Consider the following 1,153,433-nt stretch of genomic DNA (forward strand, 5'->3'; position numbering starts at 1 on the left):
CTCGTGAACTTTAAGGGAAACCCTCTAGAAGCTTCTCCCACTTCAAATCAGAACTGGGTGTAAATAGAGGACCTCAGTTACCAACTTTACAGTACACTTCTAGACCTGTGGATACTTTGCCAGGGAGAAGGACTTCTGTGCTGCTAAAAGGACTGCCACTCTGTTGGACTACTGCTCTGAAGGAACTGCTGCCCTGCAGTGCTGATCTGCTTCCTATGGCCTCTTGCCTGGGTGAAAAGGACTGGGCCTACATCTGTTGAACCCAGGACCACAAAGTGACTCCAAAAGCTAGTTTGCTGGCTTTCTGACTAGACCGTCAGGGACAGATGGCGCCAACAACCTTGAACTCAGCACCTGGATGCTGCCATCTGTGAGTCTTACCCTATCAAGTGTTGTCAAAACTATCCTGGACCTTTGGAAGTGGGCATGAAGGTGCTCAGCCAGCCCATCTGTGGACCCAGAAAAAATGTCCTCCGCTGTGTGGTGCAAACCGAAGCAGAACTACACATTGCCTCTGCTGCAAGGGATCTCCCGATACAAAGGACTCAGCATCGACCTCGTAGCCTGCTTTGGAACCGCTTCCTGTGCAAAGCTTTCCCGACACAGAGCCTTGCATCGCAAATCTGTCATTGACAGCAGACTCAATGACACAGGTTCTCGCATCGCAGCTCCACTACGCCTTGGAACAGACTTATCGCCTCGACTGCGCGACGCATCCCGACACCAGACTTCGCATCACAAGCCCTTGCCGACGGGATACTCAACAATGATGCAGGACCTTGCATCACAGCTCAGCAGCTTCTCAGAACTGACACATCTCCTTTCATGGTGTGTTGTCACTGTGTTACTGTTTAAAGTATTGCAAAAATACTTTACACATTGCTTCTAAGCTAAGTCTGACTGCTCTGTGCCAAGCTTCCAGCGGGTTGAGCACAGGTTAATTTGGGGTTACTTGTGTCTTCACCCTAACTAGGATTGTGGTTTTACACCCCTCAACCAGCAGCCCAGTTTTTTGCACTGGGTCATAATGTTGACTGTCTTCACTGAAAAAGTAGGAAATTTACTCCAGGGCTGGAAAAATGCCTGCTATTGATGCAACCTGAAAAAGGAAGGGATAGAGTGGCATGCTGAGAGCCCACCTTAAGCAAGCCCAGTACTACATGCCCAGCTTCTCCATGTACTGCAACGATCAGAAAATGTCATCAAAATCACAAGCCTATTGCAATTGTCCAGTCACATTTAAAATTAACAAAATAAAGAGCGGAGCTTTACTGCACCACTTCATTCTAACCTGAGAATGGATCATACCCAGCATTACCTCTCCTGCACCACCACCCACCGGTTGATAGCAAGTGAACATATGGATGGGCTACTACTGAAGACACAGACTGTCTTAGGTACCTTACCCTCTCTGAAACGGATCAGCTGTGGTCTCCTCTGTGGTGCCAGGCACTGCTGTCCCTAAACCACACTGGGCCTGATTCACAATGGTAACCTATACTTTTGAGTTACTTTTGTAGTAACTTCCACTTTTGTAGCATATATATTAAAAGAAGGAAGTAGAGAACCCTGGGTAGTTTCCATGTTTTAGAGTGCCCCATAGAATGGAACTGCTCAACACCTACATTTTGAAAACTATGCAAGATTCACTACTTCCTTTTTTGCATAACTTATGCAGCACTCCAAGCCTGAAAGGGTATTGCTTTGACTTACACTGGGTGGTCCCTTGTGTCTGGACAAACATATGTCTCTCCGACAAGTTCTAATGAGAGTAAAACAGATGTGTCAGAGGCTGCTTTTTTTTATTCCAGATTGGCTTGGATGGTGTTTTACCTGGAGTGGTAAAGGACTTTTGTCATTTTTCAGCTCCCCATGTACCACTCTAGCTAATCCTATGCCTAAAGACTTTGCTGCAAAAATGTCAAAATAGTTGTCACTTTTCTGACTGGGCATGGATTGTAGTGTGCTTATCCTTTACTTAAAAACTCTGCTCCAAAAACAAACACTTGAAGTGAGCAGATTCTGTGGTGTTGTAGCGTGTTCCATATATAGGAATGTCTCTCCAATAAAACTGGTGAACTACCCAGAGTTCCTTGCTTCCTTTTTCTCGGGCCCCACTTGGTAGATCATAGCCTAAACTTTCCAGGAATAGCTGAGGTGGGTGAATATTTTTTTGGGAAGTTTTCTGAAGATTCGTCAAATGGCGACAAAGTTATTAGCAAAACAAAAAATACTCTTCCTATGGATATTCTGACCTGTCTGTGACTATACAGTAGTTACTGCCGCTGTGTAATATATAACATATATATTTATCATTTCAACATCAGTTGCGTCAATACCCCCAAGGAGAAGTCAGGATACAAGAGTCTTTATTTTCCACAGTTCGCCATGGCGCGTTTTGGCCATGCCTGGCTTTGACCACATGACGCGCTACGGTGCACGCAATGGTATTTTAACGTGTGCAGGTGATTGCTACTCTGGTGAACATAAAAAACAGACTATGATGATGTGGGCTGTAAGAACATTCAAAATCGATATTTGGTTGATATAATTGTTTAACATGCATTCATTCCAAAGAGATATATTCATATTTCTACTTTGCAAGGAAAAACTCCACATATCATAAATTATCTCAAGATGTTTTACTTGAGAGCTTTTGCTAAAACAGATATATCTATGCAATACTCGTTCGGACGTCTTGCTTAATAAAATAGTCACACAAATTTGGTTCCTTCAATAGTGGGCCTGTGTACAAAGTTGCACATTTGTGCAAAATAAGCAATTTTAACATGTTGCAGCATATAAACTAGCCAAATAAAATTTGAATATTAGTGCAACCTACTATGGTTTGCTTACAAAAGTGCATAGTGCATTAAATATCTCATTTGGTTGATATGTGCTATTAGTCAATGCTATTGAAACCACTGTGAGCTTATTCAGCGCAACCATAGGTACATAGGGCCCGATTCACAGAACAAACTTAAGACAAAATACTAAACTTAGTACCATTTTGGTATTCACAGAATGCACTTACTACTTCTGGTATTCACAGAATGAACTTACTACTTTTGCGATTCACAGAATAAACTTACTACTTTTGCTATTCACAGAATGGATTTACGACTCCTAACTTTACGTCCGCACTCGGGTCGGAAATTCCGGCCCGGAGGCGGAGCTTCCGGGCCGGAGGCGGGGCTTCCGGGCCGGAGGCGGAGCTTCCGGCCCGGAGGTGGGGATACCGGCCAGTGGTGGAGATCCGCCACTGGCCGGAATCCCCCACCTCCGGGCCGGAAGCTCCGCCTCCGGCCCTGAAGCCCCGCCTCCGGCCCGGAAGCCCCGCCTCTGGCCCGGAAGCCCCGCCTCCGGGCCGGAAGCTCCGCCTCCGGACCGGAATTTCCGGCCCGAGTGCGGACGTAAAGTTAGGAGTCGTAAATCCATTCTGTGAATAGCAAAAGTAGTAAGTTTATTCTGTGAATTGCAAAAATAGTAAGTTCATTCTGTGAGTACCAGAAGTAGTAAGTGCATTCTGTGAATACCAAAATGGTACTAAGTTTAGGATTTTGTCTTAAGTTTGTTCTGTGAATCGGGCCCTTAGTATTCTTCATACCCTTGGGATTAAACCAATTTTGTATGTGGTGTTGCATTAAATATGAACTAAAAACTTTTGCATTCTATTGATTCACTTAATGTGTGCAATTTACAAACAAAGATATTGTAAACGATTATCCCATGTGGGCAATGTTGAGCCATACAGCCGCATCCAAAACTCATTAAGGTGACAATGTACAAAAAAGTGCAGAGTGCAAATTTTGTTAAAAAAATTATATGAACTATCAACTGCAGAATGTGTTGCAAGCAACCTATGAAACACACAATGTATTGCTTTAAGCATTAAATAGCCTGATCGCTTTGTAGAAAAACTACCAAAATGCAATTGGACTGAAACATAAACACCTGTGGTCCTGCCAACCCACATAAAAAACTTAACTGGATCACCCTCAAAGGCAAGAGTATAGGTCTTCACTGGTGTTAAGCCCCTGTGGGGTCTTGGTGACCAAATTTAAAATGTACCTATCTCCACACTTCTCCATTCTGCTTCTTAGTTACTTCCACGTCTGTACTTGGGTACTGTGTCAATCACAAAATATTTGAGATGGCTGATATTGCTATTATGGAATTCCATAAAATCTTGAGCCGCTGGATATGAAGGGTCTGAGTTTGTTATGGCTATGATATATAGCTATAGTTAGGACCTATTTTCCATAGGAAATTCACAACATTCTATTTTCAATAACTTTGGCGCCGGTTGATGAATCTTTGCGAAATTTTCAAAACTCGTGGGGCGCTCCGGTCCACTCCTATCCTGAAAGTTTCGGGGTGATTCGTCAAGCGGGGGCTGAGAAAAAAGGGGGGTCAATGCAATTTCCCATAGGAAACTTTAGACACGGCTACAGCCCGAACTGCTGAACGGAATTACACCAACAGGTAGTTCTTGGTTCAGAAAAAACCCTTTTTGTTAAATGGTGTAAATCTGTTCGGAGTTGCTGAGAAATTCAAAAGTAAAAACACATATATATCTAGGGCCGCGGATCCTCCCGAGCACGAGCTTTATGCTAATTGGCTGTCAACACTCCAAACCAGGAAGTGTTGGCAGCCATCTTGTGCATCGGTAGAACCGAAGCACAAGAAATCAGGAAAATAAGTGCACAAAACGCAAAAAGGGGGCAGGGTAGAAATACCCTGACCCCCTAGGCCTGCTTAGGGGTCCCAAATTATTATTTTTTTTTTAAATTGGCAAAATCTGTGCAAGGAGCGGGGATACTGGCGAGAAAAAAAAAAACGAGCCCGCGCTTTGTTTGTATTTAGCCCCCGGGGGCAATATATTTAATGTAATGGGGGGCCCAGAGGGGCCGCCCACCCCCGGGGACTCCCACCCCCCCGGGGCTTTTCTTGAATATGTGGGGGGGCTCTCACCCCCCCAGCCCCGGGGACCGCCACCCCCAGGGCCACAAAAAGAAATGGGTGGGGGGGCTCAAAGGCCCCCCAAGCCCTGGGTACCACCACCCCCCAGAGCTTTATTTACATATTTGCGGGGGGATCACAGCCCCCCCGCAGCCCCGGGGACCGCCACCCCCCTGGGCTTGTTATAAAAGAAATAAACTACCTGTGTGGGGGGGCTCGAGCACCCCCACATGCCCCGGGGACCGCCACCTCCCCGGGGCACTAAATATTTAAAATAAGGGTCCGTTACATCCACCCGGGGCTTTGAATTAAGTGGGAGGGGGCCACGCGGGCCCCCCTGGAGCCAATGATGGCCCTGGGGACCGCCACCCTCCAGGGCCGGCTCCTGCAGTGTCCCAGGGTGCCCACCCCCGGGACACTGTAGTTTGCTATGCCAGGGCGGGAGCCTCGCGGCTCCCGCCCTGCCATAGTAAACTCTGCTTTGGTATTTGGAAACCTGCTCTCTCTTCAAATACCAAAGCAGATTGCTTTTCCACACGGGGAGCTGCATCTTAGCAGCTTTCCATGCGGAAAAGCAATGCCGGCTTCCGCAGGAGGCGGGGAGGCGGCAGGATTGTGGGGAGATTGGGGACCCCCCCACTGTCCCCAACGGAGAGGGCCAGCCCTGGGGGATGGGGTCCCTGGGGCTATTAGAGGCCCGGGAGGGGAGCAACGTGGCCCCCCTCCACAAAAATGAAAGAAAAACAAAGTCTGGCCCCGGGGGATGGGGTTTCCTGGGGCCATAAAGGGCCTGAGGAGGGGGGCAAGGCAGTTCCCCACCAAATCCATATTAAAATAAAAAAATGGCCTTGCCCTGGGGGATGGGGTCCCCGGGGCCGATTATGGCCTCTGGAGGGGGCCACACACCTCCCTTCCAATTTAAAAAAATAAAATATTAATAAAGTAGGGGGCAGGCCCTGGGGGATGGGGTCCCCAGGGCCAATAATGGTAGGAAAAGAAGGGGGGCTACACAGCCCCCTTCTTAAAAAATAAAAAATAAAAAAGACCGGCATCGCGCCGGAGGCCACGCCCCCTACTTGCAGCACTCTGCAAACGCGCCCCCTGGTGCGTTTGCAGTTGGGGAACTAATTCCCCTTGAATACTGGGGGTCCCTGGGGGCCAACTAGCCCACCAGGAACCTCCAGTATGCACCAGGGAGCTGCGTTGCAGAGAGGTGTTCTGAGGCCATGCCTCTTTTTACACCTCTCTGCAATGCAGCTCTGTGGCGCATAATGGAGGTACCTGGTGGGCTAGTTGCACCCCAGGGACCCTCAGGATTCAAGAGGAGTTAATCCCCCAACTTGAAATGCGCCACGGGATGCGTTTGCACAGTGGTTAAGGGAGAGGGTGGGGCCTGAGTTGACATGTGTGCATACACACCCTGTGGTGTGTTTTAAGTTGGGGAATTCATTCATCTTCAATCCTGAGGGTCCCTTGGGACCAACTAGCCCACCAGGTACCTCCAGTAAGCGCAACGGAGCTGCGTTGCAGAGTGTTGTAAAAAGGGGTGTGGCCTCTGAACACCTCTCTGCAATGTAGCTCTCTGGGGCCACAGGGCGTGTTTGCAGACATGTCACCTCAGGCCTCGCCCCCTTCCTTCACCATTGTGCAAACGCACCCCCTGGCGAGATGTAACTTGGGGAATTAATTCCCCTTGAATTCTGAGGGCCCCTGGGGGCCTACTAGCCCACCAGGTACCTCCAGTAAGTGCCACTGCGCTGCGTTGCAGAGAGGTGGTCCAGGCCGTGCCACTTTTTAAACCTCTCTGTGACGCAGCTATGTGACGCTTACTGGAGGTACCTAGTGGGCTAGTTGGACTCTAGGGACCCTCAGGATTCAAGGGGACTTAATCTCCCAAATTAAAATGGCCACAGAGCGTGTTTACACATTGGTGAAGGGAGGGGCGGGCCTGAGGTGATGTGTGCAAACACGCCCTGTGGCGCATTTTAAGTTGGGGAAATAATACCCCTTTAATCTTGAGGGCCCCTGGGGGCCAACTAGCCCACCAGGTGCTTCCAGTAAGCGCCACTGCGCTGCGTTGCAGAGAGGTGGTCTAGACCGTGCCCCTTTTTACACCTGTCTGCAACGCAGCTCTGTGGCGCTTACTAGCGGTATCTAGTGGGCTAGTTGGACCCTAGAGACACTCAGGATTCAAGGGGACTTAATCTCCCAAATTTTAAACGACCACAGGGCGTGTTTACACAGTGGTGAAGGGAGGGGATGGGGCCTGAGATGACGTGTGCAAACACGCTCTGTGGAGCATTTTAAGTTGGGGAATTAAGTCCTGTTTAATCCTGAGAGTCTCTGGGTCCAACTAATCCACCATGTACCTCCAGTAAGCACCCCAGAGCTGCGTTGCAGAGAGGTGGTCCGAGGCCATGCCCCATTTTACTACTCTCTGCAATGCAAGTCTGTGGTACTTACTGGACATACCTGGTGGGTTAGTTGCCCCCCAGGGACCCTCAGGATTCAAGGGGACTTTATCCCTCAACTTAAAACGCCCACAGGTCTTGTTTGCACACATGTCATCACAGGCCCCCCCCCTTTACCAGTGTGCAAACGCACCCTGTGGCGCATTTTAAGAGGTAGTTTTAATCCCCCTGCCCTATTATATACTAGAGGCTTACAGAGGAGGTCATGCTAATCACAGGGGCACACCAACGCATAGTGTTCCCTAGTGTATGTAGGTGTTTTAACTGTATTCTAAGTGTCTTTTAACATAGCACTGGCTCTAGGACTGGTTAGTCAGACTCAGTTACCACCAGTACCCGTCTGAAAAAGTTGAGGGTACAGGATGATTTTGCAACAAGGCTTCTTTCTGCACGTCTTGTTTCTTCCTGCACTTTTCTTCGTCTTTGAGGACCTCTGTTGCTTCTTTCTGCATTTCTTTTGCTTCTTTCTGTGCAATTTTTCTTCTTTCTTCACATGTCCTACCTCTGTAGGCATAGTTAGAAACTAGCATTTCAAAAACCTTTGAAATTCACTGAAAAAACCATAAGTTTCAGACACGATATAGTTAGAAATTACTATTTAGAAAACCTTAGAAAATCACTGAAAAAACCATAGGTTTCGGGGGCGTTATAGTTAGCTGGACATTTCACTCGTACAAAACCATTGAAATTCCCCCGTTATTGTTAGCTCAGCTAATTATAACTCGCACACCCGCAATGCACTGCTGATGACGTCACATATTACATCGCTCATAACATGGTCAGTGACATCACTCATGACATCACTGATTACATCTTAAATGACATCACTGATGAAATCATCCTTGTGATAGAGTGGCATACCTCCTCTCACCCTAATATAACTTTTGATACACACATTCAAAAATAGAAACTAAAATTTTCAAAAGAATGGACATACCAATACCAGTTACAACAACCTATTCAGAAATTCCAAGAACTACATACACATCCACTCATTCACCAACAGTCCTATATAGTCACTCATACATGTACTCACTCATCATATGTACCCATACACCTATACATCCTGTTATACATTGCCACTCATTCATAGAGTTACTCACACACACATAGTCACTCATGCTAATAAAGAATCAAACATCCATTTACGTGCATATACAGTTATACACACACCACCACATTTACTTCTACAGAAACTTACACATACTTACTCTCTTAGGCAATCACTTATAGAAACACATACTAATTTATACAGGAACTCTTTCAATCTCTCACTCTCACATATACTCACTTACATACACCAATACTCACATTTACTAGTTTAAAACATATGTAGTTACTCATAAAGACACTATTGAGACAGTCATTCACTCACTAACACACCCATACACACACTCATCCACCCATACAGTCCTGCAAAACTGCGAAAGTAAGAATAGGTGGGGATAGAGCTAATGGTTAGAGGAAGTGAGTTCCAAAAAAGGGGGGCAAGGGTAGTGAAACTGGAGCCGCCAAATTTTTTTCTCTGATAGCGAGGGGTGCTAAGGAGGAATTGGGTAGAAGAACGGAGGGTTCTGCTAGGAACATAGGCAGCAATCTTTGATCTAATGAATGCTGGAGCCGTACCGGCTAGTGACATGAATATCAGGCAACCCATCTTAAAAAGGGATCGCTCCAAGATGGGAAGCCAATGAAGGGTCTTTAGTAAAGGGGTCGTATGATGAAATTTCGGAAGCCTATAGATAAGGCGAGCTGCCTGGTTCTGAATAATCTGCAAACGACGGCACTCATATGCAGGAATTCCGACATACAGGCCGTTGCCATAGTCCAGGCGAGATAAGATCATGGCCAAGATGATAAGTTTAAGGGCTTCCGAAGAAAAGTAACGGGAGATTTTGCGAATTATTCTGAGGGATAAAAAGCAAGATGAGACCACCGAGCTAATCTGAGGGCGCATCGAAAGATCTTGACTGATTTTAATGCCCAAGGTTTTCACCGACGGAGAGGGGCAGGGGGGGATCCGAAAGTGGGGGGCCAAAAAGCAGGAGTCCAGGGGTTGGAGGGACCACCAATGAGGACCAACTCTGTCTTTTGTGGGTTCAATTTGAGTTGGTTGAGGTTCATCCAATCATGGATGAACGTCAGGGTGGAGCGGAACTTAAGGATGGAGTCTGAGGGAGGAGAGAGGTTAAAAATGAGTTGGAGGTCATCGGCGTAATTAAAACCCGTGACCTCCATTTCTTGTAGGGCTGAAATCAAAGGGTAAACATAAAGATTAAATAGAAGAGGGGAAAGGGACGAGCCCTGAGGTACCCCGCAAGAGACAGAACAGACGGGGGCAGAAAAACTTTCTAGTTTAACAGCCTGGGAGCGATCCGTCAGGAAGGAGGTGAGCCAGGCCAGAGCTGAGCCCCGAACGCCGGCACCCCCGACACGGTCCAGGAGGATGGAGTGGTCGACCGTGTCGAAGGCGGCGGACAGGTCGAGGAGGACCAAGGCCTGAGGAGAATTGATGTCAGCACTCCTCCTAAGCTCATCCAACACGGAAAGAACGACGGACTCCGTAGAGTGTGCAGGGCGAAAGCCAGCCTGATTGGCGGCAAGAAGATGATTTTCTTCGATAAAGGAAGAAAGACAGGAAGTGGTATAACTCTCCAGAATCTTACTTAAAAAAGGAAGCAGAGAGATAGGTCTGAAGTTCGAGAGGAGGGTGGGGTCAGCACCCGCCTTTTTTAGAATAGGAATGACTGTAGCGACCTTAAATGAGTCAGGGACAATTCCCTGAGAGAAAGAAGAGTTGAGCAAGGCGAGAGGGGGATCCGGGCAGTTGGAGAAGATCTCCCACAGGATATGGGCAGGGCAAAGGTCAGCAGGAAAGCCTGACTTGACCTTCCGCAGAAGTGTGAGGAAGGCCTCCTTAGAGATTGGAGGGAAGTGATCAAAAGTAGAAAAAGTGGGCGGTAGGGGGGACAAGAGAAAGAGGGAGGAGGTGGCAGGATGTGACGCTTAATCGTGACGATCTTCTCAATGAAGTAGTCATTGAGGGCATTGCAAAGGGGTTGGGAAGGGATAGGCTTAGGGGCGACTCTATCGGAGGCTCCAAGTTCGTATACAGTGGAGAAGATCTCTTTGAGTTTGTTAGCCGCTTGATGGATTTTCTTGGAAAAATATTCCAGCTTAGCAGAGAGTATTTTATAGTCTCGAAGGAGGGCCACGTAGCTAGCCTTAAGAGCCGGACAATACCTGTGTCTCCAGCGTCGCTCGGCCTGCCTCAGTGCGAGTTTCTGAATTTTTAAAACGTCAGTGAACCATCTATTTGCGTCATGAGGGCGGCATGCTCTAATTCGTTTAGTGGGGGCAATAAGGTCACAGGTAGCGAGCAGCCAGCTATTGATGGTAATCACTTGGGAGTTGGGGGAAGGGTCGGCTAAGATAGGAGATGAGGAAGTCAAAGAACGGCAAAGAGCAGGCATGTCCACACGGTTCCAATTGCGGGCAATTATGTTTTTGGGGAAGGAGGGATGTATCTGTATGAATAAGTGAGGTGGTGTCTGTATAACTGTATAGGTGAGTAAATGGAAGTATGATTGATTCTTTGCATGGCTGACTAGGTGTGTGAGTAACTATGGATATGTGGCAGTGTGTGAGTGTCTGTATAGGTGTATGAGTGCATATGATAGTGTTATATTGATGAGTGACTGCATCTATGAGTAACTGTATGGGTGCATGAGTGTATGTGTGTGTAGACCTAGAAATCAGTCAGTGCTATTGATGTGTCCATTTTTTCGAAAATGGTAGTCTGTATTTTAGAGTGGGTGTATTAAAGGTTATATTCAGGTGTGAGGAGGTGCATCAGATTTTCACATGGATAATGTCATCAGTGATGTCATTTGACATGTCATCAGTGATGTCACTGACCATGTCATGAGTGATGTAATATGTGACATCATCAGCAGTGCATTGCGGGTGCGCAAGTTATAGTTAGCTGAACCAACTATAACAAGGGAATTTCAATTGCTTTGTATGAGTGAAATGTCCGGCTAACTATAACACCCCTGAAACCTATGGTTTTTTCAGTGAATATATATATATATATATATATATATATATATATATATATATATATATATATATATTCACTGAAAAAACCAAAGGTTTCACACATGTTATAGTTAGCTGGACATTTCACTCGTAAAAAACCAATGAAATTCCCCCGTTATAGTTAGTTCAGCTAACTATAACTCGCGCCCCCGCAATGTACTACTGATGACGTCACATATTACATCACTCATGACATGGTCAGTGACATCACTCATGACATCACTGATGACATCTCAAATGACATCACTGATGACATCATCCAGTGAATGTGTGTTTTTCTGAAAATTAAATATGTTTTATATATGTATATCTCAAGGTCGATGGAAGAATCAATGGGTATATAAGTGTCTAAGTGGATGATTTGTTTTTGAAAAATTGATTGTATTTCTGACTGATTAAGTGTATCTTATTGAATACATGGCTTACTGAGTAATGTTTAAATATGTTAATATCTGTATCAGTCTCTCACTTTGTGTATAAGTGGCTGCATGGGTTGGTGAGTAGCTACATGAGTGTCTATAGAGGTTATTAGTTGTTTTTTTGAGTATCACTATGAGTGTCTGAGTGTCTGTATGGTTCGGTGGGGGGTATTATGTAGTGCATAGGTGCATGAATGAGTGACTCACTCTTTGTATGTGTTGAAGACAGCATGTGTGCAGGACTGTATGGGTGGATGACTGTATGCATGGATGTGTTAGTGAGTGAATGACTGTCTCAATAGTGTCTTTATGAGTTACTACATATGTTTTAAACTAGTATATGTGACTATTGGTGTATATAAGTGAGTATATGTGAGAGTGAGAGATTGAAAGAGTTCCTGTATGAATAAGTATGTGTTTCTATAAGTGATTGTTAAAAAGACTAAGTATGTGTAAGTTTCTGTTAAAGTAAGTGTGCTGGTGTGTGTATAACTGTATATGCAAGTAAATTGATGTTTGTTTCTTTATTAGCATGAGTGACTATGTGTGTGAGTACCTCTATGGATGAGTGGCATTGTGTAACAGGATGTATACGTGTATGAGTACATATGATGAGTGAGTACATGTATGAGTGACTGTATAGGACTGTTGGTGGATGAGTGGATGTGTATGTTGATCTTAGAAATACTGAATAGGTTGTTGTTACTGTTATTGGTATGTCCATTGTTTTGATAATTTTAGTATCTATTTTTAAATGTGTGTATCAAAGGTTATATTAGGGTGAGAGGAGGTCTACCACTCTGTCACAAGGATGATGTCATCAGTGATGTCATTTGAGATGTCATCAGTGATGTCATGAGTGATGTCACTGACCATGTCATGAGTGATGTAATATGTGACGTCATCAGTAGTACATTGCGGGCGCGCGAGTTATAGTTAGCTGAACTAACTATAACAGGGAATTTCATTGGTTTTTTACGAGTGAAATGTCCAGCTAACTATAACATGTGTGAAACCTTTGGTTTTTTCATTGAATTTCTAAGGTTTTTTAAATGCTAATTCCTAACTATAACGTGTGTGAAACCCATGGTTTTTTCAGTGAATTTGCAAGGTTTTTTAAATGCTAATTCCTAACTATAACGTGTGTTTAACCCATGGTTTTTTCAGTGAATTTGCAAGGTTTTTTAAATGCTAATTTTTTTGTTTTTCTTCTATTTTTTTTTACATATTTTTATTTTAATTTTCTATCCTTTTTTAAAGACTATGGTTAAATTTTTAAAATTCTATAATATGTTTTTTTTAATATATTTTATAAAATAAACATGTAAAATTTATTAGCAATATATATTTTTTTTTTGGTACGCGTACCGTGAGCTTACGGTAAGCGTACGGTTTACGCAACGTCTGTAATTTTTCTACGCTGTTTGCGTATAGTTACGCAATTTGCGTAGCCGCGCGTACTCCGCGTGGGACGCGTACGCGTGTACGCTACACGCGCACGTTACGCGGAAGTGTCGGGTAGTGACTGTTATGCGCATGCGCGCAAGCGTGTGTCTTTTTTACGCGCATGCGTACTTTTGCCGTAAGCGCACCGTAAGCGTACCGTAAGCGTACGGTAGGTCATGTGATCATGAAACACAACTTTTGATTGGATGAAACTACTTTCAGTTCTAGAACTCTCCTACACCACACCCATTCCCCTCATTTCTGCTTGTGATCCCTTAGGAGAAGGAGCTGGGTTGTCTTTGTGATACGATGGCAGAACAGCAGAGCCCTTCTGAGAGTGAGGCTAGCACTAGCAGCACTACCTTGAGGCAGAGAGCGAGGAAACAAAAGACCTCTTATGTATGGGATTATTTTACTTTTCCTGAAGGCCAGCTAAAGGTAAATGCACCCTTAGTGACTTGCAAGCTGTGTCAGCGTGTACTTTCAAGAGGTAATCCTGACAGGAAGTATTCCTTTGGGAATCATACCATGATGAGGCACCTCAAGGATGTACACAAAAGGACACATGCTCGACTTTTTGGAGGTAACCCTTCATTAAGTCAACCAAGCACATCCACAGCAGCTCAGCCTGGACCATCATCAGCAGGGCTGAGTCCTTCTTCTGCAGGTCAGGTGAGCCCTTCATCTGTGGGGGGAGCATCTCCTTTTGCTGACCCTCAGGAAATTAACCCTCGATTTCTGAGGGTTGATATTCGATGCGCCTCTTGTCATGATCTAATTTGTCATAGGGAGACCAGTGTTTCCCTAGTGAACAACAAAATAGATCAGCACACTTGTCGCAGAGACTAATATTCCCACTCTTTCTTTCCTCTGTCCCTGCATGAACACAACGGCTCTTTTAAGAGCCAACCTTATCTTTCATCTTTTTTTTATATATGTTTTTAAAAACTTTTTTTTTTTTTTTTACCGTACGCGTACGGTGCGCGTAATTTTTTTTTTTTTTTTTTTAAAACACTAAAAATCAATTATCACATTACAAGGTCCTTGAGAGACTACAATTATTATTATTGACTTACCATACCCACTCAAAAAAATATTTATTCATTTGTTTTTAAAAAAAATTGCTTTAAAAATGGTTCTAGTTTTCGAAAATTTTCTATATCAATCTGAAAAAAAAGAAAAAAGTATTAATATTTTTAAAACATTTTATAATACAGTACACATATTTACATATTTATCAAAAAATATTTTTGACTTATTTTTGCTGTTTTCAGAATATATTGCATTTCACTATAAATTGTGAAAGCAATTGCATTCATCATTTTACAGCGGGCAAAAAAAAATAACAATCTCAAAGATTGTATTAAAAAAGCCCAGAATCTCTTTTTACTTAAACTTAACATTATAGAAATGCATAATATTCTAAAAAAATATCATCTAATACCAATACTTATTTCTTTAAAATACCGTCTGATATGTTTGTTTCAGAAGTATAATCACAATATTATATCTCAAATAACTCCACATTACATCTGGTTCCATTTCCTTTAGGCCAAATAGTAATTTTAAAATTCTTTTTTGATTAAATTTCCAATGGTAATCCAATAAAATTCTAAAGTTTTATTTGTACAGATCTCACCGATTCTCTGTAACATATTGGTTCCCGAAAGATTTATTAATAATATATTAAGTCCACAATAGAATTGTTTACCTTTCCGCATGGCCAAATAGTAATTTTAAAAATCTTTTTGGAATAAATTTCCAATGGCACTCCAATAACATTCCAAAATATAAATTGTGCACATGTTACCGATTTTCTCTAAATTTTTGGTTTTCCAAAGTTTCATTAAAAATTAAAAAAGGCCACATTACAATTGGTTATCTTTCCATTAGGCCAAATGATAATTTAAAAAATCTTTATTTTTGAAAATTCCAATGGTAATCCAATCAAATGGTAAAATTGTTTTGTCCAGATCTTGCCAAGTCTCTCTAAAATTTAGGTTTCAGGAAGATTAGATAGGAATTTGCTAAATCAAAAGGCAAACGTTGCTTAAAAACCAATTGGGAATCATTACACAGTGTCCAGCCTTTTTCACATTTAAGATAAACTGTGTAATGTCCAGAAGTAACAGTAGGTCCTTCATGGAAAATTATTGCAACAGTTACAAAAGTTTTTCCTGAAATTGATAATTGCTGTCCTGTAAACTTCTTTATTAAAGTATCCAATTTTGAACCATCAGCTCTACATCGTTGCATCATTAAAATTACATACTGTCCGTATTCCTTTAAAATTAATGTTGAAAACATGTCAGATTGACACTCACCGCATTGCATGCTATGATTAGCATCTTTAACTAATTTAGCAAAAGTGACTGTTTTAGTCTCTGGCAATGTCAAAAAAATAAACCTTTCATTATCAACATTAGAGCCACATATATTATAACAGTTTTCACAACTATGTTCCCATTTATAAGAGAGACCAAATAAATTATCAATTGCAACTTCTTCTTCTTCCAGTACCTGAAGAAAAAACATCAAAAATTCGTGTGCATCTTGCTGTTCATTTTGAGAAAACTGTGTTCGTCCTGAACATACATCTAAAAGTTTTCTAATTTCAGTAGCACTTTCTATTTGAGTTTTATCATTACTCAGCTTTTGAAAAAGGAGACTCAGCTCTGAACAGAATCTTTTTCCCTGATTTACTATTATCTGCTCTTGCAAACTTTCCAGATAAAATGCAACATTCAGCACTACATTTGCGTAGCAGTTGACACCAGAGCTATTTTCAAAATGATATACTACAACCTGTTCTTCTTTTTCCTTACTCTTTTTGCTTGCAATTACATCACTCCTCTTTTTTTTCCTCCTCTGTACATCTTCATCACAGATATTCTCATTTCTCCTTTTACGAGAAACTACACGTTTCTCCAACACAGGATACTGACCTAAATGAGGAGCATAGCTTCTTCTTAATCTATTATACTCCTTTACACAATTTGTATCAGCACTAACTTTTGAGTCATCAAAGTCTATCATGAATAAACCTGATAATGTTTTCACTCGTGACAAAGCAACATATGCCATACCTTCTCTGAACACAGTTGAACCAATGTTCACAAATGCGCAATCTACAGTCAATCCTTGAGACTTGTGAATAGTTACAGCATATGCTAGCGAAAACGGAAACTGCTTCCTACGTACATATAAGTCTTTCACACGCATGAAACTAACTGAACAACGACAAATGTCTTTAACTTCTTCTATCTGATCAAATTTTATTTTTGAACATTCAATTCCATCTTTTTTCTGATAATTAATAAAACCCACAACTCTTCCCATAGCTCCATTAACTAAACCTTTTTCAACATCCAAATTTCTCCTTAAAAATACTCTACAGTTCATGCAAACATATAGATTTTTTTCTAATCCAGCTGTTTTGGAAATGTTCTTCTCTAGTGAATCCAATTTATTTTTCAGTGTGCCTGTTACTGTGACAGTAATTCTTCCATCCTCTATTTTGTCCACTGCTTCTAATTTCCTGATCTCTTCCTTTTCCAATTTCAAAAGCTCCTCATTGAATATTGAGCATTCACGTAGAGTTGGCATTAAGCAGATGATACTTTTCTTTTCTGCAATGTTCTTGTATATCTTCTCTGCAACTATTTCTTCCTTTGGAAATAAATTATGTAGCAGCCGACTCTGTAATGCTTTTTTGCCAACTTCTGTGAGTAGTCCAATTCTGATATCTTTCAGAATACTTCCATAGTCTTCATCGCTTGCTTGCCTCATATTAGTAGTAAGTTCCTTGTACTCAAAGAAGGACCAAATATTTGTATTTCCGATGCTTCCCAATGACTTCTTTGTGTCTTCATGTGTCACAGTATTAAACACTGGTTGTCCTTTAACTGGAGTAAGTTGCAAAAGATCTCCAAAAACTATGACGTGTTTTCCACCAAATAACATGTCATAGTCTGTCTTCAGAATTTGCTGCATTCTTAAATGCACAAAGGCAAGCATTAAGTTTGAAACCATGCTCACCTCATCAATAATGAGAACTTGCATCTTCTTCAAGACTCTTGAAACTTCCAAGGATGCTTCTCCAGTTAGCTTGTTGTATTGTATTTTGTTCTCATGCTCCACTGGTAACATTAGCAAACGATGTAAAGTGATTCCTTTTATGTTATATGCTGCTAACCCAGTTGGAGCAGTAACCACACAAGACAAAGTAGAATCCGTTTTTTGCTGTAGGTAGCTTCTGATGACTTTAATTAGGAAACTTTTTCCAGTTCCAGCTTGTCCGCTTACATACATCCTGATTGGATGAAATGATGTGCATGAGCACTCTTTTTTTTCATGTAGAAATCCGTGATCAATTTTGTTTCTGATCTCTTCATAAATTTGTTGCTGCTCTTCGTTCAGTTGTCTTTCCAAATTTTGTAAGTCTATAAATTCTTCTTGAGCTTGATTCATAGCCGTTTCCACTTCATTCATGGCTATTGATGCTTCATTTTCAACGATTGGTTGTCCTAGGGGATCTTGACTGTGTGTTTCTGAACTTTGGCTGTCCTGAGAACTGTCTCTAGCTATTTCTGCTGCAATTGTAGTTTCCTGTTCAATTTCTTCATTTAACATTTGCATATAACTTGAGAATGTACTGCATTGTATGCTGTCTTTGCAAGCATTAAAAGAATCTTCATAGCTTTAAAATTCTCCCAGTAGTTCATCCTCTGTACGCCATGGTTTAAACAACTGTAAAAGAGCCAAGTAGTAAAATTCCTTCTTGTCAGTAGTGTCGCAACTCAGCTTCCTGTGATTTATCAAACTTCCTTTTGTTTGCTTCACCAAACATCCTTCCTCACCAATGACTTTATATTTTCCATTGTTGATGTCTTCTGCGGCTTTCCGTGAATAAATGTAGTTCTGCAGCACTTCATAGAGACACATGTTCTCCAGATGTTGACTTCTCTTGGGATAATATGTGTCCAACATGTTTGATTTCAAAATATCTGTACTTTCTGGGTCATTCTCGGCCAAATATTCAATTTCTCCAACAGATTTTAGTACCCGATTTCTCATTGCTGCAAGGCCTAAACTTGCCCAAATTATTCTTCTTGACTTCGAGTAGAGACTTGCAGAAGATAACCTATCTGAACATTCGTAGGATCCAATTTCTCGATGCGATAACATCTTCAAACTGAAACTGTACAGCTTCTTACTGACAGTCTTCTCGTGAGAAATCTCTTCCCACATTTCCTTCAATTCTGTTTTTTCTGATTTTGTAATGTAAGACGTTACATATCGAGCAACAGCAATGGAATTGTCAGCTACATACTGTATATCCATGTTAGCGTTCCACATGGATAAAATGACTGGGTTGTAGTCATTTATATTTTTTGATTCTTCTTTTCTTTTAAGGTTGTAGGTATTCTTAGGTGATTTTCTTGTGATAGTATGTCTCACAGCTGACATAAAACTGTTTACTCTTCCATTTGAAAGAACAGGTCTAGGAAATCCAAATCGACATTTAGTGTAGTATTTATCTTTGCTCTTGTATTTCCGTCGACAGTATTTTCCACACCGATGACTTTGGAAACGTAAAACTTGCTCCTTTAACTTTTTCTCTTCTGTGCTTTTTGGTATAGCACATGTTGCATATTCTTCAATGTAAGATAACACTGCTTCATCAGTATCTGTTCCAAACTTTGGGGCATCCTTGATCCACAACAGCATATGAATATGAGGAGCACCTCTTGCCTGGTACTCTTTTCTCCAAAAGAAATCTACTACTTCTCCAAGAGGCGGATTTTTTTTATTGCAGATGAAGGACATCATAGCCTCAAATCTATGATTGAAATATCTGCAAACATTAACCGGATCCAATGAGCACAGTTCTCCTGCTGTCTTGTATTCGATGTTTTTAATGTTTGAATTTGCCTCTCGTAGAAAATCCAGTAAATCATCCCAAGCGTACTCCGCACAGCTTAGGGTAACGAACTATGTTGGTGTTCCTAAATTCCGTAACATGCATTTTAATTCACCATGGCGTCGGTACCAATATTCATTTGTCCCACGCTGACAAGCCATCAGATTGATCAGTTGTGTTTCCAAATGATCATCTCGGTGCTGCACTTTCTCCATAAAATCCTTAGCAGACACATTTTGTAAATGTACTCCACTTTTTAAAATGTGATTTACTGCATAAGACAGTGCAGACAAGTCGCTTTCAAATAAAAGATGGAACAAATAAGGAATACTTTGTCGAAATCTGGGATCTTCAGCATATAGTCTTGTAGTCCGATACTCAGAAGCTGGAATCTGTTCCGGACGTTCATCGTATCGTCCTCCTTTTCCTTTAGGAAACAGCTGGGGAAAACATCGAGCTTCCAAGCTCTCCTCCCATACACTCACGGGACTTCCTTTTGCTTTCTTCATCTGAAAGAGATCAATATTGTCTCCCATAACTTCTTTTGAATGAAGAGGATGTATGCTAAAATGTTCATAAATTTCTTCTTCCTTTGACTTGTCCACTTTTTCAATTTGTCCAGTTGGTGTTTCTGTGTCTTCTTGTAAATCTTCTTCTTCTTCTTCTTCTTCTATATAAATTGATTCATACCATTTGTTATTCCTTTTCAAATACAAATTTGCTCTTTGTACTTTCCGTACATCTACCAGCTCCTGCCAAATCTTCTTATTCTTTGTAGGTACACCATTAACCAGAATAATTAATGGTTCAGTTTCCAAAGTATCCGCATCAATAGTTTCCATATTTTTTTTCAAATCCAAGGGCAAATACACCACTCTACCTTTTAAACCTCTCAGTAAATCAGAAGGAGGTAATTTACCAGTTTTGGGCTCCATACGTACTATGGTCTGGAACGGATGAACACATTGAATGAGTATAGACTCATATGTATTTAATTCAGAAAGTTCAGCAGGAATAGCATCCAATTCTAAATTATTATGTACTGCTCTGGTCGGCATTCTATTTTCCTCTAACTTGTTATAACAGTATTTACAAATACGCTGTACTTCACCCAATTCAAAACAATTTTCAAGAAATATATATGTGGCAAAATCCTTCCACTTATAATTATCTTCATTTTCACTCTTTCTGTAGAGATCAACATACCTGGTTTGTTTTCTATAATGAGTTCTGCGGCAACAAATACAAGTAATATTTGGTCTTTCATTAGAGATTATTGCAAATTTTGTTATGTGATCATTAAATGTCTTACTTACAGAGGGTTCTACATTCTCTTCCACTTCTTCCTCATTTACTGTGTCCTTCTCTGCACTGTTTTGTTCAGGACCAAAGTAACAAAACTGAATTTCATCAACAACCTTCTCTACATCTGATACCGTTCCACGGAACAGAGCCCTATTCAATTCATCTAACTTTATTGCTGGACTTTTAGCAAAATACAACCGTCTCACAAACTTTCTCATTTCAGTATGATGAACAGCCAACATCCTAAAATGATGGAAAACACTATTACACACTTTCCTAGATAGACAAGCCAGAGAATGACCCTGCAAACCAGTATTCTCTCTCACTCTGCACGGATCTAGACTTTGAAGCATCTTAATCTTCTGTTTTATACTTTTTTTACTAAATTCTCTTAGAAACTCACAAAATTTGTCAATAGATTCCTGACGCACAGTGCAAATACTACTACAATTCCAAGTGTACACTGGGGCTTTAGGACGTCTCCCCATAGCCTCATCTGCCATCACTTGTACCTCATCTCTTGGAACCATTATCTCCTTCTCCATTATGCAACCATTTTTTACTTCGTAAGCACGACCTCTGGTGTCAACTGCATGCAGCAAACTATTACTTTGAAAATAGCTCTCTTCATTAAAAAAAGGTTCACTACTTGAACTATGCATCCACTTTCCTAAAAACAAAGTTTGTTCTGTTCACTACTCTTTTCCTTTTGCTATGTGATTTCAGTACATTAACCATTTTGTCTAATGTACGCATCCTATTGAAAATTAAAATGAATAGTTTCCTTTTTAATTCTAATGCCTTTGCTGCAATGGCTTCAATTTCTTTTTTTCTTTTATAAAACTTACTCTTTTGCTTATATTTCTTCACATCCTTTATCAAATTGGACATAACTCTTCTCTGAAACATTTTTCTACGTATCTCTTTAAACGCTGTTTTTCTATTTATGTAAATCTTTTCAGTTGCAGAAGGTATATTTGCATTAACTAAATTCTCAATTTTTTCCTGTCCTTTTCTTTTCAAAACATTCTTTCCAGTACAGACATTTTGTACATTTTTCATTCTTTTGAATATATTTTTTAGAAATTGTTTTTTCTGCTTACCAGAAGATTTTTTCTTTTTCCCAACATGAGCATCTTCTACTAACTTTGGTCCTCCAGTTGTCTTCAAATATAGGGTTTTTTTGTGAGTTTTTTGAACTCTGGATTTTGTAGGCATCTTAAATTTTGTTCACTGCTCTTCAGCAATACCTGAAAAAAACTAAAAAAAAATTCCTTTATTTTATTTAAATATATTACTACATTTCTTTTCACAATAGTCACAAAACGAAATTTCTTTGCCAATTTGAATGCACACTTACTGCTCTTTTTTTTTGGCAAGTGATAATCACTTTTACAGACTGACACATTATGAATCCACTTGTCAGATTTTTTTAAATGCACATGTCCAAACTGCTTTTTCAGACCACCACCATGTGTATCCTGGGTGACTGCCTACACTCCAGCAAGGGCAACCAGCCTTAGTGATGCTGAATGTCTTTGCATTACAGACTGAAACCTCAAAACCCACTTGCTTGTAAATACTGTGCATGATTATACATGGAAAGGAGCTGGGTGTGTGCTAAGAGTCTGCTTCTGCACCAAAAAATCGCTCCCCCTTTTTCCTACTAATGCAACTGTGAAATCACCAGAGCAAAACGCAATAAATCTCTGCCTGTAATTCCTATTTGCACACAGTCATGTTTTCACATTAGTCACAAAACGAAATTTCTTTGCCAATTTGAATGCACACTTAGTGCTCTTTTTTTTTGGCAAGTGATAATCATTTTTACAGACTGACACATTATGAATCCACTTGTCAGATTTTTTTAAATGCACATGTCCAAACTGCTTTTTCAGACCACCACCATGTGTATCCTGGGTGACTGCCTACACTCCAGCAAGGGCAACCAGCCTTAGTGATGCTGAATGTCTTTGCATTACAGACTGAAACCTCAAAACCCACTCGCTTGTAAATACTGTGCATGATTATACATGGAAAGGAGCTGGGTGTGTGCTAAGAGTCTGCTTCTGCATCAAAAAATCGCTCCCCCTTTTTCCTACTAATGCAACTGTGAAATCACCAGAGCAAAACGCAATAAATCTCTGCCTGTAATTCCTATTTGCACACAGAGTCATGTTTTCACATTAGTCACAAAACGAAATTTCTTTGCCAATTTGAATGCACACTTACTGCTCTTTTTTTTTGGCAAGTGATAATCACTTTTACAGACTGACACATTATGAATCCACTTGTCAGATTTTTTTAAATGCACATGTCCAAACTGCTTTTTCAGACCACCACCATGTGTATCCTGGGTGACTGCCTACACTCCAGCAAGGGCAACCAGCCTTAGTGATGCTGAATGTCTTTGCATTACAGACTGAAACCTCAAAACCCACTCGCTTGTAAATACTGTGCATGATTATACATGGAAAGGAGCTGGGTGTGTGCTAAGAGTCTGCTTCTGCACCAAAAAATTGCTCCCCCTTTTTCCTACTAATGCAACTGTGAAATCACCAGAGCAAAACGCAATAAATCTCTGCCTGTAATTCCTATTTGCACACAGAGTCATGTTTTCACATTAGTCACAAAACGAAATTTCTTTGCCAATTTGAATGCACACTTACTGCTCTTTTTTTTGGCAAGTGATAATCACTTTTACAGACTGACACATTATGAATCCACTTGTCAGATTTTTTTAAATGCACATGTCCAAACTGCTTTTTCAGACCACCACCATGTGTATCCTGGGTGACTGCCTACACTCCAGCAAGGGCAACCAGCCTTAGTGATGCTGAATGTCTTTGCATTACAGACTGAAACCTCAAAACCCACTCGCTTGTAAATACTGTGCATGATTATACATGGAAAGGAGCTGGGTGTGTGCTAAGAGTCTGCTTCTGCACCAAAAAATCGCTCCCCCTTTTTCCTACTAATGCAACTGTGAAATCACCAGAGCAAAACGCAATAAATCTCTGCCTGTAATTCCTATTTGCACACAGAGTCATGTTTTCTCATTAGTCACAAAACGAAATTTCTTTGCCAATTTGAATGCACACTTACTGCTCTTTTTTTTTGGCAAGTGATAATCACTTTTACAGACTGACACATTATGAATCCACTTGTCAGATTTTTTTAAATGCACATGTCCAAACTGCTTTTTCAGACCACCACCATGTGTATCCTGGGTGACTGCCTACACTCCAGCAAGGGCACCCAGCCTTAGTGATGCTGAATGTCTTTGCATTACAGACTGAAACCTCAAAACCCACTCGCTTGTAAATACTTTGCATGATTATACATGGAAAGGAGCTGGGTGTGTGCTAAGAGTCTGCTTCTGCACCAAAAAATCGCTCCCCCTTTTTCCTACTAATGCAACTGTGAAATCACCAGAGCAAAACACAATAAATCTCTGCCTGTAATTCCTATTTGCACACAGAGTCATGTTTTCACATTAGTCACAAAACAAAATTTCTTTGCCAATTTGAATGCACACTTACTGCTCTTTTTTTTTGGCAAGTGATAATCACTTATACAGACTGACACATTATGAATCCACTTGTCAGATTTTTTTAAATGCACATGTCCAAACTGCTTTTTCAGACCACCACCATGTGTATCCTGGGTGACTGCCTACACTCCAGCAAGGGCAACCAGCCTTAGTGATGCTGAATGTCTTTGCATTACAGACTGAAACCTCAAAACCCACTCGCTTGTAAATACTGTGCATGATTATACATGGAAAGGAGCTGGGTGTGTGCTAAGAGTCTGCTTCTGCACCAAAAAATCGCTCCCCCTTTTTCCTACTAATGCAACTGTGAAATCACCAGAGCAAAACGCAATAAATCTCTGCCTGTAATTCCTATTTGCACACAGAGTCATGTTTTCACATTAGTCACAAAACGAAATTTCTTTGCCAATTTGAATGCACACTTACTGCTCTTTTTTTTTGGCAAGTGATAATCACTTTTACAGACTGACACATTATGAATCCACTTGTCAGATTTTTTTAAATGCACATGTCCAAACTGCTTTTTCAGACCACCACCATGTGTATCCTGGGTGACTGCCTACACTCCAGCAAGGGCAACCAGCCTTAGTGATGCTGAATGTCTTTGCATTACAGACTGAAACCTCAAAACCCGCTCGCTTGTAAATACTGTGCATGATTATACATGGAAAGGAGCTGGGTGTGTGCTAAGAGTCTGCTTCTGCACCAAAAAATCGCTCCCCCTTTTTCCTACTAATGCAACTGTGAAATCACCAGAGCAAAACGCAATAAATCTCTGCCTGTAATTCCTATTTGCACACAGAGTCATGTTTTCACATTAGTCACAAAACGAAATTTCTTTGCCAATTTGAATGCACACTTACTGCTCTTTTTTTTTGGCAAGTGATAATCACTTTTACAGACTGACACATTATGAATCCACTTGTCAGATTTTTTCAAATGCACATGTCCAGACTGCTTTTTCAGACCACCACCATGTGTATCCTGGGTGACTGCCTACACTCCAGCAAGGGCAACCAGCCTTAGTGATGCTGAATGTCTTTGCATTACAGACTGAAACCTCAAAACCCACTCGCTTGTAAATACTGTGCATGATTATACATGGAAAGGAGCTGGGTGTGTGCTAAGAGTCTGCTTCTGCACCAAAAAATCGCTCCCCCTTTTTCCTACTAATGCAACTGTGAAATCACCAGAGCAAAACGCAATAAATCTCTGCCTGTAATTCCTATTTGCACACAGAGTCATGTTTTCACATTAGTCACAAAACGAAATTTCTTTGCCAATTTGAATGCACACTTACTGCTCTTTTTTTTTGGCAAGTGATAATCACTTTTACAGACTGACACATTATGAATCCACTTGTCAGATTTTTTTAAATGCACATGTCCAAACTGCTTTTTCAGACCACCACCATGTGTATCCTGGGTGACTGCCTACACTCCAGCAAGGGCAACCAGCCTTAGTGATGCTGAATGTCTTTGCATTACAGACTGAAACCTCAAAACCCACTCGCTTGTAAATACTGTGCATGATTATACATGGAAAGGAGCTGGTTGTGTGCTAAGAGTCTGCTTCTGCACCAAAAAATCGCTCCCCCTTTTTCCTACTAATGCAACTGTGAAATCACCAGAGCAAAACGCAATAAATCTCTGCCTGTAATTCCTATTTGCACACAGAGTCATGTTTTCACATTAGTCACAAAACGAAATTTCTTTGCGAATTTGAATGCACACTTACTGCTCTTTTTTTTTGGCAAGTGATAATCACTTTTACAGACTGACACATTATGAATCCACTTGTCAGATTTTTTTAAATGCACATGTCCAAACTGCTTTTTCAGACCACCACCATGTGTATCCTGGGTGACTGCCTACACTCCAGCAAGGGCAACCAACCTTAGTGATGCTGAATGTCTTTGCATTACAGACTGAAACCTCAAAACCCACTCGCTTGAAAATACTGTGCATGATTATACATGGAAAGGAGCTGGGTGTGTGCTAAGAGTCTGCTTCTGCACCAAAAAATCGCTCCCCCTTTTTCCTACTAATGCAACTGTGAAATCACCAGAGCAAAACGCAATAAATCTCTGCCTGTAATTCCTATTTGCACACAGAGTCATGTTTTCACATTAGTCACAAAACGAAATTTCTTTGACAATTTGAATGCACACTTACTGCTCTTTTTTTTTGGCAAGTGATAATCACTTTTACAGACTGACACATTATGAATCCACTTGTCAGATTTTTTTAAATGCACATGTCCAAACTGCTTTTTCAGACCACCACCATGTGTATCCTGGGTGACTGCCTACACTCCAGCAAGGGCAACCAGCCTTAGTGATGCTGAATGTCTTTGCATTACAGACTGAAACCTCAAAACCCACTCGCTTGTAAATACTGTGCATGATTATACATGGAAAGGAGCTGGGTGTGTGCTAAGAGTCTGCTTCTGCACCAAAAAATCGCTCCCCCTTTTTCCTACTAATGCAACTGTGAAATCACCAGAGCAAAACGCAATAAATCTCTGCCTGTAATTCCTATTTGCACACAGATTCATGTTTTCACATTAGTCACAAAACGAAATTTCTTTGCCAATTTGAATGCACACTTACTGCTCTTTTTTTTTGGCAAGTGATAATCACTTTTACAGACTGACACATTATGAATCCACTTGTCAGATTTTTTTAAATGCACATGTCCAAACTGCTTTTTCAGACCACCACCATGTGTATCCTGGGTGACTGCCTACACTCCAGCAAGGGCAACCAGCCTTAGTGATGCTGAATGTCTTTGCATTACAGACTGAAACCTCAAAACCCACTCGCTTGTAAATACTGTGCATGATTATACATGGAAAGGAGCTGGGTGTGTGCTAAGAGTCTGCTTCTGCACCAAAAAATCGCTCCCCCTTTTTCCTACTAATGCAACTGTGAAATCACCAGAGCAAAACGCAATAAATCTCTGCCTGTAATTCCTATTTGCACACAGAGTCATGTTTTCACATTAGTCACAAAACGAAATTTCTTTGCCAATTTGAATGCACACTTACTGCTCTTTTTTTTGGCAAGTGATAATCACTTTTACAGACTGACACATTATGAATCCACTTGTCAGATTTTTTTAAATGCACATGTCCAAACTGCTTTTTCAGACCACCACCATGTGTATCCTGGGTGACTGCCTACACTCCAGCAAGGGCAACCAGCCTTAGTGATGCTGAATGTCTTTGCATTACAGACTGAAACCTCAAAACCCACTCGCTTGTAAATACTGTGCATGATTATACATGGAAAGGAGCTGGGTGTGTGCTAAGAGTCTGCTTCTGCACCAAAAAATCGCTCCCCCTTTTTCCTACTAATGCAACTGTGAAATCACCAGAGCAAAACGCAATAAATTTCTGCCTGTAATTCCTATTTGCACACAGAGTCATGTTTTCACATTAGTCACAAAACGAAATTTCTTTGCCAATTTGAATGCACACTTACTGCTCTTTTTTTTTGGCAAGTGATAATCACTTTTACAGACTGACACATTATGAATCCACTTGTCAGATTTTTTTAAATGCACATGTCCAAACTGCTTTTTCAGACCACCACCATGTGTATCCTGGGTGACTGCCTACACTCCAGAAAGGGCAACCAGCCTTAGTAATGCTGAATGTCTTTGCATTACAGACTGAAACCTCAAAACCCACTCGCTTGTAAATACTGTGCATGATTATACATGGAAAGGAGCTGGGTGTGTGCTAAGAGTCTGCTTCTGCACCAAAAACTCGCTCCCCCTTTTTCCTACTAATGCAACTGTGAAATCACCAGAGCAAAACGCAATAAATCTCTGCCTGTAATTCCTATTTGCACACAGAGTCATGTTTTCACATTAGTCACAAAACAAAATTTCTTTGCCAATTTGAATGCACACTTACTGCTCTTTTTTTTTGGCAAGTGATAATCACTTTTACAGACTGACACATTATGAATCCACTTTTCAGATTTTTTTAAATGCACATGTCCAGACTGCTTTTTCAGACCACCACCATGTGTATCCTGGGTGACTGCCTACACTCCAGCAAGGGCAACCAGCCTTAGTGATGCTGAATGTCTTTGCATTACAGACTGAAACCTCAAAACCCACTCGCTTGTAAATACTGTGCATGATTATACATGGAAAGGAGCTGGGTGTGTGCTAAGAGTCTGCTTCTGCACCAAAAAATCGCTCCCCCTTTTTCCTACTAATGCAACTGTGAAATCACCAGAGCAAAACGCAATAAATCTCTGCCTGTAATTCCTATTTGCACACAGAGTCATGTTTTCACATTAGTCACAAAACGAAATTTCTTTGCCAATTTGAATGCACACTTACTGCTCTTTTTTTTTGGCAAGTGATAATCACTTTTACAGACTGACACATTATGAATCCACTTTTCAGATTTTTTTAAAAAGCCCATGTCCAGACTGCTTTTTCAGACCACCACCATGTGTATCCTGGGTGACTGCCTACACTCCAGCAAGGGCAACCAGCCTTAGTGATGTTGAATGTCTTTGCATTACAGACTGAAACCTCAAAACCCACTCGCTTGTAAATACTGTGCATGATTATACATGGAAAGGAGCTGGGTGTGTGCTAAGAGTCTGCTTCTGCACCAAAAAATCGCTCCCCCTTTTTCCTACTAATGCAACTGTGAAATCACCAGAGCAAAACGCAATAAATCTCTGCCTGTAATTCCTATTTGCACACAGAGTCACGTTTTCACATTAGTCACAAAACGAAATTTCTTTGCCAATTTGAATGCACACTTACTGCTCTTTTTTTTTGGCAAGTGATAATCACTTTTACAGACTGACACATTATGAATCCACTTTTCAGATTTTTAAAAAAGCCCATGTCCAGACTGCTTTTTCAGACCACCACCATGTGTATCCTGGGTGACTGCCTACACTCCAGCAAGGGCAACCAGCCTTAGTGATGCTGAATGTCTTTGCATTACAGACTGAAACCTCAAAACCCACTCGCTTGTAAATACTGTGCATGATTATACATGGAAAGGAGCTGGGTGTGTGCTAAGAGTCTGCTTCTGCACCAAAAAATCGCTCCCACTTTTTCCTACTAATGCAACTGTGAAATCACCAGAGCAAAACGCAATAAATCTCTGCCTGTAATTCCTATTTGCACACAGAGTCATGTTTTCACATTAGTCACAAAACGAAATTTCTTTGCCAATTTGAATGCACACTTACTGCTCTTTTTTTTTGGCAAGTGATAATCACTTTTACAGACTGACACATTATGAATCCACTTTTCAGATTTTTAAAAAAGCCCATGTCCAGACTGCTTTTTCAGACCACCACCATGTGTATCCTGGGTGACTGCCTACACTCCAGCAAGGGCAACCAGCCTTAGTGATGCTGAATGTCTTTGCATTACAGACTGAAACCTCAAAACCCACTCGCTTGTAAATGCTGTGCATGATTATACATGGAAAGGAGCTGGGTGTGTGCTAAGAGTCTGCTTCTGCACCAAAAAATCGCTCCCCCTTTTTCCTACTAATGCAACTGTGAAATCACCAGAGCAAAACGCAATAAATCTCTGCCTGTAATTCCTATTTGCACACAGAGTCATTTTTTCACATTAGTCACAAAACGAAATTTCTTTGCCAAATTGAATGCACACTTACGGCTCTTTTTTTTTGGCAAGTGATAATCACTTTTACAGACTGACACATTATGAATCCACTTTTCAGATTTTTTTAAAAAGCCCATGTCCAGACTGCTTTTTCAGACCACCACCATGTGTATCCTGGGTGACTGCCTACACTCCAGCAAGGGCAACCAGCCTTAGTGATGCTGAATGTCTTTGCATTACAGACTGAAACCTCAAAACCCACTCGCTTGTAAATACTGTGCATGATTATACATGGAAAGGAGCTGGGTGTGTGCTAAGAGTCTGCTTCTGCACCAAAAAATCGCTCCCCCTTTTTCCTACTAATGCAAATATAAAATTACCAGAGTTGTACACAATAAATCTCTGCCTATATTTCCCAACATGTGTAACCTGGGTGACTGCCTACATTCCACCAAGGGCAACCAGCCTTAGTGATGCTGAATGTATTTGCATTACTGAGTCCAACCTCAAACCCTTAAACTATTCATTTTTTATACCAATACACCTTAATTTATCGTGAAAACATAGTCCATATTATTTTACATGTTCCTCACATTTAAATTTCTCCCAAAACAGAAAATAATAAACGCAACTTCAACAAAAAGAATTACATTTCTATTTTTCATTTCTTAATTTACCATATACATCCCCTCTCAAACTCTAACCTCACCTTTTAAATTAGTTAGTTGTGAAAGAAATGTGGCACTCAAAGAGCAGATTATCAGAGCCAGGATCTCTGTTCTCTACACCTCTCTCCTCTCAGCAGAACCAGATAATGGCAAACTTTCCCTCTATTTTTCCACACATATACATGTAAGTTTCAAATCTCAGTGCTTCCCCCTTTTTTTCAAATGTAATCACACATTTCTATTGGTTGAAAACCAACCCTTTTCCAAAAGTACCCTGCCCCCAACTTGACTTCTGCCTAGTACCCTTCCCCCAACTTGACTTCTGCCTGCTACCATAGCAACAGCTCATGGAACACTGCTGTGTGGTTAGGTCAGAAGTTCGCCACACAATGTTTCAATTCCACAGAGCAAGAGTGCTTGACTTTTCAAACCTAACAGCAAATCCATAGTACTGTTCTTTGGTAACACATTTTTTGTACCAATACAAAACATGCTTCTATTAATTTACACATACAGCCTAGTTTTTATTCTAGAATGGTATGAAACAGCCAATCAGTTCTTTTTGTTTTGAAAAAAATATGTATGCCTCCATTTCCAAACTGTCTTTCTTTTCATATTGCCATTCTACTGAAAGACACCTCATGAGTGCATCCAGTTCTCCTTTGAAGATGTTCACAGTGTGGATTGTAGGGCACAGCCATGTCTTCTGGAGTGAAAAGTTTGCAGAGAAAACAGGTATGGTGAGAGACCTTGCTTTGCCAAATGTAGACATTAAATGGATTGGTCAGAGAGGGTTAAAGTGGCACCAATTGATGCCATTTGTGAAATCCTTCATGCAAATCCAACACCCTGACCTCATAATAGTGCACTGTGGTGGCAATGACCTAGGCACTTTGACTGGGGTAGGTCTGGAAATGCTTATGAAGGACACCTTTGCACAACTGTTTTCACTTTTCCCTAAAACTGCCGTTGTGTTTTCTAACATATGCCAAAGGCAAAAATGGAACTGGTCCAATCATTTCTGTCCGCAGATTGACAAAGCAAGAAAGCACGTCAACAAATCTGTTTCTGCTTTCCTCCGTGACTATGGTATGGGTTCCATTTACCACAACAACTTGCGTTACGACATGCAAGACATTTATAGAGGAGATGGTGTGCACTTCAATGATGAAGGGAACAGAGTCTTCCTCTTGAACCTTAGACTCTGCATCGGTACTTACTTGTAGGTACCACAAAAAAATCACTTAATAAACACAACGGCTCTTTTTAGAGCCCCCTAATATCTAAACACTTAAATCTGAATTTCATTTTTTTTTTGTTTTTTTTTTTACCGTACGCTTACTGTAAGCTTACCGTACGCGTACCCCGTGGTTTTTTTTAAAATCAATAAATGTTTCCTTTGTACTTTTCTGTCCTTCTTTTACCCCCTTACAAATGTTAGGGGGTCTGTAACTCTCTCCCTTGCCCCCTTTTCAAGATATCACTCTTTTTTACCGGAGTGAAATACACAAAATGGCGGCCGCCGCTTCCTGGTTTCGGCCGATTCGAATGTTTACTAAAATCTAACAGCCAATCAGAATCGCGCTCGCGCACGCCACCGTACGCGTACGGTAAGCTTACGGTAAGCGTACCGTAAGCTGGCTCAGATATATATTTTGATTTAAAGGCTATTTTCTCAGAATCTACTGAACAGATTTACCCCAAACCTACAAAAGGCACTTCCTTGACCTGAGGACTACCTCTCTGCCAAATTTCTAGTAATTCTGTTCAGCCGTTCGGGCTGTAGCCCTGTCTAAAGGTCCTATGGAAAAATGCATGGGAAAAACGCATTTTGGGACCCCCCTTTTATCTCAGCCCCCGCTTGACGAATCCCTCCGAGACTTTCAGGGTAGGAGCGGAGCGTAGCGCCCCACCTATTTTGAGAAATTCGCGAGGATTCGTCGACCGGCGCCAAAGTTATTCCAAATAGAATGTTGCGGATTTCCTATGGAAACAGGGTCCTAACTATAACTACCTACTGGCGACCGCCAGTAGGTAATATATATATATATATATATATATATATATATATATATATATATATATATATATATATATCCTGCTGGCTGTCGCCAGTAGGTAGTTATAGTTAGGACCAAGTTTCCATAGGAAGAGCATGTTTTGTTTTGCTTATAACTTTGGCATCGTTTGCTGAATGTTCATGAAATTTTCCAAACAAATTCTTTGTTCATATCAGCTCCTATGATGCAAGTTTGGGGGTGATTCGTCAAGGGGGGCCGAGAAAAAAGGAGAGTCCCAAAACGTGTTTTCTCCATGCAATTTCCATAGGAAACTTTAGACAAGGCTACAGGTCGAATGGGTGAACGGTATTACCCCAATTTGGCAGGGAGAAGGGTCTTGGTCTAGAAAGCATGCTTTTGTTTATTTGGTGTAAATCCATTCTGTAGTTTTAGAGAAATATCGAAATTTGCAGATATCAATATTTGGGAATTCTGCCATCTGATTGGCTGATGCGTTACGAGCATGAGCTTGCTGCTTATTGACTGCGAGCTGTTGCAACTAGGAAGTGTTGGCAGCCATTTTGTGATTCCGTTGAAATGAGTAAGGGGAAAAAAGGGCGAAAAGAGTAGGAAACAGGAGGAAACAGGAGGATAGGACCTCTGTGGGGGAGTGCGAAGCGAAGTAGTCACTCCTACCGGTCTGAAAGTGCGGTGTTGCTCAGAGTGACATGGTGCTGAGATGATATGCTGCTACACTCGGGTATGAAACCGAGAGCCAAAACCATGAGCTCATTGCTGTAAAGTTATGTGCTCTGGTCTTTGCAGCATACCTGTGCAAGTAGTGTTAGTAGGCGTTTATACCATACAGGGAGTGGGAAGCGAACTACTGACCTCTACCATGCATTTATACTATACCTCAAGTGGGAAGCGAAGTACTCATGCCTACCGGTGTGAAGACTCGGGGATCAAACCGAGCTGATTGCTGTAAGTGATGGGCTCTGGGCGCTGTAGCATACTGGCCGCTGTAGTATAACTGTGTAAGTAGTGTTAGTATGTGTTTATACTATACAGGGAGTGGGAAGCAAACTACTCACTCCTACTGGTTTGAAGACTCGGGGATTAAACCGTGAGCTCATTGCTGTAAAGTGATGGGCTATGGGCGCTGTAGCATACCTGTGGAAGTAGTGTTAGTTTGGGTTTATACAATACAAGGAGTAGGAAGCAAACTACTCACCCCTACCAGTCTCAAGACTTGTGGATGAAACCATGAGCTCATTGCTGTAAAGTCATGTGCTCTATGTAGTATTCCAATGTAAGTCATAGTAGAATATTAGTATGTAATGCTACTAGAATGTAAGTATGTAATGTTAGAATGTAGGGCTGTCATGAGGGGAATCTTGGGGAGTTTGTACACGGCGCTGGAGAAGACGGTTGCCTTGCTGTCTGCTCCTGTTGGTGGCTGTTTAAGCTGTCTTCTTTTCCTGCAATAAATCTACTTATCGGATCCACTGCTGTCTGCCTCTTCACTACATAAATTTGGCGACGAGCGGGAGAAGGTAAAAAGAAGGCAGCACTCACCAATATTTTGAGCTTCCTTGCATTCTGCTGAAGACCCGTTTTCTTCGTGAAGGTGTTTCTACTCATTCCAGGGTCGTCGGCTCATCGAACTATGTCATCCGACCTCTGGTAGGATTTAAATTTTTGGATTTTGGGCTTCCTCTGCCTCTTGACGATCAACGAATATCATCTATAATTAAGAAAGGCAAGCAAGAGAGTGCACCAGGGCCAAATGGCATCCCGCAGGCGATCTATAAAGAAGACCCCAAGTTCTGGGCATGCAAATTCAACCTCCTGTTCCGGACAATCAGTAACTCAGGTCGGGTCCCGGAAAGTTGGAGAGGTGCCATCATTAATCCTATCTATAAAGGTGGAGATCGCAAAAACCCAACAAATTACCGCTTAATAGCCCTGATCGATGCAGAGGCAAAATACTATGCATCCCTGGTGCTAGCTGATTTAGCACAATGGTCGGATACGAACAACAAGATCCCGCTAAATCAGACAGGGTTTCGTCGCGGAACCGGTACAATGGCTAATGCAATGGCACTGTGCTTGATTGGCGAAAACAGTTTGGATAATCATTGGGAACTATATACCTGTTTCGTCGATTTTAAGGCGGCCTTTGACCGTGTTAATAGGAATTTACTATGGGCCAAACTGAAGCAGCAGGGCCTACCGGATTCAATCCTAATGCCGATCATCGACCTGTATAGTAACACCTGGATGCAGGTAAAAATCAACAATGGGCAAAGGCTAACTAGGAAGATCCACACCTTTGACGGACTAAAACAAGGCTGTGTGTTGGCTCCCCATCTTTTCAACTTGTTCATGGCCGACCTAACAGTAAGCCTTGACCTGATCAACGCACACCCTCCCCGGCTGGGCACACTTCGTATAACACACCTATCCTATGCCGACGATGTGGTCCTGCTAAGCCAGACAAGAGTAGGCTTGCAACGCCTTCTACAGGAGCTGACCCGATACACAAAACAGAACATGCTAGAAATAAATAGCACGAAAACAAAAACAATGGTCATAACGCGACGTCACAAACCATCACCAACCTTCTTAATAGATAATGTTAAACTGGAAGCGGTTGGAAGTTACAAGTATCTTGGGATACTGTTGGACAAGCGCCTTAATTTCCAGGTACAATTCACTAGCATGGAAAAGAAGGGCATGGCCCTAATGCACGCCTTCATGAGTCTAGCAACTGAACTCAAAGGTCCTTTGGTTTCGCCTCTGCTAACAATAATGAAAGCTAAACTAATCCCAACTATAGCTTACGGGAGCGTACTGCATCATGGCAAGAGTGCACAACTTTTGGACAAAGTGCAAATGAAAATCTACAAACGCGTCTTTGCGCTACCAACTAACGCATCACCGGCCCAAGTAAGATTGGAATTCGGCCTGAAATCCCAAGTGCTGCTGAGAAAGTATGAGACCATAAAATTCTGGTATTATGTCTGGATGAACCAAGAGATCATGCTCTATCGAGCTATGTGGGAAACTATCTCCAAAAATCCAAACTTAAATCACGCCAAGTACTTCAAAACGTCAATAGAGTCAACAAATCTGGCCGGCCTCTGGGAATCTAAGCTCCCAGTACCTTCATTCAAACAGTTGGTCAGGAAGGCAGCCATGAGACACTCATTGCTGGACGACAAAACAGCTTTTAGCCGCCGGTCACATGCCTGGATGACAATCCATTCCTACAAAAAACTAATCCCGGCGCTCTTCTTGGACCTTGCATTTTCGCCTTTTATCAAACGCAAATACCTTAACATAAGGCTGGGCAATCTGCCAACTAACACTGAGCAACCAAAGTGGAAGCCCCAAGAAAGTGAAGGGTGCGGGTTATGTGGCGCAGCAAGGCAAGATTTCATCCACCTGATTTGTATATGCCCGGCTCTTATACAGGAACGTCGGAATTGGTTGAAAAACAAATTCAAGGAGTATGGAACACGTACATGTCGGTCCGCTGTCATACAAACCCTATGTACAGTAGACCCACAATTCATCTGCAGGACAATCAAATTCATTGAACACTTTGAGAAAAAGCAAAAAACATTAGCAAATTGCTGAACTTGGAATATGTTACTTCTACAGTAGAAAGACATCTGTTTTTATCTTCATTTTTTTAGCTTTTATCATATGTACGGTAGTGTAAATTTTTTGTGTTTTAACATATCGTCATATTGATATTTTGTAATGGTTTTTATTAACTATACAATAAAGCATTTACTCTCCTCTGCCTCTTCACTACACTCTGGTCGCTGTACAACACGTGTGCAAGTAGTGTTACTATGCGTTTATACTAATTCTGTAGTTATGCAGTAACCAATTCATCATGGCCCTATGGAGCGCCACCTCCCAGGCGCAGCTCATACTATGTCCTGGGGTGTGCATCCGTGGGACATTTATGTTTGCTATTACAGGGCGGGAGCATGGCTTCCACCCTGTGATAGAAAATCCTTGTTCGCCTCATTGAAGCGAGAGGAGGAAAACCTCGTATCGCTTCAATATATCGTTATCCGGATGGTAAAAATGGAAAAATAAATTGAAGCGGGGTCTCACCCATTCATTTAAATGAGCTCTCTGGTGGGTAATATTCTGGGGCCAATCCTATTATTATATTGCGGGGTCTCTGCAGCACTGGGGACCTTAATCTCACATGTAAATTAGGCGCGGGAGGGCACAGAGACGTTTCGCAGCCTAGGGGATCGCCACCTCCCCGGTATTGTTTAGTAATTGTTCGGGGGGCTTCAAGGCCAACTCAAGTCCGGGGATTGCCACCCTCCGGGACCTTACTTAAATATGCAGGGTGGGCGTTGGCAGTCCCTGAAGCCTCGGTGGCTCTTGGCAGTGCCTTATTGGTTCTGTAATAACACGGGCAGTACTCATGGTGTTATAAAGTGATACACTCATAGAACCCTTGCAGCTGTAGAATTACCTAGGCTTCATTTATGTAATAGTCTGTTGGCTTATATTTGGTAGGTACACCGCAAAATTACAAATGTTTTCCCTCATAACCTCCTATCAACCGCCGATTTCCACAATAAACTACAGACAAGTTTTGTCAGAAAAAGAAGACCCGTACACTCACTTATTTATTGGTACTAAAAATAACTTTTATTAAAACAACACAAATAAATGGAAACGCATCTTTATTTGAACAAACAACAGTAAAACATGAAATAAGTGGGTGGGACTCCTCCGGAAGTAGCGTACAAAACCTGCAAGACGAAAAAAAACATAAGTATGTGTGCCATGTGCAAGAGAAAAAGAAAGGTAGTCAGAATGAAAGGAAGAAAGTGAGAATGGGACAGAGAGCGAGTGTGTGGAAGGGAGAAGGGGAGGGAGAGTCAAAAGAACAGAGGGAGGAGGAGACAGAGCGTCGGCCTACTGCACCCAGCCCTCACTGTTCACCTCCCGTCACCCGTGTGTCTGGGACGCTGGGGTCCACGAGAAAGAGTGCGGTCCAGCAAGTCTTTAAAATGAAACAGAGATATGAATGAGGCCAGAGATTACATTATTATCTACGGCAACATCGCTTGCCAGCACCTGTGCATCCAGGCTACTGCACCCCAGGCCCTTTCCCCGCACTGTGCTCAATTGCAGCTCCTGCACACCGAGGCTTCACTGCTCACCTGCCACAACCGGTGTGTCCAATGACATGCCGGTGCGAACTCCAATAACCGGGGTGGCTGTCTCAGGGTGGCACAGCAGGTCTTCGGTCGGGGATGGTGTCTTGATACCATGATGGAAGGCGTCAGAATACCCAGGGCCTCATCACGGGCTGAGGCTCCGCTCCTCCGATTTTGGTGCCACTAACCCAGTGTCTGAAAAGGGAGAAATAATATAAGGCTGGAAACGTCTTGAGGTAAATGAAGGTTTATTTCAAGCTTAATAGAGAACAGCAGTTGAGTGCATCCTTCCTTCTTGAAGTACGATCTACCAACTGTTAGTGGTAATCGTGGTTCAAAGAGGAGTTGGAGTGCATGAGAATACACAAGGTTAAATAATAATATGTTATGCCAGCGTTCACATACAAAGGAACATAGTGCATGCTAGAAGCATAATGTGAGCGTGCAATGCAGTGGCGCAAGCCTGTGTGCATGTACACTTAGTAATCAGCTTACTACAGTGCCCCAAAAGCCAACACCACGTGTCTGTAGGGCAGCACTGCCCGCTGGCTCAGGCCTACAGTGCGGTCCAGCAGGTCCTTAAAATGAGACAGAGATGTGACTGAATGAGGTTAGAGATCACATCATTATGCACAGCAACATCACTTGTTCGCACCTGCGCACCCAGGTTGATGCACCCCACCCCTCCGGCCGCACCACGCTCAATTGCAGCCCCTGTGCACCTAGGCCCCACAGCTCACCTGCTGTCATTGGTGTGTGTCCAAACACAACGGCCAGAAGGGTTCACAATTCAGATCTAGTTTTGATTGCCAGGATGGTGTACACCTCATGGATCCTTTTTTTGTTGTTGCGCATTGTGATATGCGAGGTGGATGCGACCATATCACCTGAGGCAGTGTGGAAGAACTGGGACATGTGGCGTCGTCGTTATCCTATTTATAGATATGCAAAGTGGGCTGGGCTTGCGTACGCCAGGCCAGCGTAGGGGTGTGAATAATTATTCCGGGGACCTGGGCGTTGTTCAGTTCCTGCCTGGGCAGGAAGTGTACTTAAGTGTGTATCCCTGTTGCAATTTTGACGTCGCACAAACCGCAATTTACATTAATGTAGCATTTACCGGGAGGGCGGCAACTATCGCTAATGAGATGCTGTCCGAAAAGATTGAATGGACAGCATCACATGTCGTTGTCAAGCTTGTGGATATGCGCAGACACACATGTCAATGGTGTGCGGTACATATGACACACTACTATACTGGTAAAGCCTGACAACAGAGCATACTTCAACACAAATCTACACATTACTCTTTACTGTTTGTCACATGTGATCTAGGATGTGCACTCTGCCAGTGGCTGATGATACCCCTTCGAGCCACCAATACTCAGGCCAAAAGACATCACAATAATGCACACACACACCAGGGGCATCGTGTAACACAAATTTGTTTTTTGATGTAACGTTTCAGATGCATGGCCATCACACGTGGAAGGCTACTGTACAGAGCATGAATATTGATCAAGATGATCGTTGCATGCTGTGTGTACTATAAGATATGTGTACACAGTAAAAAACATTTCAAAAAAGCTCTCTAAGCAGAAGAGGTGTCTCTCATCAAACACTGTAAAGAGAATGACTAAAATGGGTGGGGTCCTCCAACTGTTCCAATGGGAAATGTTATGAGCCAATCAAATGCTTTTTTTTAAGGTCACATGGCAATCGCGCACCGAGTGTGCAAGGAGGCTGCACCCGACGCGATTTTGAGAATATATATTTACCATAATATAAGTTTATTACAGTTAGAAATATATAAATGTTTAAAATATTTTAGATTATCGCTTGCTCTCATATACACTTTAAACCTATTTAGATATAGTTTTGAGACATAAAAACAAAATGAGGGAATGGCGTACCCGGCGCGTCACCATACGTCTATGACGTAACACAGGGCCTGGCAGCGCGCACTCGTCGCATACGGAACACGCAGCCGGCGCGACCCCATATGTATATGACGTAACGCATGGCTTGGTACTGCGCACCCATCACATACCAAACTAGCAGCTTGCACGACCTTACACGTATATGATGTTAGGTGGGACCTGGTGCCGCGAAGCCATCGGAAACGAAATGCGCATCCTTTACGAGTTTAGCAATATGGCGGATAGGATTCGCGTGCTGATGGAGCTTGGTACACTACCTGTACGGGAGTCCAGTTTTCTCAACAACAAAAAAAAAAGATATATATACTTTTTGGGGAAGATATAAAAAATTACATAATTTTTTTCATTAAAAAAAAATAAAGGATAATAGAGTTCCAAAATATTACACACGAAAAATAGAACAAATACTGGTTTTATAAATATTAAAATATGAAATTAACATTTAAAAAAACTTTGAAATTCACTGAAAAAACCATAGGTTTTATAGATGTTATAGTTAGGAATTAGGATTTAAAAAACCTTAGAAATTCACTGAAAAAACCATGGGTTTCAGGGATGTTATAGTTAGTTGGACATTTGACTCATATAAAACCAGAGAAATTCACCCGTTATAGTTAGTTGAGCTAACTATAACTCGCGCGCCCGCAATGCACTGGTGATGACGTCACATATTACATCACTCATGGCATGGTCAGTGACATCACTGATGACATCACTGATGTCATCATCCAGTGAGTGTAAGTGTTTTTTAAACCTTTCTGAGACTTGAAGATATATACTAAACTACAGCATAAGTTAAATCACTATTCTTTCTGTACTACTAATGAGTGATACTGTTTCAAACATATGTAATCTGAGAGGCTTTGCAACTGTCTTTATGAGTCTTAAGTGACTATGGTTGTGAGTGGGTGTGTTTGTGGCTGTATGGATCTGCCACTGATTGTGGGAGTGGCTGCATAGGTCTGGCAATGGGTATGTGAGTGGCTGTATGGGTCTGTAAATGGGGTTGTGAGTGCTTTTTGGGGTGTGTGAGTGGCTGTATGGGTGTGTAACTGGGTATGTGAGTGGTTGCATGGGTGTATGAGTGGTTGCATGGGTGTGTGAGTTAGTGTGGGTGTGTGAGTGGGTGTATGAGTGGTTGTGTGAGTATGTGAGTGGGTGTGTAAGGGGTTGTATGGGTGTGTGAGTAGTTGTGCAGGTGTGGGAGTGGTTGTTTGGGTCTGTAAGTGGGTGTGTGGGTGTTTGTAGAGGTCTGTGAGTTATTTTATGGGTGGCTGTATGGGTGTGTGAATGGCTCTGTGGGTGTGTGAGTGGTTGTGTGGGTATTAGAGTGGTTGTATGGATCTGTGAGTAGGCGTGTGAGTGTTTATGTGTGTGTGTGAGTGTGTGACTTGTTCTGCAGATGATGTCATGAGTGATGTAATGAGTGATATCATTTGAGATGTTATCAGTGATGTCAGTGACCATGTCATGAGTGATGTAATATGTGAGGTCATGAGTAGTGCACTGCGGGGGGCGAAAGTTATAGATAGTTCGGGTAACTATACCTGCAGAATTGTACTGGTTTTGTATGAGTGAAATCTCAGCCTACCTATAAAATCCCTGTAACCTTTGTTTTTTTCAGTGAATTTCTAAGGTTTGTTGGTGCTATTTCCTAACTATAATGCCGCTGTAACCTTTTTTTGTTTTTTAGTGAATTTCAACTTTTTAAAAATGCTATGTCCTAACTACAATGTCCCGATAACCTTTGTTTTTTTAGTGATTTTTTAAGGTTTTTAAATGTTATTTCCTAACTGTAACCTGTAACCTTTGAGAATGGGTGTGTGAGTGGCAGTATAAGTCGGTGAGTGGATGTGTGAGTGGCTGTATGGGTCTGTGAGTGGATGCGTGAGTGACTGTATGGGTCTGTGAGTGGGTGTGTGAGTAGCTGCATGGTTTTGTAATTGGGTGTGTGAGTGGCTGTACGGATATGTAAGTGGGTGTGTGAGTGGCTGTATGGGTGTGTGAGTGTATGTGAGAGTGGATGAATGGGTCTTGGAGTGGGTGCCTGAGTGTCTGTGTGGGTGTGTCAAGAGCTGTGTGAGTGACTGGGCCAGAACAAAACCTCACATGCCCATTTATGCAACCAGAGTCCACCGTTTTGCACAAAATGTCTACCCAACTGGAGTACTTTCTACTAGTTAATTTGTAAGTGCTACCTCATTGGGTAATAACTAGTGCATATTCTACACTACAGCTGTGTAATGGACCATGAGGAAATGTCTCCACTGACCTCGTGTGCATGTAATTTCATCAATATGATTGTTCCTCGAACGTTTTCATCCACAAATCTGTGATAACATTAATCCTCATCTAGGGAACAGGACAAAACTATAAAGAGGGGACTCTCCACCAAACAAGGGTACTTCCTCCCGACTATATGAGGCAAGTGCTTGTTTGTTTGGTGGAGATGTTCTCCAAATTCCTCTGCATCAAAAATGTGTCACCAAAATCGATGGGAAATGTGCTCGGAGGCCAAACGGGCAGCCCTTGCAGATGATTTTGGGCATTTGCATTCTCTGGGTAATCAAAAGGGAGAACCATGGACTCTGCTCTCAAGACAAAAAAGAAACCACTCATCACAATCACTACAGATCAGATTGCACTCTAATAGATCAACTATTCATTTACCTCCATTAAGGATTTCAGATTGTTTTTAAACGCGGCATATGAGAGGAAACACACTTGCTTTGCCTTCGCCAATTCCAAGAAGTTAAAATCATTTGTGTTTTACAGAAGTGGAGCTTCAACTGGGGCACCTGCTATGTTTATATCTGTAAGCGCTTCTCATTGAGGTTTAATTACTGTGAAATGAGCCAGAATGGCACCTCAATTTTTCCAAGAAGGGTCCACAGTTTTGCCGAAAATATCTACCTAACTGGAGTTCTTTCTACTGGTTAATTAGTAAGAGCTACCTCGTTTGGTAAATTTATAGTGCATAATCTACACTACAGCTGCATAAAGGACCACAAGGTAATGTTTCCAGTGACTTTGTGTGCATGTATTGTTGGCAATGTGATTGTTCCTGCAGCGTCTTCATCCACAAGTATGTGATAACATGAATCCTTATCAAGAGAAGATGATATTTCAAAGAGGTGAATCTCCACCAAACAAGGGTACTTCTCCCTAACTGCTGACTTTGGAGCTGGGGAACCAGGTTCGAGTCTCAGCGTCAGCTCAACATCCTGTGATTCTGGGCAAATCACTTAATTTGCACTTGCCTTCCAAAAATGAATGTGTCCTTGTGTAACATAACTGGTGCTCATGTAAATTGCTCCAATACCTTCGGATCGTGTTTGCGCTATATATAAACTGCAAAAAAAAGTATTTGTTTGTTTGGTGGAGATATCTTCGTATTCCTCTAAATCAACAACGTGTCACCAAAATCTGGGGTCCTTTTGGTAAACTGTCCATCAATGTGCAAATCTTCTCATCCAGGGTGTTCCTTAATGCCCCCACGGTCCCTGCCGGCTCCCCGTCTCCAGTGGAAGCTGGCATTGCTCCCCCAACCAGGGAGCAGCCAAAAATGCAGCTCTCTGCATGTGGGAGCAATTCTTTTATCTTTTTTCCTGCCCGCTTAACCGAGGGCAGGAAAACAGATGCAAAACTCTGCTCCCAGTGAGCCGGAGCAGTTTTCTTGCTCATGCCCACTGGGGGTGGACCTCTGAGGATCCTGGCAAGTGAGAGCAAACAGCTGTCCCAGGGTGGGCACACCGGGACATAGGGAGCTGGCCCTGGGGGGTGGCGGTCCCCAGGGCCTTTAATGGCTCCAGGAGGGGGGCTGCACATCCCCACTTCTTTATTATTACATGGCCTGCCCCAGGGAGGTGATGGTCCCTGGGGCCATAAAGGGCCTTGAAGGGGTGTCTGCACGGCACGCCTCTATTCTCTCATTAATATATTTGTGGCCCTACCCCAGGGAGGTGGTGGTCCCTGGGGACAATATCGGCCAAGGGAAGGGTTGCCGTATGCACCCCCTCCCCAATTATATATATATATATATATTTTGTTTTTTTTAAATCGCGAGGTGCGCGCACTGCGAACCGTGGGTGCTCGGTGCACGAAGCGCACCGAGTGCCCACAGTGCGCGCACGGTGCGCGCACGGTGAAAAACCTGAAAAAAGAAAAATAATAAATACATAACTTAGCATTTAAAAAACCGTACAAATTCACTGAAAAAACCATAGGTTTCACACACGTTATAGTTACGAATTAGCATTTAAAAAACCTTGCAAATTCACTTAAAAAACCATAGGTTTCACACATGTTATAGTTAGCTGGACATTTCACTCGTAAAAAACCAATGAAATTCCCCCGTTATAGTTAGTGCAGGCAACTATAACTCACGCGACCGCAATCCTCTGCTGATGACGTCAGATATTACATCACTGATGACATATGTGTCTTTATGAAAAATAAATATTTGTAATATATGCATAGCTAAAGATTAATGGAAGAAGACATGGGTAAATAAGTGTCTAAATACAGTGATGTAATATCTGACGTCATCAGCAGAGGATTGCGGTCGCTTGAGTTATAGTTGCCTGCACTAACTATAACGGGGGAATTTCATTGGTTTTTTATGAGTGAAATGTCCAGCTAACTATAACATGTGTGAAACCTATGGTTTTTTAAGTGAATATATATATATATATATATATATACAAACCAACCCTGTTCCAAATAGAAAAGGGCACGCACACGAAGAGTGCTGGGTTGAATGGCATTTATTTCATTGAGCCTCCTCCGACCCAGTAGCACAGAGAGAACGCGTTTTCGGCTGTCACAGCAGCCTTCGTCAGTCTAGTAATCGCCATTTTGTTAAAACCATTTATAGTCTACATACATATATAGACACTGAATACATACTACTTTCAATTTGAAAATTTAAAGAGACACACTCCAAAGTACGAGCCCTCATACGTAAATATGCATAGATGAAAATTGTACGTGTTAAATACACAAAGGGTGGTTCAAAAGAAAATTATACCATCAACATGTGAACATGGTGGTCTAAATACATGGTGCCTATAACCTGCATAATGCGTCTATGAACCCACCCTAATTGTCTGAGGTCTTCACTCGTAAGTTAAATGCTTTCAGAGTCTCTTAAGTCATGATTTTAAGGTACGTGCAATATAATTAAAACATTCCTAAATTAAAATATAATGACTTGCGCCAAAGTAGTGCAACAAAATAATAGAAGTAATTGCAATTAACTATCCCTTTGATCGAATTCGGGAGACCACTCGTGGCACTGCAGGCGGCTCATGTGAGGATATGTTGTGGCATGCGCTGAACTGATGGGTCACGCAGAAATGTCTAACTAGTGATATGAATCAACACAGTAATTGTGATTAAATAACACCTCTGCAGTCCCTTATTCACACAGCAAAAAACTCTACACGACTACACGTCCCACAATGCCGTATTTTGGTTATATGAAAACTGTAATAGATGCCAGTCAGTCTGAAGTCTCGGAAAACCCATAGTGCACTCACATGGTCCCTTGGAAATCTCGCCTCCCCATCAAGCGGGCAATTGGCATTGTTCCTTACTTGACTGGCACATACAAATGAAACCTCAGCTGTGCCGTCGTGCTCCCCATCATGGCTCCTTAATGAACTTCTCAGAGTCACATATATATCTATATATATATATATATATGTATATATATATATATATACATATATATATATATATATATATTACCTACTGGCGGTCGCCAGTAGGTAGTTATAGTTAGGACCACGTTTCCATAGGAAATCCGCAACATTCTATTTTGAATAACTTTGGCGCCGGTCGACGAATCCTCGCGAATTTTTCAAAATAGGTGGGGCGCTACGCTCCGCTCCTTCCCTGAAAGTCTCGGGGGGATTCGTCAAGCGGGGGCTGAGATAAAAGGGGGGTCCCAAAACACGTTTTTCCCATGCATTTTTCCATAGGACCTTTAGACAGGGCTACAGCCCGAACGGCTGAACAGAATTACTAGAAATTTGGCAGAGAGGTAGTCCTCAGGTAAAGGAAGTGCCTTTTGTAGGTTTGGTGTAAATCTGTTCAGTAGATTCTGAGAAAATAGCCTTTAAATCAATATATATATCTGAGCCAGCTTACGGTGCGCTTACCGTACGCTTACCGTACGCGTACGGTGGCGTGCGCGAGCGCGATTCTGATTGGCTCTTAGATCTTAGTAAACATTCGAATCGGCCGAAACCAGGAAGCGGCGGCCGCCATTTTCTCTCTCGCACTGAGAGTGATGTTTAAAATATAAAGCACAAAAACATGTAAAGGGGCTGTTTAGACAGCTCCCACACACATAGCAATGTTGAGGGAGTCCCCAAAGATCCCCCAAGGCCAAAAACGGAATTTTTATTTTTTCGCTAATTTCGCCGATTACGCTTACCGTACGCGTACGGTAAAAAATTATATAAAAAAAAAAATTATCCACACTCTCCCCACCCTGTGTGCAATTTGTGGCCGAAGGGCACCAATTGTGCATGGCCTATTAAAGATGAGTTAAACTAAAATATTTAAAAAAAAAATAATAAAAAAAAAATTATCCACACTCTCTCCACCCCGTGTGCAAATGGTGCCCGAAGGGCACCATTTGTGCATGGCTTATAACATATACGAAAAATTAAAATATTACCTTTCAAAACGAAGTGCATCATACGTCCTCCATGTGCGCACGGTGCACGAAGCGCATCGTGCGTACATGGCCCATCTAGCGTAACGTGGGCACGCGGTGCGCGTAGCGCACCGCGTGCCCACCGTGCGTGCACGGCACTAAGTGCGTAAAGTGGGCGCGAAGCGCACCGTGCGCGCACGGAACGAACTGCTTTAAGTGGGCGCGCACGCCACGAATGGCGTAAAGTAACTTAGCATTTAAAAAACCGTACAAATTCACTGAAAAAACCATAGGTTTCACACACGTTATAGTTAGGAATTAGCATTTAAAAAACCTTGCAAATTCACTGAAAAAACCATAGGTTTCACACATGTTATAGTTAGCGGAAATTTTACTGATAAAAAACCAATGAAATTCCCCCGTTATAGTTAGTGCAGGCAACTATAACTCACGCGACCGCAATCTTCTGCTGATGACATATGTGTCTTTATGAAAAAAAAATATTTGTAATATATGTATAGCTAAAAATGTATGGAAGAAGACATGGGCAAATAAGTGTCTAAATACAGTATTAGCATCAGCAGAGGATTGCGGTCGCGTGAGTTATAGTTGCCTGCACTAACTATAACGGGGGAATTTCATTGGTTTTTTATCAGTAAAATTTCCGCTAACTATAACATGTGTGAAACCTATGGTTTTTTCAGTGAATATATATATATATATATATATATATATATATATATATATATATATATATATATCTACTGGCGTACGCCATGGATAGTTATAGTTAGGACATATTTTCCATAGGAAATCCGCAACATTCTATTCACAATAAGTCTGGTGCCGGTTGACGAATCCTTGCGAAATGTTCCAAACTTTTGGCCAGCTCCGCTCCGCTCCTACCCTGAAAGTTTTGTGGTGATTCGTCAAGCGGGGGCCGAGAAAAAAGGGGGGTCCCAAAACGCTTTTTCCCCATGCAATTTCCCAGAGGATTTGTTGTCCCAGCTACAGCTCGAACCGCTGAACGGAATGACACCAAATTTGGCAATGAGGTAGTCCTCAGTTCAGACTCGTGCCTTTTGCATAAATGGTGTGAATCCGTTCAGTAGTTCCTGAGAAAATGAAAGTTAAAAGTACATAAATATCTATGGCCGGGGAGAATCCGCGGACCCTACCCGCACCGTAAGCGCACCCTCCCCGAACCGAGCGCGCACCCTCACGATCGCACGCTGAATGCTAATTGGCTGTTGAGTGTCTGTCTACATGCGAAACCAGAAACTGTTGGCAGCCATTTTCTGCCTCAGTAGAAGTGAGGCTGAAGAAGCAAGGGGAATAAGTGTGTAAAACATATAAAGGGGCAGAGTGGAATTACTCTGACCCTCTAGAGGTGATTAGGGGGTCCCAGAAGGACCCCCTGGGGCCCCCTTTTAAAAAAAAAAACAGCGAAATGCGTGCACGGTGCGTGCATCCTATCGCGTTGGATGCACGGATTCTCTTGCTGTGGGTTCGCGAATCCAAGAAAAAAAAAATGAAATTGTTGGGAGATAAAGATTAAGGTTAAGTGTTTTGTTCTTGAGTGGCTCTAAAAAGAGCCGTTGTGTTCATTGAGAGTTTTTGGTACTTATAAGTAAGTACCTATACAGAGTCTAAAGTCGTTGAGGAAGACTCTGTTTCCTTCATCAGTAAAGTGTACTCCATCTCTCCTATACATCTCTTGCATATGAAAGCGCAGATTGTTATTGTAAATGGGCCCCATTCCTTAGTCTCGGAGAAAAGCAGAAACAGATTTATTCACATGTTTTCTAGCTTTCTCAATCTGTGGACAAAAATGATCGGACCAGTTCCATTTCTGCCTTTGGCATATGTTAGAATACACAAAGGCAGTTTTAGGGAAAAGTGAAATGAGTTCTGCAATGGTGTCCTTCATAAGCATTTCCAGACCTGGTCATTGCCACCACAGTGCACTATTATGAGGTCAGGGTGGTGGATTTGCATGAAGGATTTCACCAATGGCATCAACTGATGCCACTTTAACCCTCTCTGTCCAATCCATTTAATGTCTACATTTGGCAAACCTAGGTCTTTGTGAATGCCTTTGTTTTCTGCATAGCTTTGGCTCCAGAAAATGTAGCTGTGTCCCGCAATCCACACTCTAAGCATCTTGTAAGGAGGTCTGGATGCACTCAGATGGTCTCTGTAAATGAAATGGCAGTTTGGAAAGTAAGATGTTTCTAAAATGGTGGCTAAGATGCAATTTTGAAAAAGACAAGAAATCATTGGTTGTTTGACAACCTTCTACACTGAAAGGTAGGGTGTATATTTCTGTTTTTTAAACTCATGATTCTTATTGGTTAACAAAACTGATTGTAAGGAACATTATATATGATAAGCTGATATGTTGAAAAGTCAAGCACACTTGCTGTCTTGATTAGCAACATTATGTGTGCTGAACTTGTGACCTGTGTGCTCAGTACAGTGTTCCATGACCTGTTTCTATGGTAACGGGCAGAAGGCAGATTGGGGGAAGGGTTAAAGTTTATGTCATTTGGAAAGGGTTGAAATGTTTAACCAATAGAAATGTGTGTTTGCTTTTGAATTTATGTGGGAAGGAATGCGATTTGATGTTTACATGTATATGTGTGGAAAATGAGAGGGAAACTTTGCCATTCTTTGGTTCTGCTGACAGGTGCACTGTGCAGTGATTATGTATAAGAAAATCTGGTGTGTGACTGATATCTGGTGTGTGACTGATATACTTTTTAATCTACAAAACAACTTGAAAGGTGAGTTATTTAATTGTGAGGGGATGTATGTAGACTAATGTATTTCTCCTGCTAAAGTGTAGGGAGTACTTTTTTTTCTCTACAATCTTATTGACAGTGTGTGTGCATGTAGAAACCATTCTGTGATAAGCATTTGTTTTTTTCATGTGTTTGTAGACAGATAACTGTGCAGTTTTTATATTTTGGTAGAATTAGAAACCAGTCATTGTTTCTGAATTTGTGAAATGAGTTATGTTTCTGCACTAAAATGTAGTACTCCTTGTAGATGAAGAAATGTGTTTTGGTATAGTGCAAGGGATAGTGTTGTTTGTCTAGAATCACACAGTGAGTCTGAGTGCATTTGGCAACCACTGTGAGAGAAGCATTTGGTAACATTGTGTATTTGCTGACAGATAACTCTTTTAAAACCTGTCATGTTGTCAACTTTTAGTAGCATTAGAAGCCAGTCTTTGCTTATGCGTTGATGAAATGAGTCAGGCATTGACACAAAAGTGCAGTCTTGAAACATGTACATTGTGTGCAGTTTCCTTAACACTTCCATAGTAGTGAATGAGTTTTGGTAAACTCCTAGGGATAGTGGTTGTTGTCTAGAATCACACTGCGAGTCTGTGTGCATTTGGGAACCACTGTGAGAGAAGCATTTGGTAACATTGTGTATTTGGTGGCAGATAACTGTTTTAAAACCTGTCATGTTGTCAAGTTTTAGTAGCATTAGAAGCCAGTCTTTGCTTATGCTTTGATTAAATGAGTCAGGCTTTGACACAAAAGGGCAGTCCTGAAATATGTAGATTGTGTGCAGTTCCCTTACCACTTCCACAGTAGTGAATGATTTTTGGTAAACTTCTAGGGATAGTGGTTGTTGTCTAGAATCACACAGTGGGTCTGTGTGCATTTGGGAACCACTGTGAGAGAAGGATTGGGTAACATCGTGTATTTTCTGACAGATAACTCTTTTAAAACCGGTCATGTTGTCAAGTTTTAGTAGCATTAGAGGCTAGTCTTTGCTTATGCATTGATAAAATGAGTCAGGGTTTGACACTAAGGTGCAGTACCATGTACTAATCTCTTCACTGTGGCATAACTGAAAATGTAAAAGTTTTACCCAGGCACTGTCCTAGAAGTAGTCTGATGATTTAGTCAGTTTCTAAGTACTTATGTTATAAACCATTCATTACCGAATAGACTGCTTCGAATGTCTATGCAGTATGCATGTAGTGTTCTAAAATACTATATACTTGTCTTTTACACCTTCAATTCCCTAGTCAGTATCAATACACTTCCAGGAAACACCCTGTCACTCCCTTTGCAGTCCTCTAGTGACCTATTCAGCACCATGTACTAATCCATTCACTGTGCCAAAACCCAAACATTTATAAATTCACCAAGACACTCTCTTTGCAGTACTCTAATCATTCAGTCAGTGCCTAAGTATTCATGCACTGAGCCAGGCCTTAGCACATGGACTGCTTCAAACCCCTTTCCACAATGCATGCAGTCTTCTAACCACCTAGATACTTGTCGTTCACACTTTCAATTCCCTAGTCAGTATCCATACCGTCCAGCAAACATCCTGTCACTCCCTTTGCACTCCTCTAGTGAACCATTCAGTAACAAGTACTAATCCATTCCCTGCGCCAAAAGCCTACCACTTATAAATTCACCCAGGCACTCTCCTTGCTGTACTCTAATCATTCAGTCAGTACCCAAGTACTCATGCAGTGAGCCAGGCCTTAGCACATGGACTGCTTTAAATGCCTATCCAGTATGCATTCAGTCCTCTAATCACCTACACAGTTGTCTTTCACACCTTCAGTTCCCCAGTTAGTATTCATACACTTCTAGCAAACACCCTGTTACTCACCCAGTGTGTCTCCTTATAGTACTGTAATCATTCAGTCAGTTAGCATGTAGTCTTTTAGTGAGGTAGGCTTTAGGGCATGAACTGTTTCAAAGTAGTATGCACTATGCATGTAATATTTTTTATCATCGTCACACTTGTGGTTCAGGGTTATAGTTTCTTAGTCAGTTTTTATATAAAATGTGTTAGTACAGTAATGGAATAGTGTAGATTTGAAAGTTATTAATATACATTTATTTGTGATTCTTTTTTACAGATACTGTTTTTCAACGTTAAAATAAAGAAATCATGCCAGAAAAAAAAGAAAAAGAAAAGAACAGAGACAGGAGGAATATTTGAAGAAACATCAACCACAAGTATTGAATGAACAAGATAATGCGGCTAAAGGAAAAAATCTTCTGGCAAGATCACAAAGCAATTTATTAAAAATGTTTGTAGGAGCAAACAGAATGTAGATAATGTTGGAACTACTGAGAATTTTTCAAGTAAGAAAAAAATGTAAAATAAGAAGGAAAGTAAAAAAGAAAATGTTCAGTCAAAGGAGATAAAGTATGGTAAAAAAAGGCAAAATCAGTATAAGGAATTACGCAAAAAAATATTTTACAAGAGAGTAGTGCATAATTTGCTGAAAGATGTGAAGAAATATAAAAAGAGAGCTTTATTTTATAAAAAGAAGAAGCATATTGAAAGCATTGTGGAAAAGGCTTTTGAAGTAAAAAGGAAACTTTATTTTAGTGTTAAACAGAATTCGATCACTAGATAAACCAATATATGTAATGAAGGCCAAAAGTAGGAGGAAAAGAGTTATTAATAAAAAAAAATGTTGTGATGTTTTTTTGGGAGAATAGAAACACAGTTCTAGTTCAGAGCCTTTTTTTAATGAAGAGAGTTATTAACTGAGCGAAAAATTATTGTATGCAGTTGACACCAGTGGTAGAGGTTATGAGGTTAGTGATGGTTGTCCAATGGAGAAAGAGAAAATGGTTGAAAGAAATGCAGAAGAAGTGATAGCTGATGAAGTGTTAGGGAGACGTGCTAAAAACCCTGTGTACACTTGGGATTGCGTAGTGTTTGCAGTGTACGACAGGAATCTATTGAAAAATTATGTCGTTTTTTACGAGCCTATACTAAAAAATGTGTAAAACAAAAGATTAAGCTGTTGCAAGGACTAAACCCTTGCAGAGTGAGAAAACATACTGGTTTGCAAGGTCATTCTCTGGCTTGTCTTTCTAGGGAAGTTTGTCAAAGTGTTTTTCACCATTTCAGAATGCTGGCAGTACATCATACTCAAATGCGGAAGTTAGTGTGAAGGTTGTATTATGCAAAATGTCCAGCACTAAAGTTAAGTGAGTTGAACAGTGCTCTTTTGCGTGGGTCAGTATATGATGTGAAGCAGGTCTGTGAGGATATTGTGTTTTGTTACTTTGGTCCTCAGCAAGAGAGTGAAGAAACTGACACATTAGTAGAATAAAATGTTGAAGACAATCTAGAACCCGTAATTACAGAAAAATTTGAGGATGAAATCACAAAGTTTAAGGTAATTTCAGGTGAAAGACCAAATGTTTCTTGTATTTGTTGTCGGCGAAGTCACTATAAAAATCAGACTAGGGGTGTCAATCTGTATTTAAAAAGTGAAATAGAAGATAATGATAAGTGGATGGAATTTGCAACTTATTTGTTGGTAGAGGATTGTTTTGATTTGGGATGTGAGCAGCGTATTTGCAAATATTATTATAACAAATTAGATGAGAATAAAATGCCTGCTAGAGCTGTTCATAATAATCTAGAGTTGGTTGCTATTCCTCAAGAGCTGATAGATTTAAATACGTATGAGTCTATTCTCATACAATGTGTTCACCCGTTTCAGGCTATTGTTCGTATGGAGCCTAAAACAAGTAAATTACCTCCATCAGAGTTGCAAAGAGGATTGAAAGGAAGAGTTGTGTATTTACCATTAGATTTAAGGAAAAATATTGAAACTATTGGTGTAGACCATGCAGAAAATGAGCCACTAGTCATTCTAGTTAATGGTGTTTCTACTAAGAATAAGAAAATCTGGCAAGAGTTAGTGGATGTTAGAAAAGTGCAAAAGGCGTCATTGTATCTGTTAAAAAATAATGAGTACTATAGAAATGTGTTTGTTGGAGAAGAAGAAATAGATTTAGCAGAAGATACTGAAACATTAAGTGGACACATTGAAAAAGTGGACATGTCCAGATGTGAAGAGATCTATGAACATTACAGTGTACATCCACTTCATTCCAAAGAGGTGATGGGGAATACAATTGAGTTGTTTCAAATGAAAAAAGCAACAGGAAGTCCCATGAGTGTATGGGAAGAGAGCTTGGAAGCTCGTTGTTTCCCGCAGTTGTTTCCAACAGGAAAAGGTGGACGATATGATGAACGTCCTGTGCAGATTCCTGCATCTGAATATCGGACAAGAAGATTATGTGCAGAAGATCCAAGATTTCGGCAATGTATCCCTTATATGTTTCATCTTCTGTTTGTCTGGACTTTCATATGCAGTAAATCACATTTTAAAAACTGGAATGCATCTTCAAAATGTAACTGCAAAGGATTTTATGGATAAAGTGCATCAGAGAGATGATCATTTTGAATCTCAGTTGATTAATCTGATGGCATGTCAGCTTGGGACTAATGAATATTGGTATCGTCGACATGGAGAACTGAAATGTATGCTACGGAACTTGGGAACTCCTACATGGTTCGTTACACTAAGCTGTGCTGAGTATGCTTGGGATGATTTACTTGAATTTCTTCGAGAGGCAAATTCCAATATAAAAAATATTGAATACAAGACACCTGGAGAATTGTGCTCTTTGGATCCTGTCAATGTATGCAGATATTTCAATCATAGATTTGAAGCTATGATGTCTTTCATCTGCAATAAAAAGAATCCTCCTCTTGGAGAAGTTGTGGATTTCTTTTGGAGAAAGGAGTATCAAGCAAGAGGTGCTCCTCACATACATATGTTGTTATGGGTCAAGGACGCCCCCAAATTTGGAACAGATTCAGATGAAACTGTTTTGTCTTTCATTGAAGATTATGCTACATGTGCTCTTCCCAATAGCAGAGAAGACAAAAACTTAAAACAACAAGTCTTACTATTTCAAAGCCACAGGTGTGGAAAATACTGTTGACGAAAGTACAAGTCAAAGGATAAGTATGTCACTTTTGTGTGAGTGAGAATTCTTGTCCTATAAAAAGAATCCTCCAACATATAACTATCTCTTTGGTTCACCCTCCCTTCTATGTACCAGTGGTAATATGTGTGTATTCTATGTAGTCAGGGAGCAGTACATTACTGGTTGGGTTTCTTTCTCTCATTAGACCCCCTGGGTTTATTAACTCTTCCTTTTTATCACATTGAATGCATTGATGTTCCTGTGGAGCTCTGCTAGCAAAGAAGGTCTGAAAGCCTTCTTTCTATCATGTGGCCACAGTCCCTAGAACATAGCATTGCTGCATTTGGATTAACATGTAGCAATATAGACTTGTTGCCTTTTCAATTTCCTGTGGAGAGTGATCCTGGGAAATTCAACTACAGGGAGTTCCTATTATCAAAGTAGGAACTGAGCCTGCTAGCCCTACTCACTGTCCTTAGCTCAGATACCTGAACTTGGCTGACTCATTCTTCATGGTGGTAATATCCTGAAACACGATAGGTTCCCATCTTGCCCAAATCAAGCAGCCAGCTTCCATCATGGTCCTCTTAACTACTGTGACCAGAGCAAGGGTGAGTTTCAAACATTGTTTTGGGGCCATTTATTTATCCCAACTGCATACCTCATCCTCCATGACTGCTATCTCGTACTGCCCGAACCTATCTCCAGCCTCCACCTTGCAAGGAGGCTCTGCTGCCCGGTTTGTGCTATCCTGGTGGCCTGGCGAGTCTCTTCCATTCCACATCAGAAGTATCCCACGGCACGAATTTCAGATATCTGTTCTGTTCATCCTTCCTGTGCCTGATTGATCCCCTAAGTCTCCTGGAGCATGCCTCATGTAACAAGGAAGCCCTGATGGTTTTACACACGCAAAATGGCTCCCAGTTTAGCTAGTACCCTAGGAATGTATTGTTTTTGTATCTTTTTTGATCTGAGCATTCTGCATGGGGAACGACCATGAGGACTGAAGTCAGACAAGGCTTGTATCTACATAAATCCACAGTCAGCCTCTTTTTACATGTTTAGCATCAAGGCATGTCGGAGACACTTTTGATGGAGAGATAGATAAAGTGCTTGTTACTCCAACCCAGGTAGTTTGGGAAGATAGAAGAGTTCTGCCTTGACTAGGATGAGAAAATGAAGCTGTGGCAACATCCACAAGGTGGGAGAGTGACTGATCCAATTGTGGCTCATGCAGCTATGAAGAGGAAGGTAGACAGATCTCTGATACGCCCACACTGATTCCAACAGGAAAAACACGACAGTACCCTATTAGCCTTTCAGGCTATGCCTTCACATTATGAAGTTGCAATAATTGAATCTATACATAAACATTATGAAGCTGCACTTAAGGTTTATGGGTATACCACAGCATTGTGAAGGTGCTTTGAGCATTTGAGACTAATACTGTGTACAATGACAGGGAACTTGGTATTTAGGGCAATTGCAGACTTCATTAGATATTGGATTCTGTTACCGAGGTATCCTTAGGCTACTGCACTGGAAGCTATATCAACAAATTACGTGACTTATTTGTGGCTATTCATGAGGCTGCACTTGATATTTGAGTATATATCAGGGCGTTGTGATGCATTATGATGCACAACTGGACATTTGAGTAGCTACCTTAAACAATATGAGTTTGCAGTGGTTAAATGAAGCAATAACAGAGCATTTGATGTTTTTCTTGTGCCTAGCAGGATTAAAAGGGCATATTCACATAGTTTACACCTGAGCATGTTTTGAGCCCAGTATGTCTGGATATTTAATATTTATTGGTTGTTTCTGGGCATGTAATGATTGTTTGTGGACATTTGAGGCTATACCTGGGTATCCAAGATAATTTGTGTGAATATGAAGGATATGCCTTAACATTTGTGCCTTAGCACTTAAAGCTGCACCTGGGCATATTATGTTTGTGCTTTAACATATGATGGTTGTATCTGGAACTTATTGTGTTTGGGAATTTGTAACAGTGCCTAGGTTTTGAACCTATGCCTCAGAACATTATTGTTGAGTTTAAGCATTTAAAGATGTAATTTCGCATTGGTGGCAGTATCTGGGCCTTTTTGTTTATGGAAATTTGTAACGGTGCCTCGGTTTTGAACCTATGCCTTGGAACATTATTGTTGTGTTTGAGTATGGAAAGATATGATTTCACATTTGTGGCAGTCAGGGCTTTAAGTGGGATGAAAAAACTGGGGGGTCTCTCAGAGGGGCGTGGCCAATGTAATTAAGGGCGTGTCTTAAAAACACGTAAGCTAAAAATCTGTGCTTAGCATAGTGGGCCGCCCGACTTGCTGTTTCTTCCATTTTATCCAGATATATGATACAACGAGTAACATCATACCTAGAACAAGTCACGACTATTGGCTGTGTCAATTGTTGTTAGTTGCATAAGATAAATAAGCAGCAACTATGGCTTGTATATAATATTGGAAAAGCTTCCACTTAAAGTCCTGGTGACACTACGACAATGTTGCTGCTCCTGAGTTTCAAAAAGATAAGGGAAATCCAGAGAGAAAATGACTCTCTTTAAAGGATTTCCCTTCCCCTACAACGCTCACCTGCAATGACATCATGCCATAACTTCTCCACTAGGACTGCGTGACAGAGCCCGATGGAGACCCGTTTCGAGGCCCCTTTCAAAAAACTGCCGGTGCTCAGCACCGGTGAGATCCAGCCCACTTAAAGCCCTGGTGGCAGTGTTTAGGCATTTGGGGGCTATGCCTCAGCATTTGAAGTTATGCCTGGTCATGTGATGACTGTGCTTTGGTAATTCAGTATTGTTTGTAGATTTTATGGTTTACCTGGGCATTTGAGTCTGCGCAACTGGGGCTATGCCTGGATGTATGGTGCTGTGTCTGGATATGAACAGCCATGCATGGGAATATGTTGATTTTTGTTGCTGGACATCTAAGGCTGGGCCTGGGTATTTGGGACACAGTCTGGACCTATGATGGTTGTGCCTGGGAATATGATGTCTATTCCTGTGTCTAAGAAATTGGGTTATTAACTGGGGTGGATGACTACCCACCTCAAGGAATAATCATAACCCCTGTCAGAATGAACCTGTGCGCTCAGCCACCTGGTAGCTATGGCTCAGACCATTGAACTCTGCCCCTTGGTAGCTTTGACACAGACCAGACAGGTTTAACTTATGGCAATGTGCAAAGTATTTATGCAGTACCAAAACTGTAATAAAACCAAAATGCAGCACAATGAAACGCACAACCTAAATCAGAAAAATAGTGTAACATATAATTAACAAAATGATACCCAAATGACAAAACCAATGAGGGGAACCGGAGATAGGAATTTTTATAGTTTTAAGTAGGAATGGAGCAAAAAAGCATGAAGTGTCAGTGATAGTCAATGGTCTTAGTTGACCGAGACGTAGGTGCAATTTGACACTGACCATGATGGAGCGCAGGTCAGGCACACCAACCAGGTATGTCCTAGACAAAGATTTTACATTCTGACTGTAGTCTGTTAAGTCTGTATCTACCACAGGAATACACTTCACAAGCCACTCAGGACCTCAGGGGAGAAAGTTTAGAGACTCACATGGTGTCAGGCAGAGGACAAACAGCGGGGTCCAGCCAGTCCCGGTCTAGTTGTCAATGGAGACCTGGACAGCTGTAGGTAAAGACCTCTTGTTTAGTAGCCTGTTGATGGGTACAGGAAGAGAACTTACCAGACTTTGTGCAAACATTTGGTAATGTTCTTCCCTTGGTGACGTTTATCTGTCAGTCCGACGGGCCTGATACCCAATGGATCACTGAAAACTGAATAACTTGCGGAATAACAGATTGAATGCAAATAGGACATTCACTATTCAGAGGATGTTTGATTAGCTGACCATACACAGTTAAGACACCATAAACTATTCCTCTTTTTTCCTGGCCAAAGTCTTCTTCTATTCGTGATACTATTTGTCAGGCCTTCTGCTCATGAAGTTGACTATTTAATGTAGTCTGTGTTCTTACCAGCTCAAGAAGATCCACTACTACTATCTCCTCCCCCTTGCAAGAATTATGCAATAAGCTTGCCCAGTTTTTCACAGGCAAGATACAGCTGATTTATGGTAGCATGACGGGGGATGCAGTCAATTTCATTCTGCCTCTCAGAGATGAACATGTAGAATTGAGGGTGAAAAAGGGGACATCGCTGAACAGTAGGTTTAATCACTAATAACCTCTTTGAAATCTGCCTCTTCTGATGATGTTTGACCTGTGTTGACTTTGAAGGCTTAGAATACCCTGGTTACACCAGCTATGACACAGGTGTTGGGCCTAAATGATGGAACAAAGGGGTAATCAAGCCCTCTTTGAAAAGTCTTTCATAAATATACACTTCATATCCAATCATGGACCTATTTACTTGATTGCAAACTTTGCCAGGCTTGGGAAAAAGTATCTTGCTATCTACAATAAAAAAATCTTCAAGACCATAGCTAGATAGGCTTTAGACCTGGGATAGAAATTGATACTGCATTCATTACTGCGTTGAACAGTCTAAGAGCGGGTTTAGATGCAGACCACTCTACTTGTTGCATCCTGTTAGATCTATCCAACACCTTTGATACAACCAAGAATTTAATTTCCACTGCACCGTTTGGTGATGCTTTGGCAGGAGGGCATAGCACATGCCTGGTATGCATCTTTTCTATCAGAAAAAAGCCAAACTTTTGCTCTCACACCTTTCCCGTCCATGTTGATGGCAGTCACCTGTGGAGTCTCCCAGCAATGTTCTTTGTCTCTCAATCCTTCTAATCTTTACATGCATCCTCTGGAAAATATTATTAGAAAGTATGGAGTGGATATAGGATCTGCCAATGCCACTCAGTAGATTGATTTGACAAGCCTCGCTCAGAACTACAGGACATCCTTCATTCTTACGAATTGGCTTTCTATGCCTGGATGACAAATACTTTCTTGATATTGAATGCTTCCAAGACGAAAGGCTAAATCTAGGTAATGACAATCTCTTGTCTCCCCTATCTCTAGCCTGCAGGGATTTGGAGTTTCTCATTCTCTCATCTCCAAGGGTAAGTGTCTCAGTTATCATCAGGATAATGATTTACGTATTAGAGGACAGATCAATATCGTTGTTTACGCAAGATATTATCAAATAAGATTTATCAGAAAGAATTTACCTTTTGTTACCCAACATCTGAGAACAATAGTTGCGAGCACTGTATTTTTCCAGAATTCATTACACTAATGCATGTTAATTGCATTTTCTGGCTTGAACTATTTTAAAACTGCAAGTAGTCCAAAACATTGCAGTTCTGAATACTCTGGCTTTTAGAAGTACAATGAATCCAGTTTAATTCCATGTGCATTGCCCATAGAGCTTTCCATGGAATAGGCCGAATTAGCAATTAGGGTAAACATCCACAGACATGTCAGTTTGCAAGTTCTTCCCTCAAACTTGCAGCTCCACCTTTCAATTCAACATTTCTCGTTGGTGTGGCAGTTCATTCTAAAATCATGGTTCCTCAACTCTGGATTAAGTTACCATTTGAGATCTTTCAGATTAGGAATCATGTAACATTCCACTGAGACCTTAAGGCACATATTCGTCACTGAACCCTATAACTTTTTGGGGTTTTATTTGAGTATGGAAGTAGTTATAGTGCCAATATGCTGTTTAGTGAATATGCACTTTATAAATGCATTCACTCACTCGCTCATTCAATCTGATATAGTGTCCCTGAGAAGGCTGGAGTTTGACTGCTCAACTATTATACAGCATCAAGCACACTTATACAGGAATATTCAATCATTCAGCTCCCAAGTACTTTGCTAGAGTAAAGCAACTTTAAGGTCAGATGGTCTGGAGTCAAGCATACATCTCTAAACATGTATATAAATGAACCAATAACTCCGGGTAGCAAACCTAACCAACTCAGGAGTGGTCTAGCATTTGTCACACTGTTATTAGTGCACTTAATACCTCTCAACTTATGGGCTCACAGCTTCAAACCTGCTTGTTGTAGGGTTTGGTCTACTGGCTCAGGCACATTATTAGAGCACTGAATGAGTCTACAGCTTAAAGATTGTTCAGTGCTTCTTTATCAAGAAGGCACATACACTAACAGTGTGAACTTTCAAGCCAGTAAGGAGCACAGTTTAAGGAGTCCCACTCGTAAGCTGGTTTTCTGCCATGTGCACAAACTGTACTTATACAATACGGGTCGCAGAGCCAAATCAGTTTGTTGTTTTCACTGCTCAGTTGCATAAAACTTATGGATTGTATAAAAAAACAGAATTGTTTTCTTTTTTCCTTTTTAAACCCGCCCCAGAATGTCAACCCTACCCTGTAAATCAATCAAGCAATCAATCAGGGTTGATAAGAGGAGCTAGGGGGGCGTGACTCCGTTGAGTGCTGGGGGTCATCCAAAGAGACAGGTCTTGAGGTCCTTCCTGAACTGGAGCAGTGTAGGGACTTGCCGGAGGTGGAGAGGGAAGTCGTTCTAGGCCTTGGCTGTGAGGTAGGAGAAGGACTTTCCTCCCGTTCTGGTCTTGTAAATGCGTGGAATGGTGGCTAGAGAGATGTCAGCTGATCGGAGGAGTCTCTTGGGTGCGTGGAAGGAGAGGCATTGTTTATGTATGCAGGTCCGGAGTTGTGGAGGGCCTTGTATCCGTGAGTGAGGATCTTGAAGGTTATTCTTCTTTCGCTGGGGAGCCAGTGGGGGTCGTGGAAGTGTTAGGTGATGTGGTTGTGATAGGGGATGTCTAGGATCAGTCTAGCTGTGGCATAGAGGGCGTTGCCGTTGTCCAGTCTGCTACTGATGAGGGCATGCATGACCATTTTTCTGCATTCAGATGGGATCCATCTGCACGTTTTTCGGAGTACGAGGAGGGTGTTGAAGCAGGCCGAAGATACAGTGTGATCTGGTGGTTCATCATGAGTGACAGGCCAAGTATGATGCAGAGGTTTCGTGCGTGGTCCGTTGGGGTGGGGGGGTTTCCGAGGTCAGGGGGCCACCAGGTGTTGTCCCACAAGGAGGGTGTGTAGCCGAGCATGAGGACTTCTGTTTTTCTCAGAGTTGAGTTTCAGGCAGCTCTTCTTCATCCACGTGGTGACAGCTTTCATCCCTTTTTGGAACTTGTGCCTGGTGATGTTGGGTTCTTTGGTGAGAGAGAGAATGAGCTGGGTGTCGTCTGCATAGTAGACGATGTTGAGCCCATGGATTTTGTCAATGGTTGCGAGGGGGGCTATGTAGATGTTGAAGAAGGTGGGGCTGAGGGAGGATCCATAGGGCCCTCTACATCTTATCTCTTTTGGCTCCGAGAGGTCTAACTCTCTGGGTTCTGCCTGTGAGAAATGAGCATATCCAGTCAAGGGCCTTACCATGGATGCCAGCATCATGAAGTCTGGTGGCTAGTGTGTGGTGGGAGATGGTGTCGAAGGCAGCTGAGAGGTTCAGCAGGATGAGGGCTGCCATTTGGCCCTGGTTGAGATGGGAGTAGATGTCGTCGATGGTGGCGAGTAGGGTGGTGTTGGTGCTGCGGAATCCGGATTGGGAGATATCCAGAATGTTGTTGGCTTCAATGAAGTTTGCTAGCTGGTGTTCACAGCCTTTTCGATGACCTTGACTGCGAATGGAAGCAGGGAGATGGGCCTGAAATTCTTGAGGTCCGTTGGGTCTGTGGAGGGTTTCTTCAGGAGTGAGTTGACTTCAGCGTGTTTACAGCAGTCTGGGAATGTGGCAGTTTCAAGGGAGCAGTTGATGGACTGGCGTAGTTCGGGTGCGATGGCTGTGGCGGAACTGTGGAAGATGAGGGATGGGCAGGGGTCTGAGGGTGCTCCAGAGTGGATGCTCTTCATGGTCTTTAGGGTGACTTCTGTCATCAGCGGGGTCCAAGAAAGCAGGGTCTGTTGGGTGGCATCGCTGGGGGTGGGAGCTGGAGCGGTGCGGAGGTCTTGGTTGCTAAAGTTGTCATAGGTCATCTTAATCTTGAGGTGAAAAAAGGTGCTGAGTCTGTTGCAGAGGTCTTGGGAGGGTGGGAGGCCAGTTGTTTCGCTGTTGGGTTTGGCAAATTCCTTGATGATGGAAAAGAGTTCTTTGGTGTTGTGGGCATTGGTGAGGATTCTTTCTTGGAGGAATTTCTTTTTGTGGATTTGATGAGTGGTCATGTGCTGTGGTGGCTGCTCTGTGGGCGGTGCGTGTTTCTGGGGTTCTGTTGTGCCTCCATGTAATTTCGATTCGTTGGCAGTAGCGCTTGGATTCTTTGAGTGCAGGTGTGAACCAGCTTGTTTTCTTGATGTGTACCATATTCTTTAACAGAAAAGATAGGAAAGATTAGGAAAAGGTCTAAAACTAAAGATATTTTATACTTGGAGCTATCGTTTTTGGTTTCCTTACATTAACCTAATCAGTGAAATGAAAGTGTATTCTCCAGGAGGAGGCTAAAAGTTCCAATTCTACACTTCATTTGGAACAACAAATTTAGGTGTTGTTGTTTTTCTTGGGGACCTGTTAAGTCTGTTATTAAACTGTGAGCCTTTTGCAGCATGAAAAAGGATAACGTTTGCCCTCCCATAATTGCCTTCAGTTAGGGCAAGTTTTCGAAAAAGTTTGAGTTGCCAACGAGACTCTGCAGATTCCATTCTCATATCTGGCCTTGAGAATTGTAAATACAACGTACATGTCCTTGGTTCATTAGGTTAGAATATAAATAGTAGGTAGGTGCTCACAGAGAGGAAATTTTCCAAATAAATTATAGAGAGTCTCTTCTTTTTGGGGTTTTGTTTCGTGAGGAGCCGATGGACACACTGAATCTATCAAAATATCCAGGTCAGGAAGCTAGTCCGGACTCAAACCTACCTAGTTTGATGAGCAATTGGGCACATTGTGCTTATACTGAGATTGTTGACGTCAAGGAAATGCTGGTGATATGTATATTGCTTTCAGGTGGCAACGGCCATATTGGATTACTGGGTGTGATTTTCATCGTGTTACCCAGCATCATTACTAGGAAAAGAAGCTACTATGTTGCTGCAGTCATAATCTTTGAATCATGAATTTGTTATTTGTGTTTGCGGAACTTGTCTTCTTGCGAGGTGCTAAGGAAGACTAAATTTTGTATTCTGGACGTTGACACATTTGGGAGACAAACTTTAAACTAAGGTCACTAGAGATTTTCATCAGAGACGTTTTTAGAACATTGACAGATTTTGAACTTGAATTCTTTTGGGAAGCAACAATAGGAATTATGTTTTCACGATTAATATTATACTATTGGTGCGTACGTATCTGTGATGTTTAGAAGGTTATATTTATGTAGTCAGGGTGGGGGTTTACAAATTAGCATAAACTTTTCACTTTTCAGTTGTAGGGCCGAATCAACTATTACAAAGGCGGATATATATATAATTGTGCTTTGACAAAGACGTTGGTGGTCGAAATGCATTAGCTTGGATTAAACGTCTTGCTGAAATTATCTCTGGAGTGCGGGCTTTCTTTGCTAGTGCAGTCGCGTTAGCACTTTTCACACATATCTATCTATCTATCTATCTATCTATCTATCTATCTATCTATCTATCTATCTATCTATCTATCTATCTATCTATCTATCTATCTATCTATCTATCTATCTATCTATCTATCTATCTATCTATCTATCTATCTATCTATCTATCTATCTATCTATCTATCTATCTATCTATCTATCTATCTATCTATCTATCTATGCACGCTCCAAGTTTGTCCTACAAACGGAACTGCACTCAATTGCAGGCGTGCCCCGCAGTCTCCCGCAAAGTCCTTTATTCTTTCAACGCCAGCGTGCATAGTTGGACACACCAAAGCCCAACGCGTTTCAGGGATCCTTCCCCTTGATCACGGGCATACATTAGTAGAATGACGCATGCACACAAAGTCTATATAGTTTAAATATTACACCCACAGATGGGCCGCCTGGGACTTGTAGTGCTGCTATTTCCCCACAGATGGGTTCCACTAGCTTAGCGAAGTTGTATTCCTTTAACAAAACTCCCATGAGCCTCCAATTATTTCCGCCGGTGTTCTTGCTCAATACCTGCATTTCTGTATAGCTTTCCGAAATCCTGAAAGCAACAGTCCGCCCCCTTATGACGGCGGTGCAGTCCCCCTACCTTGGACAGGCCGGAAAAATGTACGGTCCAAGTTTGTCCAACAAACGGAACTGCACTCAATTGCAGGCGGGCCCCGCAGTCTCCCGCAAAGTCCTTTATTCTTTCAACGCCAGCGTGCATAGTTGGACACACCAAAGCCCAACGCGTTTCGGGGATCCTTCCCCTTGATCACAGGCATACGTTAGTAGAATGACGCATGCACACAAAGTCTCATGCTATTTAAATATTACGCCCACAGATGGGCCGCCTGGGACTTGTAGTGCTGCTATTTCCCCACAGATGGGTTCCACTAGCTTAGCGAAGTTGTATTCCTTTAACAAAGCTCACATGAGCCTCCAATTATTTCCGCCGGTGTTCTTGCTCGATACCTTCATTTCTGTATAGCTTTCCGAAATCCTGAAAGCAACAGTCCGCCCCCTTATGACGGCGGTGCAGTCCCCCGACCTTGGACAGGCCGGAAAAATGTACGCTCCAAGTTTGTCCAACAAACGGAACTGCACTCAATTGCAGGCGGGCCCCGCAGTCTCCCGCAAAGTCCTTTATTCTTTCAACGCCAGCGTGCATAGTTGGACACACCAAAGCCCAACGCGTTTCGGGGATCCTTCCCCTTGATCACGGGCATACGTTAGTAGAATGACGCATGCACACAAAGTCTCATGCTATTTAAATATCACGCCCACAGATGGGCCGCCTGGGACTTGTAGCGCTGCTATTTCCCCACAGATGGGTTTGTAAAGATAGTCAGGATCCGCTTTAGAAGTAAATTAAAGGTTTATTCAGTGGTACAGCAAGATCCATAGAGCAGCACCAACCGTCTCAATCTTCCTTTCAATCCCTGGAATGAGTGATGCATCATACCATGCATCACACCATTCCATGACACAGGGAAGATTCCACATTACATCAATGACTCCATTAGAACCAATCATAACACATCCCGTTCCCACCCAAATGAAGAGAATACAAAAGACCTTAAGAACTTATTCCAATGAAAGTTAACACAGCAACAAATGAACATACAAAATAAGAGCAGATCTTGATACAATACTCGACCAAGGTAACATTAGTACAGTACATAGTCCTTCATCTTAACAGGCACCCTCCTAGACCTGGAAGGATACTGTTCAGATTCCCTTTCAACCACAATACCCTCCCCTTCTGAATGATTACCACCCATCTTGGAAAGATCAGAACTCTCCGCATTCCGGGAACCACCAGTGTGCTTGACCAACCTAGACATACTCCACCAGCAGCCCGTGTTAACCTTTACCACATTTTTCTTGGTGGCTACAATGGTAAAGGGACCCAAATAACTCGTTCTACCCTTGAAAGTATGTCTAGGGTTCTTCACCAACACATAGTCTCCTACACACCATTTCTTGTACCTAACATTCATTCTGGAATCATAACTAGACTTGTATTTGTCTTGATACTCAGAAATCCTAGCTCTTCTAGTTTCAGTAGACAACTCCTCTCCCAAACTAGAAGGTAGCCAACTAGGATTTAATTTGGAAGAAGCTTTCCTCCCCCTCAAAACTTCAAAAGGAGACTTTAAAGTAACAGCATTAGGTGTAGTGCGGTGAGCCCACCAAGTATCTCTCAAAACAGTGCTAAAAGGCATCTTTGATTCAAGAGCCCGTTGAGCACATCCCTTGACCACCCTGTTCATTCTCTCAGCTAAACCATTGGCCTGAGGTGAATATAAAGCTGTCTTTTGATGGACAATGTTAAAGTCTTTAAGAAAGCTGTACATTTCATGGGAAACGAACTGCACTCCATTATCAGTGATTAAGAACCTAGGAACTCCCTCAGACACATCTTTAAGGAAGTCTATTACCGTCCTAGTATTGGCCACTGATACACATTTGGTAACTACCCACTTAGAGGTATAGTCCACAAGAACCAGAACAAACCTCTCAAAAGAAGGTAAAAGCTCAAACGGCCCAACAATGTCCAGACCCAACTTCGACCACACCTTATCAGGAACCTCCACAGGAGACAGAGGAGCATTGCTAGGAATGTGAGACTTGTCGTTAGAGGCACAAGACATACAATCTTTAACCACCCCTTCGATCATCCGATCCATACCAGGCCACCAGTATTTCTCCTTCACACGGGCTTTCATCAGACTCCTGCCCAATTGTCCCTCATGAGCAAGGTTGATTATTTTGTCCCTGAACACACAAGGAGGAACCACTCTACCACCTCTCATGAGGTTATCACAACAAAACGACAACTCTTCTCTCACAGCCCAATAAGATCTCATCTCCTGATCCAAAACCCTGTAATCAGGCCATCCATGACTCACCCATCTTTTCAGACAAACAAATTCCTTGTCACTATTTACACCCTCCAACCACTCTTCAGATGAGAAAGCAGGCTCAGCAACCCATGATATACACTCCACTTCACTGCAATCTGTGGATCGGCCAACAGGCAGACGAGAGAGGCAATCTGCAGACTTATTGTTCATGCCAGGTATATACCGAACAACAAAGTTGAATTCCTGTAGACCTTCACTCCAGCGTTTAAGCCTGGGTGTGATGTTCTCATTATTCCTGCACGAAAAAACTTGCACCAAAGGACAATGATCCGTTCGGACCACAAAAGGAATTCCCCAAAGGTAAAACCTGAAGTGTTGAACCGCCCAGAACACACTCAAGGCTTCCCTCTCAATACACGAATAGTTGGCCTCTGCATCCTTAAGAGCTCTAGAGGCAAAAGCAATCGCTCTATCCTCCCCATCCACAACCTGAGACAACACAGCCCCTAACCCTTTAAGACTGGCATCAGTTGTAAGTATAGTCTTCCGATTAACATCGAAATGTCCTAAGGTAGGCATTTTACCTATTCCAGTCTTTATACAATCAAAAGCTTTCTGGCACTCATCAGACCAGGTAAACTGTGTCCTCTTTTTAAGCAGGACTCTGATTAGCTCAGCAACACTTGCAAACCCATGTATAAACTTGGAATAAAACTCAGCGAGTCCCAAAAACTACCTCACTTGGTCCTTATCTTGAGGAACAGGAGCCTTCACTACACTTTCTGCTAACTCCAACTTCAGTTGTATCCCCTTCCCAGAGATTACATGACCCAAGTATGTTACCGAACTTACACCTATACGACACTTTTGTCTCTTAACTGTGAGCCCAGCATCCCTCAGTTTCTCCAATACTGTGTAAAGGGTTGTACAATGTTCTCTCTCATCTTTTCCATATATCAAGATATCATCTTGAAAGAACATCACATTAAGTATTTTCCCTAATACCATCTTCATGACCCTCTGGAAGCATGCCGCAGCCGACGCCAACCCAAAGGGCATTCGCAAAAAACGGTAAGCTCCCATGGGTGTTACAAAAGATGTAAGGTGTCTTGAATCATTATGCAATACAACTTGATGGTAGGCCGAGGATAGATCCAACACGCTAAATATTTTGGCCCCAGAAAGAACACTAAGAGACTCGGCTATATTGGGCAAGGATTGGCGATCTACCCAAATCCATTCGTTCAGTCCCCTCAAGGCCACACACATTCGGACACTTGCCCCCCCATCCTTAGGAGCAAGAACAATGGGGGCAAGCCACTCTGAGGCTTCAACTTCCTCAATAACCCCTAAATTAAGCAATCTCTGTAACTCAGCCTTTAGTGGTTCAATCATCATGTTCGGCACCCTCCTTACCTTGTGCACACAAGGAATAGCTTTCTCTTTAAGGACAATGCGATGCTCAAACCCCTTCAGACAGCCCAGGCTATCCGAAAATACTTCGGGGAATTTCTCAAAGCATTCACAAATCCCAAGAATCTACCAACATGACTTGATTTTCAGGATCCTTAGCACAAGGGTTAAGCATGATGCCAAGATCACGCTGATGCCTCCACCCAAGCAGGTTGTCACCCCTTTCAGCCACATAAACCTTGCCCATAGTACACCTGTCTTTAAATTGAATAGATGCTTGAACATAACCTAGGACATTGATCTTGGAACCTCCGTAGCTGACAGGATTGATATCTGGCCTTGACAATGCTACATTGTCAAGACCTACACACTCATTCCACTGTTTGTTACCAATCATGGTAAAAGGCGATCCAGAATCAGCCAAAACAGAAAAATCAAACCCATCAACCATTATTTTACACTCCGGCATAGTTATACTATCAGCATCTACTTTCCCATCATCAGCCCTAACACTCAAAAGAATGGTACACACTACTTCCACATTTCTCTGAGGGTTACGAGCTTTGTCAGAAGCTTTGCAGACTCTAGCATAATGCCCCTTGACACCACATTTGTTACACACCGCCTCTCTAGCAAAGCAATGTGGATAATTAGAAAAGTGTGAAAAACTTCCACATCTCATGCATTTTGGTTTAGTGGCCGTAGAAGTGGCTTTATCAGGAGGAGAACCACTGCCTCCTCCAACAGAGTGACTGTCACGTTCTACCCTGCTTTGAGTGCTCTTCAAAGGAACGCGTACACGCGTATCCTTCTCAACAGTCTTGCCACTGGTAGGCGCAGAAACCTTTGCTAAACTGTTGCAAGTCTCGAAATTATCTTCTTCTTCTATGGCATGCACTTCCTTAGGTTTCTGACTTTTTTCTTCCTTGTTTTTCCTAATTTCTTTAACCCACTTGGAAGTGTTCTCCATTCCCTCCACAATGGCTACAGCCTCAATCAAAGAGGGATTTTTCGATAAAAGTTTCTCCTGGACTCGAACACTGTTGGTGTATCTTACCAACTGGTCTCTTACTAGCGAATCCGAAAGATCACCAAACTCACACGTGCGTGCGAGAGTTTTCAGAGCTGCCACATAGCTGCCTACACGTTCAACTAGACCCTGGATCCTAGTAAAAAATGTATGTCTCTCGAGAACCACGTTAATACGTGGACCGAAATACTTTTCCAACATAACCAGGGACATCTCATACACATCGCTAGGAGCACCATCACCCTCGCCCACAGGAATGATGTCCATGCTGTCGTAAGTATTTCTTCCTTCTACGCCCAAGTTATGAAGAAGGATAGCTTGTTTTCTGACAGCCGAAAACTTCTCCCCACCAATGGCTACAATGTAGGAGTCAAAAAGGTTTTTCCACCTCTTCCAGGGCAGAATTGGATCACCCTCTTCTGACAAAAAGGGCGGTGGTTGTGACATACTGGAAGACGATGCTAAAGCCATTTTTATTAAATAGAGAGAACACTGGAACTAGTCAAAATAAATTGTTAAGGAAATAATATGCGTTTGTTTTCTACAAAATTCCATCAGGATCTGTCAAATTCCATATTGTTTGTTCATGTAAACTGTCCAAATACAACAGCTCATTGCTGTTTTCCAGCAATCGTGTGTTATTGTTGAAGGTTTTGTTGGTATAAACGCTTCGTTCGTGTCTTCGTTGCCCGGGCACTGAATGACCAATTACGAAGCGTTGCTAGGTAACCTCAGATGCTCCGAAGCTACGTGATGACGAGGCGCACAGGAGCGTGCGTACGAAGACGTGCGTTCCAGCCGATAGAATGGAAGCCAGCACGCGAAGGCAGGCGCGTGGAGGATAACGGTACGTTTATCTCTTTTTGACTTGAAAAACCAACAAAAATTGTCCAAATTAGTCAGCAAACTCACGGAAGGTGGTGTGCTCTTCCGCTCATCCTCCGCTCCAATCAGAAGTCGTTCACGAGTCTCTGTCACTCCAGCTCCGACAGAACTCGAAAATGAGACGTTAAAATTCAGTCATTGCAGGGGAATTGGTGCTTCGCCGTGTTACCTGTCCCCAATCAGGCATTGTCTTCTCGTCGCCAGTGTAAAGATAGTCAGGATCCGCTTTAGAAGTAAATTAAAGGTTTATTCAGTGGTACAGCAAGATCCATAGAGCAGCACCAACCGTATCAATCTTCCTTTCAATCCCTGGAATGAGTGATGCATCATACCATGCATCACACCATTCCATGACACAGGGAAGATTCCACATTACATCAATGACTCCATTAGAACCAATCATAACAGCGTTCCACTAGCTTAGCGAAGTTGTATTCCTTTAACAAAGCTCACATGAGCCTCCAATTATTTCCGCTGGTGTTCTTGCTCGATACCTGCATTTCTGTATAGCTTTCCGAAATCCTGAAAGCAACAGTCCGCCCCCTTATGACGGCGGTGCAGTCCCCCGACCTTGGACAGACTTGGAGCGTACATTTTTCATTTGAGATGTCATCAGTGATGTCATGAGTGATGTCACTGACCATGTCATGAGTGATGTAATATGTGACGTCATCAGCAGTGCATTGCGGGCGCGCGAGTTATAGTTAGCTGAACTAACTATAACGGGGAAATTTCAGTGGTTTTGTACAAGTGAACAGTCAAACTAACTATAACACCCCTGAAACCTATGGTTTTTTCATTGAATTTCTGAGGTTTTTTAAATGCTAATTCCTAACTATAACGTGCCTGAAACCTATGGGTTTTTCTGTGAATTTCAAAGGTTTTTTAAATGCTAATTTCTAACTATGCCTACAGAGATAGGACATGTGAAGAAAGAAGAAAAAATGCACAGAAAGAAAAAAAAGAAGTGCAGAAAGAAGCAACAGAAGTCCTCAAAGACGAAGAAAAGTGCAGGAAGAAGGATAACGTGCAGAAAGATCAAAAAGAAGAGCAGAAAGAAGCCTTGTTGCAAAATCATCCTGTACCCTCAACTTTTTCAGATGGATACTGGTGGTAACTGAGTCTGACTAACCAGTCCTAGAGCCAGTGCTATGTTAAAAGACACTTAGAATACAGTGAAAACACCTACATACACTAGGGAACATTATGCGTTGGGGTCCCCCTGTGATTAGCATGACCTCCTCTGTAAGCCCCTAGTATATAATAGGGCAGGGGGATTAAAACTACCTCTTAAAACAGGCCACAGGGCGTTTTTGCACACGTTAACTCAGGCCCGTCCCCTTCCTTCACCACTGTGTAAACACGCCCTGTGTCCGTTTTTAGTTGGGAGATTAAGTTCATTTGAATCCTGAGGGTCCCTAGCGTCCAACTAGCCCACTAGGTACCTCCAGTAAGTGCCACAAAGCTGCGTTGCAGAGAGGTGTAAAAAGTGGCACGGCCTGGACCACCTCTCTGCAATGCAGCTCAGTGGCGCTTACTGGAAGCACTTGGTGGGCTAGTTAGCCTCCAGGGGCCCTCAGTATTGAAGGGAAATTAAATCCCCAATTTAAAACGTGCCATAGTGCGTGTTTGCACACGTCACCTCAGGGCCCGTCTCCTCCCTTCACCACTGTGTAAACGCGCCCTGTGGCTGTTCTAAGTTGAGAGATTAAGTCCCATTAAATCCTAAGGGTCCCTAGGGTCAAACTAGACCACTAGGTACCTCCAGTAAGCGCCACAGAGCTGCGTTGTAGAGAGGTGTAAAAAGGGGCTTAGCCTCAGAACACCTGTCTGCAGCGCAGCTCCCTGGCGCATACTGGAGATGCCTGTTGGGCTAGTTGGCCCTCAGGGACCCTCAGAATTGAAGAGGAATTATTTCTCCAACTTACAATTCGCCAGGGGGAGCGTTTGCAGAGTGCTGCAAGGATGGGGCGTGGCCTCCGGCACGATGCCAGTCTTTTATTTATTTTAATTTTTTAAGAAGGGGGGCTGTGTGGTTCCCCTTCTTATTCTAATTTATTGGCCCTGATGACCCCATCCCCCAGGGCCTGTCTCCTAATTATATTTTTTTGACCCCAATCCCCAGGGCCGGCCACTGTTTTTATTATTTTTAAAAAATATATATTTATAGACACACCTAGGACATGCTGGACAAACCGTACGTACCTATCACCATGACGATTTGCGTGATATTCATTAAAAGGCGAATATGCATACAATGAATCCACGTGGAATGTATTTACACCACTAGTGAAGCTCTGACATGTCTGATGCCCTACCGTGCCTAATCCCGGTAGACACCCTTGTCGTTTATTTATACAAACATGGGTAGCTATTGACGGGCACATTTAATACACATGCACACCCAGCCATTCAAAGGGAATTCGACAAAAATTCGACCAAATCTATGCAAGAAACCCCCCTCACGGTTAATAAAACACACATCCACTGCCGGATGTGTAATACTTTTTATTTTACTCTCTGGAAAGGGGACGAACATCACTTGAGAGTCACAGCGCGCTCCTGGCAGAGCCGAATGCTGTGTTACACCCACCATTGCCTGCTGAGTGCCACACACCTCTGTGTTGTATTCCACTAGCTAGTGCATATGCTATGACACTCTCTCGCCCATGTGCACTGTAACACCACCCCGTGAATATGTCATGCCACACTTGTCTTCGCATGGGTTATATTGCCCCATCTAACGTGCCTTCCTTGATGCCTATGTTATAACGCACAGTGCTATGCCATACATATTACAATCTGGGATCCATATCTTTGTCACAGTGCATATGCAACGTTACACTCCCCAGCACATATTTTATATTACAACTTTAGAGACTAGTTCGGTTACACAACACTGCCCTGTGCATATTACACTCCAAGGCGCATATCGCATAGCACGCGCTAGTGCCTGTGCTATCTTGCGCTCTCCAATGAATCTGTAATTGCGCACAATGTATTGCATATTATATTTCACGCCGGGTTCATCTTATATCACACTTTTTGGTGCATAGTTTATACCATACACTATATCTAGTTTTCATTTTCAATCGTGCTCTCAGGACTATGTTCTATATAACACTGTGTTCACCTACCCTTTTCACGGGCATTACATTTTGGGATAGGGGGTGGGGGGTCAGGGGGTGTTTCTGCCAAGTGAGCCCGGAGTCACAGTCACAAACGTCCTCTTCTTCCTGAATAAAAGTGAGATTATGCTGCATACTTGCTCATATTTTAAGTAGTTCGCACAGACACACGTTTTAAAAACAATACAATTCCTAATACCTGCCTTCTCTGAACAGTTAGCTTGCTGCCCCATCCCCCTCCTCCCTATCCTCTGTTGTGTGAATCCATGGACTAGCCTCCTCCCTCCTGCCATGCATGGTCTGATGTGCTTCCACTGCCCTCAATTTAGTATGATGTACCAGTCCACTCCTCCTGCCCTCCATTGCCCAATTCTATGCCCCATCATTGACTTCCTGCTTAAACTCTGTGCTTAGCTTGCTGCCCCTATTCTCCTTCCCCCTGCCCTCCGATGTCTTTGTGCATGCCCCTGCTCCATCCTTTTTGCCCACCATGTTCCATGGACCTGCCACTCCTATCTACTCTGAGTGTTCTGTTGAGCTGCCACTCCCCTCCCACCTGCCTAGCATTGTCAGAATGACTGTAACCTGTCCCTGCCACCTCCACCCTGCCTGTCCACATGCCATGCCCCTATCCTCTTCCTCCTGTCCTACATGGTCCATTGTACTGCCACACCCTTCTGCACTCCCTGGTCTGTTGTGCTGCAACTGCTCCTCCTGCCTGCCCCGTGCGGTCTGTTGTGAGGCCCCTTCCCCTGAACTTTCTTGTCTGTGCACAGGTCCTGACCCTCCCTTCTATCCTCCATCGTCCTTTGTGCATGCCCCTGCACCCTCCTTCTTGCCCAACCCTCCCACTTGCCATGCGTGGTCTTCTGTGCTGCCATGGCCCCTCCCACCTTCCCTGTGTGGTCAGTTAGCTGCCCCTGACCCCCTCCCACCTTCCCTCCATGGTCTGTGTGTATGCCATCACAGTCTCACTGTTGCTCTTCATGGTGTGTCTTGCTTCTAGTGCCCATCCTGCCTGACCTCCATGGCTATCTTGCTGCTCCTGCCCTGTCCCCTTGCCCCCAGCCCTCTGTTTACATGCGCAGACCCCTAGTCCCTCCCTCCTGGCTTGTCTGTTCCATTGTAATGCCCCTGATCCGTCCCTCCTGCCCTTTATGGTCTGTTATGCTGCAGCATTCTCTCCTGTCTGTCCATTATGGTCAGCTAGCTACCATTGCCTATTGCCCCTCTGTTCTCTGTTGTCCATGTGCATGGTCCTGTCCCCTCCCTCTTGCTTTCTATGGATTGTTGTGCTGCACTCCCGTCCCGCATGCCCTGTGTGGTGTATTGTGCTGCTGCAAACCCTGATGCCTGCCCTGCAGGGTCAGTTTGGTGCACCTCTCCATGTCCCTCCTGTCCTCTGTTATCCAAGTCACTGTCCCTACCCCATTTCCTTCCATGATCCAATGTACCATACTTGCGAACATTTTGAACTTGGTAAGAGGGAGATTTTGAAAAAAAACTGGGGTATTGATTTTCCCCTTTGAGTTACATTGAAAAAGAGGATATTGGACAGGAGACAGATCAAATAAAGCCCATTTGAGCTTAAAAACATTGGACGTTTCCTGGCTGAATCGGGTCTGTTGGCATGTATGGTTGTACTACCATTGCCTCTTCCTTCTACCCACAATGGTCTATTACATTGCCACAGCCTCTCTTGCAAGTCCTGTATTGTTGGTTTGTTGCCCCTGCCCCCCTTTCCACTGCCCTCCATAGTCTGTTGTGCTGCCACGGCCCTTCCTGCCTGCTCAGTGTGGTTAAATTGTTGCCTTTGCACCCTCCTACCTGCCTTCAATTTTCAGAGTCCGTGCCCCTGGCCTCTGCCTCTCAACAGTATCCTAATGAACAACTAGATTGCTAACATTCTATATTTATTACAAAAGTGTGGAACGCCTGACGTCATCTTGATGTACTCAAAACTGTAATACCTAGAGCATTTCCTTTAGAAATTACATATATGAGAGGGTCTTATTGGCATCAAAATTATGGTTAGTGCTCTAAAAGACTAAAATAAGGACATATTTTCAGAGTTTTCAAATAGCCACAAAGCACTTTTAAATTATTTGTTTTATCTTTATGTTTTTTTATTCAGTTGACCACTTGATTAAATGTTGCACTTAGGGGAGAGGATGTGGTGTTACTTCCAGAACTGCAGACTTTGCAACTGGGGAACCAGGTGGAGTTTCTGCTTCAGCTCGACATTCTGTGATTCTGGTCAAATCACTTAGTCTCCCCATGTCTACAACCAAAATGAATTTGTTCTTGTGTGATGTAACCAATGCTCATGTAAAGCACTCCAATACCTGACAAGTCTGCACTATATAACACTGCAAAAACACAAAATAATAAGTGTTTTGCACACTTCTGTCATTGGGCTATATTTGGGCTACATCTGGGTGATTTTGGGCTACATTTGGGCTCTTTTGTCTCCGGTGGCCATCTTGGGAGATTTATTTGTTATGAAGTTTCCTAATTTCCTCATGTACTGCAGTCTCCTCAGTAGGAAATGCTTTCAGTTTTTTACTTTGATTCCATCATGAAGGTATTCATATATGTCACACATTTGCCATAAATTCTGAATGTTAGCACTCTAGTTGCTCATTAGATCACTGTAGTAAAACTACTGTTCACCATGGAAGTCTGCTCCTGGTATTAAAAGTGCATATTTCAGTCTGCATGTCAGAATTTTTTAATGAAATAGAAGAGGATTTGAGAAGTCACTCAAAATGTGCCCTCATTTTCTTTCTTCAGCATTAATCATAATTTCTATGGCAAAATGAACCCCCTCATTGTGTTCCTTTTTAAATTAAGGGGCAGATTTATGAGCCCCTTGCGCCACTTTTGCGTCACTTTTAACATGGGAAAAGTGAAGCAAAAGTGGCGCAAGGGGCTCACAAATCTGCCCCTAAATGTTTTAAGTGTTACCAGTTTATTCCAATCAAGATGGCTTCAGGTGTGCCATACTTTTGTCATAATGAAGACAGTAAGCGCTCTAGTTGTTTTTAAGAACACTCTGGGACATTCTGTCATTGGGCTATACTTGGGCTACATCTGGGTGATATTTGGGCTACATTTGGGCTCTTTTGTCTCTGGTGGCCATCTTGGGAGACTTATTTGTTATGAAGTTTCCTAATTTCCTCATTTACTGCAGTCTCCTCAGTAGGAAATACTTTCAGTTTTTTACTTTGATTCCATCAAGAAGGCATTCAGATGTGTCACACATTTGCCATAAATTCAGAATGCTAGCACTCTTTTTGCTCATTAGATCACTGTAGTAAAGCTACTGCTCACCAGGGAAAACTGCTGCTGGTATTGAAAGTGCATGTTTCAGTCTGCATGTCACGATTTTTTTATGAAATAGAAGAGGATTTGAGAAGTCACTCAAAATGTGCCCTAATTTTTCTTTCTGCAGCACTAATCATACTTTTTATGGAAAAATGAACCCCCTCATTTTGTTCCTTTTTAAATTAAATGTTTTAAGATTTACCACTTTAATCCAAGCAAGATGGCTTCAGGTGTGCCATACGTTTATCATAAGTAGGACTGTTAGCGCTCTAGTTGTTCTTTGGAACACTCTGGGAAGCTGCAGTAGAACACAAAGGAATCAACTGACAGTCTCTGCCCTTGTTGGATGTACATGTTTTACTGAGAATGTCAGACTTCATTCTCACATGACTGAGAAAGATAATGTGAATTTACAGAAAATAAGCTCTCAGTTTAGCTTATAGATCACCTTCCAAACCTCTGTGGGAAAAGCATGAGAAAATATTTTTCTCTCACTCATGATATCCCAGCAGAAAGCTTTTTCACATGGTGAAATCACCTTAGAACATACCATAATTCCTAAAATGAGTATGGTACCATCAACAAATGATTTATAATGTAACTAAAGTCTTAAAACCTTCTATTAACTGCAATGCTTTTTAATGAGGTGCTATCATGTAAATTGGTCCCAAGATGGCTGCCAATTTAGAGAGGGGGACCCCTAAAACATAATATAGGACCGGTCTAAGCGGGGTAAATAGCAATTACTAAAGAAGGAAACAATATAACTATAACTCGTGCGACCGCCACTCTATCAAAAGGATGATGTCATCAGTGATGTCATGAGTGATGCCACTGACCATGTCATGAGTGATGTAATATGTGACGTCATGAGCAGTGGATTGCAGGCGCGCGAGTTATAGTTATCTGAACTAACTATAACGGGGGAATTTCATTGGTTTTTTACAAGTGAAATGTCCACCTAACTATAACATGTGTGAAACCTATGGTTTTTTAAGTGAATATATATATATATATATATATATATATATATACAAAATCCGAGCTAGTTGTAGTACATAAAGGAAGGAAGATGATTCAGTTTTCCATTTCTCACTTTTATCAGTTTGTGTTTCAGTTTTGATGGAAAGAGTGCTTCATTTTCTGAATTGAGGACTGGTTACACACAGAGAGACATTCAAAAGGTATATAATTTCACTGTAGTAGTTAGATGCCAGAGGTATATGGCCAATGTTAGAGTTGGCCCTCTCTGCTGGGCCACCCCCAAACTGTTTGCCTTCACTTACCTCTGTTAACTAATGCTAAAGTGCTTGTGCTCACTCCCTAAAGCATGGTAGACTGGTTTACACCTGATTGGCATATTTAATTTGCTTATAAGTCCCTAGTAAAGTGGTATACCATATACGTAGAGCTGGTAAAATAAATTATGCTATTGGGCGTGCATTAGTTATTGCGTCCCCCACTTAAATAAGCCCTTAAAATATGTTGCCAGAACTGCCATTGCAGCCTGAATGCAGTTTAAAACTGGCAATTCAACTTGAAAATATTACTTCCTTACCAAGCCTTAAACTCCCTGTTTGTTGCATATAAGTCAGCCCTAATTTAGGTCCTAGGAAGCCCTTCGGGCAGGGCAAATTGTAATTAAGAGGTTGGCCAAGTACCTTTGAGTTTTACATGTCCTAGTAGTGCAAAACTCCTAAATTCATTTCACTACTGTAAGGCCTATTTGTCCCATAGGATTACATAAGCTTGCGTTATTATGTTTAATAAGTGCTAATGTTTGATTGGGAACAGGAAAGCATTTCATGTTTGGTATTCATGAAAATGCAATTAAAAATCCTCTTTAATGGTAAAGTTGCAACTTTTAGAAAGTTGGCATTTTCATGCCCTTTGCTATTTGGTGTCTGCAGCCTGTTCTAGGTCACATGACTTGGTGTAGTTGGGAGTTGGACTTTGTGAATTCCTACCAGACAGCCACACAATAGAGGGATTAGGTTGCCTGGATAGGCCATAAACTGGCAGGGTGGGAGAGTCGAGCTGGGTACAGACCCATTTGCATCTGAATGAGCTATGCTTTGCCTTCACACAAATGGCTTGTCATTGCTGCATTGTGCCCTGGAGTCAGCTTGGAGCCAGGGCAGGTCAGTCAGGAAATTCCACGCACTTCAAAGAGAAACCTCTAGAACCTTCTCCTACTTCAAAGAAGGCACTTCTGTTTGTCCTTCCCTTTATTTATTTTTTTGAGCTACCTGAACATGTTTTATCTAATCAAACGAGTTATGGCAAAAAAGATTTTCCATAAATGACCTTGCTTTAGATGCAGCCACAAAGTGAACTTCTCCTTCGTGGTTATACAAATATGTTTTTGTGTCACACTGTCCTACCACTTTCGAACAATAAGGGATACAATCTTTTCTGATCTTTAAAATAATAAAAGGGATCTATGTGGAACACGTGCTGAAGCGCATATTAAGAACCTGTAAGACATTCAAAGCTCCCATCAAGGACTTCTGCCCCCACTTCCCATGGATCAGAAGTTGTAGGGCGGAATGATACACATTTAAAGTAGTTAGAAATAATACAGTAGCAGTGTTTTCCAGATAAAACTCTATAGACCTACAGTGCCTGTGCTATACTTAGTTCATGGTGTATGCTAGGAAGAATGTCCTGTCAGATAAATAACTCTGCTTTTTACAGTTTTATCACAAGAGTTTCTTAAACTGAGATACAGAGTTGGTATGGTTAACTAAATATCCCTTATCTTTAAATTGTGCTCTCATTCCTGTAGCACTTTTAACCAGGCTTCTACCAATCTGTGGCCTAGATTATTCCTTCGAGGTCAAGCAGTTCTTGGTTAACACAATAATCGTATAATAGCGCATCAGACCACAATGAGCTTGACTCTTTGAGCTTGAATCATGAGATTAGTCAAAACCGTTTTCATATGTCCTTCCTCATTGCTTATCCCCACCCTTGAAAAGATCTTTTACCTTCGACTACCTTCAACAATTTTCATGGAATAATGTTTTGTCTCCCACGATGGAGAGGGGGTTTGAAACGAATCTATTTGACATTTAGTTAATATTAGCTAGGTAGTTATTGATCATCATTGAGCCTGACCCTTTTTAATATATATATGGCCCCTCTGGCAGAATTGATATGATCTCTGGGTTTCTCAGCAATTTCCTATGCTGATGATACTTAAATTATAGTATCTCTAGCAAGCAACGCTTCGGATGCAGCTTCACGGTTTCACAACTGTCTTCTTCAAATCGGGCAGTGGATGGCCTTGTATTTTTTAAAGCTTAATTCCAATAAAACTGAGGTCCTTTTGTTTGGAAATAATGTTTCCTTTTGGTCACCTTCTTACTGGCCTCAGGAATTTGTCTCTCTCCACATTCCAGTAAATAAGGTGAAGAATCTGGGAGTCATATTTGATTCCAAGCTCACGTTCGAAGGTCAGGTTAACACGTTATATAAGCATCATTTTACACACTAAAACTTCTTAACGTTTTTCTGTTTATTCCTCATAATCTTCAAAAACTGGTCATTTCAGCCCTGGTTTTGTCCAGGGCTGACTATTGCAATGGTCTTTTTGTCAATTTAATGAAAAAATGTCTTAATAAAATTCAGATTGTGCAAAATGCTGCTGATCGCTTGCTGTTGGGTATTCCCAAGCAAAAGTCTGCTGCCTCTGCACTTAGGCAACTTCACTGGCTTCCAGTGAAGAGCCACATTGACTTTAAGGCTCTTTGTATTGCCTTTAGAGTTTTTTATGGTGCCGGTCCGAGGTTTTTTAAACAAAACTTCCAATGTTACGTTCCAGCTCAGACGCTGAGTTCTTCCTTTGCTCACAGCCTGATGGTTCCCAAGTTCAGGAAAGCGGGCAGGGATGGCATAGGTTTTCTGGTAGGCACCACCAGACTCTGGAACTCCCTTCCCTTAGAGCTAAAAGGGGAAACTCAACTGCTGGCCTTTAGAAAAGCATTAAAAACTTGGCTGTTCAATCTATGATCCTGCGGGTCAGTCTCAGCGTTTGTCTGCTCTGAGCTAGCCCCTAGACACCTTCGGGTATTTGCAGAGCTATATAAATACCTTTTTCATTTCATTTCATTTCATCATGCAGAGATATGATTGGCTGCATGTTTAGGTCTAAGAAAAAAATGGGTATAAAAGTGGAGAGTTCAAATCCCGCTCCAGTGCTGGTTAGAGATAATCCTTCTACTTTGTATCCACAATAATTTGCCCCATTCCTTCTTGAGCCATTTCTGTAGTATACTGCAATTGTTGCAGTGCTCTTAGTAACGTTTTAAATTGTTTTTAGCTCACGCAGTGGTACTGTCTTATTCTTTACAGTATCATCTACGACTGCATACATATAAACAGTGGTGTGCTTTCTTTGGTTTGCTAAATATAAAACAAATTCTGGATTGAAATCATTACGTGTGCATTGGTATCAGTGTGCTTACTCCAACATTTCCAATTTACAGCCTCTTTAAATCTGCAAGATAAAATCTGTGTAATGACTGGGCCAACACCCTAGCCCCGCTGAAGAAACCCCCCCACAGAGACACCAGCAAGAGGGCCAGCTGGTTCACCCCAGAACTCCTAGCCTTCAAGTGAGCCTGCCGGAAACTAGAGAAGAAATGGCACAGCGAGCAGACTCCGGACAGCCACGCAGCCCACACGGACGCCACCCGCAACCACCATCACCTCATCAGGACCTCCTTCAAAGACCGCCTCGACAACAACGCACACAATAGCAAGGAGCTCTTCAACATCATGAAGGAACTCTCCAACCCCAGCTCCAACACCAACGACATCCCACCGTCGCAAGCCCTGTGCGACTCCCTCGCCACTTTCTTCCACCGCAAGATAGCAGACATCCACGACAGCTTCAACACCCAGAGAGCCCCAACAGACAGCAACACAACATACTCCCCGCACACCATCGACCACGACCCCCTGCTAGCCTGGACCAGCGTGAGCATTGATGACACCATCAAGACCATGAGCACAATCCACTCCGGCTCCCCGTCAGACCCATTCCCGCACCACATCTTCAACAAAGCCAGCAGCTCCATTGCACCCCACCTGCGCAACGTCATCAATCTCTCCCTCGAGACCGCGACCTTCCCAGAGAGCTGGAAACACGCCGAGATCAATGCCCTACTCAAAAAACCCAAGGCAGACCCTAGAGACCTCAAGAACTTCCGGCCCATCTCGCTGCTCCCGTTCCCGGCCAAGGTCATCGAGAAGATCGTCAACAGACATTTAACCGGATACCTCGAAGAAAACAGAATCTTGGACCCTTCCCAGTCAGGGTTCCGCAGCAACCACAGCACTGAGATCGCCCTCATCGCCGCCACCGACGACATCAGGACACTGCTGGACAATGGTGAGACCGCAGCCCTCATCCTCCTGGACCTCTCCGCCGCTTTCAACACCGTCTGCCACTGCACACTACGTGCACGCCTCCACGCCGTAGGGATCCGAGACAAAGCCCTGGAATGGACCACATCCTTCCTCTCCAGCAGAACCCAGAGCATCCGCCTCCCCCATTTTGATCCGAAGACTCCGAGATCATCTGCGGCGTACCCCAGGGTACCTCCCTCAGCCCGACACTGTTCAACATTTACATGGCCCCGCTCGCACACGTCGCCCGACAGCACGACCTCAACATAATCTCCTATGCCGACGACACTCAACTGATCCTCTCCCTCACCAAGGACCCCATCACCGCCAAAGCCAACGTCCACGAAGAAATGAAGGCCATCGCCGACTGGATGAAGACCAACCGACTGAAGCTGAACATGGAAAAAACGGAGGTCCTCATCCTCGGCTCCAACCCTTCATCCTGGGACGACTCCTGGTGGCCGACGGCACTGGGGGCAGCCCCGACACCCACCGACCACGCACGCAACCTGGGAATCATCCTCGACTCAACGCTCTCCATGAGCAAGCAAGTCAACGTCATCTCCTCCTCCTGCTTCAACGCCCTCCGCATGCTCCGCAAGATCTACAGGTGGATCCCGACAGATACAAGAAGAACAGTCACCCAGGCCCTCGTCAGGAGCAGACTCAACCACTGAAACGCCCTCTACACGGGTGCCACGACCAAGCTCATCAAACGACTGCAACTCATCCAAAACGCCTCGGCACGAATGATCTTTGACATACCACGCCACGGCCACATCACCCCCCACCTGAGAAACATGCAGTGGCTGCCTGTCAACAAGAGGATATCCTTCAAGCTCCTCATCCATGCACACAAGGCACTTCACAAGACCGGCCCAGCCTACCTCAACAAACGACTTTTCTTCTACATCCCCAACTGCCAGATTCGCTCCACCGACCTCACACTCGCCACCGTCCTGCGCATCCAAAGAACAACCACCGGTGGGAAGTCCTTCTCCCACCTCGCCACCAAGACCTGGAACACCCTCCCACTGAGCCTACGACAGACTCAAGACCTGCTGACCTTCAGGAGACTACTCAAGACCAGGCTGTTCGATCAGTAGAGCCCCCCCCGAGCCTTGAAACCCTCACGGGTATGTAGTGCGCTCTACAAATGTTTGATTGATTGATTGATTGCATAAATAGCTTCTTCAGGCTACAGTCGTATTCAGTATGTATTTATCTGAGCATTGGGGCATTTCTTTCACTCTGTAGTATTAAAATACAATGACTTGCCTAGTTCACAGGAATTTTTAGTTAAGCACTTTAAATATATGAGGAACCGATTAAAGAATATTTTTGGGAGTCTCCGTTTTGTTATGGAACTTGTGACATTTGAGGCAAGAACATGTTTCATCTACATATTTAGCCTGTAGTTTATGAAAGTGAAGGTTCCAGAGCTGTGCTGTCCAGCAGGATGAGTGCCACGGGCTGGTACATTTTGTGAGCTAGGTTAAATTTCTTGTTATTTATTAGTACTTTGTTTCAATAACATGTGATTGACATCCCCACACAGTGTAGTAATGTGTGGGTTGTGAATGTAATGAGCCCTGTCTCAGCTTCTGGCTATGAATCTAGTAGATATTGACATGCTTGGAACCTATCGAAATGCTGCATTCTTGTTACGTACACCCTTCCAGTGTACTGTTGGTATCAATGCATTCTCTGTGTACAGTGACCTTCTGATCGTCATTATGTTTTAATGAATAAGTTATTAGAGAACAAAAGTATATGGTTTTGTTTCTGACTGAAACAGTAGCAGCGTTCAGCCAACGTATATGTAGAGCCCTGTGGACCAAAGTTTAAGTAACTGAGCAAGCATGTATTCTAGTTGGGGACTTGAGAAGGAGTGGTTGAAATATTAACAACTTTACCACTTAAGAGCTTAACGGAACACAAGGCGAGATATGAAATGTATAACTGAAGTGAACAGAGCCAAATTGTCATGGTTCAGTCGAGTAGAGCTGACTTTTAGTCAACTATGAGTAAATTTAGGATGGCTTTCAACCAGAAACTAAGTGCTTGGTTATGGGAAAGAGTTCAGTTCTCACCATTAAACTGTATCCCCTAACTGACAGACAACGACATATGTGCATAAGATGTGTTGCACATGCCTTGACAGTGTATTAGCAGTGATATCACAGAATGGCTCAGTTACTGCCCACTGTTGCTTTAAATCCCCCCTCTTCTATCCACAACCACCTTTATCATCCTCCCGGTGTATTGATTCATTGTCTTTGAATTGATTGTGTCCTCAAAATTCTGATGTCTACAAAATTGTCCTTACCAGATCAGTAGATCTCCAACAATGCAAAGACCAGTGGATCGTTAGCTTAAATGTCCTTTACAGTATTGTTGTTTTCTTTTAACGGTTACCATGGACCAATTTAGGGGCTAGTTGCTGAGTTCTTGTAACCATTCACTGCACTGCCTCTCAGAAATAATTCCTCATTTCCCAAGTTGTTCAGCAGTTCTTTTTGTGCCCCATTAAAATGGAGTATTGCATGTTAACCTTTCTAATCTATATAGAAATGTGAACTGAAGCCAATAAAAACTTTTTGGGAGCATGCAGAGTAAAGCAATTTTTGTAAATAAGTGTAATTTCCCATCTTCACAGTCACAAAGTTGGAAACATAAACTTGAATTTCACTTGACTTTTTTGAAAAAACTAAACGAAATTGTTAACCTGATGAAAATAAAATGTGTGTTTTGATTAGAAATTATGACCTACTAATGTTAATATATACCGACTGCATTGTAACAAGGGTTGCAATACAAGCTCCATTTGTGCTAAACGGAAAACAATATTGTAAGCATGGGGTGTTTGTAAAAGTTTTTCTGCTGAAATTGGGTTTATTAGATTTTCACACCTGATATTCTTTTGAAAGTCAATGACAGGATAGTCTGTACTTGGTACACCTGGAATAATGTTTTCTTATACCATAGAGAGTTTAACTAAACCTCTCCCAACAAAGTTTCATTCATCAAAATGTGCTAATCTCTGATGGTTTTCTCTCCATCCTTTTGCAGGTACTGTTGTTACCTTTTTATGGTTCTTGTTTGACAGTTTACCTACTAAATGTTTTTGCTACTTTTTGTTCTGATGTACAACACGCTGACACCCTTTTGGTTGAGGTGCAAATCATTCCTAAGAAGGCAAACATTGGACAGGTCTGGAGACAAAAGTATTCCATCACCCTGTGATTCTTCCTATGGTAGGCCACAAATTAAACAGGCGTTGATACCCTATTCATTTGTCACATCAAAAGTGATTTCCTTTGCAGAGGGGCTAATGAATAGGCCTGAATTTCTGAAGCAACCCAACTGCCGTATGTATGTAGGTGCATCCGTTATACCACCAATGCGGACCCACTATGTGCCTTCTTGATGTTTTTTATTTTTTGGTCTACTTATATAGCTGTTGGTTATGGTGCCTGCATGTGAGTAGTAGAGAGTGTGTAGTAGAGTGAGTAGTAGAGAGTAGTAGAGAGAGAGTAGTAGAGAGTAGTAGAGAGTGAGTAGTAGAGAGTGAGTAGTAGAGTGAGTAGTAGAGAGTGAGTAGTAGAGAGTACTAGAGAGTAGTAGAGAGTGAGTAGTAGAGAGTTGTAGAGAGTGAGTTGTAGAGAGTGAGTAGTAGAGAGAGAGTAGTCGAGAGTGAGTAGTAGAGAGTAGTAGAGAGTGAGTAGTAGAGAGTGAGTAGTAGAGAGAGAGTAGTAGAGAGTAGTAGAGGTGTAGAGAGTGAGTAGTAGAGAGTGAGAGTAGTAGGGAGTAGTAGAGTAGAAGCGAGTGAGTAGTAGAGAGTGAGTAGTAAAGAGTAGTGGAGTAGTAGAGAGTGAGTAGTAGAGTGAGTAGTAGAGAGTAGTAGAGAACAAGTAGTAGAGAGCAAGTAGTAGAGAGTGTGTAGTAGATAGTGAGTAGTAGAGAGTGGTAGAGAGTGAGTGGTAGAGAGTGAGTAGTAGAGAGAGTAGTAGAGAGTGAGTAGTAGAGAGAGTAGTAGAGAGTAGTAGAGTAGTAGAGAGTGAGTAGTAGAGTGAGTAGTAGAGAGTAGTAGAGAGCGAGTAGTAGAGAGTGAGTAGTGGAGAGTGAGTAGTAGAGAGTAGTAGAGAGTGAGTAGTAGAGAGTGAGTAGTAGAGAGTGAGCAGTAGAGAGTAGTAGAGAGTGAGTAGTAGAGAGAGAATAGTAGAGAGTGAGTAGTAGAGAGTAGTAGAGTGAGTAGTAGAGAGTGAGTAGTAGAGAGAGAGTAGTAGAGAGTAGTAGAGAGTGAGTAGTAGAGTAGTAGAGAGTGAGTGGTAGAGAGTAGTAGAGTGAGTAGTAGAGAGTGAGTAGTAGAGAGAGTAGTAGAGAGTAGTAGAGTAGTAGAGAGTGAGTAGTAGAGTGAGTAGTAGAGAGTAGTAGAGAGCGAGTAGTAGAGAGTGAGTAGTGGAGAGTGAGTAGTAGAGAGTAGTAGAGAGTGAGTAGTAGAGAGTGAGTAGTAGAGAGTGAGCAGTAGAGAGTAGTAGAGAGTGAGTAGTAGAGAGAGAATAGTAGAGAGTGAGTAGTAGAGAGTAGTAGAGTGAGTAGTAGAGAGTGAGTAGTAGAGAGAGAGTAGTAGAGAGTAGTAGAGAGTGAGTAGTAGAGTAGTAGAGAGTGAGTGGTAGAGAGTAGTAGAGTGAGTAGTAGAGAGTGAGTAGTAGAGAGTGAGTAGTAGAGAGAGTTGTAGAGAGTAGTAGAGTAGTAGAGAGTGAGTAGTAGAGAGCAAGTAGTAGAGACTGAGTAGTGGAGAGTGAGTAGTAGAGAGCAGTAGAGAGCGAGTAGTAGAGAGTGAGTAGTAGAGAGTAGTAGAGTGAGTAGTAGAGAGGGAGTAGTAGAGAGAGAGTAGTAGAGAAAGAGTATTAGAGAGTGAGTAGTAGAGTAGTAGAGAGTAGTAGAGTGAGCAGTAGAGAGTAGTAGCGAGTGAGTAGTAGAGAGTGAGTAGTTTAATTTAAAAGGAACACAATGAGGGGGTTCATTTTGCCATAGAAATTATGATTAGTGCTGAAAAAAGAAAAATTAGGGCACATTTTGAATGACTTCTCAAATCCTCTTCTATTTCAATAAAAAAGTCTGACATGCAGACTGAAACATGCACTTTCAGTACCAGCAGCAGACTTCCCTGGTGAGCAGTGGCTTTACTACAGTGATCTAATAAGCAACTAGAGTGCTAAAATTCTGAATTAATGTCAAATGTGTGACATATCTGAATGCCTTCTTGATGGAATCAAAGTAAAAAACAGAAAGTATTTCCTACTGAGGAGACTGTAGTAAATGAGGAAATTAGGAAACTTCATAACAAATAAGTCTCCCAAGATGGCCACCAGAGACAAAAGAGCCCAAATGTAGCACAAATATCACCCAGATGTAGCCCAAGTATAGCACAATGACAGAATGTCCCAGAGTGTTCTAATGAATAACTAGAGCACTAACAGTCTTACTTATGACAAAAGTATGGCACACCTGAAGCCATCTTGATTGGAATAAAGTGGTAACACTTAAAACATTTAATTTGCAAAGGAATAAAATGAGGGGGTTCATTTTGCCATAGAAATTATGATTAGTTCTGCCGAAAGAAAAATTAGGGCACATTTTGACTTCTCAAATCCTCTTCTATTTCATTAACAAATTCTGACATGCAGACTGAAACATGCACTTTGAATACCAGCAGCAGACTTCCCTGGTGAGCAGTAGCTTTACTACAGTGATCTAATGAACAACTAGCGTGCTAACATTCAGAATTTATTCCAAATGTGTGACACATCTGAAGGCCTTCTTGACGGAACCAAAGTAAACAAACACTGAAAATGCAATAGGTCTCGCCCTCGTTTAAGTTAAAGCAACTCTGTTTGTAATTAGGTGGCTTTTTATCTTTGCTTGTACTAGTGTTTTTCAAACTTTCATGTACATAACATGCATATGTATACGTATATGTAGATGTATGCATGCATTTATATTGGTATTTATATAGATATGCAGATTATATATATGTTTATATATGTATGTATATATATATATATATACACACATACAAGGAAGAATACTCACCTTTGCACGTAGATTTGATGGACCATGAAGAGCACTAAAGAGTACTGTCCCTCAAGATCTAGAAACTCGTGACACCTCGGAATCCAATGTAAGTACTGACGCAGAACAATCAGGAGATGACGCTGCCCTCCTCCGTACAGAGTCGTTTTTTAGAAGAGTTCCATTTAATGCGGAATTCGCGACAAAGAGTGGGACGCGGCAGATTTCAAACGACAAGAAGACGAAACGCGGCCGGAAACCAAGACGGAGTGGCCGCGCAAAGTCAAGATCCAGGTCAAGGAATTGCGTGGCAAACTCGCAGCAAGAGGGGGTTCAAAAAGTAGGAGTAAATGATGACCTAACTATCGTTAACCTAACCCCAAACAAGTTAACGGAAGATCAACAACCAGTACTCAAGAAAGGATTGACTTTATGTCCAGCTAAAAGATGCAAATATACACAGACTCGTATTGACTTATACCTTTTTTCTAGGAAGCTAAAACTGAAAAAATTCTTTAAAAAAAAATTAAAAAAATTCTTTAAACTCAAAGGTATACAAGATAATATTAGCGACTCACCTAACACTACTCCTGTACCATCGAATTTATTTGATTCATCAACTGCCCTCACAGGTGAAGATTTGAACACATTACGCATTTTATCTAACTAGCAAGATCCGGCAGTATCTGATGTAACCTATGACGTCTCCTGCATCCAAAGCTTTGGCATAGAACAGCGTACCCGAGAACAAATTTTCAACAACCATCTACTTTCGTACCAATGTCCTCCTTTGATACCATAGACATTTTTGTAGAATCCATAAAGAAAGACCTTATAAAATTGAGACTTACAGAATCTAAGAACTTACAAAATAACTAATGAGTGACTCTGATCTAATTTGCAAACCTTCTGATAAGGGAGGAAATGTGGTCTTGATGACTAGAAAAAACTATGTGGATGAGGCTCTGAGACTACTCTCAGATAAGACATGTTATTGTCCAATTTCTAAATCAGAGTATATTGTAAGTATTGATGAATACCATACACTTATTCAAAAATGGTTTGATCGACATATGCTCAATTATAATGAATATAAGTACTTAACATGTCCTTATCCTGTCACGGCCACTTTTTATCACTTACCTAAAGTGCATAAAAATCCAGTCAGACCACCGGGCTGTCCTATCGTATTCTCCATAGGATGCCTCACAGAACACATGTCTCAATATATTGATTTTTTCCTGGCAGAATTTGTACAGACACTATCTTCGTACATTAAAGATACTACACACTTCATTAAAAATATAATGGATATACCATGGGAATCTGACATGCTCATGATTGTTCATGACATCACAAGTCTCTATACGAGTATTAAACATGAGCATGGTATCCATGCGGTTCAGTATTTTCTTAAAGGTAGATCTCTCAACTTTACTGAACATAATGCCATGCTCATTGAATTTATCTTGTTCTGTCTCAACAACAACATCTTCCTATTTGATAAACAACACTATCGACAGATCCAAGGGACGGCCATGGGCACCTGCTTCGCCCCCAGTTACGCGAACTTGTTCGTGGGCTGGTGGGAGAAGCAGGTGGCCTGGGCCGAAACATACAACCATTGGACCAAAAGTATCATTTTATGGTACAGATATATAGATGATCTGTTTATTTTATGGAAGGGTCCTAAAATAGAGGCAGAGAAATATATTACAGCATTGAATAATAATACCGTGAATCTCCATCTGAGTGGACAACTCAGTACCCAGCAAGTTCCCTTCTTAGACCTTAAAGTTTTTGTTAAAGATGGGAGAATTTGTACAACTCTCTTTAGAAAGGAAACTGCAGGGAACTCTGTACTGGAAGCACACAGTAGTCATCAAAAATCACTAAAAAATAGTATCCCCTATGGAGAACTATTGCGCCTTAAAAGAAACTGCTCTTGTGATGTTGACTTTCAGTATGAGGCTTCTGTTGCAATCGAAAGATTCAAATTACGAGGTTATTGTTCTGATTTGTTAATGAAAACTTTAACTAAAGTTAATAGAATACCTCGGCAATCTCTATTGGGAACCCGACATGTAAGGAATGAGACAGAACAAGATACTTGTAGATTTATCACCACTTTTTCTAATGAGTCTGATTCTTTGAGAAAGATTCTTTGTCGGAATTGGCATATCCTTAAATCAGATGGAGTCATTGGCGATTCCTTACCAGCCTATCCACAAATAACTTTTAGAAGGAGTAAATCCTTAAAAGATAAACTGGTTCAAAGCCATTACGAACTTACACCATTTATTCAACGTATCAGCAACTTTACTGGCTTCTTCCCTTGTCTCAAATGCAAGGCATGTAGAAATAGCAAAAAGGTGTTGACGTACAATGTTCCAGGAATGAAAAAACCAAGAAATATCAACACATTTTTAACGTGTAACACTCCATTTTGCGTATATTGTCTTACATGTCCTTGCCAGAAGCAATACATTGGTAGCACGATTCACCCTACTAAAAAACATATCTTAGAACATGCACGAGCCATCGAAAAACAAAATCCTACCTATCCTGTGGCTAGACATTTTGCTAAATATCACAATAGTGATAGAAACCTATTATCATTTTTCTGTCTAGACCATGTTCCAATTAGTGACCGGATAGGTAATCGGGAACTTAAACTAAGAAGATTGGAATCCCGTTTTATTTTTGATCTTCAAACCACTACTCCCCATGGTCTTAATACCGAAGAAGAATTGGCATGTCATCTAGGGTAATTCGCAGGTACTCAGTTGTTTAGGGACCCATTGAATCATTATCAATGTTATGCTGAAGTTCGATATGCTTGTTTCCTTTTCGTTCTGAATGTGTTGTTCACCGGGTCTGTGTATCTGAAATTGCCGATACAGGGCCTTATTTTATATGCTGACTCGGTGTTCACTGTTTTCCATGTCTCAGTTATATGGGGCATCATGATAATTATCATTGAATGTATTTTGCCTGCCCATACAGGGCTTGATTAACCGGATGCCCATTTATTAATGCATTCTGAATTGCTACCTCAATTATGTCATTGCTATTGTTATTTCAAATTTCTAAGGTTGCATATTTATGCTGTTGCGCAAGATTAACATTTCTTGCTTCAATTGTGATTTATTTATTCTCACATGCCTTCTGTTTATGTTGATCACAGGTGAATTAAACCGGAAGCGATAATATCGATCCGGATAAAATTATATGGCATATTTATGCAATTGCGTGAGATTAATGCTCTGGCGTCCTGGCGTTTATCTCGGACATAATAAACTAAAGTTTTCCGAGAACCTTGTTGTGTGCGGTCCCCTTCATTCGTCGAGTGGAGTGTTGGAGCTGAATACACATACATATATATAAATGCATATGCATATATATGCATATATATATATGTGCATATGTGTGCGTGTAGAGAGAGTTGTAGAGGTAGAGTTGTAGAGGTAGAGAGGTAGAGGTAGAGAGGTAGTGGTAGATAGGTAGAGGTGTAGCGAGGTAGAGGTGTAGAGAGGTAGAGAGTAGTAGAGAGAGAGGTAGAGAGGGGTAGAGAGGTAGAGAGTAGAGAGTGAGTAGTAGAGAGTAGTAGAGAGTAGTAGAGAGAGTAGCAGAGAGTGAGTAGTAGAGAGTAGTAGAGTGAGTAGTAGAGAGTGAGTAGCAGAGAGAGAGAGTAGTAGTGAGTAGTAGAGAGTGTGTAGTAGAGTGAGTAGTAGAGAGTAGTAGAGAGAGAGTAGTAGAGAGTAGTAGAGAGTGAGTAGTAGAGAGTGAGTAGTAGAGTGAGTAGTAGAGAGTGAGTAGTAGAAAGTACTAGAGCGTAGTAGAGAGAGAGTAGTAGAGAGTGAGTACTAGAGAGTAGTAGAGAGTGAGTAGTAGAGAGTTGTAGAGAGTGAGTTGTAGAGAGTGAGTAGTAGAGAGAGAGTAGTAGAGCATGAGTAGTAGAGAGTGAGTAGTAGAGAGAGAGTAGTAGAGAGTAGTAGAGTAGTAGAGAGTGAGTAGTAGAGAGTGAGTAGTAGAGAGTAGTGGAGTAGTAGAGAGTGGGTAGTAGAGAGTAGTAGAGAGTGAGTAGTAGAGAGAGTAGTAGAGAGTAGTAGAAAGTGAGTAGTAGAGTGAGTAGTAGAGAGTAGTAGAGAGCAAGTAGTAGAGAGAAAGTAGTAGAGAGTGTGTAGTAGAGAGTGAGTAGTAGAGAGTAGTAGAGAGTGAGCAGTAGAGAGAGTAATAGAGAGTGAGAAGTAGCGAGAGTAGTAGAGAGTAGTAGAGTAGTAGAGAGTGAGTAGTAGAGTGAGTAGTAGAGAGTAGTTGAGAGCGAGAAGTAGAGAGTGAGTAGTGGAGATTGAGTAGTAGAGAGTAGTAGAGAGTGAGTAGTAGAGAGGGAGTAGTAGAGAGGGAGTAGTAGAGAGTGAGTAGTAGAGAGTAGAAGAGAATTAGTAGTAGAGAGAGAGTAAAAGAGAGTAGTAGAGAGTGAGTAGTAGAGTAGTAGAGAGTGAGTGGTAGAGAATAGTAGAGAGTAGTAGAGTGAGTAGTAGAGAGCAGTAGAGAGTAGTAGAGAGTGAGTAGTAGAGAGTAGTAGTGAGTGAGTAGTAGAGAGTGACTAGTAGAGAGAGTAGTAGAGAGTGAGTAGTAGAGAGTGAATAGTAGAGAGTAGTAGAGAGTGATTAGTAAGGAGTAGTAGAGAGTGAGTAGTAGAGAGTGAGTAGTAGAGAGTAGTAGAGAGTGAGTAGTAGAGAGTAGTAGAGTAGTAGAGAGTGAGTAGTAGAGAGTGAGTAGTAGAGAGAGAGTAGTAGTCGAGTAGTAGAGAGTAGTCACTCAGTGTCAGACTGTGTCGGTCAGTGTCAGTCAGTCAGTCACTGTCAGTCAGTCAGTGTCAGTCAGTCAGTGTCAGTCAATCTGTGTCAGTCAGTGTCAGTCAATCAGTGTCAGTCAGTGTCAGTCAGTCAATGTCAGTGTCAGTCAGTCAGTGTCAGTCAATCAGTGTCAGTAAGTCAGTCAGAGTCAGTCAGTCATTGTCAGTCAGTGTCAGTCAATCAGTATCAGTCAGTGTCAGTCAGTGTCAGTCAGTGTCAGTGTCCGTCAATCAGTGTCAGTCTGTGTCAATCAGTCAGTGTCAGTCAGTCAGTGTCAGACAGTCAGTGTCAGTCAGTCAGTGCCAGCTAGAGCAGCTCAGCTGACCTGGTTCTCTGGCTCTAAAGCAGCTCTGCTGACCTCGTTCTATGGCTCTAAATCAGCTCTGCTGACCTGTTTCTCTCCCTCTGAAGCAGCTCTGCTGGCCTGGTTTCTCTGGCTCTACAGAAGGTCTGCTGACCTGGTTCTCTGGCTCTAGAGCTGCTCTGCGGACCTAGTTCTTAGGCTACAGAGCAGCTCTGCTGATCTGGTTCTCTGACTCTACAACAGCTCTGCTGACCTGGTTCTCTGGTTCTAAAGCAGCTCTGCTGACCCGGTTCTATGGCTCTAAAGCAGTTCTGCTGACATGGTTCTCTGGCTCTAGAGCAGCTCTGCTGACCTGGTTCTCTCCCTCTAGAGCAGCTCTGCTGACCTGGTTCTCTCCCTATAAAGCAGCTCTACTGACCTGGTTTCTCTGGCTCTACAGCAGTTCCGCTGACCTGGTTCTCTGGCTCTAGAGCAGCTCTGCTGACCTGCTTCTTAGGCTCTAGAGCAGCTCTGCTGACCTGGTTCTCTGGCTCTAAAGCAGCTCTGCTGACCTGGTTCTATGTCTCTAAAGCAGTTCAGCTGACCTGGTTCTCTGGCTCTAGAGCAGCTCTGCTGACCTGGTTCTCTGGCTCTAAAGCAGCTCTGCTGACCTGGTTCTCTCCCTCTAAATCAGCTCTGCTGACCTGGTTCTCTGCCTCTGGAGCAGCTCTGCTGACCTGGTTCTCTGGCTCTAATGCAGCTCTGCTGAGCTGGTTCTCTCCCTCTAAAGCAGCTCTGCTGACCTGGTTTCTCTGGCTCTAGAGCAGCTTTGCTGACCTGGTTCGCTGACTCTAAAGCAGCTCTGCTGACCTGGTTCTCTCCCACTAAAGCAGCTCTGCTGACCTGGTTTCTCTGGCTGTCCAGCAGCTCTGCTGACCTGGTTCTCGGCCTCTAGAGCAGCTCTGCTGACCTGGGTCTCTGGTTCTAGAGCAGCTCTGCTGACCTGCTTCTTAGGCTCTAGAGCAGCTCTGCTGACCTGGTTCTCTGGCTCTACCACGGCTCTGCTGACCTGGTTTCTCTGGCTCTACAGCAGCTCTGCTGACCTGGTTCTCTGCGCTCACGATGCACGCACCCAACTTCGCGAAAATATATTTAAAGATAATAATAGTTTATTATAAGTACAAATATATTATTTTTATGAATATCTTAGATAATCTCTTGCCCTAATATGTATATTAAAGACACATACATATAATTTTGGAACATAAACATTTTTTGCGGGAGTCGCACACCCAGCACGCCCCAGCATGTATATGACGTCATGTGGGACCCGCCACCGCGCAAGCATCTCGTACTGTAATGCGCATGTGTCGCGTATGCGCGGGAGCAGGAGTCGCGGACTGGTCGCATACCAATCACGCACATCACGTAATATTAAATGTTTATCATGTAACTGAAAAACCCGCAGCCGTCGCACTCCGTACGCGGATCCTTCACAACTTTTCTAAAATGGTGGCTAGAATCTGCGCATCCACCGTGATGTGTACGCTTTGAGTGTGCGACTCCGAAAAAATTTGGAATACATTTTTTTTTAAAGAAAATAATATAAATATATTAAAATAAAAAATTAAAACAAAACAATTAATCAATATTTCAGATTGAATGTTTTAAAAAAATGTTTTTTGCAATTTTCAGAAAAATATATAATGTTATTTAATGAATAAAATATTTATAAATAAACAGTTAAAAAACTGTAGAAAATCAGTTAAAAAAAATAGGTATAACTACTATCACACTTAAAAATTTGCATTTAAAAAGCCTTTGAAATTCACTGAAAAAAACCATAGGTTTTAGAGACGTTATAGTTTTTTTTTGCATATTTGCGAACTCGACCCAAAGTTATTGGAGCGCTTTACATGAGCACCGTATTTACATTACACATTCAGGCACAGGGGGATTGAGTGGTTTGCCCAGAATCACAGGATGTGGACGCGACCTCGAGGCTCGAACTTTGGTTTCCAGCACCAAAGTTGACAGTTTAAGCCGACGGACCACATCCTCTCGCTATAGTTAGAAATTAGCATTCAAAAAAGCTTTGAAATTCACTGAACAACCATAGGTTTCAGAGACATTAGAGTTAGAAATTAGCATTTAAAAAACCTTAGAAATTCACAGAAAAAACCATAGGTTTCAGGGGTGTTATAGTTAGCTGGCCATTTCACTCGCGCGCCCGCAATGCACTGCTGATGGTGTCACATATTGCATCATTTATGACATGGTCAGTGACATCACTGATGACATCTCAAATGACATCACTGATGACATCATCCACGTGACAATCTGATACACCTCATCTTACACTAGTATAACCTTTCATCACTCACTGTAAAATACAATATTTGAAACCATTGACACAACAATACCAGTTACTACATACCCACTCACTGATTCCTAAGTCTACACACACAACTCCCCATTCAACAACAGAATCATGTATACATGCAGTCACTAATTAATAGAACACTATCAAATGCACTTATACACATATATAGACTTTGGCACATCAGCAGTCATCTTAGTCGGTTATGCAGTCATCCTACTCACTCATGGAAAAAATTAATCACACTTACATTTACTCACTTACACAATTATCCAACAACACCTCATTTATTCAAACACATAGTAACTCATACTTAATATGTTAAAAAATCACCATTACAATTATACACTCATTCATATAGTTACTCTCACAATCACTGACTCTTACACATACTTATTTATATACACCAGCTCTCACATACAATGACTTTTATTTGTTACTTTGTTGAAAATGTACAACTAAAACATATATTCGCTCACCAACATACAAATAAATACACTCAGTCACCCAAACAACTGTTTCCACATGCACTCTTAAACCTATACACCTAGTCAATCAACCATTCAAACATCTATGCATAGAGTTACACACACCCCATCCAACCACACGCAAACTCAGTGTCCCATACAAATACTCACCCAACTAATCAATAACTAATATACACACTCAGTTAGTGACCAACTGATGCAGCATGTTATACAACAACAGAGACAGTGATGCACACATTCACATAGTTTAGTTACTAATCCATGTATTAAGTGAGACACTTTTAATTACTCACTTAAACAGACAGTCAGACAGCTACTAAATCCTCCATCCAGACAGTTAAATATCCACTCAATCTTCAATACAGATTGGTATATATATATAATACATATTTAAAGTTCAAACTAAACCACATTCACTGGATGATGTCATTTGAGATGTCATCAGTGATGTCATCAGTGCTGTCACTGACCATGTCATGAATGATGCAATATGTGACATCATCAGCAGTGCATTGCAGGCGAGCGAGTTATAGTTAGCAGAACTAACTATAATGGAGGAATTTCTATGGTTTTGTACGAGTGAAATGGCCAGCTAACTATAACAGCTCTGAAACCTATGTTTTTTTTCTGTGAAAAAAAAAAAAATATATATATATATATATTCACTGAAAAAACCATAGGTATCTTACGCTCTTATACAATCACTGATACAAGCACACACTCATCCATACAGCCACTCTCACAATCACATGCTCTCACATATACCCACTTATATACTCTTACATACATATATACTGCCTTTCACATATGTAGTTACTCACACATGTACCACTAAGATATACATTCAATCCCTAACACACCCATACATACACTCACCCAACCATACAGTCCATCACAGATGTACTCTTAAAACCAAGCACCCATAGAATCACCCACTCACACATGTATGCACAGAGTCACACACACCCCACCCACACAAACACTCAGGCACCCATACAGATACTCAGACAACCAATCAATAACCCATAGAGACACTCATATAGCTATTCACAAAACCATGCAGCCGCTTATACACCAACAGACAGACAGATACAGACATTCACACAGTTTAGTCACTAGTCTGCAGTAAGATACATTTAATGACTCACTTATAGAGTCAGTCACGCACCTACTAAATCATCCATTCACACACTTATACACCCACTCATTCTTCCATAGGTTTTCACTATATATATATTAAACATATTTAACATTTACAAAAACACACACTCACTGGATGACGTCATCTTTGATGTCCTCAGTGATGTCATTTCAGATGTCATCAGTGATGTCACTGACCATGTCATGAGTGATGTAATATGTGACGTCATCAGCAGTGCGCGCGAGTTATAGTTAGCTGAACTATCTATAACTGGGGAATTTCTAGGGTTTTGTACGAGGGAAATGTCCAGCTAACTATAACGCCCCTGAAACCTATGGTTTTTTCAGTGAATTTCTAAGGTTTTTTAAATGCCAATTCCTAACTATAACGCCCCTGAAACCTTTGGTTTTTTCAGTGAATTTCAAAGGTTTTTTAAATGCCAATTCCTAACTATAACCTGCATGAAACCTATGGTTGTTTCAGTGAATTTCAAAGGTTTTTTAAATGCTAATTCATATCTATAACTTATCACTAAAGATATCATGTTTAATGATTTTCATTGGATTTCTATATTTTTCAATTTCAGTGTGTCAATTTCATTAATTACGTTTTTTAAAATTCTTTTTTAACACTATTTTTTAACCTATTTTTTCATTTAAATCTTTTCAAAATTAAAAAATATTATTTGTTTTTATTGGGTTTTTCAAACATTTTTTTTATATTTTTAAAAATATATTTTTAACTATATGTTCAAAACTTTATTTTATATTTATTTTTTCCATGTTTTTGGATCCGCGCACCCTATGTGCACCGTTCTCGATCCCTACGCGATAGCATCCGCGCAAGGTATGCGTTGGGTACGTGTTTAGTTCGCGATCGCAATGCCAGCCTATACGTGACACATTCGATGTACGTAACGCAACGTTTATGCGCTTCCGCGATACGTCATGTGCGTCTATGACGCAGTAGGTGCGCGGATCCCGTGAAATATTTAACATTAAAAAAACATATATATGTATTTCATGTGAATAATAATTGAAGACAAACTCTAAACTAGTCTTAAAAGTAATATATATTTTTACATCTAATCCTATATTTCTTTTTAATTCAATTTCGCGGATGCGCGCTGGGTGCGTGCTGCCTAAGCGCAGGGTGCGCGGATCCCATGTGACCTGCAAAAAAAGAGATTTGATTGGTTCATTACACTTCCTGTTCTAACTTTTGAAAGACCCCACCCAATTCAATCATTCTTCTTTGACCTTCTTTGGAGGAGCATCTCTTTGCAGAGAAGAAGATTTTCTAGACTAAGTTTACACTTAGCTCTAACTTTTTTCTACTAAGAATGGCTTCAGGGCAGCAGGCATCACCCGCATCTCCTATTACATCTGATGATGAATTTTTGGAGGAGCCAGCACGCACACCACGTTTTTCTTCAGTGGTGTGTACATTTTTTACTTTTCCCGAGGGGCAAACGAAGACCAATGCCACCTTGGTCACGTGCAAGATTTGCAAAAGAGTGCTGTCTCGAGGGGATCCTAACAAGAAATACTCGTGCGGGATGGCTAGTATGATGAAGCACCTAAGGACCCTTCATCCTAACAATCTTGCACGAGAAGAATGCCGACGGATGAGAGACACTCCTGCTCCTGCGCCTTCCACCTCATCGCAGCCGAGCACTTGAAGAGGGCATCCATCAGCCCAAAACTTGGACATCCGTCCTCAATTTCAATTTTTAAAAGTGCTCTGCACTAAGTGCAATGCGACTTTGTGCTACGGTGAGCAGTCGATCGATCTGATCTGCCGCCGGCAAGAAAGTCACCATTGCTAGTTTTATTTATTTTTTTTTTTTCATTGTTTGGTTCCTCCTGTTTTGTTGTTTTTTTTTTCTCCAGAAAATCCCAAAAAATCACAAAATTGTTGGAAAAACCAAAAAAAAAATATAAAGGAAGAAAGAAGAAAACGTTCTTCTAAGAACTAACTTTCCTGGTTTAAAAAAAGAGCTAAATTTCTTTGTTAGTGTGTGAAAGTTTAGATGAATGTATGTGTAGTACGTAATTGACTGAATGAATGCATTAGTAGCGTATGGTGAATGTATAAGTGCAGAACTATGAGGAAGTGCTGCAGCATCACACAGTAACCTCTTTAACTGCAGTGTGCTGTAGTACTTCCGAAGCACAGGGATGCAACATATGCACATAAATATGTTGCAAATCTATGCTTCTCTCTGCACGGCTGCTTAAACTGCAGCCATGTGGTGACACAGGCACCCTTGCACCATAGTGAAAGGATATCTGTGTCATGTGCTGTTTGTTTTTCTGCAGGAAGACACACCTTCCTGCACAAAAACAATGAGAAAATGCATTTTTCTCCTTCAATGTATGCTGAACATTTTAGCATGCATTGAAGATATAAAAATGTGGAGAACTGAAAACAATTCTCCGTGCTTTCCTACACCAATTTTAGAATGGTGCAGGATTCACACACATATCAAGATCTGATAAATCTAGAGATGTGTCTTGTTCTATGAGTATTCAGTGCAATCATGCACAACAACACTTATAGAACACCCTTTCAACGCAAAGTGGTGTGTATGATGAGGTTGTATGATGAGGTTATATGTACATGAAGTAGAAAAAGTACACAGAGTGCCTTTTCCTCTCTTTGTAAATATGAAAGAATGTCTTGCGCAATAACTATATTACAAAAAGTGACATATTTCCAGTTTTAAAATTCCTTGCGAATGATAGAAGGTAAGCACAGAGTTTTGTCTGTAAAGATGTTCAAAGAAGAATGATTGACATGATTGCGGTCCTTCAATAGGTACAATGGGAAATATTATGAACCCCTCAAATCTCTTTCTTTGCAGGTCACCTGATATCTGATTATGGTCAGATTTCAAAACTACATAGGTATAAACAGAGTGTTTTTAGAAACGTGTTTCAACTTTGTAGCTTCTTGCAGACCTCCTCAGTCTGCATATTGAGACTTAGTTAAACTTACCTTCCCAGTAATAGGAATAAAAAATGGTATACATTTTTTTCAGATTTTCATTGCAATCTAAATTGATATAAATTGCTTATTTTAAAATTTGGATCTGTGAAAGAAAAGAAAAAAAAATTATAACATGTAATAATACATTTTTTACAACACAGCACAGTAAATTGTTTGCCTTTTTTGCTGTTCTCAGAATATATTGATTTCAATCGTACTCATCACTTAACAGCGGGCAAAAAAAAACAATCAGAAAGATTGTTAAAAAAAAACCAACATGCTATTCTCAGTAAAGTACCAGAAAATACAAATCACACAAAATGTTATAACTTTAACTTATAAAAACTGTTAATATTGCCGCTTTAAAATATTCACCGAATCAATGACCCCCAAAAAGTCCATAATTCAAAAATATACCTTTCCTTGAGGCCAAATGGTATTTTTGCACTCCTTCTTTATGTAAATTGTCCAATGGTAGTCCTATTAAATTATAATAATAAATTCTTCAGAGAATGAATTATCTTCCTAAAACTTTGACTTTAAAAATATTAGGTAGGAATTTTGTAATTCCCTAGGCAAACGTTGTTTAAAAACCAACTGAGAATCATTACAAAGTGTCCAGCCTTTGTCACATTTTAGATAGGCAGTGTAATGTCCAGATGTGGTGGAAGGACCATGATGAAAAATTATAGCAATTGCTACAAAAGTCCTTCCTGATATTGATAGTTGTGTTGCTACAAATTGCTTTATTAAAGTATCCAATTTTCTTCCGTCAGCTGTACAACGTTGCATCATTAAAATTATGTCTTTTCCATATTTTGTTAACCTCTTCGATGCCGATGACGGAACGGTTCCGTCATGCACGCCGGTTGGGCTGTGCTTATGACGGAACCGTTCCGTCATGGCCCCGCCCGCGCTCAGATCTTTCAGCACTGCGCGGGAATCCGCGCAGCGCTGAAGAGGTTAAGAATAATGTGGATAACATTTCTGATTTACATTGGCTACACTCCATGTTTTGATTTGCACCTTTAACTAATTTATTGAAAGACACTGATTTACAGTCTGGTAATGTTAAATACAGAAATCTCTCAGTGTCTACATTGGTGCTACATGTATACATGCAATTTTCACAATCATGTTCCCATTTGTAAGAAAGGCCAAAAATATTTTCTATTTCTACACCTTCATTTTCAAAAATGGTAAGCATATACATTAAAAATTCCTGAGCATCTTGTTGGATATTTTGTGAAAATTGTGTAGAACCAGAACACACATCCAAAACACTATGAACATCTGAAACAGATTGTATTTTACTTGTATGTGTTGTCAATTTTTCATAAACAGAATGCAACAGAGAACAAAATCTTTTTTGCCGATTCTGCATAATTTGTTCTCGCAAACCTTCCAGATAAAAAACAACATTGACCACTACATTAGCATAGCAGTTGACACCTGAACTATTTTCAAACTGATAACAGCAATCTCTTCAACAGTGTCCAATTTCTTTTTCCCTGATATCACAACATTTTCTTGTTCTTTTCCCTTCTTGACATCTTCAGTACAGATATTCTCTAACCTTCTTTTTCGACCAACCACACGCTTTTCAAATACAGGATATTGACCTAAATTGGGAGCATACACCCTTCTTAACCTATTATACTCTTTTACAGAGTTTGCATCTGCAGTAACCTTCGTCTCATCAAAATCAATCAAAAACAAACCAGATAATGTTCTGACTCGTGACAAAGCAACATATGCCATACCCTCTTTAAATACGGTAGATCCAATGTTCACCAATGCACTGTCTACACTTAATCCTTGAGATTTATGAATAGTCACTGCGTATGCCAGAGAAAATGGAAATTGTTTCCTATGGAGATATAAATCTTTAACAAGCAAAAAACTAACTGAACAACGACCAATTTCTTTAACTTCATCAATCTGATCAAATGTAATTTTTAAAAATTCAATTCCTTCTTTTTTCTGATAATTCACAAAATCCACCACTTTACCCATTGCACCATTAACTAAACCTTTCTCTACATCCAAATTACGCCTTAAAATTATCCGACAGTTTACACACGCATATAGTGTCTTTTCTAAACCAGCAGTTTTAGATATTTTTTTTCTAAACCATCCAGTTTTGATCTCAACTTTCCCGTCAAAATAATAGTGATTCCTTCATGCTGTATTTTACCGATGGCTTCCATTTTTACAATTTCTTCATTTTCCAGTTTCAATAGTTCTTCATTGAATATGGAACACTCGCGCAGTGTTGGCATTAAACAAATCACTGATTTATTTTTAGCAATTTCCACGTACACTTTTGCAGGAACTGCATTTTCATTTGGAAAGACATTGCAAAGTAATCGACCCTCCAAAGCTTGTTTGCCTTGTTTTGAAAGAATTCCAATTCTTATATCTTGAAGAATACTTCCATATTCAGCATCATTTGCCTGTCGCATATTTGTTGTCAGTTCTTTGTATTCAAAATGAGTCCAAATGTTCACATTACCAACACTGCCAAGAGACTTTCTGGTATCTTCATGGACTAGTGTTTTAAATACCGGCTGTCCTTTTACCGGAGTCAGTTGCAGTAGTTCTCCAAAAACTATGACGTGTTTTCCTCCAAATAACACCTCATACTCTGTTTTAAGAATTTGCTGCAGTCTTAAATGCACAAAGGCAAGCATCAAATTTGAGACCATGCTCACCTCATCAATAATGAGAAGTTTCATTTTCTTCAGGACTCTTGAAACTTCACAACAAGCTTCTCCAGATAGCTTGTGGTATTCCAATTTGTTCTCATGGTCTACTGGCAGCATTAGTAAACAATGTAAAGTAATTCCTTTAATGTTATGTGCTGCCAACCCAGTTGGAGCAGTGACAACACAAGACAAATGCGAATCAGTTGTTTTCTGCAGATAACTTGTAATTACTTTAATTAAGAAACTTTTTCCTGTTCCAGCTTGACCACTCACATACATTTGGATAGGTTGAAATGATGTACATGAGCACCCTCTCTTTTCATGAAGTAATCCATGGTCAATCTGCTCTTTCACTTGCTCATATATTTGTTTCTGTTCAACATTTAGTTGTTCTTCCAAGTTTCCTAACTGTATTGCATCTTCTTGAGCTTGATACATTGCTGTTTCCACCTCATTCATTACAATCGCTGCTTCATTTTCAACAATTGGTTGTCCTAGTGGATCTTGACTCAGTGCAGCAGAACTTTGACTCTCTTGAGAACTGTCTCTAGCAATCTCAGCTGCAATTGTAGCTTCTTGATCAATTTCATCATTCAATATTGTGACATTATTTGCGAAAGCACTGCATTGTATGCTATCTTTAGAAGCATTAAATGAATCTTCATAGCTGGGACAATCTCCAAGTAATTCCAGTTCTGAACGCCATGGTTTGAACATTTGCAAAAGGGCTAAATAGTAAAATTCCCTTTTGTCAGCAGTGTCGCAACTCAGTTTCCTGTGATTAAATAAATTTCCTTTCCTTTGTTTCACCAGACATCCTTCGGAACCAATCACTGCATATTTTCCATCATTGATGTTCTCTGTAGTATTCCGTTTAAAAGTGTAGTTTTGCAGCACTTCATAGAGACACATGTTCTCAAGATGATGACTTCTATTTGGGTAGTATGTGTCCAACATATTCGTTTTCAAAATATCTGTACTTTCTGGTTCATTTTCTGCTAAATATTCAATTTCTTGAACAGATTTCAGTACACGATTTCGCATTCCTGCAAGACCTAGACTCACCCAAATGATTCTTCTACTTTTGGAAAATAGACTTGCAGATGATAACCAATCTGAACATTCATATGCTCCAATTTCACGATGCGATAACATCTTCAAACTGTATAATTTCTTACTTAGAGTCTTCTCGTGAGAAATCTCTTCCCACATTTCTTTCAATTCAGTCTTTTCTGATTTAGTAATGTAAGACGTTACATATCGAGCACCAGCAATGGATTTGTCCGCAACATACTGAATATCCATGTTAGCGTTCCACATGGATAAAATAACTGGATTGTAGTCATTTATGTATTTCGACTCTTCGCTTCTTCTTAAGTTGTAGGTGTTTTTCGGAGACTTTCTTGTGATGGTATGTCGCATAGCTGACATAAAACTGTTCACTCTTCCTTTGGATAATACAGGACGTGGAAATCCAAAACGACATTTGGTACAGAACTTATCCTTTGACTTGTACTTTTGTCGACAGTATTTTCCACACCTGTGGCTTTGAAATCGTAAGACTTGTTGTTTTAAGTTCTTATCTTCTCTACTATTGGGAAGAGCACATGTAGCATAATCTTCAATGAAAGACAAAACAGTTTCATCTGAATCTGTTCCAAATTTGGGGGCATCCTTGATCCATAACAACATATGTATGTGGGGAGCACCTCTTGCTTGATACTCCTTTCGCCAAAAGAAATCCACAACTTCTCCAAGAGGAGGATTCTTTTTTTTGCAGATGAAAGACATCATAGCTTCAAATCTATGATTGAAATATCTGCATACATTGACAGGATCCAAAGAGCACAATTCTCCAGGTGTCTTGTATTCAATATTTTTTATATTGAAATTTGCTTCTCGAAGAAATTCAAGTAAATCATCCCAAGCATACTCAGCACAGCTTAGTGTAACAAACCATGTAGGAGTGCCCAAGTTCCGTAGCATACATTTCAGTTCTCCATGTCGACGGTACCAATATTCATTAGTCCCACACTGACATGCCATCAGATTAATCAACTGAGATTCTAAATGATCATCTCTCTGATGCACTTTATCCATAAAATCCTTTGCAGTTACATTTTGAAGATGCATTCCAGTTTTTAAAATGTGATTTACTGCATATGAAAGTCCAGACAAGTCACTTTCAAACAGAAGATGAAACATATAAGGGATACATTGTCGAAATCTTGGATCTTCTGCATATAATCCTGTTCAGATGCAGGAATCTGCACAGGACGTTCATCATATCATCCACCTTTTCCTGTTGGAAACAACTGCGGGAAACAACGAGCTTCCAAGCTCTCTTCCCATACACTCATGGGACTTCCTGTTGCTTTTTTCACTTGAAACAACTCAATTGTATTCCCCATCACCTCTTTGGAATGAAGTGGATGTACACTATAATGTTCATAGATTTCTTCACATCTGGACATGTCCACCTTTTCTATTTGTCCACTTAATGTTTCAGTATCTTCTGCTAAATCTATTTCTTCTTCTCCTACAAACACATTTCTATAGTACTCATTATTTTTTAACAGATACAATGATGCCTTTTGCACTTTTCTAACATCCACTAACTCTTGCCAAATTTTCTTATTCTTAGTAGGAACACCATTAACTAGAATGACTAGTGGCTCATGGTCTACACCAATAGTTTCAATATTTTTCCTTAAATCTAACGGTAAATACACAACTCTTCCTTTCAATCCTCTTTGCAACTCTGATGGAGGTAATTTACCTGTTTTGGGCTCCATACAAACAATAGCCTGAAATGGGTGAACACATTGTATGAGAATAGACTCATACGTATTTAAATCTATCAGCTCTGGTGGAATAGCAACCAACTCTAGATTATTATGAACAGCACTAGCAGGCATTTTATTCTCATCTAATTTGTTATACCAATATTTGCAAATATGCTGCTCAGATCCCAAATCAAAACAATCCTCTACCAACAAATAAGTTGCAAATTCCATCCACTTATCATTATCTTGTATTTCACTTTTTAAATACAGATTGACACACCTAGTCTGATTTTTATAGTGACTTTCCCGACAACAAATACAAGAAACATTTGGTCTTTCACCTGAAATGACCTTAAACTTTGTGATTTCATCCTCAAATTTTTCTGTAATTACGGGTTGTACATTGTCTTCAACATTTTGTTCTACTAATGTGTCAGTTTCTTCACTCTCTTGCTGAGGACCAAAGTAACAAAACTCAATATCATCACAGACCTGCTTCACATTTGATACTGTCCCACGCAAAAGAGCACTGTTCAACTCACTTAACTTTAGTGTTGGACTTTTTGCATAATACAACCTTCGCACTAACTTCCGCATTTGAGTATGATGTACTGCCAGCATTCTGAAATGGTGAAAAAACACTTTGACAAACTTTCCTAGAAATACAAGCCAGAGAATGACCTTGCAAACCAGTATGTTTTCTCACTCTGCAAGGGTCTAGTCCTTGCAACAGCTTAATCTTTTGTTTTACACTTTTTTTAGTATAGGCTCGTAAAAAACTACATAATTTTTCAATAGATTCCTGTCGTACACTGCAAATACTACTGCAATCCCAAGTGTACACAGGGTTTTTAGCACGTCTCCCTAAAACTTCATCAGCTTTCACTTCTTCTGCATTTCTTTCAACCATTTTCTCTTTCTCAATTTTTCTCCTACTTTTGGCCTTCATTACATGGATTGGTTTATCTAGTGATCGAATTATGTTTAATACTAAAATGAATAGTTTCCTTTTTACTTCAAAAGCATTTTCCACAATGTTTTCAATACGTTTCTTCTTTTCATAAATTAAAGCTCTCTTTTTATATTTCTTCACATCTTTCAGCAAATTATGCACTACTCTCTTGTAAAATATTTTTTGCGTAATTCCTTATACTGATTTTGCCTTCTTTTACCATACTTTATCTCCTTTGACTGACCATTTGCTTTTCCTCTTATTTTGAATTTTTTTCTTACTTGAAAAATTCTCAGTAGTTCCAGCATTATGTACATTCATTTTTAATAAATTGCTACCAGAAGATTTTTTCCTTTTAGCCACATTATCTTGTACATTCAATACTTGTGGTTGATGTTTCTTCAAGTAATCCTCCTGTCTCTGTTCTTTTCTTTTTCTTTTTTTTCTGGCATGATTTCTCTATTTTAATGTTGAAAAACAGTATCTGTTAAAAAGAATCACAAATAAATGTATATTAATAACTTTCAAATGTATACTATTCTATTACTGTAGAAACACATTTTATATAAAAACTGACTAAGAAACTATAGCCCTGAAGCACAAGTGCAACAATGGTTAAAACACTACATGCATAGTGCATACTACTTTGAAGCAGTTCATGCCCTAAAGCCTACCTCACTAAAAGACTACATGCTAACTGACTGAATGATTACAGTACTATAAGGAGACACTCTGGGTGAGTGACAGGGTGTTTACTAGAAGTGTATGAATACTGACTGGGGAATTGAAGGTGTGAAACACAAGTGTGTAGGTGGTTAGAGGACTGCATGCATAGTGGATAGGCGTTTGAAGCAGTCCATGTGCTAAGGCCTGGCTCACTGCATGAGTACTTGGGTACTGACTGAATGATTAGAGTACAGCAAGGAGAGTGCCTGGGTGAATTAATAAGTGGTTGGCTTTTGGCGCAGTAAATGGATTAGTACTTGGAACTGAATGGGTCACCAGAGGAGTGCAAAGGGAGTGACGGGATGTTTGCTGGACTGTATGGATACTGACTAGGGAATTGAAGGGGTGAAAGACAAGTGTGTAGGTGGTTAGAGGACTGCATGCATAGTGGATAGGGGTTTGAAGCAGTCCATGTGCTAAGGCCTGGGTCGCTGAATGAGTACTTGGGTACTGACTGAATGATTACAGTACTGCAATGAGAGTGCATGGGTGAATTGATAAGTGTTTGGGTTTTGGCACAGTGAATGGATTAGTACATGGTACTGAATGAGCCACTAGAGAAGTGCAAGGGGAGTGACAGGGTGTTTTCTGGAGTGTATATATACTGACTGGGAAATTGAAGGTGTGAAAGACAAGTATGTAGGTGGTTAGAAGACTGCATGCATACTGGATAGGCGTTTGAAGCAGTCCATGTGCTAAGATCTGGCTCAGTGCATGAATACTTGGGCACTGACTGAATGATTAGAGTACTGCAAGGAGAGTGCCTTGGTGAATTTATAAGTGTTTGGGTTTTGGCACAGTGAATGGATTAGTACGTGGTGCTGAATGAGTCACTAGAGGAGTACAAAAGGAGTGACAGGGTGTTTGCTGGAAGTGAATGAATACTGACTGGGGAATTGGAGATGTGAAAAACAACTGTGTAGGTGGTTAGAGGACTGCATGCATAGTGAATAGGGGTTTGAAGCAGTCTATGTGCTAAGGCCTGTGTCGCTGCATGACTACTTGGATACTGACTGAATGATTAGAGTACAGCAAGGAGAGTGCATGAGTGAATTTATAAGTGGTTGGCTTTTGGCACAGTGAATGGATTAGTACTTGGTACTGAATGGGTCCCTAGAGGAGTGCAAAGGGAGTGGCAGGATGTTTGCTGGACTGTATGGATACTGACTAGGGAATTGAAGGTGTGAAAGACAAGTGTGTAAGTGGTTAGAGGACTGCATGCATAGTGGATAGGGGTTTGAAGCAGTCCATGTGCTAAGGCGTGGGTCGCTGAATGGGTACTTGGGTAGTGACTGAATGATTACAGTTCTGCAAGGAGAGTGCATGGGTGAATTTATAAGTGTTTGGGTTTTGGCGCAGTGAATGGATTAGTACATGGTACTGAATGGGTCACTAGAGAAGTGCAAGTGAAGTGACAGGGTGTTTGCTGGAGTGTATATATACTGACTGGGGAATTGAAGGTGTGAAAGACAATTGTGTTGGTAGTTAGAGGCCTCCATGCATAGTGGAAACACGTTTGAATCAATCTATGTGCAAAGGCCTGTCTCACTCCATTAGTGCTTGGGTACTGACTGAATGATTATACTATTGCAAGAAGATTGCCTGGGTGAATATATAAGTGTTTCAGTTTTGGCGCACTGAATGCATTACTACATGGTGCTGAATGGGTCACTGGAACAGTGCAAGGGGAGTGACAGAATGTTTGCTGGAAGTACATGGATACTGACTGGGGAATTGAAGCTGTTAAAGACAAGTGTATAGTATGTTAGAAGACTGCATGCATACTGCACAGACATTTGAAGCAGTCTATGTGGTAATGCATGGTTCACAACATGAGTACTTGGAAACTAACTAAATCATCAGACTACTGCTAAGACAGTGCCTGAGTAAAACTTTTACAGTTTCAGTTCTGGCGCAGTGAAGAGAATAGTACATGGTACTGAATCAGTCACATGGATGAGTGCAAGATGACTGACAAGATGTTTATTGAAATATATAGATACTGACTAGTTAATTAAAGAAGTGAAAGACAAGTGTGTAGGCGACTAGAAGCCTGCATGCATACTGTATAGGGTTTAAATCAGTCCATGTTGAAAGGCCTGGCTCACACCATGAGTACTTAGACACTGACTGAATTATTAAAGTACTGCAAAGAGAGTGCCTGGGAGAATTTATAAGTGATTGGTTTTTGCACAGTGAATGGATTAGTACATGGTGCTGAACGGGTCATTAGAGGAGTACATGGGGAGTGACAGGGTGTTTGCTTGAAGTGTATGGATACTGACTGTGGAATTAAAGGTATGAAAGAGAACTATGTAGATGGTTAGAGAACTGCATGCATAGTAGATAAGCATTTGAATCAATGCATGTGCAAAGGCCTGCCTCACTCCATTACTACTTGAATATTAACTGAATGTTTACAGTATTGCAAGGACAGTTCCTCGGTGAATACATAAGGAATGACTAACTTCTCTGAGACCTGCCTGCTTGCCACAAACACTTACTTGCCGTGAGGGGAACGGCCCTTCCAGTTGGGTGCTTCTTTGCTTCTTTTCTTCGTTCTGCCTGTGGTCGCCTCCACCGCCGCCGTGAGGGGAACGGCATATCCGCACTCAATTTCCCAGCATCCCTGGTGAGCGGCGCTTGCGGTGACGACACCTGGCAGCGCCGGATTACTACTTAGGCCGCCAGGTGTCACCGCAGCGCGGGACGCTTCTCTGAGACCTGCCTGCTTGCCACAAATACTTACTTGCCGTGAGGGGAACGGCCCTTCCAGTTGGGTGCCTCTTTGCTTCTTTTCTTCGTTCTGCCTGTGGTCGCCTCCACCGCCGCCGTGAGGGGAACAGCATATCCGCACTCAATTTCCCAGCATCCCTGGTGAGCGGTGCTTGCGGTGACGACACCTGGCAGCGCCGGATTACTACTTAGGCCGCCAGGTGTCACCGCAGCGCGGGACGCTTCTCTGAGACCTGCCTGCTTGCCACAAACACTTACTTGCCGTGAGGGGAACGGCCCTTCCAGTTGGGTGCCTCTTTGCTTCTTTTCTTCGTTCTGCCTGTGGTCGCCTCCACCGCCGCCGTGAGGGGAACGGCATATCCGCACTCAATTTCCCAGCATCCCTGGTGAGCGGTGCTTGCGGTGACGACACCTGGCAGCGCCGGATTACTACTTAGGCCGCCAGGTGTCACCGCAGCACGGGACGCTTCTCTGAGACCTGCCTGCTTGCCACAAACACTTACTTGCTGTGAGGGGAACGGCCCTTCCAGTTGGGTGCCTCTTTGCTTCTTTTCTTCGTTCTGCCTGTGGTCGCCTCCACCGCCGCCGTGAGAGGAACGGCATATCCGCACTCAATTTCCCAGCATCCCTGGTGAGCGGCGCTTGCGGTGATGACACCTGGCAGCGCCGGATTACTACTTAGGCCGCCAGGTGTCACCGCAGCGCGGGACGCTTCTCTGAGGCCTGCCTGCTTGCCACAAACACTTACTTACTGTGAGGGGAACGGCCCTTCCAGTTGGGTGCCTCTTTGCTTCTTTTCTTCGTTCTGCCTGTGGTCGCCTCCACCGCCGCCGTGAGGGGAACGGCATATCCGCACTCAATTTCCCAGCATCCCTGGTGAGCGGCGCTTGCGGTGACGACACCTGGCAGCGCCGGATTACTACTTAGGCTGCCAGGTGTCACCGCAGCGCGGGACGCGTGCGGGCAGCGCCCGGGCGAAGCCCGGGCCAAGGGCGGGCCCGTCCTTGCCCGTCACTGACAGGAGCAGACTGGACTGGGCAACCCCCCTAAGGACGTATCCCTAGCACATGCCTTCAGGTATTGTTGAAATTGCCCATATCTTCTTGCATGTTGGAGAGTGTTGTGATAGGGAAATAGTGTGGTAATTAAATAGTTTATCGACCTCATACTTCCTGTATATTCTCGCTTGACCTGCGAAGCCCATAGCGCCATAATTTGTTATCGTGTGTTTTTGCTACCACCATGCCAGCTAAAGATACGAAAGGGAAAGCGTCTAACACACAATATTCTGGAACTATGGACCAATTTATCACTAAGGTCAATTGCGTTATTGATCAGGAAATTACGCTGCTGGAACGCCGCATATCACAGGATCTCGCGGCGGCCAGGAGGTCTTCGATGGGCCACATTGCCAATGTTTGTACCCCTGTCCAACAAACTACTAAAAGCCCTGTTACCCCATGCTCTGATATTGACATTTCGACTCTGGACTTGTTACCTAGTGGAATAGTTGCTGTATCAATGGTTGAAGAGTCCATGGTCTCTGAATCATTGCTGAGCTCACCTCGCCCATTACCATCCACACACAACGTAATCCCAGAGCCATGCACTAGACAACTGCATGATAGGCACCTTGGGGCTGTCCCCAAAACCAAACAAGGGCGTATCCCCACAAATGGTGGGAAGGCCAAGAAAGGCAGCAAAAAAATAAAGCCTGTGAACCATCCGAGAAATTCCAGAATGCTTAATGCCCACTTGGAGCAGCATACATTGGTTGCACCTGTAAATAAAGATGCACCCTTAGTTCTTCCATCACCTGTTATGCAGGATGCAAGTGGGGGGACAAATGCCATAGTTAGGGACGAGGGAATGTGCCCTGATCTGTCTAACATTTATGATGCAATTAGATCTCTCCTCCGTCCCATAGAGGACAGAATATATAAGATTGAACATCACTTATCTAGGATCGAACAAGGGCTCCGGGGTTATATCGATTCTAGAAGTAATACTGACCAACCTGGGGTCCCCAAATCGCTGGATAGCACCAGAGTAGAAACTGCATTGGCTGCTTCCCAAAACCTGCCAAGATTGCCCCCAACTCACCAGGACCTAACCGTAATTAAGAAGTCTATAGTTGTACCCGATAATGAGCAATCACCCCAATGTAATGTACTCCAACATAAATATGATGCTAGGCCTTCTACATCCGAGACACCTAGGGGAAAAAACATTCCAAATGTACCTCCTGAAGCTGCCCCATTAGTTGTCATCTTAACAGGGGTTCCCGTATTGGGTAAACACGAGGTTGAATCCCCCACAACCTTGAGAAACAGGGTTGTGCACTGGCTTAATAAAAACAGACCACTCCCATTGCACAAAGCCTGCAAGATAATCATGGTTAGGAGGGTGCCATGGGTTGGCCATTTGGCAAAAAACATAGGGGGGGATTGTATTCTAATCAACTTTGATGACCCAAACATAGTTGATCATATTTGTAATTGGAATGATTCTAAAATAGGTGTATCTATTAAGGCCTTTCCTTTGACTTATTTCTATCCTCCTGGCCACTTTGCCACAAAATCGGATGGATGGAAAATTGTGCATAGGAATGGGAGGGGCCTGCCACAAGGGCGTTGGCCTAGACCCCCTTTTTCCTTGGATCCTATTTCTTTGCAAAATCGGTTTAGCAGTCTAGAGACTGTTGACTGACTGAGGGGCGGAGGAATGACATCAAGTAATTCTCTGCTCTCCCTAGGTTGCTGTTTACCCGATAATACATCCATCTCTTTGAGGGTAATAGATGCCCATAAAAGTTGTATTACTAATAGGGAAGTATTACCGGGGGTTAGATCGAGCGCCATATATGGTAAACCATATGTGGTGAAGTCAACTGTAGTACTCCCGAGGACATTAGTGGAAGAACAAAACATCTCTGAGGAAGGTGTGGTTAAACCAACAACTAGTCGAACAACACCTAAAAACGCTATATTACCAGAGGCAGGACTTAACATCATGACCTGGAATATAGCTGGCCTTAGTGTAAAGTTAAATACCCCTTTTTGGAATGATTTTATTGCACAAGGGTTCGACATTATATGTCTCCAAGAGACTTGGTATAAAGAACCTATTTATGTGGAAGGTTATACATCACACTGGGTATTGGCTGCGAACTCGGCAGCAGGAAGGGCGAAAGGTGGCCTCCTAATTTTAATATCAACCAAGTTAATTAAGTTTAAGCCTAACACTTATTATGAGGTGGCCCCTTACGCTCAGTTATTACGTTTAGAGCATGCCACAGGCAAGGACTTAATCATTATTAATTATTACAACAATACCTTTGATGCACGCAGGGGTCCCATCGTGCATGAAATAGGGAGAGAGATAGATAAGATGCTGGCCTGCTCTAGGAACCAACCGATTTTATTATGGGCAGGAGATTTTAATATACAGGCTTGTCCATATGCAAACCAAAGGACATGCGGCTTCTTGGGGGAAATAGACGATAATGTTAGTCTTCCACATACCCACTTCCCCCACGACGATTATGGAACCGCACTTAATAATTTGATAGCTAAATTGGACCTAGAGTTACCCGACTGCTCCTTGAAAAAGGGCAATGTTAAATGCCCAACTTTCAAAGGTAGGGGTGCCCACTCTAACATTGACCACATTCTCGCCTCCTGCAATACTGCGTATATTGATCTATGGATAACAGAGCAAGCAGTAAGCGATCATAACAGTATCTCTGTAACATTACTGATGTGGGGAAATGTACATTCAGACCCCATCAGTTTTGTTAGAGATATAATTGCAGAGAGACCAAATGGGGTGAGAATCAAGTGGGCAAATGTTAATTCTGTTAAACTCCTGGGAGAAGTTATAACTAAATGTATAACAGAAATTGACTACTGCCTAAGTAACGAGATAGTACCTGCCATACTGCTTTCCAAATTTTATAAAATTAATACCGTTATTGAAGGCTTATTGACAGGTAGGAGTAGGCCATCGAAAACCAGGCCAGTCGGTTGGTTTGACAAGAATTGTATACAGGCCTTGTCGAAATTAAAAACTGCCCTGGCCACTAAACCTAGGGATAACACTCTTATTAAAATTGAACGTCATAAATATAAGATTTCCTTGGAAGTCCGGAAAAAAGAAATACAGGAGGAGTTATGGCATAAACTCATTTTAGCTGCTAACACAACTAACAATGGTTTATTTTGGGAGACAATTAACTGCCCTTCCTTAAGAATGATACCATTCCCGAACTAACGTCACATGTAAACTGCAACGACTGGATTGACCATTTTACTAATATTTTTAACCCTGATAGGCTGGTTTTAGATTTTTTAGCAAATCACAACTCTCTATGGCTATCGTCACCTTTATCCATTAGTCTGGATGAGGTTTCTTTGGGGCTGTCAAAAAGTAGAGGGGGTAAAGCCCCGGGCCCGGATGGTGTTCCCGTAGACCTGTACAAACAGGAGATGAACTTATGGGCACCAATTTTAACCCGTATTTTTAACGCTGACATAGAAGGCAACCTTCCTTCGACCTGGGGACAATCTATTATTGTACCCTTATTCAAGAAGGGGTCCAGGTCCGAGGCACGGAACTATCGCCCTATCTCCCTCCTGGACTCATCAATCAAAATTCTGAGTAGAATACTCCTTAACAGACTGGAGATATGGGCAGAGGAAAATACTATTCTATCACCAGTCCAGTATGGGTTCAGGAAGGGAATGGGTACGATGGAGCAGTGCCTGAACCTCGACCTCATCATAAATAAATATGTTACGGTCAAAAAAGGGAACCTGTTTCTATGTTTCGCTGATCTCAGCAGCGCTTTTGATCTGGTCAAACATTCTATTTTATGGCCCATACTTTTGGAAATGGGTGCACCAAAAGATATTGTACATTTCTTGGCCAGACTATATGAAAGGCTTTCTTGTAAAGTGCGTTTTGGCCACGATGGGGAATCCACTCCTTTTTTTAGAGTGACTAGAGGCATCAGGCAGGGTTGTGTTTTGGCCCCCTTGCTTTTTTCTTTATTTGTTAATCAAATTGATACAACCCTTAGACAAGTTCCTGCTCATGCCCCTCGAGTAGATGGCGATCCCATCCCAATACTGCTATATGCGGATGACGCCGTCCTCCTGTCACGTACCCAAATTGGCCTCCAACGCTTAATTAGCAGCTTCTGCAGGTTTATTGACAGCAGGAAACTGCTAATTAATAAAGAAAAAACATATGTTATGACCTGCGGGAAGAAGATAGGGGTTAAAAGGACTTTCTTCCTGGATGAGGCTAAAATTCAATCCGTTAGTAGTTTCTGTTATCTTGGTGTTACATTCTCTGGTGATGGGAGATGGGATAACGAATGTGAAAATGTGCGCCTTAAAATGGTAAAGAATACCAATGGTGTATTTAGATTTGCCTCTAAGCTTGGGAATAGTGGAATCAGGGATATGATTTCGATTTACAAAGCCAGATGTTTATCATCCGCTTTGTATGGGGCTGGCGTGTGGGGTCACTATTAGGCCTGGGCAAAAATTTCGTTCCGTTCGCGGAAATTGCGATAATTTGACATTTTTGCGTTCCGCGGAGAGCGCGAAAATGTCAAAAATTCCGGTTTCCGCAGCTTGGCGATAATTTGTTTCTTGCTCGCGCTGTAAAATGATACATTCTCGCGCGCGCGCGATCGCCTTACCTGAATCCCTGCGTTCGCCGACAAGTTTTCTTGATCCGGTCGCGTTCTCCATGAGATGTTGTATTGTTTTTAGCCATTTGCGCTGTCTCGCGACAGTTCGCGCCCGCAGTGACGTCATGCGTCGCGCGATCACGTCTTTCTTCTCGCGATCATGCACCGCGAGAACAACTCAAAACAAGATGGCCGCGCCCGCAAGCAACCACATGGGTAAGTTGGCGACCCGCAACCATGCAGAAAATCTCGCGAACATGCCGGAAAAAAACTTCCGCATCTTCGCGATATTTCTGCTTGTTTGCGATAATTTTAAACATTCTCGCGATAATTTGCGAAGGTTAATTCCGCAAATTCCGCCCACCCCTAGTCACTATACCCTTTGTGGTAACCGTATCCAACTCGACGAAAACTCATTTTTGAGGCGTCTTTTGAGTGCCCCTGCATCAGCCTCTACAGAGCTAATCCATAGAGAGGTGGGTTTAGACTATATTAAAGATCTTGTAGTTCTTCGTCCATTGGCTTTATGGCGATCCATCTGGTCTAAAACCGAAACCATATTTACCCAAAAAGTAATTAGAGACTGTCTAAGGCTGGACCATTGTTTTCATATCCCCTGGCTCAGACATATTCATCACTGGTATAAGCTCCTTTTTAATTTGGATCCTTTTTTAATACCGGAGGAAGCTGCCAGTATATCCAAATCAGATCTTAAGGTGTCTTTTTTATGTCATTTAAGGCAATCTAGAGATCTTGTCTGCGCCAAACAATGTACCTCTGTTTTTTATTGTGAAAATAACATGAGTGAAGGTTTCCAGCTATACCTAACAGAAGTTACAAGAAGATCTCACCGTTTTGTTCTTACCCGCCTAAGGTTTGGTATAGTACACCACCTTGTGTCCTTCCCCATCACTAGGCAGCACAGTAATACTTTATGCCCCTGTGACGACTTATCCAAACAGAGTTGCTGTCATTTTATGCTGTTTTGTAAATTTTATACGTTTTTAAGACGATATTTTTTAAAACCTATCTTTTTAAAATACAATGTACGGTCAACTAGGACTGCAATGCAGTTAATGTTTAATCTGGAAAGTGCAGATATATGTTTTTATGTAGCTACCTATATCCTAAAGTGTATGAGCGCCAGAAAATCCATTGTTATTTAATTTTTTAGGATTTCTGCATGTTGCACTGTCACTTTACCGAGCATCGTAGTGGTTTCTCCCGCGATACCCTGTATATGTCCCGAAATGCGAATTGCACTTTACATTGCATATTTTGCACATTAATTGGCACGTTAGCCTTTAGGATATGCAAAATTATTGAGTATATTAGAACCATCTTCATCTGTTTCTATACCGATTATCTCATTTTGCATTGGCTCTTTTATGGGGATAGTATCATAATTAACTTGTCTTGTACATAACCATGTAACTGGTCTATACATTTTGCCCTTTTACAGTTTTATTGTATGATTGTTGTATGTTCATATTTTATGTCTGCTATATGGTTGTATAGACAAGCCGAATAAAGCTCTACCTAAACTTTAGAACAGGAAATTTTTCTAAGCAGTTATGCATATTCAAAGAAATGAACTACTCAAATGCTTCTCTCACAGTGGTTACACAAATGCACACAGACTCACAGTGTGATTCTAGACAACAACCACTATCCCTAGGAGTTTACCAAAACTCATTCACTACTGTGGAAGTGGTAAGGGAACTGCACACAATCTACATATTTCAGGACTGCACTTTTGTGTCAAAGCCTGACTCATTTAATCAAAGCATACGCAAAAACTGCCTTCTAATGCTACTAAAACTTGACAACAAGACAGGTTTTAAAACAGTTATCTGTCAGCAAATACACGATGTTACCAAATGCTTCTCTCACAGTGGTTCCCAAATGCACACAGACTCACAGTGTGATTCTAGACAACAACCACTATCCCTAGGAGTTTACCAAAACTCATTCACTACTGTGGAAGTGATAAGGGAACTGCACACAATCTACATATTTCAGGACTGCACTTTTGTGTCAAAGCCTGACTCATTTAATCAAAGCATAAGCAAAGACTGGCTTCTAATGCTACTAAAACTTGACAACAAGACAGGTTTTAAAACAGTTATCTGTCAGCAAATACACGATGTTACAAAATGCTTCTCTCACAGTGGTTCCCAAATGCACACAGACTCACTGTGTGATTCTAAACAAGCAAGACTATCCCTAGCAGCTTACCAAAACTCCTTCACTACTGTGGAAGGTGGAAGGGGACTGCACACAATCTACATATTAAAGTACAGTACATTAGTGTCAAAACATGACTCATTTTATCAATGCATAAGCAAAGACTGGTTTCTAATGCTACTAAAACTTGACAACATGACAGGTTTTAAAAGAGTTATCTGTCAGAAAATACATGATGTTACCAAATGCTTCTCTCACAGTGGTTCCCAAAACCACACACACTCACAGTGTGATTCTAGACAAGCACCACTATTCCAAGGAGTTTACCAAAACTCATTCACTACAGTGGAAGAGGTAAGGGGACTGCACACAAACTACATATTTCAGAACTGCACTTTAGTGTGAAAGCCTGACTCATTTAATCAAAGCATAAGCAAAAACTTCCTTCTAATGCTACTGAAACTTGACAACAAGACAGGTTTACAAACAGTTATCTGTCAGCAAATACATAATGTTACCAAATGCTTCTCTCACAGTGGTTCCCAAATGCACACAGACTCACAGTGTGATTCTAGACAACAACCACTATCCCTAGGAGTTTACCAACACTCATTCACTACTGTGGAAGTGGTAAGGGAACTGCACACAATCTACATATTTCAGAACTGCACTTTAGTATCAAAGACTGACTCATTTAATCAAAGCATAAGCAAAAACAACCTTCTAATGCTAATAAAACTTCACAAGACAGATTTCAAAACAGTAATCTGTCAGCAAATACACAATGTTACCAAATGGTTCTCTAACAATCCTTACCCAAATGCACACAGACTCACAGTGTGATTCTAGACAAGCAACACTATCCCTAGCAGCTTACCAAAACTCATTCACTACTGTGCAAGGGGTAAGGGGACTACACACAATCAACATATTAAAGTACAGCACATTAGTGTCAAAGCATGACTCATTTTATCAATGCATAAGCAAAGACTTGCTTCTAATGCTACTAAAACTTGACAACAAGACAGGTTTTAAAACAGTTATCTGTCAGCAAATACACAATGTTACCAAATGCTTCTCTCACAGTGGTTCCCAAATGCACACAGACTCACTGTGTGATTCTAGACAAACAACACTATCCCTTGCACTATACCAACACACATTTCTTTATCTAGAAGGAGTACTACATTTTAGTGTAGAAACATAACTCATTTCACAAATTCATAAACAATGACTGGTTTCTAATTCTACCAAAATATAAAAACAGCACAGTTATCTGTCTGCAAACACATGAAAAACACAAATGCTTATCACAAAATGGTTTCTACATGCACACACACTGTCAATAAGATTGTAGACAAAAAAGTACTCTCTACACTTTAGCAGGAGAAATAAATTAGTCAGATTAAAGTCAAAATAGTCTACATACATCCCCTCACAATTAAATAACTCACCTTTCAAGTTGTTTTGTAGATTAAGAAGTATATCAGTCACACACCAGATATCAGTCACACACCAGATTTTCTTATACAGAATCTCTGCACTGTGCACCTCTCAGCAAAACCAAAGAATGGCAAAGTTTCCCTCTCATTTTCCACACATATACATGTAAACATCAAATCACATTCCTTCCCACATAAATTCAAAAGCAAACACACATTTCTATTAGTTAAACATGTCAACCCTTTGCAAATGACATAAATTTGAACCCTTCCCCCAATCTGCCTTTTGCCTGTTACCATAGAAACAGGTCATGGAACACTGTACTGAGCACACAGGTCACAAGTTCAACACACAATGTTGCTAATCAAGACAACAAGTGTGCTTTACTTTTCAACATATCAGCTTATCATATATAATGTTCCTTACAATCAGTTTTTGTTAACCAATAAGAATCATGCGTTTAAAAAACAGAAATATACACCCTACCTTTCAGTGTAGAAGGTTGTCAAACAACCAATGATTTATTGTCTTTTTTCAAAACTGCATCTTAGCCACCATTTTAGAAAAATCTTACTTTCCAAACTGCCATTTCATTTACAGAGACCATCTGAGTGCATCCAGACCTCCTTTCAAGATGCTTAGAGTGTGGATTGTGGGACACAGCTCTATTTTCTGGAGCCAAAGGTATGCAGAAAACAAAGGCATTTACAAAGACCTAGGTTTGCCTAATGTAGACATTGAATGGATTGGACAGAGAGGGTTAAAGTGGCACCAATTGATACCATTGGTGAAATCCTTCATGCATATCAAACACGCTGACCTCATAATAGTGCACTGTGGTGGCAATCACCTAGGCACTTTGACTGGGGTAGGTCTGGAAATGCTCATGAAGGACACCTTTGCAGAACTGATTTCACTTTTCCCCAAAACTGCCTTTGTGTATTCTAACATATGCCAAAGGCAGAAATGGAACTGGTCCGATCATTTTTGTCCACAAATTGAGAAAGCTAGGAAACATGTGAATACATCTGTTTCTACTTTTCGCCGAGACTATAGAACGGGGTCCATTTTCAATAACAATCTGCACTTTCAGATGCAAGAGATGTATAGGAGAGATGGAGTACACTTTACTGATGAAGGAAACAGAGTCTTCCTCAACAACTTCAGACTCTGTATAGGTACTTACTTATAAGTACCAAAAACTCTCAATGAACACAATGGCCCTTTTTATAGCCACTCAAGAACAAAACACTTAAGCTTGATGTTTATCTCCCAAAAATGTCAATATTTTTTTCCTTGGATCCGTGCACCCAACGCGTTAGGAACCGCTCACCCAACGTGAGAGAATCCGTGCACCTAACGCAATAGGATGCGCGCACCCTAAAAAGGGAGCCCCAGGGGGTCCTTCTGGGACCCCCTAAGCAGATCTAGAGGGTCAGAATATTTCCACTCTGCCCCCTTTATATGTTTTACACACTTATTCCCCTTGCTTCTTCAGCCTCGCGTCTACCGAGGCAGAAAATGGCCGCCAACAGTTCCTGGTTTCGAATGTAGACAGACACTCGACAGCCAATTAGCATTCACTGTGTGATCGTCAGGGTGCGCGCTCGGTTCGGGGAGGGTGCGCTTACGGTGCGGGTAGGGTGCGCGGATCCTCCCCTGCCATAGATATCACTAACTTTTTTACCCTAATTTTCTCAGCAACTACTGAACAGATTCACACCATTTATACAAAAGGCACGAGTCTGAACTGAGGGCTACCTCTTTGCCAAATTTGGTGTAATTCCGTTCAGCAGTTCGGGCTGTAGCTGCGACAACAGATCCTATGGGAAATTGCATGGGGAAAACGTGTTTTGGGACCCCCCTTTTTTCTTGGCCCCCGCTTGACGAATCACCACGAAACTTTCAGGGTAGGAGCAGAGCGGAGCTGGCCAAAAGTTTGGAAAATTTTACGAGGATTTGTCAATCGACGCCAGACTTATTGGGAATAGAATGTTGCAGATTTCCTATGGAAAATAGGTCCTAACTATAACTATCTACTGGCGACCGCCAGTAGATAATATATATATATATATATGTATATATATATATTATCGCTCCAAGTTCCTCTCTTATTTTCAAAAGGATACCAGCACTCGCGGGGTCGGGTTGCAGCAAATTTAATTTATTTCGAGCGCGCAACTAACGCATTTCGGAATCAATCCTTCGTCAGTGTTTACGTTTGACACTGGAGGCAGCATGTTTTTAAACATCATAGCTTCGGACATTGAGACAAAAGAGGGATGGTGCTCGTAAAAATACAAGCGCCATTTTGTAATGATGCCTGATTTTATACTTATATAAGCACATAACGATTCTTATTGCATGAAATTAATTTTCTTTCACAATAAATTTGTTATTCCTCTGTGTATCGGCTTATTCATTAACAGTAAAAATGTTATTCCACATGTGTTAAAACAGTCATGTATCCTTATACCGTAGATGTAAAAAAGCTATTTAAACGCATGATTCTTCAAATTAATTAATCATATTGTCTAGGTCCCCAGGTGTGCTGTCAACTCTTCCCCACTGTTTAACCCATGGGGGGTCTTTGTTTGGAGGTCAATGATATAACGTGACTCGATTCTCCTTAATTTCAACACCCTATCCTCCCCTCTGATGTTCAATGGGACTCAGTCAATGCTAAAAAACTGTAATAGATCCCTATCACTTTTATTTTTGATAGCAAAGTGCCTAGCAACTGGATAATTTAAATCTTTCTTTGCTATAGCACGCATGTGTTCCAGAACCCTTACTTTCACCCAGTGTATCGTGCTACCTATATACCTGAGGCCACATAGGCACTTCCGGCAATAGACAGCATGAGTGGTTTGGCAGGTCATGAATTTATTAATTATTTTTCCTGATTTCAATCCTTGTACTTCATAGGTAAGTACCCTTTTACTGAAAGCGCAATCCTTGCACCTCCCGCAAGGGTAAAACCCCCTCAACTCATTCAGTGTTCCCTTGCGTGATGGCAAAGTGTCTAAATGGCTATGATCAAGACTGTCTATTAGTGAACGAGCTCTCTTAAAGGTAATTAATGGAGCTCTTGGAATGTCTGCTCCAATAATTGTGTCGGTCTTTAACACATGCCAATTCCATTTCATGATCTTTTTAAGGCTATCCGCATCCTCTGAATAAGTTGTCACCATATGGAATTTGCCCTCATCCTGTTTTTTCTGTTCCAGTTTTTTAAATAGACCTTCCCTTGGTAGTTGTTCCACTTTCTTTAAAGTTTTTTCTAGAAGATCCTTTGATATCCTCTGACTAGAAAGCGGTTGAAGCTTTCCTTTACTGCTATGTTGAAATCGCATTCCCTTGAACAGTTGCGTTTCAACCTAAGGAATTACCCATATGGGATGCTGCTTTTAAGTTTCGGTGGATGACTACTGGTGGCGTGCAATGTACTGTTACCTGCCGTAACGCTTTCTAAAGAGGGCTGTTGTCAATTTTCCATCTTGTATCTCCACCCTTAGGTCAAGATAGTTCACTGCCACTGAACTAATCTCACATGTGAACCGTAAATTAACATTGTTTCTGTTCAGATGTTCTATGTATTCCTCTGCCTTGGTCAACGGCCCCTTCCATATTAGGAAGAGGTCGTCGATGTATCGATACCATGACACTATTTCATTTGTCCAGTTTTCGTTGGTCGAGGACCAGGCCACCTGCTCCTCCCACCAGCCTACGAATAAATTTGCATAGCTGGGAGTGAAGCAGGTGCCCATTGCGGTTCCCAGATACCTGCCTATAAAGGTCTCCCTGGAAGAGAAATATATTATTTAACAGACAAAATTCAAGCAGTTCAAGCAGCATCCTGTCTAGAAAGCTTTTCCGTTAGACTGCCCAGGAAAGAAACTATAGGTCTCCCTGGTGGTCTCAAACAGTCCTTATGAATTTTTGGCAGATGGTAAAATGTTGGTAGAATAGGATTCATTTATCTTACAAATAAATACTCATCCATGACCAGCATAGATTTTTCATGTCACTTTTTTATTAGTGATTGATAATCTAGGATGCTGTTCGGTGCATGGGAGCAGTATATATATATATATATATATATTCACTGAAAAAAACATAGGTTTCAGGCCTGATGTAGTTAGGAATTAGCATTTAAAAAACCTTTGAAATTCACTGAAAAAACCATAGGTTTCAGGCCTGATATAGTTAGGAATTAGCATTTAAAAAACTTTAGAAATTCACTGAAAAAACAATAGGTTTTAGGGGTGTTATAGTTAGCTGGACATTTCACTCAAACAAAACCATTGAAATTCCTCCGATATAGTTAGTTGTACTAACTACATCTTGCGCGCCCGCAATCCACTGCTGATGATGTCACATATTACATCATTCATGACATGGTCAGTGACATCACTGATGACATCTCAAATGACATCACTGATGACATCACTGATGACATCATCCAGTGGATGTGGTTTGGTTCGTTATTTAAATATGTATGATATATATAGCAATTTACATTGAAGAATGAGTGGATATATAAATATAAATATCTGGATGGAGGATTTAGTAGCAGTGTGATTGGCTGTTTACTTGACTAATTTATAGTGTCTCACTAAATATATTGGATAGTGACAAAACTGTGTGAATATCTGTATCACTTTGTCAGTTGTTGTGTAAACTGCTGAAACAGTTGGTTACTAGCTACGTGAAGGTCTATATTATTTATTAATTAGTTAACTGAGTATTTGTATGGAAGAGTGAATGTGTGTGTGGTTCAGTGGGGTGTGTGTGACTGCCCAAAGATGTGTGAAGAGTTGATTCAGTAGGTATCTGAAGTTAAAACTCAATGTTATAACAGTTGTTTGGGTGAGTGAATATCTTTATGGGTGTGGCGATGAGCCAATATATGTCTCAATGGTACATGTCCAACAAACTAGAAAAATAAAAGCCAGTGTATGTGTCAGTTGTTGTATATAAATAAGTATACATAAGACTCAGTGATTGTATGAGTGACTGTATGGATAGCTGTATAGTTGTAATAGTGTTTTTATAACACACTAAGTATGAGTTATTATCTATATGAATAGATGAAGTGGTGTTTTTATAAGTGTATAGCTAAGTAAAAGTAAGTATGATCCATTGTTTGCATAAGTCAGTAGTATGACTTCATAAGTGATTAGGATGTGTGCTGGTGTGTAATGTCGATATAGGTGTATAAGTATATTTGATAGTGTTCTATTGATCATTGACAGCATGTATGAGTGACTCTATAGGTAAGTGATTAGATGTGTGAATAGATCTAGGAATCACTGAGTGGGTGTTTAGAAACTTGTATTGGTGTGTCAATGGTTTTAAATCTGGCACTCTCTATTTTACAGTGAGTGATGAAAGGTTATACTAGTGTATGATGTGGTGTATCTGATTGTCACGTGGATGATGTCATCAGTGAAGTCATCAGTGATGTCATTTGAGATGTCATCAGTGATGTCACTGACCATGTCATGAATGATGTAATATGTGACATCATCAACAGTGGATTGCAGGCGCGTGAGATGTAGTTAGTAGAACTAACTATATCGGAGGAATTTCAATGGTTTTGTTCGAGTGAAATGTCCAGCTAACTATAACACCTCTAAAACCTATTGTTTTTTCAGTGAATTTCTAAGGTTTTTTAAATGCTAATTCATAACTATATCAGGCCTGAAACCTCTGGTTTTTTCTGTGAATTTCAAAGGTTTTTTAAATGCTCATTCCTAACTATATCGGGCCTGAAACCTATGGTTTTTCAGTGAATTTCAAAGGTTTTGTAAATTACAATTTTTAATGTATTAAACTGTTTATTTTTAGATATTTTATTTTTTTATTTACATTATACATTACAATACAAAATATACTTTCTCAGAATGAATTACTTTAGTTTGAATACTTTGGAAATAGGCAATAGACTTTTAAGTACAGTAGTTACAGTTGTTGCAATGGGCAACACAATTTGAAACACAATGCAACATTGAGCTCAATGGGAATTTCTAGTTAAATGCAATTAGTAATTCTATGAATTACTTTTCAAACCACAGGACTGGATGCTAGATTCAGTCCTTGGACATCTCCTATAAACAGTGGAGTAAAAGCGTTTTGGTTACAGTAGTGATTTTTAAGGATTATTATTGTATTTTAAAAGTTGACACTTAGAACATTTTTCAAATAGAATCACCAATGTTATCCTATGGCAGAAAATTCACTTAGCAGGTAAGTACTGTTATCGTTACTTTTTCTTACTCAGTGGTGGATCCTGGATCCAGCACAGGTGAATCTCCTGTAAACAGTTGAAAGAATGTGTTTAAGTCATACAGACGATTTTTTAGGAATATATTTAGTTTGTGAAAATAGACACTTAGAAACTTTTCTACTTAAAACCACACAATGGATTCCTATGGAAAGGAATACAAGTTACTTTTAAGTATGCTTAGAATTACTTTTCAGGGTCAGTGCTGGGCTAAAAGATGCAGCCCTGCATTCTCTCCTGAGAACAGGTGAGTAAATCGGAATTCGTAGTTCGGCTGATTTTAGAGGAATATTTGTATGTTTCAAAAATGGACACTTAGAACTTTTCTGCTGAAAACCACACAATGGATTCCTATGGAAAGAAATACAAGTTACTGGTAAGTAAGCTTAGAATTACTTTTCAGGGTCAGTGCTGGTCTAAAAGATGCAGCCCTGGGTTCTCACCTGATTACAGGTGAGTAAATCGTAATTCGTAGTTCGGCTGATTTTAGAGGAATATTTGTACGTTTCAAAAATGGACACAGAAACTTTTCTAGTGAAAACCACACAATGGATTCCTATGGAAAGAAATACAAGTTACTGGTAAGTACGTTTAGAATTACTTTTCAGGGTTAGTGCTGGTCTAAAAGATGCAGCCCTGGGTTCTCTCCTGATAACAGGTGAGTAAATCGGAATTCGTAGTTCGGCTGATTTTAGAGGAATATTTGTACGTTTCAAAAATGGACACTTAGAAACTTTTCTGCTGAAAACCACACAATCGATTCCTATGGAAAGAAATACAAGTTACTGTTAAGTACGCTTAGAATTACTTTTCAGGGTCAGTGCTGGTCTAAAAGATACAGTCCTGGGTTCTCTCCTGATAACAGGTGAGTAAATCGGAATTCGTAGTTTGACTGATTTTAGAGGAATATTTGTACAATGGTAAAGGAAGGGGGCGGGGCCTGCGGTGACTTGTGCAAACACGCCCTGTGGCGCGTTTTAAGTTGGGGAATCAATTCCTCTTCAATCCTGCGGTCCCCTGGGGGCCAACTAGCCCACCAGGTACCTCCAGTATGCGTCAGGGAGCTGCGTTGCAGAGAGGTGCTCAGAGGCCACGCCCCTTTCTACAGCACTCTGCAACGCAGCTCCGTGGCGCTTCCTTGAGGTACCTGGTGTGCTAGTTGGCCCCTAGGGGACCTCTTGATTGAAGAGGAATGAATTCCCCAACTTAAAACGCGCCACAGGGCGTGTTTGCACACATATCACCTCAGGCCCCGCCCCCTACCTTCACCACTGTGCAAACGCGCCCTGTGGCGTGTTTTAAGTTGGGGGATTAAGTCCCCTTGAATCCTGAGGTCCCCTGGCGGCCAACTTGCCCACCAGGTACGTCCAGTATGCGCCAGGGAGCTGTGCTGCAGAGAGGTGTTCAGTGGCCACGCCCCTTTTTATAACACTCTGCAACGCAGCTCCGTTGCGCTTTCTGGAGGTACCTCGGCATTGCTTTTCCACATGGGGAGCAGCTAACATGCTGCTCCCCATGTGGAAAAGCAATCTGCTTTGCTTCATTGAAGCGAGAGCAGGTTTCCCTGCTTTCGCTTCAATGAAGCAAAGCAGTTTGCAATGGCAGGGTGGGAGCCGCGAGGCTCCCGCCCTGCCATTGCAAACAGCAGTGTCCCGGGGGTGGGCACCCCGGGACACTGCAGGAGCCGGCCCTGGGGGGTGGCGGTCCCCAGGGCCAATACAAGGCTCCAGGAGGGGGACCGCATGGCCCCCCTCCAACATGTATAAGTTGCCCCAGGGGGTGGCAGTCCCCGGGGCTGGGGGGGCCTGAGAGCCCCCCCACATCAAATAGTTATTTTCGGCTGAAATTCGTGCTGGGTGCGCGAATCTCGCCGATTTTTTTTTATTAAAAAAATCTTTTTTGGCCCTGGGGGTCTTTGTGGGGCCCCCTGAGCAGGCCTAGGGGGTCAGGGTGTTTCTACCCTGCCCCCTTGTCGCGTTTTGCGCGTTTGTTTTTTAGGTTTCTTGTGCCTCGGGGCACTAGATGGCTGCCAACACTTCCTGATCTGGAGTGTTGGCAGCCAATTAGAATACAGCTCGTGCACGGCAGGGTGCGCGCTGGGTGCGGGGAGGGTGCGCGGATCCTCCGAGGCCATAGATATCACTAACTTTTTTACCCTAATTTTCTCAGGAACTACTGAACGGATTTACACCATTTAAGCAAACGGCACGAGTCTGAACTGAGGCCTACCTCTTTGCCAAATTTGGTGTAATTCCGTTCAACAGTTCGGGCTGTAGCTGCGTCAACAGGTCCTATGGGAAAATGCATGGGGAAAACGCGTTTTGGGACACCCCTTTTTTCTCTGCCCCCGCTTGACGAATCACCGTGAAATTTTCAGGATAGGAGCGGACCGGAGCTGGCCAAAAGTTTGGAAAATTGCGCGATTTGCGATAATTGTCGCATGTGCTTGATAATATGCCCCACAGTGTGCTATTCGTTTTCTCTCTTATCCCATTCTCCCACTTCTTCTATTTGTCTCACAATTCATGTTTTTTAGTGGTTGTTTGTGAAGCATAGAAGAATGCATTGCTTATGGTGGACCCAAGGTGCAAAATTAATACTGTCTGACAGTCACACATAGCTATTTCTGGAAATGCATCAAAGAGTACTTTAGCCATGATGCTGTAAGAATTATCACCCTCGCCATCCTCTGGTTTCCTAAACCATTTAAGATTTGAGTGACAACTGTGGTATTCCTGAGCCTTAGTTTTCCCCTCTTTAAGGAGGAAATAGAGTGAGAGGGCCTTATTTATGAAGGCCTTGCAACACTTTTACGCCACCGTTTCGTGACATTTCGTGACGCATCGGCGGCATAAACAATGAGTTACGTTGCACCATATTTGCAAAGTGACACACCTAGGCAGATGTGTCACCTTGTATAGCCCTGCACCACATTATACCTGTGTCAGGTAAAATGTATGTAGGGTGGGCACTCCCACACAACATAGCCTCATAGGAGTGGCACAGTGAAATCTATCAGATTTTACTGCGCCTCTTCTATGGTGCCACTGCGTCAAAACTTTACTCCTGCCTCATAACAGGCATAAGGGTGACGCAGTGCTTTGTGTATAGGCCTGCCTCATGCATTGTTGGAGTTGCATCATGATTGCGACACAACTCCAGCAATGCTGGCTTTTGCGCTGACAGATACATCAGGATTCCTGATGTATCTGTGATTCCTTGGGACATGGAGAGCCATACAATAAATACGGTGCTTCCATTATGTCGCAAGGAGGGCGCAGTGAAAACTGTTGCATCGCTGTGTTGTCGCAGCGATGCAACTGTTTTTATAAATGAGGCCCAGAGTGTGTTAAAACTGCAGTGTTGTGGGCCTCAACTCCATCTCAAAATTTGCAGTGGTGCTTTTTTAACTTAGAAACTTTTCTTTTTCTGCCACTTTATTGATCAAAGTCGCCAGGGAATCCATCTGCAGAGTTAAGTAGAAAAATGCTTTCCATTTTATGCAAATTGTGAAGTTCTTTCAGTGTTGCTGCATCTTCATTAAATAACTATGATGATAGCTCTCGAAACATTTGAGATAGTGAACTATCTTCTCTGCTCTATTGGAGTAGTCTCAGATGCTTTTAGCTGCACTGTACTTTCAGTGATCCTGGCCCTGAGGTTGCCACTCTATGGGGCAGATTTATTAGCCCCGTGCGCCAGATTTGCTCCGCCGTTGCGTCACTTTTGTGACGCAGCGGCGGCGCAAAGCCAGCGCCATGCTGCGGGCTATTTACAACGTGACGCATCTAGGGAGATGCGTCACGTTGTAAAGCTTGCGCCACATGTGGGCGTACCTGCACAGGGGGGGCGTTCCGGCGCAGGAACGCCTCCGAAAAGTGGCTGAGTGAAATCTACAAGATTTCACTCAGTCACTTTTCCGGCCATGCTGCGTCAAAACCCTGCGCCTGCTTGAAGCAGGCGTAAGGATTGACGCAGCATGTTAGGGATAGGGGCACCCCGAGCCTTGCTGGAGCTGCGTCGCAGTTGCGACGCAACTCCAGCATTGCGCCAACTTTACGCCGGCAGATGCGTCACGCATCTGCTTGTCCTTGCGCCACGATGCACCACATTGTAAATGCGGCGCATCTACGGTGGCGCAAGGGCAAACTTGCGTGACGCATATTTCCTGGCGCATCCATGCTGATTTGCAGGGATGCGCCAGGAAACATAAATCTGCCCCTATGTGTCTAAGCACTATTAACCACCCCACCTGTATTCGAGTAAGATAGTTCTGATTGCACAGAGCCTAGGTTCCTGCAGCTGTCCCCATTTCTTAGTGTTTCATCACTGAAGTTTTGGAGTTATTCTCCCTCTCTAAAGTGACAGATCTCTCACTTCCCATATGTTTTTTAATAGTGCAAGTGGGGCATAATGATAAACAACAAGAGAGAGAGGGTATGTCCACACTCTTGGTCCCCCAAAAATCAATATAATAACAACAAAAGAGCGTGACGAGAAAGAGATTCGAAAACACAGTGATTCTCTATGTGCTTGGGTAAAGTGTAGAAGAAAAAGAATCCATCTGATGAAAAATAAAACCCTCACTCACCAACATAGTTGGTGACATGCTTCATCATGGGGTTTTAACCAGAAGGGCCTTGTGCGCCTCTGGTGTGCTTCGACGCTTGAAATTAAGGCGGAGCAACAATTTCAGACTTGAAAAAAGTGAGGTGATGGGTGAGTGGAATAAACAAGGGAAAGAAAAAGATTTAAAAATCATGTATCGTACACCAAAACATTTTAATAGTGTCGAGACAGGAATATGTTAAAAAATGTGAAGGATAATTACTCCTGACGTTAATTTGGTCAGATTTATCCTATAGGTGGTCAAGTGGTCGACATGTTTCAGCTTGTCTATGTTATTTACTAAGCTTTCATCAGGACCTAATCATACAAAAGAAAAAAAGGCACCTTGGCGGTGTAAGCTCGCTAAGGCTTACCCTGACCTCAGGTGCAAAGAACCGATAGACTCACGGTTACCGTAGAGGTCTCCCACTGTTCTGGAAAAAGACCTCGTATTTCTGAAAGAAAATTTGTATAATTGAGTTGACATACATAATAGTTGCCTTATATTCATCAGAGAGACAGTTCTGGACTTTAAATGATACCAAGCAACCGAAAATTAATCGGTACCCGCATAATTTACATGGTCTATGTAAACTTTCAGCCATTTCTATATTACAATTAGAAGAATGAGTGTGAATACAAAATTTGTAAACATGCCAAAATCCATATATTCAGACATTATATAGATAAAGTATTTCAACAGTTTAGTCAATACTCTGGCAAAAAAATTTGGTTTGTAGTATAAATGAAGATCACATGTATCAAAGGCACTTTGATATACTTTACACCTTCAATATGAAACTGAAGGAAAGCAAGATACGAAATGGTAAAAAAGGAAAAGACTTGAAGCTTACGTATAAAAGAGTGGGTACGTGCTCCTTGGGCAAGAAGGTGAATTGCGGGACTACAGAACAACTGTGGCAACAAGAAGAGAGAAATACGGGGAAGGCGTTAAATGTAGAAAAACCCGTCTCTCACTAAGATTGTTTACCACATTATTCCGTATAGCATGGTGCTAAAGATCTAGTTTCTTTAAAAAGGTGGTACTTACATCATCCAAGTCCTCAGCCAGCAGTCTGCACCTAAAAGGTCCGCCGAGCCCGGAGGTAATTGCGTACTGGCGGGCTCGTGTTTAAATGCAAGTTGTCAGCCGCTGACGAACCGGAAGTGAATGTGTAAGTCTTTCCACAAACGCCTCTGGGATTAGGACAGCGAAGAAGGACTATATGGCTGCTTTCTTCTGAAAATGCTAGAGCGCTAAAGGCTCTCTTCAACAAGAAACTTTATTGAACAGCGTTAGCCGTACATCGGTATTTAATCAAGGGTAGTCAACATCAAATCAGCCGACTGCCCCCTGTTACATAAACCTCACGGAGAAACATTTCTTTCAGAGACTGATTCACCCAGAAACTCCTTAAATAAAAGGATTTCTTGACGCATCAAACCTTGTCTAGCCCTGTTTGTGTTGGAAACATTGTGCAACCTCATCCTCAGATATAGAATTTGCAAAATACCACAGGTGACCAAAGATCCACATTGCCATATATACAGAATGGGCCCTTAGGTTAATAAATGAGAGCTCAAAACCACTCAGATGTAAACGAGTATTTATTTCTACATAAAGGCTCATGTCTTAGCGTCTCAGCACTGTCCCCCAAGGGATATTATCGTTGAGGCCTGATAGATGTGTTGACAACCTATAGACCCAGCGTTGTTCCTTTTCGAACAATGAAGCTGATTTCACCTGTTCAATAATGGTCCACTGTAGATCATCTGCAGTATGATTCAAACGCAGGAAGTGCTCAGTCAGTTTAGTTGCGCTTCTTTTACATCGGACATTACTACGGTGTTCACCAATCCGTAATTTGATCTTTCTTGTAGTCATGCCCACATATTTCAAATTGCATGGGCACGTAATTAAATAAATCACATCTGTAGTATTGCAATTCGTATGGCTGCGTTGAATCCAGGTTTTCCCGGTTTCCAGAGATAAGGTCTTGGTGGGGGACGTGAGATGACAAATGCTACAGGACCCACAGGGGTAATGACCAAGAATAGGTGGCAAACCCCAGGTGTCGAGAACCGAGATAGTAGTTGGTTTATTACAAATCCTAGGTCTCGTATGAACAAGCGAGTCCTTGATACTCTTAGCCTTCTTGTAAGAGAATAGAGGTTTGTCCCAATTAATACTATTGCTTTCCAAAATACGCCAATGTTTCTTAATCGATTTGGACATTGCATTGGAAGCAGTATTAAAAGTAGTCACACACGTTAGTGGAATCTCAGTGAGCTGTCTAGGAGAATCTTGTAAAAGGATCTCTCTAGGTTGATTTCTTGCACGTTTGCAACTTTTATTCAGGATAGTGTCAGGATAGCCTCTCTGTTTCAATTTAGACGTAAGATCTTTTGATTGTTTACGAAAATCCTCCACTTGACTGCAATTGCGTCTAATTCGCAAATATTGGCCATAAGGGAGATTTTCCCGTAATGGCCGGGGATGAAAACTGGAGAAGGCCAAAAGGTTATTTTTGGCTGTCGGTTTATAATGCGTTTTGGTCACAAGTGCACCGTCAATTTTAGTCACAGTTACATCCAGAAAAATCATTTCATAATCATGGAAAGCATGAGTGAACAGCAGATGGGGATCACAAGTATTGATCCATGTCAAAAATTCAAGTAGAATACTCTCAGGGCCCTCCCAGATGATAAAAATATCATCGATATACCTCTTCCAATAGGAGAGGTAAAGGAGAAAGGGATTATCTTGACTCAGAATGAATTTTTGTTCAAAATTTGAAACATAAAGTCCTGCCACACTGGGCGCAAAAGTGCTGCCCATCGAAGTACCGGTGGACTGGAGATACAGGGCACCTTGATATTCCAAAAAGTTTTTCTTAAGTGCCAAGGTGGCTCAATCAATGATAAAACCCTTCGGGGTCTGAAAGGACCAGTTAATAGAGTCCAAGGCTTCCCCAATGACCTTGATGGTATCATCCTGGGGAATGCTCGTATAAAGGCTTTCAATATCCAGAGAGACAAGAATGGTGTTATCATGATCTACTCTCAGTTCTTGTAAGGAAGCCAGAAAACTTTTAGGGTCTCTAAGATAGGTGGGGGTGTCCTGGATTATAGGTTTCAGAAAAAAGTCACAGAAGATCGAAAGGGGCTCTAAAAGGGAGCCTATGCCCGATACTATTGGGCGGCCCGGAGGGGGTGATTTATTTTTGTGGATCTTCGGCAGTGTGTAGAAGTATGGAATCACGCCTTTTCCCTTAGTCATAAAATCTGCTTCATGCTTGCTGATGAATCCACTACTTTCAGCGTGTTCAACAAGATTGCATATTGTGGTTTTCAATTCAGGAGAAGGATCGATAGCGAGAGGAGTGTAGTTCTTCAAATTATCTAGAAGACGTCTACATTCTGAATCATAATCTCCAACATTCTGGATGACAATTCCTCCCCCCTTGTCAGCTGGTTTTATCACAATAGATGGATTGGTTTGCAATGCTTGGAGGGCTTGAAATTCAAGGGCACTCATGTTCTTATAGGCTCCTTGGTCTTGAAAAGCTTCAACGTCATTGAAAACAGCTTGTTCAAATGCAGTGATCCCCGCTGGAATCAGATGTGGGGGAGGTGTGAATGTGGATTTTAGACGTAAAGTGGTGTCACTGAGATGATCTACAGGGACATCTGATTTATTGTTCTCAAAAAAGAATTTCAATTTCAGTTTTCTGAAAAAATCAGATAATTCACAATGTAATCGAAAACTATCCAGCCGTGCAGTAGGCACAAAGCCTAGTCCCTTCTCAAGTACTTCACTTTCTGTCTGTGTCAAATTGTGTGAAGAAAGGTTCAGGACTAAACTCTCTGGTTGCTGGTTCCTGCTTTGCTGCGTGTGTTGTGCCCTGTCCCTTCCTCCTGTTCCCAATGGACCTGGTTGTTTCCCCTCCTTCGCCCTCGTCCTCGCCGGCCTCTGCCTAAAAAAGGAGGGCGGAACGTGTTGGATTGAAAGGGAGGCATCGGGACAAAACCAGGATTCCAGCCCATCATTGGATACTGAGGTGGTTGGAACTGATTGGGATAACCTGAATTCATTGAATTAGGAAAGGGTTGCCAATTAGGTTGGTATTGGTAAGGTCTATTTCTGCCTCTACCTCGCTGTCTTGATCTTGTACTCTCATTACTTGAGCCACTTGAAAAGGAATCGTTGTCATCTGTGGTATCTGCCTGATCATTCCTATCCGTTGGAGGGACATAATCAGGATTAGCGTAGGGATATACTTTAATAAACGAGAAACGCTTCAGATCTTTTTGAAATTTTTGAGCCTTAGATTGTGTCAAAGTATCTTTATATTCATTCATTTCTTTGTTAAGCTCATCCACTTTCTTTTTGTAACAGGTCAATGTTGTGCGAAAATGCGTTTCTGTTAGTTGAATTTCAACCATAAGTGCCTCTGAAAGTCTAAGAGCTGTTTTAATGATTAGGACAAGCCAGTCGCAGGTGCAGTGCCACGCGATCTGGGCCCAGTCCCTACGAAAAACTGGATCTTTGAGAAAAATACGTGGAGCATTAGTGACCAAAAGGCCCTTTGGTGCCACATTATTTCGTAGGTACTCAGTTAGTATGGTACCGTGTAAGATGGTACGAATACGGCATCGTTTTTGTTCGGTCAATTTGTCCCACTCACTAGTCTGGGAAATTGTTTGCGCTATTGAAGAGTCAGCAAAAAGGGAGGAGTCTGCCAAGAGGGCATCGACCTCAGCATCTGTATACATAAGCCCCGTGTTTTCCATTTCGGTGCCAATTGAGTTATCCAAATGTGATCACACTACACTTAAATCAAATAAATCTCTTGCAGCTGTGCGCTGCCTTAATACAATGATAAACAACAAGAGAGAGAGGGTATGTCCACACTCTTGGTTCCCCAAAAATCAATATAATAACAACAAAAGAGCGTGACGAGAAAGAGATTCGAAAACACAGTGATTCTCTATGTGCTTGGGTAAAGTGTAGAAGAAAAAGAATCCATCTGATGAAAAATAAAACCCTCACTCACCAACATAGTTGGTGACATGCTTCATCATGGGGTTTTAACCAGAAGGGCCTTGTGCGCCTCTGGTGTGCTTCGACGCTTGAAATTAAGGCGGAGCAACAATTTCAGACTTGAAAAAAGTGAGGTGATGGGTGAGTGGAATAAACAAGGGAAAGAAAAAGATTTAGAAATCATGTATCGTACACCAAAACATTTTAATAGTGTCGAGACAGGAATATGTTAAAAAATGTGAAGGATAATTACTCCTGACGTTAATTTGGTCAGATTTATCCTATAGGTGGTCAAGTGGTCGACATGTTTCAGCTTGTCTATGTTATTTACTAAGCTTTCATCAGGACCTAATCATACAAAAGAAAAAAAGGCACCTTGGCGGTGTAAGCTCGCTAAGGCTTACCCTGACCTCAGGTGCAAAGAACCGATAGACTCACGGTTACCGTAGAGGTCTCCCACTGTTCTGGAAAAAGACCTCGTATTTCTGAAAGAAAATTTGTATAATTGAGTTGACATACATAATAGTTGCCTTATATTCATCAGAGAGACAGTTCTGGACTTTAAATGATACCAAGCAACCGAAAATTAATCGGTACCCGCATAATTTACATGGTCTATGTAAACTTTCAGCCATTTCTATATTACAATTAGAAGTATGAGTGTGAATACAAAATTTGTAAACATGCCAAAATCCATATATTCAGACATTATATAGATAAAGTATTTCAACAGTTTAGTCAATACTCTGGCAAAAAAATTTGGTTTGTAGTATAAATGAAGATCACATGTATAAAAGGCACTTTGATATACTTTACACCTTCAATATGAAACTGAAGGAAAGCAAGATACGAAATGGTAAAAAAGGAAAACACTTGAAGCTTACGTATAAAAGAGTGGGTACGTGCTCCTTGGGCAAGAAGGCGAATTGCGGGACTACAGAACAACTGTGGCAACAAGAAGAGAGAAATACGGGGAAGGCGTTAAATGTAGAAAAACCCGTCTCTCACGAAGATTGTTTACCACATTATTCCGTATAGCATGGTGCTAAAGATCTAGTTTCTTTAAAAAGGTGGTAGTTACATCATCCAAGTCCTCAGCCAGCAGTCTGCACCTAAAAGGTCCGCCGAGCCCGGAGGTAATTGCGTACTGGCGGGCTCGTGTTTAAATGCAAGTTGTCAGCTGCTGACGAACCGGAAGTGAATGTGTAAGTCTTTCCACAAAAGCCTCTCGGATTAGGACAGCGAAGAAGGACTATATGGCTGCTTTCTTCTGAAAATGCTAGAGCGCTAAAGGCTCTCTTCAACAAGAAACTTTATTGAACAGCGTTAGCCGTACATCGGTATTTAATCAAGGGTAGTCAACATCAAATCAGCCGACTGCCCCCTGTTACATAAACCTCACGGAGAAACATTTCTTTCAGAGACTGATTCACCCAGAAACTCCTTAAATAAAAGGATTTCTTGACGCATCAAACCTTGTCTAGCCCTGTTTGTGTTGGAAACATTGTGCAACCTCATCCTCAGATATAGAATTTGCAAAATACCACAGGTGACCAAAGATCCACATTGCCATATATACAGAATGGGCCCTTAGGTTAATAAATGAGAGCTCAAAACCACTCAGATGTAAACGAGTATTTATTTCTACATAAAGGCTCATGTCTTAGCGTCTCAGCACTGTCCCCCAAGGGATATTATCGTTGAGGCCTGACAGATGTGTTGACAACCTATAGACCCAGCGTTGTTCCTTTTCGAACAATGAAGCTGATTTCACCTGTTCAATAATGGTCCACTGTAGATCATCTGCAGTATGATTCAAACGCAGGAAGTGCTCAGTCAGTTTAGTTGTGCTTCTTTTACATCGGACATTACTACGGTGTTCACAAATCCGTAATTTGATCTTTCTTGTAGTCATGCCCACATATTTCAAATTGCATGGGCACGTAATTAAATAAATCACATCTGTAGTATTGCAATTCGTATGGCTGCGTTGAATCCAGGTTTTCCCGGTTTCCAGAGATAAGGTCCTGGTGGGGGACGTGAGATGACAAATGCTACAGGACCCACAGGGGTAATGACCAAGAATAGGTGGCAAACCCCAGGTGTCGAGAACCGAGATAGTAGTTGGTTTATTACAAATCCTAGGTCTCGTATGAACAAGCGAGTCCTTGATACTCTTAGCCTTCTTGTAAGAGAATAGAGGTTTGTCCCAATTAATACTATTGCTTTCCAAAATACGCCAATGTTTCTTAATCGATTTGGAGATTGCATTGGAAGCAGTATTAAAAGTAGGCCTGGGCGAAGCACTACGCTACGCTCGCGTAGTTTGCGAAGTTCGCGCTACTTCGCACTACGCGAACTGCACGTAGCACAGTGCGAACACGCGTAGCGTAGTGTTGCGTAGTGCTGCGGTCATTTTTTGCTTGCTCGCGGTCCTCAACGTTAAGTTGGCGACCGCGAGCAAGCAAAATGACATCCTGGCGAGACTTTTTCCTTGTTCGCGATCGCGAGCATGGAAAATAAACCTCCCGGCGAGATTCCCAACGCGAGAAGGTCAGGTTTCTCATTGCGAGGGGTCGCGTATGCTCGCGACCGCTCGCGATGAGAAACTACCAGTTCGCGTTGAGAAAGCTGCAGCTCGAGTAAAAATCTACTCGAGCAGCAGAAAACTACAGCTCGCTGAGGAAATATGAATTTTGTGATCAGTTATGTCCCCTATCGTAGACCCCACCGGCTCCATGTGCATGCTATAAGTACATGTATGTTCCCTCCTGCTCCAGTTTTGAAGACGCAAATATATGTGTGTCCACCGTCAACATGTCCTCTTTCAGATCCGCCATGAATGGGTCAGATATTCCATTCCTAAGTATGAAAGGCCACCGACTTTATATGGTTCACTTTCCACATTTTACAGATTCAGGCGAGTAGGCCCGAATTCTGTCATCAAGCCTTTTCCTGCCTTCTGCCTCTGAAAGCTCCAGTCTGAGCCCGCATCTGTGACCATGAACTTTGTCTTACTCCCTGCGCGGCTAACGGTGCCTGATCCAGCCTGTCGCATGCCAAAAACTGTATTTCACCTTCGAGATTATCTCCTTCGCTCCTCATCCGATGCATTCCTGTCTAGTAGTTTAGGTAAACATTCTTCCAGCTCCCGTGCAAAGGGCCAGGCCTCGCTGCCCTCATGCAAATAACTCATAGCCCCGTTACCATGGAATATTCCTACCCCCTCGCATCTAGTGTAGACACTTAGACGCTTGTACACGCACTAACAGTCAGTATAGTCAGTATAGAATAAGATTCTATCCTAAGAGACCTTTCCTTTTGGATAACACAGTTCTTTAAACATAGGATATTAGATATGATTTGGAATTAGGTTGACATAAACCCAGACTTCTGTCTCCACATGTAGAGCTAAATGTCAAGTCCCCTTCACCCTCTAGTTGCACGTCAATCACACGTCATGCGGCTGCGTGCGCATCCTTGCCAAGCATTTCTGCTGACATTGCAGGATTCTTTTATGGATCCACCCATTTGTGATATCATGTTTAAGTGACGTTTATTAAATTACGCCCTCTATTAGCTACGTATGCACCTTTTATCAGCTGTTACGCCTCTTGCATCTGCTTTACTGTAATGTATTTTCTATAAAACTGCCTATCTGTCAATAATATAGGCTCCTTCCTTCCTGAACTTTCGTGGTGATGGAACAGAAGGCCCACAATTCGAATTGTCTTCCTTTGTATAGGAATAAAGCAATTTTAAACCTCTAATACCACGGATTCTGCCTCTTATATTTACTGAGTTATTCCTGATAGATTTTACCGCATAAAAAATAGTACCGGTAACGAAATATTTACCACATAAATTGGCGCCCGAATAGGGACACTTTCTCATCTCACGCGCCGGCGGTGCGTTGCAGGCCCGGTCTCCTGCCACAGCTGAACGGACAAAAACGCGTACCCGCAGGATTTCCTGTATCTCCCTCCGGCCAAGCGGGGACGACTGAGGCTGCGATCAACACCCAGACGAGGCGGTGAGAAGTGCGAAGTATCCCGACCAGAGCCTAGCTGAGAGAGCAAGATCCGAGGTATACAGAGACCCGCCAGGTTCCGAAGTTCCGAGTCCAGTCGAGTCGAATCCAGTCCGGTCCAGTTTCAAGTTCCGTTCCGAGGCCTTCCGTTCCGAGCTACCCGGTGAGTACCATTACCGGGGAGGCATTTAACGTGCACATAGTCTGTGCCGGTCAAGACGGGTTTGGGCACACAAATCCGGTCTGCACTGTTTTAGCAGTGTATCTGTACTGTTTAGCAGTATATATAGTAATATAGTATGTCTTGCATATAAATAAGTATCATCTAGTGTCAGTATAATGTCAGTAACCAGTTTTCTATTAGTTATCATTGTTCGTTAAAACTGTTAAGCGTTAAATGTTTTAAAATACGTTCTATATACTGTGGTGTGAATGACTGTTCATTATTGTGTTTTTGTATAAAGTGTGTTCTAGTAAAAAGGTCTGAAAATGCCGCTCTTTTCGAAACTAAGACAGATCAAAACTAGAAAAGGTGTACTCGAAGAAGCCGTTCCCATCCCACCGAGGGACACTCCAGGGTACTTTATGTATCATAAGCATGGCCTAGATGCCGTATTATTTCTTGATTTATGGGTGGACTACACCAAAGAATTACCAGAGAGTCAGAGTTGGCCTGCAGCGGGGACCTGGGATGCAGATTGCATCATGAGAGTAGAAGAAGAATTATGGAAAAAGAAAGCCAGACAGTCACAGAAAGATGCCATTGAATTATGGCGTAAAGAATCATATAGACGTACAGAAAAAGCACTTAGACAGGAAGATAAGAGTAAGGAGAATTCAAATAAAGTCAGAGAAAATCTATTACTTGAGGAAGGTACTCGAGTAAACTCAGAACAAGTAGATAGACAAAGAAACGCCCTTATGAATGGTATGTATCCACTTCTGGCCGAAGGGTTACCTAAGGCTACTCCAGAAATACCAAAAGACTTGCCAACCCCATTGTTTCCGATAAAAGCACATCCCAAGGGGCATCCCAGAACCGCAGAAGATGTTTTCCTTTCCCGCTATTTAGATGACGCAGCTCCCGAGTATGCTAATACCGCACCACATAGACCGCTTGCCGATGATGCTCATCGCCAAGAACATTCGTCTGTACCTCCGCAACAACACGCTTCGACACACATTCAGACAAGCACATCTGTTTCTACAGCTTTTCCCGCAACGACGGTTGCTGTCTCACCCTCAACAAATCCTTTCACGCCCAGCACCCCAGACGGTGCTACAGGAGGTACGACAGACATTTTTTCTACGCCACCTAGAGGAAATAAATTTTCCCTTAGAGAATTAGCACACCAACGTACGCCCAAACTAGCCACTCCCGACATGCTTAAGGAACTTCTAGTAGATTGTAGATATGATCCTGTGCCCGGTAAACGGGACGAAATGCTGCTGTCATCATTACGTATTAGACGAGCTGCAATATATTTAACGAAGTTACCAGGAATGAACACACACTTAGAAAATATATATCACTTTGTCCAGTCGGGGCGAGGTCCTGAAAGTATTAGCAGAGCCATGGAGTACCAGAAAGCGGAGGTACAGGGACAACTGTTACGTTTCCTCATAAACTGTGTAATTAGAAATCAAGACCGGCCTGGGGTAAATCCGGAAGAAATGCAAACACTTGTCACTTGGGGCCGGAATATATCAGAAGGAAGACATGATAAACAGTTATGTATAGTAGCTATGTACCGAAAGATCCGCAAAGAGGTAGAACGAATACACGAAGAAAGATTAGAGGTAGACACCGCTGATCTAAACAGAGAGGAGGAGGAGCAAGAATCAGAGCAAGTAGACACGATAGCTTATGTAGGTAAAGGAAGACCCTATAATAATACCAGAGGTTTTAACGACCCAATACGTCCAATACGTCCAGAATATAATAGACATTTTCCAAACCCTATGCTAAATACAAAATCCCCTGAACACCTATTCCAAACCGCTGATAAATTACTCCGAGATCGAAGGGGGTACCACGTGCTCGATTCCATGGACGAACAAGAATTAGTCAGGTCAGCAGTACAATGGGCTGACAGTCCCGGCGAATACAATGATGATGTACTTGCACACACGTTTCTGAATCTAGACCCATATGAACAGCGTTTAGCTAGTATATACATGATTCAACACCTCCTTATATTATATAAAAGCCAACACTCCGATCCAGGACCCTTACCTGACATATTGACAGAACTACTCACGAACATATGGAAAGGGTCAGGTACTGATTTGATTAAGGAAATTCTAGAATCCCGAAACAAATATCTAAATTTCGTATGCCCAGAACGCGGTCCAGTTCCCATAATGGGAAGAAAAATGTATCACATAGATAGACAGAACCCGTTACGCGAAGTACACCCAATCAGAGGTGCCGGTGATAATTTTACACGCGTGTTTGTGTACACGCCTATAACTAAACTAGAATTATTAGAAATGAAGAAAGTAGTACCCAGTCATGACAAAGATCCAGCAGGTTTCCACCGTGAGATAAAAGACATGTTACTCATGGGAGAGTATACCTACCCCGACATTATGAAAATATTAAAAGTCCTATTACCCGCCGGTGTTTATGAAAAACTCAAAGAAAAAGAATGGGAGGTGGGAGACCAAAAGATAGATTGGACAGCATTAGAAAACGAAGAAAAGGCCCGAGCTGCAGGAGCAGGGCTTGGGGAAAAGACTACAGCATTAGCAGGATTACTAATACAGGTACTGCCACGTTTATTAACTACGAAAAAGGAAGACTGGGGTGCAATCTCAGCCTGTAAACAAAAACCAGATGAAGACACTAGTGATTTCTATTCCCGATTTGAAAAATGTTTCAGTATAAATAGTGGTATAAAAGCTAGTAGTGAGTCATATCCACATCTGTTTGTGACAAAATTAGTTGAAAATTCTCTGCTACAAGTCAAGAATAGAGTATTGAAATTCGAAAGTACCTGGCAAGGTAATACCCCATCACAGATGCTACAGATGTTACAATATCATCACAATAGAATTAGAGAAGAACAAGAACACGAACAGAGACGTATGAAAGATACGAAAATGAAAATGCTTGTTGCACAGTCAGTTCCAGCTGATAGTCATCAAAAGGGTGATTCCATAGGTCCTGCAAAAGGGACATGCAACTATTGTAAACAACCAGGTCATTATATACACGATTGTCCAGTCCTGAAACATAATATAGCCACAGGTAGAACACATGAGAGACCACGTCCACCCAGACAGGATCAGAATCAACAACAGACGCCTCAGCAGGCACAATCTAGGTTAGCTCCGCAACAATTAGCTGCGCAACAGGCAGCTCCACAACAGATCGTAGCACCACCACAAACGCAGCCTACTGCTGCAACTCAAGCAACAACACAACAAATGTATCAGTATGCACAAACAGATTATCCCGATTATCAGCGATACTCATGAGATAGCCTAGAGAGGGAAGTTGGCTTACCCCTTATTGAGGTTCCTGTAGACCAAGAGGGACCTTATGTACATAGTGAACTATTAGGGGAAGACAGAAAGTTTTTACTTGATACAGGGGCAAGCAGAACAACTATAAGACGTAGTGAAGTTCCAGGGGCACCCCTCTCAGGCTCACAGAATATTTCCCTTGGATTCTCAGGAAAACCTATAATTAATGACGTAACACAACCTCTTGCACTCACAGTAGGTCCATTAACATGTACAACAGATTTGTTGCTTACTAAATCATGTCCGGAAAACTTGTTAGGTATAAAAACATTGAAAGCTCTAGGAGCCATAATATGTTGTTCTCCGGAAGGAGTACGACTATTTTTACGTGACTTTAAAGGTCACTACGTGTCCAGAGACATGGATCACCGACTGCAGAATTTACCTACACATTTATGGGCACAAGGCCCCACTGATGTTGGTTGCATGAACATTACACCATATCGAGTTACATTGAAAACAGGAATAGTACTACCACGAATGCGACAATACAAGTTACCACCAGATGCTGTAGTGGCTTTACTGCAAATCATTGACGAGCTCATTGCACAAGGAGTAGTTGTCGAAACTGACTCCAATGTATGCAATTCTCCGATAATTCCGATTCTTAAAAGAACGGATCCAAAAGCTCCACCAGTATATCGATTAGTTATTGATCTGCGCGAATTAAATAAATGTATTGTGCCACAATACCCCGTGGTCCCAGATATCTCTTCATTACTCACAGCTATTGACTCAGAAGCAACGTTTTTCACTGTAATTGATCTCAAGAATGCTTTCTTTAGTGTCCCAATAGATCCGGAAAGTCAATATTTGTTCGGATTCAGTTTGAATGGACGAAGTTTTAAATTCACACGCGCACCTCAAGGATTTACAGAAAGCCCCAGCATCTATAGCCAAGCACTGAAACGAGAACTTGACAGTATCCACATGCCAGTTAACACTGCCTTGCTTCAATATGTCGATGATCTGCTGATCACCGCCCGAAGCGAACCTGAATGTGAAAAAGCGTCACTGACGGTTTTAAAATTTTTGGCTGACAAGGGGCACAAGGTGTCCCCTTCTAAGCTGCAATTCTGTGTCCAGCGAGTTGTTTACCTTGGGCACTCGCTGTCCAAGGAGGGAAGGCAGCTTACATCCGACCGCATCCAGTTAATCGCTAACATGCCACCACCCAAGACACAAAAGGAGGTGCGGGCTTTTATAGGCCTCACTTCATACTGTAGGCAGTGGATCCCTCAATATGCATTTCTAGCAAAACCACACATCCAGTTGACAACACAGGAGGCAGCCACATCGACTGTCCTCCCTTGGACTCCAGAACATACACACGCCTTTGAAAGCTTAAAGAAAGCTTTATGCCAAGCACCAGTCCTAGCAACACCATGTTACAGTAAACAGTTTACACTCTTCGTTACAGAACGCGAAGGTACTGCTTTGTCAGTACTCACTCAGGAACAAGCAGGATCACATAAACCATGTGCTTATTTCTCTAGTACATTAGATCCAGTAGCTCAGGCACTTCCAGCGTGCCTGAAATCAGTGGCAGCAACAGCTTTAGCAATCAGACAAAGCGATGCCATAGTGTTAGGACACCAACTGACAGTACAAGTACCACACGCAGTAGAGGTTCTCTTGAACCGCACACAAACACAACACTTGACTATAGCGAGACTCACCGGTTACGAATTAACACTGTTTCAGCCACATATAGAAATCAGACGTTGTAATACGTTAAATCCTGCCACACTGTTACCAGTGAGCGGAACAGATCCATTGGCACATGATTGTGTCGAAGTCATTACTATCACGACGAAACCCAGACAAGACTTGACAGACATCCCTTTGTCAGATCCGGACTTGACATTGTATGTAGATGGGTCATGTATGAGAACAAATACAGGAGAGCTAGTGGCCGCTTACGCAGTCACAACAGACACTGAAGTCATTGAAACAAATTGTATTAACACTTTGTCAGCTCAAGCAGCAGAGCTCACCGCTCTGACACAAGCCTGTATTCAAGCCACAAATAAAAAAGTCAACATATACACAGATTCACGTTATGCCTTTGGAGTTGTCCATGACTTCAGCGTACTGTGGCGAGAGAGAGGTTATTTAACTTCTCACGGTGCCCACATTCAACACGGACCCCTCATTCAAGCCCTATTAGACGCGATTCATCTACCTACTGCAATATCGATTATGAAATGCAAAGCCCACACAAAAGTTACCGATATCATTTCTCAGGGTAATGACCTAGCTGACAGAACAGCTAAACAGACTGCTCAGAATCAGACTCACACAACTGACATGACAAAGACAATAGTTCCGACACCAACACATTGCATGACAGTTAAGGATCCCGCCCTTGATGTAATTGATATACAGACACACGCTACACCAGAAGAAATAAAGAAATGGACTGAATTAGGAGGGATCCAAACAGATCAGGGATGGATGACGAAGGAAAAATCTATATGGTTTCTTCCCGACTCAATGGTCCAAGTCATCATTAACACTATACATAGTCCAGCGCACCTAGGAGAAAAAGCTATGCTAGACAGCATTCAACACATTTGGTTCAACAAACATTTACGAGCCGCAGCTAAACAAAAAGTTCGTACCTGTATGATATGTTGTCAGTTTAATCCAGGTAAAAGCATCCCCGTAGAACAGGGTGGATTCCAAACTCCCGATCATGCTTTTGAAGTCCTCCAGATGGATTATATCCAGATGGAACGATGTCGAGGATTCAAAGATGTTCTCGTAGTTGTCTGTGCTCTTTCCCGTTGGACAGAAGCATACCCGGTTTCAGATTACACTGCCCCGACTACTGCCAAACAGTTAGTTCGAGAATTCTTCCCACGGTACGGTTTACCACGTGTTGTCTATTCAGATAACGGCCAGCCGTTCTCATCCGAACTAATGAAACACGTTTCCCTTTTGTTAGGGTATCAATGGAAATTTCACTGTGTCCGACTTCCCGAGGCAGCAGGTCTCGTAGAACGCCATAATCAAACTCTGAAAATTAGATTGTCCAAAATATGTAGAGAAAAAGGAGTTGATTGGATAGTAGCCTTACCAGTTGCGCTCTTTTACATGAGAATGGTAGCACATTCTCGAACAGGGCTATCCCCGTATGAGGTGATCTTCGGTAGACCACCAAATATGTGGGGGACGCCTATACCTCGTAAAATCACTGACGTTGACTGTAATATGCTGACAGATTACCTGGCTTCCTTGATGTCTGCACTACAATCTTGTCGTTCACAGGTATCCGCAGCTTTTCCCGACAATACTGAGGTGAAGCCCCATGACGTGGTTCCTGGGGACTTGGTGCTGGTCAGGAACTTTGACCGGAAGACCCAACTGGATCCTAGGTGGAAGTCACCGAAGTTAGTTTTACTTACCACCAGGACAGCCGTGAAAATCGAGGGAAGAAAAGGATGGTTGCACTCGAGTCATATCAAGAAATTTTATGGACTACCATCCAATATAGAGACTAAACCCTGTATTTCCTCAAAGACAGACTCAAAGCTCCCTTTGGTTGAGCAATCGAACTCAGAACTATATAAACTAAAATTGAGGTCCAGTAAGTCAGACAATTTGATTGTTTAAGTCCTCTCCAAGGTGAATCGGTTGAATTTGTCTCTGACATGTATCCCCTGGACCGGAATAGAGAAAGAAATAATCAAATGCTGCTCAAGAAGCAAGCGTATTGTAAATCATTTCGTAGTCATTGTACAGTAACATTATTAATTTTGTTTTTTCTAAGTCTTTTGATCATCATTGTCAGCATCCTATTGCACATGTATTACCCTATTCCTAAGCATGCTTATAATATAACTGCAGAACATTCTTTTAGTGAATTACCTCCACATGAATTGTCTTATAGATTTGCGCTGCGCAATAACACTTTCATTAGTATGTTACATCATTCCCATCAAACCAGCAATGCCACAAATTGTTGGATATGTGGCCAACTCCCTCCCTATCAGAACTATAAGGGAGTTTTGCCCCTCTTTCCCTATCCGTTCACACACAATGGCTCCTGTGGAGCATGGTTTAGTTTGATTAATTCCCTGGATTCAAATTCCGCGGTTTATCAAGACAACTGGGTATGGGGCAACCTGAACTTAGTTTTGCTTAAAGTCTGCTACCCTAACAAGGAGGGACTTCCCAAAAGAACAGGAACTGATCTAGAAAATGAAGTATATGGATTAGGTAATTTTACACTTAACCTCATGATCCTGAACGTTGAATCTGAAGCTACACCAATTTTGCCCGCCATGTCAGTATTCCCAGTAAAGGGGGAATTATGTATAAAAAAGAATGGCTCCATACACATGGGCCATAGTAAATGCACCACTGTAATAAAATTCAGTGATCAAGGCAAATCTACATTTAGAGCTTCTCGTCATTCCTACTTTATATGTGGCCAGACCGCATATATACGTCTACATTTAGATTGGGATGGTACCTGTTACATAGCATTCCTTCTACCACCTGTTTTCTTAGCTCCTCCTGATTATCATAGAAATACCCATTTAGTACACAATAGACAGCAGAGAGATCTCCCAATTGTCGATTACACTGAAACAGCATGGGAGAAATACACAGATTTCAATAAAGGTTTCTTTCCCTATATAGGTACAGTCACTAATAGTAAGCTGATACGTAGATTAACCAGAACCCTTGAAGCCGTAGTGAACGAAACTATTTCCGCCTTAGGCAATTTAACAGAAGAGCAGTCTGCTATGCGGATTGTTGTGCTTCAAAACCGTCTTGTCCTTGACGTCATCCTGGCCGATAGGGGCGGAGCTTGTAAGGTCATCGGATCGAGTTGCTGCATATTCATCCCAGAAAATTCGCCGTCAGTATATAAAGCCATAACCCGCCTTCATAAGATTGTAAGCCAGATACACCAGAGTCCAGGCACCTGGACTTGGTCCGGTTGGTTCTGGGGCGTGTTGTCAGCCTGGGGATGGAGAATCCTATCCTTCCTAGGTATTGGCTTTCTCATACTATTCAGTTGCTGCTTATGTCTACAATGTGGGCCAGCGATTTGTGGTCTGTGTGCCACCTCGTGTATCCCACATCCAAGTATTCGTTCGAGATCCCGGAAGAAGAAAGAAGAACAAATGATACTATATGAACAGATCGATGGATTGATGAAGATCGATATCTCCTAAGGGTCCGAAGGGGACAAGGAGGGAATGAGGAAATATGAATTTTGTGATCAGTTATGTCCCCTATCGTAGACCCCACCGGCTCCATGTGCATGCTATAAGTACATGTATGTTCCCTCCTGCTCCAGTTTTGAAGACGCAAATATATGTGTGTCCACCGTCAACATGTCCTCTTTCAGATCCGCCATGAATGGGTCAGATATTCCATTCCTAAGTATGAAAGGCCACCGACTTTATATGGTTCACTTTCCACATTTTACAGATTCAGGCGAGTAGGCCCGAATTCTGTCATCAAGCCTTTTCCTGCCTTCTGCCTCTGAAAGCTCCAGTCTGAGCCCGCATCTGTGACCATGAACTTTGTCTTACTCCCTGCGCGGCTAACGGTGCCTGATCCAGCCTGTCGCATGCCAAAAACTGTATTTCACCTTCGAGATTATCTCCTTCGCTCCTCATCCGATGCATTCCTGTCTAGTAGTTTAGGTAAACATTCTTCCAGCTCCCGTGCAAAGGGCCAGGCCTCGCTGCCCTCATGCAAATAACTCATAGCCCCGTTACCATGGAATAGTCCTACCCCCTCGCATCTAGTGTAGACACTTAGACGCTTGTACACGCACTAACAGTCAGTATAGTCAGTATAGAATAAGATTCTATCCTAAGAGACCTTTCCTTTTGGATAACACAGTTCTTTAAACATAGGATATTAGATATGATTTGGAATTAGGTTGACATAACCCCAGACTTCTGTCTCCACATGTAGAGCTAAATGTCAAGTCCCCTTCACCCTCTAGTTGCACGTCAATCACACGTCATGCGGCTGCGTGCGCATCCTTGCCAAGCATTTCTGCTGACATTGCAGGATTCTTTTATGGATCCACCCATTTGTGATATCATGTTTAAGTGACGTTTATTAAATTACGCCCTCTATTAGCTACGTATGCACCTTTTATCAGCTGTTACGCCTCTTGCATCTGCTTTACTGTAATGTATTTTCTATAAAACTGCCTATCTGTCAATAATATAGGCTCCTTCCTTCCTGAACTTTCGTGGTGATGGAACAGAAGGCCCACAATTCGAATTGTCTTCCTTTGTATAGGAATAAAGCAATTTTAAACCTCTAATACCACGGATTCTGCCTCTTATATTTACTGAGTTATTCCTGATAGATTTTACCGCATAAAAAATAGTACCGGTAACTAAATATTTACCACATCGCACTGTGCAAGATGCCATTTTCAATGATTGCACAGTGCCGGTTGCTTGTCCGCACTGTGCAATCATTGAAAACAACATCTTGCACAGTGCGAACATGTTACTTCGCAGTTCGCGAAGTGCTACGCGTAGCTCGCGTAGTGCGAACTTCACTTTGCGTAGCTTCGCGAAGTGCTACTTCGCGAACTACGCCCACCCTTAATTAAAAGTAGTCACACACGTTAGTGGAATCTCAGTGAGCTGTCTAGGAGAATCTTGTAAAAGGATCTCTCTAGGTTGATTTCTTGCTCGTTTGCAACTTTTATTCAGGATAGTGTCAGGATAGCCTCTCTGTTTCAATTTAGACGTAAGATCTTTTGATTGTTTACGAAAATCCTCCACTTGACTGCAATTGCGTCTAATTCGCAAATATTGGCCATAAGGGAGATTTTCCCGTAATGGCCGGGGATGAAAACTGGAGAAGGCCAAAAGGTTATTTTTGGCTGTCGGTTTATAATGGGTTTTGGTCACAAGTGCACCGTCAATTTTAGTCACAGTTACATCCAGAAAAATCATTTCATAATCATGGAAAGCATGAGTGAACAGCAGATGGGGATCACAAGTATTGATCCATGTCAAAAATTCAAGTAGAATACTCTCAGGGCCCTCCCAGATGATAAAAATATCATCGATATACCTCTTCCAATAGGAGAGGTAAAGGAGAAAGGGATTATCTTGACTCAGAATGAATTTTTGTTCAAAATTTGAAACATAAAGTCCTGCCACACTGGGCGCAAAAGTGCTGCCCATCGAAGTACCGGTGGACTGGAGATACAGGGCACCTTGATATTCCAAAAAGTTTTTCTTAAGTGCCAAGGTGGCACAATCAATGATAAAACCCTTCGGGGTCTGAAAGGACCAGTTAATAGAGTCCAAGGCTTCCCCAATGACCTTGATGGTATCGTCCTGGGGAATGCTCGTATAAAGGCTTTCAATATCCAGAGAGACAAGAATGGTGTTATCATGATCTACTCTCAGTTCTTGTAAGGAAGCCAGAAAACTTTTAGTGTCTCTAAGATAGGTGAGGGTGTCCTGGATTATAGGTTTCAGAAAAAAGTCACAGAAGATCGAAAGGGGCTCTAAAAGGGAGCCTATGCCCGATACTATTGGGCGGCCCGGAGGGGGTGATTTATTTTTGTGGATCTTCGGCAGTGTGTAGAAGTATGGAATCACGCCTTTTCCCTTAGTCATAAAATCTGCTTCATGCTTGCTGATGAATCCACTACTTTCAGCGTGTTCAACAAGATTGCATATTGTGGTTTTCAAATCAGGAGAAGGATCGATAGCGAGAGGAGTGTAGTTCTTCAAATTATCTAGAAGACGTCTACTTTCTGAATCATAATCTCCAACATTCTGGATGACAATTCCTCCCCCCTTGTCAGCTGGTTTTATCACAATAGATGGATTGGTTTGCAATGCTTGGAGGGCTTGAAATTCAAGGGCACTCATGTTCTTATAGGCTCCTTGGTCTTGAAAATCTTCAACGTCATTGAAAACAGCTTGTTCAAATGCAGTGATCCCCGCTGGAATCAGATGTGGGGGAGGTGTGAATGTGGATTTTAGACGTAAAGTGGTGTCACTGAGATGATCTACAGGGACATCTGATTTATTGTTCTCAAAAAAGAATTTCAATTTCAGTTTTCTGAAAAAATCAGATAATTCACAATGTAATCGAAAACGATCCAGCCGTGCAGTAGGCACAAAGCCTAGTCCCTTCTCAAGTACTTCACTTTCTGTCTGTGTCAAATTGTGTGAAGAAAGGTTCAGGACTAAACTCTCTGGTTGCTGGTTCCTGCTTTGCTGCGTGTGTTGTGCCCTGTCCCTTCCTCCTGTTCCCAATGGACCTGGTTGTTTCCCCTCCTTCGCCCTCGTCCTCGCCGGCCTCTGCCTAAAAAAGGAGGGCGGAACGTGTTGGATTGAAAGGGAGGCATCGGGACAAAACCAGGATTCCAGCCCATCATTGGATACTGAGGTGGTTGGAACTGATTGGGATAACCTGAATTCATTGAATTAGGAAAGGGTTGCCAATTAGGTTGGTATTGGTAAGGTCTATTTCTGCCTCTACCTCGCTGTCTTGATCTTGTACTCTCATTACTTGAGCCACTTGAAAAGGAATCGTTGTCATCTGTGGTATCTGCCTGATCATTCCTATCCGTTGGAGGGACATAATCAGGATTAGCGTAGGGATATACTTTAATAAACGAGAAACGCTTCAGATCTTTTTGAAATTTTTGAGCCTTAGATTGTGTCAAAGTATCTTTATATTCATTCATTTCTTTGTTAAGCTCATCCAGTTTCTTTTTGTAACCGGTCAATGTTGTGCGAAAATGCGTTTCTGTTAGTTGAATTTCAACCATAAGTGCCTCTGAAAGTCTAAGAGCTGTTTTAATGATTAGGACAAGCCAGTCGCGGGTGCAGTGCCACGCGATCTGGGCCCAGTCCCTACGAAAAACTGGATCTTCGAGAAAAATACGTGGAGCATTAGTGACCAAAAGGCCCTTTGGTGCCACATTATTTCGTAGGTACTCAGTTAGTATGGTACCGTGTAAGATGGTACGAATACGGCATCGTTTTTGTTCGGTCAATTTGTCCCACTCACTAGTCTGGGAAATTGTTTGCGCTATTGAAGAGTCAGCAAAAAGGGAGGAGTCTGCCAAGAGGGCATCGACCTCAGCATCTGTATACGTAAGCCCCGTGTTTTCCATTTCGGTGCCAATTGAGTTATCCAAATGTGATCACACTACACTTAAATCAAATAAATCTCTCGCAGCTGTGCGCTGCCTTAATACAATGATAAACAACAAGAGAGAGAGGGTATGTCCACACTCTTGGTCCCCCAAAAATCAATATAATAACAACAAAAGAGCGTGACGAGAAAGAGATTCGAAAACACAGTGATTCTCTATGTGCTTGGGTAAAGTGTAGAAGAAAAAGAATCCATCTGATGAAAAATAAAACCCTCACTCACCAACATAGTTGGTGACATGCTTCATCATGGGGTTTTAACCAGAAGGGCCTTGTGCGCCTCTGGTGTGCTTCGACGCTTGAAATTAAGGCGGAGCAACAATTTCAGACTTGAAAAAAGTGAGGTGATGGGTGAGTGGAATAAACAAGGGAAAGAAAAAGATTTAAAAATCATGTATCGTACACCAAAACATTTTAATAGTGTCGAGACAGGAATATGTTAAAAAATGTGAAGGATAATTACTCCTGACGTTAATTTAGTCAGATTTATCCTATAGGTGGTCAAGTGGTCGACATGTTTCAGCTTGTATATGTTATTTACTAAGCTTTCATCAGGACCTAATCATACAAAAGAAAAAAAGGCACCTTGGCGGTGTAAGCTCGCTAAGGCTTACCCTGACCTCAGGTGCAAAGAACCGATAGACTCACGGTTACTAGAGGTCTCCCACTGTTCTGGAAAAAGACCTCGTATTTCTGAAAGAAAATTTGTATAATTGAGTTGACATACATAATAGTTGCCTTATATTCATCAGAGAGACAGTTCTGGACTTTAAATGATACCAAGCAACCGAAAATTAATCGGTACCCGCATAATTTACATGGTCTATGTAAACTTTCAGCCATTTCTATATTACAATTAGAAGAATGAGTGTGAATACAAAATTTGTAAACATGCCAAAATCCATATATTCAGACATTATATAGATAAAGTATTTCAACAGTTTAGTCAATACTCTGGCAAAAAAATTTGGTTTGTAGTATAAATGAAGATAACATGTATCAAAGACACTTTGATATACATTACACCTTCAATATGAAACTGAAGGAAAGCAAGATACGAAATGGTAAAAAAGGAAAACACTTGAAGCTTACGTATAAAAGAGTGGGTACGTGCTCCTTGGGCAAGAAGGCGAATTGCGGGACTACAGAACAACTGTGGCAACAAGAAGAGAGAAATACGGGGAAGGCGTTAAATGTAGAAAAACCCGTCTCTCACGAAGATTGTTTACCACATTATTCCGTATAGCATGGTGCTAAAGATCTAGTTTCTTTAAAAAGGTGGTACTTACATCATCCAAGTCCTCAGCCAGCAGTCTGCACCTAAAAGGTCCGCCGAGCCCGGAGGTAATTGCGTACTGGCGGGCTCGTGTTTAAATGCAAGTTGTCAGCCGCTGACGAACCGGAAGTGAATGTGTAAGTCTTTCCACAAACGCCTCTGGGATTAGGACAGCGAAGAAGGACTATATGGCTGCTTTCTTCTGAAAATGCTAGAGCGCTAAAGGCTCTCTTCAACAAGAAACTTTATTGAACAGCGTTAGCCGTACATCGGTATTTAATCAAGGGTAGTCAACATCAAATCAGCCGAATGCCCCCTGTTACATAAACCTCACGGAGAAACATTTCTTTCAGAGACTGATTCACCCAGAAACTCCTTAAATAAAAGGATTTCTTGATGCATCAAACCTTGTCTAGCCCTGTTTGTGTTGGAAACATTGTGCAACCTCATCCTCAGATATAGAATTTGCAAAATACCACAGGTGACCAAAGATCCACATTGCCATATATACAGAATGGGCCTTTAGGTTAATAAATGAGAGCTCAAAACCACTCAGATGTAAACGAGTATTTATTTCTACATAAAGGCTCATGTCTTAGCGTCTCAGCACTGTCCCCCAAGGGATATTATCGTTGAGGCCTGACAGATGTGTTGACAACCTGTAGACCCAGCGTTGTTCCTTTTCGAACAATGAAGCTGATTTCACCTGTTCAATAATGGTCCACTGTATCTCATCTGCAGTATGATTCAAACGCAGGAAGTGCTCAGTCAGTTTAGTTGCGCTTCTTTTACATCGGACATTACTACGGTGTTCACCAATCCGTAATTTGATCTTTCTTGTAGTCATGCCCACATATTTCAAATTGCATGGGCACGTAATTAAATAAATCACATCTGTAGTATTGCAATTCGTATGGCTGCGTTGAATCCAGGTTTTCCCGGTTTCCAGAGATAAGGTCTTGGTGGGGGACGTGAGATGACAAATGCTACAGGACCCACAGGGGTAATGACCAAGAATAGGTGGCAAACCCCAGGTGTCGAGAACCGAGATAGTAGTTGGTTTATTACAAATCCTAGGTCTCGTATGAACAAGCGAGTCCTTGATACTCTTAGCCTTCTTGTAAGAGAATAGAGGTTTGTCCCAATTAATACTATTGCTTTCCAAAATACGCCAATGTTTCTTAATCGATTTGGAGATTGCATTGGAAGCAGTATTAAAAGTAGTCACACACGTTAGTGGAATCTCAGTGAGCTGTCTAGGAGAATCTTGTAAAAGGATCTCTCTAGGTTGATTTCTTGCTCGTTTGCAACTTTTATTCAGGATAGTGTCAGGATAGCCTCTCTGTTTCAATTTAGACGTAAGATCTTTTGATTGTTTACGAAAATCCTCCACTTGACTGCAATTGCGTCTAATTCGCAAATATTGGCCATAAGGGAGATTTTCCCGTAATGGCCGGGGATGAAAACTGGAGAAGGCCAAAAGGTTATTTTTGGCTGTCGGTTTATAATGCGTTTTGGTCACAAGTGCACCGTCAATTTTAGTCACAGTTACATCCAGAAAAATCATTTCATAATCATGGAAAGCATGAGTGAACAGCAGATGGGGATCACAAGTATTGATCCATGTCAAAAATTCAAGTAGAATACTCTCAGGGCCCTCCCAGATGATAAAAATATCATCGATATACCTCTTCCAATAGGAGAGGTAAAGGAGAAAGGGATTATCTTGACTCAGAATGAATTTTTGTTCAAAATTTGAAACATAAAGTCCTGCCACACTGGGCGCAAAAGTGCTGCCCATCGAAGTACCGGTGGACTGGAGATACAGGGCACCTTGATATTCAAAAAAGTTTTTCTTAAGTGCCAAGGTGGCACAATCAATGATAAAACCCTTCGGGGTCTGAAAGGACCAGTTAATAGAGTCCAAGGCTTCCCCAATGACCTTGATGGTATCGTCCTGGGGAATGCTCGTATAAAGGCTTTCAATATCCAGAGAGACAAGAATGGTGTTATCATGATCTACTCTCAGTTCTTGTAAGGAAGCCAGAAAACTTTTAGTGTCTCTAAGATAGGTGGGGGTGTCCTGGATTATAGGTTTCAGAAAAAAGTCACAGAAGATCGAAAGGGGCTCTAAAAGAGAGCCTATGCCCGATACTATTGGGCGGCCCGGAGGGGGTGATTTATTTTTGTGGATCTTCGGCAGTGTGTAGAAGTATGGAATCACGCCTTTTCCCTTAGTCATAAAATCTGCTTCATGCTTGCTGATGAATCCACTACTTTCAGCGTGTTCAACAAGATTGCATATTGTGGTTTTCAAATCAGGAGAAGGATCGATAGCGAGAGGAGTGTAGTTCTTCAAATTATCTAGAAGACGTCTACATTCTGAATCATAATCTCCAACATTCTGGATGACAATTCCTCCCCCCTTGTCAGCTGGTTTTATCACAATAGATGGATTGGTTTGCAATGCTTGGAGGGCTTGAAATTCAAGGGCACTCATGTTCTTATAGGCTCCTTGGTCTTGAAAAGCTTCAACGTAATTGAAAACAGCTTGTTCAAATGCAGTGATCCCCGCTGGAATCAGATGTGGGGGAGGTGTGAATGTGGATTTTAGACGTAAAGTGGTGTCACTGAGATGATCTACAGGGACATCTGATTTATTGTTCTCAAAAAAGAATTTCAATTTCAGTTTTCTGAAAAAATCAGATAATTCACAATGTAATCGAAAACGATCCAGCCGTGCAGTAGGCACAAAGCCTAGTCCCTTCTCAAGTACTTCACTTTCTGTCTGTGTCAAATTGTGTGAAGAAAGGTTCAGGACTAAACTCTCTGGTTGCTGGTTCCTGCTTTGCTGCGTGTGTTGTGCCCTGTCCCTTCCTCCTGTTCCCAATGGACCTGGTTGTTTCCCCTCCTTCGCCCTCGTCCTCGCCGGCCTCTGCCTAAAAAAGGAGGGCTGAACGTGTTGGATTGAAAGGGAGGCATCGGGACAAAACCAGGATTCCAGCCCATCATTGGATACTGAGGTGGTTGGAACTGATTGGGATAACCTGAATTCATTGAATTAGGAAAGGGTTGCCAATTAGGTTGGTATTGGTAAGGTCTATTTCTGCCTCTACCTCGCTGTCTTGATCTTGTACTCTCATTACTTGAGCCACTTGAAAAGGAATCGTTGTCATCTGTGGTATCTGCCTGATCATTCCTATCCGTTGGAGGGACATAATCAGGATTAGCGTAGGGATATACTTTAATAAACGAGAAACGCTTCATATCTTTTTGAAATTTTTTAGCCTTAGATTGTGTCAAAGTATCTTTATATTCATTCATTTCTTTGTTAAGCTCATCCAGTTTCTTTTTGTAACCGGTCAATGTTGTGCGAAAATGCGTTTCTGTTAGTTGAATTTCAACCATAAGTGCCTCTGAAAGTCTAAGAGCTGTTTTAATGATTAGGACAAGCCAGTCGCGGGTGCAGTGCCACGCGATCTGGGCCCAGTCCCTACGATAAACTGGATCTTCGAGAAAAATACGTGGAGCATTAGTGACCAAAAGGCCCTTTGGTGCCACATTATTTCGTAGGTACTCAGTTAGTATGGTACCGTGTAAGATGGTACGAATACGGCATCGTTTTTGTTCGGTCAATTTGTCCCACTCACTAGTCTGGGAAATTGTTTGCGCTATTGAAGAGTCAGCAAAAAGGGAGGAGTCTGCCAAGAGGGCATCGACCTCAGCATCTGTATACGTAAGCCCCGTGTTTTCCATTTCGGTGCCAATTGAGTTATCCAAATGTGATCACACTACACTTAAATCAAATAAATCTCTCGCAGCTGTGCGCTGCCTTAATACAATGATAAACAACAAGAGAGAGAGGGTATGTCCACACTCTTGGTCCCCCAAAAAATCAATATAATAACAACAAAAGAGCGTGACGAGAAAGAGATTCGAAAACACAGTGATTCTCTATGTGCTTGGGTAAAGTGTAGAAGAAAAAGAATCCATCTGATGAAAAATAAAACCCTCACTCACCAACATAGTTGGTGACATGCTTCATCATGGGGTTTTAACCAGAAGGGCCTTGTGCGCCTCTGGTGTGCTTCGACGCTTGAAATTAAGGCGGAGCAACAATTTCAGACTTGAAAAAAGTGAGGTGATGGGTAAGTGGAATATACAAGGGAAAGAAAAAGATTGAAAAATCATGTATCGTACACCAAAACATTTTAATAGTGTCGAGACAGGAATATGTTAAAAAATGTGAAGGATAATTACTCCTGACGTTAATTTGGTCAGATTTATCCTATAGGTGGTCAAGTGGTCGACATGTTTCAGCTTGTCTATGTTATTTACTAAGCTTTCATCAGGACCTAATCATACAAAAGAAAAAAAGGCACCTTGGCGGTGTAAGCTCACTAAGGCTTACCCTGACCTCAGGTGCAAAGAACCGATAGACTCACGGTTACCGTAGAGGTCTCCCACTGTTCTGGAAAAAGACCTCGTATTTCTGAAAGAAAATTTGTATAATTGAGTTGACATACATAATAGTTGCCTTATATTCATCAGAGAGACAGTTCTGGACTTTAAATGATACCAAGCAACCGAAAATTAATCGGTACCCGCATAATTTACATGGTCTATGTAAACTTTCAGCCATTTCTATATTACAATTAGAAGAATGAGTGTGAATACAAAATTTGTAAACATGCCAAAATCCATATATTCAGACATTATGGTGCCTATCACGATCCGGCAAAAACCGGGTACGAACCGTCGGACGGAGCATAATCTCCGCCCGACGCGTACCCGGTCGACAATTTTTACAAACAAGGAATTACGATTCGCACGGGTACACCATTACCGTACGATTCGTAAAAAAGCCCGACCGAACAAAAAACACCTACCAATGCGATCCGGGAAAGCGCCGACCTGACGTCGGGACGCTCGCAGCCAGCCATTCACGACCCAGGAATCACGATTCGCACCGACGTCACCCCGCACGGTGAATATTTTGCGGCAGCCAAAAACTGCCGGGAAATCAGGACGACGCGAACAAGGACCACCAGTACGCGACGGACAGACGACGACGCGAACAAGGAGGACCAGTACGCGACGGACAGACATGGACCCGAACCTACGAGTCATCCCTGCCCTCATAGCAGTACACCTCCTCTACAGGTTACGACGCAGACGCCGCAGAAGGTCAGAACAACTAAGGGAGGGGGGAAAGTGGGGTGGGGTGGGGGTGGCACGACCAGGGCAGGCCACAAAACAACCACATAAGTCACACACCACACATGGCCTGGACATACCTGACTCCCATGCCCTGGTCACCACGAGGGGGTGGGGGCGTGTCCTGATAAGCCAGCGACCGCCACAACGGAAGTCCGTCACCACGCGAACCGGCAACACAACCAGACAGGTACGTCCCGTACCCACGCCTGAAGAGCGTGGGTACGAGTCGGACCACGCCCACACACGTCACCCCAACAATGGCGGGACGGATCGCACCCACGTGGCAAAGGCCTGGGTACGGGCCGCACAAACATCACATAGCGTGGGGACGGATATGTACGGACCCTACCCCAACCCCGTATGCAAGGAGCATACCCCCCAGCCCAACAGTGCAAGTACGACCCGTACCCCCACCCGCGTATGCATGGAGCGTACCCCCACCCCAACAGTGTAAGTACGACTCGAACCCCCACCCACGAATGCAAGGAGCGTACCCCCCAGCCCAACAGTGTAAGTACGACCCGTACCCCCACCCGCAAATGCAAGGAGCGTACCCCCAGCCCAACAGTGTAAGTATGACCCGTTCCCCCACCCGCGAATGCAAGGAGCGTACCCCCCAGCCCAACAGTGTAAGTACGACCCGTACCCCCACCCGCGTATGCATGGAGCGTACCCCCACCCCAACAGTGTAAGTTCGACCCGTACCCTCACCCGCGTATGCATGCAGCGTACCCCCCATGCCAACAGTGTAAGTACGACTCGAACCCCCACCCGCGAATGCAAGGAGCGTACCCCCCAGCCCAACAGTGTCAGTACGACCCGTACCCCCACCCGCGGACGTACGGAGCGTACCCCCACCCCAACAGTGTAAGTACGACCCGTACCCCCACCCGCGAATGCAAGGAGCGTACCCCCCAGCCCAACAGTGCAAGTACGACCCGTACCCCCACCCGCAAATGCAAGGAGCGTACCCCCCAGCCCAACAGTGTCAGTACGACCCGTACCCCCACCCGCGGACGTACGGAGCGTACCCCCACCCCAACAGTGTAAGTTCGACCCGTACCCCCACCCGCAAATGCAAGGGGCGTACCCCCCAGCCCAACAGTGTAAGTACGACCCGTACCCCCACCCGCGAATGCAAGGAGCGTACCCCCCAGCCCAACAGTGTAAGTACGACCCGTACCCCCACCCGCAAATGCAAGGAGCGTACCCCCCAGCCCAACAGTGTAAGTACGACCCGTACCCCCACCCGCGAATGCAAGGAGCGTACCCCCCAGCCCAACAGTGCAAGTACGACCCGTACCCCCACCCGCAAATGCAAGGAGCGTACCCCCCAGCCCAACAGTGTAAGTACGACCCGTACCCCCACCCGTGAATGCAAGGAGCGTACCCCCCAGCCCAACAGTGTAAGTACGACCCGTACCCACACCCGCGGACGTACGGAGCGTACCCCCACCACACCAGTGTCAGTAGACTCGTACCCTCACCTCGAATGCATTGTGCGTACCCCCACCGTGTATGTGCCAAGCGCACATATCCTGAAATCGGAGGTGTGTGTGCAGAGTCCACCCAGCAGTGCCCTGAGACAGGAGGGGTGGGTGTGGAGTCCTCCCAGCAGTGCCCTGAGACAGGAGGGGTGGGTGTGGAGTCCTCCCAGCAGTGCCCTGAGACAGGAGGGGTGGGTGTGGAGTCCTCCCAGCAGTGCCCTGAGACAGGAGGGGTGGGTGCCTATCACTCCCAGCAGTGCCCTGAGACAGGAGGGGTGGGTGTGGAGTCCTCCCAGCAGTGCCCTGACACAGGAGGGGTGGGTGCAGAGTCCTCCCAGCAGTGCCCTGAGACAGGAGGGGTGGGTGTGGAGTCCTCCCAGCAGTGCCCTGACACAGGAGGGGTGGGTGTGGAGTCCTCCCAGCAGTGCCCTGAGACAGGAGGGGTGGGTGCAGAGTCCTCCCAGCAGTGCCCTGAGACAGGAGGGGTGGGTGCCCATCACTCCCAGCAGTGCCCTGAGACAGGAGGGGTGTAACACATGTGTGTGAGGCCAGAATTATCCACATGCATACTGGCTACAAGGGAACATGTCCCCATGAACTCATGTCAACAGACTCCACACACAAGTACAGTGATCACCAAGGATGCCACGATTGTCGCAGGTGGAGACATGGCCCTGCATGCATGGCCAAAGTAGAAGGGCTCCGTCACACACACAGCTCATGTAGACACAGCTCTGCGCTAAACATTGGGAACACCCTGCAGGGAAGAAAGCTGGGTACACAGAGGAAGGAATACACCCTGGGACAAGTGCACCATGCAGTAACTGCTTACATGAACAAAGAAAGTTAGCCAACACCTTGTGATGGCACACAGATCACAGGGTCCCACCAATGAGCAGTACACTTCTACATATCCCACACACCCAAACCCTTACACACCACCCAAAACCATGTAGCAGCCCCACCAACACCAATACCAGCATAGCAGTAGTGTGATAATGAAAACAAAATTAAGCTTTATTCAGCATGAGCACAATGTCCGTGGATCGCAGGCAGTTCAATCTTCACAAAGCCCATAGGGCAGTCAATGATTCTCAGCTGGATGGGGGACACAGTGGGATGCGTGTCCCCTACATTGCCTGCACAGTCAAATGGCATCGTCTTCCACACTGGTGAGGGCATCAGGGGGGGGGAAGCAACAGGCACCGCAGGGACATCAGGGCAAAGGGGCGGCGTTGTGGGTGCAGGGATGGAGGACTCCACCACAGGGGGTGGGTCAGTGCCAAAGGCGGAGGCCAGGATGGCACTACACACCTTTGCAAGGTCCTCCAGGGAGTCCCCTGCACCCGAAGGGACCTCAGGCCCCAAGGAGGGGGGGGGGTCAGAGGGATGGGTCGCAGCACCACCGGGGGAGGGTGGAGACAGGGGGGGAGACTCAACCACCCTGACCGGGGACCTCCTTGACCGCTTGCGTGGTGGTGTAACTGTGGGGCTCAGGGACAGAGCGGCCATGAAGGAGTCCTTGGGGGAGATGTGGCCAGGAGAGCTGAGGGGAGGGGATTTGGAGGGAGTGGACTGGGTGGAATGCGGACTCCCACTATGGCTGCGTGTCACACGTTTGCCCCCCGACCCAGTGGGTGTGCCTACCTCACCCTGTGTGTGCGTGTCAGGAGGAGTGCGGTGGACCTTCCCTGCTGGTGTGGTGCCCGTGTCCGTTGATGTGGGTGCATGCCGACGTCTGGGTGTACGTGTGACAGGCATGGGAGTGGGAAGTGTGGATGGGGCAGGGGTAGGTGGGGGGAGGTCGCGCTGCAGGAGACCCACTGCTGCAGTCAGTGTGGAGTCGATGGACCTCAGCAAGTTGCGTTGGTCAGCCTGCGATGAATGAATGCCCTCCAAGAAAGCCTCGATGTTGGTGAGGGTTTTGCCGTGGGCATGGAGGACATTAAGGATCGCAGCCTGACCAACCTGCAGTTGCCGCTGGATGTCCACAGACTCTGCATTGGCGGTAGCAGTGGAGACAGGGGCAGGGGGTGCGGTGCCTGGCAGGAAGGAGACATGCTGTGACCGGGCACGCTGGGAAGGGACACGAGCAAGTGGGAGGCGGCTGGTGGAAACTGAGGGGGCGGTGCGAGGTGTTGTTCCGCTGTCAGCTGCTGGTGCAGCCTCCGCCCACTCGGAGACATCGTCCCCGGACCTGTCAGCTTCGTAGTCTGATGTGCCAGTCGACAGGTCCTCGGCCACACTCTCCTCCGCCTCTGTACCACTCGATGTGCCAGACCCGATGTCACGGCTGGCACTGGTGCTCGGTCCCTCCGCCTGGTCTGTGTCCATGTCTCCCTCTGTGTACCCCGACGATGCTGTGGGCAGGGTGGAGAGACAGAAATAATCATACATCTGTACACATCTGTCACATGAGTCCAATCTACATAGGTAACATTGCATGGCCTGAAAAGGAAGATCCCTAACATCTACTGAACAGGGTACCGATGTAGGGCATGAAACACACAGTTGGTTGAGCCACCATGCCACTGAAATACCATGGAGAGCATGAGACAATAGCTAAACACAGGAAAAGGAGTCTGACATAGCACCCAGGCCCTGGGGACAATCCAGCACTGCATCTGCACCACACAGCGTTGGCGAAAATACCGATGACCAGGGACCATATCCATGAACTTGAGACACATGCTGCATAGGTAATGCTGAAAACATGCACAACATGACTCTGTCACTGCACATTGCGTGTGTGTCCAGACACATCACACACTGCCCAGACCCAGCAAGTGGTAATCAGGATTTAACACATAGGCATTGCCCGCCCCAACAAGACCCTACACGAGGCAAATTGTTGAGACACAGGTGGAACCAACATCTCATAGTCTGGGTGATACACACAGGGGCAGGCAAAAAGCAAGATTGGACGCCAAACAGCCAAGGTGCGCCTGTACAAATAATGAGGTACCAGTGCCCATCCTCAGATGAGTATAGCAAGACACACAGGCACTGGCAACTGTGAGTATGAAGAAGGACAATCAGGTCAGGCTGCACAGTGGACACCTGTACAAAATAGCACGTCTATATACATGGTGACAGGGGACAATGGCAGAGAGCACAACTTACGCTGTAGACACTGACAGTGGCCACGTTTATGATGACACATACACCACTGAGGAAAAGGTGCCCCAGGGGACAGTAGTGGGCACGCAACTACATGCTACTGAATGGTAATGACTGCAACACACGTCACCATCCCTGCACTATGTGTATCGCACACTCATGCACATCATGTCACAGGCCACTACATGGGACATGCGCGCTGTAAGGCATGACACATGAGAGACCAACTCCCATGTCTGGAGTCAGCATCAGTGCCAACTGATATGGAACCCACATGCAGTGAACTTGACAGTGCACAGGCAATGTCCCACAACCTGTTACACACCACCCCCACACATGATGCTACAGACATTGTTCCCGTGGACAAAGCGCCAGCCTACATTACCCTGTGAAGGAGTGACTACACACAGACCAGGGAACACATTGCAAGGAGGGGAAGGGTGGCAGGGGCACAGCGCTATACTGGGGCAAACAGGATCTGCACAGCACCTTTAAACCCTGCCAGTGAATTCATGCTACTGTGCCCTTACAAATGCCGGTGACACACAACAAACACACATGTACCTACCCCCTTCCGGCTGCTGCATCGCCTGTAAGCGCCTCTCCAGGTCTGGAAAGACCACCGGCAGCACACGCCTGTGGAGGTGGCTCAGACGGCGGCGGCCGCGGTTCTTGTGGCTCTCAGGTGAGTCCCCCAGCAGGAGCCGTGCAATCCTCCGCGTCCAGCACCGGATATCCTGCCAGCGTTTCCTCACCTGGGACAGGCTCCGCCTCCGACCATCCACACGCCTCACGGCACTGACGGCGGTCAGCCAGATCTGCTCCTTGGCAGTGGCGCCTACCTGTGAGGAAGAACAAGTGACACCACATCAATACACCAGCCACATGTCACAGAGAGACATATGGGTACAAATTAGCTGGTTACAACAAGGCATGTCATGCAGCCAACGCATTGCACCTTTGTCATAGGGACATCATCCCCTGGTGAGGGAAAAAGCACTACGTGCCACAGTGGGTACACAGGTGGAATGATGGCAATGTCACAATCAATGATCAAGGCTCACACTGTGCATCACACCCACCCCTCCTGTCTCAGGGCACTGCTGTGAGTGATAGGCCCCCACCCCTCCTGTCTCAGGGCACTGCTGTGAGTGATAGGCCCCCACCCCTCCTGTCTCAGGGCACTGCTGGGAGACATCAGGCACCCCCCCCCTGGGACCCCCCGACAGTACATGGCATGTGTGTTACACCTGGACGCAATGGCAGAAGTCACAGTCACAACATAGGGACAGTCTGTGGCAGTGGCCTATGCACTCACCTGATACCCTGGTCGCCCATACAGCATGGAGTACTGTGGGAGGATCACATCCAGCAGAGCCATGTTCTCCTCCAGGGTGAATGGCTGTGTCCTCTCCACAGCCCTTGACATGGTTCCAGGGAATCAGTAGCAGCAGCTGGGTCGACGAATGCAAAGATGTGCAGGCAAGTGCTCCCTCATGGGACCTGGCTGCCTTATATGTGCCCTTCTGCCCAGTCTCATGCACAGGAGTACAGAGAGATTGGTCACTCACATTTGCATCCTATGTTTCCACCAATCCCTACAAACCTAGCAGTCTGTGGGTTCTCTATCGGTTTCATTCTCCTGCATGATGTCAGCCCCACAAACACATTGCAACAAAGTAGACAAATTCCAACTGACTTCTGCTGTGCACCTTCCAGAACAATTTCGAATTTTGAACTTGGTCTCCATGACAACCAGCATGCATGTAGGCCTTAATACTTGTCCCCTATGTAATTTGGAGCATCACACACAGGTACGGTGCGTGTGGGGGCCCTAGGGCACCCCAAATGCATGGCAACGGCCCGTACATGCATGCCTACCCTCTCCATCACTATGGGTCTGCACGCGTATGCGTACCCGTAGTGGTACGGACCGTACACTCGCATCTACGCTCTCCATCACTATGGGTCTGCACGCGTATGCGTACTCGTGGTGATAGTGAGCGTAGATGCGAGTGTACGGTCCGTACCACTACGGGTACGCATACGCGTGCAGACCCATAGTGATAGTGAGCGTAGATGCGAGTGTACGGTCTGTACCACTACGGGTACGCATACGCGTGCAGACCCATAGTGATAGTGAGCGTAGATGCGAGTGTACGGTCCGTACCACTACGGGTACGCATACGCGTGCAGACCCATAGTGATAGTGAGCTTAGATGCGAGTGTACGGTCCGTACCACTACAGGTACGCATACGCGTGCAGACCCATAGTGATAGTGAGCGTAGATGCGAGTGTACGGTCCGTACCACTACGGGTACGCATACGCGTGCAGACCCATAGTGATAGTGAGCGTAGATGCGAGTGTACGGTCCGTACCACTACGGGTACGCATACGCGTGCAGACCCATAGTGATAGGGCCGTACACTCGCATCTACGCTCTCTATCACTATGGGTCTGCACGCGTATGCGTACTCGTAGTGGTACGGACCGTACACTCACATTTACGCTCTCCATCACTATGGGTCTGCACGCGTATGCGTACCCGTAGTGGCACGGACCGTACACTCGCATCTACGCTCGCCATCACGATGGGTACACATACGGCAGCACTCCCACAGTGATTTGGGAACATGCACAGGCCCTCTCAGCAGCAGTACGGCGGATTTTACACATCACTGTGGTGATAGGCGACACACATGTAGGAATAGGGCGGACATACTTGTCCATGGATGGACATACTTGTCCAGGAATGGACATCAAGGCATCGTCTGTGCATTACCACATGTGTGGGGCACAGGTGTCACAGGCTGTGATGTGGAACATGCCTCCTGAGTGGAGAAGGCACCAGATGTATGATGAGATGTGTACATGTGTACTGTGTGAGGGTGCAATGTGTGCCAGGCATGCCCTTGACTCCTTTGACATGTGTGCATGTGGGACTGCGCACTTGGGGTGAGCGTCACTGGCATGGCACGGACACCAACACACGGAAGTGTCCCATGATGCCCGGTACAGGGGTCATGACACATGACTTATCACTACCCACAGTGCACAATGTGACTATGCCATATATGTGTCCGGGATTTACATCAGGTTGATGTTGTAGCACCCTCAAAAGCTGCAGCCGTTGCAGCAACCAACATGTGGCTGTGTGTAGATTGTCATTGCACACTGTTCCCAACACCATGCCACATGTGTTCTCGGATGTGAGGTGCACATGTATGCAAGGGACACGGAGTAGCGTGACAAGGCCATGTCAGCAAACTCACAAGGAATGTGTGGTGAGTCATGACATGTGCACCTTCATGGCAAGGTGTGTGGGCTGGACTAGTGTAATGTCATGTGACCTGTGGCTCAAGTGTTCCGCTGCCAGTCTCTGCAATCGGCATCACACTTCTGCTGATGTGTGGCTGTATGTCACTCCTGTCTTGCGTCGGGCAGTGCACTTGCACTGGGACACAGCTATTTCCATGGCGTGGCATGGGGAGGTTCTCAATCACCGTGTGTAGCTGGGTCTTGGAAGGAGTGTCACCTTGCATCCATACGTGTCCTGGGCATGTAGCACATGCCTGACTCCCTATGTGGCATGTGTGTATTGCCAGATTTACATGTGCTCAGTAGACATGAGTTGTTCTCGTAGTGCACTCACTCTTCCTTGTCACTTCCAAATTACTGCAGAGCGCCTCCTGTTGCCCGAAGAATTCCAGACTTGGCCACCATGCAGGAGAATGACAGGATCCGGCTCTACCGCTTCACCCAACCGTTGATTCTGGAGCTGACGGCGAGACTGGCACCACACCTGCAACCGCAGCACAGGTATCCTACGGCACTGACACCCCAGCTGAAGGTAATGGCTGCCCTACATTTCCTTGCCACGGGTACCTTCCAAAATACCATAGCTCATGTTGGTGGCATGTCCCAGAGCATGTTCAGCGGTGTGCTGCATGATTTCTTGGAGGCCATGTTGATTCACCTGGATGACTTCATCAAGTTCCCAACCCCTGAACAGATGACTGAGGTCAAGCGTGGTTTCTATGCCCTGGGAGGGATGCCCCATGTCATTGGGTCCATAGATGGGACACATGTAGGTTTGGTACCACCACACGCACGGGAGGTGGCGTACCGCAATCGGAAGCACTACCACTCCATCAATGCCCTTGTGGTGTGTCTGTCCAACATGGTGATTTCACATGTCTGTGCTCGTTTCCCAGGATCAGCACACGATGCCTACATCATGAGGCGTAGCGGGATGCCTGATATGATGATGCAGCTGCGCAACGAACGAGCATGTGTTGTTGGTGGGTACAGTCTGTCTGTCCTGTATTCTGTTTGGCCGAGCAGCACTACCGCTTCGCCAGTTCTAACGATATCCATGTGCTTTCCATTTAGGGGACGCTGGCTATCCCAACATGCCTTGGCTGCTGACACCTCTCCGCAACCCCATCACGCCGGCCCAGCTCCGCTACAACACCGCCCATGGCCGGACAAGGCGAGTGATAGAGAGGACGTTTGGCATGCTGAAGAGCCGATTCCGGTGCCTCCACAAGACCGGCGGCGCACTCCCATATGCCCCGGCAAAGGTTTGCAAGATCTTCATGGTCTGCTGCATGCTGCACAACATGGCAGTTGAAAGAGCTGTGCCACTCATCCTGAATCAACATGACGAGGACCATCCACCCGTGGAGGACGAAGGGCTTGGCAATGGGGCTAGTGATGTGGAGGATGTGGAGCCGCAAGAGGACATCCGGACTCGGCTCATACGCGACTTCTTTGCTTAGTGGTGAGTACCAGTGTCTGAGTGTGCACGCCTTGGTCCCCGTGTGGCATGTGTTGTGATGCGTGTCTCCACCTGCATGTATGGCACGTGAGTCAGAGGTGTGCGTGGGTGTGTCACTGGAGTGATGGTGGCAGTGATGGTAGTATTTCCCCACTCATAATTGTGACCTAGCATTTTTTCATCCATACATGTGTCGAGTCAATGCACATGCAAGTGGCTGTGCTTTTTGTGGCTGACTTCTTGTGTGTCTCTCTTCCCCAGGTACCTGCGCATGCCGTCTTCTGGTTGCATTGTTGTGGCACTGCTATTCCTCATGGACATGGCATCGTGGGCTGACTCAGCGTTACAGGCACGGACACGTTTGGAAGTCTCCATGGGGTAAGGGATGCATCTGGGGTGTATTGGGTGTGGCAGTTGTTCACGATGTGTGCACACTGGCCCGGTCGGGGTTTGGTTCCTCTGCAGACATGTGGCATCCCCATGGGACACAACATGCAGCTGGGTACACCTGAATAGATGGGCTGCCTGGTTGTCAGTCATCAGTGATGGGATAGTGGATTGTGATGAAGGCATCAATGTGTGTGACACTGCCCTCGGACACATACGGTTAACATTGTCTTGACATGGCGTGGGACTTCCACATCAGCGGATGTATGGTGTATGGCAGTCTCTCCGTGAGCAGCTGTGGGTATTTAGCTGTTAGCCGACACTTGTGTGCCAGTTCCATGGCTATCACGCATTTGTGCTGCAGAAGGGGGGGTGCCAGTGTTTGAGCCACATGTTACTCCACATGATGTGTTCATGTGTACTTCAAGTTGCCTCTGCAATCCCAAAAACATGACTATTAAAGGTGTCCCTATGCCTCCAAGGTGCCTCTTCTCAGTCAATGCTGGTGTGTTGGCACGGTGCATCCTGCATGTCTGGCATGGTATTCCCTGATTGTGGCTATGTGTCAATGTGTCGAGTGGCAAGATGCAAGCTGTGTGTGTGTGCTGAGACTGTGTATTGGGCATGATGTCCATGACTGTGTGGGTATTGTGACATGTGCCATCCCCATGCATCCAACGTTGGCCAGGCCCCCATTCTCTGCATCCACCTGACTCAAGCTTGCAGGACATGGTTCTGCCACCTGTCTACACATACCTGGGTGCCCCCCAGGACACGGGCCAGGATCCCTGACCTCTGCGCATGACTGTTGCTGTACTCAATGTGTCTGTCAGCACGGTTGTTCGGCCACCCCCTCAGCTGGTTCTGACCATCACGGGTGTGTATGGTGCTCCATGTCTGTCTTGCCTAATAAACTGTGACCCATGTGTCCTGTGCCAGACTCAGGCCCCAGGGTGTGGATGGTTGAAGTGAACAGATGACTCAGGCATGTTTAGACTGTACAAGACACATGTTAGGTAATAATGCTACCAGCAGGCATCTACTCTTAATAGTGTGATTTATTATTGGGGGGGGGGGGACAAAGTGAGGGGCTTTCCGGGATTAGGGAATCCAAAGTTCAGTAGGGGAGTTGGTGTCCTTGCCATTGGAAATCCTCAGAGTCCATGCCACAGTCTTTGTCAACATTGGTCAGCCAGTGACCAGCAGGGCCATGTGGCAGAGAATGTCTCTTGATGCTGTGATGCTGTTGCTCCAGTGGGCCAGGTGCCAGGCCAGGTGTCCTGGGAGATGGTGATGTAGCAGCCACCCTCACGGTCCTTTCCGTGGACGACCCGGCTTCCTGCGGGGAACCTCAGCAGCAGGCCGTGACGACGTCTGGGATGCTCCGTCGGATGTTTCCTCCTCCTCCTCATGATCCCTCCCTGTGGGTGGTGATGTTCTCCGCCTTCTGGCACAGGGAGGGTCGGCCATGGTGTCGGCCATCCGACGGAGTTCAGCGTGAATCCCCTGGGACGCCGTCACTTGCTCAGCCTGTCTGTCCTCCATCCTCCGTTGGTGTAGCTGTAGACAGGCTATTAGCTCCGCATGTTGCTGGGCCTGCTGGACCTTGATCTCCTCGAGGACGGACACAACCTGGGCCATGCCCGTGGTGTCCTGCCGGTATGAGTCCAGGATGTTACGGACATGGGAAAATACCGGATCCCCAGCCAACTGGTCAGGCTCGCGCCTCCGCCGTCCTCCACTCCCACCACCCCTGCCCACTTGCGTCTGGCCTGCACTTGTGGGCACATCGGGTCTCCGGGACCCCTGAGGGGTGGCATTGGCGTTGTCGCCTGCCTCCTCCTGGGTGCCCGGGACACCGTGTCCCTCCTGGCGAGCCTGGCTGCATTGTGGTGTTGGGGCAGGGATCCTGGGTGTCTCCTGGGATGTGGCAGGAGTGGGGGTGGTGGTTGGCACGGTTGTACCTGACGCAGGTGCTGCAGGTGGTTGGACACCAGAGGGGCCAGGTCGGTCGGGGTCGTCCGCAGAGTGGTGAGAGTGGTCGCTGCCGGTGGGATCGGTCTCCTGCAGATCCGGGTCCTGTGAGTGTTCCCCCCCAGTGTTGGGGGGTGCAGCACGACGTTGACCTGTGTGTGAGAGAGAAAATGTTAATTTTGATCCATGCAACATCCATGTTTCATCCGTTACAAAGTTGGCACATTTCCTCTTGGAATTAGGATCTGTCTTGCATTCCACTCACAGTGCACTTGTGCATGTGTGTGTCCCTTGGGCACCAATTTGGCCCCTTTAACTATGTGTGGCACAGTCTTACTTGCTGCGTCAAGTGTGACTGCAGTCAGCAGTGGAGTGTGCATGTGTGCCGAGCTATGCATTTGCGCCTTCCTTGTAGCACTGTACATGTGCACATGGAGTGGATCCACACACTTATATGATGCAGGTGGCTGTCCTTGTGCTCGTGTACAGGTTGTGACATGGCCCTGCGTTTTGCCATGATGAAGAGGGGGGGTTCTGGCACTGGCCACCCTTGTCTACATGCACGCAGTCCACCTGCTGACGAGCAGACATTCCCACACACCACAGGACTGATTTGCTCTCCCTGTGTCTCCCTCCTTCTCTGTCCCCCTCTCCCTCCCTCTCTGTCCCCCTCTCCCTCCCTCTGTGTGTCAGCCTCCTCCCTCTGTCCATCTTCCTGTGTCTCCCTCCCTCTCTGTCCCCCTCTCCCTCCCTCTCTGTCCCCCTCTCCCTCCCTCTGTGTGTCAGCCTCCTCCCTCTGTCCATCTTCCTGTGTCTCCCTCCCTCTCTGTCCCCCTCTCCCTCCCTCTCTGTCCCCCTCTCCCTCCCTCTGTGTGTCAGCCTCCTCCCTCTGTCTGTCTCCCTCCCTCTCAGTCCCCCTCTCCCTCCCTCTGTGTCCCCCTCTCCCTCCCTCTCTGTCCCCCTCTCCCTCCCTCTGTGTGTCAGCCTCCTCCCTCTGTCCATCTTCCTGTGTCTCCCTCCCTCTCTGTCCCCCTCTCCCTCCTTCTCTGTCCCCCTCTCCCTCCCTCTCTGTCCCCCTCTCCCTCCCTCTGTGTGTCAGCCTCCTCCCTCTGTCCGTCTCCCTCCCTCTCAGTCCCCCTCTCCCTCCCTCTGTGTCCCCCTCTCCCTCCCTCTGTGTGTCACCCTCTGTCACCTTGGCCCAGCTTCCTGGGCACACACTGTTAGCAGATCTTTGAGTGGCCCTTGGCCTGTTGATGTGAGTTTGTTTCTGATCTCCAGGCACCCATTTTGTCTGCTGTGTGTCTGTGCGCTGCTGCTGTGGTGGTGTGTGCTGCCACTCTTTCACACTGTTGGCTGTTCATTAGCTGCTGGCATGTGCAAAACAGTGCCTTCCCCCCCATGTGTTGATGCAAGGCGTCCGCCATTTGCTGGCAAGTCATTCCTGTGTTGGGACACAGTGTTTGTCTGCCTGTGACCTAGGCCATATGGGCAGAGGGCATTGTTGTCTGCTTTGGAGTCGCACTATGTGATTCTTGGTGCCCAGCCTCCCGACATCCGGGTTACCGTGTCATGTGTTGTTGTCTTCTGTGGCCTGTGACTTGACATTGTCCAGCTGGGTGCATGGGGCATGGTGGCAGCAGTGGCATGTGCCTGCTCATGGAGTGTGGTTGAGTAATGCGATGGCTTGTGGTGGTTGCGTGCCTGTTATTAATTTTGGTTGTGGTTGCAGTTCCCCCCATGTGAGGTGCGTTGTTTGTGTACTCACCCGGGTCTCGGAGTCCTTCTACTCCTTCAACTGCCTCCACCGGCAGTATGGCCATCACCCTCTCCTCCCAGGGATGGTACTGTACGGCTCTGCGGGAGGGCCCTCCTCCAGTGGCGTTGGCCTGGTCGTGTTCCTCCTGTCTCTTGGCTCTGACCCTCCTCCGCAGATCGTACCACCTGTTCTGGCAATCCTGCTTGGTCCTCCTGGTGTCCGCAACAGCATTCACAGCATCGACGATGGTCTGCCACATGGCTGTTTTGGCTGCCTGGCTGGTGCTTCTGACCAATGTTCCAAAGATCTGTGGCTCGACTCTGAGGATTTGATCAACAAGGACCTCCAACTCTCGGTGACTGAACTTTGGATTCTTGGTAGTGGGCATGGTGAGGGGTGTGGGTGGGGATGGTGTGGGTGTGGGGGGTGTGTGGATGTTGGGGGGGGTGTGGATGGTTGTGTGTGTGTGTGAATGTGATGAGAGGGTGTTTGTGAGGGTGGTCGTGTGAAGGTGTGCAAGTGTAAGATGTGGTGTCGCTTGTAGTCTGGTTCTGTGGTGTCTGGCAGCAGTGGGTCTGTTGCAAAGGCTCATGGTTTGTGTGTGTGGGCCCTTTTCATTGGTCCATGGGTGGGTGTGGCAGTGTTTGAATTTTGGGTGGGTGTGTTATAAGGAGTGGTGGTGTATTGGGCCTCTGTTTGTTTTTGACAGTTGCAGGTCAGTGATTGTGTTATTTTAGTGGTTGTTGGCCATGTTTAGTGGCTGTGTGCCTTTCGAATGGTGTATTGTTGAGTTGTTTTGTTTTGTCCTTGTTGTGTACGTGCGTTTTGAGCGTGTGTACGGTGTGTACATGGGCCATTTGGTTGTACGATTTGGTCCTTGTGTGTGGCTTTGTACGACTCGTACATGCGGTTGTGATGTTGGGGCATGGGGTGCGCTCCGTACTTAGGAGGTTGTGTTGGGGGTGCGCCAGGAACGTACTGGGGTGGGGGTACGACTGGAACGTACTGGGGTGTGGGTAGACGGGGCTATGACATGTCCTGGGGTGGGGGTGTGGCTCGCACGTACTGGGGTGTAGGTACACGGGGGTACGACACGTACAGGGGTGGGGGGGTGTCCATGGACGATGGTACGACACGTACTGGGGTGGGGGGGTGTACATTGACGGTGGTACGACACGTACTGGGGTGGGGGGGTGTACATTGACGGTGGTACGACACGTACTGGGGTGGGGGTACAACAGGAACGTACTGGGGTGTGGGTAGACGGGGCTATGACACGTCCTGGGGTGGGGGTGTGGCTCGCACGTACTGGGGTGTAGGTACACGGGGGGTACGACACGTACAGGGGGGGGGGTGTACATGGACGGTGGTACGACACGTACTGGGGTGGGGGGGTGTACATTGACGATGGTACGACACGTACTGGGGTGGGGGGGTGTACATTGACGGTGGTACGACACGTACTGGGGTGGGGGTACGACTGGAACGTACTGGGGTGTGGGTAGACGGGGCTATGACACGTCCTGGGGTGGGGGTGTGGCTCGCACGTACTGGGGTGTAGGTACACGGGGGGTACGACACGTACAGGGGTGGGGGGGTGTCCATGGACGATGGTACGACACGTACTGGGGTGGGGGGGTGTACATTGACGGTGGTACGACACGTACTGGGGTGGGGGTACGACTGGAACGTACTGGGGTGTGGGTGGACGGGGCTATGACACGTCCTGGGGTGGGGGTGTGGCTCGCACGTACTGGGGTGTAGGTACACGGGGGGTACGACACGTACAGGGGGGGGGGGTGTACATGGACGGTGGTACGACACGTACTGGGGTGGGGGGGTGTACATTGACGGTGGTACGACACGTACTGGGGTGGGGGTACGACTGGAACGTACTGGGGTGTGGGTAGACGGGGCTATGACACGTCCTGGGGTGGGGGTGTGGCTCGCACATACTGGGGTGTAGGTACACGGGGGGTACGACACGTACAGGGGTGGGGGGGTGTCCATGGACGATGGTACGACACGTACTGGGGTGGGGGGGTGTACATTGACGGTGGTACGACACGTACTGGGGTGGGGGTACAACTGGAACGTACTGGGGTGTGGGTAGACGGGGCTATGACACGTCCTGGGGTGGGGGTGTGGCTCGCACGTACTGGGGTGTAGGTACACGGGGGGTACGACACGTACTGGGGTGGGGGTACGACTGGAACGTACTGGGGTGTGGGTGGACGGGGCTATGACACGTCCTGGGGTGGGGGTGTGGCTCGCACGTACTGGGGTGTAGGTACACGGGGGGTACGACACGTACAGGGGGGGGTGTACATGGACGGTGGTACGACACGTACTGGGGTGGGGGGGTGTACATTGACGGTGGTACGACACGTACTGGGGTGGTGGTACGACTGGAACGTACTGGGGTGTGGGTAGACGGGGCTATGACACGTCCTGGGGTGGGGGTGTGGCTCGCACGTACTGGGGTGTAGGTACACGGGGGGTACGACACGTACAGGGGTGGGGGGGTGTCCATGGACGATGGTACGACATGTACTGGGGTGGGGGGGTGTACATTGACGGTGGTACGACACGTACTGGGGTAGGGGTACAACTGGAACGTACTGGGGTGTGGGTGGACGGGGCTATGACACGTCCTGGGGTGGGGGTGTGGCTCGCACGTACTGGGGTGTAGGTACACGGGGGGTACGACACGTACAGGGGTGGGGGGGTGTCCATGGACGATGGTAGGACACGTACTGGGGTGGGGGGGTGTACATTGACGGTGGTACGACACGTACTGGGGTGGGGGTACAACAGGAACGTACTGGGGTGTGGGTAGACGGGGCTATGACACGTCCTGGGGTGGGGGTGTGGCTCGCACGTACTGGGGTGTAGGTACACGGGGGGTACGACACGTACAGGGGGGGGTGTACATGGACGGTGGTACGACACGTACTGGGGTGGTGGGGTGTACATTGACGGTGGTACGACACGTACTGGGGTGGGGGTTCGACTGGAACGTACTGGGGTGTACCTAGACGGTGGGGGTATACATATACGGGGGGTACGTGTCGGACGTACGGGGGCTGGGGGAGTGTTGGGCGCGTATGCGGGCACATGTCTCCATGGTTGCTGTAGGAGTTCGGTGCGGACGGTGTTTTTTCCATACGGTTGTAACCTCGGACGCACGGGATGGATCGTGATTCCTAGGTCGGACTTGGTTTTTCACGTTTGTAAGGTAAATCGTCCGAGGACGTGTCGGACACATTTTCCGACCCGGGGACGTGTGGGGAATGATTCCCAGTGCGGTTCGTATGGACTTTTTACCATGCGAATCGTGATTGCCAGTTCGTACGGCACTTGTACGATTCGTACGGTAAAAAGACCCGAGACGAGTCGCACGGGGGAATTTTTTACCGGATCGTGATCGGCACCTATATAGATAAAGTATTTCAACAGTTTAGTCAATACTCTGGCAAAAAAAATTGGTTTGTAGTATAAATGAAGATCACATGTATCAAAGGCACTTTGATATACTTTACACCTTCAATATGAAACTGAAGGAAAGCAAGATACGAAATGGTAAAAAAGGAAAACACTTGAAGCTTACGTATAAAAGAGTGGGTACGTGCTCCTTGGGCAAGAAGGCGAATTGCGGGACTACAGAACAACTGTGGCAACAAGAAGAGAGAAATACGGGGAAGGCGTTAAATGTAGAAAAACCCATCTCTCACGAAGATTGTTTACCACATTATTCCGTATAGCATGGTGCTAAAGATCTAGTTTCTTTAAAAAGGTGGTACTTACATCATCCAAGTCCTCAGCCAGCAGTCTGCACCTAAAAGGTCCGCCGAGCCCGGAGGTAATTGCGTACTGGCTGGCTCGTGTTTAAATGCAAGTTGTCAGCCGCTGACGAACCGGAAGTGAATGTGTAAGTCTTTCCACAAACGCCTCTGGGATTAGGACAGCGAAGAAGGACTATATGGCTGCTTTCTTCTGAAAATGCTACAGCGCTAAAGGCTCTCTTCAACAAGAAACTTTATTGAACAGCGTTAGCCGTACATCGGTATTTAATCAAGGGTAGTCAACATCAAATCAGCCGACTGCCCCCTGTTACATAAATCTCACGGAGAAACATTTCTTTCAGAGACTGATTCACCCAGAAACTCCTTAAATAAAAGGATTTCTTGACGCATCAAACCTTGTCTAGCCCTGTTTGTGTTGGAAACATTGTGCAACCTCATCCTCAGATATAGAATTTGCACCATGCTCTACGGAATAATGTGGTAAACAATCTTCGTGAGAGACGGGTATTTCTACATTTAACGCCTTCCCCGTATTTCTCTCTTCTTGTTGCCACAGTTGTTCTGTAGTCCCGCAATTCGCCTTCTTGCCCAAGGAGCACGTACCCACTCTTTTATACGTAAGCTTCAAGTGTTTTCCTTTTTTACCATTTCGTATCTTGCTTTCCTTCAGTTTCATATTGAAGGTGTAAAGTATATCAAAGTGCCTTTGATACATGTGATCTTCATTTATACTACAAACCAAATTTTTTTGCCAGAGTATTGACTAAACTGTTGAAATACTTTATCTATATAATGTCTGAATATATGGATTTTGGCATGTTTACAAATTTTGTATTCACACTCATTCTTCTAATTGTAATATAGAAATGGCTGAAAGTTTACATAGACCATGTAAATTATGCGGGTACCGATTAATTTTCGGTTGCTTGGTATCATTTAAAGTCCAGAACTGTCTCTCTGATGAATATAAGGCAACTATTATGTATGTCAACTCAATTATACAAATTTTCTTTCAGAAATACGAGGTCTTTTTCCAGAACAGTGGGAGACCTCTACGGTAACCGTGAGTCTATCGGTTCTTTGCACCTAAGGTCAGGGTAAGCCTTAGCGAGCTTACACCGCCAAGGTGCCTTTTTTCTTTTGTATGATTAGGTCCTGATGAAAGCTTAGTAAATAACATAGACAAGCTGAAACATGTCGACCACTTGACCACCTATAGGATAAATCTGACCAAATTAACGTCAGGAGTAGTTATCCTTCACATTTTTTAACATATTCCTGTCTCGACACTATTAAAATGTTTTGGTGTACGATACATGATTTTTAAATCTTTTTCTTTCCCTTGTTTATTCCACTCACCCATCACCTCACTTCTTTCAAGTCTGAAATTGTTGCTCCGCCTTAATTTCAAGCGTCGAAGCACACCAGAGGCGCACAAGGCCCTTCTGGTTAAAACCCCATGATGAAGCATGTCACCAACTATGTTGGTGAGTGAGGGTTTTATTTTTCATCAGATGGATTCTTTTTCTTCTACACTTTACCCAAGCACATAGAGAATCACTGTGTTTTCGAATCTCTTTCTCGTCACGCTCTTTTGTTGTTATTATATTGATTTTTGGGGGACCAAGAGTGTGGACATACCCTCTCTCTCTTGTTGTTTATCATTGTATTAAGGCAGCGCACAGCTGCGAGAGATTTATTTGATTTAAGTGTAGTGTGATCACATTTGGATAACTCAATTGGCACCGAAATGGAAAACACGGGGCTTACGTATACAGATGCTGAGGTCGATGCCCTCTTGGCAGACTCCTCCCTTTTTGCTGACTCTTCAATAGCGCAAACAATTTCCCAGACTAGTGAGTGGGACAAATTGACCGAACAAAAACGATGCCGTATTCGTACCATCTTACACGGTACCATACTAACTGAGTACCTACGAAATAATGTGGCACCAAAGGGCCTTTTGGTCACTAATGCTCCACGTATTTTTCTCGAAGATCCAGTTTATCGTAGGGACTGGGCCCAGATCACGTGGCACTGCACCCGCGACTGGCTTGTCCTAATCATTAAAACAGCTCTTAGACTTTCAGAGGCACTTATGGTTGAAATTCAACTAACAGAAACGCATTTTCGCACAACATTGACCGGTTACAAAAAGAAACTGGATGAGCTTAACAAAGAAATGAATGAATATAAAGATACTTTGACACAATCTAAGGCTAAAAAATTTCAAAAAGATCTGAAGCGTTTCTCGTTTATTAAAGTATATCCCTACGCTAATCCTGATTATGTCCCTCCAACGGATAGGAATGATCAGGCAGATACCACAGATGACAACGATTCCTTTTCAAGTGGCTCAAGTAATGAGAGTACAAGATCAAGACAGCGAGGTAGAGGCAGAAATAGACCTTACCAATACCAACCTAATTGGCAACCCTTTCCTAATTCAATGAATTCAGGTTATCCCAATCAGTTCCAACCACCTCAGTATCCAATGATGGGCTGGAATCCTGGTTTTGTCCCGATGCCTCCCTTTCAATCCAACACGTTCCGCCCTCCTTTTTTAGGCAGAGGCCGGCGAGGACGAGGGCGAAGGAGGGGAAACAACCAGGTCCATTGGGAACAGGAGGAAGGGACAGGGCACAACACACGCAGCAAAGCAGGAACCAGCAACCAGAGAGTTTAGTCCTGAACCTTTCTTCACACAATTTGACTAGGACAGAAAGTGAAGTACTTGAGAAGGGACTAGGCTTTGTGCCTACTGCACGGCTGGATCGTTTTCGATTACATTGTGAATTATCTGATTTTTTCAGAAAACTGAAATTGAAATTCTTTTTTGAGAACAATAAATCAGATGTCCCTGTAGATCATCTCAGTGACACCACTTTACGCCTAAAATCCACATTCACACCTCCCCCACATCTGATTCCAGCGGGGATCACTGCATTTGAACAAGCTGTTTTCAATGACGTTGAAGCTTTTCAAGACCAAGGAGCCTATAAGAACATGAGTGCCCTTGAATTTCAAGCCCTCCAAGCATTGCAAACCAATCCATCTATTGTGATAAAACCAGCTGACAAGGGGGGAGGAATTGTCATCCAGAATGTTGGAGATTATGATTCAGAATGTAGACGTCTTCTAGATAATTTGAAGAACTACACTCCTCTCGCTATCGATCCTTCTCCTGATTTGAAAACCACAATATGCAATCTTGTTGAACACGCTGAAAGTAGTGGATTCATCAGCAAGCATGAAGCAGATTTTATGACTGAGGGAAAAGGCATGATTCCATACTTCTACACGCTGCCGAAGATCCACAAAAATAAATCACCCCCTCCGGGCCGCCCAATAGTATCGGGCATAGGCTCCCTTTTAGAGCCCCTTTCGATCTTCTGTGACTTTTTTCTGAAACCTATAATCCAGGACACCCCCACCTATCTTAGAGACACTAAAAGTTTTCTGGCTTCCTTACAAGAACTGAGAGTAGATCATGATAACACCATTCTTGTCTCTCTGGATATTGAAAGCCTTTATACGAGCATTCCCCAGGACGATACCATCAAGGTCATTGGGGAAGCCTTGGACTCTATTAACTGGTCCTTTCAGACCCCGAAGGGTTTTATCATTGATTGTGCCACCTTGGCACTTAAGAAAAACTTTTTTGAATATCAAGGTGCCCTGTATCTCCAGTCCACCGGTACTTCGATGGGCAGCACTTTTGCGCCCAGTGTGGCAGGACTTTATGTTTCAAATTTTGAACAAAAATTCATTCTGAGTCAAGATAATCCCTTTCTCCTTTACCTCTCCTATTGGAAGAGGTATATCGATGATATTTTTATCATCTGGGAGGGCCCTGAGAGTATTCTACTTGAATTTTTGACATGGATCAATACTTGTGATCCCCATCTGCTGTTCACTCATGCTTTCCATGATTATGAAATGATTTTTCTGGATGTAACTGTGACTAAAATTGACGGTGCACTTGTGACCAAAACGCATTATAAACCGACAGCCAAAAATAACCTTTTGGCCTTCTCCAGTTTTCATCCCCGGCCATTACGGGAAAATCTCCCTTATGGCCAATATTTGCGAATTAGACGCAATTGCAGTCAAGTGGAGGATTTTCGTAAACAATCAAAAGATCTTACGTCTAAATTGAAACAGAGAGGCTATCCTGACACTATCCTGAATAAAAGTTGCAAACGAGCAAGAAATCAACCTAGAGAGATCCTTTTACAAGATTCTCCTAGACAGCTCACTGAGATTCCACTAACGTGTGTGACTACTTTTAATACTGCTTCCAATGCAATCTCCAAATCGATTAAGAAACATTGGCGTATTTAGGAAAGCAATAGTATTAATTGGGACAAACCTCTATTCTCTTACAAGAAGGCTAAGAGTATCAAGGACTCGCTTGTTCATACGAGACCTAGGATTTGTAATAAACCAACTACTATCTCGGTTCTCGACACCTGGGGTTTGCCACCTATTCTTGGTCATTACCCCTGTGGGTCCTGTAGCATTTGTCATCTCACGTCCCCCACCAAGACCTTATCTCTGGAAACCGGGAAAACCTGGATTCAACGCAGCCATACGAATTGCAATACTACAGATGTGATTTATTTAATTACGTGCCCATGCAATTTGAAATATGTGGGCATGACTACAAGAAAGATCAAATTACGGATTGGTGAACACCGTAGTAATGTCCGATGTAAAAGAAGCGCAACTAAACTGACTGAGCACTTCCTGCGTTTGAATCATACTGCAGATGATCTACAGTGGACCATTATTGAACAGGTGAAATCAGCTTCATTGTTCGAAAAGGAACAACGCTGGGTCTATAGGTTGTCAACACATCTGTCAGGCCTCAACGATAATATCCCTTGGGGGACAGTGCTGAGATGCTAAGACATGAGCCTTTATGTAGAAATAAATACTCGTTTACATCTGAGTGGTTTTGAGCTCTTACTTATTAACCTAAGGGCCCATTCTGTATATATGGCAATGTGGATCTTTGGTCACCTGTGGTATTTTGCAAATTCTATATCTGAGGATGAGGTTGCACAATGTTTCCAACACAAACAGGGCTAGACAATGTTTGATGCGTCAAGAAATCCTTTTATTTAAGGAGTTTCTGGGTGAATCAGTCTCTGAAAGAAATGTTTCTCCGTGAGGTTTATGTAACAGGGGGCAGTCGGCTGATTTGATGTTGACTACCCTTGATTAAATACCGATGTACGGCTAACACTGTTCAATAAAGTTTCTTGTTGAAGAGAGCCTTTAGCGCTCTAGCATTTTCAGAAGAAAGCAGCCATATAGTCCTTCTTCGCTGTCCTAATCCCAGAGGCGTTTGTGGACAGACTTACACATTCACTTCCGGTTCGTCAGCGGCTGACAACTTGCATTTAAACACGAGCCCGCCAGTACGCAATTACCTCCGGGCTCGGCGGACCTTTTAGGTGCAGACTGCTGGCTGAGGACTTGGATGATGTAAGTACCACCTTTTTAAAGAAACTAGATCTTTAGCACCATGCTATACGGAATAATGTGGTAAACAATCTTCGTGAGAGACGGGTTTTTCTACATTTAACGCCTTCCCTGTATTTCTCTCTTCTTGTTGCCACAGTTGTTCTGTAGTCCCGCAATTCGCCTTCTTGCCCAAGGAGCACGTACCCACTCTTTTATACGTAAGCTTCAAGTGTTTTCCTTTTTTACCATTTCGTATCTTGCTTTCCTTCAGTTTCATATTGAAGGTGTAAAGTATATCAAAGTGCCTTTGATACATGTAATCTTCATTTATACTACAAACCAAATTTTTTTGCCAGAGTATTGACTAAACTGTTGAAATACTTTATCTATATAATGTCTGAATATATGGATTTTGGCATGTTTACAAATTTTGTATTCACACTCATTCTTCTAATTGTAATATAGAAATGGCTGAAAGTTTACATAGACCATGTAAATTATGCGGGTACCGATTAATTTTCGGTTGCTTGGTATCATTTAAAGTCCAGAACTGTCTCTCTGATGAATATAAGGGAACTATTATGTATGTCAACTCAATTATACAAATTTTCTTTCAGAAATACGAGGTCTTTTTCCAGAACAGTGGGAGACCTCTACGGTAACCGTGAGTCTATCGGTTCTTTGCACCTGAGGTCAGGGTAAGCCTTAGCGAGCTTACACCGCCAAGGTGCCTTTTTTTCTTTTGTATGATTAGGTCCTGATGAAAGCTTAGTAAATAACATAGACAAGCTGAAACCTGTCGACCACTTGACCACCTATAGGATAAATCTGACCAAATTAACGTCAGGAGTAATTATCCTTCACATTTTTTAACATATTCCTGTCTCGACACTATTAAAATGTTTTGGTGTACGATACATGATTTTTAAATCTTTTTCTTTCCCTTGTTTATTCCACTCACCCATCACCTCACTTTTTTCAAGTCTGAAATTGTTGCTCCGCCTTAATTTCAAGCGTCGAAGCACACCAGAGGCGCACAAGGCCCTTCTGGTTAAAACCCCATGATGAAGCATGTCACCAACTATGTTGGTGAGTGAGGGTTTTATTTTTCATCAGATGAATTCTTTTTCTTCTACACTTTACCCAAGCACATAGAGAATCACTGTGTTTTCGAATCTCTTTCTCGTCACGCTCTTTTGTTGTTATTATATTGATTTTTGGGGGACCAAGAGTGTGGACATACCTTCTCTCTCTTGTTGTTTATCATTGTATTAAGGCAGCGCACAGCTGCGAGAGATTTATTTGATTTAAGTGTAGTGTGATCACATTTGGATAACTCAATTGGCACCGAAATGGAAAACACGGGGCTTACGTATACAGATGCTGAGGTCAATGCCCTCTTGGCAGACTCCTCCCTTTTTGCTGACTCTTCAATAGCGCAAACAAGTTCCCAGACTAGTGAGTGGGACAAATTGACCGAACAAAAACGATGCTGTATTCGTACCATCTTACACGGTACCATACTAACTGAGTACCTACGAAATAATGTGGCACCAAAGGGCCTTTTGGTCACTAATGCTCCACGTATTTTTCTCGAAGATCCAGTTTTTCGTAGGGACTGGGCCCAGATCGCGTGGCACTGCACCCGCGACTGGCTTGTCCTAATCATTAAAACAGCTCTTAGACTTTCAGAGGCACTTATGGTTGAAATTCAACTAACAGAAACGCATTTTCGCACAACATTGACCGGTTACAAAAAGAAACTGGATGAGCTTAACAAAGAAATGAATGAATATCAAGATACCTTGACACAATCTAAGGCTCAAAAATTTCAAAAAGATCTGAAGCGTTTCTCGTTTATTAAAGTATATCCCTACGCTAATCCTGATTATGTCCCTCCAACGGATAGGAATGATCAGGCAGATACCACAGATGACAACGATTCCTTTTCAAGTGGCTCAAGTAATGAGAGTACAAGATCAAGACAGCGAGGTAGAGGCAGAAATAGACCTTACCAATACCAACCTAATTGGCAACCCTTTCCTAATTCAATGAATTCAGGTTATCCCAATCAGTTCCAACCACCTCAGTATCCAATGATGGGCTGGAATCCTGGTTTTGTCCCGATGCCTCCCTTTCAATCCAACACGTTCCGCCCTCCTGTTTTAGGCAGAGGCCGGCGAGGACGAGGGCGAAGGAGGGGAAACAACCAGGTCCATTGGGAACAGGAGGAAGGGACAGGGCACAACACACGCAGCAAAGCAGGAACCAGCAACCAGAGAGTTTAGTCCTGAACCTTTCTTCACACAATTTGACACAGACAGAAAGTGAAGTACTTGAGAAGGGACTAGGCTTTGTGCCTACTGCACGGCTGGATCGTTTTCGATTACATTGTGAATTATCTGATTTTTTCAGAAAAGTGAAATTGAAATTCTTTTTTGAGAACAATAAATCAGATGTCCCTGTAGATCATCTCAGTGACACCACTTTACGTCTAAAATCCACATTCACACCTCCCCCACATCTGATTCCAGCGGGGATCACTGCATTTGAACAAGCTGTTTTCAATGACGTTGAAGCTTTTCAAGACCAAGGAGCGTATAAGAACATGAGTGCCCTTGAATTTCAAGCCCTCCAAGCATTGCAAACCAATCCATCTATTGTGATAAAACCAGCTGACAAGGGGGGAGGAATTGTCATCCAGAATGTTGGAGATTATGATTCAGAATGTAGACGTCTTCTAGATAATTTGAAGAACTACACTCCTCTCGCTATCGATCCTTCTCCTGATTTGAAAACCACAATATGCAATCTTGTTGAACACGCTGAAAGTAGTGGATTCATCAGCAAGCATGAAGCAGAATTTATAACTAAGGGAAAAGGCGTGATTCCATACTTCTACACACTGCCGAAGATCCACAAAAATAAATCACCCCCTCCGGGCCGCCCAATAGTATCGGGCATAGGCTCCCTTTTAGAGCCCCTTTTGATCTTCTGTGACTTTTTTCTGAAACCTATAATCCAGGACACCCCCACCTATCTTAGAGACACTAAAAGTTTTCTGGCTTCCTTACAAGAACTGAGAGTAGATCATGATAACACCATTCTTGTCTCTCTGGATATTGAAAGCCTTTATACGAGCATTCCCCAGGACGATACCATCAAGGTCATTGGGGAAGCCTTGGACTCTATTAACTGGTCCTTTCAGACCCGAAGGGTTTTATCATTGATTGTGCCACCTTGGCACTTAAGAAAAACTTTTTTGAATATCAAGGTGCCCTGTATCTCCAGTCCACCGGTACTTCGATGGACAGCACTTTTGCGCCCAGTGTGGCAGGACTTTATGTTTCAAATTTTGAACAAAAATTCATTCTGAGTCAAGATAATCCCTTTCTCCTTTACCTCTCCTATTGGAAGAGGTATATCGATGATATTTTTATCATCTGGGAGGGCCCTGAGAGTATTCTACTTGAATTTTTGACATGGATCAATACTTGTGATCCCCATCTGCTGTTCACTCATGCTTTCCATGATTATGAAATGATTTTTCTGGATGTAACTGTGACTAAAATTGACGGTGCACTTGTGACCAAAACGCATTATAAACCGACAGCCAAAAATAACCTTTTGGCCTTCTCCAGTTTTCATCCCCGGCCATTACGGGACAATCTCCCTTATGGCCAATATTTGCGAATTAGACGCAATTGCAGTCAAGTGGAGGATTTTCGTAAACAATCAAAAGATCTTACGTCTAAATTGAAACAGAGAGGCTATCCTGACACTATCCTGAATAAAAGTTGCAAACGAGCAAGAAATCAACCGAGAGAGATCCTTTTACAAGATTCTCCTAGACAGCTCACTGAGATTCCACTAACGTGTGTGACTACTTTTAATACTGCTTTCAATGCAATCTCCAAATCGATTAAGAAACATTGGCGTATTTTGGAAAGCAATAGTATTAATTGGGATAAACATCTATTCTCTTACAAGAAGGCTAAGAGTATCAAGGACTCGCTTGTTCATACGAGACCTAGGATTTGTAATAAACCAACTACTATCTCGGTTCTCGACACCTGGGGTTTGCCACCTATTCTTGGTCATTACCCCTGTGGGTCCTGTAGCATTTGTCATCTCACGTCCCCCACCAAGACCTTATCTCTGGAAACCGGGAAAACCTGGATTCAACGCAGCCATACGAATTGCAATACTACAGATGTGATTTATTTAATTACGTGCCCATGCAATTTGAAATATGTGGGCATGACTACAAGAAAGATCAAATTACGGATTGGTGAACACCGTAGTAATGTCCAATGTAAAAGAAGCGCAACTAAACTGACTGCGTTTGAATCATACTGCAGATGATCTACAGTGGACCATTATTGAACAGGTGAAATCAGCTTCATTGTTCGAAAAGGAACAACGCTGGGTCTATAGGTTGTCAACACATCTATCAGGCCTCAACGATAATATCCCTTGGGGGACAGTGCTGAGACGCTAAGACATGAGCCTTTATGTAGAAATAAATACTCGTTTACATCTGAGTGGTTTTGAGCTCTCATTTATTAACCTAAGGGCCCATTCTGTATATATGGCAATGTGGATCTTTGGTCACCTGTGGTATTTTGCAAATTCTATATCTGAGGATGAGGTTGCACAATGTTTCCAACACAAACAGGGCTAGACAAGGTTTGATGCGTCAAGAAATCCTTTTATTTAAGGAGTTTCTGGGTGAATCAGTCTCTGAAAGAAATGTTTCTCCGTGAGGTTTATGTAACAGGGGGCATTCGGCTGATTTGATGTTGACTACCCTTGATTAAATACCGATGTACGGCTAACGCTGTTCAATAAAGTTTCTTGTTGAAGAGAGCCTTTAGCGCTCTAGCATTTTCAGAAGAAAGCAGCCATATAGTCCTTCTTCGCTGTCCTAATCCCAGAGGCGTTTGTGGAAAGACTTACACATTCACTTCCGGTTCGTCAGCGGCTGACAACTTGCATTTAAACACGAGCCCGCCAGTACGCAATTACCTCCGGGCTCGGCGGACCTTTTAGGTGCAGACTGCTGGCTGAGGACTTGGATGATGTAAGTACCACCTTTTTAAAGAAACTAGATCTTTAGCACCATGCTATACGGAATAATGTGGTAAACAATCTTCGTGAGAGAGGGGGTTTTCTACATTTAACGCCTTCCCCGTATTTCTCTCTTCTTGTTGCCACAGTTGTTCTGTAGTCCCGCAATTCGCCTTCTTGCCCAAGGAGCACGTACCCACTCTTTTATACGTAAGCTTCAAGTGTTTTCCTTTTTTACCATTTCGTATCTTGCTTTCCTTCAGTTTCATATTGAAGGTGTAAAGTATATCAAAGTGCCTTTGATACATGTGATCTTCATTTATACTACAAACCAAATTTTTTTGCCAGAGTATTGACTAAACTGTTGAAATACTTTATCTATATAATGTCTGAATATATGGATTTTGGCATGTTTACAAATTTTGTATTCACACTCATTCTTCTAATTGTAATATAGAAATGGCTGAAAGTTTACATAGACCATGTAAATTATGCGGGTACCGATTAATTTTCGGTTGCTTGGTATCATTTAAAGTCCAGAACTGTCTCTCTGATGAATATAAGGCAACTATTATGTATGTCAACTCAATTATACAAATTTTCTTTCAGAAATACGAGGTCTTTTTCCAGAACAGTGGGAGACCTCTACGGTAACCGTGAGTCTATCGGTTCTTTGCACCTGAGGTCAGGGTAAGCCTTAGCGAGCTTACACCGCGAAGGTGCCTTTTTTTCTTTTGTATGATTAGGTCCTGATGAAAGCTTAGTAAATAACATAGACAAGCTGAAACATGTCGACCACTTGACCACCTATAGGATAAATCTGACCAAATTAACGTCAGGAGTAATTATCCTTCACATTTTTTAACATATTCCTGTCTCGACACTATTAAAATGTTTTGGTGTACGATACATGATTTTTAAATCTTTTTCTTTCCCTTGTTTATTCCACTCACCCATCACCTCACTTTTTTCAAGTCTGAAATTGTTGCTCCGCCTTAATTTCAAGCGTCGAAGCACACCAGAGGCGCACAAGGCCCTTCTGGTTAAAACCCCATGATGAAGCATGTCACCAACTATGTTGGTGAGTGAGGGTTTTATTTTTCATCAGATGGATTCTTTTTCTTCTACACTTTACCCAAGCACATAGAGAATCACTGTGTTTTCGAATCTCTTTCTCGTCACGCTCTTTTGTTGTTATTATACAAGTGGGGCATAACACATAATCTGAAATAGAGCCATAGAGATTATAGAATGACTGATCAGAGTAGGGAGGGCAGCTATCCCCAGAAGCAAAAGGGCTTCAATCCCTTACTGTCAAGATTGAGGCTGACCCCCCATGGCACTAGAGCTATCTTCCATGTTCTTTGGCTCCACAAACCTTGCGGTATCCTTAGTAGACCAGGATATGACCTGCAGGGTTTAGAGAGGAACACTAGAGATTAATGGAGTAGCAGATAAAGCATACAAAGTAGCAGGGATAAGGACGGATATAGGTGTGATGGTAACTCTAATTGTTCTGGCGCCAGAAATGCTAGCTGTAAAAGTACTAGTTGAAGTCGTAACAATAACCATGTTGATAACTAGCCTTTACTCAGCAGCTTTTACCCTGCATAACATTTACCCCGCAGTCTTTAACACGCAGGTAAGTGATGCTAATAGGTTTGTACATTTACCCTGCATCCTTTATTGTGCAGAACGTTACTCTGGCGGTAAGTATTTTTTATAACATTATATTAATTTTATTAAAAAAATTAAAAAGGAGTAAAGGTGCAGGTATAGGTAAAGAAGGTAAGTGGTAGAGGTAACAGGGTAAGGTGATTTTAAGGTTATGAGGTGGGTAGAGGCAAAGGAGGTTGTTTTTAAAGTTATGGTGTGAGTAAAGGTGATGGGGCAGGGTTGATTTTAAGGTTCAAGGGAGGGTAGAGGTAAGGGTGATTTTAGGGTTATGGGGTGCTTATATGTAAATGAAGTTAAGGGTAAGTGTACCGTTAAGGGTTGGGTAGAGGGAGCCAAGGGTAATTTTAGGGTTAAGGGGTGGGTGGGCAAATGTGAAGAGAGGTAAGGGTGATTAAAAGTTTAAGGGATGGGTAGAGGTAAAAGAAAGTAAGGGTGGTTTTAGGGCTAAGGGGTGGGTAGAGGTACATGGAGGTAATGGTAAATTTAGGGTTAGGGAGTGGGTAGAGGCAAATGGAGGTAAGGGTGATTTTACGGTTAATGAGTAAGTAGAGGTAAAGGGAGCAAAGGGTGATTTTAAAATTAAGGGGTGGGTTGAGGTAGAGGGAGGTAAGGGTGATTTTAGGGTGAAGGAGTGGGTAGAGGTAAAAGGGGAGCCAATGAGATTGCTTGTTTCCACTTAAATGTACTTGTTCTGTGGTACCTAACAGGCGGGCGAGAAAACAGCTCTCTCAGCCAAAAACAACATCACTGATGACTTCATCCAATAAATGTGACAGTTTGGTATATGCTTAGCATGCTAGAAGGTTTTCATCAAGGTACCTCTAGATCTTAGTTTCCATAGCCCCTTTACTGCTAGTGGGTGTAAATGTTTGCAACATGCATGGCCTCCTAATGCCTCTTGGGTGTGTGAAGGTAGTAAGCTCTCTGTAAATGGTAGTGCACAGGGTTAACACCTTGAGCAGCAGAGACTTGCTGACTTGTGTCATGCTGATTGCCCAGAAGAGGTCAGCCATCTGTAAAAGCTTTGCTACAGGGCAAAGGTTGAATGTAGTAGCTGCTTACTCTCCTAAGGGACCCTGAGTCTGTGTAGATAGTGGGCTCTGCATCAAAAGTTGAGCATAGGGATGAAGACTTTAGACACCAGGTATTTCTCCACCCAGGTGTGCTTCATTACCCAGCAGAAGTCAGCTAGCATTAAAGTTTTTAGTGAAGGGTGAAGGTTGTGAAAAGTAGGGCCTTCCCCACCTACAGGACCTTGGATTTCTAGAGGGAGTGGGCTTATCATGGATTGGTCTGATTCTGCACAAGGTGAAAACTGTTTGCAGTAGGCTCTTTCCTACTCATGTCCAGTTCATGGCCAACAAGAGGTAGGCTATCAGAGAAGGGTTTAGTACAGGGAAAGGCTGTGCATAGTAGATGCTTGGCACCATTCTGATGGTTGGGTATTAGGAGGAAGATGGATCTCCATGAAGAGATGTTCACAGGGCAAAGACAGTGCAAGGACATGCCAACCCATGCCTGGTTGATTGCACACGAGTTCTACTATCCATCAAGTGTTTGGTACAAGTTTGTGTTGCACTCTACTTTAACTTTGTGGAATGGCTGAATTCTTTTTTGGACAGTGATATACATATATTCATTTAAAAAAGCAAAATAGACAGGGACGTTATAGTTAGGTTCAGATTTTACAGCCAAAAAAATAGAAATTCAGCAGTTATAGTTAGATCTAATAACTATATAGTGATATATTGTGCTCTAAGGTAACTATAACTCAGACCCTCACCATGCACAGTTTTCTCTTAAATTTCACTGCAACTGTTGCAGTGATATTATCAATGATGTCATGGAAGATGTCATGAGTGATGTAATATGTGGGGAAATTAGCAGTGCATGACGAGGGCATAAGTTATGAGGCATCTTATTCACACATTCATTCTTATTCTGTTGCTCCCTTGGCGCAGATTGTGAGAACTTATGGGTTTGAAATATTCTTGTATGCCAATGATAGGCAGTTGATCATCACTATGGAACAAGACATTGAGGATTCAAGCCAGTGCTTCCAAATCTGCATGAAAGACATTGCTGCGTGAATGGTTCGTAACTGTCTTCAACTGAATACTGAGAAGACAGAGGTTCTGCTATTTGGCAAAGCTCAGTGCCTCTGGGTGCCGGACTGGTGACTGGTAGAGCTGGGGTCTGCCCCCATCCCTAGTCATTCAGCTAAAAACTTAGGGATAAAAATTGACCTGAATTTGGCAATCAAAAATCTTGTGCTGTGGTTAGATGGACTTGTTTCACAATGATGCACACTTTGAAGAAGGTCTTTCCTTGGCTTCCTGCCTTGGCTATAAAAACGCTGATCCAGGTGCTGGTCATCTGTTGCCTGGACTACAGCAACTACTGCTTATGGTAGCTAACAATACTCTGCTGACGAAACGTCAGTTCATAGAAAATACAGTGGCCAGATTGGTTTGCAATTTCCCAGCAGATTTTAATTCAACTCCTATTCTCAGGTCTTTAGATTGAATACTGGTGAGGAAAGGTATACTTTTTTAGATCGGCTGTCTTGTTAACAAAGCCCTTTTTGGTAGATCCCCTCTATATCTGAAATCTAACTTCAATGATACTGCCCGGCACACACAATGAGATATAGTTATAAGGCTTTTCTCTCTATTCTGTGGGTCAGGCTTTCCAGGCATGGGGCAGATCCTTCTCTCACACTGCTCTGAGGGCATGGAAACAGCTTCCTGCTTTTCTTAAAGGTTGTATAGATTTCAGTCAATTTAAGAAATTGTTGAAAACCTGGTTATTCTAGAAATTTGGGGATGGTATCTGAAGAGGCAAGCACAGAGATACACCTTTGAGTGGGATTTGTTGTGCTCTACAAATGAATATCATATCATATCATAAAATTAAAAGTTTGAAAATTAAGGTAAGGTAATTTATGTAGTCTTTCTATAAATGTAATGCACCAAGTCTTTTATTTTTAAATTAATTTTATGGACCCACAGATCTTTCGTGAATCCTCGTACAAACAAGGGGTCTTCCAGTTATATTGCACACATTGAACACTAAAACAACAACACATTTAATACAAACAAATGCTATTGCAATTTCTATAAGTTTATAACTGCCTGTGTGTGGGTGTGTGAGTGGCTTTGCTAGAGACTTGGGTGTGTGAGTGGCTATATAGGTGTGTGAGTGTCTGTGTGGGTGTGCAAGTGGGTGTGGGAGGAGCTGCATTGGTGTGCGAGTAAGTGAGTGAGAGGGTGTGTGAGTGGTTTTGTGGCTCTGTGAGTGGATGTGCGAGTGGCTGTATGGGTGTGTGAGCTGGTGTGTGAGTGGTTATATGGGTGTGAGTGGTTGTGTGAGTCTGTGAATGGGTGAATGAGTGGTTTTGTGGGTTTATGAGTAGGTCTGTGAGTGGCTGAATGGGTCTGTGAGTGGGTGTGTGAGTGATTGTGTGGGTTGTCTAAGTGGTTGTGTGGTTCTGTGAGTGGAGGGCATGTGGTTGTGTGAGTGGCTGTGTGGGTTTGTGAGTGGTTTTGTGGGTCTGTGAGTGGGTGTTTGAGGGGCTGTATGGGTGTGTGAGTAGGTGTATGAGTGGTTGTATGGGTGTGTAAGTGGGTGTGTGAGTAGGTGTGTGGGTCTGTGAGGTCTATTGGGATCAGGATCTGCAGATACTCCCAATACCATGAGCATCCAGGCAGATATTACACCAAATGGAATAAAAGCCAGATTGAAAACTTGAGTGCCGATTTCGCCTTCATTTTTGTAAAGGAGCAGGCGTTTTTCATATATATATATATATAGATATCACTGTTGCTGCTCGGTTCATGCCACATCAAACCGGCAACATCGCTCCTTGTGTGCGCTCAAATTTGAAAGCACTGAGAGGCCATACCTGTGTCTGCTGCTGCCCACCAAGCAATAAAAGGCATAATTAACATCGCAAGTGGAGTCTTCTCTGTGCGAGAAGTTTCTTATGGATATTATGTGGCCTGCTTTGGCCACGAAGACACCCCACTGCAGGTTAGCAGGTCCTTGCACTTTCAAATTCGAGTGCACACAAGGAGCGATGTTGCCGGTTTGATGTGGCATGAACCGAGCAGCATGCCCGGTGCGTCCCAACAGTGATTGTATTGAACAATGGAGGGACATTAACAGCGGCACCACTATGGCTAATACAAACGGGAACTTCAAGATACAGAGTGCAATTTAGCACACACCCATGAGGGCGGGACTTTAAAAACATTCGCAGGTGTGATACTAACTGCATAGCTGCATGTTAATTGGCAACTTGCTGTCAACACTCCATGTCAACACTCCATGTCATGAATGATGTAATATGTGATGTCATCAGCAGTGCATTGCGGGGGCGCGAGTTATAGTTAGCTGAACTAACTATAACGCCGGTATTTCTCCGGTATTACTATGGTTTTATACAAGTGAAATGTTCAACTAACTATAACGTTCCTGAAACCTATGGTTTTTTCAGTGAATATATATATATAGAAACCCGTTATATTCTTGAATTAGATTCTAAGACCCCTGTTGGCCTTAATGCCAGTGAAGATTGCTTCACTTGTCTGTAAATCATATAATAATAATTTTTTCCATCAATTTTTTCCATCAGTCTTTAAGAGTTTCTCAACTGTTGTTTCTTTGATGTTTAGCCTCCATATCTTTTAGTACTCAGTAAATAATATACTCTTTGCAACATTACTTTATACTATATAAAGATTGTTTTTAATATAGCACTATTTTTGCACTTTGTACACTATGCATCATCTTGATTGGCACATTGATACAGACATGGTAGTGTTCATTCATGTTGGTTATTTGTATTATATATGCTAATTGACTACAAACATTAGGAGGATTTTACCCACTTGGGTTTCATTTGTACAAATTGCCTATTTTGCACAGCTCATTTCGTTGTTGCAAATGCAGGTGTCTGTTTTTTAAAACATATAAGTTTTTATAAAACTGCTACTGCCCGTTGGTTTCACCTTAATTTTAGATTGCACCCAATACCAGTGCTCTCTCTGTTTTTAAGGAGTGTTTTTACCAACTGTCTATTAATGTTTGTTACATTTATGTACTTTACTATCAGTGAACTACAAATGTATATATATATCCTTTTGCATATATCTCTTCCATGTCTACTACGCTATTCATGCGTTAGCCAATCAATGCACGTTATTCATTTGCACTTGCACATTAAATTGATCCTGCTCAGCCTCGGCGTCATGTGATCAAGGCCTTTCGTAGGCTGAAACGCGTCATGCAGGCATCGCTGTAAAAACTAGAATAAAATAATTTTCTCACTTGCATCCTGGGTCAGCTTTCGTCTGTTCCTGTTCTCCTCGAGACTGTTGGTGCGCAGGAGCACACTTGGCGAAATTCTTCGAGATATATATATATATATATATTTTCCACATGAAATCCTCTTGTCTGATACTTTGGAGGAAACAGCCACGCCAATGCGGAAATGGTTTACGGGTATTGTTTATTCGAGCAAACGAAACTGACGCATTTCGATCTTACGATCTTTTTCACATATATATATATATATTCAGCTCCAAGAACTCCACTCAAAGAATGAAGGAGACCGCACTCAGCAAGATTTCTCGATGCGATGAATTTATTGCATTATTTCTCGAGATGGCAGCAGTAACAACAGGACGCGTTTCGGCGTTCGCGCCTTTTTCGACTGAGTTACATCGTGCAGTTTACATGAGCGATATTATATCCGGTTCATACAATCTAGTTCCGGTTCACTGAATCAAAAGCAGAAAGAAAAGACTGCGAATTAAATTAAATATCGGACCGTGTTCACTTAAGAAAAACAAATTGATATGTACTACATTATAAATTAAATACAGTCCTGAAATTCATCAATGCAAGTGAAAAAAGCATTTAGGAACAAACAATGTTAATACATCGATAGGCGGTCAATTTTAGGCAAATTATTACTCTAAATGAGTCAAGTCAACCCGCAATAATTAACAGTTCGGAATTCTGCATGCAGCAAAGATAAATATATGCAGTTCATTTCAAACACATAATTGAGCCCTGTATGGGCATTAAGTAAACAGTAGCCTATTCATCACAGTGAAACAGATATCTCGGTCCCCAAATATCAAAAAGTATTTCAACGTTTTCCTAGATGACATGACAGTTCCTCCTCTGTATTCAAACTGTAGGGTGTAGTGGTTTGGAGGTCAATAATAAAGCGAGATTCTAATCTTCTCAATCTCAATTCCCGGTTTCCCATTCGGTCACTAACTGGAACATGATCAAGGCAAAAAAATGACAATAGGTTTCTGTCACTGTTGTGGTATTGTGCGAAATGTCTTGCTACAGGGTATGAGGAGTCTTGTTTTTCAATTGCTCTGGCATGTTCTAGGATACGTTTTTTTGTGGGGTGGATCGTGCTGCCGATATATTGCTTTGGGCAAGGACATGTAAGACAGTAAACACAAAATGGCGTGTTACAAGTCAACAATTTGTTGATTGATCTTGGTTTCTTCATACCAGGGACATTATACGAAGATACCTTTTTACTGTTCCTACACGCCTTACATTTCAGACAGGGAAAGAAACCAGCAACTCTGCTAATGGGTTGGACAAAAGGGATAGGTTCATAGTGACCTTTCGTAGGCTGAAACGCATCATGCAGGCATCGCTGTAAAAACTAGAATAAAATAATTTTCTCACTTGCATCCTGGGTCAGCTTTCGTCTGTTCCTGTTCTCCTCGAGACTGTTGGTGCGCAGGAGCACACTTGGCGAAATTCTTCGAGATATATATATATTACCTACTGGCGGTCGCCAGTAGGTAGTTATAGTTAGGACCACGTTTCCATAGGAAATCCGCAACATTCTATTTTGAATAACTTTGGCGCCGGTTGACGAATCCTCGCGAATTTTTCAAAATAGGTGGGGCGCTCCGCTCCGCTCCGCTCCTACCCTGAAAGTCTCGGGGGGATTCGTCAAGCAGGGGCTGAGATAAAAGGGGGGTCCCAAAACGCGTTTCTCCCATGCATTTTTCCATAGGACCTTTAGACACAGCTACAGCCCGAACGGCTGAACAGAATTACTTGAAATTTGGCAGAGAGGTAGTCCTCAGGTCAAGGAAGTGCCTTTTGTAGGTTTGGTGTAAATCTGTTCAGTAGATTCTGAGAAAATAGCCTTTAAATCAATATATATATCTGAGCCAGCGTACGGTGCGCTTACGGTGCGCTTACCGTACGCGTACGGTGGCGTGCGCGAGCGCGATTCTGATTGGTTGTTAGATCTTAGTAAACATTCGAATCGGTCGAAACCAGGAAGCGGCGGCCGCCATTTCGTGTGTTTCACTCAGAAAAAAAAGAGTGATATCTTGAAAAGGGGGCAAGGGAGAGAGTTACAGACCCCCTAACATTTGTAAGGGGGTCAAAGAAGGACAGAAAAGTACAAAGAAAACATTTATTGATTTTAAAAAAAATCGCGGGGTACGCGTACGGTAAGCTTAACGTACGCGTACGGTAGAAAAAAAATAAAATAAAATAAATGAAATGCAGATTTAAGAGTTTAGATATTAGGGGGCTCTAAAAAGAGCCGTTGTGTTTATGAAGTGATTTTTTAGTGGTACCTACAAGTAAGTACCGATGCAGAGTCTAAGGTTCAAGAGGAAGACTCTGTTCCCTTCATCAGTGAAGTGCACACCATCTCCTCTATAAATGTCTTGCATGTCGTAACGCAAGTTGTTGTGGTAAATGGAACCCATACCATAGTCACGGAGGAAAGCAGAAACAGATTTGTTGACGTGCTTTCTTGCTTTGTCAATCTGTGGATAGAAATGATTGGACCAGTACCATTTTTGCCTTTGGCATATGTTAGAAAACACAAAGGCAGTTTTAGGGAAAAGTGAAAACAGTTGTGCAAAGGTGTCCTTCATAAGCATTTCCAGACCTACCCCAGTCAAAGTGCCTAGGTCATTGCCACCAGAGTGCACTATTATGAGGTCGGGGTGTTGGATTTGCATGAAGGATTTCACCAATGGCATCAATTGGTGCCACTTTAACCCTCTCTGACCAATCCATTTAATGTCTACATTTGGCAAAGCAAGGTCTCTCACCATATCTGTTTTCTCTGCATACTTTTCACTCCAGAAGACATAGCTGTGCCCTACAATCCACACTGTGAACATCTTCAAAGGAGAACTGGATGCACTCAGGAGGTGTAATTCAGTAGAATGGTAAAAAGAAATGAAAGACAGTTTGGAAATGGGGGCATACATATTTTTTTTATAAAAAAAAGAACTGATTGGCTGTTTCATACCATTCTACAATAAAAACTAGGCTGTATGTGTAAATTAATAGAAGCATGTTTTGTATTGGTACAGAAAAATGTGTTACCAAAGAACAGTACTATGGATTTGCTGTTAGGTTTGAAAAGTCAAGGGGCCCAATTCACAGAACTAACTTAAGACAAAATCCTAAACTTACTACCATTTTGGTATTCACAGAAGGCACTTACTCATTTTGGTATTCACAGAAGGCACTTACTCATTTCGGTATTCACAGAAGTTAGGAGTCCTAACTTTAGGACTCCTAAATGCCTTCTGTGAATACCGAAAGTCTTAAAATTAGGATTTTTCTCAGTTTAGTAGTAGTATAGTTAGGACTCCTAACTTTAGGACTCCTAAATGCCTTCTGTGAATACCGAAAGTCTTAAAATTAGGATTTTTCTCAATTTAGTAGTCCTAAATTTAGGACTCCTAACTTTAGGACTCCTAAATGCCTTCTGTGAATACCGAAAGCCTTAAAATTAGGATTTTTCTCAGTTTAGTAGTAGTATAGTTAGGACTCCTAACTTTAGGACTCCTAAATGCCTTCTGTGAATACCGAAAGTCTTAAAATTAGGATTTTTCTCAATTTAGTAGTCCTAAATTTAGACTTAGGACTACTAAATTGAGAAAAATCCTAATTTTAAGACTTTCGGTATTCACAGAAGGCATTTAGGGGTCCTAAAGTTAGGAGTCCTAACTATACTACTACTAAACTGAGAAAAATCCTAATTTTAAGACTTTCGGTATTCACAGAAGGCATTTAGGAGTCCTAAAGTTAGGACTCCTAACTTCTGTGAATACCGAAATGAGTAAGTGCCTTCTGTGAATACCAAAATGAGTAAGTGCCTTCTGTGAATACCAAAATGGTAGTAAGTTTAGGATTTTGTCTTAAGTTAGTTCTGTGAATCGGGCCCAAGCACTCTTGCTCTTTGGAAATGAAACATTGTTTGGTGAACTTCTGACCTAACTCCACACAGCAGTGTTCCATGAGCTGTTGCTATGGTAGCAGGCAGAAGTCAAGTTGGGGGAAGGGTACTAGGCAGAAGTCAAGTTGGGGGAAGGGTACTTTTGGAAAAGGGTTGGTTTTCAACCAATAGAAATGTGTGATTACATTTGAAAAAAAGGGGGAAGCACTGAGATTTGAAATTAACATGTATATGTGTGGAAAAAGAGAGGGAAAGTTTGCCATTATCTGGTTCTGCTGAGAGGAGAGAGGTGTAAAGAACAGAGATCCTGGCTCTGATAATCTGCTGTTTGAGTGCCACATTTCTTTCACAACTAACTAATTTTAAAGGTGAGTTTAGAGTTTGAGAGGGGATGTATATGGTAAATTAAGAAATGAATAATAGAAATGGAATTCCTTTTGTTGAAGTTGTGTTTATCGTTTTCTGTTTTGGGAGAAATTTAAATGTGAGGAACATGTAAAATAATATGGACTATGTTTTCACGATAAATTAAGGTGTACTGGTATAAATAAGGAATACTTTTAGGGTTTGAGGTTGCACTCAGTAATGCAAATACATTCAGCATTACTAAGGCTGGTTGCCCTTGCTGGAGTGTAGTCAGTCACCCAGGTTACACATGTTGTTGGTCTCAGAAAGCTGTTTGGTATTGCTCTGGTGATTTTACATTTGCATTAGATGGAAAGGGGGAGGTATTTTTTTATGCAGAAGCAGACTCTTAGCACACAGCCAGCTGCTTACCCTGTGGAATCATGCACAGTATTCACAACCGAGTGGGGTTTGAGGTTTCAGTCAGTAATGAAAATACATTCAGCATCACTAAGGCTGGCTGCCCTTGCTGGAGTGTAGTCAGTCACCCAGGTTACACATGGTGCTGGTCTGAAAAAGCAGTTTGGACATGTGCTTTTTTAAGAATCTAAAAAGTTGGTTTAAAATGTGTCAGTCTGTAAAAGTGTTTATCACTTGCCAAAAAAAAGAGTAGTAAGTGTGCTTTCAAATTGGCAAAGAAATTTCGTTTTGTGACTAATATGAAAACATGACTCTGTGTGCAAAAAGGAATTACAGGCAGAGATTTATTGCGTATTGCTCTGGTGATTTCACAGTTGCATTAGATGGAAAGGGGGAGCCATTTTTTGGTGCAGAAGCAGACTCTTAGCACACACCCAGCAGCTTACCCTGTGGAATCATGCACAGTATTCACAAGCGAGTGGGGTTTGAGGTTTCAGTCAGTAATGCAAATACATTCAGCATCACTAAGGCTGGTTGCCCTTGCTGGAGTGTAGTCAGTCACCCAGGTTACACATGGTGCTGGTCTGAAAAAGCAGTTTGCACATGTGCTTTTTTAAGAATCTGAAAAGTGGATTCATAATGTGTCAGTCTGTAAAAGTGTTTATCACTTGCCAAAAAAAAGAGTAGTAAGTGTGCTTTCAAATTGGCAAAGAAATTTCGTTTTGTGACTAATATGAAAACATGACTCTGTGTGCAAAAAGGAATTACAGGCAGAGATTTATTGCGTATTGCTCTGGTGATTTCACAGTTGCATTAGATGGAAAGGGGGAGCCATTTTTTGGTGCAGAAGCAGACTCTTAGCACACACCCAGCTGCTTACCCTGTGGAATCATGCACAGTATTCACAAGCGAGTGGGGTTTGAGGTTTCAGTCAGTAATGCAAATACATTCAGCATCACTAAGGCTGGTTGCCCTTGCTGGAGTGTAGTCAGTCACCCAGGTTACACATGGTGCTGGTCTGAAAAAGCAGTTTGGACATGTGCTTTTTTAAGAATCTAAAAAGTGGATTCAAAATGTGTCAGTCTGTAAAAGTGTTTATCACTTGCCAAAAAAAAGAGTAGTAGGTGTGCTTTCAAATTGGCAAAGAAATTTCGTTTTGTGACTAATATGAAAACATGACTCTGTGTGCAAAAAGGAATTACAGGCAGAGATTTATTGCGTATTGCTCTGGTGATTTCACAGTTGCATTAGATGGAAAGGGGGAGCCATTTTTTGGTGCAGAAGCAGACTCTTAGCACACACCCAGCTGCTTACCCTGTGGATTCATGCACAGTATTCACAAGCGAGTGGGGTTTGAGGTTTCAGTCAGTAATGCAAATACATTCAGCATCACTAAGGCTGGTTGCCCTTGCTGGAGTGTAGTCAGTCACCCAGGTTACACATGGTGCTGGTCTGAAAAAGCAGTTTGGACATGTGCTTTTTAAAGAATCTGAAAAGTGGATTCATAATGTGTCAGTCTGTAAAAGTGTTTATCACTTGCCAAAAAAAAGAGTAGTAAGTGTGCTTTCAAATTGGCAAAGAAATTTCGTTTTGTGACTAATATGAAAACATGACTCTGTGTGCAAAAAGGAATTACAGGCAGAGATTTATTGCGTATTGCTCTGGTGATTTCACAGTTGCATTAGATGGAAAGGGGGAGCCATTTTTTGGTGCAGAAGCAGACTCTTAGCACACACCCAGCTGCTTACCCTGTGGAATCATGCACAGTATTCACAAGCGAGTGGGGTTTGAGGTTTCAGTCAGTAATGCAAATACATTCAGCATCACTAAGGCTGGTTGCCCTTGCTGGAGTGTAGTCAGTCACCCAGGTTACACATGGTGCTGGTCTGAAAAAGCAGTTTGGACATGTGCTTTTTTAAGAATCTAAAAAGTGGATTCAAAATGTGTCAGTCTGTAAAAGTGTTTATCACTTGCCAAAAAAAAGAGTAGTAAGTGTGCTTTCAAATTGGCAAAGAAATTTCGTTTTGTGACTAATATGAAAACATGACTCTGTGTGCAAAAAGGAATTACAGGCAGAGATTTATTGCGTATTGCTCTGGTGATTTCACAGTTGCATTAGATGGAAAGGGGGAGCCATTTTTTGGTGCAGAAGCAGACTCTTAGCACACACCCAGCTGCTTACCCTGTGGATTCATGCACAGTATTCACAAGCGAGTGGGGTTTGAGGTTTCAGTCAGTAATGCAAATACATTCAGCATCACTAAGGCTGGTTGCCCTTGCTGGAGTGTAGTCAGTCACCCAGGTTACACATGGTGCTGGTCTGAAAAAGCAGTTTGGACATGTGCTTTTTAAAGAATCTGAAAAGTGGATTCAAAATGTGTCAGTCTGTAAAAGTGTTTATCACTTGCCAAAAAAAAGAGTAGTAAGTGTGCTTTCAAATTGGCAAAGAAATTTCGTTTTGTGACTAATATGAAAACATGACTCTGTGTGCAAAAAGGAATTACAGGCAGAGATTTATTGCGTATTGCTCTGGTGATTTCACAGTTGCATTAGATGGAAAGGGGGAGCCATTTTTTGGTGCAAAAGCAGACTCTTAGCACACACCTAGCTGCTTACCCTGTGGAATCATGCACAGTATTCACAAGCGAGTGGGGTTTGAGGTTTCAGTCAGTAATGCAAATACATTCAGCATCACTAAGGCTGGTTGCCCTTGCTGGAGTGTAGTCAGTCACCCAGGTTACACATGGTGCTGGTCTGAAAAAGCAGTTTGGACATGTGCTTTTTTAAGAATCTAAAAAGTGGATTCAAAATGTGTCAGTCTGTAAAAGTGTTTATCACTTGCCAAAAAAAAGAGTAGTAAGTGTGCTTTCAAATTGGCAAAGAAATTTCGTTTTGTGACTAATATGAAAACATGACTCTGTGTGCAAAAAGGAATTACAGGCAGAGATTTATTGCGTATTGCTCTGGTGATTTCACAGTTGCATTAGATGGAAAGGGGGAGCCATTTTTTGGTGCAGAAGCAGACTCTTAGCACACACCCAGCTGCTTACCCTGTGGAATCATGCACAGTATTCACAAGCGAGTGGGGTTTGAGGTTTCAGTCAGTAATGCAAATACATTCAGCATCACTAAGGCTGGTTGCCCTTGCTGGAGTGTAGTCAGTCACCCAGGTTACACATGGTGCTGGTCTGAAAAAGCAGTTTGGACATGTGCTTTTTTAAGAATCTAAAAAGTTGGTTTAAAATGTGTCAGTCTGTAAAAGTGTTTATCACTTTCCAAAAAAAAGAGTAGTAAGTGTGCTTTCAAATTGGCAAAGAAATTTCGTTTTGTGACTAATATGAAAACATGACTCTGTGTGCAAAAAGGAATTACAGGCAGAGATTTATTGTGTATTGCTCTGGTGATTTCACAGTTGCATTAGATGGAAAGGGGGAGCCATTTTTTGGTGCAGAAGCAGACTCTTAGCACACACCCAGCTGCTTACCCTGTGGAATCATGCACAGTATTCACAAGCGAGTGGGGTTTGAGGTTTCAGTCAGTAATGCAAATACATTCAGCATCACTAAGGCTGGTTGCCCTTGCTGGAGTGTAGTCAGTCACACAGGTTACACATGGTGCTGGTCTGAAAAAGCAGTTTGGACATGTGCTTTTTTAAGAATCTGAAAAGTTGGTTTAAAATGTGTCAGTCTGTAAAAGTGTTTATCACTTGCCTAAAAAAGAGTAGTAAGTGTGCTTTCAAATTGGCAAAGAAATTTCCTTTTGTGACTAATATGAAAACATGACTCTGTGTGCAAAGAGGAATTACAGGCAGAGATTTATTGCGTATTGCTCTGGTGATTTCACAGTTGCATTAGATGGAAAGGGGGAGCCATTTTTTGGTGCAGAAGCAGACTCTTAGCACACACCCAGCTGCTTACCCTGTGGAATCATGCACAGTATTCACAAGCGAGTGGGGTTTGAGGTTTCAGTCAGTAATGCAAATACATTCAGCATCACTAAGGCTGGTTGCCCTTGCTGGAGTGTAGTCAATCACCCAGGTTACACATGGTGCTGGTCTGAAAAAGCAGTTAGGACATGTGCTTTTTTAAGAATCTGAAAAGTGGATTCATAATGTGTCAGTCTGTAAAAGTACTTTTCACTTGCCTAAAAAGTAGTAGAAAGTATGCTTTGCAGTTGGCAAAGAAATTTCGTTTTCTGTCTAATTTCAAAGCATGACTTTGTGTGCACACAGGAATTATTTTTAGATATTTAATTTGTGAAGGTGTTATTGTGATTTTCATTTATAGGAAAGGGGTTTATAGTATGTTTAGATTTCTAAAGAACATAAAAAATGTAGTAATATATTTAAATAAAATAAAGGAATTTTTTTTTAGTTTTTTTCAGGTATTGCTGAAGAGCAGTGAACAAAATTTAAGATGCCTACAAAATCCAGAGTAAAGAAAGACCACAAAAAAAACCTATATTTGAAGACAACTGGAGGACCTAAGTTAGTTGGAGATGCTCATGTTGGGAAAAAGAAAAAATCTTCTGGTAAGCAAACAAAAGATTTTTTAAAGAACATATTCAAAAAAAGGAAAAATGTACAAAATGTCTGTACTGGAAAGAATGTTTTCAATAGAAAAGGAGAGGAAAAAATTGAGAATTTAGTTAATGCAAATATACCTTCTGCAACTAAAAAGATTAACTTAAACAGAAAAACAGCGTTTAAAGAGATACGTAGAAAAATGTTTCAGAGAAGAGTTATGTCCAATTTGATAAAGGATGTGAAGAAATATAAGCAAAAGGCTAAATTTTACAAGAGAAAAAAAGAAATTGAAGCCATTGCAGCAAAGGCATTAGAATTAAAAAGGAAACTATTCATTTTAATTTTGAATAGGATGCGTACATTAGATAAAATGGTTAATGTACTGAAATCACAAAGCAAAAGGAAAAGAGTAGTGAACAGAACAAACTTTTGTAAAGTGTTTTTAGGAAAATGGATGCATAGTTCAAGTAGTGAACCTTTTTTTAATGAAGAGAGCTATTTTCAAAGTAATAGTTTGCTGCATGCAGTTGACACCAGAGGTCGTGCTTACGAAGTGAAAAATGGTTGCATAATGGAGAAGGAGATAATGGTTCCAAGAGATGAGGTACAAGTGATGGCGGATGAGGCTATGGGGAGACGTCCTAAAGCCCCAGTGTACACTTGGAATTGTAGTAGTATTTGCACTGTGCGTCAGGAATCTATTGATAAATTTCGTGAGTTTCTAAGAGAATATTATTATTATTATTATTATTATTGACTTTTGTACCGCGCACGGTTACCGTGAGGCATCCCAGCGCTTATAGAAACCCAGAGCAGGCTATTAATAGAAAACAGAGAAGCTACAATTATTCTGGGAACAGATACGTTTTCAGATGTTTCCGGAATCTAAGAAGGTTAGGTTCGGACCGCAGAGAGAATGGGAGGGAGTTCCAGGCGAGCGCTGTATGGATAGAAAAACTCCTGCCCCCTGAACGGGCTCTCCTGATTCTCTTAGTCTGAAGGAGATGTTGATTGTCAGAGCGTAAAGCTCTGGTGGACTTATAAGGGCGGATCATATCCTTCAGAATAGCTGGTCCTTTCCCCTGTATGCTTTTATGAGCAGTACACAGGGCCTTGAAGGTAACTCTCTCTTTAACAGGGAGCCAATGGAGCGCTTTTAAAGCAGGTCTGGCTGACTGCCTGGCCGGAACATTCCACAGCAGTCTTGCTGCTGCGTTCTGCACTTGTTGCAGGATCTTAAACGTTGACTCTGGTGCTCCAAGAAAGAGCGCGTTACTGTAGTCCAGGCGTGAGATGATTAATCCTTGGACTAACAGTTTCCGGGAGAGTTCTGGTAACAGGGGGAGAACCTTCCGGGCCGACCGGAGCATTCCATAACAAACGCCCGCGATCTTCTTGGCGTGTGTCCTAAAGGACAAGTCAGGCTCCAGCCAGACCCCCAGGCTCTTGATCTCTTTTTTTGGGTCAGGCGGGGTGCCCATGCAGTTGGGCCAGCTGCTAGGTGAGAGGGCAAAGCTTGAGTGACCCAAGATCATCAGCTCAGTTTTTGAGCCATTCAGTTTGAGCGATGACCTGGACATCCAATCAAACACATCTCTTAAGCAGGCATGGAGTGTCTCAGGCTGTTTCTCCAGTTGTGTAAGACTCACCACTAGCTGGGTGTCATCCGCATAGCTAATGGTCTTAAAGCCAAACGGAGACACCACACCCTCCAAGAATATAGTAAAAAAAAGTGTAAAACAGAAGATTAAGGTGCTTCAAAGTCTAGATCCATGCAGAGTGAGAGAGAATACTGGTTTGCAGGGTCATTCTCTGGCTTGTCTATCTAGAAAAGTGTGTATTAGTGTTTTCCATCATTTTAGAATGCTGGCTGTTCATCATACTGAAATGAGAAAGTTTGTGAGACGGTTGTATTTTGCTAAAAGTCCAGCAATAAAGTTAGATGAATTGAATAGGGCTCTGTTCCGTGGGTCAGTATCAGATGTAGAGAAGGTTGTTGATGAAATTCAGTTTTGTTACTTTGGTCCTGAACAAAACAGTGCAGAAAAGGACACAGTAAATGAGGAAGAAGTGGAAGAGAATGTACAACCATTTTTAAGTAAGACATTTAATGATCACATAACAAAATTTGAAAAAATCTCTAATGAAAGACCAAATATTACTTGTATTTGTTGCCGCAGAACTCATTATAGAAAACAAACCAGGTATGTTGATCTCTATAGAAAAAGTGAAAATGAAGATAATTATAAGTGGAAGGATTTTGCCACATATATATTTCTTGAAAATTGTTTTGAATTGGGTGAAGTTCAGCGTATTTGTAAATACTGTTACAACAAATTAGAAGAAAATAGAATGCCGACCAGAGCTGTACATAATAATTTAGAATTGGATGTTATTCCTGCCGAACTTTCTGAATTAAATACTTATGAGTCTATACTTATTCAATATGTTCATCCGTTTCAGACCATAGTACGTATGGAGCCCAAAACTGGTAAATTACCTCCTTCAGATTTACTGAGAGGTTTAAAAGTTAGAGTGGTATATTTGCCCTTGGATTTGAAAAAAAATATGGAAACTATTGATGCAGATACTTTGGAAACTGAACCATTAGTTATTCTGGTTAATGGTGTACCTACAAAGAATAAGAAGATTTGGCAGGAGCTGGTAGATGTACGGAAAGTACAAAGAGCAAATTTGTATTTGAAAAGGAATAACAAATGGTATGAATCAATTTATATAGAAGAAGAAGAAGAAGAAGATTTACAAGAAGACACAGAAACACCAACTGGACAAATTGAAAAAGTGGACAAGTCAAAGGAAGAAGAAATTTATGAACATTTTAGCATACATCCTCTTCATTCAAAAGAAGTTATGGGAGACAATATTGATCTGTTTCAGATGAAGAAAGCAAAAGGAACTCCCGTGAGTGTATGGGAGGAGAGCTTGGAAGCTCGATGTTTTCCCCAGCTGTTTCCTAAAGGAAAAGGAGGACGATACGATGAACGTCCAGAACAGATTCCAGCTTCTGAGTATCGGACTACAAGACTATATGCAGAAGATCCAAGATTTCGACAAAGTATTCCTTATTTGTTCCATCTTTTATTTGAAAGCGACTTGTCTGCATTATCATATGCAGTAAATCACATTTTAAAAAGTGGAGTACATTTACAAAATGTGTCTGCTAAGGATTTTATGGAGAAAGTTCAGCACCGAGATGATCATTTGGAAACACAACTGATCAATCTGATGGCTTGTCAGCGTGGGACTAATGAATATTGGTACCGATGCCATGGTGAATTAAAATGCATGTTACGGAATTTAGGAACACCAACATGGTTCGTTACCCTAAGCTGTGCTGAGTACGCTTGGGATGATTTACTGGATTTTCTACGAGAGGCAAATTCAAACATTAAAAACATCGAATACAAGACAGCAGGAGAACTGTGCTCATTGGATCCAGTTAATGTTTGCAGATATTTCAATCATAGATTTGAGGCTATGATGTCCTTCATCTGCAATAAAAAAAATCCACCTCTAGGAGAAGTAGTGGATTTCTTTTGGAGAAAAGAGTACCAGGCAAGAGGTGCTCCTCATATTCATATGCTGTTGTGGATCAAGGATGCCCCAAAGTTTGGAACAGATGCTGATGAAGCAGTGTTATCTTACATTGAAGAATATGCAACATGTGCTATACCAAAAAGCACAGAAGAGAAAAAGTTAAAGGAGCAAGTTTTACGTTTCCAAAGTCATCGGTGTGGAAAATACTGTCGACGGAAATACAAGAGCAAAGATAAATACTACACTAAATGTCGATTTGGATTTCCTAGACCTGTTCTTTCAAATGGAAGAGTAAACAGTTTTATGTCATCTGTGAGACATACTATCACAAGAAAATCACCTAAGAATACCTACAACCTTAAAAGAAAAGAAGAATCAAAAAATATAAATGACTACAACCCAGTCATTTTATCCATGTGGAATGCTAACATGGATATACAGTATGTAGCTGACAATTCCATTGCTGTTGCTCGATATGTAACGTCTTACATTACGAAATCAGAAAAAACAGAATTGAAGGAAATGTGGGAAGAGATTTCTCACGAGAAGACTGTCAGTAAGAAGCTGTACAGTTTCAGTTTAAAGATGTTATCGCATCGAGAAATTGGATCCTACGAATGTTCAGATAGGTTATCTTCTGCAAGTCTCTACTCGAAATCAAGAAGAATAATTTGGGCAAGTTTAGGCCTTGCAGCAATGAGAAATCGGGTACTGAAATCTGTTGGAGAAATTGAATATTTGGCCGAGAATGACCCAGAAAGTACAGATATTTTGAAATCAAACATGTTGGACACATATTACCCAAAGAGAAGTCATCATCTGGAGAACATGTGTCTTTATGAAGTGCTGCAGAACTACATTTATTCACGGAAAGCCGCAGAAGACATCAACAATGGAAAATATAAAGTCATTGGTGAGGAAGGATGTTTGGTGAAGCAAACAAAAGGAAGTTTGATAAATCACAGGAAGCTGAGTTGCGACAGTACTGACAAAAAGGAATTTTACTACTTGGCTCTTTTACAGCTGTTTAAACCATGGCGTACAGAGGATGAACTACTGGGAGAATTTCAAAGCTATGAAGATTCTTTTAATGCTTGCAAAGACAGCATACAATGCAGTACATTCTCAACTTATCTGCAAATGTTAAATGAAGAAATTGAACAGGAAACTACAATTGCAGCAGAAGTAGCTAGAGACAGTTCTCAGGACAGCCAAAGTTCAGGAACACTCAGTCAAGATCCCCTAGGACAACCAATCGTTGAAAATGAAGCATCAATAGCCATGAATGAAGTGGAAACGGCTATGAATCAAGCTCAAGAAGAATTTATAGACTTACAAAATTTGGAAAGACAACTGAACGAAGAGCAGCAACAAATTTATGAAGAGATCAGAAACAAAATTGATCACGGATTTCTACATGAAAAAAAAGAGTGCTCATGCACATCATTTCATCCAATCAGGATGTATGTAAGTGGACAAGCTGGAACTGGAAAAAGTTTCTTAATAAAAGTCATCAGAAGCTACCTACAGCAAAAAACGGATTCTACTTTGTCTTGTGTGGTTACTGCTCCAACTGGGTTAGCAGCATATAACATAAAAGGAATCACCTTACATCGTTTGCTAATGTTACCAGTGGAGCATGAGAACAAAATACAATACAACAAGCTAACTGGAGAAGCATGCTTGGAAGTTTCAAGAGTATTGAAGAAGATGCAAGTTCTCATTATTGATGAGGTGAGCATGGTATCAAACTTAATGCTTGCCTTTGTGCATTTAAGAATGCAGCAAATTCTAAGGACAGACTATGACGTGTTATTTGGTGGAAAACATGTCATAGTTTTTGGGGATCTTCTACAGCTTACTCCAGTTAAAGGACAACCAGTGTTTAATACTGTGACACATGAAGACACAAAGAAGTCATTGGGAAGCATCGGTAATGCAAATATTTGGTCCTTCTTTGAGTACAAGGAACTCACTACCAATATGAGACAAGCAAACGATGAAGAATATGGAAGTATTCTGAAAGATATCAGAATTGGACTACTCACTGAAGCTGGCACAAAAGCATTACAGAGTCGGTTGCTACTTAATTTATTTCCAAAGGAAGAAATAGTTGCAGAGAAGATATACAAGAACATTGCAGAAAAGAAAAGTGTCATCTGCTTAATGCCAACTCTACGTGAATGCTCAATATTCAATGAGGAGCTTTTGAAATTGGAAAAGGAAGATATCAGGAAATTGGAAGCAGTGGACAAAATTGAGGATGGAAGAATTACTATCACATTAACAAGCACACTGAAAAATAAATTGGATTCACTAGAGAAGAACATTTCCAAAACAGCTGGATTAGAAAAAAATCTATATGTTTGCATGAACTGTAGAGTATTTTTAAGGAGAAATTTGGATGTTGAAAAAGGTTTAGTTAATGGAGCTATGGGAAGAGTTGTGGGTTTTATTAATTATCAGAAAAAATATGGAATTGAATGTTTAAAAATAAAATTTGATCAGATAGAAGAAGTTAAAGATATTTGTCGTTGTTCAGTTCGTTTCATGCTTGTGAAAGACTTATATGTACGTAGGAAGCAGTTTCCGTTTTCTCTAGCATATGCTGTAACTATTCACAAGTCTCAAGGATTGACTGTAGATTGTGCATTTGTGAACATTGGTTCAACTATGTTCAAAGAAGGTATGGCATATGTTGCTTTGTCACGAGTGAAAACATTATCAGGTTTATTCATGATAGACTTTGATGACTCAAAAGTTAGTGCTGATACAAATTGTGTAAAGGAGTATAATAGATTAAGAAGAAGCTATGCTCCTCATTTAGGTCAGTATCCTGTGTTGGAGAAACGTGTAGTTTCTCATAAAAGGAGAAATGAGAATATCTGTAATGAAGATGTAGAGAGGAGGAAAAAAAAGAGGAGTGATGTAATTGCAAGCAAAAAGAAAAAGGAAAATGAAGAACAGGTTGTAGGATGTCATTTTGAAAATAGCTCTGGTGTCAACTGCTACGCTAATGTAGTGCTGAATGTTGCATTTTATCTGGAAAGTGTGCAAGAGCAGATAATAGTAAATCAGGGAAAAAGATTCTGTTCTGAGTTGAGTCTCCTTTTTCAAAAGCTGAGTAATGATAAAACTCAAATAGAAAGTGCTACTGAAATTAGAAAACTTTTAGATGTATGTTCAGGACGAACACAGTTTTCTCAAAATGTACAGCAAGACGCACAGGAATTCTTGATGTTTTTTCTTCAGGTACTGGAAGAAGAAGGGGTTCCCATTGAACATTTATTTGGTCTCTCTTATAAATGGGAACATAGTTGTGAAAACTGTTATAATATATGTGGCTCTAATGTTGATTCTGAAAGGTTTATTTATTTAACATTGCCAGAAAGTAAAACAGTCACTTTTGCTAAATTAGTTAAAGATGCTAATCATAGCATGGAATGCAGTGAGTGTCAATCTGACATGTTTTCAACGTTAATTTTAAAAGAATACGGACAGTATGTAATTTTAATGATGCAACGCTGTAAAGCTGATGGTTCAAAATTAGATACTTTAATAAAGAAGTTTACAGGACAGCAATTATCAATTTCAGGAAAAACTTTTGTAACAGTTGCAATAATTTTCCATGATGGACCTACTGAAACTTCTGGTCATTACACAGTTTATCTTAAATGTGAAAAAGGCTGGACACTGTGTAATGATTCCCAATTGATTTTTAAGCAACGTTTGCCTTTTGATTTAGCAAATTCCTATCTAATCTTCCTGAAACCAAAATTTTAGAGAGACTTGGCAAGATCTGTACAAAACAAATTTACCATTTTATTGGATTACCATTGGAATTTTCAAAAAAAATGATTTTACAAATTATCATTTGGCCTAATGGAAAGGTAACCAATTGTAATGTGGACTTTTTCAATTTTTAATGAAACTTTGGAAAACCAAAAATTTAGAAAAAATCGGTAACATCTGCACAATTTAAATTTTGGAATGTTATTGGATTGCCATTGGAAATTTATTCCAAAAAGATTTTTAAAATTACTATTTGGCCATGCGGAAAGGTAAACAATTCTATTGTGGACTTATTTAATTATTAATTAATCTTTCGGAAACCAAAATGTTACAGACAATCGGTGAGATCTGTACAATTTAAACTTTAGATTTTTATTGGATTACCATTGGAAATTTAATCAAAAAAGAATTTTAAAATTACTATTTGGCCTAAAGGAAATGGAATCAGATGTATTGTGGAGGTATTTGAGATATATTTTTGTGATTATACTTCTGAAACAAAAATGTCAGACGGTATTTTAAAGAAATAAGTATTGATATTAGATGATATTTTTTAAGAATATTAATCATTTCTATAAAGTTATGTTTATGCAAAAAGAGATTGTGGGCTTTTTTAAAACAATCTTTGAGATTGTTAATTTTTTTTTTGCCCGCTGTTAAATGATGAATGCAATTGCTTTCACAATTTATAGTGAAATGCAATATATTCTGAAAACAGCAAAAAAAGGCAAAATTTTTTTTTGAAAAATATGTAAATATGTGTACTGTATTATAAAATGTTTTATTAAATATTAATACTTTTTTCTTTTTTTTCAGATTGAGATAGAACATTTTCGACAACTAGAACCATTTTTAAAGCAATTAAAATTAAATTTAAATTAATAAATAATTTTTTGAGTGGGTATGGTAAGTCAAAAATTTCATGGTCCCTTTTTTCCACTTCTCCACAATCACATTTTCAGTTTTTCATTGTAGTCTCTCAAGGACCTTGTAATGTGATAATTGATTTTTAGTGTTTTTTAAAAAAAAAAATAATAATTACGCGTACCGTACGCGTACGATAAAAAAAAATCAAAAAAAAGTTTTAAAAACATATATAAAAAATAGATGAAAGGTAAGGTTGGCTCTTACAAGAGCCGTTGTGTTCAAGCAGGGACAGAGGAAAGAAAGAATGGGAATATTAGTCGGTACGACAAATGTGCTGATGTATTTTATTGTTCACTAGGGAAACACTGGTCTCCCTATGACAAATTAGATCATGACAAGTGGCGCACCGTATTTCAACCCTCAAAAAACGATGGTTTGTTTCCAGAGGAGAAGAAAAAGGAGATGCTCCCACCACAGATGAAGGGCTCACCTGACCTGCAGAAGAAGGACTCGGCCCTGCAGATGATGGACCAGGCTGAGCTGCTGTGGATGTGCTTGGTTGACTTACTGAAGGGTTACCTTCAGTATGTCGAGCATGTGTCCTTCTGTGTACATCTTTAAGGTGTCTCAACATGGTGTGATTCCCGAAGGAATACTTCTTGTTGGGATTCCCTCTTGAAAGTACACGGCCACACAGCTTACAAGTCACTAAGGGTGCATTTACCTTTTTCTTGCCCTCTGGAAAAGTAAAATACTCCCATATGAAAGAGGTCTTTTCTTTCCTCCTTCTCTGCCTCAAGGTAGTGCTGCTAGCCTCATTCTCAGAAGAGCTCTGCTGTTCTGCCATCGTATCACAAAGACAACCCAGCTCCTTCTCCTAAGGGATCACAAGCAGAAATGAGGGGAATGGGTGTGGTGTAGGAGAGTTCTAGAACTGAAAGTAGTTTCAACCAATCAAAAGTTGTGTTTCATGATCACATGACCCACCGTACGCTTACGGTGCGCTTACGGTACGCTTACGGCAAAAGTACGCATGCGCGTAAAAAAGACACGCGCTCGCGCGCATGCGCATAACAGTCACTCCCCAACACTTCCGCGTAACGTGCGCGTGTATCGTACACGCGTACGCGCCCCACGCGCAGTACGCGCGTCTACGCAAATTGCGTAACTATACGCAAACAGCGTAGATAAATTACGGACATTGCGTAAACCGTAAGCTTACCGTACGCGCACTAACAAAAAAATAAAAATAAATAAATAAAACAAAAATACTTTCAAAGTTATACTAATATATCTTACCTGTTTGGTAAAAAAAAAAAGAGAAAACTTGAAATATTGCAGATTTTTTAGAAAAAAAACATAGTGTTTTAAGAGAATAAAAAGTTTAAAAAAAACTTGTTTTTTTAAAAAAAAATAACACATTTAATATAAGAATTTATAAAAAAAAATCATAAAAAATCAATAAAAAAAAATATGGGAATCACATATGTTATAGCTAAGAATTAGCATTTAAAAAACCATACAAATTCACTGAAAAAACCATGGGTTTCACACACGTTATAGTTAGAAATTAGCATTTAAAAAACCTTGCAAATTCACTGAAAAAACCATAGGTTTCACACATGTTATAGTTAGGAATTAGCATTTAAAAAACCTTGCAAATTCAGTGAAAAAACAATAGGTTTCACACACGTCATAGGAATTAGCATTTAAAAAACCTTGCAAATTCTGTGAAAAAACCATAGGTTTCACACACGTTATAGTTAGCTGGACATTTCACTCGTAAAAAGCCAATGAAATTTCCCCGTTATAGTTAGTTAAGCTAACTATAACTCGCGCGCCCGCAATGCACTGCTGATGACATCACATATTACATCACTCATGACATGGTCAGTGACATCACTCATGACATCACTGATGACATCTCAAATGACATCACTGATGACATCACTGATGACATCATCCATGTGATAGAGTGGCAGACCTCATCTCACCCTAATATAACCTTTGATACACACATTCAAAAATAGAGACTGAAATTTTCAAAAAAATGGACATACCAATACCAATTACAACAACCTCTTCAATAATTCTAAGATCCACATAAACATCCACTTATTCACCAACAGTCCTGTACAGTCACTCATTCGTGTACTCACACATCATATGTACTCATACATCTAAACATCCTGTAACACAATGCCACTCATCCATAGAGTTACTCACACACATAGTTACTCATGCTAATAAAGAATCAAACATCCACTTACTTGCATATACAGTAATACACACACCACCACACTTACTTCTACGGAAACTTACACATACTTAGTCTTTTAAACAATCACTCATTGAAACACATACTTATTCATACAGGAACTCTTTCAATCTCTCACTCTCACATACACTCACTTATATACACCAATAGTCACATATACTAGTTTAAAACATATGTAGTTACTCATAGAGACACTATTGAGACAGCCATTCACTCACTAACACACCCATACACACACTCTTCCACCCATACAGTCCTGCACATATGCTGTCTTCAACACATACAAACAGTGAGTCACTCATTCATGCACTTATGCACTATGTAATACCCCCCACTGAACCATACAGACACTCAGACACTCATACTGATACTCAAAAAACCAACTAATAACCTATATAGACACTCATGTTGCTGCTCACCAACCCATGCAGCCACTTATACACAAAGTGAGAGACTGATACAGGTATTTACACATTTAGACATTACTCACTTAGCCATGTATTCAATAAGATACACTTAATCAGTCAGTAATACAATCAATTTTTCAAAAACAAATCATCCATTTAGACACTTATATACTCATTTATTCTTCCATCGACCTTGAGATATATAAAACATATTTAATTTTCAGAAAAACACACATTCACTGGATGTCATCATCAGTGATGTCATCAGTGATGTCATTTGAGATGTCATCAGTGATGTCATGAGTGATGTCACTGACCATGTCATGAGTGATGTAATATGTGATGTCATCAGCAGTGCATTGCGGGCGCGCGAGTTATAGTTAGCTTAACTAACTATAACGGGGACATTTCATTGTTTTTTTACGAGTGAAATGTCCAGCTAACTATAACGTGTGTGAAACCTATGGTTTTTTCACTGAATATATATATATATATATATTTTCCACATGAAATCCTCTTGTCTGCTACTTTGGAGGAAACAGCCACGCCAATGCGGAAATGGTTTACGGGTATTGTTTATTCGAGCAAACGAAACTGACGCGTTTCGATCTTACGATCTTTTTCACATATATATATATATATATATATACATATATATATTCACTGAAAAAACCATAGGTTTCACACATGTTATAGTTAGCGGAAATTTTACTGATAAAAAACCAGTGAAATTCCCCCGTTATAGTTAGTGCAGGCAACTATAACTCACGCGACCGCAATCCTCTGCTGATGCTAATACTGTATTTAGACACTTATTTGCCCATGTCTTCTTCCATACATTTTTAGCTATACATATATTACAAATATTTTTTTTTCATAAAGACACATATGTCATCAGCAGAAGATTGCGGTCGCGTGAGTTATAGTTGCCTGCACTAACTATAACGGGGGAATTTCACTGGTTTTTTATCAGTAAAATTTCCGCTAACTATAACATGTGTGAAACCTATGGTTTTTTCAGTGAATTTGCAAGGTTTTTTAAATGCTAATTCCTAACTATAACGTGTGTGAAACCTATGGTTTTTTCAGTGAATTTGTACGGTTTTTTAAATGCTAAGTTACTTTACGCCATTCGTGGCGTGCGCGCCCACTTAACGCAGTTCGTTCCGTGCTTCGCGCACCGTGCGCGCACAGTAAGCACGCGGTGCTCTTCGCGCACCGCGTGCCCACATTACGCTAGATGGGCCATGTACGCACGATGCGCTTCGCGCACCGTGCGCACATGGAGGACATATGATGCACTTCGTTTTGAAAGGTAATATTTTAATTTTTCGTAATTTTTATAAGCCATGCACAAATGGTGCCCTTCGGGCACCATTTGCACATGGGGTGGAGAGAGTGTGGATAATTTTTTCTTTTATTATTTTTGTTTAAAATATTATAGTTTATCACACCGTACCGTAAGCGCACCGTAAGCTGGCTCAGATATATATATTGATTTAAAGGCTATTTTCTCAGAATCTACTGAACAGATTTACACCAAACCTACAAAAGGCACTTCCTTGACCTGAGGACTACCTCTCCGCCAAATTTCTAGTAATTCTGTTCAGCCGTTCGGGCTGTAGCCCTGTCTAAAGGTCCTATGGAAAAATGCATGGGAAAAACGCGTTTTGGGACCCCCCTTTTATCTCAGCCCCCGCTTGACGAATCCCCCCGAGACTTTCAGGGTAGGAGTGGAGCGTAGCGCCCCACCTATTTTGAAAAATTCGCGAGGATTCGTCGACCGGCGCCAAAGTTATTCAAAATAGAATGTTGAGGATTTCCTATGGAAACGTGGTCCTAACTATAACTACCTACTGGCGACCGCCAGTAGGTAATATATATATTTGCATACAGTTCAAAAGTTACGTGCGCTCTCAGGACATCCAAGCTTATCTCATTTCCAGATCCCTGATGTCCTGAGAGCGCACGTAACTTTTGAACTGTATGCAAATTTTGATGCCGGTACGCTCTGCCGGCATGTGCGCCACTTCTCATGGGTCCTTGTGTATCCAGAAGGAGCTTTGTCGGGGTGAATATATATATATATATGCGCGGCTATAGATATGTATGTGCTTTTAACTGCAATTTTCTCAGGAACTACTGAACAGATTGACTCCATATATGCAAAAGGCACATCCCTGAGCTGAGGACTACCTCTCTGCCAAATTTCAAGTAATTCTGTTTAGCCGTTCAGGCTGTACCTTGGACTAAAGGTCCCTATGGAAAATTGCATGGGGAAAACATGTTTTGTGACCCCCCTTTTTTCTCAGCCCCCGCTTGACGAATCCCCCCGAGACTTTCAGGGTAGGAGCGGAGCGGACCGCCCCACCTATTTTGAAAATTTCGCGAGGATTCGTCAACCGGCGCCAAGGTTATTCCAAATAGAATGTTGCGGATTTCCTACGGAAACACGGTCCTAACTATAACTATCTACTGGCGACTGCCAGTAGATAATATATATATATATGTATATATATATATATATATATATATATACAAACAAGTTGCCTGTTGAAGAAGGGCCCACAGCAGGTATGGAATAGCTAAAACATCTTTATTGGAGGTTGCCGTGATCGAAGAACAAAGCGCTGCTTCGCAAACAGAATGCCAGCCCGACGCGTTTCGTGCGTGAGCACTTCCTCATGGGCTGCTGGCTTGCAATGGAGAAAAGGCAACAGTCTTCTTTCAAATACCACATTTCAAAATTACAGTCCCCGCCCAAATGGGCGTAGCCCTTCTCAGGGCATTGTGGTCTTTGTGGTTAATGAGTATTCCCCTGGTGGGTCGTCGTGCCATCTCATCAAAAAATATTGTCCAATGAATCCCAAGTGGGTCGCGGTGCAACACGGAGACTAAGCACAGTGACGTGTAGCCTCCAATTTAGCTCCTGCTCCCTAAGCGGCCTCGTAGTTTGACGCTGCTGCAGGACTGAAACCAGCGGGGCTCCTTCTGCGACTCAGGCCGGCCGCTAAAAATCCATACAAACAAGTTGCCTGTTGAAGAAGGGCCCACAGCAGGTATGGAATAGCTAAAACATCTTTATTGGAGGTTGCCGTGATCGAAGAACAAAGCGCTGCTTCGCAAACAGAATGCCAGCCCGACGCGTTTCGTGCGTGAGCACTTCCTCATGGGCTGCTGGCTTGCAATGGAGAAAAGGCAACAGTCTTCTTTCAAATACCACATTTCAAAATTACAGTCCCCGCCCAAATGGGCGTAGCCCTTCTCAGGGCATTGTGGTCTTTGTGGTTAATGAGTATTCCCCTGGTGGGTCGTCGTGCCATCTCATCAAAAAATATTGTCCAATGAATCCCAAGTGGGTCGCGGTGCAACACGGAGACTAGGCACAGCGACGTGTAGCCTCCAATTTAGCTCCTGCTCCCTAAGCGGCCTCGTAGTTTGACGCAGTGCATTGCGGGCGCGCGAGTTATAGTTAGCTGAACTAACTATAACGGAGGAATTTCATTGGTTTTTTACGAGTGAAATGTCCAGCTAACTATAACATGTGTGAAACCTTTGGTTTTTTCATTGAATTTCTAAGGTTTTTTAAATGCTAATTCCTAACTATAACGTGTGTGAAACCCATGGTTTTTTCAGTGAATTTGCAAGGTTTTTTAAATGCTAATTCTTTTTTTTTTTTTTGCAATGTTTTTTACATATTTTTATTTTAAATGTATATCCTCTTTAAAGACTATGTTTAAATTTTAAAAATTCTACAATTTATTTTTCATTTTTACCTTTTTTTTAAACTAAACAGGTAAGATTTAGTAGTATAACATAGTGAATCTTTTTTTTTTTTAGTATTTTTTTAACGTGCGCTTACCGTACGCGCACGTCTTGCTTTTATTATGTTAGATTTCTACGCTGTTTGCGTACAGTTACGCAATTTGCGTAGACGTGCGTCACGCGCACGCGGCGCGTAACGCGTACGCTGCACGCGCATGTTACGCGGAAGTGAAGGGGCGTGCCTGTTTTGCGCATGCGCGCGTGTCTTTTTTACGCGCATGCATACTTTTACCGTAAGCGCTCCGTAAGCGCACCGTAAGCGTAACGTACGCGCACGTTGGGTCATGTGATCAAGAAACAACACTTTTGATTGGTTTAAACTACTTTCAGTTCTAGAACTCTCCTTCACCACACCCATTCCCCTCATTTCTGCTTGTGATCCCTTTGGAGAAGGAGCTGAGTTGTCTTTGTGATACAATGGCAGAACAGCAGACCTCTTCAGAGAGTGAGGCTAGCAGCACTACCTTGAGGCAGAGAAGGAGGAAACAAAAGAGCTCTTTCATATGGGAGTATTTTTCTTTTCCAGAGGGCAAGAAAAAGGTAAATGCACCTTTAGTGACTTGTAAGCTTTGTGACCGTGTACTTTCAAGAGGGAATCCTAACAAGAAGTATTCCTTCGGGAATCACACTATGTTGAGACACCTTCATGATGTACACGGTAGGACATATGCTCGACATACTGGAGGGAACCCTTCAGTAAGTCAACCAAGCACATCCACAGCAGCTCAGCCTGGTCCATCATCTGCAGGGCCGAGTCCATCTTCGGCAGGTCAGCTGAGCCCTTCATCTGTGGGGGGAGCATCTCCTTTTTCTGGTCCTCTGGAAACCAACCATCGGTTTGCGAGGGTTACAATGCGGTGCGCCACTTGTTATGGTCTAATTTGTCATAGGGAGACCAGTGTTGCCCTAGTTAACAATAAAATAGACCAGCACATTTGTCCTACCGACTAATATTCCCATTCTTTCTTTCCTCTGTCCCTGTACGAACACAACGGCTCTTTTAAGAGCCAACCTTACCTTTCAACTTTTTTTTATATATTTTTTTAAACTTTTTTTTGATTTTTTTTTTTACAGTACGCATACGGTGCGCGTAATTTCTTTTTTTTTTTTTAAAAAAAAAACACTAAAAATCAATTATCACATTACAAGGTCCTTGAGAGACTACAATGAAAATCTGAAAATGTGATTGTGGAGAAGTGGAAAAAAGGGACCATGAAATTTCTGACTTACCATACCCACTCAAAAAATTATTTATTAATTAAAATATAATTTTAATTGCTAAAAAAATGGTTCAAGTTTTCAAAAATTTTCTTCATCAATCTGAAAAAAAAGAAAAAAGTATTAATATTTAATAAAACATTTTATAATACAGTACACATATTTACATATTTTCCAAAAACAATTTTTTGCCTTTTTTTTGCTGTTTTCAGAATATATTGCATTTCACTATAAATCGTGAAAGCAATTGCATTCATCACTTAACAGCGGGCAAAAAAAAAATGACAATCTCAAAGATTGTTTAAAAAAAGCCCAGAATCTCTTCTCAGTTAAACATAACATTATCAAAATGCAAAATATTATTCATTAAAAATATCATCTAATAACAAAAACTATTTCTAAAAAATACCGTCTGACAATTTTCTTACAGAAGCATAATCTCAAAAAAAATATATCTCAAATAAATCCACAATACATCTAGTTTCCTTTCTTTTAGGCCAAATGTTAATTTTTTTAATTATTTTTTGATTAAATTTCCAACGATAATCCAATAAAATTTCAAAATTTAAATTGTACAGATGTTACCGATTCTCTCTAAAATTTTGGTTTCTGAATGATTAATTAGGATTTAATTAAGTCCACAATACAATTGGATACCTTTCCTTTAGGCCAAATGGTAATTTTAAAAATCTTTTTTGATTAAATTTCCAACGGTAATCCAATAAAATACAAAAATTTAAATTGTACAGATGTTACCGATTCTCTGTAAAATGTTGTTTTCTGAAACATTAATTAAGAATTATATAAGTCCATAATACAATTGGTTACCTTTCCTTTAGGCCAAATGATAATTTTAAAAATCTTTAAATTTGAAAATTCCAATGGTAATCCAAAAAAATGGTAAAATTGTTTTGTACAGATCTTGCCAAGTCTCTCTAAAATTTAAGTTTCAGAAAGATTAGATAGGAATTTGCTAAATCAAAAGGCAAACGTTGCTTGAAAATCAATTGGGAATCATTACACAATGTCCAGCCTTTTTCACATTTAAGATAAACTGTGTAATGTCCAGAAGTAACAGTAGGTCCTTCATGGAAAATTATTGCAACTGTTACAAAAGTTTTTCCTGAAATTGATAATTGCTGTCCTGTAAACTTCTTTATTAAAGTATCCAATTTTGAACCATCAGCTCTACATCGTTGCATCATTAAAATTACATACTGTCCGTATTCCTTTAAAATTAACGTTGAAAACATGTCAGATTTACACTCACCGCATTGCATGCTATGATTAGCATCTTTAACTAATTTAGCAAAAGTGACTGTTTTACTCTCTGGCAATGTTAAATAAATAAACCTTTCAGAATCAGCATTAGAGCCACATGTATTGAAACAGTTTTCACAACTATGTTCCCATTTATAAGACAGACCAAACAAATTTTCAATGTGTACACCTTCTTCTTCCAGTACCTGAAGAAAATACAACAAGAATTCCTGTGCGTCTTGCTGTACATTTTGAGAAAACTGTGTACATCCTGAACATACATCTAAAAGTTTTCTAATTCAGTGGCACTTTCTATTTGAGTTTTATCATTACTCAGCTTTTGAAAAAGGAGACTCAACTCAGAACAGAATCTTTTTCTCTGATTTACTATTATCTGCTCTTGCAAACTTTCCAGATAAAATGCAACATTCAGCACTACATTAGCGTAGCAGTTGACACCCGAGCTATTTTCAAAATGACAACCTACAACCTCTTCAACATTTTCCTTTTTCTTTTTGCTTGCAATTTCTTCACTCCTCTTTTTTTTCCTCCTCTCTACATCCTCATTACAGATATTCTCAATTCTCCTTTTTCGAGAAACTACACGTTTCTCTAACACAGGATACTGACCTAAATGAGGAGCATAGGTTCTTCTTAATCTATTATACTCCTTTACACAGTTTGTATCAGCACTAACTTTTGAGTCATCAAAGTCTATCATAAATAATCCAGATAATGTTTTCACTCGTGACGAAGCTACATAAGCCATACCTTCTTTGAACACAGATGAACCAATGTTTACAAATGCACAATCTACAGTCAATCCTTCAGACTTGTGAATAGTTACAGCATATGCTAGAGAAAACGGAAACTGTTTCCTTTGTACATATAAGTCTTTCACAAGCATAAAACGAACTGTACAACGACAAATGTCTATAACTTCTTCTATCTCATCAAATTTTATTTTTAAACATTCAATTCCATCTTTTTTCTGATAATTAATAAAACCCACAACTCTTCCCATAGCTCCATTAACTAAACCTTTTTCAACATCCAAATTTCTCCTTAAAAATACTCTACAGTTCATGCAAACATATAGATTTTTTTCTAATCCAGCAGTTTTGGAAATGTTCTTCTCTAGTGAATCCAATTTATTTTTCAGTTTACCTGGTAATGTGATAGTAATTCTTCCATCCTGAATTTTGTCCACTGCTTCCAATTTCCTGATATCTTCCTTTTCCAATTTCAAAAGCTCCTCATTGAATATTGAGCATTCACGTAGAGTTGGCATTAAGCAGATGACACTTTTCTTTTCTGCAATGTTCTTGTATATCTTCTCTGCAACTATTTCTTCCTTTGGAAATAAATTATGTAGCAACCGACTCTGTAATGCTTTTGTGCCAGCTTCAGTGAGTAGTCCAATTCTGATATCTTTCAGAATACTTCCATATTCTTCATCGTTTGCTTGTCTCATATTAGTAGTAAGTTCCTTGTACTCAAAGAAGGACCAAATATTTGCATTACCGATGCTTCCCAATGACTTCTTTGTATCTTCATGTGTCACAGTATTAAACACTGGTTGTCCTTTAACTGGAGTAAGCTGTAGAAGATCCCCAAAAACTATGACATGTTTTCCACCAAATAACACGTCATAGTCTGTCCTTAGAGTTTGCTGCATTCTTAAATGCACAAAGGCAAGCATTAAGTTTGATACCATGCTCACCTCATCAATAATGAGAACTTGCATCTTCTTCAATACTCTTGAAACTTCCAAGCATGCTTCTCCAGTTAGCTTGTGGTATTGTATTTTGTTCTCATGCTCCACTGGTAACATTAGCAAACGATGTAAGGTGATTCCTTTTATGTTATATGCTGCTAACCCAGTTGGAGCAGTAACCACACAAGACAAAGTAGAATCCGTTTTTTGCTGTAGGTAGCTTCTGATGACTTTTATTAGGAAACTTTTTCCAGTTCCAGCTTGTCCGCTTACATACATCCTGATTGGATGAAATGATGTGCATGAGCACTCTTTTTTTTCATGTAGTAATCCGTGATCAATTTTGTTTCTGATTTCTTCATAAATTTGTTGCTGCTCTTCATTCAGTTGTCTTTCCAAATTTGGTAAGTCTATAAATTCTTCTTGAGCTTGATTCATAGCCGTTTCCACTTCATTCATGGCTATTGCAGCTTCATTTTCAACGATTGGTTGTCCTAGGGGATCTTGACTGAGTGTTCCTGAACTTTGGCTGTCTTGAGAACTGTCTCTAGCTACTTCAGCTGCAATTGTAGTTTCCTGTTCAATTTCTTCATTTAACATTTCCACATAAGTTGTGAATGTACTGCATTGTATGCTGTCTTTGCAAGCATTAAATGAATCTTCATAGCTTTGAAATTCTCCCAGTAGTTCATCCTCTGTACGCCATGGTTTAAATAGCTGTAAAAGAGCCAAGTAGTAAAATTCCTTTTTGTCAGTAGTGTCACAACTCAGCTTCCTGTGATTTATCAAACTTCCTTTTGTTTGCTTCACCAAACATCCTTCCTCACCAATGACTTTATATTTTCCATTGTTGATGTCTTCTGCAGCTTTCCGTGAATAAATGTAGTTCTGCAGCACTTCATAGAGACACATGTTCTCCAGATGATGACTTCTCTTGGGATAATATGTGTCCAACATGTTTGATTTCAAAATATCTGTACTTTCTGGGTCATTCTCGGCCAAATATTCAATTTCTCCAACAGATTTCAGTACCCGATTTCTCATTGCTGCAAGGCCTAAACTTGCCCAAATTATTCTTCTTGATTTCGAGTAGAGACTTGCAGAAGATAACCTATCTGAACATTCGTAGGATCCAATTTCTCGATGCGATAACATCTTTAAACTGAAACTGTACAGCTTCTTACTGACAGTCTTCTCGTGAGAAATCTCTTCCCACATTTCCTTCAATTCAGATTTTTCTGATTTAGTAATGTAAGACGTTACATATCGAGCAACAGCAATGGAATTGTCAGCTACATACTGTATTTCCATGTTAGCATTCCACATGGATAAAATGACTGGGTTGTAGTCATTTATATTTTTTGATTCTTCTTTTCTTTTAAGGTTGTAGGTATTCTTAGGTGATTTTCTTGTGATAGTATGTCTCACAGATGACATAAAACTGTTTACTCTTCCATTTGAAAGAACAGGTCTAGGAAATCCAAATCGACATTTAATGTAGTATTTATCTTTGCTCTTGTATTTCCGTCGACAGTATTTTCCACACCGATGACTTTGGAAACGTAAAACTTGCTCCTTTAGCTTTTTCTCTTCTGTGCTTTTTGGTATAGCACATGTTGCATATTCTTCAATGAAAGATAACACTGCTTCATCAGTATCTGTTCCAAACTTTGGGGCATCCTTGATCCACAACAGCATATGAATATGAGGAGCACCTCTTGCCTGGTACTCTTTTCTCCAAAAGAAATCCTCTACTTCTCCAAGAGGTGGATTTTTTTTATTGCAGATGAAGGACATCATAGCCTCAAATCTATGATTGAAATATCTGCAAACATTAACCGGATCCAATGAGCACAGTTCTCCTGCTGTCTTGTATTCGATGTTTTTAATGTTTGAATTTGCCTCTCGTAGAAAATCCAGTAAATAATCCCAAGCGTACTCAGCACAGCTTAGGGTAAGGAACCATGTTGGTGTTCCTAAATTTCGTAACATGCATTTTAATTCACCATGGCGTCGGTACCAATATTCATTTGTCCCACGCTGACAAGCCATCAGATTGATGAGTTGTGTTTCCAAATGATCATCTCGGTGCTGCACTTTCTCCATAAAATCCTTAGCAGACACATTTTGTAAATGTACTCCACTTTTTAAAATGTGATTTACTGCATATGATAATGCAGACAAGTCGCTTTCAAATAAAAGATGGAATAAATAAGGAATACTTTGTCGAAATCTTAGATCTTCTGCATATAGTCTTGTAGTCCGATACTCAGAAGCTGGAATCTGTTCTGGACGTTCATCGTATCGTCCTCCTTTTCCTGTAGGAAACAGCTGGGGAAAACATCGAGCTTCCAAGCTCTCCTCCCATACACTCACGGGAGTTCCTTTTGCTTTCCTCATCTGAAACAGATCAATATTGTCTCCCATAACTTCTTTTGAATGAAGAGGATGTATGCTAAAATGTTCATAAATTTCTTCTTCCTTTGACTTGTCCACTTTTTCAATTTGTCCAGTTGGTGTTTCTGTGTTTTCTTGTAAATCTTCTTCTTCTTCTTCTATATAAATTGATTCATACCATTTGTTATTCCTTTTCAAATACAAATTTGCTCTTTGAACTTTCCGTACATCTACCAGCTCCTGCCAAATCTTTTTATTCTTTGTAGGTACACCATTAACCAGAATAACTAATGGTTCAGTTTCCAAAGTATCTGCATCAATAGTTTCCATATTTTTTTTCAAATCCAAGGGCAAATACACCACTCTACCTTTTAAACCTCTCAGTAAATCAGAAGGAGGTAATTTACCAGTTTTGGGCTCCATACGTACTATGGTCTGGAACGGATGAACACATTGAATAAGTATTTAATTCAGAAAGTTCGGCAGGAATAACATCCAATTCTAAATTATTATGTACAGCTCTGGTCGGCATTCTATTTTCTTCTAACTTGTTGTAACAGTATTTACAAATACGCTGATCTTCACCCAATTGAAAACAATTTTCAAGAAATATATATGTGGCAAAATCCTTCCACTTATAATTATCTTCATTTTCACTTTTTCTGTAGAGATCAACATTCCTGGTTTGTTTTCTATAATGAGTTCTGCGGCAACAAATACAAGTAATATTTGGTCTTTCATTAGAGATTATTGCAAATTTTGTTATGTGATCATTAAATGTCTTACTTACAGAGGGTTCTACATTCTCTTCCACTTCTTCCTCATTTACTGTGTCCTTTTCTGCACTTTCTTGTTCTGGACCAAAGTAACAAAACTGAATTTCATCAATAACCTTCTCTACATCTGATACCGTTCCACGGAACAGAGCCCTATTCAATTCATCTAACTTTATTGCTGGACTTTTAGCAAAATACAACCGTCTCACAAACTTTCTCATTTCAGTATGATGAACAGCCAGCATCCTAAAATGATGAAAAACACTTTTACACACTTTTCTAGATAGACAAGCCAGAGAATGACCCTGCAAACCAGTATTCTCTCTCACTCTGCATGGATCTAGACTTTGAAGCACCTTAATCTTCTGTTTTACACTTTTTTTTACTATATTCTCTTAGAAACTCACAAAATTTATCAATAGATTCCTGACGCACAGTGCAAATACTACTACAATTCCAAGTGTACACTGGGGCTTTAGGACGTCTCCCCATAGCCTCATCCGCCATCACTTGTACCTCATCTCTTGGAACCATTTTCTCCTTCTCCATTATACAACCATTTTTCACTTCGTAAGCACGACCTCTGGTGTCAACTGCATGCAGCAAAGTATTACTTTGAAAATAACTCTCTTCATTAAAAAAAGGTTCACTACTTGAACTATGCATCCATTCTCCTAAAAACACTTTGCAAAAGTTTGTTCTTTTCACTTCTCTTTTCCATTTGGTTTGTGATTTCAGTACATTAACCATTTTATCTAATGTACGCATCCTATTCAAAATTAAAATGAATAGTTTCCTTTTTAATTCTAATGCCTTAGCTGCAATGGCTTCAATTTCTTTTTTTCTCTTATAAAACTTAGCCTTTTGCTTATATTTCTTCACATCCTTTATCAAATTGGACATAACTCTTCTCATTTTTCTACGTATCTCTTTAAACACTGTTTTTCTGTTTAAGTTTATCTTTTTAGTTGCAGAAGGTATATTTGCATTAACTAAATTCTCAATTTTTTCCTGTCCTTTTCTATTGAAAACATTCTTTCCAGTACAGACATTTTGTACATTTTTCCTTTTTTTGAATATGTTCTTTAAAAAATCTTTTGTTTGCTTACCAGAAGATTTTTTCTTTTTCCCAACATGAGCATCTCCAACTAACTTAGGTCCTCCAGTTGTCTTCAAATATAGGTTTTTTTTGTGAGTTTTTTGAACTCTGGATTTTGTAGGCATCTTAAATTTTGTTCACTGCTCTTCAGCAATACCTGAAAAAAACTAAAAAAAAATTCCTTTATTTTATTTAAATATATACTACATTTCTTTTCACAATAGTCACAAAACGAAATTTCTTTGCCAATTTGAATGCACACTTACTGCTCTTTTTTTTTGGCAAGTGATAATCACTTTTACAGACTGACACATTATGAATCCACTTTTCAGATTTTTTTAAATGCCCATGTCCAGACTGCTTTTTCAGACCACCACCATGTGTATCCTGGGTGACTGCCTACACTCCAGCAAGGGCAACCAGCCTTAGTGATGCTGAATGTATTTGCATTACAGACTGAAACCTCAAACCCCACTCGCTTGTAAATACTGTGCATGATTATACATGGAAAGGAGCTGGGTGTGTGCTAAGAGTCTGCTTCTGCACCAAAAAATCGCTCCCCCTTTTTCCTACTAATGCAACTGTGAAATCACCAGAGCAAAACGCAATAAATCTCTGCCTGTAATTCCTATTTGCACACAGAGTCATGTTTTCACATTAGTCACAAAACGAAATTTCTTTGCCAATTTGAATGCACACTTACTGCTCTTTTTTTTTGGCAAGTGATAATCACTTTTACAGACTGACACATTATGAATCCACTTTTCAGATTTTTTTAAATGCACATGTCCAAACTGCTTTTTCAGACCACCACCATGTGTATCCTGGGTGACTGCCTACACTCCAGCAAGGGCAACCAGCCTTAGTGATGCTGAATGTCTTTGCATTACAGACTGAAACCTCAAACCCCACTCGCTTGTAAATACTGTGCATGATTATACATGGAAAGGAGCTGGGTGTGTGCTAAGAGTCTGCTTCTGCACCAAAAAATCGCTCCCCCTTTTTCCTACTAATGCAACTGTGAAATCACCAGAGCAAAACGCAATAAATCTCTGCCTGTAATTCCTATTTGCACACAGAGTCATGTTTTCACATTAGTCACAAAACGAAATTTCTTTGCCAATTTGAATGCACACTTACTGCTCTTTTTTTTTGGCAAGTGATAATCACTTTTACAGACTGACACATTATGAATCCACTTTTCAGATTTTTTTAAATGCAAATGTCCAAACTGCTTCTTCAGATCACCACCATGTGTATCCTGGGTGACTGCCTACACTCCAGCAAGGGCAACCAGCCTTAGTGATGCTGAATGTATTTGCATTACAGACTGAAACCTCAAACCCCACTCGCTTGTAAATACTGTGCATGATTATACATGGAAAGGAGCTGGGTGTGTGCTAAGAGTCTGCTTCTGCACCAAAAAATCGCTCCCCCTTTTTCCTACTAATGCAACTGTGAAATCACCAGAGCAAAACGCAATAAATCTCTGCCTGTAATTCCTATTTGCACACAGAGTCATGTTTTCACATTAGTCACAAAACGAAATTTCTTTGCCAATTTGAATGCACACTTACTGCTCTTTTTTTTGGCAAGTGATAATCACTTTTACAGACTGACACATTATGAATCCACTTTTCAGATTTTTTTAAATGCACATGTCCAAACTGCTTTTTCAGACCACCACCATGTGTATCCTGGGTGACTGCCTACACTCCAGCAAGGGCAACCAGCCTTACTGATGCTGAATGTCTTTGCATTACAGACTGAAACCTCAAACCCCACTCGCTTGTAAATACTGTGCATGATTATACATGGAAAGGAGCTGGGTGTGCGCTAAGAGTCTGCTTCTGCACCAAAAAATCGCTCCCCCTTTTTCCTACTAATGCAACTGTGAAATCACCAGAGCAAAACGCAATAAATCTCTGCCTGTAATTCCTATTTGCACACAGAGTCATGTTTTCACATTAGTCACAAAACGAAATTTCTTTGCCAATTTGAATGCACACTTACTGCTCTTTTTTTTTGGCAAGTGATAATCACTTTTACAGACTGACACATTATGAATCCACTTTTCAGATTTTTTTAAATGCACATGTCCAGACTGCTTTTTCAGACCACCACCATGTGTATCCTGGGTGACTGCCTACACTCCAGCAAGGGCAACCAGCCTTACTGATGCTGAATGTCTTTGCATTACAGACTGAAACCTCAAACCCCACTCGCTTGTAAATACTGTGCATGATTATACATGGAAAGGAGCTGGGTGTGTGCTAAGAGTCTGCTTCTGCACCAAAAAATCGCTCCCCCTTTTTCCTACTAATGCAACTGTGAAATCACCAGAGCAAAACGCAATAAATCTCTGCCTGTAATTCCTATTTGCACACAGAGTCATGTTTTCACATTAGTCACAAAACGAAATTTCTTTGCCAATTTGAATGCACACTTACTGCTCTTTTTTTTGGCAAGTGATAATCACTTTTACAGACTGACACATTATGAATCCACTTTTCAGATTTTTTTAAATGCACATGTCCAGACTGCTTTTTCAGACCACCACCATGTGTATCCTGGGTGACTGCCTACACTCCAGCAAGGGCAACCAGCCTTAGTGATGCTGAATGTCTTTGCATTACAGACTGAAACCTCAAACCCCACTCGCTTGTAAATACTGTGCATGATTATACATGGAAAGGAGCTGGGTGTGTGCTAAGAGTCTGCTTCTGCACCAAAAAATCACTCCCCCTTTTTCCTACTAATGCAACTGTGAAATCACCAGAGCAAAACGCAATAAATCTCTGCCTGTAATTCCTATTTGCACACAGAGTCATGTTTTCACATTAGTCACAAAACGAAATTTCTTTGCCAATTTGAATGCACACTTACTGCTCTTTTTTTTTGGCAAGTGATAATCACTTTTACAGACTGACACATTATGAATCCACTTTTCAGATTTTTTTAAATGCACATGTCCAAACTGCTTTTTCAGACCACCACCATGTGTATCCTGGGTGACTGCCTACACTCCAGCAAGGGCAACCAGCCTTAGTGATGCTGAATGTCTTTGCATTACAGACTGAAACCTCAAACCCCACTCGCTTGTAAATACTGTGCATGATTATACATGGAAAGGAGCTGGGTGTGTGCTAAGAGTCTGCTTCTGCACCAAAAAATCGCTCCCCCTTTTTCCTACTAATGCAACTGTGAAATCACCAGAGCAAAACGCAATAAATCTCTGCCTGTAATTCCTATTTGCACACAGAGTCATGTTTTCACATTAGTCACAAAACGAAATTTCTTTGCCAATTTGAATGCACACTTACTGCTCTTTTTTTTTGGCAAGTGATAATCACTTTTACAGACTGACACATTATGAATCCACCTTTCAGATTTTTTTAAATGCACATGTCCAAACTGCTTTTTCAGACCACCACCATGTGTATCCTGGGTGACTGCCTACACTCCAGCAAGGGCAACCAGCCTTAGTGATGCTGAATGTCTTTGCATTACAGACTGAAACCTCAAACCCCACTCGCTTGTAAATACTGTGCATGATTATACATGGAAAGGAGCTGGGTGTGTGCTAAGAGTCTGCTTCTGCACCAAAAAATCGCTCCCCCTTTTTCCTACTAATGCAACTGTGAAATCACCAGAGCAAAACGCAATAAATCTCTGCCTGTAATTCCTATTTGCACACAGAGTCATGTTTTCACATTAGTCACAAAACGAAATTTCTTTGCCAATTTGAATGCACACTTACTGCTCTTTTTTTTTGGCAAGTGATAATCACTTTTACAGACTGACACATTATGAATCCACTTTTCAGATTTTTTTAAATGCAAATGTCCAAACTGCTTCTTCAGACCACCACCATGTGTATCCTGGGTGACTGCCTACACTCCAGCAAGGGCAACCAGCCTTAGTGATGCTGAATGTATTTGCATTACAGACTGAAACCTCAAACCCCACTCGCTTGTAAATACTGTGCATGATTATACATGGAAAGGAGCTGGGTGTGTGCTAAGAGTCTGCTTCTGCACCAAAAAATCGCTCCCCCTTTTTCCTACTAATGCAACTGTGAAATCACCAGAGCAAAACGCAATAAATCTCTGCCTGTAATTCCTATTTGCACACAGAGTCATGTTTTCACATTAGTCACAAAACGAAATTTCTTTGCCAATTTGAATGCACACTTACTGCTCTTTTTTTTGGCAAGTGATAATCACTTTTACAGACTGACACATTATGAATCCACTTTTCAGATTTTTTTAAATGCACATGTCCAAACTGCTTTTTCAGACCACCACCATGTGTATCCTGGGTGACTGCCTACACTCCAGCAAGGGCAACCAGCCTTACTGATGCTGAATGTCTTTGCATTACAGACTGAAACCTCAAACCCCACTCGCTTGTAAATACTGTGCATGATTATACATGGAAAGGAGCTGGGTGTGCGCTAAGAGTCTGCTTCTGCACCAAAAAATCGCTCCCCCTTTTTCCTACTAATGCAACTGTGAAATCACCAGAGCAAAACGCAATAAATCTCTGCCTGTAATTCCTATTTGCACACAGAGTCATGTTTTCACATTAGTCACAAAACGAAATTTCTTTGCCAATTTGAATGCACACTTACTGCTCTTTTTTTTTGGCAAGTGATAATCACTTTTACAGACTGACACATTATGAATCCACTTTTCAGATTTTTTTAAATGCACATGTCCAGACTGCTTTTTCAGACCACCACCATGTGTATCCTGGGTGACTGCCTACACTCCAGCAAGGGCAACCAGCCTTACTGATGCTGAATGTCTTTGCATTACAGACTGAAACCTCAAACCCCACTCGCTTGTAAATACTGTGCATGATTATACATGGAAAGGAGCTGGGTGTGTGCTAAGAGTCTGCTTCTGCACCAAAAAATCGCTCCCCCTTTTTCCTACTAATGCAACTGTGAAATCACCAGAGCAAAACGCAATAAATCTCTGCCTGTAATTCCTATTTGCACACAGAGTCATGTTTTCACATTAGTCACAAAACGAAATTTCTTTGCCAATTTGAATGCACACTTACTGCTCTTTTTTTTGGCAAGTGATAATCACTTTTACAGACTGACACATTATGAATCCACTTTTCAGATTTTTTTAAATGCACATGTCCAGACTGCTTTTTCAGACCACCACCATGTGTATCCTGGGTGACTGCCTACACTCCAGCAAGGGCAACCAGCCTTAGTGATGCTGAATGTCTTTGCATTACAGACTGAAACCTCAAACCCCACTCGCTTGTAAATACTGTGCATGATTATACATGGAAAGGAGCTGGGTGTGTGCTAAGAGTCTGCTTCTGCACCAAAAAATCACTCCCCCTTTTTCCTACTAATGCAACTGTGAAATCACCAGAGCAAAACGCAATAAATCTCTGCCTGTAATTCCTATTTGCACACAGAGTCATGTTTTCACATTAGTCACAAAACGAAATTTCTTTGCCAATTTGAATGCACACTTACTGCTCTTTTTTTTTGGCAAGTGATAATCACTTTTACAGACTGACACATTATGAATCCACTTTTCAGATTTTTTTAAATGCACATGTCCAAACTGCTTTTTCAGACCACCACCATGTGTATCCTGGGTGACTGCCTACACTCCAGCAAGGGCAACCAGCCTTAGTGATGCTGAATGTCTTTGCATTACAGACTGAAACCTCAAACCCCACTCGCTTGTAAATACTGTGCATGATTATACATGGAAAGGAGCTGGGTGTGTGCTAAGAGTCTGCTTCTGCACCAAAAAATCGCTCCCCCTTTTTCCTACTAATGCAACTGTGAAATCACCAGAGCAAAACGCAATAAATCTCTGCCTGTAATTCCTATTTGCACACAGAGTCATGTTTTCACATTAGTCACAAAACGAAATTTCTTTGCCAATTTGAATGCACACTTACTGCTCTTTTTTTTTGGCAAGTGATAATCACTTTTACAGACTGACACATTATGAATCCACCTTTCAGATTTTTTTAAATGCACATGTCCAAACTGCTTTTTCAGACCACCACCATGTGTATCCTGGGTGACTGCCTACACTCCAGCAAGGGCAACCAGCCTTAGTGATGCTGAATGTCTTTGCATTACAGACTGAAACCTCAAACCCCACTCGCTTGTAAATACTGTGCATGATTATACATGGAAAGGAGCTGGGTGTGTGCTAAGAGTCTGCTTCTGCACCAAAAAATCGCTCCCCCTTTTTCCTACTAATGCAACTGTGAAATCACCAGAGCAAAACGCAATAAATCTCTGCCTGTAATTCCTATTTGCACACAGAGTCATGTTTTCACATTAGTCACAAAACGAAATTTCTTTGCCAATTTGAATGCACACTTACTGCTCTTTTTTTTTGGCAAGTGATAATCACTTTTACAGACTGACACATTATGAATCCACTTTTCAGATTTTTTTAAATGCAAATGTCCAAACTGCTTCTTCAGACCACCACCATGTGTATCCTGGGTGACTGCCTACACTCCAGCAAGGGCAACCAGCCTTAGTGATGCTGAATGTATTTGCATTACAGACTGAAACCTCAAACCCCACTCGCTTGTAAATACTGTGCATGATTATACATGGAAAGGAGCTGGGTGTGTGCTAAGAGTCTGCTTCTGCACCAAAAAATCGCTCCCCCTTTTTCCTACTAATGCAACTGTGAAATCACCAGAGCAAAACGCAATAAATCTCTGCCTGTAATTCCTATTTGCACACAGAGTCATGTTTTCACATTAGTCACAAAACGAAATTTCTTTGCCAATTTGAATGCACACTTACTGCTCTTTTTTTGGCAAGTGATAATCACTTTTACAGACTGACACATTATGAATCCACTTTTCAGATTTTTTTAAATGCACATGTCCAAACTGCTTTTTCAGACCACCACCATGTGTATCCTGGGTGACTGCCTACACTCCAGCAAGGGCAACCAGCCTTACTGATGCTGAATGTCTTTGCATTACAGACTGAAACCTCAAACCCCACTCGCTTGTAAATACTGTGCATGATTATACATGGAAAGGAGCTGGGTGTGCGCTAAGAGTCTGCTTCTGCACCAAAAAATCGCTCCCCCTTTTTCCTACTAATGCAACTGTGAAATCACCAGAGCAAAACGCAATAAATCTCTGCCTGTAATTCCTATTTGCACACAGAGTCATGTTTTCACATTAGTCACAAAACGAAATTTCTTTGCCAATTTGAATGCACACTTACTGCTCTTTTTTTTTGGCAAGTGATAATCACTTTTACAGACTGACACATTATGAATCCACTTTTCAGATTTTTTTAAATGCACATGTCCAGACTGCTTTTTCAGACCACCACCATGTGTATCCTGGGTGACTGCCTACACTCCAGCAAGGGCAACCAGCCTTACTGATGCTGAATGTCTTTGCATTACAGACTGAAACCTCAAACCCCACTCGCTTGTAAATACTGTGCATGATTATACATGGAAAGGAGCTGGGTGTGTGCTAAGAGTCTGCTTCTGCACCAAAAAATCGCTCCCCCTTTTTCCTACTAATGCAACTGTGAAATCACCAGAGCAAAACGCAATAAATCTCTGCCTGTAATTCCTATTTGCACACAGAGTCATGTTTTCACATTAGTCACAAAACGAAATTTCTTTGCCAATTTGAATGCACACTTACTGCTCTTTTTTTTTGGCAAGTGATAATCACTTTTACAGACTGACACATTATGAATCCACTTTTCAGATTTTTTTAAATGCACATGTCCAGACTGCTTTTTCAGACCACCACCATGTGTATCCTGGGTGACTGCCTACACTCCAGCAAGGGCAACCAGCCTTAGTGATGCTGAATGTCTTTGCATTACAGACTGAAACCTCAAACCCCACTCGCTTGTAAATACTGTGCATGATTATACATGGAAAGGAGCTGGGTGTGTGCTAAGAGTCTGCTTCTGCACCAAAAAATCACTCCCCCTTTTTCCTACTAATGCAACTGTGAAATCACCAGAGCAAAACGCAATAAATCTCTGCCTGTAATTCCTATTTGCACACAGAGTCATGTTTTCACATTAGTCACAAAACGAAATTTCTTTGCCAATTTGAATGCACACTTACTGCTCTTTTTTTTTGGCAAGTGATAATCACTTTTACAGACTGACACATTATGAATCCACTTTTCAGATTTTTTTAAATGCACATGTCCAAACTGCTTTTTCAGACCACCACCATGTGTATCCTGGGTGACTGCCTACACTCCAGCAAGGGCAACCAGCCTTAGTGATGCTGAATGTCTTTGCATTACAGACTGAAACCTCAAACCCCACTCGCTTGTAAATACTGTGCATGATTATACATGGAAAGGAGCTGGGTGTGTGCTAAGAGTCTGCTTCTGCACCAAAAAATCGCTCCCCCTTTTTCCTACTAATGCAACTGTGAAATCACCAGAGCAAAACGCAATAAATCTCTGCCTGTAATTCCTATTTGCACACAGAGTCATGTTTTCACATTAGTCACAAAACGAAATTTCTTTGCCAATTTGAATGCACACTTACTGCTCTTTTTTTTTGGCAAGTGATAATCACTTTTACAGACTGACACATTATGAATCCACCTTTCAGATTTTTTTAAATGCACATGTCCAAACTGCTTTTTCAGACCACCACCATGTGTATCCTGGGTGACTGCCTACACTCCAGCAAGGGCAACCAGCCTTAGTGATGCTGAATGTCTTTGCATTACAGACTGAAACCTCAAACCCCACTCGCTTGTAAATACTGTGCATGATTATACATGGAAAGGAGCTGGGTGTGTGCTAAGAGTCTGCTTCTGCACCAAAAAATCGCTCCCCCTTTTTCCTACTAATGCAAATATAAAATTACCAGAGTTGTACACAATAAATCTCTGCCTATATTTCCCAACATGTGTAACCTGGGTGACTGCCTACATTCCACCAAGGGCAACCAGCCTTAGTGATGCTGAATGTATTTGCATTACTGAGTCCAACCTCAAACCCTTAAACTATTCATTTTTTATACCAATACACCTTAATTTATCGTGAAAACATAGTCCATATTATTTTACATGTTCCTCACATTTAAATTTCTCCCAAAACAGAAAATAATAAACGCAACTTCAACAAAAAGAATTACATTTCTATTATTCATTTCTTAATTTACCATATACATCCCCTCTCAAACTCTAACCTCACCTTTAAAATTAGTTAGTTGTGAAAGAAATGTGGCACTCAAACAGCAGATTATCAGAGCCAGGATCTCTGTTCTCTACACCTCTCTCCTCTCAGCAGAACCAGATAATGGCAAAGTTTCCCTCTATTTTTCCACACATATACATGTAAGTTTCAAATCTCAGTGCTTCCCCCTTTTTTTCAAATGTAATCACACATTTCTATTGGTTGAAAACCAACCCTTTTCCAAAAGTACCCTGCCCCCAACTTGACTTCTGCCTAGTACCCTTCCCCCAACTTGACTTCTGCCTGCTACCATAGCAACAGCTCATGGAACACTGCTGTGTGGAGTCAGGTCAGAAGTTCACCACACAATGTTTCAATTCCACAGAGCAAGAGTGCTTGACTTTTCAAACCTAACAGCAAATCCATAGTACTGTTCTTTGCTAACACATTTTTCTGTACCAATACAAAACATGCTTCTATTAATTTACACATACAGCCTAGTCTTTATTCTAGAATGGTATGAAACAGCCAATCAGTTCTTTTTGTTTTGAAAAAAATATGTATGCCTCCATTTCCAAACTGTCTTTCTTTTCATATTGCCATTCTACTGAAAGACACCTCCTGAGTGCATCCAGTTCTCCTTTGAAGATGTTCACAGTGTGGATTGTAGGGCACAGCTATGTCTTCTGGAGTGAAAAGTTTGCAGAGAAAACAGGTATGGTGAGAGACCTTGCTTTGCCAAATGTAGACATTAAATGGATTGGTCAGAGAGGGTTAAAGTGGCACCAATTGATGCCATTGGTGAAATCCTTCATGCAAATCCAACACCCTGACCTCATAATAGTGCACTGTGGTGGCAATGACCTAGGCACTTTGACTGGGGTAGGTCTGGAAATGCTTATGAAGGACACCTTTGCACAACTGTTTTCACTTTTCCCTAAAACTGCCTTTGTGTTTTCTAACATATGCCAAAGGCAAAAATGGAACTGGTCCAATCATTTCTGTCCGCAGATTGACAAAGCAAGAAAGCACGTCAACAAATCTGTTTCTGCTTTCCTCCGTGACTATGGTATGGGTTCCATTTACCACAACAACTTGCGTTACGACATGCAAGACATTTATAGAGGAGATGGTGTGCACTTCAATGATGAAGGGAACAGAGTCTTCCTCTTGAACCTTAGACTCTGCATCGGTACTTACTTGTAGGTACCACAAAAAAATCACTTAATAAACACAACGGCTCTTTTTAGAGCCCCCTAATATCTAAACACTTAAATCTGAATTTCATTTCTTTTTTGTATTTTTTTTTTACCGTATGCTTACCGTAAGCTTACCATACGCGTACCCCGTGATTTTTTTTTAAAATCAATAAATGTTTTCTTTGTACTTTTCTGTCCTTCTTTGACCCCCTTACAAATGTTAGGGGGTCTGTAACTCTCTCCCTTGCCCCCTTTTCAAGATATCACTCTTTTTTACCGGAGTGAAATACACAAAATGGCGGCCGCCGCTTCCTGGTTTCGGCCGATTCGAATGTTTACTAAGATCTAACAGCCAATCAGAATCGCGCTCGCGCACGCCACCGTACGCGTACGGTAAGCTTACGGTAAGCGTACCGTAAGCTGGCTCAGATAAATATATTGATTTAAAGGCTATTTTCTCAGAATCTACTGAACAGATTTACACCAAACCTACAAAAGGCACTTCCTTGACCTGAGGACTACCTCTCTGCCAAATTTCTAGTAATTTTGTTCAGCCGTTCGGGCTGTAGCCCTGTCTAAAGGTCCTATGGAAAAATGCATGGGAAAAACGCGTTTTGGGACCCCCCTTTTATCTCAGCCCCTGCTTGACGAATCCCCCCGAGACTTTCAGGGTAGGAGCGGAGCGTAGCGCCCCACCTATTTTGAGAAATTCGCGAGAATTCGTCGACCGGCGCCAAAGTTATTCAAAATAGAATGTTGCGGATTTCCTATGGAAACAGGGTCCTAACTATAACTACCTACTGGCGACCGCCAGTAGGTAATATATATATATATATATATATATATATATATATATATATATATATATATATATCAAAAAGGAGAAGTTTCAGTAATGCTGGTGTGCTGCCAAATCACTGGTGGTGCTTGGGGAACAGCACTCCCGCAAGTGCTAGTATATGAAAACACATCCCCAATCTCCAATATGAGTAAGGTAGCCGGCACTCTAAGTCAGGGAGATTACATCTGTTTATTCAATCAAATCATCCCAGATACTGGAACACAAAAGAGACGCGTTTCGGCAGTGTTACTGCCTTTCTTTATCTAATGTCTGCCATGATGGTGCTCTATTTCAAACATAAAAAATAATAGTAATAAACAATGCACTTCCATTTGCAGCTAAATAACAGATGCAAGGGGACATGTAAACCATTTAAAATATATCAACCTTGCTGGAGTTTCTCAGTTTTTGTAACAACGAACATTAAACTCTTATATGAGTAAGCTCTAAGATAATACCAAGCCAGTGCCACTGAGCGTCATTTCTAAAGTAGGAAAAGTCTATATTTGTTACAAAAGTCCCCATCATACATCTTATTTGACACGTAGAAAAACCGGACTGGAATACAGTCTGAATCTTTTGCTGCAACATGAAGTCAAAAAGAATCTTTAAATGCGCATGAGGCTAAATTCTTTTGTTAAGGTGAGCACTCAAAACACTTATTTTAAAATAACTTGGGTGCAACAGTGCTGCCTTTCGCATATCCTGAGGCAGTCACATTGATCGTAATTAATTCTCAAGGGGCACTCTGCCCTCATATTGTCAATGAATTCACACGCGGTGCTGACAGGGTCTCATAATTCTGTTATGTTAAATGACATTACTGATGACATCATCCAGTGAGGGTAAGTATTTTGCAAACGTTTCTAAGTCTTAATGATATATAGTAAGCTACTGTCTAAGTTAAATTACTATTCTTTCTGTTCTACTACTAAGTGATACAATTTCTAACATAAGTGAAAAGTGTGGTTGTGTGACTGTCTGTATCTGTGTATGAGTGGGTGTGTGAATGGACGTATGGGCATGTGAGTGGCTGTGTGAGGGGCTGTATAGGTAAATAGTTTGGTGTGTGAGTAGCTATATGGGTGAATAAGTGTGTGTGTGACTAGCTGGGTGAGTGAGTGACTGTATTGGTGAGAGAATGGGTATGTGAGTGGCTGTTTGGGTGAGTCAGTTGCTGTTTGAGTGGGTGTTTGGTTAATTGAGTTGTTGTTTAAGCGGCTGTATTGGAGAGTGAGTGTCTGTGTGAGTGACTGTATGGGTGAGTGAATTGACATGTGAGTGCTTGTATGGATGTGTGAAAGGGTATGTAATTGGTTACATGGTGTGTGGATGTGTGAGTAGATCTGTTGAGAGGCTGTAAGGGTAAGTGAGTAGGGGTATGAGTGGCTGTATGGGTGAATAAGTGGGTGTCTGAGTAGCTGTATGGGTGAGTGAGTATCTATGTGAGTGACTGTATGGGTGGGTGAGTGGGTGTGTGAGTGGCTCTATGGATGAGTGTGTGGGTTTGTGAGCGGTTGTATGGGTGTGCAAGTGGGTATATGATTTGTTGTGTGGGTGCGTGAGTAGATGCGTGAATATATCAGGGAATTATATATATATATATGTATATATATATATATATCACTCAACGTTTACTGCCTTGGAATTGCCGCTTTCAACACAGCGGGCAATTTTTGCTACCAGTTTTTAGTCCATCAACTATTTTCATTATCATGCCGCTATCCAATGAATTCATGTTTCGTTAAAAGGTTTGATTTCACAAAAATTGACTGACATTGATGAACCCCAGGAGGCTGAAACGCGTTTGACAGTTTGTTTGTTTCGAGTGGCATGAATAAATAAAAAATTGAATTACATTATCAGCCTGAGTGCGCAGCTTTGTCTTCGGGCCTTCGGTGTGATATCTATCTATCTATCTATCTATCTATCTATCTATCTATCTATCTATCTATCTATCTATCTATCTATCTATCTATCTATCTATCTATCTATCTATCTATCTATCTATCTATCTATCTATCTATCTATCTATCTATCTATCTATCTATCTATCTATCTATCTATCTATCTATCTATCTATATACACCCATATATATACTCGCTCCACTGAACCTTGACCAGCGCACTCCCGGACGAGTGCTCAAAACGCGGAGGTGCGTCCGCGTCAATATTCACGCTCCCTTTCTTTCCTCTCTGGATCGAAAAAGTCACTCACAATTAATATAAAAAGTCACACATCATGTCCTGTGGCCCAGACAAACTAAGACTAAATATCTTCAGTATGAACGGGCATGTTCTGATGTCCGTCGAGAATTTTGCTTACCTGGGATTAAATTTTAGACCCTCAGGGTCTTGGAATCCCCATTGTGCTCAGGTTCGTATTAAGTTACGCAAAACAACATGCACATTAACCAACTTTATCAGTGTGCAAATTACAGGGACACTATCTCCACCTTTGAAAGTGTTTGACTCCCAATGTATCAGTGTGGTCACTCGTGGAGCGGGAGTTTGGGGTTTTAGCGTCTTTATTCAGGCAGAGGAAAATCGCTTTCTCTGACGGCTTTTAAGTGCACCTCTATCCACCTCCACTCTCTTTATGCACTTTGAGCTAAACCAGGGTGTTATAGAGTATACGATTCAGATGGCGCGGCTTTTATTATGGGTTAGCATCTGGTCCAACCCAGCCACCAAATTCTGCAAGGACATTATTTCCGACTGCATGACGTTGGACAAGGCTTCCTCCATACCATGGGTGAGCTATTTACAAGACACTTTCGGCTCCCTCTGCATACTCTGGTGGTACTCTGAACCCAGCCACATTCCCAATAATGACAAGTCTGAGGTGAAATCACTATTTAAAGCTCATTGAGTATATATTAGGTTGCAATCTGAGCTATCTAAACCCTTGGTGCTGCAATATTACAGTCTCATTCATAATAAGGACTCCCCGCTGTATTTGGACCTGGAGTTGACCAGATGGGAGCTGTCCTTACTTTTCCGCTTCAAATCAGAGCTTCTGCTTCAGAGCAGAGCAGAGCAGAGCTTTTTTAAACATTTTTTAGATTCAGTAGGGAATACGGTCTCCTGTTGTCCCTGTGATAATCACACGGCCCAATCTTTGTTGTACTTTATGTTTTTCTGCAATTTGTACAGTATAACACAGCAGCACTTTCTGATTCCCCTATTAAGGAGGCTTTTGTCGATGCAGTACTGCTCTACTTCATTTACAATCCTTGCGCTCCCCTGAAATTGTTTTTTCTGTCAGTGCCTTCCTGAAAGAAGCAACTAGGACTAAACACACTATGTTAGGCTAGTCCGACAGAACATTAGCCGCAGTATGGCACAGTGCACTGAACCCGGCAGATGCATATGGTTTATTTAATGGGGAGAGTAGGAGCGCATGGCGGACCCTATCAGAGGTTTTTGCCCCCTTATTTATCACCCCATCTTGATGCTTTAATCTCAGCTTTTATCCCTTACTCTGTAATAGTGTACTGTAACCTAATTCTGTTTTCGCATCTTAGGATCCCTTTTCAAATTTCTGATGTGTGATGTATTTTCTGATATATCACTTTTGAATCCTGAATGCCCCCTGTGCACCTCCCCAAACACTTTTTTAACTTTTGCTTATTTTAATTCCACTTGTATGTTTATAGCTATGTGCATTATTCCTTTGTAATTTTAGGGTCATGCTGGTCAGCTCGCTTGGATATCTGATGTATTAGCTGACGTGTTTGTCTTGTACATCAACAGTCTTTTTTAGTACTTTTAAATATTCCTTATTATAGAATTATTTTAAACTTATATGTGTGTTCTTAGTTATGAGCAATATTTCTATGTACTTTTATGGTCTGCGGGTCATAAGACCGAATAAAGGTTTTGATTGATTGATTGACATCACTGATGACATCTCAAATGACATCATTGTTGACATCATCTGGTGACTGTGAGTGTTTCTAAAAAGTTTATGAGTGTTAAATATATATACTCCTAGGTGCATTGATAAATCAGTGGGTGTATGAGTGCCTGTATGGATGATTTAGTGGGTGCGTGACTGACTATATAGGGGAGTGATTATATGTGTCTCAGTGAATGTATGGGTTAGTGACTAATTTGTGTGAGTGTCTGTCTCAGTCTGTCTGTTGGTGTGTAAGTGGCTGTATGGGTTGGTGAGTAGGTACATGAGTGGCTGTATGGGTTATTGAGTAGTTGTCTGAGTACCTGTATGGGTGTATGAGTGTCTATGTGGGTGGTTGAGGGTGTGTGTGTGTGACTGCCTGCATGGATGAGTTAGTGGGTGAGTCAGTGGCTGTATGGATTAGTGAGTGTGTGTGTGTGAAGGACTGTATGGGTGAGCGAGTGTGTGTATGGCTATGTGGGTGAGTGGATGTGCCAGTGGTCTATGAGTGAGTAACTGGGTATGTGAAAGGCAGTATAGTTGAGTGATGGAGTATATGAGTGACTGTATGGGTGAGTGAGTAAATGAGAGATGCTGTTTGGGTGAGCGTGTGCTTGTGTCAGTGACTGTATAGGTGAGGGAGTATGTGTTAGTATCTGTATGAATAAGTGAGTTGGTGTGTGTATAACTGTATAGGTGAATAAATGGCTGTGTGATTGACTCTATAGGAGCGTGAGTAGGTATGTGAGTAGCTCTATGAGTGACTGACTGTGTGTGAGTGGCTGTGTGGGTATATATTAGTGGATAGATTAGTGGCTATATTAGAGAGTGAGTTTTATGAGTGGCTGTATGCGTAACTGAGTGGATGTGTGTGTACACCTATGAATCAGTGAGTAGGTGTGTGAGTACTGGCATGGGCGTGTCATTGGTTTTGAGAATGCTAGTGTAGAAGTTGGAGTGGGTGTAAGAAACATTATATTGGGGTGTGAGTGGGTACATCAGAGATTCTGTGGATAATGTCATCAGTGATGTCATTTGAGATGTCATCAGTGATGTTGAAGACCATGTCATTAGTGATGTAATATGTGAGGTCATAAGCAGTGAGTTATAGTAAGCGTCCCTGTAACCTTTCTCAGTGTATATATATATATATATATATCTATAGATGTTCCCAAATTTCTGGGGCAAGGAGTGACTTTCTCTTTTTAAATACAGTGCAAAAAGTTGGGACAACAGAAAGGCCCGAAGCTTACCATTTCATAAAGTTGAGCATTTCTCCTCACAATCGCTTTTGATCAGGGTGGAGTGACATCTTTGTTAATGCTTTGTGAAATGCATAAAACCAACATATTGGAATTTGAAACTGAGGCTATGAACAGTGAAATGCAAACTTGGAATTCTTCTTGCCACTGCGTGGAAAGTGGGGCTGTATGAGCTTGCCATAGCATTGCTTTTTGTTCTCTAGTCTAACGTCCCAAACGATGCCTTCCGTTGAGAGTAGCCAAGTTTCATGTACTTTTCACTGTTGTAAATTGTTTCCTGTGTGTCTGGTGTCAGCTGTCCAAAGGAACAGATAGCTTGGCTTCCTTGATCCTTAGCTGTTTATTTAATTTGAGGTTAATTGTTTCTGCTCATGGCAGAGATGGTGTGTACGTTTTAATGTTAGTTTATGTTATGCCTAATGTTAATATCATCGTCTTCGACCAGCCAGTCTCCTGTGTTTGGTCTGTTGTGTGTGGGTTTTGGGTCTGTCCTTTGGAAGCATGGCCTCCCACTCCTTTCTGTACCATCCAAACCAGGTTTTGACCGGGTAAGGTAGAGATACCCAAATTGCTGGGGTAGCCAGTTATAGCTGCACGTCACGAAACCTCCATCTGCTATGATGCCAAATCACCAGATTCAAAATGGGTGATGTTGCAAAGTTTCAACATTTTTAAAAGACCCGTCCCACAGCATAACATCGTAAGCCTGTTTTTTTAACTTTAAAAAATCCCTTCTCTGTTAATTTGTAATTTGTAAGTAATAGCAAGTAAGGTCTTCAGAAATATTTTTATTCCTGGTTTGGTAAGAATCGTCCTGCTCACCATTTCCCAGTCATCCATTAGCCCACTTTGTCTAACGCAGTCCCTATTCCTCTCAACAACCCCCCCATGCATGTCTACTTTACCCCTAGCCGGCACATGTACACCACGTTGTTCCACATAATGTTATCTTCTAATAGCCTTTTAAATAAGTCCACCAGCCTCGGTTTAGGGCGGTCTTTCTCTTACCAGCATGATTTTCTCGCCTTTTTAAGTCTTATACACAAAACTGCAGAAGAATGAATTTCTTGTCTAATGAGGAACCTTTTTTGTATTGTGTTGATGTTTCTCAGAATTTGTTTTTGATTATAAGTTATGTTGGCTCATGGATTCTGAAATTTTTCTGTTACTGGTAGCAGTTTTATGGGGAACTTTTGTACAAACATTTTATGCTGTTTTTAGAGAACGAGCTGGCACAAAGTCGTCAGAGTAGATTATATTAATTTTGTGTTTTGACAAACTGTGCAGACAAAGTAAAGATTTGCAGTGTTACTGAAATAATACCTTTTTGCTACCATGGGAACGTTAAACAATAAAATATCTTGACAAAAAAAAATATATATCTATATCTATATTCACTGAAAAAACCATAGGTTTCACACATGTTATAGTTAGCTGGACATTTTACTGATAAAAAACCAATGAAATTCCCCCGTTATAGTTACTGTAGGCAACTATAACTCACGCGACCGTAATCCTCTGCTGATGCTAATACTGTATTTAGACACTTATTTGCCCATGTCTTCTTCCATTAAATTTTAGCTATACATATATTACAAATATTTTTTTTTCATAAAGACACATATGTCATCAGCAGAGGATTACGGTCGCGTGAGTTATAGTTGCCTACAGTAACTATAACGGGGGAATTTCATTGGTTTTTTATCAGTAAAAGGTCCAGCTAACTATAACATGTGTGAAACCTATGGTTTTTTCAGTGAATTAGCAAGGTTTTTTAAATGCTAATTCCTAACTATAACGTGTGTGAAACCTATGGTTTTTTCAGTGAATTTGTACGGTTTTTTAAATGCTAATTTATTTATGTATTATTTTTTATATATTTATTTTGCAATAAACTACGTATTAAAAATTATTATTATTTTTTTTTTTGGTTTTCACCCTGCGAATTATTTTTTTTTTTTTTGCAAAAAAAAAAATTTTTTTTTTGTGTTTTTCAGGGTGCGCGCACTGTGCGCGCACCCCCGCGATTTTTAAAAAAAAAAAAATTTTTTTTTTTGCCTTCGGGGTCCTTCAGGGACCCCCTGACAAAGGCTAGGGGGTCAGGAACTCTCTACCCTGCCCCCTTTTCACGTTCGCCACCTTCCTTTTTCACTCTCGCACTGAAAACAAACAAAATGGCGGCCGACACTTCCTGATTTCGACCGATTCGAACGTTGACTAACATGTAACCACCAATCAGAATTACGCTCGCGCACGTTAGGGTGCTCGCACGGTGCTCGCACGGTGCGCGCACCCTGCGCGCATATATATATATATGCTTTTAAATGCTATTTTCTCCGGAAATACTGAACAGATTTACACCAGACCTACAAAAGGCACTTCCTTGACCTAGGGACTACCTCTCTGCCAAATTTTGAGTAATTCTGTTCAGCCGTTCGGGCTGTAGCTCGTTCTAAAGGTCCTATGGAAAAATGCATGGGAAAAACGCGTTTTGGGACCCCCCTTTTATCTCAGCCCCCGCTTGACGGATCCCCCCGAGACTTTCAGGGTAGGAGCGGAGCGTAGCGCCCCACCTATTTTGAGAAATTCGCGAGGATTCGTCGACCGGCGCCAAAGTTATTCAAAATAGAATGTTGAGGTTTTCCTATGGAAACGTGGTCCTAACTATAACTACCTACTGGCGACCGCCAGTAGGTAATCTATATCTATATATATATATATATATATAGATTGGTCACCATTTGATTAGAACTGATATAATCAGAAAGATATTCCCCTCACAAACTTAGAATGTTCAGTCTTAAAACCAATTGATGACACTGGTGGCTAGTAAACAACAATTTTTTAACACACTGGTTTTAACTTTACTGTCCTATTAACTCACAAATGCAACACATCAATTATTTTTAGTGTCATTCCAAAAAAATTAGCGGTCATATATTTTGTACAATTATTTTAAGGTATTTATGAGATTTTTTTAAATCTTTTAACATATTTATTGTGGAATTTGCTCTCTAGTTCGCACCTATCTACATGTCTCATTACAGAGAGTAGGTCGACAGAGAAATGGTATATAATTTTTGATAAAGTATATTGTTTAATAAAGTATGTTTTATAAAGTCTTTTTAATTAAGTAATTTTAAAAGGTACTTCAAGGTATTTTAACACCTTTTATCCGTTTTTTATATATTTATCAGCAAATTTGCACAAGTCTACGACTTTGACTGGCACACTCCTTATTAATGTCTGTCAGTATAATATATTCAGTCGTAGACTAGCCTTACTTTGTACAGATTATACAACTGCATTGATGCACACATCGGATTCCCGTTGAGATAGGACTTAACCGGTGTCTCTGTAAGATAAACACATCCACCTTACTATATTCTTGGTGCACTAGGGCATGAACACTGTTCCAACAAAACATAGTCAAATTAAATTGACCAAAGCATATAAGAATGAGGGGACATTACCATCTATCTTTTGACCCATCTACTGATCGTGCTGCTTTCATTTTCAACATATGTAACCAAGATAACCAAAGAATCTAAATGTAACGCTTTTTGCACAGTATACACTTCTAGGCTGTCCTTGCACATTTTTTTGCACCCCACACTCAAGCACTTTTTTCATTTAACAATGTTGGTTTTTTATTGTTATTGATTTTAAATGTGATCGTGACGTACTAATTAGATGATAAGATAACGTTGACGTTTTATAACAGCATACAAAGTTTCTAAACATATGACAATATTTATCAATATTTTATGAGAGTATTTTTAGTCATTTAGGTGGATATGACATTTTATCTAACCTTACCTGTTTGGTCATTTACGAATGCTATGTCTGTTGTTCATGTCTATGACGGGATTAGCGGAGTATGCTGATCACGTGGTCACGATCTCAATTGCACTGTCACTTTAAAAAGGTCTTCCTTCTCTTAGTCCACTGTCATGTGATCAAGGCTCAGGCGAGCCGAAACGCGTTATGGCGACAGAGAAATAAAAACGATTATTGCACTACAAGTTGGGTCCGTGCCTCTCTCTCTCAGAGAATCGTAAGCGGGGAAAAGCTACGGAGGACGAAGCGTGATATATATATATATATATATATATATATATATATATATATATATATTACTACTGGCGGTCGCCAGTAGGTAGTTATAGTTAGGACCTACTATCCATAGGAAATCCGCAACATTCTATTTGGAATAACTTTGGTGCCGAATGACGAATCTTCGCAAAATTTTCAAAACTGGTGGGGCGCACCAGTCCGCTCCTATCCTGAAAGTCTTGGGGTGATTCATCAAGTGGGGGCCGAGAAAAAAGGGGGTCCCAAAACATGTTTTCCCCATGCAATTTTCCATAGGACCCTTTAATCGCAGCTACAGCCCAAACTGCTGAACGGAATTACACCACATTTGGCAAAGAGGTAGCCCTTGGTTCACACTCTTGCCTTTTGGTTACATGGTGTAAATCCGTTCAGTAGTTCCTGAGAAAATCAAAAGTAAAATCACATATATATCTGGGCGGAGACTAACCACACATCTCATTGCGAGATCAGATTGGCATTCAGCACTTCATCCAAGAAGTGTTGGCAGCCATCCTGGGACCAATATACATAATAGCACCTCATTAAAAAGCATTGCAGTTAATAGAAGGTTTTAAGACTTTAGTTACATGTGAAAAAACCTTCTGCTAGGATATCATGAATCATGTTTGAGAGAAAACCATGTTCTCATGCTTTTCCCACAGAGGTTTGGAAGGTGATCTATAAGCTAAACTGAGAGCATATTTTCTGTAAATTCACATTATCTTTCTCAGTCATGTGAGAATGAAGTCTGACATTCTCAGTAAAACATGTACATCCAACAAAGGCAGAGACTGTCAGTTTATTCCTTTTTGTTCTACTGCAGCTTCCCAGAGTGTTCTAAAGAACAACTAGAGCGCTAACAGTCCTACTTATGAAAAACGTATTGCACACCTGAAGCCATCTTGATTGGAATAAAGTGGTAACTCTTAAAACATTTAATTTAAAAAGGAACGCAATGAGGGGGTTCATTTTGCCATAGAAATTATGATTAGTGCTGAAGAAAGAAAAATTAGGGCACATTTTGAGTGACTTCTCAAATCCTCTTCTATTTCATTAAAAAATTCTGACATGCAGACTGAATTATGCACTTTCAATACCAGCAGCAGATTTACCTGGTGAGCAGTAGCTTTACTACAGTGATCTAATGAGCAAATAGAGTGCTAACATTCTGAATTTATGGCAAATGTGTGACACATCTGAATGCCTTCTTGATGGAATCAAAGTAAAACACTGAAAATATTTCCTACTGAGGAGACTGTAGTAATTGAGGAAATTAGAAAACTTCATAACAAATAAGTCTCCCAAGATGGCCACCAGAGACAAAAGAGCCAAAATGTAGCACAAATATCACCCAGATGTAGCCCAAGTATAGCCCAATGACAGAATGTCCCAGAGTCTTCTTAAGAACAACTAGAGCGCTAAAAGTCCTACTTATGACAAATGTATTGCACACCTGAAGCCATCTTGATTGGAATAAAGTGGTAACTCCTAAAACATTTAATTTAAAAAGGAACAAAATGAGGGGGTTCATTTTGCCATAGAAAGTATGATTAGTGCTGCAGAAAGAAAAATTAGGGCACATTTTGAGTGACTTCCCAAATCCTCTTCTATTTCATTAAAAAATTCTGACATGCAGACTGAAACATGCACTTTCAATACCAGCAGCAGACTTCCCTGGTGAGCAGTAGCTTTACTACAGTGATCTAATGAGCAACTAGAGTGCTAACATTCTGAATGTATGGCAAATGTGTGACACATCTGAATGAAAACTCACTAAACAGAGAAGTGCTACAATCAAATAAACCACTAGTTCTAAAATTAGAGACTAGAAGTGTGGGGCTATATGCTGCCCTCAATACTATATGACAATTAGAAGAGGATGATGTACAACAAGAAAGACAACAAATGTCTTAATACTGCCCTCACACACTTTGCAGTGTCATGCTTCATCATAGGGCCGCATCTGACGTCCGGGTGCAGACCAATACACTGGACGGAGCGCAGTTTTTTTTTGTATATATGAAGATTAGTGGTGAGGGTATAGAAATTGTGAAGGAACAAACAGAAATTCACAGAACATACAAAGAAAATGTATCTGTAAAGGGAGAAAAGTATTCCCCTCAGACGGGACCAAAAAAGTGCAGACATATACAGTTTAAACTACCTAAGAGGAAACCATCATTCTCCTTTATTCCTGAGACCCCTTGGTAGGATTAAAAACTCAAAGGTTGGGATATTCAGGGAGGTAAAGACCCCTATATCCCTGCTGCAGATACCAACATGTTTCTGCCATTTATTCATGCCCAGGTAGGTCGTTCTGGCTTTCGTCAGGGTGTTGGTCCCTCGTTGTCTGGTCTTAACCCCTATTTGGAGTATATTACCTTATTTCATCAGGCCGAACAGTGCCTGGATATCGTCTACTCTGGATTAATTTCCGAGAGGGAACAATTTTAAGGGTTTACTAGTAATTCTCTAAACCCGGGACCTTTGTGGGACCGTGGTCTTGTAGTCACACTTACTCCAAAGAACCACCAAGTCACTAGTTCCTCATATATGTATAAATATATATATAAATATATATATGAATCCAACGCCTCCTCCAAGATTGCTGGATATGGGCCGCACTCCAGCTCAAGTGCCCAGCAGGACGACCAAAAGTCTCTCACTCAGCTCCTTAATCAGGCGAACAGTATCGCCTCCTCTCTCCCCAATGCAGCATAACACACCATGGTGGCAGTCCAAGCCGCTGGGGGGGGCGGGGGGGGGGGCTCCGTCTATTTGCAGTTCATGCAATTATTCCAAAAGAAGTGCTGGTCTGAACACGGTGCACCAGACCGAGAGGGTGTGCCGTTAGTCAGCGACCTGCTTGCTGACAACACATGAATCCAACGCCTCCTCCAAGATAGGAAAAAGCACGGCACACTTAGGAGTTGAAGGCAAGGGCTTTATTAAAATAATATGCACGTAGTGCTGGCAGTCGCTTGAAACGCTAAGGCAGACACGTTTCAAGCCTTCCAATGGCTCTCATCAGTGCCTGTTCCAGGGGCTCCCTGCTCTCTGTGATGGTCAAACAAGGTGCAGGTGAGTGAAATAACCACTCCCTTAACGATGTAATTGCGCTTTTCCTCCAATGGGTGGCATGCTGTCCACTCGCACTTTCAGCCTGTCAGGCAGTTGCATGCTGGTAAATGCAGTACATAAGGGTGTCTGTACAGTGACAGAGACACTCCTTACATCAAGTGATGTCCCAGATTGCTGGATATGGGCCGCACTCCAGCTCAAGTGCCCAGCAGGACGACCAAAAGTCTCTCACTCAGCTCCTTAATCAGGCGAACAGTATCGCCTCCTCTCTCCCCAATGCAGCATATCACACCGTGGTGGCAGTCCAAGCCGCTAGGGGGGGCTCCTTGTATTTGCAGTTCATGCAATTATCCCAAAAGAAGTGCTGGTCTGAACACGGTGCACCAGACCGAGAGGGTGTGCCGTTAGTCAGCGTCCTGCTTGCTGACAACACATGAATCCAACGCCTCCTCCAAGATAGGAGAAAGCACGGCACACTCCGGAGTTGAAGGCAAGGGCTTTATTAAAATAATATGCGCGTAGTGCTGGCAGTCACTTGAAATGCTAAGGCAGACGCGTTTCAAGCCTTCCAATGGCTCTCATCAGTGCCTGTTCCAGGGGCTCCACGCTCTCTGTGATGGTCAAACAAGGTGCAAGTGAGTGAAATATCTGCTCCCTTTACGATGTCATTGCGCTTTTCCTCCAATGGGTGGTATACTGTCCACTCGCGCTTTCAGCCTGTCAGGCAGTTGCATGCTGGTAAATACAGTAGACAAGGGTGTCTGTACAGTGACAGAGACACTCCTTACATCAAGTGATATCCCAGATTATATATATAAAAAAAAAATCTTACTGAAAAAACCAAAGGTTACATACATACCTACTATATATATTCACTGAAAAAAACAAAGGTTACAGGGACATTATAGTTAGGAAATAGAATTTTAAAAATTAGATATTCACTAAAAAACTAAAGGTGACAGGGACGTAATAGTTAGGTTCAGATTTTACACACACAAAAACTTTGAAATTCAGCAGTTATAGTTACTTCAGCTAACTATAACTTACGCCTCTGCAATGCACTTCTTATGACCTCGCATATTACATTAATCATGACATGGTCAATGACATCACTGATGACATCTCAAATGACATCACTGATTACATAATTCACACTCATACACATACTCACTGATTCTTAGAGCCAATCACACATCAACTCAAACAGCCACTAGCATGACCACTAACTCACATATACAGCCACTCATGCACCTACTGACTGAGCAATACAGCCATGGTCAAATCCAGTCATACAGATATACAGACACTTACACACCCAGTCATACACTCATGTACTCATACAGCCATTCTCATACTCAGTTGCCTATACAAATACCGACATACCTACTCACTCACCCACACAGTCTCTCACACATTCACTCACACGCCCATATAGTTACTCACACATCCACTCACTTACTCATAGATATACTAACACATCTACCCAATCTTCTGTACAATCACTGATACACATACCTACTGTTCCATGCAACTTTTGTCACAGCCACTCACACACCTATACACTCACCCATACAACTACTCACACACATACTCACTCACCAATACACCCACTTATACACCCATTCATGCACCCATACAGTCACTTATGTACCCTGTCACTCACCCATACAGAAATGTATGTACCTGCTCAGTCACCCATTCAGCCACTCATGCACTCTTTCATTAAAGCCACTGACACACCCACACCCTCACCCATACAGCCACTCATTCATCCTCTCATTCACCATTACACTCACTTACACACCACCTCACTCATCCATACAGATACTCACACAGCACTCACATACTCATACACCCACTGACATACCAAGTATCTCACATACCCACTCACTCTTGTATACACCACTTACACACCCACTCACTCACCCATATCGAAACTCCCACAGCCACTTACATCTGTATATATGTTTAACACTCCGTAACTTTTAGAAAACACTCACAATCATTGGATGATGTCATCATTGATGTAATCAGTGATGTAATCTGTTATGTCATTTGAGATGTCATCAGTGATGTCATATGAGATGTCATCAGAGTTATTATGAGTAATGTCACTGACCATGTCATGGGTGAGGTAATATGTGAGTTCATAAGCAATACATTATGGGGGTATAAGTTATAGTTAGCTCAGCTAACCATAACTGCTGAATTTCTCTGATTTTGTATGAGCCAAGTGTCATACTAACTATAACATTCCTGTAACTTATTAAACTTGAAGTAAAACTTCTCATATCTCTAGAGAGAGAGTAGGGTTTGACTGGGGTATAAGCAGTTGCTCTCCAGTCCAACTAGACTCTTTATAAGGTAGGAATGCCAATATGTGTGTCCTGGCAAACGTTATAATCATTTATATTGCGCACAAATCACCCCATGAGGGGTATCTCGGCGCAGGGTAAGCAAATGTCCTACAACTCTTTGTCTCTAAAGCTTGCATTAAGCGATTAACTTGTCATATTATAGGAGGTCAGCTCAGGGTAATCGAAGTTTGAGATAGTCAGTAGATTACGAACAGGAGGATTATTCGAATTTAACAGAATTCAATTGATAATTAAAAGTTACTGATTCTTAACTTTAGTTGTGGCAGAATAAGTAGTGCCTAAAATGATTACTACATTAAAACTTGACCTGCCTTGGAGGTCTTGCTGTTCTTGCAGGTCTTCATCAGCATGAATGCCTTTAAAGTCTTTGAGGCTTACCTGGTTCTCACAGGAATTTGCTGATAATGTTTAGCAGTTGGTCTCATTGTCTTTATTGCCTCTGCAGTTTCTGAAGCCTCTGTGTCTTCTGTTTTTTTTGTACTTTCTGGTCCTGAATCCCCAGGCAACCAGTATAAATTTTTGCTGATGCTGTTGCCGAATCCCTTGAAGAAGGAAGTTGGGAGAAGAGCTGGCAGGAGCGTCAAAGATAGGGCAGCTGTGGCAGTAGTTAGGCCCACCTTCTTCTTCCACAGGGACTTTGAATTGCTGAGAGTTGACGAGTGGCCAGTAGAATAGGAGGCAATGATGGGTTTCTTCTTATGGAGGGTCTTGAGGTTCCTAGGCGGATTTCCCAATATTTTTACAGGAGAGGCCAGGGAAAGGGCTGGAGCAAAGAGATACTACCTACACGGTCATGGGAGAAGTGGCCAAAGAAAGCTATGAAGGGGCTGTATGGGTGCTGGCTGCATGTTTCAGCTTGGACCTCTGTCATGATGCTCCCTTGCTCTCTAGCACCCAGAATTCAATGGAAGCCCACTACACTGCACCTCTAGAATTAAAGCTATGGACAGGATCTCCATGAATCTTGAGAAGCTGAGGCTACTATGTGGAGGATAGCATGAACATCAAGAACCCTGAGGGTTCCACCTAACCAGGGAGCCTGCCTACTGCCGAACCACAGAAACATTATACGATTCTGCAGACAGCATCCCAGCATTCCAACAAGCCAACAAATTCAGTCAACTCTGCTGATATAAACAAGGATACCTTAGGTAGTAGTAGGTAGGCGAAAACTGGTAAAAATGGATACATTTGTGATAGGGATATTATTAGTCCTTCATCCTGATATAATGTTTGTGTTTCAGGATAGGGATCTTGTGTGAAGAGTATAAGAGAGGGACTTAGGAGGGAGCAGCTGAGGGAAATGTTGGAGAGTATTCATGTGGTAGTAATCTTTGACTCCTGTAATCTGTTTTATATAATTTCATATTACAGTAACCGACAAATAAACTGTGGTAGGAGTATTTTCTGAGCTTTTTTTTCCTGACACATATTTTTCCATTATACAGTAGAGGTTTTGATCAATAAAAGGGTTAGCACTTTTTTCAGAAATTATCCCAAGTGAAGGAACAACACGACTCGAGATTGTAGGGCCAGAACAGTTTCGCCAATGTTAGAGCTTTATTGAAAAATTTGACTAATAATTGCTTTTGTTTAGTTATGCAGCTCACACTGTTGACTATGTGTGCATGTGATAGTGTGTTTTTGATAAACAATTATGGGCTGATTTACTCAAATTTTGCTTTGAGTTTACGTCACAAAACCGATGCGAACCAGGGCAAAATGTTTAATTGGAAATTACTTTTTAGCATAAAACCTGGGGGCTTATTATCAAGACAGGCAATAAAATTATCGCCGCTTTAGCGGCAGAAAACTGCCGCTAAAACGGCGACAATGGGCTTGATAATATGCTCTATGGAATTCCAATTGAAGCTCAGGTTAGATGTCCTTCACATCTAACATGGGCTTCAATTGGAATTCCATAGAGCATATCATCAAGCACATTATCGCCGTTTTAGCGGCAGTTTTCTGCCGTTAAAGCGACGATAATTTTATCGCCTCTCTTGATAATACGCCCCTTGATTTGTGCTCAAAAGTAACTAAAGTAACTCAAAGTATCACTAGCGCTGCTTTAGGTCAAGATGTGGAGCTATGGGTGGTACATGTGCGTTCCCATACAACCACTTATGGGGCATATTATCAAGAAACGGCGTTAACATTATCGCCGCTTTAGCGGCAGAAAACTGCTGCTAAAGCGGCGATAATGGGCTTGATAATATGCCCTGGAGAATTCCCATAGAAGCCCAGGTTCTGGTGTCAACATGAGCTACTATTGGAATTCTCTGCAGCATATTATCAAGCCCATTATCGCCGCTTTAGCTGCAGTTTTCTGACGCTAAAGCGGCGATAATTTCAACTCCTTGTTTGATAATATGCCCCTCAGTTTTTTGACAAAAAGAACTATCTACTAACATTTGTGGACAGGACTTTGTACCCAACAATAATACTTTTTTGAGACTGGCATTAGAATGGGAACATTTTTCAATTTATCGAAAGTTTTCCCACTTTAGATGTGTGCTTCACCGTACAGCACTCCTCCATGGTAGGAAAAACTAAAGTTTATGTAGCATATAGCATTTACACTTTTTTTTTTCTAGTTAGTTTAGTTTTTAGACAAACCTTCTCCCAAGATACATATTTAAGCATCAAATATTAAAGGCATAAGAATATTGCTGCTTAACTTCCATTGAACACTGAACAGTCATCGGAAAGCACTCGCCTTCAACAGAAATGTTACATTCGTAAACAGACCCGACCGTTTCACCACCATCATACCATGAGGAGGAGACACGAATCTCTGGTGCGTGACAAGATGCAAGCGATAAACGTGCCTGTGTATTCACTTTGTCTGCGAGAACAGGCAACATGTGTTTTCTCATTTTAGGATAAATTATGAAGGGGAAGGAGCCCTTTGGAAGGCTCGAGCCATTAATGTGAATATGGGAAGTACATTAATTATCTGCCTCCCTCCCACAGTCAAGTTCACTCCCCAATCAAAGACATGTTTTGTGTGCTTGTGACAAGCCATTTCTGTAACTGCACAATTACCTCCTTCCTGGCTCCTGCAGTGCTGTGCCGTAGCACAGAGGGACACTTACACAAAACATCCAGTATGGCGCCTTGTGCAGCCTGGGTCAGCGGATGGACGGGCGGGAAGAGGGGAGGGGGTTCTTCCGGCGTTTAGAAGGAAGAAACCTCAGCTGTCAAGACATATTCCATTGTGTCTGTTTCTGGACAAGAGCATATGCTCGCATGGGAAGTGGGCAGGAAGGGTCTTCGAATATGACATTGATAAAAGAAAGGGAACCTCAGCCTGTGGTGAGTGATAAAAACTTCTGCATGGAGGCAAAACTGCCGAAGTGTAAAGACACATTTTTTTCTATGTGCAGGGTTGTCAAGGCAAATAAACAAATATGAAAACTGTTTTGCATTTGATTTCCGCACAGTTATAGCAATTCGTGATTGTTGGCTCCAGCCACAGGACAGCCTTTCCAACAGATACATGAAACACAATATTGAGTGGGAGGTCTGCTGCTTCAATATGGCGTCCCTAGTGAATCCTCAAATGAGTCGTGCCAGAGACAAAAAATGTACCAGAAACTTCTGGCAGGGTCAGTCATGAAATATAATTAGCAGAAGTCACATTTCTGCCACCATCAACAGGACCAATTTCAGTATTTCATTTTATACCATCTCTTCTGTAAAAAAGCAAACTTTGCTTCATTTGAGAAATACCAGTGGCAGACGGCGTTAATTGGCACGTCCGTTCCCAGTATCTTAAAAAGGTTGGGCGATGCCAAAGCAAGTGGATCTCGAGTCACTGAGCATATTGCAGAAATGGCAAGTGTAATTAGTGACGTTAGCATCAATCTTAGTCAGTTCTCCTGGATACTTCGAAAAAGACATTTTCAAGCTGTTCAGCTGAGCAGACATTAGATCACAGGTCGATAAATAAGGCATAACCACTTACTTTGGTAAGTTTCCGTAAATAAAACACAATATACCTGTGAGTTTAGGATAAGACTGACAAGACAAAAGATGCTAAACATTTTAGATTTCAGAGGAGTCTGTACAATCAAGACAGGGTAGTTATGTAGAGCGACCCAGTGCTTAATTTGAGACGGTGGTTGCAGGTGTGGCCCACCACCACTTATTTTTGGGCTCCAGCAAATATTTTTCCTCATTAAACTCAGATTCATAACGATAGAGAAAAACAAAAAAAGGGAAAAGAAGGAGCGAGAGAAAAGCAGAAAAACAGTGACAAAGGGAGAAAGCAAGGATGAGAAGAACCCGCAGCAGTGAGATAAAGAGGCTGAGAGTGTCTGGTGATGAATTAAAAAAGCATGATGTGGAATTAAGGCTACACAGCCTTGGTATTCAGCACCCCCACCATTCGGGAGCACTGGCCATGGACATCTGGGCAAAACTTTGGGCCCCCCACACATTAATATACACATTAAGCATTGGGAGTGACATTGGTCACAGGTGCATAGATGCCTTCTCTTGAAGAGGTCAGTCTTCCATCCTTTCCTGAAGTGTAGCATGTTCTCCATAATCTCGAACAAACTGCGGAGAATCATAGAAGTGACTGAAAGGGCAGTGAAGGATTCCTCTTATGTTTCTGCATACTTTATTTTAATAGCCCAGATTGCATAAGATGAACTGCTTTTGGATACTCTTGAAAGGCTCGGTAGTCTCAAGTGGCATGTGGGTGAAATACAGCTTTCTGTGACAAATTTGTCATTATCATGAAAAGATGGTCTACATTATATTGACTGTATCGTTGCAGGCTGAACAAGATAGGCAAGCAAGCATAGTCACCACTTTTTCTATATAGCACATCAGGACAGTTCATATGAGCCATGAATCACTGAAAGGTGCAATGCAAGGCTCAAACATAGGCAAAAGTTATAATAGCCTAGTCACTTGTAAGCCAGTTTGAAACTCCTGGCTCAGTGTTCAATATGCTATCATTATCATAACACAAGATACTATTTTACAAATTCTAAAGATTAGGTGGCCTTATAGGCAAGCTTTGAATTTAACTCTGAAGAGCATAACACTGGAAGCTTGGAAGTAATCCAACTTGAGGCAATTCCAAAGGTGGAAAACTAATAGCAGAGAAGTAGTTCACTTCTCCTTTGGATAAAGCAGCCCTCCCAGCTGCTTTCAGTGACAGCTAAGTGATTTGATGTGTCCTAACAATCTGTATTGTATTTTTCTTGCAGGTGAACAGACTTATGTCTAATCATGTGGGAACTTATAAGTGATGTAGAAAATTTTGATGAATAGTCTGGCCAACACGTAGAGTCAATGAAGGTTTCTTTTCTTATGTTTAATAAGCTTTATTACCAACAAAAAATGAATATTGTAAAAGACAATCATTACATATGAATACAATTTGATGAGATTAGTAACAGTGCAGCAGAAAAGAAAGCTGTTTACAATTTTTAATAGAAATTATGGGAAGGAGAGGGTAAGGCAAGGAAGAGAAAATAAAATAAATTATACATCATACAACTGACGGTTGAATGACATTACACAATACTATAAAGTAGCTTAAATTGTTGAAATACCTAGAAGATAAATATAACGGCAAGACCTAATGAAAACGAGAGCAGAGAATAACAGTTCATGGAGGTTTAAAATGTTCAAAGTAATTGCAAATTTCCTGTCTTTTAGCATCATTATTCAAATAAGAAGTTAACGGTAGCCAAAATAAATCTCTGTTTACATGCTGTTTACAAGAAGAAACAAATGCAACATCTAATCTATGATAATGACAAACATTATTCCACCAAGCACATTTCCAGTTTAGTGTAATTTGTTGAAAGGCTAAAGCAAACATAAAGTCAAACAAACAATGTTTGCAAGGAGTTAATCCCAAAGTATCCGATAAACTACAGAGAAAAAGTAATACATTGGACAAGGGACATTGTACATTGAAAATGAGCGAAAAACAGGACCAAACCATTTCCCTAAAGGAGGTGACAGGTGGGCAAATAAAAAGAAGATGCAACAAATCCGCAAAAGGATGGCCACAAGACCAAAACAATGAGTTATTCGAGTGAGAAAAAGTGGCAATAGAAACCGATGTGTAATATAATCTGTGATATAAAAAGAACAAAGTTTGAGTAGTGGATGCAAATTTAGAGATCTTTAATGACATAGCCCAGATCTTCTCCCAGAAACCAATACTCCAAAAACATCACAAATCAGCCTCCAAGCATGTTCCAATTTAGTTCCGGATTTGGGGCCTGACAGGCATTTATAAATCAAAGCAGCTTTTGGGAAGAGAGTAAGTATTTTGAGGAGGGATTCATCTGTGGAGCTATCAACAGATGCCAGAAGTGAATTAAAAACATCCAGAATAACCTCCATAAGAATTGAGTACTTATACCAAAAGAAATGAGATCATCGAAAAGTAGCCTGAAATTAAGGGGAAGAACAAGGAGTCACACCTTCCAAAAAATCTAGAACCCAAATTATACCCCTAAGTCTCCACGCCTTCCAAAAAAGAGGTCTTTTATTGATAGTGATAAGACGATTGTACCATAAAGGAGATTGAAGAAAATCACCTCTAGAAAGAACTTTTGGGTGATAACGGGGTCGCAGCAAAGAACAGGTATGTTTAAACAGTGGGAGAGAGGTAAAAGTAGTCTTTGAGGAAAAAGCAAGAACTTATTTTACAGAAAATTGTGTCAATAAGGAGTGCTCGATAATACACCATAAAGGTAAAAAGGGAGAGGAATCAGAAAGGAACCATTTAGAAGCCTGACGAAAACAAAAAGCTTAATGGTAAAGTTGAATGTCAGGAAAGTTCACACCACCATTGGATTTAGACTTCCTAAGACGCGATAAGTAGAGTCGAGGTTTTTTTATTATTCCAAAGAAATTTGGAAAGTTGTGAATCTAAGTTTTTAAAATAAATGGATGGAATATGAAGCGGAATCATAGACAAAATTTATAACAAAATGGGAATAATCATCATTTTAATAGAGTCAAAACATCCCCACCATGAGAGAAATAACGGATTCTAAGAAGAAAGGACTTTTTCAACTCTAGTGAATCCTTCCTTCATATTGATTGTAATTGTATTTGAAATAAAATTAGTAAACCAAAGACCTAAATATTTAATTCTAGAGCTGTTCCAGAGGAAACCAGTGAAGGCAAAAGACTGTTTTATCTGAATGGATTTTGTATCCTGATACTAAAGAGAAGTCAGAAATTTCCTGCAATAAAGGGGGGATAGACACATCTGGAATGGAAATAAAGAGCAGAATATCGTCAACATAAGTAGACAGCTTTAAATGCCGATCACCGTACTGAAAGCCAGAGATAGACTTATTATTACAGATACGGGATAAAAAAGAGTTCAAGGGCTAGAATAAAGAAAAGAGGTGATAAAGGGCAACCCTGACGAACCCCCGTTGTAATTGAAAAAAGCTGGGAAGAATGTCCATTAGCTAAAACTGAAGCATGTGGGGCTGTATAAAGAAGAGAAATAAGGGAGATAAAGGAGTGTCCAAAGCCATGCCAGGTAAGAACTTTAAGGAAAAACGACCAATCAACTCTGTCAAATGCTTTTTCTGCATCAATGGAAACATTAAAGAATAACCAATAGTTATTTGAAGTTAATCTACCCTTAACAAATCCACATTGTTCTTTACCAATGAGATGAGACAAAATAGGATCCAGTCGCAAAGCTAAGATTTTATAATCCACATTCAATAAAAAAATGGAGCGATAATTCTTACAATAGAAAGGATCGTGACCTTCTTTAGGAATTAGACAAAATATAGCTTCTTGAAACATGCCCCCCACTCTACCTGTCTCATGAAAAAAAGGAAAAGTTGTATAAGCTTAGGAAGCAATAAATGTGAAAAATGTACGTAAAATTCCACCTTAAAACCATCCGGTCCTGGAGTTTTGCCTTTCTGAAGAATATTTAAAGCTTTAGAGAGTTCCATAAGCGATAAATCAGATTCAAGAGATGTGACGTTAGGAGTATCCTGAAAGGGAGAGGGAATATCATTAAGATAGATATCGCTAAGAGAAGGAGAGGCAGGAGATTTCGGGGCATATAACCGTTGATAACATTTCGTGAATTCATCCAAAATCTCCGATCTTTAAAATGGCGGGTCTCATTTGATGACTGAATGGAGGTAATGAGGACTCGGTCTTTCCGAGACTTAAGACAATTAGCCAAAAGGAACCCACCTTATTACGACCACCATAGTAGCAAGCACTGCTACGAAATAATATTGAAGAGGCACTGTCAGTAGAAGACTTATTAAAATCAATCTTAGCACAAACAAGCTCCTGCAGAGTAGTGTCAGCAGAAGTAGTATAAAATTGGTGTTCCAGGCATTTGATGTTAGCTAAGAGAATTTTGTGTTGATTAGGAAAATGTTTCTTTTTTTTGGAGACATAAACAATAATAAAGCCACGGGCAGCAGCTTTAAATGTATCTCACAATAATTTGGGCGAAGTATCTGGTTTCACATTTAATGAAAAGAATTCATTAGCAAAGGAAGTGAATGAAGAAGTAAAACAGAGTCCTGCAAAAGAGAATGATTAAATAGCCATCTATTTGATTTGGGATGTGGACAGAAGAATCAAAATCCGTGACAACCGGGGCATGATAAAAAATAACAATAGGTTCAAGTGACAATGAGATAAGGTTTTGAGACAAAGACTTAGAAAGAAAAATATAGTCCAATCGAGTAAAAGATCCATGGGGCGATTAAAAAAAGGAAAATTCTGTTTGATCTGGGACACAGGCGCCAAGCGTCAACAAGGTGAGTTTGTGAGATTGTGGTATGAAATTGTTTGTGGGACTTATGGGAAACAAACCGAACTCTGGATTTCCGATCTAGAAATGCATCACTAATCTGATTGCAATCTCCAACCAAAATAAAGAATTCATCATTATATTGAATGCATTTTTTTGTAATACTAGGCCAAAATGTGTAGTCCAGTTGAGTCGGGCCATAAACAATAAAAACTGTTGGATAAATATCATCAATAAGTAATTTAACTAACAACCACCTGCCCTCAGAATCTGTTTCTTGAGATAAAACAGAACATTTCAACTTTTTATGGCATAAAAAAATTACCCCATTTTTCTTGGTGGATGTAGGAGAAACTAAGACTGAACCAACCCAATTACGTTTAAGTTTAAAAGCTTCTGTCTCTGTGAGGCACGTTTCTTGCAAAAGAAATAAATCCAGGTTATAGGAAACTAAATGAGACAAAATTCTCTTTCTCTTAATAGGTGTTAGAAATGGGGTTTCTGTTTGGCTAGGGCATATGCCTAAGCCATGCAGAACCCACCACTCAGGGTAAGGGAGTTAAAACCCAAGATAACCCCTGCTCACCTCCTTGGTAGCTTGGCATAGCTGTCAGACTTATCCCAGAGGCGATGTGTAAAGCGTTTGTGCAACACACACACACCAGTGACACACTAGGCACACCACAAAAAGCGACTCCACACAATGTTATATCAAAAATATCTTTTGTATTGTACATAAAAACACATTAGACTAAAAATCACTTTGTAGCATGTAAAGCACATTAGACCACATAACATAAATCACTGCGCTACTAGGCTCTTGTCATAAAGAAAGCATCTAAACCACCTAAGACTACCATTACAGGGATTACTGTACCACTAGGCACTAGTCACAATAATGCATAAATCACAGTTCATAAATCACTCTGGCATAGGCCATAGTCATAACATCACATGTAGTGCACAAACACAAGACTTATAAGCTGCACTAGTCCTCATAACATCACAGTGAGGGCAATACCCTCAACACTTCTGAGTTGCATGTCATGAAACTATCGGGTAAAATACCATTACTGCCATTAAGCGCCGTTCCTGAAATGAACATTTGGTAAACACAATGGGTCCCCGTGTTGCAGCGCGGAGCGTCAAATTCCCCCTTCGGCACAGACCAACTACCTCAGCATCAAATTCACTCAAATACATTCATTTAGTGGGGCCCATAACACCAAGTATACTTACACTCCGTTGATCTGTTTTTCCCAAGAGAATTACGCTTCCAAACGCTGACATGAAAGGAATACCTTTACCTTACTCTTAAACACATTGACCCCAGACCTAAGATATCCTCTCATAAGGAGATGGATCATTTAGTTGTTTGAAGGTTTAGATTCACAGTCATTTATCTAGTCTTTAAATCCCATCAAACTCTCTTTGTATAATAATCGACACAACAGATTTGTCAATTAATCAAATATTCTTTATCTAAGAAATATTGCAAGAAACGTTAGAAATCATCATCAACATTTTAGGGCATCATATTTACCTATTCTGGCTAAAGTCGTCCTCTAAGTCAATCAGTCAAGGAAGAATTAATTCAGCAAAGTTAGGCCACAATTCAGTCTCTCAACGATTCAGGATAACAGCTGTCCAGCAGTGTCACCGTCCTCTCCGTCAGCATAGCGTTAGGAAATCGAGTTCGTCAAAGAAGAGCGTGTCGATCAGCGATATCGTTAGCGTCCTTTTAGCCTAATTCCCTACCTACTTTATAATGAAAATAATGTCAAAAAGTATCAAGATCGGGGTTTAGAGAGTCCTGATTGGTCCATTTGGGGTAGCGGGGTACAGTTCTCAGGGTGTCGAATGATGAAGTCATCAAACTTGCTTGTTCCGGCTTTTAAATTGAGCTTTGTCTTTGGTCTTGGATGGGTTCCCGGAGCGTCCTTGAAGGGTACATGTTCTCCCGGGGTCAGGTCCAGGCCACTGTTGCTGGCGGTGACGCCTGCGCACTTCACCCAGAACCTCGTGTTGTCAGGGTAGTCACGTTTAACGTCTCGTTTAGCCATCTTGTTTAGGCCGAAATGATCAAAGCAAAAGAAACACAAAAACGTAATTAAAACATAGAATTGGCTAATAAAATGTTATCCCCTTGCTAATACCCATATGTGTGGGTATTTATCTAGCAGAAGCAACACTCAGAGCGGTTTATACTCACTGAATAAAGCACAAATCACAAATACATCACCAAAGCGACATATAACATGCAATATTCTAGTTTTCTATTATTAATATGCCTTTTCAGGTTAGTTTACAATTAATATAGCCATGCAAGGTGCAATTCCCACGTGTAATTCTTTTGTTTATATAGTTGATGAGTCATCACTTCAAACAAATTAATAATATTACAATTAATTGATTATTCGGATTAATATAAACATGCAGAATGGGGGGTATACAAAATTTTGTACTACCCGCTCCAGCAATCCCCCCTTTGGTGATTATATCACCACACTAATTAAAAATTTTGTATCCCTTTTACGGAAATTTGAATTGATTTCTTGTTTTGTTCATATTTCAGTTTCCCCTCTTTCCTCTCTTTTTGCTGTTTTATACATGCTATCCTTTAACTCTTCCAGTTCTATTTCTTCAAATTCTCTTTCTTGTTTCTTATCCCTTCTCCTTACGTTTTCTCTTTTTATTCTTTTCTGATTTTTATTCTTTCTACAACAAATACAACCTAATCTTATTATCAATACTAAGGTAATCACACATGTTAATAGAAATAATATCTTACCTATAAATGTAATACCTAGTTTTACTACAAAGTCTTTAATAGCTGTTATTTTCTTACCAATCTTCTCCCAGACACCTTAAACCTCCAGTGGTACAATTTCGTTATGCAATTCTGTAATGTTTTTAATTTAATGTTTCAAATCTCTACTTTCGTCAGGAATGTAAGTACAACAATGCTGAACTTTCAGCATTCCACAGACTCCACCCTCTTTTGCCAATAAAATATCAAGGGCAAGTCGATTTTGCATTACCATAGCACGCATGGCAACCATTTCAGTATTTACCAATAAGAATCCTCCAGCGGTGCTTTTTGACAAGCGATCCACTACTGTTGAAAGTTTTCTAATTTTGTTCGCATTCAGAGATATTCCCACTGCGGGTATCAGTGCTCCAAAAATGTCACCCACAATTTCAGTCCAAGACTCTCTCTTACTATGTGCTAAATAACTACCTAAACTATGTACACCATCTTCTCCTCTATCCATGTGAAAAATCTTTGGAAAAACCAGGCCAACATAACATGTGCCATACCAATGGTCTGGCAAACGATAATATGCCCTGTTCCCACAGATAAAATACAGTCCTGGAAAGACTGGATCTCTTCCACCTTTAAATCCCCATCCTCCCATGATCCGGTATGTATCATGGCACTCACTATTCCCCAGAAAATAATTATCATACGCTGTCTGATTCCTTCTTATATACAATTTCCCTTTCTGAGGCCAATCTAAAGCCATAGTTGGACTCGTTTCCCCTCTTAAATGTTTCTCCGTTTCTACATCCCAAACTGTTTTCTCCACTTTCCCTTCTGAAACCTTCCTTTGCATCTTCTATCTCCTTTCTTCAACCATATCTAGAAATGTCTTCTCTTCTTTCTTTAAACTGCAAGTCAAGTTATTTCTAAATATATATTGTAAGGTTAGTTCATTTGTCTCTAAGAAAAATTCACCTAATACCTTTGCAGGTTTTACCTTGTTTAGTTTGTTAATTGCTGATACTTGTGAAAATATAGTATCTACATCAGAAAAATAATACTCTAATTTACCTGTTTGATAAAATAAACTAGCTATTACACTACATGTTATTCCATATGTTACAGGAAGGTGATGATATGTCACTCCTTCAGATACAGATGCACGTAATTGCATACTTACATAGCAATCCCTTATGTCCATTGTTTTTACATATTCATACAACAACTTTGAAAACACATTGTTAGAGAAATCTGTTATTGACCTATCTTTATGTAAATAGTTTTTGTCTATTCTAGTTGGAACTACCTTTTGAACTTTCCCTATATTAGTTATGTTATCACTATGTCCTTCTAATGTATCAACAGTAACTTTACATGAAATTAGTAGAGCAAGAATACCCCAAAGAAGCATTAATAATCCTGTACAACAACAACACATTTTGCACCATCTTCTAAGGAAGGTACATCTACTTTTGCTACTTACTATGTTTGCCATCTTCTAAATGAGCCGTGTCTTTTGACTTAGCCTCTTCTACTTCACAACTAGTTTCTAACCCAAGGCTTCTAAGCACCTACGTGGTTCTACCAGTTGTTGTCTTTTTCAGTATTTTATTGTTTTTCCATCAGAAACTTCCTTGTCTCATTCAGTTTGGCATCTCATCATCTTTCACCTTCCCTTCGTTTTCAACATACAGGTTGTCCTGAACATCCGCTTCTTCTCTAATATCGGACAAGATAACTCTCAGGATTTCTGATTCTTCGTCTTCCTCAACCACTTCCGGTACAACCACCTCTGGATTTCCTTGGCAATCCGCCTCTTCCTTCACTTCAGGCAGGGCCACATATGTCCATTCCGGTGATTTATACTTCTGGTTAGGTTTTCTTGTTTGTTTGTTTTCTTTGACTACTGTCTGTTCTTCTTCTTTCGATTTTTCCTGACTCGTTACTTCATTCACCTGTTCAGCTCTTGGCGAATTTACACGTGTCAGTCGATATCTCAGTCTCTTTATTTTGTTTGGCCACACCTCGTCTTTTGCCATTCTTTTCAATTTACTCCCTTTATCATTCTTTTCAGTTCTCCAAGCTCTCTTTCTCAGAACTCGGCCTTCTGGGATTTCATCTTCGCTTTCCTCAGACTCTGTTTCAACTTGCTTTTTACCTTCAACGAGTTCTTTTTCCACCTCTTTTGTTTTCCCTACTTCTGTCCCACCTCGAATCTCCGTCACGCAATCTTCCTGCTGACTACTTGTCCCTGCTTCTAACTGGGTGTTGGAGTTCCCTACGCCTCCTCGGGGGCCTTCCGCAATAATCTTTCCCTTTCTCTCTGTATCTGGCACCTGTCCATCTAAAGGTGTTTTTTCAGGTGGAACTTCTCTCAATCTTTCGTCTGGCACTTCTTTTTCACGGATTTCTTTTATTGTCTCTCCACTGTCCTTTTCTTTGTTCTTCTTTTGTTCTTTCTTGGACGAGTGTGCTCTTTGTTCTGTCTCTGAGTCTGAACTGGATTCAGAAATCTGTAACCTTTTCCTCAAGGAAGTACTTCTGGGGACCAATGTTAACCTTGGCTCTGTCTCCCCCCTTTCAGGGTTTCTCTTTCTTTGTCTTTTGGCTCTCCGTCATCTGACTCAGTACTGGATTCTGACTCATCAAAATACTCCTTTTCTTTACAATCAACTGGATTTGGAATTCTCAAAGTATGACTTGCATGGATCCAGTTCTTCAATCCAGCACACTTCACAGCTGTTGTTGTAGTCAAAATGACTTGCCTTGGTTTTCCCCACCTGGGAAGCAAAAAGTTTCTTCTTCTGTGTACTTTTATCCTTACCCAGTCCCCTGGGCTTAGATCATGAGCTGGCTTCTTTTCAAGAGTGGTGGCATCTGCTCCAACCTGATGAAACACAGAATGAACTGCGTCAGCCAGGCTTTTAGAGTATTCCAATACCATGTCATCAGTTATTGTCATCAGCTTGTTGCCTGGTATAAATACATGTCTCATTGCGCGTCCCATGAGGATCTCATGAGGACTCAAACCAGTAGTTCTGTCTGGTATTGATCTGATAGTCATGAGTACTAGAGGCAAGACATTGGGCCATTTCATACCTGTGGCTAAACACATTTTCCCTATTCTGTTTTTGATAGTACCATTTGTTTGTTCTACTACACCAGAAGCCTCTGGTCGGTAGGCACAATGCAGTTTGTGTCGTACATTCAATGCTTCACAAATCAGTTTTATGATCTCATTATGAAAATGTCCTCCTCTGTCTGATTCAATTGTTACTGGGAACCCAAACCTAGGTATAAATTCCCTCAACAGTAATTTTGCCACTGTCATTCCATCATTTCTTCTTGTTGGGAACGCCTCTACCCACCTGGAGAATAGGCACACCATTACCAAAACATACCTCAACCTGTTACAAGGAGGCATCTCAATGAAATCTACTTGTATTCTGGTGAAAGGTCCTCCCTCTCGCCCTATTGTTCCTAGACTCACCACTATTTTTCTTCCTGGATTGTACTGCTGACAAATTAGACATCTTTGAGAAATACTTTCCGCCACAAGCCTGAACTTGGCATTATACCAAGTTTGTTTAAAGGACCTAATCATGGCGTCTCTCCCTATATGTCCCTGTCCATGATACATCCGTGCCATGGCAGACATCATGCTATCAGGCATAACTGGTCTTCCATCTCGATATACCCACACATGATCTTTCTCTCTTGGTGCACATCCTGCTTGAACCCACTGTTTTACTTCTTCCTCTCCTGCTTCTTCCTGCAATTGTCTTACCTCATCCCATGTTCCCACAGTGTTAGTAAACATTGGGAAACAAGAAATCATTTCCTTTTCCTTTGCCCGATTGATTGAATTCTGATTTCGTGCACAATACTGTGCCATGTCATTGGCGAATTTATTTCCAGTGGCAATGTAATCACCACTGCGACTATGAGCAGCACATTTTACCACAGCCAATTGCCTAGGCAGCTGTATTGCCTCAAGCAACTTTCCAACCACTTCATCATTCTTAATGGGAGTGCCACTTGAGGTTAGGAAACCTCGTTGCAGCCAAATTTGGCCGAAATCATGGACCACCTCGTAGCCATATTGGCTATCAGTTATCACAGTCACTCTCACACTTTTCCCAATCTTACATGCTCTAGTCAGGGCAACAAGTTCAGCTACTTGGACCGACCTTACTCCTTTCAAATAGGATGCTTCCATCACTGCTGCAACTGTGCATACCGCATATGCTGCACTCAGCACTCCATCATCTGTTCTTAAACAAGATTGATCAACACACATGACATAATCACTTTCTGGTAAAGGGTCATCTTTTATGTCAGGTCTTGGTTTTGTACAAAAGTCAAGTACATCCAAACAATCATGATCTGCTTCATCTCTTACCTCCACATGCTCTACATCAGGCAACAATGTTGAAGGATTCACGTTCACACATCTCACAAGACTCACATTTGTTGCACCCAAAATTACCTTTTCATACTTAGTCAGTCGGCTGAGCGTCATATACTGAGTACGACTCCTTGTTAAAAGAATCGCCACATCATGAGGCACAAACACTTTCACAGGGTATCCCATCACAATTCCTTCACTCTGTTCCAAACTTTGACATGTAGCAGCTACTGCTTTCAGACACCCAGGGAGGGCTACAGCTACTGTGTTCAACATGGATGAAAAGTAAGCAATTGGTTTCCTCAATTTTCCATGCTTCTGTACTAGAACAGAGAGTGCACATCCATTTCGCTCACTGCAATACAACTCAAACTCCTTATCATAGTCAGGCATACCTAATGCTGGCGCTTCACACAATCCTTCTTTCAATTTCTTGAATGCTGCCAACTCCTCTTTGTTCAAATCAATTGGATCTCTCACATCACTTCTTGTCAATCGTACCAAAGGTTTTGCAATCAATGAAATGTTACCTATCCACTGACGACAGTATCCAACCATTCCCAGAAACATTCTCACTTCTCTTTGGGTCATTGGTGGACTCATTCTTTATATGATCCTGATTCTGTCTATTGGTATTTTCCTGCGTCCTTTCTCGATGCAGTGTCCCAAATATTGGACTTCTTTCTTACAAAATTGTAATTTCGATGGTGACACTTTTAGTCCTCCATCTGCCAAATGATTTAGCAAAGCTACAGTGTCTACCTCACAAGCTTCACGAGTTTTCGATGCCACAAGTAGGTCATCGATATACTGGACTAATACTGAATTTTCAGGCATTTCTAGAGTCTCCAAAGACTTTTTCAATAGCTGATTAAATATTGAGGGGCTTTCTGCATACCCCTGTGGAATTTGGCACCACGCCAAAATTCACTCACCGAAACGAAATGCAAACATTTGCTGACTGTCATGGTGCAATGGGATGGAAAAGAAAGCATGGCACAAATCAATCACTGTGTACCATTCTGCATCATGAGGGATCTGATATAAAATCACAGATGGATTCGGTACAATGGGACAACATGGTACAACAATTTTGTTTATCTTTCTCAAATCTTGCACTATTCTGAACTTCCCACTAGGTTTTTTCAGTCCCATTATTGGTGAATTACATGGGCTACTCATTATTTCTCTCAAAATTCCTTGTTTTATCATTTTCTCAATCACAGGAGTAACTCCTTCGATTATTTCAGGGGTCAATTTATATTGTGGGACATTTGAATAACATACTCCTTCTTTTACAGTTATCTTTACTGGATCTGCATTCCTCATCAATCCTACAACTTCTCCTGTAAAGTCCCAAACTTCTGCTTTTACTGATTGTTTCAATTATTTTGGTAGTTCGTCAGGGTTGAATACAGCATAGGTTCCTGTAACCTCTTTCTCTCTGTTTGCCAATGTCATTTTATACAATACATCATCATCTGGTATTTCAAAGGCTATTCCATCTGGAGTACAAAATATAGTGCAATTCATCTTGCACAATAAATCTCTATCTAACAAGTTCACAGGACTAGTGTCACACACTACGAATCTGTGCAATTCAGAAAATTTCCCTTTACTAACTTTCACTGGTTCTGTAAGGTAAGTTTTAATCTGTCTGTTGGAGACCCCAACTACTTGGATCGTTTCATCCGAGAGAGGAAGATTCTTGACATCAGCTGATCTAACAGTTGATCGAGTAGCACCAGTATCAACTAGGAAAGTAATATTTTCATTATTAACTTTTCCATCTACAAATGGGCCTGTCTGGTCTACTTCTAGAGTTGCGCCAAGTACGCACTCCTCTTCCTCCCTTCGGCACCGTCAATAACCCTCTTCTGAATCGCTTTCATCGCGTTGCAGCCAATACTGCGAAGCAGCGCTAGCGCGTTGCGGCTTATTTACCTGTTTTTCGTTGTAGAATCCATTCTCCTTACTATACTTCTGGCAATTTTTGTTCAGTGGAAAAGGTGGTTTTGGCACCTGATTCTGTTGTGTTACACCCTGCTGTGGTCGTTGCCGTTGACCACTCACCTCATTCTGCACCTGTGGATTCAAGGATGAATTTTCATCATTAGTACTTGGTGATTCTTACACTCGGATTTCCAATGCCCTATCCTACCACAATTATGACACGGAAATTTCTTTTTAGCTTCCTCAATATTCCCTTTATTTTTCCCAGGATTAAATCTCTGTTTTGACCCAGCTTGTTCCACTAATTGTGCTTCCTGTCTTTCTGCTACTTTTACCTGTGCCCACATTGCCTTCTCTTTTAGTTTTCGCTGTTTGGCTTCAATTTCATCACTGAAATATTTAGCATGTCTCAATACTTTGTCTATTTTCTTATTTTGCCAATCTACCGTATGCTGTTTTATCATTTCCCTAATTTCTGGACGAAGACCATATACAAGCCTGTATACGAAATGACTCAAATCCTTGTCACTCAAATTTTCATCTCCACTGAATTGCTTAAAGGCTAAAATTAACCTCACATAATAGGCATGTACTGATTCTTTGCTTTCCTGATGTGTTCTGTCAATTTTCACCCAATCTGTCTCTTTAGGGGGTACCTTGTTCTTCAAAAATGCCATAACCTGTTCATATTTCTTCATTACCTCGGGGTCTGGAGCTCCTGTCTTAGGATCCCTTGGGTATTCCTGTGTCGGCCAATCTATTACTATTTTACATTCTGTCCATAGATCTGCTGGTACTATTATGTCAAACAAGCTATTCAAAACAATCCACAATACTTTGGATAGCTTAACAAATCTGTCCACCTGTCTATACCACTCAATGGGTTTTTCACGCAGTCGAGGGAAGTCATTCGTAAATGACAAAATATCCTGTCTAGTCCATGGGACATGCACATATCCTCCTCCCGGAATCTCTCTCATAGGGTATTCTGTCACAACCTTCTCTTTTTCTCTCATAGGATAGGCTGAAAATGTTTTGTGTAAAACTTTGTCTCGCTTACAATACCATCTGCTCTTCCATTTGTCCACATCTCCCCATTTTTTCAACAAAATAATTATATCCTTAATCTGACCTATTCGTCCTGTGGTATTCATGTTTTCAATATCTTTTTCGGTGAAATCTACTCGATAGGGTTTCTGTAAGGCTTTTACCTTTTCAATATCAATACCCATCTCATTTGCCACTTCTTCTAATCTTTCATGAAGACTTTTCGCTCTCCATGTTACGCTTTTGCACAGAAATAACAACTCCTCATCTTGGTAAGTTTTTAATTTCTCTGTCGGAATTGTACCTACTATTAATTCTTCCAGTACCATTCGTAATTTAGCTACATCTATTGACTGAGATTCCTTGTCTTTCTTTTGCAAGCTTCTCAACCATTCACTCAACTCCTCTGTAGTCGGTCCTACTGGCTTCTCTACATTTACTTGTCCAAAATCTTTTTGAGTTTCTGACATTGTCTCTATCATTGTCATACGTTTCTCTGCACAGTTTTGACCTACAAATGGGTTATTTGAAAAATTCGGTTCAATCATACTCATAGTCTGTCTCCAAAGATTCTCACTCTGACTCATTCTTGGTTGTTCAACCGGTTTATTACTTTTATAAGGGACTGTCAAACAATGTTCACTGTCTTTCTGCTTGTCAAAAATAGGCATTACTGGACCTATCGTTGCTGGTACAGTTACCGCTTCCTAATTCTTGGTTAATTCTCTTATTTTCTCAGTTAATTCTAGGGTTGTCTTTGCTAATTCTGCTGAATTTTCTCCATCCAATTTTCCTCCAGACTTCTTTTCTACCTCTCTAATCGGATTGTTTCCTCCCAAATATTGGAACTCTGGTTCCGATTTTATGATTCTTACTGTTTCTTTCATTGGGGCACTTGGAGTTAATATTTCTGGTTCTGGTCGGTATGGTGGTGGATTCTTATAGAACATATCATCCAGAACATCATCCTCTGATTCATTCACTCCGTACCTTCTCGATTCCACATTATGCCTCTTTTCTACACACTTTCGTCCTTCATTCTCTCCTGCAGTTCTTACGGGAAACAAACCCTCAGTCATACTCGCATTTCGCCCCCTTCTCATTCGATCATCATGCGTCTCATATCCGTATGATCTGCCAAACAGATACCTATATCCTCTACCATTTCTCTGTCTTTCTCGGTCATTCATTTCGTCTTGCCACTCCGTCAAAGCCTCGAATTGAGTCGGTCTAGGTCTCGGTTCTAAATTCATCATTCTCTCTCTCAAATTTCTCAAAACTGCCAAATTAAATGAACCATGCTCTGGAAAAGCCAATACTCCGTCTTTTTCCGTATACTTAACCCAGTTGTCTAACCAAATACAGGTGTGATATCCATCTTTCGCAACCATAAAGGATGCGGGGGTATTCTTGATTTTACCAATCCATGACTTTTTCTCCTTTTCTGGTGAATCGTAATACACTTTTTCCTTTCTTTCGTGTCTCACTAGTTTCTCCTCATAACTGCACCGCTACTCTGTCCAATTGCAGGCGACTCACACTAATGCACCAATCCGGAGCGTCTACGTCACAGTCACAATTCTCAAATCCCAGTGCGACTCACACTAACGCACCAATAGGGAGCGTTTACGTCACCCTGTATTTCTCCACTACTAGCGCGGCGCACACTAACGCACCAATCCAGAGCTTTTTAAGTTTCTGACCGACTGTCCAATCCCAGTGCGGTCGCTCTGACGTCAGCAGTCGCTGCGGCAGCTCCTGCTCCTGTCTACCCCTCCTTTACAAATCTGCTCAGTAAGTTTTTGTTTCAATTTCTACAATTCTGTTAGTAACAACATAAAAACGTCTCCATTGTCCGCTTCGCTAACCAAAGAATAGCAAATAGACCTTTCTCACGAGAATTCCGTCTTTCCCGAGAGCAGCGCTTACCTCTGCCCTACTATGGAATCGTTACTTCCGTTGATAAAGTAGCACATCCCTCTACTTTGCCCTTCTAACAAGCATTAGCTAACCGTTTCTCCAGTATTTAGTTGGAGACCCAATGCTCCTGAGAAATAAAACTACAGTTTCACAATTAAACCGAATGCCTTTTCATTCACGTACTTTCACACAAGAAAAATGTAGTACATTCACACAGAATCCTGTCTTTCCCGAGAACAGCGAACAGTCTGTCCTGCTACAGAATTATGACATACGTTAACAAAGCAGCGCTTACCTCTCCTTTGTCCTTCTATCAAGCTCAGAGAGTACCTGTTACCTTTCCAGTGATAAGCGTTATCGGAATGCCAGTTGGATCCCTGGTACCTAAGACCAGAATTTCACAGGTAACCTTCGCTATCATACACACTTCTTCCACACAGAAAATGTCTCTAATGGCAACACACGGCGATGTCACCGAATCGAACCCAGACAATGCGTCGTGCAACTTCAATCGCTACATGTTTTTCTCCTGTGTACCTACAGGATAACAACAATTCCGTCTTTCCCGAGAACAGCGCTTACCTCTGCTCTACTACGGAACCGTTACAAACTTCTGACTTCCTACATCCCAGAAGCCGTGCAAACAACATAAAACTCAACACGACTCAACATAGAGTGTTAGTACATAAACCAATATCAATAACCAATGATCAATAAGCTATTTACAAGCAATATTCACAAAACCAAAACAATAAAAACCATCGTCTTGCTACCAGAAAACTGTTGCAGCACGGAGCGTCAAATTCCCCCTTCGGCACAGACCAACTACCTCAGCATCAAATTCACTCAAATACATTCATTTGGTGGGGCCCATACCACAAAGTATACTTACACTCCGATGATCTGTTTTTCCCAAGAGAAATACGCTTCCAAACGCTGACATGAAAGGAATACCTTTACCTTACTCTTAAACACATTGACCCCAGACCTAAGATATCCCTCTCATAAGGAGATGGATCATTTAGTTGTTTGAAGGTTTAGATTCACAGACCTTTATCTAGTCTCTAAATCCCATCAAACTCTCTTTTTATAATAATCGACACAACACATTTGTCAATTAATCAAATATTCTTTATCTAAGAAATATTGCAAGAAACGTTAAAAATCATCATCAGCATTTTAGGGCATCATATTTACCTATTGTGGCTAAAGTCATCCTCTAAGTCAATCAGTCAAGGAAAAATTTATTCAGCAAAGTTAGGCCGCAATTCAGTCTCTCAAAGATTCAGGATAACAGCTGTCCAGCAGTGTCACCGTCCTTTCCGTCAGCATAACGTTAAGAAATCGAGTTCGTCAAAGCAGAGCGTGTCGATCAGCGATATCGTTAGCGTGCTTTTAGCCTAATTCCCTACCTACTTTTATAATGAAAATAATGTCAAAAAGTATCAAGATCGGGGTTTAGAGAGTCCTGATTGGTCCATTTAGGGTAGTGGGGTACAGTTTTCAGGGTGTCGAATGATGAAGTCATCAAACTTGCTTGTTCCGGCTTTTAAATTGAGCTTTGTCTTTGGTCTTGGATGGGTTCCCGGAGCGTCCTTGAAGGGTACATGTTCTCCCGGGGTCAGGTCCAGGCCACTGCTGCTGGCGGTGACGCCTGCGCACTTCACCCAGAACCTTGTGTTGTCAGGGCAGTCACGTTTAACGTCTCGTTCAGCCATCTTGTTTAGGCCGAAATGGTCAACTTAAGCAAAAGAAACACAAAAACGTAATTAAAACATAGAAATGGCTAGTAAAATGTTATCCCCTTGCTAATACCCATATGTGTGTGTATTTATCTAGCAGAAGCACAAATCACAAATACATCACCAAAGCGACATATAACATGCAATATTCTAGTTTTCTACTATTAATATGCGTACTCAGGTTAGTTTACAATTAATATAGCCATGCAAGGTGCAATTCCCACGTGTAATTCTTTTGTTAATATAATTGATGAGTCATCACTTCAAACAAATGAATAATATTACAATTAATTGATTATTCGGAGCTCAATGTTGATATTTTTTTTATTTTTTTTCCGACGGTGTCTACAAACCCCTCAACATGTTACGCGTGTCTCTCTGAGAAAATATATACAAAGAAGTCAGGCTTCTAACTGAGATCACTATAACTTTGGGCGGAACTCTAGAAGCCTGACTTCTTTGAATTTATTTTCTCAGAGAGACACGCGTAACATGTTGAGGGGTTTGTAGACATCGTCGGAAAAAAAAATATCAACATTGAGCTCCGACACATCTGTGTGTACTCGGTGAGTTTTTAACTTAGTTTAGTCTGCTCACTTGAGATTCTCGTGTACGATTTAGAAAATGAGTAAGACGTAGATGTCTTATTAATCCAGCGTGATGTGGTAAAGCTGAAGCAACCAGTTTTTATTTATTTTTGGGCAATGCGTACGTGGGAGATACCGTCGTACTTGAGTGGTAAACTTTGACCTCTTGAACACATGGGCTATACGGGTCTAAGCATTAGCATTTACTGATGTTTTGTTACATACCCCTGTACCATGGTATATTACAGGCACACAGTATAAGAGTAGCACGCGTATTGTGGTTTAGACGGTTGCCTTTTTTGACCCTACACCAGATATTGGAGGTAATTCAATTGATCAAGTCACTTTCACTTTTTCAGTTTCTTTTGATTCCCCAACACTGACCATAACTGACACGGGTGATTCATGTTAACATTATCGTATGGCTTTTGTAGGTTTGCAATACCAGACGGTGGCTGGGTCTGACACGTCACACTATATCTTTCCCCAACTTAAGCTGAGTGTAATGAAGGTTACAGTAAAAATGATCATATTACAGGCATATTATCTGTTGATTTTCACAAGAGACCGTGACAACCCTGGATGGTTTAACCATAGTTCAAGATTACTTTGTGTATAAAATTAGTGACATTGTTTATTTGACATATATACATTTGTTTGTAGAATACCCCTGACGAAGGGTGTATGCTCACCCGAAACGCATTGGGAGTGATGAATCTCCTTGTAGGGGAACAGATAACATTTTAAGAATTGTCACGACAATGTTGATGTTGCTGAATAAAGCATCGTGAAGATGGATTTAGAGACAATACGTACGGCTCATGATTTCAAGTGACACCTCAATGGACTCATTGATTATTGTGGTTTAACAATCTTAAGATTTTCATGATTAATGTTTGAATATTGTTTTTTCAATTTGAACCTAACACACTCACTTTGAGTTGATTAGGGTAGTGCGTCTCTTGTCTAAGACCTCTGTCTTATTAGTTCTGTCCACTTTCTAAAAGTGGCATTTTCAAACACAGAATTTAAAACCCATCTTCACCAAAAGGTGTGTTAATAAATTCTGAGTCTAAACTTCATTTTTGATCTTGTCCCTATTGCAAGTTACACATGTAAAAACGTTACGGTGTAACCCCAATGATAAACCTATGGGACAGATAGCCATTCAATAGTGTAAAAAGGAATTACACAATATTTCACTATCAGGACATGTCACACACACTAGTACATGTCCTACCTTTAACATACACTGCTAGCCATTCAATAGTGAAAAACGAATTACACAATATTTCACTTTCAGGGCATGTCACACACACTAGTACATGTCCTACCTTTTACATACACTGCACCCTGTCCATGCGGGTACCTTGGGCCTATCTTAGGGTTGCCTTACATGTAAGGAAAAGGAAGGTTTGGGCCTGGCAAGTGGGTGCACTTGTCAGGACAACGTGGCCGTTTACAACTGTGCGCGCAGACACTACAGTGGTAGGTCTGAGACACTTTTACAGGGCTACTCATGTGGGTGGCACAACGAGTGCTGCAAGCCTACTAGTAACATTTGATTTACAGGCCCTGGCACATGCCATGCACTTTACTCGGGACTTGCCAGTAAATCAAATATGCCAATCATGGGTAACTAATCATTGTCACAATTTATACATATTCATTTTAGCACTGATCAGCAGCGGTAAAGGGCCCGGAATCCTATAGCCAACGAAAACAGGGTCAAAAAAGGGAGGCAAAAGGTTTGGGGATAAACCTGTCAAAAGGGCCAGGTCTAACAATAGGACTAATAAAACCTTTCATATTCCAAGAATGAAAAGGGCAATAAAAAATAGAAAACTACACAACCATCAGTAACAAAAAGGAGGGAAAGAGAGGAGGAAGAAAAAAAAAGAAGGCATGGAAGAGAGTAGATAATAGAATATACAGAACACGGAAAAAAAGAAGGGAAAATAGACTAGGGAAAGGAAAGAAGGAAAAAAGGACACAGCAAGAAGGGACTCTACATGCCAAACTGACGGCTGTAATACGTACCATTTAGGAGAAAACAGGAAAAAAAGACAAGGAGTGACGACAAACAGGTGAGAAGGCACAACCAACAGGGGAGAAAGTATCACATCGAGATGACAAGCATGAGGAATAGGAAAACAGACAAGAAGAGATCCAAATAATCTGCACAGGAATAAAAGCAGAAGAAGAACTTCAAACAAGTGAAAAAACAAGCATCAAAGTACAACCTATAATGGAAGCAAACATGCTTGAACCAGGCACAATAAACAATTGCATTCAAGTCAAGTTAAAGAGGAAGGGCCACAAATCTCCATTGATATTGTACAGTGAGAGTGAATGAATTTCTTGAGATCTGCAGGATTGTCGAACGTAGAAGTGCTATTTCATCCATGTCTTAAAGAGACATGGATGAAATAGGCCATAACGTGCACCTAAGGCACAAAGTGCAGGTCTTAGTTCAAGGAAGTCTTTTCGCTGCTTAGCCATTGCTGTGGAAACATCTTGGGAAATGAATCATTTTGCACCAGACCAAGCAAGATGCTTTTTAATCTTAGCTGCATTTAATACTTGCAGAAGGTCAATGAATTTCAAAAAGAGAAAGATTGCTCCACAAGGTTTTGATGGAGCTTATGGTGAAGACAAACGAAGTCCCAAGCTGTGCTCTAGCTGGATATTTAAATTAGTAGATGCAGGAAGATCTAGAAGTTTTGGAAAAAATGAGGTAAGAAAGCAACCGGATCATTCCCCTCAAGACCTTAAGGAAGACCATATAGATTAAGGTTATTCTGTCTGTTCCTCTTTTCAAAGGTCCTCAGCTGACTTTTTAAGCAGTAAAATATATTTCTCTAGAGTCGTAGTTTTGACAGATGTATCCTGGATGTCACTAACTTGCTGCTCCACCAAGGACAGATGTGATTCCATAGACGACCATTTATTGTCCAGAACTTGTAAGCTGGTGTTATTTTCTTCAACAAACGGTCATAAAGCACGTATTTCCTCTAGGACAGTGTACAAAGATACAGGAGAAAGAAGTTTAGGTGGAGAAGGAGGGTCTTGTGTCTTGAAAGATGACAAGGACAGGGCCACAGACCGAGAGGAGGTGGTTTGATCCATAGCATTAGCAGAATGCACACAATCCATTGAGGGTACAGTAGAAGAGAATTCCGAAACAGGCATGCGAGCGGTTCTTACTTGAGTGCAAAAGAGTTTTACTTCTGCCCATAAGTGAATTTAAGTAAAATGGCAGATAAGTAACCACAGCCATATAGGTTCAGCCCTCCCTAACTCCTGATGAAAGAAAGCAGCTAGCCAACAAATTGATGGCAAACACGTAGGAAAGGTCTGGGAGCCCTTGAAGGAACATAGGGGGATGCCCAATAGCGTAAAAAAAGATAATACCTTGTTCTGAGCCAAGCTCTGAGGGGAAACCTCAGTGCATGAAGAAAACAAAATGGCAGCCGGAATGCAATTATGGAGCTCAGGCGACGTGAGACAGCAAAGGACTCAGAAACAGAAATACAGAAACAAGAATCTGGATTTCCCTGCAGGAGATGTTCCGCTGTACTTAATTGCCCATTTCCGTTGTGTCAAATAAGCAGGAACCACATATAACAAAGCAGCAGTCCCGATGTGCTACGGAGCTCCGTATCTAGGTGGCCATCTTTGGCGGCCGCACGCGCGCTCCTCACCAATGGAGGTTTCTTAATTAGGCAGTGATAGGTTGACAATAGTTTTATTGAAATGTCTGTTGTCTCCTTGTATTTTTAGTTTGTTTATATCGTTTTATATTGTATGTGGGCAGACATGCACGTGGGCCACTGTCACAGTCAAGGTAGAAGTTGAAAAGTGCACCAACTACCATTGAAAGTTTTGTAGAAGGAATAAAAAAGAGGTCAGTTGTAGGTGATGACCACATTGTATTTTCTACATGGATGTTGGATCTAGCGTCTGTTTGTTTGATTCAGTATTTTAAGTTATTATTAGCTGGTTTTCCCATCAATTATTGATTGTTTCAAGGCCCTAAGCACAGTTAAGAATTGTTCCTTGTCTCCCATGACATGAAGATTAGGGCTGCCAACTGGCCAGTTTTATACCTGCATGGCCAGTATTTTAATGTCCCTGCAGATATAAAAATTAGAAAAATGATCTAAAGCCAGTAATTGTAACCCGTATCAGTATGTACCTTAGACTGTATATGTTAGAAGACTAAAATATGTTCTGCAGCTTCCCCAATGACCTTCGCTGATAAAGAAAATAAAGATAGAAAGGCTATCTTAGCTGCATTTAATACTTGCAGATGGTCAATGAATTTCAAAAAGAGAAAGATTGCTCCACAAGGTTTTGATGGAGCTTATGGTGAAGACAAACGAAGTCCCAAGCTGTGCTCTAGCTGGATATTTAAATTAGTAGATGCAGGAAGATCTAGAAGTTTTGGAAAAAATGAGGTAAGAAAGCAACCGGATCATTCCCCTCAAGACCTTAAGGAAGACCATATAGATTAAGGTTATTCTGTCTGTTCCTATTTTCAAAGGTCCTCAGCTGACTTTTTTAGCAGTAAAATATATTTCTCTAGAGTCGTAGTTTTGACAGATGTATCCTGGATGTCACTAACTTGCTGCTCCACCAAGGACAGATGTGATTCCATAGACGACCATTTATTGTCCAGAACTTGTAAGCTGGTGTTATTTTCTTCAACAAACGGTCATAAAGCACGTATTTCCTCTAGGACAGTGTACAAAGATACAGGAGAAAGAGGTTTAGGTGGAGAAGGAGGGTCTTGTGTCTTGAAAGATGACAAGGACAGGGCCACAGACCGAGAGGAGGTGGTTTGATCCATAGCATTAGCAGAATGCACACAATCCATTGAGGGTACAGTAGAAGAGAATTCCGAAACAGGCATGCGAGCGGTTCTTACTTGAGTGCAAAAGAGTTTTACTTCTGCCCATAAGTGAATTTAAGTAAAATGGCAGATAAGTAACCACAGCCATATAGGCACAGCCCTCCCTAACTCCTGATGAAAGAAAGCAGCTAGCCAACAAATTGATGGCAAACACGTAGGAAAGGTCTGGGAGCCCTTGAAGGAAGATAGGGGGATGCCCAATAGCGTAAAAAAAGATAATACCTTGTTCTGAGCCAAGCTCTGAGGGGAAACCTCAGTGCATGAAGAAAACAAAATGGCAGCCGGAATGCAATTATGGAGCTCAGGCAACGTGAGACAGCAAAGGACTCAGAAACAGAAATACAGAAACAAGAATCTGGATTTCCCTGCAGGAGATGTTCCGCTGTACATAATTGCCCATTTCCGTTGTGTCAAATAAGCAGGAACCACATATAACAAAGCAGCAGTCCCGATGTGCTACGGAGCTCCGTATCTAGGTGGCCATCTTTGGCGGCCGCACGCGCGCTCCTCACCAATGGAGGTTTCTTAATTAGGCAGTGATAGGTTGACAATAGTTTTATTGAAATGTCTGTTGTCTCCTTGTATTTTTAGTTTGTTTATATCGTTTTATATTGTATGTGGGCAGACATGCACGTGGGCCACTGTCACAGTCAAGGTAGAAGTTGAAAAGTGCACCAACTACCATTGAAAGTTTTGTAGAAGGAATAAAAAAGAGGTCAGTTGTAGGTGATGACCACATTGTATTTTCTACATGGATGTTGGATCTAGCGTCTGTTTGTTTGATTCAGTATTTTAAGTTATTATTAGCTGGTTTTCCCATCAATTATTGATTGTTTCAAGGCCCTAAGCACAGTTAAGAATTGTTCCTTGTCTCCCATGACATGAAGATTAGGGCTGCCAACTGGCCAGTTTTATACCTGCATGGCCAGTATTTTAATGTCCCTGCAGATATAAAAATTAGAAAAATGATCTAAAGCCAGTAATTGTAACCCGTATCAGTATGTACCTTAGACTGTAAATGTTAGAAGACTAAAATATGTTCTGCAGCTTCCCCAATGACCTTCGCTGATAAAGAAAAGAAAGATAGAAAGGCTATAGGAAGTTATGTAATTACCTAAGGGTCTGGGAGGTTTGCTACTGTTTGGTAGTGGTGAAGGAAGATAATGTGGTCATCTTCACGTAAGGCAGTGGAGAGGCAAGGGAGCATCAATCTGTAGAGACAGTCATGTTGTGCAGCCTTTAGCAGGTGCAAATGGTGAGCTAAGCTGTAGTTTTGCAAGATCATTGATGACACAGGATGGTTACCACAGGCATTAGATAGATGTATTTATGTTCATGCTGCACATTGTTGACCATAAAAAGACAGTTGATGATAGAGTTATTTTTTAAAGAAGGTCCTTGGATTGTAAAGGATAGGAAAACAGTTTAAATGTATGTAGTCAAACATTGTGCCTGATGGCTGCAGCATGTGTAAAAGTTACAATTAAAATATTTGGATTCTCTGAACCCTATAAACAGGAAGTTGCAGACATTTAACCAAGTGCTGCGATTTGGCAACAAGGTTTATTTCTTGGCAGAATAGTTGATGGTTACTTAAGGTATCAGCCTTTGCCCATTCCTACTACTTTCAGGATGTTCTTTCTAGGTCTAAGCAGCATACACAAACATATTAACAAGTCCAGCATTTCGGTATTGAGTCGATAACGTTGTAAATCATGTTAATAGTGACCACATGCCCTGCTTTAAATTGATTGTTGGACGTTGCAATGCTGCTTCTGATTTTCTCAAAACTGCACCTTGCTAGTTTCTTATTACTGTTAGGCAGCAAGTTACTGCTTCCATTACCCATATTTTGAAAACCCAGCTGCAGTTTTATAGTTGTATGAGCTGAACTATGGGAACTTCATTTAGTGGTAGTTATGTTGAGTAGTTGCTGCTGCTGCATTGATGTTTGCTACCAGCTGTGTTTTGCTATTTGCAAATTTTAACTCATTTAATTGAAATCATCCCCTTCTGCTAATATGTGTTTTCTTATTCTCAGTCTCTGCTTAGTCGCCATTTTACAGTCTTGCTTGTCCCCAAGTATCTAGCTAATGAGGTGAAAGATAATGCAATGTCACTACTTATGATCCAGCGCCAATCAGGGATCGATAATCAACGAATAACTCAAACACGGGCCCATACTCACTCACCCAAATAAGAAATCCATGTTGCACTGTTTTTCAAGTTTGACAAAAATCAGTTGTTCATAATACAGACTTGTATCATAGAAATCCATGTTCCACTGTTTTTCAAGTTTGACAAAAATCAGTTGTACATAATACAGACTTGTATCATACACACTAAATACATAACTGAGCCTATATATCCACTACTTTCTTCTGGTCGATGGACCTAAAGCTGAGAAGTTGATGGCAATAATTAATACTATCTATCTATCTGTACTGCTTAAATAATCACAAACTCAGTGTAAGGTTAACAGTATTTATCGCAAAATAATGTGAAGGTAAATGCTCATCATGTACAAGTTTACAAGGCAAAAAAGAATCGATCACAGACAGAGAGAGAAACATTATCAATACAAACAGTGTCAAACTCATATCAAAATGAACAAATGCAAATGAAGGAGTGGATAGGCGAAGAGACAGTAGTTTCAGAGACAAAAATACATTTGCAAAGGATAATGCAAAGTACGAAACATTAGCTATACTAACCCAAGAGTTTCAAAGAAAGTACCCCCCCCCCGGCCACGGGGATAGCGGGGGTTCCCCATGTATAGATTCAGGGAACAAAGAATAGATCAGGATACAGCATTCAGGACAGGAACAGGAAACAGGTAGGCCTCTATCTGCAAACCGACAGACAGCAACGATCTCCTTCTAGCTCTGGGCAACACCAACCACGCCTTGCTCCAGCTAACCTAACCACACCCCCCAGGACACCTCAATTATACCCTAAAAACTTACATGTCCAACCCACATTTGTTGAAACATTTTCAGAATCTCAGTCTCTCATAGGCTAATTTAGGGGGTGTTCTATCACACCACCATAGTCACATTCATAATTTTCACAGCGTTCTTTGTTTTACATTTTTCACATTACCATGTCTCATGAATACACATTTCCTCCAGCAAGTAACATGTTGCAAGTCTGTACACTTCCATTTTCTCGTTTTCCGCTGCTTCTGCGGAAGAAGTTTATACATCTTTTCTCGATTTCATGGCCATCCTTCTGTTACTTGGCAGACACACAATAATACTTGAAGGTTATCAGTCTTTGCCTTCGCCATTCTCTCTCAGAGCTCGATTTTCAGCTTATTTATTCGTAATATTTCTTAAACTCTCAACTGTCATGCAGAAATGTAGGCCCATTCTTGCTTCACTACAATGTACAGAACACAGAAATTATTAATTTCACTAAATGTATTTCTCACTGTTTTGCCACCCACCATTGCACTTCCCATGTTATATATTCCTAGCAGGAGCATTAATGTGCAAAAGCGGCATTATTTTTTAAATTTTATTCCAAAAAACAGACCGCAAATGCAGCCTAGTTTTTCATGCATTAGTCCACGCATTAGTGCATGCATGCGCAAAAGCATTTCCCCATGTTTTCGTATTTTTGCACGTTATTTTCACAGCACACTATTTGTAGATGTTATGGAGGACTGAATCCAAGCAGGTTTTATTTTCTCTAAACCCCGCTCCATCACTTACGATGGTAGTTGGTTCAACAGACATGCAATATCAGTCCGCAATCTCTATATAATGATCATTTCCTCAAAGAGACATGTATAAGTAAACATTTCATGATTGTATCAACCAGTGCAATCGTGTTAATTTTCCAGTTATGCCTTGTTGAACATTACCGTGCATAAGAGTGGGGATATTATTTACACGAAAGACAGAATTGTGAGTTACAGCACCTCTTCAGGATTTTTGGGGCCCTGAACAAGGTGTATTTTGGGGACTCTGTACAGATCAAAATATAATATATACATTTTTTAATTTTAAGCCAACACAGCAGCGTGTTCAAAAGGGAGAGATAGATAGAGTTTTGAGGTCAAGATGTAGATATGTAGAGACACAGAGAGTTATAGAGAAAAGTGGGGTTGAGCCAGAGAGGGAGAGAGAGGTATATTGAGAGTGCGGTGCATTGAGAGAGAAGGAGAAAGATGAAATAGATTTGAAATAGAGAGAGAGTATGAACATTGAGATTTAGAGATGAGCAGTGAGAAACAGGTTCAAGGGAAAGGAGTGAGGTAGAAGAGGAGAGATGGGGTTAGGTGAGAGAACTGATAAAGAAAATTAGTTGAGGCAAAGAAAGAGAGGTAGTCAGTTAATGAGTTAGATGTAGAATAAAGGTAGAGAGAAGGGTTAGTATCGTAATTAGTGGGGTAGAGAGAGATGAGTTATAACAAGATAGAAAAAGAGAGCTAGAGAGGTGAAGTAGATAAAATGGAGGTAGCGAGAGGGGAGGTATAAAGATAGCTGAAATAGCGAGAGGTGAAACAAAGATTAAGTTAGAGCAGTGCTTCCTGGGTGGAGTTTCGATACGTGGAACTCCGTGAAGTGCAAAAAAACTCTACCGCGCTACGCGGAGCTCCGCAAGTGGCAGAGTGCGCTAGATAAAAGCCGTTCGCAGTGATATTCAGTGCCAGGTGCTTGTCTGCACTGTGCATTCATCGCAAACGGTAACATGCACAGCGCAAGCGAGCGCTGCTTCCTTTCTGCTGCTCGAGTAGACTTTTACTCGAGCGACAGCTTACTCAATGTGAAGGGATGGTTTCTCAATGTGAGCGGTCCCGAGCATATGCGACCACTTACAATGAGAAATCTGACCGCCTGCGTTGTGATGACGATCGCAAACGAGAAAAAATCTCGCCGGGAGATAGATTTTCCTCGCTTGCGCTGGCGGGAAAAGCAAAGTATTTTTTACCAATGGGGAAGGGAAGTTACATTTAAATAAGAGGTGTAATCAGGGAGGGATTACACATTTGTTTGACAGAGAATACGAGGCCGGTTGTTCTGCAACGGCTGTGGCAGGTATGGATCGTTAACATTGCAGTGCAAAAACAATAACATTGTCGACTTTTGACCCAGGCGTAAGTGAGTGCATGAATGGGGAAATATGTTAATAATGTATTGGTACGAGAGCGGATGGTAGGAGTGTTTCATGAGGTGCGGAGAGCAAACAAGTTGATTGTTGTTTTATGAGAGGGGAGGTTTCATTTTGTTTAGAATTATGGGGGAATATGTTAAGGTGCGGTGGGGGTATGCGTGGTGAAATCAGAGTGATGGGTTGATGTTTTAAGACAGAGTGTGTTAGAGGATGAGGATGAATGGTATCACAGGTGATTATGGGTAGATACACATTAATTAAATTAGGTGTGCATGGGGTTAGGGCTAAAAGGTGAGGTGAGTGTGGGAGATTGTATGTGATTGATGCATGCAGAGATATAGGGTGCGGATGGTATTTGGGTTAAAAGGGGTTCGGTTTGTGTGAGTGCATGAGTATTGTGGGGAGAGAGAGTGAGAGAGTTTCGTGTCAGGTGGATTAAGCATTAAAGCATAGTGAATGAACCATAAGCCACATTGAGAACACGGTTACATAGAGAAAGGGGAGATGATAAACAATGGGTTTTGGGGTAGCACGTGGGTGGGAAATAGAATACGTTTGTGTAATGGTTGAGAATTTCGGCAGCTATATTTTGTAAAAGCGTCACATTAGTAAATATGTCACATCGTATGGAATATTTTGAATAAATGTATAACTACTTATGAAAAAGTGATTATGTTAGCAGGTCAAATACTAACAGTTGTTCTACTTTACTTGTCATTGTAGTGACCCCTGACGAAGGGCACCAGCGGCCCGAAATGCATTGGGTTTTAAAATAAACAGCACTGCCTAAGATCAGTTTGCATTTTTCGTGTTTGTCGCAAGAGGTTCGTTTGGCCCAGCTTAAACATTAGAAACTGTGAAAATTGGCAAAATCACTCCACGTGTGGAGGAATAAGGTTGAAATTAAGATGAATTAAAAAATGTTATTAAATGGATTACTATGGATTACATGAAAAAATTGGAATGACTAGATGATGGCTTAGCAGGCGACTTCAGCTGTGCGTTTGGACGGGGGAGATGGTGCCCCCGAGTAGTGAACGTTATTTATCCAGGTGCCGTTTGGGCATGGCACCAGCCAAACTGCACGCATTCAGTTTTAAGATGGATATACATAAAAGAACAAAACGCATAAGCAAGGTGTGCATCCCTATCTTTATAAATTAATGTCGAAAATGATGCCCTACCCTGAGATTGCACCCGCACATATAAATAAGGAGATACTAAGAAAAATTATGTACTTTGACTCCACATGGCAGGCGAGACATCGTGATTCATCTAAAAGGACTGTGTTGTTAAGACATGAACTGGTAAACTTTCACGAGCACTGAATGACAGTGTTATTGGTGGACTTGATGAATAATCACTTGCAGTTTCCATAAAGTTATGTGATTACGAAGTTTGAATGGAATCTCTGACAACGGAAATGGGTTGTGGGGGATGGAGTCCATGGAATGGAAAAGTATCACGTGATGCAACATCGCTGGCGGGAAAAGCAAAGTATTTTTGACCAATGGGGAAGGGAAGTTACATTTAGATAAGAGATGTAATCAGGGAGGGGTTACACATTTGTTTGACAAAGAATACGAGGCCGGTTTTTCTGCAACGGCTGTGGCAGGTATGGATTGTTAACATTGCAGTTCAAAAACAATAACATTGTCGACTTTTGACCCAGGCGTAAGTGAGTGCATGAATGGGGAAATATGTTAATAATGTATTGGTACGAGAGCGGATGGTAGGAGTGTTTCATGAGGTGCGGAGAGCAAACAAGTTGATTGTTGTTTTATGAGAGGGGAGGTTTCATTTTGTTTAGAATTATGGGGGAATATGTTAAGGTGCGGTGGGGGTATGCGTGGTGAAATCAGAGTGATGGGTTGATGTTTTAAGACAGAGTGTGTTAGAGGATGAGGATGAATGGTATCACAGGTGATTATGGGTAGATACACATTAATTAAATTAGGTGTGCATGGGGTTAGGGCTAAAAGGTGAGGTGAGTGTAGGAGATTGTATGTGATTGATGCATGCAGAGATATAGGGTGCGGATGGTATTTGGGTTAAAAGGGGTTCGGTTTGTGTGAGTGCATGAGGATTGTGGGGAGAGAGAGTGAGAGAGTTTCGTGTCAGGTGGATTAAGCATTAAAGCATAGTGAATGAACCATAAGCCACATTGAGAACACGGTTACATAGAGAAAGGGGAGATGATAAACAATGGGTTTTGGGGTAGCACGTGGGTGGGAAATAGAATACGTTTGTGTAATGGTTGAGAATTTCGGCAGCTATATTTTGTAAAAGCGTCACATTAGTAAATATGTCACATCGTATGGAATATTTTGAATAAATGTATAACTACTTATGAAAAAGTGATTATGTTAGCAAGTCAAATACTAACAGTTGTTCTACTTTACTTGTCACTGTAGTGACCCCTGACGAAGGGCACCAGCGGCCCGAAATGCATTAGGTTTTAAAATAAACAGCACTGCCTAAGATCAGTTTGCATTTTTCGTGTTTGTCGCAAGAGGTTCGGATGGCCCAGCTTAAACATTAGAAACTGTGAAAATTGGCAAAATCACTCCGCGTGTGGAGGAATAAGGTTGAAATTAAGATGAATTAAAAAAGTTTATTATATGGATTACATGAAAAAAATGGAATGACTAGGTGATGGCTTAGCAGGCGACTTCAGCTGTGCGTTTGGACGGGGGAGATGGTGCCCCCGAGTAGTGAACGTTATTTATCCAGGTGCCGTTTGGGCATGGCACCAGCCAAACTGCACGCATTCAGTTTTAAGATGGATATACATAAAAGAACAAAACGCATAAGCAAGGTGTGCATCCCTATCTTTATAAGTTTTATTTGTGCCACATGAACATGTGGTGTTCACCAAATAAAATGGAAATATAAAAAGACTAAACTGGAAACACCGACTCCAGTTCACTGGTGCTGCTTTTTTTATTGACAACGCACCGCCATGACATGTTTCGGCCTGAACACATGACGCGGCTGCTGTAAGAATACCAATTATTTAAAGTGACTAGTGCATAAACATGTGATGATAGACAGCAAAAACTGACTGAAGTAAACTGATATCACTGGATTCATCCATTTTGGTCACATTAAAAACAATCAGTAATTACATTTATATAGTTGTTTAAAAATAAAGCAGTCAATAATATTTTTCATAGTACACCCATGTACATCAAATTGTAAACTAAAATGCATGCATCAAATAAGATGGGTCACCCTTATCTGTGTATAAAGTACATCGATTTACTAATTACCATAAGTGGTAACAAGAAATTTACGACACATGTATATCCTTGTTTGCCGATTTAATAAAACTGAAGTTTAAATTATTGTGACCCTATTTATGTACTATAGCCCCTGTGGGACTAATGCTAATGTGCACCTATTATTGCCGTATGTTTGTGATGCAAAACAGTGCAATGTGTCCCTTAATAAATGAAAAGATCTGTAATAGTGAAACATACTAATGTATTAACATATAGGAGGTAGCAGCTTGTATTTTGAATACTCTTCTTAACTAATGGCATCCCCATGTCGACCATTGTCTTAATAGAATTAATCTACAGATATGAATTATCCTAGGTAATATCAACTATGGGATATCCTAAAGGATTTGGAGGGCATATGAGCTGCTTGGTTTTTTATATGAACGTTGTCTTTTGATGTGCTGGTGCAGGACAACATTTCTGGGCAAGATTGGGGTCTGATGTAGTTACAGGCAGGTATAGAAATCCTCGCTGGAATTGAGCCCCTAGGATTTTTTGTATCTAGATCAATAATATACTGTGTTTCCAATTTTCTCAGGGTAGCCTCCCGGTTTCCCACTTGCCTTGTGCTAAAAATGGAGTCTAACAAATAATATCTAAAGTGTTTTAGATTGTTATTGTGGATTTCTTTAAAATGGCAAGCAACAGGGTAGGTTGGATCAAAGTTAGTGATTTCCCTCAAGTGTTGGAGTATTCGCTTGTGGGCTTGCAGTTTGGTACTGCTCACATAAAGCAGTCCTCATGAGCACTCCAACACATAAACTACAAAATCCATCTTACATGTTCACTTTTTTTTATTGTATTGGGTCTGTCCTGGATCAGGGTTAAGTATGTTGTTTTATTTACCCCATATTTGCACGCACAAAAGGTATTACATTTAACAAATCCTTTTTTTTGGGTCAGCCAATTGCCAGTTGTCAAAACTTCCAGACTTCTTCTGACTAAAGCATTACTCTTGAAAATAGCTTTCCTGAAGGTAATGGCCGGACTTTTGGGCAGAACAGAACCAATAATAGGGTCACTTGGTATAAGCGGCCAGTTCTTTTTGATTTTGTTTCTTAATCTGCCTTCCTGTTTGTTTTAAGTATGGATTAATCTGGTTTCTTGTTCTCCTTTTTGTTTCTGCCCAGCTACCCTGGTGTCCTCCCTATTTTCTTTGATCTTAAACAACAAATCTGATCTACTGAGAATTTGTGATTTTCACCGTAAGGAATGCTGTGTATCAAGTGCTTTGGATGGAAACTGGTAGCGTGTAGTACCTTGTTGCCTGCCGTTTTCTTTGTGATGTAGCCTAGTTTCTATTCTCATGTTGGCAATGTAAACCTGTACATTGAGAAAATAGACCAATTCTGCACTTATAGATGCCATAAAATTCAGATTAATGTCATTAACATTAAGTTCAGATACAAAATTTAGTGCACTGTTTTTGGATCCCCGCTATATTACGAAAAGGTGGTCTATATATCTCAACCATACAATAACATGTTTATCCATAGTTTCCTTTTAGTTTGCATTGAGGACAAGCTCCTCCCACCAGCCCATGTGGGGACAAGCTTAGATGGGGAACAAGCTGGCCCCCATGGCAACTCCCCGAACTTGATAAAAGATCTGACTTTGGAACATAATGATGTCCTATTGACCAACATTTTGTTGTGTTGAAATAACCATATTGGTCTGATGCTCCAGGGCTCTAATGCCATTGTTATGGTTAATGCTTGTGTAAAGCGTTGCAACATGCAAAGTCATTAAAAGATAATCTTATTTGGAGGGATTTTTACAAGTATTTGCAAATACGTGACTTCCTGAGTAAGAAATGTGGCGGCCGACTAGGTTTCATTAATAATTGTATTATAGACAATCTGAGGCAGAATCATCCATCTATAGGTGTATAATTTCCTCAATTCTTGGGACTTGGGAATACGGGCTAGCAAGTGGAAAGAGGAAATTGATATCTCAGAAAAACTTTTTTTTCACTCAACTGAACTAGCACAAAAATTTTTAATACCGGCACGGCTCCATGAGCAGTATTATAAAACTTGTTTTTCGCTCTACTATACTCCGAAAAAGATTGCGAAATGGGGAACAGGGAAGGGGACTTTTTGCCCCCGATGCTCTCTGTAACAGGCGGATCTCAATCACATGTTTGCTTCTTGCCCTACGTTAAACATCTTGAAATTGGAGATCGCAAAAATGTTCAAAGAGGTGCTAGGGAGGGACATATGTCTTTCATCAGCCCTGATTTGCTTAGGGGTAGATCAGGAGATCCAAGGGAAGCCGGGAGACCAACTGATTTTCATAGGTATGGCTGTATATCGAATTTCCTTAGCCTCAGCCTGGCTAGATCCATCCCCCCTGGCTTTCATCAATGGTTAACACGACTAGTGGCGAATTACAACTTCGAAAAAGCCATATATGAAAAAAGAGGGCCACGATCCTGCTCGAAAGGCTTAATAGTCTGGGAACCTTTGACCAGATGGCTTGAGGGATAAGAGCAGGAGCACAAGCTATACTCGGTCCGGTACTCTTTTAGCATCCACAACTTAAAAACTACTTCAAACGGGTGGCCAACCCCGGGGTGGGAGGGGAGGGAGTGGGTTTTAAAAATTATAAAAATTGTGCATGAGGAAATGTTACTGATACAATATAAGTTTTCTTCTTTTTCAAAACTGATATTGATGTTAACGGTTGAAATTGTGAAATAATATCGGTATGATTTTCTTTTTGCTTTCATCGATGTATTTGTAAATTATTAGCCTACCTGGTGGCTTGGTAGGAGTTTTGTGGATTTTTGGGATAAAATAAATTACTGGCATATCTGGAAATTCGTTCTTGAGGAATTTATATTCATCTGGGCTAAGGAGGCCTGCAGTTTTCCATGCTAATAACTTTGAATGATATATTCATTGTGTATAGCACGAGTTGTTTGGATGTTACTTCTCTTGTAACAGCCTCTGTAATTCAGTTGTTTCATGGCTTCCTCCATGTAATCTGCTTTGGTCCAGATTACCATCTTGCCCCCCTTGTCAGAATTCCGAATAACAATTTGATTGCTGCCTTGTAATTTATCTACCAACTGACGATATTTGCAATCCTGGTAGTTGTATCTTTTGCGCCCTCTTTGAGCTTGATGGTTTAATTTTTTAACTTGAGATATTCTATGTACGTTAAATATGTCGAAAGAGTCGCGTGGCATAATTGAAAGAAAAGTCGATTTTGGTTTAAAGGTTGTGTGAACTGTCCCAAAAGTGTTGAGCTGTTGTTGCGCTATAATAGTTTGTGTTGACACTTCACTGATACATGCTGTGTTCTCATTCTATAGCTCCAGCAATTTACATAAAGCTGTACACCTGAATCTGACAAAACACTTGGACTTTAAGAGGATATGGCCTGGGAAGTGTGATTGCTCATGTTATTTACATTACGTAGAACATGGTACTTTTTAAGCTTTAATTTATGAACAAATTTATATACATCCATTCTCGGTTGTGAGTAGTTAAAGTTACTCTCTGTGCAGAACAAAAGACCTAATAATAATAACTGCTTCTGCTTGGTCTAGAGTTGTATGCAACAGGTTGATTATTGTTTTTGGAACTTGTGGCCCAGATTCTACTTCTGCCTCCACCTGCCAGCTGTCTGTTTCCATCTGTTTTTTTCTGTTTCCGACATAGCTTTACATCTTAATCTTAGCAGGTCCCTGTTCACTGCTTCCATGGAACTGCTACAATTAAGATCTAACCTTGAAGAAAAAGAGGAATTTCTCAAAGGCTCAACAACAAGCACTGGAGAATCATCGCATGGACAAATCAGTAGTGTGCAAACCCTCAGACAAGGGGGAAACATTGTGCTACAGATGCAGGAAGAGTATGAATGCGAAGCACAGCGTCAACTTTGGACATGAAATATTATCAGAAAACTACTTAAAAGGAGTATCACCAGAGCATTACTGACTATCACCAACTCATAAGGAAATGGTATGGGAAGAAAATACTGGAGATGGACAAGTATATGTACCTTTGGTGCTTGAACCCAATTACTCCCACTTTTTATCACCTACTAAAGATCCACAAGACAATTTGAATCCACCCGGCCGACCCATTGTCTCCTCTCACGGAAATCTTACAGAACATCTGTCTATCTATATAGATTATTTCTTGTTTCAGTTTGTGTCTAAACTAACATCGTCCATAAGAGACACTAAAGACTTTTTACAATGCATTGAGAGTATAAAGGGGGAAGCAGGATTACATCATCCCTTAAAATACTTGGAATACAACACCATGTTACTGGAATTAATAGAGTTCTGTCTCAACAACAACATTTTCCTCTATAAAGACCAACATTACAGACAGATCTCGGGCACTGCCATGGGGACCTGCTTCGCCCCAGTTACGCAAATTTATTTGTGGGATGGTGGGAGAAGCAGGTGGCCTGGTCCGATGCAAATAAAACATGGACGGCAAATGTAGTGTCATGGCACAGATATATTGATGACTTCTTCTTAAGTTGGATGGGGGTCTCCTGAATCAGCCCAGGCATACATTGAGGTTCTCTATAAGAACAATGTTAATTTAAAGTTCACCGGAGAGATAAGTTCCACTTCAATTAACTTTCTGGACTTAGATGTTGTGGCATCAGGCAATAAGCTAAAAACGACATTGTATAAGAAAGCTATGGTGGGAAATTCTACACTACAAGCCACCAGTAGTCACCTACATATTTGATCAGGAGTGTCCCCTATGGGGAACTCCTGAGAACAATACCACAAACGGTGATTTTGAGAGGGCGGTGAATGATAGCATGATGTGATGCTGTGCTCGTGTGTATGATGAACAGATTTTAGGACAGGCATATAAAAAAGCTAGTCGGGTACCAAGAGCAGAACTATTGAAGGACAGACTCAAGAACAATAAAGAGACAGGCAAATTCAATTTGATTACCACTTTCTTGGAGGATGCCAATCAGTTAAGGAGTATCATCCGTAAGAATTGGCATACCTTACAAACGGACCCCATTATAGGGCATGACATACCTCCGAGACCAATGCTAACTTTCAGGAAAGCAAGATCCCTTAGAGAACATTTGGTGAGTAGCCACTACACCAATGAAAACCTAGGCTCCATCCGCAAGGAATTACATGGGTTTTTCTCATACAGGAAGTGTAAGGCTTGCTCTAATAGTAAAAAGAATATCTCCTACACAGTGCCAGGGTTAGGAAAACTTAAACTTATGAAAAAGAAATTTAGGCACCCCATAGACAGTATATTGTCTAACATGTCCATGCCGGTTGAAATACATTGGGAGCACGATTCATCCCACTAAAATCCGCATCTTGGAACATATGAGAGCAATAGTTAAAAAGGATGCAATATACCCAGTGGTGTGGCAATTCAGCACGCACCATGATAGTAACAGGGATATTCTTATGTACTTCTGTCTAGATTAGGCTATTATCAATCCCAGAGGAGGAGACAGAATCCTGAAACTCAGGAGGTTGGAATCACAATACATTATCGATCTGCAAACTAAAGTCCCACAAGGAATGAATAGCAATGAGGAATTTTCTGTCCGCCTTGAGGAGGACAGATAGACATATATATATATATTACCTACTGGTGTAAATCCGTTCAATAGTTCCTGAGAAAATCAAAAGTTAATTCACATATATATCTGGGCGGAGCCTAACCACACATCTCATCGTGAGATCTGATTGGCTGTCAGCACTTCATCCAAGAAGTGATGGCAGCCATCTTGGGACCAATATACATGATAGCACCTCATTAAAAAGCATTGCAGTTAATAGAAGGTTTTAAGACTTTAGTTACATTATAAATCATTTGTTGATGGTACCATACTCATTTTAGGAATTGTGGTGTGTTCTAAGGTGATTTTACCATGTGAAAAAGCCTTCTACTGGGATATCATGAATGGTGTTTGAGAGAACTATTTTCTCATGCTTTTCCCACAGAGGTTTGGAAGGTGATCTATAAGCTAAACTGAGAGCATATTTTCTGTAAATTCACATTATCTTTCTCAGTCATGTGAGAATGAAGTCTGACATTCTCAGTACAACATGTACATCCAACAAGGGCATAGACTGTCAGTTGATTGCTTTGTGTTCTACTGCAGCTTCCCAGAGTATTCTAAAGAACAACCAGAGCGCTAACAGTCCTACTTATGACAAACGTATTGCACACCTGAAGCCATCTTGATTGGAATAAAGTGGTAACTCTTAAAACATTAAATTTAAAAAGGAACATAATGAGGGGGTTCATTTTGCCGTAGAAATTATGATTAGTGCTGCAGAAAGAAAAATTAGGGCACATTTTGAGTGACTTCTCAAATCCTCTTCTATTTCATTAAAACATTCTAACATGCACTTTCAATACCAGCAGCAGACTTCCCTGTTGAGCAGTAGCTTTACTACAGTGATCTAATGAGCAACTAGAGTGCTAACATTCTGAATTTATGGCAAATGTGTGACACATCTGAATGCCTTCTTGATGGAATCAAAGTAAAAAAACTGAAAGTATTTCCTACTGAGGAGACTATAGTAAATGAGGAAATTAGGAAACTTCATAACAAATAAGTCTCCCAAGATGGCCACCTGAGACGAAAGAGTCCAAATGTAGCACACATATTACCCAGATGTAGCCCAAGTATAGCCCAATGACAGAATGTCCCAGAGTGTTCTAAAGAACAACTCGAGCGCAAACAGTCTTACTTATGACAAAAGTATGGCACACCTGAAGCCATCTAGATTGGAATAAAGTGGTAACACTTAAAACATTTAATTTGCAAAGGAACAAAATGAGGGGGTTCATTTTCCCATAGAAATTATGATTAGTGCTGAAGAAAGAAAAATTAGGGCACATTTTGAGTGACTTCTCAAATCCTCTTCTATTTCATTAAAAAAATCTGACATGCAGACTGAAACATGCACTTTTAATACCAACAGCAGACTTCCGTGGTGAGCAGTAGCTTTACTACAGTGATCTAATGAGCAACTAGAGTGCTAACATTCAGAATTTATGGCAAATGTGTGACATATCTGAATACCTTCTTGATGGAATCAAAGTAAGAAACTGAACGCATTTCCTACTGAGGAGACTGCAGTAAATGAGGAAATTAGGAAACTTCATAACAAATAAATCTCCCAAGATGGCCACCAGAGACAAAAGAGCCCAAATACAGCACAAATATCACCCAGATGTAGCCCACATGTAGCCCAATGACAGAAGTGTGCAAAACACTTTTTATTTTTTCTGTTTTTGCAGTTTTATATAGTGCAGACTTGTCAGGTATTGGAGTGTTTTACATGAGCATTGGTTACATCACACAAGAACAAATTCATTTTGGTTGTAGACATGGGGAGATTAAGTGATTTGACCAGAATCACAGAATGTCGAGCTGAAGCAGAAACTCCAACCTGGTTCCCCAGTTGCAAAGTCTGCAGCTCTGGAAGTAACACCAAATCATCTCCCCTAAGTGTAACATTTAATCAAGTGGTCAACAGGATAAAAAAAATAAAGATAACAATTTAAAAGTGCTTTGTCGCTATTTGAAAACCCAGAAAATATGTCCTCATTTTCGTTTTTTAGAGCACTAACCATAATTTTGATGCAAATAAGACCCTCTCATATGTGTAATTTCTAAAGGAAATGCTCTAGGTATTACAATTTTGATTACATCAAGATGACGTCAGGCGTTCCACACTTTTGTAATAAATATAGAATGTTAGCAATCTAGTTGTTCATTAGGATACTGTTGAGAGGCAGAGGCCAGGTGCACGGACTCTGAAAATTGAAGGCAGGGAGGAGGGTGCAGAGGCAACAATTTGACCACACTGGGCATGCAGGAAGGGCAGTGGCAGCACAACAGACTATGGAGGGCAGTGGAAAGGGGGGCAGGGGCAACAAACCAACAATACAGGACTGGCAAGAGAGGCTGATATAATAGACCATTGTGGGCAGAAGGAAGAGGGAGTGGTAGTACAACCATACATGCCAACAGACCCGATTCAGCCGGGAAACGTCCAATGTTTTTAAGCTCAAATAGGCTTTATTTGATCTGTCTCCTGTCTACAATCTCCTCTTTTTCAATGTAACTCAAAGGGGAAAATCAATACCCCAGTTATTTTTCAAAATCTCCCTCTTACCAAGTTCAAAATGTTTGCAAGTATGGTACATCGGATCATGGAAGGCAGGAGGAATTGGGGTAGGCACATAGACTTGGATAACAGAGGACAGGAGGGACATGGAGAGGTGCACCAAACTGACCCTACATGGCAGGCATCAGGGTTTGCACCAGCACAATACACCACACAGGGCATGCGGGACGGGAGTGCAGCACAAAAATCCATAGAAAGCAATAGGGAGGGGACAGGACCATGCACATGGACAACAGAGAACAGAGGCGAAAGAGGCAATGGCAGCTAGCTGACCATAATGGACTGACAGGAGAGAAAGCTGCAGCATAACAGACCATAAAGGGCAGGAGGGACGGATCAGGGGCATTACAATGGAACAGACAAGCCAGGAGGGAGGGAATAGGGGTCTGCACATGGAAACAGAGGGCTGGGGAAAGGGGGCAGGGCAGGAGCAGCAAGATGACCATGGAGGTCAGGCAGGATGGGCACTAGAAGCAAGACACACCATGGAGAGCAACAGTGAGACTATGATGGCATACACACAGACCATGGAGGGAAGGTGGAAGGGGGTCAGGGGCAGCTAGCTGACCACACAGGGAAGGTGGAAGGGTTAGTGGCAGCACAGAAGACCATGCATGGCAAGTGGGAGGGTTAGTGGCAGCACAATGGCTATGATGGGCAAGAAGGAGGGTGCAGGGGCATGCACAAAGGACCATGGAGGATAGAAGGGAGGGTCATGACCTGGGCACAGACAAGAGAGTTCAGGGGAAGGGGCCTCACAACAGACCACGCAGGGCAGGCAGGAGGAGCAGTTGCAGCACAACAGACCAGGGAGGGCAGAAGGGTGTGGCAGTAAAATGGACCAGGGAGGGGACGGGGCCTGAGGTGACTTGTGCAAACACGCCCTGTGGCACATTTTAAGTTGGGGAAATAATTCACCGTCAATCCTGAGGGACCCTGGGGGCCAACTAGCCCACCAGGTGCTTCCAGTAGGCGCCACTGCGTTGCGTTGCAGAGAGGTGGTCTAGGCCGTGCCCCTTTTTACATCTCTCTGCAACGCAGCTCTGTGGAATTTACTGGAGGTACCTAGTGGACTAGTTGGACCCTAGGGACCCTCGGGATTCACGGGGACTTAATCTCCCAACTTAAAACGGCCACAGGGCGTGTTTACACAGTGGGGAAGGGAGGGGACGGGGCCTGAGGTGACGTGTGCAAACACGCCCTGTGGCGCGTTTTAAGAGGTAGTTTTAATCCCCCTGCCCTATTATATACTAGGGGCTTACAGAGGAGGTCATGCTAATCACAGGGGGACCCCAACGCATAGTGTTCCCTAGTGTATGTAGGTGTTTTCACTGTATCATAAGTGTCTTTTAACATAGCACTGGTTCTAGGACTGGTTAGTCAGACTCAGTTACCACCAGTATCCGTCTGAAAAAGTTGAGGGTACAGGATGATTTTGCAACAAGTCTTCTTTCTGCTCCTCTTTTTGTTCTTTCTGCACGTCTTGTTTCTTCCTGCACTTTTCTCCGTCTTTGAGGACATTTGTTGCTTCTTTCTGCATTTATTTTGCTTCTTTCTGTGCATTTTTTCTGCTTTCTTCACATGCCCTACCTCTGTAGGCATAGTTAGAAATTAGCATTTAAAAAACCTTAGAATTTCACTGAAAAAAACATAGGTTTCAGGGGCATTATAGTTAGCTCGACATTTCACTCGTACAAAACCATTGAAATTCCCCCGTTATTGTTAGCTCAGCTAACTATAACTCGCGCGCCCGTAATGCACTGTTGATGACGTCACATATTACATCACTCATGACATGGTCAGTATCATCACTCATGACATCACTGATGACATCTCAAATGACATTACTGATGACATCATCCTTGTGATAGAGTGGCAGACCTCCTCTCACCCTAATATAACCTTTGATACACACATTCAAAAATAGAAACTAAAATTTTCAAAAAAATTGACATACCAATACCAGTTACAACAACCTATTCAGTAATTCCAACAACTACATACACATCCACTCATTCACCAACAGTTCTATATAGTCACTCATACATGTACTCACTCATCATATATATTCATACACCTATACATCCTGTTATACACCGCCACTCATTCATAGAGTTACTCACACACATAGTCACTCATGCTAATAAGGAATCAAACATTCATTTACTTGCATATACAGTTATGCACACACCACCACACTTACTTCTACAGAAACTTACACATACTTACTCTCTTAAGCAATCACTTATAGAAACACCTACTAATTTATACAAGAACTCTTTCAATCTCTCACTCTCATATATACTCACTTATATACACCAATACTCACATATACTAGTTTAAAACATATGTAGTTACTCATAAAGACACTATTGAGACAGTCATTCACTCACTAACACACCCATACACACACTCATCCACCCATACAGTCCTGCATACATGCTGTCTTCAACACATACAAACAGTGAGTCACTCATTCATGCATCTATGCACTAAGTAATACCCCCCACCGAACCATACAGACACTCAGACACTCATACTCAAAAAAACAACTAATAACTATATAGACACTCATGTAGCTACTCACCAACCTATGTATCTGTATGAATAAGTGAGGTGGTGTCTGTATAACTGTATAGGTGAGTAAATGGAAGTATGATTGATTCTTTGCATGACTGACTAGGTGTGTGAGTAACTCTGGATATGTGGCACTGTGTGAGTGTCTGTATAGGTGTATGAGTGCATATGATAGTGTTATATTGATGAGTGACTGCATGTATGAGTAACTGTATGGATGCATGAGCGTATGTGCACGTTATCCTACTTCCTGCACTTTTCTTCGTCTTTGAGGACTTCTGTTGCTTCTTTCTGCATTTCTTTTTTTTCTTTCTGTGCGTTTTTTCTTCTTTCTTCACATGTCCTATCTCTGTAGGCATAGTTAGAAATTAGCATTATAAAAACCTTTGAAATTCACTGAAAAAACCATAGGTTTCAGGTACGTTATAGTTAGGAATTAGCATTTAAAAAACCTTAGAAATTCACTGAAAAAACCATAGGTTTCAGGGGCGTTATAGTTAGCTGGACTTTTCACTCGTACAAAACCATTGAAATTCCCCCGTTATAGTTAGTTCAGCTAACTATAACTCGCGCGCCCACAATGCACTGCTGATGACGTCACATATTACATCACTCATGACATGGTCAGTGACATCACTCGTGACATCACTCATGACATCTCAAATGACATCACTGATATATACATATATAAAACTTATTTAATTTTCAGAAAAACACACATTCACTGGATGATGTCATCAGTGATGTCATCAGTGATGTCATTGGAGATGTCATCAGTGATGTCATGAGTGATGTCTCTGACCATGTCATGAGTGATGTAATATGTGACGTCATCAGCAGTGCATTGAGGGTGTGCGAGTTATAGTTAGCTGAACTAACTATAACGGGGGAATTTCAATGGTTTTGTACGAGTGAAAAGTCCAGCTAACTACAGCGCCCCTGAAACCTATGGTTTTTTCACTGAATTTCTAAGGTTTTTTAAATGCAAATTCCCAACTATAACGTGCCTGAAGCCTATGTTTTTTTCAGTGAGATACATGTATATATGTATATGTACATGCACATGTATATATATATCTCAAAGCAACAAGTTGCCTACTGAGTGAAGTCCCGATACGGGTAAGTTGAGTTCACGCCATTATTTATTGCAGGAAAACAATGTTCAAGCCACAACAGCAGTGCCTCATGGAGATAAGTGTCCTGCCAACGCGTTTCGTGATAAACACTTCCTCAGGGGCTGCGGGCATTCTGCGAAGAAAAGATCACAACAGTTTCATTGCACTCTGTTTCAAGCATTTCACCCGCCCAAGTGGGCGTGGCCACTCCCGTGGCCCACTGGTCTTTGAAGTGCAATTGTATTCCTAACAGTGAGTTACTGTGTGCTTTCTTCATCTTAATTCTATTAATCCCAAGTGGGTTGTGGTGCATTGCCGGCGCTTGTCGTGCCCATACATTCCTCCAACCTGTCCTTAGAACCACAGCATCGGTTGGCGCTGTGGCGGGACTGCACCAAGTGCAGCGGGGCACTTCTCACTTGTCTAAATATTCCTACTCATTTCTTCAAATGTAATGCCTTTTCTGTATTTTAATAATTCTCTAATGAACAATCGTTTGTGACATTAACTTGGTAAAGTAAAGTTCCGTATATGGGTATTATTCTTAATTCTGGTCTGATTTTGAAGAAAGTTATTGCCAAGTGAGTTTAAGCTTATCATTTCAAACATCATATACTGTTACAAATGTGCCTTTCTTAACTGCATTAGATTGTCATTCTGTTGTTTTTTGAAGCCCTCCTGTCTTTGTTTTTTTGAAAATATCTTCATTGATACATTTTAATGATACAGAACAAAATAAGGACCATAGGTCCAGCATATACTTGGGCAAATGCGACCATGCATACAGAGCCTCACAAAGGGCAGAACAAGTATGTGACGGGTTGATAGAGAAGTCAAAGGACCCTCCCACATCATACATAATTGCGTTCCGGTTGTGTCAACAATCAACATCAGCAAAAACAACAATTGATGGACAGAATGCAGAACAATGTCATACATTCACCCCAGTACAGAGATCTGGGCCTAAATCCATTGTTTTTTTGCTCACCATGCCATTCCAGTTTGAACCCAGCCATATGCAAATCTGTCTTGACCCTGTGCCTCATGGGAACAGTCCAGCCCGAACTGCCAAGCCAGGTCCTCCCTGGACTGGAAACAAGCATCCTAGGACCGGTTTCGGGGTTTCACCCCTCTTCAGCCAGGATAGCTTGATTCCAGTGGCATGGAGAGCACGGGACTCACGACTGAGCATACCCGTCCCACTCAGGGTGACAAATACAAAAACAACAATTGATGGACAGAATGCAGAACAATGTCATACATTCACCCCAGTACAGAGATCTGGGCCTAAATCCATCCTTTTTTGCTCACCATGCCATTCCAGTTTGAACCCAGCCATATGCAAATCAGTCTTGACCCTGTGCCTCATGGGAACAGTGCAGCCCGAACTGCCAAGCCAGGTCCTCCCTGGACTGGAAACAAGCATCCTAGGACCGGTTTCGGGGTTTCACCCCTCTTCAGCCAGGATAGCTTGATTCCAGTGGCATGGAGAGCACAGGACTCACGTCTGAGCATACCCGTCCCACTCAGGGTGACAAATGCAAAAACAACAATTGATGGACAGAATGCAGAACAATGTCATACATTCACCCCAGTACAGAGATCTGGGCCTAAATCCATCGTTTTTTTGCTCACCATGCCATTCCAGTTTGAACCCAGCCATATGCAAATCAGTCTTGACCCTGTGCCTCATGGGAACAGTCCAGCCCGAACTGCCAAGCCAATTCCTTTGGTTTTTGCTTTGTTCGCCATAAGTTGGCAGGGTATGCTCAGACGTGAGTCCCTTGCTCACTTTGCCACTGGATTCAAGCAAGCCTGGCTGAAGACGGCTGAAATGCCAGAAACCGGTCCTAGGAAGCTTGTTTCCGGTCCAGGGAAGACATGGCTTGGCAGTTCGGGCTGGACTGTTCCCATGAGGCACAGGGTCAGACTGATTTGCATATGGCCATGTCTGATCTGGGGTGGCAGAGTGGGCTAAAGAACGGTGATGGATTAAACCCAGATCAGTTGACTGGGGGTGAGTGCTTGCAATGTTCAACACTCCGTCCATCATTTCCTTTGGTTTTTGCTTTGTTCGCCATAAGTTGGCAGGGTATGCTCAGACGTGAGTCCCTTGCTCACTTTGCCACTGGATTCAAGCAAGCCTGGCTGAAGACGGCTGAAATGCCAGAAACCGGTCCTAGGAAGCTTGTTTCCGGTCCAGGGAAGACATGGCTTGGCAGTTCGGGCTGGACTGTTCCCATGAGGCACAGGGTCAGACTGATTTGCATATGGCCATGTCTGAACTGGGGTGGCAGAGTGGGCTAAAGAACCGTGATGGATTAAACCCAGATCAGTTGACTGGGGGTGAGTGCTTGCAATGTTCAACACTCCGTCCATCATTTCCTTTGGTTTTTGCTTTGTTCGCCATAAGTTGGCAGGGTATGCTCAGACTTGAGTCCCTTGCTCACTTTGCCACTGGATTCAAGCAAGCCTGGCTCAAGACGGCTGAAATGCCAGAAACCGGTCCTAGGAAGCTTGTTTCCGGTCCAGGGAAGACATGGCTTGGCAGTTCGGGCTGGACTGTTCCCATGAGGCACAGGGTCAGACTGATTTGCATATGGCCATGTCTGAACTGGGGTGGCAGAGTGGGCTAAAGAACGGTGATGGATTAAACCCAGATCAGTTGACTGGGGGTGAGTGCTTGCAATGTTCAACACTCCGTCCATCATTTCCTTTGGTTTTAACAATCAACATCACTCAAAAGAAGGAAAACTAAAAGCATCCTAGTTGTATCCCAAGAATTTAAATGGCGGGTCAGCTGGGAGGAGATATGCCTTCCATGTGCCCCAGAATTTCCTTCCAATACATTTGGGTCATGGAGTAAGACCACCAGATATGGAGGAATATTCCTGTAGCTTGGTGGTCATAGAGTTAGGGTGGGAGCATGCAACACAGTCTGATAGGTGTCAGATACCATTGAAACACAACTTCTAAGGCTTTTTCTTTTTGAGGCGTACACCTGTGCATTTTAGGGGTCTTCTGCCAGAGACAGTCCCAATGTTTGTCTGGGATTGGTTGTTCCAGATTATTCTCCCATCGTACCTAGTATTGGTGCCAGGACAGCGGATCAAATTCTTGGATAGCGGTCTAAGTGTTGGAGATCACTCCCTTAGTTTTTATATATTTGTGTGTTTTATATAGCGCGAAATTGACCCGAAGGTATCAGAGCGCTTTGCAGTTCTCAAACAATAATAACACGAGGTACATAAAAGGTGCATATATATATATATATTAGCTACCAAATCCGACTTTCTCCAAAATCAGACACCGACACTCAGGATGCTTTCAGCCGTCCGGCTTGGGTTTTATTTTCTCACGTATATATATATATATAAATGGTAAGCGTAAGCCCACCAATAATAACTTGAGGTATATAAAGGGTACATACAAATATATATATATAGTAATGGTAAAAATGCAAACGGTATACAATGGTGCCCATGAAAGCTCTGATCATTGATTCACACAGGGTGAGGGAAACTGTTGCCACCAGAGAGTTTGCAGGATGCAATGCCTGGATGCAATGCCAGGATGCAATGCCTGGTGACATAATTGACAGTAATGAAGATGGGAAGTTTCTGGGATTTGGAATTTGCCTTTATATTGCTCAAAGTATTCAACGGATGGGCCCGTAAAAGGTCACTCAAGACACTACAGTCTCTTTGGGTCCATTCGGAGAAAGCTTTGGGATAGAGGGCCAGTGAAAGGTCTGGGTTAAATGCTAGGGGGTGTTGGGCGAGAGAAATGTGGTGAATCCTCTCCTAATGGCAAGGCGTTCTCATTTTTCTAGGACAGTTCTCATAGGCATCACTATGTATGCTCTCCTGGAGTGGTTGTGTTTGGGAAGCCAAGCTAGGTCCCACAGTGGTTTGCACAACCCTCCGCATTCCATATGTTGCCATGACTTTTTGCTCTTCAGTACTACCCATTTTGAGATGTAATGTAGATGGGCCACCCAATAGTATGCCAGCAGGTTGGGGAAGGCAAGACCTTACCATGAGATGGGCAGCATCAAGAGTTAATTAGAAATGCAAGACTTCATTCCGCCCCAGGTAAAGGTACGCAATTGGGGGGAATATTTATCAAAGAGTTGCATCGCCATTGTGCGATGCAAAGGGATGCAAGTGCGACACAACTACTAAGTTAGATTTATCAAGCCATGCAATGCCACCTTGCATGGCCCTACGTGGCTTGCTCAATCTAGAGTAACACAATGTATGCCAAATCACTGCATTGCATTACTCTGCCCCAGAGAGGTTTTCCATGGGTGGAGCGTAGGTGTTCCCCCACATCCAGCAAGGGATTTTGGCACATTCACAAATGTATAGTCTTACAAAATGTTTGGTTTCAGGCAATAGCAAGAAGTTCTGGGGGGCAGGGAGGGGTGAGAGCCATTGGTCCAGGAAAGTTCTGTGTGGGCGTGGTGGTTGGAGATAGAAATATCTGAGATCTCTGTCCAGCACATCTGCCTAAGGAGCAATTGGGTGGTAAAGGTACAGTTGATTCTAGAATAAGATTGCGAGTAGTGGGAGTAATCTCTATGATTTGGGTTCAACCAGTGCCAGGTGTCTACAAGGCCATACTCAGCTATTTCTTATTTAAGTTGGGCTAACAGTGCTCCCATTCTCTGGTATGAAAATTGGGTGCGTAAACATTTAGTTAGGTCAGTAGGATACCTGCACTCTAGATGTGAATCTTGACAAAATATCCCTCCCTATCTTTGGACACCAAGGGCTAGAACAGGACTATATGTTTCTTGCATAAAATGGCAGAAGAAGATGAGTTTCTTGTAAGAAGAGGATTTCAGAGTCAGTTTTGTGGAGTATTCAGTATGTTGGCATTGAAGCTCATCTCCAAAGTGGTGATGGTGGGATAGATACCTCCATATTTGTGTTTACTGGGGGAGTTGAGTCCCTGGACATTAGAGGAAAGTAGTTTAAGATAGAGTGTGTCACCCATTCACCAAGCTAGAAAGGGTTAGGTGCTGTGAGAAGCAGTAACTCAACACCCCCGCCCCTTAACCCTCCATTCCCGTATCACCCCCTAGAAAGTAAACCATCAATACAAACATAAAAGAGTATACATTGGGCCCAAAGAGCCAAACTAGACATCTCCAACCAGCGTCCATGGGGGGCTGTATCCAGACCATCCATCCGGAGGTGATCTTCACAAAAGTGAGGATGCCGTGCGGGGTGCGGGTGGCGGCAGTCACCAAAAGGTTATTAGGAGTCAAGAGCATAAAGAGAAAGGGCACAAAGTACCAAATGCTCACTGCCATCCATCAGTTTCCATCACACTTCCTGGCATGAAGAAAAGATACAGTGCAGCCATATGGGCTGATTGTAGTGTCTTGTGAGTTAGAGAGGACTGGACCCTTTTGGTTCCTGACAGTGTTATATGACCGTTATGATCATTGTCGACATTGCTAAGTTAGCATGAGCTCTGCTGCCATGATGCTGCTTTTGCGCACGTTACTCCATGACTTTATTTTGCAAGACTCTGTTTGTGCCTTTCACATGAGAGCTGTCTGCTTTCTGCGTTCTTTGCTTGTTCCTGGAGTTTAGTCTGAACACGAAGTGCAAGGTCGATAAACAATGCCCCATGTTATTCTGTTCTTGTCAGTCCCTAGCACCTAGACAAAACATGCTAACACAGCTGCACTGCTGGAAACTCGTGCTTTGATATTACGGGGATGCATGTTGTTCTAAGACACATTTGGAGAGGGTCTTTTCCAGGGAGAAGAGCTATGCAGTTCCTATGATGTAGAAATACCATCTAGGCACTAAGGCAGTGGTACTCATAGTACGGCCCGTGGGCCGCCAGCGGCCCGGCAAGCCTTTCTTGGCGGCCCGCGGACCTTGCAGATATCGTACCCAGACATGCCAACCCTCCCCATTCAGGCGGGAGACTACCGATTTCAAGGCTAGTCTCCCGCCTCCCGATTCAAGCATCCCGAAACCCGATTCCTCGGGGGGTTTCAGCTGACTGTGTAGAGCGCTAATTCTTCCAGCAATAATCAGAGTGGCGATGCAGGGGCTCTAGAAAGGGTGAGAAAGCAAAACAAAGCCTCATCAACAAGCGGATGGTCTTTTAAAGACCTGTGAAGTACTCGGGGCGGCTGTGTGTGTACCTGGAATCTGTTTCAGCCAGCCGGGCTGCCACAAGGGGGGGGGGGGGGTTGTATGCACTGCCAGCAACCTGCCAGGCCAGTGCACAACACTTGCATCACCCTCTCTCTGCCTGCCACTGCGCCCGATTCAAGGCCCCATTCTCCCGATTTTTTTTTTCAGAGAGGGAGGGAGAGAGAGAGGGAGGGAGGGAGACGGAGCTTGCACTCCGTGTCCTAGAAGAATCGAAAGTCACCTTCATAATAGCGAAGAAATATGGTATTGTATGGCAGGACTGGAGGTGAGGATCAAGCTACTTCAAAGACTGCCTCGAAATAAAACTACTTGAAAATGTAATCAGAAGATCATTATACCGTCCTTAAGAGATCCAGCGACCTAGGCTATAAAGAGAAAACCTTAAAAACCATCACCCCTCTTGACAAGTCTGCCCCAAACCAAATGTGACCGAAGCCTGCCTCCTGAATCTTCTGCTTTGCCGATATTGCTAATGTTGATGAAGATACAACTGTAAAGGGGCTGCCTCACAACTCTGGGACGTAAAGGGCCCCATTACGAGTTATGCAGAGAGGAATTAACAGATTTTTAAAAATTGTTAATTTGGAGAGGGAAGGAGAGAGGGAGGGAGGGAGACGGAGGAGGGAGGGAGACGGAAGAGGGAGGGAGGGGGAGAGAGAGGGAGGGAGACAGGGAGGGAGGGAGACAGAGGGAGGGAGGGAGACAGAGGGAGGGAGGGAGACGGAGGACAGAGGGAGACGGAGGACAGAGGGAGAGGGAGGGAGACGGAGGACGGAGGGAGATGGAGGACGGAGGGAGACGGAGAGAGACTGAGAGGGAAGGAGAGGGAGAGAGGGAGAGAGAGAGGGAGGAAGGGAGGGAGACAGAGGAGGGAGGGAGGGAGACGGAGGAGGGAGGGAGACGAAGGAGGGAGGGAGACGGAGGACAGAGGGAGAAGCAGGGAGACGGAGGAAGGAGGGAGACGGAGAGGGAAGGAGAGGGAGAGAGACGGAGAGGGAAGGAGAGGGAGAGAGGGGGAGAGAAGGGGAGGGGGACATAGAGGGAGGGAGACAGATGTTTCGAAAGTTTTTTTTTTTACTCTAGCTCCGCCCCCCACTGATCCCGCCCCCACTGACTCCACCCCTACCAGTGCGGCCCTCGGCCACTAACCACACTGTAATTTTGGCCCCCGACAGAAAGTTTGTGAGTACCCCTGCACTAAGGTATGGGGTCTGCTGACAAAGCCCAGAGATCTTCCTTTATATAATAAAACTTCTTCATACCCAGGGAAGGGTGGTTAGGCCTTATAGTCCTTTATCCACTGTCTTTATACGATGACATCCCCCTTTATAATCTATGGAATTGCAACAATGCTAACTGTTTTAGGTTTATGCATTTTGCTGCTGGTAGTGGCTCGTATACTGCATTATAGAGCACAGTAGTTAAAATAAATATTTTGAACTATAACAGTGATTAAGTCAATTCTTATTGTGGACAAGTATGAGTGAGTAAGCGAAAGGGTGTGTCTTACTACCGCGATTCCTGAGAGAGTCGGGAGTAATGTGTTCTGGGTTGTCTAATAATTTGTAGCTTCATGATTATGTAGGAGAACGAATGAGACACTATAGCTAGTCGGTTTTTATGATTTTGGGTACTGAGGTGGTAGGAAGGTTCACCCCCTATACACCGTGGTCGTGTTTTCCTGTACATAGTTCTGTGTATGTGCAGAATCCCCGCAACATGGCACCGCCAGTGTTTGGTCTGATACTTATCTGCAAAACTCCCAAGTAGTACTTGTGCTTGTCCACAATCTCCTCACATCTGTTTCCGGAGACAGTTGTCATGGTGTAGCCTCCTATATTGTAAAGTTATAGGTTTTTCAAGCTTGAATTCTAAAAGGTCTTTCTCTTTCTTTAACCCAGTGCTGTGCTGCCGCGAGTAGGTTGTTTCATATTTTTCTTGCATTATGGCAGTCGCCATAGTGCCTCCGAACCTCGCACCAGTAACCACCTATTTGACTCAATGTGGAGTCCTGAATGGTGGTGCTGATCTTATTTTTGTTGTTGAGGCGGATGTAACGCACCGCTTCAAAGTGTTTTATTCTTGGGTAACCTTCCCGTCAGAGGATGACACAGATAGCTTTTTTCACACGTATACTGCCACCGTGTTACCGTGGGATTATCGCCCTTATCAATCTCTTCAAGTTCCATTAACGGCTTGGCAACAAATTATATGGTTTAATGGCACCCTTCGTCACACTATGACAGCGGTCCGTTTAGGCCCCTTATCGACTGATGGGGCCACAGGGCCCATTTTGGCTGGGTATACCCCTCACCCAAATTATCTTAATGCTACAGTTGCAGAGCTACGCGTATTGCAAACTTCGTTAATACGTTACATAGAGCTGTTTACAGCTCATGTCACGCAACATGCAGGTGGGACCACCTGGTGTTGCTGCACAACCACCGAGACCAGGTGGTGTGGTAATCAGGCCTATCATGATTATTTCGATGATGGGCAAGCGTCCGCAAAATAAGGACAAACTTCCTTTTTGGCTTGCTGAAAAATGTGGGCAACTCGAAGCTGTTTTTCCAAATACCACACCTGTGGAGAAGCACAGGATTCTAACCATGAGCTTAACTAAAGGCCTTGTTACCAAGTTGGCTGATTGTAACACTTGGGATAGACTGTTTGCAGCGGTATATTCAATGTGGTTTGGCACTCCCTCAATGACCATTCTCTCTTCCGTGATAAAACGTGTTCAGGATGAACATGGGGCCGAAGCAACCCTAGAGTTGGGAATGAGACTTGTGGGAGTGTTTGATATTGTTTGCGATATGATCCTTGCTAATGTGAAGGGTGAAGCTGTAGGCATACAAGTGGCACAATGCTTGGAGGCTGTTGCTGACACAGACAAACAGCCCAAATTACTGAAGATTATTGCCAAAGTTTATAAAATCTTAGGGCGCAATAGTCTGGAAATAAAACTTTTTACTCAAACTCCAACTCAACAAAATACCCAGACTGATAAGGATGGGCACCCGTTCTTTCCTAAATAGAACTGGAGAAATAAGAAACAGGGGCAGCAACAATAGACGCAAGGTTCACGTGCTGGTTAACTGGCACATGATTCTTCTGAGCCTAATTATGATTTGCTAGACAGCGCGAAAATTAAGACTCCTGATAGATTTCAAGTCCCTGATCAGCGCTCTCCTCGTTCTTTGCAGGACGCATCGGACTCTCAAGTCGGTGGTGGGGAAGGCCAGGATTGCGGCAAAGGTTCGACAACGCAACAGGGACGGGATCAACCTCGACAGTTTGACTTAATGGCCAAACAAGAGGGACTGCCTCATTTTCGACCCCGTATCAAAAGAAGAAGGTTGCCGCTTTAACAGCAAGGTATGCCTCAGTTGATGAGAACGCTACTCCTAGGCTGGACATGGGCAGTTCCTCTGTTCGACAGCGCGGCAGAGGTTACCATAGTGCAGGAGGCACTGCGTCCCTATCTGGAGGCGAGAGCAACTGATATATTTATTACAGTAGAAACAGCAGATAATCACGTTGCACCCCTTGATAGACTTTATGAAATTGTTTTACAAATTGAAGGTGATATACAGCGTACAATTACAGCAGTTTTCTAGAAAAATCTCACCTCCCCATACAACATTTTGTTGGCAGAGGCGGATTGGCCTCCACAATTTGTTCTGGCCGCTTCTCGAGGGAAGGACGTGATACTTCTGAGTTTTTCACTTTACGTCCCTGAGGAAGCTAAACAGGCTTAGGCATCGGAGTGGGTATTGGCCCTTGCCCCAGCGGTGTACCGTAATCAGGTGGGCTAGGGTAGAGATTCACCGGCACATGAGATACCATTACGGTCTATGCCACAGCCACAGCCGCCACATCCAATCAGACGTGAGGTTAAGGCTCCCGTTTGTGACATCCTGACTCAGTTAGAATATCAAGGAGTAATTGAATCCTGTGTATCACCGATGAATAAACCTCTTTTTCCGGTATTGAAACCTGACGGTTCATATTGCATTGTATTAGATTATTGAAATCTGTATAGTCATTGTCGTACATTTGCGGTACAGAACACACACAGCTCTGTGCTAGTGAGAAGCCTTATTCGTAAAAAATACAAAACTACCATGGATACATCCAATGGTTTCTACAGTCATAACTTGGCTCCTGAGAGCCGTGACTTGACAGCATTTACCGCCGTTGGAAATCAGAAAAAAATTTATGTGCTTGCCTATGGGGTGTAAGAACAGCCGCGGGGCTTTTGCTGCATGTGTTGTGTCTTTGTTGCACAACATAGATACAGATGCGTTCTCGTACGTAGAAGATATTTATCTGACGGATGACAAACTGATACCGCATCTTGTCCGAGTCGACCGCATTATCTTATTGTTTGCCGACTATGGATACAAATTAAATTTTGCAAAATTACACGTCGCTCATTTTGCAGTGCTCTTTTTGGGCTATGAGCTCAATAATGAAGGTAGGGGGTTAACCCCCCATTTTCTGGAGTAATGTGCACAATTGCAACCTCCATCTACACTGAAGAACCTTCAGTCTTTGCTGGGATTTTTTTATTGTGGGAGGACTTACATCCTCGATTATGTCCAGCGTATCAAACCGCTTTATGCGTTGATACAACCAACATATTCTGCTGCCTGCTGGTTTCCGGAACATACCTCTATTCTACAATCTTTGCAATCAGATCTGCTTCGACTAACTACTTGTTGATGCGTGATAATTCCATGAAACTGGTAACACATATAGTGCCTGAGACAGTGGGTTTCACTTACTTAACGTTTAATGAGGGAGACACAGTGCCTATTGCATGAATGTTGAAAAGATTTTGATTGCGGTCCAAATGGCGATTCCAAAAAAATGCTCACTGGTGCTGGGGAAACGCATTCTCATGGTTTTGTCTATCCCTGCTTTAGAAGCAGTGACTAAGGCAAGTGTACCAAACTCTAAAGCTTTTCATCCAATGTGCTACTTCTTTGACATCGGCTGATGTCATGTTTATTTTCGATCCTGCTCTTCAGACACAGGAGTTTTTACAGTATGAATATGTTCATCCTCCTCCATTGTCATTGCTTGCTTTGAATGAGTACAAATGTGTTATTTATACCGATGGTTTGGCTCAACCGGTCATCAGGTCCAAACACGCTTATTCAGCGGCTTGCGCCATTGTGGCTGGTTCAATTGTAAATGGAGATTTTCAGTCTTCCATTGTGCATACACAGACACTTGGGGACTGTACAGCGCAATTGGCGGAGCTGCGTGCTCTTGTTTTAGCTCTCGAGTTTGCTGATCCTAATGTGAATACTCTTATTGTGTGCGATTCTTACTACTGGGTTCAGTCTTTTAATGACAACTTATTCTTTTAGTCTCAGAATGACTATCGAGACTCTAAAGGCAGTGCTATAAAGCACAAAACGCCTTGGTTTCGAGTGGCAGAGCTTAAAGAACATCTGCCACTCACACAGGTTATACATACTCTTGGCCATGAGCGTGTGGGAGGACATGCTGTTGGTAATTCTTTCGCTGATGAGGCAGCCAAATCTGCAGTAGCCACATGTTCCATTGCAGCAGTTACAAGATCCATGACTAAAATCGATAATGAAATTTTGGCAGCTATAGCTGATCATGGCCGCAGACAAAGGCATTGCATCTGCGCATGACGGAGTGTCTGCGACTGTCTCTATTTTACAGCAATGTTACTGGTGGCATGGTTTATATAAACAAACCCATAATTATGTGCTTTCAGTGACATTTGTCAGTAAATCAAACCATCCACAGTTACACGACCACCACAAACACAGCTATCTATTTCGAATCAGCCGTTTGGCTGTGTATATCTTGGTCACTTCGGTCCATGAACTTCTGATACTGCATATAAATATATTTTTGTTGCAGTTGATTCAGGCACTAGATTCCTATGGGTTTGGCCACAACGCAGCGCTGACGCTTGAAATGCCATTAGAGATTTGCGTGTCTTTGTTGGGACGTTTGCCTGTGGCACCTTCCATTCTAACCAAGGTCCAGCGTTCGCCTCTAAGGCGTACAAGGACGCGATGAAGTCGATGGGGGTGCTGGTGCAGTTTTCGTCTCCATACAGGCCTGAGTGACTTAAATCAATCTTTGACAGCTAGGGTCTTAGGTACTGGCAGGAACTGGCTGGCCCATTTGTATGGAGTTCAATGTGCACTCAATAATCTCCCTAGAAGATCTCTGGGTGGGCGGACCCCATATGAAATGCTCTTTGGCATTAAAATGTTTGTGCCAGACCTTGATGGTCTAGACGTTGTGGCGGCTGCTGCAACCTTTGACATAGATAACCCCTTCTACTATGTTACAGGACCTACAAAAAACCTGTGACAGCTATGCAACTTAACGTTTGCCCTCTTCCAATAACACAGCAATGCTGATTCCGGTCGTCGGCTGGCTTCCTAAGATTGGAGATCTATATCGAGAAAAGTTGGAGAACAAAAATTAATTTGGTCCCTCTTATCCCCAGAGGACCCTATGCACTCTAGAGGACCCTACGATCAGCCCAGCTCTCCTACACTGTGGTTACCCGCACCAGAAAGACCAGATCGGGAGGCCGCTCCTTCTCCTTCCTCACGGCCCGAGCCTGGAAAGCCCTTCTGCTCCACCTCAGACAGACAACATCGCTCCCCATCTTCCCAAGAAACCTCAAAACCTGGCTCTTCGACAGACCCCCCCTTGATGGACTGGAGCCTGCTAACCCCCCCAACGCCTTGAGCCCCTTACGGGTGAGTAGTCGCGCTTAACAAATGACTGATTGATTGATTATCGTGCACCGGTCCCTGTACTTGGATTGAAGGGTACTCATGCAGTAATACTACCACCTTTGCCTGGTCTTAAAGAATACAGATACATTTCTGTGGACAATGTCAAACTACACCATCTGGCCGATTCTGAATAGTGTAACTCCTGCAGTTTCATGCAACTCTATCTCTTTGAATCCAGTGCATTCAGCCTCTTCACCTAATCCCCATGCCGTTCAGGGTGAGTTGGATACTACTATTGACCTTTTGCCCATCCTGCCTCCAGCCTCTTCCAACGTAGAAGTCGAGTATACTTACCCTGCAGATGAGTCCCACATTGAAGTGCCGAACAGTCCGCAACAACATCAAGCTGATGCTGCGCTACCACCGTTAATGAACATGGGAGTCAGTGTTATTTTGGGGTCTGTACGAGCTTCTCTTATGAGTCTTCCTCCTTGTCTTCCTCTTTGGCACTTCCACCAACAACAATAAGTATTTTCGTCTCTTTGTTCTAAAAGACTTACCCGGTACCGCCCTGGACCTACATCTGGTTGGTACTTATCCTGATTTTCCTCTTCATGTCGATTGGATTTGTGACAGTATCTTTCTTGCTCATCAATGGTCATTATTCGCCAGAACGCTCTGCTGTGAAGTTGAGCGATAGAATTCTGCCTCCCAATACACCGTCTCATATAATGAAACGTGATCAAACCCTTGTGAACATTTCTGCTTTCCCGGTTGCAGATGGCATCGTTTGGGGTAAAGTAGCATTCGAAATTCACGGCCCGACGGAAGCCCTCAAGATATCATACGTGTTTCGCGTTTCATTAGGAGATGTGGTAACACAGGACATACATTCCGATGATTGGGATGTACAAGCGGTGCATTCATTGTTTTCTGATCTAAAGTATTATGCTGCTTTTGATGCTGAAGGTTTATATTTAAATTCTGCCAATTATGCTGATTTATTCTGTTATCAGCATTATGCGCATCATTTCTTACACAAACCAAACATGTTAAGATCTATTTTTAATTACACGCAATGGGAACATTGTCCAACTCCCTTACAGGGGAGTTCTAAAACCCTTAGGGATAAGTTCACCTATTTCACTGATTATAACACATCCAATCCAGACTCCTATTTTTTTTCATTGCAATTGTCATCTCAATCCAAATTTATTCTGACCCAGACAAAATTAATCTATTCCAATTCCTTTAGAACTGATTTGGCCATACAGGGTTATAATCACTGGAAAGATACCATTGATTTGAAATCAGTTTGGGGCACTAAGGCTTGTCAGGTTCAGGGAACTGAAGCTTTGTATCATGCCTGCCTAATTCCGACTCAAATATTATTTTTAAAGGATACAGTGCACCAAACTACTTGTTTTGGCTTGGCTACTGCCAAGAATCTGAATCTTCCATCTATTCCGTCATAGACGAAGTATGATAATTGGCATACACAAACATATTATCGATGTATTACAGGTACTGTTTCGAAATGACACTTTCAATGTCTCTGATGTTGACCTGTCCGGATGATTGTTGTAGCAAACCAACTCAAGTGCATGTCAACTGCGTTTTTATAATGCAACCCCTGGCTTCACACAGACTAGACCAGATCCTCGTTACCGACATTCACATTCAATCACTACATATTCGGCGGGAAAATTGTGCCATCAATGGTTGGAACACTCCACTTTGTTATCAATAAAACAACACCTGTCACTCTTGTCGAGCGAAATCAATTTGGCTGATTTTATCGTAGGTCCTAGGATTCCTAGAACAAGGAGATTCATCTATGCAGCTTACAATGAAGTATGGAAGCTTTCGCAGATGGAAGCAGCGTTCCGTCTGCGCCAAATTGACAAAGCTAATTTAGAGAAAGTCCTTGCAGTAGTCGACAATAGCATAAATACACTGTCTTCTCGCATTTATACCTTGGATAATATTGTTTCATCTATTATTGATATTGTTCATTTATCTGTGTTATATCATGGTCAAAATCAATTACGATCTGTGATGCAATTTGCTTGGACATTACAAACTCTGAAAATGGGAAAAGTACCATGGGATTATTTGAAGCCTCTGCTTTGTTTTTACCATTTAATTTAACTGATAAACAGAAATGTATGTCCATGAAAGACGCTACAGACACGCTATTACACATTGAACAGTTAGAACACTTGCCATTTTCTGTGGTGGAGACAGATTCAGCTGTATGGTTATTTCATGGCGTTATCTCTCTCCCTTTTTTGCTGTTTCAATTTAAATCTTGTATGAAACATTTCTCAATTTGGCCGCTTTGAACTCCTGGGTAGTATGTTTCTCCATGAATTATGGTCCCTACCTTTCACCCACAGATGTCAACGGGAGGACAAGGAAGTTTTCGTAACAGGGGAGTAATGTGATTCCACAGTAGGACATTCTCTAGTTTGTAAACGAGTTAAGTTGCACAGCTCTTGTAATGTGTCCGTGCCTAATCTTGCTTGTTTTCTTAAAGGAACTCCTGTCCCAGCAATAATTCCCACTTTAACATTGCTTTCTAACAGCAGTTATCTTATTTTGAATAACCATGACTGCTGTGGATTACGGGCAGGAATCCCGTATATAGTAACAGTTTCACAACATGTTACTTGCTGTAGCAATGTGCTTTTTCCTCCCCCTCATGGGAAAGTAGAATCATTGTAGACTCATTTGGCCTTCAATTCCGACTTTGAAAATAGATTTAAAAAAATTAAGCAGACTCAGAGCGCTATTGTTTCAACAAGAAGTGGCTCTCACTTCGGCTCGAGAGACCTTCGAATTGCAGGTGGCTAGAACATCTAGTGAGATTCAGTCACTTCTGAACATGAATCTCCCACTGCATTTTCGGGAACTGATACATCAAATATTGAATGCGCCTGACACAAAATGCCTTGCTCATTTTTTAAAATTTGTGGGATCCGGCCTTGTGACTTCTTTTCAGGCAATATTTGGAGTAATACCTGCCATTAGTCATTCTATTTTTTCCAGCGCCTTTGGAGGATTACCATTAATCTTAGCACTGGCTAGTGGCGTCCTGGTTCTTCTGCTCCTGTTACGCACTGGCTCCCAATCATGTGGTAATGCACAGACCCGGCAAATTGCAACCGACCGAATACAACAAATTTTTGGATACTTGCCATTAGCGACGCTTAGCGTAAGTTATGGACTAACTTTTCGCTTTGCTTACTTCACTTACATGCAAACTGTGTTTTACTTTTAGCGGTGCCCTTTCTATTGGGCTTTGGATTATGCCTCTCCAATACGTCATGCTCGGACCCTGATTAGGACCAGTTGATGGGTCCCTTAGTGGCCCATGAGCAGGCCTGTTCTCGGGATGGCCGTATGGCGTGTGCGGCTGCACTTGTAGTCTTTGCTCAGTGGAATATCTGTGCGGCTGCGCAGAACCTCTTGCAACGGAGTTTCATTGAATATCGTGCAAGTTGCCCGGATGTGCTCTTGGAAGCATCGGATTATGAGGACCACGTCTGTTCCTTCGGCCTACTTGATTGGATGGCATCCCTTTTTTCTACTAACGATAAGGATGGCCTTTTGCAACTAATTACATTCTTAAGTTCACGTACTTTGATGGATTTCCACTTTCATATTATTCACGTTTTCCGCGAAACAACATAAAAAAATTTGGGGGGGAAATTTTTCCAATTTGTTCCTTTCTAGCCCTTCTGGACTCTGCTTACTTATGAACGCTGTTTGGGTCTTTTGTCTATATACTACGACCTTACCAAGGGGAGGGTGTTATATGGCCGTTAGGGTCATTGTCGACATTGCTAAATTAGCATGAGCTCTGCTGCCATGATGCTGCTTTTGCGCACGTTACTACATGACTTTATTTTGCAATACTCTGTTTGTGCCTTTCACATGAGAACTGTCTGCTTTCTGCATTCTTTGCTTATTCCTGGAGTTTAGTCTGAACACAATGTGCAAGGTCGATAAACAATGCCCCTTGTTATTCTGTTCTGGTCAGTCCCTAGCACCTAGACAAAACATGCTAGCACAGCTGCGCTTCTGGAAACTCGTGCTTTGATATTATGGGGATGTATGTTGTTCTAAGACACACTTGGGGAGGGACCTTTCCAGGGAGAAGAGCTATGCTGTTCCTATGATGAAGAAATACCATCTAGGCACTAAGGTATGGGGCCTGCTGACAAAGCCCAGAGATCTTCCTTTATATAATAAAACTTCTTCATACCAAGGGAAGAGTGATTAGGTCTTATAGTCCTTTATCCACTGTCTTTATGCGATGACATCCCCTTTTATAATCTATGGAATTGTAACAATGCTAACTGTTTTAGGGGTATGGATTTTGCTGCTGGTAGTGGCTCCTGTACTGCATTATAGAGCACGGTAGTTAAAATAAATATTTTGAACTATAACAGTGACTCTGCCAATTCTTATTGTGGACAAGTACGAGTGAGTGAGCAAAAGGGTGTGTCTTGCTTCTGCAATTCCTGAGAGAGTGTTGTGTTCTGGGTTGTCTAATCATTTGTAGCTTCATGATTATGTAGGAGAATGAATGAGACACTATATATAGCTAGTCGGTTTTGGGATTTTGGGTACTGAGGTGGTAGGAATGTTCAGCCCCTATACACGAGGTCCTGTTTTCCTGCACATAGTTCTGTGTATGTGCAGGATCCCCGCAACAACAGACTCGATAGAACAGTGCAAGGAAAGTGGGTGATAGAATTCATGATGTAGAATGTTCAGTTAATGGTTACACGCTGATGAATAAAGACGTTTAAGACCAGGCTCCGTGTTTGGTGTGATCATTTGCATGCACCTGGGCTGGGGAGGATATTACACCGATCAGGTGTTCTGTAATAGCTTCCCAGGTGGTGGAAGTAGTAGCCACGAGAGAGCTCCATCTTCATGTTTTGTTGGTGTTCGACATCTGCATTGGCCTCGTCGATTGACCTTGAAGTGGCTCTGTGGGATCTAGAGTGGTGATGTACAGTTTGCCATTCAGGGTGCAGTTTGGTGCCCTTTTGCAAGGTATTCTTTGTGTTGTCATTGGAACTTCTCTACAAAGGAAGGCCTTGCAATGATTTAGGCTCTACTAGGGAACGGATTGGTAAGGGTTTAACATTACAGGGGAACATAAGGCTGAAAAGGTGACTCAACTGGTATTTCATCTTGTGTTCTCTAAATCAGTGATGGGTCTGAAATCTCTGCACTTATTCAGACGAGTATGTAATAGATCTTGAAATAGGTCGAATAGTCGGGCCTCTGAAAATAAGATTGGCCTTTCCTCTGGTGTTATGCATTATTAATTCCTTATCCTCAAAGAAATGTACACAAATGAGTGGGGGACAAGGTTATATAAAAATACTTATCCACAATCACATACATCACTGTGCCACTTGGCACTTGTCATGATGTCATATAGATCATAGATCACTTTGCCAACTAGACAATTGTCATAATATTACACGTTAGTGCAAACAAGTAATAACGTATGAGTTTCACACGTCATAAAAACATTATCACTGGGCACCTAAAGGCCACTTCCTGAATACTAATCAGTATCCTGATACTGTAAGGCATAAGCAACACATAACACATGGTTAAAACCTTATTTTTTTAAACTGGTGTGGTGTCAATTTGTAGTGTTTTCACTGTGTTTCTGTGCATCTGGGTGTAAATACTTTACACATTCCCTTTGGAATAAGCCTGTCTGCTCATGCCAAGCTACCAAGGGGGTGCGCAGGGGTTATCTAAAGTGTTTAACTCCCTTACCCTGACTTGCAGCAAGGGTCCCTACTACAATGGACATACCTCTGCCAACTAGAGACCCTCATTTCTAACACAGGTAGATCGGATTTTGCCGGGAGACTCCTGGTCCAGGGCCAGCTCCTTCTGTTTTCTCCGAAGGGTTTTGCTCAACTCACTCCGCAGGTACCTTTTTGCTAAGGTAACCATTTCAACATTGCAACTCTAAATTGACAGCTCTGTTTGACAGCTGTAAGTGCACCTCAGCACCCCACTACCCTGAGCCAGGTAAAATCATACTAGCTGTTGTGAACTGGTCTAAGGACTCCCGAAACCTTAACTCTAGGTGGATTCCGTTGAGCTCACCCTCTAAAGTATCGATTCCATTTATATGTTTTTCCCATTTACTGCAACGTTGATGTTTTTCACATTGTGAAGTATTGATTTATTTATTGATTGAAACGTGATCACTCTGGTTATACTAAATGTATTGATTTTGTTTTGGTGTTTAAAAATACATAACAATCCGAGCTATTTTTATAAATTAGCGTTGGATTTCTCTTGAATCGTGTCAATTACTTATCATCCATGTGGTGACCCGAAATGCTTATCACATGTTCCTCTAAGTAGCCTGTCTGCTCTTTGCCACTCTATCAGGACTGAGAGAAGGTGTACTGAGAGAGTGCTCGGGGTCCATCTTTGGGTATTTTGCTGGTATTACATGGTAAGGCATCCCTGCCATACCACATAATACTTTCACCTTGCATCAAGCTGTAAAGCTGCTGTGTTGGAACCTGCATTATCACTGAGGCTGCCATTGATGGGAGATATGAGGACCTGCGTTGGGAAAAGTCTGCACAGGTTCCAACATGGCTATGGGATTGATGTGAAGTCATTTGTGTTGCAAGAACACTTGCAGCAGAGGAGGTACGTCTGTTCCACAGCAAATGCATCAAACAGCTCAGGCGATGCACCGGTGCTGCTGGTGATAGGCCTCGGAGGAGATGCATCGGTTTTTGTTGGATCCACGGATGGGCTGACAGAGCACCATCTGACACACTTTCAGGGTTCCAGGACTGGGGGGCACCACATGGCAGGGTAGGATTCACAGATGGCAGAATTCAGGGGCTGGGTTTAAGGTTTGTTGGAGCCTTCTGTCTCTGAGGTGGTAGTCAGGAGGCCAGCCAACTAGCCCTTGGAGTCACTCTGGGGTTCTGGGTTCAACAGATGCAGGTCCAGTCCTTCTCACCCAGGTAGGAGGGCAGCAGACAGCAGGTCAGCACAGCTGGGCAGTGGTCTGTCAGAGCAGCAGTCTAGCAGAGTGGCAGTCCTTTCAGCAGCACAGCAGTCCTTCTTCCTGGCAGAGTGTCAACAGGCCCAGAAGTGTACTGAAGAGTTAGTGTATGAGTTCCAGTATTCATACCTGGTGCCCTCCCTCTGGAAGGTGGGAGAAGCATTTGAAGTCCCCTGCCTTCCCTGTCTTGGCTCCAGAATAACTACAGAGGGTATGCAGCCCTTTGTTTGGAGGCAGGACACATCCTATTCAAGTGTAAGTAGGGCTGTGCCCTGCTCTGTTCTCCCATCCTGCCAGTGATGGCAAATTCAGGCACACCTAAGCTCTCTATTGTGTGTGGCTGTCAACGAGGAATACACAAAGCCCAACTGTCAGCTACACCAAGTCATGTTATCCAGGGACTGGTTACGGGCACTAAATGGCTAAGGCAGAAAGATGGCAACTTGCTAAAAGTGGCATTTACTAAATTGTAATGTAAAATCCAACTTTACCTTAAGAGTGGATTTTATTGCACTTCCAAAGACACCAAACATGAACTGATGATCTGTTCCTATTTGGAAATTGAAGCTTATGAAATGTAATAAGGTAACTCCAATGTTGTCCTATAGGAGAGGTTGGCCTTGCAGTAGTGAAAAACAAATGTAAGAGTTTTTTCTTTACCAGGACATGTAAAACTTAAAATTACATGCCCTACTATTTAAATACACTGCACCCTGCCCTCTGTGCTGTCCAGAGCCTACTTTTGGGGTGACTTATATGTATTAAAAAGGAAGGTTTGGGCTCAGCAAAAAGTTTATTTTGCCATGTGAAAATGACACTTTAAAAACTGGGCACACACAGGCTGCAATGGCAGGCATGAGACATGCTTAAAAAGGCTACTTAAGTGGGTGGCACAATCAGTGTTGCAGGCCCACTATTAGCATTTAGTTTACTTGCACTGGGTACATGTAGTACCACTTTACTAGGGACTTTTAAGTAAACTTAATATGCCAATTTTGGATAAGTCAAATGTTACCATGTTTTAAGCAATGAGCACATGCACTTTAGCAGTGGGAAAGTGCACAGAGTCATAAGGCCAGCAAAAGGAGATCAGAAAAAAAATGGAGAAGGCGGTCACGAAGTTTTGAGCGAAGACCACCCTTAGGCTGGCAGGTCCAACGTGCCCTTTTGCTCTGTATTTCTTGTATCTTTTGTGCCCTTGTTTTTGCCTCTGATGGGATGGGAAAATCCCTCAGATGGTAACAGACATGCATTCATGCCCTGAGTGCCCCAGCTCAGCAATATCTTGATGCCTGGTGCGGATTTTTTTAGTCATGCGTATGCGCCATGACATAGGCCTGTCTCACGTATTGCAGTCTTGTTGGAGTGGGAGGGGTCCCCAAAGTGCTAGCCTCATGGTGGCGAAAGGATACTGCCTTTAACAGAAGTTAAGTAGCACGAGCACGGTGGTGGGAGCATACCGTGTAGTGATCAATAGGAGTGAACAGGCCTTTTTACTAGGCCTGGGTGGTGAACTTCACTCCATTTATGGACTTTGCTGAGTTATTCGCACTTTGCGCTCGACGGAGCTTGCAGAGTTCCAAAAAACTCTGCTTCGTGTAGCGGAGCAGAGTTTTTTCCTCGCTCACTCTTGCCGACAGTAAGTTGTTGAGCGCGAGTGAGGAAAATCCAAGGCTACAGCTCGTGTTGAGAAATCTACTCGAGCAGCAGAAGGAAGCAGCGCCCTCTTGCACTGCACGTGATGCCATTCACGCTGATTTTACAGTGCGGGACAAACACCCGGCACTAAAAAATCAGTGCGAACGGCCCGAGGTAATGCACTCCACCGCTCACAGACCTCCGTGTATCTTGGCAGATTTTTTTTTACACTTCGTGGAGTTCCGTGTAGCGGAACTCTGCAAACTCCTCGAACTCCACCCAGGCCTACTTTTTACCTGTGTTATTGGAATGAGGCCTACAGGTCCACTCACTCATGTAAAGTTTTGCTACTATGTGCATAGCGCACCCTTGGCCTAGATCAATTTAGCATCTAACACTGTGCAGTGCATGTGTGGTTGCATGTGTCTCATGGGTGTATGTGTGCCTGGTAGTGGTACAATACATGGAAGACTGTGGGTTCCATTTTGGGAGACTCATGGCTGACTGGACGAGCATAGGGAGGTAGAGTATTCAAGAGACAGATTTGTGGATTGTTGCATTCCTGAGAGCTGAGTGGGACAATCACTAGAGAAAGGAAGAGCCAGGCTCTTCAGTATACTTCAGAGGGGTCACTGGAAAGGAGCCTGAGCACATTGTAAGAAGGAGACGGGCTGATAAGAGAATGATAAAGAGTAAGGCTGGGGCCATTTGATAACCCTTTGATGCATATATCACTGTGGCTTACATCCAAGTGTGAACTTCTAGTCACTCCTATTGACTGTATTGTGGGCCTATCAGGTTTGTAATCTCTCCTGTTGTGACAGACTGCTTTCTGGAGGAGTGGCAAAACAGAGATGTGGGCACTTCAAAAGTAGGCAGACCCCCAACAAAAACTTCAAAGGCTCAGACACTAAATTATCTTTTCTATCTGGAAATGGACTATAAGAAGGGGAAATTGGGCCCCAAAAATGGTCAACTGCCAAGCAGTCAGTCAAGATGTAGGTCAAGGAGGAGAAGCACATGACCAGGACTGGAGGCTTACGTCTGCCAGTCTCCCAGCTGCATGAGGGGACATCACCCAGGGGAATTCAAGACCACCTGCCCTGGAAGCTGGAGCACCCGTGCCTGCCTGCTTGCCAAGATCATTAAGCTCTGTAAGGAAGAGGAGAGTGCTTGGTGAGAGCGAGGTTCAGTGGGTAATCCTGATGAGTGGATCCCCATAGTGAGGTGTGGGCCCAGTAGCTTTTGATAGGGATTTTGACATCGACTGCCTTCATCTTTTCTGTCTGCTGTCTTCACACTATTTCATTTTTGTTCCCATTGGTCTACCACTGCCTTTCTCTTTGTGCCCTTGTTTTTTTCCACTGTTTCTCTCCTTTGTGACTGTTGTTTATGCCACTGTTTGTCTCTTTTTGTGCCCTTGTCTTTAACTTTTTGGTGCCGTGGTTTGTCTTTTTTATGCCCCTATTGGCACTGTTTAGCTCTTTCTTATGTCCTTTGTCTTTGTAACTCTTTGCTCTTTTCCATTTCCCTCCATTTTTTAGTGCCCCTCCATCTTCCCTGTCACTCGTTATCTGATCCACGCACCGCTGTTTATCCTTTCAAATTCTTTTCTGTTCCCTGCCCCACTTCACCCGTCCCAGTCCACTCACCACCTTCTATGCTCCTCTCCACTCCCAGGACCATGTCGCTGCAGCATGGACACATATGTAGTGGACGCATGCAGCATGGATGCGCAGAAAATGCGCTCAGCAAGACCGTTGCTGGCATACCAAAGGCAAGCCCATCTGCGCCCATCTGCGCCTGGACCGCACCCAGAGCCAGGAACCCTGGTCCTACCCCGACCCACTACCATCATGCTGTGCTTCTCCATGCTGTCAAACCCAGTGGGGAAGGAGCTTTCACCTGCTCTTCCCGCTGCCACACCTCCAACCCCACATCCACATCCAGCACTCCAACACCCACCACGACCGCACAAACAGTCCCCAGCATTCCACCCTCCCAATCACACTTAAACCAGCCTCCACCCAGACATTACTCCTCATTCGCATGCATGCTCCTCAACACAGCTGCTTACTCAGTAAACAGGCTACACAGATCTGGGACCTGCTGGACGACTCCTCCCCAGACCACCTTTTCTTTACAGAATCATGGCTAACTCCACCGTAAGCACCAAATATCACCGACCATCCCCAAAAGATACAAAATCATCAGACAAGACCACCAACACAGACCCGGGGGACGACTTGCCATCATCTTCAAGGACGCCAATAGTTGCACTGTCTCTATGGACACCGAAACCAACTACATGGAGCACCTCACTTTAAACTGCAAATCACCACCAACTTCTTCATATGTGGCAACCTGTTCTAATGACCCCCAGGAACCTGCAACAACTTCACCAACCACTTGATAGATTTCCTCACTCCACTAGTCATTGAGTCCAGCACCTCCATCCTCCAAGGAGATCTCAACTTTCACTGAAAGTACCACACCAACCCCAACCCATTTGCCCTCCTTAAAAGCCTCAGACTCCTCAGACTTACCCAGCATGTATCCATCCCCATCCCCACCCACGCAGAGGGACACCATGGCCCCTGTCTTCAGCTCATTCACCAACATCACAATCAACAAACCAACACCCGTCATCTGGACTGACCACACCCTTTTCAGCTTCAAAATCAACATTCGGCACCTCAGATTACCTACAACTAAACGCACTGCCACCCTCTGCTGCCAGAACATAGCAGAGAGCAAGTAGGCTTCTGCCCTCTCCAAAAAGTACCCGAGCATACAGGCAACCGATCAGTGGACATCAGGTACTTCAACGTCTAGATTACCGCCTACACTGACATCTTGGCACTCCCAAAATAAAGCCAAACAGCAAAAATACGATGTCAAGCTGGTTGATATACAGACGATTTCAGAATGATGAATCACCACTGCAAACAACTAGAACGTAGGTGGAGACTGAGCAAAAAAGCCACAGACAGGGACACCTTCAAATCTGCATTGAGGCGCTAAAGCCAGCTAATCCGTAAAACCATGTAAAAGGATCTAGCAGACCGCATCAACTCCAGTGCCAACAGCAGCAAAGAAATATCTTCAAGTATCAAGGATTTCACCAAGCTAGCATCCAACATCAACCACATCACCCCATCTCAAGAACTACGCAATGACCTCTCATAATTCTTCAGCAATAAATTCACAGCAGTCTATGACAACTTCAATCCTCATCCTGACCCCAGCAAGCTTGCAGACAGTCTGCCTATTTGGACAAAGAACACACCATGGCCACATGGAACACCATCTCCCCAGATAAAAATACCACAATCATGAGGTCCATCCACTCTGGAGCCCTATCATACCCTTGCCCCAAATACATCTTCAACGAAGGACTCACCCCCATCAGCACAGCTCTCGCCACCATTCTCAACACCTCCATTGATACAGCCAGATTCCCGAAAGTCTGGAAGCATGCAGCTGTCAACGCCCTACTAAAGAAGCCTTCAGCAGGCCCATCCAAGTTCACCAGCTACTAACCAGTCTCTCTCCTACTCTATCCAGCCAAGGTCCTGGAGAAAGAAATCAACAGATGCCTCACCTAATACCTCATCAACCATCAGCTCTTTGACACCAGTCTAGATTCAGGTCCACCAAAGCATGGAGACAGCTCTCTTCGCAGTAACAGATGACATCCGGATGATCCTAGACAGAGGAGAAACTGTGGCCCTCATCCTACTCAACCTTTTAGCAGCGTTTGACCCAATATCCTACCTAATACTGATCAGACACTTGTGCAAGGCTGTCATTCAAGGGCTTACCATATGATAAATCTGCACATTATTAACCAGAAGAACCCAAACAGTCAACTTGCCCCTTATTCATCTGAAACCTGGCCACTTATCTGTGGAGTACCCCAAGATTCCTCGCTTAATCCCACACTCTTCAACATTTACATGACCCCACTGGCGGACATCATCAGTGCCCAAGATGACAATATCCCCTTCTACACTGATGACACACAACTTATGCTATATCTATCGGACATGTCCCCTTACACAAGGAAAAATGTCACCACCTCCATGACCGAAATGGCAACCTAAATGAAATCCAACTGTCTCAGGATGAACACAGACAAAACAGAAGTGGTCATTTTCAAAACGGATGCCTCACCGTGGAATTCCCCCTGATGGCCTATAGAACTCAGTCCCACCCCGACCCCCAGCAAACACACAACAAACCTCAGGATCATCATAGATAGCAAGCTGGACATATCCATCCAGGTCAGCACCATCACCGCCTCCTGCTTTCATACCCTGAAGATGCAAGATCTATAAGTGGCTTCTGAACAACACCAGAAAGACCATGACCCACGTCCTAATCACCAGACGGCTACAGGGATTCTCTCCACACAGGGATCACAAAACACCTAATGAAGAGACTGCAGAACATCCAGAACAGAACAGCCAGACTTTTCCTCAACTTCCCATGCCAGTCCCACATCACCATTGGCTCCTGATACACAAACGCATACAGTTCAAACTCCTCACCCACACATACAAAACACTACACAACATAGGTCCAGCATACCTAAACAACCACATACACTTCCATTAACTTCCCCAAACACCACTGCTCAACCAGACACTCACTAGCCCACATCCACCGCATTCACAAAAGCAGAACAGGAGGTCGAGCGTTCTCTTACATTGCTCTTAAAGCTCCTAAAGCATGGAATGACCTCCCACCACACCTCAAGAGTCTTTCTTCTTCAATTCCACAAGAGGTTGATGATCTGGTTCTTCAATTATTCCTAACCTCCCTCCCCTCCACATACAAGGCTAGCCTCAGGCCCCTACTCAGCACCAGGAAACCCTCACTGGTGAGAGTGCTCTATACAAATACCCATAATATAACATCAATGCTACTAACTCTTCAATGGCTACCCATAGAAGAGAGGGCTCTGCACAAGAGAACGTGATGCCACCTGCCACCATCACCATGCAGTGAAGCGGCCAAGGGTTTGGTGGGTACTGATACCTTTGGAGCGCGGAAGCATTATCTTTAGAGCCTCCAACTTTTAATATGGAATGCACAAAGGCACAATTGTTCACTGGGATGCCATTTGAATTTGTAACTCTTTCCCTCAATGTCTATGAACCATTATCTACTTGTCCACCTTCATAATGAGCTTAGATTTGTCTTTCAGAGATACTTCTTGTTAACTCCTAGCAAAATTCAGCTGTTCAATAACTCCCTCCCATGGAGGCTGCCCATTGTTTACCATTTCTTGGCTTCTGGTTCACTCTTCTTTGCTGCCTCCTAATTGGCCAGCGCAGGTGAAGCATTACTTCAGTTCGTTTCTGTGGAGCATGGACCAAGCACAGATTGACTGAACTGAACGCCTTTCAGAGACCTGTTTGCCACTACAGTTGCCACGCTTACCTGCCGTGAGGGGAACGGCCCTTGCTGTCGGGTGCTTTTGCTCTCTGTTCTTGATCTTTGCCGCCGTGAGGGGAACGGCCCAACAGTACTACATTTCCCAGCATCCTCTGGCCATCGGCGCATGCGGTGACGACATCAAGCAGTGCCGGAACACTACTTAGGACGCCAGGTGCCAGAGTGCCGTCTGTGGCCGTCAGGGGCCGGGCCGGGCCACCCCTCTTGGTTACTACATCTGGAGACCTGACAGTGAGTTATGACTGTTTGACTCAGGGACTGTAAAATTATATACACATCTTTTTTTCGTGAGACTCTGCCACTTGTTACGGCATCTTGCCTGTATTGTATTGTGCGCATGCTGTGATAGGGGAGGAGGGATAAAACTGTATCTATCCCAGGCTGGGTGTAGTGAAGGTTAGGACTAGCGTGGGGTGAATACCATTACGATACCTCAAGGGGAGTGATTATTTGTTGTTGGGAGCATGGCAGGCAAAACGGTTACACGCTCGACAAGAGCAAAGCTCAACACTCCCTCTGTTCCCCAGGCGCATAAAGCTGACAATAGTTCACCTTTCCCTGTAATCATGCAGCCAACAGCTATTGACCGTATGCTTAAAAGAGCGCTAGGGGCTGTGTCCAGTGAAATCGAGCGCACAGAGAGACGTTTGTCCCTAACCCCAGTATTTGACCCACTTGTCGCCACCCAAGATCAGGACCAGGAGGTTGTGTTAATCTCACCGCCCAGCCCTTCAGAGCCTAGCGAGCAGGACTTCCCGTGTGCCCAACAGACCATTACAAGGAAAAGGGAGGACTTAGTCGCAGCCAAAAGCGTTACAATGCAAAGAAATAAGAAAGGCTGCCTAAAGAAGCGAAGGACTAAAAATAGCATAGTGAGCTCCTCCCACCCTGCGAGCAGAAACAACACTGGGGTAGAGCGAACAGTACAGACATCTCATTAGGTAGACCCACCAATATGGTTGACCCAAATTACGTCAGATTTACAAGCTCACTTAGAAACATTTAGGTGCCGATCACGATCCTGTAAAAACAGGGTACGAACCGTCGGATGGAGCATATTCTCCGTCCGACGCGTACCCGGTCGTCAAAACTTACAAACATGGTATTACGATTCGCACGGAAACTCCATTTCCGTACGATTCGTACAAAACCCCGACCGACGAAAAGAAACTTACAAATGCGATCCGGGAAAGCGCCGACGTGACGTCGGGACGCACGCAGCCTGCCATTCACGAACCAGGAATTACGATTCGCACCGACGTCATCCCGCGCGGTGAATATTTTCCGGCTGCCAAAAACTGCCGGGAAATCAGGACGACGCGAACAAGGAGTACCTGTACGCGATGGACAGACATTGACCCGAACCTACGTGTCATCCCGGCCCTCATAGCAGTCGACCTCCTCTACAGGTTCGGACGCAGACGCCGCAGAAGGTCAGAACAACAAAGGGAGGGGAGAGAGGGGGGGCAGGACCAGGGGCAGGCCACAAAACCCCCACCAAAGTCACACAGCACACATGCCCTGGACATACCTGACCCCCAGGCCCTGGTCACTACGAGGGGGTGGGGGCGTGTCCAGCAAAGCCATCGTCCGCCACAACGGAAGTGCTTGACGACGCGAACCGGCAACACAACAATACAGGTACGTCCCGTACCCACGCCTTAAGAGCGTGGGTACGAGTCGTACCCCGCCCACACCTACGTCATCCCAACAATGGCGGGACGGCTGTACCCACGTGGCAAAGGCCTGGGTACGGCCCGCACAAGCATCACATAGCGTGGGGACGGATATGTACGGACCGTACCCCCACCCCCGTATGCATGGAGCGTACCCCCAACCCCAACAGTGTAAGTACGACCCGTACCCTCACCCGCGTATGTATGGAGCGTACCCCCCACCCCAACAGTGTAGGTACGACTCGTACCCTCACCCGCGTACGTATGGAGCGTACCCCCCACCCCAACAGTGTAAGTACGACCCGTACCCTCACCCGCGTACGTATGGAGCGTACCCCCACCCCAACAGTGTAAGTATGACCCGTACCCTCACCCGCGTACGTATGGAGCGTACACCCCACCCCAACAGTGTAAGTATGACCCGTACCCTCACCCGCATACGTATGGAGCGTACCCCCACCCCAACAGTGTAAGTATGACCCGTACCCTCACCCGCGTACGTATGGAGCGTACCCCCCACCCCAACAGTGTAGGTACGACTCGTACCCTCACCCGCGTACATATGGAGCGTAGCCCCCACCCCAACAGTGTAAGTACGACCCGTACCCTCACCCGCGTACGTATGGAGCGTACCCCCACCCCAACAGTGTAAGTACGACACGTACCCCCACCTCGTATGCATGGAGCTAACCCACACCCGTGTATGTTCTAAGCGTACATATCGTGAAATAGGAGGGGTGGGTGCAGAGTCCTCCCAGCAGTGCCCAGACACAGGAGGGGTGGGTGCAGAGTCCTCCCAGCAGTGCCCAGACACAGGAGGGGTGGGTGCAGAGTCCTCCCAGCAGTGCCCAGACACAGGAGGGGTGGGTGCCCATCACTCCCAGCAGTGCCCAAACACAGGAGGGGTGGGTGCCTATCACTCCCAGCAGTGCCCAGACACAGGAGGGGTGGGTGCAGAGTCCTCCCAGCAGTGCCCAGACATAGGAGGGGTGGGTGCAGAGTCCTCCCAGCAGTGCCCAGACATAGGAGGGGTGGGTGCAGAGTCCACCCAGCAGTGCCCAGACATAGGAGGGGTGGGTGCCTATCACTCCCAGCAGTGCCCAGACACAGGAGGGGTGGGTGCAGAGTCCTCCCAGCAGTGCCCAGACATAGGAGGGGTGGGTGCAGAGTCCTGCCAGCAGTGCCCAGACATAGGAGGGGTGGGTGCAGAGTCCTCCCAGCAGTGCCCAGACATAGGAGGGGTGGGTGCAGAGTCCACCCATCAGTGCCCAGACATAGGAGGGGTGGGTGCAGAGTCCACCCAGCAGTGCCCAGACATAGGAGGGGTGGGTGCCTATCACTCCCAGCAGTGCCCAGACACAGGAGGGGTGGGTGCAGAGTCCTCCCAGCAGTGCCCAGACATAGGAGGGGTGGGTGCAGAGTCCTCCCAGCAGTGCCCAGACATAGGAGGGGTGGGTGCAGAGTCCTGCCAGCAGTGCCCAGACATAGGAGGGGTGGGTGCAGAGTCCTCCCAGCAGTGCCCAGACACAGGAGGGGTGGGTGCAGAGTCCTCCCAGCAGTGCCCAGTCACAAGAGTGGTGGGTGCCTATCACTCCCAGCAGTGCCCAGACATAGGAGGGGTGGGTGCAGAGTCCTCCCAGCAGTGCCCAGACATAGGAGGGGTGGGTGCAGAGTCCTCCCAGCAGTGCCCAGTCACAAGAGTGGTGGGTGCCTAACACTCACAGCAGTGCCCCTGCAAAGAAAAGGGTGGAGTACCCACAGATCCTATGCCCACAAATGTCAGTCAGGTGCACAAAGATCCTGCAGTACATGTACCACATGTGTGCGAGGCTGGGAGTATACACATGCATACAGCCTAAAAGGGAACATGTCCACATGAAGTCATGTCAACAGACTACATACACAAGTACAGTGATCACCAAGGATGCCACGAATGATGCAGGTGGAGACATCACTCTGCATGCATGTGCAAAGTTGAAGGAGTCCGTCACACCCCCAGCTGATGTAGACACAGCTCAGCACCACATAGTGGAAACACCCTGCAGGGAAGATGTCAGGGTACACAGAGGAAGGAACACACCTTGGGACAATTTCACCATGCAGTAACTGCTTACATGAACAAAGACACTTAGCTAACACCTTGTGATGGCACACAGATACCAGGGTCCCCACTATGACCAGCACACTACTAAATTTCCCACACACCCAACACTTGTTCACCACCCAAAATCATGTAGCAGCCCCACCAACAGCAATACCACAAAAGCTGTAGTGATCTAAGGAAAAAAAAAATTTGCTTTATTCAGCATTACGAAAAAATTTGTGAGTGGATAAAGTTCAATATTTACAAAACCCATAGGGCAGTCCATGAGTCACAGCTGGATGGGGGACACAGTGGGACGCGTGTCCCCTAGCTTGCCTGCACAGTCAGACTCCTTCGTCTTCCACAGCGGGGAGGGCATCATGTGGGGGGTAAGTACCAGACACCGCAGGGACATGAGGGCGAAGGGTAGGCGTCGTGGGTGCAGGGATGGAGGACTCCACCACAGGGGGTGGGGCAGGGCCAAAGGCGGAGGCCAGGATCTCGCTGCACACCTTAGCAAGGTCCTCCAGCGTCTCCCCTGCACCCGAAGGAACCACAGGCCCCAAGGAGGGGGGGGGGGCGGAGGGATGGGTCGCAGTGCCACTGGGGGAGGGTGTGGACAGTGGGGGGGACACAACCACCCTGACCGGGGACTTCCTTGACCGCTTGCGGGGTGGTGTCACAGTGGGGCTCAGGGACAGAGCAGCCATGAAGGAGTCCTTGCCGGATATGTGGCCAGGAGAGCTGAGGGGAGGGGATTTGGAGGGAGTGGATTGGGTGGAATGCGGACTCCCACTCTGGCTGCATGACTTGCGTTTGCCCCCGACCCAGTGGGTGTGCCTAATTCACCCTGTGTGTGCGTGCCAGGAGGTGTGCGCATGACCTTCCCTGCTGGTGTGGTGTCTGTGTCTGTTGTGGTGTGTGCATGCGTACGTCTGGGTGTACGTGGGACAGGCATGGGAGTGGGAAGTGTGGATGGGGCAGGGGTAGGGGGAGGGACGTAGCGCTGCAGGAGACCCACTGCTGCAGTCAGTGTTGAGTCTATGGACCTCAGCAACTGGCGTTGGTCAGCCTGCGATGAAAAAATGCCCTCCAAGTATGCCTCCCTGTTGTGCAGCACTTGACTGTGGCCATGGAGGACATTAAGGATCGCAGCCTGACCAACCTGCAACTGCCGCTGGATGTCCACAGACTCAGCATTGGCGGCGGCAGTGGAGACAGGGGCAGGGGGTGCGGTGCCTGGCAGGAAGGAGACATGTGGTGACCGGGCACGCTGGGAAGGGACACGAGCAAGTGGGAGGCGGCTGATGGCAATGGAGGGGGCGGGCTGAGATGTTGTGCCGCTGTCAGCTGCTGGTGCAGCCTCCGCCCACTCGGAGAGATCATCCTCGGACCCGTCAGCTTCATATTCAGTCGTGCCAGTGGACAGGTCCTCGGCCTCACTCTCCTCCGCCTCAGTACCACTCAATGTGCCAGGCACGATGTCAACGCTGGCACTGGTGCTCGGTCCCTCCGCTCCGTCTGTGCTCATGTCTCCCTCCGTGTCCCCCGATGATGCTGTGGGCAAGGTGAAGAGACAGCAATTAATCACACACCTGTATACATATGTCACATGAGTCCAATCTCCATAGGTTACAGTGCATAGCCTGCAAAGAAAGATCTGTAACACCTACAAAACAAGGTACAGATGTAGGGCATGCAACACACAGTTGGTTGACCCACCATGCCAATGAAAATCCATGGAGAGCATGACACAATAGCAAATGACATGAAATGGAGTTTGACATAGGAGCCAGGCCCTGGGGACAATCCAGCACTGCATCTGCACCACACAGCGTTGCCGAAAAAAGGGATGAGCAGGGACCATATACATGAACTTGAGGCACATGCTGCATAGGTAATACTGAGAACATGCCCACCATGACTGGCTCACTGCACCTTGAGTGTATGTCCAGACAAACATCACACACTGGCCAGACCTAGCAAGGAGAATTCTGGTTTTGACATGTAGGCTTGGCCCGCACCAACCACCCCCTACATGATAAAATTTGTTGAGACACAGGTGGCACTTACATCTCTTAGTCTGGGTGAAATACACAGGGGCTGCATAAATGCAAGATTGGACGCCAAATACCCAAGGTGCGCCTGTCCAAATAATCATGTACAAATGTCCACCATCAGATTATTGTAACAAGACACACAGGCACTGGCCACCGTGAGTATGAACAAGGACAATCAGGTCAGACTGTACAGTGGACACTTGTACTACATTTTACGTCATTAGACATGGCGCCAGGGGACAATGGCACAGAGCACAACCTATGCTGTAGACACTGAGAGTGTCCACGTTTTGTGATGACACACATGACACCTATGAACATATGCCCCAGGAGACAGCAGTGGCCACACAACTCCATGGTCCTGAATGGGAACGACTGCAACACACGCCACCATCCCTGCACTATGCGTATCGCACACTCATGCACATCATGTCACAGGCCACAATATAGGACATGCGCGCTGTAAGGCCTGACACTTGAGAGACTAACACCCATGTCTGGACTCAGCATCAGTGCCAACTGACATGGAACCCACATGCACTGAACTGGACAGGGCACAGGCAAGGTCCCCAAACCTGTTAGACACCACCCCCACACATCTTGCTACAGGCATAGTTCACGTGGAGAAAGCGCCAGCCTACATTACCTTGTGAAGGAGTGACTACACACAGACCAGGGAACACATTGCAAGGAGGGGAAGGGAGGCAGGAGAGCACAGCTATACTGTGGGTAACTGGATCTGCACAGCACATTTAAACCCTGGCAGTGTATCCATGCAACTGTGCACTTACAAATGCTGGTGACACACAACAAACACACATGTACCTACCCCCTTCCTGCTTCTCCTGTAAGCGCCTCTCCAAGTCTGGAAATACCACCGCCAGCACACGCTTGTGGATATGGGTCAGACGGCGGCACCCCCGGTTCTTATGAGTCTCAGGTGAGTCCCCCAGCAGGACCCGTGCGATCCTCCGCGTCCAGCACCGGATATCCTGCCAGCTTTTCCTCACCTGGGCCAGGCGCCGCTTGCGACCATCCACACTCCTCACGGCACTGACGGCGGTCAGCCATATCTGCTTCTTGGCAGAGGCGCCTACCTGTGAGGATGAACAAGTGACACTACATCAATACATCAGGCACATGTCACAGAGAGACATATTAGAACAAATGTGCTGTTTACAACAAGGCATAGTATGCATCCAACGCATTGCACCTTTGTCATAGGGACATGATCCTCTGGGGAAGGGCAAAAGCAGTACGTGCCATTGAAAGTACACAGGTGGAATGAGGGCAACAACACAATCAATGATCCAGGCTCACACTGTGCATCACAAGCTACACCAGGATAATGTGCAGCACCTCTAAGCAGTCACATGCCACAGGCCACTGACGCTACCGCAGCAGAGTACACAGACACACACAGGCACAGGACATTCACCTGCCATTGCCAAATGCTGCGACAAACCTCACTCTGCACATGTGCCACTAGACGGGGGGCTCACAGGTGTGGGGCTGGCTCTGCACGTCAGACACACAGCACTGCTCCCTGCTCACATCACATGGGCAGGGTATATCCATCCCTCATGCAGCTGGGGTGCTACACTCCACATATGCACCCACCCACATGACAGGGGACTTACACACACACACCGATGTCCAGGGTACGAACACATCATGTGGACACTCTCAGCACAGGTACACAGAACTAACACACATCTGTGGGTACAGTCACCTGTCACACTGGGGTGACCACATAATCACATGAGGACTGCAGAGGCTACATTCCCAGGAGGACAAGACAGGCAGAATGTGGCATGCACCATGCAGTGATTGTCACAGTAAATACAATGCAAGTGAGGACGGCAGACATGCACCACAGCATGCACTGGCTGGGAGACATCAGGTATTCCCCCCCCCGGGACCCCCCCTACAGTACATAGCATGTGTGCCACACCTGGACACAATGCCAGAAGTCACACTCACAAAAAAGGGACACAGTCTGTGCTGGTGGACTCTGCACTCACCTGATACCCTGGTCGCCCATACAGCATGGGGTACTGTGGGAGAATCACATCCAGCAAAGCCAGGTTCTCCTCCAGGGTGAAGGTCTGTGACCTCTCCACAGACCTTGACATGGTTCCAGGGAATCAGTAGCAGCAGCTGGGTCGTGGAATACAAAGATGTGCAGGCAAGTGCTCCCTCATGGGACCTGGCTGCCTTATATCTGCCTTGCTGGCCTGTTTCATGCACAGGAGTACAGAGTGATTGGTCACTCACATTTGCATCCTATGTTTCCTCCAATCCCTTCAAACCTAGCACAGTCAGTGGGTTCTCATTGTGTTTTTTTTCTTCAGCATGATGTCAACTCATGAAGCACATTGCAACAAAGTAGATTCATTCAAACTGACTACTGCTGTGCACCTGCTTCCAAATATTCAAACTTTAAACTTGGTCTCCATGACAACCAGCATGCATGTAGGCCTTTATACTTGTCCCTCATGTGTCCCCTATGTAATTTGGAGCTTCACACACAGGTACGGTGCGTTCCGGGGCCCTAGGGCACCCCAAATGCATAGCAACTGCCCGTACAGGCGTGTGTACGCTCCGTATCACTATGGGTGTTCTCGCGTATGCGTACTCATAGTGGTACGGCCCGTACACACGCCTGTACGCTCACTATCACTATGGGTGTTCTCGCGTATGCGTACTCATAGTGGTACGGCCCGTACACACGCCTGTACGCTCACTATCACTATGGGTGTTCTCGCGTATGCGTACTCATAGTGATAGTGAGCGTACAGGCGTGTGTACAGTCCGTACCACTATGAGTACGCATACGCGAGAACACCCATCGTGGTACGGCCCGTACACACGCCTGTACGCTCACTATCACTATGGGTGTTCTCGCGTATGCGTACTCCTAGTGGTACGGACCATACACACGCCTGTACGCTCACTATCACTATGAGTACGCATACGCGAGAACACCCATAGTGATAGTGAGCGTACAGGCGTGTGTACAGGCCGTACCACGATGGGTGTTCTCGCGTATGCGTACTCATAGTGGTACGGACCGTACACACGCCTGTACGCTCACTATCACTATGAGTACGCATACGCGAGAACACCCATCGTGGTACGGCCCGTACACACGCCTGTACGCTCACTATCACTATGGGTGTTCTCGTGTATGCGTACTCATAGTGGTACGGACCGTACACACGCCTGTACGCTCAATATCACTATGAGTACGCATACGCGAGAAAACCCATAGTGATAGTGAGCGTACAGGCGTGTGTACGGGCCGTACCACTATGAGTACGCATACGCGAGAACACCCATAGTGGTACGGCCCATACACGCCTGCGTACGCTCACTATCACTATGGGTACACATACGGCAGCACTCCCATAGTGATAGGGAATGTACACAGGCCCTCTTAGCGAAAGTACGGTGCCTTTCACACATCACAGTGATGACAGGCAGCACACAGGAAGGAATAGGGCTGACATACTTTTCCATGGATGGACATCAAGCCATTGTCTGGGCAGTACTACATGTGTGGGGCACAGGTGTGAAAGGCTGTGATGTGGCAACTCACTCCTGAGTCGAGAAGGCACCAGATGTATGATGAGATGTGTACAGATGTTATGTGTGACGGTGCAATGTGTGCCGGGCATGCCCTTGACTCCTTTGACATGTGTGCATGTCGTACTGCACACTTGGGATGAGCGTCACTGGCATGGCACGGTCAACAACACACGCAAGTGTCCCCTGATGCCCGCTACAGGGGTTACCACACCAGACAGGTCACTACCCACGGTGCACCATGTGACTATGTCATGTATGTGTGGGGGGTTCACATTGGGTTGATGTTGGTGCTCCCTCAAAAGCATCAGCTGTTGCAGCAACCAACATGTGTCTGTGTGTAGATTGACATGGCACACTGTTCCGCACACCAGGCCACATGTGGTACCCGATGTGAGGTGCGTATGTATGCATGGGACACAGAGTAGCGTAACAAGGACATGTCTCCATCCTCACTATGAATGTGTCGTGAGTCTTCACATGTACACCTTCATGGCAAGGTGTGTGGCCTGTCCTAGTGTAATGTCATGTGACCTGTGGCTCTAGTGTTCCGCTACCAGTGTCTGCAATCGACATCCTACTTCTGCTGATGTGTGGATGTATGTCACTCCTGTCTTGCGTCTGGCTGTTCACTTACACTGGGACACAGCTAGTCCCATGCCATGGCATGTGGAGGTTCACAATCTCCGTGTGTAGCTGGGTCTTGGTAGGAGTGTCACCTGGCAGCCATACGTGTCCAGGGCATGTAGCACATACCTGACTCCGTATGTAGCATATGTGTATTGACAGATTAACATGTGCTCAGTACATATAAATTGTTGTTGTAGTGCACTCACTCTTCCTTGTCACTTCCAAATTACTGCAGAGCGCCGCCTCTTCCCCGACCAATTCCGGACTTGGCTGCCATGCGGGAGAATGACTGTATCCGGTGCTACCGCTTCCCCCAACGGTTGATTCTGGAGTTGACGGCGAGACTGGCACCACACCTGCAACCGCTGCACAGGTATCCTACGGCACTGACACCCAAGCTGAAGGTAATGGCAGCCCTACATTTTCTGGCCACGGGTACCTTTCAAAATACCATAGCTCATGTTGGTGGCATGTCCCAGAGCATGTTCTGTCCTAATAGCACTTCAGCTGTCATAGTACACTGAGAATTAGGAAGACCTTACATAGAGGATATGATAAAATTCAGACCAATTCTGGCCTGGCTTAAAACCTGGACAAACCCTGACGCTGCGTTGAGTAGGCAGATCTTAAAAGATTGCCTTGGAAGAGATAAAAGCCTGAACATCCCATGGCTTAACTATGTAAAAACTAGCCTGGAAAATATGGGCTGCAAGTTCTACTCAAATCCTTCAGTGATTACACCACAGGATAAGCTTAAACTCAAGAGAATTTTTTTGGACCAAAGATCGTCTGCTAGAACGACAGTGGAAGGGGCCAAACGATCAGTGAGTGCTTACAGCAGGCTTGAAACCACTGAATGGATGGAACCGTATCTTCGTGTTAGGTATAATGCCCAAGAAAGGTTTTTAATGTCACGTTTTAGGCTCAATCTTTTATCATATTTGTTAGCCGATCCAGCTGGTTTTAGTCATTCAATTGAGCAGAAGGGTGCCTGCGGCTGCGACAATAGGTCTCCGCAGGACACCCTTCATTTTGTACTCCTATGTCCTTTTTATGCAACCCCAAGACGTAGATTTTTAAAGGAAATCTTAGAAAAGGCCAGGTTTACTCGAGCCAAAGAGGCATTGACCTTCCTACAAAGGGCTAGTGACCCGTTAACACTGTGTTCTGTCATAAGTTTCTTGAAATTTGCACTAAGATTAAGGGTGACCAGAGGTTAGAACCATTTGTGAACCTGGCAGGATCCCTCACCCGCTATTTCCATTAAGCTACCAAGGTGGACTCACTGTGAACAATGAATTATTTTTATATTCATAGATTCAGTCAATGTTTCGGCATGATGATTTAATACTATTTTAACTGTATATAATGTGTAATCTTTTATGATGGTTTTTAACCACCGAATGAAGAATTTACTGACTGACTGACTGAACTTAAATCAGTGCCCGTCCGCTGCTCATGCTGTGATTGAGGTACGATTTCTTCTTTCCAATTCCACCCATCCCTTCTCTGTGTTGCTGCCCCCGTCAGGTCCTCACTCCTTCCTACCCCGCACCTCCCTCTGTTGTTTTCCCCTCTCCTGTTGTTGCTGCAAAAAACCCTCCTCCCTCGTTTTCCTACCTCCCTGCTTTTTTAAAATGTTGTAGAGTGGGTTGCTATACAATATGGCTTGACACATTTTTTCTTCCCTTCAAACAATGTTGCACTGCAGCTAAAGCTGCTGTGCAACATACCTAAAAATAAATTGACAAAGCCAATAAATACATCTTGCATAGGCAACACCGATTGGCTTTGCCAATGCTTGCTTAAATGCAGGAGGTTGCAGAGACAGCGTTCTGCACTACGTGAGTATTTGAACCTGCCAGATAATGTCAGATTTGATGCCAGGAATTGCGGAGTGGAGGTGGTTAAGCCATATGAATTTTTCTTGTCCCCTATGTTGTGACCTTGTATAATGTAACTGGTATTCGTGTAAAGCGCTCCAGTCCCTTCGAGTCGAGTGTGCATTATATAGAACTGCCACAAAGCGTTTTTCTTGCGCCTCAACTTATACGGCTATGCTCTTCTCCTTATGTTTGTATCTCACATCCGTCCCTACACCACTGGTGTGTACGTGTGTGCATACTCTGACTGACTTCGAGTTGATATTTTGTAATCGGTTCCCTGTGTAACTTCACACTCTCCTTCTTGCATTTGTTGTTGTGTTATTTTTAGCCTTCTTGTACAACCACAAAAATGTTGTTTTACGCTGGCATATTTTCTATAACAAATAAACAGGTGGTTGTGCAGCAGCGTGCATCTGTCCCTCCCCAGAGGGTCTGAGGCCAGTGCCTTTAGAGTAGGCAAATGATCTTCCCGAAAGGGCCGAAAGATCCTATAAAAATAAGCCTTCCAGCGTGTGGCAAATAACCCTTACAGCTGCAGGGCCTGGAAAGAAACACCCTTTGTGACATCCGAAATCAAAGGTTAAAAATATGCCTGTCAGTGCCCGTGCCAGAGGCCCTTGTAGGCACCTTTGCTTGGAGGTCTGAGGCTTGGCTATAATATTTAAAACGTGTTTACACACTTTGTAAGTTCCAATTTGACTGATTGTGTGTTGCATGCTTCTGAATAATACTTCAGCTAACCCCTTGAAGCATAATTTGTAGCGGGCATCGAGTTGTTTCTAAGGCAGATCCCCAGGGATCATATTTAGGGGTTTGGGTGGTTCCCCCTCCCTTGAGCACCATAGTAATAGATACAAAGCACACACTTACCCGTCAAAAGTGAGCGCCATTACCACACAGTGCTGAGCGCCATTACCACACAGTGCCTTATCACCCGCTACATAGTTATCGTCAGATGCACATGTGAAACCAATGAGTATAATCAAAAGAGGAGTCCAAAGCAAATGTTGTATTACTCTGCCTACACTTCCTAGCCATTTGCCTATTTTAGCAAATCTCTTCCCTATAGACCCAAGTACAGAGCCTAATCCTTCCCAGGCACTTTTCTCTTCCAATTCAGTAAATTCATGCATACTGTTAGTAACATTTGCAACATAGCTATTAAGCTGGTGATATATGTAAGGCTATAAGCACAGCATTCTGTAGTGTGAAGTACCTCCCAATCTACACCTTCCTTTGCAAGAAACATGTCTAATGCAAGCTGTTTTGAAAAATCATATCTCTCATAGCAAGCAATTCTTTGTTGATTGCAGTTAGATCCCCTGTGGTGTTAGAGACAAGCCTGTCCACTGAGGCTCATAATTTCCTAATTTTCATGTTATTTAATGCAACTCCTACTGATGGTATTGGTGTTCCAAAGATGCCATTAAGTATCTGCCTAAAGCTGTGCCTGCTTTGTTTAATATAGCGAACAAGCTGTAAATCTATCTCACTAGTAGAGTAAATTCTAGGAAAGATTCAGGAGCCATAGCAACTACCTACCCAATTGTGTGGGAAATTAAAATAAGCTGATTTGTCACAGACAAAATATATACCCATTAGGGGCATATTTACAAAGATGAGGCTTTGGGCAGCACCACAAGTTATTTTGCTGCGCTGCCCTACTCAAATCAAAAGGACAGAAATGCACCGTATTTACGAGATACGATGCATTCCTGTCCTTTCAGCCAGCGACGGAACAAAAGTTGCAGCCCTGCGCCAATGCAGGCACTCCTGCACCATGGTGCAAGGGTGTCTGTGTTGTTGGCATGATTGTTTTTGTGGAAGAAGGGGCACCGTCCTGCACAAAAACAATCACAGAGGAGTTTTCCTCTTTCTATGTGTGCTGCAGAATGCAGCACATATGGAAAGAGGAAAAAGCAGGGAGAAATGTGAACATTTCTCCTCATTACACCTGCTTTGAGGAGGCGTAAGTTTTTGGCTGCTCCAGATTCACGCTATGGTGTCAGGGACTGATGGGACTACCCACAGCAACACCCATGGAACGCCTCCCTGCTGCAATGTACGGCAACGCAGCGACTTGTGCTGCGTGGCCTTACGCCTTATCACAAGGCCATGAAAAGCCACACCGAGTGGCATTGCATGGCCGTGTAGATGTAAGCCACCAGAGCGTAAAAATGGGATGTTCTGCTTGCGCAAGGGGCTTGTAATATGCCCCTTAAAACCTATAATTCAGGAAAGATTCTCTGTTCAACTAAAAAGCTATGCTCATATTCGCTCCTTCCCACTTCCTCAATAGTTTTGTTCCCTTCATGTTGTTTTATCATGCATAAGGGTTCTCTCTTAGCAACATCAATGCTTAATCTCGATGGCGGAACTTCTAAAATTTTCTTTCCCTTCCCCTGGTCAGGTTCTGGTTTAAATCTCTTACTTTTTCTTTGTTTTGCCCTATTCTTTTGTTTACCTCATCTACGAAATTCTCTCAACCTTACTGATCCTGCTAGTTCGACCATGTATGCTCTGGTTAGTAACGCTCGAGTTAGTTACAGGAGTAAAGAATTGCATCATATATTCACGCTGGTCCCTTCATTTAAACTCCTCAGAGTAGCATACGCTTGTTTAGTGGACCAGAAATACATTATTATATCTGTCAGAAGGGGCACATTATTTAAAGAAATCAGTATAAAACAGTTTTGCTGATGGAATAGATTCAGAAACACTCTGCAGGAAAAGGAGAAGGACAGAGGTAAGTGAAAATATGCTGATCCCTGAGCTGCAGAGGTAGGAAGATAGGAGCAAACACAGCAGTTCTCTATCTGCATTATCCTGACATATTCATCTAACATCTGAAAGTACACATTATAGCTAGAGACACTTTCTGACTTAGGGACACAGGAAATTCAAAATGTATATATGTACTTTTTAGTAACAGGTTTAACAGTAAGGTTTGTTGACAGGTGGGGAATACCTCCCTCCAGCAGCTAGACGTCTATGGTCTACCCAACTAGAGACATAGAAATGGCAACTGCCAAAGCTACAAGCAGAAATTTGCAGTGTTGCTGCACCATGTTAGCTTGAATCAGATCAAAGAAAAATCTTGTTGTTGATTAAAGAGATTAGTCCTTCTACAGCAACCCTATTGTCACTACCCTATTTCGAAAAATGATAGTGTTTTTTATTCTGTGTCAACTGGAGGCATAAGGCTTTGAAGTCCTCTAACTGTTACCCTATCTATCTTATCGTCTGTTTTGATTTTGTCAGCAGTTTGCACAAATTGTTGTTTCGTCTTAGACTCAAGGAGGTTTGATGTCATTCAAACGCTCATCGGAGTCGATGTCAGTTCTGGTGATGTATGTCCAATAGGGGCCTGTATATTTGCAATTTGCTTTTCTCTCTCTTCTAGGTCGTTTTGGGACCGTCAAGTCTGGGCTCTCGTCACCAGTATCGTGTGACTCTGGAAGTTCTTATTCTTCTAACTCACTAACTTTCCTAATTGTCTCTGGTGGCTTATTTACAAGCCCCTTACGCCGCCGGTGTGTCACTTTTTCCCATATTAAAAGTGACCCACCGGCAGTGCAAGGGGCTTTGAAATAAGTCCCCTGCTCTTTTAGTAGCTGTCAACAGTCTCTTTCATTTAGTTTTTGTCTTTGGCTAAGCCTTTTCCGTCAATGCCCGATTCTGGGTTGTACTTGTGATTTCAGGTTCATTTTTTATTTTTTTTATTTTAATTAGTCAGTTATAAATCAGACATTATAGCATCACAAATTATTATGTAAAATATTTCCACAAAGATAACTAAGATATACATTTCAGAAAGTTTTCATTGCTTAGGATGATGGGGACACATAAAAATAAATAATTCAGGTGGCAACCCGCAAATGATAAATTACATTTTTGCCATCCTTCTAGGGTAATTCACCCTCTGTTACAAACCAGCATCTAACCAGTCCGTACCCCCACTATGCCTTATGAGCCATGTGCTCATTGGGGCCCAGATCTTCCGCCCTTTCTTACCACTACGGCCACCTTAACAATTATACAATGTTCGTTCAAGATTATAAATAGCAAAAAAGCGGCCTAGCCAAGCCTGATAAGTAGGGGGCTCCACGTCTTTCCATTGAGTGGCAATAAGCAACCGAGCAACCGCGATCACGATGAATGTAAAATTCACCTGGCGATTATCCAGTTGCACCTTACTATCATGGCCCAATAACATCATTAGTGGGGTTATAACAACTCTCCTGCTTAATGTATCATACAGAAATGACTCAATCCCTTCTATTACCTATGTCGGTTTCCCACCCAGAAAATACACATGCACCAAATCAGCTGGTCCCTGAGTGCATCTCGGGCATAAATCATCCTCCCTCTTCCCCAACTAAAAAGTTGGGCCGGAGTAAAGTACAAATTAAAAATCGTTTGATAGTGCTAGGTTTTTAGATTTGCAGCTAGAAAAGTTTCCGATTCTAATGCAATTGACCTGTACAAATCTACATCTCCATCACCCAGCTTCCGAGTCCAATTGACTTCATCCTGCTCTAGGTCATCAGGAACTGCATCCTATAAAATGTTGTAAATGTGTTTAATCCTAGAGCCGGAACTTATAGCTACCTCCAATAATGGAATTATATTTAAAGAGAACTGGTTATGCCGGGTTTGAGAGAGATAGCTGATAATCTGAATATATTTAAAATATGATCCAGCCATTACACCATATCCCTCCTGAAGATCAGGAAACGTTCCGATTTGATTGCCCTATATAAATCCCGATTCTATTATGCCCTTTTGTTCCCATTGTTTACTCACGGCGTCGTAGGTCACTGCAGGAAACAGGGAAGACTGCCAGAGTGGTGAATATCTATTATATATAGGTATCTTCATAATTTTCACCAATTTAGACCAGACTGTCCATCCTGCAATCACACTCTTAAATCGTGTTTTCTTGTAATAACTAGCTTCAAGTTGTCTAAGAAGCACTCCACGGGCCGATCTACCCATAACCAGCTCATAAAAGGAAGGAATAGCTGTATCATGCTCCTGGCTCCTGATATTGACATCTGCATTCCCCACTAAGAACAGCTCTGCCATCTGTTGTAAAAAAGTAGCGTAATAATAGCACAGCATATTCGGAACTGCCCATCCTCCACGATCTTGTGGTAGGGTTAGAAGCCTTAACGAATGACAATTTTTCTTATACCTCCAAATAAAACCAATAAAGAGAGAATCCAGCTTTTTTAACGAATGAAGTTCAATTTCCAAGGGATACAAAATCTTAGGGAAAATCATCATCTTTAAGATGTTGCATCTGCCAATTATCGTGAGATGCAGCCTATCCAGACGTTTTAAGTCTATACTGATCCTATTAATCATGGGACCTAAATTTATTGGCCACACTTCACTAACCCTGCTGGAAACTCTAACTCCAAGATACACTGCTACATCCAATCTACGATTATCCATACAAAGAGTATTAGAATTGCACACAATCTGTGTTTTTCCTGCGCTTGGGAGATATCCAGAGGTCTTACCATATTCCTCGGCCAGCTTCTCAATTTCTATCACCGCCATCTCAGGGTCTGAGGTCGCAATAGCGATATCATCCACATATGCCATTACTTTGGTGTCAAAGCCATTGATGGATACTGGCTTTATACACCGGTTTTGGAGTAATTGCTGAATAAACGGATCTATATATAAGGCAAACAAAATTGGGGAGCAGGGACAGCCTTGCCTTGTTCCCCTGTCAACCTCAATACAACCTGGCTCTTGGCCCATGATATGTAGTCTAGCATAGGGCCTAAAATACATTGCAGGTATTGCTGTAATGAGACCCGGACCGAACCCCTTCCATTCCAATATCCCCCATAGATACTGCCAGGCCACACGGTCAAAGGCCTTTTCTGCATCTAGGAGAATCAAGGCCATCTTCTCCCCTAATACTTCTGTTGCATCAAATAAGGCGATGGTTCACCTAGTATGGTCAGTAGTTCCCCTCCCCGGAATAAAGCCGTGTTGCCAGGGGAGACAACCTGAGCTATAATCCTACTCAACTGTGCCGCATACATTTTAGAGTAAAGCTTAGCATCAGCATTGATAAGTGAAATCAGTCGATACGAGGCCGGTCTGTCTGGTGGCTTATCTTTTTTTTTAAAGATAACTATATCCATCCCTTGCCATGAGGCCGGTGGCGTGCCACTATATTGTACCCTGATAAAAAGATCCAAAAGTAGTGGGGCCAGTTCCGCCTGAAATAGCTTACTTTTAAGGGTATACGATGCCTTTACAGAAGCCATAGATTGTAAGGCCTTTATCACCTCCTCCAATGTAATCTCTGCCTCCAACTCTTGTCACATCTCATCGTCAATCCCAAGAAGATTCCTTATACTGTCTGTCCGATTAGGGGTGGAGGGATATATATCCCCTTGCCGATATAAATCCTGATAAAAACATTCAAATACTTTAATAATATCTTTCAATCCTAAGACATACCGCCCATCCTGCCCTTTAATTCCCCCAATGTTGTTCCTCGCTGACTTCTGCTTTGTGCGGAGCACCAGATGTTTACCCACAGATTCTCCATACTCATAGCTATCTTCATTATGTGCCTGGTACACTGATGAAAACCTATTATTATAATAGCTACTGATTTCAGCTTTAGTCATTGCAATTTCTTGCTGCAGGTATGTTACTGTCACATGTTGCTTTTGACTGATCGCTAAAGTATGATCCTTTTCTAGAACTGTTAATTTACCAATCAAACCCTCTATTTCTGCTTTCTCCAGTCGCCTGTCTTTCCCAACAAATCTGATAACTTCATCCGCATACCCGCCTTAAAACTATCCCAAACCATGCTTGGAGAAGTACGATAGCGTTTCTCGTCAAAATATTGTTTAATCCATTGCCGCATGTGTTGCATAAAGGAGGTATTGAAGAGCAGTTTTCTATCAAACGTCCACTTAGACTGAGCTCGTACAGCCTGCTGTGTTACACATTCCAGAATTAATGGATTGTGGTCAGATAGTAGTTTAGGTAATTTCTTAATTCCCACATCATCTAGATCACTAAAAAATTTTGGTTCGTCCTAGTTCGAGCCATAGATAGTACAGATTGTCAGTCCTATCGGTAACAACACAATCACCGATCTGCCCCATTTATCCTCCTTTACCCGAACAACCGGCCCCACACCATTTTTAACATGTATAGCAACCCCTCTTATATTGGAAGTTTAGGTAGAGTATGCAGCCAGGGTGTAACCACTAATCATCAAGTTTTCCCGTTTTCCCCATGGAACATGTGTTTCCTGCTGACATATTATTTCGGACCCTTGCATTTTCAAAACCGCAGTAACCCTGGCTTGGTCTTTTGCTCCTTTCATTTAGACCCCCCACATTAATAGTACATATATTCACCTTACCCATTCCCAAAGCAGAGGTTTTCCCACCAAATTCTCTCAGAACCCTTCTATATCTATGTCTTTCCCTTCACCATGCTGCCCCTTTCCTCGAACTTCCCCTTCCTCTCTCCGTACACACTGCTCATGTGATGCTCCTCCTTCTTCCACAATGTTTCTTTTTTTTCGATTTTCACCCCTTCTTCTTCCCCGTATCCTCCATGCCCACCGCTACCCCCACCCCGCTCTCCACCCCCCACCCTCCCTACCTGCTCCCCCCTCCCTCCCACTTGCTGAGGCACAAGGACGGAAGGTCCTCAGTGATGAGAAGCTGGCAACCCCAATCCCTCTGGGGCTCCCTCCTCCCCCAAAAGGGCAGAAAAAAGGGAAAGAAAAAAAATGCTTAGCTTCCGATGTAGACATCAGGTAATCAGATCATATGCGAAGCCAAGATGATATTTACATATCTACCTTAAATCGATTGCAAAAATTATTTTGCTTGTACTTCGAAAGTAAAAAACTGTCTGGCCCTTACAAATAACTTTTAGTTTGGCTGGATTGAGCAAAAAAACCTGTGCTCCCTTTGCCTGCAGAAATGGGATCAGTTGCCGCAACTGCCATCTTTTCTCTACTGTCGCATGACAGAAGTCGGGCCTTACAAAATATTTGCATCCCTTTCCTGCCCTTTTCCGGCCTGGTCTGCCCAAATCATATACAGCTTCCCGGGCCAAAAAGTTACTCAAACAAATCAGAATAGCTCTGGGTTTGGTTGTGGATTGTCCCGCTCTTTTATGTTGATTAAAGGGAAATCTATGGGCCCTCTGCATCTCCACTTTCCAGTCCCTCTGCGTGAGTTCCGGGAATGCCTCCGTAAAAAGTTCTACCATGAAGTTCCGGATATCAGCTCCCTCCATGCCCTCTGGAACACCCAGAACCCGCAGATTGTTTCTTCTAGCATGATTTTCCAAGTCAGTTAATTTCCAGATTGTATCTTCCTTTTGTGCGTTTAGGGAATCAGTGAGGGTTCTCTGTATAGCAAGCTCATCCTCCAGTGTCGCGATCTGGGCTTCTGCCTCCCCAATACTTACTGCGAACACTGAACAGGACTTCGCAACTCTACGTATAGAGTTTTGTAGTTTACGACATGAGCCTTGGGTCCTCAGGCTTTCTATCCGAGTCTCCTCCATGTGGGCCATGATGCTTTGATAAATAATGGAGAGAGAGAGACTTCTTCTGGGTTTTCCAATATAGCTCCCCCCATAGGTGCCCCTCCATCAGCAGCTTCACTGCTGTCCAGATTGAGGGAGAAAGAATAGTCCTATACTAATGACCCGGCAGCGTCTTTAGACTTTTTTGCCCAGATCTTCCCGTGCTCTTTATGTTTACGAACTGTTGATAGAGCGCCTGCAGAATTACCACCTGTGTCCCCCTCATCCAATTGCAGGCTGCTTGTGTCACTCTCATCGCCATGAAAATTCTTTCTGTTCCAACTGATACTCTTGTGAATATCACAGATTGCCTGGTTCTGGAATACTGCAAGAGATTGGCTAGTGTGGTGTGTTCTAGCTTTCATCAAGTTGTTGATGCTACTCCAGCTGGGTGAGAGTAGCCATGTAATGACCTGAACCCTGGCGACTGGGTTCATGTGAAGAAGCACGTTCACAAGTCATGTCTGGAAGAACACTGGAGAGGCCTATACCAGGTGATCCTGGTTACCAACACTGCTGTGAAGTGCGCTGTACTACCAAATTGGATGCATCAAGAGGGTGAGATGAGAAGAGAAGAGAAAGAAGTGGAGCCAATATCCACTAACTCATAAAGTCCACCTGTACAAGATTTCTGTGGCATCAGAAGAGGGAGAGGAAGACGAGTCCAAAACCTTGCAGTCACCTGTAGCAAGATCACAACAGTGGCTAGAGCGGAATGTTACAGCTGAGATACCAGACTCTGGACTAAAGAAACGCCTTCGCAGAGACAGCAAGAACTCAGGGTGCACCGAGTGAAAATCACCTATATCCTTTGCTTATGAACTAGAGAGTGAGCGGAATGAGGAAGTTCCGCCTCTGACAGTGAATCGGTTTCATATGAACCTGAGTGGGTGTGGTATGCACTGAGAAGCAAGATGGTGGCCGCGCTGTCGGCCGAGTAAGCGGACTGACTGACACTCTCCAGGTTAACTTCTCCCCCCACACCTGGTCTTTATAAAACTGGACTTTTACTGGGCATGATTTGGCGGCTTTGGTTGTGGTGTTGTGTCTCATGAGGAGACAGTCCTGTTCATTTGCATGGAAATCTTCGAATGTTCCTCAATACCAAAGGAAGTCCATTGGGCCATTTGAGAGATGTGGATGCAAGCATTGACCAGTTTTGCTGTGATAGTCCTGTTTTGTCTTTCAACAATACCTCAAGGTTCTGGTCGTAAATAAAATGGGATCTTTGGCCTATTTCTTAATGTTGCGCATAACAGCTGCATCACCTCATTCTTGAAGTGACTTCCTTAATCTGTTTAAAAAAGAACTGGCATCCCATAGTGCAGGATTAACTCTGCAACAGTAATTTGGCAACTTGTCCTGGTGGGATATGCCTCCACCCAACGGGAAAACAAGCATATAACTACAAGGATATACCTTAGCCAGTTACAACTGAGCCTCTCCAGGAAATTGATCTGGAGACGATTGAAGGAGCCATCAGACTTGCCTTTGTGACTCATGGTCACCACAACCTTTTTGCCAACATCATGCTTTTGGTAACTCATGCAGCGCAGGTTTTCTTCCGTCGCACAAAATTGTGGATTATATTAGAAGTGTCTAAATGGAACACCAACCCGTCTCTTCCCACATGTGTTGGCTTATACATGTGTCTGACCATAGCAGATAACATGGAATCTGGAAGCCAAGGCTTCTCATCATTTGACACGCAAATGTCACTATCATCTTTCGCACATCCCATCGTTTTCCACTTTGCCTTTTCAATCTCTGGGGTGATGTGTTGCAATTCCCTCATCTTATTGAAAGTATGTACAGTGTTCAACAGGATATTTGGTACAATTTCTTCATCAGCATGGCATGGCTCATCTAATTGAAATGTGCTGGACTAAAGAGCACAATATAGAGCAATCTCATCAGTATAGCGGTTGCCTCTGGTTAAAACCTCATTTCCTCTCTTGTGTGCAGCACACTTTACCACAGCAATTTCCTTTGGCAATTGAAGGGCCTCCAACAGGTTGGAGACATACAGACAATTTTAATGGGCGAGCCAGTAGAGGTAATCAACCCTTTCGATGACCACAACTGACTAAAGTCATGCACACCACCAAATTCACACTGGCTGTCAGTGGAAATGGTAACTCGCAAGCTTTCTGATGTACAACGTTCTCGGGGAAGGGCAATCCATTCCGCTACTTGTGAAGAGGTTTCATGGCACAGGTAGGATGCTTACATGACTCCGCTTAGGGTGCATACAGCATTGCGGCTCTCAACAAGCACCGTCGGTCTCTCAAAAAAGAGCCATCAACTAACAGGGAATGATCAGTCAGGAAAGGGAACATCCATTATGACTGGTCTTGTCTTTGTGCATAACTCGGTAACACTCACGCAATCATGCTGAAACTTCCTCTTCATCTCTGTGTGAGGTGGACAATAGGAAAGCTGGGTTTAAGGTGTTACACCTTCTCATAGACACATTTTCTGCTGCCAGAATGGTTCTTTCAGTGCAGGTTAAGCTTCTGTTGATCAAATAATATGTGAGGGTATGAGTCATGAGAATTTCAATCAAATGTGGTACCATCACAATGGGTGGATAACCCATTTCTATCCCCTTGGTTTGCACAATAAGGCTAACTGCTACAATCACTTAGAGACAACTAGGCAGGGTTACAGCTACATGATCAAGGATCACTGAAAAGTAGCCAATTGGCCATTTGGTTTCTCCATGTACCTGTGTTAACACAGAAAAAACACACCCATCTTGCTTGTGGCATAAGATATAAGCACTTTGGTGTAGTCGGGAAGTCCAATTGCAGGTGCATTGCAAAGCACTTTTTAAGCTCCTTGAATGCTTCCATGCTTTTTGTAGCCCTTTGTTCTAGGTCACTGACATCGGTGTGCTTCAGCCTTAGTAAAGGCTTTACCACATAGGAAAAATGTAGTATCCATTGTCGGCAATAGCCAACCATGCCCAACAACATCTGTATTTTCCTCTGTGTGGTCGGGAATTGTATCTTAAGGACAGTTTCAATACGTTCATGGCACACTGTTATGACTCCCTTCTGAATTTGATGTCCCAAATATTTTATTTCTTTTTGACAGTATTGCAACTTCACAAGAAAAAACCCTGTGCCCGTTCTCAACTAAATGGTTGAGCACAGCAATCATGTCTTGACTGCAAGCTTCTTTTGTCATCAGTGAGATCAGTAAATCATTGATGTACTGAATTAGAGTTGATCTTAAAGGCAACTCTAATGCCTTTAAATTCTTTTTAGTATTTGATTGCAATAGGATGGGCTCTCTCTATACCCTTGAGAAGCACGGCACCACATGAGAGTCTTCCCTTGGAAATGAAATTAAACTGGCTTTCTTCATGAAGGGGAACAAAAAAGAAAGCTTGACAAATGTCAATGACTGTGAACCATTCCTCTTCTGGAGGACTTTGGAATAGGATTACGGCAGGGCTTTGTACCACGGGATAGCATGGAAAGACAATTTGATTCATATTCCCTGCACGATCCTACATTTCCTGTTTTCTTTCTGCAAAACCATAATCGGGGAGTTGCATGGACTCCTGATAACCTCCTTCAGGATTCCCTGTTCTAGCATACTCTCAATGACAGGTGTTATTCCCACAATGGCTTCTGGTATCATATTATAACCCCAAACATCTTTAATCCCAAACATCTACTCATACTATTTCCTTCACCTCAACATGTAAGTCTTCTTTGCTAATGACCAGGTTCAATCTGACTACAGATTCTGGTGCCTGCAATTTAAACTCAGCATCTTGAAGAAAATGAGTTTTCACTAGGTTCTATTAATTTCCTTACATTCCTCCATTTATTGCCATCTCGTGACAAAGCCCTGCCTACAGCCTCCATTTCTGCTGACGCTCAAAACTATTGCATACCCAAGTCCCCATGTTCTTTGCAGTTAGCCAATTCATCAACAGAAAGCCATGAGACACCTACGCCCTGTGTAAACAAGCTTGTTTTTCATCTTCTGCTTCCTGCTTGGTAAACATCCTTGACACCTTGATCAGGTTATCTGGACAATGGTCTGACTGACCGAGCCTTGATCAAGCTGATTGAACAATGATCTGAATGCCGAGCCTTGATCAAGCTGATTGAACAATGGTCTGAATGCCGAGCCTTGGTCAAGCTGATTGAACAATGGTCTGAATGCCGAGCCTTGATCAGGTCATCAACTACAAACACCGCCTTGATCAGGTCATCAACTGCAAACACCGCCCTGATTGAACAATGGACTGAATGCCAAAAGAGTGGAGTAAAAATGTATATAAGGCTTGTTCGCTGTGGAGTAAAGCAGCAGCCTCCTGGGTTTTGTCTCTGACTAGCTTGGGACTCTGCTCCATAGCCCGGGCTATTGTAATAAAGGTGGTTCTCTCTGCAGATGAAGGTTTCCGGGTCCACTTTATTATATAAGGAGGTTAAGAGTAGACTCAGGTGATTCCTGCACCGCAAAGCCCCCACTCCTCCTTGAGGTGGGCTTTTCTTGGTTCGACAAATGGCGCCTGAACAGGGACACCACGGAGATGTAGGTCTGGCCCGGTGGTCATAAGGGGGCCCGTGGTGGAAGTCCAATGGAGGTACCCTACCTGAGGGACCATTTTGAGTCCAGTAGACCAGAAGTGTTGCACACGGTCTCCTCCATCCGGTCTGGGCCACCTGACTGCGTCCCGCTGGTGTCCCCTTAAGTGTGGTCTCTGTCTGGATCTGAACTCGTGCCTACGTCTGCAGAAGAGAACATCATTTTTGGGTAAGGGTGGACTGATCATCCACCACTTGTGCTCTGTTTTCTGTCTGTATTGACTCTTGCAAAAGCCAAGCCAGTGAGGTGAGTGTTTTTCTCCCACTGTTGTCTGCCTGAAGTAAAAATATGCCAGTCAGTAGTAAGTTCCGAAAGTAATGTTGTTGCGTATGTACAGAGGACTCCCTTCTGGAGGCAGCCTGCCCGCTTCCTCCAGAAGGAACTCCAAGTTATGAGATGTATGTTAAATATGGGCCATCTGCTATCATGTTTTCTTCCTTATGGGTAAAATATACGAAACAAAGCAATGTTGAATTACAGTGGCCACAGTTTGGCTCCTTTGATTTCCAGGCCCTTTCGAGCCTGGAGGAGCAGCTGCCTGTCTCGTCAAGCCATGTTTGACGCCACCGCGTTGTGGAGGAAAGAAATAGATCAAAGAATGAGAAAAAAGCAAGCGTTGAATAAAAAGAAAGAGAGGATGTCTATGGCTGATCATGGAAAGCACATTTAGAAAATAAGGTTCAGGAAGGGGTTGAAATGGCAGATAGGCATCATAGGGCAAAGGCGACAAAATGTTACCCCGCTCGTTCTCCCAGGGACCTTGAGGTTGAAGGAGAAGAGGGGGACTCATTGTTGAATGCTATTCTTGAAGGTCCAGCTCCTGCCTATGCTCCGGCTCCTGTGTATCCTGCTCTTCCTCAAAATGTTCCTAACGCTCCACCCCCATCAGTGGTGGTTCAGGCTGCCCCACCCATTGTACCACTGCCTGATCCTTTGACTCCTGTCATCCTGCCAGCACCCCTCCCTCCAACAGTTCATACCACCCCGCCTATTGACCCAACCCCGACCATACATTCCCGTCTGCTTGATAATCAGTCTATTGGTACCCCTGTTGGTGACCCTTATGCCACTCCGGACCAAACTAGATGGTCCTCTCTTATGCCCAATACCCTGTTTGGATTCTTCGGTACCCCTAGAAAGGAGTGTTTGAGGTCTGCTGAACTCGCTGGGGGTAGTGAAAGGGACGCTATGCGGAAACAATGTGCATTTTGGGTAAATAATGGTAATATTTATGGCGTTAAAAATATCTGGTCGACGTTTAGACAATGTACGGCCATACAACAAACAGACATGGCCGAGTATATGTGCACACTTATAATGAAAAGATACGAAGCATTGTTCATAGATACTCCCCGGGGATTGATTGATTTAAAACTAACTATTGCCAAGGGTCATGTTCAGGGAGATGATATGCATGAAGCCCTTGTTACCATGATTGCGCTCAGAGACACAATGGCTTTTCCGCCACCTCCGAATGACAAAGCCATGCCTATGAGAGAGACAGCTCCCGTCTTTATCCCTGCAGTGCTCGCCAATAACCAGGGTGTTGGAGCAGCCCCAACCCACTGGCATAGGATGTGGGTGCATGTCCCATTGAAAAGAGCAGATGTTCTTCAATTGAAATCCCAATTACCAGACCCCCGTAAGAATCCGGCCCTTTACAATCAGGAATTAGGTCAGATTGCTTCCTCTGGTGTCCTTACCTTAGAGGATATTGACTTATTGTTCGAGTCAGTAGTATCACCTGACATATGGGACAAAATACGCCATGCCAACCATAATGCCGCTTTGCATGGTGACTGGACCGACTTTGAGAGGATGGAGAATGACAGAGAGGGAGGGACTAAGCCTATTCTGGCTCTCCCAGGCCATCTGTTGCAACTCATGAAGACCTTTTTGCCAGAAATAGCTGTTAATTGGGATAAGGTAAATGCATGTAAACAACGTAAGGATGAGTCTGTTTCTGATTTTTTCACCCGCTTCGAAACTGAGTACAAAAGTCACAGTGGAAGGACCCTAGAGCCCCAGGCTCGGGATCAGTGTTTATTGATAAATTTGTATCTAATTTATTACCGGATCTCTCGGCCCGCCTTAAGAAGGTTCAGAGTACGTGGTCAGCTCAGACTATGGCAGGCATCCTTGCCATGGCCCAATATCATGAGAATAGAGAGAATGAAGATAAAGACAAAGAGGTTAGGAAGAACAAGGACCTTAAAACGAAAGTTTTGTTACAACAAGCTAATCCACCCCGGGGACAAAATGCTAGAGGCCAAGGTCCGCCTTCGGACCAGTTCCAGAGGCTGCCCCAGCGCCCCCTTCAGTCTCCTTTACAGAAGTCCATCAGTTCGGCAGGTCCCGTTGATAAAGACCAGTGTGCCTACTGTAAGGCCTATGGCCACTGGGTTAGTGAATGCCCGGTATTAGCCCAGAATATTCAGTCCGGAAAAACTAGGCCCCAAACCCAAAGGGAAGGAAATATGGGACCTCCTAGGCAGAGGCGTGCACCAGATCCTAATGTTCGACCCCGTATGGGTCCGCCCCAGTGTGCAGTTAACAGATTTGAAAACGGCTATGAGGCCACTAGGACCTACTTTAACGATGATTATGATGAGACCGATGAGACAGGTTTCTACCAGCAATAGGAAAGCCAGGAAAGGGGTAATGTAAGAGTGCCGATTCCTGTGGATCAGCGAGGTCCTTATGTCCGGATGTCAGTTGCAGGGGATAAAAAGAAGTTTCTCCTAGACACCATGGCTACTAGATCCTCTGTTGCGCACACCTTGATACTGGAAGAACCCCTTTCTGGCTCTCTCAATGTCTCTGTGGGTTTTTCTGGGGTCCCTGTCACCAACCCCGTCTCTAAGCCTCTCCCGCTGGATCTCGGTACAGCTCATATGGATGCTCCTTTGATTCTCACGACTGGATGTAGTGAAAATGTGCTGGGTATGGATTTGTTAAAGGCTTTACATGCTACCATTTCTTGTAGTCCTGATGGCCTGTCCCTTACCATATCACCAGATTCCTCCGCTAGTATGTTCCTCTCTGGACCCCTCCCTCTCGTTCTGCAGGCCTTACCCTCATCACTTTGGGCCACCTCTGACACTGATGTAGGACTTCTCGACATTTCTCCGCATACTGTCCGTATCCAGCAAGGTGCCTAACTGCCCCGGCTTCGCCAGTATCGCCTTCCCCAGGAAGGTGAGCCTGCCCTATTATCTACAATATCAGATCTCGTGAAGACGGGAGTAGTTGAGGAGACACGTGGTAATGAGTGTAACAGCCCAATTATTCCAGTTCTTAAAAAATGTATTGATCTCTCTCCCGCGGCCCCCAAAATCTATTGGTTTGTCATCGATCTGCGGGCTCTCAACAAAATTACGGTCTCACAGTATCCCGTTGTCCCTGATATCACAGCCCTCTTGACCATGGTCCCAGCGACCGCCACTCATTTTTCTGTTATTGACCTAAAGAATGCGTTTTTCAACATTCCCATACATCCGGACAGTAGATATCTTTTTGGTTTCTCCCTTGGAGGGCGGAGTTTCCGGTTCTGCCGCGCCCCCCAAGGTTTTACTGAAAGCCCCAGCATCTATAGTCAGGCTCTCAAGAATCAGTTGGACTCCCTGACGCTCCCAGCAGGAGCCACTCTGTTGCAATAAGTAGATGACCTCTTATTTGCAGCCACTTCTGCTCCACTTTGTGAACAAGCAACAGTACGTCTGCTTCACCACCTTGCCTCCCACAATCATAAGGTTTCCTTGAACAAATTGCAATTTTGTCGAGAGAAAGTGACCTACCTCGGCCACCTCCTCTCGAAGGAGGGAAGACAACTTACCGCTGATCGTGTGTCCCTTATTACCTCCATGCCTCCCCCTTTGACACAGAAACAAGTACATGCCTTTATAGACCTCACTTCCTATTGCAGACAATGGATCCCTAACTTCTCGGCCATGGTCAAACCTCTTTTAGCTCTCACTACTAAAGATATGCCAGAAATAGGTTTTCCATGGACAACTGAGCATGTGGCTGCCTTTCAGACACTCAAAGATGCCTTATGTACAGCTCCAGTGTTAGGCACCCCAGACTATGGCAAACAATTTTTTCTTTTTGTCCATGAGACACATGGCTGCGCTTGTGCGGTCTTAACTCAGATTTTTGGAGACAAACATCGCCCTTGTGCTTATTTCTCGGCTACACTTAACCCAGTAGCCCGAGCCCTCCCTGGATGTTTACGTGCAACTGCTGCTGCTGCACTTATGGTTCGCCAGAGCGCAGGTCTTGTTATGTCTTCACCCTTGACCTTAATCGTCCCACATGCAGTAGATACCTTGGTCAACAATACCAAGACACAACACCTCACCAGTGCACGACTTACAGGTTATGAGCTCACACTTTTCACATTGACATTAGGAGATGTAATATTCTAAACCCAGCTACACTACTCCCTACTGAGACACAAGGAAAACATTCTGACCCTCATGACTGCATATTACGGACTGAAGAAGAGACAAAGGATCGTGTGGACCTACAAGACACCCCCCTAACAGACGCTGAGGGAACACTATATATAGATGGTTCATGTCTTAAAAGATCGGATGGAACTACATCTGCTGCATATGCCCTCACCACTCTTGTTACAGTAGTTGAGACAGCACAAATTCCACAGGCATCAGCCCAAGCGGCTGAATTATTGGCCTTGACACGAGCTTGTGAAATCAGTAAAAACATGACTGTTAATATCTATACGGACAGTCAGTATGCCTTTGGGGTGGCTCACAATTTTGGCAGACTCTGGAAAGAAAGAAATGTTCTCACCTCACATGGGACTAGAATACAACATGGTCCCCTGATACACAGACTTCTAGACGCCTTGACATTACCTAGAAAAGTTGCAGTGATTAAATGTAAAGCCCACCAGAAAGTGACTGATGATGTAGGGGAAGGCAATGCCCTTGCAGACCAAACAGCAAGACAGACTGCTCTAAGTAAATCAGATGGAATGTTTGTGACAGGACCAGCCAGATGGGTGGTGGAAGGAGGAATGTTGGAAAATACTAGTCAGAGTGTGGTCGAGATTCAATCTCATGCCACTGCAAAAGAACTGCACACATGGGAGGAACATCTGGCAGAGAAAGAGATAGAGGGATGTTGGGTGCGTATATCCGAAGGGAGGCAATGGACAGTCATGTCCCCCCGGTTGTCACTAGGGCCTATTGCCCTGCCCATATCAGTGCGAAAGGAATATGCAAGTTACTAGAGCCAACATGGTATAATGAAAAAATACCCCTATATGCTGACCGAGTGGTTAAGTCATGTATGATCTGCCTTATGCACAATCCAGGAAAAGGTACAGTTACCCCCGCTGGTGGCTTCTCCCCTCCTACGTTTCCTTTTGAGGCCATCCAGATGGATTATATCCACATGGACAGGTGTGCGAATTTGAAACATGTCCTTGTGGTGGTCTGTGCCTTCAGCAGATGGGTGGAGGCCTACCCCACCAAGGATTGCACAGCTATTACAACGGCTAAAGTTTTGTTGAAAGAATACTTTTCCCGATTTGGGTTGCCCCGTTTGATTTGGAGTGACAATGGCCAACATTTTACAGCCAATGTGGTCCAGTTTGTGTGTTCCGGGCTTGGTGTCAGACAAAAGTTTCATGCTGCTAATCACCCCAGTCAGCCGGGTTGGTGGAGAAATACAATGGGGTACTTAGATTAAAATTGGCCAAAATAGTGGCGGAAACAGGTGTTACCTGGGTAGATGCCCTACCCCTTGCTCTCTTGTCAGTAAGGACGACTGCCCACTCAAGGATAGGATTATCTCCCTACAAATTGGTATTCGGTAGACCAGCTAACGTATGGGGCGTACCAAGGCCAAAGAAATTGTCTGATGTTGAATTCCCAGTATTGACTGATTACCTATACCAGTTAACTGATTCCTTTCGTACTCTTTATCATCAGGTACACGCTGCGATCCCCGACAAGAGCGAAGGCCCGGGTCACACCATCCAGCCAGGTGACTGGGTGGTAAACCGAAATTTCCAGCGTACCAAGTGTCTGGTGCGCCGCTGGTCGCACCCCCGACAGGTTTTTCTGGCCACCCGCACTGCTGTAAAAGTCGAAGGAAGAAAGAACTGGATTCATGCTACCCACTGCAAGAGGTTGCCTCTCCCCCTTCCGTACGACCAATGGGTGAAAGAAGGACTGCCGTATTGCGACACAGAAGTAGTACCGACCTTTGTACCTTTCAGTGATGCTCGACTTCCTTACACCACTACGGAAGCTGAAACTGATCGAATCTTGGGGGGTCCAGTCGTCCCTCCTCTGCAGGATCAGGGGAAGGAACAAGAAGCTCTCCTTCCAGACAACTCCATACCTTCTTCCACTCGCTACAACTTTAGACCAAGAAAAGGGGCTGGCCCTTGACTCTGTTTGGTGTCCATAGGCTGTAGGGCTGTGATATCCCGACTGAGCTCGGTACTGGTATGCTGGACCAAGGGGATGTCCATAGGACTCTTGGTATCCACATCCAGTGAAGCAACCACCAATCACAGACAGCCGCTAGTGACAACAGGCGGAGCACAATGGCAGCAGTCCGAGGATCTGAAGCGCACAAGAAATATGTCAAACTTCTGAACAATAAATGTTTCCTTTCCACGATAGTTATACTTTTTGCTCTCCTCATCCTGCTGGTTGTGGGATGGCTTCTGTTACTGACCTCTCCCCCAGCTCCTCTGGTTACGACACCGACACCTGTGGAACATCTCCACGCCACCTTTTCACCCCATGAACTATCACGACGCCTGGAATTCATGAACAATACTTTTGTACAATTATTGCACCAGCATCAGCTTGTGACTAATACTTCGAACTGTTGGGTATGTAGGCTCATGCCACACTCTATGACACACACTGTCCCCTATTTCGTCTATCCATTTTCTGGTTTTGGGTCCTGTCTGGCTTGGAGGATGCTCGTCACTGATGCATATACGATCAATGGAACAACGAGCTCCATCATTGGCGATATTTATAACACTTTCACCCGAAACAGAAAAGGCAATGTCAGTAATCCTTTCTGCCCTACTACGACATCTGACATCTTGAACATTTCTTGTGCTGAACGCAATGAGATGGTTGTGTTCAACAGCTCGAGTAGAATCATCTTTTCTCGCTTCCGGTCCAGATGCAAAGCTCCCACCAAATTGCAGTCTTTCAATGTGATCAGCACGCATGGCCAGGTGTGCCTGAAAGGATTTGGGACCCAGGAGGTAGGAGTCAGTGACTGCGCAATAGTCAGTACACTGAATATCACCTCACCACCACTCCTAATCGCTTCTCCAAATACATATTTTGTTTGTGGACAGTCTGCTTATACCTGGCTTCCCGGAAATTGGTCAGGTGTGTGTTATTTGGCCTTTCTACTCCCCCCTACCTTTACTGCTGTTGGGACGCATCACTTGACCAATCCCTACCTCCACCATCGTATGCCTAGGGGAGTAATTGAAGCCGATGACACTGCAGGACAGGAGGCGGGGGACTTCTTCAAAGGTTTCCTGCCGTTCTTGGGTCCTATGGTCAACAGCCGCAACATACGACACCTTACCCGAGTGGTGGAGGCAACCATTAATGAAACAGCAGGGGCATTGGACACCATCACCGCGGAGCTTCAGGTGGACCGTCTGATGACACTACAACATCGCATGGTACTTGACAATCATCCTTGCTGACCGTGGTGGTGTATGTAAACTGATCGGCTCCAGCTGCTTCATTTACATATCTGATAAAGCTCCATCAGTCTATCAAGCTATCCAACGTCTGCATAAACTTTCCTCTGAGATTCATCAACAACAAGACGACTGGTCCCTCATGGGCTGGATTTGGGGCCTCCTTTCGGGATGGGGGGTCCTCATTTTTCTTGCCTTGGGAATAGCAGTCATCAGGTCATGCTGCCTGTGTATCCAGTGCTTGCCTATGCTTTGTGCTATGTGTACACAGGCCCTTAAAAGTTCCCCGTTCAGTACACGTGACACCAACGTAAGGATAATGCTTCAACAAGAGATTGGCGACCTAATGCAGATAGACATTTCCTAAGAAACATGTTTTGCCCCTCAATGGCAAAAGGAGGGTCTGAAGAAAATGAGTTTTCACTAGGTTCTATTAATTTCCTTACATTCCTCCATTCCTTGCCATCTCGTGACAAAACCCTGCCTACAGCCTACATTTTTTCTGACGCTCAAAACTATTGCATACCCAAGTCCCCCTGTCCTTTGCAGTTAGCCAATTCATCAACAGAAAGCCATGAGACATCTACGCCCTGTGTAAACAAGCTTGTTTTTCATCTTCTGCTTCCTGCTTGGTAAACATCCTTGACACCTTGATCAGGTTATCTGGACAATGGTCTGACTGACCGAGCCTTGATCAAGCTGATTGAACAATGATCTGAATGCCGAGCCTTGATCAAGCTGATTGAACAATGGTCTGAATGCCGAGCCTTGATCAGGTCATCAACTACAAACACCGCCTTGATCGGGTCATCAACTACAAACATCGCCTTGATCAGGTTATCAACTGCAAACACCGCCTTGATCGGGTCATCAACTACAAACATCGCCTTGATCAGGTTATCAACTGCAAACACCGCCCTGATTGAACAATGGACTAAATGCCAAAAGAGTGGAGTAAAAATGTATATAAGGCTTGTTCGTTGTGGAGTAAAGCAGCAGCCTCCTGGGTTTTGTCTCTGACTAGCTTGGGACTCTGTTCCATAGCCCGGGCTATTGTAATAAAGGTGGTTCTCTCTGCGGACAAAGGTTTCCAGGTCCACCTTATTATATAAGGAGGGTAAGAGTAGATTTGGGTGATTCCTGCACCGCCAAGCCCCCACTCCTCCTTGAGGTGGGCTTTTCTTGGTTCTACAATCTACTGCTTGGGTTTCCAAGCCTACTCTGTTTGATTTGCAATATATGATGCAGGTGAGTTTACAGAGAAGGTCTCTTCCCAGTAAGTTTCCAGGACTCAAATTTTAACTGGAACTGTGGTAGTAATTTAATTGGTACATTTCTGATTTGTGATGCAATGAACTTGGACTTCCTTTCCCAAGAGAGGTAGGTTCGGAACCTAAACTGTTCTAACAGTCAAATTAGTGGCTCCTGTACCTAAAAGAAAGAATACGGGGTGTCCAGTTACCTCATTATCTACATATGGACTGCTCTGATCCAATTCTAGGACTGTGCAAAGCACACACTCATCCTCCCCCCTCAGGCACAATCACTGGTCATGTTCAGAGTTTATGGAACTTCCAAACATGAGAGGAATCGGGGCAGTCTAAATTGGTTGCACAGGACTCGATTGCTGGGTTAGAAATGGCAATTCCCTCCCTGCATTTGCTTGGGCACATGAGGATTATGTGACTGACCTAGTTTTAGTATCTTTGGAGTTGCCACAGGGGACTGTGTACTGGGAGAAGCCCTCCCTGCATCACAAGAATGGGCATTGATAATTGCTCAATCAGGATTGTAGGGCGTTCCAGCTTCCAATGACTGATCTTGTTACAGATTTGACAAGGGGTAACTTTCGTTAAAGCTCTTATTCTGTTTCCTGGTATGCCCCCTCGACCTCTTCCCGTTCCATGGGCATTTCCCCATACAACATTGAGACTCCTTGGATGTTTACTCTCATACCGGGATCAAGATTTAATCCTACACTAGGCAATTTTGACCCTCTCATACCTCCATTCTATACCAACAGAGTCTACACAATTATATACTTTTCATTCAGTCTCTTTTGTTTAGCATTCAGCATATCTGTGCAATATTTGGCAAATTGTAGAATTTCATCTATAGTACTGTTCTGTCAGCAAAGAACACCTTGCACGATCTAGTTGCTAATCTCAGGTTGCATCCCTTGCACAAAAGAGTCGAGAAATCGTCCCATATTATCTCCAAGTGGGTCATTCAGACTGCTATATTCCCTGTACACCTGCATTAGCCTCTCGAATCATGCATGCATTGATTCTTTGGGCTCTTGGGATTTTCAGAAGATCTTGGGCCAATTCATTTCCTTTTGAGTAACCTTAGTGTTAAGGTGGGGAATGACTTAATCATATTAAGTCTTGACAAATGGTAATGGGGCATTCATATTCTCTTCACTGGGGGGTTCCTGCCACTTAATGGCTCTGTTACATTCTATAAAAAAGTCCTTTAGAACCGCCACTACTGCATGTCTAAAGCTTCCCAATGAACCTTCAACATTATCACTATCTTCTCTATCTGTGTATTCCATTTGTGAGGATTTTCCTCACTCTGGGAAGAGAATTCTTGAAATTGAATAAATGTGTCCGGGACCAGGAAAGATTGAACAAATATGTTCTTCCCTGCACCACTCTCGGGGGGGATTTCTTTATTGCACCCCTGGTGGCGTATCCCTCATCACCCCTCAGAGGCTCTTTCTTCCACTTCACTTTCACCCCTTCTTTCTTGGCCCACAATTTTCTATACTTTTCCAGCTCACTCCAGTCCCTGTTTTTGATCGATTCCTACACATGCATCTTTAATTGACAGCTTTAACTCCTCGTCACCCATCATCATGCTGGCATTCTTTTGCAGCTTCATTCTCTGTTTCAGATCAAATTTGCATTCATCTACCACTCTTTCAATTTTTGCATATGCCTTACGCACCACCCTTGTGGCTTCCTAGTTCATGTAAAGCAAATCACTGTTGCTGCAGTGTCCTAAGAAGTCTATCCCTACATTACCTTTCACAATTTCCTCAAATTCTGCTTTTGATTGGGTGACATTAAGTCTCTGAGGAGTCTGTCCCTTGCCAGGTAGTTTGCAGTGTCAAAATAGTCATGGCACCTCCTGCAAAAGGAGGTGTCGACACCTCTCCCTGTGAATGGCCTGGAGCTAGTGTACTGAAGGTCTCTGCCAGGGTTCCAGGAGACACTCGGAAGGGTCTGACTCTTTAGCATAGTAGCGATCATCAGAATGTGAGATATACTTGGGGTATCTGATGATTATGACTTGCCCAACACCACAGCTCTCGAGGTCTGAGCAGGTGGTGAAATAGCAGTCTCAGTGTAACTCAGGGTGTTCTAGCTTCCAGAGGACTTGTGTTGGCCGATCCATTATCTGCAGCTGCCTGAGTTGTGGTGCTTAGTGCTGGTGCTGCATTATACTGTCTGGTCTTGTTGTAAGGAGTTCATCTATGAAGGTGTCCTTCTCTTCACTCTCTGCTTCCGAATACAGGAGCATCGCCAAAACGGCAGGCTCCATCCACAGGAGCGGCCGACATCTGGCCCAATGGATGGACACACCAATGGTCTTTGCCGTTTTGTGTTTTGTTTAAAATTCACTTGCTTTTCCAGATTGCCTGGAAAGCAGCGCTTGGCTCCCAGGGAGCAGTGGGGTCACCTGGGCGGTGGGCAGAGGCACAGGAAGGAGCATTTAATCACTGTGCCCTACTGACCATTGTTGAGACCCACTGCTCTGGATGCACCTGATGGAGGTGGCTCATTCTATAAGGGGGCATGGCTGGGTCCTATCTTTGCAAGATTTACATTTATCAGAAGAAATGAAGACAGAAATCAGGAAGGAGGTATATGTAGGGCAAATGTATAATTTCCGGACAGTTGAAGATGTGGAATCGTTAATTGGAGGGATCAGAAATGGAGAAACTGCCAAATGACCGACAGGGCTACAGGATAGGTCGCTCTCTAAAGACTGAATGTATTAGCGGAAAGTCCCCCAATGGTGCGCCCACAGGCATTGTTATGCCTAAAAAGATAGGGAGAGTTCCCCAGGGTAGGTGTAGGAGGGTGGGGTGGGAAGGTGGGGGGGTACGGGGGAGCAGTGGTATAAAAAAAATTAAAAAGTCCTCAGAACCTTTTAAGCAGGAGAAATTCAACAACACAGCAAAGAAGCAAGGAATAGAACATCTTGGGAGGTATTATGGCTAACATTCCGAGTATTGACATTCTTACATGGAATGTGAATAGTGTCAGGTCTAAACCCAGACAGAGGAAAGTGATGGAATATTTAAAAAATAGACAAGCACTAATTAATATTTTTACAAGAGAGGCACTTCTTAGCAAATGAAAGTAAGGAGCTGTTTGGTAGGTGTGGGTGGGTTCAAAATGTCATCGTTTCAGAGCAACCACAATGCTGTAAGGTAGTAGTAATCTTAGTTAGGAGTGGAAGCGGGATAGTAAGTAAGTAAGTAAGTAAGTAATATATTTATTGTGCAGTTAACAAAAACCATTACAAAAAAAGTTAATCATCTCTTAATAAACTAAATTTATATTTGTGGAGAATGTCAGCTCCCCCGACCTTGGTAACCCAAAATCTTATTTCTTCATTTCTGTTGTCAAGAATTAACGGCAGATCATGAGGTAGGATTACCCCCCTGATCAGAGTCTTGGCTACAGAATGATATCAGGCCGAGAGTTGTAAATTTAAAGTGCTTAGTGACACCTCAAAAAGATCGAAAATGGCCATATAGTTAGCCTGTTGATGATTTCCTTGAGACATTTGCATGTGCAAAAAAACGCTTAAAATAAAGCACTTAAAACACTATTGTGCAGTGCACTTATTGTTTTTTTTAAACGAAGGTCAGCTGCAGATAAAAACTTTACTAAACAACAGCTTAGTTGAATGTCTTCGCCAGAGAAGCTTGCAAGCGCCGCTTATCTACACGGCCGTATTTGGTTTTTGTTGAAGATAGGTCTGAGTAGTAGCCGGCGCTCTTGCATCAGCTCATGGCAAATAGTTATGATGTGGACAATGTCCTCCTCTCCTTCCCCGCAAAGGCGGCACATTGCTGGCTTTGGAGGGCGCAGCCAAGGGGGCAGATGGTATACAGTCGGTAATAGACCTAATCGAAATTTCAAGAATTTTTCTTTAATAGTTCTGGAGAAGTTAGATAGGAGGTAGGCTTGAGGAGTCGCTTTTCTGTAGGTTTGTATCATGAGCCAGCCATGTGAACGTTTTATCAAGGCCACCTTGCCTTGTAAAATAGACTCTTTTTTGACAATGTTGTTTACGATTTTCTTGAAACTTGCCATAGTCTCGGGCGTTGCCCAAAGTTGCCGTAAGCCTAACTGTTCCAGTGCAGTATCTAAGAAATGTCTGGCTGGACAAGTTTCTATTGTTTCTACTTTTCTCCACAAGTAGAAGTTCAGCGTTTCTGGCTGCCCTTTTTTTATCTTGAACCAGGTTTTAACAAAGGCTCCTTTTCTGGCTAGCTCCTGTCCCTGTATCCCGAATTCCAGCCTTAATTGCGCCGGAGATGTATATCCAGGTAACCCATAAATTATTCTCAACGCTCTTGCGATGGTGCCATTTAATATTTCCGCATCCCTCCCTCTCATAGCTTCACTTCCATAGGCGATTGATGGTATCAATTTGGCCTGAATCACCTTGATCAGAGGGAGATAACTTGGGCCAGTGGTTATATTCTTCAAATTTCTTAAAGCTACTGCTGTTGTTAACCCCCTCTTTTTTATTGCCTCAAACTGGGCTTTGTAATTACCTTTGTTGTCAATCATAACCCCCAGGTATTTGTAGTCTTGTACGACTTCAAGCTTGTATTTTGCCAGGTGCCAGTTGAATTTAGTTTTTATTTTCCGGTAATTTACACACATGACTTTTGTCTTGTCTTGGTTAATACTTAGTTTGTTATTTTCTGAGTATTGAGATGTAATATCCAGCAGACGTTGTAATCCGATGGGTGTCCGACTAATAAGTACTAAATCATCTGCATATAGGAGGTTGGATAGCTGGCGACCTCCCAGCTTCGGGGCATGCGCATTGCTTCCATTAAGTTGGACTGAGAGCTCAGCCATAAATAGGTTAAATAATGTCGGGGCTAATACATACCCTTGTTTTAATCCAGAGGTTGTATTCATCTTTTTCGATAGATGGTCTCCTGTCCCCAGCTTTACTTGTACCCAGGTGTTGCTGTGCAGAAGGATTAGTTGTCTTGAGAGCAGTGATGGAATGCCTAGCTTTTTTAGTTTTTGCCACAATATATTTCTATTTATGTGGTCAAATGCTGAACTGTAGTCGATAAAGCAAGTGTACAAAGGCTGTTTGATTAAGAGTGCAGCATCTTTCATTAGTGAAAGGGTGGAGTTGTTAGTGGCAGTACCCTTATCTTTACAGAAGCCAGTTTGGTTATAGGGTATTGCTTTGATTTCTGTAGCCCATGTTGTTAATTCTTGGAGGAGTACCCCGGCGTAATATTTGGCGTCATTATCCAGAAGAGCTACCAATCTATAGCTCCTCGGATCGTTCCTGTTGCCTTTTTTATAAATGGGAGAGATTATTGAGCCTCTCCACGATGATGGTAATATTGACGTCTGCGTAATTCTATCAAAGACCGGTTTTAGGGCTGTAGCCCAAAATTCAGGGTCTTGTTTGAATAATATGGGCGGAATCCCATTTGGCCCAGGAGCTCCTTCGCGTCTGCCTTTCAAAATTCTTTTGTGAACTTGAGTTTTTGTGATTATAATTGTACAATTCTGACCATGTATTCAAATCCAGCTGAAGTGGTTGAATTTCCAAACTTGGCGCAGGAGTATTAGAGCCAATTTGGGGGGTCTGATCTTTGTTAAAATGAGATTCAAGGAAAGTTATCCATGCTTCTTCTGTAACATTGGAACTGATACACTGTCCTTGAGGGTTGGATAGAGCATTAATTTTCTTCCAAAATTGTGCGCTATTATTGTTCTTAATATCGTACAGGAGTCTTGCCCAGAGAGTTTCTTTGGCTTCCTTTTTGTTTTGCCAGATACGTTTTTTGCGAGTTGCTTTTAACTGCCTCAGCTCTTGCAATGCCGAGGGATCTTTCTTCAAACTCCGCAGTGTGAAGTTTATCCGTGTTTTTAACTTTTTTAGTTTGGTGTTATTCCGTGTATTGGAGACTGGCCGAGGATTTTGTTGAAACTTTGTTCTCCCGTTTTGAGAGTTGCCTTTAATATCTCCGTAGCTGTTGCATAGGGCGTTTGTGAAAGCCTCCCAGCATCCAATTATGTCGGGGATAGCTGCTTTCCCTTCTTCCCAGAGTTGTTTTGCTCGAGAGAGTAGTCTTACAGGATCGTTGGTGCTACATTTTACTCTTCTCTCGTTATTGGTGTATTCTGAGCAGAATGTATTTGCTGGGAGCAGTTTATATAGTGATGGCTCTTCAACCGTGATTTCCTGGGGTAGATGATCGCTAAAATCTTCACTCCCAATGCAATAGTTTTTTACTTTTGTAAACATGCAACGAGAGCAAAATGTGTAGTCAATTGTTGATCTTGTTACAGTGTAGTACTAGACTGGAACGGACTCCTGAGGCGGAAGCCGGGAGCGCCCGACACTGCTTTTAACTTGTATTCTGTTGTTTTAAAATACCTGTGCTGTGTTCCCCTCATATCTCACTTTGTGCTCACTCACCCCCTGTCTCCCTGACCGCGCAGCCGATTAAGGCGCTGCCGCGGGGCCAGAGATAGTTTTGCCGCCATTGTTGGGGAATCCCTGGGCCGAGGACACGCCCACTACCGCTAGGCCACGCCCCCTCCGGCCCTACTTCAATGATGTGCTTGCCCCGGCCACGCAGCGGACGCGTGCAGCGGGCGCGCCGCCAGCGCGCCAAAGGCAAGCCTGTCTGCACCCGTCTGCGCCCGTCCGCGCCAGGCCGGGCCCCGGGGCCTTGCACCCTGCCTGTTCCCTTACATATTCACCTATTCAACATCTGGCCTGCCACGACTCCTGGCCTATCAGTCCACCAATCCTGGCCAAGATCAACTCTCTAGATATTGCGCGACCTGTCCAAATTGACCCCTCTAACCCCATACCTACGCCCCACGCCATGCTATCACGCCTTACCTCTCCCTCTGTCTCCCCTAAATCATCGGGCAGCCCCCCTCATTCGGCCTCGATCTCCCTCCTTAACACCCGATCCGCCGTCGAGCACCAATTGGAGCTTTTCGACCTCCTCAACACTTCCAGCCCGAGATCCTGTGTCTAACTGAAACCTGGTACACCGCCGACTCCCTACCTGACGTTCTCACTATATCCTCCGCGCTGACCGCCCTGAGGGTAAGACGGGCGGTGGAGTGGCTATGATTGTTCGCTCTAACCTTCTATTCCAACCTCTTCCTCACCCTCCCATTTCATCTGTTGACCTTCTGGTGGCACGCTCTACCAATCTTGCGATCCCTCTTACCGTTGTATTGCTCTATCGTCCCCCTCAATCCATGTCTCACTTCATCCCAGCCATACAGGACCTTTTAGCCACCCTGGTCGTCAACAACTCCTCTCTTCTGCTATTAGGTGATTTCAATTTTTGGCCAGGGGACCCGCGTGAAGACTCCATGTCTAAAGACTTCTCTGACACCCTCCATAGTATCAACTTCATCCCTCATATTTCTGTTCCCACTCACACTCACGGTCACACTCTCGACCAAGTCTGGACTGATTGATTTTGATTGATAGGCTTTATTTCGATACATAAAATATCAACAGTTGAAGAAAACAACAAGTAGAACACTTTTCCAGAGAAAAAAGAAAACAAAGTAAAAGATAATAACTTAGTAGATACAAATAATACAGTTAAAAATCAGGATTAAATTGATACGGAAAGCCTTTTTGCACGAATCAACCATGACCACTTTAAAAATTTAGACACACCGCAAACCACCAAAGTGGATGTGTCAGACAATAAAATCCGTAGGGCCACAGTGTGATAGCGAGTTCCCAACTGTCTACAAAGTGGTTTGAGCCAGCGCCTCCTGGAAGAGCAATAGTCAGGACATTCAAAAAGAATATGTGCCACCGTCTCGACCCGCGTGGAGCAGAGGGCACAAAAGGGGGAGGGCTGGGGGGACAATTTCCACCGGGATATCAGGTCACCTACAGGTAGAATCCCTACTCTAAATTTAAAATATAAAGCCCTATCAAATGGAATGGAAATCATGTCGAGATAGGGTTCGTAAGCTACCACGTCTTTAATCCTCAAAAAGGCTACAGTTGATTTACATAGGCGTGGATCGACAATGAGTTTGGACGAAACCCAATCCCAATACAATTTCTTTAGAGTGGCTTTGGGAGGGGCAGATCGAGTAACCCAAGCTTCACCTAAGCCCAGCTCCCCCAGAAGATGTTTAACGTCCCTCAACCATTTAATCCTATACCAGCCCCCCATTGACATCACTTCGGACAGTCCCTCCGCGTAGGAGGCTAATTCAGGCACCCTCCACAGGCGAGCCCACAGGAGCAGGGGACGAAGTCGAGCTTGGTCCGCAATTGATCTGCAACCTAGATCCAGCAACACTGGAACTGTGGGTGAGCTCAAAGGGAGAGCCATCAGTTCTTTCAGGAATTTGCTCTCCGATTTTGCAAGTACATCGAGATTGCTTGTGCCCCACAACTCCGCCCCATACAAGGCAGCACTAACCCCTCTAGCTTTATAAATCTCCACAACTGGGGCAATAAATTGTTTTGTGGAAGAACGATGTTCCCTAAGCAACACACCACCCACCCTTTTATGGTTAAGGAGCATCTTGTGAATGTGCGGAGTCCAACTCATAGAGTCGCTAAGGCGGATACCCAGGTAATCAAACTCTGATACCCTCTCCAAGTGAGCAGAGTTCAAGACCGGGAGGCGCCCCAGTTTCCTAGGAGGATTCATGATCAGATATTTGGTCTTGTCAACATTGATCACCAATCCCCTAAGGGAACAAAACTCCTGGAAGCGGTTAAGAAGTTTTTGGAGGCCCTGGGGGGTCTTTGCAATGAGGAGGGTATCATCTGCAAAAAGCAGTGTGGGGATCCGAGTGCCCGCAAGGGAGGGTGCATCAGCAGGTTCTTGTAGCAGATACTCAACCACACCATTCACATAGAGAGAGAATAGAGTGGGAGCAAACACACATCCCTGGCGGACACCCCTACTCACTGGAATTCTGTCTGTTTTCTCCCCATTCTTACCCCACCTCACCTGCGCATAATTGCCTGTGTGTAGTTTTATCAGGAGTGATAAGATATAAGAAGGCACCCCCAAACCCTGCAAGACCCTCCACAGTTCCTCCCTAGGTACCAGGTCAAAGGCAGTCTTGAGGTCGATAAAGGCCAGATAGAGACTGCCCTTGCCCAGCACCACCACCTTCCAATACAGGAGCGCCAGTCTGAAGGCTTGCTCAATGGTCCCGGTTCCAGAGCGAAAACCAGCCTGGAAATCTGACAAGATCTTGTTTTCATCCACCCATTGGAGGATCCTCCCCAGAATCACCTTCCCTGCCACCTTTTGGGATGAATCAATAAGGCTTATGGGCCTATACTTAGCGGGGTTGTCCCGACATCCCTTCTTGAATATCGGGACAACCTCCGCCCCTTTCCAGGATTCAGGTACAGATGCTCCCCCCATAATAGCATTCAGTAGAGTGGAAACCAACTTCCCCCATTGCTTGGGATTGGCACGTAACAAGTCACCGGGTATCCCGTCAGGCCCAGCAGCTTTCAGGGGGACCAGGGACTTGATTACGACCTCCACTTCTCTGTCAGTAAAGGCATCAGCTTCAGTGTCCCTTGCCTCGACCACCAGAGCAAAGGAGTCATTAAGGACCCCCTCGGCAGGGGTATAAAGGGACAAGAAGTGGGTAAACCAATTCTGAGCTGGGATATTACATGTCAGCAATGTGTCAACAGGCCTCTCCCTGGTTCTTACCAGACTCCAAAATCCCCTAGCATTCCTGTCCAAGCTTGCTGCCAAGAGGTCCGCCCAGAACTTCTCCTCCCCCTCTCTTTTTGCTACCTTTAAGGTCTGGGGGTAATCTTTCCTTGCGATCCTAATTGCAACCTGGGATTTAGATTTAACAGCCCCTACCAGCGCTTTTTTCTTGACTCTGCATTTTTTTGTAAACCAACCCTGCGTTTTGGGCAGCAACTTCCTGTTGTTAGCACTAGGAGCCATGCTAGGGAGAATAAACAGGTTGCTCAGCGTCCTAGTTAAATCGCAGAAGGTCAGCGTGACCTCCTCTGGCGATTGGGTCAGCGACTCCAGTTTGCACTGTGCTGCAACCAGGAGTGCCCCTATATCTGCCACTTTCTCTTCGGACATGATAAGCTTAGCCCACTTCAGTCGTCTATCACAATTGGATGGGAAAACTTTGTGGGGGTTTGGAGCTATATAAGATGATAATCCCCCCTTATCAGTTAACCACTGGGGATAGAGGGCAAGTGAGAGGAGATTATGATCGCTCTCAGTTGTCGGTATGATCACCATATCCTTCAGGATGCTCCATAGACTTACGTCAAGAAGAATATAATCTATTCTAGACGTATGATTCGGCCTATTATAAGTATGAGCTCCCACTAAGTCAGACATTGACCTCCCATTAACAGCCCTAAGGTCAAATTCCATGTTGAGGGAATTAATCTGTATCGCCACTTGGGTTCACCTCTTGATAGGAGGCAGCGCTAGGGCAGGAATCCCCCTCCTGGAGTCCTCCTCACCACTTCCCAATGTATCGTCCAAGCCCAAAGGCTCGAACGTACAATTCAGATCTCCTGCCACCAAAATGCAAGATTTATTGGGGCGCTGCCTGAGTAGACCTTCTAATAGGGATATTGTGGACGATTGTATGCCACCCTTCGTTCCTCTGACGTAGATGTTAAAGATATCCAGGAGGAGGCCACCCCGTGCACCCTTTATAGTAATATTAAGGAGATCGGAAGAGTTGGTGGGGTGCTGAACCACCTGACAATCCAGGGCGACATTAACCCATATAAGGAGACCACCCGAAGGGCGTCCCTTAACTAAAGCAGGGGGGGGCAGCGGGAACAAAATATGTCGAATATCCTACCTTATGGCAGGGCTCCCTGCACCATGTCTCTTGAAAAATGCAAATAGAGTAACCCTCCACAAGGGCGTTCCAGTCTGGTAGTCCCAGCTTCCTCGAGATACCCGCAACGTTCCAGCTAAAAATCTTAAAGTCTGGATTCACCACAACCGGCTCCCTACGGGGCTCGGTGTTTAGTACCCCTCCGTCAGATCTATAAAACGTAATCTACTGCCCCCACTCAGTCTTCCAGCGAGCGGGTTAATATCCTGAGGTTGGTTAGTGGCTTCGTCTAATTGAGAGGGAAGAATGGCATTGCTTTCACCCAACTCTTTTGGCACAGGAACATCACCTGGGCTAAGGACCCTGAAGGCCACCCTATGGGAAGTGTCGGTTCAATATCCCGACAGCCCCCCATAAGACCCGGGCCAGACTACCGGTTGGAATAATTGGGGGATGACAGGATTCTCGGGATAAATAGGGTTATTGCTCCAACCCCCACCAAAATGTAAACCGTTGTGGTTTGCTGCAGTCCTAGGGTAAAAATAAGTTAAATCTACTACACCAATGCTTGCCCCCCCAGCAACATACTTTTGATTGCAAATAGTTTGAGCAACCCTATTGTCTTTGAAGTTAACCACCACACAATCTCCTTCTAGGTGCTTACGACCATAACCTACCCACCCTACCCTTCTCACTCCTAGGATCAACCCATCTAGACCCCTAGGAAGAGGTCTATTGGTCTTTAACCAGTGCATGGTTTTATTCTTTAAAGCCTGGTGGGATTCATAGTGATCATCCTTCAGAGTGGGTACGTTAGTAAGTATGGCGACATACGGGTGGCACTCGGGGGGCAAATTCATCGGTGGAATAGTTGGAGCCGCTTTGGGGGAAGACTCTTCTGGCTGGGTTTCTCTGGGGAGATTAATACAAGTTCTGGGCGAGTGGACTTGAACGGGACCATTGCCTTTGGCAATCCCATTTGAGGTTCCCTTATGTTTAGGAGGTCCCTTCCTACCCAGCAGCTCAGCCCGGATAGGCTTCTTTACCGGGACTTTAAGAGGCTTAGGTACACTCGGTTGTGCTAGGCCTAATTGACTAACACTGCCTGAGGTATCCGCAACCTGTACAGCAGGTGCATTAGCCACAGCCAGCATATTTACAGAGTTTGCTGTGTTAGAGGCGGTAGGTGTGGCCTGTGTGGATGGAGGAAACATCCGGGTGCCACTATCCCCTCCCTGTCCATCCTCCCTGATTTTAGAGTGCAGTTTGATAAGGGTTTTTAGCGAGAAGAAATTATCCAAGGTTCCTTGTTCAAATCTATCCAACCTCTCTCCCAGCCCTTTTACTCTCTCTACAATCGGGGACAATAATGTTATCATCAGATCTTCAAATTGTGTAGTTGTTACAGAGTCATTAGGTGGAGCTAAATGGCAGTCTGATGTTGGATCTACACATGCTTCCTCAATCATGTGACCTGAGTGGTCACCCCCCTTATCCATCCCGGGGTTTTTCGTGCCCAACCCCTCACCCGCTTTAGTTCCTATTCCCCTGGCACCATACTTCCTTGGTCTCTTATAAAGTTTTGGGAAGCTGCCTTTTCGTGGGCTAGCATGGGTCAGAATTACTACTATCAACATGAGGGGGAAAAAGATATGGCTGCCAAGCTCTCCAACCTATCTATACTGGCCCTCAAAGATGCAACCCGTAAATGCTCCAGTGGAGGGGATGTAATTGGGAGGGGATCAGAGCTACATACAGGCGAGGTAACAAACGCCAGGGAACCCAATGAGGACCGTTTCGATAGAGGAAGTTCTTGGTAGAGACGCCGCTCTGTCATTACAATCTCCTTCTCTATGACAGCAGCTACCCGTGTAATGAACTGATCCATAGTGCCTACAATACAACTGGCTCCACCCTCTCCTCCTCTCCTAAGGCTCTTCCCTGAACGGGTGGACATTAACACAGACTATAGTGGTAACCAGATATTAATAATAATAATATTAATAAACCCCTATATGTCCGAAAATATAAGTGTTGTTGTCAGGGAGGTGGCCCGACCCGGCCCAGGACAGCCCTGGACTGCCACAGGCTGCCCGCCCTTTACCCGGGCTTCGCTCCGAGCTTCGACCCGCGCGCGACCTGCGTTCGCGGACGTGAGCGAGATTAAGTACGTATACGCTGGGGGCGTGGCTTGCAGGGAGAGTGGGCCAGATGTCAGCTATTGGCCAGGCAGGGACTCCTGGCAGATGGAGTCCCTGCGGTAACGCTCGCAGCCCTGCTGTACTGCCACAAATCTCCCCAGCTGCCGAGGAAACTACAGGTACTCCGCTGATTTTTCCGTGAAGCGGGACCCGCAAAGTGGGTCCGGGCGAACAGTGATGGCGAATACAACAATTAGGTCCAGGCACAAGATTCCTTACGATAAGGGTCCACTTGCCCAGGGTCCGAGTTAAGGCACACAGAGTCCCACCAGCACCGGGGAGAGAAGATGTTGTTAAATACAGCCGGTGCGCTGGGGGCGTGGCTTGCAGGGAGAGCGGGCCAGGTGTCAGCTATTGGCCAGGCAGGGACTCCTGGGAGATGGAGTCCCTGCGGTAACGCTCGCAGCCCTGCTGTACTGCCACAAACCTCCCCAGCTGCCGAGGAAACTACAGGTACTCCGCTGATTTTTCCGTGAAGCGGGACCCGCGAAGCGGGTCCGGCGAACAGTGATGGCGAATACAACAATTAGGTCCAGGCACAAGATTCCTTACGATAAGGGTCCACTTGCCCAGGGTCCGAGTTAAGGCACACAGAGTCCCACCTCTGACTGTTAACCTACCCATCTCCACACCTAATATATCCCCCTGCGTCTGGTCTGATCATTCTCTGATCACCTTCTCTGCTCCTCTGGCAGAGGTTAACCTTCCTCCCCGCCCTAAAAACACCTATGCCCGTAATTGGAACAGAGTAGACATGGTCGCCCTAGGTCTTTCTTTAGCCTCTTCGGTCCCCACCCTGACTGATTTTCCCCCAATCAAGCAGCAAGCCCTCATCAACACCTGGCTCTCTGAAGCCTGCAATCAGGTCGCCCCTCTCAGATGTGTCAGAACTCGCTGCCCCCACGATGCCACAGATGGTTTTCCAATACCCTCAAAACTCAGAAACTCGCACTCCGTCAGGCAGAGCGCCACTGGCGCCGCAAATACTGTCCCGATTCCAAGCTTCATTATCTGACTCTTCTGCAGGCGTACAAAATGTCCATCCTCTCCGCTAAGCAGGAATATTTCTCTCAGAAAATTCATCTGGCAGCTAACAAACCTAAGGAGATTTTCACAATTGTGCATGAACTTTCTGCCTCTGACAGAGCCGCTTCTAGGCCCATTCCCTCCCAAACCCTCTGTAATTCCCTCAATGACTTCTTCATTGAGAAGATTGCCATCATAAAACAGAACATCCCCTCGGCACCCGCCTTTTTCACCTGTCCCCCTCTACTTCCGCCATCCTCCTTCATTGACCAATTTCCCTTGATCTCTGAAGAGGCCTTCTGCACTCTCCTGGGTAAAGTCACCTCGGGCTCCCCTGCCGATCTTTGCCCGGCATACATCTTAAGAGATATTCTCTCCCGCTGCCCGGCCCCTCCTATTACCCTTCTTAATACTTCCATCACCCTCGGCATTGTACCTGATTCGTTCAAATCTGCCACTGTTATTCCCATCCTCAAAAAGCCCGGTGCCGATCCTGCCGCCCTTTCAAACTTCAGACCCATCTCACTGTTGCCACTCCTAAGCTAAATTCTGGAGAGCCACATTACTACTTCACTCTCCAAACACATTGAAGCTCATCACCTCCTAGCAACTAATCAGGCTGGCTTTCGGCCGGCTCACTACGGAATCCGTCGTCCTCTCTGTAGTCGATGAGCTCAGGCGCAGTGCCGATACCAACTCCCCCCAGGCCCTAGTCCTTTTCGATCTCTCTGTGGCCTTCGACACGGTCGACTACTCCATTCTCCTCGACCGTGTCGGGGGCGCCGGCCTGCGGGGTTCGGCCCTGGCCTGGCTCGCCTCTTTTTTAACCGGCCGCACACAGGCTGTTCGCCTGGAGGGCTTTCTTGCTCCCACCAACTCCGTCACCTGTGGAGTACCCCAGGGCTCCTCACTATCTCCTTTTCTGTTCAACCTCTACATTCACCCCCTCATCGCTGCTGTACAGGACATGGAGGTCACGGCATTTAACTACGCCGATGACCTCCAGCTTATTTTCAATCTCTCTCCCTCCCCTGATTCCATCTCCAAGGTCCACTCCATCCTCACGTTCATATTCAACTGGATGAATCTCAACCAATTGAAATTGAACCCCGATAGGACTGAGCTGGTTCTCCTTGGTGGTCCCTCCAACCCCTGGTCCTCTGCTTTTTGGCCCCCCACCTTTGGTTCCCCCCCATTACCCTCAGCCTCTGTGAATACCCTGGGCATTAAAATTAGTCAAGACCTCCCCATGCGCCCCCAGATTAGCTCCGTAGTCTCTTCGTGCTTCTTGGCCCTCAGAACGATTCACAAAATCTCACTTTACTTCTCAGCTGAAGCCCTTAAACTCATTATCCTAGCACTCATCTCGTTCCGCCTGGATTACGGCAATGCCCTCTACATCGGCATTCCCGCCTACGAATGCCGCCGCCTGCAGCTCATCCAGAACCAAGCGGCCCGCCTCATCTACAGGCTCCCCAAATCTAGCCACATTACCCCCGTATTAAGGACTCTGCACTGGCTTCCCATCAGGGAACGCTCACTCTTCAAGATAGGCTGCTTAACCTTCATGTCCCTTACTGGCACTGCCCCCGCTTTTATCAGATCTAAAATAAACGCATATGTCCCCTGCAGAGACCTCCTTTCTTCCACTCAGTTTCTTCTGAAGGTCCCCCGCTTTCGCAAAAAGAAATCTGGTGGCACCAGATTCTCTACCCTTGCCCCTCTTCGCTGGCATTCACTCCCCCTCGTGATCCGATCCACCCCCTCCTACTCAGACTTCCGAGCCAAACTCAAAACCCATTTGTTTTCCCTAGCCTACCCCTCTTAAATCTCTCCTTCCTTCCTCCTTCAGGTTTCGGTTTCTGCCTACAGCGCCAAGAAACCGCATGGTGATAGAGCGCTCAATAAATCCTTTTCAACTTTCCAACTTTCCTAAATGTTGCTGTTTGGGGGCGATCTCCCGGTAATCTGCAATTTAATGCACGTACACCCAGTTGCTCTAAGAACGACAATAGGTTTTTCGTGATGTTTGTGGATCTTCCGTCTGTACTAATGTCTTGGGGCATTTCTTCCCAAGCAAATGGATCCTCCTCTAAGCTGATGTCATTAACTCGCCTCCTCAGCATGTTTAAATTGAAGTCTCCTGTGATTATCCAATTATTTGTCTTCTCTTCTGTTATTATTTTCACCAGCTCCTCCTTTAGTTGTTGATTCCCTTTGTTTTTATCACGTGGATGCAGATAGAGGTTTACGAATATTATGTGTTCTTTACTTGTCTTCCCCTGTAGGGTGATTTGATTTACTTGCATTTCATTTGGAGGTGCTAGATTATGTGGTAGGGGTTCTATTGCATAAACGCTGTTTATAGAGGTATATGTGACAAGACCTCCCTTATTATGACCGAATTTTGCATTTCTAGTTGCCGGTAAGTGAAGCATGTTATAACCGTGCAGTGCCGTTCGTAGTTCGCTCCATGTTTCCTGGAGCGAAATTATGTCAAATTTCTGTAGATAAGTTAGCAATTCTGGGTCAGAGGTCTTGTCTCCCAGCCCATTGATATTCCAGGAACAAACTTTCAATAAGTTCTTGTGTGGAGGTACATTATGCTTAGAGTGTCATGGTCTTCCAGTTTTAGTATTTATTGTCCTGGTAACCCTGCTCCACTCCAGTGCGGGTCTACTTCTGTCCACGAATGCCCTTAATGCATCATATTCTCCATTTGCCCCGGGCTCTATGCTGTTGCTACGTGCCCCTTGCAAAACTGAGAATAGTCGTGGGCTCGATTGTTCGTGGCCGGAGTTTTCTTCTTGGCACATTGATTCGGCCAGCAGGGGGTCAGGATACCTTGATTTTGCTAGTGGCTGAAGTTTAATGCCCCATTCGTTGAACCTATTTTGTTCTTTTAGGACTCTCTCGGCTAGGTCTGGAGAAGCCCATACTGTTTTCGTTGTCTCTGATCCTGGGCGGTCAGGTGACTCTATAAACTCAACTGACTCCAGGTCAGTGGTTTTTATGTTCTCAAGCGTGTTGACAGACCTCAGTAAGCGCAAGATGTTACCCCTATTTAATATATCAACCTGACCCCTTGATATATACTCTGGGTGAAACATAATTTCTGTAATAGCTCCTGAGTGCCCTGTTTGTTGGGCCATAATGGTCTCGGTCACTATTAAGGTCTCTTCTGGCAGTGCCGGCCCCCATGATGACCTTGTCAGGCCTAGTGGCTGGCTATTGCTTACTATAGCTAACTCCATGTTCGATCCTGATGTTTTAATTGTCACCCCCTCCGTGCCGATGCTGCTTTGTGGGACTGTTTTTTCTCCTGCTGGCTCCATCGAGCCATTCGTTGTTAATATAACTGAACCTTGTATTGCCTTGTTGAGGGTACAGTCCATTGTTTTTGTTATCGGTGGTTGCTCTAAAGAGCTCCCGCTGTTGTTCCCTGGTTTCTGCTCCAGTCCATCACTGATCAATTCAATGGCGGTTGTTCGCACAGTGATCTCTGGTCCTTTTTCCTGGGTTAGGCTCTTTTTTTCCTCCTGACCCAGGGCCATGTCTTCTTCCTCCCTACACATATATACTATTTGGTCGTCCCTTAGTTTGTCCGAAGACCTGTGGGTTCTATCATTGCTGTGTGGTTTCGCCCCTTCCTCCTTTGTTTTCTCCGCTATTTAGCGGATGGTTGTGCCCCTTCAGTTGATGCCTGTTTTTCCAGAAAGTTGCTGGATTGAGAAGTATTACTCATCAGGGCTGCTGTTGCTCCTTCCGTTAATGCACTGTCGTTTAACCCTAGTATCAATGAGTCCCCATCCTCGCAGAACTGAATGCCATCTGTTGTCTGTGCCGCACTTACAGTTTGCTTAGCCTGATCCTTACATCTTTGGGGTTTGCTTATGTTAGTCATTTGTGAGCCACTGACATTGAAGGGAATCTCGCCTGGCATTGACTGGGCAGGTACAGCTTTCCTTATGTCCGCAAGGAGGTTATCCAATGCTGATGGTAACGTTGCTAGCTTATCTACAATTGTTATACAGGTGCAGCTGGCCTGGGCAAATTTTGTCTCTGACTGTGCCCTCTTGATCAAATTGTTGAGGTTAGCCAGCTTGTCATCTATACCAGCAACAAAGATGGAGAGTGAGTTGAGGACTGACAACTGGAGGTCCATCTTATCTGATTGGTACTGCAATGCGTTCACTGACATTTGCATTGTATGCAATAGCGTAGACCAAATATCGTCCTTATCCGGTGATTTATCCTTTTTGGTGTTAAGTTTTAGGGAGTTGTTATTTCTTCCTTCTGACTCACCGCCGTTGGCAGCAGAATAGGACGCGACTAATCCCTCCCATTCTTCAGGTGTAAGGTATGATGTCTCTAGTTCGATTTCATGAGACATTAGTGATCGTTCGGTGTTGCAGTCAAGTTGTGGTGTGATAAAGCTGGATTGGGTGTTAGATTTTGCCTGGTTTAATTGAGCATGCACGTCTTGTAAGGTTGATGATTTTTCGACCTCTGTTTTTTCTGTCGTATTATAAGAGTCTATGCTATCTGCTTCACTCATATTAGACGTGCTCATCTCAGCTGTGCAGACCTTCAGATGCTTGCGTATTCCAAGTCTCTCCGGAGTATCCTGACCAAAAGTGACCAGATTAAGGGAGTTATCATTAGGATTATCTTCTGTTTTGGTCCACAATGACGTATCTGGTTCCTGTAACGAGCCATGAGCTGCAGGGCTATACTTCTGATTTCCGGGAGCCTCCATCTCTCCTCCCAATTGCTGTGATAACATTTTGAGCAAGGATCCTTCCTTGACATGCTTGTAGAGGATGCTATTGTTAGTGCTTTCCCCCTTTTTTTCTTCCCTACCTTCGATTCCCCCAGCTGCAGTGATTATTCTGTGGCTCGCCGCCTGTTCGGATGTGATGTGCCTGCTCCCATTCACTATTGCTTTATCTATAGGCAGGGCACTCTCCAATTGGTTCAGGTCGTCATATCCCGGGTAATTGTCTTCCTTAAATACCTGGGTCCTTGCCTCCTTGATTATGGCTGGTGCATCTTTTCCCTCATTAGGCCTTGCATCGCCACTACCAAGACCTTGACTTTTGCCAGCGGTTGGAAGGTTTCTCCAATCAGGCCCCTGCTGCTGCCATTACTGCCCCTGTTGTACCAGCTGATGTTCCGTTTTGTATGTGTTAAGAGGTTGGAGTGGATCTGGGAGGTTGGTTATTTTATTGCTATTTAAGCATAGCACCGGCCCAGCGTCTTTTAAAAATTAGAATTTTGTATACATTTTCGGTTGTTAACTTGTCTTAGGCAAGTTAGAGACACTGCTTAAGCTGCTTGCCATACCACTAGACAAGGGTTCAGGGCTGTTAAGGAGCGGGGAAATTAGGTTGTGGTCTTCATCTTTTGACCTCATAAGTGCTTCGGCGCTACCCTTTTTTGTTAGCTTCTTGTTTGCTTTCCTAGTTCTTTTAGCAGGATTTACAAGTTCCTGTTGCCTTATCTTCCCAGATCGCATTGTTACGGGCGGGAAACTGTGGGCTGGTTTAAGTTAAAGTAAAGATGGAGTTACTGCCCCGGCTGTCTACTGAGGCCACGAATGGTAAAGTCTGACTGTTCAGATAACGGCAACAAAAAAGTTAGGAGATTAGAAGGTTAGGAGGTAAGGAGGAAGGCAGGACTCGAGAGCCTGGGGTTAAAGGCTTGTAAGCTTGCACAGTAAACCAGCGGATCAATAGTCACAGTCACAGAACAGTAAAGTCAGTAAGGTAATGAATCAAGAAGCCTCACCATACAGCCCGCTATATCTTGTGCACTGTCCTCCGCTCTCCTCTTCCGCCAGTACCTCCTTTGTTGACCTCTGTGGTCCTCAGGTCCCAAGTATCCAAGCCCCCGAGGGCCACCACAACCTCTCAACCTCTTGCTGCTGCGCGTCTGTTTGTGGCAGTGTGCCGTATGTAGCACAGATCGCAGTCTCTCGCTGCATCAGCTACCTACGCTCTGCTCTACTCCGCTCACAGATTCTCAGCGGCGGATGTAGGTACAGGTTGCAGGCTGCAGGTTGCAGCGGACCGTAGGGCTCCTGCCCTCCCACAGGCCGCCTCGCCGCCTCTGCCTCTCCTTTTTTTGTTGGAACATTTTTTTTATTGTTTTCAAAGCAACAACTCAACACACGTTCCACTACCCCCACCCTTCAAAGGAGTACTGTACATTTGTCGTCGCTACCAATTATCCAGGAGAAGAAACATCCTTCCCACACAGTCCCCTTCCCCTCCCCCTCCCCCACCCCTTGTCAGTGTGCCCCCGTTACCTACCCCTCTTCTGATGTACCCCTCCTCCACACTGAAGTATGTACGGGTGCTCAACCTCTCCTTAAGGAAACAAGGCCTTCCCTCGCGCCGAGCTAAAGTTTATGCGTCCAGGGCTTACCACTATTCCCCTCCTACTCCCCGCTCCCCGCTACCTCCTGCCTATCAGTTGTGCTCTCCACTTCCCCTGCATCAGACATCAACCCCTGAAGTTCCACCACCAACGCCTCCCATGCCCGGGCCTTCGCTAGTGCCTTCTCATCGTCCTTCCGAAGGGCTAATTGCACCCGGAGCGTACCCTCCGCACCTGCCCATCTTGCAAACGCCGCCCTCCACCGCAAGAAGCTAGGCCCGCCCGGGATTTCCAATGCAGAGTCAGTTCCCTCTTGGCCATTATCAGTCCTAAATCGTAAAACTTACTGGTGACCTTCGTCCGGCGGGTGTGGGGAAACCAAAGCAACAAGCAAGCCCCCATTTCCGGGGCAATAGAGCGGTCCGTCACCTGATTCAAACAATCCACAACGTCTGCCCAATAGTTACCCAACTGCGCGCAGGACCAAAACATATGACGAAAATCCGCCCCATCTCCCCCACACCCCGGGCACTGAGAGTGAACCCCCCCGAAATATTGCAATATCTTGGCCGGCGTCAGATACGCCCTGTGCAACGTAAAAAACTGAACTAACTGAAACCGGGCATTCCTCGTTCCCTTCCAGGCCCTCCGCACCAGCGTGGACCATGTGGTCTCGGGGATCGCTTTCTCAAGGTCCGTTTCCCACTTATCCCTCAGGGCGGCCAGAGGTTGCAGGCCCTCCATCGACAGTCTGCGGTAGAGGCAAGTAATGGCCTTAGTCGTCCCCGCCGCCATCACTACATATTGGCAACCCGTGGCGATCGGCGGCTCCGAGAGCCCCACATTCCAATGTTTCTGGAGGCTCACTACAAGGGCCGCATGGAGTAAAAAGTCCCCCCGCGGAAGCCCATACGAGTCCTGTAGTTCCTGGAAGGGCAACAGCACCCCCTCTCTGAATAAGTCCCCCACCACCTGCATGCCCAGCTCCTTCCAAACAGCTAGCCCAGACCAATCGCCCCCATGCGGGAGCGCCGTACACATCCCCAGGGGGATCTCCGGGGCATAGGGGTGAATTATGGCAGCCCTCCTCTGGCACCTGTTCCAGCACAGCCGGAGGGTACGTTCCTCCAGGGTAAGCTGGGCTAGGTCCAACCGCTGCTGGAGGACTATGAAGGCGAGCACATGCCGTGGAATCAGCCTGCCCTGTGGGCCCTCCGGGCCTCTATACTCCCTGGCCACCGCCTGCGTAAGCCATTGGAGCTGGGCTGCCAAGTAGTACCACTCAAAATCCGGGGCTGCCAGGCCCCCCTCCGCTCTCGGCCGCCGCAACGTGGTCGCCGCCTCTGCCTCTCCTGCTCTACTCTCTCACGCTCTAATCACATTTGGCAGCCAATTGACTACCGCTCCTGATAGTATTAGTATCACTACCAATACAGTATTAGTATTACTGCCAATGCACTGCTGCTGCTGCTAACGTGAAGGCGTGCTCCCGTCGAGGGGCTCTTCTCCGAGCTCTTCTGAACTCTTCACAGGCCGTGCACAGGGTCGCTCTCCTCTCTCCGCGAGCCCCTTGGACCCACCGCTCACTGCTCACCGTAGGTGTGAAAGCCACGAGAGCCTGAGCCACCCGCACCAGACCACCGAACCTCTGATCAACGCAGTAGTGGGGCAGCAGCTTTCACGGCTCCATGGCTAAAGGGGGCTGGTGGGTGGACGGGGGGTGAGCGAGCGAGCCATAACAGCCCTGCTCAAGCTCAAGCTCAAGCTCCGACCAGACCCCCCGAGTTCCAAGCGTGCATTTTCGTTGCGCTCCGGGCTCCGAGCTCCGGGCTCCCGCTCTGCGAGCTCCGTGAACGGACTCCTCCTCCTCTCCACCGACTTCCGACTTCTGACTTCCGACTTCCAACTTCCCACAGCTACACCCTCACAGGTAGTAAGCGCCTTATTCGGTGACAGGAGAGATCAGCCGGGTTCTCACTTTAAGCTCGAAAACATAACAAGTTCATAAGAACATCAATTCCACGTATTCCTTGCGGAATAAAAAGCCATACAGGGAAAAAAACTTGTTTTTCCTCACTATATATATAAAAACAAGGGATCCCTTTCTCTCTCTTACAGTCTCTGTGCACCGAGTTGAAAGCGCCCAAAAACCCTATAACGAGAGGAGGAGGTTACAAAACATGGCACATTGATCGTAACTTGCCTTAAGCTCGAAAGTCCAACAAAACAGTCTTCTCCCGCAACGATGCAAAGGGCAAAAGGAAAAAACTAAGCAAGCATTCCAAGCTGCTCGATAAACGAAGGTCGCTCGATAAACGAAGATTCAGGAAGCGGGTCCGAAGCAAATCTAACAGCCAGCAAGAAGGCAGCATGTCCTCCACTAACACTGCAGGTGAAGTCCTTCCGGTGACACCAGAAACGCTTGATAACGCTGGTGACGCTGCCGAACTCCCCGCTCCGCTGTCTGGGGATGTCTGGGGTTGCCTCTGATCTCCCCTCAAACCTCGGAGGAGCAAGATAGAGTTTAAGGCGTCGAGCACGGACAGCTCGGGCAGATGGGCCCTAGATCGTTTGAAGTGGGCAGATAGGGATTTTTTATGTGTAGAGTTCTACGGGCCCAACAAGGATGATCCACAGTACGTTATAGATTTAGTACTGAGGCTGGAGGGAATTCCAGCTCCTTCAATTGTTGGTGGGAACTTTAATGTACTGATGGACCCTGTATTGGACCGTTTAATGATTAGGGAGAGTGCACATGTCCCCAGAATGAGGAACGCCTTGAAACGTATGATACGGGATCTCGATCTATTAGATGTGTGGAGATATCTGAGAGAGGGGACGAGGGGGTACACGTATCACAGTAAAAAGCACCATCACTTTTCTAGATTAGATTATTTTTTAGTTGATAGATGCCTTGTAACGAATATCAAAAAGATCGAACACCTCCCAGCTCACATTTCAGACCACTCAGCTGAAATAATAACCTTACAAGCACTAGGACCGCAGTCTCCTAAGAAATGGACGCTAAAGCGTGCCTTGCTTCTAGAAGAGGGGGTGGAGACAGCTCTGAAAAAAGCAGCAACAGAGTATTTTGTCAACAATAAAGATACTGCTTTCCCAGGAATTGTATGGGAAGCCTTTAAGGCATATATACGGGGGATCCTAAAAAGCCTTACCTGTGCAAAAAACTGAGAAGACAGGGCAGAACTGATGAATTTGGAAAAGGAAGTTGGGGTTCTAGAGAAGGTTTTGCATACCATAAGTGCGGGAGAGGAAAGGGAGAAGATCGAAAGGAGGCTAGAAGAGGTCCAACTAGAATTTAAAATCAGGCTGGAACGAAAGTGCAAAGCAAGATGGCAAGCAGCAAATATGAAGGAATTCAAGTATGGTGAGAAAGCAGGAGCCTTGCTAGCTTGAAGAGCCAGAGTAGAACGATCAAGAAATGATATAAGGGAGCTGAGAAGTTAGTCGGGGGTGAAGTTGGACAGCTGGAAAACTATCCAGGAACATATAGTAGTGCTGTTTTCGCAGCTTTATAAGGAAGATATCAATCCCGATTCTCTAAAGTTAAGAAGCTGCCTTAGCGCGCTCTGCCTTCCTGTAATGAACGAGGAAGGTAAGGAAATGATGGAAGCCCCAATCACGCAAGAAGAGATCAGGGGAGCAATTAAAAGATCTCAAAATGGGAAGGCGGCGGGGCTCAACGCTGTTCCATCAGAAGTACATACAATGTTAACAGAAAAAATATTACCTGTTTGGGAAAGTCTGCTTAATATGATTTAGAGGGGGGATGTGCAGGTCCCAGAATCCTGGAGGGAGGCTTCTATAGTCTTGATTTTAAAACCTGCTAAGGACCCGGTAAAGGCGGAATCATATCGGCCGATATCCCTACTAAATGCTGATTATAAGATCTTGGTCAACATCTTAGCAGGGAGGCTGTCTAGAGTCATATCTCAGTTGATACATGAAGATCAAAAGGGGTTTATCCCTGGGAGACAAATGCATGAATTGACCCAGCAATTAATAGGGTGCATCGATATAGCTACATCGAGGTCGGTCCCTTTGGCGGTGGTCACATTGGGCGCCGCCAAGGCTTTTGATCGAGTCTGCTGGGAGTATCTATGGGCAGTACTGGAGATTATGGGGTTTGTGCCCTCTTTTCTAACTACACTAAAAGCCTTATATCATCGCTCCACGGCTAGGATTTTGAAAATTGCTCTGTATGCGGATGATCTTATTATCTATACAGCAGATCCTGTTAGTACAATTCCAAGAGTAGAACAATTAGCAGAAGAATACGGGGCCTATTACGGATACCTAGTAAATAATGAAAAAAACGGGATTATGGGCTGGAATATCTCAGATTGGAGGGGGGGGTATCCAGAGAGAGATTAGGTATTTGGGAATTAGTATTGTTAACTCATTGCAGGATATTCCCCAAGACAATCTTGAGAGGGTAGCTAAGGACATCGAGAAATTACTAACTAGGTGGAAGAATCTCCCACTAACATTATATGGAAGAGTTAATCTTATAAAAATGGTGGTATTGCCGAAGCTTACATTTCTTTTTAATTGTATACCTCTTACCTTCCCTAGAGGCCTGATTGATAAAATACAGGGCAAATTGGGATGTTTTGTTTGGGCGGACAGGGGAGCACGTATGTCTTGGAAGACATTGCGGCGTAAATTGGCATAAGGTGGGCTGGCATTACCAGACCTAAGGTTATATTGCATGGCATTCTAGTTTAGGAACTATAGAGCTTTATTAGGTACACCGGGGCACAGGGTGTGGGGTGGGCTGCTAGAGGAGATGGTTAAAGAGTGGGGTGCGAAAGGGTTTCTGTATAAATTTGGGGCAAAGAAACAATTTTCAAATGTAACACTGAAGACGCTAAAGGCAGCACCAATTCTATGGGTCAGAATAAGGAACACGCTAGGAATTGGATACTATTCAGAGGGGAACCAATCTGGGATTCACCAGGCACGCCGGAATGTTTGCAAGATCAATTAAGTATCTCACTTAGGAGGGCAGGAATAGAGGTCTGGGTGGATCTCATGATGATGACAGAGATGGTACCATGGGAAATATTGTGGGTAAGGACAGGGGGATCCCTCGCAAGGTATAAGTATCTGCAGTTACTGTCCTGGGGTAGGCGAATAGGAATGAGACCGAAGGATTTTGAGAGTTTGAAAAAAAGCTACAGAATGAAACTCCAAAAAAGAAGGAAGTAAGTGACTGGTATCGAACATTGGTGTCTTTTGAAGAGAAGAAAGTTAAAGCACCTTACGCGATCTGGGCTGGTGCGATGCAGATGTCAGAGCCACAGAAACTGTGGCAACTTTCCTTTAAGTTGCTTTATAAAGTAGTTAAACCATCGAACTTAAAAAAGAATCATTTTTTTACAGCCAACAGGCTCTATTGGACACCATATAAATTGGCAAAGTTCGTAACAGCTGTTCCCCCAAGATGTCATAGATGTGGTGTGATGTGTGCTAGACACATGTTCTTTGAATGCCCTTTGTTAATGGGCTACTGGTCCACAATGGAAAAGACGATAAATGAAATTCTTTGCGCCAACATAAAAATAAGCCTATCATTGATAATGTTGGGAGTAGAAGATAAGCCGATTTCGCCCCTTACCAGGGATAAGCAGGCCCTGCTCTTTTATCTGGTTCTCCTTGCTAGGCAAGGAAATTTGTAAAACATGGACAGAAGCTGTACCACCCCTTGAGATAGACTGGTTTCAGGCGGCAAAAAGCACCTGTTAAAAGGATACAGGATTAGAGATTAATACGCATTCTAAGATCTGGGAGGCTTTTCTGAATTGGAATGGCACAATTAGAACCTAATTGTATTAGTCCTATGATCACACCTGCGTGGAACTTGCAACCAGGTTACTGGATGGGCTCTGCGCAGGACTATTGAGATATTGCAAAAAGCCTGGGGAGGTACAGAACGGCTGGCAGGCTGCAATTTGCATACAATGGTGGTATGAGGACATAAAAATATATTTTTGTTCAAAGACATCGAAAATGTGAAAACATTCTGGGAGTCTTACAGGTGTTCTGTGGCCCAGCTTACAAAGCAATGCTTTTTGAAGCAGCCTATTACCTAGCATGTTATGGGCTGCTCAGGGTTTCCGAGCTCGTAGATGGGACCAAGGAGGGTATGCATGGAGGGCTGTCACTTGGCCACCTTTCTTGTCACAAGGGGGGACCTAATAGTCACTCTGCCTCATTCCATAATTAGTCCGCTCAGGAATGGGCAGCAAGTGGTTTTTAGATGGACCAAGGGTTTCCTTGGGTGTCTGGTGCCCACTGTGACTGCCATTTTATTTTTGTGTGGTAATTTTTTATTTCTTATGACACAAAGTCATACATTGTTGAGAAACAGCCGACTGAAGCTGAACTCGGACAAGACGGAGGTCCTCATCCTCGGATCCACCCCCTCGGCCTGGGACGACTCCTGGTGGCCAACCGCACTAGGAACAGCTCCAACGCCCACCGACCATGCACGCAACCAAGGGGTCATCCTCGACTCCACCCTCTCCATGACGAAGCAGGTCAATGCCGTCTCTTCCTCCTGCTTCAACACCCTCCGCATGCTCCGCAGGATCTACAAGTGGATCCCCACCGAAACAAGAAGGACGGTCAGCAGCAGACTGGACTATGGAAACGCCCTCTACGCAAAACTCCTGAAACGGCTCCAACGCATCCAGAACGCCTCTGCACGCCTGATCCTCGATATCCCTCGCCGCAGCCACATCACACCCCACCTGAGTGACCTGCACTGGCTCCCCGTCAACAAGAGGATAACCTTCAAGCTCCTCTCCCACGCGCACAAAGCACTCCACAACTCCGGACCAGCATACCTCACCAGCCGACATCCGAAGAGTGACTGCCGGTGGCAGATCATTCTCCCACCACGCCGCCAAGAAATGGAACACCCTCCCCATTCACCTACGACAGACCCAAGACCTACTGACCTTCAGAAGACTCCTCAAGACCTGGCTCTTCGAACAGTAGCAGCATTCCCCCTCCCCTTAGCGCCTTGAAACCCTCACGGGTAAGTAGTGCGCTTTACAAATAATTGATTGATTGTACAGGAATATGAGGAGACTTCCTCAGCTGGATGGATGCTCTATCAGGCAGGGGGTAGTTGGAGGGTGTGTGTAGGGGGGTGCCGCCATCTGCCTCCCTCGTGCTTGGTGTCTACGGTTGCCACTTGGTTGGGCTAGGCGGGAGCCGGTGGCCAGATCCCAGAGTTTCCCAGTCAGTAAGATGTCTCTTTTCTGTTTTTTTGGGTCATCGAGGCACTGGGGAGAGGGAGAGTCCTGTCCGGACGCGAAGCTAGGAAAGGCATACGCCTTGGTGCTCGCCAGCCTTGAGGCCGGCATGTGTACGGTCTTCCTCCCCTGTCCCTATCAGGTCCTGCGGATCGGTGCCAGGGCCAGGTAGGTGTGACGTGGGAGGTGGAAGGGAGGAGAGGTGGTAGGGTGGGGGATGTGATGGGCAGGCGGGTAAGAATGGATCACAGAGAGGGTATGGGCGTTATGTGAGATATAGAGAAAAGAAGCGAAGAAAGAGAGCCGAGAGAGCAATGAGAGGGTGAAGCAAAGGGGCGAGGGGGGATAGCTAAGAGGTGCAGGAGAGATAGGTATGAGCATCCAGATTGTAGATGTATGCACCATCTATAGGATGTGCATGGAGACCTGGTGGACATGGGAAGGAGGGTGTGGGGTGAGATGGATGACCTTATGGGTTCATAGCGCCAAGGGATGTCACAGTGGGGAAGGCGGGGTATGGGGGCATTTGAGGTGGCCAGATGCAATGGGGAGAGCAATGTGTCACATGTCGGCTGTGGGGGAGATGGGATCCGGGTTTCCTGGTGCATGGCTGTCCCCGGTTCCTTTCTCCACTCGCAAGAAGGGTGCCCACACCTGTAAGAACAGGTCAGACTGGTCCTGCAGGTTGTAGATAATGCATTCATGGGACGCCATATTCATTATGATTACCAGCCAGGCCTCCTGCAAGGGCGTTGTCAGCGACCTCCATCAAAGTAAAATGCTTATTTTTGCAACCGCTACCGCTATGTGGAAGAGCCAACATTGTGCCTGTGAAAGTTCTGGCGAGTGTTGCTGGTCATGGAGTATAATGGCGGTGGGGTGAGCTGCAGGTGGAGGGGCATAGAGGCCCCCAGTGTCTGTCCCACATACAGCCAAAAGGGTTGCACCAAAGGCATTCATAAATAATGTGCGTTGTATCACAGTGCGTATCTGCGCACCTCCAGCAGTTCGCGTGCTGGAGTAAGTTGGCTTTGTGGAATTTCAATGGCGTCCAATTCCAGTCATGCAGTCTTAAAGAGGCAAAATTTCAGTTGCGCCTCTCTAGTGCTCCTGTCCAAGGCTTCGAGGGTATTTCCCCCAGGTGTGGAGGTATATTAAAACCGTTGAAATCGACAGGGACCAGGGGCGCGGCCCCACAGATTTACCCAGGTGTCTGCCTTTTTAAACATTCAGCCTTCCACAACTTTCACGTCATTGTTAGTGCATCACTCAGGTATACCGCTCACGAAATACCAGTTTATGTATGTGATGCGGGCAGAATTGCACGCAGCTGGCTATGATGACACCAACATCACCTCACTTTCATTTAGGATAGTGATAGCAAACTCAGCTGTTGGGGCAGGTCTTACAGCAGGGACAGTCAAGAGAAATGGGAGGAGAAGGTTTAAAGGCTCCTAATACTACATGCTCCTGGATATGCTATAGGGAGTTCCCTGTTCATTGGAAGTCATGGATTCATGGTACCTTTGTTCCTTCCTACTGTTTTGGTGTATTAGGTCGCATGGCTTCATACAGTGTGTGGATTCCCGGCCATTATTTTGTGTGACGAGAAAGAGCGACCTTCAAGCAGAGTCAATTTCGTAGACCAGCAGCTGATGCATGACTGCATTTTCTCTTTGTCAGCAAAGGAGTTCTGCGACTCGATCGACTTACCAACTGATGCAGGAGGTTGAGGGCAGGAGGCTAGAGCCACCTGCACTTATCATTCTCCACATGGGTAGTAATGATCTGGCCCTTCTAGGGAGGAGAGAGCTTTTTGAGAAGTTGGTAGAAATCAGCACAGTGGCGTAGCTAGAGCTTGTGGCGCCCGGGGCTATCCCTCGGGGGGGGGGGAGAGTGGCATGCACTTCAAAGAGGTCCGAGAGACACGTAGTATCGCCACTAATAGTTACCTTGATCATGCAACTTACATGCACATACATGACACGGTCCAAGGCTACACAGTTGAATACAGCGGTGACTGGCAGTACAAAAGAGAAAAACCGCATGTGACATCCATCAGAGAGCTGCGTGAACAATTACCTGGTAAACCCCTCAGCACAATGCAAACATGCACATACATGACACTGTTCATGTAACCTTCATCTACAGCTGACATTAAATGACCATACATCATGGTCCCCCCCATTAAAGCAGTGGGGACCTGCACAAACGTGATGTGCTCTGTGGACCCAAAACTAACTTAACAGTGTCGAAGCCTGTGATTCTTTATCTTTCAAAAACAGCAAATTAATTATTCACAGGGAATGACTCACTGTGTGCCCTTAAAACTAAACGCAGCACAAAGGGGTCAGTCAGCTCCACCTTGCCAACACAGACCGGATACAAAGCCCACTCTGGTGGCCCAAAGGCAACAACCAGGGGTCGCTCCCTGTCATTACTTCCAAGCAGAAGCAACCAACTCCCTGGGAATGAAAAGACATGTGCTCTTGGTACCCAAAACCAGCTTGTAATAGTGCATCTCTCCTTCACAGCAGCCTGAGCATATACATGGTGCACAGCCTGCCTGGGGGCCCAAAGCTAAAATACAGGGAGGGGCGACACATTATGATCACAATCCTTAAACACAGTTGTGGGGGCCATGGGAACTTGTTCAACTCTATCCAAGACCCGGGACAAACTGTTCCGGCGCTGCTGCACTCCTTGAATATTCAGAAGAAACAAGAAATATTAAATTTTTCTGCGATTTTGTTTTCACATTAGACCTTGCCTTATTTCCTCTGAGTCATGGTATTGGACTAATTGCAGTAACCAGCCGTAACATGCCACGAAGGCCAAGCAACATGCCCTGTACCCTCTGGGGATGCTGTCTTCTCTGCGTTCATCTCATCTCAGGTGAGGGTGGTAAGTGCGACTTTAGGAATTAAATTGTTTGCCGCGGGAACAGAGTTGTTACAGATAGACTATGGGTATAGTGGATTGTTTGTTACTGAACCTTTCAATATGCACGTTGCCATCCAGTCAATCCATGGAGTTGACTGGTGGCAAGGGGCTGTGGGGAGCTGCTCGGTATCATCTGTGGGAGCAGTGGGTGATGGCCCATGATCTTCATGCAAGGCAAGGGAAGTGCTCGTAGGCTGGCTTCTGCTCTACGAGGATGCAGTCTTGTCCATCCCTCCCACCTAGCCTGTGTTCTTGCTGCACACCCCACCAACACGTGGGCTATGAACCAAAGGCACAGCATTTTGACAGAGCAGGTGATGTTGCAGGAAGCTCCTGTAGTGCCGCTTCTTCCTTATACCCCTCTTCCTTTTGTTACTACCCACTGAAGGGGATGTCCAGGTGATACAGGGTCCACGTGCTTAGAATACCAAGTGCTGATGCTGCTAAAAGAACATTTTTACTTCTCTCTAACTAAGAGCCATGAAGCTCATTCATTAAAGGCCCACATTTGTGACCAGTCATGGCATTGTACTGAAGGTCCCAACTCACCCAAAGTTGGGATTTTCATGCTAAAAGCAATGAGTGCAAATCTCCAATGTAAGACCACATATGTACCCACATGTGTCTGTTCTTGTGTGTGTGAGTGAGTGCGCAAAGATGATCAAGCAATGTCCATGCTAATAGGCTTGTAACGGAACGTGCCTCTTCAGTAACTAATTAGTTGAGGCACTCAATAAGTCATCCCACTTTCACTTTGTGCCTCATCCTTGCACTCATACATCAACACGCTGACTTATTCGGTGACGGATTCATTCAAGTATTTCCGTTGATTTCCTAAGTGAGACACCTAAGTGTCGTAAGCATGTCCTATTTGTACCCCGGCCTAGTTTGCTCTGCTGTTGGACTCAGGCTGCACCCACCCCACCCCACTGACGAGGCCCGCCACCCGACAAGGCCGAACCGAACCCAGGGGGTGCGGCGGCTCGTGTTCCCACTCAGTGGGCTCTCTCTAGTCTGCTGGAGCCAAGTCAGCCCTGCACATGGCTCGGCTCGTCCCGTCTGTAATGGCACAGGTGAGGAAAAAAATAAAACAATGGAATCGAATAACCCCGAGTCAAAGCACTGGCTAGGATAAATGCAACCATTATTTGCAGTCACCACTTATACTAATACGAATCACTGTATCCCAGCCCTACAGACTTTTTGGTGGCAACTTGTTTCTTGTTGCAGGGTCTGCTAGAAACCCATTGTGCGAGAGGAGCATGAAACCTTCAGTAAAGGGAAATACTATCCGCGTACAGTCTTAGAAGGCACCCCTTCAAACCATCAGGATTATACTGCCCAATAACCGCGATGCGCGGCTTATTAGGACAGCCCAGTTAGTCACGAGAGGCATATATTTGGCCCACATCTTTATTTTGTATTTTTATAAATCGTGAGATGTCAGTGCCCTACACAAGGTGCAACTTCGGAGAGGAGTATTCCCTTTACAGAGAATCCATATAAATCGCTAGTTAATTATATAATAACGGAAGAAAGGAAAACTACTGAATTCAAAGACTTTAAGAATTTCTTGCAGCATCTCTCCCTCTGATTGGTGGAGGATGCTTGTGTTCCAAACTAGGACCATAGGACATAAAAAGAAACCGAGGTGTGCTCCAGGTGCACTCTGGCACCGGCGCCACTTCACTTATATCTACTATGTAGTCCCCTGAATCAGCAGATGGTCGCTTTACTTCAGACTTAACTGGTCATGCCCAGCTCTTCTGAGTGAAGAGAAACACTGATGTTACCTTCTATTGAACAAGCTCGGCTGAGGAGGCATACCTACCGATGAGACACCCCTGTGACATGAGCATTTTAAAACAAATCATATATAGCTACAGTCATCTGGCGCATTCATCTTAGGGCTCCTGTTGCATAATCTTTTTATTGCATGGTTATTGCTCCATTTTGCCTGTGCTGGGGATTTCACAGTTTGTCTTTGGTTGGTCAGCATCAACAGAGTGCCTATGATTTTGACAGTAATGCTACTGCGCGCACACCAGTAAAGGCTTTATCAATATATTTTTAGGACTGGCATGAGACAGTTTTGGGTGTCATGCTAAATACACAAAGGGTCCTTGCATCAGCTATCTTTATCCGCTGGCCTGTTCAAATGTCATTCCCATATTTCTTCCGCCCTCCAAAGCATGCAGCAGGGGCAATGGCTCACACCAGTTTTGCCTACTCACATAGGCACATCTGCCTAAAAAGAAGTCTACCTCAGTGCCAGGACTGGTGCTAATACTTTACTTTGCTGATACTTTTTTCTTCACTTCTTTATCCCTTTTTCAATAGTTTTTTGAGCTTCTGGGTATTTAAACAACCTTCTGGTTAAAGTACTTCGAAATAAATAGTACCTTTTGTGTGCACCTAAATGTATGATATTTCCCTTTGATGTGCATTAAAACTAAAAAGCATGAGTCCTGTGCTCACTCTGCCACAGGACTCAAAAGGACCTCACTGACGACGAGGCCCAGGTGGGGTGCGGTTGCGGGTTGCTGGTGTTCCCTCTCAGAGGGATCCTTGCTAGACTTTTCTTATTGGAGCAAGACAACAAGAACGCCCGAGTTGCAATCTGTCCCAAGAGGCACAGTGGAGGAAAAAACAATGGAATGCAGCTTAAATAATTTCAGTTTCAGAGACTTTCTGCATGTAGTCCCGGGACACATCTCCATCGACTGCTACCAATTCTCTAAGGCAGGCGCAGCAACCCACTGAGCTTCCACACAAAATACAGTTCAGCCAGTTATTTGAAAACTACTAACAGACAAATAATTGCTCTCCAGCCGATCATTAATCACCAGCGTTATTGGAGCATCTTTTAAATTTATTGTCTTATTGTTGTCCTGCATCGGCCATGATAAATAATGATAAAAACTGTTTAAATGAAGCGCACAGGAAGTACGTGTCCTGCTGGGCCTGCGCATATTTTTAAAAAAGAAAAGAAACACATTCTCTTACCTACTACTGCAGAACTGCACTGTCTAAAACGAATTATCCACGGTGACGCAGCAGAGAATGCCAGTGCCCGTGCCCCAGGCCACAAGGTCGTCACGAGAGTGCGTAGCGGTGAAGCGCGTGACGCGTCACCGCTACGTTCTCATCGCGAGGGCCGGGCAAATATGTAGCCCAGGGCCGTCATTGGTAGCGCAGGCGCGCGCTCTCCAAGATTGACGGCCCTGGAGCAGGCTGGGATCATGGGCCAGTCAACGTTACGTATACGCGCCGGGGCGGCGCCGCGGGCAGAGATTAACGGTCAGTCATCATCATGTGGCATTGCAAATTGCAAGTGCAGCAGCCGCAGTGCGCACAGTGCGCAGCGCGCTGCTTGCACTCAAACTGGGCCGCCCGGCCGCGCGCGCCGTTGCGGCCGTGGCGGACTTTATAATTTATTTAGTGACACTGTGTCCCTAAATAAATTATAAAGGCCGCCGCAGGCAGCTGCCCTAAATATAGTGCCGCCCGAGGCGGTCCGCCCCTACCGACCCCCCCTAGCTACGCGCCTGTCGTAGCTGGAAGAAAGTTCCCTGGCTCAGTGACTGCTCTTGGCCTCATATTATTCCACGTCGTATATGAAGTGTAGGTCTTCCTTCAAAAGGTCTGACTGAGTCAGTAAGGTACCTCAATAGCCGAATGAAGTGTCTCAATAATACAGCCATTCTTAAGAATAGTGTACAATTATTCAATCTGGGTAATGAAATGTTTGTGGAAACCTTGTTGGCCTTTGCAATTAAACATTTCTCTCATCCACAGGGAGGGAGATCTGTGATGGAGGCCCAGCCAGTCAGTTAATCAACTAGGCCTGTGGCGGAGATGGAGGCAGGTTTGGCCACAAAGCTAGTAGACATCTTGGCATCTCGAAATTGGTATACATTTGGCTTTAAATCTTTAACCATGTCGGGGCAATTTACTGCAGTCTGTAAAGCAGGGTCAGGGACGTGCGCTACAGTAATTGTCCTTCGCTCTACAGATACTCTATGGCATTGCCCTGGGTATTGTGGGGAGTTGGAGCTTGCGCCAGGGAACCAAGACCTGGGCCGGTTGCCCAGGTCTAACTACCAAAGGGTGCCAGGGTGGAACACTTTCTGGGTTGCTCTGGCATGGATGTTTAAGCAGCTCAGCTGACTTACTGGCCTTTGGCACCTCTTCTTGTGAGGGAACAAGGGAGTTCGCCTTTTAGAGATTATATCTGGGGGGCCAGTTGGGATAGCACTCAGACTTCGAAGTCAGTTTTCAACTGCTCTAAGGGCCAGAGGGGTGGCGAGGTGAATCCAATGTATAGAGTCTCACCAACTCTTTTCCATTAGATGTAATAGATGTGCATTTTGTGATGGTAATCAAAAAAAAATGTAATGACATTTTGTGGTGTAATAAATAAGGCCTGAGAACTGTTTTCTCTAACGCAAAGTCTGGTTGTCTCAGGCCAATTCTTCGTCTTTCTCTGTTGGGGTGACTCATAATTCAGATCTGGTTGGGTTTCTTGGTGCCTCACAATGATCAGGACCTTGGTGCGGTCCCCTAACTGTGAATAAAGAAGCATTGCCATAATGGCGGGCTCCGGCTACAGGAGGGGCCGACACCTGGTGCAAGGGAGGGGCACACCAATGGCATTTTCCACTTGGTGTTTTTGTGAAAAATGTGCGTGCTTTTTCGGATTGCTCGGAAAGCCACGTTGGTGCCCATTGGCTCACAGGGGACAGTGGGGTTGCCTGGGCAGTGGGCAGGTGCACAGGAAGGGGCATTTACGCTGTGGGTTGCTTTGAGCATCCAAACCACTGTACTTTGCCGACCGCTGGCGCAACCCACTGCTCAGGATGCAAGCTTCTTTACCAACCCACCCATCCCAAGTTCCTTAATTGGGGAATTAGGGGATACACAATTGTTCACAGTTGATTTTCTTCATCTTAGGTTTCTTATTTGTGTATGCTCATGATTTGTTATAGTAATTGCGGAGATGGAGGCAGGTTTGGCCACCATGCTGGTAGACACCTTGACATTTCGAACATGAAGGGAGGTGAATTCTGGATACATTTGTCTTTGAATCTTTGATCAAGTCAGGGCAATAGTATTATGGTCTGTAAGGCAGGGACATGTGCTACAGCAATTGTCCTAGGCTCTCTGAGCACTCTATGGCATTGCCCTGGGCATTGTGGGTAGTTGGAGTTTGTACCAGAGTTTTAAGACCTGGCCCAGTTGCCCAGGCCTAACTCCCAAAGGGTGCTGCGGGGATCCTTTTCTGGGTTCCTCTGGCATGGATGCTTAAGCAGCTCAGCTGACTTGCTGGCCTTTGACTCCTCTTCTTGTGAGGGAGCAATGGGGTTTGCCTTGTAGAGATTATATTGTGGGGTCATGATGGACAGTGGTGGCTCCTCCGGTAAGACGGAGGAGAGTTGCCCCACTGCTCAAAAGGGAAAATAAAATGATAATAGCCTATCGTTATCATAATTTTATTTTCCCTATTGCAGTCAGTGGTGGGGCGGGGAGGGGATGGCCAGAGCAGGGGAGGAGTGGTGTGCACTCTTTAAGTGTGCATGAACTGTTTGCCAGCCCTCTTCGCCCCCGACCAAATAGTTCATGTGCACTTTGCATGTTATTACCAGGCTGCATCACACTGCCTGGTCAGAAGCATGCTCAGGCTCCCTATCCCCGTCTGAGTGCCGGCGGCCAGCCGTTGAAGGTAAGCCCTTCAACGGCTGCCCCCTGCCCCACCACACCCATCCGGTAGCAGCCGCTATGGATGATGGGATAGAACTCAGGCTCCTAAGTCAATTTTCCGGTGCTCTAAGGGCCAACGGGATGGCCAAACATGGCTTCAACAATATGGACAGGTAATTCCATTGTATAGAAAATCTCCAACTCTATTCCTTTATATGTAAAATATGTACATTGTGTGATAGTAACCAAAAATTTTTTTAATGCTATCTTGTGGTGCAATCACAATAGCCGAGAACTGTTTTCGCAAAATCTGGCTTCCTCAGGCCAATTCTTTGCCTTTCTCTGTTGGAGGTAGCGCATAATTTGGGCCTGGTATGGTTTCTTGGTTCCTCATAATGACTGAGGCCTCACAGAGGTCCCCTACCTGTGTCTCATCCTTCTTTTTCTCAATGTGATATTCTTTCTCTCTATCCTCGCTCTCTATCACTCTGTTCATTTCAATCACTTCATCTCTCCATCTCTCTGCCTCTCACCGTCCTGTGCCCTTATCCATGAGTAAGCCTTATCGTGAACTTCTAATGCAAATTTCTTTCTTTTTATTTTGTTTGAAACCTGCTCCCAAAGATTCAGGGCCTCAAACTGGATAAGTCTAGGCTGAGGGTCTCAAATCATATATCCTTCTGAAATGTTCTATTTTCAGTATGTGGAAAGTACCTAATTACCCGTCCTTTGCTCTGTATTCACACCATTGGCTAAACCACATGCACATGTGTAACCTTTTCTATGCTGCCATTTCAATGGCTGGTGTGCCTTCGTATGGGAATTTCTGTTTATTATTTATATGTCTTTCTGATTTTTGGAAAAGGGATTTCCCATTTTGTCAGTGTTCTCAGTCACTCCTTCTTTAAATTTCACACTCTCTCCGGAGTATTGAGTTCACAATCTGACTACCAATACCAGCGCGTCTCTGTCAAACCTCATCCTATCACAGCGCAGCTTCAGCGTTCACCAGCCAATTGATGTGCGGCACCTTATGACATGAGCACCACTATACTGCCAGGCTTTTCTGAACTATTTCTCCTCCAATAATATTTGCACACATTTCTACAAACAGAGAAAACTGCCTACTTTTACACAGCAGCAAACTCTTGACCTGCAGGAGCTTGCCACACCCTGTCTGGTCACTCCTGAGTACTATGGAATGAACGACCACTGACCTTGTTAATGCACTCGCGCAAGAGAAATGCTATATCCCTATCTTGGTGTAACCGATAGCACCTCACTGTACACCTCACCTGCAGACAATCTCAACAATTCAACAAATCTAACCGAGGTACCTCTCTTCTCATTTATGCCACAGACACTTCACACTGTTGTTCTTACAAAATTGAAAAACATGGTCTACAAGAAAATAACTGCTATCCCCACAAGTCCTAGACCTAATGCCACATAGTAGTTAAACTCAAAATATGTCCATTGCTTTTCAACACTCTCTTAAGACTACAATCCCCAACATACACCACTTCGTACCTCAATTCGAATTCATTCTTCACATGCACATAAATCCCTATTGATACTCATTTCGTCATCTCCAGGATACTGCTACGGCACCCTTGTCTTCGGAAATCAGGATTGGGTTGGGGCCAGGTCAATTTGAATCTTGGAGCATATTGCCTGCCTAATGAATGTGAAGTAATCAGTTCTGTAGCCAATTTACCTCATCGAAATAGGTCCATTCAATGCCAATCAGATCCAATCTGAACCATCAGCTTTTCTACCAGATCTTTCGAAACGCAAACCTGTATCTCATTTGCTTACCATAAGCGCACCACCCACTTGAACCAAGAATGGTGTAGTCCCTGTGTAGGCTTTGGTGGTCCTTCACTAGACCCATCTTTCTATTTTCTAAATGACATTAGATTGAAGCTGTGACATTCTCAATAAGAATGACTGACACAGGATAAGTTTTAAAGCTTTACTTTAAGAATATGAATGGAAATACAGAAGCTAGAGCATCAAACAGATTTGCATATTAGCATATAAATTATAAGAACAAGAACTCTGTAAAGTTCAATAGACAATCCAGCATAGATTCACCTTATAAGGGGAGGAAAAATAGGGTCCCTCAGCAGTGAGAAACGCAGGTCCTTTTATAGGACTTTAGACAAAGGAATTCGTTTATTCACTACACAAGAACATGGTTCTCAGGATGTGCATCAATGGGGAACGGGCAAGAAGAAAAACATTCTACAGAATACATATATTCTACAGAAAAAATTTATAAGAACAAATAAAAAACTTTAAATTCAGCAACACTTGAAAGTCTGAGTTTATTAAATACAACTTAAATCTACATATATATTGCCTTCCTAATATAGAGAAACCTTCCATGGACTTGTGAATCTTTATTTATTACTTTGCTTCTAATTCTGCATGTCCAATGCACTACCCTATATCTCACCATATACCTCTCGCAATATATCCTCAACCTCCCCTCTGACTCATCTCAAACCTCATTCTACTACTCTCTCCGATGCACTGCCCTATTTATCACCCTATACCTCTCTCAATATATCCTCTACTTCTACTCTCTCACTCATCTCAAACCGCATTCTACTACTTTGATCCCCCAAAATAACCCTTTTTAGACTCTCACCTATTTCTCACCCTGTACCTCTCTCAATATATCATCTACCTCCACTCTCTCACTGATCCCAAACCCCATTCTACTACTACGACCCCCAAAATAACCCTTTCTAGACTCTTCTCTCCTCTACCCCTCCTTGCATCATCTCATACCTCTTTTACTATTCAGAACTCCCAAACAAGCCTTTCTAAATCCTTGCCTCTGACTCTTCCCCCCTCCACCTCCCCTATTCTCATCCCAAACCAATTCCTACTGCTATGAGCTCCCAAAAACAAAATCGAAATTGTTCCCTCTTCTATTCCTCCACTATCCTTTCAATCCAAATAGCAGACTAATATGTCTACCTCTCAAATTAATTTCATATTTCCATATACTATTTCCCCACTAATCCTGTTTGGGTTCCGGAGTAGCACCAACTAAAAAGCGCCTCACCAGGGATAGCAAGAGCTGTACAAATGCGAACCCTTCCCTCTTCTATCCCTCCACTATCCCTTTTCAGTACAAATATCAAACTTGCTTGCCTATCTTTCAATTTAATTTCATATTCCCCTATACTAATTTCCCTACTAATCCTGTTTGGGTTCCGGAGTAGTGTGCTACCCACTGAAAAGAGCTTCAACACCTCATCAGCTGTAGCAAGCACTATATAAATGAAAACCTTTCCCTCTTGTATACCTCCACTATCCTTTTCATTCCAAATAACAGACTAATGCCCTCGCACAAATTAATTTCATACTTTCCTATACTAATTCACCACTAATCCGCTTTGGGTTCCAGAGTAGCGTGCTACTCACCAAAAAAGTGCTTTGAGGCCTCATCAGAGGTAGTAAGCGCTATATAAATGCAATTACAATTCACTACACAAGAACATGGTTTCCAGGATGTGCACCAATGGGAACGGGAAAGAAGAAACATTTTTCTACAAAATACATTTGAAGATTCTCTCCTAATATTTTATTTTATTTATTTATTTCACAGAGTCTATTCGGGTAACCTGAGTTGATAGAAATTTTGTAATGTTGACTGGGACAGCCAAGTTGTCCTTGATTAGGAACATCACATTTAATAAAACTGGGAAAGCCTCAGTCCTTCAGTGCAAAGCTCACAATTCTTTATTACAGTAGAGAAAACAGCAGCTGCAGAGATTGCGTGGAGTAGTACGACGTCATTCCAAGATGGAGGAAAGCATAAATGTGGGCTATGTTAGTGTAAGCTTGATTTCTCATACTTTCAACAATACCTCCCAATAAATGAATTTCACACAATGCATTTAATGCCAGCTCATCTTTAATTGCTGCAATTCCTTTTATGTGCAAAGCTGTTGTCCAACAGCCTCCGTTCGTTCATATTTTGTCAGTGGCCAACATCCGGAAAGGAAAAATATCCTATGTATGCTGTGCTTTTTCACTCTAGTGGACAGAACACCCTTTCAGCGCACTGAAGTGCTTTATCAGCATATAACGCTGCATGTAGCACACACGAAATACTGAATAACTAAACATTCACTAAGCTGGAGCGCCCTTTCTAAAGAACTAACGCATCCCTTCTAATTGTATACATATTTCATTTAAACACATTAACTGTTGATCACTTAAAAGAGCATGATGGAGCCTGCCATCTGCTGAAGAATATGTTCATTTGGCGGTGCCGACCTGCACTTGGCACGTAATTAGCACACACATGCTAATGGCGCTGCCTATCTCTGGGCTTTTGTCTGGCCTTTCCTGGGGCTGTCAGGGTGTGAAACGCCAGGGACTGAAAGGATATGTCAGGAGCGGGGGCATTGAAGTGCAAATTCTGCATGTCACTGCAGTTTCCAAGTTCCTCTTAATTCAAGACGCGGCTCGCAGACCTGCTCAGCTGTAGGAATTCGAACAGGAAGTAGTGCACTTTGTTTGTCAGTGATACATGCAGTGGCGTACGATAGTGCATTGGCCCTAATTCAAGAAAGGTGAATGAGTTTAGTGCACCCCTGCTGGTAAACGAGAAGAGAGCTTTGTTCGACGCCCTATTGGGCACTGAGGCCACTGCACGTCTTACCACTTTTCAGGCACAAGTACGTATCATTTATGTCTCCCATTTTTGATTAAATAATGCTGTAGCTAGTACTGCAGTGGCCACCTCTCTGAACCTAAACACATGACAGTGCACCCCTTTTCAAAGCCATTAGTTCCCAAGGTACCATGTGCAATAAACTCTGCTTTTAAACCATGCACCAGGGCCCTGCGGACTGGCCTGTCTGGCTTGAAACAAAATGGTGATTAACAGCAGAACACCGAGTTCCCGCTTTTTTGCGGTATCCGGCCTGTGCACCTAATTGCTGATATTTCCACTGCAATTAACATTCCAAGTTTTTTTTAACTGAGGCTTGGCTTGACGACCTAACGTTGGGGTCAGAGGGACATTTACCAGGGGCAACGTTGCTGTTGATAAAAGGCTCCACATTTCTGCAGTCGTGGGTTGTCTTGACAGACATATTGGCGGGGCATGGGCTTCGTTGAAGAAAGACACGATAAAGAGTTCGCATTGATAGAATAGCATTGACTGATACGAGCGCCCTGCCCTGATAGATGCAATCTTTAGTTCCGTCGGATTCGTGTGTTCTGGTGTCTTCAGATAAGGCGCTCTCAACTCCCTCCCTACGAAAAATAAAACCGCAGAAAATATTTCTTTGTCCTGTTTCTTTGTTCTTACCTCATTCTCCCCATCTTCTTTCATTATTCAATGGTTTTAAGAATATATTCCAAGATTTCTTAAGCATGACAACTCTTATTCCTTGGTGTTTTTCTCTATCTTTACATGTAACATGGGTATTTAGAGAATACACATCCATTGACGTGGAGAACTTTAGTGCGCTTGATATATAGCTGATGTTAATGAAATTCGTTTATTCGATCTAGGAAGGATGAAAGGCTGAACGGCCCAGTAGATTTCAAACCTGTGACCATAGGGTAAATGAAGAGTGCTAAAGTGCTTGCCTGAGACCTTTAAGCCACCAGGCCTCTCTTCCACTCTGGTTGATATTAAATGCATATGGTTTTTTTCATGAGCCATTGTGTTACTGGTTTGATGCATTTTCAGGGGCTTTTTTACAAGCCCCTTGCGCCGCCGGTGTGTTACTTTTAATATGGCGTATGGCGTATCGGTGGCGCAAGGAGCTTGTAAATAAGCCCCCCAGTTTTTTAGTTCAGTCGGCTGACATTTGCTTTATCAGTGACTTGTTTTATTTCACATATGTAAAACATAAAAAGTCAAAACACAAATATAAAATACATTTGGGGCAGATTTACAAGAAACTAACACAGTGCGGTGCAGCAAGTCATTTTGCTGCACCGTGCTGCATTAGTTTTGAAGCAGAGGGATGCAACATATTTACAACAATATGTCGCATCTCTGTGCTTGCCCCTGAGCTTGTGCACAAACTGCTGCCATGCGCTGGCGCAGGCACCCTTGCACCATGGTGCAAGGATGCCTGTATCGTGGGGAGCTTGATTTTGTGCTTGTTTTTGTGCACAAAAACAATCATTTGAGGAGATTACCTCTTCCAGTGCGTGCTGTAAAATACAGTACACATTGAAAGAGGAAAAAAACTGGGATAAATGAAAACATTTCTCCTTGTTGCACCTCGCTATGCCACCCCTAGGATGGCATAGTATTCTGACACATTTCTAGATTTACGATTCCTCGTAAATCTGGAAATACATCAGTGGACATGGGTGTTGCATGAGAACATCCACAGCAACACCCATGTCACGCCCCTAACATGCAAAGTGTTGCGTGAAAAGGGGCATTATTTACAAGCACAGGTAAAGTCATGCAGGGTGGCTTTACCTGTGCATGTAAATATCACTCAGGAGGTTGCGCCGCCGGTGCGTCATGCAATGTGACGCACCGGCCGCGCAAAGGGCTTGTATATCTGCCCCTTACTTTTTACTCAAATGGGCAGATTTACAAGCCCCTTGTGCCGCCGGTGCTTCACTTTGCGCACCCCTTCCTGCACAAAAACAATCTCCCCACAATGCAGGCATCCTTGCATCATGGTGCAAGGGTGCCTGCGCCGGCGCACGGCAGCAGTTTGTGCACCAGCACAGGGGCAAGCACAGGGATGCGACATATTGTTGTAAATATGTTGCATCCCTGTGCTTCAAAACTAACGCAGTGCATCACAGCAAAATTACTTGCTGCACCACGCTGGGGTAGTTTCTTGTAAATCTCCCCCTCACTTTCTAAGGGCACTTGACAGTGGCACCAGGAGATGACGCAAGGTTAGGAATTTGAACTGACATCCATGGCAGCAAAATCTGTTTCAGTGAAACAATAGAAAGAGCAAATGAAACAGTATGTGGAAATCTCAAGATGTTCCTACTTAGATGCAAGTAGATTACCTAAAAAAAGTTTAACCCTGAAATATAATGGGAGAAGGAAAAACCTATAGAGTCCGGACCTCCTAGGATGCTGCCAGACCCGCACCCCGACAACCCTCACAATCAATACTTGATACCATAACTGTGGGTAAAAACGGCCATGTTTATTCTTTAACATCAACACACATAAACATGACAAATTAAAATTACTTAGTTACACATTTATACATTGCCCAATTCAATAATTACACTTTTAATATTGGCAGTCATAAAACAATCAGTCTAACCAACTGACATTTCTAAGACCTCCCAGCGCTCCAGCACCAAGGGGCCCTCCGGCTCGCATCCCCCAATTGAGAAACCACGCAAGGAGCAACCCACCTGCGTCCTTGAGAGGTGAGCCCCAGCCCTCTGGTCCTTGTCTGCCATTTTTAGGGTACACCCCTCTACCACCAGGCTGCCAAGGAGGCTCGTAGGGAATAACCAGGGGCCGCTGCCCCATGCCCTAGCTTGTGACCTGGTGCCCTTGCCTCCCCAGCCGGTGACCCTATTCTCTGTGCGGGCAGCTTACGTCTCTCCCCCTCAGTGCTGGCGTAGGGAGTATGTAGGAGGACTCCCGTTAACCGTGTGATTCAATCTTGCTGTGGCCTCTTTACCACCACAGGGTGACCAGGGCCCACAGGTCCTTCACCCTCCCCAACACCAAACAAATTCTGCACAAATGACCAGATGCCTCTGATCCACGCATCTGTCCCAATGTCTGACAAATGCACGCCGTTCTGGTGAAACATTCGGTCTCCTTTGATCAGTCTATGTGGGATGTGGCATAAGCAGCCCTGTCCAGTGCACAGCTTCGCCAGCTCCCCGTTGAGCCGCCTTGCTGACACGTTCAGTGCTCTTGATCTTACTCCGGTGCCCCATGTCCGGCACGGTATCATACATGACCCGGCGATCTGTGCCCGCGGAAATTCTCGCCCCAACCATGCGAACTCTGTCAGCAATGCTTCTCTGACCGCCTGGCGTCCAAGGTCCACCATGTCATTACCGCCCAAATGTAAAATGATCAAATTCAGGGACTGCTTTCCCTCGTGTGTTCTTGTCTCAACCACCAGCCGTCGCAGTTGCCCAATTCGCAGACCCCAATGCCTCACCAAAGGAGTGCCAACTCCTTCAAACCCGCTGGTTTCGACACCCGCTGCTGCTGCAATCGACCCGTGGCCCGACGCACAAACGAGTGTCCCAACACCCATATCACCTTAGCGGGCATACTAATAGCAGGAAAAGAAATGGAAAAGTGAGAGTGGTTATGCCTATGGATTCGTGCACCATCCTACAATATTTCCGACTGCACATAGCGCTTGAAACATGCGGATGACCATCGCCCCACTTGCTTCACTTCCTCCGCTGATAGGCCCGCCCCTGCTGCTAGAGTCGCTGCCCCAATTCTGAATGAGTGTGATGAGTACCCACTAGGATCCAACCCCAAACTCATCAGTGCGCTCCTAAACACAGCCCTGAATTGATACTTCGACAGGCACCCTTCATGCTCATGTATGAACAGGGCTTGCTCTCTCCCCGGTGGGCGGACAGCCAGGTATGCCCGCATCCTGGCGATCGGACATACTCTTGCGCCGGGTGCAGGACTGTGCCGAATGGTGGTCCCCCTGCCCGAAGGGTCAGTCTTGGATCTACGCAATACCACCATCAGCCCTCCCTGATCTAACTTAGTGTCCCGCCACTGCAAACTGCCACCCTGATTTGTCTTAGAGGCCCCCACCAACTCACCTAATCTGAAAGCCCCATAGAAGGCTAGAGAGAAGGCCGCCCCAAATAGGGTGCCCTCATAAACTGAAGAGCATATTGCCTGTAATGTGTCCAGAATATCGCCCAGCCTGTTTAGTTCCAGCGGCCTTCTGCAATCCTTTGTGACTCCCTCTAACCTGGCCCACCCTGCGAGCGCTTTTCTGACTAGGAATGTATTCCTTGGGTCCTGAGCCCCTGCTAATTTAGCAAAGAAGCCTACTGCTTCCACGTGCGCCCTAGCATAGGAAACTGGCCTGCCTTGTTCCCTTAAACCCTGCAAGAAGCCACATATAGCCTCAGATGAAAAGAGGCTCACTACCCCTGCGTGCTTCACAAACGCCCTGTAAGACTTGAAATGCTGTTGATAAGCCTTCCGGGTGCGCTCGCTCAACGAGGCACCCACCAACCCCACTAATGCGGGGCTCCAATCTTCCACAGAGATGTTGGGAACATTGTCATCTGGTTCTTTGCTTGTGGATGGTACCTTCGGAATTCCTGCAACTTGGAGCGAGATAAAGCGTCAGCAGCCTGATTCTCTACCCCTGCGATATGAGCAGCCCTGAACAGGAGATTCAGCTTCAAGCATGCCAATACTAAATGCTTCAACAACTTCAGAACATGTGTACAGGTAGCCCCCTGCCTGTTAATGGCTTCAACCACCGCCATGTTGTCAGAACAAAAAACAACAGATTTACTCCTAAAGACATCAGCCCACACAGTAACTGCTACCACAATTAGGAATAATTCCAAGAAGGCAATGTTCCTGGTTAGCCCGCTCTCATGCCAAGCTGCTGGCCAATCCTCCCAGCACCAGCGTGGACCCAACACCGCCCCAAAACCAACACTACCAGCTGAATCAGTTAGCAAGCCCAAGGTCTCGCTGGTGACCGTTGGCGCGGGCCACACCACTTTCCCATTAAAATCGTTCAAGAAACTGCCCCATACCCTCAAGTCCTGCTCACTTCAGACCGTAGTCTCACGTGATGATGCATCTGTGTCAACCCTACCATAGCCCTAGCAATTGACCTCGAGAAGGGGCGCCCCATAGGGATGATCCTTAGGGCAAAGTTCAACTGGCCCACTACCTGGAGTTGGTGTAATGTCAATTTTTCCCATGCCAAAGCTGAATCCACTGCTTGGGAGAATGCCTGAACCTTTTCTTCTGGTAACCTGCACACTCCCACCTCTGTGTCTATTTCAATCCCCAGAACAGACATGCATGTTGCAGGGCCAACCGTCTTCCCGGGGGCCAATGGCACCCCAAATTCCTCCAACATAGAAACCAGTTCCTTCAAGGCCTAACCACATGCCCCAGACACCAGCGAGCCCATGACCATAAAGACATCCAAGTAATGTACAATGTCCCTGTGCCCCGTTCTGAATGTAAAAAGCCACTGGAGCATGGTGCTAAACATCTCAAAGTATTTACATGACACTGCACATCCCATTGGCATACATTTGTCATAGTAATACTGGTGGTTTAACTGGAAACCCAACAAGTGATAATCCTTGGGGTGCCGGAAGGCTGACTCAATGCCTGATTTCGCCATGAAGGCATTGGGCCCTAAGTGGCGCAGTTTCTGTAATGCCATGTTGAAGGAGGAGTATGTCACTGAGCATAAAGATGGCTCTATAGCCACATTCACTGACACCCCCTTTGGAGCAGAAAAGTTATGAATCATCATATACTGGCCTGGCTCCTTATTAGGGGCCACCCCTAGCGGTGAACACACATAATCTGGCAGAGGGGGAGTGGCGAATGGGCCTGCGATTTGCCCCAACGCGCTTTCCTTACTAACCTTTTGCGAGACCACTGTGGGATGGGTGCGCGCAGACAGTAGATTATTGCAATAACCCACTGGTGGCACCCCCGCACAGGAATGCGAAAACCTGCAGAAAACCCCATGGTACAACACATTGGCTGCATTCCTGTTGGGATACTGATTCAGCCAGAAAACCAGCTTCCCAATCTCCACTGGCGTGGGTAACCTATTGTGAGGGGGGCCTTGTGCTGCCTACCTCTATCCTTTGATTTTTTAATGCACTTAAATTCGGGGTGGGCTGGGTGTCCACAGAATGCACAGGCGTGTTTAAACTTACAGGTCCCTGCTGGCCACGTACATGTTTTCCGTTTGAATGCCCAGCAAGTCCCTTTTTTCTCGTCCCCCGCCCCCACTTGCGAAGTCCGAAAGGGCTGCTTCATTTCTGTTTTGTTGTTCACGCTCTCTAACCAAACATTGACCTCAGTCTGATCCCAACCCATGTCTGAGTCCTCTACTTTGGCCCATCTGAAATCCCTGTCGTAATCCAACCATGCCATCCTGCCATACATTGTGTGTGCTTTTAGAATTTTGTGAGCGTACAATATCAATGGCACCGCCAGTTCGGGCTTTCTTTCCAACATTACTGTTGTAAATACATTAAAACCAAACAGCCAATTAGTAATTGATTCCTCCCACCCTTGGTTTCCTATCTTTGAAAGAGCCCTCTCTCCCCTCCTTTTCCTTAGGTTCCACTTCCCTCCGTCATCGTCGAATATGTCTATGAATTCCCCCTCCCATATTTTCTCCCTCATCTCCAGAGGAACGCGCAAAGCCAATTTTCCTCGTTTGGACAATAATGTATCCTGCCCCCCAGTCGCGTTAGCTCGGCTGTTCGTACTCTTGCTTGCGCTCTCAATCGCCTTACCTGTCACGGTCACTGTTGCTGCAGAGGGGTGTGCAGGGGTCGCTTGACCCACCGCAGGAGGGGCTGTGTTCACGTCTTTGTTCTGTGGCCCCCCCTAAGAGGGCTACTTGCCGACTGATCTCGCTGACTGTGGTCCCCAAGGCAGACGGAGGTGCCCATGGAGCCACCGGTGTCCCGCTGCCTTGACTCCCTGCCCCAGGTGCTGCCAATTGTGCCAGTAAGGTTGCAACAGAGGCTAACACACTAGCCGTTGTCCCCTGCGCCACCCCTGCTGGCACCTCATAATTACTTGGTGCTGGGGGCGCTACCCCCCCGGCGCGCTTCCTGGTGCCAGCAGACCTCCTCACAACACCACCTGTGGTACTGGGGCTGGCCTTTGCGTTGGCACGGGGGATACGACATGGAGATGTTGGGGTGCAGGCGCTAACGCCTTTAATGCCCCCCGAATCTCAGCCAACACTGACCCAACTGTATCTTGGTCCCCTCTCTTGTGTGCCGCATGTGCTGGCCCTGGATGGGGTTCCTTGACGGGTGCCTCCTGAGCTGGGGGCTGCTCCACGGGATCTCCCTCCCCCTGTCTCTCATTATTCCTTCTTGCAGCTCCCCCACTTTTACTCTTCTCCTTACATGGGTGAGTCCTGGACTTTTTTTCTAGGGGGGGAACACCGCCCTGGGCGGCACAATGGCTCTGCGTGGGCGATCCCCTCCTTCCTCTTCCTGCGCCTGCTCTGTCACCTGCTCCACAACCTCCTCATCACTCCCCTCGTTTCTGCTTAATTTGGCCAGGACTAATTTCAACAGCTGGGAGAAATTGGGGTCACTGTCCTTTCTCTTGGGGTTAAGCCGTTTGGCTGGCATTCTATTTCTTTGGTAGTAGACTCCTCTCCCTGCCTTACTGTCGCACTTTCCCACCATAACGATGGTACCCTTACCGGGGGCACAGCACCTAATATAGCCCAAGATAACCAATCGCTGCTCACCTATGACTGGCAATTGACCCGGCTTTGCACTAATATGTTAAACACTGCCTCGATCGTGACCCCACCAGGAAAGGTGACGCCGCAGCGCACGCGCTCAGCTGTGCGCTTTGAATTTCGAAAATCTCACTCTGCCTCAACCAGCGATCCAAACAACCCGCTACTCTTATTAGGGCCCCCTATAACAAAAAACTGTTCATGTGGACTTGGTAATTGACCCGGCTTGCTAAAACTTTGACCCGGTCATGATCCCACAAGGGAAAGTGCCGCCCGCCGCGTGCGTCGAATTATGTGGGCACTGGAGCAGCCGCAAGGATCACCGGCCAGGAGAACACTCGGGGACACAACCATAAACGGTCCCCAAACCCCCTCAATCAACCGCTCTCCCTGTGACTGCCCCCGATCCCCCAAGCCCCCGACACCTCACCTCCCGGTACCACGAGTACCCCTGCTAACGACCGCCCACTCTTTCAGCGCTGCTACTCGGACACTATGCTCCGGCTGTAAATTGAGCCGACTCTGGGAATACTGCAACCACCAAACGCCTTCCTCAGCTGCCCGATGCACGCCGGCCCCACCGCGTCGCCTCGCCAACTCTGCTCCACAAGACCTGTAGTTGGAAATAAAATAACAATTTCCGTGTGAAGAGTCCTCCAAGATTCGTCGAAGTTGGCTGACCGGGGCCGGCGCTGGAAAGAAAGAGGATGGAGTCTGGGGACCCCCAGCATAAATAGGCCTCCAGCTCCCCCCCCCCCATCAGCGCCAGTCCAATTTCTCTCTCAAAATATTCTGATGTGCTGTCTCTTTTTAGGCACCAAGGGCCATATGTATGAACGCATTTTCCCATAGACACAGAATGGGTAAAACCCTTTGATACATATGGCCCCTACTCTCTTGGAAATTGGCTAACCCCTTTTTAGGTCTCGGGACCATCCGGTCGGCAGACCGGAAGTCCGGAGATTTAATGACTTGGGAGAAGAGGGGCTTGAACCCGCCCCTCTTCTGCCCTGTTCTCTATTGGCTGGCCTCGTAAATGCTGGCCAGCCATTGGAGAAGAGGTCCCGTCACTCCAATCATGCCCCGTCCTTTTCGGATCGGGGGGCGTGTTTTTTGCGAAAAGTCTCAGGGAGGAGACAACAGCAAAACACGCCCCCGAATCCGAAAAGGAGGCTGCCTTTCTCCGAGGCATTTCTGCTCTGCCTTGGAGAAAGGCAGTGGTGTGCCTTTTGCTCTGCCTTGTTTTTCTGTTCTTTGAGTCATTCCAGCAGCACAAAGGCGACTAACTGGATTACTACTTGTTTTATTAAGGTTGTTTGGGTACCTACTGTGTTTTTATAAAAGGATAAGTTTTCCTACAATTTCAAGATGCTTGGTGTGCTTATATACAAATTAAAATCATTTGTTTTGAAACTGTCGGATATGCTTTTCTCATTGAGTTATTGCGTTCTTTTGTGTCGAATCGGCCTTAGTTGGTATTCTGGGTTCGTTCCATAGGTAGCGGTACGACCGGACTGCGCAGCCAGTGAATGGTAAGGTCGTTGTTATGTTTGGGGAGTGTGTTTTCATTAATGCTGTTTGTGTACCTACTATGTTTTTCAAATACGTTTCCTGATTTGGCCGAAAATGCATGTTTCATGTTTAGCCAAATCTGATCTACATTGCTGAAAATCGTCGTCCTATGTCGAATCTGCGGCGATCGGTATCTTCCTGAATGTTCTGTAGTAAGCGGTACAAAAGGGCGGGGCATTAGTTTATACGGTAAGTTCCGATTAGTTTGGACCTTTGATGTGTGTTTCAAGATGTATGATACGCTTATGTAGGGATAAGTTATTTGACCGTAACTGTCGAATATGCTTTTGTTATCTCGTTATTTACGTTGTTTTGTATCGACTCTGCCTAGGTTACTATATTGGGTCACGTTCTATGGGTAGCGGTAGGACCGGACTGCGCAGCCACTGTAAGGTAAGATCGATGTTAGGTTTGGGGAGTGTTTTTGTTATTAGTGCCGTTTGTGTAGCTACTATGTTTTTAAAGTAGATGTTTACTGGTTTTCCTACAATTTCAAGAAGATTCACGTGCATATATACAAATTAATCATTTGTTTTGAAACTGTCGGATATACTTTTCGCATTGAGTTATTGCGTTCTTTTGTGTCGAATCGGCCTTAGTTGGTATTCTGGGTTCGTTCCATAGGTAGCGGTACGACCGGACTGCGCAGCCAGTGAAAGGTAAGGTCGTTGTTATGTTTGGGGAGTGTGTTTTCATTAATGCTGTTTGTGTAGCTACTATGTTTTTCAAATACATGTTTCCTGATTTGGCCGAAAATGCATGTTTCATGTTTAGCCAAATCTGATCTACATTGCTGATAATCGTCGTCCTATGTCGAATCTGCGGCGATCGGTATCTTCCTGAATGTTGTGTAGTAAGCGGTACAAAAGGGCGGGGCATTAGTTTATACGGTAAGTTCCGATTAGTTTGGACCTTTGATGTGTGTTTCAAGATGTATGATACGCTTATGTAGGGATAAGTTATTTGACCGTAACTGTCGAATATGCTTTTGTTATCTCGTTATTTACGTTGTTTTGTATCGACTCTGCCTAGGTTACTATATTGGGTCACGTTCTATGGGTAGCGGTAGGACCGGACTGCGCAGCCACTGTAAGGTAAGATCGATGTTAGGTTTGGGGAGTGTTTTTGTTATTAGTGCCGTTTGTGTAGCTACTATGTTTTTAAAGTAGATGTTTACTGGTTTTCCTACAATTTCAAGAAGATTCACGTGCATATATACAAATTAATTATTTGTTTTGAAACTGTCGAATATGCTTTTCTTATTGCGTTCTTTGCGTTCTTTTGTGCATTGTGAGTAGCTGTGGGACCACCTAATGCCCTCCCGTCCACCATCATAAAAAGGCTCCCCCTTGGCACCTCGCATCTTTGGAGGCCAGTACATTCGACACAGCTGCCCCTTCTCCCCCACTTGAGCACCCTTTTACTACACACGACCTTAAGTCCTCACGACCACCCCACCCGCTCTGTGCCCTCCCACCACTGCAGCTCTGTTTCAGATACAATCAGAGCCCTTCCTACCCTCCCCCCTTCAAACCCAGGTGGTGTCTCCCATCTGTGCACCCATAGCCCCCTTCAAAAGTTCACGAGCCCGCCCGCGAACAAGTGTCACCGTCGCTCCCATCCACCCGGCAGTCCCCACCCCTTCTTCCAAGCTGTGCCCCCCCCCCCCCCCCGTCGTCCAAGCAACAAGCATTTACAATGCAATGGTCTCGTTCTAACTACGTTTGCACTTTATAGTCAACAACATTATCTTTACAATACATTCTGAGTATGAGTTACATTAAAAACAAGGATGAACAAGGATGCAGACCATGCTTTTCGAAAAACTGTGACCGGAGAAGTATGATTTTTCAGGTTTCAACCCTGCTTAATGATGACATAACAGGAAATAACGTAACATCACCTTTAGCCTGACCTTAAAATCGAAGGAAATGATATAACATGACACAAGAGAAGGCCATAAGGTCTTTGAAATAGATGACATCGTCACGGGGTGGTGGGCCAAATTAATTAGATGAGAGCCATGTTATTGTGCTGCCATGGAACAAAGAGGCAGATGAGGGCTGCTGGTCCTGTCCAGCCCAGCTATTCGCCACCCATCCCTTATTCACCGAAAACAAGTGACGGCCGGTTTCATCCTTGCCTTTGTTTCAGTCACAGTGCTCCTGTGTATCTTATGGCCAGTGAGTGTGAACCTTACGACGTGCATGGTTTCCAGCATCACCCTTCCTCACTGAAGTGCAGCAGCGCTCTCCTTGTTTGTTTGTGTAAGAGAAAGAAGGAACTGGAGAGAGGAGGCAGGAAGAGAAAGAGAGAGTGGAGGGAGACTCTTAGGGAGGAAAGTGAGAAAGAAGATCAAATGGAATGAGTGGGAAAAGGAGGGAGCAAAGATGAAAGAAAAAGAGAAGGGAGGACGGAGACAGGATAACATGAGAGAGGAAAGCGAAGGGGAGGGAGTAAGGAGGAAAAGAGGAAGACAGAAATAACAAGCATTTACAATGCAACGGTCTCGGCATTGTTAAAGTTAGAGCTATTGGCATTGCTCATGACAATGCCGTTTCTTTAAATGTTTTAAAAACACAAACATAAACAAAAATAATGTCATGAGCAATGCCAATAGCTCTAACTTTACCAATGCCGAGACCATTGCATTGTAAATGCTTGTTCAAATATGTGGTTGCCAGTTTGGGGCTTGTTTTAACCTTGCTCCCTTTAATCGCACAGAGCATTCACACATTTCCCTGTTATGAATAACTTTGTAAATTTTTGTTCTAAACAGGTTTAAATGTAGAAGGAAGCAACTTAACCTTAAACTGAGCATCAAGATAGACACATTTTTTCTATACAAAGCATCTACACCCTCTGTTTCTATGCTTGTTGCGTTTAACTTCTTGTTGAAATGTGCATTGAATATATGTTGTGTAGGTCATACATAGAGTGAAATATGTCCATACGTGAATCAGCCTTCACTATTGCTATATAAGTATCGCTGTCCTGGACTAAGGTGTAATTTGTTGTGCAGCTGCTTTTCTAGGCCCACACACTGGTCCTATGCCCAGCCTTGATCACGAATTGTCAGTCGACCATTCCCAGATGGGCTGTCTAAAACGTTACATTGCCCACTTGCATTCCAGGATGTATCTGGTAAAACTTTTACACCCACTGGTTTAAAAAGTTTTGAAGGGATTAGTTGGCCAGACAGCGAACTAGAAACCAGTTAACACAAAGCAATCCATACCTCAGCTACTAAAATATCAGATAGCAGATGTAATCTTCTCTCTCCCTGGTAGAAGCAAGCAGGGGCGCCAGTACCTCTCTGTCCCTCGTCCTCAGCCCAGTTCTTTCCTATGAGGTTAGTTGCCCAATCCTAGGACAGTAAATAAAGTTTAAAAATAGCACGTTCCAGCCACGAATATCCAGTTAATTAGAGCACATCGTTCACTCCTGCCAAACGTTTAACAATCACGGTGCATGCCTGGGGAGCCATTGCAGTACCACCCTTTAGCATAGCTCCCACATGGATAGGGATGAAGTTCCTAAGCCTGGCAGAGAAACTCATTGTCCCCACAAAGAAGGAAGTCAATGCCCGGCAAAAACTTTAGCATTCCCTGCTTTAGTCCGCAGGACAGGAAACAAAACAGGAAGTGCTGTGTGAATACTACTACTCTCTTGTAGTATCCAGATCAAGGTGGGTGGAGTTAGGTAGCATTTCCTGTTTGTTTACCAGTCTGTCATTTGCAGCTCCCGGTTGCATGGTTTTCTTCCCTGGGGAACAGCTGCTTTCCATGCACGTGCATTAGTTGGACTGCTAGTCCCTCATGCATGTGCATTAATTGTGCAGAGACTCTATGGGTTGCCACTCTTCTTTTTCTATGCATGTTGCTGCGTATTCACGCTTGTAATGAGGCGGGCCATGCAGAGGTGTTCCTACTGATGCCCTGGCCTGACTTCACATTTGGTAGTTCCAGCGGTGATATGGCCACTTGCATAAATAAACGGACGGGTTGTGCTGGGGCAGTCCCATGTTAGAACCCAACTAAGTGTGTGTTCTGGTTTGTGTGCCTCAGTACAGCGCATGGCCTAGCCACGCGTCGTGGCCCGGATGCATACAGGCCCCAGGGACACGACAGCTGGCGACGGAGGACAGAATCCACCACCTGCGACAAGCTGTGCTCCGCCAGCACACTCGACATCAGGAAACAGTGTCGCTGGTACGGGCGTTGCTCCATCCATCGACTCCATCTGATCCCAGTAAGTTTCAGCCGCAGTTTCAGTGGCCCTGCATCTCATGGACTACTGCCCACACTGCGTCCCTATGCCCATCTGAAGACGTGTTCGGCAAGCACAGTTTTTGGATACCCCAAAAGTCTGGGTGGGTGGTACCTCAAGCCTCCATCCCTGTGAGCCTTGATTCCACGAGTCAGCAAACATCCAGTATCATAAGCATCCCTCTAGGGGCAGCTTTAGCTCTGGTGGCGCCCAGTGCAACCATGTTTGTTGGCACCCCCCAATGACCTCCTTTGTTACGGAATCCCTCACTACCACCCTTAACAGAATGTCTGACATTGCCCTTCTAGGGGAGGGTCTGTGTGTGTGGGTGGCTCTGTGTGTGGCTCTGTGTGTGGGTGGCTTTTTTTGTAGGTGGCTCTATGCGTGGTGGGTCTGTCTGTGTGTGGGTAACTCTGTGTGTGTGTGTAGTTGGCTCTGTGGGTGGCTCTATGGGTGGCTCTATTTGTGTGTGGGTTGCTCAATGTGAGTGGCTTTGGGTGTGCGGCTCTGTGTGTGGGTGCAAATGCAATAGGTCTCGCATTTGAGAGTGATTAAGCTATTGACATTGTAAATAACAATGCCGTTTCTTTAAATGTTTTAAAAACAAAAACAAAAACATAAACAAAAATAATGTCATGAGCAATGCCAATAGCTTTAACTTTAACAATGCCGAGACCATTGCATTGTAAATGCTTGTTGTACTTCAAGTGAGTGGAAATTTTGGAAATTCCATAGTGGAGTCTGTGCCTTCAAAATGATGACGATGCAAACATACATTCCTTTTCTGTTCAGTCACACCACACACTGATCGTTTTTTACCCGTCCCCTATCTAGCTCTCCCATCATGCCCACCCTTTACCCTACAGGGATGTGTACAGATCCAGAAACCACAAGGATCTTTGGCATACTGGGAGGCAAATGTAGCTGGTTACTGTTTATCTCTGTTTAAGTAGTTATTCATCGAAATACTCCTAAAACACAATCTGGGTAACACAATTTCTCAGAAGATATTCATAAGCAGATAAAGGCCAAAGTGATGCTTTATGGCACACTTATACCATTGCTAAACAGTATATTTTCTACCTCACTTTTGCCGTTTCTAAGCACTGTATCAAGTATTGCATTTGCCCAATTTCAGAAGGTATCTTCTTGCATCCTTCTGAGTCTGAAATAATATACCCCAGCGCCATCCAAAATACAGCCGAGCTACTTCCGGTGCACACTTGAGCCACCTCCTTCCCTGATGAGAGTATACCAGCGCAGATCCAATGGCGTCTTCCTTATTGTATTGTATTCTGTTGTGAGTTAGGTTGTCTGCAATAGGGAAGGGATCACAGAGCATTATCACCTGTGCACAGCCGCCATATTAATTAAGGATTCTGCACTTTTGAGGGCGGGCGTGCATATCCACAATCACATAATAAAAGAACGTTGCTGTGGGGCACAGCGCACGGGTTTGAGAAATCCGAGCAATATGTAGGTTTTGTCAGAAAAGGGAGTGAGAACACAGCCACTTAGAAAGGCTGCGCTCGACCCCAGTGCGTCTTACTCTGCAGCTGTGTGTGCACCGCCTCCTCAGACACAGTTCCAGTAAATAAGACGAAGCTGGCATGATCCATTCAAAGGAGTCCGTGGGTGGGCCCGTGGTGGGGGAAGTTGATCCGCTCCAGTGATGCACAATCCCCACAGCTGAATCACCTCCTCGGTTACTGTCCCGCAAACCTCCAAGGGAGGCATCCTGATGCTCACGAGGGCCGCCCTCTTCTCACATACTGGTAATTACTCTAGGACAGCTGCTAAGAATAGGAAATCGCACCGCGGCTCCTGTTTACTCACACTAAACTGATAGGTGCAAAGGAGAAAGAGTTGTTAAAGGCCCAGTTGACCCAACACATGCTATCCTTGGTAAAGAGGATGTAGGAGATGTATCTCTGGAGAGAGGATGTGGCTGGGGGCAGAGCTGCCGACTTTGGGATTGAGGAACCGGGTTCGAGTCTGAGCGTGGGCACAACGTCCTGCGATTCTGGGCAAATCATTTAATCTCCACGTGGCTACAAAAATGAATATGTAATTTGACTGGTGCTCATATAAAGCGTCCTTATGTCTTCGGGTCGAGTTTGCCTATATAAAACTGCAAAAATAGTACAAAACGCTGACCGAACTATCAATTCCTATGTCGTTAATCTGCCCAGATTTAGTGCAAATTAAATAACCGACGTTCTCCGAAATCCCTGCTGCTGTCGGAGAATCGCAGCCTAAGCACCCGAAGTATGCATATAAACACAGGGCGACTTTAGCTCTGGTGGCGTCCAGTCCAGCCTTGTTTATGACAACCAGTGACCTCCTTCCTTACGGATTCCCTCACTACCACCCTTTATTAGTGACTCTCAAGTCTCCACAACCACTCTCTCCCTCTCATACATTTCTTTTGTTTTATAGTGCCACTCATACCAGTGTGCAGTTGTCAAAGCACTTAACATCACACACATATGTTACACAAAAACAATGAATCACAGCTGTAAATCAGTGTTTTGCAGAGGCCGCCGGGCTCCCCCAGAGGGGGAGAAAGGCTCAGGGGCCGGCGCCATAACCCACGCCGCGCCAAAGGTGGGGAGAAACCGGTTCTGGGCGCCTACGGCGACCAGAAGCGGCAGGGGGGAGCCCCCTGCCCCCGGGCCATCGTGTTTGCGGCACACCCCCCCACCTCGTCCAATGGGGGGGCGAAGCGAGGTACGAACCCCCCAATGGGGGTGCGTTGCACGGACGGCGGGAAAACGTGGGGGGGATATAAGCAGCCGCTCTCCCAGGTAGCTCCTACCTTCGTGGAGCAGGGAGAGCGGCGCACCAGGAAGAATTCTCGGAAGGAAGGAAAGGAGGAAGGATCGACACGGGGCGAAGCGCTGCCCGGGGTAGCAAAGACCGAGCGACTGCGTGGAGCGGGAGGAGTGGGTTAGTGATACCATCACTGCGTGTAACTGTAAGGCGGGAGCTGAGTGCCTTTGCTTTGGCCTTGCGCCCGCTCACTGTTGGTGATCCCCCGCTTCCCAGCCGATCGGCGCCGACACTATAGCCCCTGCCTACCGTGCCGATATCGTAGGAGCCGGCGGAGAAGACTGGTTCACAGGGCGATAGCAACGCCTATCGCGGCCGGACCGGCAAGCATCGTGACCGAGCCCGCTCAACATGGTGCGCCGCAGGCCTGCTTCCGCTGACGCCGGCACCAGAGAGTGCATTCCCGCACTGGGCTCCACGCTCACCCTCGTTACTGTGGCCGGAGCCGCAATCACACCTGGGGGCCGGAGGCGGAACACGTTCTTTCGCTCCTCCTCACGTACGCGCCGCAGGCGGTGTACCTGTCCTCGTCACCGCGGCTGGAGCCGCAATCACACCCGGCAACGGAGTGCGCGCTTGTCTGCGGAGCCACGAGCGCGGAGAAAGAATCCGGCCGGCACTGAAGGAGCTCCTGCCCGGAAATATTGCCACCCCCTTCGAGTCAAGCCAGGCCAGTTAAGCCACCAACAAAAAGACAAGGTCGTGGGCACAGGCCCACCTGGCAGCCATAGCCCATCTTGCAAAAATTTATACCGGAGAGGATCCAACAGCATCCCTGTACCTCAAAGCGGCCATGAAGGGGTGGAGGCGGGCCGAAGGGAAGAAAACCGATGGCAGGCGACCCATAGACTTTGAGAGGCTCGGCCAGCTGCTAGAGGCCCTGGTATGGTGTGCAAAGGATAGTTTTGAGCTGCACCTTTTCCAGGCTGCCTTCTCCACGGCATTCTTTGGCGCCTTTCGCATCAGCGAACTGGTGGCACCCAGGAGACAGGGGTCGGCGGGGCGATGCCTTCAGGCCAGGGACGTCAGACCCGGGGCCTCTTCGGTGGAAATAGTGCTGCGTAAGTCGAAAACAGACCAGGCTGGAAAGGGCGCTGTGATCAAGCTGCATTGCATCCGGGGGAGCAAGTCTTGCGCGGTTTGGTGCTTGCGCAGATACATGGGAGCACGCCCGGCAGGGGGAGGGGCACTTTTCAAGCATCAGGACAGAAGCAACCTGAGTAGATTCCAATTTACTGCCCTGATGCGTCAGGCCCTCGACAAAGCCGGGCTGCCCCCGCGAGCATTTGCCCCTCACTCCTTCAGGATCGGCGCAGCAACAGCGGCATCGCAGCTCGGTATGCCGGAGGCAAGAATCCAGGAAGTGGGCCGGTGGCGGTCCAAGGCGTACAAAGCATACATCAGGCCACAGCTGCTTTAGGCCGCACCGGGAAAGGGTCAGTGCCACTCACTTTGGGATGCCGAACGGCAGGGTGCGTGGCACAGCGTGGCACATTGGGATGCCGCACGGCAGGGGCCACGCAAAAAAGAAAAAAGGAAAAAAAAAACATGGGGAGAGCCGGTGCCCCTGAGCTGCATACTGACTTTCTGATTTGCGAATCGTTTCTTCAGCAGGAGAGCACCCCCGGCTGGTGTGGGTAGTGGGCCATTCATTCGTGGCCAGGATGCGGTCATGGTGGCAGCAGACGGGCCACAGGATGGCGGGCAAGCCCAAAGACACGTGCATCCGATGGCTGGGCCAGCCAGGGATGAAATGGAGCCAGCTGAGGCCAACACTTGAAAACCTGCAGGCGGACGCAGCATGGCACCCAGACATCCTGATCATCCACCTCGGGGGCAACGACTTGACCCAGATGGGAAGGAAAGGATTAGGTCAAGCCACCCAGAATGACCTCACATGGGCATCTGCAGCCCTCGGTGGCACGACCATCATATGGTCCGAACTGATCAGCAGGAGTCATTGGAGGGGTTCTGAATCACACAAAGCAGTAGAAAATGCAAGAAGGAAATTGAACATCACCATGCACAAATTTTGCAAAATCAACGGTATGGAATCCATCAGACACGGCCTGATCCACCCCGGGCGCCAAGAGTTGTACGGCAAGGACGGGGTCCATATGTCAGAGGAAGGGTTGCAAGTGTTTTGGTACAACCTTTGAGGCGCAATGGCTCTGGCAGGATGCAGATAAAAAAAACAACAAAAAAACACAATTGCATAAGGGGGGGAGCCGCAAGAAGACGTGAGCCTCCCTGCGGCGTGGTGGAAAAACTGTACAATGGTTGGCTAAGGAGACACACCGACAGGGCGGTGTGTAGAAGAAGGCCCTCTCACCTTGGGATGCCGCACGGCAGGGTGAGGTGGCCGGGCAAAGGAGGAAGGTAGCAAACGGAGACGGCGCTCGCGGCCCAAACTCAGCCTGTCGGCAGAGCACAAAAGGTAGCGAGTTGGGGGCCTAACTCCGGGGAAGACGCTACCCCTCCCTACACGCAAAGGGCGTGGGTGACCAACCAAATGGTGGTCCCAGTGGTAACAGGACAAAAGAGGACCACCAAGGACTAACAACAGAACTGGTTGGGGGGGTCATTTACGAACTGGATGTACCACAACAGGAGCGGCTACTGTAAGGTGGACAACACTTTGTGACCAAAGACATGGCAGCTCGCAAATAACCCCAATGTGACGGATAACCAGTTTGTGTGTAACCATAATAAAATCTGCGGCCAACAACGACCACAACAATTACCATCCTTGTTGGCTGAGTTTCTGCGTTGCCAGTCGGGGGGCTGGGGACCAGAGAATAAGTGTGACCGGTTGGGTGCAGTGCGGGGGTTATTGCAGAGGCCGCCGGGCTCCCCCAGAGGGGGAGAAAGGCTCAGGGGCCGGCGCCATAACCCACGCCGCACCAAAGGTGGGGAGAAACCGGTTCTGGGCGCCTACGGTGACCAGAAGCGGCAGGGGGGAGCCCCCGTCCCCGGGCCATCGTGTTTGCGGCAAACCCCCCCCACCTCGTCCAATGGGGGGGCGAAGCGAGGTACGAACCCCCCAATGGGGGTGCGTTGCACGGACGGCGGGAAAATGTGGGGGGGATATAAGCAGCCGCTCTCCCAGGTAGCTCCTACCTTCGTGGAGCAGGGAGAGCGGCGCACCAGGAAGAATTCTCGGAACCCACACCTACGAAACAGCAGTGTCGCAGTGCTGGACAGCAACACGAGCGTTGGCGGAAAAACTGTACAATGGTTGGCTAAGGAGACACACCGACAGGGCGGTGTGTAGAAGAAGGCCCTCTCACCTAGGGATGCCGCACGGCAGGGTGAGGTGGCCGGGCCAAGGAGGAAGGTAGCAAACGGAGACGGCGCTCGCGGCCCAAACTCGGCCTGTCGGCAGAGCACAAAGGTAGCGAGTTGGGGGCCTAACTCCAGGGAAGACGCTACCCCTCCCTACACGCAAAGGGCGTGGGTGACCAACCAAATGGTGGTCCCAGTGGTAACAGGACAAAAGAGGACCACCAAGGACTAACAACAGAACTGGTTGGGGGGGTCATTTACGAACTGGATGTACCACAACAGGAGCGGCTAATGTAAGGTGGACAACACTTTGTGACCAAAGACATGGCAGCTCGCAAATAACCCCAATGTGACGGATAACCTGTTTGTGTGTAACCATAATAAAATCTGCGGCCTGAGGAAATATGAATTTTGTGATCAGTTATGTCCCCTATCGTAGACCCCAACGGCTCCATGTGCATGCTATAAGTACATGTATGTTCCCTCCTGCTCCAGTTTTGAAGACGCAAATACATGTGCGTCCACCGTCAACATGTCCTCTTTCAGATCCGCCATGAATGGGTCAGATATTCCATTCCTAAGTATGAAAGGCCACCGACTTTATATGGTTCACTTTCCACATTTTACAGATTCAGGCGAGTAGGCCCGAATTCTGTCATCAAGCCTTTTCCTGCCTTCTGCCTCTGAAAGCTCCAGTCTGAGCCCGCATCTGTGACCATGAACTTTGTCTTACTCCTTGCGCGGCTAACGGAGCCTGATCCAGCCTGTCGCCTGCCAAAAACTGTATTTCACCTTCGAGATTATCTCCTTCGCTCCTCATCCGATGCATTCCTGTCTAGTAGTTTAGGTAAACATTCTTCCAGCTCCCGTGCAAAGGGCCAGGCCTCGCTGCCCTCATGCCAATAATTCATAGCCCCGTTACCATGGAATATTCCTACCCCCTCGCATCTAGTGTAGACACTTAGACGCTTGTACACGCACTAACAGTCAGTATAGTCAGTATAGAATAAGATTCTATCCTAAGAGACCTCTCTTTTTGGATAACACAGTTCTTTAAACATAGGATATTAGATATGATTTGGGATTAGGTTGACATAACCCCAGACTTCTGTCTCCACATGTAGAGCTACATGCCAAGTCCCCTTCACCCTCTAGTTGCACGTCAATCACACGTCATGCGGCTGCGCGCGCATCTCTGCCAACTATTTCTGCTGACATTGCAGGATTCTCTTATGGATCCACCCACCTATGACATCATGTATGATGACGTTTATTAAATTACGCCCTCTATTAGCTACGTATGCACCTCTTATCAGCTGTTACGCCTCTTGCATCTGTTTTACTGTAATGTATTTTCTATAAAACTGCCTATCTGTCAATAATATATGTTCCTTCCTTCCTGAACTTTCGTGGTGATGGAATAGAAGGCCCACAATTCGAATTGTATTCCTTTGTATAGGAATAAAACCTTTTTAAACCCTCTAATACCACGGATTCTGCCTCTCATTTTACTGAACTATTCTTAATAGACTTTACCGCATAAAAAATAGTACCGGTAACGAAATATTTACCACATAAATTGGCGCCCGAATAGGGACACTTTCTCATCTCACGCGCCGGCGGTGCGTTGCAGGCCCGGTCTCCTGCCACAGCTGAACGGACAACAAAAACGTGTATCTGCAGGATTTCCTGTGTCTCCTTCCGGCCAAGCGGGGACGACTGAGGCTGCGTTCAAACACCCAGACGAGGCGGTGAGAAGTGCGAAGTATCCCGACCAGAGCCTAGCTGAGAGAGCAAGATCCGAGGTATACAGAGACCCGCCAGGTTCCGAAGTTCCGAGTCCAGTCGAGTCGAGTCCAGTCCGGTCCAGTTTCAAGTTCCGTTCCGAGGCCTTCCGTTCCGAGCTACCCGGTGAGTACCATTACCGGGGAGGCATTTTACGTGCACATAGTCTGTGCCGGTCAAGACGGGTTTGGGTACACAAATCCGGTCTGCACTGTTTTAGCAGTGTATCTGTACTGTTTAGCAGTATATATAGTATGTTGTGCATATAAATAAGTATTATCTAGTGTCAGTATAATGTCAGTAACCAGTTTCCTATTAGTTATCATTGTTCGTAAAACTGTTAAGCGTTAAATGTTTTAAAATACGTTCTATATACTGTGGTATGAATGACTGTTCATTATTGTGTTTTTTTTGTACAAAGTGTGTTCTAGTAATAAGGTCTAAAAATGCCGCTCTTTTCGAAACTAAGACAGATCAAAACTAGAAAAGGGGTACTCGAAGAAGCTGTTCCCATCCCACCGAGGGACACTCCAGGGTACTTTATGTATCATAAGCATGGCCTAGATGCCGTATTATTTCTTGATTTATGGGTGGACTACACCAAAGAATTACCAGAGAGTCAGAGATGGCCCGCAGCGGGGACCTGGGATGCAGATTGCATCATGAGAGTAGAAGAAGAATTATGGAAAAAGAAAGCCAGACAGTCACAGAAAGATGCCATTGAATTATGGCGTAAAGAATCATATAGACGTACAGAAAAAGCACTTAGACAAGAAGATAAGGGTAAGGAGAATTCAAATAAAGTCCGAGAAAATCTATTACTTGAGGAAGGTACCCGAGTAAAATCAGAACAAGTAGATAGACAAAGAAACGCTCTTATGAATGGTATGTATCCACTTCTGGCCGAAGGGTTACCAAAGGCTAATCTGGAAATACCAAAAGACTTGCCACCCCCATTGTTTCCGATAAAAGCACACCCCAAGGGGCATCCCAGAACCGCAGAAGATGTTTTCCTTTCCCGCTATTTAGATGACGCAGCTCCCGAGTATGCTAATACCGCACAACATAGACCGCTTGCCGATGATGCTCATCGCCAAGAACATTCGTCTGTACCTCCGCAACAACACGCTTCGACACACATTCCGACAAGCACATCTGTTTCTACCGCTTTTCCCGCAACGACGGTTGCTGTCTCACCCTCAACAAATCCTTTCACGTCCAGCACCCCAGACGGTGCTACAGGAGGTACGACAGACATTTTTTCTACACCACCCAGAGGAAATAAATTTTCTCTTAGAGAATTAGCACACCAACGTATGCCTAAATTAGCCACTCCCGACATGCTTAAGGAACTTCTAGTAGATTGTAGATATGATCCTGTGCCCGGTAAACGGGACGAAATGCTGCTGTCATCATTACGTATTAGACGAGCTGCAATATATTTAACGAAGTTACCAGGAATGGATACACATTTAGAAAAAATATATCATTTTGTCCAGTCAGGGCGAGGTCCTGAAAGTATTAGCAGAGCCATGGAGTACCAGAAAGCGGAGGTACAGGGACAACTGTTACGTTTCCTCATAAACTGTGTAATTAGAAATCAAGACCGGCCTGGGGTAAATCCGGAAGAAATGCAAACACTTGTCACTTGGGGCCGGAATATATCGGAAGGAAGACATGATAAACAGTTATGTATAGTAGCTATGTACCGAAAGATCCGCAAAGAGGTAGAACGAATACACGAAGAAAGATTAGAGGTAGACGCCGCTGATCTAAACAGAGAGGAGGAGGAGCAAGAATCAGAGCAAGTAGACACGATAGCTTATGTAAGTAAAGGAAGACCCCATAATAATACCAGAGGTTTTAACGACCCAATACGTCCAATACGTCCAGAATATAATAGACATCTTCCAAACCCTATGCTAAATACAAAATCCCCTGAACACTTATTCCAAGCCGCTGATAAATTACTCCGAGATCGAAGGGGGTACCACGTGCTCGATTCCATGGACGAACAAGAATTAGCCAGGTCAGCAGTACAATGGGCTGACAGTCCCGGCGAATACAATGATGATGTACTTGCACACACGTTTCTGAATCTAGACCCATATGAACAGCGTTTAGCTAGTATATACATGATTCAACACCTCCTTATATTATATAAAAGCCAACACTCTGATCCAGGACCCTTACCTGACATATTGACAGAACTACTCACCAACATATGGAGAGGGTCAGGTACTGATTTGATTAAGGAAATTCTAGAATCCCAAAACCAATATTTAAATTTCGTATGCCCAGAACACGTTCCAGTTCCCATAATGGGCAGAAAAATGTATCACATAGATAGACAGAACCCGTTACGCGAAGTGCACCCGATCAGAGGTGCCGACGATAATTTCACACGTGTGTTTGTATACACGCCTATAACTAAACTGGAATTATTAGAAATGAAGAAAGTAGTACCCAGTCATGACAAAGATCCAGCAGGTTTCCACCGTGAGATAAAAGACATGTTACTCATGGGAGAGTATACCTACCCCGATATTATGAAAATATTAAAAGTCCTATTACCCGCAGGTGTTTATGAAAAACTCAAAGAAAAAGAATGGGAGGTAGGAGACCAAAAGATAGATTGGACAGCATTGGAAAACGAAGAAAAGGCCCGAGCTGCAGGAGCAGGGCTTGGGGATAAGACTACAGCATTAGCAGGATTATTAATACAGGTACTGCCACGTTTATTAACTACGAAAAAGGAAGACTGGGGTGCAATCTCAGCCTGTAAACAAAAACCAGATGAAGACACTAGTGATTTCTATTCCCGATTTGAAAAATGTTTTAGTATAAATAGTGGCATAAAAGCCAGTAGTGAGTCATATCCACATCTGTTTGTGACAAAATTAGTTGAAAATTCTCTGCTACAAGTCAAGAATAGAGTATTGAAATTCGAAAGTACCTGGCAAGGTAATACCCCATCACAGATGCTACAGATGTTACAATATATCATCACAATAGAATTAGAGAAGAACAAGAACACGAACAAAGACGTATGAAAGATACGAAAATGAAAATGCTTGTTGCACAGTCAGTTCCAGCTGATAGTCATCAAAAGGGTGATTCCACAGGTCCTGCAAAAGGGACATGCAACTATTGCAAACAACCAGGTCATTATATACACGATTGTCCAGTCCTGAAACATAATATAGCCACAGGTAGAACACATGAGAGACCACGTCCACCCAGACAGGATCAGAATCAACAACAGACGCCTCAGCAGGCACAACCTAGGTTAGCTCCGCAACAATTAGCTCCACAACAGGCAGCTCCTCAACAGATCGTAGTACCACCACAAGCGCAGCCTATTGCTGCAACACAAGCGACAACACAACAGATGTATCAGTATGCACAAGCAGATTATCCCGATTATCAGCGATACTCATGAGATAGCCTAGAGAGGGAAGTTGGCTTACCCCTTATAGAGGTTCCTGTAGACCAAGAGGGACCTTATGTACATAGTGAACTATTAGGGGAAGACAGAAAGTTTTTACTTGATACAGGGGCAAGCAGAACAACTATAAGACGCAGTGAAGTTCCAGGGGCACCCCTCTCAGGCTCACAGAATATTTCCCTTGGATTCTCAGGAAAACCTATAATTAATGACGTAACACAACCTCTTGCACTTACAGTAGGTCCATTAACACGTACAACAGATTTGTTGCTTACTAAATCATGTCCGGAAAACTTGTTAGGCATAAAAACATTGAAAGCTCTAGGAGCTATTATATGTTGTTCTCCGGAAGGAGTACGACTATTTTTACGTGACTTTAAAGGTCACTACGTATCCAGAGATATGGATCACCGACTGCAGAATTTACCTACACATTTATGGGCACAAGGCCCCACTGATGTTGGTTGCATGAACATTACACCATATCGAGTTACACTGAAAACAGGAATAGTACTACCACGAATGCGACAATACAAGTTACCTCCAGATGCTGTAGTGGCTTTACTGCAAATCATTGACGAGCTCATTACACAAGGAGTGGTTGTCGAAACGGACTCCAATGTATGTAATTCTCCGATAATTCCGATTCTTAAAAGAACGGATCCAAAAGCTCCACCAGTATATCGATTAGTTATTGATCTGCGCGAATTAAATAAATGCATTGTACCACAATACCCTGTGGTCCCAGATATCTCTTCATTACTCACAGCTATTGACTCAGAAGCAACGTTTTTCACTGTAATTGATCTCAAGAATGCTTTCTTTAGTGTCCCAATAGATCCGGAAAGTCAATATTTGTTCGGTTTTAGTTTAAATGGACGAAGTTTTAAATTCACACGCGCACCTCAAGGATTTACAGAAAGCCCCAGCATCTATAGCCAAGCACTGAAACGAGAACTTGACAGTATCCACATGCCAGTTAACACTGCCTTGCTTCAATATGTCGATGATCTGCTGATCACCGCTCGAAGCGAACCTGAATGTGAAAAAGCGTCACTGACGGTTCTGAAATTTCTGGCTGACAAGGGGCACAAGGTGTCCCCTTCTAAGCTGCAATTCTGTGTCCAGCGAGTTGTTTACCTTGGGCACTCGCTGTCCAAGGAGGGAAGGCAGCTTACACCCGACCGCATCCAGTTAATTGCTAACATGCCACCACCCAAGACACAAAAGGAGGTGCGGGCTTTTATAGGCCTCACTTCATACTGTAGGCAGTGGATCCCTCAATATGCATTTCTAGCAAAACCACTCATCCAGTTGACAACACAGGAGGCAGCCACATCGACTGTCCTCCCTTGGACTCCAGAACATACACACGCCTTTGAAAGCTTAAAGAAAGCTTTATGCCAAGCACCTGTCCTAGCAACACCATGTTACAGTAAACAGTTTACACTCTTTGTTACAGAACGCGAAGGTACTGCTTTGTCAGTACTCACTCAGGAACAAGCAGGATCACACAAACCGTGTGCTTATTTCTCTAGTACATTAGATCCAGTAGCTCAGGCACTTCCAGCGTGCCTGAAATCAGTGGCAGCAACAGCTTTAGCAATCAGACAAAGCGATGCCATAGTGTTAGGACACCAACTGACAGTACAAGTACCACACGCAGTAGAGGTTCTCTTGAACCGCACGCAAACACAACACTTGACTATAGCGAGACTTACTGGTTACGAATTAACATTGTTTCAGCCACATATAGAAATCAGACGTTGCAATACGTTAAATCCTGCCACACTGTTACCAGTAGGCGGAACAGATCCATTGGCACATGATTGTGTCGAAGTCATTACTATCACGACGAAACCCAGACAAGACTTGACAGATATCCCTTTGACAGATCCGGACTTGACATTATATGTAGATGGGTCATGTATGAGAACAAGTACAGGAGAGTTAGTGGCCGCTTACGCAGTCACAACAGACACTGAAGTCATTGAAACAAATTGTATTAACACTTTGTCAGCTCAAGCAGCAGAGCTCACCGCTCTGACACAAGCCTGTATTCAAGCCATAAATAGAAAAGTCAACATATACACAGATTCACGTTATGCATTCGGAGTCGTCCATGACTTCGGCGTACTGTGGCGAGAGAGAGGTTATTTAACTTCTCACGGTGCCCACATCCAACACGGACTCCTCATTCAAGCCCTATTAGATGCGATTCATCTACCTACTGCAATATCGATTATGAAATGCAAAGCCCACACAAAAGTTACCAATATCGTTTCTCAGGGTAATGACCTAGCTGACAGAACAGCTAAACAGACTGCTCAGAATCAGACTCACACAACTGACATGACAAAGACAATAGTTCCGACACCAACACATTGCATGACAGTTAAGGATCCCGCCCTTGATGTAATTGATATACAGACACACGCTACACCAGAAGAAATAAAGAAATGGACTGAATTAGGAGGGATCCAAACAGATCAGGGATGGATGACGAAGGAAAAATCTATATGGTTTCTTCCCGACTCAATGGTCCAAGTCATCATTAACACTATACATAGTCCAGCGCACCTAGGAGAAAAAGCTATGCTAGACAGCATTCAACACATTTGGTTCAACAAACATTTACGAGCCGCAGCTAAACAAAAAGTTCGTACCTGTATGATATGTTGTCAGTTTAATCCAGGTAAAAGCATCCCCGTAGAACAGGGTGGATTCCAAACTCCCGATCATGCTTTTGAAGTCCTCCAGATGGATTATATCCAGATGGAACGATGTCGAGGATTCAAATATGTTCTCGTAGTTGTCTGTGCTCTTTCCCGTTGGACAGAAGCATACCCGGTTTCAGATTACACTGCCCCGACTACTGCCAAACAGTTAGTTCGAGAATTCTTCCCACGGTACGGTTTACCACGTGTTGTCTATTCAGATAACGGCCAGCCGTTCTCATCCGAACTAATGAAACACGTTTCCCTTCTATTAGGCTATCAATGGAAATTTCACTGTGTCCGACATCCCGAGGCAGCAGGTCTCGTAGAACGCCATAATCAAACTCTGAAAATTAGATTGTCCAAAATATGTAGAGAAAAAGGAGTCGATTGGATAGTAGCCTTACCAGTTGCGCTCTTTTACATGAGAATGGTAGCACATTCTCGAACAGGGCTATCCCCGTATGAGGTGATCTTCGGTAGACCACCAAATATGTGGGGGACGCCTATACCTCGCAAAATCACTGACGTTGACTGTAATATGCTGACAGATTACCTGGCTTCCTTGATGTCTGCACTACAATCTTGTCGTTCACAGGTATCCGCAGCTTTCCCCGACAATACTGAGGTGAAACCCCATGACGTGGTTCCTGGGGACTTGGTGTTGGTCAGGAACTTTGACCGGAAGACCCAACTGGATCCTAGGTGGAAGTCACCGAAGTTAGTTTTACTCACCACAAGGACAGCCGTGAAAATCGAAGGAAGAAAAGGGTGGTTGCACTCGAGTCATATCAAGAAATTTTATGGACTACCACCCAGTATAGAGACTCAACCCTGTATTCCCTCACAGACAGACTCAAAGCTCCCCTTGGTTGAGCAATCGAACTCAGAACTATATAAACTAAAGTTGAGGTCCAGTAAGTCAGACAATTTGATTGTTTAAGTCCTCTCCAAGGTGAATCGGTTGAATTTGTCTCTGACATGTATCCTCTGGACCGAAATAGAGAAAGAAATAATCAAATGCTGCTCAAGAAGCAAGCGTATTGTAAATCATTTCGTAGTCATTGTACAGTAACATTATTAATTTTGTTTTTTCTAAGTCTTTTGATCATCATTGTCAGCATCCTATTGCACATGTATTACCCTATTCCTAAGCATGCTTATAATATAACTGCAGAACATTCTTTTAGTGAATTACCTCCACATGAATTGTCTTATAGATTTGCGCTGCGCAACAACACATTCATTAGTATGTTACATCATTCCCATCAAACCAGCAATGCCACAAATTGTTGGATATGTGGCCGACTCCCTCCCTATCAGAACTATAAGGGAGTTTTGCCCCTCTTTCCCTATCCGTTTACACACAATGGCTCCTGTGGAGCATGGTTTAGTTTGATTAATACCCTAGATTCAAATTCCGCGGTTTATCAAGACAACTGGGTATGGGGCAACCTGAACTTAGTTTTGCTTAAAGTCTGCTACCCTAACAAGGAGGGACTTCCCAAAAGAACAGGAACTGATCTAGAAAATGAAGTATATGGATTAGGTAATTTTACACTTAACCTTATGATCCTGAACGTTGAATCTGAAGCTACACCAATCTTGCCCGCCATGTCAGTATTCCCAGTAAAGGGGGAATTATGTATAAAAAAGAATGGCTCCATACACATGGGCCATAGTAAATGCACCACTGTAATAAAATTCAGTGATCAAGGCAAGTCTACATTTAGAGCTTCTCGTCATTCCTACTTTATATGTGGCCAGACCGCATATATATGTCTACCTTTAGATTGGGATGGTACCTGTTACATAGCATTCCTTCTACCACCTGTTTTCCTAGCTCCTCCTGATTATCATAGAAATACCCATTTAGTACACAATAGACAGCAGAGAGATCTCCCAATTGTCGATTACACTGAAACAGCATGGGAGAAATACACAGATTTCAATAAAGGTTTCTTTCCCTATATAGGTACAGTCACTAATAGTAAGTTGATACGTAGATTAACCAGAACCCTTGAAGCCGTAGTGAACGAAACTATTTCCGCCTTAGGCAATTTAACAGAAGAGCAGTCTGCTATGCGGATTGTTGTGCTCCAAAATCGTCTTGTCCTTGACGTCATCCTGGCCGATAGGGGCGGAGCTTGTAGGGTCATCGGATCAAGTTGCTGCATTTTCATCCCAGAAAATTCGCCATCAGTATATAAAGCCATAACTCGCCTTCACAAGATTGTAAGCCAGATACACCAGAGTCCAGGCACCTGGACTTGGTCCGGTTGGTTCTGGGGCGTGTTGTCAGCCTGGGGATGGAGAATCCTATCCTTCCTAGGTATTGGCTTTCTCATACTATTCAGTTGCTGCTTATGTCTACAATGTGGGCCAGCGATTTGTGGTCTGTGTGCCACCTCGTGTATCCCACATCCAAGTATTCGTTCGAGATCCCGGAAGAAGAAAGAAGAACAAATGATGCTATATGAACAGATCGATGGATTGATGAAGATCGATATCTCCTAAGGGTCCGAAGGGGACAAGGAGGGAATGAGGAAATATGAATTTTGTACTCAGTTATGTCCCCTATCGTAGACCCCAACGGCTCCATGTGCATGCTATAAGTACATGTATGTTCCCTCCTGCTCCAGTTTTGAAGACGCAAATACATGTGCGTCCACCGTCAACATGTCCTCTTTCAGATCCGCCATGAATGGGTCAGATATTCCATTCCTAAGTATGAAAGGCCACCGACTTTATATGGTTCACTTTCCACATTTTACAGATTCAGGCGAGTAGGCCCGAATTCTGTCATCAAGCCTTTTCCTGCCTTCTGCCTCTGAAAGCTCCAGTCTGAGCCCGCATCTGTGACCATGAACTTTGTCTTACTCCTTGCGCGGCTAACGGAGCCTGATCCAGCCTGTTGCCTGCCAAAAACTGTATTTCACCTTCGAGATTATCTCATTCGCTCCTCATCCGATGCATTCCTGTCTAGTAGTTTAGGTAAACATTCTTCCAGCTCCCGTGCAAAGGGCCAGGCCTCGCTGCCCTCATGCCAATAATTCATAGCCCCGTTACCATGGAATATTCCTACCCCCTCGCATCTAGTGTAGACACTTAGACGCTTGTACACGCACTAACAGTCAGTATAGTCAGTATAGAATAAGATTCTATCCTAAGAGACCTCTCTTTTTGGATAACACAGTTCTTTAAACATAGGATATTAGATATGATTTGGGATTAGGTTGACATAACCCCAGACTTCTGTCTCCACATGTAGAGCTACATGCCAAGTCCCCTTCACCCTCTAGTTGCATGTCAATCACACGTCATGCGGCTGCGCGCGCATCTCTGCCAACTATTTCTGCTGACATTGCAGGATTCTCTTATGGATCCACCCACCTATGACATCATGTATGATGACGTTTATTAAATTACGCCCTCTATTAGCTACGTATGCACCTCTTATCAGCTGTTACGCCTCTTGCATCTGTTTTACTGTAATGTATTTTCTATAAAACTGCCTATCTGTCAATAATATATGTTCCTTCCTTCCTGAACTTTCGTGGTGATGGAATAGAAGGCCCACAATTCGAATTGTATTCCTTTGTATAGGAATAAAACCTTTTTAAACCCTCTAATACCACGGATTCTGCCTCTCATTTTACTGAACTATTCTTAATAGACTTTACCGCATAAAAAATAGTACCGGTAACGAAATATTTACCACAGGCCAACAACGACCACAACAATTACCATCCTTGTTGGCTGAGTTTCTGCGTTGCCAGTGGGGGGGCTGGGGACCAGAGAATAAGTGTCACCGGTTGGGCGCAGTGCGGGGGTTATAGGAAATGCTACATGAGAAAGAGGTCTGCAAGGTATAGGAGTCACATGTCAACCATACAGGGAGGCAGTATAGTTTAAGAGGGCTTGATCTGGAGAAATACAAACTCAGAATTTAAAACAATCAAAAATCTCCTACCACATGTTAGTAGATGACACTCAGTTCTACTCTCCTATCAAGAGGATATCCGGAGACTGGATGACACCCTGAGGAAAACACAGACTAGCTGCACTCAACCATCTAAAACTACGGGGGAATATTTACAAGCCCCTATCACCACAGGAATGTTGTTGTAAATATGGAGCAGCCCTGCTTTTTAGAAGTGGCGGAGCTCAGCTTTAAGTCAAGAAGGCTAACGCTGCACTCAGTCACTTCTTTGTAAATATGCTGCTAAATCCGCTGAAAACCAAATTTAAAATGTTCTCCCCACCCCTTAAATCCCAATAACCTCAACCATGGTGCCTTAACCTCAAATTAATTAACTGCACCCCAACTAGCTGCGACTCTGTAAAATCATTAGGCATCCCTCTGGACTCATATCTAACCATTCAAGCTCACATACAAACTGCTACCATAAGCGCCAACCTACATCTGCACCTCCTAAGAAAACTAAAATGCTTCTTACCACTAGAAGACCTCAAAATGGTGGTTCAAACCCTAGTGGTCACAAGACTGGACTTTGGAAATACCACACTCATTAGCCTACATGAAGCTAGCTTAGCTCCAATAAAAGTGACAATTAGTGCAGAAGAAAGACTTCTAATAATCACACGTTGTTTTAATTGCATATCTCCATCTCTCAGAGCCCTGAACTGGGTTTCAATTGAAGCTGGGATCCAACTAAAGATGGCATGTTTGACTCACAAAGCCTTACACAATTCTGGTCCCAAATACATGGCCAATAGAGTCAAGCTTTCAGGAGGCAGAGGAGATTCTAGAAGTCTGAAATCCCTCATAGATAATTCACCAAGATTTTAATAAAAGAAGACTCATGGCCGCACATTCCCTGGATCTGCTCTAAAAAGATGGAACTTACTACCACCCTCAGTGAGGACCATTACTTCAAGTAAACTCTTCAAGAAAGAAGTTAAAGCTTTACTACAAGACAGGAATATGACATAATCAATCAATCAATCAATCAATCAATCAATCAATCAATCAATCAGGGGATTGTAAGCACGCTACTCACCCGTGAGGGTCTCAAGGCGTGGGGGGGAGGGGTGGTTCCACTGGTAAGTTTTAGCCGAAGAGCCAGGTCTTGAGGGTCTTTTTGAAGGTGTTCAAGGATGGTGCGCATCTGATGTCTGCCGGTAGCTCGTTCCATGTCTTGGCTGCAATGTGAGAAAAGGATCTTCAACCTGCTCTGGCTTTGTGGATGAGCGGGGTTTCAGCCAGGGCAAGGTTGGAGGATTGGAGGTTTCTTTTGGGTACGTGGAAGTTTATTCTGTCGTTAAGGTATTCAGGTCCGTTGTTGTGTAGGCATTTGTAGGCGTGGGTGAGGATCTTTAAGGTGATTCTTTTCTCTACGGGGAGCCAGTGGAGTCATCGTAGGTGTTGGCTGATGTGTTCTTGTCGGGGGACGCCGAGGATGAGTCTGGCTGTGGTGTTCTGTATGGTCTGTGGTTTGCGGAGTAGGGACTTGTTGATGCCGGCGTAGAGTGTGTTTCCATAGTCCAGTCTGCTGGTGATGAGTGCGTGGGTCACCGTCTTCCTTGACTCGGGGGGGATCCATTTGAAGGTCTTACGGAGTATGCAGAGGGTGTTAAAGCAGCTGGATGTGACGGCATTGACTTGTCGGTTCATGGTGAGTGAGGAGTCGAGGATGTTCCCCAGGATCTTGGCGAGGTCTGTTGGGGTAGGTGGACTCCTGAGGGCGGTCGGCCACCAGGTTTTGTCCCATGCTGAAGGGGTGGTTCCAAGGACTAGGACTTCTGTCTTCTTGACATTTAATTTCAAGCAGCTGTTGGCCATCCAGTCTGCGACGTCTTGCATTCCTTTTTCGAAGATGAGTTTAGCAGTGGTGGGGTCTCGGGTGAGGGAGAGGATGAGATGGGTGTCGTCAGTGTAGGATATGATGCTGAGGCCATGGTTTCTACGATGACTGCGAGGGGGGCCATGTAGATATTGAAGAGGGTCGGGCTCAGTGTTGATCCCTGTGGGACTCTGCAGGTGATTTTCGTAGGATCGGAAAGGAAGGGTGGTAGTCTGATTCTCTGGCTTCTTCCAGTGAGGAACAATTGGATCCAGTCCAGGGCTGTTCCTTGTACGCCGGAGTTGTGTAGTCTGGTGACTAGTGTGTGGTGAGAGACGGTGTCGAAAGACGCTGATAGGTCGAGTAGGATGAGGGTTGCTGAGTGTCCTTGATCCAGGAGGATGCGGATGTCGTCTGTGGCGGCGAGTAGGGCGGTCCCCGTGCTGTGGTTGCTTCAGAATCCGAATTGGAAAGGGTCGAGGACGGAGTTCTCTTCGATGAACCGTGTCAGTTCTCTGTTGACCATTTTCTCTGCGACTTTGGCTGCGAAGGGGAGGAGAGAATACATTTGTATATTGTACCTTACTATTCATGATATCCTGTGTTTCGATTCCTATGAACAGCATTTCATAATGTGATAGTGTATCCTACTATTTGAACCTCATTTTATACAGTATCCTACTATTTTTGTAACCCTCTTTTCGACTCCTATATACAATGTTTCTTAAGAGATTTATTCCTTACAGTACCCCAACCATCATTCAACTCTCTCTTTGTGCAGTGCTCTGATGCCTCAATCATCATGTTCACACTTTATAAAACACTATAAATAAATAATAAATAAATACCACAATGGTGGAGGGGTGCCTTTACTAATAAGAATTGATTTCTACCCAAATTAACCCTTTTTGCAGCATTAGGATAATGAAAGACTAAGGAAAAAAATCACAACGCTGTAACCTATACCTTGCAATTTTCACACAGCTCTTTGATGAGAGTTAATAGCTCACTGTTCTAAATTGGGGTTTTAATTTTAAATTGCACATAACAAAACGATCTCTCTGACAACAGCAGCAACCCACTGAACTATTTACATGTTATGCACTACTGTGAACTGCATGGTACTCATGCTTTGCAGCAGGCATATTAACCCTCTGCACTACTTCATGCTAAGTCAAAACCTCTAGTAGACAAAACTGGATTGCTCTCCAGAAGGTTCATTAATCACCAGAGTTATCTTGACATTTTATTGCCTGGAAACTACTAGAGGCAAGAAAGGCAGCAGCAGGTGCTTTTAAAACCACTATATATTAGACAACACAGCGTCCCCTGAAGTCAGCGCCAAGGTGCGGTGGCACTGATTGCACTGCCCTAGAGCTGGCCCAGGATAAAGGACCAAGGAATATGAAGAACCACACCTGCACAGTGCCTCCCCTCTCCTGATGCAAAACATCAGCTGTTAAAATGTGGATTCTTGCTTGCCGAAGGAGTGCGTCATTTTGTGGTACAATTTTATATTCCTGTGTTGAAGATGTTTGGACATAATATTTTTGAATTTTTAGCCGGGTCAGAGTCTTGAAGTAAGAAGAACTGCAGCCTAGTATTTTTCAGGTGGGGCACTATGTTTCCAGTACCTGTCTTTTCTGTAAAAAGCATTGTTATCACATGTTTTAAACTAGTTCAGTGTGTTAAGTGGAGTCAAACCATTACTCAAATACACACAATGCACTAGGTAGATAAAAAACAAGAAGGAATGTGCAACACGTTGACATTCCATGCAGCTTGCAACTTGCTGCAAGGTTGCAAAGGGAACCCTAAAGTAAGGCAGCTCCAGTTGCCACATTAATGTGACCAGAAGGCAACTCTTATTTTTTCACATAATATTAGTATTTAGCTTATTTGAAATTCAATTGTTTTTTCTAAAACTGAGAGAGAGCTAATTTTCTATATGTGTAAAGATCCCCCTTTTTTTATATTCTTTAAGTAGAATGATTTCTTTGTATTTGCTGACTTTATTTGATTTAGGCCATCCAGTATGTCTTTGATCCTCCTGTGGAGCATAGCCTGTTTACCACCTCTCTTACTGGTTCCTTGTATTCTTCTACAAGTGCTTGCTTTCTGGGAACTCTTCTTTCTTTTTCGTGAGGCACTCCATGTGAGCGGATGTGGTTTCAGCTGTCTGCCATTAGGGCCCGACCCCCCAGGTTGCTCCCAGTCCCGCCCCCATCAACAACCCATAAATCAGCAATCTGACAACCAGTGCTGTGGGTGTAAAAAGGCGATGTTTATTACCAAAAAAAACATTTCAATAAACATGACAATATATAACTAGTAATTAAAAAATTCATCATCATAAAATTCATCAAAATTTCGTCACAACTTAATATTTACATATGCGTTCCTCCTAATATCGTAATCCATCAGCAACAATGCAAAAAAACTTCGTTTTCCTATAAAGATGTTATCTATTGTTCCAGCACTAAGGGGCCTTCTGGCTCGCACCCCCTCAAATGAGAACCACGTAGGCGCAACCCACCTGCGTCCTTAGGAGGTGGGCCCCTGCCATCTGGTCCTTGTCCGCAACCCTAGGGACCCACCCCTCCACCACCAGCCTGCCTAAGGGGGGGTTCGTAGGGTATAACCAGCGGGGCAGCCCCATGCCCTATTTTGTAACATGGAACCCTTGCCCCCCAGCCAGTGTACCCATTTCCTCTGGGGTGAGCTTACGATCTCTCCCCCTCAGTGCTGGCCTAGGGAGTATGCAGGAGGACTCCCCTTAACAATGCAAGGCACTCTATGTGGCCTCCTTACAACCACCACACCTAGCTTGACCAACACCTACCGAAAACCTTAGCTCTAAGGGATGGGTGGGTGGGAGATTCGCCACAGTCAGCGGATTCCGTGGCCGGCGCTGGGAAGAAAAGAGGATGAGTGTCCACGCAATGCGCCCTAAATAGGCCACCATCCACTCCTCCCCCCTCCAGCACCGTCGCCGACCGGAAATGACGTCATGGACCTTTGACCCGGAAGGAATACCTGCCCCGGTCACGGAGGCCTATCAGACCACCAAGAAGCATGGGGGCATGGCCGGGACCCCAGGGTTCCGTGCCCTAATGGCGCGCTTCTTTAAGGTACGCGCTCTTCCAGTATGCTAGTTCACAGAAGTAAACATGCTGTATTTCTTTTTAAAGGTTTCCTGCCACCTATCTTTCTGCTTGACGGATTCTACTTATCTTTGCCACTGCCAGATACCTGTGAGGATCAATGTTCTGTCTACAAGCTTGTTTATTTTGGTCAGTGCTCTTTACTTATAGGATAAGTTAAACAACCCTCTTCCTCATTTCCGTGCCCATGCCCTAGATACTGGAAGTAGGGGAGGGTGGGGTGCTGAAATACCTTCAAAATAACTATGCTGGAGTTCAGAATTAAATGAGCAATAAACAGGACTTATTTTTTTAATCTTGTCACATTTGCTGTATATTGAAATTCTGAGGTCAAATGTCAGGCTCTCTCTTTCAGGAAGCTTGATATTTACTTTTCTTTCACTGAATGCAAAGTGAGAAGATTTATGTGACATTCTTGCTGGGTATCGGAATGTAAAAATGCTACAAAGAAATGTAAATAGTGGTAAATGAACTGTACAAAAATGTCAGAATACATCAGAATTAGGGAAGCTCTGAAGTGTGGTGGAACCAATTATTTTAACTCGTTAACCGCGGGGGAGTGCGGCCGTTTAGCGGACATGCGCATGCACTACGGAGGTAGTGCTCGTGACGGCCATTGGACGATGAACGCATGCAACGGGTTAATAGGAACAAAATAAATTAATACACTAGATGATGCCGGATTCCACACATTATCATTTGAGCGTGGCATAGTTTTATCAGTAAATTTGAATTTCTGTGCAAATGTAATAGTCTTTTCAATTGAAAATGTGTTTGCTGTAATGGCAGTGTGCTACCATATCATGCATACTCTACTCTGTGAAACACCACTGTTTGATACTCTATGACACTCTACACCATGCCACTCTCTGACCCTCAACTCTACTCCACACCACTTTCTGCCACTTCACTCTATGACGCTCTTATACTCCACTGTATGCCACTCTGTGCCTCTCCACTCAACAATACTCTACTCCACTTTATGTCTCTCTATGCCACTTTACTCTATACCACTCCACTCTAGGCCACTCCACTTTACGACACTGTACTCCACTGGATGCAACTCCACTCTAAAACACTTGTCTCTGCTCTACACCACTTTACTCCACTCTAGGCCACTCCACGCCACTCTATGTCACTCCACTCTAAGACATTCAATTCCACTGTACGCCACTTCAATTTATGGCACCTTGCTCCACTCTATGCCCTTCCATGCTATAACATTCTACTCCACTCTATGCACCTCCACTCTATGACACTCTACTCCACTCTATGCCACTTCACTCTATGACACTCTACTCCACTCCACTCTATGCCACTCTTCTCCACTCTACTCTACGCCACTCCACTCTATGCCACTCCACTCTATGATACTCTACTCCTCTGTATGCCAGTCCACTCTACTCCACTCCACGCTGCTCTACTCCACTCTACGCCACTCCACTCCATGCCACTCCACTCTACGACAATACTCCACTCTAATCTATTTTGTTCTACGCCACTCTATTCCACTCCACTTTACAACATTCTACACCATGCTTCTCTGTGTCCCTCCACTCTGCAACACTGTACACCACCCTACACAACTTCACTCTACACCACTCCACTCTACTCCAATTAACACTACTCTACTCCACCACTTCAATTCACAACACTCTACTCCACTCTAAGCTACTCTATGCCACTCCATGCCACTTTTTCTTCTCAACTCTACACACTCCACTTTATGCCACTCCAGTCCACTCTACTCTACAACACTCTAAGACACTTCAATCCAATGTGACACTCTTCGCCACTTTACCCTGCGCTACACCACTCCATTCTACGACACTCCACTCGACTCTATTCTATGACACTCAACTCTACCCCACTCTATTTCACTCCATGACACTCAACTTCACTCTATGCCAGTCCACTCTATGCCACTTCTCTCTATGCCACTCCATCCTACGCCACTCATCTTTATAACACTCTACTCCACTCAACTCTATGCCACTCCACTCTACGCCACTTCACACCACTCTCCTCTATGCCACTATCTTTTCACCATGCTGAACAGCAGCCAGGCTGGTGTACAACATGGCTAAAACACATTGGCAAAGTCAATAGCTCTCGCATAGGCAAGAAATAATGGCTTTGCCAATGTTTGTTACCTTTTCTGCCTTCCTCTCTCTTACTCTTGGTCCAAGTCTGATGATGCAGAATAAGTCCTGGCCCCCTAAAATAAGTGCAGGTGTCCACCAAAGAAACCCCCTTGCTTACATAAAGCACTGCTAATAGGCATTAAGAGTACATGAGGAACAGGCAAACACAAGTTATTTGCTCTGGTCTGCACAATTCTGATCTGTGGGAGAGCTTGAATTACAAACCAAGGCCCATATTTATCATGGATTTGGGTCACTCTTGTGCCACGCCAGGGGGCATAAGGGTGAAGCAAAACCTAAGTGAGATTCATCAAGCCTCGTGTGGCCCTGCATGGCTTGATAAATCTAGAGTAACGCAAGGCAGCGCAAATCGCTGCTTTGCGTTACTCTGCCCCATGGGGTGTTCAATTGTTGGAGCGTGGGTGTTCCCACATATCCACCCATGGATTTTGGTGCATTCTCTGATCACCATTAGTGCAGGCGTGGCCTGTGCAGGTAAAAGTAGTGGGGTGGGAGGGGATTCGACGGACGACGACAGCGAGGGAAACAAAGTAAAAAAACAGAAACCATGATTGTTTTATTTTTATTTGTTTCCCTTGTTGTCATATGTTGAATCCACCCCACTCCTCCCCTCCACCCCCCTGCTCTTACCCGCACGAGGCGCGCCTGCATTAGTGATAGAATGAGGAATGCGACAAACTGCTATGCCTCCCCGTTTTTTCCTGTTTCTATGTGTGCTGCAGTCTGCACCACACATAGAAAGAGGAAACTGCCTCTCAGGATTGTTTTTGAGCAGGAAGGTGTTCCTTCCTGCACAAAAACAATCCTGCCTACAACTCAGACACCCTAGCACCATAAAGCAAGGGAGCCTGTGTTGGCACTAGGCAGCCATAAGTGCGCCAGGGCAGGAAAGGACAGGAATGCGTTGTATAATAATGCAGCGCATTCCTGCCCTTTCCCTTCCATACAGCGCAGTGCAGTAAGGCGGCTTGCTTCATTGCACCTTGTGAGAAAGATTGATAAATCTGCCCCCAGGTCTCCCACTTCGAATATCAAAAAATGAAGCAACTAGAAAATTGCGTCTTGGAATGCACTGTGCACCTCCGTGGGAGTTCACGTGTATTCAGCGCTGCTGCCACGAGTTTATTTTGGTTAGTCTGAGTGACAATTCATGCAGCTTACCTTAGAAAACAATAAATAAACAACAATTGCGGTTTATCCGAAGCCCATTAATTGCTTATTTTGTCAAAAATACATGTACTTCTGCCTTAAAATTAGCTGATTATTTGATGGGTATAAACCATCTGCTGTGGCAGTTCACAGTGACCAGTTGTTCAAAGAGAGTCAGATGCCATGAGCAGGCTCTGCAGCGTTCTACATTAAATGTTCCCTCCCTGTGTCTTTGGGCTGCTGTATTTTTCTGTCAAGCTGTTTCTTTGAGGACTATTGTTCCTCTTGCTCTTTTCACTATAATATCCTTTAGCAGCTGCAAATCTGGGATCCTCGTTTATGACGGTGTTTTTTATGATTGCTGTTGGATGAGTGGCACTGGCATTAGCTTTGCTGCTCTTTTACTTACCCTAAGTACCGTATGCTCACAATCAACGCCGCAGTTTGCAGTTCTTAAGACCGTGTTTACCCATCGAGTACAGCTTGTCCTTGGACAATGTGCATCCCCACATTTTTATTTAGTGCATGATTAAGTTGTTAGATTGTTGCTCTGCGGTTGCGAATTTTCGGTAAGTATGCGGAAGCAGAATACTTGGAACTTGCAAAGGGGTTTGGCTGCCAATTTATTAAAGCGTGAAAACGAATGTAGAAGCTAAGAAGTGTTCTTTTATTCACTGAAGTAAAGGGCTATGTGTTTCACATACTGTCACACGCCTTGGGAGGAGTTGTGGCCTAATGGAGGAAAAAACTGGGGAACCAGGTTCGAGTTCAGGCGTCCCTAAACCATCCTGTTATTCTGGCTAAACCATTTAAGCTCCCCAGGCCTTTAAAATATATATCTGACCTTGTGCAACATAATCTAGTGCTCATGTAATACGCACTGGCCGAGTCTGCACTATACATTTTTTTAAATAAACCATGTAACACCACAACAAACTATTTAATGAGAATACCAGATTTCCAAGAAATCTAGATTACCCAAAATCTGGTAGCATTGTAATTGGGCCTGGTATGGTAGCTGTTGGTGTTCCTGATCGACTTGTACAAAGAAAACAAGCATTGGCATAGCCAATAGGTCTCGCCTTTGGGACCGTATAAGTATTTAGTTATGCAGCACAATATCTTTGGTGCAACAACATCAACTGTTGCATGGCTAAACACTTATAAGGTCCCAAAGGCGAGACTTATTGACTATGCCAATGCTTGTTTCCCTCTAATATCCTTCCGCTATCCTTCTGAATCCAAATAATTGACTAACCTATCCGCCACTTAAATCACTTTCATATTTCACTATACTAATTCAACACTAATCCTTTATGGATTCCGGAGGAGCTTGCTACTCGCCTAAAAAGCGCTTCATCAGGGGTAGTAAGCGCTATATAAATTCAATTACAATACAGTAGCTGGTGTGTATTATTGTGTGCATGAGCACACATGTGTTAGAGAAGCGTTAGGCTGCCACTGACTGCGCAGAACCTGTAGGGGGCGAAGGAAACATAACACTGTCACAGGCTGCCTGAGCTGACCCTGGGTGTACATACATGTGTGAATGAAGCCTACAGTGCCTCTGTCTGTGCTGGGCCTGTACTGTTGTGCTGAACATGTACTGTGTGAGAGAAGAGTGCACTGCCACTGCACATGCTGCCAGGCGAGTGTACGTGCGTGTGACGCTTGCATTACTGCTGCGTGTGTTATACCTGCTCCCTACAGGATGAGCGCTTGCCCCATCACTGCCTGTGCTTTCGCTGGTGTGAGTATGTTGTGTGTTGCAGCATGAGTGAAAAACATTTAGCGGTGGGTGTCTCAGCGCAGTTCTCACGAGTGTACCACAGGTGACATAGTGGATATGTCACCTGTAGGATTAAGAAGACCCATGTTGTTGTGCTGGCGCCAGCAGTTGGCTGCCCTCACTTGACCGGATAGCGGGATCCTACGCATGACTTGCTGTTATGTACTTTTCAAGAAAAGGGCAGGAAGTAAGCAGGCGCAAGGTTTGAAAATAAGCAAGATGAAGATGATATAAGATGCAATTGAGTTCCCTGCCACATACTTTGGAAGTAGAAGACTGGCGCGGTCAAGGGTAACTTAATTTCCTTCTCTGTGCCTCAGTTCACAAAGTGGGCTACTTTAGAACACTCTTTAACCCCTTCAGTGCCACGCCCTTTCCCCCTCCTGTGCCGGGCGTTGCATTAGTGGGTGGGGTTCATGACGAGATAGTCTCGTCATGGGCACAGCGCAACCGTGCTCCATGACAAGACTATCTCGTCATGGGCACAGAAGAGGTTAATTCATTCAAAAGTAGTGGGTGTGGTGTAATAAATGGTAACTCCACCTTTAATTAATCTATGTGCGAGATATCAGTAGCACCTACAACCAGGCTAGCTACTCAGTATTGTCAAACATTTGTGGCAGGCTCAGCAGAGAGTCCATGAACTGAATGGGCACTGTCCCCTATTGAGAAGCTTTGGCATTCACTAGTTCCTTCCTTCTCAATCACTTTGTGACTCCCTTAATTCCTTCTTCCTCGATAAAATCAGCACGATCAAGGCCAAGATTCCTTCCCCATCTTCCTCTTTCACTGACCCCCGTTGCCCTTCTGCCGTAGCTCGCTTGGACTCCATTCCCCCCCCTCACAATCGATTCTTTCACCTCCATTCTTTCTATGGTTAAATCCGGCTCCCCCTTGGACCCCTGCCCTGCCTATATCCTGAAGCAGATTTATACCCATTGCCCCACTCCACCTCTCTCGTTTCTCAACAGCTCCTTATCCCAGGGTATTGTTACCCCTGCACTTAAATCGGCGGTGATTGTACCTATTTTAAAAAAACCTGGCGCGGATTCCTCAAACCCAGTCAATTACCGCCCTATATCCCTTCTGCCCTTCTTGGCAAAAGTGCTGGAACGCCATGTGGTCAGAACCTTGAGCCAATTTGTGGAAAGATACAGCGTCTTGGCCCCAAGGCAGGCTGGTTTCCGCCCCGCACACTCAACCGAGTCAGTAATTATATCGGTCCTAGACAACCTTCGAGAAGGTATGGATTCCAGTAAGCCTCAGGCCCTGGTCCTTCTTGATCTCTCCGCCGCATTCGACACGGTGGATCATACCATCTTACTTTCTCGTGTCGAGGCGGCGGGAATCGGAGGGACTGCCCTGTTATGGCTCTCCTCCTTCTTGAGTGGGCGCACCCAAGCGGTCCGCCTGGGCGAGTTCTCAGCTGACTATCGCCCAGTCCAGTGCGGGGTCCCCCAAGGATCCTCCTTGTCCCCTCTGTTATTTAACCTTTACATTGCCCCTCTTATTATCGCGCTACAGCAACTGGAGGTCTCTGTCTACAACTACGCAGATGACCTCCAGCTTATTTTTTCCCTCTCTCCCTCCCCCCAGTCAATTGCTAACTTTCAGTTCATCATGACTTTTATCCAGGACTGGATGAACTTCAACGACCTGAAACTCAATCCCGACAAAACGGAATTGGTGTTGACGGGTGGTTGCTCCAGTCCATGGTCCTCCTCTTTCTGGCCCTCTTCTCTAGGCCCTCCACCCACGCCGGTCCCCTCTGTCAAAACTCTTGAATTCAAAATCAATAATCAACTCTCTCTCCATTCTCAAGTCAGTGCCGTCGTCTCTTCAGCCTTCCTCTCCCTCAGAACTATCCGGAAAGTTTCACGTTTCTTCTCTCCATCTGCCCTCAAACTTATACTTCTGGCCATGGTGACGTCTCGCTTGGACTACGGCAACGCCATCTATCATGGCATGCCTGCGTACCTCGTGAGGCGCCTACAACTAGTTCAAAACCAGGCGGTCCGACTGGTTTTTAACTCACCCAGGTCACAACATATTACTCCCCTTCTCAGATCCCTCCATTGGCTCCCTGTTCGGCAACGCGCTCTTTTCAAGCTTGGCTGTACCATCTTTAAAGCCCGGTCTGGCACTGCCCCGGCTTTCATTAACACAGCCATTCAAGACTATATCCCCCCTAGAGAACTGCGCTCTACAACCCAGCAACTACTGGTGGTACCTCGTTTCAAACGGAAAAAATGGGGAGGTTCCAAATTCTCTACCACGGCTCCCGCCTTTTGGAACTCCCTCCCACTCCAACTGAGGTCTTGCTCCCAATATCCCTTATTCCGCAAAGACCTCAAAACCTTTCTCTTTACCGAAGCCTTCCAATCCTAACCACCCTGTTCCCTCAGTTGTTATGCCCCTTGAGCAGTAGTAATTACATAGCGCCAAGAAACCGCCTGGTGTATGTGCGCTCTACAAATTCCTTAAACTCAAACTCAAACTCAAACTAGTTGACAGTGTGGGGAGCCACACTGCTATGGAGCATTCTAGACATCCGAGCTCATCAGCCTGAGCAAGCGCTATAATGCAAACCCTGGGGAATGCGGCGAAAGCCTAGAGGAGTTCCAGCTGGCAGTGGGCGCTATGCAGATAGATGCTCTCTTGTTCTTACCTCGGTAGGAGGTGCCCAGAGTTGAGGACGCTGAGGAGCGGGGCTTCTGCCTCCTGACGGTCATCAGGACTTGCTCCTTGACCCGCTGGTCCCCTGACATGCCATTTATAAGCTTCTTGTCTGATGGCAGTGCCAGGGATGAGTCGCTCTGTCCCTGGAAAAATTCGTAGGCCTGGGCCATCTTCAAGTGGGCTGGAGAGGCGAGCATGGCATCCGGGTGCAGGGGGCACAGGCTCTATGAACAGGTGTGGACAGAAAGTTTCCAAAAAGAGATACAGGCAGCAACCAAGAAGAAGTGGGGAGGTCTTGCTTGCAGTTACACACATTCAATTAGGGTGGCAGGAAGAGCAGGAAGAGCATCCATTGCATGCAACTGACCGAGCGAAAAAAAGAGATGGAGAGGAAAGAGCGAGTGAGTGGCCGGGACGTGTGGGCGAGGAGAGAGGCACATGCACTTACGAGAGCAGTATATAACAGCAAGGGGTGCCAACATCCATTGATAACTGTAGGGGAGCATAAAAGTATCATTATGCTTGATTCTGCAAAATTGGAGCAAGATATGGAAGTACAGTTATCAGATGATCAGCAGAGCAAAACTTGTACTTAAAACAAGAATGTGTCGCGAGTGGTCCGCAGGTCAGAGAGAGGGGGGGCCAGGAGGTGAGCCGGCGAGTGCGCGCACGTGCTTGGGAGAGCAGTCTGCTCATTTTCAAGCACTGCACTCGTGCTTGTGACGCAGCCCTGAAGGCTCCCTCAAGGTGGATGCTGCCACAAGCACGAGTGCAGTGCTTGAAAATGAGCACAGCGACAGCTAAGGGCCCTCCTATGCAGCGCATGCGTGCTGCGTAGGAGAGACCTAAAAAAGGTGGGGAAGCTTTGTTTTTTCAAAGCTGGTGGGGGAAGCAATAGAGGCCAGAACCAACAGCGGGTGCAACAAATCGGGAGACATGGGGGTGGAAGCAATATGAGGGGCACTGGTGGGGGAGTGCAAGCAACATGAGGAGGCGTTGGTGGGGGGAAAGCAACACAAAGGGCATTGATGGAGGTAAAGGACATGGATAAAGCAAATTGGAGCAAAGAGAGGGAGCAAATGGGTGAAATAGAGCAACATTGGCGGGGAGAAGCACAGAGGTGAGAAAGCAATGTGGGGAAAGTGGTATCAGGATAGAAAAAAAACTGAGCATGGCAGAGTGGGTGAGAGAAATATACAAGGGAGATACCTGAAAAATGTATGCACTCTCGTGGAGTGCTTGAACAAAAATACATTAGTAGCACCTGAAAATCATGCAGTGGAAGAACACAAGAAATCCTTCCATACTCTAAGGGAGGGGCAAACACAAGAAGGGTAAGGAAAGCACACGCAAGCTAATGAATATGAAGAAAGCAAATGAGAAAGACAATAAAGCCAACCAGAGGTAAGCAATGGGCAGACCCTAAGTCCACTGTAAGCTAACAATACATCTGGCAACAGACAGCGCCTGCGTAGAGACTTGAAAAGACAGTATATAAATACATATGCAAGGAACAGCCACATAGAAAGTTGTTAAGAAAAAGGCGATGATCTAAGTAATCATCAATTTAAAGGGGATCCTATCAGCCTCATGCAAGGCTCTCTAAAAGAAAAGTGTGACTGTTGAACACCTTTAAATCCCAAATTTGATAGTTCCTCCATTTTTTGAACTTGCTGCGGAATGTCAAGCGCCTCTAGCTCACACCAACAAGTGGTATTCCATAGCCACACCATTTTATAGCTGAAGCTCGCCTCCGGAACCTAGTGGTCGAAGTGAGCGGGATCGGAGGGGCACGACATGCTCATTCTTTTTTAGTTTAAGGAAAACAGTTCCCCTACTTTCTATGAATAAAATAACTGTCCTGGGATGGTTAATTCAGAGAGCTGGTATGCATCAGCTGAGGTATAAGGCATGGAGTGCCTGTACCCAGACCACAAGGCAGCAGACTATAAGTTTTGCCGCACCTTCTCAACAAAGACTTTACGAAACTGTGAGGGGCGTCTTTTGACCTGGCTCCAGAATCCTAAGTCAAGGAAGGAACCAGTCTCCAGTGACAGTGATGAGGCCTCCTCCGCTGCATCTTCTAGGAGGTCTGTGAAGAAGGGTAGGTCTTCTCCTTCTTCTTCTAAAGACCGTCCCAGTAAAGCCTTGAAAAAAGACATCTCATTGGTCTGAATGGCGTAGTCCTAGCAAATCTCCTCACCGAGGTGTAAAGGAGAGGGAAGGACTGTCAGCAGGAGCGACATCAGAGAGGAAGTCCAGCTCAGTTCCCCCATCTTCGCCTCCTGCGGCTCCAAAAGTTTTCAAACAGCCATCATCACTCTCTTATAATGTTCAGCCGGTGAAGAAAACTCACTCGCCGACGACGCTGTCAACGACTCCGTCGACGAAGGCATCAAAGGTATAGTCTACATCCTCATCTCCTTCAGTACTACCACCGTTGACGGGCTCGTCGGCGGTGATTTCATCGTCTCCTTCGCCTTTGGTGCCGACGGCATCGACGCCGGTTGTGGGTTCCGCAGTGATGGTAACTCTATCGTCGACAATAGTGTCGACGACTTTGACGTCGACGAGGAGGCCGATGACAGCAACCATGTCTACCACAATGACGTCGACAGCAGCATCTGCGGCAGTGTTGACGACGGTCTCGACGACTCCACAGTCGACGGCGCCCATTTCGACGTCGACGCCCATTACCTAATCGACAACCCCGTCGACGACCTCGTAGATGAGGGAAAAAATTCCTATCATGATCAGACAGTGCCAGATTACCCCTGAAATGACTTCCCCCAGGAGGGTGACTCCTCTACCACCTGCACTCCTCCTTGAAGAGGATGGTTCTGAGGAGGAGGAGGGGCTTTTGAGTATGCGAGTAGCCGATCTCAATTGCACGTGAAGTACCAAGACACAGACTCTGAGGAAGAGTACGTGGAGGAGCAGCAGTATGATCCTCCTTTGGGTTATCAAGAGGACTACCAACAACAGATGGTCTCTAGGCCTTCCTCCTTACTAACGGACTTACAATTTATGCTGTCGGACTATAGGCGGAGATTCCCAACACAATCTCCTGGTTCAGTCGGGGTGCCAGTTTCAGCTCTTCCACCGACAGTGGCTTCTACCCCTCAATTGCCACCGCCTCCACCACTGCCCGTGGCTCCTGCTACACCGTCAAACATCCTTCTGATCCAGGATGATACCTCTGTTGAGGACCAGGGCAACGTCACTATTCTAGATCCGGACACTGAGTGGGATGACTATGTCATTCCTGATCCAGCTTCGCCTTCACCAGCGCCAGTTGATTCTCCCCCTGGAGACAAAGGGGGTTTCCATAATTTAATGGAAAGGGCTGCTAAGAGATTTGAACTGCCCATGCCCACGGTGCAGTCAGAATGTTTCCTTTATGACTTCAGAGAGCCTTACAGAAAATCAGTTCGGACCATTCCTACAGTGGGTCATGTCTGGGACGAGGGTCTGAAGGTGATGAGAAATCCAGCCACTGTGATTCCTGTTCTGCCTGACCTTGAAAAGAAATATAAGGCTCCTGAGGATAGCCCGGCTTGCCTGATTAGTCAGCCTAAACCGGACTCTGTCATCTTGCAGGCAGCCCAAAGGAAGTCCAAAAATCCTTCAGCTCCCCTCACGACACCTCCAGATAATGAAGGCAAACATCTGGATAACGCCGGCAAGAGGTTTTCCTCCATGTCCAGCCTGATGGTCAGAGCTTCAAACGCCTTGGTGATACTTGGTTGTTACGATCGTCAGATGTGGTGCGATCTTTCCCCCTATCTGGATCAATTGCCGCATGATGCGAAGGAGGAGGCGAAAAACATTCTCCAAGAGGGAGAGAGGACCTCTTCAGAGGTCATTGAATGTGCAATGGACACGGCAACAACTGCGTTCCGCTCCTTAGCAGGAGCTGCTGTCCTTCGTCGCCAGGGCTTGCTTTGAGCTACATGGTATCGTCCAGAGGTCCGAAACAAAATCTTGGATCTTCCCTTCGATGGGGAAGCTCTCTTTTGGAAGCATATTGAAGATGCGCTTCAAGATATTAAGACGGATACAGAGACCACAAGATCCTTAGGGGCCCTGCAATACCGCAAGGTACCCTTTCGTGGGGCCAGAGGCAGAGGCCAACCCTCCTACAGAGGAGGATACCAGCAACAACGGTATTCTTCCAATACCTCAGCCTCTCAATCTTACCGTCCGCAATATAACCAGCGGCAGGGTCAATCATCCTCTTTCTCTAGGTCTAATAACAGAGGAAGACAAGGACACCAGGGAAAGGACTCCTCAATGCGTCAATAGTGGCTTGCTGGCTCTAACTACTGTCCCTTCTCCTCCTGTAACACCAGTGGGAGGAAGAATCTCACATTACTTCCACAACTGGAGGCAAATAACATTGGATCGTTGGGTTCTGAAACTCCTTCAATACGGCCATACTCTGGAATTCGTCCATACACCACCTTCCAAGCCCCCTCGCGCCATCAAGTCAAAACATCTTTGTCTTCTACGTTTGGAAGTCCATAAAATGCTCCTGAAAGGGGCGATAGAACCAGTTCCTCTCTCTCAGCGGGGAGTTTTTTTTTACTCCCGGTTCTTCCTGATTCGGAAGACCTTAGAGAAGTGGCGCCCTATTCTAGATCTGAGGGAGCTCAACACCTATTTCATCAAACAGTCGTTTCGGATGATGTCCTTGCAGGACATCGTTCGACTCCTAAACTCAGGAGGTTACATGGCCACATTGGATCTACAGGACGCATACTTTCATGTACCCATCCATCCAACCCACAGGAAGTTCCTTCGCTTCACAGTAGCCAAGAGCCACTTTCAATTCAAGGTCCTGCTATTTGGACTCCTATCAGCTCAGCGGATCTTTACAAAGGTACTAGCTCCTGTGGCAGCTTTTCTGTGAAAACAACAGCACCAAGTTTACCTTACCTGGACGACTGGTTGCTAAAGGCTTCTTCAAAGCACGCGGCAAAGGAATCGGTTGCGGCGTGCACAAGCCTTTCCGACAATCTGGGTCTTACTCTCAACACGGACAAGTCGACTCTGGGTCCATCCAGAACAGCCCGGTTCTGGGGAGCCATTCTGGACACATCTCTCAACAAAGCTTTTCCGACCCTGGAGAGACAAGAAAAGCTGGTGGTCATGGCCCGTCAACTTATAAGAAAACAGTCACTTTCAGTACGCCTCTACAAATCCCTCCTAGGGTCCATTTCTTCCTGCATTCTGCTAATACCTCACTACAGGTTGCGGATGCGCCCTCTCTAGGAGGAGCTCGACTTGCAGTGGCACCAGGTGGAGGGTTCCTTCGACGACAAGATCTTCGTTACCGTGTCCATGAGGGAGGCTGCACTATGGTGGACGATCGAGGAGAACATTTCTCAGGGCCTCTCCTTCAGGGTCACCTCAGCTCCTCAAACAATAACCACGGATGCCTCGCTGAAGGGCTGGGGAGCGGTCTTGCAAGACCTTCAGGTAAGCGGCCGCTGGCTACCCCAACAGCGTCTTCTACATATCAATCTGAAGGAGCTCAGGGCGATCCGGCTGGCTTTACAAGCTTTTCCCCCGCGAATAGAGCAGTCTGCAGTCCTGGTAAGAACAGACAATATGACGGCCATGCATTATATAAACAAAGAAGGTGGTACAAGGTTTTGTCTTTTGTCAAAAGAAGCTCAGACAATCTGGGAATGGGCTATCCAGCATGGGATATTGCTGAAAGTGGAGCACCTTCCTGGAGTTCTCAACAAAACGGCAGACTCTCTGAGCAGACTGAAATCAGTCAACCATGAATGGGAGCTGGACCAGTCCACTCTGGACCAGATTTTTTTCCAATGGGGCAGGCCAAAAATAGACCTCTTTGCCATGCCGGAAAACAAATAATGCCGATTCTACGCACGCAGGCTTCACCATCCGGGATCATTGGGGAATGCGCTTTCGATGGCCTGGTCAGACGCATTTGTTTACGCTTCCCCCCCCCCCCATTCCACCCATCCCCACACTTCTCAGGAAGCTCAAAGCGGAGCCTTGCAAGATGATTCTGATAGCTTCTACGTGGCCCCGACAAATTTGGTTCAAAGAGCTACATCTCCTCTCCCTGGAGTGTCCAATTCCGTTGCAGCTGATTCCTTCGCTACTAACAATGTCCCAGGGCCAGGTCTGGCACCTGGATCCTTGATCCCTGCAGTTATCAGCTTGGCTCCTGAGCACCAAGAATTTCTTGGTTTGACCCTCTCAGCAGAATGTAGGGATGTACTCCTTGGAGCTGCTCTGAAGCTTAAGAGCATTCAGGTACAAGGCGCATCTTTCAGAATAAGGTCGGACATCTCTCGCATTACAGAGGATAGAAGGTGGAAGCTGGGCAAACGGATGGATGCCCTCAGAGAACTTGGTGCTCAAGTGCAGTTAAGATTCCCAGCGTTTCTGAAGGTGATGTGGGCCAACAAGATGTATAATTTTAGATCACCTGAAGAAGTGGACAGCTTTCTGGCACACAACAAACCTGCAGCCAGCTAAAGTGTTACTTACTGATACTTATCGTTAGTGAAGGGAGTTCAGCTTTTTTCTTTTTTACTCTTTTCATTTTTGTTAGTATAAAGGTTAGTGGGTCTCGGCTCAAAGAGGCAAGTTTTTTAATTGCCAATGAGTGGTTTGGGAGGGTACCCAAGGGAGGGGTGGGTGGTTAGGTGGGTGTGGCACGTGTGTGGGTGGGGTGCATTGGGAACTTAAAAAAAAAAAATATCCGTAAAAGGGACCTCATGTTACTTAACAACCATCTGTAGATGTAGATGTAGACTGAAATGGAATCAGGAATATGATGGGGGATAGATCTGGTTCAGGGGGAGTGGGCACCTAGAAGTTCTATGTTGGAACGTGAACGATCTGAGAGTTAAGAGAAGGCAGAGCCTGGTCTTGCAATATCTTAAGGATAACCCCGCCAGGATTCTTCTGCTCCTGGAGACACACCTGCTATTCTCAGAATGTAAGGCATTGATGGGTTGATAGGATTATAGCTTCTGACCAACAATGCTGCTCAAAGGGGGTGGCCATAATATTTAAAATTAACTCAGGTGTGGCGCTTATCAAGACACAGGCAGATGACAGAGGACGATGGGTAATAGCAGAGGTGAGATGTCAGGGAGCCAGATATACATTAGCTAATTATAATGGTCCTAATGAAGATGACACAACCCCCCTAAATAATCTTTGTCTAGCTTTGGCAGATTTTGAAGCCCCCCTGATATTAGGTGGTGACTTTAATGTCCTTCTAAATAATAAGTTAGACAGATCTTCTCCCAGAACTCAGATTGCGGCACCACGGGTTAAAGCTTATCTATCTGCAACCCCTAAAAACCTTAACATTTGTGATGTTTGGTGGAAAGAAATGGGCGAGGTGAGGGAGTATTCCTTCTATAGTAAAAAAAAACAGCCACTACTAGAATTGATTATGTTTTCATTGAACTACCACAGGTAGAAATAGTAAGGTCAATAGAATATGTACCTATCCACATCTCAGATCATGCGGCCATAGCCTTAAAATTAGAACTCCCTTCAAAGCCCACTTTGAGGAGGTGGACCCTGAATAGGAGACTTCTCCTGCAACCTACAATCCCTGACATGATAAAGAGGGGAACAGCCATCTTCTTTCACCATAACTTGGATTTGGTGCCTTTAAAGCATGGTTGAGAGGGACTTTGAGGGGCGCTGCCGCGAGCTGGGCCAGATCTGAAAAAAAGGGGATGTATGACGTTACAACGCATACTTTTACAACGCATGCACTTACAACACAATTTTTACAACGCAACATCCACTACAACGCATTCCATTACATCGCATGACACTACAACGCATTTTAAAAAACTACCTTTACAACGCATTCCATTACATCGCATACTACCTTTACAACGCATACCATTACAACGCATAATGTTACATTGCATTTAAGGTAAGTATTGGATAGTATAGGGGTAAAAATTACTATTCTTACTCCAGGGGGTGCAACAGTAGGGTAAGTGTTGGATAGTATAGGGGTAAAAATTACTATTCTAACTCCAGGGGGTGCAACAGTAGGGTAAGTGTTGGATAGTATAGGGGTAAAAATTACTATTCTAACTCCAGGGGGTGCAACATTAGGGTAAGTGTTGGATAGTATAGGGGTAAAAATTACTAATCTAACTCCAGGGGGTGCAATAGTAGGGTAAGTGTTGGATAGTATGGGGGTAAAAATTACTAATCTAACTCCAGGGGGTGCAACAGTAGGGTAAGTGTTGGATAGTGTAGGGGTTAAAAATTACTATTCTAACTCCAGGGGGTGCAACAGTAGGGTAAGTGTTGGATAGTGTAGGGGTTAAAAATTACTATTCTAACTCCAGGGGGTGCAACAGTAGGGTAAGTGTTGGATAGTGTAGGGGTTAAAAATTAATATTCTAACGCCAATGGTATGCATTGTAATGGTATGCGTTGTAATGCCTGCGTTGTAGTGACATGCGATGTAGTGTCTGCGTTGTAATGGTATGCGTTGTAATGGTATGCGTTGTAGTGTCATGCGTTATAAAGGATGTTCCGTTGTAATGCCTGCGTTGTAAGTGTAGTGCGATGTAATAGTTGCGTTGTAAAGGTTGTTTCCCAAAAAAAGGAGATGATTGAGTTAGAGGAACAACTAGCAGTGGTGGAGACGGCTTTAAAAGCGGGATAGGTGACTGACAGGGAGAAGGAAGCCCCATGAGCAAAGGTTGAGGATCTACAGTTGAAGTTCAGACTTAAAACTGAGGAAATCATGATCCAGAAGTGGGAAGTAAGTTAAATGAGGGATTTTCAGGGTGAGAATTGTGGCAAACTTCTCACCACGAAGAGTAGAGTGGAAAGATCATGTAATTACATTAGCAAGATTACAGTTGGTAGCCAAGTTATGGAGGATAAAGGGGATATTGAGCAGGCTTTTGTGGAATTTTTTCAAGACTTGTATCGTGAGGATTTATCGGTTGAGGAAGATGTCATAGATCAGTGGCTCTCTGGGAAACAGCTTCCAAAGTTGAACCCGGATAGCCAAAAATCACTCTCCCAAGATATATCAGGAAGTGAAGTACTTGCCGTCCTAAATAAAGATAAGAAAGGGAAAGCGGCGGGATCTGATGCAATTCCAATTGAGGTTTATATGTTAATAATTGATGAAATGATCCCGGTCTGGCTGAAATTGCTTAATGGTATTCTTGGAGGCATTTTTGTTTTGTCAGATTCGTGGAGTGAGGCTGTCATTACTTTGATTCTGAAGCCCGGCAAAGTCTCAACTCAATGTCAGTCTTATCGACCTATATCATTATTAAACTGTGATTATAAGATCTTTGCAGGGATATTGAATGCTCGGCTTATTAAGATAGTGGGGTCGATAATTCATGAGGACCAAAAGGAGTTTCTCCCAGGTAGACAGATGCTGGACCTGGTCTATTCCTTAATTGGATAGGTATATTTGGCAACCACACAGGGCGTCTCTCTCGCAATCATTACTGTTGATGCAGCAAAAGCCTTTGATCGAGTCAACTGGCATTATATAAGTAGGACAGTAAAAGCTTTTGGCTTTGGCGACACTTTTAGAGAAGTCCTTAAGAAAATATATAAAGTTATGTGAGTTTTCTCTGGGGAAGATGGCGACTGACTGACATCGCCGCGAGGAGGCTCCGCCGAGTCTCCCCTGACGAGACGGCTCTTTGAGATGCGGAGGCGCTCGTAGTGATCGTATCAGGCAGCAGCAACCGTAGCAGCAGCAACTACATATTACGGATCAAACCAGAAAAGTCTTGAATAAGAAAAAGAAAAAGAAAATGCGACAAGCAAGCGGGCTTACTTCGAACCTAACCCTGCTCCGCTTCATTGTTGTAGTCTATCCCTACCGTGAGGACGCAGCGGCTCGAGGATCACGGATGAGAGGCGACTTGCACGATACCCTGGTTCAGTGCGAGAGCGGAAGGCGGCTTCACCAGCGGTCCGATTGCGGTTTGGAGCAGAGAAGTCTTGCCCAGGAGCTGCGTGACACTCGTCCTGGGAACAGAGCAGGAATAAGGCGCAGGAGCAGCACGGTGTGTATCGGGTCCAGGCAACACATCCAGATCATCCAACGCACCTCTAGACTAATTGTACAAGTAAGGATGACAGGCAAGGGGGGGAGAATAGGCAAAGGAAAGCCCGCCCTGGTACCTACTCAATCAACACAGACAAACTCCTCACTAGCACCTACTCGGCTAGGGAAGAGGACCGATGATGTCTGTACTAAACCAAACAATCGGGTCGAGAAGGGTGACGGTGATGGTGATGTTGATGTTGGGTGCAAGAACCATCAAGAGAAAAACCTAACCTCTAGCTCTGTGGGGAAAAAAAGCAGAATACTTAAGGAAGTTACGGGTTCACAACCTCTGATCTCCAATAGCTTTGCGGTGGCAAGTGGGCCTACAAACACTGTATTAACCGACAAGCAGGATCATACCACCTTAACCGGCTCCATTAATCCTACTACTCCTATCTCTGATGGCATTAATCAAGCAGCTATAGCCCTTACCAAGGTACCAGTGGCTCCGGCAGCAATTGACATCAATAGCACAATTACTATGCCCACCCCTAGTGATATTAAAGATACTACCTGCGCCATTTTTCCCCCACCCGTATCTTACGGCAATCAGACACTTACAGGTTGGAATAAAAAAAAAAACAATAATCAGGATAAATTCTACTCATTAACAGAGGACTCCGATATGTCTGATATTAGTATTTCTTCATCAAGTGGGGAGGAGGACAAGAAGTGGTATAGTAGTCCTAATACTGATACCCAGAGAACAAAAACAGGCATCAAGAAACTACTTAAAAGGAGAAGTAGAGACCAGGCGCTAAGAGGCGTTGATATATCTGGAAACTAGAGTGCTAGGGAACTGAAATGCGACTATAACAACACTCCTCTCACCCTAACCCCAGCTGCCATTGTGGTGGAGGGAACTCCGCCAAGTAATATTCCCCAAGATACCAAGCAAGTGGGAGATAATGGTGATCCAAAAGGCGAGCCTGCCCTAGCAGTTATCCTACAATCCATCAGAAGCTTCCAGGATGAAGTTAAGTCAGATAATCGAAGATCCCGTATGGCAGCCAAAAAATTACAAGGGGCGGTTAGAAAGGTTGGTAAAACCTGTGCCGATATAGCGGATCGAATGGCTATGGTGGAAGGAAGGACGGAACAGCTTGAAAAGGAGGTGTCTACACTCCAGAAGCATCAAGAGGAACATGAGGTAGTGGTAAAGGATCTGATGTGGAAAATGGAGGAGCAAGAAAATCGACAGAGACGCAACAATCTCCGCTTCTTGGGAATTCCTGAAGGGGCCGAGAAGGATGATCCCAGGAAGTTTATGATCAGCTTATAAGAGGGGCATTTCCAGAGCTACAATCTTGGGATCTGGATAGGGAAATTCAAAGAGCTAATAGATTCCCTCTCTTTCCTGGCAAACATACAACACCCTCACAACACCCTCGCGCCATGCTCTTGTTCTTTGGGAACTTCCTCCTTCGTCAAATTTTCTTTGATCTGGCGTGACCAACAAAGAAACGAACATTCGAGGGAATAACATTCTTTACTAGACCAGATTTTGCTCACGCCACAGTGGAGCGCAGGTGGAGGCTTCGACAGCTCTTTAACCCATTTCAAAAATTAGGGGCTGAAGTATACCTGCAGAACCCTACCAGGCTGAAAATAATTTTCAAGGGAATCGTACGCAGCTTTATATCTGAAATCTAGGCGCAGAAATATCTTGAACAGATTTCGAAACAAAACTAATTTGAGTTGTGACTGATGAAAACTCCTTTCTTTACAAGGAGGACGCTCTTCAACCATGTGTTAATTATAGTTATATTTATTCACTGCTTTTCTTGTCATTGGGTTTGCTGGGCTCAACGGCTCAGCGGCTCAGCTGACTCCCCTTCTGATATGATGTGCGCTGCTGATGTTTAATGACGATATACCCTCTTGGGGTTCTATTTCTTTTTTTCTTTTTCTCTTGTTTTTGGCGTAGGGTTACTGCTCCTTGGAGTTAAGGCTTTTTCTCCAAATCTCATATTCTTTCTTGTTGTAAATTATGGCTCAAGCGGTGTTGGGGGAGGGCTCGGCGGCTCGCGGGGCTCTGCGTGTCGGATGCCACACTCCTGGCTTTGCCAGGTAACCTCAATAGGTGGTGGGGGGTGGGGGGGGGTGGGGGGGGGTGGGGGGGGGGGGGTGGGGGGGTGGGACAGACAGGACAAATATACGAAAATAAAAAAAAAACAAAAAGAAAACAGAAAGAAAAAAGAGGCGGATTTGGATTACCTTAATATAACAAGATGGGTTTGCTAAGAATTCTATCGATGAATGTCTCCGGCCTGAATGATATTAAGAAAAGACAGATGGTGGCAGTGGGTCTTCAAACTTGGGGTACGAACATTGTCTGTCTACAAGAGACGCACATTGAAGGGTCACAGTTGCATATCTTAAACACTCTAGGATACCGATTGATATGCGCTACATCACAAGGGGCCAGGGTAAGAGGGGTTGCCATTTTAGCTAAAGGAAGTGGGTTTACATTTAACCATTCTAAAGCTGATAAATTTGGTCGTTGGGGGGTCACAGAATGCCAATATGGGGACGGGCAAAAGCTCTCGCTATGTGCCATATATGGTAGCAATTATGATGAGCCTTCAGTTATTTTTTTTTTTTTTTTTTTTTTTTTTTAAAAAACCTTTATTCGTATAAGTCAGATACACAGCTATTCAGCCGACATCCCGGAGGTTCGGCAGCTAATCAGTCGACACATGAAGTCCTCCATAGCTCTAATGCAGGATAAAGACAAAGGTTTCATTTTTGAAAACTACCTACAATAAACACAACAAGCAAGGCAGTATATACCACAAGTTCGTGCCAGTTCCCAACGGGGGCGCGGCCCCATTTCCAACATCAAATCAAAGCCACCGATCGGGAGGATGAGGGAGAAGCAGAGGCGCTAACATTCTAACGGAGGTGCATCAGAAAGACCCAAGTCGGAAGTGAGGCTAGGGGGAAAGTTGCTCCTCTGGTGGTTCAATGGCAGGAGGCAGACATATGCCCCCCCTATATTGGTTCCAACTTCCCCATACCTTATGCCATTTCTTAGGCCTCCCCCGTGCACTATACACCGTTTTCTCCCGAAACATGCTCCAGTCCATGTTGTCCTTCCATGCATCCAGGGTGGGCGGGCTATGAGAGCCCCACAGTCGTGCTATATCTCGCTTAGCCACCATATTGCCTAGGGTCGCCCATTGAGTCTGCGCTGCGTCATAATCTGTAGGACCCCACACATTCAAAAGACAGCGCCGCGCCTCTGGGTGCAGTACAATACCCGTGACCTCCTGCATCACAACGTGAATCCGCTTCCAAAAGTCCGCAATCACACCACACTCCCATATGATATGTAGAAAGGTACCCACCATCCCGCAGCCCCTCTTACATAGCCCATCCTCGGTAAAACCCATATGGACCAGCCGGGGCCCAGTGACATAAACTCTGTGCAGTATCTTAAGCTGGACCAGCCGTAGTCTGGCGGGGATCGCGACCTCCTTAGGAGAGGAGACGGCGTATTGCCAATCCTCATCGTCCAGCTCAAGGCCGTCCCTAGTCCACTGATCCCGCACCCCCAGGAGGAGGTCGGTCCGGACGTTCACAAGCTTTTTGTAGATTAGGGAGATTGTGCTCTCCGGCATATGGCCGTCCAGGATCCGGTCCTCCAAGGGAGAGGACTCAGGCACCTTTTCCCCCTCAATGAGGACCGACCGCAGCGCATGGCGCACCTGCGCATACCGGAAATATTCCGTGCCCTCCAGCGCATATTCCGTCCGTAGCTCGTCAAACGACTTAATCCGCCCCTTGGCCAGCAGGTCCCCCACCCTGGAGATGCCAATCAGATCCCATTTCTCGAATCCCTTAGAGTGCCAAAGTTTCCCCAGCATATCGGAGTCATACAACGGAGTGGCGAGGGTGAGCCTATCTTTCCAGCCCAACGAGTTCGTGACTGTCTTCCACACGTTCACCGCCACCCCGGTCGGCCCCGTGAGGGACCCAGCCAGGGGCCTCGAGTAAAGTGCTCTATAGTAGCCACCCCCACGCAGCAACCACCGGTCCATAGCAAAGCCGGGGCTAAGCGCCGGGCCGTAGACTCCATGATTGATCGCACTCAGTTGGGAGGCCCAATAGTATCTTCTGATGTCGGGAAGCGCGATACCCCCATCGTACCAAGGAAGAGTTAGTTTTGCTATCGCTATACGCGGACGGCCGTCCCACAGCAGCGAGCGCTGGAGACTCTCAACCTCCCGAAAGTAGCTGGCCGGTACCAGCTCCTGGGTGTTCTGCAGGGCATAGAGAAAACGGGGAAGAGACATCATTTTGAATAGCACAGCACGGCCAAGGAGGGAAAGCGGCAGCCGCCGCCAGCCCGCCACCTCCCGCCGCAGGCGCGCCAACGGAGGGACCAGGTTCCTCTCGTACCGTACCGTTGGGTCGGCAGAGATATAAATCCCAAGATACATGAAACCCCTATCGGGCGATCTGGATCGGGCAATTCCGCGGGGGAACCGGGACGTCTTCACACAGGGCATACAGATATGACTTCCCCCAGTTAATGGTTAGTCCCGAATTCCTCCCGAAGGAAGTCAAAATGTCGCAGACAACTATGAGGGACTTCCGGGGTGAAGTGAGATAGAGCAGGATATCATCGGCATAAAGGGAGATGCGGTCCTCGTGGTCAGGTGACCAGCGAATCCCCCTCACATCTGGGTGCCATCGTATCCAGGCCGCCAGCGGCTCGAGAGCAAGAGCAAACAACAGCGGCGACAGAGGACAGCCCTGCCTGGTACCCCTCCCCAGCCCGAAGGGACGGGACGCCCTACCGTTGACCGCGACTTTAGCGAGAGGTCCTTCATATAATAGTCTCACCCAGCCCACAAATCCGGGTCCGAAGCCGAATTTCGCAAGCGCAGCCCACAGGTATGCCCACTCTACCGTATCGAAAGCCATCGTTGCGTCGAGCGCTGCCACAATGGCCGGCTCCCGCATCGTCCCCACCCTTGCGATCACTCCGTGGATGCGCCTAAGGTTCAACGCGGTGTTACGATGCGGGATGAAACCGGATTGGTCAGGGTGGATCAGATCTCCGATCACCCTGACCAAACGGTTAGCGAGGATCTTAGCGAGGATCTTCGGCTCGGCATTAAGGAGCGAGATCGGCCTATATGAGCTGCACCTGTTCCTGGGCTTACCATCTTTATGTATGACCACGATTGTTGCCAGGCGCTGGTCGAGTGGGAGGCATCCCGTCTCCCGAGCCTCCACGAACATAGCTCGCAAATGCGGAGCGATCGTATCCGGCCGGAGTTTGTAGAACTCAATTGGCAGGCCATTCGGGCCCGAGGCCTTGCCCGGACGCAATGAGCGGATAGCCCCCGCGATTTCGTCGACTGTGATATCGCCATCAAGATCGTCCCTGTCTATGTCGGAAAGGCAAGGCAAAGCAAGATCACGCAGGAGTTCACACGAATCCCCCACTGGCCTGTCCGACACGGAGGTATAGACCGTGTGGAAGTAATCCGCAAAGCACTGGACTATGCCATCCGGCTCCGCGACAACGACGCCATCCTCCGTCACGAGGTCTGGCACAACACGATTGACCCGCTCCTTTTTATCCAGCCACGCGATTAACTTCCCGGCCTTGTCCCCGACGTCGTACAGACGGCCCCGCTGTTCCCTACTCAAGGCTTTGGCCGCGTCCGTCACAAGGGCCTTGTACTCCGACTGCTTAAGGGTCAAATTGTGCAGCGCCGCCGCCGTGACCTCCCCCTCCAATGTCAGTTCCAGATCCGCGATCTCCGCCTCAATCTGGGCGACCTCCGCGTCTCGCCGACGCTTGGCCGCTGCTATCAAGGAGAGGGCCTCTCCCCTAAGCACTGTTTTGAACGCTTCCCACAAAGACACCGCCGACGTGACCGAGCCGAGATTTTCCTGGAAATAACGATCGACCGCCTTCAGCACCGCACTACGAGTCGTAGGGTCCCTGAAATACCACGGGTTAATTGGGGCCACCCTACCCTCCACTCCTCTACCAACATCCATACAGATCCACACCGGCGAATGGTCAGAAATACCCCGTGCCATGTGCCTGGCCTCAGAGACAAAGGAGGCGTGTGCAGCTAGGGTAAGCACATAATCAATTCTGGAGAGACTGCCATGCGCCCCGGAGTGGAAAGTGTATTGCCGCTGTGTGGGATGCAGCAGTCTCCAACAATCAACCAGACCAAGGGTATCTACAAAGTCCGGAAGCCACTTCTGAGCCCCCCCCGAGCTCCTTGGCGGGTGTCTGTCAAGCAATCCGGAGCCAACCGCATTGAAGTCGCCACCCACCACCAACATTCCCTCTGGGAGATCCAACAAAGTCCTCTCTAAGTCCGCAAGTGTGGAAGGTTGCAGTGCAGGAGGGACATAAACCGACACCAGGACCAGCGTCCTGCCCTCCCACCTCCCCGCTACAGCCGCAAAGCGTCCCCTATCATCAACAGTAGTGGAGTCGACCTCGAATGGCAGAGAGGACCTGACAAGTATTCCAGCCCCTCTAGACCCCGAGGAAAACCCGGAGTGTGCGACAAATTTGTAGCCTTTCCTGTTGAGTGCATAGCACGTGTTACCAATCAAGTGCGTCTCTTGCAATAAGACAATATCAGGGGTACATCGCTTCAGAAATTGCAGGACAATCCCATGCTTAATACGATCCCCCAAGCCATTTACATTCCAACTGAGTATTTTTAAGCCCCTACCCCCCATCCCAACATGTAAGGAGACCACCACCCCCCGCGTGGAACCGCACTCGAGTCACAGAAGCTTGCATCCTTACGCCTTGCATAACCAAAAACAACAACAACCCCAACAACAACCCCAATCCACCCCCCACCCTGCACCCCTGCGTAAGCTCTAAAATGCCCCCCAACTTGCAGTGTGCCTGTCGCCCCATACAAAGACTAATCTACAAAAAGAACCCCAGAGGAGGAAAAAGCTCCCATACTGCCCCCGCTACCCCCCGGACTGTCACCCTCCCGGGGGAACCGGAGATCTAGTACTTAAGTCCTGGCTCATTGTTCATCACCGCCACCGTCTGCTCCACCGGAGCGTTCCACGCTAGTCCGTCCTTGGGGCAATGTGTCCAGCCAATCTCCGACCATGTCCGGTGATTCAAAAAAGAAAGTCCGCTCTTCGAACACCACACGCAACCTGGCCGGGAAGAGCATGGCGTATTTCAGTCCCATCTCTCGTAGCCTTCTCTTGACCGCCAGGAAGCCTTGTCGTTGCTTCTGCACCATCTGGGTAAAGTCCGGATAGAAACTTACAGTGGTGTTCTGGAATAGCGTCGGGCCGGACACCCGTGATGCTTGCAGAATGGCATCTCGGTCCCTGAAGTTAAAGATCCTGGCGACAATCGGCCTCGGAGGGGCCCCCACCTTGGGCCTCCCGCCAGGGACTCTGTGGGCCCGCTCAACAGTAAAGAACTTACTAAGGCCTTTGGGCGCCAGATGGTTCACCACCAGGTCCTCCACAAACAGGTCCACCGACTGTTCCTCCGAATTTTCCGGGACCCCAATAATGCGCACGTTATTGCGCCTTGCACGGCCTTCGAACTCTTCCAACCGTCGGGCAAAGTGATCATTTGCAGTCCGCAAGGTACGGACTTCCAGCTGAAGGCCGGAGACGTCGCCCAGTAGGCCTGCAGTCTTGAGGTCCAAGGACTGAACCCGCTCATTAGTTTTCCCCAGGTCTGCCCGAATCAGATTGACGTCGATCGATATGGCGTCCACTTTATGCGCCAGGGTCTCAAATTGTTGCCCGATAGAGGACTTCATCCCCTCAATGGCCCCCATGATATCTTGCAGGGTTGGTTCCGCGGAGGGGGGCGACACGTCCTTCAAGGCCTCCAGTGTCTGTCCCGATCCGCCCGGAGACCCCTTCTGGTGGGCATAGCGGTCCATGTTGTTAGTCTGGGTGTAGCCTCCCCGCCTGGTACTCTTGGGCTTCTGTTTTTCGGCGTCCGATTTGCTCGACATCGCAATCTGCCGCGGAGACAATCTCCTTGCCCATACAGAGTAGACAACCATGCAACCAGTGACTGGCGCTACCCACGCCCAGGCCCGGGCGCGGTGGAGACAGGAAAGCGAAAGTGAAAGTGAAAGTGAGGACACCTTCCTACCGACGACTCGCCCCTCGCACGGCCGCTGTTGTTCAATTAGTGCACGGGCACTGTGCCAACGCGAGTCCCGGGCACCTTCCGGGGAGTAGGCCACAAACTTCCAGGCAGTACAACTTCGGTCTCCGGTGGGCGATTTCGATCCGGACAGCGGCTCTTGCCTCAGCAACGGCTCCCCTCCAATATTCCGGGCGTCAAAAGCAGGATAATAGACAGGATATCTGCCGGAGGGAGCGAGGGTCTCGGGAGCTCTAGGCTCACGCGGCCATCTTGATCACGTGCTAAGCTCCTCCCCGAGTCTTCAGTTTTTGAAGAGATTTCAAATTAATTAATGCACTGGCCCCTGCCTCTAATACTTTGCGGGGATTTTAATATAAATCTCCCCAATAACTGGTCCCTAAAAGAACACTGGCATTACACTGGTCATAAACCGAAAGTTTGTAAAGCATTAAGTCAAATGTGTAGTATTCACGGCTTAGTGGATGGCTGGCAGACCTCAAACCCTGCTGACCCTGGGTTCACATATTTTTCTAATCCAAATCTCTCCCATGCTAGATTGGACTCTTTTTTTATTTCTAATTCAATTAAATCCAAGTGCCAGACTATGAAACTTCCCCGGATCCTATCGGATCATAACCCCCTTATCTGCTCCCTAGAAATTAGTAATCATAATCGCACACCTAACTCATGGACCTTTGAGAAATCTCTCCTCTTAGATGAGAATTATTGTAAGCATATAAGGGAGTGGATTCCTAACTTTTTATCCGATAATGAGGGGAGTGCTTCAATTAGTACTATATGGGATACGCTAAAGGCCGGGATCCGTGGGGAGACTATGCAATACTCTTTACAGATTAATAAACAATCTAAAGAAGCCATGCAGCGTCTTCAAAATGAATTGAGGAAGACTGAAGAAGGCTTATTAACTATCACCTTGGGCAATAGGTTAGCTAGGAGTGAAGCAATTGAACAAGCGCAATATCAGGTGGCAATCGTTAAAGCTCAAATTAGAAATATTTTTACAGAAACAGCAATAAAAAAGGCACATGCCCAAAAAGAGAGGGTTTATGAAGTCAACGAACAAATTGGACATCAATTAGCCGTTCGTGTGAGGCAACAGGCTACCATAAACATAATTCGGGATATTCAGAATTCCTTTGGAACCCAACTAGAGGACCCTAAACGTATAAGAAAGGCGTTTTGGCAATATTATCGATATTTATACTCCGAAATGGGGGGAACTGATCAGGCTAGTATTGAGGATTACCTAGATAAATCTAGTCTAGTAAAATTTGAAGCTGAAGATGCAAATATATTAGAAGTCCCCCCTACAGAAGATGAAATTATCGGCATAATTAAAGACCTACCAAGAGGGAAAGCTACCGGGCTAGACTGTATTCCATCGGAATTCTACGCACTCTTTTTTAATCAAATTAAAAATACCTTGGTCAATCTGATTATTTATATTTTTAATGGAGGGCATCCCCCAGAGTCTTGGTCTCGGGCTAAAATAATCAGTTTTCCTTAAAAAAAAAAAACGTTGGATCAGCTCGGGTCTTATCGCCCCATCACTCTTATCAATACTGACTCCAAAATGTATGCGAAAGTGCTAGCAAACAGACTAGCCCCCTTAATTCACAAGGTGATCGCCCCGAGTCAACATGGCTTTATCCCACATCCATCGAGTAATCACCTTGTTTGATGGTATGGAAGTGGCAGGAGACCCTATGGCTCTTATTTTACTAGACGCAGAAAAAGCCTTTGATAGGGTCTCCTGCCACTTCCTATGGGCAGCTATGTCCAAAATAGGGATTCAGGGAGGCTACATTCAAGCAGTTAAAAAATTATATGTTAATCCTAAGTCTGTGGTGATGGTAAACGGTAGTTTATCAGAAGAGCTGACAATTGGGCGTGGAACACGGCAGGGTTGCCCCTGCTCGCCGTTGCTCTTTGCAATTTATATAGATTCTTTTATTAGACGATTAGAGGAGGATAGAGCGATCATCCCTATAATCTCAAAAGGCTATTCTACTAAAACTCTGGCCTATGCGGATGACATTGCCATTGTGACCACCGATCCAAATTCGGCCATCTCCGCAATAGAAAATGAGGCGAAACAATTTGGAGATGTATCGGGATACACACTGAATCAAGGGAAAACCCAGATCGTGCTAAATAAGAAATGTGTGATGAGGGACTCGCGGGTGGTGGAAGAAGCCACTTATCTAGGAGTTTGCATTACATCTGATCTAGATAACCTGGTTAATACAAATTTGAAACCACTTACAACGGTATTTAAGAAAGATCTACAATGTTTGGATAACCTACATCTCTCTATCATTGGCAGAGTTAATGGGATTAAAATGGTGTTCTTCCCTAAAATTCTTTATCTGTTCAGAGCGATTTGTTTAGAATTTTCCTTACCCTGGCTTAAATCGATGGAAGGGATATTCTCTAGCTTTTTATGGGCTTATTCACAACCACGGCGGGCTTATAAATTCCTTACTCTCCACAAGGATCGGGGTGGGCTAGCTTTGCCAAATTTACAGGCGTATTATTGGGCAACCGTGCTATTATACAGTAAGGAACTGTTGCATAGTGATTCGGAAGGTCAGGTGGGGGAGGATCAGACACCCTATACACCTTCTACTTTCCAACTACTCCTAGGTAGCGAGAGCAGAGGGTACTGGTGGAAACATCTTCACGACAGTTACCACAAAAAAGTTAAACATAAAACATTACTTAGTGGATTTAAGGTCTGGAAAATCGTTAGGAAACTGCTCGGGATTGGAAGACTGTCATTCTATACACCTATAAAATTCAACCCAGATCTGCCCGAAATTTTTAATTACAAATATATCCATAAATGGCATAATAAAGGATTTACCCATTTAGGCTGCTTTTTCTCCTCTACCGGGGTATATTCGTTTGAAGAATTAAAAAACAAATTTAACTTAGATTGGCGGGATTTTTTTAAATACTTGCAAATTAGAAATTTTGTTACAGAAAATAAGACAGACGGTGGGGATGGTTAAGTATAAAATTAAGCTAGTAGACATACTGCTATCTGATATAAATAACACGATTGGGGGCATTTATTCTCACATTAATACTCTATTTCCTGATGATATGGAGAAAATTGCACAGAAATGGTTAGAGAAGGCTGAAATCGCCAATGAAGAGTTTAATTATGCTTACGAAATGTCTCAAACAATTTTAATGTCAACCAAACTTCAAGCACAATTTTTTAAAACCTGCTTCTTTCTATACTACACATCGGATAGAATCGCAAAATGGGCCAATGGCCCGAGTTCTTGCTGCCCTAGATGTATGCTTTATAAGGCCGACTGTATACATATTTTTTCTACTTGTGCAGGACTAAAATTGGTCAAACAAGAGATAGGGAAATTTCTGTCTACCATTTTGCATAACACTACTACTCTATCCAACGGGTCTATTCTATTAGGGGCAATAGACCCTGGAAATTCCAGGGTTGGTCACAAACTTATCTTTATCGCCATGGCTGTTTTCAGGCTATGTATTGCCTCAGCATGGCGTGATAATTCTGCTCCCACTTTCCAACAATGGTTGGCCCGTTTTATGGCTGTCGCTTATACCGAAATTGCAATTTATAAATGTAAAGGCGGTAGGCGACGTAAAAAAGGGTTAAAAATTTGGTCCCCTCTAATTTTATGGCAACAGACTTCCGGCTCTTTGGACTGAATTGGTGGTTTAAAAGGTAATCAGCTTTGGATACCTTAATATATATATCTTTTTCTTCTTTTCCGTCTTTCTCGATTAAAATGTACGATATATAAATGTATATATGTATGTACTCCTGTCTGTCCGGGAAGGGAGGTGGGTGGGGGGGAGCTGGGGGAAATTAACCCTTTCGCCGCGGCGGGAATTCCGCCGCGGCGCGGGAGGGTGCGGGGGGGCAGCGCGGTGGCGCTGTGCTCATGACGGAGCCGCTCCGTCATGAGCCACGGTTGAGCTGTGCTCATGACGGAACGGTTCCGTCATGACTCTGCCCATTTGCGTTGTCCCCCCGCACAGGCGGGGAAACAGCGCCGCGTAGGCGGAGCGGCCGCCAACGGCCGTGACATGACGGAACCATTCCGTCATGAGCACACGGCAACCGTGGCTCATGACGGAGCGGCTCCGTCATGAGCGGGGAAGGGGTTCAGGTTGTTGTCAAAAAAATTTGAATAAAGATATTTAAAAAAAAAAAAAAAGAAAATATATAAAGTTCCCTGGGCCCAGATATTGGTTAATGGTAACCTTACCACGGCGGTTACAATCCAGCGTGGTACGAGGTAGGGGTGTCCATTATCCCCCATTCTTTTTGATTTGTATATTGAGCCTCTGGCCCAAAGTCTAAGGCTGAATGATAACATCATACCTTTCATAGTGAATGGGTTTACAAGGAAGGTAGCACTTTATGCCGACGACCTGATTTTATTGTCATCAAACGTCAATTCTACTCTACCCGAGCTACTTGCTGAAGTTCAGGCTTTTGGGAAAATCTTGGGCTATGAAGTTAATAGCGATAAGACAGAGATCATGGCCTGGAACGTCGCAGCTCAGGGAGTAAGGCTCTCCAAGGAACTAAGATATCTGGGAGTAATAATAACCCAAGATCTAAGAAATATTCCTAAAATAAATTTGGAGAAAGTTTCCAGGGAGGTGGAGGTTTTATTGAGGAGGTGGCAGAGTATACCATTATCCCATTATGGAAGGGTCAATCTGATTAAGATGTGTGTTCTCCCTAAATATGCCTATCTTTTTAATAACATCCCCATGGAATTTGATAAATGCCAAGTGCTGAAAATACAGGGCAAGATTTCCTCCTTTATTTGGGCAGCCAAAGGGATCAGATTGTCCTGGAAGAAACTAAGGCGGAAACTGTAACACAGGGGTATGGGCCTGCCGGATCTTCAGCTGTACTGCTGGGCATATCAATTAAAGAATTGTAGGATGTTACTTCTCAGGCCAGATAGTTCCTTGATCGGCAGCATGTTTAAAGCTAGGCTGCTGGATCTAGACGAAGTAGACTTCATGTACAAATTTGGCGCTCCTAAAAATGTTTTAAGTCAGGCTGGAGACTTTATACATGGCGGCAAAACTGTGGTCGGACTGTCAGGTCTGTTTAGGTCTGTCTTACTAAAGTGAATGGCCTCCGGTGTGGGATTCCCCAGGGACACCAGAATGTCTCTTAGACGCTTTAGTCCAACCATAAAAAGAGGCAGGTGTTACACACTGGAGAGACATAATGGACAGTAACAAATGTTTCTCTTGGGATTACTGGAAGAGTCTTACTAGCGGAGCTCTTTCTAGATTTAAGTATTATTAAATTTCATCTTGGTGTAAGAGCCAAACCTGGTCTTCCTCTGAGATCAACTTTATGGAAGATGAGTTACAAGATCCGACAGTGAAAAAGAAGTAAGTAGGACTGTGGTATCACTCTCTTTTTGTTGCTGCAGACAGGAAGATGGAACGTCCATACCTGGTCTGGGAGAGGTGCTTGCCGAGCTGAAAAATCTCTGGCAAGTATCCTTAGACACACTATATCCACTGATTAAATCGGCTGCATTTAGGAGGAATCACATTTTTACACTCCACAGGATATATTAATCCCCACTTAAACTCTCCAAAATAAAGGGCAATGGAGAAGCAAGGTGTGTGAGATGTGGCGCCCTGAAGGTGGATGACATACACGTATTTGTGGCCTGTCCTGTGATTCAAGAATTCTGGGGTAACGTGGGTAAGACCTTGTCCGATGTCCTGGGCATGGAGATTGAGGTAAGTCCTTCTATTATCCTTTTTGGTATTGTATTGAAGCCTGAAGGGACGCCGGGTTTCTAGGGGCTACAGAGTAAATTGGTGTTTTATTTGGTCCTTTTGGCAAGGAGGGAGATTTGTAAGTTATGGCGCCAGGTGCTACCCCCAACATGGAGAGCTTGGTGGAATGTAGTAAGATACTTTAGAGACTTGGACCAAAAAGTTCATGTATATAGAGACAGAACAGAAATTGGGTTATTTTGGAATTTGTTAGATTGTTTAGATTCTGATTAAATTGTTTAACAGTGTCCAATGATTACACCTCTTGGTCAGCTCATGATGTGCGGTGTGGCTGTGTCTCAGCTGAGACTGGACACCTAAATTATGAGCAACAGGGGCGGATCAGATTCAGGTTGAGAGGTTGCTTCATCTACAGAGGTCATATGAGGACTAAAAAAAAAAAATAGACTGTAGGGACGTACTTTCTGAGGCACGGGCTCCGAGTACCAACAAGACATACAGGTTAAAGTGGAAGCAATTCTGCCTTTGGTGCTAGCAGGAGGGCACTCATCCTCTTTCGTCTGCACTGCATGAAGTTCTTCCTTACATTGTTTTGCTAGCAAATGCAGGGCTCGCTCACTCCTCCATAAAAGTGCATCTTGCCACCATCTCTCGCTTCAGATGCACATATTCTGGTCCTTCCCTCTGGTCGACAAGGATAATTAAACAGTTTCTCAAGGGCCTATTTAGAGTTTTCCCACCAGTCAAGCCTCCGCCGCCTCTTTGGTACCTTAATTTGGTTCTCACCCAGCTCATGAAGCATCCATTTGAGCCTATTCATCGGGCGGGCTTGAAATTCCTCTCCTTGAAGGTGGCTTTTCTGCTAGCCCTCACGTTAGCTTGGAGAGTAGGGGAATTACAGGCTCTTACCATTGAGGAACCCTTTCTCCAGTTTAAAAAAGGGACAGTGATACTCCGTACCAACCCAAAGTTCATACCGAAAGTACCTTCAGACTTCCATTTGAATGAGCCGGTTATACTCAAAACCTTTCCCTCAACCGACTACTCCAGCAGAGAAAGCACTCCACTCACTGGACATTCAACGGTGCTTAAAACTCTATCTTCAATGTACTAAGGACTTCAGGAAGTCACCTCAACTCTTTGTGGCCTTCAGCTCCCCTCGTAAGGGGTTCCCCCTTTCCAAGCAGGGGATTGCTCGTTGGATTACCAGCGCTATACAGTACTGTCACCAAGCAGCGGACAAGCCCCTTGAAGGTCGGGTCTGTGCTCATTCCACAAGGGCAGTTTCTTCTTCGACAGCCCTTTTTGCCGGAGTTCCTATCCTGGAGATCTGCAGAGCAGCGACCTGGAGCAGTACTCATACATTTACAAGACAATATTGCCTGAATTCTTCAGCGCATGATGACACAGCAGTTGTCCAGGCAGTCCTGAGGAACCTCTTTCAGTAGCTGTGAGCTTTCCCTTTCATCCCTCCTTCCGTTTTTGCTGTTTCAGACCTTGGCACATTTTTTAACTTCATTTGTTTATAAGTACTTATATTTCTAAGAATGTTTATTAACCATTGACATTGTAATTATGGTGAATTGCTGTTGCTGTGTTCTTGCTTATTCCTATTAATATTTCATGCTTTTGGGTTTTAATAATCCAGAATGGTTTAATAATGATCATGGTTCAAAAAATGTGCTCATAACTGCTAGCTACAAGCATGGAAATCTATTAATGTTCCAATACTGGAGTAAGAAAACAAGTTACTTACCTGTAACTGTGGTTCTCCAGTATTGGAAACTTTCATAGATTCCAATTTTGATATATATGTCATAGTGGCAGTCAAAACTGTGTAGTTATAGTTAGGCCAGAGTTTCCATAGGAAGTACGTTTTTGGTTTAGGTAACAACTTTGGTGCCGTTTGATAAATCTTCTCAAAACTTTCCCTAGAAAAGATCATCCACCTCACCTTCTTCATGGAAAGTTACAAACCAATCTGTCAAGAGGACCCTAAGCAAAATGGTGGGTCCCAAAACAATGATTTCCCATGTTGATTTCCATTGGAAACTTTGCTCTCCGATGCAGGAAAATTTGAAAAAAGTTATAACTTTACTCAGAAAGCATGCTTTTTGTGATTAGGTATAAATCAGGTCAACTGTTTTCTAAAAAATTGTGTTTAAAGAGATGCTCAGCTTGGGCTTGAAGGGGTTAAAAAGTACAGGATATTAAAAGAATATGAACTTCTGATTGGCCATGGGAGTTTTTTCTCCCATCTGCCATTTTGTTACCGCAGGATTGGTCCTAGTCTCGTGGTACAGATTGATCTGATTAGCTGGTAACAACTCAGAATAAAACTTGGTCCCAGTGTCCTGAACAAGTTTTTAAAATGGGGCATAAGAGGACAGGGAAGGGACACTCAGACTCTCAGACACTTCTGGATAGAGCCAGGGGGAACCCTCAATGCCAAAAAAACATGTTGTTGTGCCACAGTTACCATGGTACTCCTGTGGTACCCAGTGTGGCCCTCCCATGAGAAACCACAGTACTCTCATGGGTGATGCTTGAGTGGAGGATACCTCATGAGTAGCTAGGTGTCTGAAAGAAAATGAAAACAAATTATTTAGGTTGGGTGTCCACAGGGGATGGACATCGAGTAGGCCCTGTGTGTGTGGAAAACCACTTGCTGCGCACCACTAAATGCTCTTTCTCATGCAGTGGAGGAGGTTTTGGGTAAAGCTCCGATTTGCTATCAGTAGCAGTGGAAGCCTTAACTACGAAAGCCCCTAGAACAGAAGGGCCCTCATAAGAACTGGCATACCTATTATTTATGTTGAGGCAGGAAGTCATGCACCTTGCACACCCTCAGTACCTGACACCCTCCCTGCCTCAGTGACTGACCCCTTGATGACCGCCCAGGATTAACTCCTGGTATTAGGCTCAGGTATGCTCCTGCATTAGCGTACCGTTGAGCCTCCTTCCAATCCCTAAAGAAGTGGCCTGACATCTGCTACTTTGTCCCACCCCTCTCATCGGGAACCTGCCCCCATCCAACCTAGACATAATGCCTCCCTACCTACACCAACCCCCTCACTCCTAACTACTTAAAACCGCACGGCCCAAACTCTTTCTCAATCAGATACCACCTAACCTCTCACCTAAAGCGAAAACAATCTTCTAACACAAATTGATTAGACAATACCCGGAATCACTTTTCGTGGACATCTATCACTGCTCCTCCAAAGGACAGATAAAAATTGATCTCATTTTCCACACGAAAAGACCCAAGAAGTGGAACTCCATCCTCAGCTCTCAGCTTCACATTGGCAATACCAGTAACACTCCCCATAGCTGCAAACTGATGATCTCAATCCCTAACCGCACGCCGCGGAGTGGAAACACTTCTGTGACCATATACTCCAACGGCACTGTCCTGATCCAAGCCAACAACGACAACCTAGAGGCATTTGACTCCCTCTTCCCCTCTCTTCGGGCAGCCCCCTCTCATGCACATTTCACCCTCCCAACCCACCTTTTCTCCCCAGAAAGCCGGACCCTCCAGCAAAGCCCACCTCCCATTCCTACGCCCTCTATCAATAACAGCTTTCCGCCTCATGACCCCACCCTCTCCTATGTCACAAAGAACAAGGCTCCCCTTCCCCCCTCCGACTGTCACCTCTTCCCCCTCGCCCACTACCTCCACCAACGACCAACGAACATCCTCAACACACAGTCTAAGACTCCAAACTGCCTCTCTATTCCCACATGCAAAAGAACGCTGAAGCCACCTCACGACCCGTCCCACCCCGCACCCTCTTTCCAGCTCAGAGCCTACATGGACAACACTATAACAAGAAGTCCTCATAGCAACGTCAGACCCCCCTCTCGTGATGACCCTGCCCTGAACACCCCCAACCTCACCTCTGAAGAGACAGGGCAGCGTCTCACTCTGCTGGAAAGCCAGCTAGCAACTAATATCCTGGGCTTGACTGAAATCCTATCCAACCTCGCCATGCTCCGTAAGCATGACCAAAATCTCCACCGTTCTCCCTCCCTCTCCAACCCCACACACCAAAGGCCTCCCAAGGCTCTCCACCCCAATTGGATCTCTACCACCTCTCGAATCAGATACTGAGACCTAAAAGAACAAGAGACGCTATGTCCTCTAATGAAACAGCTGATCTCTCCTCCTTGTACGACACCCTATCTACTGACTCCCCCCAATCCAAGATTCAGGTGATCACTGGATTCAGAAGAGACCACTCACCTCTGAAATCTCCAAGACCCCCGACCTCCCTCACTATCATCCCCATGGCCCCCTAAGGAAGAAACCCAAAAAAGAGGCATTCTCCACCAACTGCATGCTCATAAACTGCAGATCAGCCACCTAACATGCCACTGAGCTAGCAGAGTCCATCTTCACCCACGACATAGACATAGCCTTTATCACAGAGACCTGGCTAAATGACTACTTGTCAGAAAAACCAAGACCGGTTCACTAGGTATATATTAGGGCCTAATAGATAGGTACCTGATAGAATGCAAGGCTGAACTGGAAAGGAATGGACAGATAGGAATATATAAAACACTCAACAAGAGTTACAGGTATAAAGATAAACCTTTTGTATTTTACTTTTTGGTTGAAATACTCCTTTCAATTTTTTTACAAAAGTTTTTTTGTCAAGTAAGTGCATATATCAATTTTATACAAACAATCAAAACCAATCAATAAATATATCTATTAATCAAAAACATAGTTAATGCCCCACATAGAGCTCAAATTCATCCATGCACACACTCAATCAAAACCACATTCATTACATCAAATCAGATTGGGGGTGAGAACAAATTATCCTTGGGTGTTCAAATGGATGTAGTGATTGTATCTCATCCAGAAGAAGCCAGATGGTGCTTTAAGAAGAAGAAGGTCAACGAATCAAGCGTCAACGCGCGTTTCGGTATAGGACCCACACGGGGGCCCCACCTTCATCAGGGCGTAGACCAGGGATAATGGGGGGCAAGAACAAGATTAAAAGCTAAATCCTTGGAAGGCCGTGGATATCAAACTGCCGAACCTATATGCGAACGCAGTTCGGTGTCCAGAAGGAACGTCCAGCCGAGTTCAACAATAAAGAAGATTCCTTTCATCTAGCTGGAAGGTACGTGTAGTATATGCTCAAGTCGTGAGCACCAGAAATTTGGATCAGTAATGACACCCTCTAGGTGCGAGCAATGAGTGCTTCAAAGGAGGTGGGATTGGGAGCATAAAAATACAAGATTTAGCACTGAAGGATGGATAACCAAATATCCGAGACCAGGATGGTTGCTGGAGCGCATACACAAAGTTTTGACTGATGAAAGGTCCAGATCCCACATTCATCGATTTCACAGGGACGGCAAAGGAACGGCGTTACTATAACCTTCGCTCCTGAGTATTTTTGCTATTTACCCCGCATATACCGCATATACCGGTTCTTTATTGTTCTCTTGAGGTCCCCCTCTCCTAATTGGTTTTAAATGACTACTTGTCACCAGTCCTAGATACTCTTGTGCCCCCCAGGCTTTGCAATTATCAATAAAGATCGAAAAGACCAAAGAGGCGGGGGTATAGCAATCATTCACAACAACATATCCGTGATGGAAATCAACACCTTTAACTATAACACCTTTCAATGCTTAACCGCTAACATTAACACCATCGACAACAAAACACTACACTGCCATCTCCTATACCACTCCTCAGGCAACACCCCCGCATTCACAGATCACCTATCGAACTTGATTGCTCATTGTTCGCTCCGTGACGCCAAGAACCTTATTCTGGGAGACCTCAACCTACACTGGAATGAAGAAAACAACTCTCCAATACAAAAAGGAAACGACCTGCTACACAGCAACTACCTCACCCAACACTGCACAGATGCAACCCATAACAAAGGAGCAACACTAGATGCCATTATCGCCCAACGTGACACCGTCACAATCAACCACATCCTACCTGTTGACTGGTCCGACCACCACTTAATCCTATTCCACATCACTTTACCGATCTTATGTCTACCTCCCACCCAAGACCCCCTAAGTGGACGAGAAGTCTAACACAGATCAACATGGCAGACCTAGAGGAAAGGGTAAACTCGCTCCTTTCTATCTCCACAGACGATCTCTCCATCACGGAACTCACCTCTCATTACAACTTAACTATGACGACCATCCTAGACCAATTAGCCCCCTAAAACTAAAACAAACCAGGAACATTCCATCCAGATCCTGGTTCAACACAGACATCAACGCTGAAAGAAGACAATTAAGAGCCACAGAAAGACTATGGAGGAACAATCCCTCCACAAGCCTCCATGAGCAACTCAAAGCAGCCCGAAGGAAATACAAAAAGCACATCAATAACGAAAAATCCACTTTTTTCTCCACCGCCTTGGACAAGGCGAAAAACACGCCCAAAGAACTCTTCAACATCATCAGACAGCAAACTTCCAAGCCCCCTGCTACCTCAGTTCAGGCCTCCAAAGACCTGTGCAACAACTTCGCCAACTTCTTCAACGACAAAATCACCAAGATTGAGCTTTCTCTAGACATTACCCTTAATGCCTCCCATGAAAGCCCGACCACAGAGACCGAAGACAGCACATGCAGACTCCCCTCGAAAGCCTGGAAATCCTTCAACCACATCCCAGAAGCCAAGATTATCAAACTGATCTCCACCTCCAAACCCGCATCTCACGTCCTAGATCCTAATCCCTCCCAATTGACCAAAAAGCTGGGACTCTCCCTAGCCTCGTTTTGGTGCAAGATCATATTATGTTATATAGGCTTATAAAGCGCACTGCTACCCAAGGGTGTCCTGGCACTAAGCACTATCTACCTGGTACCCACCGCCCCAGACCCAGGCTGAGACTAAGCTGTGAACAACCAAGTTTTAAGATCTTTCCTGAACGACATGAGCTCTGTGGCAGACCTAAGATATAATGGAAGGTCGTTCCAGGCATTGGTAGCTCTTAGTACAAAGCTCCTACCACCCCAGTTAGCTTTTTTAGCTCTAGGGACGATCACTCGCTTTGCTTCCATTGAGCGTAGTGTTCTCCCGGGGACATACCACTGAATGCGCTTTTTTAGGTCTTCTAGGCCGCTCCCCATCAGGGACCTAAAGACCGTACAGAGAGCCTTAAATTGAGCTCGTTGTTTTATCGGAAGCCAGTGAAGGCAGCAAAGGCCATTTCTGACCGACATAAACCTTGGAGTGCCCGTGAGCAACCTGGCCGCCGCATTCTGCACCATCTGTAATCTGTTAAGTTGTTTCCTACTAATAGTAAGATACAAGCTGTTACAGTAGTCCAGACTGGACAGAATGAGGGCTGAGACAACTGTTCTGAAGCTTTCTTCAGTGTGGAAGAGTTTTATTTTCCTCAGGGTTCTCAAGATGAAAAAAAAGATTGTTCACACCACCCCGCTCACCTGGTCCCCGAGTGTTGTCCATGATTACCCCCAGGTTCTTCACTTTCAGCGAAGGGAGTGGGGGGCTGCCCAATTCGCTAGGCCACCAAGCTGGAGACCAGAGGTTGGGGTTATTCCCAAAAATAATCACCTCAGTTTTGCCTGCATTCAACTTCAGGCAGTTTGCAGACATCCAGTCAGTTACTGCAGCCATACAGTCATGGCAGCTAGGGGCCTTATCCGCTTCTTTGCCCCGCTGAAGGGACAGCACAATTTGGGTATCGTCAGCATAAGAGGTTAGTAATAGCCCAAAAGATCTTATGAGGGCAGCCAGCGGGCTCACATATAAATTGAAAAGTGTCGGGCTGAGGGATGACCCCTCTGGCACTCCACAGGGGAGGGAGAACGGTTTCGATCTGTCCCTTCCTAAATCCAACGTTTGTACTCTGTCGGCCAGAAATGAATTCAGTAGGTTCCAGGCCTCACCGTGGAGCCCGCCTTCGATAAGCGGCCCATCAGCACCTCCTGATGGACCGTATCGAAGGCTGCCAACAGGTCCAGCATGATCAAAATGGCTGAGCCTCCCTGGTCTACAGCATGGCGAACCTCCTCCATGGCTTTAATCACTGCTAACTCAGTGCTATGTCCCGCGAGGAATCCATATTGAGAAGGGTCCAACGTATTGCTGTTCTCAAAGAAACGACTTAGTTGCTTGTTCATAGCCTTCTCCAATATTTTTACTGGTAAGGGGAGTCGGGAGATAGGTCTGTAGCTGTTAGGATCACTGGGCTCCAGATTGGGTTTTTTAATCAGTGGCAGGATAGAAGCGGTTTTCCATGCTGTAGGGTAATGACCACCCTCCAATATGAGGTCAATAAAGGGGTTAGGGTGCTGGAAATGACTTCTGGGGAGATTTTTATTACTGCAGTCGGAAAAGGGCCCATAGGGGAACCAGAGCGGCATCCCATAAGCAGATTGGTAACCTCCTTGTTCTCCAGTGGAGTGAAACTGTTAAAAGTGGGAGAGTTGTTGGTTACCTTTTTCCCAGGTGCTAGATCTCTGGCCTCCCCCTGAAGAGTTTTAAAGGAGGAAAAAATGACCTCAACTTTTTTCAGAAAAAAGGAGGCTAGAGCATCCCAAAAAGCTGGACTGCTCTGAACAAGTGGTTTGGGGGATTCATAAGATTCGTCACAGTTCTGGAGTTCCTTTGCGGAGGAATTAGCTGCAGTGATCTGTTCGGAAAAGTAGGTCGTGAGAACTGGCGTCATACCAGACTGCCTCAAAATCGGCCAAGTCACGCCACTACTGAAAAAAACAGGCCTTGACACCACCAATCTGAACAACTTCAGACGCATTTCCAATCTCCCTCTCCTTTCCAAAACCCTCGAAAAGTGCGTTCTCCTACAACTGACAAAACACCTGGACAACATCAACTTTCTAGACCCACACCAATCAGGCTTCAGAAAAGGCTGTAGCATAGAGACCGTGATCCTTAATGCCATAGACGATATCTACAAATCTCTAGATACTGCCTACTTATTCTCTTGGACCTTCGGCAGCCTTTGACATGGTTGACCACAACCTACTCATTAAGACTCTTCAAAAAAGGGTAGGTGCAGATGAGGTGGTTCTACAATGGTTCTCTTCCTTCCTACACAACCACTCTCAAAGTATAAAAATCAAAATCTTTACGTCTGACCTTCACCCCGTCAGCAGAGGTGTTCCCCAAGGCTCAGTGCTCTCTCCTCATCTGTTCAACATATACATTGAACCCGTCACTACCCTACTCAAAAAAAACAACATCCCCTTCCACCTTTACGCAGATGACACCCAGATCTACCTGGACACCTCCTCCATTGATGACATTCAGAGACTCAGCAACACGCTAAGAGAAGTCCAACACTAGCTATCAACAAACCACCTAAAACTCAACCAAGACAAAACAGAAATCCTCCTTATTAGTAACAAAGAAGAAAACCCCCAATTCGTACAATGGCTAAAAGCAATTGAGGCCCTCAATGGCAATCTCACTCTGGCTAACTCGGTTAAATCATTAGGAATCACCCTAGACCCAAAACTCAACATGGCCAAACACATTAAGAACTCCGCAAAGAGTGCCTTCCTCAATCTGAAGCTACTTAACAAAATAAAACTATACGTCCCGCCCAAAGACCTCAAACTAACCGCTCAATCTTTGGTGCTATCCAGACTCGACTGTGGGAATGCAGTCCTTACTGGTACAACAAAATCTCACCTAGCTCCCCTCAAAACAACCCTAAAGGCAGCCACCAGAATGGTCACCGGAGTCAAGAAATATCATCATCTCACCCGCACTCAGAGAACTAAAATGGCTCCCCATCGAATATGCGTGCCAGCTTCAGAACTGCTTGCCTCACGCACAAAGCCCTGCATACAGGAAAACCTGACTACCTAGCCTCAAAACTGAAGAGAGACGGTCACACAAGGAACCTCAGGAGCTCTAAAACCCTTCTACTCATCCCCATGAAAACACGCAAACAAAAAAACGCTGCACGGTCCTTCGCTGGAAACGCGCCCAAAATCTGGAACTCCATCCCAATCGATATCAGGACTACCTCTTCCTTTGTCAAATTCAAGAAACTCCTAAAAGACCTCTTCCTCAATCGTGCCTTCCCGAACCGGTAACAGCCGCCGAAGCGCAGAAGCCTGCTCTCTGCAGCATCTTGACACTGTGTTACTTAAACCTACCTCTTCCCAGCTCCCCTCCTTCTCGTTCCCTCCTCCCTGAAAGAGGTGCAACCCAAGACTTCGTGCACTCATCGAGGTTTCTCAGGACTTCCCTACCTCAATGTTGCACAGCACGCTGGGACCTCCGAAACAATATTATATACCATGACCTATTGTGTTACCCTGCATTAAAAATGTTGTAAAGCACTCCGATCCCCTCAGGTCTGGCAAGCACTATATAAAACTTCTCAGTAAATAAAGCACTGAAGAAAGACCTGCTTTTTCTTTTACTTCTAGTCAACTCTGTCTTGAGAAGGTGTGCACCGCACATGTTTTTGTCTGTTATGGAAAGAATGGGTGAATGGGTAATTGCTAATTTGCTTTATTTTGTTACAGGTTGGCACAGAAGTTGAGTCTTCAAGGTGCAGTGTTTCCTAAGCTGTCTTTCTCTCCACACTAATTACCAATAGTTTTTGATCCCTGTGGTGGTGGTAACATTCTGGCCATCGGATTTGGTGGCAGAAATACTCTAGAGCACCAATTTTCAATTGCAGTTAATCACGACATTTAGTGGTTGGGAAGGGATATCCTTTTTCCATAATATGATACACTAAGGTTGTGTTCAAGTTTGTATCACTAACCATTCTGCTTTTGCTGTGTAAGCATGTGTGATGTAGCCTAGTGAGTATGAAACACGTCCGGTTCCAAAATTCACTAACTCTTTTGTAATTCTTTGATCTGCTAAACTTGCAGCATGACGGTTAAAGGGCCAGTTGCATAAGAAAGGTTTAAGTGGTCCTTTCCTAGTCAGTTGCACCTGTTAGACCAAATATGCACATGACACACAGATTGACATCCGGGTGGGGAAGGGTGAGAAACATTGGGAAAAAAATCACAAACTTCCTGAGACACATGAACATTTCGGTGTATGGTAGCTTCCTGATCTTTAATATAAAACAATTACATTTTAATAATTGGTTGATCTGTGTGCCATTCCCATGGTCACAGTAATTACACACAATCCTAACCAAATACAGAATGTAAAACTCTTGATGGTCTGTTTTGACCAAGGCTCTTCATTTGAGCATCAGATCCCAGCAATCACAAAACTTCCTGCTGAAGATGCAGAGAAGAACCATCCCACTCTTCTAGGCAAAGCGTCATAGTGTGCTCACCAGAGCTCTCAACTCTATTTGCAAGACTATTGCAGCATATTGTTGTAAGCAGTGATTAATTTGAGCTGATGGTTGCTGGCGAGGGCCATCAGTACATATTTTTGGGTACTAACACTCATCTTTTCGTATCAGATATTTACTGAGTGTACTTGTGAGCACCCATCCAGAGCACCCATGTCTAAGTCTGCACTACCGATGACATAGTGTGAAAGGCTCTACATCTTACTGATAATACATTGAATAGTACAGATATGACATCAAACACATTCACAGCCATCTTCCCAAATGATGATAATGCAGAAAGTGTGATATACATTGACAGATCGTTGAGAAGTTAGTGATAATACCGGTAGCCATAGTAACTTGAGTTTTGAGAAGTTCACTTGAATGAAGAAGATCTGTCTTCACGTTTAAGTAAAAGTTGGCCCACTAGATCTCCATTGGAATGTTCCTGTATATACCTTCAACCTGTTAAAGAAGCAGTTGCTCCTTTATTGTTAAAGATAATCATCACTTATCTGTAGTCTTTAACAATCATATCTTGCCTGGAGTCTAAGGTAGTCCCACTAGGAAAAAAGAGACATCATTCCACTCTTGTAAAAGTTCACTTTGGAGGCAAAGGGCCCATCCAACTTTACATCGATTTCTCGTTTGCTCTGCCAGGCAAAATGAATATAAAAGGCAGTCATGTCTCAGCTTCCTTATTCTGTGAAATCATCAGTCCTTTTTAATGATTTTCAAGCTGGGTTCAGGCTTCGGATGGACATCGAATTGGTGTTTATGTTAGTGGTAGACGACGTAAGAAGGAGAGTAGATGGTGGCCATATGACATGTATAGTGCAAGAGTGTTATTGGTGCCAATTTACTGTTTTTATTGTTTCCAACATTTCAGATGCTCTTTCCTGGTTTGGGCAAGGCTTGACCCCCTGCTGGCTCACTTACTCTTAAGAAAACCTTAGAGTCCTAATCATCATTAACAAATAGTCTGTGAATAGTTTGAGTGCATTTTGTGTACATATGTTTTCGAAGAGCTGAAATGAAATGAAATCCAGCATTTGTAAAGCGTGAACAATTACCCAAGGGTGTCAAGGCGCTGGGGGCCGTTGGGAAGATTAAGCAAGCTATTGCCCAGAATCACATGGTGCTGGGCTTACCTGCCGCCGGCACCGAGGATCGAAATGTGATCCTCTGTGTTTCGGAGTCAGGCGCCCTGGCTGCTCCGCACACCTCTTTCACAAGAGCTGGCAGCAGATCCTTGTTGGACTGGCATCTCTGTAATCTTGGTACTCCAACCAAAACTTTTAGAATGTAAGAGTACTGGCTCCAAGTGCTAAAAGGTACAGAATGTGGGCTACCTCAGGAACCTTGCTGTTTGTCAACACATGCAAAAGAGTTGAAGTGAGCAGGCCTTATTAATTACAAAAATCAGATTTAAAAATCAGATCTATCAACAATGATTTGCAATTCAGATGATCCATCAAGTTCTGACTTTTACTGTTTCCTAGGGTCAAGTTCTGCTGGTCCTCAAGCATGGCTGGTGTGCACATGCTGCTTGTGAACTTATACTCACATTTCTTTGTTAGCCACCACAAGACCTGACTTTCCAGTTTAGCATTTGTTTAAATAATATGTGTCTCGCAAAGCTTTGTTACCCTAGTGCCATGAAACGGTTGGCGTACATGCGTCCTGCAAATATTAGTAAGATAACAAGCACAAAATGTGCTCATACACTGCTGCATCAGGTTTGGAGCATGCTCTCTGGGCTTTCCACACAACATTAACCCTTAAAACTTATAGATAACTTCACCAACAACACCCTTCTTTCATTCATACACCTTAGAATCACAACAATTGCCCCTGCCCCATACAGTAATTTGGGAAATCGACAACAAGTAAGAAAGCACTATAGAAATGTTGCAGTATAGTACATACTTCCTAATAATTTTAGTTACACTGGGACTCATATTAGAGGTATTCTGAAGACAGCACATGACTCGTTTTTGCTGCTCTTGAAAATAGTGAGGTGAATTTGGACCTCTTTGAGTGCTTGATGGCATGCAAGGTGATTAAATGCTTGCCAGTGGATCTCTACTTTTGATCCAGTAAAGGAAATCGATATCAAGTGAACTCTTGAGTCTTCTCTGTAGATTGCTGGGGCCTGTACTCAATGACAAGTACTAAAGTGTATAAATCAGTGATGGATTGAATGCTTGAATTAATCTCAGCCACAGGCAATTACTCGGGCCACATTCCAATTCATTGTTTCTTTGCATGCCATGTCACCTCGGTTTTGACCCAGCACAATGCAGGCAAGTCTTGACCCTGCTCCAATGGGACCAGTCCAGCACTAACTGCCAGGCCAGGTCCTCCCTGTGCCGGAATTCAAGCAATCCAATTGTGACATGATCACAGTAAAGATTAGGGCAATTTTCTTAGAGCTGTGGAGACGCTGCACAACACTGTTTTGCAGACATAGTTGCTTGAATGCTGTTTTGGGGACTGCATTAATTTGAGTAGGGGAGGCATATGATAGGTGACTTTCATAGAGCACTCCTGAATTGTGTACTTAATCCACGGGGATTGAGAGAGTGCCCAAATCTTCTTGCCAAGGTGGAGGGAATAAATCTGTTTGACATAACCCAGGAGTAGGATTTCAGGTTTTTTAGGTCTCGCCTACGCTGCGCACATGCGCTGCATAGGAAAAAAACCTTTAGCAATCGCTTCAGCTTTGCTGCCAAACACGTGCACGTATTGCATTGCTTTCAATGGCAATGCGTGCACGTTTGGCGATTCCCTTGCGGGAGTGAGCTTTAAAACCATCTGGTTTTAATTAACATATGGTTCCTGCTCGCTCCTGCAAGGGAAACAGGCCCCCTCCTTTCTCTTCTCCCCCTGCTGCCTCCTCCTCTTTGAGCGCGAGGAGCGCGCTGTTGTTGCTGCGTCTCTTTCCTAAAGTCACTTATAATGAGCTCTAGTGTGTGCCCCGCCCTGTCTTTGTGCATGTCGTGCTGCAATTTTCCTCCCTCCTCTTGTGCTCTGTGCTGCTTCTGCCAATTCCCTGTCCCCGTGCTTTGTTCAGCCATGACAGTGCCCGTTCAGTGTGTGCGTGCCAAAGCGAGGGGCACAGGAGGCTCAGCGGCGGCTCTAGTGCCTGCCGCGCTGCTCCTCCTGTAGCTCCTCTTATGTTGTGCATTCCATCTGCCATGAGCGCGCCCGCCCTCTCCTGCTCAGTTTGTGGGTTGTGGCCATAGCAGATCGAGTATCGGCACCTCCCGCTGTTGGCTTCTTTATTACAGCCCCCGTTCCCTGTGTAGGCTCGGTCAGGTAGGCGTTACTGAGCAGTTTCCACTTGTGTTGCCTGCCGGCACAGCAGATTTTCTACTCCTTTTACGTTAAGGTTTCAGCAGGACCCCACACACTTTTCATCAGTCTAACTGCCATTACATTTGAAAGGCGTTTCTTAAATCTAACATTTTGAAATAACAGCTTTAGTGACATCTGTTTCTGTCAGGCATACAACGAAACTGCGCATTTTTCCCTCTAAAGGGACAGCACTTACTGGGGCCCCGGTGACTGGGGGGGAAATTGATGTTTATTTAGGACTTCAGTTGCCCTGCTAACTACACAGCGTGCACAACCCGCAGCCCTACCCACATAAAAATATTTATAGGTTATGCCATTCCGACGCCACTTAAAGCCGATACCAGGGGTCCCTATTATGACGGAACAACAAGGAGCTACCAGATTATAAATAAAGCCTCAAACATGGCCTTGTTCCAAGGGGATTGGGAGCTCCAAAACGCAAATAAAATGTAATTTTGCTTGATACTTTGAAAGCCCTTACATGGGACCTGCATGGGGGTATTTATAATGCTGGGAAAAAAGCAAGGTAATTGCTAGCTGGGCCCACCCCATGCTCCTTCTTCTAAGCAACAGTAGAGAACTGAACTCTTAGCATGTGATGGTCTGCTAGATAGCGTGAGAACCGAGGCAATCAAAGCTTTTTAAAGTGCAAGACAAAATAAAATGTTGTCTCATGGAGCACTCTCTACACACCTGCTATATGATGCTATATGTTACATTTATTGAATGTAATGCTTCACTGTAAGAAGCATTTCTCGCCTTAACAACAACTCCCCAAAAGGCAGTTGTCAAACCGTTTGTAGTAATTTTACACCAGTTGGGGCCTTAAGGCTTCTGCGTCATCTCGATTTATGGAACTGCTGACCCCGATATCTGAAGTTTCACCAGTGTTTTGGGAAACACTCCCAGGCATATTTTTTGTTTGGTGGGTATCCTGACAGCCCACTGAGACTTACAATGAAAGTCGGGAGAGGGTGTTGCGTAATGACCGGAGCTGCCAACTTGGAGCTGGGGAACCAGATTCGAGTCTCGCTGTCTGCTAAAGCATCCTGTGATTCTAGGAAAATCCCTTAATCTCCCCGTAAAATAATGTGTCCTTAACTGGTGCTTATGAAAAGAGCCGTGTTGATGATTAAGCGCTGGTCCTGAACGCTGGAAACCACTGGCGCAAATCACGCACTGGCCAACCTACCTTTGCTAGTCTGGTGTATGATTTGGGGATCCCACCTGTTTTTGAAAGTGGTCATTTTCACACAGAGTGTTTCTGCTATAAGACGGGAGTGCTTTTGTTAAAAATAAATGTGGGGCAGGCCACCATGTGATTGATGCCCGCTCGGCATGTGTTTTATTTTTTTCCCCCAAAATAAATGACCAGGCAGGGGGCTGTTTCTGAAAAACTAGATACAAATGTCCCTGGTGTCAAATGAGTTTTCTCACTGTGTGTCCGGGACATGTTGTGGTATTTACATTTGAAATGGGGGCAGAAAATTCTGCATCTGAAGGCTGGCCCTAAGGAAGGCAGTCCTTCCAGTGTTCTATAGCCAATGGACCTGAGATGGTTGGGCCACCATCTAAAAGTTTTCGAGCGTGGAGCAAGCTGGGCTCTTCTGTTTGAAACCAAGCAGTTCTGCTACCTGTAAACGAGGTTGAGGAACCCCAGTTTTGGCAAATGGGACATCCACTGGTTTAAAGAGGCGGTCCCATATCCACAACAATCCTAAAGTCATTCTCTGTCTGTCACTTTCACCTGCACCCAAAGTGTTATAGTTAGGGAGGTTCCTCTTTGGGGTTTTTGTGTTATAAATATAACACATTATAACAAATGCAGGGCAGGTGGCTGCGTCACACTGGAGGGTGGTGGTGCATAGCATTGCTAATAGACTCTAGTGGCACCTGAATCGCTATGCATTTAAAAAACGAAATCTGAAACACAGTAGGTCTTTGATACTGGATTTCAGGCACAGCTGTGGTGGCATATAGCGTGCTTAAAATATTTGGGCCCATCTGGTGGAGGGGGACCAGGACAAAATTAGATGGAACATCAGCCTCACAAGAGCAAGTGACGTCACTGCGCTCATTCCTCTGCTTCAGTTTTGCCCGAGTCACAGTCGCTTCTTTTCTTTTTTCGCCCCTCGCCCTCACTTTACCCTTTCAAAGCTGTTCTCTAGCCCTAGTCCCTTTTGTGATTTGTGTCCATCAACAGGCTACCATCAGGTTTCCGGTAAAAGCAAGATGCACATGACCCATTAACTGGACGTTATACTGACAGTACTTTACAAACAAGCATTGGCATAGCCAATAGGTCTTCCCTTTGGAACCTTATAAGTATTTAGTTATGCAGTACAATATCCTTGGTACAACAACATCAACTGTTGCATGGCTAAACACTTATAAGGTCCCAAAGGCGAGACCTATTGGCTATGCCAATGCTTGTTTATCGTGTAGGCAGAGGTGAAAACGAGATAGGCAGCGGATCAATCTGAGAAGGTTGCAAGGGCCGTCTTCAAGTTGAACTGGTAGTCTTTGTCATCTGTGCACATTTCCAATTCAGTCTTGTAGGAATGGTGGATGTCTGCCTTGAGGGACATTGTCGCACTGAAGAGCAAAAGTGACAGTACACAGCCCTGAGGTACTCCGCATGGGATGTCAGCTGCCCTGAAGAGGTATAGGCCCAATCTAACTTTATGGGTGTGAGCAGAAAGGAATCAAACCAAGAGAATGCTGTTCCACTGATGCTGTCCAATGTAGCCAGCCAAGTCTTTTAGTCTTTGGACTTCTCTCTATTGAAGTGTACATTTCAAGCCATTTGATACTGAATTGTTTTGACAGTTTTATTTAGGGTCCTGGTGTCTGTTTCACTAATTATGTTCTAGACTGCTGATTGTAATAGTTTAATTGTTAAGAATATTTTGCACGAAGAATGGGGACACGGGGGTGGGTCCCTTTTCATGCCTTGGATAAATTGCCCGCAAATGTAACATTTCAGTTTGACCCGAAGAAGTTACCATTATTTCCACTGCAACAGTGTAACGTTTTTCAAAGTAACAGTCTTTAGACAGATATGCCCCACTTTTCGAAAACATATTGTGATCTGCACTGTCTGTCCCACTAAAGAACACATGCCAGCCCGTGCATTTCAGCTGGAATTAGGAGCAAGTTTTCAAAACTGCATCGCCCAAAATATGTATTTTACTCGAAAATGTTCTCACCGTCATGCATCTGTTATTAAAGCACGCCGAAGAATACACAAAACATAGCTATATGAGACATGTCTGTAGAGCGGTGGTCCCGTAAAGGTACTGTGACCCCAGACAAGTCATTCTCTCATTTCTATTTTCAAAAGTCCTGGTATCTCCGAGCTATTGAATGCTTCGTGATTTTTTATATATATATATATATATATATATATTTTTTTTTTACAATGCTTCTTCGTAGGCCGTCTGGCGCGATCGAGGCACCATTAAACAGCCCCGCATGGCGCGTGAATGTGAAAGCCTTGCCTCGGAGTGAGACGAGACAGTCCCGACGCTAGCATGTGGCGCGGAGTATTCTAAGCTACGCGCTTTCTAATTTAAAAATAAGGTGTAATATGCTTATCAGACTTTATTTCAGAGGAAAGGCTGTCTAATTTAGCTTGGTCGAATGGGGGTAATTTTAACTTGGAGAGAGCTCGTATGATCTCCCTTTGTTCAGTTAACATTTCCTTGACCCGCCATTCAACTCTTTTACATGGTAACGTTTACCCGCAATTCAGCCTTCACCCCAATTGGCTTTGAATCCATAATTACATCTGTGACTAAAAGAGGAGGATTAACAGACTTACCCTAATTACCTCTCATTGTGGTGGTGGTACAAAAAAAAAGAAGCTGGCTCCAGAAGTGAAGGGTGTAGCCAGACAGAGGCAGCCTGGGGTTCAAAAGTCTAGGAGCGCCTGGCTCCGCAGACCCATAAAAGTGAAGTGTTGACTGAATGCAAACAGCCCGCATTTCTGAGGGGCCCAGTGAAGGGAATTGACAACAGACCATCAGTCATTAGTTTAAAGGACGAGGTGGGGGGGTCCGTTAGCAACTGACCTGCTAACGGACGGCCCATTTAATTTCACCCTTTGGGCAATGAAAGATGTTGTCTTCGACACCCAGTTCTGTCCATATGGCCTCCCAAGGAATTTAACAAGCGCCTTCACAAGGAGACTCATTTTGCATATTCATGCCCTGGAAGCTTTTTGCAACAGTGCGCGTTTTCACGTGCTCTTTCTCACTTTCCTTTCAGTGGCTTGAAATCAGACGTCGTGGCGCTGCAGTTCCGCGCAGGGAGATTAGGAATTTGTGGACAGGAAGTTTACACCCGCCATTAAGAGGTTGTTAAAGAAGGTCAGGGGTTCTTTTATAAACCGTGAAGTGTCCAGTCACCCCCTCACCTCCTGGAATGAAGTGTCACCGCGAGGTCACAAGGTTCGAGCAAGGAATGCAAGCTGGGGAGGGTTTCTTTTTTTCCGAGTGTTTGAAGTAAATGCCGTGGTAGGCCATGCTTGACGATAAACGTACTCGCGAGCTGTGTTATTCCCACACTCGCATTTGAGTGAACATGTTTTAACGCCACAATAAGTATACTACAGAGACGACCGTGCATTCACGCAATGCTCATAAAAGATGCAATCGTCGTTTGAATCCATCGTGCGCTATATACCTCAGTCTTAACCGAACCCTGAAAAAACAAAGCGCATCCATGTAGTTATAAAGTGCTTTATGCAGCAGGTTGTCTGACCCTTTTGGAAGAGAATAAAATGGTAATAAAAGAAGATGACACATGGCTATAGAGCATTGTCTATGTCTTCTAACGCCCACATCTGCTCACCGAGTGAAAGGAGTCACAAAAGGTTTGTGTAGCAAGGCCTTTTTTTGTGCTACATGTTCATTGTCTCATATAGGACACGCCACAGGGTTTCACAGAGACCGCTTTACCATTGACGCTTGAAATGTTTTTATTATTATAGAGCGAATCTATCTGCCCCGTGGGCTTTAGCACACCTACTTACAAGATCTCCAGAAAACGTTAACATTTTTAGGCCCCGGCAGACTAAGGGGCATATTTATGAGCCCCTTGCGCCACATTTGCGTCACTATTCCCATGTTAAAAGTGACGCAAAAGTGGCGCAAGGGGCTTATAAATCTGCCCCTAAGTGATTTGCCCAGAATCACAGGATGTTGAGTGGAGGCCGGGATTCCTAGCTGGATACCCAGTTCCAAGGTCGGGAGATCAAGCCGCAACTCCACCCCCCCCCCCACTTCCTCCTTGCTATTATCTACATACTAATGTATTGCAACCTGTACTGCATGGTTTATAATGGCCGTGATGCAAGTTACTTCCATGGTGGATGTGTGGACCAATCCCTCAATGCGACCATCACCATGCCATTGCTTCTTGCCCCTGCCCAGTGCTTGAAATGGAAAAATAGAAGTGCAGGTACCCTATACCAGAGTACCTGCTTCTTTCTGAGAAGTGCCGGTACTCTCCAATTAAAAGTATTACATCACTCTTGAGAAGTGCAGGTACTCTCCCTCTCAAAATACAAAAGGGCTGCTACTCCGTACTGGTCAGTACCGGCCCATTTAAAGCAGGGCCCTGCCCCTCGAGCTCCCTCACTTCCTTAGCAGTTCTTCCACCTATCACCTATAGGGTACCCAACTTTCCATTATCACTTCGCAATATTATTTGTGTGTATGGAGTTATTGCACACTTGTAGACACTTTGCACGAGACATCAGAAGATGATTGATCAGGAGTTAAGGAGGTATGAGCCATGGAGCGCATTTCCGGGACCTCATTCCAGAACCCCTTACTCTACATTAGGTCATTTTAAAACCTTTAACTTGGCCGAGTATTGAGCATGTTGAGTCTGACTACAGTGAAACTACATTTGAGTTCCAATCCTTATACCACATCATGCTTGCCAGGGCCAGAAAGGGGAATATGTTCAAACCAGGCCCGCTCCCTCTGTCTCCTTGCACTCCTCTCTCTCTCCATACCTGGCAACTTATAAATAAATATCACTCTGTGAAGAGAGGTGGGGCCTTGGAGGGTGCGGGGCCTCATGCTGAGAGCACCATAAGAGGCTCTAGGGCATTGAGCCGTTATGCATCAGGGTGAACTCCACATAGTTACCTTTATAATACAGACTTACAGCAATTTGGGCTTCAGGAGCTCCTGGATGGGCCTCTATGGTGTTTTATGTGCGGCTAAACAGTGGCTCAAGGGGTCGGGCCTCAGGAACGGATTTAAGGAGCTCTGACTATGCACCCAAACTGTGAAGGCCTATTTTTTTATTTGGAGTCTTTGACAGGGAGTACAACACCTTTCCAGAGTTTAGAACCTTACTTGGTATCAGCTCTAACTATTTTCTAAACAATACCTCCAGATATATCACACTTGAAAATATCCAAGGAGAGGTTTAAGCTTGCATTATCGTTCCGCAATTTAAGTGGATCAATGTGGGAATTAAGTTGTAGAGCGTAAAGTCCTATTTTCTGAAAAAAACATTTTCTCTAAAGTTAGGAAAGAAGATCATTTCATAAGGTTTTGTAGGATTCTAATTAAACATTCTGTTCTGTTACCTGTGAATTTGTACACTAGCAGGGAGTCTTTTAAATCTTGGCAGATGGTGCAACGGACTGCCAGGTGGGGCAGAGTCCGAGTCCTTGGCGACCTAGGAGATTACGCCTACCTTATTTAGAGATCCCCACCTGCATGGTGGTAGTTACTGTTTTATCAATTCTTGTCACAATTCGAGTAGATGCCATGTTTAAAGCACCTGCTCAGCAAACAACTCAAACAGTTTTTTTCCTCTAACCAAGAACCAAATGGTTCAGACACACATGAGTTTTTCCCTGTACGTGAGGGTCATGCTACATTTTCCTACCCCATGTCCAGCATGCCGGGCATGCAAACACAGGCGGGAAAAACAGTGACGTCAGTTGTTCCTAGATAGGTTAAAAAAATGTAACTAAGATAAGAAGAAGCAAAGAGGAACACCTTTTATTACGAGATGTTTGTCTTTGTAGGCTTGTGTTCTGCGGAGAGAATCTTATTTTGCATTGGGAGCAAGAAGGGATGGTGTGTATAACATTTTACTAGTAAGAATGGATGCTCTTTAAAAACAGCTGTTCTTCTGCTGCTATTCAAGGCAAGACAAAGATTTGGTGGTGAATAACATTTTCAATAAGATCTTATGCATGCAAATACTTTGTCTTTCTTAGGAAAACTTTATGTTTGCACAGTGATGGAATCTTTCTTGAGTCAATGTGACATGATAACGAAATAAAACTGCCACAGAATCTACAGCATATTGCCTTACCTCGCCACATAATGTAGCCAAGCTTGCTCCTTATTTTAGCCCTCCACTACTGCATAATTCGTGCGACTCAATGTATACTATAAGTTATACACCTGCATAAATTGGAGGTAAATATCTTGGGGTGCTAGCTACCAAATAGTTTATTCATTGAACAATTTTAATGTTTTGAAAATTTGTCTAGTTCTCATAGGCTCACTGGGCAGAGGCTTTGTTTTTTCGACGCAGCCCTAGAACACAACTAGGCTTTGGCAAAAGGGATAGACAGTGCTAAAATTGTATACAATGAAGTGCCAGAGCCCAAAATATTTCTTGGGAGTCTACTGCAGCTGGCTCTGCCCCAGCTCATGCCACTGCTGCCAAATGCCAGTGACAGCAGTAACTATCTGTTAGTTTAAAACAAAAATATTGAATTGGCAATCTTGCCAGCCAGCTCCATGCCTGCTACTGGGGTGGCTGCTCTAATCCGTAATGAATGAGAACTATACTCTGCAGTATCCAACCCTGCTGACACCAGGGACCTGCTGAGCATCCTGGCAAATTGGAACCTTGTCAGTGGCGTCCCGTCCTCATCAACCAAAAGAGGACCAACTACCCCTTGTGCCTGGTGTGCCATAAATGCTTTAAGATTACCTAGTGGACAGCTCTCATATCCTGGGGCCCTGTGAAGCAGTATGTGGTCCCCCCTACCCATCTGGTTGGTCTTAGAACGGGTAATGGTGACCAGCAAGAAATCTTTTGGCCATTGAATGTCTGTTAGCTGCAAACCCCCACTTCTGCCCTTGTTCTTTGCCACAAGCTCCCCTATCCTTAGTGCCCAATAGAATGCCAGGGAAAAGCTGTCCTAAACAAGCGAACCTCATCTGGTGACCTGCAAACCCCCTCAAAGCTGGCCATGATACTCTTCAGCTTCAACTTGTCTATGGGGCACCTGGGATCCTGCCTGCACCCCTCCAACTCTGCCAGCCCTTCAGTGCCCTATGCACCAGGAAAGCTTTTGTCCCATCTGCGTACCCTAGCATCTTTGCAAAGCAGGATATTGCCGCAGTATGATGCTTCGCGTAGGCCACAGGTCACCCTTCACCTCTCAAGATCACAAGAAATTAGATTACAGACTCCGGTGACAACCATTCACCAACCCCATTGCTTTTTCTTAAACCTGCAAAACATGTAATAAGACTCCTCATAAGGCCGACTCATCCTGGGAGCTAAGCTGGCAGCCACAAGGTCTGGTAAGATGTGGCATCAAGCTGCCATAATTGATACAGGAATGGTGAAGGGAACTCTGCTGCTTCTGGGTGGTGGTACCTGAAGGCCTGCATCTTAAAAAGTGACAAAGCATCTGCTGCATTGTTCAATACGCTAGGCACAAGTTTTGACTTTGAAGTTGACATTCAGCCTCAAATATAGTAGTATGATTTCCTTCAACAGTCTCAAGATCAAATTACACTTGACCGCTTGTTGATTAATGTATTCCATCACAGTCATGTTGTCTAACCAGAAAACCACTGATTGCTCGTGGAACTGCTCTGGCCATATTGTGAGGGCCACCAAGATGGGAAAGAGCTCCAAGAAACCAATGTTTGCCAACAAACCAGACTCCACCCAGTCTGCTAGACACTGTTGGGCACACCAACATGCACCCAAAATGCCCAGGTGACCTCGTGGCGTGCACCAGGTGCTGGGCCAAAATCACACCTCTGGCATTCTGTGGGCCTCTGGCTTCTAGCCGGCTGGAGTTGGATAACTGTACAGATACAGCTGATGCACAAGTAGAGAACTGGATCAATGGAGCATTTGATCAGATTGCTTCTTGTGGAAGTCGTGCCTTTCATAGAAAACTGCCTTGTGGTGAGTGGTTTAATGAGAATTTACTAGCTTTAAAAAAAGCGTAAACTGATAGAACACCTTTGGTGCAGTGAGTATGATCCCGCTCATAAATGGGACTACAGGACAGCAATAAAAATGTATCATGGAGGCATCAAAAAGGCTTGTGCAGTTTCCAACAACAAAATCCAATGGGCCCAAAATGTCTCCCACCAGCTATTCATGGTGGTGAAGTCTCTCTCATCTCTTAATGCAGTCTCAGCATCAACCATTCCGTTTTTTGTTTTTTTTTATTTCAAAATGCTTTATTGATTTTTACAAGGTATACAGAAGGCATATAGCAGGGTAACCAAAATGTATCTCAGGTAGATTTTACATCTGATTACACGTTTTAGGGAACTGCACCATTCTGGCTCCTTTGAAGATAAAAATGTCAAAATAAAGACCAAAAGAAAAGAAGAAGGAAGGACAGGTAAAAGAAAGGGAAAGTGAGCGAGAGAGGAAGAGAGGGGAAGGAAGAGCCCGGCTGGGCTAGTTGTAACAACGCTATTACTTATCTGCGTGTGTATCGGCGCTTGGACTTGTATTCTTTCATAGTATAAAAGACTAGTGAGATTACAATGAACATTATACATACATACATATAGTTATATCGAATGGGAAGAAAAGAGCACTAAGTGGGGACCGTGGTAACCCCTTTGTTCATGGGTGTTCGTAAGAGTCAAGAAACAAATCCAAATAGTCCCACATCTTCCTGGAGGATGGTTTCCAAGGGGAGTTTTGCAATGCGATGTTGTCTGCCCCCCCTGAGGTGGATGATCCAGTTTAACCAGCTTTTGTATGATGTCTTACTTGTATCTTTCCAATTAGCAAGGACCATTTTCACTGCTGAAGTAAGTAGCAGGTCCAGTAGGTCTACGTCAGCCTCAGATCTCTAGTTGGTGTTAATGCAGGTCGTGGGTAGATTGAAGGAGTCTCTGTCCATAGTACATTTAAACAAGTCAGTTATAAAGGCAAAGATTCTGTCCCAGAACATCTTGAGTAGGGTGCACTGAAAGATAAGGTGAGTTAAATCCCCTGTATCCCTATTACAATTCCAGCATGTAGCGTCATTATGCAGCCCTAGAGCGAATAACCGGGAGGGGGTCCAGAATGCCTTTTGCAATTGCCAGTATTTAGTTTGGGCGAGAACAGGGGAGATCTTGTTACGTGAGACTGATCACCATATTAAGGACCATTCCTGTTCTTCTGGTGGGGCTGAGGCCAGTTGACCCCAGAAAGCTATGTCTAGCCTTCCTTGAGGACTGGATACCAAAGCTTACCAGCCTAAAGCTTGATCGCCAGTTTGAACTGGACAGGGCGCACAGAGTATCCACTTTTAAACCCATGGCAAGACAAACTGCCCGACCAATTATTTGCAAGCCATTGAGATCCCAGCACACGGAAGCTATCCTTAGTCACGTGCGGAAAACCCACCAGATCATATAGAACGGTCACAAGATCATCTTCACACAAGACTACTCCAAGCCCACAGTCGACACCAGGAAAGGCTTCCTTGCCTTAAGAGACAAACTCAGAAGCAAGGACATGCAGTTCTCCTTAGTTGGCCCCACCAAGTTCAGGGTAGCGGATGGAGGCAAGCAACACTACTTCAATGACCCTAAAGAGCTTGCTTCGTTCCTGGAAGGCCCGGCAGTTCATGACATGGAGGCCTCCCAATCCGCCTCTAGCAAGAGAAGATCCTCTCCGGAACCTGGCACGGTTTGAGGAAGAAGCAAGTACCTCCGTGGTCAGGCTAAGCTTACCCTGGCAGCCATCAAAAAACACTACTAAGTATGTAACCCTACCAATATCTACCTAATTATTTACCTTATTATCTACCTCGCATTGTCAACCAGCAACCAGCAACCAATATCTACCTCGCTAGCTACCTCATCTTATCACGCGTTATCTACCTAGTAACTTCCCACGACTAGGGAAGATACCAACAGCTATGATCTTACTCTCATACACTCGGTGCCTAAAAAACCCGAAACAGAGGGTCCCTATCTATGGGCAAGGTGTGAAGGACGAGATCTCTTGAACAATCTACAAACAACTACAAAATCGCGATCCCATGGTCAGTAGCCCTATCTCCCATGCAACGCACAACAGATATCCAAGACAGCGAAGGGATACCTCAAGCATCTAGACCTCATGACACTGTCTCACGGTCAGTGCTTTGCAGAGGCCATAGACAAAATATACCCACAAGAGGACACACAAGACTGTTTTCTTTTTAAACAGTAGATCTCTAGAATGACGGAACGAAGATCCTGCCGTCGCACCTCGATATACGAGGTCTGCTGGGAAGGGAGAGGGGGTGGGAGGGTATGTAGAACCCCAGAGGTTGCAGAATGCTCCGTGCATTGACTGTTTTCTTAGTACCTGCTTTCTCTAGTTTCTAGCTTCTTTTTTCCTTTTCATCTCACTCTCTTCTTCTGGGAACGGTGTTTGGCACTTCTTACTGTTTTTCCATGTAGCGATTTCCAGCATGCAATTGTACAGGGCAAACCTTTCCAGTCTGTATCCAAGACATATGGGGAAAATGTCTGTACTGGGCCTAGGGGGGAGGGGGGACGGAAGGCTACTGCTGTCTCTCCCCCTCTGGGCCCAAGTAGCTATTTGTGGACCCTTAAAGGATATAAAGAATATAATTGAGGTATCTACCACATATCACCCTGTCTGATGGCGAGAAACAACACAATCTCCCTGGCAACTGACCTCAATATAGTGTCCCTAAATATCAAAGGCCTAAATCACCCAATCAAACGCCGGAAAACTCTAGACTACCTAGACAAAACTAAAGGGGATATTATCCTACTACAAGAAACAAAGCTGTCTTTAGACGATGCCAAACTCATCAGAGGGAATTGGATCTCACAGATGGCTTGCTCCCCTGTGGATAGAAAGAAAAGAGGGGTAATTGCCCTAATATCAAAAAGATCCAACATCTCTCTAGAATCCCAATCTTACGACAACGCAGGCAGACTCCTGGTTACGCACCTGAGGAGGGTGTAGGAGCTAATACATGTAGCAAACATATATAGATCTAACACGGACGACCCATCCTTTTGGACCGAAGTGTCCAACACACTAGAGGGATTTCCTGAAAATGACCTCACGGTGGTAGCAGGAGACTTCAACATCCCATTAGATCACATACCAGACAGACAATCCACCTGTCAATACCACTCCACGAGCTCACATTTTTTTTTATTTTTTTTATTTTAAAAGTTTTATATTGCGCTAGCTTGACCCGTGGGTAAAAGAGCGCTTTACATACATACTGTAAAAAAACAGACGGAAATTGCATTACATAGTAGACAGGCAGTAAGGAAGCAAAACCAGGGATAAATAAAATACAGCATGGAAGATAAGGTGGTTAACACAGTCCGGCCACCAACTATCCTTGAATGTCAAGAGAGAGGAGTAAACTCGGATATTGAAGACTAGGTTAGTTGAAGTTGGTCAGGAAAGTATTTGTTAAGGAGATGGATTTTCAGGTCCCTTTTGAAACAGGAGAAGGAGGGGTTGCATCTGAGGACTCTAGGGAGAGCGTTCCACATCCTGAGAGCGTTGCCAGAGAATGATCGGTTTTGTGTGGCTTTCTTTTTCAGTTTCGAAGGAATAAGAAGGAGTGAGTTGGAGCTTCTCAGCGTTCTGGATTGACCTGCTCTTACCAGTTTGTTGTTCAGGTAGTTAGGGGCCGGAGAGTGAAGGGTTTTGTGTGTGATGCAGGCAAGTTTGTAAATACACCTCCCTTCCATGGGAAGCCAGTTGATGGAGTTGAGAGCTGGAGTGATGTGATCAAATCTTTTTACTCCAGATCCGAGCCGAGCGGCCATGTTCAACACTGCCCTTAGAGGGGCTAGGTGAGCTTTTGGAGTCCCTGTTAGGATGGCGTTCCCATAGTCGATTTTAGAGAGAACTAGGAATTGGACTACTGTCTTGAGGTCATCATGGGGAAGAAAAGGTTTCAATTTCTTGAGGTGTTTTAGAGAGAAAAGAGCACTTTTTGCAGAGTTTTTAATGTGGGCCTCCAAAGATAAGTTCTTGTCAAGGGTGATGCCTAGAGACTTAACTGAGTCGGATAGGACGATGGGGCAGTTTAGGGCAACCAGATTCTTGAGCCACTGTTGGATTGGACGATGGTTGCTTTTTGGACAGAATAGAATTAGTTCTGTTTTATCTGGTTTGAGCTTTAAGTGATTAGTGTTGAACCAAGTTTGGATCTCGATTAGAGTGGCATTGAGGTGTTGGATGTCGCTGGGAGACTTGATTTTGAAATAGATTTGGGTGTCATCTGCGTAAAGGTGGTAATTCACTCCTGCTTTTTTCAAGATGATTGTGAGGGGCTCCATGAAAAGATTGAAGAGGGCCGGGGAGAGGATCGAGCCTTGCGGGACCCCAAGTGTGACTTTTGTTGGCTTCGAGAGACAGGAGTTGATTTTAATTTGTTGCGAGCGGTGTTGAAGGAAGGAGGTGATCCATTTAAGTACTGTGCCATTGATGCCGGAGCATTTCGCCAAGGTCTCCAGAAGCGCTGGATGATTTACTGTGTCGAATGCCGCAGATAGGTCAATAAGGATGAGTAGGCAGGCATCACCTTCATCTAAAGCCTTGTGAATATCGTCAGAGACGTTGAGCATAGCTGTTTCCGTCCTACAGCCTTTCCTGAATCCTGATTGAAAGGTGTCGAGGAGGTTGAACTCATCAATGTGCTTGTTGAGTTGGTGGAGAATGCATTTCTCCAATGTTTTTGCAAGGAATGGGAGGTTGGAGATAGGTCTGAGGTTGTTGAGATCATTAGGGTCAGCCCCTGTTTTTTTTAGAATGGGTGTGATTTGTCCAAGTTGAAGGGAGTCTGGGACACAGCCTGAGGTGAGAGAGGCGTTGATGATTTTTGTCCAGAAAGGTGAAATGGTGTGGTTAAGTTATTTTATGAATGTGGATGGGATGGGGTCCATAGTGTGGGAGGAAGGTTTTAGGTTAGAAATTATACTGAAAACCTCATTTTCCGACATTAGCTCAAAGTCGGACCAATGCGCATTGTTTTTTAGCTGGAGGCAGACCTGATTGTCCTTGGTAAGAGCTCTTTCTGAATGATCAGGGGTGGTTAGAGTGGGGCAGGTTAAGAGGGAAGGAGGGTTAGAGGTTTGGATGAATTATTAATCAATTTTCGAGACTTTATTAGTGAAGAAGGTGGCAATTTCTTCACAACGCTCATTGGTGGCTTTGATTTCTTGAGAGGGAGTGCAGTTAGTTTGGCTTTTGACAATGTTGAAGAGTTCTCTCGGTCTGTTTTTCTCCAGATCTAGTTGGCTGCGGAAGAAAGACGCCTTTTCACTGAAAATGTGTTTTTTGTATGCTTGCCGAGCTGATCTAAGTTGCGCTAGGTGTAAGGTCGAGGGGTTTAGTCTCAAAGACCTTTCCGTTTGTCTGAGTTGATGCCTTTCCTCATTCAGATCCACGTTAAACCAGGGTTTAGATTTGGTTCGCCTCAATTGTTTGAGTTTGAGAGGAGCTACTTGGTCTAGAACATCTGTCATTTTTGAGTTAAAGTGTGTAGTGAGGTCATCGGCTGTCGATGATGAGGGTTGGAGTTGAAGATGGGCATGAATCCTGGATTCAAGTTTGGATAAAGGGATTGCTTTGATATTTCTGGTCCAGTGTTTAGGTTTGTCATAACGAATAGGTTGGTGGAAGACAAGTGCATCAATCTTGAACAGAATGAGGTGGTGGTCGGACCAGTCAAAGGGAGAAATCGCTCTCAGAGACACCAGATCATTGTTGGTAATGATCGCATCCAGTGTTGCACCTTTGATGTGAGTTGGTTTGTTGCAGAGTTGTTTGAGGTTATATATTTCAAGTAGGTTGGATAGGTTCTGGGTAGTGGAGTCTTCTGGGTTGTTCCAGTGGATATTGAGGTCACCCAGGAACAAGTCTTTAGTGTCTGTCATGGAGAACCGTGATATTAGGTCTGTTAGTTCTTCGGGGAAAAGGGTACGCTCTCCAGCAGGGTGGTAGATGGTGTGGAAATTGATGGGTGAGGTGCCCTTGGCAGTGAGTTCGACACCCAGGTATTCAAACGATAGGTATTCTGCAGGTTTAAGTTTGGTAATCTTTATTCCTGCCTTGTGGATGATGGCTAGTCCTCCCCCCGTTTTGATCGGTGTGTCTTGTCTGATGATGGTGTACCCTGGGGGGGTGAGAATGTCAAGAATGGGGGTGGAGTGGACATTGAGCCAGGATTCAGTGAGGAAAGCGATGTCAATTTCTTCAGCGAGTAGAACTTCAGCAATGTCTGTGGCGTGTTGTACTGCTGATCTGCAGTTGAGGAGCATGCAAGAGAGAGGACGGGGAGCCTCGATGATGGGGGGAGTAAGGTGGATAGAGGAGTATTGAGCAGGAGGTCTAGGCGAGTGGACATTTTTAGGGATTCTGTTAGTGCCGATAATAACAGGATGGGGAAAGGGGCTGACTTCTGGCTGAAAGCGAAGTAAGAGTCGTTGATCTCATCAGGTTTCGGTATCGAAAAGGGTTGGCGATCCCGGTTGGGTCGAAGTGCCTGACTCGCTGACTGACTGGAGGGACGAGGGGTGCACTGTGGGGCCAGGGGAGCGGTATTGAGTGGGGTGGGAGGAAATCTACCCGGGGAGAGGGAGCACGGCGGCTTGGTCCTGTTGAGAAGATCTTGTTGTAAGTATAGGAAATCAGCAGCAAGGGAGTTAATTTTCAGCTCCATTCTGTACAGTTGCTGTGCTATTGAGCTGAAAGAGTTTAAGGTTTTAGGCAGGGGCCGAGAATGACTTGGGTCTTTGGAGGAGAGTGAACAGGGGTCGGGGATTGGATGGAACCAGTGGGGTTAGGAGAGGGGAGAGGTTGGACGCGGGGAGCCGGATTAGTAATGCTCCCATTCAAGGAGCTCAAAGGAGGAGTAGAGGGTCTACTGTCCAAGTGAGGAGGGAGAGAAATTCTAGGTAAGAAGTCAGAGTTCCAGGGAATGTCAATGAGATTAGCGGTGGAGGCAGGTTGCGTATGTGGGTGTGCGACGGCGGAGGGGGAGCGTGTAGTGATAATAGGGGGGACGAGTTTATAGGATTGGTGACGACGTTGGCCATGGGGATGTCACGGGGGTTGTCAGTGAGGTAATCGGTGGAGACCGGTTGTGTCTGTGGATGTGGGACATCAGAGGGGGAGTGTGCAGTGGTAGTAGGGGGGAGAGTGACCACTGGATTGGAGATGACGTTGGATATGGGGGAAGTAAGGGTCGGGAGAAAAGGGTCAGTGTTGGAGGAAGAGGTAGTTTGTGAGGGAGGGTTCAGATTATCAGGGGTCGAGCGGAGAGTGCCTGTGGGGATTTCAGTTGCGGAAGGGCAGAGGTTAGAGTCAGAGCTGTCAAGATCTAGGTCGGTCTTGTGGTGTTTGTTAATTGTGAGTTTGTTGTTCCTGGTGTGCTCAGTAGATGTAATATTTGTGGGTGTTTGGCGGCGGAGAGTAATGATAGGGGTAGTGTGATTATAGTGAGTGATGGTGGATGTCCATGAGTTGAAGAGAGGTTCTTCAGGGCAAGGAGATTGGATCAGTTCCACGTTATTAGTAAGGGTGATGGTGGGTTGGGGAGATATGGTTTGACGGCTCAGTTGAGTTAACGAGGAAAGAAGTGTGGGGAAGTGGCGGTCAAAAGTGGTGAGGTGCGGGTCGGTGGCCTGTATGAGAATGGTTCCAGTTCTATAGATGGAGATGGTGAGCTCCCATTTGAAGGTTTGGGAGATGGTAGTGAAGATTTTTTCACCATAGGGAATGATTACTGACTTGGCGACTTGAAGGTGAAGAGAGAAGGTGGTTTTCCATTTAGCCGGGCGATTTGTGTAGAAAATGAAGTTAGTTTTCATGTTGCCGTTGGTCGCTGTGTGGTAGTTATCTACAATGAGTGTTTCCAGGTGTTGTTTTAGAGTACTATGCTTGAAGTTCTTTTTTGCATTACTGGTCATTTTGTCTGGGTAGTTAATGGACCAGGAGTTGGGTACGTAGCGCACAAGATTCGAGTTCTGGGTGGGGTAAGGTGGGCGCATTGTTGAACGGTAGAAATTCCGGGATACAATCAGGACTCAGGCCGAAGAAGAAATGCCGAGGCACAGTCCGGAATCAAGCATAAGGCAGGGTGGTAGTCATCATACAATTATATGCAGTATATACACTAAACTTTAAATGCAGCACTACAAAATATATGAGCCAAATTCAACCTGAAGGACACATGGCGGCTCCAACACCCAGACACCAGAGACTACACTTTCTACTCCAACCCCCACAACTCATACACCAGGATAGATTATATCCTCATCTCCGGCAGCCAGACGCGGCTAATCGAACACACAGACATAGCATCAAGACTAGTGTCTGACCACTCGTGTTTCAGCCTAAAACTAGCTGGGTGCCACAATGGGGCGGTGCCAAAGAGATGGCGCTTTAACAGCAACGTACTCTCAGACCCTGCTGACAAAAAAAAGATAGAGGAGGCCATAATAGACTACCCCATCAACCATTCCAACTGAGGAAGGGTGTAACATTTTGGCACATTTCTTCTAGGAAAAGATTGCCAATATTTATGACTCGTTTCCCGTTGAAGCCAAAAATGCTCCGTTTGAACGTCTGGTTCGACTGGCCAGAGGACATCACTAGGCAGCTTAGATTCAGAACCATTGATGCAGCAGAGCCAATGACTTTATATGAGTCAGTAAAGTCAGGCTCTCCTTTAGATCTTGCTTCTCCGTTTATTTTTAAACGAGGGTTGGATGTGGTCCACCCCGTTTTAAGCGAATTGATTAACAGCTCCTTAGATTCGGGCCAGCTACCTGGGAGATGAAAGCATGCGGCTGTGGTTCCGCTCCTTAAATACGCAATTGCTGTACCCCACCAAGCCAGAAAATTGTCATCCAGTCTTGCTTCTCCCACTATTTTCCAAAATTGCGGAGAAAGCAGGTAATAAACAGTTCACAGCTTTTATAGACAGCTTAAAGACATATTTAACCCAGCGTATAAACAATGCCGCGGATTCGAGTAAAGAACTTTATAAAATATTGAAAGAATTTACTTCCCCTCGGGTTGAGCAGTCCTCTTTTTCTCCTACTCAAGAGTGGGTTGATTCTGTCTCTTCCTTCTTTGATAATACAATTAAAACCATCTATGCCTCTTTTCCTCACCAGGATAGAGACCTTAACTACCCAACTAGTAATATGACTAAGACACCTCCTCTGCTGGAAATAAATGAAGTCCCCCTGTTAATGGAATTCGAACCCATAACCATTACTGAAGTAGTGGAAGGTTTAACCAAGATTAAATCAGGTTCCCCAGCTGACCCTTTTCCTCCTCGATCTTGTACTAAGATTATGCCCCTATTTGCGAATGTATTAACTGTTATTTTTAATATGTCACTAGAGCAAGCCAATGTTCCGAATAGGTGGAAACATGCTCAGGTCAAGACAATTCTTTAAAAACCTTCGGCTGATCCCAATCTACCAGTAAATTACTCTCCCATTTCACTGCTACCTTACTTTGGGAAGGTACTGGAGCACCTAGTTAATAAACGCCTCACTGTCCATCTAGAGAACCACTGCCTCCTTGATCCCTCGCAATCAGGCTTCCGGGCTGCTCACAGTACGGAGACTGCGGTTGTTGAGATAGTGGATAACATCAGGTTCACTCTGTAAAAAAGAGAATCAGCAATTCTGGTCCTCTTGGATCTGTCTGCTGCTTTTGATATCATCTCCCACAGTATCTTGAAACATCGACTGTGGGAGGTGGGTATCAGAGGGAAGTCATTAGACTGGTTTGAGAATTATTTGGCTGACCGATCCACCACTGTTCATGTAGACGCAATGGTCTCACATAGTCACCCAGTAACAGTTGGGGTCCCTCAGGGCCCCATTCTCAGCCCCATGTTGTTTACTCTATATCTAACACCTCTAGCGGGTATCATCAGATCGTACGGCTTTGAGACTGTGTCTTATGCCGACGATATCCAACTGCTTGTTACTTGTGGCTCTGATTATGTTGGCACACGATCCCGAGAGCTGCATGGTCCAAATTAACAACTGGATGAGTTTAAATAAACTACAACTAAATGGCAGCAAAACCGAGATTATTGTATTTGGAAGAGCTGAGCAATTCTGGGTGCAAATTGGTGGCCCCCGGAGATAAGTACTTGTCCTTCTCCCAAGTTAGCAGTACGCAACCTAGGCATTACCAACGACAATTCTTTGTTCATGAAAACCCACGTTAACAAGGTTTTAGGCTTCTGCTATGGGATTATGCGTAATCTCCGTAAAATCTTTAAGTGGCTACCCATCGAAGCGAGGAAACCTTTGGTACAGGGTCTTGTTATTAGCCGTCTTGATTATGGCAACGCTTTGTTTACGGCACTTAATGAGGACCTGCTTTCCATGCTCCAGATTTTTCAAAATACCGCAGCCAGACTTATTCTTAATCTTCCCCCCAGATCTCCTTCTGCCCCGATTCTTAAAACCCTTCACTGGCTCCCGGTGCGTCAAAGAGGACATTTTAAAATCTTAAGTCTTACACACAAGAAAATATATGATACCGGTCCCGGCTACCTAGCAAAATAATTGCAATGGTATGTACCTGGAAGATCCTTAAGGTTTGGTACTAAATCATACCTTGCTCAGCCGCGTATTCGAACCTCCCGTATTGGTGGCCGTTCATTTTCTTACCTTGCCCCCATGCTTTGGAACAAACTACCATCAGATCTTTCATCCATAGCTGATCATAAATGCTTTCGTAAAAGGCTGAAAACCTGGCTTTTTTCCCAATAAGTTTTCGCTTCAGGTATCAGGCTACTATTTGTTTTACTGTCATTTTTGCTGCTAGCGCCTTGAGACCTCCCGGTGAATTGTGCGCTCTGTAAGAATATCTGACATTGACATTGACATTGACATAGAAAGCCATGACCAGCTACGTAAAACCCAATCTGGGTTTTTCCCTTGATATAGCACTGAGCCTGTGCAACTGCTGGTGACAGAGTCAGTGCGTCGAATTTTGGTTGCTGGTGAATTTGTGGCACTGCTGATGTTGTATCTTAGTGCCACGTTCGATACTGTGTGCCATAACATCATACATCATGTTAGAGAGACTCTGGGAATGTGGGGTAGGACATAAAGCTCTGCGATGGGTTGCTTCTTTTCTGCAAGGGCTAACCTTCCAGGGGGGAAAGAAGCCCCATCAGTCAAGGGTGCTCCAGTTGAAGCAAGGGGCACCAGAGGGCTCCTCTTTGAGCCGAACCTTGTTCAATGTTTATGTGCAAGCACTGGCAGGAGTAATTGAGAGCTTTGGGTTTTTGATTGAGTTATGTGCTGAAGACACACAGCTCATTATCACGCTGTCAAAAAATGCTACTCAGATGAACACATTCTTAAGCCGCTGCCTTTCTGAAGTGGCTAATTGGATGGACTTAAAATGGCTTAAACTTAATGCAGGAAAAACAGAGGTTTGGGAATTTGGATAACCAGGTGAACATCTGGTCAACTACTTGGTGACCCAAGGAGTTGGGGCCCATACCGGAGGCCAAACCTAAGGTCAAGAATCTTGGCATTTGGATGGACAACAACATATCTTTTGACAACCAAATTTCAGTTGTGGCGGGAAAATGTTTCGGATTCCTGACAATGCTGAGAAAAATATTGTGCTTCCTTCCTGCCTAATCCAGGAAGACAGTGGTTCAGACCATGATAGAGTCAAGGCTGGACTACTGGAATGTTTTATATCTCAGGATGACACTAGGTGGATTCAATAGACTGTAAAGACTGCAGAATGCGGCAGCTAGGCTTATTTTGAATCGGCCTTGATGTTCGCCCATGGATGCTGCTCTCAGGCAGCTTCATTGGCTCCCGGTGAGAAAAAGAGCTGCCTTTAAAAACTTTTGCTATAAAGCTGTGAATAGCAAAGGGTCACGCTACTGACAACCATTTTTTATACCTTACGAATCCCGGCTATAGTTGCCAGATTTGGAAAAATATGCATGTGCGAGAGGTCGTTTGGCTATCTTGCACTCAAATTGTGGAATTCTCTGCCCGTAGCAGTTCAGCAGGCCCAGTCAGAAGAAACGCATAGGAAAAAATTTAAAACCTGTTTTTGTAGAGCAGGTTGTAGGGGGATTTGAGAACTGCATGTAGGTGGATCGACATTGGTACCAAGCACTGGTACACCTCTTATGAGGTGGCCATGTGCTGTAGAAATTAAATTATTATTATTACTATTTCACAAATTCTCAAAACACGCCTTACTAAGACAGACCAAAATGGTGCATTTTACAGCACATTTTTCAGTACATATTTAATTGTATCAACTTTCAAGGCTCAGTAAATAGAAGATGATGACCTTAAAGCGCACCAGGTTACCCACCCAGTCATATGTGTACCCATAGACATTCTTACCGAGAGCACCAAAAATAGACACGAGTAGTGATTCAGAGAGAAGTAAAAGTGAGCCTAGCCCCCATATGGTGTGTAGCGAGCATGCGCAGTGAGCAACCACTACTAGGTTAAAACATGGTTCTTGTAAATACTTCAACGATGTGTAAGCCATGCATCTCAAAATAACAGATGGATGCTGGTCTGACTCATTTAGGAGGCACATGCTCAATTACACTGAATCTAGAGAAGATGCTAGCAGCTACCAGGGCAGAGGAGAGAGCGGGGCACCAGGTGACTGCCATGAAAGCAAGATCAACATGTAGTGAGACAGCAACTGCTGCGAAAAGCACTCAGATAGGCTCACGACAGTCTTGTTATCGGTATGGTTTTCGGTTTCCCAATAAAGGAAAGGGCCCTGTGTGGTCAAACATGCCAAACTGCAGAAAGGAAAATAATTTCAAATCCATCTGTCGGTCGCAAGAAAAAAAGGGAGATGTCTGACCACAAACTATGGAGAGAACAGAAGGCTGGCACGTGGTGACACTGCCTCAGGTCAGAAGACACCATCAGGAAGCACCAAGTCAAATCCAAGTGGATTAGCAGATCACCCAGATCTACTTCTAGTGAGTCAACACCTGTATTCCTTCAAGCAAGAGTGAAGAGGATGAATACTTGCTGATGTCGTCTACAGGTTAACCCGACACCTGCATGGTGTCAGTCAAGGTAGGGGACTAGACGGTTGACATTATTGTGGACAGTGGTGCCTCAGTACTCTTAGCGGGCAGCAAGAACTAAACTTTTCTATTCCCTGAGCCAATAATTCACACATACAGGAGAAGGATCTACACATGAACAGGAGGTGATCCACTGAACTGCGCTAAAAGATTCAAGTCAGTCTTGTAATATCATGGGAAAGAAACAAGTGCATATATCCACATCAAAGGACATCCGTCAGCGTACAACAGCATGAGTCTAGACACCGCGGTGCACCTGGTAATAGCCAGTGGCCACCATCCAGAGAAGAGGTCTGGCACATGAAGTCAGAGGGCGCACAAAATAAGTGCCCCATGGTTCAACTGTGAGTCAATGACCACCCCATACCTTTCCTCACCGATAGAGTATCCATCAACATGCCATTGGACCATTTGCAATACAAGAACTGCATCCGCCACCAGCCCTCACACCTTCTGACTTGCGTGCGTACACATGGGCTACATCTTAGCCACTCTACAGTTGTGGGTCAGTCACAGCAACGACAGAATAAGACAAAGTCTGTGTAAATGACCATCCATGTGTTGAATGGCAAAGCATTGGGCACCTGCCTTTTCAGCTTTGCAGCAGCTCTGGACATTGAATTAATATCCATCAACTACCAGTGTACAGCGTCGTCCCACCATTGAGCCACTTGTGGAACCTGCAGGGATTTTCAGGGTTTAATTATTAGCCTCTTTTCCAGCAATAAGGCTAAATCAGTAAAGTGTGTTACCACTTTTGAGCTCTTCAGCTGGGGTTGTAGTGCTAAAATACAGAGTTCTGGTGTATTTCAACAATCAAAGCCAGTCAATTCCAACAATCCTGCAGAAACACCTTCCTAATAGGTAGATAAGGAGGGACATGTCCATAACGAATGCCTGATGTCGGCATCTAAAGCATGGCAACAGGGGCACACAGAGGAGGCCGTGAGGAACATCTGGTTAATTCTATGCGGCGTTAGATATCCTCTATGTAATATTGAGAATTGGATAAATTGCAATCTCGAATTGTGTGAGATATATACTTGGGATATTTCAATAAACAATTCCATTATTTATCCGATATCTTCCGAGTTAAGTCAGTCTCACATTTGTTTTTTTAGGAAATGAGGGATGTCATGAGATGTGCCTGAAGTCTGCAATAGAGCCAGCGTATTAGGTGCCTGCCGTGTCCCATAGTATGTAGTGCTTGAAGCAGCTCATGCGTTATGGGTTCCCTCCCATCCTGCGCCCAGTGCTGTCAAACATAACAGAGGGTCCTGGCGTGTGTTAAAAAAAAAAGTGTATCTGGCAAACCATGTGCGTGCACAAAAAGAACCATCGGTATGCTACAGTGTGCTGAACACACAAACTGGGAACTCACTGCCAGTAACCCCTCTTGTTCCTAAGTGCCCAGCCTACGTGTTATCAGGGTGCCTGAAGACATGGAGTGACTGCATAGTGGGACATTCGGTGCATAAGGCACCATGGAAGCAGTATATCATTGCTTTCTTCCGATAGGTCAGGGCTATGCTCAGTAAAAGTGAACTTGTTTGGAGTAAGGCTGCACCCAGACACTAATCTATGAAGTTGGCCCCGGCAGATCTGAATGCTGTGTAACCTATTTCTAGAAGATTATGCCCGGCCAACAACAAACAGGATAGCCAATCGAGTTGTCTGGCTAAACAATAGGCTTCAAAGTCAGTGGCCAACATGCTACCCTACCCCTCCTGTCCTCCAGCAGTTGTTGTTTAGTTACGCTTACTCTAAGACACAACTAACCCCAGCCAAGCTCCACCAGCATTATGCATAGTGTTTAACAATCAGAACGCCCATGACCACCACTGCGCACGAGTCGCGATGCCCACTGCCCACCATGAATGATCAAGTCATTGCCGAGGAGGAGTGGACAGAAAAACTCATCTGCTGCTGGCGGCAGACAAGGGAGTCTCCGGGGCTGGCTAAAAATAATTAAATTATGGCCGCACGGTCAGACCTGCGCACGGTGCCTCTCCCTTTCTGTCTCAGTCGCGGACAGTCACGTGCACCAATGCGCATGCGGTCACCCATCAGCCCCACCCTAAGGCAGACGCGACGGAAGAGGAGACAATGCATCTCTGCGCGCTGCGCACAGGCACCTCCTCCTCCTCCTGAATATTAAATCCACTGCCTGCCTGCACGGTCTGCACCGGCTCAATGCAGACAGTTCTGTTTTTTTCCCAGCAGGCTGCGCACGCACCGCGGAGCAGCGGAGACACGGACAGAGAGGAGTAGCAGTCTCAGTCTGTCAGAGACAGACAGTCAGACTACTGTGACTCTCGTCACGTCACGGACCAAAAATCGGCCCCAGCCACAAAACCGGAACCTGTCAGAAAACCGGCCCCCACCCCATCCAGCCTACCGGGGGATTGCCCGGTGCCCAGAATTGCCAGTCCGGCCCTGGACCTCAGTGGCGAACAGGAAGAAAGAGACTGGCTTGCCGCGTCATGGCTCCTTTTAATGGGTGTGATTTGAGCCCCGTGACCCCCGGAAGCACATTAGTGTGGGGCAGTGTCCTGGAAGTCACTACTCACCCCCGGGCAACCCTAGGCCCGGGGCAAGCTCCCCGAACCTTAGAATTGCCTCCGGCTTCCCAACATATTAGCCGGCATAATCAATTTAGGAGAGGCTCTGTGAGTTTATTCATTGAACAATTTCAATGTTTTGCAAATTTGTCCAGTTCCAGTGGGCTTACAGAGAAGAGGTTTGGTTTTTAGGTCTCGCCTGAGCCAGCGCATTTGCCGCAAGACAATTAGTAGTGGGCTTTAAAAAGTGCTACCCCACGCTTTTGCTGGCCTAGCGTTTGCGGTTACGCATGCGTGCACGCGCGCAGCCGCCAGCTTTCAGCGCCCGATCAGGCGCATCTGTCTTTCCTCTTGCTTGCTCTCTGACCGCTCCTCCGCTCTCCCCCGCCGTGTCTCACATTAATTCACGCTGCTTTCACTTTTGCCGCACACCAAACAGAGCCTTGATGACTGCAGTGACTCGCTCAGGCTTTCGACCGGCTTCAACTTTTCAGGTACTTTCTCGGCATATACTTGTTTTTTTTTTCTTTTAGCGCGCGCACACTACTCCCGTGCTTGTTTTCGCGCACGCACGCACCACTCGCGTGCTTGTTTCCCCGATGCTCTGCTCCGCTGTGCCCTTTTCAAGAGGTAAATAAAAAGCATGATTTATGTGGCCCGAGATTTGTTAATTGTTTACAGAGTGAAAGCTCTTTCTCTCCTTACTTTGTCTCTCCCTACAATATCTTTGTAATTGGGAGCCTGTGTGAAACAGTGGCCTCGCTTCCGGTCCTCCCGCCCCCACCCCCGCAGGCCTCCTCCTCGGCCCTGCGTTGAATGAGCCGGCTCGCTGGACCCGCTCCGTAGCGTCTCCCCTCCCCTGGCGCCAGGCACTATAATGAAGGCTTGTATGGAAGCGCTTAAGCACAAACAAGGATCCCAGCTCTGCAGACAAGTCCTTTCTCTTTATCTTGCATAGCTCTCTTTCTCTCCTTATCTTCGCAACCCCTCCCCTTATTTGTCTCCCTGTTTCTCCAACCCCTCCCTATCTTTCCTCACTATCATTCTACCTCTTACTCCATATCTTATTATCTTACTCTCCTCCCGCCTTTCTTCTTTCTCCTGCTCCGTTTTCTCCCTCCTCTCTCCGTTTCCCTAGTTGACATGGCTCCAACCAGTGTTGTGAAAGCTTTACAGATTCTCAGCTATGAAAACAGTTTAGTATTATGAGTTTTATCTCCTGTCTATGTTTTCTGTTCCCTTTCCTCCTTTGTGTGCCTCACTTGTTTCAGTCTTTTCTCTCCCGCTCTCTTCATGCTCCCACACTCTTCCCCACCATCAGCTGTCCCCTCTCACCCACTTTCTCTCCCCTCACCCACTTTCTCTCCCCTCACCCCACTGCCCCGAGATGCCACCTCATCCCTGCGGGTCGCTGTGCAGTTTCCATTCATCCACTGCCATGTTGGCATTAATTGCTAGCGTGTGCTAAATATCTTTGTAATTGGGAGCCTGCGTGCGACAGTGGCCTCGCTGCCGGCCCTCCCGCCCCCAACCCCGCAGGCCTCCTCCTCGGCCCTGCGTTGAATGAGCCGGCTCGCTGGACCCGCTCCAAAGCGCCTCCCCTCCCCTGGCACCAGGCGCTATAATGAATGCTTGTATGGAAGCACTTAAGCGCGGACAAGGAGTCCAGTTCTGCAGACAAGTCTGCGGTGTGGGACAGAGAGCTGCCCAGCCCTATGACCCGCCATCTTGGTAGTCCTGTTCAGGAAATTACTGGTGGGGCCTAGTCAAGGGAGTAGCCAAAATATTAAAATCCCCCCCACTTCGAACCAAAAATCTTATGGCACCATGCAATCTAAACAAGTCATTACGACAATCCTCAGAAGAGCTCTCTTGTCTATTCCATCCATGCATCTACCTATTCATCCTTCCCTCCACCTGCTGATATCCACAGTCACCTTTATATTCTGTCATGCATTCAATCTTTCATCCATCATTCAGTCTTTCACCATTCTGTCCGTCCACCCATCTATATCCAAACCTATGCATCCATCTCCAAGCCCATCCATCCATCACTCCTTTCACTCATCCATCCTTCCATACGTATACCCTTTCACTACATTCATCCTTGCACTCTAGCCATCTTCCCTTTCACTCATCCACCTACCCTTTCCCTCAGCAACCAATCATCCATCCTTTCTCTCATCCTTCCACCCAACCACTCATCGATCCATTTACCTTTTCATTCACCCATCCACTCACTCATCCATGCTGTCATTCATCCATCCACCCTCCCTTTCACTCATCCATCCATTCTTTTAATCATCCATCCACCCTTTAATTCTTCCATTCACCATCCCTTTCACTCATCCATTTACCCTTTAATTCATCCATCCTTTCACTCATTCAGCCATACTTTCATTCATCCATCCTTTTGCTCATCCATCCATCAATCCATCGACCCTCTGTTACTCGGTCATCCATCCTTTCACTCAGCCATCCACCCTTTCACTCATCTATTCCCACCCACCCTCCCTTTCACTCATCCATTCCCACCCACCCTCCCTTTCACTCATCCATTCCCACACACCCTCTCTTTCACTCATCCATTCCCACCCACCCTCCCTTTCACTCATCCATCATTTCATCCATTTGTTTACTTACCCATCCATTCTTTCATCCATCCATTCATCCACACAGTCACCCTTTCATTCACCTACCTTCTCTTCCATTCATCCATTCTTTCACTTATCCGTCCATCCACAATTGTATCCATCATCCTTCTAATTCCCCTTTCACTCACACACCTACACATCAGTCATTTTACTCACTCAACCACCCACCCACCCTTTCACATTAAGTAGAGCCCAAATCACGACTCCACCCACGCCCCTGGGCCTAGTGCTGAAATTGAAACAATGATTTCAGGGGCCCAAAGTTTTTTGTCTGAAATTCCCTCTGCTTCAATAGAAGTCAATGGGGAAAATGCATTCCCCCGATTTGTTTTTCTATATCTCCACTTTCCTTTACTTCAATGGTGGCAAATACGCTCATACCTCTTTATACCGCCACCTTACAGTTCTGTCTCTGTATCTCACGCTTACAAATTATTTTGCATCCCTCCTTTCTCCGTTGTCATTGTATACCACCCGTTAGGGCGGGACCATCCTGCTGAGCGTCACTGTCAGGGAGGAGTGTTTATAAGTATTTAACCATGCAACAGTTGGTGTTGTTGCACCAAGGATATTCTGCTGCATAACTAATTACTTATAAGGTCCCAAAAGCGAGACCTTTTGACTATGCCAATGTTTGTTTACACAGCCATAGAAATTAAGTGGGCTATTTTTCTCTTTCCATAGGGATTTGGCAAAAGGGATAGACAGTGCTTAAATTGTAAAAAATGAAGTGCTGGGGCCCAAAATATTTCTTGGGATTCTACTGTAGCTGGTGCCGCCTCAGCTCATGTCACTGCTGCCAAATGCCAGTGACCACAATAACAATCTGCTAGTTTTTCAAAAATATATTGAATTGCCAATGAGAAATTGTGCTAACAAAAAAGACACCTAGTGCCACCATCAACTCTTGTTTCAGGACTTCGGACCGTACGCGTCTTTCTCTCGCGCTTGAATTAGGGGCCACTATACCTCTTAGAAGAATGATTACATGACTGTTCACAACAACAAATAGCAGTGCGACTTTTCATTTTAAACCTTGAAGAAGTCCCGTGGGGACGAAACGCGTCGCGTCGGCTATGAACATGCACTGTTGTTAATGAAAAACAAATGAAAAACTACTTGAATAAAAGAAGAATATATAAAAAAACTTTCTTACAAGAGATTGAAGTCTCAAGCTACTCATTTGGGAGATTACTTTTTACCTATTACTTGTGTATTTAAATACTGTTGCATATGGTTGATAATCAGTTTTTATATTTGGGTAGGTGCTGAGCTTTTTTGTAATGTGGTGGATAAGTATGTGCCGTGTTTAGAAAAAGGTGCCGGTGTCGAGCACGGCAACCACCAGCACAAATTAAATACTGGGCATAGACTACTAAAGAACGCTAGTTATGCTATTTTATATAATGTTCAGATGCTGGAGACTGGTTTGACCAGAAAATGTCTCGCAGGAAATGTATAGCTAAGTATCTAAACTTTTTTCTTCTAGAGCCACTCTCCCACCAGTAACTCGACTGACTTTAATATATAAAGTGTAAGTGCACAGATAAAAGTCATCTAACTTACCTGTGAAATGTATTCGTACAATAAGTAGGATTTTCGGGAAATTATACATTTTACTCAAGATGAAAATGTCACTATTTCACCCACCCCTAGTACAAAGGTGACTACAAGGTGGGTTATAGTTAGGGATAGGTTTAAGCTCAGTCTTAGGTTTAGGAAACGGCTTATGATAAGGTTATCGAAAGGTTCAGTACAAGGGCAAATGTTAAGGTAAGGTTTAATGTTAGGTTTATGGCTAGTATTAGGTTTAGAGTAACATGAAGCGTTATGCTTAGAGCCCTGGTGGAGAGGCTTAGGGTGAGGGTAAAGGTGAGTTAGGTTTAGTGTGAGTGTAAGTGTTAAGGTTAAGGTTGTATAATAGATATCAATGACGTAATGGTATCTGGCTAAATTCATCACATAGCTACCTGGCCAATACAGTGGTTCTGAGGAAGCGGTAGACCGACTAGAATGCAATGCAGGTCATTCAACTCACGTGGCCCTCCTCCTAACCTGTGAGAGCTATTACAATGTTGTGTAGAGGGAATATATCTTGTGTCCTTCTAAATAACCTCAGTGCTTGCACACCCGAGTCTTTCTAGCGCAGTGTTTGGGATCTGCTGTTTCTCAATTGGGCCACATTGTTCACGAGCTTGTTTCTAGGGGAAACATGCATCACTGGGTTCTTGTTTATGTGTATCCTTGGAATTGGAACAGGTCTGTCACTTATTTTGCTTTGTTTTTGTTCTTTGATGCAACATTCCTCTATTGTATGTCAGATGTTATCTGGTCCAATGTGGCTCAGACTGAGAATTCCTCTGACCCTGTGTCTCTATTACCTATATTTTCTTGACTCCCTTTTCAGCGCCCCAACAGAGTAGTCTCAGGTTTTTTTTCCAGTGCCCCTCTAATCTAGGCTCCCAGTCCCCCAAGAGGCATTGTGGCTCTTTCTCACAGTGCTCCCTGGCATGGGTTGATGGAAGTGACCAGACAGATAAGAAAACGTAGATAGACAGATATTAGAGATACACATAGGCATCTGTCCGTGGATAGATCAGGAGAGCAAGGCATGGCTCTGCTGTCTGTAACAATGGGGGAGATCGCTGCTGTCTGTGACAGTTGAGCGATAGCTCTGCTGTCTACGCCAAGCCTGTGATCTGCCAGCTCGGGAAGAAATTAATCTTTCAAATGTGAGGTACAGCTTTGCTCTAACAAGTGGGGAATAGCTGTGCTGCCTGTGACAAGTGAAAGGTCGTTTTGCTGTGTGCAACCAGTGAGTGGCAGTGCTGCTGTTTACCCTGAGCAAGGAATGAATCTGATGAAGACGGGATGGATCTGCTAGTGTCCATGGATGGGAACCGGACTATTCTCTGTCCTGGTGTTAGGATGGGCAAGCAGGCCTTCCTGCTTCCTTCCACTATATTCCAAAATATTTACAAGCACCTCGATACATTTACTTGTGGAGCCCAGATTTACAGAGAGAGTTGAAAGGAGGAAAATCTTGGGAGGGTGGGGGGGGGGGGTGTATGTGGGGGCGTCCGTCTTCCATTCCCTAAAGAGTTTAAGATTCTGAGAAGTGGGGGATATCATTTTTCGGAGAAGTAGGGGCTTCATTAAATATTCATCGTATTCAACCGGTGCTAAAGGTCTCATTTTCAGTGCCTACCTAGTTACCAAATATTGTGTGTCAATTCCCTTCAGACTGATCCTACCCGAACAGAGACTCAGCCTGTGTGCTTTACACCCAAGAGAGTAGCAGTTCACTGGCTGTGCCTTTTGTTTGCTGAACAGTGATGCCTTGATGTGGACAAGAGTGCAATCTAAGCATGTCACCGGTGGATAATACTGAGAGCACCATTATTATCCTGTGATATCTTTTGTTTCTGAAATTAAGGGATTTTTCCATACAAATATGGTCGATTTCTTTTTTCACTTTTATGATTTTGGAGTTCGGATAATGCCTTGAATTGTTCATTTACCCACTGTCAACCTATTGCTTAAGGCCTGGTTTGGAGGCGCATGCATCTATATTGACATCCCCCCACAAATTCTGATTGGCCGATACTTTGAGGGCTGTTCAGATCATGACAGCGTCTCTCATTAGGTAAAAGGGAATCTTTTTGTGGTTGGTACTATTTAAAAAGTGTTCTTTCATCCTCAAAGCACATACTTTATTATGCACTTGACCTCCTTTGACCTCTTGTGTACTAAAACCTTTTTTAATGGGAGTCACACCAAAGAAGCCCTAATTGTTTTAATCTGCCCTATCAGTTTCCAGTGTTTTATGGGATGAGTTCTATGGTAGAAAATGGCAAAGCTGAGCCAGATAGGGGCATATAAAGTATTAAAAATAATTGTAGGGTTATGTAAGAAAAATAATATTTTCCTTTTCTGAAAGTTCTTATGGGTTTTGTACATTTTTTTTAAAGCACTTTAACTCTGGTCACCGCACCTTCCAATACTCTTTCTGATGATTTTTAGCGCTGTTCCTCTTTGTGAACCGAATGCATGGGTTCATTGCGATCCTGCAGAGAGAGGCCTTGCAAGGGAAGCTCGGTGTTTAGCATGCATTGCTGGCATTCTTTCTCCTACAACAAGTCCTTCATCTCCACTTCACACACCATGCCGTTGCCATCAAGGGAATAGCTGGCTGCGTCGGAGGTCTGTCTGCCAAAAAGGAATTAAAGGAAAATGTGTTTTGGAATCTCTAGGTTCTGGTTCAGTAGAAGTTTACAATTGCTGATCTGTGAGAAATGCCAAGAATGAGTCATTCTGGGAAAGCTGAAGTCATATCAGTGCAGGAAGCCACCAGGCAGCGCAGGGATCCTTTGACTAATGATGGAGACCTAGAGAATGTGTGCAGAGAGAACATTTTAAGACAGGATTAAGCAACATAACGTAAAACAGCTGCGAAAATGAGTTACTATCCAGATTGAACAAACTGAGCATGTGCATTCGTTTTGTACTGTATTTCTTGTGCGCTTTTATCTAGATATTTTCTAGTTATTTCATTTAAGGTGCTCATTACAAGCTTGGGGTGAATCCCGATTGAGTTAGTGACTTGTAAGGTAGCAATAATCATGCATCTTTTAATTAGCTCACCTTGTGGAATTGCTAATTCTAGGGGGCATATTATCAAGACAGGTGATAAAATTATCGCCGCTTTAGCGGCAGAAAACTGCCGCTAAAGCGGCGATAATGGGCTTGATAATATGCTCTATGGAATTCCAATTGAAGCCCATGTTAGATGTGAAGGACATCTAACCTGAGCTTCAATTGGAATTCCATAGAGCATGTTATCAAGCCCATTATCGCCGTTTTAGCGGCAGTTTTCTGCCGCAAAAGCGGCGATAATTTTATCGCCTGCCTTGATAATATGCCCCTAGATGTGGTATTAACATAGGAGGTTTCCCGAAAACTCGTAGAGAATACCTAAATCCGACAATGAGTAAGTAGAAGAAGCATTTTGCCGTTAAGGAAGGTTTCAGATCAGTATTTAGTCATCCATGAGTAGTGAAACTCAGGGGCATATCAGCAACAACCGGCGATAATTATCGCTCAGCGCTCTCAGCGTGAGGATAATTATCGCCGGGTAACGTGGATTTTTATTGCTGAGATAGCGTGCTATTAGCAACGCTTATCTCCTCAGCGATAAAAATCCTCACGCTAACTACCTAACGTGAGATTATCGCTGGAAACCCAGCGATAATCTCACGCAATGGGGTGTTAGCTTGCTGATAGGGACTCACAAACTTAGCCATGATATCCACCTTCCATAGGATATCATGGCTAAGTCAGTCGTGAAGCAGGCGTAAGGAAAGTAGCGATAACAGGGGTTATCGCTACTTTTCCTGCCGCTATGCTTCATAGCGTGGGGCTTGAGGATAGGAGAAATGTCACTAATGTCGCTTAGCGACATTTCTCCTGTCATGTTAGGTCAGGAACGCCCACTTTGCATCTCATTAGAGATGCAAAGATGGGCGTTAGGAATCCCGACGCTAAAGCAAGGATTCACGCGTTAGCGTGGACTTGCTAATTAGGCGATAAAATTATCGCCGCTTTTCGCCAGCTTGTAAATATGCCCCTCAATCCCCCTACCCCATGCAAGACAGTTGGGCTCTCCTTCCATGCCCAAACATACATAGATCAATGTTTGGCCAAGTTATGGCATTGTGGGGCATATTATCAAGGACGGCGTTAACATTATTGCCGGTTTAGGGGCAGAAAACTGCCGCTAAACCGGCGATAATGGGCTTGATAATATGCCACAGAGAATTCCCATACAAGCCCATGTTCACACCAGAACATGGGCTTTTATGGAAATTCCATAGAGCATATTATCAAGCCCATTATCACCGGTTTAGCGGTAGTTTTCTGCCCCTAAACCGGCGATAATTTTTAACGCAGTCCTTGATAATATGCCCCATGAATGGGGAGCCAGTGGTGCTCATTCAGGTGTGGCGTGATTTGCCCTATAGTGAGCATTTCTGTCTAATAATGAGGGCAATAATCTGTGCTTTTTATTTGCTCGTCCTTGGTGTGAGTATCCTAGGTATTTCCTTGCAGGTTTCTTATACCGTTTTGATGATTTCAGTTAACATACGAGTAATATGTACAGATTGCCCCTGTAATTCTTCAAGAGCTGCTGTAATTCAACAAATACTATAACACACTCCAAGAGAGTAATCATTTGTCAGATTACACGACAAAACATGCTGTGCTCCCAGAGTAGCTAATCATATTCATATTATTTTCTTTTCAGTTAATAATATGTTTGCATAAAGGCAGGAACATTGTTTTCTAGAGATGTTAAAAATTAACTTCAATTTCATCCTATGAGCATAACATTTATTCTTACATAATTTTTTTTATTTCCATTTGAGATAATGTACAAAAATATTTTTTGTAAATAGTGATACTTGACCGTAGGTGGATGTTGTGTATGATACACATATTTAAAAAAAATCGAAAAACACAGAAACATTTTTTTGTTAGATCCAATTTTCAAATGTGCACGAATTAGTTTTATTGCTCAAAATCTACGGGTTGACTGTTTTGGCTCCTGTATTTCCGTAAAGCTAACCCTCATAGGGTGGGTGACTCTTGAAACTCCTGCAGACTGTTTGTAGACAGAGGTGGTTAAGACAATTCAACAAAAGGAGAGATTAAGGGCAAACGTCTTCTGTTGGGCGTCCACTATATGATTTCACTTATTTGATAGACATTAAAAGTTTTAAAGAATTAACAATTAAAAGGAGCCATCGATAGGCGGTATACATGTCTTTGCAAAACAATTTGTAAAAAAGGACCCACCACGAAAATAAATAAAAAATGTGAAATTAAAGCGGAATTTTACACAGATTGTTCTGGCACTGTGTCAACAACTTTTAGGTGTATGTGCACAAGCGAAATGCCATCAGTCACAGTTCTCATAGCCACATTCTGACCCACTGTCTCACTCTCTATGCTGTGGTGGGTGGCAAAATGTGAATGGCACACGAACAGAGCAGTTGGAGGTAGGGCTGGTTCAGAATCAGCAACAGGTTAGACTGATGACTCAAAGATGTCGGTATTTCAAGGCATATGTAGTCATGTGCTCTGTCTTTGTTTCCTCTTTGATGCATGAACCTAACATGTTACTGACTCTGACCTGCCATATCCTTCTTTCTGGAACACCGGGAGAGTTGGAGACCAACTGCATCTCACATCTGCATCTAGAGAGGCACTGTTCTACCATATCATTAACTGTGTCTGAGTCCTACAATGAGAATGATAGAACATCTGACCAGACAATTTTTATATTATGTTGTGCAGATGTTTAGAGTGCACTATCACCTGGGAGAGTATCTTGGTGCTGAGCAAGTGTGAGCCTGTACACCAGCCACGGCCCGTGGAGGGAGTTCCGTGGGGTGGAAAGGCGGGGTGGGGGAGGGGCAGCGTGGGGGGTTCTAAAAACCGGAATATGGATAACTGGAGGTAAGTAAACAATTAAATAAATAAAGCGAATTTCGTAGCGCGCCCTGCCTCGCAATGCGAGGCAGCGCGCGCTACGAAATTCGTTTTATTTATTTAATTGTTTACTTACCTCCAATTATCCATATTCCGGTTTTTAGTACCCTCCACCCTGCCCCTCCCCCGCCCCGCCTTTCCGCCCCACGGAACTCCCTCCACGGGCCGCGGCTGCTGTACACAAACCCACAATATTGGAGGAACAGAATATCATGCATAAAATATATTTTTTTAATGAATCGAACTGTAAGTCTACATTTGATATACCTATCGCCGCATCTATGTATCTACACAGTACCTATATTTTCAAGATACATAGATGTGGAGTTAGTAATAGTACAACTATACTTCCCTATATGCAATTACCTTGCAATTTTTAGTTGCTTAATATTCTGCCCTCGATGTCTTGCACCACAACATTGTTGGTGCCGATATTCAGTAGTACAACTGTCCAAAGGGGAACTTTCTTTGAGTCAAAATGAAAAAAACATATTTTTCTACAGGGTCTATGGACCCCATGACTGGGTTTGCAAACCTCAGTTTGGCCACCAAAGTCTGTGAACCCTTGCAAAGAGTCTGCAAAACCACAAGAGCATGGTGGACCTTCCTTGAGGTCTGCGGCCCTGGAACTAAACCTGTGGACCGGCGGAACATCTAACATGTGGCTACAAGTTAGCGATAGTCCTTACACCATACAGCAGTGTCCACAAACCCCCTCTAAAAACATGTAAAAACTGTGGGAAAACTCTGTTGTGCACAACAGAAGGCTGTGTGGTTTGGGAGTTGGCGGCCGCAATATTGTTGTTAAATCATAGAGAGTAGTCCTTTCCAAGCAAAGGCTCAATTTACTCCACAGTCTCCTTCCTGACGACTTCTTCCACGAATAATGTTAGCATCACATCCATTTAAATACTAGCACACATGAGACCACCGAGCATGGTGAGATAATCATCCTGTGTTTTTCTAGAAGGAGAGGTTCGATTTGGTGGTAAGGGTGAGAAGGAAATTGAGAAGCTGAAAGACATGATTTTTTCTCATTGAGTTTGGTGGCATGCCCATAGGAGTAGACTATGATGGTAAATTTGAATATTTCCTTTTTTTCGATGTTAACCTCTATGCAGAAGCTCTTCGCCATCCGCATATGCGAGAGTACCTTTGATGGTGTGACGGCTACTTGAACTGCAGTATACTAAGCATAGTATGCATTTTTAACCGGTTTCCACTGCAGACTTTTGACTGAAAAGGAGATCGGATAAATATTAACACATTTTGCTATTGATATTCAGTTTAAGCTTCACTTACATGATCTCATCATTTAAAAACAAAAATCATGAGACTCCTGGTTTATTAATAATTTATTTTTATGGGTTGAAGTTGTATGTCCCTTAATATTTGATGTAAGGATTTAACCCACTCAGGGCACATATGTGGAGAGGTGTGGCTCGCTGGTTAGCGGCGGCAGATCCGTAAGCAGAGAATCGGCCAGGGACCAGGGTTCAATTCCCGACGTGGCAGGGTTGTGGACCAGGGTCAAAACGGACTTGATAATTCTTGCCTCGGTACCTACTATAACCAGGAACACACTCGGCAACTCTGGGCATTAAGCTTGCCTCATCTCTACAACGGCCCCCCACAGACGCTGGGGATGCCTGGTTTCACCTTGGAGATACCCAGAAAGAGACCATCTCACAGGGATAGCCAGGACGGGTTCCCCAGCGGTCTATAGTGCTGGGACACTTCCGAGTAGCTGTGCGCTGAATAAATTAAAATAACATAACATATGGAATACACAGTTTGAGAGTGCATGTTTTAATCTAAGGCCTTTGTAAACTTTTGCATTGGAAAGCTCAAGTTTCAATTGATGGAGAGGGGTATTCTTTACTATCAAGAGCTTGGAGCCTACCCATTGCTTAACATTAAGTGGCATCATTGTCACACTTCCTTGATACCTCCCAATTGGCCAGCGTGTCCTGTGCATCACTTCCTTTTCTGTCTGTGGGGCATGGATCAAGCACAGATTGATTCTTCCTAATAGTGTCTGTTTGCTGCTCGCTGTGTGATTGAGATACTATTTTGTCTCCTGCAACCCCTTCTCCATGTTGCTTCTTCCCCCTCCTGCCCCTTCTCCGTGTTTATTCTTCCCCACAACACTTGAAAGAGGCATCATAGCGCTTCCTGATTTTCAACTCTGGAAATCTGGTTTAAACCTCCGACATGTTCTATGTTTCTATTTGATGTTCTATCTGCCTCTTCTCAAGGTGATTACTTGCCATTATTCTCTATCATGACTGAGTGCTGAGCATGTCTGCTACTCCTGTTTGGAAAATGCTTTTAACATCTATAGCTCCACAACACTGTCCATATTCCTTATCCCTAAGCGGTACAATATATTTTGCTACCCTGCCCACTTGCCCTTTTCAGTCTAAAACACATTTATTTGTAAACAACCAGTTATAGTAGAAGCATTGTACATATGTATACGTTCCTGCAAGGGCTCTAAGGTATTAGAGGGAGAAGGTGCACAGGCCCATCTCCACACTCACCTGGAATGGCCCTCAGATGAGTCAAGGCTCTTTTGGACCTACTTCCGTGCTCCTGCTCCTGACTGCCACACTCTCTCTCTGCCCTCTCTCGCTCCCCCTCTCTCAATAGTTCTTCATTGCTCTTTTCCAGTTTTTTTAAAAACCTTTTTTGTCTTTCACTCTCTCACTCCAGCTTTTGCCTCTCTTTGCCCTTTTACTTTTTACACATGCCTCTTTGCTTCTTTGCCGTTTTCCAGCTATTGCCTTTTTTTGGCCATTTTGCCTTTAACTCGTGCCTTTTTGCTTCCTTGCTCTTTCCAAGCTTTTTCCTCTTTTTGCCTTTTTTTGCCTTTACTCATGTGCCTCTTTGCCCCTTCCTTTCTACTTTGCCACCTTTTGCCATCTCTTCTGTCCCTTGTTCTTCACACCTTCTGCTGCTACCAGCGGCCTTCACCCACTCCTCAGCCACCTCCCTGGCTCCTTACCTGTTCTTCTGCCCATATCCCTACCTCTTCTTCTTGAGTTCACAAGCCCTGCCCACCGCTCCCCACATCTCTCACACCTCCTAGGACATACATAATGGCGGCCACATGAAGCCGGCACGCAACCGGTGCTCCACAGGCAAGCCTGTCTGTGCCAGTCTGTCCCTGGACTGCACCCAACACCACAAACCCTGGTCAATCAACTCCCCCAGAGCTACACCTCTGCCACAGTCCAATCCCTTGGCACTGGTCGCCACCACAAGCATTGCTGCAGTGCTACTCCACTAACCATGGTAGGACCTTTCATCTGCAGTACCTGCCTTTTCACGTATTGCTCCATGTAGACTCCTACATCCGCAAGCCCCCTCAGACCACTCCATGCTCTGAACCTGCAACACAACAGCAGATCGCATGCTCACTCATTAACACGCGGTCTCTTACCAAACACTCCACCAAGGTCTGGGGCCTCATCGACTTGCTTGCACTCGATGTTCTGTTCCTCAACCCATCATCAGCCTCCGACATCGCAATAGCCATTCCGGAGAGATAGAAGGTCATCCACTGTGACTGCATGAACCAACAAGGAGGAGGGCTCTCCATTATCCACAGAGACTCCATCCAATGCATTACTTTCATGAACAACACCACCCTGGCCATGGAAAAACATGAACTTCAAACTCTAGACCGATGAAAGAACAACCATCAAGGGAACCCTTGTGTACTGACCACCGGGACCACAAATCAGTTTCACAAAACTCAGCCCCCTCCTCACCATCGACTTCAAAGAGCACTTCATGGTACACTTGAGCATCACCAACTCACAGGACACCCACTCTTCCCCCACAGGAAGGCCCAGTGAACCCGGCCACAACTGGAACAAAGTCACTAAAGCAGACTGGATCAACGCACTCACATCTATCCAGCCAGAACACACCAGCAGCCTGGACCTCAGCGTCAGAAACTTCAACACTTGGATCACAAACTGCACCAGCACCCTTGCATTAGACACAGAAAAACTAACAAAGAAGCCAGCTGGTATACTGAAGTACTCAGGGACTCCAAACACCACTGCAAACAGCTGGAGATGGAGAACAAGCAAAACCACCAAAGATAGAACCACTTACAAAACTGCACTCTATCACTACTACCTCTAACTGCAGGAAACAAGGAACAGCCCCCACAGCAAGCACTGAAGCCAGCCTCAAAAACAGGGAACTCTTCGCAATCATCAAATAATTCTCCAACCCTCCCAGCTGCAGCAAACAATGCCACCCATTTACAAGAACGCTGTGACAGCCTCACTGACTTCTTCCATTACAAGGTAGCCACAATCTAGAGAAACTTCAATCCTCAGCCCAAATCATCCGACTTCATCAACCACCCCACCACCACCAACAGCATGACAGTCTCCCAGCTAACTGACTGGAGCAAACTGACCCACCAGGACACAACTTTCATCATGAAGATAGTACACTCAGGGGCCCTCACCGACTCATGCCCCCACCACATTTTCAACATTGGTGGGCCCATAATCAGCCTTGAACTCACGACTATCAACACCCCAATATCAACCTCTGCTTTCTTGACAATTGGAAAAAAACAGAGGTCAGGCCCGCCTAAAGAAACTCCTAAAGAAATCATTGGCCAACCCCAGTAAACTCAAAAATCACAGTCCATTTTACTACTACCTTTCCCAGTAAAAGTAATGGAGAAAGCAATCAACCAGCAACCTGCCAAGCACCGGGTACAACATCAACTCCTAGACACCTCACAAACCGGGTTCTACAGCAACCACAGTGCCAAAACAGCCATCATTGTAGCAATGGACAACATCTGCACCATCTTCGACTGAGGTGAGACAGCTGCTCTCATCCTCCTTGACCTCTCCGCGGCTTTCAACACCATCTCACAACATATGCTTGTCGCCACACTCCACCACATCAGGATCCAGGGAGCAGCACTCAAGTGAATCACCTCCTTCGTGAAAGGAAGACCCCAACGAGTAAGCCTCTCACCCTTCACCTCCAAACCCAAGGAAATCATCAACAGGCTCATCTCTCAATCCTACCTTTTTCAACACCACTGGCCAACATCATCAGATCACATGGATTCATCATTATCTCTTACATCTACAACACACAACTCATCCTCTCCCTCTAACAAGATCACACCAAAACCAGGAATAACTTCCACAATTGCATAACAATCGTTGCAGACTGGATGAAGGAAAACTGCCTGAAGCTCAACGGCGACAAGATGAAAGTCCTGATCTTCGGAAACAAGAACTCTTCCTGGGTCTCCACCTGGTGGCCCTCAGAGCTCAGCCCCACACCAATCCCGACTGAGCATGCCAGAAACATTGCAATCATCCTCAAGAGCAAACTCACCATGGCCACAAATGTCAACGCTGTCACATTCTCCTGCTTCTTCATCCTGCTGGTGAAGATCTTCAAGTGGCTTCCCCAGGACTCAAAGCCCTTGTCACAAGCAGACTGGACTATGACAATACACTCTATGCAGGAATACCGGCCCACCTCCTCCAAAGATTCCAGACCACCCCCCCTCCAGACATCCCGGACCTCCCTCAATGTACCCACATCACTCATCACCTAAGCCAACTGCACTGGCCAATCAACTCCACTCCACACAGTTCCACTTAGAGCCACAGTACACAATTACACTCTACTCCAGGCCACACAATTCCACCCCACTCCACACAGTTCCACTCCACTCCACTCCACACAATGCCACTCAGCTTCACTCCACACAAAGCCACTCCACTCCATACCACTCCACTCTATGCCATTCAATGTCACTCTACTTCAGTCCACCAATGCCACTCTACCACATACCACATAATGCCACTCCACTCTATGCCACACAATTACACTCAATTCCATGCAACAATAAGCCCCTCCGCACAATGCCACTCCACTGGTGTGGGAGACAGGCTCGAAAATAAACCATAGGAGCTTTTTGAATTATGCATTTTGCAATTTTTATTTGTTTAACTTCAGTCTGAAATTAAGGATGGTATAATGAGAGTGGGGTACATGTCCGTGAGAATGACTGGGAGATGGCTGCTGGCCTCATTTTCCTTGACTAATATTTCATCTTCTTCTCTCCTCTAGGTTCCAGGGGATCACTGACGATCCCTTGGGAAAACAAACACAAAGTACAATCTAGGTAAGTAATAATTAACAAGCATTTGCAATGCAATAGGTCTCGTATTAGCAAGAGTTTGAGCTATTGGCATTGTAAATGGCAATGCTTTTTATTTATGTGCTTTGAAAACGTGCAAGCAATGAGGAATCACGCACTTCGTACTTATGCTCCTTGCTTACGAGAAGCAAGCCTGACAGTAAAAGCAGTGTAGTTTACTGCCAGCCATGCTTCTCATAAGCAATGACTATCAGTACAAAATAACTGTTTACTCACCGCTTGCAGGTTTTCAAAACACATAAATAAAAGGCATTGTCATTTACAATGCCAAAGTTTATTTAGTGAATTAAGTGTAAGTCTTAGGCATCTCTATAAAAGCAAATAGCAAACAACCGTCCATGGCTAGATCTAGGCATAAGAATATCTTAACTTATGCAATTGTGGGAAGGTATCTCTCTCCAAGAAAGGGGGTGAGGAGAAAGCTTGTTGGAAAGATGGAAAAGTGTGTTTGAGAGGCATAAATTCCTTTCATGAGATTGCTTGCCCTACATCTGTGTGAGGGAAGCTTGCATTGTGCTGCTCACATTGTATGTTGTTGCAGGGATTCTGCTTATGCGCAGAACTATGCGCAGGAACCCAGGCCCTCAGTGAATTGCGGTGTACCAAAAACCCACCTCAGGACCCAGAACCCCTTATCCGGCCAGCATCAGTGTCCCATTCGTTATCCGAGGTTTAGCTCGGCGGTCCCAATGTATAGACAACCCAGAACAAGCGACTTAGTATATTTCTCAGGAATGGTGGGAATCAGAAATACCTTTTCGTAATTATTCTCGTACCAGTCCACAACAGAATAAACAGAGACACGGTTAAAAGTTTAAAGAGTTTATTTTATAAACCTTGTGTCCTAAGATGCAGCAGTGTGGCTAACATTAGCAGACAAACGATTAAAATCAAAACCATCAGCATAGTTACAATACCATAGAAGATGAAAGGAGTAATCATACTAAAATGACAGTGGATCTAAGCCACCTTCCTTTCTCTAACACACTAATATTATTATTAGACTAATAGAAGGTCTCTAGGCTTGAATGGGGAACCCCATACCGTAAATATCAGCTCAGAGAGTTCACATCGCAGGATCAGCTATGCTCTGCTCCTAGGAACGCTCTTCTTCCGAATGTGTTGAAAACATGTAACGCTGCAATATTAAAAGCACTCGACTTTCAGGTATTTGCAGCTGCGTGTGTGTTATGGCTAAACTAGTGGGCCGATCAACCTGAACTCAACAACATGCACCGTCTAGCGACCCAGGCTGTTTCTTTACACAGTGTACAGACCAAGGTCGCTACTCACTGTTTGGGATGGTAATAACAGACAGTTATCATGTGAAGCAAAGTCGAGTAAGCATTTCTCAAACCCCCCCGTGATCGGACCACTAACCAGTAGGGGCGCACTTGCAAGAACGCAGAGTTAAAGTTTGATAGAACGGAACCAAGGGCATGAACTATAAGTCCATATAAGGGAAGTGAAAAAAGTTCGAAGGAAAAGAAAAAAAGAAAAAGTTTAAAACGTAGTAAAAAAAAACATGTAGAGGACAAAAAAATCAGTGAAGGACGTAGGACGGAGTGAAAGTACAAAAGTCAATCCATCAATGTATAGGCACAATAAGTTGCAACAGCTTCCAAGAGGAAATCATTGGAATGTTCTGCAAAATTATCTGCCATCCAGTTCAGCACGGGGAAGGAACATACATGCTCCTCAACTACCGGAGCTTCCAGCACCAGACGAGGACAACTGGCGGGTTCTTCAAGATAGCTTCTTGCTAAGAAGTCAATCGCGGCCGTTCCGATGTCCCAATTCCCAAGAACTCCATGCGCTGCAGCACAGGCCATAATCCCGACACCAGAACAGTCCAACTCATGAGCCACTAAGGGGCTCATTAGCCGATCATAATCCGGGTTAGGAGACGCCGAGTTTGACAGACACAAATCCAGAGCCCATTGGAACGGACAATCTAGGCAATGAAAGACTGGCTGCACACAAGTAAAGTAGGCAAACCGGAAGGACAATCCATAGGCTACGCTCAAAGTTGCCAGCGGTAAAGCGCCATAGAATTCAAGCATCCAGTTACGAAGATGCAGCAGGCGGGACATGTTGTCGTGTGACGCATGTTGTGCATCCATCCACGCTGGAAAAAATAGAATGAAAAAAGGCCGGGATCACACCAAAAATAGTTTGAAAAGAAGTCACGAGGCCGGAGCCCACAATTTAAAAAAAATTAGCTATGCCACTTGTAGACGAGGCATTAAAGATAGTCTGAATCAGAGTCCCAAAATGAAGAGGCAGATCAGTATTCAAAAGCGCTTGCACCTCAGTGCGGGTGTTAGCTACGTGAAGGACAAATGTTTCACGGGATGAAGTCAACGCGACTTCTTTTTGAGACAATAGAGCCCTTATTCTGCTCATCTTGTTGAACTCTGCTTTCAAGGTTGGAATGGAAGGCCAGATGGATACATCGAGCCGGCTATGCGGGGGTGGGAAAAGGACGTTATTACAGCAAACCACTCTCTGTGATACAGTCACAATGTAGGGAATTCCCACTAACATCCCAAAGCAAGCTTCATTATTTAGCAGCAAATAACTACCGTTAGCAAGCAGCGTAAAAGATGGAGTAATAACTGGCACAGGAATACCTTTCAGGATGCAAGCTAAATTAGGGGTGTGCACATTACATGCACCATGCAATTGAATGTGCCTACACACAACAGAATGATCCGGAGTGGAAGTGCATTCTTCACCTTTCAAGTAAACCTCCTTGCCGTCCCTCACACATCTGTATATGAAAGGGAGTGACCAGACTTCATGCAGGAAGGCAGTACCCAGTTGTTCATACCTGCCTAGAGCATAATGTTTCATGCATGAACTAAACTTGAACAGGGGAAACGGTAACGTGATCAACCCAATTACAAGCCACACAGCAGAATTCAATTCGGCAACAGAGAAAGGCAAAGGTTCTAACTTTTCAATGTGCAGCAATGAATATGTAGCATCTTTCATGGACATGAACTGCTGTTTTGCAGTCAAATTGAAAGGGAGGAACAAAGATGAAGTATTCATGTAATCCCAAGGGACTTTCCCTGCCTTTAACGTTTGCAATGTCCATGCAAACTGCATAACAGAACGCATTTGATTTTGACCATGATACAATACAGACAAATCATCCTGCACAATGTCTACTACAGAGGATACAATATTATCTAATGTATAAATTCTGGAAGACAGGGTGTTAATGCTATTATCTATTACAGCCAATACTTTCTCCATATTTGCTTGGTCAATAGCGCGTAATCGGGAAGCAGCCTCAATTCGCGACAACTTCCAAACTTCGTTGTAAATAGCATACACCCATTTCTTGGACCTGTCTTTTGCAGGACCCTTAACAAAATCATTCAAATCTATCTTGTCGTTTAATTTGGATAAATGAAGTTTAACAGACTCTAATGTTGAATGTTGCAGCCAAGACTGGCACAACTTCCCTACTGAGTAGGTAGTCACAGTGTGAGAAGATTCAAAACGGGGGTCCACACGAACTTGTGTATACCCCGGTTTTAAACCAAGAAACCGATGTTGACAGGAATCTGCACTGGTTTGCCAAACCAACCACCCTTCCGGATCTAATTCAGAAACATTAAAGGATGTGTTGGAAACGTATGTCTGCAACGTAGCAAGGGACAGATCTGTATGATTAACCCAAGCAGGATAAGCACCCAGATCTGGAGTCGAGGGAGAATTTAATTTTTTAGTAGTAGCCAATCCAAAACAGGTTGTCTGAAAAATTTATGAATTTAAAAATAACATGTGATTCGGGATAAGACAGGCACGATGCAAAGCTTCTGTTCCCTGTACTTGCCATAGTTTGGAGCCCCAAACCGATTTAAGATCGACTGTAGCCTTCCATAAATCATACCCGCCAATTGCCAACTCGTCCATAAAGGTCTTGGAATACAACAATTTGGTGTGTGTCAGTCTAGCTTTAGAAGCAGACTCAGGCCCAACCCGAAAATAAAAGGAGGCCGGATTAGAAACACTAAAATCTGAAAAATAAGTGAATTTTTCCACTAATGTGGCAGAGATGCCCATCCTAGGGGCGGGGCAGTGTTCCCATTATGTATAATTTACAACATTTCTAAACGTATTTGCTTTGTGTAGGAAATGTGTGCCATAATGTTGATAGCAATATTTCTCACCATAATTAGCATTATCTAAATACAAATCCTCAGCATCAAATGCAGCATAATATTTCAAATCAGAAAACAGTGCCTCTAAGGCTTGAACATCCCAATCATCTGAGTGAATGTTCTGCTTAACGACATCACCCATGGAAACACGAAATACATTTGGCACATTAATCACTTCAGTGGGGCCATGAATCTGAAATTTAACGGCATCCCAAGCGATCCCATCACGCACAGGCCTGGAAGTAATGTTCACAAAAGTCTGGTCCCTTTTCTTAATGTGAGATGAGGAGTGGGGGGCCAAAGTTCCATCAATTAGTCGAATAGTAGACCTATCATTCAGGTAGTGTCCATTGATAAGTCTAAAAAATGCTACCACAAAGCCAATGGACATAAACAAAAAAACACATATGAGCACCAGCCAAATGTAAGTCCAAGGGGGTATTAAAAAATGTCTTTTGAACCAAGCCACAAAAATTGAAACCTTGGACGGGGCAATAGAAGTCATGGAACGAGAATCAAAAGAGTCTTGTGAGAGGGCAACTGTGGTGGATTGTAAAACAGGCAAGGTAACATCCGCAGGATAAGCATACTCAACTTCTTCAAGCACATCACCAGGTCTTTGGGGCAACAAGGGACCAGTAACAGCATGCATCTCGACGGCAACATCAGGAACTGTGTCAGAGGCTCGGGCCACAACAGAATTTCTCAGCATCGAAGGGCAGGAAACCGCCGGAGTCATACTAAGAAGAATCGGCCACTCGTTGTAGTTTGACATTGTCAATCGAAATGTACCTGTTATCCTTTCGACCAGGAAGTGGAGGTAAAATGACTGTTCTAGTACCCTGTACTCCAAGTACTGGAACCGGTGCACGTTAAGAGGGGCCGAACTCCTTCTTGTTCTCCACCTTCTCACGGACCAGATCACCAACTCGAGGTAGCCAGCCGACTACCGGAATCTGAAGTTCAGCATCAGATGAGGAGGGTACGTGTTCCTTCGCTAGACTGTCTCTGGCTTCTTGAAGATTCTGCAAGACAGCACAGTGTTCATCTACGTCAAAGGGTGCGGCTGACGCCGCCATGTCTAGACCATCAAGGTCTGGAACAAACATTCGAACACCAAAGAGCATCATGTATGGGGTCCGCCCACCCAGAGACCTTCTAGGGAGATTATTAAGTGCACGTTGCACGTCATACAAGTGGGATAGCCAGCTCTGGCCAGTACCCAAAACTCTGGCTTTCAAAGATTGCTTTAAGTCACGGTTCATTCGCTCCACTACACTATTACCCTCAGGCCGGTATGGAGACGAAAATTTGACTTGGACCCCCAAATTTCTCATGGCCTCTTTGTACGCCTTTGAGGCGAATGCCGGGCCCTGATCAGAATGAAAGGTACCACATGCAAAACTCCCAACAAAGACACGCAAATCTTTTATGACAGTGCGAGAATCAGCACTCCTTTGTGGCCACACCCACAGAAAACGTGTGCACGGATCAACTGCAACCAAGATGTATTTGTAAGCAGTATCAGAGGTAAAAGGACCGCAGTGATCTAAATAAACGCAACTCAATGGTTTATTAGATATATACAACTGAGTTTGTGATGGGCGTGCCGCAGTTGAAGGTTTAATCTGCTGACAAATGTCGCAATTAAGAACATAAGCTCTGGTTTGTTTGTACAAACCGCACCACCAGTAACGTTGTTGTAGCAGAGATACAGTAGCCACAACACCGGCATGCGCGGACGCCATGCCTTCGTGTGCTGCTAATATCAAAGAAGGTCTGCAGTCTGCGTTGGGAATCAATCTGTCACCAACGTCGTTAATCCTCACCAATGGGACTTTATCAGGACTTAAGCGATAATGATAGCGAGCAGGGAAACCTCTCGGTGGCTTCGTTCCCAGCTCCGTAGCAGCAATAGCTGCCAAGATGTTATCATCAATCTTACTTTTGGTTCTTGTAACTGCTGCTACTAAATATGTTGCCACTGCTGTTTTTGCTGCCTCGTCAGCTAAGCTGTTGCCGACAGCATGGACACCAACACGTTGGTGACCAAGAGTGTGAATTACATTCAAGAGGGGCAGACGGTCTTTAAGACCTGCCACTCAAACCCAAAGCAGTTTATGCTTAATAGTGCTACCTTTGGAATCACGGTAGTCATTCTGAGACCAAAAGTGTAGATTGTCATTGTAAGATTGAACACAATAAAAGGATTCACTCACTATAAGAGTAGTGACTCGAGGATCAGCAAACTCCAGTGCAAGCACCAGAGCACGAAGCTCAGCCAACTGAGTACAATCACCCAATGACTGCGTATGCACGACATCGGACTGGAAATCACCATTCACGAATGTACCGACTACAATTGCGCAAGCCGCTGAATAGGCGTGCTTTGATCCAGTCGCGGGTTGCGCAGAATCGTCAGTGTATATGACACAATGGTAATCCTCGAGCGGGCACAAGGTGAACGAATTGATATTGCAAAAACTCCTGAGTTTGAAGTGCCGCGTCAAAGATAAAAGTGACGTCCGGCGAAGTCAAGGAAGTGACCCATTGTATCCACCTTGGATGCAAAGCTTTAGAATTCGGTACACTCGCTTTTGTCACCGCCTCAAGGGCAGGATAGGGTGTTACCACCCCACCAACATGCGTTTTCATTGCGACAGCGCTCGTTCTTTCAGAATCGCCATCTGCACTGCTGTCAGAACCTTCTCGACCGTGGAAAAACGCAGTTCAGCTGAAGTGTACAAGTGAGATTTGTAAGCAATGGGGACGGTGTCGCCCTCATTGAACGTTAAGTATGTGAAACCAACTGCGCCGGGCACGATTCTTATAACCAGGTTAGTGTGGTTATCACGTGTTTGTAAATACTTAGAAGCAAGAAGATCAGCTTGCAATAACTGCAGTATAGCTGAATGCGCTGGCAGCCAACAAGATTTGGAAAAAGTAGGTTGTACCAAGGCATAAAGTGGCTTGATACGCTGGGCATAATCCGGGATGTATGTTCGACCGAAATTCAGAAAACCCAGCAGGGATTGTAATTTCTTCAGTGAAGTAGGAGCACGGAGGCATGCGCACTTTTCTAGAAAGTGCGGAGCCAATCCTCGACCTTCATTGTTGAGTTCGTACCCCAAGAACAACACTGTATATTCCGCAATGTGCGACTTTGCAAAGTTGAACTTGTAACCGAAGTCTGCAAACAAAACAATAATGCGATCAACGCGACGGAGATGCGGGTCCAACTCGTCATCTGTGAGATAAATGTCATCTACATACGAGTACGCATCTGGGTCTATGCCCTCTAAGAGGGAGACCACGCGAGCGGCAAAGACACCTGGGCTGTTTTTATAGCCCATTGGCAATCTTTTGAATTGTTTTTGTTTGCCACCAGAGGTGAACGCCGTCCACTCATTACTAAGAGAGGACAGGTTATGGCTGTAAAAGCCATTGGAAATGTCAAGTGTGGTTTTAAACCTTTTTCTCACGAGACTATCGACGAGAGCCGAACTATGGGTGTTCTGTACTGCACAGGTCCGGCAATGAGAGTTTAGGTGCCGGTAATCCAAAACTAGGCGGTACGACCCGTCAGGCTTCGTCACAGTGAATAAGGGATTATTCATAGGTGACACACATGTTTTGATTACTCCCTGATATTCCAATTGTTCAAGGACCGACGCGACATGAGGTCTAGCTTCACGACGCATGGGGTATTGGGGTTGTGGCTGGGGCGTAGTCCGCAACGGAATCTCATGGCCGGGAGATAATTTATCCCAGCCAACCTGATTTCGATATAACGCAGGCGCCTGCACCTGAGCCCATTCCCCGGCGTACCTTTTAGCTAGGACGTTAGGCACAGTGTGTGCAAAGGCTGGGAGGATCACCTCCTCCCCTCTAGGAGCATCCAAAACGAAAGCCGGGGGCCAAACTGCCTCCGCCAATAGAATATCATAGGTAGTGGTCAGATTATCCCAAAACACCCCTTGAATTGTACGATGTATGTCACCTTCTATTTGAAGGACAATATTATATAGTCGATCAGGGGGAGACACCCGAGTGTCAGCAGTTTCAATATTCACGAATATATCAGTTGCTGTCGCCACCAGATATGGATGCAGTGCTTGTCGCACTACTGTAACTTCCGCCGCGCTGTCTCAGCGTTAGCGCCCATGTCAGGTTCTGAAGCTGTATCCGTACCATCTGAGGCATACCTCGCTGTCAGTGCAGCAACCTTCTTCTTCTGAAACGGGGGTCGTTGACGTGCAGAGTCCTCTTGCTTGCCTTTTCCGTCAGTCTGTCGGGTTTGCTCACGTGCTTGCGGTGCACCCCGACTTTTCCCAGTGCCTCCGCCACGGGACTGTGAAGCCGATGTTTCCTGTTAAGAACGAGGAGAGCGTTGTTCAGAAACCTGAAATCGATCAGGTGACTTAATAGTAGCACGATCGCGCAGATCATAAGTGCGTTCACTACCTGACTGTACTGGAGAGGCGGGACGAGACCCCTGTTTCTGTTGCTGTTTCTCTTGTTTTTTCGCCCTCTAACTTTGTTTTGGAAAGTTAGGGCGTTCGTCCTTACCAGACGAATTCGCCTTTGTCTGCTGAGAATCAGGATTTTTCACAGTCGGCTTAACACCTAAAGCGCTACGACCAACTTGTTTGTAGGCCATCGCGATAATTTTTGCGAATTCCCTCGGCTTGTCGTCTTCGTTCACTCTGTCTAATTTATTAAGCACTTGGAACTGCATAGCATCTCCTTTGAGGTTGCCCAATATCATGGTAGCAACCACATCAAAGACTCCGACAAGCCGCATACCCAATTCAACAGCAGCCTCCGCATGATTTTCCTGAACATGTTTAATAACGGAGGGCAGTACCGACAGAGACGGAGTGCCAAAGCACTGCGAGTATGTCGCTGCAAAGACCTTACCCCAGTTCTCGCAATCAGCCATATCTGGGACTAAGTCTTTCGGCAAAGTAATGGTAAGGATCCTGTGTTTCTCCACAGGAGTCGCATGCGTATAAACCGCTTCAAATTGGTCAAATTTCTCAGCAAGCCAATAAGGGAAATCATCCCTATTTTGGAGTCGATTGCCGACAACCGAATTAACCATAACAGGACTAATCACCACCGCATGGTGGTCCGTCTGATGTCCCGCAACAGCAGTAGCGACCGCCTGCACGTTGCGTGACACGTACTGCACTAAAGCCCTATGTACTGAAATGAGGGCAGTGTGAAGTACACGCAACTCAGCCACCGATACCTGTAGATAGCGGGGATGAGGCGTAAATCCGGCAAGTACCGGCCATGTGGCCCCTGCAATCGACAAAGGGCCCATTCTCGCCGGTCCAACCGCATGGGGAAGGGCGCCATTAAACCAAATGTTATGCTGCCAGGCAGAAATAGGAATTTCCTGTGTCCTATAAGGCGTATAGTTGGCTGGTAGCTGCGTGCCAGTATAGGTGTGGAACGTATCATCGTCCTCACTCACCGCCGGCAAAGTAACCCAAGAGTAGAACAACTCAAACGGAAACAACGCATCGGCACTTACCACAAAGATCACAGCCATACCATCGTCCGGCACCCCATACTGCGCCAAGTGACGTTTCAAGGGTGCCCGGCTATGAGCCGGAATGTCGACCGCCATTAGGACACTAACAGTAAATCTACAATATATTAGTAGCACTAGGGTTCAGATTAAATAACCTTTTTAATGATGAAGCTTGAAGGAACCTATTTAGTCGAAACACAGGTAGGTTAAACCGTCACTCCCGTTATCCGGAAACCAGAGTGAGGGTGTTGTGGACTAATACAAGCACTACTAAGGCGTCTCAAATCAATAGACCAAACGTTAGGTGCGCCATGTTGCAGGGATTCTGCTTATGCGCAGAACTATGCGCAGGAACCCAGGCCCTCAGTGAATTGCGGTGTACCAAAAACCCACCTCAGAACCCAGAACCCCTTATCCGGCCAGCATCAGTGTCCCATTCGTTATCCGAGGTTTAGCTCGGCGGTCCCAATGGATAGACAACCCAGAACAAGCGACTTAGTATATTTCTCAGGAATGGTGGGAATCAGAAATACATTTTCGTAATTATTCTCATACCAATCCACAACAGAATAAACAGAGACATGGTAAAAAGTTTAAAGAGTTTATTTTATAAACCTCGTGTCCTAAGATGCAGCAGTTTGGCTAACATTAGCAGACAAACGATTAAAATCAAAACCATCAGCATAGTTACAATACCATAGAAAATGAAAGGAGTAATCATACTAAAATGACAGTGGATCTAAGCCACCTTCCTTTCTCTAACACACTAATATTATTATTAGACTAATAGAAGGTCTCTAGGCTTGAATGGGGAACTCCATGCCGTAAATATCAGCTCAGAGAGTTCACATCACAGGATCAGCTCTGCTCTGCTCCTAGGAACGCTCTTCTTCCGAATGTGTTGAAAACATGTAACGCTGCAATATTAAAAAGCACTCGACTTTGAGGTATTTGCAGCTGTGTGCGTGTTATGGCTAAACTAGTGGGCCGATCAACCTGAACTCAACAACATGCACCGTCTAGCGACCCAGACTGTTTCTTTACACAGTGTACAGACCAAGGTCGCTACTCACTGTTTGGGATGGTAACAACAGACAGTTCTCATGTGAAGCAAAGTCGAGTAAGCATTTCTCAATTGAATAACATGTGACTACAGTGTCGTGTGCAAAAGCAGCAAAAGCGGCAAGATGGCATTCTAACATCTAACGCGGTTATGCTAACTTAGCGTTGTACATAGGTAGATAACGATCTTCACTACAATGTGTTTCATGAAAGGGAAGCATGCACTGCTACTGTGCTCTTTGCACCTCTTCATGTGTGAGAGAAGCTTGCACTGCATCTGCCAGAGTTACAACTGTATCGGGTATGAGGGATGCTTAAACTTCCACTGCCTGGGTAGTACTTCTTTTGCATATGGGATGTGCACTACTGCAGCACGTGCTGGGTTGTTCCACTTGTGGAACTTGCATTGCTGCTGCAGCGTTATAACTTTGGTATGAATAAGAAGCAGCTTGCTCTGTGGCTGTCTGTGCTTTATCTGTTATGAGCATGAATGAAGCCTGTGCTGCGTCCCATGCTACACATGTTCTTACTGACATTCCCCCTGCCTGCTATGGAAACTGCAGTCGCCGCTGCTGAACATGTATTACTGTTTATTTGTGTGAATTATGTTTGTAGTGCTGCTGCCCATGCTGAACTTATTTCATGTGTTCAGGAAGCTTCCATGGCTGTGGACTATGCTGTATCTATTTACTGGTAAGCGTGCTTGCCGTCTGCCAGGTGATATTATACATCCAAGCTGAGGTGCCGGCGGATCTCAAGTCTATGCAGAAGACCACACATGTGGCCTCAATGGCTGCCTTGACATGCAGGAATTTAATGGGCGATGCTAAAGAGCCAGGGGATGTACAGTACACCACGTCACCAATCTGAGGGGACTCTGCTTTCACGGGACAATAGAGCAAGTGTCCAATTGCTTGCTTGCATTTGAATATTGTCAATATTTATTTGAACCTGAATGCTTTACACAGTCAGTGAGGCCGTCTGTCAGGAATTTAAGTACCGGCCTCTCACCCATTTTGTGGATATTACTGGCATAGAGGGGTCAAATTACCAGTTCAGATCACACTTTGTGGTTGAGTGCAGGAGCCAGTATTAAAGCCCTGATGTTCTTGAACCACCCTCGACCCTAAAGACACTAGACCCGTTTCCTCAGTCCCAGGATTTACCGCAGTGTGCAGAAGAGTGAGAGACTGCCAGTAGGTGGAAAACTCTTCCCGTAAGAGTACCGTGCGTGCACCCAGTAAACTCTACATGCACAAAATTTTCCATTTTTGGATGTAAATAATCATCGTGATAAAACACCTCAGGTGTGGGCTGTTTTTACACAAACAGTTTAACATAATTCAGTATTTTCCATGTATACCTGATCTTTTTGGTATTGTTTCTAAAACAAATTAAACCCTGGAGGGTAAACCAAGGAGGTCACCATCATAGGTGATACTTGTGCCAAAACACGTCAGTAGAGAAGCCTTGTGGTGGGGGGCACGCCCACCAGTAGGAGGGAAAATACTGACAAAGAAACTTTTAGAAGAAATAGAAACACAATACACTTGAAGCATCAATGTATATGGCCTTGCCCTCCACTCAGTGCTCCACCTCCCACTGACCCTTCCTCACACCCTCCAGCCACCACGTGCCCTTCCTCGCTTACCTGTACTATGGTGCGGAGTCGCAAGGCGAATGCGGGGAAGTTGCCTCGTCCGTGAATGCGGTACAAAAGCGGTACAAAAGCGGTACACTTTGCCACTGGATTCAAGCAAGCCTGGCTGAAGATGGCTGAAATGCCAGAAACCGGTCCTAGGAAGCTTGTTTCCGGTCCAGGGAAGGCATGGCTTGGCAGTTCGGGCTGGACTGTTCCCATGAGGCACAGGGTCAGACTGATTTGCATATGGCCATGTCTGAACTGGGGTGGCAGAGTGGGCTAAAGAACGGTGATGGATCAAACCCAGATCTGTTGACTGGGTGTGAGTGTTTGATTGGTTCTGATGTTCCGTCCATCACCACCCCCTTTTGTACCGCTTTGTTCGCCATAAGTTGGCAGGGTATGCTCAGACGTGAGTCCCTTGCTCACTTTGCCACTGGATTCAAGCAAGCCTGGCTGAAGATGGCTGAAATGCCAGAAACCGGTCCTAGGAAGCTTGTTTCCGGTCCAGGGAAGGCATGGCTTGGCAGTTCGGGCTGGACTGTTCCCATGAGGCACAGGGTCAGACTGATTTGCATATGGCCATGTCTGAACTGGGGTGGCAGAGTGGGCTAAAGAACGGTGATGGATCAAACCCAGATCTGTTGACTGGGTGTGAGTGTTTGATTGGTTCTGATGCTCCGTCCATCACCACCCCCTTTTGTACCGCTTTGTTCGCCATAAGTTGGCAGGGTATGCGCAGACGTGAGTCCCTTGCTCACTTTGCCACTGGATTCAAGCAAGCCTGGCTGAAGATGGCTGAAATGCCAGAAACCGGTCCTAGGAAGCTTGTTTCCGGTCCAGGGAAGGCATGGCTTGGCAGTTCGGGCTGGACTGTTCCCATGAGGCACAGGGTCAGACTGATTTGCATATGGCCATGTCTGAACTGGGGTGGCAGAGTGGGCTAAAGAACGGTGATGGATCAAACCCAGATCTGTTGACTGGGTGTGAGTGTTTGATTGGTTCTGATGCTCCGTCCATCACCACCCCCTTTTGTACCGCTTTGTTCGCCATAAGTTGGCAGGGTATGCTCAGACGTGAGTCCCTTGCTCACTTTGCCACTGGATTCAAGCAAGCCTGGCTGAAGATGGCTGAAATGCCAGAAACCGGTCCTAGGAAGCTTGTTTCCGGTCCAGGGAAGGCATGGCTTGGCAGTTCGGGCTGGACTGTTCCCATGAGGCACAGGGTCAGACTGATTTGCATATGGCCATGTCTGAACTGGGGTGGCAGAGTGGGCTAAAGAACGGTGATGGATCAAACCCAGATCTGTTGACTGGGTGTGAGTGTTTGATTGGTTCTGATGCTCCGTCCATCACCACCCCCTTTTGTACCGCTTTGTCCGTGAATGAGCACGCTCTCCCCAAGGATGGCATCCAGGGACTGCACTTGCTCCTAGTTCAGCACGCTGAAGCGGCGCGAGACACATGCCGACGGCTGGCTGCCGGTGCGCGGCGACACTGCGGGGACGACATCACTCGGCGGCTCCTGGGGTGTGAAGTTGCTGCTATTGACATAGTGACCTGTCAACTCTGGTGTCCGTGCACGAGAAAAAAATGACTAATTTTCTAAGCCTGCACAGTGTCCTTATTTCTGCTCGAGTAACCTTGACATCACGAGAGTTGTGACGTAAAGTAGCGAAACTGGCGTCGGGAGCCCCTCGGCTGGTGGCAAAGTAGCAAGTCAGCACGAATGCAAAAAAAAAGTGCTTCGGAGACAGTATAATACCACCAGTATAACGCCGCAAGTAAAAGATCCAGTCCAAGTGGGAGGGGCCAAAAGGAGACAAGGAGGGACTGCAAAAGCCTCACTCACTTAAAAGCCAGCGTTTAGCATGAATGATGACGCAAGCCAATGAAAATAAGGGGCGGAGCCTACACTCCACTTCTGAAATCTAATTGATTACAAGAAGCCTTGTAGAGCGTGTAGCGCATGCGTGCTGCAACGCTAGGCGAGCCCTAAAAAACAAGTCTCCTCTCTCAACTTTCCTGGGGTATCAAAGTTGGGGTACATAGTTGTGACACAGCCTCTCCTTTAGCTACCCAACTGGATACTTTCGCCATGATAAAAAAATATTTTCATGAGTGTAGACTTTCTTATAACTTCAGAAAATTGAGAAAAATTAGTACCCCTGACAGACACTTCAGCCCAAATTCTCAAAGGATTAGCATAGGGTTAGCATTACTTTTGTAATGCTAAACCAATGGTAAAACATTTTTGGGATTCACAAACCAACTCAAATTGGTATTTGCGTTGGTTTGCATGAAAAAGTAACGCTAAGCAGTGCAGAAGACTTCTCTGCATTACTTTGTTTCAAGGGGCGATACATGGGTGGTAAGATGGGGTACCCATACTACCACCCATGCTTTTTGATGCTAAACCCGCTTCTCAAACATCAGTAGAAAAGGTTTAGAGCCACAAATTAGCACAGCTGAAAAGTAATCGATAAACTGAGAAATGTTTCAATTTCTCAGTGCTTTTCTGACTTTGCATGCGTGCTGCACTGTGCAGCACACGTACAAAGTAGGAAAAGCTTTTTTACTTGTCTAAACATAGTATTTTGTACAGAAAGGAAACCTTTTCTGTACAAACCCTATGCTAGACTCAGGCACACACCCTAGCGCTATGGCGCTAAAGTGTGTGGGTGGAGCTTGTAAGTTGAAATCAGTGGCAGGTCTAGGGAGAGAGCCATTTCCATGTGAATATGGTGCTCTCCTGCTCCCTCCCTGTCACACAATGCAGCGCAGCCTCTTTGGGTGCTGCGGTGAGTTGTGTGACATCTTTCAGAATCTGGGCCTTGGACTTCTCTATTGCGATTTTTCTTCTCTTGCTTTTAAGGTGGACTTTAGGGTGGGAACAGGGATTACTACCATGACCCCAGTACAGTGCCATACACCTTACAGAGTGTTTTGCCTAGTACTCCTCCCTTCCCTCTACTCCAGGACTTTGGCGTGCAGTGGTGTGTCCATCGGTGGCGACTACCACTCTTCGTACCAGGTATCCTCAACTTTTTCCATTTAGTCTCCGGAATATTCAAAGTCATTGACAGATCAAAATTAATTATTTTATTGTCATATAACAAATAAAACAATTCACCATTCATTAAAAAAAATACATACACTGATTAAAGTGAAAAATCATAGATAAAAAAAGATCTAGCTTATAAAAATTTATAAAATGAGACAAATTAAGAATTGACAGGGTTGATAATGTACATATGTAGGCGTCACTCTAAGTTTCTAAGCAGGCGCCACTAGAGTTTCTTTTTGTCTGATATCCCTGGCTGCAAAAAGAAATTTGGAGACTGAAACCACTACCACTTGGGTCATTTCGCTCTTACAGATCCTGAGGGCATTAATTTGATCTGTAATTAACATATTTCTACATAAAGGGGCGATCCACCTTCTTCTGGGCAAGATGTATTTAGAACAGAAAAAAATAAGTGTTCTTTTATTTCATCAGTCCTAATGCAAAATTTGCAACTTTTAATGCCATCTACTGATGGAGCCCAGAGTGCTGTAATGGCAGGTACTGTACCTAAACAGCAGGAACAAGCTGCAGGCACGTGGTTGCTTGATGTAAACCAAAAATTCTTCAGCCTTAGGTACAACTTTGTGCATTAAGAAAATATTTGGTCAGTGTTCCTCTATGCTGTCCTGCTTGATATGTATGTTTGCCAACTCCCAACATTTAGTTTAACTATTGGGACAGCTTTAGTTGGGATTGCCCAATGCGCATCCCAAAACTCTAATTATCCTAGACCTCTTGCTTTCGAGTTCCCTAATGGTCCATAGTCAGACTCAATGCAATAGCGGTCTTAGCGCTGCAAGCTCAGCAACAGAATGGATTCCAAGATCTAGTGTCAGTGGCAACAGTGGAGTCCCCTTAGCCATAACTGTAATGAGGAAATTATTCCCCTTGACGCCCAGCATACTCAAATTACAGTGTCCCCAGAGTTCTGCCCCATATAGGGCTCCACCCCATACCTGCATTTTATAGATGTCTTCCGCAGGGTTAACTAGGAACCAATGTGCTTTTTTTGACATTCTAATAGTAACCCCTGCTCGGTGGTTTGTGGCTTGGGAGCTTTTAGTCATCTGAAAGGAACCCAGACCCAGAGTACGCCAATCCCACACCTAAAGAATCAATCTCTGCAACCCTTTTCACTTTCTCGTTATTCAATAATACCACACCATAGAACCTCTTCCTTTTTGTATATATCATCAGCTTGGTCTTGGCAACATTTACTTCCAAGTGGAAGTCGTTCAAAATGCACTAAAGCTGTTCACTAAACTTTGCAGCCCCATTCTAGTTTTAGTTAAAAGAAGGGTGTCGTCAGCGTAAAATAAACTTGGGATTTTCTGTCCCGCTAATGAAGGAAAATCATTAACAAAATTGTTAAATATCATATACAGTAGTTAATGTAGAGCAAAAAAACTGTGGGTGCCAAAACGCAGGGGAATATTCTTGCACCACTGCTTTCATGCTCTTTTCTGGTGATCCAGCGGTTCACCAACAACAGATACTTCATTATCATATACTCACCTGGGCCCATAAACTTACAGTGCGTAAAACCGTTGGGGTCAAGTTTGTAATTTTCACAATGTTTAGGATTAGTTATTCAATACTCCTAATTAACCTTTCACTGATCAAGAAGTTCATTCCTCTGGTCAATGGACCATTAGTTGAACTAGTTGATGGTGGAAATTACATAAAACTAACTGTTATTTTATTCAAAATAAATAACCACAGACTCAGGAGAGTTTTAAATCTTTATCTAAATTAAATGTATGTGAACCATCTCAAAAATACATTGTAGTCACCAACCTTCATAGGAGAGAAAAATTCAATTTCATAAACACCAAGCATATACTTTGGACTCATACAATGATCAATGCTCATAAAGGGAGAGGATAGAGAGAAATGAACATCAACAAATAATGAGAAATTATATATAGCAAAGACAGCATCCACGGCTCACAGCATCTGTGTCTATCTAACTAACTAAAGCTATCTTAATTATACCTTTTGTTGTCCATGTTCCACCCACTAAAGTTTCAATATTGTAAAAATACTAAATATGATTAGTTAGGCACGGGGGAAGCTTTATCACACCATGCTTACATGTCATTAAAATCATTTCAACTATTGTTCGCAAACCCATCCCCTTAATTTGTATTCATAAATTTGATTCTCATACGCTTGCACATTTCACTTTGAAACAATATACTAACATTTTGGATAAGAGTCTTCATTGTTGAACTCTTCACCATCCGTTTCCAGGGTGTAACACTTGTCCTTGGCTCCCATTCAATCTCTTAGTCATCGTTCCGGTTTAACTTTCAGTGGACATGCGCAGACTTCACATTACTCAGTTAAATTCAGATATACGAGAGAGGCCCAAATGCACACTAGTGATAAAGTCAGAAAAACAAATATTAATTTCACAAATAAATGGGTCGCACTGTATGCTTTACTTAGTAATCTTTTCCCGCATTAGCATTAGTAAAATAGCTTTTTTTTTTTCAAGTAAGCAGATGCCAAACACGCGAGTCTTCAAGACTCCATTTTAGTATCTTCTGCTCATGTACCAGAATTTCCCTCCAAGCGTTAGTTCGTCATACTGTGTAGATGCAGTTGACGCATGCGCACAAAAGTTCCCCGTTTTAAGCGGTATTAGTCTGTCTTCATTGTTATCCACATTAGTACACACATACGCAAGCTTCACTAATCCGCGTGTTCATGTGGTGCGCATTAATTATTCACAACACTCATTAATAACTTTGTTAGTAAGTTCAATGAGTGGATTGCATCCGAGCAAGTCTCTTTCCTACGAAACCTTGCTCCATCACTGGGACTGGGTCCTCCTCCACATCCAGGTTGCGCATTCCCTCTCTCGTGGCTGTCCTTTCCTTCTATGCTCCCTCTTTCACTCCTCCCTGTAGCAAGATATTGGGCCTGATTTAGAGTTCGGTGAATGGGATAATCAATCACAAGCCTGACAGATATCCTCTCTACCATTTTACATGTACCATAGTGCACTTGTAATATGGCGCACGGGATGTCCGTCATGATTATGATGGAGACTCGTGTCTGACGAAATAAATCTAAATCAGGCCCATAGTCTTTTGTTACTTTCTTGGTTCAGGATCCCCCAACTCCTTTCACCACCCCTTCCCTTCTTAGTCCATCCTTTATTTTCCATATGTTCTCCTTGATGTTTGCTTTTTAGGTCTCGCCTGGCGAACGAAGCGCGAAGCGCTGCTGTCCCAGCGAGATCTATTGTTGCTGACTTGCCTCGGAAGTGGGACAGGAGATGTGCACGCACAGCCTTTTGGCGGATTGGAGCCTGTGTATGCGCTTACAGCCACGCACATCTCCTGTCCCCCTTCCCTCGCAAGCCAGCATGCAGTTTCACTTTCGCTCAGTTTATTATTCTGATTAAAGTGCAGGTTAGGAAGAGGGCCCAGGGTTCTCATGGCCTAGAGGGAAAGCAGGCTTCAGCGCCTGGAAGCTGGCACTGCTGTGCCTCACGCGCACGCCCTGGTGCCTTTTCGGTCACCGGAAGGTCTCTCCTACCCGCCTGGACACGCAGAAGCAGTACTAGCGTAGGAACTTGTAATGGGACATGAGAAAGCCATGCCAAACAATTCACCTTTCAGACAACCACGAAAACCCGCCGAAAACAAAGAAATGCCCGAAATGACGAGATAACGCTTCCAATACACAGCGGTCGGGCGCCTCTTTAAGGATAGGTGTCTGTTTGTGGGCATGACACCTGAGCAGGGGTGTCACCCCCTGTAGATCTGCGTGTGCCTGTGTTCACCTGTTCGGGTGTCGAAGACCCCGGGTGTGATTTCTGTCCGGGGACCTGTAGGCACCTCCGAGTTCTGTATCTTGAATATTGTGAGAGGTAGATGTGCTCAGCTTGTGTTTTCTCGGCTGGGGCCGTGTCACTTTCGTCTATTACGTTTGTGACTGGGCCTGGCTCCTCCTGTGCTCCATTGGTTCTTGTGTGATTTACCAATCTGTTACACGCCTGTGGGTGTGGCACAGAGCCCAGGGTGTGTCCTTTCACTCAAAGCGTGGGTGCCAGGTTTACAAGGGTGTGGGTGTGTTGCTTTATTTATGTTTGCTGTTTTTATAGCGCGAACTCGTTATTTTATTGGTAGGCCCAGGGAGATGAAGTGATTTGCCCAAAAACGCATGATGTTGCAGAGGCTCGAATCAGGTTCCAACTATGGTAGCTCTGGCTGTTGCGCCACTTTCTCCCCTCTTTTGTTTATAACGTCCTGCGCTGTTTATATGCGCAGATTTAACAAAGTGATGTTTCCCATGTCAGCTCGTTGTGGTTTCTCCCACAACATATTTACTGCCCACGCTCAATATCCTAACGCTGCAGAAGCACATGCAGTTTGTCCTTTCCTACAGGATATGCTCACGCTCATTAACGTACTCCTTTCCTACAGGGAACTCTCAGCTCGCACTCACAGGTATACTCAGGGCTTTAAGTGGGATGAAAAAACTGGGGGGTGTCTCAAAGGGGCGTGGCCAATGCAATTAGGGCGTGGCTTAAAAAAACACTTAAGCTAAAAATCTGTGCTTAGCATAGTGTGCCGCCCGACTTGTAGTTTGCTGTTTCTGTCCTTGCATCCATATATATGATACAACAAGTAACATCATACCTACAACAAGTCAGAACTATTGGGTTTGTGAATGTTTGTTACTTGCATAAGATAAATAAGCAGCAATTATGGCTTGTATATAATATTGAAAAAGCTCTCACTTAAAGCCCTGGTGACACCACAGCAATGCTGCTGCTCCTGAGTTTCAAAAAGACAAGGGAAATTCAGAGAGAAAATTACTCTCTTTAAAGGATTTCCCTTCCCCCTACAACCTCACCTTGCATGACCTCATGCCATAACTTTTTCACTAGTGAGCAGTGTGACCAGTGTACATGCATGTGCCTGCTGTCACCTCAGTCTGGAAAGAAACGGTCCGCCTGTGCCAGGGCACACAACAGAGCCCGATAGAGAACTGTTTCGAGGCCCCCTTTAAACAAGCATTTGCAATGCAATAGGTCTCGCATTTGCGAGTATTTGAGCTACTGGCATTGTAAAATGACAAACCTTTTATCTATGTGTTGGTTTTGAAAACAGATAAATAAAAGGCATTGGCATTTGCAATGCCAATAGCTTAAAATTTCGCAAATGCGAGACCTATTGCATTGCAAATGCTTGTTTCTTTCTAGATAAGTCAGCTGTGGGAGCCCAGCATATGTGAATCGATCCATTCTGGTGAGTGTGCATTCCTGCTTCCCTCACATCTCTCCTCTTACTTTCTTCCTCTTGGGAAGAAATCTGGTTTCGGGATATCTTAACAAAAAGTATGCATTATTTTGATCTCTTCCCTTCTGGGGTGAGTTGTAAACCTGAAAGGTTGTAGGTTCAAACACCATCTCATTGCTCTTGCATTATGTATCTTGTTCCTGGCCATCCATTCTAACGGACATGGTCTGTATACACTTAGAACTCTTTACCTTCTAGATAATATTGTAGGGATTCAGTTGCTCATTTTTCCACCAGGCCTTCTTTCTCCACTATTGAATGCAGTTTTCTAGGGAAAAGCTTCCTGTTGATATATATTATTAATTTCTCATTCCCCTCTGTATCTTACTGCAAGATTACTGCTCCCAATCTAACTCATAAGGATCTAAGATACAAAGGGTTTCTCAAAATTAGGTGACTGTCATATTGGCTTTGGCGCAATTATTGTCTTGAAAGTCTGAACAGCTTCTCGTATCTACAGGAAAAGGTTTCTTCAGGAGCTGATTGGTGTTAATGTTCTTTTTTAGAAGAACTTTGAAGGCAGAAGCTCAATGGAAAAAAAGGGAATGAATTTTAGGTTATATCCTATTAGTCATAAAAAGGCTCACAAGACCTTCCTTGTTTTAGGAAAGGGTATATTCTGGATAGTAGCAACATTTTACTCTTGGTGTTCAATACATATGTTTCCAAACAGATATCCTAGATACTTCACTTGTCTACGAGCCACTTTACTTTTTTGGGATTTACTTTCAGCCCTGTAGTGTTCCTAATACCACTACTAAATGGGTTAAGTGGTAATCTCAGTTAAAGCTAAAAATTATGATATTATTGGTATATGCAGCTGCATAGCTATGAAGTGGTTGAAACAAACTGTCATTATGCTTTGGGGGGTTACTTGTGCCCCATGTAGTCCAACGTGGGAAAACAGTGAACTGGTACAACCCACTTGGTGTAGAAAAAGCGGTCTTCTCTTTGCCCTTCGCGTTCAGAGGCCCCTGGCAATAACCCCTACACAGGGTGAGTGCTGAGATACTGAGGTTCTCCCAGCTTCTCAATCATCTCATCAATTCGGGGTAGGAATAAGTGTCAAACTTAGATATTTTGTTAACTTGAAGTAAATCAATCCAAAAGTGAATCATACCATCTGGTTTTGGCACTAAGACGACTGGGGAATTCCATTTGCTTTTTAAAACTTCAATGAACTGTAGATTTGGATGGTTTCCACCTCATTGTCTACAGTTCCTGTTTTGCTTTGGGAATTCAATAAAGTCAAAGCCTCACTATCTTACCAGGCTCAGTTGATATACAATGTTGTATCATAGTGGCTCATCCGGGGGTAAGAGAATTATGGTGGGACATTGTTTCAAGACTCCTAGAAGTCCCTTTCTTTTATTTTCCACTAACTGTTGGCCAATATACCTTCTACTAGGGTCTGATTGACAGTAGATAAATTGAATAGATAGGATGAGAGTCAGCCCTTCCCACTATTTTAATAAATTAATATGACAAACCTGAGATTTCTTACAGGCGCTATTCATTTCAACTTTATAGTTTACCTGTGTACCTAGATCGATTATTTTTTATATTGTTCCTGCCACTGACTCAACATTTTATTTTCTTAAGAGGGTAGGAGTAGGCACCTAGACACCTAGCTTGCCACTTGCTTTGGCCTCCAGTTCCTGCTTGTTCCAGACTGATTCAGTGACACTGCTGCTGCCTCAGTTTTCTCAACCGGGTTTTCCCACTAACCACTCTTAGCCCCACTCACCCCAGGACCTACTTAATGCATGCTGCAGTGCGACCGAAGGTGCAACAAAAACAATCCCATCTACGCCCATCTGCACCCATCCGCATTTGGACTATGCCCAGTACCACGACTCCTGGCCCTCCCGCCCCCTAAAGATGCCCCATTGGTGAGATCCACATCCTCGATCCCCAGATGCCGCAACAAACACTGCCACCGCTCCAACCCATGCTCCACATTAGGGCCTTTCACCTGCACCCACTGCCACTTCACCTGCGACTGCACACACAGCAACCCACCAACCAGCACCTCCCCAAACACACCACAGACACCACCTGAACAAAAACACCAACTCCCATGTGCACTTCTCAACACACGCTCACTATGCAAACATTCCACTGTATTATGGGATCAGCATCACCACCCTCACACCCGACATAGCCTTCCTCACTGAGACCTGGCTCAACTCTACATCTGCCCCAGATATTGCCACAGCGATCCCCGACAGATATAAAATCACTCACCAGGACCACACCAACAAACCGGGAGGAGGAACAGCCATCATCCACAAAGAGACCATACAGTGTACCACCACCAGCAACAAGACCACCACCCCCATGTAACATCTCAACATCAAGCTTCACACAGACGACAAGACAACCATTAGAGGCACCCTCACATACCGATCCCCAGGCCCCCTCTCCAGCTTCTGCAACATCATAGCAGACGTAATTGCATCCCTAGCCTAAGAATCCAAAGACTACATCATCCATAGTGACCTAAATTTCCACATTGGCGACTCCCATGTCAAAAACACCGCACACCTCCTCGACAGTATGAGCACCCTCGGATTGACTCAGATCAATCCTACACACTCCGCAAGACACATGCAAGTACTCATTTTCAACTCCAGCAACTGGTCAAAGACAGTCATGTCAGAGAACTCACATGGACCGATCACTCCATTGTCTACTTCAGCATCTCCAGCTCCCGCACCGCCACCCCCAAGGTGACCAATGCTTCCCACCGGAGGTGGAACAAAATCTCAGAGACCAGCTGGGCGAAGGCCCTTAACACCTCCAACCCTGCTACCGCCACCAACCTCAAACAGGGAGTGAAAAACTTCAACTCCTGGATCACCAATTGCGCAGACAGCATCATCCCCATCAAGAGCAACATCCAGAGAAAATCCTCTAAAAAGGCCCGCTGGTATACACAAGAACTCAGAACAGAGAAAAGAGATAGCAAACAGTTGTAGAAGAGATGCCGAAACCAGCAAGGAAACCTACGACAGGGCAGCCTTCAAGACCTCCCTGAAAGTCTACCACTGCCTGCTAAGGGTATCAAAGAAGACAGCCATTGCCGCACGCATTGAAACCTGCGCCAACAACACCAAGGAACTTTTCAACATCATTAAGGAATTCTGCAACCCGGCTGCCTGCGGAAACAACATAACACCCTCACGACAAGACCACAACCATATACAGAAACTTCTAACCCAAACCCACACCTACGGACTTCCTCAACTGATACGCCACCATTGTAACTGACACGAACCACACACTGACCACCTGGAACATCCTCTCCACCAGGACACCACCTCCAATATGAAATCCATCCACTCAGGAGCGCCCACAGACCCATGCCCGCACCACATCTTCAACCTCGATAACCAAATTCGGCCAGGAACTCACCACCCTACTCAACAACTCTATCACTACTGCAACATTTCCCGATTCCTGGAAACATGCAGAAGTCAGACTGCTACTCAAAAAACCTTCCACCGACTCCAGCAAACTCAAAAACTACCGACCAACCTCCCTGCTCCCATTCCCAGAGAAAGTACTGGAAAAGATCATCAACAATCAACTCATGACACACCTGGAGCAGAACCAGCTACTCTGCGCCTCCCCGGCCGGCTTCCGCAGCAATCACAACACTAAAACCTCCCTTATCGTAGCCACCTGTCGTGTAGTTCCTACTAATCCCTAGGATCTGTGCATCGTTTGGACTACATAAACTAAGGGCTTGGTGTCTGGACTGGTTCCGGACACTCCTGCAGGATATGTTCGCCTATAGACCAGCTAGCTCACAGTGCCACCATAAGCCCCCCTAACCTTACCAGGGAGTGAATGGACTCTGGCAACCACTGAACATGACAAGCCTGATCACTCAGGGATCATGGAAACTGTACAGAATCTTTCACTCTGTCACTCGTGCTTGCTTTCTCTCAGAGAAGTATACAGAATACACAGTGGGACATTTTCACTCTGATCATTAAAGAATCAGTTAACTATTGCGTATGCTTCCTCATTGTATGGTATATCGCATTTCATTTTACTTTACATAACAGATTTAACCCCTGAGGAAGGGAGGTTAGCCCGAAATGTATTGGAATGTGTAGAACTCTGGATAATGTAATCCGCGCTTGAATTTCAAGTTTCTGGTGCAATGCATCATGGAGATTGTAGTCTTCTGGATTAAGACCACATTTTGATTTTGACAAATTAATTCATCATTGTGAAGAAAACAATACATCTAGTCGTTAAAAAATTTCAGATTACTGTGGTTATTTCTGAGTTTATTGAACACTTTTGAAACCCTATCTAGGGTAGGATTGGTGCCTAGGAGGAAATACCCCCATCCAAGGGAGTGCAAATCGTTTGATTATCTTCAAGCTCTGATTCGGAGAGTGATACCCTGGGAGCACCTTACACATTAATGAAGGCCTAAACGCTTCTTTTAAATTCTTTGCAATATAAGCTGTGCACGACTTCAACTTTTTTGATATTCTTGCATAAAATACATGTGCTGTAATGATTAGGAGACAGAGGTAAAGGTGGTTACAAGCACTGAACGAGTGAACAGTAGATACATTTCTACCATGGTGCTGAAGCACTGAATGTATGCAGGCATATATGCCAAATACGGTAAACTAACATACTCCTACGATGCAGCCCCTACTCTGAGTGTGCCTAGAGTTTGTGTGGGTGTAGAGCCAGGAATCCCCCAAAGGACGATCCAACCCCATTACCTGATAGGAGAGAGTGAAGGACCCCGTCTTGGTCTAGTGTTTGACATTCCTCACAGAATGTCAGACCGGTACGTTGTGGATTCTGAGCATGCACAGACCCTCAGTGTCATCGGTAGTTCCTCCTCTACCAATCTATGGGGAAGCCTATTATTTCTAATAAAAAGCAGCCTTTGCGACTTGCGCATTAGATTAGTGATGTTATGGATATGTAGATAGCGCTGTTGCCTCATGGATAAAGATAGGACGACTTTTGTACCTAGTGCATAGAGAGGTCCGGTAAATGATGTTCAAGGCATCGTGATAATGTTGTGCGAAGCTGGAAGTGTAAACAAAGTAGTTTCAGAGAAACTAATCCGACATTGTCGCGCATGCAAATGTATACTAAAGTTCAAAGCTGGACTGTCATTTTCTAGGGCAATGTAAGAAAAAGGCTGCTTTGCTACATGGGCCCAACTCGGAAATATAACACAGTGACAGCATCTGAACCCTCCTCGACCGCGGGAAAACAGCAGCTTTGATCCTCTTCAAGCTCTTAGCAACATTTGACACCGTATCCCACCACACTCTAATCGAAAGACTCCACCACATCGGCATCCAAGGGGAACAGCTCAGATGGATCACGTCCTTCCTCACTGGAAGAACCCAAAGGATCTACCTCCCACTGTTCACCTCTGAGCCTAAGGTGATCACCTGTTGTGTACCCCACACTCATTGTTCAGCCCCACGTTCATCAATGCATATATGACCCCGCTGGCCAACATCGTCAGATCCCACGGTCTCAACTTAATTTTCTACGCAGAAGACACCCAACTCATCCCATCACTTACTGGCGACCCCACCACAAGGAGAACACACTTCCACAGATGCATGACAAACCTCGGCGACTGGATGAAGAACTGCCTGCAGCTGAACACAGACAAGACAGAAGTACTGAACTTTGGAAACAGCAGCAACACAAGGGACGACTCCTGGTGGCCATCGGACCTATGACCCACACACACAGCCTCTAATCACGCCATAAACCTCGGTATCATCATTGACAACAAGCTCACCATGAAATCACAGATCAATGACGTCTCCTCTGCCTGCTTCCTCACTCTGCCCATGCTACATAAGATCTTCAGGTGGCTAACCCTACATACGAGACACACGTGACACAAGCCCTCATCACCAGCCGACTGGGCTACGGCAATGCCCTCCACGTAGGAATCGCCGCACACCTTCTACATAGACTTCAGACCATACAGAACGCTGCAGCCAGACTCATCCTCGACCTTCCCTGATGAACCCACATAACATCCCACCCTTGATTTTTTATTTTTAACAGTTCTTTATTGAGTTTTAGTAACCAAGAGTATTCACATATAAAGAAATACGGGTATATCAAGTTCAAGTTCAAGTTAATCTTTATTCGGTTATTAAAACAAAATAACCATAAAAGTACAAAGACATAATTACACATATATAAAAATGACAATTATAGGGACCAAACATATTAAAAACCGAGTAAGTTCAGATCTCAATTGTTTTCCGTAATTTAAAAACATTTTTAAGGAATGAGGAAATAAATACGACTGTTAAAATATTATCTAATTTCTGTACAGCTAAAAAAGCAGGGCGACATCGATTAATTTCCATCATTTTTAGCAAAGGAACAACAAACATTTGTCTTGGTCTGGTATAAAATTTACAAAAGAAAAGTATATGCATATCCGATTGCACTGATAAATCATCACAGGGACATTTACTCAAAATTTTTGACCAATTATTCATAGCTGGAAAGCTGAGTGATCTAAATAGTAGATTAAATCTAAAACGTATCAGTAAAAACCTTTCATAATCACTCGTTTGTAGCTTTAAATATGGCTGTAAACTATTGCAAATTACAATTTGCTCATGAGCTACTACCGTAGTTTTCTTAAACTCTGTTCTAACTCTGGTCTCTTGCAAATAGGTCATACATCTATCTTTTAGACATTTCCTAGATATATTACAAAGAGAGGGCGGGTCTGTATAATAGTCCCCTAGCCCTAGTAGCGTGAGAAAATTATTAATATAATTCAGCCATCTAATTTTCCCACACTTCTCTAGACCCATTGCATTTTCCATAATCATTCGGTTTAAACCAGATTCATCTGCGGTCCATATTCTATGCCATAATAGTACTGGTGCAGTTTTTATTATATCTTCTAAATATGGTTCCCCAAGTTCTATATGGCAAACATATGTTGAAACACTCTGTGGGACACCTAGGAGATATTTCATAAAATAGTTTTCGACCACTTGTAATATGCTGGCGTTTGCATATCCCCATAGGCCTGCCCCATAAGTGACGATAGCTACACAAGTTGCTTTGTAAACAGTCAACATTTCCTTAATTGGTTTTCTCCCTATTTTTCGGCTAAAATTTTTTAAAGCCATGATAGATTTACAGTACAACAATTTCCTTGTCTTAATTGTATTGTTCCATAGCCCGGAGCTATCAATTAAGACCCCTAAATAGGGAAATGTTAAGGTGTCCTCTACTGGGGTAGTTCCAATATAAATTGCTTTTTTCTTCCTCTGTGCACCCGGCCCACAGTGCATGGTGAATGTCTTAGAACAATTTATGCTTAAATCAAGCTGATTCATAAAATCTGAAAAGGATGTAACTACTCTTTGCATGGCCTGCGGAGTTCTGGCCATCAGGACCGCCTCATCTGCATATAACAGAATTGGGATTGATCTTTTTCCTACCATTGGTACGTCCCTACACTCTGTTATCAATGTCTTTTCCACGTTGTTAATATAAAGTGTAAAAAGAAACGGCGCCAGGACACAGCCCTGTCTTACACCCCTTTTGATTGCAAAGGATCTAGTGCATTCACCATTTTTTCCATATCTTACTCTGGCCGATGCTCCCGCATAAAGATCTCTCAGGAAGTCAATAATCTGTTTATCCACACCCAGTTTATCCATTACTAACCAAAGTTTACAATGTGTTACTGAGTCGAATGCTGAGGTAAGATCCACAAAAGTTAAAAACATTCGTCCCTCTTTCACTTTGGTATATTTTTCAATTAAAATATGCAAATTCAAACACTGTTCAATAGTACCAAGACCTTTCCTAAAGCCATACTGCAGGTCACTTAAAATATTAGCTTCATTAGCCCATATATGTAACCTATCTAAGATTACCCTTCCTAGAATTTTAATAGTAGAATCCAGGAGTGATATTGGGCGGTAACACTTGCAGTTTTCACGGTCACCCTTTTTAAAAATTGGGACTATCAGGGATTCACACCACGATGGGAGGAGGCCTCAAACGTGTAAGGATTGGTGCCCAAAATTCCTTATTATTTTTAAATAGGTCAACAGGGACTCCATCAGGGCCAGGTGCTTTTCCCGCCAAACTTGCATCAATACATTTCTGCACCTCTGTTATTGTTATTTCAGGTTCAAGTTGGATACTCCTCTGTGTATGATCTCTCAATTGGTTATTATCATTGGTACTATCCATGTTATCCTGTACAATGGAATACAATTTAGTAAAATATTCGGCCCACTCACTCTCAGTGATTGCTACATCTAGTGGGTCCGTATCGCTGAAATTTAGAAAAGGGGCATTAACAACTCTCCGGAATGAGGCAGAGTCTTTGCTTAACGAGGCGTCACATAAAGCATCCCATGCTTCCAGCTTTAAAGCATTTTTCCTATTTTTAAGGGTCTGCTTATAGACACTCCTACAGTTCCTGATTAAGTCAGTATCCTTCTCTGTAGCATGTATAGCATGCTTTAGACTTCTATAAGCCTTAGTACATTCAGAATCAAACCACCTCTTCTTCCTTGTGTTCCCTCCATTAGTACCAACCCACAATAACTTCCTTGTTTGGGCAATAATCAATGAAAAATTATTAATACAATCAGAATCATTGGCATTTACATCTGTACATACATAAAATTGAAGCAACATGCTTTTTATTAATTTCTCCTGGAAATCTGCGGGGCAAATTTTTGTCCACTTCAGAGCATAGCCATTTTTACGGGCCATAACGATGTTATCTATTATCACTTTAGATTTGGCCCTACCACGATATTTTTTAAGTCCCATGGTTATTTTAAGGCTTAAAGGGAAATGATCACTAAGTGGACAGTCCAGGATTCTATAGTTCCGTATCATATCCCTATGTCTAGAAGTCATTAGGACATAATCAATAGTTGTATTTGCCCCTCTGCCATTAAACGTTGGTAAAAAGGGGATTTCCGGACTAATCAGCTTATTTACAAAGTCCAAATCATTTTCAAATATTAATTCATTTAAACAATCCCCTTGTCCAGAGTGTTCAAAATGACTAGAGCCAATGTCTCTGTCTAATTTTATCCCACATAACCCATTCTCACCACTCCTGCATAATTGGCAGTTAAAGTCTCCTACCCAAATAATACAGGTATCCTCTGTCCTCCGCCCAGTTGCTGAGGTGATGTTACTACCTAATAATCTAAAAACATCCATTGGGTCTTCTCCTTGGATGTTATCATAAAAGTTAATCAAAATTATGGAAAACCCCTTGTTAACTGTGATCCTTATAATATGATAATATACATTATTAAAAACTAGCTCAGTTTTAACTCCTACTAGCAGGTTCGAAACATAAGTACACAAACCTCCTTTAGCCCTACCATGAGTTGAGCTGACTGCTGGAGAAAAGAATGTTTTAAATCCATTAATGTGTATAGGTTCAGTTGTCCATGTTACCTGGAGGCTAATTACATCAAAATTGCCTACCAGTTTTTCCCAGTTTTCGTTGCCCAATTTGGACCTTAGTCCTGCGATGTTCCAACTCATAAGGGACCAAGCCTCCCCACTAGATTGATCATCCACTAGGTCATTATTAATATCAGGAGGTGTTTCCTCACCACAAAGTGCCTCAATTTGTGGGCTCTCACTAATAAGGACCACCTTAGCTGTCTCTATTTCGGCGATGGTATTCTGAAGCCCTTGGTCCATTATCTTATAACTTTTGAGAATATTCAGATCAGTGGGTCTATTGTCTCCCTTGAGTCAGTCAATATCTTCTAGCCCCTGCAGGATCTGAAATCTATTTGCTAAAGGGATTTTAAAATTTGGGCTAACATTACCTCTATGTCTGAACCTATATTCCCCGGAATGCCAGGTATCATCTCTCCTTAAATCCATTACCGGGTAAAAGTAGGTTAGGTCTAAAGTCTGAATTCTGCCAGTGTTATAGTTAGGTTCCCATTGACAAATAAAACTCACAGCTCTTCTATCCCTCAAGTTCACGATAATACAATCTCCTTGAATATCTTTATGCCTCTGTCCAATCCAGTGTACCCTCCTAACATTTAGAATTTCTACACGAGTTTGTCCAGGCAATGGCCTATTGTGATTCAGCCAGTGAATTACCTTGTTCTTGAGTTCCTGATAGTTTTCTACCTTTCCGTTCCTCAACTCTGGTACCCCTGTCAACACCACGGTATAGGGAATTGACTGTGGAGGGAGGTCAATATATATTCTTTTATCCTTATCATTTTGATTATAGATTTTTAAGTCTGCCATTCCCTCCTTCTCATCATATCCCTTACCTTTCTCTTTTTCAATTCTTTTTCCACCAGTATCTATTTTATTCGACATATTTGCCCCCGTAGGTAGGATAAGGGGTGCATCATCCTTCTTGCTCCTTTCAGGTAGAGTCGCAGGTACTAATGTATGCGGAACATTAATAACAGCATCATCTGTCTTATTAGTACTTAATGCAGCTTTAGATTTAATTAGTGCACTAAAATGTTCCAATGTTTCTAAAGTACCTGCCCCTTGCTTTTCTAAGCCCTCAATTTTATCAACAAGGGTCTTTAATCTTCCTACCACTGGCAATATCAAAGACTTCATTACCTGCTCAATTTTTATCATGAAGTCTACCAAATCACTCAATGTAATGCCTTCTTGTAGGGTGGAGTTATCTTCAATACGATTTAATGACTTTCTTTTAACTCCATTCTCTTGGCGGGGGGGTAAAACAAATTTCTTATTTTTGCCTTTTGGTTTCCCTTTCTTGCGCACAATCTGCGCCACTTTTGTTTTTGGTCTACTCCCCTGTATCTCCTGCAGGGAGGTTACCCCAATTGTCAAACCCACAGTGTTTATATCTTCATTTTCACATACGATTATCTCCTCCCTGTGATCGGGCACATTGTTTGCATTAGATTGTCCCTCACTTAGTCCTAATCTAGGAGTTAAGGACAACCTATTTTCTCGAATCATAAAATCATCAGGAGGTGTAGTTTGTGAAATTACAACACAGTTCGAGTCCTTGACCGGAAAGTCCGCATAAGAGGCCATTAATATAGAATCTTGCGATAATTGCATACTCAGCATGGCATTAGAGTGATCCTCTGTGTCCTGTTGCTGTTGCGCTAACAAACATAGACTAGGGGGTAGTGATAGCCGCCTCTCGGTGCTCTCAATAGCATTGGCGACTACCCCAATTGTTTTTTGCAGCATCCTGTCTATTGCTGTTAGACTTGGGAGAGGGGTCTTAGTTGGGGCTTTAGTTTTAACAGACGAACGAGTGGCCATCCGTGTAGTTTTCCCCATTGTTCACAGTCACCGTACGCTCGATATATACACAGAACCCCCTAGATTGAAATAGCAACTAAATACCTGTGGGGAAAATCAAGGGAGGTGGCCCAGCCCAGCCACGGTCAGCCCCGGACGGCCACAGACGGTCCCGCCCTTGTCCCGGGCTTCTCCCGGCGCCGCCCGCGCGCGTCCCGCGACGCGGGAGTCACAGCTGTCTCATATGCGCTTCCTGGCGCGAAAGACGGCGTGGGCGGCGGCTTCCTGCCGCTAGGAACTCTGGGGGATGGAGTCCGGTGTCCGGTGTCTGCTCCGCGGCCGCAGTAGATGTAGGAAGCGGCGGCGAGACACCGGGCACACACGGAACCAGGCACAGCACCGGGAAGAAGGTCAAAGTGTCACCACCACGGCCCAAGGGTGAGAAAGAGCTGCCCGCTCTGCCGGAGTCACAGCTGTCTCATATGCGCCTCCTGGCGCAAAAGACGGCGTGGGCGGCGGCTTCCTGCCGCTAGGAACTCTGGGGGATGGAGTCCGGTGTCCGGTGTCTGCTCTGCGGCCGCAGTAGATGTAGGAAGCGGCGGCGAGACACCGGGCACACACGGAACCAGGCACAGCACCGGGAAGAAGGTCAAAGTGTCACCACCACGGCCCAAGGGTGAGAAAGAGCTGCCCTCTCTGCCGGAGTCACAGCTGTCTCATATGCGCCTCCTGGCGCGAAAGACGGCGTGGGCGGCGGCTTCCTGCCGCTAGGAACTCTGGGGGATGGAGTCCGGTGTCCGGTGTCTGCTCCGCGGCCGCAGTAGATGTAGGAAGCGGCGGCGAGACACCGGGCACACACGGAACCAGGCACAGCACCGGGAAGAAGGTCAAAGTGTCACCACCACGGCCCAAGGGTGAGAAAGAGCTGCCCGCTCTGCCAGAGTCACAGCTGTCTCATATGCGCCTCCTGGCGCGAAAGACGGCGTGGGCGGCGGCTTCCTGCCGCTAGGAACTCTGGGGGATGGAGTCCGGTGTCCGGTGTCTGCTCCGCGGCCGCAGTAGATGTAGGAAGCGGCGGCGAGACACCGGGCACACACGGAACCAGGCACAGCACCGGGAAGAAGGTCAAAGTGTCACCACCCCCTCCCACCCCCAAAGATCTTCCCACCCACCCCACCCTGGCTGGTCCGTGAAGAAAGAAAGAAAAACAAGAGAAAAGAAGAGAAACACTAGTAGAGAAATGCGTTCAACCTTTGGCATGAAAAAGGGACGAAAGAAGAAGGGACGAAGAAGGGGACTAAAGTAAGAAAAGGGCACATTATGCGAGAAGGTACAATCTAGAGATGGAGACAAACAATAGCAAGCCCTTATTGAAGCGCCAATTTGGTACATAACCAATACACATATACTTAACTTCCCAATCCTGCCATCTTAGCTATTGTCCAGCCATCTTGTCAAAGGAGCCCATATGTCCATCCCCTTGGCTCTTGATCTCTGCCCCCTTCTGGCGTATACTGCAGTTTCTAACCTGAAAACAGCCAGGAATCTCCACAACCATTGTTGTCCTGTAGGGGGTACTGGATCAAGCCAGTGAGTGGCCAAACAAAGTCGGAAAACTGTCATAGCGACAAAGAGAAAGGTTTGAACCCGAGCTGGTAGATAAGAGGTGCTCACCCCCAATACTATCAGCTGAGATGTCATCTTCACTCTCTGCCCCAGATGGGATTCAAGGATGGTGCCGACTTCCCTTTTGATCAAGCCCAGCTCCGGGCAGGAGGCAAACATGTGCACGATATCTGCTTCTGGATAGCTACAACGGGAACATATTGTTCCCGCACCTCATCCCCATTTAGAAATCTCAGATGTTATGTAAAGATTAAACCAGGTCTTTAAACATTGCAGTTGGAGATTCGTAGCAATACAAGAGGTTTGGGCCATATTTAAGGAATCTTCTGCCTCCCCTACTGCAACCTGTAGTCGCTCTTGCCAACATCCCAGATGTTTAGGTAAGTCATCAGTCATTGTTTCCATTAACTTTTTATAGATCCCACCAAGTGTACCAGACCGTTTGAGTAGCATCTCAACTAGCGTCACCCGATCAAAGACACTACTGCTTCCGGTCTTCCTCCCTAAGAAATCTCTTATCTGGAGATAATTAAAGAAATGCCTATTATCAACCCAAAGGTATCGTTAATCGTGTCAAAGGTAATCACCCCTGTTTAATCCATGATGTCCCCAGCCATCCTAACTCCTTTGTCATTCCATATTTTCATAAATCCATCATTACAAATACTGGAGAGCGATTTATTACCATACAAAGGGGTATAAGCATGAATTAGGCCCATACCGAACCATTTTTGAACGGATACACAGGTTTTAAAAGCACACATTAACGTCTAGAACTTCACTCTTTTGTAGAACTTAAAATCAGTATAATCTAGGAGACAGCCCCTGGCCCCTGACCCCAACAATATATCATAGATTGAAGCGGGACCCGCCTACTGTCCTTGAGTAGGTTCCACCCCCCGATTAAACTTCCTATTTTAAATAATATGGCCACCCAGTGGTATAATTGAAGATTAGGAACCGCCCATCCTCCTCTATCCCTGGGGAGCATCAAAAATTTAAGGGATCTCCGGGGACAATGATTGGCCCAGAGAAATTTTGTAAATAGTTGGTTCGTCGTTTTAAACCATGTGTTATTAATAGCCAGCGGAATTGCCCTTAAAAAATATAAGGTTTTTGGTAAAAACACCATTTTGATAACATTGTACCTCCCCACAAGGCTTAATTTAAGATTATCTATACGATGAAAATCCGCTTTAAATTTTGGAAGCAATGGATCCAGGTTAGTTTCCACAATCTTAGACACTTCAGCCATTATCTCAACCCCCAGATAAGTTTCCTTATAACCTGAGGGTCATTAACCTGGAGTCCCTTACCGACTACAACAAGAGTTTTATTGGAGTTGAGTCGATAACCCGAAAGATCCCTTTCAATTTCAGCTAGTGCTCCAAGTGGGTTAGGGGTCATGATGGCGAGATCATCGGCATACGCCAAGATCGTAGTGCTCCCCCCTCGCAATGTACTGCTACGATCTAGTTGTTATCCATATTTTTCCTGACCAGAGGGTCAATGTACAAAGCGAATAGCAGGGGGGAGCAGGGGCACCCCTGGCGCGTCCCCCTGCTTATCGACACAGGACCTGACAGTTCCCCCATAATAGCGATTCTGGCCACCGGGTTGTTGTACATTAATGAGATAGCCTTAATAAAGCCAGCACTGAACCCTCTACTCTCAAGAGTTGCCCATAAGAACGGCCAGGAGACCCTATCAAAGGCTTTCTGCGTGTCTAGCAGGATTAGCCCGATAAGGTCTCCCGTAATCTCAGCCGCATCAAAGAGAGCAATCACCCTCTGAATATGATTGATTGTGCTCCTACCTGGAGCAAACCCATGTTGGACAGGAGATACTAGTTTTTTAATCACTACGGCTGACCGATTTGCCAAAATCTTGGCATAGATCTTGACATCGCTGTTTATTAGCGTTATAGGCCTATAAGATCCCAACTCTTTAACCGGTTTCCCTTTTTTGGGAAAGACCACCATTTAGGCCAGTCCCCAAGAATCGGGCGCCATCTGACCTGCCTGGGCTTTAGGAAAGACTTCAACCAATAATTATAGTAAACAGGGAGCCAGTTTTTTATAAAATTCACCTGGAATAAAATCAGAGCCCGCCGCCTTCCCGTTAGCCAAGGAATTAATGACACCTGCAACCTCTTCCGCTGTAATGGGTACCTCTAATGCTTCTCTTTCCTCCCTAGTTAGCCTTTCTCCCGGCAACTCTGTTAGATAATCCCAAATTTCTTCCTCACTTCCCGTCGTATCTTCAGTATAGAGTAGTTGGTAGAAGCGTTGGAAGGCAGCCCAAATGTCTGAGGCCTCTGAGACTTCCCTTCCTTGAGGATCGTTAACTGATAGAATAGCTCCCTGTGTCCCCCATGTCTAATGCGTACCGCAAGCAGATGTCCCACTCTCTCGCCACATTCATACATTTTAGATCTCCACGCCGCATATTTCCCTGCAGCTTTCTTTGTTGAAGCTTCTAAAATTTTAGATTTGGCTAGTGCTATCCTAGGTTGTACCTGGCCTACCTCTCCCCCATTCATAATAGCTTCGACCAATTGCGTCTCTGTGTCCCCTAATTTAACTTAGAGTTTAGCCGCTTTCTGAGACCTCCAGCCATACCTTGAAGTTTCCCCTCTTATCCCTGCTTTCAGTGCATCCCATACGATATCCACCCGGGTGCTACCCTTATTCTCAGATATAAATCTCGGAATCCATATTCTCATATGTGCGATGTACTCTTGATTTATTTTTATTTTTTTATTTCTTTATTGGTCTTTTTCATATTATTCCATTCTCTTACAATACATGGCAAAGCAAAATGTGAAGAATACAGTATATATCCGTATGTAACTTCATCATAACAACAGTATAATAGAATAGCTGTTCCTTTTACAGCAGCACGGCTTCACATGCATATTCACACATTGGCTTATCGCTAATAGACAGTTTCACATACATTGTTGCGATTGCCTGCCTACCACATATCTCTGCAGCTACCAAGTGCCTATGCTAGAGTAAAAATAAAAAGAGAACAAAGGGACATGTTGCTAACTTCACATGCTAATATCGCCCACATTATTTATGTCCTTTGTGTCAAATGGACACAACGTTATCAGGCACTGGAGACCTATACATGTGGCCTGTTCGATATTACAACGAAGTGGGCTTTGCCAGAGATGAAGTGGAATGATGAATGATTGTAACAACAGACATATCAATAAAACATATTTTATCTAAAATTAATATATTGAACAACAAAACGAAAGGGCTGCTATCTGGAAAAACTATGCTAACCATTGCCTTACTGAGTGTGGGACCGGTTAGTGCATGAATAACTACTTGGAGACTCATCAGGACTCGACTCAGACTCATGTGGGTGTAGGGGGCTAATGTCACAGCACTAGGCGTCGGGTGGGAAAGAACAGGGTGCGATGTACTCTTGATCATGTAGGAGAGCTCTATCAAAGTTCCACCGTGGTACATCCCTCTTTAAGGCCAGGAGTGGGATCTCAAGGACTAACGGATTGTGGTCAGACATGACCCAAGGGAATTTAGAAATCTGGCAGTTAATTGAGAGACTCTGGGACCCATAGAAATAATCAAACCTAGCATGTGTCTGATGTGGGGCTGAAAAAAAGGTGAAGCCATAGTCATGGGGTTCTTGCGAAGTCCAGGCATCAATAAGCCCATGTGTCTGACATAAATTCAACAGTGCTTTGAAGACTTTGGGTTTACGTCCTCTCTATAAGCTCGGTCCTAGCTTCATCGTGTTAGTTCTCAGATTTAAATTGAAATCCCCACAAATGATTATCGGCAACGGCCACCCGACAAGTTCCATACTTAACCAATCAAACAGAGCCGAATCATCGAGCACTGAAGCATAAACCAAACAGAGCATGAAGGAGAAGTTATCTTCATTACGTAGAGAAGGAGCCCATCAGCCCAGGTGATCCACCTTAGAGCGTGAAAAATTAAAACTCTTTCTACGAGCAATAATAGCTACCCCTTTTGTACATGAGCCTTGAGTTGTATAGGAAATCAGTTGATAGCCTGCTAAGAATTTATCGCCACCTTCAGGGGTTCCTACTGTCAAATGTAGTGCCAGAGAGGGTCTGGAGTTAGCACATAGACCATCCTTAGAGACCTGCTCAAGTTCTTTGCTCCCCTGTTCTCCCGCCAAACCATTTCCCTCCACATATTGGGGCTCTCCCTGTGTAATTACCCCTTGGTCCGATTCTGTAGATGAAAAGGGTACCAGTCTCGTACTTATAGTTGCTGAGGGTGTAAGACCCTCACCGCTTGCAGCCATCACTTGTAAAGCTTCAGTGTTGTTATCTGCAGCCATTCCAGCATGCTGTTCGCCTTTCTCCTGGATCACCCGTAGTTTGCCTGATACAGAGCCCTCCTTCTCACCTGGACGCTGATCCTTTGCTTCCACTTTCGTGAAGGCCGCCTCCACTCTTCCTGACACTGCGGGAGTAGCGTCTCCTCCCTTCTTTCCACCAGGAGCCTTCCGGGTCACCGAGGGAACATCCCACCATTGAAAAGATGTCAATCATGGTGTTAGAGATCTGAGTTGTGGTAGCTTGCTTTAGGGGAACTGGCTCAGGATATCAGGTAGCATAATCAACCATGACAAGGACAAACCCGTGACCTCATATCTACTCTTTTAAATGGTTTATCAATTATAGGTAGAAGATATGAAGCTCTGTAGGGTTGGTATCAACTATATTTTGGCAGATTTCACACTCTTAACAACACTGTTTAACTTTGGCAAACACCATTAGTCAATAGTTTGTTTTGACTCGTTTTCTCAGTTTTTTCTTTCCCATAATTACTTGCGAGTAAATGACTACGGGCTAGGAAGAGGACTTACTACCTAAAGGGTTGAGGTACCAATAGCTGGTTGTGTTTATCTCTCCCCTATGTCTGTATTTTAAACAATTTCTCTTGGGGACTACTTCTCCTTTCTTGGCACCTCTCCAGGATTTTTGTAACAGGGGGTCTTCCCTTACAGCTGCCCAGAAGTCTTGTTCACTTTCCCAGACCTCTTTTCCCATTCAAATTAAAAGAGGGTGGGTGTATTGATACCTATCCCGCCTCTTTTTTTCTCTACTTTTGCTTTCTTTTACTGGTGTAACTTCTCAGTCCTCAGAGGAAAAAAAGATCTATTATTACCCACAGATCCTATTGTTGAATTAATCCTAAAATGTACAGACAAGAAGTTATATAACTTTCTTTCCTGTAAGCCAAAATTCAGCCTTTATGTGATCTGTCCTGATTGGGCAGAGTTATGTGAATTAGCCAGGCTGCTTTGATGAAGTGATAAGTGGCACCTGGGGTGAAGAGCCATTCTGGGGTGAGAGGGTTCTACTGCATAGGAATGCCAGAGCAAGAGGGAGGGGTTGTAAACCATGATCTTTAAAAGAAGGAGGGGACAGGCAGGAGAAGCCATTAATGTACACCCCTACCCTCTGAACTCAACCAGATGGCAGGCTTAAGGAAGGAATGTGCCGATGCCAGGGGGAGGGAGTCTCTGGAGATGAGCCATCCTGGAGGTTGGTTTAGCCAGCTCTTGCCTCTCTGCTGAGACTTCAGCCATATTGCATTTTGGAGAAATAGTGCTTTCTGGGAGTCCATTGTGCCGCACTTTGGAAAAAATGGTTGTGAGAAGTTGGCCTGGTATATTCTGTCTACTAGTTATAGTGGGCACCTTGCACCAGTCCAAACAACCCCTTATTGGTTATAAGTTAAAGACAACCTTTATTGAAAGCTATCCTAGTGGTAGCTATGGAGAGCAGCCTTCAGGCTAAGTCTTGAAGGAATGTAAAGCAGCTTGTTTTACCAGTCTATAATCTCTTGAATGGCTAAATGAAAGACAACCACACCAGGTATATATATAAAATATATGTATTTATTTATAAACAGACTCTCCTAGTCTCTTTATGAGGCTAGAGGTCAAAACACATAAGTTACACTTCAAATATGACAGTAAAATAGCACAAATACACGTCAGGCCCTAGGGGCGAGCCAAACCATATACTAAAATAGTGGTATAAGAACCACAACTTAACTAGACACAAGGCCTAGAGCCTGTAGAATCGCTGCGATCTGAAGGAACCACCAAAGGTAGTGACACAGGGGACCCACGGGGGCCGTGTGCAGTGTGTGAACACAGCTGCAAGCTCCCGTTAGCATCTATGCTGAAAGTCGCGGTTAGATTTTTAAAGATTATGGACACTTAGAAATGAGTCAGGACCAAGCCCTTTGGGACTTAGGAAGTTCTAGGGTCAACACCCACGGGATCACCGGAGTACTCGTGTTACCTCACCCAGGGAAGCCGGGTGCATAGGTGTCAAATGGTGTCGGGTCGCGTTGTTGATTTCAATGGAGCTGGCAAAGAAGTGCTGCTGCTGGGAAGATTCAAAGTGTCCGAAGAGATCCAAGCCTGGATCAAAGTTGAGAAGAACCTGAAAGTAGAGGGGACAGAGTCTGGGTCACTTGCCAGTGACCAGGAGGGCGAGAGGCGGATGCCCACCGAAGTAGGGTGATTTCAGGTGAAGAGGGTGAAGCTTGACTCTTTAGCCACGAGGACCAGGAAGCGCCGAGGACAACCAGGAGCTGGATTCAAACTGTGCCACAAAGGATGTCGAGTGCTGCAGCATTGGTGCCTGGATTGGACACAACAAGCCTTGGCAACAGCAACCCACGCAGAAAAGAGAAAGATGCTTCGGTGCAGACCAGCAATGTCTGAGGAACTCACCACTTGGTTGGGAATCAGGGCACATCTGGAGCAACCAGGGATGCCCAAGGAAATAAAAATTACCTTCACAGAGACCCACCAGTCGACGGACCAGGGATCGCAAAAGGACCTCAAGAGGAAACACAAAATGGCAGCCCACGGGTCACTCAGGATGACTAGGCTGACAATCTTCAGTGGATTCTCTGCTCGAGGTAGGGGCTACAAGTAACCGCAAGCACGACTTCAAGAGACATCGAGAAGTCAATGCAGTTGCAAAAGTGCATGGGACCAGGACTTCCTGTTCCACGCTACTCACGAGGGCTGCAGGTCTCAGCTTTGCTGGGGTCTTGGGTCGGCCTCTGAGATGTCTGGAAATCCTCTTCCTGGGCTGCAAATACTTCGGAGTCCGGCAGGAGCTTTGGAAATGCAGACCGGCAAAATGCTTCGTTGGCGGGGAGTCACTCCTTGACCCCAAGAGAGATTTCTTCAGTCCTCAAGTCTTTAGTAGAGCGTCACAGTTCCAGGATTCAGCTTCAGAGTTTCGTCCAGGGATATCTAAAGTTCTGGTTACAGAGGTTCCTTACTTATACCTAAAGAAGGGGTTGGACTAGCTCTGGGGATCCACCTATGGGAGAGTTTGGAAAGAGGGGTGGCTACACCCATTTCCTTTGTCCATTTTCACTACTCCAGAGCAGGAGCTGGAAGCCCCTGAACCGGTTTGAGCTGGACTATGCACAGGGACACCAAATGTGCCCCCAGTGCAGGACTTCAAAGCACACTAAGAGTGCTCCCACCCAGCCCCAATACACATCATCCTGTCTGGGAGGTGCTTACACCTCCCTGTGACAGGAAACCTATTGGCCGGGCCTCCCCTGCCGGAGTTTCAGTCAGCAGCAGGAGGCCAGACCCGTGTCTGTGGCAGCAGCATCCATTTTGTGATGCCAGGGCTCTGTTAAGCTTCTACCGGGTATACCAGTACTGCCTTGTCTCTCCCTCTAGAAGGGTGGGATCATACTCCCACACCAGTTACTGATGTGGGGGTATGATTCCAAGGTGTTTGACACCAAACATGACATGTTTAGCATTAGCCTTTACCGTTTGGTTATAATGCACTTAAGAGTATATGGTCAGGCTGCACCACTGACAACCCCGGAGAAAAGATTCCGAAGGCTGCAGAGGGGCTCAGCTCATGCCTGGGCACCCTCTCACATATAACCAAGCACCTTGCCTTCAGGATTGATAAGGCCTGCCATAGGGGTGACTGATAGGTTACCGTGTGCAGTGATAGGTGAGGTATAGTGAACTTATACCTCAGTAAGGGGTGCATGCACCACCTTACCCAGGCTGCAGTAGCAGACCTGTGGTGTCATTTTGGAGGGCATTCCAGGGGTGGCACAATACATGCTTCAGCCCCTGATAGGCCTCTGGGGTACCTATGCCCTGGGTACATAGTATACCATATACTAGGGACTCACAAGGGTACCCCAGAATCCAATCTGGAGTGTACCTAAAGTACATGCAATTAATTTAGAGAGGAAGCAGCTAGGCTGGGGCCCCGAATGGCAGGGTCCCAGTCAGACTAAAGTCGAAAAACAGTGAAACACCAGCAAAAAGTGGGGGTAAACATGTGAAGCAGATCCTACTCTCCTACAATGGTCATGCTCTGGGGCGTTGCCCTGCACCTCATTGGACCGAAGTGCCCTCATGTGTAACCCCAGATGTTAGACTTGGCTTCTTCAAGGGGTTTACCCCCAGACATTTTGCTTATTGGCCTTCTGTTTTTGAACGTATTTTTGTTGGTTTTAGGACTCTGGGCCCTTTACCACTGCTATTAAGTGCTAAAGTGCATATGGTCTCTGTGTAAATTGTTATTATGGATTGGTGTTTCCATAATTGGCTTATTTAATTTACTACTAAGTCCCTTATTCAGTGCACTGTGTGTGCCCATGGCCTGTAAATGAAATGCTGCCAGTAGACCTGCAGCACTGATTGTGCTAACCAAACAAGCAGCCTTTCAACGGGTTCTCAGACCTGCCACTGCAGTGTCTGTGCGCAGTTGTGACTGTGATGTCGGCTTGGCAAGTGCACCCACTTGCCAGTCCCTAACCTTCCCTTTTCTTACATGTAAGGCACCCCTAAAGTAGGCCCAAGGTACCCCTGTGGGCAAAGTGCAGTGTATGTGAAAGGTAGGACATGTATCTGTGTGTGTGACATGTCCTGATAGTGAAATACAGTGTATTTTGTTTTTCACTATTGAAAGGCTATCTGTCCGATAGGATAGAATAGGAAATACTTTGTAACAGCGTACAAGTATAGCTTACCATTGGGAAAATATAGAAAGTTGGAGTTTAATATGCCTGAACTCAGAATATAAAAATGCAACTTTTAGTAAAGACGCTTTTTATATTGTGTGTTTGAAAATACCACTTTTAGATAGTAGGTATTTTCTTGCTTAGCCATCCTGTGTGCCACTGCTGGTTGGTGGATTGGCTGTCTGGCTTTGGAGTGACAGGGGCTGGGGATGTGCATTCTCTCAGGCAGCCACTGGGGGGGGGGAGTAATGTGTCCTGCCTTTTCTGAAGGAGTCAGGACTGGGATGAATAGACCTGGGCTGCATTCAGAGTAGTGGAAGGACTTTTCACTAGCACCTGAATAGACCTGGTCTGAATTTAGAGTGGGGGAGGAGATTTCCCTTGCACCTGAATTGGCCCTGTCTGCCTTGGACAATGCTGTCTCCACCTCCTACTGGGAAGCTGGACCAGAGAGGACCGAACTGGTTTGGACTGAGCACAGAGACTCTCTGCCCAAAAGAACAAACAGAAACTGAGTATAAATATTAGGACCTATACCCTAGAATTTTAGATTACTTGTGAGCTAAGGAACCTGCCAGGAAGAAGGACTGGAAAAGCTGTCAGGACGAACTGCCACTTTTCTGCGTGCTTTACTGTGTTGGCCTGCTGCTTCTGACTTTGTCAGGGATAGAACTTGTACTTTCATCATCCTTCTGTTTTCTCCAAGGGCTTGTAGTAGAGCGTGCCTCCGGTTGGAAGTCTCAGGGTGATGAAAGACTTCAGAGAACTCTTTTAGACCAAGAGGACTGCAAAGAAGAAGAGATGGATAAGCTGTGAGGAGGAAATACCACTTTGCTGAGTGCGTTGCTATGTTGGCCTGCAGTGTCTGCTTCTGTCTTGGGCAGTGAAAAGACTGGACTGAACTTTATGCAACTTCTTTCTGTGAGTTTCTCCAAGGGCATAGGTAGAGCTTGCCCCCTGTTCAAGAAGTCTCAGGAACAGCAAAGACTTCAAGTTTATCTGCTACCGACACTGGGAACTGTGTGTTTTTTGCTGCAACAGAAGATAAATTAATCCGACCCCATCAACAATGCTGCTGCCGACTCCATGTCCTGAAGGCACCGCAGAGGTGACCGCTGTACTATGGACTGCAACCCTGATCTCTCCGATGCCACTGCCTGACGCCGCCACCGAGGCGCTACTTGGACTGTGACTAGTGGGCACTGCACTTCGCCCTGCCGTGCTTCACGCCGCTGCACAAGTATCCCCGAGGATGCTGCTCCACGCTGACATAAGCGATGCTGCTTGCACTGTAGTTCAAGGACACTGCTTGTAAGTTACACGATGCACTATCCTCATTCGCACCGCAGCCTTGGCCTGCCGGCACCTCTGCTTGCACTGTGACCTGCCAGCACCGCGACAAGCACAGCATCACTTTGTTGCTGGCGCTCCTGACTTCAACCGTGAGGAGTTTGATCTGCAACACGTGTGACTTCAAGGGCCCGATGACTTTGGCACCGACTTCCAGAACCAACACCTGCCGACGCCGACTCTTCGGAGCTCAATGAGATGTCGCCAATTCCCTGCATTTCTAAAGATACTGTTTTGCGGGTCTTCCCAACACCGTAGCTGGCTCGCGACGTCGCGGCCAGCCATAACTGTTTGGATTTGTTGTGCATTTTTGTGTATTGAGATTTCTGAGAACTGTATGGTGGGTTTTTATTGTTTTTGATCTTGTTTGCACAGAAAAAATATTGGTTATTTTTCTAAAACTGGTGTGGTGTCCTTTTGTAGAGTTTTCACTGTATTACTGTTGGTTATGTGCGAATGCTTTACACACTGCCTCTGAGATAAGCCTGACTGCTCGTGCCAAGCTACCAAGAGGGTGAGCAGGGGTTATTTCAGTAGTGCACTCCCCTAATCCTGACTCGGAAGAAAGGTCCCTAGTTGGACAGGGTAACAACCTGCTAATCAGAGACCCCCATTTCTAATACCAGAGAACACAGAATAAGTATCTGAGTGGGGCAGTGCCTCTCAGCTCTGCTGCTTGAAACTGAGAGAAGAAGAAGGATTGCAAAGCTTTAAACTTGATTTGCACCATCAGGCCCTGCATTCTGACTGTGCCTGCTGCATTATCTGGAACTACAGCTTTGGATGTACCTTGTCTCAAGATGACTCAATAGTGGGTTCCCTGTAAGCTACAGGCTAACAGCTCACCTGCATCAACCCCACCAAGAGTCCCCTACCTGGAGTGTATCCAGTAGAACTTTAAGGGTGTTGGCCAGGTGCATTGTGGAAATTATGGTCCCAACCTATTAAGGACCGTCTTGGAGATTCCAGACCCTTGGATTTTGTTTTGGACATTTGACCCTCAAGAGGAACTTCAGGACTAAATTCCAGAAGTTTGGGAAAGTTTGGTGAACTTCTGTGATAAAGCTCTAGAGGATGACCGGACCCTCACAGAAATGCAATCCGGCGAACCCTCACCAAATCCGACCTGGTGGAGGAGGCTGCATGACATCTGCTGAGAAATCCTTCAGAAAAGTTTTTAAGTGTGAAGGTAAAATCTTGACCGGGGCCTCCCGCTTAGTGTATCCGACGAGGGCTCCATCACGATCGGCCTAAAACTTTTACTTTGTGCTGGTTAGAGGCGACCAAATGTCCAGACTTGGCGCTACTGGTTTCTAAGCACTAGAAAGTATTTAATCTTTAAAAAATCATATCACTGGTTCCATAGGGTGGATTCTTTTCACTTCGGTATCATTTTAAAGATAAAAGTATTTCCAATTTCTATAAGCTGGTGTTGGATTTTTATTGTGTGTTGTGTCTTAATTATTTACTGAATTGGTGTTTTTAAATGCTTTACGTCCCTGAAGTTAAGTCTGCCTGCTCGCAGCCAAGCTACTAAGGGTTGAGCATGGGAATATTTTTCTGAGACCTATTCTGAGCCCTAAACTGTGTTAGTGGCCTGATTGCCAGTGGCAGATGCATATTTGCCACTACTAATAACCCACATTCCAACAGTCAGAAATTAGAGTGACCATTTCTCAAACATATCTGTTACCTTATTTATGATATTAGCTTGAGTAGGCTCACCTCAAATATTTGATTGCACCCCTTTGCAATTTTAAGCCACAGTTTCTTATCATGCAGCTGGTACTATAGGGCATGAGTTCCGACTTACTTCTTTTTAGATAGTATCCCAAAAGCACTGAATAATGTTTGATGGCTTTGGATATTGTATGCACGGACACTTCGAAATCCAAGACAAAGAGAATTGTGATGCCAGCATAAGTGGCTAATTTATATAAAAAATGTTCCAATATGACACCCTTAAACGTATTCTTGCTTGGGAGGGCTCCTCACGGAGGTAATAGAGAACAGGAAAGGGTAAAGGATATCCCTGCGTTATGCCTCGCTTTAAGTTGATGTAATTTCAGGCTATTCCATTGATTTTATCTGAGTTGTAGGTCTGTGATAAAGTAGCATGACACACCTAACAAAGAAATGACCTAAAATAGCTTGTCATAGGAGGTTTCTAAAAAGTACCATGTCACCTTGGGCCAGATTTATCAAAGCTCTCCTCCGGTGCAATGCCACTAAAAGTGACATACAACTGAGCAAAGTCTTGAATTGAAATTTACTTTCCATTCAGTGCAATCAAGATTTGCGGTAAAGGTAGCCGCAAAGTAATGCAAAGTAAGTCTTTGTGCTACTTTTCACCAAAGGTACATCTCATGACTGGTATGTAGTGTGTCTGTATGGAACTATCCACTGATTTTGCCACAAAGTCCTAGCTACTGAAAAAGGTAACTATGTGCAGTTATGGGGAGCCAAGTGTTTTTACTAACTTTTCAACTAAAAGGTAAACATGCTTGTAAATCTTTCTATTCTTATATATTTGTATTATTTAACATCATTATCTTTAAGTGTTATCCTAAAGTACAAATATACAGATATAAAAATTAAAACATTTCATATACTTGAAGAACTAAATATGACTAGTTTATATTCCAAGTTATATTGTTCCACACCAAATACATCATCAATTGCAGCAGGGTGTGTTTACAAATGCATGATCCTATGTAGTTCTTTTCTATACATTTAATTAAAAATCATCCTTCACCAGTACAGTCACAGCCAACACGTGTTTTGTGGTAATAAGCCGCTTCTTCTGGTCTGTAATATGAACATGTAATACATCAAAATTTACCATATCTGCAACTCGTAAATCTGAAGACATCTGTGCATGGCTAAGATTTACGAATTTACATATTAATAAGTGTACAACATTCATAGATTGTTGTGTTTCCAAACTAATTCTAGAGAAATTATGGATTTAAAGATCACTTTACCTTTTTTCTTTTTCAGATTATATCAAATCACCTTACACATACTTAAAAATGTAGGCACATATATACATATCTAGCTGCATCCTTGTTTACTTTGTTGAAATTGTTATTGTCTTGTTGGTACCTCCATTAGACCACACTTTGAATATAAAATCTGTATATAGGTGTATAGATGTATGTACATGATTTAAATAGGGTGGAGACTAAATTAGGCTGCTCCACTATTTATAAACAAAATATGCATTCATGCAAAAGCCACAGGTTTTTCAGCCAACAACCGACCTATTGGCTTTGTAATGGATTGTCCTGTATCATTTATCAGTTAAAGAAATTCTACCCCATGAAACTGCTAAATGTAGGTGTCTTACTAAAAAAAAAAATTAAAAACAAATGCATACGTAGACTGCCACTGTGGTGCTAAGTCAAACAACCAATTACGAAAAGTTTGGGTCTATTTTGTCGGGGTCTCTATTCTAAATCCATCTAAAAAAAAAACGTAGCAGGTACATGGCGCAGTTCGAGAATGTGCGGCCATAGATTTTATGTGCTTTTTAGAGCATGACAATGTATTGCCATAGTTTTTGTACCTCATTCGATTGTCACACCATTGTATTTCAGAGACTACTATAAAAGTTCACAAGCATTCTTATCCAAGTTTGGCAGTTCTTCCAACCATTTCTAATTAGGTCTACATGTGCTTCAAATCAAAGTCAGCTCGCGCTGATTAGCACACCGTTCCGTCTACGCCCGTACCTCATTATCCGCAGCCACATCTGTTCTTCCAGAAACAATGCTTTCATGTGTTCGTGCTCTCGGCCGAGCTTTCAATGCTGACAGTTGTTGGTGCCGACGTTATTACCCGTCGAAAGGTACTCACCACGCGCTGTCTTTAAAGCATACAACGCGCTCCAGCTCAGCTGTGCATTGATTGCTCTTCCACAGACACCAAGGTTAACGATTTCACAGCAGCAGTGGAACGTAGGTTAATAATTGATAGTTTACTGTTGGGCACATATTCTCTTAGTATTTAAATTGTGCGTTCAAGTAATTTCCAAACTGTCAATTGATAGAACAAGAAGAGAGTTACAATTCAGAGATTCTCTCATGAATGACAACTGCGAAACTTTTATTACACAAATATGCAGTTACTTGCTTGTTTCTGGTTCCTCCCAGGGCCCACATGCCTGTCCAGATGACCAGATGACCACTGTTAAAGTTTGAAAACGTCTAAGCCTCGAGTCGGTGACAGATGGCTTCAGGTCTTCAAGAAGGTTTACTAATCAGACATACATAGCCGCTGCCATAGAAATCACCACAGGCCGCAACACAAGCAAATTCACGTAGACAATACAGACCTGCTGGATATAGCAGTTCAGGGACTGCCAGCAGGTATACTAAATGGCTCGAGGCAGCGACCACCTTTCTCAGAGAACTATACCGGCCATTCTCTATTCGTTTTAACCTGGCTCCTCTGACTTTGTTTACTTTAATTATCAGCCAGGGACTATTAGGGCAGCACTAGAGCACATTTTAAAGTGCGTTCTTCTTTAATTTATTGCTTAAGGTATGTACTGATAAGGGTAAAAAAATACCGCCTTTAAGTGATTTTCCCAATTATTATACCAGCCGGAACATGACCGTAAAAAATAAATGGCCAGTGACATCCTGGAGATTACATTTTCTGTTCCATTTGAAACACAATTATTATTTTATTTGTATTTCTTTTATTGATTTTTACAAGCAAAAAACACAACAAAGAAACGTATAATCTCCAATTAGCAATAGAAAATGCATACATGTGCAAGGGAAGGACAGTTTCCATCAAATGGGTACCAGTTTCTTGCGAATTCCTGATGAGAGTGCACCGAGATAGAGAAATGAATAAGAGAGTGTATGGTGTCCATTGTGTACAGTGTCGTGAAAGGAAAGAACATTGTATCAGGAGCGCCAAAAGGGGGACGCATGATATGCATCAGGGGAGGAATAAATGATAGCTGGAAAGTGAAACAGCCGAAGGGGTGCGAGTTATGGAGGAACAGGGGGGTCTCGACCTCATGGGCTATAGAAATGCAGCTATTATATATGATGATAGGTATTTGCTATGCAGCGCAATACACATCAATCAGTGTCTTGGTCTCTGTCCTCCAGTGGGAATAGTTGTAGGTAGATACGCAGTGGCTGCCATATGTTTTTAGGCCTGGAAGTGGGTGGTTGGAGGGCTGCGTAAGTACTCTTCAAGGGAGAAGCAACGTATTGGGCTCACTACCTTACACCATTTTTTAATGGGCTATTTTCGACAAATAGAGTTCTTGAATCATGGAGGGGCAGTATTTTCCACCCAATTTGTAAAGGTGGAAATCCAACAAAGCTGACCAATTATAGACTCATTGCACTAATAGATGTGGAAGCCAAGCTATATACGGCCTGCCTGCTGGCCCCTCTGGAAACATTTTTTAGACGATAACAATTGCATTCCAAGGACATAAACAGGTTTCAGGGTCGGTGCAGGCACCCTAACAAATCTGACATACTCAGAATAGTGAATTGTAATTCAAAGACCAAGGGCGCATGCTAATCAAACAGCTAGGACAGTACAACCGTAACTTTCCTATATGTCCCACTGTTCAAAATTTCAACTAAAAACCGTCATGTACCACAGTTCACATCAAGCCTTTAAAGAGGAAAACCTACCACCATTAAAACCATATAACCTTATGTGAAAAATGTGTGAAAAGTCGGAAAGTAGAAACAAAATCAGTGAGAAACGGCACTGCTAGTGCAAAAATCACAGAGTGCCCACCAGGTCCCAAAAACAATAAAGTGAGGAGATGCAAACCTCAAAGTTAAAATGGAGTACCGATCACTTGCACGGGAAATTTTTATTATATGCAGTGAGTGTCCTCAAATAAAAACGACATCTATTTGGCTATTCACAAATATACAGGCCAACATGTTTCGTTGCCTACTTTCATTACGGCAACTTCATCAGGGCTGATATGGGACTATTCATCACCTCGCTTGTTGGTCGCTCGGACTGCGTGGCTGCTGTAGTCCTTCGTATCTGCACACCACCGCCATGCGCTCCGTGCCAAAAGGTCGCGTCCCCACTTGCAACTGCTTAAGGCAGTCTCACCGCATCCACGGCGTCTTCAATCGCTTCGTGCACCATCATCGGGGCAGAGCACTAAGCGATTGTGGTGAGACTGACGTAAGCAGTACATGACGGTTTTTAGTTCAAATTTTGAACAGTGGGACATACAGGCAAGTAACGGTTGTACTGTCCTGTAAGGGTTGCTTTTTGATGAGCATGAGCCCTTGTTCTTTGAATTACAATTCACTTTTCTGGGTATGTCAGGACTTTTTGTGGTAAACTGCTGTTGAGTGGGGGGCGACCTGACAACTTACCCCTTGGTGCTCCTTTTTGTGACTAACCCTAACAAATCTAACAGCACTAACGCTATTAGCCGAAAATGCCAAACACAAGAACAACTGACTGTTCGCCTGCTTTGTGGACCTTAAGTCCGCTTTCAACAGTGTGGCCCGAAGACACCTATGGGAAAAACTGGCTAACTGGGGCGTCCCAATAAAATTATTGAACGTCATCAAAGAATTATACTCAGGTACCTGGGTGTGGGTAAAAATAGGGGATGGCTCATGTATATCAAAGTAAATAGAAACCCACAACGGATTAAAGCAGGTGTGCGTGCTAGCCCCCAGTCTTTTCAACTTGTATTTATCAGACCTCGAAGATGCTCTCAGGGAAGCTAACAGCCATCCACCATCGCTAGCCAATGAGGAAATTGGGTGCCTCCAATATGCCGATGATATTGTGCTATTAAGCCAAACTCCAATTGGTTTACAACGTTGAATGAGCGCATTAGCCAAGTACATGGAAGAGCAAGGGCTAGAATTAAACTTACCAAAACAAAGGTAGAGGGGCTAGTGGATGCCAAATACAAGAAATACACATGGCACCTAGATGAAAAAAAAGTGAATCTCAGATTCATGGTCGAACAAAAATTGAGTTACAAATCACAGCTCATCGCAATGCGGGCCAAAGCCCAAAATCTTATTTACGGCTTTAAACTACTAAAAAAGAAATTAAGCGATCCATCTACCGGCAACCTATTATCCGTTATTCTTGCATAGCTAATGCCAACAGTGACCTACGGAAGAGAAATAATGAGGGGTCGAGAAGTCCCAGTTCTGAACAAGATACAAACAAAAGTTTACAAAAATGTTTTCCAAATCCAGCAAAGTGCATCACCAGCCCAAGTTCGACTTGAGTTTGGTCTATCCAACCAAATATTTCGGAATAAAGGTGCATTCATTAAATTATGTGGGAGGCTGCTTGCATCTGAAATCGGTCCCATCGATTTATTTATTTTTAAAGTTTTATATAGCGCTAGCTTGACCCGTGGGTATCAGAGCACTTTACATAGACAAAGAAAAATTGCATTGCATAGCAGGACATAAGGATCCAAAAAGATAAAGCACAAATATAATCATTAGGCATACGGTGCAGGGGAGGGATAAGAACGCAGGTGGTTTAAACAGTCAGATAACCACCTATCCTTGATGGGCATGTGAGAGGGGAGTCATCTAGGTTATTGAAGTCTAGGGTAGTTGACTTGGTCTGTAAAGTAGTTATTGAGGAGAAGGGGCTTCAGGTCTCTTTTGAAGCCGGAGAAGGAGGGGTTGCATCTGAGGTCTCTAGGGAGTGTGTTCCTGTTAGGGCCTGTCTACAGAAGCATGCCAAACCTCATGTAATTAGATGATGCCAAACCTCATATAACCAGATACTCTTTGTTAAACATGTTTTATATTGTTTATTTTGCTAATCATGCGTAAATTAATGCCTTTTGTCCAAAAGATCCTGGTAACTGTAAGATTACCTTTTCTGTTATTATGCTCAAGTAATATTGTGATCACGTTCTTATGGAATAATCACATGTCCCCATAAACGTTGTTTGCCCCTCGTTTCTATTCATTGTCACGTGTTAAGGGATAAGGCATTTGTTTGCATAGGGCTGGAACGTTCCCATGAGTCACGTTGCAATTAAGACAGTTGGCACATTGCTTGGACACGCTCATGAAGCACGTTTGATGGAAACGGTGATGGCACGTGTATTTCCCCAATGCGTGTACAAGTAACCCCACCCTCTTGCCAAAGCTATTTAAACCCTACGCGAGCTCAAGCATTCGATTGCGCTGGTTGTTTCCCTGCTTACCTGAAGTCCATCGTCTTCCTCCGGATCTTCCTTCTCAGCAACCCAGCACACCAATCGATCTTCCGGCTTCCGGATGCTCAGTCCTGCCTTCCTGTCCTCTTCGGTTCGTCTTCCCCGCCGACAGCGAGCAGAAGTCCTGCTTCTTCGTTCCGAGTTCAGCTCTTAAAGGAGCCACGGTCTGAAAAAGAAAACAGAGTGAGTTAGCGATCGCGCACAGAACAATAGGAAGAAAACAAGTACGTTTTTGGCTTTTATTTAAAAAAAAAAAAAAAAAAAACGAAAAAGGAAAGACTTAATACAAGACTTTGTTTGTAAAAACATTAAGATAAAGAGTGGAACTTATCTTTTAGTGACTCTTTCACCGAAGTTGGCAACAAGCAAACAAAAAAGGAAAGCAGCATCTTTTCTTTCGAGATCTGAAAGAGGAAACAGGAGAACTTTAATTTCAAGAAAAAAGACATTTGCATATTACTATTGAGACAATTTATGTTTGTAAGTTTGTAATGCGATAGTCCAAATCATCATTTCTTGGTTCATTAGAATAATGTAACAGTGTGTTTCATTCTTTTGCAGAATACAGTGCTTGATTTCAAATTAACAAAACAGCACATAGACCATAAGATGTTCTGGTAGATATAAGACCAGAATTAAGAGGTATGCTGGTTTATGGTGGCGATAAATAGATAAAAGAACTAATCTATTGTATTATTTGATTCAAATAATTTATAATTGTTTTTTTGTGTTCTTTTTGGTTAATCAGAGATACAACATCAGAGGAGATCGAATGCTCGCAACTGAATAGAAGATTGGAGTGTTTCTCTCTCTCTTTATTATTTTGTCCCACTTCCCCCTTCCCATAAGTCTTTGCGTTTAGTAAACTGTTTTTACAATTCAGTTTGCTGGAGGCAAGTTCTTGGGGGCAGCCGAGAAAAATCTTCACGTCTCTCAAGGTGAACCCACTGGGCCTCAGGTGAGTGAAGGTTTGACAGATCCACATCCTGGGTACGTTACCAGAAAAGGATCGGCACTGGGTTGTCTTCTTTTTCAATTTAGATGGGATGAGGAGAAGTGAGTTGGAGCTTTTCAGAGTTCTGGATTTTCCTGCTTTGACCAGTTTGCTGTTTAGGTAGTTGGGGGAATGTGAGTGAAGGCTTTTGTGCGTGATGCAGGCCAATTTGTAAATACCTCTACCTTCCATGGACAGCCAGTTGAGGGAGTTGAGGGTTGGTGTGAATTGTGTTCAAATATTTTTACACCAATTATGAGTCGAGCTGCCATGTTAAGGACTGATCTTAGTGGGGCTAGGTGAGCTTTTGGTGTCCCTGTTAGGGTGGCGTTCCCATAGTCCAGTTTAGAGAGGACTACGGATTGTACTATAGTCTTGAGGTCATCTTGGGGAATGAAAGGTTTAATTTTCGTTAGGTGTTTTGGTGAGAAAAGCGCACCTTTTGCAGAGTTTTGATGTGGTTCTTCATTGATAGGTTCTTGTCCAGGGTAATGCCTAGTGATTTTACCGAGTCGGATAGGACGAGTGAGCAGTTTAGGGCATCAAGATTCTTGAGCCAGTCTGGGATAGGTTGATGGTTACTTTTCAGAGAGAAAAGTATTAATTGGTTTTGTCCGGGTTCAGCTTTAGGTGGTTAGCGTTAAACCAAGTTTGGATCTTGGTAAGTGTGCCATTGAGGTGTTGGATGTCACTGGGTGATTTGATTTTGTAGTAGATTTGAGTGTTGTCAGCATAAAGGTGGTATTTAACTCCTGCTTGTTTCAGAATGATTGTGAGGGGTTCCATGAAGAGGTTGAAGAGTGATGGTGAGAGGATCGAGCCTTGCGGGACCCCCAGTGTGACTCGTGTTGGCATAGAGACGCAGGACTTGATTTTAATTTGTTGCGAACAGTGCTGAAGGAAGGAAGTGAACCTTATTAGCACTATGCCATTGATGCCAGAGCGCTTTTTCAGAGTCTCAAGTAAAGCTGGATGATTTATTGTGTCGAATGCCACTGATAGGTTAATAAGGATGAGTAGACAAGCTTCACCTTTGTCTAAGGCTCTGTGGATATCGTCTGAAATATTGAGCATAGCTGTTTCGGTGCTACAACCTTTCCTGAAATGATTGAAAGCTGTCAAGGAGGTTGAAATCATCAATGTGTTTGTTAAGTTGTTGTAGAAAGCACTTCTTCAGAGTTTTGGCTAGGAGAGAGGTCTGAGGTTGTTGAGATCGTTAGGGTCGGCCTCTGGTTTCTTGAGTATGGGTGTAATTTGTCCTAGTTGAAGGGAGTCTGGGACGCAGCCTGATGTGAGGGAGTTGATGATTTTTGTCCAGAAAGGGGCAATGATGTGGTTGAGTTTTTTTACTACTGTGGATGGGAGGGGGTCCATAGTGTGGGAAGAGGGCTTTAAGCTTGCAATTATATTGAAGACCTCGTTTTCCGACATGAGTTCAAAGTCCAAACAATTGGCATCATTTTTCAGTTGGAAGCGGACCTGGTTGTCCTTGGTATGAATTTGGTCTGTTTGGTCAAGGGTGATTAAAGGGGGGCAATATGCGAGGGAAGGAGGGTTTGAGGTTTGGATGAAGGATTGTTCAATTTTTGGGACTTTATCTGTGAAGAAGCTGGCAATTTCTTCGCATCGATCCTTGGTGGCTTTTATTTCGTGTGGGATGTGCCATTTGTTTGACTTTTAACAATGTTGAAGAGTTCTCTCGGTCTATTCTTCATCTGGTCCAGTTGGCTGCGGAAGAAAGAGGCCTTTTCTCTAAAAATGTGTTTTTTACATGCCAACTAAGCAAATCTAAGTTGCGCTAGGTGTAATGTCGAGGGGATTAGTCTCCAACTCCTTTCCGAATGTCTGAGATGTTGTCTTTCGTTATTAAGATCCTCTTTGAACAAAGATTTAAATTTGGTAGATATCATATGCTTGTGTTTGAGTGGCGCTACTGCTGGAGTGAGGTTTTCCCTAAGAAACGTATACCTCCTCCATTTTATCATTTTTGAATTAAAACAAATAACTGAATAATATTAATAGTATTAATGGTTTGCTGTGTGTTTGATTAATCAACATTACTAACTAGAAAATACACGTGGGAATCGCATTTGCATGGCCTGATTGATACGTAAACTAATTTTCGTACGCATACTAATGTCAGATATTTAGAATTTGCATGTTATACGTTGCTTTTGTGATGTGATTTGTGAATTGTGCTTTAAATTGTGAGTATAAACCGCAATGCGTGTTGCTTTTGCAGATAAATACACACACATAAAGGGTTTAGTGAGGGAATAACATTTTAATAGTCATTTCCATGTATTAATTACGTTTTGTGTCTCTTTGCTTAAGTTGACCTTTCTGGAGTGGCCACAAAATGGCTGCCATCCCTATTTTGACGGACAGACGAGATACAGAAGTCACTAAGTGAAGTGCGCCTGCGCTAAAAGATGAGCAACAATAACCTTGTCCTGACCCCAGGTAGACTGTACTCGTGAAGGTCGCACCGGGAGGAGTGCCAATCCTCAAACAATGAACTTCCCTAAACTGAGAACTGTTATCATTGATGACACCATGGACACAAACCCGCATGGGAATAAACATGCCCTGAATGGACTAGAAACTGTTGCAATTTTATTAATAAATTGAGAACCACATCTAATGAAACATTGAATGTATGAGAATCAGGAAGAATGATCCTGGTTCCACCAATTGGATTCGTTCTAAAACATGTATTGTAACATTTTGTTGTTGATTTTACTATAAAAGAAGTAGACTAGAGAGGGTAGGTTCATCTTGTCGTGCTTTACCTGATTTCCTGACGTTATGCTGACGGAGAGGACGGTGACACTGCTGGACAGCTGCTTGCCAGAGACTCTGACGAACTGATCAGATGCCCAATTAATTTGAGAACTGATTGATCGATTTATGGGCAAAAAGACGAAAGATTTGAATTTGACATAGAGGACGCCATTTAGCCAGATTAGGTAAATATGCGAACCAAAATATTGAATGCTTTATGATTTTCTTATGCTTTAATTAGATAAACATTTTAATTCATTTAAGAACTGTGTCGGGTTATTATTTGAAGTGTTTTAATGTATATTGTTTAGAAGAATTAAGTGTCGCTTTTCCCAGCAACTAAGCTGATCCATGGCCAATAGTATGGGAGGAATTGCTAGGTTATAAAGATATTGAAACCCTGGTGAGGTAGGGATGAATAGGTGATTTGGTTTTACTCATCAGGTGGTTAGTGCAAATCTTCCTCCCATGGTTTCCAGCGTATGGAATAAGAGAGGAAAGAAATTTCCCCTCTCTCTCTCTCGAGGACCATTGATCTAAAAAGTAGAATGAATGATTGGTGTTATGGGCCCCACCAGTGAAAGAGTGAATGAATGTGGTTGTTGAAGAAGATCTGTGGTCTGTGACGTAGCGAGGGGATTTTTGATATTCAGCGCTGGAGCACTACTTGATCTAACACCTCCGTCATTGTTGAATTAAAGTGAGTTGTGAGGTCATCAGCTGTCATTGAGGAAGGCTGGAGCTGTAGACGGGCATGAATCCTGGCTTCAAGTTCGTTTATAGGGACTTCTTTGATGTTCCTGGTCCAGTGTTTAGGTTTGTCAGATCGTATTGGTTGGTATCTGAGAAGTGAGTCAATATTAAACAGTATGAGGTGGTGGTCAGACCAGTCAATGGGAGAAATCGATCTCAGAGAGACCAGCTCATTTTTGGTGAGGATCGCATCCAGAGTTGATCCTTTGATGTGTGTTGGTTCATTGCAGAGTTGTTTCAGGTTGGTTATTTCAAGCAGGTTGGAGAGGTTGTGGACTGTGGTGTCTTCTGGGTTGTTCCAGTGGATATTGAAGTCACCCAGGAACACGTCTTTCGTGTCTGTTAGGGAGAAACGTGTTATTAGGTCGGTTAGTTCTTCGGCAAAGAGCGCACGCTCACCAGGAGGATGGTAGATGGTGTGAAATTTGATGGGCGAGGTGCCTTTGACTGTAAGTTCAACACCCAGGTACTCAAAAGTCCGGTATTATGTAGATTGTAATGTGATAAGTGGTATTCCTTCTTTGTGAATGATGGCTAGTCCGCCACCTGTTGTGATCGGTCTGTCGTGTCCGATGATGTTGTATCCTGGGGGTTTCAGTAGGTCTAGAATGGGGATACAGTGGTCATTGAGCCAGGATTCTATGAGGAATGCGATATCTATTGCTTCAGCGAGTATAGCTTCAGCAATGTCCGTGGCGTGTTGTACTGCTGATCTACAGTTGAGGAGCATGCAAGATAGAGCCTCACTGTTGGAGTGTGTTAAATGTATAGAAGTGTATTGAGCAGGGGGTCTGGGCGAGTGGACAGTTCTAGGGATTCTATTAGTGCCAACTCAAACTGGGATTGCGAGGTAAGATTAGTTGATCTCATCTGCTTCCAGTGCTGAAATGGGGCAGAGAGCTCGACTAGAATAATGTGCCTGACTCTCCAAAGGAATGGAGGGCCATGATGTGCCAAGTGGGGCCATGGAAGAGGCTGTGCGGGGGGAAGGTGCGTAGCTACCCGGTGAGTATGTGCAAGGAGGCTTCAACTGGTTGGGAAGGTCTTGTAGGAGTAGGATATCGGCAGCTAGGGAGTCTATTTTCTGCTCAATTCGGGTCAGTTGCTGGGTAAGTGAGGAAAAAGAGCTACTTGCCTTCGGCGTTAGGGTGCATGACTGGGCCTATGGAAGGAGAGAGTATTGGGTTATGGAATAGAACGGTGTCATTGTGATTAGTAGCGGGGATAGATTGAACGTGAGGAGTTGGGTCCTTTATGTTTTCAGTCTTGAGGTTAGGAGGAGGTGTTGTGGGTCTTGGGTCCAAGGGAGGAGAGTGAGCAATGGTTCAGGGGAAGTCAGTGTCCAGGGGATTGGCCGTGAGATTAGAGGTGGAGATGGTTTGTGCATGAGGTCGTGGGTCTGAGGAGGGAGAATGTGCAGGAGTTTGTGGGAGGTCAGTGTCTAATGGATTATTTGTGACGTTGGACAAGGAGATGGTTTGGGCATTTGGAAAAGGGTCAGAATTGGAGTTGGGGATAGTTTGTGAGGGTAGAGTCGGGTCTCTTGAGGTTAAGAGGGAAGTGTCTGTATCGAGTTCAGTAGCGGTAAGATTGTAGTTTGTGTTGGATTTGCCTAGCTTAAGAGCAGCCTTATGGTGTTTATTAACTGTGAGTATGTTGGTCCTGGTAAAGTGGGTGTTTGACGGCGGAGTGTGATGATGGGGATAGTGAGATTGTAATGGGTGATGGTGGATGACCATGTGTTGTAGAGTGGGTCGTCAGGGAGGGGTAATTGAATCGGTTCCAGGTTTCTTGTCAGGGTGAAAGGGGAAAGGGGAGATTGGGTTTGATGGTTCTGTTGAGTTAATGAGGAGAGTAATGTTGGGAAGTGATGATAAAAAGTGGTGAGGTGCGGGTCAGTGGCTTGTATGAGAATGTTTCCTGTTCTGAAGATGGAAATTGTAAGTTTCCCTTTAAAGGAAGGGGAGACGGTTGTGGTGATTTTTTCACCATAGGGAATGATTACTGACTTGGTTACTTGAAAATGAAGAAGGAAGGTGTTTTTCCACTTTGTCGGGCGATTAGTTTAGAAGATGAAGTTAGATTTCATTTTGCCATTAGTCAAGGTGAGGCAGTTGTCTACAATAAGTGATTCAGGGTGCTGTTTTCAAGTTCTGTGCTTGAAGTTCTTTTTAGCATTACTGGTCAGATTTTCTGGGTAGTTTATAGACCATGAGTTGGGTCCAAAGCGCGAGAGTTTAGAGGTCCGGGTGGGGTTTAGTGGGTGCATAGTTAATGACTGAGAGGTTCTGTTTCTATATGAATCTTTGGGAGAAGTTAGTTGGTGTAGAAAAGAGTAAGCCTACAGGGTAGGGTCAGAGTTTAATGAGACTACACGGTGGCTCTAAGTTTATGTATAAGAACAATCCTACAAGGTGGCAACAGATCTTAATGAGGCCACCAGGTGGCTCTCCAAGCTAAGCCGAGAAATAGGTTTCCTCACCTAGTGCTAGGAGGGTCCTTGTGCCACGAACTCAGTGCAATTAAATTAAGGACAGGCTCGAGGTTCCATTAGTCTGCGCCGCTGATGATTGAGGAGACTCACAGCTGGCAGCAGCCCCCACCATGTGGGCCAGGAACTCACGCAAAAATGGAGACCAGTACAAGAGTTGCTGCCTGGTCGTAGGACCAGCGAACGTGGGTCAGTAAGCATATTTTCCAAAAATCTGTGCTGAAAAGAAATTGATAGGCGATAAGAAAAGAAAACTCAAGGATCCTGGGGCTGTTATCTAAACCAGGTGATTGAGGAACTGTGTGCTCAAGATATCTGGAACTCCAGCAACGGGAAAAAGGCCTTTAATAAAGCAATTAACTCAACAACAAACCTTCTGTCGCATTCAACAGACGAGAATATTTTACTGCTAAGACGTGACGCCTGGACAGCTCATATGGTACAAGGAAGCCTCAGGAATATTTATTGGCTTATTTGTCATCGGCTTTCAAACACCAATTCATGAAATTATGCTTTGGACTTTGCAATTATAAATATGAATCTCTCCAACATATATTCTGCGCATGCCCAAAGTTACTAAAAGAAAGAAAGATAATATTAAAGAAACATTTAATAAAATAAACATTCGAAGAAGTAGAGAAGCAGTAATCACCTGGCTAGGTAGGACCTCAATCCCCCTAGTCTAATATTTAAATCTGTATTTAAAGGAAATAGGTCGAAATCCTGTGGAATTCCAAACAGACTTTTAGAATTATTGGAAAACTACAAAAACGTTTAAGATAACGAACTGCTATAAATTCACAGTCATATACACGGTTTTTAATATGATATGGTTCCTTTCAATGTTAACCGATTTTTTTTTCAATGTCTATTGAATGTAGAACTAGGATTAATTGTTTTAAAACTCTATTAATGTTTTTTTAATGCTGTAAAACATGTTGCTTGGTGTAATGGTTCTCCCAATATCAGTTCAGGGACTGCCAGCAGGTATACTAAATGGCTCGAGGCAGCGACCACCTTTCTCAGAGAATTTTACCCACCATTCTGTATTCGTTTTAACATGGCTTTTCTGTCTTTGTTTACTTTAATTATCAGCCAGGGACTATTAGGGCAGCACTAGAGCACATTTTAAAGTTCTCTCTTCTTCAATATATTGCTTAAGGTATGTACTGATAAGGGTAAACAAGCATTGGCATAGCCAATAGGTCTCGACTTTGGGACCTTATAAGTGTTTAGCAATGCAGTACATTATCTCCCACTGGCACGCCCACACACTCTTAACATCTTCGAATAATCGTACAAGTTGTTTTTTCCATTTTTAAAGTCGATATGAAACAAAAAATTTTAAAAAGTGTAACTATTGCTTATTATTAGTTGCTATTTTTTGTTTAATTTTCTCCTTCGCACCTCTCTGCTACGGTACAATATGTGATTAATTTGCTATTTTTTGAGAGAATGCCACTTTTGTGCAGTGTCCCTGCGGCTCACTTCTTGCCAGCACTCTCCATGCTGGATGTCAAATCCAACGTTGACCAGTGAAAAAGGCAGTTTACGGAACCTATGTACAAGAGCGGGCGGCACTCTGCAATATATTCAAAATATTAATGCAAGCTGCCACTTTCGGAGTGCACATGCCCTAAATGACAAAACACTACTCTTCACTCACTCTTGCTGCAGCCCCAGCTCCCATTGCGTCTGTTGTCATATATGCATTAATTATTCACCTCAAATGCATTTGCACATTATGTGTAAGGGAAACTCCGGCTGATTGAAGCGTCATACAGCAAGCAAATTCCCGACTTTAGACGTTGTGCGTAACAGGAATACAAACAAGCTCACTGGTGAGAATGGTGCAGATCAGGGCATATAAAGGAGGTCTTCCGCAATCTGTCCCTCTCTATCTTCTTCTGACCCTACTTCTTCAAGTGTAATCTCAAGTGGATTTTCAACCTCCTCATCTGATTCAGGAGTAGTCTTTGTGGAACTGCTCTTTTCTCTTCTTGCTTTTCCACTGCTTTTTCGAACTTCAGGCTCTCTTACAGAATCTGATCTTCCTTTTGAAACTCTCAATGTTTCTCTTGAAGTCTCTCCTGGAAAGAAAGAATCACTTGACTCTCTTTCTCCCTCAGCTCTTCCAGAATTTTGATTTCTCTTTACTGGTTCTGTTTCTTCATCATCACTGGAATCTGACTCTTCAAAATACTCTTTACCAGTCCCGTCTTTTGGGTTTGGAACTCTCAGAGTATGACTTGCATGCACCCAGTTTTTCACACCAGCACACTTCACTGCAGTTGTCGTAGTCAGAATGACTTGTCTTGGTCTTCCCCACCTTGGAACCAAGCAATTTCTTCTTCTGTGCACTTTAATCCTCACCCAGTCCCCTGGACTCAGATCATGAGCTTGCTTCTTCTCAAGGGTAGTAGCGTCTTCTCCAACCTGGTGAAACACAGAATGAACTGCGTCAGCCAGGCCTTTACAGTAATCCAGAATCATGTCATCAGTTATTGTCATCAACTTATTGACAGGTACAAATGCATGACGCATTGCACGTCCCATCAAAATTTCATGTGGACTCAAACCAGTAGTTCTATCTGGAGTAGATCTAATAGTAATTAGCACTAGAGGCAAGACATCAGGCCATTTCATTCCAGTGGCTAAACACATCTTACCAATCCTGTTCTTAATTGTGCCATTTATCTGCTCAACAACACCAGAAGCCTCTGGTCTGTAAGCACAATGTAGCTTCTGCTGTATGCCCAATGCTTCACAAATCAAACTCATGAGCTCATTATAGAAGTGTCCACCTCTATCAGACTCAATCGTTACTGGAAATCCGTACCTAGGAATCAACTCTCTTAACAGTAACTTTGCAACTGTTATTCCATCATTTCTCCTAGTCGGATAGGCCTCCACCCATCTTGAGAACAAACAGACTACCACTAGAACATACCTCAATCTGTTCACTTGCGGCATTTCAATGAAATCAATCTGCATTCTGGTAAAAGGACCACCTTCTCTGCCTATTGTTCCTAGACTCACCACTGTCTTTTTCCCAGTGTTAAATTGCTGACAAATCAAACATCTTTGACAAATGCTTTCTGCAATCGTCCTGAACTTTGCATTGTACCAAGTCTGTTTAAAAGACCTGATCATCGCATCCCTTCCCAAATGTCCCTGGCCATGATACATCCTTGCCATTGCTGACAACATAGAGTTAGGCATGACTGGTCTACCATCTCTATAGATCCAGACATGATCTGTTTCTCTTGGGGCACAACCTGCCTTGATCCAGTCTTTCTTTTCTTCCTTTCCTGCCTCATCCTGCAACTGTTTCACCTCATCCCACGTTTCTAGGACATTAGTAAACATCACAGAACAAAAAGACATTTCCCCTTCTCGTTCCCTATTAATCGAGTGATTATTTTTAGCACAATACTGTGCTATGTCATTTGCAAATCTGTTTCCAATTGTCACAAAATCATCTCCTTGTCCATGAGCAGCACATTTTACAACCGCTAATTCCTTAGGCAGCTGTATCGCCTCAAGCAATTTTCCAATCACCTCAGCATTCTTTATTGGAGTCCCACTCGACGTCAAGAAACCTCTCTGTAGCCAAAGCTGGCCAAAATCATGCACAACTCCAAATCCATACTGACTATCAGTCATCACAGTCACTCTCAGATCTTTCCCAATTTCACAAGCTTTCGTCAATGCCACCAATTCAGCAACTTGTGCAGATTTCACTCCTTTCAATGGTGATGCTTCCATAACCTCTGAAACTTTGCACACTGCATATGCTGCACTCAGCACACCATCATCATTCCTCAGACATGATCCATCCACAAACAGCACATGATCACTCTCAGGCAATGGAAGATCTCTTATGTCTGGTCTCGGTTTTGTACAGTAATCCAGCACATCCAAACAATTGTGATCATCTTCTGTCTTTATTCCCACACCTTCATTATCTGGCAATAATGTTGCTGGATTCACATTCACACATCTCTCAAGAGTCACATTTGATGCTCCCAGAATGACTTTCTCATATTTAGTCAGCCGACTATGTGACATATACTGAGTTCTGCTTCTTGTCAAAAGAATTGCCACATTGTGAGGTACGAATACCCTTACAGGATATCCCATTATGATTCCTTCACTCTGTTACAGACTTTTACATGTTGCAGCTACAGATTTCAGACAACCTGGTAAACCCACAGCTACAGGGTCAAGTGTCGATGAGAAGTACGCAATAGGCCTTCTCAATAATCCATGTTTCTGAATTAACACTGAAAGTGCACATCCATTTCTCTCACTGCAGTACAACTCAAACTCTTTTTCATAGTCTGGCATACCTAAAGCAGGGGCTTCACACATTCTGCTCTTCAACTCCTCAAATGCTGCCATTTGTTCTCCATCTAGTTCCAATGGGTCTTTCATCTCACTTTTTGTCAACTTAATCAGTGGCTTTGCTATCAGCGAAAAATTAATTATCCACTGACGACAATAACCCACCATCCCCAGAAACATCCTCACTTCTCTCTGGGTCTTTGGGGCTTTCATTTCTCTGATAATTCTGATCCTGTCATCAGTCACTTTTCTCAGACCCTTTTCAATATTGTGTCCAAGATAATGCACCTCTTTCTTGCAAAATTGCAATTTGGCTGGAGATACCTTTAACCCTCCATCTGCCAGATGATTCAGTAACGCTATGGTATCTACTTCACAAGCTTCACGTGTCTTTGATGCCACGAGTAGGTCATCAATATACTGCACTAGTACTGAGCTTTCAGGCATGATCAAACTCTCCAATGACTTTTTCAATAACTGATTAAATATCGATGGACTCTCTGTGTACCCCTGTGGGATTCGACACCATGCTAAAATACGCTGGCCAAACCTAAATGCAAAAATCGGTTGGCTATCATGATGCAATGGAATTGAAAAGAAAGCATGACACAAATCAATCACTGTGTACCACTCAGCATCATGTGGAATCTGATACAAAATCACTGACGGATTTGGCACAATAGGACAACATGCCACCACAATTTGATTAACTTTTCTCAAATCCTGTACAATCCTGAACTTCCCATTAGGTTTCTTTAGCCCCATTATCGGTGAATTACACGGACTACTCAGTAGTTCTCTCAAAACTCCTTGCTGAATCATTTTCTCAATTATAGGAGTTATTCCTTCAATTATTTCTGGTGTCATTTTGTACTGAGGAATGTTAGGATAAGTAATTCCCTCTTTCACCGAAATTTTCACAGGATCTACATTATTCATCAATCCCACATCCTCTCCAGTAAAATCCCAAACTGTCTTTTTCACTGTGTCTCTCAGCTCTTGAGGCAAATCCTCTGGATTAAACACAGCATATGCACCGACCATTTCACTCTCTCTATTATCTAGAGTCATTCGGTACAAAACATCCTCATCTGGTGTTTCAAAAGCTATTCCATCTGGCGTACAAAAAATTGTACAGTTCATCTTACATAGCAGATCCCTGCCTAACAGGTTCACTGGACTAGTGTCACAGACAATAAATCTGTGCATGTCTGAAAATTTCCCTATTTGTACCCTTACTGGTTCAGTAAGACGTGTCTTGATTTGTGTATTGGCTACACCAACTACTTGGATTGCTTCATCCGAGAGAGGAAGATTTCTAATATCTGCTGACCTGACAGTTGATCTTGTCGCACCTGTGTCTACTAAAAAAGTAACACTTTCTTCATTTATTTTCCCATCTACAAATGGTCCTGCCTGGTCTATTTCTAGAGTTGCACCAAGTATGCACTCTTCCTCCTCTCCTCGGCACCGTCAATAATCACCTTCAGACTCACTCCCTTCATTCTTTAACAAATACTGTTGTACCTGGTTAGAACGCCTTGGTTTGTTTACCTGCTCCTCATTGTAGAATCCCGAATCCTGATTGTACTTTTGTGACCCTCTATTCTGCGGCAAGGGCGGTTTTGGCTCTTGGCTCTGCTGTCTCACAACCTTCTGTTGTTGCTGCTGTTGATTATTCCCCTCGTTCTGCACCTGTTGATTTAAGGGTTTACTCTCGTTATTAGCTAATGGTGGATTAGTACATTCAGATCTCCAATGTCCCAGTTGGCCACAGTTGTGACAATGGAACTTCCTCTTCGCTTCGTCAAGATTCCCCTTTCCTTTCCCTGCATATCTGGGCCTATTCCCTGAATTATTTGTCTGTTCCACCAACTGTGCTTCTTGTCTCTCCGCAACCTTCACTTGTGCCCACATTGCTTTCTCTTTCAGCTTTGTCTGTTTTGCTTCAATTTCATCACTGAAGTATTTTGCATGTCTCAGAATCTCATCTATTTTCTTACTCTGCCAATCCACTGTATGCTCACGAATTCTCTCACTAATCTCAGGTCTCAGGCCATATACAAATCTGTATACAAAATGACTCAAATCTTTGTCACCCAGGTGCTCGTCCCCACTGAATTGTTTAAAAGCCAGTATCAGCCTCTCATAGAAAGCATGAACTGATTCTTTTGCTTCCTGATGTGTTCGATCTATCTTAACCCAGTCTGTCTCTTTTGGAGGTACTTTACTTTTCAGGTATACAATCACCTGATCATACTTCCTCATTACCTCTGGATCTGGTGCTCCTGTTCTCGGATCTCTTGGATATTCCTCAGTAGGCCAACTTACAACTATTTTACACTCAGTCCACAAATCTGCTGGAACAATTATATCAAACAGACTATTCAGGTCAATCCACAGCACTTTTGACAATTTCACAAATCTGTCTACCTGCCTATACCACTCGACGGGCTTTTCTCTCAGTCGAGGGAAATCATTCGTAAATGATAGAATATCCTGTCTGGTCCATGGAACATGTACATATCCTCCTCCAGGTATTTCTCTCATAGGATAAGCATCCACTGTTTTCTCCTTTTCTCTCACAGGAAATGCTGAATAAGTCCTGTCCACTGATTCTTCCCTTATCTTATACCACCTATCCTTCCATTTTTCTACGTCACCCCATTTTCGCAATAAGGCGATCATCTCTTTAATCTGTCCTGTTCTACCATTACTATTCAAATTTTCAATATCCTTGTCTGTAAAATCCATCCTATAAGACCTCTGCAATGCTTTCACCTTATCAATGTCAACTCCTTGCTCATTCGCTATTGCTCTTAACCTGTCATGTGTATTTTTAGCTCTCCAGGTAATGTTTTTACACATGAATAACAATTCTCCATCATGATGATTTTTTAGAATGTCTGTAGGAACTGTCCCTACAACAAGCTCCTCTAATTCTATGCGTAACTTGGCCACATCAATTGCCTGGGAATCTTTATCCCTCTTTTGAAGGACTTTCATCCATTCATTCAAATCTTCAGTTGTTATTTCAGTAGTTCTTTTCACTGGAACCACCTTTCCTGGCACCCTCTGTGGTTCTAACATTGGCATCCCTGAACAACTAGCATCACTAGTATCCAATCTCGAATTAGACTGTACCTCTAATCCTTCACTGCATGTGTCACGTCTGGATTGTCTCAAATCATCATTACTTTCCATCCTTCTTCCTGAATCTCCTGAAGGACCAGCCAAACTTGTCATCTTATTCCCAACATATGGAACCACCAGACCATTTTCACCCATCCTCTGTTTATCAAAAACAGGCATAACCGGACCTATAGTTACAGGCAGCGTAACAGCTTCTAGATTCTTCGTTAGTTCCCTAATCTTTTCAGTCAGTTCTGATGTAGTTCTGGCTAATTCTCTCATATTCTCATCACCACATCTTTTCTCTCCCTCTTTTTCTCTAAAAGGGTTACCACTTCTTAATTCAGGTGTCACAACTTCTGTCTCAATGATACGCAATGTATCTCTTATCGGAGAAACAACTGGTGTGCTCTCTTCTGGTTCTGGTCTATATGGAGGTGGTCTCTTGTAAATCATGTCATTCAAGACCTCATCCTCATAATCGCTAACTCCATATCTTCTCACTTCTGCCTCAGGAACTCTCTCCGTACCCTTCCTTTCTTCCTTCTCGTCAACTGTTCTCATAGGATATAATCCCTCTGACATACTAGCATCTCGCCATCTCCTCATTCGATCATGATAAGTTTCACGATCATGTTTCCTCCCAAACATGTACCTATAATTGCCTCCAGACCTCTGCTTTTCTCGCTCATGTACTTCCTCTTCCCATTCCACCAAAGCCTCAAACTGTGTCGGCCTTGGTCTAGGCTCTAGGCTCATCATTTTCTCTCGCAAATTTCTCAACACGGCCAGATTAAATGAACCATGTTCTGGGAAAGCTAAGACACCATCTTCCTTAGTATATCTAGCCCAATTCTCCAACCATATACAGGTATGATACCCATATCTCGCAACCATAAAGGATGCAGGCGTTTTCGTTGGAGGTAACAATTCACCTTCTCTTGTTTTAACATCTTTATCCTTGTCAAACCATCTCTTTATTTTTCCGAACAAGGATTTCTTCTTTTTCTCTTCTTGGTAATACATTTCTGCGTTTACCAAAACTTTCGTAATACAACTGTACAGTACGATATTTTATCCAATAACAGCGCGACTCACACCAACGCACCAATCCTGGAGCGTCTACGTCACAAGAGTATAAGGTGACTCTTTCCAATCCTTGCGCGGCTCACACCAACACACCAATCCCAGCGCGAGCACTATTCTGATTCACTATTCAATCAGAGCGCGGTCTGTTTTACGTCAGCAGTCGCTGCAGTCGCTCCTGCTCCTGTCTCCTGTCACTCGTCTACCCTTCCTTTACAAAATCTTCTCAGTAGACTTCGTGTCAAAATTTTACAATATCTATTAGTTACAACATATAAACATCTCCATTGTCTGCTTCGCTAACCATAGAATAGTAAAGAAATCTTTTTCACAAGAATCCCGTCTCTTCCCTGAAACAGCACTCACTTCTGTTCCACTACGGAATTATTACTCTCGTTGACACAATAGCACATTCTTCTACTCTGCCCTTCTAACATGCATTCAGTAACTGCTTCCTCTAGGACTGCTCCAAAGAGTCTTACAATCAACTAAATGCTCATACATTCACGTACTTTCACACAAGAAAATGTAGTACATGCACACAGAATCCTGCTTTTCCCGAGAACAGCAAACAGTCTGTCCCACTACAGAATTATAACACACGTTAACCAAGCAGCATTTATTTACCTCTGCCCAGTCCTTCAGACAAGCTCAGAGAATACCTATTACTCCTCCCGTGATAAGCTTTAACGGCAAACCTTACGGATCCCTGGGACTTAAGACTAGAGTTTCACAGATAACCTTCGCTACCATTCACACTCCTTTTATACTAGAAATATATCCCTAATAGTAACACACAACGATGTCACGGATTCCGAACCCAGACAATGTGACGCGCAACTTCAATTGTCACACGTTTTTCCTGCATACGTACAGGTAATTCCAACAATCCCGTCTTTCCCGAGAGCAGCATATACTTCCCTCTGCCCTACTATGGAACTGCTACCAGCTCCCAAATTCCAGAAGCACTTCATAAAACTCAACACGACGACTCCAACATATAGTATTAGTACATATACCAACATCAATCAATAATCAATAAATCGAAAAGCCAATATACAAGCAATCTAATCAGATCAAGACAATAATCAAAACCATCAAATTCTGCTACCAGGAAATTGGTGCAGATCAGGGCATATCTCCCTACTTCCACGGATAGAGTAATTTCACAGATACACGCACATACACTCACCATACTCTTGGGCCCATTTCACTAACATACACTCAGATTACTCTATAAGTACCAACCATGAGAGAGGAAACTCCTAAACACCCTGCATCTACATCAAGGTCGATAAGACCTAATTGACACTGTCTTGAGTCATGATTTAAACAACAATAATCACAATAGAGTACTCAATAATTGACAAGAAATAATCACCAACACTGTATTTTAAAATTATGATTCTTTATCTAAAATTAGTTCAATTAGAAATGCAATAAAATAAAATCATTATTCTCATAGTTACCTATTCTAGCTAAATGTCATTAGTAAGTCAGGACAGGTCTCTTAGTAGAAGTCTCCCAAGTCGCCGTCCTCACAGCATCGATCCTCACCAACGCAAATTCGGAAAGAAGTGGCCTCAGAAATCCAAATGCAATGACCACGAACCCTCTCTAGTCTAGTATATTTATAATCAAAATTACAAAATAATAGCAACATAAAATGTTCTTGATTTCCGTTGAACCACTGAGCAGAGCGAGCAGGAAAGGATGTAGCATCGCTACATTTGGAAAATCTCCGCTCAGAAAAAATCACAAAAATAAAAACGGAAGAAGGAACTCAAATTTACAAATGTTTCTTTCGAAAGCCGCTCTTCCTTGATATCTCTAGCAGAGTCACCACAAACTGGACAATGTTCATTGTACTTTATTCTTGTCCAAGGACTTGGACTAACGCCCAGAACTGCTGTCCTCACGGAAAACTTTTAAACCAGGCGAAGGCTGTGGTCAGGTGACTCTCGACCATGTTCAGCAAAGCCCTCTCATAATCACTCGAATACAGGCTGCAAACGGTAGCCATCTTACGATAGGCCAAAACAGACCATCTTAATTAAAAGAGACAAAAACAACATTACCACAGCATAGTGATTAAACAGTGTTAATTCCCACTAATACCCTTATGTGTATGTAATTAACTAGCCATCTGCAACATATTTAAGCATTAGTACACGTTATTTCAAAAGCGTTTTATGCTTTAAAACAAACAACACTTAGCAACATTCATTTAATAAAACCTGCACATTATTAATAAGCAACACGAATGCACCCACGTGTAGTTTTCTCTTGTTAGTTCGTATTGGTTAATTAGAATTTTCACACAAAACAAATAATTAACGTTACAAATTAATATTTTTAATTTTCGACATATAGACAAACCGGAGCTTAAAAACCCAATAGATTTTCAACAGAAAACTCTGCTCCAGCAGGAACACTTCAGTCCTGCTTAGTAGCAACTTCCTTTTATGCTCATCCATAACTAGTTTATTTGCATATATCCCCTTCCAGTTCACCTCTTGCTGCACTCCGCCTCTACTAATCAGCCCAAAGCAGAGCACCTTAAGCTGATATGCTTTCCAAACCTTCAGACCTTTGCATGACTCTGCGATAGAATGCATGCTCGGTAACGACGATGGCCCGGGAAACATTCAGTTATTCTGGCCAAATCCCCCAGTCTCCCTGTGCTTAAAAACTGACTGTGACCCCATGTAACTGGTGCTAATGTAAAGTGCTCCTCCGATTCAGGCTCGCACTATATAAAAGTGCAAAAAACAGAAACAAACAATATCAGAGTCAAATCTTGTCAAACACAGAAACTATTAACTGTTCCCTATTGCGCATATATTGGTCACGATTGTAACTGAAACCATTTTAAAGATTTTTTTTAGCTCTACAACCTCCTGGTGTTAATTAAAATGTGGCCCCAATTACATTTCAAGTGCAAAGGAGAAGGTGTGGCATAACGGCCAAATCAGCCGACTTTGGAGTGTAGGGGACCAGGTTCGAGCCTCCTCGTCGGCTCAACATCCTGTGATTCTGGGCAAATCACTTTATGTCCCCATGCCCCCCTGCCAAAAAAACATGAAAGTGTCCTTGTGTAACCTAAATGGTGCTCATGTAAAGAGCTCCAAGACCTTTGGGTCGAATTCACACTATATAAATCTAGAGGGGAAAAAAGTGCAAAACACCTCAATGGTGCCAGAGTTTCCCATGCGCATCCTACAACACAGCCTCCCTGAGTCACTGCACTGATAAAAAGTAAAGATAGCGCCACCACATGCTTCACAAAGCAAAATAGCAGCAAACTGGGGGGCACGACCTGAGTGGGCACACACTCGCTGTGCTTTGTGACGCTGTGTACCTCCCTATAACGTCCTTCTGTGCACAACGAAAGGCAGGAAGAATGAGATGCCAGGCAGCACACGACAATTAGCGGAAGGAAATCGGAGTACCTGAGTGCCTCTGAAACCGAATGCCTGCTTCAGCACTGTAGCCTTGAGACCCACGCCACTCCTAGTCCAGACTCCACCAAACAGTCCGTCAACACCCTGGCACACCATAAGTGAGGGAGGGACTTCTTGTGGCCACAGTGCCGTTAACCTGCCTTGAGAGGGATAAGCCAGCACCAGAAACACAAAGGCGAGGGAGGCCTGTGCTGTGAATGGGAACTGATCGCCCCCCAAACACGTGGCGCTGGCAACCTCCCCAGGGACCAGGAAAGCATCTGCTAATTAGATCCGTAAATGAGGGAAACCTTTCTCATTACCTGCGCTTGCAGCTGCAGGCCATGAAGATGTTTACCGGCAGAGCAAGCCCGTGTGTCACAAAGCAAGTGTCTCAGGGTATGATTGCGGGGAGGGGGGCGGCGGGCTGCAGCAAGCAGCAGTCGGAGGGATACCCAGTTACGCCACACCCAGACAAACAAGCACGGCCGTGAAATTGACTCGGCCGTGAAAGTGAAAGGCCACGCTAATTAAAAACATATGGCCCCTGCGTGCCTGCGCCTGTAGACACTGAGGGCATATCTGGCGTTTCCCTTGCAGGAGCGAGCAGCAAGGCACGATAATTGCTGACAGATGGCGCCACTGCTCGCTCCCGCAAGGGAAACGCCAAACGTGCACGCGTTGAAATAGAAAGCAATGCAAAAGTACACGCTTTTTGCCAAAATGCTGATCGATTCCAAAAGGTCCCCTCCTAAGCAGTGCATAAGCGCTGCATAGGCCAGACCTAAAAATACTGCCTTTAAGTGATTTTCCCAATTATTATACCAGCCAGGACATGCCAGTAAAAAAAAATGCCCAATGACAGCATGGAGATGTAATTTGTTCCGTTTGAAACCCAATTTGTTTTTTTTAAAATTTGTTTTATTGATTTTTGCAAGAAAAAAACACAACAAAGAAACGTATAATCTCGAATTAGTAATAGAAAATGCATACATGTGCAAGGGAAGGTCAGTTTCCATCAAATGGGTACCAGTTTCTTGCGAACTCCTGATGAGGGTGCACCGAGATAGGGAAATGAAAAAGAGAGTACATGGTATCCACTGTGTAGAGTGTCGTGAAAGGAAAGAACATTGTATCAGGAGCGCCAAAAGGGGAACACAATATATGCATCAGGTGAGTAATAAATGATACCTGGAAAGTGAAACATCCGAAGGGGTGCGAGTTATGGAGGAACGGGGGTCTCGACCTTATGGGGTATAGAAATGCAGCTAATATCTGATTATAGGTATTTGCTATGCAGCACAATACGCATCAATCTGTGTCTTGGTCTCTGTCCTCGAGTGGGAATAGCTGTAGGTAGATACGCAGTGGCCGCCATATGTTTTTAGGCCTCGACGTGGGTGGTTGGAGGGTTGCGGAAGTATCACTTATGCTGTCGCAATTCAGCCGGTCTGGAATCCATCCCATAACCGAAGGGGGGGAAGTGGCTCCCCAGTGTAAGGATACCTAGCATTTAGCTAGTACAAGCGCAATGGCAGCAAAGCACTGGACCTCAGCTGGTATTAGTCGAACGAAACCCAATAGAGCTGTTAGTGGAGTTCGGTTCCAATCATCTGTGACAGGCTTTGGAACACTTCTTCACAATAACTGAGTATAGAGTGCACAGTTCCAAGCTAGGTGAATGATGTCAGCATGGTCCGCTGCGCATCTAGGGCATTTAGTGGACTAAAATTTGGCTATTAAATGGGTGGTGGTGTAGGATCGGTGTAAATACTTGAAATGCAGCAGTTTGTGTCGGTGATTGTTTGAGACCAATCTGGTCTGCTCACAGCAATAATACCATGTAGCGGGGTCCCTAAATCTCGCTTCCCTGTTAATGACTGGTTTCATATTGGTAGCTGTATGGTAGAATGTGGTATCAAATGTGCCCCGTCTGGGGTTGTACTGATCAAAGACAGAAGGAGGAAGTAAAGAGGGGCGGTCGAGATCGTGGCGCGTAGTGTGCTGTGCAGCCTCTGTAAAATAAATAAATCCATATGTGTGACTTCATGCCCCCCTGCAAGAGACGTGACCGAGCACAATCAAGTCTCACTAAAAGTATGAAAGTATCGCCCAGGCTGTGGAGTCGACAAGTGGAAAGGGTTCTCTTGGTGATTGATTCGGTAGTGACAGGTACCCATGGATTATCTGCGATGGGAATATGAGGAGAATAGAGATAGTCAAAACCGAGATACCTTTGGATTTTGGTCGTTGCCCAGGATGTGGTTGTGAGTGTCTGTATTTCTGAGGCATTTCTAGGTAATCTGCAGGGTAGGAGTGTAGAAAGTGGGTGTGGGTGGATTTGTGAGCTTTCGGGCTTTCAAAATTGCAACCGTGCATCATAATGGAACCAGTGGTAGGTGAAATGTTCCTGTGCTGCTAAATAATACAAATATAAATCAGGGACGCTGAAACCGCCGCGTTCATATTTGAAACACAATTTTAATAGTTTTCTTCTTTCTTTGATTGCTTTGAAATGGTGTGTTTTGTGACATCATTTTTTTGTTGCTTTTGAATTTACCAAGAGTAGGTATTTCATTTATGCAGGGGTGTGTAGGGTCAAGGGCCCTCTGCCCTCATGCTGACGGAATAACGACATAGACACTAGTGTATGCGCAAACAACTGGCCCAGGGCACGTGTAAAAGGCCCCTTTTATTGGCAGTGTCACCTGACCAGTAAAGCCTGTGATGGATGGATGTGGGGTGAGTATGACAGCCAGCCCTCAAGGGAGTGACTGGTACATTAGAACATACTGGAACACTAGAACGTGTCTAGCAGGACACTATAGGGTGGAGCTCTTTTGCAAGGCCAGTCATGAGGACTGTGGGTTTGTCAGACCTGGCAGGTATTGATAGCATTGACCAAACCAGTGGGTCACCTTATTACAGGACTTCCATTTTGGTAAAAGAACACTATAGGATAATCACTAAATGGCACATGGGGCCTCAGCACATCCATTTGTGGTGCTCCAGTGGCACCTAGATGATCACAATCCTCTGGCCTCCACTACCATAAAAGAGTGGGGGACACCAATTCCAAGCCTTGACAATTCCACCATTCAGTGCAGTGAATTTGCCCTGCAGGGAAGTCTGACTGTGGGTATCGGCAGTGTGGCAATGGATAATTCCGGAGGACAGCCAATAGGGCATGGGCTCATGGATACCTCATTTTGAGAAGGCTTGACTTATGGTCGCAGTTGGATTTGAGTAAGGCAGATTCCTCTTTGATATCTGCAGTAGTGATGACCTTTAGCATTTTTTATTACTCTGTTTTGCATCTGCAGATTGCTTATAGAGATAAAAATGCCCTCCAACAGGAAGAAATGCAAAGGTTCCAAAAGTAAATACGATTTTGTTTGCACTAGTTAGCACATTACCCCATACTCCAGTTTGGAGCTGATAGAAATTTGGAGTTTTTTGTCTCTGGACTCACAATTTAAAAACACATCTTTTTGTGAAGTTGGTTTTAAAATTGCAGGTCTGAAAATTCCACTAATTCCATTAACGATTCTGTGCCTCTACCTTTTCTGAATCCACGTCTGGGTTAGGATGACAGTTGGGCTGTTTGTGCATTCACTCTAGACAGTAACACAAAGGGAGCTGAGGTGTGCCCTGCATATCCTGATGGACCATCACCAGGCTGGTGGGTCTTCATGAGCTAGAGTGATGGGAGGAGGTGACTGGGACACCTAAATAGGGCTGTGCCTGTCCTCACATAAAGATGTTTACCCCCGGTAGTGTGTCTGGAGCCAGAGCAGGGAAACCCAAGGTCTTGTGCGCTACAAAGACTTTCCTTTGACGTTTGCCTACTTCAAAGGCTGAAATCGGGATAAGTACTGGACCTGTGACACCATATAATCATAACACTTATGGTTTGAGGACATTCTGCCCAGAGGAAAAGCTGGATAGCTGTCAGGAGAGATTGCCACTTTGCTGTATGCTTTGCTGTGTTGGCCTGCTGCTTTGCTGCTTCTGTCCTGGGAGTGAAAGGACTGGACTTTGCTTTCTACATCCTGCTTCCAAGGTTCTTCAGGGGCTTGAGTTGAGCTTGACTGCTGTTAAGAAGTCTCAGGGCCATCAAAGTCTTCATCTGTTCTTGCTAACAACACTTGAACTCTTCTGCTGAGGGTCCTGTCTTGCAAAGCGGTGCCAAATCCAGTTACTGGGCACTTAGGTTTAAGTGGTTTGTGCTGCAACTCAAGAAACCCAACCCCAAAACCATCATTGATGCTGCTGCCTGCACCGGAGCTAAGGGCACCGCTTGTGAAGAGCACGAGGCACTGCCCCGACTTATTCTGCAGCTCTGACTTCACCGACAACAGCTCTCCAGCAGATGCCATGCCGCTGCCCGCACCGTTGCCGAGGGCACCTCTCTTGAAGAGCATAACACTATTGAATAGAAAAAAAAAAGAGATTTTTATAATTTGAAGGTAAGAAGGATACAAGAGAAAAGAAAGAGTGAGGGAAATGGAAATATAGGAGGAGAAAAGAAGAAGAAAAAAGAAAAAAAAATCAAAATAAATAGAGAATGTAAAAATATATCAAAGAACCACCCTAATATCTAAATGTATAATAATTACATGAAATATGACCTAAACAACAGAAAAACATTAACAGTTGCAATTAAAAAGAAATACATGTTTAGGAGATAATGTGAAACCTCCCAAAGACCTTTAAAAAGGTAAATCTGTTCCTTGCATTAGAACATTGGAATGCTGAGAGTTCCATTGAAGACAATGAAGTGGCTCAGGGACAATATGGCTGCTCTAAATTTCTATTGCGGCTTTTTGTTTTTCCCTGTTTATTTTACAACATTCAACCCTCAGTGGGTGACTCGATCTGAAACATTACAGTCCTTTTGCCTTGTGATATTCTAGTTATGTCTCGCCTAGCGTTGCAGCGCGCATGCGCTGCTCAAGTAGCGAGATTTATTGGGGTAAAAGTATTTTTTGGAGAAGGGCTTCTGATCCCGCCCATGCTTTCAATTGATCAATGTCCATATTTATTTAAAATCCTGTCTTTTGATTGGTCTGCAGGGTTTTTGGTTACCGCCCTGTGGCTTTTTTGTACACGCCCTTGGGACACCGAGTCTACGGCATCTCTCTCTTTTATGGCTGTTCTGTTATCTCAGGAAGCGTGACAGGTAAGTTTCAGGCAGAGTTTATCCAGTCAGCTGGGGAAGACCTCACGCGTGCTGTGCGCATGCATCCCGCGTGCCCTCCGTTTACGAGTGAGCCAGGGAGAGGAGGCGCGCTTCAGCTGCCTGCACGCGCCACTCCGTGCTAGTGCCCTATCCGTCCAAAGGCCGTAGCACAGCAGAGGCTCCAGAGCCCGAGCAGCATGCGCTGCTGGCCCCGATTCTGCAAGAGGTTAAATATCGCCAGCTGGGATGCCATGCGGGGGTCAGGCGTTCGCCAGCAACCAGGACGAGATTGAGGCGCGCCTCCGCCGATACAGCGTGATAGAGCCGAGGGGAAGAGCTGCAGGCGATTCCGGAATAGTTCTCCTGCTCCCTCCCCAGTGCAGTCCATCACTGTCACGCATCCCGGAGACCCGAAGGAGCCTCGTGCCGTTGTGTGCCTCGTCCTCCCCTCAGGTAAACACCCACGGTTGCCTGCAAGTGAAGTGTTGCCTAGGGTGAGCTGCGGGCCAGAGACTGTGCGGGCAGACGACCAATAGCGGGACTGCTGGGGGTCTATGTGGCATTGTTCGGAACCCTTTTGAAAACATAAGCGCCTCGCAAATCTGTATTGCTTTTGAGCTACCTTGCTGGGGAACTGTTTTCTTGTAAGCTGGGCTGCTGAGGTAATGTTACTGGGAAGCGGGCTGCTGGGGACCATTTCTTTTTAATTGCGGACTGGCGGGACATTCAAGTTATAGTGAACCCCGCTCCTGGTGACAATCAAGTATTGGGGCTCATGAACCATGCCTAATTGATTGCGGGCCGGTCCACCTGAACGCACTGTGTTAGCGGGCTGCCGGGGACTGTGCTCAACTACTGGATTACTGACTACGCAATTGGGGACCTGCTTTTACCGTGTTTAGCCCGGAAGTTAGCAATTTCCCTACCAAGGCGTATTAAAGATTAAAAGGAGCAGCCCGCACTGACCACAGGTGCTAAAGGGCTTAAACAAATACGTTCTCTGGGCTAAACTAGTCATGGCAAAGTAACCTACCAGGCCCCTGTGACTCAATAAATCGTCAATATCGTTGTAATGGTAGGAGTTAGCTCTGTGCAGCTGCTGTGGCCCAGTGGCAAGCATTTATCATAATAACTGGCCACAGTAATCCGTAAAACAAGGGTTGGCGACCTTTCTGTAACTAGAGGCAGCACCCTGCCTTTGTGGAGACCACCAAAACCGTCATAAACCAGTCCATCGACAGTCCAGCTTTCCTAAGCCGATAATGGAAAGGGAGCAAGTGTGCAAATACAGAGGCAGACGCTTATACCCAGTAATTTACTGTGGCACTTCCTTTGCTTCCGCCGACCAGACAACACGAGTCTTCCTCCAGTGGCTACTCAACTCCTTGCGCAGTCGCAAAGGACGCTTTGGTATTCGCAGGGCTGGACTATGCCCCGAGCGCTTTCAACTCAAGAGACAGAGAATGCAATGCAATAGGTTTTGCATTTAGAAACATTTAAGCAATTGGCATTTTAAATTACAATGCCTTTTATTTATGTTTTACAAAAGAAAAACAATGTCATTTACAATGTCAATAGCTCAAAATAATGTTATTGTGAGACTTATTGCATTATAAATGCTTGTTTTTAAAGGCGTTCTCTCACGTTATATACCCTTGCCTGAGTCTTGGACCTATAACTCGGGTTCAGCCCTAATGAAGGGGCATCTACCATTATAGTCCTCAGCAGCAGGCTGTAATTCTAAGTAAAAAGTACACTTTCCAGGTACAGTTATTTGAATGACTCATTATACACCGGGCCACTGGAATTATGCGATTCTGAGACTGAAATGTTTTCAGAGTAATTGTGGATTCGTCACCCAAAAAATAGTTTCTAGCTCAGGTAGATCAAAAGTTGCTTATAAGAATCTGTGAAATGTGTAACATTACAATGGGAGACCCTTCACAAAGGTTGACTGATCATCATTCAGTAGCGTATTGCTGTATTTTGGTGTAAAAGTGGTACTAATAAGGCAGTATTAATGTGGGTAAAAATGGCAAATAAATGAAGTAATACTGTCACAAAATGTTTCACCCTATGCTGTATACTTTGACATTTGTTTCTCCTTAATTTAGTCTACCCTGCTGCATAATTTAGTCCTCTCCTGCAGCAGAATTGTAGGGGTCCTGATTATACAGCTGTTAATAACCGTATCTTTTACCCTTTCAGTTTCACATAATACGTTTAATTCCCAACGTAAGTACTTTTTGAGCTCATATTAGAGAAGTCTCCATACGAAGATTGAACATTTTGAAAATAATTGGTTTTCCTGGGTTAAATGTAAGGTTAAATACGATCTTTTTCCAAAGTTTTGAGACGCTTAAGTACTATGGGCCTCATTTATGAGAAGTGATGCATCACTGCGTGAAAGCAACGATGCGTCACTTCTCATTGCGCCCTCCTTGTGACATGATGGATGCGTCATATTTACAGTATGACGTATCATGTCGCAAGGAGTTACAGATACATCAGTATTTCTGACGTATCTGTAGGCGCAAAAGTGACCCATTGCTGGAGTGTGTCAGAAAAGTGACGCAACTCTAGCAATGTGTCCTTTCACATGGGGCAAGCCCCATGTGAAAGGGCCTGAGTCAGTCTTACGCCTGCCATGAGGCAGGCATAAGATATTGATGCATTTGCATCCTAGAAGTGGTGCAGTGAAATCTCGTAGATTTCACTGCGTCACTACTACGAGGCTTACTTACGTGGGAACGCCCCCCTGAATACATTATACCTGGCGCAGGCATAATGTGACGCAGAGGTTTACAAAGTGACGCATCTAGGTAGATGCGTCACTTTGTAAATATGGTGCAAAAAGGCTCACTTATTACGCCACTGGTGCGTCACAAAAAGTGATGCACCAGAGGCATAAAAGTGATGCAAGGGCTCATACATAAGCCCCTCTGTATTTGAAGTCACCTACACATTCAAGTCATCATGCACTTATTTCTACATCTGAGAAATCTGTCTTATGTATCTAAATTTATATGGCGTTCAGTAATGACTATATCAGATGTTAGACTGTGATTCCCTTTTGGGCACCTGAATACAAGTTTTCATAACTGATGAGAAAAAAAGTTTCACACTCTTGCCAGAGAGCAGTGTTCTCCATTTTTAAACCATTCAATGCAATATCTCAGAAAAATCACCATACTATAATTTCCAATTCTATGATAACGTGTCAACCGGTGATGGCTCAATTTTCAAATTTCTACAGTTTATCAGTTTATGGGGCATATTCTCAAGGATCTATCGCCAAGTTATCGGCACTTTATCGCATCCAAAGTCGCGATAAATTTATCGCCCCATTCACAAGCTGGTGCTAACAGCCCATATCACCAGTTTACCTGCGAAAGCAGTCGCAAGAAACATCGCCACAGATGACTCCGGCAACTAACGCTAATGAGATGCAGGGTAAGCATTCCCGTGCCAAAAGCCGCGACAACACCACTCCGCAACATTTTCAACGACCAGCCAGATCGGCGATAAGAACACAAAACATGCGATAAGGCGCGTTAGCTGCAGGATTTTAACACCTGCTCTTACCTGGTGTAAAGTCGGACGACAACCAGCACCAGACAAGGGAGCACAGCCCAGAGCCACACATGAAGAACAAAAGATGCCCTGGAGCAACTGAGCATACAGCCCAGAGCCCCAACAGGGCAACAACACCCACCGCCACCACCCCTAGGACCTCCCCCCTCAAAGATATGTCACATCAACTTTACCAAATCATGAACAAAACAATTTGCATGAAGTTGCACAATCACAACACCTAACATACATGTGTGGACAGAAAACGGAGAATCATACATTCATCTTAGAACATCCAAATAATTTGTTTATTACAGAATAAACCCAAAACAACAATTCTGAAGAGTCATGGCGGGTCTTCTCAGGACATTCTGTAAGTCACAGCCTGCAAGACAAAAATCTAGATAAAAAGGTGTGTCATGTGTACATCAAAATACAGAGAGAGAGAGCGAAAGAGAGATAGAGATAGAGATGAAGAGAGGAAGAGAGAGAGAGAGAGAGAAAGAGACAGAGAGAGAGGGAGAGAGAAAGAGAGGGAGAGAGAGTGCCAACACTGCGGACCCAGGCCCCACTGCTCACCAGCTGCCACCGGTGTGACTCCAACCACGTGCCGGTATACACTGCAGTCCTCCAGATCCCTTATCTGAAACAGTTGCCAGAGACATGAATGGCAGAGTCCATACAGTTGCGCACGCCATCATCGCTTGCGCACACAGGCTGCTGCACCCCAGCCCCTCCCGCAGCCCAGCGGTGATTGCCTGCCCCAGCGCAACCAGGCCTCACTGCTCACCTTCCACCACCGGCGTGTCTCCAAGAGGGCCCACCACATGCCGGTGTGAGCTCCAAGCCCGGGGCCCGCGACCATGGCACCCTCCACAACATGCAGCCCCGCAGTGCGGGTCACCAGGTCACACACTTGCTTCCGGGTCTTGATTTCGCAATGGCAGAGATCACATCAGTGCACACGGCCTCATCGCAGGCTGCACACCCGCCCAGCTCTTGAGGTGCCACTAACTCTGTGAACCACGAGGCAACGCCATGTGGCGGTTGGCCCGCACTGCCCGCTGGCTTAGGCCTACACTGTGGTCCAGCAGGCCTCACACTACCTTACCAGCCCGGACCGCCCGGACTGCGCATCATCGCATGCTGCACACCTGCTCAGCATTTTAGGTGCCCCTACCTCAGTGCACCGAAATACACCATCCTGTGGCAGTGTGCCTGTGCCTGCCGCAGTGTATCCGGTGCCACCAAGTCTGTGCACCGCAAGCCATGGACCCTGACCTATGATTGAGTCTCGTGGTGCGGATGCCATCATGTCACCCCCGGCACTGGGCAATGTGAGGTGACAGTGCCCTATGCCCTCATGCATAAATGATAACCACATGGAGACACCCAGTTAGAGAGTGGGAATGGCGTCCAACACATGCGCCAGGCCCTTTTTATTGGCAGGGTCACATGTCCTGTGACGACTGTGCTGGATGGGTGTGGTGTGGGTGTAAACTAGCCATGAAGGAATGGCTGTGGCATGCTGACAACTAGACCTGTGAGCAGCAGATCCCTACAGGGAAGACCTGGGACATGTAGCGTTGTCCCCTCGTGAGTGTAAGCGGAGTGGACTGGCCTGGCGTATGCCAGTCCAGCGTAAGGGTGTGAACAATGACCCCGGGGCGCTGGGCGTGGTTCCGTCCTGGGCTGGACAAGGAAGTAACTAATGCGTGTGTCTCCGTTGTAGTGTCGGCGCCACCTGGAGCGCAATCGGCAATGTGTCACCCGTGACCCAAGTCCCACAACATGAGCAACATGGACGTAAGGGGGAATCACTGACCCTACATTCATCCATACTTCCACACTTGAAAGATCATAGACATGACACATCGGTGGGAACATGAATGTTTATTGCACATTCAGTGGAGTTTTGAAGCTGGAGCAGGACAGGGCCATGCAAACCCCACTTATCATTGTTGGCCCATGGAGGGCCAGCCAGAGTCCTTCAGGGAATGACAGGTACATCAGAAGAGGAGGAGTTCAGTCCACAGTCTGATAGCTGTGTTATTGGTGACCAAACAGAATATGGCAGTCCATGTCGAGGTCCAAGGTGAGTGTCGCAGAGTGCATCGGATGGAAGGTGATGATGCAGAGGGCAGAGCCAAGCATAAACAGGCCATATGGCGGAGATGAATGCTTCCGCTTCCTTCTCACCACCAAGGCAGATTCAGCCGCATCTTCGTCCTCTGCTGTTTCATGTGCCTCACATGTGGGTGGTGGTGTACTGTCTCCAGCACTGTGTGGCAGTGACACCTCAGGAGCGGGAGGTGGAATGTGTACCTCACTGTGTGGCACTGACACATCAGGGGACGGAGATGTGGATGGAGTGGTAGCAGCAGCATGCATCAGCGCCAGGCACTGGTGTGCAGCCGTGGCAGACGCTCTTTCCGCCCGCATCCGCTCCATGTTCTCCATGAGCCTCCGCATGAGTCCCAACTCCCGGGCGAGATCGCTGGAGGCACTCTTTTTATTTTTTTTATTTTACGCAACTTTTATAGCGCGACAAATACCCGAAGGTGTCTCGGCGCTGTGGAGCAACTAAAGTTCATCATCCTACCGTCTTCTCACTGGTTAAACAACCATGTTTTCAAAAGCCTACGGAAACTAATCAGATTCGGAGCGGCTTTAATGGCAATTGGCAAGAGGTTCCAAAGTTTTGGAGTGGCCACGAGAAAGCGCCTGTCGCCCCAGGAGACTGATCTTGTACGTGGCACCGGCAAAAGGCTGGTATTGGCCGATCTTAATTGCCTTCTGGGGGTATAGAACTGAAAAGCTTCGATCAGGAATCTGGGTCCAGTGCCATGTATGGCCTTATAAGCAATACAGAGGGCCTTGAATTTAACGCGGCTCTCAACTCTCAGCCAATGAAGCTGACGAATACCAAGGGTGGCAGATTTGCGGCGAGGGATGTTGAGGAGAATCCTAGCAGCCGCGTTCTGAATAGATTGCAGCTTCGTTATGACACGCTTCTGAGTATGGAGGAAGAGAGCGTTCCCATAATCTATTTTTGAGAAGACTAAGGTAGAGACCAGAGTCTTCCCAGCTGACGGGGGGAGATATGGTAGCAGCTTCTTAATCTTTTTCAAGATGTAAAATGAAGATGATACAACCTTATTGGTATGGAGGTCAAAGACCAGCTTGTTGTCAAAAATCACTCCCAGATTTCTGGCTTTTTCCACTGGGACAGGTGGATGGCCGAGCTTTTCTGGCCACCAACCGAGGGACCATTCAGGGGAAAGTTTTCCAAAGGTCATGATCTCGGTCTTGTCCGAGTTAAGCCTGAGGCAATTCAAGGCCATCCAAGTACTAACCTCGAGCATAGCTTTCTGGAAGTTGGCTGCTACAGTAAGGCCATCCTTATGGATACCCAGCACCAGCTGGGTATCGTCTGCGTACGATGTTAACTGTATCCCATAGGCCTTTATTATCCTCGCTAAGTCCGCTACATAGATGTTGAAAAGCATAGGACTTAGCGAGGAGCCTTGTGGGACTCCACAAGGGAGTGCAGAGATGGGAGAATAAAAGTCTCCGAGCCGTACTGTCTGGGTACGGTTTGCCAGGAAGGATGAAATAAGATCCTTGGCCCGACCATTTATCCCCAGAGCTGTGACACGGTCGACAAGAGTGACATGGTCGACCGTGTCAAAGGCTGCTGACAAATCCAAAAGGATAAGAACAGCCGCCCCTCCCTGATCCATGATCGTCCTGATCTCATCAGAGGCCTTTATCAAGGCAGTCTCTGTTCCATGCCCTTTCCTGAACCCAAACTGCGTTTCGTCGAGAAGTTGGTGGGTCTGACTAGACAGTCGTTCTTGTCTCAGAGTCAGGACTCTGGCGATGTCAGCCATGGTTCGTTGGAGAGCATGGAGCGGACTGTGGGTGTCCGTTAGGGACTGTGAGTGGTCCCAGATGGGACTTAGACACCCACGTATGGCGTCTAGTTTGTCTGCCATGCGGTCGAACCCCACCTGCACCTGTTCAGCCAGCTTCTCCTGGCACCCCAACACACGGAGTTGGAAGGCCATGTGTTCGTCGTGGGGGTCCTGGGAGGCAGCCGTGGTGGTGGGTGCTGCCTCCTGTGTGTTCTGTGCAGGGTGTGGGTTCTCCTCGTAGCAGCTGGGCTGCTCTTGGAAGTGGACTGTGGAGGCTCTCCACGAGCTGTTGGAGGGTGTCGGAGTCGAAGGTGTGGTGGTCCTCTTCGTCATCAGAGAAGAGAGGTTCGGACTGCTCTGCAGGAGGTCTTGGATTTCCCCCTGCAATGTGAAGGGGAGATGCAGTTTAACATTGTGTTCACATGTATGTTGATGCATTGTACATGTTTACATTCAGACTGCATGACAGTGTACATTGTGAGTGTTTGGGGGGAGCTGCCTATTTGATGCCGGACAGTGGACATTTCGACATCACGGATGTGTGTTTGTACTTGTACATTGTCAATTCACATTTCCCTGCGATGCCATATGTGATTGGCCAGTTTCTACACACAAGCAGCACCAGTTGTGTCCTCTGTTCTGTTGTGGACGTGTTGTGGTTTGTGCCACATCGTTGTCAATGTTGATGTGCTCTGCATGTGATGTGTGTGTGCCACATTTTGGGGGAGTCGCTCCTGCAGCTCTGATTTAGCTGCCCCTTATCCCTTACACGCGGTGTGCCTCTGATTTCTGTGCTTATACAGTGCTGAGATGTTGCATACTTGGGCGCATTGGTCTCTTGGTGGGAGCTGGGTGTCTGGTGCATGGTTTGTCCGCAGATGTGCTATGCTTACTTGTGCATGTGTGCCATTGTGCCCATCTCCCCCCGTCCCCCCAGTCCCTGGTTGTTACTCACCCTGTGGCTGTTGTGTCCGGTCATGTTGAGCGGTGTCCGGGTCCCCAACTCCTGCCACCGTCTCCCCACTGATGAATGTGGACACCATTTCCTCCAGCTCGTCCTGTGGCACAGGACTCCCACCTCCAGGCTGCCTTCCGGTTGTTTGCGAGTTTCTGCTTGGTTTTGCGCTTCACATCATTCCAGCGCCTCATGACCTCTTCCATTGTCCTCTTCAGCACTCCTACTGCATTCACCTTGTCCGCGATGGTCTGCCATATTCCATTTTTAGTTGCCAGTGACACAGTGGAGGTGATGAACATTAGTTGATGGTGTTCTACCACCTCCATTATCAGCATCCTGTTTTCCTGTGGACTGAACCACTTCTTCCTACTCTTCTTGTCCTTGCCCTTCCCTGACCCCGAGGTCCCAGGCTGGTCCTCTGGTGGGGCTTGTGGGGTTCTGGTTGTCCTCTGCACTTGCTCCGGCTACCTCCATTGTGCTTCGCTGTTGTTTGGCTTTTGTTTGTGTTTTTTTTCAATTTTTATGGTGCATTTTCCCGCATGACGTGCCAGGACAGGTTTTTCGGTGATTTTTGTATCGTGATTGACATCATCGCTACTATTTTCGCGTTCGTGTTTCGCGTTTTTGTGGCGTCGCGTTGATTTTAGCTCGTTCATTTGACACGTTCTCGTGGGTCTAACGCATGGTACAGCCGTGTTGAGAATACCACATTAACACGGAGTTATTTTCACGCGATAGACTGCGATGTGAAGAGTTCTTTAAGCTAATTTTGCAATGGTTATCACACGTTCTTGAGAATATACCCCTATATTTCTTCATTATTTCAGGGAAAGGTATATTCTGAGACCTTTCCAACAAGGGTCTACTTTGATTTATCTCATTAATACTGGAGACTTTCCAATATATCAGTTTGTTTTCTAATATTATTTCAGGGTTATTACAAATGGGGGATGATTCTACACTTCTCAATACAAAACCACTTCCATACTTAGTAGATTGTATCCTGCAAGGTAGGTAGTTTACATAGAAAAAAGGACTATAGAGGAAAGCAATTGGTTAGGTTGTTTCTGCCATCACTCATGTAGGTTTCTCTGTCATGTGTCCCTGCCCCTTAAGTTCCACTAGCCTTGTTCAAAATGAAAATGAACGATTCAAAATAAGTTCTATTCTTTTGCAAACCAATTCCTGCTTTCATTGAAGGGGGTACACAATAGTTGGATCAGAGCTCTTTATCCTTCCCTAGTAATTCTGAGAAAGTGTTATCAAAAATCATGTGATACTAATACTGCCAAAGAGAACAGAGATGCCCCTTTCAGCAAACATGGGGTTCCCCATTCCATTTAGCGGTGGAGGAACCAGAAGATTTCTTCAAGCTGAGACTCAGCTGGTTCTGTCAGCAGAAACCCGTAGCATATCAGGCCTATCCTTCACCAAGTGCCCACACACAGGTAGAGAATTAATGTAAAGGCAATTGAATTGTTCTTATTTCTGATATAACCTTTGATCTGGGTGATGGGGTGGATTGCTTCACTGATTGGGCCATAAAACCAGAGCAGCCTGCTCTGCATTAGTAGTGACTGAAAGCATCCGCCATAACAGCAGATTCACTCTTGTCACAGAGAGCCGACCAGCCAGGCGGACATCCCCTACTCCTCCACCCCATGATAGAACCTACCTGTGCAGAATCAGCCACACAGCAGCAGGGAGCTAGAGCAGCTACAGATGAGCATGGGGACAATGGTCCAGGCTGCTTGGTGTGAGGCTGGGGCTGGAAATGCAGCTTCCACTTTCCCCACACATTTGAAAAGGCACAGCAGTAAAATGGTGATTATCCAATTATTTTGTGGTGTGGTAATGAACTGCTCCCTATATTGAGGAGGGACGGAGAAAACTGTTAGCATTGTGGTAATTATAGTTTAGAATATTTTCAGTCTTCTACAGGAAGAGCAGTTCAGATTCAACATTCTTAAAATGTTCCTTGTATTCCATGAGATCAAATACAATTCAAGGCATGCAGGTATCACTTATATGCCTTGTATGATCCTATTTTGTGTTTTTAGATAAGCAAATCAGAAACTCTGTCAGTCACCTTCCTACATTCTCTGGTGTTAGGGGTGTACAATGTCCATACCCGGGGTGTACAATGTCCATACACACTAATCAGAAGGACCTAAAGTCCCAGGCGTAACTGGACGTTTCAGAATCAAAATAAGGTTTACAACTCTTGTATCTAAAGCACATCTCATTGAACCAGCATTCCAATAACAATATGTCATTGTGGGTGACAAGACATTACAATCTGCTGGCCTTCCATAACTTAAAGTATCACAAGCACAAAGTAGGCTATCTGTGTCTGGAATTTATTTGAACCTATGGGTAGCACCGAGAGGAAAACTAGAATGGGAGTGATCTGCTGTGAATTAGGCAGTGCGATGAAACAAGGGAAAATTCACAGATGTTATAACCTGGGTACTGCTCTAATAATAATAATACTCAGATTTGTGCAGCCTGACTTATCACCCCTGAGGGTCTCTAGGCACTGTTCCTAGGCATGGAGAGATTAAGTGATTTGCCCAGAATCACAGGAAGTTGAGACTCGAACCTGGATCCCCAGCTCCAAAGTCGGCAGCACTGGCCGTTATGCCATTAGTGAGAGTTGCCATGGGTCCCCTGGATCACTGTCTACTCCCACTGAAACTTGCATCCCAATTGACAAAGTGGAAGGGGTTCAAATAAGTTACTACCACAAGCTGAATTGTTTTTGTTTGTTTTCACCATAAAGTGGGAAATATGCACATTCATTATGGTTATCCGTATCAGCAAATTGTGGGAAATGGCAGAGGAAGGGTTCAAGCAAATTTACATTGTGACATACCAGAGTTGTGCCCCAAAGCTGCACCTCTTGACAACCTTTCGCACAACTGTAGACTTATGACGAAGGTCGCGAGGGTAAAGATTGCACGATTGCCTTGAAAATTTCAATAAAAAGCCATTATAAAAACAAAAAAAGAAAATAATCAGGCAAGAAAGTGCTGATGTTACCAACAGTAATCATTTAAACAGTGAATCAGATTAAACAAAAAAGTATTAAATCTGCACCTGTAGTAATACACCTCGGAACGAATGCAGATTTACTGCTTTTTAGAAGCCCAAAACATTAGCAGGAGAATGCCTGTAAGGCTGTCCCTATTGCACATTTCCAAATGTACTACTGGAATGTTAGGTGCCATTTTAAGTCTTTCATACCAGACTGCACAAGCTGTCTGGTTGCTAAATACCTTATGTGGGCTTCCAAAAAACATGCAATGGGTTTACAGCCCTCCCATTGCTCACCATTGAGTGGTGTATTGTCACACTCATTTGCTTGCTTCTTATTTGATAGCTTGCCTTTCTCTTCTTTTGTTTGTCCATTCTCTGGAGCACGGGTACTCATAGTACGGCCCGCGGGCCGTCAGCGGCCCGGCAAGCCTTCCTTGGCGGCCCGCGGACCTAGCAGACATAGTGCCTGTGTCCCTGTGCTTGTCAGTGAACACCGCCGGTTGCAGCAGCGCGGAGCTGTGGGGCCGGGCGATTCTTTTAAAGGCCATTTACTTGTTAATGAGGCTTTGTTGTATTTCACCTCTTCTTAGCGCCCCTGCGTCTCCCCTCTGATTGAGTGGAGATGCAGGGGCGCTGAGAAGAGATGAAATACAACAAAGCCTCATTAACAAGTGAATGGTCTTTAAAAGACCTGTGAAGTACTTGGGTGCGGCCGTGTGCGTTCCCTGGAAGCCGTCTCAGCGCGGGGTGAGGTGACAGAGGACAGCAGGGTGAGGTGATGGAGGGCAGCAGGGAGTGAGAGCAGGGGGTGAGGTGACAGTGGGAGGAAGACAGTGCGACAGAGGGAGGAAGAGGGAGGGAGAGAGAGGGAGAGGAGGAAGACAGGGAGAGGAGGAAGACAGGGAGAGGAGGAAGACAGGGAGAGGAGGAAGACAGGGAGAGAGAGAGGGAGACAGAGGGAGGGGGAGGGAGACGGAGGGAGAACGGAGGAGGGAGGGAGGGAGACAGAGTGAGAGATAGATAGATAGGGCGGGAGACAGAGAGATAGATAGATAGATAGATAGATAGATAGAGCGAGAGATAGAGCGAGAGACAGAGCGAGAGACAGAGCGAGAGACAGAGCGAGAGACAGAGCGAGAGATAGAGCGAGAGACAGAGCGAGAGATAGATAGATAGATAGATAGAGAGGGCGATAGATAGATAGATAGATAGATGGATAGAGAGGGCGGGAGACAGAGTGAGAGATAGATAGATAGATAGATAGATAGATAGATAGATAGATAGAGCGAGAGATAGAGCGAGAGACAGAGCGAGAGACAGAGCGAGAGACAGAGCGAGAGACAGAGCGAGAGACAGAGCGAGAGACAGAGCGAGAGATAGAGCGAGAGACAGAGCGAGAGATAGATAGATAGATAGATAGAGAGGGCGATAGATAGATAGATAGATGGATAGAGAGGGCGGGAGACAGAGTGAGAGATAGATAGATAGATAGATAGATAGATAGATAGATAGATAGATAGATAGATAGATAGATAGATAGATAGATAGATAGATAGATAGATAGATAGAGAGGGCGGGAGACAGAGTGAGAGATAGATAGATAGATAGAGAGGGCGGGAGACAGAGTGAGAGACAGAGTGAGAGACAGAGTGAGAGACAGAGTGAGAGACAGAGTGATAGATAGATAGAGAGGGCGGGAGACAGAGTGAGAGACAGATAGATAGATAGATAGATAGATAGATAGATAGAGAGGGCGGGAGACAGAGTGAGAGACAGATAGATAGATAGATAGATAGATAGAGAGGGCGGGAGACAGAGTGAGAGACAGATAGATAGATAGATAGATAGAGAGGGCGGGAGACAGAGTGAGAGACAGATAGATAGATAGATAGATAAAGAGGGCGGGAGACAGAGTGAGAGACAGATAGATAGATAGATAGAGAGGGCGGGAGACAGAGTGAGAGACAGATAGATAGATAGATAGAGAGGGCGGGAGACAGAGTGAGAGACAGATAGATAGAGAGGGCGGGAGACAGAGTGAGAGACAGATAGATAGATAGAGAGGGCGGGAGACAGAGTGAGAGACAGATAGATAGATAGATAGATAGAGAGGGCGGGAGACAGAGTGAGAGACAGATAGATAGATAGATAGATAGAGAGGGCGGGAGACAGAGTGAGAGACAGATAGATAGATAGATAGATAGAGAGGGCGGGAGACAGAGTGAGAGACAGATAGATAGATAGATAGAGAGGGCGGGAGACAGAGTGAGAGATAGATAGATAGATAGATAGATAGATAGATAGATAGATAGATAGATAGATAGATAGATAGATAGATAGATAGATAGATAGATAGATAGATAGATAGATAGATAGATAGATAGATAGATAGATAGAGCGGGAGACAGAGCGGGAGACAGAGTGAGAGACAGAGTGAGAGACAGAGTGAGAGACAGAGTGAGAGACAGAGTGAGAGACAGAGTGAGAGACAGAGTGATAGATAGATAGAGAGGGCGGGAGACAGAGTGAGAGACAGATAGATAGATAGATAGATAGATAGATAGATAGAGAGGGCGGGAGACAGAGTGAGAGACAGATAGATAGATAGATAGATAGATAGATAGATAGAGAGGGCGGGAGACAGAGTGAGAGACAGATAGATAGATAGATAGATAGAGAGGGCGGGAGACAGAGTGAGAGACAGATAGATAGATAGATAGAGAGGGCGGGAGACAGAGTGAGAGACAGATAGATAGATAGATAGAGAGGGCGGGAGACAGAGTGAGAGACAGATAGATAGATAGATAGATAGATAGATAGATAGATAGATAGATAGATAGATAGATAGATAGAGAGGGCGGGAGACAGAGTGAGAGACAGATAGATAGATAGATAGATAGATAGAGAGGGCGGGAGACAGAGTGAGAGACAGATAGATAGATAGATAGATAGAGAGGGCGGGAGACAGAGTGAGAGACAGATAGACAGATAGATAGACAGATAGAGAGGGCGGGAGACAGAGCGAGAGACAGAGTGAGAGACAGAGTGAGAGACAGAGTGAGAGACAGAGTGAGAGACAGAGTGAGAGACAGATAGATAGATAGATAGATAGATAGATAGATAGATAGACAGATAGAGAGGGCGGGAGACAGAGTGAGAGACAGATAGATAGATAGATAGATAGATAGAGAGGGCGGGAGACAGAGTAAGAGATAGATAGATAGATGGATAGATAGATAGATAGATAGATAGATAGATAGATAGATAGATAGATAGATAGATAGATAGATAGATAGATAGATAGATAGATAGATAGATAGATAGATAGATCGGGAGACAGAGCGAGAGACAGAGCGAGAGACAGAGCGAGAGACAGAGTGAGAGACAGAGTGAGAGACAGAGTGAGAGACAGAGTGAGAGACAGAGTGAGAGACAGATAGATAGATAGATAGATAGATAGATAGATAGATAGATAGATAGATAGATAGACAGATAGAGAGGGCGGGAGACAGAGTGAGAGACAGATAGATAGATAGATAGATAGATAGATAGATAGATAGAGAGGGCGGGAGACAGAGTGAGAGACAGATAGATAGATAGATAGATAGATAGAGAGGGCGGGAGACAGAGTGAGAGACAGATAGATAGATAGATAGATAGATAGATAGATAGATAGATAGATAGATAGATAGAGAGGGCGGGAGACAGAGTGAGAGACAGATAGATAGATAGATAGATAGATAGAGAGGGCGGTAGACAGAGTGAGAGACAGATAGATAGATAGATAGATAGATATTCATTCAATAGGCTCTGCAAAAATCTAGATAGATAGATAGATATTCATTCAATAGGCTCTGCAAAAATCTAGATAGATAGATAGATAGATATTCATTCAATAGGCTCTGCAAAAATCTAGATAGATAGATAGATAGATAGATAGATGTGTGCATACCGGGTCTGGTGGCTCAGTGGATGAAGGCGTCCGCTGCAGTGGCCTGTGTTCAACCTCATGGTCATAGTTTTTTTGCTCTAGCCCCGCCCCCTCCCCCACTGGCCCCGCCCCCACCGGTGCGGCCCTCAGCCAGAAACCACACTGTAAATTTGGCCCCCGAGAGAAAGTTTGTGAGTACCCATGCTCTGGAGTATAGTTTCCCATATCATTCTACTGCTCACGTTTAGGGAACTACTTTTTCATTTTAGATAAACACTCCAGCTCTCTCCCCTGTGTGCTTCTCCCCACCCCCTTCCTAAATATGTACCCCAATATGCCATGTTGTTCTCTCTTTCGAATGCTCCTTGCACTATCTCTCTTTCTCCTGCTCTTCTAGTCCCATCAAACTGCACCTATCCCCTGTGCTCAGGTGTAGTTATTTTCCTTGTGTGCTTCTCCATATGCCTGTGCTGATTTTCTCCCCTTTCTACCACCCAGCATTATTTATTTTATCTTCCCTGCCAGATCCCTGTTGGCTCCCCTGCGCTCTCCTCCTTACCGCATCTCAATACCCATGTAGCCCTTATTTCTGGCTGTCGTGGCAGGCTCTTCTGCCTTACATAAAGTAATTTCACACTACTCCAATATATTTAACAAAGTTTTTACTGATTAATCTTGGATTAGTGAATTTAAGTGAACAGCACCCACATTGTTGCGTTAGCTCACACACGCATGGGTAACACATACGCTCGTGTGATGATGCATGAACACTCATATGTGAACAGGCATGTGTGGAAATACTGGTAGGGTTACCGTTCCTGTAGTGTGCTTCCAGGGTGAAAAGATGACACGTGAAGCGATATTCCTGTTTAGGAAGTGGTGCCCTCATGAAAGTGTTTTGCTTTATCATCGGGCTTTGTTCCCCGTGGGGCCGGCGCTGCAATACCCCATGGACCCAGTGAGAGGGTTCTGTGGTGGAGATCTTTTGATCAGAAAGCCGTGATGATGAGTGCAGTGTGTGGGATCAGTGAGGGATGAGTTAAAAATACCAAAGTGTACCAAAATAAATTTAATCCAGGGTCCCATTTGTAGGGATAAAAGCAATGTGATAATTGTTATCTTTTAGTTATGAAGAACAACAATTGAACAGTCTGTGTAGATTAAGTGGGTCGACATGTTTCATGCCTCATTGGTCCAGGGGGAATCCATGGTGTTTCATCAGGACCAAAATTAGTGATAATAAGTATCTCTACCCATGACAAAGTTGGGAGGGTGTACACTAATATTTAATGATTACCAGTATGTCCTTACATAGAATTGTAAATCAGATATGTACCAAAAGGTCATAAACCAGCTGAGGTTTTCCTATATTCCAGCCTGAAAGAGAAAGAATGTATGATGTTTAAATCCAAAGCATATCCTGGGTTGCCCACAGGAAGTAGACATTGACGTGTCTATAAAAACATGCTAGGGGTGCATTGCAAAAGCTCCTTTCATGCATTGTGTCAAGCGTCCCAAAAGAATTTAGGTGAGTGACTTGATAATAGAGAGTTGTAGAAGTTTAAAAACATCAAAACAGACATCCTAAGATATACAAACCATACAGTGAGTTATCCCTTGTGAAGGGTAGGGATATGTTTTTTCCCCGAGGACACACATTTTGTGCCTATTAGGTCAAGAGCAGATGACCGCTTCTTTGCTGCGACAAACATTTCTGCAGAAGTAGATGTAAGACATTGTCAAGAACAAATACAGTGGGCATTCAGGAGCATCGGAACGTCCAGCTCGATCTCTTTTGTAATTACATCATAGGTGCGGTGTAAGGTGTAATAACCTACCCCATCATTTGCTTGCCCAGAGATACAGGAGCACTGCTCAGAGCTGGATTAAATGCATCTTCCGGGTCCCAGCAAGAGAGGTGTCTGCCACTCGTGTGTGTAGCCATTGGTACGTAGCGGGCATCATGCTCGTTGGAGGGGAGAGAGAGGTCTAGTGGTGGATAACAGAAAAACTGGGTAATAGAGGCAGCCATCTTGAAGTGTATTGGTAGATGGGTATATCAAGAGGGACATCATTCTTTAATGATGATAGAGGGATTGTATTAAAGCTTTGGAGTAAGGACTTGGTCGCAGTGGCAGATATGTTTGAGTTGGGATCTGGAAACACTGAGAATAGGTGTAGAGGGTGCATAGGGAGGTGTATGGCCATATTGTAATAGTGACATGTGTAAGTCACTAGGGGTCAGAGAGGATGTGAATGCAGATAATATTGGTCACAGGTATGTATGTGTCACAGTACATGCGGTGTGGCTGGCACATTGGATATCTTGTCCAGGAAAAAGTACATGGTGACATATAATGCATACGACAGTCACATACCTTGTCTGTAATGGTGATAGGGGAAAATTACATAAGGGAGATATTGTATCAGAAGTTATCAAAATACCCTGAGTATCAAATATGCTGATAGTCTCTTGCAGTGCCTATATGATTCCTCGCTGCATTCGTTCCAGGGACATAATTCCACGGTGGGGACATGATATTGGATGTTATCAAAATACCCTAAATATCAAATATGTGATTATTTAGTGCATTTGGTCCAGAGTTTATCATAGTTGAGAACATGGCTGTGCATTATGAGGAAAAAGAAGACACACCGTTGTTCTCTGTGGAATAGGGATTCTGCACTCTATCTGTTGTTAGCCTCAAGAATTGTCTACTTGATGGTATCATGCCGGTGCAACAGATCTAAAAAGCGCAAAGACATCTTTGTGGTGCCCCTTTTGCAATGATGTTGCTCCCATGTTCTGAAATTCTGGTTTTGATCATCCTTGTGGTCATGCCTACGTAGCGAAGTGTGCAGGGACAAGTGATTAGCTGGATGCAATTCTTTGTATTGCAATTAGTATGGCTTCTCTGTTCCCAAGGTCGGGTTTTCCCCAGGTCCAGTTCCTTAGTTGCTGGTGTGAGGGTGCATACGAAGCAAAACACGCAGGGGTAGTATCCCGTGACCGGTGGCAGACCCCACAGTGTCTGTTGGAAGTCTTTGGGGGGATTTTGTCGTGTATGCACTAGAAGATCAATAAGGTTGCTTGTGCATTTGCACACAAATAATGGGTCAACAATATTCATCATCCCTGCTTTTGAAATGGGCCAGTGCTTTTTAATGAATTTTTGGATCAGGTTGGAAAAGGGGGTGAAGGCCACTATGATTATTCCTTGCTTTTTAGTAGGCTTGGTTAATTATCCTGGATGCATAGTGATGTGGGGTCCAGTTGGCGCTCAGTTCCTTAGCCTGTGCATCATATTCCTTGAGTGTGTTGCAGTTCCGTCGTAGGCGAACAAATTGCCCTACCAGAAGGTTATCTCGAAGGGCTTTAGGATGATAACTGTCATAGAGTAGAAGACTATTCCGGTTTGTAGGTTTCTTGTTGCTCATGGTGGACAGTTTAACTGCTCCTCTAGAGATCAGTAGGTCCAGGAATGATACAGAGTGTTCTGACATGGTTTTGATGAATTTCAAGAAAGGATTGAGGGTATTAACCCATGTGCCAAACTGAGTCCAGGTGTTCATGTCGCCATGCCACCGGATCGGTATGTTGTCGATATATCTCCGCCATGTGATGATATTAGTCCTGTAAGGGTTCTCATCCGTGAGGATATGTTCTCCTTCGAAGGCTGCCATATAGAGAAACGCTAAGCTAAGCGCAAATGGTGAGGGCACCTCTTCCTAAATAGGAAGCTCTCTTCACATGTACCATCTTTTCAACCTGAAAGCACACTACAGGAACAGTAACCCAACCAGTATTCTGGATCTTTTATTAGCTCCCTGTCCCCCCTCTTGTTGCTATTGATAACACGCACATGTGTACATATATCAATATGATTACTATGCCTATGAAATGGTGTGGCACCACTAGCGGACTTTTCTTTTTTTTTGCTCAGAAAACAACACTAGGGAACCCCTCATCTAATGTGCCTATCCCTCTTCTTCACCTTCCGTGAGGATAGGAACCAAATAGATTCAGAGTACCTTTGACGAATGTGTGACTATAAGGTCCGTCCACCTCTCTATCCCAATGGAGCAATGAAAGGAGCGTTTTTATAGGAAAGTAAAAAAGATTTTGAAAAAATAGGTCTGTATGTAGAGGTGCATATTTTAGAGCTTTTTCAAACTTTACTGTACACAAATAGTAGTGCGCACTGGAGTGGGATCTTTGCGAGGTCCTGAAGAAGGCAAAGTTGCTCAGTGAGCCATTGGTGTGATGGCTGAAACATATTAACCAAGGGATTTGGAGGATATTGGCTTTGTCAGTGCTTGTGGACATCACTATTTTCCCAATGTGGAATTGTACACACAGTACAATTTTGCACTGAAGAAAGACAGCCCCTCTGTAACTGTGTCACTCTATAAATTTTCTATTAGTAGTGTTTTATTTATTATTCAAGGGGAAACATTATTCCCCATGGAAAAAAACCTTTTTGTAAATCCTCATAATATTTGGGAATGTTCTGGTCTCCTACATGCCTTGGAAGGGGATTTACTCAAGCTCTTAGCTGGAACAAATCTCTGAATATTTCCAATGTGAGAAAGGATGGGGAGGAGACTCTGAATGTCCTACAACCTTGCAATTTGTGGCCATTCACAAACGCTGAAGGAAAACTGTGCTTTTGATCCATCCACTTGCCACCCTTTGTGTGGAGTTTACTCTTGTTTAATTGTTGTTAGAATTGGGGGTCTCTAGTTGGCAAGGGTTTGCACCTTTGTCCAAGTAGGGACCCTTCTTGCTAGTCAGGGTAAAGGGAATACCCTTCTAAAATAACCCCTGCTCACGTCCTTGGCAGCTTGGCACAAGCAGACAGGCTTATCCCAGAGGCAGTGTGTAAAGCATTTGTGCACACATACAGTAATACAGTGGAAACACTATAAATGGACACTACACCAGTTTAGAAAAATAAGTATTTGAACCAACCAAGACCAAAACAACAAAAATCCAAAACACAGTAATCAAAATATGACTTTTGAAAGTTAGAAACAGTTGTCCATAACCAAACTATAGATGCGACACTTTCAACACAAAGTACCTTGGATGCATCAAAATCATAAACAAAAACAGCCGCAGGGAAGGTGATGCATTTGTTCCTTATGACTAAGGAAGGTGATGTGTCGGTTCCTTACTCCAGGGGAGGTGAGGCGTTGGTTCCTTACTGCCACGCAGGGGAGGTGATGCGTCGGTTCCTAACTGAAGGGGAGGTGATGCGTCGGTTTCTTACTGGGCGGGGGGGTGATGCGTCACTTTTCCAGCTCCCAACAGCAGGAGCAACCTCCAGAGGCCCCGAACAGCAGCAGGCACCACTTGGCAGGTAGGAACTCCCAGCAAGAAAGTGCAGGGGAGCTGGGGGTGAAGTCTTTGTGTCCCTCAGACTTCAGAACAGGAGGCAAGCTCTACTTCAAGACCTTGGAGATCTTCCTCAAGCAGGGGACACAGCACACAACAACGTCCTTGTCCTTTCCTTGGCAGAAACAGTCACTGTGGGCCAACCCCAGACCGCACACAGTAAACGGGGCAGTACTTCTCCTCAGTTTCTTCAGCTCTTCTCCTTGGCAAATGTTACTCTTGAATCCCAGAAATAATCTATGAAATCCTTTCTATCCCTGAGACTTCCAACAGGAGGCAAGCTCTACTTCAAGCCCTTGGAGAAACCTCTAACAGCAGAATGATGAAAACACAGTCCAGTCCTTTTCCTGCCCAAGACAGAAGCAACCACTGCAGGCCAACCCCAACAGTACACAGCACAGGGGCAGTACTCCTCCTCCAGCTTTCCCGGTTCTTCCTCCTGGCAGGTTCCTTAGTTTAGCGGTAATCTAAAGTTCAGGGGTCTGGGCCCCACTTTTAATAGCACAAATTCCTTTGTTCTCTAGTGGCAGAGAAGCTTTTTGCACAGCCAAAACCAGTTATGTCCTCTCTGGTGCAGCTGCCCGGCCGGGAGGTGACGCATCGCTGTTCCAGCTCCCAACAGCAGGAACAACCTCCAGAGGCCCAGAACAGCAGCAGGCACCACTTGGTAGGTCGGAACTCCCAGCAAGGCAGTTCAGGGGAGCCGGGGGTGAAGTCTTTGTGTCCTTCAGACTTCAGACCAGGAGGCAAGCTCTACTTCAAGACCATGGAGATCTTCCTCAAGCAGGGGACACAGCACACAGCAAAGTCCTTGTCCTTTCCTTGGCAGAAACAGTCACTGCAGGCTAACCCCAGACCGCATACAGTAAAAGGGGCAGTACTTCTCCTCAGTTTTTCCAGCTCTTCTCCTTGGCAAATGTTACTCTTGAATCCCAGAAATGATGTATGAAGTCTTTTCTATCCCTGAGACTTCCAACAGGTGGTAAGCTCTACTTCAAGCCCTTGGAGAAACCTCTAACAGCAGAATGTTGAAAACACGGTCCAGTCCTTTTCCTGCCCAAGACAGAAGCAACCACTGCAGGCCAACCCCAACAGTACACAGCACAGGGACAGTACTCCTCCTCCAGCTTTCCCGGTTCTTCTTCCTGGCAGGTTCCTTAGTTTAGCAGTAATCTAAAGTTCAGGGGTCTGGGACCCACTTTTTATAGCACAAATTCCTTTGTTCTCTGGTGGCAGAGAAGCTTTTTGCCCAGCCAAAAACAGTTATGACCTCTCTGGTGCATCTGCCCGGCAGGAGGTGGGGACAGCATTGTCCCAGGCAGACCAGGGCCATTCAGGTATGAAAGAAATCTCCTCCCCTTACTCTAAATGCAACCCAGGACTATTCAGCCCAGCCCTGACTCATTCAGGAAAGGCAGAACACGCATCAACCCCCACTCTGTGGAGAGAATACACATCGCCTGCACCTGTCCCTCCAAAGGCTAAGCTAAGCAAGAAAATACCTACTTTCTAACAGTGGTATTTTCAAACCCAGAATATAAAAATCATCCTTACTAAAAGATGCACCTTTAAATTCATATATGAGTTCAGGCATACAAACTCTATTTTCCCATCTTGTTCCCATGGGCAGTTATAATTATAACATTTTATAAGTAAACTCCCTAATCTATCCTATGGGACAGATAGCCTTGCAATAGTGAAAAATGAAATCAGCAGTATTTCACTATCAGGACATACCACACACATCTGGGCATGTCCTACCTTTCACAATACTGCACCCTGCCCTCAGGGGTACCTTGGGCCTGCCTTAGGGGTGACTCACATGTAAGAAAAGAGAAGGCTAGGGCCTCGCAAGTGGGAGCACTTGCCAGGTCGACATGGCAACACCAAACTGTGCACAGATACAGCAGTGGCAGGTCTGAGTATACATTTACAGGCTGTTCATGTGGGTGGCACAATCAGTGCTGCAGGCCCACTAGCAGCATTTGATTTACAGGCCCTGGGCACACACTGTACACTGTACTAGGGACTTACCAGTAAATCAAATATGCCAATCGTGGAATCACCAATCCATAAACACAATTTACAGGGAGAGCATATGCACTTTACCACTGATTAGCAGTGTTAAAGTGCCCAGAGTCATAAAACCAACAAAAACAGGGTCCAAAACAGGAGGCCACAAAGCAAAAAGTCTGGGATAAACCCACTGGACAAGCCAGGTGTAATAATTGTACTTTATTTTTGATGTACAATTATTCAGGAACAAATGCAATTACACCTGATGTATGCCTTTTGTAGATTACTGACAGGCCTAAATGAAGATATTTGTGGCCATAAAAGTGCTAAAGCTGAAAACCTTTATCCAAATTCTCCCACACAATAATATAGAAATACACTAAATATTAAACCTGAAAATGCATAATAAGGTAAATGCTAGAAAATGTGCCGTCAATTAACATACAAATTTAAAAAATGCAGTTTATTTTCTGCAGACAGCTTTAATTTTTGTCGTTCTTCACTTGTTAGACTGCACTGCTCATTTATTCAACACTGTCCCTTAAGGAAAAATATTGCTTTCAATAAAAGGAATTTTAATGTTAAAATCAAACTTTAGGTCCTGACTTTTGTGAAATGTGCTGTATCCTGAGAAAACGTATTCTTTCTTTCCTCACACCAAATGACTTAACTGTACTTAGATTATTTTCTTTGCCACATATGCCTAATGAACAATTATTAAATGAATGAAAATGCTTACTGCAGCTAACATTTCATGATCTAACCAGGACATACCAGAATTTGAATGTTTCATTTCATAGAAAATCTCGTTGTTCGGTGAGAATCCAGACAGCTAACAGAGTAGGCTTGCAAAAGGTTCTCATGAGAACCATCGTAGATGTAACTTCTTGTAATACGTAATACATTTCTAACTAACTTCATGCAGGCGTGTTTGTTTACCGTGGGAAACAGGGGACGAAGATGACAGACCATCAGAAGACTTCTTACCAATGGACAATGATGATGAAATACACCTGCTTTTGCAACATGTTCAGCTGCTATCTATATAGTATGGGTTCCTAGCTAGAGAGTATGAGATTCTTCCCATGCATCCCTACCCTGCCGTGCCCCTTGACACTTTGTTGTGCTAGTCCGACTTGCCATAAGCTACTGCTTACGGTAATTCTTTTTGTTTTCCTTACACTTTGTGAGGAGAATTATCTTGTTTATGTGGATCATAGTTACTGCAGTGATTCTTTCCTTTTCTCTCTTTAAGACGATTGCTACTGCAATGATCTGGAGAAGATGGCTGAGTCTCCGCAACAAACCTTTATGGGGAGTTCATCCTTCCATTGAGCTATTTGAATTTGCCCCAAAATAAATGTAGTTGCTCTTTTCCAGAAAAAAACTCTTCATGGGTTCTTGTTAGGGTAGAATAATAGGTCGTTTAATTTAGAATAGGGACAATACTCTGAATGGAACACACTTTTATGTTCTATACTTGTTTTAACCAACCTATTTTTTATTATTTCCATAATTGGTTTGCCACTAATTTAAATAAAAGAACAAAAATATCGACTGATCTACTAAATTAGAGAATAAACTTTTAAAACTTCAACACTCTCTTTAATGACTGAACTTCAAATGTAATTATTTGATGCCTTTTATCGTGTAATGCTCCATTTGAAAACGGTGGCAAGGATCCATTGGCCGAGAAAGGCGCAGATCTTCCACGTTCGCTAAGTAAGTTTAAGGTAACATAATGCGTGGAATTTTATTAGAGATTTCCACACTGGCAAATCTAATGGCTATGTGAACTGGGTCCAAGGACTGGAAATATACTTAACTGTGACAGACTGCTGTCACTAGCTGTCAGTCTTTGATATAGATGATGCTTGTCTTCTAGATAGGGATATCTGATCTGCTATACCACGAAATCGTTATATATTTGCCACGTGTCCCCACGCCATGTGTGACACCCCCAGCCGCCATAAGTATGTTTAGGACCCTCAGTTTTTTCATGGAATTAATTTTGAACTAACAATGGGAACCGCAAGACCTCATGTTCAAGAATCGGAGATCATACTGGACCAAAAGCCAGTTCATGTCAAAGGCTCCAAGCACGACATTGGTCTAAATTTTATTGTTAATAATACGATCGGGCTTCAAAAAACACTATACTTTGAGAGCTTAGCACACAGTTATGAAAAGAGGGGGGGGGGGGGGCAACACGGCCTTTTATATTCAGAGGCGTCAGGGTTGGACACAGCGCTTCATGCCCCCTGGGGGCAGTGAGGTCCTTCTTTGTTAATCACTTTTTAAAGCCCACAGAGACCGCCCAGCCTGTGATTTGAGAATGCTTGACAGACATTGGCATCTGGTTTTGGTAAACACTTTAATTAGCATTTTAACTTTTAACAGCCTCCTGCTGGTAGTTTATTGACAGGAAGTGCTTTCTTTTTATCCTCGGCAGGGTTGTCAACAGGATGTCTTGCTGCATGCCTCTCCCCTCCCTGAAGCAGCGCTTTCATGTCAATTATATCTCCCAGGGACGTTTCAGACCCCCCTCGGTGAATTTCACCTTAAATGTGAAATTTAAAAAAAATATCCCCTGCTCTTTGTCTCATAAAGGCAGGCTATAACCATTTTGAAACCCAGGGTTTTCTCTGGGGGAAAAAAACAATAGTATGCAATGTACCAAGTAACTCACTTTTGTTAAAAACAAAGCGTGCTTCGTTTCACACTGGGTTTGCTGCTAGTACACACAACATGTTAAATTAAAAATAATCGATGCCGCTTCTTGTTGAAGTTTTCACATGTGTAATTGTCTCAGGCAACTTTCAAGAATATGCTATATTTGTAATTCATTTTTCTTGCAGGAGAAATGTTTATTTAAAGAGTATTTTCTGCAAATATGACCGCATTTAGAAGACATGTATATATTGACCTAGCTCATGTAAAGCCCTCACCAGCCAATCCATAGGTACTGGCGAATAATCAATTGTGGACAATGCCAATACACCTCTTTGTCTGGGTAGTCGGCAGGGTGTCAGGTTGGAAAGTGAGAAAGTGCATGTTCCTAAAGAACCCTGTCAATAAGACATTTAGGGCCATATTATGAAGGAACGGCGATAACATTATCGCTGGTTCTAGTGTGAACCTGGGCTTCTATAGGAATTCACAAGGGCATATTATCAAGCCCATTATCGCCGCTCACTAAAGCGGCGATAATGTTATCGCCGTTCCTTGATAATATGGCCCTAAATTCGAAATCCAATCCATTGTTTGCCTTGGACTCAGATGGGGGGGGGATATTCGAACATCAGATTTTGGTTCACGCCAACACTAGGATGAGCCTCATGGTTCGATTTGCATTTAAACTTGACGATCATTTTGTCACATAGATAGGCATTCTGTCTAATTGGATGTGGAAAACATTTTTATGAATGGTGTTCACTTTTTATAGAGGAGACAGGTTGAAGGTGATCCCCAAGTTTCACACCTTTTTGGAAAGATCTGCTAGGAGATGTAGCCAATCTAAAGAGAGCAAAGCTGGGTCACCACTGGGTAGACGCACTGACTTGAAAGCTTTCAAATACAACCAGTCCAGTAGTGAATCATCCAACTATGGGTGAGAGTGTGGTGGTTTACAATGAGATGTTGTTTTGCCAGGTTTAATAGGTATACTGATGTGTATCTGGGTGTTGCATGCTTCTAGGAGACAGCATATGTTAGTTTTCAAAGATGTTAAACAAGGATACCACGTGAGCATCGAAAAAGGCTGGAGACAATGTTAATCCTACTGGGACTTGCATATGACCCTAGCGGTGAATATACAGCATTAACAAAACCTGCACTAGGAAGGTACACATAGAGACATACTATAGGTTTTACTGACAATGTATTTATATAGAATAAATGTGGACTTTTTATTTCATAATCACGTTGTAGAATGCAGCCCTCATCATAATCATTATTGTTCAACAAAAACAGGGCTATTTAGTTGGTTGTAGGATGGAGATTATTGCTGTCTGTGGGGAGGCATCTATTGGCTACTTTGTGAATAAGACCCAGTGTCTTGCTGAGGCGTAATGGACACCCGCAGCCCCTGTGGTGCAGGATGGGCAGTCTTCTATACATGAAGGGGGCCCCCTCACCTTTCAGCTCAAGGGTCTGGCTATTGCAAGGGCCCCTCTCAGCATCCCTACCCTAGCAAAGGGCCCCCCTCAGGTTTCCTTATTCCACCAGTTTCTTGAAGTTGATTATTTTAAGAGTCGGCATCTAGAAAAGAAGAAAATGTATGATGAGGCCTGTCAACAAGTGGTGATCATCTTTGCCGTGTTGTTCTTCTCATGAAACCACTCATGTGCCCTCTCAAAAGTCCTTTTTATAGCGTGGTCAATTATCCAACCATAAGGATACACAAGTGCAAACAGTTTGGAAGACTGAAGAGGATAGTCCAGATTCATCTTTCCGAAATTGATGGTACCACCTCTGATGAGATCACCTATTGAATGAAGGTGTAGGGACATTTATTTAGCACTTGCCTACCTTTTCTACCTCATTTCATATTAATTTCTGCAGGAAAAGAAAAGGAGGTGCAATAAGTATTACCTTGCTGAGATGAAAATCAGAAACTCTACCTCCATGTCTTGCAGCCAACAAATAAACCGGCAAAACCTTTTTGTACTTTCTCCTAAGATTTATTTTGCAATTGTTGCTTCAAAAAGGCTGGCTTATAAGTGGAACTGGCTATTGACATGAAACTATTATTATTATAATAGGCCACTGCACTCTATGCCACTCAAATCTAATTTGTGCCACTGCCCTTTGTAACACTCAACTCTATGCCACTCCACTGTGCACCACTTAATAATAATAATAATAATGATGATAATAATAATAATAATAATAATAATAAAGCACATGGCTACTTCTAACAAAGTGTCCCAGTGCTAGGAAGCCTTACAGATACCCAGATTGCACATAAAAGGGTTCTAGCTAGATCCAAAGATCCAGGTTTTCATTTTTTTCCTAAAGATCCCCTCGAAGGGCTTAAAGCCGGTGTCTACCGGTACCGAATTTCAGTTAATAGGTACCAAGTTGCTAACAGCACAACCACCGATTCTAGTTTATTAAAGTCTTGAAACCATGGCCAATTTAGCAGCAGCTAATCTAAGATTTCACGTTGGAACGTAGGAGATAATCATATTCTGCAGACAGGCTGGGACTTGACTGGACAATGCTTTTTAGCAATAACAGATAGCCTTGGACGTGATTATCTGTTTCACCGGCAGCCTGTGAAGCCTCTTCAGTGCAGTGCGGACAGAAGCTAGTCTTGGACAGCCAAGCAGCGTCTCAGCAGTCACATTCTGTACCAGTTGAACCTTGTTCAATCGAGTTTGAGTAACAACCAAATAAAAAACATTGCAGTAGTCCAATCGGGATATAACCAGAGTCTGGATCACTGTTTTCTGAGCAGACTCTGGGAGAAGATGGAGTACCTTTTCCAAAGATCTCAACATCCTGCAGCACTTTGCTGAAAGGGCAGTGTAGGAAAGTGCCTTTTTTTGCATGGTTACCCCCCACCTTTTGTCCGATGACTGGTGTAATTACGAACTGCAAGTGCACTGGGTCTCTGCTAACCAGGTTCCCAGTGCCAGATCTCTTTCCCAAAACACTGTACCATGATTGGCAGAACTTCATCTACCCCTGCAAGTCCCTAGTAAAGGGTACCACTGGTACCTAGTGCATGGCTACTGAAGAGGGTCCTCTGTGGCTGAACCACTGTTTGTGCCACCCCAGGTCCCCATCACCAAGACCAGACGTTTTGCCATTGCAGGCCGCGTGTCTTGGTGCAGGAGAATCCGAAGAGTCGACTGCATAAGATATAGGTAAGTAACTCCTAATGCAGGCCTTTAGCCCTAAGGCAGGGGGCACTATATCCTATGTGTGGGAGTATCCGCATCAGCAGAAATGCCCCTACAATGTCCAGCCCATTCTCTGATGTTTTAAGTGAATAGGGCTGGACACTTGTCAACGTGAGTTTCCTAGCTCTATGATGCATGATGGCTTCACTGATTTCTAAGATGTTTGGTACCAAACATCTAGTCTTAATGTATCCTCACTGACCCAGTGTTGGATTCATTAATAAATTCACACAGGGGACCTGTTAGACCTGGCACCATTGGCGTGGGTCTCTCTTCCATTCTTTGCTGTAGCCTCCTGTGTTTTTGCTATGTTTTACTGGTCCAGATACTTTGGGCACTTTGCCACTGCTATTCAGTGCCAAAGTGCAAGTGCTCTGTGTTGTAAATAGTTGTAATGGATTAGTGACTCCATGATTGGCTTATTTGCTTTACTTGTCGGACCCTAGTACAGTGCACCATGTGTGCCCAGGGCCTGTAAAACAAATGCTGCTGGTGGGCTTGCAGCACTGGTTGTACCACCCACAGAAGCAGCTTGTAAACTATGGCTCAGGCCTGCGATTGCAGAGCCTGTGTGCAGTCTGGGACAGCCATGTTGACTTGGCAAGTGCATCCACTTGCCAGTCCCTAAACCTTCCTTTTTCTACATGTTAGTCACCCCTAGGGTAGGCCCAAGGTACCCCCATGGGCAGGGTGCATTGCATGTGAAAGGTAGGACATGCCCTGATGTGTGTGGCATGTCCTGATAGTGAATTACAGCCAATTTTGTTTTTCACTATTGCAAGTCTATCTGTTCCCATAGGCCAGAAGGGGCATTTTGATTATAACATCTTATAATCCTAACTGACCCAGTGAACAAGATAGGAAAATAAAGTTTAGTATGTCTGAACTCAGAATGTTAAAATACATCTTTTAGTGAGGGTGAATTTTCCATTCTATGTTTGAAAATATCACTTTTAGAAAGTAGGTATTTTCTTGCCTAACCATCCAGTATGTCTCTGTTGGGCTTGTGTATTCCATGTCTGGTTTGTGAGTGACAGGGGGCTGGAGAGGGCCTTGGCTCCAGCAGTCTAATGGGCCACGGCTGGGCTGAATAGGACCTGCATTGAATAGAGAGTAGGGGGAGGAGATTTCCTTTCACTTGCCTGAGCCTTCATAGAATAGAGTAGGGGGAAGAGTTTTCCTTTCAGCTACCTGGGCCAGGTATGCTTTCAATCAATCAATCAATCAATCAATCAATCAATCAATCAATCAATCAATGTATTTGTAAAGCGTGCTACTTACCCGTGAGGGTCTCAAGGCGCTGAGCGGAGGGGGGGGTGCCGCTACTGCTCGAAGAGCCAGGTCTTGAGTAGTCTTCTGTAGGTGAGTAGGTCCTGGGTCTGCCGTAGGTGGGCAGCGAGGTAGTAGAAGATCTGCCGCCGGAGGTTGATCATTGGATGCGGGGGACAGCGGCGAGGGTGAGGCTTGCGGAGCAGAGCTGGCAGGTGGGGGTGTAGAAGCTGTGTCTGCTGTTAAGGTAGGCTGGTCTGGCGTTGTGGAGTGCTTTGTGTGCGTGGGTGAGGAGCTTGAAGGTGATCCTCTTATTGACGGGGAGCCAGTGTAGGTCTCTCAGGTGGGGGGTGATGTGGCTGCAGCGGGGGACGTTGAGGATCAGTCGGGCGGAGGCGTTTTGGATGCGTTGTAGTCGTCATAAGTGTTTGGCTGGGATTCCTGCGTAGAGTGCGTTGCCGTAGTCCAGTCTGCTGCTTACGAGGGCCTGTGTCACTGTTCTTCTTGTTTCTGTCGGGATCCACTTGTAGATCCTGCGTAGCATGCGGAGGGTGTTGTAGCAGGAGGAGGAGACGGCGTTGACCTGTTTGGACATGGAGAGGGAGGAGTCGAGGATGAATCCTAGGTTGCGTGCATGGTCCGTGGAGGTTGAAAAGGGTGGGGGACTTCAACTGTGACCGGGGATGGTGATGAAAGGTTGCTGTTGATCAGGAATCTCTGTGACCGGTTGTGGAGGAAGGACCTAAACCAATCTAGAACAGTGCCATCTAATCCCAATCTGAGTTTGAGGCGTTCGAGTAATTTTTCATGGTTGACTGTGTCGAAGGCCGAGGATAGGTCCAGGAGGATTAGGAGACAAGTTTTGGGCTTGGAGGGCATCATCCACGATGTGGAGCATGGTGGTATCGGTGCTGTGCCCTGGTCTAAATCCGGATTGAAAGTCATCAAGGAGGTAGAAGTTGTTGATGTGGTGACTTAGCCGCTGTTGCACACATTTCTCCAGCACATTGGCTAAGAGGGGGATGTTGAAGATGGGTCTGAAGTTGTCGGGGAGGCTGGATCTAGCGACGGCTTTTTCAAGATGGGGAAGACTTGGCCGGCTTTTAGAGAGTCTGGCATTGTTCCCTGCTGGAGGGAGGCATTGATTATTGTAGTCCAGCTGGAAATAATGGATTGGGCAACGACCCCTAGGCAGTTGGCAGGGAGCGGGTCATTGAAATGGTTGTTCGGTTTTAAGGTAGAAAGGATTTTAGAGATGGAGTCATAGTCTTTGAAGACAGACCAGTGAGCGTGATTTTTGGGAGGAGCCTGTGGGTGCGACGCTGTGGGAGGAGGCGGGTCAGGAAGGGGTTGAGGGTGTGTGATGGAGCTGAGTTAGTTTCCAAGGGCCAAGATTTTGTCTGTGAGGAAAGAGGAGAATTCTTCTGAGGACATAAGAGATCTGGGGGTTTCTTTTGATGATTTGGCCAGTTTATTAGATTGGTGTTTGACCAATTCAAAGAGCTTGTGGGGTCTGTTCTTGGCTTTCTCAAGTTCCGTTCTGAAGAAGTCTTTTTTTGAGTTGAGTATGTTCCTGTTGTAGGCATTTCTGGCCTGGCGGAGGAGTTTTAGATGTGCGGTAGAGGGGTGCTGCCTCCAGGATCTTTCAGCTTGCCGAAGGGCTCTCCTCTTGTAATTAAGGGATCCCGTGAACCAGGGGTTTCTGTCTTTGATTTGGGTTCTTTTCAGTTTTAGTGGGGCTAGATCATCCAGGATGTTTGAGATGGTCGCGGAGTAGTGATCATTGAGGTCACTGACTGTTGTGATATGCGAAGGGGGGGAGGTTGGATTTACATCGGGCCGCAAGTTCACTTCGGTCCAGGTCCTTGGTGTCTCTGTTTCAGCGTTTAGGAATCGTTGGTTGCGGTGCTTTTGTCTTGTGGGTGCCAGGTAGATGGAAGGTGATGGCGTGATGGTCAGACCAATCGCATGGGTCAATAGAGATAAGCTTGACAGTTGATTCTTTGGAGATGATCCAGTTGAGGGTGGCCCCTTTTGAGTGAGTTGGTAGTGAGCAGGCTTGGGTCAGGGCTTGATCTGCCAGGAGGTCTTTGATGGCGTTGACATGTGGATCCTTGGGATCGTTCCAGTGTAAGCTAAAATCGCCTATGAAAATATCTTTGGAGTTGGTGGGAATCTTAGCTGTGATGATTTCCATGAGGTGGTCAGTGAAAGAGTCGTTCCTGTCTGGGGGGTGGTAAAAGATGTGAAGGTTGCATAGTAGGGTGGAGTTGCTGCAAATAGCGAGAGCGAGGTATTCGCAGGATTCGGTGGAGTCCGCCAGAAGTTCGGTGACCAGGAGGTTAGAGCGGTAGATGCAGGCGATGCCTCCTCCTTTCTTGTTAGATTGTCTGTCCAGCCTTGCGATGTTGTAGTTAGGGAGCCATGATTCTGTTAGGATTGCTAAGTCGAAGTTTTTGCAAAGGATGGGATCAGCAATATCTGCGGCGTGCTTAGCTGCCGATCAGCAATTGATTAAAAGACCAGACAAGGTGGATATGGGCGGAATTTCAGGAGTCTGTGCAGACTGGTGGACAGGTGCTAGATTGCTCATGACCACAGCTCTGTTACGGAGGGTGGCTGGTCTGTTGGGGTTCATAGTGACCGAGCGGATGGGATGTTCAGCGTTCCCATCAAAGGGAAGAGGGGTAGCTGTGGTGGGGCTGTAATCTCGGAGGATGGCCTGGATTTCAATTTCAGTGAGGCCTAGTGGATTTAGAGTTGGTGAAGCGGTTTAGGAGAGGGCCAGAGCGAGGCTTTCTTCCTCTGAGAGGTAGCATGGTTTTTTACGGGGACGAAGCTGTCTCAAGACTAGAGGAAGAGGCTGTTTAGGGTGCTCTGTCAAGTGCGGGGTGTGGAGATAGGCAGGGACGTTTGGTTGGCGAGGGAGAGTTCAGCGAGGTGGAGGAGGAATCAAGACAAACCTTTACTGAGGAGAGAAACCAAGGGAACTGAAGGAGGAGATTGCCCTAGTGCTGGTGACTGTTTGGGGTTGGTCTTCAGGGGTTACTTTTTGCCAAAGAAAGGAGAAAAGGAACTTTGTGTGTACTTTTACTATCTTGAGGAAGATCTCCAAGGGTTTGAAGTTGAGCTTGCCTCCTGTTCTGAAGTCTCAGGGCCACAAAGACTTCACCACCAGCTCCCCCTGAATTTCCTTGCTGGGAATTCTACCTGCAGAGAGGTGCCTGCTGTTGTTTGGGCCCTCTGAGAAGACTGCGTGTCGCTGGGAGCTGGAAGCGCGACGCAACGAGGAAGAAGCGTGTCGCCGCCGCAGCAGCTGCCATCGCATCGCCGGTGAAGCGTACCGCTGCTGCAGAGGTCATCGTCGCTAAACCGGAGAAGTGTATCGCAGGGCCTGCTGCGGCTCCAGGACATCGATTTCACCGCACGGCCATCGAGTGTGCATGCATAGCATCCAACGTTGTTGCATCGCATCAAAGACGCCATTTTGTCGCATCGCACTGGATCATCGCATCACATTGTGGCGCCATCTTGTCGCATCGTAACCGGAACGCAATAAGAAACCGATGCATCACCTCCTCTCCGGTAAGGAACTGACGCATCACCTCCCCTGCGCTGCAGTAAGGAACCGACGCATCACCTCCCCCGAAACAAGGAACCGACGCATCACCTTCCCTGCGACCCTTTTGTTTATTTTGCATTACGCATCCAAGGTACTTTGAGAGTTGCATTTACCATCTACATTGAACTAAGCTAATTCTACCATCCTAAAGTCTTATTTTTTACTATATTGTGGATTTTTGTCGTTTGGTCTTGTGTTAAGACTAGATAAAGATTACTTATTTTATTTGTCTAAGCTGGTGTGGTGTCCATTTGTAGTGCTTCACTGTGTTACTGTATATGTTCACAAATACTTTACACACTGCCTCTGAGATAAGCCTGTCTGCTCGTGCCAAGCTACCAAGGGGGTGAGCAGGGGTTATTCAGAAGTGTATCCCCATTTCCCTGACTAGAAGCAAGGGTCTCTATTTGGACAAAGGTGCATACCATTGCCAACTAGAGACCCCCTGTTCTAACATTGGTTGTCTGCGGTGAGGATTTGGACTTGCATTTGTGACTCATATACAGTGATTGGTGTACACTACTAGTGAGTGAAGACCATAATACGACCACATACATTGTGGTAGAATCTTTTCCTTGGGACTTCTATTTTTGCTAAGAACTGCCAGTTCTTGCCACCATGACCAAAGCAGCATCCAACGCATCTATGGATCTACAATTTGATGAAGATAGGGTGGATACTTACTCTGTTCCACAGCTTAAAACCATCTGTAAAAGATTTAAAATCCCTGTGAAATGGATCACAAGGAAGGAAGAGTTCCAAAAGGCGCTGAGGGCCTGGTTGGAATCTAGAAATGCTACTGAGCATCCTGAAGAGCCTAGGGATGAGGCAGAGAATACAGATGGTCAGCACGATGGTCCATTGCGTCTGACTGGGGAAAACGTACCTTCCAGGGCAGGCAACAGTGTTTCTTCAAAGGGCCTGTCCCTAGAAGAGCTGGAGGACAGGGAGAGGGATAGAATGCATAAGTTGGAGCTAGCCAAGCTCAAGCTGGGTGGTCAGATGGAATTAGAGAATAAGAAGTTAGCCTTGGAAGAAAAGAGAATGCATTTAGAGCATAAAAGGATGTTGAGGGAGTTGGAGTTGAAAGCCAAAAGTTTAGAAATGATTCCCTCTGGTGGCAGCACACCATCCGTGCCTGTAGATTCAAGAGTATTCATCCCCAAAGATGTATTTAAGCAGTTCCACAAGCATGAAGATATTTGGCAATAGTTTAAGGCCTATAAGGTAGCTATGACCTCCCACCGGGTCCCTGAGAAGGATTCGGGAGCAGGGTTGTGATGGGCGGGACACCTTTTTAGACTTGCCCTCTGAGGACCAGAATTCCTATGTCCACATGAAGGAAGCCTTAATGACCAGGTATGGGCTGATCCCAGAGCTTTATAGACAAAGGTTTAGAAATTGTAAGAAACTGGAGTCAAGTACTTGGGTAGAATATGTGTCTTTTTTTTGCAGAGCATTGGATGGTTGGGTGAAGGGTAGCAAAGTGAATGATTTTGAAGCGCTCTATGATTTGATTGCAAGGAAGCACTTGTCTAGTAATTGTTTTCTAGAGCTACGCCAGCACCTCATTGACAGTAAGCTGACTATCCCTAGGAAGCTTGCGGAGGATGCGGACCGCTGGGTTAGTACCCGGGTCCACAAGGGTCATATGGGAGACTAGCAAAAGGTGGGCAGGGTCCCCAGCAGAAGAGTGGGGGGCACAGAAGGAGTTTCAGAAAGGGCCCCAAAGTAATCTCCAAGGGAACCAAGGGAAGGGTTCCCAGCCTCCCCCTGAGAAGAAGTCAGGGGCCCGACAGATAAGCCTGTTCAGAGAGGTCTCAAGACATGTTTTGGTTATGGTCAGGTGGGCCACTTCTTCCGGGAGCCTCAATGCCCCAATAAAGGTAAAATAGCACCCACTGGTGCACTGCCCCGGCAGATGGCTAGTGTAGCCCTGGGAGAAGAGATGGGTGCCCAAGGTGGGTGGGGTCCCACAGAGATGTCCCTAGTCTCTTTAGGAGACTGTGAGGTGGTCCCCAGGACCCAGATGCCTGATAACACTAAGAAATGGGGAACAACCTTTACAACGCAACTTTTACAACGCACTACCATTACAATGAAACTGTTACAACGCAAGTGGATTTACAACGCATGCCATTACAATGCAAGTCTTTACATCGACTTGTGCTAGATGGCGTGCTAACATTACAAATAGTGTAGTTTACTATCCCAACACCTTCCCTACTGTTAAGTGGACTGGAGTTGGAATAGTAAATTACACTTTTCTAATGTTAGCACGCCATCTAGCGCAAGTCGATGTAAAGACTTGCGTTGTAATGGCATGCGTTGTAAATCCACTTGCGTTGTAACAGTTTCGTTGTAACAGCATGCGTTGTAACAGCACGCGTTGTAACGTCATACATCCCTAAGAAATACAGGCAGGGGGTGACCATCAATGGCCAAAAGGTGGAGGCTCTGAGAGGCACCAGAGCCAGTGTGACAGCTGTCAGTTGTCGGCTGGTGTCTGAGGAGCAGGTGATCCCCTATGCATTTTACCCTGTCATTGCCGCTGACAACAGAGAGAGCCACTGCAAGGTAGCCCAGGTTCCCTTTGAGTGGGGGGGGGGGGTCTCAGGTACAATTCAAGTAGCTGTGAGGCCAGCCATGCCTGCTAACTGTCTGCTAGGCAATGATTTGGAAAGCTCCCCCTGGGCTAAGGTGGAGCGAAGAGCTCATTTGGAGATGGTTAGTCTGCCAGAGTGGGCGTGTGTGACCACTCGGTCAATGACAGCCAGTAAGGGTATTCAAGAGGACCTGGAGCCTGAGATAGTGGCCCAGGTGCCTGCCTTAAAGAGGAGTGGCAGGGGGCGCGGGAAACCCGCCCCCAAGGTTCCCACGGGCCAGGAGGAGGCAGACCTTGAGGGGGATGCCCTGGAACCTACAAGGGAGCAAGTAGCTGAACTGGGGGACCTACCTGAGCTGACCCATTGGAAGCAGGAAGGAGGACCCTCTAGGTAAGTGTTCTGCGAGGAGCAGAAGAAGTGCCCTAATCGTGTGGGTTTGTGGTAACCGGCCACAAACCAGGAAGCAGGTGATCAGTCTGGGTCACATTGGATCTACTGGGAGAATGGTCTCCTGTATAGCGAGCCTAAGGTTGCTGAGCCTGGGTCTGCCCGTGTGCTGGTGGTACCCCAGCACTTCAGAGCCTTCCTACTGGGTTTGGCTCATGATGTGCCTTTAGCAGGACATTTGGGGCAGGACAAGACCTTTGAAAGGCTTGTCATCCACATTTTTTGGCCCCAAATGTGCAATAGTTCAGATTACCATTACAGGACCTGTCAGACTTGCCAGGCAAGTGGTAAGAGTGGGAGGAAGCAAAAGGCTCCTCTTCAGCCATTCCCTGTGGTCAGCACCCCCTTTGAAAGGGTGGGCATTGATATTGTGGGGCCTCTGGATCTCAAGACAGCCATGGGCAACAGGTTCATCCTGGTCTTGGTAGACCATGCCACCCGGTACCCGGAAGCCATCCCTCTCCGGACTGTGACGGTCCCCCGTGGTAGGACGTGCATTGATTGTGATTTTCTCCTGTGTGGGGTTCCCCAGAGAGGTGGTGTCAGACAGTGATACCAACTTCATATCTAAGCATATGAAGTCCCTGTGGCAGGAGTGTGGTGTAATCTACAATTTCACCACTCCTTCCCACACCCAAGGTAATGGGCTGGTTGAGAGATTCAACCGGACCCTAAAAGGCATGATTATGGGTCTTGAGGAACCTATGAGACGTAAGTGGGACTTCCTCTTGCCATGCCTTCTGCTTGCTTACAGAGAGGTGGCACAGAAGTCCTTAGGGTTCCGCCCCTTTGAACTGCTGTATGGTCATCCTGTAAGAGGACCTCTGAGTTTGGTAAGAGAAAGCTCCCAGTAAACCTCCACAGGATGTATATAGCTACATGATGGCCTTCAGAAACCAAACCTGGCGTTTCAGACAACTCGCTCAGGCAAATCTGGAAGCTAGCCAGGAGGAGATGAAACGGTGGTATGATCAGAATGCCACTTTGATCGAGTTTCAGCCTGGTCAGAAAGTTTGGGTCATGGCCCCAGTGGAGCCTTGTGCGCTCCAGGATAAGTGGACCGTACTATTTGAGGTGGTGGAGCGCAAGAGTGATGTCACCTACTTGGTGGACTTGCGGTCTCCTAGGAACCCTTTGCGGGTCCTGCATGTAAACCGCCTGAAGCCCCTCTTAGAGAGGTCCGAAGTGGGCATGCTCCTAGCAACAGATGATGGAATGGAAGAGGAGACTGAGACTCTTCCTGACCTCCTGTATGCAACAGAGCAAGATGGGTCAGTGGAGGGTGTAAACCTCTCTACCTCCCTGACCCCTGAGCAGCAAGATGACTGTGGCCAACTGTTGGGACAGTTTCCTGATCTGTTCTCCCTGACTCCTAGTGTCACTGATTGGATCGCCCATGATGTGGACACTGGGGACAGTCCTCCTGTAAAGCACAAAACGTACAGAGTGACTGACAGGGTGAGAGCTTGCATCAAGGAGGAGGTCTCCAAGATGTCTGCGTTAGGGGTGATTGAGTCTTCTAACAGCCCTTGGGCTAGCCCAGTGGTCTTGGTCCCAAAGGCTGCCGTGCCTGGTGGCACACCCAAACTCCGGTTCTGTGTGGACTACTGAGGACTCAATTCAGTCACCAGAACTGATGCGCACCCCATCCCCAGAGTTGATGAGCTCATTGATCGGTTAGGGGTTGCCCGATTCCTCAGTACATTTGACTTGACGTCTGGGTACTGGCAGATCTCCTTAACTGATGGGGCCAAGGAGAGGTCAGCATTCTCCACACCAGATGGCCACTACCAATTCCGGGTTATGCCCTTTGGGATGAAGAATGCCCCTACCACCTTTCAGAGGTTGGTCACCAGGTGTTGGCTGGACTAGAAGATTTCAGTGCCGCCTTCCTGGATGACATCGCAATATTCAGCACCAGTTGGGAAGAACATCTGTGCAACCTCTGGGAAGTGTTGATGGCGCTGCGGAGGGCAGGTCGATCAAGGCGAGTAAGTGCCAGATCGGGCAGGGTTCCAAGGTGTACTTGGGACACCAGGTTGGGAGCGGCCAGGTGGTGCCCCTATAGCCCAGGATAGATACCATCCTGGCTTGGGAACCCCCCAAAAACCCAGACAGAGGTGAGAGCCTTTTTAGGACTCACTGGATACTACAGGAGGGTTGTCAAGGGGAATGGTAGCATTGTTGCACCCTTGACAGAGCTGACACCGGTCAGAAAGCTTTTGATGCCCTGAGGACTGCCATGTGCACGGCGCTCATGCTTCAGGTGCCCAACTTCTCTAAAGAATTCATTGTGCAGACAGATGCTTCAGAGCATGGTGTAGGGGATGTTCTTTCACAGATAAATGAGGAGGGCCTAGACCAACCTGTAGCCTTTTCATCAGTTGGAGGTTACTTCCACAGGAACGGAGGTGGAGTGCAGTTGTGCATGAGGCATTTGCAGTGGTCTGGGCACTGAAGAAGTTGTGACCATACTTGTTTGGGACTCACTTCCGGGTTCAGACAGACCACAGGCCCCTCAGATGGTTGATGCAGATGAGGGGTGAGAATCCAAAACTGTTGAGGTGGTCCATTTCCCTACAGGGGATGGACTTCACGGTGGAACTCCGCCCTGGTACAGAACACGCCAGCGCTGATGGTCTGTCCAGATTTTTCCGCCTTAGTGAAGAGAACTCCCAAGAGGGTGGGTAGTTCCCCCCACATTTCAGCTGGAGGGGACACGTGTTAGACCTGGCACCATTGGCGTGGGTCTCCCTTCCATTTTTTTGCTGTTGCCTCCTGTGTTTTTGCTATGTTTTACTGGTCTAGATGCTTTGGGCACTTTGCCACTGCTATTCAGTGCCAAAGTGCAAGTGCTCCCTATTGTAAATTGTTGTAATGGATTAGTGACTCCATGATTGTCTTATTTGATTTACTTGTCAGACCCTAGTACAGTGTACCTTGTGTGCCCAGGGCCGGTAAATCAAAGGCTGCTGATGGGCTTGTAGCACTGGTTGTGCCACCCACAGAAGCAGCTTGTAAACTATGGCTCAGGCCTGCCATTGCAGAGCCTGTGTGCAGTCTGGGACTGCCATGTCGACTTGGCGAGTGCACCCACTTGCTAGTCCCTAAACCTTCCCTTTTCTACATGTCAGTCACCCCTAAGGTAGGCCCAAGGTACCCCCATGGACAAAGTGCATTGTATGTGAAAGGTAGGACATGCCCTGATGTGTGTGGCATGTAGTGATTGTGAATTACAGCCGATTTTGTTTTTCACTATTGCAAGGTGGAAGAAGTGTGTCGCCGCCGCAGCAGTTGCCGTGGCTTCACCGAAGAAGCGTGTCGCTGCCGCAGCTGTCCGCCGTCGCATCGACAAGGAAGCGTGTCGCATCACCGGAGAAGCATGCCGCCGCCACAGAGTTTACCGTAGCATCGCTGGAGAAGCGTGTTGCAGGGCCTGTTGTGGCTCCAGAACATCGACTTCGCAGCACGGCCGTCGCGGGTGCACGCATTGCATCCAACATTGTTGCATCGCATCAAAGACGCCATTTTGTTGCATTGCACTGGATCGTCGCATCGCATCGAGGTGCCATCTTGTCGCATCGTAACCGGAACGCAGTAAGAAACCGACACATCACCTCCTCTTCGGTAAGGAACCGACGCATCACTTCCCCTGCTCTGCAGTAAGGAACCGACGTATCACCTCCCCCGACGCAAGGAACCTACGCATACCTTCCCTGTGACCCTTTTGTTTGTTTTGCGTTACGCATCCAAGGTACTTTGAGAGTAAAGTGTCGCATTTACCATCTACACTGAACTAAGCTAATTCTACTATACTAAAGTCTTATTTTTTACTGTATTGTGGATTTTTGTCGTTTGGTCTTATGTTAAGACTAGATAAAGATTACTTATTTTTCTAAACTGGTGTCGTGTCCATTTGTAGTATTTCACTGTGTTACTGTATGTGTTCACAAATGCTTTCCACACTGCCTCTGAGATAAGCCTGTCTGCTCATGCCAAGCTACCAAGGGGGTGAGCAGGGATTATTCAGGAGTGTATCCCCCTTTCCCTGACTAGAAGCAAGGGTTCCTATTTGGACAAAGGTGTGTATCATTGCCAACTAGAGACCCCCTTTCTAACCAGACCCTTTTAGAGGGTCCCCTGAAACCTAACCTAGTGGGGTCTCTAGCCGGTTTTCACCAGCCTGCCACCACCAGACCTGTTCCTGACCTCATAGGGTGAGGGACAGCACTCTCATAAGACAGAAACAATAAATGCTCTCCAGGACAGGATGGCCTTCCAGGGCGGGAAGCTTCAAAATGAAATGGCACCTTTGAAATCCAACCCAAAACCCCCCAGATAGTGGGGGAGGCCAGGCCCCCTTTCCTGCTCCACTTGTGGTGGGAGGAACGTCTGAAAATTTAGTTAGATGAGGAGGAGGGTGCCCCCCTCAGCCTGCACTACTCCTAGGGCAAGCAGGGTGAGGTGAACCCCTCTACTGAAATTACAACATCTTGAGATGGTGAGGAAACCTCTGATCAGGGCTAGGGTAGTGCCCCTTCCCACAAGAAGGGGACACTAAAGGGTGTAGACAGCCTAAAGGTAGATAGCTCATTGGCTATTACCTGTCTCCCCTGTAACGCCCCTAAATTCTGTATTTAGGTGCCTCCCCAAGACCTGAACTTCAGATTCATCGGACCAAAGAAGCCCAGGACAAAAGAAGACCTGCTACGTGAGAACAGAAACTCTACTGCAGAAAGAAAAGAAGCCAAAGCCTGCCAGCTGCCAGAAGGACTCAACAATCGCTGCCTGTAGGAAGCTGGGTTTCTGTTGCTGTAATCCCCCACTTTTTGTCAGATTTCTGATTCACTTTGAATGGATGTGCCCTGGGTGCCTGCCATCTTGCAGATAGCAGGCACTCTCCAATCAGGATTAGCAATTGTGCCCACTCCCCCATGTGGGGTGAGCAAACCCAGGGTGTAGTCACCCTAAGGTCAGTGGCCCATTGTCTACTGACCTCAAGACCCCTAACATGACCCCTAAATACAGTATGCCCTGAAGCAAGAAGACAGATTCCCGCAAACTACGAAGAAGAGATGAAAGAAGACGCCCAGCAGAGGACACTGCAGAGAAAAACTAACTTGGCCCCAGCCCTACCGGCCCGTCTGCAGTTTCCAAAGATCCTGCGCCAAAAGTCGCCTTGACATGTAGCCAATGACCTCCAGAACCCCTGGGAGGACTGACTGCCTTCAGCAAAGACCGGATCTCCTGTGCACAGCAGCTCTGTTCAAACGAAACAGCCATGAAGGACTCAGAGCCTGCTGAGGACAAAGAAACCTGATGCCTGGAACCACCACTGCACCTGACGCCTACGGCCCAAATCTGGGTGGCTCGCCAGTCCCAGCGTGGTCCCCCAGTGCTCCAGAGTCCGAGTCCAGTGTGGGTTGACTCCTCCAGGACTCCCTGACGTTGACTTCAATGTCTGCACGGAGATCCCCCAACCGCAAGTGTCTCGGTAAGGGAAAATCCAACCGCATAACACCCCAGCATCCAGCTACCCCGCACCCTGGAGAAGAGAACCCAAGGTGCACCTACATCCCCAAGCCCTACAACTTACCTGCTCAGCTGTTGGTTCCTCCTGGAAGACTTCCTGGACCGAGCCTGCAGCTAAAAAACAAAACTGACAATCCCTATTAAAAACAACAGGGCACACGAAGCCAAAACAGCACACTGCACCCCGCCGCCCGTGTGCCGCTATGGGTGCACATTGTGTGCTAAACCAGATCCACCTGTGCCCTGAGCCTAACACCAGGAGCTTTACTCCCACAACCTTGTGGCTTGCTCGTGAGCAGCCACGAACTGGAGGCCTCATATCTCCCTGTGGATAACATTGGACCTCAGCAGTCTGCACCTGGCCACCCTAGTTCCGCTGAGGTTGTTCTGAGAGTGCATCCTTGACCCTGGGGGAACCCTGATTCTAACCCCAGAAACCCACCTCCCACAAATAAGTACTTACTTGTAAACAGATAACTTAATTTCCTCCCATAGGATTGCATTGACTGCTTTTCTTTTAAAATTATTTTTAGTGTGGCGTTGGTTTGTATGAAACCCTGAACATTGCAAATGTACAAAAACGAAATTACTTACCTTTTGTCTAGGAAATGTCCCAGTGTGAGATCTAGGAATATCACACTGAGCAGCAAAAGTAACTTAAAAAGTAATCCAAGAACTAACATGTACTGTAATCTAAAAGTAACTGAAAAGTAATTCTGATTATTGACTTACCTGTAAATCAACCTACTGCATTTGAACCTGCATTCAACTGTAATTCACTGCATAAATATTGCAAAGTATTATTTCACATACCTCCACCAGGCCTGGCTTGGTTCTAGAAATAAAATAACTAAATAATATTTGTATACAAACAAAATTGGTCTGAGTTCAGTCTTTGAGTGTGTGACATCATTTCTTGCCTGAGTATGAACATTAAATGCTTAACACCACCCTCTGATAAAGGGGAAACAGCCTTTACAACGCAGCTGTTTCCACGCAGTGCCTTTACCACGCAGCCGTTACCACGCATATATTGTTACCACGCATAGCCTTCACCACGCAACGTACGTGGTGAGGGCATATGCTGATAACAGTGGTAAAGGCACCTGCGTGGTCAAGGCTATCGGCGTCGTTATGAGGAGAAAAGAGATCCTTCCGCTTCCTCTTTCAAGAGTTGCCACGTTGTCGTCGTCCTGTTAAGGTAGGGAGGATTATTTTTAAGATGGCTTTTGTTGCGGGTATTTTTTAGTGATTAGGGCAGGGGTTGGGTATTTTTTAAAAGGGCCGAAGGCTGTTGGGGTCGCGCTGGTTTCTAGATTTCGGGGTTAGGAAAAAGGCTGGGGGCAGTAGGGGTTGGGCAGGAGTGTATTTTTAGGGATTAGGGCAGTGGTCGGGGAAATTTTAAAAGGGCAGGGGTGGTGTGGGTCATGCAGGGATCTAAGTTTAGGCCTTAGGGCAGGGTCGTGGATTCTAATAAAAAGGGCGTTGGCAGTGGGGGTTGTGCAGGAGTGTATTTTTAGGGATTAGGGCAGTAGTCGGGTATTTTTTTTAAATGAGCATGGGACAGTGGGGTTCGCGCGGGGTTATACAATTAGGTTTTTGGGCAGAGTCTGGTATTTATTTAAGGGCAGGGGTAGTGGGGGTCGTGCAGGGGACTATTTTTAGGGATTAGGTCATGGGTCGTGTAATTTAAAAAAGGGTCAGGTCGGGGAGGTTCAGGGTCTGGCTTGAGGAATGAGGGCAGGAGTTAGGAAACATTTTTTATAACGCATGGACCTATACCATAAATGCTTTACAACAAAATACATTGTAAAAGCATGCGTGGTAGAGGTTGTACGTGGTAAAGACATTTGCGTTGTAACAAATGCTTGGTAAAGGCATGTGTTGCAACGGAATGTGTTCTTTCATCATACATCCCTGATAAAGCCTTACAGCTCGCCCACACTACCACAAATAGAGAGTAAGATATTATATACTGTTGTAATCTCCCTGCTCTTTCCCCTGGTACTTTCCTCTGTGTTGTTCTTCTCCTCTTTCCCTAGTGGTAGCTTCCTCTCTCTCCCCCGCCCCCTCCTCCCTCTTGGAACGTTCCTCCAGAGTTCACCATGGAATGTTCGGAAGGCTGTTAGTTACGGAGAGTGGATGACAGGATAAAGACGCTTGAACTTACCTGCCTCAGTGTCGTCTTTATTATAACACTGGCGACGATTTGGCGAAGGGGGCCACTCCTGTCATCTCCCCTTTCAGTGCTCTCTCCTTTCTGCATTTCGGATGGGTAATTCTTCGGTTCAGTGTCTGTGAGGACGCAGAGTTGGGGCATTTCCCTGCTCTTTGATGAAGTTCACGGAAGTTTCCTGACTTGATTTCTAGACCATTGTGGATCCTACGAGCCCTGCTGTGAGGTACTCTCAGAGTGTCCCTCTTCTCCGTCTCCATCTCCATTACAGAACTGTTGCTGAGTATTACTGTGCGTCGGACCACCACAAGTCGCTTCATGAGTCGACACTGCAGTTTGTTACCTGTCAGTTCTTCCTTGTGCAGACGTCTGTTTGCTTTTGACTGACTCCTACCTTTATTTCACAGCCCTCTGCATAGCCCAGCGACCGCTCGCCTTCGCCAGTGCCTGCTAATCCTTGGACCTTCGTGTCCTCAAGTCATTTTTGACTCTGTTTTCCTGCTCGCCTGTTTTGTTGCTGTGGTTGGGAGAAAGGATTATCCTCTTAGTGAAATTTGGGCAGAAGATTGTGGGCCTCATTCCTGTGAGGTGCGCTGCCGTCACACTCGCCCTTAAGAGTTGGCGGGAGGTGGGGGTGTTCCTGCGCCACATGGGTGGATCTTCTCTGTGATGACTGTGGATGTGTGCGTTCCTCGAGCCTGTGCAGCTTGGGTTTGCCCGGTGTGCATTTCTTCAACAGAGGACGAGCTGAGGCAAGCGCCGTGTGGAGACACTTTATACTTGTTCACCCTCATTGAGCCTGCGCTGCAACAGCTCTTCCAAAATAAATCCTGTCAGCTGTAGCGTTTAGGCAGGCACTGTGTGAAGACACTTTCCTCTTCAGTAGTGCAAGCCAATTCTCTCTGAGCGCAGCAAGTCAGTTTCCCGGCGCACCAGCAGCTATGGGACCGGCCATGTCATCCAGCATTTCTTTCACTTCAGGTCTGCCTATACTTGCGACCGCCTAACCCAGGGGACAGTTGTTCCGGGCAAGTTTTCTATTATTTATGTGAAGTCTCTTCCTACCAAGTAAGACCTCTTTCTCCTTTTACCTCGGTACCTAGCAGTTATAAAGTGACACTCACCATTCGCAGCCATATTCTGTTACTTCATTGTGTGTCTTCTGCGGTGATACACACACCAAACTTGCACTGCATACCAAAGGTTTATTATCCACGGCTTAGACACTGAAGAGTACTTCTCCTTCCTGCTTCGTTTCCCCTAGGGCGTGATCCATCACAGCTAGTGGAGGACTTCTAGTACGGTACAACTTTGCCCTACATACTCTGTCCACCTCGGTCTAAGCACTGTGTGTGCACCACTACACGGTGACACGCACACCTTCACCATTGGACCATTGGTCATCTAAAATTTTAATGTATAACCTCCACCCTTCTCTGTCTCTCTTAATTCCCCCTTTTCATTTCCTAACCTCTCATTACCCTAGTTTATATAATCACCTTCCAGTGGTGGTACATATTTCTGATCGCACTGCTTCTCAAGCTATATTTTCATGCATGCTTCTTTCATTTAGAGTGTCCAAAAGTGAAAATACTACCATGTATGTGATGAGCCTCTGAGGGCGTATTATGCTTACTGGGTACTGCGTAAATAGCTAAGTTTCCTACATGTTTCATTTGTCTACAGTATATACTAAGTATTAGACTTACTGAGTATTGCCTCCAAGCTAAGTCTTCCTGCATGCTTCAGGTTAGAGTGTAATTAGAGTATAGTAGGGTAACCTCTACAATCCTTGCTGTGAATCGCTCAGATTGTACTTTACTTAATTGTTTTCTTACGCATTGAGATTAGCTATTTAATTTTCTCTCTCCCAGTCCTGGTGTATGTTCCCTGCTCTTCCACCCCTGCTATATCTAAGTATTGGTGCCACCTTCCGTCCAGTGGAAATTCCGGTTCAGCCTGCCTGGATAGCTTACTCCTCCCACTATAGCTGGACAAGCTATGAGCCAACCTCCTCCGTTCCTCAATGAAATCGGGGAACCGGAAATTCACTGGAAGGAATGGATACATTTATTCGCCTCATACCTCATTGCCATAGGCGGCGAAAGGTATTCACCAATTCGCAAACAACACATATTGTTGCATAACCTAGGCGTACAAGGTAGGAAGATTTATGACACTTTACCTGAACCAGAACTAGAAGAGGATGAGGATCACACGGATGAGTTTAAAGTCACACTGTTAAAGTTAGAAACACATTTTGGAGATAGAGTAAACGGAGTTTTGGAGCGACATAAGTTCTTTAGCCGCATCCAAGGTAAGCAGGAATCGGTCATCAATTATATAGCAGCACTTAGAGGCCTGACACAACTATGTGACTTTGGTGAGCTCACTGATTCACTCATCAGGGACCAACTTGTCAGGTGCACAAACAATAGTCGTATCCAAGAAAAGCTCCTGGCAAAAAACCCCACTTTAAAAGAAGCGGTTAGTATAGCAGTCTCTGTGGAACACACTGCTAAGTGTATCAAAGAGATGAAGACTCCCAATGATCTGGTTGCCAATGTTCGCAAAAGCAGTGATGCACAAGCCAATTCCTTTGATAATGAGGTATTCAAAGTTAAACCCGGAGATGTCAAAGATAACTATTCTGTCAGTGAAAAGGGAAGGTTGAAATGCTATAGATGTGGCAGCAGTAATCACCTTGCAAATGATGTACGTTGTACTGCCCTAAATGTCACGTGTGTAAAATGTAACAAGAAGGGGCACCTGGGTAGAGTGTGCAACAGCAGTGAAAACCATCGAGTAAAATTAGTACACAGTGAAGGGGACTTGGCCCCCAAGTATGTTTTCCAAGTAAAAGCTAGGGACTGTCAAGCTTCCCCAAGTTCTCAAGAGCAATTCAGTGACCACAGGCCTACTGAACATCCTAAATGTACCATCTTTGTGAATAATAAGCCCATAGATGTGTTGGCCGATTCGTGTGCCCCGGTTACCTTATTCAATATTGATGTCATAAATGACATTTTTGATACCTCTTGTCTCAAAATGCTGGAACCTGACATTTCAGCAGTAGGGTATGCCAATGAGAACATTCCTTTAGTAGGGATGATGAGTGTGTGTATTAAATTCAAAGGAAGATCGACATGGGGCAAAGTATACATGGTAAGCAAAGGGTCTAATCTGTTGGGTTGGCATCATCAAAGAGAGCTGGAGATTGTACTCGACCCGAACAGTAAAGATCAAGTTCTCGCATGCTGAGGAGGTGGATGAAACCAGCAGGGATGTATACAATTTTTCTGAGTTGTTCACTGGAATTGGCCAAAGAGTAAATAGCATTGCCTGCGACGTACCTCCCACGGGAGTGTACATCATTTCTAAACAAAGTGCCAATACCCATGTAGAAGGGGGGGTGCCAGAGTTGGTTCATGCTGTATCAGGAACTGATGTTGTTAAAAGTTTGCCTGCAGAGAATTTTTGTAATCGGTCTGACAATCCCACAGCAGTTCCAAAGACTCCATGGACTAAGTTGGCATTGGAGATAATCTGTCCCACGGGACAATCAGGAGTCCCAAAGAGATTTTTGATTGTTCTCATGGATTACACATCTCACTGGATCAAATACAAGTGTGTCTCACGTGGCTCTACAACAGTCCTTATCGACTTCTTAAGAGACTCATTCTCTTGCGAAGGTGTGCCAGCTTGCATAGTCATCAACAATGATATAAAATTCACATCTATGGAAATGAAGATATTCCTTTGTGAGCTGGGCATCAAGCATGAGGAATCTAATGAATATTGCCAAGGAGACAATGACCCCATTCGGATGTCAATGTTTTGGATCAAAAATCTCACTCATCTAGCTTGTACCAACAATATGGATGTAGATAAGATGTTAAGAGAAAGCATTTGGGCATATCACACCTCTTCTGACTTAAGAACAGGAATTACCCCTTTTGCTTCCATCAGGGGAAGGGATCCGATTGCCAATTCTATAACCCCCTGATTTGTCCTTCACGCTATATGTTTCTTTTAAATTAACTGGGTAGTTTTTTCTCCTTCCTTTTACTGCTGTGTGCTCCCCGTCTCCCAGGCCTAGGGGTTTCCATGTTACTAATACGTTTAAACTTTGTTACTTCACAGGTTCCTTGTACTCTCTGACCTCTTCCTTTCCTTTCAGTTTTTCCCTTGTTTTCCCTGTTCCTCCGTAGGGAGATGTGTTGTAATCGCCCTCCTCTTTCCCCTGGTACTTTCCTCTGTGTTGTTCTTCTCCTCTCTTTCCCTAGTGGTAGCTTCCTCTCTCTCCCCCGCCCCCTCCTCCCTCTTGGAACGTTCCTCCAGAGTTCACCATGGAATGTTCGGAAGGCTGTTAGTTACGGAGAGTGGATGACAGGATAAAGACGCTTGAACTTAACTGCCTCAGTGTCGTCTTTATTATAACATATACCTGTGCACACAATACCTTACTTTGGTATAGTGTTTACAGAACCAGCTTCCTTCCTACACTGCTGCTGTGTCATCCTGAAACCTGCCAGGGCTCCAAGAAGAACCCTGGACCACCTCCAGCATTTGAGGAATTGCATAGAAGCTCCCTTGGAGTGAAGGTATCACTCCCTTCACACCGCAGTAACCGATCCAGTGAAGTTCGGGTTGTTGACTTGCTGCTGCCTGACAACCTTGAAGCAGCACTAAAGCAAGGAGAGGCACAACAGATCTGCCTCTCCACCAAGTTTTCCGCCACCAGGACCTACCGGAGCCACAGTGTACCAATAACCGGGTTACGGGACCCACACTGGTAAAATACAAGAAGAGTCCACCCCGGACTCCCAAAGCACCAGAAGCAAGCACCTGTCGAGGGACATCGAGACACCCAAGATCCACTTCCTGAGTGGTCCAGCTGTCCCGAGATCACCTCTCCAAGTTGCCTGCTCCTAACCACAAGGACCCTGAAGATGCATGATGCCCGGCTGACTTTTTTGCTCTGCACCCAGCCCCACCACTGACCAACCAGCTCTGCTCCTGTGGTCCCTAGTCCCATGCGACCTCCTCCCTCTAAAGAGACCCACCAGACTTACCTGTAAGTCTACCTATGCAGTGCATTTTCTAGTGGTCCCCTTTGTCTTTGTGCACCAGTTCCTAAGACCCTCGGAGCTCTGCTCCCACCCAATTCGAGATGCTCCCAAACTTCTCCTGCTGGAACTTTGGACCTGGTCCCTTCAAAAATCCCAACTTGAAAAGCACTTACCTCAGAAATGTGTCCTTGGTCTCTAAAAATACGTAAAAATAGACTTTATTTTTACAAATTGGTCTCAGATTTATCCTTGAATGTGTGACAACAAATACTTAGCAGTATCCTCTGATAAGCCTAGCTGCTCGTCCACCCACACTACCGCAAAAAGAGCGTTAGAATGATCTGCTTTTACCTCTTTGTACTATTTGGGAATTCTCTGGATTCTCTGCACAGTGTACGTCTTTTTAGTACACTATATAGAGAGTCAGCTTCCTTCAGGCAGTAATTTGGGCATCAACTGAGAGGTTCTCATCAAACCAGATGTCCAGGTTCTTTACCTTGGGAGATGGTAGAGGGCCAAAGTTATCTGGCCACCAGCCAGTCGACCTAATGTTAAGGTGCTTGCTAATAACAGAACCTCCGTTTTTCCAGTGTTCAACAGTAGACAGTTGTGGTCCATCCACGCAGCAACATCTGATAGACACGCCAATAGTTAGGATGCCACTTGTTCACTGCTGTGAGCCAAGGTGATGATAAGCTGAGTGTCATCAGCATATGAAGTGATGGAAAAACCATGCTGCTCAATAGCCATGGACAGAGGGCTGACGTAAACATTAAAAAGTGTTGGACTCAGTGATGAACCCTAAGGCACTCCTTGCTGCAAGGAACCAGTCAATGATTGAAATGGCTTTTGAGTCACCTTAACGGTACGTTCCGGCAGAAAGACGCTCAGCCACAGCAGTGTATTGCCGCCAATGCCACTGGTCGTTATTTGCTTAATTAAAATACTATGGGATACAGTGTCAAATTCGGCACTGAGGTCGAGTATAAGAATGGGTGCCATATTACCTTCATCCATTCTCTGCCTTGCAGATTCAGAAACAAGCAATAGAGCTGGCTTTGTGCTCTAGGTTGGAGAGAGACCTGATTGAGTTCTATGCAGGATCATATTATCTTCCAAATATCTAAAAAGTTGTCTGTTCACATACTTTTCAGTTAGTTTGCCGAAAAGAGGCAACGATGATATGGGTTGATAACGGTCCGGCTTGGCAGAGTCCTATAACGGCTTTTTCAGCAGAGGAACCACCATGGCATGTTCCCATTGTTGCGGAACATGCCCAGAAGACAGGTAGAGTTCACAAACAGCATGCTGGTGAGTCGTGTCGGGTGGCTTAGTGGGCTAATGCGTCCACTACAGGGGCATGTGTTTGACCTCATAGTCACAAGTTCCAATCCCAGTGGGCCCCCTCAGCTTTTCATCCTTCTGAGGTCGATAAAATGAGTACCATTGGGTAACAATAAACATCTGTTTTTCAGCAACAAGATACCAACCTGGGTGAACATGTGCTTTGCAAATACACATGTTATGTTATGGATAACCTCGCAGCCCTGGGGGGAAAGATTACTTCAGCAGGAGAGTCAGATTTAACAGTAGAGCAGAGAGAAGTCAGTTCTATAGAAGACATTGGGTGAAATTGTTGTAGTTTAACATAAGTGATTGGCGAATCACCCCATGTCTCCAGCTGTGGGTTAACACCTTGCTTCTGTAGGAAAGAGAAGTACATTTTCTCTACTTTATCCACAAAAAAGAGGTGATCACGTTGCAACGTTGGCTTCAGAAGGCAGAGAAGAGGGCCCACAGAGGTTAGTGACTTGAGAGTAGCTCTTGCATAGGCAAGACCTTTTAGCTTTGCCAATGCTTGTTTTTAGAAATGTTTACAAGTGCATTAGACAAATGGAAGATCTAAAGTAAATTCTGCTCACTATATGAAATAAAACTACAGTCTGCGCTTGATACATAAGAATGACCAGATACACAACCTTTTAAACTCTAAAGTGAAAGCTAAATATTTATCTGATGTTTTATTTATGTGTACCTGTCAAACGTTCAGAATTATCGACAACTTTAATTCGACACAGTACTTTGAATGCTCTGAATTATTTTATTCTCTGACACAGCACATCCTGTATCATTTTCCATAAAAAATTAAAAACAAAACAGAATTCATGTATGTCAATTTCTATTATTCCAATGATGGCTTTGGTTTCAAAATGATACTGGCCAAAATATTTGGATTTTCTAAGCAGCAGCCTAGGGGGTACCCTTACTTATTATTGGTACAATTCCCGAGACCACCATTAATGAATCTCTTCAGTTTGATGTCATAATCGTCACACACTGGGTTATCAGTACACTACCAAACACTAACAATATATGCCCAATGTCTTCCTACAATGCAGCTCCATTTCTTTTCGTATGTTCTATTATTTATATAGTGCACGTTTATAGGGGTTTCTTGGTGCTGCAAAAGAGAATGCAACCTGGTACTTAATCTAATTAAAACCTATATATTTATTTACTAGGCTTGGCTAAATAGAAATGTCTATCAGCAAGAGAGGGAGAGAGAATAGGTGTACTGGAAGTTTCATCCACTATCCTGCTGCAGCCACCAAGAAAAAGCCCTGTTGCCGGTGGTGACCTTTCTGACCTTTGGAATGTCCAACAAAAACTGGTGTAAAGTACGTAAAGGGTGATGGAGCTGAAATTTGGTAGCCAAAAAAGAGGGCCTGCAGTTGTGGATAACACATTATTATCAATGCATTTAAAAGATCTCTTTTTCTGTTGTGCAGGCTGTGCCAGGATGGGAGAGACATGAACACGACCGAAGGGGGGGGGGGGGGGAGGCTAGGGTGGGTGGGGGAGGGGGGGTGTTGACGAGCCATGCTGCGTCATTCTGCACCGAAGCCTTGACATTTGCTTATCCGATAAGCTCAGATAACTAAAGTTACCATAGTCAAGAACAAGAATGAACTAAAGCAGGCATCACTATGCAGTGGTAATCAGTGTCAATGTAAGGCACATTCTTTTCATAAGTTTTATTTGTGTGGATGCAGCCGTACCTTAAAGTTCACAGGTGACTTCTACTCACCTTGGTTATCAGTGGTGTGATGTGGCTTATGGTGTTCCGTCTCTCGTGGATAATGTTCAGTGGGTTCCCTCAGGACGGACTCTCATTGATAACCTGTACTGCTTATTACACATCATTTTAATTTAATGCAAATCAAGTCTCTGGTAAAAGCTCATATGTAGCCTTTTACATCATGGAAGTCATTTAGGGATCACTAGGTATCGCAGCTGCGACCCCTGGCTTGCCCCCTGCTACCCGGCGGAACTTTCTTTGCAAACCCTTCCTCGGAGGTAGTTAAAATAATGCCAAGAAGACATAGATAGCTCGCCTTAATGGACCTCCTTGTTGTCTGCCCTTTTGTTTAAACACACGAAGAGTGAATAGTAGTATTTTATTCACTATTAGTGTAATAAAAAATGGAGAACTAGGACCTGGAACAAGACCAGTAGTGGCAGATGATATAAGTAAAATGTTTTTTTAAATGTATGTTTTGTCTGTGCAGGTTAGAGAGCTGGTGCATTTATGAGTGTGTGTCTGTATGTATGAGCATGTGTGTGTGAGTGAAAGTGTATCAGTCAGTGACAAGTTGTGAGTGAAATTGGGAGAGACTAAGGGGCCTATTATCATAGCGGGCGGATTGCCACCCCCTGACCGGCGGTGGTGATCCGCCTGCCAAAACACCCCGCCGGAAGGCCATTTACCCCCCGCCACATTAGCATGGCGGGGGGGTATCGCGGTGGACGGAAAGATCGTCCACTGCTTTTCCTCCGGCAGGCAATCGTTACGATTGCCTGCCGTGCGGAAAAGTCTCATAATATCATAATATGGTGGCAGTGCCCATCCATAGTATAATGTGTGCGGTGTGCATGCATTTCCATGGCGGAGACTCCGCCATGGAAAGACATGCAGAGTTTACATTGGGGGCCTGTTGTGGGGTGTGGGGGGCTGCACTTGGGGGGAACCTATGTTAGCCCCCTACATTGGCATTCACAAGGTGGCAGGCACCGCGCGGTGCCTGTCACGTTGTGGATGCCAATGCAAAACATGCATTTTTAACATTGTGGCAGGTGCTGCTTACAGCACCGCCCGCCACAATGTTAAATATGCGGGATGCGACTGCCAGGGTGACGGTCGCATCCTAATGGGCACAGCAGGACCGCCGCACCTCTGGCGGTTGGTCCCGTTTACCGTTACGGTGGCGGGCAGACTTTGTCCACCCACCACCGTAATGGGCCCCCAAGTGCCAGTACATGAGCATAAATGAGTGAGAGTAAGAGTGACTGTAATTGAGTGAGAATGAATGAGGGTGGGTGAATGAGAATGTGTGAGTGACAGAATGTGAGCGTGAATGAGAATGTGATGTTATTCTTGCAAGTCTGCCATTCGCCTTGGCATACTGAAAGTGATTCCTGACTTAAATAGGAATCCTTGGCACAATACAGCTGCTGGCACACAGTAGGTAATTGTTACTGTGGCAAGCACCTGTGACTCTGGCACACTGGAGGTAGTTCTTGGCGTAATGGACACCTGTAGGTGCATTTGATAATGTCGAGAAAAGAATATGGTTTATAACAGATGTGCAGAACTAACTAGTAGGCTTTAATGAAAAGTAAAATGCATTTAAATGCAAAATTGTAGTAGGCATATTTATTCATAGTAGGCCTAAAAATGGGTGAAGCAACATTGCTTGAAAAGCTGAAAGGATTAGAAATGCTTGGACCTGCATAAATGCTTATTTTCTGACCTTTCGAATAGCATTTTTTTAATAATAAATAATAGTTGCATAAATATTTTCATCTAACTCTGCAAATGCTCCAACTTACACAAAGATCACCGTTAAGAAATGATTAGATTGGAACTTTGTCCTTTAAGGACATATTTATGAGAGGCTTGCGTCATGTTTGCACCATGGGAAGTGGTACATCTGTGACGCAAGCCTCTTAGTCAGATTTATGAAGCCACGCAAAGCCACATTGCGTGGCTTTGAATGGCTTCATAAATGTGGAGTAAGGCAACATGGCGCAAATCGCTGCATTACCTTTCTCTACGCAAGGGAGGTGTTTCTTGGGCAGTGCGGTGGGTGTTCCCACGCAAATCTCATGGTTTTTGATGCATTCCCAAATTTACCAAACTTGGTCAACCTGGGAATGTACCAAAAAATATATGCCTCCCTAGGTGATGCATAATAAGGAGAAATATCTTTTTTTCCCATAGTTTTTTCCTCTTTCTATGTGTGCTGCATTTTGCAGCACACATAGAAAGAGGAAAATGCCTCTATGAGTTGTTTTTGTGCAGTAACGTGGCCCTTCCTGCACAAAAAAAATCCCACCTACAACACAGGTACCCTTGCACCATGGTGCAAGGGTGCCTCCGTTGGGGCTAGGCTGCTAAAACGGCCCCGGCGCAGGGAAGAGGACATGAATGTGCCTTATTGCTGACATACTGCGCTTTCCTGCCCTTTACCAGTGACGCTGGGCAGTGCAGCGAGGTGACTTACTGTGCTGCCCGGTGCCACTGTTTTCATAAGTATGCCCCTTAGTGAGGTAAAGAAGAATTTCACCCATGGAGATGCAATATTCCTGAAGAAAATGAATAGTTGCTGTGCTAAATATTTTCTTTCTGTTATATAGATGTTTCAGCTTTTACATACACCATTGTTAGCAAATTAATACACTTGATATGTTAGAAGGTTAGAAATGTAGTTTATATGTGGGAAAGTAGACCTGAATGAGAAAATGACCCACATAAACATAAAAATTATACAACTAAGTTGCAAACTCAACATTGCTGTCTGTGGACTATTGCATTCCTGTGAGAAGACGAGGAGGGATAATGCTCCCATGAGAGGTTTGAAAGCTGTTTGGCTGACTAGAAATGGATGAAGCAACATGTTGCAAAAGGTTCAGAACGTGTTGTCTGTAATGGTGCGTGTTCCTGGGATAGACTAACACTTTTTGCCGCCACGATTTCCTTACCCCATTCCACGCTCTTCTGAGACTCTAACTTTTGAAATGTCTCTTTATGGAAAGTTCTACTTTGATTGATTTTGTATATATTGAACAGTTTTATATGCAATAGTTGTATGCTACATCTCACTCTCAAACTAAAACCCTTTATGAGTTCTGTCTGACACCATTTTCTCCCCATTCCTATAATAGGGATTTTCTTTCCTTTATGAAATGCCATTAACGTATTTTTATTGCAATTTTATTGATTGCTTATTGATTGATTATGAACTTCTAATAAGATTCTAATGACTAAAATTTATAAATTTAACTTGTGGCCTAATAAAGATGAGTACCTAAAAGATTTGAATAATAAAACCTTTTAACTCACACCAAACTCTCATTATTTATTGAAAATAGAGTAGAAATGATATCATAATTTATGTGATGTACAGCTCCTGCTGGTGCCTTAGCAGTTGTAAGAGTGGGAATTAGCCTAGATTTTGGTAAACAGAGAATTTTAATTTAGGAAGTGATTCCCTCTCTGGCAAACTTGGTGTCAGGAGGACGGTTTATGTTATAAGAAGAGGACCTATAAAATAATATCCCAAGTTAGAGTAATGCTTGAGACCCATAGCCCAAAGCTCAGAATTTGAAGACTGACAAGGTGCGGTTTTAAAGGCGGTTGCTGTATTGAAGGTATGAGTATCAATAGGGTTATGCATCATGAATTGTGGTTATTGTTGTGTTTTATTTGCGAGGTATTGGAGTACACATGTTAAATGAACTAGTGATATGTATATGCTTATTATGAAGTTGTTGAAGATATCATTGGACTCCAGAGTACTTTAAGATCTCTGGGTAGAAAATTAAAAGTTGGTTTATGATTTTCTTGGCTGCTAAAGATTTGTAGTATAGGTCATGAGGTACCTTCGACTACACAGTTGAGAAAGGGATCATAACAAACTGTTGTGAATTTATTAATATTGATTGGTATTGGCAGAGCCAATTGAGCAAAAAGGTGAAGCTACATTGATTAAAGTGATTTCGGCTGGTCGAGATTTCATTCATGTGTTTGAAAAATCTATTTGGAAAAGTCAGAGGGCTTAAAAACCTTAATATTCTGATTGCTGCATTGCTTTATTTTTTATTAGTGGCGCAGACAAAGCTTTTTAATTTACGTTTGCTTAGAGTTTTAGAATTGTGTGTGTATCGGAGAAATTGTAAAGGAGGGTAAACACCGGGAAGGAGTGAGTACATACGGCACAGTGTGCCGTGCTGTGATTGGTTGGTGTAGTGTCGCACTGCTTTTGGTTGATGATGACGCAGAGTGCTGTGCTGTTATAGGTCAATTATTGTGCAAGTGCCTGATTGAGATTGGTTAAGGAGTATTCAAGTATTAAAGCTATAACAGGATTGGAGAAAAGAGATCTGACGTATACGGAATAGAATGAAAACAATTAAAGATTTAAAGTACGTTATTTGCTAAAAGCTGAATAATCCAGAATCATGAAATGTTTTAAAGGATTTAAGAGTCTTGTGAGAGGTGATCTATCAATTCCAGTGTGGGAAGGTGAAGAGGCGCCTCCCAAGGGTACCCCAGCAGATTATATGACAACTAATATGGTGTTGCATACATGTTTGTGGCTTCGTCAATGGTGTAAGAAAATGAAGGTCCTATGAGTTTTCCAAAATATGGTACGTTTGAACTGAGAATTGTTAAAAGATTGAGTGAAAAGCTATATGAGATGAAGCCACCACCTTGAGGCACACAGTATGAAGCATTACATATTTGGAAGAAAACACAGCATGTTAAGGAGAGAGAGAAATACCAGAATAAAACTAAAAGAGCTGTGTGTAATTATGCAGATGCTCGATGGGATGATGAACAACAGAAGTGGAGGAAAGTCATTGTTGAGGGGGCTAGACTGTACTCATCTATTACTACTGAACAACCTGGGAAGTTGAAAAAAAAAAAGACACAAGGAAAAGATGAGGAGGGAGCTGCAAAGAAATCAGATCCAGAGAGTTATTCAGGAGACAAAATTGGGGATGCTTTATTAGCAGCGAGTCCACCACCTTATGCGGCCTCTGTAACACATACTGAGAGTTCTTCGACATCAGATGACACCGTGGCTACAGCCCCTGTAGACCCGAATGTGATTCAGACTGAAAGATCAGTACAGATGACACAGCCTATTGTACAACCTGTTATATCTAATGTTTTGCCTGCCCAAATTGAGAATGTTCCTACAGTGATACCTCCAGGTGTTAGTGCTTCTGTTGTAACTGTAGCAGCACATGTTACTATGGTTATAACAGCACAGCCATTAGACATTAGCACAACAGCTGCTCTGATTCATAATTTTTCAGAAGCAGTCATTCCAAGAACTGTTTAAGGAGCACCTGTGACAGGGTTTATCTTGACGTAGCAGAATTCACAAATTGTTGCTTGGACACCACCAAAAACAGTTCATTCATTGAGAGAAGGGAAAAGGAATGTCTTTATGACACCAATAATACAGAGCAAGATTAATCCATTTGAAGAGGGGACTCCTCCCCCATGGTTTAAAGAAATGGCAGCGAATAAAAATATAGAACATCATGTTCCTACTGCACAAAAGACAGAAAAGGAAAGACTGCTAAATGTCCAAATATTAAAGGTAGAGTTAGAAGAAATAATCAGAGGATATTTAGATCTGAAGCATGTGAATCAGTACCAGGAAAAAGAGCTAACATATTTGTACAAAGAAATGACAAGACGTGCAGCAGTTAATTAATGATAAACTGACTAAATTAACTCAAAAATATTACATTGATCTTTCAAAAGTGATTGTACCCTGTGAGAACAGTTCAAGATTTGCTCCTTGATTTAAAAGAAACAGTAAACCCAGAATGATGGGACTTCACAGGGAAAGATATTGGACTGATTAAAGCAGTGGAAACTGTGTGACAGTGAAACCTAATGCTGTATATCCGAGAATACCACCATAAAATGTGACCCCAGAAACAGTGGCTGGAAAAACACTAGTAACTGATGACATGCTGAGGAAAGGGATTTTAAAAGAAAGTGCTGGAAGCCCCTGCAACTGCCCTGTCATAGGCTTATAGAAGCCTAATAGTAAATATCGGTTTGTTCAAGATCTTCAAACAATTTCTAAGATTCGTTGTTCCATGTTGACCCGTGGAACTGAATCCATCCACCATACTTTTTCAGATTCCATGCACTGCAGAATGATCTACCATTGTGGACTTATGTGAGTCCTTCTTTTCTGTTACATTGCATGCAGACAGCCAGTTTTTGTTCTCTTTTGTATTCCAACAGAGGGTTTTGGCATGGGGCCGAGTTCCACAAGGGTATACAGGGCGTTCATTCATTTCTATTCAGATCTTGAAAAAGAATCTTGAGTCACTGCAGATGACTTACAATTCAGTTCTCATGCAATATATTGATAACCTGCGTGTGGCTTCAGATACAGGCAAAGCTTGCAGACAGGACACAACTGCACTGTTAAATCACCTGCCTGAAAATGAACATTTAGGTGCCAATTACGATCCGGTAAAATAAATTCCCGTACGACTCGTATCCGGTCTTTTTACCGTACGAATCGTACAAGTGCCGTACAAACTGGCAATCACGATTCGCACGGTAAAAAGCCCATACGAGTCGCATTGGGAATAATTCCCCACACGTCCTCGGGTCGGAAAAAGTGTCCAACACGTCCTCGGATGAGTTACCGTACAAACGTGAAAAGCGAAGTCCGACCGGGGAATCACGATCCGTCCCGGGCGTCCGATAGTACAACCGTATGGTTAAAAGACCGTCCGCACCGAACTCCAATAGCAACCATGGAGACGTCCAAACAGGTGCCCGGTACGCGCCGTACCCCCCCAGCCCCCGCATGTACGCGCCATACCCCCCCCAGCCCCCGCATGTACGTGCCGTACCCCCCCCAGCCCCCGCATGTATGCGCCGTACCCCCCCCAGCCCCCGCATGTACGCGCCGTACCCCCCCCAGCCCCCGCATGTACGCGCCGTACCCCCCCAGCCCCCGCATGTACGCGCCGTACCCCCCCCAGCCCCCACATGTATGTGCCGTACCCCCCCCAGCCCCTGCATGTACGCGCCGTACCCCCCGTGTACGTACACCCGAGTACGTGTCGAACCCCCCGTGTACGTACACCCGAGTACGTGTCGAACCCCCCGTGTATGTACACCCGATTACGTGTCGAACCCCCCCGTGTACGTACACCCGAGTACGTGTCGAACCCCCCGTGTATGTACACCCGAGTACGTGTCGAACCCCCCGTGTATGTACACCCGAGTACGTGTCGAACCCCCCCGTGTACGTACACCCGAGTACGTGTCGAACCCCCCGTGTACGTACACCCGAGTACGTGTCGAACCCCCCCGTGTATGTACACCCGAGTACGTGTCGAACCCCCCGTGTACGTACACCCGAGTACGTGTCCCACCACCCGTGTACGTACACCCGAGTACGTGTCAAACCCCCCCGTGTATGTACACCCGAGTACGTGTCGAACCCCCCTGTGTACGTACACCCGAGTACGTGTCGAACCCCCCCATGTACGTACACCCGAGTACGTGTCGAACCCCCCCGTGTACGTACACCCGAGTACGTTCGAGTCGAACCCCCCCGTGTACGTACACCCGAGTACGTTCGAGTCGTACCCCCACCCGTGTATGTACGGTGCGTATCCCCAGCGCGTCGCGCTGGGGGTACGCACCGTACATAAACAGGTGGGGGTACGACTCGAACGTACACAGGTGTACGTACACGGGGGGGTTCGACACGTACTCGGGTGTACATACACGGGGGGGTTCGACACGTACTCGGGTGTACATACACGGGGGTTTGACACGTACTCGGGTGTATGTACACGGGGGGTTCGACACGTACTCGGGGGTACGGTGCGTACATGCGGAGGCTGGGGGGGTACGGCGCGTACATGCGGGGGCTGGGGGGGGTACGGCGCTTACCGGGCCACCTACTCTGGTCGTTTCGCGCCGTACTTCGCATTTCCGACACTTTTTGGGTGCCGTAAAAATATTGCCGTCCGGACTGCTGTCGGTTTGAATCGTAATTCCTGGGTCGTGAAACGCTGCCTGGAAGCGTCCCGACGTCACGTCGCAGCATTCCCGGATCACATTCGTATGCATATTTTCGTCGGTCGGTGTTTTTTACGATTCGTACGGAAATGGTGTTTCCGTGCGAATCGTAATTCCATGTTTGTAATGTTTTACGACCGGGTACGAGTCGGAAGGAGAATACGCTCCGACCGACGGTTCGTACCCGGTTTTTACCGGATCGTAATTGGCACCAAAGTGTCTCTAGGTAAACTGCAATTCTGTCAAAAATAAGTCCAATACTTGGGACATATCATTGAGAAAGGTGCCACCAGACAGAGTTGAGACTGTTCTATAGATGAACCCACTCAGAACACAGTGAGAAGTCAGAATGTTTTTGGGGTTTTTGGCTACTGAAGACAGTGGATACCAAATGTTTCCCTATTGGCTAAGTCTTTACTGAGGCTGACACATAAAGATGTACTTTATTCACTTCCATGGGCCAACAATTACTATAATGCTTTCCTAGAGCTGAGAGAAGGTCTCTGTCATGCCCCAGCACTAGGAATGTCTGATTACAGTAAGACGTTCACTTTATTTTGCAATGAGCCGGAGGGCTTCACTCTCGCAGTGCTTACCCAGATACATGGAGATGCACGAAGACCTGTGGCTTATTTTTCGACCACCCTTGACTTTGTAACCAGAGGACTTACCAGCTACCTTAAATCAGTAGTTGCAGTTGGTGTCAGTATAGAGAGATGTGAGAGCATAGTGATGGGGCATCCCTTAACTGATATGGTCCCTCACTCAGTAGAAATATTTCTCACCAGATGGTAAAACCAGTACATGACAAACATCAGACTTACAAAGTAAGAGCAGCAGATCGTTGCTGCTGATAATATAATTTTGAAAATATGTCAAATTTTAAATCCGTCAAATTTGTTGTCTGTATATGAGGACTCCACTGAAGATGAAGTTGAACATGTCTGTCCAGATGTCATGAACTTATGTACAAAACCATGGCCAGCCATAAAAGATGAACCTGTGAATGAGCCTGAGTATGTAATCTTTGTTGACGGCTCATGTCTGAGAAACAATGATAGCAGCTTACGCTGTCTATAAAATTCAAGATGTGGAAGCTTCATGGTTTCAAGGTGTTACCTCAGCACAAGTTGCAGAATTAATTTCCCTTACAAGAGCTTGCAGTCTGACAGCCCAATTGAGAGTGACTATATTTACAGATACTCAGCATGACTTTGGTGTTGTCCATGATTTTAGACAGTTATGGTCATGAAGAAGTTTAATGACCTCATCTTGTACCCCCATTATAAATGGGGCACATTTAAGAAAACTGCTTGAGGCATTGTAGCTGCCAACAGATGATGCAGTGGTTAAATGTGCAGCTCACAGAAGTGGCAATGGATATGTCACAGTTAGAAACAGATACACTGGTCAAATTGAATGATATTGTATACGTGTGACCTGCACATTCAGCAGGGCTTATACAAATGAATCTGAAGAGGACACTGTTTTTTTATGTATTTGTCAGTAGCTTATACATGGGAAGAGCTCAATAGATTGCAGGAAAATGTTTCAGAAGCAGAGTTCATCAGGATGTGGGTAAAATGTGACATTTGGATGTCAGCAGATGGAAGACCAGTGTTGCCAGAGAGTTTATTGGTTCCTATGACATGACATTTCCATAGTCCAACACACCTAGGAAGAGATGCAATGGTGAGATTATGTAGACAGAATTGCTATAACCCCAGATTTAGGATGCTTGCAGAAGAATTGTGCCATTGATGTCTGACATGTCAACAGATGAACGTAGGGAAAAGGACACCAGTAACATTTAGGCACACAGGGAAATCAGGTTGTCCCTTCAACAGAATGTAAATGGACTTTATCAAGATGCCTGTTTGTAATGGGTTGAGATATGTTCTGTTTCTAGTGTGCATTTTCTCTTGATGGGTGGAAGCCTACCCAACATGGAGAAAATGAGTCTCACTGTAGCAAAATTGCTGTTGTGGGAGTGGATATCTGGGTATGGATTACCGGTTTCTCTGGAGTCAGTTCATGGGACTCATTTTAACAATGAGGTCCTAAGAATGCTTTGTGCTGCATTACAGATCGAGCAGAGATTACACTATAGTTATTGACAAGAAGCCTCCAGAATTGTTGAGCAGGTCAATGGAACCATAAAGTGCAGATTGGTAAAGGTTTGTGCCTCCCCATCACTGAAATGGACAGATGCTTTACCTTTGGTGTTGATGAGTTTTTGAAGTATTCCTGACAGCAAGACAGGGTTATCCCCTCACAAGAAATTGATGAGGCATGCAATGAGACTGTCTGCTGTGCTGGCAAATGCACTTTTTAACATCACAGATGACATGAGACTCGATTACTGCAAAGGATTGGCTGATGTGGTGCGTTCCTTTTTTCACCACGATGAAGCTGCTACCTTAAATTCGCATCATGACTGCAGTCCCAATAACTGGGTGTTGGTCAAGAAAAACATGCAGAATTCTTGTTTGGAATTGAGATGAAAAGGCCTCTTCCAGGTGATTCACATCATGAACACTGCTGTTAAGTGTGCCGGTGTGCCAAACCGTATACATGCTTCGCATACTCGGAGAGTAAGAAGTCCATATGAAGAAATACTATTCTTTGAACAAGAACCAAGAGCACTGGTGGCAGAATCACTGCAAGCTGGACAACTGCAAGGAGCAATACCACAAGAGAGATGACAGCAAGAAAGAGAAAGGGGCGATGAATTTACAAATAGTCACACCAATCCATGTTCCTGTGATTTCACATAGTGGCATTGAAGTTTCTGAAGGAGAAGAAGAGACCAGATCTCAACCTTAGGAAACAGTTGAGACAGCACCAGAACCAACAGATGATCCACATGAAGGAACAAGTACTTGATCAAGAAGTATCACCTGCAATGCTGAATGGCCAGAAAACTGTGGACAAAGGTAATTGAGAGCAAGTGTGTCAGTTATTCGCTTACCACCAATTATTGCTGAAGAAATAGAGTCAAATGGTGTAAGTGACACAGAAGAAAATCAACAGGCAAGAAGAATTTCAAAGAGAGCTAGAGTGCATTGTCGAAGGTATTCTGCACCTGAATGGACATAATACATGAATCAAGTGCTGAATGTATTAGTGGAAGATTTGATTGACTTGAGAACTGAACTGTTTGAGCCCCCATTAAATCACACTAAAAATATTTTGGGACTAAGCTAACTGAGAAAGATTTCTGAAAAGAAACACAAGTTTGAGAGACATTATTAAATGAAAGAGCAAAAAAAACTTTCTTTTTGTTTTAAGAAGATTATTTAGGCCCAAGGCTGCTGAAGAAGAGTATGGTTAACACATTTAGAAGAAGATGGGGTTGGGTTACAGTAGACTATAAAACGGTTGCTGTAAAGGAAAGCTGAAAGAGCTAATTGCTTAAAGAGAAAAGAAACTGTTCGGGAAACTAACTGCAAAAGAAATACCCAAGAAACAGTTTGAGAAAAACTGAATCGAACCGTTGAATTATTGCTGCTGTATACATTTTGCTTAATGAGCTGACTAAAGACAACCATGTGTTTACTATGGCTATTACATGTTTAGTAACAGTGTTAGTGATCATAACAGTATCAGTAGGGTTTTATTGCACACCAGAAAAAGATGAAATTAGGTCAAAACTTGCTCCTGTGATATCTACACACACAACAGATGAGGAAATAATTGAAGGTATCATTTGTGAGTTACAAGAAGATTATTCAACAAATGTTTACTCTAGGTTAGGTCAGGAATACACGCAGGCACTAGGCACAAAGGACTGTTATGTCTGTGCCCACTAACCTTTATCTGCTGCAGAAGAAGTGACTTACCACCACATTTCTTTATCATATACAATCACATGTATTATTTTGCTAGCTTAGTGTATATGCAGCAACATTTTCAATATTTTTATTCAAATTATGACTTGGTTTTTTCAAGAGCACCATTACAGATGAACATGCCCGTAGGTAGTGTTAAGGCTTACGGAAACAATTTAACCTGCTTAATTAGATCCTTGGAGAAAGTATTCATTGTGACATTAGAGGGAAGGAGTACAAACATTTTCCATGGAAAAAATAGAACAGAAGACATTATGAAAAACATTTGTAAGAAAGAAGAAGATGAATTTAACAAGGAAATGATCTATCTCAAACTAAAATTGGATAGGATACAAAAGGTAAAATATGCTTTTACAAAAGAAGAAACCAAAATAGAAGTAGACACGTAGGAATTAGTAGTTGTGAACACACATTTGAAATTATGGGTGGTGCATGGCAACTTTAGCGAGGAGAAGAAACAACAATCCTGGAGTTTATTTTGTTTGTGGATAGGATGCTTAATTTCAATTACCAGTTGATTGGGAGGGTATTTAGCTTTGCTATTTCCTAAAATGTATCATATATAGTAGAGATGCACTAACAATTTCACCATCACACAAACATACACGTAGCATAGCCGGTGGAACACAACTAGTTGGAGACATTTTTATGAGAAATCATACCACCAGTAGGAGTTGTCTTAAATTATCAGAAGATTAGAAAGCTTTCAACAGCTATGGATAACTTGTCAACCAGTACTTCTAGAGCTTTAATAGTTGTAAATACAGAATTTGTGGCTATTAGATCAATGGTTTTACAAAAATCACCTAGTGTTAGACATTGTACCTGTAGAGAAATGTGGATTCTGCAAGATGATGAAAGCTCAGCATTGCTGCTCATACACACCTCGTGAAAGTAGGAAAATTCAAGACGTTGCAAATACAATTTCAGGTCTGAAACCTGAGCTACAATTAGATTAAATTCAGGAAAAGGAATTTCTACTATTGAAAATTGGTTTGCTGCTGCTATGCTGAAGGAGGAGCTCTAAAGGTTATATTTGTGGCAGCATTAATAGTAGGGTGTTTTGCTTACTGACCTTGTTTGCGTTTTATAAATGTTGTAGATATTTTCAATTGAAGAAAGATCAGAGAGGGAAACAGACAAGATAAAGAAGGATTTAGAATCAAATGATCCCATCACTCGAGACTACAAGAGGTTAAAGGAATCTCAGAATTTGAAAAGAGAGAGAAAAGACTCAACTGATGATGAGAGTGAACTCTAAAGATTCATCTGTGAAGGAAATGTGATGGTTAGATAACCATCAAGGGGGGGGGGGGGGAACTTGTAGGTGTGTTTAATAATATAGAGAAAATAATACCGCTTATAGTAAATAAATATGCAAAATTAATGTGTAGGCTTTGATGAAAAGAAAAATGTGTTTAAATGCAAAATTGTAGTAGGCAATCATATTTACTCGTACTAGACCTCAAATGGCTGAAACAACATTGCGAGAAAAGCTGACATGATTGTAAATACTTAGATGTGCAAAGAAATGCTTATTTCTTGACCTTTCCATGAACACTTTTTAAAAATAATAAATAATAGCTGCATACATGTTTTCATCTAACTTTTAAACTGTTTCTATTTACACAAAGACTGTTAACAAATGATTAGAATGTTGTCACCTAGTGAGGTAATGAAGAAGTTCACCCATAAAGATGAAGTATTTCTAGAGAAAATGAATTGTTGCTGTGCTGAAAGTTTTCTTTTTGTTGCATAGATGTTTCAACTTCTACATTCTACATTGACCATTGTTAACAACTGAATAAACTTGATATATTATAAGGTTAGAAATGTAGTTTACACATGAGAAAGTAGACCTGCATGGGAAAATGACCCACGTGCACTTAGAAATGATACAACTCAGTTTTAAACTCAACAATGCTGTATGTCGTCTATTATATTCCTGTGAGAAAAAAAAGGAGTGATCCTGTTCCCATGAGAGCATCAGATGCTGATTGGCTGACTGGAGACAGGAGAAGCAACATGTTGCAAAAGCTTCAGAATGTATTGTCTATAATAGTGTGTGTTCCTAGAGTGGATTAACACTTTTTGCCACCACCAGTTCCTTAACCCATTCTAGGCTGTTCTGAGACTCTGAGTTTCTCAAATTTCTCTTTAGGGAAATTCTACTTTGATTAATTTTTGATTTATTGAACTCATTCTTATGACAAAACGTTATGCTTGATCTTTTTCTCACTCTTGCTTCAACTAGAACCTTTTATGGTTTTTGACTGATACCATTTTCCCCCCATTCCTAGAATAGGGATTTTCTTTCCTTTATGGAATGTGCTTAATACATTTTATTAGATTTTTATTGATTATTAACTTCTGATAAGATTCTAATTACCAAAATTGATGAATTTAACATGTGACCAAATAAAGATGACTTACTAAAATATTTAAATAATGAAACAGTTTAACTCATAACAAACTCTCATTATTGAATGAAAATAGATTAGAATCTGTGAATGTAATTCATCTGATGTGCAGCTCCTGATCTCTAAAACAATGGCAAAGATCCGTTGCCTCAGCAGCAGTGAAGAGCGGGAATTTGTCCGGATGATGGTAAACTGAGAATTTTAATTAAGAACTGATTTCCACTCCAGCACACTTATAGTAAAGCAATTATATTTTCAGTTAATATTTGGTGTAAGGCGCATCCATTGAAAAATGTTGTCACTGGCATACTTAAGAAAATTCTTGGCATATGGGGTACATGTGGAACATTGATGGTGCTAGCTCACTGGAGGCAATTCTGAACATAAGGGAGGAACAACGTAGCATTGGGTGAAGGGGCAACCATGACAAAATACTGGCATGCTAACATCATTTTGATTTAAGGGTCATCCATGGTAAGCAGATGGCATTCATGGCAAAATTCTGACACTAGTATTTTGCATGTGATTTTGGGCATAAGGGTGCATACATGACAAAGTGGTGGCCATGGCATAATGGAGGTAATTTTTGATAAATAGCAACACCAGTTTAGAAAAATAAGTAACCTTTATCTAAACCAAACAAGACCAAAACTACAAAAATCCAACATACAATAATCAAAATGTGATTCTTAGAAGGTAAAACCAGTTCTTTCCACAGCAAACTATAGATGCAACATTTTCAACACAAAGTACCTTGGATGCATCACAATCATAAACAAAAACAGCTGTAGGAATGATGGAAGGAAGGAAGGTGATGCGTCGGTCCCTTAGTTCAGAGGAGGTCATGCGTTGGTTCCTTACTGCCACGCAGGGGAGGTGATGCATCGGTTCCTTACTGAAGGAGAGGGGATGCATCGGTTTCTTACCATGGAAGGAAGTGATGCATTGGTTTCTTACTGCGGCCCCAGCATTCCTGTAGACTTGGCGTCCCAGTGCGATGCTTGGGGATCCGTGATACATCGGTTATCAGTACGGCGGCGGTAGCAACGGCACTGCATTGGTCTCTCCAACCACAGTCCCACGATGTGTTGGTTTTGCAGCAGCTCAGCAGGGCCTGTGTCGGAATCAGTGCGGTGATCTCAGATTTCAGAGATTGGTGTACAGGATTACCTGTGCAGCGATTTCTTCAGCAGCAGGCAGGCTCTGTGTAGGTTTCTTCAGCGGCGATGCATCCAAAACGGGTGTGGATTCATTGCACTTCTCTTAGTTGCATCTCTTTTCTAGCTCCCAACAGCAGGAACACCTCCAGATGCCCAGCACAGCACCAGGCACTTTTTGGTAGGTCAGAGCTCCCATCAAGGAAGTCCATGGGAGTTGGTAGTGAAATCTTTGTGTCCCTGAGACTTCAGAACAGGAGGCAAGCTCTACTTCAAGCCTTTCGAGATCTTATTCAAGGAGGATACAGAGCACACAGCAAAGTCTTTGTCCTCTCCTTGGCAAAAACAGCCACTGCAGGCCAACCCCAGACAGCACACAGCAAAGGGGCAGTACTTCTCCTTCAGTTTTCCCAGCTCTTCTCCTTGGCAGAGGTTCCTCTTAAGTCAGAAGTATTTTAAAGTTCTGGGGTCTGGGACCCAATATTTATACAGCATTTCTCTTTGTTCTCTTGTGGCAGAGAGGCTCAATCAAAACCAGTTCTGTCCTCTCTGGTCCAGCTTTCTGGTAGGAGGTGAAGACAGCATTGTTTAAGGCAGATCTAGCCCATTCAGGTGCAAGGAAATCTCCTCCCCCCTACTCTAAATGCAGCCCAGGTCTATTCGGCCTAGCCCTGACTCATGCAGGAAAGGCAGGACACACCTCAAACTCCCCAGGGGCTGTCTACAGTGAATGCACATTCTTAGCGCCTGTCACTCCAAAGCCAGACAGTCAATCCACAAACCAGCAGAGGCACACAGGAAGGTTAAGCAAGAAAATACCCAGTTTCTAAAAGTGGTATTTTCAAACACACAATATAAAAATCATCTTTACTAAAAGATGCATTTCTATATTCTGAGCTCAGGCATCCTAAGCTCCATCTTTCCATCTTGTCCCAATGGGAAGTTATACTTATAAGATGTTATAAGTAAACTCCCATTCTATCCTATGGGATAGATAGCCTTTCAATAGTGAAAAGCAATATACACTGTAGTTCACTGTCAGGACATGTCACACACATCAGTAAATATACTACCTTTCACATACACTGCACCCTACCCACAGGGGTACCTTTGGCCTACCTTAGGGATGACTCATATGTGATAAAAGGGAAGGTTAGGGCCTAGCAAGTGGGTGCACATACCAGGTCGACATGGCAGTAGAGACTGCATGCAGACACTGCAGTGGCAGGTCTGAGACCCCTTTGAAAGGCTGCTTGTGTGGGTGGCACAATCAGAGCTGCAGCCCCACTAGGAGCATTTGACTTACAGGCCCTGAGCACACACAGTGCACTGTACTAAGAACTTAGTAGTAAGTCACACAAGCCAATCATGGAAACACCAATCCATATTCACAATTTATAGAGAGAACATTTGCACTTTGGCATTGATCAGCAGTGGGAAAGTGCCCAAAACATCTAGAACAGCAAAAACGAAATTCAGCACACAGTAAAAATACAGGATGCAGAGGTAAAAAGATATGGGTAAACCACGCTGAGGAGACCAGGTCTACCACGTGTCTCCTCCAGTTGAAAAGTGGGGAGAACTACCCACCCTCGATGGGAGTTCGCTTCACTAACGCAGAAAAATCTGGAGAGACCATCAGCATTGGCGTGTTCTGTACCAAGTCGGTGTTCCACCATAAAGTCCATCCCCTGTAGGAAAATGGACCACCTCAACAGTTTTGGGTTCTCACCCCTCATCTGCATCAACCATCTGAGGGTCTGAACCCAGAAATGAGTCCCAAGCAAGTAGGGCCTCAGCTTCTTCAGTGCCCAGACCACAGCAAAAGCTTCACGCTCAATCGCCCTCCACCTCTGTTCCCGGGGAAGTAACCTCCCACTAATGAAGGCTACAAGTTGGTCTAGGCCCTCATCATTTAGCTGTGAGAGAACAGCCCCCTCACCATGCTCTGAAGCATTTGTCTGCAACAAAAATTATTTTGAGAAGTTGGGTGCCTTGAGCACAGACGCCATGCACATGTCAGATTTCAAGGCATCAAAAGCTTTCTGACAGGTATCAGTCCAGTTCATCTACCTGGGCTGCTTCCTGGAAGTCAGATCAGTCAAGGGGACAACAATGGTGCCATATCCCTTGGCAAACCTCCTATAGTACCCGGTGAGACCTAAAAAGTCTTGGGGTGCCCCCTAGCCAGAATGGTGTCAATCTTAGGCTGTTGGGGTTGACATCTGGCCTCTTCCTATCTGGTGCCCTAAGCACACCACTGACCTGCCCGATCTGGCACTTTCCGGCCTTCATCATGAGGTCTGCCCTCCGCACGGCCTTAAACACTTTCCAGAGGTGGTGTAGATGTTCCTCTCAAGTGGCACTGAACACTGCAATGTCATCCAGGTAGGTAGCACTGAAATCCTCCAGTCAAGTCAACACCTGGTTAACCAACCTCTGAAAGGTGGAAGGGGCATTTTTCAACCTAAAGGGCAGCACCCGGAACTGGTAGTGCCCCTCTGGGGTTGAAACTGCAGACCTCTCCTTGGCCCCATCAGTTGAGGCAATCTGCCAGTATTCAGACGTTAAGTCAAATGTACTAAGGTACTTGGCAGCTCCCAACTGATCTTTGAGCTCATCAGCTCTGGTGATGGAGTGTGCATCAGTCTTCATGACTGAATTAAGTCCTCGGTAGTCCACACAGAACCAGAGTTCTGACGTGGCACCGGGTGCAGCAAACATTGGGACCAAGACCACTGGGCGGACCCAAGGGCTGTTTGAGGGCTCAATCACCCCTAGAGCCAACATCTTGGAGACTTCTTCCATGATGCTAGCTTTGATCCTTTCAGTCAACCTGTCGATTTGTTTTTTTACAGGACGACTTTCCCCAGTGTCCACATCATGGACACACCACTGAGTGACACCAGGGGTCAAAGAGAACAGAGTAGCAAACTGCTCCAACAGTTGGAGGCAGTCCCTCTGCTGTTCAGGGTTCCGGCAGGGGAGAGGTTTACACCGTCCACTGACCCATAATGCTCCTTAGTAGACAGGTGGTGAGGGAGAGGCTCAGTCTCCTCCTCCATTCCATCATCTGTTGCTAGGTGCATGCCCACTTCGGACCTCTCCAAGTGGGGCTTGAGGTGGTTCACATGTAGGACACTCAAAGGGTTCCTGGGAGACTGCAAGTCCACCAGGTAGGTGACTTTACTCTTGCGCTCCACCACCTCAAAGGGCCCAGCCCAATTATCCTGGAGCGCATAAGGCTCCACTGGGGTCATGACCCACACTTTTTGGCCAGGCTGAAACTCGATCAGAGTGGATTTTTGATCGTACCACCGCTTCATCTCTTCCTGGTTGGCTTTTAGATTCGCCTGAGCGAGTTGTCTGAAGCGCTTAGTCTGGTTCCTGAAGGCCAGCATGTAGCTGTATACATTCTGGGGAGGTTTACTGGGAGCTTTCTCCCAGCCTTCCTTGACCAGTCTCAGAGGTCCTCTTACAGGATGTCCATACTGTTGTGTAGTTCCCATAAATATACATAGGATATGTGTACTTAGACAACATAAACTGTGAGATCTGTGTCAAGACTGATTCTAGACACCCCACCGGATACGTACGCCTGTATACCAGCTAGCTCACAGTGCCACTATGACTCCTCTTACCAAGGAGCGTATAGTTTCTGGCAACTATCACACATGACAACTCTGTCCCCTCAGGGATCGTGGAAACAGTACAGTGCATTTTGCTCAGTCGCTCGTGCTCACTTTGTCTCAGAGAGATACACAGAATAAACGATGCGAGATGTTTTCAATAAGTATTTATTGAACCAGCGTCATTCTAGCGTAATATACGTATGCTGCAACAACCATAAGAAAGAAACAGATGTGTACCAGTGTAATCACCAACAGAGTAAATAGATGGTAGAATTCTACCCTAATGCTAAAACAATGGATATCTGCTGGCATATAAATACATGACAGTAATTATGTGTACTCCTACGATGCTAACCCTAACTAGATGTACCTAAATGTACCTGGAATGTATGTAGGTATATAGCCAAGAACCCCTTAGGATATAGCCAAACCCATTACCTGATGTGGGAGAGTGAAGGACCCCGTCTTGGTCTCAAGATAGACACCCCGCAAGGGATGTCAGACCACTGCGTGCAGAGGTGTCTGCATGCAGGAACCTCAGCGTCTTGTGTCAGCAAGGAAGTCTTTCTCCTCTGCCTGTCCCAGCAAAGATATGGTGCTTATACACCCAAAAGGTACCCTCAGGGGTTCTACCTTACTGTGTCATGTAGGCCGAGGATGACGATGGTGAAGAACCTTAAACACAGTTATTATGCAGAAGATGGCAATCGTGCTGAGAATCCTCATGGATAATAAATAAGGCAAGTTTTTGGGGAAAACCACACAACATTTATGCAGCACCTAATTAGGTAAAAGGTCAGCACCAAAAACCCTTATGTAGTACAGTGACAGGGCAAATGTAGGTAAAAGGTTAGTAGACTACCCAAGCCTATATTGGGGTACATTGTGATTCATAACAATTCAGGAGTTCAAAGGGACTGAACCCTAAGGACTTCTGTGGTTCCTCCCTGTAAGTAAACAGCAGGTATGTTAAGAGGACGTCCCAATCACACCGCGTGGGTTCTGTAAGAACCATAATCATGCCTTTTAGGGTCTGGTTGAATCTCTTAACCAGTCCTTTACTTTGGCAGTGGTAAGGAGTGGTGATCTTATAGGTAACACCGTACTCCTGCCACAAGGACTTCATATGCTTGGAGATTCCCCATTGGTCTTCTTCCAAAAACCCACTCAGCCTACTCTGGAAAACATGGCCTCTTCCCAACCACCATTCCAGACCCCATAGGTCTACTCACCATTTGTCTGATGATGACACTTTCTCCCTACTTCTATCTTACAGCGGCTCTTGCAGTGTCTCCTCATACTCTCCACTCACATCCAAACTATCTCCTCCGACCCTTTTAGAGAGTCAAATGCTAGCCTGAGATCTGTGAACAAGAATACCTTACTACTGGTTGCCACTCCTCACCTAGAAACGGTAGCAACTAACTCGCACATCAAATCGATGTTGCTCAATTGCCGGTCAGCAGTGAAGCATGCAGCCGATATTTCTGACCTTATCCTCAGGCAAGAATGGGACCTCCTGATCCTAAATGAAACTGGGCTTAATGATACCCCCTCACCAATTCTGGACGTCTTAGTCCCTCCTGAATATGACATTATCAGTCTCAGTAGACCTGTTGAACTTGAGGGTGACATTGTTTGTATCTTTCACTCCATGTTCACTTTGAGACAGGTTCAAACTGCCATTATGTCCTCCTGTAAATACCTAGACATTGAAATCGGGTACAATGGCAAGATAGGCTGTTTGCTCCACACAATATTTCATCCCCCAGGTGACAATCTGCTCTTCATCGAGCAAATCATAGCATCCATTGCCTCATACTCTGACCAACACCCCAACCATATCTTCCTCTGGGATTTTAACCTACACTGGACTGACACAAATGATCTCGTATTGTGCTCCTTCAAGGCTTTCCTCTCTAACCTCAACTTCACCCAGGCCTGCAAGGGACCCACCCTCAACAAGGGCTCCACCCTTGATTTAATCATAGCTAAAGATAATATCATTAAACTCGATGAAATTTCACCCTGTGACTGGTTGGATCACTAGTAAATCTCTTTTTACATCCGAGAAAAGGTTATGGTCAGACAAGGTCAACCGCTCAAAACTAAACAGCTGGCTCGAAATCTGATCTAATCTACTTCCACCACCCGCTAACATGACAAACCTAGATGATCTTACAGATCATTACATCCACACCACGACTAATATTTTCGACACAAATGCACCTAAGCAATTCAGAAGCATACCGATCAAACAGTCCAAACCCTGTTTTAATGGTTCAACTAATGAGGAATATCTCAAACTAAGGCTTACGGAGAGACTTTGGAGAAACTCACTCTTCATCCCAAACCTCAAACAGTTGAGGATGACTAGAAGTGGATATAACAAGAATATCCATAGTGCCATAACTGATCACCTCAGGGCACAGCTTGACAGCGCCAAAAACAGAATTAAAAAACTATTTGAAATCATCAAACAAGAAGCTAAACACCCCTCCAACCAACTCTCTGCCCCAAGATCTCTTGCCCCAGTTGGGAGGAATTCTCAGCCCACTTCACTGATAAGGCAAGAAAAATTTAACTTGAACTGCAATGCGCCTCACCTAATCTGCTGCCTCTGACTCCTCTCTCACCATCATCTTGGCCAATGGTAGCGGGAGCAACTACTTCCTACCCCACAGATCACCCTCCAAAAAACAATGCATCATGTAATTTCTTTCTACTTCCAGACGATGCGGCGGTGCTCCAATCTATGGCTGCCTTAAAACCTTCCAGTCACTTCAACGATACGCTACCTGCCAAGTTTTTCAAAGAACTCAAATCAGCTATTCTTCCACGGTCCATGATTATTCATGAATCTCTCGTACAGGGTAGCATTCTTGATTGCCTCAAGATGGGTCAAGTCACTCCCGTACCCTAAAAAGTCAAATGAAGACTTAGCGGATCCTAACAATTTACGTCCAATTACCAATATCGTGACTTTGGCCTAATTGCTTGAGAAATGCGTTCACACACAGCTCACATTGAGAAGTTTCAGCTCCTTAACCTATACCAGCCAGGTTTCAGAGCGGATCACAGTACTGAAACTGCCTTAACACACATCGTTGATGATGCCTTGAGATCTCTTGATCAAAATGTTCCCTGTCTACTGATCCTTCTTGATCTGTCCTCAGCGTTTGACACAATCACACATGAAAACCTGATTGATCAGCGCCAAAAAAGGATGGGGCTATCAGACCCTGTCTTAAATTGGTTTGCTTCATTCCTACGAAACAGAAAGTAAAGAATCAAAGTGAACCACTTCCTTGCAACCAGTACCCCGGTCACAATTGAAGTGCCTCAAGGCTCCACACTCTCCCCCACGCTTTTCAACCTTTTCATGGAACCATTCCCCGAAATTCTGAACCGCTCTAACATTCAATACCATATGTATGCCAATGACACTTAATTGTATTTGAAAAGTTCCTCGCCAGATGACATAAAAACTCTAAACTGTGCGCTGCAAAAAACTCAACAATGGTTAACTCATAATCATCTTTTGCTAAATACTCTCAAGACAGAATTTCTCCTGATTGCCCCCCACAATCACTCTGCACCCACTCAAGTCTAACTTGAACAACTTACAGCTTTCAACTGCATCCCTCATGTTGTTGAAGCTGCGAGATCTTTAGGCATAACTCTGGACAAATGCCTGAATATTCAAGATCACATCAGTGCAACAACAAGGGGAGCCAATCATCAGCTCAACATTTTAAGGAAAATCAAGCCATTCTTGCCTTCTGAGGACATTCAGTCTGCAGTCCAATACCTAGTCTCATGCCTGGAGTATGGAATGGTGACCCTGGCCGGGCTACCAAAAGCTAGATTAGCACCTCTAAGAGCCACTCTGAACTCTGTTGCCAGACTCATCACTGGTTCCAGGAAACATGAACACATCGCACCAGACCTAATTCAACTAAACTGGCTGTCTATCGAAGCAAGAGTCCGTTTCAAGATTGCCTGCCTGACACACAAAGCTATTCACTACAACCCCCCCCATCTACCTGGCATAAATCTTGAACTATGGGGTTCGAATCGGACCTTAAGAAGCTCTAACACCCTACTGTAGAAAACTCCGAAATTCAAAATGAAAAGAATCCACAATCGTGCATTCTCTGGTCTTGCACCAAGAATATGGAACGCTCTTCTTCCCGAGATCAGATCAAACCCCTCTACCTCCTCATTCAAAAAACTTGTAAAATGGTTACTCATGAATGACCATCTACAGCAATAGCCCTGAAGCCATCTTCACTAACTTTTATTTCCTGTTGTCACTCTTTTATACCTCTGTTCATAAGTTTTAATTTTGTCTCTCCATGTGCCTTTTAAGATCTGCTGCTCTTCTGGTTCTTTGCATGTCCCACAAGATGAGTTGTTTCCTTTGTCCAATGTTGAAATTTGTGTCTTCCACGTGGCCCATGAGACTTTTTGCTTCTCCTAGTACCTCACATACCCCACAAGATGGGTTGTTGCTTGTTCTTGTTTAAGGTCCTTTGGTGTTGTACTCAATCTTTTACCTCCCTTGGCTTGCGTTCCTTTGCATAGTGCTCTGATACCCATACGGGTCATGTTCACGCTTTATAAAACTTTTCAAATAAATAAATAAATATGATGTTGGTACCCCGGTCGGATACCACCTCTCTAGGGAACCACACAGGAAAAGATCCCCGTCAACGCCCGGCCCACCAAGGGAGCTGTCGTAGTCCTGAGAGGAATAGCCTCGGTGTACCGGGTGGCATGGTCCACCAAGACCAGGATGAACCTGTTGCCCATGGCTGTCTTGGGGTCCAGTGGTCCCACAATGTCAGTACCCACTCTCTCAAAGGGGGTGCTGACTACAGGAATAGGTTGGAGAGGAGCCTTGCACTTCCTCCAAATCTTACCACTTGCCTGGCAAGTCTGTCAAGTCCTACAATGCATGTCAGAGTCCTTGTGCATTTGGGTCCAGTAAACATAAGAGCATAGAGCCTCTGAAAATCATTTACCCAGCTACCCTTCACCCAACCATCCAGGCAAAAGTGTGATTCAAGTTTCTTACAAGCCCTGAACTTCTGCCTATATAGTTCTGGGGTCAAGCCATATCTCCTGATTAAGGTTTTCTTCATAGGAGCATAAACCATCTTATCCTCCTCTGTTAAGGCTAGCAAGGTATCCCTCCCTACTGACATGAAGCGGCTCCACAAGCCCCCTGCCCAGTCTCTCTCAGGGACTCTGTAGGACCTCATTACTACCTCATACCTCTTGAACCACTGACCAATGTCATCACTTTTCATATAATCCTTGATCACTTCCTTAGGGATGTACACCCTCCCTTCCCCAGGCACTGAAGACAAGCTGCCACCATTGGAACTGGACTCCACACTCTTGACTTTTATGTCCAGCTCCTTCAAACTTCTCACATGCTCTACTCTAAGAGCACCCTCTTTTTCTCCATGGCAAGTTTCTGCCTCTCTAATTCCAATTTGCTATCCTCCGTGTCACTCTCTTTGCCCAACCCGAGCTTATCAAGCTCCATCTCATGCACCCTGCTTCTCTCTCTCTCTGTCCTCCAGCTATTCTGGAGACAGACCTCTTGAAGACACACTGCTGCCCTTCCCGGAAAGCACCCTCCCGCCAGGCAGAACCAATGGCCCATCCTGCTGCCCATCTAAATTCTCTGCCTCCACCATAGGATCCTCCGTATGCACACTGGCATTCCTTGAGTCCAACCAGGCCCTCAGTGCCTTTTGGTATTCCTCCTTTCTGGTGAGGCCTCTTACTGAGATTTTAAATTTCTTGCAGATGGATTTCAATTGTGGCACAGTGTAGGTTTCCACCCTATCCTCTTCAAACTCAATATCCACAGATGCAATTGATGCTGGTTTGTCATGGTGAAAATTGGCAGTTCACAAGTTGCAAAAAGTCCAAAAATAAAAAAATCAACAAATAGTATATGGTTGCGTAATGGTCTGCACTATACTAGTAGTGTACATCAACCACTGTATGTTAGTCACAAATGCAAGTCCTAATCCTCACAGCTGACCATCAATGTTAGAAATTGGGGTCTCTATTTGGCAATGGTTTGCACCATTGTCCAAGTAGGGACCCTTCTTCCTAGTCAGAGTAAGGGAGATACACTTCTAAAATAACCCCTGCTCACCTCCTTGGTAGCTTGGCACGAGCAGACAGGCTTATCTCACAGGCAGTGTGTAAAGCATAATACATTAATACAGTGAAAACACGGCAAATAGACACCACACCAGTTTAGAAAAATAAGTAAGCTCTATCCAAACCATACAAGACCAAAACGACAAAAATCCAACATACAATACTCACAATGTAATTCTTAGAAGGTAAAAACAGTTCTATCCATACCAAACTATACATGCAACACTTTCGACACAAAGTACCTTGGATGCATCACAGTCATAAACAAAAACAGCAGCAGGAAAGGTGATGCGTTGGTTCCTTATGCCCAGGAAATGTGATGCGTCGGTTCCTTATATCAGGGGAGGTGATGCGTCGATTCCTTAATGCCACGCAGGGGAGGTGATGCGTCGTCTCCTTACTGAAGGGGAGGTGATGTGTCAGTTTCTTACTGCGCGAGGAAGTGATGCATCAGTTTCTTACAGCGGCCTCAGCGTTCTTGTAGACTTGGCGCCCCGGTGCGATGAGTGGGGATCCGGGATGCATCGGTTCTCAATGCGGCGGCAACGGAGCTGCGTTGGTCTCTCCAACTGCAGTTTCATGATGCGTTGGTTCTTGCAGCCGCCCAGCAGGCCCTGCATCGGAATCGGTGCGGTGATCTTGGACTTGCACAGGATTTAGAGTGCAGCGATTTCTTCAACAGCGGGCAGGCGCTGCGTGGGTTTCTTCAGCGGCACAGCAGCAACACGTCAGAAACGGGTGCAGATGTGTCACACTTCACTTAGGTGCGTCTCTTTTCCAGCTCCCAACAGCAGCAACAGGCACCTCTTAGTAAGTCATAACTTCCAGCAAGGAAGTCCAGAAGAGCCGGTAGTGAAGTCTTTGTGTCCCTGAGACTTCAGAACAGGAGGCAAGCTCTACTTCAAGCCCTTGGAGATCTTCTTCAAACAGGAAACACAGCACACAGCAAAGTCTTTGTCCCCTCGGCAGTAACATCCACTGCAGGCCAACCCCAGACAGCACACAGCAAAGGGACAGTACTTCTCCTTCAGTTTTCCCAGCTCTTTTACTGTCAGAGGTTCCTCTTGAGTTCAGAAGTATTAAAAAGTTCTGAGGTCTGGGCCCCAATATCTATACAGCATTTCTCTTTGTTCCATTGTGGCAGAGTGCTCAGTCAAAACCAGTTCTGTCCTCTCTGGTCCAGCTTACCTGCAGGAGGAGGAGATAGCATTGTGTAAGGCAGATCAGTCCCATTCAGGTGCAAGGAAATCTCCTCCCCTACTCTAAATGCAGCCCAGGTCTATATAGCCCAGCCCTGACTCATCCAGGAAAGGCAGGACACACCTCAACCACCGTAGTGGCTGTCTACAGTGAATACACATCCCCAGCCCCTGTCACTCCAAAGTCAGACAGTCAAACCACAAACCGGTAGAGGCACACAGGATTGCTAAGCGAGAAAATACCCACTTTCTAAAAATGGTATTTTCAAACACAGAATATAAAAATCATCTTTACTAAAAGATGCATTTTTATATTCTGAGTTCAGGCATACTAAATTCCATCTTTCGATCTTGTCCCAATGAAAAGTTATACTTATAAGATGTTATAAGTAAACTCCCATTCTATCTAATGGGACAGATAGCCTTTCAATTGTGAAAAACAATATAAACTGTAGTTTACTATCAGGACATGTCACACACATCAGTACATGTCCTACATTTCACATACACTGAACCCTGCACACAGGGGTACCTTGGGCTACCTTAGGGATGACTCACATGTAATGAAAGGAAAGGTTAGAGCCTGGCAAGTGGGTGCACTTACCAGGTCGACATGGCAGTAGAGACTGCACACAGGTCTGAGACCCCTCTGAAAGGCTACTTGTGTGGGTGGCACAATCTGTGCTGAAGGCCCACTAGCAGCATTTAACTTACAGGCCCTGGGCACACACAGTGCACTGTACTAGGGACTTAGTAGTAAGTCTAATAAGCCAATCATGGAAACACCAATCCATATTCACAATTTATAGAGGGAGCACTTGCACTTTGGCACTGATCAGCAGTGTCAAAGTATACAAAGCATCTAAACCAGCAAAAACGAAATTCAGCACACAGCAAAAATACAGACGAGAGAGGCAAAAAGATAGGGGGAAACCACGCCAAGGATGCCAGGTCTAACAGGCAATAGCACATTTTGAAAACAATGAGATCAACTCCTGGGGTGCGTCAGGCTTCCTTAGCTTGGCACACCATGAATGGAACTAAATATTTAATCAGTGCTCTTACAGAGCCTGCAGCTTTTTAGCAAATTGAAGTGTACAGTGTGCTTTTACATGCACTATTTGACTCAATTTTGCTCAAACAATTTCTCTAAGGGAGAACCTCCTTCTCCACAAGCACTCCTAGAAGAGGTCTAGCCCAGTTGCTCGCTACTATTCAGGCTAGTATTATGGCCAACAATTTCAAAGCTCATGTCAGCACCCTAATATATAGGCGATAACTAAAATTGCCATTTGCATGTGTTGTGTTATTTTAATCTTGGGGTTAATATGGAACTTCAGCAATGCCAGAGACTGTGATGTCTTCAGCGTTAAGGTTATGTGACATCACTTTGTGTGATGTCATAAGGTCAAAGGGTGTGTGATGTCAGTGCAGATACCCCTGGCATTTTTTCGTGAATTGACTTCCATGTGAAAAGATCAGTCATGGAAGCGTGTACAGCTGTAACAAGCGAAGCAGTTATAGCCACTATAAAGTGCTGCACTTTCTTACACCATAACCATGGACATCGATTCACAAAAATGGCAAGGACCTTTGGCTCCTGGTGCCATCTCAGGGTTGCCCCATTGCCCCATTTACCTCCTCAACACTTTTATACTTACTGTTAAAAGGCTAGAAGCGGAAGCAATAAACAGCTCTGCTTACATTTTGTTTCTGTTGCTGTGTTCGTGGCAGGCGAGGCCGTGAGAAGCAGGGGTCGAACTGGTGGCAAAAGAGGGCAAGTAAGAGTTAGTAACTGTTACCCCAGGTGATCCCTTATTGATTTTCATAATTCCATCATATGAAATATCTTCTTCCACAACATGATTTTGCTAATATATCATATAGTAATAAAATATACAAATCATCTGCAGTCTGTCCATTTCACATTTTGAATTTAGGACGATTTCAAGAACTCACAGGCATATATAATTCTTCCCTATATATGAAAGTATACTTTTTATCAGAATTTTTGTGACTCACGTTTACATTAGCATTACAAAAGTATGAACTTTTTTTTAAACATGCCTGCCTGGAACCATGTTTACTTTTGCATTGTATGTAATAAAATACGTTTGAAAATTGCAGGGCATCTATTTTGCCTGCAATTGGCCACAGTTCGAGAAATGTACACTTTGATCCTTGTCCAAGCATTAAGTTCTACCATTTAACAGAACCCAGCATTAAAGTTATGACTCGGAACAAGGTGACCTCTGTTTAGAAAGACTTTTAACCACTGAAGCATTTTTGCAGGCATAATCACAGGAAATGTCCCCAGTCTCAAATTCTTTTAAGTGGTGGTCAGCAAAGGACGTCTTGTCTTCTCCACTTGTACTTTGCAGGATGTTTTTATGGCGTGGAAACCGATTGCAAAATGGTAGATTTCTAACTTCCTGCGTGAGAACACAAAGGTCGACGCCCCCGCTGGCGCACTGAGCTAGCCTTATTGTATGACATTTAATTGTTAGTATAAATAACTTCCTGAAGGGCCTGAAGCTCCTGCAGATATGCAACATTGTTTCAGCACGACGAGAAATAATTTTACTGTGGCCTTCAGTACAGGAATAGAAGAGGGTCCCTGCAGTTGCAATGAAAGTTAATCTTTTTTTGCTTTCAATCCATGTTACGCAATCAAAGTTACAAATAGAACTTTCAGCAAAATATGATACACCGGACGAGGCTGTGGTTGGCCTTTTAAATGAAATGAGATGTCTGCTCAGATGTTTCTATGCTCCCTTGTTGTACCTTCTCAATGGCTGCTTTGTTACTGAAGAAGGCCTGACTGCTTCCTTTGCCTCACTCCATTTAACAACAGTTATTTGTAGAACGTTGATAAAAATATAAAGCGCACTTGATTTAAAAATAGTACGCTACGCTACAAATGGATAATGGAAAATCTTCCTTGGTATTGCAACAGTTATGAAATGAACCCACCTTCCTCTCTACATACATCACAGAAGCGGTCGTACTTATTTTTTTTTAAAAACAACTTTATTGGTGCATAGTGATAGCACATAGTCAATTTGCACCATAAGGAGTTCATGTACAAGTTTCCTCGTCCCTCCCGCCCCAACTACGCGTATGTAGGTAGTCCAAATTACAATACGATTTTGACATTTTCAAAAGTGTCCAGGTAACAGCAGGAGGGGCCAAAAGTCATACAGTGGCGGCTACAACTTAACGGGGGTGGCGGTGCGGGTGAGGCGGGGGTGGAAGGGCGCTAAACAAAAGAAATACATTTTTTAAAAGCACTTGCAAGCAGGCTGCCACATTTAGGTCCTCTTTGCTCGCTTCCAGGGGCAGGAATCAGGAACATGAAGCACCCAGACGTCCACTCTCCCCTAGCCAATCACGACGCTGCTGATAGCATCGTCATGATTGGTCTGAGTGCCATGGTTCGGCGCTCAGAGAGGGATTGGGGACCTGGGCAAGTTCTTCACCCAGGCTGTACTGCAGCCTGGATGAAGAATGTGCATATTGCGAATGACTGGCCAACCCGAGAGGGCCAGCCAAACAGTCCTGCGTACTTGAGGGCCTCCCACTCCTCCCCTGTTCCTGTTAGAGCCAGTCCCACCCAGCTGAGCCCTGACGATGGCAGCGAGGGGTGCCATGAAGATGTTGAAAAGGGTTGGGCTTAGTGACGATCCCTGGGGTACTCCATAGTTGATTTTCATGAGTTCGGAGAGGAAAGGTGGCAGTCTGATTCTTTGGCTTCTGCCAGTGAGGAACAAGTGGATCCAGTCGAGGGCGGGTCCTTGTATGCTGGTGTAGTGTAGTCTGGCGGTGAGTGTGTGGTGGGAAACGGTGTTGAATGCTGCTGAAAGGTCGAGTAGGATCAGGGATGCAGTGTGGCCTTGGTTGAGGAGGGTGTGGATGTCTGTGGCGGCAAGTAGGGCGCTCTCGGTGCTGTGCTTGCTGCGGAATCCAGATTGAGAGGGGTTGAGGGTGGAGTTGTCTTCGAAGAACCTTGTTAGCTGTACGTTGAAGGTTTTCTCAGTGACTTTTGCCGTGAATGGTAGGATAGAGATGGGCTGGTACTTCTTGAGGTCTGTGGGATTAAGCAGGGGCCTGACTTCTGCGCATTTCCATTCGTCGGGGAAGGTGTCGGTCTTGAAAGTGGCGTTGATGGTGTGTCGTAATTCTGGTGCGATGTTGGTGGCGGCTCTGTGGTAGATGTGCGGTGGGCAGGGGTCTGTGTGGGCCCCTGAGTGGATGCCTTTCATGGTCGAGGCAGTCTCTTCGGTCGTGACCGGTGTCCAGGAGGAGATGGTGGGCTGGCTGGTGTTGCCGGAGGGCGGGGTGGTTGCGGAATCAGGTGTTTGGTCATTGAAGTTGTCATAGAGGTTCTTGATTATCATATGGGAGTAAGATCCAAGCTTGTTGCAGAGGTCCTGGGAGAGGTTGATGTCCATGGTTTCGCTGGGAGGCTTGGTGAATTCCTGGATGACGCTGAAGAGTTCCTTTAAGTTGGCAAGAATTTTGTTGTGGATGAAGGTTCTTTTGGTGGTTCTAATGTATTGGTGGTATTCCGTCATGGCGTTCTTGTAGGTGCTGTGGTTTTCAGGCATCTTGCAGTGTCTCCAGTTCTTTTTGAGGTGTCTTCAGATGCGTCTGGATTCTTGGAGGTCGGAGGTGAACCAGGTGGCTTTCCTGGGGCGCTGTCTGTTGGAGTTGCGTAGTGGGCACGTTTGTCTGCGCAGTTGGAGATCCATGTGTGAAGTTCCCTGGCTGCGAGGTTGGCGTCGGTTGCGGCGATGGGAGTGTCGCAGATGAGGGTGGAGTTGAGTTGCTCCTTGGTGATCCTGCTCCAGTTCCTTCGCGGATGGCGTGGAACAGGTTTGGGGGGCTTGGGTTTGTCGGCGAGGAAGTGTATGCAATGGTGATCAGTCCATGGGGGTTCCGTGGTGTGGCTGAAGTGGATGCTGTTTCCTCCTGCGAAGATGGGGTCGAGGGTGTGTCCTGCCTTGTGGGTGGGCGTGGTGATGAGTTGTTTCAGTCTGATGTTGGCGAGGTTGTCCAGGTGGGTGGCGCAGTTGGGGTCGCTGGGGTTGTCGAGGTGGAAGTTCAGGTCTCCGATGAGTTTGTAGTCCATGGAGGCGATGGCGCGGGACGCGATGAGGTCCGTGATGGTGGTGGCGAAAGGGGCGCAGAGGCTGGGGGTCTGTAGGCGAGGGTGCTGCTGAGTGTGGAGTTGGGGCTGGTCTGGACCTGGAAGTGCAGGTGTTCGGCGGCAGAGAAGGCGTGGCTCGAGGTGGAGGGAGTTTTTGTGTGTGATGGTGAGCCCTTCTCCCAGGTGGTTGGGTCAGTCCTTCCTCTGGATCTTGTATCCGTCGGGGATGGCAATGGTGATGTCGGGGACAGAGGAGGCATTGGTCCACATTTCTGTAAAGAAGGTGACATCAAGTGAGAGGGTGTCTAGGAGGTTCCAGATCTCTACGGCGAGTCTGTGCAGGGAGCGCACGTTGAGGAGGATGCCGTGGTGAAGGTCTGGTGGCAGTGGCAGCAGGAGAACTGGCCATGGGTTGTGTTCGGCGTGGACAGTTGGCAGTGGTTGTTCCTTCCGGGGTTGAGTGCGAGGAGGGCAGCAGAGTCATAGAGGTGGATGGTCAGAGATCCACGGTTCCTGGCGCTGGCCACGGTCCGGTCAGGGATGGGTCACGGACGGGCGCAGACGGGCTTGCCTTTGGTGTGCCTTCGGTCCGACCACGCAGCGGCTGCCATTAAGTAGGGGAGGGACGTGCAGCTGGGAGGCGGGAACGGGAGTCATCGGGGGAAGGGGCCACAGGGGCAGCAGCAGCGGGGAGAGAGCCGGGCATGCCGGAAAACAAAAACTAGGCACAGAGCACAGTAATTAAACAAAAATGAGCAGTACACTCACAACAAGGCAAAAATGGGCAGAAAAACAGTGCAAGACACAGCGAGGGGCACTGACCAGGCTGGAACGGGCTGGCAGGCTGGGCGGGGCACAGCACAGGAGCGGACAGCACCAGCCTCGAACACCTGACGGGTGGAGGCAAAACGGAGTCAGTGGGGAGGCAGGCACAGCGGAGCTGCTAGGGAGAGAGCAGATCTCAGAAGAGAGGTCAGAGGTCTTGTTTCCTTGTTTCTGTAAATGAATCATATAGTCAGTAGTAAGTGCTGGAACCAAAGGATCAACACAAGGTGAAGAATGGAAAACACTTGAGTAAAAACCTTCCATGCAGAAAATTTATGAAACTATGGTGGCACTATAATTAGCATTATTTTAGGGAAATGCTGCAAGGGTAAATAAGAAGCTTAGTCATCTGGAAGAGCTTTGCAGTAACATCCGAGATACTGCTCTACACCATCCCCCAGCACGAACCCCTACACTGCCCGAACACCACTGCACTGCCCTAAAACCTGAAACACCCCCCCTGCACAACCCCCTACACTGCCCGAACACCACTGCACTGCACTGCCCTAAACCCTGAAACACCACCCCCCTGCTTGACCCCCTACACTGCCTGAACACCACTGCACTGCCCTAAGGTCTGAAACACCACCCCCGCACAACCCCCTACAATGCCCGAACACCACTGCACTGCCCTAAACCCTGAAACACCACCCCCGCACAACCCCCTACACTGCAAGAACACAACTGAACTGCCCTAAACCCTGAAACACCCGCCCAGAACGACCTCTTACACTGCCCAAACACCACTGCACTCCCCTAAAACCTGACACACTACCCCCAGCACGACCCCCTACACTGCCCGAACACCACTGCACTGCCCTAAACCCTAAAACACCACCCCCAGCATGACCCCCTACACTGCCCGAACACCACTGCACTGCCCTAAACTCTAAAACACCACCCCCAGCACGACCCCCTACACTACCCGAACACCACTGCACTGCCCTAAACCCTAAAACACCACCCGCAGCATGACCCCCTACACTACCCGAACACCACTGCTCTGCCCTAAACCCTAAAACAGTACCCCCAGCCTGACCCCCTACACTACACAAACACCAGTTCTGTGCCCTAAACCCTAAAACACTACCCCCAACCCGACCCCCTTCACTACACAAACACCAATGCACTACCATAAACCCTAAAACACTACCCCAGCCCGACCCCCTACACTACCCGAACACCACTGCACTGCCATAAACCCTAAAACACTACCCCCAGCACGAACCCCTACACTACCCAAACACCACTGCACTACCATAAACCCTAAAACACGACCCCCTACACTACACAAACACCGCTGCACTACCCTAAACCCTAAAACACTATCCCAGCATGACCCCCTACACTACACAAACACCACTGCACTACCCTAAACCCTAAAACACTACCCCCTACACTACACAAACACCACTGCACTACCCAAAACCTAAAACACTACCCCCAGCATGACCCCCTACACTACCCAAACACCACTGCACTACTCTAAACCCTAAAACACTACCCCCAGCAGTACCCCCTACACTACCCAAGCACCACTGCACTACCCTAAACCGTAAAACACTACCCCCAGCACGACCCCCTACACTACACAAACACCACTGCACTGCCCTAAACCCTAAAACACTACCCCCTGCATGACCCCCTACACTGCCCCGAGCACTACTGCACTGCCCTAAACCCTGAAACACCACCCCCCTGCATGACCCTCTACACTGACCGAACACCACTGCACTGCCCTAAACTCTGAAACACCATCCCCCGCACGACCCCCCACACTGCCCGAACACCACTGCACTGCCCTAGACCCTGAAACACTACCCCCAGCACGACCCCCTACACTGCCCAAACACCACTGCATTGCCCTAAACCCTGAAACACCCCTCCCAGCACAACCCCCTACACTGCCCGAACACCACTGCACTTCCCTTATCCCTAAAACACCACCCCCAGCACGACCCCCTACACTGCCTGATCACCACTGCACTGCCCTAAACCCTAAAACACCACCCCCAGCACGACTTCCTACACTGCCCGAACACCACTGCACTGCCCTAAACCCTAAAACACCACCCCCAGCACGACCTCTACACTACCCAAACACCACTGCACTGCCCTAAACCCTAAAACACCACCCCCAGCATGACCCCTTACACTACCCGAACACCACTGCTCTGCCCTAAACCCTAAAACAGTACCCCCAGCCCGACCCCGTACACTACACAAATACCAGTTCTCTGCCCCAAACCCTAAAACACTACCCCGAGCCCGACCCCCTTCACTACACAAACACCAATGCACTACCCTAAACCCTAAAACACTACCCCCAGCCCGACCTCCTACACTACCCAAACACCACTGCACTACCATAAACCCTAACACACTACCCCCAGCACGACCCCCTACACTATCCAAACACCACTGCACTACCATAAACCCTAAAACACGACCCCCTACATTACACAAACACCGCTGCACTACCCTAAACCCTAAAACACTACCCCCAGCACGACCCCCTACCCTACACAAACACCACTGCACTACCCTAAACCCTAAAACACTACCCCCTACACTACCCCCTGCACTACCCAAAACCTAAAACACTACCCCTAGCACGACCCCCTACACTACCCAAACACCACTGCACTGCCCTAAACCCTAAAACACTACCCCCAGCAGTACCCCCTACACTACCCAAACACCAATGCACTACCCTAAACCCTAAAACACTACTCCCAGCACGACACCCAACACTACACAAAAACCACTGCACTGCCCTAAACCCCAAAAAACCACTACCCCCTGCACGACCCCCTACACTGCCCGAACACCACTGCCTTGCCCTAAACCCTGAAACACCACCCCCTGCATGACCTGCTACACTGCCCGAACACCACTGCACTGCCCTAAACTCTGAAATATCACCCCCACACGACCCCTACACTGCCCGAACACCACTGCACTGCCCTAAACCCTGAAACACCACCCCCGCACAACTCCCTACACTGCAAGAACACCACTGCACTGCCCTAAACCCTGAAACACCCCTCCCAGCACGGCCCCCTACACTGCCTGAACACCACTGCACTGCCCTAAACCCTAAAACACCAACCCCAGCATGACCCCTTCAATTCACAAACACCACTGCACTACCCTAAACCCTAAAACACTACCCCAGCACGACCCCCTACACTGCCCGAACACCACTGCACTGCCCTAAACCCTGAAACACCCCTCCCAGCACGACCCCCTACACTGCCTGAACACCACTGCACTGCGCTAAACCCTAAAACACCAACCCCAGCATGACCCCTTCAATTCACAAACACCACTGCACTACCCTAAACCCTAAAACACTACCCCAGCACGACCCCCTACACTGCCCGAACACCACTGCACTGCCCTAAACCCTGAAACACTACCCCAGCACGACCCCCTACACTGTCCGAACACCACTGCACTGCCCTAAACCCTAGTACACCACCCCCAGCACGACCCCCTACACTGCCCGAACACCACTCCACTGCCCTAAACCCTAAAATACCACCCCCAGCATGACTTCCTACACTGCCCGAACACCACTGCACTGTCCTAAACCCTAAAACACCACCCCAGCATGACCCCCTACACTGCCCGAACACCACTGCACTGCCCTAAACCCTAAAACACCACCCCCAGCAGGACCCCCTACACTGCCCGAACACCACTGCACTGCCCTAATCCCTAAAACACCACCCCAACATGACCCCCTACACTACCCGAACACCACTGCACTGCCCTAAACCCTAAAACACCACCCCCAGCACGGCCCCTTTCACTACCCGAACACCACTGCTCTGCCCTTAACCCTAAGACAGTACCCCCACCCGACCCCCCTACACTACACAAACACCAGTTCTCTGCCCTAAACCCTAAAACACTACCCCCAGCCCAACCCCCTTCACTACACAAACACCAATGCACTACCCTAAACCCTAAAACACTACCCCTAGCCCGACCCCCTACACTACCCAAACACCACTGCAATACCATAAACCCTAAAACACTACCCCCAGCACGACCTCCTACACAACCCAAACACCACTGCACTACCATAAACCCTAAAACACGACCCCCTACACTACACAAACACCGCTGCACTACCCTAAACCCTAAAACACTACCCCCAGCACGACCCCCTACACTACACAAACACCACTGCACTACCCTAAACCCTAAAACACTACACCTACACTACACAAACACCACTGAACTACCCAAAACCTAAAACACTACCCCCAGCATGACCCCCTACAATACCCAAACACCACTGCACTACCCTAAACCCTAAAACACTACCCCCAGGAGTACCCCCTACACTACACAAACTCCACTGCACTTCCCTAAACCCTAAAACACTACCCCCAGCAGGACCCCCTACACTACCCAAACACAACTGCCCTTCCCTAAACCCTAAAACACTACCCCCAGCAGGACCCCCTACACTACACAAACACCACTGCACTACCATAAACCATAAAACACTACCCCTAGCACGACCCCCTACACTACCCAAACACCACTGCCCTAAACCTTAAAACACTCCCCAGCATGACTCCCTAAACTACCCAAACACCACTGCACTACCCTAAACCCTAAATCTACCACAGCACGACCCCCTGCACTACTCAAACACCACTGCACTACGCTAAACCATAAATCTACCCTCAGCACAACCCCTACACTACCCAAACATAATTGCACTACCCTAAACCCTAAAACACTACCCCCAGCACGACCCCCTACACTATACCAACACCACTGCACTACCCTTAACCCTAAAACACTACCCCAGCACGACCCCCTACACTTCCCAAACACCACGGCACTACCTTAAACCCTAAAACACTACCCCCAGCACAACCCCCTACACTACCAAAACACCACTGCACTACCCTAAACCCTAAAACACTACCACCAGCACGACCCCCTACACTACACAAACACCACTGCACTGCCCTAAACCCTAAACACTACCCCCAGCATGACCACCTACACTACACAAACACCACTGCACTACCATAAACCCTAAATCTACCCCCGCACGACCCCTACACTACAGAAGCATCACTGCACTACCCTAAACCCTAAAACACTACCACCAGCACGACCCCCTACACTACACAAACACCACTGCACTACCCTAAACCCTAAAACACTACCCCCAGCATGACCCCCTATGCTACACAAACACCACGGCACTACCCTAAACCCTAAAACACTACCCTCAGCGCAACCCCCTACACTACCCAAACACCACGGCACTACCCTAAACCCTAGAAAAGTAAGCACCACCCCATGCTCCATCCCCCTTACCTTTCACTCCTCATGGTTCCCTCTCCTCGTGGTTCCTGCTTCATGTCGTCTCTGAGGGGTGGTGCACGTCGTTGTGAGGAAACGGAACAGCCTCTGTTTCCTTACAACTACGGGGATCGTCTACATTTTTTTAGAACTCATGGTCATTTACCATACATACCTTTACAACAAAATTTGTTGTAAAGGCATGCGTGGTAAATGACCATGCATTCTAAAAAAATACGTAGTAATGACTTCGCAATGTACAACGCATGCGTGGTAATGCATGCGTTGTAATGGTATCGCGAAGTAAAAAAATCGTTGAAACAGCTGTTTACCGATCGAAGCTGACTCCTGTTCTTCAGTGAGTCGTTTATTTGATGAATTAGGACGAAGGAATGTGTTTTTTTTTACCGAAAAGTGCAGTCCCAGCTGTTGGATTGTGAAAGTGTCCGCGTGGTCTGGTTTCACTTCCGGTGAGAGAGTGGAAGAGTCTGTGTGGATCTAAAGGGGTTCTGCTGTTGGACGTGGCCGGCGTGACACGTCATCAAAAAACCACAGCTAATGGAAAGCGTTGTCCCTGAAGTGTGGAGCAGTGCCATGAGAGGTCAACGAGTGTGTGTTTCAACGCAGTATGACCGTACCACGTGACCCATGTGCCTCCTCCAGTGTACGGAAGGCAGAAGCGGCATCCATCGCAGGTCCTCTTCAAGACCGTTGTAGCACTAATTCTACATTTTGGAACTAGGGCATTTTAACCTTGTTGTTCCTGCCAGATACAAAGAGTAGATCCTGTGTTATTCAGTGCCCTTGTTACCTTTTCTGTGGGTAGTGGTGCTTGTCACTTTGCTGCCTTGCCGGTGCACACGACAGGGCTCCCCACCTCGAAGTCGCGACCTCAGTGCGACTTTTCAAAATGGCTACCGGAATGCGCGCAGCCATCGTGTAGGGTGCGCGAAGGGTGTGCGACTTCTGTATAATATTTTTTTTAAAATAGAATAAATATAGTTTTCCTAACTAAAAATTATTCACCATTTTTAAAAATATATATATGTGATCAAGGCAGAGGAGCTGCCGAAACGCGTCATGGCGGAGAGTTTCTACTTGCAATAAACAAAAAATAAGCACTCACTTGGGTCCACTCTCGTCTTGTTTTCAACAAAAGGGAGCGCAGAAGAGCGAGGATTCTTTATATATATATATATGTATATATATATATATATATATATATATATGCAAATATAAATTCTGCAAATCGTGCAGAAAAGACGAGCCACACCAGTTCTTCATTCCTTAATAGTGCGGGTTTATTTTGGCAGACAAACGATGCTTTTCGATCTCAGGCGAGATCTTGGTCATATATATATATAAAAAATAAAAAAAACATAGGATTGAGATACATTAGACTTACAAATTTTCATTTAACAAACCTTTGAAATTCACTGGAAAAACCATAGGTTTCAGGCACGTTATAGTTAGAAATTAGCATTTAAAAAACCATAGCAATTAACTGAAAAAACCATAGGTTTCAGGAACGTTATAGTTAGCTGGACATTTCACTCGTACAAAACCATAGAAATGCCGGCATTATAGTTAGTTCAGCTAACTATAACTCGCGCCCCCGCAATGCACTGCTGATGACGTCACATATTACATCATTCATGACATGGTCAGTGACATCACTGATGACATCTCAAATGACATCATTGATGACATCACTGATGAGATCATCCACGTGAAAATCTGATGCACCTCCTCACACCTGAATATAACCTTTGATACACCCACTCTAAAATACAGACTATCATCTTCGAAAAAATAGACACATCAATACCAGTTACTAAATACGCACTGACTGATTCCTAGGTCTACACACACATCCACTCATTCTCCCATACAGTCACTCATACATGCCGTCACTCATCAATACAACACTATCATATGCACTCATACACCTATACAGACACTCACACACTGCCACATATCCAGAGTTACTCACACACTTAGTCAGTCATGCAAAGAATCAATCATACTTCCATTTACTCACCTGTACAGTTATACAGACACAACCTCACTTATTCATACAGATACTAACACATAATTACTCTCTTATAGAATCACTGATACAAATACACACTCATCCATGCAGCCACTCTCACAATTACTGACTCTCACATATAGTTATTTATATACACCATCACTCACATATACTGCCTTTTACATATGTAGTTATTTGCACATGTACCACTGAGACATCCATTCACTCACCAACACACCCATACACACACTCACCCTCCCATACAGCTGTTTCCACCTGTACTCTTGAACCCACTATGGATTTTAAATTATGTAAATGAATCCTGACAGCACCCACTGTGGATATATTATCAGAACTTCCAAGACCACAAGGCATTGGGGCACACAGCCCATTTGGGCGGGCCAATAGGATGTTTTAAAGAATTGTAAAGGCTGCTGGGACTTTATTTGCAGAGACAGTGATCAAGGGCAGCACGCCCGAAACGCGTATGGCGCCTTACTGATGGTGCGAGCATAATTGTACTGCAGCCTGCATTAAAGAAGATGTGAACTCCCAAGTGTGTTTGGCGTCTTCACAAAGGTAACTTTGATGTGTGAAGATTTAAATGCGACGTGCCTCATCGCGAAGATGCCCCGCTGCTAGTGCGGGCCGCAGTGCCTACAACGTTGGGCACTTGAAGGACTTGGGGGACCGAATTTCGTGGAAAAATATTAGCAGTGCAATGTACTGTTTCCCCGGAGGCAAACCCACTATGGATTTTAAATGATGTAAATGAATCCTGACAGCACCCACTGTGGATATATTATCAGAACTTCCAAGACCACAAGGCATTGGGGCACGCAGCCCATTTAGCAGGCCATTAGGATGTTTTAAAGTTCTGTAAAGGCTGCCGGGACTTTATTTGCAGAGCCAGTGATCAAGGGCAGCACTCCCAAGTGTGTTTGGCGTCTTCACAAATGTAACTTTGGTGTGTGAATATATATATATATATATATATATATATATATATATATATATATATATATATATATATATATATATATATATATCGTCCAAAAGTTGCCCTGCAGCGAGGACGCCCTTCACAGTTGAGTGCTATTCAAGAGCTTTTATTTCACAGAAAAGATGTTACCAGTTCAAATGCAAAGTCCTTACGCATTTCAGAGCCCGGCGGCTCCTTCATCAGAGGATGGCGCTGTTTAAACTGACAAGTTCGCTGGGGTTCCTTTACTGCATGCTATGTACCACCCACGTGGGCCTCACAGGTGAGTCATCATCCAGGCATGCTGGGATCCGTAGTTTAGTTGTAGCGAAAATATTCCCCCTTGTGGGTGCAGTTTAAACAGTGTCTTGGCTTTCATCCTGCCTATTGGCTTTTTAATGGTTACTAGCATTGTCCTTTAGAAAACTTTGCTTTTTATTGGCTAATCTTTCATTTTGGTCCCTCCTTTGGGTGCTTGGCTCCCCCTAGGGGATTTCACTAAGCGATCCTTCTGGTTGGCCATCACAATGCGTTCAGGCTTCCTCCTGGCACAGCGTGTGATGGCCCCTCCTCCTGTCGGGGCATCGCAGCCTCAGGGTTCCTTCTGGTTGTACATCTTGAAGGACATTTTCTGAACAGCTGCGAACACTCGCTCCCCCACCACTGGCTTTATTTTGGTGTTCCTCTGCTTATTTTCTGGCAATTAAGTAAGCCATAAACATTTATCATCTCAATTCCATGGCATGAATTCTGGCCTCCAGCATGCTGTGATCATGGTGTGTGTGAGTTGTAACATTGATATTGCCTTGAAGGACCTCCCCCTACTGCTTAAGCCACTCTGAAACCTTGGATTGAGTGGCTACCGAGGCCATCAGTACAAAGGGCACACACTTTCTATTCTACCTGTGTGTTGAACCTTATTCGGGATCAATTACTTGAGGTGCCAATATCCATTCTTTCCTTCTCTCAGATGTCCCCCGCTGCATTCGTTCCGGGTAAGCCTTGCACTCGATGGTGATACTTAAGAAAGACTGCTTCACTTTGGGGAAAGCAACGCATTTTCGGTGTACAGTGGCAGCATCATACATTTAAGTTCAACAAAGTTCTCGATGAATTTCAGTAAGCAGTTTTTATTTTTGTCCTCGAATCATTGACCATTATGCTAATTTACGTATGCGTGGCATTTGTAATTTATTTCATTAGGTTGGTTTGTAGCAGCTCCGAAAGTCAGTTTTTTGTTGAATATATGGTGCAGTACAGGGATTGCATTTTAAACAAAGTTGCTTCAGGCGTTGAAATTGATTCTCGAACATGTTATAATTTCTGCTGTTGCAAGAATTACGCTTAGATTTATGCTTGACATGCTGCTGCTACAAAAAAGTTGATTGTTTCCCTTCCCAGCAAGGGCATAGGGTGAAATTTGTTAGAAAATTTAGCTTATCAATTTAGCATATTCATTCTAACATTGAGCAATTGTGTGTCAGTAATGCCACATTTTTACCAGTTTTCTCTGATTGGATGGTTTAGTTTGACCCTTATAAGCTGCCGAAACACAATCTTATTACACGTTTGCCCGGCATAAAACCACGACAGGGGATACCCCTTTTCATGTAGTATTTTATACAATTAGTACAAATAGGAGTCATGGAACTTTGGTTTGTCTGGAATAGCACAACCACTGTGTTGTAGATGTATGTGCCCTCAGTTTAAATATATATAATTGTGTTACTGACGTTTACAGTAAAACCACCATTACACTAAGGGCATTAAACTAGGGCATGCTGGATTGGAAGCCTGGAAGAGAGGTATGAGCGGTATTGTTAATATGATTGGCAGAGGGGGCGAGAGTCATAACAGAAGAGGCCTTCATTGGTTGCTGAGTAACGCTGACAGAATCAATATGGGGTTTATAAAAAAAAACCTTAAAGACCATACCTTGGTGGGCGAGCGCAGCTCCTTCAGAACTGCTGACTGCGCCAATACATGAGCCGCGGCATCAAAAGTGTTGAAGTTGATCAGAATGCGGTCACTTTTAAAAGTTAAAAGGCTTTAGTTAGACCCAATCCATCCCACCCACCTGTCCATGATGATGTGGTGTGCTAATTGTACCCCCAAACCCAGATGTCTCCCAAACCAATGCATCACCTTATTTTTAAGTTGGACACAGTATTCCCTTGATCCCTCCTCCAATGGGGGAACATTAGACAACACCACCACATGTGGTGTAGCGTCAGAAGGCAAATAGATAGTGGGTTTAACTTTGATACAAGTGTGGAGTTGGTGAGAAGGCCTAGATATCAATGAGCCCCCATCTCCAGCAGCTTAGAAGGATCCTCTCACTACCACGAATTAGGCCACGAGGAGTTACGCCATCTTTGAAGACTTCCCTGGTCTAAATGTATCCCACATGAGTTCTCATCACCTATTAGTCCTCCCACATACACCACACCTACAGGGTTACATTCCTCACCTCCGACATATGTTGGTATAGACAAACTTAAAGGCATCCCCTGGGTTCTAGTGGTGAAAGTGGTGTCTAATTTTTCGATTACATTTCCAGGTTAGTTACAAATCAGACAACAGTTGATCTAAACGTGTCTCAAGCAGTTTCCTTTATTTCTCCCCAAGTGGCTAGTTGGAAGTGCCCAGCGAATGGATAGGACCAGAAGGTGACTGGGCAGGTTATTTCCTTGATTTAATTGGCTGTGGCAGGGCTAATTCGGATGAAGGACTCTAGGCTTCCTGGGTGCTTTCATGGGCAGTAAAAACAACCCCTGATACTACGGTTAAAGTTCTAGCACCAGGGTTACTACCAGAACCACAGAAGACATTCTCTACATTGGAGTTACCATGTATAAAATTTGAAATATTAGAGTCCCCAGAGACCCCCATGGAGTTCTGATTTAGCCCAGGTACGAGTCTACCCAACCCTTGTTCCACTGAGGATATTTCTACAGTCACTGCTCCCACTGCAAGGCCAACAAGCATTGGCATAGCCAATAGGTCTCGCCTTTGGGACCTTATAAGTATTTAGCCATGTTGCACGTTATCCTGGGTGCTGCAACATGTACTGTTATTTCACATGCCACTGGTAATGGCCGCACACACCCAAGGATGGGCTTCTGTGCAACTCAAGGAAAAGGCAATTTATAACACACCCTGACACACTCAACTGGTCTTGAGGTAAGGTTGCAACTTCCTGGAGCAGGGCAGTGAATTCAGAGTTGTTGAGAAGATGTTTAACTTGATTATATCACCTGAGGTTTAGAAAAGGATTTTTAAAAAAAATCCATCTCCTTTGATTACACATGACACTCGCATGCACCCATATAAATTAGCTTGAAGTAACTCAGTGAGTAAAACTCTGCTCTCTAAAAAAAAAAGTATTTAGATTTTGTCAGCAATATGGACTGCATCCCCTGCCTATAGAACCAGGCAGCTGCACCAATTAAGGAATCGCAGCCCCAAAGTGAAGCAAGCTTGTACTACATCAGTTTTTAACGTGAAAATTCATCTACTGCACCCATTACTCCACAAGCTCAGCAGTAGTTGTCATAAAGGCATATTTCAGACACACCCTGACGATAGACCTCCAAATGAGCAACATGCCAAAGGCATTGGGTTACCAGAACTTTAGAGTAAAAAAACGGGACATCTTGAAAAAATAGAAAAGGGACTACAATTTTTCATCCACGGAATGGCGCAGATTCCGGAATGACCGTTCTCATCAACATAGGATCACAGAAGATGCATTAAGAAAATAAATAAAATGTAATTTCTACAACCAACATCATACCTATTAAATTGCTTACTTATAACAGCTGCTAACTAGCACAACTTCAGAACACCCGCAAGCGTGCCTCTCACTGTTTTCAGTGGACCCCGTCTAAAAACCGGGACATGAGCCAAAATTGCTGAAATCTCCCGGGGCAGCTGGTGAAAAACCGGGACTGTCCAGGCAAATCCAGACAGCAGGTCACCCTACAAAGACTGCAAATAAGCTGGTTGTGCTTAATCAGATTCCGACTTCAGTGTGGTACCCGCAAAAGTAATACTACCGCCCCACTCTCGTGCAGCCAGGCAGTTAGACCAAATTTTCCTACTACAAATAAACCTAGCCAAAATCGTTCCCTTAACCTTCTAAAGAGTCCAGCATAGCGCCCATTAACAGAGACAAACCTAACGGCAAGAAGACCAATCACTCTTGGGTGTTTTCATGCTGCCTGTAGCACGTGGAGAACTATTTCCAGTAGTAACCAGGTCTCAGTCAGAAGAGAAAAGGGGAATAGCTACAGGCCTTTATTTAAACGATGCAGTCTTTGAGAATTCACTATATGCGGAGAATCTCACACTAGAGTGAAAAGTTTGCAGGGTGTCATATTTTGAAAGTTCTTTCAGTGGATGTGTAAAGAGGTTGTAAAACGCAAGACCATCCATGTTAAAACAAACTTTCAGATTGTAAAACACTGCTTTATATTATTTGTGCGGTGAAATAAGATTTCTGCAGATGCCAACGGAGAGAGAGCTTGACAACAAAAAATGATGGAATTTAATTTCCATGTTGATTTGCACCTAAGTGGAGGGAGGTTTAGCGGGTGAAAGCTAAAATGAAGCCCCCCAACCCCACTTAAAAGGGACCATCATCCCCGAATCAGGAATGTGCGCAATTATAAAATAGATTTTCTTTTTACATTACGCTGTGAGAAGTCAGCACGAGAGTATGTATGTCAAGAAAGTGACATCACTGCGGTGCTCAGTCACAGGAGACACGATAATCTGCTGTGGCAGAGGTGGGAAAGCCTCTCAGGAAGACTAACAAAGGACTTAGGGTAACCGTGCCAGGCGCTGTGTGTACACCCCCGCAGGGGGAGAATAGTCCAACCTTCAGCAAAGTGTCCATCTGACTCACATGGTGGCACCTAACAATGAGGTCGAGGCATGCGACCGGACAGGGTGACATCACACCCTCAGCATTGAGCCGATGCTGGGAAGCCTGCGCCCATACAACAAAGAGCCAGCGCTTCAGAGGGACCAATGCTTGAACAAGAGCTGGCATTGTCTGTGTTACTGAATAACCAGCTCGCGCAGTACAAGTGATAAGAGCCAACAAACATAGCGCTTCTGCCTGCCAAATGGCGCCTGGCGACTTGTACTGAGCCAGCTACCAGGGGCTTCCTAGTTTACTCAATGAACTGTTCCAACTCAGACATGATCCTGTTCACCAACCTTTGGAAGGTGGAAGGTACATTCTTTAAGCCAAAGGGCATTACCTTGAACTGATAATGTCCCTCTGGTGTGGAGAATGCTGACCTCTCCTTTGCTCCATCAGTGAAGGCAATCTGCCAGTGACCTGAAGTCAAATCAAAAGTACTCAGGTATTTAGCAGACCCTAACCTATCAATGAGCTCAGCAGCTCTAGGTATAGGGTGAGCGTCAGTCTTTGTGACTGCATTCAATCCTCTGTAGTCCACACAGAACCTTAACTCCTTGGGTCACCCCTGAGGATTAGGTTTAGGTACCAGGACCCCTGGACTGGCCCATGGACTCTCAGACGGTTCAATTACCCCCAATTACAGCATGTTAGCAACCTCAGCTTTAATGCTGGCTCGAACATGGTCAGACAACCTGTACAGTTTAGTTTTGAGAGGTAGTTCTGTCACCAGTATCAATGTGGTGCACACACCACTCATTGATGCCTGGGGTCAAAGAGAACAGGCCAGCAAACTGCTCCAGCACTTGCTTACAGTCTCTGTGCTGCTGGTCTGTCAACTTGGGAAAGAGCACAACTCCCTCCACTGACCCATCTTGCACATTAATGGAGAGGAGGTCCGACACAGGCTCAGTTTCCTCCTCCACACCCTCATCAGTGACCAGTAACATGGTCATGTCTGCCCTGTCATGGTGGGGTTTCAATCTATTCACATGCAGAAGCCTATGAGGGTTCCTGGGGGTGCCAAGGTCAACCTGATAGGTAACCTCACCCTTCTTTTCTAAGATTGGATAGGGCCCACTCCACTTGTCATGGAGGGCCCTGGGAGCCACAGGCTCCAACACCCACAGCAATTGTCCTGGAGTATACTCAGGCATAGTAGCCTTTTGATCATACCAGTGCTTCATGAGGTCCTGGCTGGCTGTGGAGTTATCTGCATATGTCGGAATGTTGACTATTTTGCTACGTTGGAATGTTATCCTTTGAAAAGGATGGCATTGCTGAAAGCTATGAAGCTGAGCTGGAGGTACCTGTACTTACTCTTCAATAAAGAATACCTGTCTCACAATTCCTGTGAAAAGTGGATCTTTACATTGGCAACGAGTTGGTCTTGATCTGCGCAGGGGGAAGATAACCAGTACCTCCACCCCTGGATTGATTTTCTACTAAAGAACCCATGACAAGTTAACTGAAATTATTCTACAAGTGAATTCCTGAATACATTGTGAGTACTTTCTCTGTATAATCGTCTGGCTTTTGAACCTGTCTGCCGTATGCTGTTACCCTACAATTCAAGAATTCAACTTTCATGTCTCTCTGAACATTTACTCTGACTGTAGAGATCCAAGTCTCAACCTGTAATCTATTTTGGGAATCACACTAGCGTGTCACATTTACAAAATTTGGCAGTGTAGCGCATGGCTGAATATTACTCAAAGATCACTCTGTCACTGTCGCACTCTTCTTGTCACTTTCATAAATTTGGATTACTCAGAGTTGTGTGTGGGTTGGTCTGAGCCTGCTGTGATTTATTCTGGGCCAGCTGTGCGAGTGACATCTGTGCAGAGTGCTTCAAGTGTTATGAATCTTGGACTGTGTCCACCAAGCGGCCCAAGTGTTATTGAAGCTTGAACTGTGTCCACCAAGTGGACACAAGTATTATTGAACTTGATAACGTGAGCTGATCAATCGAGTTTTGCGTCGAGGGACAGTGATTTGTTGAAAACAAACATCAGAAAAAAAGAAAACTGCGGAGTTTTGCTGTTACAGACATAAAAAAAAAATTGGGGAGTTTTGGTGTTTTCACGCAATGTGTAGCAAACGTTGAAAATTGCTATATCAAGGGTGCCAAAAGATAAAAGGTTTGAAAAAAAATACTATCGACGTCTCGGAACGCTTACCGAGTCACTAATCTCATCGAGACTCTGCTCCGGTTCCATTCCTCACTTGTGCTACCTCCTCGCACTGCTTCCCCCTCCACGTTCATGCGCATGCCCATACAAGCTCTAATTCCTTCTGATATTGACGTAAACCTCAGGTTGGGGCGGCCATTTTAGACGATTGAGAAGTATTCATTGGATTGGTATTAGAACACAATGTTTTCATCGCGGGGAGTCGAGAGTTGCAGTTACTTCAGATTTTTACTCTTCCTGTACACCTTCAAGTGAAGAATTAAGTCTACGAACTGAACTGGACTTTCTGGAACAACAAGCTGGTTTGTTATTTTTTAATTGGTATTTTAGTTTGTTATATTAGCTTGTTATTTCATTAACCTTCATTTTCTTGCAGGTGGGACTGATTATAATTAGTAGTTAAATTTAACAATTGTTATGGCTGATCAGGGGTTATCTGCACCTCTGACTTTTCTCCCTACTCCAGGTGACCCGGCTATGCTTTGGAAGGATTGGAAAAAATTATTTTTAACGTATGTCCTCGCTACTGGCACAGATAAGTATGGTCCCGTACGGAGGCAAGCAATTTTACTTCACCACTTGGGTGTTGAAGGATGCCGTTTGTATGAGGATCTACCTGAGATTTCTCTAGGGATGGGAGATGGTCAACCAAACAATGTCTATGAGATGACCATGCAGATGTTGGAATTACGATTCACCACTAAATTTAATGTTGTGTTAGAAAGGCACAAGTTTTTTTGTCGTAAGCAAAAGACAGATGAGGATATTGGGACATATGTTGCTGCTTTAATGGGTCTTTCGCTGACTTGCCGTTTTGAAGGTTTAGCGGATACCCTTATACGTGACCAAATTGTGAGATGCACTAATAATAAAAGAGTGCAAGAGAAATTGCTCATTAAAGACCCAACTTTAGAAGAGGCGATACAGATTGCCAAGGGTTTAGAACACACTCAATTGTGGATAAAGGAGATGGAAAATTGTAGTAATTCCATAGTGCCGAAAGAGCAAGTGGGAAAGGGATGTGAAGTTCAAGCATGCGTGGATGAAACTAAAGCAATGAAACAATTAACTAAAAACTCCAATAAGATTCCAAATAAGTCAAATGGTACTCTATGTGCAAATAGCAATACTTTAGGTACAAGCATGAGAGTTGTTAATTGCTATCGGTGTGGTACTCCTGGGCATATAGCTTCTACTCCCAAGTGCATGGCTAGAAATGCATTATGCAGAGCTTGTGGCAAGAGGGGTCATATTGCCAAAGCTTGCGGGACCAAAACTCAGTTTGGTCAGATACAGGAAGTGGACGATATGTGTGAAAATGTTCAAGAACTCATGTTATGTATTGATGATTGTAATAATTCTCATGTTCCTGCTGTAGCATGCGATGAACAGGTGGTACCAGATCATAATAATTTTATTTTAGAATGTGATGTTGTTAGAGAAAGTACATCTTTATTGGAGAAACCTCACTGTGTCATAAGTTTGGATAAGTATGATGCTAGTTGACTTGGGGAGTTTGTATACGCTGTTATCTATGAACATGTACTCCAAGGTATGGAACAATGAAAGTGATGTTGAGTCCTGGACCAAACCCGATATTAAGGCTGTGGGGTATGGTGGAAAAACTATTGATATTTTGGGACTCAAATGGATGATAATTTCATTTAAGAAAAAAAAGGTGTGTGGTCGTGTGTATTTGACTAAGCAGGGGTCCAAGTTACTGGGTTGGCGCCATCAAAAGGACTTCAATATAATTCTTGACCCCAATGCAGATGAACCTGTTATGTCTACGGTTGTACATGATGTTAGTACAACATACCAAACTAATTTGTTATATTTATTATCTTTTCAATGCAGAGTTGTCGTTTCTCTCATGGGAGACTGGATGATGGCAGGCCACGTTATAGCATAAGCATCATGATAGACAGACCATGTGGAAATGTGGATTTTCCTGATCAGTTATGTCCCCTATCTTGGACCCCAACGGTTCTATATGCATGTTACAAGTACATGTATGTTCCCTCCAGTTCCAGTTTCGAAGACGCAAACACATGTGCGTCCACCGTTAACATGTCCTCTGTCAGATCCGCCATCAATGGGCTGGATATTCGATTCCTAAGTATGAAAGGCCACCGACTTTATATGGCTAAGTTACTCCATTTTTACAGTTTAGGCAAGTAGGCCCGATTCTTTCCTCAAAGCCTTTCCCTGCTCTCTGTCTCTGACAGTTTCAGCTTGAGCTCGCATCTGTATCCATGAACTTTGTCCTACTCCCTGTGCAGCTAACGGTGCCTGCCTCGGCCAGTTTTCGCCTGCCTGCCAAGAAGCTGTATTTCACCTTCGAATTATCTATTTTGCTCTTCAGCCGATGCATTCCTGTCTAGTGATTTAGGTAAACATTTCCTTTTACTCACAAGCAAAGGACTCAGCCTTTCCGTCCTCCTGCAAGTGATTCATAGCCCTGTTGCCATGGAAAGTTTTCTGCCCCTCGCATCTCATATAGGCACTTAGACGCTTGTACACGCACACACAGTCAGTATAGAATAGATTCTGTCCGAGAGTCCTTCCTTGTGGATAACATCGTTCTCTAAACATAGGATGTTAGATATGATTTGGGATTAGGTTGACTTGACCCCCCAGACTTCTCGTCTCCACATGTAGAGCTAAATGTCAAGTCCCCTTCACCCCCTAGTTGCACGTCAATCACACGTCATGCTGCTGCGCGCGCATCTATGTCAAGTATTATCTTATAGATCCACCTATGCATGATATCATAACCAATCATGTGTCTTTTTACTCCTTGTAAACACCCATTTTCGGTTACGCAGGTACCACGTCAAGTTCCTTATCAATTATTACGCCTACTGTATTTGCTTCATTATAACGTATGTACTATAAAAGTTACTTCTTGTTAATAAAGTATTGTACTTCACTTCCTGAACCCTCGTGGTGACGGAACCTGAAGGCCGCGACTCGAGTCGGCCATTTTGGAATAAAGCCCATTTAGAAAACCTCTTATACCACGGATTCTGCCTCTTGTTATTCTGAGCTATTTTACTTTATTTTAAGATTCTGTATGAAATTCAGTTTAGGTGAAAAGAATATTTACCACATAATGGCGCCCGAACAGGGACACTTTCTCATCTCACGCGCCGGCGGTGCGTTGCAGGCCCGGTCTCCTGCCACAGCTGGACGGACCATAAACGCGTACCAGCAGGATTTCCTGTAAGCTCCCTCCGGTCAAGCGGGGGCGACTGAGGCTGCGATCAACCCAGACGAGGCGGTGAGAAGTGCGAAGTATCCCGACCAGAGCCTAGCTGAGAGAGCAAGATCCGAGGTATACAGAGGCCCACCAGGTTTTCAAAGTCCCGATGTCCAGAGGGTCCGCTGTCCGCAGTCATCGAGTCCCGTCCATTCTCTGAGGCCTTCCGTTTCAAGGAGCTACTCGGTGAGTACCATCGCAGGGGAGGCGTGTTGACGCGCACATAGGTTGTGCCGGTCAAGACGGATTTGGGTACACAAATCCGGTCTGCACTGTTTAGCAGTGTATATGTACTGTTTAGCAGTATATCAAGTATTCCGAAGTATTCAGTTATTGTCAAGAATTCAGCGTGGTGATTAGTTAGGCAGACTGTCATCATTGTCGGTCATTGTTAAAATGTTTAATGTTTAATGTTTAAAGTGTTCAAATATTGTGGTATGAATGATTGTTCATTGTTCACTGTTCATTATTATGTTTTTTTCGTATTAAGTGAATTCAAGAGTAAGTATCAGATCAGTTGTCAAGATGCCGCTCTTCTCGAAGTTAAGACAGATTACTACCAGAAAAGGGGTGCTTGAAGAAGCAGTTCCTATTCCTCCTAGGGACACTCCAGGGCATTTTATGTATCACAAGCATGGCTTAGATGCCATATTGTTTCTTGATTTATGGGTAGATTATACCAAGGGATTGCCGGAAAGTCAAAGGTGGCCCGCAGCGGGAACCTGGGATGCAGAGTGCATCATGAAAGTGGAGGAAGAGTTATGGAAAAGAAAGGTCAGACAGTCACAGAAAGACGCTGTTGAGTTATGGCGTAAAGAATCTCATAGACGCACAGAAAAAGCACGTAGACAAGAAGAGAGGAGCAAAGAAAGTTCAAAGGAAGTTCAAGAAAATCTATTAATTGAGGAAGGTATCCGAGTGAAATCAGAACAAGTAAATAGACAAAGAAATACTCTTACGAATGGTATGTACCCCCTTCTAGCCGAAGGACTACCTAAGGCTGTTCCAGAGATGCCAAAAGACTTGCCACCCCCATTATTTCCAATTAAGGTACATCCAGAAGGGCATCCCAGAACCGCAGAAGATGTTTTTCTTTCCTCATATCTAGACGACGCAGCTCCCGAGTATGCTAACGCCACACCACATAGACCGTCTGGCGGAGGGGTTCAACGTCAGGATCAGGTATCCGTCCCCGTGCAACAGCAAGTCCCGATACAAGCTTCGGCAAGCACATCTGTTTCCGCATCTGTCCCCGCAGTCGATTCTACAGTGGTATCAACACCCATAGTTGCTGTGTCACGTTCAACGAACCCATTCACACCCGACGCCCCAGATGGGGCCACGGGAGGTGCTAGCAATACCTTTACCCCACCTAGAATAAATAAACTTGTCTTTCAAGAGTCAGCGCATTCACGTACACCCAAATTCGTAAGTGAACGTACGCTTAAGGAACTCCTTGTAAATTGTAGATATGACCCGGTGGTTGGTAAAGAGGACGAAATGGTCCTGGCATCATTACGTATCAGACGAGCCGCAGAGTATTTAGCGAGGTTACCAGGAATGACTACGCATCTAGACGAAATATATCATTTTGTTCAAACAGGGCGAGATCCAGAATGTATTAACAGAGCTATGGAATTCCAGAAAGTAGAGATACAGGGGGAACTGTTACGTTTCCTCATAAACTGTGTGATCAGAAATCAAGACCGTCCAGGGGTAGACCCGAATGCAATGCTTATTCTTACAAGATGGAGCCAGAATATATCAGAAGGGAGACACGATAAGAAAAACTGTATAATAGCCATGTGCCGAAAAATCCGTAGAGAGATAGAGCGTATTCATGAAGAAAGATTGGAAACAGACGAGTTCGAGCAAGATGAAGTGTCCGAATCAGGGAGTTCCGCAAGACAGTCAGAGACCATAGCCTATGTAGGCAGAGGAAGATCCTGTGATAATACTAGATGTTTTTCTGATCCCATACACTCTGTATGCCCAAATAACAGCAGAACGTACCCGACGCCTGTAAAAAATCTGAAGTCTCCTGAACATTTGTTTCAAGCCGCGGATAAAATACTACGAGAACGAAGGGGTTACCACCTCCTCGATTCCATGGATGAGCAAGAATTAGCCAGATCAGCCGTTCACTGGATTGACAGTTCTGAAAAATACGGTGATGAGACCGTAGCACACACGTTTTTTAATCTCAGTGCAGATGAACAACGTTTAGCTGGAATCTATATGATTCAGCAACTCCTTATATTATATAAGAGCCAACATGCTGACCCTGGTCCTTTACCTGATATATTAACGGAACTACTCACGAACAGATGGAGAGGTTCTAGTAACAAGTTAATTAAAGAGATATTGGTGTCACGTAAACAGTATGTCCTTTTTGTAAGTCCGGATTCTCTCTCGCTGCCCCGCAGAGAAAGAACGCCGTACTATATGGATAGACAAAATCCCTTACGAGAAGTGCACCCAATAAAAGGCGAAGACAATCAGTTTCACCGTGTATTTGTATACACACCCATATCAAAAATTGAATTTTTAGAAATGAAGAAAGTAGTACCAAGTCATGACAAAGACCCAGCGGGTTTCCACCGAGAAATTAAGGACATGTTACTGATGGGAGAGTATACCTATCCTGATATTATGACGATATTAAAGGTGCTCTTACCTGCTGGCATTTATGAAAAACTGAAAGAAAAAGAGTGGGAAGTGGGCGACCAAAAGATAGATTGGACAGCATTAGAAACGGAGGAAAAGGCCCGAACTGCAGGTTCAGGACTCGGGGATAAAGTCAAAGCATTACCAGGTTTACTAGTACAAGTACTGCCACGTTTATTAACTACGAAAAAGGAAGATTGGGGTGCAATCACGGCCTGTAAACAAAAGCATGATGAAGACACAAGTGATTATTATGCCCGATTTGAAAAATGTTTTGGAATAAATAGTGGGATAAAAACAAGTAGTGAATCGTATCCACACTTATTTGTGACAAAATTAGTAGAAAATGCATTACCTCCAGTAAAGAATAGAATATTGAAATTCGAGAGTACCTGGCAAAGTAACACTCCGTCACAAATGCTACAAATGTTACAGTATCATCACAATAGAATTAGAGATGAACAAGAACACGAACAAAGACGTATGAAAGATACAAAAATGAAAATGCTAGTGTCTCAGACAGTACCGGCTGAAGGACATAAAAAGGGTATGACACAGTCCGATTCAGCAGGACCGGTAAAAGGAACATGCAATTATTGCAAAAAGCCAGGTCATTACATACATGATTGTCCAGTTTTAAAACATAATATCGCCATAGGTAAAACACAAGAAAGATCGCGGCCACTCAGACAAGATCAGAATGAACAAGGAGCTATGCAGCATCCCCAGGCCATGCCAGCCGCACAACAGTCAATACAGTTTGTGCCAGCTGCACCACCGTTGCCTGCTACTGCCACACAAACCACAACACGACAAATGTATCAGACTGCACAGTATGAATAACCTGAGTATCAGCGTTACGCATGAACAAGCCTAGAGAGGGAAGTTGACTTACCGCTTATCGAGATTCCTGTAGATCAAGAAGGACCTTATGTACATAGTGAATTATTAGGTCAAGATAGAAAATTCTTACTCGATACAGGGGCAAGTCGAACCACTATAAAACGTAGTGAAGTTCCAGGGGCACCCCTCTCAGGCTCACAAAATGTTTCCCTTGGTTTTTCAGGAAAACCTATTGTTAATGAAGTATCACAGCCTCTCCCACTTACGATAGGACCTTTGACACGAACTACAGATTTATTGCTTACTAAATCATGCCCAGAAAATCTGTTAGGAATTAAAACTCTGAAAGCACTAGGAGCCATAATATGTTGTTCTCCGGAAGGAGTAAGGTTGTTTTTACGTGATTTTAAAGGTCACTATGTGTCTAGAGACATGGATCCCCGACTACAGACTTTACCAGTACATCTATGGGCACAAGGCCCTACGGATGTCGGCTGCATGAACATTACACCATACCGAGTCACATTGAAAGCAGGAGTGGTACTGCCACGAATGCGACAATACAAGTTACCGCATGATGCTGTAGTGGCTTTGTTGAAAATCATTGATGAGCTAATTGCCCAGGGAGTAGTTGTAGAAACAGACTCCAATGTATGTAATTCACCGATAATTCCGATTCTTAAACGAACTGATCCTACTGCCCCACCAGTATACCGATTGGTTATTGATTTGCGTGAACTAAACAAGTGCATTGTACCACAATTTCCTGTGGTCCCTGATATATCATCATTATTGACAGCAATTGATTCCGAAGCAACATTCTTTACTGTAATTGATCTCAAGAATGCCTTTTTCAGCGTCCCAATAGATCCGGAAAGCCAATACTTGTTCGGATTCAGTTTAAATGGGCGCAGCTTTAAATTCTCACGCGCTCCCCAAGGATTCACAGAAAGCCCCAGCATCTACAGCCAAGCACTGAAACGAGAACTTGACAGTATCCACATGCCAGTCAATACTGCACTGCTTCAATATGTCGATGATCTGCTGATCACCGCGAGAAGCGAACCTGAATGTGAAAAGGCTTCTCTGACAGTTTTACATTTTCTAGCCGACAAGGGGCACAAGGTGTCTCCTTCTAAGCTGCAATTCTGTGTCCAGCGAGTTATTTATCTTGGTCACTCGCTGTCCAAGGAGGGAAGGCAGCTTACACCAGATCGCATCCAGTTAATTGCTAACATGTCAATACCCCAGACACAAAAGGAGGTGCGGGCTTTTATAGGCCTCACTTCATATTGTAGGCAGTGGATCCCTCAGTACGCATTTCTAGCAAAACCACTCATTCAGTTAACCACACAGGAGGCAGCCACATCGACTGTTCTCCCTTGGACTCAGGAACATACACAAGCTTTTGAAAGCCTAAAGGAAGCCTTATGTCAAGCACCTGTTTTAGCAACACCATGTTATAGCAAACATTTTACACTCTTTGTTACAGAACGTGAAGGTACGGCCTTGTCAGTACTCACTCAGGATCAAGCAGGATCACGCAAGCCATGTGCTTATTTCTCCAGTACATTAGATCCCGTAGCTCAGGCTTTGCCTGCATGCCTGAAATCAGTGGCAGCGACAGCCTTAGCAATCAGACAAAGCGATGCCATAGTGTTAGGACATCCATTGACAGTACAAGTACCGCATGCAGTAGAGGTTCTTGTGAACCGAACACAAACACAACACTTGACCATAGCAAGACTTACCGGTTATGAACTAACATTGTTTCAGCCACACATAGAGATCCGACGGTGTAATACATTGAATCCTGCTACACTATTACCTGTAATTGGAACAGACCCACTAGCTCATGATTGTGTTGAAATCATTGAAATAAAGACAAAACCTAGACAAGACTTGACAGACGTTCCATTGTTAGATCCAGACCTGACGCTGTATGTAGACGGATCGTGCATGAGAACAAGTACAGGAGATTTAGTGGCCGCGTATGCAGTCACAACAGACACTGAAGTTATTGAGACAAATTGTATAGACACTTTGTCAGCCCAAGCAGCAGAACTTATTGCTCTAACACAAGCCTGTATTCAAGCCACAAATAAGAAAGTTAATGTATATACTGACTCACGTTATGCATTCGGAGTTGTACACGACTTCGGCGTGCTGTGGCGAGAGAGAGGTTATTTAACCTCCCACGGTGCCCACATTCAGCACGGACCCCTCATTCATGCCTTGTTAGACGCAATACATCTGCCCACTGCTATATCGATTATGAAATGTAAAGCACACACGAAGGTTACTGATATCATTTCTCAAGGCAATGATTTAGCTGACAGAACAGCTAAACAGACTGCTCAGAACCGCACATTAGACATGACAAAGCCAATAGTTCAGACACCAACACAGTGTATGACAATTAAGGATCCCGCACTTGACGTAATTGACATACAGACACATGCTACTGCAGAAGAATTAAAGAAATGGACTGAACTAGGAGGGATCCAGACAGATCAGGGATGGATGACGAAGGAGAAATCTGTATGGTTTCTTCCTGACTCTATGGTCCAAGCCATTATAGCTACAATTCACAGCCCGGCGCATTTAGGAGAAAAAGCTATGTTAGATAGCATTCAACACATTTGGTTCAATAAACATTTACGAGCAGCAGCTAAACAAAAGGTCCGTACCTGTATGATATGTTGTCAGTTCAACCCAGGAAAAAGTGTTCCCGTAGAACAGGGTGGATTCCAGACTCCTGATCATCCTTTTGAAGTGCTCCAAATGGATTATATCCAGATGGAACGATGTCGAGGATTCAAATATGTTCTTGTAGTTGTCTGCGCTCTCTCCCGATGGACTGAGGCGTACCCAGTATCAGATTACACGGCCCCGACTACTGCCAAACAGTTAGTTCGAGAATTCTTCCCACGGTACGGGCTACCACGTGTTGTATATTCAGATAACGGCCAGCCTTTCTCATCCGAATTAATGAAACATGTCTCACTTTTGTTGGGATATCAGTGGAAATTCCACTGTGTCCGACACCCCGAGGCAGCAGGTCTCGTGGAACGACATAATCAAATTTTGAAAATCAGATTGTCTAAAATATGTAAGGAGAAAGGTGTTGACTGGATAGTAGCTTTACCAGTTGCACTATTTTACATAAGAATGGTAGCACACTCTCGAACAGGGCTATCCCCGTATGAGGTGATCTTCGGAAGGCCACCAAATATGTGGGGGACGCCTATACCACGTAAAATAACTGATGTTAATTGTAATATGCTGACAGATTACTTGGCTTCCTTGATGTCTGCACTACAATCTTGTCGTTCACAGGTAGCTGCAGCTTTTCCTGACAACACTGAGGTGAAACCCCATGACGTCGCTCCGGGGGATCTAGTGTTTGTGAGGAATTTCGATCGGAAAACCCAATTGGAGCCCAGGTGGAAAACACCGAAGCTAGTCCTGCTGACCACAAGAACAGCCGTGAAAGTGGAGGGCCGCAAAGGATGGATACATTCCAGCCACGTTAAGAAATTTCATGGACTATCCTCGGATATAGACACTGTGCCCTGCACTCCCTCACAGACTGATTCAAAACTTCCCTTTGTTGAAAGGAATGACTCTCAGTGCTATAAATTAAAACTTAGGCCCAAACAGTCGAGCAATTTGATTGTTTAAGTCCTCTCCAAGGTGAAGCGGTTGAATTGTCTCTGACATGTATCCCTTGGACCTGAGTAGAGAAAATACCAGAGAAATGTTGAAACGACAGGCGTATTGTAAATCACTGCGTAGCTACTGTGTGAGGACATTATTAATTCTGTTTTTATTGAGTGTTTTAATAATTATTACGAGTGTGATTTTGCATATATATCATCCTATTTCTAGACATGTTTATAATGTTGCTGCTGAACATTCTTTTAGTGACCTACCGCCACATGAATTATCTTATAGACTTGCGCTGCGCAATAACACTTTCATTAGTATGTTACATCATTCCCATCAGACTAGTAATGCCACCAATTGTTGGGTGTGTGGCCGACTCCCTCCCTATCAGAATAACCAAGGAGTTCTGCCTTTCTTTCCACATCCGTTCACACACAATGGCTCCTGTGGAGCATGGTTTAGTTTACTAAATTCCATAGACCCAGACACAGCAGTTTATCAACAACATTGGATATGGGGAAATTTGAATCTAGTTTTATTCAAAGTCTGTCACCCTAATAAGGAGGGTCACCCCAGTAGAACAGGAACTGATTTAGAAAACGAAGTGTATAAATTAGGTAATTTTACGCCTAATCTTATGATTCTGAATGTCAAATCCGAAGTTGAACTAATTCTGCCCACTATGTCAGTATTTCCAGTTAAGGGTGAATTATGTGTAAGAAAAGTTGGTTCCATACATATGGGCCATAGCCAATGCGTTACTACAATAGAATATAGGGATCAAGGTAAATCTGCATTTAGAGCTTCTCGCCATTCTTACTTTATATGTGGTCAGACGGCATATATGCGTCTGCCTCTAGATTGGGATGGTACCTGTTACATAGCATTCCTTTTATCACCTGTTTTCCTAGCCCCCCCTGATTATTATCGAAATGTTCATTTAGTACACAAAAGAGAGCGAAGAGATCTCCCAGTTGTCGATTATACTGAGACGGCATGGGACAAGTATGTAGATTTCAATAAAGGTATCTTTCCCTATATAGGTACAATATCAAATAGTAAGCTGATACGCAGACTAACCAAGACTCTTGAAGCTGTAGTAAACGAGACTATAGCCGCCCTAGGCAATCTGACAGAGGAACAATCAGTGATGAGAATTGTTGTTCTCCAGAATCGTCTCGTCCTTGACGTCATCCTGGCCGATAGGGGCGGAGCTTGCAGGGTCATCGGATCCAGCTGCTGCATATTCATACCAGAAAATTCGCCATCTGTATATAAAGCTATAACACGCCTTCATAAGATTGTAAGCCAGATACACGAGAATCCAGGCACTTGGACGTGGTCCGGGTGGTTTTGGAGTGTGATATCAGCCTGGGGATGGAGAGTTCTATCCTTCCTAGGTATTGGCCTTCTTATGCTCTTCAGTTGTTGTTTATGCCTACAATGTGGACCAGCGATTTGTGGTCTGTGTGCCACATCATGCATTCCATATCAAAGTTCTCGTTCAAAATGCCGGAAAAAGAAGGAAGAAGAAATGATGCTCCATGAGCAAATCGATGGAATAATGAAGATTGATATCTCTTGAAGGGCAAGTAGGGGACAAGGAGGGAATGTGGAAATGTGGATTTTCCTGATCAGTTATGTCCCCTATCTTGGACCCCAACGGTTCTATATGCATGTTACAAGTACATGTATGTTCCCTCCAGTTCCAGTTTCGAAGACGCAAACACATGTGCGTCCACCGTTAACATGTCCTCTGTCAGATCCGCCATCAATGGGCTGGATATTCGATTCCTAAGTATGAAAGGCCACCGACTTTATATGGCTAAGTTACTCCATTTTTACAGTTTAGGCAAGTAGGCCCGATTCTTTCCTCAAAGCCTTTCCCTGCTCTCTGTCTCTGACAGTTTCAGCTTGAGCTCGCATCTGTATCCATGAACTTTGTCCTACTCCCTGTGCAGCTAACGGTGCCTGCCTCGGCCAGTTTTCGCCTGCCTGCCAAGAAGCTGTATTTCACCTTCGAATTATCTATTTTGCTCTTCAGCCGATGCATTCCTGTCTAGTGATTTAGGTAAACATTTCCTTTTACTCACAAGCAAAGGACTCAGCCTTTCCGTCCTCCTGCAAGTGATTCATAGCCCTGTTGCCATGGAAAGTTTTCTGCCCCTCGCATCTCATATAGGCACTTAGACGCTTGTACACGCACACACAGTCAGTATAGAATAGATTCTGTCCGAGAGTCCTTCCTTGTGGATAACATCGTTCTCTAAACATAGGATGTTAGATATGATTTGGGATTAGGTTGACTTGACCCCCCAGACTTCTCGTCTCCACATGTAGAGCTAAATGTCAAGTCCCCTTCACCCCCTAGTTGCACGTCAATCACACGTCATGCTGCTGCGCGCGCATCTATGTCAAGTATTATCTTATAGATCCACCTATGCATGATATCATAACCAATCATGTGTCTTTTTACTCCTTGTAAACACCCATTTTCGGTTACGCAGGTACCACGTCAAGTTCCTTATCAATTATTACGCCTACTGTATTTGCTTCATTATAACGTATGTACTATAAAAGTTACTTCTTGTTAATAAAGTATTGTACTTCACTTCCTGAACCCTCGTGGTGACGGAACCTGAAGGCCGCGACTCGAGTCGGCCATTTTGGAATAAAGCCCATTTAGAAAACCTCTTATACCACGGATTCTGCCTCTTGTTATTCTGAGCTATTTTACTTTATTTTAAGATTCTGTATGAAATTCAGTTTAGGTGAAAAGAATATTTACCACAAGTGCATGGCTAGAAATGCATTATGCAGAGCTTGTGGCAAGAGGGGTCATATTGCCAAAGCTTGCGGGACCAAAACTCAGTTTGGTCAGATACAGGAAGTGGACGATATGTGTGAAAATGTTCAAGAACTCATGTTATGTATTGATGATTGTAATAATTCTCATGTTCCTGCTGTAGCATGCGATGAACAGGTGGTACCAGATCATAATAATTTTATTTTAGAATGTGATGTTGTTAGAGAAAGTACATCTTTATTGGAGAAACCTCACTGTGTCATAAGTTTGGATAAGTATGATGCTAGTTGACTTGGGGAGTTTGTATACGCTGTTATCTATGAACATGTACTCCAAGGTATGGAACAATGAAAGTGATGTTGAGTCCTGGACCAAACCCGATATTAAGGCTGTGGGGTATGGTGGAAAAACTATTGATATTTTGGGACTCAAATGGATGATAATTTCATTTAAGAAAAAAAAGGTGTGTGGTCGTGTGTATTTGACTAAGCAGGGGTCCAAGTTACTGGGTTGGCGCCATCAAAAGGACTTCAATATAATTCTTGACCCCAATGCAGATGAACCTGTTATGTCTACGGTTGTACATGATGTTAGTACAACATACCAAACTAATTTGTTATATTTATTATCTTTTCAATGCAGAGTTGTCGTTTCTCTCATGGGAGACTGGATGATGGCAGGCCACGTTATAGCATAAGCATCATGATAGACAGGCCATGGAGGGGAAATACATAGGTTACATGTATGTGCACATGAGTGGTGGGAACACACGGGGACACATAGGCCTTATAATATTTTATTTTCCTCATTCCCTCCTTGTCCCCTAGTGGACCCTCATGTCATATCTATTCTCATGAAACAGTCAATCTGTTCTTGCAGCATTATTTTACCATTTTCAATGCTTTGTAAATGGGGATGTGGAACACATGCAGTAGCACACAGGCCGCAAATGGCCGGGCCACACTGCAGACATAGGCAACAACTGAATATCATCAGCAGTATTAGTCCACAGACTGTTAACACTTTCCAACCCCATGCTGATATTATTTCCCAGAGCCAACTGGACCAAGTCCACGTGCCTGGGTCTTGGTGTATGCTTTGGGCAATCTTGTGGAGTCTTGTTATTGCTTTGTATACAGACGGTGCGTTATTAGGTATGAAAACGCAACAGCTGGAACCGATGACCCTACAGGCACCGCCCCTATCCGCTAGGATGACGTCAAGAACAAGACGATTCTGAAGAACGACCATTCTCATAGCAGACTGTTCCTGGGTCAAGTTCCCCAGGGCTGATGCAGTCTCATTAGCAACTGTTTCTAGAATCCTTGTTAGCCTGCGGATAAGTTTACTATTCTGGACGGGACCTATGAAGAAAAAGAATCCTTTGTTGAAATCCGTATATTGTTCCCAAGCTGTTTCAGTCTGGTCAATGCCAGAGGCATCGAGCCCTCGTCTGTGTCTGATAAGTGCTAGTTGGAGATTTTGATGATAGTTCGATGGGGTCAAGAAAACCGGTGGTAGAAGAAATGATATATAGCACGTCCCACCCCAGTCTAAGGGCAGTTGTACATAGGCTGTCTGGCCACAAATAAAGTAGGTGTGTCGTGATGCTCTGAAGTAAGACTTTCCTTTGTCTTTAAACACTAGTATAGTGTTACACTCGCTGTGCCCCAAATGTACAGAGCCTTCTTTTCTGACACACAAGTTCCCTTTTACTGGCAGGACTGTGATTGAGGATGGACTTAAATTGTGTATGGGCTTGACATTCAACACTATAAAGTCAAGGGTCGCATTTCCTTGCAGACACTCTTCATTTTCTAGATCTGTACCTTTCCTTTGGGGAAGACCTTCTTCATCTGGGAAACATGCTTTATTCATGACTTTATTCAAGTTACCCCATACCCAGTCGCCCCTACACTCCTTGTCTTGACATTCTTTGGCATCACCGTTGATGGATGTCATTAAGGCAAACCATGATCCGCAAGAACCATTATGGGAGAATGGAAAAGGGAAAAGAGGCAACACTCCCTTCACCTTCTGATACGGGGGAAGTCGGCCACAGACCCAGCAGTCTGTAGCATTGCTAGTCTGATGTGAATGGTGCAGCATCTGAATAAAGGTATTGTTGCGTAAGGCAAGTCGATATGATAGCTCATGGGATGGCAGATCACTAAATGTGTGCTTTATGGTATCATTAGTAGCAGAGTGTTAGAGTGAGGCAATAGGAGGGAAAATAGCATGTAGCATTAAGCTGATACATATCATCGTGATGCACAGAAGAAATAAAACAATAAAAGTCACTATACATCTACCACGTAATATTTTACAGTATTTGCTTTTCATCTTGCTCTTTTTCTCATCCGCAGTATCCAAGATCTTATGCAAGCCAGAATACATGTTCAACCGCTTCACCACCTAGTGGACTTAATTGATCAAACGGGTTCTGACTTTTTAGATCTAAGTTTAGTTTTGTACTCCTGCTGGGGAGTCTCCTCTAGTAAAGGGGGCTCAAAGTCTGAAGTCTTTATGTCCTTTTTAAACGAATCGTTATTTCCAAAGTAGCGTTTACAATGATGAAGATGAACCCATCCTTTCCGTCCTTCGACTTTAACAGCGGTCCTCGTGGTCATTAATACCAATTTGGGCGTTTTCCACCTTGGCTCAAGAGGGCTCGTCCTATCAAAGTTCCTTATGAGAACATAGTCCCCAGGAGCGAGGGAATGTTCCTTGACCTGGGTGTTGTCAGGGAAGGCGGCAGCAACCTGCGAACGACAAGAGAGTAGTGCAGACATCAAGGAAGCCAGGTAATCTGTCAGCATGTTACTATCAACATCAGTGATCTTTTTAGGCATTGGAGTGCCCCACATATTCGGTGGTCTACCAAAAACCACTTCATGGGGAGATAAGCCTGTTCTAGAATGGGCTACCATTCGCATGTAAAAGAGGGCAACCGGCAGAGCTACCATCCAATCTACGCCTTTGTCTGCGCAAATCTTTGCTAGTTTTATCTTTAAGGTCTGATTATGTCTTTCTACAAGGCCTGCTGCCTCAGGATGTCGTACACAATGGAACTTCCAGGTATACCCTAACAGAAGGGACACCTGTTTCATGAGTTCAGAGGAGAAAGGCTGACCGTTGTCGGAATATACGACACACGGTAATCCATAACGTGGGAAAAACTCTCGTACCAATTGTCTGGCGGTAGTTACAGCAGTATAATCAGGGACTGGATAGGCCTCTATCCATCTTGATAGGGAACATACTACTACTAGGACATATTTGTAACCTCTGCATCTGTCCATTTGGATATAATCCATTTGGAGGACTTCAAAAGGATGGTCAGGTGGATGGAATCCACCTTGTTCCATTGGAATGCCTTTACCTGGATTGAATTGGCAACAGATCATACATGTTCTGACCTTTTGTTTCGCTGCTGCACGCAGGTGCTTGTTGAACCATATTTTCTGTAAGCTGTCTAGCATTGCTTTCTCTCCTAAGTGTGCAGGACTATGTGCAGTATTTATGATCACTTGCACCATCGAATCAGGAAGAAACCATGTTTCTTTGCCCTTAGTCATCCAACCCTGATCAGTCAGTACCCCTCCTTGTTCCGACCATTTCTTCAATTCGTCTAGAGTAGCATGTGTCTGAATGTCTTGTACATCCTTGGAAGGATCCCTAACTGTCATGGCTTTGGACATTAATGGTACCTGTGATTTTGTCATGTCTAGTGGGGTCTGAGCTGTCTGTTTAGCTGTTCGGTCTGCCAGATCATTGCCTTGAGAAATGGTATCTGTGGCTTTAGTATGTGCTTTGCATTTCAGGATAGCTATGGCTGTTAGTAAATGTATAGCATCTAGAAGGGCTTGAATAAGGGGGCCATGCTGTATCTTGGCCCCGTGAGAGGTCAAGAAACCTCTTTCCCTCCATAGTACACCAAAGTCATGAACTACCCCATATGCGTATTGTGAGTCAGTGTAAATGTTTACTCTCAGGTGCTTAGCTCTTATGCACGCTTGTGTCAGAGTGATGAGCTCTGCTGCTTGTGCTGACAGTATGTCTATTCTTTTTGTCTCTATGATTTCAGTAGCAGTAGTCACTGCATATGCTGCCACTAATTCTCCCGCCCCCGTCCTCATGCATGAGCCGTCAACATAGAGTGTTAGGTCAGGGTCTGGGAGTGCAACATCTGTCAAGTCTTGTCTTGGTTTAGTCACGGTATGTATTACTTCAACACAGTCGTGTGGGGAAACGTTTTCTGTACTGGAGGGCAAAAGAGTGGCAGGATTCAGTATGTTGCATCGTCTGATCTCTATGTGTGGTTGAAATAACGTCAGCTCATAACCTGTCAGTCTTGCTACAGTCAGGTGTTGTGTTTGTGTTCGGTTCAAGAGAACCTCTACTGTGTGTGGTACTTGTTCTGTCAGGGGGTGGCCCAGCACTATCGAGTCACTTTGTCTTATGGCTAAGGCTGTTGCTGCAACAGATTTTAGGCACGCAGGCAAAGCCTGTGCTACTGGGTCCAATGTACTAGAAAAATAATCACAGGGCTTGTGTTTTCCTGCATGATCTTGTGTTAGGACAGATAGTGCTGTTCCATCCCGCTCTGTCACAAAAAGCATAAAAGATTTGTTGTAATCAGGGATCGCTAAAACTGGTGCTTGACATAAAGCTCTTTTTAATTCTTCAAATGCCACAGTGTGTTCTTGTGTCCAAGGGAGGACTTTAGTAGAAGCTACCTCCTGTGTCGTCAACTGTATTAGGGGCTTGACTATGTGAGCATACTGGGGAATCCACTGCCTGCAATATGAAGTGAGGCCAATGAATGCACGTATCTCCTTTTGTGTCTTGGGCTGTGAAAGGCCAGAAATCAATTGAATACGTTCTGGTGTCAGTCGCCTACCCTCCTTGGATAGCAAGTGCCCAAGGTACGCCACTTGCTGTTCACAGAATTGTAACTTTGAAAGGGACACTTTGTGCCCCTTGTCAGCCAGGAAATGTAATACAGTGAGTGATGCATTTTCACAGTCAGTTTCCGATCGTGCAGTAATGAGAATGTCATCTACATACTGTATCAGTGCTGTAGTGGTAGGCATATGAATACTGTCTAGTTGTCGTTTGAGTGCCTGACTGTAGATGCTAGGACTTTCTGTGAAGCCCTGTGGTGCTCTTGTGAATCTGAAGCTGCGGCCTTTTAAACTGAAACCAAAAAAGATATTGGCTGTCCGGATGTATTGGGATACTGAAAAAGGCGTTCTTTAGATCGATAACTGTAAAGAACGTAGCCTTCGCATCAATGGCAGTCAATAATGAAGAAATGTCCGGGACCACAGGGTACTGTGGCACCACACATTTGTTTAATTCTCGCAGGTCCACAACTAATCTATAGACAGGTGATGCATTGGGATCAGATCTTTTAAGAATAGGAAGAACAGGCGAATTGCATATGTTTGAATCTGTCTCTATCACCACCCCTTGTGCAATGAGTTCATCGATAATTTTCAGCAACCCTACTTCAGCTTCAGGTGGAATTTTATATTGTCTAATCCGTGGCAGCACCACTCCTTCCTTGAGGGTGACCTGGTATGGTGTAATGTTCATGAAACCTACGTCAGTCGGGCCTTGTGCCCATAGGTGCTGTGGTACATTTTGAAGCCTGATGTCAATATCTTTCATTACAAAATGTCCCTTGAAATCACGTAAATACAGCCACACTCCTTCTGGCGAGCAACAGATAATTGCTCCCAGTTCCTTTAACGTTTTTATGCCTAGCAAGTTTTCTGGACATGATTTAGTAAGCAGTAAGTCTGTTGTATGTATTAGTGGACCAACTCCTAAAGAGACTGGTTCTGAAACCTCATTGATAATAGGCTTCCCTGAAAAGCCCAGGGATATACTCTTTGAGCCCGAGAGGGGTGCCCCTGGAACCTCGGAATGACTGATGGTAGTTCTACTTGCCCCAGTGTCAATCAAAAACTTTTTATTCTTTCCTAGTAAACGTGCATGTACATAGGGACCCGCTTGGTCCACAGGAACTGGAATAAGGGGCAAGTCGAATTCCCTCTCTGGGCTTCTTCACGAATATGCTTGGCATTCTGGATAGTTAGTCTGAGCGTGCTCATACATTTGTGCTGGGGCGTGGGCTGGTGCAGGTGCATGGACAGGCGGCGGCGGCGGCGGCGGTGGAAATGTATCTGATGTCTGATGTGTGTTATTTTCTTTGGGAGGATAAGATCGTGGCTTTGTTTTACCTATCGCTATATTGTGTTTCAGGACCGCACATTCATTTACGAAGTGGCCTGGCTTCTTGCAATAATTACAAGTCCCATTATTTTGTTTCGTGCTATTCTTATTCGTGTTTGTGTTTGCCGGGGTCGATTGGGCCACCAGCATCTTCATCTTTGTGTCTCTCATGCGTCTCTTGTCCTGTTCGTGTTCTTCTCTAATTCTGTTCTGGTGGTATTGTAACATCTGTAACATTTGTGAAGGGCTGTTTGCTTGCCAAGTACTCTCAACCTTCAGTACCCTATACTTCACCTCTGGTAGGGAATTTTCTACTAGTTTGCTCACGAAAAGATGGGGATATGAATCACTACCGGGCTTAAGACCACAATTGATAGTGAAACATTTCTCAAACCTAGAGTAAAAATCGCTAGTGTCTTCATCTGGTTTCTGTTTACAGGCTGAAATAGCATCCCAGTCTTCTTTCTTGGTAATTAGTAATCTGGGCAAAACTAGTACAAGGAGTTAGCTCGGGGACCCAGACCAACCCCCGGGCCTCTTCCCACTTCCTCTCTTTCCAACAGATCCCAGCTGAGCCTTTTCTCTCCCACCTCCCAGTCCTGTCCTTTCAGCTTCTCGTAAATACCAGCAGGCAATAGTACTTTTAATAACTTTAGAATGTCAGCATATGTATATTCTCCTAAGCGAAGAATGTCCTTTAGTTCTCGGTGAAAACCCCCCGGGTCTTTATCATGGGATGGTAACATTTTCTTCATTTCCAATATCTCTAATTTCGACAAGGGGGTGTAGACATACACCCGTTGCAGGTCATTGTTTGCATCCTTTACAGGATGAACCTCTCGTAGGGGGTTCAGCTTGTCGTATGACTGTTCCTTAACCTGGGGTGGAGCGGGAAGCAGGGATCTAGTCACGTATACTATATACTTATGTCGCTGATCCAGAATGACATTAATCAGTTCAGTACCCATGTTCATCCACCTGTCTAGTATTATGTCGTCCAGCAACTTATACTATAGACCAGGACCAGAATATTGACTCTCATATAACGTGATCAAATGTTGAACCATGTAAACACCAGCTATGCGCTGTTCGTTTGGTGGGAGGCTCAAGAACGTTTGGGCTACGATATCATTATTATATATATCATATTGGGATATCCACAGGGTGGCTGATCGTGCTAATTCATTTTCGGTCGGGGTGAGGGGCTGATCGTTACCTAGCCATTTATTCACCGCTTTTTCGGTGATCTGGAACAAACTTTCAAGGGAATATCTTTCTTTTATGGCAGTTCCCTGTTTACGGTGATTGAGGCCCTTGGGCCTTTCGAATCGCCGGGCACGGCCTACATAATGTATTCTGTCTTTGTCCCCTGCTTCGTCATCAGATGATAACTCAGCTGTTTCGTTCGGGCCTCCTTCGTGTGACGCTATTATTGCCTTTCGGATTTTTTGTCAACATGTTGTCTGTCTGGCCTGATTTATCATGCTGACCGACATCTATGCGATCACTCCAACCAATATAACAACGGTCTACGTCACCATCACCTTCGTCTTTTTCCCTGATCAGACAATTAATTAGGAAGCGAAGGATATAGTTCTTCACAATTACCTTTCTATTTTGTACAGCTTCTGCTATACACTCAGGACCATCCCCTGTTCTTATGAATGTGTACATTTTCTTTAGATGTTTATCCATATCTGGTAATTTTTCCAAATCTGCGACTGCTCGTCTAAGGCGTAGTGAAAACACGAGCATTCTGCCCTTTCCTGGATCTGGGTCATATATACATTCGGAGATGTCTACTTTTACTGTCGGCCCCCACCCTGATGTTGCCCCGGATCCTCCCTCCCCGCCGTCCTCGAGCTCCTGGAGCTGTTCTTGCGTTGGGGGTGCAGGGAAAATTCCGTCCACGTATGATGGTGGGGGTTCCTCTAGGTAGGTGTTAATGAACCTTTCGGATGCTGTTTGTTTTATTTTTCGGGGTACTTGCGGTGGCACTCTAACTGGTCTTTCTACTGGGGCCACTTTTGCTAGTTCCTCTGAAAGGACGGGATAAATACCAGCAACGGCAGTATTTCTTTCTCTTTCAGCCTGCTCTCCTTTTACCCGCTCCCCTTCTTCCTGTAATTTCTCTTCTTTGGCTTTTTCGGACTCCTGTCTACTTCTCTCTGCTTTGTGGAACTCTTTCTCTGTTCTTCTATGTGACTCCTTGCGCCATAATTCAATGGCATCCTTCTGAGCAGGTCTAGATTTTCTCTTCCATATCTCTTCCTCTACCTTTATAATACATTCCGCATCCCACGTTCCCGTAATGGGCCATTTATATTTTGTCTCTAAATCCTTCGTGTAATCCACCCATAGTTCTAAAAACAACACGGCATCTAAACCATGCTTACAGTACATGAAATGTCCAGGTGTGTCTCTAGGCGGAATGTTAACTGGTTCCTCTAGTACACCTTTCCTGGTACATATCTTACGCAGTTTTGTAAATAACGGCATGTTGGAATGTAACCAAAAACAAAAATCACAATGAACAAAAAACCCAAAAATCACAATGAAACAAACTTACACAAAAACCTGACACATTCAAACCTAACTGAACCTTACTAAGACAATAACATTCATACAGTTATATCGGTGCACCTGAAAACTTGGACTCTAAATCTTGAAACATTAATTCTTGAATGCATGCTCTTGAACATTCCGGTCTCACAAGTGAGACACGTCTTTACCGTGTTCATTAAATGAACCCGTCATTATTGCAACCCCCATGAGAAACTCACCGGGAAGCAGAACTTGAACTTGAAGGCCTCGGACACTTGACGCTGCGCAGGGAATGGCGTATCTTAGGTGGATCTCTAGAAACCTCGGACACAGCTCTCTCGCAGGGTGGGCTCTGGGTCGGGACGATCCGCAATCCTCACCGCCTCGTATGGATGCCTGGTCGCAGTCCGTCTCCTTCGTTGGCCTGTGGGAGTTGGCGGGAAAACCCGCGGCGTGTACACTCGAAGTCCGTCACGGCTGTGGAAGGGGGCAAAAACTGGACCTTCATCTCCGGCGCATGGGGAAAGAGATTTGTCCCTATTCGGGCGCCATTAATGTCGTAAATAAATTATTACGCGCTCAGAATTTCTAGATATCAATATGATCATGCATGAAGCAAGAGGCTGAGTCCGTGGTGTCAGGTTCAAAAGGGCTTTATTCAAATAACTCGAGTTATAGGGAGAATAGTTCCATCACCACAAGAGATCAGGACCAGGATTCTCAAAAAGGTATTCTCAAACTTTATTCACAGAGTACAGTATATATATGTTTGTAATAATATACGTAAGCAGGAGTGCTTCAGGCGGAGCAAGAGAGAATGAGATAAGAGCATGTGGGTGTGTAAGTAGGCGTGAAGGTGGTCGTCCACTTGATGATAATAGGTAAGTGTCATAGGTGGGTGGATGCCTGGAGGGGGTTGCGTGATCAGCTGGAACTTTACTGGAACTTTGCCTTACTTGTGCTCAACTCGAGCATGACGTGTAACTGACGTGTGAAAGGGTTGCTATGCAACTGGGGAGTCTGGAGTCTGAAAATGAGGCCTTCAGTGTCAGGGCGACCAGCACATCTTGTATTATCTGATATCTAAAGTCTGGAGCAGGGACTGATACGTGACATAGGTTGCCCATCACCAAGGGCGAATGTGGCATTTATTTCCTCGTTTACTGCTGAAGTCTTACATGGGGGCTATGGGCTTTTCACTGACGTGAGCTTTGTAATCGCACAAAAAGAGACAGAGAGGCTAGGCTTTCTCCTTTGCAGATGGGTCATGTTTATCCCTCCTTCTCCAGGCAGGAATGTGGTTTCGGTAGGAGTAAGCAGATAACCGTGCTCAATACTGTCTTGGACAGGGCCCCTTTGGCTGAGACCCAAGTGTGCAAGGCCAAGGATACGCAGCTACAGCTTTCAGAGCGTTCTGAGGCCTGAAACCTCTTTTCGGCTCTGGCTGGGCCACAATAATGGAAATGCGGGAAAACATGATGCAAAACGTGTAGGTCTCAATGCAGAGTTGTCGTTTCTCTCATGGGAGACTGGATGATGGCAGGCCACGTTATAGCATAAGCATCATGATAGACAGGCCATGGAGGGGAAATACATAGGTTACATGTATGTGCACATGAGTGGTGGGGAACACACGGGGACACATAGGCCTTATAATATTTTATTTTCCTCATTCCCTCCTTGTCCCCTAGTGGACCCTCATGTCATATCTATTCTCATGAAACAGTCAATCTGTTCTTGCAGCATTATTTTACCATTTTCAATGCTTTGTAAATGGGGATGTGGAACACATGCAGTAGCACACAGGCCGCAAATGGCCGGGCCACACTGCAGACATAGGCAACAACAAAATATCATCAGCAGTATTAGTCCACAGACTGTTAACACTTTCCAACCCCATGCTGATATTATTTCCCAGAGCCAACTGGACCAAGTCCACGTGCCTGGGTCTTGGTGTATGCTTTGGGCAATCTTGTGGAGTCTTGTTATTGCTTTGTATACAGACGGTGCGTTATTAGGTATGAAAACGCAACAGCTGGAACCGATGACCCTACAGGCCCCGCCCCTATCCGCTAGGATGACGTCAAGAACAAGACGATTCTGAAGAACGACCATTCTCATAGCAGACTGTTCCTGGGTCAAGTTCCCCAGGGCTGATGCAGTCTCATTAGCAACTGTTTCTAGAATCCTTGTTAGTCTGCGGATAAGTTTACTATTCTGGACGGGACCTATGAAGAAAAAGAATCCTTTGTTGAAATCCGTATATTGTTCCCAAGCTGTTTCAGTCTGGTCAATGCCAGAGGCATCGAGCCCTCGTCTGTGTCTGATAAGTGCTAGTTGGAGATTTTGATGATAGTTCGATGGGGCCAAGAAAACCGGTGGTAGAAGAAATGATATATAGCACGTCCCACCCCAGTCTAAGGGCAGTTGTACATAGGCTGTCTGGCCACAAATAAAGTAGGTGTGTCGTGATGCTCTGAAGTAAGACTTTCCTTTGTCTTTAAACACTAGTATAGTGTTACACTCGCTGTGCCCCAAATGTACAGAGCCTTCTTTTCTGACACACAAGTTCCCTTTTACTGGCAGGACTGTGATTGAGGATGGACTTAAATTGTGTATGGGCTTGACATTCAACACTATAAAGTCAAGGGTCGCATTTCCTTGCAGATACTCTTCATTTTCTAGATCTGTACCTTTCCTTTGGGGAAGACCTTCTTCATCTGGGAAACATGCTTTATTCATGACTTTATTCAAGTTACCCCATACCCAGTCGCCCCTACACTCCTTGTCTTGACATTCTTTGGCATCACCGTTGATGGATGTCATTAAGGCAAACCATGCTCCGCAAGAACCATTATGGGAGAATGGAAAAGGGAAAAGAGGCAACACTCCCTTCACCTTCTGATACGGGGGAAGTCGGCCACAGACCCAGCAGTCTGTAGCATTGCTAGTCTGATGTGAATGGTGCAGCATCTGAATAAAGGTATTGTTGCGTAAGGCAAGTCGATATGATAGCTCATGGGATGGCAGATCACTAAATGTGTGCTTTATGGTATCATTAGTAGAAGAGTGTAAGAGTGAGGCAATAGGAGGGAAAATAGCATGTAGCATTAAGCTGATACATATCATCGTGATGCACAGAAGAAATAAAACAATCAAAGTCACTATACATCTACCACGTAATATTTTACAGTATTTGCTTTTCATCTTGCTCTTTTTCTCATCCGCAGTATCCAAGATCTTGTGCAAGCCAGAATACATGTTCAACCGCTTCACCACCTAGTGGACTTAATTGATCAAACGGGTTCTGACTTTTTAGATCTAAGTTTAGTTTTGTACTCCTGCTGGGGAGTCTCCTCTAGTAAAGGGGGCTCAAAGTCTGAAGTCTTTATGTCCTTTTTAAACGAATCGTTATTTCCAAAGTAGCGTTTACAATGATGAAGATGAACCCATCCTTTCCGTCCTTCGACTTTAACAGCGGTCCTCGTGGTCATTAATACCAATTTGGGCGTTTTCCACCTTGGCTCAAGAGGGCTCGTCCTATCAAAGTTCCTTATGAGAACATAGTCCCCAGGAGCGAGGGAATGTTCCTTGACCTGGGTGTTGTCAGGGAAGGCGGCAGCAACCTGCGAACGACAAGAGAGTAGTGCAGACATCAAGGAAGCCAGGTAATCTGTCAGCATGTTACTATCAACATCAGTGATCTTTTTAGGCATTGGAGTGCCCCACATATTCGGTGGTCTACCAAAAACCACTTCATAGGGAGATAAGCCTGTTCTAGAATGGGCTACCATTCGCATGTAAAAGAGGGCAACCGGCAGGGCTACCATCCAATCTACGCCTTTGTCTGCGCAAATCTTTGCTAGTTTTATCTTTAAGGTCTGATTATGTCTTTCTACAAGGCCTGCTGCCTCAGGATGTCGTACACAATGGAACTTCCAGGTATACCCTAACAGAAGGGACACCTGTTTCATGAGTTCAGAGGAGAAAGGCTGACCGTTGTCGGAATATACGACACGCGGTAATCCATAACGTGGGAAAAACTCTCGTACCAATTGTCTGGCGGTAGTTACAGCAGTATAATCAGGGACTGGATAGGCCTCAGTCCATCTTGATAGGGAACATACTACTACTAGGACATATTTGTAACCTCTGCATCTGTCCATTTGGATATAATCCATTTGGAGGACTTCAAAAGGATGGTCAGGTGGATGGAATCCACCTTGTTCCATTGGAATGCCTTTACCTGGATTGAATTGGCAACAGATCATACATGTTCTGACCTTTTGTTTCGCTGCTGCACGCAGGTGCTTGTTGAACCATATATTCTGTAAGCTGTCTAGCATTGCTTTCTCTCCTAAGTGTGCAGGACTATGTGCAGTATTTATGATCACTTGTACCATCGAATCAGGAAGAAACCATGTTTCTTTGCCCTTAGTCATCCAACCCTGATCAGTCAGTACCCCTCCTTGTTCCGACCATTTCTTCAATTCGTCTAGAGTAGCATGTGTCTGAATGTCTTGTACATCCTTGGAAGGATCCCTAACTGTCATGGCTTTGGACATTAATGGTACCTGTGATTTTGTCATGTCTAGTGGGGTCTGAGCTGTTTGTTTAGCTGTTCGGTCTGCCAGATCATTGCCTTGAGAAATGGTATCTGTGGCTTTAGTATGTGCTTTGAATTTCAGGATAGCTATGGCTGTTGGTAAATGTATAGCATCTAGAAGGGCTTGAATAAGGGGGCCATGCTGTATCTTGGCCCCGTGAGAGGTCAAGAAACCTCTTTCCCTCCATAGTACACCAAAGTCATGAACTACCCCATATGCGTATTGTGAGTCAGTGTAAATGTTTACTCTCAGGTGCTTAGCTCTTATGCACGCTTGTGTCAGAGCGATGAGCTCTGCTGCTTGTGCTGACAGTATGTCTATTCTTTTTGTCTCTATGATTTCAGTAGCAGTAGTCACTGCATATGCTGCCACTAATTCTCCCGCCCCCGTCCTCATGCATGAGCCGTCAACATAGAGTGTTAGGTCAGGGTCTGGGAGTGCAACATCTGTCAAGTCTTGTCTTGGTTTAGTCACGGTATGTATTACTTCAACACAGTCGTGTGGGGAAACGTTTTCTGTACTGGTGGGCAAAAGAGTGGCAGGATTCAGTATGTTGCATCGTCTGATCTCTATGTGTGGTTGAAATAACGTCAGCTCATAACCTGTCAGTCTTGCTACAGTCAGGTGTTGTGTTTGTGTTCGGTTCAAGAGAACCTCTACTGTGTGTAGTACTTGTACTGTCAGGAGGTGGCCCAGCACTATCGAGTCACTTTGTCTTATGGCTAAGGCTGTTGCTGCAACAGATTTTAGGCACGCAGGCAAAGCCTGTGCTACTGGGTCCAATGTACTAGAAAAATAAGCACAGGGCTTGTGTTTTCCTGCATGATCTTGTGTTAGGACAGATAGTGCTGTTCCATCCCGCTCTGTCACAAAAAGCATAAAAGATTTGTTGTAATCAGGGATCGCTAAAACTGGTGCTTGACATAAAGCTCTTTTTAATTCTTCAAATGCCACAGTGTGTTCTTGTGTCCAAGGGAGGACTTTAGTAGAAGCTACCTCCTGTGTCGTCAACTGTATTAGGGGCTTGACTATGTGAGCATACTGGGGAATCCACTGCCTGCAATATGAAGTGAGGCCAATGAATGCACGTATCTCCTTTTGTGTCTTGGGCTGTGAAAGGCCAGAAATCAATTGAATACGTTCTGGTGTCAGTCGCCTACCCTCCTTGGATAGCAAGTGCCCAAGGTACGCCACTTGCTGTTCACAGAATTGTAACTTTGAAGGGGACACTTTGTGCCCCTTGTCAGCCAGGAAATGTAATACAGTGAGTGATGCATTTTCACAGTCAGTTTCCGATCGTGCAGTAATGAGAATGTCATCTACATACTGTATCAGTGCTGTAGTGGTAGGCATATGAATACTGTCTAGTTGTCGTTTGAGTGCCTGACTGTAGATGCTAGGACTTTCTGTGAAGCCCTGTGGTGCTCTTGTGAATCTGAAGCTGCGGCCTTTTAAACTGAAACCAAAAAAGATATTGGCTGTCCGGATGTATTGGGATACTGAAAAAGGCGTTCTTTAGATCGATAACTGTAAAGAACGTAGCCTTCGCATCAATGGCAGTCAATAATGAAGAAATGTCCGGGACCACAGGGTACTGTGGCACCACACATTTGTTTAATTCTCGCAGGTCCACAACTAATCTATAGACAGGTGATGCATTGGGATCAGATCTTTTAAGAATAGGAAGAACAGGCGAATTGCATATGTTTGAATCTGTCTCTATCACCACCCCTTGTGCAATGAGTTCATCGATAATTTTCAGCAACCCTACTTCAGCTTCAGGTGGAATTTTATATTGTCTAATCCGTGGCAGCACCACTCCTTCCTTGAGGGTGACCTGGTATGGTGTAATGTTCATGATACCTACGTCAGTCGGGCCTTGTGCCCATAGGTGCTGTGGTACATTTTGAAGCCTGATGTCAATATCTTTCATTACAAAATGTCCCTTGAAATCACGTAAATACAGCCGCACTCCTTCTGGGGAGCAACAGATAATTGCTCCCAGTTCCTTTAACGTTTTTATGCCTAGCAAGTTTTCTGGACATGATTTAGTAAGCAGTAAGTCTGTTGTATGTATTAGTGGACCAACTCCTAAAGAGACTGGTTCTGAAACCTCATTGATAATAGGCTTCCCTGAAAAGCCCAGGGATATACTCTTTGAGCCCGAGAGGGGTGCCCCTGGAACCTCGGAATGACTGATGGTAGTTCTACTTGCCCCAGTGTCAATCAAAAACTTTTTATTCTTTCCTAGTAAACGTGCATGCACATAGGGACCCGCTTGGTCCACAGGAACTGGAATAAGGGGCAAGTCGAATTCCCTCTCTGGGCTTCTTCACGAATTTGCTTGGTATTCTGGATAGTTAGTCTGAGCGTGCTCATACATTTGTGCTGGGGCGTGGGCTGGTGCAGGTGCATGGACAGGCGGCGGCGGCGGTGGAAATGTATCTGATGTCTGATGTGTGTTATTTTCTTTGGGAGGATAAGATCGTGGCTTTGTTTTACCTATCGCTATATTGTGTTTCAGGACCGCACATTCATTTACGAAGTGGCCTGGCTTCTTGCAATAATTACAAGTCCCATTATTTTGTTTCGTGCTATTCTTGTTCGTGTTTGTGTTTGCCGGGGTCGATTGGGCCACCAGCATCTTCATCTTTGTGTCTCTCATGCGTCTCTTGTCCTGTTCGTGTTCTTCTCTAATTCTGTTCTGGTGGTATTGTAACATCTGTAACATTTGTGAAGGGCTGTTTGCTTGCCAAGTACTCTCAACCTTCAGTACCCTATACTTCACCTCTGGTAGGGAATTTTCTACTAGTTTGCTCACGAAAAGATGGGGATATGAATCACTACCGGGCTTAAGACCACTATTGATAGTGAAACATTTCTCAAACCTAGAGTAAAAATCGCTAGTGTCTTCGTCTGGTTTCTGTTTACAGGCTGAAATAGCATCCCAGTCTTCTTTCTTGGTAATTAGTAATCTGGGCAAAACTAGTACAAGGAGTTCAGGTAGGTCTTTAGCTCGGGGACCCAGACCAACCCCCGGGCCTCTTCCCACTTCCTCTCTTTCCAACAGATCCCAGCTGAGCCTTTTCTCTCCCACCTCCCAGTCCTGTCCTTTCAGCTTCTCGTAAATACCAGCAGGCAATAGTACTTTTAATAACTTTAGAATGTCAGCATATGTATATTCTCCTAAGCGAAGAATGTCCTTTAGTTCTCGGTGAAAACCCCCCGGGTCTTTATCATGGGATGGTAACATTTTCTTCATTTCCAATATCTCTAATTTCGACAAGGGGGTGTAGACATACACCCGTTGCAGGTCATTGTTTGCATCCTTTACAGGATGAACCTCTCGTAGGGGGTTCAGCTTGTCGTATGACTGTTCCTTAACCTGGGGTGGAGCGGAAAGCAGGGATCTAGTCACGTATACTATATACTTATGTCGCTGATCCAGAATGACATTAATCAGTTCAGTTCCCATGTTCATCCACCTGTCTAGTATTATGTCGTCCAGCAACTTATACTATAGACCAGGACCAGAATATTGACTCTCATATAACGTGATCAAATGTTGAACCATGTAAACACCAGCTATGCGCTGTTCGTTTGGTGGGAGGCTCAAGAACGTTTGGGCTACGATATCATTATTATATATATCATATTGGGATATCCACAGGGTGGCTGATCGTGCTAATTCATTTTCGGTCGGGGTGAGGGGCTGATCGTTACTTAGCCATTTATTCACCGCTTTTTCGGTGATCTGGAACAAACTTTCAAGGGAATATCTTTCTTTTATGGCAGTTCCCTGTTTACGGTGATTGAGGCCCTTGGGCCTTTTGAATCGCCGGGCACGGCCTACATAATGTATTCTGTCTTTGTCCCCTGCTTCGTCATCAGATGATAACTCAGCTGTTTCGTTCGGGCCTCCTTCGTGTGACGCTATTATTGCCTTTCGGATTTTTTGTCAACATGTTGTCTGTCTGGCCTGATTTATCATGCTGACCGGCATCTATGCGATCACTCCAACCAATATAACAACGGTCTACGTCACCATCACCTTCGTCTTTTTCCCTGATCAGACAATTAATTAGGAAGCGACGGATATAGTTCTTCACAATTACCTTTCTATTTTGTACAGCTTCTGCTATACACTCAGGACCTTCCCCTGTTCTTATGAATGTGTACATTTTCTTTAGATGTTTATCCATATCTGGTAATTTTTCCAAATCTGCGACTGCTCGTCTAAGGCGTAGTGAAAACACGAGCATTCTGCCCTTTCCTGGATCTGGGTCATATATACATTCGGAGATGTCTACTTTTACTGTCGGCCCCCCTCCTGATGTTGCCCCGGATTCTCCCTCCCCGCCGTCCTCGAGCTCCTGGAGCTGTTCTTGCGTTGGGGGTGCAGGGAAAATTCCGTCCACGTATGATGGTGGGGGTTCCTCTAGGTAGGTGTTAATGAACCTTTCGGATGCTGTTTGTTTTATTTTTCGGGGTACTTGCGGTGGCACTCTAACTGGTCTTTCTACTGGGGCCACTTTTGCTAGTTCCTCTGAAAGGACGGGATAAATACCAGCAACAGCAGTATTTCTTTCTCTTTCAGCCTGCTCTCCTTTTACCCGCTCCCCTTCTTCCTGTAATTTCTCTTCTTTGGCTTTTTCGGACTCCTGTCTACTTCTCTCTGCTTTGTGGAACTCTTTCTCTGTTCTTCTATGTGACTCCTTGCGCCATAATTCAATGGCATCCTTCTGAGCAGGTCTAGATTTTCTCTTCCATATCTCTTCCTCTACCTTTATAATACATTCCGCATCCCACGTTCCCGTAATGGGCCATTTATATTTTGTCTCTAAATCCTTCGTGTAATCCACCCATAGTTCTAAAAACAACACGGCATCTAAACCATGCTTACAGTACATGAAATGTCCAGGTGTGTCTCTAGGCGGAATGTTAACTGGTTCCTCTAGTACACCTTTCCTGGTACATATCTTACGCAGTTTTGTAAATAACGGCATGTTGGAATGTAACCAAAAACAAAAATCACAATGAACAAAAAACCCAAAAATCACAATGAAACAAACTTACACAAAAACCTGACACATTCAAACCTAACTGAACCTTACTAAGACAATAACATTCATACAGTTATATCGGTGCACCTGAAAACTTGGACTCTAAATCTTGAAACATTAATTCTTGAATGCATGCTCTTGAACATACCGGTCTCACAAGTGAGACACGTCTTTACCGTGTTCATTAAATGAACCCGTCATTATTGCAACCCCCATGAGAAACTCACCGGGAAGCAGAACTTGAACTTGAAGGCCTCGGAGACTTGACGCTGCGCAGGGAATGGCGTATCTGAGGTGGATCTCTAGAAACCTCGGACACAGCTCTCTCGCAGGGTGGGCTCTGGGTCGGGACGATCCGCAATCCTCACCGCCTCGTATGGATGCCTGGTCGCAGTCCGTCTCCTTCGTTGGCCTGAGGGAGTTGGCGGGAAAACCCGCGGCGTGTACACTCGAAGTCCGTCACGGCTGTGGAAGGGGGCAAAAACTGGACCTTCATCTCCGGCGCATGGGGAAAGAGATTTGTCCCTGTTCGGGCGCCATTAATGTCGTAAATAAATTATTACGCGCTCAGAATTTCTAGATATCAATATGATCATGCATGAAGCAAGAGGCTGAGTCCGTGGTGTCAGGTTCAAAAGGGCTTTATTCAAATAACTCGAGTTATAGGGAGAATAGTTCCATCACCACAAGGGATCAGGACCAGGATTCTCAAAAAGGTATTCTCAAACTTTATTCACAGAGTACAGTATATATATGTTTGTAATAATATACGTAAGCAGGAGTGCTTCAGGCGGAGCAAGAGAGAATGAGATAAGAGCATGTGGGTGTGTAAGTAGGCGTGAAGGTGGGCGTCCACTTGATGATAATAGGTAAGTGTCATAGGTGGGTGGATGCCTGGAGGGGGTTGCGTGATCAGCTGGAACTTTACTGGAACTTTGCCTTACTTGTGCTCAACTCGAGCATGACGTGTAACTGACGTGTGAAAGGGTTGCTATGCAACTGGGGAGTCTGGAGTCTGAAAATGAGGCCTTCAGTGTCAGGGCGACCAGCACATCTTGTATTATCTGATATCTAAAGTCTGGAGCAGGGACTGATACGTGACATAGGTTGCCCATCACCAAGGGCCAATGTGGCATTTATTTCCTCGTTTACTGCTGAAGTCTTACATGGGGGCTATGGGCTTTTCACTGACGTGAGCTTTGTAATCGCACAAAAAGAGACAGAGAGGCTAGGCTTTCTCCTTTGCAGATGGGTCATGTTTATCCCTCCTTCTCCAGGCAGGAATGTGGTTTCGGTAGGAGTAAGCAGATAACCGTGCTCAATACTGTCTTGGACAGGGCCCCTTTGGCTGAGACCCAAGTGTGCAAGGCCAAGGATACGCAGCTACAGCTTTCAGAGCGTTCTGAGGCCTGAAACCTCTTTTCGGCTCTGGCTGGGCCACAATAATGGAAATGCGGGAAAACATGATGCAAAACGTGTAAGTCTCAATGCAGAGTTGTCGTTTCTCTCATGGGAGACTGGATGATGGCAGGCCACGTTATAGCATAAGCATCATGATAGACAGGCCATGGAGGGGAAATACATAGGTTACATGTATGTGCACATGAGTGGTGGGGAACACACGGGGACACATAGGCCTTATAATATTTTATTTTCCTCAGAGAGACCCGTTACAAAGTGAACTTAAAAAGCTACTTGCTCAAGGCATTATAGAGCCCATAGGGGCCTCCGAATGGTTGGCTCCCCTTGTGGTTGCACCCAAGGATGGTGGTAAGATCCGCTTATGTGTGGACTTGCGCGACCTGAATAGGAACATTTGGGTGGACAGGCAACCTCTACCCAACATTTCTGAGATGTTGACAGCTATGGGTGGTGGTAGTGTTTTTAGTGTAATTGATATGTCTGCAGCATATCATCAAATTGATTTAGATGTAGAGTCAAGACATCTCACTTCATTTGTCACACCGTTGGGGGCCTTTCGCTATTGCAGAATGCCCTTTGGCTTAGCTTCTGCCTCAGCGGTGTTTCAAAGAGTGATACAACGAATTTTCGAAAATATGAATGATGTCTTGTGTTTCCAAGATGATGTGTTGATTGTGAGGAAAGATAATAAACATCATGATATTGTATTGGAGGAAGTTTCGAAAAGGATGGGAAACAATGGACTAACCATAACAATGGAGAAATGTCAATTAAGAAACAATTGTGTAACATATTTAGGGCATGAAATATGCAAATATGGTATCAAGCCTAAGAAGAACATTGTTTCAGCCGTCAAGGATGCCCCTACTCCTTAAAATAAGGATCAGCTAAGTCTTTTCTGGGTCTGGCTGAGTATTGCTCGAAGTTTGCCAAAGGATTTACGAAAAATAGTTGAACCATTGAGGATGCAAATGAAAAAAGGGTCATATTTGACTGGAATGTCAATTGTGACCATGCATTTAACAAAATTAAAAGTAGTATTGTAAATGCTTCTACCCTTGGTCATTTTAATGTTAGAGATAACATTTCCATCACAACTGATGCCAGCGCAATTGGAATTGGTGCTGTTTTTACTCAGTTGAATAATGGGGAAGAGACAATCATCGGATTTGCATCCAGAAGATTGCGTGATGCTGAATTATTATATTCAGTAATTGAGAAGGAGGCTCTTGCATGCTGTTGGGGAGAGGCTTGGAGGATAGTGTTACTCCTAGAATTTCCAGGTGGATGTTGTTGGTGTTCGAATATAACTTTGTGGTCGAATATGTCAAGGGACTAAGAAACATGGTAGCTGACTATCTGTCCAGGATGCCAATAGAAAAAATTGATACTAGAGTGGATGATGTGATTGAAGAGGTGTTCAAAGAAAGTAGTGAGGAGGCTGCTTAGTAAAGAGGAGTGGACGAGTGCTAGGTCAATTGATGAGATTTTACAACGTGTAGTAAGATGTGTCTCGAAAGGATGGCATGAAAACCTCATTGAGGATGTTCGCTTTAAGAATTACTACCATGTGGAAAGCGAACTGAGTGTATGTGACGGAAGGTTGATGAAAAGGTGTCAGTTTGTGCCACCTGTGGGGCTAAGAAGTAAAATCGTAAACATTGCACATGAGGGGCATCTGGGAAGAAATATGACCAAAAGAAGAGTGCGACAGTCATATTGGTGGCCGGGAATGGATGGTGACGTTGAGGATGCAGTGAGGGAATGCTGTGCATGTGCTCAAGCTGATAAAACTAAGGTAGTTAGACAACCTCATTTAGCATGTACATCATTTCCCAAACGCCCATGGGAAAGAATAGCAATTGATTTTTTAGGACCAATTTCCAGACTCGGGACACGCAACAAGTTCCTGATGGTTTTGGTTGATTACCATTCTAAATGGTTTGTGGTTGAAACTACAGAATTTGTAAATACTCAGAATTCATGGAGAGAGTTTTCTTAAATGAGGGAATTCATAAGGATCTAGTTTTGGATAATGGTGTCCAGCTAGTGTCGAAAGAAATGCAAGAATTTCTATGCAAGTTTGGAATCAGTCATGAGAGAATTGCTATGTTCAGACCACAAGCAAATGGTTTAGTTGAAAGAATCAACCGGTTGATAATGGAAAACATCCAGTTGTCACTTGTTAATGGGTTGTCGTGGCATGAAGAACTTAAAAGGCTTGTGTGGTCATATAGGGTGACACCTCATTCTATGACTGGGGTTTCACCATTTATCTCCCTCAAAGGGTATGAGCCAGGAGTGAAGGGAGTTCCTGGTTGGTTAAAAGATAAGGATTGCGTGTGGGTTGAACGAACTGCTGTGGGAAACAGTGTAGCTCAGCTGCAATTAGCTGCAACAAAATATTATAATACTAAAAAAAGTGTAAAAAGTCTTGATACTAAAGTAGGAGATTGGGTGGCTGTAAGATGTTGTGAGTTGTCATAAAAGTCAAAAGTAGATTTTCTCAACCAATTCAAGTAAAGTCTATACAGAGAGATATTGTCTTTCTGTCTGATGGTTCCGCTTGGAGAACTGGTAACATTTGCAAATGTCGTGCTCCTTCACCTGTTCTTGAAAATTAATTGTTTTAATAATTTTATGAATCTCATTATTGTTAGAAGAGTATATAAGGGGGGAGATGTGTGGTGTTATCTGCATATGTCGGAATTTTGACTATGTTGCTAGGTTGGAATGTCATCCTTTGAAAAGGATTGTATTGCTGAAAGCTGTGAAGCTGAGCTGGAGGTACCTGTACTTACTCTTCAATAAAGAATACCTGTCTTCACAATTCCTGTGAAAAGTGGATCTTTACACTGGCCTCCAGTTTCCTGTTTGCCTTGTACATGTACTCTGCCATTCTAGATCTCAGGCCTAGCACATAGTCAAGCACATTGTCCTTAGCTTATTTAAGAGGCTTCTCCAAAGACTCTCTCACAAGGCTCAATCGTCCCCTCACAGGGTGTCCAAACACTAACTCAAAGAGACTGAAACCAACCCCTTTCTGTGGCACCTCCCTGTAGGCAAACAGTAAGCATGGGAGGAGAACATCCCATTTCCTCCTGAGTTTCTCCGACAACCCATTTATCATGCCCTTCAGGGTTTTGTTGAATCTCTCAACAAGACCATTTGCTTGTGGGTGATAGGGGGGTGAACTTGTTGTAGTTGACATCACACTCATCCCACATAGCAGTCAGATAGCTGGGCAGGAAGTTTGTGCCCCTATCTGACACCACCTCGTTTGGAAAACCCACTCTGGTGAACACACCAACCAGTGCTCTAGCAACTGCAGGAGCATCAATGGTTCTAAGAGGTATGGCTTCAGGGTACCTAGTAGCATGGTCAACTACCACTAAGATATACCTATTCCCTGATGCAGTAGGGGGGGTCCAGGGGACCAAGTGTCCATTCCCACCCTTTCAAAAGGAACCCCAACCACTGGCAGTGGTATTAGGGGAGCCTTTGTCTTACCCCCTGCCTTGCCACTAGCCTGACAGGTGACACAGGAGCTGTAAAACTCCTTTACCTTTTCAGACATATTGGGCCATTAGAAATGGTTCACCAACCGGTTCCATGTCTTTGTCTGTCCCAAATGTCCCGCCGAATAGATATCATGACCCAAAGTTAGGATGAACCCTCTGTACTTTGTCCCTGACTGAACTCCTCTCTGGAGGGTCCACCTGCTCCTGTCAGTTCTGCCAAATCTGACAGCTCTGGAACGGATGGAGTCCCTCCCTCAGAGGCCAGATCCTCCCCATCAGGGTTAGATTCTTCCTGCACCTCTGGAGTTCCCTGGGTTGGCTCACCAGGCCCAGTACCCTTGTCCTTGGATGCTTTATCTTTTGTTCTAGGGTCCCAGTGTCCAGCCCCTCCCTTCTGGCTAGTCTGTGACCTAGTCACAGCAAATACCTACTCAGGAAGGTCTAATATTTTCATATGGAGTCCTCTCTCCACCTCTGAACACACAGAGGCTTCAAGATCATTGCCCAGTAAACACTGGACTGGGAGCACCTTTGACACAGCTACCATCATATGGCCTGTCAAACCTCCCCATTCCAAATCCACCACAGCCATAGGATGGAGTTTGGTAGTGCTGTCTGCATAAGTCACCTGGTGAAACTCACCAGGTAACAACCTCTGTGGAAGCACCAGTTCATCCATGACCATAGTTACACTAGCCTCAGTGTCTCTAATAGCCTCAACCTCAGTCCCATTCACTTTAGGCCTCTGCCTGTACTTGTCCATGTTTGGCGGTAGGGCACCAAGGGTTGCAATATTCACCCCTCCCAGGGACACTAAGGTTGCTTCCACCACCTGACTACCCCTCTCTGGGGCACCACTTTCCACCCCTACACTGACACTGGCAATCCCTGTGGATGGCACCTTAGGGGGGAGCTTCTTGGCGCAGACAGCATCTCCCTGCTTGTGCCCTGGCTGGTTACAGTCAAAGCACTTACCCACCTTTGAGGGGTCAAAGAACCTACCAGGCTTTCCCTGAAACCCCCTCCCTTTGAATTTGGGTTGGCTCGGGCCCCCCTTCCTTGTGCAGGTTTTTGTGGGTCTTTGGAGGACTCCTTAGGTTTTTGACCTTCATTCCCCTGGGCTTTCCCCTGGGAAGGGACCTGTCCTCCTTTCTTCTGGTCACCCCGCTGGTGCTGAATGGAAACCCGGGTTCTCACCCACTCATTATCTGATTCCCCCAACTCTCTGGGGTCTGTCAGCTTAGAGTCCACCAGATACTGGCGTAACTTCTCTTCTGCACAATGAGTCAAAATATGTTCTTTCAAAAACAAACTATACAATCCCTCATATGTGTCAACTTTGTTACCAACAATCCAGCCATCCAGTGCCTTTACTGAAACGTCCACAAAGTCTACCCAAGGCATTGAACTCAATTTCTGGGGGCCTCTAAACTTCACCCTGTACTGTTCTGAAGTCAGACCAAATCTCTTGACTAAGCATGCCTTCATCTGCTGGTACGATTCTGCATCCTCTCCCTTCAGGGTCAGGAGCCTATCCCTCCCAGCTACTGGAATCAACTCTCACAGGAGTGCAACCCGATACCCAGAGTGGACCCCACTCATTTTAAGGGCTCTTTCAAAAGCTGCTAGCCACCTGTCAATGTCACCCCCCTCTGTGTTCTTGGACACAATGCCCTTGGGAACTTAAGGGTAAAATCTACCACCCCTGGACATCTCAACATCTTCTTCACTTTCGCTGCCACCATTCCTCTTCTCCTCCTCCCTCTCCCATTTTGTCTTAGCCAATTCCAATTTCTCCTTCTTCAAGGCAATCAACACTAATTGAGCCTGAAGCTGTCTCTCTGCAAGGGACGGTAGTGTTTCCTGAGTAAGGGACCCTTCCCCACTCCCACCACCACCTTGATTCACCTGGCTAACACTAGTCACAATAGAAGAGCTCTCATCCTCACCCCCCTCTTTGGTGAGGTTGGGGAAACATCCTCCCACCCTCATGGGTTCTCCTCAGCTGCCCTGGCCCAGGCCTGTAGGGACTCAAGCAACCCTGCCTTCCTCATCTTCTTGGCAGCAGGCAGCCCCCTAAGCCTACACTGTTCCCTAAGATCAGCAAGCTTGAACTGGGATAGTTTAGCCAGGTCCAGCTCCATGGTTCCCTAGTTTTGGGTCACAAAAACTAGGCACACCAGACTTAGAACAATTTAAAAAAAAGTTTAGTTCAAATTCCAAGAATCAAACTCAAACATTTTGTTCTAAGGCAATTTAGAGGATTTTTAAAATCTTAAATAATTCACTGTAAGGTGTACTTTTTAAACACAAGTCCTCATCCACACCGCTGAGCACCAAATGTTAGAAAGTGGATTATTGGTAGGGGCAAATGTAGGTCTGCCACTAGCAATATGGCCACTAACACATGGTAGGACTCATCATAGGACTTAGAAAATTATCCCCATGCTCAACCCTTGGTATTTTGGCTGCAAGCAGGCAGGCTTAACTTCAAAGACAGGTATGTAAAGCATTTAAAAACACAATTTCAGTAAATAATTAAGACACAAAACATAATAAAACTCCAACACCAGTTTATAAAAATAGGGAATATTTGTATCTTTAAAATGACACCAAAATGACAAAAATCCAATGTAGGGAACCGGAGATATGAATTTTCAAAGATTTAATAAAATATAGCACTTAGAAGATTATAGCACCATATTGCGATACCTGCTCGCGATAGACCGGGTCAAAGTTTCAGGCCGACCGCGTTGGAGCCCTCGGCGGCTACAGCTCGCGGCAGGTCCCGGTCTCAGTTTCTACCTTCACACTTAGAAACCTTTCTGGAGCTTTTCTCCTCGAGGCCCCAAGAAGCTCCCAGCCAGTCCGGATTCGGTGAGGGTTCGCCGGATTGACTTGTGACGAGGTCCCGGTCAACTTTACTGTAGAGTCCAGGCCGACACACGATGGAAGGCAGGCGGCTTGGCGTTCGTGGTTGCTCACCTTTTCTACAAGCGGACTTAGAAACTTTTCTGGAGCTTTTTCTCAAGGGGTCTCTCGATGCTCCTCATGTAGTTGGATCCGGTGAGGGTTGGCCGACTTCAGATTCCTTCTAGTCCCGGTCAGACTCTGGAAGTTGGACCGATGGAGCTTTTAGCCGGACGAACCTGGATGGCTTGGCCGGTTCGCGGTTATAGGCAGGCGGCCTTGCTGACCAGGTTGAGTCGGTCCCTCACTGGAGCTTTTTTCCATAAGTTGCTCCAAACTTCTCCAAACTTCTTGAAATTCTTCCTGAAGTTCCTCAAGGGATCCCAAAGTGTCTCAAACTCACTCCAAGGGCCTGGAAGCTCCAAGATGGTCCTTGAAAGTTGAGGACTTCAGTTCCCACAATCCACTGGTACAAAACCCTTACAAATCCACTGGTGATTCTCCAAGGTGTGGATTTAGGTGGTGATGTTCCAGATGAGCACTTTTAACCTGTAGCTTTCAGGGAGTCCACTCTTTAGTTCTTTTTCAGTGAAAGAATCCACAGGGCTGTAGTTTCAGATGGTGCAGTTTTCAGAGGTCAGGCCTTAGAAATCTTTGCACAGCAATCTTCTCAGCGTGGCAATGTCTTGCTTCAGTAAGTTTCAAGCAGCAGATCTTGAGGGCTTTGCCCTTCTCAGATTCTTATTCCAAGTTCTCTGGGTCAAACAGCAGGTCACTTCTGACCAATGGGAGCAAGGTAACTCCTCCCAGATATGACCACATCCTGTAGAGTGTGGTATTATTTTGTCCCAGAGTGCATCAAATCGTCCAAATCCATAATGGCTGATTTTCCAGTAAGGAGGTAAGAGCTGGCTAAACACACCCCTAGGATGGCTAATTTACTTAGACTCTCCCCCCTGCATCTGCTCATACCTTCATTAATCCTACCATCTGCCTAAGGTGGGAAGTTCAGAGTTGTAAATGACGCTGTTCTCTGCTCTCCTCTTTGAAGAACATAGTTTATGAACCCTTCCCCTGGCATTCCTATGGAACAGCACACTGCCCCTCCAGCAGAGCTGGATAACCCCAGGGGCTCTTTATCACCTCTACAAGGCAGCCTGGCTAATCCACCTAACTCTGACCAATCAGGGCAGACCACTGGAAGGCTGAATTTGGACTTACAAACAAGAAAGTCTTATAACTTCTTGTATGTACACTTTAGGAGAAATTCAACAATATGATATTGTTGGATTTATTAATACCATTCTGGGAAGTATTTGAATGGCATTTCCAGCCCTCTCCTATCAAGAGTTATTAATCAATAACTTCCTACCATGTTAACCTATGTAGCAGGGGATTTGCAATGGGAAAAATGACTTGGGCCATTTTTCCAGCACCAGGACTTACAAAAACATATTTTATAAGTACTTGTCTTATATCTACAGGGACCCCACCCCATGTGCAACTAGGAGAGACTCTAGGGGTTCTGAATCTGTAGAAATATTGCAGACCATCCCTCCACAGTGCTCCTAGCATCAAAGTCGAATTTGAGCAGCACATTACCACAATGTGGGGAGTGAAATATGAAATTTCACTTAACCCAGGGCATATAAATCTCATTTTATAAGAATGTACCTTATAAATATCTGACCCCCCACCTCTGTGACACCTAGGGGAAACCGTGGGGGTTCCTAATATGCCAAAACATTGTAGGTGATCCATTTTTAAGTGCCCGTAACCCCAAAGTTGAGTTTGGGCAAAATTTACTTTTTAAAAGCAGTCCTGATGCTGCTTTTAAACTGACCTCAGGCTTCAGCAGTGCACACATGCAAGTGCAAAAAGAGCTGCTGGTCTCTAAACTGCCATGCCCCAGGGTACTAGGGGCTTCTAGGTAGTTTCAATCCCCCTGTCCTATTATATACTAGGGGCTTATAGGGTAGGTCATGCCAATCACAGGGGTACCCCACCATACCATTGTGTACCCTAGTGTATGTAGGTGTTTTAACTGTATTCTAATGTGTCTCTTTCAGCATAGCACTGGCCCTGGGCCTGGTTAGGCAAAGCCCAGGGTCAGTCAGAGTCAGTTACCACCAGTGTCAGTCAGAAAAAGTTGGTGGAAGCCCAGGGCACAGGATGACTTTGCAACACAGCCCCCCCAAACAAAAGGTGATGGGTTACTAACCTACAACCTGGTAGTCCTCATCAGCTAAGTGGAAAAACCTGGAAAGTCCATCTGCATTTGCATGGCCAACCCCAGGGCTGTGTTCCACTGTAAAGTACATTCCCTGTAGGGAAATGGACCACCTTAACAGCTTGGGATTCTCCCCTCTTATCTGCATGAGCCATCCGAGAGGTCTGTGGTCAGTTTGAACATGAAAATGAGTCCCAAACAAATATGGTCTCAACTTTTACAGGGACCACACATCAGCAAAAGCCTCTCTCTCAATGGCACTCCACCGCTGCTCTCCTGGAAGAAGCCTCCTACTAATAAAGGCAAGTGGCTGATCAAGGCCCCCTTCATTTAGCTGTGGCAACACTGCCCCAATCCCTTGTTCTGAAGCATCTGTCTGAACCACAAATTCCTTGCTGTAGTCAGGGGCCAGTAGCACTGGTGCGGAACACATGGCAGCTTTCAGAGTGCCTAACGCCTTTTGATACTCTGGGGTCCAAATCACCTTCTTGGGCCTCTTTTTAGAAGTGAGTTCTGTTAGGGGCCCAACAACACCAGACACAAAAAAGCACATAGAACCCGGTGGGAAGGGGAACGCAGCACGGAGGAGCGAGACCGCCCCGCTCAGGGGCCAAGCAAACAGGCCCAGCAACGTTCCACATGTAGTAAGTGAGCTGCCGAAGCGAGCACCTAGGTGGTCATACAGCCAGCCAACAACCAGGACCGACCCAGCCTGAACAACTACGAGCTGACAGGAACAGGAGCGCACAGGGAGGGAAGGCCGCAGGCAGAAACACACCAAAGTCGAGAAGGACCCAAAACCAGGGACAAAGAAAAAGAGGATGCAACCTCCTGACAGGAAGCACAGGGCCCCGCCCAGGGAAGGAGAACCGGGAAATCCCAGCAACCCCGGGCAATAAAAACACTGTACGAACACATACCCCCCTGGCACATTGTGAAAGCAGTGGAAGGATATAAATCCTTGCCCCGTGCAAGCCAGTGCCCTCAGAAGCACAATCCTAACCAATGAGCCATAGCCCCATGGACCAACACTCACAGCAACAGAAACCAAGGGAGAAATACCCAGGTGAGCACCCCCCACGGGTCAAACGCCCCGCCCAGGCCAGACAAGTGCAGACCCCCGTAAGCAAAGAGGCAAGAGGATAGCGCAAAGCCGGGTGCCCGGACGAGAAGGTAGAGAGTGACCCTGCTTAACTTCTGAGATCAGACTAGATCAGGTGCTTTTAGGGTGGTAAGGCCGTAGGCCCGAAACAGGAACAAAGCAACCCAGTCAAGGACAGCACAACCGTGCCAAAAAGCCAAAGGGGCCCACCCAGTAACCCCCCGGACAACGAGGCAGGTGACAAATCACCCAGATTAGAAACAAGAAGCCCCCGCAGGGCAGGGGCAAACCCCATGACAAGCCAACCTTTGACCTTTGACCCTGTCACCAGGCAGGTCGCTCCCCCCATCCGCCACGCAGCCCCCTGTGGGTTGAACCTCCGTTGCCGCTTTTGCCGCCTGACTGCTTGCTCCCTTTTTTATTCTGTACCCCTGCGCTTGGCTTTCTGTGCCACTTTGTTTTTTCATTCTGCGCCACTGTGTTTTGCTTTCTGTACCCCTGTGATCTGTTGTCCCTCTCCCACCGTCTTTTCCCGCAGTTTTTTCCCCGGGTTTTCCCTGGGTTTTCCCCTGCCGCTGAGCCCCTGCGGCCCCGCCCCCTTCACTCCCATTGGCCGCCCCGCTCCCACCTCCCAGCTGCTCCTCCCTCCCTCTGCCCTCATATGTAGGCCGCGAAGCAGTGGTAGAGAGTGACCTTTGACCCTGTCACCAGGCAGGTCGCTCCCCCAATCCGCCACGCAGCCCCCTGTGGGTTGAACCTCCGTTGCCGCTTTTGCCGCCTGACTGCTCGCTCCCTTTTTTATTCTGTACCCCTGCGCTTGGCTTTCTGTGCCACTTTGATTTTTCATTCTGTGCCCATGTGTTTTGCTTTCTGTACCCCTGTGCTCTGGTGTCCCTCTCCCGCCGACTTTTCCCGCCGTTTTTTTTCCCGCGTTTTCCCCCTGGGTTTTCCCCCGCCACTGAGCCCCTGCGGCCCCGCCCCCTTCACTCCCATTGGCCGCCCCGCTCCCACCTCCCAGCTGCTCCTCCCTCCCTCTGCCCTCATATGGAGGCCACGAAGCGGCTGCGCGGCAGCCGCGCACAGCGCACGCGCCGCTGGCGCGCCAAAGGCGTGCCTAAGGCAAGCCTGTCAGCGCCCATCCGCGCCTGGACCGCACACAGCGCCAGAACCTCTGGACCCCGCACCCCCGCAACGCCAGACTGCACTACGACGCAAGCACCCTCCACGCACTCAACACCAGACGAGACCACCCCTGCTACCGGGCCACCCCGAAACGCACCCATGGGCCTTTCACCTGCCGGAACTGCAGATTCACCAGCATCCAACCCTCCACACCACCAGCCAGAGAACCCAACCACCTCCGCTGCATCCTCCTCAACAACCGCTCCGCACGCAAGCACGCCATCGTACTCTGGGACCTCCTAGACTCCACCGCCCCCGTCGTCGCCTTCCTGACGGAGACCTGGCTGAACGCCACCTCTGCACCAGACATCGCCATAGCCATCCCACAGGGCTACAAGATCTCCCGCAGAGACCGCACCAACGGAGTGGGAGGAGGAATCGCCATCATCCACAAAGACTCCATCAAAATCTCAACGAACACTGATGACACCCTCACCACCGCTGAGCACATGCACTTCCAGATCCACACCGACCCCAACACCACCCTCAGAGGAACTCTCATCTACAGACCTCCCAGACCCCGCCCACAGTTCAGTGACACCATCACCAACCTCATCAGCACCCACGCCCTCGTTTCCACGGACTACATCCTCCTCGGGGACCTGAACTTCCACCTCGAGAACAACAACGATGCCAACTCCACCACCCTGATCGACAACCACGCCAACCTCGGACTCAAACAGCTTGTGACGACACCTACTCACGCCGCTGGACACACGCTCGACCCCATCTTCTCCGCAAGCCCCCACGTCTCCTTCAACCACACCACCGAACCACACAGGACCAACCACAGATGCGTCCACTTCACCTTCAGAAAACCCACCACACACAACCGCACCCAACAGCTACCACGCCGCTGCTGGGGCAAGGTCACCAAGGACCAACTGACTACCCCCCTCGCCCTGAAACCACCCACCGACCCCACCGACCCAGAGACCGCCGTGACCAACCTCACACAGTGGATCAACGACTGCACCAACACCCTCGCCCCTCTCAAGACCTCTACAACCAACAACACCAACAAGAAAGCCGCCTGGTTCACCGAGGATCTCCGGATCTCCAAGCACACCTGTCGGAAGCTGGAGAAGAAATGGCTCCAGGACCGAACACCAGACAACCACACAGACCTCAAGAGCGCCACCCGCAGACACCACCAACTCATCAGGACCGCCAAGAAGACCGCCTTCAAGGACCGCCTAGACAACAACGCACACAACACCAAAGAGCTCTTCAGCATCGTGAAAGAACTCTCCAACCCCAGCTCCAACACCAAAGACATCCCGCCATCTCAAGACCTGTGCGACTCCCTGGCCACCTTCTTCCACCGCAAGATCACCGACATCCACGACAGCTTCTACTCCGAACCCCCCGCACCCACCACCGAGTCCACCACCCCTGCGACTACCACTCGCACCGGTCGCCTGACCGTCTGGTCCAGCGTCAGCGACGAAGACACCATCAAAACCATGAACTCCATCCACTCCGGATCCCCATCGGACCCCTGCCCTCACCACGTCTTTAACAAAGCCAGTGCAACCATCGCGCCCCACCTCTGGAAAACAATCAACTGTTCCTTCGAGACAGCAACCTTCCCAGAAATCTGGAAGCACGCCGAGATCAACGCCCTTCTGAAGAAGCCCAAGACAGACCCCAAGGACCTCAAGAACTTCCGGACCATCTCCCTGCTCCCTTTCCCGGCAAAAGTGACCGAGAAGATTGTCAACAAACAGCTGACCCGCTACCTCGAAGTTAACAACATCCTGGACCCTTCCCAATCCGGTTTTCGCAGCAACCACAGCACCGAGACCGCCCTCATCGCCGCCACTGACGACATCCGGACCCTGATGGACAAAGGAGAAACAGCCGCCCTCATCCTCCTGCAGCCTTTGACACGGTCTGCCACCGCACCCTATCAGCACGCCTCCATGACACCGGTATCCAAGAGAAGGCCCTGGCCTGGACCACATCCTTCCTCTCCGGCAGAACCCAGAGCGTCCGCCTCCCACCCTTCTGCTCCAAAACCACCAAGATCATCTGCGGCGTCCCACAGGGATCCTCCCTCAGCCCGACGCTGTTCAATATCTACATGGCCCCCCTCGCCCACGTCGCACGACAACACAACCTCAACATCATCTCCTACGCCGCCGACACCCAGCTGATCATATCCCTCACCGAAGATCCCCACACCGCCAAAGCTAACCTCCACAGAGGAATGAAGGCCGTAGCCGACTGGATGAAGGACAGCAGACTGAAGCTGAACTCAGACAAGACAGAGGCCCTCATTCTCGGACCCACCCCATCAGCCTGGGACGACTCTTGGTGGCCCACGTCACTAGGCACAGCCCCGGAATCCACGGACCACGCACGCAACCTGGGGGTCATCCTCGACTCCACTCTCTCCATGACCAGGCAAGTCAACGCCATCTCCGCGTCCTGCTTCAACACCCTCTGTATGCTCCGCAGGATCTTCAAATGGATCCCCTTCGACACGAGAAAAACCGTTACCCAGGCCCTCATCACCAACAGACTCGACTACGGGAACGCCCTCTACTCAGGAACTACAAACAAGCTCCTGAGACGACTCCAACGCATCCAGAATGCCTCGGCCCGACTCATCCTCGACGTCCCCAGCCGCAGCCACATCACACTCCACCTGAGAGGCCTGCACTGGCTCCCCATCAACAAAAGGATCACCTTCAAGCTCCTGATCCACACACACAAAGCACTGCACAACACCGAACCCACCTACCTCAACAACCGACTCAGCTTCCACACCCCCACCCGAAGCCTCCGCTCAGCCAACCTCGCCCTCGCCACAGTCCCTCGCATTTGAAAAATCACTGGCGGTGGCAGATCCTTCTCCTACCTCGCCGCCAAGACCTGGAACACTCTCCCCACCATCCTACGACAGACCCAGGACCTGCTGGCCTTCAGAAGACTCCTCAAGACCTGGCTCTTCGACCAGTAGCACCCCCCCCCTCCCCAGCACCTTGAGACCCTCTCGGGTATGTAGCGCGCTTTACAAATGCAGTGATTGATGGATTGATTGAGCCAAGGAACGACCAACAGAAGCCAGACGAGAAACCCGCCAGCAGGGGGACCAATTGACCCTGTACCGGCCCGGGAACCCAAGCACGTGCCCCAGCCCCCCATGGCCGCAGATGTTGCAATTACCCGGCAGGGGAACACGCAAAACCTCACCAGCTGAAAAGGAAGACCGCAGGCTGCATCTGCACACATGGCGGAAAGGGAGCTGCGTGCCCGACCTGTGACCAAAAGGAAGGGGAAGAGAACGGACACCACCAACCCAGACCAGGCCGAACCCGTGGAGACATAACCACCGGCAGAACGGAACCGAGAGTGGGACAACAGAAAGTACACTCATGGGAACAGGTGAAGACGAGGTAAGAACCACAACCAAGGATGGCCCAGTAGCACCTGAGAACCACCGGAAGGCACAAGCTCCCAAGAGAAGGCTGCCCACCAACAAGGCACAAGAACACCCGACACACACTCCAAGGTGGGCCCCGACCCCAACCCAAAGCCAAGGGGCCAGAGGAAACCAAGGAGGACCGCCAAGAACAGGAAGACCCCACCGGAACAGACCCCACCGGAGAAGAACCAGGGAGACAACGGGGAGGAGCGCCAGCTGGCGGGACCTACAGAACTGCCACAGAGGCCACGCAGGACGTAAGGAGAGGCCACAAACGGCCCCAATAGAACCCCAATGGCCGGGAGCCGAGGAGAATCATGACATGGACAAGAGGCGAAGCTGGACGAGTAAGGGGCACCACGGTCCCGGACAGGAGAGGGCAAGCCCAAGGAAGCAGAAGCAAAAGTCCACTCGGAGACCACAGAAGCAGCCGAGAGAAGGACGGACAGGAGCCATCAGCAGCCCGCTGCCAGCAAAAAACGCAGCTGCCAACAACCCCGGAACCCCCAGGTGGACGCCCAACCAGGGACCAACCAGGCCAGACCCCGCACCCTAATGGAGAGCAGGCGGGAACAGGAGCACACAGGACGGAGGGACCATAGGCCCAAATCCCGGAAGGGAAGATGGAGTCAGGGAGAAACACCGCAAACCAAATAAAGCCATGGCCCCGTGATACACCCCTAAACGGCCGGAAACCACCAGGACAGGAACACACAACCCATAGGGCAAAAGGTCGAATGTAATGTGTCCACCAGAACGTACAAAAAAGGCGAAACACATAGCACTTAATTAAGCGCTCATTGTGACCCAATGGAACCTTTCTCCACCAAATAAAGAAAGAGTGAGAAAAAACCTGGGCCCAAAGCCGTGACAAGCAGTGCACGTGACAGCGCACACTTGGCCCCTGGATGCAGCTGCAAAAAGCACAACTCCGCACCACAAAAAAAAAGTCAGAAATGACCAGCAGGCAAAAAATAGACAGAAAGTTTTGCAAAAAACGTAGTACGTGGAGGACCAAATGTGATAGGGATGTATCCAGAATCACAGGATGCTGAACGTCGGTGTGAGACCCGAACCGGGTTCCCTGAGCCACCAGGGCGACCTCTCCAGCCTAAAGGCCACATACTCTAAACTCCCCATCTACACACTGTGTTTAGAAGCAGGTCCGGTAACCCAAGATATAATGGAGGAAACCTAGATTGGAAAAAGTTACCACAATCTACCCTTGAAAGCAGTTAGGCAAACACAGACCAACCGGCAACCGCAGAATTTTTGGTTGTCAGGTCGAATACGGAGGCTGGGACTTGAACCCCAAACGCCGGGTTCCAAAGTCAGCAGCTCCGCTACCAGACATCATCTCTTTCTTAGAACAACATCTTTTACACGATTGTACTAGTGACCACATATGTATAAAGGAATCTCGCATATTTACATTTTATGGCGCAGAGAGGTTGCAGATTTGCCCAGGATCAGTGTCTGAAAACCCTCCAGGAAAAATATACTAATACAGAAACATCACACTCACCCAAAGCACGACTGAAAGCCAGGAATACAGTATCACTGTGTGAGAAGAACGTAGCACGCATGCGCGTGCGCCATTCACCACAAACAACCTATACACAGATGGAAGTCATGTGAAGGAAGGTGAGAGAAACACAACTCACTACGTTAGCCACTAAGGACTGGAGCCACGCAAAGGACCCCAGTAATCTACAAGTCGCATGCCGTCGGCCTGAGGAACGGGTGAGTAATGCGGCATCATAAGGGACAGGGAACGTTCGAGGCCACGGCCACAGCGCGCGGCTTCAGGCTGAATGCAACTGCACGCAGCAACTGGCAACTCGCGCGCCCCCTCCTGGAGGAAGCTGCCCAGTAAGTGGACTATCGTGGCAAGGCCCCCTGAGTAAATGCGAGACGGGTCAAACCCCCCAACCGAGGACACCAGAGGAAGCAAAGCCCCCGCAGGAGACAGCGCCCTGCCAGCCCCACAGGACAGAATAGATTGCAGCGAGGCCCCTCGAGGACACCGAAAAACCAAACAACCACAAGGTGGAGGCGCGCCCAGGGAATGCATAACGGGCCACCGGGCGCCCCAACTCACACAAACCCCAAACCGCCCCAGCAATGGGAGACCCGGGCCTCAGAGCACCACCAACAGAAGGAGCGCCCCCGGGGGGAGGGGTGTTTCGGGCACAAGTATAACCACCAAAACACTGTGCAAACACGGACAAGGGAAGAGGAAAAACAAGACTGCCAGGAAGAGCCCCAGACCTCCTCGTCCATCCTTCTGTACACCCTTGGCTCGCTAAAGCAGAGCCTAACTAGCCCAGACCTGACACCGGGGAAGGAAAGGAGGATGGTCCTAGAGTCCTAGGGCCCGCTAGAGCAGGGCCACCAACCAGGGACCCCAGTTGCAACTACAGCAGGAACCCCTTACCTTAAACACGCTCTGGAGAATCTGTAGCGCTGAAGCAAAAAAACAGGCTGAGGGTTGGGCCGGCCCTCCTCTTATAGAGGTCAGGGGTGATAGGGGTCGGCCATGTTGGGAGGGGATGGGAGGCATGGGAGGCTAAATTTTGCTTTGGAGGGTTCTGGTGTGGAGCTGAAGCTCACTTCGTTAATCATGTGGCGAGGAAGACTTACGAGGAGGTAATAATCTTTAGACTATTGTTTGGAGCAAATTCTAGTTTACTCTTTCAAAACACATGTGGACAGCAGTAGATGCTAGAGAAGCACCTAAAGTGATCAAAGCTAAGGCCCTAGCAATCAAACCTATGACACCAGGTGAGTAAAGGTTACAATAGGGGAGGACATGAAATATGTCAGCGACAGAATATTTTTCTATGATAGAACCTGGTTAGAGGGAGCTCCAACCAATTGTACTTCACAGATTGATAACAGTCACAAATTGCATTTTTCATATTATTGCGCATCCTTCAAGAAGTGTAATACCTGCAAAATGGCAAAAATGAAAAAAGGCTGTGTCATTATCCCTTTCTTGTAGCAAGAAACATCCCACTACTGCAAAACAGGAATCAGGGCAGCAGGTGGACTGGTGGTGGTGTTCAGCAGCACAACATTCCCTTCCCCATGCACCTTGCGGCCTCTCACCCCTCAGCTAGCCTGGGCACTATAGCACCCCGACACCAGTGCTATTGTATGGTCCTCAATGACACCTGTAGCCGAGATCCTCCCCACTACACCAGTACTGTCCCTTGGAGCCCTAGACCTCAAAAAGACCTTTTCCCTACTTGACCTGCAGCAGAATTACCACTCTGTCCATGCACTGTTGGCCTCACCCTACCCTACCTGCACATCACACCGGAGTGGCAACAGGTAGTTGCAAGACCTGCATTAATCTCCAGATGCACACCTTGGGCCCCCATGGGACATCTCACCAGGAAATTCAACCTCAACTAAGATAGATGTGTTTCGTTTCCCCTTCGGTTTTTACCTGGTTTCACTGATTGTGAAGTTTAATTATTTCCCCTGACTAAGAAGTCTAAAACAGAAGAGTTTCAATCAGTCCATGAGCAAGCTCAGTAATGACTTGTCCACCATAGATCCTAGAGTGAGACTGGAGAGGGTAAAAATGAGACACATCTCTGGTTTGAAGTTCAGATAGGATATTCCGTCAGAAAAGCTTTTAGGTCTGATCTTTGGAAGTAAAGCTGCAAGCACAACCATTGCTAAAAATATATATAGAGGGGGCTTCGGCCAACAGTCCTATTGCTACAACCATACACAGAGAGGGCTTTGAGTTCACTCATTTCAACAATTGGTTTCTTCAAAAAACCTTTCTTATCCAGTGGCTTTGGACTTTATCAACCACCTTTTGGCTTAGCCAATGAAGTATTCTATTTACCTTTCACTAATTCTGTTGGTTGTTTGCGGGTATCTTTCCACCTTAACACCAGTGCTTGAATTAAGCTTGATGAAGGACTACTTTACAACCAAGGCCCTCTGTCTGCTCCTGCTGGCTTCTTCTTACAGTGTCTTGCTTTAATGTGCCAATGCTGCGATAGTTAGCACATTACCGTATGACCAGTTGGTTTAACCAATGCTTGTTTGAATGGGTGTGCATCTTGGAAATTCACACAAATAGAAACAAGCATAGTTCTTATGATGTTCTGTAATTGTTTATGGTGTTGTAAAAATTAAAAAGACCACACCACCACAAGCATTGATAATTTATATATTTCATTCCAAATAGATGCAAAATGCAGCTATCATTATTTTTGTTTCATGTAAAGGTCTAATTTATAGGAAAATTAAAAAACAGAATCCAGACTAAAATCTCTGAACTAAAGTCAATGATGTGGTTGTGTTTTGTGTTGGTTTTCATTCAAAATGCATATTTGTACTGCAACAAAATAAACTTGATATTAATGTCAGCCAGTAAGTCAAATACGTTTATTACGTTCTAAAAAAACCACATGAAAAAAGATACGCAATAAAATGTACAATCATCAGAATAAAACAATGATAGCAAAAACATTTAAAAAACAACCAGTAACCTATCTTCAGTTTAAAACGATTTCATCAATTATTTTGCTCTCCGTTAATTTCCATTCAAGCAGTGGTAGATGTCCACATAAACCAGAATATGACCTTATATTACTTTCATCAAAAAATGTCCATCATTTCTCAAATGTTCAACCTTTATGATACCAAAGTGGGCTGGTGAATGTATACACACAATATACATTACCAAACACAAGGACATGTTACAAAGATAAATAGAGATTCTGATTTGGTTCACTAATAGTAAGTAGGTAAGTAAGTAAGTAAAAGGCTTATAAAGCACATGAATGCTGGGGCGTCTTGGCGCTAGAGGAAGCAAGAAGGAGCAGAGGTTGAGAGTCAAGAGGCGCTTGGTCACTATTGGGGGGGAGCCAAGTTTCCTGAACTGGGACCTAGATGGAGATAGCCTAATATTGAGTGGAAGTTTGTTGCACAGCTTAGAGGCCATAAGGTGAGACTTCTGCCTCCCCATCTGGTCTTGTTAACTCTAGGAACATGAGCCAGAGCTTTGTTGGCTGATCTCAACATCCGGCAGGGGGCATGCCATTGGAATAATTTGTGGTGGTCATTTGGCCTACCCCCATAAAGGGCTTTATGAGCCAGGCAAGGGCCTTGAACTCAGTTCGCTGCTCGACTGGTAGCCAATGTAGATTTTTAATGACACCAGAAATGTGACTATATTTTGGAATTTTTAACAGAGTACGTGCAGAGAAGTTTAGAGAGATGGCGTTTGTCAACGCCTAGGTACAGGGCGTTACAGTAATAGTGTTCTAGTTGAGGGGATTTAACAACTTTTTCCACATCATAATCACTTTTTATTGCTCTTCCTCAAATTAACCATGCAGAAATCAAAAACTGCAAAGTGGCAAATGTCACTGATATCAATTTATCCAATTTAGAAATTCTTAGGACATTTAGGTGTCTAGTAACTGGACAATGTATTGAGAAGAACGTTATTGCCATTCAGTTATATAGCTTAAAAAGGTATTGAAAAAAATATCATGATTTTGTGAGTGTGTGCAGTCGTTAAAATCCTACATCGAAAGACACACCAGTTGCACGACCACAGTTGGATGGATTGGGCATTCTTACATCTCATTATCATGAGCAATGTGTCCCAAGATAAAGTGCAAAACAACATATTAAGCATACAATCAAATAGGGAGGAACAAACTCAATAAGTGAGTTCTAGAGCAGAAATAAAAAAAAATTGGAAGATTCACCACAAAAATTCAAAAGGTACATAAATTGTAAAGTGCAGATGCATAAAGTCATTGCCATGAAGGCTCTCAGCAAAAGGGCAATACAAAATAGTAGCCAAAAGCAAAAATATTCTAAGCCCCATTTAGCAGCAAAATCAATAATAAATTGGACAGCAATCCTAGTGGAACAGGAATTCATGTGGTTCACCCTCAACATTTGAAGATTTGTATAGGAAATCTTCTAATAGAATAGAATGAAAACTGCAGATTCAAAATGCTGTGAGCAAAAAGAAAATTGGGGGAAATCAGACAAGAGAAGGAATAAACATTATGTTGCCTTACCACCTAAGCACTATCCCACTACATGAATATTGATTCAGCCCGCTCTATGCTAATGACATCTGGAGATGACAGGAAAAGCTAGTTACAAAATAGCAATTAACTACTGTAATGAATGTAATGCAGCTAACAGAGAAAGAAACTTTGAAAGTTGAAACATTACGAGGAGCAAGATGGCGCCTGACTGACGGCCACGGCAATTGCCCCTTGCTGCCGGATTTTCTCTAAGCTGTATAATGAATGCCTAACAGCTCGGCCCACCCCAATAAGCAATTAGAAGTGTCCACCGATGACCTACCGATCGAGGAGTGCCGACTGCGATCTCCTAGCATTAGTGGAGGAACTTCTGGCTGTGGTCGTTGCGTCTGTCCGGCTGGTGCTAGCAGAACTTCGCCGGATTATGTCTGCGAGTGAGCGAAGAAACGAAGGAGGGCCGGATCCAGCTGGAAGGGTCGGGCGGGTCACAGCGGCACAGTGCACCAAACAAACCAAAGCCGGAAAGATGCCTCCAAAGTCCAATCGAGGAGTCCGTGGGAAAGCACCCGATGCGCAGGCAGAAGCCTGGGATCACACAGGGGCAACGGTGGCCAAGGGAGGCAGAGTAACGGGCTCTGCCAGCACCAGGGGGTTAGCTACCCAGGTCTCCCAGGAAGGCTCAAGGAAAGGTGAGAGCAGTGATGCCTGTAATAAGGGAGGAACAAGTGTAACAAGTGGAATGAGCGGAATAAGTGGCAGTGGTGCGGGGGCTAAAGGGACAAGAACCGGACTTAAAGATGTTGGAATGCGAAATAGCATAGTAGACTTTTTCTCTGCCAATCCAATTATTAGAAATGGCATTCCCATAGTAGGAGAAAGTGGGCAAATTGCGGTTAAGGTAATAAATGGGAAGCAAGCTCAACCGCAGCCCTGCCAGCCCGGTTCTATCCTGGATGTACCTCCAGCGAATACAGTAGGGAATGTGATTCAAGCTGATATTTCGGTTGATACCAGTCAAGTTGGCGGAAATAGCAGCTTGCCAGATAATACTAATCCGGTGCATGCTTACCTAGTGCAAGAGACTCAAATCAACAAGGATCAGCTGAATACGAGCAAACTAATAGAGGAGATCGTAGTAAATAATGACCCTGAAGATACGCTAGACCTAGGGGATACATTTTTTTCGGTCACTGATGGGTCTGAACTTAGCCTTTCCGAAGCAGAGGAGAGTAGTAATATTCAGCTCTCCAGCTCCTCTGCTAGCTCCAGCATGCCACAGAGAGATACAGTGGTCAGAAAAAAGAAACTTATGAAAAAACAGAGAGAAGGTCAAGCGCTGGAGAAAAGCACGGAGTGAGATCGCAGAGAAAGCAGAGGAAGCTTGGACCCTGCTTTGAAATAGGATTATTCCGCCACCAGGGCTATTTACCTGGATCAAACTGGCCAGGGGGGTAAGGAAGATGACGAAGCTGCACCCTCTCTAAAAATGATTTTTGATTCAATCAAACAATTGCAGGAGGAGACTCGTAAGGATGGATAGAAAAATAGATTGGCAACAAAGAAGCTTCAGGATGCAGTAAGGAAAATGGCTAAAGCTTGTACAGATATAAATACCAGGCTGACCCATGTGGAAGAACACACAAGTACATTAGAGGATTGCATGGAGAAAGCTCAGGTACATGCTGAGACATATCATAAGCAGTTTACAGATCTCCAATGGAAAATGGAGGTCTTTGAGAACAGGCAAAGACGCAACAACCTCCGTATTCTTGGTATTGAAGAAGACGTTGAAGGTGATGATATGAGGGCTTATATTTTGAGGCTGATGAAGGGTGCCTTTCCAGAACTTCAGCAATGGAACTGGGAGGCGCGTTCACCGCTTTCCTATGATGCTTAAGAAAACACCACACCCAAGTAGTGATAGAACTGCCATGCCAAGAGCAATTTTTATTTATTTTGGGAACTTTCTTCTTCGCGAAGAGGTCTATGCCAAAGCACGCCAAAATGCCAAATGGGTTTTTGAGAGCCAGTCTTTTTTTACGAGACCAGATTACTGCCGTGGAAAGACGTTGGCGATTAAGAGAGCTGATCCAGCCATGTCAAGCCATGGGAGCACAGGCATATTTGATGAACCCTGCAAGGCTTAAGATTATCTACAAGAATAAATCTAGGGTTTTTACTTCGGAGGTTCAAGCTAAAGCTTATATGGATTCTCTGAAACCCTAAGGAGACGGATAACTGGATACTCTTGGCTTGAAATACAGGAAGAGATTCCAAATGGGTCATTTGAGTTTTTAGGGAAAAAGCATTGTTTAAAAATTTAATACTGCAATAAAATAGATAAGGGGGAAAGCTTGCAGGGGGAAGATTGGGAGGATGGGTGGAGCTTAAAAGGGGGAAAAATAATAAAATAATAATAACTGCAAAGATGATAGCGAGAAAAGTTGGGCATTCAGTAAATCAGACAGTAAAACTAGACAGGAGGGCAGCAAGGGGGGGGAAATCTCAGGCTCCATCACAGAGACCTTAGGTCTGCTTGCTCCACATTATAGGAGGGAGGGCAGGGTGGCACTAAGAGGGGGGCTTTAGAGGGGGAAAACACTGGGGAAAAAACTCACCATCTAGTAAGGAATGCAACTTTGGAATCAAGGCATTTAAAAAAAAAAAGGGAACAGGGAAAGCTTCACTAAGTGGCAGGCACTCGGCAGTATGACAAATTCCACACAATATGCGAATAGTAACTATTAACGTATGTGGGTTAAATGATGCAGCTAAAAGAAGGATGGTAGGTGAATATCTCAAGAGGAGGCCATCGAAGGACATATTACGGACTTAGAAGAAGAATTAGTTAGTGCAATTGGCTCTAATCTTAATATCGAAGAGATTGCACAGAAACTGTCCTTAGGGGATATTATGGCCGCTAAAGCTGCTGGAAAATATTTGGCTTGGAAACAAACCCACCAACAAGAGTGTTACCTGTAGTTCCTCAATAAATGGAGAAGACTGGAAGTGAATCAGCAAGAGAGCTAGAGTGGACTACTCGAGTGCTATGTGCAAAGTGGGTAATCCTTTTGTTGGATATTAATGCCCTCACACACCCTTTCAGGTGTCATGCTTCATCATATGGGCTGCTCCTCGTCGGGCCGGCGGTGCAATGCCTAACGGGCTCCCTAAAAGGGGCACTTTATCGGAGTTCTTTTAATCCAACAGCCGTTTGGTGAAGTGCGGGTATGGGGGCCTAATGATTTGTAGATAAGAACAAGTGATTTAAAACAGGGTCGAGAGTACCAGTGTGGGAATTCAATTTTATTCTAAAGGTCTCCTTCCCTGATTAAAAAGGTGTATAGGCACTCGGTAGAGTTTAATGTCTCTAATTAGAGTGCTTAAAATTGGTGGTCAACATGTTTCTCGCCAAGAGCTCGTGCGCTCGCGATTCTTCAGGACCTATAAAACTATCTACAAAAAAGAAAGAGAGGGGGGGGGGACTATACGGAATATTAGTCTCCTAATCACAACAGATAATGTGAAGGAATCATTTAACTAGAATACCTGTCATGGTCTGGTGCTACCTGTAAAAAAGGGGAAGGACGGTAGGTTAAACAGATCATAGTAAAATCAGATTTGACCACAGGTAATTGATAAATGCAAAACAAACAACAAAGCAAAAAAGCTGTCGAGGTGATTCATCTTCATCACATTTAAAAGGATCAGTGGTGACTACTGATACATGAACGTCAAAAATCGTTCAATTTAAGTGGTGTACCAACAAAGTGAACTAAAGTGACTAATCACCTATGTGGAACAAATAAAATAAATAAACAGCGGCAGAAAAAGTCACAGGACTCACCCTATTCAGTAGGACTGCGGACCACAAAAGTACTTGGTGGGCTCTGCATGAGCCGAGGAACCTCTAAAAGTAGGTCTGAACCAAGAAGGTAGTGGACTTAATGGTGTAGAGCAGGGGAGGGAGAGTCACAAGTCACAACATTTGGAATAACATGAGAACACGTGGAGCAACAAGATTGCTGTGGATTTAATGATATTAGGCAGGGGAGGGAAAGTCACGGGTCCCCACAAAATGGACACACTTGGAAACACGTGGAGCAAAACTCATGCAGATAATAAATGAGAGGATCACCACGTCACCAGACTATGATCAAAAAAGTGTCTAGTAGATAACGGGGTGAAAACACTTTGACAAGGCTGTCATCCAGAGTGGCTAAAGAAGTCTCTATGAGGGTCTGTTGTAGGTAGCTGAAATCTTGTGTGTATGAGCGCTATCTCATATGTTTGCCACAATCGTGTAGTTCCTTGCTGGGAAACAAAGGTGGATAGCGAGTGGAAAGTCAAGACTAGAAATTAAAATTAACAAGTCTAACCAGACCGCTGATAGTTTACCCGTAGTGGAGAGTATGGCGTTTGAGTGCAACAGCCATCTCTAAAAGGTGCTAGCGGTGGTGGGGCTCAGCCATTACGTGGTGTCACGAGTACGTATAATGGTGTTAGAAAGGGAAAGAAAACGGTTATTGTACTCACGTCTGCCCCGCTCACGCTGCGTTTCTAGACCTACCCGAGCCACCGAGTCTGGGAGGTAGCGTCCGGGATATCACACGGGGATTATAAACATCCGGTCCGGTCACGTGATAATATCACGTGATCGTAACTAACCCACGGACATGAATTGGATTATCCGTGTGAAAACAGAAGATATCTGTAAGTTGTGGGTGAAAATGCACTGTTAAATGAGCCACCCTCAGGATATCATTAAATAAGGTTCTTTCATTCTGGAAACGAGGTCTGAAAAACTGTGGCGGCCATCTTGGATTGGGAGACAAAGTTTGTAAAAATAAAGTTTTGAATGTGACTCTCAAAGGTGCCCCGGGCTAAAAAAGGGTATAATAGAAACCTGGATAGCATATGGCCAGGAAGAGGGTTGGTAATGCGGTGCATTGAAAGTTTTTTGTTTGAAGGAAAGGCAAAATCAATTCTGCAAGTGTTGTCAGACTCTTGAGCTACGTAGCTGGATAAGTGAAGAACAATAATAATTTCTGAGTCTACTGGGATGTGTCAATCAGGATTTGAGTGACCCCCATGGAATATCATCATTGAGCCCAATGACGTTAGAAGACAGACGGTGGATCCATCTCTGTTCTTTCTTGAAGAGATTGTGTTGTGATAAATGAGGGTTGGCTTCTAGAATAAGCCATTTGACAGAATCTGGTGAGTGTCGCTTCTCTAGAAAATGGGCACTGATCTTAGTGTTCTGCTTGTGGCACCGAAAATTGCTACGATGTTTTGAGATTCGCAATTTTATCGGTCTTGTCATCATCCCTATGTAGTATAAGTTGCAGGGACATGTTATTAGGTATATGCAATTGCTAGTATTGCAGTTCGTGTGTGACCTCAATTCCCAGATGAAAGTAGTGTTAAGGGTGACGGTTTTATGTATCGACGTAAACGTGCATGCAGTGCACATACCACAAGGGTAGTGCCCTTTTACTGCAGGTAGTTGCCATAGTGTGCTCTGTGTTGGTTTGGTTTTGGGTCTGGGTCTGGTTTGTATAACCAGATCCTTAATGTTTTTGGAGCGTTTGTATGCAAACCGAGGTAGTTCAAGGTTCATTGTCCCTGTGTTAAGGATGTTCCAATGTTTCTTTAAAACCTTGGTAACTCGATTAGTGTTGGGTGAGAAAGTCGTGACACAGGTAAGGATGTTAGGGATGGTTGTCGTGTCTTCTCTGGGTTCCAAAAGGGCTTCTCTGTTATTATTCCTGGCCCGTTTTTTGGACTGAGTAATACTCTTCATTGGGTATTGTCTTTCCCTTAGGTTACGGGAAAGAATTTCTGCTTCACTTTTGAAAGCATCTATAGTACTGCAATTCCTCCTCAGTCTAAGAAACTGCCCGAAGGGTAGATTCTCTTTGAGTGCTCTGGGATGGTGGCTGGTGAAATGTAGCAGGCTGTTACGATCAGTAATTTTCCTGTAGAGAGTCGTAGAAAGAATGCCCTGGGTCAGTCTGATGGTTAAGTCGAGGAATGCAATTTGGGATGGAGATGCTGTAATAGTGAATTTGAGGTGTGGATTCAGATGATTGAGCCATGTAGAAAATGCTTCATAGCTTGTAGAATCTCCCGTCCAAAAAATCAAGATGTCATCTATGAATCGTTTCCATAGAAGAATATTATGACGATATGGATTCGTATCACAGAAAATATGTACCCCCTCAAACCAGGCCATGTATAAACAGGCCAGGCTTGGAGCAAAGGTACTCCCCATGGAAGTACCTTGGGTCTGGTGGTATAGTTGGCCTTTGAATTCAAAAAAGTTCTCTGTGAGGGCTAAGGTGGCACACTCCATGATGAAGGACACTGGAGTAGGTGATTCCCATGGATCACGTCCAAGTACTTCCTCAACCACTTCGAGAGTTGCCCTTTGTGGGATGTTTGTATACAGGGCTTCAACATCAAGAGTGATGAGGAAGTTGATGTTCTGGGTATCCTGGGTCTGATCCAGTAAGCGAAGTACGTCCGTCGTGTCTTGTATGTATGACGGTGTACGCTTAACCAGGAGTTGCAAAAAAAGATCGCAGAATTGCGAAAGAGGTTCAAGAATTGAGTTAATGCCCGAGACTATGGGGCGTCCAGGCACCGGTGTGACCCCCTTGTGAATCTTGGTCAGAATATAGAAATAGGGGGTCCTCGGTTCTCTTTTAATTAAGAAGGAAGCCTCCTTCTCACTTAGCCAACCCTGGCTCTCTGCTGAGTCGACTAGACCAGTTATAGTCGATTTTAAACGTTCAGTAGGGTTATTCGGAATAGGGGTGTAGTACTTCCTATTACTCAATTGTCGCAGACACTCGTTGTCATAATCAGTAGTGGTCATTATGACAGTGGCACCCCCTTTATCAGCCTGTTTTATGGTGATGGTAGGATCATTGGCCAGTGTAGTAATGGCAAGCCTCTCTGTTCTACTGAGGTTGTTGAACTGTTTGTGTCCAGAGATGGTTTTGATATCCTTTAGTACTGCCTGTTCATATGTCAGTACTTCATTGGGTATCATCCCTGCATGGGGAGTGAAGGTTGAGGGGTTATGTAGACCTGAGTCATTATCAGGTATGTGGTCTTTACCCTCAAAGAAAAATCTCAGCCGGATCTTGCGGAAGAATTGGTGTAATTCGCAAGTTTGGGTAAAGAGATCTACTTTGGGGGTGGGAACGAATCCCAATCCTTTTTGAAGGACATCATCCTCTATATCTGTCAATTGTCGAGATGATAAATTCACGACTAAGTTTGTTTTTTGTTGGTGTGACTCCTGGTCTCCACTCCCCGTTGGGGTGGTTCTTCCCATTGTACTCTTTTCTCTTGTGAGGCCCCTCTTCTTCGCCCTCGCCCTCTGCCCCAACCTCTGCCTAAAAAAGGTGAGGGCTGGTTCATGCCTTGGGGTGCAAATTGAGGTAGGCCGTGGGGGCCAAATTGAGGGGGGCCCTGTGGGTACATTGGGTATTGCCAAAAAGCTGGTCCCTGAAAAGGTGTTGGGGGAAAGAAATTGTATCCACGTCTGTTTTTCTTACCTCTAGACTGATTAGGTCTCGTATTCTCAGTACTAGAGTCACTATTGGTAGAGGATCCTCTTCTTGAGGAATCCGAATCAATATCTGATGGGTAGTTAGTGTTGGGCGGGACATAGTCTGCTTTAAGATAAGGGTAGACTTTCTCCTTATCAAAGCGTTTGATGTCTTTTTGGAAACAAACCCACCATGAGTTTAGCGAACAAGTTGGTCACATCCTTGCAGTGAGGACCAGACAGATAGCTACTAGGGGAGATATCATTGAAATTAAAACATCTGAGGGGACTGTTGCTAATACCCCTATGGTGATCTGTAAAGTATTTTATGGCTTTCATCAAAATTTATATAGTGAGGATACTGCCAGGGATCCTAAAGATTTAAGGGATTACCCAGAGTTAGCCCCTATTGAAATGTTTTCTACAGGAGATTCTATAGCCATGGATGTTAGCTTTATGGATGAGGAAATCCAGGGAACTATTAAAGATTTACCGTCGGGCAAGGCGGTAGTCCCTGATCTTATTCCTATAGAATTTGATAAAACTTTCTTTGTGGTTTAGAGGGAAGCTCTATGTTGTTTAATGTGCCAGGTACAGAATGGACAAACTCCTCCGCAATCCTGGGGAGAAGCGAGCATGATTATTTTCTTAAAGAAAGGTAAACCCCCAAATGAGCCAGGATCTTATAGGCCTATTAGCCTAATGAATAGTGATACAGAAATGTATTCCAAAATTTTAGCAAACCGTCTTAGCATAATTATAGGGAAGGTGATCTCGCCCCTCCAGCATGGCTTTATCCCTGGGAGGGGGACCGAGGAGCACATTAGGAGAGTCTGCGCCTTGTTGGACGGTACATCAGCCACACGAGACCCTATGGTGCTTATACTGCTTGATGCGGAGAAGGCATTTGATAGTGTCTTGTGGGGCTTTCTCTGGTCGGTACTGGAGAGTGTAAATATTGGCAAGGGATGTATAAGGGCCAAACAGGCGCTGTATAAGAATCCTAAGATTCGACTCCGCCTAATGGGAGGACAGAGTGATTCAATGGACATTAAGTGAGGAACCAGGCAGGGGTGTCCGTGTTCGACCCTCCTTTTTGCCTTTTATATTGATCCCTTTATCAGGAGAATAGAGCTAAATAAAGGTATTTCCCCAATAAGGCTTAACGGATTTGAGACGAAGATCTTGGTGTATGCTGACGACATTGCAATTATGACCGCTAACCCCTCTGTTGCGCTATGTGAAATAGAACATGAGGTAGAGTGTTTCGGGGCAGTTTCTGGCTGGGGAAAGACGCAAATTGTTGTTAACGCAAGGATTAATCTGGAAGACTCATGAGTGACCGAGTCGGCCACCTATTTAGGGGTTGTTATTACGTCAGACCTAACAAAAGTTGTTGAAATGAATTTAGCACCTGTGATCCAGAAGTCAAGAAGGGATCTTGATAGGCTGAATAATTTACACTTCTCAATTGTGGGAAGATGTAATATTATCAAAGTGATATTTCTTCCAAAAGTTTTATATTTGTTTAGAACGATACCCCTGAAGTTTGACAACTCCTGGATCAAAGAAATGGAGAGAATGATAAACAGGTTTATCTGGGCTCAAGCGAAGACGAGAAGGGCACTTAAATTCATGACCCTTCTCAGAGAGAAAGGAGGTTGGGCAGTGCCTGATTTAAAAGCATATTACTGGTCTGCGGTACTACAATATTTGTGTGGGCTGCTGGGAGGCATTGTTATTGATAGGTGGAGGGAAGATGCGGCAGTACCAGATGTATATGACCTACTTATAGACGGTGAAGTGCGTAATTGGCTTCTGAAATTTAGTGAGGCCAGCTATTACAAAAAAGTTAAATTTAAGACCTTAGGAGCAGCAATATCAGTCTGGACCTCTGTCAGGAAAACGCTGGGATTGGGAAGACTGAACCACTACACTCCTCTATTTGGGAATCCAACCTTATCCGAGGTTTTTCATGATAGTGTAATGAGGCGGTGGGATGGGCTGGGTGTTAAAACAGTTGGCGACATGATAGATCCTGATGGTATAATCACATTCGAAAGAGCTCAAACCCAGTTTAATTTGGATCGTAGGGAATTTTTTTAATTTTTACAGATTCGTTCGGCTCTTGTAAAGAAAAGTGGGGGAACAAGAGCCTTTAACAGAGACACAGTTATGGATAGGGTGCAAAATCCCGAAGGGTGCTCTATAACCCAGATTTATAAAGAGCTTAGCCAATATCAAAACGATGATTTGGATAAAGACTCTGAGAAATGGCGGGGGAAGCTTGGTATTGAAGGGAGCGAGTTAATAGTCTTACTTAAGTTAGGATGCACGGTATTGAAGGTAGCTAATCTACAAGCTCAGCACTTTAAAACCATTTTTGAACTTTATTAAACCCCCGCAAGAATAGCTCAGTGGGGAGGGACAACGGGTATTTGCTGTCCGCTTTATAGCTGCACGGAGGATGACACGGTACATATGTTTGCCTCCTGCCCAAGGTTGGATCCGTTAAAAAGGGCAATTGAGCAGTTTATGAGACAAACCTTGAGGATCCAAATCAGTTTAAGCAATGAACTGCTGGTTTTAGGCGTAGGTAGGGTTGGTGACCAAGTAGTATGAGTTTTTATTTTTAGCTATGGCGGTTGTTAGGATCTGTGTTGCAGCAGCTTGGAAGGATCCTAATCCTCCTACCTTCCAACAATGGGTATCACGGCTCTTAGCTATTTATAGTTTGGAAAAAGCCCTTTATGAGAAGAAAGGGTGGAAGGCTATGAAACTGGGTAAACGTATTTGGGCCCCAGTTACCGTTTGGAAGGCCAGGTTGGAGCGACCCCAGCCATAACTTTTGATTATAATATTAGGTTTTGTTTTGGTTAAAAAGAAAAAAAAGAACTGCATATGTTTTATTGATTGGGGGTTGTATTTTTGAACATAGTAGATTTATTGAACTTTCTGGTTGCCTTGCTGAAGTTTTGCTGAAGAAGATATAGCTACTCGTCAGGTTGTTGGAGCCTGAGAAAAATTTTGAATAATATTGTACGATGTTGCTTCGTAATGATGATTGGAAAAAAGTGATGGTGAAAATAAAATTTAAAAAAATAAAATAAAAAAAAGAAAGTTGAAACATTACTGAGGCAATGTTAGAGTGTCTTCTTTGAGAACAACGCAATTTAGAAAAAATAAACCTGACTTGCATGAATATGAGTAGCAGAAACACTAATCAGTCAATTGTGAACAAGATGGCATTGAGGCCTAGCTGAGGCCTATTTAGCATTAGCCAAGAAAAGGCATCATAACAGGTCATAACAAAATTGGTTTCAAGCCATAGCATAATATGTGTCGACATGTAAATTCGAGTGTAAATCTATATTATGCATGCTGTTAATAATGCACAAATAACATTAATGAACAAAAAGCTCTACAACTCAATAAAGACACAGATACCAATAACAAAAATGTCACTGAAAAAATAAATTAAAGAAATAACAAATGTTGCCCACACCTTAAAAGGAAGGAAACATAACCACAGTCACTAAAACCAAAATATCAAACATCAGTAAATCAACATAATTTTAAATAAACTAAACAATGTTATATATGTAGAGTCAAAATAAAATTAATATACATTAAACATAGAAGAAAAAAGACTACTTAGCATTTTTTTTTTTTTTTAAATTTTTTATTGAAACAATAAGTCAGTTACAAGCATGGGCCTACAACCACCAGGGCCGGCCGCTAGATTCAGAAAGGATCGTACATTAGTTAAGGCAGTAGGCGACTCCTGGGGCCCAGCCCCGTAAATGGCTCAGGATAGCTCGAAAGAAGCAGGAGACATACATTTAACATAAATAACAACTAAAAACAAAAGGCGAGGCATAAGGGCAAAAAGCGTGGGTCAGGCTACATCCGGGGGACTTTACTCCGAATCTTCAATTAGCTATCAACAGGAGGGAGTACTGAAAGATCGGGGGGGGGTAACGGGAGAGGAACATCTATATTCGATTATTACAACCAGTTGCAAGGAACCATCAAGGGTCAGGGGGACAAGGCAATATCGGTGTCCACTAGGGGGGGCGTACAGATACCCCCACGATACGCGTTCCATTGCCCCCAAATTCTACCCCATGCCCCGGGTTTACCGCGGGCCACATACACAGTCTTCTCCCTGAACATACACCAGTCCATGTTCTCCTTCCATACTGACACGGTGGGTGGCCGCTGGGAGCCCCAAAGCTGCGCAATATCCCTCTTGGCAATCATGTATCCCAGGGCCGCCCACCGAGTCTGAGCCGCGTTATAATCATTGGGCTCCCACACATTCAAGACACAGCGACGCACCTCCGGCAGCAGCGCAACCCCGGTGACTTGTCCCATGACCCCATGAACCCGACGCCAGTATTCCGCCACCTCCCGGCACTCCCAAAGGATATGGAGAAAGGTGGCACTGAGCCCACACCCCCGCTTACAGAGCCCATCTTCCGAGAATCCCATCGAGACCAGACGGGGGCCCGTCACATACACCCGGTGGAGAATCTTTAGCTGGACCAGGCGGAGACGGGCTGGAATGGCTACTTCCTTGGGGGACGATAGTGCGGACTGCCAGTCCTCGTCGTCTAATTCCACCCCGTCCCCCGTCCACGTCTCCCGAAGGCGCACCAAGAGGTCAGCCCGATTATTAATAAGTTTTTTATAGATTAAAGAGATAGTACTGTCGGGGACATGACCATCGAGTATGCGGTCCTCGAGGGGCGAAGAGGCAGGGATCTTGGTCCCCTCCCCAAAGACAGAGAGCAGGGCGTGCCGAACCTGGGCGTATCGGAAGAACTCCTTTTCCGTGAGTTCGTATTCGCTCTGGAGCGCCGCGAAGGTCTTAACCGCGCCCTTCATCCATAAGTCTCCCACTCTACTGATGCCAATCGTGTCCCGACGGTCAAACCCCTTCGTTGTCCAGAGGCTTCCCAGTCGGTCGGAGGCAAATAAAGGAGTAGCACATGTTAGTCGCTCACTCCAGCCCATGGCTACATTGGCCGCCTTCCAGATCCGTACCGCGATCTTAGTAGGGCCCGTCAGGGTCCGTCCAGCCGAGCGGGAGTAAAGCGCCCTGTTATAGTTCCCACCGGGGAGCAAGAATTTATCCATCTCATACGCCGGATTCAAGCCAGGCGCATACGTGGCATGGTTAATGGCCGATAACTGCGAGGCCCAATAATACCTGCGAATGTCGGGAAGCGCGATGCCCCCATCGTACCAGGGGAGAGTAAGCTTGGCCAGGGCGATACGCGCCCGTCCGTCCCACACCAGTCTCCTCTGCAGGCTCTCCATCTCCCGAAAGTAGGCCACTGGAATGATGTCGAAGGAGTTCTGAAGTGCATAGAGGAATCTGGGAAGGGACATCATTTTAAACAATGCTGCCCGACCCAGTGGGGACAAGGGCAGCCTACACCACCGCGCCGTGTCTTCCCTCAAACGCCGAAGTGGAAGCAGGAGATTGTGCTCATAGCGAGCCACCGGGTCCAACGAGACGTGTATCCCCAGGTATTTAAAGCCGGACAGAGATATTTGAATCGGAAGCCGAGGCGGCAGGAGAGGGGGGCCACCGGAGATAGGATAGACACAGGATTTAGACCAGTTAATCGTGAGACCCGAATTTCTCCCGTAGGAAGTCAGAACATCGAAGAGAACGTTAAGCGACTGCCGCGGCGAGGTAAGATACAGGAGAATATCGTCAGCATATAACGAGACCCGATCCTCAAAGCCCGGGGCCCACCGGATCCCCCTGATCGAGGGCTCCCAGCGGAGCCAAGCAGCGAGTGGCTCCAGGGCGAGAGCAAAGAGCAGAGGGGACAACGGGCACCCCTGCCTCGTACCCCTACCGAGAGCGAAGGGCCAAGAGACCCGCCCATTAACCACCACCTGAGCCATGGGTCCCGTGTAGAGAAGCTTCACCCAGCCAAGAAACCCCTCCCCAAAGCCGAATTTGGTCAAGGCAGCCCAGAGAAATGGCCACTCGATGGTGTCGAAGGCCATCGTGGCATCTAAAGAAACCAGCACGGCCGGTTCGGAGAGGTATTCTGCCCTGGCGAGGGCGCCATGGAGACGCCGCAAGTTGAGGGCGGTGTTGCGATGCGGGATGAAGCCGCATTGATCAGGATGAATCAGATTGCAGATGACGCCCAACAAACGATTGGCAAGGACTTTAGCCAGGATTTTAGGCTCTGCATTTAGCAGTGAGATAGGCCTGTAGGAGGCACAGCGGTCCCGCGGCTTACCTTCCTTGGGGATCACGACTATCGTGGCCAGTCGCTGGTCGAGCGGAAGGGAACCGGCCTCAAGGGACTCCTGAAACATACGACGGAGGAAGGGCGCTAGTTTATCCGGGCGCAACTTATATAATTCGATAGGGAGACCGTTGGGACCCATGGCCTTGCCCGAGCGAAGGGATCGAATCGCAGTCGCTATTTCATCTACCGACAAGGGAGCGTCCAGCCGCTCACGGTCCTCGGCGGACAGGCCGGGCAAAGCAATGTCCCTCAGTAGAAGGCAAGAGTCTTCCTCATCCCTATCAGTCACCGGGGAGTACACGGTCCGGAGGTGGTCGGCAAAACATTCCACAATCTCACCAGGCTCAGTCACACACACTCCATCCGAGACACGCAACTCCGGGACCACACAATTCACTCTCTCCTTCTTGTCCAGCCACGCAATCAGCTTTCCCGCCTTGTCCCCGGCATCATACAATCGACCCTGCTGCTCCCTATACATAGTTTTGGCAGCGTCAGTGACAAGAGATCTGTATTCAAACTGTTTCAGGCTGAGGGCGTGGAGCCCGTCCGGAGTGACACCCGCCTCCAAGGCCGACTCCAGCCCCGAGATGTCAGTCTCCAGCTTCACCACCGCCTCACTCCTGAGCTTCTTAGCCACCACTATCTGGGAGAGGGCGTGTCCGCGGATTACGGTTTTAAAGGCTTCCCACAGGGACATTGCAGACAACACCGACCCCTCGTTTTCAAGAAAGTATTGGTCCATAGCCTTAACCAGACTATCGCGAGTCGTAGGGTCTCGCAGGTACCACGGGTTAATGGGAGCGATCCGCCCTGCAGACCGCGACTCGGTGTCAAAGAGAAGCCACAGCGGGGAATGATCGGAGATACCCCTCGCCAGGTGCCTGACCTCTCGAATTCGACCCGTCTGCGCCGCGGGCATAAGGAAATAGTCTAACCTAGAAAGACTCCCATGTGCCCCAGAGTGAAAGGTGTATTGACATTGGGTCGGATGCATTAATCGCCAACTATCCACCAGGCCGAAGGTCTCCAACAGACCACCTAGCCAAGCCTGGGCAGCGGGGAGGGCCCTGGGTGGGTGACGATCCAGGTCACCCGAGACCACCGAGTTAAAGTCCCCGCCCATAAGCAAAAGACTGCCCGGAAGTTCAAGCAGCATTCGACCCAAGTCCGCGAAGGTGGAGTTCTGGAGGCCCGGGGGGACGTAAACTGAGACCAGGGCAAGGGGATGCCCCTCCCACCTCCCAGTCAGACAAACATAACGCCCTCTGTCATCTGAGACTACCCTGGTGATCTCCAACGGAAGTGAGGATCGCAGGAGAATGCCCACCCCCCTGGAGCCAGTTGTGAAACCAGAGTGAGCCACGAGGCGGTATCCCCCCCTGTTCATTGCATGGCAGACATTACCAACCAGATGCGTCTCCTGGATAAACACCACATCAGGAGTCAGACGACGCAGATACTGCAGTACTACACCCCGTTTGATACGGTCCCCCAACCCATTGACGTTCCATGACATCAGCTTCAACCCGTCCCCCCCCATCCCCTCCAATAGATCAAAGGTCCCCCCGCAAGTAGCACAAGTCCCAAAAGTGGAAGAAAATCAATACCTCGCCCTGCAAACAAAAAACACACGACAAAACAACCCCTCCTTCCCCCCCACCCCCCCCAACACCCAACTCCCCCCACCCTGCACCCCTGCGGGCCAAAAAACCCCCCCAACTTGCAGTGTGCCTGTCGCCCAACTAACCCCAGTCTACAAAAAGACCCCGGAGGAGGAAAGGGACCCGTCCCCGCCCGCCCCCCGTACAGGTCCTAGCAAAACACACTGAACCAAAGAAGTACAACCCAGCTGAGCAGTGCAAAATGGCAAAATCAAGGACCAAGAGTCACTCCAAAGGGGACCCGTCACCGTTGGCACGTGCAGAGGGCCCGGGACGGCCACCTCTGTCCGGTAGCGAGTCCAGCCAGTCACTCACGGCCACAGGAGAGTCAAAGAAGGCAGTCCGATCCTCATGTTCCACTCGGAGTTTGGCAGGGTAGAGCATAGAGTACTTTAGGCCCAGCTCACGAAGACGACGTTTCACCCCCTGGAATCCCATCCGCTGTTTCTGGACAAGTTGAGTAAAGTCCGGATAAAAGTTAATGGATGAGTTCTCATGTCGAACCGGGCCATGGACACGTGAGGCCTGCAGAATCGCATCCCGGTCTCTGTAGTAAAACAGTTTGGCCACGATAGGCCTCGGGGGGGCCCCCGGCCGTGGCCGCCCGCCCGGAACTCGATGAGCCCGCTCAACGGCAAAGAATTTACTCAAGCCCGCAGGGGTCAGCTGTTGGAGGATGAGTTCCTCGACCAGGAGGTCAACCGGGCGGTCGTCGGAGGACTCCGGTACGCCGATGACACGGATGTTGTTGCGTCGGGCCCGTCCCTCGAAGTCCTCCAGCCGCCGGGCCATCTGATCATTGACCACCTTGATGTCACCAAGCGCGGCCTGCAGGCCCGACACATCCGCACCAAGGGTGGAGGTCCGCGCATTGAGAGTTTGAACCCTCTCGTTTGTTTTGGAGAGATCCGCCCGTATTAAGGTGACATCAATCGCCACCGTATCGATCTTGCGGGCCAGGGCCTCGTATTGCGTGGCGATGGTCTCCCTGATGCCATCAATGGCGCCCATGATATCCTGTAGGGAAAGTTCCGAAGAGACGGATGTGCCCCCACCGGCGGCGTCTGAGGGGGGACCGGCCGTTCCAGTGGAGCCTCTGCCCTGAGTGTAGCGGTCCATGTTGTTGGTCTGGACCGATCCCCCACGGAGGGAGGCCTTAGTCTTACGCCCCTCGGGGCCCCCCTTGCCCCCCATGTGGTCACAGACTCCGAGGGGGACCGCCGATCAAAAGTAGCTGAGGTACAGGCCCTGGAAACCAGCGCCTCACCCGAGGCAACAATATGGCGGTGCGGGGGGACCCAAGGCGATAGGCACTCTAGTGGCAGGTGGAGACAAAGCCTTGTGCAGAGGTCGAGGAAACACCCCGCCACCTCAAGCGCTCCACCGGCCAGCCCCCTGAGGTCTGAAAGTGAAACCGAAAGTGGTCGAGCGGCCCCTGGCACCGAGCCGCAGCCGCTGTTGTTCAATTGCGACACGGCTCCACGGTTCACCTTCGCCCCGGGCACCTCCGTCGGGTGGGTCCCAAAAGTTCAAACAACGATAACTCAGGATTCCCAGGTCCGATTAAATTTCTGAAAAGAGATACGTGCTCAGCCGGTCGTCATCTCCCAGATTCCATAAACCACGTCAGGATATTGTCAGGATAAATTCCGAGGAGCAGCGAGGGTCCGGGGAGCCCTGTGCTCACGCGACCATCTTGGATGCGCGCTAGGCTCCTCCTCCTCCTACTTAGCATTTTTGATAAAAGGTGCTAAAAAAAAAATATCAAACTAGTCTACAACCAACCTATCAAATGTAACTTAAAGTATTTAACAAACGGAAATGCTTCTGCAATTAAAAATAGTATAGAAAGGTCACAACAACACACGAGAAAATGCTTCCTAAAAAACAACAGGACAGTGGCAATCTGCCGGATTCCAAACCTACAAAAAAGACTTCAGCACTTCGATGAACCAGTAAAAACTACAAAGTAAGTTTTACATAAATGAAAGTTAAAAAAAAAAAAACTAATCAAAATCAAAACTATGGGCTTGATTTAGATGTTGGCTGGCAGGGTTTTACTCCATCAGGGTGATGAACTAAAGTACTCTAGCGCCCTGACAGAGTCCCCATGTGCTAAATTTTGAAATATATGCCAGTCCAGGAGATGTCTCTAGCATTGGCTGTTCTTGATAATGCATTGTAAGTTTAACAAACAACTTTGTCAACATGACGCAGCCGCATGCCAACGTACAATGTTTTTTTACTATTTTCCAGAACACAAATCCAAAGTGGGATTTTGTTAAGGAAAACAAAGAAAACAATGCCCCCCTCACCATAGAAGTTTTCTTCCATGGTGAGGGAGGCCTTTTGCAATTTTTACTGCCTCTAACCCCCAGGTTTTCCCAAAGAGACAGAGTAAGGGCCGTCAGAAGTTTATGTTGGTGGTGGAGGCGGAATAGTCTCAGCCATCAACATAATGAAGATCTGCCCAACTCTAAATGAGGCAGGTGAACATTTAGGTGCCGATCACGATCCGGCAAAAAATTCCCCCGTGCGACTCGTATCGGGTCTTTTTACCGTACGAATCGTACAAATGCCGTACGAACTGGCAATCACGATTCGCATGGTAAAAAGTCCATACGACCCGCACCGGGAATCATTCCCCACACGTCCTCGGGTCGGAAAATGTGTCCGACACGTCCTCGGACGATTTACCTTACAAACGTAAAAATCCAAGTCCGACCGAGGAATCACGATCCATCCCGTGCGTCCGAGCCTACAACCGTATGGAAAAAACACTGTCCGCACCGAACACCAATAGCAACCATGGAGACATGTGCCCGCATACGCGCCCAACACTCCCCCCAGCCCCCGTACGTCCGACACGTACCCCCCGTATATGTATACCCCCACCCGTCTATGTACACCCCAGTACGTTCCAGTCGTACCCCCACCCCAGTACGTGTCGTACCACCGTCAATGTAAACCCCCCCACCCCTGTACGTGTCGTACCACCGTCTATGTACACCCCAGTACGTTCCAGTTGCACCCCCACCCCAGTACGTGTCGTACCCCCCGTGTACCTACACCCCAGTACGTTCGAGCCACACCCCCACCCCAGTACGTGTCACAGCCCCGTCTACCTACACCCCAGTACGTTCCAGTCGTACCCCCACCCCAGTACGTGTCGTACCACCGTCAATGTACACCCCCCCACCCCTGTACGTGTCGTACCACCGTCAATGTACACCCCCCCACCCCTGTACGTGTCGTACCACCGTCCATGTACACCCCAGTACGTTCCAGTCGTACCCCCACCCCAGTACGTGTCGTACCACCGTCAATGTACACCCCCCACCCCTGTACGTGTCGTACCACCGTCCATGTAAACCCCCCCACCCCTGTACGTGTCGTACCACCGTCAATGTAAACCCCCCCACCCCTGTACATGTCGTACCACCGTCAATGTACACCCCCCCACCCCTGTACGTGTCGTACCACCGTCAATGTACACCCCCCCACCCCTGTACGTGTCGTACCACCGTCAATGTACACCCCCCCACCCCTGTACGTGTCGTACCACCGTCCATGTACACCCCAGTACGTTCCAGTCGTACCCCCACCCCAGTACGTGTCGTACCACCGTCAATGTACACCCCCCCACCCCTGTACGTGTCGTACCACCGTCAATGTACACCCCCCCACCCCTGTACGTGTCGTACCACCGTCCATGTACACCCCAGTACGTTCCAGTCGTACCCCCACCCCAGTACGTGTCGTACCACCGTCAATGTACACCCCCCCACCCCTGTACGTGTCGTACCACCGTCAATGTACACCCCCCCACCCCTGTACGTGTCGTACCACCGTCAATGTAAACCCCCCCACCCCTGTACGTGTCGTACCACCGTCTATGTAAACCCCCCCACCCCTGTATGTGTCGTACCACCGTCAATGTACACCCCCCCACCCCTGTACGTGTCGTACCACCGTCAATGTACACCCCCCCACCCCTGTACGTGTCGTACCACCGTCCATGTACACCCCAGTACGTTCCAGTCGTACCCCCACCCCAGTACGTGTCGTACCACCGTCAATGTACACCCCCCCACCCCTGTACGTGTCGTACCACCGTCTATGTACACCCCCCCACCCCTGTACGTGTCGTACCACCGTCAATGTAAACCCCCCCACCCCTGTACATGTCGTACCACCGTCAATGTACACCCCCCCACCCCTGTACGTGTCGTACCACCGTCTATGTACACCCCAGTACGTTCCAGTCGTACCCCCACCCCAGTACGTGTCGTACCACCGTCAATGTACACCCCCCCACCCCTGTACGTGTCGTACCACCGTCTATGTACACCCCCCCACCCCTGTACGTGTCGTACCACCGTCAATGTACACCCCCCCACCCCTGTACGTGTCGTACCACCGTCCATGTACACCCCAGTACGTTCCAGTCGTACCCCCACCCCAGTACGTGTCGTACCACCGTCTATGTACACCCCCCCACCCCTGTACGTGTCGTACCACCGTCTATGTACACCCCAGTACGTTCCAGTCGTACCCCCACCCCAGTACGTGTCGTACCACCGTCAATGTACACCCCCCCACCCCTGTACGTGTCGTACCACCGTCTATGTACACCCCCCCACCCCTGTACGTGTCGTACCACCGTCAATGTACACCCCCCCACCCCTGTACGTGTCGTACCACCGTCCATGTACACCCCAGTACGTTCCAGTCGTACCCCCACCCCAGTACGTGTCGTACCACCGTCAATGTACACCCCCCCACCCCTGTACGTGTCGTACCACCGTCTATGTACACCCCCCCACCCCTGTACGTGTCGTACCACCGTCTATGTACACCCCAGTACGTTCCAGTCGTACCCCCACCCCAGTACGTTCCTGGCGCACCCCCAACACAACCTCCTAAGTACGGAGCGCACCCCATGCCCCAACATCACAACCGCATGTACGAGTCGTGCAAAGCCACACACAAGGACCAAATCGTACAACCAAATGGCCCATGTACACACCGTACACACGCTCAAAACGCACGTACACAACAAGGACAAAACAAAACAACTCAACAATACACCATTCGAAAGGCACACAGCCACTAAACATGGCCAACAACCACTAAAATAACACAATCACTGACCTGCAACTGTCAAAAACAAACAGAGGCCCAATACACCACCACTCCTTATAACACACCCACCCAAAATTCAAACACTGCCACACCCACCCATGGACCAATAAAAAGGGCCCACACACACAAACCATGAGCCTTTGCAACAGACCCACTGCTGCCAGACACCACAGAACCAGACTACAAGCGACACCACATCTTACACTTGCACACCTTCACACGACCACCCTCACAAACACCCTCTCATCACATTCACACACACACACAACCATCCACACCCCCCCCCAACATCCACACACCCCCACACCCACACCATCCCCACCCACACCCCTCACCATGCCCACTACCAAGAATCCAAAGTTCAGTCACCGAGAGTTGGAGGTCCTTGTTGATCAAATCCTCAGAGTCGAGCCACAGATCTTTGGAACATTGGTCAGAAGCACCAGCCAGGCAGCCAAAACAGCCATGTGGCAGACCATCGTCGATGCTGTGAATGCTGTTGCGGACACCAGGAGGACCAAGCAGGATTGCCAGAACAGGTGGTACGATCTGCGGAGGAGGGTCAGAGCCAAGAGACAGGAGGAACACGACCAGGCCAACGCCACCGGAGGAGGGCCCTCCCGCAGACCCGTACAGTACCATCCCTGGGAGGAGAGGGTGATGGCCATACTGCCGGTGGAGGCAGTTGAAGGAGTAGAAGGACTCCGAGACCCGGGTGAGTACACAAACAACGCACCTCACATGGGGGGAACTGCAACCACAACCAAAATTACTAACAGGCACGCAACCACCACAAGCCATCGCATGACTCAACCACACTCCATGAGCAGGCACATGCCACTGCTGCCACCATGCCCCATGCACCCAGCTGGACAATGTCAAGTCACAGGCCACAGAAGACAACAACACATGACACGGTAACCCGGATGGCGGGAGTGTGGGCACCAAGAATCACATAGTGCGACTCCAAAGCAGACAACAATGCCCTCTGCCCATATGGCCTAGGTCACAGCCAGACAAACACTGTGTCCCAACACAGGAATGACTTGCCAGCAAATGGCGGACGCCTTGCATCAACACATGGGGGTGAAGGCACTGTTTTGCACATGCCAGCAGCTAATGAACAGCCAACAGTGTGAAAGAGTGGCAGCACACACCACCACAGCAGCAGCGCACAGACACACAGCAGACAAAATGGGTGCCTGGAGATCAGAAACAAACTCACATCAACAGGCCAAGGGCCACTCAAAGATCTGCTAACAGTGTGTGCCCAGGAAGCTGGGCCAAGGTGACAGAGGGTGACACACGGAGGGAGGGAGAGGGGGACACAGAGGGAGGGAGAGGGGGACTGAGAGGGAGGGAGACACAGGAAGATGGACAGAGGGAGGAGGCTGACACACAGAGGGAGGGAGAGGGGGACACAGAGGGAGGGAGAGGGGGACTGAGAGGGAGGGAGACACAGGAAGATGGACAGAGGGAGGAGGCTGACACACAGAGGGAGGGAGAGGGGGACACAGAGGGAGGGAGACACAGGAAGATGGACAGAGGGAGGAGGCTGACACACAGAGGGAGGGAGAGGGGGACACAGAGGGAGGGAGAGGGGGACACAGAGGGAGGGAGAGGGGGACACAGAGGGAGGGAGAGGGGGACTGAGAGGGAGGGAGACACAGGAAGATGGACAGAGGGAGGAGGCTGACACACAGAGGGAGGGAGAGGGGGACACAGAGGGAGGGAGAGGGGGACACAGAGGGAGGGAGAGGGGGACACAGAGGGAGGGAGAGGGGGACTGAGAGGGAGGGAGACACAGGAAGATGGACAGAGGGAGGAGGCTGACACACAGAGGGAGGGAGAGGGGGACAGAGAGGGAGGGAGAGGGGGACAGAGAGGGAGGGGGACACAGGAAGATGGACAGAGGGAGGAGGCTGACACACAGAGGGAGGGAGAGGGGGACAGAGAGGGAGGGAGAGGGGGACAGAGAGGGAGGGGGACACAGGAAGATGGACAGAGGGAGGAGGCTGACACACAGAGGGAGGGAGAGGGGGACACAGAGGGAGGGAGAGGGGGACACAGAGGGAGGGAGAGGGGGACTGAGAGGGAGGGAGACACAGGAAGATGGACAGAGGGAGGAGGCTGACACACAGAGGGAGGGAGAGGGGGACAGAGAGGGAGGGAGAGGGGGACAGAGAGGGAGGGGGACACAGGAAGATGGACAGAGGGAGGAGGCTGACACACAGAGGGAGGGAGAGGGGGACACAGAGGGAGGGAGAGGGGGACACAGAGGGAGGGAGAGGGGGACACAGAGGGAGGGAGAGGGGGACAGAGAGGGAGGGAGAGGGGGACAGAGAAGGAGGGAGACACAGGGAGAGCAAATCAGTCCTTTGGTGTGTGGGAATGTCTGCTCGTCAGCAGGTGGACTGCGTGCATGTAGACAAGGGTGCCCAGTGCCAGAACCCCCCCTCTTCATCATGGCAAAACGCAGGGCCATGTTACAACCTGTACACGAGCACAAGGACAGCCACCTGCATCATATGAGTGTGTGGATCCACTCCATGTGCACATGTACAGTGCTACAAGGAAGGCGCAAACGCATAGCTCGGCACACATGCACACTCCACTGCTGACTGCAGTCACACTTGACGCAGCAAGTAAGACTGTGCCACACATAGTTAAAGGGGCCAAATTGGTGCCCAAGGGACACACACATGCACAAGTGCACTGTGAGTGGAATGCAAGACAGATCCTAATTCCAAGAGGAAATGTGCCAACTTTGTAACGGATGCAACATGGATGTTGCATGGATCAAAAGTAACATTGTCTCTCTCACACACAGGTCAACGTCGTGCTGCACCCCCCAACACTGGGGGGGAACACTCACAGGACCCGGATCTGCAGGAGACCGATCCCACCGGCAGCGACCACTCTCACCACTCTGCGGACGACCCCGACCGACCTGGCCCCTCTGGTGTCCAACCACCTGCAGCACCTGCGTCAGGTACAACCGTGCCAACCACCACCCCCACTCCTGCCACATCCCAGGAGACACCCAGGATCCCTGCCCCAACACCACAATGCAGCCAGGCTCGCCAGGAGGGACACGGTGTCCCGGGCACCCAGGAGGAGGCAGGCGACAACGCCAATGCCACCCCTCAGGGGTCCCGGAGACCCCATGTGCCCACAAGTGCAGGCCAGACGCAAGTGGGCAGGGGTGGTGGGAGTGGAGAGCGGCGGAGGCGCGAGCCTGACCAGTTGGCTGGGGATCCGGTATTTTCCCATGTCCGTAACATCCTGGACTCATACCGGCAGGACACCACGGGCATGGCCCAGGTTGTGTCCGTCCTCGAGGGGATCAAGGTCCAGCAGGCCCAGCAACATGCGGAGCTAATAGCCTGTCTACAGCTACACCAACGGAGGATGGAGGACAGACAGGCTGAGCAAGTGACGGCGTCCCAGGGGATTCACGCTGAACTCCGTCGGATGGCCGACACCATGGCCGACCCTCCCTGTGCCAGAAGGCGGAGAACATCACCACCCACAGGGAGGGATCATGAGGAGGAGGAGGAAACATCCGACGGAGCATCCCAGACGTCGTCACGGCCTGCTGCTGAGGTTCCCCGCAGGAAGCCGGGTCGTCCACGGAAAGGACCGTGAGGGTGGCTGCTACATCACCATCTCCCAGGACACCTGGCCTGGCACCTGGCCCACTGGAGCAACAGCATCACAGCATCAAGAGACATTCTCTGCCACATGGCCCTGCTGGTCACTGGCTGACCAATGTTGACAAAGACTGTGGCATGGACTCTGAGGATTTCCAATGGCAAGGACACCAACTCCCCTACTGAACTTTGGATTCCCTAATCCCGGAAAGGCCCTCACTTGGCCCCCCCCCCCCAATAATAAATCACACTATTAAGAGTAGATGCCTGCTGGTAGCATTATTACCTAACATGTGTCTTGTACAGTCTAAACATGCCTGAGTCATCTGTTCACTTCAACCATCCACACCCTGGGGCCTGAGTCTGGCACAGGACACATGGGTCACAGTTTTCTAGGCAAGACAGACATGGAGCACCATACACACCCGTGATGGTCAGAACCAGCTGAGGGGGTGGCCGAACAACCGTGCTGACAGACACATTGAGTACAGCAACAGTCATGCGCAGAGGTCAGGGATCCTGGCCCGTGTCCTGGGGGGCACCCAGGTACGTGTAGACAGGTGGCAGAACCATGTCCTGCAAGCTTGAGTCCGGTGGATGCAGAGAATGGGGTCATGGATAACGTTGGATGCATGGGGATGGCACATGTCACAATACCCACACAGTCATGGACATCATGCCCATTACACAGTCTCAGCACACACACACAGCTTGCATCTTGCCACTCGACACATTGACACATAGCCACAATCAGGGAATACCATGCCAGACATGCAGGATGCACCGTGCCAACACACCAGCATTGACTGAGAAGAGGCACCTTGGAGGCATAGGGACACCTTTAATAGTCATGTGTTTGGGATTGCAGAGGCAACTTGAAGTACACATGAACACATCATGTGGAGTAACATGTGGCTCCAACACTGGCACCCCCCTTCTGCAGCACAAATGCGTGATAGCCATGGAACTGGCACACAAGTGTCGGATAATAGCTAAATACCCACAGCTGCTCACGGAGAGCCTGCCATACACCATACATCCGCTGATGTGGAAGTCCCACGCCATGTCAAGACAATGTTAACCGGATGTGTCCGAGGGCAGTGTCACACACATTGATGCCTTCATCACAATCCACCATCCCATCACTGATGACTGACAACCAGGCAGCCCATCTATTCAGGTGTACCCAGCTGCATGTCGTGTCCCATGGGGATGCCACATGTCTGCAGAGGACCCAAACCCCGACCGGGGCAGTGTGCACACATCGTGAACAACTGCCACACCCAATACACCCCAGATGCATCCCTTACCCCATGGAGACTTCCAAACGTGTCCGTGCCTGTAACGCTGAGTCAGCCCACGATGCCATGTCCATGAGGAATAGCAGTGCCACAACAATGCAACCAGCAAACGGCATGCGCAGGTACCTGGGGAAGAGAGACACACAAGAAGTCAGCCACAAGAAGCACAGCCACTTGCATGTGCATGTACTCGACACATGTATGTATGACAACATGCCATGTCACAATTATGTCTGGGGAAATACTACCATCACTGCCACCATCACTCCAGTGACACACCCACACACACCTCTGACCCACGTGCCATACATGCAGGTGGAGACACACATCACAACGCATGCCACACGGGGACCAATGCGTGCACACTCAGACCCTGGTACTCACCACTAAGCAAAGAAGTCGCGTATGAGCCGAGTCCGGATGTCCTCTTGCGGCTCCACATCCTCCACATCACTAGCCCCATTGCCAAGCCCTTCGTCCTCCACGGGTGGATGGTCCTCGTCATCTTGATCCAGGATGAGGGGCACAGCTCTTTCAACTGCCATGTTGTGCAGCATGCAGCAGACCATGAAGATCTTGCAGACCTTCGCCGGGGCATATGGGAGTGCGCCGCCGGTCTTGTGGAGGCACCGGAATCGGCTCTTCAGCATGCCAAACGTCCTCTCTATCACTCGCCTTGTCCGGCCATGGGCGGTGTTGTAGCGGAGCTGGGCCGGCGTGATGGGGTTGCGGAGAGGTGTCAGCAGCCAAGGCATGTTGGGATAGCCAGCGTCCCCTAAATGGAAAGCACATGGATATCGTTAGAACAGGCGAAGCGGTAGTGCTGCTCGGCCAAACAGAATACAGGACAGACAGACTGTACCCACCAACAACACATGCACGTTCGTTGCGCAGCTGCATCATCATATCAGGCATCCCGCTACGCCTCATGATGTAGGCATCGTGTGCTGATCCTGGAAAACGAGCACAGACATGTGAAATCACCATGTTGGACAGACACACCACAAGGGCATTGATGGAGTGGTAGTGCTTCCGATTGCGGTACGCCACCTCCCGTGCGTGTGGTGGTACCAAACCTACATGTGTCCCATCTATGGACCCAATGACATGGGGCATCCCTCCCAGGGCATAGAATCCACGCTTGACCTCAGTCATCTGTTCAGGGGTTGGGAACTTGATGAAGTCATCCAGGTGAATCAACATGGCCTCCAAGAAATCATGCAGCACACCGCTGAACATGCTCTGGGACATGCCACCAACATGAGCTATGGTATATTGGAAGGTACCCGTGGCAAGGAAATGTAGGGCAGCCATTACCTTCAGCTGGGGTGTCAGTGCCGTAGGATACCTGTGCTGCGGTTGCAGGTGTGGTGCCAGTCTCGCCGTCAGCTCCAGAATCAACGGTTGGGTGAAGCGGTAGAGCCGGATCCTGTCATTCTCCTGCATGGTGGCCAAGTCTGGAATTCTTCGGGCAACAGGAGGCGCTCTGCAGTAATTTGGAAGTGACAAGGAAGAGTGAGTGCACTACGAGAACAACGCATGTCTACTGAGCACATGTAAATCTGCCAATACACACATGCCACATAGGGAGTCAGGCATGTGCTACATGCCCAGGACACGTATGGATGCAAGGTGACACTCCTTCCAAGACCCAGCCACACACGGTGATTGAGAACCTCCCCATGCCACGCCATGGGAATAGCTGTGTCCCAGTGCAAGTGAACAGCCCGACGCAAGACAGAAGTGACATACACCCACACATCAGCAGAAGTAGGATGCCGATTGTAGAGACTGGTAGCGGAACACCGGAGCCACAGGTCACATGACATTACACTAGGCCTGCCCACACACCTTGCCATGAAGGTGCACATGTCATGACTCACCACACATTCCTTGTGAGGATGCTGACATGGCCTTGTCACGCTACTCCGTGTCCCATGCATACATGTGCACCTCACATCAGATACCACATGTGGCATGGTGTGCGGAACAGTGTGCAATGATAATCTACACACAGACACATGTTGGTTGCTGCAACGGCTGCAGCTTTTGAGGGTGCTACAACATCAACCTGATGTAAATCCCGGACACATAAATGACATAGTCACATTGTGCACTGTGGGTAGTGACAAGTCAGGTTTCATGACCCCTGTACCGGCCATCATGGGACACTTCCGTGTGTTGGTGTCCGTGCCATGCCAGTGACGCTCACCCCAAGTGCGCAGTACGACATGCACACATGTCAAAGGAGTCAAGGGCATGCCTGGCACACATTGCACCCTCACACAGTACACCTGTACACATCTCATCATACATCTGGTGCCTTCTCCACTCAGGAGGCATGTTCCACATCACAGCCTGTCACACCTGTGCCCCACACATGTAGTAATGCACAGACGATGCCTTGATGTCCATTCCTGGACAAGTATGTCCATCCATGGACAAGTATGTCCGCCCTATTCCTACCTGTGTGTCGACTATCACCACAGTGATGTGTACAAACCGGCGTACTGCTGCTAAGAGGGCCTGTGTATGTTCCCCAATCACTGTGGGAGTGCTGCCGTATGTGTACCCATCGTGATGGCGAGTGTACAGGCATTTGTACGGTCCGTACCACAACGAGTACGCATACGCGTGCAGAACCATAGTGATAGTGAGCGTACATGCGAGTGTACGGCCCTCTCACTATGGGTCTGCACGCGTATGCGTACTCGTTGTGGTACGGACCGTACACTCGCATCTACGCTCACTATCACTATGGTTCTGCACGCGTATGCGTACACGTAGTGGTACGGACCGTACACTCGCATCTACGCTCACTATCACTATGGGTCTGCACGCGTATGCGTACACGTAGTGGTACGGACCGTACACTCGCATGTACGCTCACTATCACTACGGGTACACAGACCCATAGTGATAGTGAGCGTACAGGCATTTGTACGGTCCGTACCACAACGAGTACGCATACGCGTGCAGAACCATAGTGATAGTGAGCGTACATGCGAGTGTACGGCCCTCTCACTATGGGTCTGCACGCGTATGCGTACTCGTTGTGGTACGGACCGTACACTCGCATCTACGCTCACTATCACTATGGTTCTGCACGCGTATGCGTACACGTAGTGGTACGGACCGTACACTCGCATCTACGCTCACTATCACTATGGGTCTGCACCCGTATGCGTACATGTAGTGGTACGGACCGTACACTCGCATGTACGCTCACTATCACTACGGGTACACAGACCCATAGTGATAGTGAGCGTACAGGCATTTGTACGGTCCGTACCACAACGAGTACGCATACGCGTGCAGAACCATAGTGATAGTGAGCGTACATGCGTGTGTACGGTCCGTACCACTACGTGTACGCATACGCGTGCAGACCCATAGTGATTTCGAACGTAGGCATGCATGTACGGGCCGTTGCCATGCTTTTGGGGTGCCCTAGGGCCCGGAAACGCACCGTACCTGTGTGTGATTCTCCTAATTACATAGGGGACAAGTATTAAGGCCTACATGCATGCTGGTTGTCATGGCGACCAGGTTCAAATTTCGATTTTGTTCTGGAAGGTGCACAGCAGAAGTCAGTTGGAATTCTTCTACTTTGTTGCAATGTGTTTGTGGGGCTGACATCATGCAGGAGAATGAAACCGATAGAGAACCCACAGACTGCTAGGTTTGAAGGGATTGGTGGAAACATAGGATGCAAATGTGAGTGACCAATCACTCTGTACTCCTGTGCATGAGACTGGGCAGAAGGCCACATATAAGGCAGCCAGGTCCCATGAGGGATTACTTGCCTGCACATCTTTGCATTTGTCGACCAAGCTGCTGCTACTGATTCCCTGGAAACATGTCAAGGGCTGTGGAGAGGACACAGCCATTCACCCTGGAGGAGAACATGGCTCTGCTGGATGTGATCCTCCCACAGTACCCCATGCTGTATGGGCGACCAGGGTATCAGGTGAGTGCATAGGCCACTGCCACAGACTGTCCCTATGTTGTGACTGTGTCTTCAGGCATTGTGACCCGGTGTGACACACATGCCATGTACTGTCGGGGGGGTACCAGGGGGGGGGTGCCTGATGTCTCCCAGCAGTGCCCTGAGACAGGAGGGGTGGGGGCCTATAACTCACAGCAGTGCCCTGAGACAGGAGGGGTGGGTGTGGAGTCCTTCCAGCAGTGCCCTGAGACAGGAGGGGTGTGTGCAGAGTCCTCCCAGCAGTGCCCTGAGACAGGAGGGGTGTGTGCAGAGTCCTCCCAGCAGTGCCCTGAGACAGGAGGTGTGTGTGCAGAGTCCACCCAGCAGTGCCCTGAGACAGGAGGGGTGGGGGCCTATACCTCACAGCAGTGCCCTGAGACAGGAGGGGTGGGTGTGGAGTCCTTCCAGCAGTGCCCTGAGACAGGAGGGGTGGGTGTGGAGTCCTCCCAGCAGTGCCCTGAGACAGGAGGGGTGGGGACCTATCACTAACAGCAGTGCCCTGAGACAGGAGGGGTGGGTGTGGAGTCCTCCCAGCAGTGCCCTGAGACAGGAGGGGTGGGTGTGATGCACAGTGTGAGCCTTGATCATTGATTGTGACATTGCCATCATTCCACCTGAGTACCCACTATGGCACGTACTGCCTTTTCCCTCACCAGAGGATGATGTCCCTATGACAGAGGTGCAATGCGTTGGCTGCATTACATGCCATGTAGTAACCAGCTATTATGTTCACATATGTCTCTCTGTGACATGTGGCTGGTGTATTGATGTGGTGTCACTTGTACTTCCTCACAGGTAGGCGCCTCTGCCAAGGAGCAGATCTGGCTGACCGCCGTCAGTGCCGTGAGGCGTGTGGATGGTCGGAGGCGGAGCCTGTCCCAGGTGAGGAAACGCTGGCAGGATATCCGGTGCTGGACGCGGAGGATTGCACGGCTCCTGCTGGGGGACTCACCTGAGAGCCACAAGAACCGCGGCCGCCGCCGTCTGACCCACCTCCACAGGCGTGTGCTGCCGGTGGTCTTTCCAGACCTGGAGAGGCGCTTACAGGCGATGCAGCAGGCGGAAGGGGGTAGGTACATGTGCGTTTGTTGTGTGTCACCGGCATTTGTAAGGGCACAGTGGCATTAATTCACTGGCAGGGTTTAAAGGTGCTGTGCCCATCCAGTTTGCCCAAGTGTAGCGCTGCGCCCCTGCCACCCTTCCCCTCCTTGCAATGTGTTCCCTGGTCTGTGTGTAGTCACTCCTTCACAAGGTAATGTAGGCTGGCGCTTTGTCCACGAGAACAATGACTGTAGCATCATGGGTGGTAGTGGTGGGTAACAGGTTGTGGGACCTTGCCTGTGAACTGTCAAGTTCACTGCATGTGGGTTCCATGTCAGTTGGCACTGATGCTGGCTCCAGACATGGGAGTTGGTCTCTCATGTGTCATGCCTTACAGCGCGCATGTCCTATGTAGTGGCCTGTGACATGATGTGCATGAGTGTGCGCTACGCATAGTGCAGGGATGGTGACGTGTGTAGCAGTCATTCCCATTCAGCCATTCAGTAGCATGTAGTTGCGTGCCCAATACTGTCCCCTGGGGCACCTTATCCTCAGTGTTGTTTGTGTCATCATCAACGTGGACACTCTCACTGTCTACAGCGTAGGTTGTGCTCTGTGCCATTGTCCCCTGTCACCATGTATATAGACGTGCTATTATGTACAGGTGTCCACTGTGCAGCCTGACCTGATTGTCCCTCTTCATACTCACAGTTGCCAGTGCCTGTGTGTCTTGTTATACTCATCTGAGGATGGGCACTGGTACCTCATTATTTGTACAGGCGCACCTTTGCTGATTTGCGTCCAATCTTGCCTTTTGCCTGCCACTGTGTTTATCACCCAGACTATGAGATGTTGGTGCCACCTGTGTCTCAGCAATTAGCATCGTGTGGGGGTTGCTTGGGGCGGGCAATGCCTATGTGTCAAATCCTGATTCCTAATTGCTGGGTCTGGACAGTGTGTGATGTTACTGGACACACACGCAAGGTGCAGTGACCGAGTTATGTTGGGCATGTTTGCAGCATTACCTATGCAGCATGTGTCTCAAGTTCATGGATATTGTCCCTGGTCATAGGTATTTTCACAAACGCTGTGTGGTGCAGAGGCAGTGCAGGATTGTCCCCAGGGCCTGGGTGCTATGTCAGACTCCGTTTCCTGTCATCAGCTATTGTCTCATGCTCTCCATGGTATTTCAGTGGCATGGTGGCTCAACCAACTGTGTTTCATGCCCTACATCGGTACCTTGTTTTGCAGATGTTAGGGATCTGCCTCTTCAGGCTATGCAATGTTGACTATGTAGATTGGACTCATGTGACAGATGTGTACAGGTGTCTGATTAATTTCTGTCTCTCCACCCTGCCCACAGCATCGTCGGGGGACACAGAGGGAGACATGGACACGGACCAGGCGGAGGGACCGAGCACCAGTGGCAGCCGTGACATCGGGGCTGGCACATCGAGTGGGACAGAGGCGGAGGATAGTGTGGCCGAGGACCTGTCGACTGGCACATCAGACTACGAAGCTGACAGGTCCGAGGAGGATGTCTCAGGGTTGGCGGAGGCTGCACCAGCAGCTGACAGTGGAACAACACCTGCCACCGCCCCCTCAGTTCCCACCAACCGCCTCCCACTTGCTCGTGTCCCTTCCCAGCGTGCCCGGTCACCGCATGTCTCCTTCCTGCCAGGCACCGCACCCCCTGCACCTGTCTCCACTGCTGCCGCCAATGCTGAGTCTATGGACATCCAGCGGCAAATGCAGGTTGGTCAGGCTGCGATCCTGAATGTCCTCCATTCCCACGGGAAAACCCTCACCAACATCGAGGCATTCTTGGAGGGCATTCATTCTTTGCAGGCTGACCAACGCAACTTGCTGAGGTCCCTAGACTCCACACTGACTGCAGCAGTGGGTCTCCTGCAGCGCGACCTCCCCCCACCTACCCCTGCCCCATCCACACTTCCCACTTCCATGCCTGTCCCACGTACACCCAGACGTCGGCATGCACCCACCACAACAGACACAGGCACCACACCAGCAGGGAAGGTCCACCGCACTCCTCCTGACACGCACACACAGGGTGAGATAGGCACACCCACTGGGTCGGGGGGCAAACGTGTGACACGCAGCCAGAGTGGGAGTCCGCATTCCACACAATCCACTCCCTCCAAATCCCCTCCCCTCAGCTCTCCTGGCCACATCTCCCCCAAGGACTCCTTCATGGCCGCTCTGTCCCTGAGCCCCACAGTTACGCCACCACGCAAGCGGTCAAGGAAGTCCTCGGTCAGGGTGGTTGAGTCTCCCCCCCTGTCTCCACCCTCCCCCGGTGGCGCTGCAACCCATCCCTCTGAACCCCCCCCCTCCTTGGGGCCTGAGGTCACTTCGGGTGCAGGGGACTCCCTGGAGGACCTTGCTAAGGTGTGTAGTGCCATCCTGGCCTCCGCCTTTGGCCATGACACACCCCCTGTGGTTGAGTCCTCCATCCCTGCACCCACAACGCCGCCCCTTTGCCCTGATGTCCCTGCGGTGCCTGTTGCTTCCCCCCCCCCTGATGCCCTCACCAGTATGGAAGACGATGGCATTTGACTGTGCAGGCAAGGTAGGGGACACACATCCCACTGTGTCCCCCATGCAGCTGGGAATAATTGACTGCCCTATGGCCTTTGTTGACTTTGAACTGCCGTTGATCCACGGACATTGTGCTCATGCTGATTAAAGCTTTATTTTTTTTTTCATTATCACACTCCTGCTATGGTGGTATTGGTGTTGGTGGGGCTGCTACATTGTTTTGGGTGGTGTTTAAGGCTTTGGGTGTGTGGGATTTGTAGTAGTGTTCTGCTCTTTGGGGCCACCCTAGGATCTGTGTGCCATCACAAGGTGTTGGCTAACTTCCTTAGGTCATGTCAGCAGTTACTGCATGGTTCAATTGTCCCAGGGTGTATTCCTTCCTCTGTGTACCCAGTTTCTTCCCTGCAGGGTGTTCCCAATGTTTAGCGCAGAGCTGTGTCTACATGAGCTGTGTGTGTGACGGAGCCCTTCTACTTTGGCCATGCATGCATGGCCATGTCTCCACCTGCAACAATCGTGGCATCCTTGGTGATCACTGTACTTGTGTGTGGAGTCAGTTGACATGAGTTCATGGGGACATGTTCCCTTGTAGGCAGTATGGATGTGGGTAATTGTGGCATCACACACATGTGTTACACCCCTCCTGGGTGTGGACACTGCTGGGAGGACTCTGCACCCACCCCTCCTGGGTCTGGACACTGCTGGGAGGACTCTGCACCCACCCCTCCTGTGTCAGGGCACTGCTGGGAGGACTCTGCACCCACCCCTCCTGTCTCAGGGCACTGCTGGGAGGACTCCACACCCACCCCTCCTGTCTCAGGGCACTGCTGGGAGGACTCTGCACACACCCCTCCTGTCTCTGGGCACTGCTGGGAGTGATGGGCACCCACCCCTCCTGTCTCAGGGCACTGCTGGGTGGAGTCTGCACACACACCTCCGATTTCTGGATATGTGCGCTTGGCACATACACGGTGGGGTTACGCACACTGCATTAGAGGTGAGGGTACGAGTCTACTGACACTGGTGTGGTGGGGGTACGCTCCGTACGTCCGCGGGTGGGGGTACGGGTCGTACTTACACTGTTGGGCTGGGGGTACGCTCCGTGCGTCCGCGGGTGGGGGTACGGGTCGTACTTACACTGTTGGGCTGGGGGTACGCTCCGTGCGTCCGCGGGTGGGGGTACGGGTCGTACTTACACTGTTGGGCTGGGGGTACGCTCCGTACGTCCGCGGGTGGGGGTACGGGTCGTACTTACACTGTTGGGCTGGGGGTACGCTCCGTGCGTCCGCGGGTGGGGGTACGGGTCGTACTTACACTGTTGGGCTGGGGGTACGCTCCGTACGTCCGCGGGTGGGGGTACGGGTCGTACTTACACTGTTGGGCTGGGGGTACGCTCCGTGCGTCCGCGGGTGGGGGTACGGGTCGTACTTACACTGTTGGGCTGGGGGTACGCTCCGTACGTCCGCGGGTGGGGGTACGGGTCGTACTTACACTGTTGGGCTGGGGGTACGCTCCGTGCGTCCGCGGGTGGGGGTACGGGTCGTACTTACACTGTTGGGCTGGGGGTACGCTCCGTGCGTCCGCGGGTGGGGGTACGGGTCGTACTTACACTGTTGGGCTGGGGGTACGCTCCGTGCGTCCGCGGGTGGGGGTACGGGTCGTACTTACACTGTTGGGCTGGGGGTACGCTCCGTACGTCCGCGGGTGGGGGTACGGGTCGTACTTACACTGTTGGGCTGGGGGTACGCTCCGTGCGTCCGCGGGTGGGGGTACGGGTCGTACTTACACTGTTGGGCTGGGGGTACGCTCCGTACGTCCGCGGGTGGGGGTACGGGTCGTACTTACACTGTTGGGCTGGGGGTACGCTCCGTGCGTCCGCGGGTGGGGGTACGGGTCGTACTTACACTGTTGGGCTGGGGGTACGCTCCGTGCGTCCGCGGGTGGGGGTACGGGTCGTACTTACACTGTTGGGCTGGGGGTACGCTCCGTGCGTCCGCGGGTGGGGGTACGGGTCGTACTTACACTGTTGGGCTGGGGGTACGCTCCGTACGTCCGCGGGTGGGGGTACGGGTCGTACTTACACTGTTGGGCTGGGGGTACGCTCCGTGCGTCCGCGGGTGGGGGTACGGGTCGTACTTACACTGTTGGGCTGGGGGTACGCTCCGTACGTCCGCGGGTGGGGGTACGGGTCGTACTTGCACTGTTGGGCTGGGGGGTACGCTCCTTGCATACGGGGTGGGGGTAGGGTCCGTACATATCCGTCCCCATGCTATGTGATGTTTGTGCGGCCCGTACCCAGGCCTTTGCCACGTGGGTGCGATCCGTCCCGCCATTGTTGGGGTGACGTGTGTGGGCGTGGTCCGACTCGTACCCACGCTCTTCAGGCGTGGGTACGGGACGTACCTGTCTGGTTGTGTTGCCGGTTCGCGTGGTGACGGACTTCCGTTGTGGCGGTCGCTGGCTTATCAGGACACGCCCCCACCCCCTCGTGGTGACCAGGGCATGGGAGTCAGGTATGTCCAGGCCATGTGTAGTGTGTCACTCATGTGGTTGTTTTGTGGCCTGCCCTGGTCGTGCCACCCCCACCCCACCCCACTTTCCCCCCTCCCTTAGTTATTCTGACCTTCTGCGGCGTCTGCGTCGTAACCTGTAGAGGAGGTGTACTGCTATGAGGGCAGGGATGACTCGTAGGTTCGGGTCCATGTCTGTCCGTCGCGTACTGGTACTCCTTGCTCGCGTCGTCCTGTCGCGTACGGGTCCTCCTTGATCGCGTCGTCCTGTCGCGTACGGGTCCTCCTTGGTGGCGTCGTCCTGTGTGTCCGTCACGTACTGGTCCTCCTTGTTCGCGTCGCCGTCTGTCCGTCGCGTACTGGTGGTCCTTGTTCGCGTCGTCCTGATTTCCCGGCAGTTTTTGGCTGCCGCAAAATATTCACCGTGCGGGGTGACGTCGGTGCGAATCGTGATTCCTGGGTCGTGAATGGCTGGCTGCGTGCGTCCCGACGTCAGGTCGGCGCTTTCCCGGATCGCATTGGTAGGTGTTTTTTGTTCGGTCGGTCTTTTTTACGATTCGTACGGTAATGGTGTACCCGTGCGAATCGTAATTCCATGTTTGTATATTTTGACGACCGGGTACGCGTCGGACGGAGAATATGCTCCGTCCGACGGTTCGTACCCGGTTTTTGCCGGATCGTGATCGGCACCTCAGTTTGGTGGAGAGGGTACACCATCAATGTTCAATGGAGTTCCGCTCTGTAACTTGGGCGCTAAGTTAGGATAATAAATAATGAAAACTATACCACATGTTTTTTTTCTCCAAATTACAGGTGAATCCTCTGCAAGAAGGAAAACAATTCTGAAAGGAAAATAAAATAAAGAAACAGGCACAAAACTACCTGAAATACCAAAAAGGCAACCTAGATAATCAGTATTGTAAAATAAAGTTTACAATTAAAGTTAAGGTAATGCCTTAACATATAAACAAGATAAAGTAAACAAACAGATTCCTAACTAAATTTTACATTACAAAATATAAACAAATTCCTTCCCCTTAACCAACTGCAACAAACGCAAATTGTGCCAAAAAGACCTATAAATCAAATAAAACAAAGTAAAGAGAACATCCCAAAAATAAGATAAAATGTACACCTGCAACATAAAAATGTAAAATATATATAACATAACATATTGTCAATAAATTATAGAGGGTACACTTATAGTTAGGAGATCACCACCAGCCAGAAAATACACTGGAAATGCACCAGCTAGTATTCAAACAGAGCTCCCACTACAAATTAAATAGTTGAAAGAATTAGAGAACATAACCATCCTCTCCATATTACTGAGATAGTAGTTGGAAATATTTCACAACACATAAAAGAGGTCAGCGCAAGCTCACAAAAGTTAACAGGAACAATACTTATAAACATTACACCAAATGTTTCTGGATAAGCAACACACAACAGCCTACTCCCTGTCATATCAACCTTAAAAAGATTAACTGTGAGAACACTTAGAACAGCCAGGAAAACACCAGTAGCATCTAAAAACAAGCAATTGCAATGCAATAGGTATTGCATTACTGAAAGTTTGAGCTATTGGCATTGCAAATGATAGAGCTTTCTTTTGCAAAAAAAATATCCCAGCAGTAGCATAGGTGTGCAGTACCTTATGTGTCTAATAGAGGTACCATTACAACTCCACAGGCACACCTTGTAACAGCCTGTGTTAATGCAGCCTTTTCTTGCTTCGTGGATTTTATTTTATTACTTATGCTACTGCAGGGATATTTTTTAACAAAAATAAAAGTAACAAACATTATCATTTGCAACACCAACAGATCAAACTTTCAGAGAGACACTTGGAAGGGATGAAAGAGATGTGAGAGGGGTGCAAGTAGGAAGAAGCAAAAGCCGGACTTATAGACTTGGGAAGTTGGAGACCCATAAGCAGTTATTATTACTGCAGCAGGTGCAGTGACACAGATGTCCAGGGGTGCCATTGGGCCACAGCACTTCAGTTACAGCTTTATTTTTAATAATGACGTGTCAATTTTTCCTACTTGCATTAGGGTCATAACACCCGGACTGCACCACGACATCGCCTTCATTCCTTCTGGAGTACAGGATTTCCGTAGTGAGTCTTTCTTTACATGCATGAAACATCAGGTGCAACATTCTCAGAAAAATGAAAGCAAGTCTTGGCAAACCCTTGGTTACTGTGTTTCCTCATTGTCATATTATCGCAGCCGACCCCTGTTTTGTGCAATTGCGTGCTTGTTCTAATAAATATTTAGCAAGTGGCCAGAGATTCAAGTGGTGAGCAAGGAGATGTCGATGGAGACTTTCATTTCTATGCAAGTAGTTGGAGATGGACTGGATGGGAGAGGGGCAGTGAAGAATAGGTTCTGGTAATACAGACCCAACCCCTTTCCAGATGCAGGAGTGTCGCCATTTAGTTTGATTGGGGCAGGTTTGTAGTGCCATTTGGCTCCTTGCCTTGGGCTCAATCATGCCTATTTGATTTTCTCACTCTGACACATTTCCCACATACCTTCATTACACACAGCCACTGTAGCTTGGTTAAGTCTTTTCTCCATCATTGTGGTGTCACAGTATTAGGAAACGACTTCAGGTTGCCCTGTGTAGGGGACAATAATCAACCCTGGTATGGGCATGAATTAGTTGGGAGAACCTGAGATGAGGAGTGGCAGCATCTTGTAGAAGAAGCACATGCAGTTATAGCAAGTGTGATCTCAAAACATGAACAAGCAGTGTTGTGAGGGTGCAGTACTACAGGCTGTCACTAGGTGTCCCTTGGGACCAATTGTTGCCACATATGGTGCTTCACCCTTCAACATGTCCAAGGAAAGTATATGACAAAATGGTGAAGGTTGCCGACTGGGGGGCTGGGGAACTGTGTTTGAGTCTGAAGCCAGGTTGATTGTTTAATTTCCCCCAGCACATGGATAGGTGCACTCTATAAATAAAAGCTATAAATATAAAATAACATAAGAATTCAATGCTTGGGGTGAGTAAGCAGTGTCATGAGCATACAGCAATGGCCTTGGAGGAGAGATGGGGGCCTGGAGCAGTGTTGTGGGAGGGGTGAGTGGGAGGCAGGGAGAGGGGGAGATTAAGGGATGGCAAGCAAATGAAGCAATGGACCGCAAGCAAATTAAGTGACTGAAGTTTCATTGCAGAAGTAAACAGAACACTTAAGGAGCAAAGATGCAGCCCAACCAAAAAAAGGGTTCTCTCAAAGTTTAAATAACCTGAACAGTAAGAACACATGTAAGAAGGCCAGTCGTCAGAGGAGGATACAAAATTCCATAAGGAGGGACTACTAAGTGTTTTCACCAATGGAAAGCCAGCATTTCTAAAGGACAGCAACAGAGACCAATAAAAAGTTGGGCGTTTTTTCAAGCTCATATCCTAGATACAGCATGTTGTGAAGAGACCGCGCAAGTGCTGCCAAGGCGAGACCTAAAAACACATACCCTAAAATTTACCAATCACATATAAAAATACATCTTTTTAGTATATGACAACCTAAAAAACAATAAAAAAGTGAACATTTATGGTACCAATAGCAATTTACTAACCTTAACTCAATGAAACACATGGGTGATGGGTAGCACTTTTAAGTCGTGCCTTTCATCATTAAATCACATGTACACAATACATAGTCAATGTCAAAATGCAAACATCCCATTTTGGTGAGCATTGTGACCTAACTACTAAAGTGCAACTTACAATGAAATGCTAGTACATATAAAACAGCAAACTAACAACTACAACCCACTGAAAATAGTAATAATTTGAAGAGACATTGATTTCAACTATACTTAAAATCTACCCACACGCTGCAATTCAGGGGTGCTAATATCACTTTAGCTAGAATATATGGAGGCACCTACAAAGGGTCTGATTCACAAAGGTAAAATTACACATTTGTGTGAGTTTAGTACTTTTTGGTATTTACAAACTACATGTGGAGCTTTACGACTCTGCACTACCTACACTTATGTGTGGGAAGTTCTCTGTATGTGGAATACATATTGGGGCAGAGAGCTTCACATACATAAGTATAGGGAGTGTGGAGTTGTAAAGCTCTGCACATAGTTTGTGAATACAAAAAGCAGTAAACTTACACAAAAGTAAGTTTAACTTTGTGAATCAGACCCCACATATAGAACATGCACCTAACCTAGAATTTGCACATAAAATAAAAAACCTAATAGCTTTATCGTATATCTCTGTAACAAAAGTCCCTAAGCATTATGATGTAATATTTGAATACCTCTATTTCCAACAACATGAAACAAAACTAGCTCCAGTAATCGATTATTTTGCTGATGCATGACTTGGCACCTGCACCTTTCATGCCACAGGTGGGAACCCAGGTATCTCCATGGTGCAATATGTATGACAGCATCATGTACCAAGAAGCGTAGGAAAATAGGAAAGTGGAAGGATGGCACAATTCCTTAGAATGAACACTCTGTCAATTCCTAGAGCTACTTAAAAAACAACAATACTACCAGGAGGTAAAAGTGGAACAATCCCTAATCCAAATATCTCAAAAGGAAATTAAACAAATGTATGAACTCCTAACATCAATCAATCAACTCGTATTGGATCAGTTGAAAAGATATGCCTCCATTTCTGAATTCAAAGAAAGAGGATGGTATTCGGTGGTGGAGGGGAAGTTCATTCCAGGACTTGGCAGGAAGGTGGAAGAAGGAGCGTCCTTCACTTTAGCTTTGGTTGGATGTGGGGAGTGTGAGAGAGGGCAAGGGAGGAAGAGTGTAGGAGTCTGGAGGGATGGTGGAAATTCAGGCAGTGGCTGATGCATACTGGTCCTTGGTCATGGAGGGCCTTCTAGGCTTGTGTCAACATCTTGAATTGGCATCTCTTCTGGATGAGAGCCAGTGGAGGTTCCTGAGGTGGGGGTGATGTGGCTCCATTTGAGAGGTCGAAGATGAGTCTAGCAGCTGAGTTCTGTATCATCTGGAGTCTCTTCAAAAGTTAGGTGGTGATTACTGTGTACTGCGCGTTTCTGTAGTCCAGCCAGCTGGTGACTAGGGCTTGAGTGATTGTTTTCCTGGTGTTGACAGGGAGCCATATGCAGATCTTTTGGAGAATGAAAATGGTCTGGAAGCAAGCAGAGGAGACAGTGTTTATCTGGTGTTTCACGGCTAGTTTGCTGTCCAGGATGATGCTAAGGTTGTGGGCAGGGTCTGTCAGTGTGGGCCCGGGTTCGGAGGGCCACCAGGTGTCATTCCATGGAGATGTGTTGTTCCAGAAATCAGCATTTCCGTCTTATACGTGTTGAGCTTCAGGTAGTTTATCTTCATCCAGTCGGTGATGCTCGTCATGCAGCTTTGGAAGCTTGTCCTAGTGGTGGAGGGGTCTTATGAGAGCGTGAGGATGAGCTGGGTGTCGTCTGCGTGGGATATGATTTTGGGCCCATGGCTTCCGACGATGTTGGCCAGGGGCATCATGTAGTTGTTGAACTGGGTGGGGCTGAGGGACGACCCTTGAGGGACGCAGCAGATGATGTTCTTGGGTTCCGACATGAAGGGTGGGTTTGTCCTGTGAGGAAGGATGTGATCTATCCTTCTTTATGTTTTAAATAAACATGCAAAGTATGACTCTATACTGACAGACCAGGACTACCATATATGGATTCAATGGCAGGAATCTATAAAAAAGAGTCCAAAAACAAGGACGTAGCTTAGTCAGTTAGATTCGGGGGAGGTGGAATGGAGATTTCACAACCATCACTGCCATTGAAATGGCAAAATGGATGAAAATAATATTACATTTAAACCACACATATGCCATCCAGTCCTTTGTTTATTCCTGGCCTGTTTTATATGAGATGGAAGAAAAGGGGTGGGTGTATACAAGCTCTGCAAATTTTCATGGAGATGTGTGTCTGTGCTAGGAGGGCTTCTAATCCAAGTGGAACCCCAACCGTAGAACAGCTAGCCCGTCTGGAGGTACTTGGACCCAACTACACACACCAGAATCTATTTATTGTGGGGGACACACCCCAAACATCCCCCTGGAGCTCTCCTCCTGCCAAAAAACAAAAAAAAAACTGAGAAAGATAGAACATCCGATAAGACTCCAGTATTCTAGGTAATCCATCCAAAACCTGAAACATTTGAAAAAATAAATAAATGCTTCACCAAAAATTTAAAAATCAAAACGAATTAAAAAAAAATACATTTTGGTTAAAAAACCATCTATTTTTTCGACTTCTGAAAATAAAACCTATAAATGAAAAAACTCATAGGCTCACCTGAAAACTCTTACAACAGTAATATAAAACTAATCACAGAAAGAAAGCATGAAATCAATATTAAAAACATAGAACATATATATAAAATGCAAATTAACATTACATTTCACAATTAGGCCTACCACAATATCATGAACTAACTAACACATACTACACTAAAACAAATACACTAAAACAACAACCAGTTACAAAGACTAGACTAAATCTAAACTCCCCCTACCACTAAACCCTAAAAAATAAGTTAAAAATAATATTGCCTGACCTGAAGTCCAGCAATGTAAAACTGGCACCGCAAATTCCACGAACAGCCAAAAATGATGAAGAAAGACTACAAAATTAAAGAGACTGTTAAATGGAGGCAGTCGCCAGAATTTTCTTTTAAAAAGTCCCTCAGCAGAAAGCAATTCTGGTATTTACTGACCTCTTCTGGTGCTTTTTTATTAAGACAGTTAAATAGAACAGCAAAGAAGTCCCTAAGCGGAAGCAGACAAATCCTAGGGCTGATCTCCAGAGCCCACGAACTACAGACACATATAAGTATATACAAATATATGTCTATACTAAAGTATATACAAGAGGTCACGAATGCTCGACCTAAAAGTGACCTCCATCCCGTAGAAATCTATTAAAAAACATATTTTCTTTATCAGTGTTCATAAAATAATAGACTATATTAAAGCTGTTAAAATAAATCTGTGCTAAAGAACATGTACAAAAACATTTGAATCAATATATTGGAAAATATTGATAAAATATGAAAAAATATGTTTTCAGTTTTTATAATATTAGAATGTTTAAAAAATGAAAGTAATGTCAAAAACCAGGATATAAAACCGTGGCAGTTGCCTACTATAGTGAGACTCAGGAATACCACACTTGATTGTCTTGATAGGTCACAATCTTTACCTCATAGAACTACCGGAACTAACAATACGAAAGTATTGGTAATCTTGGGTATGAATCTTGGGTATGAAATTGCTGATGTCTCTTTACTGACAATTTTGCACTGAAGCCATTAGACTTTACAGATGTCTATACACTTTGTCCCACTTGCCTTTACTACTCTGAGCTGCACTGAAGCTGCTTATTCGAAAATGTTTACAATGGCTACATTTTCATTCCAGGTTGTTTCTGGATCCCTGCTGCCTAATCTCTAACCACACACCTACCTATCCATAACTACCTACCCGCAAAATATATTATATCTATATTTTTCATCTAGGATTGACCTAAATCTGAACTGGATCCATCTAGAGAAGAATGAGGCTAACATTCAAAATGAGGTTTGGGTGGAGAATAAATTAAGCATTCTCTAGACTTAGGGCAGAGTACATAATGACTTTGCTCAGATGTGTCTCTAAATACTGTTGTCCCATACCAATGTTTCCATACTGATTGGCTTCTCCTTCTCTGGCCATCACTCATAAATGGAGTTTAATATCAGAATGGTAACATATATATATATATTACACTGAAAAAAGCACGTTATAGTTAGGAATTAGCATTTAAAAAACCTTCGAAATTCACTGAAAAAACCATAGGTTTCAGGGGCGTTATAGTTAGCTGGATATTTCCCTCGTACAAAACCCTAGAAATTGTAGTTAGTTCAGCTAACTATAACTCGCGCCCCCGCAATGCACTGCTGATGACGTCACATATTACATCACTCATGACATGGTCAGTGACATCACTGATGACATCACTGATGACATCTCAAATGATATCACTAATGACATCACTGATGACATCATCCAGTGTCTGTGTGTTTCTATAAACTTTAAATATGTTTATTATATATAGGTAAAGGCATATTGAAGAATGAGTGAGTGTATAAGTGTGTGAATGGATGACTTTGTAGGTGCGTGACTGACTGTATAAGTGAGTCATTAAATGTATCTTACTGAATGCATAAGTTAGTGACTAAACTGTGTGAATGACTGCATGCGTCTGTCTGTTGGTGTGTAAGTGTATGCATGGTTTTGTGAATAGGTACATGAATGTCTATATAAGTTATTGATTGGTTGTCTGAGTATCTATATGGGTACCTGAGTGTTTGTGGGGGTGAGATGTGTGTGACTCTGTGCATAGATGTGTCAGTGGGTGGTTCACTGGGTGCATGGTTTCAACACTAGGTCTGTAATGGACTGTATGGGTGGGTGAATATCTGTATCGTCGTGTTAGTGTGTGAATATATGTTTCATTAGTACATGTGTAATTTACTAAATACGTGAACGGCAGTATATATGTATGTTGGAGTACAGAAATAACTATAACTGAGAGTGTGTGATAGTGTGAGTGGCTGTATGGATGAGTGTATGCTTGTATCATTGATTGTATAAGATTATAAGAATGTGCCAGTATTTGTATGACTAATTGAGCTTGTGTGTGTATAATTGTATAGGTGAGTAAATGGCAGTGTGATTAATTACTTGTATGACTGAGCATGTGTGTGAGTAACTCTATGGATGAGTAGCGGTGTGGGAGTGTCTATATAGGTGTATGAGTGCATATGATAGTCCTGTAGTGAGTGACCATGAGTATGAGTGACTGTACGGGTGAGTGAATGGATGGGTGTTTAGACCTAAAATTCTGTGATGGGGTATGTACTTATTGGTGTTGGAGTGTCTATGGTTTTGAGAGTGGCAGTATGTAATTTAGAGTGGGTGTTTCAAAGGTTATATTAGGGTGTGACAAGAAGCATCAAATGATCACATGAATGACATCATCAGTGATGTCATCAGTGATGTCATTTGAGATATCATCAGTGATGTCACTGACCATGTCATGAGTGATGTAATATGTGTCGTCATCAGCAGTGCATTGCGAGGGTGCGAGTTATAGTTAGCTGAACTAACTATAATGGGGAATTTTTCGGGTTTTGTACGAGGGAAATGTCCAGCTAACTATAACACCCCTGAAACCTATGGTTTTTTCAGTGAATTTCTAAGGTTTTTTAAATGCTAATACCTAACTATAACGTGCATGAAACCTATGGTTTTTTCAGTGAATTTCAAAGGTTTTTTAAATGCTAATTCCTAACTATAACATACCTGAAACCTATGGTTTTTAAGTGAATTTCAAAGGTTTTTTAAATGCTAATTCCTATCTATAACTTATCTTTAAAGCTATGATGTTTAATGATTTTCATAGGATTTCTAAATCTTTATATTTCAGTGTGTCAATTCCTTTAATTATTTTTTTTATATTATTTTTTCACCATTTTGTAAACTTTTTTTCAATTAATTCTTTTAAAAATTAAAAAATATTATTAGTTTTTAATGATTTTTTTTAAGAAAAAAATTGTACATTTATTTAAACTATTTTGTATATTTTTTAAAATATTTTTTAAACTATATTTTTAATACTTTGTTATTTTTTTTAAAAATATTTTTTTGGGATTCACGCACCCTCTGCGCACCTTTCTTGATCCCTGCGCAGAAAATAGTCAGCATTTTACGAGTGTAGTGTAGGATCCGCGTACGGTTTGCGTTAGGTACGTATTTTCGTGCGCGATTGCTATGCGACTGGTATGCGACTTCAAGCCCATACGCGACACGTACGAAGCACGTTACACGACGCTGGCGCGCTTCCATGAAACGTCATGTGCGTGTTTGATGCGGTAGGTGCACAAATCCTGCAAAATATTTTAAATGTCAAAAAACATATATATATATGTATTTCATGTGAATATTAATGGAAGACATAATCTAAACTACTTAAACTACTAATAAAATTTATACATTTTTACTTCTAATACTATATTCCTTTTAAATGCAATTTTGCGAATTCGCGCTCGGTGCGTGCTGCCTATGCGCATGGTGCGCGGATCCCATGTGACCTGAAAAAAAGAATTTGATTGGTTCATTACACTTCCTATTCTAACTATTGAAAGACCCCACCCATTTCAATCTTTCTTCTTTGACCTTCTTTGGAGGAGCATCTCTCTGGAGAGAAGAACTTTTTTTGGCTAAGTTTACACTTAGTTCAAACTTTTTTCAAAAACAATGACTTCATGGCAGCAGGCATCACCAGCATCTGCTCATTCATCTGAGGATGAATTTTTGGAAGAACCACCACGCCAACCAAGATATACATCTGTGGTTTGGAAATGTTTCACTTCTCCTGAGGGGCAACCAAAAAACCAATCCCACCTTAGTGACATGTAAGATCTGCCAGTGAGTGCTCTCCCGTGGGGATCCCAACAAAAAATATTCCTGTGGTACAGCCAGTATGATGAAGAATCTGAGGACCCTCCATCCGGTGAACCTTGCTCGAGAGGAATGCCGAAGAATGCGAGTTCTTCCAGCTCCATCAAATGCATCGCAGCCGAGTACTTCAAGGGTGGATCCATCTGTGCAAAACTTGGACATCCGTCCACAGTTTGCAACCTTAAAAGTGCTCTGCATAAAATGCAACGCTGTACTTTGCTATGGAGAGCAGTCGAGAGAACCATCATTGCTAGTTTTTTCGTTTTTTTCCCCCTGAAGTTCATTGTTTTGTTCCTCCAGTTCTGTTTTTTCCTTTTTTTTTTCAAGAAAAAACAATTTTTTTTTAATTGTTCAAAAAACGAAGAAAAAATATATAAAAGAAAAAAGAAGACAAAAAAAAGTTCTTCTAAGAACTAACTTTCCTGGTTTAAAAAAAGAGCTATATTTGTTTGTTAGTGTGTGAAAGTTTAGATGAATGTATGTGTAGTACGTAATTGACTTAACGAATGCATTAGTAGCGTATGGTGAATGTATAAGTGCAGAACTATGAGGAAGTGCTGCAGCATCACACAGTAACCTCTTTAACTGCAGGGTGCTGTAGTACTTCCGAAGCACAGGGATGCAACATCTGTACATAAATATGTTGCAAATCTATGCTTCTCTCTGCACGGCTGCTTAAACTGCAGCCATATAGTGACACAGGCACCCTTGCACCATGGTGCAAGGATATCTGTGTCATGTGGTGTTTGTTTTTGTGCAGGAAGACACACCTTCCTGCACAAAAACAATCAGTAAACGCATTTTTCTCCTTCAATGTATGCTGAACATTTTAGCATGCATTGAAGGTTAAAAAATGAGGGGAAATGAAAACAATTCTCCTTGTTGTGCTTTGCTACACCAATTGGAGAATGGTGCAGCATTCACACACATGTCGAGATTTATGATTTCTGATAAATCTGGAGATGTGTCTTGTTCTATGAGTATTCAGTGCACAACAACACTTACAGAACGCCCTTTCAACGCAAAGTGGTGTGTATGATGAGGTTGTATTTACATGGAGAAGAAAAGGTACACAGAGTGCCTTTTCCTCTCTTTGTAAATATGAAAGAGTGTCTTGCGCTATAACCATGTTACAAAAAGTGACATATTTTTGTTTGAAAAATTGTTTTCGAATGATAGGAGGTAAGCACAGAGTTTTTTCTGCAAAGATGCTCAAAGAAGAATGATTGAAATGATTGCGGTCCTTCAATAGGTACAATGGGAAATATTATGAATCACTCAAATCTGTTTTTTTGCAGGTCACATGATATCCTATGACAGGGAGATTCAAAAACTACATAGGTATAAACAGGGTGTTTTGAAAAACATATTCAAACTTTGTAGCTTCTTCCAGATCTGCCCATTGTACATATTAATACTGAGTTAAACTTACCTTCACAGTAATAGAAATAAAAAATGGTACACATTTTTTTCAGATGTTTTTTGTAATGTAAATTGGGGTGAATTGCTTATTTTAGAATTAGGATCTGTGAAAGAAAAGAACAAATAGTTATAACATGTAATAATAAATTTCTAACAACACAACATAATTTAAACAGAGTAATTTGTTTGCCTTTTTTGCTGTTCTCAGAATATATTGAATTTCACTAGAAATAGTGATTTCAATCGTACTCATCACATAACAGCAGGCAAAAAAAACAATCAAAAAGATTGTTTAAAAAAAAGCAACATGCTATTCTCAGTAAAATACCAGAAAATACAAATCACACATATATGAAATGCTTATGGCTAACAACATTTTATAACTTTAACTTATAAAAACTGTAAATGTTGTCGCTTTAAAATATTCACCGAGTCAAAGAGCACGAAATAGTCCATAATTCAAATATATACCTTTCCTTGAGGCCAAATGATATTTTTGCACTCCTTTTTATGTAAATTGTCCAATGGTAATCCTATTAAATTATAATAATAAATTCCTCAGAGAGTGAATTATCTTCCTAAAACTTTGGCTTTAAAAATATTAGGCATCCGTTAGCCGGCCATTTTGGCGTCCCTGGACGCCACCATGGCGTTTGACACCTTGGAATGGCCGTATATTTGGGCAGCATTGGCGAAGTTTGGGTTTGGCCCGGGGTTTATCGGTTGGGTGAAATTGCTTTATGATAACCCACTGGCACAGGTGGTGGTCAACGGACGGGTGTCGGCTCCCTTTGTTTTGGGTAGGGGCACCCGACAGGGATGTCCTCTGTCGCCTCTTCTCTTTGCGCTTTGTTTGGAGCCCCTTGCGGAGCGGCTGCGGTGGCACCCCTCGATGCGTGGCCTTAGATGGACGCCGGAATACGAGGATCGTGTCTCCCTATATGCGGACGATATCCTCTTGTATCTTGCATCTCCGCGCAAATCGCTTATTGTATTGGTGGATGTGTTGAGCTCCTTTGGTCGCAACTCCGGATTGGTCATTAACTGGGCTAAGTCTTGTGTGTACGTTCTCTCCGGGGAGGCCCCCCCTTCCACGGGGGTGCCCTATCCAGGTTGCCCTGGACCCGGTGGCCCGGTATGAACGAAATCTTCTCCCCCCCCTTCAGCGCCTCAGGGCGGATGTGGCGGGTTGGCGGCGGCTGCCGCTCTCGCCGCTCGGCCGGGCGGCGTTGTTCAAAATGATGTCGCTGCCGCGCTTTTTGTACGCCCTGCAGAACACTATGGACGTAGTGCTGGCCCGCTATTTTCGGGTGGTGGAGTGTCTTCAGCGTCGATTGTTTTGGGATGGGCGGCCGCGGATTGCTCTTGCTAAACTAACCCTCCCGTGGTATGATGGGGGGGTCGCTCTCCCTGACATTAAACGATATTATTGGGCCTCCCAGTTGGCTGCTATCAATCACGGGATGTATGGGCCTGCTTTGAACCCGGCTTTTGAGATGGACAAATTGTTATTGCCAAGCGGGGATTATAATCGAGCACTATACTCGGAGTCCCTTGATGCGCGGTTGACTGGCCCGACGCGGGTCGCGGTGCAGGTGTGGCATGCAGCAAATGCGGCGATGGGGTGGAGGGATCGCTTGACTCGGGCAACGCCATTGTACGCTTCCCAGCGTTTGGGTTATCTGTGTACTACGAAAGGCTTTGAGAAATGGGATATGATTGGTATCAGCAAGGTAGGGGATCTCTGGACGAAAGGGAAATTTAAGACGTTCGACATGCTGAAAACTGAATATCAGTTGAACGATAGGGAATACTTTCGGTATGCTCAGGTTCATCATGCCTTGTGTTCCGTGTTCCCGGACGTGGCGGCTATTCCAGAGTATTCCCCGTTGGAAGACAGAGTATTGGACGGCTATGTGCCGGATAGCACCATTTCGCTGATTTATAAGAAGCTTATCAATGATCGAATGGGTTTGCTGACCTCATTGCGGGAGACATGGATTGCCGACGGTTTGGAACTTGACGACGAGGATTGGGTGTCAGCGGTGGCTTCCCCGAAAGAGGTGGCTATCCCGGCCCGCTTGCGTTTCGTCCAGCTTAAGATACTTCATAGAGTGTACGTCACGGGGCCTGGTTTGATGCGTATGGGGTATTCGGTGGATGGTCTGTGTAAGCGAGGCTGTGGACTACTGGGGACTTTCCTCCATATCCTGTGGGAGTGTCCGGAGGTGACTCGGTTTTGATGTAGAGTGCATGCGGTGTTAGAAGAAGTCACGCATGTTGCCTTGTTGCCGGAGGCACGGAGATGTTTGCTGAATGTCTGGGAGCCGACTGATTACAATGTGATGCAGACGCAGTGGGTGACTCTGGGCTATATGGTAGCGAAGCGTGACATTGCGCAATTGTGGGGCTCCCAGAGGCCACCAACGGTCTCAACGTGGAAGGAACACATGGACTGGTGTATGTTCAGAGAGAAAACGGTGTATGTGGCGAGAGGCAAGCCTGGGAAGTGGATTAAGGTGTGGGGTCCCTGGAACTCCTATCGTGGAGGTATTTGCGCCCCGCCCCAGACGCGTGAGATGGATGCTGCTCTGTCTCCCTAGCCCGCGCATTCCTATATGCTCCTGCGACATGCGAATTTGGTTTCTTCTGCCTGGCCCCCCCCCTCTGTCTCCTTGGGTTTGTTTACTCCTTCGATGCGGGAAGCACATGTTATTGCCATTAACCCCCTCTGCCTTGTGTGTGTGATGTTTTTCGTTTTTTCAAAATATGAAACCTTTCTTTGCTTGTTTATGGACTGCGGCTGCGGCCGGCTGAGTTGATTAGCACTCCAGTAGCTCTTTTGTTGCTTCATCGATGTGAATGTGAAGCTGTGCCTAGGTTTACACTGTGCATTAGCGGCCGGCCTGTTGGTTGTAGGCCCATATTTGTATATCTCTGAAACTGTAATAAAGGTTTTTCAAAAAAAAAAAAAAAAAAAAAAATATTAGGTAGGAATTTGGTAATTCACTAGGCAAACGTTGTTTGAAAACCAACTGGGCATCATTACAAAGTGTCCAGCCTTTGTCACATTTTAAATAGGCAGTGTAATGTCGACATTTTGTGGAAGGACCATCATGGAAAATTATTGCAATTGCTACAAAAGTCCTTCCTGATATTGATAGTTGTGTTGCTACAAATTGCTTTATTAAAGTATTCAATTTGCTTCCATCAGCTGTACAACATTGCATCATTAAAATTATATATTGTCCATATTTTTTTTTTAAATAATGTGGATAACATTTCTTATTTACATTGGCTACACTCCATGTTTTGATTTGCAGCTTTAACTAATTTATTGAAAGACACTGATTTACAGTCTGGTAATGTTAAATATAGAAATATTTCAGTGTCTACATTAGTGCTAGATGTATACATGCAATTTTCACAATGATGTTCCCATTTGTAAGAAAGGCCAAAAATATTTTCTATTTCTACACCTTCATTTTCAAAAATGGTAAGCATATACATTAAAAATTCCTGAGCATCTTGTTGGATATTTTGCGTAAATTGTGTAGAACCAGAACACACATCCAAAAGATTATGAACATCTGAAACAGTTTGTATTTTACTTGTATCTGTTGTCAATTTTACATAAACAGAATGCACCAAAGAACAAAATATTTTTTCCAGATTCTGCATAATTTGTTCTTGCAAACCTTCAAGATAAAAAACAACATTGACCACTACATTAGCATTGCAGTTGACACCTGAACTATTTTCAAACTGATAACCAACAATCTCTTCAATATTGTCCTTTTTCTTTTCACTTGCATTCACAACATTATCTTGTTCTTTTCCCTTCTCTACACCTTCAGTACAGATATTCTCAAACCTTCTTTTTCGACCAACCACACGCTTTTCAAATACAGGATATTGACCTTTTTTACTATATGCTCGTAAAAAACGACATAATTTATCAATAGATTCTTGTCGTACACTACAAATACTACTGCAATCCCAAGTGTAAACAGGGTGTTTAGGACATCTCCCTAGAACTTCATCAGCGATCACTTCAACCATTTTCTCTTTGTCAATTGGACAACAATCTCTAACCTCATAACCTCGACCATTGGTGTCAACTGCATGCAACAAATTATTGCTCTGTAAATAACTCTCTTCATTAAAGAAAGGCTCTGAACTGGAACTGGGTTTCCATTCGCCCAAAAAAACATCACAAAAATGTGTTCTATTAATTACTCTTTTCCTCCTACTTTTGGCCTTCATTAAATGGATTGGTTTATTTAGTGATCGAATTCTGCTTAATACTAAAATGAATAGTTTCCTTTTTACTTCAAAAGCCTTTTCAACAATGGTTTCAATATGCTTCTTCTTTTTATAAAATAGAGCTCTCTTTTTATATTTCTTCACATCTTTCAGCAAAGTATGTACTACTCTCTTGTAAAATATTTGTTTGCGTATTTCCTTAAACTGATTTTGCCTTCTTTTACCATACTTCGTCTCCTTTGACTGTCCATTTGCTTTTTTCCTTTTCCTATTATTTTGAATATTTTTTCTAGTTGAAGCATTCTCAGAGGTTTCAGCATTCTGTACATTCTGTCTGGTCCTACAAACATTTTTAATAAATTGCTTTGTCATCTTACCAGAAGATTTTTTTCTTTTTAGCCACATTATGTTGTTCATTCAATACTTTGTGGTTGATTTTTCTTCAAGTAACTCTCCTTTCTCTGTTCTTTTCTTTTTTTTCTGGCAGCGCGCGCTACGAAATTCATTTTATTTATTTAATTGTTTACTTACCTGCAATTATCCATATTCCGGTTTTTAGAACCCCCCACCCTGCCCCTCCCCCGCCCTGCCTTACCGCCCCACGGAACTCCCTCCACGGGCCGCGGCTGGGCAAGAAGGAGGGTTCAGGGGCATGCACAAAGGACCATGGAGGATAGAAGGGAGGGTCAGGACCTGGGCACAGACAAGAGAGTTCAGGGGAAGGGGCCTCACAACAGACCGCGCGGGGCAGGCAGGCGGAGCAGTTGCAGCACAACAGACCAGGGAGGGCAGAAGGGTATGGCAGTAAAATGGACCATGGAGGACAGGAGGAAGGGGATAGGGGCATGGCATGTGGACAGGCAGGGTGGAGGTGGCAGGGACAGGTTACAGTCATCTGACAATGCTAGGCAGGTGGGAGGGGAGTGGCAGCTAAACAGAACACTCAGAGTAGATAGGAGTGGCAGGTCCATGGAACATGGTGGGCAAAAAGGATGGAGCAGGGGCATGAACAAAGACATCGGAGGGCAGGGGGAAGGCGAATAGGGGCAGCAAGCTAAGCACAGAGGCTAAGCAGGAGGTCAATGATGGGCCATGGAATTGGGCAATGGGGGGCAGGAGGAGTGGACTGGTACATCATGCTAAATGGAGGGCAGTGGCAGCAAATCAGACCATGCATGGCAGGAGGGAGGAGGCTAGTCCATGGATTCAGACAACAGAGGATAGGGAGGAGGTGGATGGGGCAGCAAGCTAACTGTTCAGAGAAGGTGGGTATTAGGAACTTTATTGTTTTTAAAATGTGTGTCTGTGCGAACTACTTAAAATATGAACAAGTATGCAGCATAATCTCACTTTTATTCAGGAAGAAGAGGACGTTTGTGACTGTGACTCCGGGCTCACTTGGCAGAAACACCCCCTGACCCTCCACCCCATCCCAAAATGTAGTGCCCGTGAGAAGGGTAGGTGGACGCAGTGTTATATAGAACATAGTCCTGAGAGCACGATTGAAAATGAAAACTAGATATAGTATATGGTATAAACTATGCACCAAAAAGTGTGATATAAGATGAACCGGGGTGTGAAATATAATATGCAATACATTGTGCGCAATGACAGATTCATTGGAGAGCGCGAGATAGCACAGGCACTAGCGCGTGCTATGCGATATGCGCCTTGGAGTGTAATATGCTCAGGGCAGTGTTGTGTAACCTAACTAGTCTCTAAAGTTGTAATATAAAATATGTGCAGGGGAGTATAACGTTGCATTTGCACTGTGACAAAGATATGGATCCCAGATTGTAATATGTATGGCATAGCGCTGTGCGTTATAACATAGGCATCGTGGAAGGCACGTTAGATGGGGCAATATAACCCGTGCGAAGGCAAGTGTGGCATGACATATTCACGGGGTGGTGTTACATTGCACATGGGCTAGAGAGTGTCATAGCATACTCACTAGCTGGTGGAATACAACACAGAGGTGTGTGGCACTCGGCGGGCACTGGTGGATGTAACACAGCATTGGGCTCATCCAGGAGCGCGCTGTGACTCTCAAGTGAGGTTCGTCTCCTTTCCAGAGAGTAAAATAAAAAGTATTACACATCCGGCGGTGGATGTGTGTTTTATTAACCGTGAGGGGGGTTTCTTGCATAGTTTTGGTCGAATTTTTGTCGAATGCCCTTTGAATGGCTTGGTGTGTGTGTGTATTAAATGTGCCCGTCAATAGCTACCCATCTTTGTATAAATAAACGACAAGGGTGTATACTTGGAGAGTACCCACCGGCGGGGGTGCCGGGATAAGGCACGGTAGGGCGTCAGACACGTCAGAGCTTCACTAGCGGTGCAAATACATTCCACGTGGATTCATTGTATGCATAGTCGCCTTTTAATGAATATCACGCAAATAGTCATGGTGATAGGTACATACGGTCCAGCATGTCCTAGGTGTTTCTATAAATATATATTTTTTTTAAATAATAAAAAACAAAGGCCGGCCCCGGGGGATGGGATCCCCGGGGCCATAAGTGGCCTGAGGAGGGGGGCAACACAGCCCCCCTCCTAAAAAATCTTTTTTAGAAAAAGGCCATGACCCGGGGTTGGGATCCCCGGGGCCGATTAAGGCCTTGGGAGGGCCAAATAAATTTTTTTCAACAAAAGAAATTAGGGTGCAGGCCCTGGGGGATGGGGTCCCCAGGGCCAATAAATTAGAAAAAGAAGGGGGGCAACACAGCCCTCCTTCTTAAAATAATTAAAATAAACAAAAGACCGGCATCGCGCCGGAGGCCATGCCCCCTCCTTGCAGCACTTTGCAAATGCGCCCCCTGGCCAGTTGTGAGTTGGGGAATTAATTCCCCTTCAATACTGAGGGTCCCTGAGGGCCAACTAGCCCAATAGGTATCTCTAGTATGCGCCAGGGAGCTGCGTTGCAGACAGGTGTTCTGAGGCCACGGCCCTTTTTACACCTCTATGCAACGCAGCTCTGTGTCGCTTACTGGAGGTACCTAGTGGGCTAGTTTGACCCTAGGGACCCTTAGGATTCAAGGGGACTTAATCTCTCAACTTAGAACGGCCACAGGGCGCGTTTACACAGTGGTGAAGGGAGGGGACGGGGCCTGAGGTGACATGTGCAAACACGCCCTGTGGCACATTTTAAGTTGGGGAAATAATTCCCTTTCAATCCTGAGGGACCCTGGGGGCCAACTAGCCCACCAGGTGCTTCCAGTAAGTGCCACTGCTCTGCGTTGCAGAGAGGTGGTGCAGGCCATGCCCCTTTTTTTACCTCTCTGCAATGGCGCTTACTGGACGTACCTAGTGGGCTATTTTACCCCTAGGGACCCTCAGGATTCAAGGGGACTTAATCTCCCAACTTAAAAAACAGCCACAGGGCGTGTTTACACAGTGGGGAACGGATGGGACCGGGCCTGAGGTGACGTGTGCAAACACGCCCTATGGCGCGTTTTAAGTTGGGGAAATAATTCCCCTCCAATCCTCAGGGCCCCTGGGGGCTAACTAGCCCACCAGGTGCTTCCAGTAAGCGCCACTGAGCTGCATTGCAGAGAGGTGGTCCAGGCCGTGCCTGTTTTTACACCTCTCTGCAACGCAACTCTGTTGCGCTTACTGGAGGAACCTACTGGGCTAGTTGGACCCTAGGGACCCTCAGGATTCAAATGAACTTAAACTCCCAACTAAAAATGGCCACAGGGCGTGTTTACACAATGGTGAAGGGAGGCGACGGGGCCTGAGTTAACGTGTGCAACACGCCCTGTGGTGCGTTTTAAGTTGGGGAAATAATTCCCCTTCAATCCTGAGGGACCCTGGGGGCCAACTAGCCCACCAGGTGCTTCCAGTAAGCGCCACTGCGCTGCGTTGCAGAGAGATGGTCTAGGCCATGCCCCTTTTTACATCTCTCTGCAACGCAGCTCTGTGGCACTTACTGGAGGTACCTAGTGGTCTAGTTGGACCCTAGGGACCCTCAGGATTCAAGGGGACTTAATCTCCCAACTTAAAACGGCCACAGGGCGTGTTTACACAGTTGGGAAGGGAGGGGACGGGGCCTGAGGTGATGTGTGCCAACACGCCCTGTGGCGCGTTTTAAGAGGTAGTTTTAATCCCCTGCCCTATTATATACTAGGGGCTTACAGAGGAGGTCATGCTAATCACAGGGGGACCCCAACGCATAGTGTTCCCTAGTGTATGTAGGTGTTTTCACTGCATTCCGAGTGTCTTTTAACATAGCACTGGCTCTAGGACTGGTTAGTCAGACTCAGTTACCACCAGTATCCGTCTGAAAAAGTTGAGGGTACAGGATGATTTTGCACATTATCATTCTTCCTGCACTTTTCTTCGTCTTTGAGGAGTTCTGTTGCTTCTTTCTGCATTTCTTTTTTTCTTTCTGTGCGTTTTTCTTCTTTCTTCACATGTCCTATCTCTGTAGGCATAGTTAGAAATTAGCATTTAAAAAACCTTTGAAATTCACTGAAAAAACCATAGGTTTCAGGCACGTTATAGTTAGGAATTAAAAAAACGTAGATATTCACTGAAAAAAACTGCCTGGCTATGACAGTGAGTTAATGGATGTGTCAGTGGTATATAGGTAAGTAAATGGATATGTGAAAGGCAGTTTCGGTGCGTGTTTGAGTATATGAGTGACTGTGTGAGTGAGGGATTGTGATAGTGGCTGTATGGGTGAGTGAGTATGTGTTAGTATCTGCATGAATAAGTGTGTGAGTGAGTGTATAACTGTATAGGTGAGTAATTGGCTGTCTGATTGACTCTATAGGTGAGTGAATAGGTGTGTGAGTAGCTCTATGAGTGACTGAGTGTATGAGTGGCTATATGGCTGTATGAGTGGATATATCAGTGGCTGTATTAGTAGCTGTATTAGTGAGTGAGTTGGTGTATGAGTGGCTGTATGGGTAACTTCAGTGGAATTGCGTGTAGACCTATGAGTCAGTGAGTGGGTGTGTAAGTACTGGTATGGGTGTGTCAATGGTTTTGAGAATGGTAGTTTGGAAGTTGGAGTTGGTGTATGAAAGGTTATATTGGGGTGTGAACAGTGGTCAAAGTGGGGGAAAAAAGTAGGGGAACTGTGGGTGGAGAATCAGAGGGCGGTAATAACCTGAAAACTCGATCAGTGGGCGGCGTCAGAGGTGTGGCCAGAAAGTGCAAAACATCCCAATTTTTAGTATTTGTTTGGCCTTTCACTGACCAGTTACAGCTAATTATGTTATTCAATTCAATCAATGGATACACATAATTATTTAAGGTTGACTATGAGTTATCAACAATAAAATACAGTCGCAAAGTGGGATATGTTTCCAATCACAGAATGTCCCAAATACGCTTAAAAGTGGAAGCACAAGCCGTTTGTCTCTGATCCATGGGGTTTCTGTCATCAGCACTTCTCCCTTTTACCACAAGAACAGTTCAAACATAAATGGGAAAAATATCCTAGTTTGCAAAAGTTTTCTATATAGTTATGGCTCTGCCATATTTGCCACATAATACAACATCTGTTACATAATCTGACGATTTTAATTAATAAATTGTTTGTAGCTCAAATGGATCAACAGTTAAAAAAAAGTGACTTGTGTTGCTGCAAAATGGACGGCCCTTTGCCAAGGTTGACTGATCACCTTTCTCACTGCTACATTTGTATTTAACACTGGTACTAATAGGGAAAAATCTTTCCAGAGACTGTTAGCATGTGTAAAAATGAAAATATAATAAAGTGTCCGAAAATATACTGCATTACGTTGCAGCCTTTTTTTGCTGCATAATTTAGTCAATACTGCGGCGTAATTTTGTCTTCTTTTGCTGCATAATTCCAGTGGCCCCAAAGCAGCCAGTACATCTTAAAAGGTGCTTGTGCATGAAGCAGAGAGAATGTGAAGTTTGCAAACTTAGTTTGGTTTGTGTGCAAATCCTGCATTGCCGATCCCTGGTGAGTTGCAGCTACTACTGCTGAAACAAGGCCAATGGAGGTACCAATGGGTGAGGCGGACTGGCCTCAAGGGCAGGGCCGGCTTTAGCGCTGGTGGCGCCCTGTGCAACAATGTTTGTTGGTGCCCCTCAATGACCACCTCTGCCACGGATCCCCTCAATTCCAACCGTGCCCCTCAAGTTTCCATAACCACACTCTGTCTCAGATGCATATAATTTGATTTACAGCGCCACTCATATCAGTGTAGGGTTTCAGAACACTTTACATCACACACACTACACAGAGACAATCAATTATACATGTGTAAATCACTGTATAGGAAATGTTACATAAGACAAAAGACTAACAGGTGTAGAATTCACATGACAACCATACTAGTGGGCAGTATAGTTTAATAGTGATTGGTCTGGACAAACACAAACTCAGAATTTAAAATGTAATACCATCGTTGGGGGTTCTCTTTAATAATCAGAATTGATTTCTATCCAAATGAACATTTTTTGCAACATTAGGATAATCAAAATCTAGGGGAAAAATGATGACGCTCTAAATTATATCTTGCAGTTTGCATGCATCTCTTAGATGACAATAGCCCACTTTGTTAGGATTTTATCTTCTAAATTGCAAGTAACCAAAGATCTGCCTGACAAAAGCAGTAACCCACTGACCTATTTGCATTATGTGCACTTTGTGATCTGCATGGTGCATGTTCTTTGCAGCAGGCACATTAACCCTCTGCACAACCTTTCCATGAATCAAAACTTCAACTAGACAAACTCTCTCTCTAGGAAGAACATTAATCAACAGAGTTATCATACATTTTTTATTGTTGCCGAAAATTGCTGGAGGCAAGGAGGGAGGCAGCAAGCACTTTTAAAACCATAATATACTTGCCACCCAAAGTTAGCACCCGGTGCAAACACACCGGTTGCACTACCCTAGAGCTGGCACTTCTCAAGGGTTCTGTGACCTCAGTGACAGAGTCACTGTTGTTCTAAGGTGTACTGCTTCATAAACCTGCCTGCAAGACTAGAGGTGAACTTCCGTATGGATTGTGGTGGACAGGCCTCCAAGGTTAACCCACACTTGCCCCCACTACACACTTGCCCCCACTAGGGTAAACCTACTGGTGCTAAGACACCAGGGCTTCTATGGTCTTGCGGGGCCTTCTTAGGCCTAGCATGGGAATGTGCTCCCTCATTAGAGTGGTCTGGGGGACTGGTCATGAAGGCTGAACCAGGTTCCTCAGTTCCAAATTTGGCAGCTCTGGCCATAGTGCCACATCCTCTCCCACATTGAACACCATACTGCCCCACTGAGAGAAACTCACATGACCTTCAACTACAACCCAATTGTGCCCTGCTATAAATACCTGGATGCGACTCAGCTCATATTACGCACTTGACGAGAGCAATACGCTGCCTAAAAAACATAACAACCTCCTGAAAAAAGAAAACACTCTTAGAGAATGCACGATTAAGTTAAGCATGTGAAATGTAAGCAGGAACAACATGGATAACTTAACACATTTACACTCACTATTCAGAAATCAGTGAGTGCTTGTGCCTGAAAAGTTTAGGACATGACTACAGGGCCTGGAAGGGACACGCTTCAATTTCAATTGCTTATATCCTTACAAAATGCAAGCAGTATGGTTTAAAAAAAACACATCCATGAACACCGAGCCGCAGTGCACATTTCATTTTCCAATCCACCCATCAATCCTGCATTGCAGTACCTCCAGGAATGGTGCACTTCCTCATTCAGGGAAAACAATGCTGTTCAAAGAAAAGATAAAACAAAAGTAGCGCTTCACTGTCAATCTCTGTATAGTGGCGCTAATGTGTTTGGGTGTGAATAAAATCAATCTGGCCACTCTGTGAACACTGTCTTTCTTTATTTAGTTATTTTTTTTTCATAGTTGAATCTTTTTTTCACGAGGCTGTACTTTGGACTAGAATAATGTCAGAAAAAGACAACAGTTGCAAAAAAAGTATTTTTCTTTTTTGGATACATTTCACAGGGAACAAATAAATGAAAGAAAGAAAGAGGATGAGAACCGTTTCTTGTAGTCACGGTTTTCAATGAGGAGGAGCCAGACAGTCTAAAAGAGGGAGTAAGAGGAAGAAAGAGAGGAGGGCAGCTCCCAGGGCAGAGCAGAAGTGGACACTGTCCTTGTCTTCTCTGGAACAAGGAAAAGACAGAGGCCTTTTCTTTCTTTGCCTTCCTGCCCACCCGCCCTGAACTACCAGGAACACCGAGCCTTCTTTGCAGGCCTTGGCTATTTCTGCTGTCCTGGGACGCATTATTGAAATTTAAAAAGTAGGGGCACGGGATCTATTGAATCACAGAAGTAGGTGCACGCCGTGCCCAACCGATCCTGCCCACTTCTACCACTGGGTGTGAGTGAGTGCGTCAGAGATTCTGTGGATGATGTCATTAGTGATGTTATTTGAGATGTAATTTCTCTGGTTTTGTATGAGTGAAATGTCAGCCTAACTATAGCATCCCGGTAACCTTTGTTTTTTTCAGTGAATTTCTAAGGTTGTTTAAATTCTAGTTCCTAACTATAACGGCCCTGTAACCTTTGTTTATTTCAGTGGCTTTCTAAGGTATTTTAAAATGCTAATTCCTAACTATAACGTCCATGTAACCTTTGGTTTTTTTTCATTGAATTTCTACGTTGATTTGGCATGTGTTTATTAGAAAGTACATTAATAACTGGTTATATTTTTACGTTTTTGTTCAGTCGGGACAACATTAATACCTCACGAACAAAATGACAAAACAAATGCAGACATTTAATTGCCAAAACCACATTCAAAACTTATAGCTGCAAAATGGATTATAGCCAACACACTAAACACATTACTATCTAAATGACTGTATAATACCATGTACAACTCCCTTAATATCTCTATAACACAGTGCATAACTTTTTCAGTGTAATATATGACTGCATGCATCACTGAATGACTAAGTCTCCCATTCACTGTTTTAGTATTTGAGAGGGTCTGTATGACGGTACATCAGTCTATCAATACTTCTGTTACAAAATGAGTGACTGCCTAAGTAAATCCATGAGTGGGTGCATCAGTGTCACAATCTGTGAGTAGGTGCATGAGTGCCTTTGTCCATTTGTAAGTAAGTATATGACTGTCTGACTGGATCTGTGAGAGGATACATGGTTGTCTGAGTGGGTGAGTGAGCTATGAGTGTCTAAGTAGATCTGTGAGTGAGTGCATGAGTCTCTCAGGGGGTCTATGACTGGCAGAGTGAGTGTCTGAGTGGTTCTATCAGTGTGTGTGTGGGTCTCTGAGTGTGACTGTGAGTGGGTAGATGAGTCTCTGAATATATAATTTACTGGGTGCATACTTCTTTGAGTAGGTCTCTGACTGGCTGTGTGAGTGACTGTATGGGTTTATGAGTGTCTGAGTGAGTCTGTGAGTAGATGTATGAGTGTCTGAGTAGATGTGTGAGTGGGTGTATGAGTGTCTCAATGGGTCTGCCAGGAAGAACATAAGTCTCTGAGTGGGCGAGTGAATGGGTACATGCATGAGTGTCTGAGTGGGTCTGTGACAGGGAGGGCGAGTGTCTGGGTGGGTCTTTCAGTGGATGTATGAGCCTTGACTGGGTGAGTGGGTGCCTGTATATCTGACTGAGTTTGTAAGTGGGTGTGTGAGTTTCTGAGTATATGAGTGACTGACTGAGTCCATAAGTCTCTGAGAGGATCTGTGACTGAGTGTGGAAGTGAAATATGGGTATGTGACTGGGTGTATGAGTGTCTGAGTGGAACTGTAAGTGGATGTATGAGTGTCTTAGTGGGTCTGTGAGAACATACATGAGTGTGTGAGTGAGTCTGTAAGTTGGTGCATGAGTCTCTGGGTGGGTTTGTACATGGGTGTGTGACTCTGAAAATGAGTCTGTAAGTGGGTGTAGGAGTATCTGAGTGGGTCTGTGAGTGGGTGCACGAGTGCCCAGTTGGGCCTTGAGTAGGTATAAGAGTCTCTAAGTCTGTATGAGACACTCCACATAAGTCTATAAGTGGGTCTCTAAGTAGGTGCATGAGTTTCTGAGTGGGTCTGTACACAGGTGTGCCACTCTCCAAGTGAGTCTGTAAGTAGGTGCATAATTACCTGAATGGGTATATGAGTGCATGAGTATCTGAGTGGGCATGTGACTGGATGAAAAAGTGTTTGAGTAGGTATGTGAATGGATGTATGTGTCTGACTGAGTTTGTGAGAGTGTCCATGAGTGTGTGACAGTGACCGGCAAGTCTATACAAATATATATATATATATCTTTTTTATATTTTCACCAATATTCGCAATGACATTACGATAGTCAAAAAGTCCCCGCAACGTTACATGGGTCGTGCTGGCAATCATGTTGTATCGTGAATATCGCATGTGATTAAAAAAATCTATTTTTGACACATAACTTGTGTCACTAACACACCCATTATTATAAATGGGGTCAGTGTATCCCTACCCTGACCCCTAATGTTAGCTTTCACACAAATTTTCAGCCCCGGGAGCTGTTCCCAAATGATAAAATGGTGGCCGCAACTTTCTGTTCCGGTTGTGCCCAGCCAATCACAGCATTCCCAATGGCATGTAAATCCACAATTAATCGCGAAACCACAGCGAAATATACAAGGCCAGAGGTATATCTATAATTTTCAGCTTAAATTTCTCAAACTACTTGACGGATTTGCACCAAATAACAAAAAGCATGATCTGTATGGTAATGAGAAAGAATATCAAGGGTAAAAATTCGACCTACCATAACATCAACTTAAAAATATTGTGGAATGGAAATATCGAGTGCAAGAATATCATTGTCAAGAATATCGATTTGAAGGAAAGTAATATTGATTTTAAAAATATAGAAGTTAATATTATCATTTGCAAAAATATAGTTGTTTAAAATATCTGTTTTTTAATTAGTGTTATGTATTTTAGTGTATATTTTAAATGTATGTTATGTTTTTTTGTGTTTTTAGTTCTGTAGGGGGTTGCGGGTTTATAGGGGAATAGGGTGGAAAATAATCTAATGATAATAAATTAATTCATACTTTTAATTTATTAATATTTATTTAATTGGGATTTTATAATGTTAATTGTGTTTTTAATTTTTTGGGGGTAAATGTTAGGTGCGGATTTTGCGGTTATAGCGGTAAAGGGTGGGAAGTAATTTATTATCAATTAATTAATATTTAGTTGTTAATTAACATTAACTAATTAATTGGCAATTCATTATGGTAATTGTGTAATAATTTTAGCTACGGGTTGTGAGGTTTATTGGGGTAAAGGGTGGGAAGTAATTTCTTTTTAATTAATTAATGATTTGTTGTTAATTAACATGAATTCATTAATTGACAATTAATTATGGTAATTGTGTGATTAATTTTAGGTGCGGGTTGTAGGGTTTATAGGGGTATAGGGTGGGAATTAATTTATGTTCAATTAATTGATAATTAGTTGATCATTAATCTTAATTAATTGATTGGTATTTAATTAGGGTAATTGTTTATTTTTTGTGTGGGGGTTTTACTTTTATAGGGGTAAAGAGTGTGGAGTAAATTAATTTGACTTACTATATAATTAGTTGTTAAATACTATTAGTTTTTTTAATTGAAAATGAGTTTTAATTGCGTAATTAATTTTTGTCAAGTTTAATTTTAGCTGTGGGTTGTTGGGAGCATAGGGGTTAAGAGTGGGAAGTTAAATAGTTTTTTATGAGTTTTAATTTGTATTTTAATTAATAATAATTCTTTCATTGGATATTAATTATGTTAATTATGAATGTACCATTTTTTACATTTAGATGTGGGTTGTGAATTGTGTGGTGCTATGGGGCAGGAAATAAAAAAACTACATTTATGTAATAATATTTTTTTTTGTTTCTAAATATTTTCTAATTAAAAATATTCATTTGTTTGAAAATTATTTTTTAGTTTATTTAATATTATATTTGTAGGTATTTGTCATATGTATTTAACATTATAATATGTTTGTATTCTTTTTTAACTTTTTATATTAAATATATTTGTATTTACATTTTTAACATATCTATATCTTTTTTTATTTATTTAGTTTTTTAACTTTTTTTGTTGTTAATATTTTGTTTGTTTTGAATTTTGAACTGACTGAAGTGGGAATATTAATTGTTACCCTTCCACAATTCATCACTTTCCCGACTATTGCACTGACTGGAGTAGGAATAGTAAATTTAATTCCTCCGTTATCCAACACTTTCCCTACTGTTGTACTCACTGGAGTGGGAATAGTAATTTTTACCCCTCTGCTATCCAACACTTTCCCTACTGCTGCATTCATTGGAGTGGGAATAGCCATTTTTACCCCTCTGCTATCCAACACATTCCCTACTGTTGCATTCATTGGAGTGGGAATAGTATTTTTTACTGCTCCGCTATCCTTCACTTTCCTACTGGTGCACTGTCTGGACTGGGAATAGTAAATGTTTTCTCTCTGCTATCCAACACTTTCCCTACTGTTGCACTCACTGGAGTGGGAATAATAATTTTTACCCCTTCGATATCCAACACTTTCCCTACTGCTGCACTGACTGGCGTGGGAATAGTAAATTGTAACTCTCCACTATCCAACACTTTCTCTACTGTTGCACTGACTGGAGTGGGAATAGTAATTTTTATGCCTCCGCTATCCAACACTTTTGCTACTGTTGCAGTGACTGGAGTGGGAATAGTACATTTTAACCCTCCTCTATCCAACACTTTCCCTACTGTTGTACTGACTGTAGTGGGAAATTTAAGTTGAAAGATTTTTAAATAGTTTAATGTTTTAATTTATTATATGATTTCTTTAAATTATATTTCATGTTATTGGTATGTGTGTATATATATATATATATATATATATTATCTACTGGCGGTCGCCAGTAGATAGTTATAGTTACAACCTAGTTTCCATAGGAAATCTCAAAATTCTATTTTGAATAACTTTGGCGCTGGTTGACGAATCCTCGCGAAATTTTCAAAACTAATGGGGCGCTCCGCTCAGCTCCTACCCTGACAGTCTCGGGGCGATTCGTCAAGCGGGGGCCGAGAAAAAAGGGGGGTCCCAAAACGCGTTTTCCCCATGTTATTTTCCATAGGACCTTTAGACACAGCTACAGCCCGAACGGCTGAACAGAATTACGTGAAATTTGGCAGAAAGGTAGCCATAAGGTCAAGGAAGTGCCTTTTGCAGGTCTGGTGTAAATTTGTTCAGTATTTCCTGAGAAAATAGCATTTAAAGGCATATCAATATCTATACGCGCGCACCGTGCGCGCACGGTGCGCGCACCCTGCCGTGCGCGAGCGCAATTCTGATTGGTTGTTAGATGTCGGTAAACATTCGAATCGGTCGAAACCAGGAAGTTTCGGCCGCCATTTTGTCTCTCGCAGTCTGAGGGGGTGAAAAAAAAAGGTGGAGAACGTGAAAAGGGGGCAGAGTGGACAGTTCCTAACCCCCTAGCCTTGGTCAGGGTGTCACAGAAGGACCCCAAAGGGAGAAAAAAACTATCTTTTTTATTTTTTAAAAATCGCGAGGTGCGCACACCCTGCGCGCATGGCACGAACTGCGAACCATGGGTGCTCGGTGCGCTAAGCGCACCGAGCGCCCACAGAGCGCGCACGGTGCGCGCACCTCGCGATTTTTAAATATGTCATTTGAGATGTCATCAGTGATGTCATGAGTGATGTCACTGATCATGTCATGAGTGGTGTAATATGTGACGTCATCAGCAGTGCATTGCGGGCGCGCGAGTTATAGTTAGCTGAACTAACTATAACAGGGGAATTTCAATGGTTTTGTACGAGTGAAAAGTCCAGCTAACTCTAACGCCCCTGAAACCTATGGTTTTTTCAGTGAATTTCTAAGGTTTTTTAAATGCTAATTCCTAACTATAACATGCCTGAAACCTATGGTTTTTTCAGTGAATTTCAAAGGTTTTTTAACCCCTTCCATGCCCATGACGGAACGGTTCCGTCATGAGCATCGGTTGCGCTGTGCTCATGACGGAACCGTTCCGTCATGGCCCCGCCCGCGCTCGAACCCTTCAGCACCGCGGGGGAATTCCCGCAGCGCTGAAGGGGTTAAATGCTAATTTCTAACTATGCCTACAGAGATAGGACATGTGAAGAAAGAAGTAAAAACGCACAGAAAGAAAAAAAAGAAATGCAGAAAGAAGCAACAGAAGTCCTCAAAGACGAAGAAAATTGCAGGGAGAAGGATAACGTGCAGAAAGAACAAACAGAAGAGCAGAAAGAAGCCTTGTTGCAAAATCATCCTGTACCCTCAACTTTTTCAGACGAATACTGGTGGTAACTGAGTCTGACTAACCCGTCCTAGAGCCAGTGCTATGTTAAAAGACACTCAGAATACAGTGAGAACACCTACATACACTAGGGAACACTATGCGTTGGGGTCCCCCGTGATCAGCATGACCTCCTCTGTAAGCCCCTAGTATATAATAGGGCAGTGGATTAAAACTACCTCTTAAAACGCGCCACAGGGCGTGTTTGCACATATCACCTCAGGCCCCAACCCCTCACTTCCCCACTGTGTAAACACGCCCTGTGGCCGTTTTAAGTTGGGAGATTAAGTCCCCTTGAAACCTGAGGGTCCCTAGGGTCCAACTAGACCACTAGGTACCTCCAGTAAGCGCCACAGAGCTGCGTTGCAGAGAGATGTAAAAAGGGGCATGGCCTAGACCACCTCTCTGCAACGCAGCGCAGTGGCGCTTACTGGAAGCACCTGGTGGGCTAGTTGGCCCCCAGGGTCCCTCAGGATTGAAGGGGAATTATTTCCCCAACTTAAAACGCGCCACAGGGCTTATTTGCACATGTTAACTCAGGCCCCGTCCCCTCCCTCACCACTGTGTAAACACACCCTGTGGCCGTTTTTAGTTGGGAGATTAAGTTCATTTGAATCCTCAGGGTCCCTAGGGTTCAACTAGCCCACTAGGTACCTCCAGTAAGCGCCACACAGCTGCGTTGCAGAGAGGTGTAAAAAGTGGCACGGACTGGACCACCTCTCTGCAACGCAGCTCAGTGGCGCTTACTGGAAGCCCCTGGTGGGCTAGTTAGCCCCCAGGGGCCCTCAGGATTGAAGGGGAATTATTTCCCCAACTTAAAACGCGCCATAGGGCGTGTTTGCACACGTCACCTCAGGCCCCGTCCCCTCCCTTCCCCACTGTGTAAACACGCCCTGTGGCCGTTTTTTAAGTTGGGAGATTAAGTCCCCTTGAATCCTGAGGGACCCTAGGGGCAAAATAGCCCACTAGGTACGTCCAGTAAGCGCCATTGCAGAGAGGTGTAAAAAGGGGCACGGCCTGCACCACCTCTCTGCAACGCAGAGCAGTGGCGCTTACTGGAAGCACCTGGTGGGCTAGTTGGCCCCCAGGGTCCCTCAGGATTGAAAGGGAATTATATCCTCAACTTAAAATGCGCCACAGGGCGTGTTTGCACACGTCACCTCAGGCCCCATCCCCTCCCTTTACCACTGTGTAAATGTACCCTGTGGCCGTTCTAAGTTGAGAGATTAAGTTCCCTTGAATCCTAAGGGTCCCTAGGGTCAATCTAGCCCACTAGGTACCTCCAGTAAGCGCGACAGAGCTGCGTTGCATAGAGGTGTAAAAAGGGGCGTGGCCTCAGAACACCTGTCTGCAACACAGCTCCCCGGCGCATACTGGGGACACCTGTTGGGCTGGTTGGCCCTCAGGGACCCTCAGTATTGAAGGGGAATTAATTCCCCAACTTACAACTGGCCAGGGGGCGCGTTTGCAGAGTGCTGCAAGGAGGGGGCGTGGCCTCCGGCGCGATGCCGGTCTTTTATTTATTTTATTTTTTTAAGAAGGAGGGCTGTGTGGCCCCCTCTTCTTTTTCTAATTTACTGGCCCTGGGGACTCCATTCCCCAGGGCCTGCACCCTAATTTTTTTTGTTGAAAAAAATAAATTTGGCCCTCTCAAAGCCTTAACCGGCCCCGGGGACCCCAACCCCAATAAAAAAATTCTTTAGGAGGGGGCTGCGTTGCCCCCCTCCTCAGGCCACTTATGGCCCCAGGGACCCCATCCCCCGGGGCCGGCCTTTGTTTTTATTATTTTTAAAAAATATATATTTATGGAAACACCTAGGACATGCTGGACAAACCGTATGTACCTATCACCATGACGATTTGTGTGATATTCATTAAAAGGCGACTATGCATAGAATGAATCCACATGGAATGTATTTACATCGCTAGTGAAGCTCTGACGTGTCTGACGCCCTACCGTGCCTAATCTCGGCACCCGCGCCGGTGGGTACTCTCCAAGTAGACACCCTTGTTGTTTATTTATACAAACATGGGTGGCTATTGACAGGCACATTTAATATACAGGCACACCAAGCCATTCAAAGGGGAATCGACAAAAATTCGACCAAGCTATGCATGAAATCCCCCTCACGGTTAATAAAACACACATCCACCGCCAGATGTGTAATATATTTTTATTTTACTCTCTGGAAAGGAGACGAACCTCACTTGAGAGTCACAGCGTGCTCCTGGCTGAGCCCAATGCTATGTTACACCCACCAGTGCCCGCCGAGTGCCTCACACCTCTGTGTTGTATTCCACCAGCTAGTGCGTATGCTTTGACACTCTCTAGCCCATGTGCACTGTAACACCACCCCGTGAATATGTCATGCCACACTTGCCTTCGCACAGGTTATATTGCCCCATCTAACGTGCCTTCCTCGATGCCTATGTTATAACGCACAGCGCTATGCCATACATATTACAATCTGGGATCCATATCTCTGTCACAGTGCATATGCAGCGTTACACTCCCCAGCACATATTTTATATTACAACTTTAGAGACTAGTTAGGTTACACAACACTGCCCTGTGCATATTACACTCCAAGGCGCATATCGCATAGCAAGCGCTAGTGCCTGTGCTATCTCGGGCTCTCCAATGAATCTGTCATTGCGCACAATGTATTGCATATTATATTTCACGCCCCGGTTCGTCTTATATCACACTTTTTGGTGCATAGTTTATACCATATACTATATCTAGTTTTCATTTTCAATCGTGCTCTCAGGACTATGTTCTATATAACACTGCGTCCACCTACCCTTTTCACGGGCATTACATTTTGCGATGGGGGGTAGAGGGTCAGGGGGTGTTTCTGCCAAGTGAGCCCGGAGTCACAGTCACAAACGTCCTCTTCTTCCTGAATAAAAGTGAGATTATGCTGCATACTTGTTCATATTTTAAGTAGTTTGCACAGAGACACATTTTAAAAACAATAAAGTTCCTAATACCCACCTTCTCTGAACAGTTAGCTTGCTGCCCCATCCACCTCCTCCCTATCCTCTGTTGTCTTAATCCATGGACTAGCCTCCTCCCTCCTGCCATGCATGGTCTGATGTGCTGCTGCTGGAGCGGGTTATGCAAAATTTTTGTATACCCATCCCATTTTGCATGTCGTTTTATTAATTAGATTAATTAATTAATCATAATCGACTAATGGTTTGGAGTGATGTGGAAATAACTAATCAACCTTATTAATGACCGAAATACACGTGGGATTTGCATCTGCATGGCCTAATTAATGACGTGAACTAAATTTCGTACGCATATTAATGATAAATAATTAGAACATTGCATGATATATGTCGCTTTGGTGATGAAATTGTGATTCGTCCTTTATTTAGTAAGTATAAACCGCATTGAGTGTTGCTTTTGGCTAGATAAATACACACACATATGGGTATTAGCGAGGGAATAACATTTAATTAGTCATTTCTATGTATTAATAACGGTTTTGTGTTTCTTTGCTTAAGTTGACTATTCTGGCCTATCAAATGATGGCTGCTTTTGGTGCCTAACCCAACTGCCGACGCTGAACCAGGCTTGGGTGAAGTGCGCCTGCGCTAAAAGATGAGCAACAATGGCCCTGTCTTGACCCCAGGCAAGCTGTACTTATCAAGGCCACTGGGAAAGGTGCCAGCGCTACAGACAAAAGGCTTTATTAAAGAACCGAAACCAGCAAGTATGCTGACAACATGGACTAAACCTTATGGGAACGGAGAGGTTGACCCCTGATCAGCCAATCAGAACAGTTTAAAACTCAATATTGTTACATTCTGCTATTGAAATTATTATAAAACCCATAGAATAGAGAGGTTGGAGGGTCGCTCCTTCGATTTCCTAATGATATGCTGACGAAGAGGACGGTGACACTGCAGGACAGCTGTTAGCCTGAATCTTTGACAGACTGAATTAATGCCCAAAATCCTGATGAACTTAACCTGCTAAATTGATGGGCATAGATTTGCGAGATTGCCAGATTTGACATAGAGGACGACTTTAGCCAGAATAGGTAAATATGAATGGCAACTTGATCAAATGAATGATTTAATCTGCAATATTAATATAAATTTGGATTTGAACATCTACAGAAATGAGTTGGGTTGTTTATTCATTGAAATGTGTTAATGAAAAGGTTAATTAGAGTATTAGAAATTCACTTAAATCTACAACTAACAGATCCATCCCGGTCATGAGGGGAATTCCAAATGTAGAATCTAGGGCCTAATGAGTATAAGAAGGGTTTGTAGGTTTGTTGCTCATTAGGGTAAAGTGGTATCTTCCTCCCTCATTATCCAGCACTTGGAAGGATAATCGCCTCTCGTACGGACTGATGGTGAGTGTGTGTTGGTGTTATGGGCCCCACCAGCGAATGTATGGATAGTGTGCGTGTGTGAGATCTTTTGGTCTGCAACGGTAGGGAGGGATTTTGCACTCCGACCTGGAGCACTGCCACTGCCCTCCATTTAGCATGATGTACCAGTCCACTCCTCCTGCCCTCCATTGCCCAATTCTATGGCCCGTCATTGACCTCCTGATTAGCCTCTGTGCTTAGCTTGCTGCCCCTACTCTCCTTCCCCCTGCCCTCTGATGTCTTTGTGCATGCCCCTGCTCAATCCTTTTTGCCCACTATGTTCCATGGACCTGCCACTCCTATCTACTCTGAGTGTTCTGTTGAGCTGCCACTCCCCTCCCACCTGCCTAGCATTGTCAGATGACTGTAACCTGTCCCTGCCACCTCCACCCTGCCTGTCCACATGCCATGCCCCTATCCCCTTCCTCCTGTCCTCCAGGGTCCATTTTACTGCTACACCCTTCTGCCCTCCCTGGTCTGTTGTGCTGCAACTGCTCCTCCTGCCTGCCTGCGCGGTCTGTTGTGAGGCCCCTTCCCCTGAACTCTCTTGTCTGTGCCCAGGTCCTGACCCTCCCTTCTATCCTCCATGGTCCTTTGTGCATGCCCCTGCACCCTCCTTCTTGCCCATCATAGCCATTGTGCTGCCACTAACCCTCCCACTTGCCATGCATGGTCTTCTGTGCTGCCATGGCCCCTCCTACCTTCCCTGTGTGGTCAGCTAGCTGCCCCTGACCCCCTCCCACCTTCCCTCCATGGTCTGTGTGTATGCCATCATAGTCTCATTGTTGCTCTCCATGGTGTGTTTTGTTTCTAGTGCCCAACCTGCCTGACCTCCATGGTCATCTTGCTGCTCCTGCCTTGCCCCCTTGCCCCCAGCCCTCTGTTTCCATGTGCAGACCCCTATTCCCTCCCTCCTGGCTTGTCTGTTCCATTGTAATGCCCCTGATCCGTCCCTCCTGTCCTTTATGGTCTGTTATGCTGCAGCTTTCTCTCCTGTCTGCCCATTATGGTCAGCTAGCTACCATTGCCTCTTTCCCCTCTGTTCTCTGTTGTCCATGTGCATGGTCCTGTCCCCTCCCTATTGCTTTCTATGGATTGTTGTGCTGCACTCCTGTCCCGCATGCGCTGTGTGGTGTATTGTGCTGCTGCAAACCCTGATGCCTGCCCTGTAGGGTCAGTTTGGTGCACCTCTCCATGTCCCTCCTGTCCTCTGTTATCCGAGTCCATGCCCCTACCCCAATTCCTCCTGCCTACCATGATCCAATGTACCATAATTGCGAACATTTTGAACTTGGTAAGAGGGAGATTTTGAAAAAAAACTGGGGTATTGTATTTCCCCTTTGAGTTACTTTGAAAAAGAGGAGATTGTAGACAGGAGAGAGATCAAATAAAGCCCATTTGAGCTTAAAAACATTGGACGTTTCCTGGCTGAAACGGGTCTGTTGGCATGTATGGTTGTACTACCACTGCCTCTTCCTTCTGCCCACAATGGTGTATTATATTGCTACAGCCTCTCTTGCCAGTCCTGTATTGTTGGTTTGTTGCCCCTGCCCTCCTTTCCACTGCCCTCCATAGTCTGTTGTGCTGCCACTGCCCTTCCTGCCTGCCCAGTCTGGTCAAATTGTTGCATATGCACTCTCCTACCTGCCTTCAATTTTCAGAGTCCGTGCCCCTGGCCTCTGCCTCTCAACAGTATCCCAATGAACAACTAGATTGCCAACATTCTATATTTATTACAAAAGTGTGGAACGCCTGACGTCATCTTGATGTAATCAAAACTGTAATACCTAGAGTATTTCCTTTAGAAATTACATATATGAGAGGGTCTTATTTGCATAAAAATTATGGTTAGTGCTCTAAAAAACTAAAATGAGGACATATTTTCTGAGTTTTAAAATAGCAACAAAGAACTTTTACATTATTTGTATTCTTTATGTTTTTTTATCCAGTTGACCACTTGATTAAATGTTGCACCTAGGGGAGAGGATGTGGTGTTACTTCCGGAGCTGCAGACTTTGCAACTGGGAAACCAGGTTGGAGTTTCTGCTTCAGCTCAACATTCTGTGATTCTGGTCAAATCAGTTAATCTCCCCATGTCTACAACCAAAATGAATTTGGTCTTGTGTGATGTAACCAATGCTTATGCACTCCAATACATGACAAGTCTGCACTATATAAAGCTGCAAATACTCAAAAAATAAGTGTTTTGCACACTTCTGTCATTGGGCTACATGTGGGCTACGTCTGGGTGATATTTGTGCTGCATTTGGGCTCTTTTGTCTCAGGTGGCCATCTTGGGAAATTTATTTGTTATGAAGTTTCCTAATTTCCTCATTTACTGCAGTCTCCTCATTAGGAAATGCTTTCAGTTTTTTACTTTGATTCCATCAAGAAGGTATTCAGATATGTCACACATTTGCCATATATTCTGAATGTTAGCACTCTAGTTGCTCATTAGATCACTGTAGTAAAGCTACTGCTCACCACGGAAGTCTGCTGCTGGTATTAAAAGTGCATGTTTCAGTCTGCATATCAGAAGTTTTTAATGAAATAGAAGAGGATTTGAGAAGTCACTCAAAATGTGCCCTAATTTTTCTTTCTTCAGCACTAATCATAATTTCTATGGCATAATGAACCCCCTCATTGTGTTCCTTTTTAAATTAAATGTTTTAAGTGTTACCAGTTTTTTCCAATCAAGATGGCTTCAGGTGTGCCATACTTTTGTCATAAGCAAGACAGTAAGCGCTCTAGTTGTTCTTAAGAACACTCTGGGACATTCTGTCATTGGGCTATACTTGGGCTACATCTGGGTGATATTTGGGCTACATTTGGGCTCTTTTGTCTCTGGTGGCTATCTTGGGAGATTTATTTGTTATGAAGCTTCCTAATTTCCTCATTTACTGCAGTCTCCTCAGTGGGAATACTTTCAGTTTTTTATTTTGGTTCAATCAAGAAGGCATTCAGATGTGTCACACATTTGCCATAAATTTGGAATGTTATCACTCTAGTTGCTCATTAGATCACTGCAGTAAAATTACTGCTCACCAGGGAAGTCTGCTGCTGGTATTCAAAGTGCATGTTTCAGTCTGCATGTCAGAATGTTTTTATGAAATAGAAGAGGATTTGAGAAGTCAAAATGTGCCCTAATTTTTCTTTCTGCAGAACTAATCATAATTTCTATGGCAAAATGAACCCCCTTATTTTGTTCCTTTGTAAATTAAATGTTTTAAGTGTTACCACTTTATTCCAATCAAGATGGCTTCAGGTGTGCCATACTTTTGTCATAAGTAAGACTGTTAGCGCTCTAGTTGTTTGTTAGAACACTCTGGGACATTCTGTCATTGGGCTATACTTGGGCTACATCTGGGTGATATTTGGGCTACATTTGGGCTCTTTTGTCTCTGGTGGCCATTTTGGGAGACTTATTTGGTATGATGTTTCCTAATTTCCTCATTTACTACAGTCTCCTCAGTAGGAAATACTTTCAGTTTTTTACTTTGATTCCATCAAGAAGTCATTCAGATGTGTCACACATTTGCCATAAATTCAGAATGTTAGCACTCTCGTTGCTTATTAGATCACTGTAGTAAAGCTACTGCTCACCAGTGAAGTTTGCTGCTGGTATTGAAAGTGCATGTTTCAGTCTGCATGTCAGAATTTTTTAATGACATAGAAGAGAAAATGTGCACTAATTTTTCTTTGTGCGGCACTAATCATACTTTCTATGGCAAAAAGAACCCCCTCATTTTGTTCCTTTTTAAATTAAATGTTTTAAGAGTTACCACTTTATGCCAACCAAGATGGCTTCAGGTGTGCTATACGTTTGTCATAAGTAGGACTGTTAGTGCTCTAGTTGTTCTTTAGAACACTCTGGGAAGAACACAAAGGAATCAACTGACAGTCTCTGCCCTTGTTGGATGTACATGTTTTACTGAGAATGTCAGACTTCATTCTCACATGACTGAGAAAGATAATGTGAATTTACAGAAAATATGCTCTCAGTTTAGCTTATAGATCACCTTCCAAACTTCTGTGGGAAAAGCATGAGAAAATAGTTTTCTCTCAAACATGATTCATGATATCACAGCAGAAGGCTTTTTCACATGGTAAAATCACCTTAGAACACACCACAATTCCTAAAATGGGTATGGTACCATCAACAAATGATTTATAATGTAACTAAAGTCTTAAAACCTTCTATTAACTGCAATGCTTTTTAATGAGGTGCTATCATGTATATTGGTCCCAAGATGGCTGCCAACACTTCTTGGATGAAGTGCTGACAGCCAATCAGATCTCACGATGAGATGTGTGGTTAGGCTCCGCCCAGATATATATGTGATTTTACTTTTGATTTTCTCAGGAACTACTTAACGGGTTTACACCATATATGCAAAAGGCACATGCCTGACCTGAGGACTACTTCTTTGCCAAATTTCAAGTAATTCTGTTCAGCCGTTCGGGCTGTACCTTCGACTAAAGGTCCTATAGGAAAATGCATAGGGAAAACGCATTTTGGGACCCCCCTTTTTTCTCGGCCCCCGCTTGACGAATCACCCCGAGACTTTCAGGGTAGGAGTTTTGAAAATTTCACGAAGATAAGTCAACCGGCGCCAAAGTTATTCAAAATAGAATTTTCAGATTTCCTATGGGAACTCGGTCCTAACTATAACTATCTACTGGTGACTGCCAGTAGATAATATATATATATATATATATATATATATATATCTATATATATATTCAATGAAAAAACCAAAGGTTTCACACACGTTATAGTTAGGAATTAGCATTTAAAAAACCTTAGAAATTAAATGAAAAAACCAAAGGTTTCACACATGTTACAGTTAGCTGGACATTTCACTCTTAAAAAACCAATGAAATTCCCCCGTTATAGTTAGTTCAGCTAACTATAACTCGCGCGCCCGCAATGCACTACTGATGACGTCACATATTACATCACTCATGACATGGTCACTGACATCACTCATGACATCACTGATGACATCTCAAATGACATCACTGATGACATCACTGATGACATCATCCAGTGAATGTGTGTTTTTCTGAAAATTAAATATGTTTTATATATGTATATCTCAAGGTCAATGGAAGAATAAATGGGTATATAAGTGTCTAAATGGATGCTTTGTTTTTGAAAAATGTATTGTGTAACTGACTGATTAAGTGTATCATAGTGAATACATGGCTTACTGAGTAATGTTTAAATATGAAAATATCTGTATCAGTCTCTCACTTTGTGTATAAGTGGCTGCATGGGTTGGTGATTAGCTTCATGGGTGTCTATATAGGTTATTAGTTGTTTTTTTGAGTATCAGTCTGAGTGTCTGCATGGTTCGGTGGGGGGTATTACGTAGTGCATAGGTGCATGAATGAGTGATTCACTCTTTGTATGTGTTGAAGACAGCATGTGTGCAGGACTGTATGGGTGGATGAGTGTGTGTATGGGTGTGTTAGTGAGTGAATGACTGTCTCAATAGTGTCTTTATGAGTAACTACATATCTATTAAACTAGTATATGTGACTATTGGTGTATATAAGTGAGTATATGTGAGAGTGAGAGATTGAAAGAGTTCCTGTATGAATAAGTATGTGTTTCTATAAGTGACTGTTTATAAGACTAAGTATGTGTAAGTTTCCGTAGAAGTAAGTGTGGTGGTGTGTGTATAACTGTATATGCAAATAAATGTATGTTTGTTTCTTTATTAGCATGAGTGAGTATGTGTGAGTAACTCTATGGATGAGTGGCATTGTGTAACAGGATGTATAGGTGTATGAGTACATATGATGAGTGAGTACATGTATGAGTGACTGTATAGGACTGTTGGTGAATGAGTGTATGTGTATGTGGTTCTTAGAATTACTGAAGAGGTTGTTGTAACTGGTATTGGTATGTCCATTGTTTTGAAAATTTTAGTCTCTATTTTTGAATGTGTGTATCAAAGGTTATATTAGGGGAAGAGGAGGTCTGCCACTCTATCACAAGGATGATGTCATCAGTGATGTCATCAGTGATGTCATTTGAGATGTCATCAGTGATGTCATGAGTGATGTCAGTGACCATGTCATGAGTGATGTAATATGTGACGTCATCAGTAGTGCATTGCGGGCGCGCGAGTTATAGTTAGCTGAACTAACTATAACGGGGGAATTTCATTGGTTTTTTACGAGTGAAATGTCCAGCTAACTGTAACATGTGTGAAACCTTTGGTTTTTTCATTTAATTTCTAAGGTTTTTTAAATGCTAATTCCTAACTATAACGTGTGTGAAACCTTTGGTTTTTTCATTGAATTTCTAAGGTTTTTTAAATGCTAATTCCTAACTATAACGTGTGTGAAACCCATGGTTTTTTCAGTGAATTTGCAAGGTTTTTTAAATGCTAATTCTTATATTTACCTTTTTTTTTTTTTCAATTTTTTTTACATATTTTTATTTTAATTTTCTATCCTTTTTTAAAGACTATGGTTAAATTTTAAAAATTCTACAATATATTTTTTATTTTTACCATTTTTTTAAACTAAACAGGTAAGATTTATTAGTATAACACAGTGGGTTTTTTTTCCCCTTTTTTTTTTTTTTAGTATTTTTTTAACGTGCGCGCACGGTAAGCGCACGTCTTGCTTTTATAACGTTAGATTTCTACGCTGCTTGCGTTCATTTACGCAATTTGCGTAGACGTACGTCACGCGTGCGCAGCGCGTAACACGTACGCTGCACGCGCATGTTACGCGGAAGTGAAGGGGCGTGCCTGTTTTGCGCATGCGCGCGTGCGTGTGTCTTTTTTACGCGCATGCGTACTTTTGCCGTAAGCGCTCTGTAAGCGCACCGTAAGCGTAACGTACGCGCACGGTAGGTCATGTGATCAAGAAACAAAACTTTTGATTGGTTTAAAGTACTTTCAGTTCTAGAACTCTCCTACACCACACCCATTCCCCTCATTTCTGCTTGTGATCCCTTAGGAGAAGGAGCTGAGTTGTCTTTGTGATACAATGGCAGAACAGCAGACCTCTTCTGAGAGTGAGGCTAGCAGCACTACCTTGAGGCAGAGAAGGAGGAAACAAAAGAGCTCTTTCATATGGGAGAATTTTTCTTTTCCAGAGGGCAAGAAAAAGGTAAATGCACCCTTAGTGACTTGTAAGCTTTGTGACCGTGTACTTTCAAGAGGGAATCCCAACAAGAAGTATTCCTTCGGGAAACACACCAGGTTGAGACACCTTCATGATGTACACGGTAGGACATATGCTCGACATACTGAAGGTAACCCTTCAGTAAGTCAACCAAGCACATCCACAGCAGCTCAGCCTGGTCCATCATCTGCAGGGCCGAGTCCATCTTCGGCAGGTCAGCTGAGCCCTTCATCTGTGGGGGGAGCATCTCCTTTTTCTGGTCCTCTGGAAACCAACCATCGGTTTGCGAGGGTTTTAATTCGGTGCGCCACTTGTCATGATCTAATTTGTCATAGGGAGACCAGTGTTGCCCTAGTGAACAATTTAATAGATCAGCACATTTGTCGTACCTACTAATATTCCCATTCTTTCTTTCCTCTGTCCCTGCATGAACACAACGGATCTTTTAAGAGCCAACCTTACCTTTCAACTTTTTTTTATATATTTTTTTAAACTTTTTTTTATTTATTTTTTACCGTACGCGTACGGTACGCGTAATTTTTTTTTTTTTTTTTAAAACACTAAAAATCAATTATCACATTACAAGGTCCTTGAGAGACTACAATGAAAAACTGAAAATGTGATTGTGGAGAAGTGGAAAAAAGGGACCATGAAATTTTTGACTTACCATACCCACTCAAAAAATTATTTATTAATTAAAATTTAATTTTAATTGCTTTAAAAATGGTTCAAGTTTTCGAAAATTTTCTATCTCAATCTGAAAAAAAAGAAAAAAGTATTAATATTTAATAAAACATTTTATAATACAGTACACATATTTACATATTTTCCAAAAACAATTTTTTGCCTTTTTTTTGCTGTTTTCAGAATATATTGCATTTCACTATAAATCGTGAAAGCAATTGCATTCATCACTTAACAGCGGGCAAAAAAAAAATAACAATCTCAAAGATTGTTTAAAAAAAGCCCAGAATCTCTTCTCAGTTAAACATAACATTATCAAAATGCCAAATATTATTCATTAAAAATATCATCTAATAACAAAAACTATTTCTAAAAAATACCGTCTGACAATTTTCTTACAGAAGCATAATCTCAAAAATAATATATCTCAAATAAATCCACAATACATCTAGTTTCCTTTCTTTTAGGCCAAATGTTAATTTTTAAAATTAATTTTTGATTTAATTTCCAACGATAATCCAATAAAATTCCAAAATTTAAATTGTACAGATGTTACCGATTCTCTCTAAAATTTTGGTTTCCGAAAGATTAATTAGGATTTAATTAAGTCCACAATACAATTGGATACCTTTCCTTTAGGCCAAATGGTAATTTTAAAAATCATTTTTGATTAAATTTCCAACGGTAATCCAATAAAATACAAAAATTTAAATTGTACAGAAGTAACCGATTCTCTCTAAAATGTTGTTTTCCGAAACATTAATTAAGAATTATATAAGTCCACAATACAATTGGTTACCTTTCCTTTAGGCCAAATGATAATTTTAAAAATCTTTAAATTTGAAAATTCCAATAGTAATCCAATAAAATGGTAAAATTATTTTGTACAGATCTTGCCAAGTTTCTCTAAAATTTAGGTTTCAGGAAGATTAGATAGGAATTTGCTAAATCAAAAGGCAAACGTTGCTTGAAAATCAATTGTGAATCATTACACATTGTCCAGCCTTTTTCACATTTAAGATAAACTGTGTAATGTCCAGAAGTAACAGTAGGTCCTTCATGGAAAATTATTGCAACTGTTACAAAAGTTTTTCCTGAAATTGATAATTGCTGTCCTGTAAACTTCTTTATTAAAGTATCCAATTTTGAACCATCAGCTCTACATCGTTGCATCATTAAAATTACATACTGTCCGTATTCCTTTAAAATTAACGTTGAAAACATGTCAGATTTACACTCACTGCATTCCATGGTATGATTAGCATCTTTAACTAATTTAGCAAAAGTGACTGTTTTACTCTCTGGCAATGTTAAATAAATAAACCTTTCAGAATCAACATTAGAGCCACATGTATTGAAACAGTTTTCACAACTATGTTCCCATTTATAAGACAGACCAAACATATTTTCAATGGGAACCCCTTCTTCTTCCAGTACCTGAAGAAAATACAACAAGAATTCCTGTGCGTCTTGCTGTACATTTTGAGAAAACTGTGTACATCCTGAACATACATCTAAAAGTTTTCTAATTTCAGTAGCACTTTCTATTTGAGTTTTATCATTACTCAGCTTTTGAAAAAGGAGACTCAACTCAGAACAGAATCTTTTTCTCTGATTTACTATTATCTGCTCTTGCAAACTTTCCAGATAAAATGCAACATTCAGCACTACATTAGCGTAGCAGTTGACACCAGAGCTATTTTCAAAATGACATCCTACAACCTCTTATTCATTTTCCTTTTTCTTTTTGCTTGCAATTACATCACTCCTCTTTTTTTCCTCCTCTCTACATCCTCATTACAGATATTCTCATTTCTCCTTTTACGAGAAACTACACGTTTCTCTAACACAGGATACTGACCTAAATGAGGAGCATAGGTTCTTCTTAATCTATTATACTCCTTTACACAGTTTGTATCTGCACTAACTTTTGAATCATCAAAGTCTATCATGAATAGGCCAGATAATGTTTTCACTCGTGACAAAGCTACATAAGCCATACCTTCTTTGAACACAGTTGAACCAATGTTTACAAATGCACAATCTACAGTCAATCCTTGAGACTTGTGAATAGTTACAGCATATGCTAGAGAAAACGGAAACTGTTTCCTTTGTACATATAAGTCTTTCACAAGCATAAAACGAACTGTACAACGACAAATGTCTATAACTTCTTCTATCTGATCAAATTTTATTTTTAAACATTCAATTCCATCTTTTTTCTGCTAATTAATAAAACCCACAACTCTTCCCATAGCTCCATTAACTAAACCTTTTTCAACATCCAAATTTCTCCTTAAAAATACTCTACAGTTCATGCAAACATATAGATTTTTTTCTAATCCAGCAGTTTTGGAAATGTTCTTCTCTAGTGAATCCAATTTATTTTTCAGTTTGCCTGTTAATGTGATAGTAATTCTTCCATCCTGAATTTTGTCCACTGCTTCCAATTTCCTGATATCTTCCTTTTCCAATTTCAAAAGCTCCTCATTGAATATTGAGCATTCACGTAGAGTTGGCATTAAGCAGATGACACTTTTATTTTCTGCAATGTTCTTGTATATCTTCTCTGCAACTATTTCTTCCTTTGGAAATAAATTATGTAGCAACCGACTCTGTAATGCTTTTGTGCCAGCTTCAGTGAGTAGTCCAATTCTGATATCTTTCAGAATACTTCCATATTCTTCATCGTTTGCTTGTCTCATATTAGTAGTAAGTTCCTTGTACTCAAAGAAGGACCAAATATTTGCATTACCGATGCTTCCCAATGACTTCTTTGTGTCTTCATGTGTCACAGTATTAAACACTGGTTGTCCTTTAACTGGAGTAAGCTGTAGAAGATCCCCAAAAACTATGACATGTTTTCCACCAAATAACACGTCATAGTCTGTCCTTAGAGTTTGCTGCATTCTTAAATGCACAAAGGCAAGCATTAAGTTTGATACCATGCTCACCTCATCAATAATGAGAACTTGCATCTTCTTCAATACTCTTGAAACTTCCAAGCATGCTTCTCTAGTTAGCTTGTGGTATTCTATTTTGTTCTCATGCTCCACTGGTAACATTAGCAAACGATGTAAGGTGATTCCTTTTATGTTATATGCTGCTAACCCAGTTGGAGCAGTAACCACACAAGACAAAGTAGAATCCGTTTTTTGCTGTAGGTAGCTTCTGATGACTTTTATTAAGAAACTTTTTCCAGTTCCAGCTTGTCCGCTTACATACATCCTGATTGAATGAAATGATGTGCATGAGCACTCTTTTTTTTCATGTAGTAATCCGTGATCAATTTTGTTTCTGATCTCTTCATAAATTTGTTGCTGCTCTTCATTCAGTTGTCTTTCCAAATTTGGTAAGTCTATAAATTCTTCTTGAGCTTGATTCATAGCCGTTTCCACTTCATTCATGGCTATTGCAGCTTCATTTTCAACGATTGGTTGTCCGAGGGGATCTTGACTGAGTGTTCCTGAACTTTGGCTTTCTTGAGAACTGTCTCTAGCTACTTCAGCTGCAATTGTAGTTTCCTGTTCAATTTCTTCATTTAACATTTGCACATAAGTTGTGAATGTACTGCATTGTATGCTGTCTTTGCAAGCATTAAAGGAATCTTCATAGCTTTGAAATTCTCCCAGTAGTTCATCCTCTGTACGCCATGGTTTAAACAGCTGTAAAAGAGCCAAGTAGTAAAATTCCTTTTTCTCAGTAGTGTCGCAACTGAGCCTCCTGTGATTTATCAAACTTCCTTTTGTTTGCTTCACCAAACATCCTTCCTCACCAATGACTTTATATTTTCCATTGTTGATGTCTTCTGCGGCTTTCCGCGAATAAATGTAGTTCTGCAGCACTTCATAGAGACACATGTTCTCCAGATGATGACTTCTCTTGGGATAATATGTGTCCAACATGTTTGATTTCAAAATATCTGTACTTTCTGGGTCATTCTCGGCCAAATATTCAATTTCTCCAACAGATTTCAGTACCCGATTTCTCATTGCTGCAAGGCCTAAACTTGCCCAAATTATTCTTCTTGATTTCGAGTAGAGACTTGCAGAAGATAACCTATCTGAACATTCGTAGGATCCAATTTCTCTATGCGATAACATCTTTAAACTGAAACTGTACAGCTTCTTACTGACAGTCCTCTCGTGAGAAATCTCTTCCCACATTTCCTTCAATTCAGTTTTTTCTGATTTAGTAATGTAAGACGTTACATATCGAGCAACAGCAATGGAATTGTCAGCTACATACTGTATATCCATGTTAGCATTCCACATGGATAAAATGACTGGGTTGTAGTCATTTATATTTTTTGATTCTTCTTTTCTTTTAAGGTTGTAGGTATTCTTAGGTGATTTTCTTGTAATAGTATGTCTCACAGATGACATAAAACTGTTTACTCTTCCATTTGAAAGAACAGGTCTAGGAAATCCAAATCGACATTTAGTGTAGTATTTATCTTTGCTCTTGTATTTCCGTCGACAGTATTTTCCACAGTATTTGCAATTTTGTTTTACCCATTAAGTTGATACTTTTTAAGCATACCCACTCCAACATGGCCGCGGGGTCGCTTGCATCCAATTTAATACGGAGTGATGACCTGTCTGTTCTAAAACAACTCGAACGGACTGTCACTGCTATAGTTTTAATGCGCTTACATTGTTCTTTGCTCGCTGATTGTTGATGTTCATCAATAACAAAATTTCTAATCGTATGTTTTTCACATGGGAATGTTCGACATATTTTACCCTTTTAAGATGGCACCTCGGTTCACTGACAGTACCTAGCAAATATGCTATGATGTGTATCCATGGAAACGAGGCTCGAGACTCAGGTGTTTTGAGTTCGCATGGGGTCCAATACTATTTAAAACACACGAACGCGAGCTCCGTTTGTTACAGACTGCTAAAGGATTGGGTCCCCTCCAGGTTTTTGAATATGCGGAATCGGGTAAGTTTCGTAGGAACTTTGGATTATGCCTTATTCCGTGATCTTTGGGATGACCTAACTTTCATCTCCTATTTTAACAAACTTAAAACCTCTACTGAGCATAGACTTAAGGGCTGGTGGTATTCTAGTACTATGCCTTTTTTGTCAATATGACATTAACCAGACTTCCTAGTCTAGCACTATTACTTACTTTTTAACAGTACTTTTTCTAAAAATACTACGGATGGTGACATTGAGACCATCCTATCTTACATTGTTAGTTTTATTATAACTAGGTTGATCAGACACCGTATTTGATTCGTTAGGTCAATTTGCCTGTTTATAGATATGGGTTCACCTACACTAATGAGTGAGTGTGTTTAATCAATTTAACACGCTTTGTTTCCTTTGGATTATTAGTTTGCCGTATTTTCACTTTTAGGCATTGAAAGGACTTTGAATCCTATCCTTATCATTGGATAAACCTTTGACCTGGTGCTATATTATTGATACTAAAAAGACGGGACCAACGATTGCCATTTGTCTGATTTAGACCTGTACCCTATTCGACACACTCTCTATCTTATAAATGTAAGTACACATACCCCCAGGGGGTGTTTTTTCTCCCTTTATTCCTTTCTTGACTTTTGTATATATTTATATAAAAAAACGCTCTCTTAGGGGTATATATGGAACACTTGCTTAGGAGTTGCTAATGCGTACTACGAAATCTTTGTATACTACTTTTTTATATGACTTTTTTTAAGCTTATCTCCTTGTTATACTTCTTCCGGTCAAGACTTAGATCGTCACAACATATGACGCAAATTTTTTTCAAATTTTTTTCAAATTGTTACTTACAATCTTTAGGGAATTCCGTTGAGTAATGCCTTCTTACTTTGACTTTCCCTAGAGACGTTGAATGACGCTTTAGAAACTTCAAGAAAACATACATATACAGATGTACTGTCTCTTACGGTGGGTACATCCTTGAGTCTCCTCTTTCTCTTGTTACTTTTTTTGAAACTCTATTGAGCTGGTTGAGGACAAACTCATTCTTTTCTGACCAAATCAAGTACGTCCAATGCAAATTAGGCTGAGGAATGAGACTTGGGTTACGGAAATAAATTGTACTCCATAAATGTGTAATCTTAAACTGTTACTTACCCAGAAACATGTAAATAGGTTGATAATCTGTTCTTATCGAAAAAATAATGAACATGAATTTACAATAACGGTTACTTCACTTACAACCCTGTTTCTAGCTTGGTTATGTCTTCTGTGTATTGTTTAAAGTGTTGTTTCTTTTTTGTAATAGGTTTTTGTATCTGTCTAAATGTCAATGAATATGTCTGTTGGATTTGTATATATTTGATGTGGTTATTCGTGGTATTTATATATTGTTTTATATATACATTTTGCAACCCTGAAGAAGTCCCAAGTTGGACGAAACGCGTCGGCTGCTTTTGGCTGTTCTTAAATGTCATTTTAACAAATGAATAATAAAGAAGATCTTTTGAAAAGAAAATATTCCACGTACATGGATTAATTTGATATCATTTACATTTGTGGAAGTGGTGCGCCTTTTGCTGTTTATGTGTCAGTATTTTCCACACCGATGACTTTGGAAACGTAAAACTTGCTCCTTTAACTTTTTCTCTTCTGTGCTTTTTGGTATAGCACATGTTGCATATTCTTCAATGAAAGATAACACTGCTTCATCAGTATCTGTTCCAAACTTTGGGGCATCCTTGATCCACAACAGCATATGGATATGAGGAGCACCTCTTGCCTGGTACTCTTTTCTCCAAAAGAAATCCTCTACTTCTCCAAGAGGTGGATTTTTTTTATTGCAGATGAAGGACATCATAGCCTCAAATCTATGATTGAAATATCTGCAAACATTAACCGGATCCAATGAGCACAGTTCTCCAGCTGTCTTGTATTCGATGTTTTTAATGTTTGAATTTGCCTCTCGTAGAAAATCCAGTAAATCATTCCAAGCGTACTCAGCACAGCTTAGGGTAAGGAACCATGTTGGTGTTCCTAAATTCCGTAACATGCATTTTAATTCACCATGGCGTCGGTACCAATATTCATTTGTCCCACGCTGACAAGCCATCATATTGATCAGTTGTGTTTCCAAATGATCATCTCGGTGCTGCACTTTCTCCATAAAATCCTTAGCAGACACATTTTGTAAATGTACTCCACTTTTTAAAATGTGATTTACTGCATAAGACAATGCAGACAAGTCGCTTTCAAATAAAAGATGGAACAAATAAGGAATACTTTGTCGAAATCTGGGATCTTCTGCATATAGTCTTGTAGTTCGATACTCAGAAGCTGGAATCTGTTCTGGACGTTCATCGTATCGTCCTCCTTTTCCTGTAGGAAACAGCTGGGGAAAACATCGAGCTTACAAGCTCTCCTCCCATACACTCACGGGAGTTCCTTTTGCTTTCTTCATCTGAAACAGATCAATAGTGTCTCCCATAACTTCTTTTGAATGAAGAGGATGTATGCTAAAATGTTCATAAATTTCTTCTTCCTTTGACTTGTCCACTTTTTCAATTTGACCAGTTGGTGTTTCTGTGTCTTCTTGTAAATCTTCTTCTTCTTCTTCTTCTATATAAATTGATTCATACCATTTATTATTTTTTTTCAAATACAAATTTGCTCTTTGTACTTTTCGTACATCCACCAGCTCTTGCCAAATCCTCTTATTCTTTGTAGGTACACCATTAACCAGAATAACTAATGGTTCACTTTCCAAAGTATCTGCATCAATAGTTTCCATATTTTTTTTCAAATCCAAGGGCAAATACACCACTCTTCCTTTTAAACCTCTCAGTAAATCTGAAGGAGGTAATTTACCAGTTTTGGGCTCCATACGTACTATGGTCTGGAACGGATGAACACATTGAATAAGTATAGACTCATATGTATTTAATTCAGAAAGTTCGGCAGGAATAGCATCCAATTCTAAATTATTATGTACAGCTCTGGTCGGCATTCTATTTTCTTCTAATTTGTTGTAACAGTATTTACAAATACGTTGAACTTCACCCAATTCAAAACAATTTTCAAGAAATATATATGTGGCAAAATCCTTCCACTTATAATTATCTTCATTTTCACTTTTTCTGTAGAGATCAACATACCTGGTTTGTTTTCTATAATGAGTTCTGCGGCAACAAATACAAGTAATATTTGGTCTTTCATTAGAGATTATTTCAAATTTTGTTATGTGATCATTAAATGTCTTACTTACAGAGGGTTCTACATTCTCTTCCACTTCTTCCTCATTTACTGTGTCCTTTTCTGCACTGTCTTGTTCAGGACCAAAGTAACAAAACTGAATTTCATCAACAACCTTCTCTACATCTGATACCGATCCACGGAACAGAGCCCTATTCAATTCATCTAACTTTATTGCTGGACTTTTAGCAAAATACAACCGTCTCACAAACTTTCTCATTTCAGTATGATGAACAGCCAGCATCCTAAAATGATGAAAAACACTTTTACACACTTTTTTAGATAGACAAGCCAGAGAACGACCCTGCAAACCAGTATTCTCTCTCACTCTGCATGGATCTAGACTTTGAAGCACCTTAATCTTCTGTTTTACACTTTTTTTTACTATATTCTCTTAGAAACTCACGAAATTTATCAATAGATTCCTGACGCACAGTGCAAATACTACTACAATTCCAAGTGTACACTGGGGCTTTAGGACGTCTCCCCATAGCCTCATCCGCCATCACTTGTACCTCATCTCTTGGAACCATTTTCTCCTTCTCCATTATACAACCATTTTTCACTTCGTAAGCACGACCTCTGGTGTCAACTGCATGCAGCAAACTATTACTTTGAAAATAACTCTCTTCATTAAAAAAAGGTTCACTACTTGAACTATGCATCCATTCTCCTAAAAACACTTTACAAAAGTTTGTTCTTTTCACTACTCTTTTCCTTTTGCTTTGTGATTTCAGTACATTAACCATTTTATCTAATGTACGCATCCTATTCAAAATTAAAATGAATAGTTTCCTTTTTAATTCTAATGCCTTTGCTGCAATGGCTTCAATTTCTTTTTTTCTCTTGTAATATTTTGCCTTTTTCTTATATTTCTTCACATCCTTTATCAAATTGGACATAACTCTTCTCTGAAACATTTTTCTACGTATCTCTTTAAACGCTGTTTTTCTGTTTAAGTTAATCTTTGTTATTGCAGAAGGTATATTTGCATTAACTAAATTCTCAATTTTTTCCTGTTCTTTTCTATTGAAAACATTCTTTCCAGTACAGACATTTTGTACATTTTTCCTTTTTTTGAAGATGTTCTTTAAAAAATCTTTTGTCTGCTTACCAGAAGACTTTCTCTTTTTCCCAACATGAGCATCTCCAACTAACTTAGGTCCTCCAGTTGTCTTCAAATATAGTTTTTTTTTGTGGTTTTTCGTTACTCTGGATTTTGTAGGCATCTTAAATTTTGTTCACTGCTCTTCAGCAATACCTGAAAAAAACTAAAAAAAAAATTCCTTTTTTATATTTAAATATATTACTACATTTTTTATGATCTTTTCAAATCTTAAAATACTAAGTACCCCTTTCCTAGAAGTGAAAATCACAATAACACATTCACAAATTAAATATCTAAAAACAATTCCTGTGTGCACACAGAGTCATGCTTTGAAATTAGGCAGAAAACGAAATTTCGTTGCCAATTGGAAAGCACACATTCTACTACTTTTTTGGCAAGTAATAAGTACTTTTACAGTCTGACACATTTTGAATCCACTTTTCAGATTCTGATAAAAGCACATGTCCAAACTGCTTTTTGAGACCAGCACCATGTGTAACCTGGGTGACTGACTACACTCCAGCAAGGGCAACCAGCCTTAGTGATGCTGAATGTATTTGCATTACTGACTGCAACCTCAAACCCAACTCGGTTGTGAATACTGTGCATGATTCCACAGGATAAGCAGCTGGGTGTGTGCTAAGAGTCTGCTTCTGCATAAAAAAATAGCTCCCCCTTTCCATCTAATGCAAATGTAAAATCACCAGAGCAATACCAAACAGATTTCTGAGACCAGCAACATGTGTAACCTGGGTGACTGACTACACTCCAGCAAGGGCAACCAGCCTTACTGATGCTCAATGTATTTGCATTACTGACTGCAACCTCAAACCCTAAAAGTATTCCTCATTTACACCACTACACCTTAATTTATGGTGAAAACATAGTCCATATTATTTTACATGTTTTTATTTGCATTATTAAGTGCAACCTCAAACCCCACTCAGTTGTGAATACTGTGCATAATTCCACAGGATAAGCAGCTGGGTGTGTGCTAAAAGTCTGCTTCTGCATAAAAAAATAGCTCCCCCTTTCCTACTAATGCAACTGTAAAATTACCAGAGCATAACGCAATAAATCTCTGCCTGTAATTCCTCTTTGCACACAGAGTCATGTTTTCATATTAGTCTGAAAACGTAATTTCTTTGCCAATTTGAAACCACACTTACTACTCTTTTTTTTGGCAAGTGATAAATACTTTTACAGTCTGACACATTTTAAATCCACTTTTCAGATTCTTAAAAAAGCACAAGTCCAAACTGCTTTTTCAGACCAGCAACATGTGTAACCTGGGTGACTGACTACACTCCAGCAAGGGCAACCAGCCTTAGTGATGCTGAATGTATTTGCATTACTGACTGCAACCTCAAACCCCACTCAGTTGTGAATACTGTGCATGATTCCACAGGATAAGCAGCTGGCTGTGTGCTAAGAGTCTGCTTCTGCACAAAAAAATAGCTCCCCCTTTACATCTAATGCAAATGTAAAATCACCAGAGCAATACGCAATAAATCTCTGCCTGTAATTCCTCTTTGCACACAGAGTCATGTTTTCATATTAGTCTATAAACAAAATTTCTTTGCCAATTTGAAAGCACACTTACTACTCTTTTTTTTGTCAAATGATAAGTACTTTTACAGTCTGACACATTATGAATCCACTTTTTAGATTTTTAAAAAAGCACATGTCCAAACAACATTTTCAGACCAGCAACATGTGTAACCTGGGTGACTGAGTACACTCCAGCAAGGGCAACCAGCCTTAGTGAAGCTGAATGTATTTGCATTACTGACTGCAACCTCAAACCCCACTCGGTTGTGAATACTGTGCATGATTCCATAGGATAAGCAGCTGGTTGTGTGCTAAGAGTCTGCTTCTGCATAAAAAAATAACACCCCCTTTCCATCTAATGCAAATGTAAAATCACCAGAGCAATACCAAACAGCTTTCTGAGACCAGCAACATGTGTAACCTGGGTGACTGACTACACTCCAGCAAGGGCAACCAGCATTAGTGATGCTGAATGTATTTGCATTACTAAGTGCAACCTCAAACCCCACTCGGTTGTGAATACTGTGCATGATTCTACAGGATAAGCAGCTGGGTGTGTGCTAAAAGTCTGCTTCTGCATAAAAAAATAGCTCCCCCTTAACATCTAATGCAAATGTTAAATCACCAGAGCATAACGCAATAAATCTCTGCCTGTAATTCCTCTTTGCACACAGAGTCATGTTTTCATATTAGTCTGAAAACGTAATTTCTTTGCCAATTTGAAACCACACTTACTACTCTTTTTTTTGGCAAGTGATACATACTTTTACAGTCTGACACATTTTAAATCCACTTTTCAGATTCTTAAAAAAGCACATGTCCAAACAACATTTTCAGACCAGCAACATGTGTAACCTGGGTGACTGAGTACACTCCAGCAAGGGCAACCAGCCTTAGTGATGCTGAATGTATTTGCATTACTGACTGCAACCTCAAACCCCACTCGGTTGTGAATACTGTGCATGATTCCACAGGATAAGCAGCTGGCTGTGTGCTAAGAGTCTGCTTCTGCACAAAAAAATAGCTCCCCCTTTACATCTAATGCAAATGTAAAATCACCAGAGCAATACGCAATAAATCTCTGCCTGTAATTCCTCTTTGCACACAGAGTCATGTTTTCATATTAGTCACAAAACGAAATTTCTTTGCCAATTTGAAAGCACACTTACTACTCTTTTTTTTGGCAAGTGATAAGTACTTTTACAGTCTGACACATTATGAATCCACTTTTCAGATTCTTAAAAAAGCACATGTCCAAACAACATTTTCAGACCAGCAACATGTGTAACCTGGGTGACTGACTACACTCCAGCAAGGGCAACCAGCCTTAGTGATGCTGAATGTATTTGCATTACTGACTGAAACCTCAAACCCCACTCGGTTGTGAATACTATGCATGATTCCACAGGATATGCAGCTGGCTGTGTGCTAAGAGTCTGCTTCTGCAGAAAAAAATACCTCCCCCTTTCCATCTAATGCAAATGTAAAATCACCAGAGCAATACCAAACAGCTTTCTGAGACCAACAACATGTGTAGCCTGGGTGACTGACTACACTCCAGCAAGGGCAACCAGCCTTACTGATGCTGAATGTATTTGCATTACTGAGTGCAACCTCAAACCCTTAAAGTATTCCTTATTTATACCAGTACACCTTAATTTATCGTGAAAACATAGTCCATATTATTTTACATGTTCCTCACATTTAAATTTCTCCCAAAACAGAAAATGATAAACACAACTTCAACAAAAGGAATTCCAATTCTATTATTCATTTCTTAATTTACCATATACATCCCCTCTCAAACTCTAAACTCACCTTTAAAATTAGTTAGTTGTGAAAGAAATGTGGCACTCAAACAGCAGATTATCAGAGCCAGGATCTCTGTTCTGTACACCTCTCTCCTCTCAGCAGAACCAGATAATGGCAAAGTTTCCCTCTCTTTTTCCACACATATACATGTAAGTTTCAAATCTCAGTGCTTCCCCCTTTTTTTCAAATGTAATCACACATTTCTATTGGTTGAAAACCAACCCTTTTCCAAAAGTACCCTTCCCCCAACTTGACTTCTGCCTAGTACCCTTCCCCCAACTTGACTTCTGCCTGCTACCATAGCAACAGCTCTTGAAACACTGCTGTGTAGAGTTAGGTCAGAAGTTCACCAAACAATGTTTCATTTCCAAAGAGCAGGAGTGCTTGACTTTTCAAACCTAACAGCAAATCCATAGTACTGTTCTTTGGTAACACATTTTTCTGTACCAATACAAAACATGCTTCTATAAATTTACACATACAGCCTAGTTTTTATTGTAGAATGGTATGAAACAGCCAATCAGTTTAAAAAAATAAAATAAATATGTATGCCTCCATTTCCAAACTGTCTTTCATTTCTTTTTACCATTCTACTGAATTACACCTCCTGAGTGCATCCAGTTCTCCTTTGAAGATGTTCACAGTGTGGATTGTAGGGCACAGCTATGTCTTCTGGAGTGAAAAGTATGCAGAGAAAACAGGTATGGTGAGAGACCTTGCTTTGCCAAATGTAGACATTAAATGGATTGGTCAGAGAGGGTTAAAGTGGCACCAATTGATGCCATTGGTGAAATCCTTCATGCAAATCCAACACCCTGACCTCATAATAGTGCACTGTGGTGGCAATGACCTAGGCACTTTGACTGGGGTAGGTCTGGAAATGCTTATGAAGGAGACCTTTGCACAACTGTTTTCACTTTTCCCTAAAACTGCCTTTGTGTTTTCTAACATATGCCAAAGGCAAAAATGGAACTGGTCCAATCATTTCTGTCCACAGATTGACAAAGCAAGAAAGCACGTCAACAAATCTGTTTCTGCTTTCCTCCGAGACTATGGTATGGGTTCCATTTACCACAACAACTTGCGTTACGACATGCAAGACATTTATAGAGGAGATGGTGTGCACTTCAATGATGAAGGGAACAGAGTCTTCCTCTTGAACCTTAGACTCTGCATCGGTACTTACTTGTAGGTACCACTAAAAAATCACTTCATAAACACAACGGCTCTTTTTAAAGCCCCCTAATATCTAAACACTTAAATCTGCATTTCATTTCATTTTTAATTTTTTTTTCTACCGTACGCGTACGGTAAGCTTACCGTACGCGTACCCCGTGATTTTTTTATAAATTAATAAATGTTTTTTTGTACTATTCTGTCCTACTTTGACCCCCTTTCAAATGTTAGGGGGTCTGTAACTCTCTTCCTTGCCCCCTTTTCAAGTTATCTCCCTTTTTTTTCTGACTGAAACACACGAAATGGCGGCCGCCGCTTCCTGGTTTCGACCGATTCGAATGTTTACTAAGATCTAACAGCCAATCAGAATCGCGCTCGCGCACGTCACCGTACGGGTACGGTAAGCGCACCGTAAGCGCACCGTAAGCTGGCTCAGATATATATATTGATTTAAAGGCTATTTTCTCAGAATCTACTGAACAGATTTACACCAAACCTACAAAAGGCACTTCCTTGACCTGAGGACTACCTCTCTGCCAAATTTCATTTAACTCTGTTCAGCCGTTCGGGCTGTAGCTGTGTCTAAAGGTCCTATGGAAAAATGCATGGGAAAAACGTGTTTTGGGACCCCCCTTTTATCTCAGCCCCCGCTTGACGAATCCCCCCGAGACTTTCAGGGTAGGAGCGGAGCGCAGCGCCCCACCTATTTTGAAAATTTGGCGAGGATTCGTCGACCGGCGCCAAAGTTATTCAAAATAGAATGTTGCGGATTTCCTATGGTAAGAGGGTCCTAACTATAACTACCTACTGGCGACCGCCAGTAGGTAATATATATATGTATGTATATATATATATATATACATATATATATATATATATATATATATATATATATATATATATATATATATATATATATATATATATATATATTACCTACTGGCGGTCGCCAGTAGGTAGTTATAGTTAGGACCACGTTTCCATAGGAAATCCGCAACATTCTATTTTGAATAACTTTGGCGCCGGTCGACGAATCCTCGCGAATTTTTCAAAATAGGTGGGGCGCTACGCTCCGCTCCTTCCCTGAAAGTCTCGGGGGGATTCGTCAAGCGGGGGCTGAGATAAAAGGGGGGTCCCAAAACGCGTTTTTCCCATGCATTTTTCCATAGGACCTTTAGACAGGGCTACAGCCCGAACGGCTGAACAGAATTACTAGAAATTTGGCAGAGAGGTAGTCCTCAGGTCAAGGAAGTGCCTTTTGTAGGTTTGGTGTAAATCTGTTCAGTAGATTCTGAGAAAATAGCCTTTAAATCAATATATATATCTGAGCCAGCTTACGGTGCGCTTACGGTACGCTTACGCGATTCTGATTGGCTCTTAGATCTTAGTAAACATTCGAATCGGTCGAAACCAGGAAGCGGCGGCCGCCATTTCGTGTGTTTCACTCAGAAAAAAAAGAGTGATAACAAGAAAAGGGGGCAAGGAGGAGAGTTACAGACCCCCTAACATTTGTAAGGGGGTCAAAGAAGGACAGAAAAGTACAAAGAAAACATTTACTGATTTTAAAAAAAATCACGGGGTACGCGTACGGTAAGCGTACGGTAAAAAAAAAAATAAAAAAAGAAATGAAAATCAGATTTAAGTGTTTAGATATTAGGGGGCTCTAAAAAGAGCCGTTGTGTTTATGAAGTGATTTTTTAGTGGTACCTACAAGTAAGTACCGATGCAGAGTCTAAGGTTCAAGAGGAAGACTCTGTTCCCTTCATCATTGAAGTGCACACCATCTCCTCTATAAATGTCTTGCATGTCATAACGCAAGTTGTTGTGGTAAATGGAACCCATACCATAGTCACGGAGGAAAGCAGAAACAGATTTGTTGACGTGCTTTCTTGCTTTGTCAATCTGCGGACAGAAATGATTGGACCAGTTCCATTTTTGCCTTTGGCATATGTTAGAAAACACAAAGGCAGTTTTAGGGAAAAGTGAAAACAGTTGTGCAAAGGTGTCCTTCATAAGCATTTCCAGACCTACCCCAGTCAAAGTGCCTAGGTCATTGCCACCACAGTGCACTATTATGAGGTCAGGGTGTTGGATGTGCATGAAGGATTTCACCAATGGCATCAATTGGTGCCACTTTAACCCTCTCTGACCAATCCATTTAATGTCTACATTTGGCAAAGCAAGGTCTCTCACCATACCTGTTTTCTCTGCAAACTTTTCACTCCAGAAGACATAGCTGTGCCCTACAATCCACACTGTGAACATCTTCAAAGGAGAACTGGATGCACCCAGGAGGTGTAATTCAGTAGAATGGCAATATGAAAAGAAAGACAGTTTGGAAATGGAGGCATACATATTTTTTTCATAAAAAAAAGAACTGATTGGCTGTTTCATACCATTCTAGAATAAAAACTAGGCTGTATGTGTAAATTAATAGAAGCATGTTTTGTATTGGTACAGAAAAATGTGTTACCAAAGAACAGTACTATGGATTTGCTGTTAGGTTTGAAAAGTCAAGCACTCTTGCTCTGTGGAATTGAAACATTGTTTGGCGAACTTCTGACCTGACTCCACACAGCAGTGTTCCATGAGCTGTTGCTATGGTAGCAGGCAGAAGTCAAGTTGGGGGAAGGGTACTAGGCAGAAGTCAAGTTGGGGGAAGGGTACTTTTGCAAAAGGGTTGGTTTTCAACCAATAGAAATGTGTGATTACATTTGAAAAAAAGGGGCAAGCACTGAGATTTGAAACTAACATGTATATGTGTGGAAAAAGAGAGGGAAACTTTGCCATTATCTGGTTCTGCTGAGAGGAGAGAGGTGTAAAGAACAGAGATCCTGGCTCTGATAATCTGCTGTTTGAGTGCCACATTTCTTTCACAACTAACTAATTTTAAAGGTGAGTTTAGAGTTTGAGAGGGGATGTATATGGTAAATTAAGAAATGAATAATAGAAATACAATTCTTTTTGTTGAAGTTGTGTTTATTATTTTCTGTTTGGGGAGAAATTTAAATGTGAGGAACAAGTAAAATAATATGGACTATGTTTTCACAATAAATTAAGGTGTACTGGTATAATAAAAGAATAGTTTAAGGGTTTGAGGTTGGACTCAGTAATGCAAATACATTCAGCATCACTAAGGCTGGTTGCCCTTGCTGGAGTGTAGGCAGACACCCAGGTTACAAATGGTGCTCGTCTGAAAAAGCAGTTTGGACATGTGCTTTTTAAAAAATCTGAAAAGTGGATTCATAATGTGTCAGTCTGTAAAAGTGTTTATCACTTGCCAAAAAAAAGAGCAGTAAGTGTGCTTTCAAATTGGCAAAGAAATTTCGTTTTGTGACTAATGTGAAAACATGACTCTGTGTGCAAATAGGAATTACAGGCAGAGATTTATTGCGTATTGCTCTGGTGATTTCACAGTTGCATTAGATGGAAAGGGGGAGCCGTTTTTTGGTGCAGAAGCTGACTCTTAGCACACAGCCAGCTACTTACCATGTGGAATCATGCACAGTATTCACAAGCGAGTGGGGTTTGAGGTTTCAGTCAGTAATGCAAATACATTCAGCATCACTAAGGCTGGTTGCCCTTGCTGGAGTGTAGGCAGACACCCAGGTTACAAATGGTGCTGGTCTGAAAAAGCAGTTTGGACATGTGCTTTTTAAAAAATCTGAAAAGTGAATTCATAATGTGTCAGTCTGTAAAAGTGTTTATCACTTGCCAAAAAAAAGAGCAGTAAGTGGGCTTTCAAATTGGCAAAGAAATTCCGTTTTGTGACTAATGTGAAAACATGACTCTGTGTGCAAATAGGAATTACAGGCAGAGATTTATTGCGTATTGCTCTGGTGATTTCACAGTTGCATTAGATGGAAAGGGGGAGCCATTTTTTGGTGCAGAAGCTGACTCTTAGCACACAGGTAGCTGCTTACCATGTGGAATCATGCACAGTATTCACAAGCGAGTGGGGTTTGAGGTTTCAGTCAGTAATGCAAATACATTCAGCATCACTAAGGCTGGTTGCCCTTGCTGGAGTGTAGGCAGACACCCAGGTTACAAATGGTGCTGGTCTGAAAAAGCAGTTTGGACATGTGCTTTTTAAAAAATCTGAAAAGTGGATTCATAATGTGTCAGTCTGTAAAAGTGTTTATCACTTGCCAAAAAAAAGAGCAGTAAGTGTGCTTTCAAATTGGCAAAGAAATTTCGTTTTGTGACTAATGTGAAAACATGACTCTGTGTGCAAATAGGAATTACAGGCAGAGATTTATTGCGTATTGCTCTGGTGATTTCACAGTTGCATTAGATGGAAAGGGGGAGCCATTTTTTGGTGCAGAAGCAGACTCTTAGCACACAGCCAGCTACTTACCATGTGGAATCATGCACAGTATTCACAAGCGAGTGGGGTTTGAGGTTTCAGTCAGTAATGCAAACACATTCAGCATCACTAAGGCTGGTTGCCCTTGCTGGAGTGTAGGCAGACACCCAGGTTACAAATGGTGCTGGTCTGTAAAAGCAGTTTGGACATGTGCTTTTTAAAAAATCTGAAAAGTGGATTCATAATGTGTCAGTCTGTAAAAGTGTTTATCACTTGCCAAAAAAAAGAGCAGTAAGTGTGCTTTCAAATTGGCAAAGAAATTTCGTTTTGTGACTAATGTGAAAACATGACTCTGTGTGCAAATAGAAATTACAGGCAGAGATTTATTGCGTATTGCTCTGGTGATTTCACAGTTGCATTAGATGGAAAGGGGGAGCCATTTTTTGGTGCAGAAGCAGACTCTTAGCACACAGCCAGCTACTTACCATGTGGAATCATGCACAGTATTCACAAGCGAGTGGGGTTTGAGGTTTCAGTCAGTAATGCAAATACATTCAGCATCACTAAGGCTGGTTGCCCTTGCTGGAGTGTAGGCAGTCACCCAGGTTACAAATGGTGATGGTCTGAAAAAGCAGTTTGGACATGTGCTTTTTAAAAAATCTGAAAAGTGGATTCATAATGTGTCAGTCTGTAAAAGTGTTTATCACTTGCCAAAAAAAAGAGCAGTAAGTGTGCTTTCAAATTGGCAAAGAAATTTCGTTTTGTGACTAATGTGAAAACAAATGTAGTAATATATTGAAATAAAATAAAGGAATTTTTTTTTAGTTTTTTTCAGGTATTGCTGAAGAGCAGTGAACAAAATTTAAGATGCCTACAAAATCCAGAGTAAAAAAAGACCACAAAAAAAACCTATATTTGAAGACAACTGGAGGACCTAAGTTAGTTGAAGATGCTCATGTTGGGAAGAAGAAAAAATCTTCTGGTAAGCAAACAAAAGATTTTCTAAGGAACATATTCAAAAAAAGGAAAAATGTACAAAATGTCTGTACTGGAAAGAATGATTTCAATCGAAAAGGACAGGAAAAAATTGAGAATTTAGTTAATGCAAATATACCTTCTGCAACTAAAAAGATAAACTTAAACAGAAAAACAGCGTTTAAAGAGATACGTAGAAAAATGTTTCAGAGGAGAGTTATGTCCAATTTGATAAAGGATGTGAAGAAATATAAGCAAAAGGCAAAGTTTTATAAGAGAAAAAAAGAAATTGAAGCCATTGCAGCAAAGGCATTAGAATTAAAAAGGAAACTATTCATTTTAATTTTGAATAGGATGCGTACATTAGACAAAATGGTTAATGTACTGAAATCACATAGCAAAAGGAAAAGAGTAGTGAACAGAACAAACTTTTGTAAAGTGTTTTTAGGAAAATGGATGCATAGTTCAAGTAGTGAACCTTTTTTTAATGAAGAGAGTTATTTTCAAAGTAATAGTTTGCTGCATGCAGTTGACACCAGAGGTCGTGCTTATGAAGTGAAAAATGGTTGCATAATGGAGAAGGAGATAATGGTTCCAAGAGATGAGGTACAAGTGATGGCGGATGAGGCTATGGGGAGACGTCCTAAAGCCCCAGTGTACACTTGGAATTGTAGTAGTATTTGCACTGTGCGTCAGGAATCTATTGATAAATTTCGTGAGTTTCTAAGAGAATATAGCAAAAAACGTGTGAAACAGAAGATTAAGGTGCTTCAAAGTCTAGATCCATGCAGAGTGAGAGAGAATACTGGTTTGCAGGGTCATTCTCTGGCTTGTCTATCTAGAAAAGTGTGTAATAGTGTTTTCCATCATTTTAGGATGCTGGCTGTTCATCATACTGAAATGAGAAAGTTTGTGAGACGGTTGTATTTTGCTAAAAGTCCAGCAATAAAGTTAGATGAATTGAATAGGGCTCTGTTCCGTGGAACGGTATCAGATGTAGAGAAGGTTGTTGATGAAATTCAGTTTTGTTACTTTGGTCCTGAACAAAACAGTGCAGAGAAGGACACAGTAAATGAGGAAGAAGTGGAAGAAAATGTAGAACCCTCTGTAAGTAAGACATTTAATGATCACATAACAAAATTTGCAATAATCTCTAATGAAAGACCAAATATTACTTGTATTTGTTGCCGCAGAACTCATTATAGAAAACAAACCAGGTATGTTGATCTCTACAGAAAGAGTGAAAATGAAGATAATTATAAGTGGAAGGATTTTGCCACCTATATATTTCTTGAAAATTGTTTTGAATTGGGTGAAGTTCAGCGTATTTGTAAATACTGTTACAACAAGTTAGAGGAAAATAGAATGCCGACCAGAGCTGTACATAATAATTTAGAATTGGATGCTATTCCTGCTGAACTTTCTGAATTAAATACATATGAGTCTATACTCATTCAATGTGTTCATCCGTTCCAGACCATAGTACGTATGGAGCCCAAAACTGGTAAATTACCTCCTTCAGATTTACTGAGAGGTTTAAAAGGTAGAGTGGTGTATTTGCCCTTGGATTTGAAAAAAAATATGGAAACTATTGATGCGGATACTTTGGAAACTGAACCATTAATTATTCTGGTTAATGGTGTACCTACAAAGAATAAGAAGATTTGGCAGGAGCTGGTAGATGTACGGAAAGTACAAAGAGCAAATTTGTATTTGAAAAGGAATAACAAATGGTATGAATCAATTTATATAGAAGAAGAAGAAGAAGAAGATTTACAAGAAGACACAGAAACACCAACTGGACAAATTGAAAAAGTGGACAAGTCAAAGGAAGAAGAAATTTATGAACATTTTAGCATACATCCTCTTCATTCAAAAGAAGTTATGGGAGACAATATTGATCTATTTCAGATGAAGAAAGCAAAAGGAACTCCCGTGAGTGTATGGGAGGAGAGCTTGGAAGCTCGATGTTTACCCCAGCTGTTTCCTAAAGGAAAAGGAGGACGATACGATGAACGTCCGGAACAGATTCCAGCTTCTGAGTATCGGACTACAAGACTATATGCTGAAGATCCCAGATTTCGACAAAGTATTCCTTATTTGTTCCATCTTTTATTTGAAAGCGACTTGTCTGCACTGTCTTATGCAGTAAATCACATTTTAAAAAGTGGAGTACATTTACAAAATGTGTCTGCTAAGGATTTTATGGAGAAAGTGCAGCACCGAGATGATCATTTGGAAACACAACTGATCAATCTGATGGCTTGTCAGCGTGGGACAAATGAATATTGGTACCGACGCCATGGTGAATTAAAATGCATGTTACGGAATTTAGGAACTCCAACATGGTTCCTTCCCTAAGCTGTGCCGAGTACGCTTGGGATGATTTACTGGATTTTCTACGAGAGGCAAATTCAAACATTAAAAACATCGAATACAAGACAGCAGGAGAACTGTGCTCATTGGATCCGGTTAATGTTTGCAGATATTTCAATCATAGATTTGAGGCTATGATGTCCTTCATCTGCAATAAAAAAAATCCACCTCTAGGAGAAGTAGTGGATTTCTTTTGGAGAAAAGAGTACCAGGCAAGAGGTGCTCCTCATATTCATATGCTGTTGTGGATCAAGGATGCCCCAAAGTTTGGAACAGATACTGATGAAGCAGTGTTATCTTACATTGAAGAATATGCAACATGTGCTATACCAAAAAGCACAGAAGAGAAAAAGTTAAAGGAGCAAGTTTTACGTTTCCAAAGTCATCGGTGTGGAAAATGCTGTCGACGGAAATACAAGAGCAAAGATAAATACTACACTAAATGTCGATTTGGATTTCCTAGACCTGTTCTTTCAAATGGAAGAGTTAACAGTTTTATGTCATCTGTGAGACATACTATCACAAGAAAATCACCTAAGAATACCTACAACCTTAAAAGAAAAGAAGAATCAAAAAATATAAATGACTACAACCCAGTGATTTTATCCATGTGGAACGCTAACATGGATATACAGTATGTAGCTGACAATTCCATTGCTGTTGCTCGATATGTAACGTCTTACATTACGAAATCAGAAAAAACAGAATTGAAGGAAATGTGGGAAGAGATTTCTCACGAGAAAACTGTCAGTAAGAAGCTGTACAGTTTCAGTGTGAAGATGTTATCGCATCGAGAAATTGGATCCTACGAATGTTCAGATAGGTTATCTTCTGCAAGTCTCTACTCGAAATCAAGAAGAATAATTTGGGCAAGTTTAGGCCTTGCAGCAATGAGAAATCGGGTACTGAAATCTGTTGGAGAAATTGAATATTTGGCCGAGAATGACCCAGAAAGTACAGATATTTTGAAATCAAACATGTTGGACACATATTACCCAAAGAGAAGTCATCATCTGGAGAACATGTGTCTCTATGAAGTGCTGCAGAACTACATTTATTCACGGAAAGCCGCAGAAGACATCAACAATGGAAAATATAAAGTCATTGGTGAGGAAGGATGTTTGGTGAAGCAAACAAAAGGAAGTTTGATAAATCACCGGAAGCTGAGTTGCGACACTACTGACAAAAAGGAATTTTACTACTTGGCTCTTTTACAGCTGTTTAAACCATGGCGTACAGAGGATGAACTACTGGGAGAATTTCAAAGCTATGAAGATTCTTTTAATGCTTGCAAAGACAGCATACAATGCAATACATTCACAACTTATCTGCAAATGTTAAATGAAGAAATTGAACAGGAAACTACAATTGCAGCAGAAATAGCTAGAGACAGTTCTCAGGACAGCCAAAGTTCAGGAACACTCAGTCAAGATCCCCTAGGACAACCAATTGTTGAAAATGAAGCATCAATAGCCATGAATGAAGTGGAAACGGCTATGAATCAAGCTCAAGGAGAATTTATAGACTTACAAAATTTGGAAAGACAACTGAACGAAGAGCAGCAACAAATTTATGAAGAGATCAGAAACAAAATTGATCACGGATTTCTACATGAAAAAAAAGAGTGCTCATGCACATCATTTCATCCAATCAGGATGTATGTAAGCGGACAAGCTGGAACTGGAAAAAGTTTCCTAATAAAAGTCATCAGAAGCTACCTACAGCAAAAAACGGATTCTACTTTGTCTTGTGTGGTTACTGCTCCAACTGGGTTAGCAGCATATAACATAAAAGGAATCACTTTACATCGTTTGCTAATGTTACCAGTGGAGCATGAGAACAAAATACAATACAACAAGCTAACTGGAGAAGCATGCTTGGAAGTTTCAAGAGTATTGAAGAAGATGCAAGTTCTCATTATTGATGAGGTGAGCATGGTATCGAACTTAATGCTTGCCTTTGTGCATTTAAGAATGCAGCAAATTCTGAAGTCAGACTATGACGTGTTATTTGGAGGAAAACACGTCATAGTTTTTGGAGATCTTTTGCAACTTACTCCAGTTAAAGGACAACCAGTGTTTAATACTGTGACACATGAAGACACGAAGAAGTCATTGGGAAGCATCGGTAATACAAATATTTGGTCCTTCTTTGAGTACAAGGAACTTACAACTAATATGAGGCAAGCAAACGATGAAGAATATGGAAGTATTCTGAAAGATATCAGGATTGGACTACTCACAGAAGCTGGCAAAAAAGCATTACAGACTCGGCTGCTACATAATTTATTTCCAAAGGAAGAAATAGTTGCAGAGAAGATATACAAGAACATTGCAGAAAACAAAAGTGTCATCTGCTTAATGCCAACTCTACGTGAATGCTCAATATTCAATGAGGAGCTTTTGAAATTGGAAAAGGAAGATATCAGGAAATTGGAAGCAGTGGACAAAATTGAGGATGGAAGAATTACTGTCACATTAACAGGCACACTGAAAAATAAATTGGATTCACTAGAGAAGAAGATTTCCAAAACAGCTGGATTAGAAAAAAATCTATATGTTTGCATGAACTGTAGAGTATTTTTAAGGAGAAATTTGGATGTTGAAAAAGGTTTAGTTAATGGAGCTATGGGAAGAGTTGTGTGTTTTATTAATTATCAGAAAAAAAGATGGAATTGAATGTTTAAAAATAAAATTTGATCAGATAGAAGAAGTTAAAGACATTTGTCGTTGTACAGTTCGTTTCGTGCTTGTGAAAGACTTATATGTACGTAGGAAGCAGTTTCCGTTTTCGCTAGCATATGCTGTAACTATTCACAAGTCTCAAGGATTGACTGTAGATTGTGCATTTGTGAACATTGGTTCAACTGTGTTCAAAGAAGGTATGGCATATGTTGCTTTGTCACGAGTGAAAACATTATCAGGTTTATTCATGATAGACTTTGATGATTCAAAAGTTAGTGCTGATACAAATTGTGTAAAGGAGTATAATAGATTAAGAAGAAGCTATGCTCCTCATTTAGGTCAGTATCCTGTGTTGGAGAAACGTGTAGTTTCTCGTAAAAGGAGAAATGAGAATATCTGTAATGAAGATGTAGAGAGGAGGAAAAAAAAGAGGAGTGATGTAATTGCAAGCAAAAAGAATAAGGAAAATGAAGAACAGGTTGTAGGATGTTATTTTGAAAATAGCTCTGGTGTCAACTGCTACGCTAATGTAGTGCTGAATGTTGCATTTTATCTGGAAAGTATGCAAGAGCAGATAATAGTAAATCAGGGAAAAAGATTCTGTACTGTGCTGAGTCTCCTTTTTGAAAAGCTGAGTAATGATAAAACTCAAATAGAAAGTGCTACTGAAATTAGAAAAGTTTTAGATGTATGTTCAGGACGAACACAGTTTTCTCAAAATGTACAGCAAGACGCACAGGAATTCTTGATTTATTTTCTTCAGGTACTGGAAGAAGAAGGGGTTAACATTGAAAATTTATTTGGTCTCTCTTATAAATGGGAACATAGTTGTGAAAACTGTTATAATATATGTGGCTCTAATGTTGATTCTGAAAGGTTTATTTATTTAACATTGCCAGAGAGTAAAACAGTCACTTTTGCTAAATTAGTTAAAGATGCTAATCATAGCATGCAATGCGGTGAGTGTAAATCTGACATGTTTTCAACATTAATTTTAAAGGAATACAGACAGTATGTAATTTTAATGATGCAACGATGTAGAGCTGATGGTTCAAAATTGGATACTTTAATAAAGAAGTTTACAGGACAGCAATTATCAATTTCAGGAAAAACTTTTGTAACAGTTGCAATAATTTTCCATGATTGACCTACTGTAACTTCTGGTCATTACACAGTTTATCTTAAATGTGAAAAAGGCTGGACACTGTGTAATGATTCCCAATTGATTTTTAAGCAACGTTTGCCTTTTGATTTAGCAAATTCCTATCTAATCTTCCTGAAACCTAAATTTTAGAGAGATTTGACAACATCTGGACAAAACAATTTTACCATTTTATTGGATTACCATTTGGAATTTACAAATAAAAAGATTTAACAAATTATCATTTGGCCTAATGGAAAGGTAACCAATTGTAATGTGGAATTTTTCCATTTGTTTAAGGAAACTTTGGAAAACCCAAAATTTAGAAAAAATCGGTAACATCTGCACAATTTAAATTTTGGAATGTTATTGGATTGCCATTGGAAATTTTTTCAAAAAAGATTTTTAAAATTACTATTTGGCCATGCGGAAAAGTAAACAATTCTATTGTGGACTTATTTAATTATCAATTAATCTTTCGGAAACCAAAATGTTACAGAGAATCGGTGACATCTGTACAATTTAAACTTTTGTTTTTTATTGGATTACCATTGGAAATTAAACAAAAAAAGAATTTAAAAATTACTATTTGGCCTAAAGGAAATGGAACCAGATGTATTGTGGAGTTATTTGACATATATTATTGTGATTATACTTCTGAAACAAAAATATCAGACGGTATTTTAAAGAAATAAGTATTGATATTAGATGATATTTTTTAAGAATATTATGCATTTCTATAAAGTTATGTTTATGCAAAAAGAGATTGTGGGCTTTTTTAAAAACAATCTTTGAGATTGTTAATTTTTTTTTGCCTGCTGTTAAATGATGAATGCAATTGCTTTCACAATTTATAGTGAAATGCAATATTTTCTGAAAACAGCAAAAAAAAGGCAAAAATATTTTTTGAAAAATATGTAAATATGTGTACTGTATTATTAAATGTTTTATTAAATATTAATACTTTTTTCTTTTTTTTCAGATTGAGATAGAAAATTTCCGAAAACTAGAACCATTTTAAAAGCAATTAAAAATAAATTAAATGAATAAATCTTTTTTTGAGTGGGTATGGTAAGTGAATAATGTCATGGTCCCTTTTTTCCACTTCTCTACAATCACATTTGCAGTTTTTAATTGTAGTCTCTCAAGGACCTTGTAATGTGATAACATGGGATTCTCGGTGGGTTTCTCGGCTTGGATACAACTTATCTACGCTGCCCCGGCGGCTAGAGTACAAATCAATGTCTCTAGACCCTTCCTGCTGACGCGTGGCACTAGGCAAGGCTGCCCGTTATCGCCGCTGTTGTTCGCTCTGGCGATGGAGCCGCCAGCGGCGAAGGTGCGCCAATACCATCAGGAAAAGGCGCTGCGATGTCTGCTGCGCCCCATCTTAATCTCGCTTTATGCCGATGATGTCACCCTCTATGTCAAGGACCCGAAACATAATCTGAACCCGCTGTTGCGGGAGTTCATTCGCTTTGGTGGGCTGTCTGGCGTACGGATCAACTGGGCGAAGTCTCAAATACTCCCGCTCACTCCGGCGGTGGTACCCTTTGAGCTGGACTTTCCGCTGGAATGGTGTACTGACACTGTCCGATACCTTGGGGTGAATGTTGCTCTGGACCGAGAGGAAGTGCTTCGTGACAATTATGGGCGTGCCATGGACTCGCTCTCTGACACGATCACTCGATGGATAGCCATGCCTCTCTCCATCGCGGACAGGATATCGTTAGTTAAGATGGTGGTATTATCCAAATTCCTTTACTTCTTCCTGAACATACCCTACTTCCCGGGTCGCCCTTTCTTTTCTACGCTACACACGGCTCTCTTGCGCCTTGTGTGGGGCAGCAAACAGCCACGGATAAGGTGGGACACGTTGGCCAGTCCGTACTCGGACGGGGGCCTCGAACTGCCTAACTTTGAATTGTATTATATGTGCGCTCAGGCGCACTATGCCCATTACTGGTTCAAAGGGCCGAAATACACGGCCCACATGGCTGTGGAGCACCGGCTGGCTGACCCTGTCCCGCTGGAGGGGGCGCTCCTGCAGCGCATCTCGACGCGAGCGCGGGAACCCACAACCATAGACTGTACGGTGCGGGCTTGGGGTTGGATTGCGGATAAACTGCAGGCCCCAGTGATCTATTCCCCCCGGATGCCGCTGGTATATCACCCCCAGTTGTCCCTCCTTCGGGAGGGCATCTTCCACAAACTTCAGAAACGGCGGGGGATCAGCACGTGGGGAGACATCTACCCTAACGGGACGTTTATCACCCTCCAGCAGCTATGTCAAGAATCTCCCCCTGATGCTATGGAAACCTTCTTATATGCACGCTTGCGGGAGGGAATGCGAGCCTGCACCCCGGGGTACCTGCAGGAGCCGCCGGTGCTCCCCCAGATCCATCTCCTCTTGGGGGCACAGACTGCGTCCCACTTGGTCTCCACTCTTTATAAATCGCTATACGCTGAAATTAGCGCGCCACAGGGTGCTGCCCGAGCTCGTTGGTCTCAGGACCTGGGACAGGAAATCTCGGACCAGGAGTGGCAATATTGTTGTGCGCAGACGGAGAAGGTGTCCGCGAGCGCCCGGCTGCGCATTACGCTCTTCAAATACGTGCAGAGATACTATTATACGCCTGCTCGTCTGAAGCGGTTTGGGCTGCGGGCTGATGCCAGGTGCGACAGGTGCCGAGCGGACGGGGCCGACGTGCTGCATTTGGCCTGGAGTTGCCCGGCCCTACACGATTATTGGATACAGGTCTTTGATGCCGTGGGGAAGATGCTGGGGACCCCACTGCCGTTGTCTCCACTGATGGGTGTACTGGGTTACACTGAGAAGTTCCCCGTGGCACATAGGAGGTTCGCCTCTATCTGTTTCCTTCTTGCCAAATGGAGGGTGGCTTGCCGGTGGGGCAGAGGGAGAGCGCCAAAATTCAAGGATTGGTTGCAGACAATGATTCTTTGGCAGGACCAGCTTGCCCTGTACTCTGATCTCCTGCCATCAGCATCCCGGCCCCGGGACATATGGGGTCCCTTGAAGTCATACTTGCTGTCGAACCCGCTGCTGCCGGACGAGCCTGCCTCCCTTCCCCCCACGGCTAGGACTGGGCTCTAGCACTCTAGACGCTTAAGGAGGCGATGCGGAATGTTGGCTTTCTTTTGGATTACTCTCACTGTGAGGTTAGCGAGGCGGGGTTTATTTAGGTTGTTTTGTTCAGTTGTTAATGCTGCAATTCCTGGCGGGCTATTATATTGTATATGTGCGATCACTGTGACGCGGCCGGCCCGTATCGGGTTGTAGGCGAACCGCTGTGTACACCACCGCCTTTCACTTCTTATAACACGCTGCCGGCCACTTGTGGTTGTAGGCATTATGCTGTGTACTGCTATCCTATGCTGAATAAAGGTTTTTGAAATATAAAAAAAAAAAAAGTAGTAGATCAACTGCTATGATTTCTACATCAGCCTCTGATATGAGCTCGGTGGTATAAAGCGAATTGGAGGCCGAACAAACAAGAGGAGTGTCACATTTGGTGTTTCAAAAGCTTTTTCTGGCGGAGGAAGCAAACTGTCTAAGACAAGAGAGGAGACAAACCCTTCGCCCGCAAAAACAAACTTCACAACAAAACAAAGACGCAACTATAAGCGGAGGGAGAGAGGGAGGAAACGTGCACAAGCCACTGATCAACAAAAAATGGAAACACAAATAAGTAGCCCTGATCAGAACCGCAATATGTTAGTCAACTTACCACCCATGGTCCTTGATGAAGCAGAAATCCAACTACTTTCACATGGACTTTCATACTGCCCTGAAAGCAATATCAACTATGTACTGACACGCATAGATATCTATAAATTCATTCGAAAACTAAAACTAAAATTCCATCAAGTAAATCAAACGGACAAGAGAAATAGAAACACAACGGAGTCAGCTAATCTGGAGAATTCGAATGCATTAACAGCAGCAGATACTGAATTATTCATGGATTTACAGCAACTAGAACGCAAAACCAGTGAGGACAATATTGAAATGGGAAGTCCAATAGGAATCACATTTGGAACTATACGCACTAATTACAAGCCAAAATCTACATTCCAATTAGTTGTGCCAAGAGACTCACTTGATATTTTTAATGAATTGGTAGCCAGCGAAATATATAAATTGAAATATCAAACAGCTAGTGTAGGTAAAAAATACAATCATCAACATGAAAAATACAATCGGTTGATGATCAAATCATCATCAGGAACTTTGATAAGGGAGGGAATATTGTAATATGGCCAAGACCTGAGTATATGAAAGAGGCAACTGAGCAATTAAATGACAGCAATTGCTACAAAAGGAGTAATGTATAAACAGCTAAAGCATCATGGAAAGAATTCTACTCCAAACTAACGGCATGGCGCAGTGCAGGCCTTCTGAGCATGGATGAGTGTAAATTCTTTAAAAATGACCATCCTACCATGCCAGTCATTTACTTTATTCCCACAGTACACAAACACGCGACGAAACCACCCGGCAGGCCGATAATCTCACCACGGGAAAGTCTATTAGAAAATACATCAAAATACATAGATTTATTTTTGCAAGTGTTCGTCCGTGGATTACCATCATTTTTTCAAGATACCGGAGATTTTATAAGGCACCTGAGTAAACACAAGTGGAATTCGGACTATCTCATAATGTCTCTAGACGTGACGTTGCTGGAGCGGGTTATGCAAAAATGTGTATACCCACCCCATTTTGCATGTTATTTTATTAATCAGATTAATTAATTATAATCGAATGAATGGATTGGAGTGATGTGGAAAATATTTACCAACCTTACTAATGTATGAATTATACGCGGGATTTGCATCTGCATGGCCAAATTAATTACGTGAACTAAATTTCGTACGCATACTAATAATAGACAATCAGAATATTGCATGATATATGTCGCTTTTGTGATGTAATTGTGATTCGTGCTTTATTTAGTAAGTATAAACTGCACTGAGTGTTGCTTTTTGTTAGATAAATACATACACATATGGGTATTAGCAAGGGAATAACATTTGATTAGTCATTTTTATGTATTAATTATGTTTTTGTGTTTCTTTGCTTAAGTTGACCATTTTGGCCTATCGAAAGATGGCTGCCTTTGGTGCCTAACTCGACTGTCAACGCTGAACAAGGCTGGGGTGAAGTGCGCCTGCGCTGACAACAGATACACAGTGGCCTGGACCTGACCCCAGATGAACATGTACCTTTCAAGGACAGCCTGGGACGTCGTCCAAATATTCCGAACAAAGACTGTTGTGTGAAACGGAACTGACAAGGGTCATAACCCAAAATACACTTTCGTGAGAACTTAAAAGGATGATCCCTGATTGTCCAATCAGCGAACTCTGATGCCCAAAACTTTGATACATTTGATATTGATTTTACTATAAATTATGGTAGAATAGAGAGGTAGTGGGCGGGTTTGTTTCTGGCCTTTCTCTATTTCCTGACGTTATGCTGACGGAGAGGACGGTGACACTGCAGGACAGCTGTTAGCCTGAATCTTTGACGGACTGAATTAATGCCCAAACTCCTGATGAACTGAACCTACTAAAATTGATGGGCATAGATTTGAGAGACTGCCAGATCTGACATAGAGGACGACTTTAGCCAGAATAGGTAAATATGAATGGCAACTTGATCAAATGAATGATTTAATTTGCAATATTAATATAAATTTGGATTTGAACATCTACAGAAATGAGTTGGGTTGTTTATTCATTTAAATGTATTAATGAGCAGGTTAATTAAAGAATTAGAAATTCACTTAAACCAGCAACTAGCTGATCCGTCCCGTTTTATGAGAGGAATACCAAAGGTGAAGTTCAGGGCCCAATGAGTACCAGATGCTCATTGGGGTAGATTGTGGTAATTTCTTCCCCTCTCATTTCCAGCGCTTGGAAGGATAATCGCCTCCCACACAGACTGATGGTGAGTGAACGTTGGTGTTATGGGCCCCACCAGCGAATGTATGGATAGTGTGTGTATGTGAGATCTTTTGGTCCGTGACGGTAGAGAGGGATTTTGCACTCCGCGCTGGAGCAGTTTTCTGGTAGCAAGAGGATGGTTGGTATTGTTTTGGTTTAGTGATTATTGCTCGCACATTGCTTATTGATTTTGGTTATTGATTGGTATTGATTTATGTACTAACACTCTATGTTGAGTTGCGTTAAGTTATACGTTGTATGCACGACTTCTGGGATGTAGGAAGTCGGAAGTTTGTAATGCTTCCGTAGTAGAGCAGAGGTAAGCACTGCTCTCGGGAAAGACGGAATTGTTTTTGCCCTGTAGGTACACAGGGGAAACGTGTGACAATTGAAGTTGCACGGCGCATTGTCTGGGTTTGATTCGGTAGCATCATCGTGTGTTGCCATTAGAGACATTTATAGTGTGAGAAAAGTGTGTATGATAGCGAAGGTTACCTGTGAAATTTTGGTCTTAGGTACCAGGGATCCAACTGGCATTCCGATAACGCTTATCACTGGAAAGGTAATAGGTACTCTCTGAGCTTGTTAGAAGGACAAAGCAGAGGTAAGCGCTGCTTTGTTAACGTATGTTATAATTCTGTAGTAGAACAGACTGTTCGCTGTTCTCGGGAAAGACAGGATTATGTGTGAATGTACTACATTTTTCATGTGTGAACGAGTGTGAATGCAAAGGCATTTGGGTTGATTGCGAAACTCTAGGTTTATTTCTCAGGAGCATTGGGTCTCCAACTATGTGTCTTAAATGCTAGAGAAACAATTAGCTAATGCTTGTTAGAAGGGTGAAGTAGAGGGATGTGCTACTTTATCAACGGAAGGAATGATTCTGTAGTAGGGCAGAGGTAAGCGCTGCTCTCGGGAAAGACGGAATTCTCGTGAGAAAGGTGTTTTTTCTGTTCTTTGGTTAGCGAAGTGGACAATGGGGATGTTTCTATGTTGTTACTATCAGAAGTGTAGAAATTGAAACAAGAACTTATTGAGCGGATTTGTAAAGGAGGGGTAGACAGAAGCATGAGCAGGAGCTGCCGCAGCGGCTGCTGACGTCAGAACGACCGCGCTGGGATTGAACAGTCGGTCAGAACTGTGAAACGCCCCAGATTGGTGCGTTAGTGTACGCCGCGCTAGGATTGGAGGAAACAGGGTGATGTAGATGCTCCGTATTGGTGCGATAGTGTGAGTCGCGCTGGGATTCGAGGACTGTGACAGTGACGTAGACGCTCTGAATTGGTGCGTTAGTGTGAAGTCGCGCTGTGATTGGATAGATTAGCGGTACAGTTATAAAGAGGGACTAGTGTTGCGCGAAAGACAAGAAAATGTATTACGACCCACCAGAGAAAGAAAAGAAAACCTGGTTAGGGAGAATCAAGAAGTGGTTTAAGAAGGACAAACCAGTTAAGACTAGGGAAGGACAGTTACTTCCTCCACCAAAAACCCCTGCATCCTTTATGATTGCGAAATATGGGTATCATACTTGTATTTGGTTAGATAACTGGGTGAGATACACCAAGGACGACGGAGTATTAGCTTTTCCAGAGCATGGTTTATTTAATTTGGCAGTTTTAAGAAATTTGAGGGAAAAGATCATGAATTTAGAACCAAGACCTAGACCGACACAGTTTGAGGCTTTGACGGAATGGGAAGACAAAATGCATGAACGAGAAAGACAAAGAAGTGGTAGAGGATATAGGTACTGGTTTGGAAGACCATACGGACACGAAACGCATAGCGATCGAATGAAAAGATGGCGACATGCGAGTATGACTGAGGGTGTGTTCCCCGTAAGAACTGTAGGAGAGAATGAAGGACGAAAGTATGTAGAAAAAAGGTATATTGTGGAGTCGAGAGGGTATGGAGTGAATGAGCCTGAGGATGATGTTCTTGATGATATGTTTTATAAAAATCCACCACCGTATCGACCAGAACCAGAAATGTTAACTCCAAGTGCCCCAATGAGGGAAACGATGCGAATTATAAAATCGGAACCAGAATCCCTAAGTTCGAGTAAAAACAGTGGTACCAGGGAAGTAGAAAAGAGATCGGAAGGAAGAACAGATGGAGAAAATTCTGCAGAATTAGCAAAAACAACCCTGGAATTAACTGAGAAAATAAGAGAATTGACTAAGAATCTAGAAGCAGTAACTGTTCCAGTAACGATAGGTCCAGTAATGCCTATTTTTGACAAACAGAAGGACAGTGAGCATTGTTTGACAGTCCCTTATAGAAATAATAAACCCGTAGAACAAGCAAAAGTGAGTCAGAATGAGAATCCATGGAGGCAGACTATGAGTGTACTGGAACCGAATTTTACAAATAATCCATTTGTAGACCAGAATTGTGCAGAGAGACGTATCGCAATGATAGAGACAGTGTCAGAAACACAAAAAGATTTTGGACACGGGAGTATAGAAAAAGCAGTAGGACCATCAACAGACGAGTTAAGTGAATGGTTGAGAAGCTTGCAGAGGAAAGACAAAGAATCCCAATCAATTGATGTGGCCAAGTTACGAATGGTATTGAAAGAATTGATCATAGGGACTATCCCGACAGAAAAAGTGAAAACCTATCAGGATGAAGAACTATTATTTTTGTACAAAAGTGTGACCTGGAGAGCGAAAAATTTGCATGAAATGTTAGAAGAAGTGGCAAATGAAATGGGTATTGATATTGAAAAGGTAAAATCCTTACAGAAACCATATCGAGTAGAATTCACTGAAAAGGACATTGAGAAAAGGAACACCACAGGACGAATAGGTCAAATTAAGGGCATAATCATTTTACTGAGAAAATGGGGAGACGTGGATAAATGGAGAAGCAGGTGGTATAGAAAACGAGATGATGCCTCAGATAAGACATTTTTAGCCTTTCCTGTAAGAGAAAAGGAGAAGGTAGTGACAGAATGCCCTATGAGAGAGATTTCAGGAGGAGGATATGTACATGTCCCATGGACGAGACAGGATATTTTGTCTTTTACGAATGACTTCCCTCGACTATGCGAAAAGCCTGTCGAGTGGTACAGACAGGTAGACAGATTTGTGAAATAGTCTAAAGTATTATGGATTGATTTGAATAGTCTGTTTGACATAATTGTACCAGCAGATCTATGGTAGAGTGCAAGCTGATGATAAATAGGCCAACCAAGGAATATCCGAGGGATCCTAAAACAGGAGCACCAGACCCCGAGGTAATGAAGAAATATGAGCAGGTTATGGTATTTCTGAAAAATAAAGTGCCCCCTAAAGAGACAGACTGGGTAAAAATTGATCGAACACACCAGGAAAGTAAAGAGTCAGTGCATACATATTACAGGAGGCTAATACAAGCTTTTAAGCAGTTTAGCGGAGATGAGAATCTGAGTGAAAAGGATTTAAGTCATTTTATATACAGATTTGTATATGGTCTACGACCAGAAATTGGTGAGATGATTAAACAGCATACGGTAGATTGGCAAAACAAGAAAATAGATGAAGTATTGAGACATGCTAAATACTTCAGTGATGAAATTGAAGCAAAACAGTGGAAGTTAAAGGAGAAGGCAATGTGGGCACAGGTAAAGGTAGCGGAGAGACAGGAAGCACAATTGGTGGAACAAGCAGGGTCAAAGCCTAAATTTAATACTGGGAAGTGTAAAGGGAATATTGAAGAAGCTAAAAAGAAATTCCCGTGTCATAATTGCGGCAGGATAGGGCATTGGAAATCTGAGTGTAAGTTTCCCCCGAGTTCTAACAATGAAAATCCATCATTGAACCCACAGGTGCAGCATGAGGTGAGTGGTCAACTGCAGCAACAGCAGCAAGTTGTTCCCCCACAGAATCAGGTGCCAAAACCGCCTTTTCCACAGAGCAGAAACACACAGAAGTATAGTAGTGAATCGGGATTCTACAATGAAGAACAGGTAAATAAGTTGCCACACGCTAGCGCAGTCTCGCAGTATTGGCTGCAATGCGATGAGAGTGACACAGAAGAGAGCTATTGACGGTGCCGAAGGGAGGAAGAAGAGTGCGTACTTGGCGCAACTCTAGAAGTAGACCAGACAGGACCTTTTGTAGATGGGAGGGTTAATGATGAAAATATTACTTTCCTAGTGGATACTGGTGCTACTCGATCAACTGTTAGATCAGCTGATGTTAAGAATCTTCCTCTCTCGGATCAAACGATCCAAGTCGTTGGTGTGTCCAACAGACAAATTAAGACATATCTTACAGAACCAGTGAAAGTTAGCATAGGGAAATTTTTAGAAATGCACCGCTTTGTGGTGTGTGACTCCAGTCCTGTGAATTTATTAGGTAGGGACCTGTTGTGCAAAATGAATTGCACTATATTTTGTACTCCGGATGGAATAGCTTTTGAAACACCAGATGATGATGTATTGTACAAGATGACCTTAGCTAACAGAGAAAGTGAAGTTACTGAAACATATGCTGTATTCAACCCTGATGAATTACCTAAAGAATTGAGAACATCTGTGAAGGCAGAGGTTTGGGATTTCACTGGAGAAGATGTAGGACTAATGAGAAATGTAGATCCAGTTAAAATAACTGTAAAAGAAGGAGTAACATATCCAAATGTTCCACAGTACAGATTGACACCTGAAATAATTGAAGGTGTAACTCCTGTGAAAGAGAAAATGATCAGGCAAGGAATCTTGAGAGAAATAATGAGTAGTTCATGTAATTCACCGATAATGGGACTGAAAAAGCCTAATGGGAAATTTAGGATAGTGCAAGATCTGAGAAAGGTGAATAAAGTTGTGGTATCATGTTGTCCCATTGTAACAAATCCATCAGTGATTTTATATCAGATTCCCCATGATGCAGAATGGTACACAGTAATTGATCTGTGTCATGCTTTCTTTTCCATCTCATTGCACCATGACAGTCAGCAAATTTTTGCATTTCGGTTTGGCGAGCGTATTTTGGCATGGTGCCGAATCCCACAGGGGTATACAGAAAGCCCCTCAATATTCAACCAGTTATTAAAGAAGTCCTTGGAGAGTAAATGCCTGAAAGCTCTGTTTTGGTCCAATATATTGACGACCTTTTGGTAGCGTCAAAAACACGTGAAGCCTGTGAGGTAGATACAATTGCTTTGCTGAATCATTTGGCAAATGGAGGACTTAAAGTGTCACCAGCAAAATTACAGTTTTGCAAGAAGGAAGTACAGTATCTGGGACACAACATTGAGAAAGGACTAAGGAAAAAAACAATAGACAGAATTAGAATAATAAAAAGAATGAGAGCTCCCATGACTCAAAGAGAAGTGAGAATGTGTTTGGGAATGGTTGGGTACTGTCGTCAGTGGATAGGTAACTTTTCCTTGATCGCAAAGCCCTTGGTGCGATTAACGAGAAGTGATGTAAAAGATCCCCTTGAATTAAACAAAGAAGAATTAGCAGCATTTAGACAATTGAGAGAGGGTTTGTGTGAAGCACCTGCATTAGGTATGCCTGACTATGAGAAAGAATTTGAGTTGTATTGCAGTGAGAGAAATGGATGTGCACATTCTGTGTTGACCCAGAAACATGGAAAAATGAGAAGACCAATTGCATATTTTTCATCAATACTAGATCCAGTAGCTGTAGGTTTACCTGGATGTTTGAAAGCGGTGGCTGCAACATGTCGAAGTTTGGAGCAGAGTGAAGGAATTGTGATGGGATATCCATTGAAAGTGTTTGTACCCCATGATGTAGCAATTCTGTTGACAAGGAGTCGTACTCAGTATATGACACACAGTCGGCTGACTAAGTATGAAAAGGTCATATTGGGTGCAACTAATGTGAGTCTCGCGAGATGTGTGAATGTGAATCCTGCAACTTTGCTGCCTGATGCTGAGATTGTGGAGGTAAGAGATGAAATTGATCATGATTGTCTGGATGTAGTTGATTTTTGTACAAAACCACGACCAGACATAAAAGACGTAGCTTTGCCAGAAAGGGATTTTGTGATGTTCGTTGATGGGTCATGCTTGAGAACATATGAAGGAGTGCTGAGTGCAGCGTATGCAGTATGCACAGTCACAGCAGTAATCGAAGCATCATATTTGAAAGGAGTGAAATCAGCCCAAGTAGCAGAACTTGTGGCTTTGACTAGAGCATGCAAGATTGGGAATAGTGTGAGAGTGACTGTGATAACTGACAGCCAGTATGGCTTTGGAGTCGTTCACGACTAAGGCCAACTATGGCTACAAAGAGGTTTCCTGAACTCGAGTGGAACTCCCATTAAGAATGCAGAAGTGGTTGGAAAGTTGCTTGAGGCGATACAGCTGCCTAAACAATTGGCTGTTGTAAAATGTGCTGCTCATAGTCAAGGTGGTGATTATATTGCCACCAGACACAGGTATGCTAACAACATGGCACAGTATTGTGCACGAAATCAGAATTCGGTCAATCGGGCTAAGGAAAGAGAAATGTCTTCTTGCTCATTGATGTTCACTAACATTGTGGGAACTTGGGAAGAAGTAAGACAATTGCAGGATGAGGCAGGAGATGAGGAAATGAGACAGTGGGTAAAAGCAGGATGTGCCCCAAGGGAAAAGGATCATGTGTGGGTCTATCGAGATGGAAGACCAGTTATGCCTGATAGCATGATGTCTACCATGGCATGGATGTATCATGGCCAGAGACATATTGGGAGAGATGCTATGATCAGGTCATTTAAGCAGACCTGGTACAATGCAAAATTAAGACTTGTGGCAGAAAGTCTTTGTCAAAGGTGCCTAATATGTCAGCAATACAATCCTGGAAGGAAGACAGTAGTGAGTCTGGGAACAATAGGTCGAGAAGAAGGGCCTTTCACCAGAATGCAAGTAGATTTCATTGAGATGCCTCCCTGTAACAGACTGAGGTATGTTTTGGTAGTGGTCTGCTTATTCTCTAGGTGGGTGGAAGCATTTCCAACAAAAAGAAATGATGGGTTGACAGTAGCCAAGTTACTGCTGAGAGAGTTCATCCCCTGGTTCGGGTTCCCAGTGTCAATTGAGTCAGACCGAGGAGGACATTTCCATAATGAGATTGTAGGATTATTTTGTGAAGCATTGAATGTACAACAAAAACTACATTGTGCCTACCGACCAGAGGCTTCTGGTGTGGTTGAACAGATGAATGGTACTATCAAAAATAGAATAGGGAAAATGTGTTTGGCCACAGGTATGAAATGGCCTGATGTCTTGCCTCTAGTACGCATGACAATAAGGTCAATTCCAGACAGAACTACAGGCTTGAGTCCTCATGAAATAATCATGGGACGTGCTATGAGACATGTGTTTATACCAGCTGTGAAGTGTGCTGGACTGAAGAACTGGATCCATGCCAGTCATACATTGAGAATTCCAAATCCGGTGGACAGCACAGGAAAAGAATACTTTGATGAATCAGAATCAAGTACTGAGTCAGATGACGAAGGGTCAAAGACATGAGGAAACTCTGAAAGGGGGGAAACAGAACCAAGTTTAGCTTTAGTCCCCAGAAGTAGCTCTCTGAGAAGAAGATTACAGATTTCTAAATCAAGCGATTCTGGAAACGAGCAAGAAGCGCAGGGTTCTAAGAAAGAACACAGAAAGAAAAGAGGGAAGAGTACTGAAGACACAACAAGAGAAATTCGTGGAAAGGAAGTACCAGATGAGAGAAATTCCACCGGAAGTAACAAAAATAAGTGAACAAGGGACAGGTACAGAGAGAGAGGGACAGATTTCTGCGGAAGGCCCCCGAGGAGGTGTAGGGAACTGCAACATCCAGTTAGGTGAAGGGACAAGTAGCCAGCAGGAAGATTGCGTGTCGGAGATCCGAGGGGGGACAGAAGTAGGGAAAACAAAACAAGTGGTGGAAGAAGAAGTCACTGAAAAGACAAAGCAAGTTGAGATAGAGTCTGAAGAGAGTGAAAATGAAATACCTGAAGGTCGAGTTCTAAGAAAGAGAGCTTGGAGGAATGAAAAGAATGACAAAGGAAGTAAAGTAAAAAGAGTTGCAAGAGATGATGTTTGGCCCAATAAAATATGGAAACTGAGATATCGGCTGACAAGAGTGAATTCACCGAGAGCTGAACAGGTGAATGAGGTGACAAGTCAAGAAAAATCAAAAGAAGACAAATTAACTGAAGACAAAGAGAGTAGAAGAACAAGGAAACCTAACCAGAAGTATAAGTCACCAGAATGGACGTACGTGGCTCTGCCTGAAAAGGGAGAAGAGGCAGATAGTCAAGGAGATTCAGAGGAGACTGTACTGAAAGTGGTTGAGGATGAAATAGAATCGGAAATCCTGAGAGTTCTCTTGTCCGACATTGGAGAAGAAGAAACGGAAGTTCAGGAAAATCCATATTTGGATGACGAGAGGAGAGTGAAGAACGATGAGATGCCAAACTGAATAAGTTAAGAAAACTATTGATGAAGAAAACAAGATATTGAATCAAAAGATAGAGACTGGTAGAACCAAATAGGTGTTAGAACCTTAGGTTAGGAAAACTAGTTGTGAAGTAAAAGAGGCTAAGTCAAAAGACACGGTCCATTTTAACAAAGATGGCTAACATAGAAAGTAGTAAAGGTAGATGTATATTCATGAAAAGATGGTGTAAAATGTGTTGTTGTTGTACTGGATTTTATGGAGCATCCTTGCTCTTGTCATTTCCTTTAAGGCCACTATAGATACATTAGAAGGACATAGTGAGAACAAAACTAATGTAGGGAAAATTCCAAAGGTAGTTCCAACTAGAATAGATAAAAATTATTTGCATAAAGACGGGTCAATAACAGATTTTTCTAATAATGTATTTTCAAAATTATTGTATGAATATGTAAAGACAATGGACGTACGGGACTGCAACGTATGTATGCAGTTACCTGCATCTGTTTCTGAGTGAGTGACATATCATCACCTTCCGGCAACATATGGAATAACATGTAGTGTAATAGCTAGTTTATTTTATGAGACAGGGAAATTAGAATATTATTTTTCAGATGTAGACAACATTTTTGCGCAAGTACCTTCTTATAATAAATTAAACAAAGTAAAACCTGCTAAGGTATTAGGGGAATTCTTAGAAACTAAGTAACTAACATTAGAGTATATTTTTAGAAACAATCTAACATACAGTTTGAAGAAGGAGGAAAAGACATTCCTAGACATGGTTGAGGAAAGAAGATTGAAAATTCAAAGGAAAGCAGCAGAAGGGAAAGTTGAGAAAACAATCTGGGATATAGAGAAAGAAAAACATTTGAAAGGAGAAGCTAGTCCAACTATAGCTTTAGATTGGCCTTCAGAAAGGGAAATTTTGCATTCGAAGGAATCAAACTGTGTATGATAATTATTTTTAGGTAATAGTGAGTGCCATGATACATATCGGATCATGGGTGGATGGGGATTTAAAGGTGGAAGAGATCCAGTCTTTCCTGGGTTATATTTTATTTGTGGGAACAGGGCATATTATCGTTTGCCAGACCATTGGTATGGCACATGTTACGTAGGCCTGGTCTTTCCGAAAAAATTTCATATGGATAGAGGAGAAGATGGTGTACATAGTTTAAGTAATCATTTAGCAAGGACCAAAAGAGAATCTTGGGCAGAAATTGTAGGTGACATTTTTCAGGCATTGATACCAGCAGTGGGAATAACTCTGAATGCAAACAAAATTAGAAAATTGTCAACAGTAGTGGATCGCTTGTCAACAAGCACCGCTGAAGGATTTTTATTGGTTAACACCGAAATGGTTGCCTTGCGTGCTATGGTAATGCAAAATCGACTTGCCCTTGATATTTTATTGGCAAAAGAGGGTGGAGTCTGTGGAATGTTGAAAGTTCAACATTGTTGTACTTACATTCCTGACGAAAGCAAAGATCTGAAAACTTATATTAAGAATATTACTGAATTGCATGATGAACTTGCACCACTGGAGGTTGAAGGTGTTTGGGAGAGAATTGGAAAGAAAATAGCTGCTATTAAGAATTTCTTAGTTAAAATAGGTAGTACTCTTATAGATAAAATATTATTTCCATTAACATGTGTAATTTGCATAATTTTAGTGATAAGATTATGTTGTATGTGCTGTAGAAACAAGAAAAATAAGAAAAGAACAAAAAGTGAAAACTCAAAAAGAAAAGATAAGAAACAAGAAAGAGAAATTGAGGAAATAGAATTGGAGGAGTGGAAGGAGAGTATGTACGAATCAGTAAAAAGAGAAGACGTAGGTGAAACTGAATTATGATTAAGAGCAAGAAAACATTTTAAAGAGTCCGTAAGACAGAACAAAATTTTGGGTGGTGTGGTGATAAAATCACCAAAGGGGAGATTGCTGGAGCGGGTTATGCAGAAATGTATATACCCACCCCATTTTGAATGTTATTTTATTAATCAGACTAATTAATTAATTATAATCGAATTAATGGATTGGAGTGATGTGGAAAATATTTACCAACCTTACTAATGTATGAATTATACGTGGGATTTGCATCTGCATGGCCTAATTAATTACGTGAACTAAATTTTGTACGCATACTAATGATAGACAATCAGAATATTGCATGATATATGTCGCTTTTGTGATGTAATTGTGATTCGTGCTTTATTTTGTAAGTATAAACTGCACTGAGTATTGCTTTTTGCTAGATAGATACATACACATATGGGTATTAGCAAGGGAATAACATTTGATTAGTCATTTTTATGTATTAATTATGTTTTTGTGTTTCTTTGCTTAATTTGACCATTTTGGCCTATCGAAAGATGGCTGCCTTTGGTGCCTAACCCGACTGTCAACGCTGAACAAGGCTTGGGTGAAGTGCGCCTGCGCTGACAACAGATACACAGTGGCCTGGACCTGACCCCAGATGAACATGTACCTTTCAAGGACAGCCTGGGACGTCGTCCAAATATTCCGAACAAAGACTGTTGTGTGAACCGGAACTGACAAGGGTCATAACCCAAAAGACACTTTCGTGAGAACTTAAAAGGATGATCCCTGATTGTCCAATCAGCGAACTCGGATGCCCAAAACTTTGATACATTTGATATTGATTTTACTATAAATTATGGTAGAATAGAGAGGTAGTGGGCGGGTTCGTTTCTGGCCTTTCTCGATTTCCTGACGTTATCCTGACGGAGAGGACGGTGACACTGTTAGCCTGAATCTTTGGCGGACTGAATTAATGCCTAAACTCCTGATGAACTGAACCTAATAAAATTGATGGGCATAGATTTGCGAGACTGCCAGATCTGACATAGAGGACGACTTTAGCCAGAATAGGTAAATATGAATGGCAACTTGATCAAATGAATGATCTAATTTGCAATATTAATATTAATTTGGATTTGAACATCTACAGAAATGAGTTGGGTTGTTTATTCATTGAAATGTGTTAATGAACATGTTAATTATAGAATTTGAAATTCTCTTAAACCAGCAACTAGCTGATCCGTCCCGTTTTATGAGAGAAATACCAAAGGTGAAGTTCAGGGCCTAATGAGTACCAGAAGGTTGTGTAGATTTGATGCTCATTGGGGTAGATTGTGGTAATTTTTCCCCCTCTCATTTCCAGCGCTTGGAAGGATAATCGCCTCCCACACGGACTGATGGTGAGTGAACGTTGGTGTTATGGGCCCCACCAGCGAATGTATGGATAGTGTGTGTATGTGAGATCTTTTGGTCCGTGACGGTAGAGAGGGATTTTGCACTCCGCGCTGGAGCAACGTCACTTTATACGAGTATCCACCATAAGGACGGTACAAAGGCCACTGAACATTACTTATGATCTAGAGCACTGCATCTTTTCCATCACAACAAAATGCTGATCAATATGATAACATTTTGCCTTGAAAATAACTATTTCTTATTCCAGAACCAAACGTTCCAACAAACAAGAGGAGTAGCGATGGGTGCTTGCTTTTTCCCCAGCTACTCTTGCCTCCGTATGGGGTGGTGGGAGGAGATGGTTCTGAACATAACGCACAGATAATTGGTTAATAATCATATTATAGCCTGGTTAAGGTATGTAGATGATGTATTTGTAATATGACATGGAACAGAGGCAATGGCATGTGAGTGTGTAAAGGAAATCAACAAGAATAACTTAAATATACACTTCACAGCCACGATCAGCAACCAGGCAGTGTGCTTCCTAAATGTAGAGGTCTTTATTAAAAATCAGCAAATTGAGACCAGGTTACACCGCAAACAGACTGCAGGCAATAGCGTACTACACGCCACCAGTTATCATCCACAACATTTGATACACAGTATACCCTACGGTGAAATGTTAAGGATTAGGCATATATGCAGCACTGACACAGACCTAGTGGAAGCTCAAAAACAAAGCAAAGCCAGATTCATGGCCAGGGGCTACAAAGAAAGCATTATTGACATTGCATTAAAAAAAGGTAATAAACAGGATAGAACAGTGTTATTATCCAAAACTGTCCCTGAGCCAGTAATGAGAGAAGAGACATTAGATCAGGAGACTAGACTGATACTTACATACAACAGACAACACAAAGTATTACGTAAGATCATCAATAAGAATTGGACAGTAGTGCGTAGTGATCCTGTAATAGGCAAAGAACTACCCAGGTATCCCAGCATCACCTTTAGAAAATCGAGATCAATGAATGATGCCCTGGTAAACAATAGCTCAGAGGTGAAACCCGCAACCAATTGGCTAACTACCCGCAGGGGATTTATTAAATGTAGCAATTGTCGGGCTTGCAGGTACAGGATCAGCAAAACAGCTTATAAAATCCTGTTCAGGGCAGATCCCATTAAAATCATCAAGTGCTCTTGTGGGTTGCAGTATGTGGGCAATACCAAACTTCAAGCCCACAAAAGAATACTGCAACACATGACAGCAATCACAAACTCGGACCAAACATAGCTGGTTGCATGCCATTTCATGGAGGTCCATGACAATGGCTTGGAACACCTAAAAAATATTTCCTGATTGACACCATCCCAGTATCAAGAAGAGGGGGCAACCGGGAGGCCAAACTCCGACAATTGAAGACAAGATATATCATACAGTTAGACACCAAGGCACCCAATGGTCACCACTCCAGTGAGGATTTCTGTACATGCCTGTAAATATGGTTAAGCTAAATACAGACGGATAGAATCCCCACTAGTAACAAACACTTTGAGTGTGACTGTCCCTACATATATCTGCAACACGCTGAACTTAGCATTATGCTTTATTTATTGATCTTTTAACTGATAAAAATAAAAATCCCACCTATTTAACACTCTTTTTTAAGAACAATATGTTCAAGATGGTAGCACGTTTGCACTTTAGGCACCTAGCACTTTTAGATATAGACAAAACATGGTTATAGGCTTGTCCACAGGGACTTGCCTCCGTCTGTGGTTACAAGTATAGACCAGCACATCAGCGAAACAATTTTGTGTTGGTAAATCCAGAGGGTTGGTAAATAGGCCAGAGTTTGTATAAAAAGATTTGAGACATGCAAATGGAAAATTGTCAAGGATTCATAGTATTTTACATGTACCTTATTTATTATCCATTGTATTACACATGTATTGAGACACATATACTGGGGCTAGTTATCAATATGAGCTTACTTTCAACAAGATCAATTTGAATTTGAACAAATTTTGTATTTTACGTATATTTGTTTTTAATTATTTATTCCTGTTGAATCAACATCCTTTTACGCTATTTATTGCTGATTTGCACAAAGACAGACACGTACTATAAGTATTTATTTTCTGTCTATAAGAGTGTTGTAACCACGTGTGTTGGCACTCGCACTTTAAATGAGTAAAGAAACTCTGAAAGCGCGTCATGTGATCTAGGCCTGGTTAGGCCGAAACGTGTCATGGCAGTCGTGGTGGTTTTGATGGCAAGAAAATAAAAACTTACTGAGCACTGAATGGTGGTTCGCTTTCCGTCCTTTCCCGCGGAAGTGGAGTACAGGGATACGGTGGAGAAGGTGATTATATATATGTGATCAAGGCCTTTGGAAGGCCGAAACGCGTAATGGTGGTAGTGCTGGGTGGCAAATAAACAAGAATACTTGCACTGACATATCTGGGTCTGTTTCGTCTGTTCCTGGGAACGTGGAAGCTGGTGACGGAGTGTACAGCATATATATATATCATGAGTATTCCTCCGCTGAATTCCAACGAGCGGCTCTCCCGAAAGATGGACACAGACCCAGAACTTTGTGCAAAATATCTCCTTTATTCCTCTGTCCCCATTACGCGTTTCGGCTCACCTGAGCCTTGATCACATGACAGTGGCATCATAGAGATAGCTCTTATTTAAAGTGAAAGTACGAGTGTGATAGTGACCACGTGATGAACATGACGTACTGGTTTCAGCATAGACATAGACAAAAGATCGGCCGTGTTTACATCGTACAGAGCCCACAAGGCATTTCTATATTAGTTGAAATCATTATGTAATGTCATTTGCGACGGTGCATATTAAAACCTTCATTGTTAAATGTACTATACATAGTCATACATAATACGAATATTATAGTGTGTCAAATCGTCATTTCCTCTATTGATGAGAATTTTTTTTTTTTAATATAAGACATACATATCGGTAAAATACCACTTTGTTGCTCATAATAAATGCTGTGCCAATCATCTACCTATGTGTGGGAATTTTTTCATTGTGGTACATTAATTAAAAGCAAAAACAATGAAAATAAAGCAATTGTTTCTGTAAAAGTGCAATGTGTTATGTGCAATATATGTGCACAGAGAGCCAAATAAATGAACCGGAATATCATAATTCAAGGGGCAATTCAGTTGAATTTTGTAGGTTCATGTTGATACATCGTTACCTTATTGCATTATTTGCTCTGTTTTGTGAGGTGATATTTCATTTACTTCTTTATTTGTCTAAATATATAGTGGGATCAAACATTGCCTCAGGTTATTATCTTTTACGATAAATTTATCGTTAAAATCTGATTATTGAATACAACGACCTATATTACTGTTCCAATAACATTCATCATTTTAGGTCAATGAAGTCTTGAAACATAATCCTAATGTTTAATCAAATCTTCTGTCTTGTTTACTGCTGGGTGGATTCCTTGATCTAATATCAGGTTCGTCTTCACCCATTCATACTAGATCAACCGCACCTATAAAGTGCATAAGTGTCAGTGCATATTGTTTGTGCAAAAATGCCAATAAATAGATAAAAGGGTAATGTAGCCTTAAAACTATATCTATCGACCTATCCATTTAATATCAAATCTGGATAGGTGCAACTTAAGAACATATTTGCAAAAAATAAATACAGTAAAAAATTGGATTGCGTGATGTTAATAAAAACGCCTTATAAAATTACAATAAATAGTAAAATATCGTGTTTTTGTACATACATACACACACATACATATATTATTGTTAAAGTTTATAATATATATCATTTTTTTAATTAATTTACATTTAATTTTATATTTATTATTTTCTTTATTATATATATATATAAATCTGTATTTTGTACAACTATATTTTTGACATCTATATTTTTTCTCAATATTTTTGTACTTACCTGTTAAAGTATAGGGGGTCGATATTTTTGCATTCTATATTTTTTCCTCTATATTTTTTTCATCTATATTTTTGAGGTCGATATTCTGTCAGTGAACCGTTCCTATGAGAATTAACATTACAAACGCACCCTTTTTTCACGCCCCTTTTTCCCAGTCCCCACTGCACAGATAATCTTCAAACATTCCATGACATCCGGGACCTACTTTGACAGTTTTGGGGGAAAATGTCATGAAGATTGGTCAAGCGACACAGAAGTTATAGGCAAGTAAAAAAATGCTTTTCCTACGGAAACTAGGTCCTAACTATATAACTACCTATTGGCACCTGCCAGTAGGTAATATACATATCTATATATCATTATATCTATAGATATATGAAGATATATATATTTATTTATGTACCATATGCCATGCACACTCCACGTTACACCACTCCATTCTGAACCACTCCACTCCACGCCACTGCACTCTACTCTACACAACTCCATACTACACCACTCCACACTGCGTCACTTTACTGTCCTCTGCATCACTCCACTCTATGCTTTTCTCGACTCTACTCTATGCCAATGCATTTTACCCCACAGTAATCTACTATGCACCACTGTACTTTTCACAACTGGACTCTACACCTCCTTGTGCTATTCCATTCTATGACACTTCACTCTACACCACTGCACTCTATAGCAATAAACTCTACACCACTTTACTCAAAACCAATGTACTCTACGACAGTCTACGCTATGCCAATGCACTCTACACCCCTGTATTCTGGCCCTGCACTCTGTTATACTCTGCACCACTGTACTCTATGCTACTGCTCTCCATGCCACTCTATTGTGTGTTTGTGGACTCTAGTCCACTTTACTCAATGCAACTCTAGTCTGCGCCACTGCACTCTATGCCAATCTACTCTGCACCTCTGCACTCTATGACAATGCACTCCACACCACTCTACTATGTACCACTGCACTCTATGACAGTATATTTTACAACACTACACTCTCTGCTACTCTACTTTATGCCACTGCACTTTTGCCACCCTACGTCACTGAACTCTATGCCGGGAAAGTCTACACCACTGAACTCGACAGCACTGAGCTCTATGCCACTGAACTCTATGCCACTGCACTTTATGCCGATCCACTCTAAGCCGCTCTAATCTACTCTGCATCACTGCACTCTACTCTATACAACTCCACTCTACACCACTTCACTCGACTCTGAAACAATCTACTCTATGACACTCTAGTCTACGCCACTCTTTTTTCCTCTGTGACACTCCACACCATGCCAGTCCACATTACGCCACTTCAAACCACACCACTGCACTCTACACCACCGCACTCTATGCCACTGTACTCTACAGCAATGCACTCTAACCCACTTTACTCAAAACCAATGCACTCTATGCCACTGCACTCTATGCCAATCTACTCTGCACCACTGCACTGAATGCCACTATACTCTATTCCGCTCTTCTCAACACCATTGCACTATACATCACTTTACTCTGTGTTAGACCTGGCACCATTGGCGTGAGTCTCCCTTCCATTTTTCGCTGTGTCTCCTCTGTTTTTGCTGGTTATAGATGCTCTGGGCACTGTGCCACTGCCATTCAGTGCCACAGCACGAATGCTCCCCTTGTAAAGATGACATGTGAATTGGTACATCCATGATTGGCTTATTTGGTTTACCTGTTAGTCCCAAGTAGCGTGGCCTGTGTGTGCCCAGGGCTGGTAAACCGAATGCTGCTGGTGGGCCTGCAGCACTGGTTTGTGCCACCCACAGAAGCAGCTTGTAAAGTGTGTCTCAGACCTGCGACTGCAGTGTCTGCGTGCAGTCCAGAACTGCCATCTTGGCTGTGAAGTGCACCCACTTCCCAGCCCCTGAACCTTCCCTTGGCATCCTGTAAGCCACCCTTATGATAGGGTGCATTGTATGTGTAAGGTAGGACATGCTCTGATGTGTGTAGCATGTCCTAGTAGTGAATTACACCCAATTTCGTTTTTCACTACTGTAAGGCTATCTGTTCTCCATAGGACAGAATGGGAGGTCTGGGCTATTACATCCTATAGTCCTAACTGACCCACAGAACATGGTAGGAAAACGAATTTAGTATGCCTAAGCTCAGAATATTAAAATACATCTTTTAGTGAAGGTTATTTTTATATTCTGTGTTTGAAACTACCACTTTTAGAGTATAGGTACTTTCTTGCCTAAGCCTTCCAGTGTGCTCTGCTATTATGTGTATTGGCTGTCTGGTTTTGGAAGGACAGGGCAGGCTGAGTCAGACCTGGGTTGAATAGAGAGATCTGCCTTGGAGTGAGGGGAGGGGTAGCTCCTGCACTTGAATAGGGCTGTGCCTGGCAAGGAGAATGCTGGCTCCACCTCTCACTGTGCGTCTGAAGGCAGACCCCCTCTTTCTGAAAGGAAGGATGCAGTCTGGTAAACAAAGTGCTTCAGGGCTAGGCAGAACTGGTTCTGGCTGTGTTCAGAGACTTGTGACTCCAAAGAACAAAGACTTTGGGGGTATAAATATTTGTGCCCAAACCCCTACAATTGGTATTGCTCCTGGACAACAAGAAGAACCTCTGTCCGTGTGACTACAGGAATCTGCAGGAGAAGGACTGTCCTTGTGCTTGTGTGCTGTTTCTTGGACTGTTCTGCAGTGGTTACTACTGGACTTGGAAGAAGAGGAAAAGGACTTTGAAGGAACTTTGATTTTGTGGCTACAGCAATCACCCAAGGGCTAGAAGAGAGCTAGCCTCCTGCAGGAGTCTCAGGCACACCAGACTCCACCACCAGCCTCCTGTGTCCTCCCAGCGAGGATTTCTATTTGCAGGTGAGGCTCCTGCGAGTTCCAGGGCCTCTAGTTCTACTGCTGAGAAAAGAGTGCTGAAAAACGCCCGCTATCCTGAAGATCGTCGCAGAGCCTGTCAGCGGGTCCCAAAACACCCGCTATCCCGAAGATCGTCGCAGAGCCTGTCAGCGGGTCTGAAAACGCTCGCTAACCCAAGTATTTGAATCACCTGACGGCGGGCCTGAAAACGCTCGCTAAATCCAAGGATTGTCGCATTGTTTGTTAGCGTGTCCCAAAGCGCTCGCTAACCCTGAAGTATCGCACTAAGCTCATCGCAGCGCGGACGCCAAGCGTTCGCCATTTTCCCCGCATCGCATCAGGATCGTCGCTCCCTCGCGGAGCGCCATTTTCTTCTATCGCAGCAAGATCGCACACGCAACAGGCTCGGTGCATCATCCTCCCTTAGCGGCAAGGATTTTATCGCATCACCGGCTTAGCGTGAAGAAGTTTGTCGCTTTGTCCTGCCCGCAACCCAGCGCATCATCCTCCCTTGCGGTAAGGATTCAACGCATCGCTGGTTAGCGTGAGGAAATTTATCGTTACAACTTCTTAGCGACATTTTTGTTGCTTTGCTACAGAATCCAGATACCTTGTGAGTAAAAGGGTCGCAGAGACCACTGCATTGAACTGAACATCATTTTGTGCACCTTGAACTATTTTTGCAGCATTTTTAAACTAACCATATTTTTCTAGTATTGTGGGTTTTTATTGTTATTGGTCTTGTGATTAAGTCTATATAAATATACCCATTTTTTATAACTACTTGAGTGGTGTCCATTTGTAGTGTTCCTCATTGTATTACTGTGTATGGTCATAAATGCTTCACACACTGCCTCTGAGATAAGCCTAGCTGCTCGTGCTACGTTACCACAGGGTTGAGCAGGGGTTATCAAAGGGTGTAGTCTGCTTACTCTGATTTAGGAAGAAGGGTCCCTACTTGGTCAGTGGCCAGCCATTGCCAGCTAGAGACCCCCATTTCTAACACTCTGCATCACTGTATGCACCAATACACTCTTAGCCACTCTAATATACACCACTCCACTATTCAACACTCTACTCTGCAGCACTGCACTCCCTGCCATTGAACCCTATGCCACTATTCTGCACCACTCTACTCTGTGCCACTTTACTCTAAGCCACTGTACTGTACTCTGCACCACGCTATGCCACTCTACTGCACTCTACGCCAATGCACCCTTCTCCACTCAAAAATTACTGTGCAGCATTGCACTCCGACACTGCACCCTATGCCATCTCACTCTACACCCCTCTACTCTATGCCAGTGCACTCTACCCCACTCTACTATGCACTACTGTACTCTTTGCTACTGCACTCTACGCCACTCAATTCCGCAACACTGCAGTCCACGCCTATGTACTTTACGCCACTACCCTATACCACTCCAGTCTACCCTGCACCACACCACTCTACCCTGCACCACTCCACTCTACTCTACTCTACTTCACTCTACTCTGGAACAATCTACTCTATGCCACTGCACTTTACGTCCCTCTCTTCCACTCTGCATCACTCCACTCTACATCACTGCAATCACCACTGTGCCACTCTACTTGATGCCACTCTAATCTACACCACTGCAATCTACAATATTACTCTATGCCACTACACTATACCCTGCACCACTATACACTACCCTCCACCACTCCACTTCACTCTACTCTGAAACACTACCCTCCACCACTCCACTTCACTCTACTCTGAAACAATCAACTTTATGCCTCTGCACTCTATGCCATTCTACTCCACTCTGTGTCACTCCACTCTATGATACTGCACTCCAGGCTGCGCCACCCTACACCACTCCACTCTGCAACACTGCACTCTATGCTAATGCACTTTATGCCACTACGTTATACCACTCCACTCTACTCTGCTCCACTGCACTCTACTGTGGAACAATCTACTCAACCACACTGCAGTAGAGACCACTGCACTTTACGCCACTTTACTTCACTCTGTACCACTCCAGTCTATGTAACTGCAATCAAGACTGCACCACTCTACTCAATTCCACTCTACTCTATGTCACTGCACTCTATACCCCTACTCTATGCCACGGCACTGTACCCTGCACCAGTATACTCTACCCTCCACCATTCCACTTCACTCTACTCTGAAACAATCTACTCTATGCCACTGCACTCTACACAACTCTACTCCACTCTGTGTCACTTCGCTCAAGCCACGGCACTCTACATTGTGCCACTCTATGCCACTGTACTATACGCCACTCCACCCTGCAACACAGAACTCTATGCCAATGCACTCTTCGCCACTACGCTATACCCCTCCACTCTACCCTGCACAACTCCATTCTATGCAACTTCACTCTATTCTGGAACAACCTACTCAATGCCACTGCACTGTATGCCACTGCACTTTACACCACTCCAGTCCTCTCTGTGCCAGTCCACTCTATGCCACTGCAATCAACGCTATGTCACTCTACTTGGAAAACACTCCACTCTATGCCACTATGCACTACACCACTACTTTCTGCCACTGCACTCTACCCTGCATCACTATACTCTACCCTAACCACTCCACTTCTCTCTACTCTGAAACAATCTACTCTATACCACTGCTCTTTAAGCCACTCCACTCCACTCTGTGACATTCCACTCTATGCCACTGCACTCTACGCCATGCCACTCAATGCCACTACACTCTACAGAATGCCACTCTACTCTAAAACACTGCACTTTATGCCAATTCACTCTACACCACTTTACTCAAAACCAATGCACCCTACACCACTATGGCACTGCTCTCTGCATGACTCTACTCGGCATCACGCTACTCTGCACCACTGTATGCCACTGCACTCTACATCAATGGACTCTATAACACTGCACTCTACGACACTGTGCTCTATGACACTCCACTCTGCATCACTGCACTCTATACCACTACACTCTACACCACTCTCCTGCACTCTATGCCACTCTACTTCACTCTGCATCATGCCAATGCACTATACCCCACTCTACTGCACTCTGCATCACTGCACTCTGCCACTGCACCACTATACTATATGCCAATGCACTCTACGCCATTCTACTGTGCATCACTGTGCTCTTCTGCCACTGCACTCTACCCTACAACACTTCACTTTACTCAGCACCACTCCACTCTATGCCAATTCACTCTACATTACTCTACTCTGCAACACTGCTCTCTCTGCCACTGAATCTATGCCACTCTACTTTGCATCTCTCCACTCTACGCCACTGTACTCTACGCCAATCCACTCTAAGCCACTCTAATCTGCCCCGCACCACTGCATGCTACGACACTCTACTCTATATCACTGCACTCTACCCCACTTCACTCTACTCCAAAACAATCTACTTTATGCCACTGCGGTCTACGCCACTCTTTAGCACTCCATTTGTTATTTTCCATATAGGTACCCCATATAGGCGCTGGCAACATTGCATCCTTTCACCTTTATTCTTCCCTACATTACATACATAATGGTTCTTAGGGACTGACCTTTTACTTAGATACAACACTGCATCCAGAACGCGTTTTTTTCCCTAGTTCGAATCTCATACATTATGCATGAGGCTTCTTGGAAGCACAGCAGGACTAACAGCAGGACTAACATCTCCTGTATAATATCTCTGTATAAAGTTCAGGCCCTACATCATCCTTTAGGATGACACAGTAACACAGCAAGGTAGGACCCATCTTGCTTAGAAGGACAGAGGAGACCAAGACTTCCCGGTTGACACACTGACCAGAGACGTGAGGTTCCTGCATGCAGACACTCCAGCTCGCAGTAGTCTAACATCCCTTGCGGGGTATCCAACTCGAGACCAGGACGGGGTCCCATATTCTCTCATTCTCGGGTAATGGGGTTGACTAGATCCTAGAGGGATTCTTGGCATAACACTTACACAGATGCTAGGTACATTTAGGTACATCTAGTTAGGGGCGGCATCGTACGAGTACGTACTTTTTATTATGTGTTTTATATACATGTATGTATTCATGATTATTACAAGATGGTAGAACTGTACCATCCCTTTACTTTCATAGTACTTCTAATCATATATCTCTGCTACTGTCTAATGGTTATTGCAGCTCATCTATTCTACACTAGAATAACAATTGTTCAATAAATTCTTATTGAAAACGCCCAGCCTGTTTATTCTGTGTATATCTCTGAGACAAACTAAGTGAGCATGAGTGGATCAGGGTTAACATGTTCTGAGGTTGCCAAGAACTATTCTCTCCCCGATAAAAGGAGATTCTAGTGGCACTGTGAGCGAGCTGATACAGACAGGCTAACATACCCGGTGGGGGTGCACGGAATCTGCCACCAATCCCACAGTTTATGTTATCCAAACGCGCAGATCCTGTATAGGTTATATAGGAATCAATCAATCAATCAGAGCATTTGTATAGCGCGCTACTCACCCGGAGGGTCTCAAGGCGCTTGGGGGAGGGGGGTCCGCTACTGCTCGAACAGCCAGGTCTTGAGTTGCTTCCTGAAGGAGAGGTGGTCTTGGGTCAGGCGGAGGTGGATGGGGAGGGAGTTCCACGTCTTGGCCGCCAGGTAGGAGAAGGATCTTCCTCCCGTTGTGGCTCTTCGGATGCGGGGGACGGCGGCGAGGATGTGGCTGGTTGATCGTAGCTGGCGGGTGGGAGTGTAGAAGGTCAGGCGGTCGTTGAGGTATCTTGGGCCTTGGTTGTGGAGAGCTTTGTGTGCGTGGGTGAGGAGTCAAAACGTGATTCTCTTGCTGACGGGGAGCCAGTGCAGGTGTCTCAGGTGTTCGGAGATGTGGCTGTGTCGGGGAATGTCCAGGATGAGGCGTGCTGAGGCGTTCTGAATGCGCTGGAGTCTTATGTGTAGTTTGGCTGTGGTTCCGGCGTAGAGGGAGTTGCCGTAGTCCAGTCGGCTGATGACAAGGGCCTGGGTGACCGTCTTCCTGGTATCGGTGGGGATCCACCGGAAGATCTTACGTAGCATGCGTAGGATGTTGAAGCACGACGAGGAGACGGCATTGACTTGTCTGGTCATGGAGAGGGAGGAGTCCAGGATGAAGCCCAGGTTGCGTGCGTGGTCTGTAGGTTTGGGTGCGCTGCCCAGGGCAGGGGGCCACCAGGAGTCGTCCCAGGCGGAGGGCGAGGATGAGGACTTCCGTCTTATCTGAGTTCAGTTTCAGGCGGCTGTTCATCATCCACTCGGCTACGTCTTTCATCCCTTCGTGTAGGTTGGTTCGGCGGTGGCGGGATCGTTGGTGAGGGAGAGGATCAGCTGGGTGTCGTCAGCGTAGGAGATGATGTTGAGATTGTGTTGGCGTGCGTTGGCCGCAAGGGGGCTCATGTAGATGTTGAACAGCGTGGGGCTGAGTGATGATCCTTGTGGTACGCCGCAGATGACTTCAGTGGCCTCGGATCTGAACGGAGGGAGGCGGACTCTCTGTGTTCTTCCGGCGAGGAAGGAGATGATCCACTCCAGAGCCTTCTCCTGGATTCCAATGTTGTTGAGGCGCTGCACTAGGGTGCGGTGGCAGACCGTGTCGAATGCCGCGGAGAGGTCCAGGAGGATGAGGGCCACTGTTTCCCCGTTGTCGAGCAGGGCTTGGATGTCGTCGGTGGCTGCGATGAGGGCGGTCTCGGTGCTGTGGTTGGCCCGGAAGCCGGACTGCGAGTGGTTGAGGGATCCATTCGTCTCGAGGAAGGCGGCCAGCTGTCTGTTGACGGTCTTCTCGATGACTTTGGCAGGAAAAGGAAGGAGCGAGATGGGGCGGTAGTTTTTGAGGTCGGTGGGGTCCGCTGATGGTTTCTTCAGTAGGGCGCTGAGTTCGGCGTGCTTCCAGCTCTCTGGAAAGGTGGCGGTGTCGAAGAAAGCATTGATGATGTCTCGTAGATGGGGCGCGATGACAGTGTCGGCCTTGTTGAAGACATGGTGGGGGCAGGGGTCGGTTGGAGATCCGGAGTGGATGGTGTTCATCGTGCGGATGGTGTCTTCGGTGTTGACCGGGGTCCAGGCTCGGAGGGTGGTGGTGGGGGGCGTTGGTGCGGTCGTAGGGTGCGTCGGCTGTGTGCTGAAGCTGTTGTGTATGTCTGCGATCTTGCTGTGGAAGAACGCGGCAAGCGAGTTGCAGAGGTCCTGCGAGGGAGTGATGTTGTTGTTTCCGGCGCTGGGGTTGGAGAGCTCTTTGACGATGTTGAAGAGTTCCTTGCTGTTGTGGGCGTTGTTGTCTAGTCGTTCCTTGAATGCGGTTTTCTTGGTGGTGTGGATCAGCTGGTGATGGTTTCGGGTGGCGAGCTTGAAGGTGGTCATGTTGTCTGTAGTTGGGTCTCTGCGCCAGGCTTTCTCGAGGGCCTGGCAGTTCTTCTTGGAGCTCTTGAGTTCGCCGGTGAACCAGGATGCTTTCTTGGTGCCGGGTCTGGTGGGGGGGGTCTTCAGTGGAGCGAGGTCGTCTGCGCAGTTGCTGATCCACTTCATGAGGTTGTTTGCAGCTTGGTTGGGGTACGCTGAGCTGGCGGGAGGGTTCTGGTTCAGGGATGTGTTGAGCTGGTCGGCTGTGATCTTGTTCCAGCTTCTGCGGGGGACCTGTTGCGGGTGGTGGTGGTGCGTGGTCTTGCTGAAGCTGAAGTGGACGCAGCTGTGGTCTGTCCAGTGGAGTCCGGAGGTGTGGCTGAAGGAGATGTCCTTGCTGGAGGAGAAGACGGGGTCAGGCGTGTGGCCGGCGTAGTGGGTGGGGGTGGTCACCAGTTGCTTGAGTCCGAGGTTGGCGAGGTTGTCCAGCAGGGTGGTGGTGTTGCGGTCGTTGTTGTTCTCCAGGTGGAAGTTGAGGTCCCCGAGGAGGATGTAGTCAGCGGAGGGGAGGGCGTGCGGGCTGATGAAGTCGGCGTTGTCTTCGCTGAATTGTGTGCGTGGTCCCGGGGGTCTGTAGATGAGGGTGCCTCTGAGGGTGGTCTTGGGGTTGGTGTGTATCTGGAAGTGCAGGTGTTCGGCGGCTGTGAGGGTGTCGTCGGAGTTGGTCGTGATGCGGATAGTGTTCTTGTGGACGATGGCGATGCCTCCTCCAGTCTGGTTGACGCGGTCTCTCCGGGTGATCTTGTATCCGTCCGGGATGGCGATGGCGATGTCGGGTGCTGAGGAGGTGTTCATCCAGGTTTCCGTGAGGAAGGCGACGTCTGGAGATGTGGTGTCGAGGAGGTTCTAGAGTTCCACGGCGTGCCTGTGGATGGAGCGGGTGTTGAGCAGGATGCACTTCAGGTGGTTGCTGCCGGTGCTCGTCTCGGCGGGTGCGGTGCAGGTCCGGATGCAGGAGAACTTGCAGGATTGGCAGGTGAAGGGTCCGTGGGTGCGTCCTGGGGTGGCTCGGTGGCAGCCTGGGATCCGGCCGGTGTTGAGTGCGATGAGGGTGGCGTAGTTGTGAGTCCGGCGGGTGGGCTGGCATCTACGGGGGCCAGGGGGTCTGGCGCTGGGCGCGGTCCAGGCGCGGACGGGCGCAGACGGGCTTGCCTTTGGCGCACAATCGGCGCACCTGCTGCGCGTGGACGCTGCGCGCATGCGCGGACTCTGCCATAAATGGAGAGTGGGGGGGCGGGAGGAAGGAGGAGCAGCTGGGAGGCGGGAGCGGGGCGGCGAATGGGGATCGGGGCTGAGGAAGGGGGCGGGGCCGCAGGGGAGCAGCGGCGGGGGTCTGGAAGGCAGGAAACGGCAGGAAGGAGAGCGGAGGAGGCGGCGAGGGGGAAGGCCTGAGGGCGGAGTCCCGGGGGCCGTGCGGTAGGTGGAGCGACCTGGAACTACACAACACACTCTCCTCTGTGCTACTCTACTTTGCGCCATTCTACTCTGTGCCGCCCTCCACATGGCCTGCTTTTTCATTGTTTCCATGGGATCTTAATCCAGGAACACCGTATTTTTCCCTGCCCCAAGGAGCACGGACAGGGAAAACAAGTGTGCAACCACATGGTGGGAGCTTAACAAATGCACAATTGTGGGCAGGGAAACTCAGAATTGCTCCCAGTAGGCAGCAGCAATTTCAACTGTTCTGCAGGAAGACAGCTGGGGCCCAAGGGCTGTGGGGCTCCCCGTGGCCCCCCACATTATGTTTAGTGGGTGCTGAGGCACCCAGGTAAAGTATAAGGCCCTGGGGATTGGGTCCCCAAGACTACTAGCGGACTCAGGGACAGGGCTAAAGTCCCACCCTTCCTTTTTGGAATACAAGGCCCCGGGGGATGGTTTCCCAGTCACCTATAGAGGCTTGGGGAGGGGGGTTGAGTGCCCCATGCCGCCATCCCCTTTTCAAAAAGAAAAGATGTGTGAATGGGGATTCCCGGGCCAATAGTGTTTTGAGGAGGGGGCCATGCACCCCCTAAAAAACAATCAAAAGGACCTGGGTAAAGGAGTTTCTGGGGCCAATAGGGTGGAGGTGTACCCCCTTTCCCTTTATAAAAAAGGAAGTCCCTGGGGGATGGGGTCTCCGGGGCCAATATTGGTTCTGGAAGGGGGACCACAAGCCATCCACCCTTTAAATATATGTTTATGCCCTGGGGAAAAGGCTTGCCAGGACAACTATTGGCTTGCGGGGGGCCGTGTGCCCCTTTCCCTTAAATTAAAAACATTCCAGGGGATGGGGAACCCAGGACCCTGAGAACGTTTGGGAGGGAGGCTGCATGCCCTTCCCCCTTAATTAAATAAAATGGCCTCAGTGGATTAGATTTTTGGGGCCTTAAAGGTTCGGGGAGGGGGACCTTGCACACCCTTCTCAATATTTGAAAAAAAGAAATGCTGACTCCTGCCAAGGCCTGCAGCTGACCCTCAAGGGTTGGGTGACTGTGGGGGGGTTGAATGCAGGGCCTATTTACATATGGTAATAAAATATTACTTTACATTGTAAAAACCCTAGAAATTCACTGAAAAATACAAACATTGAAGTGATTTTATAGTTAGGTGAAAATTTCAGTGACAATGTAATGTTTTAAACTAAAAAAAAACTGAAATTCACAACTTGTAGTTATATAACTCATGCCCTAACCAGGCAAATCTAATTACCCCATATATTACATCACTTATGACATGATCTATGACATCATTGATAGCAGGACTGCAACATCTGAAATAACATCCTTAATGCAAGACCGTTAATGGAGGGGACACATGTTATAGTTATATTAGAGCATGGGTTATAGTCACCAGATCTAACTATAGCTGGTGAATTTCAATGTTCTTTTTAGTTTAAAATGGTACTTTGTAATTGAACGTTTCTCCTAACTATAACGTCACATTAAACTTCGGTGTTCTCAGTTAATATATACATACATAGCCACTCCGTCGTTATAGTTTGGGCTACCACAGATAGGAATTCTTTGCAATTTTAGTTGCTAATAACTTTGCACTTATTTGACGAATCTTCATGAAAGTTTGCAGACCTAGTCCTTTTTCTACATTGGCGGATGATAAAACATTTTCAGAGATTTGTCAAGAGTGAACAAAGATGGGGGTCCCAAAAAGCACTTGGGCACCAATGCATTTTTCCATAGACAATGTACTCATTGTGCTCGTGTAGCAGCCAAATGGCCAGTCAGATTTCATTGAAATTTGGCAGGATTACACATTATGGTGTGCAGGTGATCCATTAGGTAAGTAGGGTAAATATGTTTTAATGTTATAGAGAATTTAAACTTAGTGTTATCTGTTGTTGCAGTATTTCGGCAATGTATCACGGTACATAGCGATGACATGGCATTATGTGATTGGCTTATAACTGCCTTTACAAAAGTTAAAGGCAGCCATGTTCTTTTTAGGTACACTTTGGCTGTGTTCTAACTTTTGCCTTTAGATATTGGTAAGTATTAGGTTTGATATTTTCCACTACCTGTAACCACTTTATAAAAGTGGTCATAGGTAGTGGATAAATATTTCTAAGTTTCTATATATCTATATTTTTTTCAATGTAGAGAGTACCGTTATACTACTGCGGAAGTGCTGTGGTACTTGAAAAAAGTAAATAAATACAAAATACACCGTACTACACTATATTTTACACATATAGTGTACTACAGTGTATTTTCAGTTTTTAACATATTGAAATTTTCACAAAGAAACCTATGCAGTATCACGGCCATAACAAAACATTAACTTGCTATTTAAAAAAATTGAAAAAAGTGCAGTTCTGTCTAATGCTGAAAAAATATATCAAAAGATATAAATACATTTCTCTATGATCACTTTTTTAAAATATTAATAGGTAGGGAACAACTATAAAACCTAATATTTATAAGGCCCTAAGCTAGAATGCCAGAAATGTGTGCTGAAAAATACATGGATTCCTTTTACATTTTGCAAAGACAGCCATTAGCTGCTCAAATACTGCCTTCTTATCTGCATGTACCGTGGTATACATTGAAGTAACCACAATATATTAGCAAATATTTTAACACTTAGAACTACTTACAATATTTACATATATTGACACAAATTACCATTTACACTTCATGATCTATATTCCTGGAACATTACATCAACATCCTTTCACCCACTTTCACGCTATGTCTGTTTCAAGTAGCACACTCCACTCTACGCCACTCCACTCTATACTATTACACTCTACACCACTCTACTCTATGTCACTGCACTATACACTACCTCACTCTATTCTAATCCACTGTACATTACTCCACTCTACACTGATCCACTCTAAGCAGCTACACTCAACGACACTCCAGTCTACACCACTACACTCTAAACCACTCCACTGAATGATATTACACTCTATTCCACTCCATTCTATGACACTGCAGTATACGCTACAGCACTGTATAACTCTCCACCATACGCTACTCCATTCTACAACACTGTACTCTGCACTGCTCCACTCTATGCCAATCCACTCCATGCCACTCCGGTGTACACCACTGCACTGTATGCCAATCCACGGTACGCCACTCCAATCTATGCGACTACTCCACTGTACGCCGATTCAGCATACACCACTCCACTCTACAAAACTCTACTGTATGGTATTACACTGTATACCACTCCAATCTATGCCACTCCACTCTACGTCACTCTAATGTTCGCCATTCCACTGTATGGTATTGCAGTCTACACTATTCTATTGTATAACAGTCCACTCTATGCAATTCCACTATATGGAACTCGATGCTAGATCACACCACTCTATGCCTCTCCACTCAAATATATTTTACACTACACTGCTTCCCTCTAAGCTACTCTCCTGTACACAACTCAACTTTTTAGCACTTCACTCTATGGTAGTACAATCTACACTATTCTACTTCACCACACTTTACTCTACCCCACTCTACTGTATGCCACTCCAGTGTATGGCCCTCCACTGTATACTACTTCACTCTAAGCTTTTCCACTGTACAGAAATCCACTCAATCACACCACACTCTATACTATTCCACTCTGTGACACTCCATTCTATTCCACGCCACTGTATGCAATTCTACTCTACGCCGCTACGCTGTACCTCACTCCACTCTATGCTATACACTGTTTGCCATTCGATTCTACCCAACTCCACAGTATGCTGTTCTGCACTATGCAACTTTACTCTACACCACTCCACTCTAACCTATTCCACTGTATGCTATTCCACATTATGCCACTCCATTGTACCGCACTCCAGTATACACAACTCCACTCCATGCCACTGGACTGTCCGCTATTCCACTGCACCCAACAACACTCCACATCACTCCACTCTACTATATCATACCATCCCACTCTACCCCAAGCCACTATATGTACTTAGACTGTACGCAACTGTACTCTACACTACTACACTTTAAGCTATTCCACAGTACGTCACTTCGCCTCCACCCAATTGCACTCTACACCACCCCACTCAAGGGTATTTCACTGTATAATACTACACTGTACACTAGTCCACTCTGCACTATTTCACCCTACTACACTACACTCTACACCACTCCAAGTGATGCTATTACCATATGCCACTCAACTCTACACCTCTCCACTATATGCTACTCCACTGTATACTACTCCACTGTATGTCACTCCACTCTACATCAATCCACTCTATTTCACTGTCAGATGCTCCACTGCACACTACTATACTCTATGGTATTCCACACTATTCTACTCTACTACACTATACTACACTCTACACCACTCCACTCTTTGCCATTCCACCGTACGTCACTCCTCCCTCTGCCACTACACTGTACATCACTCCAATCTATGCTATTCACCTGTATGCCACTCCACTCTGCACTTATCCACTGTACTCTATTTCACTGTATGACACTCCACTGTATGCTAATATGCTGTACACTGTACATCACTCCACCCCAACACACTCCACTCCATGCTATTGTATTGAAATCCCTTCCACTCTATGCCTCTACACTCTACGCTATTCCAATGTATGCCACTCGACTCTACGCCACTTCAGTGTATGCCACTCCACTATACGCTATTCCACTGTACATAACGGCACTCTCTTGCACTCTACTATATGCCACTTCACTATATGCTATTCCACTGTACACCACTCCACTGTACGCCGCTTCACTCTACCCTATTCCACTGTATACCACTCCACTCTGCGCCACTCCACAGTAAAACACTACAGTCAGCACTATTCCACTCTACACCACTCCTCTCTAGGCTACTCCACTATATGCCTCTCCATTCTACGCAACTCCTCTCTATGCCACTAAGCTCTAGGCTACTCGACCCTACTCTATTAGACTGTACTGAAATAAGCCCTACCAAAAATCCACTTTATGCCACTCCACTCTAGAACACACAACTCTACACTATTCCACTCTTTGCCAATGCAGTTTATAACACTCCAATATTCGCAACTCAAATCTCTGCTACTCCATTGTGCAAAACGTCATTCTACCCCACTCCAAGCTATGCTATTGCACTGCACACAACTCTACTTTCTGCCATTGCACTTTGCTCTATTCTACTTTATGCCACTCCAGTCTACGCCATTCCACTATACACCACTTACTGTACCCTATTCCACTGTATTCCACTCCTGTATATGTCACTCACCTGTATGCTACTCCACTGTACAACACTCTACTGAACACCATTAGACTCTATACTATTTAGCTCAATGTCACTCTATTCTATGCCACTCCACGGTACGCCACTCCACTGTATCCTACTCTGCTGCAAACCACTCCATTGTATGCCACTACAGTCTACTCTATTCCACTGTACACTAATACAATTTACGTCACTTTACCTAGGTCCGCTCCATGCCACTCCACTTTACACCACTCCACTCCATACAACTTACTCTACTCTACGCTAGTCCACTCTACGCCACTACACTGTGTGCTATTACACTGTACATCACTCCACTTAATCACACTCAACTCTACTCCAATCCCCTCTACTCCACAATACTAAACTACACTCTACAACACTACGGTTTACAACAATGTCCTCCATTCTACTGTATGACACTCCACTTAACAACACTTCACTCGAAGACACAAAACTATACTTTTAAAATAAACTTTTATTAAACTAAAAAAACATTTAGTGAAGAAAGTAAAGGTTAAACCTTTGTTATAGTTAGGAATACATTATCTATTATTTCTATACAAACCCAAAAAACTACATAAAGATTACACATTCTGAACTTATAGTTATACTTTAAATTTATAAGTTACTCACCACCTTTAAATTATTATAACTTATTTATTCTTTAAATACAAACGAAACTTAAAAATTATAAATTCTAAACTTATACTTACACCTTTAATTTATAATTCATGCAACATCTTCAAATTATTTTAACTTGCACACCTCCATACACAGTCTATTGAGCTCGGTAGTTACACTACATTAACTATAACTCGCTACTGTACCATCCACTGTGTTCTCACAAATAATGTGATTTGTAATGTCATAAGTGTTGTTGAAAAAAGCTATATATTTAGATGGTGTAAGTGTTGTTTTAAAGGGTATAAGCAGTGCACGGAGAAGTGTCACTTAACTCTCTGGTAGCTTGGCACAAAGGCAGTCACGCCTTACTTAGAGGCAATGTGTAGAATATCTATGCCGCACACAAATAGTAATAAAGTGAAAACACAACACAAAAAAAAACCCAAACTAATTTACAAAAATAGAGTACATTGTTAATAAGCAAAATGATACCAGAAAAACAAAAATTCAATCTGTAGAACCGGAGATATTGATTTTTGGAGTTTTTAGGTAAAAATAGCACCAAAAAGCACTCACGGTTATCTAATCGCGTTTCACTGGGGGAAAAGTCACAAGTTCAGTCTGACTGCGATGGAGCACAGGTCAGACACAGAGACCAGGTTAGCGCCGATGAAGAGTTACCTTCTCAAGTCTGCCATGAAGAATTCTGTTTTCATTCGAGGATGTCACAAGGAGTAGGCTTTTGGAGCGAAAAGCAGGTTGCACATCATGGGCTTTCGTTGAGGCAGCGCGAAGATGACTGGAGCCTCGCGTTATTTGGTCATCGTTGACAGTCATTGTCGGAGTGAAGAGCAGGTCTCACTAGAGTTTCACATTGGTGATCATAATGAGCTGTGGAGTTTTGGGCATGAATGGGCCTGTTTACGATTATGAAGAGCCCAAACATCAGGATTTTCACAGTTTACTTCAGGAGGAGTTTTCACTTGTTGTAACGTGCCCTTTTTGGATGGTTATCCCCCACTGTTTGTTGTTATATGCTGTGGTAATTGATCTGAAATTGTGTTGGGCCCTGTTAACCAGGCCCAGCAACAGTACTATTTCCCTCCAAACTGTAAATGTGAATTGGTACACCCAATTGACAAGTACTTTTACACTCCTGTAAGGCCCTAGTATATGTTAACAGTGGTATCCAGGACAGGGATGTAAAAGGAGTACCAGGGCTGCAGCAATTATTGTGCCACTCTGAGTGACCCGAGTAAAATCAAAGTCTGCAGGTCTGCCATGTCAGCCCTGCATGAGCAGCTTGCCTGCTCTAGTTCGACCCTGAACACACCATGTGTGACAGGGTCTCCTCACTGCAGATGATATATGTCAGTCAACTCTAAGGTAGGCCTCTTATAGCCCAGGAGGCAAGGTGCATTATATTATTGTGTAGAAGTATATATGCAGGCATATACTGCCCCGTATTAGCTTTCTAAACGTAATCCTACCGCAAGTGACCGGCGGTCCATAAGATACCACAGACTGGCATTAGGACATTACCTATATGTCCAGCTCTATGATGGCTCGGCCGATTTCTTTTATGTTTATTGTCAAATGCTGTGCTTTTTAACCCTCAACACAATGGGTGTTTTGAGGTTTAACCAGCATATACCGAGGTGGCACTTTAGACAGTGCCCCCTTAGTTTAACCAGTGTCCCGTGCCTTGGTGGGCTTTTTGTGAAGCTTTGCTGCCAAGACTGAAGTCTGACCTCATGCTGGTGAGTGTGTGCTGCTTCCAGAGGTCAGATACAAAGGACCTGTGAGAGCAGGAGGTGACACCTCTGCCCACACAGGATGGACAGTGTATTACAACGGTGTGGCGGTGAGCCTCAAAGGCTTCAGTGGTGCCACTGGACAAAGGAACTGTCCCCCACTCAAGGACAAAGCCTCCCCCTGCTCCAGGCACACTTTTTTGCAGGCAGAAGAGAAATTAGCTATGTAGGAAGGCATCCACCTTCACAGGGCTGACCACACCTTTAGGGGTTGGCAGCTGAGGTACACAACCGAGGATGGTTTGGGCCACCTTGAATTTAGGTTAGAAATCAGGTTCTGACTAGTATATATTTAAAATTTTGAATCCATAACAAATATCGCTATAAGTACCTGATAGACATACTTTGACACACAACATAAAAAATAAAAAAGAATACTATACAGAGAGCAGTGGCCATCAATTTACATCACAATATACCACAGCAACATAAGAATATCACAAAAGAGGGTACAGGAGACAGGCACCACAACAAAAAGAGTAGAGAGAAAGAAAAGAAAAACCAACACAACACATAATCCATTCGAGGTATGTTACATTTTACAGGACAATCTTATCACCTTATATGCTTGATCATTGGACCCCATATCTGTAAGCCCAGTTTTTGTCATTTAGTTGTTTTGATTGAATAAAGACTAAACTCTACATTGAAAATATTATAAAACGTTGCCCTCCACATCCCGAAGGAAGGGGTCTCCTGCTGCAACCAGACTGATGCGACACAAAACCTAGCCACAGCTGTGGCCATGAATATTAAATAGCGGAATGAATACCACGGTTGTCCCCGCGTAAGACTGTCCCCGACCCCTAGTAACATTACTTCCATTGTTATTTGAATACCTACACTTGTAATTTCTGACAAAAAACCCTCAATATGTCTCCTCAGTTGTGTTAAATAGGTGCACGCATTAAAAATATGCACAATGTCAGCATTCCCCATCCCACACGTAAAACATTTCCCATCATTCGAGGCCCCCCATTTCAGCATCCTGGCAGGTGTATGGTACAAGCTGAATAGTGACTTAAAATGCTGGGCTTTCAATTTGGCTGATACCAGAATTCTTTCGGACATATCTATTGAGTGCTCCATATAAAGCCATTCCCACCGTAGCCGAATACTCCATTTGCAGTCTTGGGCTTCCAGATCATCCTGCTGTGTATTATATAATACACCTTTTTTAACTGCCCATTTTACTGCCTCAACCAGAGGGCTGATTTTTATCCCACTTTGCTTCTGATATTTATACAGAAAGTCACGAACTTGCAAATATTTTTAAAAAATCAGCTTTTTGCAATCTAAATCTATCCGACAGGCTTGAGAAAGAGGAGAGTCCTTCATCATCAAATAAATCTCCTATTTGCGCTATGCCCCTGGCCCTCCAGTTATCCATTCTCACGTCCCAGAAGACAGGGGGCAACATTGTCATAGAGTTCATAGGGGTACAGAAACATATCCCCTTAATCTGTAACATACTCCGTACTGTCTTCCACACCTTATATGCCCACACCTTATATGCTGCCACCACCATCTTAAAGTGAGTTTTTTTAAAAATAACTTGGCTCCAAAAACCTAAATAAACAATTCTTAGCTGCTGAGCCCATCAGCAGCTGATATATTGATGGTGTTTCCGCCACAGTTCCCACTTCCACCCCTGTTAACAAAATTCTCATATTTTGGAGGAGACAGGCATAGTAATAAAATGTGAAGTTAGGGACGGCCCAGCCCCCGCACTTGCGAGGTACCATCATATATTTAAAAGCTCTGCGGGGTTTGCTATGCCCCCATAGGAGCCTATCACATAGAGATTTTAATTGTTGCAACTGTGGTCGTGTCAGTTCGAGTGGTACTGCTCTGAAATAATACATAACTCTGGGTAAGACGTTCATTTTAAGGACATTGCGCCTCCCTTCCAGCGAGAGATGCAGACACTCCAGACGATCCAATTGCTGTTTGATCCCGGGCAGAATACCCCCCAATTGACCTCAACTAGTTCCTGAAGGCACATCCTGATTTTAATACCCAAATACGTAGCTTCCTCAGTTACACGGGCATCTCCTGGATAGGCCGCTTTTGTGCATATAATTTGTATTTTTGTTGGATTTAACTTATACACTGATACTACCCCAAATACCCCAGTACCTCTATCTCCGGAATAGCTGCTGCTAGATCTGAAGTCACCAATGCAACATCATCCGCGTAAGCTAATACCCGAGACTGATACTGCCCTCAAACTATTGGACTGATCTTGCTGCTTTCTTCCAACATCGTCAGGAAGGGTTCAATGTACAGGGCAAATAGCAGCGGGGAACATGGGCAACCCTGCCTTGTTCCCCCTGGTTATATGGACTAGATTGGATTCTTTGCCCATTATACAGATCCTAGCAGTCGGGGACTTATACATAGCTTGAATAGCTTTAATAAAGCCTAGACTGAACCCCATCTTGCACAGATCTGCCCATAAAAAGGTCCAGGAGACACGGTCAAATGCCTTTTCGTCATCAAGAAGTATCAAACCCAATCTATTAAGTTGTAGTACATTAGCTAGATCTATCAAAGTTACAACTCAATTTATATGGTTGACTGTGCCCCTGCCAGGAATAAAACCATGTTGGGGATAAACCATGATGCCAGCTCCACGTTCAACCCTTCTAATATTGCTGCCTCATCAAAATTCGATCCATAGACTGCACATATTACAACCTTAGCGCCCCCAAACATTCTGCTTTAGCCCACCTGCCAAAATTGTCGACCAGTGTCCTCCCCGTACCTTAAATTCCCTGTTGCGCCAGGATAGCCACACCCCTGTTTGTAATGGTCTGCCAAGATGCAGCAATTAATATATACCCAAGCTCACTTAATACCTTGCGCTTGCCCCATGGGATATGCATTTCCTGTAGACACATAGGTGCCGATTCCGATCCTGGAAAAATTTCCCCCGTCCGAATTGAATCTGGATTTTTTTCCGTACGAATCGTACAAGTAGCGTACAAACTGCCAAGTACGATTCGCATGGGAAAAACTCCATACGAATCACATCGGGAAAATTTCCCCACCCGTCCTCGGGTCGGAAATTGTGTCCGACACATCCCCGGACGATTTACCGTACGAATCGGAAAAATTAAGTCCGACCGCACAAGTACGATCACTCCCGTCCTTTCGATTTCACAACTGTATGGAAAAACACCGTACGGACCGAACTCCCATAGCAACCATGGAGACACGTGCCCGCATACGCGCCGAACACCCCACCACAGACCCCGCATGTACGCGCAAAACGCCCCCCGGACGCGGATGTATGCGCCGAACCCCCACCAGTGTATGCATGGAGCGTACCCCCACCCATGTATGTACAGACCGTACCAACTCCCCACCCGTGTATGTACGGACCGTACCCCCACCCCACCAGTGTATGTACGGACCGTACCCCCACCCGTGTATGTACGGACCGTACCCTCACCCCACCAGTGTATGTACAGACCGTACCCCCACCCGTGTATGTACGGACCGTACCCACACCCCACCCATGTATGTACGGACCGTACCCCCACCCGTGTATGTACGGACCGTACCCCCACCCCACCCGTGTATGTACAGACCGTACCCCCACCCGTGTATGAATAGAGCGTACCAACTCCCCACCCGTGTATGTGCGGACCGTACCCCCACCCGTGTATGTACGGACCGTACCCCCACCCCACCAGTGTATGTACGGACCGTACCCCCACCCGTGTATGCATGGAGCGTACCAACTCCCCACCCGTGTATGTACGGACCGTACCCCCACCCGTGTATGTACAGACCCTACACCCAGCCCCCCCTGTATGTACGGTGCGAAACACCACCACCGATGGACGGTGCAGACCAACACCCTGCCCGTGTTCGTACGCACCCTACCCCAGGCCCACACACCAGCACCCTCACCCAACATCGCGCATGTATGAGTCGTACTAAGCCATAGCAAAGGACAGCACTGTACAACAACATGGCCCATGTACGCACCGTACAGACGCAAAAAACACTCCTACTGAACCAGGACAAACCCAAAAAACACAAGGAGAGTCAATTCGAGGCACACAACACCACAAAACATATCCAACAAGGCCAAATACATCCTATACACTGCCCTGCAACTGACAAACAGCTAAACAGAGGCCCAAACCACTACCACTCCTTATAACACACCCACCCAAAGTTCAAACACAGCCACACCCACAAATGGACCAATAAAAAGGCCCAGCACACACAAACCATGATCCTTTGCAACAGATCCCCTACTGCCAGACCACAGAGACAACACACTGCACCATACTACATACATCAATACACCTTACACTTGCACTCCTTCACACAACCACCATCACAAACACACCCTCATCACATTCACACACACACCTGCACAACCACACTCACACACCCACAACCATCCACACCCACACCCCCACAACCATCCACACCCACACCATGCCCACTAACAAGAATCCAAAGTTCACAAAGGAGGAGCTGGAGGTCCTTGTCGACGAAATCATCAGAGTCGAGCCACAGCTCTTTGGAACATTGGTCAGATGGACCAGCATATCCGAAAAATCTGCCATGTGGGAGAGGATAGTCAATTCCGTAAATGCTGTTGGGTCCACCAGAAGGACCAGGCATGAGTGCCAAGCCAGGTGGTACGATCTGCGGAGGACGGTCCGCCACAAAATGACGGACGACCACAACCAGGCCAACATCACTGGAGGAGGTCCGTCCCGCAGACCTGTACACTACCCTCCCTGGGAGGAGAAGGTGATGGCCACGCTGCCGCCGGTGGGAGTAGATGGACTAGAAGGAGTCCGAGAGCCTGGTGAGTACACAAACAACTCACCTCACATGGGGGGAACGCCATATACAACCCAAATACCAATCATGCACGCAACCCCCCCAAAGCCCGCACCGTACACAACCACACTCCAAAAACACACACATGCCACTAGAGCCTCCATGCCCCATGCCCCAAGCAAGGCCATGCCAAGTCACAGGCCACACAAAACACCAACACAAGACAGGATGTCCCCGATGCCGGGAGGGTGGGCCTCAAAACTAACATAGAGCAACTCTGAAGCACACAACAATGCCCTCAGCCCATATGGCCTAGGGCACAGCCATACAAACAGTGTGTCCCCACACAGTACTGTTTTGCCTGCTAATGGTGGCCGTGTTGCAGGACGACATGGGTATGAAGGCACAATTTGCACATAACAGCAGCTAATGAAGACGCATCACACCGAAAGAGTGTCAGCACACACCGCCACAGCAGCAGCGCAGACTCAGACACTCCGCCCAATGGGTGCCCGCAGAGAAGAAACAAACCCACATGAACAAGCCAATGGCCTTTGAAAGACCTGCAAACTGTGTGTGCCCAGGAAGCTGGGCTGGGGTGACAGAGGGTGACACACAGAGGGAGGGAGAGGGGCAGAGAGAGGGACAGAGACAGAGGTGGACACAGGGAGACAGACAGAGGGAGGGAGGAGGCTGACAGAGGGAGGGAGAAGGGGAGACGGACAGAGGGAGGAGGCTGACAGAGGGAGGGAGAAAGGGAGACGGACAGAGGGAGGAGGCTGACAGAGGGAGGGAGAAAGGGAGACGGACAGAGGGAGGAGGCTGACAGAGGGAGGGAGAAAGGGAGACAGAGGGAGATGGACAGAGGGAGGAGGCTGATAGAGGGAGGGAGAAAGGGAGACGGACAGAGGGAGGAGGCTGACAGAGGGAGGGAGAAAGGGAGACAGAGGGAGACGGACAGAGGGAGGAGGCTGACAGAGGGAGGGAGAAAGGGAGACGGACAGAGGGAGGAGGCTGACAGAGGGAGGGAGAAAGGGAGACGGACAGAGGGAGGAGGCTGATAGAGGGAGGGAGAAAGGGAGACGGACAGAGGGAGGAGGCTGACAGAGGGAGGGAGAAAGGGAGACGGACAGAGAGAGGAGGCTGACAGAGGGAGGGAGAAAGGGAGATGGACAGAGGGAGGAGGCTGACAGAGGGAGGGAGAAAGGGAGACAGAGGGAGACCAAATCACCCTTGGGTGGTGTGTCCATGTCCGCTCGTCAGCAGGTGGACTGTGTGCATGTAGACAAGGTTTGGCATTGCGTGAACCCCCCGTTCAACCTTTGATAGACACTGGGCCATGTGTCAATCTGTGCACGAGTACATCCGTGCTGCAGGCACAAACACAACCTTACACCCAGAAAACCCACCCACTGTGTTTGTCAGAACCCTGTCACAAATTATTAAGTTACCTACCTGCATACTCAAATAGCATGGAAAAAACACCATTTGGTCACGTACAGTGCAACACGTAAGGCGGCTCTGCATGGCTTGCTACGCCCGCTCACTACACTGCTGACTGCGTTCATAAAAGATGCATCAAGTAAGATTGTGTCACACATAGGTAAAGTGTCGAAAGCTGTGGCCAAGGGACAAACCCATGCACAAGTGCACTGTGAGAGGAATGCTCGCCAAATCCAACCACCCAGAGGAACTGTGCCCAATCAAAAATGAATGAACATGGATGTCGCATGTAACACAATTAACACTGTCTCTCTCACACACAGATCAACGTCGTCGATCTCCCCCCAACACTGGGGGGGAAGACTCACAGGACCAGGCTCTGCGTGAAGAGGATCCCACCGGCAGCGATGACTCTCACCACTCCGTGGATGACCCAGACCAACCTGGCCCCTCTGGTGTCCAACCACCTGCAGCACCTGCGTCAGGTACAACTGTGCCAACCACCACCCCCATTCCTGCCACATCCCAGAAGACACCCAGGAGCCCTGCCCGCACACAACAACACAGCCAGTCTGTCCAGGAGGGACAAGGTGCTCCGGGCACCCAGGAGGAGGCAGGCGACACCGCAAATGCCATCCCTCAGGGGTCCCGGAGACCCGATGTGCCCACAACGGCAGGCCAGGCGCAAGTGGGCAGGGGTGGTGGGAGTGGAGGACGGCGGAGGCGCGAACCTAACCAGTTGGCTCAGGAACCGGTAATGTCACACGTCCACAACATCCTGAACGCATACCGGCGTGACTGAGATGAAGACCCTGCAGGTCGAGCATCATGCCAGTCATCTACAACACCATGGACGGATGGAGGCAAGACTGGCTGAGCTCCTGGCGGTGCACAGGGATGTGAGCCAATCACTCCGTCAGATCGCCCAAAGTCTGGCAAACCCTCCCTGTGCCACCAGGTGTAGACCAGCACCAGAAACAGGGAGGGAGGAGGAGGAGGATTCATCTGACGGAGCGTCCCTAGCATCGTCAAGGCCTGCTTCTGAGGGTCCCCATAGGAAGGTGGGTCGTCCACGCAAAAGACCGTGAGAGTCAGCGGAACATCACCATCTCCCAGGTCACCTGGCCTGGCACCTGGCCCTCTGGCCCAACAGCAGCACAGCAGCAACTGACATTCTCTGCCACATGGCCATGCTGGTCACTGTCTGACCAATGTTGACAAAGACTGTGGCACAGACTCTGATGACTTTCAATGGCAGGATACCAACTCCCCCTGTGAACTTTGGATTCTACACTCCCGCCAAGCACCTCTTGTCATCCCCCCCAAACACGTGCCCCACCACAAATAAAAATCTTCACAATCACCAGATGATGCCGTCATTTAGCATTATTCCACTACATGTGTGTGTTGTAAAGTCAAACCATGCCTGATTCCAGTAGTAACTCCAAACATCCATACCCTGGTGTCTGAGTCTGGCACAGGACACACACGGGTCACACTGTATCATCCAAGACAGACCTGGAGCACCATACTCACCCGTGATGGGCCCAACCAGCTGAGGGGGTGCCCGCACAACTGTGCCTACAGACCTATTTAGAAGAGCAACAGTCATGCGCAGAGGTCAGGGATCATGTGGAGTGTCCTGGGGTGGGAGTCCCAGGTATGTGTAGACACGTGGCAGAACCATGTCCTGCATGCTTGAGTCAGGTGGATGTGGAGAATGGTGGGCCGGCCAAGGTTGGATGCATGGAGATGGCACAATTGGGTGTTGGATCACAGTGCCACAAGGTTGTGTTGTGGTTGTGGGCTGCATCCTGAGTGTGTGCGTGGATTGAGAAGGTCATCCTGCAGCTGGCAGTGATCCACTCCCCCCATCTCTGTTGGACGTTGATGTGGCCTTTTCGCCGGATGTAGTAGCATAGCTGTGCAGATGCACCCTGGATGTGGACAAGTATCATGGGATTTCTAACGCACATGTCCGTAGAGTGCAGGGTAGGATTAGACATGGATGTCGTAGTTGACCTGGGGGATGGTCTCCCTCTTGCCTTGAGGTTGATGGAACTGGGGATCTTGTGCATAATGCAGAGTGTGCTGCCGCATGAGGCACAGATGCTGCTGATCAGCATAGCACATGTCAGCAAGCAATCCATGATGGACACCAGCTCTTTTGCGTGGACACTGGATGCCCTTGCTGCAGGGCCTGCAGCAGCATGCGCCATGTCAAGAAAACAATGCCACAAGTAGCACTCAAAGACAAGGATCTCAGGAAGGAACTATGCAAAAGGTGTATGTCAAGGAAGGAATGTCTGGTTCAACATGGCACACACACACACAATGGATTCACATGCAGCACAGTGGCCGTCGTGGAGACTGACATGCCACAATACCTACACAGCCATGGACATCATGCACAATACAGAATCTCATCCCTGAAAAACAGCTTGCATCTTGCTACTCTACACATAGACTCATATGCACCATCTCTGAGAACAATGCCAGACATGCCGCATGCACAGTGGCAACAGACCACCATTGACAGAGATGAGGCACCTTGGAGGCAGAGGGACACCTTTATTAGTCATGTGTGTCGGAATGCTAATGCAACTCTGTCAACACATACACAGGTCATGTGGATGAACACGTGGGACCAACACTGGCACCCCCCTTTGCACCACAGATGCTGGAAATCCATAGCACTGGCACACAAGTGACGGGTTACAGCTAAACACCCCCTGCTGCTCACGGAGAGGCTGCTATACACCATTGAGCCCCTAATGGGGAATTCACACACCATGTCAACCCAGTGCAACCCATATGTTTCCGAGGGCAGTGTTACACACATTGATGGCTCCATCACAATCCACAATCCCATTACAGATGACTGTCACCAAGTATGACCATCAATTCAGGTGAATTCAGCTCCGTGTCATGTGCCCCATGGTGATTCAACATGTATGTAAAGTATCCAAACATGAACAGGAGCAGTGCACACACATTCAAAACAAATACCACTCCCAAAAAGCCGTGCTGCATCCCTTACCCGAAGGAGATTTTCGAACTTGTCCGTGCATGTAACGCTGATTCAGCACATGTTGCTGTGTTCATGAGGAATAGCAGGAGCACAACAATGTCACCAGCAGACAGCATGCGCAAGTACCTGTGGATGGGAGACACACCAGAAGTCAGCCAAAAGAAGCACATCCGCATGCATGTGCATGTACTCGACACGTATAAGGTTGTCAACATGCTAGGTGACAATGATGACTCTGGAAAAACATTCTTCTATTGCACCATCACTCAAGTGACACATCCAAGCACACCTCTGACTCACTTGGCAGACATGCAGATGGACACACACATTGCAACACTTGCCACACACGGCCCAATGCGTGCACACTCAGACACTGGAACTCACCACTAAGCAAAGAAGTTGCGTATGAGCCGACTCCGCATGTCCTCTACCGCCTCCTCCTCCACATCACTTGCCTCGTGACCAAGCCCTTCATCCTCCACGGGTGGATGGTCCTGCTCATCTGGATCCAGGATGAGTGGCACAGCTTTCTCCACTGCCATGTTGTGTAGCATGCAGCACACGAGGAATATCTTGCAGACCTTCACCGGTGCATATGGGAGTGCGCGACCGGTCTTGTGGAGGCAACGGAATCGGCTCTTCAGGAGGCCAAACGTCCTCTCTATCACTCGCCTGGTCCGCCCATGGGCATTGTTGTAGCGTTGATCGGCATCCGTGCTAGGGTTGTGGAGAGGTGCGATCAGCCATGGCATATTGGGATAGCCAGCGTCCCCTACATGGAAACATCATGGACAAGAGTGGGTCAGGAGAAGCAGTAAGACAGGAAGATGACGTTAAATACAGGACTGCCAGAGTATACCCACCAACAATACATGCTCGTTCGTTGCGCAGCTGCAGCATCATTTCAGGCACCCTGCTACGCCTCATGATGTAGGCATCGTGTGCTGATCCTGGAAAACGAGCACAGACATGTGAAATCACCATGTTGGCAAGACACACCACAAGGGCATTAATGGAGTGATAATGCTTGCAGTTCCTATACGCTACCTCCTGTGCCTGTGGTGGTACCAAAGCCACATGTGTTCCATCTATGGACCCAATGACATGGGGCATCCCTCCCAGGGCATAGAACTCACGCTTGACACCTGTCAACTGCTCAGGAGTTGGGAATTTTATGAACTCATCCAGGTGCTCCAACATGGCCTCTAAAAAATCATGCAGAACACGGCTGAACATGGTTTGGGACATGCCACCGACATGGGCAATGGTATGTTGAAAGGTACCCATGGCAAAGAAATGTAGGGCTGCCATCACCTTCATCTTGGGTGTCAGTGCAGTAGGATACCTGTGTGGCGGTTGGAGGTGTGGTGCCAGCCGTGTCGTCAACTCCTCAATCAAACGTTGGGGGAATCGGTAGCAGCGTATACAGTCATGTTCCCTCAGGTCAGCCAAGTCCGGAATTGCTCGAGGGAGAGGCGGAGCCCTGCAGTGAATTAGAAGGGACAACGAAGAGTGAGTACAGTACACCACCAATGTCAATGTACTGAGCACATGCTCAACAGGCAATACACATATGCTACATACAGAGTCAGGTCTGTGCAATATGCCCTGGACACGTATGCCAGGCAGGTGACACTCCTACCAAGAGCCAGCTACAAACGTTGATTCTCAACCTCAATATGCCATGCCATGAAACTAGCTGTGGGCCAGTGTAAGTGAGCAGGCAGACACATTACAGGAGTTACAGACATCCAAATATGTGCAGAAGAAGTATGTGTATTGTACAGACAGGTTGCGGAACACTAGAGGCACAGGTCACATGTCATAGAATAAGGACACACCACACACCTTGCCATGAAGGATTACATGTCAAGACTGATCACACATACATTGAGAGTATGCAGATATGTCCTTGTTTTGGAACTCCGTGTCGATGCATACATACACACCTTACGTCGGATTACGCATGTGTGCTGGTGTGCGGAACAGTGTGCCATGCCCATCTACACACAGACACATGTTGGTTGCTCCAACTGCAGATGCATTTGACCAAACACCTACAGCAAACCTATGAGAACACATGACACACACATGACATAGCTACAGTGTGCAACGCGGGCATTGACTTGTCAGGGGTAACATTCCGTGTACCTGGCATCAGGGGACATTTGCGGGTGTCGGTGACTGTGCCATGCCAGTGACGCATGGCCCACCAAGTCTGTACTACATGCACACATGTCAAAGGAGTGAAGGGGATGTGTGGCACATAGGGCACCATCACACGTGACATGTGTACACAGCTCATCATACTTTAATTAGCTTCACACCTCAGGAGTATGGTGCCACATCACAGCCTGACCCACCTGTGCCCGACACATGTAGTACTGCACAGACAATGCCTTGATATCCAGCCTTGGCCATGTATGACAGCTCAATTCCTTCCTGTGTGCCGCCTGTCACCACTGTCAGGTGTGAAACGCACTGTACATACGCTCTGAGGGCGTGTGTAGGGTCCCTATCACTATGGGAGTGCTGGCGTATGCGTACGCCATAGTGATACCGACCGTACACGCGTGTGTACGGTCCCTATCACTATGGTGGTGCTGGCGTATGCGTACGCCATAGTAGTTCGGACCATACACACGCATGTGTACGGTCCCTATCACTATGGTGGTGCTGGCGTACGTGTACGCCATAGTAGTTCGGACCGTACACACGCGTGTGTACGGTCCCTATCACTATGGGGGTGCTCGCGTACGTGTACGCGATAGTAGTTCGGACCGTACACACGCGTGTGTACGGTCCCTATCACTATGGGGGTGCTCGCGTACGTGTACGCCATAGTAGTTCGGACCGTACACACGCGTGTGTACGGTCCCTATCACTATGGGGGTGCTCACGTACGTGTACGCCATAGTAGTTCGGACCGTACACACGAGTGTAGGGTCCGAACAACTATGGTGTACACGTACGCGAGCACCCCCATAGTGATAGGGACCGTACACACGTGTGTAGGGTCCGAACTACTATGGCGTACACGTACGCGAGCATCCCCATAGTGATAGGGACCGTACACACACGTGTAGGGTCCGAACTACTATGGCGTACACGTACGCGAGCATCCCCATAGTGATAGGGACCATACACACGCGTGTAGGGTCCGAACTACTATGGCGTACACGTACGCGAGCACCCCATAGTGATAGGGACCATACACACGCGTGTAGGGTCCGAACTACTATGGCGTACACGTACGCGAGCACCCCCATAGTGATAGGGACCGTACACACGCATGTAGGGTCCGAACTACTATGGCGTACACGTACGCGAGCACCCCCATAGTGATAGGGACCGTACACACACATGTACGGTCCGTTGCAATGCATTTGGGGTGCCCTAGGGCTGTGGAATGCACCGTACCTGTGTTGTAACATATGATTGACATAGGGGACACATAAGGGACAAGTATAGGGGCCTAAATGCATGCTGGTTGTCATGGAGACCGAGTTTCATGTTTGAATTTTGCATCATGTGGCCAGCAGAAGTCGGTTGGAGACAATATACTTTGTTGCAATGTGGTTGTTGACATTATATCATGCTCAATTTTAAAACCATGCAAAGCCTGTCACTGGGGTAGTTTTAAAGTGATTGGAGGACACGTAGGATGCAAATGTGACTGAGCCAATCACTCTGTACTCCTGTAAATGAAACAGGCCAGCAAGGAAGATATAAGGCAGCCAGGTCCCTTGAGAGAGCACTTGCCTGCACATCCTTTCATTCCACACCACTGCTGCTGCTTGTGATTCCTCTGGCACCATGTCCAGGTCTGTGGAGAGGGCCCAGCCATTCACCATGGAGGAGAATATGACGTTGGTGGATGTGATCCTCCCACAGTACACCATGCTGTATGGTCGACCAGGGGAGCAGGTGAGTGCAGACTCCACTAGCTTTACCTGTGCCCCTTTTTGTGACTGTGACTTCTGGCATTGTGTCCAGGTGTGACAGACATGCAGGGTTCTTCATAGTGGTTCCCAGGGGGGGGAAGGGCTCATGTCTCCCATGCAGAGCATCCTGTAGTTCCTGTGTGCACAATGCACTTGCAGAGTGCTTACTGTGACGATCACTGCATGGTGCATGCCGCTTTCGGACTGCCTAATCCTCCTGGAAATGTTGTTTCTACAGTCCTGATGTGAGTCTGTGCTCCCCCCAGGGTGACAGGTGCCAGTACCCACAGATGTGTGTCTGTTTAGTGTACCTGTGGTGAGAGTGTCCAAATGATGTGGTCGTCCCCTGGACATTGGTGTGTGTGTGTGAGTCCCCTGTCATGTGGGTGTGTGCATATGTGGAGTGTTGCACCCCAGCTGCATGTGGGATGGATATACCCTGCCCATCTGATGTGAGCAGGGAGCTGTGCTGGATGTCTGCCGTGCTGAGACAGCCCCACATCTGTGACACCCCCAGTCTAGTGGCACATGTGCAGAGTGAGGTTTGTAGCGGCAGTTGCCAATGCCAGGTGATTGTTCAGTGCCTGTGTGTGTCTGTGTACTCTGCTGAGGTAGCGTAAGTGGGCTGGGGCATGTGACTGCTTAGGGGTACTGTTCAGATTCCTGGTGTAGCTTGGGATGCACAGTGTGAGCCTGAATCATTGATTGTGTTGCACCCCTCATGCCACCTGTGTACTTTCAATGGCACCTACTGCATTTGCCCATTCCCAGGACGATGATGTCACTATGACAAAGGTGCAATGAGTTGGCTGCATACTATGGCCAGATCAAACATGCATAATTTGTAATATGTGTGTCTCTGTATCATTGATAAGGTGGATTGATGTATTGTCACTTTTGCATCCTCACAGGTAGGCGTCTGTGCCAAGGGGGAGATCTGGAAGCAAGCCGTCAGTGCCATGAGGAGGACGGAGAGTCGGAAGCGGCGCCTAGCCCAGATGAGGAAACGCTGGCAGGATATCCGGTGCTGGACGCGGAGGATCACACGGGTCCTGCTGGGGGACTCACCTGAGAGCCACAAAAACCATGGGCACCGGCGTCTGACCCACATCCAGAAGCGTGTGCAGGCGGTGGTCTTCCCCGACTTGGACAGGCGCTTACTGGAGAAGCAGCAGCAGGAAGGGGGTAGGTACATGTGTGTTTGTTGTGTGTGACCAGCTTTTGGAAGTGCACAGTTGCATGGATACACTGCCAGGGTTTATATGTGCAGTGCATATCCTGTTCTCCAAAGTAAAGCGTTGCTGTTCTTCCTCCCTTCCCCTCCTTGCCATGTGTTCCCTGGTCTGTGTGTAGTCACTCTTGCACAAGGTCATCTAGGCTGGCAGTTAATCCAAGTGCCCAATGCTTGCAGCATCATGTGTGGGGGTGGATTGTAACAGGTTTTTGGACGTTGCCTGTGCCCTGGCCAGTTCTGTCATTGTGGGGTCCATGTTAGTTGGCACTGATGCTGAGTCCCGACATGGGAGTGTGTGTTTCATGTGTACTGCCTTACTGCCTGCATGTCGAATGTTGTGCCCTCTGACATGATGTGCTTGAGTGTGAGATATGCATTGTGCAGGGATGTTGGCTTGTGTTCCAGTCACTACAGTCCCCTGGGGCACCTTTTCCTGGGTATCATGTGTGTCATCAGAGAATGTGGACATTCTCTGTGTCTTCAGCATAGTTTGGGCCTTGTGGCATAGTACCCTGGCCTCATTAGTATTCACGTATACTGTGCTACATGTGTCCACTGTACAGGGTGACCTAATTTAGCTGGTGCATACTCACAGGGGCCAGTGCCTGTGTGTCTTGGTACAACTATCTGATGATGGTTGTTTGTCAGTGATATATGTGGACAGGCGCACCAGGGGTAGTTTGTGTACGATCAGGATTTATTGCAGGCCATGTGTTTTCATCCCAGACCAAGAGGTGTAAGTACTTCCTCTGTCTCAATCACATTGTCTCAGGTAGGGGGTGGTTGGTGCGGGCAAGGCCTACATGTCCAAACCTGAAGTCTCCTTGCTCGGTCTGGCCAGTGTGTGATGTTTGTGTGGACAAACACTCAAGGTGCAGTGACCCAGTCATGTTGGCCATGGTTTTCAGTATTACCTTTGCAGCATGTCCCAAGAGTTGATAGACATGGTTCCTGCTCATCCCTTTCTTGGCTACGCTGTGTGTCGCAGATGCTGTGCTAGATTGTCCCCAGAGCCTGGCTCCTCTGTACAATTTGATATCAAGTTATTTGCTATTGTGTCATGCTCTCCATATTTTTACAGTGGCATGGTGGGTCAACAAACTGTGTGTTGCAGGGACTGCATATGTACCTTGGATTGTAGATGTTACTCTTGTTGCATTTCAGGCTATGCACTGTGACCTATGGAGAGTTGACTCATGTGACATATGTATACAGGTGTCTGATTTCTTCTGTCTCTTCACCTTGCCCACAGCATCGTCGGGGGACTACGAGGGAGACACTGGCACGGACCGTGAGGAGGAAGCGAGCACCAGTGCCAGCAGTGCTGAGTTGGCTGGCACATCGAGTGGCACGGAGGCCGACGGGAGTGAGGCGGAGGACCTGTCCAGTAACACCACCGACTATGACGCTGACGGGTCCGAGGCTGATCTCCCAGAGGGGGCGGAGGCTGCTCCCACAGCTGACAGCAGCACTCCATCTCTACCCGCCCCCTCGATTCCCATCACCGGCCTCCCACTTGCTCGTGTCCCTTCCCGCCGTGCTAGGTCACCACATGTCTCCTTCTTGCCAGGCACCGCATCCCCTGCCCCTGTCTCCACTGCTGCCACCAATGCCGAGTCTGTGGACATCCTGCGGCAGTTGCAGGTTGGCCAGACTGCGATGCTTAATGTCCTCCATGGCCACAGCCGAGTGCTCAACCAGATGGAGGCACACATAGAGGGCATTTCAGCTGCGCAGTCTGACCAACGCAACTTGCTGAGGTCCATAGACTCGACACTGACTGCAGCAGTGGGTCTCCTGCAGCGCTACGTCCCCCCCTACCCCTGACCCATCCACACTTCCCACTCCCATGCCTGTCCAAAGCACACCCAGACGTCCCCATGCACGAACCCCACCAGACACAGGCACCACACCACCAGGGACGGCAAAGCGCACACCTCCTGGCACGCACATACAGGGTGAAGTAGGCACACCCACTGGGTCGGGGGGGAAACGGAAGACACGCAGCCAGAGTGGGAGTCCACATTCCTCACGACCACCACCCTCCAAATCCACTCCCCTCAGCTCTCCTGGCCAAGAGTCGGACACAGGGTCAGTCCTGCCCAGTGTGTCCATCAGCCCCAGTGTGGCACCACCCCGCAAGCGGTGGAGGCAGGACACCGGAAGGGGAGTTGAGTCCCCCCCCGTCCACACCCTCCACCAGTAGCGCTGCGACCCATCCCTCTGACCCCCCCCCCCTCCTTGGGGCTTGTGGTTCCTTCGGGTGCAGGGGAGATGCTGGGCGACCTGGCAGTAGTGTGCAGCGCCGTGCTCGAATCCACCTTTGGTGCTGCCCCACCCCCTTTGTTGGAGTCGTCCGTCCCTGCACCCACAAAATCTATCCTTGCCCCTCCTGTCCCTGCGGTGCCTGGTCCTTCCCCCCCACATGATGCCCCCCCCTGTGGATGACAAGGTAGTCTGAATTGTGCAGGCAAGCTAGGGGACACGCATCCCAATGTGTCCCCCACCTGGATTGGAACTATGGACTGCCCTATGGGCCTTGTGCATATGGAACTTTTCATACAATACATTTTAGAACATTGCTGAATAAAGCTATTTTATTTTCCTTGGCACACGAATGCTTTTCTGCCATTGCTGTTGGTGGTGCTGCTCCATGATTTGGGGTGGCGATAATGTGTTAGGTGTCTGGGATTTGCTATCAAACTTTGCTCATGTAAGCTGTTACTGCATGGTGACATTGTCCCAAGGCGTGTACCTTCCTCTGTTGACCCTGACATCTTCCCTGCAGGGTGTTGTGAAGACATTTGTGCAGTGCTGTGTCTACATTTGCTGGGAGTGATGGACCCCTTCAACTTTGGCCATGCATGCTGGGCAAGGTCTCCACCTGCATCATTTGTGGCTTCCTTGGGGGTCACTGTACTTGTGACTGGAGTATATTGACATGACTTCATGTGTACATGTTACCTTTTCCGCACTATGCATGTGTGTACTCCCAGCCTCGCACACATGTGTTTCGTGTTCTGCTGGGTCTTTGAGCACCTGACTGACAATTGTGGGCATTGTATCTGTGGGTACTCCACCCCTTTCTTTCCATGGGCACAGCTGGGAGGACTCTCACCCACCCCTCCTGTGTCTGGGCACTGCTGGGAGTGATAGGCACCCACCCCTCCTGTGCCTGGGCACTGCTGGGAGTGATAGGCACCCACCCCTCCTATGTCTGGGCACTGCTAGGGGGACTGTGCACCCACCCCTCCTATGTCTGGGCACTGCTGGGAGTGATAGACACCCACCCCTCCTATATCTGGGCACTGCTGGGAGTGATAGGCACCCACCCCTCCTATGTCTGGGCACTGCTGGGGGGACTCTGCACCCACCCCTCCTATGTCTGGGCACTGCTGGGAGGACTCTGCACCCACCCCTCCTATGTCTGGGCACTGCTGGGAGGACTCTCACCCACCCCTCCTGTGTCTGGGCACTGCTGGGAGTGATAGGCACCCACCCCTCCTATGTCTGGGCACTGCTGGGGGGACTCTGCACCCACCCCTCCTATGTCTGGGCACTGCTGGGGGGACTCTGCACCCACCCCTTCTATGTCTGGGCACTGCTGGGAGGACTCTGCACCCACCCCTCCTATGTCTGGGCACTGCTGGGAGGACTCTGCACCCACCCCTCCTATGTCTGGGCACTGCTGGGAGTGATAAGCACCCATCCCTCCTATGTCTGGGCACTGCTGAGATGACTCTCACCCACCCCTCCTGTGTCTGGGCACTGCTGGGAGTGATAGGCACCCACCCCTCCTATGTCTGGGCACTGCTGGGAGGACTCTCACCCACCCCTCCTGTGTCTGGGCACTGCTGGGAGTGATAGCCACCCACCCCTCCTATGTCTGGGCACTGCTGGGAGTGATAGACACCCACCCCTACTATGTCTGGGCACTGCTGGGAGTGATAGGCACCCACCCCTCCTATGTCTGGGCACTGCTGGGGGGACTCTGCACCCACCCCTCCTATGTCTGGGCACTGCTGAGAGGACTCTGCACCCACCCCTCCTATGTCTGGGCACTGCTGGGAGGACTCTCACCCACCCCTCCTGTGTCTGGGCACTGCTGGGAGTGATAGGCACCCGCCCCTCCTATGTCTGGGCACTGCTGGGGGGACTCTGCACCCACCCCTCCTATGTCTGGGCACTGCTGGGGGGACTCTGCACCCACCCCTCCTATGTCTGGGCACTGCTGGGAGGACTCTGCACCCACCCCTCCTATGTCTGGGCACTGCTGGGAGTGATAGGCACCCACCCCTCCTATGTCTGGGCACTGCTGGGGGGACTCTGCACCCACCCCTCCTATGTCTGGGCACTGCTGGGAGGACTCTGCACCCACCCCTCCTATGTCTTGGCACTGCTGGGAGTGATAGGCACCCACCCCTCCTATGTCAGGGCACTGCTGGGAGGACTCTCACCCACCCCTCCTGTGTCTGGGCACTGCTGGGAGTGATAGGCACCCACCCCTCCTATGTCTGGGCACTGCTGGGAGGACTCTCATCCACCCCTTCTGTGTCTGGGCACTGCTGGGAGTGATAGACACCCACCCCTCCTATGTCTGGGCACTGCTGGGAGTCATAGGCACCCACCCCTCCTATGTCTGGGCACTGCTGGGGGGACTCTGCACCCATCCCTCCTATGTCTGGGCACTGCTGGGAGGACTCTGCACCCACCCCTCCTATGTCTGGGCACTGCTGGGAGGACTCTCACCCACCCCTCCTGTGTCTGGGCACTGCTGGGAGTGATAGGCACCCACCCCTCCTATGTCTGGGCACTGCTGGGGGGACTCTGCACCCACCCCTCCTATGTCTGGGCACTGCTGGGGGGACTCTGCACCCACCCCTGCTATGTCTGGGCACTGCTGGGAGTGATAGGCACCCACCCCTCCTATGTCTGGGCACTGCTGGGAGGACTCTCACCCACCCCTCCTGTGTCTGGGCACTGCTGGGAGTGATAGGCACCCACCCCTCCTATGTCTGGGCACTGCTGGGAGGACTCTCACCCACCCCTCCTGTGTCTGGGCACTGCTGGGAGTGATAGGCACCCACCCCTCCTATGTCTGGGCACTGCTGGGAGGACTCTCACCCACCCCTCCTGTGTCTGGGCACTGCTGGGAGTGATAGACACCCACCCCTCCTATGTCTGGCCCTGTACGCTCCATGCATACACGGGTGGGGGTACGCTCCATACATACACGGGTGGGGGTATGCTCCGGACATACACTGGTGGGGTGGCAGTACGCTCCATTCATACACGTGTGGGGGTATGCTTCGTACATACCCGTACCCACGCTCTGCGGGCCTGGGTACTGGCCGTACCCATGCCTTTGGAACATGGGTACGGTGCGGACCCCCAATGTTGGCATGCCGTAGGGGTCCGCTCCATACCCAGCACTTCAGAGCGTGGGTACGGGCCGTACCATGCACACACCTACGTCACCCCAACAATGGCTGTACGACCCGCACCCACGTTCGGAAGGCCTGGGTATGGGCCGTACCAGCATTGTTGGGGTGATGTAGGGGTACGTGTGGTCCGACCCGTGCCCACGCTCTGAAGGCCTGGGTACGGCGTGGACCCCTACAGCACCCCAACATTGGGGGTCCGCACCGTACCCACACTCTTCAAGCATGGGTACGGTGCGGACCCCTACGACACCCCAACATTGGGGGTCCGCACCGTACCCACGCTCTTGAAGCATGTGTACGGTGCGGACCCCCAATGGGGTGCCGTAGGGGTGCTTACCGTACCCAGGCCTTCTGGGCGTGGGTACGGGTCGGACCACGCGTACCCCACGTCACCCCAACAATGCTGGTACGGCCCGCACCCAGGCCTTTCGAACGTGGGTACGGGTCGTACCGCCATTGTTGGGGTGACGTAGGTGTGTGCGTGGTACGCCCCGTACCCACGCTCTTAAGGCGTGTGTACGGTACGTACCGGATTTGTTGTGTTGGCGGTTCGCGTCATCACCCACTTCCGTTGTGGCGGACGCTTGCGTTGCTGGACACGCCCCCACCCCCTCGAGGTGACCAGGCCATGGAGGTCAGGTATGTGCAGGGCATGTATGACTTGTGACATGGGTGGGGGTTTGGTTTCCTGCCCCTGCCCCCCCCTTTGCCCCTGGGTGTGGTTCTGACCTTCTGCGGCGTCTGCGTCGGTACCTGTAGAGCATGTGGACTGCTATGAGGCCCGGGATGACACGTAGATTCGGGTCCAGGGCTGCCTGTCGCGTACAGGTGCTCCTTGTGTGCGTCGTCCTGATTTCCCGGCAGTTTTTGGCAGCCGGAAAATATAATCCGTGCGGGGTGACGTCGGTGCGGATCGTACTTCCTGGTTCGTGAAACGCAGCCTGAAGGCGTCCCGACGTCACGTCGGAGCATTCCCGGATCACATTTGTATGTATATTTTCGGCGGTCGGTGTTTTGTACGATTCATACGGAAATGGTGTTTCCATGCGAATCGTACTTGCATTTTTGTAATGTTTTTTCACTGGGTACGAGTCGGACGGAGAAAATGCTCCGTCCGACGGTTCGTACCCGGTTTCTCCAGGATCCGAATCGGCCCCAGAATGTCTGGCTTCATTATCCGAAGATCTGCTGCTACTTTTTGCCTTTTTCCGCTATTGTTCAGACCACAAATATTAAATGAGCATATGCGTAGCCCTAAGACTGTCGTCCTACCCCCATACCTTACTACAGTGTTTGTCCAGGTATATGTCTCTGCTCTTGTTTTTAAAACACTGAAGACAGACCCATTTCCTTTGCTATAGATTTATATTTCTCCCCAACCCCATACCACTCCCCTACACCACCCCCACACAGCCCTAACCCTGTGCCCCCTACCCCACCCTTCACTGACTGCCCCACTTCTCCCCTTCCCTCCCTTCCCAAAATCTATTTTTCGTGTAGGAGGATTCAACAAAAAGGCTTCCGCTCCGTTGCCCTGAAATGGAGTACTTAATTGGCAGAGTTGCCACCTTTTTTCCACCGTCTGATGGCAGAAATCAGGCCTAACAAAAAATTGGGTACCCTTCCCTGCCCTCTATTTGTTTGCGCTGGATCATATAAAGCCTTGCGAGCGAGGAAATGATTCTAGAATATCGAGATCGCTCTAGGCTTACGGGCAGATTGGCCCGCTTTTGCTAGATGCTGTTTAAATGGAAACCGATATGCCATTTGAATTTCGCTAGCCCAATTCCACATTGAGAGTTCCGGAAAGGCCTCCGTAAACAAGTCCACTACAAATTTCCGAATATCCTGTCCCTCAATTCCATCAGGAATGCCAAGAATTCTCAAATAATTGCGTCACAATCGGTTCTCTAAGTCAACAAGCTTTAACTGAGTGTCATCCATGTGTGCACAAATTTCTTCTGTGGCCAACTTTTGAGCCACCATTTCATCCTCAAGGGTAGATGTGCGGGCTTCTGCTTTAGTTCATTCTTTCAGTGAATTCAGTGCAAGCTTTGGCGATCCTCCTGACCATTTACTGAAGTTTCTGACAGGCCGTATGTGGTTTCTGGCTCTCCATTCAAGTTTCCGCTCTGTGATATAATATACTTTGATAAATTGCCACCAGCAAGATCTCTTTATCTGGTTTTTCTAATAAGCCTCCTGCCGCGAGACTAGCAGACTTTTCTCCTTCAATTGACATCTCTGGTGAAGCGGAATATTCCCAGAGCAAGATATTTGCCTCTTCTGATTGCAACGCCTTTTCCTTGGATGTGTATTTCTTATGCACCGTCGTTGGATCTGTATTATCCTGCTCCAGATGTATACTGCTCTTCTCACTGGCGATTGACCCTTCTCGAGATCGCGCTTTAGAGCCTAACACGCCTTCAACATCCGAAATGTCTGAGGGGTCCGACATGGATTTTGTTTTTCCCTGAGTCACTTTCCTTTCCTGCTCCACCAAATGTCATGGTAGGATCCCTCTCGCCCGGAATTCCATCCACGGTTGAGTTCATAGGCACAGCACATTCAATAGATGTGGCTTTAACAACTTTAACGGCCCCCACATGTAGAGATACAAGATTATGTTCTGCCATTGCCCCCACCTGACTGCATTCGCGGCCCCTCTCATTAGTTTTCAACAAAGATTTGAACTTATTTCTGTTTAGGTGTACCGGGGGGGTCCGTGGATTCCAACCCCTCTTTAGCACTTCCCATGGGTATCTTATAAAGCTCGGCTGGGTCAGAATTTCCTAATGCCTCTTCCAAAGTTTTCTCAGGTCCCAACATAGGATCCTAGAAGACTGTAGATTTCTTTTTATTAGCAGAAAAAAATAACATGAGGACTTTTTTTTTCACCTTCCTTGCTCACCTCCTTGTAATTTGTCTGTATTCCTCACTGATCCTTCCAGTTCCACGCGATGTGTGCAGAGCCCGGCACCACCTCCTCTGGAGATTACTGCAGCATCTGAAGCTGCCCGGGTCTTCCCTCCTCTGGCCGACTTGGGAGGCATGCTGGAGAAGGCGTGGTGGAAGTACAGGCTGAGCAAGACACGCCTCAAACAGAAGCCGGCTCAGCCGCGATAGCTCTACCATGATGGAAATGCGCTGTGAGCCACAGCAGTAGCAACTCCTCCATACGAAGCCGCCAGTAAACACCACTTCAACACTCACAACGCGGAGCTCCGCCGGTGAGTCGATGCTTTGCCTTAGCGCATATCTGCAGTAGCCGAGAGGGGGGGACCGGGAGTTTGGTGCTTACGCGTCCAACCCAGCGAACGCCATCTTGCCCCTCCATAGTTTTGAATAGTTTTAGTGAAATACACCCACAGGATGTTGCACTACAGTGGCGGGTTAGCCGCAGGACTAGATACCCATTGGCTACTAATCCTCACACCCACTAACACCCCTAAATCCAGGGTTTAAGGGGCACTCCAGACACCAGTACATTAGATTCAATGTGAAATCAAGAAGAAACCTGTGTCCACAACCAGGCAGGACTCCACAAAGATAGATGCTATGCTCTGCACCTGTGGCAGCCCCCCATGCACCTACTGGAATGCAAGAGACTGGTTCCACAAGGAAGGTGAACTCTGCAAACTCCAGACTTCACCACAACTCCCATGTGCTAGAGGAACTAGTCCCCTGCAGTCGGCAGGCACAAACCACAAAGTCCACAAACTTAAAGTCTTGCACCCCGAGCCACCTGGCATGGCCACTCAAAGTCCTTGTGCAGGTGGCTTCTGGGAACTGTTGACCCGACCCTTAGTGAGGCTCAGATTTCTACAACGTTCCTACAACTTTCCCCTGGTCTTCTGGTCAATGATTTGCTTAACCGGAGTACTTGCAGGTACGAAGGCTTGTTGGTTGTCTGTCCGACTATTACTTTCACACAGAAAGCCACTGAAATTCACCAGTTATAGTTATCTCAAGTAACTATAACTCCTGCCTGAGGTAATACGCCCACCATTCACAGTTTTCTCATCAATAATTTCACTGCAAATGTTGTCTCTTTTTATCTTGGCATGGATGGCACCATGCTAATCCTACGTTTAAAAACTTTGATAGAAAAGCAGAGAGAGAGATATGTATATACATAAATATATGTCAAGTAGATCAGATATTCCTGGAGGTTCTTAGTCCAGGGCCAGCTCCTTGTGTTTTCTCCAAAGGGATTTGCTCAACTGACCCCGCAAGTTCCTTTTCGCTAAGGTAACCATTTCAACACCTCAAGTTTGATTGACAGCTCCGTTTGACAGCTGAAAGTGCACCTCTGGACCCTGCTGCCCTGGGCCAGGTAAGATTGTGCTAGCTGTTGTGAACTGGTCTAAAGACTCGTGAGACCTCAACTCTAAGTGGGTTCAGTTGAACTCACCCTCTAAAGTATCGATTGCATATATGTGTTTTTCCCATTGACCCCAAAGTTTATGTTTTTCACATTGCAAAGTATTGATTTATTTATCGCCTGAAAATTGATGACTCTGGTTATACTGTATGCATGTTGACCCTTGGATTCACACTTGGTAGCCTACGATCAAGGCAAACAGGTCCAGTCTTCCTTCGTCAGACAGGAAGGCAATCCTTCAAGCAGCAGGGCAGTACTTCTGGCAGGAGGACAGTCCTTCTGCTGAATCCTCCACTGGTCCATGAGTGTTCTGATAAGTTGTTCTGAAGGGCCTCTTTTTACACCTGGTGCCAGCCTTTGTATGAGGTAATTCCCTGACTGACACCAAAAAAGATATTTATATACATCCATACATTTACTGAAAAAAACAAAGGTTACTGGGACATCATAGTTAGGTTCAACTTTCACACAGAAAGCCACTGAAATTCACCAGTTATAGTTATCTCAAGTAACTATAACTCCTGCCTAAGGTAATACGCCCCGCCATTCACAGTTTTCTCATCAATAATTTCACTGCAAATGTTGTCTCTTTCTATCTTGGCATGGATGGCACCATGCTAATCCTAGGTTTAAAAACTTTGATAGAAAAGCAGAGAGAGAGATATATATATACATAAATATATCTATCACCTGGAATTTCTAACGGTGATGATATATGGTGCAGGTATTTAACATAACACACTTGTTAAACATATTATTTGTAGTTAATAGAAGCAAGGTCAGTATATTACAAAGGCTTGCAGGGTGTGAAACAAGGGACGATTCAAAAAACGCTAGATGTCAATTGAAAAATCACAAATAGTCAAAAAGAGGGACTAAGGGCTTTTATGAGGTCCAGCAGACATGCCCAATCAAGATCAAAGCTAAACGGGTATGCAGTTCCTAACAGGAAGGGGTGGGAGTGAAGTTAAAGTAAGACAATAGGTTGTGCTCTAAGAAGGGAGGGAATGAGAATCCCTCCTTTCGGAATTAGGGCCCTCACACACCCAGCCAGCTGGGTGTCATGCTTCATCACAGGGCATGCTCCTCGTCAGGTCGTCACTGCAATACCTGACAGGCACCCTATGAGGGGCTCTTTGGCAGAGATCTTTTATTCCTTGCCATTTGGTGCTGTGGGTGTAAGGGACCTAAAAGTGTAGATGTGTGTGAGGTAGTGGTCTATTGACCGTGTGGATTAAAACAGGAAATGGAATATCAGTCAGAACAATTTTAATGATCCAGTCTCCCAACCTAGTTAAAACATGGAGTAGCGACTACCTGAAGTGATGTTTCCGGGTGTTGCGCTCAGTCTCTTGTGGAACACAAGAGACTGAACGCAACACCCTGAAGCATCACTTCAGGTGACAGGATCATTAAAATTGTTCTGCCTAATCTTCCATTTCCTCATAGGGTGCCCGTCAGGTATTGCAGCGCTGACCTGATGAGGCGCTTGCCCTATGATGAAGCATGACACCCAGCGGGCTGGATGTGTGAGGGCCCTAATTCCAAAAGGAGGGATTCCCATTCCCTCCCTTCTTAGAGCACAACCAATTGTCTTACTGTAACTTCACTCCCACCCCTTCCTGTTAGGAAGTGCATACCCGTTTAGCTTTGAATTTAAAAATCACATCATGCACCCTCGGTTCCAAGATGACATCCAGCTTACTGAAAATTGTGCCCCTGTCTCTCACCCTCCTTCATCTATAGCAGCACTAAGCGCTGTGTCCCACAACATGATAACCACACCTCGGTGGTCCTCATAAAAAACATGGAATCACTTTTTTTACACAGGATCAAAACAAAGACAACAGTCTTCTAACTGCACACCTTACCTGTTGTGGCGTGCTACTCATGTGCTTCAGCACCACTCCACATAGGGGCAGTAAGCACTATATAAATGTTGCAATACAATACAATACATCATTGGCAGACATTTTATTCCACCCTTAAACTCTCAATATTACCACTATGATCTCCTAAACAACTCTTTCTAAATTCTTCCCTCATGTATCCCTCCTTTGACTCATTCCAAACCTCATTTTACTATCATGATCTCCCAAATCCCTTTCTAGAGACTCATCTCTCACACATCTCTCCTTTACTCATGCCAAACCTCATCTTATTATTATGATCTCCCAAATAACACTTACTAGACTCTTCCCTCTATTATCTATCCATTATCCTTTTCAATCCAACTAACAGATTGACGTGTCCACTACTCAAATGAACTCATATTTCCCTTTACTAATCCATTTGGGCTGCGGAGTAACATGCTACTGGCAGAAAAGCGCTTCAACGCTTCATCAGTAGTAGTAAGCGCTATATAAATACAATTAAAAATACAATATACTGCTATTTGCTTTCCTCGGGCTATCAGCAAGGTAAAGAGTGCAAACTGCAGAATATATACAGGACTCTGAGCCCTTTTTTAGGTCTCACATAGGTAGCGCATGCGCTGCCTCTCCGAGGCATCAAGTAATCAGTATTACTAGTGAAACTCCACCCATTGCATTTCTCTTTGTTTTGCCGCTTGCCATTGATGAAATCTGGCATTGCTCTTCTTAGCTCGCTCATTGTTGGCTAGAGGTCCGGAACCGGGGTGGCAGAGTGGGCTAAAGAATGGTGATGGATTAAACCCAGATCAGTTGACTGGGGGTGAGTGCTTGCAATGTTCAACACTCCGTCCATCATTTCCTTTGGTTTTGCTAGAGGTCCGGAACGTCACTTCCATTTTCTTCCATTTCTGGAGGAAGCAGCATCGACCAACTACAGTAAACTTACACTGCAGGGCGGTATCTTTTAATGTAGGGACTACTTTGTTGTTTTTGTGGTATGGCGCCTGGTGTGCGCGTATATGTTTGATATGCACGGTCACTTTCCTCGGTGTTGCACTGCCTCCTCTCCAGCTCTGCAAACTCGTTGCTTCCTCGCCTATGGACTGGCTCCAGTCCCACCAAGAATGGCTCTTCCTCCGCTCCTCCATACCACTTTGCTGACTGATTACAGATAGCTCGCATGCAGTATCGGAGCCCATTCTTGAGGGTTTTGAATGTTTTTAATAATGGTAAGTGTTAATTCAGCAGCAGCCGTAATGCGCCACTTTCAATTGTTGAAAGGTATCGTCCCTTTCATGCTAATTATTCAGCACTGTTTTGCTGCTCAATTATAAGTAGTTCCACCTTTAAGGAGGTGAGTCGTCCCTATAAATGTGCAACTTCCTCCAAAGCCCGGAGTTTCAAGCCGGCCTATGGTGTCCGCTCCTTCCAGTTCCACTTCAAAGGCAGTAAAACAAACACAAGTGGCATCTACATCATAAAACAACATAACCTTCATACCAGACACTTGCAACTTTCTGTAGTTTATGATAAAAATACTATCAGGCACAGTGCACTCTCCCACAGTCTCCACGAGCAGAGCAATAAGGCATGCTGCAGCACAAACGGTAAATACGCTTTCGGTAACTTTCTGTAGTTTTTGACTGCACGTGTTAGTGTTTTCACTGCCGGCACGGCTGGACAGCTCGGCGGGCATATGTAACAAAAGTGACTACAGAGCGCATTTCATGCTTTATTTTTTTCCTTAAATTTAGCATAGACACTGAACTGCTCCTTCCAACTTGCATGTATTCTCTATGCTCTGTTTGTTACTGTTTGATTGTGCACACACAATGAGCACTTCCCCCTGCCCTCTCCACTATCTCTTTTATGGGTTCCATTTTATTGCTTCTACCCTTCCCCTTCCGTAACATGTTGGTAAACATCGGGGCATTCGTGTAGCTGGGACGGCTTTAGTTGTAGCAAAGAGGACCCACACTAATTTTGTAAACAACAGTCACATGGCCCTTAATCAGCAAACATATCATGACCCGAAACAGCAACTAATCCGGAAATGTTTGGCCGATAAGGAGGTTAGTCCCAAAGTGGTGAAAATCCGATAAAGGCATCAGTGCAGGCTTCTCAATTACCACCAAGCCATTAACACACATCATATGCACCTGTCCACTCTTTTTAACTGAAGTCGATATTGGGTAAAATCCATCTTCAGTCCAGGGACTTGTATTCACAGAAATGCTGTGTTCCAGTTCTTGCAGAAGGTTGCATTCAGATTACCCGTCCGTTTTGTAAAATATTTGGGGTGTGCAGCTAATAAACTAAATGCACTGAATGCAACACAGGCTGAAGCACCAACCCGGTGTCCTGTATGGAATAATAGCCTGTTTTTAACATGCTGTCCCACGCCCCCCATGATCTGCTCGCTACTGTGATATGTTCAAGCTTTTTTTATGATGGGCCTGAAACTCTATACAAAATGTTTCTATGAAACATTTTAACACCTCAACTCCTTCATGAGCTGCTCTCTATTGTAATACCATTATGCTCTTGTATATGACATAATTGATATCGTATATGAAATATTTTATATCTGCATACCTGCAATGGTTTTTACTAACTGTGCATTAACAATAAATAAATACTGGTATTCTTCTGGCACGCTTGGCAACGTTATGCCCTCCTGCACCTCTGTACATGTTCCCTGCCTCTGTTACCTGCTGTGAACCAGCTTATACTCAGACTTTAGGTTTCTTTGGATGGTTGATGTTCTGATGGAGTAGTGGCCTCCTGCCCCATGGCTCAGCTTCATTTTGCATCTTCAAGAGTAAACAATGCTCACATGTCAAATGCTTGTCTTCTTTGCTGGCTTTGTTAAGGCCCTGCACGTCTTCCTCATCTGCTGCAGCTTTATTCGATGGTGCAGGCAGACTTGACTCTCTTGACTGTGCAGCAGCTGGGAAAAATTGAGCAGTGATTTCCAGAAACACCCTCTTACGTCTCCTTCCTGGCTACTGTCTCTAGTTGCCAGGAAGAAAAATTGCCTACCTGATTCTGGCAGCCAATCAGAAAGGAGAGAGGCATTTCCTTTTTTTGTATTTGTATTCAGCCATTCACACTCCTCTATGTTAACATAGCCATAGCTTTACTATACAGTTGCTATTCAAAATTATACTATGCTATAGTGTGCACTTTTTTTCTTTAAATAATCACTCCACTGCAAAAAAACATTGCCATTTACAATGCCAATATCTCCAATTCCACCAACTGCGAGGCCTATTGCATTGCAAATGCTTGTTGCTTTCTGTTCTCGCAGCCGCGTCATGACCCTTCACACAAAGGGTAGTAAGCACAGCAAATGCCCCTAATTCAAAAACGGCCACTTTTTGATGGATTTAACTGAAATAATTTAGTATGACCACATGTACGGCAAAAGGCTAATACCGCAGTTGGAAAGGGCACACACAATAAGAAGATGCGCGCGCCAATGAATCTGCTTGACTTGCTATCACTGTATAATAAGCACATGGCTGTGGGTCCCAGGCTCAAACCTCAATTAAAGCTTTTTAACAAGAGCAATCATAAAATCCTTTCGTGCTTCCCCGTGGGCATGGCAAGGCTTATTTTTCTATTTTTTATGTTGTGCTCGGTGATGCCAAATGATTTCAGCACATTACTACAAGCTGTTATTGTAGCTGATCCAAGAACAGCAACAACGGAGGCGGCGGATTTTGATTTCCACATAGAATTTTAGAACTGTGTCCATGGAAACAGACTGAAAAGTAAAACCTGATCTCCCCTTTCCTTTCATCTCTGCTGTGTAACACCACAAGAGATCTGCCGTGTCGTGATGTCTGAAAGGGAACATTGCATGTTGTAACAAAACCTAACTGCCGAATTCCCATGAATACATTTTTTATTACTGGCTTTTTTTTCCCAGCGGTTGACAGCGCAGGCTAGGGTACTTCAAAGAATGTCTTTTTTACTGTGCGTTGCAATTTCCGGCTTAACGATCATTTGAGGAACCACACTAAAGGAGCCATCTTTATTTTTTCTTAATGATTTCGCCTCTCTCTCTCCCTCCGCCTCTCTTTTGGTAGCAATGTTTGAAAATGTGGCTGTGCAATATTTCCAAAACCGATATCTTAACAGATATGGTAAAACAATGATATTTATGAATAGATCTATATCATGTATTTTATAGAATGCGTCCTGCCATCCATTTAGGGTTTGTCACATAATAAAGCAGTTTCCTGTAAAATCACAGCGAGGCTCGCATCCACCGGAATGCACCCCTGGATTACTGTGTGTCTACTGGGGTACACCCCGTTCATTCCATACGGCGGTATAGCGGGTGCTGCATCCTGGAGGCAGGAGAGACATTCTTCTTTTTTCAAGGGACTGGGGATCAGTGACCTGAATTCTTAATAAAAAGGTTGGAGATACTGTGAGTGGAACTGAAACATTAAGCACACATTCATGGGGCACGCTTTTAGATACAGTAACCGACCATCACAGGGACGAAAATCCAAGTTTACATTGGGTTAATTTCAGAGACCTCAACCTCGCCCTCACATACAATAAGTTGGGAATAAGTGAATCACTTCAGACATTCTGTATCTTCTCGCTTGGCGTATTTCCCACGGAATGCTTTCCACATACTGGATAGGGTGTATATAGTTCCATTATTCTATTAAACTTTTAAAACTTTCAAAAATATTTACTTTGGGGTCCACAGGTCTCTCTGACTTTGCTGCAAAGATTTGACTTATGCACATGTCCCTCATTGTGGCTCTGCCAACACGAGACAAAGAAGTATTAGTGCATCAGCTTTTTAGTGTTTGAAACGCTCAGATCCCAGGGGCTTGGTGAGGGCGGGGTGGGTCATTACCATATTTCAGTGTGGTAAACCTATCCCCAACTCTAGGACACAGTTGGTGCTCTATTTACCATAAACCTATTAAGGCCTTTGAAGACTCTACAGAGATCTTGGGCATCTGATTTCCATAACACACACAAAGAAGCGCTCCCTCTACTTCACGAGACATCCATTTGTCTGAGGATAGGAAATGCAAATCCACTCTCAGAGGTTCTAGAGATAATCTGAAATGTAACTTACCACTGTTTGAGACAACCCTACTTCTCATGTGAAGTTCTTGTAGGAGTCCTTCTAACTCCAGTAGAACGATATGAAGTGGAAGCCTCACATTTTTCTGGTTCTAGACTACCGTGGATTCTCAAGGCTGCACCCAGACACAATTCACCCTTACCTGTCTTATCGGCACCCAGTCACCAGTCCTTACCAGCAACAGGAAACCCATCAAAGCAGTGGCAACTAATTTGATCTTGTTGGCCCACCAACAGATCTATGCATTTTGGGTCCCTCTCACCACATGTGATTCACTACCTAAAGGGGGTGGTGTTTTAACGGTCAAGCTCAACGTAGGGTCACACTGAATGACCTGCATGTTAGCCATATTGTGTTTTTTTCATTGCCAGCCGAAGCGCTCTGCTCTTTAGCAGATGTCAGCTAGTTTTTAATATGAGGAATGGATGTATTCATACCAACGCTAGGAAGTCTTTGCAAGTAATTTGTGTCTTTTGCTGAAAAAAACTATGGAGATGGTCTATACAATTTGACACAGTCTTCCTAAAGTACCGCGCTGCCCTGAATTAATTTTTAGTTTTCCACTTTAGTATATTTATTTGTTTGCATACCTGCCAGCCACTTATGGAAGTGATGTTTGACATACACTTACCTTTGACCACACGTATTAGAGGAGAGATTCAAGCTTATTGCACTTGTCTGCTTAATTTTGTTTTACTCTTTCTTCAATTTTATGTATAGGATATAACTTTTAATGAGTAATAATGTCTACTTCACAGATGTTTGCTTTACCTTCTCCGATTCCGTTCCTTCTGATCCCAGGCAAAGCTTGCATGAAATGGCAGGAATCAAAGGAATATTTAATCAGTTATGTGGTTAAGACTGAAAATGAATCATTGACTCCTGAAAAAGAAAGGAATTTTAATACCTTCTCATGTCCAAATGGAATTAGACTATACAATCAAATGGGAAAAAGGTAGGACAGCTGGGAAGGATGATGCTTACTTGAATACCATAGATGACTTGGATAGGTGTCATTCAACAGGCTGCAACTGGAGGCCTGAGGCATGTTTAAAAGGCTACTTACATGGGTGGTACAATTAGTGCTGCAGGCCCAGTAGTAGCATTTAATTTACAGGCCCTGTGGACATGTAGCACCCCTTTACTAGGGACGTATTAGTAAATTAAATGTGCCAATTGGGTATAATCCAATGTTACTATGTTTAAGGGACGGAGCACAAGCAGGTTAGCACGGGCCAGCATTGATAAAGTGCGCAGAGTCCTAATAAAGCCAGCAACAATGAAGTCATCAAAAACAGGAGGATGGAGGCAAAATGACTGGGGATGACCTTGCGGAAAGGGTCAAATCCAACACCAGGACAATATTCTTATTATGGGATGTGACGAAGTGCAACATAATGACTGTCTTAGGAAATATTTGAGTGTGTTAGAAGGAAGGGGCCTTACTGCTGAATTTTCTAAATGCAGATTTGCAACTTTAGTTGTCACTTACCTTGGACATGAAATTGGACCAGAGGCTATCAGAGCTGAGAAGGAGATGGTGGAGGCTGTTGAGAGCTCTCCTTTCCCCACAAATAAGGAGCAATTACACTCATTCTTAGCTCTGACAGAACCTATGCTAATGATGAAATAAATGGTGATGGTTGTCAGTATTTACGACACTTTGTTGATAGTGACTAAGACCACAGCGACGAAACACATGTTGGCTACTGCAATTTTCTGTACCTGTTTGGATGCATATGTATGGAATATGAACTGAATTAAAGAACAACTGAATTAAAGGACACTGTATGCATCGTTGAAATTACTGAGACGGAATAGAAGTTTACTGAACATTGGTGCTCAAGAGTTATTTGCATATGCTATAGGGGGATCTGTCTCCTAAACAAAGGTTTTTGTGGCTGCCTTCTCTCCTTGGGACACCTGTGGGGATTTGTATTTTACAGGATACAATTGGTACGCACACTTCAGCCTAGACATGCAAACTTTCCACTTTTCTTGTTGTTCACTATTATGAAGTATATGTAAGAGTTGCATTTTTCATATTAAGTGCCTCCGGTATTGCTACCTGGGGCTCTGATGACACTCAGCTGAACACTCAATGCGTTCATATATTCTGAAACAGGGCTTCTGAATTCGCTGGGCTTGTGGGGCTATTGGTGCTCTTTTCATTTTGTTTACTGCTTTCTTCTATTTCCAATTTCCACTCTGGACTCACTAGGTGGAACATTATTTCTCATTTGTTGCCTTTTGTTCACTTTAGTTGATGGATTTTCATTTCAACTTTTTTTCTTGAATCTTTCACCAATTCTTTGAAGAGGTTTGAGAATAATTATTGTTTTCATTTGTCCTTTACCTGGATACCCTCCTGGGTGTTAGTGCACTCTACAAATCTGCATAACATGTCTCAGAAAAAAAAACATTGACAAAGCCACGAGATCCTGCATAGGCGAAACATATTGAAGAAACATATTGGCTTTGCCAATGCTTGTGTTAATTATGTTACCACATTGTATATAGTTCATCTGCTATAGTATTTGTTTCTTCATTTCTTTTCTTATATACAGAGGACAAGATGTATGCAGTATTGATCGCTCAGTATTCTGCTAGGCCTTACTATTTTGTGGGGTCATGGAATCTGCGTTCGGAGTAATTGTGGAGGGTGCCAGTTGGAACTGCAGGTGGAATGGTGAAGTCTGCAGCACAGGGCGAGAAACATAGGATATTTACTTTACAACCGTGAGAGTTTGTGGCTTCTGTTTAGACACTACAATGTCCCATATAGAACTGATGGAGATTTTCAGGCAGCAGCAGTGGTTTGAGTGAGCTACGGCTCACTCAAACTACATACTGCTACCAGAAAACGTTCACCAGATTTGGGGGTTATGAGGTGAAAGAGAGATGGAGCTGTTGTCCATGAAAGCTATGGAGAACTAATCTGGGAAAGATCCCTGGAGTTATGTGGTGGATGGTACTGTATCTGGAAGATCACAGGGCATGGAGGTTGTCACAGGGAATTAGAAGTCTCCATGTGTTCCAAAGTTGGCTCTTAATGCGGCTAATGTTTTTAGTCAGCGGAGTCTGACTGCCTTGTTAGCTGCTGCAAGCTATTTTTGATCTTGCAGACTTCCTATTTAACTGTTCTTAAACTTCTGACTAACAGCTTGAGCTTGATGGCCTTCCACAGCAGCACTTGTCATTGACCTGGGGTTTCCTGTTCCCTACTCTGTCTTCACTTACCTGGCAAGCCGGAATCTGGCCCTGAAGAATAATCGCGGTTCTCGCTGCCCGCCACTGCTCTCCTGCTGCCTGTTGCTGCTCCGGTCTCCCGCCGCCGCACTTCCATCTTGCGCGGCCGCAGTGGGGAGACCGGACTACAAGACTACCAGACCCAGGTGCCCTAGCGGTCGGTCACGATCCACGTGACCGTGCGTTGCGCGCCAGGAGGCGCTTAAAATCACGGTGCTGCTGCGGCAGAGCGGGTTTCCTGTTCCCTACTCTGTCTTCACTTACCTGGCAAGCCGGAATCTGGCCCTGAAGAATAATCGCGGTTCTCGCTGCCCGCCACTGCTCTCCTGCTGCCTGTTGCTGCTCCGGTCTCCCGCCGCCGCACTTCCATCTTGCGCGGCCGCAGTGGGGAGACCGGACTACAAGACTACCAGACCCAGGTGCCCTAGCGGTCGGTCACGATCCACGTGACCGTGCGTTGCGCGCCAGGAGGCGCTTAAAATCACGGTGCTACTCCCGCGTCGCGGGACCGCGCGCGGGTAGCGCCGGGAGAAGCCCGGGACAAGGGCGGGACCGTCTGTGGCCGTCCGGGGCCGACGGAGGCTGGGCTGGGCCACCCCCTTTGGTCTTCCAATTACATGGACTCGCTGTGTAGGTAAGATTGGGTGGAATACATCTACTCGCGTTTGCGCTTGAGAGTTCTGGTTTGCTTATGAGGATGGGGAAAACGGTGCCCACTAGTGGACCCATCCGGCCTAATACCAGACAGAATACATCTAGTAATACCCCTCTGCCAAGTCTAACAGCCATAGACCGCATGTTACAGAAAACCATCGGGGTTGTTGTATCAGCAATAGAGACCACTGAAAGACGTCTCTCACTCCCTATTGGATGTGCCCCTCCTGTATTGCCGGTTGATTCATCTACTACCGTGGCTAACTCCTGCGATTCTATGTTGTTGACCTCCTATATTGGATTACCAGGCCCCCGTAAAAGTACTGAATCTTCTACAGTGACTCATATTGTACAACCTGATTTGTCACCCAGGGTAAGCAGACTTTCGACTACCCCGGATCTTCAGGGACAGGACTTAAGCACAGATTTTCAACCACCTAGTGACATTATTGATCTAGATGGTAGTATTACCCATTTGCCACCTAATGTTTCAGACTCAGGAACAACTAATGTTGCTACTTCACCGGTTAGAACCAGAGGGCAAAAGGCCAAAAGTAAGTTAAAGCACATAGAGAAAATTCAGCCCGCTTATAAACAAAGGGGTAAAACCTGCAGGAATTATTCTAAAAAGGCAGGTAACCTATTTGGCCGTAAGGGGGCACTACCAGTATCTCAGCTAAATGCTCCTGCTGTCCAGTGTGATGATATTGTACATATGGTTGGCAAGGAGGGTTTTTGGGAGAAGATGGAATCTTTATTTTCGATACGCATAGGGCCCATTTTAGACAAAATATGTGACTTAGAAGTACGGATGGATTCCATCGAACAACATTTAACACAAATCCCCCACTTATTTAAGTCTACACAATCGTTACTGGTTACCCCGCAAATGGAACCTACTATAAATAAACCTGCATCTGAAGCTGTTCCATGTATGACTGTGGGTGTCAAGGATAAACCAAGAGGCCCAGTTATCCATCATTCAGCCCCCAGTACTTTACCCCATAGCACTAACAACAACAGTTGTAATTTAACTGCTCAGGGGAATCATGAAGAGAATGGTATAGCTCCGCAGGAAAAAGCTGTCACCGTTATGGAAGGCACCGAGAAACCTGGTGGCTTAGCAACAGATCAGTTAAGGGGCACTCGTCAATTTGATGATTTTAAAAGTAATAATGTCCCTTCTGTTATGAACCTGCCACCCGAGTGCGGAGCATATGTCTCAGTTTTGTGTAACATCCCCAGATTACGGAAAGGGCAATTGGAAACAAATGCTTCTCTTAAAAACAAAACCCTTTATTGGTTAAGCAAAAATTGTGGGTTCTCAATCCTAGATGCTGATCAGATCTTGCTTACCCAAAGAGTGGGTTGGATAGGCCCTACATCTAAAGGTTTTGAAGGGGACTGCGTTATTATTAATTTTGGATCACCTTTTTGGGTCCATAAAGTTTTATCTAGAGCCCCTCCGCCTTCTAGTTGGGAATATAATACTACCCTCTTGCCACTTGCCTATTTTTATAAACACCCTGTCTTTAACAATTCAGTTTTTGGTCATAGGGCACCTTACGTTAAGAACAAGTGGCCGCATATGGGACCTCTGGGTAGTTCTGTGTTTTCCCCTTTACCACTCTATAATAGGTTTCAATGTCTGTCACAATTGGAGGATAACGATTGACACGGAACTTCCCCAGTTAACATAGTGGGAAATTCAGATAAGGGGACTATGGTGAACCCAAACACATTTATGAGGCAAAGTGAAGTCATTATCAACTGTCAGGAACCTATTATAACGAATGGGTCACTGGTTATAAATGATTCTAGTGTGCCTGATATTTTAATAGCTAGCATACTCAGTGAGCCCATCGTGAACTTAGAAGTACCAACAAACGGGTATAATGATAAGATCGCCAAGATCCCAGGGGGGTATTCATTAACAACCTGGAACATCGCAGGCCTTGGAAGCAAATTAGGTACTCCCTTTTGGCTGGATTTCATTAACCGCGGAACTGACATAATTTGTTTCCAAGAAACATGGTGTACAGATTGCGTCACTGTGGAAGGGTACACCTCATATTGCGTTGATGCGATACCTTCTCCAATGGGAAGAGCTAAGGGTGGACTATTGTTGCTTATCTCAACTAAACTGATTGGATGTAAAGTTATCTCTTACTCTATAATTGACAGTTCTAGTCAAGTTTTGCGCCTAACACTCCCTGTTGGAAAGGATCTGGTTCTAATTAATTTTTATAATAATAATTTTCGCAGGGATAGGGGAGCTTGCTTAGTTTCATTAGAAAAAGAATTGGATAATGTATTAAATATCTCACCTAAGTTGACTGTTGTTGCGTGGGTGGGTGATTTTAATATTCAAGCCTGTCCCACCACATTTATTAACTCATGTGGTTATATGAACTCTTATCCAACCACTGTAGGGACTAAGGACGATATGATACATTTCCCTCATTGTGACTATGGCATGACCCTTAATGCTCTAATGGCCAAACTTGACCTTGAGCTATTGGATTGCACCGAAAGAAAGGGCCATATTAAATGTCCATCATTCACTGGCCGAGATGCAAACAGTAATATTGATCACATCTTATTAACTAGGAATAGTCCCTATGTGGACCTTTGGATAACTGAACAGGTGGTTAGTGACCACAATAGTATTTCCATAGTCCTGTTGGCATGGGGTAGCAAATTGACTAATACTGATTCCACAATTACTGATATTCTACCCATCAGACCGAATGGAATGAGAATCAAATGGGATGGTGTAGACCCACATAAGATCCAATCAGTTGTGGTAAATAGTTGTAGGGACAGCATTAATTACTGTCTAAGGGATGAGGTTACCTCTGTATGGAATTTACTAATATTAATAAGGTGATAAGCGATGTTTTAACCCGGAAATCCAAAGGCCCAAAACATGTTGGTAAGAAGTGGTTCAATTCTGAATGCACGGAGATATTAACTAACTTAAAGTTAGCTTTAAAGTCCAAACCCCGTGATAAAACTTTAGTCCGTAAATTACGATATGCTTATAAACAAGCTGTCCTTGCCCACAAAAAGGCGATGAGATCAGATGCCTGGGATAAGCTAGGCTTCGCAAGTGAAACCGGAAATATAAAATTATTCTGGGAAATTATAAATAGTCCCTTTTTAAAGGATGATCATATCCCTGAGCTGACGTCCCATGTTAATTGCACAGAATGGATAGAACATTTTTCTAATATTTTTAATCCAGATAAGGTTTTTTTAGATCAGTTTTTATTAAATAATTCTATTTGGCCATTTGCGCCACTGATGATTGGCGTCGATGAGGTGCGGGAAGGGATGGCAAATAGTAAAGGGGGCAAGGCACCAGGCCCGGACGGTGTCCCGATCGATTTATATAAAGCTGAAATAGATCTATGGGCACCAATCCTGACAAGAATTTTTAATGCTGCATCTGAGGGGGATTTTCTAAAATCTTGGGCAGAATCATTGATTGTCCCTCTATATAAGAAGGGTTCTTGATCCGAAGCATGTAATTACCGTCCTATTTCATTGTTAGATTCTTCAATTAAAGTACTAAGTAGGGTACTATTAAAAAGATTGGAAGACTGGGCTGTAGATTCAGACATTCTAACCCCAGTTCAATATGGGTTTAGGAAAGGCATTGGGACTATCGAGCAATGTCTTAATCTGGATTTGCTTATCAACAAATATACCACAGTGAAAGGAGGTAATTTGTTTTTATGTTTCGCCGATTTGAGCAGTGCATTTGACTTGGTGGACCACTCGCTCCTTTGGCCAGTATTGCTTGACCTTGGTGCACCGGAGGAGATAGTATTCTTTCTAGCAAGACTTTATGAAAAACTCTCTTGTAGTGTACGCTATGGGCCCACTGGTGAGCGAACTCCCTTCTTTATCGTGCGTAGAGGTATAAGGCAAGGATGTGTTATGGCACCTTTTTTATTCTCTCTCTTTATTAATCAAATTGCACCAACTTTAAACAATATTTCAGCTGATGCTCCCAAAATTGACAATATGGTCGTCTCAGTTTTGTTATATGCGGACGACGCGGTCCTAATTTCCCGCACCCCTTTGGGCTTACAACGTCTTATTGACGCTTTTACCCATTTTATAAATGGCAGGAAACTGTTGATTAATAAATCCAAGACTTTTACAATGATTTGTGGTAAAAAATTAAAGTCACCATGTTCCTTTTTCCTAGAAGGCTCAAAGATCCAAGCTGTTAAAACATTCTGTTATTTGGGTATTAATTTTGATGGCAACGGTAAATGGACTAATGAGCAAGTAAATATTGGACATAAAGTAAATAGGAATTCTAATGGTATTTTTCGTTTTGCAACGAAAATAGGGGACTATAGAATAAAGGACATGGTCACCATATATAATGCGAGATGCGTCTCTTCAGCTCTATATGGAGCTGGATTATGGGGTTACTCATCCACTGCCCAACTCCAGATAAATGAAAACAGCTTCCTCAAACGCCTGTTATGTGTCCCGGCTGCAGCTTCTACAGACTTGATTCACCAGGAAACTGGCCTCAATTATATTTCTGACTTGGCTGCAGTACGCCCTCTACTATTATGCCGTGCAATATGGCACAAGAAGGAAACTGCATTCACACAGTCTGTAATTAAAGATTGCCTTAAGCTAGATTTATGTCATCGTATTCCGTGGCTAAATTACATTACTTCTTGGTTTAATACTCTGTTTGGAATTAACATTCATTCTGAGTATATAATACCCCTTTCGAAGAAGGAAATTAAAGAGACGTTTATAATGTATAAGACGGAAGAAAGAAGTCAGCTATTTCGGTCTCAAAAAACCTCTGTCTTTTACAGGCAGCTTAGCCTTAAGAGTGGGCTACAGTCGTATTTGGTGGATGTGACTATTAAATCGCACCGTTTTGTTTTAGTACGTTTAAGACTAGGCATTGTACACCATCTTGTATCCTTCCCTGTTATAGGGGCAGGTTCTAATTCAAACTGCCCATGTGACAACGTTTCTAAACAAAGTTGCTGCCATTTCCTGCTATTTTGTAAATTGTATGTCTTTTTAAGGAAGTTTTATTTGAAACCTATCCTTTTAAAATACAATATTCGTTCTACAGCTGACGCAATGAACTTGTTATGTTCCCTCCAAAGCCCTGACGTCTGCTTCTATGTTGCATCTTTTATTCTGAAGTGTAGAGCTGCCAGGAAATCCATAATTTTATGAATTGTGTAACGTGTTCTACAATGGCTATCATGTATACGTGTATCAGTTATTACGACTATTTTGTGGTGCCATAGATAGACTCATGCCCACCCATGATAATTTACATACATTTGTAATAAACTGGTGCTAGGTTATTCTGATACACTTGAACTTGTGCATTAGTTTTATTATGGCATGGGGTGCTTTTTATCATGTCATGGATTTCATATATAGGCACATGTCACTTTATTCTTGGTATGGAATGTTTCTTAGATTAGTAAATTTTTGTTTCCTGAATAACAATTTTCCATACCTAAATTTTGTACTATGCACATATCACTTTATCTATAAGTGGAGTTTTAATTTGTTTGATTCCTAGTCCACTGTGCAACATGTAACAATTTTTAAACGATATTTGTCGGATTTTTTATTGATGTGTATTTATGTATGGTTCTTTTTCAGTCCGTGCAAGATACTGGCCCCGGCTCAGTGATTTATCATTAGTTGTAATTAAGTCAAATATATGTTATAAATTTTTAATATGTATCATTATGTGTGTTCAGCTTATGTGGTTGTATTTATACTAACCGAATAAAAGCTTTTTGACTTGACTTGACTTGACCTGTGTTGGTTACCTGTAGTGTGGTGTTGGTTACCTATAGTGTGATGCTATATTATTATTTTCCCCGGCTTCCCCGCAATTTAAAGGGAAGCTTTTCACTCTTCAGACTTTGGGATTGGACACCCGGGCAAAAGCATCTTTTGGTAACAGGTGTGACCCAGTATCCCAAACGCGCAGATGCATTTTTGTAATCATGTTTATAAAAAAATCCCAGGTGTACCGGCCCTTAGCTCACCTCGTGCTAGACTGAAGTGGTTGTTGGGTTTATAGCCTGTTTATGCTCTGAAGGCGAAGGGGGGTCTAGCTTTCTCAATGAACTGAGCGTACCTAACCTTGGAAGCAAACCCAGATATCAATGGCAAAATGTGCACGAGTGTCTGTCCTACTTCTCCAAAACGTACTGACAAGTGTCTACACACTATACAGAACTCTGTCCTGGGTCAGGCAACATTGGCCCTCTGTATCCCTCAAGAACTGGAAAAAAACATGACACACACCACAATACCTGTGTGCCACATACGCTATTGTTTAATATTACCAAAAACATTATAAAGTTTACAGAGAGTAAATGATCAGTCATGTCACCTCTCCTGCTGAAGGTCATACTGCCAGCAATGTACCAGGTTGAATCATACAAGGTCTAACAAATAACCTATAGGCAAACCAATACTTCAGCTGCGTTTGCATTTTAACAATGCTACAAATGAAAACATTTTATGTCACAGTGTCCAGAAGATATCAAATGCAGCTATTTACTTTCAGAACTAGCCAGCATTGCCTTTAATGCACACATCGGTACCATGCATCAGTTAGCCGTATTTGACTCGAAATCACAGACCAGAGTTAAATCAGTACATTCCTGTAACTGTGCAGGTGACTCAAGCATAACCAATATGTCCAAATTCTGCATTGTGAGACTGAATTAGTTGGCATACATGCAGAGTTAACATTGGGAAACCCTGCTAATGTCCATGGATCTAGTAACTTTAAACGGATGCCACATTCTCGCTTCCCCACCTACTATCCCCCTCCAACAAACAGCATCAACCTTAAAGCAGTATCAAAGTAATTCTTGTCAGTTCATCTGTGTTCCTTTAACTACAGTCTCATCAATCTGCTGTAGAAAGGAAGGCTCGACTGTCGAGGGCCTCAGGTAGTACTTTAAACAGGCGCCACCCTGAAAACCTCTCCAGGATTTGGGCCCTGATAGCACTAAAAGACTCCTGGCCTCCTGCTCCTTTTCAGATGCCCATCACTGTCACTCGTACTCACCATTCCAATGCAACGTCACAGGCAGCTCGCTGCAAGAATGATGTCCCCAGCAGGGATCTAAAGGCCAGGCCCACTCTGAGCATTTATCATGTTTGCGTTGCATCATAACTGCGCCAGGAAACAAGGCCCTTAACATGTTTTTGCCTAGTATCATTCCCCAACTTGGTTGTCACTCTAGCTTTCAGGGACCCCCACGTCTTATGAGGTCACCATTTCGCAATTTGGGATGGCATTCCATTTGTAGCTAATGATAACTGTCGCTTTTTAAATGCAGACCTACAGAAAATGAGTTTTGCATGCATTGCAGAAGCACTTAAAGCACTATGGCTTGAGAGCTGTGAGCAATGAACTCAAATGACCACTGGCTCCATTCCTTAGTATGTCAACATTTTACACAAATGTTACATTTTTTAGATTCTCAGGAGGATGCATTATCTTGGGCCAGAGGTAAAATCAAATTCTTGTAAGATATCAGTATACATTGTGCTAAACAATTGCACATGATAAGTCTGCAGTTGTGGTCTTTTATTTGATGTTCTTTGATTTAATTTCTTAGAGAGCGCACGCATATCAGAGGAGCCATGCCACCGAGGATACAATTGCATCTACTGATTGAATGCCAGGTAGACAGCTAACAAAAAAGAAATGTTTTCAAAACCTTTAGGAAGCACAAATACTTATTCATCACTCATGGTCCTAAAGTCAAATTAATTGAAAGCTTAGGCACCAGATATCTAGAGGAGTGACTATCTGTACACTCTTTTGTAATGCACAGAGAATTCAGTCAATACAGATTTTCCAGGCAAGGAAAGCCCGCTGGAGTGTAATGCTGCAGATCTGCTTTACCTATGCCATAACAGACGCCAAGAACAACAGTCAGGCAGTTAAATTACACCCTCTGACTTCCCGAGGCACATCATCAAACACGTGGAAGTGTTAAAGACTGCACGTGCCAAGTAAAAAAGGAGTTATACCCGTTATACCCGTTCATCACCAAACCACCGATGCTAATTACCCGAAGTCTCTGAATCCACAACCCATGATCTACTTTGTCAAAAGGGTCAAATGGATCCAATAAGATCACATCTAATTTAGTCAGCAAAACTCTAACCTCCTTCAAGTGTAGAGTCACTGTAGATTTCGTCTGCCACCAGAATTGGAACTGCTTTGGCATGAATCGAGAATGTTGGCATGTTCAAAAAGTTAGTGAGTTCCTTGGCAACTAGCCTTTCCAACATCTTTCCAAGTTCAAGGGAGTATAATGGACCGCCAGATATTCGTGCCTGCGGGCTCAGGGTTCAGCTTTTTCAGCAGAGGGGATATCACCCTTCGTGTCCAAGCACCAGACAGTGGCCCAGAGGTGGAACTGGTGTTAAACATTTGCGCAACAGGCTTGGTCGTGCAAGATAGCAGGTTCCTCAGGTTGGCAACTGGACACAGACACAGTGCTTTGGGAGACTGGGAGTTAGAATTATTAATCAATGTTTCGACTTCTGTAATGAGAGAGCAAGGGTACCAGCCCTGCCCAGACCGGCTGTGTCAGAGCAGCTAAAGTAGGAGTTCTTCAGGAGACTAGCTGCTTTCTATAATGTTCAAATGTCCTTTCACTTCAGATGTGATGAATTTGGACAAGTTGTTACAGAACAGTTGAGAGCTCAGCAGCATACCTGAACGAGGAAGCTGCAGGGGAGCTGCAGCTGAGAACAGATGAGAATTGCAGCCCACATAATCTTCTTGTAGCTCTTGCGTCCCTATTCACCAGCCTGTTAGCTTCCAGATTATTATCCCCTGAGCTATGTGAGGTGCTGTTTTGTTTGGGAATGTTTGGATGCGCGACTTTTATTGTTGCTATTAAATTTCAGTAGATTGTCGAGTATAAACATCTGAAAATTTGACACCAATGTAAAATACTGTAGACTGGAGAAGTGCTTAATGTGTAGAAAAATCAGTGCCAGGGCACTCGTTTACGAGGTCACTGCAGTTTGCACAAGCCAGTGCCCTGCCAGCGTCACCAGTGACTGAACCAACACAACTACTAACCATCACACTATACATGTGTGACAATTCAGACTATTCCAGGCCCCCAAAGCTATAAGAAAGGCTTGGGACGCAGGTAGTAGTAATGTTTTAATGTATATTGAATCAATAAACAACTGTTGTGTACATCTCTAATTTAAATAAATACTGCAACCATGTGGAGGACTGTCATTAGTGCTTGTGTTGACAATTAAGTGCCAGAGCAGTGCACCGGAAACCACTGGCTCAAATTAAGCACTCAATTGGACTTATTTTATCCCAATGTACACAATATACACCCCACTGAATTTTCTAAGGTATCTACTTTTCTAAATCGTATACTGTTGTTATGCTTCTTTTTCCATGTTACTCTCTCCCTCTTGTGTTGTTTCCCCCCTTCGTCTTTATCCATTATCCCCACACCCAGTTTAGTTTTAGTTTTATTTCACCCGCCAGTGCACTCCACATTGCCTTCCCCCACCTGCTCGTCCCTTGCTACCCCACCCCCTGCAGTCCTTTCAATATATTTATTTGTAATTTTTGTACATTTCCTGGAGAGTTTGGGAGCTCCTATTTGCAAACAGGCCAGTGCACTTGCAGTAATGCAGTTTAGCATAATAGAATTCTTTTTTTTACTACGCAAAATGGCAGCCCCCTCTTGGATTGAGTCTTACCTCGCATATGTTTACCTGTTGACTCAGTTTTATGGGAAGTAAGCCAAGAGCTGTTGTTCGACAGATATCATCATACAACTTGAAATGATCAGACGTCTTTAGCTTCACATTTGCCTTAAACTCAGCCAAAAACATGCAAGAATCAGTCAGGAGTGGCTCCTCCACTGTAGCAGAGGAGTGTTGCCTCACTAAACTACCATTCTATTTTTCACCAACCCATCCTGAACTGAGTGCCAGGATGGGTGGGGCCATTGCTGTTGAGTGGCAGCAACGGGCTGTGCACTTAAGTTTAAAGTGTGCATGTCTCTTCGCATATGTCTTTGAATGGGCTGCCAGACATGACCATTTTAAACTTCTCTAACCCAACTTTTGTTGACAGCAGAGTTATAGAAAGCACAGGTCTCCAGTGCTCTTGAGCGCGCTGAGTGAAACTGCTCCCTCCAATCCTGGTGCTTCACAGCAGGAGAGCAGTGCCATGATTGGTTAGGGGAGTTGTTAAAGGTTCCTCACTGGAGGCAGAGCCGAGAAGAAGAAAACCAGAGCAAGGAGGACTTTCTTGCAGGAAGGTAAGTGCCTATATCTTTTCTTTTTTTGATAAGTGTCAGAAAACGGGTCTCTAGTTGGGAAAGGTATGCAACCTGTCCAAGTAGGGACCACAATCCTAGTCAGGCAACTCCCAACCCAATCCTACATGATCCTTTGCTCACACCCCGGTAGCTTGGTACAGATCAGGCAGGTTTAACTTAGAAGGCAATGTGTAAAGTATTTGTGCAATAACAAATACAACAACACAGTAAATACACCACAAAAGACTCCACAACAGTTTGAAAAAGTAGACAATATTTATCTGAGTAAAACAAGTCCAAAACGATCAGAAATCCATCAAGTAGAAGTCGAGTTATTGAAGGCTGAAGAGACAAATGCAATTAAGCGCTTAGAAGCAGGTAGCGCTAAAAAGGTTACTTCAGGTCATGAGGGACCATTGCAATTCCAAAGTTAGGTCTGACCGCAATGGAGCATGGGCCGGCTACATGGACCCACTTGGCCCTGCTGAACACAGTACCTTGGACCCTGGGGTGCAATCTGCTTGATGAGGCTTTGCTTTGTCTGGTGTCGGTTCCAAGAGGCTGTACTTCGTGTTTTTTAGACGTTTCATGTCATCTGGCTTCGGTTCCAAGAGCTGTCAGATGTGCAGAGAGACTTTGTGGGGCTTCGCGCTGCTTGCCATCGGATTTGGCAGAAACTCAGCTGCAGAACCCACTTCTGAGGCCCAGAACTTGGAGTAGGCACCTTAGGCAAAGGTTGGACTCACAGAGGACAGAGTCTGGCAACACCAGCAGAACTGCAGGAAGTCTTTTGTGTCCCTGAGATTTCGGAAACAGGAGGCAAGCTGACAAGCCAGTGGAGATCACTTCGGAGGGAAGGCAGAATCCAGCTGTCCTTCCAGCAGAGTCAGAGAGCAGCAGGCCACAGGGCAACAAGCAGAAATGCAGCCCTTCCAGAAAAACATTACTGATGACATCATCCAGTGACTGTGTGTTTCTGTAAAATTTAAATATGTTTTATACATGTATATAGACCAAGGTGTATTGAAGACTGAGTGGGTGTATGACTGTCTGAATGGATGATTTAATAGGTGTGTGACTGACTGTATTAGTGAGGGATTAAACGTGTTTTACTGAATGCATGGGTTAGTTCCTAAACTGTGTGAATGTCTGAATCAGTCTGTTAGTTGGTGTGTAAATGGCTGCATGAGTTGGTAAGTAGCTACGTGAGTGTCTATATGGGTTATTGATTGGTTGTCTGAGTACCTGTATGGGTGCCTGAGTGTCTGTTTTGGTGTGTGACTCCCTGCATGGATGTGTGAGTAGGTAAATTACTGGGTGTATGGGTTAACGAGTACGTGTGCGAGGGGCTGTATGGGTGAGTGAGTGTGCATATGGCTGTGTCAGTGAATAGATGTCTCAGTGGTATATGGGTGAGTAACTGCATATGTGAGAGGCAGTATATGTGAGTATTGGAGTATATAAGTGACTGTATGTGAGAGTGAGTGATTGTTAGAGTGGCTGTATAGATGAGTATGTGCTTGTGTCAATGACTGTATAGGATATTAAGTATGTGTTAGTATCTGTATGAATAAGTGAGGTGGTGTGTGTGTATAACTGTGTAGGTGAGTAAGTGATAGTGTGATTGACTCTTTGGGTGAGTGACTAGGTGTGTGAGAAGCTCTGGGGGTGACTGATGGTGGGTGAGTGTCTGTATGGGTGTATGAGTTTATATATCAATGGCTGTATTGGTGATTGACTGGGTTTATGAGTGGTTTAGTGGGTGAGTGAGTGGATGTGTGTAACTTATGAATCAGTGAGTGGGCATGTACTTACTGGTTTTGGTGTGTCAATGGTTTCGAGAATGGTAGCCTGAAATTTGGAGTGGGTGTATGAAAGGTTATCTTGGGGTGTGGGTAGGTGCATCATATATTATGTAGATGATGTCGTCAGTGATGTCATTTGAGATGTCATCAGTGATGTCACTGACCATGTTATGAGTGATATCATATGTGAGGTCATCAGCAGTGCATTGCGGGGGCGCAAGTTATAGTTAGCTCAGCTAACTATAACAGCTGAATTTCACAGGTTTTGTACGAGTGAAATGTCAGTCTAACTATAATGTTCCTGTAACCTGTGCTTTGCTCCATGAATTTCTAAGGTTTTTCAAATGCTAATTCCTAACTATAACGTCCCTGAAGCCTGTGCTTTTTCCTGTGAATTTTTAAGGTTTTTTAAATGCTAATTCCTAACTATAACGTCCCTGAAACCTTTGTCTTTTTTAGTAAATTTCTAAAGTTTTTTAATTAGCAGTTGCATTTGCAAAGTGGTGGAGAAAGGGCACTGGGCCTCTGACCAGCTCTCAGGAATTTCGCTGAGTAAGACTTATAAGTGGTACCAGGAGGGCCTATTGGCACCCGAGGTCCCTCTGAAATAAAGTGGACTTCATCCCCCAACCAGAAGTGCACCAGGAGGTGCGTTTGCAGAGTGGTGGAGAAAGGGGTGTGTGTGGCCTCAGAAGACCTCTTAGCAATCCCACTGTGTGGGACTTGCTGGCGGTAACAACAAAGGTAGTTGGCCCCAAGGACGTCCTTGTTGGCCATCTACCCCTCCTGTTACCTCCAGCAAGTCCCACACAGCAGGATCGCTGAGTTCTGATACCAGGCCACACCCCCTTTCTCCACCAGCCTGCAAATGCACCTCCTGGCATGCACTTGGTTGGGGATGAAGTCCCCTTGGCTGCTGGGAGTTCTTAGGGGCCAACTAGCCTACCTGTTACCTCCAGTAAGCCCCACACATTGGGATTGCTGAGAGGTAGTCGCATGCCACACACCCTTTCTCCACCACTCTGCAAACGCACCTCCTGGTGTACTCTTGGTTGGGGAATGAAGTCCTCTTGCCTCTTGAGGGTCCCTGGGGGCCAACTAGCCCTCCTGTTACCTCTAGTAAGCCCCACAAAGCTGGATTGCTAAGAGGTGGTCAGAGGCCACGCCCCCTTTCTAAGGACCCTCAGCAGCGAAGGGGACTTCATCCGCCTACCAAGAGCGCACCAGGAGGAGCATTTACAGAGTAGTGCAGAAAGGGGCAGGACCTCCGGCGAGATGCCGGCTTCGTTTATTTTCCTATTTCTTTTGTCTATTTTAGGAAGGGGGGTCTGTGCAGCACCCCTTCCCTTGATCCTTTTTGGGCTCTGGGTCCCCATCCCTCAGGGCCTGACCCATTTTTAAATAACAAAGGAGAGCAGCCACCTGGCCCCCCTTCTGAGGCTGATTTCGGCCCCTGGGGACCCCATCCACCGGGGTTAGGCCCATCTATTTTTTTTTGTTGGAAAGGGGAGGGGCGAATTTGGCCCCTGGGGCCCATCCCCCGGGACATGGCCATTTTTAGTGCTTAAAAAATATTTAAATGAGGGGGGCCACACATCCATCCTCCTGATGCCAATTTCAGCCCCGGGGACCCCATCCCTGGGGCATGGCCACATCGTTGGGGACTGTGGGGGTTGCCTCAAGGCCCCCGCGGTCCCTGCCGGCTCCCCACCTCCTGCAGGATCCAACATTGCTTTTGGAAAGAGGAAGCTGTCACCCACTCACCACCCAGTTGCCATCTCCACCACTTTCTAGTGCTGCTAGCCACCACTTAAATCAGTGTGAAAATTGGATTCTTACATATTAATCTCCCCCAAAATGTGAATAGGGTGTACTTATGCCCCACTTGAGTTACTGATGCCAGCAGTATCAGGAAATTCAGAGCAGGGAAGGTAATTACAGGGTCAGTTTTGTGCCAACTCATAATTGCCACTCAGGTTGGCATTAAATGTGAGGAAACCTTTAACATATGAATGACTACAATGACTATAATACATTTGGACATGAGTTTTTAAACATTTGCAACCTGCATTTGTGATGTAACTGATCAACTGTGAAAGATACAACTACAAGGTCTATAAAGCAATAGCCAGCCAGAAAGAGAGGAAGGGCTTAAATCCAAGCCAAACATCAAATAGACTATCCTGGCAAATTGTCACCTGCTGAATTAATATTCATTTGACAGGTCATTTTGTGGCTCTTTGCAAATTGACAAGTTGTGATGCGACTTATTAGGGAATAGGCTACTTCGCAAATTGAAGTCCCATTCGCAAATCAGTCAATGTGCAAATTGCATATCCTTGGTTTGCGAATATAAATAGTACATTAGGCCCCATGTTCTTTATGAGCTAGTAGTGGTTTCTGTAGCTCCACCAGTGTTTGGTCAGAATATTTTCAGTATAAAATAGTTGGCTACTATTCTTAGCACAAACTCAGAAAGGAAAAAACTGAAACAACATCAAAGGCTATTGGGATAACTGTCACCAACAAAAAAGGGGTGTCTACTTGAGCTTAAGTATTTGCATGCAATTAATCCAATAGTTGGAACAATTTTGTGAGAAAGTGGATTATTAGATGAGGGTTGTGGTACTGCACCACAAGCAGCAATATCACTGTTCTTGTTATGCCTGCTGATGGTTTCATCAATGTAAATCTGAGCACAACCCATGGTTTTTATAATACAGAACAGAGAGGCTTAACTTGGGAAAATAAAGTTGAAACAACAACACAATAAAAATCCCATTCCAATTTATAGAAATAGGGAGTAATTTAATGACACCAAAACAACTAAAATCTATTAAAAAGAGAGACGGACATATGAATTTGTAACTTTTTAAAATAAAAATAGCACCAAAAAGTGCTCAGCACGAACCGTAGTCACATAGGTGTGATATAATACTGACTGGAACGAGGCACCGGTTACATACAGAAACCAGGTTGAACCAGGTTGGCAGTTTTACTTTTGGACTTGGTCTCTGAAATGGAAGACAGAAATCCTGAGCTGGGGACAAGCAGCAAGCTGTAGCTGAGAAGGGCTGTACGAGGCCGGATAGCTGTCGGAAGAGATCCTGGTGAAGCCACTGACGTTTGGCAGGAAAGCTCCGAGTAGGAGAAATTCGAAATGTATGCCCAAGGAGGTTCTCTTGAGGGCCATATACTCTTGTTTCTTTGCCAAGTTAAGAGATCTGCATTCAGACTTTGGGGTCAGTTATAATGGCGGATGGCTCATTGTTCCACCAGCGGGGCGGAATAAACTACTCCATCCTTCTGGTGGAGGCACTGCCCACCAAATTTATAAATGACTGAAAAGCTGGTGGTCATTCATAAAACATTGGTAGGATCTGCGGTCACAGCGGTTCCTGTCAATGCACATTGCTGAATACCGGTGTTCTAAAGATGCGCTATTCTTACTTTGTTTCTAAACCCAGCTTTATTAACTGTTATAATAAAGAATTACAGAAGCTAGTCCTATGGTTGTTTCAACAGCAATCAAGAGAAAAATAACCTGAAACATGTACAAACAAGGCCAAACTGCATGCACTGAGAACCTATGGCGGGCCTCTCTCAAATAGTGGTCTTAACAAAAGTCTTTTGATGCACTAAGAATAACTCTCTAAATATTAAACTCGAGGACACAAAATATTGGCTATACAAAGGATTAAACTATGTGTGAGATGTGTGAAGGATTTGAGTGCATGGAATTTATCAAGATTACAAATAATAGCTGCTCACCTTTCTCTGTCTTGTTAGTCTGTTTTTGGCTTGTATAGTAGAAGGTTCTATTCCAATATTCTGTTTAGTGCTTCAAGCAGTATGCCAGTGGTCACAAAACGTATTTCATTAAAAGTGTTCAGAAATCAATTATGTTAATCCCAGCAAATTAAAGACCATACAATCTGCAATGATTTTACAGTGGCTATTTTTTTTTAAAGGGGAATGGCATTTTGTTTTTCTAGGGGTATAGGTTCCTCAGTATGAAATGTGTGGGACTGAAAAACGCAGTGGTCAAGAAAGATTACATCGTATTTTGTGCTGTATCATGTAATGACTACTTGTTTCCTGATCCACTAATTCATAGAACACTTGTTCAGTTTTATTGCTTAGTCCTTTTGTTGAGTTGGATGGCAGTTTGGACTATACCTAGAGCTTGAAAAATGGGGAATAGGAGGAACAAACATTGACAGAGCAAATAGCTCTGGTGCTGGCCGCCAGCCTTTTGGCTTTGTCAATGCTTTGTTGTTTTGTTTCATGTTTTTTGCAAAACTTTATTGTTGGGAAGCTGCTGGGCCGTTGTCAATCTAAAAAAAATATAGGCTAAAAGCAAAAATAATTTATTTGGTTTTAAAAAGCACACATTGCCTTAGAAGTCCAAGCCACCTACTTAAACTGCTTTGTCTGTGGATGTGCTCCTTGTAAAAGGGCAGAACGCCATGTCAGTTGTTTGTGTGGGATGAACCAATGTCCCATACTGTATGCCGTAGGGAGTGGAAGAGAAATTTGAAATGACATTAAAACAGACCTATGGATTAAGAGATTTTTCTGAAAGGACTATAAGGATATTGTACATATACTGTTAGTAGAATCAAAATGCCTTGGCGAACGCCAGACTGTAAAAGGATGCTTCAGGCCGCTATAGACCCATTTCTTAATCTCGCCACCAGAAGATTACTGCCACTGGCTACTACTAACAATTACTTATTAGCATCACCACACATTACTAATATGGGTTACACTCTGGCAAAATGGCTTAGTGACAATGCAATTCGCTTGCATCTTCCACTCTTTTGAGGTTAGTAAATTGTGTACAGTTAAATAGGGTAATGGTCAGAACTGTGATTTACAGAGCTTTGAATTGGGAGATCCATGGTACTGTATAAAAATAAGCTATTACCATTTTATCCAGTTGCCAAATTGAAAGCTGAACCAAAAGGTAATAGCCATGCTAATACTTCCACCTTGCCTTGACTAACTATATAATGTTGCTGGAACCTTGGAATTAAACTTTTTTGTGTTTCAATTCTCAATTTCAGCACGTAGGCATTCATTAAGAGTAGCACAGGAAATGAGCTAGTAGTTCATCGGCCATGGAGTTACTGCTATCGGGATATTGGTAACTCTCAAGGTGGGAATGAAATGATCTGTAATGATTCACAAGCCGAGGATCCTCAACAAAACGTGGGAATTACTGGAGGAATGGGAAATTACTGCTCTTATTCCCCGGTTAATTCTTCTTTTAGCCCCAGAGTGATTTGGGCTGCTGTCATCACTGTGTTCTGGCGGATCTCATAATTTCGATGGGGCAGGTAAATGCCACTCCTGGTCCCATAGGAATTAAGGGGTCACTTGTAACGAGGGCTTTAATTTTTGTCAATTTATCATAAGTCATATAAGCAGTAGACAGTAGATCAAAGAGGGAGATATGCACGTGGCTAACTTAGCCATACTTAACTTGCTACACGTCTTGTTTGCTACAACCACTTGTTGTACCAGCAGTAAGCTTCCAGGTGTGGGTGTCAGCAATGTGGGCTCAGACAGGGATTTCCATACAGAGCTGGGCTATTTATTTTACATTTTCCTGTAGCTTTCATGACTGTATGACCCAATAAATTAACTTAACACCAAGACATGACTGTACTCTATTGTGCCCATGTTTGTATGGAATTAATTGTAATTGAAATTGTGTATAGTCTTCGTGCCTGTATGTGTGCTTCATGTCCAAGGCAACTCACCAAGGTGTATTGTTGGACAGATGATGCATTACTTTATGAGGGAGTGCTTGTTGGAAATGGTGCTGTACTTGCAATAGGATCTATGAGGGAAGCATTTTATTTTGGTTTTTGTGAATGAGTGATCAGAGTGGTGCTCTTATCCTGTCTTGGTGAAGAGGAGTGAGAACTAGAGCATGCTTCATTTTCATTAGTTGGTATAAATTACTCTGCAGATCCCATATGGAGGTGTTAGGTGACTGCTGAACCGTAAATCAACACCCTGTGCTAGATAAAGCACTTATGACAGATTTGCAGTGCAAAACGGAGAGACTATAAAGGTGATAGAGCCACCAGGATTTTATTTATTAAAGTCATCTTTGATGCAAGCCATTGTTGGATCAAGAGAGTTTTATAATGGTTCATGATGTCCAATCATGGAGCAGGTGAGAAGTGAGAGTGCGGACTCCAGTGATAGACTACATTAAAGTCCTTGGAGATGGTAGAGTCTTTTGACTACCTGGGCGTTAGGGTGAATAATCAGATGCGCTGGAAAGACCACTTGGCCAAAATGTTATTAAATTTTAAAAGAGTTGCAGGGGCGGTAATGCGCGAACATAGGGTGTCTGTGAGTAAACCTGTGGCCCCGGTCCTGGCAATCTATGAAGGCCAAATACTGCCAAGTGCCCTGTGTGGTTCAGAACTCTGGGGGTTCGAGAACCTCCCGGATTTAATTACCTCAGAAAATAAGTTCTTGAGAGATTTGGTTGCCTTACCAGTTTCCACCCCATTGATACCATTACGTTTAGATATGGGCAGGCGCCCCTTTAAAGATATAGTGCGCCTTCGCCCTCTTCTCTTTTGGGTCCGACTGAGAAGGACTGAGGAGCTCAAGAACTACGCAGCTGCATTGGACGAGCTTATCTTGATAGACAAAGGTAACAAGATCAAGTGGCTGAGTAATTTGAGGCAGTTGGTTGGATACATAGGCCTTAGTGATCATTGGAAGAGCCAATCCCCGCCACCCAAACTAGTTATTAAGAAGCTGTACTGGGAGCGGGTCCAGCAGGAGACTTCTTGTAAAGGGGTTGGGGGGTCACTTACTGAGCGCTTCCTAGAAATTAAGGGGTCTTGGTTATTTGAACCACTTCTTGATTACATCGAGAAACCCCTGGATAGATCACTATATTTAAAAGTTAGATATGGAATCCTCCCTGTAAATGCTTTTACCTCTGGGTGGAACCCCCAAGGCAGCTCATCTAAGGCGTGTCCGTGCTGTGTAGCCCCTATTGAGTCCGTGGCGCACCTTATGTTTGCCTGTCCGGCTTACAAAGTGCCTAGAAGGATATGGCTAAAACCCCTATGCAAGAGCCTGGGCCTCCGTTGCCATGTAATGGCCTTGCGAGTCCTCTGTACCGATTCATCCTCTTCCTCATTGGTGTGTGGGGTTGCCAAATTTATTGGAAGTGCTTGGGTGATCCGTGTGAGGAGACTCAAGCTTCAACTCACCTTGTAGGCTGAAGTGGCTTACTGAAGGAATGGCCCTAGGGTTAGGTCACTGACCACAGAGATTTACTAGTTGAGCAAATGTCCAGCTATGATGTCAATGTAGAGTGAATTAGATGAATTTTAAATGTATTCTTGTATGTGATTGATTACGAGGCTTAGGTTGTATAAATTTTAATGTTATATTGTACTTTGTAGTGTGTGTCTACACATGTTATTATTATTGTATATGCACTTTTATGATGAAAATCCTTTTTTATCGAATAAAGTATAAAGTAAAGTAAAACATTAAAGTCCTCCAAGATGCAAGTCATAATTTTATAGCAAGAGGTTACAAATACTTTACAGTATCCACTCATGATGATGGATGGCAGCTGCTTTCGTCCATTTGTTGCATATCCTCTTAATATTGTGTGGATTCGTTTAGGAGGGTTGGTAGTGATTATCTGAATGTACATTCTAATTCTATGACTTTTCTGATTTCAGGTCGACTGGTTACAGGCAGCTTTCATAGGTGTTTTATGAAGACCATGAGGAGAAGTATACGTCTACACTGTACTGTTTACATTCGTTCATGTTAGGGCAAAATTGGAGTAGTTCCAGTGACTTCATGGAATTTACCTATTCCTGTGTCTGTCTCTGAATACTCTTGAGTGGAGTTCTCTGTTCTGACTTCATGTGTTCTACAGCTTGGGAGTGCTCAGATGTCAGATTGGTTGTACATTCTTATTTCTCAAAGATTCAAGTCTTTAATTTCTTCCTGAACTTCAAATGGTCTAAGTCACTTTGCATCTTGCTTGTAAAAAAGTTTTCAAAATGCTGCCTCCTCCACTGAGAATGCTATCCTACCAGCAGCATTTTTATTGTAGAAGGAGATCGTAATATGGATTAGACAAAGTGTACTGGGAGAGCCATTCGAATTTAGCTTGTTGCAAACACTGTCCTTTCCCTTGGATGATTCTGTGGCTGATGCAACGTTTATAAAGATAGTCACCGTCTAACTATAGGTAGTAAGTGCAGTACAAGGAGCACAGTGTCATCTGCTGCCTTGGATGGGGGTGTATTAACAGTCTTGCTGCACTCCTTTGTAGTTTGTGCAGTAAGAGGAAGGGAGCCCCCTGCCCCTAGAAGCAGGCCATTGCATAGTTTATGCACAACATCACGAGGGTGAGAACAGCCTGTCATTTCTGTTGGTGTTCTGGGTAAGATACATTGCTGTGTCCCACTGTAAAGAAGGCTCTCGTGAATTGATTGCCTTGTGGGATCAGGCATGGGTTGGAGTCCATGGTCATTCAGAGGTTTCTTACCTCTCTTGTCATCACTAGTGGTGTCTGCAGTTGCTTGGGCGAGATTGTTGCATGTTGGTACTTTCTCTATGGTCCACATTTTATGATCTCCGTTCGGACGAATGAAGCTTAAGTTGGTTGATCATCATCGATCCTTCAGCTTCACAGAGACATTCATCCAAAGCAGAGGAGTTTATGTCCGTGATGCTTCCCAGTTTGAAGACAATCTGCCTGTCACCTGCTTACTTGTAATATGTTCGGCTGAATGAGCTGATCGGGTCTGTTAGGAGAGTGAAGAAGAGCTTGAAAGGAGAAGAGAGATGACTTTCACTCCTTTTCTAAAACATACAGAGTGATTTTGAAATACAAAATATAGAGCCACTATTTATTCAGTCATTGTGTTTGCAGTCTTTGTAATAAAAGAAATTAAGAAGTGCTTAGAAGTCCGCCTGGAAAGAACCGAAGTCAAAAGTGGTAATTGGATGGACAGTTCTCATATGACGCATGCAGCAGAGGGTGGAAGCAACGCGGGAGGAGGTAAATGTGGTAAAGAGTGACAGGGAGTAGTCTATGCCATCTGTTACCCCCTACGCCCAAGATAATATATTCTTTTCTTGATGTATTTTTAATAAACTAACATTGGCTCCTGTTTAACGTCTCCTACTTCCTGGTCCCCACATATGTTTCCCTTATTATTTGTTCGTGTGTTTTACTTGGCATGAAACCCAAGGAAGCCAGACGGCGAATTCCCAAGTCAATCATTAATCCTGCTTTCAGTGTGCACATTTGCCCCTTTCATAGCACTTCCTTATGTTGGCAGTGACATCTATAACAAACTTTGACAAAGCCAATCGTTCTCCGATTTGTACACTGAAAAAGCGTTCTCGAGATACAGTGAAACACACAGAACAGGACCCAGATGGGCAGCAGCAGTGAACATTTCGTTGTATACAAAGCTTAGCAGGCTCAGCAGCAGTGCAACCCACTCTTTCTTTATCTGCCTCCCCCCAACCAAAAAAGAACAGAGCCATCGCAGCATGATATGCGGTCGTGCAAGCGTCACTCAAGAAAAAGAACTACACTGGTCAATTGCATCAGCTGAAGTGAAATGTTGAACTGTGCAAGGAGATACACAGTGAAGGAGGTGCAAGTCATCCAGACAAGTAGCCGCAGGGGGATGTGGGAAAGAGATGCATGGGCCAGGGGGCAGGTGGTGTAGTTATTCTTGAAAAAAGAAACCCTCTGCGCATAGGTAAGGAGTCATTTAGATTACAGGCAACAAGGCACATCCAGCGAGGCACAGGAGGGGGCATAACGCAATGTATATCAAACGCACAGAGTTGGTGTATGATCCCTGCACTATAATGAACTTCCTTGCTAAATCCTGCATGTCTGCCATAACAAAAGATTCAAATGCAACTTCTCACTCCCTTGCCTGCAGTAGTGCACCGGGCTTACTTTATGAAGAAATAAGTGCCTGGACCAAAAGTTTTGCTCAGAAGCCTGTGGCAGGCGTTATTGAAGGTCAGTTGCTAAATACCAAGGCTGTGTAGCCTTGATTCCACCTCTTGTCTCTTTCATGAGACACTTAATACTCCCTGACTCTTTATCTCACCTTCGCAGGTTCTTTTACATCTCTGCTTTTTTCGCTTCATCACTGTTTTTCTGTCTTTCTCTCCCTCTGTCCTTCTCCCTTTTAAGTTTTTCTCTCTCTTGATCTGGATCAAAGTTTGTTGAAGAAGCAAAGTGCCGGTCCCCAAATATGAGTGCCATTGGTCCCACTTGCAACCATCAGCTATAATTAAGGCACTGGCTCTGCATTCTGACATTCCGTAACTTTACCCTACAGTGGCTATTGGTAGCAGTGATTTACAAAATCCAACATCCTCAGGCAAAGCGTCTAGGCAGAGTAACTAAACAAGCAACTGTACAAAAAGTACTCGCTTGCAAATACGGTGCTCACATGTTGTCCTTACACTCTGCTACCATTACAGTCTATGGGGCATATTATCAAGACAGGCGATAAAATTATCGCCGCTTTAGCGGCAGAAAACTGCCGCTAAAACGGCTATAATGGGCTTGATAATATGCTCTATGGAATTCCAATGGAAGTCCATGTTAGACGTGAAGGACATCTAACCTGAGCTTCAATTGGAATTCCATAGAGCATATTATCAAGCCCATAAAATTATCGCCGCTTTAGCGGCAGAAAACTGCTGCTAAAACGGCGATAATTTTATCGCCTGTCTTGATAATATGCCCCTATGTTGTTTGTGAATTGGAAAATCCACAAAGCCAAATTCTGAAATGATAGTACCGTAGCACACGTCAAAATACTCTGTTAATAGTTATATTGATCCGTCTCTCTTCAGTGAATTTACAAACTGGACACATTTTTTTTAGAACAAAACATACAAAGTCCCACAAGTCTTAGTTCATGGTTTAATGGGCCGCGTTTTGACAGTCCTGCAAATCTTGTTGAATACCCAGTTCTTGAGTTGCTCTGGCAGCCGACACGTGTTTTGTCTACATACAAAATGTTCAAGGCTTCATATAATCCATAAGACAGAAAGTAAACATCATCAGAGAATGGAAAATTTCTCCTCTTAAAAAGTCAGAAGCTATATTCGACTGTATAGCTGTGCCAACAAACTGGGAGCTTTCTCAAAGTATAAGGTAGTGTACCAAATTCAGACGGTTTCTCGAATGAAGTAGTTGCTCTGACTATAGGTAGAAACTATAGTAATCTCCTCTGTAATGGTTGCCACCTAACAATGACCAGACAGTCATTGAACTGAGTAGTTACATGGAGGCCATGATAAGCCGCTTAACTGAGAGGTCTGGGGACTCCATCCCATGGTTAGATAGAATGCAGACATCTCAGTTAGGTGGTTTATCGTGGCCTCATGAGGTATTTCCTACTATTTGTTTTCATTCCCGTTTATATGACATGATCTAGTACAATGGTTCATTTGGACTAAGGCTGGCCTGACTACATCTGGGACTGAGTGAGGGGCATTTTCATTTTCTTTCCACCTAGGACCACTGTGGTGCACAATGTGGTACCAGGTTAGAAATAAAAGCTGCTAGACGTGGTGTAGGAGGCTGGCTTAGTATATGCTGCTAACTTACGTAAGTGTAGCACCTTGCCCTAATCCAGACAACCCTTATGTTGATTTTAGTCGTCTTAGACAACCTTAGAAAGCTCTCTAAGTGGAGAGCAGCCTTCAGGATTAGTCTAGAAGAAGTGTAAAGCAGCTTGTTTTACCAGTATTTAATCTTATGGTATAGGTTAATTGAAAAAGAACCACACAGTGTAGTTATAAAAATATGTATTTATAAAAAACACTCACTAAAACATTGCAATATCGTCTACCCAGAGATATAATCACAATTCACACAATAATTTGGAAATAGAACACGTCAGTAGCACAAATAAACAGTGGTCTCCAGGGGGAGACCAAACCATATACTAAAATAGTAGAATGCAAAGCACGACCCATGTTGAGAATGGAACCAGAAGACGTAAAAGAGCCAGGGACCCAAGGAATCACCCAAGGTGAATATCTAGGAACCCCACGGAGGTCATGTGCAGAGTGGGAACACGACCGGTGCTCAATGCAAGTCAATGGGTACGTTCTAAAGAAAAAGGACCCTTCCCAGCGGACCATGAAGACACCCCGTGGAAGATGGAAGGTTAGAGAGTCACCCCACCAACGGATAAAAGAGGAACCAGGATATCTGCACCAGGGAAGCTAGGTGCATAGGTGCAAAGTGACGTCAGAAACTGCCGTAGACCACAACGGAGGACTTCAGCAAAGATGCCACTGGCAAAGAAAGTGAAAGAGTCCGGTGGAATCCAAAGGTGGATTCAGGAAGAGAGGTACCTGCAAGCCGAGGAAACAGAGTCTATGCCATGTTGCGGGGATTCTGCTCATACACAGAACTATGCACAAGAAAACAGGACCTCAGTAAATAGGGGTGTACCTTCTACCACATTAGTACCCAAAATCCCAACCAACTAGCAACAGTGTCTCATTCGGTCTCCTACAAATATCAAGAAGATGCGAATGTTTAGAAAACCCAGAACACGAGCACTCCCGACTCACCACAGAGTCACGGGAACAAGACAATCTTTCACTCTCTCGTACTTGTCCACAATAAGAATAATCACAGTCACTAAATAAGTTCAAAATGTTTATTTTGACTGTAGTGATTCATAAAACAGTATGCGAACCACGACCATCAGCAAAAAGCGTAAACTAGCATCATCAGCATTGTTACAATACCATAGAATACAAAAGGAGTCGTCATTTTATAAAGACTGTGAAAAAGGCAAAATAACTAGGCCTAATCACCCTCCCTTTGGCAGTAAGAAGTTATTTTATATAACAGAAGATCTCTAGGCGTTGTTAGCAGACCCCCTACCTGAAAGCCTAAACGCAAAGGTTTACATCAGCTCCATGGAATAGCTTTCTTCAAGTGAGTTTCAAAAACATACAACAATGTTATATCAAAGCACGATTCTTCCATATTGCCGCTGTTGGTAACATGTTTTGTCTAGGTAATAGGGACTGACCAGAATAGAATAACAAGAGACATTGTTGATCGACCTTGCACATTATGTTCAGACAGATTCGAAGGGAAAGCTGAGAACATGAAAAACAATGTGTTATCATGTACAGGGCAGAGGCAAAGTGTCACAAAACAAACTCTTAGCAGAGGCATGCGCAAAAGCAGCAGCATATGGCAAGCAAAACTCATGCTAACTTAGCAATGTCGACAATGTATCTAAGGGCCACATAACACCATATAACACACTCCCACAGGTAAGTCAGTAGGGCATAGACAGAAGAATAAAATCAGAGTTCAAAAGTCAGCAGTGTTTAAAATATTGGTGAGGAACTTTCTAAAAATCCAAATCGGGAAAAAAGGGTTAGTTCGAAGAAAAAAGAAAAAAGCACGTTGAGCTTGAGAAAAAAATCTGTAACCCAGATAGCGGAATTGTGACGACCCAAGTAGTCAATCCATGAAGGTATGTGTGCAAAGAAATGCAATTCCCTCCAATAGTTCATCCCTGTCATTGGTAGAAAAAAGCGATGACATCCAATCAAAGTCGAAGGAACAAATATGTTCCTCATAAGCAGGAGCGTCCAAAAGTAGAATTGGAAAACTTGTGTGATATTCAATGAAACTACGATGTAAGAAGATCTGTGCAGCCGCACAGATATCCCATTCAGCCAAGATTCCATCCACCGGACAAGCCTCGTCATGCACCTCTAAGGGACCCATCAACCGGCTGAAATCAGGGATTGGACACCATGTGTTCGATAGGCAAAGATCCATCGCCCAGGAGAAATGACATCTTTTGCAATGAAGCACTGGTTGCACGCAAGTTTAATAGGCAAAGAGAAAGGTCAATTGTAACTGATGCCAAGCGTTGCTAAAGGCAAGCATCCAAAAGCCTCATACAGGCGATTACGGTACAGTTGTAGCTGGGCTGGCCTGTGCAGAGCCACAAAGTGAGCAGCTATTACAGAGCACAATGAGGAGAAGCAGGACACAAGCTGCTAGTGCCAATATTAAGGGGAACCCTCCGAAAATGCTGGAAAATATAGAATGAATAAAAGCCGGGATTACCCCGAATATAATTTGAAAGGAAGAGACAAGGCCAGATTCCACACATTTAAAAAAATGTGCAAGGCCTGTCGTCTCAGATGCATTAAATATTAGGTGACTTAGTTCGCCAAAGTGAAGTGGGAAGTTAGTGTTAAGAAGCAATTGTATCTCAGTCGAGGTCTGAGTCACCTGTAATCAGAATGTCTCTCGGGTGGAAGTGAGGGCCACCTCCTGTTGGAATAAAAGGGCTTTGAGCCTTCTCAACTTGTTGAACTCTGTTTTCAAAGTCGGAATGGAAGGCCAAAGTGAAGAATTTAAACTCACTTGCGAGGGTGGGAAAAGGACATTGCTACAGCAAGTTACGCGCTGGGAAACTGTTACCAAGTATGGGACTCCCGCCCGCAAACCACAGCAGTCTTGATTGTTTAAAATAAGATACCTGCCGTTAGTAAGCAATGTAAAGACAGGTTTAATGGATGATACTGGGGTCCCTTTTAAAAAACAAGCCAGATTCGGCGCTTACACTTTACACTCGCCGTGCACTTTAGCGTGTTTGCACACAAGAGAGTGACCCACTGTCGAATCACACTCCTCCCCTGTGAGAAAAACTTTTATCCTCCCTCAGACACCGATAAGCAAAGGGCAGGGCCCATAATTCATGCAGAAAAGCACTACCAAGTGCTTCAAAGCGGCCAACAGGAAAGTGTTGCAAACATGATTTAAACTGAAAAAGTGAAAAGGGCAAAGTGATAACCCCATAAATTAACCAAACAGCAGAGTTCGTTTCCGCCACTGAGAACGGCAAAGGCTCTAATTGTTCAATATGTAACAGTGTGTAAACAACATCTTTAAAGGACATAAACCTCTGGTTATCAGTCAGGTTAAAAGGCAAAAATAAAGCAGTGGCAGTTAAATAATCCCAAGGCACTTTACCCATTTTCAGTGTCTGCAATGCCGAAGCAAATTGCATGACTGACCTTAACTGATTCTGACCTTGATATAACACAGAAACATCACTTTGAACAATATCTATTACAGAAGAAACAATATTATCTAAGGTGTAAATGCGTGAAGAAAGTGTGTTAATACTATTGTCCACTACAGCAAGGACTTTTTCTAAATTAGCCTGATCAATTTGACGCAGACGGAAGGCAGCTTCCATCTGTGAAAGTTTCCAAATTTCAATGTAAGCAGCATAAACAAATTGCTTGGCTCTTGGATTACGTGGGCCCAGGAGAAAATCAGCCAAATCAATATCATGCGATAAGAGGGAAAGATGTTGTTTCACAGATCCAGGGTGGAATGTTCCAACCACTGCTGGCATAATTTACCCACCGAGTATGTAGTCACAGAATGATGAGGCGGATAACAAGGGTCAGGTTTAGTCTGAATGAAACCAGGTGTAACATTATAGAAATGCAACTGGCATGCATTTGTGTAAGATTGCCACACCAACCATCCTGATGAATCAATTTCAGAAACATTAAAAGAGGCATTTTGAAGCAAAGCTTTCAAAGCCTCAAAGGTGTAGTTAGTATGTAACCGCCAATTGTCATATTCCGCTAAGGAAGGAATGGACGGGATATTCAAATTTTTGACAATGGTGAGGCCATAAAAAGATGTTTGTTAAATGGTATGTTTAAAAAATAACATTTTGAGTGGGGATTAGGCAGGCACAATGTAATGCCTCAGTGCCCTGAACCTGCTATGGCTTTGTGCCCCAGATGGATTTTAAATCTATAGTCTGTTTCCAATGGTCATAACCGTGTGTAGCCAACTGTGTTCTAAACAAGTTGGCGTAAATTAGTTTAGTATGGGATAACAGGAACTTGGATTCAGGGGATTTTTGAAGTTTAAAATAAAAGGATTCAGGATTAGTTAAATCATAATCTGAAAAATAGGTGAACTTATTTCTAAGAGTTGTAGAACTCCCCTCTAAGGGAGTTGGACAATGTTCCCATTGGGTAAAATTAAAAACAGGTCTCAACGTGTTAGTTTCGTGTAAAAAATGATGCCCATAATGTTGATAGCAAAAGAGATCACCATAATTGGCAGAATTTAAATACAAATCTTCAGCATCAAAAGCAGCATAATATTTTACATCTGAAAACAATGCATGAACTGCTGGCACATCCCAATCATCCGAATGTATGTCCTGTGTCACCACATCTCCTAATGAGACGTGAAACACGTATGGAACTCGAAGGACCTCGGTCAGCCCATGAATTTCGTAAGCTACATTGTCCCAAAGGATGTCATCAGGAACTGGGAAAGCTGAAATGTTCACAAGAGACTGATCACGTTTCATGATATCGGACAATGTGTGCGGAGCCTAAGTTCCATCGACCATTTTTAGGTCTCGCCTAGCGTTGCAATGCAAAGCGTAGCTCGCTCGGTGAGATATATTGTGGATGAGGGGTTTTCAGAAAGGGACTTAAAGCCCCGCCCCTCATTTCCATTGGCTGGCGTCACTGTTTATGCTAAACGGTTGCCTGCCATTGGAAATGAGGGTTTTTTGTGGACGCCCTTTCACCTCCGATCCGGAGTGGGTCACCTGCTTTGCTGCTGTCACACAAAGCACTTTCTTATCTTTATGGGGCCATGTGTTTCTAATTAGAAAAGACAGCATAAAGACAATAGATCCAATGCTTGTTCAATATACAATTGTGGTTCTTGCTGTTAATGTTAACAGCGCCTCTTAGGCCAACTGGCCGCCTCTCTGCTTTTTTTCACGCTGCACGCGGGGTATGTCTATAAATAACACAAATATCTATTCCTGGCCCTGGCTATGAAAGTTAGCAAAGAACGCCATGTAAACCTCAGCAACGCCGAATAAATGGCCAAGCAAACGCAACAGCAGGCAAGTGACCGATCGTGTGAAACTGAAACCAACTGTGTGCACTACTCAGGGTGGCAGGATGCCTTCTATCATAGAAACAATTGCACAGCACTAACAATGTGGCGTGGGCAGAGACCAGGTGCTGTGTGTGTCACTTCTGCTGCCGAACAGCAGATCTAACACTAGCGCCACGCTGCAGCGTGTAGCCGGGTCGCCACTGAAGTTCACTCCCACCAAGTCTGCGTGGCCTTTTTCGAAGGGCTGAACCTCCCAAACCTCTCGTATCACGCTTGTTATGAGACTCAAAATGTTGAGCTATGGCGTTAAATATGACCGTAAAGATATGCCACACTACTGAGTTCCTCTCTTATGACACAACATACAGATCTGCCTGCCTATGCAGTGACTCACAATTGAGTACCCGAGCTATGGCGTTAAATATGACCATAAAGATATGCCACACTACTGAGTTCCTCTCTTATGACACAACATACAGATCTGCCTGCCTATGCAGTGACTCACAATTGAGTACCCGAGTCTACGGACTCTAGGTCTTGATGTGGACGATTCGTGTCTAGCCCTCCTCGTGTGGCTGTCATTAAGCACGTGCGCACCGCTGAATCAGGCTGGGCCCGACCCTGCATTGAAGCGTGGCCTGCTGTGTATCTGGTGGACGCCAGGTGTCGCTGTGAACTGAGTCGGTAAACCTGGATGTTTTGGGCGGGGACACTCTGGCCACGCGAGCTCTCGCTGATTTCACAGAGTGGCAGCAGTAGCACCAGAGGCTGCACACTGCAGGCCCGGCGTAAGGCATGCAACGGCAGCCTGGAGGGCTCAGTATGCCGAAAGAGACCCCCACACACACAGGCAGCATGGTTTGGCACTGTCGAAGGGATCCCCTAGCCCTTGTGGGCACAGTTTCACCTGCACATCGGTTCGTGGTGCTGATCTGCTGGTTACGGGTGGCGCGCACCGACACAGAAGGTGAGTCCAGGGGGAACGAGGGCTGTGTATTTGTGCGCCAGACTGTGCACATACCAGCGTGTTGTGTGTATGCACAACACTGTATTATTATAGTGTGTTTACAGATTTCTTTACGTGACAATGTTAGTGAAACGCACACTGCTACACTTGTGTGTTTACAGTATGGTGTGCACAGAATTGAGTATTTACAGCTTTGGATGTGCACAACACTGTGTATAGCTGTGTACTGATGTACAGCATGGTATGTAGCTTTGTATTTACACCCCAGCGTAGAGCATTGCGGAGATACTGTATTCTGTGTGACAGACAAGTGGGTGTATAGCTCTTTATTTACATTATGTTTACAAGCTGCAGAACTCCGTTTACAGCATGTACTGATTTACCTTGTTACAGTATTGCTTCCAACGTTGTGTATGTAGTGTGAATGCAGCATCATGTATGTGTGTAGCATGTGTGGCTTTGAGTCACTGGCGGCCCTCGTGCGGCACACCTGCAGCATGTGCTGCACTTGTTCAAGGCAGGGCCCGTTTCAGGCCCTCAACCTAATTTACCCCAACCTTTAGGGCGATGATGAGCTCAGGAAGACGTGTGGCGGGACATTGTTTTCTTTTCTCAGTGTCTCTTCAGACACTTTGCATTCCACTGCCCGCATTGTTCTGGTAAATATCTCTTTAACGAGCTCATTTTTTTAAGGAGTTTTAATGTTAGCTCATTAGTAGTGAGAACCACCTCTAGCCCTGGAAGCATCCATAAGTATAAGTACGCCATGTTCACTGGTTGTACAGTCTTCTAGTTAGGGGATTCCTAGTTTGGCTCAGGTTATGTCCCTGAAGTCGACAATTATGTTCTCCCTTTGTTACACTCTGACCTAAACAAAAATTGAGTGTGGGGTAGCTTAGGATTTTTTTAGTGGCATCTCCCTACTTCAAGATTAACAAGCATTAAAAATGCAGTACGTCTCGCCTTTCATTAAGTTACAGCCATTTGCTTTGCTATACAATACCATTAGCAAAGCAATTGGCTTTAACTTAAGCAAAGGCGAGACCTATTGCATTTTCAATGCTTGTTACTGCAGAGCGTTCAGGGAGATAATGGTTATTAATAAGTAAAAAGAACACTGTTACAAATCCAGTTGATATGAAGAGGAAATTCAGGATGAAAATCAACCAAATGTAGGTCCATAGGGGAATGACGTATGTCTTTTTGAACCAAGAGTAGAAAATATGCAATTTAGATGGTGGTGCGTCAGACAAACTGGATGATGAGGAGGACGAGCTAGAAGAAAAGTTTGCTGGTCCTTCATCACAGGCACTCACTGGACTTATAAGCAAAGGAGAAAGTGCTGAATCGCCCATCTGTACTCAAGGGCTAGATGGCATCTCACTCACGGAATCAATAGCCGGAAAAGGGCACCCCATATCCATTGCAGAAGCGGAGTGTCGCACTGGTTAAAGATCAATAACAGTGTCCATCATATGAGCAGATATCCGTGTGGCAGCAGATGATGACAAAGTCAATGTTGCTAAGTAAATTGCATTGCACGAAACTGCAGGTGTCACACTATTCAGAATCTGCCACATGGTGTAACTTGACATTATCCACTGAGATGTACCTGTTGTCTTTGCGACCTGGCAACGGTGGTAGAATGACTGTACGAGTACCCTTCAGTCCAAGTACTGAAACAGGAGCACGGTAAGAGGGACCAAATTCTTTATTGTTCTCAATCTTCTCTAGTGCCAGATCCCCAATTTTAGGAAGCCAACCGGTAACAGGAATCAGTAGTGCTTCAGCAGTGGAAGAGGGTAAATGCTCAGTTGCCAGGGTATCACCTTTCTTTTGTAGATCCTGTAACATAGCAGAATGATTATCTACGTCAAACTTAGAGGCAGCTGCCACAATGTCCAGACCATCAAGGTCAGGAACAAACATGTGAAAGCCAAAGAGTATTTTGTAAGGGGTCAGACCACCCAGAGATCTTCTAGAGAGATTATTTAGTGCATGTTGGACTCCATACAAGTGAGACAGCCAGTCCCTGCCAGTACCTAGGACTCTAGCTGTCAAGGATTGCTTTAAGTCACGGTTCATTCGCTCCACAACTGAATTGACCTCGGGCCTGCATGGAGACGAAAACTGTACCTGTACCCCCAACAACTTCATAGCATCCTTGCATGCCTTAGAGGCAAATGCTGGACCTTGGTCAGAATGGAAGGTCCCATAGGCAAACATCCCGATAAAGACCCGCAAATCCATAATGACATTTCGAGCGTCAGTACTACATTGTGTCCGGACCCACAGGAATCTACTGCACAAATCAACCGCAACCAAGATATACTTGTATGCAGTATTAGAAGAAAGAGAACCGCAGTGATCAAGATAGAATAAGCCAAAAGGTCTATTATAAATACATTGCTTAGTTTGTGGCGGACGTGGGACCGTAGAAGGCTTGATTTGTTGACAAACATCACAGCAAAAAACATAGTTACGAGTCTGTTTATATAAACCAAGCCACCAGCAACGTTGCTGAAGAATAGAGACTGTTGCCAACACACCAGCATGGGCCGAAGCAATGCCTTTGTGTGCGGCCTTGATCAAAGCTTGTCTGCTGTCTGAGTTGGGAATCAGCCGATCCCCAACTGAAGGAATGGTAGCATAAGGAACCTGTTCGGGAGTTACATGATAAGAGCACTTAGAAGGGAAACCTGAAGGATAATTACCTCCCTCCCTAGTTGCAGCGACCGCTGCCAGAATCTCATTATCTATCTTAGTCATGGATCTTGTAACAGCTGCTACGGAACACGTGGCTACTGCAGATTTGGCTGCTTCATCAGCCAAAGAATTACCAAGAGCGACACACTGGTGGCCAAGAATGTGAATAACGTGTGCGAGACAGACGTTGTTTAAGATCTGCTACTCAAACCCAAAGCCTTTTAGGCTTAATTGCGCTGCCCTTAGAATCACGGTATTCATTTTGAGACCAAAAGAAAAAGTTGTCATTGAACGACTAGACACAATAGTAAGAATCACACACAATAAGAGGATTCACAAGTGGATTAGCAAACTCGAGAGCAAGAACAAGAGCATGCAGCTCCACCAACTGCACCGTAGAGTCACCTAGTGCCTGAGTGTGCACAATGGAGAACTTAAACTCCCCATCTACAATGGAGCCAGCTACAATAGTGCAAGCCGCTGAATAAGCATGTTTGGAACTCATGGCCGGTTGCACCGAGCCATCTGTATAAATGATGCATTTGTATTCACTCAGAGGAAGAAGCGACAAAGGAGGAAGATGAACAAATTCATACTGTAAAAAATCTTGAGTCTGAATGATGGATCAAAGACAAACTTGACATCCGAAGATGTCAAGGAAGTAGCCCACTGAATTGAACGTGGGTGTAGTGCCTTTACGTTAGGTGCACTTGCTTTAGTCACCGCTTGCAAAGCAGGGAAGGGGGTGACCATAAGAATGCGTTTGCCCTGCGCCAGTGAGCGTTCTTTCAGAATCGCCATCTACACTGGTCGTCAAGATTTTTTAAACAGAGGAAAAACGCATTTCAGCCGCAATTTATAAGAGTGATTTCTATGCAATAGGTATTGTGTCTCCTTCATTGAACGTTAAATACGTGAAACCCACTGCTCCTGAAACGATACGTATTACCAGGTTGGTGGTGTTATCACGAGTCATTAGGAAGTTAGTCGCAAGGAAATCCGCCTGCAAAGACTGCAGAACGGAAGTATGTTCCGGAAGCCAGCTGGCAGATGAAAACTTAGGTTGTATCAACGCATAAAGCGGTTTGATACACTGGGCATAATCGGGAATGTAAGTCCTCCCGAAATTCAAAAAACCCAGTAGGGATTGTACCTTTTTCAATGATGAAGGTGGTTGCAAATGTGCACATTTTTCTAGGAAGTGAGGTGCTAAACCCTTTCCCTCATTATTGAGCTCATAGCCCATAAAGAGCACTGCCAAATGAGCAATGTGCGACTTTGCAAAATAGAATTTATAATCATTGTCGGCAAAAGACAATATTATGTGGTCGACTCTGTCAAGATGCCGCGCGAGGTCGTCGTCAGTCAAATAAATGTAAAGTGTTGTTTTGTATTTTTTACGAACAATATTGTTCACCAGCGCTGAGCTGTGTGTGTTTTGTACCGCAAAGGTGTGGCAATGGCTGTTCAAATTTCTATAATCCAATACAATCCGAAATGAACCATCAGGTTTAGGGACTGTAAAGATCATAGGTGATGTACATGACTCAATTACCCCCTGATACTACAACTGTCTTAGAATGTCACAAAATGAAGCTTTTGCTTCACGCTTGATGGGATATTGAGGTTGAGGTTGTGGAATAGAGCGCAACAGTATTTCATGAGCCAGTGATTCAACATTGCAACCCACCTGATTGCGATACACCGCTGGGGCCAAGGCCAAAGCCCAGTCTTCTGCGAAAACCTGCGCTTGTTCCTCAGGGACACAACGTGAAAAATTTGGAAGTATCACATCTTCCCCTCCAGAAGAGGCTAACACAAAGGGTGGAGGCTAATCCCTCTCCGCTAACAAAATTTCATATGAAGTGGTCAGATTCTCCCAGAAAACTGCCTTAATGGAACGTTGTGTATCACCTTCAATTAGGAAAATGACTTCGTAGAGTCTCTCCGGGGGGCCAACCCGGGTATCTGCAGTCTCAATGGTAACGAATGTGTCAATTGCTGTCGCATCCAGATGGGGACGCAGAGCCTCCCTCATTATAGTAACTTCTGGTGCGCTGTCGAGCAGAATCACTGCCCATGTCCAATCCAGGAGTCGCGTTCTCACCGTCTGTGGCATATCTCGCTGTTAAACCGGCAACTTTTTTCTTATGAAAAGGAGGTCGGGTAGGAGAGAAATCACCCTGCTTGTCCTTGACTTCAAACTGTTGAGGCTGTTCACGAGTTTGTGATGCAGGTTGACTTCTACCTCGATCCTGGCGATCACCTCCACCGGCTTGTGAGCCTGATGTTTCCTGTAAAGAACCAGGAGAACGCTGATCAGGAACCTGAGATCTAACAGGAGACTTCATTTTAGCACGGTCACCAAGTCATAAGTACGCTCAGAAGCCTCAGGGGTCAGTGAACTTGCGCGTGAACCCTGCTTCTGCTGTTGTGAACCCTGTTTTTTTAATTCTTTGCCAATTCTTTTTAGGAAAGAAAGGGTGCCCATCCTTACCAGGCTGGGCTTTCTGTTGATTTAGAGACTGCGTTTGTGTTTGAGTTGTAGGCTTATTTCCCAGACTATTGCGGCCTATGGTTTTATAAGCCTTCGCAATATTCTTAGGTAATTCTCGTGGTTTGTCATCCTTCGCAACCATTTCTAAGCAGTTTTCTACTTGAAAGCTAATGGCATCGCTCTTGACATTCGCAAGGATCATATCAGCAACCACGTCGAGCACCCCCACCAGTCTCATCCCCAGCTAGACAGCCGCTTCGGCTCCGTGTTCATGTTGAACGCGCCTAATCACAGAGGAGAGCACGGACATGAAGGGAGTGCCGAAACACATAGAATATACCGCTGCAAACACCCAGATGTTACAATCAGCCAATTTGGGAATTAAGTCTTTAGGTAAACTAATAGTTAAGATCCTGTGTTTCTCCACATGATTGGTATTAGGAAAGACAGCTTCTATCGGTCCAAATTTCTCAGCAAGCCAATAAGGGAATTTGTCCTTATTCTGTGGGCGCTTGCCCATGACAGAATTAACCATAAGAGGACTGATGGTCACGCCACCAGGACCTGCAGGTTGTACAGCATGCCAGGTGGTCCCACCTGGATGGTGTATGTTACTTACTGTATTACAGCTCAATATACGTGTATTAACGAAGTGTGTAAGAAGCAGAGCTTTGCTAGAGTAGCAGTTGTAAAAGCACGTGGGTGTGGGGTAAGCCTATCCAAAACGGGCCATGTGGCCCAATTATAGATAAGGGGCCTAAATGGACTGCCATTAATGGGTGAGAAAGGGCACCATTAAACCATATACGGTGTTGCCAAGCTGTAAGCGGAATCTCAAGAGCTCTATAAAGCTGATATTGCTGAGGAATGGCAGTGGGACTGTATGTGTGAAACATATCATCAGTTCCATCCACCGCCGGTAAGGTGACCCAAGAATAAAAAACTTCAAACTGGTGAGCCGGATTGGTTTCCACCACGAAAATAAGCATGGACCCAGCATCAGGGATGGAGTAACGAGTCAAGTGCGCCCTCAGCGCAGCTCTGTTGTGACCCAGAATACCAACCGCAGCCATTATAGAGAAGACAGTAGAACAACTTAAAGAGAGGCAGCGCAAACACAGGCTATAAGAAAAGAAATACCTTTTAAAACTTCAAGCTTGAATAAACCTATAAAAACATCAATATAGGAGGCTACTCCGTCACAGCTGTCTCAGGAAACAGAAGTGAGGGGATTGTGGACCAGCACGAGTACTACGCAAGCGTCTCGCAGATAAGAACCAGATGAAACGTTGGCGGTGCCATGTTGCGGGGATTCTGCTCATACACAGAACTATGCACAAGAAAACAGGACCTCAGTAAATAGGGGTGTACCTCCTACCACATTAGTACCGAAAATCCCAACCGACTAGAAATAGTGTCTCATTCGGTCTCCTACAAATATCAAGAAGCTACGAATGTTTAGACAACCCAGAACACGAGCACTCCCGACTCCCCTCATAGTCGCAGGAACAAGACAATCTTTCGCTCTCTCGTACTTGTCCACAATAAGAATAATCAGAGTCACTAAATAAGTTCAAAATGTTTATTTTGACTATAGTGATTCATAAAAACAATATGAGAACAACGACCAGCAGCAAAATGCATAAAGCTGTTACAATACCATAGAATACAAAAGGAGCCGTCATTTTATAAAGACTGTGAAAAAGGCATAATAATTAGGCCTAATCACCCTCCCCTTGCCAGTAAGAAGTTATTTTATATAACAGAAGATCTCTAGGCGTTGTTAGCAGACCCCCTACCTGAAAGCCTAAATGCAAAAGTTTACATCATAGGAACTATTATATAAATACAATGGTTCTGTCGGGGAAGTTTCAATTGCTTTAGGGTGTTCACAGTATAAATACATTACATGTAACACATATCCAGAAGTAAATATAACAAAACACACCCAAGCTGAGTAAGTTAACTTTTGAACTGAAGCATTGTGTAGACTCATAGTATGCGTCGACGTTTCGACCCTATGTAAAGCGCAATATTTAATACGCGTCACGGCGGGTCTTCCTCGGGACAGGGGGTATGTGTGAAGCCCTGCGCAGAGGGTTATGAATCACTGCGTGTGCGTTGGGTTTCTTAGTCCAGCAAAAAACGATTTAGACCTCAAAAGATATAAGAATCTTGGAGGTCTGGGAATGCAGTGGACTGAGAACTGGAGAGACGTGCATCCACCAGATCGTGTAAATCACCCGACTGGCTCATAAAGATTAACCCTTGGAAATTATTCCCAGACCTCCAAGATTCTTATATCTTTTGAGATCTAAATAATTTTTTGCTGGACTAAGAAACCCAACGCACGCGCAGTGATTCATGACCCTCTGCGCAGGGCTACAGACCTACCCCCCTGTGCCGAGGAAGACCCGCCGTGACGCGTATTAAATATTGCGCTTTACATAGGGTCGAAACGTCGACGCATACTATGAGTCTACACAATGCTTCAGTTCAAAAATTAACTTACACATGATGATGAAGCATATGTGAACAATCATATGGACATAATCAAAATTTGTATCCTCCCAAAATAACCTTTTTGTGATTTCTCTATCTGTCATACTTCAGTGTATCATCTGTATTTACCACTACATGTCACTCTTTCTTCACAAATCTGTCAATTGTATAACTGTAGCCTTGTTTATTTGTTATTTCCTTTTTTCTAAAAATAATACCGATTGAAAAGCTCAGCTTGGGTGTGTTTTGTTATATTTACTTATGGATATGTGTTACATGTAATGTATTTATACTGTGAACACCCTAAAGCAATTGAAAGTTCCCCGACAGAACCATTGTATTTATATAATACGTATACCCAGGTTCTGAGGGACACCGGGACACCCCATTATTTTTTGTAAAAAAAATACATCATAGGAACAGCAGAGCTCAGCTCCATGGAACGGCGTTCTTCGAGTGTGTTTCAAAAACATGCAACAACGCTATATCAAAGCACGATTCTTCCATATTGCCGCTGTTGGTAACATGTTTTGTCTAGGTAATAGGGACTGACCAGAACAGAATAATAAGAGACATTGTTGATCGACCTTGCACATTATGTTCAGACATATTCGAAGGGAAAGCTGAGAAAGTGTACAAGGCAGAGGCAAAGTGTCGCAAAAACAAACTCTTAGCAGAGGCATGCGCAAAAGCAGCAGCATAGGGCAAGCAAAACTCATGCTAACTTAGCAATGTCGTCAACGTAGCCGTAGAAAAAGATGCAGTGTCGGACCAGCAAGGTTCAAGTGACACACCACGAGCAGGTAAGTCAGAACAGGCCCCAAGCAACCAAGGGAGCCTACTGGAGCCAAAGTAGACCCCCAACAGGACCCAAGGGCCTAAGGCACAGGAGTCGCAAGAGGACCTTGAGCAGCTCACCAAAGAATGAAGGCCCACGGTGCAAAGAATCTTGCACAGGCAAAGATCTTGGCTGCAGGAGATGCTTGAGGCTAGAGCTTCTTGGAGCCTGAAGATCTCTGGAGCTCTAGCACTTTCGACGAGGGACACTGGCTTCAAACTTGCTATGAAGACAGTGCAGGCCTCGAGGGTGTTGCACAACCACAACCTGTGTTGCTGAATCTTTTGGAGTTCATAGCAGCGTAGGGACAGAAGACCGGTCAGCTTTGTTGCAGTGCCTGCAGATGCAGGGGAGTGACTTCTTCCCTCCAAGGGAGATTCCTTCGGGTTTCTTGTATGTCCACAGGTCTTGTGAAGAACCTGTATGGAGCACAGGCACAGACATTGCAGAAGACTTGCAGGACGATGAGACCAGGAGCAGCAGGAGTCGTCCCAGTTGCAATCTCAGATCCCAAAGCGAAGTCCAGTGAAGTCCAAAGTGCCCAGACAGTTGAAGTTGAAGTGGTTTAGGATCTGAATCTTGTCCCACGATGAATATAAGGACCCACTCACAGGTAAGCCCTTAAGTACCCTAAGTAAAGGGTTGGGATGATTCAGTGGTCCATCCCAGAGGAGGGACTGGACAGTGAGGAGGATACTCCCATGTCCTTTGTCCAGTTTCACCAAAAAGCAGGAGCCAACAGCTCCCTGAACTGGTTTTAACTGGAGTATGCAAGGACAGCACCAAATGTGCCCTTCAAAGCAGTCTAGTGGCACTGGCAAGAGCTCTTACCCTGTCCCAATACACTACGTCCTGTCTGGGAGGTGGTCAGAACTCCCAGTGATAAGAAACCTATCGTCTTACCTTCCCCTGCTCGAGCTTGGCTCAGCAGTAGGAGGGCAGAATCATGTCTCTGGTCGGCAGCAGCCATAGTTTGCTGTACGGGTCAAGAAGACTGGTACCAGGAGCACTGAGGGCCACCTGGAGGAGCTTTACAGTGCATGGAATGACACCGTTGTTGGGGTATAATTCCAACATGTTTGATACCAATCACAACAGGGTTTGTTACAGCCAGTTTAGAGATAGCCATCGCATAATGACACATGGCCACTCTATTTATCGTAATGACTGATGCACTTACAACCCAGGAGAATGGACTACGAAGGTTGTAGGGGTGTTCTGCTCATGCAGGGGCACCCTCCTACTTATAACCGAGCACCCTGCCTTCAGGATTGAAAGGCCTACCTTAGGGATGACTTATAGGTTTTAAGTGTAGTGACCTCAGATATAAGGACATTTAAATCTGTCGTAAGTGGTGCAAGGACAAGTTTACACAGGCTGCAATGACAGGCCTGTAGTCACAATTTAAGTGGTCTCCCCTGGGTGACATAATACATGCTTCAGCCCATGGGGGACTCCTGGTGTACCTATGCCCTGGGTACCCTAGTACCATATACTAGGGACTTACAAGGGTTCACCAGTAGTCAATCTGGAGTGTACCTAAGCACTCACCATGTCCAATTTTAGGTAAAAGACACAGAGACTGGGGTCCTAATTAGCAGGATCCTAGTCAGACTAGTCAGTAGAACATGACACCAGCAAATTGTGGAGGTGACCATGAAAGCAGATCCTACTTTCCTACACATGGCAACGTAAGGCCCAAACCAGAATGGGTGGTCCTTCATACACCATTGAAAAGGAGTTTCCTGATGATAGCGACTGCAGTATCAATTGGGAAAATCGCAATTCCCTGACCTCTAAAGAAGGCATGTGGTACAAAGGAGGAACAGGCATGATTCATTTACCACATCTTATAAATGGAAATGAACAGGAACCAAAGAAGAGATTATGTTCTGCACTGTGTGCTTTGCTGCAACATTTACATAGTGATAGGACTGTAATACATTGTGCTTCAGTCATTCGAGAAATAGCAGGTATATGTAGTAGATAAGTACTATTTACTCAGAACAGTCAACCAGATGCACAGGAATTTATAATGGTAATTCTTGGCATTTTAGAAGAAGAAGAAATAAATATAGATGATTTATTTGGACTGAGTTACATAACACAACATGGCATGTATTTGTAAACAGCATGTTCACCCATGGGTATCTTGTCATGAATAACAGATGTTTATTGTTACCCAACTCAATGTTGCTCATTGTATCAACCTCAGAAGGATGAAAGGCCGATTTGAACCTGTGACCAGGAGGTCGAACACTGGCCCCCTACAGAGGACGCATTAGTCCACTAAGCCACCAAATTCAGTTACATAGGGACCCCTGACTGTGAAGAATGTTCGTTAATGTCTACCAGTCAAATACATTCTGAGAGATTTCTGTACTTAACACTACTGGATTCCAAAACTGTGCCTTTGACAGATTGATTAAAATGGCTAACCAAAATATGACCTGCCCAAATTGTAGACCAGATGTTCTGTCTACATTGCATATAAAAAGAAGTGGATTAATGCTGCAACGATGCAGAGCAAATGGATCTAAATTGGAAACCGAAATTACAAGCTTCAAAGGAGGGTAAATATCAATTTCTGGAAGAACTTATGCTACTATGGCTATTGTCTTTCATGAATGACTTAGTAATATCTGGACACTATACTGTCTATTTAAAAAGTGAAAATGGTTGGACAGATTGCAATGACAGCATTCTTAAATTCAAACCAAAACTGCCTTTCAAACTGCAAAAATCTTACCTTTTGTTTCTCCAACCAAAGTTCTAAGGAGAATTTCTGCTAAAAAAAAGTGGTGTATGGTATTTGTTTTACATGGTTCATCAGTGTGTAAGACATCATTCAGCCTACCATGGGGTATGTCTTCATAAAGATCTCCAAACTTAAAGTGTGGTTTATATATATTAATAGTATTGCATCAGTCGTAATAAAAAAAGCTAGTTTTAACATATGTTTTATATTACTTCAGTAATTGTAGGTATTGTTGATTAATTAATTGTAGTGAGTGCAATGCATAGTGTGACTTATTTGTAGTGATATACTGTGCAATTTATTTCACCAACAATCTATGTAATTCGTTTTTCCCCACTGTTCAAGGATGAATATTCATACAGTGCATCATTGATGGTGTACAATTATGAAAGCTGAGCACAGTAAAAAAGGGAAAATGAAACTATATTGTGATATACTGTTATACCATAAACAATGCGTATTGTTATGTGTTGGTAATTTTGCAAATAAAATGCTAACATACCTTTATTCTTTTTCTTTTACAACAGTGTTTGGAATGATAAGTCTTTAGATGTGTTAACATATTTATAGTTCCACAGAAATATTTCTGTGATACACTTGTAGAGAAGGTTCTCATGCATAAAGCACACTTAAAATGCGTTGCCACCAGTTTCTTTTGCCAGGACAGAATGGTGAAAAACACCCAAGCAATTGACTGCTGCTTTGGTGTTCTGTTGCAACTGATCCTCACTGCCATCAGATGGCATTTTATTTACAAATGGTATAGAAAGCAAACACATTACATTTACAAAAAGAAAAGAACAGGTGCTGAATTGGGAACAGGGTATTTTTTTAACAATGTTTGTGATTGGTTTTTCCCCACTGTTTATAAATGAATATTTACATAGTACATCGATTGTGGTATACAAGTACAAAACCTGAAAAGAGTAACAAAAAAGGGAAAATAAATTCTCTTACTATAATGTGAAATACTCTTCCAGTATAGAAAATGTCTACTGCTTTGCTTGTTAAATTAACTTATGCATTTCAAAAACTAAAAGTTTAACATAGAATTGTGGAAAAAATGATACTTATATTTATATTCTTTATGTTTTAAAACAGATGAATGACACTATCTATTGGAGTAAGTTAATTTCTTAATTACATCTTTTTGAGAAGTTCTACAAACCAACTTTGTCAAGATATACAGGAAGGTAGAGCCTCATAGAAGCACTGATACAGACAGACACACACTGGTAAACCTACGCACATGCCCAACCAGTCAGCCACAAACACATCCACTCACTCACCAACACAGTCAATGACAGAGCAAGACATTTACACATACATATATAACTACATACACTCCCTTTCACATACAGATACTTACACCCCCACCCTCACTTACCCATACAACTACCAGCATGCACTTACTCACATATGCATTAGGGGTGGGCGGAATTTGCGTAATCGCGTTACGCAAATCTCCGCGAAACGGTAAAAAATCTCCGCGAACATGCAGAAATTCTGCGAACACACGGAATTGCTTGTTCGCGATGCTTTTTTCCTGTTCACAGTTGCTGTTTGCGTGCTTGGGGAGAAATATCTCGCGAACACGCATTTTGAGAAAGCGAACAAGAAAAAATTTCGCCAAGTCGCGGAAAGCAGAATTTTGGGCAATTTTGCGTTCTCCGCGGAACGCGAAATTACTGAAATTCCGCAAATTCCGCGAGCGGAACGGAATTTGCCGCCCAGGCCTAATATGCATCCACTCACTCATGCCTGCAGTCATCCATCAACTCAGTCTCCCATCTGCTCACTAATACACCCATTTACTGTGTCATATAAACACTGCCACACTGAATCACTAACCCATACAGCTATAAACACAACCACTCACACACCCAGACACCCACTGATGTAGCAATTCAGACACTCACTCATACAGCCACTGATACACCCTGCCACTAACTCATACAACTAGTCACATTCACTTGCTAACTCATGCAACCACTCATTACACCCACTCGGTGGCCGTTTTAGTGACTCATGTACCCAGTTACTCACCCATACAGACACTGACACAGTCAGTAACTTACTCATAGAAGTACTCACATACCAAGCCACTCACTCATACATGGACTCACACACACACTCACATACCCATACATCACTAATACAGTCACTTACTTACTCATACAGGTACTTACACACTCATTCACTTATACAGCTAATCATATACCGGCTCTCTCATTCACCTATACAACCACTCATATATTCGCTCACTCATCAATACAGCACTCACACACCCATTCACTCACCCATACAGGCTCTCATGCACCCACGCACACACCCATACATCACTGATGCACACACTCACTCTCCCATACAACACTGATGCACCCACTAATTCACCCATACAGCCACTCATGTACCATTTCACTCACCTTTATATTTACTTACTTACCCATTCACTCACCAATACACCAGTCAGATACCCACTAATTTACCCATGTATCACTCATGCACCCAGTTACTTACCCATACAGCCACTAAGACACCTGCTTATACCTATACTCTACTCACATACCTGTTCACACACCCATACAATCAGTGATACAGACTCACTTAACAATACAGGTAGTAACACTTGCACTCACTAACCTATACAGTCACTGACACAACTACTCACTCACACATAGAGGCACTCATACACCTAGCCACTTTCCCATACATCCACTGACATACCCAGTCACACTCCCATGTAGCAACTGACACACCCAAACACTCACCTGTGCAGCTCCTAAAATAGCCACTCGCTCACCCATGCACCTACTCACTCATCTACTCACTCACTCATACCACTACTTACTCACCCACTCACTCACTCATACAGCTACTAACATACACACTCAATTACCCATACGGTCAATGATACAACCATTCACTCATCCTTGCAACCACTCATGCACCCATCCACTCACCCATACAATCATTGACATACCCATTCACTCTCCCATGTAACCATTCACACACCCACTCACTTACCCATATAGGCACTCACACAGTCAGTCGCCCACCATTACTCCCACTCACACACCCACTTACTGAGCCATACAGCTTCTTACATAGTCACTCACTCACTCATAACCACTCACACAGGCACTTACTCAGAAACTCACACACTGACTCACTCACCCATACAGCCACTCACACACCCATTCACTAACCCATACAGCCACTCACACACCCACTAATTAGCCCATACAGTCACTGCCACAATCACTTATCCACCCATACAACCAGTGACACACCCACTCACTCACCCATACAGCCACTCACTCACCCACTCCCTAACCCATGCAGTCACTCACACAATCACTCACCTACCCATACAGCAAGTGACACACCCACTCACCCATCCATACAGCTACTCACACACTGACTTACTCACCTATACATCCACTCACACAGGTACTCACCCATATGACCACTCACACATCCACTCACCAACTGATAAAGGTACTTACACAGGAACTCACTTACCCATATATGCACTCACACACCTATACAGGTACTCACACAGCTACTCACACATCCATACAGGCACTCACACACCTACTCACTCCCCCTTTACCATTCACATACCTACTCACTCACCCATGCATACAGGCACTCACACATCTACTCACTCATCTACATATGCTTTCACACACCCACTCATTCAACTATACAACCACTCACAGACCAACTCACTCACCCATGCAGCCATCTACAAACCCACTCACTCACCCATACAGAAACTCATAGTGGTACTCACTCACCCATACAGCTACTCACATGCCCACTCACACACCCATACCAGCACTCACACATCCACTCACTTACCGATACAGCAACTCATACACCCACTCACTTGCCCTTAGAGCCACTAAAATACCCACTCACTAACAAATCCACTCCCTTACCCTTATAGCCACTCACACAGCCAGTATCAGCCAGACACTCACACACCCACTTATATACCCATACAGCTGCCACACACACACTCACTCATCCATACAGCCATACATAAACCTACTCATACTCCCATTCAAGCACTCAGACGTCCATTCACTTTTCCATACAGCTACACACACACCTCCTCAGCCACCCCACTGCCACTCACACTCCCATAAATGTATCCATCCAGGCACTTGCGCCCATACAGGCACTCACACAGTCAGTTACCCACTAAAACACCCACTCATACATCTACTTACTGAGCAATGCTGTCATTCAGTTACTCATATAACCACTCACACATCAACTTACTCACCCATACAGCTACTCAATCACCCACTCACTCACCTACACAGCCACTCACATACCCAATCACTCACACATATAGCCACTCACACATCCAAAGAGACACTCACACATCCACGTATACACCCATACAGCTACCACACACCCACTCACCTATACAGCCATGCATAAATACACTCACCCACCTATACAGGCACTTACATGTCCATTCCCTTATCCATAAGCTACTCACACACCTACTCACTTACCCATAAAGCAACTCACACACCCATAAAGGTATCCATCCCTTACTGAACAATGCTATCATTTAGGTGCTCATACAACCACTCACACATCCACTCACACATCAACTCATGCATCCATATAGCTACTGAAACACCCACTCATTCACCTATACAGCCACTCACATACCCACTCACTCATACATACAGCCACTCACATGCACACTCAGTGACTCATAGTCTACTCATGCAGCCTCTCACTTACTCATACAGATACTAAAACAGCCTCTAACTCATCTATACACCACTTATGCACCCACTCACTTACCCATTCAGTACTTATGCATCTACTTTCTCACCCATACAGCTACTCACACACCCACTCACTCATCCATACAGGCACTGATTCACCACTCACTCAGGCATACAGCCACTCACACATGCACTCATTCAACTATACAGTCCCTCACACACCCAATCACTCATCTATATACCAAGTCACACAATGAGAGTGTGACATATTGACACGGTTACGAACATATATATATATATATATATATCACTGAAAAAACCATAGGTTTCACACATGTTATAGTTAGCTGGACATTTTATTGATAAAAAACCAATGAAATTCCCCCGTTATAGTTAGTGCAGGCAACTATAACTCACGCGACCGCAATCCTCTGCTGATGCTAATACTGTATTTAGACACTTATTTGCCCATGTCTTCTTCCATTAAATTTTAGCTATACATATATTACAAATATTTTTTTTTTATAAAGACACATATGTCATCAGCAGAAGATTGCGGTCGCGTGAGTTATAGTTGCCTGCACTAACTATAACGGGGGAATTTCATTGGTTTTTTATCAATAAAATGTCCAGCTAACTATAACATGTGTGAAACCTATGGTTTTTTCAGTGAATTTGCAAGGTTTTTTAAATGCTAATTCCTAACTATAACGTGTGTGAAACCTATGGTTTTTTCAGTGAATTTGTACGGTTTTTTAAATGCTAAGTTACTTTACGCCATTCGTGGCGTGCGCGCTCAGTTAACGCAGTTCGTTCCGTGCGCGCACGGTGCGCTTCGCGCAACCGTGCGCGCACAGAGAGCACGCGGTGCGCTTCGCGCACCGCGCGCCCACTTTACACAGTTAGTGCCGTGCACGCACGGTGGTTGTGCCCACGTTATGCGGGATGGGCCATGTACGCACGATGCGCTTCACGCACCGTGCGCACATGGGGGACATATTATGCGCATCTTTGTGAAATTTATTCTTTGTTTATTTCTTACCTGTAATAAGCCATGCACCAATGGTGCCCTTCGGGCACCATTTGCACACGGGGTGGGGAGGGTGTGGATAATTTTTTTTTAAAAAATTTTTTACCGTACGCGTACGGTAAGCGTAATCGGCGATTTTCTGAAAAAAAAAAATTTTTTTTTTTGGGCTTGGGGGTTGTTTGGGGACCCCTATATCAATGCTGGGTGGTTAGGATCTCAAGAAACTGCCTCTTTAGACATTTTTTGGCATCGTTTTTGCTGCCCAACTCAGAGAGCGAGAGAGAAAATGGCGGCCGCCGCTTCCTGGTTTAGACCGATTAGAATGTTTACTAAGATCTAACAGCCAATCAAAATCGCGCTTGCGCACGCCACCGTACGCGTACGGTAAGCGCACCGTAAGCGCACCGTAAGCTGGCTCAGATATATATATTGATTTAAAGGCTATTTTCTCTGAATCTACTGAACAGATTTACACCAAACCTACAAAAGGCACTTCCTTGACCTGAGGACTACCTCTCTGCCAAATTTCAAGTAATTCTGTTCAGCCGTTCGGGCTGTAGCTGTGTCTAAAGGTCCTATGGAAAAATGCATGGGAAAAACGCGTTTTGGGACCCCCCTTTTATCTCAGCCCCCGCTTGACGAATCCCCCCGAGACTTTCAGGGTAGGAGCGGAGCGTAGCGCCCCACCTATTTTGAAAAATTCGCGAGGATTCCTCGACCGGTGCCAAAGTTATTCAAAATAGAATGTTGCGGATTTCCTATGGAAACGTGGTCCTAACTATAACTACCTACTGGCGACCGCCAGTAGGTAATATATATATATATATATATATATATATATATATATATATATATATATATTACCTACTGGCGATAGCCAGTAGGTAGTTATAGTTAGGACCACGTTTCCATAGGAAAACCTCAACATTCTATTTTGAATAACTTTGGCGCCGGTCGACGAATCCTCGCGAATTTCTCAAAATAGGTGGGGCGCTACGCTCCGCTCCTACCCTGAAAGTCTCGGGGGGATTCGTCAAGCGGGGGCTGAGATAAAAGGGGGGTCCCAAAACGCGTTTTTCCCATGCATTTTTCCATAGGACCTTTAGAACGAGCTACAGCCCGAATGGCTGAACAGAATTACTCAAAATTTGGCAGAGAGGTAGTCCCTAGGTCAAGGAAGTGCCTTTTGTAGGTTTGGAGTAAATCTGTTCAGTAGATTCTGAGAAAATAGCCTTTAAATCAATATATATATCTGAGCCAGCTTACGGTACGCTTACCGTACGCTTACGGTAAGCGTACGGTGGCGTGCGCGAGCGCGATTCTGATTGGCTCTTAGATCTTAGTAAACATTCGAATCGGCCGAAACCAGGAAGCGGCGGCCGCCATTTTGTCTCTCGCACTGAGAGAGATTTTTAAAATCGGAAGCCCAAAAACATGTAAAGGGGCTGTTTTGACAACTCCCTCCCACATAGTCATGTTGAGGGAGTCCCCAAACATCCCCCAAGTGCAAAAACGGTTTTATTTTTTTTTCGGCAATTTCGCGGGGTACGCTTACCGTACGCTTACGGTAAGCGTACGGTAAAAAAATAAAAATAAAAAAAACACTATCCACACTTACCCCACCCCCTGTTCTTTTGGTGGCCGAAGGCCACCAAATGTGCTGGGCTTATTACAATGGAAAAAAACACTATCCGCACTTACCCCACCCCCTGTGCTTTTGGTGGCCGTAGGCCACCAAATGTACAGGGCTTATTATAAGGGAAAAAAACTTAGCATTTAAAAAACCGTACTAATTCACTGAAAAAACCATAGGTTTCACACACGTTATAGTTAGGAATTAGCATTTACAAAACCTTGCAAATTCACTGAAAAAACCATAGGTTTCACACATGTTATAGTTAGTGGAAATTTTAATGATAAAAAACCAATGAAATTGCCCCGTTATAGTTAGCGCAGGCAACTATAACTCACGCGACCGCAATCCTCTGCTGATGACATATGTGTCTTTATGAAAAAAAAATATTTGTAATATATGTATAGCTAAAAATGTATGGAAGAAGACATGGGCAAATAAGTGTCTAAATACAGTATTAGCATCAGCAGAGGATTGCGGTCGCGTGAGTTATAGTTGCCTGCGCTAACTATAACGGGGCAATTTCATTGGTTTTTTATCATTAAAATTTCCACTAACTATAACATGTGTGAAACCTATGGTTTTTTCAGTGAATATATATATATATATATATATATATATATATATATATATATAAATAAATATATATATATATATATTATCTACTGGCGGTCGCCAGTAGATAATATATATATATATATTATCTACTGGCTGTCGCCAGTAGATAGTTATAGTTACAACCTAGTTTCCATAGGAAATCTCAAAATTCTATTTTGAATAACTTTGGCGCCGGTTGACGAATCCTCGCAAATTTTTCAAAACTAATGGGGCGCAACGCTCAGCTCCTACCCTGAAAGTCTTGGGGTGATTCGTCAAGCGGGGGCCAAGAAAAAGGGGGGGTCCCAAAACGCGTTTTCCCCATGCATTTTTCCATAGGACCTTTAGTCGCAGCTACAGCCCGAACGGCTGAACAGAATTACGTGAAATTTGGCAGAGAGGTAGCCATAAGGTCAAGGAAGTGCCTTTTGCAGGTCTGGTGTAAATCTGTTCAGTATTTCCTGAGAAAATAGCATTTAAAAGCATATCAATATCTATACGCGCACACCGTGCGCGCACTGTGCGCGCACCCTGCCGTGCGCGAGCGCAATTCTGATTGGTTGTTAGATGTCGGTAAACATTCGAATCGGTCGAAACCAGGAAGTGTCGGCTGCCATTTTGTCTCTCGCAATCTGAGGGGGTGAAAAAAAAAGGTGGAGAACTTGAAAAGGGGGCAGAGTGGACAGTTCCTGACCCCCTAGCCTTGGTCAGGGGGTCACAGAGGCACCCCCAAGGGAGAAAAAAACATTTTCTTTTTTGTTAAAAATCGCGAGGTGCGCGCAGCGCGTGCGCACCCCACGGACTGCGAACCGTGAGTGCTCGGTGCGCAAAGCGCACCGAGCGCCCACAACACGCGCACGGTGTGCGAAGTGCACCGTGCGCGCACGGTGCGCGCACCATGCGAATTAAAAAAATAAAATAAAATTTCGCGGTGTGTGCACGGTGAAAAACCTGAAAAAAAAATAATAAATACATAACTTAGCATTTAAAAAACCGTACAAATTCACTGAAAAAACCATAGGTTCCAAACACGTTATAGTTACGAATTAGCATTTAAAAAACCTTGCAAATTCACTTAAAAAACCATAGGTTTCACACATGTTATAGTTAGCTGGACATTTCACTCGTAAAAAACCAATGAAATTCCCCCGTTATAGTTAGTGCAGGCAACTATAACTCACGCGACCGCAATCCTCTGCTGATGACGTCAGATATTACATCACTGATGACATATGTGTCTTTCTGAAAAACAAATATTTGTAATATATGTATAGCTAAAGATTAATGGAAGAAGACATGGGTAAATAAGTGTCTAAATACAGTGATGTAATATCTGACGTCATCAGCAGAGGATTGCGGTCGCGTGAGTTATAGTTGCCTGCACTAACTATAACTGTGGAATTTCATTGGTTTTTTACCAATGCGCCTAAAAAATTACATGAGTGCCTGTTTTCTATTTATGGATCCAAGTTGAATGGGTAAATGAAAAATCAAAAAAAAGTTAGCACAATTGGAGTGGGGTTCTTCTCTATCAATCTGTGCATTTCAATTATGTTATGAGTGGCAACAACTTCAAATATGCATTTTATCTTTGTTAATTAACACTGTTTTACTGCTACTAAGGGTCCGATTCCGATAGCCGGTCGGACAGCTGTCCATAGCCTTACCGTGCGACCGACACGTACCCGGAGCCGGTCCGTCCTGTAGAGTAAGTACGATGCGCATAACTGCCAAAAACACGACCAACACGTAGGCTGTGAATCAAGCCCCATTCTCCGTCCGAGCCGTAACTCCTAAAGATGAACCGAGTCGCCCGGAAGCAGTATCCATCGCAGTTTCCGGCATGACAAGTACGATGCGTTCTTCCTACACGCCGGACGGGTCGTCATGCACAGCATCCGGAAAATAAGCATATCAGCTACGATTCGCGCCACAAATCAATCCACGACTATGAGACGGACCAGCTTGCAGCGGGTACGAGATGGAGCAACAAGCAGCGTGTACGACACGAACACATCATGAATCCCATCGTGCAGGTCATACCAGTACTCTACATCTATGACCGGCTCAGCGACCGACGGTGCAGGTGGTAAGTCAGACACCTACAACACAAACAAACGACACGTACCTTGCAAAATGGCACACACACACAGGGGATCTACATCCTGGCCACTAACAGCCCACCATAGGGGTTGCTTGGCCAGCACCACTAACACCCCCACCCATAGTGGATCTGTTGCCCATCACTACTGCCACCCACACCCATATGGACTATGTTGCCCATCACCCCTGCCACCCCCAGCCATAGGGCCTATGTTGCCCATCACCCCTTCCACCCCCACTCACAGGGGACCTGTTGCCCATCACCCCTGCCACCCCCACTCACAGGGGACCTGTTGCCCATCACCCCTGCCACCCCCACCCATATGGCTGATGTTGCCCATCACCCCTGCCACCCCCAGCCATAGGGCTTATGTGGCCCATCACTACAGCCACCCCCACCCATAGGGGACCTGTTGCCCATCACTACTGCCACCCACACTCATATGGACTATGTTGCCCATCACCCCTGCCACCCCCAGCCATAGAGCCTATGTTGCCCATCACCCCTGCCACCCCCACTCACAGGAGACCTGTTGCCCATCACCCCTGCCACCCCCAGCCATAGGGTTTATGTTGCCCATCACTACAGCCACCCCCACCCATAGGGGACCTGTTGCCCATCACTACTGCCACCCACACCCATAGGGATTATGTTGCTCATCACTACAGCCACCCCCACCCATAGTGGACCTGTTGCCCATCACTACTGCCACCCACACCCATATGGCTAATGTTGCCCATCACCCCTGCCACCCCCAGCCATAGGGCTTATGTTGCCCATCACTACAGCCACCCTCACCCATAGGGGACCTGTTGCCCATCACCACTGCCACCCACACCCATATGGCTGATGTTGCCCATCACCCCTGCCACCCCCAGCCATAGGGCTTATGTTGCCCATCACTACAGCCACCCTCACCCATAGGGGACCTGTTGCCCATCACCACTGCCACCCACACCCATATGGCTGATGTTGCCCATCACCCCTGCCACCCCCAGCCATAGGGCTTATGTTGCCCATTGCTACAGCCACCCCCACACATAGGGGACCTGTTGCCCATCACCACCGCCGTTTTAGTGACTCATGTACCCAGTTACCCAGTTACTCACCCATACAGACACTGACACAGTCAGTAACTTACTCATAGAAGTACTCACATACCAAGCCACTCACTCATACATGGACTCACACACACACTCACATACCCATACATCACTAAAAGTGTCACTTACTTACTCATACAGGTACAGGTACTTACACACTCATTCACTTATACAGCTAATCATATACCGGCTCTCTCATTCACCTATACAACCACTCATATATTCGCTCACTCATCAATACAGCACTCACACACCCATTCACTCACCCATACAGGCTCTCATGCACCCACGCACACACCCATACATCACTGATGCACACACTCACTCTCCCATACAACACTGATGCACCCACTAATTCACCCATACAGCCACTCATGTACCATTTCACTCACCTTTATATTTACTTACTTACCCATTCACTCACCAATACACCAGTCAGATACCCACTAATTTACCCATGTATCACTCATGCACCCAGTTACTTACCCATACAGCCACTAAGACACCTGCTTATACCTATACTCTACTCACATACCTGTTCACACACCCATACAATCAGTGATACAGACTCACTTAACAATACAGGTAGTAACACTTGCACTCACTAACCTATACAGTCACTGACACAACTACTCACTCACACATAGAGGCACTCATACACCTAGCCACTTTCCCATACAGCCACTGACATACCCAGTCACACTCCCATGTAGCAACTGACACACCCAAACACTCACCTGTGCAGCTCCTAAAATAGCCACTCGCTCACCCATGCACCTACTCACTCATCTACTCACTCACTCATACCACTACTTACTCACCCACTCACTCACTCATACAGCTACTAACATACACACTCAATTACCCATACGGTCAATGATACAACCATTCACTCATCCTTGCAACCACTCATGCACCCATCCACTCACCCATACAATCATTGACATACCCATTCACTCTCCCATGTAACCATTCACACACCCACTCACTTACCCATATAGGCACTCACACAGTCAGTCACCCACCATTACTCCCACTCACACACCCACTTACTGAGCCATACAGCTTCTTACATAGTCACTCACTCACTCATAACCACTCACACAGGCACTTACTCAGAAACTCACACACTGACTCACTCACCCATATAGCCACTCACACACCCATTCACTAACCCATACAGCCACTCACACACCCACTAATTAGCCCATACAGTCACTGCTACAATCACTTATCCACCCATACAACCAGTGACACACCCACTCACTCACCCATACAGCCACTCACTCACCCACTCCCTAACCCATGCAGTCACTCACACAATCACTCACCTACCCATACAGCAAGTGACACACCCACTCACCCATCCATACAGCTACTCACACACTGACTTACTCACCTATACATCCACTCACACAGGTACTCACCCATATGACCACTCACACATCCACTCACCAACTGATAAAGGTACTTACACAGGAACTCACTTACCCATATATGCACTCACACACCTATACAGGTACTCACACAGCTACTCACACATCCATACAGGCACTCACACACCTACTCACTCCCTCTTTACCATTCACATACCTACTCACTCACCCAAGCATACAGGCACTCATACATCTACTCACTCATCTACATATGCTTTCACACACCCACTCATTCAACTATACAACCACTCACAGACCGACTCACTCACCCATGCAGCCATCTACAAACCCACTCACTCACCCATACAGAAACTCATAGTGGTACTCACTCACCCATACAGCTACTCACATGCCCACTCACACACCCATACCAGCACTCACACATCCACTCACTTACCTATACAGCAACTCATACACCCACTCACTTGCCCTTAGAGCCACTCAAATACCCACTCACTAACAAATCCACTCCCTTACCCTTATAGCCACTCACACAGCCAGTATCAGCCAGACACTCACACACCCACTTATATACCCATACAGCTGCCACACACACACTCACTCATCCATACAGCCATACATAAACCTACTCATACTCCCATTCAAGCACTCAGACGTCCATTCACTTTTCCATACAGCTACACACACACCTCCTCAGCCACCCCACTGCCACTCACACTCCCATAAATGTATCCATCCAGGCACTTGCGCCCATACAGGCACTCACACAGTCAGTTACCCACTAAAACACCCACTCATACATCTACTTACTGAGCAATGCTGTCATTCAGTTACTCATATAACCACTCACACATCAACTTACTCACCCATACAGCTACTCAATCACCCACTCACTCACCTATACAGCCACTCACATACCCAATCACTCACACATATAGCCACTCACACATCCAAAGAGACACTCACACATCCACGTATACACCCATACAGCTACCACACACCCACTCACCTATACAGCCATGCATAAATACACTCACCCACCTATACAGGCACTTACATGTCCATTCCCTTATCCATAAGCTACTCACACACCTACTCACTTACCCATAAAGCAACTCACACACCCATAAAGGTATCCATCCCTTACTGAACAATGCTATCATTTAGGTGCTCATACAACCACTCACACATCCACTCACACATCAACTCATGCATCCATATAGCTACTGAAACACCCACTCATTCACCTATACAGCCACTCACATACCCACTCACTCATACATACAGCCACTCACATGCACACTCAGTGACTCATAGTCTACTCATGCAGCCTCTCACTTACTCATTCAGATACTAAAACAGCCTCTAACTCATCTATACACCACTTATGCACCCACTCACTTACCCATTCAGTACTTATGCATCTACTTTCTCACCCATACAGCTACTCACACACCCACTCACTCATCCATACAGGCACTGATTCACCACTCACTCAGGCATACAGCCACTCACACATGCACTCATTCAACTATACAGTCCCTCACACACCCAATCACTCATCTATATACCAAGTCACACAATGAGAGTGTGACATATTGACACGGTTACGAACATATATATATATATATATCACTGAAAAAACCATAGGTTTCACACATGTTATAGTTAGCTGGACATTTTATTGATAAAAAACCAATGAAATTCCCCCGTTATAGTTAGTGCAGGCAACTATAACTCACGCGACCGCAATCCTCTGCTGATGCTAATACTGTATTTAGACACTTATTTGCCCATGTCTTCTTCCATTAAATTTTAGCTATACATATATTACAAATATTTTTTTTTTATAAAGACACATATGTCATCAGCAGAAGATTGCGGTCGCGTGAGTTATAGTTGCCTGCACTAACTATAACGGGGGAATTTCATTGGTTTTTTATCAATAAAATGTCCAGCTAACTATAACATGTGTGAAACCTATGGTTTTTTCAGTGAATTTGCAAGGTTTTTTAAATGCTAATTCCTAACTATAACGTGTGTGAAACCTATGGTTTTTTCAGTGAATTTGTACGTTTTTTTAAATGCTAAGTTACTTTATGCCATTCGTGGCGTGCGCGCCCAGTTAACGCAGTTCGTTCCGTGCGCGCACGGTGCGCTTCGTGCACCGTGCGCGCACAGTGAGCACGCGGTGCGCTTCGCGCACCGCGCGCCCACTTTACACAGTTAGTGCCGTGCATGCACGGTGGTTGTGCCCACGTTATGCGGGATGGGCCATGTACGCACGATGAGCTTCACGCACTGTGCGCACATGGGGGACATATTATGCGCATCTTTGTGAAATTTATTCTTTGTTTATTTCTTACCTGTAATAAGCCATGCACCAATGGTGCCCTTCGGGCACCATTTGCACACGGGGTGGGGAGGGTGTGGATAATTTTTTTAAATTTTTTACCGTAAGCGTAATCGGCGATTTTCCGAAAAAAAAAATATTTTTTTTTTGGGCTTGGGGGTTGTTTGGGGACCCCTATATCAATGCTGGGTGGTTAGGATCTCAAGAAACTGCCTCTTTAGACATTTTTTGGCATCGTTTTTGCTGCCCAACTCAGAGAGCGAGAGAGAAAATGGCGGCCGCCGCTTCCTGGTTTAGACCGATTAGAATGTTTACTAAAATCTAACAGCCAATCAAAATCGCGCTCGCGCACGCCACCGTACGCGTACGGTAAGCGCACCGTAAGCGCACCGTAAGCTGGCTCAGATATATATATTGATTTAAAGGCTATTTTCTCTGAATCTACTGAACAGATTTACACCAAACCTACAAAAGGCACTTCCTTGACCTGAGGACTACCTCTCTGCCAAATTTCAAGTAATTCTGTTCAGCCGTTCGGGCTGTAGCTGTGTCTAAAGGTCCTATGGAAAAATGCATGGGAAAAACGCGTTTTGGGACCCCCCTTTTATCTCAGCCCCCGCTTGACGAATCCCCCCGAGACTTTCAGGGTAGGAGCGGAGCGTAGCGCCCCACCTATTTTGAAAAATTCGCGAGGATTCGTCGACCGGCGCCAAAGTTATTCAAAATAGAATGTTGCGGATTTCCTATGGAAACGTGGTCCTAACTATAACTACCTACTGGCGACCGCCAGTAGGTAATATATATATATATATATATATATATATATATAAATAAATATATATATATATATATTATCTACTGGCGGTCGCCAGTAGATAGTTATAGTTACAACCTAGTTTCCATAGGAAATCTCAAAATTCTATTTTGAATAACTTTGGCGCCGGTTGACGAATCCTCGCAAATTTTTCAAAACTAATGGGGCGCAACGCTCAGCTCCTACCCTGAAAGTCTTGGGGTGATTCGTCAAGCGGGGGCCGAGAAAAAGGGGGGTCCCAAAACGCGTTTTCCCCATGCATTTTTCCATAGGACCTTTAGTCGCAGCTACAGCCCGAACGGCTGAACAGAATTACGTGAAATTTGGCAGAGAGGTAGCCATAAGGTCAAGGAAGTGCCTTTTGCAGGTCTGGTGTAAATCTGTTCAGTATTTCCTGAGAAAATAGCATTTAAAAGCATATCAATATCTATACGCGCGCACCGTGCGCGCACTGTGCGCGCACCCTGCCGTGCGCGAGCGCAATTCTGATTGGTTGTTAGATGTCGATAAACATTCGAATCGGTCGAAACCAGGAAGTGTCGGCTGCCATTTTGTCTCTCGCAATCTGAGGGGGTGAAAAAAAAAGGTGGAGAACTTGAAAAGGGGGCAGAGTGGACAGTTCCTGACCCCCTAGCCTTGGTCAGGGGGTCACAGAGGCACCCCCAAGGGAGAAAAAAACATTTTCTTTTTTGTTAAAAATCGCGAGGTGCGCGCAGCGCGCGCGCACCCCACGGACTGCGAACCGTGAGTGCTCGGTGCGCAAAGCGCACCGAGCGCCCACAACACGCGCACGGTGTGCGAAGTGCACCGTGCGCGCACGGTGCGCGCACCATGCGAATTAAAATAATAAAATAAAATTTCGCGGTGTGTGCACAGTGAAAAACCTGAAAAAAAAATAATAAATACATAACTTAGCATTTAAAAAACCGTACAAATTCACTGAAAAAACCATAGGTTCCAAACACGTTATAGTTACGAATTAGCATTTAAAAAATCTTGCAAATTCACTTAAAAAACCATAGGTTTCACACATGTTATAGTTAGCTGGACATTTCACTCGTAAAAAACCAATGAAATTCCCCCGTTATAGTTAGTGCAGGCAACTATAACTCACGCGACCGCAATCCTCTGCTGATGACGTCAGATATTACATCACTGATGACATATGTGTCTTTCTGAAAAATAAATATTTGTAATATATGTATAGCTAAAGATTAATGGAAGAAGACATGGGTAAATAAGTGTCTAAATACAGTGATGTAATATCTGACGTCATCAGCAGAGGATTGCGGTCGCGTGAGTTATAGTTGCCTGCACTAACTATAACTGTGGAATTTCATTGGTTTTTTACGAGTGAAATGTCCAGCTAACTATCACATGTGTGAAACCTATGGTTTTTTAAGTGAATTTGCAAGGATTTTTAAATGCTAATTCGTAACTATAACGTGTTTGAAACCTATGGTTTTTTCAGTGATATATATATATATAATTGTTGTTTCTTACCAGAAAAGATGGCTCTAACAAGAACTGTTGTTTTTTTCTTTTTTTCAAAGTCTTTTTTCTTTTTTTATTTTCTAACAATTTTGGTTTCTTCACAGAAAACTTTAAAGCATAGTGCTTTCTAACAAAAAGACAAAAGTTCTGCAACAAAAAAACTAACACTTATGTGCATTTATACTGTCAACTAGAGCGGGAATTGACTCCTGAACCCATGTTCAAGATATTTTTGCATGTAAGGCAAAATTGTCCAATACCGCAAACTCAGAGACATTTGCTGGAATGTCTGAACTAAGTGCAGGAGCAGATGTGGTGCCTGGTTGTGCACAGTGTCCAGCAAATGTTCCTTGCTGGCTCCTCTCCCTTTATCTCTCTGCTTGTGAGTATCAGGTGGACATGGTCTTCAGGTGTTTCATCATGCTTGATGATCCACAAGAGTACTTCTTCTCGGAACCTATGGAATGAGTCTTGTTGCAAATAGTACAGGTGACTTTTCTCGCATTCACTTATTTTTTTCCCGGTGGTATGGCAAAAAGCTTCCAAACTATACTCTCCTTCTTGGGTCTCGCTGGTTCTTCTTCCTGTGAGGAGTTGATATGCTCCTCTGGGTTGTCTTGTCCAACAGATGCCAACTTCCTCTAAAAAAATAAAATTTAAAACATCAAAATAAAACAAAATTATTACAGACAATACAAAGTTGTGAAAAAACACAGGAACACCACAAGTATGGGAAAAAGGGGTGGGAACTTCCTCTATTAATGATAGGAAGGTGTTTAACCTATCAAATCCATTTGCTCATGTGCCACATGGTATTCCCAACGCTGTCATGCTCACGTTGAGGCAACGTCACGACTCCGGAAAATGTATTAAAATGACCTTTAAAATGATTTTTCCTCTATAATTCTACTGCTTTTATTACTGTGTTAGTAAACCTCTTACCTTAAACAAAACCTTTAAAGTGTCTATATATGTGTTTTACTGCTGCTAAAACTACGCCAGAGTCGCGTCCCTCCTGCGACTCCGGAAATAAGTGACGGCATGGATCGCCACGGCATAGCAACTTCAGAAAATGTATTAGAACAACCTTTAAAATGTTTTTCCTCTATACTTATACAACTGTTATTACTTTTATAGTAAATCACTTACCTTAAACAACACCTGTAAAGTGTCTATAGACCTGTTTAAATACTGCCAAATCACGCCTGAGTCATGAATCCCCAGCGACGGGTCACAAAGGGTACGCGGCTCCCAAATTAAAAAAAAATTATAAAAATAATATAAACAACATATTACTAGTAAACCCTAGAAATTCACACAAAAAACAAAGGTTATAAGGATATTATACTTAGGCAATAGAATTAAAAACAAGGATTGGCAAAGCCAAAAGGTCTCACCTTTGGAACCTATTGCCTTTGCCAGTGGTTCAAGCTGTGTTGTACAGAATCACCAGTAATGTGCAGCATGGCTTTTAAAAAAGAAAAAAAAAACTTGAGCGACCTGCATGTCATTTCGTAGGTGCGCACACCAAGAATAAATGCGCCTAAAAAATTACATGAGTGCCTTTTTTCTATTTATGGATCCAAGTTGAATGGGTAAATGAAAAATCAAAAAAAAGTTAGCACAATTGGAGTGGGGTTCTTCTCTATCAATCTGTGCATTTCAATTATGTTATGAGTGGCAACAACTGCAAATATGCATTTTATCTTTGTTAATTAACACTGTTTTACTGCTACTAAGGGTCCGATTCCGATAGCCGGTCGGACAGCTGTCCATAGCCTTACCGTGCGACCGACACGTACCCGGAGCCGGTCCGTCCTGTAGAGTAAGTACGATGCGCATAACTGCCAAAAACACGACCGACACGTAGGCTGTGAATCAAGCCCCATTCTCCGTCCGAGCCGTAACTCCTAAAGATGAACCGAGTCGCCCGGAAGCAGTATCCATAGCAGTTTCCGGCATGACAAGTACGATGCGTTCTTCCTACGCGCCGGACGGGTCGTCATGTACAGCACAGCATCCGGAAAATAAGCATATCAGCTACGATTCGCGCCACAAATCAATCCACGACTATGAGACGGACCAGCTTGCAGCGGGTACGAGATGGAGCAACAAGCAGCGTGTACGACACGAACACATCATGAATCCCATCGTGCAGGTCATACCAGTACTCTACATCTATGACCGGCTCAGCGACCGACGGTGCAGGTGGTAAGTCAGACACCTACAACACAAACAAACGACACGTACCTTGCAAAATGGCACACACACACAGGGGATCTACATCCTGGCCACTAACAGCCCACCATAGGGGTTGCTTGGCCAGCACCACTAACACCCCTACCCATAGTGGATCTGTTGCCCATCACTACTGCCACCCACACCCATATGGACTATGTTACCCATCACCCCTGCCACCCCCAGCCATAGGGCCTATGTTGCCCATCACCCCTGCCACCCCCACTCACAGGGGACCTGTTGCCCATCACCCCTGCCACCCCCACTCACAGGGGACCTGTTGCCCATCACCCCTGCCACCCCCACCCATATGGCTGATGTTGCCCATCACCCCTGCCACCCCCAGCCATAGGGCTTATGTTGCCCATCACTACAGCCACCCCCACCCATAGGGGACCTGTTGCCCATCACTACTGCCACCCACACTCATATGGACTATGTTGCCCATCACCCCTGCCACCCCCAGCCATAGGGCCTATGTTGCCCATCACCCCTGCCACCCCCACTCACAGGGGACCTGTTGCCCATCACCCCTGCCACCCCCAGCCATAGGGTTTATGTTGCCCATCACTACAGCCACCCCCACCCATAGTGGACCTGTTGCCCATCACTACTGCCACCCACACCCATATGGCTAATGTTGCCCATCACCCCTGCCACCCCCAGCCATAGGGCTTATGTTGCCCATCACTACAGCCACCCTCACCCATAGGGGACCTGTTGCCCATCACCACTGCCACCCACACCCATATGGCTGATGTTGCCCATCACCCCTGCCACCCCCAGCCATAGGGCTTATGTTGCCCATCACTACAGCCACCCTCACCCATAGGGGACCTGTTGCCCATCACCACTGCCACCCACACCCATATGGCTGATGTTGCCCATCACCCCTGCCACCCCCAGCCATAGGGCTTATGTTGCCCATCGCTACAGCCACCCCCACCCATAGGGGACCTGTTGCCCATCACCACTGCCACCCATATGGCTGATGTTGCCCATCACCCCTGCCAACCCCAGCCATAGGGCTTATGTTGCCCATCACTACAGCCACCCCACCCATAGGGGACCTGTTGCCAATCACTACTGCCACCCACACCCATATGGCTGATGTTGCCCATCACCCCTGCCACCCCCAGCCATAGGGCTTATGTTGCCCATCACTACAGCCACCCCCACCCATAGGGGACCTGTTGCCCATCACTACTGCCACCCACACCCATATGGCTGATGTTGCCCATCACCCCTGCCACCCCCAGCCATAGGGCTTATGTTGCCCATCACTAAAGCCACCCCCACCCATAGGGGACCTGTTGCCCATCACTACTGCCACCCACACCCATATGGCTGATGTTGCCCATCACCTCTGCCACCCCCAGCCATAGGGCTTATGTTGCCCATCACTACAGCCACCCCCACCCATAGGGGACCTGTTGCCCATCACTACTGCCACCCACACCCATAGGGCATATGTTGCCTATCACTACAGCCACCCCCACCCACAGTGGACCTGTTGCCCATCACTACTGCCACCCACCCCCATAGGGCTTATATTGCCCATCACCCCTGCCACCCCCAGCCATAGGGCTAATGTTGCCCATCACCCCTGCCCCCCCACTCATAGGGCTTATGTTGCCCATCACCCCTGCCACCCCCAGCCATAGGGCTAATGTTGCCCATCACCCCTGCCACAGGGCTAATGTTGCCCATCACCCCTGCCACCCCCACTCATAGGGGACCTGTTGCCCATCACTACTGCCTCCCCCACTCATAGGGGACCTGTTGCCCATCACCCCTGCCACCCCCACCCATAGTGGACCTGTTGCCCATCACTACTGCCACCCACACCCATATGGCTGATATTGCCCATCACCCCTGCCACCCCAGCCATAGGGCTTATGTTGCCCATCACTACTGCCACCCCCAGCCATAGGGCTTATGTTGCCCGTCACTACAGCCACCCCCAGCCATAGGATGGGTGATGTGCAACACATCCAGCATACTCCAACATCAGGTATGTCTGCAAAATACATCCCCCTAACATCATGACAACATTGTGTAGTCTGTGAGAAATGCCCACAAGAGTGATTATGGCTATGAGCATACAATGTAAGTAACAGCACATGTGTGACCAACACATGAGTGTGACATACACAAGGCAAGCATCACCATAGCACTGTGGCAATGTAAAAAGAACACCCCCTCACTGTGTAGAACAGAAGTTAAGTGGGGGCTCCCAAAATGCAGCAGATGTCGAGCATTATGGTGATGGGGACTAAACCCCCCTCATCACAGTGACCAAAAGGTAAGTGTCATCATGGTCAAAGCTGCAAATAACAAACAGCATGTATGATCCCTGCTCCCAAAACATCAAACACTTCTGGGACAAACTAGTGGTTGTGTCCCATACACACAGAGATGTGTTGAGGCTAACAGTGCTGTGAAATCATAACACACTCTTGGCCATGTGCAGACAAGCCCCACACATGGGGGCTGACAATGCATACAGCGAACAATGACACAACAGCAGAAGTGACCATCACCAAGCATGCACACATCTCGAAAATAGACACACCAATCAAAACAGCATGTGTAGACTGTAGGTGTCAGATCCCAAACTCACATTCCATGCCAGCAATGGCACCCAACAACCAGGATGAATGTGCACAATGATGTGAAATGACTCACAGGGACACCATGCAAAATCACAGAAACAACATGCATACAAAGGGCCACAACAGCAATACCAATGCACTGGTGCAGATGCACAAACACAAACAGGCAAACTCACACTGCACTTCGGACACAACATGTGTGTGTGTGTGTCACAGTATCCCCAGGCAACTACACAACACATGAGGGGGGCTGAACCACAGTGACACAGATGTGGACACAGTGCCATACAAAAGTAAACCATCATTGGGACACCCTCAGTGGGCAATCAGGCATTGGGAGATGAGAGGGAGCACAACAGACACATGTGACACAAGCTGGAACGAACACCAACTAACACAGCAAGAGACTGACACACACCACTACCCCCAGGGAACAGACATTGGGGTGACACAAGCATGCATGACACCTCCACTGTGATGCTAAAGGCAGATGTCGTACACACTGGGAAACCCAGACATGTGTCCTGTGCCACAAACGTACATCACACATACACAAACACAAATCACTCAGCTTGGCCCCTCATCCATGGACAAACGGGAGTTAGGGGACCACCTATGTAAACATTCATATCAGTCCTCCCTCAACACCACACACTCTGAACTGCAACAATGTGAAGCCCACATGGACAGGTGACATTTCACATGCGCCCATTACAAACACAGGAATGTTGGGAGGAACTAAGGTGCACACACACACATCACACAAGGACAGTTTACAACCCTGGAGAATGACAGATATACTGCACAGTATGCGGTACATGGCCGTGACCTCAAAGCTCATGTAACCTTCAGAATCCCTGCCACAGTCCCAAGACAATGCAGATGCCAAGGAGAAACACAAGGCACACATTCTGACACCTGCCAGCATCGCAGCCATGAACCTGACAAGTGGGAGCAGTCACACACACATACAAATGTCTCAATCAGTGAAAACTACCACCTAGGGACAACTACACTATTTAGCAAATAAACAGGTGCCTTGAGGAACCCTGACTGTGTCCCATCTGTGTCTGACAACATCATCACCACTCAGAACTGACAAATCCCAATGATGATACCCCAATTAACAGTAGTGTGTCATGCACCCACACATCTGGTAGCCCATTGGAAAAGTAGTGGGATGAACCCAGTACCACTCAGCAAGCATCAACAACAGGAACATATCAAGGGAACACTGTCTGTGTATGAACAGGGATGTGGACACACACACATGCTAATACAACATACACCATGGGCCCAGGCCATGTCACTGGACAACACACTTACTTGAGGGGACACAACTCCTGTGGGAGCCCAGCTGTGCCAAACATATTCACCGCAAGTCCCACTCATGTCTGCAGAACACTTGGTCGGTCAGCCATCAGTTACCACACAATGAAGGCTCTGGTCACAACAGCCTGGGTACGTGAGTCTCCCCTAAGTCATCTGCACATACCCAAAACATATGAAAAGCAAGTTGCACAGAGGCCCCAGTTGCTCCTATTACAATGATGCCCACACCTGTAGGTCCAGTGTTGATGAGCACAAAGTGTGTGGAAGTGACAAATTGGACAATGGGAAGCACATCATATGTGCAGGGGTGCAAGCCACAGATGTGACCGTGCAAATGAAATGTTCACAGAGAGATGTACACAAATAGGTGATCCTCACACACCCATGTAGCTGCAAAGGATGACATGGATACCCACCAGAATAGGATACATATCTCATAGACCACAGGGAGTACCTCACATCAACACATCAGTATTCTACATTGTACACCAAGCATTACAGTTGTAAGGGCATGTAAAACAATACCAACATAATGTACAGCTAAATCAAGTTCACAGGGATAAAGAAAAAAGCTTTATTCAACAAATTAAAAGTGAAACGTCTGTTCTAACAAAAGGCCAATGGCCAGTCCATGTCCCAATGCCAAGGAGTGAACTAGAGTGACAAATTCAGTATATGAAAATCTAAACGTCTGTGCAAACAAAAGGCCAATGACCAGTCCATGTCCAAATGCCAAGGAGTGAATTAGAGTGACAACTGTCACACCTTGCTTGCCTGCACTGCTAATGACCGGGGTCATCCCCTCGGAGGGGCATACATGGGGGCAGGCCAGGCACCGCAGGGACAGGATCAGGGCGCAGCAGAAGGAGGCAGTGAAGAGGTGGTGGATGTAGGCCAGACACTTGCAACTGCAGTGGAGCTGACTGAAGTGGTGGGTGCTGTCACAACTGTGGGGCACAAGTCAGATGGGGTGGGTGCCAGCACAACTCCAGTGGGCAGGTCAGATGGAGTGGATTGGCTCACCACTGCAGTGCCCAAGTCAGACGGGGTGGTCGTGGACTCCAAAGCAGTGCCTACATCCATGGGATCGGAATGGGGGACCAACTGTCTGACCAGGTGTGGAGGAGCAAGTGCTTGGGGGGATGGCCTTAGCATTTTGGGGATGGTGTATCTGTGTGTGGGGGAACCCAGGGCAGGGAGTGGCGGGGGAACCTCTGGAGTGGTGGCCTGGGAGATGGAGGATGAAGACTTTGCCTTGGATGTGCGTGGTGGCGGGGGGTCTTGCTCTTCTGGTGCCGTGGGGACTTGCGGGTGGGCGTCTCTGTCTGGCTGCGCCTGGGGGAGGATGTCCGGGTGTGAGGGGCACTCCCTTCTGTGTGTGGGGACTTCCTCTTCTCCTTGTAATCAGGATCTGGAGGGTTGGTGGGGAAGAGGCCAAGGTCACAGAGGAAGAGCTTCTGGGGGGATGGGGTTGCAGGTGAGGCAAGGGAATGGGGCTGGGAGGGAGAGGTCTTGGAAGACTGTGGAGTCGTTGTGGATGACTGTGTGTGTGTCAGCAAACCAGCCCCTGTGAGTGTGGAATCAGTCCCCTGCGCTTGTGTGCATGCTAGACCTTGGTTTGGGGGTTTCTGTGCTTTGGACAGGTAGGGTGCTAGGAATCGTGGGTGGTGCAGTGATAGGAGGGGTGCGGGACTGTTGGAGGAGGGACACTGCTGCCGTCAGGGAGGAGGCCACGGACTGATTGGTCCTCTGTAGGGCAGACATGCCCGAGGAAATGCCCTCCATAAATGACACCAGTTGTGTCAACAGACCTGAGTGTGCATGGCGGACCTTCAGCATCGGCGTCTGCCCTACATGGATCTGTCGAAGTAAGTCCACAGACTCCTCACGCAGGGCAGCAGGGGACACAGGGGCAGGGGGTGCAGTGCTAGGCACAAAGGAGACATGCTCACGAACACGGGAGCCCACAGGGACCTCTGGGATGGGAGCCGATGGGAGGGGGTGGTGGTGGTGGTGGTGGTGGCGGGGACAGCCTCACTAGCTGGGGTTTGGTGGCTGCTGACACCCGCCTCCACAAGGGAGTCATCCTCAGAGCTGCTGTGGCCCTCTGCTGGGGGGGATGGTGCTGACGACTCCTCTGTGTGGCTCCACTCGCCCTCCGTGCCACTGGGCCCACCCGACTCCTCTCCTTCTGTCCCTGTAAGGCTCTGTGGCTCCTCCTGGTCCGTGCAGCTGCCCCCTCCTGTGGCCGTGGATGTATCTGGATAGGAATAGGAAGTAACAGAACAGCATCAGTCACCTGCACCGACTGCACACACCACAGTGAGTACATCACATCACAGGGCAAGCCCAGGCATCATCAGCTGAACACAGCTCAAAGTGCCAACTCTGTTTAGGATAAGACAATTGTCATTCTCAACATCAACCATGGCACACATATCCCTCCTGACTTTCACACATATGTCCGTTGCATGTTGGATGCTAACACCCCAATGTGCCAACATGCACCACCCACACATTAGTTGTACATGCAAGTGAACATGTAGGAGTATGTCACTATACACACAGAACATCTCTTGCTACTGACTCAGTACAGGTGTCCGGATGAAGGGATGGGCAGGACTCATTCTACATGCTTGTGATGCATGCCAGCAACCCACACTATGATGTACTCCTGTCCTGATGATCAATGCCACAATGTGGTACATGGTGCACACTTGAACTCAATGCAGGCTCACTCATAGCAAGTTAAATGCCATGGCGCTGGTATGCCCTGAAAGTCAGTCAACACTGTCTCCTGTCACAGGGGCAGGGCATCCAGACAACAACAATATGCACTGACTCACAATCCTAGCTCTGGGGTAAAGCAAACTTAGCAGATGACCGGCGCACTTGCCCATCCCATGCAAACAACATATCCAGGACCCAGAAGATCCCACATCATGCAAATCAGACATATGAGTCTCAGCAAACACTAATCCCTGTACATTAACACATCACAGTCTGCCATGCATGTAACCCAGCTGCATGAAGGACACAGTTGCATACACCATTGTGCGCTGTCAGATGATCACACACCTATATGTCACACAGGTCTTGTCTCTCACAGTCACATCGCAGATGTCATGCTGATCCTCTGAATCATGGACACCCCAGTTGTACGTAGCAAAAAGCCACACCTCAATGACACAGAGGCAGACACCTGAGGGCACATGTCACTGAGCACAACCTGCAATTTCATACACAGGAGTGGGATTACAGAGTGTTTCTAAATGCCCTTGAGGGGGCATGACTGGCCAGGACTAAGTGAAACAGTGTTTGGCCCTGGACAGTAGTCAGGTGGCTAAGCAAGTGTGACATACTTGCTATACATACTCCTGAGGCCCAACAATTGGAGTCCCCTGCTGCATGGGTTTGTTTGGAATACCCCAGCCACATGTTGTGAGTCAGACCAGCAATTGTTACACATCTCAAGGGCACACACAGATCACATGTCAGATCTCAGGCATTGTGTAAACAATTGACCCACCCCTTAAACACACAACAGATTCACGAGAACTGATGCTGACCGGTACCTGAAGCATAGCTGACTGCAGGGACACAGTGCCCTAGTGACACAAGCAACAGATTGGAGGGGCCACACCTGAGGAACAGATGAGGAGGGTGCATCACACAAATGAGGGACCTGAGTTTGGGATTACAAGAGCTATGTAATGTGGAAGTGTGACCAGGACAAAAGACTGCTATTTGCATGTCAGACATAGTACACAGATTAGACATGGACTCACCCCCTTCCTGCTGCTGTCTGGCCTTCAGCTGCCTATCCAGGTCTGGGAAGACCACCTCCAGGATACGGTGCATGTGGGGAGTCAGGGTCCGGTGTCCACCCCTCCTGCGTGGAGGTGACAGCTTCAGCTGGACTCTAGCTATCCTCTGGGTCCAGCCCCGAAGGTCCTGCCACCTCTTCTGGCAGTTGCGGATCCGGCGCTAATAGACCCCCACAGAATGAACAGCCCGGGCGATGGTCAGCCAGATCTCCTGCTTCTGGTGGGCATCAACCTGTGAGGAGGACAAAGTGAAAAGTACATTAACACACATGCCCCAGATTGCTGCAGCACACATTTGGATAGACATGTCATCAACACAAACGGAAATAAATTACACAGGTAGTGCAACCATGGGGATTGCAAAAGCACATGCATGTCTGACATGTTAACAATGCCTGGATAGTATAAGCTTGCAATAATGCACTTTAGCAGCAGTAAAACTATTCATTGCATGTACCTACACACTTTGGGGTATGAAAGCAGTCATTGAGAAGGCTTCCCACTGCTAGTACTGCCAGTCAGGCAACATGAATAATTAGGAAGGCAGTGGACGGATGTATGACGTTACAACGCATACTTTTACAACGCATGCACTTACAACGCAATTTTTACAACGCAACATCCACTACAACGCATTCCATTACATCGCATGACACTACAACGCATTTTTAAAAACTACCTATACAACGCATTCCATTACATCACATACTACCTTTACAACACATACCATTACAACGCATATTGTTAAATTGCATTTAAGGTAAGTATTGGATAGTATAGGGGTAAAAATTACTATTCTTACTCCAGGGGGTGCAACAGTAGGGTAAGTGTTGGATAGTATAGGGGTAAAAATTACTATTCTTACTCCAGGGGGTGCAACAGTAGGGTAAGTGTTGGATAGTATAGGGGTAAAAATTACTATTCTAACTCCAGGGGGTGCAACAGTAGGGTAAGTGTTGGATAGTATAGGGGTAAAAATTACTATTCTAACTCCAGGGGGTGCAACAGTAGGGTAAGTGTTGGATAGTATAGGGGTAAAATTTACTATTCTAACTCCAGGGGGTGCAACAGTAGGGTAAGTGTTGGATAGTATAGGGGTAAAAATTACTATTCTAACTCCAGGGGATGCAACAGTAGGGTAAGTGTTGGATAGTGGAGGGGTTAAAAATTACTATTTTAACTCCAATGGTATGCATTATAATGGTATGCGTTGTAATGGTATGCGTTGTAATGCCTGCGTTGTAGTGACATGCGATGTAGTGTCTGCGTTGTAATGGTATGCGTTGTAATGGTATGCGTAGTAGTGTCATGCGTTGTAAAGGATGTTGCGTTGTAATGCCTGCGTTGTAAGTGTAGTGCGATGTAATAGTTGCGTTGTAAAGGTTGTTTCCCCAGTGGACTGCACACTTACCTGCTCCCCTGGTTTCCCATAGAGCTTTCTGTACTCTGGAAGGAGCCGGTCCAGCAGGGCCTGGTTCTCCTCCTCAGTGAAGGCTGGGGCCCTCTCCAGAGTTCGTGCCATAGGAGGAGCCAGAGGATGCAGAGACAGCAGCAGTGGTAGCAGGGATGTGGTCCAGTAGCATGTAGTGCAGGCAAGTGAGCTCCCTGGGGGCTAGCCAGCCTTATATCTGTGCTGCAGAGGCAGACTCTGTGCCATGTGTCCCAAGTCATAGGTCCAACACGGTTGCATTCTATGAATCTGGCCAATCCATTTAAAAGTACGACTCGTACACGCCTTCCGCATCGTTCAAATCTTCACCTTCATGGAACACTTGAAATTGCAAAATTGTTGTAGGCATCCAACTGAATTTCCAGTGCACAACTCGTACAAGTTTTGAATCAGCATCCGTCTCCATGACAGTCCAGAGCCAATGGGCGTGCCTGGCTCGTTCAACTGACTACAACGCGTATTTTGAATATACACATGCACCCGTCTACATACGATTCAATGGCCAAGGCGTACGCCTGTCTCGGACCATGCCTGTCCGACGCGTATGCATGATAGTCACCTGCGTCGGACCTCATTGCATTCAATGCCAAAGAGTACGCACGGCTCGTACATGACCCGTGCAATGCGTACACATTGTCACCCGCGTCGGACCTCATTGCATTCAATGCCAACGCGTATGCACGGCTCGGACATAACCCGTGCAATGCGTACGCATTGTCACCCACGTCAGACCTCTTGCATTCAATGCCAAAGCGTACGCACGGCTCGGACATGACCTGTGCAATGCGTACACATTGTCACCCGCGTCGGACCTCATTGCATTCAATGCCAAAGCGTACGCACAGCTCGGACATGACCCGTGCAATGCGTATGCATTGTCATCCGCATCGGACCTCATTAGTGTGACTATTATACGGATGCAACACACACATACTGGCCATGGACACCTGTTCACATCTGCCACACTACAGCATTGGCCACACAGTGTCCCATGGCATGTAAGGCTGCATTCCCTGGGTGTTTGGGGGGGCCACAGCTGTTTTTTTGGCTGGCACTTTGTGCAGCCACTCCCAGGCTGTACACGTGTACATGGGGGTAGAATCCTTTGTGTGTTGTGCACATTACCACTGTGATGTGCAATTGGACAGTAATGGGCATGAGTCAAGGCCACAGTGTGAGGTTGGATATGTTTAGGACATGTCACATACACCCTGAGTCCTGGGGCTGATGACATGTACATCACAGTGAGACCTGTAGCCACAATACTGATGTGCACCCACAGTCTGTGTGCATGTTGTGTCTCAGAATGTGTCTGATCAAATGTTACCAATGGGTGACAGTCTCCACATCCATGTGGTATATGCATCAACCTTGATGGGGTGTGTGTCTAAGAGACGTACATGTAGGGCCGGCAGGAACAACAGTGGCCACTACCTGTGGGACTTACGCGTGCCTTGTGGTGTGTACGTGCTATGCCATGTACATTGCTGTGTTGATGTGGCAATACAGTGAGCCTGGGTTTCTGCATGGCAAAGATCTGTGATGCCTGAGAGACATGAGGCCTCAATTGTCACTGTGGTGTGTTTTTTGAATGTTGCAGCAGCACATAGGTTGGGTGACACAGCCAGATGATTGGCCATTGCACTACATGGGACTCATGTGGACATGTGGAATTGAGATGTGAGGTGGTGGTCTTGTAGGTGACATATGTGTCCATGTCCAACAGCACACACCTCAGTACATTGTGTAATGTCATGAACTAGCATGTGATAGTGATCGTGGTCATAGCCACATGGGTGGATGAACTGATAATCTTCCTTTGTGCATCTCTGTACTGCAGGGCACCAGCTGTCCATCGTCCGTTCCCAGACCTTGCAACCATGCAGGAACGCGACTGCATCAGACGGTTCCGCTTCACCAGGCCACTGATAGCGGAGTTGGCGGAGCAGTTGGCGCCACATCTGCTACCTGGCCAGACATACCCTACAGCACTGACCCCAGAGGTGAAGGTGATGGCAGCCCTGCACTTCTTTGCTACTACTACCTTCCAGTACACCGTGGCTACTGCTGGTGGTATGTCGCAAATGATGTTTAGTCGGGTGCTACGCGATGTCTTGGATAGGATGTTGCAATTCCTCGACCTGTATATCAAGTTCCTGAGCCCAGCTGAACTCCCTGAAATAAAGGATGCCTTTAATACACTGGGGAGGATGCCGAACGTCATCGGATATATTGATGGGACACATGTTGCCCTGATACCACCACAGGCACATGAGCAGGCATACCGGAACAGGAAGCACTACCATTCGATCAATGCTCTGGTGGTCTGTCTTGCTGACATGTCGATCACACATGTGTGTGCACGGTTCCCTGGTTTGGCGCACAATGCCTACATTATGAGGATTAGTCGCATTGCAATGCTGATGTCACAGATGCCAGCTCAGCATGCCTGGCTTGTCGGTGTGTACTGACTGTTTCTCATTGTGTGTGTTTGTCACTATTGTATTCCGCACTCCTACAAAACTCAGCTACTTGTTCATTTTTGTGTGTGTAGGTGACTCCGGATACCCCAACATGCCGTGGTTGCTGACACCCCTCAGGACCCGTGTGACACCAGCCGAGCTGCGCTACAATGAGGCACATGGTCGGAGTAGGAGGGTGATTGAGCAGACATTCGGCCTCCTGAAAAGCCGCTTTCACTGCCCTCCCATATGAGCCTGCAAAGGTGTGCAAAATAATCCTTGTCTGCTGCATGCTACACAACATGGCGGTGCGGAAGGAGGTGCCTCTCATCCAGGATGACGATGACGACGACCAACCTCCGGCACCTGTGGAGGATCCCGGCCTGGTCCAAGATGCCAGTGATGATGAAGATGATGGTGACGTCCGCTCCCAGCTCATCAACAACTTCTTCACCTGAATGTGAGTTTCCAGGGTTGTTATGTGAATGTATGGAGGTAGCCTGGAATGTGTTGAGCCAGCTCTGTTGCTGTCTGAGTGTGTCTGTGTGCCACTTGACTGGATGCGTGCTGTGACGTGTTCATTCAGGTGGTGTGTACTCCACAATAGGGTAGTACTGCTAACTAGTGTTTGTGTAGGTGTTTTACAACATGTTTTGTGCATGTGTTTTGCATTTCTCTCCTGTTCTTCTGTGCTTTTGACTGTATCTTGTCTGTCCTTCCCAGGGTACTTTGCCTGTTGTGTGGTCAACACTGACCTCCAACACCCAGAAGCCAACACCAGTGCGGAAGTTGACAATTCCCATCAACTGATGTACCACACATCCCTGGACTTCCATTCTCCAAGCGTGTGTCCACTGTTACGTAGAATTACCGTGCAATTAGTGTGGAATAAACGTGTTGCTGATGTGTAATGAACCTGTGCTATGCTTTGTTATGTGCGTTGTCTGTCTTCCCACATCTGAGTGACATCTGCTTACCTCTCCTGTGGACTTGTTAGCACTGACTGGGCTTGGTGTTGTGTCTGTGCATGCCAATGTGTTTCAGGTCAACATCATTGTGTGTGATGAGTAACATGGCCATGGTGAGTATGTTTTGTGTTGCCATAGTGGTGTGTGCCCCTCACATGTGTCACATCCCCATGACTCACCTTATGTTGGTCACATTGTTGCAGTATTTGGCATGCACTGTGTTGTGTAGCAGATCGACATCTCCCTGAACATGACAAGTTGGAATCACAACAGAGGCAAGTATGGTGTACTGGTGAGTTTATTTACAAACATGTGTGAGGGAAGTGCACAGGATGGTGGGTGCTGTACAGTGGTTTGGGAATCCAAAGTTCACATTGGAGTTGGAAGTGCTGGTAGATGAAATGTCCAGAGTAAAGTCCACAGTCATCTGATACATTGGCCCAACATGAACCCTCCATGTCATGTGGGCGAGTTGTGTGTGATTGGACAAGGTGAACGGGTTGCGCACAAAGAACATGGTCCAGAACAGGTTTGGAGGCCCTGGGGGATGTGCTGGGACATCTGCCTCTCACATGTCCTTCTTCGGACGACCCCTCTTCTTCCGGGGGGGGGGGGGATCCTCATGTGCAGGTCTCTGCGGTGCAGGGGACTCTCCACCAAAGTCCTCCTCCCTCCCTATGGCGCTGGCAGATGGTGTTGCGACAGATGTGGTGGGCACACAGGGGGGTGTGGACAGGTTGGTGTTGATCTAGCGGAGGCATTGTAGTATGTCCCGATGCACCACAGTGATGTCATCCCACTTGGCCTCTATGCGGCATGGTGGGCGACCTTCTCATGTTGCATGTCCTTGAGGATCCCCACTACCTGGCCAAATCCTCGGGTGCTATCCTGGTACGCATCTAAGATGCGTGCCAGTTGGGGGTCATCATGCAGTCCAGACCCCTCTGCAAGGCGTGCTCTGTGCCTCCCACCCCTCCCAGCACCCCTCTCCACACAGGCAGGACCAGCGGCGGTACGCACAGGTGGCACTGGGACCCCTTGGGTGGTGTTGCTGGTGATGTTGGATGTAGCTTCCGGGGGGTCCTGTGCTGTGGGTGTTGATTGTCCATGGTCTGTCCGTGTTGGCAGGGGTGCCCTGTCGGTGTCCAGATGCTGGAGGCATGGGTACAGGTGGGGCAGATGTTGATGCTGCTGGTGCTGCATGATGGCTCACACCGGAGGGGACAGGTTGGTCGTCGTCATCCGAAGAGGACAGTGAGAGAGTCAGACCAGAGAGCTCAGTGTCCACCAGAGTCTGGGACTGGGTATCCTAGTCATTTGGTGCTGGGTGCCCAGCACCACCTGTGTTTGGAAGAGACACACAATGTGATTTAGGTTTCTACATGCATCGTTGGTTCACAAACATGACATTTTCTACTTTTCAAACAGATGCCTGCCTGCACACTGCTTTTTCCCAGCTTGTCACAGACAGAGTTTGATATTGTTGTTGGCCATTTCCCAGCATGGCCTTGTGCTCCCCACAACAGAGCCCAGTGTCAGACATCTTGTCAGTCCTTTCCCACTCCCTGTGAGGCGAGTATGGTTCAGTTTGATCTTGCTGGGCCATGTGGGTAGGTGTAGGTTGTCTGTGACTCCGACTCCCATCATACTCTTGGCTACACCCCCCTTCCCAGCATGCCCATACTTCCTCACTCTTGACTCTGCTTCCCTGTGAGGGGGTGTGACAGCAATGGCAAGATGGCTGATTTCGAAATCCTGGTGTTTGTTTGGCTACAAGTCCCAAGTGAGCCCCTGTGCTTCAGTACGGGGTATCTTTTGCTGATATTTTAATGAGGTGTGTGTCAATGCATTGTACGGGGTGAGTTGTGTGGAGTTTGTGTTGAGGGGGGTGTCTCCCCATGCTGATTAGTATGGTCAGGGCTGTCAGTCCTCCTTCCCAACATGAAACGTGCTTCCATTGTAGGGCGTGCAAGTTGTCTTTCAGGATGTCAGTCAGTGGTGTCCTGCTTCTGATTTGCACACAACCCCAAGCAGGGCCTTGTGCTTCCCACAGCAGGACCCAGTGTCAGCCATCTAGTCAGTCATTTTCCATTCCCTGTGATGTGGGCATGTTTCTGAGAGGTCTTGATGGGCCAATCAGGAGGGTGTGCATTATCTGTGACTACAGGCCCCATCATGCTTTTGGATACACTCACTTCACCTGCATCCCCACTATTCCTTCCTGACAGTCAGCTGCACTGTGAGGTGGTGTGTTTGTGGTGGCAAACTGTCTGGCAGGGTGTATTTGACTTAGTGCCACTGGCTTGCTCTATTTGTTTGTAGGTTGGTGCATGTCATGACACAGTTCCCAGTCACTATGAGATGGCAGGTATTGTGTTTGTGTGACTGGCATACACATCTTGGGCTGATTATTTATTGGTTAGTGTAGCTTTGCTTGTGGTGCATGGTTTCACTGTCCCCTTGCCACACAATCTTGGGTATGTTGTTTGTGTACTCACCAGGCTCTGGGATGTGTGTTAGGCCATGGACGCTCTCTGGTGGTAGGATGTCCCGCACCTTCTCCTCCCAGGTCCTGAAGTAGACTGGTTTGGCAGGAGGGCCACCGCCGGTGCACTGACTCAGGGTCTGATCTTTTTCGATGAGTTTCTTGACCCTCCTGCACACATCATACCACCTGTTCTGGATGTCGTCCTTTGTGCGCCTTGCTGGTGCTTGTGCATTCACCTTGTCCACAATCCTTGCCCACATCTTGGTTTTCTGTGAGATGGGGGTCCTTTGAACCAATGCACCAAACAAATGTGGCTCTACTCTGATGATCTCTTCTACCAGCACTTCTAACTCACTATCTGTGAACTTTGGATTCTTCTTTGGAGGCATGGTGATGGGTGGTGGTGGTGAGTGATGTGTGTGTGAGCGTGCAAGTGATGGTGGGTTGGTGTTGATTTTGCTGTGTGTATGTGTGTGTGCTTTTGTATGAGGTGCTGATGGTGTGTTAGTTGTGTGATGGGTGAGTTGCGAGTGTGTCTGTGGTTGCTGAGTACTGGTGTTTGCTGCTGGCTGTGTCTCCTGTTTGCAAGGGATGATGGTAGTGATTGTAGTCCTTTATATAGTTGGAGTTGTGGGTGTGTCTTTGTCCCATGTTTTTTTTTGGTATTTATTGGCTTTGTCATTGCTTGTTTGGTCCTTTTTTTGTCTTTTTTCCTTTGTGTTTTGTAGGCATGAAGGAGACGTTCATGTGACGGAAACGGATGCTACTGTTGTCTCGTGCGGGCTTCTCCGCCTCGTTCACGCTGCCTGTCTTCTGTGTTTGGTACGCCTCGGTCGCAGCGGTCTCTATTGCTTGTGTGCCCGGTTGTCTGTGCGTGTCGGTCGTGCGGCTTGGTCTCCGTGTGAGTCGGTCCGGTTTTACATGCATTGCATCGTACTGCGCTAATCGTACATCGCGGGTACGGGTCGGTCGGGTTCATTCCGGGGTCATGTAGGTCGGTGAAAATCGCGTCGGTTTTCCAGCCGGATCACTATTTTCCCTACGGCTCGGTTGTACGGCTTGTATTCCGTACGTGTCGGTTGTAATTCACACGCGTTGCATCGTACTGCACGAGTCGTATGGCACTGGTCCGTGTCGATCGGTATTCAGTCCGGGTCCGTGTCGGTCGGTTTGTTTTGCGGCTGGAATCGGAATCGGCCCCTAAGTGGCGGCAGAGACAGTAGTGAGAAGGCTGCTTCCCCATGAAGGACTGGGGCTGTAACGTGACCGTTTAAAGGTTAGGCTCAGTTTTATATCCTAAGTGTAGACAGGCGTATTGATTTTGACAGCTGCCTTATAGGGTAAAAGGTTGGTGGAAATAAAAATGGTTGGGGGCAAGAAACCAGAGCAAGGTAGGTTAAAGCAAGTGTGGGGCAATGCCAAGAGAAGGCAGCAGCAGGGGCCTGTGGTTGGGGAGAACAAACATGGAAGTGTTGGCAAACAGAAGAAAAAAATGAAAGCGCACAACGTGGGGGGGCTTGGAGGGGCAGAAGTACCCAGACAGAAACAAAGGAGTGTGGAGCATACGAGGGCAGAAGCAGAAGCACACAGGCAGCAAGCGCAACAGATGGGAAAACCTACATGAGGTAGACAGTAGAAATACATATGCTATCTCATAGCGTACTTAAACAGAAACATATACAAGCATTGGCAAAGCCATAAATAAATGAATCTGCTTTGCCCACTTAATTAAAAATGGGAAATTTTTATTAAAAATAAATAAATCTCTGGTTCATTGCCATTGTGATAGGAGGCTTCCTCGTTGTTTTTAGCAGGGTCAGAAGCATCATGTCCACTCCTGGTTTCGACAGTGAGTGCCGCAGTGAGCATTTACCGTCAGCCCTTCACAGAAGTACCCAACCTGGTCCCCTGCAATGATTAACCCCTGGGCACAGAGGCATGGCGGCAGCGGGGTTTCCAAGAACTAGATTCACAACATGGCCTGACGGCGCAAGGACAAAATCAAGTGTGTTATCTTCATTTCAGTTTCACACATAATAATTTAGCAGGTATTTACGAACAAAAACACTCTGACATGCTAAACCGTGCTTGGCAAGCAACGGCTACAGTAGCAGAGTGCAGAGAGTCTCGCATCAGCCCCCAGGGCGAGAAGAAGTAACACCGCTGGCAGCCAGAGACCCTTCAGCGCCACGTAAAACAAGCGAAAGCACGGCATGTTGTATGGAAATAGTAACCTGACCCAAGAAGAATGCAGCTGCCACCGTGCGTGCCGCTGCTCGCTCCCGAGATCAAAATGACGTGGGAGTGAACATTAGAAAAGAGGTGGGACATGCACCCGCCTTCAGCCATTTGCGTGCTTTCATTATTGAAAGACACACGCAGAAGCCTATCCAATGTGTGGGAGGAGTCAGACCCACATGGAAAAGACGGAGAAGCCACAAGAAACCTCGCAGAGCAGCGCATGCGCGCAGCTAGGCTCGACCTAATAAACTGATGAAAGTTCGGAAATAACATTTTTAAAAACCCTAGAAATTCACTGAAAAAAACCAAAGGTTACAGGGATATTATAGTTAGGAAACAGAATTTTAAAAAAACCTTAGAAATTCACTGAGAAAAACAAACGTTACCGGGACATTTTAGTTTGGCTCAGATTTCACACATACAAAACCATAGAAATTCAGCAGTTATAGTTACCTGAGCTAACCCCAGCAATGCACTGCTTATGACCTCACATATTATATCACTCATGACATGGTCAGTGATATCACTGATGACATCTTAAATAACATCACTGATGATATCACCAATAGACCCGCACAAGCCCACTCACACCCCCATGCAGCCTCTCATACACCTGCTCCTATGCCCATGAAAGCACTCACATATCAATTCACAGACCCATGCAACTACTCACATACCCACTCAGTCATCTATACAGCCACACACACACCCACTCACTCACCCATACATCCATTCACAAACCCAGCCATACACACCCACTCATACACCCATACAGGCACTAATACATGAACTCACTCACCCATACAGCCACTGACTCACTCACTCATCCATACAGGCACTCAGTCACCCACTCACTCACCTACACAGACACTCACATACCCAGCCGCACACCGAAAAACAACTCACACACCCAATTACAGACCCATACAACTACTCAGACATTGACACACACCCATACAAATACTCAGGCGCCCACTCACATACCAACATAACCACTCACACACCCACTCTCATACCTACACAACCACTCATATACCACTCACACACCCACTCACACATCCATACCCAGTCACACACTGATGCAACCACTCACACACCCACTTACAAACCCATGCAACCACTCACACACCCACAACAACCACTTTCACACCCAGTCACACACCCATACAACCACTTACAGACCCACTAACTAACCTATTCAAGCCATCACACACCCACTCACACACCCATACAACCACTCACACACCCCACAGCTAGTCGAAACCCACTCACTGAACTATGCAGCCGCTCATGTACCACTCACATACCCATACAGCCACTCAGACACCCATACACATACTGATACAGACAGTCACACAGCCACTCGAATTACATATGTTAGAAATAGTATCACTCATCAGTATTACACTGAGTAGTAGGTTAGTATATATGTTTAACACTCAGAAACTCTTAGAAAACACTTACACTCACTTGATGATGTCATCAGTGATGTCATTTGAGATGTCATCAATGATGTCACTGACCATGACATCAGTGATATAATATATGAGGACATAAGCAGTGCATTGAGGGGGCATACATTATAGTTAGCTCAGGTAACTATAACTTCTGAATTTCTTTGATTTTGTATATTTCTCTCTCTCTCTCTCTCTCAAAACCCTAGAAAATCCCCCGTTATAGTTAGTTCAGCTAACTATAACTCGCGCGCCCCCGCAATGCACTGCTGATGACGTCACATATTACATCACTCATGACATGGTCAGTGACATCACTGATGACATCACTGATGACATTTCAAATGACATCACTGATGACGTCATCCATGTAATCAATTAGTGCATCTTCTCACACCCTAATATAACCTTTGATACCCTGACTCTAAATTTCAGATGGCCATTCTCAAAACCATAGATACTCCCATACCAACAACTACATACCCACTCATTGACTCTTAGGTCTACACACACCTCCACTCACTCACCTGTAGAGTCACTCATACTTACAGTCACTCAGTACAGGACTATCATATGCTTATACACCTATATAGACACTCAGACACCGCCAATCATCCATAGACATACTCACACACCTAGTCAATCATGCAAATAATTAATCACACTCCAATTTACTCACCTATACAGTTATTCACACACAAGTTCACTTACTCATAAAAATACTACCACATTCTTACGCTCTTATACAATTACTGATACAAGCACACACTCATCCATACAGCCACTCTCACAATCACACACTCTCACATATACCCAGTTATACACTCTTACACACATATACCCTGCCTTTCACATATGTAGTTACTCACACATGTACCACTGAGCTATACATTCAACCACTAACACACCCATACATACACTCACCCAACCATACAGTCCATCACAGATGCACTCTTAAAACCATGCACCCATAGAATCACCCACTCACACACACCCTACCCACACAAACACTCAGGCACCCATACAGAAACTCAGACAACCAATCAATAACCCATATAGACACCCATATAGCTATTCACAAAACCATGCAGCCACATATACACCAACAGACAGGCAGATACAGACATTCACACAGTTTAGTTAGTAGTCTGCAGTAAGATACATTTAATGACTCACTTATAGAGTCAGTCACACACCTGGAAAATCATCCGTTCACACACTTATACACCCACTCATTCTTCCATAGGTCTTTCCCTATATATATTAAACATATTAAAACTTTAAGAAACACAGACTCACTGGATGACGTCATCAGTGATGTCATCAGTGATGTCATTTGAGATGTCATCAGTGATGTCATCAGTGATGTCACTGACCATGTCATGAGTGATGTAATATGTGACATCATTAGCAGTGCATTGTGGGGGCGCGTGAGTTATAGTTAGCTGAACTAACTATAACGGGGGAATTTCTAGGGTTTTGTAAGAGGGAAATGTCCAGCTAACTATAACACCCCTGAAACCTATGGTTTTTTCTGTGAATTTCTATGGTTTTTTAAATGCCAATTCCTAACTATAACGTGCATGAAACCTATGGTTTATTAAGTGAATATATATATATATATATATATATATATATATATATATATATATATATATATATATATATATATATATATATTCATATATTCACTGAAAAAACCAAAGGTTTCAGGGGCGTTATAGTTAGGAATTGGCATTTAAAAAACCTTAGAAATTCACTGAAAAAAACATAGGTTTCAGGGGTGTTATAGTTAGCTGGACATTTCCCTCGTACAAAACCCTAGAATTCCCCTGTTATAGTTAGTTCAGCTAACTATAACTCGAGCTAAATTTCTTTGTTAGTGTGTGAAAGTTTAGATGAATATATGTGTAGTACGTAATTGACTGAATAAATGCATTAGTAGCGTATGGTGAATGTATAAGTGCAGAACTATGAGGAAGGGCTGCAGCATCACACGGTAACCTCTTTAACTGCAGTGTACATAAATATGTTGCAAATCTATGCTTCTCTCTGCACTGCTGCTTAAACTGCAGCCATGTGGTGACACAGGCACCCTTGCACCATAGTGCAAGGATATCTGTGTCATGTGCTGTTTGTTTTTGTGCAGGAAGACACACCTTCCTGCACAAAAACAATCAGGAAACGCATTTTTCTCCTTCAATGTATGCTGAACATTTTAGCATGCATTGAAGATATAAAAATGTGGAGAAATTAAAACAATTCTCTTTGTTGTGCTTTCCTGCACCAATTTTAGAATGGTACACCATTCACACACATATTGAGACTCATGATTTCTGATAAATCTAGACATGTGTCTTGTTCTATGAGTATTCAGTGCAATCATGCACAACAACACTTCTGGAACACCCTTTCAACACAAAGTGGTGTGTATGATGAGGTTGTATTTACATGGAGTATCAAAAGTGCACAGAGTGCCTTTTCCTCTCTTTGTAAATATGAAAGAGTGTCTTGCACAATAACTATGTTACAAAGAGTGACATATTTCCGGTTTCAAAATTCCTTGCGAATGATAGAAGGTAAGCACAGAGTTTTGTCTCCAAAGATGTTCAAAGAAGAATGATTGAAATGATTGCGGTCCTTCAATAGGTACAATGGGAAATATTATGAACCCCTCAAATCTCTTATTTTGCAGGTCACATGATATCTGATTATGGTCAGATTTGAAAACTATATAGGTATAAACAGAGTGTTTTTAGAAACATGTTTCAACTTTGTAGCTTCTTGCAGACCTCGTCATTCTGCATGTTGAGACTTACTTAAACTTACCTTCACAATAATAGGAATAAAAAATGGTATACATTTTTTCATATATTCATTGCAATCTAAATTCATATAAATTGCTTGTTTTAAAATTTGGATCTGTGAAAGAAAAGAAAAAACAAATTATAACATGTAATAATACATTTTTTATAACACAGCATGATTTCCACAAAGTAATTTGTTTGCCTTTTTCGCTGATCTCAGAATATATTGAATTTCACTAAAAATAGTGATTTCAATCGTACTCATCACTTAACAGTGGGGAAAAAAAAACAATCAGAAAGATTGTTAAAAAACAACAACATACTATTCTCAGTAAAATACCAGAAAATACAAATCACACATATATGAAATGCTTACAGATTACAAAATTTTATAACTTTAAATTATAAAAACTGTAAATGTTGCCGCATTAAAATAATCACTGAATAAATGACCACCAAAAAGTCCATAATTCAAAAATATACCTTTCCTTGAGGACAAATGGTATTTTTACACTACTTCTTTCTGTAAATTGTCCAATGGTAGTCCAATAAATTATAATAATAAATTCCTCAGAGAGTGAATTATCTTCCTAAAACTTTGGCTTTAAAAATATTAGGTAGGAATTTGGTAATTCACTAGGCAAACATTGTTTGAAAACCAACTGGGCATCATAACAAAGTGTCCAGCCTTTGTCACATTTTAGATAGGCAGTATAATGTCCAGATGTGGTTGAAGGACCATCATGGAAAATTATTGCAATTGCTACAAAAGTCCTTCCTGATATTGATAGTTGTGCTGCTACAAATTGTTTTATTAAAGTATCCAATTTTCTTCCGTCAGCTGTACAACGTTGCATCATTAAAATTATGTATTTTCCATATTTTGTTAAGAATAATGTGGATAACATTTCTGATTTACATAGGCTACACTCCATGTTTTGAATTGCACCTTTCACTAATTTATTGAAAGACACTGATTTACAGTCTGGTAATGTTAAATACAGAAATCTCTCAGTGTCTACATTCGTGTTACATGTATACATGCAATTTTCACAATAATGTTCCCATTTGTAAGAAAGGCCAAAAATATTTTCTATTTCTACACCTTCATTTTCAAAAATGGTAAGCATATACATTAAAAATTCCTGAGCATCTTGTTGGATATTTTGTGTAAATTGTGTAGAACCAGAACACACATCCAAAAGACTAGGAACATCTGAAACAGATTGTATTTTATTTCTATCTGTTGTCAATTTTTCATAAACAGAATGCAACAGAGAACAAAATCTTTTTTGCCGATTCTCCATAATTTGTTCTTGCAAACCTTCAAGATAAAAAACAACATTGACCACTACATTAGCATAGCAGTTGACACCAGAACTATTTTCAAACTGATAACCAACAATCTCTCCAACAGTGTCCAATTTCTTTTTACCTGCAATCACAACATTATCTTGTTCTTTTCTTTTCTTGACACCTTCAGAACAGATATTCTCTAACCTTTTTTTCGACCAACCACACGCTTTTCAAATACAGGAAATTGACCTACATTTGGAGCATACACCCTTCTTAACCTATTATACTCTTTTACACAGTTTGCATCTGCAGTAACCTTTGTCTCATAAAAATCAATCAAAAACACACCAGATAATGTTCAGACTCGCGACAAAGCAACATATGCCATACCCTCTTTAAATACGGTAGATCCAATGTTCACCAATGCACTGTCTACACTTAGGTGCCGATCACGATCCGGTAAAAACCGGGTACGAACCGTCGGACGGAGCATATTCTCCGTCCGACGCGTACCCGGTCGTCAAAATTTACAAACAAGGAATTACGATTCGCACGGGAACACCATTTCCGTACGAATCGTAAAAAAGCCCGACCGAACAAAATAAACCTACAAATGCGATCCGGGAAAGCGCCGACCTGACGTCGGGACACTCGCAGCCAGCCATTCACGAACCAGGAATTACGATTCGCACCGACGTCATCCCGCACGGTGAATATTTTCCGGCTGCCAAAAACTGCCGGGAAATCAGGACGACGCGAACAAGGACCACCAGTACGCGACGGACAGACAGGACGACGCGAACAAGGAGGACCAGTACGCGACAGGACGACGCGATCAAGGAGTACCAGTACGCGACGGACAGACAGGACGACGCGATCAAGGAGGACCAGTACGCGACGGACACACAGGACGACGCGAACAAGGAGGACCCGTACGCGACGGACAGACATGGACCCGAACCTACGTGTCATCCCGGCCCTCATAGCAGTCGACCTCCTCTACAGGTTCCGACGCAGATGCCGCAGAAGGTCAGAATAACTAAGGGAGGGGGGAAAGTGGGGTGGGGTGGGGGTGGCAGGACCAGGGCAGGCCACAAAACCCCCACCAAAGTCACACACCACACATGCCCAGGACATACCTGACACCCATGCCCTGGTCACTACGAGGGGGTGGGGGCGTGTCCAGCTAAGCCAGCGACCGCCACAACGGAAGTCCGTCACTACGCGAACCGGCAACACAACCAGACCGGTACGTCCCGTACCCACGCCTGAAGAGCGTGGGTACGAGACGTACCACGCCCACACCCACGTCACCCCAACAATGGCGGGACGGATCGTACCCACGTGGCAAAGGCCTGGGTACGGCCCGCACAAGCATCACATAGCGTGGGGACGGATATGTACGGACCCTACCCCCACCCGCATACGTATGGAGCGTACCCCCACCCCAACAATGTAAGTACGACTCGTACCCTCACCCCGTATGCATGGAGCGTACCCCCACCCCAACAGTGTAAGTACGACTCGTACCCTCACCCGCGGACGTACGGACCGTACCCCCACCCCACCAGTGTAAGTACGACTCGTACCCTCACCCGCGTATGCATGGAGCGTACCCCCACCCCACCAGTGTAAGTACGACTCGTACCCTCACCTGCGTATGCATGGAGCGTACCCCCACCCCAACAGTGTAAGTACGACTCGTACCCTCAACCCGTATGCATGGAGCGTACCCCCACCCCAACAGTGTAAGTACGACTCGTACCCACACCCGCGGACGTACGGACCGTACCCCCACCCCCACCAGTGTAAGTATGACACGTACCCCCACCCCCGTATGCATGGAGCCTACCCCCACCCCACCAGTGTAAGTACGACTCGTACCCTCACCCGCGGACGTACGGACCGTACCCCCACCCCACCAGTGTAAGTACGACTCGAACCCTCACCCGCGTATGCATGGAGCGTACCCCCACCCCAACAGTGTAAGTACGACTCGTACCCTCACCCCGTATGCATGAAGCGTACCCCCACCCCAACAGTGTAAGTACGACTCGTACCCACACCCGCGGACGTACGGACCGTACCCCCACCCCCACCAGTGTAAGTACGACACGTACCCCCACCCCCGTATGCATGGAGCCTACCCCCACCAGTGTAAGTACGACTCGTACCCTCGCCCGCGTATGCATGGAGCGTACCCCCACCCCAACAGTGTAAGTACGACTCGTACCCTCACCTCGAATGCATGGAGCGTACCCCCACCGTGTATGTTCCAAGCGTACATATCCAGAAATAGGAGGTGTGTGTGCAGAGTCCTCCCAGCAGTGCCCTGAGACAGGAGGGGTGTGTGCCTATCACTACCAGCAGTGCCCTGAGACAGGAGGGGTGGGTGCAGAGTCCTCCCAGCAGTGCCCTGAGACAGGAGGGGTGTGTGCCTATCACTACCAGCAGTGCCCTGAGACAGGAGGGGTGGGTGTGGAGTCCTCCCAGCAGTGCCCTGAGACAGGAGGGGTGTGTGCCTATCACTCCCAGCAGTGCCCTGAGACAGGAGGGGTGGGTGTGGAGTCCTCCCAGCAGTGCCCTGAGACAGGAGGGGTGTGTGCCTATCACTACCAGCAGTGCCCTGAGACAGGAGGGGTGGGTGTGGAGTCCTCCCAGCAGTGCCCTGAGACAGGAGGGGTGTGTGCCTATCACTACCAGCAGTGCCCTGAGACAGGAGGGGTGGGTGTGGAGTCCTCCCAGCAGTGCCCTGAGACAGGAGGGGTGTGTGCCTATCACTACCAGCAGTGCCCTGAGACAGGAGGGGTGGGTGTGGAGTCCTCCCAGCAGTGCCCTGAGACAGGAGGGGTATGTGCCTATCACTCCCAGCAGTGCCCTGAGACAGGAGGGGTGGGTGCGGAGTCCTACCAGCAGTGCCCTGAGACAGGAGGGGTGGGTGTGGAGTCCTCCCAGCAGTGCCCTGAGACAGGAGGGGTGTGTGCCTATCACTACCAGCAGTGCCCTGAGACAGGAGGGGTGGGTGTGGAGTCCTCCCAGCAGTGCCCTGAGACAGGAGGGGTGGGTGTGGAGTCCTCCCAGCAGTGCCCTGAGACAGGAGGGGTGTGTGCCTATCACTACCAGCAGTGCCCTGAGACAGGAGGGGTGTAACACATGTGTGTGAGGCTGGAAGTACACACATGCATACTGCCTACAAGGGAACATGTCCCCATGAACTCATGTCAACAGACTCCATACACAAGTACAGTGATCACCAAGGATGCCACGAATGTTGCAGGTGGAGACATGGCCCTGCATGCATGGCCAAAGTAGAAGGGCTCCATCACACACACAGCTCATGTAGACACAGCTCTGCGCTAAATATTGGGAACACCCTGCAGGGAAGATATCAGGGTACACAGAGGAAGAAATACACCCTGGGACAATTGCACCATGCAGTAACTGCTTACATGAACAAAGAAAGTTAGCTAACACCTTGTGATGGCACACAGATCCCAGGGTCCCCCCAATGAGCAGCACACTACTACATATCCCACACACCCAACACATAAACACCACCCAAAACCATGTAGCAGCCCCACCAACACCAATACCAGCATAGCAGTAGTGTTATAATGAAAAAAAAATGAAGCTTTATCCAGCATGAGCACAATGTCCGTGGATCGCAGGCAGTTCAATATTCACAAAGCCCATAGGGCAGTCAATGAGTCTCAGCTGGATGGGGGACACAGTGGGATGCGTGTCCCCTACCTTGCCTGCACAGTTACATGCCTTCGTCTTCCACAGGGGTGAGGGCATCATGGGGGGGGAAGCACCAGGCACCGCAGGGACATCAGGGCAAAGGGGAGGCGTTGTGGGTGCAGGGATGGAGGACTCCACCACAGGGGGTGGGTCAGGGCCAAAGGCGGAGGCCAGGATGGCACTACACACCTTTGCAAGGTCCTCCAGGGAGTCCCCTGCACCCGAAGGAACCACAGGCCCCAAGGAGGGGGGGGGGTCAGAGGGATGGGTCGCAGCGCCACCGGGGGAGGGTGTAGACAGGGGGGGAGAATCAACCACCCTGACCGAGGACTTCCTTGACCGCTTGCGTGGTGGTGTCACTGTGGGGCTCAGGGACAGAGCGGCCATGAAGGAGTCCTTGGGGGAGATGTGGCCAGGAGAGCTGAGGGGAGGGGATTTGGAGGGAGTGGACTGGGTGGAATGCGGACTCCCACTCTGGCTGCGTGTCACACGTTTGCTCCCCGACCCAGTGGGTGTGCCTACCTCACCCTGTGTGTGCGTGTCAGGAGGAGTGCGGTGGACCTTCCCTGCTGGTGTGGTGCCTGTGTCTGTTGATGTGGGTGCATGCCGACGTCTGGGTGTATGTGGGACAGGCATGGGAGTGGGAAGTGTGGATGGGGCAGGGGTAGGTGGTGGGAGGTCGCGCTGCAGGAGACCCACTGCTGCAGTCAGTGTGGAGTCTATGGACCTCAGCAAGTTGCGTTGGTCAGCCTGCGATGAATGAATGCCCTCAAAGTATGCCTCGATGTTGTTGAGGGTTTGGCCGTGGGCATGGAGGACATTAAGGATCGCAGCCTGACCAACCTGCAGCTGCCGCTGGATGTCCACAGACTCGGCATTGGTGGCAGCAGTGGAGACAGGGGCAGGGGGTGCGGTGCCTGGCATGAAGGAGACATGCGGTGACCGGGCACGCTGGGAAGGGACACGAGCAAGTGGGAGGCGGCTGATGGGAACTGAGGGGGCGGTGCGAGGTGTTGTTCCGCTGTCAGCTGCTGGTGCAGCCTCCGCCCACTCGGAGACATCCTCCTCGGACCTGTCAGCTTCGTATTCTGACGTGCCAGTCGACAGGTCCTCGGCCGCACTCTCCTCCGCCTCTGTCCCACTCGATGTGCCAGCCCCGATGTCACGGCTGGCACTGGTGCTCGGTCCCTCCGCCTGGTCTGTGTCCATGTCTCCCTCTGTGTCCCCCGACGATGCTGTGGGCCGGGTGGAGAGACAGAAATTAATGAGACACCTGTACACATCTGTCACATGAGTCCAATCTACATAGGTTACATTGCATAGCCTGAAAAGGAAGATCCCTAACATCTACTAAACAAGGTACCGATGTAGGGCATGAAACACACAGTTGGTTGAGCCACCATGCCACTGAAATACCATGGAGAGCATGAGACAATAGCAAAAGACAGGAAACGGAGTCTGACATAGCACCCAGGCCCTGGGGACAATCCAGCACTGCATCTGCACCACACAGCGTTGGCGAAAATAGGGATGACCAGGGACCATATCCATGAACTTGAGACACATGCTGCATAGGTAATGCTGAAAACATGCCCAACATGACTGGGTCACTGCACCTTGCGTGTGTGTCCAGACAAACATCACACACTGCCCAGACCCAGCAAGTAGAAATCAGGATTTGACATATAGGCTTTGCCCGCCCCAACCACCCCCTACACGAGGCAAATTGTTGAGACACAGGTGGCACCAACATCTCATAGTCTGGGTGATAAACACAGGGGCAGGCAAAATGCAAGATTGGACACCAAACACCCAAGGTGCGCCTGTACAAATAATGAGGTACCAGTGCCCATCCTCAGATGAGTATAACAAGACACACAGGCACTGGCAACTGTGAGTATGAAGAAGGACATTCAGGTCAGGCTGCACAGTGGACACCTGTACTAAATTTCACGTCTATATACATGGTGCCAGGGGACAATGGCACAGAGCACAACCTACGCTGTAGACACTGAGAGTGTCCACGTTTTGTGATGACACATACAACACTGATGAAAAGGTGCCCCAGGGGACAGTAGTGGCCACGCAACTCCATGCTCCTGAATGGTAATGACTGCAACACACGCCACCATCCCTGCACTATGCGTATCGCACACTCATGCACATCATGTCACAGGCCACTACATAGGACATGCGCGCTGTAAGGCATGACACTTGAGAGACTAACTCCCATGTCTGGACTCAGCATCAGTGCCAACTGACATGGAACCCACATGCAGTGAACTGGACAGGGCACAGGCAAGGTCCCAAAACCTGTTACACACCACCCCCACACATGATGCTACAGGCATAGTTCTCGTGGACAAAGCGCCAGCCTACATTACCTTGTGAAGGAGTGACTACACACAGACCAGGGAACACATTGCAAGGAGGGGAAGGGTGGCAGGAGCGCAGCGCTATACTGGGGCAAACTGGATCTGCACAGCACCTTTAAACCCTGGCAGTGAATTCATGCTACTGTGCCCTTACAAATGCCGGTGACACACAACAAACACACATGTACCTACCCCCTTCCGGCTGCTGCATCTCCTGTAAGCGCCTCTCCAAGTCTGGAAAGACCACCGGCAGCACACGCCTGTGGAGGTGGCTCAGACGGCGGCGCCCGCGGTTCTTGCGGCTCTCAGGTGAGTCCCCCAGCAGGACCCGTGCAATCCTCCGCGTCCAGCACCAGATATCCTGCCAGCGTTTCCTCACCTGGGACAGGCTCCGCCTCCGACCATCCACACCCCTCACGGCACTGACGGCGGTCAGCCAGATCTGCTCCTTGGCAGTGGCGCCTACCTGTGAGGAAGAACAAGTGACACCACATCAATACACCAGCCACATGTCACAGAGAGACATATGAGAACAAATTAGCTGGTTACAACAAGGCATGTCATGCAGCCAACGCATTGCACCTTTGTCATAGGGACATGATCCTCTGGTGAGGGAAAAAGCAGTACGTGCCATTGTGGGTACACAGGTGGAATGATGGCAATGTCACAATCAATGATCAAGGCTCACACTGTGCATCACACCCATCCCTCCTGTCTCAGGGCACTGCTGGGAGGACTCCACACACACCCCTCCTGTCTCAGGGCACTGCTGGTAGTGATAGGCACACACCCCTCCTGTCTCAGGGCACTGCTGTGAGGACTCTGCATCCACCCCTCCTGTCTCAGGGCACTGCTGGGAGGACTCTGCACCCACCCCTCCTGTCTCAGGGCATTGCTGGGAGGACTCTGCACACACACCTCCTTTGTCTGGCCAGCACCTCAAAGCAGTCACATGCCACAGGCCACTGACGCCACCTCAGCAGAGTACACAGACACACACAGGCACAGGACATTCACCTGCCATTGCCAAATGCAGATACAAACCTCACTGCACATGTGCCACTAGATCGGGGGGCTCACAGGTGTGGGGCTGTCTCTGCACGTCAGACACACAGCACTGCTCCCTGCTCACATGAGATGTGCAGGGCATATCCAGGCCTCATGCATCTGGGGTGGTCCACTACACATATGCACCCACACAAATGACATTGGACTTACACACACAGATGTCCAGGGGACGAACACATCATGTGGACACTCTCAGCATAGGTACAGTGGACAAACACACATCTGTAGGCACAGTCACCTGTCACACTGGGGTAACCACAGAATCACAGGAGGACTGTAGTAGCCCCATACCCTGGAGGATTAGACAGGCACAATGTGTAATGCCACATGCAGTGAATGTCACAGTAAACACAATGCAAGTGAGGAGAGCAGACATGCACCACAGCATGCTCTGGCTGGGAGACATCAGGCATCCCCCCCGGGACCCCCCCTACAGTACATGGCATGTGTGTCACACCAGGACACAATGCCAGAAGTCACAGTCACAACATAGGGACAGTCTGTGCCAGTGGCCTATGCACTCACCTGATACCCTGGTCGCCCATACAGCATGGGGTACTGTGGGAGGATCACATCCAGCAATGCCATGTTCTCCTCCAGGGTGAATGGCTGTGTCCTCTCCACAGCCCTTGACATGGTTCCAGGGAATCAGTAGCAGCAGCTGGGTCGACGAATTCAAAGATGTGCAGGCAAGTACTCCCTCATGGGACCTGGCTGCCTTATATGTGCCTTTCTGCCCTGTCTCATGCACAGGAGTACAGAGTGATTGGTCACTCACATTTGCATCCTATGTTTCCACCAATCCCTTCAAACCTAGCAGTCTGTGTGTACTCTATCGGTTTCATTCTCCTGCATGATGTCAGCTCCACAAACACATTGCAACAAAGTAGATTAATTCCAACTGACTTCTGCTGTGCACCTTCCAGAACAAATTCGAATTTTGAACTTGGTCTCCATGACAACCAGCATGCATGTAGGCCTTAATACTTGTCCCTCATGTGTCCCCTATGTAATTTGGAGCTTCACACACAGGTACGGTGCGTTCCGGGGCCCTAGGGCACCCCAAATGCATTGCAACGGCCCGTACACGCGTGCCTACGTTCACTATCACTATGGGTGTCCTCGCGTATGCGTACTCGTAGTGGTACAGGCCGTACACACGCCTGTATGCTCCCTATCACTACGAGTACGCATACGCGAGGACACCCATAGTGATAGGGAGCGTACAGGCGTGTGTACGGCCCGTACCAGTATGGGTGTCCTCGCGTATGCATACTCGTAGTGGTACGGGCCGCACACACGCCTGTACGCTCCCTATCACTATGGGTGTCCTCGCGTATGCGTACTCATAGTGGTACGGGCCGTACACACGCCTGTACGCTCCCTATCACTATGGGTGTCCTCGCGTATGCGTACTCGTAGTGATAGGGAGCGTACAGGCGTGTGTACGGCCCGTACCACTACGAGTACGCATACGCGAGGACACCCATAGTGATAGGGAGTGTACAGGCGTGTGTACGGCCCGTACCACTACGAGTACGCATACGCGAGGACACCCATAGTGGTACGGGCCGTACACACGCCTGTACGCTCCCTATCACTATGGGTGTCCTCGCGTATGCGTACTCGTAGTGATAGGGAGCGTACAGGCGTGTGTACGGCCCGTACCACTACGAGTACGCATACGCGAGGACACCCATAGTGATAGGGAGCGTACAGGCGTGTGTACGGCCCGTACCACTATGGGTGTCCTCGCGTATGCGTACTCGTAGTGGTACGGCCCGTACACATGCCTGTACGCTCGCCATCACGATGGGTACACATACGGCAGCACTCCCATAGTGATATGGGAACGTACACAGGCCCTCTTCGCAGCAGAACAGCGGTTTTCACACATCACAGTGGTGACAGGCGGCACACAGGTAGGGATAGGGCGGACATACTTGTCCATGGATGGACATACTTGTCCATGAATGGACATACTTGTCCATTAATTGACATCAAGGCATCGTCTGTGCATTTCTACATGTGTGGGGCACAGGTGTGACGGCCTGTAATGTGGAACATTACTCCTGAGTCGAGAAGGCACCAGATGTATGATGAGATGTGTACAGATGTACTGTGTGATGGTGCTATGTGTGCCAGGCATGCCCTTGACTCCTTTGACATGTGTGCATGTCGTACTGCACACTTGGGGTGAGCGTCACTGGCATGGCACGGACACCAACACACGGAAGTGTCCCCTGATGCCCGGTACAGGGGTTATGACACCTGACTTGTCACTACCCACGGTGCACAATGTGACTATGTCATGTATGTGTGGGGGCTTCCCATCAGGTTGATGTTGGAGCACCCTCAAAAGCTGCAGCCGTTGCAGCAACCAACATGTGTCTGTGTGTAGATTGTCATTGCACACTGTTCCGCACACCATGCCACATGTGGTATCGGATGTGAGGTGCACATGTATGCATGGGACACGGAGTAGCGTGACAAGGACATGTCAGCATCCTCACAAGGAATGTGTGGTGAGTCATGACATGTGCACCTTCATGGCAAGGTGTGTGGGCTGTCCTAGTGTAATGTCATGTGACCTGTGGCTCCAGTGTTCCGCTACCAGTCTCTGCAATCGGCATCCTACTGCTGCTGATGTGTGGGCGTATGTCACTCCTGTCTTGCGTCTGGCTGTTCACTTGCACTGGCACACAGCTATTCCCATGGCGTGGCATGGGGAGGTTCTCAATCTCCGTGTGTAGCTGGGTCTTGGTAGGAGTGTCACCTTGCATCCATACGTGTCCTGGCCATGTAGCACATACCTGACTCCCTATGTAGCATGTGTGTATTGACAGATTAACATGTGCTCAGTACACATGATTTGTTGTCGTACTGCACTCACTCTTCCTTGTCACTTCCAAATTACTGCAGAGCGCCGCCTCTTGCCTGACCAATTCCGGACTTGGCTGCCATGCAGGAGAATGACAGCATCCGGCTCTACCGCTTCACCCAACCGTTGATTTTGGAGTTGACGGTGAGACTGGCACCACACCTGCAACCGTAGCACAGGTATCCTACGGCACTGACACCCCAGCTGAAGGTAATGGCTGCCCTACATTTTCTTGCCACGGGTACCTTTCAATATACCATAGCTAATGTTGGTGGCATGTCCCAGAGCATGTTCTGCCGTGTGCTGCATGATTTCTTAGAGGCCATGTTGATTCACCTGGATGACTTCATCAAGTTCCCAACCCCTGAACAGATGACTGCGGTCAAGCGTGGATTCTATGCCCTGGGAGGGATGCCCCATGTCATTGGGTCCATAGATGGGACACATGTAGCTTTGGTACCACCACACGCACGGGAGGTGGCGTACCGCAATCGAAAGCACTACCACTCCATCAATGCCCTTGTGGTGTGTCAGTCCAACATGGTGATTTCACATGTCTGTGCTCGTTTTCCAGGATCAGCACACGATGCCTACATCATGAGGCGTAGCGGGATGCCTGAAATGATGATGCAGCTGCGCAACGAACGGGCATGTGTTGTTGGTGGGTACAGTCTGTCTGTCCTGTATTCTGTATAGCCTACCAGCACGACCGCTTCACCACTTCTAACAATGTCCATGTGCTTCCCATGTAGGGGACGCTGGCTATCCCAACATGCCTTGGCTGCTGACAACTCTCCGCAACCCCATCACGCCGGCCCAGCTCCGCTACAACACCGCCCATGGCCGGACAAGGCGAGTGATAGAGAGGACGTTTGGCATGCTGAAGAGCCGATTCAGGTGCCTACACAAGACCGGCGGCGCACTCCCATATGCCCCGGCGAAGGTCTGCAAGATCTTCATGGTCTGCTGCATGCTGCACAACATGGCAGTTGAAAGAGCTGTGCCACTCATCCTGGATCAACATGACGAGGACCATCCACCCGTGGAGGACGAAGGGCTTGGCAATGGGGCTAGTGATGTGGAGGATGTGGAGCCGCAAGAGGACATCCGGACTCGGCTCATACGCGACTTCTTTGCTTAGTGGTGAGTACCAGTGTCTGAGTGTGCACGCATTGCTCCCCGTGTGGCATGTGTTGTGATGTGTGTCTCCACCTGCATGTATGGCACGTGAGTCAGAGGTGTGTGTGGGTGTGTCACTGGAGTGATGGTGGCAGTGATGGTTGTATTTCCCCAGTCATAATTGTGACCTAGCATGTTGTCATCCATACATGTGTCGAGTAAATGCACATGCAAGTGGCTGTGCTTTTTGTGGCTGACTTCTTGTGTGTCTCTCTTCCCCAGGTACTTGCGCATGCCGTCTGCTGCTTGCATTGTTGTGGCACTGCTATTCCTCATGGACATGACATCGTGGGCTGACTCAGCGTTACAGGCACGGACACGTTTGGAAGTCTCCATGGGGTAAGGGATGCATCTGGGGTGTATTGGGTGTGGCAGTTGTTCATGATGTATGCACACTGCCCCTGTCGATGTTTGGTTCCTCTGCAGCCATGTCGCATCCCCATGGGACACGACATGCAGCTGTGTACACCTGAATAGATGGTCTGCCTGGTTGACAGTCATCAGTGATGGGATAGGGGATTGTGATGATGGCATCAATGTGTGTGACACTGCCCTCGGCCACATATGGTTAGCATTGGCTTGACATGGTGTGGGACTTCCACATCAGCGGATCTATGGTGTATGGCAGGCTCTCCGTGTGCAGCTGTGGGTGTTTAGCTGTTAGCCGACGCTTGTGTGCCAGTTCCATGGCGAACACGCATTTGTGCTGCAGAAAGGGGGTGCCAGTGTTGGACCCACATGTTACTCCACATGACGTGTTCATGTGTACTTCGAGTTGCCTCTGCAATCCCGAATACATGAATAATAAAGGTGTCCCTATGCCTCCAAGGTGCCTCTTCTCAGTCAATGCTGGTGTGTTGCCACGGTGCATCCAGCATGTCTGGCATGGTATTCCCTGATTGTGGCTATGTGTCAATGTGTCGAGTAGCAAGATGCAAGCTGTGTGTGTGGGCTGAGACTGTGTATTGGGCATGATGTCCATGACTGTGTGGGTATTGTGACATGTGCCATCCCCATGCATGCAGGCCCCCATTCTCTGCATCCACCGGACTCAAGCTTGCAGGACATGGTTCTGACACCTGTCTACACATACCTGGGTGCCCCCCAGGACACTGGACTGGATCCCTGACCTCTGCGCATGACTGTTGCTGTACTCAATGTGTGTGTCAGCACGGTTGTTCAGCAACCCCCTCAGCTGGTTGGGCCCATCACGGGTGTGTATGGTGCTCCATGTCTGTCTTGCCTAATACACTGTGACCCATGTGTCCTGTGCCAGACTCAGGCCCCAGGGTGTGGATGGTTGAAGACAAAAGATGACTCAGGCATGTTTAGACTTTACAAGACACATGTTAGGTAATAATGCTACCAGCAGGCATCTACTCTTCATAGTGTGATTTATTATTGGGGGGGGGGGGACAAAGTGAGGGGCTTTCCGGGATTTTGGAATCCAAAGTTCAGTAGGGGAGTTGGTGTCCTTGCCATTGGAAATCCTCAGAGTCCATGCCACAGTCTTTGTCAACATTGGTCAGCCAGTGACCAGCAGGGCCATGTGGCAGAGAATGTCTCTTGATGCTGTGATGCTGTTGCTCCAGTGGGCCAGGTGCCAGGCCAGGTGTCCTGGGAGATGGTGATGTAGCGCCGACCCTCACGGTCCTTTCCGTGGACGACCCGGCCTCCTGCGGGGACCCTCAGCAGCAGGCCGTGACGACGTCTGGGATGCTCCATCGGATGTTTCCTCGTCCTCCTCCTGATCCCTCCCTGTGGGTGGTGATGTTCTCCGCCTTCTGGCACAGGGAGGGTCGGCCATGTTGTCGGCCATCCGACGGAGTGTAGCGTGAATCCCCTGGAACGCCGTCACTTGCTCAGCCTGTCTGTCCTCCATCCTCCGTTGGCGTTGCAGTAGACAGGCATGTAGCTCCGCATGTTGCTGGGCCTGCTGGGCCTTGATCCCCTCGAGGACGGACACAACCTGGGCCATGCCCGTGGTGTCCTGCCGGTATGAGTCCAGGATGTTACGGACATGGGAAAATACCGGATCCCCAGCCAACTGGTCAGGCTCGCGCCTCCGCCATCCTCCACTCCCACCACCCCTGCCCACTTGCACCTGGCCTGCCCTTGTGGGCACATCGGGTCTCCGGGACCCCTGAGGGGTGGCATTGGCGTTGTTGCCTGCCTCCTCCTGGGTGCCCGGGACACCGTGTCCCTCCTGGCGAGCCTGGCTGCATTGTGGTGTTGGGGCAGGGATCCTGGGTGTCTCTTGGGATGTGGCAGGAGTGGGGGTGGTGGTTGGCACAGTTGTACCTGACGCAGGTGCTGCAGGTGGTTGGACACCAGAGGGCCAGGTCGGTCGGGGCCGTCCACAGAGTGGTGAGAGTGGTCGCTGCCGGTGGGATCGGGCTCCTGCAGATCCGGGTCCTGTGAGTCTTCCCCCCCAGTGTTGGGGGGTGAACCACGACGTTGACCTGTGTGTGAGAGAGACAATGTTAATTTTGGTCCATGCAACATCCATGTTTCATCAGTGTCAAAGTTGGCACTTTTCCTCTTGGAATTGGGATCTGTCTTGCATTCCACTCACAGTGCACTTGTGCATGGGTGTGTCCCTTGAGCACCACTTTGGCCCTTTTCACTATGTGTGGCACGGTCTTACTTGCTGCGTCAAGTGTGACTGCAGTCAGCAGTGGAGTGGGCAGGTGTGGCGAGCCATGCATTGGCGCCTTCCGTGTAGCACTGTACATGTGCACATGGAGTGGATCCACACACTTATATGATCCAGGTAGCTGTCGTTGTGCTCGTGAACAGGTTGTGACATGGCCCTGTGTTTTGCCATGGTGAAGAGGGGGGGTTCTGGGACTGGCCACCCTTGTCTACATGCACGCAGTCTACCTGCTGACGAGCAGACATTCGCACACGCCACACGGCTGATTTGCTCTCCCTGTGTCTCGCTCCCTCTCTGTCCCCCTCTCCCTCCCTCCGTGTGTCAGCCTCCTCCCTCTGTCCGTCTCCCTCCCTCTCTGTCCCCCTCTCCCTCCCTCTCTGTCCCCCTCTCCCTCCCTCTGTGTCCCCCTCTCCCTCCCTCCGTGTGTCAGCCTCCTCCCTCTGTCCGTCTCCCTCCCTCTCTGTCCCCCTCTCCCTCCCTCTCTGTCCCCCTCTCCCTCCCTCTATGTCCCCCTCTCCCTCCCTCTGTGTGTCAGCCTCCTCCCTCTGTCCGTCTCCCTCCCTCTCTGTCCCCCTCTCCCTCCCTCTGTGTGTCACCCTCTGTCACCTCAGCCCAGCTCCCTGGGCACACACTGTTAGCAGATCTTTGAGTGGCCCTTGGCTTGTTGATGTGAGTTTGTTTCTGATCTCCAGGCACCCATTGGGTGTGATGTGTGTCTGTGCGCTGCTGCTGTGGTGGTGTGTGCTGCCACTCTTTCACAATGTTGGCTGTTCATTAGCTGCTGTCATGTGCAAAACAGTGCCTTCACCCCCATGTGTTGATGCAAGGCGTCCGCCATTTGCTGGCAAGTCATTCCTGTGTTGGGACACACTGTTTGTCTGGCTGTGACCTAGGCCATATGGGTAGAGGGCATTGTTGTCTGCTTCTGAGTTGCACTTAGTGATTTTTGTGGCCCAGCCTCCCGCCATCCGGGTTACCATGTCATGTGTTGGTGTCTTCTGTGGCCTGTGACTTGACATTGTCCAGCTGGGTGCATGGGGCATGGTGGCAGCAGTGGCATGTGCGTGCTCATGGAGTGTGGTTGAGTCATGCGATGGCTTGTGGTGGTTGCGTGCCTGTTAGTGATTTTGGTTGTGGATGCCGTTCCCCCCATGTGAGGTGCGTTGTTTGTGTACTCACCCGGGTCTCGGAGTCCCTCTAATCTTTCGACTGCCTCCACCGGCAGTATGGCCATCACCCTCTCCTCCCAGGGCTGGTAGTGTACGGGTCTGCGGGAGGGCCCTCCTCCTGTGGCGTTGGCCTGGTCGTGTTCCTCCTGCCTCTTGGCTCGGACCCTCCTCCGCAGATCGTACCACCTGTTCTGGCATTCCTGCCTGGTCCTTCTGGTGTCCGCAACAGCATTCACAGCATCGACGATGGTCTGCCACATGGCTGTTTTTGCTGCCATGCTGGTGTTTCTGACCAATGTTCCAAAGAGCTGTGGCTCGACTCTGAGGATTTCATCAACAAGGACCTCCAACTCTCGGTTACTGAACTTTGGATTCTTGGTAGTGGGCATGGTGAGGGGTGTGGGTGTGGATGGTGGGGGGGGGGTGTGGATGTTGGGGGGGTGTGTGGATGGTTGTGGGTGTGTGTGTGTGAATGTGATGAGGGTGTGTTTGTGAAGGTGGTTGTGTGAAGGTGTGCAAGTGTAAGGTGTGGTGAAGCTTGTAGTATGGTTCTGTGGTGTCTGGCAGCAGTGAGTCTGTTGCAAAGGCTCATGGTTTGTGTGTGTGGGCCCTTTTTATTGGTCCATGGGTGGGTGTGGCTGTGTTTGAAGTTTGGGTGGGTGTGTTATAAGTAGTGGTGGTGTTTTGGGCCTCTGTTTGTCTTTGGCAGTTGCAGGTCAGTGAAGGTGTTTTTGTAGTGTTTGTTGGCCATGTTTAGTGGCTTTGTGCCATTCGTATAGTGTATTCTTGTGTTGTTTTGTTTTGGCCTGGTTGTGTACGTGCGTTTTGAGCGTGTGTACGGTGTGTACATGGGCCATTTGGTTGTACGGTGCTGTCCTTGTGTGTGGGTTGGTACGACTCGTACATGCGGTTGTGATGTTGGGGCCTGGGGTGCGCTCCGTACTTAGGAGGTTGTGTTGGGGGTAGGACCGGAACGTACTGGGGTGTACATTGACGGTGGTACGACACGTACAGGGGTGGGGGTAAGACTCAAACGTACTGGGGTGTAGGTACACGGTGGTACGACACGTACAGGGGTGGGGGTACGACTCGAACGTACTGGGGTGTAGGTACACGGTGGTACGACACGTACAGGGGTGGGGGTACGACTCGAACGTACTGGGGTGTGGGTACACGGTGGTACGACACGTACAGGGGTGGGGGTACGACTCGAACGTACTGGGGTGTGGGTACATGGTGGTACGACACGTACAAGGGTGGGGGTACGACTCGAACGTACTGGGGTGTGGGTACACGGTGGTACGACACGTACAGGGGTGGGGGTACGACTCGAACGTACTGGGGTGTGGGTACACGGTGGTACGACACGTACAGGGGTGGGGGTACGACTCGAACGTACTGGGGTGTGGGTACACGGTGGTACGACACGTACAGGGGTAGGGGTAAGACTCGAACGTACTGGGGTGTGGGTACACAGTGGTACGACACGTACTGGGGTGTGGGTACACGGGGGTATGACACGTACAGGGGTGGGGTTACGACTCGAACGTACTGGGGTGGGGGTACACGGTGGTACGACACGTACAGGGGTGGGGGTAAGACTCGAACGTACTGGGGTGTGGGTACACGGGGGTATGACACGTACAGGGGTGGGGGTATGACTCGAACGTACTGGGGTAGGGGTACACGGTGGTACGACACGTACAGGGGTGGGGGTACGACTCGAACGTACTGGGGTGTGGGTACACGGTGGTACGACACGTACAGGGGTGGGGGTACGACTCGAACGTACTGGGGTGTGGGTACACGGTGGTCCGACATGTACAGGGGTGGGGGTATGACTCGAACGTACTGGGGTGTGGGTACACGGTGCTACGACACGTACAGGGGTGGGGGTACGACTCGAACGTACTGGGGTGTGGGTACACGGTGGTACGACATGTACAGGGGTGGGGGTAAGACTCGAACGTACTGGGGTGTGGGTACACGGTGGTACGACACGTACTGGGGTGTGGGTACACGGGGGTATGACACGTACAGGGGTGGGGGTACGACTCGAACGTACTGGGGTGGGGGTACACGGTGGTACGACACGTACAGGGGTGGGGGTAAGACTCGAACGTACTGGGGTGTGGGTACACGGTGGTACGACACGTACAGGGGTGGGGGTAAGACTCGAACGTACTGGGGTGTAGGTACACGGTGGTACGACACGTACTGGGGTGTGGGTACACGGGGGTATGACACGTACAGGGGTGGGGGTACGACTCGAACGTACTGGGGTGGGGGTACACGGTGGTACGACACGTACAGGGGTGGGGGTACGACTCGAACGTACTGGGGTGTAGGTACACGGTGGTACAACACGTACAGGGGTGGGGGTACGACTCGAACGTACTGGGGTGTGGGTACACAGTGGTACGACACGTACAGGGGTGTGGGTACACGGGGGTATGACACGTACAGGGGTGGGGGTACGACTCGAACGTACTGGGGTGGGGGTACACAGTGGTACGACACGTACAGGGGTGGGGGTACGACTCGAACGTACTGGGGTGTAGGTACACGGTGGTACGACACGTACAGGGATGGGGGTACGACTCGAACGTACTGGGGTGTGGGTACACGGTGGTACGACACGTACAGGGGTGGGGGTAAGACTCGAACGTACTGGGGTGTGGGTACACGGTGGTACGACACGTACTGGGGTGTGGGTACAAGGGGGTATGACACGTACAGGGGTGGGGGTACGACCCGAACGTACTGGGGTGGGGGTACACGGTGGTACGACACGTACAGGGGTGGGGGTAAGACTCGAACGTACTGGGGTGTGGGTACACGGGGGTATGACACGTACAGGGGTGGGGGTACGACTCGAACGTACTGGGGTGGGGGTACACGGTGGTACGACACGTACAGGGGTGGGGGTATGACTCGAACGTACTGGGGTGTGGGTACACGGTGGTACGACACGTACAGGGGTGGGGGTACGACTCGAACGTACTGGGGTGTGGGTACACGGTGGTACGACACGTACAGGGGTGGGGGTACGACTCGAACGTACTGGGGTGTGGGTACACGGTGGTACGACACATACAGGGGTGGGGGTAAGACTCGAACGTACTGGGGTGTGGGTACACGGTGGTACGACACGTACTGGGGTGTGGGTACACGGGGGTATGACACGTACAGGGGTGGGGGTACGACTCGAATGTACTGGGGTGGGGGTACACGGTGGTACGACACGTACAGGGGTGGGGGTAAGACTCGAACGTACTGGGGTGTGGGTACACGGGGGTATGACACGTACAGGGGTGGGGGTACGACTCGAACGTACTGGGGTGGGGGTACACGGTGGTACCACACGTACAGGGGTGGGGGTACGACTCGAACGTACTGGGGTGTGGGTACACGGTGGTACGACACGTACAGGGGTGGGGGTACGACTCGAACGTACTGGGGTGTGGGTACACGGTGGTACGACACGTACAGGGGTGGGGGTACGACTCGAACGTACTGGGGTGTGGGTACACGGTGGTACGACACATACAGGGGTGGGGGTAAGACTCGAACGTACTGGGGTGTGGGTACACGGTGGTACGACACGTACTGGGGTGTGGGTACACGGGGGTATGACACGTACAGGGGTGGGGGTACGACTCGAACGTACTGGGGTGGGGGTACACGGTGGTACGACACGTACAGGGGTGGGGGTAAGACTCGAACGTACTGGGGTGTGGGTACACGGTGGTACGACACGTACAGGGGTGGGGGTAAGACTCGAACGTACTGGGGTGTAGGTACACGGTGGTACGACACGTACTGGGGTGTCGGTATACGGGGGTATGACACGTACAGGGGTGGGGGTACGACTCGAACGTACTGGGGTGGGGGTACACGGTGGTACGACACGTACAGGGGTGGGGGTACGACTCGAACGTACTGGGGTGTAGGTACACGGTGGTACGACACGTACAGGGGTGGGGGTACGACTCGAACGTACTGGGTACACGGTGGTACGACACGTACAGGGGTGGGGGTACACGGGGGTATGACACGTACAGGGGTGGGGGTAGGACTCGAACGTACTGGGGTGGGGGCACACGGTGGTACGACACGTACAGGGGTGGGGGTACGACTCGAACGTACTGGGGTGTAGGTACACGGTGGTACGACACGTACAGGGGTGGGGGTACGACTCGAACGTACTGGGGTGTGGGCACACGGTGGTACGACACGTACAGGGGTGGGAGTATGACTCGAACGTACTGGGGTGTGGGTACACGGTGGTACGACACGTACAGGGGTGGGGGTACGACTCCAACGTACTGGGGTGTGGGTACGCGGTGGTACGACATGTACAGGTGTGGAGGTGCGACTCAAACGTACTGGGGTGTACATACACGGGTGGGGGTTCGACACGTACACGGCTGTACATCCAGGGGGGGTGTACATTGAACGGGGAGTACGACTCGAACGTATGGGTGCCGGGGGGAGTGTTTGGCGCGTATGCGGGCACATATCTCCATGGTTGCAATGGGAGTTCGGTGCGGACGGTGTTTTTACCATACGGTTGTGAGTTCGGACGCACGGGTGGGATAGTGATTCCTCGGTCGGACTTGACTTTTCACGTTTGTACGATAAATCGTCCGAGGACGTGTCGGACACATTTTCCGACCCGAGGACGTGTGGGGAATGATTCCAAATGCGGTTTGTATGGACTTTTTGCCGTGCGAATCGTGATTGCCAGTTCGTACGGAACTTGTACGATTCGTACGGTAAAAACGGATACGAGTCGCACGGGGATTTTTTCTGCCGGATCGTAATCGGCACCTTAATCCTTGAGATTTATGAATAGTCACTGCATATGCCAGAGAAAATGGAAATTGTTTCCTACGGACATATAAATCTTTAACAAGCAAAAAACGAACTGAACAATGACCAATTTCTTTAACTTCTTCAATCTGATCAAATGTAATTTTTAAAAATTCAATTCCTTCTTTTTTCTGATAATTCACAAAATCCACCACTTTGCCCATTGCACCATTAACTAAACCTTTCTCTACAACCAAATTGCGCCTTAAAATTACCCTACAGTTTACACACGCATATAGTGTCTTTTCTAAAGCAGCAGTTTTAGATTTTTTTTTTCTAAACAATCCAGTTTTGATCTCAACTTACCCGTATAATAAAATAATAGTGATTCCTTCATGCAGTATTTTATCAATGGCTTCCATTTTTACAATTTCTTCATTTTCCAGTTTTAATAATTCTTTGTTGAATATTGAACACTTATTTTTAGCAATTTCCACGTACACTTTTGCAGGAACTGCATTTTCATTTGGAAAGACATTACAAAGTAATCGACTCTCCAAAGCTTCTTTCCCTTTTTTTGAAAGAATTCCAATTCTTATATCTTGAAGAATACTTCCATATTCAGCATCATTTGCCTGTCGCATATTTGTTGTCAGTTCTTTGTATTCAAAATTACTCCAAATGTTCACATTACCAACACTGCCAAGAGACTTTCTAGTACCTTCATGAGCAAGAGTTTTAAATACCGATTGTCCTTTTACCGGAGTCCGTTGCAGTAGATCTCCAAAAACGATGACATGTTTTCCTCCAAATAACACGTCATACTCTGTTTTAAGAATTTGCTGCATTCTTAAATGCACAAAGGCAAGCATCAAGTTTGAAACCATGCTCACCTCATCAATAATGAGAAGTTTCATTTTCTTCAGGACTCTTGAAACTTCACAACAAGCTTCTCCAGATAGCTTGTGGTATTCCAATTTGTTATCATGCTCTACTGGTAGCATTAGTAAACGATGTAAAGTAATTCCTTTAATGTTATGTGCTGCCAACCCAGTTGGAGCAGTAACAACACAAGACAAATGCGACTCAGTTGTTTTTTGCAGATAACTTGTAATTACTTTAATTAAGAAACTTTTTCCTGTTCTAGCTTGACCACTCACATACATTCAGATAGGTTGAAATGATGTACATGAGCACCCTCTCTTTTCATGAAGTAATCCATGGTCAATCTGCTCTTTTACTTGCTGATATATTTGTTTCTGTTCAACATTTAGTTGCTCTTCCAAGTTTCCTAACTGTGTTGCATCTTCTTGTGCTTGATACATTGCTGTTTCCACCTCATTCATTGCAATCGCTGCTTCATTTTCAACAATTGGTTGTCCTAGTGGATCTTGACTCAGTGCAGCAGAACTTTGACTGTCTTGAGAACTGTCTCTAGCAATCTCAGCTGCAATTATAGCTTCTTGATCAATTTCATCATTCAACATTTTGACATAATTTGCGAAAGCACTACAGTGTATGCTATCTTTAGAAGCATTAAATTAATCTTCATAGCTGGGAAAATCTCCAAGTAATTCCAGTTCTGAACGCCATGGTTTGAACATTTGCAAAAGGGCTAAATAGTAAAATTCCCTTTTGTCAGCAGTGTCGCAACTCAGTTTTCTGTGATTAATTAAATTTCCTTTCCTTTGTTTCACCAGACATCCTTCGGAACCAATCACTGCATATTTTCCATCGTTAATGTTCTCTGCAGTATTCCGTTTAAAAGTGTAGTTTTGCAGCACTTCATAGAGACACATGTTCTCAAGATGATGACTTCTATTTGGATAGTATGTGTCCAACATATTGGTTTTCAAAATATCTGTACTTTCAGGGTCATTTTCTGCTAAATATTCAATTTCTTGAACAGATCTCAGTACCCGATTTTGCATTCCTGCAAGACCTAGACTCACCCAAATGATTCTTCTACTTTTGGAATATAGACTTGCAGATGATAACTTATCTGAACAATCATATGCTCCAATTTCACGATGCGATAACATCTTCAAACTGAAACTGTATAATTTCTTACTTAGAGTCTTCTCGTGAGAAATCTCTTCCCACATTTCTTTCAATTCAGTCTTTTCTGATTTAGTAATGTAAGACGTTACATATCGAGCAACAGCAATGGAATTGTCCGCAACATACTGAATATCCATGTTAGCGTTCCACAACGATAAAACAACTGGATTGTAGTCATTTATGTATTTTGATTCTTCGCTTCTTCTTAAGTTGTAGGTGTTTTTCGGAGACTTTCTTGTGATGGTATGTCGTACAGCTGACATAAAACTGTTCACTCTTCCTTTGGATAATACAGGACGTGGAAATCCAAAACGACATTTGGTACAGAACTTATCCTTTGACTTGTACTTTCGTCAACAGTATTTTCCACACCTGTGGCTTTGAAATCGTAAGACTTGTTGTTTTAAGTTTTTGTCTTCTCTGCTATTGGGAAGAGCACATGTAGCATAATCTTCAATGAAAGACAAAACAGTTTCATCTGAATCTGTTCCAAATTTGGGGGCGTCCTTGACCCATAACAATATATGTATGTGAGGAGCACCTCTTGCTTGATACTCCTTTCTCCAAAAGAAATCCACAACTTCTCCAAGAGGAGGATTCTTTTTATTGCAGATGAAAGACATCATAGCTTCAAATCTATGATTGGCATATCTGCATACATTGACAGGATCCAAAGAGCACAATTCTCCAGGTGTCTTGTATTCAATATTTTTTATATTGGAATTTGCCTCTCGAAGAAATTCAAGTAAATCATCCCAAGCATACTCAGCACAGCTTAGTGTAACAAACCATGTAGGAGTTCCCAAGTTCCGTAGCATACATTTCAGTTCTCCATGTCGACGGTACCAATATTCATTAGTCCCACGCTGACATGCCATCAGATTAATCAACTGAGATTCTAAATGATCATCTCTCTGATGCACTTTATCCATAAAATCCTTTGCAGTTACATTTTGAAGATGCATTCCAGTTTTTAAAATGTGATTTACTGCATATGAAAGTCCAGACAAGTCACTTTCAAACAAAAGATGAAACATATAAGGGATACATTGACAAAATCTTGGATCTTCTGCATATAATCTTGTTGTCCGATATTCAGATGCAGGAATCTGCACAGGACGTTCATCATATCGTCCACCTTTTCCTGTTGGAAACAACTGCGGGAAGGGAAACAACGAGCTTCCAAGCTCTCTTCCCATACACTCATGGGACTTCCTGTTGCTTTTTTCATTTGAAACAACTCAATCGTATTCCCCATCACCTCTTTGGAATGAAGTGGATGTACACTGTAATGTTCATAGATCTCTTCACATCTGGACATGTCCACTTTTTCAATTTGTCCACTTAATGTTTCAGTATCTTCTGCTAAATGCTATTTCTTCTTCTCCAACAAACACATTTCTATAGTACTCATTATTTTTAACAGATACAATGATGCCTTTTGCACTTTTCTAACATCCACTAACTCTTGCCAGATTTTCTTATTCTTTGTAGGAACGCCATTAACTAGAATGACTAGTGGCTCATTTTCTGCATGATCTACACCAATAGTTTCAATATTTTTCCTTAAATCTAATGGTAAATATACAACTCTTCCTTTCAATCCTCTTTGCAACTCTGATGGAGGTAATTTACTTGTTTTGGGCTCCATACGAACAATAGCCTGACACGGGTGAACACATTGTATGAGAATAGACTCATACGTATTTAAATCTATCAGCTCTGGAGGAATAGCAACCAACTCTAGATTATTATGAACAGCTCTAGCAGGCATTTTATTCTCATCTAATTTGTTATAACAATATGTGCAAATACGCTGCTCACATCCCAAATCAAAACAATCCTCTACCAACAAATAAGTTGCAAATTCCATCCACTTATCATTATCTTCTATTTCACTTTTAAAATACAGATTGACACCCCTAGTCTGATTTTTATATTGACTTCGCAGACAACAAATACAAGAAACTTTTGGTCTTTCACCTGAAATTACCTTAAACTTTGTGATTTCATCCTCAAATTTTTTTGTAATTACGGGTTCTACATTGTCTTCAACATTTTGTTCTACTAATGTGTCAGTTTCTTCACTCTCTTGCTGAGGCCCAAAGTAACAAAACTCAATATCCTCATAGACCTGCTTCACATCTGACACTGACCCACGCAAAAGAGCACTGTTCAACTCACTTAACTTTAGTGCTGGACTTTTTGCATAATACAACCTTCTCACTAACTTCCGCATTTGAGTATGATGTACTGCCAGCATTCTGAAATGGTGAAAAACACTTTGACAAACTTTCCTAGAAAGACAAGCCAGAGAATGACCTTGCAAACCACTATGTTTTCTCACTCTGCAAGGGTCTAGTCCTTGCAACAGCGTAATCTTATGTTTTACACTTTTTTAGTATAGGCTCGTAAAAAACTACATAATTTTTCAATAGATTCCTGTCGTACACTGCAAACACTACTGCAATCCCAAGTGTACACAAGGTTTTTAGCACGTCTCCCTAAAACTTCATCAGCTATCACTTCTTCTGCATTTCTTTCAACCATTTTCTCTTTCTCCATTGGACAACCGTCACTAACCTCATAACCTCTACCACTGGTGTCAACTGCATACAATAATTTTTCGCTCAGTGAATAACTCTCTTCATTAAAAAAAGGCTCTGAACTAGAACTGTGTTTCCATTCTCCCAAAAAAAATCACAACATTTTTTTTTATTAATAACTCTTTTCCTCCTACTTTTGGCCTTCATTACATATATTGGTTTATCTAGTGATTGAATTCTGTTTAACATTAAAATAAACAGTTTCCTTTTTACTTCAAAAGCCTTTTCCACCATGCTTTCAATATGCTTCTTCTTTTTATAAAATAAAGCTCTCTTTTTATATTTCTTCACATCTTTCAGCAAATGATGCACTACTCTCTTGTAAAATATTTTTTTGCGTAATTCCTTATACTGATTTTGCCTTCTTTTACCATACTTTATCTCCTTTGACTGAACATTTGCTTTTTTACTTTTCCTCTTATTTTGAATTTTTTTCTTACTTGAAAAATTCTCAGAAGTTCCAGCATTATCTACATTCTGTTTGCTCCTACAAACAATTTTAATAAATTGCTTTGTGATCTTACCAGAAGATGTTTTCCTTTTAGCCACATTATCTTGTTCATTCAATACTTGTGGTTGATGTTTCTTCAAATAATCCTCCTGTCTCTGTTCTTTTCTTTTTCTTTTTTTTTCTGGCATAATTTCTCTATTTTAACGTTGAAAAACAGTATCTGTAAAAAAGAATCACAAATAAATGTATATTAATAACTTTCAAATTTACACTATTCCATTACTGTACAAACACATTTTATATAAAAACTGACTAAGAAACTATAGCCCTGAACCACAAGTGTGACGATGGTTAAAACACTACATGCATAGTGCATACTACTTTGAAGCAGTTCATGCCCTAAAGCCCACCTCACTAAAAGACTACATGCTAACTGACTGAATGATTACAGTACTATAAGGAGACACACTGGGTGAGTAACAGGGTGTTTGCTAGAAGTCTATGAATACTAACTGTGGAATTGAAGGTGTGAAAGACAACTGTGTAGCTGATTAGAGGACTGCATGCATACTGGATAGGCATTTAAAGCAGTCCATGTGCTAAGGCCTGGCTCACTGCATGAGTACTTGGGTACTGACTGAATGATTAGACTATAGCAAGGAGAGTGCCTGGGTGAATTTATAAGTGGTAGGCTTTTGGCGCAGGGAATGGATTAGTACTTGGTACTGAATGGGTCACTAGAGGAGTGCAAAGGGAGTCACAGGATGTTTGCTGGACGGTATGGATACTGACTAGGGAATTGAAAGTCTGAAAGACAAGTGTCTAGGTGGCTAGAAGAGTGCATGCATAGTAGATAGGGGTTTGAAACAGTCCATGTGCTAAGGCCTGGCTCAGTGCATGAATACTTAGGCACTGACTGAATGATTAGAGTACTGCAAAGAGAGTGTCTTGGTGAATTTATAAGTGTTTGGGTTTTGGCACAGTGAATCGATTACTACATGGTGCTGAATGGGTCACTAGAGGACTGCAAAGGGAGTGACAGGGTGTTTCCTGGAAGTGTATGGATACTGACTAGGGAATTGAAGGTGTGAAAAACAACTGTGTAGGTGGTTAGAGGACTACATGCATAGTGAATAGGTGTTTGAAGCAGTCTATGTGATAAGACCTGGCTCACTGCATGAGTACTTGAGTACTGACTGAATGATTAGAGTACAGCAAAAAGACTGCCTGGGTGAATTTATAAGTGGTAGGCTTTTGGCGCAGGGAATGGATTAGTACTTGGTACTGAATGGGTCATTAGAAGAGTGCAAAGGGAGTGACAGGATGTTTGCTGGACTGTATGGATACTGACTAGGGAATTGAAAGTGTGAAAGACAAGTGTCTAGGTGGTTAGAAGACTGCATGCATAGTGGATAGGGGTTTGAAGAAGTCCATGTGCTAAGGCCTGGCTCAGTGCATGAATACTTAGGCAGAGACTGAATCATTAGAGTACTGGAAAGAGAGTGTCTTGGTGAATTTATAACTGTTTGGGTTTTGGCACAGTGAATGGATTAGTACATTGTGCTGAATGGGTCACTAGAGGACTGCAACGGGAGTGACAGGGTGTTTCCTGGAAGTGTGTGGATACTGACTAGGGAATTGAAGGTGTAAAAGACAAGTGTATAGTATGTTAAAACACTGCATGCATACTGCATAGACATTTGAAGCAGTCTATTTGGTAATGAATGGTTCACAACATAAGTACTTAGAAACTGACTAAATCATCAGACTACTTCTAGGACAGTGCCTGGGTAAAACTTTTAAATTTTCAGTTCTGCCACAGTGAAGAGAATAGTACATGGTACTGCACCTTAGTGTCAAACCCTGGCTCATTTTATCAATGCATAAGCAAAGACTAGCTTCTAATTCTACTAAAACTTGACAACATGACCGGTTTTAAAAGAGTTATCTGTCAGAAAATACACAATGTTACCCAATCCTTCTCTCACAGTGGTTCCCAAATGCACACACACTCACAGTGTGATTCTAGACAAGCACCACTATCCCTAGGAGTTTACCAAAACTCATTCACTACAGTGGAAGTGGTAAGGGAACAGCACACAATCTACATATTTCAGGACTGCACTTTTGTGTTAAAGCCTGACTCATTTAATCAAAGCATAATCAAAGACTGCCTTCTAATGCTACTAAAACTTGACAACATGACAGGTTTTAAAACAGTTATCTGCCACCAAATACACAATCTTACCAAATGCTTCTCTCACAGTGGTTCCCAAATGCACACAGACTCACTGTGTGATTCTAGACAACAACCACTATCCCTAGAAGTTTACCAATACTCATTTACTACTGTGGAACTGGTAAGGGAACTGCACACAAAATACATATTTCAGGACTGCACTTTTGTGTCAAAGCCTGACTCACTTCATCAAAGCATAAGCAAAGACTGCCTTCTAATGCTACTAAAACTTGACAACATGACAGGTTTTAAAACAGTTATCTGCCACCGAATACACAATCTTACCAAATGCTTCTCTCACAGTGGTTCCCAAATGCACACAGACTCACTGTGTGATTCTAGACAACAACCACTATCCCTAGAAGTTTACCAATACTCATTTACTACTGTGGAACTGGTAAGGGAACTGCACACAAAATACATATTTCAGGACTGCACTTTTGTGTCATAGCCTGACTCACTTCATCAAAGCATAAGCAAAGACTGCCTTCTAATGCTACTAAAACTTGACAACATGACAGGTTTTAAAACAGTTATCTGCCACCGAATACACGATGTTACCAAATGCTTCTCTCACAGTGGCTCCCAAATGCACACAGACTCACTGTGTGATTCTAGACAACAACCACTATCCCTAGGATTTTACCAAAACTGATTCACTACTATGGAAGTGTTAACGAAACTGCACACAATGTACATATTTCAAGACTGCACTTTTGTGTCAAAGCCTAACTCATTTAATCAACGCATAAGCAAAGACTGGCTTCTAATGCTACTAAAACTTGACAACATGACCGGTTTTAAAAGACTTATCTGTTAGAAAATACACGATGTTACCCAATCATTCTCTCACAGTGATTCGCAAATGCACACACACTCACAGTGTGATTCTAGACAAGCACCACTATCCCTAGGAGTTTACCAAAACTCATTCACTACAGTGGAAGTGGTAAGGGACCTGCACACAATCTACATATTTCACGACTACACTTTAGTGTCAATGCCTGACTCATTTAATCAAAGCATAAGCCATAACTGTCTTCTAATGCTACTAAAACTTGACACCATGACATGTTTTAAAACAGTTATCTGTCAGCAAATACACGATGTTACCAAACACTTCTCTCACAGTGGTTCCCAAATGCACACAGACTCACAGTGTGATTCTAGACAAGCACCAGTATCCCTAGGAGTTTACCAAAACTCATTCACTACAGTGGAAGTGGTAAGGGAGCTGCACACAATCTACATATTTCACGACTAAACTTTAGTATCAATGCCTGACTCATTTAATCAATGCATAAGCAAAGACTGGCTTCTAATGCTACTAAAACTTGACAACATGACAGGTTTTAAAATAGTTATCTGTCAGCAAATACACGATGTTACCAAACACTTCTCTCACAGTGGTTCCCAAATGCACACAGACTCACAGTGTGATTCTAGACAAACAACACTATCCCTAGGAGTTTACCAAAACTCATTCACTGCTATGGAAGTGGTAAGGGAACTGCACACAATGTACATATTTCAAGACTGCACTTTTGTGTCAAAGCCTGATTCATTTCATCAACGCATAAGCAAAGACTGGATTCTAATACTACTAAAACTTGACAACATGACACGTTTTAAAAGAGTTATCTGTCAGAAAATACACACTGTTACCAAATGCTTCTCTCACAGTGGTTTCAAAATGCACACAGACTCACAGTGTGATTCTAGACAAGCACCACTATCCCTAGGAGTTTACCAAAACTCATTCACTACAGTGGAAGTGGTAAGGGAAGTGCACACAATCTACATATTTCACGACTACACTTTAGTATCAATGCCTGACTCATTTAATCAATGCATAAGCAAAGACTGTCTTCTAATGCTACTAAAACTTGACAACATGACAGGTTTTAAAATAGTTATTTGTCAGCAAATACACGATGTTACCAAACACTTCTCTCACAGTGGTTCCCAAATGCACACAGACTCACAGTGTGATTCTAGACAAACAACACTATCCCTAGGAGTTTACCAAAACTCATTCACTACTATGAAAGTGGTAATGGAACTGCACACAATGTACATATTTCAAGACTGCACTTTTGTGTCAAAGCCTGACTCATTTAATCAACACATAAGTAAAGACTGGATTCTAATGCTACTAAAACTTCACAACATGACAGGTTTTAAAACAGTTAACTGTCAGCAAATACACAATGTTACCAAATGCTTCTCTCACAGTGGTTCCCAAATGCACACAGACTCACTGTGTGATTCTAGACAAACAACACCATCCCTTGCACTATACCAAAACACATTTCTTCATCTACAAGGAGTACTACATTTTAGTGCAGAAACAGAACTCATTTCACAAATTCATAAACAATGACTGGTTTCTAATTCTACCAAAATATAAAAACTGCACAGTTATCAGTCTACAAACTCATGAAAAAAACAAATGCTTATCACAGAATGGTTTCTACATGCACACACACTGTCAATAAGATTGTAGAGAAAAAAAAGTACTCCCTACACTTTAGCAGAAGAAATACATTAGTCTGATTAAAATAAAAATAGTCTACATACATCCCCTCACAATTAAATAACTCACCTTTCAAGATGTTTTGTAGATTAAGAAGTATATCAGTCACACACCAGATATCAGCCACACACCAGATTTTCTTATACAGAATCTCTGCACTGTGCACCTGTCAGCAGAACCAAAGAATGGCAAAGTTTCCCTCTCATTTTCCACACATATACATGTAAACATCAAATCACATTCTTTCCCACATAAATTCAAAAGCAAACACACATTTCTATTGGTTAAACATTTCAACCCTTTCCAAATGACATAAACTTCAACCCTTCCCCCAATCTGCCTTCTGCCCGTTACCATAGAAACAGGTCATGGCACACTATACTGAGCACACAGGTCACAAGTTCAGCACACACAATGTTGCTAATCAAGACAGCAAGTGTGCTTGACTTCTCAACATATCAGCTTATCATATATAATGTTCCTTACAATCAGTTTTTGTTAACCAATAAGAATCATGCGTTTAAAAAACAGAAATATACACCCTACCTTTCAGTGAAGAAGGTTGTCAAACAACCAATCATTTCTTTTCTTTTTTCAAAACTGCATCTTAGCCACCATTTTAGAAACATCTTACTTTCCAAACTGCCATTTCATTTACAGAGACCATCTGAGTGCATCCAGACCTCCTTACAAGATGCTTAGAGTGTGGATTGTGGGACACAGCTACATTTTCTGGAGCCAAAGGTATGCAGAAAACAAAGGCATTCACAAAGACCTAGGTTTGCCAAATGTAGACATTACATGGATTGGATAGAGAGGGTTAAAGTGGCACCAATTGATGCCATTGGTGAAATCCTTCATGCAAATCCAACACCCTGACCTCATAATAGTGCACTGTGGTGGCAATGACCTTGGCACTTTGACTGGGGTAGGTCTGGAAATGCTTATGAAGGACACCTTTGCAGAACTGATTTCACTTTTCCCTAAAACTGCCTTTGTGTATTCTAACATATGCCAAAGGCAGAAATGGAACTGGTCCGATCATTTTTGTCCACAGATTGAGAAAGCTAGGAAACGTGTGAATAAATCTGTTTCTGCTTTTCTCCGAGACTACAGAATGGGGTCCATTTACAATAACAATCTGCACTTTCATATGCAAGAGATGTATAGGAGAGATGGAGTACACTTTACTGATGAAGGAAACAGAGTCTTCCTCAACAACTTTAGACTCTGTATAGGTACTTACTTATAAGTACCAAAAACTCTGAATGAACACAACGGCTCTTTTTAGAGCCACTCAAGAACAAAATACTTAACCTTAATCTTTATCTCCCAACAATTTCATTTTTTTTTCCTTGGATCTGCGAACCCACCGCGAGAGAATCCGTGCATCCAACGCGATAGGATGCGCGCACCGTGCGTGCATTTCGCTGTTTTTTTTTTAAAAAAGGGGAGCCCAGGGGGTCCTTCTGGGACCCCCTAAGCACCTCTAGAGAGTCAGAGTATTTCCACTCTGCCTCCTTTATATGTTTTAGACACTTATTCCCCTTGCCTCTTCAGCCTCGCTTCTACCGAGGCAGAAAATGGCCGCCAACAGTTCCTGGTTTCGAATGTACTTTATGTACATTTAACTCTAATTTTCTCAGGAACTACTGAATGGAATCACACCATTGATGCAAAAGGCACGAGTCTGAACTAAGGACTACCTCCTTGCCTAATTTGGTGTCATTCCGTTCAACGGTTCGGGCTGTAGCTGCGACAACAGATCCTATGGGAAATTGCATGGGGAAAACGCGTTTTGGGACCTCCCTTTTTTCTCGGCCCCCGCTTGACAAATCACCACGAAACTTTCAGGGTAGGAGCGGAGCAGAGCAGGCCAAAAGTTTCGATAATTTCGCGAGGATTCGTCAACCGGCGCCAGACTTATTGGGAATAGAATGTTGCGGATTTCCTATGGAAAATAGGTCCTAACTATAACTACCTACTGGCGACGGCCAGTGGTAATATATATATATATATATATATATATATATATATATATATATATATATATATATATACTTTATTTCACTAGCAAAAAAAAGGTTACAGTGATGTTATAGTTAGGCTCAGCTGTCACGCGCACAAAATCAGACAAATTTATGGGACTTACTGGTAGTAACAGGAAGAGTGCTTGGCTCCTAAGGACCCTCTGCATCGGAGGGGACTTCTTTCCCCAACATGTAGTGTCCAGGAGGCGCATTAGCAGAGTGGTGGACAAGGGGTGGTGGGGCATTCATAATTTAAGCCCCGGGGAGGTGTAGGTCCTTGAGGCTCTAAACAGCCACTGGAGGGGGATGACGTGGCCCCCCTCCATATTAGATTTCAAGCCCCAGGGAAGTGGTGGTTCCCGGAGCTCAAATGAGCCAATGGAGGGGAGTCTGTGTGGGCCACATACAATATATTAAAAAATCCCCAGAGAGATGTTGATCACTGGGGCTCAAAAGAGCCTTAGGAGGGGGCCCTGTGAATCCCCCTCCTTTTGTTTTGTATTCCCATATGCCCCTGGGACCTAGCCCTGGCGGGGGATGCTCTACTGGAAGCAAGCGCAGGAGAACACACTTTGTCATGATTTCACAGGCAAATTCATTTTTTTTAAAGTGCTTTTTTGTCCTGGTGCTGTCCCAGGGGGACCACAGGGCTGGACCTACGGGGTCAGAGTATTCCTATCCTGCCCTCTTTTTTTTTTAACATTAGAGTTGGGACTCGGTTGAAGGCAAGTCCCAAAATGGCTGCCAACACTTCCTGGTTGAAGTGTTGGTTCCCAATCAGATCTCAGCACGAGATCGGGGGGGTGCGTGGATTCTCTGCATCCCTAGATATACAAATTTGGATTTCCTTCAATAACTCTAAAACTATTGAATGGATTTACACCAAATAACCAACAGCACCCTTTATGGACCAAGAGCTAGCTTTCTACCAAGTGTGATGTAATGCTGTCCGGCAGTTCGGGCTGTAGTTTTGTTCAAAATTCCCTACAGAAATTAACATTGGAAAAACACTCTTTTTGACACCCCTTTTTTCTCATCCCCCGCTTCACAGGTCACCCTGAAACTTTCCATGTACAACAAGAATCACCAGTACACTTTTTTGTGGAAGATTTCATGAAGATCTGTCAAATGGCGGCAAAGATATAGGCAAGTCAAAAACGCTCTTCCTATGGATGCATGGTTCTAACTATGACTACTTACTGACAACCGCCAGTAGGTAATATATATATGATATATATATTTATTTTTCTCTTTCCACAACCATTTTACATTTTCCCCTTACTACCCTTCAAGCCAAACCATCCCTTAACCTTAAAATAACCTTAAAACACGTACTTACCATTACTCTTATTCTTCTCTGAACCCTGAAAGGCCTTTAACACCCCATACCCTTGCCCATCCCTGAACCCTAAAACCCCCTTTAAACCCTTTAGTGCCCTGTACCCCTGCAGAACCCTAAAAAAACCTTTGAAACCTTTACAACCTTGAACCCTTTTCCCATCCTATAACTCTTAAATCCTCCTTTTTGAAATGCTATAATAATTATGTAATTTAAAAAAACAATCTCACCTGTCTGGTAAAGTACCAAAAAAAAAGCATGAGTGGGACTTACCTGCATGGTAATGTCCTGAGGGGTTACATCCACAGGGCAAAGTCTGTATACTGTGAATCAATGCTCTTCCAGATTCTGGATGCGTTATTGTAAAAGCATACCTCCTGTTTTTTAAATTGTTAATAGTCTTCATTTCCAAGTGGATAAAATCCTAGCCTCCTGCTGTGCCTTCACTCCAGGACACATTTAGTAGTCATGCCAGGTAGAAGGGGTGCTAGTTATGTGTAGTCTGTTTGTGATACAGCAGGTATTGAGAATGGCTGTGTGATTAGCAATTGAGAGGCTTTTGCAGTTGGTTTGCTTCGGTTTTTGTATAGATGGTTGTGCTCATGTTGGTGGGGCGATGCTCATTTGTTTCAGGTTGTTGATGCACTGTTTGATCTTGCTGATCTTTCCTATGAGGAAGCTATTGATTCTATTAGTGCAATGAGTGACATATGTAATAGAACTATTATAAGTCTGAATAGGATTCAACTTGAGTTTGAATAGGATTATACTTCTGTTGAATGCCTCTTTGATTGTAGCTGTGTAGTGAGAGCCTTTTACTGATGAGGTGAGTTTTCTTGTTATTTGGCTGGTTTAGGTTGGCTGTTTTGGTTGATTGGAGAATGGTTGATTAAAATAGGCCTGAATATAATCTGTCCACTAGAGGTGAGGTGTGCAATTAAGGGATGGTACTGGTGGCTCAAGGATATTGCCTGGTACATGTTGATACTTGAATGTGCTTAATGATGTTCAGAGTGTCTTGGAGACTGAAGAAAAATAAATATTTTCTTTATGGTGGGGATAAGTTGTAGGTTGCAATCCCTGAGTAAATGTTGGTATGATCGATATATATATATTAGTGGGAGTAATTTCATACATTGAATTCTTACTAGCTGACCCACAGATGAGGGTGAAGTTAATGGTTGGTTAGGCAGAGATATGGAATTGAGAGGTGAGCAGTGCCATGAAGGTGAAGCAGGAATGTTGTAGATGCAATCAATCAATCAATCAATACATTTATAGAGCACGCTACTCACCCGTAGGGGTCTCAAGGTGCTGAAGGGAGGGGGGGGGTGCTGCTACTGCTCGAATAGCCAGGTCTTGAGGTGTTTCCTGAAGGTGAGGTGGTCTTGGGTCAGTCGTAGGTGGGCGGGGAGGGAGTTCCACGTCTTGGCCGCCAGGTAGGAGAATGATCTTCCTCCGGTGGTGGTTCTGCGGATCCGTGGGACGGTGGCGAGGGCGAGGCTGGCGGAGCAGAGTTTGCGGGTTGGAGTGTGAAACGTGAGGCAGTTGTTGAGGTATTCGGGGCCTATGTCGTGGAGTGCCTTGTGTGCGTGGGTGAGGAGCCTGAATGTGATCCTTTTGCTGCCTGGGAGCCAGTGCAGGTCTGTCAGGTGGGTTGATATGTGGCTGTTGCGAGGATGAGTCGAGGATGAGTCGTGCGGATGCGTTCTGTATGTGCTGGAGTCTTTTCTGAAGTTTGACTGTGGTTCCTGCATATAGGGCAATCCCGTAGTCTAGTCGGCTGGTGACGAGGGCCTGGGTGACCGTCTTTCTAGTTCCGGTAGGGATCCACCGGAAGATCTTACGGAGCATGCGCAGGGTGTTGAAACATGAGGATGAGATGGCATTGACTTGCTTGGTCATCGTGAGAGAGGAGTGCAGGATGAATCCCAGGTTGTGTGCATGGTCAGTGGGTGTAGGTGCGGTGCCCAGTGCTGTGGGCCACCAGGGGTCATCCCAGGCGGATGGGGATGGTCCAAGGATGAGGACCTCCGTCTTGTCTGAGTTCAGTTTCAGACAGCTAAGTTTCATCCATTCCGCGACGTTTTTCATTCCTTCCTGGAGGTTGAGTTTGGCGGTGGCTGGGTCTTTGGTGAGGGAGAGTATTAGCTGGGTGTCGTCGGTGTATGAGATGATGTTGAGGTTGTGTTTGCGTGTGATGGCGGCGAGGGGGCTCATGTAGATATTGAAGAGGGTTGGGCTGAGTGATGAGCCTTAGGGTACACCGCAGATGATTTCGGTGGCCGCAGAGCTGAAGGGAGCGAGGCGGACTCTCTGGGTTCTGTCGGAGAGGAACGAGGTGATCCAGTCCAGAGCTTTACCTTGGATCCCGGCGTTGTGGAGGCGGGTTATTAGGGTGCGATGGCAGACTGTATCAAAGGCGGCTGAGAGGTCTAGGAGGATGAGGGCGGTTGTTTCCCCGTTGCAAGCAGGATATCATGATTAGATTCTCATATTCAGCTGTTTGCAAATTTGTATTATTATTTCAAATGTATTGATCATTATCGTGTTAGGAAAGGATAAATGCTAGACAGCAGGATTGGCAATTTGATACCTATTGTGCGGACCACAACACACGTTTTCAAGTGTACAAGAACTTCAAATGCAACAACTAAGGAACCTTTACTTTTGCGGGGATGATAAATCAATTCTCTCTCTAGCATTTTACTCCATTTCACCCTGCGGCAATACATATAATTCACCCTTCACAAGAGATATTACTGTTTCAATTTCGTTTTCATTTTCAGGGACATGAAGAATAGTATATTCAAGTAAGTACACAGAGCAGTGCAGAACATGAGCTGTTCAGTTCAGTCAGCTGATGTTGCGAACAAATGAGGAAATTCACAAAATTTTATGCAATTAGTCTCTGAACAAATAGAAAGTAGCATACAAGGAAATTTAAGATGCTGATGCACAAATTAAGGATGCATACATTTGTGAAGCACAGTTGCTGGAGTATGTCCTCTATTTAAAGGAAAAGGTGTGCAAACACCAGGAGATGCGCCAATTGCACATTTGTATTTTTCTGACCATTGAAGTAATTGCCTATTGTTTGGTATTGACAAATCTACCCTAGTTTGTCAAACGTGGTGGCACAAGCATTGTGTGATTTCCTTTATTTTCCCTTTTACAGGGCTTTTTATAGGGAGAGTCAATAAAAATAATAACAACAACAATAATAATAATATCTTCTTTACAACAGCGATTAACACCACTTTTTTTTATCGAGTCTAAATGACAGCAAGTGCATCGTCTGTTGCGAGGCATAATGTGGCTTACCTGCTTGAGGCCTACCAATTGATTAACAATTGGCAGTTTTCCTTGTAATCTCATTTGCCTACTTCTTATTTGTGTCCCAGCTTGCCAATCTTGTGTTTGTCCCTTTCATGGAAGGTTGGCTCTTTACTATTACTTTGATTACTGATTCCACTGTTGCTCCTCAAATACTACTTTTTTCTTTTGTGTGATTGGGTGGATTGTGTGTTCGAGCTGTCTCACTCGAGAACGTCTGTTTTATGAGACAACTGTATGCAGGGGCTACAGCAAAGGTTCGCCACAGTAGGAAGGGTGAATGCACGAGGGGGCATATTCTCAAGGACTTATCGCCGAGTTAGCGGCACTTTATTGCAGCCAAAGTGGTGATATATTTATTGCCCTATTCACAAGCTGGAGCTAACAGCCGATATCCCCAGTTTTCCTGCGATGGCAACCGCAAAAAACATCGCCACGGATGACACCGGCAACTAACACTAATGAGATGCAGAGTAGGCGTTCCTTGTGCAAAAAGCTGCGAAAACACCACTTCGCAACATTCTCAACGACCAGTCAGATCGGCGATAAGACCACAAAAAATGCGATAAGGCGCGTTAGCAGCAGAAAATTAACACCTGCTCTTTCCTGGTGTTTAGTCGAACGATAACCTGCACCAGAAATGGGAGCCCAGCCCACAGCCACACCAGAAGAACAACAGATGCCATGGAACTACTGATCATGCAGCTCGGACACCCAAGAGGGCCACAACACCCACCACCACCCCCCCATCACCCTCCCCGGACAAAGATATTTTACATGAACTGTACAAAATCATGAACAAAACAATTCACCTGATGCCGCACAATTACAACAATTAACATTCATGTGTGGTCAGAAAAAGGAGAATCATTCATTCATCTTTGAATTTCCAAACAAATCATTTTATTCTAATTAAACTCAATACAACTATTTGGAAGAGTCATGGCGGGTGTTTTCTGGACAATCCGTAAGCCACAGTCTGCAAGACAAAATTCAAGATAAGAAGGTGTGTCATGCGCTCATCAAAGGACAGAGAGAGAGAGAGAGAGAGAGAAAGGGAGAAAGAGAGAGAGAGAGGGAGAAAGAGATAAAGAGAGACAAAGAGAGAGAGAGAAACAGAGAAAGAGACAGTGAAAGGAAGAGAGGGAGAGGGAGAGAAATAGAGAGAAAGAGAGGGAGAGAGAGACAGTGAAAGGAAGTGAGGGAGAGAAAGAGAGAGAAAGAGAGGGAGGGAGAGAGAGAGACAGTAAAAGTAAGAGAGGGAGAGAGAGTGCTGACACTGCGGACCCAGGCCTCACTGCTCACCTGCTGCCACCGGTGTGCCTCCAACCACGTGCCGGTATACACTGCAGTCCACCAGGTCCCTTATCTGAAACAGAGTCCAGCTTTATGAATGGCAGAGTTCATATCATTGCACACGCCATCATCGCTTGCCTGCCCCAGTGCACACAGGCTGCTGTACCCCAGCCCCTCCCGCCGGCCAGCGGTGATTGCCTGCCCCTGTGCACCCAGGCCTCAATGCTCACCTTCCGCCACCGGCATGTCTCCAAGAGGGCCCACCACGTGCCGGTGCAAGCTCCAAGCCCGGGCCCGTGACCTTGGCAGCCTCCACATCATGCAGCCCCGCACCGCGGGCCACAGGGTCACACACGTGATTCTGGGTCTTGATTTCGCAATGGCAGAGATCATATCAGTGCACACGGCATCATCGCAGGCTGCACACCCGCCCAGCTCTTTAGGTGCCACTTACTCTGTGAACCGCAAGGCAACGCCACTTGGCGGTAGGCCCGCGCTGCCTGCTGGCTCAGGCCTACACTGCGGTCCAGCAGGACTCACACAAATCCTTACCAGTCCGACCCGCCAGGACAGCGCATCATCGCAGGCTGTACACCTGCTCAGCACTTAAGGTGCCCCAACCTCAGTGCACCGAAAGTCACCGTCCCGTGGCGATAGGGCCGTGCCAGCCGCAGTGTATCCGGTGCCACCAAGTCTGTGCAACGCAAGTCATGGACCCTCCATGATTGAGTCTCGTGATATGCCAGGTGGACGCAGCCATGTCACCTCCCGCAGTGGGGAAGACCTGGGACACGTAGCGTCGTCGTCTTCCCCTTTAAACGTAAGCCGAGTGGGCTGGATCGGCGTACACCAGGCCAGCGTAGGGATGTGAATATTTATCCCTGGGCTCTGGGCGCGGTTCATTTCTGAGCTGGACAGGAAATCAACTGATGCGTGTGTCTCTGTCGCGGCGTCACACAGCCCGCAATCGACAATGTTGCAATGTTGCATGCACCCGGAGGGCGGCCGCGCAGAAAGGGATTGTGCAAGGAGCGCAAGACCGCTCTGGCTCTTGGCTCATACATGCCAACTGTTGTGTGTGTATCGCTATTGGTGCACCATAAGCCTAAGGCCTAGTCTCAATTGCAGCACGATAGCCACATCGCATTTCCAGAATGCAAGCAGTAGTCAGACTAACATTAGAGATGAAAGCACCTTTGTCTCAATACATAAGGCGGAAGCACATATGCACCTCCGACCTTGGTCTTGCATGCGGCAGGCACCCCCTGAGAGAGATACCATAGCAGATGATGACAACTCCCACACTATGCACAGCGCTAATGAAAGACCACCGTATCCATACCCCACACACAGAAGTCCTTGCTCGAGGTACTCTTGCATGGAATGCCCATGACACTTATGTACACAACAACCCATATGTAGAAACGTTGAACACACATATGACTCATTGCTCTGAGCTGTGGCATATCATCCACATAATTGCCCCAGGTCAGAAGAGTGCCAGTTCTATGAGAGCCACCAATCCAATGGCAGAACATCCCAGGCACATGCATAATGCCTGTCACGTGGAACTGTACCATGACCGAAGGCTGCCTGTTAGTGTCTGATGCATTGGTCTGCATGTTGTGGCCCTTGTCTTGCCGACTGGCTCAGGCCTACACTGCGGTCCAGCAGGGCTCACACAAATCCTTACCAGTCCGGACCGCGAGGACGGCGCATCATCGCAGGATGCACACCCACTCAGCACTTAAGGTGCCCCTACCTCAGTGCACCGAAAATCACCGTCCCGTGGCGGTAGGCCCGTGCCGGCCATAGCGCATCCGGTGCCACCAAGTCTGTGCAATGCAAGTCATGGACCCTCCATGCTTGAGTCTCGTGATATGCCAGGCGGACGCAGCCATGTCACCTCCATCAGTGGGGAAGAACTGGGACACGTAGCGTCGTCGTCCCACCCTTTAGACGTAAGCCGAGTGGGCTGGGTCGGCGTACGCCAGGCCAGCGTAGGGGTGTAAAAAATTATCCCTGGGATCTGGGCGTGGTTAATTTCTGGGCTGGACAGGCAATCAACTGATGCATGTGTCTCGGTTGCAGTGTCAGCACCACATGGCCCGCAATCGACAATGTTGCAATGTTGCATGCACCCGGAGGGCGGCCACGCATGAAGGGATTGTACAAGGAGCGCAAGACCGCTCGGGCTCTTGGCTCATACATGCCAACTGTTGTGTGTGTATCGTTATTGGTGCACCATAAGCCTAAGGCCTTGCCTCAATTGCAGCACGAAAGCCACATCACATTTCCAGAATGCAAGCAGTAGTCAGACTAACATTAGAGATAAAAGCACCTTTGTTTCAATACATAAGGCGGAAGGACATCTGCACCTCCGACCTTGGTCTTGCATGCGGCAGGCACCCCCTGAGAGAGATACCATAGCAGATGATGATGACTCCCACACTACGCACAGCGCTAATGAAAGACTACCGTATCCATACCCCACACTCAGAAGTACTTTGCTCGAGGAACTCGAGCATGGAATGCCCTTGACACTTACGTACACAACAAACCATACCTACAAACATTACACACACATATGACTCATTGCTCCGAGCTGTGGCATATCATCCACATAACTCCCACAGGTCCGAAGAGTGCCGGTTCTACGAGAGTCACCAACGCAATGGCAGAACACCCTAGGCACATGCAGAACGCCTGTCACGTGGAACTGTACCATGAGCCGAATGCTGCCTGTTAGCATCTGATGCATTGGTCTGCATGTTGTGGCCCTTGTCTTGCCCGTACTGACACGCACATGCTAATTAATTCTACGCAACTTCACTAGTGTTCAACTGTGATGAGTGTTGATTAGAATGACAAATTGTGTGCCTCAATGAGCATTGTCCGTACACAGTGAGGGACTGACTGACGCATTTCACTTAGGGGTAAGTCCCTATTGCCAGCTTAATCTCTGCGAGCCAGACATTGTGGTTGGGATAGTTGCTGATAGACCTGTGCTCTTACGTGTCTTCAGCAATGTGAGTATGGTGTCTAACTTCTTGCCATGTGGATCAATGTGATCCATCACTACAGGATTTGTCCACCCAGTTGAGTTTGAGTAGGTATGCAAAGAGATATTCTGTTGTCAAATGTGAAAGGGGACATTACTTTAGACCTGCCAATGACTTTGGCATTTCACACACAGCCCTATTTCTAACATTGCTTGGGGCAAAATTGTGAAATTGCGAGATTGTTATTTCAGAGCAATGAGGCCACAGCTAGTGCACACATTCCCAGTCATCTCACTGCCTATGTGTGTCACGGTCACACATGCGCATTGCTTTCATTTTCCAGGGTGTACCTTTTTGTGCAATCAATATCCTTACAATGTTCATCGATACTTTCATACTTGATCGATTATGGACATGACACATCTGTGTGAATTTGAACGATTTATTCACATTTGTTGGAGTGTCAGAGCTGGAGCAGTACATGGCCATTGAAACCCCACATTGCATTGTAGCCCAGTGGAGGGCCTGCCAGAGTCATTTATGGATTGACAAGTACATCTGAAGAGGAAGAGTACAGTCCGCAGTCTAGTTGTTGTGTCATTGTTAAGCAGACAGAATATGGCAATCCATGTCGAGATCCAAGGTGAGTGTCGTAGAGTGTTTTGAGGGCCAGTGGGAGGTGTTGTTATAGGGCATGATGCAGAGGGCAGAACCAAGCTGAAACAGGGCATATGGGGGAGAAGATTGCTACTGGTTCCTTCTCAATACACAGGTGGAATCACCTGCATCTTCGTCCTCTATGTTATCTGTCTGACATGTGGGTGCTGATGTTTGGTCTACAGCACTGTGTGCCACTGACAAATCAGGGGCCGGAGATGTGTGTGTGGAAGTACCAGCAGCATTCATCAGCGACTGCCTTAGTGGCAGCAATGCAATGATGAGGATCTGCAGGGCATGGAAGGTACCAACAACTATTCGCTGGTGTGCATCCGTGGCAGCCATTCTTCCGCATGCATCCGCTCCATGTTCTCCATTATCCTCAGCATCTGTGCCAACTCTCAGCTGACATATCTGAGGCCACTCTGACTAGACAGTTGTTCTCCTCTCAGAGTCATGACTCCAGCGGTGCCGGGCATGGATTGTTGGACATCATGGAGCAAACAGTGGGTGTCCGTTAGGGAGTGTAAGTGGTCTATTATTGCTATGTGTGTGTGCTGCATTGTGGGAGAGTCTCCCCTGCAGCTGTAATTTTGCTGCCCCTTATCCCTTTGAGGCGGTGTGCCTTTGACTTCTGTGCTTCTACAGTGCTGAGATGTTGCAGACTTGGCTAATTTTTCTCTTGTGCGGATTTTGGACTCTTGGGCATGGTTTATCCGTAGATATGTTGTTGACGTCAGGGGTTGTTTGTGCATGTGGATGTGTCAGAGTGTGACCTGCTCCTTTCCGGATGTGTTCCACACTTAGCCACCTCAGTGTTAGTATATGTGATAAAAGTATAGCTTATTTTTAGAATGTATTTTTGAATTTTTTACAAGTAATTAATTTTATGTTAATTATTTCTCACTGGAGTGGGAATAATAAATGATTCCCCTCTGCTATCCAACACTTTCCCTACTGTTACACTTGTAGGAGTGGGAATAGTATATTATTCCCTCCTGCTATCCAAGACTTTCCCTACTGTTACACTCAATGGAGTGGAAATAGTAAATTATTCACGTCCGCTATCCAACATTTTCCCTACTGTTACACTTAGGGGCCGATTCCGATCTGGGTCGGAAGGGCATCGAACGCAATCCGGCTTCAAAAAACCTACGAGCCGTACACATGTTTTCCGCCCGACTCGTACAGCTGTACGAGCGAGCAAGTACGATGCGAGCTACGTGAAATTCACCGACCGAGTCGTTTCCGGGTCCGAACCGCTCCGTACGTCTCGGCTGTTAGCTAACTGTGGCATGCAATGGATGTGATTTACGACCGAGCCAGTACGACGCACGCGGCGGACAGCCGGTGCCAGCCGGAGAGTCCGGCTCCCAAAACGTCTGGGAAGTTGCCTTTGGGGGTCCGTGTCGGACCCCCTGTCACCCGCAGCCCTATGACTAGGACACAGGAGGAGACCCAAGGCTCCCCCCAACACAGGCATGTACGTTGCGGATGGCACCAACGCGTACCCACTGTAGGGGGCACCCTCGTGCGAGACATACCTATTCAGTCAATGGGAGCCCATGTACGTGTTGTACGACTGGCTCCCATTGACTTCTATGGGAGTCCGACCGAACCGAGTCCGGCAGCATACGGCCGCATCGTACTCTCTTGGTCGGACTGCAGGATTCCAGCTCGGTCGGAAAACACTCCGGATCCGGCTCGGTCGGAGAGCTTTCCGACCCAGATCGGAATCGGCCCCTAGGTGGAGTGGGAATAGTAAATTTTACCCACCCACTATCCAACACTTTCCCTACTGCTGCACTCCCTGGAGGGGGAATAGTAATTTTTACCCACCCGCTATCCAACACTTTCCCTACTGTTGCACTTTCTGTAGTGGAAATAGTAATTTTGTCCCCTACGCTATCCAACATTTCCCTACGTTTATAGTTAATGTGGTTTAAAATATGTTTTTAAAAATAAATATTAATTTTAATATTTTAATTTATTATTTATATATAATTTATTTTAATATTTCTGTTGCAGGTTTATTAATATATATATGTATTTATAACTTTTCTTATGTTTCTAACATTTTATAATTAAATTAAATAATTATATATTAGTATGATTAAGTTAATATATATAAAAATAAAATATGTATGTTTAATGTTTTTTTAATATTACATTTATCATTTATCAGTTTTTAAGATTTTTAAATAATTCTAACTATGTTTTTCTTAATTATATTTATTATTTAATGATTTTTATTTTATTTTTAAGACATTTTAAAAAACGATATTTTAAACAACGATATTTTAAACAATTATATTTTGGTTTCAATATTTTTGTACTTACCATTGTAGAGCTGGGCTGTCGATATTCTGTCCATCGATATTGTAGACTCGATATTCCTGTAGCTCGATATTCTGTCCGTCGATATTCTGTCAGTGATCCCCAGTGAATGTGTTCTCTTAGACACAACTGGGACGATGTCCGTGCGACTCCCAATCAAAACAATCAATTAGACATATATTGTTTTTTTGTCCTTTTTACGAAACAGAGAGGAAAAGATTTATTGTGCCACTACTGAAGAAATTCTGTCTGCGAAATTACATTACCGCACTGACTGTTATGTTATAATTAGAGTCTCCATATGTTTGCCTGACGCTGGCCTCGTTTCTATGCAGAACATTAAAAACTCGCAGTTTACCGCACATGTGTTCAAATGTTAAAAAAAAAATCTGTATAATAAACATAGCCTGAAGAAATCCAAATGTGTTAAGATCCAGATGAGTTAGTGTGGACATGTATGCGCTGTTTTTAAGGGTTCTAGATTAAACTTTTTATGATAATTTATTAATATGTTTGTATATTTTTATCTGAACTTTTTATGCATTTGTTTCTAATTGTGGAATAAAGTATTAATTGATTGATTGATTAATTGTTTGATTAACAATTGTCAGTTTTCCTCGTCAATCTCATTTGCCTACTTCTTATTCATGTCCCAGCTTGTCAATCTTGTATTTGTACCTTTCATGGAAGGTTGTCTCTTCACAATTACTTTGATTACTGATTCCACTGTTGCTTCTCAAATACTACTTTTTTAGGTCTCGCCTGAGCCAGCGCCTTAGCGCTGCTCTCGCGAGAGCTTTTGTAAATGGGGGATCTGGAAGTGCAAACGAGTGCATCCAGGCCTCCAAATACAGTGCATGTGCGCCGGGCGCGCGCACCATTTGGCAGCCTGCACACCATTTGCTTTCACTTTCGCGGCCGCTTGTTCCACATTAGTTAATCACATGAATGCCAATACTAAGGATCTAAGCGTTTTTTGAGAGCGTTGTGTTTGTCTTTATTTTATTTTAATCCTGAGTACATTTTGCAGCATTACTTTAATTCTCTATTGTATGCCACCACGGGATTCTTTCCAAAAACTACGAGGGTGGTCTTAACTCTCTACTCGTCTCCTTGCAAACTGCAAGGCATTGATCGCCTGCACGCTCGCTTTTGACAGCTGTGCCCAGCTTTCCGTTTCGCTCTACTCGAACAGAGGCTTTCATCAAGAGCAGAGGTGAGTCTCTGTCTGGCACCGGCCCATCCTTTCAAAGAAACACTTTATTTTGAATATGTGTCATTCGGTATGACTGATTCCCTTTCCCCGAGTTTATTTATTCTCTAGACGTAAAGATTCATCGGAGCCGAGAGGCCCGTGTCCATTAATCAGGTAATTCCACTTGACATGCCACGTTAGTAGCTGCTGTATTTACACGCTGTCATTGCTTTTTTTAAATTGCATTTTTCTAAATTTATCACAATACCCTTGTTGTTTAAGGCATGTTTCACAGCAGCTTACACTGCTGTGCAACACAAAAAAAAAAAACTAACAAGCATTTGCAATAGCTAAAAGTGGTGTGGGCAGCCCCATTTGAAAGTAAAAGCGCGCAAGGCGCGCTGCACATCATGCCTGCAGGACCAGAAACTCGTTTAAACAAGCATTTGCAACGCAATAGGTCTCGCATTTGTGAGAGTTTAAGCCATTGGCATTGTAAATAATAATGCATTTTATTTATGTTTTAAAAATCAACAAGTAAATAAATGGCATTGTCATTTACAATGCCAATAGCTCAAACTCTAGTAAATGCGAGACCTATTGCATTGAAAATGCTTGTTCTTTTGTGTAATTGGGTGACTCGTGTGTCCGAGATGTCTCACTCGAGAACGTCTGTCTCCATGCCTTTCGTGTTGCTTTCTGTTACCCAAATGCTTCCCACAACCCACGCCCTCTATGTTGCTTTATCCCAACCCCCCTATTGCTGCTGCTCCCACCTCCCTGGTGCTTTCGAGCCCTCTCCAGCCCTCCTACATTGTTTTTGCGCCCCGTTCCATGTTGCCTACTGCCCCCACACTTCACCATGTTGTTTCACTGTTTGCCCCCCACTCTTCTCTGCGATGCTTCCACTCTCCCCGTCCCCCCGATCGCCATCTGTAAAATTGCACGTTTAATTGTTTGTCTTCGTTGCCATTCTAACTTGGATTGGTAACTAAAAAGAACTAAAAAGAAAGAAAAAAAACACTCGAGACATGCGTGGTTCGAGCTCCTACAAAATGGCACAGTGTCAGTATCAAAGGCATTTGTCTTTTTACATTTGAAAATAAAATGTTGTCACACTATACAGCATCGCTAATGCTGTGCAGGGTGTCTAAATATTGTCAGGAGGTCACAAAGACGACACCCTTTGCCTGTGCTTGTTTTTGATGTCTACATGGCACTCATTATGAGCACAGGATACTGCTCCAGTCCATTCCAAGTTTCCCAATGTCTCTGGCCCTGGAATTGTCTGATCAGCAAACACCTTAGCTGATAATTCTGGGCTTGGGGACTCTGGACCGGGGCTTCACAGCGGAGCAGCTGGGGCCGCAGGCAGAAGCTGCGACTGGACCCACCTGCCCTTCAAGTCCGAAAGGTGGAACGGCAAACACATATAATCTGCCTCCACACACCCATCACCCTCAGCACACGCTGCATCTCTCCTTCAGAACAACAGACGTCACTTGAGACAGAGGGGCTGTAAACTGACAGTTCCACCACATTAAAAAGAACAAACTAAACATGTTTCAAAATTTACAAACTAGCCAAAAAGTGAAACGCTGGTCTTATGGCAATGATTAGAGATAACGGGGGTTTCCCATCTTCGTGGTGCATGGCAGGAAGGCAGCAATATGACATTTTTCAGATTAATGTTGCTTCTTTTCTAAAGCTGGAAGAGGATTGTATGAACCATTCTTTGAATACGAGAGAGTCGGCAGACCAACCCACACAGAGGAGCCCACGCAGAATGCACAGGCCATGTTAGAAAATAAAAGACAGGCGCACTGCGTTTCTTTTTCTTATATTCTCTTTGAGATGAGACAGTATGCCTTATGAATCACGAGAAAGTGTCGCTCTAACCTCCAAGCAGGGTAGGAGTTCTGCGTGGCACTTATACGGGGGTGTGTGCTACAGATTTGCACTTGAGCACGGGTTGACAAAAGTTAGAACGTGTGGTGTCTAACACAAACAAGCATTGGCAAATTGAATAGGTCTTGCCTATGCAAGAGCTATTGGCTTTGTCAATGTGTTTTAGCCATGTTGTACACCAGTGTGGCTGCTTTTAACATGGCTAAACATTAGTGGCAGATAGGAGAGTGTATGGAGCAGTGTAGAATGGTGTAGAGTGATGTAGAGGGGCATAGAGTGTTATGGAGTGACGTACAGTGGAAGGGCATAGAGTGGACGGGATTAAAGTGTCGTAAAGTGGAGTGGAGTAGAGTGTTATAGAGTGGAAAGGCAAAGAGTGTTGGTGAATGGAGTGGCATAGAGTGTCGAAGAGTAGAGTGGAGTGGCATGGAATAAGTGGTCATTAAGCGGCATGGAGTTGCATACATTAGTGTAGAGTGGAATAGATTGTAGAGACGAGTGGCATAGAGTGAAGTAGAGTGTCATAGAGTGGAGTGGCATAGAGTAGAGGGGAGTGCTGTGGAGGGCGTAGAGTGTCGTAGAGTGAGTAGAGTCTCATAGAGTAGAGTGGAGGGGCGTAGAGTGGAATAAAGTGTTGTGGTGTTGTGTAGAGTGGAGTAGGGTGTTGAATAGTGGAGTAGAATGCCGTAGAGTGGAATGGTGTGGAGTGGTATGGAGTGTCATAGAGTGGAGTGGAGTAGAGTGTCATAGAGAGGAGGGGAGTAGAGTGGAGTGGAATAAAGTGGCATGGACTGGTGTGGAGGAAGTTGCACAGAGTGGAATTGAAGGATGTAGAGTGGAGTGACGTAGAGTGGAGTGGAGTGTTGTAGAGTGTCATGGAGTGGAGTGGAATGGTGTAAAGTGTCGTAAGTGGAGTGGCATAGAGTGTCTTACAGTGGAGTGCCATAGAGTGGAATAGAGTGAAGTTGTATAGAGTGGAATAATGTGTCGTAGAGTAGAGTGGAGTAAAGTGGCATTGAGTGGCATAGAGGGAATTGAGTAGGAGTGGGCAGAACCCATGGAGTTTTACTCTGTGGAATTCCACAGAGTTACCTAAAAACTCTGTGAAATTCCATGGAGTTCCTCGAGCGGTGATTCTGGTCTGTCGCGCTGCTCACACTGATTTTTAGCACTGGGAGCTCGTGCCATGCTAAAATATAAGTGTGAACAGCACATGCGGGGCATTCCACGGGGCGCTGCTTCTTTCTGGTGCTTGAGCAGATTTTCTACTCAAGCAGCAGCTCTCGCAACATGACCGACAGCTTTCTCAACGTGAGCGATAATGAACTGCCGCGACCGCCCGCTTTGAGAAGTCTCACCGGGATGTGGTCTGGTGCTCAGTTTGTTTCTCGCTCATACTCACCAACTTAATGTTGGCGAGCTGCATGTGCTGAAAACTCCACCACGTTGCTGTTGGAAGGGTTTTTGCCAAACTCCAGGCTCCAAGCAGAATTTATTGCCCACCCCTATAATTCAGAATCGTGTCACAGAGTGGCATAGAGTGAAGTAGTGTCATAGAGTGGCATAAAATAGAGGACAGTGTTGTACAGTGGAGTAGCATAGAGGGGAGTGGCAGAGAGTGGAGTAGAGTGCTTGAGAGTGGAGGGGTATAAAATGTCATAGAGTGTCTGAGAGTGGAGCGTTGTAGAGTGGAGTGTAGCAGAGTTGACTGACATAGTTCGGAGTGGCATAGAGTGGAGTGACGTAGAGAGGGGTAAAGTGTCATAGAGTGCAGTGGCATAGAGTGGTGTGCCGTAGAGTTGAGTAGATTGGAGTAGCAGAGAGCGGAGTAAAGTGTCAGAGTGCAGCAGAGTAGATTTTCATGATGTAGATTGGTGGGGCATAAAGTGTTTGGGCATATCTATTTATTTATTTTATTTATTTTGAAGGTTTTGTATAGTGCGAACAAGACCCGTGCGGGTATCAGAGCGCTTTACAAGGTAATTGTAGGTGATGGACATAAACAAAGAAATCATATAAGGTGTACTAATACATAAGTGGAAACTATTTCATGCAGTTACAAAATTGCCGATATATAAGTGACTGATGAAAAGAAAAAATTTGAGTGAGGGTTGATAAAACATATACATATGAATACTATAATTTACAGGCTCGCAAATATATAAGTGTCTCTGTGAAGAGTTCAAGTGAATGTGGCCACGAGAATCGCTTTCACTTCTTTTTTGAAAAATGCCACGGATGGGTTCTGTCTCGTTTCTCCGGGCAAGGCATTCCAAATCCTGGGAGCCATTCCTGTGAAGGTACGGTTGTAAGTTTTCTTCTTAGTAAATCGTTGAGGTTTTAGTAGCAGATTGGAGGAGCTCCTAGTGGTTCTGTTACCACCCGATAGATCCAATTTCTCCGCTAGGTATCTCGGGGTATTGTGATGCAATGGCCAGTGTGTCATACAGGTGATTTTCAGATGGATTCTGGCCTCAAAAGGTAGCCAGTTCAGGGCACGAAGTTCCGGGGAGATGTGACAGTTCCTTTTAGAGCCTGTGATGAGTCTTGCGGCTGCATTGATTGAGGCTCTTAGAGGGGCCGTCGTCAATCTCGGAAGGCCGCAGAGAGCGATACTCCCATAATCTACTCTTGGGGTTACTAGAGCTTGAACTGCCTGTTTGAAGTCATTTGCAGGTATGAAGGGTTTCATTCGTCTCAGTGTGTTCATCTGAAAATGTGCTCCTTTAGTTGCAGCGCTGATGTGATTCTGCATATTTAGCTTACTGTCCAGAGTAATTCCTAGCGATTTTGCGGAGTCATTAATAAGAGGTTGACCGTCGAGTGCTGTTGGATGCTTCATCCACTCGCGTAGAATGGTAGTTTGGTTGGGGGGAGCGATTAAGCGGAATTCGGTTTTGAGTGTGTTGAGTTTTAAGTGGTTTTTGGCCAGCCAGGTCTGCGTTTATTGTAGCGTTGAGTTGAGGGATTTGATGTCCTCAAGTGAGTGGACCTTAATGTAGAGTTGAGTGTCGTCAGCGCACATGTTGTAGTGGACGTTTGAGGAGTTAAGAATCTCTGTGAGGGGTTCCATAAACAGATTGAAGAGTTTCGGGTAGAGGGAAGATCCCTGGGGTACTCCTAAAGAGACTGGGGTGGACTTGGATAGAGATTGATTGATCTTGAATCTTTGAGTTCTATCTTGAAGGAAGGAAGTGAACCAGTTTAGAACCGTTCCCGATAGTCCCATTCTGTGTTTCAAGAGATCTAGTAAATTGTCGTGTTTGACAATGTCAAAGGCTGAGGATAGGTCAAGCAGGATTAGTAAACAGGCTTCGTTTTGGTCTAATATTTTTAATGCGTCATCTATTATGTGGGTCATGGCTGTTTCGGTACTGTGACCCGTTCGAAAACCAGATTGGAATTGGTCGAGCAGGTTGAATTGATCTATATGGTTGCTAAGCAGCAAGTGTACACATTTTTCTAGTAGTTTGGCCAGGGTAGGGATGTTGGATATTGGACGATAGTTATTCAGGTCTGAAGGGTCCGCCGATGGTTTCTTTCAGATAGGGGATACCTGACCAGCCTTGAGTATGTCTGGGATGGCTTCTTCCAGTAGATAGGTGTTTATAATCCTGGTCCATAGAGGCACTAAATGTGGAATGAAGACTTTTAGGTTGTTAGCTGGGAGCGGGTCTGAGAAGTGATTGGATGGATTCAGGGCCATGAGCATTTTTAGGTCTCGCCTGGCTATCGCGTAAGCGATCGGACAGCGAGACTTATGTAGGGGCTTCCGAAAATGCTCCCAAAGGCTTCCCAGGCGGATCGGGTGGCGGTTACGCACACAACCACGTGCATTCCATTTGCCACCAGCTACTTCCTGCGCGTGCGCCGCCTCACGCATTCAGAGAGATTTAGTAAGGAGCACAAGACCTTAGGAATGCGGTTTATGGCCAGTGCATGTGAGGCATTCAAGTGCGAAGCTGGCATCTGGCATCGGACTTGAAAGCAGCAGACTGCTTTCGCCAGAACTTTCGTTATAACTCACACCCCATATGCTCGTTCCCTCCCACCCTTCCTTTGATGTCCGCTTTTCTTGTTGTTTACAAACCACGCCACACACTGCTGCACGCCACACACTGCTGCACGCCACACACTGCTGCACGCCACACACTGCTGCACGCCGCACACTACCGCACGCCACACACTGCTGCGCACACTGCTGCATTACACACTGCTGCACGCCGCACACTGCTGCATGCCGCACACTGCTACACGAAACACTGCTGCACGCCTCACACTGCTGCACGCCTCACACTGCTGCACGCCACACACTGCTGCATGCCACACACTGCTGCATGCCTCACACTGCTGGACGCCTCACACTGCTGCACGCCTCACACTGCTGCACGCCTCACACTGCTGCACGCTGCACACTGCTGCACGCCTCACACTGCTGCACGCCACACACTGCTGCACGCCACACACTGCTGCATGCCGCTGCACGCCACACACTGCTGCACGCCACACACTTCTGCACGCCGCACACTGCTGCACGCAGCACACTGCTGCATGCCACACACTGCTGCACGCCGCACACTGCTGCATGCTGCACACTACCGCACGCCACACACTGCTGCGCACACTGCTGCATTACGCACTGCTGCATTACACACTGCTGCATGCCGCACACTGCTGCACGCCGCACACTGCTGAACGCCTCACACTGCTACACGAAACACTCACACTGCTGCACACCTCACACTGTTGCATGCCACACACTGCTGCACGCCACACACTGCTGCATGCCACACACTGCTGCATGCCACACACTGCTGCATGCCTCACACTGTTGCACGCCTCACACTGCTGCACACCTCACACTGCTGCACGCCTCACACTGCTGCACTCCGCACACTGCTGCACGCCGCACACTGCTGCATGCCGCTGCATGCCACACACTGCTGCACGCCTCACACTGCTACACGCCTCACACTGCTACACGCCACACACTGCTGCACGCCACACACTGCTGCACGCCACACACTGCTGCATGCCGCTGCACGCCACACACTGCTGCACGCCAGACACTGCTGCACGCCACACAGTGCTGCATGCCTCACACTGCTACACGAAACACTGCTGCACGCCGCACACTGCTGCACGCCACACACTACTGCACACCGCACACTGCTGCAAGCCACACACTGCTGCACGCCACACACTGCTGCACGCCACAAAATGCTACACGAAACACTGCTGCACGCCACACACTGCTGCACGGCGCACACTGCTGCACGCCGCACACTGCTGCACGCCACACACTGCTGCATGCTGCACGACACTGCTGCACGCAGCACACTGCTGCACACCGCACACTGCTGCATGCCGCACACTGCTGCATGCCGCACACTGCTGCACGCCGCTGCACGCCACACAGTGCTGCATGCCTCACACTGCTACACGAAACACTGCTGCACGCCACACACTGCTGCACGCCGCACACTGCTGCATGCCACACACTGCTGCATGCCACACACTGCTGCACGCCGCACACTGCTGCACGCCTCACACTGCTGCACGCCGCACACTGCTGCACATCTCACACTGCTGCACGCCTCACACTGCTGCACGCGGCACACTGCTGCACGCCGCACACTGCTGCACTCCACACACTGCTTTTATGCGAGTTTATGCTACTGACATTGTAAATGACAATGCCTTTTATTTGTTTTAAAACCAAAACATAAATAAAAGGCATTGTAATTTTACAATGCCAATAGCTCAAACTCTTATAAATGCGAGACCTATTGCATTGCAAATGCTTGTTAGAATACTTTCTTCGCTGTAGAAGTTGAAGGAGGCCCAGGAGGCGGTGTTTTTTAGGTCGAGCTTTGCGGAACAGCTAAACTGGGTCACAAGCGGAATCAGTGAGGAGATCAAATGTGGGTCAGTATGGGATAATAGATCATTGAGTAGGTCTGTATTTATGTTTTTGGTCTTTGTTGTGAAGAAGGAGGCAAATTCCTCGCAGTTGGGGAGTAAATCTGAGTTAACTTGGGGGGAATGGGAGACACCCTTAGATTGAGATTTGATTATTTCAAATAGTCTTTTGGGACGGTTCTTGGATTGGTCTAACTTTTTACTGAAAAAGTCCACTTTAGATCTTTCTGTAATAGGAGTTCCTTGTCCTTCTTAGTAATTTGAGGTGGTCAGAGGATGGTGCCGTTCTCCATTGTTTGTTCAATTGGTCTAAGTGATCTTCTATCTTCATTTAACCTACCATCATACCAAGGTTGTGAGTCTTTTGTGGAGACTTTTCAATTGTAGGGGAGCTAGCTTGTCTAAAACCAAGTTCATAGAGTGGAAGTACTGATTAGTCAGATCATGTACATTGTTTAATCCATCCGGTGGGGGCAAGAAGATAGGACTAGTAGTTGCGAGTGAGACAGGATCAAGGCTTTTTAGGTTCCTCTTCCAAATTTTCATTCTTGTGGGCCGGACAGATAGTAGTTTGACAGCTTCATTGACATGAAAAGTGATGATGTGATGGTCAGACCAGTCACAAGAGAGGATCGATTCCAGCTGTGTAACGTCGGCTTTGGAAATTACTAGATCGAGGATTGAGCCTTTTTCATGGGTAGGGCGGTTACAGATTTGGGTCAAGTTAAGGTCGGATAGGAAAGCTTTAAGGCTATTGACCTCGGGGTCGTTCGGGTCATTCCAGTGGAGATTAAAGTCTCCCAGGATTATCTGAATGCTCTGTTGTCCGACATTTGTGGTTATGATATCCATTAGGTGTTCAATGAAGGTAAGGTTGGTTCCTGGTGGATGGTAGAATGAATGTAGTGAGCAAAGTGGTTTATTATTGTTAGTGATCTCTAAACATAGGTATTCACAGGAAGAAAGAACCGGGGACTCGGAGTTGGAGTTGTTTACCGTGAGGTTGTTCAGATGTATACATGCAATACCACCGCCTGGCCTATCAGTTCTGTCTAGTCTAGTGATGTGATATTTTGGGGGAACTAGTATGTCTAGGATGGGCTTGGATGCTTCGTTTAACCATGTTTCCATTAGAATTAAAAGGTCAGGTACATTAGTTAGTATGAGGTCAGCTATATTGGCAGCATGCCGTGCGGCCGAACTGCAATTTAGTGGGATACATTTTAGTCAGGCCTTGGTAGACGTTGAGTTGCGGTCGTCAATGAGGGGTACTCTCTTGAGGTTGTTTTCAACAATACCTCTGCAAATGTTTCTTGTAGCTCTAGATGCATTGGAAGGGATGGGTTTGATTAAGGACAATTTCTGAGTGTTATCTATGTGCACAATATTAGGGGGTGGAGTCGGGAGCTGATAAGAATGGAGTAGGGAAGTTACATCTGACGATGATAGAGTGTTTTTCCTTCTAATCGGGCGGGATTATGCATTGGGGTAGGGTATTGTTCTTCATCTAGGGGGTTTCTGATTCTGGGAGCTGGATTGTGACTTATGGGTGAGTTTCATGTGTGGCTTGGGTTGTTGCAGGATCAGGTAGTGAAGAGTTTGGATGTCATTTTTGACTTGTTGAAGAGAAAGTAGTATCTCATTGAGTCTTGGATCATGTGCCTGAGGTATCATGTTCATGGAGTGGAGTGGGATTAAGAGAGGAGGGGTTATTACTTGTCTGTGGTCCTGGGGTGAGACGTGAGTTGGTTCATTGTAGAGCAATTTTTCCAAGCAGTGGTCAAATGAAAGGGGGGGGAGTAGAGGAGTGACGTGAAGGGGTATCGCTGTTTGATATAGGAGGGGTGGTGAGATTCGAGGAGATGTGGGTAGGGCGGGAGGGGGCGCGGACTCATCAGGAGTCCGGGTGTAGGCAGAGATTGGCACAGGATTTGTAATGGAATAGCTGGGGGTGGAGTGGGGGGGCGGGAAGGGATGTGTTATGAAGGGGGTGAGATATGGTATGGTTGTGGTGACGGGGAGTGGTGGTGGTGGGCGAGGGGGCATGTGGGAGGGTTGGGGCGATGAGATACGGGTGTGAGGTATGATATGAATGGTAGATATTATAGTGGAGCTGGGGGAGAGGTAGGGCTTGGGGAGAAGTAAGTCGTTCAATGGGATGTCGATAAAGTCTAGTGTGGGTGTACAAACACGATGGGATACCGTGGGTGAATGCCTTGATGGAGGGTTAGGTAGTGATTCAGGCACCGGGCTGGGGAAGTGGTTTGTGGTGGTGGTTGGATGGGGTCTTACAGCCTTCTTTTTGATGAGAGGAAAGATGTTATCCAGTAGCTTTAGGTTATGGTCTGATGCTTGCATGAGGATGATCCCATTGTTATAGATGGTCACCGTGGCTGCCGCTTTGTAGAACGTGGAGGGAATGATGGATAATGTAAGCCCATGAGCAGTTTTCCTTTGGTTTTTGCTTTGTTCGCCATAAGTTGGACGAGAGTCCCTTGCTCACTTTGCCACTGGATTCAAGCAAGTCTGGCTGAAGACGGCTGAAATGCCAGAAACCAGTCCTAGGAAGCTTGTTTCCGGTCCAGGGAAGACATGGTTTGGCAGTTCGGGCAATACTGTTCCCATGAGGCACAGGGTCAGACTGATTTGCATATGGCCATGTCTGAACTGGGGTGGCAGAGTGGGCTAAAGAACGGTGATGGATTAAACCCAGATCAGTTGACTGGGGGTGAGTGGTTGCAATGTTCAACACTCCGTCCATCATTTCCTTTGGTTTTTGCTTTGTTCGCCATAAGTTGGCAGGGTATGCTCAGACGTGAGTCCCTTGCTCACTTTGCCACTGGATTCAAGCAAGCCTGGCTGAAGACGGCTGAAATGCCAGAAACCGGTCCTAGGAAACTTGTTTCCGGTCCAGGGAAGACATGGTTTGGCAGTTCGGGCTGGACTGTTCCCATGAGGCACAGGGTCAGACTGATTTGCATATGGCCATGTCTGAACTGGGGTGGCAGAGTGGGCTAAGGAACGGTGATGGATTAAACCCAGATCAGTTGACTGGGGGTGAGTGCTTGCAATGTTCAACACTCCGTCCATCATTTCCTTTGGTTTTTGCTTTGTTCGCCTTAAGTTGGCAGGGTATGCTCAGACGTGAGTCCCTTGCTCACTTTGCCACTGGATTCAAGCAAGCCTGGCTGAAGACGGCTGAAATGCCAGAAACCGGTCCTAGGAAGCTTGTTTCCGATCCAGGGAAGACATGGTTTGGCAGTTCGGGCTGGACTGTACTCATGAGGCACAGGGTCAGACTGATTTGCATATTGCCATGTCTGAACTGGGGTGGCAGATTGGGCTAAAGAACGGTGATGGATTAAACCCAGATCAGTTGACTGGGGGTGAGTGCTTGCAATGTTCAACACTCCGTCCATCATTTCCTTTGGTTTTTGCTTTGTTTGCCATAAGTTGGCAGGGTATGCTCAGACGTGAGTCCCTTGCTCACTTTGCCACTGGATTCAAGCAAGCCTGGCTGAAGACAGCTGAAATGCAAGAAACCGGTCCTAGGAAGCTTGTTTCCGGTCCAGGGAAGACATGGTTTGGCAGTTCGGGCAATACTGTTCCCATGAGGCACAGGGTCAGACTGATTTGCATATGGCCATGTCTGAACTGGGGTGGCAGAGTGGGCTAAAGAACGGTGATGGATTAAACCCAGACCAGTTGACTGGGGGTGAGTGCTTGCAATATTCAACACTCCGTCCATCACTTCCTTTGGTTTTTGCTTTGTTCACCATAAGTTGGCAGGGTATGCTCAGACGTGAGTCCCTTGCTCACTTTGCCACTGGATTCAAGCAAGCCTGGCTGAAGACGGCTGAAATGCCAGAAACCGGTCCTAGGAAGCTAGTTTCCGGTCCAGGGAAGACATGGTTTGGCAGTTCGGGCAATACTGTTCCCATGAGGCACAGGGTCAGACTGATTTGCATATGGCCATGTGTGAACTGGGGTGGCAGAGTGGGCTAAAGAACGGTGATGGATTAAACCCAGATCAGTTGACTGGGAGTGAGTGCTTGCAATGTTCAACACTCCGTCCATCATTTCCCTTGGTTTTTGCTTTGTTCGCCATAAGTTGGCAGGGTATGCTCAGACGTGAGTCCCTTGCTCACTTTGCCACTGGATTCAAGCAAGCCTGGCTGAAGACGGCTGAAATGCCAGAAACCGGTCCTAGGAAACTTGTTTCCGGTCCAGGGAAGACATGGTTTGGCAGTTCGGGCTGGACTGCTCCCATGAGGCACAGGGTCAGACTGATTTGCATATGGCCATGTCTGAACTGGGGTGGCAGAGTGGGCTAAGGAACGGTGATGGATTAAACCCAGATCAGTTGACTGGGGGTGAGTGCTTGCAATGTTCAACACTCCGTCCATTATTTCCTTTGGTTTTTGCTTTGTTCGCCATAAGTTGGCAGGGTATGCTCAGACGTGAGTCCCATGCTCACTTTGCCACTGGATTCAAGCAAGCCTGGCTGAAGACGGCTGAAATGCCAGAAACCGGTCCTAGGAAGCTTGTTTCCGGTCCAGGGAAGACATGGTTTGGCAGTTCGGGCTGGACTGTACCCATGAGGCACAGGGTCAGACTGATTTGCATATTGCCATGTCTGAACTGGGGTGGCAGAGTGGGCTAAAGAACGGTGATGGATTAAACCCAGATCAGTTGACTGGGGGTGAGTACTTGCAATGTTCAACACTCCGTCCATCATTTCCTTTGGTTTTTGCTTTGTTCACCATAAGTTGGCAGGGTATGCTCAGACGTGAGTCCCTTGCTCACTTTGCCACTGGATTCAAGCAAGCCTAGCTGAAGACGGCTGAAATGCCATAAACCGGTCCTAGGAAGCTTGTTTCCGGTCCAGGGAAGACATGGTTCGGCAGTTCGGGCTGGACTGTACCCATGAGGCACAGGGTCAGACTGATTTGCATATTGCCATGTCTGAACTGGGGTGGCAGAGTGGGCTAAAGAACGGTGATGGATTAAACCCAGATCAGTTGACTGGGGGTGAGTGCTTGCAATGTTCAACACTCCGTCCATCATTTCCTTTGGTTTTTGCTTTGTTCGCCATAAGTTGGCAGGGTATGCTCAGACGTGAGTCCCTTGCCCACTTTGCCACTGGATTCAAGCAAGCCTGGCTGAAGACGGCTGAAATGCAAGAAACCGGTCCTAGGAAGCTTGTTTCCGGTCCAGGGAAGACATGGTTTGGCAGTTCGGGGAATACTGTTCCCATGAGGCACAGGGTCAGACTGATTTGCATATGGCCATGTCTGAACTGGGGTGGCAGAGTGGGCTAAAGAACGGTGATGGATTAAACCCAGATCAGTTGACTGGGGGTGAGTGCTTGCAATGTTCAACACTCTGTCCATCATTTCCTTTAGTTTTTGCTTTGTTCGCCATAAGTTGGCAGGGTATGCTCAGACGTGAGTCCATTGCTCACTTTGCCACTGGATTCAAGCAAGCCTGGCTGAAGACGGCTGAAATGCCATAAACCGGTCCTAGGAAGCTTGTTTCCGGTCCAGGGAAGACATGGTTTGGCAGTTCAGGCTGGACTGCTCCCATGAGGCACAGGGTCAGACTGATTTGCATATGGCCATGTCTGAACTGGGGTGGCAGAGTGGGCTAAGGAACGGTGATGGATTAAACCCAGATCAGTTGACTGGGGGTGAGTGCTTGCAATGTTCAACACTCCGTCCATCATTTCCTTTGGTTTTTGCTTTGTTCGCCATAAGTTGGCAGGGTATGCTCAGATGTGAGTCCCTTGCTCACTTTGCCACTGGATTCAAGCAAGCCTGGTTGAAGTCGGCTGAAATGCCATAAACCGGTCCTAGGAAGTTTGTTTCCGGTCCAGGGAAGACATGGTTTGGCAGTTCGGGCAATACTGTTCCCATGAGGCACAGGGTCAGACTGATTTGCATATGGCCATGTCTGAACTGGGGTGGCAGAGTGGGCTAAAGAATGGTGATGGATTAAACCCAGATCAGTTGACTGGGGGCTAGTGCTTGCAATTTTCAACACTCTGTCCATCATTTCCTTTGGTTTTTGCTTTGTTCGCCATAAGTTGGCAGGGTATGCTCAGACGTGAGTCCCTTGCTCACTTTGCCACTGGATTCATGCAAGCCTGGCTGAAGACGGCTGAAATGCCAGAAACCGGTCCTAGGAAGCTTGTTTCCGGTCCAGGGAAGACATGGTTCGGCAGTTCGGGCTGGACTGTACCCATGAGGCACAGGGTCAGACTGATTTGCATATTGCCATGTCTGAACTGGGGTGGCAGAGTGGGCTAAAGAACGGTGATGGATTAAACCCAGATCAGTTGACTGGGGGTGAGTGCTTGCAATGTTCAACACTCCGTCCATCATTTCCTTTGGTTTTTGCTTTGTTCGCCATAAGTTGGCAGGGTATGCTCAGACGTGAGTCCCTTGCTCACTTTGCCACTGGATTCAAGCAAGCCTGGCTGAAGACGGCTGAAATGCAAGAAACCGGTCCTAGGAAGCTTGTTTCCGGTCCAGGGAAGACATGGTTTGGCAGTTCGGGCAATACTGTTCCCATGAGGCACAGGGTCAGACTGATTTGCATATGGCCATGTCTGAACTGGGGTGGCAGAGTGGGCTAAAGAACGGTGATGGATTAAACCCAGATCAGTTGACTGGGGGTGAGTGCTTGCAATGTTCAACACTCTGTCCATCATTTCCTTTAGTTTTTGCTTTGTTCGCCATAAGTTGGCAGGGTATGCTCAGACGTGAGTCCATTGCTCACTTTGCCACTGGATTCAAGCAAGCCTGGCTGAAGTCGGCTGAAATGCCATAAACCGGTCCTAGGAAGTTTGTTTCCGGTCCAGGGAAGACATGGTTTGGCAGTTCGAGCTGGACTGTACCCATGAGGCACAGGGTCAGACTGATTTGCATATGGCCATGTCTGAACTGGGGTGGCAGAGTGGGCTAAAGAACGGTGATGGATTAAACCCAGATCAGTTGACTGGGGGTGAGTGCTTGCAATGTTCAACACTCCGTCCATCATTTCCTTTGGTTTTTGCTTTGTTCGCCATAAATTGACAGGGTATGCTCAGACGTGAGTCCCATGCTCACTTTGCCACTGGATTCAAGCAAGCCTGGCTGAAGACGGCTGAAATGCCAGAAACCGGTCCTAGGAAGCTAGTTTCCGGTCCAGGGAAGACATGGTTTGGCACTTCGGGCAATACTGTTCCCATGAGGCACAGGGTCAGACTGATTTGCATATGGCCATGTCTGAACTGGGGTGGCAGAGTGGGCTAAAGAATGATGATGGATTAAACCCAGATCAGTTGACTGGGGGTGAGTGCTTGCAATTTTCAACACTCTGTCCATCATTTCCTTTGGTTTTTGCTTTGTTCGCCATAAGTTGGCAGGGTATGCTCAGACGTGAGTCCCTTGCTCACTTTGCCACTGGATTCATGCAAGCCTGGCTGAAGACGGCTGAAATGCCAGAAACCGGTCCTAGGAAGCTTGTTTCTGGTCCAGGGAAGACATGGTTTGGCAGTTCGGGCTGGACTGTTCCCATGAGGCACAGGGTCAGACTGATTTGCATATGGCCATGTCTGAACTGGGGTGGCAGAGTGGGCTAAGGAACGCTGATGGATTAAACCCAGATCAGTTGACTGGGGGTGAGTGCTTGCAATGTTCAACACTCCGTCCATCATTTCCTTTGGTTTTTGCTTTGTTCGCCATAAGTTGGCAGGGTATGCTCAGACGTGAGTCCCTTGCTCACTTTGCCACTGGATTCAAGCAAGCCTGGCTGAAGACGGCTGAAATGCCATAAACCAGTCCTAGGAAGCTTGTTCCCAGTCCAGGGAAGACATGGTTTGGAAGTTTGGGCTGGACTGTTCCCATGAAGCACAGGGTCAGACTGATTTGCATATGGCCATGTCTAAACTGGGGTGGCAGAGTGGGCTAAAGAACGGTGATGGATTAAACCCAGATCAGTTGACTGGGGGTGAGTGCTTGCAATTTTCAACACTCTGTCCATCATTTCCTTTGGTTTTTGCTTTGTTCGCCATAAGTTGGCAGGGTATGCTCAGACGTGAGTCCCTTGCTCACTTTGCCACTGGATTCAAGCAAGCCTGGCTGAAGACGGCTGAAATGCCATAAACCGGTCCTAGGAAGCTTGTTTCCGGTCCAGGGAAGACATGGTTTGGCAGTTCGGGCTGGACTGTTCCCATGAGGCACAGGGTCAGACTGATTTGCATATGGCCAAGTCTGAACTGGGGTGGCAGAGTGGGCTAAAGAACGGTGATGGATTAAACCCAGATCAGTTGACTGGGGGTGAGTGCTTGCAATGTTCAACACTCCGTCCATCATTTCCTTTGCTTTTTGCTTTGTTCGCCATAAGTTGGCAGGGTATGCTCAGACGTGAGTCCCTTGCTCACTTTGCCACTGGATTCAAGCAAGCCTGGCTGAAGACGGCTGAAATGCCAGAAACCGGTCCTAGGAAGCTTGTTTCCGGTCCAGGGAAGACATGGTTTGGCAGTTCGGGCTGGACTGTACCCATGAGGCACAGGGTCAGACTGATTTGCATATGGCCATGTCTGAACTGGGGTGGCAGAGTGGGCTAAAGAACAGTGATGGATTAAACCCAGATCAGTTGACTGGGGGTGAGTGCTTGCAATGTTCAACACTCCGTCCATCATTTCCTTTGGTTTTTGCTTTGTTCGCCATAAGTTGGCAGGGTATGCTCAGACGTGAGTCCCTTGCTCACTTTGCCACTGGATTCATGCAAGCCTGGCTGAAGACGGCTGAAATGCAAGAAACCGGTCCTAGGAAGCTTGTTTCCGGTCCAGGGAAGACATGGTTTGGCAGTTCGGGCAATACTGTTCCCATGAGGCACAGGGTCAGACTGATTTGCATATGGCCAAGTCTGAACTGGGGTGGCAGAGTGGGCTAAAGAACGGTGATGGATTAAACCCAGATCAGTTGACTGGGGGTGAGTGCTTGCAATGTTCAACACTCCGTCCATTATTTCCTTTGGTTTTTGCTTTGTTCGCCATAAGTTGGCAGGGTATGCTCAGACGTGAGTGCCTTGCTCACTTTGCCACTGGATTCAAGCAAGCCTGGCTGAAGACGGCTGAAATGCCAGAAACCGGTCCTGGTAAGCTTGATTCCGGTCCAGGGAAGACATGGTTTGGCAGTTCGGGCTGGACTGTTCCCATGAGGCACAGGGTCAGACTGATTTGCATATGGCCATGTCTGAACTGGGTGTTGGGAGAGTGGGCTAAGGAACGCTGATGGATTAAACCCAGATCAGTTGACTGGGGGTGAGTGCTTGCAATGTTCAACACTCCGTCCATCATTTCCTTTGGTTTTTGCTTTGTTCGCCATAAGTTGACAGGGTATGCTCAGACGTGAGTCCCTTGCTCACTTTGCCACTGGATTCAAGCAAGCCTGGCTGAAGACGGCTGAAATGCCATAAACCGGTCCTAGGAAGCTTGTTTCCGGTCCAGGGAAGACATGGTTTGGCAGTTCGGGCTGGACTGTTCCCATGAAGCACAGGGTCAGACTGATTTGCATATGGCCATGTCTGAACTGGGGTGGCAGAGTGGGCTAAAGAACGGTGATGGATTAAACCCAGATCAGTTGACTGGGGGTGAGTGCTTGCAATGTTCAACACTCCGTCCATCATTTCCTTTGGTTTTTGCTTTGTTCGCCATAAGTTGGCAGGGTATGCTCAGACGTGAGTCCCTTGCTCACTTTGCCACTGGATTCAAGCAAGCCTGGCTGAAGACGGCTGAAATGCCAAAAACCGGTCCTAGGAAGTTTGTTTCCGGTCCAGGGAAGACATGGTTTGGCAGTTCGGGCTGGACTGTACCCATGAGGCACAGGGTCAGACTGATTTGCATATGGCCATGTCTGAACTGAAGTGGCAGAGTGGGCTAAAGAACAGTGATGGATTAAACCCAGATCAGTTGACTGGGGGTGAGTGCTTGCAATGTTCAACACTCTGTCCATCATTTCCTTTAGTTTTTGCTTTGTTCGCCATAAGTTGGCAGGGTATGCTCAGACGTGAGTCCATTGCTCACTTTGCCACTGGATTCAAGCAAGCCTGGCTGAAGTCGGCTGAAATGCCATAAACCGGTCCTAGGAAGTTTGTTTCCGGTCCAGGGAAGACATGGTTTGGCAGTTCGAGCTGGACTGTACCCATGAGGCACAGGGTCAGACTGATTTGCATATGGCCATGTCTGAACTGGGGTGGCAGAGTGGGCTAAAGAACGGTGATGGATTAAACCCAGATCAGTTGACTGGGGGTGAGTGCTTGCAATGTTCAACACTCCGTCCATCATTTCCTTTGGTTTTTGCTTTGTTCGCCATAAATTGGCAGGGTATGCTCAGACGTGAGTCCCTTGCTCACTTTGCCACTGGATTCAAGCAAGCCTGGCTGAAGACGGCTGAAATGCCAGAAACCGGTCCTAGGAAGCTAGTTTCCGGTCCAGGGAAGACATGGTTTGGCAGTTCGGGCAATACTGTTCCCATGAGGCACAGGGTCAGACTGATTTGCATATGGCCATGTCTGAACTGGGGTGGCAGAGTGGGCTAAAGAACGATGATGGATTAAACCCAGATCAGTTGACTGGGGGTGAGTGCTTGCAATTTTCAACACTCTGTCCATCATTTCCTTTGGTTTTTGCTTTGTTCGCCATAAGTTGGCAGGGTATGCTCAGACGTGAGTCCCTTGCTCACTTTGCCACTGGATTCATGCAAGCCTGGCTGAAGACGGCTGAAATGCCAGAAACCGGTCCTAGGAAGCTTGTTTCTGGTCCAGGGAAGACATGGTTTGGCAGTTCGGGCTGGACTGTTCCCATGAGGCACAGGGTCAGACTGATTTGCATATGGCCATGTCTGAACTGGGGTGGCAGAGTGGGCTAAGGAACGCTGATGGATTAAACCCAGATCAGTTGACTGGGGGTGAGTGCTTGCAATGTTCAACACTCCGTCCATCATTTCCTTTGGTTTTTGCTTTGTTCGCCATAAGTTGGCAGGGTATGCTCAGACGTGAGTCCCTTGCTCACTTTGCCACTGGATTCAAGCAAGCCTGGCTGAAGACGGCTGAAATGCCATAAACCAGTCCTAGGAAGCTTGTTCCCAGTCCAGGGAAGACATGGTTTGGAAGTTTGGGCTGGACTGTTCCCATGAAGCACAGGGTCAGACTGATTTGCATATGGCCATGTCTGAACTGGGGTGGCAGAGTGGGCTAAAGAACGGTGATGGATTAAACCCAGATCAGTTGACTGGGGGTGAGTGCTTGCAATGTTCAACACTCCGTCCATCATTTCCTTTGGTTTTTGCTTTGTTCGCCATAAGTTGGCAGGGTATGCTCAGACGTGAGTCCCTTGCTCACTTTGCCACTGGATTCAAGCAAGCCTGGCTGAAGACGGCTGAAATGCCAGAAACCGGTCCTAGGAAGCTTGTTTCCGGTCCAGGGAAGACATGGTTTGGCAGTTCGGGCTGGACTGTTCCCATGAGGCACAGGGTCAGACTGATTTGCATATGGCCATGTCTGAACTGGGGTGGCAGAGTGGGCTAAAGAACGGTGATGGATTAAACCCAGATCAGTTGACTGGGGGTGAGTGCTTGCAATTTTCAACACTCTGTCCATCATTTCCTTTGGTTTTTGCTTTGTTCGCCATAAGTTGGCAGGGTATGCTCAGATGTGAGTCCCTTGCTCACTTTGCCACTGGATTCAAGCAAGCCTGGCTGAAGACGGCTGAAATGCCATAAACCGGTCCTAGGAAGCTTGTTTCCTTTCCAGGGAAGACATGGTTTGGCAGTTCGGGCTGGACTGTTCCCATGAGGCACAGGGTCAGACTGATTTGCATATGGCCAAGTCTGAACTGGGGTGGCAGAGTGGGCTAAAGAACGGTGATGGATTAAACCCAGATCAGTTGACTGGGGGTGAGTGCTTGCAATGTTCAACACTCCGTCCATCATTTCCTTTGCTTTTTGCTTTGTTCGCCATAAGTTGGCAGGGTATGCTCAGACGTGAGTCCCTTGCTCACTTTGCCACTGGATTCAAGCAAGCCTGGCTGAAGACGGCTGAAATGCCAGAAACCGGTCCTAGGAAGCTTGTTTCCGGTCCAGGGAAGACATGGTTTGGCAGTTCGGGCTGGACTGTACCCATGAGGCACAGGGTCAGACTGATTTGCATATGGCCATGTCTGAACTGGGGTGGCAGAGTGGGCTAAAGAACAGTGATGGATTAAACCCAGATCAGTTGACTGGGGGGTGAGTGCTTGCAATGTTCAACACTCCGTCCATCATTTCCTTTGGTTTTTGCTTTGTTCGCCATAAGTTGGCAGGGTATGCTCAGACGTGAGTCCCTTGCTCACTTTGCCACTGGATTCATGCAAGCCTGGCTGAAGACGGCTGAAATGCAAGAAACCGGTCCTAGGAAGCTTGTTTCCGGTCCAGGGAAGACATGGTTTGGCAGTTCGGGCAATACTGTTCCCATGAGGCACAGGGTCAGACTGATTTGCATATGGCCAAGTCTGAACTGGGGTGGCAGAGTGGGCTAAAGAACGGTGATGGATTAAACCCAGATCAGTTGACTGGGGGTGAGTGCTTGCAATGTTCAACACTCCGTCCATTATTTCCTTTGGTTTTTGCTTTGTTCGCCATAAGTTGGCAGGGTATGCTCAGACGTGAGTGCCTTGCTCACTTTGCCACTGGATTCAAGCAAGCCTGGCTGAAGACGGCTGAAATGCCAGAAACCGGTCCTGGTAAGCTTGATTCCGGTCCAGGGAAGACATGGTTTGGCAGTTCGGGCTGGACTGTTCCCATGAGGCACAGGGTCAGACTGATTTGCATATGGCCATGTCTGAACTGGGTGTTGGGAGAGTGGGCTAAGGAACGCTGATGGATTAAACCCAGATCAGTTGACTGGGGGTGAGTACTTGCAATGTTCAACACTCCGTCCATCATTTCCTTTGGTTTTTGCTTTGTTCGCCATAAGTTGACAGGGTATGCTCAGACGTGAGTCCCTTGCTCACTTTGCCACTGGATTCAAGCAAGCCTGGCTGAAGACGGCTGAAATGCCATAAACCGGTCCTAGGAAGCTTGTTTCCGGTCCAGGGAAGACATGGTTTGGCAGTTCGGGCTGGACTGTTCCCATGAAGCACAGGGTCAGACTGATTTGCATATGGCCATGTCTGAACTGGGGTGGCAGAGTGGGCTAAAGAACGGTGATGGATTAAACCCAGATCAGTTGACTGGGGGTGAGTGCTTGCAATGTTCAACACTCCGTCCATCATTTCCTTTGGTTTTTGCTTTGTTCGCCATAAGTTGGCAGGGTATGCTCAGACGTGAGTCCCTTGCTCACTTTGCCACTGGATTCAAGCAAGCCTGGCTGAAGACGGCTGAAATGCCAAAAACCGGTCCTAGGAAGTTTGTTTCCGGTCCAGGGAAGACATGGTTTGGCAGTTCGGGCTGGACTGTACCCATGAGGCACAGGGTCAGACTGATTTGCATATGGCCATGTCTGAACTGAAGTGGCAGAGTGGGCTAAAGAACAGTGATGGATTAAACCCAGATCAGTTGACTGGGGGTGAGTGCTTGCAATGTTCAACACTCCGTCCATCATTTCCTTTGGTTTTTGCTTTGTTCGCCATAAGTTGGCAGGGTATGCTCAGACGTGAGTCCCTTGCTCACTTTGCCACTGGATTCATGCAAGCCTGGCTGAAGACGGCTGAAATGCAAGAAACCGGTCCTAGGAAGCTTGTTTCCGGTCCAGGGAAGACATGGTTTGGCAGTTCGGGCAATACTGTTCCCATGAGGCACAGGGTCAGACTGATTTGCATATGGCCAAGTCTGAACTGGGGTGGCAGAGTGGGCTAAAGAAAGGTTATGGATTAAACCCAGATCAGTTGACTGGGGGTGAGTGCTTGCAATGTTCAACACTCCGTCCATTATTTCCTTTGGTTTTTGCTTTGTTCGCCATAAGTTGGCAGGGTATGCTCAGACGTGAGTGCCTTGCTCACTTTGCCACTGGATTCAAGCAAGCCTGGCTGAAGACGGCTGAAATGCCAGAAACCGGTCCTGGGAAGCTTGATTCCGGTCCAGGGAAGACATGGTTTGGCAGTTCGGGCTGGACTGTTCCAATGAGGCACAGGGTCAGACTGATTTGCATATGGCCATGTCTGAACTGGGGAGGGAGAGTGGGCTAAGGAACGCTGATGGATTAAACCCAGATCAGTTGACTGGGGGTGAGTGCTTGCAATGTTCAACACTCCGTCCATCATTTCCTTTGGTTTTTGCTTTGTTCGCCATAAGTTGATAGGGTATGCTCAGACGTGAGTCCCTTGCTCACTTTGCCACTGGATTCAAGCAAGCCTGGCTGAAGACGGCTGAAATGCCATAAACCGGTCCTAGGAAGCTTGTTTCCCGTCCAGGGAAGACATGGTTTGGCAGTTCGGGCTGGACTGTTCCCATGAAGCAGAGGGTCAGACTGATTTGCATATGGCCATGTCTGAACTGGGGTGGCAGAGTGGGCTAAAGAACGGTGATGGATTAAACCCAGATCAGTTGACTGGGGGTGAGTGCTAGCAATGTTCAACACTCCGTCCATCATTTCCTTTGGTTTTTGCTTTGTTCGCTATAAGTTGGCAGGGTATGCTCAGACGTGAGTCCCTTGCTCACTTTGCCACTGGATTCAAGCAAGCCTGGCTGAAGACGGCTGAAATGCCAGAAACCGGTCCTAGGAAGTTTGTTTCCGGTCCAGGGAAGACATGGTTTGGCATTCGGGCTGGACTGTACCCATGAGGCACAGGGTCAGACTGATTTGCATATGGCCATGTCTGAACTGGGGTGGCAGAGTGGGCTAAAGAACGGTGATGGATTAAACCCAGATCAGTTGACTGGGGGTGAGTGCTTGCAATGTTCAACACTCCCTCCATCATTTCCTTTGGTTTTTGCTTTGTTCGCCATAAGTTGGCGGGGTATGCTCAGACGTGAGTCCCTTGCTCACTTTGCCACTGGATTCATGCACGTCTGGCTGAAGACGGCTGAAATGCAAGAAACTGGTCCTAGGAAGCTTGTTTCCGGTCCAGGGAAGACATGGTTTGGCAGTTCGGGCAATACTGTTCCCATGAGGCACAGGGTCAGACTGATTTGCATATGGCCAAGTCTGAACTGGGATGGCAGAGTGGGCTAAAGAACGGTGATGGATTAAACCCAGATCAGTTGACTGGGGGTGAGTGCTTGCAATGTTCAACACTCCGTCCATCATTTCCTTTGGTTTTTGCTTTGTTCGCCATAAGTTGGCAGGGTATGCTCAGACGTGAGTCCCTTGCTCACTTTGCCACTGGATTCAAGCAAGCCTGGCTGAAGACGGCTGAAATGCCAGGAACCGGTCCTAGGAAGCTAGTTTCCGGTCCAGGGAAGACATGGTTTGGCAGTTCGGGCTGGACTGTTCCCATGAGGCACAGGGTCAGACTGATTTGCATATGGCCATGTCAGAACTGGGGTGGGAGAGTGGGCTAAGGAACACTGATGGATTAAACCCAGATCAGTTGACTGGGGGTGAGTGCTTTCAATGTTCAACACTCCGTCCATCATTTCCTTTGGTTTTTGCTTTGTTCGCCATAAGTTGGCAGGGTATGCTCAGACGTGAGTCCCTTGCTCACTTTGCCACTGGATTCAAGCAAGCCTGGCTGAAGACGGCTGAAATGCCATAAACCGGTCCTAGGAAGCTTGTTTCCGGTCCAGGGAAGACATGGTTTGGCAGTTCGGGCTGGACTGCTCCCATGAAGCACAGAGTCAGACTGATTTGCATATGGCCATGTCTGAACTGGGGTGGCAGAGTGGGCTAAAGAACGGTGATGGATTAAACCCAGATCAGTTGACTGGGGGTGAGTGCTTGCAATGTTCAACACTCCGTCCATCATTTCCTTTGGTTTTTGCTTTGCTCGCCATAAGTTGGCAGGGTATGCTCAGACGTAAGTCCCTTGCTCACTTTGCCACTGGATTCATGCAAGTCTGGCTGAAGACGGCTGAAATGCAAGAAACCGGTCCTAGGAAGCTTGTTTCCGGTCCAGGGAAGACATGGTTTGGCAGTTCGGGCAATACTGGTCCCATGAGGCACACGGTCAGACTGATTTGCATATGGCCAAGTCTGAACTGGGGTGGCAGAGTGAGCTAAAGAACGGTGATGGATTAAACCCAGATCAGTTGACTGGGGGTGAGTGCTTGCAATGTTCAACACTCCGTCCATCATTTCCTTTGGTTTTTGCTTTGTTCGCCATAAGTTGGCAGGGTATGCTCAGACGTGAGTCCCTTGCTCACTTTGCCACTGGATTCAAGCAAGCCTGGCTGAAGACGGCTGAAATGCCAGAAACCGGTCCTAGGAAGCTTGTTTCCAGTCCAAGGAAGACATGGTTTGGCAGTTCGGGCTGGACTGTTCCCATGAGGCACAGGGTCAGACTGATTTGCATATGGCCATGTCTGAACTGGGGTGGCAGAGTGGGCTAAAGAACGGTGATGGATTAAACCCAGATCAGTTGACTGGGGGTGAGTGCTTGCAATGTTCAACACTCCGTCCATCATTTCCTTTGGTTTTTGCTTTGTTCGCCATAAGTTGGCAGGGTATGCTCAGACGTGAGTCCCTTGCTCACTTTGCCACTGGATTCAAGCAAGCCTGGCTGAAGTCGGCTGAAATGTTATAAACCGGTCCTAGGAAGCTTGTTTCCTGTCCAGGAAAGGTATGGTTTGGCAGTTCGGGCTGGACTGTTCCCATGAGGCACAGGGTCAGACTGATTTGCATATGGCCATGTCTGAACTGGGGTGGCAGAGTGGGCTAAAGAACGGTGATGGATTAAACCCAGATCAGTTGACTGGGGGTGAGTGCTTGCAATGTTCAACACTCCATCCATCATTTCCTTTGGTTTTTGCTTTGTTCGCCATAAGTTGGCAGGGTATGCTCAGACGTGAGTCCCTTGCTCACTTTGCCACTGGATTCATGCAAGTCTGGCTGAAGACGGCTGAACTGCAAGAAACCGGTCCTAGGAAGCTTGTTTCCGGTCCAGGGAAGACATGGTTTGGCAGTTCGGGCAATACTGTTCCCATGAGGCACAGGGTCAGACTGATTTGCATATGGCCAAGTCTGAACTGGGGTGGCAGAGTGGGCTAAGGAACGCTGATGGATTAAACCCAGATCAGTTGACTGGGGGTGAGTGCTTGCAATGTTCAACACTCCGTCCATCATATCCTTTTGTTTTTGCTTTGTTCGCCATAAGTTGGCAGGGTATGCTCAGACGTGAGTCCCTTGCTCACTTTGCCACTGGATTCAAGCAAGCCTGGCTGAAGACGGCTGAAATGCCAGAAACCGGTCCTAGGAAGTTTGTTTCCGGTCCAGGGAAGACATGGTTTGGCAGTTCGGGCTGTACTGTACCCATGAGGCACAGGGTCAGACTGATTTGCATATGGCCATGTCTGAACTGGGGTGGCAGAGTGGGCTAAAGAACGGTGATGGATTAAACCCAGATCAGTTGACTGGGGGTGAGTGCTTGCAATGTTCAACACTCCGTCCATCATTTCCTTTGGTTTTTGCTTTGTTCGCCATAAGTTGGCAGGGTATGCTCAGACGTGAGTCCCTTGCTCACTTTGCCACTGGATTCATGCAAGTCTGGCTGAAGACGGCTGAAATGCAAGAAACCGGTCCTAGGAAGCTTGTTTCCGGTCCAGGGAAGACATGGTTTGGCAGTTCGGGCAATACTGTTCCCATGAGGCACAGGGTCAGACTGATTTGCATATGGCCAAGTCTGAACTGGGGTGGCAGAGTGAGCTAAAGAACGGTGATGGATTAAACCCAGATCAGTTGACTGGGGGTGAGTGCTTGCAATGTTCAACACTCCGTCCATCATTTCCTTTGGTTTTTGCTTTGTTCGCCATAAGTTGGCAGGGTATGCTCAGACGTGAGTCCCTTGCTCACTTTGCCACTGGATTCAAGCAAGCCTGGCTGAAGACGGCTGAAATGCCAGAAACCGGTCCTAGGAAGCTTGTTTCCAGTCCAGGGAAGACATGGTTTGGCAGTTCGGGCTGGACTGTTCCCATGAGGCACAGGGTCAGACTGATTTGCATATGGCCATGTCTGAACTGGGGTGGCAGAGTGGGCTAAAGAACGGTGATGGATTAAACCCAGATCAGTTGACTGGGGGTGAGTGCTTGCAATGTTCAACACTCCGTCCATCATTTCCTTTGGTTTTTGCTTTGTTCGCCATAAGTTGGCAGGGTATGCTCAGACGTGAGTCCCTTGCTCACTTTGCCACTGGATTCAAGCAAGCCTGGCTGAAGTCGGCTGAAATGCCATAAACCGGTCCTAGGAAGCTTGTTTCCTGTCCAGGGAAGGTATGGTTTGGCAGTTCGGGCTGGACTGTTCCCATGAGGCACAGGGTCAGACTGATTTGCATATGGCCATGTCTGAACTGGGGTGGCAGAGTGGGCTAAAGAACGGTGATGGATTAAACCCAGATCAGTTGACTGGGGGTGAGTGCTTGCAATGTTCAACACTCCGTCCATCATTTCCTTTGGTTTTTGCTTTGTTCGCCATAAGTTTGCCGGGTATGCTCAGACGTGAGTCCCTTGCTCACTTTGCCACTGGATTCATGCAAGTCTGGCTGAAGACGGCTGAAATGCAAGAAACCGGTCCTAGGAAGCTTGTTTCCGGTCCAGGGAAGACATGGTTTGGCAGTTCGGACTGGACTGTTCCCATGAGGCACAGGGTCAGACTGATTTGCATATGGCCATGTCTGAACTGGGGTGGCAGAGTGGGCTAAAGAACGGTGATGGATTAAACCCAGATCAGTTGACTGGGGGTGAGTGCTTGCAATGTTCAACACTCCGTCCATCATTTCCTTTGGTTTTTGCTTTGTTCGCCATAAGTTGGCAGGGTATGCTCAGACGTGAGTCCCTTGCTCACTTTGCCACTGGATTCAAGCAAGCCTGGCTGAAGACGGCTGAAATGCCAGAAACCGGTCCTAGGAAGCTAGTTTCCGGTCCAGAGAAGACATGGTTTGGCAGTTCGGGCAGGACTGTTCCCATGAGGCACAGGGTCATACGGATTTGCATATGGCCATGTCTGAACTGGGGTGGCAGAGTGGGCTTAAGAACGGTGATGGATTAAACCCAGATCAGTTGACTGGGGGTGAGTGCTTGCAATGTTCAACACTCCGTCCATCATTTCCTTTGGTTTTTCCTAGTGGAAGCAATCAGGAATAGTGCGAGAAAGGCCTTCTGCCATTGTGCTCTTCTTTTGGTGTAGAAGATGATGTCGTTTGTTATATGCCATTTGTTGTTTGAGAAGTAGGGGTCGGATATTGGATGAGATTTTAATAAGCTATGAAGCTTTTGGCTGATTTTTTAGAAAGGTTAGGGTGGTATGTAATGGAATAAGTGTGTAAGCCTGTGAGCTCCATAGTGTGGGTGTAGCTGAATGGGAAGGGGTGACGGGGTCAGAGAGATTGAGAGGTAGTGTGTTTTGAGAGGTTGAAGAGGAACTAGGATAGTAGGGACTAGCTCACACTTGCGAGTTTATAACAAGTTTGGAATCGCGGCTGTCTTCTGCGTAGAGTGGACATAAGATCCTGTTGCATGAGTCGATTGCCCTATTAGTTACAGATGACTGAGACTAGTGGTGAATTATCTCAACAATTCCAATGGCGGGTCCCCTAATGGTGTAGTCTTATTATCATTTCCCCTGTAGTGGGTTGTCCTTTCTTTTACAAAAGCGGTGCTTTTAATCTGGAGTCCTCAATCTCGTTCAAGTAGAGACCTATTGGTTAAACCCTTAATAGTAAGTCCTAGTAGCTGAATTGTAGGCTGAATCAAGAGTATGTTATGGATTAATTACTAGGTAAAGTAGCCCTTCCAAGATGGCTGCTTGAATATCCTGTGATAGTAATGATCTGGGGTGTAGTCCTATCGCTCTTTCAATGATAAGGATCTCACTAGGTGTAGTCCTCTGTCACTTTCCATAGAGATGAATAGTAGTGGTTGGTCCTTTGTTACTGTTTAGCAATGAGTAATGGGTCGAAGTCCTATGTCTATTCTCATGAATTGGAATGGGGAGAGTAGACCCATATCTAATTAAGTCATCATGTCTGCCATTTTGATGGGGGGAGTACAACTGCTATTTACAGTGTGAAAACAAAACAAAATGGGGGCCTTACGCTGCCCATCAGCAGACAGTCTGGTTCTCCATGCCAAAATTCGGCGCTCTGGTGCTCAGCGTCCTGTGAGTCATGCGCAAAGCATGCTTGTTGATATATCCGCGCTTATCAACCTCTGGGCTTCACAACGCTCCAACTTTAATGACAATTATCAGCCAGAATGCACAAGAGGAATCTAGGCAGATCCCAAATACTGACCCATCCAGGCATGAACACCGAATCCTGGATGCTTGCGCCCAGGGGAGGGTGGAGGGTGAAGTACCTGCAGCGGTGGTGTTCCCTGGGACTCCCATGGATCTGCGGGCTGCCTCTGGTGCTGCGGCGGGTCTTAGCGTGAGGGTGAATCTTCATACACGATGTTGCAGTCCCTGAATGTTGCTGTCCAACGGTCCGCCTCCTGCACCGGTGCTATCCCAGAAATCAGTGAACCTTTCTTTCTTTCTTTATTTCGGTTACAAATAACCATAAAAGAGTTCCATACAATATAAAAAACAATCATTATATCAAAATGCAGCATTTCTAGTGGGTGCAAATAATCCATACATAAATACAATATAAAAAGGCTTTAGATATTAATTTAAGCACAATATAGGTTTATCAACCATTTAAAATAAGGTTAAAAGAAGTTTAAGAACCAGGGATAAATGACAGTACCATTACATTTTTTGACCATTTCTTTTCCAAATTATCGCTACATTAAATAAAAAACGACTCAGGCTAAATACTATACTCTGTGACGTGTCGCCCTTAAATAATCTTTCCCCATCTTGGATACGCCGAAGACCCAGATTTAAGCAGATGGGTTTAATCCATTTTATCCTTGCCTGCATATATGCAGGGCATATAAATAGGACATGGGTCTCATCCTCCTTAGTATCCATATCGCACAATTGGCACAAATCAGATTTATTGTTATTATTATTGGGCGCCCACTTCGATGTTCTAGAATTAAGTTGTAAAATGCTATAGCGATACTTTAAGTACAGTGATTTAGCCAAAGGGGGCTCAATTTCATCCATAAAATATTCAAATTTGCTTCCACATTTAAAATATAAAAATTTAAGGGTCAAACCACCTTTCGGCAATGTGTAAGTGCCTGGGAGAAGGGCAGATCGACAGCCATATTATCCGGGTTCAAGCTGTGGTGCCTCTGGTGATGTGTGCAATCCTAGCAAATGGCGGGTCGTCACCTCTGAAGTTCAGGATGCGAAGTAATGTGTTCCCATGAATTGCTCGCCTGTCGCGGCGATCTCCCGGGGGACCCTCGATCAGCCTCCGGTGGTGAGGGAGAGCCTAGTTAGCTGGCAGGTCGTCGACGTCCAGGATCTGCTTCCTGCAAGAATGGATACCTGTGTCCCGTCTCCGGTAAGTATCCGATGGTTGATGTAGTCTCCGTCGATGTTGAGTATCTTTAATAATCGATTCTCTTGGATTCCAGTTTCTTGGTTACAGTGCCTTGAAGCGGCGGGCAGCGGCTGGCTCGGGCTAACAGGGATGATCATGCAGTTACGATCCCTAGCCAACGGAGCACACTCCTCGAGCTCCTCACCTATCGCCATCTTGCCACCTTCCACGGCATAGAGTTGAGGGGTGCAGAATGGAGGGCTGCAGATTGGAAAGGCGAAGAGTGGAGGGCCACGTTGTAGAGTGGGATGGAGTGTCATAGAATGGCATGTCAAAGAGTGTCTTACAGTGGGGGGCACTGAGTGGAGTGTTGTAGAGTAGAGTGTCATGGTGTGGAGTGGAGCGGTGTGGCACAGAGTGGGGTGTGTGTCATAAAGTGGAGTGGAGTAAAGTGGAGTGACGTAGTGTGGAGTGTCATCGAGTGGAGTTTCGTAGAATGGAGTGTCATAGAGTGGAGTGGCATTTAGCGGCATTAAGAGCAGTAGAGTGGAGTGGGGTAGAGTGGAGTAGACTGTTGTAGAATGGAGTGTTGCAGTTTAGCATAGTGTGGAGTATGCATGGTGTTGTCACACACATTTTCAGTTGAAATGACCATTACATTTGTACAGATATACAGTTTTATTGAAAAAGCTATACATCACACAAATGATAATGTGTGGAAATGGCATCATCTAGTGCATTGATTTGATCGTATTAAAGTATTTATTTACACCAAAAGCGTTTCATTTGTACTTTGGTAATTCTGATATATTCTGAAATATCTACACAATTCATTTGCAGACAATTACATTTTGTTGTGTGCTAGGAAAAAAAAGACTTTCCTTTCACAACCCAGATAGCCAGCAAGATTGTCACTTAAATCTTCTCACTTTGAAGTCAGAATGAAAGTAAACACCAGGCTCCCTTGGTAGCTAGAGCCTGAAATTTGACCTCTGTCTTTGACTGCACAGCAAATGTGACAAGACAAGAACAAAATGTAAATGCGTGTTTACACAAAGTGAGCACTCATGGAAGAATACAAGGAGGAATGGTAAACAGGATATGCTCCACTAAAGGAACTAACTCGAGAAAAATCAAAATAAAAGCAACTGTGACTTACAAATCACAAAGTCAATGGTAAGCAATGGGTGGAATTTATTCAGAATGTCCCCAAAAAGTCGTCAGCAAACCAAGCAGCTGCACTGTCTGGTAGTCTTCGACCTAAGAATTAATTATGTTTTTAATTTTTTTAACAAGAAACAGCTATTTGAAGAAACAGACAAGGTGTTTTAAGAAACTAGGAGGAAGAACTTTTGCTGCTGCAAAGTAATACAAAGTGATGCAATATGGCAGAAAGTCATAATTACTTTCCAGCTCTAAACTTTTTGGTGGGCTTGAAAGTTGCTCTTAAAGTTGTACAAAAAGGTTCTTTGTACTGATTTCTGCTACTTTGTATCCGGAAGGTGTTCTGAGTGTTGAAAATCTCCCTTTCTGCAGGGTCACCCCCAATTTTGCCTTCCTCCTCCACTTCTTGCTGAAATCATTTTTGTTGATTTTAGGACTCTGTACACTTTACCACTGCTAACCAGTGCTAAACTGCTTGTGATCTCTCTTTAAAGCATGGTAACATTAGTTTATACCCACTTGGCATATTTAATTTACTTATAAGATCTAGTAAAGTGCACTGTATATGGCCAGGGCCTGTAAATTAAATGCTACTAGTGGTCCTGCAGCACTGATTGTGCCACCCACTTAAATAGACCTTTAAACATGGCTCAGGCCTGCTATGGCAGAGCCTTTGTTTGCAGTTAACCTGCCATGTCGACCTGGTAAGATAAACCTCTGGCCAGGCCCAAACCTTCCTTTTTAATCCTTATATCACCCCTAAGGTAGGGCCTGGACAGCCCAAGGGCAGGGTGCAGTGTATTTAAAAAGTTGAATGTGTACTTTTAAGCTTTATATGTCTTGGTAGTGAAAACCCTAAATTCCTTTTTTACTTAGCAAGCCCTATATCTCCCATAGGATGACATCGGGCTTACCTTATCACATTTTAAATGCGTAAATTCCAAATAAGAATATATAACTGATTAAAGTTCATCTATTCCCACAGCAAGCATTGTTCGCCGGTGTGGATCGCCACCTTGAGCACCTAGGCCTTCCACCCACGATGCTCTTTGCGCCCTGCCAACTATCGCCAGAGACGCTCTCCTTGCTCCCGGTAAACTTCCCTTCGAACAGGACTCTTGGCACAAAACTTAAGAAGGTAAAACTTCAGTGGGACTAATCTGAGATTGTATCAAGCCACCCAATCTCGATCGGCCTCAACTTTTGGATTTGACCCGGTCCTGCGCGATCAGATGCCCCCAGTTGGCGCTTTATGCTTTTTGGTGCTATTTTACCATTTATTCTTTAGTTTAGACTCTGTTTTTCCACCCTTGTGTGGAATTGTTTTGAATGGTGTTTTCACAGTTTTACTGCTTGAAGTGTTGCACAAATAATCTACACATAGCCTCTAAAGTTAAACCTGACTGCTTTGTGCCAAGCTACCAAAGGATGAGCAGAGGTTAATTTAGGGTGTGCTTGTGCCTTACCCTGACTAAGATTGTGGTTACTACTTGACCAGGGCTTAGATCCCAGTCAACCAGGCACCCAATTCCTAAAAATGGGTGTTCCATGGTTTGTAATCACGTGTTACAGAGCTTCCACCCGATGGATTTTGACACACAGCCAAAGACTGTTCAATCTGGCTTTGCACCAAAAAAATAGTGCCTCCTTGAGACATGCATTAAGTATGAGAAATGTATTTACAGTTGACACATTGTATGTGTGCTTCACTGAACAGCACAAGTCCAATGTATGAAATGTTTTAAAGTTTGTCTAAGCGTAGGACTATGTACTGGAAGGATACTCTTTCTTTGCAAAACCTGTGCTAGACATCACACACAGGTTTAGCAAATACAGGTCTGCACGGCTGTCTCTCCTCAGCACAATGCAGAGCTGCAAAGGTCAATCCCATATTGTGGACGTACCAAGAATTTACAGTGAGTTTACAGTATGCCCACTGCTTATCAGTGGTTGGCTTTATTGTCACTTTCGGTTACTTTTTACTCAATGGCTTTCTTTGTCCTTCTTGTCCCATTTTGTGTGGGAGTCCCTGCCATCTTTGCCATCCATTGGCTGTTCTGACTTGTATCAATCTAACCGTTCACTTTCAGGGAACTATTTTAATTTTGCACAAGCATTCCAAAAGACTGTCTGCATTTTCAAGCTCTCCCCCCCAGCAAATACCTAACCCTGTTTTGTGTGCTGCTGTCTCCCTCATGTTGCAAGCTCTCTCTCATGTGTGCTTCCCACCTTCCTAACTTCCCCTCTCTCTGTTCCCTTTAATTAGTCTATCAAGTTCGCACACACTTCATCACACATGTGCACACCTAAAAAATAATTTGGATTGTTTAAATATTTTATTTTGGGAAATGCTACACAAGTTCTTGCTGATGCTGTACACGGAGGACCTGGCCTGGCAGTTCGGGCTGGACTGTTCCCATTGGGCACAGGGTCAAGACTGATTTTCATATGGCTGGGTCCAAACTGGAATGGCATGGTGAGCAAAAAAACGATGGATTTAGGCCCAGATCTCTGTACTGGGGTGAATGTACTACATTGTTCTTCATTCTGTCCATCAATTGTTTTTGGATTTGTCACCCCGAGTGAGACGGGTATGCACCGACATGGGTCCCATGCTCTCCATGCCACTGGAGTCAAGCTGTCCTGGCTGATGAGGGCTGAAAGCCCGAAACCGGTCCTAGGATGCTTGTTTCCAGTCCAGGGAGGACCTGGCCTGGCAGTTCGGGCTGGACATTTCCCATGAGGCACAGGATCAAGACTGATCTGCATATAGCTGTGTCTGAACTGGGGTGGCAAAGTTAGCTAAAGAATGATGATGGATTCAACCCAGAACTGTGACTGGGGGTGAGTGTTTGCAATGTTCAGCACTCCGTCCATCATCTCCTTGTGTTTGCTTTGCTGTACAGCATGGCCAAAAGAAATTGGCAAAGCCAATAGGTACCAAAGGTGGGACTTATTGGTTTGCTAATGCTTGTTTAACAAATCTTTCTCCAGATAGCATGCATTACTTGTTTTTGTAATATATTCTGAGGCTTTATTTAGTCATAAAAGGATTTAAGTATTGTCCTTGCAACGAGGTATAATGCTTGGAAGGGTATTTACTAATATTTTGTAATGTTATGTTAATCGCACTTATAGAACGCACATTACCCTGGGGTGTACTGGAGCTAAGCACTGCCTGCTGGGGAACATGAAGATATATGCTACTGAGAAAAAAGCCATGTCTTCAGCCCTTTTCTAAAGGAGAGGAGATCTGGGGCATTTCTGAGATGAAAAGGAAGATCATTCCATGGCCTAGAAGCACAGGTGATGAAGCACCTGGCTCCCCAGTTGACTTTTTTAAATGAGGGGACTAGAACTTGCTTAGCTCCTGTTGATCGTAACATTCTTCCAGGGACGTACCATTGAAATTTACACATCAGGAAATCAGGACCTGCACTATTGATGGCCTTGATGATAGTACAAAGTGCCTTGAAGCATGCTCTTTGTTTGACCGGGAACCAATGAAGTTGCCTGATTTCCTCCTTTATAGAGACAAATTTTGGAGTCCCTGACAGCAATCTGGCTGCTGCATTTTGGGCAAGTTGAAGCCAATAGATATGTTGCTTTTGGGCATTAAGCTATAAGCCATTACACTAGTCAAGACGTGACATAATAAGGGCCCTTACCACAGTTTTAAGTAAGAAAAAACATACTTTTTCTTATGATTCTTAGTGCCAAAAAAGCAAGCCGAAGTCACCATACTTATCTGGTCACCCAAGATTTTTGGCTTTCCTAGTGGGTAGGGGGCAGGGTCCAAGGTCTTCCGGCCACCATTCGGGTGTCCAAACAAGTGGATTGTTTCCAAACTTTATGACCTCGGTCTTACTAGAGTTTAGTTTTAAACAGTTGGAGGACATCCAGCCAGAAATGGCACCCATACAGTCATGGAAACAAGCCCCTGTTTCATTTTCCGCACCCTCAGTCAATAACAGCACTATTTGAGTGTCGTCAGCATAGGAAGTGAGTTGGAAACCAAAAGATCTAATGACTCCTGCCAGAGGTGCCACATAGATATTAAAAAGTGTCGGGCTGAGTGATGAGCCCTGTGGCTCCCCACAGGGGAGGGAGAACGGTATTGACTGATTACCCTCCTAGTCCACCGTTTGCAATCTATTGGATAAAAATGATTGCAGGAGTTTCCAAGCTCATCCTTCTATTCCTACGTCAGACAGCCGGTCCATCAACCCTTCGTGATGGACCGTGTCAAAGGCCGCAGACAGATCCAATAGGATCAGTATGGCATTGCCTCCCCTATCCAAGGCCTCTCTAATTTCCTCTGTGGATTTAATTAAGAGCCAACTCTTGGTCTGCTCTAAATCCATATTGGGATGGGTCAAGGGAATTATTAGATTGAAGAAATGCACTGAGTTGGGTGTTCATGGTTTTTTCCAGGGAATGGAAGCCATGAGATTGGCCTATAATTGTTTGGGTCTTTTGGGTCCAAGGTCTGTTTCTTCAACAAAGGAAGAACAGAGGCCTTTTTCCATTTTGTAGGAAATATGCCTGAGCTAAATATAGCATTCAGCAGAGGTGTAAGTGCTGTTTGATAACCAGCGCTGGGCAGGGATCAGTGGGGTCTCCAGAGCGAATTGAATTCAGAAGTTTAATCGTTTCTGGTATTTCCAAGGGTGCAAATTGTTCTAAGACCGGTAAAAGCAGGGACTGTCAAGTCCGTCCATGTGCAGCCGCAATTGTGCCATTTCGTCGGCTTGGGTGAACAAGGAGAAAATGATTTAAACTTTTTGTTTTAAAAAATCGGCCGGTTTATCACAGAGTTCAGGGTTGCTCTGGCTCTTGGGGACATTAGGGGTGGCAAGTTTTTATAAGTTCTTTCGAGTTAGATTTGGATAATGCTATTGCATTGTGAAAAACTTTCTTTTGGCTTCTAGTAAAAGCTGTATGTAGGTGGTAATTCTGTTTCTGTAACTTACCTTGTCAGCACTAGCATACCTTCTCCACCAAGCCCGTTCTAATTGCTTACAGGCACATTTTTTGGCTGTAAGTTCCTCAGAATACCAGGGCGCTGAGGGTTAAGCCCGTTTGGGGTCCAATTTTTTTCGGGAGCTAAATATATGCAGGTTGCATCCAGCCATTGCGTATAGGCTGATGTAGCCTTGTCCACTTCAGGGGAGGAGAGAGCGCATAGAGCGCCATAAGGTTTCTCCTAATTCCTTAATGTCCACTCTTCCCCAGGCCCTAGTAACAATCTACTTGGTTGACTTTACACTGGCTAAATGGGCCCCGCAACTCTTCAATTCAAATTGAATAGCACAGTGATCCGTCCACTGAAGAGGGAGAACTGAAGTGCAAACTAGGTCTTGGTTATTGGAATATATCCCATCCAGGGTGTGCCATTTTTCATGAGTCGGGACCTTCACCAACTGCTTAAGATCTCCAACCCCATAATTTGCTCCAGTCGAGAAGTGTCTGGATCCAAGGGGACCTCAAGATGGAAATTAAAATCTCCCAGCACTGTTTAAGAGTCTAGGCATAGCCCTTCCTTAAGCAGGGTGCCTAGATTGTCCAGAAATCCGCTTTTAGGGCCAGGTGGACGGTAAAGCAGTATAACTTTGAAGTTACTGGAATGTGTTGTGTGAATACTAAAAGCTAAAGCCTCACAGGAAGTATTGGAGGCAGTATGGAAAGCAGGTTCCACCGATTCATGGTATATAACTGCCAGCCCCCACCTCTTTTTTGTTGTCTATCCAGTGTATAACAATGAAAACCTGGGGGAGTTACCTTCACTAAATCTGGTCCAGAGGCACTATCTGCCCATGACTCACTAATGAAAGCCAACTCAGTCTCATATTCATCCAGTAATAGCGCACATTCCGTACTGTGTTTAATTAACCATCTGGCATTTAATAAGATGCATTTTAAAGGACCTACATCAGCTATTTTGTGCAGACACGCATTTGGTGTAAATCGTAGCTGAGTGATTCAAAGTATTGCATTGATTTTTTTACCATTAAGATGCATTGGCAAAGCCAATAGTTTTCACCCATGAGAGATCAATTGTAATTGTCATTGTTTTAAAGATGTTGCACAGCAACTTGAGCATGGCCCAAAGTAAATAAAAAAGCACTATGGCATGGCCGGGGTTGACCGCATTATTGTGCTCTGTTTTAATTTACTATAAGCATTTCTACTAGCAGATTGTCCTGCTGTGCAACCTTTTTAAAAAACAAATTAACAAAGCCAACTAGCTCTGCACAAGCCTGGCTTTGTTAATGTTTTGAAAGATGCCTGACAGTAAATAAAAACAAAGCACTGTGGCGAGGCCAGTGCTGGCCGTCATAGTGCTTTTGCTGAGGCAGAGTGTGTGTGGGGGGGGGTGGCAAAAAAGGACCTGAGAGGTAGTGGGAAGGATAGGGCAAACAAAAAGGGTTTGGGAGGGATGGGGTGGAGTATGGCTACTGCGAAACTGCAAGCAACAAAGGGGAAAGCAGTGACAGGGTAAGGGGGAGTGGGAGTCTCTGGATGAGGCAAGCCACAAGGTCAGTGGGGGCAAGGAGCGATGGTAGGAGGTGGTGGTGGGAACAGGGCAAGCAATAACGGTTGTGGGTGAAGTGGGATGGGCGAGTTGAGGCAGCGAAAGTGAGAGCGTAGGGATCTAAAGTTACCTAAAGCGCTTAGAAATGAAGAAAGTGCATAGCAGCCAGATTTTAACGACTTTATGAGAAAGACGCCAAGATAGTAACAAATAATAAAAGTCAGTTGGAGGCAGCTAAGCGGGTGCTGTACGCAACAATGGGAAAAGCAGTGACAGGGTCAGGGTATGGGTAATCTGTGGACGGTGCAAGCCAAGAGGTCAGAGGAGGCAATCAACAATGGGAGAGAGGTAGTGGGGAGAACAAGGCAAGCAGCAGTGAATGTGGCCAGTGTGGGAAGGGTGAGCAGAAACACCCTGTAAAATGATGCACTCTGATGGAGTGCTACACAACAAAGGGGCATATCACAAGAAACTATCGCAGAGTCAACGGCACTTTATCGCAGCCAAAGTTGCGATAAATCTATTGCCCCATTCACAAGCTGGTGTTAACAGCCCACAGCACCAGTATACCCACGATAGCAGCCGCAAAAAACATCGCCACAGAGGCCCCCGCAGCTATTGCTAATGAGATGCAGAGTGGGCGTTCCCGTGCCAAAAGCCACGACAACATCACACCTCAACATTCACAATGACCAGACAGAACTGCGATAAAAACACAAAACAGGCGATAAGGCGCGTTAGCACCAGGAAATCTACACATACTCTGACCTGGTGTAAAGTCGGACGGCAGCCTGCACAACAAAAGGGAGCACAGCCCAGGTCCACACTCGAAAGGGCAACAGATGCCATGGAGCCACCCATCATGCGGCCCGGACACCCAAGAGGGCCACTACACCAACGACACCACCCCCAGGACCACCCCTCCCTGGCATCCCGACCAAAGACATGCCACATCAGCTACACCTAAACTATGCACAAAATAATCTGCCTGACATCGCACAATCACAATTGGTGACATGCATGCTGGACTGTTCCCATGAATTTTAAAAGAACAAAGGTCCCTAGCTTAAATGTAAATAATGTAACTATTTCAACATAGACTTAAATAAGACCTATGTGCATTCATCCTGTGTCCAGCCGGACAGAGGAACATTTATTTTGAAATTTACAAGGTTTGAAACAAGATAAAGAAGCACGAATGTAATGAAACAAGGGCACAATCCTGCACCGAATTTTCAACAGAGGAAATGAAAAGTAGAAAAAGGTAGAAACAAGTGACAGGCAAAAACTTTGGGAGCAAACATGGAGGCTTACAATACAATAAAGAACTCAAGTAAGCTCTGACCAACAGAAACCACAATACATTTTTACAGTGGGTACATTGTGGTACTGTTATGGAAAGTCGACGTTTCGATCCCTAGCTCCTAATACAGTGGGATCATCCTCAGGACTGAAAATTACAAAAGTTGCCTGATATGAATTATACGCCTGTTGGAATGAACAAGGGAGAAGGGGGAGATAAGAAAACAAAAGTCCACCGTTACTGTAAGAAAAGGAAACATGTCAGCATTCATTGGAAGTGTACAATAAACAATTGTGAGGTCCTAGAATGAGAACGTGCCACATGCACTGACTGTGGTTTGAATGACAATGAGCTAGAAACTGGGTTTAGTGAACAAGGTGAGCAATTGACAATGGTTGAGGCGCGGTTTGGTGGCCATGAACAGGTGAGAGATCGACAGTGAGAATAAAGGACTTGTTTGGAAAAGGTCCAGTGAGATAACGCGGTAGCGGTTGTGAGGGGGTGAATGGGTGAAGAGGTGAAGCGAGCGACGGCGTCCTTGTGGATTGCATGCCGGACCACTTGCAGTGATTGAATCTAATTGGGTGCGGAGCGTTGTAGTAATGGTGATCGCTTGGTGGCTAACCTTCAGTAAAGTGGTAGCGTACGAGGTGTCGTCGTGCTGGCGCTGGGCGTAAGCGGTTGTGTCAATCCACAGATGGCCAACGGGTGGCACGGTGGTAGGATTAATGTTGCGTGGAGATGCCTTGAAATGATGAAGGAAGAATGGTTGGCACACTGAAGGTGTGGGGAATTGAAACGAGTGGAGGAGTCTAAAATACCTTAAAGGACAGCAGATGGAGCCGCTCGTGGTTGCGTCCGGACGGTGTAGTAACCTGGCCGGTATTGAGGCAGGGATGGATTATGCAAAAAAGGAAGGGGGCAGCTGCCGATGGCTACTGGAATTGGACAGAACTGCGGGAGAAGGAAAAACGTTAGGGGAGGTGATGCAAACAATGGCGAAGGTGCCTGCAGATAAGATTGGGGTTGAGGGCTTACCTTGAGAAAATTCTTGTGATCGCGTCAAGGGGATAAAATGACCAGGCTGGTCATAGAGCAGAGAATTCTTCTGCGTGTTTGGGAGAGGAATGGCCGGCAGCAAACGATGGCTGCCTGTCGGTGTTCAATCAGAGCTGTGGGAGAGGGAAGCTCGTTAAGGGGAGTGGAAGACAGAGTTAGAGAGTAGCCACTAGTTTGTCAAGGGAGTGGCGGGCTTACCTCAAAGGAGTCTCGATGCGCCGATGCGGTTGATCGTTCGGTCTGTGAATAGCCTTGGATGGGGACTGAGTTGGCGGGCACTGTCTGATTTGAAGCCACGGGACGGGGTGGACATAGAGAAAGGACTGTGGACCCAGTCAGAATGTCGGCGCAAGTGCGGGGCCATTTTGGAGTGGGGAACCTAGGTCCAGTGTGGGGGTCATTGTTGATTAGGTGATTATGTAGTGAACTCCTGTGAGGGTGGGCGAGGGAGGTGGTAGTGCTCGTTGGTGAAGGGAATATGTGATTTGCATATATGAATTGCAGAGTATAACCCAGTATATTGGGCTGATAAAAAAATAAAATATAACATTTGATTACAACAAGGAAAAACAAGGTAAAAGGCACGGAAGCAACATTCGGGCAATCAATCAAGGAGTATGAAACATCTTGATATTCAATTTTTTATTTAAATATGATTTTGGAACTCCTTGGAGATCCACATATTACAAAATAACAGCCAAAATATAGTAAAATGAGTCCACATAAAATCGACTTTTTCTAGCAAAAAATGTACAGATTATCATACCGTTCATCTAATACAATTCTAAAAAAGTTAAAAATTCTGTTACAGAAAATTTCGTTTGGGGGACTGAAGATAGCATCTATCAGAGATCTTGCGGATAAAATACCAAACTGAATACATACAGGCTTTACCCACAGACGACGGTGGGCCATTAATGCTGGACAGACTAGCAGGACATGTATAGAGTCTTGGACTGAGATATTGCAAAGGTTACATATATTAGATATACCATGCCATTTGGCCAACAGCTTATTCAGTGGAAGGAGATCCTGCCTAAGAAGCAGCCAAAAACGGCGCAAACCGTGGGGTATATTCCAGGAGGCGTAAGGTTGTATTTGTTTAAACAAATAGGAATCAACAGCTTGAGTGGCCCCCTTCTTTTGTACAATCAAGTTACGATCCCTTTCGTAGCTTAGCTTCCATGTGGCTTGTTTTAATGTAAATTTTAATTGTTGCATAGAAAGGTCTAAAAGAGTGGCTTCCTCTAAGTCCAAGAGTATAATGGCCTTCCTATAATTCTTTATAAGAATCGAATGCTCTTTTAGTGGGCCCATCAACTCTTTTGTGATTAGGGATCTTAGTGTGGCTGGCTTTCCTTTGACCAAACAGATAACCCAGCGAATGACTCCTGCCAGACCCTGTGCCCAGCTACTTCTTAGACCGAATTCTAAACGAAGGGCTGCTGCACTGCAACTATTATTAACTGAAGTTAAGCTTCTCAAGAGGGAACCCTCGATAATGTCCAAAAAACCCCATTCGACTAGGTCGATGAGTTCTATGCCGTAAAGCAAAGTTGGGGGGACTTTTGCCCGGAAAGCCTCCAGCAAATAACCAAAGTGTCTTTTACCGGTTGATTTGTATAATGCTCTTAACCCATTTCCCTGCGACTTTGCCTTGCGGGAACTATTTTCTATATGGGATTTGTTGCTCAAGTTGCTATTTACAACCTTACCCAAAAATACGTATGATTTTACTCTTTCTAGTTTTTGGCCTCCCAGCTCCCAGCTAATGTGTTCCAACTTCAGTTTTTTTCGCCCCTCCATACACATTACCTTGCTTTTGGAAATGTTTATTTTCAGGAAATGGTTTTCGGAGAATGCGTATAATGAATGCAGACGGTTGTTAAGGCCTTTTGGAGTAAGGTCTAGGATTAATATATCGTCCGCATACATTAAACAAGAGATATATCTTTCTCCCAGACGTGGGGCAATTCCTTCGCATGCAGATATGATAAGGGGGAGATCACTAACGTAAAGGGAAAACAAAAGAGGAGCTAAAAGACAGCCCTGTTTAAGGCCATTTGCCGATGGAATAAGCTGGGATAAGCCCCTTTCACCCCCCAATAGCACTCTGCACCACGTGTTATCGTGCAAATCTTGTACCAAGCATAAGAGTCTATGAGGCATTCCCAGGGCATGTAGCTTTCTCCACAGTACTTGTCGGTCGACCTTATCAAAGGCCGTGGAGAAATCTATGAATGCCGCATAGACTCTCCCCTTTCTGGCTCCAATATATTTATCGGTTATTACCTGGAGGGCTGTTAAGTTGTCCATGGTACTGTGTTTTTCCTGACACCTGTCTGCTCGAGAGGAAGAATATTTAAATGCTCCACCCAATCATTTATTCGTTTGAGCAGACATCTTGTAAAAACTTTGCCGATTGCATCCAACAGTGCAATCTGGCGGTAATTCTGAGGGGATAAACGATCTCCCTTTTTAAACAATGGTACCAGGATACTTCCCTTCCAAGAGGGTAAAACCTTACCTCTAGATAAACAAATATTGAAAATTGGACAGAGTAGCATACTCCATTTAGCCCTGTTCTGTTTTAGTACATTAATGGGCAATTCATCCGGGCCCATAGCCCCGGAGTGCCTCATTTCTCCAATAGCTAAGCCTATGTCCTTTTCTGTAAATGGCTCTAAAGACAAGCTCATTTCGTTTGGCCGTACTTGCGAGGTCACCGTATTATTGCTTGCATAAAGATTAGAGACAAAATCCCTCCATATTTGTTCCTCAATAGGGATGGGTAAAGGGCTTGTTCTCAGTCCGCACCCCTCACCTATAAGGGACCAAAATTGCCTCATTTCCCCGTTAATAGCAGCTTCTCTTATTTTTACCCAGATAGCATCCTCTTTTTCTTTGCGTAATGTGGTTAATAGCCTTCTCCGTTTCCTTTTTAACATTGTTATTTTTTGTGCTATAACAACAGATCTATTTAAATATTGGGCCCTTACTACTTTATTAATTTCTATGTTAAGCAGTCTCAGAGGGCTAGTAAATATTCCAAAGGACTTTTTCCTATTGAGCTTTTTTGCCCCTGTTATCACTGACTTCAAGAACAGAGAGAAATTTTCAATTTCAGAGCCATACCAGGAAGGAAGCTCAGATATTGCTACATCGAGCATTTCTTCCAAATTTCGACACGCCCTTGCGTTCCAGTAGCACCTTCCTGATTTGGAACCGAAATTGGTTTGATCACTATTCAGAGACCACTGATCACATTTAGATGGCTTTACATTCATCGAGATGGAGAGGATTCTGTGATCACTTAACGGTGTATCAATAATATCGAGATCCTTCAATAACTCAAATGATTGGGACCCCATTATTACGTAATCAAGAATCGATTCCCCTTGGTAGGATTTGTGCGTGAACTTAGCCGGGGAATCCGAGGGGAGTCTCCCATTTGCAATAATCCCATCCATTTCTGCCAACTCATTTAGTAAAAGTTTGCCACGTTTATTTGTTTTTATATTTTCAGGAAACGCTGCCCGAGGAATATGGAGAGTTTCTTCTCTAAGTTTATCACAGAATAAGTTTATGCTTGAGTTGGAGATCTTGCAATTCAGGTCCCCGACTAAAATTATAGCCGCCGTTGGATCTTTCTCCCTGATACTCTGGCTATGCAAGAAAACCTTTTTTAAGATTGCATTAAAACCAGCTTCCGGTGGTATATAGACATTTATCAGAAACAGACGATTGCCAGTTTTAGGATTGCCAGACTCAAATAAGGTTACTACTTGGAAGAGTTTACTCGGATCCATATAGTGCACATAGTTCCAATTTATTCGGTTCGATAAGAGGCAAGCTATCCCCCCACTGGCATGTCCTTTTTTATTCGGGGTGGCGCTACCTTCCAATACATAATAATCTTTCCCTATTTGAATTTTATCGGTACACCATGTCTCCTGGAGGCATATTATGTTTGCCTCCAGGGACAAAAGGAATGCCGTTTTCTCCGGACTGTTTTTTAAACCGGCTGCATTCCAGGATATTATAAATAATTCTTTGCTAAAGATGCGAATTAGATAGTTGTTTATTTAGGGATCTTTCTGCAAGAACTCTGGGAAGCCAATTCCATTGAACATTTTCCTCTCCGATATCAGATTGATAAGATGGCAAGGTAGGGTTAGCATAGGATACTAAACGAGAATCCTTAGACTTGCATATTTTTAACTCTGTAAGCTCACCCACCTTATTTATACTACCTGTTGCTGCTTGCAACAGAGAAAAGGGGGGCTTCTGGCGAGTTTGGGATTTAAGGATATTGTTTTGTCTAGTATGCCCCAACACCGGGATTACATCTATTCCTCTGCTCTGCAGATCTTCTGAGCGTTGCAGAATTAGGTTGGCTAGTAACTTGGAGTGGAACTTCACCCTAGTTATCATCCCCACTTCTGATTTTAATAATTGTACCCTATCTAGATCGGCTGATTGTATTAGTTTCAAGTTAGCAGATTCTTGAAAATATTTAAGCAAGAGGGATCTGTTCAGAATGCATTCAGCATCAAAAAGGGGAGAAAATTCTACCCATACGGTATCTATGCTTTTCTCCTTAGACTCTATTAACGGGACACCTCTTGCAACTACTCCCAAGAAAGGTGTTGCTAGGGGGTTAAGTATTGGAGCTACTTGGCCGGAGGGGTTTTGCTCCTGTCCTGAAAATGTTGGATTTTTTGACCCAATTATATCCCTATTGATGGTAACTTGTTGGAAGAGGATATTTGTGTCAATTGTTGATGATGGGGAGGGGGGGGAAGTAGATAATAATGCTGGAGTAGCCAAGGGCGGAGGCACAATATTTTCTTTAATGATCTTATTTTCAGGGTTATTATCCTTTTCAGCTACCACCTGAGTTTGATATACCTCATTGTGTAAGGGGGAATTAAGATGTTTTCTAAAGAGGATTTTCCTCCGCCTATTTTTTTCTATTCTTCTCAATAGTTTCCTCTTATTATTTCCGTTCTTTTTTATTATCACTGACTTCCCTTTATTACCATTCCCTACCGGAGTGGCTTCCACCTCTCTATCTCCTTCTCCCTGTTGCTTCTTAAAAATAGGAAAAAGGTCATTCCCAGTTTTTGGAGGGAGTTCCCCACAAAATTTAATTTCTGAATCATTAACTAAAGAACAATTTAGGGTGGGGGATGGCTGGGTAGCACTTGTTTTTACATCCTCATATACTCTATTTGGAACATTATTAACTACAGATAATTGATCTTTTATTCCTACCTCATCTGATACTACAGAGGAGGAGGACTGCTTCTTTTGGACTGCATCCTTCTCTTTTTGAGTGCCCAATAAAACTTTCAAAATTTGGGTCACTGTATCAAGTACACAGTCGGATCCCCCCACAAATTTTTCCAATAATTGTAAAATGGACGACAATAAGTGTTCTAATATATGGAGGGAATCAGAAATGGGTTTATCTGTCCCCTGACATTGTAGTGCATTTATCCCAATCAGATTTAAATTGGGGCTTATGGAAAGATTTGAGTGTGAGGACTTGGAAGGGGTACTACTGTAAAGATGCAAGCCAGCATGGGTCGATGTTACCGGGGTTTTTAAGTCCATCTCGGCTTTGACCAGGTCAGTCTCTATGTACCTTTGACATAGGTCTTTGTCAAGGACCATTGGAGACAGACCATTGTTGAAAGAATCTTTTGTTGGCGATATATTTACTGTATGATGGGCCTCTTCGTGTGAAGTTTTCTCTATATGCAAGTTATCTTGTTCTATGTTTTTCTTTGTTTTTATGACTACTTCTGGTACCAGTTCAATAATATTTTTCATTGTAGAGAATAGGGGAGGAGAAAAACCACACTCAGAGGACAAAGGTGCTACTTTTGTTACTACTGAACTATTATCCACAATTACCTTTTTATTTTCAGGCATCTCTCTCGAAGTATTGGGTAATATGTCTGAATGGATAGCTCCAGAGTCCTTAATATCCTCCGACATATTGTCCGCCACTATAGCTTTATTCTTACCCCTTTCCCAAAGATTAAAAAGCTGGCAAGTGCTTTTCAAATTAGTGGCTTGGCTGAGCTTATTTCGGAGGGGATTCGATCTGGTTTTTGAGCCTGATCTTCCTACCAGTATTCTCCCAGTCCTTAATTTCTTTGTCATCATCACAAACAAACAATGAGAAACGATAAAAAGTGTAGGGGAAATTACTATTTAGTGCATCTAGGCTGAAATACTTGGCAGTTTTCTCTAAGGTATAAATTTAATGAACTAATCCTAGGCCTGATAATCTATGTCTACAGAACCTCTCAGATTGTTGTAAACATTCTAAAACATTTCTCAGATGGGGCGAGGAGGTCACAAGACAGGTGGGGGTACTCTGGCCAAACAGTATGCGGATAGACAGATGTTAGGGGACTGGCCTAGCCTAGCCTTCTCGTGCCTCTGAGGGCCTCAGAGGGCCCGCCCTTGTCCCGGGCTTCTCCCGGGCGCTTCCCGCGCGCTCCCGCGCAGCGGAGCAGTGACCCGTTTGATATAGATTGGGTGTAGAGGGGGGCGTGGCCTACAGGGAGAGCGTCACCAGGTGGATTGGGTGAAGGAAACAGCAGGGACTCTTGGAAGTTGGAGTCCTGCAGTATTCTCGCTCGCAGCCCTGTCTACCAAAAGCCCTCAGTGCGATGTGTCCAGGATTCAGCAAACCACAGCACCGTGAAGCGGGACCCGGGAAGCGGGTCCGGCGAAAGGTAGCGCCTTACAAAGCGCTAGCTGTGAGCCTCAAGACGCTTCCTCAATCCTCCAGCGTCAGGATCAAACTCCAGCACAGCAAGTAGCAGTGGAAAGGTAACCACTTTTAAGGACGTCACTGTACACAGCCATTCTTTCTCCAACTGTAACACAGCGAATGTGATTTATCTCATCCATTGCCCATGCCAAGAGATCTATATTGGCCAAACCACACAAAGAGTGAAAACCAGGATCTGCCAACACAGAAGCCGCATCCGTTGTAGGACTCCAAATGCGCCTCTTGTTGACCATTTTGTTGAGGCCAATCACAATGAAGACGACATCCGTTGGACAGTTCTGAAAGTCCTTAAATTACCCCAACGCGGAGGAAATATGGCTCAGTTGTTGAACAGAGAGGATCTGAAATCAATTATCCTCTTTGACTCAATACGAAACGGTTGAAATAGAACAGAGGACTGGACAACGCTGCTCTAAGGACCGCAATGTAAAAGTGAAAGTACATTCCATAGTTCTTTTACCAACTTCTCATGGAACTGCTATCTTGAACCTGCCAATATTATACCTACAGTTGTACAGGACAATTTTTCCTTTACCCCCCTTTTCTAATTGCAAATGTGCATATTACTTCCAATCACCATTTTGTGTTTTAGTATCAAGATGTTTCATACTCCTTGATCGATTGCCCGAATGTTGCTTCCGTGCCTTTTACCTTGATTTTCCTTGTTGTAATCAAATGTTCTATTTTATTTTTTTATCAGCCCAATATACTGGGTTATACTCTGCAATTCATATATGCAAATCACATATTCCCTTCACCAACAAGCACTACCACCTCCCTCGCCCACCCTCACGGGAGTTCACTACACAATCACCTAATCAACAATGACCCCCACACTGGACCTAGGTTCCCCACTCCAAAATGGCCCCCACACTTGCGCCGACATTCTGACTGGGTCCACAGTCCTTTCTCTATGTCCACCCCATCCCATGGCTTCAAATCAGACAGCGCCCGCCAACTCAGTCCCCATCCAAGGCTATTCACAGACCGAACGATCAACCGCATCGGCGCATCGAGACTCCTTTGAGGTAAGCCCGCCACTCCCTTGACAAACTAGTGGCTACTCTCTAACTCTGCCTTCCACTCCCCTTAACGAGCTTCCCTCTCCCACAGCTCTGATTGAACACCGACAGGCAGCCATCGTTTGCTGCCGCCCATTCCTCTCCCAAACACGCAGAAGAATTCTCTGCTCTATGACCAGCCTGGTCATTTTATCCCCTTGACGCGATCACAAGAATTTTCTCAAGGTAAGCCCGCAACCCCAATCTTATCTGCAGGTACCTTCGCCATTGTTCGCATCACCTCCCCTAACGTTTTTCCTTCTCCCGCAGTTATGTCCAATTCCGGTAGCCATCGGCAGCTGCCCCCTTCCTGTTTTGCATAATCCATCCCTGCCTCAATTCCGGGCCAGGTTACTACACCGTCCGGACGCAACCACGAGCGGCTCCATCTGCTGTCCTTTAAGGTATTTTAGACTCCTCCACTCGTTTCAATTCCCCACACCTTCAGTGTGCCAACCATTCTTCCTTCATCATTTCAAGGCATCTCCACGCAACATTAATCCTACCACCGTGCCACCCGTTGGCCATCCGTGGATTGAGCACAACCGCTTACGCCCAGCTCCAGCACGACGACACCTCGTACGCTACCACTTTACTGAAGGTTAGCCACCAAGCGATCACCATTACTACAACGCTCCGCACCCAATTAGATTCAATCACTGCAAGTGGTCCGGCATGCAATCCACAAGGACGCCGTCGCTCGCTTCACCTCTTCACCCATTCACCCCCTCACAACCGCTACCGCGTTATCTCACAGGACCTTTTCCAAACAAGTCCTTTATTCTCACTGTCGATCTCTCACCTGTTCATGGCCACCAAACCGCGCCTCAACCATTGTCAATTGCTCACCTTGTTCACTAAACTCAGTTTCTAGCTCATTGTCATTCAAACCACAGTCAGTGCATGTGGCACGTTCTCATTCTAGGACCTCACAATTGTTTATTGTACACTTCCAATGAATGCTGACATGTTTCCTTTTCTTGCTGTAACGGTGGACTTTTGTTTTCTTATCTCCCCCTTCTCCCTTGTTCATTCCAACAGACGTGTAATTCATATCAGGCAACTTTTGTAATTTTCAGTCCTGAGGATGATCCCACTGTATTAGGAGCTAGGGATCGAAACGTCGACTTTCCATAACAGTACCACAATGTACCCACTGTAAAAATGTATTGTGGTTTCTGTTGGTCAGAGCTTACTTGAGTTCTTTATTGTATTGTAAGCCTCCATGTTTGCTCCCAAAGTTTTTGCCTGTCACTTGTTTCTACCTTTTTCTACTTTTCATTTCCTTTGTTGAAAATTCGGTACAGGATTGTTCCCTTGTTTCATTACTTTCGTGCTTCTTTATCTTGTTTCAAATCTTGTAAATTTCAAAATAAATGTTCCTCTGTCCGGCTGGACACAGGATGAATGCACATAGGTCTTATTTAAGTCTATGTTGAAATAGTTACATTATTTACATTTAAGCTAGGGACCTTTGTTCTTTTAAAATACATAATTACCCGAGGTCCAAAGGCTACCTATATCGGGTCCCCTTGTTACTTATAGTGGGACTGTTCCCATGAGGCACAGGGTCAGACTGATTTGCATTTGGCCATGTCTGAACTTGGGTGGCGGAGTGAGCTAAAGAATGATGATGGATTAAACTCAGATCAGTTGACTGGGGGTGAGTGCTTGCAATGTTCAACACTCCATCCATCATCCCCTTTGGTTTTGCTTTGTTTGCTCTAAGTTGGCAGGGTATGCCCAGACGTGGGTCCCTTGCTCACTTTGCCACCAGATTCAAGATAGCCTGGCTGATGAGGGTTATGAACCCGAAACCGGTCCCAGGATGCTTGTTTCCGGTCCAGGGAAGACATGGCTTGGCAGTTCGGGCTGGACTGTTCCCATGAGGCACAGGGTCAGACTGATTTGCATATGGCCATGTCTGAACTGGGGTGGCGGAGTGAGCTAAAGAATGATGATGGATTAAACCCAGATCAGTTGACTGGGGGTGAGTGCTTGCAATGTTCAACACTCCGTCCATCATCCCCTTTGGTTTTGCTTTGTTCGCCCTAAGTTGGCAGGGTATGCCCAGACGTGGGTACCTTGCTCACTTTGCCACTGGATTCAAGATAGCCTGGCTGATGAGGGTTATGAACCTGAAACTGGTCCCAGGATGCTTGTTTCCAGTCCAGGGAAGACATGGCTTGGCAGTTCGGGCTGGACTGTTCCCATGAGGCACAGGGTCAGACTGATTTGCATATGGCCATGTCTGAAATGGGGTGGCGGAGTGAGCTAAAGAATGATGATGGATTAAACCCAGATCAGTTGATTGGGCGTGAGTGCTTGCAATGTTCAACACTCCGTCCATCATCCCCTTTGGTTTTACAGAAATGAGCAGCACATATTCACTTTCGAAGCAATAAATGAAACTTTAATAAAATGAACACTGATATGAAATGAAGACACATGGCTACTCCCTTCGGGACAATCCGTAGGTCCCAGCCTGCAAGACAAAAAATATGATGAGAAGGTGTGTCCTCCATACATCAAAGGACAGAGAGAGAGCGAAGGGGAGAGAGAGGACGAGAGGGGGGGAGAGACAGAGAGAAGAAGAGAGAGAGAGAGAGAGAGAGAGAGAGAAGAAGAAGAGAGGGGAGAGAGAGAAAAAGAGAGGGGAGAGAGAGGGAGAAGAAGAGAGGGGGAGAGAGAGAAGAAGAGAGGGGGAGAGAGAGAGAGAAGAAGAGAGGGGAGAGAGAGAAGAAGAGAGGGGGAGGGAGAGAGAGAGAGAGAGAGAAGAAGAGAGGGAGGGAGAAGAAGAGAGGAAGAGAGAGAGAGAGAAGAAGAGAGGGGGAGAGCGAGCGAGAAGTAGAGAGGGGGAGAGAGAGAAAGAGAAGAAGAGAGAGGGAGAGAGAGAGAAGAGAGGGGGAGAAAGAGAGAGAGAAGAAGAGAGGGAGAGAGAGTGAGAGAGAGAGAGAGAGAAGAACAGAGGGGGAGAGAGAGAGAGAGAGAGAGAGAGAGAGAAGTAGAAAGGGAGAGAGAGAGAGAGAGAGAGAGAGAGAGAGAAGAAGAGAGGGGGAGAGAGAGAGAGAGAGAGTGCCACCCCTGCACACCCAGGCCATACTGCTCACCTGCTGCCACTGGTGTGTGTCCAACCACGTGCCAGTATGTATCGCAGTTCACCAGGTCACACATCTGAGTCAGAGCCGTCAGCTGAAACAGAGTCCAGATACATAACTGGCACAGTACACACACCTGCACCAGACAACATTGCCTGCCTGTCCATGCACACCCAGGCAGAGGCACACCAACTCCTCCCGCCCCCCTTCGGAGCATGCCCGTCCATGCACACCCAGGCCTCACTACTCACTTTCCACCACCGGTGTGTAGACGGGAGGTCCCACCACGTGCCGCTGCAAGCCACACGCCCGGGGCCCGCAGACATGGCACCCTCCACACCATGCAGCCACGCTCCGCAGGCCAACAGGTCTCACGTTTGGTGCTGGGTCTTGATTACTCCATGGCAGAGGACATACCAGTGCACCCGGCACCATCGCAGGCTGCACACCCACTCAGCCCAATGGGTGCCACTAACTCTGTGATCCCAGAAGCGACGCCACGTGGCGGTAGGCCCGCGCTGCCCACTGGCTCTGGCCTACAGTGCGGTCCAGCAGAGCACACTAAACCGAGCTGTCCGGACCACCGGGATGGGGCATCATCGCAGGCTGAACACCCACTCAGCAGCTTAAGGTGCCACTGACTCAGTGCACTCAAAGTCACCGTCCCGTGGTGGGGTGCTTGTGCCGGCCGCAATGCTCCGAGTGCCACTAACCCTGTCCAACCCCAGTCAGTGCCACTTGGTGGCAGGCCCGTGACGGCCGCAAGGCCTTGGGTGCCACTAACCCTGTGCAAGCCCAGTCAGCGCCACGTGGCAGTAGGCCCGAGTCGTGCGCCAGGCCTCAGATGCCACCAACCCTGTGCGCAACAACTCATGGGCCCTTTATGAATGAGAAGCGTGGAGCAGCCATCATTCAGTCACCACCGGAAGAGGGGAATGTGACGTCGTCGGCCCCTTATGTTGGCGGAGTCACATGGCCAGTGACGCCTTTGCTGGATGGGTGTGGTGTGTGTGCAAAACTGCCCTCAGGGAGTGGCTGTGACATGCTGACGACTAGACCAGTGACCTTCACACCACCAGAGAGTACGCCTGCGACGGGTAGCAATGATGGCCCCTCCTCGGTGCGTCATCGGAGTGGTCTGGCCTGACGTACGCCAGACCAGCGCAGGGCTTGCGACAATGACTCATGGGCTAGGGGCGTGGTCCAGTCCATGTCCGTACAAGGAAGTGACTGATGCGTGTGTCCCTGTTGTAGGGTTCACGGGACCAGGTACACAAAATGCAATGTCGCACACTCTGACTCACATCCCACAGGATGAACATAATTGATGCAATGGAAGGCACTGTCCCCACATTCATCCACACATCCATACCTGAATGATGTAAGACATGACACAGCAGTGCATCACTGGATGTTTATTTGCACATCCAGTGCAGTTATGCAGCTGGAGTGGTACAGGGCAATGCCGAGCACTCTACACAATATGGGCCTGTGGAGGGCCAGCCAGAGTCCATCCGGGGATGACATGTACTGCGGAAGAGGAAGGGTACAGTCCGCAGTCTGTCCGTCGTGTCATTGGTTGTTGAAAAGGATGTGACAGTCCATGTCACTGTCCAAGGCGAGTGCATCAGAGTGTATCGGGGGTCAGTGGAATGTCATCTGGCCATGTGCGGTACCAAGCAGGAACAGGCCAGGTGGCGGAAATGAAAGCTGGTGCCTCCTGATCACAAGCCCATCCACGTCCTTGTCCCCGGATGTGTGCCCTGCCCCCCCTGTGGGTGTTGCAGTACCAGCTGCGGCACTGTGTGCCACTGACACATCGGGGGCCTGAGGAGGGTTGCCGGCTGCACTGTGTGGCAGTGACACATCAGGTGCCGGAGTGGATACGTCTGCTGCACTGTGAGGAACTGACACACCAGGGGGTGGGGATGTGGATGGTGTGGAAGCAGCAGCATTTATCAGCGCCACGCCTTGTGGCAGCAATGCCATGATGGAGGTCTACAGGGCATGATAGATCCCAGCTACATTTCGATGATGTGCAGCGGTGGCTGCCATCCTTTCCGCCTGCATCCGCACCATTTCCTCCATGAGCCTCCGCATTTGTGTGCCAGCTCACGGCTGGTATCGCTGGAGCCACTCTGAGTGGACAGCTGTTCTACTCTCCAGGTCATGACTCCAGCGATGTCGGTCAGGGCTTGTTGGAGACCATGGGGCGGACATAGACACCCATGGATGGCATCCAGTTTGGCAGCCATGAGTACGAACCCCACCCTCACCTGCTCAGCCGTCTCCCTCTGGCCCTCCAGCACACGGCATTGGAAGGCCATTTGTTGTTCCTGGGGGACTTGGGAGGGTGCTGGGGCTGTGGGTGCCTCCTGCTGGGTGGTTTGGGTGGTGGGTGGTGTCTCCTCGATGTAGCTGGGCTGCCCTGATCCTGGAGGTGAGTCGCGGATAAGGTCAATGATGTCTAGGTGGGCTTCTGCGTCGATGCTGGTGTTGTCCTCCTCGTCATCAGTGGGGAGTGGCTCTGCAGGAGGTGTTGACGATGCCCCTGCGATGTGAAGGGGAGATGGTGTATTATAATGTTTCCACATGTATGTAGCCGCATGTTACAGGTTTGTTGTGTGTAGATTTAGATTCAGTATATAGGTTTCCCGATTTATGGCCTTACATAGGTACAATTCATATTGCCCTTATTTAGGCATAGAAAATCCAGCCCTTATTTAGGCATTGTCCATGCTAACCAAATACAGGCATGGTCTCCTACATTCGTCAATCCACGTCACAACGAGTTCTTGGAAAACCAGACTCTTAAGCCTTTAGCAATTTCCCTTGATTGGATATTGATTTCTCCAAGAACTCATTTGGTGAGCATGAACATCTATTCCTTAGGGGTTCATTCATGATGTTCCGATGCCCGACTTGTACGTCAATACAGGCATTCCTAAACACCTTCAAGGTATAAATATACCTGCACTTGACCTGGCAAACCACGGTTCCGGTACGGTCCAGTTCGACTGCCTACTTGCGGTTTGCCACAGCAAGTTCGGAAGGAGATCGAGTTCCCGCCTGATGCACTGGCCAGACGCTGTCATTCTCCTCACAGAGAATCCAGATCCAGTGTTTCTGACTCCCCTTGCGGGGTGTTAGATATCGAGTCCCGGAAAGAGAGTCCAACCTCACACATTCTAAGGTATGGAGCAGACTAGAACTTAAAGAAACTTTTGGCAACTCTTGGCAAAACTAAAACTATAGCTAGCTATACTTTAGAAAACAGCACCTACTTCTTATCTCGTACTACACTTAGGTTAGGTACACTGGGGTAGAACTATTAAGACACATCATATGAGTATTCACATTTTAGCTTGTGTTATGTATGTATGTATTTTATGAATATATGTCATAGCTTCAAACCATGCTATTGCAATATTATTTTATCTTACTGCTAACTCTGTACGTATTGTACTTTGCATCCTGGCTTATGATTGTAGCAGTTCATATCTCTTGCACGAGAAATAAGACTGTTCAATAAACCCCTTTTATTGAAATGCCCGTCTCTCTATTTCTGTGCAACTCTGTAGAAACGAAGCATGCACGATTGACTGGGGTGAAACTGTTATCTATTGTTTCCACGGTTCTGAGATTGTTCCGACTCTAAGGGAAACAAAGTTTATGCGGTTGTCAGAAACTAATCCCATCTTGTATATTTGAGAAATTTCTAGTGACCTGTGAGTTAGCTGGCACACACAAGTAATTAAGTTTAATGTACTCAATAGAAACATACTGACCCCAGTCCTATGTCAAAACTATAGTGTATATTATTCCAATGCGCAGAGCCTATCAGGGATATAGGAACTTCACTAAATGGCGTCCAACGGTTTGATAAGGTACTAATTTAACGCTAGATACTGAAGTAACTCAGTTGTGCTTTTCTCAGAGACCCCAACTCATAATACTCCATGAGACGTCTGGAGTGGGTAGGGATAATATCCGCCATAGCTGAGTAGGACACAAATTCTATGGATTGGTTTGTTCAACGTTGAAGGATACAGTGTTCCAAAATATTGTGCACCTTATCTTTGTTCCCTTGAAACTTGCTCTGAAATGTTTATTTAGCAATGACCGAAAACGGCACAAACACCAATGCTGGTGGAGCTGTACCCGACAAAGTCATATCAGCTTTTGATTTTGCAGGTTTTGATGAAACCAATGAAAATGCGAAAATTATTGCTCCAAATTTAAGGAGAGCCATCACTCTAAAACTTATAAAACATGGCCTAACACCAAGAGGTGGTAGAGCAGTTTTTGTGATAGAGGCACAAGAATCTCACCAGACAGAGGTATTCTATTCATGGATAGTATTTCCAGAATCAAATCCAGTAACTAAAACGTTTCACTTCTACAAAGAAGATGAACCACCTGAGGAATATATTCCTTTCGAGGATATTGAAATTCCACTCACATACCAGGAGCATGATCTCTGGTTTAAAGGTGCCCTAAAACATTACAATCACATTACCAGGCTCAGTCCACTAGGTAGACCAGGAGCAACATGGATGATTTTATCCGGCTACACACCTCATCCTAACATTGAAGCAATGTCAGACGTAGAATTACTTAATCAGATACAAAATGTAATAGAATTACAGAGTTAAACCACAACTGTCTGAAAGTCCTGAAAAGGCCTTTACTAAAAACACTCCTACCTCTTCTAAAAAGAAGTGGGAAAATAACAAACAACATTCAAAAGAAAAAGATTCTCAATCCCGAGTTAGGTCTCCTCAAAAGGAGCCCTCTGAAAGGAGGTATATCCTCAGGAATAGGGATAATTTGAGAAAACCTGACAGGTATCAAGATACTGATACACGTTCCTCTCGTACCTTTCAGATATCATTACAGACATCCGAAGGAAGAGGACGGTCAGAGAACAAAGAAGAACACATGAAATCCAAAGACTATCAACACGTTGAGAATTTCTTTTTTTTTAAACTCAATTCTCCAAGAAGAAGGTAGCAGGTCTGAAGATCAGACATGCCGAGGATTCTGAGAACACAACTCAAGAAAGGAGAATGGACTCAGGCAATGTTGGACAGCGCAGCAGAAGTTACAGTAGCTCTCCAGAACCTGAAGGGGCTTCTGGAGACAGTGGACTGGAATGAGGACATTCAAGTTGAAACTGCAGACACCAGGGTTAGTTCTCTGCATAGGTTATATGAAAAAACACTCCGAATGGAGGGAGACACACCAAGAAAAGTGAAAGCACTCTTTCGGGAGCGACTTTCAAAGGGTTATGATGTACTTCTAGCAGAACAAGAATGGCCACCAGAATTTGTCTGGGAGTGCCCACATGGCGAAGACATCATTATTCCAGCATTCTCTAACCATGTATCAGTACATTTAAAATATACTTATGCCAGGAAATGGGCAGTGGCCCAGGCCCCAGCATTATATAAGAATCATGTAGGATGGGATGAAGATTCACCTCACCATCAGATCCAGTTAAAAAATCAACCAACTGCACAAGGGTAGTACCCGGTTAAGCAAGAAGCTAGAAAACAAGTCAGGGAGATACCTAAACTCTTGTTGTAAAACATTTGCAGGGCAAAATGCACACAGTACAGCATTAATGAATAACATTGCGCGTAAAAAGTACAAAACCACATTAGACATTTCAAATGGTTTCTTTTGTCAAAATAATGCACCTGAAAGTAGATATTTGACCGCTTTCTCAATAATGGGGACCCAGCGTTTGTCGACTCCCACAGGGGTTCAAAAACAGCCCGGGGTTATTCTCAGCTAGAGTTACAAAGTTACTACAAATTTATGATGACGAGGCATTGTCATATGTCGATGATATATATTTGACAGACGATGACCTGGAGAGACACTTGAACAGGGGGAACACTATTATATTGGGCTTCGCCTCTGAGGGTTACAAAGTCAACTTTAAAAAGTCTAGAATTGCCCATCTCAACGTCCTTTTCCTAGAATATGAACTTTCAAGTGAAGGCAGAAGCCTGGCAGCCAACTTTTTAGAAAAGTGTGCGCTGCTCCAACCTCCAAAAACGCTGAAAAACTTACAGTCGATTCTAGGTTTCCTGAATTTTGGAAGAACATACATTCTAAACTACGCAGAGAAGGTTAAACCTCTCTACGAATTAATCAAACCTGATTTCAAAGCCACAACTTGGACACAAGAACACACAGATATTCTGCGTTCACTTCAAACAGACATGTTAGCAACTAAACACTTGCAAACACGCGCAAACGTACGCAACTTAGTGATCCGAATCATTCCGGGTCAATGCGGATTCACCTACTTAAATTTTAACGAAGGTGAAAAAGTACCAATTGCATACAAATCACACTTGTATACACAAGCAGAAATGAAATTCACTTCTACAGACAAAGTTCTGACAGCAGTTCAAACCGCTGTAGCAAAAGAAAGAGCCCTAGCACAGGGGAAACGCATTATGGTCGTGACTCCAGTACCAGCCTTAGAGGCAGTTACTAAAGCTAGTTTTCCAAATGCAAAAGCTTTACATCCAAGATTAATACAATGATTTAATTCTCTTGCTGCAACTGATGTTGAATATGTTTCTGATCCTTATTTAAAAAAAGAAGCATTCCTGCAATACAAACACGAACGTCCTCTGCCTACTGAAATTCTCCCTCTTGATCAGTATGAATTTATAATTTATACTGACGGATCTGCACAACCCGCTACGGAGAGTAAACAAGCTTACAGTGCAGCATGCGCGATTGTTAAAGGTCGTATGCGTGATGGCATATTCAGACCAATGGTCACAAAAACACAATCTCTAGGAGATTGTACAGCTCAGCGAGCTGAACTACAAGCAATTAAAATGGCACTTGAAAATACGGATTGCGAATTCCCCACACTCATAGTGTGCGATTCTTTTTACTGTGTTCAATCCTACAATGAATATTTACAGAATTGCCTTCAAAATGGTTTCAGAGATGCAAAAGGTGGCACAATCAAGCATAAAACGCTTTGGGAACAAGTAGTTCAGTTGCGAAACGGACTACAAAACACTCATGTGATACACACGCTGAGTCATCAACGTGATGGCGTTCACGTTGAAGGGAATTCATTGGCAGATGAAACAGCGAAAGGGGCTGTGCAAACGGCTGCCGTAGCTGCAATCACTCGTTCGAAAACGAAAATAGACAGTGAAATAATGCTGGCTGTCAATGCTTCAAGCAAAGGCAGCGGTGCAGCGTTACCTAAAAAATTTCCACTCATATATAATTGATGCAAACAATGTTGCGTTTGCTTGAATCCCTGGAGTGGGGGATAGGGTAATACCAAACATGGAACATAGATTAGGACTAATCCTAGCAGCACATGAAGGGATCGCCTCTGCCCATGCAGGTGTTTCCGCCACAGTATCGTTATTAAAACAGAGATACTGGTGGACAGTAATTAGGAAACAGACCAGGAATTATGTTTTGGACTGCGAAATATGCCAGAAGATGAAAGTCTCTTCAGTGAAACGTCCTGCGCATACGCCCCTGTTAGTCTCAGATAACCCACTAGCATGTGTTTACCTGGACCACTGCGATCCCTTACAAAGGGATGGTAACTATAACTATATCATGGTCGCAGTGGATTCGTGTTCTAGGTTCCTATGGATGTGGCCTCAGAGCTCGGCTGACGCTCGAACTGTTATAAAAGATTTGCGAGTCTTTATCGGCACATACGCAATTGGCATACTACATTCTGACCAGGGTCCTGTGTGTAGCTCTCAAGCCTGCAAAGAAGCCATGGCCATGTTGGGCGTAGCATTGCGGTATTCTTCTCCATTCCATCCTGAGGGAAATTCTGTTGTGGAAAGAAAAAAACGGGACATAAAGCAGTCTATAACAGCTAGGGTATTAGGCTCGTTTGATGGGTGGGTCAAACACCTTTATGGGCTCCAGCACGCACTTAACAACTTGCCAAGAAATTCTCTAGGTGGTGTCACTCCATATGAAGTTCTATTTGGAACTAGAATGTTGGTACCGGACCTTGATATGCAAGGCACAGTGATGGAAAATAAGAAATGTTATATCAAAGATCGTTTGGCTGTTTTACAGGACTTAAATTAACTAAGAACGAAACAAAGCAACGTGCTCCTGAAGCCAACCATCACTGGGGAAAAACCGGCCGTCCCAGCAAGTCCTGTCTGGATCCCAAAGCTTGGTGATCTAGTCAGAGAAAAGATCGCGGGCAAGAAGGAATTTGGGCCTTCTTACAGACAACCAGTATCTGTCCTAGCAATCCAGGGATCAAGAACAGTACTTTTGCCGCCCCTTGCTGGTAAAAAGGAGAAAATATTTGTGTCCATCGACCTGATCAAACCACACTATGTGGCCGATACTAAGCAGTAGGCCAATTGGACTCCGCCAATGTAGCAGACGCACTCCTCTAGCTACAATCCAAGAGGTTCAAACTGAGAGACTCATCACCTTTGAAGATTCTACAGTGAGAAATAGAGGACTAAGCAACAAAGCTATGAAACTCATCCCTCTTGAAACCCAAATAACAGTTTGTCCTGATACACATGTCTACAACAAAGTAACAAATGATCAACTGGTTCCAGCGACTTCAACGAATCCTAATGCCATTCCAACCATTGACAGAACTGCCTCTGGCTATTTCATGAACTTTGGTATGTTTTCTGAGGATCCCAGTGAACCTGAAACGACCCCAGCACAAAGAACTTTCAAAGAACAAGCAACAGACTTTTTTCATCTCCTAAAAAAGACTTATCTGGTTTCACCATGGATTGAACTATGGTTTGTTTCGGGAATATTCTAATTTCTACTATGGTTAGCTCTCGTAATAACCTTGGGTATGCTGATAACTGGAAGATATATTCAAATGGACACAGCAAGTAAAAGAGTGAACTTACTTCTCCAGCTACACAAATCATCCCATCGTGAAGCAAGAGACTTGTCAGCAGTGAACATCACAGCCGTTCCTATACCAGATGGTATAGTTTGGGACAGAACTGAATATGACATTTTTGGCCCGTCGGAGCTTTTGAAGATTCCACATTTATTTAAGATTTCATTAAGTGACTTTATTACCTCTAGTACCTTTTCTGATGATTGGGACTTTGAGACTGTTAATAAAATTATGTCTGATCTAGAGATGTCTACAGTATTCACAAATTATGAATATTTAGAGGGTTCATCAGACTATGAACAAATGTATTGTTATAACCACTATGGTTATCATTTCTTGCATAAATCTGCAACACCTAGAAATGTATTTATGTATAACCAATGGCAACATTGTCCTACACCTCAAAAGGGTTGTAGTGAAGATCGTTATCTACATATGTACAATGCTAAGTTAGCATAACCGCGTTAGATGTTAGAAAGCCATCTTGCCGCTTTTGCTGCTTTTGCACACGACACTGTAGTCACATGTTATTAAATTGAGAAATGCTTACTCGACTTTGCTTCACATGAGAACTGTCTGTTGTTAACATCCCAAACAGTGAGCAGCGACCTTGGTCTGTACACCGTGTAAAGAAACAGTCTGGGTCGCTAGACGGTGCATGTTGTTGAGTTCAGGTTGATCGGCCCACTAGTTTAGCCATAACACACACGCAGCTGCAAATACCTGAAAGTCGAGTGCTTTTAATATTGCAGTGTTACATGTTTTCATTACATTCGGAAGAAGAGCGTTCCTAGGAGCAGAGCATAGCTGATCCTGCGATGTGAACTCTCTGAGCTGATCTTTACGGTATGGGGTTCCCCATTCAAGCCTAGAGACCTTCTATTAGTCTGATAATACTATTAGTGTTTTAGAGAAAGGAAGGTGGCTTAGATCCACTGTCATTTTAGTATGATTACTCCTTTCATTTTCTATGGTATTGTAACTATGCTGATGGTTTTGATTTTAATCGTTTGTCTGCTAATGCTAGCCAAACTGCTGCATCTTAGGACACAAGGTTTATAAAATAAACTCTTTAAACTTTTTACCATGTCTCTGTTTATTCTGTTGTGGATTGGTACGAGAATAATTACGAAAAGGTATTTCTGATTCCCACCATTCCTGAGAAATATACTAAGTTGCTTGTTCTGGGTTGTCTAATCATTGGGACCGCCGAGCTAAACCTTGGATAACGAATGGGACACTGATGCTGGCCGGATAAGGGGTTCTGGGTTCTGAGGTGGGTTTTTGGTACACCGCAATTCACTGAGGGCCTGGGTTCCTGCGCATAGTTCTGCGCATAAGCAGAATCCCTGCAACATGGCGCACCTAACGTTTGGTCAATTGATTAGAGACGCCTTAGTAGTGCTTGTATTAGTCCACAACACCCTCACTCTGGTTTCCGGATAACGGGAGTGACGGTTTAACCTACCTGTGTTTTGACTAAATAGGTTCCTTCAAGCTTGATCATTAAAATGGTTATTTAATCTGAACCCTAGTGCTACTGATATACTGTAGATTTACTGTTTGTGTCCTAATGGCGGCCGATATTCCGGCTCATAGCCGGGCACCCCTGAAACGTCATCTGGCGCAGTATGGGGTGCTGGACGATGGTACGGCTGTGATTTTTGTGGTAAGTTCCGATGCGTTGTTCCCGTTTGAGTTGTTCTACTCTTGGGTTACTTTGCCGACGGTGAGTGAGGATGATGATACGTTCCACACCTATACTGCCACGCAACTACCAGCCAACTATACGCCTTATAGGACTCAGGAAATTCCTATTTCTGCCTCGCAGCATAGCATTTGGTTTAATGGTGCCCTTCCCCATGCGGTTGTACCGGCGAGAATGGACCCTTTGTCGATTGCAGGGGCCACATGGCCGGTACTAGCCGGATTTACGCCTCATCCCCGCTATCTACAAGTATCGGTGGCTGAGTTGTGTGTGCTTCACACAGTCCTTATTACAGTACATAGGGCTTTAGTGCAGTACGTGCCACGCAACGTGCAGGTGGTCGCTACTGCTGTTGCGGGACATCAGACGGACCACCACGCGGTGGTGATTAGTCCTGTTATGGTTAATTCGGTTGTCGGCAAGCGACCCCAAAATAGGGATGATTTCCCTTATTGGCTTGCAGAGAAATTTGACCAGTTAGAAGCGGTTTATCCGCATACGACTCCTGTGGAGAAACACAGGATCCTTACCATAACTTTGCCGAAAGACTTAGTCCCAGATATGGCCGATTGTGAGAACTGGGGTAAGGTCTTTGCAGCGACATACTCGAAGTGCTTTGGCACTCCGTCTCTGTCGGTACTGCCCTCCGTTATAAAACGTGTTCAGGAGAATCATGGTGCGGAGGCTGCTGTTGAATTGGGTATGCGGCTTGTCGGAGTCTTTGATGTGGTTGCTACCATGATACTGGGCAACCTCAAAGGAGATGCTATGCAGTTCCAGGTGCTTAATAAATTAGAAGCAGTGGACGAAGACGACAAGCCGAGGGAATTCGCAAAAATTATCGCGAACGCCTATAAACAAGTTGGTCGTAGCACTTTAGGTGTTAAACCAACTGTGAAGAATCCTGATTTGGTACAGCAGACAAAGGCAAACTCGTCTGGTAAGGACGAACGCCCTAATTTTCCAAAACAAAGTTGGTGGGCGAAAAAACAGGAGAAACAGCAACAGAAACAGGGGTCTCGTCCTGCCTCTCCAGTACAGTCAGGTAGTGAACGCACTTATGATCTGCGCGATCGTGCTCCTATTAAGTCACCTGATCGATTTCAGGTTTCTGAACAACGCTCTCCTCGTTCTTCACAGGAAACATCGGCTTCACAGTCCGGTGGCGGAGGCGCCGGAAAAAGTCGGGGTGCACCGCAGGCACGTGAGCAATCCCGGCAGACTGACGGAAAAGGCAAGCAAGAAGACTCTGCACGTCAAAGACCCCCGTTTCAAAAGAAGAAAGTTGCTGCACTGACAGCGAGGTATGCCTCAGATGGTACGGATGCAGCTTCAGAACCTGACATGGGCGCTAACGCTGCTAGACAGCGCGGCGGAAGTTACAGTAGTGCGACAAGCACTGCGTCCATATCTGGTGGCGACAGCAACTTATATATTTGTGAATATTGAAACTGCTGACACTCTGGTGTCTCCCCCTGATAGACTATATAATATAGTCCTTCAAATAGAAGGTGACATACAACGTACAATTCAAGTTTTTTTTTGGGATAGTCTGACCACTACCTATGATATCCTATTGGCGGAGGCAGATTGGCCCCCGGCTTTCATTTTAGATGCTCCTAGAGGAGAGGAAGTAATCCTCCCGTCCTTCGCGCACACAGTGCCTAAGGTCCTAGCTAAAAAGTACGCCGGGGAATGGGCTCAGGTGCAAGCGCCTGCGTTATATCGAAATCAGGTTGGCTGGGATAAATTGTCTCCTGGCCATGAGATTCCGTTGCGGACAACACCCCAACCTCAACCCCAATACCCCATGCGACGTGAAGCTAAACCTCCCGTCGCGTCAATCCTTGAACAATTGGAATATCAGGGAGTAATCGAAACATGTGTGTCACCTATGAATAATCCCTTGTTCACTGTGACGAAGCCTGATGGGTCGTACCGCCTAGTTTTGGATTACCGGCACCTAAACTCTCATTGCCGGACCTGTGCAGTACAGAACACCCACAGTTCGGCTCTCGTCGATAGTCTCGTGAGAAAAAGATTTAAAACCACACTTGACATTTCCAATGGCTTTTACAGCCATAACCTGTCCTCTCTTAGTAGTGAGTGGACGGCGTTCACCTCTGGTGGCAAACAAAAACAATTCAAAAGATTACCAATGGGCTATAAGAACAGCCCAGGTGTCTTTGCCCCTCGTGTGGTCTCCCTCTTGGAGGGTATAGACCCGGATGCGTACTCGTATGTGGATGACATTTATCTCACAGATGACGAGTTAGACCCGCATCTCCGTCGCGTTAATCGCATTATTGTTTTGTTTGCAGACTTCGGTTACAAATTCAACTTTGCGAAGTCACACATTGCGGAATATACAGTGTTGTTCTTGGGGTACGAACTCAACAATGAAGGTCGAGGATTGGCTCCGCACTTTCTAGAGAAGTGCGCATGCCTCCGTGCTCCTACTTCACTGAAGAAATTACAGTCCCTGCTGGGTTTTCTGAATTTCGGTCGAACTTACATCCCAGATTATGCTCAGCGTATCAAGCCGCTTTATGCCTTGGTACAACCTACTTTTTCCAAATCTTGTTGGCTGCCAGAGCATTCAGCTATATTGCAGTTATTGCAGGCTGATCTTCTTGCTTCTAAGTACTTACTGACACGTGATAACCACACTAACCTGGTCATAAGAATAGTGCCCGGCGCGGTTGGTTTCACATACATAACGTTCAATGAGGGCGACACCGTCCCCATTGCTTACAAATCTCACTTGTACACTTCAGCTGAACTGCGTTTTTCCGCTGTCGAGAAGGTTCTGACAGCAGTGCAGATGGCGATTCTGAAAGAACGAGAGCTGTCGCAAGAGAAAACGCATGTTGGTGGTAACACCCTATCCTGCCCTTGAGGCGGTGACAAAAGCGAGTGTACCAAATTCTAAAGCTTTGCATCCAAGGTGGATACAATGGGCCACTTCCTTAACCTCGCCTAACGTCACTTTTATCTTTGACGCGGCACTTCAGACTCAGGAGTTTTTGCAGTATGAATTCGTTCATCCGGCTCCTCTGTCTTTGCGCCCACTCGAGGATTACCATTGTGTCATATACACTGACGGTTCTGCGCAACCCGCAACTGGATCAAAGCACGCCTATTCAGCGGCTTGCGCAATTGTAGTCGGTACTTTCGTAAATGGTGAATTCCAGTCCGATGTCGTGCATTCGCAGTCATTGGGGGATTGTACCGCTCAGTTGGCGGAGCTTCGTGCTCTGGTGCTTGCACTGGAGTTTGCTGATCCCCGAGTCACTACACTTATAGTGAGTGACTCCTTTTATTGTGTTCAATCTTACAACGACAATCTACATTTTTGGTCTCAAATGATTACCATGATTCCAAAGGTAGCACGATTAAGCATAAATTGCTTTGGGTTCGAGTGGCAGAACTTAAAGAACGTCTGCCTTTCGTGAATGTAATTCACACTCTTGGTCACCAACGAGTTGGTGTCCATGCTGTCGGCAACAGCCTAGCTGACGAGGCAGCAAAAACAGCAGTGGCAACATACTTAGTAGCAGCAGTAACAAGATCCAAAAGTAAGATTGATGATGATATCTTGGCAGCTATTGCTGCTACAGAGCAGGGAACGAAGCCACCGAGAGGTTTCCCTGCTCGTTACCATTATCGCTTAAGTCCTGATAAAGTCCCATTAGTGAGGATTAATGACGTTGGTGACAGATTGATTCCCAACGTGGACTGCAGACCTTCTTTGATATTAGCAGCTCACGAGGGCATAGTGTCCGCGCATGCCGGCATTGCAGCTACTGTATCTCTGCTACAACAACGTTACTGGTGGTGCGGTTTTTACCAACAAGCCAGAGCTTATGTTCTTAATTGCGACATTTGCCAGCAGATTAAACCTTCAACTGCGGCGCGCCCACCACAAACTCAGTTGTACATATCTAATAAACCATTGGGTTGTGTTTATTTAGATCACTGCGGTCCTTTTACCTCTGATACTGCGTACAAATACATCTTGGTTGCAGTTGACTCGTGCACACGTTTTCTGTGGGTGTGGCCACACAGGAGTGCTGATTCTCGCACTGTCATAAAAGATTTGCGTGTCTTTGTTGGGAGTTTTGCATGTGGTACCTTTCATTCTGATCAGGGCCCGGCGTTCGCCTCTAAGGCGTACAAAGAGGCCATGAGAAATTTGGGGGTCCAAGTCAAATTTTCGTCTTTATACCGGCCTGAGGGTAATAGTGTAGTGGAGCGAATGAACCGTGACTTAAAGCAATCTTTGACAGCCAGAGTTTTGGGTACTGGCTGGAACTGGCTAGCCCACTTGTATGACGTGCAACGTGCACTTAATAATCTTCCCAGAAGGTCTCTGGGTGGGGGAACCCCATACATGATGCTCTTTGGTGTTCGAATGTTTGTTCCAGACCTTGATGGTCTAGACATGGCGGCGTCAGCCGCACCCTTTGACGTAGATGAACACTGTGCTGTCTTGCAGAATCTTCAAGAAGCCAGAGACAGTCTAGCGAAGGAACACGTACCCTCCTCATCTGATGCTGAACTTCAGATTCTGGTAGTCGGCTGGCTGCCTCGAGTTGGTGATCTAGTCCGTGAGAAGGTGGAGAACAAGAAGGAGTTCGGCCCCTCTTATCGTGCACCGGTTCCAGTGCTTGGAGTGCAGGGTACTAGAACAGTCATTTTACCTCCACTTCCTGGTCGAAAGGATAACAGGTACATTTCGATTGACAATGTCAAACTACAGCGAGTGGCCGATTCTTCTTAGTATGACTCCGGCGGTTTCCTGCCCTTCGATGCTGAGAAATTCTGTCGTGGCCCACGCATCTGACACAGTTCCTGATGTTGCCATCGAGATGCAGGCCGTTACTGGTCCCTTGTTGCCACAAACACCTAGTTGTGTGCTTGAAGAAGTTGAGTACGCTTATCTTGCGGATATTACTTTGCCTGTTTTACAATCCACCACAGTTGCTCTCTCACAAGACTCTTTTGATTCTCATTCAATGACTTCCATTGCCCCGTCCAAGGTTTCTATTTTTGTGGCTTGGTTCAAAAGACATTTTTTAATACCCCCTTGGACTTACATTTGGCTGGTGCTCACCTGTGTTTTTTTGTTTATGTCCATTGGTTTTGTGGTAGTGTTTTTTAGACTTATCAATGGACACTACCTGAATGAACGGTCTACGATTCGACTAGTTGATGGAACTTTGGCCCCCCACTCCTCATCACACATTATGAAGAGGGACCAGACTTTTGTGAACATTACTGCCTGGCCTGTGCGTGATGGGATCGCTTGGGATGCTGTTAAATTTCAAATTCATGACCCCACTGAAGTGATTAATGTGCCGAATGTATTTCATGTTTCTATGGGCGATGTCGTTAAGCAGAACATTCACTCAGATGATTGGGATGTTCAAGCCATAGAAGCACTGTTTTCTGATTTGAAATATTATGCTGCTTTTGAAGCTGAGGATTTGTATTTAGATACTGCTAATTATGATGAGCAATTTTGTTATCAACATTATGGCACACATTTCCTACACAAAGCAAATACGTTTAGAAATTTTGTGAATTATACACAATGGGAACACTGCCCCGCCCCTAGGATGGGCAGCTCTGCCACGTTAGTGGGAAAGTTTACTTATTTTTTGGATTTTAGTGTGTCCAATCCGGCCTCCTTTTATTTTAAAGTGGCACCTGAGGTTGCTTCTAAAGTTAGGCTGACACACACCAAATTGTTGTATTCAAAGTCCTTTATGGACGAGTTGGCAATTGGCGGGTATGATCTGTGGAAAGTTACAGTCGATCTTAAATCGGTTTGGGGCTCCAAACGATGGCAAGTACTGGGAACAGAGGCTTTGCATCGTGCCTGTCTTATCCCGAATCACATGTTATTTTTAAATTCATCCATTTTTCAGACAACCTGTTTTGGATTGGCTACTTCTAAAAAATGTAATTCTCCCTCCATTCCGGGTCTGGGTGCTTATCCCAATTGGGGTAATCATACGGATCTATCCCTTGCTATGTTGCAGACACAAGTTTCGAACACGTCCTTCAATATTTCTGCATTGAATCCGGAAGGATGGTTAGTGTGGCAAACGAGTTCGGACTCCTGTCAACATCGGTTTCTGGATTTGCAACAGGGGTATACACAGGTTCGGGTGGACCCCCGTTTTGAATCTTCTCACACTGTAACTACATACTCAGTAGGGAAGTTATGCCAATCTTGGCTGCAACATTCCACTTTAGCATCTGTTAAACTTCATTTAGCACGATTAAATGACAAAATAGATTTGAATGATTTTGTTAAAGGTCCTGCAGTTGGCAGGTCCAAACGATGGGTGTATGCTATTTATAACGAAGTTTGGAAGTTATCACAAATTGAGGCTGCATCGAGATTACGTGCTATTGATCAAGCCAATATGGAAAAAGTGTTGGCTGTGATAGATAATAGTATTAACACCCTATCTTCTAGAATTTATACCTTAGATAATATTGTATCATCAGTGGTAGACATTGTGCAGCATAATTTGTCTGTATTGTATCATGGTCAAAATCAGTTGCTTTCTATTATGCAGTTTGCATGGACATTGCAAACTTTAAAGGCACGGAAGGTCCCTTGGGATTACATGAATATTTTATCTTTGTTCCTCCCTTTTAATTTGACTGCAAAACAGCAGTTCATGTCCATGAAAGATGCTACATATTCATTACTACACATTGAAAAGTTAGAACCTTTACCTTTTTCTGTTGCTGAATTGAATTCTGCCGTGTGGATTGTACATGGGTTGATCACGTTACCGTTTCCCATGTTTAAGTTTAGTTCATGCATGAAACATTATGCTCTGGGCAGATACGAACAATTGGGAACTGCCTTCCTGCATGAAGTTTGGTCACTCCCTTTCACATACAGATGTGTGAGGGACGGCAAGGAGGTTTACTTGAAAGGTGAAGAGTGCACTTCCCCTCCGGATCTTTCTGTTGTGTGTAGGCACATTCAACTGCATGGTGCATGTAATGTACAAGCCCCTAATTTAGCTTGCGTCCTGAAGGGGATTCCTGTGCCAGTTATTACTCCATCTTTTACGCTGCTTGCTAATGGTAGTTATTTGCTGTTGAATAATGAAGCTTGCTGTGGGATGTTAGTGGGAATTCACTACATAGTGACTGTATCACAGAGAGTAGTTTGCTGTAATAACGTCTTGTTCCCACCCCGCATGGCCGGCTCGATGTATCCATCTGGCCTTCCATTCCAACCTTGAAAGCAGAGTTCAACAAGATGAGCAGAATAAGGGCTCTATTGTCTCAAAAAGAAGTCGCGTTGACTTCATCCCGGGAAACATTTGTCCTTCACGTAGCAAACACCCGCACTGAGGTGCAAGCGCTTTTGAAGACAGATCTACCACTTCATTGTGGGACTCTGATTCAGACTATCTTTAATGCCTCGTCCACAAGTGGCATAGCTCATTTTTTTTAAATTGTGGGCTCCGGCCTCGTGACCTCTTTTCAAACTATTTTTGGAGTGATCCCGGCCTTTTTTCATTCTATTTTTTCCAGTGTCTTCGGAGGTCTCCCTTTACTTCTCGCCCTCATAGCTGGAATACTGTTGTTGATCTGCACCCTGCGCTATGGATGCACAACTTGCGTCACACGACAACATGTCCCGCCTGCTCCATCTTCGTAACCGGATGCTTGAATTCTATGGCGCTTTACCGCTGGCAACTGAGCGTAGCCTATGGATTGTCCTTCCGGTTTGCCTACTTTACTTGTGTGCAGCCAGTCTTTCATTGCCTAGATTGTCTGTTCCAATGGGCTCTGGATTTGTGTCTGTCAAACTCGGTGTCTCCCGACCCGGATTATGATCGGCTAATGAGCCCCTTAGTGGCTCATGAGTTGGACTGTTCTGGTGTCGGGATTATGGCCTGTGCTGCAGCGCATGGAGTTCTTGGAAATTGGGACATCGGAACGGCCGCGATTGACTTCTTAACAATAAGTTATCTTGAAGAACACGCCAGTTGTCCTCGTCTGGTGCTGGAAGCTCCGTTAGTTGAGGAGCATGTATGTTCCTTCCCCGTGCTGAACTGGATGGCAGATAATTTTGCAGAACGTTCCAATGATTTCCTCTTGGAAGCTGTTGCAACTTATTGTGCCTATACATTGATGGATTGACTTTTGTACTTTCACTTCATCCTACGTCCTTCAATGATGTTTTTTTTATCCTCTACATGGTTTTTTACTCCGTTTTAATTTTTTTCTTTTTTCTTTTTTTCTTCGAACTTTTTTCACTTCCCTTATATGGACTTATAGTTCATGCCCTTGGTTCCGTTCTATCAAACTTGAACTCTGCGTTATTGCAAGTGCGCCCCTACTGGTTAGTGGTCCGATCAAGGGGGGGTGTAGTGAAGATCGTTATCTACATATGTACAATGCTAAGTTAGCATAACCGCGTTAGATGTTAGAAAGCCATCTTGCCGCTTTTGCTGCTTTTGCACACGACACTGTAGTCACATGTTATTAAATTGAGAAATGCTTACTCGACTTTGCTTCACATGAGAACTGTCTGTTGTTAACATCCCAAACAGTGAGGAGCGACCTTGGTCTGTACACCGTGTAAAGAAACAGTCTGGGTCGCTAGACGGTGCATGTTGTTGAGTTCAGGTTGATCGGCCCACTAGTTTAGCCATAACACGCACGCAGCTGCAAATACCTGAAAGTCGAGTGCTTTTAATATTGCAGTGTTACATGTTTTCATTACATTCGGAAGAAGAGCGTTCCTAGGAGCAGAGCATAGCTGATCCTGCGATGTGAACTCTTTGAGCTGATCTTTACGGTATGGGATTCCCCATTCAAGCCTAGAGACCTTCTATTAGTCTAATAATACTATTAGTGTTTTAGAGAAAGGAAGGTGGCTTAGATCCACTGTCATTTTAGTATGATTACTCCTTTCATTTTCTATGGTATTGTAACTATGGTGATGGTTTTGATTTTAATTGTTTGTCTGCTAATGTTAGCCAAACTGCTGCATCTTAGGACACGAGGTTTATAAAATAAACTCTTTAAACTTTTTACCGTGTCTCTGTTTATTCTGTTGTGGACTGGTACGAGAATAATTACGAAAAGGTATTTCTGATTCCCACCATTCCTGAGAAATATACTAAGTCGCTTGTTCTGGGTTGTCTATACATTGGGACCGCCGAGCTAAACCTCGGATAACGAATGGGACACTGATGCTGGGCAGATAAGGGATTCTGGGTTCTGAGGTGGGTTTTTGGTACACCGCAATTCACTGAGGGCCTGGGTTCCTGCGCATAGTTCTGCGCATAAGCAGAATCCCTGCAACAGGGTAGTTCGAAAACTTTTGCAATAAAGTTTCCTTATTTTGCAGGCTACAATTTGTGTAATCCAGAAACGTTTTACTTTAAAAATATGAACAAGACAGGAACGAAAAATATGTTCACCAATATGAAACAGATTTATTCTGCAGCCTTTATTGCCCAATTGTCTAGACAGGTTTTTGACTTTTGGAAAGACAACATTGAGACAAAATCTGTCTGGGGTACAAAAGATTGGTAAGTGCAGGGGGTAGAAGCTTTGTTTAGAGGCTGTATCATCCCTGAGCAAATTATGTTTTTGAATTACACTGTCCAACAAATATCTTGCCTTGGATTAGCCAAGATCACAGACATGAACACACCAACCATACCTATACCTGCAAGTAATAGCACTACATGGGGGGAGGTTGACGTACATAATATTTTGCATCACAACAGATCAGATCCAGAATGGAAACAATGGTTGCTCTGGCCCACAGACAGGAATAACTGTCAAGATCGATTCCTGAACAAAACACAGGGTTTCACTATCAATAGGCCAGACCCACGCTATGTTCAAAGACAGCCTCCAGAGGTAGTAACAACATACAGTGTAGGGAAACTTTGCCTTGAATGGCTGCAGAAAGCTACACTGAAGGATGTAAAACAACACTTAACTTTACTTCAAGAAGGCGCACACCTTACGGAATTCTTGCTAGGACCAAGAAAACCGCATCAAAAACGTTTCATATATGCTGGTATCTACGCTACTTATAATGAAGCATGGAAGGTTACCCAAACAGAGACTGCAGAACGAATACGAGAAATTAATTGTATCAATTTAGAGAAAACTCTCTCTGTAGTAGACAATAGGTTAACGACTCTGTCGTCCAGAATATATTCATTGGACAGCATTGTGTCTTCTGTCATAGACATCGTGGAACAGGATTTGGTCATGTTGCAACATGGTCAGTCTCAGCTACGTTCTATCATGCTATTGGGCTAAACGCTACAAAACTTGCGTGCAGGCTATGTGCCTTGGCGTTTAATCAACACTACGTCTCTGTTTTCAGAATTCAATCTCACTGATAAACAGATCAGACTGGCACAAAGGGGAGCAGACTACACTATGCTGAGCATTGAAAAACTAGAAAAATTACCATTCACAGTGGCAGAAAAAACAGCTACTGAGTGGATCATACATGGTAAAATTACGCTGCCTGTTACAACTTTCCATTTTCAGTATTGCCTAAAACATATACCAGTAGGCAAATATGAAAGGTTGGGTAAAGAATACATCAAGACATCCAGGGATTTACCTTACACACATAGATGTTGGAGTGGGGAACGTGAAGTGTTTCTTAGCGGTAAAAACTGTGAACACGCACTAAGCGGTTCTCTCCTTTGTCAGGGTTTTAACTTACACGGGCCTGTGATGGTTCCACTACAAATTTATGCTGTCACCTGCAATGTTCACCGGTTGCAGTGATTAATCCAATTTTTGGCCAACTTTCTAATGGGAGTTACATTATGTTGAATGATCACATCTGCTGTGGCATGTTGCCAGGTCATATCTAGTTACAGTGACATCCAGGGTCACTTGCTGTATGCAAGTCTTGTTTCCACAAATAGACACAGTCAGGGAGTCGCCTTTATGGCCTTCACTGAACATCTCTTCTATACGAATTGATACTCTAAGCAGAATGAAAGCCATTATTTTACAGAAAACAGTGCCACTGACCTCGGCCAAAGAAACCTATGATCTCCATGTCGCAAGGACTTCTGCCGAGATACATACCCTTTTGTATACAAACTGCCCTGTACATTTCTCAGAAATGTTAGGTCGTATCTTAAACATGTCTGATACGAGCGGTATTATACATGTATTTAAGAACGTATGTGCAGGACTTTTAGCACCTTTTCAAGCAGTCCTCAGCATATTTCCAAACTTCGTGCTCTCCGTGTTTAGCAGACTGCCGCTCCTTTTAGCACTCGTTGCACGGATCCTATTTTTGCTCCTACTGCTACGATATGGCAAGCCAAATCACCAGCGTCACTCCAGGCACCATAGAGAGAGCTCTTTTGGAGATGAAGTGTCGTGAGTGCATTGTCCAAATTTTGGGTTTACCTCGTCTACGAGAATTAAACACCACATGGTTTCTGTCATTCAGACCAATCTGGCAAGATTGCATCTTACCTGTTCTACGCTGCCTGCTCTGCGGTGAAGAATGCGTGCTAGACATCTGTCTAACACTCCCATCAGTCATGCCTACGGATATCGATACTCTGATGGACCCGGTAACGGCCCATGCTCTGTGTTGTCCCCAGCGGCTACCAATCCTGATTAAGGCATTCATTGAGATCTCACAGACGCAAATTGCTACTGCTGAGGTACGAGAAGAAACATCAGGCACGCAGGTAACATCCGATTCGAACATTGCTGATGCAACCAATGCTGAAGGCGATAGTTCACATCTATGTGCAGTTAATCTTCTAAATGAGGTATTCCAACTTTCACCTACAATGGTAGACAAATTTTTGTCCACAGGATTAGAAGATTTCATGTTTTCGCCAGGCCCACACACTGACTTTTGATTCTGGCACACAGTGTTCCGATGAGACTCTGAATTTGGCCTTCATTCTTTTCAGGCAAGGGACTAACTTTGGAACTTTTTCCTATGATTAATTTGTTTTTTCTCCAAATTTGTATTTTTTTTCATTTTTTGGCACAGTAATCTGCTTATAGTAGAACTAGTCATAGAGAACAGAATTCTTTGAAAATCTTCCAGGGACATTTTGCCACCTCGTCACATCAACAATTGATTTGTGTTAAACCTTATAATGAAATGTTTTTTTGTTTTTTTTTCTGTACTAATGAGCCATTTCATCGTGTATATATTTCTGGTTCATTTTGTTAGCATTTCCAATGCACACATATGCTTAGAATGAATTATTGCTTTTAATATGTACAGCACCTTATGCATAGCAAAGGTTTTATAATGCATTTTTAGGACATATGTTTTTAGATATGTTTTAGCATGTTTTAGCTTATCATGCGATACTCTTGTTTTAGATATGTTTAGTATGTTTGGGATTTAGTAATGTCATTCACACGAAACTGGAGTGGGTGTTGTGTGTAGATTTAGATTCTGTATATAGGTTTCCCGATTTATGCCCTTATATAGGTACAATTCAGATTCCCCCTATTTAGGCATAGAAAATCCAGCCCTTATTTAGGCATTGTCCATGCTAACCAAATACAGGCATGGTCTCCTACATCCGTCAATCCACGCCACAAAGAGTTCTTGTGCTCTCCGACGGCATTCACGGCATTCGACGATGTACTGCCATATTCCAGTTTTGGTGCCCAATGACACGTCGGAGGTGACGAAGAGTTGTTGATTATGTTCCATCACCTCCGTGACTATGATCCTGTTCGCCTGCGGACTGAACTTCGTCTTCCTCATCTTCTTGTCCTTGCCCTTCCCTGTCCCCGATGTCCCGGGCTGGTCGTCTGGGGTGCTTGTGGGGTTGCGCTCCTCCTCGGGGCCTGCTCCGGCTGCCTTTATGGTGCTTGGGTGTAGGTCAGTTTGGGTGTGGGTGTTTTTTCTACTTTTATGGTGATTTATTCGGCCTGCCAGGTGTGTGTTGCAGGCCTGGCGCTGCTTACCGCTGATTTCCTCATTGCGCTTTGGCGCATCACGTCTTTTTTGGTGTTGTGGTTTTATCTCCGTGGTGGTGGTTGTATCGCGGACATTGTCCGCGGTGTCGGCGGACTATCACATGGTGCCGCCTTGTTGTGAATTCCACGTTGACACGGGGTTATTTTCCCACGAAGGGCTGCGATATTGGAGTTGCGTTACGCTACTCTTGCAGTAGTTATCACACTTTATTGTGAATATACCCCAAAATGTTTAAAAAGTACCTCTGCAGGTGTGCACGCACAGACAGGAAGCAGTACTTGGTTCATGCTCCACAGCAGAGACACACACGAAGACACAAAAAACCCCAGAAGGAAGCTGGAGACGAGGAGGAAAAGGTTCTAATCAGAAGCAAGGAAACCAGGTGATGTGGGAGGGCTCTGAGCCCTTTGTAAAAGTTTTTTATTACAAGAGATATTTCTGTGCGGGTGATACCTAAAAAGGCCTGGAGGCCAGAAGCAGTGCCGGTGCAACCCTAAGTCAGTGTACGACTTTTTTCTCTTTGTAAGGGAGACAGCATAGTGTTCTATTCATTAATGAAGAAAAGCTCGCAGGTTAAACCCAGGTTGACACTTTCACGGCTGTGCCGTTTCGAAGGCCAGAAGGACCGGAGAATAATCAGTCAAATGGTAAATGTGTGCACCTTAAACGCTGTCTGCCCGTGTGAGAAACTTTGCCTGTGTGAATCTGCCCGTGTGACACTCTGTGTGAGGCTGGGTCTGCGCGAGATCAGGAACGCATCACAAATACTGGGATTCAAGTGGTGTGAATTACCCAACAAGGACCGTAGTGTACCCAACAAAAAAACGTCGGGGTGCCTTGTGCGATGGTTAGTGAGAGGCAGCTGGGAAGTATGAACAGATGCATGGAGGACTTTAAACACATTCCCTTATTCCCCTATAAAACTGCAAGGTAGGATGTTGGCTGTTTTTGTTCAGTTGTCTCACATCCACCCCTCCGCACCTCGAAAAAAACAGGAAGAGTTGGTATTTCACATTACAGAAAAGGTATTTTGGTTTGGTGTGTCTGTGAGCCTTCTCAAAAATTTGTGAAACGATTTCTCAGTTTACAGAAGAACAAAAAAACATAGGGGCATATTAACAAGCAGCAGCGATAATTATCGCTGGCCGCTCTTAGCGAGAAAAATGTTATCACTGGCTATCGCAGGCAATTATCGCCATGCTAGCGTTGTATTAACAACGCATAGCGCAATGGCGATAATTTCCCAGCGATAGCGATGTTTTCCATGGAACATCGCTGGATTTCCAGCGATGTTCCATGGAAAACGGCGATAACCTTGCTGATACGACCCTGTGGTCGTATCAGCATAATCCACCCCCAATGGTAAGTATAGCTAAGTCTGCATTTTAGCAGACGTTAGTTTTTGGAGAAAACAGCAGTTTTCTCCAAAAACTAACGTGTGCTAAAATGCGTGGGCAGCCTTGTAAATATCGCGTTGTGTAAATCTGCGATATTTACAAGGTTGTTCTGCCCAGTGATGCCCACTTTGCATCTTATTAGAGATGCAAAGGGAGGCGTCGGGTAAAAGGGTACTAACATGCGCTAATGCATGTTATCACCCTCTTGTAAATAGGGTGATATTTTTATCTCTGCTTTTTTGGCTTTAAAAGCCAAAAAAGTGGAGATAAGGCCCTTGTAAATATGCCCCATAATTTGTAGGATTCTGGCCATCAGTTGGAGAGAGAGCCATCATGTCACAATGCATGTTAATTACTCCATTTGTTTCACCATGCCCCGTGGTGTAGGGCAGGGGTTGTTACAATCCACATTATGGGGCCAATTCCAATCCTGCAAAAAGGTTATACGAATCGTTGTACGGAGTGTTTTCTCTGTACGACTCGTACCCCGTAAACTTTCCGTACAACCTAGGAAGTACGATTCGTACAGAAAGCCTATTTCCGTACGTTTCGTACAAAAGAACGTACGGGTAAAAAAAAACAACGATTCTGATCCAGAAAAGCTTGTACGCGACGTCCGGACGCACTAAAGCTGCGGTTTCCAGCCCAGCAAGTACGATTCGTCCCTACGTCACTCCGTACGGCTCTTTTTTACGGGAGACAAACACAGCCGGAAAAGCAGAGTCCTACACGAACCGCTACGCAACGGAGCCCCGGTATGCGACGTACACGCCATGAACCCCATCGTACGTGTCATCCCGGTCCTCCTAGCCTACGACCTGGTGCACCGGACCCGACGCACATGCCGCAGAAGGTGAGAACAACACCCAGGGCCGGGGGGGGTGAGGAGCAGGAAACATACCCCATACCCAAAGCCAAACCTATAATATGGAGCCCATACATTACCACCAGGGTCTGGTTACTGGGGGGCGTGGCCAGCAACCCCTGCATACCGCAACAACGGAAGTGGATGTGTACGGTGCGTTGCACACGTACCCCTACGGCACCAGTATAACAGTGATACGGACCGTACACACGCAATGAATGCGTGGGTACGGTGCGTTGCACACGTACTCCTACGGCACCAGTAGAACAGTGATACGGATCGTACACACGCAATGAATGCGTGGGTACGGTGCATTGCACACGTACTCCTACGGCACCAGTAGAACAGTGATACGGACCGTACACACGCAATGAATGCGTGGGTATGGTGCGTTGCACACGTACTCTTACGGCACCTGTTGAACAGTGATACAGACCATACACACGCAATGAATGCGTGGGTACGGTGCGTTGCACACGTACTCCTACAGCACAAGTACATTTGGGATACGAGGCGTACGGACGCCAGGAATGTGGGCTTACGGACTGGCCCTGCATGTTACCTTCATATTGGTGTGTGTGTAGGTCCAGGCCAGCAGTGTACTACTCCAAGGGGGTGGGTGGGTGGGTGCAGAGGATTCCCAGCAGTGGCCAGCCATATGGGGGTGGCTGCAGATCAATACCAGCAGTGGCCTGCAATATGAGGGGTGTGTGCACATGAATACCAGCAGTGGACAGAGATATCGGAGTGGGTGCAGAGGACTCCCAGCAGTGGCATGCAATATGAGGGGTGTGTGCAGGTGAATACCAGCAGTGTCCAGACATATGGGGGTGGGTGCACAAGACTCCCAGCGGTGGACAGAGACATGGGGGTGGGTGCACAGGACTCCCAGCAGTGGACAGAGACATGGGGGTGGGTGCAGATGAAAACCAGCAGTGTCCAGACATATGGGGGTGGGTGCACAGGACTCCCAGCAGTGGACAGAGACATGGGGGTGGGTGCAGATGAATACTAGCAGTGTCCAGACATATGGGGGTGGGTGCACAAGACTCCCAGCAGTGGACAGAGACATGGGGGTGGGTGTACAGGACTCCCAGCAGTTGACAGAGACATGGGGGTGGGTGCAGATGAATACCAGCAGTGTCCAGACATATGGGGGTGGGTGCACAACAGGACTCCCAGCAGTGGACAGAGACATGGGGGTGGGTGCATAGGACTCCCAGCAGTGTACAGAGACATGGGGGTGGGTGCAGATGAATACCAGCAGTGTCCAGACATATGGGGGTGGGTGCACAGGACTCCCAGCAGTGGACAGAGACATGGGGGTGGGTGCATAGGACTCCCAGCAGTGGCATGCAATTTGAGGGGTGTGTGCAGGTGAATACCAGCAGTGTCCAGACATATGGGGGTGGGTGCACAAGACTCCCAGCAGAGGACAGAGACATGGGGGTGGGTGCACAGGACTCCCAGCAGTGGACAGAGACATGGGGGTGGGTGCAGATGAATACCAGCAGTGTCCAGACATATGGGGGTGGGTGCACAGGAGTCCCAGCAGTGGACAGAGACATGGGGGTGGGTGCATAGGACTCCCAGCAGTGTACAGAGACATGGGGGTGGATGCACATGACTCCCAGCAGTGGACAGAGACATGGGGGTGGGTGCACAGGACTCCCAGCAGTGGACAGAGACATGGGGGTGGGTGCAGATGAATACCAGCAGTGTCCAGACATATGGGGGTGGGTGCACAGGACTCCCAGCATTGGACAGAGACATGGGGGTGGGTGCAGATGAATACTAGCAGTGTCCAGACATATGGGGGTGGGTGCACAGGACTCCCAGCAGTGGACAGAGACATGGGGGTGGGTGCATAGGACTCCCAGCAGTTTACAGAGACATGGGGGTGGGTGCACAGGACTCCCAACAGTGGCCTGCAATATGAGGGATGTGTGCACATGACTCCCAGCAGTGGACAGAGACATGGGGGTGGGTGCACAGGACTCCCAGCAGTGGACAGAGACATGGGGGTGGGTGCAGATGAATACCAGCAGTGTCCAGACATATGGGGATGGGTGCACAGGACTCCCAGCAGTGGACAGAGACATGGGGGTGGGTGCAGATGAATACTAGCAGTGTCCAGACATATGGAGGTGGGTGCACAGGACTCCCAGCAGTGGACAGAGACATGGGGGTGGGTGCATAGGACTCCCAGCAGTGTCCAGACATATGGGGGTGGGTGCACAGGACTCCCAGCAGTGGACAGAGACATGGGGGTGGGTGCAGAGGACTCCCAGCAGTGGACAGATACATGGGGTGGGTGCAGAGGACTCCCAGCAGTGTCCAGACATATGGGGGTGGGAGCACAGAACTCCCAGCAGTGGACAGAGACATGGGGGGTGTACATCATTATCAGACGACCACACCTACATGGTGGTATGGACGCATCCCTAACTTTGGACTATGATGATAGTGCTATAACAACACATCACTGACAGCAGTGTCCCACTCCCAGGAGGATGGATGTATTTCACACACTGCATGGCACACCACATGTGGGTGTGAGGACATAGAACACATGCATACCCACCCATGGCAGATGCAGCACAATACACACCCTGATACCGTGCCACAAGACTGTATAGTCATGTAACTGCCTACAAAACTAAGATAGCCAAAGGGAACACACACTGCCACGCACATCCCAGGACTGATAGGAATGTCCAGGTGCTGGTCCAGCCACCAAGATGTTGTCTCTCATGGAAGGAATAGGGTGGAATTCCCCTAGATACAATGCCCACAATTGTCAGTCAGGTGCCCAAATACCCTGCATAACAAGTACCATTTGTGTGGTAGGCCGTGATTACACACATGCATAGTTCTGAAAAGGGTGAATTTGTCCCTGAAGGCATTCCTACATACTCAAAACACAAGTACAGTGACTAGCAAGGATGGCACAGACGATTCAGCAGGAGACATTGGTGAGCAGGTATGGCCATTGTTGAAGGGATCCGTCACCAACAAAGGAAATGTTGATACAGGTTAGCACAACAATTGTGCAACTGTTTGCAGGGAAGATGTCAGGTGCCACAGAGGAAGGAACACTCCTTGGGACAATGTCTCAAAACAAAATGAACACACACTACCAATGATTCTTTGCAGAGACAGTGTGATGGCACACAGATACCATGGTCCACCTCATGACCATCATACAAAAACATTTCTCAGAACCCTAACACATTACCAGAACACCAACTCCAGGAGCCTCAGCACCAACATCAAGTACCTGAAATGCAATAGTGTTGAAATCTGCAACACCACTTAATTCTAACAGTGGCTTCTTTGCAAAGGTGCCAGCGTGTTCCATGAAAGTGGAAATGTCGTTTGGTGTGCACTTCCTCGGGAAAAATCTTTCATGCAGGCCCATCAGTGTTCTTAACACAAATCATCAAATTACCACATTTAAAACATGAAGAAATGTTGACAAGTGCTGTGAGTGCCAAGGTACAATTTTTTTAGAGTAACAACTTGAATTATGTCAGTTGTCACATGGCCATCCGTCACCTGATTACACAGTTGGCTACACATATGACCTACTGCCTGTCATCTGGAGTGGCACCAATGTCCACACCGAGGACAATGCATAAGCTACTGGGCCTGCAATTGGGTTGTAAAAAAGCATAGCTGTACTGTGGAGACACCCTCATAGCAAGCCAGAATGTCCACACAGATGTCAGCACACAAAGTCCAAACTGCGTTGCATCTGAACCACACACTGGTGCCAAAAATGTATGAGCAGGAATCATGTTTTGAAAAAAATGACACAGGCTGCAAAGCACGAACATTAAGCACTGGCCAGCATCACAGGGGCATTGCACGGTGATTCTTTGTACAGCCAATTCTCACACACAGGTCAGACCTGGCAAGGAAAAATCAGGGTTGCCCATGTAGGCCTCTCCCGCACAACCACCCATACCTGAGTCAATGTGATTGATACAGATCAAGAAGTGACACCTCTTATTCAGGGTTACAAAATATGTGCAGCAAAAATTGCTAGATTTACACAACATCACCTCCTGGGGCTGGCAACACATATTTGTGACAAACAACCACCAACAGATTGTTGTGAATAGCCACACGGACACTGCCCAGTGTGAATATGCACAAGCAAAATGGTGTATCCCTGTCCAGTGGACACATGTAGCACACATTTGAAAAATACAAACTAGGCCAGGGAACAATGCCACAGAGGCAGACCTATGCTGAACCCACAAAGAATGTGCACAGTGTTGGATGACACACATGATTAGGAGGCCAGGGTGTCTCAGGGGACTGTAGTGGGCACACTGCTCCGTGTTCCTGGAATGAGCTGACTGTACCATGATCAACCGTCATGGCACTATGCATATCTCCCACTCATGCACATCATGTCTGAGGCCACAACATTGGTCATGCATGGTGCAAGGGTGTTCAGTTGAAACCTCACACTCCTATGTTGAGAATCATCATCAGTGGCAACAAATATGGACCCCCAACATAGTGAACAGGTCATGGCACAGGCAAGGTACCAACACAAGTCACAGACCACCCTCCCACATGATGCAGAAAGCAATGTTCACTTAGATTTACTGGAATCCTAGATGACCATGTGCAAATGTGATTACACACAGACCAGGGGACACATGTCAAGGAGGGGAAGGGATGAAAAAGAGCACCAGGTGACATTGGGGAACAGAAAATGCACTGCACATATAAACTCTGGGAGTGTATCCAGGTTACAGAGCACTTCCAAAAGCTGGTGACACATAACACAACAAACAGCCATGTACCTACCCACTCGTTGTTGCAGTCTCTCCTGTAACTGCCTATCGAGGTCAGGGAAGACCACCGCCAGGACATGGCTCATGTGGAGGGTCAGGTGTCGGTGGCCGCCGTGGGGGCGAGGGGGGTCGATCCCCAGCTGGACCCGGGCGATCCGCCGGGTCCAGCGCTGGATGTCCTGCCACCTTTTGCGGACCTGTGGCAGCCTCCGACTACGATCCCCCGCAGATCTCACGGCCCTGACGATGTCCCGCCAGATCTCCCCCTTCTCGTAGGCAGTTACCTGTCAGGATGACAAAGTGATACAACATCAATACACCTGCTCCATGTCCCAGAGACACACATTTGGACATCTTTGAAATGTTGAACAGGGCATAGGATGCTGACAGGAATTGCATCATTCACAATAAGAAATTGGCCTGTGTGCAAGCCCCAATGCACTACATGGCATTGAAAGTCAACAGGTGGCATGAGGGATGTGACACACTCACTGATCATGGCACACACTGTGCAGCACATGCAACAGCAGGCTGATGGCCAGCACGTGTTAAGCAGTCACATGTCCCATTCCACTGACGCACCCTCAGCAGACTAGACAGACACACCCAGGCACAGATCACTCGCCTGTCATTGACAACAGCGGATACAACCCTCACTCTGCACATGTGCCACTTGCCAGTGGGGTGTCACAGGTGTCGTGCTAGCTCTGCAAGTCAGACACACAGCACGGCTTACTTGTCACATCAGATGGGTAGATCTGTTGCCTCCTCCATGCAGCTGTGGTGCAACACTTCACATAGACACTCACCCACATGACAAGGAACATTCACACACATCAATGTCCATGAGGTCGTAGACATCATTTGGACACTCTCACCACAGGTCCACTCAACTCATACACATCTGTGGGTACAGTCACCTGTCACACCGGGGGGACCACTGAATCACCCCAGGACAATAGGAAAAAAAGCCACCAAGGATTTGCCAGGCTGAATGTGTCATGCACTATGCAGTGAAAGTCACAATGAGCACAATGCAAGTGAGGAGTGCACACAGGAACTACATCATGCTCTGCATGAGATACATCAGCATGTCCCCCCCTGGGACCCACTCTAAACAACATTGCATGTCTGTCCCACCTGGACACAATATTGACAGTCACACAACAGGTGCATAGGCAAAGGTAGTGGAGTCAGCACTCACCTGCTCCCCTGGTCTCCCATACAGCTTGGTGTACTGTGGGAGGAGGCAGGCCAGCAACGCCTCATTCTCCTCCAGGGTGAATGGCTGGGCCCTCTCCACAGTACGTGACATGGTCCAGAGGAAGCAGAGATAGCAGCAGTGTGGTCGACTGGAAAGTTGTGCAGGCAAGTGCCCTCTCATGGGTTCTGGCTGCCTTATATCTGTCTTGCTGAGGGGCATTCATTTAGAGGAGTACATAGTGATTGGTCAGACTAATTTGCATCATACGTTTACTCCAATCCCTTTCAACATACACCAATGACTTTAAACATACACCAATGACACGCATTCGCATCGTTCAAATTTTGAGCATCATGTCAAGTCAACAACCACTTTGTAACATTGTATTTTGTGGCCAACTGACTGTTCCAGGACACCTGATGGACACATTTCAACTGAAAACTCTGTATCCATGACAACCAGCATGCATTTAGGGCCTAATACTTGTTCCTTATGTGTCCCCTATATAATTTTGAAATCCACACACAGGTACGGTGCATTTCACACGTACCCCTACAGGCACCAGTTGTACGGTGCGTTTCACACATGCCCCTATGGCACAAGTACAATAGTGAAACGAAGCATACACACGCGATGATTGCGGGTGTACGGTGCGTTTCACACGTACCCCTACGGCACAAGTACAATAGTGAAACGAAGCGTACACACACGATGATTGCGGGTGTACGGTGCGTTTCACACGCTTACAATGGTAATACAGGCATACACATGCAAGGAATGGAGGGCTACGAGTCGCACAAGGATGTCCATCAAGTACTTGTCATTGCATACTTTCATGTGCAGGCCCTAGGTGTGGCAGCCAGTGATATTGCACAGGTCATCTCATCTAGTTGCACAATTGATGTGTGATGACCTGTGTACACATGTCATGTGTGATGGGGCACTATGTGGCACACATCACCTTGACACTTGCCACATGTGTGTTTTTAGTCCAACTGTGTCATGCACAGCAGCAGGGGGATGGCACAGTCATCACCACCCGCACCTGTCTCCTGATGCCAGGGACAGGGACACTCTATCAACTGTCATGGGCATTCAGACCCAGGTTCATGCCAGAGTCTCAGGTTGAACAGGGAAATGTTTTAGTACCAGAATGTATAATTTATGTATAATTCCTGTTGGGCAGAAATAAACATGTATGATTATTTAGCATATACCTGTGGAATTTGATGATAATGCAAGCATCAGGTGCTTTACACACATAACAAGAAGCTTTCCGAAACACGTTGTCACTTTGCAACTGCCAACACGTGTACAAAGGAAACATTGGAACAAGCATTGCAGTTCATTAAAAAACACATTTGCACGAGTACATTGCCAACACGTGTACAAAGGAAACATTGGAACACTTGCTCGAGTAACCGGTACACGTTTCACGTGTCAACCGACAACAACGTGCAATTAGACGTCCGTTTGCAACGTGAGCTGCCAAGGATATTTAAACAGCTCGCTTTAGCATTCACGCGCTTGGTCTCGTATTTTCTGAGACAACGCGCTTACCTGCATCGGCTCCCCGTTTGACTCTCAACGCTCCTGGTATTTCCCGATCCTCGCGCTTACCTGCATCGGCTCTTCCGATTGGCTCTCGGTGCTCCTGGTGTTTCCCGACCCTCGCTGACTACGGGCTGATTCTGCAGACCAGCTCTCCTACTCCACGCACCTCGGCGACATTCCCCTTCCGCTTCTGTGCTTCCGGTGGCATTGCGTACCTGAAAAGAAATAAGCACAGATAAGTGTAACATTAGAATGACAGCTGTCTACCGGTGAGTTTCTTAATTGTTTATTTATCTGGAATTGACTTTAAAAAAGAAAAGAACAAAAGACAAAATAAACAGATCATTGATACTTGTTTCGATTCGCCCGTTCTGGAGAAACTATCCAGGAGGACACAGTGATTTTTTCGTTTGAACTGGTTAAAGCTCTAAAGACTTTGAATCGTCTTTGTGTAGTACAAGACTCTGGCTCATTATTGGTGTTATGGATATAATTTATCACACGTGCGCTGTTATTTAGAGGTAACCAACCAAGGAGAATTGTAAACATATATGTATATATATCAAGAAGCATTGGTATGTGCAGGGTATATCAAACCTTGTTTTCTCTTGCAGAAAAACAAACCCTAGACGTTAAAAGACAATTCATGTCCACATGCTGCACTGATTAAGAGAGTTTTAAAAGAGAGTTCCAAAGCAAGGTATATGCAAATATTGTTGTTGATTGATATGCTTAGAGGTTCAAATTTGGTGTACTTATAACCCTTATCTATGTATTTCTCTAGATTACTGAGTATCGGTTATCATTGAGTCATCCTTTTCTACACTTTTGCGAAGCAGTCCCAGAACTTAGAAGCACCCGGTTTCCAGGACGAACTCTCTCTCTCTCTCTCTCTCTCTCTTCCTCCCATCCCCCTTTCCCTTCGGAGACTTCACAGGGGACAGAGTTTAGTTCTGGATCCTGCGAAGTGTTCGGGTGGACTGGGGTTAGCTCGTCGTCATAAAAGAGTGAGAGATACAGGTAAGCGTCTTCTTGACAGAAGACCAAGCCAACACAAAAAAAAAACTATTTTCTGACGACGATCAAAAGATGGAGTTCAATGGGGAGGACTCACAGCTTTCACAACTTGTAGAGATAATTAGAGGGGTGCAAGAAGAAATGCAACAAGTGAAGCAAGAAAATCAGATATTGAAGGAAGAATTAGCTAAAAATCGAGCAGGGTTTACTCAATGGAGAGATCCGAAGTTTTCAGGTACACGTCCTGTTGTGGCCCCTCCCAAGTTTGTTCCACAGAACCCCTCTCTTAGTACACCACAATCTGGACACAATCTACAGGCGACCGTGGTTTCCCCTACTCCTGTCCCTTTGGCTAATCCAGAACGTTTCAATGGGGATAACTCTTGGTTTGCGGCATTTATGAGTCAATGCCAGCTGCACTTCCTTTGTAAACCGCAAATTTTTAATACTGATTCTGCCCAAACAGCATTTGTGATTTCCTATTTAGGTGGGGTGGCAGCCAACTGGGGTAATCCATTAATAGAATCCAATGACCCCCTTTTACAGGTTTTTAACACTGTTAAGGAAACCATGACACGCTTGTTTTCACGACACGTTTTTCTACAATCTAGTGATAACGAGCTCTTAAACCTCCGTCAGGGTAACAAAGACCTTCTTACATACGTAACCACATTCAATAGACTCCTTGCTGAAACGCGTTGGCCTGAAGAAAAATGTGTCTCCTTGTTTTATAGAGGTCTAAGAGACGACTTAAAGGATTCCTTGGCACACATTGTAGATCTACCTGAAGATTACACCGAGTTTGTAGACTTGGTTGTTAAGTTGGATCATAGATTAAGTGAGAGGAAGGGGGAAAGAAGCAAGTCTGATTTCCGACCTCTTGTGTTTAAAGTTGAAAGAAAGGACAAAGAACTAAAGAATAGTGAGCCTGAACCCATGCAAATCGGAGGTCTTAGAAGCCCTCTGTCTCAGGAAGAAAAGGACAGGAGACGAAAAGAAAAATTATGCCTTTATTGTGGTAAAGCTGGGCATTTGGCTAGAGAGTGCACCGCTAAACCGCAAACCAAGAAAAAGATCGCAGTAGCTCAAACAGCAGACCCAGAATCGGAAAACTAGTCATCTCGGAGACAATCGAGATCGCCTCTCCGAGAAAAAAGAATAACCAGATCTCAAAACATATAAACAATACCATTAAAAATACCCCAAGACACATGATGTTGTTAATGACAATTATTGTCACGGTACAACAAAGACATGTTTTACCTGTTCTTCTTGACTCAGGAGCAACATTCAGCTAGCACAAAGATTAGGAGTATCACAATTGCCTAAAGCAGAACCAGAACCAGTAAGAGCTGTTGATGGGTCTGCTTTATCGTCTGGCATGATTCGCTTTCATACCACTCCCTTGATCCCAGTCAGTGAAAATGGACACACGGAACAAATAATGTTCGATTTAATTGATACACCAACCTTTGGAATAATTTTAGGAATTCCTTGGCTTGAAAAGCATAACCTGAATATCGACTGGGTCCACAGAACGGTGAGGTTGGATTCCGCCTTTTGTCGGAATAACTGTTATCAAGAGGCTCAAGATCCTATCCATCCGTTGCATTGTGCTAGCATCAACGCTGACCTTGATTTAATCCCAAGTGACTATAACGGCTTTCTGGACGTGTTCGATCCAGTTCAAGCCTCTAAACTTCCACCCCACAGAATATACAACTGTAGGATAGATTTAATACCTGGAGCACCTTTACCCTGCAGTCGTATCTATGCCCTTACTGAACCAGAAAATCAATACTTATGACAATATCTTGATGAGCTCCTTGAAAAAGGGTTTATCCGTCATTCCACTTCACCTGTATCCTCGCCACTCTTCTTCGTGGCGAAGAAATCCGGAGATTTGAGGGCGTGTATTGATTATCGTACAATTAACAAAGCCACTATTAAGAACAGGTATCCCCTTCCCTTGATTCCTGTCCTTTTAGAGCAAGTAAAGGGCTCAACTATTTACACCAAGTTGGACCTTCGTGGCGCATATCATTTGATACGTGTCAAAGAAGGTGATGAGTGGAAAACGGCCTTTCGTACTAAGTTTGGCCTTTTTGAATATACTGTTATGCCGTTCGGGCTATGTAATGCCCCAGCGGCATTCCAGTATTTCATAAATGAGGTTTTTCATGATCTTCTAGATGTTTTTGTAATAGTTTACATCGACGATATTTTGATCTTTTAAAAAAATCTTGAAGAACAAGTGAAACATGTTAAAACCGTGTTACAAAGACTAAGAGATAATTCTCTCTATGCCAAACCTGAGAAATGTGTTTTCCATGCTCGTTCTGTGGAATTTTTAGGTTATGTTCTTTTGCCTTATGGCATCACTATGGATCCCAAAAAGGTTGATGCCATATTAAAATGGCCTGTTCCAAATTCGGTAAAAGACATACAAAAGGTACTTGGGTTTGCCAATTTTTACCGCCGTTTTATTGAAAACTTTTCTAGAATAGTTGCTCCTATTACTCAGTTATTAAAAAGGGGGCAAACTTTTCATTGGACAGATGACGCTAACATAGCATTTCAAACCCTGAAAAAGGCTTTTACTTCAGCGCCAGTTTTGATACACTCCAATCCTAATCAACCATTCTTTATAGAGGCGGATGCCTCGCAGACAGCAGTAGGAGGCGACCTAATGCAAAAAGACCCAAAGACCGGTTATCTTCACCCTTTGGCATTTTACTCACAAAAACTCCTACCAGCTGAACAAAATTACACAATTGCCGAAAGGGAGCTGCTGGCTATTAAAAATGGTTTTTCTGAGTGGAGACATCATTTATTAGGAGCAAAATATACTATAATCATTTATTCTGACTACAAGAATTTGCAATTCTTTACTTCTGTAAAAGCATTGACACCAAGACAGATGAGGTGGCTTCATTTTTTTAGTGAATTTGATTTCCTCATCACTTATCGGCCTGGCCAGAAACAGGTGTTATCCGACACCTTATCTAGGTTAAACGAAAAAGATTCCACATACCTTGATGATAAAGTTCAAACAGTGATACCAACTGAACGTATAGTAGCAATTACTCAGTCAGACACATTCTTGGACACAGTTAAGAAAGAATCCCAGAAAATTAATCAGAATGATTGGAAAAAGGGAAAATATAATTCAATACTGGATGGCTTCCTTTTTCATAAAAAAGGTTGTTTATTCCATTAAAGGAACAAAGAGAACAAATTATAGTCTGGCATCATGACTCAGGTTTAGCCGGGCACCCAGGCATTCAAAAAACCCAAGATTTATGTGAAAGAAACTTCTGGTGGGACACTATGAGAGTAGATATCCATAAGTATATCAAAGGATGTCCAGTCTGTGCTCGAAATAAATCTACGAA

General features: G+C 44.9%; 1 long non-coding RNA gene across 1 annotated transcript; it reads right to left on the minus strand.

Annotated features, from left to right (window-relative positions):
* Nucleotides 1-106,846: 106,846 nt before the first annotated feature.
* On the minus strand, nt 106,847-845,337 carry LOC146855330 (uncharacterized). Its single transcript, XR_014980813.1, has 3 exons — nt 844,068-845,337; nt 108,101-108,253; nt 106,847-107,540 (listed from the first exon to the last, which is right to left on the minus strand). It is a non-coding gene; the product is annotated as an uncharacterized LOC146855330 (long non-coding RNA).
* Nucleotides 845,338-1,153,433: the final 308,096 nt, after the last annotated feature.

Source organism: Triturus cristatus, chromosome 4_1 (assembly GCF_964204655.1).
Source record: "Triturus cristatus chromosome 4_1, aTriCri1.1, whole genome shotgun sequence".
Taxonomy (NCBI): Eukaryota; Metazoa; Chordata; class Amphibia; order Caudata; family Salamandridae; genus Triturus; species Triturus cristatus.